Source organism: Phyllobates terribilis, unplaced genomic scaffold (genome assembly GCF_046119375.1).
Source record: "Phyllobates terribilis strain yellow unplaced genomic scaffold, ASM4611937v1 Scaffold_12__6_contigs__length_324123572, whole genome shotgun sequence".
Classification (NCBI taxonomy): domain Eukaryota; kingdom Metazoa; phylum Chordata; class Amphibia; order Anura; family Dendrobatidae; genus Phyllobates; species Phyllobates terribilis.
This window is the reverse complement of record NW_027362772.1, coordinates 44,044,668-45,116,446: the sequence shown is the minus strand read 5'-3', so window position 1 is coordinate 45,116,446 and position 1,071,779 is coordinate 44,044,668. Positions and strand designations below refer to the sequence as shown.

General features: G+C 46.6%; 2 protein-coding genes and 1 long non-coding RNA gene across 11 annotated transcripts; 1 reads left to right on the top strand and 2 right to left on the bottom strand.

Moving 5' to 3' along the window:
• Positions 1-148,177: 148,177 nt before the first annotated feature.
• Positions 148,178-1,061,613, bottom strand: LOC141172014 (sulfotransferase 2B1-like). 6 transcript variants are annotated; one of them, XM_073655783.1, is made up of 9 exons: positions 523,527-523,669; positions 519,591-519,621; positions 431,514-431,595; positions 431,133-431,274; positions 353,701-353,912; positions 233,916-234,042; positions 233,740-233,834; positions 174,907-175,087; positions 148,178-148,462 (listed from the first exon to the last, which is right to left on the bottom strand). In XM_073655783.1, exons 4-9 carry the CDS (start codon positions 431,266-431,268, stop codon positions 148,338-148,340), a joined length of 876 nt encoding a protein of 291 aa, XP_073511884.1. In that variant the 5' UTR covers positions 431,269-431,274; positions 431,514-431,595; positions 519,591-519,621; positions 523,527-523,669; the 3' UTR covers positions 148,178-148,337. The 6 variants fall into 6 exon arrangements, with proteins under 6 accessions (XP_073511884.1, XP_073511881.1, XP_073511885.1 ...); XM_073655780.1 differs by lacking the exons at positions 519,591-519,621; positions 523,527-523,669 and adding an exon at positions 1,061,481-1,061,601; XM_073655784.1 differs by lacking the exons at positions 519,591-519,621; positions 523,527-523,669 and adding an exon at positions 955,692-955,706.
• On the bottom strand, positions 673,490-1,061,619 carry LOC141172013 (sulfotransferase 2B1-like). Of its 4 annotated transcripts, XM_073655777.1 has the most exons (8): positions 1,061,481-1,061,619; positions 900,784-900,980; positions 900,401-900,542; positions 837,811-838,022; positions 763,690-763,816; positions 763,521-763,615; positions 744,568-744,748; positions 673,500-673,731 (listed from the first exon to the last, which is right to left on the bottom strand). In XM_073655777.1, exons 3-8 carry the CDS (start codon positions 900,534-900,536, stop codon positions 673,607-673,609), a joined length of 876 nt encoding a protein of 291 aa, XP_073511878.1. In that variant the 5' UTR covers positions 900,537-900,542; positions 900,784-900,980; positions 1,061,481-1,061,619; the 3' UTR covers positions 673,500-673,606. The 4 variants fall into 4 exon arrangements, with proteins under 4 accessions (XP_073511880.1, XP_073511878.1, XP_073511879.1 ...); XM_073655778.1 differs by lacking the exons at positions 900,784-900,980; positions 1,061,481-1,061,619 and adding an exon at positions 1,032,062-1,032,138; XM_073655776.1 differs by lacking the exon at positions 900,784-900,980 and having other exon boundaries at positions 673,501-673,731.
• Positions 983,523-999,804, top strand: LOC141173029 (uncharacterized). Its single transcript, XR_012252574.1, has 3 exons — positions 983,523-983,667; positions 997,455-997,613; positions 998,917-999,804. It is a non-coding gene; the product is annotated as an uncharacterized lncRNA (long non-coding RNA).
• Positions 1,061,620-1,071,779: the final 10,160 nt, after the last annotated feature.

The following is a 1,071,779-nucleotide window of genomic DNA, read 5'->3' as shown; positions in this document are numbered from 1 at the left end:
AGGTGATCAAGGGTGGCATGAAAACCTACACCAGCAAGGGACTTCAAGAAGAATTACTCAATTGCAGTACTACAGTTTTCTTCTGTCTGTCTGAAATTACTTCTATCCTATTTTAAACGGTGGGAAACTAACACAACAGTACTTAGTCGATGCATATGTTAAAATTGAAGCTAATCGTCTAAATTTTATACGAATGACCCAAAAGCAACTTAAAGTTGTAAACTGCTGTGTTCTTCAAGAACATTTGCAAAAACAATCAATTGAAAAGGGAATTCCAATTGGAAAAACAGTAATTCTCCCATTGTCGTTTGATGATACCCCCCGCAACATGAAACAGCATTATCAAGATGCAATGGCAATACTGTAATAACAAAGTATGGAAGACCTGACATTTTTGTGACAATGACCTGTAATCCTAAATGCCCGGAAATGACCGAAAATCTAGAACCCTGGCAATAAACTGAACACAGGCCGGACTTAGTCGCCTGCGTATTTTCACTGAAACTCAGCAGCCTTTTGAAAGACACAAAAAATTAGCTTTTTGGTCATAGCAATGGTACACATCATAGAGTTTCAGAAACGAGGTCTCCCACATGTGCCTATACTAATTATCTTAGACGCGGATTACAAGTTTTCGCATGGAGGAACAAATCGACAACATAGTGTGGCCTGAAATTCCCAAACAAGAAAAGTATCCTGAACAGTATAATATTGTAGTCTCTCATATGGTTCATGGCCCATGCGGTATAGCAAATCCAAAAAGTCCATGCATGGAAAACGGAAAGTGTACAAAAGGGTTTCCAAAGGACTTCAAACAGCACACTGTTAAAGACTTGGATGGCTACCCATCCTACCGGCGACAACACATTGATAACATTGTTCACAGCAAAAAAAATAAATAACTCATGGATAGTTCCATACAACCAATACTTATCAAAACGCTACAACTGTCACATCAACGTTGAAATCTGTGCTTCAATAAAAAGTGTAAAATATCTTTTCAAGTACATCTACAAGGGGCATGATAAAGCTAACATCGAAATACAACAGAAAACAATCAATCACAATGAATCATCAACTTTTGTTGACTCAAGATATGTGAGTGCTCCAGAAGCTGCTTGGAGGATGTTTCCAAAGCATTCACAGTCCCATGCCATTATACATTTAGCTATTCATTTACCAAATCAACAGCAGCTTTATATCTTTTAAGATGCTCAAGTCAAAGATGTTTAAGAAACTTTAAGCACGACGTCAACTTTAATGGAATGTTTTTTGCTGAACCAACGTGATGAAAACGCAAGGCAGTATTTGTATTGAGAGATTCCAGAGCATTACGTTTGGAATGAATCTTGGAATCCAAGACAACGAGGACTTAGCAGAATAATTGGATGCATGTATACTGTTAGTGTCAAGGATCAAGAAAGATATTGCCTTTGGCTGTTACATGTTCACTGCATGTGTAAGGAGCTACAAGTTATGACGATTTGAAAACAGTTAACGAAGTATTGCACGATACATTTAAAGCTGCAGCTTTGGCTTTATGACTTCTATTGGATGATACTGTGTGGAGACTTACTTTAGAAGACGCAGTTACCCTACATATGCCTAAGCAACTTTGTGAATTGTTTCCCTACATCTGCGTATTTGGCCCGCCTACAAATCCGGCTCAACTTTGGACAAATTTCAAAGAACATATATAATCGAGGATTACTGCTTAGGTCTTCACAACAGAAATGGAAATTGTCAAAACTGCGAATCTTATGCCTTGCAAGATGTCCAAAATGTCTTACTACTGCATGGAAAAACATTTTCAGACTTTAATTTGCTACAGCCTGCAATTCAAGTTCCACAAGTTCCAGAGCATGACGAAGCTTATGAATTTTTGTTGGCAACAGAGAAGATAAACTCCTTAAATGAACCACAACGGATTGCATATGACACTATTGTGAGCGCTATAGAAAACCAAGCAGATGCAAGGCCAAAATGTTTCTATATTGACGGTCCAGGAGGGAGCGGTAAAACATACCTCTATGAAGTTTTAATGCATCACGTTAGAGAGTTGGGAAAAGTCGTATTGCCATCGGCTACAACAGGTATTGCAGCAAATCTTTTATGAGGAGGTCGCACTATCCATTCACTCTTTGGGATACTAGTTTCAGTCAACGGAATCTCCGTTTCCAGAATAAAACAAGACACATTTGCAGGAAGACAGTTAAACAATGCAAATCTTTTGATACTTGACGAGTGCACGATGGCACCCAAATACGCTTTGAGCTTAATTGACAGACTTCTGCGCGAAGTAATGACTACAAATGTTGCTGAAAAAAATTAAATTCCATTTGGAGGTAATGTTTTTGTCATTGGTGGAGATTTTAGGCAATGCCTTCCAGTCATACAAAATGGAACAAGAACAGATGTTATCGAGTCCAGCTTAAAAATGGCTGACCTTTTGGAAACAGTTTAATAAACTCCAACTAATTAACAACATGCGATCTTCTGACCCAGGGTACAGCAAGTGGCTTCTTAAACTTGGTAATGGTGAACTTAGCAATGAATACAACCTTGGAGAAGACATTATAGAAATACCAGAAGACATGTTGTGCACTGACTGCACCGTAAGTGATGTTTTTTAAAAATGCGTTGAAATTGATGTGAACGACCAAAGCTAAGTTGAGAGGGCCTCTTCCCATGCAATTCTATGTCCCAAGAACGATGACGTGGCTCTGCTAAATTCACGTGTGATGGATAGAATGCCTGGAGAGTATAAGTTGTACAAAAGTGATGATTAAGTGGATGTAGACAATGAAGATGAACGAGAGCATTATCCAGTTGAATTTTTAAATAGTCTTACGCCATCAGAAATGCCATCCCACAGACTACAGCTCAAAGTTGGAACAATCGTAATGTTGCTGCAGAATCTAAATACAAAAAATGGTCTATGTAATGGAACTCGCCTTATTGTTACTGGACTCCATTCCCACGTAATTCAAGCAAGAGTGATCACTGGATCAGCAAAAGGAGACAAAGTGTTCATTCCACGCATTGATTTATGTCCTACAGACACCGGTCTTACACTTAGGCTTCGGCATTGACAGTTTCCAGAAAAACCAGCTTTTGCCATGACAATAAACAAGTCACAAGATCAAACTCTACACTGTGTTGGCATATATCTACCGGAGCCCGTTTTTTGGTCATGGACAATTCTATGTTGCATTTTCAAGAATTAAAATGAAATCCAACGTCAAGGTGCAAGTTCATCATACCCTCTTACAAGGAAAGTTGCTTATACACAGTCAAAACGTATTCACAAGAAACGTGGTGTACAAAAATATTTTGGGTTGATATTGTTAAATATATTATAGTGTCGATGTACTTCTTTCGTCCGATGATTTATTTAAATATGGTTAGATATTCATGTAATGGTTTATATATTTTGATGATCTGTTTAATAATTTCGTTCAGTTGTATTAAGTTCTATGAGCAATAAAATTTTATGATAATTTATATATTTTACCCGGAAAATCCTGTGTATTCATTGCATTATTGTTAAATCTTCATAAATTATCGACATACATATTCTAGAATACCCGATGCATTAGAATCGGACCGCCATCTAGTCTATAATATAATCAGGGATGTGTCCGTCTGTCTGAAGCTTCTATAGACTGAGCATGCTCAGTGTTGCGCAAAATCGACATTATGTCCAGGACAAGAGAGAGAAACAAAAAGACAAATTGGTGAATACACCCCATGTTATCATTATATTATATATGCCACCCAAAGCATAAGTGAGTACACCCCCTATATTATCAGTACATTATATATACAGCGCTAAACATAACTGACAAAAACCTCTGTATTATCAGTACATTATATATACAGCGCTCAGCTTAAGTGAGTACAGCCCTTTAATATCAGTACATCTATAATATAACCAGGGATGTTTCTGTCTGTCCGAAGCCTCTATAGACTGAGCATGCTTAGAATGGCGCAATAACGACATTATGTCCAGGACGAGAGAGAGAGTAAGAGAGAGACAAATTAATAAGTGAGTACACCCCCGTAATATTAGTACATTATATATACACAACGCTAAGCATAAGTTAGTGCACTCCTGTATTATCAGTACAATATATATACATTGCTCAGCATAAGTGAGAACACCCCCTGTGTTATCAGTATATTATATATAAAGTGCTCAGAGTAAGTGAGCAAACCCCTATATTTTCAATACATTATATATATATATATACATATATATATATATATATATATATATATATATATATATACGGTGCTCAGCATAAGTGAATACACCCCTGTATAATCAGTACATTATTTATACAGCGCTCAGCATGTAAGTACACCCCCTGTATTATTAGTGCATTACATATATATACAGTTGTGCTCAAACGTTTACATACCCCAGCAGAATTTTTCCTTTCTTGGCCTTGTTTCAGAGAATATGAATGATAACAAAAACTTTTTCTCCACTCATGGTTATTGGTTGGGTGAAGCCATTTATTGTCAAACTACTGTGTTTTCTCTTTTTAAATCTTAATGACAACCAAAAACATCTAAATGACCCTGATCAAGAGTTCACATACTCCAGTTCTTCATACCGTGTATTGCCCCCTTTAACATCAACGACTGCTGGAAGTCTTTGGTGGTAGTTGTGGATGAGGTTCTTTATTTTCTCAGATGGTAAAGCTGACCATTCTTTTTGGCAAAAAGCCTCCAGTTCCTGTAAATTCCTGGGCTGTCTAACATGAACTGCGCGCTTGAGATCTCCCCAGAGTGCCTCAATGATATTGAGGTCAGGAGACTGAGATGGCCACTCCAGAACCTTCAATTTATTCTGCTTTAGCCAATAACAGGTCAACTTGGCCTTGTGTTTTGGATCGTTGTTATGTTGGAACGTCCAAGTACGTCCCATGGGCAGCTTCTGGGCTGATGAGTGCAAATTTGCCTCCAGTATTTGCTGATAATGTGCTGCATTCATCTTTCCTTCAACTTTTACCAAATTTCCTGTGTCTGTGTAGCTCACACATCCCCAAAACATCAGCGATCCAGCTCCGTGCATTACAGTAGGAATGGTGTTCCTTTTATCATAGGCCTTGCTGACCTCTTTCCAAATGTAATGTTTATGATTGCAGCCAAAAAGTTCAATTTTGGTCTCATCACTACAAATTACCTTGTTCCAGAAGTTTTAAGGCTTGTCTTTGTGCTGTTTAGCGTATTGTAGGCGAGATACTATAACTGTTAAGAACTGTTCTTGCCATGCACTTCACCCCAGCTGCCCTCTGCCATTCCCTTTGTAGGTCACTTGATGTCATCTTGTGGTTGCTGAGTGACATTCGAACAAGATGACGGTAATCCCAGTCAGTGGAGAGTCACTTTTACCCTCTGCCGGTCAGTAGCTTTGTTGTTCCCAATGTCTTCTGATTGACCTTGTTGTAATGGACTGTCGTCTTCGAAATTTTAAGGATGGAGGCAACATGGCGCTCACTGTATCCCTCTGCTAGTAAAGCCAGAATTGAGCCCTTCTTTTCCTCACTCAAGACTTTTCTTTTGGGGTATTCCTAGCACTTGTTTTGCCTTCCAGCTTGTCCTATTGCATGAGGATTGTGAAGACCACAACAGTGTTTTTTATACTTTCCCTCTGTTAGGAGGGTGGTTGCAAACAACTTTCATATAATGGAATGCAACCGACCCCGGGGTCCGCGATGTAGCCTGGTGGACTGCTGCCGAACACTTTCCGGGTGGAAAGGAAAGCAACCAACATAAATGTTAAACCTTTCCGTGTTTCTGCACACTGGAACAGGTATAGCAATTCGCACTATCTCCGTTAGCAGCACGAGAGTGAAAAATGATCTGTAGTCCTGTTACAGCACAGGGACTACAGTGGCGGCGCTAGGATGCGTGTGTGACTACGCCGATGGGTACACGTGCCTCCAGCCGTCGTGCTACCGGACTGAAGGGTACTACTCCACGTGGCTGACAGGCGATAGCCGTGGATAGGACGTCTGCAGGCTGCTCGTGGTGTTAGTCGACCCCTTTGGCAGAGCCAGACTGCTACACGAAACTACCTGCCTCTATGGGACTAGCCTGTCTCTATGGAACTAGCCTGCCTGACAGAAACTACTCGTGGAACACAGTCGTCCACACAATCGCATCACTGCTCAATGATCAGAGCGCGCCGCCATGTTTGTGGGCAGGCCTTTTAAATACTAAGCCCTGCCCACCAACGCACCATTGGTTACACCTCCCGTGGACCAATCAGGCCGTGCCAGGTCACCGAGTCATGTGGGTGCCAAACCACCAATCACGATCCGCCAGGTCATGGGCATGCTCAATACGGCGAATCCTGGACTTAGACTCCAAACGCCCTGTCTCCCTCTGCAACCCATGCTTAACATTGCTAGGTACCAATACACAGGAGACAATCTCTACGTCTCGTGGACCAGCTAGGCGTTGGGGCTGATGATCATGCTGAGCAGCATCAGCCCTGGCTGGACTGTAATGGGAGATCACAGAAGGTTCTGGACCCATTTCGAATCCAGCCACAGACCGACGCCTAACATTATCCCCCCTTCTAACATCCCCCTCCACTTGACACTCATTTTCCTCCATGAGCAGGGGGGCAAAAATGTGGTCCATCAGGTCAAAGAGGGGATTCACAGAACCATGACCCCTCCGGTGTACAGGGTACCCTTTAAGAAAGCGGGAGACAAACCTCGCAGATTCCCCACGTACTTTAGTATTACGGGCCGTGAGCCACACTCTGTCGCCCGGATAGAATACGGGGGCAGGGCGACGAGAAGAGACAACCGACTCTCTATGTGTGGAGTCCATCACGGGTGACAGATGGGGAAGACCCACCGGACTTTGGCAGAAAGATTTATCTCCCGCACAGATGGGACACGCGAGGACAAAGTCCTTAACATCCTGGCGCCACCAGGGCCACCAATAGGACCATTGAAGGGACTTAGTGGTACGTTTGACCCCCAGATGAGCTCCGATCTTAGGGGCATGAGCCCAGGAGAGCACCATATTCTGTAGATTAGGGGAAACAAACGTCCTTCCGATGGAACCTGGTTAGAGGACACAGCAGCCACCCTCTCTACCTGAGAGTTCCATTTGACATAGTCTGACAAGACCCAGGTCCTGGGGACAGACAAAGAATCTGTCCGGAAGCCACAATGGTAGAGTGATCAGAGACTACCCTCCGGGTGACTGCGACCATGAACTGAGGCGCACAATTCTCACTCCAGGAAGAAATCTCCCCCGTATTCCCGTCAATGTGTGGAGTATGACAACGTAACCAGGGGAGACCCAATAACACCTCGTCTAATCCACCGGGAATAATAAGAAATGAGGTGACCTCCCGGTGACCCTGAGGAAATGACATGGTGAGGGGAATCGACTGGTGGGTGATTTGCGCGTCCAGGAGTGTACCATTGACAACATTAATGTTCATGTGTCTTGACAGTAACTCTAAAGGGATGGCATGCCTCTGGGCAAACGTAGATGATAAAAAATTGCCATCAGCACCAGAGTCCGCCCACCCAGTAGGAGGGGCCTGAGAAACACTTTCTTTCAGTGTGTTCTGTGCAACTGAGTTGCCTGGTCCTGTCCTGTATCTTGTCTGTTTCCGCCACATTGGGGGCTGTATTCCCAGGCCTGTTACCTGTATCTGTGACTTCTAGTCTGTTTCCGCCACCCTGGAGGCTGAGTTCCCCGGCTCGTTCCTGTATCTTGTTCTTGGTTCAGTTCCTGTCTGAACAGTGTCCTAGCCCGTTACTTGTTTGTCTCTATGTTCGTATCTTCCCTTTTCCTGCAGTGTCTGAACCTGCACCTAACTCCAACTCGTTGTCTCTGTACTTCTGTTTGTGAGTTTAGTGTCCACTCACTACTTCATTGTAAGTACCTTGTGTGTATCTGCTCTGCTTGTCTACCGCACCTGCGGTTTTGCTGTGCTCTGCTTGTCTACCGTACCTGCGGGTTTTGCTCTGTTCTGCTTGTCTACCGCATCTGTGGGTTTTGCTTTGCTCTGCTCGTCTCCTCATCTGCGGGTTTTTCTCTCCTCTGCTCGACTACCGCAACTGCGGGATTTGCTCTGCTCTGCTTGTCTACTACACCTGTGGGTTTTGCTCTGCTCTGCTTGTCTACCGCACTTGCGGGTTTTGCTCTGCTCTGCTTGTCTACCGCACCTGCGGGTTTCGCTCTGCTATTGTACCGCACCTGAGGATTTCGCTCTGGTCTGCTTGTCTAACGCATCTGTGGGTTTTGCTCTGCTCTGCTTGTCTACCGCACCTTTGGGTTTTGCTCTGCTCTGCTTGTGTACCGCACCTGCGAATTTCGCTCTGCCGCATTTGCAGCTCTGTTTCTGTATCCCAGTCTGTACTGGTCCCTATACTGCCTGTGTTCCTTCCTTCCAGTACCCATCTGTCTGCATACCTGCCATCCCTGCCAGTACCCACCTGTCTGCATTCCAGCCGTGCCTGCCAGTACCCACCTGTCTGAATACCAGCTGTGCCTGCCAGTACCCACCTGTCTGCATACCAGCCGTGCCTGCCAGTACCCACCTGTCAATATGCCAGCCTAACCTGCCTGTTCCTGCATTCCCCAGTGTGGTTCAACAGCTGTGACCGGGGTCTGACCTGGAGTAGCACCTTGCCCCTCTGCTCGGTACCTCCCAGGTTCACAGTGTCGATTGAGCCACCGTGCGACCTTGGTCGGACCGAGTTGATACTTAGTCACGCCCATCCATGTACTCCTCCATTCATGGTCCAGTGGGATCACTAACCACGCCAGTCAGTCCTGGAGTGTGCGTAACAGTTTGCTCAGGCCATGGTCCCCGTTGAGCCCCACGGCCCTTCACTCTTGGAGACATTTAAATTCTTGTCTGGCGAATACGTGCACCAAGGAAAAATTTTTTGTCAAGCTGAGGTCCAGGCGATTTATGCACCATCCCAAATGGAGCTATTAGCACTTATTCCTGGGGATCCACCAAGGTACTATGGGGATCCAAAACATAGCCGTGCGTTTGTGGAGCAATGTATGCTGCATTTCAAATTCTATGCTCACTATTTTCCCACTGATCAGGTTAAAGTAGCATTTATGATGTCCTGCTTAGCGGGTGATGCCTTGAATTGGATCACCCCCCTATGGGAAGCATGGGATCCTATCGACTCTGACCTGCAGGCCTTCCTGGTGGCTATTCTAATGGTCTTTGATGACCCTAGCCCTGAGGCGTCTGCTAATGCTTCCCTTCCCAATATCCTGGAGCAGTCCTGATGGGTGATGCGTGTAGGTAGCCCACCAGCTCTCCAGCCTGAAGAGACTGCTGTCCACACAGAATCCACACAGGATGACAATGCTCCGCAGAATACTTCTCTTCTCAACCTCAAGAGGCAGTACAGACGTGCAAGGCGTAGATGTAAATCATCATGCCAGGTTCTGTCCTCCCAAAGACCTCCTGTTCCCCAGACTGTAGAGGCAGCTACCCGCACAGAATCCATGAAGGATGACCATGTTCATCAGGCAAAGTAGAGGCCAGAACTCAGTCACAAAATCGGATTGCAGTCCCGCTGCGGTTGTTTGGGACACCCTGACGGTCTTTGTCCAGCGAAGGTTGGAGAATCCCAAGACATTAGGCCTGTAGGAGAGGCTGTCCTTGGCGTTAGTGTTTCCTCTCCACAGATGACCGTGACTGTCTCCGTAGCAAGTGAAGGCCTCGGATTAACCGGAAGTTTCGGGCGTAAAGCCTTGAAGAGTCGGTGTCTTATTCCCGTCCGACAACTCCAGAATCCGGTTTGGGCATTGTCAGCGGAAGAACGAGCCCCACTTAGAAACAGTCAAAATATGTCTGTACAAATTAAGCTCCAGATTGGAGCATTACACATGAAGAAATTCACATTCCAGGTGCTGTCTGATTTATCCACAGGTCGTTCAGAGCCGAGAGATCTAGTGCCCACTCAGGTCTGGAGATCCTGCATAATGTTTCCTGGGGGACTGCTGAGGTATAAGGGGTGTCCAGTCCCCATATCATCAGGACAGTCAGCAGTGTTTTCTTCTTCTTCACCAGATCTGCTAGTCGTTGACTCACTGTGCGCTGTAGTCTCCAAAGGAAGGGAAGCAGAGGCATTGTCCCCACACAGTCTCGACGATTGTACCAATGATCTGGCTTCAGGTACCGCCCGCCTCGCAGACGTGTCATCTCAGAAATCAGACTGAAGTTTGTCCCTAAGCAAGTGACGTGCCCCCTGGGCCTGTGCTGTGCAGGGGGATACCCGGAGCCGGATCGCTGGGATGCTGGGGGTTGTAGTCTCCGTGTGGCGGTGACCCGGTCCGTGCCCAGGGTGATCAAACCAGTGGCAGTCTATTTGTATTGTAATTGTTCGACTACGCCACCCATGGATTGCGGTCAGTGGGGACCACCGCTGCGCTGCAGACCGCTGAGGCTGATGTTGTTTGCGCAGCTGAGTATGGGATGACTCCCCACGGGAGAAGTATTACTTCAGGGCAGCCAATGTGGAAGATGATGGGAGTGATGGTGTGAGCGTCCCAGTACTAATGGTGCTGGTGCGGCGAGGAACCACAGAGACGTGCAGTTGCAGTTTTCAATGCTTTACTCACAGTTCTTTATCAGGTCACTTGTGCACAGTTAGGACCGCCTAAGCCGTGCTGCGTTCACCAGGTGAGGGACTCGGTCAACTACCAGGCAATTCCAGAGTGTGGTTCAGAGCTCCCCTCTCTTCCTTTCTACTGGCCATCCCCACCAGTGACCCACCTTTGTCCAGCTTCCTCGGGCCTTCTGTTGGCGAAACCTATCTCCGGTTTCCCTGACCATATGCGGTATGCTTTCCTGGTGGATGTAGTGAGGGGTCGCAACAAGATGTGGTCACAACCTCCGGTTTTGGCTGAGGATTAGTCGCCTCCACCAATTCGGGTTCCGGTACCCTGCTCTGCCAACCCTTCACCCTGTATCTCCTGGGCATATGGGGTTCCTTCTGCCTTCGTGTCTCTGGGCCTTTCTCTGTGTTCCTTGCTTCCTTTCTCCTCTGTTCCAGTTCCTTTCTTACTTTCCTTTCTGTTCCTTCTTCTCTCTCTCTCTCTCAGGCTCCAGCCTCCTGACAAGGCCTGCCTGCAGAGCAGAGCCCATGCAGGGGCTCTGCTTCCTGTCTTCTCCTCAGACTGTCTCCACTGAACTGAACTGAACTTAACCTTATATACCTCCCTCTAACACCCGAGCCCAGGTGACTAGCAACCAATGGGCTCCTACCTTTGCCCAGCGACCCACCCCTATCTGCTCCTACACCACTGGGTTTTCCTCCCCCTCCCCACTCCAGCCAGGAACAGATGCTGTCGTGCCTGCACTTCTGTCTAGTGGGAGCACCGTTGAGCTGTCCCTCGGAAATGGGGTGTGTGTGGTGCATGCAGCTTACTGAGTCCTGGTCCACACTCCATCCTTACCCAGGAGTGGAATATCACACCTCTGGTTTGAGGTGCAATACCCCTGTAGCAGCCGAGCCCTCGGGGTGCTACACAAGGATCCTCCATCTCTAATAAATCTGGCAATAAGTCAGTCAAGGCAGTGGTTACTCCCGAGTCTCTGCACCTCTCCAACCAGGTGGAGGATCTCCAGTTATCCCGTGAATCCTTTGGGGTGCTACCCAATATTAACAAATGGAGAGAGACTTTCCTGTGTCCTGTTCCTGGTACTTCACTCTCTTCATCTGATGCTGAGGATAGCTCGATGGGAGGAAGCAATCTGGTCATCAAGATGGTGACACCAGTTTTGTTTCCTCTAGTGGACAGAAGAGGTAATCTTCTTGAAGAGAAGGATCGGCCTTCAAATTCTCTGCAGAAAATTCTTGCTGGCTTGAAGAAGAAGGGGCATAAAGGGGGGAGTACTGTAACATCCCCGGTGGCGTGCTGACATGGCTTACCATCTCCCACCATGCAAGACCGCCATCTTACCTATCAGTTCATGCTGCACACTTTGCTCCAGTACCTGCTGTGTGCATGTCTCTTGTCTGATTGCTTAGGGCAGCGGCGCTGTTACTGCCTGATTCTTAAACTTACAGTGTGTGCTGTCTTAAGGCCTCCCCAGCCTATTTCTGTGAGTAACTGGATACTTAAACCCCCCAACCCAGTAGAAGGGGCCTGAGCAACACTTTCTTTCAGTGTGTTCTGTGCAACTGAGTTACCAGGTCCTGTCCTGTATCTTGTCTGTTTATGCCACCCTGGGGGCTGTATACCCAGGCCTGCTACCTGTATCTGTGACTCCTAGTCTGTTCTGCCACCCTGGGGGCTGTATAACCAGGCTCGTTACCTGTATCTGTGACTTCTAGTCTGTTTCTGCCACCCAGGGGGCTGAGTTCCCAGGCTCGTTCTTGTATCTTGTTCTTTGTTCAGTTCCAACTCGTTGTCTCTGTACTTCTGTTTGTGAGTTTAGTGTCCACTCGCTAGTTCATTGTAAGTACCTTGTGTGTATCTTCTCTGCTTGTCTACCGCACCTGTGGTTTTACTCTACTCTGCTTGTCTACAGCACCTGCAGGTTTTGCTCTGCTCTGCTTGTCTACCGCACCTGCGGGTTTTGCTCTCCTCTGCTCTTCTACCGCACCTGCGAGTTTTGCTCTGCTCTGCTTGCTTACCGCACCTGCGGGTTTTGCTCTGCTCTGCTCGTCTACCGCATCTGTGGGTTTTGCTCTGCTCTGCTCGTCTACAGCACCTGCAGGTTTTGCTCTACTCTGCTCGTCTACCGCACCTGCAGGTTTTGCTCTGCTCTGCTCGTCTACCGCACCTGTGGGTTTTGCTCTGCTCTGCTCGTCTACCACACCTGCGGGTTTTGCTCTTCTCTGCTTGTCTACCGCACCTGCGGGTTTTGCTCTGCTCTGCTTGTCTACCGCACCTGCGGGTTTTTCTCTGCTCTGCTTGTCTACCGCACCTGTGGGTTTTGCTCTTCTCTGCTTGCCTACCACATCTGTGGGTTTTGCTCTGCTCTGCTTGTCTACCGCACCTGCGGGTTTTGCTCTGCTCTGCTTGTCTACCGCACCTGTGGATTTTGCTCTGCCCTGCTCTTCTGCCACATCTGCAGGCTTTGGTCTGCTCTGCTTGTCTACCGCACTTGCGGGTTTTGCTCTGCTCTGCTCGTCTACCACACCAGCGGCTCTGTTCCTGTATCCCAGTATGTACTGGTCCCTATCCTGTCTGCGTTCCTACCTGCAAGTACCCTCCTGTCTGCATACTAGCCGTGCCTGCCAGTACCCACCTGTCTGCATACCAGCTGTGCCTGCCAGTACCCACCTGTCTGCATACCAGCCGTGCCTGTCCGTACCCACCTGTCTGCATACCAGCTGTGCCTGCCAGTACCCACCTGTCAGTATGCCAGCCTAACCTGCCTTTTCCTGCATTCCCCAGTGTGGGTCAACAGCTGTGACCGGGGTCGGACCTGGAGTAGCACCTGGTCCCTCTGCTCGGTTCCTCCCTGGTTCATGGAGTCGATTGAGCCACCATGCGACCTTAGTCAGACCGAGTTGATACTTAGTCACGCCCCTCCAGGCACTCCTTGGTTCTTGGTCCAGTGGGATCACTACCACGCTCACGCCAGTCAGTCCAGGCGTGTGCGTAACAGAGAGAAGCAGGAGTTCTGTAGGAGCTCTGCTCAGGAGGAGGGCCTAGACAGAGAGGCCCGAGACTGAAGAGAGAGAGAGGAGCAGGAGAAAGGCTCCAGGAAAGTGGAAGGGAACCCAGGGGAATGGGTAGTGCTAGAGGCCACCCTTACAGCCGAATCTGCCAGGAGGTGGAGGGATCAAGTCGCACTTATCTGCAGTTTTAACCAGGAGCAAATTGTGAACTGTGAGTAAATCCGGAAGACTGCACCCCACTGTCTCTGTCAATTATTCCTGCTGCGCCATAACCCCCAGCACTATACTGCATCACGAGTGCTACTTCCATAACAGCAGAATCTACACAGCCCTGGAGGTAAGCTCTACCTGTGGAGAGCTAAACCAACTCTGTTACATTAACAAAAGCTCCAGAGGACCTGCTCCGCAGCGGCAGCTCCATATAGCCACATACCACCGGTGGCGTCACGATCACTTTATATAAATACTATAATCCCCAGTAAATATTCCCCTCTTTATTGACCACCCTGGGTCAAGGACCGGGTCACCGCCACTGTGACATCTCCCATAGCAACGACTGGCCCGGCACGAGTACCCCACAGCCCAGGGAGCGCGTCGATTTGGCGTCACAAACAGGATATGAACCCACCCGTTATCACTGGGTATTGTGTGCCTAGAGACTGTGTTGTATACTGAATGTGGCGCCCGCCCCAGAAGAATGGGCGCCATTATGTGCGAGACCAAAGACAACAAGAAACCACCTCCCAGCATGAGCCGGGTTCCAGAATGGCGTCAAAAGTGGGGCCCGCCCCGAGCAGCAGTGACCATGTATGTGGATGTGTCCATCAAGCTGGGGGGCCCACCCCTAGGTGTGGCCGACAACAAGCTGCCATGGAACTGCCCCCGAAAGGGGAGAGCAGAGAAGAAACCTGGAAGACATGGCGGAGTCTCCAGCAGACTAGATAGACCGCACCCAGCAGGCAGCATGGAGGAGAGTCAGGAGCAAGCTCTCGTCCATGGCCTGCAGCAACCAGAGATGCCTCTCACCCTGGAGGAGGCGATTGCTAAACTATCCCTGGAGGATACCGAGTTCCTCCATGCCGAAGTCCAGGAGCTAGGCCGGAGGATGGAGAGGGCCCAGTGGGATGCCATCGCAAGCTGGAAGAAGGAGCTGCTAGGGAAGATCGTGACCTGGCAGCAGCCAGCACTGCATTCCACTAGCAGCGCCTCAGCCCCGGAGGAGCCTGAACAGAGCCAGGAGGCAGAGAGCAGCACAGGAGTGGCCGCGGGAGCAGGTAAGAGGAATATCCCTGTCCCGGGCACTGAGAGTGCTGACCTGCTCCTGGGCCCCCTGGCAGAGCCACCGATCCCGGGGCGCCTGCTCCGCAGACCTGCTCCTAGGCCCAGGGGTGTATTAAGAGTAGCAAGGGCCCCGGGCAGTTTAGAAGTCACATGATCCCCTGTGTTAGATCATGTGATAGTTCACGTGAAATTAATTTGGCGCAATATTAATTCTAATAATTTTTTTTAGGCTGTGCCCACTCTGCGTTTTTTAAGCTTTTCCACAGCAGCAATTCTCCAGCAGAAACGCTTAAAAAACGCTTGGTAGAAGGTCTGTCATGTTCCCCAATGATAATCCGCATGTGCTGTGCACATGCTGCGGAAATTTCCGCTGCGAATTATAATTAAGAGAAATCCGCAGCATTACCAAATATTTTGTGGAAGTGCGGCGTTTTCGCCGCCATTGACTTGCATTGGAATGCATGGAATCCGCATCACTGCATCTGTACATGCAGATTCCATGCATTTCAATATGCGGATAGTACCCAGGTTTGACGAAGAGGAGACTGTCCTCCGGACCCGGGTCCCATAGAACCTGTAAAAAAAGAATAAAATAAAAAATAAATATTATACTTACCTTCTGATGGCCCCCGATGTCTTTATCCGATGCGTCCTGGCTTGACGGCAGCTTGCTATGGTCTGAAAAGGTCCTGCCATGAAGTCATTTAGTCATGTGACGGGTCACGCGACCGTTGACGTCAGCAGGCCATTAGAAGGTAATTATTAGTGATGAGCGAGCACTAAAATGCTCGGGTGCTCGAAGCCCGGGTCGAGCACATTGTAATACTCGGGTGCTCGACCCGAGCAACGTGCCCAATGTAAGTCTATGGGAAACTCGAGCATTTTTCTGGCAGTCCCCCCCGGCGGTCTGCAAAAGGTCAAAAATTGCCCAAATCGATGGGAACAGTGCTCAATTAAACGTCAGGCAGGCAGTATATATAGACAGGCAGGCAGGCAGGGTATATAGGAGGATGCATGAAAAACATAGCAGGGCACTTGAAACACACTAGTGCCCTCCGATTTTCATGCACCCATCTCTTTAAAAAAGCCGGCCGGCAATTCATCAGCGGCATACACCGGTTACCCGACAATTTAGAACAGAAAGGATAGAGCATCACACATAGATTAAGTAGATATTATATATGTGACTGACATGTTTCTAAGTACAGTGACAGTGTTGGTTACTGTACTTGTTATTTAATGTTAAAATAAAGGATTTATTAAAAAAAAAATTGGCGTGGGGTTCCCCTTAATTTTAGTCTCTAGCGGAGGTTAAACTGACGACTGGGGCAGATGTTTGAAGCGTCACGATTGTACAGCCTAACTTCTCGCAGCTGAGTTTTTGGTGTTTTGTGCTTTTCGGCAGTGAGGGAGTTAACTCTCTCTCTGTGCTAGACAAGGTTCAGCCTCGCCCAGCTGCAATCAATTCTGCAGTAGTGAGATTCCTTCATATGTCTACTGCCCTGTTAGGGAAGTTGTCGGTGAAAGCATTTCATGCAGACTAACAGAGCGGATCGTGGTATTTGGAGTTTCAGAGCTAAGTGTATTTGGAGTAGTTTTTCCCTTCCTCGCTTCATCATTTATCTCCTTTCCCGTTGGTGTTCCCTCTGTTGTAGTTGTGTAGTTTTTGTATGCAAGGTGGTTTTGGTTTTACCCTTGTACTGTCTCGTTCGTCTAATTACTGAGTGTTGGCATATTATTACCTGTCCCCTTTTGTTGTGATCGGGGTCCTTCTCAGGACTAGATTACTTAGGTGCAGGGATCCTCAGGAGGTAGGGGTTACGCTGGCGGCCTGGACCTCTGTACCTTTAACAGTACCTCCAGGTAGAGGGATTAGTCAGGGCCCCAGCTTAGGGTCAGCTTAGGCCCCCTACCTCCAGTACACAGAGACAGCGTGACATTTTTCACCGACCACTTAGATTTTCTCCAGCTACCATGGATCCAGTTGCCGGTCTAGCTCGGCAGTTGCAGAGTTTGTCCATGGAGCTGGCGGACGTTAGGTCCAAGGTTTTGTATCCCCAGGAGCAAGCCGGACCAGAACTTAAAGTAGCTCTCCTTGACAGGTTCACTGGGGGGCGGGACAAGTTTTTTGTTTTCCGGGAGGCATGCAAGTTGTACTTTCGTCTGCGGCCTCGGTCATCGGGGAGTGAAGAACAAAGGGTGGGAATTGTCATCTCGCTCCTACAAGGGGACCCACAATCTTGGGCATTCTCTCTTCCCCCGGGCTCCCCGGCTCTCCAGTCAGTGGATAGGTTTTTTGCTGCTCTGGGTGTTGTATATGATGACCCGGATCGGATCTCCCTTGCTGAATCTAAGTTAAATAGGATCCAGCAGGGAGATCGTCCGGCGGAGGAATTCTGTTCGGAGTTCCGTAGGTGGGCCACTGACACCCAGTGGAATGACCCGGCTCTTAGGAGCCAGTTTTGTCAAGGTTTATCCGACAAATTAAAGGATGTGTTGGAACAGTATGACTCTCCCGCGTCACTGGAAGCCGCTAAGGCCCTTGCTATTCGCATTGACAGACGGCTTCGGGAGAGGTGCGGGATAACTCCACCCCCTGTGATGACTCCACCTCCTACAAGGTCCCCTCATATGGTGGTTCCCCTGGTCAGTCCAGAGGAGCCTATGCAATTAGGAGGGACATCATTTCGGGGGAGGGGACCGGTGGCACACCACAAGACTGGAAGGTGTTTCTTCTGCGGGAGAAAGGGACATTTTATTGGGGGGTGTCCATCCCGTCCTTTGCAGAGTAAAGAGTAGTCGGAAAACTTTTAATCCCAGGTTGTGTGGTGGACGGCAATCTGGGAGTAGGTATTTCGTCCCTAGGGTCCTCTCAGTTTCTCGTACCGGCGGAGGTGGTGGTGGGTACGAGAACTGAGAAGATATCTGTTCTTTTAGATAGTGGGGCCGGGGCTAATCTGGTGGACGCTCGGTTTGCCCGGGTTCAAGGTATGCATTTGAGTGAGTTGGCTAAACCCATCCCCATATTCTCGATCGATGCCAGGCCCCTCGGTCAGGGAAGTTTTTTGCATGTTGTGCATAACGTAAAACTTCAAGTGGGGGCGATACATAAAGAACTGTTGTCTTGCTACGTGTTGGAGGGTCTTCCCACTCCTATAGTGTTGGGCCTTCCTTGGTTAACTAAGCATAACCCAGTTATTAATTGGCAATCCAGAGAGATAAGCCAATGGAGTAATTTCTGTAATAAAAACTGCATGAATACGGTCGTCGGTGCTATCACTCCTAGGATCTTGCCTCCATTTTTGGTGGACTTTGAGGATGTATTCTCGGAGATGGGGTATCGGGAACTACCTCCTCATCGCGAGTATGACTGTTCTGTAAAACTGCTCCCTGAGGCCAAGTTACCTAAATCTAGGTTGTATAACCTTTCTGGTCCTGAGAGGCAGGCCATGAAGGATTATATTTCTGAAAGTCTGGCTAAGGGGCATATTAGACCTTCATCTTCCCCGGTGGCCGCGGGGTTCTTCTTTGTGAAGAAGAAGGATGGAGGCCTACGCCCTTGCCTGGATTTCCGTGAACTTAATCGGATTACGGTCCGAGATCCATACCCGCTCCCACTTATTCCCGATCTCTTTAATCAGATCGTGGGTGCCAAATGGTTCTCTAAGTTGGATCTCAGGGGGGCGTACAATCTGATTAGAATGAAGGATGGGGATGAGTGGAAGACGGCGTTTAACACTCCGGAGGGGCATTATGAGAACCTTGTCATGCCATTCGGTCTGACTAATGCCCCGGCGGTGTTCCAACACTTTGTTAATGACATTTTTCGCCGCCTGGTTGGACAGTTTGTTGTCATATATCTGGATAATATCTTAATTTACTCGCCTGATCTGGTGTCTCATCAGGAGCACGTTAGGCAGGTGTTACAGATCTTGCGGGATAATAAACTGTATGCTAAATGGGGAGATTGTGAGGCTTCACGGGGTACCCTCCGATGTGGTGTCAGATCGGGGGTCTTAGTTTGTGTCCAATTTCTGGAAGGCATTTTGTACTCGGCAGGGGATGCATTTGTCGTTCTCATCGGCTTTTCATCCCCAGACCAATGGTCAGACGGAACGTCTGAACCAGAGTTTGGAGACATATCTCCGGTGTTTTGTGTCAGAGAACCAGGACGACTGGGCTTCTTTCTTACCTCTGGCGGAGTTTGCTCTTAATAATAGGCGGAGTGAGTCCACTGGTAAGTCCCCGTTTTTTGGGGCATATGGTTTTCACCCCCAGTTTTGTACTTTCAGTAGAGGGGGCTCTTCAGGGGTTCCTGAGGAGGAACGATTTTCGTCATCACTCACTTCTGTATGGAGAGGGGTACTGAATAATCTGAGTACTATGGGGAACCGTTACAAACGTATGGCTGACAGGAGGAGAGTGTCTGGTCCGGACCTAAGTGTGAACGATCTGGTATGGTTGTCTACTAAGAATATAAAACTTAAGGTTCCTTCCTGGAAAATGGGTCCCAGGTTCATCGGGCCGTACAGGATCAGTTCTATAATTAATCCGGTGGCATTCCATCTTGATCTCCCCCCTACGTTTAAAATTCACAACGTGTTCCATAGATCGTTGCTTAAGAGGTATGTGGCGCCGGTGATTCCGTCACCTTTACCTCCGCCTCCAGTGGTGGTCAATGGTAACTTGGAGTTCCAGGTATCGAAGGTCATCGATTCACGCTTTAATCGTCGGTCCCTTCAGTACCTGGTTCATTGGAAGGGGTATGGTCCTGAGGAGAGGATGTGGGTTCCTGCGTCAGATATTAACGCAGACCGGTTAATTCGGGCCTTCCACACGACTCACCCGGATAAACCTGGCCCTGAGGGTCCGGAGGCCCCTCGTAGAAGGGGGGGTACTGTCATGGTTGTGTCGCCACGAAGATCGTCACGATTGCACAGCCTGACTTCTCGCAGCTGAGTTTTTGGTGTTTTGTGCTTTTCGGCAGTGAGGGAGTTAACTCTCTCTCTGTGCTAGACAAGGTCCAGCCTCGCCCAGCTGCAATCAATTCTGCAGTAGTGAGATTCCTTCATATGTCTGCTGCTCTGTTAGGGAAGTTGTCGGTGAAAGCATTTCATGCAGACTAACAGAGCAGATCGTGGTATTTGGAGTTTCAGAGCTAAGTGTATTTGGAGTAGTTTTTCCCTTCCTCATTTTATCATTTATCTCCTTTCCCGTTGGTGTTCCCTCTGTTGTAGTTGTGTAGTTTTTGTATGCAAGGTGGTTTTGGTTTTACCCTTGTACTGTCTCGTTCGTCTAAGTACTGAGTGTTGGCATATTATTACCTGTCCCCTTTTGTTGTGATCGGGGTCCTTCTCAGGACTAGATTACTTAGGTGCAGGGATCCTCAGGAGGTAGGGGTTACGCTGGCGGCCTGGACCTCTGTACCTTTAACAGTACCTCCAGGTAGAGGGATTAGTCAGGGCCCCAGCTTAGGGTCAGCTTAGGCCCCCTACCTCCAGTACACAGAGACAGCATGACACTGGCGCTGTACCCAACTCATTCAGGACCCTGGTGTGGTGGCTCACTGGGTAATAAAGGGGTCAGGGCCAGCTTTGTATTATCAGCTGGCTCTAAGCCCGAAATTCATGGGGTTACGCCAATATTAGACATGACCACCATGAATTTCTAGTAAAGTATTTAAAAAAAAAATACAACACCCAGAATAAAGTCCTTTAATTGAAATAAAGACACATTCCTTTAATGTTCTAAATTAAACCCTACTTACCGTATCGCCCATTCCTGCTGGAGCTAACGATCTCCTGCAATAAAAATAAAATATTAAACCAACCTCATCCTTACCTTTCCATGTTTCCCAGGATAACTTCAGCTCTGCTACATTAACATGACAGGCTGGAGCGCAGCAGAACGCTGCCATCCAGCTTGCCATGCCCCAGACACTGAGAAGCTCCTCAGTGAAGCTCCTCAGTGTCTGGCTGTGATGGCATCCAGATGAGCCGATTTCATATATAATGAACTCAGCTCACCTCATGCATGTCACTGACAGCATGGGAGAATTCTCCTGTGCTCATCCCTTGAGCAGGAGAATTCTCCCATGCTGGGATGGCATGCCTGCGCTCCGCAGTGTCTTTGAAGGATGACAAGCTGGATGGCAGCATTCTGCTATGCTACCATCCAGTCTGCCATCTCAATGCCTGCCCTCCTCAGTGTCTCTGAAGGATGGCATGCAGGTTGGCAGCATTCTGCTACCATCCAGCCTGCCATCTCAATGCCATCCCAGCGTGGGAGAATTCTCCTGCTCTCAGCGCTTGATCAGGAGGATTCTCCCACCCTGGGATGGCATTGAGATGACAGGCTGGATCGCAGCTGAGTGCAGCAGTGTCTATGAAGGATGGCATGCTGGATGGCAGCATTCAGCTGCGATCCAGCCTGTCATCTCAATGCCATCCCAGGGTCGGAGAATACTCCTGATCAAGCGCTGAGCGCAGGAGAATTCTCCCACGCTGGGATGGCATTGAGATGGCAGGCTGGATGGTAGCAGAATGCTGCCATCCAGCATTCCATCCTTCAGAGACACTGAAGGAGGGCAGGCATTGAGATGGCAGACTGGATGGTAGCATAGCAGAACGCTGCCATCCAGCTTGTCATCCTTCAGAGACACTGAGGAGCGCAGGCATGCTTGCGCTCTGCAATGTCTCTGAAGGATGACAAGCTGGATGGCAGCATTCTGCTACCATCCAGCCTGCCATCTCAATGCCGTCCCAGCGTGGGAGAATTCTCCTGCTCAAGCGTTGATGTCATTTGCCGGCACTGCATGCACAGTAGAATTCTCCCACGCTGTCAGTGACGTGCATGAGGTGAGCTGAGTTCATAGGACATGAACTCGGCTCATCTGGATGCCGTCACAGCCCGACACGGAGGAGCTTCATGGAGGAGCTTCTCAGTGTCTGCGGCATGGCAAGCTGGGTGGAAAGGTAAGGATGTGTTAGAACCTTGCTCTTAGTTTTTTTTTCCTTTGCTGGTCACATGACCTTGTTGGCCTATTTAATCCTGCTCCGCCCTTCTGGCTTTGCTGGACTTCATTGTATATCTACTTTCTAGCTAGCCTGTGCTCTGTGTCTTGCTCTGTTAGTTTGCTTGGTCTACTGACCTCTATGTTCTATATATTTTGTTTGTTCGTCTGTCTGCTACTATTTCTGTTAGGAGGTGTCCCATATTACTCCCAGTCCTTAGTACTTGTAGGGATTCCTTCCCCACATCTATAGGTCTCCGTACAGACTAGCTTAGGACTTTAGCAGGTCTGATCGCAGGATCAGGTCCCCTGTTACATCCTGTTACAGGGATTCAGCTGAGTTCTATCGTAGGGACAGATCTCCTCTCTTTCCTTAGCTCTGGTAGCAGAACATAACAGTAAGTCCAGCCTGCAAATTCTCTAAGGAAAGATTTTTCTGTTCCATCATGGTGTCGGTTCAGGATTTGGCTCATCGCCTGCAGGGACTCTCTCTGGAGGTGGCCGAGCTCCGTCAGCACGTGAGTAGCTGTCCTGGAGCACATTTCTTGGAGCCTAAGGTATGTTTGCCGGATTTATTTTTTGGTGAACACCGAGAATTTTTTCATTTAAAAATGCTTGCTTATTGTATTTTCGTTTGAGACCTAAGTCCTCTGGGGATGAATCCCAGCGCGTAGGGTTCATAATGTCACTTTTGCGCAAAGAGCCTCAGGAGTGGGCCTTTTCTTTGCAACCTAGTGATACATGCTTCAGATCAGTGGATAGTTTTTTTTCTGCTTTGGGACTATTATATGATGATCCTGACCGTGTCACATCAGCTGAGACTGAGTTGAGACGTTTAAAACAGGGATCAGGTAATGTGGAAAAATATTGTACTCATTTCCGTCGTTGGTCTACTCAAACAGGGTGGAACGATTCTGCTCTGAAAAGTCTATTTCTTGCTGGGCTCAGTGAAAGGGTTAAAGACCTGCTAATTGCTTATCCTACACCTGAAGATTTGCAACAGGCTATGCAATTAGCTATACGGGTGGATAGAAGACTGCGTGCAAGGGTTAATGAGAGCAAATCCTCTGCTATGTCAGTTTCTGGTTATGAGAATGTGTGTACTAACAGTGGTGAACCGATGGAGACTGTCGATTTTCTGAAGACTTGTGTTTCTATTGCGGAAAATCTGGTCATTTGATTAAAGGCTGTGAGCTTCGTATGAAGAAAGAAAAAAAAAAGGTCAGTCACGCCCGTATTGCCTGTTTAAATTCCAAGGGTATATTTTTAGCTGCTTCCACGATCGCTCAGAAAAAATTAATGGAATTTCGGGTGTTTGTTGATTGCGGGTCTACTCTGAATGTAATTGATGGGGGATTCGTGGAAAGACTCAATTTAAAACCTGAACCTTTATCATCCCCCATTGCTGTGGTTTCTGTGGATGGTTCCCCTTTGAAGAATATTACTCTCAAGGTCTGTGAATTTCCTCTCACTATTAATGGTGTTCACCATGAGAAATTGGATTTGGTAGTGTTGAATAACTTGCCTTCTCCAGTAATATTGGGATTGCCCTGGTTAAAATTTCACAATTCTGTACTGGATTGGTCTACCAGTGAAATTAAAGCCTGGAGCCATAAATGTTATGACAAGTGTTGTAACGGGCGTATTGCAGCTTTGGATAGGGGAGAATTGCCTGTTCCTATTCAGGATTTTTGGAGAGTTTTTTCTGAGAAGGAATCGCAGGTTTTGCCTCCCCATAGAGACTATGATTGTTCTATTGAATTTGTCCCTGGAGCGACTCTTCCTAAAAGTCGTTTATTTAACCTTACTATTCCTGAGAGGAAGGCTTTGGAGGAATACATACTGACAAGTTTGGCCGCCGGTCACATTAGGCCCTCTAAGTCTCCTGTGGCGGTTGGATTTTTTTTTGTAAAAAAAAAGGACGGCGGTTTACGTCCTTGTCTGGATTTTCGTGAGATTAACAAAATTACTGTACGCAATCCTTACCCACTGCCATTGATTCCTGATCTGTTTAACCAGTTAATGGGGGCCAAGTGGTTCTCTAAAATTGACCTTAAGGGGGCATACAATCTGTTGCGCATGAAGGAGGGTGACGAATGGAAGACTGCTTTTAACACTCCTGTGGGTCATTTTGAGAATCTGGTTATGCCTTTTGGTCTTACTAATGCTCCTGCATTTTTTCAGAATCTGATTAATGACATCCTTAGACCTTTGATCGGCAAAAATGTGGTTGTGTATTTGGATGACATTTTGATTTATTCGCCGGATCTGGAGTCTCATTGGCGGAGCGTGCGTGAGGTATTACAGTTATTAATGGACAATTCGCTTTTTGCTAAGCTGGAGAAATGTGAGTTCGCTGTACAGAGAATTAGTTTTTTGGGCTACATTATCTCCAGCAAAGGTTTTGAGATGGATCCGGTTAAGGTTCAGGCTGTGCAGGAATGGCCTAGGCCTATTGGTTTGAAATCGATACAGAGGTTTTTGGGTTTCGCCAATTACTACAGAAAATTCATAAAAAATTTTTCTAGTATTGTCAAACCTCTGACTGATCTCACCAGGAAAGGTGCTGATGCGGTTCAGTGGTCTTCTGAGGCCATTGAAGCTTTTGTGTATCTCAAGGAGAGGTTCACCTCTGCTCCCATCCTTATGCAGCCTGATGTTACTAGGCCGTTTTTGGTTGAGGTTGATGCTTCCTCTGTCGGGGTTGGCGCAGTATTGTCTCAGGATAACGGGGATGGATTACATCCCTGTGCCTTTTTTTCAAAAAAATTTTCGGAGACTGAACTGAATTACGATATTGGTAATCGGGAATTATTGGCTATTAAACTCGCATTTGAACACTGGCGCCACTTCTTGGAAGGTGCGGAATTTCCCGTTCAGGTTCTTACGGATCATAAAAATCTGATATATCTTGATGCTGCCAAGCGCCTGAATGCCCGTCAGGCTAGGTGGGCACTGTTTTTCTCGCGGTTTAATTTCTCCGTTACTTACATCCCTGGTACTAAGAATGTTAAGGCGGATGCCTTGTCTCGCAGTTTTTCTCCCATAGTCGGTGCTGAGAAAGAAGAGAACATTTTACAAGAAGGTGTTGTGATAGCTGCTTTGGACTCCGTTTTGGAAAATGAGATTCTTAAAGCACAGGAGAATGCCCCTTCTAACACTCCTCATGGGAGGTTGTTTGTGCCTGGGACCTTTAGGAGAGATTTGTTTGTTGAGTGTCACGAATCTCGGTTGGCAGGTCATCCCGGAATCTCTGAGACCAAGAGACTGGTGGGTCGCAGTTTTTGGTGGCCTGGATGGCAGAAGGAAGTCATTAAGTGGGTGCGTCAATGTACTATATGTGCTAGATCTAAGTCCTCACATACTCCTGCTGCGGGGTTGCTTTGTCCTTTGGAGGTTCCCAGTGCTCCTTGGACACATTTGGCTATGGACTTTATAACTGACCTTCCCCCCTCTGAAGGTTTTACTGTCATCTGGGTGGTCGTGGACCGTTTTAGCAAGATGTGTCACTTGGTTCCCTTCGTCAAACTGCCCTGTGCTAAAACTCTCGCTAAGGCTGTGTGCCCACGTAGCATTTTTCAAGCGTATATGCTGCGGAATTTCCGCAGCGTAAACGCTTGAAAAACGCATGTATATCCGCACCCCATGGTCCCCAATGGGATTCCGCAAGTTCTATGCACATGCTGCGGATTTTTCCGCAGCGTTTATGCTGCGTTCAAAAATCCGCAGCATGTCATTTAATTTTGCGTTTCCGCAAGCGGAATTGCCTTTGTCCAATGCATAAAAAACGCAAGGCAATTCCGCATGTGGAAAACGCGTGATAAACGCGCGAAAAATGCGCGATAAACGCGTGCGGAATTCCGCATGCGTTTTTCCAGGAGAGAACTTGCATTTATGCAGCAGAAATTTTCTGCTTCATAAATGCAACGTGGGCACATAGCCTAAGGCCTTTGTCAAGGAAATTGTCAGACTTCATGGCGTTCCTACTGACATTGTTTCTGATAGGGGTCCTCAGTTCGTGGCTCGTTTTTGGCGTGCCTTTTGTGACAGGTTGGGAGTTCATTTATCGTTCTCGTCCGGATATCATCCTGAATCTAATGGCCAGACAGAAAGGAAAAACCAGGATGTTGAGCAGTTCTTGCGTTGTTTTGTGGCAGACAATCAAGAGGGGTGGTCTGAGTTTCTGCCACTTGCTGAATTTGATCTGAACAATCATACATCTTCTTCTGCTGGTTGTTCGCCTTTTTTTTGTTGTTCTGGGAGACATCCATCGTTTGGGTCGTTCTCCAAGTTAGGATCTGCCGTGCCTGAGGAGGAGAATTTTTCCGGTGATTTGGAGAGAGTTTGGACGGATGTGGTAATCTTCAGGAGGCCAGCAGAAAATCTAAGGACTACTTTGATAGGAAATGACAGGAGGTTTTGTTCGCTGTTGGTGACATGGTTTGGTTGCCCTCTAGGAATCTGCGGTTGAGGATTCCTTCTAAGAAATTGGTTCCCAAGTTTGTAGGGCCCTTTAAGGTGCTTCAGGTTGTCAACCAATCTGCTGTTAGGTTGGAGGTTCCTACCTCCTGGAGAATTAATCCGGTATTTCATGTCTCTCTGTTGAAAAAAGCTGTTGTATCGGATTGTGACGCCTCTGCCTCTGTTCCTCCGGTGGTGGAGGACGGGGAATATGAAATTTCTCGCATCCTTAACTCTAGACTGTATAGAGGTAGTTTGCAGTATCTTGTGGCCTGGAAAGGTTTCGGACCCGAGGATAACTCTTGGGTGAGGTCGGATGATGTTTCCGCGTCCAGACTTATCAGAGCGTTTCACAGGAGATTTCCTGATAAGCCTGGTCCTAGGGGATCCGGAGGATCCTCTTAGAAGGGGGGGTACTGTTAGAACCTTGCTCTTAGGTTTTTTTTCCTTTGCTGGTCACATGACCTTGTTGGCCTATTTAATCCTGCTCCGCCCTTCTGGCTTTGCTGGACTTCATTGTATATCTACTTTCTAGCTAGCCTGTGCTCTGTGTCTTGCTCTGTTAGTTTGCTTGGTCTACTGACCTCTATGTTCTATATATTTTGTTTGTTCGTCTGTCTGCTACTATTTCTGTTAGGAGGTGTCCCATATTCCTTCCAGTCCTTAGTACTTGTAGGGATTCCTTCCCCACATCTATAGGTCTCCGTACAGACTAGCTTAGGACTTTAGCAGGTCTGATCGCAGGATCAGGTCCCCTGTTACATCGTAGGGATTCAGCTGAGTTCTATCGTAGGGACAGATCTCCTCTCTCCTTAGCTCTGGTAGCAGAACATAACAGGATGAGGTTAGTTTATTATTATGCTTTTATTGCAGTAGATCGTTGGCTTCAGCTGGAATGGGCATGACGGTATGTAGAGTTTAATTTAGAGCACTAAAAAATTGTGTCTTTATTTCAATTAAAGGACTTTATTCTGGGAATTTGTGTTTTTTTTAACTTTCACTATGGGGTTAGTAATAGAGGTGTCTTATAGACGCCTCTCCATTACTAAACTGGGCTTGATGTCAGCTGGCATTATAAGCTCACATCAACCTCAACCCTATTACCCCACTGACACCGCTACAGGGCAGTGGGAAGAGCGAGGCTAAGTGCCAGAATTGGCACATCCTATGGATGCGCCATTTCTGGGGCGGCTGACAGCTGGTTTTTCTAGCCTGTGAGGGGGCTAATATTCATGGCATCCTTCCTGGGCTATTAATATCAGCCCCCAGCTGTCTGCCTAGCCCTTGCTAGCTATTAAATTAGGGGGGACCCCACGTCAATTTTTTTTGGGTCCCCCATATTAATAACTAGTAAAGGCTAGGTATTCAGCTGGGGGCTGATATTAGTAGCCTGGAAGCTACGAGGGTATTACCCCCTTCCCAGGCTTCAAACATCTGCCCCAGCCGTCTGCTTCACCTCCGCTAGAGACTAAAATTAAGGGGAACCCCACGCTAATTTTTTTTTTAATAAATCCTTTATTTTAACACTAAATTACAAGTAGAGTAACCAACACTGTCACTGTACTTATTATATATGTGACTGGCATGTTTCTATCTATCTAAACTATATGTGATGCTCTATTCTTTCTATTCTAAATTGTCGGGTACCGAGGTATGCGGCTGATGAATTGCTGGCCGGCTTTTTTAAAGAGATGGATGCATGAAAACACTATTATTTTTTTTTAATAAATCATTTATTTTAACACTAAATAACAAGTATAGTAACCAACACTGTCACTGTACTTATTATATATGTGACTGACATGTTTGTATCTATATAATCTATGTGTGATGCTCTAGTTTTTCTGTTCTAAATTGTCGGGTACCGGTGTATGCCGCTGCTGAATTGCCGGCTTTTCATGTTTCACTGTGAGCACTATTCCCATCAATTTGGGCAATCACTATAATGCCACAACCACCATGGCTGTGACATTACAGTGAGTGGCAGACAATCCCTGCATGATTGGTGCTCTAAAGAGCGACAAAAATGCAGGACGGGGACGCGAGCTCCCTCCCGAGCATCTCGAAAGTACTCGGCGAGCTCCAAGCATCTCGAGTACTGAGATGCTCGGGCGAGTACCGAGCAGTGGCGAGCATGCTCGCTCATCACTAGTGTTGAGCGATACCTTCCGATATCAGGAAATATCGTATCGGATTGGATCGGGCCGATACCCAAAAAGTATCGGATATCGCCGAAACCAATGCAAGTCAATGGGACACAAATATCGGAATGAAAATAAACCCTTTCTTTCCTTGTAGGTTAATTCTACATGAAGTAAAACAACTAAGAATAATGTAGAATGACATGAAAAGCCGGCAATTCATCAGCGGCATTCACCGGTACCCGACAATTTACAACAGAAAGAATAGAGCTTCACACATAGATTAGATAGATAGAAACATGTCAGTCACATATATATGAAGTACAGTGACAGTGTTGCTTACAGAACTTGTCATTTAGTGTCATTTGAGGTGAGGTCATGTCCAATGAACTCAGCTCACCTCATGCACGTCACTGACAGCGTGGGAAAATTCTCACGCTGAAGTGCTGAGTGCAGGAGAATTTTCCCACGCTGTCAGTGACGTACATGAGGTGAGCTGAGTTCATTGGACATGACCTCGGCTCATCTGGATGCCGTCACAGCCAGACACTGAGGAGTGGAAGTATGCCTGCGCTTCTCAGTGTCTGCGGGATGACAGGATGGATGGCAGCGTTCTGCTGCGGTCCAGCCTGTCATCTCGATGTAGCAGAGCTGAAGCTGTCGTGGGAGCCATGGAAAGGTAAGGATGATGTTGCTTTATTATTTTACTTTTATTGCAGGAGATCGCTGGCTTCAGCTGGAATGGGCGTGACGGTAAGTATGGTTTAATTTAGAACAATAAAGAATTGTGTGTTTATTTCAATTAAAGGACTTTTTTCTGGGTGTTGTGTTTTTTTAAATACTTTACTAAAAATTCATGGTGGTCATGTCTAATATTGGCGTGACCCCATGAATTTTGGGCTTAGGGCCAGCTGATAATGCCAAGCTGGCCTTATCCCCTTTATTACCCAGTGAGCCACCGCACCAGGGCCCTGGATGAGTTGGGTACAGCGCCAGAAGATGGCGCTTCTATGAACGCGCCATTTTCTGGGGCGGCTGCGGACTGCAATTTGCAGCGGGGGTGGCCCAGAAAGCTTGGGTCTCCCTGCGCTGCGGATTCCAGCCCCCAGCTGCCTAGTTGTATCTGGCTGGGCACAAAAATAGGGCGAAGCCCCACGCATTTTTTTTTTAAATTATTTCATGAAATTCATGGAATAATTAAGAAAAAAAGGGCTTCCCTATATTGTTGTGTCCAACCAGGTACAAATAGGCAGCTGGTGGTTGGGGGCAGCCCATTCCTGCCTGCTGTACCTGGCTGGACACAAATATAGTGCGAAGCCCCACGTCAATTTTTTTTTAATTATTTCATGAAATAATTTTTTTAAAAAAGGGCTTCCCTATATTGTTGTGTCCGGCCAGGTACAAATAGGCAGCTGGTGGTTGGGGGCAGCCTGTTCCTGCCTGCTGTACCTGGCTGGACACAAATATAGGGCGAAGCCCCACGTCAATTTTTTTTAAAATAAATCCTTTATTTTAACACTAAATGACATTTGAGGAGTTAATAAAGATGCAGTCCCTAAATTATTATTTATTTTTTAATTAATTTTTCCCAAAACTTTTGACGTGGGCTTCGCCATATTTTTGTATGCCAGCCAGGTACAGCATCCAGCTTCTATGAACGCGCCATTTTCCGGGGTGGCTGCGGACTGCAATTTTCAGCGGGGGGGGGGGCAGAAAGCTTGGGCCTCCCTGCGCTGCAGATTCCAGCCCCCAGCTGCCTAGTTGTACCTGGCTGGACACAAAAATAGGGAGAAGCTTCACGTATTTTTTTTTTTTAATTATTTCATGAAATTCATGAAATAATTAAGAAAAAAAGGGCTTCCCTATATTGTTGTTTCCAACCAGGTACAAATAGGCAGCTGGTGGCTGGGGGCAGCCCGTTCCTGCCTGCTGTACCTGGCTGGACACAAATATAGTGCGAAGCCCCACGTCAATTTTTTTTAAATCATTTCAGGAAATTCATGAAATAATTAAAAAAAAATTATGTGGGGCTTCGCCCTATATTTGTGTCCAGTCAGGTACAGCAGGCAGGAACGGGCTGCCCCCAACCACCAGCTGCCTATTTGTACCTAGCCGGACACAACAATATAGGGAAGCCCTTTTTTTCTTAATTATTCCATGAATTTCATGAATTAAAAAAAAAAAAATGTGGAGCTTCGCCCTATTTTTGTGTCCAGCCAGGTACAACTAGGCAGCTGGGGGCTGGAATCTACAGCGCAGGGAGGCCCAGGCTTTCTGGGCCCCACCCGCTGCAAATTGCAGTCCGCAGCCGCCCCGGAAAATGGCGCGTTAATAGAAGCGCCATCTTTTGGCGCTGTACCCAACTCATCCAGGGCCCTGGTGCGGTGGCTCACTGGGTAATAAACCGGTTAAGGCCAGCTTGGCATTATCAGCTGGCCCTAAGCCCGAAATTCATGGGGTCACGCCAATATTAGACATGACCACCATGAATTTCTAGTAAAGTATTTAAAAAAAACACAAACACCCAGAAAAAAGTCCTTTAATTGAAATAAACACACAATTCTTTATTGTTCTAAATTAAACCATACTTACCATCACGCCCATTCCAGCTGAAGCCAACGATCTCCTGCAATAAAAGAAAAATAATAAAGCAACCTCATCCTTACCTTTCCATGGCTCCCACGACGGCTCCAGCTCTGGTACATCGAGATGACAGGCTGGACCGCAGCAGAACGCTGCCATCCAGCCTGTCATCCCGCAGACACTGAGAAGCGCAGGCATACTTCCACTCCTCAGTGTCTGGCTGTGACGGCATCCAGATGAGCTGACAATGAACTCGGCTCACCTCATGTACGTCACTGACAGCGTGGGAGAATTCTCCTGCACTCAGCGCTTCAGCGTGAGAATTTTCCCACGCTGTCAGTGACGTGCATGAGGTGAGGTCATGTCCAATGAACTCGGCGCACCTCATGCACGTCACTGACAGCGTGGGAGAATTCTCACGCTGAAGCGCTGAGTGCAGGAGAATTTTCCCACGCTGTCAGTGACGTGCATGAGGTGAGCTGAGTTCATTGGACATGACCTCGGCTCATCTGGATGACGTCACAGAGAGACACTGAGGAGCGCAAGCATGCCTGCGCTTCTCAGTGTCCGCGGGATGACAGGCTGGATGGCAGCGTTCTGCTGCGGTCCAGCCTGTCATCTCGATGTAGCAGAGCTGAAGCTGTCCTGGGAACCATGGAAAGGTAAGGATGAGGTTGCTTTATTATTTTACTTTTATTGCAGGAGATCGTTGGCTTCAGCTGGAATGGGCGTGGCGGTAAGTATGGTTTAATTTAGAACAATAAAGAATTGTGTCTTTATTTCAATTAAAGGACTTTTTTCTGGGTGTTTGTGTTTTTTTTAAATACTTTACTAGAAATTCATGGCGGTCATGTCTAATATTGGCGTGACCCCATGAATTTCGGGCTTAGGGCCAGCTGATAATGCCAAGCTGGCCTTAACCCCTTTATTACCCAGTGAGCCACCGCACCAGGGCCCTGGATGAGTTGGGTACAGCGCCAGAAGATGGCGCTTCTATGAACGCGCCATTTTCCGGGGCGGCTGTGGACTGCAATTTGCAGCGGGTGGGGCCCAGAAAGCTTGGGTCTCCCTGCGCTGCGGATTCCAGCCCCCAGCTGCCTAGTTGTACCTGGCTGGACACAAAAATAGGGCGAAGCGCCACACATTTTTTTTTTTAATTATTTCATGAAATTCATGGAATAATTAAGAAAAAAAGGGCTTCCCTATATTGTTGTGTCCGGCTAGGTACAAATAGGCAGCTGGTGGTTGGGGGCAGCCCGTTCCTGCCTGCTGTACCTGGCTGGACACAAATATAGGGCGAAGCCCCACATAATTTTTTTTTAATTATTTCATGAATTTCCTGAAATAATTAAAAAAAAATTGACGTGGGGCTTCACACTATATTTGTGTCCAGCCAGGTACAGCAGGCAGGAACGGGCTGCCCCCAACCACCAGCTGCCTATTTGTACCTAGCCGGACACAACAATATAGGGAAGCCCTTTTTTTCTTAATTATTCCATGAATTTCATGAAATAATTAAAAAAAAAAAAACGTGGAGCTTCTCCCTATTTTTGTGTCCAGCCAGGTACAACTAGGCAGCTGGGGGATGGAATCTGCAGCGCAGGGAGGCCCAAGCTTTCTGCCCCCCCCCACCCCGCTGAAAATTGCAGTCCGCGGCCGCCCCGGAAAATGGCGTGTTCATAGAAGCTGGATGCTGTACCTGGCTGGCATACAAAAATATGGCGAAGCCCACGTCAAAAGTTTTGGGAAAAATTTATTAAAAAATAAATAATAATTTAGGGACTGCATCTTTATTAAGTCCTCAAATGTCATTTAGTGTTAAAATAAAGGATTTATTTTAAAAAAAAATGGCGTGGGATCCCCCATAATTTTAGTCTCTAGCGGAGGTTAAGCAGACGGCTGGGGCAGATGATTGAAGCCTGGGAAGGGGGTAAAACCCACGGAGCTTCCCAGGCTACTAATATCAGCCCCCAGCTGAATACCTAGCCTTTACTAGCTATTAAAATGGGGAACCCCCCCCAAAAAAATGACATGGGGTCCCCCCTATTTTAATAGCTAGCAAAGGCTAGGCAGACAGCTGGGGGCTGATATTAATAGCTCAGGAAGGGTGCCATGAATATTGGCCCCCTCCCAGGCTAGAAACACCAGCCCTCAGCCGCCCCAGAAATGGCGCATCCATAGGATGCGCCAATTCTGGCACTTAGCCTCGCTCTTCCACGCTGCCCTGGTGCGGTGGCAGGGGGTAATAGTGGTCGGGTTCATGTCAGCGCCAGCTGCCATGAAGCCCAGGTTAGTAATGATGGCCGTCTATATGACACCCCCATTACTAACCTACAAAGTGTTAAAAAGAAAAAACACACTACACCCAGAAAAAAATAATTTATTTGAAATAAAACACACCATTTTATTTTATTCTTAGTTTACTAAAAAAAAAATAGTTACCTGTCCACGTTCCTGCGCTGATCTCCCATGCACAGCTGTCACATCTGGAGATGGTGACAGCTGTGCATGGCTGCTGTAAGCTCACGCTGCCGGGAACACGTCCGCTCCCGGCAGCGGGAGCCACTGACTGAGGTCACCGGAGTGCATTCAGGCAGCGCAGCTCCGGAGACCTCCTTTACGGCAGTGCTGTACCGTGGGAATTTCTCACGATACAGCAGTGCCGTAAAGGAGCTAACCGGAGCAGCGCTGCCTGAACTCCGGTGAACCCTTACGGCCCCGTCATTCTAGCGGCGGCAGCGGTTCAGAGCGGTCACATTCTATGTGGCTGCTCTGAACTGGAGATCTTCGTGGGACACTCGTGGACTGCTACGGAGGGGTAAGGATAAGGTTGTGGTTTATTATTTTACATTTTATTACAGGAGATCGATGGCTTCGGGGAATTAGGTGTCTAGGTGAGTATAGGTGTAGTTTTTTATTTTTTACTTTATTTTAGGTGGCGATCGGCGGGGACAGGTAATGTATGAACTAATTTCTTTTAGGTAACCACTGGCCACCAATGACATGTATTTAAAATTTATTGGGGACACAGTAGGGCAATTTAAATAGCAGGATCAGGCTGATGGGAACTACTGCTCCCATCGAGCTGATCCTGCTGGCACGAGTGGACGGGGGACAGACATAGGCCGATGGGAGTAGTAGTGTCACATCGGCCTATGTCTGCCTGCACGCACAGACACCCCGCACACACACCCGGCACACACACACCCCGCACACACACACCCCGCACACACACACACCCCGCACACACACACACCCCGCACACACACACCCCGCACACACACACCCCGCACATACACACCCCGCACACACACACACCCCACGCACACACACACCCCGCACACACACACACCCCGCACACACACCCCGCACACACACTAATCATGACGGGTCTGGGAGGTGAGGCTGACCTGTGCGGCCGTGGGAAAGTTGATGTGAGTTCATGCAGTCAAGCATGAACTCACATGAACCCTCTGAGGGCAACGCGGCGACTTCAAATGAACAGCTGATCGGCATCACCTGATACCTCAGCTGTTCATTTGAAATAACCAGCGGGAAAGCGCAGCACAGAACGGGAAAGCCGGCGGTGAAGTCTTTTCACTGCCGGCTTCCCCGCCCGGGTCCTTCGCTCCTTGGTGCTGCGCTCCCCGCCCGGTCCTAATTTACGATTGGGATTGGAGGTGGCGAGGGGAGCGGAGCATCGGGGTGGGAGGCTGCGGGGAAGCAGTATGGGGCTGCGTGATTGTTTAAAAGCCGGCGGCTTTTTACCGCGCGCCGGCTTTTAAACAATCAGGAGAATTCTCCCACGCTGGGATGGCATTCTGATGACAAGCTGGATCGCAGCTGAGCGCTGCCATCCAGCTTGTCATCCTTCACAGACACTGCAGAGCGCAGGCATTATGGGAACTTCCGATTCTGGTATTCGATATTATAAAAGTATCGGAATTAAGTATCGGAATTCCGATACAGTGAATATCGGCCGATACCTGATATTTCAGTATCGGAATGCTCAACACTACTCATCACTAGTAATTGTATATTTATTTTTTACCATTCTTTTACAACCACACTATATAAATCCATGCTGGTTGCATGGATTTATATAGTGTGGCCAAGTTGTCAAGCACTTTCCAAGTGATGCTAAGATCACTTGGAAAGCGCTTGTCAACCTGCAAGCAGAAATGCATGTGAAGAACACTTCACTTCCGCTTATCCCTGGCAGGAAAAATGCATGTAAAATCTGCATGCATTTTTTCTGCCAGGGAAATGCATAAACGCTCAAAAAAAACCTGGAGCATTACTGCATCGTGGGCACATAGCCTTACATTAATTGTATGACTCAATATTGAGAACACGTAGCCATCTATACATGGCGGGAGGCCGCACAGGCGCCATGTATACACAGCAGGAGGCCACACGGCACCGTCTGTACACAGCGGGAGGCCGCACGGTGCCATCAATACACAGCAGGAGGCCGCACGTAGCCATCTATAGACAGCAGAAGGCCGCACATAGCCATCTATGCACAGCGGGAGGCCGCACGTAGCCATCTATACACAGCAGAAGGCCGCACAGTGCCATAAATACACAGCAGGAGGCCGCACGTAGCCACCTATACATAGCAGGAGGCCGCACATAGCCATCTATATACAGCGAGAGGCTGCACGGTGCCATCTATACACAGCGGGAGGCCGCATGTAGCCATCTAGACACAGCATGAGGCCGCACGTAGCCATCCATTCACAGCGGGAGGCCGCATGTAGCCATCTACTCACAGCGGGAGGCCGCGCGGCGCCACCCTGCAGAGACAGCAGAAGGCTGCACGCAGTCACGCACACAAAAACATATACAGATATATACATACACGCATAAACACATTTGAAGCACAAAAATACATATAAGCAGACATCACACAATGGTATATGCCTGCACACACACTCACACACACACACACTCACACACACTCACTCACCATCCCCCGGCTCCCATTGTCCATCTCCTCTCCGGTGCAGAAGTGCAGGCCGGGCGCGCACTGCGAGACGTCACAGCTAGGAGACACAGCCCCGCACAGTGCCATGTCTCCTAGCTCTGACGCGGCCGGGCCAGCACAGGGAAGTTAACAGCTGCAGTGCTGGCCCGGCCGAAGAAGAAGTAGCGGCCGTACGCCGCTGCTGAGTGAGTGGTCCGCGGGCCCCCCCGCCACTCCACTGTCTGCCGGTATGTGCCGCGGCGCCGTACATATAATGAGGGCAATCTGGCCATAGACACCCTGTAGGCCTGGGGCCCCGGGAGGTAGCCCAGATTGCCCTCATTATAATCCGCCTATGACTAGGCCCCCTACCAGAGCCACCTGCCCCCACACCCAAGTGGGTGTGCGGCATCCCCATCTATGACTGGTCTGCCAAGTTCGAGGATAAGCAGTGACTCCCTCTAACACCTACACCTGCACCCCCAGTTGCCTGCCAAGGAGGAGAGGAGTTTCGGTGGGACAACTGGGAGGGGGACCTCATGGGGTTCCCATGGGAGACCCAGACCCAGGCCCTCAGGAGGGAGGAGTACTGCAGAAGGGAGCTCCTGCAACAAGAGAAGGAGAGTCATGACCGGCAGGTGCGGTGGGAGCAGATGGAGGCCTGGAACAAGGCGGCCAAAACCCGGGCCCGCAAGACAAGATCTACCACACCCAGTCCCCGTCTGGAGGGGATAGTGGTGAAATTCGACCTGGACGCCAGGTGGTGCTAGAAATCCAGATATTTAAAACAGTGTTTTCTCCGTCAAACGGATCACATATACGTTGTCAGAAAATACTGCCATTTTTGGCCTCCATTAAAAAAATTTTTTAGTGTGTCATTGAAGCAATTCACCGCAGTTTGCTGTTCAAACTACTTACCTACAAGCCAGGTTTTTAAAACTCTGTTTTCTCTGTCACACGGATCACATATAAGTTCGCTCCAAACTCAGTCATTTGTAGTGAGCGTGGAAGATACTGTCCTCCATTTAAAATGGGCAAGTCCCATGGCAAGGGATCGGGACCTGGACGTGATGGCAATGGTGCATGCAGAGGCCGAGGACAAGGCCGTAGGCAAGCCGAAATTGTGCCACAACAAACACCCACAACTTCTCGCCTGACCTTCCTGTCCCAATTTCTAGGGGACCGCAACACACCACTATTGAACCCATAGCAGTGTCAAAAGGTTGTTGGTTGGATAGCAGATAATGCTTCGAGTCACTTAGTCACCACCACCACCACCCTGTCTTCCACACTGTCAAGTCTCAGTAGCCGTGAGTCTGGACCGCATATTCCTCACCCTGATCCTCCTTCCTCCCACCATGCCGAGTAACCAGAGACAACAGATCCCACTCTTGGACACTCTGAAGAGCTGTTCACTTTTCCATTTATAGATTCGGGCCTCTCGCCCGGTCCATTTGAAGCGGGGCAAGACGAGATCGCATGTAGCGATGCCCAAATATTTGAGCAGCCATGGTTACACGAAAGCGATGGTGGGAAAGTGTCACAAGAGGTGGATAATGATGAGACACAATTGCCAGAAAGTCAGGAGGAGGACCAGGGTACTGAAGTGGAAAATGAGGTGGTGGATGATATAGTAACTGACCTAACCTGGCAGGAGGACATGCAGAGCGAGGACAGCAACACAAAAGGGGAGGGAGGCAGAGCACCCCAACAGGCAGGAAGAAGCTGTGTGGTGGCCGCAGACAGAAGGCAGGCAACCACTCCCCGTAACACCAACACGAAGGAAGTTGCCAGTACAATTGTTAGGTCTCCCCGAGTCTGGTTGTTTTTTAAAGACTCTGCCGATAACCCCAAAAAGGCCATTTGCACCACATACTAGGCCAGCATCAGCAGGGGTGGCAAAACGACCAGCCTGACCACCACCAGCATGATCAAGCACATGGCAGCAAAGCATCCGACTTTGTCGGCCAAACCTCAGGGTCCAGGAACAGTGTCTGCGGGTGGCACCATTGCTTCTTCCGATGTTGTGCATGCAAGTCGATCCCCGGTCCATGGTGCATGCTAAGATGCCTCCTGCCCTGCACCTGTCGTTGCACACTCTCAAGTAGCAGCATCAGGAAGCACATCCATGTCCTTGTCCCAGCGCAGCGTTCAGTTGTCCATACCCCAGTCCTTGTAACTCAAGCGTAAATATGCAGCCAATGCCCCACACTACTAAATTCTCACATTTCACTACTGCATGTGCTCAAAATGTTGCCTTTTAGGCTCGTGGAGACGGAAGCATTCCGCAACCTGATGGCGGCGGCCATCCCTCGGTACTCTGTCCCCAGCCTCCACTGTTTCTTCCGTTGTGCCGTCCCTGCATTACTCAAGCACGTGTCCCAAAACATTAGCCGTGCTCTCAACAATGCAGTTACCAGTAAAGTCCACCTAACCACGGACACGTGGACAAGTGCTTGTGGGCAGGGACGGTACATCTCGCTGACGGCACACTGGGTTAACATAGTGGAAGCCGGGACCGAGCAGGACCTTGGGACGGAACACGTCCTCCCGACGCCAAGGATTGCGGGCCCTAGGTCATTCAGGGTTTCCCCCATGGTCTACAGCTCCTGCACCTCATCCTCTTCAGCCTCCTCCTCCTCTTAAGCATCCATCTCGGAAATGACCACATAAGTCACAAGCTGGAAGCACTGCATCACTGCCTCGGCCAAGCTGCAACAGGCTGTGCTGAAGCTAATATGCTTAGGTGAAAAAACGCACAATTCTGAAGAGTTGTGGACAGCTCTGAAAGAGCAGGCAGATCTTTGGCTCACACCGCTGAACCTACAGCCAGGCATGGTCATGTGTGACAATGACCTGAACCTGGTGGCAGCTCTGAGGCAAGGCGAGCTCACACACTTATCATGTCTGGCCCATGTGATTAACCTCGTGGTTCAGCGGTTTCTCAAATCCTACCCGGAGCTGCCAGATCTGCTTGTTAAAGTACGCCGGCTGTGTGCCCATTTTAAAAAAAATCAGCTACAGCTTACGCCGCCCTTGCCGTGTTTCAGCAGAGTTTGCAGCTTCCGGCTCACTGACTGGTGTGTGATGTCCCAACGCATTGGAACTCTACACTGCAGATGTTGGGAAGTATTTGTGAGCAGAAGAGGGCAGTTGTTGAGTACCAGTATCAACAAGGCCTTCGGTATTTAGTTTAGACTCCACACATAAGACCCCAGGAGTGGATATGGATGTCATATATATGTACCATCCTCCAAACCTTTGCGGACTCCACCAAGATGGTGAGCGACGATGATGCCATAATTAGCATCACCATCCCGCTTCTTTGTCTTCTGAAATGCTCTCAGCTCTCTGCTCACAATCAAAGAGGATACATTGCAGGTGGAGCACGATGAGATGGAGCAAGGAACCATACAGGGTGATTACACACAGACAAGCCTCATCTCATCCCAACGTGGATTGGGTGACAATGAGGAAGAGGAGGAGGAGGAGGAAGGAAAGGAGCTAGTTTCAAGCACTATAGACGGTACTACCTGCACCGCTGTCATACCGTCTGTTCAGCGTTGATGGTCAGAGGACAGAGAGGAGGAGGAGTAAAGCATGGTCAGTCATCCTCTTGGTGAGGACACAGAAGTCTTGCCTGTAAGTAGTCTGGCACGCATGGAGTTTATGTCACGCTGCATTTCCAATGACCCTCGCGTTCTCAAAATTTTGGGTGACAGTCATTACTGGTTGGTGACATTTCTAGACCCATGATACAAGGAGAACTTTACATCTCTTATTCCTGAGGTGGACAGGTCTACAAAAATGGGGCGGCACCGGAAGGCCCTTGTTGCGGAACTATTAAAAAAATTCTCATCTGAAAATGCTGGTGGCAGAGGGCACACTTCAATAGACAACCAAGGAGTACAGGCGAGAGAGACACAGCTTCAATCCAGCAGAGGCAGGTGAACATTGTTAAAGTTCTGGGAGAGTTTTCTCAGACTCTCCCATTGCACAGACCCTGACGTGAGGGGTACTCTCACAAGGAGTGCAAAGTTTGGGAAGACGCTGAGGGAGTAACTTGCCGACCGTACCAGCATCCTCCGTGATTCGTCTGTGCCTTAGAATTATTGTGTATCCAAGCTGGATACGTGGAATGAACAGGCTCTCTATGCCTTGGAGGTCCTGGCCTGCCCTGCCGCCAGCGTTTTATCAGAGAGGGTTTTTAGTGCCGCTGGTGGAATTATAACTGATAAGCGCATCCGCCTGTCAACGGAAAATGCTGTCAGACTGACTCTTATAAAAATGAACAAGGGCTGGATTGGGCCAGACTTCTCAACACCACCGAATGATAACATCGTAGCATAAACTCCAATCCAGTGTCTTTTCTTGGGAGGTGTATTCCCATGCACCTTTTCACACCCACACATGGGTATATGCTTCCTGATTTTGTCTATTTGCTCTTGTACTCCTCCTTCTCCTCATCCTCCACCACCATATCACCAGGGAGACCGTGGTCCGTGATGCAACACCCCCATAGTTTTTTTAAAGGGTGTTTATGATGCCGGTAAGAAAAATTTTTATACAGTATGTTCATATATACCCCTCAGGGGTAAATATTTGTCAGCCCATACACTTAGTGCATGGGCATTACAAGTATAGGAGGCCTGCTACTTTTTAATGGGAACATTTTTTTAGGAGGCCCTCCTCCACGTCTCTTCCAAGGGGCATTGAATTGCCTCCAAATTTTTGGCAGCCCTTGCTTTCACTGCATAGGCCAACACTATGGGAGACTCTCTCCTTTTTAATGGGAATTTGTCGTTACTGTGGCCCTGCTCTGTGTGCCTTTAAATTCTTAGTGGGGTCTTTCCTAAAATTGGTTAGCCATTGGACTCACTGCATACCCAATAACTGTATAGCAGACCTTCTCCTTTCTAATGAGAACATGTCATACCTTGTTATTGTGGCCCTGCTCTATGTGTCTTTAAATTCTTAGTGGTGTTTTTCCTAAAATTGGTCAGCCGTTGGACTCACTGCATACCCTTTAACTGTATAGCCGACCCTCTCCTTTCTAATGGGAACATGTCGTACCTTGTTACTGTGGCCCTGCTCTATGTGTCTTTAAATTCTTAGTGGGGTTTTTCACAAATTTTGGCAGCCCTTGCAGTCACAGCATGGGCATTACCACTATAGGAGACCAGCTTCTTTATAATGGGAAAATTTTTCTTTACTGAGACCCTCCTCTATGTCTCTTCAAAGGGGTATTGGGTTGCGTCCAAATTTTTGGCAGCCTTTGCAGTCACTGTATACACAATAACAGTATAGGAGACCCACTTGTTAATAATGGGAACAACAAAGCATAGCCGGCTGATGGCTCTCTTACAATAGCTAGGGCCGACTGCTGGCCTTTTTATAATAGTAAGGGTCGTCTGATGTCCCTATAAAAATAGGCTTTATGACTTTCAGAGTCCCTCCATCATAAATTAAAAAGGATGTGTCTGATGATGTGTCACACACCACATTGCCAGATAAGGTTGTAAAATGTTAAAATTACCTTTCCCGGTGAATGAATTAGTCTTAAAAAATAATGTAAAAAAAACAAAACAATGGGATCGTTCTTTACTATTAAAAACAGCATCACCAATTTAACCTCAATGTAATCACATGGTTAAGCTCATGCACCTCCTCCTCCATCTCCGAAATGACCACATCAGTTACAAGCTAACAGCACTGCAGCACTTCCTTGGCCAAGCGGCAACAGGCTGTGCTGAAGATAACATGCTTAATGCTTAATTGACAAACCGCCCAGCGCTGCAGAGTTGTTGAAAGCTGTAACACAGCAGCCTGATCTGTGGCTCTCACAGCTGAACATACAGCCAGGCATTGTCGTGTATGACAATGGGCGGAACCTGGTGACGGATAAATGACAGCCGGGGTAGATACGGATTCCCTCTATGCCAGTCTTTTCACCAATCTAAGGAATATGGCTGTGGTGAAAAACAACTCCCACTGAGAAGCTGTTTCAGATTGAAAAACATTGTGTCCACCAGAGGATTTGATTGTGAGGGCTAACTTTTATCACCTGCTCAAGAGCCCCATAGCAGCTGCAAATTTAGCGCTATCATGAACTCTCCTGAGGTAGAAGCCAAGGCACACCAGAGGATTCTCTGGTGGGACCGTCCACCCTGCCGAGAAGCAGTCCTGGCTAAGAAAAATGTGTGGGAAGGTTCCTGGACACTCAATGGCTGCTTTTTTACTGAGGAGGAAACACACACAAACATGGGGAGAACATACAAAGTCCTTGCAGATGTTGTCCTTGCTGGGATTTGAACCCAGGATCCCAGCGCTGCAAGGCTTCAGTGCTAACCACTGATCCAATGTGCTGCCGTTTACTCTCTAATATCTAACAGGCTGGAGAAACTTGCACCTGCTGCCACTCTATCTTCAGCTCCTTTGTGAGAAAATGTATTTGGGCAGCCACACAGTTTACCAAATAAAATTCCTGAGAAGGAAATTGGGGATGGCTTTGCTACTGGTACTGGGGGCAGTGCTAATACCATGACGTCATACCATAGTCTGCTGGAAATATTCCAGGCTGGTAGGAGGCAAGCAAATTGCCACAGAAAAGTACCAGCAGTAATGTTCAGGCCACATTTCAAGTGCAAGCAGCTTTAGAGTTCTTCCTGGGAGAAATGACACGCAGGGTAGATATGGACTTGCCTCTATGCCAGTCCTTTCACCGAGCTAAATACAACTCTCAGCAAAAAAAGTTGTGGACTGGCTCCGTACCGTCCCTGGCAACATTCATCTATCCACGTGTTTGTGGTTAGGTGGTCCTTCCCAGTAAGTGCACTGGGGAGTTGAGATGAGCGTTGTTCGACTCGAACTGTTCGCCAATCTCAAATTCAAGCTGTTTTGGGCGGTGTTCGAGCCATTCGGGGAACACGAACTATTTGAAAAAAATTCGGCTGTTCGAGGTTATGCTCGATAACTGTTCGTGAACCAAAATCATAACTGGATTTTTTCTTAGTAATGCTGAAAATTAATGTTAATACACAGTTTGAGTGTACAGTGGGGCGGGGGGAGGGGCAGGGGATGGATCTCTTCAGGAATAATGAAGATCTCCATTTTGTTTTCTCTTTCCCGCATTTACAGTGGGGAGGTGCAATCTGTCAGCCTATCAGCAGCGCACACACAGAGCGAACTGCTTTTTTTCACACAAGCAAGGGCATGTGTCATTGGCAGTGTATGTCACATGTCCTTGCCCTATAAGACCCAGCCATTTTCCCCGTCGCCACCATTTTCTCACTGCTGCAGCTGCGTGTTAGACGGCACCGCTGTTGCTGTGTGAGCTATACCTTGTTAATTTAAAGCCAATTTTCGCACAAATCTACAGATAGCTTGGGAGTAGGGAATAGTTGTGATTGCAGTCCTTTTAAGGACTAGGTTACAGCATTTCCTACGACTTTTATCAGGCAGGTCTGTGCTCTTAAATAGATAGGTTGGGAGTAAAGACTAATTGTAATTGCAGTCCTTTTCAGGACTAAGTTACATCAGTTCCTATCAGTTTTTGCCAGGCAGGTCTGTGCCAGTGCTGTGCAAGTTTTTTTCACAGCATTTGGCTAAATCTAGCAAAGCTAATCCTTTTTGGCCTGGTGCAGAGTGTGTTAGTCAGTGGAGTAGCCTATCTGTGTTGCAAGCTACACCACCTGTGTATAGAATACCAATTTTTTTACTGCACCTAGTGAAGTAAAACCTTTTGGGCATAGCATCATTCTATTAGCCCATCTATACTGACCTCCATCAGGTTGCAAATTGAATATAATTTTTTTCTGCTTCTAGCTCTGAAAAAATATTTGGGCTTCTAGCAGTGTGTGGGACTTGTTGTATTAGTCCATCTATACTGATCTCCACCAGGTTGCAAATTGAATATAATTTTTTTCTGCATCTAGCTCTGAAAAAATATTTGGGCTTCTAGCAGTGTGTGAGACTTGTTCTATTAGTCCATCTATACTGACCTCCATCAGGTTGCAAATTCAAAATAATTTTTATCTGAATCTAGCTCTGAAAAAATGTTTGGGCTTCTAGCAGTGTGTGGGAATTGGTCTATTAGACGATCTATACTGACCTCCATCAGGTTGCAAATTGAATATAATTATTTTCTGCATCTAGCTCTGAAAAAATATTTGGCCTTTTAGCAGTGTGTGGGACTTGTTCTATTAGTCCATCTATACTGACCTCCATCAGATTGCAAATTGAATATAATTTTTTTCTGTATCTAACCCAGCCAATAGTTTTGGCCTAATACCACAGTTTGACCTCTCAGCTCTGCTCGGTTCCCATCCATTGTTTTTTTGTGCAAACAACTCCAGAGTTGTGAATTAGTTAACCACCAAAATGAGTGGAAAAAGGCCTGCTGCTGGTGGAAAGGGGAATAGGCTTGTTGGGAAGGGGAAAAAAGGTTGTGTTCGTGGGGTAGGTGTTAAAGCAACAGTAACATCTGCAGAAGAAAGACCATCTTCCAGCTAAACTAAAATGTCTACTTCTTTTAGCGGACAATGTGATAAGATCCCTTTCTTACGGCCACGCCAATTGCTACAAATTCCAGATGAGGCACAAAAACAGCAGGTGCTTCAACGGATATCAAGTGCTCCTTTAAGTGGGCTCTCCTCCACATCAACTTCAACATCACAAATACTCCAGTCCTCAGAGGTGTCACCCCAATCGCACTTGCTTCCTCACAGCTCCCAAATCTCCAGCTGCCCGTCTGAGTATGAGGTAGAACAGATGGTTGAGTCTGCAGAGCTGTTTACTCATACTATAGCCTGGGAATCAGAGGTCGGCTCCAGCGTTTATGTGAATCCAGACGAGGAAATGATCTGCACTGATGCCCAGAATCTTTATGAGTCGGATCCAGGACCAGACGCAGAAGGTTCTGACCATAATGTAGACTCTCATTCCCAAATTGTAACTCCTGTTGGTGGAGACAATGAGGAAGACGATGATGAGACTCAAATACCTGATTGGAGCGACAACTTTCGTTTTTGACAGGGCAGGAACAGGTTGGCTCTGAGGACGACGGGTGTGATAACACACAGGGTGATGATGATGAGGTTGGAGATCACACTTACTGTCAACCCACAGTCAGCCAAGAGATGAGGTCAGCAGAGGAGGTGGAGGAGGATGCTAGTGACGACAAGGTCATGTAGCGCCTTCCTGGACAGAGACGTAGTACTGGAAGCATCCTCAAACACAACTCTGCCTCTGACCACAAGTCGTGGTGGCTCTTCAGGTCACATGGGTGCTAAGGCTTGCATAGCCTGGGCATTTTTTCAGATCGATAAAGATGACCCAACTCGTGTTATCTGTAACATTTGTCAGCAAAAGCTAAGTAGAGGCCAAAAAATACATAGTTTGAGTACTTCATGCATGAACCGACACATGGACATGAAGCATAAGTTGCAGTGGGAAGCTCACTGTGCTACAATGCGGCTTAGCCAGGAGGGCCAACCACCGTCTGCCCCATCTTGTGCATCTGCGGCCTCTTCATCCTCTGTGACTGGGGGGACAGCAGTCACACCTGTTTTGGGACACAGACCTGCCACCTCTTTACCCACAACAGCCAGCGTGATTGGCAGGTCATCATTTTCTTTGGAGGTGGTAACACCAGCTGGTGTTGAGCGCTGTCCGACATCGATAGCACCATCTTTGGATTAAGGCAACCTAACATGTCCGCCTGCATCTTCCTCACTGACCGGCAGTTTGCCGGGGACAGTCTTATCAACCCCGTCTAAGCACAACAGACAGCCCTCGGTCCCTCAGATGTGGACAAGTAAAAGATCATTTCCTCCTAGCCATGAGAAAGCTAAGAGGTTCAATTTCACCATCTGCAAGCTCTTGGCTACAGAAATGCTGCCTTTCTGCCTGGTGGACAAAGAGGATTTTCAAGACCTTATGTCCGTCGCAATGCCCCAGAACCAGATGCCCAGTCGGCACTACTTCTCAAAGAAAGGTGTGCCTGCACTCCACCAGCATGTCGCGCACAACATCACCGCTTCTTTGAGAAACTCTGTGTGAGAGAGGGTGCATTTCACCACAGACACTAGGACGAGTAGGCATGGACAGGGGCGTTACATGTCGCTGACTGGGCACTGGGTAACTATGGTGACAGCAGGACAAAGGGCTGCTGTCCAAGTCTTGCCGTCCCCACGAGTTGTGCGTCAATCCTCTTTATGTCAAAGTTCCTCCACTGCTTCTGCCTCCTCAACCTCCTCTCGGTCTTCCACCTGCACCCAAAGCCTGTCTGGTCATGCCACAAGCTTTCTAACTGCGCAGAAGGGATCCTGCACACCTCCTTACTATGCTGGCAGTAGGGCTCAACGTCATCAGGCGGTTTTTACTTTGAAATGTCTGGGAAATGTGAGTCACACAGCTGAGGAGTTGTGGTCAGCTCTGGAGAACCAATTTCATGAATGGTTGTCTCCACTGGACCTGAAACCAGGGAAGGCCGTGTGCGACAATGCTGCAAACCTGGGTGCGGCCCTTCGCCGGGGCAATGTCACACACGTGCCTTGTATGGCTCACGTGTTGAACCTGGTTGTCCAGCAATTTTTAGCCCACTATCCCGGACTAGATGGCCTTCTGCAGAGGGCACGGTTGCTGTGTGCTCACTTTCGCCATTTGCATCCCGCAGCTCAGCGACTTACATCTCTACAGAAGTCGTTAGGCCTGCCACTTCACCGGCTAAAATGCGATGTGCCTACCCGGTGGAATTCAACTCTGCACATGTTGCAGCGACTGTGGCAGTACCAACAAGCCCTGATGCAATACGTTCTGACGTATAGCCTGGGCCAACGAGATCCAGAGGTGGGGCAAATCACGCTGGAGGAGTGGTCTCAGATCAGGGACCTATGCACCCTTCTGCACAGTTTTGAAATGGCGACGAAGCTGTTTATTGCTGACGATGCCATTATCAGCATGACTCTTCCGGTGATTTACATACTGGAGCACATGTTAAACAGAATTCGGAGTCAGGTGGTGGCACAAGAGGAGGTGGAGGAAGTAGAGGAGGAGGAGTTGTATGCGGAAGGGCTAACATCTGCAAGGTCCAGACGGTTGGCAGCACCAAGGCGGCAGGCATGTGAGGGTGGGGGAGATGGTTTTGAGAGGGTGCATGGTAGCAGCCAAACTAGTGAGGAAGGTGCAGGAGCCCAGGAAGAAGTGGAGGACGAACTGATGGAAGACTCATCAGATGAGGGAGACCTTGATCATATTTCTGTTGTGCGAGGTTGGGGGGAGAGGACAGAGGAAGGAAGAATGATTGTTACCTCGCCACTAACACAACAGGGACTTGGTGCTCCTGGATGCGCAAGACACATGAGTGCCTTCTTGCTGCACTACCTGCAACATAACCCTCGAATTGTGAGAATTAGAAATAATCCTGACTACTGGGTTGCCACACTGTTAGATCCCCGGTACAAAAGTAAATTTGCAGAAATTATTCCTGCCATAGAAAGGGATGCACGCATGCAGGAGTATCAGCAGAGACTGTTGCAGAATCTTACATGTGCTTTTCCACAAAACACCAGTGGTGCACGTAGTGAATCTCACAATTCCAACTTGCAACCATGGGACCGTCGAGTGTTCAGCAATCAAACCGTAACAGAAACACAGCATCTGCTGGTAACATCAATTTTGCGGAATCATTTTACCACTTTTTTAGCCCATCCTTTGCAAGGCCACAGGAGACAATAAGTCTGACACATAGTCAACGCCTAGAGACGATGGTACAGGAGTATCTCCAAGTAAACATTGAAGCCATGACTGTGTCACTGGATCCTTGCTCTTTTTGGGCTTCCAATCTGGATAAATGGCCGAAGCTCGCCACTTACGCCTTGGAGATCTTTTCATGCCCCACAGCCAGCGTTCTGTCTGAACTTGTGTTCAGCGCTGCTGGAGGTGTGCTGACAGATAAGCGCACGCGGCTCTCCACTGATAATGTAGACAGACTCACGTTCATAAAGATGAACAAATCATGGATCCGAAACGACTTTTCTACCCCTGTGTCATACTGGGGAGAGTAAAAGCTTGATGATTGGTTAAAATCACGTCCCTAACCGTTTTATGCTTTCAAATTACTAATCATGTTTATCTGTATCTTGGCTGGAAAATAATTTGGGCTTTGTAGCAGTGTGCAGTACTGATTCTATTAGGCCTTCTATACTAAGCTCCACCAGATTTAAAATTACTAATCATTAGTGTTGAGCCACCCCCGTAGTGTTCGGGTTCGGTTCGGTTCGTCGAACACCGGGATGTTCGAGGAACTGTTCGTCGAACTGTTCGTCGAACACCTTAGAACACCGTCGAACACCGTTAAAACCAATGGCAGGCAAACAAAAACACATAGAAACACATAGAAAACACCTGCAAAGGTGTCCAAAAGCTGACAAACTGCTCAGAAGACACTCTCTTTAAAAAAGCCGGCCGACAAATTCAGCAGCGGCATACACCAGTACCCGACAATTTAGACAAGAAGGAATAGAGCATCACACATAGATTAGATAGATAGAAACATGTCAGTCACATATATATGAAGTGCAGTGACAGTGTTGCTTTCTGTACTTGTCATTTAGTGTAAAGGATTTATTAAAAAAAATATTAGTGTTTTCATGCACCGTCTCTTTAAAAAAGCCGGCCGGCAATTCAGCATCTGTACCCAACAATTTAGAACAGAAAGAATAGAGCTTCACACATAGATTAGATAGATAGAAACATGTCAGTCACATATATATGAAGTGCAGCGACAGTGTTGGTTACTGTACTTGTCATTTAGTGTTAAAATAAAGAATTTATTAAAATAAAAATTGGCGTGGGATCCCCCATAATTTTAGGCTCTAGCGGAGGTTAAGCAGACGGCTGGGGCAGATGCTTGAAGCCTCGGAAGGGGGTAATACCACGGAGCTTCCCAGGCTACTAATATCAGCCCCCAGCTGAATACCTAGTCTTTACTAGCTATTAAAATGGGGGACCCCCTCAAAAAAATGACGTGGGGTCCCCCCTATTTTAATACCCAGCAAAGGCTAGGCAGACAGCTGGGGGCTGATATTAATAGCTCAGGAAGGGTGCCATGAATATTGGCCCCCTCCCAGGCTAGAAACACCAGCCGTCAGCCGCCCCAGAAATGGCGCATCCATAGGATGCGCCAATTCTGGCACTTAGCCTCGCTCTTCCCACTGCCCTGTAGCGGTGGCAGTGGGGTAATAGGGCTGGGGTTGATGTCAGCTTATAATGCCAGCTGACATCAAGCCCAGGTTAGTAATGGAGAGGCGTCTATAAGACACCTCCATTACTAACCCCATAGTCAAAGTTACAAAAAAACACAAACACCCAGAATAAAATCCTTTAATTGAAATAAACAGACAATTCTTTATTGTTCTAAATTAAACCATGCTTACCGTCACGCCCATTCCAGCTGAAGCCAACAATCTTCTGTAATAAAAGAAAAATAATAAAGCAACATCATCCTTACCTTTCCATGGCTCCCACAACAGCTTCAGCTCTGCTACATCGAGATGACAGGCTGGACCGCAGCAGAATGCTGCCATCCAGCCTGTCTTCCCACGGACACTGAGAAGCGCAGGCATGCTTGCGCTCCTCACTGTCTCGCTGTGACGGCATCCAGATGAGCCGAGGTCATGTCCAATGAACTCGGCTCACCTCATGCACGTCACTGACAGCGTGGGAAAATTCTCACGCTGAAGCGCTGAGTGCAGGAGAATTCTCCCACGCTGTCAGTGAGGTGCATGAGGTGAGCTGAGTTCATTGGACATGAGCTCACCTCATGCACGTCACTGACAGCGTGGGAGAATTCTCCTGCACTCAGCACTTCAGCGTGAGAATTTTCCAACGCTGTCAGTGACGTGCATGAGGTGAGCCGAGTTCATTGGACATGACCTTGGCTCATCTGGATGCCGTCACAGTGAGACAGTGAGGAGCGCAAGCATACCTGCGCTTCTCAGTGTCCGCGGGATGACAGGCTGGATGGCAGCGTTCTGCTGCGGTCCAGCCTGTCATCTCGATGTAGCAGAGCTGAAGCTGTTGTGGGAACCATGGAAAGGTAAGGATGAGGTTGGTTTATTATTTTTCTTTTATTGCAGGAGATCGTTGGCTTCAGCTGGAATGGGTGTGATGGTAAGTATGGTTTAATTTAGAACAATAAAGAATTGTGCGTTTATTTCAATTAAAGGACTTTATTCTGGGTGTTGTGTTTTTTTTAAATACTTTACTAGAAATTCATGGCGGTCATGTCTAATACTGGCGTGACCCCATGAATTTTGGGCTTGGGGCCAGCTGATAATACCAAGCTGGCCCTAACCCCTTTATTACCCAGTGAGCCACCGCACCAGGGCCCTGGATGAGTTGGGTACAGCGCCAGAAGATGGCGCTTCTATGAACGCGCCATTTTCCGGGGTGGCTGCGGACTGCAATTTGCAGCGGGGGGGGCCCAGAAAGCTTGGGCCTCCCTGCGCTGCAGATTCCAGCCCCCAGCTGCCTAGTTGTACCTGGCTGGACACAAAAATAGGGCGAAGCCCCACGTATTTTTTTTTTAATTATTTCATGAAATTCATGAAATAATTAAGAAAAAAAGGCCTTCCCTATATTGTTGTGTCCGGCCAGATACAAATAGTCAGCTGGTGGTTGGGGGCAGCCCGTTCCTGCCTGCTGTACCTGGCTGGACACAAATATAGTGCGAAGCCCCACTTCAATTTTTTTTAATTATTTCATGAAATTCATGAAATAATTAAGAAAAAAACGCCTTCCCTTTATTGTTGTGTCCGGCCAGGTACAAATAGGCAGCTGGTGGTTGGGGGCAGCCCGTTCCTGCCTGCTGTACCTAGCTGGACACAAATATAGTGCGAAGCCCCACTTCAACTTTTTTAAATTATTTCAGGAAATTCATGAAATAATTAAAAAAAAATTGACTTGGGGCTTCGCAGTATATTTGTGTCCAGTCAGGTGCAGCAGGCAGGAACGGGCTGCCCCCAACCACCAGCTGCCTATTTGTACCTGGCCGGACACAACAATATAGGGAAGCCCTTTTTTTCTTAATTATTTCATGAAATAATTTAAAGAAAATTGACGTGGGGCTTCGCCCTGTTTTTGTGTCCAGCCAGGTGCAACTAGGCAGCTGGGGGCTGGAATCCGCAGCGCAGGGAGGCCCAAGCTTTCTGGGCCACCCCCGCTGCAAATTGCAGTCCGCAGCCACCCCGGAAAATGGCGCGTTCATAGAAGCGCCATCTTCTGGCGCTGTACCCAACTCATCCAGGGCCCTGATGCGGTGGCTCACTGGGTAATAAAGGGGTTAGGGCCAGCTTGGCATTATCAGCTGGCCCTAAGCCCGAAATTCATGGGGTCACGCCAATATTAGACATGACCACCATGAATTTCTAGTAAAGTATTTAAAAAAAACACAACACCCAGAAAAAAGTCCTTTAATTGAAATAAACACACAATTCTTTATTGTTCTAAATTAAACCATACTTACCATCACGCCCATTCCAGCTGAAGCCAACGATCTCCTGAAATAAAAGAAAAATAATAAAGCAACATCATCCTTACCTTTCCATGGTTCCCATGACAGCTTCAGCTCTGCTACATCGAGATGACAGGCTGGACCGCAGCAGAACGCTGCCATCCAGCCTGTCATCCCGCAGACACTGAGAAGCGCAGGCTTGCTTGCGCTCCACAGTGTCTCTCTGTGAGGGCATCCAGATGAGCCGAGTTCATGTCCAATGAACTCGGCTTACCTCATGCACGTCACTGACAGCGTGGGAAAATTCTCCTGCACTCAGCGCTTCAGCGTGGGAGAATTCTCACACTGAAGCGCTGAGTGCAGGAGAATTCTCCCACGCTGTCAGTGACGTGCAGGAAGTGAGCTGAGTTCATTGGACATGAGCTCACCTTATGCACGTCACTGACAGCGTGGGAAAATTCTCCTGCACTCAGCGCTTCAGCGTGGGAGAATTCTCACGCTGAAGCGCTGAGTGCAGGAGAATTCTCCCACGCTGTCAGTGACATGCAGGAGGTGAGCTGAGTTCATTGGACATGAGCTCACCTTATGCACGTCACTGACAGCGTGGGAGAATTCTCCTGCACTCACCGCTTCAGCGTGAGAATTTTCCCACGCTGTCAGTGACGTGCATGAGGTGAGCCGAGTTCATTGGACATGAACTCGGCTCATCTGGATGTCGTCACAGAGAGACGCTGAGCAGCGCAAGCAAGCCTGCGCTTCTCAGTTTCTGCGGGATGACAGGCTGGATGGCAGCGTTCTGCTGCGGTCCAGCCTGTCATCTCGATGTAGTAGAGCTGAAGCTGTCGTGGGAACCATGGAAAGGTAAGGATGAGGTTGCTTTATTATTTTTCTTTTATTGCAGGAGATCGTTGGCTTCAGCTGGAATGGGCGTGACGGTAAGTATGGTTTAATTTAGAACAATAAAGGATTGTGTCTTTATTTCAATTAAAGGACTTTATTCTGGGTGTTTGTGTTTTTTTTAACTTTGACTATGGGGTTAGTAATGGGGGTGTCTTATAGACGCCTCTCCATTACTAACCTGGGCTTGATGTCAGCTGGCATTATAAGCTGACATCAACCCCAACCCTATTACCCCCTGCCACCGCACCAGGGCAGCGTGGAAGAGCGAGGCTAAGTGCCAGAATTGGCGCATCCTATGAATGCGCCATTTCTGGGGCGGCTGACGGCTGGTGTTTCTAGCCTGGGAGGGGGCCAATATTCATGGCTCCCTTCCTGGGCTATTAATATCAGCCCCCAGCTGTCTGCCTAGCCTTTGCTAGCTATTAAATTAGGGGGGACCCCACGTCATTTTTTTTGGGGGGGTCCCCCATTTTAATAGCTAGTAAAGGCTATGTATTCAGCTGGGGGCTGATATTAGTAGCCTGGCAAGCTCCGTGGGTATTACCCCCTTCCCAGGCTTCAAACATCTGCCCCAGCCGTCTGCTTAACCTCCGCTAGAGCCTAAAATTAAGGGGAACCCCACGCCAATTTTTTTAATAATAAATCCTTTATTTTAATACTAAATGACAAGTACAGTAACCAACACTATCACTGTACTTCATATATATGTGACTGACATGTTTCTATCTATCTAATCTATGTGTGAAGCTCTATTCTGTCTGTTATAAATTGTCGGGTACCGCTGCTGAATTGCAGGCCGGCTTTCTTAAAGAGACGGTGCATGAAAACACTATTATTTTTTTTTAATAAATCCTTTACACTAAACGACAAGTACAGTAAGCAACACTGTCACTGTACTTCATATATATGTGACTGACATGTTTCTATCTATTTAATCTATGTGTGATTCTCTATTCCTTCTATTCTAAATTGTTGGGTACAGATGCTGAATTGCCGGCCGGCTTTTTTAAAGAGACGGTGCATGAAAACACTATTATTTTTTTTAATAAATCCTTTACACTAAATGACAAGTACAGTAATCAACACTGTCACTGTACTTCATATATATGTGACTGACATGTTTCTATCTATCTAATCTATGTGTGAAGCTCTATTCTGTCTGTTATAAATTGTCGGGTACCCTGCTGAATTGCCGGCCGGCTTTTTTAAAGAGGCAGTGCATGAAAACACTATTATTTTTTTTGATAAATCCTTTACGCTAAATGACAAGTACAGTAAGCAGCACTTTCACTGTACTTCGTATATATGTGGCTGACATGTTTATATCTATCTAATCTATGTGTGAAGCTCTATTCTTTCGCTTCTAAATTGTCGGGTACCGGTGTATGCCGCTGCTGAATTGCCGGCTTTTCATGTTTCACTGTTGGCACTGTTCCCATCGATTTGGGCAATCACTGTAATGCCACAACCACCATGGCTGTGGCATTACAGTGAGTGGCAGACAATCCCTGCATGATTGGTGCTCTAAATAGCGCCAGACATGCAGGACACGCTTTTGGTGCACGAACAGTTATCGAACATAACCTCGAACAGCCGAATTTTTTGCAAATCGTTCGGGTTCGTCGAACAACTCGAACACCGCCCAAAACAGCTCGAATTTGAGATTGGCGAACAGTTCTAGTCGAACACCGGTCATCTCTACTAATCATGTTTATCTGAATCTTGGCTGGAAAATAATTTGGGCTTTGTAGCAGTGTGCAGTACTGATTCTATTAGGCCATTTATACTAAGCTCCACCAGATTTAAAATTACTAATCATGTTTATCTGTATCTTGGCAGGAAAATAATTTGGGCTTTGTAGCAGTGTGCAGCACTGATTTTATTAGGCCATCTATACTAAGCTCCACCAGTTTTAAAATTACTAATCATGTTTATCTGTATCTTGGCTGGAAAATAATTTGGGCTTTGTAGCAGTGTGCAGTACTGATTCTGTTAGGCCATCTATACTAAGCTCCACCAGATTTAAAATTAATAATAATTTTTAGCTGCATCTAGCCCGGAAAATAATTTTGGGGCTCCGAGATGCGCAAGACACATAAGTGCCTTCTTGCTGCACTACCTGCAACATGACCCTCAGATTGTCAGAATTCAAAGTAATCCTGACTACTGGGTTGCCACACTCTTAGATCCCCCACACTCTTCGATCAACCTTTTCATTTTAATAAAGACCAAAAAAATGGTCATTTTTGAAATTATAAGCATTAGCAGGTTATTAGAAACTGAAATCAAACTGTTTTCAACTCAAAACTTTATTCTAGGTGATGTTACATTTGCACATAGGACCCCTTGTTCGAAAGGAGCTTCTGAATTCTCTCGACTATTGAATTTGTCAGGTTTTGGATCGGTTCAGCTTCAATTGTTTTGCATGACGACAGAATACCCTCCCAGAGCTGTTGCTTAGTTGTGAACTGCCTCCCGCCATCATAGACACTCCTTTTGATGATGCTCCAGAGGTTCTGAATGGGGTAGAGGTCGGGGAGCATGGGATTCACACCATAAGTTTGTCCCCTTTTATGCCCATATCAGCCAGAGATGCAGATGTGTTATGCGCAGCATGAGACTGTACATTATCATGCATGAAAATGATCTTGCTGTGGAATACACGGTTCTTCTTCTTGAACCATGGCAGGAAGTGCTGTTTTTGAAACTCCACATACATTATGGAGTTCATCTTTACCCCTTCAGGGATCCTAAAGTGGCCGACAATCTCTCTCCCCATGATTCCAGCCCAAAACATTACTCCGCCTCCTTTTTGGCACTGTAGCCGTGTTTGCGTGGGGTGTCCATCAACCAGCCATCCTCCACTCCATCCATCTGGACCATCGAGCGTTGCACGGCACTCATCCGTGAACAAAACAGTTTTGAAGTCAGTCTTCATGTATTGCTTGGCCCACTGGAACAGTTTCTGCTTGTGTGCAGTGGATAGAGGGGGTCGACAGGATAGCGTACGCACAGCTGCAAACCTCTGAAGGACCCTGGATCTTGTTGTTCGGGGGACGTTGGAGGCACCAGCAGCTTCAAAAACTTGTCTGCTGCTATGACAAGGCTTTTTTGCCGCTGCTCTTTTAACCTGACGTAATTGCCTGTAGGAAAGAGTCCTCAATTTGCCTTTATCAGCACGCACACGTGTGTACTGTGAATCAGCTACATACTTCTTGATTGCCAAGACACTTCATCCTGATCATCGCACAATGTTGATTGTAGTCATGCCTTGACCTAAACACTCCACAATTTTTTGCTTCTCAGCAGCCGACACATCCTTTTTCTTTCCCATTTTGGCAGAAAATATAGGCTGCTTAATAATGTGGGACAGCCTTCTTAAGTAGTCTTGCCTTTCATTGGACACACCTGCCAAACTAATTAGCACAGGTGTCTGCAATTGCTTACAGTGATATAAAGAGCCCTGACACACATCACCATCAATGAATTTAACTGACAAACAAGCAAATTCTTCCCTTATCACTCCTAAACACTTTTTGCATAATAATTTGGAACACAGTGTACATGTGCTTTTCCACAAAACACCAGTGGTTCACGTAGTGAATCTTACAGTTCTAACTTGCCAACCATGGTCTGTATGGAGTTGTTCAATAAAGGGCCCAAAATTAAGATAACATAGACGGGAGAGGTCTCTATGAATAGGAATTCCTAAGTATTTGATACCCTGTGAGGGCCAGGCAAAGGGAAAGTTGGACTGGATGGAATCCTGTATGGATTTGGGGAGGGGGACTTCGAGGGCCTCAGACTTCGCTGCATTGATTTTAAAATTTGACCATGTAACAAAGTGATCTATTTCAGCCATAACAGCAGGGATGGATATATGTGATTGAGTGATATATACTAGGACATCATCAGCAAATAGAGAGCACTTGTACTCGCTGCCTCCCACCTCAATCCACCTAATATTGGGGTTATGGCGAATTGATGAGAGCAGGTGCTCCGTCACTAGGATGTATAAGAGAGGGGACAGAGGACATCCCTGCCTTGTCCCATTGGTGATTATGAAAGGTGATGAAAATGTTCTGACGCGCCCCCTGGGCCTTGGGACAACCGGAGCCGGACCCTTTTTGGTGGGTGCTGGTGGTTGTAGTCTCCGTGGTGGCGACCTGGTTCCGTGGCTCAGGGCGGTCAAACCAGTGGCGGAACTATTTATGTGGTTTTGATGTTTAAATGTCCGACTTCGCCACCCGTGGATTGCGGTCAGAGTGAACCGCCGCTGCAGGGCAGACCGCTGAGGCTGGTGTTGTGGGTGAAGCAGAGCGTAGCATAACTCCCCACGGGAGGAGTATAGCCTCAGGGCAGTATATGCGGAGGATGGGGGTGATGGTGCAGCGCAGCAGCAGTAACGACAAGGAGTCAGTGATGCAGTCCAGGGCCTTTACTCACAGTTCTTACTATCCAGACCACTTCTGCAGGTAACGGCTGCCCACGTCGTACTGTGCTTCCTCCCTGCTCCTGCACTACAGGGTTCCCCTTCCTCAGTGTTCCCTCCCCCCACTCCAGCCAGAGACAGGGACTGTCATGCCCACCTCAGGGGCATATTGGTCGCCCTGCCACACGGCAATGTGGTGTAATGCATGCAGGTGTCGGGTCCTGATCCACACTCCATCCTTACCTGAGAGTGAGATATCACACATCTGGGTGAGGTGCAATACCTCTGTAGCAACTGAGCCCTCAAGGTGCTTCAGTTCCATTTATCTTCAGCCTAGGTGACGTAGCAGGGCCATGATTTTGGCTATAAAAGGGTCCCCTAGACCCCTACCCCAAGCTTTTTAAGAGAATAATACATGGTGTGCCCGAAGACTCTATGGAATGCTTTCTCAGCATCCAACGAGAGTATCTAATTACAAATTTTTAACTGCATCTAGCCCAGGAAATACTTTGTGCCTAGTAGCAGTGTCTGCTAGTCAGCGGATTATCCCGGCTGTTAAGCAAGCTACACCACCTGTAGTTTGGACACTTAATTTTTTCAAAGGAAATGCTTCGGGACCACGGGATAATCAGTGAAGAGCATCAGGAGGCACCCCAAGGCATAGGGGCTGGGACTGGCAGTAGGATGCCTTGCGGTGGACAGCCGAGCTCGATCCTTATAAAATCTTTTTAACTGCAGCAGCTTTAGTGGACGCTAATGGAGCTGGAATTACACGGCTGCTGGCATGAGACTTGCCCTCCAATAGATCCTTGTAAAAGGATTTAAAGTGTATTCATTCAAATTAGAGAGACAATTTAAATTAAAAAGCTTGGAGCGGCCTCCACCATAGGAGGGCTCGCTCGACCCACCAGTGGACAGGCACCAGTATTGGGAGAGGGGGGCTGGCCGTCAGGGTCCACCGCGGCTCTGGCACAAACCCGGCGACACGGAGGTGGCACGGGCAGGAGCGGACTGGCCGTGTCGGCTTCTCACTTTTTGGATTTTAGAAGGGCATGACATGCCTATATCTGTGTCTCCCCCTCCTTTTACTCCTCCACCTCTTTTCTTTTCGCATGACTATATGTACTTGTCACTTTTCCATGTGTTAGTTATGTCTTCTGAGCAGTTTGTCAGCTTTTGGACACCTTTGAAGGTGTTTTCTATGTGTTTCTATGTGTTTTTGTTTGCCTGCCATTGGTTTTAATGGTGTTCGAAGGTGTTCGACGAACAGTTCGGCAAACACACGGGTGTTCGACGAACCGAACCGAACTCGAACACTACGGGGGTGGCTCAACACTACTGGGGAGGGCATGGGTAATGTTGTGGGACCCTTGCTTGTGGAAGGGGGAGGCGATACCGGGAAATATAGTGGCGGCTGGGGACCGATTATGGATACCCGGCAGCCGCCGGCATGAGGTTGTGAAAAGTTTCCACCTCCACAATCTTAAAAGGCCACATTTCAAGTGCAAGCAGCTGTCAAAAATTTGGCAGTATTGTATTGCAGCCTGTGGGTGGGTGGGTAGCTGCGGGCATACATGCGCTTGCATTCCATGGAATGGGGTAGGGACAACTGAACGCTGCACTGGGACAAGGATGTGGACGGTGATTGTTGCAAGTCTGCAACGACAGGTGCATGGCGGGAGGCATCTTTGCATGCGCCAAGGATACTTATGATGGGCACACTTTTAGGCAGTGACCTGGGAGTCAGAGATGCTTCCAGAGGTCTTCCCTATGCTGTTACCATGTCTTTTCAGCACTGTATGCATGTGTCTGATGATGTGTCACACACCACATGGCCAGATAAGGTTGTAAAGTGTTAAAATGACATTTCCTGCTGAATGCATTTGTCTTGGTTGAAAGCAATTCAAAAGTGCAAAAACACATAAAAAACGCATTGTGTGAACATAGCCCAAGTTGCAGAGGAGTATTTTATTTTTGGATATTTATTTTGCCTTATATACAAGTCATTACCCTGGAAAGGATGTTCCTTAACATATTTCCCAGGAAAATCCATTTTGGTTTTGTTTTTGTATGTTTTATTGTGAGTTCCTAAAAGTGGCATAATACTCTGACCACGTTGCTGACAGAAGTGATCTGGGAGTCAGAGGTGCTTCCAGGGGTTTTCTCCATGCTGTTCCCATGTCATTTGAGCACTGTTCCCATCGATTTGGGCAATTTTAAGGCTCTCTGCAGACCGCCGTGGTGAGCCGCCTGAAAAATGCTCGAGTTTCCCATAGACTTACATTGGGCTCATTGCTCGGGTCGAGCACCCGAGTATTCCAATTTGCTCGACCCGAGCAACGAGTACCCAAGCATTTTAGTGCTCGCTCATCACTAGTGCTGATAGAATCCCTCCCACCTCCGTAGTGTGCAGCCAGGGCTCACCGCAATCAAGCAGTGTTAAAATTAATAAGCCTTGGAGATCGCAGTCATACAGCTGAAGAGTTATGGACAGCTCCTAGGCCGAGTGTGAGCAATGGCTGTCTCCACTGAACCTGGAGCCAGGGAAGGCCGTGAGCGATAATGTTGCTAACCTGGTGGCGGCGCTATGCTGAAGCAACCTCACACACGGGCCTTCCATGGCTTGCATCCTCAACCTGATGGCACAGTAATTTCGACGCCACTATCCCGGTCTGGATGCGCTGCTGCAGAAACCACAGTCTCTGCATGCTCACTTAAAACTATAAAAAATGAGCAGTATCTTTAGTATAAAATACAGACTACTAGACAAGAAGCTAACTCCTTCATGATTATAGAGGCCACCATCTCCTTAGCTTACTGGTTGTTACAAATAATTTGGAGGTTCGTGGCTGCTCTGGTTATGCTGTAATTTAAATGTATTTTTTTCCTTTTGATCCAGCAAGGGTTAATTTTAGTCTCTAGCTGGCAGCCTTTTGTTAGTTGTCAGCTGATGTTGGTTGGAGTCACTCCCACCTCCCTTCATTCTATGCTGACCTCTTTGAAGGAGCCAGCCTCTGGAGAAGCGATGGTATTAACAGCGATAGTGTTAACAGTGGTTAAGTTTTCTGTTGGAGAGATAAGTGTATTTTATCTTGTTATCTTCCCTTTATTTGTCTTCCCTGCCTTGTCCTATTGTAGTGATGAGACTAGTGTCTCTCTGGCCTGCGCACTAATCAGGTTAAGTACAGGGCCAGCAAGAGTTTAAGCACATGCTCACACATGGGGGGGGGAGCACCCATCCAGGGACGATAAGGGAGCATAGTGACAGTCACAGGTTGGTATCAGGAGGTGTCCCTTACCTTGTGCCCTACCGCTAGGGCCCTCCTCTTTCCTCTATCTCCTGTTGCATCCATGTGTTGACGCTGGTACTTTTCTGTGGGAATGAGCTTGTCTCCAACCAGCCTGGAACATTTCCAGTGAATTATGGCACGCCATTGGTATTAGCAGTGTACCCAGTACCAGAAGCAAAGCCATCCACAATTGCCTTCTCAGGAATTCTATTTGGCTGACTGAGTGGCTGCCCAAACATTAGTTTCTCACAAAGGAGCTGAAGACACTGAGTGGCAGTAGATGAAAGTTTCTCCATCATGACCTGTTTGTTATTGTTAGATATCAGAGGGAAAACAGAGAGGGCAGCATGGTGGCTCAGTGGTTAGTACTTCAGCCTTGCAGTGCTGTCGTCCTGTGTTCAAATCCCACCAAAAACAACATCTGCAAGGAGTTTGTATATTCTCCTCATGTTTGCGTGGGTTTTCCCTGGATTCCCTCATAGAAAATAGAATGTCTGGGAACCTACACACAGGTGTAACGGGTCTGGGAGGCAGAACCTATGGGCTACTATACAAGGGAGCGGTCCTTGTAAGGGAGCGGGTGGCGACCAGGCAGGCAGTCACAGCAGGTGACCGGGACAGTCTCTGGGTGTACGGGCAGGTGATCAGGGCAGTCTCTGGAAGAACGGGCTGGAGGTCACGGCAAGTGACCGGGGCAGTCTCTGGAAGAACGGGCTGGAGGTCATGGCAAGTGACCGGGGCAGTCTCTAGGTAAAGGGTAGGTACGACCTGTGATGGCTGAACCTCCAGGTAGGCTAGCAAGGCAGATGGAGGATGTGTGCTCCCAGGTGAGCAAGCGAGAGTCTCTGGAATAGCAGGTGGTCACAGCACGTGACGGCGGAGCCGCCAGGTAGGCAAGCAGGCAGGTAGCGGAGAAGCGCTCCCAGGTGAGCGGGCAAGAGTCTGGAATAGCAGGTGGTGACAGCGGAGCCTCCGGGCAGGCAAGCAGGCAGGTAGCGGAGAAGCGCTCCCAGGTGAGTGGGCAAGCTGGTCCATAGACAGACTGACCGGAGTTGTAAGGCAGACCGTCGGACCTCAGGCAAGCAGGCAGGTAACAGGAAATCAGGCAGGATTAGGACAGCAAGCTGGCAGGAATCTGGCAGGTAACTGGCAGGTAACTGGCAAGGGACCTGAGGGCTGAAGCAGAGTAGAACGGTGCAACAACATTGCTCGGGCACCTCCATTTTGGAGGAGGTGCCTTATATATGGTAAAGTCCTCCGGCCATTGGCCGGGGACTCCTTAGGACGGCGCGCGCGGCCCCTTTAAGAGGGAGGGAGGGCGCGCGCGCACGCCCTAAGCACAGTGGCCGGGAAGGAGCGCGCGCTGCCAGCAGAGCGGGAGAGGGACGCCGGGCACGGAGCAGAGCGGTGAGGGGAACAGCGTCCCTGCCTAGCAGAGGGCAGGGACGCCGGCACTACAGTACCCCCCCCTTTAGGCCCCCCCTTTTTTAGGCCAGATAGAAATTTAGCTAGGATGAGAGGGGCATGGATGTTCTCCCGGGGCTCCCACGTTCTCTCCTCAGGACCAAACCCCTTCCAATCTACCAGAAAAAAGGTCTTTCCTCTTACCCTTTTGGTGGCAAGAATGTTCTCTACCTCAAACTCGTCCTCAGCAGAAACCGGAGCAGGAGGCGTACCTGTAGACTTGGAAAAAGAGTTAAGCACCACCGGTTTGAGGAGAGATACATGGAAGGAGTTAGGGATCCGTAAGTTGGCCGGGAGTTTCAATTTATAGGCCACCGGGTTGATCTGACTGATGACCTCCAGAGGACCGATGAACCGAGGTCCTAACTTGTAAGAAGGTATCTTGAGTCGAACATATTTAGATGAGAGCCAGACTTTATCTCCTGGACGAAATTGTGGAGGATCCAGGCGTTTTTTGTCAGCGTGTCTTTTCATACGCTCGGATGACAGAAGGAGTGCGGACCGCGTACTCTCCCATATGGAGGAAAATTTGCTAACGAGAGATTCCGCAGCCGGGTTGTCCACAGAGGTGGAGACAGGAAAAGGAATCCGAGGATGCTGACCAAAGACTACAAAAAACGGGGATTTGGAGGAGGATTCGCTCTCGTGATTATTATAAGAGAACTCGGCCCATGGTAGGAGATCCACCCAGTCAGAATGGTGGGCATTAACGAAGTGCCGGAGGTAACTGGTCAGGTTCTGATTGATCCGCTCCACTTGACCATTGGACTGTGGGTGGTAAGCGGAAGAGAAGTCCAGGGTGACGTCTAGTAGTTTACAAGTGGCTCTCCAGAAACGTGAGGTGAACTGTACCCCACGATCCGACACGATGTGGAGGGGCAGGCCATGAAGACGGAAGATGTGGCGGATAAAGTCTTTAGCCAGCTCGGGTGCAGACGGAAGGCCTGGCAGGGGAATAAAGTGAGCCATCTTGGAAAAGCGGTCAGCGACCACCCAAATGACCGTACAACCGGCAGAGACGGGGAGATCAGTTATAAAGTCCATTGCTATATGCTGCCAGGGGGCAGCAGGTACAGGAAGTGGAAGGAGGCGTCCGGCTGGCAGATGTCTTGGGACTTTGTTGCGGGCGCAGGACACACAGGCAGAAACAAAGTCTATTATGTCCTTGTGCAGGGTAGGCCACCAATAGTGCCGGGCAATAAGCTGGAGGGTCTTTTTCTGACCGGCGTGGCCAGCTAGTTTAGACGAATGGCCCCAGTGTAGGATCTTCTCCCGATCAGGTACTGAAACAAACGTCTTACCGGGAGGGAGACGATTTAGACTCACGGGAGCCACCTGCATTACTCTGGCGGGATCGATGATATGTTTAGGTTCTTCCTCGAGATCGGACACCAGAAAGGATCGGGACAAGGCGTCTGCTTTGACGTTTTTGTCAGCCGGGCGAAAATGAAGAACAAAATCAAAGCGAGCAAAAAACAAGGACCACCGGGCTTGGCGCGGGTTAAGTCTCTGGGCATGCTGGAGGTAAGCCAAGTTCTTGTGGTCAGTGTAAATTATTACCGGATGAAGAGCCCTCTCGAGTAGGTAACGCCACTCCTCCAACGCCAGCTTGATGGCCAATAACTCTCGGTCTCCTATGGAATAGTTGCGCTCAGAAGAGGAGAAGAGTTTGGAGAAGAAGCCACAAGTTACCATTCTCCCGGAAGATGATTTTTGAGTAAGTACCGCTCCGGCTCCAGAGGAGGAGGCGTCAACTTCCAAGAAGAACTGCTTGTTGCCGTCCGGGCGATGCAGCACCGGGGCGGAAGAGAAGGCCTGTTTTAGGGAAAGAAAGGCCTCCTCTGCTTCGGGCGGCCACTCTTTGGGATTAGTACCCTTACGGGTGAGCGCGGAAATTGGGGCAGTCCGGGAAGAGAAGTGCGGGATGAAGAGGCGGTAATAGTTGGCGAAGCCCAGGAACCGTTGAATAGCCTTCAACCCCTCTGGTCGGGGCCATTTCTCGATGGCAGACAGTTTCTCAGGATCCATTTGTAGGCCGGTCTGAGAGATAATGTAGCCCAGAAACGGAAGCGAGGTCTGCTCAAAGAGGCACTTCTCATATTTAGCGTAGAGATGGTTCTGCCTGAGCCTGAGCAGGACCTGACGAACATCCCTCCGGTGAGTCTGGAGATCCGGAGAGAAGACCAAGATGTCGTCCAGGTACACCACTACGCAGGAGTAGAGAAGGTCCCGGAAGATGTCATTGACCAACTCTTGAAAGACGGCAGGAGCGTTACAGAGGCCAAAGGGCATTACCAGATATTCATAGTGGCCGTCCCGGGTGTTGAATGCCGTCTTCCATTCATCCCCCTGACGGATACGAACCAGGTTGTATGCCCCACGGAGGTCCAGTTTGGTGAAGATTCTAGCCCCCCTCAGACGATCAAATAACTCCGGAATGAGCAGAAGGGGGTACTTATTCTTCACCGTGATCTGGTTAAGGCCTCTATAGTCTATACAGGGACGGAGAGAGCCGTCCTTCTTTTTGACGAAAAAGAAGCCTGCTCCCGCCGGGGAGGTAGATTTCTGGATGAATCCCCTGGCCAGATTCTCCTCAATATATTCGGACATCGACCGGGTCTCAGCAGCGGATAATGGATAAATACGCCCACGGGGAGGAGAAGTACCAGGTAACAGGTCGATAGGGCAGTCGTATGGTCTATGAGGGGGTAGTGTCTCTGCCTCCTTTTTATTAAAGACATCAGCATAAGACCAATAAGGAATCGGAAGTCCAGGTAGATTAGCTGGGGTAGGAGAAGGACGGACGGGATGAACGGGAACCAGACAGGTCTTATGGCAGCCCTGTCCCCAGCGAAGGACTTCTCCGGTCTGCCAGTCAAGAACGGGTGCATGTTTCTGGAGCCAAGGTAGGCCTAGCAAGAGGGCGTGAGAGAGTCCAGGCAGAACATGGAAGGAGATACTTTCAGAATGCAGCATTCCCACCTGCAGAGTAATGGATTCGGTGATGAGTTGGATGGGGCGTGGTAAGAGCCCCCCATCCACGGCAGCAACAGACAAGGGTACAGCCAGAGGTTTGGTGGGGATGCGGTATTTCTCTACCAGGGACTGTGAAATAAGATTCCCGGCTGCTCCAGAGTCCAGTTGGGCTAGTTCGAAATAACGGTTCTCCCCGTAGACGATTGAAACTGACAACAGCAGGGATGGAGAGGATTTATTCTTGTCTAGGTGGACCTCTCTGAGCGAACCTAGACACAGGCGTTTCCCGACCTCTCCGGGCAGGCACGGATCCGGTGCTCCTTACTGCCACAGTAGAAGCAGGTCCCCTCGGCACGGCGTAAGTCCTGACGGGTCTTGACCATCTTGGTCTGGTCGACCTGCATAGTCTCAAGAGGGTGTACCTGGTTAGAGACAGAAGGAGTGACGGGTTTCTGAAAAGTAGGAGCTAGACGTGGTAACCTCCTCTCACAGGTGACCTCTCTGGCACGCTCCTGGAACCGTAGGTCAATCCGGGTGTCAAGAGTTATTAAGTCATCGAGAGTGGTAGGAATGTCCCGACCGGCAAGTTCATCTTTAATACGGCCGGACAGACCCTCCCAGAAGACGGAAACCAGAGCGTCGTTATCCCAGGCCAGCTCCGAGGCAAGGGTACGGAACCGTATGGCATATTGGCCCACGGTGAGACTTTCCTGACGGAGGCGTAGCAACGATGATGCGGATGAGGTCTTCCGTCCGGGTTCGTCGAAGACTTTCCGGAAAGCCGTGAGAAAAGCAGGCAAGTTGGACACCAGGGGGTCTCCACTCTCCCATAGAGGATTTAGCCAGGCCAGGGCCTCCCCGGTGAGATGGGACATGATGAATGCAATTTTGGCTCGGTCGGAGTTAAACTGGTGGGACAATAGTTCAAAGTGCAGGGTGCACTGATTTATGAAGCCCCGAGCCTGGGCTGAGTCGCCTCCGAAGCGAGGAGGTGCAGAAAGCCGAGGTCCGGGGTAGGATATCATGGTGTTAGTGGACAGCGGAGCTGCCGGATTGCGAGACATGGCACTGGCGGAGGTTGTTGGTGGAGCAGTCAGAGTGTCCAGGCGAGTATTGACATTCCGCAGGTGACCCAGGATGGACTCCTGTTGGGACCTCTGACGGGACAGTTCATGACACAGGTCCGAGAGCGAGGGAGCTTGGGTGCCACCGGGTTCCATGGCCCGAGCAAACTGTAACGGGTCTGGGAGGCGGAACCTCTGGGCTACTATACAAGGGAGCGGTCCTTGTAAGGGAGCGGGTGGCGACCAGGCAGGCAGTCACAGCAGGTGACCGGGACAGTCTCTGGGTGTATGGGCAGGAGGTCACGGCAAGTGATCAGGGCAGTCTCTGGAAGAACGGGCTGGAGGTCACGGCAAGTGACCGGGGCAGTCTCTAGGTAAAGGGTAGGTACGACCTGTGATGGCTGAACCTCCAGGTAGGCTAGCAAGGCAGATGGAGGATGTGTGCTCCCAGGTGAGCAAGCGAGAGTCTCTGGAATAGCAGGTGGTCACAGCACGTGACGGCGGAGCCTCCAGGTAGGCAAGCAGGCAGGTAGCGGAGAAGCGCTCCCAGGTGAGCGGGCAAGAGTCTGGAATAGCTGGTGGTCACAGCACGTGACAGCGGAGCCTCTGGGCTGGCAAGCAGGCAGGTAGCGGAGAAGCGCTCCCAGGTGAGCGGGCAAGAGTCTGGAATAGCTGGTGGTTACAGCACATGACAGCGGAGCCTCCGGGCAGGCAAGCAGGCAGGTAGCGGAGAAGCGCTCCCAGGTGAGCGGGCAAGCTGGTCCATAGACAGACTGACTGGAGTTGTAAGGCAGACCGTCGGACCTCAGGCAAGCAGGCAGGTAACAGCAAATCAGGCAGGATTAGGACAGCAAGCTGGCAGGAATCTGGCAGGTAACTGGCAGGTAACTGGCAAGGGACCTGAGGGCTGAAGCAGAGTAGAACGGTGCAACAACATTGCTCGGGCACCTCCATTTTGGAGGAGGTGCCTTATATATGGTAAAGTCCTCCGGCCATTGGCCGGGGACTCCTTAGGACGGCGCGCGCGGCCCCTTTAAGAGGGAGGGAGGGCGCGCGCGCACGCCCTAAGCACAGTGGCCGGGAAGGAGCGCGCGCTGCCAGCAGAGCGGGAGAGGGACGCCGGGCACGGAGCAGAGCGGTGAGGGGAACAGCGTCCCTGCCTAGCAGAGGGCAGGGACGCCGGCACTACAACAGGCTTTTCTTAGCCAGGGCTTCTTCTCAGCAGGGTTGGACTTGCCCAACAGAGAAGTAGAGAATCCTCCAGTGGGCCCTGGCTTCTCTTTCGGGAAAGTTCATAGCTAGTGTTGAGCGAGTATGTTCTGTCCAAGTAAGCTCGGGCCAAGCTCCGAGTATTTATAGCTGCTCGGTGATATGGTTGTATCGCTCCCGTGTGCATGATTTGCAACTGTTTGACAGTTTTATTACATGTGAGGAATGTCTATTTCTTACTAAGCATACTCGCTCAACACCATTCATAGCTAGTGATGAGCGAGCACTAAAATGGTCGAGCAAATTGTAATACTCGGGTGCTCGACCCGAGCAATGAGCCCAATGTAAGTCTATGGGAAACTCGAGTATTTTTCAGGCGGCTAACCCAGGCGGTCTGCAGAGGGTATAAGAATTGTCCAAATTGAAGGGAACAGTGCTCAAATCACAAGGGAACAGCATGGCGAAGACCCCTGTAAGCATTTCTAACTCCCAGGTCACTGCTGTCCACAACGTTGTCAGAGTATTACGCCACTTTTACAGACTCACAATAAGACATACAAAAATGAAACCAAAATGGATTTTCCTGGTAAATATGTTAAGAAACATCCTTTCCAGGGTAATGACTTGTATATAAGGCAAAATAAATACCCAAAAACAATAATACTCCTCCACACCTTGGGCTATGTTCACACGTAGCGTTTTTGATGCATTTTTGCACTTTTGCATTGCTTTCAACCAAGACAAATGCATTCACCAAGAAATGTCATTTTAACACTTTACAACCTTATCTGGCCATGTGGTGTGTGACACATCATCAGACACATGCATACAGTGCTGAAAAGACATGGGAACAGCATAGGGAAGACCTCTGGAAGCATCTCTGACTCCCAGGTCACTGCCTAAAAGTGTGCCCATCAAAAGTGATCCTTGGCGCATGCGAAGATGCCTCCCACCATGCACCTGTCGTTGCAGATTTGCAACAATCACCATCCACGTCCTTGTCCCAGTGCAATGTTCAGTTGTCCCTACCCCATTCCTTGGAATGCAAATGTGTCACCCTGGCCTGGATGCCACATGTGTAAATAAAGTTGTGTCTGACAGCAAGGGGGAGGTTCTCTAGTCAGGGGAACATTAGCATGCAATGCCTCCTGTCTCAGGCCAGTAGGGGGAGCTGGCTGCCCCTATAAAAGCTGGTACTGGGGGCAGGGTTAGAGAGAACCAGATGACCTGTCTCAGGACTGAGACGTGTCCCAGAACAGAGCCGGGACCGAAGGTTGTATTGCGCCTAAGAGGAAGTGTGGCAGGAGGTGAGCCACAAGCCAGAGACAAGAGGCGAAGAGAGCCTGTCTTTGCAGATAAAAGACTTACTTTACCAGGCTTTGGTGTCTGAGGCTGGAAGGATTCCACATCCCCCAGCAGAGAACAAGTCCTCAGGGGACTGTATATTCCTTGGCCTAAGAAGCCTGAAGGCCCTGCCACAACCGAAGGGACCAGTAAAGCCGTACAAGGCTGGGAGCAGAAAGGAACCCACGTCGCAGGCCATACAGGCGAGAATACACGGAGAGCTCGGAAGCGTGGGCTGTTATCCTATAAGGAGGAGATAGTCAGAAGGAGCGCAGAAAGCACGGTAGGCCTGCACCCTCACCCTGACCAGGGCCAATTTCCCCGTTGCTCTCAGACATCCAGGTCCCCTCCTAGTCGGGACTGTTTGTGGGTCAATTTACCTGTTCTAGAAAAGACCCTGGTCTGCAACCTGTTGTCTGTGTGCTCCTTGCTCTTCCAGCACTATCAGCACTGGGACTCTCATTACCATCACTCCCACCATCCATTACACTGCCCTGGGGCCGCACTCTTCCCGTGGGGAGTCACACTACCCTAGCTGCACACCTCATCAGCCCCAGCGGTCTGCATGCAGCGGCGGTTCCTAATAAACCCAGTCCATGGGTGGCGTAGTCGGACATAATCAACAGCACATAACGAGCTACCACTGGCCTGACCACCCTGAGCCACGGAACCGGGTTGCCACTAATACTACCATCGTTCCCCTACTGCCCGGATCCGAGTGCCCCATGGCCCTGGGGGCGAGTCAGCTTTGGCGTAGTCGGCAGGATTTCGTGCCCGCAACAACCGGGTACTGCGTGCCTGAAAAATACTTTTGTAACTTACCTGTGGCAAAGTTTCCCGCCGTCCGGAGTCGTTTCCCGCCATCCAGAGCCGATTCCCGCCATTAGACGCCATCTTGGACCGTTTCCCGCCGTCCGGAGTCGTTTCCCACCGTCCGGAGCCGATTCCCGCCATCAGACGCCATCTTGGACCGTTTCCCGCCGTCTTCTGCCTTATTCCCGCCATCCGCAGCTGCTTACCGACATCGGACGCCATCTTCAGGACGCCGCGCGGGAAGAAGAGGGGTGTGGATGTCAAAACCGCGCGAGATCCGAAGCTCCGCCCCACGCTCCCACGCTGCGCAAGGTCCTGGAAGGGAGAGAGAGCGACGCTGACGTCATCAGGACGCGACGCCAGGTCCTCGTCCATAGCAGCAGCAGCGGAGAAGCGGCCTACAGAAGAGGATCGTCGGAGGGTACGCCACGCTTAACTAGGGGGGAGGAAGATGTCGGACACAGAGTCGCCCACTACCACCAACGCAGCTGCAGCAGCGGTGATGCCCTTTTCCCTGCCCTACATCCCTGGAGCGGCCTGGCTGCCCAAGTACTCAGGGGAGCCCCATGCCCTATCTGACTTCAAGGAAAGGCTGTACAGTTTGTTCCAGGTTTACCCCCTGACAGAGGAACAGAAGGTCAGCATATTAACAGGGCAGTTAACTGGCGCAGCCCAAATCGAGGTAAAATCATGGCCCACTGAGGAGAAAAGAACCGTGAAGGGTATTCTGGCCCGGCTGCGGGGTACCTTTAACACACGTACCTCCGCTGAAATTAAAATGAGGTTCTATGGATGTAAGCAGCGGGCACAGGACAGCATCAGAGACTATGCCCTAAATCTGCAGGAAGCCTTGAGGGCTATTCAACAAACTGACCCTGGCAGTGTGCAGGAAATGGATAAACTGCTAACGGAACAATTCATAGAAGGTCTGCTGTCTAGCGCCCACAGGGCCCAGCTGCGCCTCATGTTCTTTCAGAACCCTGACCTGACCTTTGCCCAATTTAAGGACAGGGCCATAAGGGTGCTCCGTGAATCTGCAACTAGTGGCGCTATAAACCCCCGGCGCCCTGCTCTCACCGACCACCAGGAGGCGGCGCCCTCCTCTATGGACACCGTGGGGGCTGATGCACAGGCCCTGAACCAAGCCCCGTCGAAAGACCGGCACCACCAAGTCCAGGAGCTGACCAGAAGCGTCGCGGCGTTGACTTGGACCATCCAGGCGTTGCAAGTGGACCCGTCAAGACCCATCGAGCTGGCTTCAAGTCCGGAGGATGTCCCGAGGCGTCAACAGAGGAGGATCCCGTCGTTCCGAGGGAGGCCCACAGACCGCTACGCAGAGGATGGACAGCCCATTTGCCGTCATTGCAACCAGCCCGGACACATTTCCAGGTACTGTAATTTAAACGGGTCCAACCAGGGGCAGAGGGCCGACCCCCAGGCATAAGATCACCAGGCCCTTATAATTGGCGTGATAATTACGTTGGGGGGCGCCCGGTTTTACCCGTGGTGCTGGACGGTATCCCCATGAGTGCCTTACTGGATACCGGGTCGCAAGTAGAGATGAGCGTTGTTCTACTCGAACTGTTCGCCAATCTCCATTTCGAGCTGTTTTGGGCGGTGTTCGAGCCGTTCGGCGAACACGAACGATTTGAGAAAAATTCGGCTGTTCGAGGTTATGTTCGATAACTGTTCGTGCACCAAAATCATAACTGGATTTTTTCTCAGTAATGATGAAAATTAATGTTAATATGCAGTTTGAGTGTACAGCGGGGTGGGGGGAGGGGCAGGGGATGGATCTCTGCAGGAATAATGAAGATCTCCATTTTTTTTTCTCTTTCCCGCATTTACAGTGGGGAGGTGCAATCTGTCAGCCTATCAGCAGCGCACACACGGAGCGAAGTGCTTTTTTTCACACAAGCAAGGGCATGTGTCATTGGCAGTGTATGTCACATGTCCTTGCCCTATAAGACCAAGCCATTTTCCCCGTCGCCACCATTTTCTCACTGCTGCAGCTGCATGTTAGACGGCACCGCTGTTGCTGTGTGCGCTATACCCTGTTAATTTCAAGCCAATTTTCGCACAAATCTACAGATAGCTTGGGAGTAGGGAATAGTTGTGATTGCAGTCCTTTTAAGGACTAGGTTACAGCATTTCCTTCGACTTTTATCAGGCAGGTCTGTGCTCTTAAATAGATAGATTGTGGCAGTAAAGACTAATTGTAATTGCAGTCCTTTTCAGGACTAGGTTACATCAGTTCCTACCAGTTTTTGCCAGGCAGGTCTGTGCCAGTGCTGTGCAAGTTTTTTTCACAGCATTTGGTTGAATCTAGCAAAGCTAATCCTTTTTGGCCTATTGCAGAGTGTGTTAGTCAGTGGAGTAGCCTATCTGTGTTGCAAGATATACCACCTGTGTATAGAATACCAATTTTTTTACTGCACCTAGTGAAGTAAAATCTTTTGGGCATAGCATCATTCTATTAGTCCATCTATACTGACCTCCATCAGGTTGCAAATTGAATATAATTTTTTCTGCATCTAGCTATGAAAAAATATTTGGGCTTCTAGCAGTGTGTGGGACTTGTTCTATTAGTCCATGTATACTGACCTCCATCAGGTTGCAAATTAAAAATAATTTTTATCTGCATCTACCTCTGAAAAAATATTTGGCCTTCTAGCAGTGTGTGGGAGTTTCTCTATTAGTCCATCTATACTGACCTCCATCAGGTTGCAAATTAAAAATAATTTTTTGTCCGCATCTAGCTCTGAAAAAATATTTGGCCTTCTAGCAGTGTGTGGGACTTTCTCTATTAGTCCATCTATACTGACCTCCATCAGGTTGCAAATTAAAAATAATTTTTTGTCTGCATCTAGCTCTGAAAAAATATTTGGCCTTCTAGCTGTGTGTGGGACTTTCTCTATTAGTCCATCTATACAGACCTCCATCAGGTTGCAAACTGAAAATATTTTTTTTCTGCATCTACCTCTGAAAAAATATTGGGCTTCTAGCTGTGTGTGGGACTTGTTCTATTAGTCCACCTATACTGACCTCCATCAGGTTGCAAATTAAAAATAATTTTTATCTGCATCTAGCTCTGAAAAAAATATTTGGCCTTCTAGCAGTGTGTGGGACTTTCTCTATTAGTCCATCTATACTGACCTCCATCAGGTTGCAAATTAAAAATAGTTTTTTGTCTGTATCTAGCTCTGAAAAAATATTTGGCCTTCTAGCTGTGTGTGGGACTTTGTCTATTAGTCCATCTATACTGACCTCCATCAGGGTGCAAACTGAATATATTTTTTTTCTGCATCTACCTCTGAAAAAATATTTGGGCTTCTAGCTGTGTGTGGGACTTGTTCTATTAGGCCATCTATACTGACCTCCATCAGGTTGCAAACTGAATATAATTTTTTTCTGCATCTAGCTCTGAAAAAATATTTGGCCTTCTAGCAGTGTGTGAGACTTGTTCTATTAGTCCACCTATACTGACCTCCATCAGGTTGCAAATTAAAAATAATTTTTATCTGCATCTAGCTCTGAAAAAATATTTGGGCTTCTAGCTGTGTGTGGGACTTGTTCTATTAGTCCATCTATACTGACCTCCATCAGGTTGCAAATTGAATATAATTTTTTTCTGCATCTAACCCAGCCAATAGTTTTGGCCTAATACCACAGTTTGGCCACTCAGCTCTGCTCGGTTCCCATCCATTGTTTTTTTGTGCAAACAACTCCAGAGTTGTGAATTAGTTAACCACCAAAATGAGTGGAAAAAGGCCTGCTGCTGGTGGAAAGGGGAATAGGCGTGTTGGGAAGGGGAAAAAAGGTTGTGTCCGTGGGGTAGGTGTTAAAGCAACAGTAACATCTGCAGAAGAAAGTCCATCTTCCAGCCAAACTAAAATGTCTACTTCTTTTAGCGGACAATGTGATAAGATCCCTTTCTTACGGCCACGCCAATCGCTACAAATTCCAGATGAGGCACAAAAACAGCAGGTGCTTCAACGGATATCAAGTGCTCCTTTAAGTGGGCTCTCCTCCACATCAACTTCAACATCACAAATACTCCAGTCCTCAAAGGTGTCACCCCAATCGCACTTGCTTCCTCACAGCTCCCAAATCTCCAGCTGCCCGTCTGAGTATGAGGTAGAACAGATGGTTGAGTCTGCAGAGCTGTTTACTCATACTATAGCCTGGGAATCAGAGGTCGACTCCAGCGCTTCTGTGAATCCAGACGAGGAAATGATCTGCACTGATGCCCAGAATCTTTATGAGTCGGATCCAGGACCAGACGCAGAAGGTTCTGACCATAATGTAGACCCTCATTCCCAAACTGTAACTCCTGTTGGTGGAGACAATGAGGAAGACGATGATGAGACTCAAATACCTGATTGGAGCGACAACTTTAGTTTTTTGTCAGGGCAGGAACAGGTTGGCTCTGAGGACGACGGGTGTGATAACGCACAGGGTGATGATGATGAGGTTGGAGATCCCACTTACTGTCAACCCACAGTCAGCCAAGAGATGAGGTCAGCAGAGGCGGTGGAGGAAGATGCTAGTGACGACGAGGTCAGGTTGCGCCTTCCTGGACAGAGACGTAGTACTGGAAGCACGTCAACAACTGCATCCTCAAACACAACTCTGCCTCTCACCACAAGTCGTGGTGGCTCTTCAGGTCACATGGGTGCTAAGCCTTGCATAGCCTGGGCATTTTTTCAGCTCGATAAAGATGACCCAACTCGTGTTATCTGTAACATTAGTCAGCAAAAGCTAAGTAGAGGCCAAAAAATACATAGTTTGAGTACTTCATGCATGAACCGGCACATGGACATGAAGCATAAGTTGCAGTGGGAAGCTCAGTGTGCTACAATTCGGCCTAGCCGGCCGGGCCAACCACCGTCTGCCATATCTTGTGCATCCGCGGCCTCTTCATCCTCTGTGACTAGGGGGGACAGCAGTCACACCTGTTTTGGGGCGCAGACCTGCCACCTCTTTACCCGCAACAGCCAGCGTGATTGGCAGGTCATCATTATCTTTGGAGGTGGTAACACCAGCTGGTGTTGAGCGCTGTCCAACATCGATAGCACCACCTTTGGATCAAGGCAACCTAACATGTCCGCCTGCATCTTCCTCACAGACCGGCAGTTTGCCGGGGACACCCTTATCAACCCCGTCTAAGCACAATAGCCAGCCCTCGGTCCCTCAGATGTGGACAAGTAAAAGACCATTTCCTCTTAGCCATGAGAAAGCTAAGAGGTTGAATTTCACCATCTGCAAGCTCTTGGCTACAGAAATGCTGCCTTTCCGCCTGGTGGACACAGAGGATTTTCGAGACCTTATGTCCGTCGCAGTGCCCAAGTACCAGATGCCCAGTCGGCACTACTTCTCAAAGAAAGGTGTGCCTGCGCTCTACCAGCATGTCACACACAACATCACCGCTTCTTTGAGAAACTCTGTGTTATGTTCTGCTACCAAAGCTAAGGAAAGAGAGGAGATCTGTCCCTACTATAGGACTCAGCTGAATCCCTACGATGTAACAGGGAACCTGATTCTGCGATCAGACCTGCTAAAGTCCTAATCTAGTCTGTACGGAGACCTATATATGTGGGGAGGGAATCCCTACAAGTACTAAGGACTGGGAGGAATATGGGACACCTCCTAACAGAAATAGTAGCAGACAGACGAACAAACAAAATAGATAGAACATAGAGGTCCGTAGACCAAGCAAACTAACAGAGCTAGATACAGAGCACAGGCTAGCTAGAAAGTAGATATACAATGAAGTCCAGCAAAGCCAGAAGGGCGGAGCAGGATTAAATAGGCCAACAAGGTCATGTGACCAGCAAAGGAAAAAAAACCTAACAGCAAGGTTCTAACAGTACCCCCCCTTCTAAGAGGATCCTCCGGATCTCCTAGGACCAGGCTTATCAGGAAATCTCCTGTGAAACGCTCTGATAAGTCTGGACGCGGAAACATCATCTGACCTCACCCAAGAGTTATCCTCGGGTCCGAAACCTTTCCAGGCCACAAGATACTGCAAACTACCTCTATACCGTCTAGAGTCAAGGATGCGAGAAATTTCATATTCCCCGTCCTCCACCACCGGAGGAACAGAGGCAGAGGCGTCACCATCCGACACAACAGCTTTTTTTAACAGAGAGACATGAAAGACCGGATTAATTCTCCAGGAGGTAGGAACCTCCAACCTAACAGCAGATTGGTTGACAACCTGAAGCACCTTAAAGGGCCCTACAAACTTGGGACCCAATTTCTTAGAAGGAATCCTCAACCGCAGATTCCTAGAGGACAACCAAACCATGTCACCAACAGCGAACAAAACCTCCTGTCGTTTCCTATCAAAGTAGTCTTTAGATTTTCTGTTGGCCTCCTGAAGATTACCACGCACATCCGTCCAAACTCTTTCCAAATCACAGGAAAAATTCTCCTCCTCAGGCACGGCAGATCCCAACTTGGAGAACGACCCAAACGACGGATGTCTCCCAGAACAACAAAAAAAAGGCGAACAACCAGCAGAAGAAGATGTATGATTGTTCAGAGCAAATTCGGCAAGTGGCAGAAATTCAGACCACCCCTCTTGATTGTCTGCCACAAAACAACGCAAGAACTGCTCAACATCCTGGTTTTTCCTTTCTGTCTGGCCATTAGATTCAGGATGATATCCGGACGAAAACGACAAATGAATTCCCAACCTGTCACAAAAGGCACGCCAAAAACGAGCCACGAACTGAGGACCCCTATCAGAAACAATGTCAGTAGGAACGCCATGAAGTCTGACAATTTCCTTGACAAAGGCCTTAGCGAGAGTTTTAGCGCAGGGCAGTTTGACGAAGGGAACCAAGTGACACATCTTGCTAAAACGGTCCTCGACCACCCAGATGACAGTAAAACCCTCAGAGGGGGGAAGGTCAGTTATAAAGTCCATAGCCAAATGTGTCCAAGGAGCACTGGGGACCTCCAAAGGACAAAGTAACCCCGCAGCAGGAGTATGTGAGGACTTAGATCTAGCACATATAGTACATTGGCGCACCCACTTAATGACTTCCTTCTGCCATCCAGGCCACCAAAAACTGCGACCCACCAGTCTCTTGGTCTCAGAGATTCCGGGATGACCTGCCAACCGAGATTCGTGACACTCAACAAACAAATCTCTCCTAAAGGTCCCAGGCACAAACAACCTCCCATGAGGAGTGTTAGATGGGGCATTCTCCTGAGCTTTAAGAATCTCATCTTCCAAAACGGAGTCTAAAGCAGCTATCACAACACCTTCTTGTAAAATGTTTTCCTCTTTCTCAGCACCGACTATGGGAGAAAAACTGCGAGACAAGGCATCCGCCTTAACATTCTTAGTACCAGGGATGTAAGTAACGGAGAAATTAAACCGCGAGAAAAACAGTGCCCACCTAGCCTGACGGGCATTCAGGCGCTTGGCAGCATCAAGATATATCAGATTTTTATGATCCGTAAGAACCTGAACGGGAAATTCCGCACCTTCCAAGAAGTGGCGCCAGTGTTCAAATGCGAGTTTAATAGCCAATAATTCCCGATTACCAATATCGTAATTCAATTCAGTCTCCGAAAATTTTTTTGAAAAAAAGGCACAGGGATGTAATCCATCCCCAATATCCTGAGACAATACTGCGCCAACCCCCACAGAGGAAGCATCAACCTCAACCAAAAACGGCCTAGTAACATCAGGCTGCATAAGGATGGGAGCAGAGGTGAACCTCTCCTTGAGATACACAAAAGCTTCAATGGCCTCAGAAGACCACTGAACCGCATCAGCACCTTTCCTGGTGAGATCAGTCAGAGGTTTGACAATACTAGAAAAATTTTTTATGAATTTTCTATAGTAATTGGCGAAACCCAAAAACCTCTGTATCGATTTCAAACCAATAGGCCTAGGCCATTCCTGCACAGTCTGAACCTTAACCGGATCCATCTCAAAACCTTTGCTGGAGATAATGTAGCCCAAAAAACTAATTCTCTGTACAGCGAACTCACATTTCTCCAGCTTAGCAAAAAGCGAATTGTCCATTAATAACTGTAATACCTCACGCACGCTCCGCCAATGAGACTCCAGATCTGGCGAATAAATCAAAATGTCATCCAAATACACAACCACATTTTTACCGATCAAAGGTCTAAGGATGTCATTAATCAGATTCTGAAAAAATGCAGGAGCATTAGTAAGACCAAAAGGCATAACCAGATTCTCAAAATGACCCACAGGAGTGTTAAAAGCAGTCTTCCATTCATCACCCTCCTTCATGCGCAACAGATTGTATGCCCCCTTAAGGTCAATTTTAGAGAACCACTTGGCCCCCAATAACTGGTTAAACAGATCAGGAATCAATGGCAGTGGGTAAGGATTGCGTACCGTAATTTTGTTAATCTCACGAAAATCCAGACAAGGACGTAAACCGCCGTCCTTTTTTTTTACAAAAAAAAATCCAACCGCCACAGGAGACTTAGAGGGCCTAATGTGACCGGCGGCCAAACTTGTCTGTATGTATTCCTCCAAAGCCTTCCTCTCAGGAATAGTAAGGTTAAATAAACGACTTTTAGGAAGAGTCGCTCCAGGGACAAATTCAATAGAACAATCATAGTCTCTATGGGGAGGCAAAACCTGCGATTCTTTCTCAGAAAAAACTCTCCAAAAATCCTGAATAGGAACAGGCAATTCTCCCCTATCCAAAGCTGCAATACGCCCGTTACAACACTTGTCATAACATTTATGGCTCCAGGCTTTAATTTCACTGGTAGACCAATCCAGTACAGGATTGTGAAATTTTAACCAGGGCAAACCCAATATTACTGGAGAAGGCAAGTTATTCAACACTACCAAATCCAATTTCTCATGGTGAACACCATTAATAGTGAGAGGAAATTCACTGACCTTGAGAGTAATATTCTTCAAAGGGGAGCCATCCACAGAAACCACAGCAATGGGGGATGATAAAGGTTCAGGTTTTAAATTGAGTTTTTCCACGAATCCCCCATCAATTACATTCAGTGTAGACCCGCAATCAACAAACACCCGAAATTCCATTAATTTTTCCTGAGCAATCGTGGAAGCAGCTAAAAATATACCCTTGGAATTTAAACAGGCAATACGGGCGTGACTGACCATTTTTTTTTCTTTCTTCATACGAAGCTCACAGCCTTTAATCAAATGACCAGATTTTCCGCAATAGAAACACAAGCCTTCCGAAAAACGACGGTCTTTTTCTTGAGAGCGAGGTGCCACCGATCCAATCTCCATCGGTTCACCACTGTTAGTACACACATTATCATAACCAGAAACTGACATAGCAGAGGATTTGCTCTCATTAACCCTAGCACGCAGTCTTCTATCCACCCGTATAGCTAATTGCATAGCCTGTTGCAAATCCTCAGGTGTAGGATAAGCAATTAGCAGGTCTTTAACCCTTTCACTGAGCCCAGCAAGAAATAGACTTTTCAGAGCAGAATCGTTCCACCCTGTTTGAGTGGACCAACGACGAAAATGAGTACAATATTTTTCCACATTACCTGATCCTTGTTTTAGACGTCTCAACTCAGTCTCAGCTGATGCCACACGGTCAGGATCATCATATAATAGTCCTAAAGCAGAAAAAAAACTATCCACTGATCTGAAGCATGTATCACTAGGTTGCAAAGAAAAGGCCCACTCCTGAGGCTCTTTGCGCAAAAGTGACATTATGAACCCTACGCGCTGGGATTCATCCCCAGAGGACTTGGGTCTCAAACGAAAATACAATAAGCAAGCATTTTTAAATGAAAAAAATTCTCGATGTTCACCAAAAAATAAATCCGGCAAACATACCTTAGGCTCCAAGAAATATGCTCCAGGACAGTTACTCACGTGCTGACGGTGCTCGGCCACTTCCAGAGAGAGTCCCTGCAGGTGTTTAGCCAAATCCTGAACCGACACCATGATGGAACAAAAAAAAAAAAAAAAATCGTTCCTTAGAGAATTTGCAGGCTGGACTTACTGTTATGTTCTGCTACCAAAGCTAAGGAAAGAGAGGAGATCTGTCCCTACTATAGGACTCAGCTGAATCCCTACGATGTAACAGGGAACCTGATCCTGCGATCAGACCTGCTAAAGTCCTAATCTAGTCTGTACGGAGACCTATAGATGTGGGGAGGGAATCCCTACAAGTAATAAGGACTGGGAGGAATATGGGACACCTCCTAACAGAAATAGTAGCAGACAGACGAACAAACAAAATAGATAGAACATAGAGGTCCGTAGACCAAGCAAACTAACAGAGCTAGATACAGAGCACAGGCTAGCTAGAAAGTAGATATACAATGAAGTCCAGCAAAGCCAGAAGGGCGGAGCAGGATTAAATAGGCCAACAAGGTCATGTGACCAGCAAAGGAAAAAAAACCTAACAGCAAGGTTCTAACACTCTGTGTGTGACAGGGTGCATTTCACTACAGACACTTGGACGAGTTGGCATGGACAGGGGAGTTACATGTCGCTGACTGGGCACTGGGTAACTATGGTGACAGCAGGACTAGGGGCTGCTGTCCAAGTCTTGCCGTCCCTACGAGTTGTGCGTCAATCCTCTTTATGTCAAATTTCCTCCACTGCTTCTGCCTCCTCAACCTCCTCTCGGTCTTCCACCTGCACCCAAAGCCTGTCTGGTCATGCCACAAGCTTTCTAACTGCGCAGAAGGGATCCTGTACACCTCCTTACTATGCTGGCAGTAGGGCTCAATGTCATCAGGCGGTTTTTACTTTGAAATGTCTGGGAAATGTGAGTCACACAGCTGAGGAGTTGTGGTCAGCTCTGGAGAACCAATTTCATGAATGGTTGTCTCCACTGGACCTGAAACCAGGGAAGGCCGTGTGCGACAATGCTGCAAACCTGGGTGCGGCCCTTCGCCGGGGCAATGTCACACACGTGCCTTGTATGGTTCACGTGTTGAACCTGGTTGTCCAGCAATTTTTAGCCCACTATCCCAGACTAGATGGCCTTCTGCAGAGGGCACGGTCGCTGTGTGCTCACTTCCGCCGTTCGCATCCCGCAGCTCAGCGACTTACATCTCTACAGAAGTCGTTGGGCCTGCCACTTCACCGGCTAAAATGCGATGTGCCTACCCGGTGGAATTCAACTCTGCACATGTTGCAGCGACTGTGGCAGCACCGACAAGCCCTGGTGCAATGCGTTCTGACGTATAGCCTGGGCCAACGAGATCCAGAGGTGGGGCATATCACGCTGGAGGAGTGGTCTCAGATCAGGGACCTATGCACCCCTCTGCACAGTTTTGAAATGGCGACGAAGATGTTTAGTGCTGACGATGCCATTATCAGCATGACTATTCCGGTGATTTATATGCTGGAGCACATGTTAAACAGAATTCGGAGTCAGGTGGTGGCACAAGAGGAGGTGGAGGAAGTAGAGGAGGAGGAGTTGTATGCGGAAGGGCTAACATCTGCAAGGTCCAGACGGTCGGCAGCACCAAGGCGGCAGGCATGTGAGGGTGGGGGAGATGGTTTTACCAGGGCACATGGTAGCAGCCAAACTAGTGAGGAAGGTGCAGGAGCCCAGGAAGAAGTGGAGGACGAACTGATGGAAGACTCATCAGATGAGGGAGACCTTGATCACATTTCTGTTGTGCGAGGTTGGGGGGAGAGGACAGAGGAAGGAAGCATGATTGTTACCTCGCCACCAACACAACAGGGACTTGGTGCTCCTGGATACGCAACACACATGAGTGCCTTCTTGCTGCAGTACCTGCAACATGACCCTCGAATTGTGAGAATTAGAAATAATTCTGACTACTGGGTTGCCACACTGTTAGATCCCCGGTACAAAAGTAAATTTGCAGAAATTATTCCTGCCATAGAAAGGGATGCACGCATGCAGGAGTATCAGCAGAGACTGTTGCAGAATCTTACATGTGCTTTTCCACAAAATACCAGTGGTGCACGTAGTGAATCTCACAGTTCCAACTTGCCAACCATGGGACCGTCAAGTGTTCAGCACTCAAACCGTAACAGAACCACAGTATCTGCTGGTAGCATCAATTTTGCGGAATCATTTCACCACTTTTTTAGCCCATCTTTTGCAAGGCCACAGGAGACAAGAAATCTGACACATAGTCAACGCCTAGAGACGATGGTACAGGAGTATCTCCAAGTAAACATTGAAGCCATGACTGTGTCACTGGACCCTTGCTCTTTTTGGGCTTCCAATCTGGATAAATGGCCGGAGCTAGCCACTTACGCCTTGGAGATCTTGTCATGCCCCGCAGCCAGCGTTCTGTCTGAGCGTGTGTTCAGCGCTGCTGGTGGTGTGCTGACATATAAGCTCACGCGGCTCTCCACTGATAATGTAGACAGACTCACGTTCATAAAGATGAACAAATCATGGATCCGAAACGACTTTTCTACCCCTGTTTCATCCTGGGGAGAGTAAAAGCTTGATGATTGGTTAAAATCACCCTACCAACCGTTTTAAGCTTTCAAATTACTAATCATGTTTATCTGTATCTTGGCTGGAAAATAATTTGGGCTTTGTAGCAGTGTGCAGCACTGATTCTATTAGGCCATCTATAATAAGCTCCACCAGATTTAAAATTGCTAATCCTGTTTATCTGTATCTTGACTGGAAAATAATTTGGGCTTTGTAGCAGTGTGCAGCACTGATCCTATTAGGCCATCTATACTAAGCTCCACCAGATTTAAAATTAATAATAATTTTTAGCTGCATCTAGCCCGGAAAATAATTTTGGGGCTCCGAGATGCGCAAGACACATAAGTGCCTTCTTGCTGCATTACCTGCAACATGACCCTCATATTGTCAGAATTCGAAGTAATCATGACTACTGGGTTGCCATACTCTTAGATCCCCCAAACTTTTCGATCAACCTGTTCATTTTAATAAAGACCAAAAAAATGGTCATTTTTGAAATTATAAGCATTAGCAGGTTATTAGAAACTGAAATCAAACAGTTTTCAACTCAAAACTTTATTCTAAGTGATGTTACATTTTCACATAGAACCCCTTGTTCGAAAGGAGCTTCTGAACTCTCTCGTCCATTGAATTTGTCAGGTTTTGGATGGTTTCTGCTTCAATTGTTTTGCATGAGGACAGAATACCCTCCCAGAGCTGTTGCTTAGATGTGAACTGCCTCCCGCCATCATAGACACTCCTTTTGATGATGCTCCAGAGGTTATGAATGGGGTAGAGGTCAGGGGAGCATGGGGGTCACACCATAAGTTTGTCCCCTTTTATGCCCATATCAGCCAGAGATGCAGATGTTTTATGTGCAGCATGAGATGGTGCATTATCATGCAAAAAAATGATCTTGCTGTGAAATACACGGTTCTTCTTCTTGAACCATGGCAGGAAGTGCTGTTTGAGAAAATCCACATACATTATGGAGTTCATCTTTAGCGCCTTCAGGGATCCTAAAGGGGCCGACAATCTCTCTCCCCATGATTCCAGCCCATAACATTACTCCACCTCCTCCTTGTTGGCGTTGTAGCCGTGTTTGCGTGGGGTGTCCATCAACCAGCCATCCTCCACTCCATCCATCTGGACCATCGAGCGCTGCACGGCACTCATCCGTGAACAAAACAGTTTTGAAATCAGTCTTCATGTAATGTTTGGCCCACTGGAGCCGTTTCTGCTTGTGTGAAGTGGATAGAGGAGGTCGACAGGATGGCGTATGCACAGCTGCAAACCTGTGAAGGACCCTGCATCTTGTTGTTGGGGGACGTTGGAGGCACCAGCAGCTTCAAAAACTTGTCTGCTGCTATGACAAGGCTTTTTTGCCGCTGCTCTTTTAACCTGACGTAATTGCCTGTAGGAAAGAGTCCTCAATTTGCCCTTATCACCACGCACACATGTGTACTGTGAATCAGCTACATACTTCTTGATTGCCAAGACACTTCATCCTGATCATCGCACAATGTTGATTGTAGTCATGCCTTAACCTAAACACTCCACAATTTGTTGCTTCTCATCAGCCGACACATCCTTTTTCTTTCCCATTTTGGCTGAAAATTTAGGCTGCTTAATAATGTGAGACAGCCTTCTTAAGTAGTCTTGCCTTTCATTGGACACACCTGCCAAACTAATTAGCACAGGTGTCTGCAGTTGCTTACAGTGATATAAAGAGCCCTGACACACATCACCATCAATGAGTTTAACTGACAAACAAACAAATTCTTCCCTTATCACTCCTAAACACTTTTTGCATAATAATTTGGAACACAGTGTACATGTGCTTTTCCACAAAACACCAGTGGTTCACGTAGTGAATCTTACAGTTCTAACTTGCCAACCGTGGTCTGTATGGAGTTGTTCAATAAAGGGCCCAAAATTAAGATAACATAGATGGGAGAGGTCTCTATGAATAGGAATTCCTAAGTATTTGATACCCTGTGAGGGCCAGGCAAAGGGAAAGTTGGACTGGATGGAATCCTATATGGATTTGGGGAGTGAGACATCGAGGGCCTCAGACTTCGCTGCATTGATTTTAAAATTTGACCATGTAACAAAGTGATCTATTTCAGCCATAACAGCATGGATGGATATATGTCATTGAGTGATATATACTAGGACATCATCAGCAAATAGAGAGCACTTGTACTCGGTGCCTCCCACCTCAATCCACCTAATATTGGGGTTATGGCGAATTGATAAGAGCAGGTGCTCCGTCACTAGGATGTATAAGAGAGGGGACAGAGGACATCCCTGCCTTGTCCCATTGGTGATTGTGAAAGGTGATGAAAATGTTCTGATGCACCCCGTGGGCCTTGGGACACCCGGAGCCGGACCCTTTTTGGTGGATGCTGGTGGTTGTAGTCTTCGTGGCGGCGACCCGGTTCCGTGGCTCAGGGTGGTCAAACCAGTGGCGGAACTATTTATGTGGTTTTGATGTTTAAATATCCGACTACGCCACCCGTGGATTGCGGTCAGAGTGAACCGCCGCTGCAGGGCAGACCACTGAGGCTGGTGTTGTGGGTGCAGCAGAGCGTAGCATAACTCCCCACGGGAGGAGTATAGCCTCAGGGCAGTGTATGCGGAGGATGGGGGTGATGGTGCAGGGCAGCAGCAGTAACGACACGGAGTCAGTGATGCAGTCCAGGGCCTTTACTCACAGTTGTTATTATCCAGACCACGTCTGCAGGTAACGGCTGCCCACGTCGTACTGTGCTCACCAGGTGAGGGGCTCAGACAACTCCCAGATAACTTTGGAGCGCTTCACAGGACCCCCTTTGTGTGTCCTTTGTCTGGCCTTTCTTACCAACCCTTCTGTCCGGCTGCCTCGGGCCTCCTCTTGGTAAACTTGGCGCCAGTTTCCCTGACCCTATGTGCTGCCCTCCTAGCGGGTGTAGCGAGTGGCTGCGCCACATAAAATGTCACAGCCTCCGGTTTCTAGCTGAGGGTCGTTTCCTGCCTCCTCTAGTTTCGGGGACCGGTCTCCCCCTTTGGCCTGACCCCTCCACGCAGGTGGATTCGGGCGTGCGGTGGCGACTCGCCCGTCCGCACCCCTGGGATCCCTTCGTTCCTCATTCCTGGAGCTTTCTCCGCTCCTCTTCCTTCCTTCTCCCTCTTCCAGGCCTGGGCCTCTGTTACTTGGCCCGCCTCCGGAGCAGAGCTCATGCAGAGCCCCTGCTCCCTGCCTCTTCTGCTCAGACTTCTCTGCACTGAACTAAGATGGTGCCCACCTTTTATACTCCCTTCTCAATGCACCCAGGAACTGCTTCCTCCCTGCTCCTGCACTACAGGGTTCCCCTTCCTCAGTGTTCCCTCCCCCCACTCCAGCCAGGGACAGGGACTGTCGTGCCCATCTCAGGGGCATATTGGTCGCCCTGCCCCACGGCAATGTGGTGTAATGCATGCAGGTGTCGGGTCCTGATCCACACTCCATCCTTACCTGAGAGTGAGATATCACACCTCTGGGTGAGGTGCAATACCTCTGTAGCAACCGAGCCCTCAGGGTGCTACAGTTCCATTTATCTTCAGCCTAGGTGACGTATTGCGATACAGGGCCGTGATTTTGGCTATAATAGGGTCCCCTAGACCCCTACCCCAAGCTTTTTAAGAGAATCATATATGGCGTGCCAGGAGACTCTCTGGAATGCTTTCTCTGCATCCAACGAGAGTGTCTAATTACAAATTTTTAACTGCATCTAGCCCAGGAAATACTTTGTGCCTAGTAGCAGTGTCTGCTAGTCAGCGGATTATCCCGGCTGTTAAGCAAGCTACACCACCTGTAGTTTGGACACTTAATTTTTTCAAAGGAAATGCTTCGGGACCACGGGATACTCAGTGAAGAGCATCAGGAGGCACCCCAAGGCATAGGGGCTGGGACTGGCAGTAGGATGCCTTGCGGTGGACAGCCGAGCTCGATCCTTATAAAAGCTTTTTAACTGCAGCAGCTTTAGTGGACGCTACTGGAGCTGGAATTACGCGGCTGCTGGCATGAGACTTGCCCTCCAATATATCCTTGTAAATGGATTTAAAGTGTATTCATTCAAATTAGAGAGACAATTTAAATTAAAAAGCTTAGAGCTGCCTCCACCACAGGGGGTCTCGCTCAACCCACCAGCGGACAGGCACCAGTATTGGGAGAGGGGGGCTGGCCGTCAGGGTTCACCGCGGCTCTGGCACAAACCCGGCGACACGGAGGTGGCACGGGCAGGAGCGGACTGAACGTGTCGGCTTCTCACTTTGTGGATTTTAGAAGGGCATGACATGCCTATATCTGTGTCTCCCCCTCCTTTTACTCCTCCACCTCTTTTCTTTTCGCATGACTATATGTACTTGTCACTTTTCCATGTGTTAGTTGTGTCTTCTGAGCAGTTTGTCAGCTTTTGGACACCTTTGAAGGTGTTTTCTATGTGTTTCTATGTGTTTTTGTTTGCCTGCCATTGGTTTTAACGGTGTTCGAAGGTGTTCGATGAACAGTTCGACGAACAGTTCGGCGAACACACGGGTGTTCGACGCACCGAACTCGAACACTACGGGGGTGGCTCAACACTAATCGCCACTCACCATCTTGGTGGACTCCTCAAAGTTTGTCAGGAAGGTACATATGTCAGACATCCAGGTCCACTCCTGAGGTCTTATTTGTGGAATCTGAATTGAATACCGACGGCCTTTTTGCAGCTGGTACTCCACACCTGCTCTCTTCTGCTCACAAATCCTTTGCAACATGTGGAGGGTAGAGTTCCAATGTGTGGGGACATCACACACCAGTCGGTGTGCCATAAACTGCAAGCGCTGCTGCAACACAGCAAGGGCGGCGGAAGCTGTAGCCAACTTCTGAAAATGAGCGGCGTACTTTGACTAGCAGATCTGGCAACTCGGGGTAGGATTAAAGAAACTGCTGACCCACGAGGTTAAGCACATGAGCCAGGCATGGTACATGTGTGATCTCACCTCGCCTCAGAGCAGCCACCAGGTTACGGCCATTGTCACACATGACCATGCCTGGATGTAGGTTCAGCGGTCTCAGCCATAGATCTACCTGCTCTTTCACAGCTGTCCACAACTCACAAGCAATTTGAGGTTTATCACCTAAGCTTATGAGTTTAGCACAGCCTGTTGCCGCTTGGCTGAGGCAGTACTGCAGTGCTTCCAGTTTGCAACTGATGTGTTGATATCTGAGATGGAGGCTAAACATGAGGAGGAGAAGGATGATGCGCAGGAGCTGTACACTATGGGGCAACTCTAACTGATATAGGGCCCGCAATCCTCGGTGTGGGGAGGATGTGTTCCATCCCAAGGTCCGACTGGGTTCCGGCTTCCGCTATGTTTAACCAGTGTGCCGTCAGGGAGATGTACCGTCCCTGGCCACAGGCATTTGTCCACGTGTCCATTGTCAGGTGGACTCTCCCAGTAACTGCGTTGTTGAGGGCCCGGCAGATGTTTTGGGACACATGCTTGTGTAGTGCGGGGATGGCACACCAGGCAAAATAGTGTCGGCTGGGAACCGAGTACCAAGGGACGGCAACCGCCATAAGGTTGCGGAAGGATTCCTTCTCCACCAGTCTAAAAGGCAGCATTTCCAATGAAAGCATTCGTGAAATGTGCGAATTTAGGACTGTGGCCTGTAGGGTGCTGGCTGCGAATTTGCGCTTTCGTTCAAAGGTCTGGGATATGGAGAAATTTAACACTGCGGTGGGACGTGGATGTTGATGTTGTTTATTTAGAAACTGCAATAACAAGTGAAGACTGAGAGGAGGGGGCATCTTTGCATGCAGTATGGACAGGGGATTGCCTTGCACGCACAACAGGGGGTTCTCTTACACGCACAACAGTGGAAGAAGCAGTGGTGACACCCGCTGACCCTGGTCGTGGACCCTGGGGTTCGCCCCACAAAGTGGGGTGCTTTGCTGACATGTGACTGATCATGCTGGTAGTGGTCAGGCTGGAAGTTTTGTCACTCCTGCTGATGCTGGCCTGGCAGGTCGTACAAACGGCCTTTTTGGGGTTATCAGCAGAGTCTTTAAAAAATTCCAGACTCTGGAAGACCTACCGGTTGTACTGGCAATGTCCCTCATGTTGGTGTTACGGAGAACTGTTGCCCGCCTTCTATCTGCGGCCACCACACTGCTACTTCCTGCCTTTTGGGGTACTCTGCCTTCCTCCCCCTGTGTGCTGCTGGCCTCGCTCTGCGTGTCCTCCTGCCACATTGGGTCAGTTACTAGATCATCCACCACTTCCTCCTGTTCCACACCATGGTCCTCCTACTCTTTTCGTGGCAATTGTGTCTCGTCATCGTCCACCTCTTGTGACAAATTGCCAGCGTCACCTTCCTGTGGCCATGGCTGTTCAAATATTTTGCCATTGCTCCTTGGGATCTCCTCTTCCACCACTTCAAGCGGAGCAGGTCTGGGGCACAAATATGGAAATGGACCAGTGAACAGCTCTTCAGAGTGTCCAACTGTGGGATCAGTTTCTGTCTGACGACACTCGGCATGGTGGTAGGAAGGAGCGTTAAGGTGAGGAGGAGTATGCGGTCGAGATTCACGGCTACTAAGACTAGACCGTGTGGAAGACAGACCGGAGGTGGTGGTGCCCAGTTGACTGAAAGTATTATCTGCTATCCAATTAATAACCTGTTCACACTGGTCAGTTCGCAATAGTGGTGTTGTTGTGTGCTTCCCTAGTAATTCGGTCAAGATCTGGGAGCGAGAAGATGTGGCTGTTGGTTGTGGCACATTTTCACCTTGGCCACGGCCCCGTCCTCTGCACGTACCATCACCAGAACGTCCAGTTCCACGTCCCTTGCCACGCGCCTTGCCCATTGTAAATGAAGTAAAATAGCTTACCCTCGCACTATCAATGGCAAAAGGGTAATAAAAAGGAGATTAGAACCGTGGAAGAGGAAAACCACAGTTCTTGTTCTCTGGCCTACACCAGAATCTTTTAAACAGATATATTTGTGTCTGAATAGTCAGTAAGACACTAAACCTATTTTTTTTATGGAAAATAGGCAAAAAGGTGGATAACACCCAGATTTGAACTGTGGAAGAGGAAAACCACAGTTCTAATTTCCTGGCATATACCAGACTTTTTTAAATAGATATGTTTGCGTCTGAACACTCACCGAGACACTCAAACTGTTTTTTTTTTATGGGAAAAAGGCAAAAAAGTGGAAAATACAGAGATTTGAACCGTGGAACTGCAAAAACACAGTTCTAGTTATCTGGCCAAAACCAGACTCTTTTAAACAGATATATTTGTGTCTGAACACTCACAGACACACTCAATTTTTTTTTTTTTTTGGGGGGGGGAATACCAAAAGCTTAATAAGATGGGTATTTGTGCAGTCTGACTGAGGGAAAAAAAAAGAGGATTTAGTTGATAAAAAAGGATTTTTTCTGGACCCTGAGACCTAGGGCTAAGTCTAGCAATTTGAACAGCAGTAGCACACAGGACTGTAATGCAATGTTTGTTGGTATAACCACTGTGTCTCCTATACAGCCTGCCTGCCTGATATCTGAGATGGATATTAGTTCTGAGAAGGATTGTTTGTTTGATTTTGCAGGCTTTAGTGACCCTACACTACCTAATTCACAGTATAAATCTCTCCCTAGCTCAGCAGCACTCTCCCTACACTGTCTGATCCGGAGAGACTGTGTCCAAGATGGCGGCGCCCAGTTTTAAATACTTGAGGTGATGCTGTGCGGCAAGCCAATCACTGTAATGCCCACAACCAACATGGCTGTGGCATTACAGTGACTGTCTGGCAATCCCAGCATGTTCATTGGCTCTGTAAAGAGCACCAATCATGCAGGGCGGAGACCCGAGCTCCCACCTGAGTAACCCGAAAATTCTCAATGATCGCCGAATATCCCGAGTCGTGAGATGCTCGGGCGAGTACCGAGCAGTGTCGAGCATGCTTGCTCACACTACAGTAGACCAAAAAGCGGGATGGTAACTCTAATTATGGCGTCATCACTGCTCACCATCTTGGTGGAATCCTCAATGTTTTGAGGACAGCATAGATGTCAGACATCCATGCCCACTCATTAGCTCTCATGTGCGGTGGCTGACCTGAATTTCAACGAGCGTGTTGAAGCTGATACTCAACAACTGCCCTCTAATGCTCACAAATCCTTCCAAACATCCGGAACATTGATTTCAAACGTGTTATGACATCGGACACCAGTCGGTGAGCTGGAAGCTGCAAATCCTGCTGAAGCACTGCGAGGATGGCGGAAGCTGTAGGTGACTTTCTGAAATGGGCACACAAGTGGAATACTTTCACAGGCAGCTCTGGCAGATCTGGGTAGGTTTTGAGAAACCGCTGAACCACTAAGTTGAGCACATTTATTGCTCACTTATCACTAATGTGCACCCCTGTATGGAAAACAATATCAGCATGAAAGAATTAAAAGATGAAATGTAGCCTGCTTTATATACCACGGTAGTAAGAAAATAAATTTCTATGTTATCATTTGTACCCCTAGGAGAACAATATCTGCAGAAAATAATTAAAAGATGAGATGTAGCCTACTTTATATATGACAGTAGTAAGAAAAGCAATTTTGATTTAATCATATGTACCCCTGTGTGGAGAACAATGTCAGCACCCAAAAATTTGAAACTGACACCTGGCCTTCTGTATGACGTTAGTAACAGAAGAAAGAATTTTTTAGTGTGGATGAGGCCTGTATAACATAGGAGATATGCTCCATACAAATTCAAACTGAGCTGTCCCCTACTGTATCACGTTAGTAACAGAAGAAAGAAGTTTTTCCCATGTATAAAGAAGAATATTGGCACCAAAGAATCAAAAGATGAAATATAGCCTGCTTTATATATTACGGTATTAAGAAAATCAATTTCTATTTTATCATGTGTACCCCTGTGACAACAATATCTTCACAAAATAATTAATTTCACTCAGAGAAGAACTAGTATAATGGGGACCGACAACTCTTCCACTACAGTCAACCCAGCAGATGGAGACCCAACCTGCATGTGACGATACAGAGTAAAATCTTAATAAGCCAGATGTTTAGATTTGTTAAGCCAGGAGAAGTACACTATTGTGTTTAAATTGACTAGTAAATATATGTGCATCTCTGTGGCCATGGACAGACCAGTATTTGTATATTTGTATAACCCTGAATGCTGAATTCTAATTCATTTGGAAACAATCATGCTTACTATGCTAATGACAAATTATACTAAAAGTCAGATAGAGGTTTATTTGCAATAGCCCCTGTGATACAAACTATGTAAATGGATTAGCTAAAACAATGATAGCTGAGCCATGTGAGGCTGGCCTGTAAAAACCCGTTGTCCTGTGGATGTGCATTTGAAAAGGAGATATGCTTCTGTAGGAGTCAGTCTTGGGACAGAGATTCAAAAAGACTTTAGAAGGAGAATGAGAGACATCCTGCAGGAGAGCAGATGAATTACTTGGCATTATCCAAAGAGACACAGATTTGAATTTTATATTATTCTAGACTAAGGGTACCGGCCCTGACTGGAAAGATTTGGATCTGCTCAATTAACCATCAGAGAGACATGAATACATTTTGGGGAGTCTTGGAGAGGACGAAGAAGTATGTTGTTTTGGGGTTGCTAGGAGGCACCCACCGGTCACCTAGAACCCATGGAGACATTTAGAGTTGTCAGGAAAGACCCACCGGTCACCTGGCTCCATGGAAAACTCTTGGAGAGGCTAGATTTGGACCCCCGGGTCTCCTCGTCTTGTACTTCGATGGACAGCTAGCTTCCTAAGCTTGCCGCCACCATCTCTCTGTGGGGGCCCACCAGAAGCGGGGGGCCAATGTTTGAGGTAGTCTGCCCTGGAAGTCTCCAAAGTCACAGCTGTTCTATCCCAGGTGGGTGGAGATGGAAGGGTGAGACTGTGTAATGTTGTACAACATTGGGTATTTGCTAGACTGTTCTGTGTGTTTATTGTCCACTTTGTGGTTCAATAATGTATTGCCATGCTGTTTTACCCTTACCCTGAGTTGTCTGAGTAGCGTTACACCCACGGAAGACCCCGGGTCCTAACACTGGAGTGTTCACATTTCAAAAATTAGGGCCTGACACCACCATTTCCGTCGCCAACAAGATGTAGATGGTTGAATTCAATCTCTTTGTTTCCTTTTACACATGACAAAGCTATCTTTTACATGACCACAGCTATGGGACCGAGAGCTGGCTGCACTGCTGAGAGAGGGTAGAGTACGGTGAACTGGACAAACTCCTGGACCGTGAGGGAGATGCAGGGGAAGATGTTACGATGGACTGATAAAGTTTGATTCTCTGAGATTGGTAAAAAACACCAGGCATGTCCACTTCCATAACAGCTGACAGGCTCTCACTTAGACTGACTGGAGCGGGTAAAAAACTGGAGGTTCTGGGGTCGGAGACCTGCGTGACAATACTTGACATGGTAGAAAAAAGAGAGGGGTCACTCACTGGTCTATTCGGGTGCTCTGAAGAAAAAAGTAATCTAAATTGCAAAAAGAACTTCGGCACTCCATACATGAATATATAAGAAATATTGTATGTAGACTAATGTCACTTTGAAAAATGAAGTTTTTTTGCCCATAATTTGGCCAATTTATGTGTGCCCATCAACCATGACAAGGTCACCTTTGTATGATGGGTAACTACGCTACGCTACCACTGGATATGCCACTCTTGGACTGTAAGCCTGTATGGACAATATGTCTCTGCTTGGGCTTTAAACCTACAATGTATGGGCTGGTAGAGCTAGTTAAAACCACCTGTGACAGAATAGAAGGAATTAGTGGGAGGGATGCATGGTCAGAAAAAAGGCTGTCAAACTTCTAATAGTGTGAACACGTACCTGCTGCAATGTTCCAGGAGCGGGATCCCAAAAATGATTAATAGAAAAAAGAGAGGGGTCGCTCACTGGTCTATTCGGGTGCTCTGAAGAAAAAAGTAATCTAAATTGCAAAAAGAACTTCGGCACTCCATACAATATTTCTTATATGTTCATATATGAAATACTTGACACGGTAACAGACGAGGAGGAAGAAGCAGCAGATGTGGTTGATGGGGCGGCTTATGGTTGTTGAGGTCCACTGGTCTGCATTTTATGACAGTGAGATTGCCAGAGTAATGCATGTTGATTGCGCATATGAAGGTTCATGAATGTATTAATCAAATTATTGCATTTTTTTCCCTCTGCTGAGTTTTTCTTGCAAAGTTGGCAGATAACATGAGTTGGCTCATCCCTTGTGGTGTCAAAAAAGGCCCAGGCTAGGCAACCCTTGTAGCCCCTGCGGGCTGCAGACCCATGACCGGTGCTGGTCATGGGTCTGCAGGATTCAGTGCTTTTTGCGGTTGCATCACTCCATGTCTGCACTATAGGACGCAACATAAGCTCCTCGTCTTCCTCCTCCTCCACCTCCTTAGATGAGCTACTCAGCTGCTTGCCTCTTGGTTCACACCAAGTAGGATACAAAACCTCATCATCAGCTAATGTGTTATTCCATTCCTCACCCTGAGAGTCACCCTCCACCTCTTCGTGCCCTCACAGCACAGTACAATCTGCGTGACCCTCAGGTATCTGAGTCTCATCAGTATCACCTCCCCCATGGGATAACATATGGTGCCAAGGATCAGGAAGCTGCTAGGACCCAACTTTTTTACTTTCTCCTGCATGGAGAACAATATTTGCCTAAAAGAATTTTAAGCTGAGATGTAATCTGCTTTATATACCAATTTTGAGTTTATCATATCTGTGTACTCCTGTGTGGAGAACAATATCTGTTCCAAAGAATTTTAAGCTAAGATGTAGTCTGCTTTGTATAGCAATTTTGAGTTTATCATGTCTGTGTACCCCTGTGTGGAGAACAATATCTGCACCAAAAAATAATTTCACTAATAGATATTATAATGGAGACCTACCAGTTTTCCTCTAGAGCCAACCCAGCAGATGGAGACCCGACCAGGAGTGTTTCCATTTAAAAAAATTAGTGCTAACATCTGCAGCAGCAACAGCAGGCACTGAAGCCACACTAAACATATGAGAGACTGAAATTATGCGAGATCAGTGTAGCAACCTAAAAACTACAGCATCGCCTAGTCTGTACAGACTGCGATTGGGGTGCAAAAGTCCTTGGAGATCCATGACTTGTTCATCTTGATGAAGTTAGGCGGTCTACACTTTCATGGGACAGCTGGCTGCACTTATCCATCAGTAGGACGCCACCAGCAGTGCTGAAGAGAACACTGGCTGCAGGCCATGATAAAACCTCCAAGGCTTGACATGCGAGCTCAGGCCATTCATCCATTTTTCAAGACCAAAATGTCAACGTCCAAACCCTCCCTGATGATATCGATATTGAATTCTAGATACTCTTGCACCATCCTCTCCAGTTGTTCACCACATGTCAGACTTGTACTCTGTTGTGCTGGTGCACAAGCTGGTGTACTTTGAAAGTACTCAAAGAAATTGCTTCTGTCACTTACGCTACTGCTGCTGCTAATATTTTGTCATTGACAAATTGACATGCTGGAGGATGGAAGTGTAGAGCTGCAATGCACACTGTGTGCCTCCCTGCTGTCTTGGGGAAAACCTTTAGGTTGTGTAAAAGCACTTTTCGCTACTCCAGCATTCGCGGGAAGCATCAGGCAAAATTAACTCTTATAACGTGGATCGAACAAAGTGGCAACCCAGTAGTCAGCACTATTTCAAATAATAACTATAAGGGATCATGTTATAGATAGTGCAGCAAGAATGCACTCATATGACGTGGCTGGGTAACGCTGATGCTTGTTTACTCTGTCCCCTCATGCCAACCATGAACAAAAGACAGGGGATGATTATCCTCTTAATCTCCTGACAGTTGCTTCCCCATCAACTCTTCCTCCTCCATTTGTTCCTCAGCTCTTGCATCTTCACTAACAGTTTGTCTGGTAACTAGAGATGAGCGTTGCTCTACTCGAACTGTTCGCCAATCTCAAATTCGAGCTGTTTTGGGCGGTGTTCGAGCCGTTCGGCGAACACGAACGATTTGAGAAAAATTCGGCTGTTCGAGGTTATGTTCGATAACAGTTCGTGCACCAAAATCATAACTGGATTTTTTCTCAGTAATGATGAAAATTAATGTTAATACGCAGTTTGAGTGTACAGCGGGGTGGGGGGAGGGGCAGGGGATGGATCTCTGCAGGAATAATGAAGATCTCCATTTTTTTTTCTCTTTCCCGCATTTACAGTGGGGAGGTGCAATCTGTCAGCCTATCAGCAGCGCACACACGGAGCGAAGTGCTTTTTTTCACACAAGCAAGGGCATGTGTCATTGGCAGTGTATGTCACATGTCCTTGCCCTATAAGACCCAGCCATTTTCCCCGTCGCCACCATTTTCTCACTGCTGCAGCTGCGTGTTAGACGGCACTGCTGTTGCTGTGTGCGCTATACCTTGTTAATTTCAAGCCAATTTTCGCACAAATCTACAGATAGCTTGGGAGTAGGGAATAGTTGTGATTGCAGTCCTTTTAAGGACTAGGTTACAGCATTTCCTTCGACTTTTATCAGGCAGGTCTGTGCTCTTAAATACATAGTTTGTGGGAGTAAAGACTAATTGTAATTGCAGTCCTTTTCAGGACTAGGTTACATCAGTTCCTATCAGTTTTTGCCAGGCAGGTCTGTGCCAGTGCGGTGCAAGTTTTTTTCACAGCATTTGGCTGAATCTAGCAAAGCTAATCCTTTTTGGCCTATTGCAGAGTGTGTTAGTCAGTGGAGTAGCCTATCTGTGTTGCAAGATATACCACCTGTGTATAGAATACCAATTTTTTTACTGCACCTAGTGAAGTAAAATCTTTTGGGCATAGCATCATTCTATTAGTCCATCTATACTGACCTCCATCAGGTTGCAAACTGAATATAATTTTTTTCTGCATCTAGCTCTGAAAAAATATTTGTGCTTCTAGCAGTGTGTGGGACTTGTTCTATTAGTCCATCTTCATACTGACCTCCATCAGGTTGCAAACTGAATATAATTTTTTTCTGCATCTAGCTCTGAAAAAATATTTGGCGTTCTAGCAGTGTGTGGGACTTTCTCTATTAGTCCATCTATACTGACCTCCATCAGGTTGCAAATTAAAAATAATTTATATCTGCATCTAGCTCTGAAAAAATATTTGGCCTTCTAACAGTGTGTGGGACTTTCTCTATTAGTCCACCTATACTGACCTCCATCAGGTTGCAAATTAAAAATAATTTTTATCTGCATCTAGCTCTGAAAAAATATTTGGCCTTCTAGCAGTGTGTGGGACTTTCTCTATTAGTCCATCTATACTGACCTCCATCAGGTTGCAAATTGAATATAATTTTTTTCTGCATCTAGCTCTGAAAAAATATTTGGGCTTCTAGCAGTGTGTGGGACTGGGTCTATTAGTTCATCTATACTGACCTCCATCAGGTTGCAAATTAAAAATAATTTTTATCTGCATCTAGCTCTGAAAAAATATTTGGCCTTCTAGCAGTGTGTGGGACTTTCTCTATTAGTCCATCTATACTGACCTCCATCAGGCTGCAAATTAAAAATAATTTTTATCTGCATCTACCTCTGAAAAAATATTTGGGCTTCTAGCTGTGTGTGGGACTTGTTCTATTAGTCCATCTATACTGACCTCCATCAGGTTGCAAATTGAATATAATTTTTTTCTGCATCTACTTCTGAAAAAATATTTGGGCTTTTAGCAGTGTGTGGGACTTTGTCTATTAGTCCATGTACACTGACCTCCATCAGGTTGCAAGTTAAAAATAATTTTTATCTGCATCTAGCTCTGAAAAAATATTTGGGCTTCTAGCAGTGTGTGGGACTGGGTCTATTAGTTCATCTATACTGACCTCCATCAGGTTGCAAATTAAAAATTATTTTTATCTGCATCTAGCTCTGAAAAAATATTTGGGCTTCTAGCAGTGTGTGGGACTCATTGTATTAGGCCATCTATACCAAGCTCCACCAGCTTTGAAATTAATAATAATTTTTAGCTGCATCTAGCCCTGAAAATAATTTTTCCCAATAGTGGTAGCAATAGAAATATGGGGCTTGCACCTGGCTAACATAAATATACGCTTCATAACACAAAACACCAGCCTAGCGCACTGCATTAATAAGATGGCATCATATTCTCTCCCAGTGCTAGGCCTACTACGCAGGCTAGCATTCCTGTGCCTAAAACACCATGTATGGGTCCGCGCTAGCCACTATGCTGAGGGGTATAAAGCTGCTGCTAACGCTTTATAACAATTCAATTGGCAGATTTTCACAGAGCTCTTCCACAACGCCCACCCATTGGGCAACAGTTGCCCACCCTCCCTATGGGATCTAGTGGCGAATAGTTGATGCCATTAATCAGAGCGTCAGTTGCCCCGTCAACGTGGCAAGCATACGGTAAGGCATGGAAAGAGTGGACACGACTAGTAGCAGGCAGACGGGTTGACCAATGTGAACAAGCCAGATCACAAGTCACCATAGAATTTCTCCACCAGCTAATGATGAGGGGCATATCAGGGGCGTCAGCGCAGCGGTGTCTGACCGGAGTAGCATTTTACTTCCAACTACTGAATTGGGGAGATGTGACAAAGATTCATCATCAGACAATCCATAAAAGGGTGGAAAAGGGGTCAGCCAAGTCAGGAATGTAGACGTCCCGTCCCGTGTCACTAAAACTGATTTCTCACATCTTATCCCTAACACCATTAACATGACACTCACAATTTGAAGCAACACTAATGTCTACTGCATTTGTGATCGCCTTCTTCGGGGCGCTATGTATAAGCGAATTAGTCCCTCAATCCAAAATTACCACCAGTGGAGGCTTATTACACCAGGACGTAGTCTTAGCCAATAATGCAATACTTCTACGCATACACCAATCGAAAACGGTTCCAGCGGGCAGGGGTACTTGGGTACTTCTACAACCCACAAACGGTACACTGAGTCGGGTAACAATAGTAAAAACATATCTAACCATCAGATCACAAAGTAATTTCTTCCTATCACACATTGATTGAACGCCATTATCAAGATACCTGTTCCAAGCTATATTTAATAAATGCATAACATCGGCAGGGAACCACCCCAAAGATTACGGGACACACTCATTCCGCATAGGTGCGGCCACGGAAGCAGCAAGAGCAGGACTGTCAGAAACGGAAGTTCAGAGGATAGGGAGATGGCGATCCACGTGTTTGGCGAGATACATAAGACCGGACTTGTTATCCTAACGTGGTTTGTTTCTTTTACAGGTGACGAGAAGCCAACAGTGTGAGTGATAGGCCACTCGTATATATATTGGGCACAAAAAAGGGCGAAAGTCCGCCCAGGCGGGAGGAAATTAGAGTTTCATAACACATATTTCAACTGGAGAGGTATTAGAGGCTTGCTATGGCCACAGGTACTAATGGAGGTAATCAAGGTAGGGAGAGAGGCAAGAGGTCCGGTCATCTTAGTTATACAGGCCGGGGGAAACAACCTAGGTCATCACAAGAGCGCATAACTAATGGCAATAATGAAACTAGACACAGCGCTTCAGAGAATTTTTCACAAAATTAGCTATAGTATGGTCAGAGATTGTGCCGATAGCTGTATGGCAAGGTGCGCGAGACATCACGGCCATCGAATGGACAAGGCGGGTAATAAATATTCGGATGGCAAAATTTAGAAGAGACAGAGGCGGTGTAGTGATACGACACCGACAACTGGAAGGAGATAAAGCAGGCCTCATACGGCCCGACGGTGTTCACTTAATAGATATTGGACTGGACATATTCCTGTCAGGACTCCAGGACGGAGTGGAACAAGCGTTAAGAGTGATGGGTGGGGGTCAGAGTCCTGCATACAAGTACGCTGGATCCTCCGTGGCCTGGAAATAGAAAGGACATGTTGGAGAGTTACACTTGTTGGCCAACTTGCCGGAGTGGGGATCCAGGGCATGCTGCAACAAGCTGAATTATTTTAGAAATAAAATGCCTTTCTAATGGAATGAGTATAAAGAGTTAATAAAGCTGTGACCGATCCTCACCAATCCAGTTGTAAGAGTTACATTATTGTATTGTCCATGAAAGGGGGGCGGTAGGGGAGCTGAGCGTCTGGGTTTGGTTGGGGGTCCCCACAGTCTGCCTAGGCTAGATTCATTTAAAAATTCTTATTAGATACACAGGCAGTGCAGCTCGCTTCGCAGCTGGGCTACTACGCCCAAAGTGTTGCCTAGGCTAGATGCAGTTAAAAATTCTACGCTGACTAGCAGACACTGAAGATTTGGAGCAGACCTCTGAGTAAACAGCTCTTCAGACTCAACCATCTGTGTTACCCTAAGCCATAGTGTATGTAGTTTCTTACAGTTAAAAGGGGGGGGGGTGCGACCCAACCCACCTTGAATTGACGATGCCAACGTCACGTAAGACACAGCAAGGGGACTCCCAAAATTGTGGCACAGACACCACTTAACCCTAGAACGCATAACTGTGGCCTTGCAGGCCCGCCCAGTTAATTGTTTTCTCTTTTCTGCAAGATTACTTTAGTTAGAATTTTGAAACTCTAGGTATTCTTCATGTATATAGTTGTTTGTCATTTGAGTTTGAGTTATTCCATGTTATTTGCACACGGGCCTAAAAGGCCCCAGGTATGTGAAAGTGTAGATTTTTATGGTCATGCGTTCTAGGGTTAAGTGGCATCAATTGCCCCACTGTTGCTTAAAACGGTTGGTGAGGTGATTTTACCAAATCCCCAAGCTTTTAGTCTCCCAAGGATGACACAGGGGTAGAAATGTCCTTGCGAATCCATGATTTTTTCATCTTTATGAACGTGAGTCTGTCTACATTCTCAGTGGACAGCCGCGTGCGCTTATCTGTCAGCACACCACCAGCAGCGCTGAACACACGTTCAGAGAGAACACTGGCTGCATGGCATGACAAGATCTCCAAGGCGTGAGTGGCGAGCTCCGGCGATTTTTCCAGATTGGAATACCAAAATGATCAAGGGTCCAGTGACACAGTCATGGCTTCGATGTTCACTTGGAGATTCTCCTGTACCATCCTCTCTAGGCATTGACTATGTGTCAGACTTCTTGTCTCCTGTGGCCTTGCAAAGGATGGTCTAAAAAAGTGGTGAAACGATTCCACAAAATTGCTGTTACCAGCAGATACTGTGTTACTGTTACTGTTTGAGTGATGAAGACTCGACAGTCCCACCGTTGGCAAGTTAGAACTGTGAGATTCACTACGTGCACCACTGGTGTTTTGTGGAAAAGCACATGTAAGATTCTGCAACAGCGTCTGCAGATACTCCTGCATTCGTCAATACCTTTTTATGGTAGGAATTATTTCGGCAAATATACTTTTGTACCGGGGATCTAAGAGTGTGGCAACCCAGTAGTCGGGATTACTTCGAATTCTGACAATCCGGGGGTCATGTTGCAGGTAGTGCAGCAAGAAGGCACTCATGTGTCTTGCGCATCCAGAAGGACCAAATCCTTGTTGTGTTGGTAACGAGGTAAGAATCATGCTTCCTTCCTCTGCCCACTCCCCCCAACCTCGCACAACAGAAATGTGATCAAGGTCTCCCTCATCTGATGAGCCTTCCATGCCCATCGCCAGTTCGTGCTCCACTTCTTCCTCGGCTCCTGCACCTTCCTCAACAGTTTGGCTGCTACCATGCGCCCTGGTTAATCCCTCTCCCACACCCTCCCATGCCTGCTGCCTTGGTGCTGCCAACCGTCTCGACCTTGCAGATGTTATCCCTTCCGCATACGACTCCTCCTCTACTTCCTCCACCTCCTCTTGTCCCACCACCTGACTCTGAATTCTGTTTAATGTGTGCTCCAGCATGTAAATCACCGGAATAGTCATGCTGATAATGGCATCGTCGTCAGCACTAAACATCTTCGTCGCCATTTCAAAACTGTGCAGAAGGGTGTGTGGCGCCCCTGAGGGTTCAGTCGCCACAGAGTTACTGCATCTCACCCAGAGGTGTGGTATCTCACCCTCAGGTAAGGAAGGCGTATGGCTCGGGACCCTAACTCCTGCATCCAACACATACCCGCAGTGGGGGTAGGGCGAGATTGCTCCTAAGGGAGAGCACAGTCCCAGGTCGCTAGTTGGTTTGAGGGTCCTATGTAGTGGGTGCTTAGGGGAGCAGCTTAGGGGAGCACATGACAAGGAGAGTATAAATAGGAAGCCATCTTAGAAAGAGCAAGCCAGACAGAGGAGGAAAAGTGACAGGAGCAGAGACTAGGCATGAGCTCTGCTCCGGAGGCAGGCCTAGCCTGGGAGGCCCAGGACTGAAGGAGAGAAGAGAGGAGTGGGAGCTGGAAGGCTCCAGGAACCGAAGGGACCCTACGGCTACGGGCCGTGCAGAAGGCCACCCGTACTCCCGCTGCTACCAGGAGGTAGAGGGGTCAGGCCAGATAAGGGGAACCGGTCCCTCAGCTAGCGGAGTAACAGCAAGGCTCAACTAGAAACCGGAGGCTGCTGCATTTCATGTACTGCAGGCCAAAGTCCACACCAGTCTCATTAAGAAGGTAGCTACATAGGACCCAGGGGACGGAACACACGTCACCCGCCAAGGCCCGAGGATACCAGATAGAAGAGTCACTGGGTGTGAGGTGCAGGGAGAAGGCCAGAGAAAGGACACACAGAAGGGGGTCCTGCAAAGTACTCCGGAGCTATCTGGGGGTGGACTGAGCCCTTCACTGAGTATGCACAGCACGACGGGGAAGATTGCTCTGGTACTTGTAATCTGGACTACAACAACTGTGAGTAATATCTTGAGACGGCATCACACGGACTCTGTGTTCATTACTGACTCCCTGCACTACAACAACCACCATCATCCACCCACACTGCCCTGAAGCTACACTCTTCCTGTGGTGAGTAATAATACCGTTGCTGCAAAACCACCAGCTTCAGAGGACTGTTCCGCAGCGGCGGCCCCTTTGGCCGCACTCCACAGGTGGCGTAGTCAGACATTATAAAATCCATATATACAAATTACCCTTGGATTGACCGCCCTGGGTCACGGACTGGGTCACCGCCACAGTGACTACAACCCCCAGCGTCTACCGGCCTGGCTCAGGGTACCCTATGGCCCAGGGGGCGCGTCAACCTCATAGGCCCCTGATCTGAGACCACTCCTGCAGCGTGATTTGCCCCACCTCTGGATCTCGTTGGCCCAGGCTATGCGTCAGAACGTATTGCACCAGGGCTCTGCAACATGTGCAGAGTTGAATTCCACCGTGTCGGCACATCGCATTTCAGCCGGTGAACTGGCAGGCCCAACGACTTCTGTAGAGATGTAAGTCGTTGAACTGCGGGATGCGAACGGCGGAAGTGAGCACACAGCGACCGTGCCCTCTGCAGAAGGCCATCTAGTCCGGGATAGTGGGCAAAATTTGCTGGACAACCAGGTTCAACACGTGAGCCATACAAGGCACATGTGTGACATTGCCCCGGCGAAGTGCCGCACCCAGGTTTGCAGCATTGTCGCACATGGCCTTCCCTGGTTGCAGGTCCAGTGGAGACAACCTTTCATGAAACTGGGTCTCCAGAGCTGACCACAACTCCTCAGCTGTGTGACTCACATTTCCCAGACATTTCAAAGTAAACACTGATGCCGTTGAGCCCTGCTGCCAGCATAGTAAGGAGGTGTGCAGGATTCCTTCTGCGCAGTTAGAAAGCAGGTGGCATTACCAGACAGGCTTTGGGTGCAGGTGGAGGACCGAGAGGAGGTTGAGGAGGCAGAAGCAGTGGAGGAACTTCGAGATTAAGAGGATTGATGCACAACTCGTGGGGACGGTAAGACTTGGACTGCAGCCCCTTGTCCTGCTGTCACCATAGTTACCCAGTGCCCAGTCAGCGACATGTAACGCCCCTGTCCATGCCTACTCGTCCAAGTGTCTGTGGTGAAGTGCACCCTGTCACACAAAGAGTTTCTCAAAGAAGCGGTGATGTTGTGTGCGACATGCTAGTGGAGCGCAGGCACACCTTTCTTTGAGAAGTAGTGCCGACTGGGCATCTGGTACTGGGGCACTGTGACGGACATAAGGTCTTGAAAATCCTCTGTGTCCTCCAGGTGGAAAGGCAGCATTTCTGTAGCCAACAGCTTGCAGATGGTGAAATTCAACCTCTTAGCTTTCTCATGGCTAGTAGGAAATGGTCTTTTACTTTTCCACATCTGAGGGACCGAGGGCTGGCTGTTGTGCTTAGACGGTGTTGAGTAGGGTGTCCCCGGCAAACTGCCGGTCTGTGAGGAAGATGCAGGCAGACATGTTAGGTTGCCTTGATCCAAAGGTGGTGCTCTCGATGTCGGAGAGCGCTCAACACTAGCAGGTGTTTCCACTTCCCAATGAACTGATGACCTGCCAATCACACTGGCTGTTGCGGGTAAAGAGGTGGCAGGTCTGCGTCCAAAAACATGTGTGACTGCTGTCCCCCCAGTCACAGAGGATGAAGAGGCTGCGGATGCACAAGATAGGGCAGACGGTGTTTGGCCCAGCCGGCTAGGCCGCATTGTAGCACAGTGAGCTTCCCACTGCAACTTATGCTTCATATCCATGTGATGCATGAAGTACTAAAACTATGGATTTTTTGGCCTCTACTTAGCTTTTGCTGACAAATATTACAGATAACACGAGTTGGGTCATCCTTATCGATCTGAATAAATGCCCAGGCTATGCAAGGCTTAGAGCCCATGTGACCTGAAGAGCCACTACGACTTGTGGTCAGAGGCAGAATTGTGGTTGAGGATGCAGTTGTTGACGTGCTTCCAGTACTCCGTCTCTGTTCAGGAAGGCGCAACCTAACCTCATCGTCAATAGCATCTGTGATGCCCCGCTGCGCTTGGTATCACAGATCCTAGAAGAGTGCATTGATGGAATCCTCCACAAGAGGCCCCCATAAACATTCACACATCTCCACCTTTCACCTCAGACCAGCAGAGGGAGCCCGTTAGGGATATAAATAGGGAAGGTGGAGCTAGGCAGTTCAGTTCCTCTGAAGAGTTCCTGCAGTAGAGAAGCCTAAGAGAGGTCAGTCTGCAGTGGAGCTCAGTCTAGTCTAGAGAACGCAGTTAATAGTTCAGCAGTGGAGCACGAGGCTCCTGCTTGCTAGATTCAGGGAGCCCAGATAGAGCTTAAGGTGTGCCGGTGCCATAAGATCAGTGAAGCGCGGCAAGCTGCCGTTAGTGTGTATAGCCTAGTGAGGGCCCGAGTAGGTCGAAGGCGAGTGGCGAGTTAGTACATAAGGGGCAGAGGAGCTTAACCAGCTCACCCCGAAGCATTTACCGGACACAGGATCCGAGCTTACCGGTATCTCTATGACCTAGTAAGGCATAACCGGAATCCCTGGAGAACTACAAGTCCCAGGATCGCTAAGGTGCTGATATGTAACAGAGCCAGGAGACGTTTAGGCCCCGCATACTGGTAGCGTGAACTCCAAGAGAAGGCCCTACCACAAGGTCAGCCAGCGCAGGACAGAGACAAAGTTAGGCCTAGCTCCAGGCAGGTCAGAAACTTACTACGCAGAGGCAAGAAACAGGAGACCCTACACCCGCTCATTGGGGAGGATCCTGATATGCACCCTTCACCCTACAGTGCTCCGGGATGTGCCTGAATTTCCACCAGTAAAAGGTACTGAAGTGAGTACCGTGTCCGTTCCCGTTCTTGCTCTGACCCAGCTGGGTCTCGCCTGTCCTGCATTCCCCCTGCATACGCTGCCCTGAGACCTAGCTCCACCTGTGGGGAGCTATACCATCGAGCTGCCTTATCACCGGCCTCAGTGGACTGCTGCAGCGCTGGTGCTTGTCACCAGATACCACAGGTGGCGTCATGAACTCTTATAAAATTAACAATTATCCACCCTTTTAAAGAGAGACCCCAGGGTGCGGGCCAGGGAGCCGACCACCGCGACATCCCCAAGGCCAGGCAAATGCCCGGGTACCGAGTCATCCCCATCCCCAGGGCTAGTCACATCCTCCTCCACCTCCTCTGCTGACCTCATCGACTGGCTGACTGTGGGTTGACAGTAAGTGGGATCTCCAACCTCGTCATCATCACCCTGTGTGTTATCACACCCGTCGTCCTCAGAGCCAACCTCTTCCTGCAATGACCGAAAAGTCAAGTTGTCGCTCCAATCAGGTATTTGAGTCTCATCATCGTCTTCATCATTGTCTCCACCAACAGGAGTTACAGTTTGGGAACAAGGGTCTACATTATGCTCAGAACCTTCTTCATCTGGTCCTGGATCCGACTTATAAAGATTCTGGGCATCAGATCAGATAATTTCCTCATCTGGATTAACAGAAGCTCTGGAGCAGACCTCCGTTTCCCAGGCTATAGTGTGAGTAAACAGCTGTGCAGACTCAACCATCTGTGTTACCCCAAACTCAGATGGGCAGCTGGAGACTTGGGAGCTGTGAGGAAGCAAGTGCGATTGGGGTGACACCTCTGAGGACTGGAGTATTTGTGATGTTGAAATTGAGGTGATGGAGAGCCCATTTGAAGGAGCACTTGATATCCGTAGAAGCACCTGCTGTTTTTGTGCCTCATCTAGAATTTGTAGCGATGGGCGTGTCCGTAAGAATGGGATCGTATCACATTGTCCACGAAAAGAAGTCGACATCTTAGTTTGGCTGGAAGATGGTCTTTCTTCTGCAGATGTTACTCCCCCCCCACCGTGGGGGGCCTCGACCCACCGGCGGACAGGCACCAGTATTGGGAGAGGGGGGCTGGCCGTCAGGGTCCACCGCGGCTCTGGCACAAACCCGGCGACACAGAGGTGGCACGGGCAGGAACGGACTGGCCGTGTTGGCTTCTCACTTTTTGGATTTTAGAAGGGCATGACATGCCTATATCTGTGTCTCCCCCTCCTTTTACTCCTCCACCTCTTTTATTTTCGCATGACTATATGTACTTGTCAGTTTTCCATGTGTTAGTTGTGTCTTCTGAGCAGTTTGTCAGCTTTTGGACACCTTTGAAGGTGTTTTCTATGTGTTTCTATGTGTTTTTGTTTGCCTGCCATTGGTTTTAACGGTGTTCGAAGGTGTTCGACGAACAGTTCGACGAACAGTTCGGCGAACACACGGGTGTTCGACGAACCGAACCGAACTCGAACACTACGGGGGTGGCTCAACACTACTGGTAACACTAGCCCCCCATGAATGCTCTAATCCACCCTACTTTGGCACCCTGAGATGTCCCCTACAGTATAACATTAGTAACTGAAGAAAATATTTATTTTATTGTGGATGAGGCCTTTATAACCTACAATATATGCTCCAAGCAATTTCAAACTGACATCTCTCCTACTGTATCACGTTGGTAACAGAAGAAAATATTTTTTAGTGTGGACGAGGCATTTAAAACATAGAATATATGCTCCAAGCAATTTCAAACTTACATCTTCCCTACTGTATCACGTTAGTAATAGTGATGAGCGAACGTGCTTGCCACTGCTCAGTACTCTCCTGAGCATCACTGTGCTAGACACGCTAGGCGCTCGACAAGTATTTCCAGGTTGCTCGGGGAGGAACTCGGGTCCCCTCTCTGCATGTTTGGTGCTCTTTAGAGAGCCAATGAACATACAGGGATTGCCTGCCACACACTATAATGCCGTAGCCCTGTTGGTTGGCATTACAGTGATTGGCTGGCCGCACAGCATCATCAGGTCTATAAAAGACCTGGTGCCGCTATTCTCGTCACAGCCTACCCCGGAAACAGGTAGAGTAGGGAGATCTGCTGCTGTGTCAGGGAGAGATTTTCTTGTTTATAGTTAGTTTAGGTATTTCACAACATACATCTATATCCATCTGAACTAACAGTCCTTCTGAGGATGAATCGAGCTGCATATATTCAGTGATGATAGCAGGAGTTAGGCAGGCAGGCAGTGTATGTGGCAGACTGCAGTGTATGATGCAGCACAAGAGGGTCCATTGAACGTCCTGTCTGCTGCTGCTGTAATAATTACAGATATTTCTAGACATAGCCCTAGATATCAGGGGCCAGGGAAAATTTTTTTTTGATCTTCATCTTAGTTATTTGCTTAAAAAGCAATCCAGAGTACACAATTTTTCTGCTCCATTTGCTTGTTCTCACTGCAGAATAAAGCCAGATCTGTTCAATACTTCAGCGATAAAAATCCATAAATTTAAACTGAACGTTTAAAATATTGGCCTCCTTTTCCATTCTGTTGCAGTGTGTCGGTAAAGCTTTTCACACTAGGTGTCTGTGAAGACTAGTATTAGTAAATTACAGGCCTGCTATTTAAAACCGTGGTTCTCTGTCAGACATATCACCTATAAGATGGTTCCAAAATCATACATTTCTTCCCTTTCCATTCTGTTGCAGTGTGGCAGTCAAGCTATTCACACTACTTCTCCGTGTAGAATAATATTAGTAAATTATAGGCCTGCTATTTAAAATCGTGGTTCTCTGACAGACATATCACATATAACTGCGTTCCAAAATCATCCATTTGTAGTGAATGTGGAAAATATTGTCCTCCATTTAAAATGGGCAAGATGCATTGTAAGGGATTGGGAAGTGATGGTGATGGTACATGCAGAGGCCGAGGTTGAGGACGTGGCCATGGGCAAGCTGAAATTGAGCCGCAACAAACACCCACATGTTGTCTCTCGACCTTCCTGTCCCAATTACTAGGGGACCACAGAACATCACTATTGAACACAGAACAGTGTCAAAAGGTTGTAGGTTGGATTGCAGATAATGCTTCCAGTCTCTTTGCCACCACCACCACCATCCTGTCGTCTACACGGTCAAGTCTCAGTAGCTGTGAGTCTGGACCGCATATTCCTCCCGGCCAGCTTCAAGTGAGTCAAGAGGAGAATGCGGATAGCAATGCCCAAATATTGGAGCAGCCACAGTCAGATGAAGGCGACGGTGGGAGAGTGCAATTACTGTCGCAAGAGGTGAATGATGATGATGAGACACAATTGCCAGAAAGTCAGTAGGAGGACCTGGGTGCGGAAGTGGAAGAAAAGGTGGTGGATGATATAGTAACTGATTCAACCTGGCAGGGGACATACAGAGCAAGGACAGCAACACACAGGGCAAGGGAGGTATAACACCACAACAGGCAGGAAGAAGCAGTGTGGTGGACGCAGACACAAGGCGGGAAAGCATTCCTCATAACGCCAACACGACGGAAGTTGCTAGTACAACTGTTAGGTATTCCCGAGTCTGGTTATTTTTTAAAGACTCTGCAGATAACCCCAAAAAGGCCATTTGCACCATCTGCCAGGTCAGTATCAGCTGGGGTAGCAAAACTAGCAGTCTGACCACCATCAGCATGATCAGGTACATGGCAGCAAAGGATCCGACTAAGTAGGCCGAACCCCAGGGTCCAGCAACAGTATATGCGGGTGACAACACTGCTTCTTCCGCTGTTGTACATGCATGCCAATCCCCTGTGCATGGCTCATGCGAAGAAGCCTCTCTCCCTGCACGTGTCGTTGCACACTCTCTAGTAGCACCATCAGCAAGCATGTCCACATCCTTGTCCCAGCACAGTGTTCAGTTGTCCCTACCCCAGTACTTGGAACACAAGCGCAAATATGCAGCCAACGCCCCACTATAATAATAATAATATTTTTTATTTTTATAGCGCCAACATATTCTGCAGCACTTTACAATTTTAGGGGGGACTTATACAAACAATACAGAATAAGCATTTCTCAAATCAAAAGGAGTGAGGGCCCTGCTCGCAAGCTTACAGTCTATGAGGAAATGGGGGAGACACAAGAGGTAAAGTGTACATATATAATATAATGCAGCCTTGATATACTAAATAGGATAAATAATAATACATGGACTGGTCGCCAGCCAGTATGTGTACAATCCTGACCGAGTCTATTAAGTGCATGGATGGTATGAACCAGAATTTGAAGATTTTAATATGGGGGAAAACTGGGACAAACAGAGTCGATACACCAGTCTAAAGAAATGGGTTTTTAAGGTCCGCTTGAAATTGTTGGTATTGGGAATTAATAAAACTGTCCTGGGTAGTGCATTCCAAAGAATTGGCAAAGCACGCGAGAAATCTTAGAGACGGGAGTGGGAAGTTTGGATTATGGAGGATTTTAGTTTTAAGTCATTGGCAGAACGAAGGGCATGTGTAGGGTGGTAGACTGAGACAAGGGCGGAGATGTAAGGGGGTACTGAAGCATGGAGCGCTTTGTGGGTAAGTGTGATAAGTTTAAATTGAACTCTATATTGGATGGGCAACCAGTGCAATGACTGGCACAGGGAAGAGGCATTGGTGTAGCGGTTGGCAAGGAATATGATCCTTGCTGCTGCATTAAGGACGGATGGGAGAGGGGAGAGTTTAGTAAGAGGGAGACCGATTAATAGAGAGTTGCAATAGTCAAAACGAGAATGAATAAGAGCTACAGTAAGAGTTTTTGCCGAGTCAAAGGTGAGAAATGTCCTGATTCTTGAGATGGTTCTGAGGTGTAGATGACATGAACGAGCGAGTGATTTTATGTGAGGAGTGAAGGAAAGATTTGAATCAAAAATGACTTAAGACAGCTGGCTTGTTGCTGAAGAGTAATGGGTGAGCCACAAATGGAAATGGCAATATCAGGAACAGGTAGGTTAGTGGAGGGAGGAAATTCGAGTAGTTCAGTTTTGGACAGATTCAGTTTTAGGCAGAGGGAGGACATAATGTTAGACACAGCAGAAAGACAATCACTGGTCTTTTGTAGTAATGCAGGGGTGATGTCCGGAGCAGAGGTGTATAAATGGGTGTCAGCAGCATAGAGATGGTACTGAAAACTGAACCAGCTGATTGTTTGTCCAATAGGAGCAGTGTATAAGGAGAAAAGAAGGGAGCCTAGGACTCATCCTTGAGGAACCCCGACTGTAAGGGGAAGGAGAGAGGAGGAGGAGCCGGCAAAAGACACAGAGAAGTAGCGGTCAGAGAGATAGGAGGAGAACCAGGAGAGAACAGTGTCCTTGAGGCCAATAGTGCGGAGCATAATGAGGAGGAGCTGGTGATCCACAGTGTTGAATGCTGCAGAGAGATCCAGGAGAATCATCAGGGAGTAGTGAGCATTAGATTTAGCTGTTAGATCATTAGAGACTTTAGTGAGGGCAGTTTCAGTAAAATGTAAAGTGCGGAAACCAGATTGTAGAGGGTCAAGAAAAGAGTTGTCTGAGAGATCGCCGACTAGATGGGAATGGACCAGGCGTTCCAGGAGTTTAGAGATAAATAGAAGATTGGAAACAAGTCTGTAGCTGGCCATGCAGTTCTAGTCAAGGGATGTTTTTTTAAGTAATGGATGTATGCTGGCATGTTTAAAAGAAGAGGGAAAGATACTAGATGAGAGGGAGAGGTTGAAAATTTTAGTTAGGTGAGTGGTGACAGCTGGAAAAAGGGACTGAAGGAGATGTGAGGGAATAGGGTCACTGGTGCAGGTAGTAGGGTGAGAAGATGCAAGGAGCCTGATCACTTTATCTTCCGTGACTTGTTCGAAGTCAGAAAGTGAGCAAGATACAATGTGGCGGGGGAGAGCATGCATAACGTTTGGGGATTGGGAGAAAATTTCCTGTCGGATATGGTCAATTTTTTCTTTGAGATAATTTTCCCGATCGTCAGCACTGAGGTCAGTGGTCGGGGCCTGTGCTGTTTGATTGAGGAGAGAATGAAACGTGTCAAAGAGGCGTTTAGGATTATTTAAAAAAAGATGATGAGATTGTTAAAGTAGGTTTGTTTGGAGAGGTGAAGGGCAGAGTTATATGTTTTTAGCATAAATTTATAATGGAGGAAATCTTCGGGCAGATTAGATTTTCTCCACAGCTGTTCAGCACACCTGAAGCACCTCTGGAGAAGATGTGTTAGAGGCGTGTGCCGAATTGTTCTTTGTGTAGGAGGTGCGGCTTCATCAACGGCGCATAGCAATATTTCATTATAATGTTTGAATGAAGTGTCGGGACATGAGAGGGAGGAGATTGGGGCCAATGATGATTTAAACTTTTTCATAAATTTCTAGGTGTTAATGGCGCGTATATTTCTATAAGTGTGGAAAGTGGGGGTTTCTTGAGTACAGTCACAGTTCTTGACAGAGAATGAAAGAAGATTATGGTCAGAGAGTGGAAGGGGAGAGTTAGTAAAGTCATGTACTGCGCAAAGCAGGGAGAAGATTAGGTCCAATGTGTTCCTGTCTTCATGTGTAGGAGATTTAGCAAGCTCTGAAAGGACAAAGGAGGAGGTTAGGGATAAAAGATGAGCGGCAGATGGGGAAAGAGAATCGCCAATTAGGATGTTAAAATCTCCCATGATTAGAGTGGGGATGTCACAGAATAGAAAATTTGGAAGCCAGGCAGCAAAGTGATCCAGGAACTGACAGGAGGGACCTGGAGGGCGATAGACAACCGCCACTCGCAGGGAGAAGGCCCGTTAGAGTCTGACTGTGTGGGCCTCCAAGGAAGGGAAGATAAGGGAGGGTACTGGGAGGATAACCTGAAAAGTACATTTTGTTGAAAGAAGCGGACCAACACGTCCACCTGATCTGTTGTCAGGTCTCAGGATATGAGAGAAGTGTAGGCCACCATAGGAGAGAGCTGCAGCGGTGGTGGTGTCTGACTGCTGGATCCAGGTTTCGGTGAGAGCCAGAAGGTTGAGGGAATTAGAGAGGAAAAAGTCATGGATGTATGAGAGTTTATTACATGCAGAGTGCGCATTCCAAAGGGCACAGTTGAATGAGACAGAAGATATGCAGGGAATAATAATGAAATTAGCAGGGTTTCTGAATGTAACAGGGAAACAGTTAGTGTTATTATTACTGGAGGGTCCTGGATTAGGAGAAATATCACCTGCGACTAAGAGAAGGAAGATACAAAGAGAGAGCAGATGGTTCAGTGATTTGTGAGAGCGTTTCCTGCGTTGCAGGGTTGGAATGAATGGATCTGTGTGGTATAACATTGTGAAGAGAGCATGACAGCTGTATATAGGAGAAGAGAGGAGAGAGGGGTTAATATGGATGAAGTGTGCAGAATTTGTGGGAGAACGGTGAATGTGGATGATTGTAGCAGTCAGAACGTAAATGGCAAAAATACAAATGGTGAATGCTGTTTGCAAAACAGATGACCTGGAAGCAAGTTTGTTTAATTGTCTTGCATGTCTTACCTGTCTCCTGCCCTTTCCAACTGCCATATCTAACTGCCGTTACACTTTGATAAACTATGGCACTTCGATAAAGTATGCATAAATGCTATATGCATAAATGCTCCCGTATAAATGCTGCCCCTTGACTATGTCTCAATATATAGAGATGTATCTGCTTAGATCTACGCAGATTTAACTCGTTAGCAATGAATCAACTAGCTTAAGACAACAGGAGACAATGAAACTGCAGAAAAAAAACAGACTGGCAACTCAACATGGATTATAAACTGTTAAAGTAAGTGTAATCACCTTAAAGTATCATGGATTAAACAACGTAGATGAATGAGATATATATATACTAGTGATTAGCTGCAGAGCATTGCAAGTAACATGGAGATACAATTCATATTTCAGAATAGATAACACGTAGCAGAAGAGTGAGATATATATACCAGTGATTAGCTGCAGAGCATTGCAAGTAACATGAAGATACAATGCAGATTTCAGAATAGATAACAAGTAGCAGAGGAGTGAGATATATATAACTGTAAGAAGAGAAGAAAGTTGAATATTAGAACTGCCATATCTAACTATCGTGGCACTTTGATAAACTATGGCACTTCAATAAAGTATGCCTAAATGCTAAATATATACTACTACTAAATAGGCTCGTGGAGACAGAAGCTTTCTGCAGCCTGATGGCGGCAGCTGTCTCTCATTACTAGGTCCCTAGCCGCCACTATTTCTCCCTGTGTGCTGTCCCCGCATTTCCTCAGCAATGCAGTTACTGGGAAAGTCCACCTAACCACAGACACATGGACAAGTGCTTGTGGGCAGGGAGGGTACATCTCGCTGATGGCACACTGGGTTAATTTAGTAAAATCCAGGATCACGTCCTCCCAACGCTGAGGATTTTGAACCCTGGGTCAATCAGGGTTGCCCCCCACATTCTACAACTCCTGCACCTCCTCCTCTTCAGCATCCATCTCCGAAATTACCGCATCAGTCGGAAGCTGGAAGCACTGCAGCACTGCTTTGGCCAAGCGGCAACTGGCTGTTCTGAAGCTAATATGCTTAGGTGACAAAGCACACAATGCTGAAGAGTTGGGGATAGCTCTAAAAGAGCAGGCAGATCTGTGGCTCACATTGCTGAACCTACAGCCAGGCATCGTCGTGTGTGACAATGGACGGAACCTGGTGGCGGTTCTGAGACGAGGCGAGCTCACACACTTACCATGCCTGGCCCATGTGCTTAACCTTGTGGTTCAGAAGTTTCTCAAAACTTACCCAGATCTGCCGAATCTGCTTGTCAAAGTACGCCGCCTTTGTGCCCATTTTAGAAAGTCAGCTACAGCTTCTGCCGCTATTGCCGTGCTTCAGCAGCATTTGCTGCTTCCAGCTGACTGACTGATCTGCGATGTGCCCACTCGTTGGAACTATAAATTGCAGATGATAGGAAGGATTTGTGAGCAGAACAGGGCAGTTGTTGACTATCAGCATCAACAAGGCTGTCGATATTCAGTTCAGACTCTACACATAAGACCTCAGGAGTGGACATGGATGTCAGACATATGAACCATCCTCCAAAACTTTAAGGACTCCACCAAGATGGTGAGCGGCGATGACGCCATAATTAGCATCACCATCCCACTTCTCTGTCTTCTGAAAAGCTCTCTGCTCACAATTAAAGAGGATGGATTGCAGGTGGAGCACAAGGAGATGGAGCAAGGAGCCATACAGGGTGTTTCCACACAGCCCAGCCTCATCTCATTTCAACGTCGATTAGGTGACAATGAGGAAGAGTAGGAGGAAGAACAGGAGCTAGTTTCTTGCACTATAGATGGTACTACCTACACAACTGTCATACTGTCTGTTCAGCGTGTATGGCCTGAGGACAGGGAGAAGGAGGAAGAGGATGAGGAGAGCATAGTCAGTTGTCCTCTCTGTGAGGACACGGAAGTCTTGCCTCTTTGTAGTCTGCCACACATGGCTGAGTTTACATTAGGCTGCCTTTCCCGTGACCCCCACATTGTTCAAATTTTGGGTGACAGTCATTATTGGTGGGTGACACTTCTAGACCCACACTATAAGGAGAACTTTCTGTCTCTTATTACTGCACAAGACAAGCCTAATAAAATGGGGAAGTACGAGAAGGCCCTTGTTGCGGAATTATTTAAAAAATTCCCATCTGAAAACGCTGGAAGCAGAGGTCACAGTTCATTGGACAACAAAGGAGTACAGGCAAAAGACAAACAAATTCAATCCAGTAGAGAGAGGGAAACACTGTCAAAGTTCTGGGACAGCTTTCTCAGAACCTCCCATCGCACAAGCCCTGATGCGCAGGGCACTCTCCCAAGGAGGTAAAAGTTTCAGAAGATGTTGAAGGAGTACCTTGCCGAACATACCAGCATCCTTTGTGACTCCTCTGTGCCTTGTAATTATTTGCTCTCCAAGCTGGACACGTGGCATGAACTCTCTCTCTACACCTTGGAGGTCCTGGATTGCCCTGCTGCCAGTGGGTTTTTAGTGCCACTGGAGGAATTATAACCGATAGGTGCATCTGCCTGTCAACTGAAAATGCTAACAGGCTGACTCTTATAAAAATGAACAAGGACTAGATTGGGCCAGACACCAACGCCATCGAATGATAGCAGCATGACATAAACTCGAATACAGTGTCTTTTTTTGGGGGAGGTCTCTGTCTTCACACCTAGACTTGGGTATACATTTCCTGATTTTGTCTATTTGTTCTTGTTCTCTTCCTTCCCCGCATCCTCATCCTCCACCGCCATATCACCACCATATGTACCATATCAACATATCTACGTCTCTTGCAAGGGGCATTGGAGTTCCTCCAAATTTTTGGCAGACGTGCTTCACTTATTGGCAAACAGTATGGAAGACAAACTTCCTAATAATGGGAGCATTTTTTTTCATGAGGCCCTCCGACCTCTACGTCTCTTGCAATGCACATTGGAGTACCTCCAAATTTTTGAAAGACGTTGCATTCACTGCATAGGCAAACAGTATGGGAGACCCTCTCCTTTCTAATGGGAATATGTCGTTACCGAGTCCCACCTCTATGTGCCTTTAAATTGTTATTTGGGTTTCCCTAAATTTTGGCAGCCGTTGGACTCACTGCATACCCTATTGCTGTATACCAGACCCTCTCCTTTCTAATGGAAACATGTCATTACTGTTGCCCACTTCTATGTGTCTTTAAATTGTAATTGGGGTTTTCCCTAAATTTTGGCAGCCATTGGACTCACTGCATACCCTATAACTGAATATCAGACTGTCTCCTTTCTAATGGGAACATGTCGTACTTGTTACTGTGGCCCTGCTCTATGTGTGCACTAAACTGTTAGTGGGGTTTTTCCTAAATTTTATCTGCTGTTCAACTCGCTGCATACTCTATAACTGAATAGCAGACCCTCTCCTTTCTAATGAAAACATGTCATTACTGTGGCCCACCTCTATATGTCTTTAAATTGTAATTGGTGTTTTTCCCAAATTTTGGCAGCCCTTGCAGTCACAGCATGGGCATTACCACTATAGGAGACCCACTCCTTTATAATGGAAAACATTTTTTTACTGAGACCCTCCTCTATGTCTCTTCAAAGGGGTATTGAGTTGCGTCCAAATTTTTGGCAGACCTTGCAGTCACTGCATATGCAATAACAGTATAAGAGATCCACTCGTTATTAATGGGAACAACAAAGCATAACTGGCTGATGGCTCTCTAACAATAGAGAGGGCCAACTGCTGGCCCTTTAAGAATAGCAAGGGCTGCCGGGTGTCCCTGTAAAAGTAGACTTTGTGACTTTCAGAGTCCCTCCATCATAAATGAATCAGGTTGTATCTGGTAATGTGTCACATACCACATGGCCAGATAAGGTTGTAAAATGTTAAAATGACATTTCTCGGTGAATGCATTTGTCTTGGTTCAAAGCAATGCAAAAGTGCAAAAACGCACATAGCCTAAGGTGTGGAGGAGCATTCTTGTTTGTGGTTATTTAGTTTTGTTTATATACAAGTTATTACCCTGGAAAGGATGTTCCTTAACATATTTCCCAGGAAAATCCATTTTGGTTTTGTTTTTGTATGTTTTATTGTGAGTCCGTAAAAATGGCATAATACCTCTTACAATATTGTTCACAGCAATGACCTGGGAGTCAGAAATGCTTCTAGGGGTCTTCCCCATGCTGTTCCCATGTCATTTGAGCAATTTTTAGGCCCTCTGCAGACCGCCAGGGGGAGCCGCCGGAAAAATGCTCGAGTTTCCTATAGACTTACATTGGGCTCGTTACTCGCACTGAGCACTGTAGCATTCCAATTTGTTCGACTCGACCAAGCATTTTATCTGAGCATTCTAGTGTTCGTTCATCACTACACACTAGGTCTCTGTGTAGATAATAATAGTAAATTACACGCCTGCTATTTAAAACCGTGGTTCTCTGTCATACATATCACATATAACTGCGGTTCAAAACCATCCATTTGTAGGGTTGAGCCACCCCCGTAATGTTCGAGTTCGGTTCGGTTCGTCGAACACCCGTATGTTCGCCAAACTGTTTGTCGAACTGTTTGTCGAACACCTTCGAACAACGTTAAAACCAATGGCAGGCAAACAAAAACACATAGAAACACATAGAAAACACCTTCAAAAGGTGTCCAAAAGCTGACAAACTGCTCAGAAGACACAACTATCACATGGAAAAGTGACAAGTACATATAGTCATGCGAAAAGAAAAGAGGTGGAGGAGTAAAAGGAGGGGGAGACACAGATATAGGCATGTCATGCCCTTCTAAAACCAAAAAAGTGCGAAGCCGACACGGCCAGTCCGTTCCTGCCCGTGCGACCTCCGTGTCGCCGGGTTTGTGCCAGAGCTGCGGTGGACCCTGATGGCCAGCCCCCCTCTCTCAATACTGGTGTCTGTCCGCTGGTGGGTCAAGCCCCCCCGCGGTGGGGGGGAGTAACATCTGCAGAAGAAAGACCATCTTCCATCCAAAGATGTCTACTTCTTTTTGTGGACAATGTGATACGATCCCTTTCTTATGGACACGCCCATCTCTACAAATTCCAGATGAGGCACAAAAACAGCAGATGCTTCAATGGATATCAAGTGCTCCTTCAAGTGGGCTCTCCTCCACCTCAACTTCAACATCACAAATACTCCAGTCCTCAGAGGTGTCACCCCAATCGCACTGGCTTCCTCACAGCTCCCAAGTCTCCAGCTGCCCGTCTGAGTATGGGGTAACACCGATGGTTGAGTCTGCACAGCTGTTTACTCATACTATAGCCTGGGAAATGGAGGTCTGCTCCAGAGCTTCTGTTAATCCAGACGAGGAAATGATCTGCACTGATGCCAAGAATCTTTATGAGTCGGATCCAGGACCAGATGAAGAAGGTTCTGAGTTTAATGTAGACCCTCGTTCCCAAACTGTAACTCCTGTTGGTGGAGACAATGTTGAAGACGATGATGAGACTCAAATACCTGATTGGAGCGACAACTTGACTTTTCGGTCAGGGCAGGAAGAGGTTGGCTCTGAGGACGACGGGTGTGAGAACACAAAGGGTGATGATGACGAGGTTGGAGATCCCACTTACTGTCAACCCACATTCAGCCAGTCGATGAGGTCAGCAGAGGAGGTGGAGGAGGATGTTACTAGCCCAGGGGATGGGGATGACTCGGTACCCGGGCCTTTGCCTGGCCTTTGGGATGTCGCGGTGGTCGGCTCCCAGGCCCGTACTCTGGGGTCAGTTTTTAAAAGGGTGGATAATTGTTAATTTTATAAGAGTTCGTGACGCCACTTGTGGTATCTGGTGAGAAGCACCAGCACTGCAGTAGTCCACTGAGGTCTGTGATAAGGCAGCATGATGGTATAGCTCCCCACAGGTGGAGCTAGGCCTCAAAAAAGAATATGCAGGAGAAATGAAGGACAGGCGAGACCCAGCTAGGTCAGAGCAAGAACGGGAACGGACACGGTAGTCTCTTCAGTACCTTTTACTGGTGGAAATTCAGGCACATCCTGGAGCACTGTAGGGTGAAGGGTGCATAACAGGATCCTCCCCAATGAGCGGGTGTAGGGCCTCCTGTTTCTTGCCTCTGCGTAGTAAGTTTCAGACCTGCCTGGAGCTAGGCCTAACTTTGTCTCTGTCCTGCGCTGGCTGACCTTGTGGTAGGGCCTTGTCTTGGAGTTAATGCTCCCAGTATGCGGGGCCTAAGCGTCTCCTGGCTCTGTTACGTATCAGCACCTTAGCGATCCTGGGACTTGTAGTTCTCCAGGGATTCCGGTTATGCCTTACTGGGTCAGAGATCCCGGTAAGCTCGGATCCGGTGTCGGGTAAATGCTTTGGGGTGAGCTGGTTGAGCTCCTCTGCCCCCTATGTACTAACTCGCCACTCACCTTCGGCCTACTCAGGCCCTCACTAGGCTATACACACTAACGGCAACTTGCCGCGCTTCACCGATCTTATGGCGCTGGCACACCTTAAGCTCTAACTGTGCTCCCTGAATCTAGCTAACAAGAGCCTCGTGCTCCACCGCTGAACTATTAACTGAGTTCTCTAGACAAGACTGAGCTCCACTGCAGAATGACCTCTCTTAGGCTTCTCTACTGCAGGAAATCTTCAGAGGAACTGAACTGCCTAGCTCCACCTTCCCTATTTATATCCCTAACGTGCTCCCTCTGAGGTGGAAGGTGGAGATGTGTGAATGTTTATGGGGGCCTCTTGTGGAGGATTTCATCAATGCAATCAATGGAGCTGTGATACCAAGCGCAGCTGGGCGTCACAGATGCTATGGACGACGAGGTTAGGTTGCGCCTTCCTGGACAGACACGGAGTACTGGAAGCACGTCAACAACTGCATCCTCAACCACAACTCTGCCTCTGACCACAAGTCGTAGTGGCTCTTCAGGTCGCATGGGCTCTAAGCCTTGCATAGCCTGGGCATTTTTTCAGATCGATAAGGATGACCCAACTCGTGTTATCTGTAATATTTGGTACCAAAAGCTAAGTAGAGGCCAAAAAATCCATAGTTTGAGTACTTCATGCATGAACCGTCACATGGATATGAAGCATAAATTGCAGTAGGAAGCTCACTGTGCTACAATGCGGCCTAGCGGGCCGGGCCAACCACCGTCTGCCCCATCTTGTGCATCCGCGGCCTCTTCATCCTCTGTGACTGGGGGGACAGCAGTCACACATGTTTTTGGACGTAGACCTGCCACCTCTTTACCCGCAACAGCCAGTGTGATTGGCTATTTCATTTGGAAGTAGAAACACCAGCTGGTGTTGAGCTCTCTCCGACTTCGAGAGCACCACCTTTGGATCAAGGCAACCTAACTTTTCTGCCTGCATCTTCCTCACAGACCGGCAGTTTGCCGGGGACACCCTACTCAACCCCATCTAAGCACAACCGCCAGCCCTTGGTCCCTCAGCCATGAGAAAGCTAAGAGGTTGAAATTTCACCATCTGCAAGCTCTTGGCTACAGAAATGCTGCCTTTCTACCTGGTGGATTCAGAGGATTTTCGAGACCTTATGTCCGTCACAGTGCCCCAGTACCAGATGCCCAGTCGGCACTACTTCTCAAAGAAAGGTGTGGCTGCGCTACACCAGCATGTCGCACACAACATCACAGCTTCTTTGAGAAACTCTGTGTGTGACAGGGTGCATTTCACCACAGACACTTAGGCGAGTAGGCATGGACAGGGGCGATACATATCGCTGACTTGGCACTGGCTAACTATGGTGACAGCAGGACAAGGGGCTGCTGTCCAAGTCTTTCCGTCCCCACGAGTTGTGCATCAATCCTCTTTATCTAGAAGTTCCTCCACTGCTTCTGCCTCCTCAACCTCCTCTCGGTCCGCCACCTGCACCCAAAGCCTGTCTGGCAATGCCACCCACTTTCTAACTGCGCATAAGAAATCCTGCACACCTCCCTACTATGCTGGCAGCAGGGCTCAACGGCATCAGGCGGTGTTTACTTTGAAATGTCTGGGAAATGTGAGTCACACAGCTGAGAAGTTGTGGTCAGCTCTGAAGACCCTGTTTCATGAATGGTTGTCTCCACTGGACCTGCAACCAGGGAAGGCCGTGTGGGACAATGCTGCAAAACTGGGTGTGGCCATTAGCCGGGGCAATCTCACACACGTGCCTTGTATGGCTCACGTGTTGAACCTGGTTGTCCAGTAATTTTTAGCCCACTATTCTGGACTAGATGGCCTTCTGCAGAGGGCACGGTCGCTGTATGCTCACTTCCGCCGTTCGCATCACGCAGCTCAACGACTTACATCTCTACAGAAGTCGTTGAGCCTGCCAGTTCACCGGCTGAAATGCGATGTGCTGACACGGTGGAATTCAACTCTGCACATGTTGCAGCGACTGTGGAAGCAGCGACAAGCCATGGTGCAATATGTTCTGACGTATAGCCTGGGCCAACGAGATCCAGAGGTGGGGCAAATCACGCTGCAGGAGTGGTCTCAGATCAGGGACCTATGAAGTTGATGCGCCCCCTGGGCCATGGTGTACCCGGAGCCGGGCCGTTAGACGCTGGGGGTTGTAGTCACTGTGGCGGCGACCCGATCCGTGACCCAGGGCGGTCAATCCAAGGGTAATTTGTATATATGGGTTTTATAATGTCCGACTACGCCACGTGTGGAGTGCGGCCAAAGGGGCCGCCGCTGTGGAACAGTCCTCTGAAGCTGGTGGTTTTGCAGCAATGGTATTATTACTCCCCACAGGAAGAGTGTAGTTTCAGGGCAGTGTGGGTGGATGATGGTGGTTGTAGTGCAGGAAGTCAGTAATGAATACAGAGTCCGTGTGATGCAGTCCCAAGATCTTTACTCACAGTTGTTGCAGTCCAGATTACTGGTACCAGAGCAATCTCCCCGATCGTGCTGTGCGTACTCAGTGAGGGGTTCAGTCCATCCCCAGATAGCTCCGGAGTACTTAGCAGGACCCCCTTCTGTGTGTCCTTTCTCTGGCCTTCTCCCAGCACCTCACACCCAGTGACACTTCTATCCAGTATCCTCGGGCCTTGGCGGGCGACGTGTGTTCCGTCCCCTGGGTCCTATGTGGCTACCTTCTTAGTGAGACTGGTGTGGACTTTGTCCTGCAGTACATGAAATGCTGCAGCCTCCAGTTTCTAGTTGATCCTTGCTTTTTCTCCGCTAGTTGAGGGACCGGTTCCCCTTATCTGGCCTGACCCCTCTACCTCCTGGTAGCAGCGGGCGTACGGGTGGCCTTCTGAACGGCCCGTACCCCTAGGGTCCCTTCGGTTCCCGGAGCCTTCCTGCTCACACTCCTCTCTTCTCTCCTTCAGTCCTGGGCCTCCCAGGCTAGGCCCGCCTCCGGAGCAGAGCTCAAGTAAAGCCTCTGCTCCTGTCACTTCTCCTCCTCTGACTGGCTTGCTCTTTCTAAGATGGCTTCCTATTTATACTCTCCCTGTCATGTGCTCCCCTAAGCTGCATTCTCCACCCACACCCACTACATAGGACCCTCCCACCAGCTAGGGACCTGGGACTGTGCTCTCCCTTAGGAGAAATCTCTCCCTACCCCCACTGCGGGTATGTGTTGGATGCAGGTGTTAGCGACCCGAGCCATACTCCTTCCTTACCTGAGGGTGAGATACCACACCTCTGGGTGAGATGCAGTACCTCTGTGGCAACTGAACCCTCAGGGGCGCCACACAACCTTCTGCACAGCTTTGAAATGGCGACGAAGATGTTTAGTGCTGACGACGATGCCAGTATCAGCATGACTATTCTGGTGATTTACATGCTGGAGCACACGGTAAACAGAATTCAGAGTCAGGTGGTGGAACAAGAGGAGGTGGAGGAAGTAGAGGAGGAGTCGTATGCGGAAGGGATAACATCTCCAAGGTCCAGACGGTCGGCAGCACCAAGGCGGCAGGCATGGGAGGGTGGTGGAGAGGGATTAACCAGGGCGCATGGTAGCAGCCAAACTGTTGAGGAAGGTGCAGGAGCCAAAGAGTAAGTGGAGGATGAACTGGCGATGGGCATGTAAGACTCATCAGATGAGGGAGACCTTGATCACATTTCTGTTGTGCGAGCTTGGGGGGAGAGGGCAGAGGAAGGAAGCATGATTCTTACCTCCCACCAACACAACAAGGACTTGGTCTTCCTGGATGCGCAAGACACATGAGTGCCTTCTTGCTGCACTATCTGCAACATGACCCTCGGATTGTCAGAATTCGAAGTAATCCCGACTACTGCGTTGCCACACTCTTAGATCCCCGGTACAAAAGTAAATTTGCCGAAATAATTCCTGCCATAGAAAGGGATTCACGCATGCAGGAGTATCAGAAGAGGCTGTTGCAGAATCTTACATGTGCTTTTCCACAAAACACCAGTGGTGCACGTAGTGAATCTCACAGTTCTAACTTGCAAACCGTGGGACTATTGAGTCTTCATCACTCAAACCGTAACAGTAACACAGTATCTGCTGGTAACAGCAATTTTGTGGAATCGTTTCACCACTTTTTTAGACCATCCTTTGCAAGTCCACAGGAGACAAGAAGTCTGACACATAGTCAACGCCTAGAGAGGATAGTACAGGAGTATCTCCAAGTGAACATCAAAGCTATGACTGTGTCACTGGACCCTTGCTCATTTTGGGCTTACAATCTGGAAAAATGGCCGGAGCTCACCACTCACGCCTTGGAGATCTGGTCATGCCCTGCAGCCAGCGTTCTCTCTGAACGTGTGTTCAGTGCTGCTGGTGGTGTGCTGACAGATAAGCGCACGCGGCTGTCCAGTGAGAATGTAGACAGACTCACGTTCATAAAGATGAACAAATCACGGATCCGCAAGGACTTTTATACCCCTGTGTCATCCTGGGGAGACTAAAAGCTTGAGGATTGGGTAAAATCACCTCACCAACCATTTTAAGCAACTCTGCGGCAATTGATGCCACTTAAGTGGTCTCTGTGCCACAATTTTTGGAAAAAATGGAGACTCTTTTTGGAGTCCCCTTGCTGTGTTTTACGTGACGTTGGCATCGTCAATTCCAGGTGGGTTGGGTCGCTCCCCCCTCCAATTAACTGTAAGAAACTGCATACACTATGGCTTGGGGTAACACAGATGGTTGAGTCTGAATAGCTGTTTACTCAGAGGTCTGCTCCAAAGCTTCAGTGTCTGCTAGTCAGCGTAGAATTTTTAACTGCATCTAGCCTAGTCAATACTTTGGGCGTAGTAGCCCAGCTGCAAAGCAAGCTGCACTGCCTGTGTATCTAATAAGAATTTTTAAATGCATCTAGCCAAGGCAGACTGTGGGGACCCCCAACCAAACCCAGACGCTCAGCCCCCCTACCGCCCCCCTTTCCTTGACAATACAATAATGTAACTCTTACAACTGGATGGGTGAGGATCGGTCACAGCTTTATTAACTCTTTATACCCATTCCATTAGAAAGGCATTTTATTTCTAAAATAATTCAGCTTGTGGCAGCATGCCCTGGGTCTCCACACCGGCAAGTTGGCCAACAAGTGTAACGCTCAAACATGTCCTTTCTATTTCCAGGCCACGGAGGATCCTGCGTACTCGTATGCAGGACTCTGACCCTCATCCATCACTCTTAACGCTTCTTCCACTCCGTCCTGGAGTCCTGACAGGATTATGTCCAGTCCAATATCCATTAAGTGAACACCGTTTGGCCGTATGAGGCCTGCTTTATCTCCTTCCAGTTGTCGGTGTTGTATCACTACACCGCCTCTGTCTCTTCTAAATTTTGCCATCCGAATATTTATTACCCGCGTTGTCCGTTTGATGGCTGTGATGTCTCGCGCACCTTGCCATACCGCTATCGGTACAATCTCTGACCATACTATAGTTAGTTTTGTGAAAAATTCTCTGAAACGCTGAGTGTCTAATTTCATTATTGCCATTAGTTATGCGCTCTTGTGATGACCTAGGTCATTTCCCCCGGCCTGTATAACTAAGATGACCGGACCTCTTGCCTCTCTCCCTACCTTGATTACCTCCATTAGTACCTGTGGCCATAGCAGGCCTCTAATACCTCTCCAGTTGAAATATGTGTTATGAAACTCTAATTTCCTCCCACCTGGGCGGACTTTCGCCATTTTCTGCCCAATATATATATGAGTGGCCTATCACCCACACTGTTGGCGTAGCGTCACCTGTAAAAGAAACAAACCACGTTAGGATAACAAGTCCGGTCTTATGTATCCTGCCAAACACGTGGATCGCCATCTCCCTATCCTCTGAACTTCCATTTCTGACAGTCCTGCTCTTGATGCTTCCATGGCCGCGCCTATGCAGAATGAGTGTGTCCCGTAATCTTTGGGGTGGTTCCCTGCCGATGTTATGCATTTATTAAATATAGCATGGAACTGTTATCTTGATAATGGCGTTCCATCAATGTGTGATAGGAAGAAATTACTTTGTGATCTGATGGTTATATATGTTTTTACTATTGTTACCCGACTCAGTGTACCGCTTGTGGGTTGTAGAAGTTCCCAAGTGCCCCTGCCCGCTGGAACCGTTTTCAATTGGTGTATGCGTAGACGTAATTGCATTATTGGCTATGATGACATCCTGGTGTAATAAGCCTCCACTGGTGGTAATTTTGGATTGAGGGACTAATTCGCTTATGCATAGCGCCCCGAAGAAGGCGATCGCTAATGCAGTAGACAGTAGTGTTGCTTCAAATTGTGAGTCTCATGTTAATGTTGTTAGGGATATGATGTGAGAAATCAGTATTAGTGACACGGGACGGGACGTCTACACTCCTGACTTGGCTGACCCCTTTTCCACCCTTTTATGGATTGTCTGATGATGAATCTCTTTGTCACATCTCCCTAATTCAGTAGTTGGAAATGAAATGCTACTCCGGTCAGACACCGCTGCACTGACGCCCCTGATATGCCCCTCATGATTAGCTTGTGGAGAAATTCTATGGTGACTTGTAATCTGGCTTGTTCACATTGGTCAACCGATCTGCCTGCTACTAGTCGTATCCACTTTTCCCATGCCTTACCATATGCTTGCCACGTCGACGGGGCAACTGACGCTCTGATTAATGGCATCTACTCTTCGCCACAAGTTCCCATAGGGAGGGTGGGCAACTGTTGCCCGATGGGTGGGCATTCGGGAGGAGCTCTGTGAAAATCTGCCAATTGAATTGTGATAAAGCGTTAGCAGCAGCTTTAGACCACTCAGCATCGTGGCTAGCGCAGACCCATGCATTGTGTTTTAGAGACAGGAATGCTAGCCGGCGTAGACATGAGAGACGATGATGCCATCTTATTAATGCAGTGCGCTAGGCTGGTGTTTTTTGTTATGAAGCATATATTTTTGTTAGCCATGAGCGCGCCCCATATTTCTATTGCTACCACTATTGAGAAGAAAAAAAAATTTCCAGGCAAGATGCAGCTAAAAATTATTATTAATTTGAAAGCTGGTGGAGATTAGTATAGATGGACTAATAGAACAAGTCCCACACACTGCTCCAAGCCGAAGCCCAAATATTTTTTCAGAGCTAGATGAAGATAAAAATTATATTGAATTTGCAACCTGGTGGAGGTTAGTATAGATGGACTAATAGAACAAGTCCCACACACTGCTACTAGCTGAAGCCCAAATATTTTTTCAGAGCTAAATGCAGATAAAAATTATATTGAATTTGCAACCTGGTGGAGGTTAGTATAGATGGACTAATATAACAAGTCGCACACACTGCTACAAACCAAAGCCCAAATATTTTTTCAGAGCTAGATGCAGATAAAAATTATATTGAATTTGCAACCTGGTGGAGGTTAGTATAGATGGACTAATAGAACAAGTCCCACACACTGCTACAAGCCGAAGCCCAATTATTTTTTCAGAGCTAGATGCAGATAAAAATTATATTGAATTTGCAACCTGGTGGAGGTTAGGATAGATGGACTAATAGAACAAGTCCCACACACTGCTATAAGCCGAAGCCCAAATATTTTTTCAAAGCTAGATGCAGATAAAATTTATATTGAATTTTCAACCTGGTGGAGGTTAGTATAGATGGACTAATAGAACAAGTCCCACACACAGCTACAAGCCGAAGCCCAACTATTTTTTCAGAGCTAGATGCAGATAAAAATTATATTGAATTTGCAACCTGGTGGAGGTTAGTATAGAAGGACTATTAGAACAAGTCCCACACACTGTTTCAAGCCGAAATATTGTTTCAGAGCAAGATGCTGAAAAAAATTAGATTGAATTTGCAACCTGGTGAAGGTTAGTATAGATGGACTAATAGAATGATGCTATGCCCAAAAGGTTTTACTTCACTAGGTGCAGTAAAAAAATTTGTATTGTATACACAGGTGGTGTAGCTTGCAACACAGATAGGCTACTCCACTGACTAACACACACTGCAATAGGCCAAAAAGGATTTGCGTTGCTAGATTTAGCCAAATGCTGTGAAAAAAAACTTTCACAGCACTGGCACAGAACTGCCTGGCAAAAAGTGATAGGAACTGATGTAACTTAGTCCTGAAAAGGACTGCAATCACAATTAGTCTTCACTCCCAACCTATCTATTTAAGAGCACAGACCTGCCTGATAAAAGTCATAGGAAATGATGTAACCTAGTCCTTAAAGGACTGCAATCACAATGATTCCCTACTCCCAAGCTATCTGCAGATTTGTGCGAAAATTGGCTTGAAATTAACAAATTATAGCGCACACAGCAACAGCGGTGCCGTCTAACACGCAGCTGCAGCAGTGAGAAAATGGTGGCGACGGGGAAAATGGCTGAGTCTTATAGGGCAAGGACATGTGACATACACTGCTAATGACACATGCCCTTGCTTGTGTGAAAAAAAGCAGTTCACTCCGTGTGTGCGCTGCTGATAGGCTGACAGATTGCACCTCCCCACTGTAAATGCGGGAAAGAGAAAAAAAAAATGGAGATCTTCATTAATTCTGCAGAGATCGATCCCCTGCCCCTCTCCCCGCCCCGCTGTACACTCAAACTGCGTATTAACATTAATTTTCAGCATTATTGAGAAAAAATCCAGTTATGATTTTGGTGCACAAACAGTTATCGAACATAACCTCGAACAGCAGAATTTTTTTCAAATCGTTCGGGTTCGCCGAACGGCTCGAACACCGCCCAAAACAGCTCAAATTTGAGATTGGCGAACAGTTCGAGTCGAACACCGCTCATCTCTATCCATTTGTAGTGAACGTGGAAAATATTGTCCTCCATTTTTAGATTGTAGCAGTGTGTCAGTGTACAACCTTTTTACAGCTCTATATGCTTGTTTGCAGAATGCAGCCAGATATTTTTTAGTTTTATTCTTATTACTGTATTGTGGAAGCAGAGGAACTTTTTTCAATGATCAGACGCACGTTATCCATATGACTGCCGTAATAATACAGACATTTTGTGGAGCGTACAAAATATTCCATTCCTTTTAAAGTCAGCCACCTGTGTTTTGCTGAAGCAGTTGACACTTGGTCGTGGACAAATACCATACTATTAGTCGAATGTCTGAAACAGTGTCCATCAGACGTTATCCCATATGACTGCCCTAATAATCCAGCAATTATTGTGAGCATGTCAAATATTACACTCCATTTAAAGTATTGCAATTAATGGTACAAACTTATTCTTAGTTGGCCGCTGACAAATAGCATATTTGTGAACAATGTTGTCAGAGTATTACTCCACTTTTGCGGATTGACAAAAAAAAAACATACAAAAAACAAGGTAAATTGGAAAAAATTTTAAGAAACATTCTTTCCAGGGTAATGACTTGTATATAAGGCCAAATAAATTTTAAAAAAAAGTTATGGACTGTGGAAGACATTTATGTGACCAGAATGAACACTCATCAGTAGCTGGTGATGACACCACCTACCATCAGAAGCACCTGTTCCTATTGTAAATGCATATAACAGCGTTATCGATAGGTAAAAGAATAGATTTTAAATTTTTATGGGTAGCACGCAGTATAAGGCAATAATACCTGGCTGAATTGGTGTAATACGCTATCCATACTGTGATACCTCACACGTAAAAGAATTTCTGATAAGACAGTTAATATTCTAGAATATAGAATATACTTTAATAGTCCTTCCCATTATTGAATGTATATCCTATACTGTTATTGCATATGAAACAATTTCAAGGGCTGCCAAAAATAAGGACACACTCCAATACACATTTGGAGAGACTTTAAAATAAAAAATAAAATAAAAACACAGTAGGATCTTTTTTTAGTATAAAAACCTGACTCGCCAATGTAACCTCAATGTAATCACATTATTCAGCTCCTGCACCGCCTCCTCCAGTTCGGCCTCCATCTCTGAAATGATCAAATCAGTCACAAGCTGAAATCAATGCAAAACTGCTTTGGCCAAGCGGCAACAGGCTGTGCTGAAGATAAAATTCTTAATGATTTGGTGACAAACTTCCCACTGCTGTGGAGTTGCTGAAAGCTGTAACACAGCAGCCTGATCTGTGGCTCTCACCGCTGTACATACAGCCAGGCATGGTCGTGTGTGACAGTGGGCTGAACCTGGTGGCGGAGAAATGACAGCCGGAATGGATAAGGTTTCCCTCTATGCCAGTCCTTTCACCAAGCTAAAGAATATGGCTGTGGTGAAATACAACTGTAACTGAGAAGCAGTGCTAGACTTAAAAACATTAGGCCCACTATAGGATTTGATTCTAAGGGCTCACCTTTCTCCCCCACTCAAGAGCCCCAGAGCAGCTGCAAAGTTTGCGCTATCATGAACTCTCCTGATGGAGAAGCCAGAGCCCACCCGAAGATTCTCTGGTGGGACCGTCCAACCCTGCCGAGAAGTAGGCCTGGGTAAGAAAAGTGTGTGGGAAGGTTCCTGGACACTCTATGGCTGCTTTTTGTACTGAGGGGGAAACCCACGCACACACAAGTAGAACATACAAAATCCTTGCAGATGTTGTGCTTGCTGGGATTTGAATCCAGGATCCCAGCACTGCAAGTCTTCAGTGCTAACCACTGAGCAACTGTGCTGCCATTCACCCTCTAATATCTAACAGGCTTGAGAAACTGGCATTCTATCTTCAGCTCCTTTGTGAGAATCTAATGTATTTGGGCAGCCATTCAGACTACCAAATAAAATTCATGAGAAGGAAATTGGGGATGGCTTTGCTACTGGTACTGGGGGCAGTGCTAATACCATGGCATCATACCATAGTTTACTGGAAATATTCCAAGCTGGTAGGAGGCAAACAGATTCCTACAGAAAAGTAGCAGCAATGTTCAGGGACCCTTGCTTGTGGAAGGCACTGATGACACCGGGAGAAATAGTGAACAGTGTGCAAATTGAAGTGGTCAGTGGGGCGCTGGAAAAGGATAAAACAAACCTCTTTATTGAAGTATTAATGCCCACAACGCGTTTCTGCAGCGGTCTGCTGCCTTCATCAGGTGGAGTTATGGGAAAATGGCAGAAACAGGCACTTTTATACATAAAACAAAGGAACTCAATGGGAGGTGCCAAGGGAGAATTTGGTACTTAACCCCTTACTCACCATTAAAAAAGACAATTACAATTAAATAACAAAGGGACTTAAAAAAGCATTACAGGTCAATAACTACACATTATAAACTTACTATGAAGATGCAGGGTGCAGACATTAACAGCAATGCTTTAAAAATACATACATATAAAAATGCATATATAAATGAGGGTAAATAAGCATATTACATAAAAATTGGTGAGGCATATTCTGAGTATACCCCTCAACCAGTTTCCATCCCCCCAAAAAATATATAAATATTAATAATTCATCTGCACACATTATCAATCGCTAAATTCAAACCTTCCGGATATAATGTACCCAATTTAAAAATCCAAAAATTCTCTCTCTTCATAAGATAATTAAGCCGATTTGTTACATTATCAGGTACTTGTTCTAAAATTGTGAGTTTCAAGCTAATGGGATCTCTCTGGTGGGCTGTCAGAAAGTGCTTAGAAACACTATGCTGCACATACCCATTCTTAATATTAGAGCGATGTTTATTAAGGCGGGCCTGCATTCTTTGTATAGTTCGGCCCACGTATTGCAAACCACATCCACACTGCAACAAGTAGACCACATAATCAGAATGACAGTCTACTCTACAGGTGATGGGAATTGTTCACCAGTGGTTTGCGAGCAGAAGGATACTGCCCCATGATTAATAGTACTACAGCATAAACAGCCAGGAGATCTGCAAGCAAAATAACCTACTCCTTCTTGCCTTTGCCTCCCATATCTCCGTGCTGAAGCTGCAGATTTCAATGTCGTGTTACTTGGAGATATGAAGGATCGTAAATTCCGATTCTTCCTATAAACAATCCTGGGTTTACATGGCAAATGTTTGGACAAAAGCGGATCCCCCAACAGGACGCACCAATAACGACTTAATAGTTCCTGTATGTATACTCTAGATTTATTGAAAGTAGTTACTAAACTCCAATCTTTATATCCTGTATTCGTATGCTCACAGTTAGGGCTAGAAAATCGAGCCAGACATGATTCCTGACTGAGCGGCTTAATTCTTTTATGTGCATCCCTAATCAATTTTTTAGGATACCCCTTCCTCAAGAATCTTTTTTCAAGGACATCAGTCTCCTTTTCAAAATCTTCATCCTGCATACAATTTTTCCGTATACGCCAATACTGGCCATACGGAATGTTCTTAATCCACCTTGGAAGATGGCCACTGTCAAATCTGAGGTAGCTATTCACGTCCATGGTTTTGAAATGGGTGGGAGTGAGAACCCTCCCCAAATCATCCAATTTCAAAACTAAGTCAAGAAACTGTATGGAGTCACTTGACATGGATACAGTAAACTTAAGACCCCATGGGTTATTATCCAAAATTTCAAAGAAATCCTGGGCTGATTTTTCCGTCCCTTCCCAGATAAAGAACAGATCATCGATGTAACGACGATATAATCGTATATGGCCTTGGGTTAGAGGAGAAGACGTGATGAACAAAGATTCAAAGCGTCCCATGAAGATATTTGCGTAGCTGGGAGCTACCCTCGTCCCCATTGCACAGCCCTTTATTTGCTTATAAAAATTATCTTCGAATGAGAACACATTATTATTTAATATGAATTCTATTGATTTCAAAATAAACTCTTTTTGAAAAAGGGGGATAATATCATCTTCCATTAAGTAATGGCGCACCGCTTGTGTACCTAGTTCGTGGGAGATATTACTGTAAAGAGCTGCAACGTCTGCTGTGATAAGGATACAGTTCTTCACAGACGGCAAACTTCTAACTGTGGTAATTAAAGTTGAGGAGTCTTTAAGATAGGACCCCAATTCACATACATATTTCTGAAGAAACAAGTCGATGAAGTGTGATAGATTGGACGTAATGGAATTTATCCCAGATATGATGGGGCGCCCAGGCGGATTACAAGGATCCTTGTGTAATTTAGGTAAAAAATAAAAAATGGGGGTCCGGTAACTTGAGATATCTAAGAACCTTTTTTCATTCTTATTCAGAATGCCCTTTTCATAACCTTCCTTAATCAAATAGTTATAATTAACAAAGATGGAGATAGAAGGATCAATGTCCAATTTATTGTAGTATTGGTCGTCACTAAGTATCCTAAGACCCTCACACAAGTACCAGGATCTGTCCATAATCACGACTCCTCCTCCTTTATCAGCACTTTTTATTATAATGTCATTATTGTTCTTCAAAGTCTGCATTGCTTCCCTTTCACTTTTCATCAAATTGTCTGGTTTCCTGCGCCGCTCAATCGAGCGTAGATCTCTGAGAACCAATTGTTGGAAAGATTCTATATGTGCACCCTTGTGGTGCATCGGGTAAAACTTATTAGAGCCTCCCCTGACCGCCATATGCTTATATTGATCAGTAGGGATGGTTACCTCATCAGGTGAATTGGAAAAACCCATGGAAGCATTGGGAGCTGGTAATTTCTTGCCTCGTTCCTCTATTAAAAAATGTCGCTTAATAGTCAATTTACGAAAGAATTCGTTCAGATCTAGGAAAAGATCAAAACAATTTAATTCAGCATCTGGACAAAATGATAATCCTTTAGCCAATAAGGAAGTTTCACCTTCTGTAAGCATGTGACTAGAAAGATTAAATATACCACAGGATCTTAAATCACTAGTCTCCGAAATTTGTGAGCTGGATGCTACCTCACCTATAGCTTTGTTTTCTTGGCGATTAGGGATTCCGAGGTCACGGCTATTACCTGAGATCCCTCTACCTCCTCTACCTCCTCTACATCCTCTTTTTCTTTTTGGGTGACTCCCTGGTGCCACTTGAAAAAAATGAGTGATTTTTGAATCTTTCATTGTTATTGGTGGCTTAAATGGGCCAAATAATGGTGTAGATCTCATTGCTATGTTAGCCGTATCCAACATAGGCCCAGTTAGAAGCAAGGCAGAATTTTTTACCTCAAATGCTGGCGAGTCCATGGTGCATGTGCTATCCACAATGGGTTCGACCAAATTAGTATTATTATCTCCTGATTCAAATAATTCCTGACTCATGTCTGGTCCTATTAAGCTATTAAAGTCTTGCGAGGTCGGGTGAATAGTGAGACATGAGGAAACATCCACAGTGTTCGTATTACTAAATGAACATTTGTGACCTGATGCCAACCCAGCACCCTGATTTGTTAAAGGTATAATGTTGGGGAAGGAGGTAATGGAACTACTTATACATGACACAATGATGGGTTCCATTGTGTTATGTGCAACTTCAGGTGTGTTGTTAAACATAACCATGGAATTATTAATATCAGAGGCAGTGATTTTTCCTTTGTCACTGACATTACATGCAGCAATAGTGCCCTGTGACTCCGGTGTTATTGACCCTATGGGGAGCACGGACACATTGTCCAACCTCATGGAATTCCCCAAACCATCATTACAGCCAAAATCCAAGGGTGGAACAAACTGATTAGATAATGCTGCAGTCTGCATAATGCCATCACTGCCTTGCATCTTATGCTGATTTAATTGTTCACCTGATGCAATGGAGAATACAGCAGTTTTGGGTACACTTCGATTCTTACCTAGCAAGGTATTCTTATGCTTCTCGTAGTTATCCCTTTGCTCTTTAGTTTTTAAGATTCCAGACGGACCAGTAGTAGGTATTTTTGCCCGCTGTGCTACCATATTACTTGTAGTGTCAACTTCACCTACAGTGTTACGTGTTTGGGAAGAGATCCCTGGCTGAGGAAGCGTGGAGCTTTCCATTTTATCTCTTTAATATTTATTCCCTTTTTTCTTCACAAGGTCACCTTCAAACCTCAATAATCTACTTTTAAGAACGGGATCAAATTCCTGGAAGTCCCTATAACAGGAGTATAGTTCCAAATTATTCCTTAAATCTCCCATCTCGCCCATAGCCTTATCCACCAGGTGTTATGATCTGCTACAGAGACTAAGGAAAGGCAGGAGATCTGTCCCTACAATAGAACTAAACTAGATCCCTACGATGTAACGGGGAACCTGATCCTGCGATCAGACCCGCTAAAGTCCTCGGCTAGTCTGAACGTAGACCTATAGATGTGGGGGAGGGATCCCTACAAGATCTAGGGACTGGAATAAGTTGGACACCTCCTAGCAGAAATAGTAGCAGTCAAAGACAAACACACAACAAAAAGCAAAGAGGTCATAAGACCTAGCAAAACTAACAGAGTACGGCAAAAGAGCAACAAGCTAGCTCAACAGTAGTAAATACAAATGAAGTCCAGCAAAGCCAGGAGGGCGGAGCCGGATTAAATAGGCAAAATGGTCATGTGACCAGCAAACTAAAAAAAACCTAACAGGAGAGTTGTAACAGTACCCCCTCTTCTAAGAGGATCCTCCGGATCCCCTAGGCCCAGGCTTACCAGGAAACCTCCTGTGAAACGCTCGGACAAGTCTGGGGGCAGAAACATCATCCGCCCTCACCCATGAGTTATCCTCAGGTCCGAAACCCTTCCAAGCGACGAGATACTGCAAACTCCCTCTATACCGTCTAGAATTTAGGATGCGGGAAATTTCATATTCCCCGTCCTCCACCACCGGAGGAACAGTGGCAGAGGCGTCACCATCCGACACATCAGCTTTTTTCAACAGAGAAACATGAAACACCGGATTAATCCTCCAGGACGTAGGAACCTCCAGCCTAACAGCAGATTGGTTAACTATCTGAAGTACCTTAAAGGGCCCTACGAACTTGGGACCCAATTTTTTAGAAGGAATCCTCAATCGCAGATTCTTAGAGGACAACCAAAGCATGTCACCAACAGCAAACAAAACCTCTTGCCGTTTCCTATCAAAGTACCTTTTAGATTTTTTTTAGCCTCCTGAAGATTACCACGCACATCCGTCCAAACTCTCTCCAAATCACCGGAAAAACTCTCCTCCTCAGGCACAGCCGAAACCAATTTGGAAAATGACCTAAAAGACGGATGTCTCCCAGAACAACAAAAAAAAGGCGAACACCTAGCAGAAGAGGATGTATGGTTGTTAAGAGCAAATTCAGCAAGTGGCAGAAACTCAGACCACCCCTCTTGATTGTCTGCCACAAAACAACACAAGAACTGCTCAACATCCTGGTTCTTCCTTTCTGTCTGGCCATTAGACTCAGGATGATATCCGGATGAAAACGACAAATGAACTCCCAACCTGTCACAAAAGGCACGCCAAAAACGAGCCACGAACTGAGGTCCCCTATCAGAAACAATGTCAGTAGGAACACCATGTAGTCTGACAATCTCCTTGACAAAGGCCTTAGCGAGTGTCTTAGCGCAAGGCAGTTTGATGAAGGGAACCAAGTGACACATCTTGCTAAAACGGTCCACGACCACCCAGATGACAGTGAAACCTTCAGAGGGAGGAAGGTCAGTAATAAAGTCCATAGCCAGATGTGTCCAAGGTGCACTAGGAACCTCCAGAGGGCAAAGCAACCCCGCAGCAGGAGCATGCGAAGACTTGGATCTTGCACACACAGTACATTGGCGCACCCACTTAATGACTTCCTTCTGCCATCCAGGCCACCAAAAACTGCGACCCACAAGTCTCTTGGTCTCAGAAATTCCTGGATGACCTGCCAACCGAGACTCATGACACTCAACAAACAAATCTCTCCTAAAGGTCCTAGGCACAAACAACCTCCCATGGGGAGTGTTAGATGGGGCATTCTCCTGTGCTTTAAGAATCTCATCCTCCAAAACGGAGTCCAAAGCAGCAATCACAACACCTTCTTGTAAAATGGTCTCCTCCTCCTCCTCAACACCCACCATGGGAGAAAAGCTGCGAGACAAAGCATCCGCTTTAACATTCTTGGTACCCGGGATGTAAGTAACGGAAAAATTAAACCGCGAGAAAAAAAGTGCCCACCTAGCCTGACGGGCATTCAAGCGCTTGGCAGCATCAAGATAGATCAGATTTTTATGATCAGTGAAAACCTGAACGGGAAATTCAGCACCTTCCAAGAGGTGACGCCAGTGTTCAAATGCGAGTTTAATCGCCAGCAATTCCCGATTACCAATATCGTAATTAAGTTCAGTCTCGGAAAATTTTTTTGAAAAAAAGGCACAGGGATGTACTCCATCCTTGTTTTCCTGAGACAACACCGCACCAACCCCCACCGAAGAAGCATCAACCTCAACTAAAAACGGCTTAGTCACATCAGGCTGCATAAGGATGGGAGCAGAGGTGAACCTCTCCTTTAAAAACACAAAAGCTTCAATGGCCTCAGAAGTCCACTGAACCGCATTAGCACCTTTCCTGGTGAGATCGGTCAGCGGTTTGACAATAATAGAAAATTTTTTTATGAATTTTCTGTAATAATTGGCGAAACCCAAAAACCTCTGTATCGATTTCAAACCAATAGGCCTAGGCCATTCCTGCACAGCTTGAACTTTAACCGGGTCCATCTCAAAACCTTCACTGGAGATAATGTAGCCCAAAAAACTAATTCTCTGTACAGCGAACTCACATTTCTCCAGCTTAGCAAAAAGTGAATTGTCTATTAATAACTGTAATACCTCACGTACGCTCCGCCAATGAGACTCCAGATCTGGCGAATAAATCAAAATGTCATCCAAATACACAACCACATTTTTGCCGATTAAAGGTCTAAGGATATCATTAATAAGATTCTGAAAAAATGCTGGAGCATTGGTGAGACCAAAAGGCATAACCAGATTCTCAAAATGACCCACAGGAGTGTTAAAAGCAGTCTTCCATTCATCACCCTCCTTCATGCGCAACAAATTGTATGCCCCCCGGAGATCAATTTTAGAGAACCACTTGGCCCCCACTAACTGGTTAAATAAATCGGGAATCAATGGCAGTGGGTAAGGATTGCGTACAGTAATTTTATTAATCTCACGAAAGTCCAGACAAGGACGTAAACCGCCATCTTTTTTTTTTACAAAAAAAAAACCAACAGCCACAGGAGACTTGGAAGGCCTAATGTGACCGGCGGCCAAGCTTGTCTGTATGTATTCCTCCAAAGCCTTTCTCTCAGGAATAGTAAGATTAAATAAACGACTCTTAGGAAGAGTCGCTCCAGGGACAAATTCAATGGTACAATCATAGTCTCTATGGGGAGGCAAAACCTGCGACTCCTCCTCAGAAAAAAATCTCCAAAAATCCTGAATAGGTACAGGCAACTCCCCTCTATCCACAGCAGCAATGCGCCCGTTACAACACTTGTCATAACACTTAGGGCTCCAGGACTTAATTTCATTGGTAGACCAATCCAGCACAGGATTGTGCAATTTCAACCAGGGTAACCCCAATATTACTGGAGAAGGCAAATTATCCAATACCACCAAATCCAAATTCTCTTGATGAATACAATTAATAGTGAGGGGAAATTCACAGACCTTGTGAGTAACACTCTTCAAGGGAGAGCCATCGACAGAAACCACAGCAATAGGGGATGACAAAGTTTTAGGTTCTAATTTAAGTTTTTCCAAAAATCCCCCATCAATCACATTCAGAGTAGATCCACAATTTGAGAAACAGTATATCCAAATTATTAACAATCTCGATCTTGGATCTGTTTTCAAATTCCAAAAATAGATCGTACCCGAAATTCAATTAATTCATCCTGAGCAGCAGTAGAGGCAGATAGGAATACTCCCTTAGAATTTAGACAGGCAATACGGGCATGACTGACCATTTTTTTTTCTTTCTTCATACGAAGCACACAGCTTTTAATAAAATGACCAGAATTTCCGCAATAGAAACACAAGCCTTCAGAAAGTCGGCGGTCTTTTTCCTGAGAGCGGGGTGCCATCACCCCAATTTCCATCGGCTCTTTATTGTCAGCACAGAACCTCTCAGAACTCGAAGCTGACATAGCAGAGGATTTGCTCACATTAACCCTTTCACGCAGTCTCCTGTCCACCCGTATAGCTAATTGCATTGCCTCCTGCAAGTTTCCAGGTGTGGGATAAGCAATCAGTAAATCCTTTACCCTTTCACATAGCCCTGCAAGAAACAAGCTTTTCAAAGCAGAATCGTTCCACCCCACCTGGGCAGACCACCGACGGAAGTGAGAACAATATTTTTCCACATTACCTGATCCCTGCCTCAAACGTCTTAATTCAGACTCAGCAGATGAGACACGATCAGGATCATCGTACAACAAACCCAAAGCAGAAAAAAAACTATCCACTGATCTAAAGCACGGATCACTAGGTTGGAGAGAGAAGGCCCATCCCTGAGGATCTTTGCGCAAAAGTGACATTATGAACCCTATGCGCTGTGATTCATCACCAGAGGATCCGGGTCTCAAACGAAAATATAATAGACAAGCATTTTTAAAAGAAAAAAAATCTTGTTGTTCACCAAAAAATAGATCAGGCAGACGTACCTTAGGTTCAACAAAATGCGCTCCAGAACAGCTACTAACGTGTTGTTGGAGCTTGGTCACCTCCAGAGAGAGTCCCTGCAAGCGTTGAGCCAAATCTTGCACCGAGACCATGATGGAAAACTGGAGGTCTTTCCTTAGAGAAAATTTTTATTTATTTTTTTTTTTTTACTGGCTGGACTTACTGTTATGATCTGCTACAGAGACTAAGGAAAGGCAGGAGATCTGTCCCTACAATAGAACTAAACTAGATCCCTACGATGTAACGGGGAACCTGATCCTGTGATCAGACCCGCTAAAGTCCTCGGCTAGTCTGAACGCAGACCTATAGATGTGGGGGAGGGATCCCTACAAGATCTAGGGACTGGAATAAGTTGGACACCTCCTAGCATAAATAGTAGCAGTCAAAGACAAACACACAACAAAAAGCAAAGAGGTCATAAGACCTAGCAAAACTAACAGAGTACGGCAAAAGGGCAACAAGCTAGCTCAACAGTAGTAAATACAAATGAAGTCCAGCAAAGCCAGGAGGGCGGAGCCGGATTAAATAGGCAAAATGGTCATGTGACCAGCAAACTAAAAAAAACCTAACAGGAGAGTTGTAACACCAGGGCTGTTCTTTTCCTAATTAGAAGCTCCATAAGATTCATGGAGCAATCAGTGAGACAATCATCCCAATGTCTAGTGAACTCAACGTCCTGGGGAAAAGTGGATGATACTTTCACCCTTAAACCTCTGGGCGTGATTCTGTTAAGCACATATTGTTTGAGAAACAGTATATCCAAATTATTAACAATCTCGATCTTGGATCTGTTTTCAAATTCCAAAAATAGATCGTACATGCGTTTCTTATCTGATTCGCTCAAGGTATCCCGATGTGTGGTGCAGATCCCCTCCACATGGGGGCTATTAGGGGTGTGAATAGCTTCCAAGATGAGCCTCTCTCTCCTGGACTCCCCATGGGACAAGTAGTCCATATTGACTGCGTGAGTGTAATTGGAACTACCACAAAATATATATTATAGGGTGGACGTATGACTATATATAGAACAAGGACCTGTTACGGCTAAAACAGATAAAAAAGTGCCTGTTTCTGCCATTTTCCCATAACTCCACCTGATGAAGGCAGCAGACCACTGCAGAAACGCGTTGTGGGCATTAATACTTCAATAAAGAGTTTTGTTTTATCCTTTTCCAGCGCCTTATCCAGTTTCTAGCGCCCCACTGACCACTTCAATTTGCACACTGTTCACTTTTCCCTTGGGAGTTGTGGCTGGAGGCTGCAGAGAACTGGATACAATTTCAGCTGCAGGACCTGTAGGACCTGCGATGATGTCATCACCCATGTGACCCCACCCGGAATTACATGATTGGAAGCTCCATCTGCTAATCCAGAGGAAACACTGTAGGCACCGTGGCAGCGCTATCAGTGCCAGTAGCTGTTTAACCTCGGTTGTGCGGTCTGCACAACCCACTCAGGTGAGCAGACCACTGTATCTGCACGTATATTCTATTTTCCATACAGGTTCACACAAGCACTGCGCTTTTCCACCCCACCCCCTTTTTTGTCTTACCGGGAGAAATAGTGGCAGCTGGGGACCGAGTATAGACACCCGGCCGCCAGGAGGTTGTGGCCAACTTCCGCCTCAACGAGCCTAAAAGGCCACATTTCAAATGGAAGCAGCTGTCCAAAAATGTGGCAGAATAGTTTTGCTGCCTTTGGGTGGGTAGCTGGCTGGCTGCATACTTGTTCTTGCATTCCAAGTAACAGAAAACTAAGCAGATGGTGGCCTCTATCATCATCACGACCTCACCTCGGCACAATGAACTCTCCTGATGGAGAAGCCAGGGCCCACTGGAGGATTCTCAGGTTCTCTGGTGGGCCCGTCCAATCCTGCCAAGAAGCAGCCCTGGCTAAGAAAAGTGTGTGGGAAGGTTCCCGGACACTCTATGGCTGTTTGTGTGGGCCATTCAATATCTTCTGCTTCTTTTTGAGAAACTCATGTATTTGGGCAAAAGAAAAGGAAATTGTGGATGGCTTCGCTACTGGTACTGGGGGCACTGCTAATAACATGGCGTCGTGCCATAGTTCATTGGAAATATTCCTGGCTGTTTGGAGCGAAGCTGATTCCCATAGAAAAGTAGCCGCAGCAAGCTAAGGAGATGGTGGCCTCTATCATCATCACGACCTTGGAACAATGAGCTCTCCTGAAGGAGAAGCCAGGGCCCACTGGAGGATTCTCCAGTTTTGAAGTGGGCCTGTCCAACTCTGCTTAGAAGTAGCCCTGGCTAAGAAAAGTCTGTGGGAAGGTGCCCGGACACTCTATGGATGCTTTTTTGCTGTGGCCTGGCTCAAGTGAGATGTACCGTCTCTGGCCACATTCACTTGTCCATGTGTTTGTGGGTAGGTGGTCCTTTCCACTTAAGTCCACTGGGGAGGGCACGGGTAATTCTGTGGAACTCGTGCTTGTGGAAGGTGGAGACGACACAGGGAGAAATAGTGGCGGCTGGAGACAGAGTATGGACACATGGCTATCGCCATGAGGTTGTGGACAGCTTTCACCTCCACGAGCCTAAAAGGCAACATTTCAAGTGCAAACAAGCAGTCCAGAAATGTGGCAGTTTAGTATTGCGGCCTGTGGGTGGGTGGTTGGCTGGCAGCATACTTGCGCTTGTATTCCAAGGAATGGGGTAGGGACAACTGAACAATGCGCTGGGCAAAGGACGTGGACGGTGACTGTTGCTAGTCTGCAATGACAGCTGCATGGCGGGAGTCATCTTTGCATGTGCCAAGGATCACTTCTGATGGGCACACTTTTAGGCAGTGACCTGGGAGTTAGAGATACTTCCAGGGGTCCTCCCCATGCTGTTCCCATGTCTTTTCAGCACTGTATGCATGTGTCTGATGATGTGTCACACACCACGTGGCCAGATAAGGTTGCAAAATGTAAAAATGACATTTGCCAGTGAATGCATATGTCTTGGTTGAAATGGAAAAGTGCAAAAACGCATCAAAAATGCTACGTGTGAACATAGCCCAAGGTGTGGAGCAGCATTTTTGTTATTAGTTATTTATTTTGCCTTATATACAAGTCATTACCCTGGAAAGGATGTTCTTTAACATATTTCACAGGAAAATCCATTTTGAGTTCGTTTTTGTATGTTTTATTGTGAGTCCGTAAAAGTGGCGTAATACCTCTGACACAGCAGTGACCTGGGAGTCAGAAATGCTTCCAGGGGTCTACCCCATGCTGTTCCCATTTCAGCACTGTTCCCATCGATTTGGGAAATTTTTAGGCCCTCTGCAGACCGCCAGGGGGTGGGGGGGGGCACCAGAAAAATGTTTCCCATAGACTTACATTGGGCTCGTTACTCGGACTGAGCACTCAAGCATTCCAGTTTGCTCGACTTGAACAACGAGTACCCGAGCATTTTAGTTCTCGCTCATCACCAGTTAGTAACAGAAGAAAATATTTTTTTTTAGAGTGAATGAGGCCTTTATAACATAGGAAATATGCTCCAAGCAATTTCAAACTCAGATTTAGCCTGCTGTATCACGTTACTCACAGAAAAAATATATGTTTTTTACTCTGCATACAGCTGAATTTTAACGCCACAACAGAGTTCTATGACATGGGCCGTGATGTCTTTCTATGGACCTCAGAAATGGCACAAGAAGAAAAAAATCAGCTGGAAGGTCAATTTCACAGAGACACAGGACACTAGCTATCTAAACTATCTGACTTAGAAACAACCGCATATCTAACTACCTAAAATCAGGAGCAGCGTCCAGCAGCAGCATCTGTCACCTGTTACAATCAGCAAATGGTGCTGACACAACATGCCACTCTTTATAAAGAGAGGACATGTGATTTCAACAGCCAATGGCACAAGCCCTTGTGTCTGGACAGAGTAGATGCTTCCTGCACCTTGATTGGCTAGCCGAAATTTGCACACACAAAGTTAGGGGAAAAAAAAAATATTACAAGTACGGCGCTGCTCTGAGCTCATGTGAGCTCTCCCCAACCCCTTCCCTTAATCAAAAATGTCCCCCTGCTCATCATACATCACTAGTATGCTAGCCAAAGTGTTAAAAATACTTTAGTTGCAACACAATAATTTCCCGCACTTTTTCACCTAATTTTACCGATTTTAAGAAAGAATGCTCATGTTTCCGATCACTAAACTGAATGTCCAATATTCATGCCGAATTTAAAATTGTGATTGTTTTTCGAACATATTCACTCATCACTAGTTAAGGTATCAATTTTATTCAGTGCAAAAAATTCATTGATAAATAGAAAAAAATTTGTGCAAAAGACGGACCGATAACCAACACTGGTGAATTCAATGTATCTAAATGTCACATCACATACTAATAACCATAGGTGAGGTTCAAAGGTAAAAATGACTCAGTGGCCCACAGAGGATATATATCACATAGTTATAGTCAAATTTAAGGAACCAAACACCTTACCCATTGTTGAGGCCACAAAGTCTGCTACCAGAAAAAGAATACAGTTCAACGCATGTTTCGCGGTTTCAGGTCATTAGGTTTCTCAAGGGGTATAGGTAGCAATAGTGCCTTCTAAGACCTTTAAACATCCATGGTAAAAGTCACGTGATTGCAGACACGTGACCCACCTCTACCAATAGAATCAAGAGGGCGATGCATTCGTCTCACGCCATCCACATCCCCTAGAGCACCGCCCGGCAGTCGTCCCGCTACCGCGCATGTTAGGGAGTGCAGCAAAAGCTGGGAATACTGGACATGCGCAGAGCAAGACAAAGATTCCGAGAGATGCCTGGGGACGCAGGAAATCGAAGCGCACACGAGCACATCGATCCCAAGGGGAGACAGTAAGAAAATACCAGAATTTAAGTACACAAAATTATATGAGATACAACATGCAAATCAGCTGATACGGTAACGGATACACCGCAGGCGGTAAGTCATTAGACACATCCTTTAAAGAAATCAAATAATAACAACATCAATAATCTGTGGTGTTTCACTTCATGGTCCGAGATGCATGATGTGTTGCAGGTAAGGAAATGAAAAAGGGGTCAAAGTAGAAACACTACTAGTCAGTGAGCTACAAACACAAGAAAAAACATAATTAGCTTGAGACAATAAAAAGAATAAAAAAATCAGTTATTAAAAATGGAGGATAGTGTGATAGTCTAACATGAACTATACCGTATAGTCTTTAAGTACAAAAAAGGAGCAAAGCTCAAAGATTCATTCAAACCTGCTGAAGTCATGGTACCCAAGGTTGTAATCCACCTAGACTCACACTGCGTGAGGAGTTTTTTAACATTTTCCCCCTTATGCCAGTGTGGATTACATCAATACCCCTCATATCAATGCCTGGCTGAAGGTACAGCGGTGAGAGCTACAGATCTGCCTGCTCTGTTACAGCTTTCTGCAGTGGTGTGCGGTTTGTCACCTAAGCAGATACGCTTCAGCAGACCCTTTTGCTGCTTGCCCAAGTCAGTGCTGCAGTGCTTCAAGATTGCGACAGATGTGATGATCGTATGGAGGCTGAAGAGGAGGATGATGATGAAGTGCAGGAACTGTAGAATGTAGGGGCAACCCTGATTGACCCAGGGCTCACCAATCCTCAGCGTCGGGAGAACGTGGTCCATCCCAGGGTCCGACTGGGTCACGGCTTCCACAATATTAACCTAGTGTGCCATCAGTGAAATGTATCATCCCTGGCAACAAGCATTTGTTCATGTATCCGTGGCTATGTGGACCTTCCCAGTAACTGCATTGGTGAGGGCACGGGAATTGTTCTGTAACACGTGCTTGTGTAGAAATAGTGGTGACTGGCAACTGAGTACAGATGGACAGCCGCCACCAGGAGGTTTTTGAAATATTTAAAAAGGCAACATTTCTAGTGCAAGCAGTTGAGTTTAGTTTTGTGGCCTGTGGGTGGGTGGCTGCATATTTGAGCTTGTGTTCCAAGGAATGGGGAAGGGACAACTGAACGCTGTGCTGGGACAAGGACGTGGGTGCTGACAGTGATGGTTGCAAGTGTGCACTGACAGGTGCAGGGTGGGAGGTATCTTTGCCTGCATCATGGACAGAGGCTTGACATGCACATACAACAGGGGAAGAGACAGTAGTGTCATCCGCAATCACAGTTTCTGGATCCTGGCATTAATCCCCAACTAGTCAGGTGCTTTGCTGTCATGTGCCTGAGTATGCTGGTGGTGATCAGGCTGGTAGTTTTGCTGCCCCTGCTAATGCTGGCCTGGAAGATGTTGCAAATGGCCTTTTTGGGCTAACTGGATGGTCTTTAAAAAATAGCCAAACCTAGAAGTTGGACTGGCAACTTTCCTCTTGTTGGTGTTTCGGGGCACAGTTGCCTGCCTTGTGTCTGTGGCCACCACATTGCTTGTTCCTGCCTGTTGTGGTGCTTCACCTCCCTCGTCCTCTGTGCTGCTGTCCTCGCTATGCATTTCACCTTGCCAAGTTCGGTCAGTGATTTAATCCGCCACCACCTCGTCTTCCAAGTACGCACCCTGGGCCTCCACCTGATTTGCTGGCAATTGTGTCTCATCATCATTATCCACCTCTTGCAACAGTATTTGCCCTTTCCCACCATTGCCTTCATGTGACCGTGGCTGCTCAAATATTTGGGCATCGCTACATGCAATCTCCTCTTGGGCCGATTGAAGCGGGCCAGACGAGAGGCCCGAATCTATAAATTTAAAAGTGAACAGCTTCTTGGAGTATCCAAGCATGGGATCACTTGTCTCCGGGCACTTGGCATAGTGGAAGGAAGGAGGATCGGGGTGAGGAATATGTGGTCCAGATTCAGGGCTACTGAGACTGGATCGTGTGGAACACAGGGTGGTGGTGTTGATTTTGGCAAACGGACTGGAAACATTATCTGCTATGCAACCAACAACCTTATCACACTGCTCTGGCTTCAATAGTGGGTGTTCTGCAGCCCCCTACAAAGTGGGACAGGAACATGGGGCATCATGATGTGGGTGCTTGTTGTGCTCCCTCAGCAGGAACAATTTCAGCTTCCCCATGGCCTCGGCCTCTGTGTTCACCATCAATATCACGTCCACTTCCCCGTCCATTGCCACGCACCTTGCTCAATTTAAATGGAGTAAATGTGAATAGGTTGAACAACATACAACTGGCAGAGTTTAAATGAAGTGTAATATTTTGCACACTCCCCAAATAGCCACCGTAATATCAGATCACATCTGATGACAACAGTTTTAGGCAGTGGCCTTGTAGTATAGTATTGATTAGTGACCAAGTGTGAATAGGTTGAACAACATGCAACTGGCAGACTTTAAGTGGAGTGTAATATTTGGCAAGCTCCAAAAAAATGTCACGATTATTACCGCAGTAATATGGGATCACGTCTCATGACAAATTTCTCTGCTTCCACAATACAGCATAGCGAATAAAATCAACCAAATCGGGCTGTATTCTGCTAACAAGCAAATGGAACAGTTAAAATGGTGTATTATATTGCTTTTTAAGCAAATATTGAGGATTAAGAGCAAAAAAAAATTAGACCTGATATCTAGGGCAATGGATATCTGTTACAGCAGCAGACAGCACGTGCAATGGACCTTGTTCTGCTCTATACACTCTACATAAACTCTGGCTGCCTAACTCCTGCTATCACTATGATTAATATATGCAGATGGATTAGTCCTTCTAACGACTGTTCAGATGTAAAGAATATATATTGCTGTGGAATACTTAACTAGTAAACTGTCAATTCTCTCCCTAGCTCAGCAGCACCTTTCCTCACTCTGCCTGTCTGAAGGGTAGACTGTGATGAGCATTGGGTCACCGGGTCTGATATAGACCCGATGACGCTATGCGGCCAGCCAATCACTGTAAGGCCACAACCAACATCGCTGCAGCATTTCAGTGAGTGGCAGGCAATTTCCGCAAGTTTATTCGCTGTCTAAACATAGGGGGCAGGGACTTGAGCTCCCACCCGAGCATTCAGGAAGTACTCATGGAGCGTCAAACATCTTGACCAGTGAGATGCTCGGGCGAATACCGAGCAGTAGCTGACACACTCATCGCTACTCTCCTACTCTCCCTCCATAGAGTATCACCCTATTGTGCATTCTGTTTCACACTTCTAGATTTATTCATAGAAAAGACTGAAGCATATGATCACTTCTTTGAAAGCAGCCTTCCCTGTCACCCCTTGCCAACTCTTGGCCGCCTTCTTACAGGATGAAGCACTGATCTAAAATAAAATAAGATTGTGCATTTTTTCCAAAAACAAAACCACGTGTGTCTATAGGAAATTTCTGGCATGGTAGATCATCTTTAAAAAAAATAGAGGGACGGCCATCAAGAGCTGGGCTAACAAATAAAATATATACAGTGGGGAAAATACTGTGAGTATTTAATACACTGCTGATTTTGCAAGTTTTCTCACCTACAAAAAATGAAGAGGTCTGTACTTTTTATCATAGGTACACTTCAACTGTGAGAGACAGATTCTTAAAAAAAAATCCAGAAAATCACATTGTATGATTTTTACATGATTAATTTGCATTTTATTGTATGAAATAAGTATTTGATACAATAGAAAAACAGAACTTAATATTTGATTAAGAAACCTTTGTTTGCAATTAGATGTTTCCTGTAGTTCTTGACCAAGTTTGTACACACTGCAGCAGGGATTTTGGCCCACTCCTCCATTTAGATCTTCTCCAGATCTTTCAGGTTTCAGGGCAGTCACTGGGCAACATTGAGTTTCAGCTCTCTCCAGAGATTTTCTATTGGGTTCAAGTCTGGAGACTGCCTAGGCAACTCCAAGACCTTTAAATGCTTCTTATGAACCACTCCTAAGTTGTTTTTGCTGTGTGTTTCCGGTCATTGTCATGGTGGAAGACCCAGCCACGACCCATGTTCAATGCTCTTATGAAGGAGGAGGTTGTTGGCCAAAATCTCATGATACGTGACCCCATCCATCCTCCCTTCAATACGGTGAAGTCATGCTGCCCCTTTTGCAGAAAAGCATCCCCAAATTATGAAGTTTTCCCCATCACCCTTTGCGGTTGGGACAGTGTGTTAGAACCCTCCTGTTTGTTTTTTTCATCTTGTGTTTTGCGGTCATGTGACCATCTGCCTATATATTCCAGCTCCGCCCTTTTGGCTGTGCTGGACTTCAGTGTTGTTTAACTGTTTTGCTAGCCAGGTGCTTCTGTGCCTTTCTCTGTCAGTTTGCTTGGTTCTTCTGGGACCTCTAGTACCTTTTTGTCAGTTTATCTTTTGTGTTCTGCAACAACCTTCTCTGTTCAGGAGGAGTCCCATTTTTGTTCCAGTCCTTAGTTCTTTTAGGGACCCCTTCCTTTATGCTATAGGTCTTCGTTCAGACTAGCCGAGGACTAAGACAGGTCTGTTCACAAGGAACAGGCAGCCCGCTACATCGTAGGGATTCAGCTTAGTCTTACTGTAGGGATAGCTTTCCCCTTTCTTTCCTTAATACTTGTTGCAGATCATAACACAGTGTCCTTGGGGTTGTACTCATCCTTCTTCTTCCTCAAACACGGAGAGTGAAGTTGATCTAAAAAAATTCTATTTTGGTCTTATAAAACCACATGACCTTCTTCCATGCCTACTCTGGATCATACAGATGGTCATTGCTAAACTTCAAACGGGCCTGGACATATGCTGGTGTGAGGAGGGGGACCTTGCATACCCTGCAAGATTTTAATTCATGATGGTGTAGTGTATTACTAATGGTAATGTTTGAGACTGTGGTCCCAGCTCTCTTCAGGTCATTGATCAGGTCTTCCCGTGATGTTCTGGGCTGATTCCTGACCTTTCTCAGAATCATCCTAACCCACGAGGCAACATCTTGCATGGAGCACTAGACAGAGTAAGATTGACAGTCATCTTGTGTTTCTTCCATTATCTAATAATTGTGCCAACATTTGTTGCCTTCTCAACAAGCTGCTTGCCTATTGTCCTGTAGCCCATCCCAGTCTTGTGCAGGTCTAAAATTTTGTCCCTGGTGTCCTTAGACAGCTCTTTGGTCTTGACCATGATGAAGAGGTTGGAATGTGATTGATTGATTGTGTGGACAGGTGTCTTTTATACAAGTAACGAGTTCAAGCAGATGCAATTAATACAGGTAATGAGTGCAGAGTAGGAGGGCTTCTTAAAGAAAAACTAACAGCTATGTGAGAGTCAGAATTCTTGCTGGTTGGTAGGTGAGCAGATACTTATTTCGTGCAATAAAATGCAATTTAATTATTTAAAAATCATACAATGTGATTTTCTGGTTTGTATTTTTAGATTCTGTCTCTCACAGGTGAAGTGTACCGATAATACAAATTATCGACCTATCCATTCTTTGTAGGTGGGAAAACTTGCAAAATCGGCAGTGTATCAAATAATTATTTTCCCCACTGCACAAGGTCAGTCATTACTAGCCACCAGCTGTAGGAATCCAACAACCAGTTACCTGTGAAGTTTCAGCATATACAAACATGGAAACATGGATTCTACAATATATTTATTTGAAATATTGAAATTAACTCAGTACAGGCAGAACATTCAGAAAGCATCAATATCCTTTACTAGATCATTCATCTTATTAATAAAAAACAATGAATGTGTAAAGCTGTACGTGATCATGCATAAAAAGTGTTAATTATAACCAATAATCACAGACTGATAAATTTACTGCACTTAGAACATTTGGTCTGCTGGTAAAGCCCGTTATTCCGATATGCTTGTATCCCAAGGAAACTTCACACTGAAGTCTTGCATTTCTGCCTTGTAGATCTTGTCAAAATATTCATTTTGAGCCACAGTAAAATGAGTTTTCCAATCTCCGACTATTCCTGTAAATCACAAGTGGTAACAAAAATATTTTAATTTATTTTCAAGAGATCTGTTATATGCGCATAGTAAAACATAAAATATTATAACTCCCAAAAGTCAATATCTGGGAGATATAAAAAAAAAATTGTGTAGAATGTGGCGTAGTCCAGACAAAATTGGATGTGGTCAAAGAGAATGCTATCAAATAAACATAAACTACATGTTTCTGCATTGCACTGATGCCTTCCGCAGAGATATATCAGAATAAAGGGAGCTATAAATGGAATAAAAATACGGGAATACAAGTCTAAAGTCTAATGATGAAAGCAATAGTTTAACATTTCATACAGACTTAAATCCTTGAAAAACAGTCAATATACAATAAAAACATATATATTATCATGTAGAAAAGGTCATCAATATCTGATCAGTAGGGATGCAACACCCTAGACACTCAGATGTTATCATCACCAGCTGGAAGTTCTCGGATGTAGATGGGAATACAAAAGCTCTGTAAAAATTATAGTGGCCTAAGCCAGGAACAGCAAATCGACCCCCTATTCATTTAAATAGGGGGAAAACCTGCAGTATTCGGCTGTGAACACTATAGAAATGAAGGAGTTGTAGTGTTCTGGCAGCGTCCAAGAACTTCGAGCCACCGCCGTTAAGAGCTGATTGGTGGGGGTGCCAGGTGTCGCACCCCCAATCAGATATTGATGGCCTATCCCAAGTGCAACCTTGGTACTTTTGTGAAGCTCATCCACAAGCTGAACTTATTAGGAGACTGCAATTTTCTCTATATGCTGTAATTTTGGGTTATTGCAGTATATGATAAGAAATTGGATGCCCACATGTTCAAAACCCCTAAGGTAACTAAAAATAGTTAAAAAAAAAAGTTAAAAAATATAAAAAATTGTATAAAAAATTATAAAATTCAAATCATACCTTTTAAATAAAAACAAAAACACATTTGGTATTGCCATATCCATAAAAGTCCGGTCTATTAAAATATAACCCATATGGTAAATGCCATGAAGAGGAAAAAAATCAAAACTAATTGTGGCTTTTCAGTAACCACATATTCTTGAAAAAATGCAATTAAAATGGATCAAAATATTGTATGCACCTCAAACTGGTATCAACAAAGCCATCAGCCCTCCCACAAAGAACAAGCCCTCACATTGCTCCATCGATGGAAAGATAAAAATGTCTTGGTCTTGGAAACTGATGACACAAACTCAAATTTTTTCCTACATAGTCCTGATTTTTCTTTTTACCACTTAATTGAAAAAAAAAATCTATGCAATGTTGGAACCATGATGACTTGGCCATTCATTGTCACCAAACCATAAAAAAACATTTTTCTTTACTACTTAATCCCACTTGGATTTTTTTTCTGTGTTTGAGTACATTTTTTGAAAAAATAGATGGCTTCATGAAAAACTAGAAATCGGTCAGTTCAAAAAAAAGCCTTCATACAGCTATAGATAGAAAATAAAAAAATAAAAAAGTTATGGCTGCTGGAATGGAGAGTGAAAAACATTAAATTAAACATTGGCTGTGGAGGCAAAGGGTTGACAGGACAAAGCTCTGCTGCTAGCTGTGAATTGAGCTTAATTTTTGGTTTAAAAATATAGAAACAGAATATAAGGAAAATAGATCCAAACTGTTGCAGAAGGCCACCATGGGCTGAAATTGGTCCATGTGATTTCTATTCTGTTTCACTTTTTTAAGCAGAGCAAACATTTTACATGCTGTTATTTGTGTTATTCAAAAAAAGAAGCAAAAAGGAAACAAGAAGGATATCATTATAATTATTATTGTGCTAAAAAGAACATAAAAACTAAACTCAAAATGCAGGTGTGGAAATTAAACAGAGTAACCGGGGTCTCCTTACCAGAGCTTTAAAAAACAAGCATTCCTCACATGTATTAAAGCTGTCAAACAGTCGCAGATCACGCACACGGGAGTGATTCGAACATAACACCGAGCAAGCTGAAGATACTGGGTACTCGCCCGAGCATACTTGCAAAAAAGGGTTAACCAAACATACTTGCTCATCATTAACTGTAAGCCTTATAATTGCACCAGAACCCCAGACTAGCCAGAGGATCCGGGAATGCCCTCCCCCCCTGGCTTCCCACACTGGAAACTGTGTGACTATATAACAGTTACTTCAAAGAGTGAGTAGCATGCTGGGGTGTGTGGCTCCACTGTGGAAAAAAGGAATAAAAACTTTCTATAAGGAATCCTTGCTGATACTTGTGGTTCTAAACACTTGAAGCTATGATAGGACTATCTGTGAAGGAGATTTTACTTCTTTGTTATGTGCACCAACCAAGAGCTCCAACAACCCGCGGCAACCGGGCGCCAACAGGAACTGTGTTGGTTTCCTAGGCTGCAGCTATTTATAGTTAAGCAGTTTTAGCTAGCAGTGTGTATGTGGCTATTTAAAGGGAAAGTGTCATCCCTATCTTTCAAGTTAATTGCAAAGTTTTAACTGATTATATATATAAATTGTGAATACTGTTTGTTTTATTGTTACTTGCCATCCCCCTTACCATATTTATCAATTACCTTCCTCCACAATAAGCCTGTTTAATTTTTTCAACCTCATCTTCTTGTGAGTGTATAAGTAGTGTGTACATGGGTTTCTCGAGTCAGCCCCTGGCAGAAGAGGAAGACCCTTCTGCATCCCACTACAACTCCCAGCAAGATTTGGGTGGAGGCACTGCGCTATATCGAGGTGAGAACTATGAAACACCCTGCCCTTGGAAGCTGCTTAAAGGAGTGTTACATGCACAAGCCCTAAGGCTGTTCGGTCAATCAGGAGATCAATGGCCATGGTCTGTAGGGGACTCAAACCCTCTAGATAAAATCCATGAAATCAAGTTACTTAAAAGCCCAAAGCTGTAGTGACCCAGAAGTGGGTATCCTTAGGGTGCCTGAACTCAAGCAAGTGCACTTATTTTTTTCATATATGTTTTGCCCTTTTGTTTAGGATTTTTTTAGAACCCTAGCTGGACGTCAGAACTGTATGACACACTCCACATCTAAATATATTTAACTTTTTTTTTGTCTCTTGTGTCCACTTTCACTCAAGTCAATCTGAAAGACCTGTGGGGATGAGGGGGGTGGTTAAGCCAGCCAGTTCTGTAACCCCATGCAACAGCTTGCTCACCTCCTTCAGAAAGTGAGAAGACATAAACTGGGCTCTCAGATCCACCAGGGTGGCAGCCTAGGTGAATTATGGAAGTAAGATGGGCTCAACAAACCTTTGGTGAACTGAAACTGTAATTGAACTGAAATTTAGGGATAATATACCAGCCCTAGTTACAGGAGACAGCAGGAAATAAAAGTTTTAAATGTTGAAATGCATCTCAAAATTCTTTTATGACCTTACGGGGGAAATAGAATGTGAAAATTACTGAAAAATATATAAATCCAAATCTGTGTTACTAGCCCCAAACACGTTGAAAAAAAAAAAACAATGTCTGATATATAAAAATATGGAAAGCAGAAGAAAAATGTTAAATGTATTTCAATGGTCTTTTGTAGTTATAAAAAAAATGTAAAAGATGTCAAAAAGACATGCAGTATGTCCTTTATAGGCAAAAAAATTAAACGAGTCTAAAAATTTGGCAAAACACATAAAAAATGCCATCTATGTGGGCATCCAGGTCATAGAAAATTATGTAAAATTACACCTTGATATCTGTGATTCGATGTCTTGTTCCAGAGAAATCCACATATTTCTTATATGGAAATGATGCTTTAAGATTTATGGGCCGGACATACAGTAGATCTCCCTGAGAATATTCCTTCAGAGCTTATTTTAAATGAAAAGGGGTGTTACCAGTGTGACATGTAATGTCTAACTCTTTGCTCTCATGCTGACACACAACTCTGCAAGGAGATCAGAGCTAACACAATACAATGTGGCATAACTAGAGTCTGAATTACCCCAGTGCAAAATTTGGACCTGGGTTCCCACCTGCATGCTGGTCAGATGTATGGGCCCTTGTAGCATTTTAGATTCTATAATGGCATGTGTGTTCACTCCCATGTATTAATGTCCCTTGTCCTGGCTGATTCCTGTCATAATCTACCCCATCGTGGTCCTCATCTTGCAGTAATTAATCTAATCCTAGGCCCCTTCCTAGTATGTCTCCCATCATGTGCCCCTTCCTGGTATTATGTCCTCTATTCTGGTTCTCTTCCTGGTAAAATGTCCCCTGTCATGGGCCCCTTACTGTAATAATGTCCCCCATTATGGCCTCTTTCTGTAACAATGTCCCTCATCTTGGGCCCCTTCCTGGTGTAATGACCTTCATCCTGGGACACTTCCGGGTATAATAAACCGCATCCTGATATACTGTAATACCCCCAGATGAAATAATAGGCTCTGGCGTCGACGATCCTCCCTCCTATATGGGTCTTGTTGTGGTCACATGGTCACGGGTGTCTCTGAAGTGACAGACAGTCGCCTACGTTTGGCATTGCAGACACCTTCTTAGAGGCTGTCTCTAGGACCCAGCGGCTACTTTCTTCTGGCTAATTAACACCCTGGCCTGGGTGTATAAATAACTGCTGTCTTCCAGAGGGAGGTGCTGACAATATTCATTACTCCTTGTGAAGGCTTTAGCAAGAGCAGTACTTCTGCCTCTCTGGTGCTGAGGATGTGATCACATTTGTCTGGAGTCGTCTAAACCTAAGCAATTTCCCCCTGTTTGTCCTCCCTTGTTGTCTTTAGTGTTCAGTGGGGATAGACTAGTGCTCATCAGTTATTTGAGTGTTCCCTTTATGTTTTTGAGCAGTGTATAAAGAAAGTCATATAATTTTTGGGCATGTGCTTTACCAAGGTTTCAACTCTTTCACTCCCATTTTATCAAGAGTTTTACAAGCAAAGAAATATAAACTTTAAAAGCTAATCTAAATGTATTCAATTTAAAAAAAAAAATAATCTCATTAAAAAACGTTTATTTTTTTTATTTTTTCCTTTCTACTCAACATTTGCTGCTTACATATTTATTTTATTCTTATCCTTTGTGTTTCAATTCTTTTCCTTTCTTTCATTTTCTTTTCTCTCCCTTTCCTTTTCCAAAAACTTAAAAAAAAAAAAAAAAAAAACCTTTAATTTTTTTTTTAAATGTATCCATTCAGATTCGTTTTTAATGTTTATACTTCTATGCTTGTAAAGCTCTAGATAAAATAGGAGTGAAAGAGTTAAAAACCTTGGTAAAACACACGCCCAAAAATGATATGCACTGACTTTATATATAAAATGCACATAGCAGTAGTAGCCTATATGTAACACCTGAAGAAGGCTCATAAGAGCTGAAACGCGTTGTATGTTATGTTAATAAAATTTGGTTATTTATTATATCACCGCATCCTACCTACTGTGTTCCGGGAGCGCATACCACCTGGAGAATAATCACATATGTGGTTTCCTATTGAAACACCTCGAGTGCTTTCACAAGTGCCCAGGATTGTGCTGCAAAACGTGAACAGGAGGAACCTACAACTAACCCACCCAGGGGGACTAGTGACAAGTTTATTATGACATCAAAAAGGTGAGTGCAACCAGCACTTATTTAATATATAAATGAATCTTGATACTGCACTTAGAATCTGTGCTCTCTCCCCTCTCTCCACTTTTCATATTTTATATTTTGCATGCATTTTAGACAGCAGTGAATGCCATAGAGATTGATAAAAATAACCTATTTGTCCTCAGTTTCAATATGATAGTCAAATGCCCCCAGGGTTTTCCTGCGGCACATTCATATGGTACCATAACTATTTTCTCCTGTATTGTTTTCAGGGGTACAAAACATTATGATTATGTGTGGTTGTTCATTTATTTTGCACCTTGGCCTGCTCATTTGTAAGCACAGGCTTAGTTCTCCCTTTGGGAGACTCACACAGTGTCACACCTTGCAGCATTATTTGCACACAACCTATTTACTCAAATATATATATATGCACCACAACAAATCTATAGCGGCATATGACCGTCAGATAAGAAGAGATTCTGACAAATAATAAAAATATAACAATTTTATTTCAAAAGTAAAAACATAATAAAATAGACAGGGAAATAATCCTTCGAAAAAAGGGGTAGGAAACACAGTATGATCTCATAAATAATGATGAGATATAGTAATTCAATGCGGCACACAAGATTAAAAATATAAACACATTAAAATGTATTTTGTGCGTCCCATGGAAAAAAGGAATACCCAAATGACAGAAAAGTAGGAGATACTCAGCCAAGTACTGTGCAAGTGCAGCAGGGTGAGTATTCCATGTGTTATTTTTGTATATAGTGAGCCTTAAGACTAAGCTATCAGGCTAGTATGACTTGTCCATCATAGGTTCAAATGCTGTTAAACAGTAGGAAAGGGGTCAAAATACATAATGGTGAACTTGAGTTCCAGAAAAGTCGGAGACAACTGTGTCCTCTCTAAGCCCAACGGACTCCGTTTCGCTGGTCGCTTCTTCCTGGAGCATGTAATACCGGAGGAGGGTCTAAAGCCAGTATTATATTTATACCAAAGTAAGGTGAAGGGGAGAGGGGGTTTGTAGGAGCTCACCACACTGAGAGAAGCTTGCTTTGGTTCTGTTTGGAGTCCAACTGGAGAGTACCGCACCCACTGGCGATTACAGCCAAACAGTTTGAAGAAAAGGTGAAAAAAACAGCACATCCATCCAGATAGTAAAATAAAAAATTGAAAAACTTTATTGGTGCAGAGTTAAAAATAGAAACCTCAGCCTGACCCGTTTCTGGTGCAAGTTGCACCCTTAATTAGAGATGAGCGTTGTTCTACTCGAACTGTTCGCCAATCTCAAATTCGAGCTGTTTTGGGCGGTGTTCGAGCCGTTCGGCGAACACGAACGATTTGAGAAAAATTCGGCTGTTCGAGGTTATGTTCGTAACTGTTCGTGCACCAAAATCATAACTGGATTTTTTCTCAGTAATGATGAAAATTATTGTTAATACGCAGATTGAGTGTACAGCGGGGTGGGGGGAGGGGCAGGGGATGGATCTCTGCAGGAATAATGAAGATCTCCATTTTTTTTTCTCTTTCCCGCATTTACAGTGGGGAGGTGCAATCTGTCAGCCTATCAGCAGCGCACACACGGAGCGAAGTGCTTTTTTTCACACAAGCAAGGGCATGTGTCATTGGCAGTGTATGTCACATGTCCTTGCCCTATAAGACCAAGCCATTTTCCCCGTCGCCACCATTCTCTCACTGCTGCAGCTGCGTGTTAGACGGCACCGCTGTTGCTGTGTGCGCTATACCTTGTTAATTTCAAGCCAATTTTCGCACAAATCTACAGATAGCTTGGGAGTAGGGAATAGTTGTGATTGCAGTCCTTTTAAGGACTAGGTTACCGCATTTCCAACAACTTTTATCAGGCAGGTCTGTGCTCTTAGATAGATTGTGAGAGTAAAGACTAATTGTAATTGCAGTCCTTTTCAGGACTAGGTTACATCAGTTCCTATCAGTTTTTGCCAGGCAGGTCTGTGCCAGTGCTGTGCAAGTTTTTTTCACAGCATTTGGCTGAATCTAGCAAAGCTAATCCTTTTTGGCCTATTGGAGAGTGTGTTAGTCAGTGGAGTAGCCTATCTGTGTTGCAAGATATACCACCTGTGTATAGAATACCAATTTTTTTACTGCACCTAGTGAAGTAAAATCTTTTGGGCATAGCATCATTCTATTAGTCCATCTATACTGACCTCCATCAGGTTGCAAATTGAATATAATTTTTTTTCTGCATCTAGCTCTGAAAAAATATTTGGGCTTCTAGCAGTGTGTGGGACTTGTTCTATTAGTCCATCTATACTGACCTCCATCAGGTTGCAAACTGAATATAATTTTTTTCTGCATCTAGCTCTGAAAAAATATTTGGCCTTCTAGCAGTGTGTGGGACTTTCTCTATTAGTCCATCTATACTGACCTCCATCAGGTTGCAAATTAAAAATAATTTTTATCAGCATCTACCTCTGAAAAAATATTTGGGCTTCTAGCTGTGTGTGGGACTTGTTCTATTAGTCCATCTATACTGACCTCCATCAGGTTGCAAACTGAATATAATTTTTTTCTGCATCTACCTCTGAAAAAATATTGAGCTTCTAGCTGTGTGTGGGACTTGTTCTATTAATCCATCTATACAGACCTCCATCAGGTTGCAATCTGAATATAATTTTTTTCTGCATCTACCTCTGAAAAAATATTTGTGCTTCTAGCTGTGTGTGGGACTTGTTCTACTAGTCCATTTATACTGACCTCCATCAGGTTGCAAACTGAATATAATTTTTTTCTGCATCTAGCTCTGAAAAAATATTTGGCCTTCTAGCAGTGTGTGGGACTTTCTCTATTAGTCCATCTATACTGACCTCCATCAGGTTGCAAATTAAAAATAATTTTTATCTGCATCTAGCTCTGAAAAAATATTTGGGCTTCTAGCAGTGTGTGGGACTTGTTCTATTAGTCCATCTATACTGACCTCCATCAGGTTGCAAATTAAAAATAATTTTTATCTGCATCTACCTCTGAAAAAATATTTGGGCTTCTAGCTGTGTGTGGGACTTGTTCTATTAGTCCATCTATACTAACCTCCATCAGGTTGCAAACTGAATATGATTTTTTTCTGCATCTAGCTCTGAAAAAATATTTGGCCTTCTAGCAGTGTGTGGGACTTTCTCTATTAGTCCATCTATACTGACCTCCATCAGGTTGCAAATTAAAAATAATTTTTATCTGCATCTACCTCTGAAAAAATATTTGGGCTTCTAGCTGTGTGTGGGACTTGTTCTTTTAGACCATCTATACTGACCTCCATCAGGTTGCAAACTGAATATAATTTTTTTCTGCATCTAGCTCTGAAAAAATATTTGGCCTTCTAGCAGCGTGTGGGACTTGTTCTATTAGTCCATCTATACTGACCTCCATCAGGTTGCAAATTGAATATAATTTTTTTCTGCATCTAACCCAGCCAATAGTTTTGGCCTAATACCACAGTTTGGCCACTCAGCTCTGCTCGGTTCCCATCCATTGTTTTTTTGTGCAAACAACTCCAGAGTTGTGAATTAGTTATCCACCAAAATTAGTGGAAAAAGGCCTGCTGCTGGTGGAAAAGGGAATAGGCGTGTTGGGAAGGGGAAAAAAGGTTGAGTCCGTGTGGGTAGGTGTTAAAGCAACAGTAACATCTGCAGAAGAAAGACCATCTTCCAGCCAAACTAAAATGTCTACTTCTTTTAGCGGACAATGTGATAAGATCCCATTCTTACGGCCACGCCAATCGCTACAAATTCCAGATGAGGCACAAAAACAGCAGTTTTATGTCAGGGCAGGAACAGGTTGGCTCTGAGGACGACGGGTGTGATAACGCACAGGGTGATGATGATGAGGTTGGAGATCCCACTTACTGTCAACCCACAGTCAGCCAAGAGATGAGGTCAGCAGAGGAGGTGGAGGAAGATGCTAGTGACGACGAGGTCAGGTTGCGCCTTCCTGGACAGAGACGTAGTACTGGAAGCACGTCAACAACTGCATCCTCAAACACAACTCTGCCTCTCACCGCAAGTCGTGGTGGCTCTTCAGGTCGTATGGGTGCTAAGCCTTGCATAGCCTGGGCATTTTTTCAGATCGATAAAGATGACCCAACTCGTGTTATCTGTAACATTTGTCAGCAAAAGCTAAGTAGAGGCCAAAAAATACATAGTTTGAGTACTTCATGCATGAACCGGCACATGGACATGAAGCATAAGTTGCAGTGGGAAGCTCAGTGTGCTACAATGTGACCTAGCCGGCCGGGCCAACCACCGTCTGCCATATCTTGTGCATCCGCGGCCTCTTCATCCTCTGTGACTGGGGGGACAGCAGTCACACCTGTTTTGGGGCGCAGACCTGCCACCTCTTTACCCGCAACAGCCAGCGTGATTGGCAGGTCATCATTTTCTTTGGAGGTGGTAACACCAGCTGGTGTTGAGCGCTGTCCGACATCGATAGCACCACCTTTGGATCAAGGCAACCTAACATGTCCGCCTGCATCTTCCTCACAGACCGGCAGTTTGCCGGGGACACCCTTATCAACCCCGTCTAAGCACAATAGCCAGCCCTCGGTCCCTCAGATGTGGACAAGTAAAAGACCATTTCCTCCTAGCCATGAGAAAGCTAAGAGGTTGAATTTCACCATCTGCAAGCTCTTGGCTACAGAAATGCTGCCTTTCCGCCTGGTGGACACAGAGGATTTTCGAGACCTTATGTCCGTCGCAGTGCCCCAGTACCAGATGCCCAGTCGGCACTACTTCTCAAAGAAAGGTGTGCCTGCGCTCCACCAGCATGTCGCACACAACATCGCCGCTTTTTTGAGAAACTCTGTGTGTGACAGGGTGCATTTCACCACAGACACTTGGACGAGTAGGCATGGACAGGGGCGTTACATGTCGCTGACTGGGCACTGGGTAACTATGGTGCGGCCCTTCGCCGGGGCAATGTCACACACATGCCTTGTATGGCTCACGTGTTGAACCTGGTTGTCCAGCAATTTTTAGCCCACTATCCCAGACTAGATGGCCTTCTGCAGAGGGCATGGTCGCTGTGCTCACTTCCGCCGTTCGCATCCCGCAGCTCAGCGACTTACATCTCTACAGAAGTCGTTGGGCCTGCCACTTCACCGGCTAAAATGCGATGTGCCTACCCGGTGGAATTCAACTCTGCACATGTTGCAGCGACTGTGGCAGCACCGACAAGCCCTGGTGCAATACGTTCTGACGTATAGCCTGGGCCAACGAGATCCAGAGGTGGGGAAAATCACGCTAGAGGAGTGGTCTCAGATCAGGGACCTATGCACCCTTCTGCACAGTTTTGAAATGGCGACGATGTTTAGTGCTGACGATGCCATTATCAGCATGACTATTCCAGTGATTTACATGCTGGAGCACATGTTAAACAGAATTCGGAGTCAGGTGGTGGCACAAGAGGAGGTGGAGGAAGTAGAGGAGGAGGAGTTGTATGCGGAAGGGCTAACATCTGCAAGGTCCAGACGGTCGGCAGCACCAAGGCGGCAGGCATGTGAGGGTGGGGGAGATGGTTTTACCAGGGCGCATGGTAGCAGCCAAACTAGTGAGGAAGGTGCAGGAGCCCAGGAAGAAGTGGAGGACGAACTGATGGAAGACTCATCAGATGAGGGAGACCTTGATCACATTTCTGTTGTGCGAGGTTGGGGGGAGAGGACAGAGGAAGGAAGCATGATTGTTACCTCGCCACCAACACAACAGGGACCTGGTGCTCCTGGATGCGCAACACACATGATCGCCTTCTTGCTGCACTACCTGCAACATGACCCTCGAATTGTGAGAATTAGAAATAATCCTGACTACTGGGTTGCCACACTGTTAGATCCCCGGTATAAAAGTAAATTTGCAGAAATTATTCCTGCCATAGAAAGGGATGCACGCATGCAGGAGTATCAGCAGAGACTGTTGCAGAATCTTACATGTGCTTTTCCACAAAACACCAGTGGTGCACGTAGTGAATCTCACAGTTCCAACTTGCCAACCGTGGGACCGTCAAGTGTTCAGCACTCAAACCGTAACAGAACCACAGTATCTGCAGGTAACATCAATTTTGCGGAATCATTTCACCACTTTTTTAGCCCATCCTTTGCAAGGCCACAGGAGACAAGAAGTCTGACACATAGTCAACGCCTAGAGACGATGGTACAGGAGTATCTCCAAGTAAACATTTAAGCCATGACTGTGTCACTGGACCCTTGCTCTTTTTGGGCTTCCAATCTGGATAAATGGTCGGAGCTAGCCACTTGCGCCTTGGAGATCTTGTCATGCCCCGCAGCCAGCATTCTGTCTGAACGTGTGTTCAGCGCTGCTGGTGGTGTGCTGACAGATAAGCGCACGCGGCTCTCCACTGATAATGTAGACAGATTCACGTTCATAAAGATGAACAAATCATGGATCCGAAATGACTTTTCTACCCCTGTGTCATCCTGGGGAGAGTAAAAGCTTGATGATTGGTTAAAATCACCCTACCAACCGTTTTAAGCTTTCAAATTACTAATCATGTTTTTCTGTATCTTGGCTGGAAAATAATTTGGGCTTTGTAGCAGTGTGCAGCACTGATTCTATTAGGCCATCTATAATAAGCTCCACCAGATTTAAAATTACTAATCATGTTTATCTGTATCTTGACTGGAAAATAATTTGGGCTTTGTAGCAGTGTGCAGCACTGATCCTATTAGGCCATCTATACTAAGCTCCACCAGATTTAAAATTAATAATAATTTTTAGCTGCATCTAGCCCGGAAAATAATTTTGGGGCTCCGAGATGCGCAAGACACATAAGTGCCTTCTTGCTGCACTACCTGCAACATGACCCTCATATTGTCAGAATTCGAAGTAATCATGACTACTGGGTTGCCACACTCTTAGATCCCCCAAACTTTTCGATCAACCTTTTCATTTTAATAAAGACCAAAAAAATGGTCATTTTTGAAATTATAAGCATTAGCAGGTTATTAGAAACTGAAATCAAACAGTTTTCAACTCAAAACTTTATTCTAGGTGATGTTACATTTTCACATAGGACTCCTTGTTCGAAAGGAGCTTCTAAACTCTCTCGTCCATTGAATTTGTCAGGTTTTGGATGGTTTCTGCTTCAATTGTTTTGCATGAGGACAGAATACCCTCCCAGAGCTGTTGCTTAGATGTGAACTGCCTCCCGCCATCATAGACACTCCTTTTGATGATGCTCCAGAGGTTCTGAATGGGGTAGAGGTCAGGGGAGCATGGGGGTCACACCATAAGTTTGTCCCCTTTTATGCCCATATCAGCCAGAGATGCAGATGTTTTATGTGCAGCATGAGATGGTGAATTATCATGCAAAAAAATGATCTTGCTGTGAAATACACGGTTCTTCTTCTTCAACCATGGCAGGAAGTGCTGTTTGAGAAAATCCACATACATTATGGAGTTCATCTTTAGCGTGACTTTGGTGGCGACTCACCCGTCCGCACCCCTGGGATCCCTTCGTTCCTCGTTCCTGGAGCCTTCTCCGCTCCTCTTCCTTCCTTCTCCCTCTTCCAGGCCTGGGCCTCTGTTACTAGGCCCGCCTCCGGAGCAGAGCTCATGCTGAGCGCCTGCTCCCTGCCACTTCTGCTCAGACTTCTCTGCACTGAACTAAGATGGTGCCCACCTTTTATACTCCGTTCTCAATGCTCCCAGGAACTGCTTCCTCCCTGCTCCTGCACTACAGGGTTCCCATTTCTCAGTGTTCCCTCCCCCCACTCCTTCCAGGGACAGGGACTGTCGTGCCCATCTCAGGGGCATATTGGTCGCCCTGCCCCACGGCAATGTGGTGTAATGCATGCAGGTGTCGGGTCCTGATCCACACTCCATCCTTACCTGAGAGTGAGATATCACACCTCTGGGTGAGGTGCAATACCTCTGTAGCAACCGAGCCCTCAGGGTGCTACAGTTCCATTTATCTTCAGCCTAGGTGACGTATTGCGATACAGGGCCGTGATTTTGGCTATAAAAGGGTCCCCTAGACCCCTACCCCAAGCTTTTTAAGAGAATCATATATGGCGTGCCAGGAGACTCTATGGAATGCTTTCTCTGCATCCAACGAGAGTATCTAATTACAAATTTTTAACAGCATCTAGCCCAGAAAATACTTTGTGCCTAGTAGCAGTGTCTGCTAGTCAGCGGATTATCCCGGCTGTTAAGCAAGCTACACCACCTGTAGTTTGGACACTTAATTTTTTCAAAGGAAATGCTTCGGGACCACGGGATACTCAGTGAAGAGCATCAGGAGGCACCCCAAGGCATAGGGGCTGGGACTGGCAGTAGGATGCCTTGCGGTGGACAGCCGAGCTCGATCCTTATAAAAGCTTTTTAACTGCAGCAACTTTAGTGGACGCTACTGGAGCTGGAATTACGCGGCTGCTGGCATGAGACTTGCCCTCCAATAGATCCTTGTAAATAGATTTAAAGTGTATTCATTCAAATTAGAGAGACAATTTAAATTAAAAAGCTTAGAGCTGCCTCCACCACAGGGGGGCTCGCTCGACCCACCAGCAGACAGGCACCAGTATTGGGAGAGGGGGCCTGGCCGTCAGGGTTCACCGCGGCTCTGGCACAAACCCGGCGACACGGAGTTGGCACGGGCAGGAGCGGACTGAACATGTCGGCTTCTCACTTTTTGGATTTTAGAAGGGCATGACATGCCTATATCTGTGTCTCCCCCTCCTTTTACTCCTCCACCTCTTTTCTTTTCGCATGACTATATGTACTTGTCACTTTTCCATGTGTTAGTTGTGTCTTCTGAGCAGTTTGTCAGCTTTTGGACACCTTTGAAGGTGTTTTCTATGTGTTTCTATGTGTTTTTGTTTGCCTGCCATTGGTTTTAACGGTGTTCGAAGGTGTTCGACGAACAGTTCGACGAACAGTTCGGCGAACACACGGGTGTTCGACGAACCGAACCGAACTCGAACACTACGGGGGTGGCTCAACACTACCCTTAATCATAGGACACAGAGAGGGAGAAACAGTCATGTGGTGTTTATATACACCTCAGTATAACAAATTAATATAATTAACTAGCTAGGAACAGAGCAGCAGCTATCCCCGTAAAAAACACAGTACTCTTCAGTTGGACTCCAAACAGAACCGAAGCAAGCTTCTCTCAGTTTGGTGAGCTCCTACAAACCCCCTCTCACCTTCACCTTACCTTGGTATAAATGTAATACTGGCTTTAGACTCTCATCCGGTATTACACGCCCCCGGAAGAAGCCACCAGCGAAACGGAGTCCGTCGGGTGTGGGGAGGACACAGTTGTCTACGACATTCCTGAAACTCACATTCACCATTAGGTATTTTGACCCCTTTCCTACTATTTAATAGCATTTGAACATATGATGGACAAGTCATACTTGCCTGATAGCTTAGTCTTATGGCTTACTATATACAAAAATAATACATGGAATACTCACCCGGCTGCACTTGCACAGTACTTGGCTGAGTATCTCCTACTTTTCTGTCATTTCGTTATTCCTCTACTGTTCTGGTACCCGAACCCAAACTTTAAAAAAACTGTTCGGTGTTAGGCTATATTAGCCAAACCTGAACAGTGACGGGTTCACCCTTCACTAATTATGAACTCTCCTGACAGAGAAGCCAGGTCCCATCAGAGAAGTTTCTGTTTCTGTGGTTCAACCCTATCAAGAAGCAGCCCAGGCTAAGAAAAGTCTGTGTGAAGGATTCTGAACACTCTATTGTTGCTTTTTTACTATGAACTGGCTCCAGCAATCTATATTATTGCAATCTATAAGATCCCTTCCCTGCCCAGCATATCCAGTAAAAACTACCAACACTAACCTACAAAGCCATCCATAACCTTTCTTCTCTGTAAATCTCTGAACTAATGTCCCAATATATTCCCTTACATAATCCACGGTCCTCCGAAAACCTCCTACTCTCCTCTACACTTATTTGTTCCTCACCCAATCGCCTCCAAGACTTCTACCAAATATCCCCCATCCTCTGGAATTCTATGCCTCAACACGTCTGATTAGCCACCACATTCGGATCCTTCAGACCGAACCTGAAAACCTATCTCTTCAAGACAGCCTACAGCCTGCCATTATCTCGCTGCCACTTCAACACCATTGGAGCTACTGCAACTCCACAATAAACTGTCTCCTTCCCCACCATCCTGTAGAATGTAATCCCACAAGAACAGAGTTTATAAGACTTAAAGGAGTTGTCCACTACTTTTTACGATTCCCCCAATGTATGAACCCTGTGATTAAAAGACTTTTTGTAATTACCTTTAGTAATCTTTATTGCCTGTGAGAGGCGCTATCCTTGGCCACTCACAGGCATCACATGACCCCCGGTTGCAGCCGGCTCTGACATCTGATGATGTCACAACAAGTTCCAGATGCAGCTGGAGGTGACTCACTGCTGCGTTCCACGGTGGATGCAGGGTTGTGGGCAGGGTTACCCCATGTGTCACGCCCAGCATCCACCGCGCGCTTTCCCTCTTCTCATCTATTGGGAAAAAGTGTGGTGGATGCTGGGTGTGACGCATGGGGTAACCCCGCCCACAGCCCAGCATCCGCCACGGAGACCGCGTGGCTGATGTCACGCCTCACTTGACGTGACATCAGCAGGGGGTCACTTGATGCCTGTGAGCAGCAAAGGATAGTGCCGCTCACAGGCAATAAAGACTACCAAAGGCAATTACAAATAGTCTTATAATCACAGAGTTAATGCATTGGAACAATCTTAAAACGTAGTGGACAACTTCTTTAAGGTGCAATCTGGCACCTTGGCAAAGCCAAATTCTGTTTTCCCTCTGATACCTAAAAAACAGTTCATGCTGGAGAAAATTACACCTACTGCCACTCAGTGTCTTCAACTCCTTTGTGAGAAACTAATGTTTGGGCAGCCAGTCTACCAAATAAAATTCCTGAGGTATGGAAATTGTGGATGCTTTTCTTCTGGTACTGGGTGCTAATACCAAACCATGGAATGCCTTTCACTGGATATTCCTGGCTGGTTGGAGACAAGCTCATTTCCACAGAAAAGTACCAGCAAGCTAAGTTGATGGTGGCTTCTATCATCGTGAAGGAATTTGCTCGTTGTCTAGGGACCGACAACCGTTGCGGTCTACCTTGTGAACATTGTGTTGAAGCTTGAAAGGATTAAGAGGTTACATTGAAGAGTCTGGTTTTTATACTAAAGATCTTGATGTTTTTATAGTTTTAAGCAAGCACACAAAGACCGTGGTTTCTGCAGCAGCACATCAAGGCCGGGATAGTGGCAGAGAAATTGCTGTACCATAATGTTGAAGCGAGCCATGGAAGGAACGTGTGTGAGGTTGCCCCAGCGTAGGGTCGCCACGAGGTTTGCACCATTATCACAAACTGCCTTCCCTTGCTCCAGATTCAGTGGAGACAGCCATTGCTCAAACTCGGCCTGAAAAGCTGCCCACAACTCTTCAGCTGTATGACTGCGATCTCCAAGGCATATTAATTTTAACACTGCGTGATTGCGGTGAGCTCTGGCTTCATAGTACAGAGGTGGGGGGGGGGTTATATCTGCACTGTTGGAACATGTGTCTCATTAGGCAGAGGTTGAGAGCACAGGTAGAGGCTCTAGAGGAGGTGGAGGAGGCAGAAGCACTGGAGGAAGTGTTAGATGCAGAGGTTTGTCCCACAAGCCTTGGGGATTCCAACACTTGCTGTCTAGTGACACCTTGGTGTCTAGTGGTTTAGTTCTCCATCCACTTGTGCGTAGTGGTTTAGTTCTCCAACCCTAGCTGTTTAGTAGGTTAGTTTTCCAACCCCTGTTGTCTTTTTAGTTTAGTTCTCAAACCCCTGTTTTCTATTAGTTTAGTTCTCCATGTTCTGTTATGTATTTGTTCAATTCTCAAACCTTAGCTGTTTAGTATTTTAGTTCTCCAACCCCTGTTGTCTATTAGTTTGGTCCTCCATCTTCTGGTGTCTAGTGGTTTAGTTTTCCAACCCCTGTTGTATATTAGTTTAGTTCTCCATGTTCTGGTGTGTATTTGTTTCGTTGTCCAACCCATCAATGCCTAACCCCAGGGGTTAACGTCTGGTGACGAGGGTTTTGATTCTGCTCAGACCTTACTTCATCAGGGCCCATATCAACTGAAAAAAAATTTGAGCATCGCTACACAAGCTTTCCACCTCTTGAATCTGTGAAGCTGTGGATCAGACCTCTGATGCCCTGGAATAGAATGTGTGAACAGTTCTGCAGAACTGTGGTTCTCCACAGTCAGTTGGGCAGTTATAGAGTTGTGACACGGGTGAAAACAAGAGTAATTGAGGTGGCAGCTTTGAGGACTGTACTGTGTGTGATATTAGGGTGGAGGAAGAGGAGTAGAGGCCACTTGATGCAGCGCTTGTCATTTAGTGGAGCACATGTTCTTCCTGGCCCTCATCTACAAGGCATACTGCTGTGCAGCTGCCAAAGGAAGGGAGTGGAGTCTAGTAACAGAAGTTGTCAAAATGTTGCACAATTGCTCACTGCATCAAAACAAACCTACTTCTCATCTCTCATATCATACGTATATCACAAACCTGAATAGCTATTCAGTACTTTCAATTCTATCCTCTGTCCACCAGCTCCTCCTCTCTCCTCTCATCTCAGCTGAAGACTTAGCCTCATTCTTCAAGCAGAAGATTGACAATGTGGGAAAAAGCTTTTGCTTAAAGTCTACACAGCCCCTCCTCATAATTACTCAACTCCCCTCCTCCTAAACCAGCTTCTCTGCCATCACGAAAGATCATCTTTACTCTCCAAATCACATCTCACCACCTGTGAACTTAACCCAGTACCGTCCCACCTCATTCCAAACCATACCACACTCTTCATCCCAAGCCTAACCCTCCTATTCAGCCTGTCACTAACAACTGGCGTCCTGATTCAAACATACCTCGATCACACCCATCCACAAAAAGCCCTACCTTGACCCATCCTATGTTTAGCTATCTGCTCATCTCACTTCTCCCCTATGCCTCCAAATTACTGGAACAAAACATCCATTTTGAACTGGTCTCCCACCTCTCCTCCTGCTCCCTCTTTGACCCCTTACAATCTGGCTTCCGACCGCACCATTCCACAGAAACTGCCCTGACTAATGTCACCGCCTCCTCCTAAATCTGTCATCTGCCTTCAACACAGTAGACTATTCCCTTTTACTACAGACTCTCATCTCTTTGCATCACAGACTTGGCCCTCTCTTGGATCTTTTCATACCTAACTGACAAGACATTCAGTGTCTCCTGTTCACACACCAACTCCTCATCTCACCCACTATGTGTCAGTGTCTCCCAAGGTTCAGTTCTAGGACCTCTGCTCTTCTCCATCTACACCTTCGGCCTGGGACATCTATGCTGATGACAAACAGATCTACCTTTCTGGATCTGATATCACCTCCTTACTAACAAGAATCCCACAATGTGTGTCCTATATTTCATCTTTTTTCTCTGATAGACTTGTGAAACTTAACATGGATAAAACTGAATTCATCATCTTTACACAATCTCATTTATCCCCCTCAACTGACCTATCCATCAAACTAAATGGCTACCGACTCTCCCCAGTCCCGCAAGCTTGACTCTGATCTGTCCTTCAAAAGTAAAATCCAAGCCTTTTCCACTTGCTGCTTTGCACATTCCTCAACCCTGAATCTACAAAAGCACCAGTGCATGCCCTCATCATCCCCCGCCTTGACAACTACAAGCACCTGCTCTGTGGCCTCCTTTCTACCACTCTCGCACCCCTCCAGTCTATCCTAAACTGTGCTAGCCGACTATTCCACCCGTCACCCAGCTATTCCTAGGCTTCTCCCCTCTGTTAATCCCTGTGCTAGCTCCCTGTTGCCCACAGACTCCAGTTGAAAAGCCTAACTTTGGCATACTAATCCATCGAAAACCCGTCTCCTCCATAAATATGTGACCTAGTCTCCCTGTACTTTTCACGGGTGTGTCAGAGGTTGCAGACAGTTACCCTGCAGTTGATTTCAGGAAATCTCTACGTTTGGCATTACAGACATCTTCTTAGAGGCAGTCTCTAGGACCCAGCGGCTACCTCTCTCTAATTAACACCTTGCCTGGGTGTATAAATACTTGCTTTGTTTCAGAGGGATTTGACGGTTAAATTAATTTCTACATGTGAAGGCTTAGCAAGAGTAGTACTTCATCCTCTCTGGAGCTTGAGGACGTATGCGCATTTGTCTAGAGTAGTCTAAAGCTAAGCAATTTCCCCCTGTTTGTGTACTCTTGTTGTCTATAGTGTTTAGTGGAGATCGACTAGTGCTCATCTCCTTCCTTCCCTAGCCATAACCATACGCCAGGGAAAGAAAGGGTGAGGCACGCATGCAGCGATTGGTGCAGAGCCAATATAGAGTCTTTAGGGGAGACATGGTGATGCTAGATCAATCTAGGAGGTCTCCACTTTAATCCTTTCCCCAGAGTCTGAGCTCCCTTTCCCTCTTCCCTTTGTGTTGCACTAAGTCTTTCCCACACCTGGCGTGACTTTATTACCGGCCAAACACATTTCAAAAAGAAAAAAAACTGATTGCGGGAGGTGGAGGAACCCATGCAGTTAGGGGGTGTCTCTGCATCATTCATCTTTCCGAAGATTCACAAGAAGAAAGGTGTAAAAATTTTTTTGTGGGAAAAAAGAACATTTTGTTGGGACCTGTCCTATACTTCCTAAACAAAAGTTTGTCTGGAGTTGGATAAACAAGGGGTGCATTTGTGGCCAAACTGCAGTACCCTCTTTGTCCTGTCAGGAGAGGTGGTGCTAGAGAGCAAAACCGAGAAAATTTCTGTGTTTGTTGACAGTGGAGCCAGAGTCACCATGGTTGATGCTGAGTTTGTGAAGACTCCTAGTCTTGCTTGCTGTACTTTAGATAAACCTATTTCCATTTTTGCCATCTACTCAGCGCCACGTGCACAGAAAGCATTTACTCAGATTGTGCATAGTGTAAAACTGAGGATGGGTTTAGTGCATTGTAAAATAATACCTTGCAATGTCCTGGACAATCTTCCCTCACCGATTTGTTTTGGGTGTACCTTGGCTTGTTAAACATAATCCGTTGGTGGATTGGCAAACCGGGGAGATTATTGAATGGGGAGATTACTGCCATGAGAACTGTCTAGATATTTCCATTGCTACTGTCTCTACGGAAATATTACCTGCTTTTCTGTCTGGTTTTGAGGACGTTTTTTCTGAGAGGGAGTGTCAAGATTTGCCTCCTCGTCTTGCTTATGACTGTCCTAATAACCAGACTCCCGGAGATAAACGACAGTAGTCCAGACTGTATAATCTTTCTGGCCCTAAGAGAAAAGCCATGAAGGATTTCATTGTGGAATGTGTGGAGAAGGGACATATCAAACCCTCATCTTCGCCCGTGGTGGCAGGGTTCTTCTTTGTGAAGAAAAAGATGGCGGTCTACGTCCCTGTTTAGTTTTCCGGAAATTAAATCAAATTACCATCTGAGATCCATGCCCTCTTCCTCTGATTACAGATTTGTTCAGCCAGGTTGTGGGAGCTAAGGTATTCTCCAAGTTGGATTTAAGGGGAGCCTACAATCTGGTTAGAATCGGAGAAGGGGACGAATGGAAAACAGCATTCAGTACTCCGAAAGGACATTTTGAGAGTTTGGTTATGCCTTTTGGTTTGACAAACGCACCTGCGGTATTCCAGCATTTCATAAATTATATTTTTCATCATTTGGTGGGGAGGTTTGTGGTGGTCTATCTGGACGATATTTTGGTTTACTCACCTGATTTTGAGACACATCGGGGGCATGTTAAGCAGGTGCTCCAGATATTAAGGGGCAACAAACTTTATGCCAAACTGGAAAAATTTGTTTTTGCTGTTCAGGAGGTGCAGTTTTTGGGGTCATCTTCAGGTTTTCGGATGGATCCGGAGAAGATCCGTGCAGTCCTTGATTGGGAACGTCCCGAAAACCCGAAGGCTCTACAACGCTTTGTGGGCTTTACTAATTTTTACCGGAAATTCATCCAAAATTACTCTGTAATTGTGAAACCCCTTGCTGACATGACTACTGTCTGATTTTCCCAAATGATCGGATGCCTCCCTCCAGGCTTTTTCTTCCTTAAAATATAATTTTGCCACTGCACCTGTACTCAGTCAACCCGATGTTTCCCAACCATTTATTGTAGAGATTGATGCGTAAGATGTCGGGGTTGGGGCCGTGTTTTCTCAGAGTCCATCCCCTGTTAAATGGAAAACAAAAACAGTTGGAGCACTAATGGTGAAGAGCCTGAGGTTTGGGGGGGGGGGGGAGGGGGAGATGTTGTGACCACTCATCTGGTCCTGTTGTGCCAAGGAGCCCCGCACAACAAGGGAAAATGCTTCAAGGGAAAATTGGCATTGAAATAATGGTGACATTAGTTAAAGGGGGCTGTCCATCCTATTACTGTTATTACTGACCATAAGAACCTGTCATATCTCCAGTCAGCTAAATGTCTCAACCCTAGGCAAGCCAGATGGTCCCTGTGCTTTACTAGGTTCAATTTTGTTGTCCCTTTTCGTCCATGGGTCAAAAATGTCAGGGCTGATGCTTTGTCGCGGGGTTTTCCTGGTGGTGGTGACCATGAGAACCCTGCCCCGATATTACAGAAAGGGGTCATTATTTTGGTACTGTATCCTGAACTGGAGGGTAAAGTGATGGAGGCTCAGGGGGACGCCTCTGCCTCCTGCCCCTCAGGAAGGTTATTTGTACCCTTAAATTTGCGTTGCAAAGTTATTAAGGAACATCATATCTCTGTGTTTGCTGGGTATCCAGGTGGCAAGGCAACTGCGGACCTCCTCTCTTGTCGTTTTTGGTGGCTGGGGTTGCATCGGGATGTGATTGAACATGTAGCTTGTAGCATTTGTGCACATTCTAAGGTTTCGCATACCCATCCATCTGGTAATCTTCTTCTGCTACATTTCCCTAGTGGGCCATGGACACACTTGTCCATGGATTTTATTATTGACCTACAGGTTTCTGCAGGCAAAATGGTGTTTTTGATGGTAGTAGATACGTTCAGTAAAATGGTTCACTTTGTCGCATTGCCTGCACTTCCAAATGCCAAGACTCTTGTCCAGCTGTTTATAAATGAGATTGTGAAGCTTCATTGGGTTCCCTTCGATGTGGTGTCAGATCAGGGGACCCAGTTTGTTTGCAAATTCTGGAAGGCATTCTGTTCTCGACTGGGGGTGCAGCTGTCCTTTTCCTCTGCCTTCCACCCTTAGTCGAATGGTCAGATCAAGAGCGTGTCAATCAGAATTTGGAAACCTACGTCAGGTGTTTCGTCTCCAAAAATAAGGAGGATTAGGCATCCTACTTACTGCTGGCAGAATTTGCCATTAATAATCATCAAGAATCCACTGGCAGGTCACCGTTCTTCGGTGCATACAGTTATCGTCCTGAGGAGGTACGGTTTGCTTCATCACTCTCCTTGGTATGGCAGGGTGTTCTGAGTAATTTAATGATCATGGGAGACAGGTATAAATGTATGGCTGACATAAAATGCATGCCAGGTCCGGACCTGAATGTGAATGACTTTGTGTGGTTGCCTAACCAGGAATATAAGATTGAAAGTTCCTTCTTGGATTCTGGAACGTAGGTATATTGGTCCTTAAGGCTTACAACGTGTTCCACAAGTCATTACTCAAAAACTATGTGGAACCTCTTGTGCTCTCACCTCTACCACCGCCCCAAGTAATGGTTGATGGTAATCTGGAGTTCCAGATTTTGACGGTTGTAGATTCTCATCTCCAATGTTGTTCTCTACAATACTTAGTGCACTGGAAAGGCTATGGTCCAGAGGAGAGGATGTGGGTTTCAGTGTCAGAGGTGAACGCTCTCAGGTTGGTTCGCTCATTCCACACCTCTCATCCTGAGAAACCCGATCCTGAGTGTCTGGAGGTTAATCGCAGAGGAGGGGGTGCTGTCACAGGTGTGTCAGAGGTGACAGTCACCCTGCAGTTAATTGTAAGAGATCTCTATGTTTGGCATTACATGCATATTCTTTGAGGCTGTCTCTAGGACCCAGCGACTACCTCCCTCTAATTTACACCCTGCATGGGTGTATAAATACCTGCTGTGTTTCAGAGGGAGTTGCCATTGATATTCATTACTACTTGTGAAAGCTTAGCAAGAGCAGTACTTCATCCTCTCTGCAGTCCTCTCTCCTTCCTTCCCTAGCCATAGCCATATGCCAGGGAAAGACAGGGTGAAGCACGCATGCAGTGATTGGTGCAGAGCCAATAAAGGGACGTTAGGGGTCGACAAGGTGACGCTAGATCAACCTAGGCGATCTCCACTTCCCCCCTTTCCCTAGAGCCTGGGCTCCCTTTCCCTCTTTTCTTTGTGTCTTTCCCACACCTGGTGTGATAGTACTAGTTACCTGCACACAGCCTCCCATCCCATCCTTCCAAGATCTCCTTTTACACTTCCCTCTTACCTCTTCTTGCCAAAATTGCATACAAGATTTGTCCCATGCATCTCCGCTACTGTGTACCCCAACACATCAGACTGTCGCCTACCATGGAAACTTTGAAAAGAAAGCTGAAGACCCAATTCTTCTAACAAGCGTTCAATCTGTGGTAACCCTCGCTCCAGAATACCGCTACACGACCACCTGTACCTACTGTATCCTCACCCATCCCTTGTAGATTGTTTGTGTACCCTCGCGGCAGGGTCCTCTTCTTGTACTAGTCGGTGACTCCTTTTCACATGTAAAGCGCCACAGAATAAATGTCGCTGTAATAATAATAATAATTATAGTACTTGTACTCTGTGTCAATTGATAGCACTTTCCTGATGTCTGCCCCCAATTTGATGTGCTTTGGCAGGTTTGGGTCCATTTCAAGTTCTTGTGTATGCATTTGAATCCTATCCTATTCTATCCTAGTTCAGTAATGTTTGACAAATATTCCACGAATAAAACGGCGAATATTGCAAATTCGATGATCGTAATCCGAATCGAATGTTGAAACATTTGCTCATCTCTAAACAGTATAGGAGACCTGCTCCTTAATAATGGGAATTTTTTTCTTAAATCAGGTCCTGTATGTCTCTTCAAAGTGGTATTAGGGTTTTTCAAAATTTTGGACAGGCCTAGAAATCACTGCATACGCAATAACAGTATAGGGAGCCCTCTCCTTAATAATAAGAACAACAAAGCATAGACAGCTGATGGCCCTCTAAAAATAGGCTTTGTGACTTTCAGAGTCCCGCCTTCATAAATGAAACAGGATTTGTCAGATCATGTCTCACATACCACATGACCACATAAGGTAATAAAATGTTAAAATGATATTTACCGGTGAATGTGTGGCACCCTAAGGGTCTGGTTGCCACAGTGGCATTGCTTCCCTCAAAAGAGATAATGCCATACCTGGAAGCAAGCGGGAGTTCTTTTAGTCAGGTACACAGTACATGCAACATTTCCTGGCTTTAGACCAGCAAGGGGAGGACCCTCCCCTTGGCAACTGGATCTGGAGGCGGGGTTAGTTTAGCTTAGTGCAGGGAGTTGAGTTTAGGACATCGAAGAGAGAGGAGCTAGGAACTGGAGCTGGAGATAGCTCATCCTAGACAGAATACACAGAGAACTGGACACCAGAGTCCGAGGCTGTGGGGGATTCCAGACCCAGCAGCATATACCACAGAGCAGGAGATTGCAGGTCTCCTGGCCCCATCAGACGCTCGGAGGCTCAGCAGCAATGAGGGACCAGTGCTGCTACGGAGGAGCGATGCATGCACAAGGCCAGGGCTGCCAGCCATACGGGTGAGCACAGCACATTACACTCAGGGACGTGGGCTACAACACAGCTACAAGCAGAATAGCCAAAGAGTTTAGTAAGAACGGCTGGCCTACAACTCCACCTGCCCAGGAGGACTCTATGCTTGCTCCCAGACTGACCAGACTCTTATCATTAGCCAGTACTCCAGTCCAGGCCTGTTTTAAGTGTCCTGAAGCAAATTGTCTTGAAAATGTCTTGAAAATGTCAGAAGTAACATGCACAAGTAAAGGGGTTGTCCTTTTTCTTAAAACTGTTCACTACAAGCTTAGAATGGTCTAAAATAAAAAAAAAAAATGAATAATTCTTCCTGTGAAGAGTTATACCATCCTTGCTGCCAACCCACCAGCCCGTAAAAGTGGCAAAATACTTTGACAACTTTGTTCACAGCAGTGACCTGGGAGTCAGAGATGCTTCCATGGGTCTTCCCCATGCTGTTCCCATGTCATTTCAGCACTGTTCCCATCGATTAGGGCAAATTTTAGGCAGACCTCCAGGGGGGCCACCGCAAAAAATGCTCGATTTTCCCATAGACTTACATTTTAGTGCTCGCTCATCACTACTGAAGAGTCTTTTTTTGAGTATTTATGATACATTTTTCCTCAATACCTTTTGCTTGCCAATTTTGGACCAGTCACTATTTTTAACCTTTTAAATCTTTGGAAGCCCCAAACAGTTAATTAAAGATCAAAAAGTTGAATGTATATATAGTTTTTACATTGCAGTGCATATATTCAGACTTTTTAGAGTTTACTTAGAGATTTTTCATGCAAATTATAGAGCGTACCCAAATCTGTTAACTACTTCACGGTTTTTGAAACTTGAAGAAATGAAAACAAGTATCATAAGATGGAACTTATGAACAAAGAGTCATTTTGACATTGCTGCTCATAAGTTAATTCGCTTTTTTTTAAGCAAGTTCCAGGCGAAGTACGCCAGATGAAGACACTTTGTGCGCATTCCTTCAGTTTGACTTTTTAGTAGATGGCATGATAGAGAATGCCTAGTGCAGAATGAACGCAAAAGATGGTCTTGACTACACTTATTTTTTTTCTCAATATGGTCTTCAGTTTTTACCTTTTCTCATAAACGGGCTTTTCTCTTGGTCCATGTAACCAGGGGGGCACAAAGTGTAATTAGCCATATTGTTCTGTTTCATGCTCTTAAAGGAAGCATTTTCCACCACAGAGTCCACTGCTTCGTCATCTAACTCCTTTCCAAGAAATTTGCAAATCTTAATCACGCTTCCTCGTAGGTCCTGTTGCCAATTAAGAAAATTCAATATTTAACATAACAATACGCGGCATGAAATGAAATATTTATGTTTCTACTTTTATGGTGAGACCACACACTGCGACTGGACACATGAGGCCAAAACTCCATTCATGCTGTTTGCCAATTGCTCCATAATTTCATTTAAAAATAGTGTAGTGATTGGCCACCCACGGCTAGTAGCAGCCTCAGTGCACAAATAGCCATAGAGTGTATCTGCATCCTAAGACTGCGCTTACATCTTACAAGTTACTACCCTCATTACTGCATTTCTAGCAGCATTCTAGCTCTGCTGAATGAGGACATGCCTTGATGTAATACCTCAATTATTCAGATTATCTAACTAAATTGTGAAGTCGTCTAAATTCTATTTTCATCTTTATTAGGGATGAGTGGAACGATAGAAGTTCGGATTCTGGAACCCAGCCAAACTTTTGTTCCCTCTCTGTTTGTCACAGGTGAGTTAGATGTGACACACAGTCGCTCTGCAGTTGGTTGCAGAAGATCTATTCGTTTGGCATTAGACACCTTAAGTCTGTCTCACTATAGGACCCAGCGGCTACCTCCCTCCTGCTCTGATTGACACTCAGGCCTGGGTGTTTAAATACTTTGTTTGCTACTGGGAGGAGCCTTTGATATTCACATGCTCCCTTGTGAAGGCTTGGAGCTATTGCAATCTGCTTGCTTCCTCTCTTGTGCTTGGAGGATGTGTGGTGTAGTCTCAGTGAAGTCTGCTCAAGCTAAGTAACTTCCCCCTGTGTTTGTCACCCTTGTTGTTTTTAGTTGTTAGTGGGAACTGACCAGTGCTCCCCCCTTCCCTATCCAAGGCCAACCTCTAGGGACCAATAAAGGGACGGTTGGGGAGACAGGTTGATATTAGATCAGCCTAGGAGGTCCCCACTCCCCCTTTCCCTAGTTTCTGGGCTCCCTTCCCCTCAACCCTTCGTGTTGCACTTTGTCTTTCCTACACTGTGCGTGACATTATCACTGGCTGTGCATATTTAAGAAAAAAAATGACACGTGGTTTTATTTGAGTGATTTTTTGGGTGTGCTATTTCTTTCTTTTCTCCTCTGGTATGGTTTCAGTTTCACAGCTCGCACAGTAGCTGCACTCTCTGCCTCTGGTGGTGACTGGCCTCCGCTGTGAGGTTCAGCAACAGCATCAGCGGCTACAGGTCGCTAATGTGGGAGTCTCTGCAGGTAGGCCTGTCCAGCTTGAACCCATGGTTGCCCTCTCAGACAGGTTTTCAGGAGGTAGGGACAAGTTTGTTATGTCCAAGGAGGCCTGCAAACTGCACAACAAGTGGGAATAGTGATCTCACTGCTACAGGGAGATCCTCAATCCTGGGCTTTTTCTTTTCCGAAGGATTCGGTTTGTCTCCAGTCTGTGGAAGGTTACAAAATTTCTCAGTAACCTTGAAACCCCTTACTGACATGACTAGAAAGGGGTCTGATTTTTCCAAATGGTCTGATACCTCCCTGCAGGTTTTTTTCTCCTTAAAGAACTGTTTTGCCAAGGCACCTATACACAGTCAACGCGATGTTTCCCAACCCTTTATTATGGAAGTTGATGTGTCAAATGTGGGGGTTGGGGCTGTGTTGTCTCATGGTCCATCCCTTGGTAAATGGCGTCCATGCACTTTATTTTCTAAGAAATTGTCTTCGGCTGAGAGAAATTATAATGTGGGTAATAGGGAACTTTTGGCGATCAAATTGGAGTTCTAAGAATGATAACAATGGTTGGAGGGGGCTGTCCATCCTATTACTGGTATTACTGACCAGAAGAACCTGTCATATCTCCAATCAGATAAACGTGTCAACCACCCTAGGCAAGCCAGATGGTCACTGTTTTTTATTAGGTTTAATTTTGTTGTGACTTTTCGTACAGGGGTCAAAAATGTCAAGGCTGATGCTTTGTCCCGGAGCTTCCCTGGTGGTAGTGAGTGGTGATGCTGAGAACCCTGCCCCGATAGTACAGAAGGGGGTAGTCATTTTGGCATTGTACCTGAACAGGAGGGTGAGGTGTTTTTAGGTTCATGGGGACGCCCCTGCCTCCTGCCCTTCAGGAAGGTTATTTATACCATCAAATCTTATTTGCTCTGTTTTTTCTTTAATTTTTGGGGGAATTTTAATTCTTATTAGCGTGGCTTTACTTTTTGTGTTTAGAGTAGGGCTCTTAAGCATGAGGACCCTTGTCGTGGGTTATGAGCTTACGTATTTTGAACAAAATATCAAGTAATACCTCCTATATTATATATATATATATATATATATATATATATATATATATATGTATGTATTTTTGCACTTTTATATTCCAGGGTGCAGCCAGGCCCATCAGTGTGGGCATTGTAAACTGGAGTGTCTGTTCCTATGGTGTGCATTTGAAAAGTACCGGGCAGTCCGTCTAATCTAATAGTATGGGCGTAACTAATAGGCTGTAAGCCGGATTCTGTGCACTACCCTAGTGTGAACAGTACTCTATACATGCCTTTTTGTGTGCAATTCAAATACTAAGCACTCAACCCCTCCATGAAATGGTAGATTGTGAGTGATTGTCTCATCAGTACTTTGCACCTGTGTAAACATCATCTTTATGTGGGTTTGCTGCACCCGGGTAGTGCATTTACTTCTGAAGATCTGGGCAGGTAACACTGCTGCCCTTTTTTGCTGTGTTTTTTGTAGATATGTTCAGTAAAATGGTTCACCTCATCACATTACCGGCACTTCCAAATTCCAAGACTCTTGCTCAGGTGTTTATAAATGAGATTGTGAAGCTTCACGGTGTTCCCTCCGATGTGGTGTCAGATCAAGGGACCCAGTTTGTTTCCAAGTTCTTGAAAGAATTCTGTTCTTGACTGGGGGTGCAGCTGTCCTTTTCCTCTGCCTTCCAGCCTCAGTGAAATGGGCAGACTGAAAGCGTCAATCAGAATTTGGAAACCTAACTCACGTGTTTTGTCTCCAAAAATCAGGAGGATTGGGCATCCTATTTACCGCTGGCAGAATTTGCCATTGATAATCATCATCAAGAATCCACTGGCAGGTCACCATTTTTTGATGCATACGGATACCACCCACAGTTTGGGGGAGGAGCTTTGTGAGTTCCTGAGGAGGAACATTTTGCTTTGTCGCTCTCCTCAATGTGGTGGTGGTTCTGAATAATTTGAAGATCATAGGAGACAGGTATAAATGTATGGCTGACAGAAAATGATTGCCAGGTCTGGACCTGAAGTATCAGATTTCGAGGATTGTAGATTCTCTTCTCTGACATTGTTCCCTACAATACTTGGTGCAACTGGAAGGGTTATAGTCCAGAGGAGAGGATGTGGGTTTCAGCATCAGCAGTGAATGTTCCCAGGCTGGTTCGTTCATTCCACACCTCTTATCCTGAGAAACCTGGTCATGAGTGTCCGGAGGCCACTTTTAGATGGGGGGTACTGTCACGGGTGTGTCAGATGTGACAAACTGTCGCTCTGCAGTTGGTTGCAGAAGATCTCTTCATTTGCCATTACAGACACCTTCTTAAATCTGTCTCACTGTAGGACCCACTGTAGGACCCACACCAACTACCTCCCTCCTAGTCTGATTGACACTCATGCCTGGGTGTTTAAATATTTTCAGTTTGCTACAGGGAGACGCCGGTGACTTTCACATGTTCCCTTGTAAAGGCTTGGAGCTATTGCAAATTCACTGAAATAGTACCTATAACTCAAAGTAATCCACTATATATAACAAAATCACTGACTGAAGTTGACAAAATTATAAAATAAACACACATGGTCAAAATTGTTGGTACCCCTCATTTAATGAAAGAAAAAGCCACAATGGTAACAGAAATAACTTGAATCTGGCAAGAGTAATAATAAATTAAAAATCTTTGAAAATGAACAAATGAAAGTCAGACATTGCTTTTTAATCCTGCTTCCACAGAATTAAAAGAATTAACTCATGAAATTGGCCTGGACAGAAATGATGGTACCCCTGAAAATAATGTGACAAAAGGGAGATGTTAAATCAAGTTGTGTCCACTAATTAGCATCACAAGTGTCTACAATCTTGTAATCAGTCAGAGGGCCTGTATATAGGGATACAGATACTCACTGTGCTGTTTGGTGACATGGTGTGTACCACACTCAACTGGACGAGGGGAAGCAAAGGAAAGAGTTGTCTTAGGATATTAGAAAGAAAATTATAGACAAGCATTTTAAAGGTAAAGGTTATAAGACCATCTCCAAGCAGCTTGATGTTCCTGTGACTACAGTTGCACCTATTATTCAGAAATTTAAGATCCATGGGACTGTAGCCAACCTCCCTGGACGTGGCCGCAGGAGGAAAATTGATGACAAATCAAAGAGACGAATAATACTAATGGTAACAAAAGAGCCCAGGAAAACTTCTAAAGAGATTAAAGGTGAACTTCAAGCTCAAGGAACATCAGTGTCAGATCGCATTATCCGTCATTGTTTGATCCAAAGTGGACTTAATGGGAGATGACCAAGGAGAACACCATTGTTGAAAAAAAATTATAATAATTCCAAACTGGAATTTACCAAACTACATGTTGACAAGCCACAAAGCTTCAGGGAGAATGTCCTATGGACAGATGAGACAATAATGGAAGTTTTGACAAGGCAAATCAGCTCTATGTACACAGAAGGAAAAATGAAGCATATCAAGAAAAGAACACTGTCCCTACTGTGAAACATGGAGGAAGCTCTGTTATGTTCTGGGGCTTTGCTGCATCTGGCACAGAGTCTCTTGAATCTGTGCAGAGTACAATGAAATCTCAAGACTATTAAGGGATTCTAGAGAAAAATATGCTGTCCAATGTCAAAATGCTTGGTCTCAGTCACATGTCATGGGTCATGCAACAGGATAATGACCCAAAACACACAGCTAAAAACACCCAAGAATGTCTAAGAGGAAAACATTGGACTATTCCGAAGTGGCCTTCTATGAGCCCTGACATAAATCCTATTGAGCATCTTTGGAAAAAGCTGAAACATGCCATCTGGAAAAGGCAACCTTCAAAAATGAGACAACTGGAGCAGTTTGCTCATGAGGAGTGGGCCAAAATACCTGTTGAAAGGTGCAGAAGTTTCTTTGACAGTTACAGGAATCGCTTGATTGCAGTGATTGCTTCAAAAGGTTGTTCAACAAAATATTAAGTTAAGAGTACCATCATTTCTGTCCAGGCCTATTTCATGAGTTTAATTTTTAAAACTGTGGAAGCAGGGTTGGAAAGCAATGTCTGACTCTCATTCATTCATTTTTATAGATTTTTAATTTATTATTACTTTTGTCAGATTCAAGTCATTTCTGTGACCATTGTGTGTTTTTCTTTCATTAAACGAGGGGTACCAACAATTTTGACCACGTGTGTAACCTTTATTCTAATCCTTAAAATTACATAAGTGCCAATCTCCGATACTATTTTCAGTCTATCCACAAGCCACCGCACCCTATTACAGGGCCAGATTATGAATACTAATACATAAATTACCACTAGTTCAAAATGAAGGAAATATCACTAAGTAGTTCTACGCTGGGATCAATCACCAATGGCCCTATTATCTCTGTTGTTAATCCCTAATATATGTGAAAAATCTTATATAAATAGATCTGCAAATTATCACCATAATCTACTACCTATATTGCACTGCGCCCTATAAATAGCTGAAGTAGATTCCAACTTTACTGTTCAAATCCTACACCTCTACATACAATAATATTGCACTATGCTTTTTCACTCAGGTACTGGTATATTGCACCTTGCCCATAAAGCACAACACAGATCACTGTCACTCTCATTTAGGTAATCTTTCACCCATATAGATATATTTGTAAGAATCTATGTTGTTTTACTTTTTGACCACCTTTTGTGTCTTGCTGGCTTCTAGTCTTTTCCTCTGGTGCTGGGTATCTTGGTCACGTGATCTCCTCACTCTTTATTACTCAGCACCTGTCTCCCATTCCCCGCTGGATATCAGGGTTGTTTTCGCTTGTGCTCTGGCTAAGTTGCCTTGTTAGTTCTTTGTGCTTAGGACAATTGATATCCTGGGACTTCTTGTTCCAAAAGTTTTGTTTCCTTTTATCTTCGTTTCTGCAACTAACTTTTCTGTTAGGAGGTCTCCTGTTTTTGATCCCAGTCCTTAGATCTTTTAGGGACCCCTTTCCCCCTTCCTTCAGGTCTTCGTTTGAGTTCAGTGCAGGAGTGTCGGTGGGGCTATTCACAAGGAATAGGGCACCCACCCCAGCATAGGGTTTAAGCTGAGTCTCAGTGTAGGGACAGCTTTTCCCTCCTATTCCTTAGTTCTAAGTTGCATAACATAACAATTTCCCTCTTGGACAAACCTATTGCAGCTTAATAGAGCGCACTAGCCACATCTAAAACATTGTCACTACTCCATTAGTGTGATGCAGCAGTATCGCCTATATCACATATCTAGATAGGAATTCCTTTTCATTTTTCCATATTTTCTGTTTAACTCTCATGCATCAATCCTGCCTAGCTTATCCTGCCTCAACACGTTTCACCACCATATACATTCAGTGGGCACATCAGGAGGCTAATCTTTATTAATATTATTGCCACATATACTTTTACATAGGAGTATGTTTTTAAACTCACGGCCACGATAGGAGCGATTCTCAGCGGCAGCACGACTGAAGGCTCTTTATAGATTTATCCACGCCCCCCTTCCTTTAACATGTTTGAAGCATGGCCAATCATCATGTCCCTGCTTCGGAACCAGTCATATTGGCCACATACACGCCGTCACGTCATTGGGATTCCATGGTGAAACAACGCCGGAAAAGCAGTACAATCGGATAACAGAGGTACGATACTTGACTAGAGATGAGCGGTGTTCGACTTGAACTGTTCGCCAATCTCAAATTTGAGCTGTTTTGGGCGGTGTTCGAGCCGTTCGGCGAACACGAACGATTTAAAAAAAAATCGGCTGTTCGAGGTTATGTTCGATAACTGTTCATGCACCAAAATCATAACTGGATTTTTTCTCAGTAATGCTGAAAATTAACGTTAATACACAGTTTGAGTGTACAGTGGGGCGGGGGGAGGGGCAGGGGATGGATCTCTGCAGGAATAATGAAGATCTCCATTTTTTTTTCTCTTTCCCGCATTTACAGTGGGGAGGTGCAGTCTGTCAGCCTATCAGCAGCGCACACACGGAGCGAACTGCTTTTTTTAACACAAGCAAGGGCATGTGTCATTGGCAGTGTATGTCACATGTCCTTGCCCTATAAAACCCAGCCATTTTCCCTGTCACCACCATTTTCTCACTGCTGCAGCTGCGTGTTAGATGGCACCGCTGTTGCTGTGTGCGCTAAACTTTGTTAATTTCAAGCCAATTTTCGCACAAATCTACAGATAGATTGGGAGTAGGGAACAGTTGTGATTGCAGTCCTTTTAAGGACTAGGTTACATCATTTCATACGACTTTTATCAGGCAGGTCTGTGCTCTTAAATAGATAGGTTGGGAGTAAAGACTAATTGTAATTGCAGTCCTTTTCAGGGCTAGGTTACATCAGTTCCTATCACTTTTTGCCAGGCAGGTCTGTGCCAGTGCTGTGCAAGTTTTTTTCACAGCATTTGGGAAAACCTGGCAAAGCAAATCCTTTTTTCCCTTTTGCAGAGTGTGTTAGTCAGTCGAGTAGCCTATCCGTGTTGCAAGCTACACCACCTGTGTATAGAATGCAATTTTTTTTACTGCACCTAGTGTAGTAAAACCTTTGGGCATAGCATCATTCTATTAGTCCATCTATACTAACCTCCACCAGGGTGCAAATTAAAAATAATTTTTTTCTGCATCTAGCTCTGAAAAAATATTTCAGCTTCTAGCAGTGTGTGGGACTTGTTCTATTAGTCCACCTATACTGACCTCCATCAGGTTGCAAATTCAATATAATTTTTTTCTGCATCTAGCTCTGAAAAAAATATTTAGGCTTCTAGCAGTGTGTGGGACTTGTTCTATTAGTCCATCTATACTAACCTCCACCAGGTTGCAAATTCAAAATATTTTTTTTCTGCATTGAGCTCTGAAAAAATATTTAGGCTTCTAGCAGTGTGTGGGACTTGTTCTATTAGTCCATCTATACTAACCTCCACCAGTTTGCAAATTAAAAATATTTTTTTTCTGCATCTAGCTCTAAAAAAAATATTTAGGCTTCTAGCAGTGTGTGGGACTTGTTCTATTAGTCCATCTATACTAACCTCCAGCAGGCTGCAAATTAAAAATTATTTTTTTCTGCATCTAGCTCTGAAAAAATATTTAGGCTTCTAGCAGTGTGTGGGACTTGGTTTATTAGTCCATCTATACTGACCTCCATCAGGTTGCAAATTCAATATAATTTTTTTCTGCATCTAGCTCTGAAAAAATATTTAGGCTTCTAGGAGTGTGTGGGACTTGTTCTATTAGTCCATCTATACTAACTTCCACCAGGTTGCAAATTAAAAATAATTTCTTTCTGCATCTGGCTCTGAAAAAATATTTAGGCTTCTAGCAGTGTGTGGGACTTGGTTTATTAGTCCATCTATACTGACCTCCATCAGGTTGCAAATTCAATATAATTTTTTTCTGCATCTAGCTCTGAAAAGATATTTAGGATTCTAGCAGTGTGTGGGACTTGGTCTATTAGTCCATCTATACTAACCTCCACCAGGTTGCAAATTTAAAAATATTTTTTTCTGCATCTAGCTCTGAAAAAATATTTCAGCTTCTAGCAGTGTGTGGGAGTTGTTCTATTAGTCCATCTATACTGACCTCCATCAGGTTGCAAATTGAATATAATTTTTTTCTGCATCTAGCTCTGAAAAAATATTTGGGCTTCTAGCAGTGTGTGGGACTTGGTCTATTAGTACATCTATACTAACCTCCACCAGGGTGCAAATTAAAAATAATTTTTTTCTGCATCTTGCTCTGAAAAAATATTTCAGCTAGTAGCAGTGTGTGGGACTTGTTCTATTAGTCCATCTATACTGACCTCCATCAGGTTGCAAATTCAATATAATTTTTATCTGCATCTAACCCAGCCAATACTTTTGGCCTAATACCACAGTTTGGCCACTCAGCTCTGCTTGGCTCCCATCCATTGTTTTTTTGTGCAAACAACTCCAGAGTTGTGAATTAGTTAAAAACCAAAATGAGTGGAAAAACTCATGCTGTTGGAAAGGGGAATAGGCATGTTGGGAAGGGGAAAAAAGGTTGTGTTTGTGGGGTAGGTGTTAAAGCAACAGTAACATCTGCAGAAAAAAGACCATCTTCCAGCCAAACTAAAATGTCTACTTCTTTTAGCGGACAATGTGATAAGATCCCTTTCTTACGGCCACACCAATCGCTACAAATTCCAGATGAGTCACAAAAACAGCAGGTGCTTCAACGGATATCAAGTGCTCCTTTAAGTGGACTCTCCTCCACCTCAACTTCAACATCACAAATACTCCAGTCCTCAGAGGTGTCACCCCAATCGCACTTGCTTCCTCACAGCTCCCAAGTCTCCAGCTGCCCATCTGAGTATGGGGCAGAACAGATGGTTGAGTCTGCAGAGCTGTTTACTCATACTATAGCCTGGGAATCAGAGGTCGGCTCCAGAGCTTCTGTAAATCTAGAGGAGGAAATGATCTGCACTGATGCCCAGAATCTTTATGAGTCGGATCCAGGACCAGACACAGAAGGTTCTGACCATAATGTAGACCCTCGTTCCCAAACTGTAACTCCTGTTGGTGGAGACAATGAGGAAGACGATGATGAGACTCAAATACCTGATTGGAGCGACAACTTTAGTTTTTTGTCAGGGCAGGAACAGGTTGGCTCTGAGGACGACGGGTGTGATAACGCACAGGGTGATGATGATGAGGTTGGAGATCCCACTTACTGTCAACCCACAGTCAGCCAAGAGATGAGGTCAGCAGAGGAGGTGGAGGAAGATGCTAGTGACGACGAGGTCAGGTTGCGCCTTCCTGGACAGAGACGTAGTACTGGAAGCACGTCAACAACTGCATCCTCAAACAGGGGCAGGAACAGGTTGGCTCTGAGGACGACGGGTGTGATAACACACAGGTTAATGATGATGAGGTTGGAGATCCCACTTACTGTCAACTAGAGATGAGCGTTGTTCTCCTCGAACTGTTCGCCAATCTCAAATTCGAGCTGTTTTGGGTGGTGTTCGAGCCGTTCGGCGAACACGAACAATTTGAGAAAAATTCGGCTGTTCGAGGTTATGTTCGATAACTGTTCGTGCACCCAAATCATAACTGGATTTTTTCTCAGTAATGATGAAAATTAATGTTAATACGCAGTTTGAGTGTACAGCGGGGTGGGGGGAGGGGCAGGGGATGGATCTCTGCAGGAACAATGAAGATCTCCATTTTTTTTTTCTCTTTCCCGCATTTACAGTGGGGAGGTGCAATCTGTCATCCTATCAGCAGCGCACACACGGAGCGAAGTGCTTTTTTTCACACAAGCAAGGGCATGTGTCATTGGCAGTGTATGTCACATGTCCTTGCCCTATAAGACCAAGCCATTTTCCCCGTCGCCACCAATTTCTCACTGCTGCAGCTGCGTGTTAGACGGCACCGCTGTTGCTGTGTGCGCTATACCTTGTTAATTTCAAGCCAATTTTCGCACAAATCTACAGATAGCTTGGGAGTAGGGAATAGTTGTGATTGCAGTCCTTTTAAGGACTAGGTTACAGCATTTCCTATGACTTTTATCAGGCAGGTCTGTGCTCTTAAATAGATAGGTTGTGGGAGTAAAGACTAATTGTAATTGGAGTCCTTTTCAGGACTAGGTTACATCAGTTCCTATCAGTTTTTGCCAGGCAGGTCTGTGCCAGTGCTGTGCAAGTTTTTTTCACAGCATTTGGCTGAATCTAGCAAAGCTAATCCTTTTTGGCCTATTGCAGAGTGTGTTAGTCAGTGGAGTAGCCTATCTGTGTTGCAAGATATACCACCTGTGTATAGAATACCAATTTTTTTACTGCACCTAGTGAAGTGAAATCTTTTGGGCATAGCATCATTCTATTAGTCCATCTATACTGACCTCCATCAGGTTGCAAATTGAATATAATTTTTTTCTGCATCTAGCTCTGAAAAAATATTGGGCTTCTACCTGTGTGTGGGACTTGTTGTATTAGTCCATCTATACTGACCTCCATCAGGTTGCAAACTGAATATATTTTTTTCTACATCTACCTCTGAAAAAATATTGGGCTTCTAGCTGTGTGTGGGACTTGTTCTATTAATCCATCTATACAGACCTCCATCAGGTTGCAAACTGAATATATTTTTTTCTGCATCTACCTCTGAAAAAATATTGGGCTTCTAGCTGTGTGAGGGACTTGTTGTATTAGTCCATCTATACTGACCTCCATCAGGTTGCAAATTAAAAATAATTTTTATCTGCATCTACAGTACCTCTGAAAAAATATTTGGGCTTCTAACTGTGTGTGGGACTTGTTCTATTAGTCCATCTATACTGACCTCCATCAGGTTGCAAATTGAATATAATTTTTATCTGCATCTAGCTCTGAAAAAATATTTGGCCTTCTAGCAGTGTGTGGGACTTTCTCTATTAGTCCATCTATACTGACCTCCATCAGGTTGCAAATTAAAAATAATTTTTATCTGCATCTACCTCTGAAAAAATATTTGGGCTTCTAGCTGTGTGTGGGACTTGTTCTATTAATCCATCTATACAGACCTCCATCAGGTTGCAAACTGAATATATTTTTTTCTGCATCTACCTCTGAAAAAATATTGGGCTTCTAGCTGTGTGTGGGACTTGTTGTATTAGTCCATCTATACTGACCTCCATCAGGTTGCAAACTGAATATATTTTTTTCTGCATCTACCTCTGAAAAAATATTGGGCCTTCTAGCAGTGTGTGGGACTTTCTCTATTAGTCCATCTATACTGACCTCCATCAGGTTGTAAATTGAATATAATTTTTATCTGCATCCAGCTCTGAAAAAATATTTGTCCTTCTAGCAGTGTGTTGGACTTTCTCTATTAGTCCATCTATACTGACCTCCATCAGGTTGCAAACTGAATATAATTTTTATCTGCATCTAGCTCTGAAAAAATATTTGGCCTTCTAGCAGTGTGTGGGACTTTCTCTATTAGTCCATCTATACTGACCTCCATCAGGTTGCAAATTAAAAATAATTTTTATCTGCATCTACCTCTGAAAAAATATTTGGGCTTCTAGCAGTGTGTGGGACTCATTGTATTAGGCCATCTATACCAAGCTCCACCAGCTTTGAAATTAATAATAATTTTTAGCTGCATCTAGCCCTGAAAATAATTTTTCCCAATAGTGGCAGCAATAGAAATATGGGGCGCGCGCCTGGCTAAGAAAAATATACGCTTCATAACACAAAGCACCAGCCTAGCGCACTGCATTAATAAGATGGCATCATCGTCTCTCCCAGTGCTAGGCCTACTACGCAGGCTAGTATTCCTGTGCCTAAAACACAATGTATGGGTCCGCGCTAGCCACTATGCTGAGGGGTATAAAGCTGCTGCTAATGCTTTATAACAATTCAATTGGCAGATTTTCACAGAGCTCTTCCACAACGCCCACCCATCGGGCAACAGTTGCCCACCCTCCCTATGGGATCTAGTGGCGAATAGTTGATGCCAATAATCAGAGCGTCAGTTGCCCCGTCAACGTGGCAAGCATACGGTAAGGCATGGGAAGAGTGGACACGACTAGTAGCAGGCAGACGGGTTGACCAATGTGAACAAGCCAGATCACAAGTCACCATAGAATTTCTCCACCAGCTAATGATGAGGGGCATATCAGGGGCGTCAGCGCAGCGGTGTCTGACCGGAGTAGCATTTCACTTCCAACTACTGAATTGGGGAGATGTGACAAAGATTCATCATCAGACAATCCATAAAAGGGTGGAAAAGGGGTCAGCCAAGTCAGGAATGTAGACGTCCCGTCCCGTGTCACTAAAACTGATTTCTCACATCTTATCCCTAACACCATTAACATGACACTCACAATTTGAAGCAACACTAATGTCTACTGCATTTGTGATCGCCTTCTTCGGGGCGCTATGTATAAGCGAATTAGTCCCTCAATCCAAAATTACCACCAGTGGACGCTTATTACACCAGTAAGTAGTCATAGCCAATAATGCAATACGTGTACGCATACACCAATCGAAAACGGTTCCAGCGGGCAGGGGTACTTGGGTACTTCTACAACCCACAAACGGTACACTGAGTCGGGTAACAATAGTAAAAACATATCTAACCATCAAATCACAAAGTAATTTCTTCGTATCACACATTGATGGAACGACATTATCAAGATACCTGTTCCAAGCTATATTTAATAAATGCATAACATCGGCAGGGAACCACCCCAAAGATTACGGGACACACTCAATCTGCATAGGTGCGGCCACGGAAGCAGCAAGAGCAGGACTGTCAGAAACGGAAGTTCAGAGGATAGGGAGATGGCGATCCACGTGTTTGGCGAGATACATAAGACCGGACTTGTTATCCTAACGTGGTTTGTTTCTTTTACAGGTGACGCTAAGACAACAGTGTGAGTGATAGGCCACTCGTATATATATTGGGCACAAAAAAGGGCGAAAGTCCGCCCAGGCGGGAGGAAATTAGAGTTTCATAACACATATTTCAACTGGAGAGGTATTAGAGGCCTGCTATGGCCACAGGTACTAATGGAGGTAATCAAGGTAGGGAGAGAGGCAAGAGGTCCGGTCATCTTAGTTATACAGGCCGGGGGAAACAACCTAGGTCATCACAAGAGCGCATAACTAATGGCAATAATGAAACTAGACACTGAGCGCTTCAGAGAATTTTTCACAAAATTAGCTATAGTATGGTCAGAGATTGTGCCGATAGCGGTATGGCAAGGTGCGCGAGACATCACGGCCATCGAATGGACAAGGCGGGTAATAAATATTCGGATGGCAAAATTTAGAAGAGACAGAGGCGGTGTAGTGATACGACACCGACAACTGGAAGGAGATAAAGCAGGCCTCATACGGCCCGACGGTGTTCACTTAATAGATATTGGACTGGACATATTTCTGTCAGGACTCCAGGACGGAGTGGAACAAGCGTTAAGAGTGATGGGTGGGGGTCAGAGTCCTGCATACGAGTACGCTGGATCCTCCGTGGCCTGGAAATAGAAAAGACATGTTGGAGAGTTACACTTGTTGGCCAACTTGCCGGAGTGGGGACCCAGGGCATGCTGCAACAAGCTGAATTATTTTAGAAATAAAATGCCTTTCTAATGGAATGAGTATAAAGAGTTAATAAAGCTGTGACCGATCCTCACCCATCCAGTTGTAAGAGTTACATTATTGGGTTGTCCATGAAAGGGGGGCAGTAGGGGGGCTGAGCATCTGGGTTTGGTTGGGGGTCCCCACAGTCTGCCTAGGCTAGATTAATTTAAAAATTCTTATTAGATACACAGGCGGTGCAGCTTGCTTCGCAGCTGGGCTACTACGCCCAAAGTATTGCCTAGGCTAGATGCAGTTAAAAATTCTACGCTGACTAGCAGACACTGAAGATTTGGAGCAGACCTCTGAGTAAACAGCTCTTCAGACTCAACCATCTGTGTTACCCCAAGCCATAGTGTATGTAGTTTCTTACAGTTAAAAGGGGGGGGTGCGACCCAACCCACCTGGAATTGACGATGCCAACGTCACGTAAGTCACAGCAAAGGGACTCCCAAAATTGTGGCACAGACACCACTTAACCCTAGAACGCATACCTGTGGTCTTGCAGGCCCGCCCACTTAATTGTTTTCTATTTTCTGCAAGATTGCTTTCGTTAGAATTTTGAAACTCTAGGTATTCTTCATGTATATAGTTGTTTGTCATTTGAGTTTGAGTTATTCCATGTTATTTGCACACGGGCCTAAAGGGCCCCAGGTATGTGAAAGTGTAGATTTTTATGGTCATGCGTTCTAGGGTTAAGTGGCATTAATTGATTTTACCAAATACTCAAGCTTTTAGTCTCCCAAGGATGACACAGGGGTAGAAATGTCCTTGCGAATCCATGATTTGATCATCTTTATGAACGTGAGTCTGTCTACATTCTCAGTGGACAGCCACGTGCGCTTATCTGTCAGCACACCACCAGCAGCGCTGAACACACGTTCAGAGAGAACGCTGGCTGCATGGCATGACAAGATCTCCAAGGCGTGAGTGGCGAGCTCCGGCGATTTTTCAAGATTGGAATACCAAAATGAGCAAGGGTCCAGTGACACAGTCATGGCTTCGATGTTCACTTGGAGATTCTCCTGTACCATCCTCTCTAGGCATTGACTATGTGTCAGACTTCTTGTCTCCTGTGGCCTTGCAAAGGATGGTCTAAAAAAGTGGTGAAACGATTCCACAAAATTGCTGTTACCAGCAGATACTGTGTTACTGTTACTGTTTGAGTGATGAAGACTCGACAGTCCCACCGTTGGCAAGTTAGAACTGTGAGATTCACTACGTGCACCACTGGTGTTTTGTGGAAAAGCACATGTAAGATTCTGCAACAGATACTCCTGCATTCGTCAATACCTTTTTATGGCAGGAATTATTTCGGCAAATATACTTTTGTACCGGGGATCCAAGAGTGTGGCAACCCAGTAGTCGGGATTACTTCGAATTCTGACAATCCGGGGGTCATGTTGCAGGTAGTGCAGCAAGAAGGCACTCATGTGTCTTGCGCATCCAGAAGGACCAAGTCCTTGTTGTGTTGGTAGCGAGGTAATCATGCTTCCTTCCTCTGCCCTCTCCCTCCAACCTCGCACAACAGAAATGTGATCAAGGTCTCCCTCATCTGATGAGTCTTCCATGCCCATTGCCAGTTCGTCCTCCACTTCTTCCTCGGCTCCTGCACCTTCCTCAACAGTTTGGCTGCTACCATGCGCCCTGGTTAATCCCTCTCCCCCAACCTCCCATGCCTGCCGCCTTGGTGCTGCCAACCGTCTGGACCTTGGAGATGTTATCCCTTCCGCATACGACTCCTCCTCTACTTCCTCCACCTCCTCTTGTCCCACCACCTGACTCCGAATTCTGTTTAACATGTGCTCCAGCATGTAAATCACCGTAATAGTCATGCTGATAATGGCATCGTCAGCACTAAACATCTTCGTCGCCATTTCAAGACTGTGCAGAAGGGTGCATAGGTCCCTGATCTGAGACCACTCCTCCAGCGTGATTTGCCCCACCCCTGGATCTTGTTGGCCCAGGCTATACGTCAGAACGTATTGCACCAGGGCTTGTCGGTGCTGCCACAGTCGCTGCAACATGTGCAGAGTTGAATTCCACCGTGTCGGCACATCGCATTTCAGCCGGTGAACTGGCAGGCCCAACGACTTCTGTAGAGATATAAGTCGTTGAACTGCGGGATGCGAACGGCGGAAGTGAGCACACAGCGACCGTGCACTCTGCAGAAGGCCATCTAGTCCGGGATAGTGGGCTAAAAATTGCTGGACAACCAGGTTCAACACGTGAGCCATACAAGGCACGTGTGTGACATTGCCCCGGCGAAGTGCCGCACCCAGGTTTGCAGCATTGTCGCACATGGCCTTCCCTGGTTGCAGGTCCAGTGGAGACAACCTTTCTTTTAACTGGGTCTCCAGAGCTGACCAAAACTCCTCAGCTGTGTGACTCACATTTCCCAGACATTTCAAAGTAAACACTGATGCGTTGAGCCCTGCTGCCAGCATAGTAAGGAGGTGTGCAGGATTCCTTCTGCGCAGTTAGAAAGCAGGTTTCATTACCAGACAGGCTTTGGGTGCAGGTGGAGGACCGAGAGGAGGTTGAGGAGGCAGAAGCAGTGGAGGAAGTTCGAGATAAAGAGGATTAACACACAACTCGTGGGGACGGTAAGACTTGGACAGCAGCCCCTTGTCCTGCTGTCACCATAGTTACCCAGTGCCCAGTCAGCGACATGTAACGCCCCTGTCCATGCCTTCTCGTCCAAGTGTCTGTGGTGAAGTGCACCCTGTCACACACAGAGTTTCTCAAAGAAGCGGTGATGTTGTGTGCGACATGCTAGTGGAGCGCAGGCACACCTTTCTTTGAGAAGTAGGGCATTTTTTCAGATCGATAAAGATGACCCAACTCGTGATATCTGTAACATTTGTCAGCAAAAGCTAAGCAGAGGCCAAAAAATACATTGTTTGAGTACTTCATGCATGAACCGGCACATGGACATGAAGCATAAGTTGCAGTGGGAAGCTCACTGTGCTACAATGCGGCCTAGCCGGCCGGGCCAACCACCGTCTGCCCCATCTTGTGCATCCGTGGCCTCTTCATCCTCTGTGACTGGGGGGACAGAAGTCACACCTGTTGTGGGACGCAGACCTGCCACTTCTTTACCCGCAACAGCCACTGTGATTGGCAGGTCATCATTTTCTTTGGAGGTGGTAACACCCAGGGTCGGTCTGGCCTGGCGGGAAATCGGGAAATTTCCCGGTGGGCCCTGATATGAGAGTGAGAAAATTGGTGGCGGGGGCCCTTTAAAAGTGCGGCTGAAGGAAATGTAGCGTCGCGCGCATTGAACATTCATTGGTGACAGCGGGCCTGCAGTGACGTGCATGTGATGCAGCATACTTACCACGTGAGTAGTCCCTGAGGATGGACTCTTTCTGCGTGGTGACACGCACTGCGCTCTGCTTTCCCGCTGGCTGGCAGACTGTGGTGTGGTGTCAGGTGACACAGACGCTGCGTGACGCTGCTCTCTTCTGGCCGCGCTCTGCAGTGCTCTCTCAGCTCCAGGGCCGTCCCATGATACGCCGGCGCCAACGAACCCGACGTCTCGTTCTGCTCTCCCTGCTCTCGGACTTCTGATACGGTCCTATCCCGGCTCCTTACCTCACCTGCCCTGGCCTACTCCCCTACCGGCTCCGGAACGGGTGGTGGCACCGGCGCACTGCCCTCTTCTCTTCTGCTCTGACTCTGGGCTTTTTTTTATACTGGTTCCGGGGCTGGCCTGGATATGTGGACGGTGACCGTCCTCTACAGACTACAGTTCAACTCTCCAACCTGGCCTGGAATTGGAATCAAGGCTGCAGGCCTACAGCTCTCATTGCTTTCATTTTGTGTCAAGAGAACCGTGCCAAATATTCAATAAGGTTTTTATTGGTGAGTGTTCCCAGGCATTGGCCAACAATAATATAATTTATTTTATACATTATGCATTGCACTATGTCTCTAGGCCTCCTATATGACATGTAGATCATACTCTTGGCCTCCTATATGACATATACAGCGTATATGCCATATAGGAGGCTGAGAGTGCGGTATACATTTTATAAGAGGCCTAGAGTGCGTGCCTGCATGATGTACAACACACTCGGCCTCCTATATAAAGTATATACTATAGGAGGCTGAGAGTGTGATATACATTTTATATGAGGCCTAAAGTGCGGGCCTACATGATGTACAACGCACTCGGCCTCCTATATAAAGTATAGACTATAGGAGGCTGAGAGTGCGGTATACATTTTATATGAGCCCTAAAGTGCGGGCCTACATGATGTGCAACGCACTCGGCCTCCTATATAAAGTATAGACTATAGGAGGCTGAGAGTGCGGTATACGTTTTATATGAGGCCTAAAGTGCGTGCCTACATGATGTACAGCGCACTCGGCTTGCTATATAAAGTATATACTGTTTCCACGGACCGTGGGCAAACACATGTCAGTTTTTTTTTATACACTGCACGGGCCGAAAAACGTTCCGCACACGTGCACACAGATGACGTGCATGTGTCGTCGGTGTGACGCATACCGGCGCCTGGGAATCAGCGGTACAGTTCATGCTGTTCCCAGGTGCTTAAGGAATCAGCGATCAGCGCTAGCAAGGGACAATGTTGAGAGCAGTAGGTTCACCTCCCGATGTCGCCAAAACCTGTAAATATAAGAAAATAAAAAAAAAACATATTCACCTGGCTTGAGGCGACCACACACGCTGAGGAGATTGACTCCCTGCAGCGAGCAGGCCCCTACGCTCACTGAGCTCAGAACAGGTCGGGGGACCGCTCACTGCAGCAAGTCATTCTCCTCCGCTCCTCAGCGTGTGTGGTCACTTCAAGCCAGGTGAGTATATTGTTTTTTTTTTATTTTAGTATTATTTTTACAGGTTTTGGAGACATTTGGAGGTGAATACTACTCTCAACATTGTCTCTTCATTGTCCTTGCTAACACTGATTGCAGCGCCGGCAGGGGACAGTGATGAGCGATTCCTTCAGCACCCGGTGCTTGAGAACAGCACAAACTGCACCGCTGATTCCCAGGCGCCGGTATGGTATGTGTGATCCTGATGCAGCACACGTATGCCACATAGACACGGATATCTCCGGTACTGTTTTTTACAGTACCGGAAATATCCGGATGTGTGAAAGAGCCCTATGCCATATAGGAGGCCGAGAGTCTGTATGTCACATAGGAGACCAAAAGTGCGGTATACGTTATATATGGGGCCTATATGACATAATAGATCACACTGTCTACCTCCTATATGAAATATAGATCACACTCTTCGACTCTTATGAATTATACAGTGTATATGTCATATAGGAGGCTGAGAGTGAGGGTCTATATGAAGTATACAACACACTTAGCCTCATATATAAAGTATTATAGGAGACCGAAAGTGCTGTCTGTACGTCATATAGGAGGCCGAGAGTGTGATATATGTCATGTGTGGGGCCAATATGATGTATACCACATAGAAGTGAAGTATGCCGGCATCAGTTCCCAAATCTTGCCTGTTTAGTCAAAAAAAACTCTATGACGGGTTTTTGAGCCCTCGGCTATCCCCATCAGGAGGTGCAATGTCTAAATAAGCAGTGCTAATCAAATGTCCAAGGAAGTTTGAAAAAGACAGCACTCACCAATGGATCCCAAAAAAAGATTCTTTTATTTCAGATCCAGCATAGAGACTTTGCGGCTGGTTCAGGGGTGCGGGGGTAAAAAGAGGACGACGGCCGTTTCGCTCACAAGCAGCGCCACCACGGGTCCAGTGTAGTTCACTCCCGCACCCCTGAACCAGCCGCAACGTCTGTATGCTGGATCTGAAATAAAAGGATCTTTTTTTGGCATCCATTGGTGAGTGCTGTCTTTTTCATACCTCCTATATGATGTATAGATCGCACTTTCTACCTCATATATGACAAACCGAACGCACTCTCTGCCTCCTATATGACATATGCAACACATTGGGCCTCCTATATAAAGTATATATTATAGGAGACTGAGCATGTGGTCTGTATGTCATATAGGAGGTAGAGAGGCTGTATACATCATATGTAATCTCGCTCTCTCTGTCTCCTGTATGACGTATAGACCACAGTCTCGTTGTTCCCTACGTAATGTATACAGCATAATAAAGTGTATAGTATGGTGCTGTGTTTATATAGTATATTATGTAGAGTTGTGTATATAATAATAATAATTTTTATTTCTATAGCGCCAACATATTCTGCAGCACTTTACATTACAGAGGGGACTTGTACAGACAATAAAGACATTACAGAATAAACATAACTCAGATACCAAGAGAAGTGAGGGCCCTGCTCGCAAGCTACAATCTATGACGAAATAGGAAGACACGAAAGGTAAATGATAAAATGTGCTTATATTGTATGATACAACCATTATACACTAAATAGGGTCTGCACATAACACTGCATTAACCGGTCACCAGCCAGTATGTGTACAAGTACAGACACAGAAGGCTATTAAGTGCATGGAGGGTGTGCACACAGATGCTACAAGGGTCTATATATGATGCTATATACAGTATATAGTGTAGAGATGGTTTGATAGCATGGTGCTGCGTATATAGTGTGGAATCCACACTATATACACTGCCATATCTATACATTATATAGTATATACTCTTCTCCACTCTATATTCCTGAACACAGTGTATATGTATATATAATGTGTGTGAATATCGCCAACATATATTGTGGTATCATGGATACTACTATGATAAAGGCAGAAAAAAAATAGATAAATGTCAGAGTAAACTGAAGCACATGTTCACCAGAGTCTCCAAATGGGTAAGTTTATTGGAGTAATTATGCTTTAAACCACCACATATTGACTCTTATAGGGTATTTCCCAAGTCAGTTGTGAAAGACCCTATTATTGGTTGATACATGGTTTCATAGGTGTATTAATTCTAGTAAACTTTTCCATCTGAGGGACTGGGTGGTTTACCTAGGACAAGGAATGGCCATGTGTAAGAAAAAACGCTACTGATTGTAAATTACAGATTCAGTTAACTACAATAAATAAGTTGGTTAACAAGAAACACTTTGACATAGTGCGCTACACAATACAGTTCTCTTTTGCACACTGTATAGTTTGCTAAAAGGCGCATGTTTTAGTGGGAGAGGTCGAAAAATGAACAAGTAATACAACCGTTTATGGTTGCTGTAGGGTGGGCCCCTAGAGTCAATTCTCCTGGTAGGCCCTAGGCACCCCAGTCCGACCCTGGTAACACCAGCTGGTGTTGAGCGCTGTCCGACATCGATAGAACCACCTTTGGATCAAGGCAACCTAACATGTCCGCCTGCATCTTCCTCACAGACCGGCAGTTTGCCGGGGACACTCTTCTCAACCCCGTCTAAGCTCAACAGCTAGCCCTCGGTCCCTCAGATGTGGACAAGTAAAAGACCATTTCCTCCTAGCCATGAGAAAGCTAAGAGGTTGAATTTCACCATCTGCAAGCTCTTGTCTACAGAAATGCTTCCTTTCCACCGGGTGGACACAGAGTATTTTCGAGACCTTATGTCCGTCGCAGTGCCCCAGTACCAGATGCCCAGTCGGCACTACTTCTCAAAGAAAGGTGGGCCTGCGCTCCACCAGCATGTCGCACACAACATCACTGTTTCTTTGAGAAACTCTGTGTGTGACAGGGTGCATTTCACCACAGACACTTGGACGAGTAGGCATGGACAGGGGCGTTACATGTCGCTGACTGGGCACTGGGTAACTATGGTGACAGCAGTACAAGGGGCTGCTGTCCAAGTCTTGCCTTCCCCACGAGTTGTGCGTCAATCATTTTTATCTCAAAGTTCCTCCACTGCTTCTGCCTCCTCAACTTCCTCTCGGTCCTCCACCTGCAACCAAAGCCTGTCTGGTCATGCCACAAGCTTTCTAACTGCGCAGAAGGGATCCTGCACACCTCCTTACTATGCTGGCAGCAGGGCTCAACGTCATCAGGCAGTTTTTACTTTGAAATGTCTGGGAAATGTGAGTCACACAGCTGAGGAGTTGTGGTCAGCTCTGGAGAGCCAGTTTCATAAATGGTTGTCTCCACTGGACCTGAAACCAGGGAAGGCTGTGTGCGACAATGCTGCAAACCTGGGTGCGGTCCTTCGCCGGGGAAATGTCACACACGTGCCTTGTATGGCTCACGTGTTGAACCTGGTTGTCCAGCAATTTTTAGCCCACTATCCCAGACTAGATGGCCCTCTGCAGAGGGCACAGTAACTGTGTGCTCACTTCCGCCATTCGCATCCCGCAGCTCAGCGACTTACATCTCTACAGAAGTCATTGGGCCTGCCACTTCACCGGCTAAAATTCGATGTGCCTACCCGATGGAATTCAACTCTGCACATGTTGCAGCGACTGTGGCAGCACCGACAAGCCCTGGTGCAATATTTTCTGATGTATAACCTGGGCCAACGAGATCCAGAGGTGGGGCAAATCACATTGGAGGAGTGGTCTCAGACAAGGGACCTATGCACCCTTCTGCACAGTTTTGAAAGGGCGACGAAGATGTTTAGTGCTGACGATGCCATTATCAGCATGACTATTCCAGTGATTTACATGCTGGAGCACATGTTAAACAGAATTCGGAGTCAGGTGGTGGCACAAGAGAAGGTGGAGGAAGTAGAGGAGTAGGAACATCTGCAAGGTCCAGATGGTCGGCAGCACCAAGGCGGCAGGCATGTGAGGGTGGGGGAGATGGTTTTACCAGGGTGCATGGTAGCAGCCAAACTAGTGAGGAAGGAGCATGAGCCCAGGAAGAAGTAGAGGACGAACTGATGGAAGACTCATCAGATGAGGGAGACCTTGATCACATTTCTGTTGTGCGAGATTGGGGGGAGAGGACAGAGGAAGGAAGCATGATTGTTACCTCGCCACCAACACAACAGGGACTTGGTGCTCCTGGATGCGCAAGACACATGAGTGACTTCTTGCTGCACTACCTGCAACATGACCCTCGAGTTGTGAGAATTAGAAATAATCCTGACTACTGGGTTGCCACACTGTTAGATCCCCGGTAAAAAAGTAAATTTGCAGAAATTATTCCTGCCATAGATAGGGATGCATGCATGCAGGAGTTTTAGCAGAGACTGTTGCAGAATCTTACACGTGCTTTTCTACAAAACACCAGTGGTGCACGTAGTGAATCTCACAGTTCCAACTTGCCAATCGAGTGTTCAGCACTCAAGAAACACAGAAACACAGTATCTGCTGGTTACATCAATTTTGCGGAATCATTTCACCACTTTTTTAGCCCATCCTTTGCAAGGCCACAGGAGACAAGAAGTCTGACACATAGTCAACGCCTGGAGACGATGGTACAGGAGTATCTCCAAGTAAACATTGAAGCCATGACTGTGTCACTAGATCCTTGCTCTTTTTGGGCTTCCAATCTGGATAAATGGCCGGAGCTCGCCACTTACGCCTTGGAGATCTTGTCATGCCCCGCAGTCAGCGTTCTGTCTGAACGTGTGTTCAGCGCTGCTAGTGGTGTGCTGACAGATAAGCGCACGCGGCTCTCCACTGATAATGTAGACAGACTCACTTTCATAAAGATGAACAAATCATGGATCCAAAACAACTTTTCTACGCCTGTGTCATCCTGGGGAGAGTAAAAGCTTGATGATTTGTTAAAATCACCTCACCAACCATTTTTTGCTTTAAAATTACTAATCATATTTATCTGTATCTTGGCTGGAAAATAATTTGGGCTTTGTAGCAGTGTGCAGTACTGATTCTATTAGGCCATCTATACTAAGCTCCACCAGCTTTCAAATTAATAATAATTTAAGCTGCATCTAGCCCGGAAAATAAATTTGGGTCTCCTAGATGCGCAAGACACATGAGTGCCTTCTTGCTGCACTACCTGCAACATGACCATCAGATTGTCAGAACTCGAAGTAATCCTGACTACTGGGTTGCCGCGCTCTTAGATCAACCTTTTCATTTTAATAAAGAACAAAAAAATGGTCATTTTTGAAATTATAAGCATTAGCAGGTTATTAGAAACTGAAATCAAACAGTTTTCAACTCAAAACTTTATTGTAGGTGATGTTACATTTGCACATAGGACCACTTGTTCGAAAGGAGCTTCTGAACTTTCTCGTCCATTGAATTTGTCAGGTTTTGGATGATTTTTGCTTCAATTATTTTGCATGAGGACAGAATACCGTCCCAGAGCTGTTGCTTATATGTGAACTGCCTCCTGCCATCATAGACACTCCTTTGATGATGCTCCAGAGGTTCTGAATGGGGTTGAGGTCAGGGAAGCATGGGGGTCACACCATAAGTTTGTCCCCTTTTATGCCCATATCAGCCAGAGATGCAGATGTGTTATGTGCAGCATGAGACTGTGCATTATCATGCATGAAAATGATCTTGCTGTGTAATACACGGTTCTTCTTCTTGAACCATGGCAGGAAGTGCTGTTTCAGAAACTCCATATTAGTGTTGAGCCACCCCCGTAGTGTTCGAGTTCGGTTCGGTTCGTCAAACACCCGTGTGTTCGCCGAACTGTTCGTCGAACTGTTCGTCGAACACCTTCGAACACCGTTAAAACCTATGGCAGGCAAACAAAAACACATAGAAACACATAGAAAACACCTTCAAAGGTGTCCAAAAGCTGACAAACTGCTCAGAAGACACAACTAACACATGGAAAAGTGACAAGTACATATAGTCATGCGAAAAGAAAAGAGGTGGAGGAGTAAAAGGAGGGGGAGACACAAATATAGGCATGTCATGCCCTTCTAAAATCCAAAAAGTGAGAAGCCGACACGTTCAGTCCGCTCCTGCCCGTGCCACCTCCGTGTCGCCGGGTTTGTGCCAGAGCCGCGGTGAACCCTGACGGCCAGCCCCCCTCTCCCAATACTGGTGCCTGTCCGCTGGTGGGTCGAGCGAGCCCCCCTGTGGTGGAGGCAGCTCTAAGCTTTTTAATTTAAATTGTCTCTCTAATTTGAATGAATACACTTTAAATCCATTTACAAGGATCTATTGGAGGGCAAGTCTCATGCCAGCAGCCGCGTAATTCCAGCTCCAGTAGCGTCCACTAAAGCTGCTGCAGTTAAAAAGCTTTTATAAGGATCGAGCTCGGCTGTCCACCGCAAGGCATCCTACTGCCAGTCCCAGCCCCTATGCCTTGGGGTGCCTCCTGATGCTCTTCACTGAGTATCCCGTGGTCCCGAAGCATTTCCTTTGAAAAAATAAAGTGTTCAAACTACAGGTGGTGTAGCTTGCTTAACAGCCGGGATAATCCGCCGACTAGCAGACACTGCTACTAGGCACAAAGTATTTCCTGGGCTAGATGCAGTTAAAAATTTGTAATTAGATACTCTCGTTGGATGATGAGAAAGCATTCCATAGAGTCTCCTGGCACGCCATATATGATTCTCTTAAAACGCTTGGGGTAGGGGTCTAGGGGACCCTTTTATAGCCAAAATCACGGCCCTGCATCACAATACGTCACCTAGGCTGAAGATAAATGGAACTGTAGCACCCTGAGGGCTCGGTTGCTACAGAGGTATTGCACCTCACCCAGAGGTGTGATATCTCACTCTCAGGTAAGGATGGAGTGTGGATCAGGACCCTACACCTGCATGCATTACACCACATTGCCGTGGGGCAGGGCGACCAATATGCCTCTGAGATGGGCATGACAGTCCCTGTCCCTGGCTGGAGTGGGGGGAGGGAACACTGAGGAAGGGGAACCCTGTAGTGCAGGAGCAGGGAGGAAGCAGTTCCTGGGTGCATTGAGAAGGGAGTATAAAAGGTGGGCACCATCTTAGTTCAGTGCAGAGAAGTCTGAGCAGAAGTGGCAGGGAGCAGGGGCTCTGCAAGAGCTCTGCTCCGGAGGCGGGCCTAGTAACAGAGGCCCAGGCCTGGAAGAGGGAGAAGGAAGGAAGAGGAGCGGAGAATGCTCCAGGAATGAGGAATGAAGGGATCCCAGGGGTGCAGACGGGCGAGTCGCCACCGCACGCCCGAATCCACCTGCGTGGAGGGGTCAGGCCAAAGGGGGAGACCGGTCCCCGAAACTAGTGGAGGCAGGAAACGACCCTCAGCTAGAAACCGGAGGCTCTGACATTTTATGTGGCGCAGCCCCTCGCTACACCCGCTAGGAAGGCACCACATAGGGTCAGGGAAACTGGCGCCAAGTTTACCAAGAGGAGGCCCGAGGCATCCGGACAGAAGGGTTGGTAAGAAAGGCCAGACAAAGGACACACAAAGGGGGTCCTGTGAAGCGCTCCAAAGTTATCTGGGAGTTGTCTGAGCCCCTCACCTGGTGAGCACAGTACGACGTGGGCAGCTGTTACCTGCAGACGTGGTCTGGATAATAAGAACTGTGAGTAAAGGCCCTGGACTGCATCACTGACTCCGTGTCGTTACTGCTGCTGCCCTGCACCATCACCCCCATCCTCCGCATACACTGCCCTGAGGCTATACTCCTCCCGTGGGAAGTTATGCTACGCTCTGCTGCACCCACAACACCAGCCTCAGCGGTCTGCCCTGCAGCGGCGGTTCACTCTGACCGCAATCCACGGGTGGCGTAGTCGGACATTTAAACATCAAAACCACATAAATAGTTCCGCCACTGGTTTGACCACCCTGAGCCACGGAACAGGGTCGCCGCCACGAAGACTACAACCACCAGCATCCACCAAAAAGGGTCCGGCTCCGGGTGTCCCAAGGCCCAGGGGGTGCATCAGAACATTTTCATCACCTTTCACAATCACCAATGGGACAAGGCAGGGATGTCCTCTGTCCCTTCTCTTACACATCCAAGTGGCGGAGCACCTGCTCTCATCAATTAGCCATAACCCCAATATTAGGTGGATTGAGGTGGGAGGCACCGAGTACAAGTGCTCTCTATTTGCTAATGATGTCCTAGTATATATCACTCAATCACATATATCCATCCATGCTGTTATGGCTGAAATAGATCACTTTGTTACATGGTCAAATTTTAAAATCAATGCAGCGAAGTCTGAGGCCCTCGATGTCTCCCTCCCCAAATCCATGTAGGATTCCATCCAGTCCAACTTTCCCTTTGCCTGGCCCTCACAGGGTATCAAATACTTAGGAATTCCTATTCATAGAGACCTCTCCCATCTATGTTATCTTAATTTTGGGCCCTTTATTGAACAACTCCATACAGACCACGGTTGGCAAGTTAGAACTGTAAGATTCACTACGTGAACCACTGGTGTTTTGTGGAAAAGCACATGTACACTGTGTTCCAAATTATTATGCAAAAAGTGTTTAGGAGTGATAAGGGAAGAATTTGTTTGTTTGTCAATTAAACTCATTGATGGTGATGTGTGTCAGGGCTCTTTATATCACTGTAAGCAATTGCAGACACCTGTGCTAATTAGTTTGGCAGGTGTGTCCAATGAAAGGCAAGACTACTTAAGAAGGCTGTCTCACATTATTAAGCAGCCTACATTTTCTGCCAAAATGGGAAAGAAAAAGGATGTGTCGGCTGCTGAGAAGCAACAAATTGTGGAGTGTTTAGGTCAAGGCATGACTACAATCAACATTGTGCGATGATCAGGATGAAGTATCTTGGCAATCAAGAAGTATGTAGCTGATTCACAGTACACACGTGTGCGTGCTGATAAGGGCAAATTGAGGACTCTTTCCTACAGGCAATTACGTCAGGTTAAAAGAGCAGCGGCAAAAAAGCCTTGTCATAGCAGCAGACAAGTTTTTGAAGCTGCTGGTGCCTCCAACGTCCCCCGAACAACAAGATGCAGGGTCCTTCAGAGGTTTGCAGCTGTGCATAAGCCATCCTGTCGACCTCCTCTATCCACTTCACACAAGCAGAAACGGCTCCAGTGGGCTAAACATTACATGAAGACTGATTTCAAAACTGTTTTGTTCACGGATGAGTGCCGTGCAGCGCTCGATGGTCCAGATGGATGGAGTGGAGGATGGCTGGTTGATGGACACCCCACGCAAACACGGCTACAGCGCCAACAAGGAGGAGGTGGAGTAATGTTTTGGGCTGGAATCATGGGGAGAGAGATTGTCGGCCCCTTTAGGATCCCTGAAGGCGCTAAAGATGAACTCCATAATGTATGTGGATTTTCTCAAACAGCACTTCCTGCCATGGTTCAAGAAGAAGAACCGTGTATTTCACAGCAAGATCATCTTTTTGCATGATAATGCACCATCTCATGCTGCACATAAAACATCTGCATCTCTGGCTGATATGGGCATAAAAGGGGACAAACTTATGGTGTGACCCCCATGCTCCCCTGACCTCTACCCCATTCAGAACCTCTGGAGCATCATCAAAAGGAGTGTCTATGATGGCGGGAGGCAGTTCACATCTAAACAACACCTCTGGGAGGGTATTCTGTCCTCATGCAAAACAATTGAAGCAGAAACCATCCAACACCTGACAAATTCAATGGACGAGAGAGTTCAGAAGCTCCTTTCGAACAAGGGGTCCTATGTGAAAATGTAACATCACCTAGAATAAAGTTTTGAGTTGAAAACTGTTTGATTTCAGTTTCTAATAACCTGCTAATGCTTATAATTTCAAAAATGACCATTTTTTTGGTCTTTATTAAAATGAAAAGGTTGATCGAAAAGTTTGGGGGATCTAAGAGTGTGGCAACCCAGTAGTCATGATTACTTCGAATTCTGACAATATGAGGGTCATGTTGCAGGTAGTGCAGCAAGAAGGCACTTATGTGTCTTGCGCATCTCGGAGCCCCAAAATTATTTTCCGGGATAGATGCAGCTAAAAATTATTACTAATTTTAAATCTGGTGGAGCTTAGTATAGATGGCCTAATAGGATCAGTGCTGCACACTGCTACAAAGCCCAAATTATTTTCCAGCCAAGATACAGATAAACATGATTAGTAATTTTAAATCTGGTGGAGCTTATTATAGATGGCCTAATAGAATCAGTGCTGCACACTGCTACAAAGCCCAAATTATTTTCCAGCCAAGATACAGATAAACATGATTAGTAATTTGAAAGCTTAAAACGGTTGGTAGGGTGATTTTAACCAATCATCAAGCTTTTACTCTCCCCAGGATGACACAGGGGTAGAAAAGTCATTTCGGATCCATGATTTGTTCATCTTTATGAACGTGAGTCTGTCTACATTATCAGTGGAGAGCCGCGTGCGCTTATCTGTCAGCACACCACCAGCAGCGCTGAACACACGTTCAGACAGAACGCTGGCTGCGGGGCATGACAAGATCTCCAAGGCGTAAGTGGCTAGCTCCGGCCATTTATACAGATTGGAAGCCCAAAAAGAGCAAGGGTCCAGTGACACAGTCATGGCTTCAATGTTTACTTGGAGATACTCCTGTACCATCGTCTCTAGGCGTTGACTATGTGTCAGACTTCTTGTCTCCTGTGGCCTTGCAAAGGATGGGCTAAAAAAGTGGTGAAATGATTCCGCAAAATTGATGTTACCAGCAGATACTGTGGTTCTGTTACGGTTTGAGTGCTGAACACTTGACCGTCCCACGGTTGGCAAGTTGGAACTGTGAGATTCACTACGTGCACCACTGGTGTTTTGTGGAAAAGCACATGTAAGATTCTGCAACAGTCTCTGCTGATACTCCTGCATGCGTGCATCCCTTTCTATGGCAGGAATAATTTCGGCAAATTTACTTTTGTACCGGGGATCTAACAATGTGGCAACCCACTAGTCAGGATTATCTCTAATTCTCACAATTCGAGGGTCATGTTGCAGGTAGTGCAGCAAGAAGGCACTCATGTGTGTTGCGCATCCAGGAGCACCAAGTCCCTGTTGTGTTGGTGGCGAGGTAACAATCCTGCTTCCTTCCTCTGTCCTCTCCCCCCAACCTCGCACAACAGAAATGTGATCAAGGTCTCCCTCATCTGATGAGTCTTCCATCAGTTCGTCCTCCACTTCTTCCTGGGCTCCTGCACCTTCCTCACTAGTTTGGCTGCTACCATGCGCCCTGGTAAAACCATCTCCCCCACCCTCACATGCCTGCCGCCTTGGTGCTGCCGACCGTCTGGACCTTGCAGATGTTAGCCCTTCCGCATACAACTCCTCCTCCTCTACTTCCTCCACCTCCTCTTGTGCCACCACCTGACTCCGAATTCTGTTTAACATGTGCTCCAGCATGTAAATCACCGGAATAGTCATGCTGATAATGGCATCGTCAGCACTAAACATCTTCGTCGCCATTTCAAAACTGTGCAGAAGGGTGCATAGGTCCCTGATCTGAGACCACTCCTCCAGCGTGATTTGCCCCACCTCTGGATCTCGTTGGCCCAGGCTATACGTCAGAACGTATTGCACCAGGGCTTGTCGGTGCTGCCACAGTCGCTGCAACATGTGCAGAGTTGAATTCCACCGGGTAGGCACATCGCATATTAGCCGGTGAAGTAGCAGGCCCAACGACTTCTGTAGGGATGTAAGTCGCTGAGCTGCGGGATGCGAACGGCGGAAGTGAGCACACAGCGACCGTGCCCTCTGCAGAAGGCCATCTAGTCTGGGATAGTGGGCTAAAAATTGCTGGACAACCAGGTTCAACACGTGAGCCATACAAGGCACGTGTGTGACATTGCCCCGGCGAAGGGCCGCACCCAGGTTTGCAGCATTGTCACACACGGCCTTCCCTGGTTTCAGGTCCAGTGGAGACAACCATTCATGAAATTGGTTCTCGAGAGCTGACCACAACTCCTCAGCTGTGTGACTCACATTTCCCAGACATTTGAAAGTAAAAACCGCCTGATGACGTTGAGCCCTACTGCCAGCATAGTAAGGAGGTGTGCAGGATCCCTTCTGCGCAGTTAGAAAGCTTGTGGCATGACCAGACAGGCTTTGGGTGCAGGTGGAAGACCGAGAGGAGGTTGAGGAGGCAGAAGCAGTGGAGGAACTTTGACATAAAGAGGATTGACGCACAACTCGTGGGGACGGCAAGACTTGGACAGCAGCCCCTTGTCCTGCTGTCACCATAGTTACCCAGTGCCCAGTCAGCGACATGTAACGCCCCTGTCCATGCCTACTAGTCCAAGTGTCTGTGGTGAAATGCACCCTGTCACACACAGAGTTTCTCAAAGAAGCGGTGATGTTGTGTGCGACATGCTGGTGGAGCGCAGGCACACCTTTCTTTGAGAAGTAGTGCCGACTGGGCATCTGGTACTGGGGCACTGCGACGGACATAAGGTCTCGAAAATCCTCTGTGTCCACCAGGCGGAAAGGCAGCATTTCTGTAGCCAAGAGCTTGCAGATGGTGAAATTCAACCTCTTAGCTTTCTCATGGCTAGGAGGAAATGGTCTTTTACTTGTCCACATCTGAGGGACCGATGGCTGGCTATTGTGCTTAGACGGGGTTGATAAGGGTGTCCCCGGCAAACTGCCGGTCTGTGAGGAAGATGCAGGCGGACATGTTAGGTTGCCTTGATCCAAAGGTGGTGCTATCGATGTCGGACAGCGCTCAACACCAGCTGGTGTTACCACCTCCAAAGAAAATGATGACCTGCCAATCACGCTGGCTGTTGCGGGTAAAGAAGTGGCAGGTCTGCGCCCCAAAACAGGTGTGACTGCTTTCCCCCCAGTCACAGAGGATGAAGAGGCCGCGGATGCACAAGATATGGCAGACGGTGGTTGGCCCGGCCGGCTAGGCCGCATTGTAGCACACTGAGCTTCCCACTGCAACTTATGCTTCATGTCCATGTGCCGGTTCATGCATGAAGTACTCAAACTATGTATTTTTTGGCCTCTACTTAGCTTTTGCTGACAAATGTTACAGATAACACGAGTTGGGTCATCTTTATCGATCTGAAAAAATGCCCAGGCTATGCAAGGCTTAGCACCCATGCGACCTGAAGAGCCACCATGACTTGTGGTGAGAGGCAGAGTTGTGTTTGAGGATGTAGTTGTTGACGTGCTTCCAGTACTACGTCTCTGTCCAGGAAGGCGCAACCTGACCTCGTCGTCATTAGCATCTTCCTCCACCTCCTCTGCTGACCTCATCTCTTGGCTGACTGTGGGTTGACAGTAAGTGGGATCTCCAACCTCATCATCATCACCCTGTGCATTATCACACCCGTCGTCCTCAGAGCCAACCTGTTCCTGCCCTGACAAAAAACTAAAGTTGTCGCTCCAATCAGGTATTTGAGTCTCATCATCGTCTTCCTCATTGTCTCCACCAACAGGAGTTACAGTTTGGCAATGAGGGTCTACATTATGGTCAGAACCTTCTGCGTCTGGTCCTGGATCCGACTCATAAAGATTCTGGGCATCAGTGCAGATCATTTCCTCGTCTGGATTCACAGAAGCGCTGGAGTCGACCTCTGATTCCCAGGCTATAGTATGAGTAAACAGCTCTGCAGACTCAACCATCTGTTCTACCTCATACTCAGACGGGCAGCTGGAGATTTGGGAGCTGTGAGGAAGCAAGTGCGATTGGCGTGACACCTTTGAGGACTGGAGTATTTGTGATGTTGAAGTTGATGTGGAGGAGAGCCCACTTAAAGGAGCACTTGATATCCGTTGAAGCACCTGCTGTTTATGTGCCTCATCTGGAATTTGTAGCGATTGGCGTGGCCGTAAGAAAGGGATCTTATCACATTGTCCGCTAAAAGAAGTAGACATTTTAGTTTGGCTGGAAGATGGTCTTTCTTCTGCAGATGTTACTGTTGCTTTAACACCTACCCCACGGACACAACCTTTTTTCCCCTTCCCAACACGCCTATTCCCCTTTCCACCAGCAGCAGGCCTTTTTCCACTCATTTTGGTGGTTAACTAATTCACAACTCTGGAGTTGTTTGCACAAAAAAACAATGGATGGGAACCGAGCAGAGCTGAGTGGCCAAACTGTGGTATTAGGCCAAAACTATTGGCTGGGTTAGATGCAGAAAAAAATTATATTCGATTTGCAACCTGATGGAGGTCAGTATAGATGGACTAATAGAACAAGTCCCACACACAGCTAGAAGCCCAAATATTTTTTCAGAGGTAGATGCAGAAAAAAAATATATTCAGTTTGCAACCTGATGGAGGTCAGTATAGATGGACTAATAGAGAAAGTCCCACACACTGCTAGAAGGCCAAATATTTTTTCAGAGCTAGATGCAGACAAAAATTGTTTTGAATTTGCAACCTGATGGAGGTCAGTATAGGTGGACTAATAGAACAAGTCCCACACACTGCTAGAAGGCCAAATATTTTTTCAGAGCTAGATGCAGAAAAAAATTATATTCAGTTTGCAACCTGATGGAGGTCAGTATAGATGGACTAATAGAACAAGTCCCACACACAGATAGAAGCCCAAATATTTTTTCAGAGGTAGATGCAGAAAAAAATTATATTCAGTTTGCAACCTGATGGAGGTCTGTATAGATGGATTAATAGAACAAGTCCCACACACAGCTAGAAGCGTAATATTTTTTCAGAAGTAGATGCAGAAAAAAAATTATTTTTAATTTGCAACCTGATGGAGGTCAGTATAGATGGACTAATAGAGAAAGTCCCACACACTGCTAGAAGGCCAAATATTTTTTCAGAGATAGATGCAGAAAAAAATTATATTCAGTTTGCAACCTGATGGAGGTCAGTATAGATGGACTAATAGAAAAAGTCCCACACACAGCTAGAAGCCCAAATATTTTTTCAGAGGTAGATGCAGATAAAAATTATTTTTAATTTTCAACCTGATGGAGGTCAGTATAGATGGACTAATAGAGAAAGTCCCACACACTACTAGAAGGCCAAATATTTTTTCAGAGCTAGATGCAGAAAAAAATTATATTCAGTTTGCAACCTGACGGAGGTCAGTATAGATGGACTAATAGAACAAGTCACACACACTGCTAGAAGCCCAAATATTTTTTCAGAGCTAGATGCAGAAAAAAATTATATTCAATTTGCAACCTGATGGAGGTCAGTATAGATGGACTAATAGAACAAGTCCCACACACAGCTAGAAGCCCAAATATTTTTTCAGAGGTAGATGCAGAAAAAAATTATATTCAGTTTGCAACCTGATGGAGGTCTGTATAGATGGATTAATAGAACAAGTCCCACACACAGCTAGAAGCCCAATAATTTTTCAGAGGTAGATGCAGAAAAAAAATTATTTTTAATTTGCAACCTGATGGAGGTCAGTATAGATGGACTAATAGAGAAAGTTCCACACAGTGCTAGAAGGCCAAATATTTTTTCAGAGATAGATGCAGAAAAAAAATATATTCAGTTTGCAACCTGATGGAGGTCAGTATAGATGGACTAATAGAAAAAGTCCCACACACAGCTAGAAGCCCAAATATTTTTTCAGAGGTAGATGCAGATAAAAATTATTTTTAATTTGCAACCTGATGGAGGTCAGTATAGATGGACTAATAGAGAAAGTCCCACACACTACTAGAAGGCCAAATATTTTTTCAGAGCTAGATGCAGAAAAAAATTATTTTCAGTTTGCAACCTGATGGAGGTCAGTATAGATGGACTAATAGAAAAAGTCCCACACACAGCTAGAAGCCCAAATATTTTTTCAGAGGTAGATGCAGATAAAAATTATTATTAATTTGCAACCTGATGGAGGTCAGTATAGATGGACTAATAGAGAAAGTCCCACACACTACTAGAAGGCCAAATATTTTTTCAGAGCTAGATGCAGGAAAAATTATATTCAGTTTGCAACCTGATGGAGGTCAGTATAGATGGACTAATTGAACAAGTCCCATACACAGCTAAAAGCCCAAATATTTTTTCAGAGGTAGATGCAGATAAAAATTATTTTTAATTTGCAACCTGATGGAGGTCAGTATAGATGGACTAATAGAGAAAGTCCCACACACTGCTAGAAGGCCAAATATTTTTTCAGAGCTAGATGCAGATAAAAAATATTTTTAATTTGCAACCTGATGGAGGTCAGTATAGATGGACTAATAGAGAAAGTCCCACACACTACTAGAAGGCCAAATATTTTTTCAGAGCTAGATGCAGAAAAAAATTATATTCAGTTTGCAACCTGATGGAGGTCAGTATAAATGGACTAATAGAACAAGTCCAACACACAGCTAGAAGCCCAAATATTTTTTCAGAGGTAGATGCAGATAAAAATTATTTTCAATTTGCAACCTGATGGAGGTCAGTATAGATGGACTAATAGAGAAAGTCCCACACACTGCTAGAAGGCCAAATATTTTTTCAGAGCTAGATGCCGATAAAAATTATTTTTAATTTGCAACCTGATGGAGGTCAGTATAGATGGACTAATAGAGAAAGTCCCACACACTGCTAGAAGGCCAAATATTTTTTCAGAGCTAGATGCAGAAAAAAATTATATTCAGTTTGCAACCTGATGGAGGTCAGTATAGATGGACTAATAGAACAAGTCACACACACTGCTAGAAGCCCAAATATTTTTTCAGAGCTAGATGCAGAAAAAAATTATATTCAATTTGCAACCTGATGGAGGTCAGTATAGATGGACTAATAGAATGATGCTATGCCCAAAAGATTTTACTTCACTAGGTGCAGTAAAAAAATTGGTATTCTATACACAGGTGGTATATCTTGCAACACAGATAGGCTACTCCACTGACTAACACACTCTGCAATAGTCCAAAAAGGATTAGCTTTGCTAGATTCAGCCAAATGCTGTGAAAAAAACTTGCACAGCACTGGCACAGACCTGCCTGGCAAAAACTGATAGGAACTGATGTAACCTAGTCCTGAAAAGGACTGCAATTACAATTAGTCTTTACTTCCACAATCAATCTATTTAAGAGCACAGACCTGCCTGATAAAAGTCATAGGAAATGCTGTAACCTAGTCCTTAAAAGGACTGCAATCACAACTATTCCCTACTCCCAAGCTATCTGTAGATTTGTGCGAAAATTGGCTTGAAATTAACAAGGTATAGTGCACACAGCAACAGCGGTGCCGTCTAACACGCAGCTGCAGCAGTGAGAAAATGGTGGCGACGGGGAAAATGGCTTGGTCTTATAGGGCAAGGACATGTGACATACACTGCCAATGACACATGCCCTTGCTTGTGTGAAAAACAGCAGTTCGCTCCGTGTGTGCGCTGCTGATAGGCTGACAGACTGCACCTCCCCACTGCAAATGCGGGAAAGAGAAAAAAAAATGGAGATCTTCCTTATTCCTGCAGAGATCCATCCCCTGCCCCTCCCCCCACCCCGCTGTACACTCAAACTGCGTAATAACATTAATTTTCATCATTACTGAGAAAAAATCCAGTTATGATTTAGGTGCACGAACAGTTATCGAACATAATCTCGAACAGCCGAATTTTTCTCAAATCGTTCGTGTTCGCCGAACGGCTCGAACACCGCCCAAAACAGCTCGAATTTGAGATTGGTGAACAGTTCGAGTAGAACAACGCTCATCTCTACTCCACATACATTATGGAGTTCATCTTTACCCCTTCATAGATCCTAAAAGGGCAGACAATCTCACTCCCCATGATTCCAGACCAAAACATTACTCCACCTCCTCCTTGTTGGCGCTGTAGCCGTGTTTGCGTGGGGTGTCCATCAACCATCCATCCTCCACTCCATCCATCTGGACCATCGAGCATTGCACGGCACTCATCGGTGAACAAAACAGTTTTGAAATCAGTCTTCATGTATTGTTTGGCCCACTGGAGCCGTTTCGGCTTGTGTGCAGTGGATAGAGGAGGTCGACAGGATGGCTTACGCACAGCTGCAAACCTCCGAAGGACTCTGCATCTTGTTGTTCGGGGGACGTTGGAGGCACCAGCAGCTTCAAAAACTTGTCTGCTGCTATGACAAGGCTTTATTGCCGCTGCTCTTTTAACCTGACGTAATTGCCTGTAGGAAAGAGTCCTCAATTTTCCCTTATCAGCACGCACACGTGTGTACTGTGAATCAGCTACATTACATACTTCTTGATTGTGCGATGATCAGGATGAAGTGTCTTGGCAATGTTGATTGTAGTCATGCCTTGACCTAAACACTCCACAATTTGTTGCTTCTCAGCAGCCGACACATCCTTTTTCTTTCCCATTTTGGCAGAAAATGTAGGTTGCTTAATAATGTGGGACAGCCTTCTTAAGTAGTCTTGCCTTTCATTGGACACACCTGCCAAACTAATTAGCACAGGTGTCTGCAATTGCTTACAGTGATATAAAGAGCCCTGACACACATCACCATCAATGAGTTTAACTGACAAACAAATTCTTCCCTTATCACTCCTAAACACTTTTTGCATAATAATTTGGAACACAGTGTACATGTGCTTTTCCAAAAAACACCAGTGGTTCACGTAGTGAATCTTACAGTTCTAACTTGCCAACCGTGGTCTGTATGGAGTTGTTCAATAAAGGGCCCAAAATTAAGATAACATAGACGGGAGAGGTCTCTATGAATAGGAATTCCTAAGTATTTGATACCCTGTGAGGGCCAGGCAAAGGGAAAGTTGGACTGGATGGAATCCTGTATGGATTTGGGGAGGGAGACATCGAGGGCCTCTGACTTCGCTGCATTGATTTTAAAATTTGACCATGTAACAAAGTGATCTATTTCAGCCATAACAGCATGGATGGATATATGTGATTGAGTGATATATAATAGGACATCATCAGCAAATGCAGAGCACTTGTACTCGGTGCCTCCCACCTCAATCCACCTAATATTGGGGTTATGGCGAATTGATGAGAGCAGGTGCTCCGTCACTAGGATGTATAAGAGAGGGGACAGAGGACATCCCTGCCTTGTCCCATTGGTGATTATGAAAGGAGATGACAATGTTCTGACACGCCCCCTGGGCCTTGGGACACCCGGAGCCAGACCCTTTTTGGTGGATACTGGTGGCTGTAGTGTCCGTGGCGGTGACCCGGTTCCGTGGCTTAGGGCGGTCAAACCAGTGGCGGAACTATTTATGTGGTTTTGATGTTTAAATGTCCGACTACGCCACCCGTGGAATGCGGTCAGAGTGAACCGACGCTGCAGGGCAGACCGCTGAGGTTGGTGTTGTGGGTGCAGCAGAGCATAGTATAACTCCCCATGGGAGGAGTATAGCCTCAGGGCAGTGTATGCGGAGTATGGTGGTGATGGTGCAGGGCAGCAGCAGTAACGACACGGAGTCAGTGATGCAGTCCAGGGCCTTTACTCACAGTTCTTATTATCCAGACCACTTCTGCAGGTAACGGCTGCCCACCTCGTACTGTGCTCACCAGGTGAGGGGCTCAGACAACTCCCAGATAACTTTGGAGCGCTTCACAGGACCCCCTTTGTGTGTCCTTTGTCTGGCCTTTCTTACCAATGCTTCTGTCCGGCTGCCTCGGGCCTCCTCTTGGTAAATTTGATGCCAGTTTCCCTGACCCTATGTGGTGCCTTCCTAGTGGGTGTAGCAAGGGCCTGCACCACATAAAAAGTCACAGCCTCCGGTTTCTAGCTGAGGGTCGTTTCCCGCCTCCACTAGTCTCAGGGACCGCTCTCCCCCTTTGGCCTCACCCCTCCACGCAGGTGGATTCGGGCGTGCGCACCCCTGGGATCCCTTCATTCCTCGTTCCTCGAGCCTTCTCCGCTCCTCTTCCTTCCTTCTCCCTCTTCCAGTCCTGGGCCTCTTTTACTAGGCCTCCTCCGGAGCAGAGCTCATGCAGAGCCCCTGCTCCCTGTCACTTCTGCTCAGACTTCTCTGCACTGAACTAAGATGGTGCCCACCTTTTATACTCTCTTCTCAATGCACCCAGGAACTGCTTCCTCCCTGCTCCTGCACTACAGCGTTCCCCTTCCTCGGTGTTCCCTGCCCCCACTCCAGCCAGGGACAGAGACTGTCGTGCCCATCTCAGGGGCATATTGGTCGCCCTGCCCCACGGCAATGTGGTGTAATGCATGCAGGTGTCGGGATCCTGATCCACACTCCATCCTTACCTGAGAGTGAGATATCACACCTCTGGGTGAGGTGCAATACCTCTGTAGCAGCCGAGCCCTCGGGGTGCTACAGTTCCATTTATCTTCAGCCTAGGTGACGTATTGCGATACAGGCCCTTGATTTTGGCTATAAAAGGGTCCCCTAGACCCCTACCCCAAGTTTTTTAAGAGAATAATATATGGCGTGCCAGGAGACTCTATGGATCCACACTCCATCCTTACCTGAGAGTGAGGTATCACACCTCTAGGTGAGGTGCAATACCTCTGTAGCAGCCGAGCCCTCGGGGTGCTACAGTTCCATTTATCTTCAGCCTTGGTGACGTATTGCGATACAGGCCTGTGATTTTGGCTATAAAAGGGTCCCCTATACCCCTACCCCAAGCTTTTTAAGAGAATAATATATGGCGTGCCAGGAGATTCTATGGAATGCTTTCTCAGCATCCAACGAGAGTATCTAATTACAAATATTTAACTGCATCTAGCCCAGGAAATACTTTGTGCCTAGTAGCAGTGTCTGCTAGTCAGCGGATTATCCCAGCTGTTAAACAAGCTACACCACCTGTAGTTTGGACACTTTATTTTTTCAAAGGAAATGCTTCGGGACCACGGGATACTCAGTGAAGAGCATCAGGAGGCACCCCAAGGCATAGGGGCTGGGACTGGCAGTAGGATGCCTTGCGGTGGACAGCCGAGCTCGATCCTTATAAAAGCTTTTTAACTGCAGCAGCTTTAGTGGACGCTACTGGAGCTGGAATTACGCGGCTGCTGGCATGAGACTTGCCCTCCAATAGATCCTTGTAAATGGATTTAAAGTGTATTCATTCAAATTAGAGAGACAATTTAAATTAAAAAGCTTAGAGCTGCCTCCACCACAGGGGGGCTCGCTCGACCCACCAGCGGACAGGCACCAGTATTGGGAGAGGGGGGCTGGCCGTCAGGGTTCACCGCGGCTCTGGCACAAACCCGGCGACACGGAGGTGGCACGGGCAGGAGCGGACTGAACGTGTCGGCTTCTCACTTTTTGGATTTTAGAAGGGCATGACATGCCTATATTTGTGTCTCCCCCTCCTTTTACTCCTCCACCTCTTTTCTTTTTGCATGACTATATGTACTTGTCAGTTTTCCATGTGTTAGTTGTGTCTTCTGAGCAGTTTGTCAGGTTTTGGACACCTTTGATGAAGTTTTCTATGTGTTTCTATGTGTTTTAGTTTGCCTGCCATTTGTTTTAACAGTGTTCGAAGGTGTTCGACGAACAGTTCGACCAACAGTTCGGCGAACATACGGGTGTTCGACGAACCGAACCGAACTCGGACACTACGGGGGTGGCACAACACTATACTTGACCTCATACTCTACTGTTCCTGTTCCTTATTTTTCGCTACAAGTCTATAAAGGAGATGTATACCTCAGATGCACATATGAATCATCCCATTTGTATTACTCGCAATATTTAAACAATGCAATGTATACCATGAACCACCAATATTATCAGAGGAGTTGATATGATCAATAATTTAAATAAAGTTGTATATCCTGTATATTTTTTTTTTCCCCTTTGATTCCTATTATGCTGATTCCAGAGTAATGGTCGCTGATGATTAATGAATACTAGTGATGGGCGAGCATACTCGCTACTGCTCGGTGTTCACCCGTGCATGTCACTGCTCGAGATGCTTCGCGCTCGCCGAGTATTTCCCGGGTTGCTCGGTGGGAGCTCAGGACCCCTCCCTGCATGTTTGGTGCTCTTTAGAGTGCCAATCAACATGCGGGGATTGTCTGCCACACACTGTAATGCCGCAGCCATGTTGGTTGTGGGATTACAGCGGTTGGCTGGCTACACAGTGTCGTCAGGTCTATATCACACCTGGCACCAGCATGTTTGTCAGTCTACTAGGGAATCAGGAAGTGTAGGGAGAGGTGCTGCTGAGCTAGGGAGAGATTTGCTTGTTTCTTTGTTAGTATATGGTATACCAGCATATATTATTCACATATCCATCTCAATTAACAGTCCTTTTGAGGACTAATCCAGCTGCAGAGATATCAGTGCTAATTAAGTAGAATTTGCGTGCACTCTGTCTGGGTGGAGGTGCTGATTAGAGATGAGCGATGTTCGACTAGAACTGTTCGCCAATCTCAAATTCGAGCTGTTTTGGGCGGTGTTCGAGTTGTTCGACGAACTCGAACGATTTGCAAAAAATTCGGCTGTTCGAGGTTATGTTCGATAACTGTTCGTGCACCAAAAGTGTGTCCTGCATGTCTGGTGCTATTTAGAGCACCAATCATGCAGGGATTGTCTGCCACTCACTGTAATGCCGCAGCCATGGTGGTTGTGGCATTACAGTGATTGCCCAAATCGATGGGAACAGTGCCAACAGTGAAACATGAAAAGCCGGCAATTCAGCAGCAGCATACACCGGTACCCGACAATTTAGAACCGAAAGAATAGAGCTTCACACATAGATTAGATAGATATAAACATGTCAGCCACATATATACGAAGTACAGTGAAAGTGCTGCTTACTGTACTTGTCATTTAGCGTAAACGATTTATCAAAAAAAATAATAGTGTTTTCATGCACCGTCTCTTTAAAAAAGCCGGCCGGCAATTCAGCAGCGGTACCCGACAATTTAGAATAGAAGGAATAGAGAATCACACATAGATTAGATAGATAGAAACATGTCAGTCACATATATATGAAGTACAGTGACAGTGTTGATTACTGTACTTGTCATTTAGTGTAAAGGATTTATCAAAAAAAATAATAGTGTTTTCATGCACTGTCTCTTTAAGAAAGCCGGCCGGCAATTCAGCATCTGTACCCAACAATTTAGAATAGAAGGAATAGAGAATCACACATAGATTAGATAGATAGAAACATGTCAGTCACATATATATGAAGTACAGTGACAGTGTTGCTTACTGTACTTGTCATTTAGTGTAAAGGATTTATTAAAAAAAATAATAGTGTTTTCATGCACCGTCTCTTTAAGAAAGCCGGCCGGCAATTCAGCATCTGTACCCGACAATTTATAACAGACAGAATAGAGCTTCACACATAGATTAGATAGATAGAAACATGTCAGTCACATATATATGAAGTACAGTGATAGTGTTGGTTACTGTACTTGTCATTTAGTATTAAAATAAAGGATTTATTATTAAAAAAATTGGCGTGGGGTTCCCCTTAATTTTAGGCTCTAGCGGAGGTTAAGCAGACAGCTGGGGCAGATGTTTGAAGCCTGGGAAGGGGGTAATACCCACGGAGCTTCCCAGGCTACTAATATCAGCCCCCAGCTGAATACATAGCCTTTACTAGCTACTAAAATGGGGGACCCCCCAAAAAAAATGACGTGGGGTCCCCCCTAATTTAATAGCTAGCAAAGGCTAGGCAGACAGCTGGGGGCTGATATTAATAGCCCAGGAAGGGAGCCATGAATATTGGCCCCCTACCAGGCTAGAAACACCAGCCGTCAGCCGCCCCAGAAATGGCGCATTCATAGGATGCGCCAATTCTGGCACTTAGCCTCGCTCTTCCACGCTGCCCTGGTGCGGTGGCAGGGGGTAATAGGGCTGGGGTTGATGTCAGCTTATAATGCCAGCTGACATCAAGCCCAGGTTAGTAATGGAGAGGCATCTATAAGACACCCCCATTACTAACCCCATAGTCAAAGTTAAAAAAAACACAAACACCCAGAATAAAGTCCTTTAATTGAAATAAAGACACAATTCTTTATTGTTCTAAATTAAACCATACTTACCATCACGCCCATTCCAGCTGAAGCCAACGATCTCCTGTAATAAAAATAAAATAATAAAGCAACCTCATCCTTACCTTTCCATGGTTCCCACGACAGCTTCAGCTCTGCTACATCGAGATGACAGGCTGGACCGCAGCAGAACGCCGCCATCCAGCCTATCATCCCGCAGACACTGAGAAGAGCAGGCTTGCTTGCGCTCCACATTGTCTCTCTGTGACGGCATAAAGATGAGCCGAGGTCATGTCCAATGAACTCGGCTCACCTCATGCACGTCACTTACAGCGTGGGAGAATTCTCACGCTGAAGCGCTGAGTGCAGGAGAATTTTCCCACGCTGTCAGTGAGGTGCATAAGGTGAGCTGAGTTCATTGGACATGAGCTCACCTCATGCACGTCACTGACAGCGTGGGACAATTCTCCTGCACTCAGCACTTCAGCGTGAGAATTTTCCCACGCTGTCAGTGACGTGCATGAGGTGAGCTGAGTTCATTGGACATGAACTCGGCTCATCTGGATGCCGTCACAGCGAGACACTGAGGAGCGCAAGCATGCCTGCTCTTCTCAGTGTCTGCGGCATGACAGGCTGGATGGCAGCGTTCTGCTGCGGTCCAGCCTGTCATCTCGATGTAGCAGAGCTGAAGCTGTCGTGGGAACCATGGAAAGGTAAGGATGAGGTTGGTTTATTATTTTTCTTTTATTGCAGGAGATCGTTGGCTTCAGCTGGAATGGGCGTGATGGTAAGTATAGTTTAATTTAGAACAATAAAGAATTGTGTGTTTATTTCAATTAAAGGACTTTATTCTGGGTGTTGTGTTTTTTTTAAATACTTTACTAGAAATTCATGGCGGTCATGTCTAATACTGGCGTGACCCCATGAATTTTGGGCTTGGGGCCAGCTGATAATACCAAGCTGGCCCTAACCCCTTTATTACCCAGTGAGCCACCGCACCAGGGCCCTGGATGAGTTGGGTACAGCGCCAGAAGATGGCGCTTCTATGAACGCGCCATTTTCCGGGGTGGCTGCGGACTGCAATTTGCAGCGGGGGGGGCCCAGAAAGCTTGGGCCTCCCTGCGCTGCAGATTCCAGCCCCCAGCTGCCTAGTTGTACCTGGCTGGACACAAAAATAGGGCGAAGCCCCACGTCAATTTTCTTTAAATTATTTCAGGAAATAATTAAGAAAAAAAGGCCTTCCCTTTATTGTTGTGTCCAGCCAGGTACAAATAGGCAGCTGGTGGTTGGGGGCAGCCCGTTCCTGCCTGCTGTACCTAGCTGGACACAAATATAGTGCGAAGCCCCACTTCAATTTTTTTAAATTATTTCAGGAAATTCATGAAATAATTAAAAAAAAATTGACGTGGGGCTTCGCACTATATTTGTGTCCAGTCAGGTGCAGCAGGCAGGAACGGGCTGCCCCCAACCACCAGCTGCCTATTTGTACCTGGCCGGACACAACAATATAGGGAAGCCCTTTTTTTCTTAATTTTTTCATGAAATAATTTAAAGAAAATTGACGTGGGGCTTCGTCCTGTTTTTGTGTCCAGCCAGGTACAACTATGCAGCTGGGGGCTGGAATCCGCAGCGCAGGGAGGCCCAAGCTTTCTGGGCCACCCCCGCTGCAAATTGCAGTCCGCAGCCACCCCGGAAAATGGCGAGTTCATAGAAGCGCCATCTTCTGGCGCTGTACCCAACTCATCCAGGGCCCTGATGCGGTGGCTCACTGGGTAATAAAGGGGTTAGGGCCAGCTTTGCATTATCAGCTGGCCCTAAGCCCAAAATTCATGGGGTCACGCCAATATTAGACATGACCACCATGAATTTCTAGTAAAGTATTTAAAAAAAACACAACACCCAGAAAAAAGTCCTTTAATTGAAATAAACACACAATTCTTTATTGTTCTAAATTAAACCATATTTACCATCACACCCATTCCAGCTGAAGCCAACGATCTCCTGAAATAAAAGAAAAATAATAAAGCAACATCATCCTTACCTTTCCGTGGTTCCCATGACAGCTTCAGCTCTGCTACATCGAGATGACAGGCTGGACCGCAGCAGAACGCTGCCATCCAGCCTGTCATCCCGCAGACACTGAGAAGCGCAGGCTTGCTTGCGCTTCACAGTGTCTCTCTTTGAGGGCATCCAGATGAGCCGAGTTAATGTCCAATGAACTCGGCTTACCTCATGCACGTCACTGACAGCGTGGGAAAATTCTCCTGCACTCAGCGCTTCAGCGTGGGAGAATTCTCACATTGAAGCGCTGAGTGCAGGAGAATTCTCCCACGCTGTCAGTGACGTGCAGGAGGTGAGCTGAGTTCATTGGACATGAGCTCACCTTATGCACGTCACTGACAGCGTGGGAGAATTCTCCTGCACTCAGCGCTTCAGCGTGAGAATTTTCCCACGCTGTCAGTGACATGCATGAGGTGCGCCGAGTTCATTGGACATGAACTCGTCTCATCTTTATGCCGTCACAGCCAGACACTGCAGAGCGCAAGCAAGCCTGCGCTTCTCAGTGTCTGCGGGATGACAGGCTGGATGGCAGCGTTCTGCTGCGGTCCAGCCTGTCATCTCGATGTAGCAGAGCTGAAGCTGTCGTGGGAACCATGGAAAGGTAAGGATGATGTTGCTTTATTATTTTTCTTTTATTGCAGGAGATCGTTGGCTTCAGCTGGAATGGGCGTGATGGTAAGTATGGTTTAATTTAGAACAATAAAGGATTGCGTCTTTATTTCAATTAAATGACTTTATTCTGGGTGTTTGTGTTTTCTTTTAACTTTGACTATGGGGTTAGTAATGGGGGTGTCTTATAGACGCCTCTCCATTACTAACCTGGGCTTGATGTCAGCTGGCATTATAAGCTGACATCAACCCCAGCCCTATTACCCCCTGCCACCGCTACAGGGCAGCGTGGAAGAGCGAGGCTAAGTGCCAGAATTGGCGCATCCTATGAATGCGCCATTTCTGGGGCGGCTGACGGCTGGTGTTTCTAGCCTGGGAGGGGGCCAATATTCATGGCACCCTTCCTGGGCTATTAATATCAGCCCCCAGCTGTCTGCCTAGCCTTTGCTAGCTATTAAATTAGGGGGGACCCCAAGTCATTTTTTTGGGGGGTCCCCCATTTTAATAGCTAATAAAGGCTATGTATTCAGCTGGGGGCTCATATTAGTAGCCTGGGAAGCTCCGTAGGTATTACCCCCTTCCCAGGCTTCAAACATCTGCCCCAGCTGTCTGCTTAACCTCCGCTAGAGACTAAAATTAAGGGGAACCCCACGCCAATTTTTTTTAATAATAAATCCTTTATTTTAATACTAAATGACAAGTACAGTAACCAACACTATCACTGTACTTCATATATATGTGACTGACATGTTTCTATCTATCTAATCTATGTGTGAAGCTCTATTCTGTCTGTTATAAATTGTCGGGTACAGATGCTGAATTGCCGGCCGGCTTTTTTAAGAGACGGTGCATGAAAACACTATTATTTTTTTTAATAAATCCTTTACACTAAATGACAAGTACAGTAAGCAACATTGTCACTGTACTTCATATATATGTGACTGACATGTTTCTATCTATCTAATCTATGTGTGAAGCTCTATTCTGTCTGTTATAAATTGTCGGATACCGCTGCTGAATTGCCGGCCGGCTTTTTTAAAGAGACAGTGCATGAAAACACTATTATATTTTTTAATAAATCCTTTACACTAAATGACAAGTACAGTAAGCAACACTGTCACTGTACTTCATATATATGTGACTGACATGTTTCTATCTATCTAATCTATGTGTGAGGCTCTATTCCTTTTTGTCTAAATTGTCGGGTACCGGTGTATGCCGCTGCTGAATTGCCGGCCGGCTTTTTTAAAGAAAGCGTTTTCTGAGCAGTTTGTCAGCTTTTGGACACCTTTGAAGGTGTTTTCTATGTGTTTCTATGTGTTTTTGTTTGCCTGCCATTGGTTTTAACGGTGTTCGACGGTGTTCTAAGGTGTTCGACGGACAGTTCGACGAACAGTTCCTCGAACATCCCGGTGTTCGACGAACCGAACCGAACCCGAACACTACGGGGGTGGCTCAACACTAGTGCTGATGCAATAGGCAACTAGTGCCTGGTTACTACAGAGAATTATTTCATCGCACACTCAATTGAATGCAAAGTTCACTTATTGTGAAAAAAGTGAGACAGAATTAAACAATCAAACCGGGTTTCAGGGCGACAGTAGACGTTTCAGCCTCTCATGTGGCCTTAATCATTACATCGCTACTGCAAAAGGAGAAGACATACAGGGTGTCAATGGAGATAATATATTACATTATATACAGTTGTTATCATCCAAGGTGAATATAAAAAGAGCACGACTGTGAAAGAAGGGGGGGTAAGGTTGAAAAAACTGGAAAGAGGGATGGGGAGTCTAGGGAGCGGAGGGATAGAGGAGAAGGGGCAGGGAGAGAGGAATAGGGAGAGGAATCATATGACAGAATACAGATATATACATTATATACATAGCTTATTATTTACAATCAGAGTAGTACCAGGGATTATCTTACTTGTTATGCGGTTTGAGGGCGAGTTAAGGCTTAGTAAATGGATCAAGGGAAAGAGATTTTCCAGGTGCACGGCTGCAATATCAAGGCCGTGTGATTAGGTATGCTGTGCAAGTTAGTAGCGGGGTCTTCTTATATACTTGCAGGGTGGTTTCCTTAAGTTCACAGTAGATATGGGGTCACAGGGATCTATAAAATAGAGCGCAATTGATTATTAGGAGTGAATATTGCACTGACTTGTTGGTATAGGGACACTCTCCTGATGGGATTATACCCTGTGCTGGATACCTGACTTGTTCCTGTGTCAGGTCTGGTCCCCTTATGGCATCCCCTGAAGAGGTGGGTTAGGTAGTGGTGGTCTAGTGGAGTAGAGCGGCGCTCCCGCGTCTTGCTGTAGCTTTCAGTGGTGGCAGTGTGAAGAGACGTTTTTATGTGTATCATAGCGGCGCCAGACCGGAAATGCGTCACCGGTGGGACATGTCACCGGAAGTGACATTACGCCGGCTCCTTGCTGTGTGCAGCGCTGGATACAGACGCTGCCTAAACAAAGGGGTTGCCGGGGAGACCAACTGGGCGCATGCGCAGGAGGATAGGACTGTGTCCTTGCGCAAAGTATTCTGGCCGTGTAGCTGGCCATGTGAATTGATTTACAGGAATGGCACTATGTTGGAAAAGGGGGACGGAGAGGACTAAGGGGCTGTTCAAGGTAGAGTCAAAATTAATTCCACCTTGATCCCTCAACATCTAGATGAAATGTCACAAAAATTTCGGGAAAGAAACTACCCCAGCCAAATCCTGGCTACTGAGAGATCAAGGTCTCCCTGGCAACCCCTTTGTTTAGGCAGCGTCTGTATCCAGTACTGCACACAGCAAGGAGTCGGCGTAACGTCACTTCTGGTGACACGCCCCCACAGGTGACGCATTTCCGGTCTGGCGCCGCTATGATACACATAAAAACGCAGTCTCTTCACACTACCACCACTGACAGCTACAGCAAGGCGCGGGAGCGTCGCTCTACTCCACTAGACCACCCCTGCCTAACCCACCTCTTCAGGGGGTGCCATAAGGGGACCAGACCTGGCACAGGAACAAGTCAGGTATCCACCACAAGGTACAATCCCATCAGGAGAGTGTCCCTATACCAACAAGTCAGTGCAATTTTCACTCCTAATAATTAATTGCACTCTATTTTATAGATCCCTGTGACCCCATATCTATTGTGAACTTAAGGAAACCACCCTGCAAGCATATAAGAAGACCCCGCTACTAACTTGCACAGCATACCTAATCACACTGCCTTGATATTGCAGCCGTGCACCTGGAAAATCTCTTTCCCTTGATCCATTTACTAAGCCTTAACTCGCCCTCAAACCGCATAACAAGTAAGATATTCCCTGGTACTACTCTGATTGTAAATATTAAGCTATCTATATAATGTATATATCTGTGCTCTGTCATATGATTCCTCTCCCTAATCCTCTCTCCCTGCCCCCTATCCTCTATCCCTCCGTTCCCTAGACTCCCCCTCCCTCTTTCCGTTTTTTCCCCCTTACCCCACCCCCCCTTCTTTCACAGTCCTGCTCTTTTACACATTATATATTATAATGTAGGTGTATATTCACCTTGGATGATAACAACTGTATATAATGTAATGCATTATCTCCATTGACACCCTGTATGTCTTCTCCTTTTGCAGTAGTGGTGTAATGATTAAGGCCACATGAGAGGCCGAAACGTCTACAGTCGCCCTGAAACTCGGTTTGATTGTTTAATTCTGTCTCACTTTGTTCACAATAAGTGAACTTTGCATTCAGTTGAGTGTGCGATGAAATAATATAGATGTAGATATCAGTGCTAGGCAGGCAGGCAGTGTATATAACAGACTGCAGTGCACATAGCAAGAGGGTCCATTCCAGTTTTGTCTGCTGCTGGTGCTTTTACAGATATTTCTAGAAATAGCCCCTGGTATCAGGGGCTAGGAATAATTTTTTTGGGATTTAATCCTGATTATCTGCTTAAAAAGCTATCCAGACAACACCGTTTTTCACTCCATTTTCTTGTTGGCGCTGCAGAATACAGCCAGATCCTTTCCATATTACAGTGCTAAAAATCCATCTATTTAAAACTGTAGTTTGTCCGTCACACGGATCACATACTGTATAAATGCGCTGAAAATTCTGCCATTTCTGGCCTCCATTAAAATTTTGTTGCAGTGTGTTAACGAAGTTATTGATACCAGTTCGGTGTTAAAAATAGTTACCTACAGGCCAGCTATTTAAAACTGTGGTTTTCCATCACACGAGTCACATATCACTGCAGTTCAAATCCAGCCATTTGTAGTAAACGTGGAAAATATTGTCCTCCATTTAAAATGGGAAAGTCATGTGGCAAGGGACAGGGTAGTGGACGTGATAGTGATGATGGTGCATTCAGAGGACCAGGTGTAGTCCGTGGGCTAGCTGAAATTGTGCCACAACAAACACCCACATCTTCTCGCTCGACCTTCCTGTCGCAATTAATAGGGGGCCGCAGAAAATCACTATTGAACACAGAGTAGTGTGAAAAGGTTATTGGTTGGATAGCAGATAATGCTTCCAAGGCACTTAGCAACCACCAGCACCTCCCTGTCTTCCCCACAGCCAAGTCTCAGAAGCCGTGAGTCTGAACTGTATATTTATCACCCTGAACCTCCTTCCTCCCACCATGCCGAGTGTCCGGAGACAACTGGCCCTAAACTTGGACTCTCCGAAGAGCTGTTCACTTTTCCATTTATAGATTCGGGCCTCTCGCCCTGTCCACTTGAAGCGGGGCAAGAGGAGATCACAGGTAGCGATGCCCAAATATTTGAGCAGCCACGATCACACAAAGGCGACAGTGGGAAACTGTCACAAGAGGTGGATGATGATGAGACACAATTGCCAGAAAATCAGGAGGATGACCAGGGTGCAGAAGTAGAAGACGAGGTGGTGGATGATATAGTAACTGACCCAACCTGGCAGGGGGACATACAGAGCGAGGACAGCAGCACACAGGGGGAGGGAGGAGTAGCACCACAACAGGCAGGAAGAAGCAGTGTGGTGGCCGCAGACAGAAGGCATGTAACCATTCCCCGTAACATCAACTCGATGGAAGTTGCCAGAACAGCTGTTAATTCTTCCCGAGTCTGGTTGTTTTTTAAAGACTCTGCCGATAACCCCAAAAAGGCCATTTGCCCCACTTGGCAGGCCAGCATCAACAGGGGTAGCAAAACTACCAGTCTGACCACCACCAGCATGATCAGGCACTTGGCAGCAAAGCACCCAACTAAGTGGGCTGAACCCCAGGGTCTAGGAACAGTGTATGCTGATGGCACGACTGCTTCTTCTGCTGTAGTGCATGCAACCCAATCCTCTGTCCATGGCGCATGCGTAGATGCCTCCTGCCCTGCACCTGTCATTGCACACTCTCAACTAGCACCATCAGCAAGCTTGTCCATGTCCTTTTCCCAGCACAGCGTTCATTTGTCCCTACCACAGTCCTTGGAACACAAGCGCAAATACTCAGCCAACGCCCCACTGGCCACACTACTAAATTCACACATTTCGCTACTGCTTGCTCTTGAAATGTTGTCTTTTAGGCTCGAGTAAATGGAAGCTATCCGCAACCTGATGGCGGCAGCCATCCCTCGGTACTCGGACCCCAGCCGCTACTATTTCTCCTGGTGTGCCGTCCCCACATTACACGAGCACGTGTCCCACAACATTAGCCATGCCATCAACAACACAGTTACTGGGAAAGTCCACCTAACCACGGACACGTGTACAAGTCCTTGTGGACAGGGATGGTATATCTTGCTGACGGCACACTGCATTAACATAGTGGAAGCCGAGACCCAGTCGAACCTTGGGATGGAACACGTCCTGCAGATGCCGAGGTCAATCAGGGTTGCCGCCACATTCTACAGCCCCTGCACCTCCTCCTCTTTAGCATCCATCTTCAAAATGACCTCATCAGTTGTAAGCTGGAAGCACTGCAGTGCTGCCTCGGCAAAGCGGCAACAGGCTGTCCTTAAGCTAATATGCTTAGGTGACAAACCACACAGCGCTGAAGAGTTGTGGACAGCTCTGAAAGAGCAGGCAAATCTGTGGATCACACCGCTGAATCTATAGCCAGGCATGGTCGCGTGTCACAATGGCTGGAACCTGGTGGTGGCTCTGAGGCGAGGCAAGCTCACACACGTACCATGCCTGGCACATATGCTTAACCTCATGGCTCAGCGATTTCTCAAAACCTACCCAGATATGCCGGATCTTCTTGTCAAAGTACGCCGCCTGTGTGCCCATTTTAGAAAGTCAGCTACAGCTTCCACCGCCCTTGCCGTGTTTAAGCAGCGTTTGCAACTTTCGACTCACCGACGGATGTGTGATGTCCCCACGTGTTGGAACTCTACATTGCAGATGTTAGGAAGGATTTGTGAGCAGAAGAGAGCAGGTTTTGACTAGCAGCATCAACAAGGCCGTCGGTATTCAGTTTAGACTCCACATATAAGACCTCAGGCGTGGACATGGATGTCAGACATTTGTACCATCCTACAAACTTTGAGGAATCCACCAAGATGGTGAGCGGCGATGACGCCATAATTAACGTCACCATCCCGCTTCTCTGTCTTCTGAAACGCTTTCTGCTCACAATCAAAGATGATTCATTGCAGGCGGAGCACGATGAGATGGAGCAAGGAACCATACGAGGTGATTACACACATCCCAGCCTCCTCTCATTCTAATGTGGATTGGATGACAATGAGGAAGAGGAGGAGGAAGGACTGGAGCTAGTTTCATGCACTATAGACGGTACTACCTGCACAGCTGTCATACTGTCTGTTCAGCGTGGATGGCCAGAGGACAGAGAGAAGGAGAAGGAGGAGGAGAGCATGGTCAGTCATCCTCTTGGTCAGGACCCTGAAGTCTTGCCTGTTAGCAGTCTGGCATGCATTGCTGAGTTTATGTTACGCTGCCTTTCTCGTGACCCTCTTGTTCTCAAAATTTTGGGCGACAGTCATTACTTGTTGGTGACACTTCTAGACCTATGCTACAAGGAGAACTTTCTATCACTTATTCCCGAGCCAGACAGGTCTACTTAAATGGGGAAGAATAAGAAGGCCATTGTTGCGGAATTATTAAAAAATTCCCATCTGAAAATGCTGGCGGCCTAGGTCACAGTTCGTTGGACAACCAAGGAGTACAGGCGAGAGAGACACAACTCCAATCTAGCAGAGGCAGGGGAACACTGTCAAAGTTCTGGGACAGTTTTCTCAGACCCTTCCATCTTACAGGCCCTGAGGCGTGGGATACTCTCACAAGGATTGCAAAGTTTGGGAAGATGATGAGGGAATATCGTGCTGACTGTACCAACATCCTCCGTGATTCCTCTGTGCCTCATAATTGCTGAGTATCCAAGCTGGACACGTAGAATGAACTTGCTCACTATGCTTTGGAGGTCCAGGCCTGCCCTGCTGCTAGAGTTTTATCAGAGCTTGTTTTTAGTGCCGCCGGTGGAATTATAATCAATAGGCGCATCCGCCTGTCAACTGAAATTGCTGACAGGCTGACTTTTATAAAAATGAACAAGGGCTGGATTGGGCCAGACTTCTCAACACCACCGAACAATAGCAGCGTAACCTAAACTCAAGAACAGGGTCTTTTTTTGGGAGGTCTAATTCTATTCCCAAGCACCTCTGTCTTCACACTCAGACATGGGTATACGCTTTCTGATTTTGTCTTTTTGCTCTTTTCCTCCTCCTTCTCCTCATCCTCCATCACAATAATATTCACCACCATATCTACCATATCATCTCCTCTACATGTCTTGCAAGGGGCATTGGAGTTAGTCCAAATTTTTGGCAGCTTTTGCATTCACTGCATAAGCAAACACTATGGGAGACCCACTTCCTAATAATGGGAACATTGTTTTTAGGAGGCTCTCCGACCTCTACGTCTCTTACAAGGGGCATTGGAGTGTCTCCAAATTTTTGGCAGCTTTTGCATTGACTGCATAGACAAACACTATGGGAGACCCACTTCTTAATAATGTGAACAACAAAACATAGCCAGCTGATGGTTCTCTAATAAGAGCGAGGGCCGACTGCTGGCCCTTTAAGAATAGTAAGGGCCGCCTGATGACCCTATAAAAATTGGCTTTGTGACTTTCAGAGTCCCTCCATCATAAATGAAAAAGGATGTGTCTGATGATGTGTCACACACCACATGGCTAGATAAGGTATTAAAATGTTAAAATGACATTTACCAGTGAATGAATTTGTCTTGGTTGAAAGCAATGCAAAATTGCAAAAACACATCAAAAACGCTACGTGTGAACATAGACCAAGGTGTGGAGGAGCATTTTTGTTTTTATATATTTATTTTGCCTTATATAAAAGTCATTACCCTGGAAAGGATGTTCCTTAACATATTTCCCAGGAAAATTAATTTTGGTTTTGTTTTTGTATGTTTCATTGTGAGTCTGTAAAAGTGGCGTAATACCTTTGACAATGTTGTTTACAACAGTGACCTGGGAGTCAGAAATGCTTCCAGGCCTCTTCCCCCATGCTGTTCCCATGTCATTTGAGCACTGTTCCCATCGATTTGGGCAATTTTTAGGCCCTCTTCACACCGCCGGGGGGGAGCCGCCTGAAAAATGCTCGAGATTCCCATAGACTTACATTGGGCTCATTGCTCGGGTCGAGCACCCAAGTAATCCAATTTGCTCGACCCGAGCATCGAGCACCCGTGCATTTTAGTGCTCACTCATCACTAATTAATACAGTATATATTGCACAGATCCCTATAGCATTGAACCCGAATGTGCTGTATGATGTAGATGGATTGGGGAAGAGGGACATGTTGTTTATTGTTTGTAAGGGACAAGAATTTGAGTTATTTTATAGCCAGAGAAATATGCATTGTATAATGTGCTGGATTGGTGGTTCATGGTATACATTGCGGTGTTTAAATATGGCGAGTAATACAAATGGGATGATTCATATGTGCATCTGAGGTCATCAAGTTTTTAGAAAGGAAATATAGGATGTTTGATAATTAATATACATCCCCTTTATAGACTGGTAACGAGAAATAAGGAACAGGAATGCAAGTACTGTACCTCTGTACTCCGATTGTACTGCTTTTCCGACGTTATTTCACCATGGATACCACAGCATCCTAATGACGTGATGGTGCATGTATATGCAGCCGGTATGATTGGTTCCGCGGTAGGGACATGATGATTGGCCATGCAGCGTACACATCAGAGGAAGGGGGGCATGGATAAATCTATAAAGAGCCTTCATCCGTGCCGCCGCGCGCAGATCCTATCGTGGCCGTGAGTTTACAAACATACTCCTATGTAACAGTATTTGTGGCAATAATATTAATAAAGATTAGCCTCCTGATGTGCCCACTAAATGTATATGGGGGGTGAAACGCGTTGAGGCAGGATAAGCTAGGCAAGATTGACGTATGAGAGTTAAACAGGGAATATGGAATAATGAAAAGGAATTCCTGTCTAGATATGTGACATAGGCGATAGTGCAGCATCACACTAAAGGAGTAGTGACAATGTTTTAGATGTGGCTAGTGCTTTCTATTGAGCTGCAATAGGTTTGTCCAAGAGGGCTATATCTATATGGGTGAAAGATGACCTGAATGAGAGTTATTTGGGCAAGGTGAAATATACCTATGAGTGAAAATGCATAGTGCAATTCTATTGTATGTAGAAGTGTAGGATTTGAACCGTAAAGTTGGAATCTACTTCAGCTATTTATAGGGCACAGTGCAATATAGGTAGTAGATTATGGTGCTAATTTGCAGATCTATTTATATAGGATTTTTGCACATATATTAGGGATTGGCAACAGAGATAATAGGGCCATTGGTGATTGATCCCAATATAGAAATACTTATTGATATATCCCTCATTTTGAACTAATGGTAATAGAGGGCATTTATGTATTAGTAAAGGTTATATTTCATAATTTTGTCCACTTCAGTCAGTGATTTTGGAGCTATTATAGTCTGCTTACTTCCTCTCTGGTGCTTGGAGGACATTTGGTGTAATCTCTCTGATGTCGGCTCAAGCTAACTGTTAAGGGGACTGTTGCAAACAACTTTATTAAATAATGGAAAGCAACTGAACCCGGGGTCCGCGATGCAGCCTTGAGGACTGCGGCCCAACACCTTCCGGGTAAGAAGATAAAACAACCAACTAATGTATAAATCCCTCCAGTGTTACTTTACACAGAGACGGGAAAAGGGATTCGCACTATCTCTGTTAACTGCACAGAGGCTACGCATCAGACGCTAGGAAGTGTGTGTGACTCATGCCGGCGTGTACGTGCTCCCAGCCAGTGTGCGACTGGACTGCGGAGTAACTCTCCACATGACTAACAGGCGGTACCAGGTATATGGAGCCCGCAGTCTGCTCGGGGTGTATAGCGACCCCCTTGACGGAGTCAGACTGTCAAACGGAAACTACCTGCCTCCCTCCAGCTAAGACTGCCTATCCCCAGCTAAACCTGCCTGTCCGAAGCTAAGCCTGCCTAAGTGACCTGTACTAAACAGCCGAGTGAACTCTGGCATCGGCAGGTCACGGAGAGAGCAGCTAGAGAGCACATGGAGCCCAAACAGACAAGAGTCCACACAGGAACACAACCTTAGCTCAATGATCAGAGCGCGCCGCCATGCTTGTGGGTGGCCTATTTAAAGACTAAGCCCTGCCCACTGTCGCATTATTGGTCGCACTACTGATGACGTCACCCGCGGCCAATCAGGCGGTGCCAGGTCACCGGATCAGCAGACACCAAAGCACCAATCACGGTCTGCCATCTCACGGGCATGCTCAGTGCAGTGCATCCTGGACTTAGGCTGTAGCAGCCCTTGTTACCCTCCACAACCTATGCTTAACACTACTGGGAACAAGGACCCAAGAGACAGCCTGTACTTCTTGTGCGTTGGGACCGACGGTGATGCTAAGCAGCATCCACCCTGGCTGGACCAGAATGGGAGACCACAGATGATTCTGACCCAATTTTAGGTCCAGCAACTGCCCGACACCTAACACTAACTTACTTTCTAATGTGTTTGTCTTCCTTCTTGCCTTTAGTTGTTAGTAGGGACTGACCAAAGCTCTCCCCACCTTCACTATCCAGGGCCAAGCTCTAGGGAGCTACAGGGCTTGGGTATTCTGTTTGGCGATTGGTAGAGAACCAATATAGGGATGGTAGGGGAGACAGAGTGAAATTAGATCAGCCTAGGAGGTCTCCACTCCTCCTTTACCTAGTATCTGGGATCCCTTCCCCTCATCCCTTCGTGTTGCACTTTGTCTTTCCTACACTGTGCATGACACTGTTTTTCTCTCTATTTCTCTCTTTTTCTCTCTTTCCAAACTCCCGAACTGTAAAATGGACCTCCCGGAGAAGCCCGTGTTTGGAGTTCAGCATAGGAGACTAGATGTCCGGTATGAACCTCAAACTTTGCAGTTTGGGTTTGCTCATCTCTAATCTGCATCATCATAACTTCATGCTACAGATTTGTTTCTGATTGTTCAGATTGGTTGCAAATTTACTAGGAATTTGAAGTGTGGAGATTTTGTTACATTAGGTATAGAATGAATACTAGTAGAAATAAACAAAACTATGCACAATAAAAATGCATAACTTGAGTTGCATTCACTTTTGAAAACTAATCAACACTTTTTTGTTTTGAGGATGGTGGCAGAAATCAATGATTATGATTATGTGACAACTTGTTTAATATATATTTTTTTGCATAAGACATTTATGGCAAACCACACTGATTGAAAGGAGTCGCCCATGACCATTGAACACGATAAGACGGCCATCGGACTTAGACTCTTTTGCTTAGCTGACTCTAAAGACTTAAAATGCAGAGAACCATAGGCATGTAAAGAGAACCTGTTGGTATGATTTTGTAATGGAAAGTAAGAGGTGTAATGGTGCCGTAATACTGATTGAATTGATACTTTTGGTGAAGAAATACGCTTTGTTGGCTTTTTTAGGGACCTCCCTCATCTGCTTGAAATCTCTATGTCACAATGCTGTTGTCTGACAACCCGGGACCAGGGGCTCCTACCCTATCCCTAACACTAAGGGAGCCCTATCTATCACTGTTCCCAAGGTTACTTCAGATGATGAAGAGGCTGGGGCCATGTACCTTGCTGGTCTACTGAATCAGCCCTTATTTCTCCCCTCCACTACCCAGGGAAATGGGGAGTAATTGTGTAAGCAAATACACTAATCTTACAAACAAGGGGGTACAGAGAGCGATGAAAATAAATTGCCAAACACACAAAATATGCTCTCACAGAAAACAGCAGGAAATACCAAAGAAATTAGGAAGGTAAATAAAAATAGAATAGGACTGGACTATACCTATAGCCAAAACACCAAGCAACAATTGCAGAATAACTCTCCTTAAATGCCTCTACCAAACATTGACACCTTCACTCCACTCTTCACCAGGAAGTACAAGAATCAACACTGGCAATCCCAGATTGCCAGAGCAAAGACTACTTAGGAGAGAGGATTGGCTGATACTGTTCAGCTGAGAACTTCCAGAAGGAAGATACAGAGAATCAAAGCTGAGCAGATTAAATCCTTCAATGCTGAAAGAAACTAGCACCATTTAATAAGAAGGAAAAGTGATTCTATTCAATGCAGGAGTAGGTGAACTCAGAAGCTGCGGTCTTCTGACTCCTCTCTGTTGCGGTAAACCCTTAACACTCTACTTCAAAAAGAGGAATCAGGCAAAGGATCCGGAGAATAGAGAGGAAAAGACCGAGTGCACAGTCTGACCCCTGAGCATTGAAATCTTATTAGCAGAAAACTTCAAATGGTGATTAAAGAAGAACAAGAAAGTGGATTTCTTCACTAAAGGTATCAATGTAATCTGTATTACAGAGCCATTACAGCCATGTATTTACTTTACATTACCAAATCATGCTAACAGGTTATCTTTTATTGCCATTTGGATTATATAACATCCATTCTCCTGATATTTGAAAAGGTGAGATTTAAATCTAATATATTTTACACCTCTTCTATGATGTTTATTTCTATACATACAATGGATATTCATAAGACTGTTTCCTCTACACATGAATAATTTCATATTAAAGATTTACCTTCTGAAGATCTTCATAGGTCTGAAACATAAAGTTACCTTTTCCCAGCATTTCCATCCATCCCTTGACGTGATTAAACCAAGATCCATATGGCACTGTAATGGATAGAATATGAGAGCTGAGAGGATGCTTATAACCGACAATTTTGTACGCTTACATTAATTTTAATTACTTACTGTTTTCAGTTAAGAATTCTTTTAGAAAATGTTCCATACTTTCTGGATCTTTGTAGTATGTACTCATTATTGAAAAATAATAAAGCGACACTGCAGCATCTTTAGGATCTCTGATTGTATATATGACCTAAAACAAACATTTCAAAAGCAAGAAATGAAAAATGCATATTGTTATATGATTATTTATACAATTTTATGTTTGGCCATTTACTTTAAGGATATATTCCCTCTGTAAAAGAAGGGATGGGATTTCATTCAAAATTGTGTCAAAACTAAATCCACCCAAAGGGTTAGAGATGAAGAGTGGTAAAATATATCTTGATATAAATAAATGATTCCTATATAATCTAATGTGAGGTTTTCCTTTTGCAGAACCTACAGGCAACACTGGATCATGACAGTTTAAAAAAGAACAAAACAGGAACTGATGCCAGTTATAAAATAGATAGTTGAGTTGTGATATTTTGCACACCTTCATACTGTAATGATTCCATCCATTAGTATGTCTGTGCAGTGACGGACACCTCAGTTGTTCAGTCTGGTGCGGGGGCGTGCCGAGCTGTCTGTGTTTTTAGGGACAGCTTGCCTGTCCAATCTGAGACTGGGAGGTGCAGAGCTCTCGCCAAATTCTGCCTGTTCTCTTGATTACTCAGCTATTTAACTGAGCTGGCAGTCCCAGATAATTGTCTTCCCAGTGCATAGTGCCTTGCTTATTGATCTATCGCTGCCTGACCTTGGACCCCGTTCTGACCATCCATTTGTCTAATCCTTCTGCTCTGACCTACTATACTCCTGGAATTTTGACCTTGGATTGTTACTTGACTGCTCCTTTGTGTCTTCCATCTGTTTATGATGCACCCTCATGGCTATTAACCTCAGACTATTTGACTATCCCAACTCATGGTTTGTCCATGAGAGTGACTAGCGTCACATTATGGCTGACCAATATGTTTTTCTTTTTTACCAGTATAATGCAGGCACTTCACTAAATAAGGAGAGTACCTCTGACTGCGGTGCCTCTCCCCACAGGCCGTGGCGATTGGTGGTCCCCTTCACTGCCGCAAGAGACCAATAAAGTAAAAGCGACGGCTGGCACAAGCCGTCCCATAGGTATATAAACCTAGAGATGTCCCAACCTCCTTCTTTTTCCCTGTGGTCCCGGAATTGCCTGTCAGAAGTTCTGCTGCATCAAGAATTCAGGTCAGCTAATGGAGGTCCTGTGGGCTGGGTTAGCACAAGGAGGCAAGTGCTGGATACAAGCCCTCATTTCTGGGTTCAGCGCTCATCCCCCTAGCGCCAGCGCTCAACCCTCGAGTTCCCCAGTCACCCCGCTGCTCGTGCTCTCTACCCCCGCAACAACCTATCCACACCGCATCCAAACGCAATCGCCCCACACCCACACCACTCACAGTCCTGTCGTTCTCTCTCATCTTAACCGCTCCACACAGCTCCCCACTGTCCCCACATGCGGCCCTCCCACCTCCCACGTGGGTCTCAGGCTCACCGCAGCCTCCCACACCCGCACCATCCGGCATCTCAGGCGGCTTCTCACGCAGCGGTATCTCCAGCGACCAGAACGGCGCCGGCTCCAGGCCCACAACTGCCGCATACAAGGGCAGATGACACTACAACCCCCCACGCCAGCTTCACCTCTCCTGGCCAAATCAGCTGCAGCGGCACGTCCTGGAGAGTGGTGGTCCAGCAGGCAGTCCCGCCCTCCAGAGCATTTCAGGCAGAGCACGCCACAGTCAGGAAGCCCTCCCATAAGCTGCCGCCTACACTGCGCAAAGTCTCCTTCCCCTCCATTGCAGCACATTTCAGAGGCCTAGGCAGGGCAGAACGCTGGCTAGGAATGCTTGGCCAGGCACTGTGCCCTCCCTCCCCCTCGGCTATCCACCCTAACAAAAGCCACCAATCAAAATAAAAGTAAAAAGAAAAGTCCCCAAATCAGCACTCTCAACAACACCTCACCAGCCTGCATGGCAGGGGACACATTTAACCCCATGCCCCCTGAAATGATAGTAGCCCTGCCCCATCCGATCACCTCAGCAGCAATGTTCCATTTACACCCCCCAACTTGCGACAATTGGTACCCACATGCCCCGGCGGGATACCCATAAGTGAACCCCCTGACAGAGAGAGACACGACAGGCACACTTGCCACATTTACTCTAAAGAAACTTCCACATCCTCACACATACATCACCGGCGATCACGCCGACGAGGGAACCGGTCGGCACATTGACGGCGGAGATCAACATCCCACAGGAGCGGTCACAGATCTCTGTCCTCTAGGTGGTGCTCTCCATCTTCACCATCCGAGATGTCGAGCACATCGGCGAGCCCTGACAACCGGTCGCATCGATCCCGTCCTTGGGGGGACAGAAGCGAGACAAGGGCACCCTCTAGAACTTCCAGCCTGCTCCAGTCACAGACATCACACAGGACTTCAAGTCGAGGCACGCCGCATGCCTCAAAAGATACTGGTGCCAGAGGTCTTCCATTAATCGGAGTCCCTCCTCCAGCCGTAGGCACAAGTGAGTGCGGCATAGCGGGAATGGGAAATAGCAACATTTACTTGAAAGTGGTCCTTAAGGCCCTATTGGACCAACTATCCATGCCACCAGGCACGGTAAATAATACTGCGAAAGTGACACCGCCATTTGCAGGCGTGCACAAAGATGCATTATTTTGTGGGATTAGCCCATTGGGATCACACATAGATGAGGAAACCAAAACAGAAATATGGAATAATGAGTACATTGACAGATGGTCACTCATATCCGCTGACCAGCCTATGATCGACAAAGAGAGAAAGATAGCCGACAGACAAAAGGTTGCAAATACAGTGAGCAACTGGTTACAAGCGTTCTCTGTGATGAGTTTCATTATGGGCCAAAAGCATCCGGAACGTTGTTTGGAACTCTTCATATACCAAGATATGGTGTACAATTCATACAAAGTCAATGGCAGTTCCGCATGGTAGCACTACGACAAAGAGTTCCGGAGGCGGTTGACCCTGCAAGCACAGCTGGGCTGGGGGGTAAAAGCAACCGACGTCTGGCTGCGAACGATGTTGTCACAAAAGCACCATCTCTTTCAAATAGCGGGTAAGGGAAAACCGACAACAGCAGGCCAAAATTCAGTGGTTGTACGTAGACCAGGGGCCTGGTGGCAGAATAACGAGGGACACTGTCATTTTTTTGGATTTTGCAGATTCAAACACGAATGCTCAGCCTGCGGGGGATCCCACCCCATGGCAAGATGTTCTCACCTGACAAGCCAAGTACCAACAAAACTCCCACAGTCAGAATCCAAAGACCTCGGTGAGTGTAACCGCGATGGGCCCCTGGTTAGACCGATATCCTAAAAAAGACTTTCTGCTAATTGTGTCTCATCAACATCATCCACCTCTTGCGACAGTAATTACACTTTCCTACCGTCGCCTTCATGTGACCGTGGCTGTTCAAATATTTGGCCATCATTACACGCGTTCTCCTCTTGACTCGTTTGAAGCTGGCAAGGCGAGGGGCCCGAATCTACAAATGGAAAAGTGAACAGCTCTTCTGAATGTCCAAGTGTGGGATCAGTTGTCTCCGGACACTTGTCATGGTGGGAGGAAGGAGGATTAGGGTGAGGAATATATGCAGTCCAGACTCAAGGCTACTGAGACTTGATCGGGAGGTGATGGCAAAGTAACTGGAAGCATTATCTGCTATCCAATCAACAACCTTTTGACACTGTTCTGGGTTGAATAGTGGCGTGATGTGGTCCCCTAGGAATTGGGACAGGAAGGTCGAGAGACAAGTTGTGGGTGTTTGTTGTGGCACAATTTCAGCTTGCTCACAGCCACGTCCTTGGCCTCTGCATGCACCATCACCTTCACGTCCACTTCCCCATCCCTTGCCATACACCTTGCCCATTTTAAATGGAGGACAATATTTTTCATGTTCACTAGAAATGGCTGATTTTGGAACGCAGTTATATGTGAGATATGTCTGACAGAGAAGCATAGTTTTAAATAGCAGGCCTGTAGTTTACTAATACTATTCTTCACAGAGACCTAGTTTGAACAGCTTGATCGACACACTCCAAAAAAATAGAAATGGAGGCTAATATTTACCCCGTTCACTTCAAATTTCTGGATTTTTATCGCTGTAATATGGAAAAGATCTGTCTGTATTCTGCAGTGCTAACTAGTGTTGAGCCACTCCCGTAGTGTTTGAGTTCGGTTCGGTTCGTCGAACACCCGTATGTTAGCCGAACTGTTCGTCGAACTGTTCGTTGAACACCTTCGAACACCGTTAAAACCAATAGCAGGCAAAAAAAACACATAGAAACACATAGAAAACACATAGAAAACACTTCAAAGGTGTCCAAAAGCTGACAAACTGCTCAGAAGACACAACTAACACATGGAAAAGTGACAAGTATATATAGTCATGCGAAAAGAAAAGAGGTGGAGGAGTAAAAGGAGGGGGTGACACAGATATAGGCATGTCATGCCCTTCTAAAATCAAGAAAGGCTGGAGTAAAAATCTAAAATCAGTCTACCAACACCCAGACGTCGTGACAAGAAAATTAAAAAAAGAAATATCTTTAGGCAGAATGGCGGTTCCATTCAGAACCCTTTCCTTACAAGACATAGTGGTATCCCTGTTGTGAGTTGTGCCCAAAATGGAACCCAATACATTCGGACTAATCCACAATTTGTCATATCCAAGAGGCAGGTCAGCAAACGACAACATTGATGCGGAACCAAGTACAGTAGTAAATACTGTACATTCTTTGACAAGGCAATCAGGTAGATCAAGAAGTTGGGAAGGGTCACCCTAATGGCCAAAACAGACATTGATGCGGCGTTCCGGTTACTTACTACCTGTGCCTCCGAATAGTGTCCACCTATTGGGCTGCTTCTGGGAAGAAGCATACTATATAGATCGCTGTTTGCCCATGGGGTGCTCCAGATCCTGCTCATTATTTGAGGCCTTTAGATTCTTCCTCGAATGGGTTGAAATGGACTTTTCTAAGGAGGCACATATTATCCATTACCTCGACAACTTCTTATGCCTGGGCCCAAAAGATTCGTCACAGTGTGAAAACATGCGGTAGTCCACCTGTGAGAAGGAGAGAGCTGGAGGGAGAGCGGACACCACAGAGCTGAGGGGTTAGATGGAGAATGGAAGAAGGAAAGAGGATGAGGGAGGTAAGGGAGTACAGTGGAAGGCTGACCTGAGCTCCCCCACGTTCCTGCTGGGCGGGGAACAGCCCTGGGAAGAAAAGCCGCTTGTTCATCCCTTTGAGGTTACGGGCACGAGTGGGCAGAGGGACTACGCTGGAGTGCGAAGCCGACACGGCCAGTCCGGTCCTGTCCGTGCGACCTCCGTGTCGCCGGGTTTGTGCCAGAGCCACGGTGGACCCTGATGGCCAGCCCCCCTCTCCCAATACTGGTGCCTGTCCGCTGGTGGGTCGAGCCCCCCCGCGGTGGGGGGGAGTAACATCTGCAGAAGAAAGACCATCTTCCAGCCAAACTAAGATGTCTACTTCTTTACGTGGACAATGTGATATGATCCCTTTCTTATGGACACGCCCATCGCTACAAATTCCAGATGAGGCACAGAAACAGCAGGTGCTTCAACGGATATCAAGTGCTCCTTCAAGTGGGCTCTCCTCCACCTCAACTTCTACAATCCAAATACTCCATTCCTCAGAGGTGTTATCCCAATCGCACTTGCTTCCTCACAGCTCCCAAGTCTCCAGCTGCCCGTCTGAGTATGGGGTAACACAGATGGTTGAGTCTGCACAGCTGTTTACTCATACTATAGCCTGGGAAATGGAGGTCTGCTCCAGAGCTTCTGTTAATCCAGATGAGGAAATGATCTGCACTGATGCCCAGAATCTTTATGAGTCGGATCCAGGACCAGATGAAGAAGGTTCTGAGCATAATGTAGACCCTCGTTCCCAAACTGTAACTCCTGTTGGTGGAGACAATGATGAAGACAATGATGAGACTCAAACACTTGATTCGAGCGACAACTTGACTTTTCGGTCAGGGCAGGAAAAGGTTGGCTCTGAGGACGACGGGTGTGAGAACACACAGGGTGATGATGACGAGGTTGGAGATCCCACTTACTGTCAACCCACAGTCAGCCAGTCAATGAGGTCAGCAGAGGAGGTGGAGGAAGATGTGACTAGCCCAGGGGATGGGGTTTACTCGGTACCCGGGCATTTACCTTGCCTTTGGGATGTCGTGGTGGTCGGCTCCTAGGCCCGTACCCTGCAGTCAGTCTTTAAAATGGTGGATAATTGTTAATTTTATAAGAGTTTGTGACGCCAACTGTGGTATCTGGTGAGAAGCACCAGCGCTGCAGCAGTCCACTGAGGCCGGTGATAAGGCAGCTCGATGGTATAGCTCCCCACGAGTGGAGCTAGGCCTTAGAAAAGCATGTGCAGGGGGAATGCAGGACAGACGAGACCCAGCTGGGTCAGAGCAAGAACGGGAACGGACACAGTCACTTCAGTACCTCTTACTGGTGGAAATTCAGGCACATCCCGGAGCACTGTAGGGTGAAGGGTGCATATCAGTATCCTCCCCAATGAGCGGGTGTAGGGCCTCCTGTTTCTTGCCTTTGCGTAGTAAGTTTCTGACCTGCCTGGAGCTAGGCCTAACTTTGTCTCTGTCCTGCGCTGGCTGACCTTGTGGTAGGGCCTTGTCTTGGAGTTCACACTCCCAGTATGCGGGGCCTAAGCATCTCCTGGTTTTGTTACGCATCAGCACCTTAGCGATCCTGGGACTTGTAGTTCTCCAGGGATTCCAGCTATGCCTTACTAGGTCATAGAGATCCCGGCAAGCTCGGATCTGGTGTCCGGTAAATTCTTTGGGGTGAGCTGGTTAAGCTCCTCTGCCCTCTATGTACTAACTCTCGCCTTCGGGCTACTCGGGCCCTCACTAGGATTGCCGCGCTTCACCGATCTTATGGCGCCGGCACACCTTAAGCTCTAACTGGGCTCCCTGAATCTAGCTAGCAGGAGCCTCATGCTCCACTGCTGAACTATTAACTGAGTTCTCTAGACTAGACTGAGCTCCACTGCAGACTGACCTCTCTTAGGCTTCTCTACTGCAGTAACTCTTCAGAGGAACTGAACTGCCTAGCTCCACATTCCCTATTTATATCCTTAATGGACTCCCTCTGCTGGCCTGAGTTGGAATGTGGAGATGTGTGAATGTTTATGGGGGCCTCTTGTGGAGGATTTCATCAATGCACTCTTCTAGGATCTGTGATACCAAGTGCAGCTGGGCGTCACAGATGCTATTGACGACGAGGTTAGGTTGCGCCTTCCTAGAAAGAAACGGAGTACTGGAAGCATATCAACAACTGCATCCTCAACCACAACTCTGCCTCTGACCACAAGTCGTGGTGGCTCTTCAGGTCGCATGGGCTCTAAGCCTTGCATAGCCTGGGCAATTTTTCAGATCGATAAGAATGACCCAACTCGTGTTATCTGTAATATTTGTCACCAAAAGCTAAGTAGAGGCCAAAAAATCCATAGTTTAAGTACTTCATGCAAGTACCGTCACATGGATATGAAGTATAAGTTGCAGTGGGAACTCACTGTGCTAAAATGCGGCCTAGTGGGCCGGGCCAACCACCGTCTGCCCCATCTTATGCATCCACGGCCTCTTCATCCTCTGTGACTTGGGGGGGCAGCAGTCACACATGTTTTTGGACGCAGACCTGCCACCTCTTTACCCGCAACAGCCAGTGTGATTGGCAGGTCATCATTTCATATGGAAGTGGAAACACCAGCTGGTGTTGAGCGCTCTCCGACATCGAGAGCACCACCTTTGGATCAAGGCAACCTAACTTTTCCGCCTGCATCTTCCTCACAGACCAGCAGTTTGCTGGGGACACCCTACTCAACCCCGTCTAAGCACAACAGCCAGCCCTCGGTCCCTCAGTTGTGGACAAGTAAAAGACCATTTCCTCCTAGCCGTGACAAAGCTAAGAGGTTGAATTTCACCATTTGCAAGCTGTTGGCTACAGAAATGCTGCCTTTCTGCCTGGACACAGAGGATTTTCGAGACCTTATGTCTGTCGCTGTGCTCCAGTACCACATGCCCAGTCAGCACTACTTCTCAAAGAAAGGTGTGCCTGCGCTACACCAGCATGTCGCACACAACATCACCGCGTCTTTGAGAAACTCTGTGTGTGACAGGGTGCATTTCACCACAGACACTTGGACGAGTAGGCATGGAAAGGGGCGTTACATGTCGCTGACTGGGCACTGGGTAACTATGGTGACAGTGGGACAAGGGGCTGCTGTCCAAGTCTTGCCGTCCCCACGAGTTGTGCGCCAATCCTCTTCATCTAGAAGTTCCTCTACTGCTTCTGCCTCCTCAACCTCCTCTCGGTCCTCCACCTGCACCAAAAGCCTGTCTGGTAATGCCACCCGCTTTCTATCTGCGCAGAAGGAATCCTGCACACCTCCTTACTATGCTGGCAGCAGGGCTCAACGGCATCACGCGGTGTTTACTTTGAAATGTCTGGGAAATGTGAGTCACACAGCTGAGGAGTTGTGGTCAGCTCTGGAGACCCAGTATCATGAATAGTTTTCTCCACTGGACCTGTAACCAGGAAAGGCCGTGTGCGACAATGCTGCAAATCTGGGTGTGGCCCTTAGTCGGGGCAATGTCACACACATGCCTTGTATGGCTCACATGTTGAACCTGGTTGTCCAGCCAATTTTAGCCCACTATCCCGGACTAGATGGCCTTCTGCAGAGGGCAGGGTTGCTGTGTGCTCACTTTCGCCTTTCGCATCCCGCAGCTCAGCGACTTACAACTCTACAGAAGTCGTTGGGCCTGCCAGTTCACCGGCTGAAATGCGATGTGCCGACACAGTGGAATTCAACTCTGCACATGTTGCAGCGACTGTGGCAGCACCGACAAGCCCTGGTGCAATATGTTCTGACGTATAGCCTGGGCCAACGGGATCCAGAGGTGGGGCAAATCACGCTGCAGGAGTGTTCTCAGATCAGGGACCTATGAAGTTGACGCGCCCCCTGGGCCGTGGGGTAACCGGAGCCGGGCCGGTAGACGCTGGGGGTTGTAGTCACTGTGACTGTGACCCGGTCCGTGACACAGGGCAGTCAATCCAAGGGTAATTTGTATATATGGGTTTTATAATGTCCGACTACGCCACCTGTGGAGTGCGGCCAAAGGGGCCGCCGCTGCGGAACAGTCCTCTGAAGCTGGTGCTTTTGCAGCAATGGTATTATTACTCTCCACAGGAAGAGTGTAGCTTCAGGGCTGTGTGGGTGGATGATGGTGGTTGTAGTGCAGGGAGTCAGTAATGAACACAGAGTCCGTGTGATGCAGTCCCAAGATCTTTATTCACAGTTGTTGCAGTCCAGATTACAGGTACCAGAGCAATCTCCCCCTTCGTGCTGTGTGTACTAAGTGAGGGACTCAGTCCACCCTCCGATTGCTCCGGAGTACTTAGCAGGACCCCCTTCTCTGTGTCCTTTCTCTGGCCTTCTCCCTGCACCTCACACCAAGAGACACTTCTATCCGGTATCCTCGGGTCTTGGTGGGCGACTTGTGTTCCGTCCCCTGGGTCCTATGTGGCTACCTTCTTAGTGAGACTGGTGTGGACTTTGGCCTGCAGTACATGAAATGCTGCAGCCTCTGGTTTCTAGTTGAGCCTTGCCGTTTCTCTGCTAGTTGAGGGACCGGTTCCCCTTATCTGGCCTGACCCCTCTGCCTCCTGGTAGCAGCGGTCGTACTGTTGGCCTTCTGCACGACCCATACCCCTAAGGTCCCTTCGGTTACTGGAGCCTTCCTGCTCCCACTCCTCTCTTCTCTCCTTCAGTCCTGGGCCTACCAGGCTAGGCCCGCCTCCGGAGCAGAGCTCATGCAGAGCTTCTTCTCCTGTCACTTCTCATACTCTGACTGGCTTGCTCTTTCTAAGATGGCTTCCTATTTATACTCTCCCTGTCATATGCTCCCCTAAGCTGCTTTCTCCACATGAGTGCATTCTTGCTGCACTACCTGCAACATGACCCTCGGATTGTCAGAATTCGAAGTAATCCCAACTACTGGGTTGCCACACTCTTAGATCCCCGGTAAAAAAGTAAATTTTCCGAAATAATTCCTGCCATAGAAAGGGATTTACGTATGCAGGAGAATCAGCAGAGGCTGTTGCAGAAACTTACATGTGCTTTTCTAAAAAACACCAGTGGTGCACGTAGTGAATCTCACACTTCTAACTTGCCAACCGTGGGACTGTGGAGTCTTCATCACTCAAATCATAACAGTAACACAGTATCTGCTGGTAACGGCAATTTTGTGGAATCGTTTCACCACTTTTTTAGACCATCCTTTGCAAGGCCACAGGAGACAAGAAGTCTGACACATAGTCAACGCCTAGAGAGGATGGTACAGGAGTATCTCCAAGTGAACATCGAAGCCATGACTGTGTCACTGGACCCTTGCTCATTTTGTGATTCCAATCTGGAAAAATGTCCGGAGCTCGCCAGTCACACCTTGGAGATCTTGTCATGCCCTGCAGCCTGCGTTCTCTCTGAACATGTGTTCAGCGCTGCTGGTGGTGTGCTGACAGATAAGTGCATGCGGCTGTCCACTGAGAATGTAGACAGACTCACATTCATAAAGATGAACAAATCATGGATCCGCAAGGACTTTTCTACCCCTGTGTCATCCTGGGGAGACTAAAAGCTTGAGGATTTGGTAAAATCACCTCACCAACCGTTTTAAGCAACTCTTGGGCAATTGATGCCACTTAAGTGGTGTCTGTGCCACAATTTTTGGAAAAAATGGAGACTCTTTTTGGAGTCCCCTTGCTGTGTTTTACGTGACGTTGGCATCGTCAATTCCAGGTGGGTTGGGTCGCCCCCCTCCTTTTAACTGTAAGAAACTACATACACTATGGCTTGGGGTAACACAGATGGTTGAGCCTGAAGAGCTGTTTACTCAGAGTTCTGCTAGTCAGCGTAGATTTTTTAACTGCATCTAGCCTAGGCAATACTTTGGGCGTAGTAGCCCAGTTGCGAAGAAAGCTGCACCGCCTGTGTATCTCCTAAGAATTTTTAAATGCATCTAGCCTAGGCAAACTGTTTGGACCCCCAACCAAACCCAGACGCTCAGCCCCCCTACCGCCCCCCTTTCTTTGACAATACAATAATGTAACTCTTACAACTGGATGGGTGACGGTCGGTCACAGCTTTATTAACTCTTTATACTCATTCCATTAGAAAGGCATTTTATTTCTAAAATAATTCAGCTTGTTGCAGCATGCCCTGGGTCTCCACACCGGCAAGTTGGCCAACAAGTGTAACTTTCCAACATGTCCTTTCTATTTCCAGGCCACAGAGGATCCTGCGTACTCGTATGCAGGACTCTGACCCCCATCCATCACTCTTAATGCTTGTTCCACTCCGTCCTGGAGTCCTGACAGGAATATGTCCAGTCCAAAGTCCATTAAGTGAACACCATCGGGCCGTATGAGGCCTGCTTTATCTCCTTCCAGTTGTCGGTATTGTATCACTACACCGCCTCTGTCTCTTCTTAATTTTGCAATCTGAATATTTATTACCTGGCTTGTCCGTTCGATGGCCGTGACGTCTCGCACACCTTGCCATAAAGCTATCGGCACAATCTCTGACCATACTATAGTTAGTTTTGTGAAAAATTCTCTGAAGCGCTCAGTGTCTAGTTTCATTATTGCCATTAGTTATGTGCTCTTGTGATGACCTAGGTCATTTCCCCCGGCCTGTATAACTAAGATGACCGGACCTCTTGCCTCTCTCCCTACCTTGATTACCTCCATTAGTACCTGTGGCCATAGCTGGACTCTAATACCTCTCCAGTTGAAATATGTGTTATGAAACTCTAAATTCCTCCAGCTTAGGTGGAATTTCGCCCTTTTTTCTGCCCAATATATATATATGAGTGGCCTATCACCCACACTGTGTTGGCTTAGCGTCACTTGTAAAAGAAACAAACCACGTTAGGATAACTAATCCGGTCTTATGTATCTCGCCAAACACCTGGATCGCCATCTCCCTATCCTCTGAACTTCCGTTTCTGACAGTCCTGCTCTTGCTGCTTCCGTGGCCGCGCCTATGCGGAATGAATGTATCCCGTACTCTTTGGGGTGGTTCCCTGCCGATGTTATGCATTTATTAAATGTAGCTTGGAACTGGTATCTTGATAATGGCGTTCCATCAATGTGTGATTGGAAGAAATGACTTTGTGATCTGATGGTTATGTATGTTTTTACTATTGTTACCCGACTCAGTGTACCGTTTGTGGGTTGTAGAAGTACCCAATTTCCCCTGCCCGCTGGAACCGTTTTCAATTTGCGTATGCGTAGACGTATTGCATTATTGGCTATGTCTACGTCCTGGTGTAATAAGCCTCAACTGGTGGTAATTTTGGATTGAGGGACTAATTCGCTTATGCATAGCGCCCCGAAGAAGGCGATCGCATATCCAGTAGACAGTTGTGTTGCTTCAAATTGTGAGTGTTATGTTAATGGTGTTAGGGATATGATGTGAGAAAGCAGTTTTAGTGACACTGGACGGGACATCTACACTCCTGACTTGGCTGACCCATTTTCCACCCTTTTATGGATTGTCTGATGATAAATCTCTTTGTCACATCTCCCCAATTCAGTAGTTGGAAGGGAAATACTTCTCCGGTCAGACACCGCTGCGCTGACGCCCCTGATATGCCCCTCATCATTAGCTGGTGGAGAAATTCTATGGTGACTTGTAATCTGGCTTGTTCACATTGGTCAACCCGTCTGCCTGCTACTAGTCATGTCCACTCTTCCCATGCCTTACGGTATGCTTACCACGTCAACGGGGCAACTGACGCTCTGATTAATGGCATCAACTGTTCGCCATTAGATCCCATAGGGAGGGTAGGCATTGGGGAGGAGCTCTGTGAAAATCTGCCAATTGAATTGTGATAAAGCATTAGCAACAGCTTTAGACCCCTCAGCATCGTGGCTAGCGCGGACCCATACATTGTGTTTTAGGCACAGGAATGCTAGTCGGCGTAGTAGGCCTAGCACTGGGAGAGACGATGATGCCATCTTATTAATGCAGTGCGCTAGGCTGGAGTTTTTTGTTATGAAGCGCACGCCCCATATTTCTATTGCTACCACTATTGGGAAAAATAATAATTTTCCGGGCTAGATGCAGCTAAAAATTATTATTATTTTCAAAGCTGGTGGAGCTTGGTATAAATGGCCTAATACAATGAGTTCCACACACTGCTACTATGCCCAAAATTATTTTCCAGGCAAGATGCAGCTAAAAATTATTAGTAATTTGAAAGCTGGTGGAGCTTAGTATAGATTGCCTAATAGAATGAGTACCACACACTGCTAATATGCCCAAAATTATTTTATAGGCAAGATGCAGCTAAAAATTATTATTAATTTCAAAGCTGGTGGAGCTTGGTATAGATGGCCTAATACAATGTGTACCACACACTGCTACTAAGCCCAAAATTATTTTCCGGGCTAGATGCAGCTAAAAATTATTATTAATTTCAAAGCTGGTGGAGCTTGGTATAGATGGCCTAATACAATGAGTACCACACACTACTACTATGCCCAAAATTATTTTCCAGGCAAGATGAAGCTAAACATTATTAGTAATTTGAAAGCTGGTGGAGCTTAGTATAGATGGCCTAATACAATGAGTACCACACACTGCTAATATGCCCAAAATTATTTTACAGGCAAGATGCAGCTAAAAATTATTATTAATTTCAAAGCTGGTGGAGCTTGGTATAGATGGCCTAATACAATGAGTACCACACACTGCTACTAAGCCCAAAATTATTTTCCGGGCAAGATGCAGCTAAAAAGTATTATTAATTTCAAAGCTGGTGGAGCTTGGTATAGATGGCCTAATACAATCAGTACCACACACTACTACTATGCCCAAAATTATTTTCCAGGCAAGATGCAGCTAAAAATTATTAGTAATTTGAAAGTTGGTGGAGCTTAGTATAGATGGCCTAATAGAATGAGTACCACACACTGCTAATATGCCCAAAATTATTTTCCAGGCAAGATGCAGCTAAAAATTATTAGTAATTTTAAAGCTGGTGGAGCTTAGTATAGATGGCCTAATAGAATGAGTACCACACACTGCTAATATTCCCAAAATTATTTTACATGCAAGATGCAGCTAAAAATTATTATTAATTTCAAAGCTGGTGGAGCTTGGTATAGATGGCCTAATACAATCAGTACCACACACTGCTACTATGCCCAAAATTATTTTCCGGGCAAGATGCAGCTAAAAATTATTAGTAATTTTAAAGCTGGTGGAGCTTAGTATAGATGGCCTAATAGAATGAGTACCACACACTGCTAATATGCCCAAAATTATTTTACAGGCAAGATGCAGCTAAAAATTATTATTAATTTCAACCACCGTCTGCACCATCTTATGCATCCACGGCCTCTTCATCCTCTGTGACTGGGGGGGCAGCAGTCACACATGTTTTTGGATGCAGACCTGCCACCTCTTTACCCGCAACAGCCAGTGTGATTGGCAGGTCATCATTTCATATGGAAGTGGAAACACCAGCTGGTGTTGAGCGCTCTCCGACATCGAGAGCACCACCTTTGGATCAAGGCAACCTAACTTTTCCGCCTGCATCTTCCTCACAGACCGGCAGTTTGCTGGGGACACCCTACTCAACCCCGTCTAAGCACAACAGCCAGCCCTCGGTCCCTCAGTTGTGGACAAGTAAAAGACCATTTCCTCCTAGCCATGACAAAGCTAAGAGGTTGAATTTCACCATTTGCAAGCTGTTGGCTACAGAAATGCTGCCTTTCTGCCTGGACACAGAGGATTTTCGAGACCTTATGTCCGTCGCTGTGCTCCAGTACCACATGCCCAGTCAGCACTACTTCTCAAAGAAAGGTGTGCCTGCGCTACACCAGCATGTCACACACAACATCACCGCTTCTTTGAGAAACTCTGTGGGTGACAGGGTGCATTTCACCACAGACACTTGGACGAGTAGGCATGGAAAGGGGCGTTACATGTCGCTGACTGGGCACTGGGTAACTATGGTGACAGTGGGACAAGGGGCTGCTGTCCAAGTCTTGCCGTCCCCACGAGTTGTGCGCCAATCCTCTTTATCTAGAAGTTCCTCTACTGCTTCTGCCTCCTCAACCTCCTCTCGGTCCTCCACATGCACCAAAAGCCTGTCTGGTAATGCCACCCGCTTTCTAACTGCGCAGAAGGAATCCTGCACACCTCCTTACTATGCTGGCAGCAGGGCTCAACGGCATCACGCGGTGTTTACTTTGAAATGTCTGGGAAATGTGAGTCACACAGCTGAGGAGTTGTGGTCAGCTCTGGAGACCCGGTTTCATGAATAGTTTTCTCCACTGGACCTGTAACCAGGAAAGGCCGTGTGCGACAATGCTGCAAATCTGGGTGTGGCCCTTAGTCGGGGCAATGTCACACACATGCCTTGTATGGCTCACATGTTGAACCTGGTTGTCCAGCCAATTTTAGCCCACTATCCCGGACTAGATGGCCTTCTGCAGAGTGCAGGGTTGCTGTGTGCTCACTTTCGCCTTTAGCATTCCGCAGCTCAACGACTTACATCTCTACAGAAGTCGTTGGGCCTGCCAGTTCACCGGCTGAAATGCGATGTGCCGACACAGTGGAATTCAACTCTGCACATGTTGCAGCGACTGTGGCAGCACCGACAAGCCCTGGTGCAATACGTTCTGACGTATAGCCTGGGCCAACGAGATCCAGAGGTGGGGCAAATCACGCTGCAGGAGTGGTCTCAGATCAGGGACCTATGAAGTTGACGCGCCCCCTGGGCCGTGGGGTAACCGGAGCCGGGCTGGTAGACGCTGGGGGTTGTAGTCACTGTGACTGTGACCCGGTCCGTGACACAGGGCAGTCAATCCAAGGGTAATTTGTATATATGGGTTTTATAATGTCCGACTACGCCACCTGTGGAGTGCGGCCAAAGGGGCCGCCGCTGCGGAACAGTCCTCTGAAGCTGGTGGTTTTGCAGCAATGGTATTATTACTCTCCACAGGAAGAGTGTAGCTTTAGGGCTGTGTGGGTGGATGATGGTGGTTGTAGTGCAGGGAGTCAGTAATGAACACAGAGTCCGTGTGATGCAGTCCCAAGATCTTTATTCACAGTTGTTGCAGTCCAGATTACAGGTACCAGAGCAATCTCCCCCTTCGTGCTGTGTGTACTAAGTGAGGGGCTCAGTCCACCCTCAGATAGCTCCAGAGTACTTAGCAGGACCCCCTTCTCTGTGTCCTTTCTCTGGCCTTCTCCCTGCACCTCACACCAAGAGACACTTCTATCCGGTATCCTCGGGTCTTGGTGGGCGACTTGTGTTCCGTCCCCTGGGTCCTATGTGGCTACCTTCTCAGTGAGACTGGTGTGGACTTTGGCCTGCAGTACATGAAATGCTGCAGCCACCGGTTTCTAGTTGAGCCTTGCCGTTTCTCTGCTAGTTGAGGGACCGGTTCCCCTTATCTGGCCTGACCCCTCTGCCTCCTGGTAGCAGCGGTTGTACTGGTGGCCTTCTGCACGACCCATACCCATAAGGTCCCTTTGGTTACTGGAGCCTTCCTGCTCCCACTCCTCTCTTCTCTCCTTCAGTCCTGGGCCTACCAGGCTAGGCCCGCCTCCGGAGCAGAGCTCATGCAGAGCTTCTTCTCCTGTCACTTCTCATACTCTGACTCGCTTGCTCTTTCTAAGATGGCTTCCTATTTATACTCTCCCTGTCATATGCTCCCCTAAGCTGCTTTCTCCACCCACACCCACTACATAGGACCCTCCCACCAGCTTGGGACCTGGGACTGTGCTCTCCCTTAGGAGCAATCTCGCCCTACCCCCACTGCGGGTATGTGTTGGATGCAGGTGTTAGGGTCCCGAGCCATACTCCTTCCTTGCCTGAGGGTGAGATACCACACCTCTGGGTGAGATGCAGTACCTCTGTGGCGACTGAACCCTCAGGGGCACCACACACTCTTCTGCACAGTTTTGAAATGGCGACAAAGATGTTTAGTGCTGACGACGATGCCATTATCAGCATGACTATTCCGGTGATTTACATGCTGGAGCACACGTTAAACAGAATTCAGAGTCAGGTAGTGGGACAAGAGGAGGTCAAGGAAGTAGAGGAGGAGTCATATGCGGAAGGGATAACATCTCCAAGGTCCAGACGGTCGTCAGCACCAAGGCGTCAGGCATGGGAGGGTGGGGGTGAGGGATTAACCAGGGCGCATTGTAGCAGCCAAACTGTTGAGGAAGGTGCAAGAGCCGAGTAAGAAGTGGAGGACGAACTGGCGATGGGCATGTAAGACTCATCAGATGAGGGAGACCTTGATCACATTTCTGTTGTGCGAGGTTGGGGGAGAGGGCAGAGGAAGGAAGCATGATTCTTACCTCGCTACCAACACAACAAGGACTTTGTCCTTTCTGGACGCGCAAGACACATGAGTGCATTCTTGCTGCACTACCTGCAACATGACCCTCGGATTGTCAGAATTCGAAGTAATCCCAACTACTGGGTTGCCACACTCTTAGATCCCCGGTAAAAAAGTAAATTTGCCGAAATAATTCCTGCCATAGAAAGGGATTCACGTATGCAGGAGAATCAGCAGAGGCTGTTGCAGAAACTTACATGTGCTTTTCTAAAAAACACCAGTGGTGCACGTAGTGAATCTCACACTTCTAACTTGCCAACCGTGGGACTGTGGAGTCTTCATCACTCAAATCATAACAGTAACACAGTATCTGCTGGTAACAGCAATTTTGTGGAATCGTTTCACCACTTTTTTAGACCATCCTTTGCAAGGCCACAGGAGACAAGAAGTCTGACACATAGTCAACGCCTAGAGAGGATGGTACAGGAGTATCTCCCAGTGAACATTGAAGCCATGACTGTGTCACTGGACCCTTGCTCATTTTGTGATTCCAATCTGGAAAAATGTCCGGAGCTCGCCAGTCACACCTTGGAGATCTTGTCATGCCCTGCAGCCTGCGTTCTCTCTGAACGTGTGTTCAGCGCTGCTTTTGGTGTGCTGACAGATAAGTGCATGCGGCTGTCCACTGAGAATGTAGACAGACTCACATTCATAAAGATGAACAAATCATGGATCCGCAAGGACTTTTCTACCCCTGTGTCATCCTGGGGAGACTAAAAGCTTGAGGATTTGGTAAAATCACCTCACCAATCATTTTAAGCAACTCTTGGGCAATTGATGCCACTTAAGTGGTGTCTGTGCCACAATTTTTGGTAAAAATGGAGACTCTTTTTGGAGTACCCTTGCTGTGTTTTACGTGACGTTGGCATCGTCAATTCCAGGTGGGTTGGGTCGCCCCCCTCCTTTTAACTGTAAGAAACTACATACACTATGGCTTGGGGTAACACAGATGGTTGAGTCTGAAGAGCTGTTTACTCAGAGGTCTGCTCCAAAGCTTCAGTATCTGCTAGTCAGCATAGATTTTTTAACTGCATCTAGCCTAGGCAATACTTTGGGCTTAGTAGCCCAGTTGCGAAGAAAGCTGCACCGCCTGTGTATCTCCTAAGAATTTTTAAATGCATCTAGCCTAGGCAAACTGTTTGGACCCCCAACCAAACCCAGACGCTCAGCCCCCCTACCGCCCCCCTTTCTTTGACAATACAATAATGTAACTCTTACAACTGGATGGGTGAGGGTCGGTCACAGCTTTATTAACTCTTTATACTCATTCCATTAGAAAGGCATTTTATTTCTAAAATAATTCAGCTTGTTGCAGCATGCCCTGGGTCTCCACACCAGCAAGTTGGCCAACAAGTGTAACTTTCCAACATGTCCTTTCTATTTCCAGGCCACAGAGGATCCTGCGTACTCGTATGCAGGACTCTGACCCCCATCCATCACTCTTAATGCTTGTTCCACTCCGTCCTGGAGTCCTGACAGGAATATGTCCAGTCCAAAATCCATTAAGTGAACACCATCGGGCCGTATGAGGCCTGCTTTATCTCCTTCCAGTTGTCGGTATTGTATCACTACACCGCCTCTGTCTCTTCTTAATTTTGCAATCTGAATATTTATTACCTGGCTTGTCCGTTCGATGGCCGTGACGTCTCGCACACCTTGCCATAAAGCTATCGGCACAATCTCTGACCATACTATAGTTAGTTTTGTGAAAAATTCTCTGAAGCGCTCAGTGTCTAGTTTCATTATTGCCATTAGTTATGTGCTCTTGTGATGACCTAGGTCATTTCCCCCGGCCTGTATAACTAAGATGACCGGACCTCTTGCCTCTCTCCCTACCTTGATTACCTCCATTAGTACCTGTGGCCATAGCTGGACTCTAATACCTCTCCAGTTGAAATATGTGTTATGAAACTCTAAATTCCTCCAGCTTAGGTGGACTTTCGCCCTTTTTTCTGCCCAATATATATATATGAGTGGCCTATCACCCACACTGTTGGCTAAGCGTCACCTGTAAAAGAAACAAACCACGTTAGGATAACTAGTCCGGTCTTATGTATCTCGCCAAACACGTGGATCGCCATCTCCCTATCCTCTGAACTTCTGTTTCTGACAGTCCTGCTCTTGCTGCTTCCGTGGCTGCGCCTATGCGGAATGAATGTATCCCGTAATCTTTGGGGTGGTTCCCTGCCGATGTTATGCATTTATTAAACGTAGCTTGGAACTGGTATCTTGATAATGGCGTTCCATCAATGTGTGATTGGAAGAAATGACTTTGTGATCTGATGGTTATATATGTTTTTACTATTGTTACCCGACTCAGTGTACCGTTTGTGGGTTGTAGAAGTATCCAATTTCCCCTGCCCGCTGGAACCGTTTTCAATTTGCGTATGCGTAGACGTATTGCATTATTGGCTATGACTACGTCCTGGTGTAATAAGCCTCAACTGGTGGTAATTTTGGATTGAGGGACTAATTCGCTTATGCATAGCGCCCCGAAGAAGGCGATCGCAAATGCAGTAGACACTAGTGTTGAGCCACCCCCGTAGTGTTCGAGTTCGGTTCGGTTCGTCGAACACCCGTGTGTTCGCCGAACTGTTCGTCGAACTGTTCGTCGAACACCTTCGAACACCGTTAAAACCAATGGCAGGCAAACAAAAACACATAGAAACACATAGAAAACACCTTCAAAGGTGTCCAAAAGCTGACAAACTGCTCAGAAGACACAACTAACACATGGAAAAGTGACAAGTACATATAGTCATGCGAAAAGAAAAGAGGTGGAGGAGTAAAAGGAGGGGGAGACACAGATATAGGCATGTCATGCCCTTCTAAAATCCAAAAAGTGAGAAGCCGAGACGGCCAGTCCGCTCCTGCCCGTGCCACCTCCGTGTCGCCGGGTTTGTGCCAGAGCCGCGGTGAACCCTGACGGCCAGCCCCCCTCTCCCAATACTGGTGCCTGTCCGCTGGTGGGTCGAGAGAGCCCCCCTGTGGTGGAGGCAGCTCTAAGCTTTTTAATTTAAATTGTCCCTCTAATTTGAATGAATACACTTTAAATCCATTTACAAGGATCTATTGGAGGGCAAGTCTCATGCCAGCAGCCGCGTAATTCCAGCTCCAGTAGCGTCCACTAAAGCTGCTGCAGTTAAAAAGCTTTTATAAGGATCGAGCTCGGCTGTCCACCGCAAGGCATCCTAGTGCCAGTCCCAGCCCCTATGCCTTGGGGTGCCTCCTGATGCTCTTCACTAAGTATCCCGTGGTCCCGAAGCATTTCCTTTGAAAAAATTAAGTGTCCAAACTACAGGTGGTGTAGCTTGCTTAACAGCCGGGATAATCCGCTGACTAGCAGACACTGCTACTAGGCACAAAGTATTTCCTGGGCTAGATGCAGTTAAAAATTTGTAAGTAGATACTCTCGTTGGATGCTGAGAAAGCATTCCATAGAGTCTCCTGGCACGCCATATATGATTCTCTTAAAAAGCTTGGGGTAGGGGTCTAGGGGACCCTTTTATAGCCAAAATCACGGCCCTGTATCACAATACGTCACCTAGGCTGAAGATAAATGGAACTGTAGCACCGAGGGCTCGGTTGCTACAGACGTATTGCACCTCACCCAGAGGTGTGATATCTCACTCTCAGATAAGGATGGAGTGTGGATCAGGACCCGACACCTGCATGCATTACACCACATTGCCGTGGGGCAGGGCGACCAATATGCCCCTGAGATGGGCACGACAGTCCCTGTCCCTGGCTGGAGTGGGGGGAGGGAACACTGAGGAAGGGGAACCCTGCAGTGCAGGAGCAGGGAGGAAGCAGTTCCTGGGTGCATTGAGAAGGGAGTATAAAAGGTGGGCACCATCTTAGTTCAGTGCAGAGAAGTCTGAGCAGAAGTGGCAGGGAGCAGGGGCTCTGCATGAGCTCTGCTCCGGAGGCGGGCCTAGTAACAGAGGCCCAGGCCTGCAAGAGGGAGAAGGAAGGAAGAGGAGCGGAGAAGGCTCCAGGAACGAGGAATGAAGGGATCCCAGGGGTGCGGACGGGCGAGTCGCCACCGCACGCCCGAATCCACCTGCGTGGAGGGGTCAGGCCAAAGGGGGAGACCGGTCCCCGAACTAGTGGAGGCAGGAAACGACCCTCAGCTAGAAACCGGAGGCTCTGACATTTTATGTGGCGCAGCCCCTTGCTCCACCCGCTAGGAAGGCACCACATAGGGTCAGGGAAACTGGCGCCAAGTTTACCAAGAGGAGGCCCGAGGCAGCCGGACAGAAGTGTTGGTAAGAAAGGCCAGACAAAGGACACACAAAGGGGGTCCTGTGAAGCGCTCCAAAGTTATCTGGGAGTTGTCTGAGCCCCTCACCTGGTGAGCACAGTACGACGTGGGCAGCCGTTACCTGCAGACGTGGTCTGGATAATAAGAACTGTGAGTAAAGGCCCTGAACTGCATCACTGACTCCGTGTCGTTACTGCTGCTGCCCTGCACCATCACCCCATCCTCCGCATACACTGCCCTGAGGCTATACTCCTCCCGTGGGGAGTTATGCTACGCTCTGCTGCACCCACAACACCAGCCTTAGCGGTCTGCCCTGTAGCGGCGGTTCACTCTGACCGCAATCCACGGGTGGCGTAGTCGGACATTTAAACATCAAAACCACATAAATAGTTCCGCCACTGGTTTGACCGCCCTGAGCCACGGAACCGGATCGCCGCCACGAAGACTACAACCACCAGCATCCACCAAAAAGGGTCCGGCTCCGGGTGTCCCAAGGCCCAGGGGGTGCGTCAGAACATTTTCATCACCTTTCACAATCACCAATGGGACAAGGCAGGGATGTCCTCTGTCCCCTCTCTTATACATCCTAGTGACGGAGCACCTGCTCTCATCAATTCGCCATAACCCCAATATTAGGTGGATTGAGGTGGGAGGCACCGAGTACAAGTGCTCTCTATTTGCTGATGATGTCCTAGTATATATCACTCAATCACATATATCCATCCCTGCTGTTATGGCTGAAATAGATCACTTTGTTACATGGTAAAATTTTAAAATCAATGCAGCGAAGTCTGAGGCCCTCGATGTCTCCCTCCCTAAATCCATATAGGATTCCATCCAGTCCAACTTTCCCTTTGCCTGGCCCTCACAGGGTATCAAATACTTAGGATTTCCTATTCATAGAGACCTCTCCCATCTATGTTATCTTAATTTTGGGCCCTTTATTGAACAATTCCATACAGACCACGGTTGGCAAGTTAGAACTGTAAGATTCACTACGTGAACCACTGGTGTTTTGTGGAAAAGCACATGTACACCACGTTCCAAATTATTATGCAAAAAGTGTTTAGGAGTGATAAGGGAAGAATTTGTTTGTTTGTCAGTTAAACTCATTGATGGTGATGTGTGTCAGGGCTCTTTATATCACTGTAAGCAATTGCAGACACCTGTGCTAATTAGTTTGGCAGGTGTGTCCAATGAAAGGCAAGACTACTTAAGAAGGCTCTCTCACATTATTAAGCAGCCTACATTTTCTGCCAAAATGGGAAAGAAAAAGGATGTGTCGGCTGCTGAGAAGCAACAAATTGTGGAGTGTTTAGGTCAAGGCATGACTACAATCAACATTGTGCGATGATCAGGATGAAGTGTCTTGGCAATCAAGAAGTATGTAGCTGATTCACAGTACACACGTGTGCGTGCTGATAAGGGCAAATTGAGGACTCTTTCCTACAGGCAATTACGTCAGGTTGAAAGAGCAGCGGCAAAAAAGCCTTGTCATAGCAGCAGACAAGTTTTTGAAGCTGCTTGTGCCTCCAACGTCCCCCGAACAACAAGATGCAGGGTCCTTCAGAGGTTTGCAGCTGTGCATACGCCATCCTGTCGACCTCCTCTATCCACTTCACACAAGCAGAAACGGCTCCAGTGGGCCAAACATTACATGAAGACTGATTTCAAAACTGTTTTGTTCACGGATGAGTGCCGTGCAGCGCTCGATGGTCCAGATGAATGGAGTGGAGGATGGCTGGTTGATGGACACCCCACGCAAACACGGCTACAGCGCCAACAAGGAGGAGGTGGAGTAATGTTTTGGGCTGGAATCATGGGGAGAGAGATTGTCGGCCCCTTTAGGATCCCTGAAGGCGCTAAAGATGAACTCCATAATGTATGTGGATTTTCTCAAACAGCACTTCCTGCCATGGTTCAAGAAGAAGAACCGTGTATTTCACAGCAAGATCATTTTTCTGCATGATAATGCACCATCTCATGCTGCACATAAAACATCTGCATCTCTGGCTGATATGGGCATAAAAGGGGACAAACTTATGGTGTGACCCCCATGCTCCCCTGACCTCTAGCCCATTCAGAACCTTTGGAGCATCATTAAAAGGAGTGTCTATGATGGCGGGAGGCAGTTCACATCTAAGCAACAGCTCTGGGAGGGTATTCTGTCCTCATGCAAAACAATTGAAGTAGAAACCATCCAAAACCTGACAAATTCAATGGACGAGAGAGTTCAGAAGCTCCTTTCGAACAAGGGGTCCTATGTGAAAATGTAACATCACCTAGAATAAAGTTTTGAGTTGAAAACTGTTTGATTTCAGTTTCTAACAACCTGCTAATGCTTATAATTTCAAAAATGACCATTTTTTTGGTCTTTATTAAAATGAAAAGGTTGATCGAAAAGTTTGGGGGATCTAAGAGTGTGGCAACCCAGTAGTCATGATTACTTCGAATTCTGACAATATGAGGGTCATGCTGCAGGTAGTGCAGCAAGAAGGCACTTATGTGTCTTGCGCATCTCGGAGCCCCAAAATTATTTTCCGGGCTAGATGCAGCTAAAAAATTATTTTTAATTTTAAATCTGGTGAAGCTTATTATAGATGGCCTAATAGGATCAGTGCTGCACACTGCTACAAAGCCCAAATTATTTTCCAGTCAAGATACAGATAAACCTGATTAGTAATTTGAAAGCTTAAAACGGTTGGTAGGGTGATTTTAACCAATCATCAAGCTTTTACTCTCCCCAGGATGACACAGGGGTAGAAAAGTCGTTTCGGATCCATGATTTGTTCATCTTTATGAACGTGAGTCTGTCTACATTATCAGTGGAGAGCCGCGTGCGCTTATCTGTCAGCACACCACCAGCAGCGCTGAACACACGTTCAGACAGAACGCTGGCTGCGGGGCATGACAAGATCTCCAAGGCGTAAGTGGCTAGCTCCGGCCATTTATCCAGATTGGAAGCCCAAAAAGAGCAAGGGTCCAGTGACACAGTCGTGGCTTCAATGTTTACTTGGAGATACTCCTGTACCATCGTCTCTAGGCGTTGACTATGTGTCAGACTTCTTGTCTCCTGTGGCCTTGCAAAGGGTGGGCTAAAAAAGTGGTGAAATGATTCCGCAAAATTGATGTTACCAGCAGATACTGTGGTTCTGTTACGGTTTGAGTGCTGAACACTTGACGGTCCCACGGTTGGCAAGTTGGAACTGTGAGATTCACTACGTGCACCACTGGTATTTTGTGGAAAAGCACATGTAAGATTCTGCAACAGTCTCTGCTGATACTCCTGCATGCGTGCATCCCTTTCTATGGCAGGAATAATTTCTGCAAATTTACTTTTGTACCGGGGATCTAACAGTGTGGCAACCCAGTAGTCAGGATTATTTCTAATTCTCACAATTCGAGGGTCATGTTGCAGGTAGTGCAGCAAGAAGGCACTCATGTGTGTTGCGCATCCAGGAGCACCAAGTACCTGTTGTGTTGGTGGCGAGGTAATAATCATGCTTCCTTCCTCTGTCCTCTCCCCCCAACCTCGCACAACAGAAATGTGATCAAGGTCTCCCTCATCTGATGAGTCTTCCATCAGTTCGTCCTCCACTTCTTCCTGGGCTCCTGCACCTTCCTCACTAGTTTGGCTGCTACCATGCGCCCTGGTAAAATCATCTCCCCCACCCTCACATGCCTGCCGCCCTGGTGCTGCCGACTGTCTGGACCTTGCAGATGTTAGCCCTTCCGCATACAACTCCTCCTCCTCTACTTCCTCCACCTCCTCTTGTGCCACCACCTGACTCCGAATTCTGTTTAACATGTGCTCCAGCATGTAAATCACCGGAATAGTCATGCTGATAATGGCATCGTCAGCACTAAACATCTTCGTCGCCATTTCAAAACTGTGCAGAAGGGTGCATAGGTCCCTGATCTGAGACCACTCCTCCAGCGTGATTTGCCCCACCTCTGAATCTCGTTGGCCCAGGCTATACGTCAGAACGTATTGCACCAGGGCTTGTCGGTGCTGCCACAGTCGCTGCAACATGTGCAGAGTTGAATTCCACCGGGTAGGCACATCGCATTTTAGCCGGTGAAGTGGCAGGCCCAACGACTTCTGTAGAGATGTAAGTCGCTGAGCTGCGGGATGCGAACGGCGGAAGTGAGCACACAGCGACCGTGCCCTCTGCAGAAGGCCATCTAGTCTGGGATAGTGGGCTAAAAATTGCTGGACAACCAGGTTCAACACGTGAGCCATACAAGGCACGTGTGTGACATTGCCCCGGCGAAGGGCCGCACCCAGGTTTGCAGCATTGTCGCACACGGCCTTCCCTGGTTTCAGGTCCAGTGTAGAGAACCATTCATGAAATTGGTTCTCCAGAGCTGACCACAACTCCTCAGCTGTGTGACTCACATTTCCCAGACATTTCAATGTAAAAACCGCCTGATGACGTTGAACCACACACTGCTAATATGCCCAAAATTATTTTCCAGGCAAGATGCAGCTAAAAATTATTAGTAATTTTAAAGCTGGTGGAGCTTAGTATAGATGGCCTAATAGAATGAGTACCACACACTGCTAATATTCCCAAAATTATTTTACAGGCAAGATGCAGCTAAAAATTATTATTAATTTCAAAGCTGGTGGAGCTTGGTATAGATGGCCTAATACAATGAGTGCCACACATTGCTACTAAGCCCAAAATTATTTTCCGGGCTAGAAGCAGCTACAAATTATTATTAATTTCCAAGCTGGTAGAGCTTGGTATAGATTGCCTAATAGATTGAGTACCACACACTGCTACAGGCCCAAAAGGTTTTACTTGGCTAGGTGCAGTAAAAAATTTGTATTACATACACAGGTGGTGTAGCTTGCAACACAGATAGGCTACTCCACTGACTAACACACACTGCAAGAGGCCCAAAAGGATTTTCTTAGATAGATTTAGCCAAATGCTGTGAAAAACACTTGCACAGCACTAAAACAGACCTGCCTGGCAAAAAGTGATAGGAACTGATGTAACCTAGCCCTCAAAAGGGCTGGAATTACAACTATACACTACTCCCAACCTATCTGTCGACTTAAGAGCACAGACCTGCCTGCTAAAAGTGCTAGGAACTGCTGTAACCTAGCCCTCAAAAGCGCTGCAAATACAAACTAGTCCCTACTCCCTAAACCTTTCTATTTAAGAGAAAATTTGCTTGCAATTCAGTTACACAATATAGCGCTAACAGCAGCAGCAGTGCCATCTAACACTCAGCTGCAGTAGTGAGAAAATGGTGGCGACGGGGAAAATGGCTGGGTTTTATAGGGCAAGGACATGTGACATACACAGCCAATGACACATGCCCTTGCTTGTGTGAAAAAAAGCAGTTCGCTCCGTGTCTGCGCTGCTGACAGGCTGACAGACTGCACCTCCCCACTGTGAATATGGGAAAGAGAAAAAAAAATGGAGATCTTCATTATTTCTGCAGAGATCCATCCCATGCCCCTCCCCCCGCCCCGCTGTACACTGAAACTGTGTATTAACATTGATTATCAGCATTACTGTGAAAAAATCCAGTTACGATTAGGGTGCATGAACAGTTATCGAACATAACCTCGAACAGCCGGATTTTTTTTAAATCGTTCGGGTTCGTCGAACGGTTCGAAAACCGCCCAAAACAGCTTGAATTTGAGATTGGCGAACAGTTCGATTCGAACACTGCTCATCTCTAGTGTTAACAAGCAAGTGGAGCAGAAAAATGGTGTACTCTGGATTGCTTTTTAAGAAAAAAAACAGGATTAATATAAAAAAAACATTTGCCCTGGCCCCTGATACCTGGGGGTATGTCTACAAATATTTGTCACAGCAGGATCAATCAGAAGTTGAACCTGCAATGGACCCTCTTGTGCTGTATCATGCACTGCATGCCTTGGTTTTTAAGCAAATAACCAGGATCAAGATAAAAAAAATTGTTCTGGCCTGGCCCCTGATATCAGGGGCTATGTCTACAAATATTTTTAAGAACAGCAGCAGAAGACAGGACATTCAATGTACCCTCTTGATTTGTATGCACTGCAATCTGTCACATACCCTGCCTGCCTGCCTAACTCCTTCTATCAGCACTGAATATATGCAGCTGGATTTGTCCTCAGAAGAACTGTTAGTTCAGATGCATATATATATATATATATATATAAATATATATATATATATATATACATTTATATATATATATATTTATATATACAGTACAGACCAAAAGTTTGGACACACCTTCTCCTTTAAAGATTTTTCTGTATTTTCATGACTATGAAAATTGTACATTCATACAGAAGGCATCAAAACTATGAATTAACACATATGGAATTATATACTTAACAAAAAAGTGTGAAACAACCGAAAATATGTCTTATATTCTTAGTTCTTCAAAGTAGCCACCTTTTGCTTTGATGACTGCTTTGCGCACTCTTGGCATTCTCTTGATGAGCTTCAAGAGGTAGTCACCGGAAATGGTTTTCACTTCACAGGTGGGCCCTGTCAGGTTTAATAAGTGGGATTTCTTGCCTTATAAATGGGGTTGGGACCATTTGTGTTGTGCAGAAGTCTGGTGGATACACAGCTGATAGTCCTACTGAATAGACTGTTAGCTCCTTTTTTCTTGCCATAATACAAATTCTAAGTAAAAAAAAACGAGTGGCCATCATTACTTTAAGAAATGAAGGTCAGTCAGTCTGAAAATTTGGGAAAACTTTGAAAGTGTCCCCAAGTGCAGTTGCAAAAACCATCAAGCGCTATAAAGAAACTGGCTCACATGAGGACCGCCCCAGGAAAGGAAGACCAAGAGTCACCTCTGCTTCTGAGGATAAGTTTATCCGAGTCACCAGCCTCAGAAATCGCAGGTTAACAGCAGCTCAGATTAGAGACCAGGTCAATGCCACACAGAGTTCTAGCAGCAGACACATCTCTTCAACAACTGTTAAAAGGAGACTTTGTGCAGCAGGCCTTCATGGTAAAATAGCTGCGAGGAAACCACTGCTAAGGACAGGCAACAAACAGAAGAGACTTGTTTGCGCTAAAGAACACAAGGAATGGACATTAGACCAGTGGAAATCTGTGCTTTGGTCTGATGAGTCCAAATTTGAGATCTTTGGTTCCAACCACCATGCCTTTGTGCGATGCAGAAAAGGTGAAGGGATGGACTCTACATGCCTGGTTCCCACCGTGAAGCAAGGAGGAGGAGGTGTGATGGTGTGGGGGTGCTTTGCTGGTGACACTGTTGGGGATTTATTCAAAATTGAAGGCATACTGAACCAGCATGGCTACCACAGCATCTTGCAGCGGCATGCTATTCCATCCGGTTTGCATTTAGTTGGACCATCATTTATTTTTCAACAGGACAATGACCCCAAACACACCTCCAGACTGTGTAAGGGCTATTTGACCAAGAAGAAAAGTGATGGGGTGCTACGCCAGATGACCTGACCTCCACAGTCACCAGACCTGAACCCAATCGAGATGGTTTGGGGTGAGCTGGACCGCAGAGTGAAGGCAAAAGGGCCAATAAGTGCTAAGCATCTCTGGGAACTCCTTCAAGATTGTCGGAAGACCATTTCCGGTGACTACCTCTTGAAGCTCATCAAGAGAATGCCAAGAGTGTGCAAAGCAGTCATCAAAGCAAAAGGTGGCTACTTTGAAGAACGCAGAATATAAGACATATTTTCAGTTGTTTCACACTTTTTTGTTAAGTATATAATTCCACATGTGTTAATTCATAGTTTTGATGCCTTCTGTGTGAATGTACAATTTTTATAGTCATGAAAATACAGAAAAATCTTTAAATGAGAAGGTGTGTCCAAACTTTTGGTCTGTACTATATATATATATATATATATATATATATATATATTGTGGAATACCTAGACTAACTATAAACAAGCAAATCTATCCCAGATTCAGCAGCAGCTCTCCCTACTCTGCCTGTTTCTTGGGTAAACTGTGACGAGCATAGCAGCGCCAGGTCTTCTATAGACCTGATTATGCTGTGTGGCCAGCCAATCACTGTAATGCCCAAAACCAATATGACTACGACATTACAGTGCATGGCAAGCAATCCCTGCATGTTCATTGACTCTCTAAAGAGCACCAAACATGCAGGGTGGGGACCCGAGTTCCCGCCAAAGCAACCAGGAAAAACTCGCCGAGCGCCAAACTTGTCGAGAATAGTGTTGAGCGAGCATGCTCGACACTGCTCGGTACTCGCCCGGGCATCTCACTACTCGGGATGTTCGGCGAGCACCGAGCATTTCCGGGTTACTCGGGCGGGAGCTCGGGTCTCCGCCCTGCACGTTTGGCGCTCTTTACAGAGTCAATGAATATTCAGGGATTGCCAGCCAGTCACTGTAATGCCGAAGCCATGTTGTTTGTGGGCATTACAGTGATTGGCTGGCCGCACAGCGTCACCTTAGTATTTAAAACCGGGCGCCGCCATCTTGAACACAGTCGCTCCGGATCAGACAGTGTAGGGAGAGTGCTGCTGAGCTAGGGAGAGATTTATATTGCAAAATAGTTAGTGTATGGTCTCTAAAGCCTACCAAATCAAACAAACAGTCCTTCTCAGGACTAATATCCATCCCAGCAAGCAGGCAGGCGACGCAGTAGTTATACCAACAAACACTGCATTACAGTCCTGTGTGCTCCTGCTGGTCAAATTGCTAGACTTATCCCAAGGTCTCAGGGGCCAGTAAAATTCCTTTTTTTTCCATCTAAATCCTGTTTTTTTTTCTTCAGTCACACTGTACAAATACGCATCTTATTAACCTTTTGGTATTTCGCCCTCCCCCCCAAAAAAAATTGAGTGTGTCTGTGAATGTTCATACACAAATATATCTGTTTAAAAGAGTCTGGTGTAGGCCTGATAACTAGAACTGTGTTTTTCCTCTTACACGGTTCAAATCTGGGTGTTATCAACCTGCTTGCCTTTTTTCCATAAAAAAAAACAGTTTGAGTGTGTCGCTGACTGTTCAGACACGAATATATTTATTTTAACAACTCTGGTATACCCCAGGAAATTATAACTGTGGTTTTGCAGTTCCACGGTTCAAATCTCTGTATTATCTACTTTTTTACCTTTTTCCCATAAAAAAAAACATTTTCAGTGTCTCGCTGACTGTTCAGACACCAATATATCTGTTTAAAAGAGTCTGGTGTAGGCCAGATAACTGGCGTGGAGACGGAATCCTTCCGTAACCTTACGGCGGTGGCCGTCCCTCGGTACTCGGTCCCCAGCTGACACTATTTTGCCCGGTGTGCCATCCCCGCACTACACAAGCACGTGTCCCAAAACATCTGCCGTGCCCTCAACAACGCAGTTACTGGGAGAGTCCACCTGACAACGGACACGTGGACAAGTGCTTGTGGCCAGGGATGGTACATCTCCCTGACGGCACACTGGGTAAACATAGTGGAAGCCGGGACCCAGTCGGACCTTGGGACGGAACACATCCTCACCACATGAGGATTGCGGGCCCTATGTCAGTCAGAGTTGCCCCCACAGTGTACAGCTCCTGCACATCATCCTCTTCCTCCTACTCATGTTCAGCCTCCATCTCAGATATCACCACATCAGTTACAAGCTGGAAGCACTGCAGTACTGCCTCAGCCAAGTGGCAACAGGCTGTGATGAAAATCATAAGCTAAGGTGATAAACTTCACACTGCTTGTGAGTTGTGGACAGCTGTGAAAGAGCAGGCAGATCTGTGGCTGATACCACTGGCGAGAAGAGAGGCGCCGCGGCAACACTCCTCCCGGTCAGGTCAGTATGTAAGTATGGCACCAGAGATCGCGATATGCGTTCTGTGTCTACGCATACTGGGATCTCCGGCGCCATACATACTCCTCTTGCCTGTAATGGCTCCATGCATTCTTTAGGCTGAAGCAAGACTGTGCAGGCATGTCGTGCTTGCGCAGTCTATAAAGGCTTCAGACGGAGGGACGCTTGTAGCATTATATATCTATATATATATACAGTACAGACCAAAAGTACTGATGCCTTCAGTGTGAATGTACAATTTTCATAGTTATGAAAATACAGAAATTTCTTTAAATGAGAAGGTGTGTCCAAACTTTTGGTCTGTACTGTGTATATGTATCTCAGAGCTAGGCAGGCAGTGTATGTGGCAGACTGCAGTGCATACAGCACAAGAGGCTCCATTCCAGGTCTGGCTGCTGCTGCTGTAACAGATATTTCTAGAAATAGCCCCAGGTATCAGGGGCCAGAGATAATTTTTTTTTATCTTAATCCTGACTATTTGCTTAAAAAGCAGAGAACACTGTTTTTCTGCTCCATTTGCTTGTTGCCCCTGCAGAATTTAGCCATATCCTTTCCATATTACAGGGAGAACAATCCAGAAATTTGTAGCGAACGTGGAAAACATTGGCCTCCATTTAAATTTTGTTGCAGTGTGTTAGTGAAGTTATTGACAACAGGTCGCTGTGAAAAATAGTAACCTACAGGCCAGCTATTTAAAACTGTTTTTCCGTCACTCGTATCACATATTAGTGTGCTCCAAATTCAGCCATTTCTGTTCTCCATTTATATTTTGTTGCAGTGTGTCAGTGAAGTTATTGACAGGAGGTAGCTGTGAAAAATAGGAACCTACAGGCCAGCTATTTAAAACTGTAGTTTTTCGCCACACATATCACATATACTGTAAGTGTGCTCCAAATTCAGCCATTTCAGGACTCCATTTAAATTTTGTTGCAGTGTGTCAGTGAAGTAATTGACACAAGGTAGCTGTGAAAAATAGTAACCTACAGGCAAGCTATTTAAAACTGTGGTTTTCCGTCACATGTATCACATATCACTGTGTTTCAAATCCAGCCATTTGTAGTGAAGTGGAAAATATTGTCCTCCATTTAAAATGGGCATGGCATGTGGCAAGAGACGGGTAACTGGACGTGATGGTGATTGTGCATGCAGAGGCTGAGGCCGTGAGCAAGCGGAAATTGTGCCACAACAAACACCCACATCTTCTCGCTTGACCTTCCTGTCCCAATTAATAGGGGACTGCAGTACACCACTATTGAACCCAGAGCAGTGTGAAAAGGTTATTGGTTGGATAGAAGATAATGCTTCCCGTCACTTAGCCACCACCACCACCACCACCCTGTCTTCCACACGGTCCAGTCTCAGTAGCCGTGAGTCTGGACCGCACATTCCTAACCCTGATCCTCCTTCCTCCCACCATGCCGAGTGCCCACAGACAACTGATCCCACACTTGGACACTCCAAAGAGCTGGTCACTTTTCCATTTATAGATTCGTGGCGTCTCGCCTAGTCCAATTGAAGCGAGCAAGAGGAGATCGCATGTAGCGATGCCCACATATTTTAGCAGCCACGATCATATGTAGGCGATGGTGGGAAAGTGTCACAAGAGGTGGATGATGATGAGACACAATTGCCAGAAAGTTAGGAGGAGGACCAGGGTGCGGAAGTGTAAGATGAGGTGGTTACTGACCCAACCTGGCAGGAGGACATGCAGAGCGAGGACAACAGCACACTGGGGGAGGAAGGCAGAGCACCCCAACAGGCAGGAAGAAGCAGTGTGGTGGATGCAGACAAAAAGCAGGCAACTGTCCCCGGTAACACCAACATGATGGAAGTTGCCAGTAAAACTGTTAGGTCTTCTCGAGAATGGTTATTTTTTAAAGACTCTGCCGATATCCCCAAAATTGCCATTTGCACCACCTCCCAGGCCAGCATCAGCAGGGGTAGCAAAACTACCAGCCTGACCACCACCAGCATGATCAGGCACATGGCAGCAAAGCACCCGACTTTGTGGGCCGAACCCCAGGGTCCAGGAACAGTGTCTGCGGATGACACCACTGCTTCTTCGGCTGTTGTGAGTGCAAGCCAATCCCCTCTCCATAGTGCATGCGAAGATGCCTCCTGCCCTGCACATGTCATTCCACATTCTCAACTAGCACCATAAGCAAGCACATCCTTGTTCCAGCACAGCATTCAGTTGTCCATACCCCAGTCCTTGGAATTCAAGTGCAAATACGCAGCCAATGCCACACAGGCCACACTACTAAATTCCCATATTTCGCAACTGCTTGAGCTCGAAATGTTGCCTTTTAGGCTCGTGGAGATGGAAGCTTTCCACAACCTGATGGCAGCGGCCATCTCTCGGTACTTTGTCCCCAGCCGCCACTATTTCTCCCAGTGTGCACAAGCACGTGTCCCACAACATTAGTCATGCCCTCAACAATGCAGTTACAGGGAAAGTCTACCTAACCATGGACACGTGGACAGGTGCTTGTGGCAGGGATGGTACATCTTGCTGAACACATTCTCCTGACACCGAGGATTGTGGGCCCTAGGTCAATCAGGGTTGCCCCCACAGTCTACAGCTCCTGCACCTCATCCTCCTCAGCCACCTCGTTCTCTTCAGCCTCCATCTCCAAAATGACCACTTCAGTCACAAGCTGGAAGCACTGCAGCACTGCCTCAGCCAAGCGGCATCAGGCTGTGCTGAAGCGAATATGCTTAGGTGACAAACCGCACAATGCTGAAGAGTTGTGGACAGCTCTGAAAGAGCAGGCAGATCTGTGGCTGACACCACTGAACCTATAGCCAGGCACGGTCGTGTGTGACAACGGCCGGAACCTGGTGGCGGCTCTGAGGCGAGGTGAGCTTACACATGTACCATGCCTGGCCCATGTGTTAACCTCGTGGTTCAGCAGTTTCTCAAAACCTACCCAGAGCTGCTGGATCTGCTTGTCAAAGTACTCCACCTGTGTGCCCATTTTAGAAAGTCACCTACAGCTATCACTGCCCATGACGTGCTTCAGCAGCATTTGCAGCTTCCAGCTCACAGACTGGTGTGTAATGTCCCCACGCGTTGGAACTCTACACTGCAGATGTTGGGAAGGATTTGTGAGCAAAAGAGGGCAGTTGTTGACTACTGGCATCAACAAGGCCATAGGTATTGTAGCGCCGGCGTCCCTGCCCTCTGCTAGGCAGTGACGCTGTTCCCCTCACCCCTCTGCTCCAAGCCCGGCGTCCTCCTCCCGCTCTGCTGGCAGCGCTCGCTCCTTCCCGGCCACTGTGCTTAGGGCGCGCGCGCTCCCTCCCTCTTAAAGGGGCCGCGCGCGCCGTCCTAAGGAGTCCCCGGCCAATGGCCGGAGGACTTCACCATATATAAGGCACCTCCTCCAAAATGGAGGTGCCCGAGCAATGTTGTTGCACTGTTCACTACTCTGCTTCAGCCCTCAGGTCCCGTTGCCAGTTACCTGCCCGTTACCTGCCAGATTCCTGCCAGCTTGCTGTCTTATTCCTGCCTGATATTCTGCTACCTGCCTGCTAGCCTGAGGTTCGACGGTCTGCCTTCCGACTCCTGTCAGTCTGTCTAAGGACCAGCTTGCCCGCTCACCTGGGAGCGCACATCTGCTGCCTGCCTGCTAGCCTGAGGTCCGACGGTCTGCCTTCCAACTCCTGTCAGTCTGTCTATGGACCAGCTTGCCCGCTCTATGGACCACCCGCCTGTCCAGAGACTCCTGCCCGCTCACCTGGGAGCGCTTATCTGCTGCCTGTCTGCTAGCCTACCTGGAGGCTCTGCCGTCACGTGCTGTGACCACCCGCCTGTCCAGAGACTCCTGCCCGCTCACCTGGGAGCGCTCATCTGCTGCCTGTCTGTTGGTCTTCCTGGAGGCTCCGCCGTCACATGCTGTGACCACCCGTTTATCCAGAGACTCTCGCCTGCTCACCTTGGAGCTCACGTCTACCATCAGCCGTCACAGGTCGTACCAACCCTTTACCCAGAGACTGCCCCGGTCACTTGCCGTGACCTCCTGCCCGTTCATCCAGAGACTGCCCCGGTCACTTGCCGTGACCTCCTGTCCGTTCACCCAGAGACTGTCCCGGTCACCTCCTGTGACTGCCTGCCCGTCTTCCCTGGTCGCCACCCGCTCCCTTACAAGGACCGCCCCCTTGTATAGTAGATCAGAGGTTCCGCCTCCCAGACCCGTTACAGGTATTCAGTTCAGACTTCACACATAAGACCTTAGGAGTGGACATGGATGTCACACATCTGTACCATCCTCCAAAACTTTGAGTACTCCACCAAGATGGTGAGCGGTGATGACGACATTATTAGCATCCAGAAAAAAAAAATTCTAGCACCTCATATTTAATAAAGGAATACTGTGCCAGTAATCTCCCAAAGAGAGACTGAAAACTTTGAAGAGAACAAGGGGTACATATGCTAAGCACCAAGTATTCTTGATAAGCAATAAAAATCAAGCCGCAAGGATTGAAAAATTATAAAGAAATTTTATTAGGAACACTAAGCACACTCCAGTTAAAACATACCTAAAAACATGTAACAAATACCCGTGAAGGTATGCAGTATATCAAAATATAAGTGTAATACATATAATAATATAGAGGCAATGCAGATTATTCCCCAAAATCTGCCCACAAATATATTAATCTGATGAGTATCTGCAATTACAAGTGCTACCTTATAGAACAACTGTATTAAAATATATGCAGTTGCATTAGAAAAATAAGAAGGTAATATTACTCCCATTCAAACGGTGCATGTGTGGGCATATTGCTGTCTAAGCCCAGTATGTATATTCAAATAGAAGGTATACAGCAAATACTATACCTACCACAAAGAAGGTGCACCAACAGGGAGACAGGCAGATAGTGGGAAAACAATACAGAGCCAGAGCCCCACGCGTTACGCCACTGAATTGCTTCCTCAGGGGTATAGCGTCACCATCCCACTTCTCTATCTTCTGAAAAGCTCTCTGCTTACAATCAAAGAGGATGAATTGCAGACAGAGCACAATGAGATGGAGCAAGGAACCATACAGGTGAAAAGGAACAGGAACCACACAGCCCAGCCTCATCTCATCCCAACGTGGATTGGGTGACAATGATGAAGAGGAGGAGGAGGAAGAACAGGAGCTAGTTTCATGCGCTATAGACGGTACTACCTGCATAACTGTTATACCGTCTGTTCAGTGTGGATGGCCTGAGGACAGGGAGGAGGAGGAGGAGAGCATGGTCAGTGGTCCTCTTGGTGAGGACATGGAAGCCTTGCTTGTTAAACTCAGCCATGCGTGCCAGACAGATTTGTTACGCTGCCTATCCCGTGACCCTCACTTTCTCAAAATTTTTGGAGACAGTCATTACTGGTTAGTTACATTTCAAGACCCATGCTACAAGGAGAACTTTATATCTCTTATTCCTGAGGTGGACAGGTCTACAAAATTGGGGCAGTACCAGAAGGCCCTTGTTGCGGAACTATTAAAAAAATTCCCATCTGAAAACGCTGGCGGCAGAGATCACAGTTCGTTGGGCAACCAAGGAGTACAGCCAAGAGAGACTCAACTCCAATCCAGCAGAGACAGGGGAACACTGTCAAAGTTCTGGGTGAGTTTTCTCAGCCCCTCCCATCGCACAGGCCCTGAGGCACGGGTACTCTCTCAAGGAGTGCAAAGTTTGGCAAAATACTGAGGGAGTACCTTGCCAGCCGTACCAACATCCTCCGTGATTCCTCTGTGCCTTATAATTATTGGGTATCCAAGCTGGACAAAGGGAATGAACTGGCTCTCTATGCTTTAGGGGTCCTGGCCTGCCCTGCCGCTAGTATTTTATCAGAGCGGGTTTTTAGTGCCGTTTTATAACTGATCAGCATATCCACCTGTCAACTGAAAATGTGGACAGACTGACTCTTATAAAAATGAACAAGGGCTGGATTGGGCCAGACTTCTCAACATCACCGAATGACAGCTGTGTAACAAACTCAAATCTAGTGTCTTTTCTTCGGAGGTATATTCCCATGCACATTTTCAAACCCACACATGGGTATACGCTTCTTGATTTGGGCTATTTGCTCTTGTCCTCCTCCTTCTCCTCATCCTCATCCTACACCACCATATCACTAGGGTGACCATGGTCCGTGATGCAACACCCACATAGTTTTTTTAAAGGGTGTTTATGATGAACGTAAAAAAAAAATTATATACAGTATGTTCATGTTTACCCCCCAGGGGTAAATGCTTGTCAGTCCATACACTTAGTGCATGGGCATTACAAGTATAGGAGACCCGCTCCTTTCTAATGGGAACCTTTTTTTATGAGGCCGTCCTCTACATCTTTTCCAAGGTGCATTGGAGTGCCTCCCAATCTCTGGTAGCCCTTGCATTCACTGCATAGGCCAACACTATGGGAGACCCACTTCCTAATAATGGGAACATTTTTTCATGAGGCCCTCTACGTCTCTTCCAAGGGGCATTGGAGTGCCTCCCACTTTTTGGCAGCCCTTGCATTCACTGCATAGGCCAACACTATGGGAGACCGACTTCCTAAAAATCCAAACATTTTTTCATGAGGAGCTCTACGTCTCTTCCAAGGGGCATTGGCGTGCCTCCCAATTTTTGGCAGCCCTTGCATTCACTGCATAGGCTAACACTAAGGGAGACCCACTTCCTAATAATGGTAACATTTAGTGTTGAGCGAGCACTAAAACGCTCGGGTGCTCGAAGCTCGGGCCGAGCTCACCATGATACTCAGGTGCTCGACCCGAGCAACGAGCCCAATGTTAGTCTATGGTAGACCCGAGCATTTTTGCGGCGGCACCCCCGGCAGTCTGTACAAAGCCTAAAAAGTGCACAAAACGATAGTGACAGTGCTCAAAAGACATGGGGGCAGTATGGGGATCGCCTCTGGAAGCATTTCTGACCCCCAAGTCACTGCAGTCAACAAAGTGGTCAGAGGTATTAAGCCACTTTTATGGGCTCACAGTAAAACATTCAAAAACGAAACTGAAACGGTTTTCCTATGAAATATGTTAAGGAATTTCCTTTCCAGGGTAAAGACTTGTGTATAAGGTAAAATAAATAACCAAAACAAAAATACTCCTCCACACCTTGGGCTATGTTCACAAGTAGCATTTTCCATGCATTTTTGCACTTTTGTATTGCTTTCAACCGTGACAAATGCATTCACCTGGAAATGTCATTTTAACATTTTACAACCTTATCTGGCCATGTGCTGTGTGACACATGCATACAGTGCTGAAAAGACATGGGAACAGCATGGGGAAGACCCCTGGAAGCTTCTCTGATTCCCAGGTTACTGCCTAAAAGTGTGCCCATCAGAAGTGATCTTTGCCGCATCAGAAGATGCAGACTTGCAACTATCCCCGTGCAAGTCCTTGTCCCAGGGCAGTGTTCAATTGTACCTCCCCCATTCCTTGCAATGCAAGCGCAAATATGCAGCCAACCACCCACCCACCCGCAGGCTGCAATACTATACTGTTAGCTTTCACTTGAAATGGGGCCTTTTAGTTTGGAGGAGGCCGAAGCTGGCCACTACCTCATGGCTGCTTCGGCAGCGAGGTATCCATACTCAGTCCCCAGCCGCCCGGCAGCCGGGTGTCCACGCTCAGGCCCCAGCCACCGGGGGGTGGACAGGTGTCCATACTTGGTCCCCAGCCACCCCTATTTCTCCTGTCACCTTCCCACACACTTTTCTTAGCCTGGCCTTCTTTAGGGCAGCATTGGACGAGCCCACCAGAGAACCAGACTCCTCCGGTGGGCCCTGGCTTCTCCATCAGGGGAGTTGAGAGTGCTAAGGTGAGGAGCATGATGATAGAAGTTAGCATCTGCTTTGTTTTCTTTTAATGCAAGAGTAAGTGTGTGACGCGCCCCCTGGGCCAGTGTTGTTTGGGGGATACCCGGAGCCGGATCAGATGGGGGTTGTAGTCTCCGAGTGGCGGTGACCCGGTCCGTGCCCAGGGTGTCAAGCTCAGTGTGTGGCAGTCCTACAGATGTTGCTGGATGTTCTTTAGTGTCGACTACGCCACCCGTTGATTTGCGGTCAATACGGCCGCCGCTGCAGCAGGGTCCGCTGAGGCTGGTGGTGTGTGTGCAGCTTCTGGTAGTATAACCCCCAACGGGAGGGGTATAGCCTCAGGGGGTCAGTTGTAGAGGGTGGTGGTTGTGGTGGTGCAGTGAGGGTGGTAATAAGACTCAGAGTCGGGCTGTGCAGTTCAGGGTTTTTACTTACTGCTGTTGTGCTGGTCACTCCGGCCTTGAGTGACCACCCGAGCCGTGCTGCGTCCACCAGGTCCTGGACTCGGCCAACCCCCAGGTAATTCTGGAGCGTGATCCTGAGCTCCCTCTCTGACGTTCCTTTTCTCTGGCCTTCCCCACCAGGGATCCACTTATGTCCGGCTCCCTCGGGCCTCTTGTTGGTAAAACCCTTGTCTCTGGGTTCCCTGACCCTATACTTGGTGTGCCTTCGCAGTGGATTTAGTGGGGGGTCGTGGCAGATCCTGCCCACAACCTCCGGTCTCTGGCTGAGGATTAGTGCCCTCCACCAGCTTGGGATCCGGTACCCTTGTGCCAACCCTTCACCCTTCTGGTTGTATTTGGGCTCTTGGGGTTCCCTCTTCTTCCCCTCTGGGTCCTTTTCTTCTCCTCTCTCTCTTCTTTCAGGACTGCTTGACCCTCTACAAAAGACTGACTGGTAACTGTCTGCCTGTCTGACCCTGATCTAAGATGGTTCCCACCTTATATACTCCCTCTATGTGTGAGCTCAGGTGACCAGCACCCAATGAGCTCCTAGCATTACCCAGACTGCTCCCCCTATCTGCCCCTACACTACTGGGATGTTCCACCCCCCTCCCACTCCAGCCAGGGACAGACACTGTCGTAACTGCACATATACCTAGTGGGAGTACCATTGATCTGTCCCCCGGAAATGGGATGTATGTAGTGCATGCAGCCTACTGAGCTCAGTCCCACGCTCCATCCTTACCCGGGAGTGTAATACCACACCTCTGGAGTGAGGTGCAATACCCCTGTAGCAGCCGAATCCTCAGGGTGCTACATGTGCATCCTGCCACCCACCCACCCCCAGGCTGCAATGCAATACTGCTAGCTTGCACTTGAAATGGGGCCTGTTAGTTTGGTGGAGGCCAAAGCTGGCCACTACTTCATGGCTGCTTTGACGGCCTGGTATCCATACTCTGTCCCCAGCCGCCCGGCGGCCGGGTGTCGACACTCGGTCCCCAGCCGCCAGGGGGCGGCTGGGTGTCCATACTCGGTCCCCAGTCACCCCTATTTCTCCTGTCTCCTTCCCACACACTTTTCTTAGCCTGTCCTGCTTTAGGGCAGCATTGGACGAGCCCACCAGAAAACCAGACTACTCCGGTGGGCCCTGGCTCCTACAACAGGGGAGTTGAGAGTGCCAAGGTGAGGAGCATGATGATGATGATAGAAGTTAGCATCTGCTTTGTTTTCTTGGAATGCAAGCGCATGTATGTAGTAGCGTCTAGGCCTGAGGTGGTCAGCGTTTTGGTGCATATCCTACCTCCTCCGAGGATTGCTGGATGTTTTCCTGCTACTATCCCAGTTCTATTACTCAGGTTAAAACAAAGCTTCAGGTGATAAATGATGGATGAGGTGGTGGCAAAGGAGAAAGAGCAGGAGGAACAGGGACCATTCACAACAATATCAGGCCAGTCAGCCACACATGTCTTGTAGGATATGTTTCTGTACCAAAAGGAGCGATTCGGCTACACAGTTATAGGGCATACAGTGAGTGCAATGCCTACCAAAAATTTAGTGGCACTCCAATGCCTCTTGGAAGGGACTTGGAGGTCAGAGGGCCTTAACTAAACCATTTTTTCCATTTATAGCAACTGGGTCTCCTGTGCACTGTTGGCCTAAGCAGTGAAAGTAAGGCTTTCCAAAAATTATGAGGAACTGCAATGTCCCTTGAAACAGACGTGAATTACAGAGTACTAAAAACCTTCTACGCATTATTGGGGAGTGGGTCTCCCTTAGTGTTTGCCTATGCATTTAAAAGCAAAAGCTGACTAAAATTAGGAGGAAATGCAATGCCCGTTGGAAGAGTCGTGGAGGTCGCAATAGCTTAACAAGACGGTTTTAAAGCCCCTTGGAAAAGTGGTGGAGGTCACAGTAGCTTAACAAAATGGTTTGAATGCCCCTTGGAAAAGTGGAGGAGGTCACAGTAGCTAATCAAGACGGGTTTAATGCCCCTCGGAAGAGACGTGGAGGTCGCAGTAGCTTAACAAGACGGTTTTAATGCCCCTTGGAAAAGTGGTGGAGGTCACAGTAGCTTAACAAGACGATATGAATGTCCCTTGGAAAAGTGGTGGAGGTCGCAGTAGCTTAACAAGACATTTTTAATGCCCCTAAAGAGCCATACAGTACAGCATCTTAAAAATATTATCCCCATTATTGGGGAGTGGGTCTCCCATAGTCTTCGCTTATGCTTTCCAAGCAAAAGCTGCCAAAAATTACGATGGAAGAACATGCAATGCCCCTTACAAGAGCCATGCAGTACAGCATATTACAAACATTATTCCCATTATTTCGGGAGTGGATCTCCCATAGTCTATGCTTATGCCTTCCAAGCAAAAGCTGCCAAAAATTAGGACGGAGGAACTTGCAATGCCACTTACACGAGCCATGCAGTAAAGAATATTACAAACATTATTCCCATTATTGGGGAGTGGGTCTCCCATAGTCTTTGCTCATGCCTTCCAAGCAAAAGCTGCCAAAAATTAGGAGGAAATGCAATGCCCGTTCGTAGAGTCATAGAGGTTAGAGTTAATTAAAAACAACATTTCAATGCCCGTTGGAAGAGCTTTGGAGTTCCGAGTTGGTTAACAAGACAGTTTTAATACCCCTTGGAAGAGACCTGGAGGTCCAGTAGCTTAACAATATGGTTTTAATGCCCCTCGGAAGAGACGTGGAGGTCGCAGTAACTTAACAAGATGGTTTTAACGCCACTCGGAAGAGACGTGGAGGTACCAGTAGCTTGACAAGATGCTTTTAATACCCCTCGGAAGGGATGTGGAGATAGCAGTAGCTTAACAAGATGATTTTAATGCCCCTTGATAAAGTTGTGGAGGTTGCAGTAGCTTAACAAGACGGTTTTAATGGCCCTTACAAGAGCCATACAGTACAGCATCTTAATAATATTATTCCCATTATTGTGGAGTGGGTCTCCCATAGTCTTTGCCTATGCCTTCCAAGCAAAAGCTGACAAAATAAGAACGGAGGAACTTTCAATAATGGCAACACGCACCAAGGTCACCCTGGTGGTATAGTGGTGGTGGAGGCTGAGGATAAGGAGAAGAACATAAAACAGCCGAAATGATGAAGCGAATACCCATGTGTGGGTGTGAAGCGGTGCATGTGAATACACCTCCCGAAATAACACAGTGGATTTAACTTTATGAAACTCTGCTGTCATTTGGTGAGGATGAGGAGTCTGGCCCAATCCAGCCCTTGTTCATTTTGATAAGGGTCAGCTTGTCAGCATTTTCAGTTGACAGTCGAGTGCGCTTATCAGTTATAATTCTCCCAGCGGTGCTAAAAACACGCTCCGATAACACGCTAGCGGCAGGGCATGCCAGGACCTCCAAGGCGTACAGAGCGAGATCATTCCAAGTGTCCAGCTTGGATACCCAATAATTAAAAGGCACAGAAGAATCATGCAGGACGCTGGTATGGTCGGCAAGGTACTCGCTCACCAACTTTTGAAACTTTCCACTCCTTGTGAGAGTATCCTGTGCCTCAGGGTCTGTCCAAAGAGAGGGTCTGATAAAACTGTCCCAGAACATTGACAGTGTTCCCCTGCCTCTGCTTGATTGGAGTTGCTTCTCTCTCAAATGTATGCCTTGGTTGGGCAACGTACTGTGACCTCTGCCGCTAGCGTTTTCAGATGGGAAGTTTTTTAACAGTTCTGCAGCAAGGGCCTTCTGGTACTGCCCCATTTTTGTAGACCTCTCCACCTCAGGAATAAGAGAGTGAAAGTTCTCCTTGTAGTGGGGGTCTAAAAGTGTCACCAACCAGTAATGACTGTCACCCAACATTTTGACAACGCGAGGGTCAAGGTTAAGGCAGTGTAACATAAAGTCAGCCATGCGTGCCAGACTGGTAACGGGCAAGACTTCCGTGTCCTCACCAAGATGACGATGCTCTCCTCCTCCTCCTCCTCCTCCCCCCTGTCCTCAGGCCACCCACGCTGAACCGACCGTATGACAGTTGTACAGGTACTACGGTCTACAGAGAATTATACAAGCTCCTGTTCTTCCTCATCCTCCTCCTCCTCTCTCTTATTATCCCCCAATGCACATTGGGGTGAGATGAGGCTGGGCTGTGTGTAATCGACCGCTACGGCTTCTTGATCCATCTCATCATACTCTGTCTGGCTCTTTAATTCTCATCGCCACTCACCATCTTGGTGGACTCCTCAAAGTTTGTCAAGATGGTACATATGTCAGACTTCCAGGTCCACTCCTGAGGTCTTATGTGTGGAGTCTGACCTGAATATCGACGTCCTTGTTGCAGCTGGTACTCCACAACTGCTCTCTTCTGCTCACAAATCCTTTGCAACATGTGGAGGGTAGAGTTCCAACGTGTGGGGACATCACACACCAGTCGGTGTGACGGAAGCTGCAAACGCTGGTGCAACACAGCAAGGGCGGCAGAAGCTGTAGCCAACTTGCGAAAATGAGCTGACAGGTGGCATACTTTGACGAGCAGATCTGGCAACTCGGTGTATTATTTAAGAAACCGCTGAACCACGAGGTTAAGCACATGAATAAGGCATGGTAGGGGTGTGATCTCGCATCGCCTCAGAGCCGCCACCAGGTTAAGGCCATTGTCACACACGACCATGCCTGGATGTAGGTTCAGTGGTCTCAGCCACAGATCTGCCTGCTCTTTCACAGCTGTCCCCAGCTCACAAGCAGTGTGTGGTTTCTCACCTAAGCTTATGAGTTTCAGCACAGCCTGTTGCTGCTTGGCGGAGGCAGTACTGCAGTGCTTCCAGCTTGTAACTAATGTGGTGATATCTGAGATGGAGGCTGAACATGAGGAGGAGGAGGAGGATGATGCGCAGGAGCTGTACACTGTGGGGGCAACTCTGACTGACATAGGGCACGCAATCCTCGGTGTGTGGAGGATGTGTTCCGTCCCAAGGTCCGACTGGATCCCGGCTTCCACTATGTTTACCAACTGCGCCGTGAGGGAGATGTACCGTTGCTGGCAACAAGCACTTGCCACTTGTCCGTTGTCACGTGGACTCTCCCAGTAACTGCGTTGTTGAGGGCACGGCAGATTTTTGGGACACGTGCTTGTGTTGTGCGGGGATGGCACACCGGGCAAAATAGTGTCGGCTGGGGACCGAGTACCGAGGGATGGCCACCACCATAAGGTTGCGGAAGGATTCCGTCCCCACCAGCCTAAAAGGCAGCATTTCCAATGCAAGCAGTCGTGAAATGTGCAAATTTAGGACTGTGTCCTGTGGGGTGTTGGCTGCGAATTTCCGCTTTCATTCAAAGGTCTGGGATATGGACAAATGAACGCTGTGGTGGGACTTGGACGTTAATGTTGTTTCTTGGGTAACTGCCATAACAAGTGAAGACTGAGAGGAGGGGGCATCTTTGCATGCAGTATGGACAGGGGATTGCCTTGCACGCACAACAGGAGGTTCTATTGCATGCACAACAGCGTAAGAAGCAGTGGTGACTCCCGCTGACACTGGTCGTGGACCCTGGGGTACACCCCACAAAGTCGGGTGCTTTGTTCCCATGTGCCTGATCATGATGGTGGTGGTCAGGTTGGTAGTTTTGTCACCCCTGCTGATGCTGGCATGAAAGGTGGTACAAATGGCCTTTTTGGGTTTATCAGCAGTCTTTAAATAAATTCCATACTCTGGAAGACCTACAGGTTGTACTGGCAACGTCCCTCGTGTTGATGTTACGGGGAACTGCTGCCTGCCTTCTATGTGCGGCCACCACACTGCTTCATCCTGCCTAATGGGGTACTCTGTCTCCCTCACCCTGTGTGCTGCTGGCCTTGCTCTGCATGTCCTCCTGCCACGTTGGGTCAATTACTAGATCATCCACCTCCTCCTCCTCTTCCACTTGCGCACCACGATCCTCTTCCTCACTTCCTGGCAATTGTGTCTCATCATCGTCCACCTCTTGTGACAAATTGCCAGCTTCGACTTCCTGTGCCCGTGGCTGTTCAAATATTTGGGCATCGCTACATGGGATCTCCTCTTCCACCACTTCAAGCGGAGCAGGCGAGGGGCACAAATCTGGAAATGGACCAGTGAACTTCAAAGTGTCCAAGTGTGGGATCAGTTGCTTTCTGACGACACTCGTCATGGTGGGAGGAAGGAGCATCAGGGTGAGGAGGAGTATGGGGTCGAAACTCACGGCTACTAAGATTTGACCTTGTGGAGGACAGACCGGAGATGGTGGTGCCCAGATAACTGGAAGTATTATCTGCTATCCAATTAATAACCTGTTCACACTGATCAGTTTGCAATACTGGTGTTGTTCTGTGCTTCCCTAGTAATTCGGTCAAGAAGTGGGAGCGAGAAGATGTGGCTGTTGGTTGTTTCACATTTTCACCTTGGCCACGGCCCCGTCCTCTGCACGCACCATCACCAGAACATCCAGATCCACGTCCCTTGCCACGCGCCTAGCCCATTGTAAAGGAAGTAAAATAGCTTACACTAGCACTATCAATGGAAAAAAGGTAATAAAAAGTAGATTAGAACCGTGGAAGAGGAAAAGTTCTATTTCCCTGGCTTACACCCGACTCTTTTCAACAATCTGAACAATCAGGGAGAAATGATTACTGTTTTTCTTTACGGAAAAAATACCAAAAGCTGAATAATAGAGTTTTTTTACCATGGAATGGCAAAACCACAGTTATAATTTACTGGTGTATACCAGACTCTTTTAAACAGATATATTGGTGTATGAACAATCAGGAGACACTATTACGGTTTTTCTTTACAGAAAAAATACCAAAAGCTGGATAATAGAGATTTTTTACCGTGGGACGGCAAAACCACAGTTATAATTTATTGGTGTATACCAGACTCTTTTAAACAGATATATTTGTGTCTGAACAATCATGAGACACTATTACTATTTTTCCTTACGGCAAAAAATGTCAAAAGCAGGATAATACAGAGATTTGACCAGTGGAACTGCAAAACCACAGTTCTATTTCTCGGGCCTACACCAGACTATTTTAAACAGATATATTGGTGTCTGAACAATCAGGAGACACTATTACTGTTTCTCTTTATGGCAAAAAATGCTAAAAGCAGGATAATAGAGATTTTTCACCGTGGAACTGCAAAATCACAGTTATATTTTACTGGTGTAAACCAGACTCTTTTAAACAGAAATATTGGTGTCTGAACAATCAGGACACACTATTACTGTATTTCTTTACAGAAAAAAATACCAAAAGCTGGAAAATAGAGATTTTTTACTGTGGAACGGCAAAACCACAGTTATAATTTACTGGTGTATATTAGACTTTTTTAAATATATATATTTGCGGCTGAACAGTGAGCGACACTCTCAAACTGTTTTTTTTTTAGGTAAAAATGGCCCAAGAGTGGATAATACAGAGGTTTGAACCGTGGAACTGCAAAACCACACTTCTATTTCTCTGGCCTACACCAGACTATTTTCAACAAATATATTTGTGTCTGAACAATCAGGGAGACACTATTACAGTTTTTTCTTACGGCAAAAAATGCCAAAAGCAGGATAATAGAGATTTTTTACCGTGGAACAGCAAAACCACAGTTATAATTTACTGGTGTACACCAGACTTTTTGAAATAGATATATTTGCCGATGAACAGTGAGCGACACACTCAAACTGTTTTTTTTAGGTAAAAATGGCCCAAAAGTGGATAATACAGAGGTTTGAACCGTGGAACTGCAAAACCACACTTGTATTTCTCTAGCCTACACCAGATTCTTTAAAAAATATATATTTGTGTCTGAACTGTCACAGAGACACTTTTCTTTTGGAGGGGGGGGGCGACACCAAAACGTTAATAAGATGGGTATTTGTACAGAGTGAAGGGCGGAAAAAAAAAGGATTTCGATGTAAAAAAAAGGATTTTTCCTGGCCCCCGAGACCTGGAGCTAAGTCCAGAAATTTCAGCAACAGGAGCTCACAGGACTGTAATGCAGCGTTTGCTGGTATAACCACTGCGTCTCCTATACAGCCTGCCTGATATCTGAGATGGATATTAGTCCTGAGAAGGACTGTTGGTTTGATCTGGCAGCCTTTACAGACCCAACACTAACTATTTTGCAGTTTATATCTCTCCCTAAATCAGCAGTGCTGTCTAGTGTTGAGCCACCCCCGTAGTGTTCGAGTTCGGTTCGGTTCGTCGAACACCCGTGTGTTCGCCGAACTGTTCGTCGAACTGTTCGTCGAACACCTTCGAACACCGTTAAAACCAATGGCAGGCAAACAAAAACACATAGAAACACATAGAAAACACCTTCAAAGGTGTCCAAAAGCTGACAAACTGCTCAGAAGACACAACTAACACATGGAAAAGTGGCAAGTACATATAGTCATGCGAAAAGAAAAGAGGTGGAGGAGTAAAAGGAGGGGGAGACACAGATATAGGCATGTCATGCCCTTCTAAAATCCAAAAAGTGAGAAGCCGAAACGTTCAGTCCGCTCCTGCCCGTGCCACCTCTGTGTCGCCGGGTTTGTGACAGAGCCGCGGTGAACCCTGACGGCCAGCCCCCCTCTCCCAATACTGGTGCCTGTCTGCTGGTGGGTCGAGCGAGCCCCCCTGTGGTGGAGGCAGCTCTAAGCTTTTTAATTTAAATTGTCTCTCTAATTTGAATGAATACACTTTAAATCCATTTACAAGGATCTATTGGAGGGCAAGTCTCATGCCAGCAGCCGCGTAATTCCAGCTCCAGTAGCGTCCACTAAAGCTGCTGCAGTTAAAAAGCTTTTATAAGGATCGAGCTCGGCTGTCCACCGCAAGGCATCCTACTGCCAGTCCCAGCCCCTATGCCTTGGGGTGCCTCCTGATGCTCTTCACTGAGTATCCCGTGGTCCCGAAGCATTTCCTTTGAAAAAATTAAGTGTCCAAACTACAGGTGGTGTAGCTTGCTTAACAGCCGGGATAATCCGCTGACTAGCAGACACTGCTACTAGGCACAAAGTATTTCCTGGGCTAGATGCAGTTAAAAATTTGTAATTAGATGCTCTCGTTGGATGCTGAGAAAGCATTCCATAGAGTCTCCTGGCACGCCATATATGATTCTCTTAAAAAGCTTGGGGTAGGGGTCTAGGGGAACCTTTTATAGCCAAAATCACGGCCCTGTATCACAATACGTCACCTAGGCTGAAGATAAATGGAACTGTAGCACCCGGAGGGCTCGGTTGCTACAGAGGTATTGCACCTCACCCAGAGGTGTGATATCTCACTCTCAGGTAAGGATGGAGTGTGGATCAGGACCCGACACCTGCATGCATTACACCACATTGCCGTGGGGCAGGGCGACCAATATGCCCCTGAGATGGGCATGACAGTCCCTGTCCCTGGCTGGAGTGGGGGGAGGGAACACTGAGGAAGGGGAACCCTGTAGTGCAGGAGCAGGGAGGAAGCAGTTCCTGGGTGCATTGAGAAGGGAGTATAAAAGGTGGGCACCATCTTAGTTCAGTGCAGAGAAGTCTGAGCAGAAGTGGCAGGGAGCAGGGGCTCTGCATGAGCTCTGCTCCGGAGGCGGGCCTAGTAACAGAGGCCCAGGCCTGGAAGAGGGAGAAGGAAGGAAGAGGAGCGGAGAAGGCTCCAGGAACGAGGAACGAAGGGATCCCAGGGGTGCGGATGGGCGAGTTGCCACCGCACGCCCGAATCCACCTGCGTGGAGGGGTCAGGCCAAAGGGGGAGACCGGTCCCCGAAACTAGTGGAGGCAGGAAACGACCCTCAGCTAGAAACCGGAGGCTGTGACATTTTATGTGGCGCAGCCCCTCGCTACACCCGCTAGGAGGGCAGCACATAGGGTCAGGGAAACTGGCGCCAAGTTTACCAAGAGGAGGCCCGAGGCAGCCGGGCAGAAGGGTTGGTAAGAAAGGCCAGACAACACCAGCCTCAGCGGTCTGCCCTGCAGCGGCGGTTCACTCTGACCGCAATCCATGGGTGGCGTAGTCGGACATTTAAACATCAAAACCACATAAATAGTTCCGCCACTGGTTTGACCACCCTGAGCCACGGAACCGGGTCGCCGCCACGAAGACTACAACCACCAGCATCCACCAAAAAGGGTCCGGCTCCGGGTGTCCCAAGGCCCAGGGGGTGCATCAGAACATTTTCATAACCTTTCACAATCACCAATGGGACAAGGCAGGGATGTCCTCTGTCCCCTCTCTTATACATCCTAGTGACGGAGCACCTGCTCTCATCAATTCGCCATAACCCCAATATTAGGTGGATTGAGGTGGGAGGCACCGAGTACAAGTGCTCTCTATTTGCTGATGATGTCCTAGTATATATCACTCAATCACATATATCCATCCATGCTGTTATGGCTGAAATAGATCACTTTGTTACATGGTCAAATTTTAAAATCAATGCAGCGAAGTCTGAGGCCCTCGATGTCTCCCTCCCCAAATCCATATAGGATTCCATCCAGTCCAACTTTCCCTTTGCCTGGCCCTCACAGGGTTTCAAATACTTAGGAATTCCTATTCATAGAGACCTCTCCCATCTATGTTATCTTAATTTTGGGCCCTTTATTGAACAACTCCATACAGACCACGGTTGGCAAGTTAGAACTGTAAGATTCACTACGAGAAGCACTGGTGTTTTGTGGAAAAGCACATGTACACTGTGTTCCAAATTATTATGCAAAAAGTGTTTAGGAGTGATAAGGGAAGAATTTGTTTGTTTGTCAGTTAAACTCATTGATGGTGATGTGTGTCAGGGCTCTTTATATCACTGTAAGCAATTGCAGACACCTGTGCTAATTAGTTTGGCAGGTGTGTCCAATGAATGGCAAGACTACTTAAGAAGGCTGTCTCACATTATTAAGCAGCCTACATTTTCTGCCAAAATGGGAAAGAAAAAGGATGTGTCGGCTGCTGAGAAGCAACAAATTGTGGAGTGTTTAGGTCAAGGCATGACTACAATCAACATTGTGCGATGATCAGGATGAAGTGTCTTGGCAATCAAGAAGTATGTAGCTGATTCACAGTACACATGTGTGCGTGCTGATAAGGGCAAATTGAGGACTCTTTCCTACAGGCAATTACGTCAGGTTAAAAGAGCAGCGGCAAAAAAACCTTGTCATAGCAGTAGACAAGTTTTTGAAGCTGCTGGTGCCTCCAACGTCCCCCGAACAACAAGATGCAGGGTCCTTCAGAGGTTTGCAGCTGTGCATACGCCATCCTGTCGACCTCCTCTATCCACTTCACACAAGCAGAAACGGCTCCAGTGGGCCAAACATTACATGAAGACTGATTTCAAAACTGTTTTGTTCACGGATGAGTGCCGTGCAGCGCTCGATGGTCCAGATGGATGGAGTGGAGGATGGCTGGTTGATGGACACCCCGCGCAAACACGGCTACAGCACCAACAAGGAGGAGGTGAGGTAATGTTTTGGGCTGGAATCATGGGGAGAGAGATTGTCGGCCCCTTTAGGATCCCTGAAGGCGCTAAAGATGAACTCCATAATGTATGTGGATTTTCTCAAACAGCACTTGCTGCCATGGTTCTAGAAGAAGAACCGTGTATTTCACAGCAAGATCATTTTTTTGCATGATAATGCACCATCTCATGCTGCACATAAAATATCTGCATCTCTGGCTGATATGGGCATAAAAGGGGACAAACTTCCCCTGACCTCTACCCCATTCAGAACTAGTGTTGAGCCACCCCCGTAGTGTTCGAGTTCGGTTCGGTTCGTTGAACACCCGTGTGTTCGCCGAACTGTTCGTCGAACACCTTCGAACACCGTTAAAACCAATGGCAGGCAAACAAAAACACATAGAAACACATAGAAAACACCTTCAAAGGTCTCCAAAAGCTGACAAACTGCTCAGAAGACACAACTAACACATGGAAAAGTGACAAGTACATATAGTCATGCGAAAAGAAAAGAGGTGGAGGAGTAAAAGGAGGGGGAGACACAGATATAGGCATGTCATGCCCTTCTAAAATCCAAAAAGTGAGAAGCCGACACAGCCAGTCCGTTCCTGGCCGTGCCACCTCTGTGTCGCCGGGTTTGTGCCAGAGCCGCGGTGGACCCTGACGGCCAGCCCCCCTATCCCAATACTGCTGCCTGTCCGCAGGTGGGTCGAGGCCCCCCACGGTGGGGGGGGGGGTAACATCTGCAGAAGAAAGACCATCTTCCAGCCAAACTAAGATGTCGACTTCTTTTCATGGAAAATGTGATACGATCCCATTCTTACGGACACGCCCATCGCTGCAAATTCTAGATGAGGCACAAAAACAGCAGGTGCTTCAACGGATATCAAGTGCTCCTTCAAGTGGGCTCTCCATCACCTCAATTTCAACATCACAAATACTCCAGTCCTCAGAGGTGTCACCCCAATCGCACTTGCTTCCTCACAGCTCCTAAGTCTCCAGCTGGCCGTCTGAGTATGGGGTAGCACAGATGGTTGAGTCTGCACAGCTGTTTACTCATAATATAGCCTGGGAAACGGAGGTCTGCTCCAGAGCTTCTGTTAATCCAGATGAGGAAATGATCTGATCTGATGCCCAGAATCTTTATATGTCGGATCCAGGACCAGATGAAGAAGGTTCTGAGCATAATGTAGACCCTTGTTCCCAAACTGTAACTCCTGTTGGTGGAGACAATGATGAAGACGATGATGAGACTCAAATACCTGATTGGAGCGACAACTTGACTTTTCGGTCAGGGCAGGAAGAGGTTGGCTCTGAGGACAACGGGTGTGATAACACACAGGGTGATGATGACGAGATTGGAGATCCCACTTACTGTCAACCCACAGTAAGCCAGTCGATGAGGTCAGCAGAGGAGGTGGAGGAGGATGTGACTAGCCCTGGGGATGGGGATGACTCGGTACCCGGGCATTTGCCTGGCCTTGGGGATGTCGCGGTGGTCGGCTCCCTGGCCCGTACCCTGGGGTCTCTCTTTAAAAGGGTGGATAATTGTTAATTTTATAAGAGTTCATGACGCCACCTGTGGTATCTGGTGACAAGCACCAGCGCTGCAGCAGTCCACTGAGGCCGGTGATAAGGCAGCTCGATGGTATAGCTCCCCACAGGTGGACCTAGGTCTCAGGGCAGCGTATGCAGGGGGAATGCAGGACAGGCGAGACCCAGCTGGGTCAGAGCAAGAACGGGAACGGACACGGTAGTAACTTCAGTACCTTTTACTGGTGGAAATTCAGGCACATCCCGGAGCACTGTAGGGTGAAGGGTGCATATCAGGATCCTCCCCAATGAGCGGGTGTAGGGCCTCCTGTTTCTTGCCTCTGCGTAGTAAGTTTCTGACCTGCCTGGAGCTAGGCCTAACTTTGTCTCTGTCCTGCGCTGGCTGACCTTGTGGTAGGGCCTTCTCTTGGAGTTCACGCTCCCAGTATGCGGGGCCTAAGCGTCTCCTGGCTCTGTTACATATCAGCACCTTAGCGATCCTGGGACTTGTAGTTCTCCAGGGATTCCGGTTATGCCTTACTGGGTCATAGAGATACCGGTAAGCTCGGATCCTGTGTCCGGTAAATGCTTCGGGGTGAGCTGGTTAAGCTCCTCTGCCCCTTATGTACTAACTCGCCACTCGCCTTCGGCCTACTCGGGCCCTCTCTAGGCTATACACACTAACGGCAGCTTGCCGCGCTTCACTGATCTTACGGCACCGGCACACCTTAAGCTCTATCTGGGCTCCCTGAATCTAGCAAGCAGGAGCCTCATGCTCCACTGCTAAACTATTAACTGCGTTCTCTAGACTAGACTGAGCTCCACTGCAGACTGACCTCTCTTAGGCTTCTCTACTGCAGGAACTCTTCAGAGGAACTGAACTGCCTAGCTCCACCTTCCCTATTTATATCCCTAACGGGCTCCCTCTGCTGGTCTGAGGTGGAAGGTGGAGATGTGTGAATGTTTATGGGGGCCTCTTGTGGAGGATTCCATCAATGCACTCTTCTAGGATCTCTGATACCAAGCGCAGCGGGGCATCACAGATGCTATTGACGACGAGGTTAGGTTGCGCCTTCCTGAACAGAGACTGAGTACTGGAAGCACATCAACAACTGCATCCTCAACCACAACTCTGCCTCTGACCACAAGTCGTAGTGGCTCTTCAGGTCACATGGGCTCTAAGCCTTGCATAGCCTGGGCATTTATTCAGATCGATAAGGATGACCCAACTCGTGTTATCTGTAATATTTGTCAGCAAAAGCTAAGTAGAGGCCAAAAAATCCATAGTTTGAGTACTTCATGCATGTACCGTCACATGGATATGAAGCATAAGTTGCAGTGGGAAGCTCACTGTGCTACAATGCGGCCTAGCCGGCTGGGCCAACCACCGTCTGCCCCATCTTGTGCATCCGCAGCCTCTTCATCCTCTGTGACTGGGGGGACAGCAGTCACACATGTTTTTGGACGCAGACCTGCCACCTCTTTACCCGCAACAGCCAGTGTGATTGGCAGGTCGTCAGTTCATTGGGAAATGGAAACACCTGCTAGTGTTGAGCGCTCTCCGACATCGAGAGCACCACCTTTGGATCAAGGCAACCTAACATGTCCGCCTGCATCTTTCTCACAGACCGGCAGTTTGCCGGGGACACCCTACTCAACACCGTCTAAGCACAACAGCCAGCCCTCGGTCCCTCAGATGTGGAAAAGTAAAAGACCATTTCCTCCTAGCCATGAGAAAGCTAAGAGGTTGAATTTCACCATCTGCAAGCTGTTGGCTACAGAAATGCTGCCTTTCCACCTGGAGGACACAGAGGATTTTCAAGACCTTACACAGTGCCCCAGTACCAGATGCCCAGTCGGCACTACTTCTCAAAGAAAGGTGTGCCTGCGCTCCACTAGCATGTCGCACACAACATCACCGCTTCTTTGAGAAACTCTGTGTGTGACAGGGTGCACTTCACCACAGACACTTGGATGAGAAGGCATGGACAGGGGCGTTACATGTCGCTGACTGGGCACTGGGTAACTATGGTGACAGCAGGACAAGGGGCTGCTGTCCAAGTCTTACCGTCCCCACGAGTTGTGCGTCAATCCTCTTTATCTCGAAGTTCCTCCACTGCTTCTGCCTCCTCAACCTCCTCTCGGTCCTCCACCTGCACCCAAAGCCTGTCTGGTAATGCCACTTGCTTTCTAACTGCGCAGAAGGAATCCTGCACACCTCCTTACTATGCTGGCAGCAGGGCTCAACGGCATCAGTGTTTACTTTGAAATGTCTGGGAAATGTGAGTCTCACAGCTGAGGAGTTGTGGTCAGCTCTGGAGAACCAGTTTCATGAAAGGTTGTCTCCACTGGACCTGCAACCAGGGAAGGCCATGTGCGACAATGCTGCAAACCTGGGGGCGGCACTTCGCCGGGGCAATGTCACACACGTGCCTTGTATGGCTCACGTGTTGAACCTGGTTGTCCAGCAATTTTTAGCCCACTATCCCAGACTAGATGGCCTTCTGCAGAGGGCACGGTCGCTGAGTGCTCACTTCCGCCGTTCACATCCCGCAGTTCAATGACTTACATCTCTACAGAAGTCGTTGTGCCTGCCAGTTCACTGACTGAAATGCGATGTGCCGACACGGTGAAATTCAACTCTGCACATGTTGCAGCGACTGTGGCAGCACCGACAAGCCCTGGTGAAATACGTTCTGACGTATAGCCTGGGCCAACGAGATCCAGAGGTGGGGCAAATCACGCTGCAGGAGTGGTCTCAGAACAGGGACCTATGAAGTTGACGCGCCCCCTGGGCCATGGGGTACCCTGAGCCGGGCCGGTAGACGCTGGGGGTTGTAGTCAATGTGGCGGTGACCCAGTCCGTGACCCAGGGCGGTCAATCCAAGGGTAATTTGTATATATGGATTTTATAATGTCTGACTACACCACCTGTGGAGTGCGGCCAAAGGGGCCGCCGCTGCGGAAAAGTCCTCTGAAGCTGGTGGTTTTGCAGCAATGGTATTATTACTCACCACAGGAAGAGTGTAGCTTCAGGGCAGTGTGGGTGGATGATGGTGGTTGTAGTGCAGGGAGTCAGTAATGAACACAGAGTCCGTGTGATGCCGTCTCAAGATATTACTCACAGTTGTTGTAGTCCAGATTACAGGTACCAGAGCAATCTCCCCCGTCGTGCTGTGCATACTCAGTGAGGGGCTCAGTCCACCCCCAGAAAGCTCCGGAGTACTTAGCAGGACCCCCTTCTGTGTGTCCTTTCTCTGGCCTTCTCACTGCACCTCACACCCAGTGACACTTCTATCTGGTATCCTCGGGCCTTGGCGGGTGACGTGTGTTCCGTCCCCTGGGTCCTATGTGGCTACCTTCTTAGTGAGACTGGTGTGGACTTTGGCCTGCAGTACATGAAATGCAGCAGCCTCCGGTTTCTAGTTGAGCCTTGCTGTTTCTCCGCTAGTTGAGGGACCGGTTCCCCTTATCTGGCCTGACCTCTCTACCTCCTGGTAGCAGCGGGAGTACGGGTGGCCTTCTGCACGGCCCGTAGCCGTAGGGTCCCTTCGGTTCCTGAAGCCTTCCAGCTTCCACTCCTCTCTTCTCTCCTTCAGTCCTGGGCCTCCCAGGCTAGGCCCGCCTCCGGAGCAGAGCTCATGCCTAGTCTCTGCTCCTGTCACTTTTCCTCCTCTGTCTGGCTTGCTCTTTCTAAGATGGCTTCCTATTTATACTCTCCTTGTCATCTGCTCCCCTAAGCTGCTCCCCTAAGCACCCACTACATAGGACCCTCAAACCAGCTAGGGACCTGGGACTGTGCTCTCCCTTAGGAGCAATCTCTCCCTACCCCCACTGCGGGTATGTGTTGGATGCAGGAGTCAGGGTCCCGAGCCATATGCCTTCCTTACCTGAGGGTGAGATACCACACCACTGGGTGAGATGCAGTAACTCTGTGGCGACTGAACCCTTAGGGGCGCCACACACCCTTCTGCACAGTTTTGAAATGGCGACGAAGATGTTTAGTGCTGACGACGATGCCATTATCAGCATGACTATTCCGGTGATTTACATGCTGGAGCACACATTAAACAGAATTCAGAGTCAGGTGGTGGGACAAGAGGAGGTGGAGGAAGTAGAGGAGGAGTCGTATGCGGAAGGGATAACATCTCCAAGGTCCAGACGGTTGGCAGCACCAAGGCGGCAGGCATGGGAGGGTGGGGGAGAGGGATTAACCAGGGCGCATGGTAGCAGCCAAACTGTTGAGGAAGGTGCAGGAGCCGAGGAAGAAGTGGAGGACGAACTGGCGATGGGCATGGAAGACTCATCAGATGAGGGAGACCTTGATCACATTTCTGTTGTGCGAGGTTGGAGGGAGAGGGCAGAGGAAGGAAGCATGATTCTTACCTCGCTACCAACACAACAAGGACTTGGTACTTCTGGATGCGCAAGACACATGAGTGCCTTCTTGCTGCACTACCTGCAACATGACCCCCGGATTGTCAGAATTCGAAGTAATCCCGACTACTGGGTTGCCACACTCTTAGATCCACGGTACAAAAGTATATTTGCCGAAATAATTCCTGCCATAAAAAGGTATTGACGAATGCAGGAGTATCTGCAGACGCTGTTGCAGAATCTTACATGTGCTTTTCCACAAAACACCAGTGGTGCACGTAGTGAATCTCACAGTTCTAACTTGCCAACGGTGGGACTGTCGAGTCTTCATCACTCAAGCAGTAACAGAAACACAGTATCTGCTGGTAACAGCAATTTTGTGGAATCGTTTCACCACTTTTTTAGACCATCCTTTGCAAGGCCACAGGAGACAAGAAGTCTGACACATAGTCAATGCCTAGAGAGGATGGTACAGGAGAAACTCCAAGTGAACATCGAAGCCATGACTGTGTCACTGGACCCTTGCTCATTTTGGTATTCCAATCTGGAAAAATCGCCGGAGCTCGCCACTCACGCCTTGGAGATCTTGTCATGCCATGCAGCCAGCGTTCTCTCTGAATGTGTGTTCAGCGCTGCTGGTGGTGTGCTGACAGATAAGCTCACGCGGCTGTCCACTGAGAATGTAGACAGACTCACGTTCATAAAGATGAACAAATCATGGATTCGCAAGGACATTTCTACCCCTGTGTCATCCTTGGAGACTAAAAGCTTGGGGATTTGGTAAAATCACCTCACCAACCGTTTTAAGCAACAGTGGGGCAATTGATGCCACTTAACCCTAGAACGCATGACCATAAAAATCTGCACTTTCACATACCTGGGGCCCTTTAGGCCCGTGTGCAAATAACATGGAATAACTCAAACTCAAATGACAAACAACTATATACATGAACAATACCTAGAGTTTCAAAATTCTAACTAAAGTAATCTTGCAGAAAATAGAAAACAATTAACTGTGCGGGCCTGCAAGGCCACAGGTATGCATTCTAGGGTTAAGTGGAGTCTGTGCCACAATTTTATGAGTCCCCTTGCTGTGTCTTACGTGACGTTGGCATCGTCAATTCCAGGTGGGTTGGGTCGCACCCCCCCCCCCTTTAACTGTAAGAAACTACATACACTATGGCTTGGGGTAACACAGATGGTTGAGTCTGAAGAGCTGTTTACTCAGAGGTCTGCTTCAAATCTTCAGTGTCTGCTAGTCAGCGTAGAATTTTTAACTGCATCTAGCCTAGGCAATACTTTTGGGCGTAGTAGCCCAGCTGCGAAGCAAGCTGCACCGCCTGTGTATCTAATAAGAATTTTTAAATGAATCTAGCCTAGGCAGACTGTGGGGACCCGCAACCAAACCCAGACGCTCAGCCCCCCTACCGCCCCCCTTTCATGGACAATACAATAATGTAACTCTTACAACTGGATGGGTGAGGATCGGTCACAGCTTTATTAACTCTTTATACTCATTCCATTAGAAAGGCATTTTATTTCTAAAATAATTCAGCTTGTTGCAGCATGCCCTGGGTCCCCACTCTGGCAAGTTGGCCAACAAGTGCAACTCTCCAACATGTCCTTTCTATTTCCAGGCCACGGAGGATCCAGCGTACTCGTATGCAGGACTCTGACCCCCACCCATCACTCTTAACGCTTGTTCCACTCCGTCCTGGAGTCCTGACAGGAATATGTCCAGTCCAATATCTATTAAGTGAACACCGTCGGGCCGTATGAGGCCTGCTTTAACTCCTTCCAGTTGTCGGTGTCGTATCACTACACCGCCTCTGTCTCTTCTAAATTTTGCCATCCGAATATTTATTACCCGCCTTGTCCATTCGATGGCCGTGATGTCTTGCGCACCTTGCCATACCGCTATCGGCACAATCTCTGACCATACTATAGCTAATTTTGTGAAAAATTCTCTGAAGCGTTCAGTGTCTAGTTTCATTATTGCCATTAGTTATGCGCTCTTGTGATGACCTAGGTTGTTTCCCCCGGCCTGTATAACTAAGATGACCGGACCTCTTGCCTCTCTCCCTACCTTGATTACCTCCATTAGTACCTGTGGCCATAGCAGGCCTCTAATACCTCTCCAGTTGAAATATGTGTTATGAAACTCTAATTTCCTCCCGCCTGGGCGGACTTTCGCCCTTTTTTGTGCCCAATATATATACGAGTGGCCTATCACTCACACTGTTGGCTTATCGTCACCTGTAAAAGAAACAAACCACGTTAGGATAACAAGTCCGGTCTTATGTATCTCGCCAAACACGTGGATCGCCATCTCCCTATCCTCTGAACTTCCGTTTCTGACAGTCCTGCTCTTGCTGCTTCCGTGGCCGCACCTATGCGGAATGAGTGTGTCCCGTAATCTTTGGGGTGGTTCCCTGCCGATGTTATGCATTTATTCAATATAGCTTGGAACAGGTATCTTGATAATGGCGTTCCATCAATGTGTGATAGGAAGAAATTACTTTGTGATCTGATGGTTAGATATGTTTTTACTATTGTTACCCGACTCAGTGTACCGTTTGTGGGTTGTAGAAGTACCCAAGTACCCCTGCCCGCTGGAACCGTTTTCGATTGGTGTATGCGTAGACGTATTGCATTATTGGCTATGACTACGTCCTGGTGTAATAAGCCTCCACTGGTGGTAATTTTGGATTGAGGGACTAATTCGCTTATACATAGCGCCCAGAAGAAGGCGATCACAAATGCAGTAGACATTAGTGTTGCTTCAAATTGTGAGTGTCATGTTAATGGTGTTAGGGATAAGATGTGAGAAATCAGTTTTAGTGACACGGGACGGGACGTCTACATTCCTGACTTGGCTGACCCCTTTTCCACCCTTTTATGGATTGTCTGATGATGAATTTTTGTCACATCTCCCCAATTCAGTAGTTGGAAGTGAAATGCTACTCCGGTCAGACACCGCTGCGCTGACGCCCCTGATATGCCCCTCATCATTAGCTGGTGGAGAAATTCTATGGTGACTTGTGATCTGGCTTGTTCACATTGGTCAACCCGTCTGCCTGCTACTAGTCGTGTCCACTCTTCCCATGCCTTACCGTATGCTTGCCACGTTGACGGGGCAACTGACGCTCTGATTAATGGCATCAGCTATTCGCCACTAGATCCCATAGGGAGGGTGGGCAACTGTTGCCCGATGGGTGGGCGTTGTGGAAGAGCTCTGTGAAAATCTGCCAATTGAATTGTTATAAAGCGTTAGCAGCAGCTTTATACCCCTCAGCATAGTGGTTAGCGCGGACCCATACATTGTGTTTTAGGCACAGGAATGCTAGCCTGCGTAGTAGGCCTAGCACTGGGAGAGACGATGATGCCATCTTATTAATGCAGTGCGCTAGGCTGGTGTTTTGTGTTATGAAGCGTATATTTTTGTTAGCCAGGCGCGCGCCCCATATTTCTATTGCTATCACTTTTGGGAAAAATTATTTTCAGGGCTAGATGCAGCTAAAAATTATTATTAATTTCAAAGCTGGTGGAGCTTGGTATAGATGGCCTAATACAATGAGTCCCACACACTGCTAGAAGCCCAAATATTTTTTCAGAGCTAGATGCAGATAAAAATTATTTTTAATTTGCAACCTGATGGAGGTCAGTATAGATGAACTAATAGACCCAGTCCCACACACTGCTAGAAGCCCAAATATTTTTTCAGAGCTAGATGCAGAAAAAAATTATATTCAATTTGCAACCTGATGGAGGTCAGTATAGATGGACTACTAGAACAAGTCCCACTCACTGCTAGAAGCCCAAATATTTTTTCAGAGGTAGATGCAGAATAAAATTATATTGAATTTGCAACCTGGTGTAGGTTAGTATAGATGGACTAATAGAACAAGTCCCACACACTGCTAGAAGCCCAAATATTTTTTCAGAGCTAGATGCAGAAAAAAATGATATTCAATTTGCAACCTGATGGAGGTCAGTATAGATGGATTAATAGACCAAGTCCCACACACTGCTAGATGCCCAAATACTTTTTCAGAGCTAGATGCAGATAAAAATTATTTTTAATTTGCAACCTGATGGAGATCAGTATAGATGGACTAATAGACCAAGTCCCACACACTGCTAGAAGCCCAAATATTTTTTCAGAGCTAGATGCAGATAAAAATTATTTTTAATTTGCAACCTGATGGAGGTCAGTGTAGATGGACTAATAGACAAAGTCCCACACACTGCTAGAAGCCCAAATATTTTTTCAGATCTGGATGCAGATAAAAATTATTTTTAATTTGCAACCTGATGGAGGTCTGTATAGATGGACTAATAGAGAAAGTCCCACACACTGCTAGAAGGCCAAATATTTTTTCAGAGCTAGATGCAGACAAAAAATTATTTTTAATTTGCAACCTGATGGAGGTCAGTATAGATAGACTAATAGAGAAAGTCCCACACACTGCTAGAAGGCCAAATATTTTTTCAGACGTAGATGCAGACAAAAAATTATTTTGAATTTGCAACCTGAAAGAGGTCAGTATAGATGGACTAATAGAGAAAGTCCCACACACTGCTAGAAGGCCAAATATTTTTTCAGAGCAAGATGCAGACAAAAAATTATTTTGAATTTGCAACCTGATGGAGGTCAGTATAGATGGACTAATAGAGAAAGTCCCACACACTGCTAGAAGGCCAAATATTTTTTCAGAGCTAGATGCAGAAAAAAATTATATTCAGTTTGCAACCTGATGGAGGTCAGTATAGATGGACTAATAGAACAAGTCCCACATACAGCTAGAAGGCCAAATATTTTTTCAGAGGTAGATGCAGATAAAAATTATTTTGAATTTGCAACCTGATGGAGGTCAGTATAGATGGACTAATAGAGAAAGTCCCACACACTGCTAGAAGGCCAAATATTTTTTCAGAGCTAGATGCAGACAAAAAATTATTTTGAATTTGCAGCGTGATGGAGGTCAGTATAGATGGACTAATAGAACAAGTCCCACACACTGCTAGGAGGCCAGATATTTTTTCAGAGCTAGATGCAGAAAAAAATTATATTCAGTTTGCAACCTGATGGAGGTCAGTATAGATGGACTAATAGAACAAGTCCCACACACTGCTAGAAGCCCAAATATTTTTTCAGAGCTAGATGCAGAAAAAAATTATATTCAATTTGCAACCTGATGGAGGTCAGTATAGATGGACTAATAGAATGATGCTATGCCCAAAAGATTTTACTTCACTAGGTGCAGTAAAAAAATTGGTATTCTATACACAGGTGGTATATCTTGCAACACAGATAGGCTACTCCACTGACTAACACACTCTGCAATAGGCCAAAAAGGATTAGCTTTGCTAGATTCAGCCAAATGCTGTGAAAAAAACTTGCACAGCACTTGCACAGACCTGCCTGGCAAAAACTGATAAGAACTGATGTAACCTAGTCCTGAAAAGAACTGTAATTACAATTAGTCTTTACTCCCACAATCTATCTATTTAAGAGCACAGACCTGCCTGATAAAAGTCATAGGAAATGCTGTAACCTAGTCCTTAAAAGGACTGCAATCACAACTATTCCCTACTCCCAAGCTATCTGTAGATTTGTGCGAAAATTGGCTTGAAATTAACAAGATATAGCGCACACAGCAACAGCGGTGCCTTCTAACACGCAGCTGCAGCAGTGAGAAAATGGTGGCGACAGGGAAAATGGCTGGGTCTTATAGGGCAAGGACATGTGACATACACTGCCAATGACACATGCCCTTGCTTGTGTGAAAAAAACCACTTCGCTCCGTGTGTGCGCTGCTGATAGGCTGACAGATTGCACCTCCCCACTGTAAATGCGGGAAAGAGAAAAAAAAATGGAGTTCTTCATTATTCCTGCAGAGATCCATCCCCTGCCCCTCCCCCCACCCCGCTGTACACTCAAACTGCGTATTAACATTAATTTTCATCATTACTGAGAAAAAATCCAGTTATGATTTTGGTGCACGAACAGTTATCGAACATAACCTCGAACAGCCGAATTTTTCTCAAATCGTTCGTGTTCGCCGAACGGCTCGAACACCGCCCAAAACAGCTCGAATTTGAGATTGGCGAACAGTTCGAGTAGAACAACGCTCATCTCTATTCAGAACCTCTGGAGCATCATCAAAAGGAGTGTCTATGATGGCGGGAGGCAGTTCACATCTAAGCAACAGCTCTGGGAGGGTATTCTGTCCTCATGCAAAACAATTGAAGCAGAAACCATCCAAAACCTAACAAATTCAATGGATGAGAGAGTTCAGAAGCTCCTTTCGAAAAAGGGGTCCTATGTGAAAATGTAACATCACCCAGAATAAAGTTTTGAGTTGAAAATTGTTTGATTTCAGTTTCTAATAACCTTCTAATGCTTATAATTTCAAAAATGACCATTTTTTGGTCTTTATTAAAATGAAAAGGTTGATCGAAAAGTTTGGGGGATCTAAGAGTGTGGCAACCCAGTAGTCATGATTTATTCAAATTCTGACAATATGAGGGTCATGTTGCAGGTATTGCAGCAAGAAGGCACTTATGTGTCTTGCGCATCTCGGAGCCCCAAAATTATTTTCCGGGCTAGATGCAGCTAAAAATTATTATTAATTTTAAATCTGGTGGAGCTTAGTATAGATGGCCTAATAGGATCAGTGCTGCACACTGCTACAAAGCCCAAATTATTTTCCAGTCAAGATACAGATAAACATGATTAGTAATTTTAAATCTGGTGGAGCTTATTATAGATGGCCTAATAGAATCAGTGCTGCACACTGCTACAAAGCCCAAATTATTTTCCAGTCAAGATACAGATAAACATGATTAGTAATTTTAAATCTGGTGGAGCTTATTATAGATGGCCTAATAGAATCAGTGCTGCACACTGCTACAAAGCCCAAATTATTTTCCAGCCAAGATACAGATAAACATGATTAGTAATTTGAAAGCTTAAAACGGTTGGTAGGGTGATTTTAACCAATCATCAAGCTTTTACTCTCCCCAGGATGACACAGGGGTAGAAAAGTCGTTTCGGATCCATGATTTGTTCATCTTTATGAACGTGAGTCTGTCTACATTTTCAGTGGAGAGCCGCGTGCGCTTATCTGTCAGCACACCACCAGCAGCGCCAAACACACGTTCAGACAGAACGCTGGCTGCGGGGCATGACAAGATCTCCAAGGCGTAAGTGGCTAGCTCCGGCCATTTATCCAGATTGGAAGCCCAAAAAGAGCAAGGGTCCAGTGACACAGTCATGGCTTCAATGTTTACTTGGAGATACTCCTGTACCATCGTCTCTAGGCGTTGACTGTGTGTCAGACTTCTTGTCTGCTGTGGCCTTGCAAAGGATGGTCTAAAAAAGTGGTGAAATGATTCCGCAAAATTGATGTTACCAGCAGATACTGTGGTTCTGTTACGGTTTGAGTGCTGAACACTTGACGGTCCCACGGTTGGCAAGTTGGAACTGTGAGATTCACTACGTGCACCACTGGTGTTTTGTGGAAAAGCACATGTAAGATTCTGCAACAGTCTCTGCTGATACTCCTGCATGCGTGCATCCCTTTCTATGGCAGGAATAATTTCTGCAAATTTACTTTTGTACCGGGGATCTAACAGTGTGGCAACCCAGTAGTCAGGATTATTTCTAATTCTCACAATTCGAGGGTCATGTTGCAAGTAGTGCAGCAAGAAGGCACTCATGTGTGTTGCGCATCCAGGAGCACCAAGTCCCTGTTGTGTTGGTGGCGAGGTAACAATCATGCTTCCTTCCTCTGTCCTCTCCCCCTAACCTCGCACAACAGAAATGTGATCAAGGTCTCCCTCATCTGATGAGTCTTCCATCAGTTCGTCCTCCACTTTTCCTGGGCTCCTGCACCTTCCTCACTAGTTTGGCTGCTACCATGTGCCCTTGTAAAACCATCTCCCCCACCCTCACATGCCTGCCGCCTTGGTGCTGCCGACCGTCTGGACCTTGCAGATGTTAGCCCTTCCGCATACAACTCCTCCTCCTCTACTTCCTCCACCTCCTCTTGTGCCACCACCTGACTCCGAATTCTGTTTAACATGTGCTCCAGTATGTAAATCACCGGAATAGTCATGCTGATAATGGCATCGTCAGCACTAAACATCTTCGTCGCCATTTCAAAACTGTGCAGAAGGGTGCATAGGTCCCTGATCTGAGACCACTCCTCCAGCGTGATTTGCCCCACCTCTGGATCTCGTTGGCCCAGGCTATACGTCAGAACGTATTGCACCAGTGCTTGTCGGTGCTGCCACAGTCGCTGCAACATGTGCAGAGTTGAATTCCACCGGGTAGGCACATCGCATTTTAGCCGGTGAAGTGGCAGGCCCAACGACTTCTGTAGAGATGTAAGTCGCTGAGCTACGGGATGCGAACGGCGGAAGTGAGCACACACCGACCGTGCCCTCTGCAGAAGGCCATCTAGTCTGGGATAGTGGGCTAAAAATTGCTGGACAACCAGGTTCAACACGTGAGCCATACAAGGCACGTGTGTGACATTGCCCCGGCGAAGGGCCGCACCCAGGTTTGCAGCATTGTCGCACATGGCCTTCCCTGGTTTCAGGTCCAGTGGAGACAACCATTCATGAAATTGGTTCTCCAGAGCTGACCACAACTCCTCAGCTGTGTGACTCACATTTCCCAGACATTTCAAAGTAAAAACCACCTGATGACGTTGAGCCCTACTGCCAGCATAGTAAGGAGGTGTGCAGGATCCCTTCTGCGCAGTTAGAAAGCTTGTGGCATGACCAGACAGGCTTTGGGTGCAGGTGGAAGACCGAGAGGAGGTTGAGGAGGCAGAAGCAGTGGAGGAACTTTGACATAAAGAGGAATGACGCACAACTCGTGGGGACGGCAAGACTTTGACAGCAGCCCCTTGTCCTGCTGTCACCATAGTTACCCAGTGCCCAGTCAGCGACATGTAACGCCCCTGTCCATGCCTACTCGTCCAAGTGTCTGTGGTGAAATGTACCCTGTCACACACAGAGTTTCTCAAAGAAGCGGTGATGTTGTGTGCGACATGCTGGTGGAGCGCAGGCACACCTTTCTTTGAGAAGTAGTGCCGACTGGGCATCTGGTACTGGGGCACTGCGACGGACATAAGGTCTCGAAAATCCTCTGTGTCCACCAGGCGGAAAGGCAGCATTTCTGTAGCCAAGAGCTTGCAGATGGTGAAATTCAACCTCTTAGCTTTCTCATGGCTAGGAGGAAATGGTCTTTTACTTGTCCACATCTGAGGGACCAAGGGCTGGCTATTGTGCTTAGACGGGGTTGATAAGGGTGTCCCCGGCAAACTGCCGTTCTGTGAGAAAGATGCAGGCGGACATGTTAGGTTGCCTTGATCCAAAGGTGGTGCTATCGATGTCGGACAGTGCTCAACACCAGCTGGTGTTACCATCTCCAAAGAAAATGATGACCTGCCAATCACGCTGGCTGTTGCGGGTAAAGAGGTGGCAGGTCTGCGCCCCAAAACAGGTGTGACTGCTGTCCCCCCAGTCACAGAGGATGAAGAGGCCGCGGATGCACAAGACATGGCAGACGGTGGTTGGCCCGGCCGGCTAGGCCGCATTGTAGCACACTGAGCTTCCCACTGCAACTTATGCTTCATGTCCATGTGCCGGTTCATGCATGAAGTACTCAAACTATGTATTTTTTGGCCTCTACTTAGCTTTTGCTGACAAATGTTACAGATAACACGAGTTGGGTCATCTTTATCGATCTGAAAAAATGCCCAGGCTATGCAAGGCTTAGCACCCATGCGACCTGAAGGGCAACCACCACTTGTGGTCAGAGTCAGAGTTGTGTTTGAGGATTCAGTTGTTGACGTGCTTCCAGTAATACATCTCTGTCCAGGAAGGCGCAACCTGACCTCGTCGTCACTAGCATCTTCCTCCATCTCCTCTGCTGACCTCATCTCTTGGCTGACTATGGGTTGACAGTAAGTGGGATCTCCAACCTCATCATCATCACCCTGTGCGTTATTACACCCGTCGTCCTCAGAGCCAACCTGTTCCTGCCCTGACAAAAAACTAAAGTTGTCGCTCCAATCAGGTATTTGAGTCTCATTATCGTCTTCCTCATTGTCTCCACCAACAGGAGTTACAGTTTGGGAATGAGGATCTACATTATGGTCAGAACCTTCTGCGTCTGGTCCTGGATCCGACTCATAAAGATTCTGGGCATCAGTGCAGATCATTTCCTCGTCTGGATTCACAGAAGCGCTGGAGTCGACCTCTGATTCCCAGGCTATAGTATGAGTAAACAGCTCTGCAGACTCAACCATCTGTTCTACCTCATACTCAGACTGGCAGCTGGAGATTTGGGAGCTGTGAGGAAACAAGTGCGATTGGGGTGACACCTTTGAGGACTGGAGTATTTGTGATGTTGAAGTTGATGTGGAGGAGAGCCCACTTAAAGGAGCACTTGATATCCGTTGAAGCACATGCTGTTTTTGTGCCTCATCTGGAATTTGTAGCGATTGGCGTGGCCGTAAGAAAGGGATCTTATCACATTGTCCGCTAAAAGAAGTAGACATTTTAGTTTGGCTGGAAGATGGTCTTCTGCAGATGTTACTGTTGCTTTAACACCTACCCCACGGACACAACCTTTCTTCCCCTTCCCAACAAGCCTATTCCCCTTTCCACCAGCAGAAGGCCTTTTTCCACTCATTTTGGTGGTTAACTAACTCACAACTCTGGAGTTGTTTGCACAAAAAAACAATGGATGGGAACCGAGCGAAGCTGAGTGGCCAAACTGTGGTACTAGGCCAAAACTATTGGCTGGGTTAGTTGCAGAAAAAAATTATATTCAATTTGCAACCTGATGGAGGTCAGTATAGATGGACTAATAGAACAAGTCCCACACACAGCTAGAAGCCCAAATATTTTTTCAGAGGTAGATGCAGAAAAAAATTATATTCAGTTTGCAACCTGATGGAGGTCAGTATAGATGGACTAATAGAACAAGTCCCACACACAGCTAGAAGCCCAAATATTTTTTCAGAGCTAGATGCAGACAAAAAATTATTTTGAATTTGCAGCGTGATGGAGGTCAGTATAGATGGACTAATAGAACAAGCCCCACACACTGCTAGAAGGCCAGATATTTTTTCAGAGCTAGATGCAGAAAAAAATTATATTCAGTTTGCAACCTGATGGAGGTCAGTATAGATGGACTAATAGAACAAGTCCCACACACTGCTAGAAGCCCAAATATTTTTTCAGAGGTAGATGCAGATAAAAATTATTTTTAATTTGCAACCTGATGGAGGTCAGTATAGATGGACTAATAGAGAAAGTCCCACACACTGCTAGAAGGCCAAATATTTTTTCAGAGCTAGATGCAGACAAAAAATTATTTTGAATTTGCAGCGTGATGGAGGTCAGTATAGATGGACTAATAGAACAAGTCCCACACACTGCTAGAAGGCCAGATATTTTTTCAGAGCTAGATGCAGAAAAAAATTATATTCAGTTTGCAACCTGATGGAGGTCAGTATAGATGGACTAATAGAACAAGTCCCACACACTGCTAGAAGCCCAAATATTTTTTCAGAGCTAGATGCAGAAAAAAATTATATTCAATTTGCAACCTGATGGAGGTCAGTATAGATGGACTAATAGAATGATGCTATGCCCAAAAGATTTTACTTCACTAGGTGCAGTAAAAAAATTGGTATTCTATACACAGGTGGTATATCTTGCAACACAGATAGGCTACTCCACTGACTAACACACTCTGCAATAGGCCAAAAAGGATTAGCTTTGCTAGATTCAGCCAAATGCTGTGAAAAAAACTTGCACAGCACTGGCACAGACCTGCCTGTCAAATACTGATAGGAACTGATGTAACCTAGTCCTGAAAAGGACTGCAATTACAATTAGTCTTTACTCCCACAATCTATCTATTTAAGAGCACAGACCTGCCTGATAAAAGTCATAGGAAATGCTGTAACCTAGTCCTTAAAAGGACTGCAATCACAACTATTCCCTACTCCCAAGCTATCTGTAGATTTGTGCGAAAATTGGCTTGAAATTAACAAGGTATAGCGCACACAGCAAGAGCGGTGACGTCTAACACGCAGCTGCAGCAGTGAGAAAATGGTGGCGACAGGGAAAATGGCTGGGTCTTATAGGGCAAGGACATGTGACATACACTGCCAATGACACATGCCCTTGCTTGTGTGAAAAAAAGCACTTCGCTCCGTGTGTGCGCTGCTGATAGGCTGACAGATTGCACCTCCCCACTGTAAATGCGGGAAAGAGAAAAAAAAATGGAGTTCTTCATTATTCCTGCAGAGATCCATCCCCTGCCCCTCCCCCCACCCCGCTGTACACTCAAACTGCGTATTAACATTAATTTTCATCATTACTGAGAAAAAATCCAGTTATGATTTTGGTGCACGAACAGTTATCGAACATAACCTCGAACAGCCGAATTTTTCTCATATCGTTCGTGTTCGCCGAACGGCTCGAACACCGCCCAAAACAGCTCGAATTTGAGATTGGCGAACAGTTCGAGTAGAACAACGCTCATCTCTAGTGCTGTCCCTACACTGTCTGATCCCAGCCGTCTGTGTCCAAGATGGCGGTGCCCGGTTTAAAATACTCGAGTTGACGCTGTGCGGCCAGCCAATCAATGGAATGCCCACAACCAACATGGCTGCAGCATTACAGTGACTGGCTGGCATTCCCTGCATGTTCATGGTCTCTGTAAAGAGCGCCAAACATGCAGGGCGGTGACCCGAGCTCCCACCCAAATTACCCGGAAATGCTCGGTGCTCGCCGAACATCCCGAGTAGCGTGATGCTCGGGCGAGTACCGAGCAGAGTCGAGCATGTTCGCTCAACACTAGTAACATGCCCTTTGACTTCCACGTCTCTTCCAAGGGGCATTGGAGTGCCTCTAAATTTTTGGTAACCCTTGCATTTACTGCATAGGCAAACCCAATGGGAGACCCACTTCCTAATAATGGGAACATTGTTTTCAGGATGCCCTCCTCTAAGTCTCTTCAAAGGGGTATTGGGGTGCGTCCAAATTTTCAAAGGGATATTTTGGTGCGTCCAAATTTTGGGCAGCCCTGCCACTCACTGCATATGCAATAACAGTAAGTAATGGGAAAAACAAAGCATAGTTGACTGATGGCTCTCTAAGAATAATGAGGGCCAACTGCTGACCCTTTAAGAATAGTAAAGGGCTCCTGATGGCCCTATTAAATAGCCTTTGTGATTTTCAGAGTCCCTCCTTCATAAATGAAACAGGATGTTTCTGATCATGTCTCACACACCATATGGCCAGATAAGGTTGATTATGAAAATGATTAAAAGGTTGTAAAATTAAAATGATATCTCCCTGTGAATGCATTTGTCATGGTTGAAAGCAATGCAAAATTGCAAAAACACATCAAAAACGCTACGTGTGAACATAGCCCAAGGTATGGAGGAGTATTTTTGGTTTTGGTTATTTATTTTGCCTTATATACATGTCATTACCCTGGAAAGGATATTCTTTAACATATTTCCCAGGAAAATCCATTTTGGTTTTGTTTTTGTGTGTTTTATTGTGAGTCCGTAAAAGTGGCGTTAGACCTCTGACAACATTGTTGACAGTAGTGACCAGGGAGCCAGAAATGCTTCTAGGGGTCTTCCCCAAGCTGTTCCCATGTCATTTGAGCACTGTTCCCATCAATTTTGGCAATTTTTAGGCCCTCTGCAGACCGCAGGGGGGAGCTGTCTGAAAAAATGCTCGAGTTTCCCATAGACTTACATTGGGCTCGTTGCTCGGGTCGAGCACCCGAGCATACCAATTTGCTTGAACCAATCATCGAGCACCCCATCATTTTAGTGCTCTCCCATCATTAGTGACAGTCATTACTGGTTGGTGATGCTTCAAGACCCACGCTACGGGGAGCACTTTATGTCTCTTATTCCTTTGCAAGACAGGCCTAATAAAGTGGTGCAGTATGAGAAGGCTCAAGATGGTGAGCGGCGATGATGCCATAATTAACGTCACCATCCCGCTTCTCTGTCTTCTGAAACATTCTGCTCACAATCAAAGATGATTTATTGCAGGCGGAGCACAATGAGATGGAGCAAGGAACTATACAGGGTGATTACACACAGCACAGCCTCATCTCATTCCAATGTGGATTGGATGACAATGAGGAAGAGGAGGAGGAGCTAGTTTCCTATGCTACAGATGGTACTACTGTGGCACCCCAGGAGTCCGGATGCCATATTGGCATTGCCTCCCTCACAGGGGGTGATGCCATGCCTAGAAGCAAGGAGGGGTCCCCTTATAAGGTCTCACCAGCTTCCTCAGTCCATAGGGGGAGCTCTAACGTGGTTTCAGGGGAGCTTCCCCTTCAAACTGGAGCCTGGAAGTGGGGTTTTAGAAAAGGTCAGTTGGAGACAGGAGAGCGGCGAGGAGAACCTGGGGAAGGGAGCTGTGACCAAGCTCTCCCCAGAGAAAAGATCAAGAAACCGGACACCGAAGTCTGTGGTTGTTCGGGTACTAAAGTCCCGACAGCAAAATCCGGAGGGCAGGAGACTGCAGGACTCCTGGCCCCACCAAACACCTGGTGGCTAAGTAGCATACTAGGGCCTGGCGCTGCTATGAAGGAGCAACACCTGAAATGGGCTCGAGCTGCCTGCCATAAGGGTGAGGATTTAATGATTGTTCAGGAACGAGGACCGCAGCATTGCTTTAAGCAGCAGGGCCAAAGAAGATAGCGCAGAGATAAGGCCTACAACTCCACCTGGTGAGGTGGATCCCCAAATTGCTTCTAGGCCACCTGGATCTCCATCACCAGCTATTACCAGTGTCCCGGTCTGCACCGTCAAACCTCAAGTAAAGGTAGAGGAAACCGCCATTATTGTGTTGTCTGGTCATTATCTGTTTCCTCAGCCCCAACACTACGTTTTCAAATCACCATATACTGCCTGGGAGCGTAGCTCTGCCAGTGGAGAGCTGAACTATCTTTGCTGCGTCACCATCAGCCGCAGTGGATCTGCACTGCAGCGGCGGCCCCATATAGCCACATACCGTGGGTGGCGCACAAACATTATCCCCAAATCTTTATTTCCCCAATTGACTGTTCTTTATTTGACCGCCCTGGGCCAAGGACCAGGTCACTGACACCGTGACTACCCCAATACAGGACCGGCTCTGCTACCGAGTACCCCACAGCTCAGGGGGCATGAACAGAATACAAAGCCTGGTATAACTGGGTGCTGTGTGCCATAGACTTTGCTGAGCTGTATAATCATGTGATTTGACGTCAGTGGAGAGAAAGCAGGAGGCCCCGATCTGGAACCGCCAGGTAAGCGATCCCTCTCTCCTGCAGAGCACCATACTGGTACGCCAGCAGAAACCCAGGACCTGGCTGAGGTTCACTTGTGGGGGAGGAAGATGCCCAACCTGGAAGAGGATCCAGCCGTGGGCATGGCCACCTCCACTGTAATGCCTTTATCCTTGCCGTATATTCCAGGGGCGGTGTGGTTGCCCCAGTACTCAGGGGAGTCGCACACCCTGAGCGAATTTGAGAAGAGACTGCGAAGTTTGTTCCAAGATACCCCCTGTCTGAGGAGCAAAAAGTCAGCATCCTTATAGGGCAGCTTATCGGTGCAGCACAGAGGGAGGTGAAGTCCTGGCCGGGCAGGGACAAAAGCACTGTTAAGCAAATAGTGGCCCAGTTGAAGGATACCTTTGACACCCGCACAGCAGAAGAAATTAAAATGAAGTTCTACGGATGCAAACAAAGGGTGCAGGACAGTGTACGGGACTATGCTCTAAACCTGCAGGAGGCACTGCGGTCCATTAAACAGGTAGACCCCGACAGTGTGCGAGACAAGGAAAGATTGCTAACCGAACAGTTCATTGAGGGGCTCCTTTCTAACGCTCACCCGACACAGCTGTGCATTGTGGCTCTGCAAAACCCTGATCTGGACTTTGCACAATTTAAAGACCGGGCCATCCGGGTGCTGCGAGAATCAACCCCAAGTGGCACTGCACCCCTCCAGCGCCCATTTATCACATACCACCAGGAGGTGGCGTCCTTCTCCCCGGCACCTGTGGAGGCTGACGAGCAGACCGTAGATAATCACCCCTCTGCAGACCTACGCCTTCAGGTCCAGGAGCTGACCAAAAGTGTGGCTACACCAACCAAAACTGTGCAGGCCATGCAAGTGTCTCCAAAGAAAAGAATCCAACTTGCTTCCAGTCCAGATGACGTCCCGTGGCGACGGCAGAGAAGAATACCACCGACCAGAGGCAGAGACAGCGATCGTTATGACCAGAAATGACAACCCATCTGCCACCGCTGTCAAAAGGTGGGGCACCTTGCAGGATTCTGCGATTTAAACAAGCAACCCCTGGGGCAGAGGGTCAACCCCCAGGAGTAAGATGACCAGGCCCACAAAGCTGGCGAGACAAGTATGTGGGAGGACGACCGGTCCTACTTGTCGTGCTTGATGGCATCCCGATGAACGCTTTACTGGACACTAGTTTCCAGGTGACAACGATGCCATATATCCTTTTTAAATGATACTGGGCTGATTCAGACATTACCCGCAGTCTGGATGAACACTTTAACATCTATGCCAACAATGTTCAGCCCTTGCCTCAGGTGGGGTATAAAGAGGTGACCGTAAAGGTTGGCCGAGTAGAACTGCCATCACAAGGGTTGATTATTGTAGATATTGATCGATGAGAAAGCCATCCTATGATAACCTTAGGCACCAATGTGATAGAGAATTGTCTTGGGGAAATTATTGTTTTGTTGCAACAGGTCGCAGAGACTGTCAGTTCTACTCAGCAGCGAGTTCTGCAGAAGGAGATCAAAGCCCTGATGCAGAGACAACAGGAAGAGCTGTCTGGTGGAGAAGTCGACAGTGTCAGAGTGAGTGATCCATTCCTCATAGCAATGCCCCCTAGGAGTGAAATGTTAATATGGTGTCAGGCTGCTATAGGTCTCAGTGGTCAAGATTATCAGGCCCTGGTAGAACCCGTGTACTCTGATAGTAGGCTCACCATCTTGATAGCCAGGGGGGTAGTCAATGTCCGCAAGGGTTGAGTACCGATGCGCATCCTGAATTGTGGGGAGAAAGACGTCCAGTTACCCCGGGATACCACCCTTGCTAAGCTGTTCACTGTCAGTAACAACGTAATAAAGGCAGTGGAATCCTTGCCACCGTCCGAACAGGCGGAACACAATGGCTCCAAGGGGCAGAAGGAGGATTGTTGTCAGAAGCTACAAGTGGGCACTGAATCCACCCCTTTGCACCAAAAGCATGGGGTGTACCGGTTGGTCCAAGAATATGAGCGAGTCTTTAGCAAACACCCACTAGACTTTGGGCAGGTAAAAGGGATCCAACATCATGTCCCCACAGGAGACCATCCACCCATTAAAGAGAGGTACCGGCCTGTACCCCCATCTCACTATCAATGTGCCAAGGGAATGTTACGGGAGATGAAGGATGCTGGGGTGATCAGAGATAGTTGTAGCCCTTGGGCAGCTCCATTAGTCCACGTTAGAAATAAAAATGGTACAATGAGGATGTGTGTTGATTATAGGCAGATTAACCACATTACACATAAGGACGCCTACCCTTACTCAGAATTGAGGAATCATTAGCTGCGCTGATATCCAATAACTATTTCTCCACTTTAGATCAAACCAGTGGGTACTGGCAGGTTCCCGTGGCAGAGGCGGATGGAGAGAAGACCCCGTTTATGACACCAATGGGCCTCTGCGAGTTCAACTGCATGCCATTTGGGCTTTGCAACACCGCGAGAGTATTCCAGCGGTTAATGGAGTGTTGCCTAGGACACAAAAACTTTGAAAACATTCTTCTGAACCTGGACGAAGTAATCGTCTACTCAAAAACATGTGAAGACCACCTGGAGCACATGCCCGAGGTGTTCGAGGCCTTATCCGGTTTTGGCCTGAAAGTAAAGCCGTCCAAGTGCCACCTGTTGAAGCCCGAGGTGCAGTATGCAGGCCATGTGATAAGCACCGAAGGTGTAGCACCAGCCCTGAAAAAGTCACTGTGATTAATGACTGGCCAAGACCCTCCACTATCAAAGAAGTAAACAGATGTCGGCCTTCATATCAAAGATTGGGTTACCAGGCCACCAGTCAATACATTGTGCCTATCACCCATATACCTACTCAAATTAGCATGAAAAAAATGGAGGAATAACGAGTATATATGGCATAAAATAGATTTTTATTTATAATTTATTAAGATACATCTATAAACATTCATTAGATATTTCATCTCAAAATTTCAATGAAGGTAGGAAAAAGTGCAATGTGCTGGGAAAAGCCATTACATCACCCTGGCATAAGTCCCCCAGTGGTGTTCGTTTCAACTAAGCTCAGGAATATAAGGCCAGCCAAAAGCTGAAGTGCCAATGATAAGATAGTATACATCAATGCTGCATAATATCGATCAAGTAGATACTTCTTACCACTAAATGTAATGGGGGAACATGTAGGGGACCGCAATGATTGGTATCCCGGCAGAAACAGAGCCCCGATGCGCGTTTCGCCGCTAAAGCTGCTGGCTTTCTCAAGAGGCAACACCGCGGGAACATTCCAGCGGTTAATGGAGTGTTGTCTAGGACACAAAAACTTTGAAACCATTCTGCTGTACCTAGACAAAGTAATCGTCTACTCAAAGACATACGAAGACCACCTGGAGCACCAGGCCTTATCCGGTTTTGGCCTGAAAGTAAAGCCGTCCAAGTGCCACCTGTTGAAGCCCAAGGTGCAGTACGTAGGCCATGTGATAAGCGCTAAAGGTGTAGCACCAGACCCTGAAAAAGTCACCCTGATCAAGGACTGGCCAAGACCCTCCTCTATCAAAGAAGTGCGGCAGTTCCTCGGGCTGGTAGGCTACTACAGGAGATTCATCAAGGGCTTCACCAAGATAGCAGCACCCATGCAGGACCTCTTAGTGGGCCAGTCCAAGAAGGCCAAAAACCCGAATCCTCCGTTCAAGTGGAGTAAAAGAGAAGAATCCTTCACTTGACTGAAGGTGACTCTTACAGGAGACGAAGTCCTGGCTTACCCCGACTATGGCCAACCGTTTATATGCTATACGGATGCCAGTAACGTGGGATTGGGAGCTGTGCTATCACAGGTAGCAGCAGGGCAGAGAGAGAGTGATTGCCTATGCCAGCAGGAAGCTCCATCCCACGTAAAGGAACACCAACAACTATAGATCCTTCAAGTTGGCGTTTTTAGCCATAATCTGGGCTGTAACAGAATGCTTTAAACACTACCTGGCTTCAGCGACGTTTACAATTTTCACAGACAATAATCTGCTGACCCACCTTGAAACGGCGAAGCTAGGTGCGCTGGAGCAGTGATGGATGGCCCGGCTGTCCAACTACGAGTTTGCCAACAAGTATCGGGCGGGGCATAAAAACACTAATGCTGATGCGCTGTCCAGGATGCCCAATTTTCCAGATGGGGGAGAAGACCCAGAAGAGCAGGAGGAGTTAGAGCTACCTGCTTTTCATCGTCACGGGGTGACCCAGTGCTCCCACTGTGTGAGGAACAATCGCACCGCCAACAGAGAGGCCACGTTTAACCCATTGCCCCACCATGGAAAGTCAGAGACCCAGGATAGTGACCCGGTTGTCCAGCTAGTAAAGGAGTTGCTGACACAAGCTGACTCGCACCCTGGTCCAGATGCTCCACAGAAGACCCAACAGTTGTGGAAGGAGAAGGGTAAGCTGTTCATCTACAAGGGAAAGCTGTATCGGAAAAGCATCAACTCTCAGACACACGAACTGGTCTGGCTGGTGGTAGTCCCGAAGCGGGATGCACCAATCGTCTTAGAGGCGTACCACAATGGAGCAGGACACTTTGGGTGGAAGTAGTTGGAAGTCCTGCTACGTGAGCGATTCTACTGGGCTGGCATGAGGAAAGCAATCGAGAGATGGTGTCGAGAATGTGGTCCATGCAACCTGAGACGGAAAGACCGTGATAGCCAGAGGGCTCCCCTGCAGCCCATAATCACCAAACAACCACTTGCATTGGTAGCCTTTGACCACTTGAAGCTAGCCCCAAGCCAGTCAGGCTATGTCTATGCTCTCACCATAGTAGACCACTACTCCCGATTCCTGGTAGTAGTGCCAGTGAAGGATCAGAAGGCTAAGATGGCAGCCAAAGCGTTTCAACAATACTTTTGTCGCCCACACGGTTACACTGAATGAGTGCTTACCGACCAAGGCCCAGCCTTTGATGCAGAAGTGTTTCAGGAATTCTGTAACTTGTACGGCTGCAAGAAAATAAGGACGCCGCTGTATCATCCCCAGACCAACGGGTTGTGCGAGAAAATGAAACAGGTGGTAATAGACCTGTTGAAGACGTTGCCCCTTGAAGATCGTAGCCTGTTGCCAGAGAAGTTTCCGGATTTGGTAGACCTATATAACCACATCCCGGTGAACTCCACCAACTGTACACCTGCCTACCTGATGAGGGCAAGACCTGGCAAGTTACCTATTGACTTAGACATGGGAGTTTTAACACCTGAGATGACATCACCTGGTGCAGATTGGGATACGGAGTGGCAGCAACAATATCGCAAGGTGCAAGAATGTGTAGAGAGAAGTTTGCCCCAGGTGAGACAGACGCAGGAGAGAACTTATAATCAGCACACACCTGCAGTTCCCTTATCACCTGGAGAACAGGTACTCAAAAGGAAGAGACGAGTTCACTAATTAGATGATCAGTGGGAGGTTGAGCCATACACCGTCTTACCTTCAAATTTCAACAACACCAAGGTATGCCTCATCAGTAAAGATGAAGGAGAGACTTCGGTGGCAGTCTCAAGCGACCACCTGAAGATATGCCCTGATCAATTGAGACACCAAGAGGAAGACCAAAACATCCCCCAGCACACAGAAAAGGTGGAACAGACGGTTCAAACCATCCTTGGAGAATTTCCTTGGTCTTGGATGAAGGGAACCAAGCAATCATGGTACCTGTCCTGACCATTCCCCAAGTAGCCGTACCGGAAGCCACAGAGACAAGAGAAACAGCAGAGACCTTAGGTCCTCGTGGAGACCAGACGGCCCCAGAAATAGATGCCACAACCGAAGAGGAACAAGAGAATCCACCCCCTGCTAGCGGTGAATCTGTCGTGCCCATGGTGAGTCAAAGAGGTAATAGAAGACTATCAAGCCTACCAGCTTTACGTCAGACTAACCGTAGTGTAGTCCATATTGCTCCCACCACACCAGCGGTAGATATTAGAGACCCGGGTAGGTCATTTGCAATAAATGTACTGTGTAGATCAACCCGTAGTACCAGAGGTCAGCTCCCTGCTTGTTATAGGGACTAAGGTGTAATAAGATAATAGTCTATAGGATATAATTGCAACTGTTAAGCATGAGAGCCTACAGAGACTTCCTGTAAGAACTTTTAAGCAATCGTGAGTGTATATAGTTATTATATTTAAGGCCAAATGGACAACAGGACTAGATGTGGTCAGAACAATGTTGAGTTAGGTTAATTGTTGGCCTTGAATATAAACTGCAGGCGTGGCTGAAAACCAGGCCCACCGACAGAGTGCCCTGAAGCCATGCCCAGGGACCATACACAAAGTGGGTTGACGCAGTTCCCACCAACCAACCTTCAAGTACCCGGAAAAATACAATTCCTGGATAGTGGCGTAAATACTAAGCGCCGCAATGACTGCTCTCAATTTTTGTTTGTTTTTTGTTGTTTTGCAATTGTTGCCTTTTTGAGACTTTGTACATTTTTTGGAATATAAATCGTTATTGTTGTTAATTGTTTAACTCTAAAGGTTGTCCTCAGTCCGTGAATACTGAATTTAACTAGGGGGGAATGTGGCACCCCAGGAGTCCGGATGCCACATTGGCATTGCCTCCCTAACATGGGGTGATGCCATGCCTAGAAGCAAGGAGGGGTCCCCTTATCAGGTGACACCAGCATCCAACACATTACCTTGCCCCAGACCAGAAAGGGGAGCTCTAACCCGGTTTCAGGGGAGTTTCCCCTTCAAACTGGAGCCTGGAGGCAGGGTTTTAGAAAAGGTCAGTTGGAGACAGGAGAGCGACGAGGAGAACCTGTGGAAGGGAGCTGTGACCAAGCTCTCCCCACAGAAAAGCGCAAGAAACAGGACACTAGAGTCCGTGGTTGTTCGGGTACTAAAGTCCCGACAGCTAAATCCGGAGGGCAGGAGATTGCAGATCTCCTGGCCCCACCAAACACCTGGGGGTACAGTATCATACTAGGGCCTGGCTCCGTCACGCAGGAGCGACACCTGCAAAGGGCTCGAGCTGCCTACCATAAGGGTGAGGATTTAATGATTGTTCAGGAACGAGGGCTGCAGCATTGCTTTAAGCAGCAGGGCCAAAGAAGATAGCACAGAGGGAAGGTCTACAACTCCACCTGGCGAGGTGGATCCCCAAATTGCTCCTAGGCCACCCGAATCTCCATCACCAACTATTACCAGTGCCCCGGTCTGCACCATCAAACCTCAAGTAAAGGTAGAGGAAACTGCCATTCTATTGTTGTCTGGTCATTATCTGCGCCCTCAGCCCTGCACTACACTGTCCATGCCAACAGCATCTACCTTTTCAAATCACCATATACTGCCCTGGAGCTTAGCTCTCCCTGTGGAGAGCTGAACTATCTTGGCTGCGTCACATCAGCCCCAGTGGATCTGCACCGCAGTGGCGGCCCCATATAGCCGCCTACCACGGGTGGCGTCATGTACATTATCCCTAAATCTTTATTTCCCCAGGTCACTGCCACCTTGACTACCCCAATACAGGACCGGCCCGGCTACCAAGTACCCCACGGCCCATGGGGCTTGTGCCTACCTGCACAACTGTCATACCATCTGTTAAGATTGGATGGTCAGAGGTCAGGGAGGTGGAGGAGATCATGGTCAGTCATCCTATTGGTGAGGACACAGAAGTCTTGCCTGTTAGCAGTCTGGCAAACATGGCTGAGTTTATGTTAAGCTGCCTTTCCCATGACCCTCATGTTCTCAAAATTTTGGGTGATAGTCATTACTGGTTGGTGATACTCCTAGACCCATGCTACAAGGAGAACTTTCTATCTCTTATTCCCGAGGCGGACAGGTCTACTAAAATGAGGAAGTACCAGAAGGCCCATGTTGCGGAATTATTTGAAAAAATTCCCATCTGAAAACGCTGGCGGAAGAGGTCACAGTTTGTTGGACAACCAAGGAGTACAGGCAAGAGAGTCACAAATGCAATTCAGCAGAGGCAGTGGAACACTGTCAAAGTTCTGGGACAGTTTTCTCCTACCCTCTCATCACACAGGCCCTGAGGTATCGGGTACTCTCACAAGGAGTTCAAAGTTTCGGAAGATGGTGAGGGGGTACCTTGCCGACCGTATCAATGTCCTCTGTGATTCCTCTGTGCCTTATAATTATTGTGTATCAAAGCAGGACACATGGCATGAACTGGCTCTCTACGCCTTGGAGGTCCTGGCCTGCCCTGCCGCTAGCATTTTGTCAGAGCGGCTTTTTAGTGCCGTGGGTGGAATTATAACCGATAGGCGCATTCGCCTGTCAACTGAAAATGCAGTTCAAAAATGAACAAGGGCTGGATTGGGCCGGACTTCTCAACACCATCGAATTATAGTAACATAACATAAACTCAAATACAGCATCTTTTTTTGGGGAGGTCTAACTCTATTCCCATGCACCTCTGTCTTCACACCAAGACATGGGTTTACGCGTCCTGATTTTGTCTATTTGCACTAACATATCAGCACCATATGTACCATATCAACATATCTACATCTCTTGCAAGGGGCATTGGAGTTCCTTCAAATTTTTTGGCAGCTGTTGCTTCACTGCATAGGCAAACAATATGGGAGACCCACGTCCTAATAATGGGAACATTGTTTTTAGGAGGCTCTCTGACCTTTACGTCTCTTGCAAGGGGCATTGGAGTGCCTCCAAATTTGTGTCAGCCATTGCTTCACTGCATAGGCAAACATTATGGGAGACCCACTTCCTAATAATGGGAGCATTGTTTTTAGGAGGCTCTCTGACCTCTATGTCTCTTGCAAGGGGCATTGGAGTTCCTCCAAATTTTTGACAGCCGCTGAGTGTGCACTGGCTGGGGCCAGTGATGTGGAGGAGGGTGGAAGTGGGGAAAATCAGGACCCAGAAGTAGGTACTTGGGTAACAGTTATAAGAAGGAGTAGGGGGAAAAGTGCCCAGGAGCACAGTCCTGATCTGGCACAACCAAGTAAATATGCCTGTTTGGCTGATATTAGAAATGCTAGCCCAGGGCAGGGAACGCTGTAGCAGGACATGGCTCCTAGCAACCAGGAAGACAACTGCTGTAGGAAGGAGGGTACCAGGAGTTCAGCAAAGGCCAGACAGACGTTGGTGGTAGGGGACTCTATAATTAGTTGGACAGACAGGACCATCTGCCGCCGAGACCGTGAATGCTGAACAGTGGGTTGTCTGCAGGGTGCTCGGGTTCGACATATTGCGGAATGGATAGACAGATTGCTGGGTGGCACGGGGGAAAACCCAGTGGTCATGGTATATATCGGTATTAATGACAAAGTTAGAGGGAGGTGAAAGGTCCTTAACTCCTTTATAGCCTGGGGTGTAATAGTACGTACCAGGCTGTCACCCCCTGATCAGCGCGGGCTCTGGTGCTGAGCCCACACTGAACCGGGCACATGTCAGCTGATTTACATGGCTGTAGTGTTGAGCGAGCACTAAAATGCTCAGGTGCTCGAAGCTTGGGCCGAGCTCGCCGTGATACTCGTGTGCTCGAGCCCAATGTTAGTCTATGGGAGACCCGAGCAATTTTGTGGCGGCACCCCCGGCAGTCTTTTAAAAGCCTAACAAGTGCCCAAAACGATAGTGACAGTGCTCAAATGACATGGGGACAGCATGGGTATCACACCAGGAAGCATTTATGACCCCCAGGTCACTGCTGTCAACAACGTTGTCAGAGGTATTAAGCCACTTTTAAGGGCACACAATAAAACGTTCAAAAACGAAACTGAAACTGCTTTCCTGTGAAATATGTTAAGGAAGTTCCTTTCCAGGGTAAAGACTTGTGTATAAGGTAAAATAAATAACCCCCCAAAAAAATTCTCCTCCACACCTTGGGCTATGTTCACAAGTAGCATTATTTATGCATTTTTGCACTTATGTATTGCTTTCAACCGTGACAAATGCATTCACCGGGAAATGTCATTTTAACATTTTACAATCTTATCTGGCCATGTGCTGTGTGACACATGCATACAGTGCCGAAAAGACATGGGAACAGAATAGGAAAGACCCGTGGAAGCATCTCTGACACCCAGGTCACTGCCTAAAAGTATGCCCATCAGAAGTGACCCTTGCCGCATCAGAAGATGCAGACTTGCAACTATCCCCGTGCAAGTACTTGTCCAAGGGCAGGGTTCAATTGTACCACCCACATTCCTTGCAATGCAAGCGCAAATATGCAGCCTGACACCCACCCACCCCCAGGCTGCAATACCATACTGCTAGCTTGTACTTGAAATGGGGCCTTTTAGTTAGGAGGAGGCTGAAGCTGGCCACTACCTCATGGCTGCTTCGGCAGCGAGGTCTCCACACTCAGTCCCCAGTCACCACTATTTGTCCCGGTAACCTTCCCCACACTTTTCTTAGCCTGGCGTGCTTTAGGGCAGCATTGGACAAGCCCACCATACAACCAGACTCCTCCGGTGGGCCCTGGCTTCTCCGTCAGGGGAGTTGATAGTGCCAAGGTGAGGAGCATGATGATGATAGTAGTTAGCATCTGCTTTTTTTTCTTGGAATGCAAGTGCATGTATGTAGTAGTGGCTAGGCCTGAGGTGGTCAGCGTTTTGACGCATATCCAACCTCCTCCGAGGATTGCTGGATGTTTTCCTGCTACTATTCCAGTTCTATGACTCCCGTTAAAACAAAGCTTCAGGTGATAAATGATGGATGAGGTGGTGGCAAAGGAGAAAGAGCAGGAGGAACAGGGACCATTCACATCAATATCAGGCCAGTCAACCACACATGTCTTGTAGGATATGTTTCTGTATCAAAAGGAGCAGTTCGGCTACACAGTTATAGGGCATACAGTGAGTGCAATGCCTACCAAAAATTTAGAGGCACTCCAATGCCCCTTGGAGGTGACACGAAGGTCAGAGGGCCGTAACTAAACCATTTTTCCCATTTATAACAACTGGGTCTCCTGTGCACTGTTGGCCTAAGCAGTGAATGGAAGGCTTTCCAAAAATTATGAGGAAATGCAATGCCCCTTGAAACTGACGTGGATTACAGTGTACTAAAAACCTTCTACCCATTATTGGGGAGTGGGTCTCCCTTAGTGTTCGCCTATGCATTGAAAAGCAAAAGCTGACTAAAATTAGGAGGAAATGCAAAGCCCGTTGGAAGAGTAGTGGAGGTCGCAGTAGCTTAACAAGACGGTTTTAATGCCACTTGGAAGAGACGTGGAGGTCCCAGTAGCTTAACAAGATGGTTTTAATGCCCCTTAGAAGAGATGTGGAGGTCGCAGTAGCTTAACAAGATGGTTTTAATGCCCCTCGGAAAAGATGTGGAGGTCCCAGTAGCTTAACAAGCCGGTTTTAATGCCCCTCGCAAGTGATGTGGAGGTCATAGTAGCTGAACAAGACGGTTTTAGTGCCCCTCGGAAGAGATGTGGAGGTCGCAGTAGCTTAACAAGATGGTTTTAATGCCCCTTGGAAAAGTGGTGGAGGTCACAGTAGCTTAACAAGACAGTTTTAATGCCCCTCGGAAGAGACGTGGACGTCCCAGTAGCTTAACAAGACGGTTTTTATGCCCCTCGGAAGAGACGTGGAGGTCCCAGTAGCTTAACAAGATGATTTTAATGCTCCTCACAAGAGACATGGAGGTCACAGTAGCTTAACAAGACGGTTTTAATGCCCCTCGAAAGAGATGTGGAGGTCGTAGTAGCTGTTAGAACTCTCCTGTTAGGTTTTTTCTAGTTTGCTGGTCACATGACCTTTTTTGCCTATTTAATCCGGCTCCGCCCTCGTGGCCTTGCTGGACTTCATTGTAATTTCTACTCTTGAGCTAGCTTGGTACTCTGTTACCTTTCTCTGTCAGTTTTGCTAGGTCTTCGGACCTCTATGTTCTATGTAGTTTGTTTGTCTTATTTCTGCTACAATTTCTGCTAGGAGGTGTCCATCTTTCTTCCAGTCCCTAGTTCTTGTAGGGATCCCTTCCCTCACATCTATAGGTCTTCGTTCAGACTAGCCGAGGACTTTAGCGGGTCTGATCGCAGGATCAGGTTCCCCGTTACATTGTAGGTATCCAGCTTAGTTCTATTGTAGGGACAGATCTCCTGTCTTTCCTTAGTGCTTGCAGCAGATCATAACAGTAAGTCCAGCCCAAAAATTTCTCTAAGGAAAGACCTCCAGTTTCCATCATGGTCTCGGTTCAGGATTTGACTCAACGCTTGCAGGGACTCTCTCTGGAGGTGGCCAAGCTCCAACAACACGTGAGTAGCTGTCCTGGAGCACATTTTGTAGAGCCAAAGGTACGTCTGCCTGATCTATTTTTCGCAGGATCAGGTTCCCCATTACATCGTAGGGATCCAGCTTAGTTCTATTGTAGGGACAGATCTCCTATCTTTCCTTAGTGCTTGTAGCAGATCATAACAGTAGCTTAACAAGACAGTTTTAATGCCCCTCAAAAGAGACGTGGACGTCCCAGTAGCTTAACAAGACGGTTTTAATGCCCCTCGGAAGAGATGTGGAGGTCCCAGTAGCTTAACAAGACGATTTCAATGCCCCTTGGAAGAGACGTGGAGGTCGCAGTAGCTTAACAAGATGGTTTTAATGCCCCTTGTAAAAGTTGTGGAGGTCACAGTAGCTTGACAAGACGGTTTTAATGCCCCTTGGAAAAGTGGTGGAGGTTACAGTAGCTTAACAAGACGGTTTTAATGCCCCTCGTAAGAGACTTGGAGGTCCCAGTGGCTTAACAAGACAGTTTTAATGCCCCTCGGAAGAGACGTGGAGGTCCCAGTAGCTTAATAAGACAGTTTTAATGCCCCTTACAAGAGCCATACAGCATAGCATGTGACAAACATTATTCCCATTATTGGAGAGTGGGTCTCCCATAGTCTTTGCCTGTGCCTTCCAAGCAAAAGCTGCCAAAAATTAGGACGGAGGAACTTGCAATGCCCCTTACAAGAGCCATGCAGTACAGCATATTACAAACATTATTCCCATTATTGGGGAGTGGGTCTCCCATAGTCTTTTCCTATGCCTTCCAAGCAAAAGCTGCCAAAAATTAGGACGGAGGAACTTGCAATGCCCCTTACAAGAGCCATGCAGTTCAGCATATTACAAACATTATTCCCATTATTGGGGAGTGGGTGTCCCACAGTCTTTGCCTATGCCTTCCAAGCAAAAGATGACAAAAATAAGGACGGAGGAACCTTCAGTAAAGGCAACACGGACCACGGTCACCCTGGTGGTATAATGGTGGTGGAGGCTGACGATATGGAGAAGAACATAAAACAGTCAAAATGAGGAAGCGTATACCCATGTGTGCGTGTGAAGCTGTGCATGTGAATACACCTCCCGAAATAACACAGTGGATTTGACTTTATGTTACTCTGCTGTCATTTGGTGGTGATGAGAAGTCTGGCTCAATCCAGCCCTTGGTCATTTTGATAAGGGTCAGCTTGTCAGCATTGTTAGATGACAGGCGAGTGCGCTTATCAGTTATTATTCCCCCAGCGGCACTAAAAACACGCTACGATAACACCCTAGTGGCAGGGCAGGCCAGGACCTCCAAGGCGTACAGAGCGAGTTCATTCCAAGTGTCCAGCTTGGATACCCAATAATTAAAAGGCACAGAGGAATCACGGAGGATGCTGGTACGGTCGGCAAGGTACTTCCTCACCATCTTTTGAAACTTTCCACTCCTTGTGAGAGTACCCCGCGCCTCAGGGTCTGTCCAAAGGAGGGTCTGAGAATACTCTCCCAGAACGTTGACACTGTTCCCCTGCCTCTGCTTGATTGGAGTTGCTTCTCTCTCGCATGTACGCCTTGGTTGGGCAACGAACTGTGACCTCTGCCGCTAGAGTGTTCAGATGGGAATTTTTTTAACAGTTCTACAGCAAGGACCTTCTGGTACTGCATAATTTTTGTAGACCTCTCCACCTCAGGAATAAGAGAGTGAAAGTTCTCCTTGTAGCGAGGGACTAAAAAGTGTCACCAACCAGTAATGACTGTCACTCAACATTTTGACAACGCGAGGGTCATGGTTAAGGCAGCGTAACATAAAGTCAGCCATGCGTGCCAGACTGGTAACGGGTAAGACTTCCATGTCCTCACCAAGATGACGACTGACCATGCTCTCCTCCTCCTCCTCCCCCCTGTCCTCAGGCCACCCACGCTGTTCTGACGGTGTGACAGTTGTACAGATACTATCATCTACAGCTCATGATACAAGCTCGTGTTCTTCCTCATCCTCCTCTCCCTCATTGTCCCCCAATGCACGTTGGGATGAGATGAGGATGGGCTGTGTGTAATCAACCGCTACGGCTTCTTGATCCATCTCATCATACTCTGGCTGCAATTATTCCTCTTTAATTCTCTGCAGAGAGCATTGCAAAAGACAGAAAAGTGGAATGCTGACGCTAATGATGGCGTCATAGCCACTCACCATCTTGGTGGACTCCTCAACATTTGTCAAGATGGTACATATGTCAGACATCCAGGTCCACTCCTGAGGTCTTATGTGTTGAGTCTGACCTGAATATCGATGGAATTGTCACAGCTGGTACTCCACAACTGCTCTCTTTTGCTCACAAATCCTTTACAACATGTGTAGGGTAGAGTTCCAATGTGTGGGGACATCAAAAACCAGTCGGTGTGACGAAAGCTGTAAACGCTGCTGCAACACAGCAAGGGCGGAGGAAGCTGTAGCCGACTTGCAAAAATGAGCTGGCAAGCGGCGTACTTTGACGAACAGATCTGGCAACTCGGGGTATGATTTAAGACATCGCTGAACCACGAGGTTAAGCACATGAGCCAGGCATGATACATGTGTGATCTCGCCTCACCTCAGAGCCGCCACCAGGTTGCGGACATTGTCACACATGACCATGCCTGGATGTAGGTTCAAAGGTGTCAGCCACAGATCTTCCTGCTCTTTCACAGCTGTCCTCAACTCACAAGCAGTGTGATGTTTCTCACCTAAGCTTATGAGTTTCAGCACAGTCTGTTGCCACTTGGTGGAGGCAGTACTGCAGTGCTTCCAGCTTGTAACTGATGTGGTGATATTTGAGATGGAGGCTGAACATGAGGAGGAGGAGGATGATGTGCAGGAGCTGTACACTGTGGGGGCAACTCTGACTGACATAGGGCCCGCAATCCACATGTGGGGAGGATGTGTTCCGTCCCAAGGTCCAACTGTGTCCTGACTTCCACTATGATTACCCAGGGTGCCGTCAGGGAGATGTACCATCCCTGGCCACAAGCACTTGTCCACGTGTCCGCTGTCAGGTGGACTCTCCCAGTAACTGTGTTGTTGAGGGCACGGCAGATGTTTTGGGACATGTGCTTGTGTAGTGCGGGGATGCCACACCGGGCAAAATAGTGTCGGCTGGGGACCGAGTACCGAGGGACGGCCACCGCCATAAGATTGCGGAAGGATTCTGTCTCCACCAGCCTAAAAGGCAGCATTTCCAACGCAAGCAGTCGTGAAATGTGTGAATTTAGGATAGTGGCCTGTGGGGCGTTAGCTGCGAATTTCCGCTTTCGTTCAAAGGTCTGGGATATGGACAATTGAACGCAGTGGTGGGACATGGAATTTGATGCTGTTTCTTGAGAAACTGCCATAACAAGTGAAGACTGAGATGAGGGGGCATCTTTGCATGCAGTATGGACAGGGGATTGCCTTGCACACACAACAGGTGGTTCTATTGCATGCAAAACAGCGGAAGAAGCAGTGGTGACACCTGCTGACACTGGTCGTGGACCCTGGGGTTCGTCCCACAAAGTCGGGTGCTTTGCTGCCATGTGCCTGATAATGCTGGTGGTGGTCAGGCTGGTAGTTTTGTCACCCCTGCTGATGCTGGCATGGCAGGTGGTACAAATGGCCTTTTTGAGGTTATCTGCAGAGTCTTTAAAAAAATTCCAGACTCTGGAACACCTACAGGTTGTACTGGCAACGTCCCTCCTGTTGGTGTTACGGGGAACTGTTGCCTGCCTTCTGTGTGCGGCCACCACACTGCTTCTTCCTGCCTGTTGGGGAACTCTGCCTCCCTCCCCCTTTGAACTGCTGGCTGCAACTCATCATGTCCTCCTGCCACATTGGGTCAGTTACTAGATCATCCACCACCTCCTCCTCTTCCACTTGCGCACCACGATCCTCCTCCTCACTTCCTGGCAATTGTGTCTCATCATCGTCCACCTCTTGCGACAAATTGCCACCGTCGACTTCCTGTGAATGTGGCTGTTCAAATATTTGGGCATTACTACATGGGATCTCCTCTTCCACCACTACAAGCAGAGCAGGCGAGGGGCACAAATCTGGAAATGGACCAGTGAACAGCTCTTCAGAGTGTCCAAGTGTGCGATCAGTTGCTGTCTGACGACACTCGGCATGGGGGATGGAAGGAGCAACAAGCTGAGAAGGAGTAAGCGTTCAACACTCACGGCTACTAAGATTTGACCATGTGGAAGAGAGACCGGAGGTTGTGGTGCCCAGGTAACTGGAAGTATTATCTACTATCCAATTAATAACCTTTTCACACTGATCAGTTCGCAATACTGGTGTTGTTCTGTGCTTCCCTAGTAATTCGGTCAAGAAGTGGGAGCGAGAAGATGTGGCTGTTGGTTGTGGCACATTTTCACCATGGCCACGGCCCCGTCCTCTGCACGCACCATCACCAGAACGTCCAGTTCCACGTCTCTTGCCACGTGCCTTACCCATTGAAAAGGAAGTAAAATAGCTTACACTTGCACTATCAATGGAAAAAGGGTAATAAAAAGTAGATTAGAACCGTGGAAGAGGAAAACCACAGTTCTATTTCTCTGGCCTACACCCGACTCTTTTAAACAATCTGAACAATCAGGGAGAAACTATTACTGTTTTTCTTTGCGGAAATAATACCAAAAACCTGGACAATAGAGATTTTTTACTGTGGGACGGCAAAACCACAGTTATAATTTACTGATGTATACCAGACTCTTTTAAACAGATATATTGGTGTCTGAACAATCAGGAGACACTATTACTGTTTTTCTTTACAGCAAAAAATGCCAAGAACAGGATAAATCAGAGATTTGACCCGTGGAACTGCAAAACCACAGTTCTATTTCTCGGGCCTACACCATTCTATTTTCAACAGATATATTTGTGTCTGAACAATCAGGAGACACTATTACTGTTTTTCTTTATGGCAAATGATGCCAAAAGAAGGATAATACAGATATTTGACCCGTGGAACTGCAAAACCACAGTTCTATTTCTCGGGCCTACACCAGACTATTTTCAACAGATATATTTGGGTCTGAACAATCAGTGAGACACTGTTAGAACCCTCCTGTTAGTTTTTGCTAACTTGTGTTTTGCGGTCACGTGACCAGCTGCCTATATATTCCAGCTCTGCCCTTCTGGCTTTGCTGGTCTTCAGTGTTGTTATGACTGTCTCTCTAGCCAGGTGCTTCGGTGCCTATCTCTGTCAGTTCTTGTTCCTTTGGGACCTTTAGTACTTTTTGGCAGTTTGTCCTTTTTGCTCTGCAACAACTTCTGTTTAGGAGGTGTCCCTTTTTGTCCCAGTCCTTAGCTCTTTTAGGGACCCCTCCCTTAATTCTATAGGTCTCCGTTCAGACTAGCCGCGGACGAAGGCGGGTCTGTTCACAAGGAACAGGCAGCCTGCTACATCGTAGGGATTCAGCTTAGTCTTATTGTAGGGACAGCTTTTCCTTATTTTTCCTTAGTTTATGTTGCAGATCATAACAGTAAGTCCAGCCCTAAAAAAAAACTAAAGGGAAAGAAAATTTGGGGATCAGTATGGTTTCCGTCCAGGACTTGGCTCAACGCCTGCAGGGATTGTCTCTGGAGGTGGCCGAGCTTCAGCAACACGTGAGTAGCTGTCCTGTAGCGCATTTTGTTGAACCCAAGGTACGACTGCCTGATGTTTTTTATGGTAAACAGCAAGATTTTTTTTTCCTTTAAAAATGCTTGTTTGTTTTATTTTCGTTTGAGACCAAGATCCTCTGGGAATGAATCACAGCGCATTGGTTTTATTATGCCACTTTTGCAAAAAAAAACACAGGGTTGGGGCTTTTCTCTCCAGCCTAATGATCTGTGTTTAAATTCTGTTGAAGAATTTTTTTCTACTATGGGGTTATTATATGACGATCCTGATCAAATCTCATCTGCTGAATCAGAACTTAGACGTTTGAATCAGGGGTCAGATGATGTTGAAAATTATTGCACACACTTCAGGAGATGGGCTTCAGAACTTAAATGGAATGTTTCTGCGCTGAATTGTTTATTTCTTGCTGGTCTGAGTGAAAGGGTTAAGGATTTGTAATTGCATTCTCTGCACCTGAGACTCTGCAGAAAGCTATGCAGTTAGCTGTACATGTGGACAGGAGACAGAGGTCCAGGGTTAATGATGTAAAGACTCCTGTTTCTTCAGGTCCTAGTTCCCAGAAAATCTGCTCTGACAGCAGAGAACCAATGGAGGTTGGGGCGATGTCACTCCGCTCTGAATAGAGAGATCGGAGATTCGCCGAGGGTTTATAGTTTTATTGTGGTAAAGATGATCATTTGATTAAGTATTGTGAGCATCGTTTAAGTAAAGAAAAAAAAAAGGTCAGTTACGCCCGTATAGCTCGTTTACGCTCTGCAGCAGTGTTCCTTTCTGGGAGTACTACTCTGCAGGGAGAATTGATTGCATTTCAGGTATTTGTGGATTGTGGTTCAACACTTAATGTGATTGATAAAGAATTTTTGGAAAACCTTAAATTGAAATCCAAAGCTTTGTCATCACCTATTTCTGTGGTTGCAAATAATAACACTCCTTTGAAATGTATTACTCACAAGACTGCTGCATTTCCTCTCACTATCAATGGAGATCACCAAGAAATTTTGGACTTGGTTGTTTTGGATAATTTGCCCTCTCCAGTTGTTCTAGGATTGCCTTGGTTAAGACTGCACAATCCTTTATTGGACTGGTCTACTAATGTGATTAAGTCTTGGAGTCCGAAGTGCTATGATAAATGTTGTAATAGTCGCATTGTGGCTGTGGAAAAAGAGGAATTACCTGTACCTATTCAAGATTTTTGGAGGCTTTTTTCGGAGGAGGAGTCAGAAGTTTTACCTCCTCATAGGGATTATGATTGCGCTATTGAGTTTGTTTCGGGTGCTACTCTTCCCAAAAGTCGCTTGTTTAATCTGACTATCCCTGAGAGAATAGACTTGAAGCAGTACATACAGACTAGCCTGGCTGCTGGTCACATTAGACCTTCTAAGTCACCTATGGCAGTTGGATTCTTCTTTGTTAAAAAAAAAGGACGGCTGTTTACGTCCATGCCTTGATTTTCGTGATATTTATAAGATTACTGTATGCAATTCCTACCTATTGTCATTAATTCCTGACATGTTTAACCAGTTAGTGGGGGCCAAGTGGTTCTCCAAAATTGATCTCCGGGGGGCATACAATTTGTTACATGTGAAGGAGGGTGATGAATGGAAAACTGATTTTAACACTCCGGTGGGTCACTTTGAGAATCTGGCGATGCCTTTTGGTCTTACCAATTCACCTGCAGATACTGAGTGATAATTCACTCTTTGCTAAGCTGGAGAAATGTGAGTTCGCTGTGCAGAAAATTAGTTTTTTGGGTTACATTGTCTCCAGCGAGGGCTTTGAGATGGACCCTGTGAAGGTTCAGGATGTTCAGGAATGGCCTAGGCCTATTGGTTTGAAATCTATACAGAGATTTTTAGGTTTTGCCAATTATTACAGGAAATTCATTAAGAATTTTTCTGTAATTGTTAAACCTCTAACCGATCTCACCAGGAAAGGTGCAAATTCGGCACAGTGGACTACTGAGGCCATTGAAGTGTTTGAGTATCTCAAAGAGAGGTTCAGTTCTGCCCCTATCCTTATGCAGCCTGATGAGACCAAGCCATGTTTGGTCGAGGTCGATGCTTCATCAGTGGGGGTCGGAGCAGTTTTGTCTCAAGAGAACAAGGGTGGAGTACATCCTTGTGTCTTTTTTTCGAAAAAAAATTCGGAAACCGAACTGAATTATGATGTTGGAAATCAGGAGTTGCTGACTATTAAACTTGTCTTTGAACACTGGCGTCATTTTTTGGAAGGCGCTAGATTTCCTATTCAGGTTTTCACAGAACATAAGAATTTGATCTATCTGGATGCGGCCAAGCGCTTGAATGCCCGTCAAGCTAGGTGCGCACTTTTTTTTTCTCAGTTTCATTTTTCTGTTACCTATATCCCTGGTACTAAGAATGTTAAAGCCAATGCTTTATCTCGCAGCTTCTCTCCTACGGTCGGTGCCGAGGAGGAGGAGAGCATTTTGCAGAAAGGAGTTGTGGTGGCGGCTTTGGACTCCATTTTGGAGAATGGGATGCTGAATGCTCAAGATGATGCTCCATCTAACACTCCCAGCTGCCTATATATTCCAGCTCCACCCTTCTGGCTTTGCTGGACTTCAGTGTTGTTTTGACTGTCTCTCTAGCCAGGTACTTCGGTGCCTATCTCTGTGAGTTCTTGCTCCTCTGGGACCTTTAGTACGTTTTGGCAGTTTGTCCTTTTTGCTCTGCAGCGACTTCTGTTTAGGAGGTGTCGCTTTTTGTCCCAGTCCTTAGTTCTTTTAGGGACCCCTTCCTTAATTCTACAGGTCTTCATTCAGACTAGCCGAGGACTAAGGCGGGTCTGTTCACAAGGAACAGGCAGCCCGCTACATCGTAGGGATTCAGCTTAGTCTTATTGTAGGGACAGCTTTTACTTATCTTTCCTTAGTTTATGTTGCAGATCATAACAGACACTATTACAGTTTTTTTTTATGGCAAAAAATGCCAAAAGCAGGATAATAGAGATTTTTTACCGTGGAACAGCAAAACCACTGTTATTATTTACTGGTGTATACCACACTCAAACTGGTATTTTTTTATATACAAATGGCCCAAAAGTGGATAATACAGAGGTTTGAACTGTGGAAATGCAAAACCACACTTCTGTTTCTCTGGCCTTCACCAGAATATTTTAAACAGATCTATTTGTGTCTGAACAATCAGGTGTTAGAACCTTGCTGTTAGGTTTTTTTTTCCTTTGCTGGTCACATGACCTTGTTGGCCTATTTAATCCTGCTCCGCCCTTCTGGCTTTGCTGGACTTCATTGTATATCTACTTTCTAGCTAGCCTGTGCTCTGTATCTAACTCTGTTAGTTTGCTTGGTCTACTGACCTCTATGTTCTATATATTTTGTTTGTTCGTCTGTCTGCTACTATTTCTGTTAGGAGGTGTCCCATATTCCTCCCAGTCCTTAGTACTTGTAGGGATTCCCTCCCCACATCTATAGGTCTCCGTACAGACTAGCTTAGGACTTTAGCAGGTCTGATCGCAGGATCAGGTCCCCTGTTACATCGTAGGGATTAAGCTGAGTTCTATCGTAGGGACAGATCTCCTCTCTTTCCTTAGCTCTGGTAGCAGAACATAACAGTAAGTCCAGCCAGCAAATTCTCTAAGGAAAGATTTTTCTGTTCCATCATGGTGTCGGTTCAGGATTTGGTTCATCGCCTGCAGGGACTCTCTCTGGAGGTGGCCGAGCTCCGTCAGCACGTGAGTAACTGTCCTGGAGCACATTTCTTGGAGCCTAAGGTATGTTTGCCGGATTTATTTTTTGGTGAACACCGACAATTTTTTTCATTTAAAAATGCTTGCTTATTGTATTTTCGTTTGAGACCTAAGTCCTCTGGGGATGAATCCCAGCGCGTAGGGTTCATAATGTCACTTTTGCGCAAAGAGCCTCAGGAGTGGGCCTTTTCTTTGCAACCTAGTAATTCATGCTTCAGATCAGTGGATAGTTTTTTTTCTGCTTTGGGACTATTATATGATGATCCTGACCGTGTCGCATCAGCTGAGACTGAGTTGAGACGTTTAAAACAAGGATCAGGTAATGTTGAAAAATATTGTACTCATTTCCGTCGTTGGTCGACTCAAACAGGGTGGAACGATTCTGCTCTGAAAAGTCTATTTCTTGCTGGGCTCAGTGAAAGGGTTAAAGACCTGCTAATTGCTTATCCTACACCTGAGGATTTGCAACAGGCTATGCAATTAGCTATACGGGTGGATAGAAGACTGCGTGCTAGGGTTAATGAGAGCAAATCTTCTGCTATGTCAGTTTCTGGTTATGATAATGTGTGTACTAACAGTGGTGAACCGACGGAGATTGGATCGGTGGCACCTCGCTCTCAAGAAAAAGACCGTCGTTTTTCGGAAGGCTTGTGTTTCTATTGCGGAAAATCTCGTCATTTGATTAAAGGCTGTGAGCTTCGTATGAAGAAAGAAAAAAAAATGGTCAGTCACGCCCGTATTGCCTGTTTAAATTCCAAGGGTATATTTTTAGCTGCTTCCACGATTGCTCAGGAAAAATTAATGGAATTTCGGGTGTTTGTTGATTGCGGGTCTACACTGAATGTAATTGATGGGGGATTCGTGGAAAAACTCAATTTAAAACCTGAACCTTTATCATCCCCCATTGCTGTGGTTTCTGTGGATGGCTCCCCTTTGAAGAATATTACTCTCAAGGTCAGTGAATTTCCTCTCACTATTAATGGTGTTCACCATGAGAAATTGGATTTGGTAGTGTTGAATAACTTGCCTTCTCCAGTAATATTGGGTTTGCCCTGGTTAAAATTTCACAATCCTGTACTGGATTGGTCTACCAGTGAAATTAAATCCTGGAGCCATAAATGTTATGACAAGTGTTGTAACGGGCGTATTGCAGCTTTGGATAGGGGAGAATTGCCTGTTCCTATTCAGGATTTTTGGAGAGTTTTTTCTGAGAAAGAATCGCAGGTTTTGCCTCCCCATAGAGACTATGATTGTTCTATTGAATTTGTCCCTGGAGCGACTCTTCCTAAAAGTCGTTTATTTAACCTTACTATTCCTGAGAGGAAGGCTTTGGAGGAATACATACAGACAAGTTTGGCAGCCGGTCACATTAGGCCCTCTAAGTCTCCTGTGGCGGTTGGATTTTTTTTTGTAAAAAAAAAGGACGGCGGTTTACGTCCTTGTCTGGATTTTCGTGAGATTAACAAAATTACGGTACGCAATCCTTACCCACTGCCATTGATTCCTGATCTGTTTAACCAGTTATTGGGGGCCAAGTGGTTCTCTAAAATTGACCTTAAGGGGGCATACAATCTGTTGCGCATGAAGGAGGGTGATGAATGGAAGACTGCTTTTAACACTCCTGTGGGTCATTTTGAGAATCTGGTTATGCCTTTTGGTCTTACTAATGCTCCTGCATTTTTTCAGAATCTGATTAATGACATCCTTAGACCTTTGATCGGTAAAAATGTGGTTGTGTATTTGGATGACATTTTGATTTATTCGCCAGATCTGGAGTCTCATTGGCGGAGCGTGCGTGAGGTATTACAGTTATTAATGGACAATTCGCTTTTTGCTAAGCTGGAGAAATGTGAGTTCGCTGTACAGAGAATTAGTTTTTTGGGCTACATTATCTCCAGCAAAGGTTTTGAGATGGATCCGGTTAAGGTTCAGGCTGTGCAGGAATGGCCTAGGCCTATTGGTTTGAAATCGATACAGAGGTTTTTGGGTTTCGCCAATTACTATAGAAAATTCATAAAAAATTTTTCTAGTATTGTCAAACCTCTGACTGATCTCACCAGGAAAGGTGCTGATGCGGTTCAGTGGTCTTCTGAGGCCATTGAAGCTTTTGTGTATCTCAAGGAGAGGTTCACCTCTGCTCCCATCCTTATGCAGCCTGATGTTACTAGGCCGTTTTTGGTTGAGGTTGATGCTTCCTCTGTGGGGGTTGGCGCAGTATTGTCTCAGGATAACGGGGATGGATTACATCCCTGTGCCTTTTTTTCAAAAAAATTTTCGGAGACTGAATTGAATTACGATATTGGTAATCGGGAATTATTGGCTATTAAACTCGCATTTGAACACTGGCGCCACTTCTTGGAAGGTGCGGAATTTCCCGTTCAGGTTCTTACGGATCATAAAAATCTGATATATCTTGATGCTGCCAAGCGCCTGAATGCCCGTCAGGCTAGGTGGGCACTGTTTTTCTCGCGGTTTAATTTCTCCGTTACTTACATCCCTGGTACTAAGAATGTTAAGGCGGATGCCTTGTCTCGCAGTTTTTCTCCCATAGTCGGTGCTGAGAAAGAGGAAAACATTTTACAAGAAGGTGTTGTGATAGCTGCTTTAGACTCCGTTTTGGAAGATGAGATTCTTAAAGCTCAGGAGAATGCCCCATCTAACACTCCTCATGGGAGGTTGTTTGTGCCTGGGACCTTTAGGAGAGATTTGTTTGTTGAGTGTCACGAATCTCGGTTGGCAGGTCATCCCGGAATCTCTGAGACCAAGAGACTGGTGGGTCGCAGTTTTTGGTGGCCTGGATGGCAGAAGGAAGTCATTAAGTGGGTGCGCCAATGTACTATATGTGCTAGATCTAAGTCCTCACATACTCCTGCTGCAGGGTTGCTTTGTCCTTTGGAGGTCCCCAGTGCTCCTTGGACACATTTGGCTATGGACTTTATAACTGACCTTCCCCCCTCTGAGGGTTTTACTGTCATCTGGGTGGTCGTGGACCGTTTTAGCAAGATGTGTCACTTGGTTCCCTTCGTCAAACTGCCCTGCGCTAAAACTCTCGCTAAGGCCTTTGTCAAGGAAATTGTCAGACTTCATGGCGTTCCTACTGACATTGTTTCTGATAGGGGTCCTCAGTTCGTGGCTCGTTTTTGGCGTGCCTTTTGTGACAGGTTGGGAATTCATTTGTCGTTTTCGTCCGGATATCATCCTGAATCTAATGGCCAGACAGAAAGGAAAAACCAGGATGTTGAGCAGTTCTTGCGTTGTTTTGTGGCAGACAATCAAGAGGGGTGGTCTGAGTTTCTGTGACTTGAGGAATTTCCTCTGAACAATCATACATCTTCTTCTGCTGGTTGTTCGCCTTTTTTTTGTTGTTCTGGGAGACATCCGTCGTTTGGGTCGTTCTCCAAGTTGGGATCTGCCGTGCCTGAGGAGGAGAATTTTTCCGGTGATTTGGAAAGAGTTTGGACGGATGTGCGTGGTAATCTTCAGGAGGCCAACAGAAAATCTAAAGACTACTTTGATAGGAAACGACAGGAGGTTTTGTTCGCTGTTGGTGACATGGTTTGGTTGTCCTCTAGGAATCTGCGGTTGAGGATTCCTTCTAAGAAATTGGGTCCAAAGTTTGTAGGGCCCTTTATGGTGCTTCAGGTTGTCAACCAATCTGCTGTTAGGTTGGAGGTTCCTACCTCCTGGAGAATTAATCCGGTCTTTCATGTCTCTCGGTTAAAAAAAGCTGTTGTGTCGGATGGTGACGCCTCTGCCTCTGTTCCTCCGGTGGTGGAGGACGGGGAATATGAAATTTCTCGCATCCTTGACTCTAGACGGTATAGAGGTAGTTTGCAGTATCTTGTGGCCTGGAAAGGTTTCGGACCCAAGGATAACTCTTGGGTGAGGTCAGATGATGTTTCCGCGTCCAGACTTATCAGAGCGTTTCACAGGAGATTTCCTGATAAGCCTGGTCCTAGGGGATCCGGAGGATCCTCTTAGAAGGGGGGGTACTGTTAGAACCTTGCTGTTAGGTTTTTTTTTCCTTTGCTGGTCACATGACCTTGTTGGCCTATTTAATCCTGCTCCGCCCTTCTGGCTTTGCTGGACTTCATTGTATATCTACTTTCTAGCTAGCCTGTGCTCTGTATCTAACTCTGTTAGTTTGCTTGGTCTACTGACCTCTATGTTCTATATATTTTGTTTGTTCGTCTGTCTGCTACTATTTCTGTTAGGAGGTGTCCCATATTCCTCCCAGTCCTTAGTACTTGTAGGGATTCCCTCCCCACATCTATAGGTCTCCGTACAGACTAGCTTAGGACTTTAGCAGGTCTGATCGCAGGATCAGGTCCCCTGTTACATCGTAGGGATTAAGCTGAGTTCTATCGTAGGGACAGATCTCCTCTCTTTCCTTAGCTCTGGTAGCAGAACATAACATCAGGGAGAAACTATTACAGTTTTTTTTACGGCAAAAAATGCCAAAAGCAGGATAATAGAGATTTTTTACCGTGGAACAGCAAAACCACAGTTATAATTTACTGGTGTATACCAGACTTTTTTAAATATATATATTTGCGGCTGAACAGTGAGCGACACACTCAAACTGGTATTTTTTTTAGATACAAATGGCCCAAAAGTGGATAATACAGAGGTTTGAACCGTGGAACTGCAAAACCACACTTCTGTTTCTCTGGCCTTCACCAGAATATTTTAAACAGATATATTTGTGTCTTAACTGTCACAGACACACTTTTATTTTTTTTGGGGAGGGGGGACACCAAAAGGTTAATAAGACTCGTATTTGTACAGTGTGAAGGAAAAAAAAAAAAGAGGTTTTAGATTTAAAAAAAAGGATTTTTCCTGGCCCCCGAGACCTGGTGCTAAGTCCAGCAATTTCAGCAACAGGAGCACACAGGACTGTAATGCAGAGTTTGCTGGTATAACCACTGCGTCTCCTATACAGCCTGCCTGCCTGTCTGATATCTGGGATTGATATTAGTCCTGAGAAGAACTGTTTGTTTGATCTGGCAGCCTTTACAGACCTTACACTAACTATTTTGCAGTATATATCGCTCCCTAAATCAGCAGCGCTGTCCCTACACTGTCTGATCCCAGCCGTCTGTGTCTAAGATGGGGGCGCCTGGTCTAAAATACTCGAGGTGACGCTGTGCGGCCAGCCAATCAATGTAATACCCACAACCAACATGGCTGCGGCATTACAGTGACTGGCTGGCAATCCCTGCATGTTCATTGGCTCTGTAAAGAGCGCCAAACATGCATGGCGGAGACCCGAGCTCCCGCCCGAGTAACCCGGAAATGCTCGGTGCTCGCCGAATATCCCGAGTAACGTGATGCTCGAGCGAGTACCTAGCAGTGTCGAGCATGTTCGCTCAACACTATACAGCTGACATGTACCCGCAACAGCCGCTGGTGGAATCGCGATCCACCCGTGGCTGTTAACATGTTAAATGCCGCTGTCAATCTCTGAAAGCGTTATTTAACAGCGCCGGGCCGGAAGCTCGTCACTTACCCCCCCCATTGGTGATCCCCGTCACGTGATTGCAGGTCATTGAAGGGTGGGCATGACAACCCTGGGTCTGCAACAGACCTCAGTGGTTGTCATGTACTGATCGCTATGAGCGCCACCTACTGGTCGGCGCTCAAAGCACAGGAACATTTCTGCTACATAGAGGTGATCTGCTCATCACCTCTATGTAGCATAGGCGATCAGACAGTTGCTGCTTCTAATCTCCTATGGAGACAATTGAAGCAAGCAAAAAGTGTAAAAAAAAAATGTTAAAAAAATATTTAAAAAATTAAAAAATATAAACGTTTAAATCATCCCCCTTTCGCCCCATTCAAAATAAAATAATAATAAAAAAAACACATACTCACTTGGAATTTTTTTGCCATTTTCCCGTACACGATACTGTAAAACCAGTAATGTTGTTCAACAGTACAACTCATCCTGCAAAAAATAAGCCCTCACACGGCCATATTGACCAAAAAATAAAAATGCTATGGCTCTGGGAACAAGGGTAGCAAAAAACGAAAATGAAAAAACGGAAGATCCCAGGTTCCTTAAGGGGTTAAAAATGATTACAGGGAACTAGGAGAAAAACTGAAGGCCAGGACCTCCAAGGATGTGTTTTCAGAAATATTGCCGATGCTACGTGTGTCACTAGATAGACAGCGAGAGCATAGAGAGATAAATAAGTAGCTCTGAAATTGGTGCACAAAGGAAGGGTTTGGGTTCATGGAGAACTGGGCCGACTTCGCTGTCGGCTACAGGCTCTACAGTAGGGCTGCATCTCAATGGGGAGGGTGCAGCTATGCTGGGGGAAAAATGGTCAGACCGATGGAGGAGCTTTTAAACTAGGATCTGGGGGGAGGGAGGGTATTCATGATTAAAAGGGGATAGATAGAGTAGACAGAGACAGTGGGAAAGCAGGGGTTATAGAGGATCTAGGGGGGCTGGGATATGCAAGGAAAGTAGGGAGTTGAGTAGGAGTAGCAAATGTGCTAATTGTATTAAATGTCTGCTAGCTAATGCAAAAAGTCTGGCAAACAAAATGGCTGAACTGGAGACTCTTATGTTGGTCACAGAATACGATGTGGTGGGTATTACGGAAACCTGGCTGGATGGAAGCCATGACTGGGTGACAAACATAGAGGGTTACACTACATTTAAAAAGGGCTGGAAAGACAAGGTGGAGGGGTGTGTATTTTCATAAGATCCAACTTAAAACATATGCTCAATGACAACATTGGGGGGAGCTGCGACAATGTAGAGTCCGTCTGGGTAAATGTACATGGGGATGGCCATAATGGAAAGCTGCTAAATGGAGTTTGTTACAAGCTGTTACTCTGGCGTGTCCTTTAATAAAATAAAATAAAGCTTAAAGGACACGTTGGGGTCCACTGGACTGCAGAGGAGCTGCAGCAGCTGAATGTTCAGCTAAGCACAGAGAAAGAAATGAACTAGTGTGTTAAGTGCACACACTAGTAGTAACTAAACAAGGTACAATGCTGGGAGTTAACAACACTCCAGAAACGAAACTAATAAACTTCTGCACTGCAAGACACCGCTGTGCAGAGCAGGAAGGATTTGGCAGCATGAAACGCCTGAGCACTAGATGGCGGCGTTTAGAGCTGCAGATAGCTGCAGGCCAGGAAAGGCCTGGAACCTAAGTTCCTAAAGAGGAGGAGGATCTCTGCAGCACCCAACACACGGGTGTAAAAGTGGCAGTGTGACCACACATACAATGGCGGACCCTGGAATACAGGATCAGTGGCAACGACGCCTCCGTGGCGTGGACACCAACCGGTGAACTGACACGGTAGAGGGTGCTGTTCACAGCATTCCCCTAGCCATAATTGATGGCTAGGATGACTAGGAACCCTTGACAACGACTCACACACACTGCATTTACTGCCAGACACCTCACCCCAGGTTAGAAAGAGATAGACTAGGCACCGGGAAGAGCCCATGGAGCCCTTAAATTCACTAGAGACAGCCCCTGCCCCCCAGAACAACCAACCACGTTTTAGCGGCAGATGACTGCAAGGGTGTGTGGCTTAGTGGCACGTGCTCACAAGGGGCGTGGCTTAGCAGCACATGAACAGAAATGCAGAAACCACACTTAGAATCCCAAGAACGTAACCTAAATGCTGGTAATTACTGACCAGCAGGAAAGGGCCTGGCTGGATGCTGCGAGAGAGTGATGCGCCCCCTGGGCCATGGGGTACCGGGTGCCGGGCCGGTAAATGCTGGGGGATGTCACAGTGGCGGTGACCCGGTCTGTGACCAAGGGCGGTCATTTAATAGGGAATTATTTACAGGGGAATTATATACAATGTTCGTGACGCCACCTGTGGTATGCGGCTAAGGAAGCTGCCGCTGCGGAGCAGGTCCTCTAGAGCTGATGTTACTGCAGCAGGGATGGTGTGGCTCTCCACAGGTAGAGCTTAGCTCCAGGACAGTGTAGATGTTATGGGTTATGCTGGGTGTTGTAGTGCAGGGGTTGATGGCGCAGCAATAATCACAGAGACAATGAAGTGCAGTCCTCAGGGTCTTTACTCACCGTTGTTGCAGTCCAAGTTACAGGTACCACAGTAACTTCCCTCGTCGTGCTGCGCTTTCTCAGGGAGCGGTTCAGTCCACCCTCAGATATCTCCGGAGTACTTAGCAGGACCCCCCTCTGTGTCTTCTCTCTGGCCGTCTCCCTGCACCTCATACCAAGTGTCCCAATCCAGTACCTGCGGGCCTTGTCGGGCGACGTCTGTTCCGTCCCCTGGGTCCTTTATAGCTACCTTCTTGGTGAGACTGATATGGACTGTTGGCTGCAGGACTTGAAATACTGCAGCCTTCGGTTTCTAGTTGAGTCATAAAGTTCTCTGCTAGTTGAGGGAACGGTCCCCTTTGTGTGGCCTGACCCCTCCACCTCCTGGTAGATTCGGGCATGCGGTGGCCTCCAGCACTGCCCGTACCCCTAGGGTCCCTTCTTCCGTTCCTGGAGCTCTTCCTGCTCCCTCTCCTCTTTCTTCAGTCCTGGGCCTCTCCTCAGGCCCTCTGTCTGAGCAGTGCTCCTGCAGAGCCCTGCTCCACTCCTCTCACTGTAGACAGTTCTCTCTCTATCTCTCCTCAGACTGAACTGGCTTTCTAAGGTGGCTTCCCTTTTTATACCTTCCTCTCATGTGCTCACCTGAGCTACTTCCTCCACCGACACCCACTACATAGTTCCTGCCCCCCAGCTAGGGACCCGGGACTGTGCTCTCCCTTAGGAGCAATCTCGCCCTACCCCCACTGCGGGTATGTGTTGGATCCAGGTGTTAGGGTCCTGAGCTGTACTCCTTACTTACCTGAGAGTGAGATACCACACCTCTGGTTGAGATGCAGTACCTCTGTGGCCACCGAACCCTCAGGGGTGCCACAAAAGCCCTTCTCCTGCATACCGGCCTAACACAAGCCTCCTAATGTAGCTGAACAGGTAGAGGATGAAATGCTGGAACAAATTAAAAAGGCAGCAAATAATAATAGGGTCCTTTTTATGGGGGATTTTAACTATCCAGATATTCAATGGGAAATAGAATCTTCCAGTTGTGCTAAAAGATGCAAGTACTTATCTACAGTTCAGTACAATTACCTCTCTCAGCTGGTAGATGAACCAACCAGGAGAGGTCATTTGCTGGATCTGGTGCTGTCAAATAGACCAGATACAATTTCAGATCTACAGGTCCGGGAGCATTTGGGAAGCAGCGACCATAATATGGTAAGTTTCAATGTAATATTTAATAAACCATTTCAAAAGGAAATGCAAAAACCTGCACCTTTAGGAAAGCTGATTTCAGTAAGTTAAGAGCTTAATCATGTAGACTGGGACTGTCATGTTAACTGGGGATGCCGAACGTAAATGGGGCATGTTTAAGGAAATACTACTAGAATCCTGTAGAAAATTTATGCCATCTGGTAATAAAATGTCCAGGAATAAAAAGAAACCATTATGGATAAATAAGAGTACAAAGTTTAATAAGACAAAAACAAAGGGCATTCAAAATCTTGAAGGCCGAGAATACAGAAATAGCATTTCAGGAGTATAAAGACCTACATAAGAAATTTAAAAAAGAAATCAAGCTAGCAAAAATATCTACTGAGCAACAAATCGCCAGAGACATTAAATTAAATCCCAAAAAAATTTATACCTACATCAATGCCAAAAAGAGAAAATCAGATGGTATCTGTCCCTTAAAAGATGATAATATTAAGATAATTGTAGAGGAAAAAGAAAAGGCTAAGATATTAAACAGACACTTTTCATCCATGTTCACCAACAAACAGTCTGTTCCAGGGATCTTTCAACAGGGCAAAAATCAAAGTTCACCACCTGATATACAGTATTTTTTGGACCATAAGACGCACTTTTTTTCCACCAAATTTGGGAGGAAAATGAGGAGTGCGTCTTATGGTCCGAACGCTACTTATCGGTGGTGGTGGAGCAGGATCACGGGGCGGCGGCGGAAGAAGAGATGAGGCGGACCGGTATCTGGCTGGGGGCCGGGCCTGGCCGGGTACCGGGGGCCTGTGTATTGCTGTGAGCGGAGTGGCAGAGCAGAGTGAGCAGCTTCCAGTGGCCGCGGCCATGTTCCTGAAGCTGTGCTCTACAGGAAAATGACTGCCGGAGCCGGGGCATGCGCTCTGCTGAGTCGGCGGCCATTTTCCTGTAGAGCACAGCTTCAGAAAGATGGCCGCGGCCACCGAAAGCCGCTCACTCTGCTCTGCCACTCTGCTCTCAGCAATACACCGGCCCCGGTACCCGACCAGGCCCAGCCCCCAGCCAGATACCGGCCCGCCTCACCTCTTCTTCCGCCACCGCCCTGTGATCCCGCTCCACCACCACAGCAATACATTGGCCCCGGCACCAGGCCACCAGCACCCCGGCCCCCCAGCTACGAGGCTACCAGGACCAGGGCACCAGTCTACCAGCACCCCAGGTATCAGCACCCCAGGTACGAGGCCACCGGCCCCCCAGCACCCCAGGTACCAGGCACCAGCACCCCAGGTACCAGGCCCCCAGCACCCTGGCCTCCAGCAGCCCAGGTAACAGGCCACCAGCACCAGGCCACCAGCACCCCAGGTACCAGCACCCCAGGTAACAGGCCACCAGCACCCTGGCCCCCAGGCACCAGCACCAGGCCACCAGCACCCTAGGTACCAGGCCACCAGCACCCTGGCCCCCAGCACCTCAGGTACCAGGCCACCAGTACCCAGCCACCAGTACCCCAGGCACCAGCACCCCAGGTATCAGGCCACCAGCACCCTGGCCCCCAGGCACCAGCACCAGGCTACCAGCACCCTAGGTACCAGGCCACCAGCACCCCAGCCCCAAGCACCCCAGGTACCAGCACCCCAGGTACCAGGCCCCCAGCACCCTAGGCCACCAGCACCAGGACACCAGCACCCTGGCCTCCAGCACCCCAGGTACCAGGTCACCAGGACCCCAGGTACCAGGCCCCCAGCACCACAAGTACTAGGCACGAGTCCACCAGCACCCCAGGTACCAGGCCAACAGCACCCCGGCCCCTAGCACCCCAGGTACTAGCACCCCAGGCACCAGGCCCCCAGCACCCCGGTTACCAGGCCCCCAGAACTCCCCAGGAACCAGGCCCCCAGTACCCTGGCCACCAGCATCAGGCCACCAGCACCTCAGGCCCCAGCACCCCAGGTACCAGGCCACCAGCACCCCAGGTACGAAGCACCAGTCCACCAGCACCCCAGGTACCAGGCCACCAGCACCCCAGTACCAGGCACCAGCACCAGGCCCCCAGCACCCCAGGTACCAGGGCACCAGGCCCCAAGGTACCAGGGCACCAAGCCCCCAGTGCCAGACCCCCAGCCACCAGGTACCAGCATGCCTCCACTTCTGCCGGCTTCCTGAAGGACCCTGCCTCCTGTGACCCCAGCCCCACCACCCCCCCCAGGTAAGATACCTATTCAGATTATAATATGGACTCCCATATTATAAAAAATAATTTTTTTCCTATTTTCCACCCTAAAATTTGGGGTGCGTCTTATGGTCCGGTGCGTCTTATAGTCCGAAAAATACGGTAACTAGTTTAACACAAAAATATGTACGCCTGCATCTGAGCAAATTGAACATTGACAAATCCCCTGGACCAGATGGTATTCATCCGCGGATACTGATGGAATTGAGTTCAGTAATTGATAAACCGCTGTATCTCATATTCCTAGACTCTCTTATAACAGGGTTAGTGGCAGAGGATTGGAGGATAGCCAATATGGTACCGATTTTTAAGAAAGGTAAGACGGTGGATCCAGGTAACTACCATACGGTAAGTCTGAAGTCAGTAGAAGACGAAGTTTTTGAGGGCATCATAATGGATGACCTGCAGAGTTATATTGCAGAGAATAATATAACAAATGATAATCAGCATGGATTCATGAAGAATAGGTCGTATCTAACCAACATATTGGGGTTCTATGAGGAGGTAAGTGCAAATCTGGGTGTTGGTAATGCGGCTGATGTGATTTATCTGGACTTTGCGAAGGCATTTGATACTGTACCACATAACAGCCTTATACTGAAGCTATAGAAGCATAGACTTGGGGGAACTACAACCCCTGGTGAAAATTATGGAATCACGCAGCTCGGAGATTATTCATTCAGTTGTATAATGTTGTTGAAAAAAAGCAGATCACAGACATGGCACAAAACTAAAGTCATTTCAAATGGCAACTTTAGGGCTTTAAGAAACACTGAAAGAAATGAAGATTAAAAATGTGGTACTCAGTAAGGGTAATTTTTTTCAGACCAAGCATAGGGAAAAAATTATGGAATCACTCAGTACTGAGGAAAAAATTATGGAATCATGAAAAACAAACACACAAAAGAACACTCCAATACATCACTAGTATTTTGCTGCACCACCTCTGGCTTTAATAACAGCTCACAGTCTCTGAGGCATGGACTTAATGAGTGACAAACAGTACTCTTCATCAATCTGGCTCCAACTTTCTCTGATTGCTGTTGCCAAATCAGATTTGCAGGTTGGAGCCTTGTCATGGACCATTTTCTTCAACTTCCACCAAAGATTTTCAATTGGATTGAGATCCGTACTATTTGCAGGCCATGACATTGACCTTATGTGTCCTCTTCCAAGGAATGTTTTCACAGTTTTTGCTCTATGGCAGGATGCATTATCATCTTGAAAAATGATGTCATCATCCCCAAACATCCTTTCAATTGTTGGGATAAGAAAACAGTCCAAAATATCAATGTAAACTTGGGCATTTATTGAAGATGTAATGACAGCCATCTACCCAGTGCCTTTACCTGACATGCAGCCCCATATCATGAATGACTGTGGAAATTGCATGTTCTCTTCATGCAGTCATCTTTATAAATCTCATTGGAATGGCACCAAACAAAAGTTCCATCATCATCACCTTGCCCAATGCAGATTCGTGATTCATCACTGAATATGACTTTCATCCAGTCATCCACAGTCCACGATTGCTTTTTCTCAGCCCATTGTAACCTTGTTTTTTTCTGTTTAGGTGTTAATAATGGTTTCTGTTTAGCTTTTCTGTATGTAAATCCCATTTCCTTTAGGTGGTTTCTTACAGTTAGGTCACAGACATTGACTCCAGTTTCCTCCCATTTGTTCCTCATTTGTTTTGCTGTGCATTTTCTGTTTTGGAGACATATTGCTTTAAGTTTCTGGTCTTGTTGCTTTGATGTCGTCCTTGGTCTACCAGTATGTTTGCCTTTAACAACCTTCCCATGTTGTTTGTATTTGGTCCAGATTTTAGACACAGCTGACTGTGAACAACCAACATCTTTTGCAACATTGCGTGATGATTTACCTTCTTTTAAGAGTTTGATAATACTCTCCTTTGTTTCAATTGACATCTCTCCTGTTGGAGCCATGATTCATGTCAGTCCACTTGGTGCAACAGCTTTCCAAGGTGTGATCACTCCTTTTTAGATGCAGACTAACGAGCAGATCTAATTTGATGAAGGTGTTAGTTTTGGAAATTAAAATTTGCAGGGTGATTCCATATTTTTTTCCCACTGCTTGATCTGAAAAAAATAACCCTTACTGAGTACCATATTTTTAATCTTGATTTCTTTTAGATTTCTTAAATCCCTAAAGTTGCCATTTGAAATGAGTTTAGTTTTGTGCCATGTCTGTGATCTGCTTTTTTTCAACAACATTAAACAACTGAATGAGCATCCTTCGAACCCGGTGATTCCATAATTTTTGCCAGGGGTTGTGTATGTAGAAGGGAAAGGAATTGGCTAAAAGATAGGAAACAAAGGATCGTCATAAATGGTACATTCTCTAAATGGGACATAGTCAGCAGTCTGGTGCCGCAGGGATCTGTGCTAGGACCAATTCTCTTTAATCTCTTTAATAATGACCTGGGGAGTGGGATTATGAGTAAAGTTTCAGTTTTTTTCTGACGATACCAAACTATGTAGGATATTAAAATCTGATCTGGACATTACGATATTGCAGGACGATCTGGATAAGATGACTGAATGGGTAAAAAATTGGCAGATGATGTTTAATGTAGATAAATGTAGAGTAATGCACCTAGGATGGAGTAATCCTATTGCTGCATATACATTAAAAGGGAGTATACTTGGGACTACAAAAAAGGAGAAGGATTTGGGTATTCTGTTTAAAAGTAAGCTGAGCAGCAGTACTCAATGTCAAGCAGCTGCTTCAAAAGCAAACAAGATTTTAGGGTGTATAAAAAGCTAAATAAAATCTTGTGATCCCAACGTATTGTTGCCCCTTTATAAAACACTGGTGAGGCCATATATAAAATATGGAATCCAGTTTTGCACTCTACAAGATATTCAGAATTTAGAGTCAGTTCAAAGGCGGGCAACTAGAATACTACAAGGGATGGAAGGCCTCTCATATCATGACAGGTTGAAAAAGATGAGCTTGTTTAGCTTAGAAAAATGATGCCTCAGAGGGGATCTCATTTACACTTATAAATATATGTGTGGCCAGTGAAAAGGTCTAGCCCATGACTTATTACTTCCAAAGACTATACTAATGACCAGGGGGCACTAGATACGGGTGGAAGAAATTCCGGCACCTAAACAGGAAAGTGTTCTTTACAGTCAGAGCAGTCAGGCTGTGGAATGCTCTACCACATGAGGTAGTAATGGCAGATACTATAACAACGTTCAAAAAAGGGATGGATGATTTCGTCTACAAACATAATATTGTGGGTTATAGTTAAATTAGACAAAATGTTACATATATAGTAGTCCTTTTGATCCGGGGTTCTTTTACTGATCGCTTTTCTCGGGGTCAAGATGGAATTTTTCCCCGTGATGAAAATCGGCTGAATGTGTCCTGGGGTTTTTGCCTGCTTCTGGATCAACAGGTTTAGTTACAGGGATTTTAGTAATACCATAACAATAATACAAAAATAAAGCTAATTAAAAAATTCTAAACTGGTATATTTGTAATTGTAATAGTGCAATAATAATAAAAATGGTAATTCATTTGTGAGGCCTAGTTCCAGTAAGTTGCAGTAAATTAGTGTAATGTTGGTATGGGGAGTACAATTCGGGGAGATAGGTTGAACTTGATGGACCTAGGTCTTTATTCAACCTACATTACTATGTTACTATGCTTCACTGCAGAGGGAAATACTATGGGAGACCCACTTCTTAATGTTGGGAACTTTGTTTTCAGGAAGCCCTCCATACCTCTACGTCTCTTGCAAGGGGCATTGGAGTGCTTCCAAATTTTTGACAGTCATTGCAGTCACTGCATAGGCAAACAGTATGGGAGACACTCTCCTTTCTAATGGGACTATGTCGTGGCCCTGCTCTACGTGTCTTTAAATTGTTAGTAGGGTTTTTCCAAAATGTTGTCAACGGCAACAGGCTGTGCTGAAGATAACATGCTTAATGCTTAGGTGACAAACCACCCACCGCTGCAGACTTGTTGAAAGCTGTAACACAGCAGCCTGATCTGTGGCTCTCACCGCTGAACATACAGCCAGGCATGGTTGTGTGTGACAATGGGCAGAACCTGGTGATGGAGAAATGACAGCCGGGGTCGATACGGTTTCCCTCTATGCCAGTCCATTCACCAAGCTAAAGAATATGGCTGTGGTGAAATACAACTCCCAATGAGAAGCAATTTCTGAATGAAAAACATTGGGCCCACCAGAGGATCTGATTATGAGGGCTCACCTTTCTCACCCGCTCAAGAGCCCCATAGCAGCTGCAAAGTTAGTGCTATCATTAACTCTCCTGATGGAGAAGCCAGGGTCCACCTGAGGATTCTCTGGTGGGATAATCCAACCCTGCCGAGGAGCAGTCCTGGCTAAGAAAAGTGTGTAGGAAGGTTCCCGGACACTCTATGGCTGCTTTTTTACTGAGGTGGAAACCCACGCAAACACGGGGAGAACATACAAAATCCTTGCAGATGTTGTCTTTGCTGGGATTTGAACCCAGGAACCCAGCGCTGCAAGGCTGCAGTGCTAACCACTGATCCAATGTGCTGCCATTCACCCTCTGATATCTAGTAGGATGGAGAAACCTGCACCTACATCAACTCTATCTTCAGCTCCTTTGTGAGAAACTAATGTATTTGAGCAGCCACTCAGTAAACCAAATAGAATTACTGAGAAGGAAATTGGGGATGGCTTTGCTACTGATACTGGGGGCAGTGCTTTTACCATGGCATCGTACCATAGTTCACTGGAAATATTACAGGCTGGTTGGAGGCAAGCAGATTCCAACAGAAAAGTACCAGCAGAAATATTCAGGGACCATTGCTTGTGGAAGGCGGAGTACTTATGCACTCTTTGGCAATGTCCTGAACTGTTTCCCTTTTTATAATGTGCTTATGATATCTACACCTTTTGATATCTACTTACCTGTAACCATGCTTAATATACTCTTGGTTTCTTGTCATCGTTCCCTTTATTATCTAACTGTGTGTTCTGGATATATATCTATGATGGACGCAGATGTGCACTTGCTTTACATATAATTTCTTGCCAGATCAAGACCTATGGCCACATTGCGCACATGCACTGACATTCAACTGTTTGTGGGGTTTCCACAGACGCATGGTAACCTTGATCACGCTATAAGTGTTTGGCTGCATCCTATTGCACATGCGCCTTACTTTGTATCCCTCTTGGCAGTGATTCTCGCGACCCTCACTGCCATTTGTTAAGCTGTGAATGATTGGTTCTTGACTATGTCGCATGCGCATTGTGCAGTTTCTTGTCTACATTGCTTTGGTATCCGCCATCTGATTGGCCTGCTCCGTCGCGCAGGCGCATTGTTACTGTTTGTTTCGTCTCTTACTCCATTTGGCGCCGCTCCTATGCCTTGTACGAGGTAATTATATTTACTTGATAACACCTATGTAATATTCCCGTATATAAATGATTAACTGTGAACCTCACCTTGGACTTCTTTCCCCTGATAAAGCCACACTGGAGGTGGCGATACACATGGGGCTTTCCAGCTCCTCCACTCCTATCGACTGCACCTTGTTTCAGGTATTTTCCCTGGCTCTATAAGACCAGTTCCACCATGGTTTTGTGACCCTATCTGCATTTTTTGCGATATTTTTTTACTCTCTTTTCCATTCATTATTTATCTATTACTTTATTAGGCTTATGTCTGTTATATTGCTTTATGGTCACTTTCTGATCCACCATTTACCTGCTACTTATTAATACATGGCCTGAGGTGTCTTTGGAGGAGAGGTGTCTTGTCCCATCATGGACTCACCTGTGGGATTGGAATTAACATAGCATGTTTTGCCTTTTAAATATTTTGAAACTGTTCTTGTTCATTGTTTTGTTTCAATAAAATTTATAATATAATGTATTGTGGTGATCCCAGTGTTTTTTTCACACCGTCTTCTTTTACTTTTTCTCAGTTCTGGTGTCATCGGACCCTGCCGGGCCACTGCTATGTGTGGATACCTAACACCAGAGTCCTAGGGGCCCCCGCAAGGCTGTGTCGGGTATCTCCTCATCTGTAGGTGCTGGAGTGTGTTGAGAGCTAGGGTGATATTCCCCATTCTCTTAGACAAAATAAATTTTTGGAAACCTATCACTCAGATGTATCGTATTCCCATAACTCGTTGTTGAATCATAGTTTACATAAAGGAGGACATGGCGTGGGGGAAGGTACATCCTGTGCAGCTTTCAGATGCTGTGGGATTTGTCACCCCCTTGATCCTCAGGCCCCTCCCTTTTGCTTGCTGCAAAAAGTATTTAAAAGAGTTGGATTACACTGTGCATTGAAGATCTCTATAAAACCTGCCAAACAATGCACAGTAATTGACATGGGATTATCTTCAATATTCTTCACACAAAGCTTCACAGACTCAAGAGGGGGAAAGCATGTGTAGCAATGCCCAAATTTTTTTTCAATTGTCCGGACCCAGACGAAATAGCATCTAAGCAGAATCCTAACCCTCGTCACAAGATGTTAATCCCTGGATGGGTTGGAGAATGAAACAAATACACACCAGAACATGGAGAAGTAAACTAATATAGAACAGGGGTTGGAAAACTAAACTACAAAACAGCTAGGGTTGGAGAACTAAAGAACTAGACAGTTATCTAGTAGACACCAGAAGATGAAGAACCAAACTAATAGACAACAGGGGTTGGATAACTAAACTACTAAACAGCTAAGGTTGGAGAATGAAACAAATGCACACCAGAACATGGAGAATTAAACTAATAGAAAACAGGAGTTTGAGAGCTAAACTAATAGACAACAGGGGTTGGAAAACTAAACTACTAAACAGCTAGGATTGGTAAAATAAACTACTACACACCAGGGGATGGAGAACTAAACCACTAGACACCAAGGTGTCACTAGATAGCAAGTGTTGGAATCCCCAAGGCTTGCTGAACAAACCTCTACATCTAACACTTCCTTCAGTGCTTTTGCATCCTCCACCCCCTCTAGGGCCTCCACCTGTGCCCTCAAACTCTACCTTACTGAGACACACGTTCCAACAGTGCAGAGAGAATCCCCCCACTTCTGTACTGCGCAGCCAGGGCTCACCGCAATCAGTTTGTATTAAAATGAATATGCCTTGCAGATTGCAGTCATACAGCTGAAGAGTTGTGTACAGTTCTCCAGGCCAAGTTTGAGAAATGGCTGTCTCCACTGAGCCTGGGGCAAGGGATGGCCATGTGCGGTAACAGTGCAAACCTATTGGAGGCCCTACTCTGAGGCAACCTCATACACGTGCCTTGCATGTCTTGCATCTTCAACCTGCTGGTTCAGCAATTTCTCCGCCACTATCCCGGCCTGAATGCACTGCTGCAGAAACCACTGTCTCTGTGTGCTCACTTAAAACTATAAAAACAGCAGGATCTTTAGTATAAACACCAGACTTGCCAATGTAACCTCTTAATCCTCGCAAGCTTGAACACAATGTTCACAAGGTAGAAAGCAGTGGTGGTCAGTCCCCTAGACAATGAGCAAACTCCTTCATGATGATAGAGGCCACCGTCAACTTGCTGGTACTTTTTTGTGGGAATAAGCTTGTCTCCAACCAGTCAGGACTATCCAGTGAATGGAACCCCAAGGTTTGGTATTTGCACCCAGTACCAGAAGCAAAGCCATCCACAATTTCCATATCTTAGGAATTTTATTTGGTAGACTCACTGCCCAAACATTACTTTCTCACAAAGGAGCTGAAGACAGTGAGTGGCAGTAGGAGCAAGTTTCTCTAGCATGATCTGTTTATTATTGTAAGATATCATATGAAGAACAGAATTTGGCTTTGCCAAGGTGCCAGATAGCATCTTAAGTCTTATACATCCTTCCCTTGCAGGCTTACATTCTACAGGATGATGGAGAAAGAGACAGTAGGTTATGTGGTTGCAGTAGCTCAAGTGAGGAAAAGGTGGCAGAGAGGTAATGGCAGGCTGTAGGCTGTCTTGAAGAGATGAGTTTTCAAGTTCCATCTGCCCAGTAGATGGAGACCCAATCAGGATTCTCCACATTTCCCTAAATTAGGGCCTAGCAGCACCGAAGTGGTATAAATTTCACTAGAGTAGAAGTAATATAATGGAGACCAAATCCTCTTCCACTACAGCTAACCCAACAAATGTAAAAGCCAATCAAGATTCTCCACATTTCCAAAAATTAGTGCCAGACACCAGCGAAGTGGCATCAATTTCAGTACAGTAGAAATAGTAGAATTAGAACAGACATCTCTTCCATCACAGCCAACCCAGCAGATGGAGATTCAATCAGGATTCTCCACATTTCTAAAAATTAGTGCCAGACATTAGCGACGTGGCATCAATTTCAGTACATTAGAAATAATAGAATAAGGACTGACACCTCTTCTACTACTGCCAACCCAGCAAATGGAGACTCAGTTAGGAGTGCACAATCCTCTCCAGTTGTTCACCACATGTCAGACTCTGTGGTGTTGATGCACGATCTGGTCTAAAAAATGTTTGAAAGGACTTACAGAAATTACTTCTGTCACTTACACTACTGCTGCTGCTAATATTTTGGCATTGACGAATTGATGTCCCGGAGGTTGGAAGTGTAGAGCTGTGATGCACACTGTGCGCATAACTGCTGTCTTGTGGAAAACATCTCCTAGGCTATGTGCACACAAAGCATTTTTGATGCGTTTTCACGGTAGTTTTCCCGCAATGGAAAGACTGCGAAAACACTTGTTTATAGGTCTGCCAGCTACAGCAATGGTAATCCTGATGTGCTGTGCAAATGATGCATAAATTTACGCTCAGGATTGCCATTGCGGAAAAAAATGCAGCATGGCCATTGTTCAGGTATTTCCACAACAAATTTGCGTCCATTCACTTGCATTGAACTGCAGCAAACCCGCAGGTAAAATATCTATACCTGCAGATTTGCTGTGTTTCAATTAAAACCAAAGGGCACAAAATCGCCCAGGTTGGGAGGGGAGGACTACTACTCCTCTCATCTGATCACCGCTCCCGCTGATAACAGCAAGAGCGGTGTGGCTGGGAGGGGGAGTAGTCTGCTCTGCCCAGCTTGCATGCCCCCGGTAAAAAAAAAAGAAAGAAAAAGTAAAAAATAAAAAAAAACTTATACTCACCTGTCGGGCGGCCCCCAGTGTCCTCCCTGTCGCTGATACGATGCGGCCAGCGGTACACTGCGGGAGCATACTCGCAACCAGCAGAGTACCGAGCTGCCAGGACCTGCAGCGACATCAGGGATCAGCTGATCGGTCATGTGACCGATCAGCTGATGCTCATGTGACCTCCCTGAGGGAACATTGAGAAGAATGCTCCCACGGTGGTTAGTTCACTGGGGCTCATCAGCTGATCTACAGCTGTTGAACCCCATTGACCTCCTGCACAGCAATGTACACTGATAGGAGTGATTTTAAACTCCTTGTCATTGTACATTGCTGTCTTCTACAGCAATGACATCAGTGATGGCAGATGTCACTGCTATAGAAGTGAAACGGATTGCCGTGGGACAATCGTTGGTGGTAAGTGGTGAGGAATATGGTTTGCTTTTTTTACTTTTTATTCAGGAGATCGAGGACTTCGCAGACCCAGTACAATAAAAAAAATGTAAAAACCGTGTGTTTTTTATTTCATTGAATACTTTATTCTGGCGGTGTATTTATTGAAAAAGCAGCGACCATTTTACAACGCAGTTAGTATTGGGGGCATCTTATAGATGCCCTCCATTACTAACGTTGGCTTTACATCAGCCACCAATACAAGGCTAATGTGAACCCCATCCCCACTCACCTCCGCTACAGGGCAGTGGGAAGAGTGAGGCTAAGCGCCAGATATGGCGCATCTTATGTAAACGCCATTTCTGGGACTGTTGATGGGTGATATTAATAGCTGCAGAAAGGGCTAGTATCCATGGCCCCTTCCCTAGCTATTAATATCAGCCCGCAGCTGTCTAGTTTAGCCTTTGCTAGTTTGATTTTATAGGGGACCCAAAGTCAATTTTTTTTCTGGGGTCCCCCTGTAATCTAGCCAGTAAAGGCTAAACAAACAGCTGTGGGGTGATATTAATAGCCAGGGAACATTTTTGGCTAAAGGCCCCTTCCCCGGCTACTAATATGAGCCCCTAGTGGTTGGCTTTCCCTCTGCTGGTTATAAAAATGACGCGGGAGCCCACGCCATTTTTTTTAAACTTTAGGCTCTGTGCTCAGAATCCGGACTTAGCAGCGATTTGGACGCATATTTTTTGCTGCGTCCAAAACATTGCATTCTATTGAAAGCAGGTAACCACATGTGTTCACTGAACCATGCGGTTTTATTGCATTCAATACTTTCTAGCGGTCAAATTTCTGTTGCGAACACTGTCTCCACCGGTGATTCGCAACCTCTGATGCACGCAGAGTCGACATAGGATTTCTAGAGATCCCATCCACTATGCTGTACATCTGGACTCTGCTCGTTTGGAGCTGTATAAACACGCAGCGTCAAACCTGCAGCAGCTCCTGACCATAGCCATGTATCCAAACTCACCAGCAGCATGTCAATTTCTGTAGCAGACACGCTAGTCTCTGCTGCAGACTTTGACCGATTGAAGTGTCATTATATGCAGTTGGTTCACATGTACCTACATCAAAAGTGTGGCATTACAACACCTCATTTTGTATGCAACAAAAATATGCTGTGTCCAAAGAGCTGCTTGTTGCTGTTTGTGGGGACATAGTGGCTAGCGAAACAGCTGTTAATAATGGCCAGGGACCATGTTTGCAAATGGTACCTTCCCAGGCTAAACATAGCAGCTCACAGGTGCCACATAAATTATGTGATTAGAAATGCTGATGAATATTGGGTGAATGGGACTAGCTGACACCTAACTTTTGTTTGGTGATGACAAGGTGTCAATCATATCTTTTGATGACTAAACCCAATTAAAGTAAAGTAAAGAGTTAAATAAACATACAGACAGAGAGAAAACACTTCATTTTAAATACAACAGACACATTCTTTAATCATTTAAATTAACCAATGTACTTACTCCAGTTCTGATGGTAATCTGAGTTTTAAAGAAATGTCCCACCAAATAACTTTATTTAGCTCCAATAAGCATTCATTAATGTACAAAACCGCTTCAAAAATGCTTGAAAAAAATGCATTATAAAAAGCATCAAAAGCGGCAAAACCATGCAGCATTTTTCCTGCCAAGGCGATGCAAAAACGCTCAGGAAATTTCTTCTTAAAATCCTGATCGTGCGCAAATAGCCTTAAGGTTGTGTAAAAGCATGATTCGATATTCCAGCATTCACGGGTCCCTTTCCAGGGCGGGAATCATCTGGCAAAATTTACCCTTATAACATGGATCTAGCAGAGTGGCAACCCTGTAGTTAGCACTATTTCGAATCATAACTATACTGGGATCATGCTGCAGATAGTGCAGCAAGAAGTCACTCATATGTCGGGCACTTCCATGAGGATCAAGCCCATGCTGTGTTGGTTGTTGGTAACTCTGTTGCTTGTTTCCTCCATACCCTCCTACCAACCACGAACAACAGAGAAGGGATGATTACCCTCTTCATCTTCTGACTGTTGCTCGCCCATCTCCTCTTCCTCCTATATTTGTTCCTCGCCTCTTTCACCTTCACTAACAGTTTGTCTGGTATCACTAACCCCCCTCGATCGCAGTAATCCACCCTCCCTTGGCACCCCTAGGTGTCCCCTACTGTATGATGTTAGTAACAGAAGAAAGTATTTTTTTTAGTGTGGATGACACTTGTATAACATAGCAGATATGCTCCAAACTATTTCAAACTGAGATGTCCCCTGCTGTATCATATAAGTCACAGCAAAAAATAGATTTTTTTACTCTGCATAAGCTCTGCATACAGCTGAATTTAACCGCCACAAAATGACTAGGTGACATATGATGTACTGTCTCACATAGGTAAAAAAAAAAAAAACACATTTTTTTTTTTACTCTTGTTTTACTCTGAAGTTCAACGCCACAAAAGGACTACATGGCTTATAGCAGATTATACCATGTTTGTGATAGAAAAAGATATATTTTTGCACTCTGGCTAGCAACAGAAAAAATATATTTTTTTAACTATGAAAACAGCTGAAGTTCACTACCATAAAAGAACTAGGTGGCAGAAAAAAAACATGTTTTTGACTCTGGCTAGCAACAGAATTTTTTTTTTTTTTTTTACTGTGCATACAGATGAATTTCACCCCCCAAGAAATGACAAGGTTGGCTACTAAAGCTTGTGCTATCACATTGGCAAATGAAAAAAAATGATCTTTGTACTCTGCACTCAGGAGCTCTGCATACAGCTTAATTTCAACCCCACAAAATGAAAAGGTGGGCTAGTAGGGCTTGCTTGCTGTATCACATTATCAAGTGAAAAAATTGATTTAAAGAATACTCATGCATGGAGCACAATAGAAGCAGTGCACAACAGATTCTATCATATTGGCCCTGCTGTTTTTGTCTGAACCTTACTAATAACACAAGAAAAAGATAAATCTGCTGGAAGGTTGATTTCACAGACACACAGGACACTAGTTATCTAAACTATCTGACTTCCAAACAACTGCCTATCTAGCTAAAATCTAAGTCAAACTGTTAAAAACACTTTAGTTGCACCACAATAATTTTCCCGCACTTATTAGCCGAATGTTATCAATTTTTTTCGATCTTAAGAAAAAATGCTTGTGTTTTCGATCACAAATCCGAATATGCCATATTCATGTCGAATTTAACATTTGAGATCTGATTTTGAACATATTCGCTCATCACTAATCAAGATCTCTGGATATGGACTTGTAACATTGAGATTGTTGATTTTTTTCAAAAATTTTGTTTTTTTCTCCAAATGCACAGATTGAGATCTTGCGAGACCTGAGTATGCTCTGGTGGCCATTTTGCCAATGCACAATGAAGGGCTATCGACAGGATAAGGAACCTTGCCTCCGCTCAACACCGACTTTTGAGGATGGGGCCACTGAAGCATCATCCCGCCACCGCCGGGGCCGCAGAATCACCCTGCCACCGCTGCAGCCACCAACCTCTTTTATCTGGGACCACAATCCGACGCCGCCCCCCCAGGTAAAATCCATAAGTTCACATTATAAGACGCACCCCCTTTTCCCTCCCAAATTTGGGGAAAAAGGTGTATCTTATAATTCGCAAAATACTGCACTTTGTTCGTATTTAAAACCCCTTTAATAGCATTTGGGGGAAAAAAAATAAAATTAAAATCACTCCTCTTTTACAGAGTGAAAAATAAAGAAAAGTAAAAAGAATATATACATATTTGGTGTTACAGAGATCTTTAAAGTCTGATCTATCAAACTATAAAATTAATTAACCCGATAAGTAAATAATGTAAAGAGGAAAAAGAAATTTTAATGACAGAATTCCATTATTTTGTTTACAACAACACTGCAAGTAATTCAAGAAGTAATTAAAACATAGATTGCACCGCAACACAGTATAAAAATAAGGACCAGCTCGCCATGGAAAAAAAATCCCTTGCAAAACTCCAGTGATGAAAAAATAAAAACATTATGTGTCTAGGAAAATGGCTGCACATCTAATTTGTTGTTGTTATTTTAACAAAGTTTAGATTTTTTTAAGCAGTGAAAATTGAAAAGAGATATAACTACCATAATCATATTGACCAGTAGAACTATGTTGTCCGGTCATTTTTATTGCACACGGAACAAGGTAAAAAGGAATTACCGTATGTTTTTTTCCCACCATTTCACTGCATTTGGACTTTTTATGACATTTTTCCATTACCCTGTATGGTGAAATGAATGGAGTCATTACAAACTACAACTCATTCTGCAATATAACAGCCCTCATGAGGTTTTGTTGGCAGAAAAATAAAAAAAAGTTATGTCTGTTTGAAAGAGAAGAGAAAAAGATTAAAATGCCAAGATGAAAATTGGCTGCGTCCTTAATTTCACTTTTTCAATGTTTGCTCACATCTTAGCGCTTACACTGTATTTCTGCATGCTTCAGTATGCACTTTTTATATTATATATATATGATCTACATATTACATCCAGTTGTTATGTAGTTTTCATTTTGACACAATAATCGTATTGATAAATACAATAATAACAATACAAACGTGATTACATTACAGCACTGCAGAATGATTTTCATTACTTTTGTGTAATAATTACCTTTGCCTTAGAACCATGAAATGATTTCATAAAAATGTGTTTGGGTATGTGGCTGGTAATAAGGCGAGGGTGTTCCTCACTTTGTTGAAGCCTTTGAGCACTAGCTATGCTTTCGATCCAAGGTGCTCTTTCATAGTTTTGCACTGTATTGCTCCATGTTGGGTCTCCATTCGTTTGGATGAGGCTTAAAATCTCAACCATCCACGTGGTACCTAATAATGTTAATAAAATCAAACTTAAAAAAATATATATGTACAGTACAGACCAAAAGTTTGGACACAACTTCTCATTTAAAGATTTTTCTGTATTTTCTTGACTATGAAAATTGTAAATTCACATTGAAGGCATCAAAACTATGAATTAACACATGTGGAATTATATACTTAACAAAAAAGTGTGAAACAACTGAAAATATATCTTATATTCTGGGTTCTTCAAAGTAGCCACCTTTTGCTTTGATGACTGCTTTGCTTTTTAATTTAAATTGTCTCTCTAATTTGAATGAATACACTTTAAATCCATTTACAAGGATCTATTGGAGGGCAAGTCTCATGCCAGCAGCCGCGTAATTCCAGCTCCAGTAGCGTCCACTAAAGCTGCTGCAGTTAAAAAGCTTTTATAAGGATCGAGCTCGGCTGTCCACCGCAAGGCATCCTACTGCCAGTCCCAGCCCCTATGCCTTGGGGTGCCTCCTGATGCTCTTCACTGAGTATCCCGTGGTCCCGAAGCATTTCCTTTGAAAAAATTAAGTGTCCAAACTACAGGTGGTGTAGCTTGCTTAACAGCCGGGATAATCCGCTGACTAGCAGACACTGCTACTAGGCACAAAGTATTTCCTGGGCTAGATGCAGTTAAAAATTTGTAATTAGATACTCTCGTTGGATGCTGAGAAAGCATTCCATAGAGTCTCCTGGCACGCCATATATGATTCTCTTAAAAAGCTTGGGGTAGGGGTCTAGGGGACCCTTTTATAGCCAAAATCATGGCCCTGTATCGCAATACGTCACCTAGGCTGAAGATAAATGGAACTGTAGCACCCTGAGGGCTCGGTTTCTACAGAGGTATTGCACCTCACCCAGAGGTGTGATATCTCACTCTCAGGTAAGGATGTAGTGTGGATCAGGACCCGACACCTGCATGCATTACACCACATTGCCGTGGGGCAGGGCGACCAATATGCCCCTGAGATGGGCACGACAGTCCCTGTCCCTGGCTGGAGTGGGGGGAGGGAACACTGAGGAAGGGGAACCCTGTAGTGCAGGAGCAGGGAGGAAGCAGTTCCTGGGTGCATTGAGAAGGGAGTATAAAAGGTGGGCACCATCTTAGTTCAGTGCAGAGAAGTCTGAGCAGAAGTGGCAGGGAGCAGGGGCTCTGCATGAGCTCTGCTCCGGAGGCGGGCCTAGTAACAGAGGCCCAGGCCTGGAAGAGGGAGAAGGAAGGAAGAGGAGCGGAGAAGGCTCCAGGAACGAGGAACGAAGGGATCCCAGGGGTGCGGACGGGCGAGTCGCCACCGCACGCCCGAATCCACCTGCGTGGAGGGGTCAGGCCAAAGGGGGAGACCGGTCCCCGAAACTAGTGGAGGCAGGAAACGACCCTCAGCTAGAAACAGGAGGCTGTGACATTTTATGTGGCGCAGCCCCTCGCTACACCCGCTAGGAAGGCACCACATAGGGTCAGGGAAACTGGTGCCAAGCTTACCAAGAGGAGGCCCGAGGCAGCCGGACAGAAGGGTTGGTAAGAAAGGCCAGACAAAGGACACACAAAGGGGGTCCTGTGAAGCGCTCCAAAGTTATCTGGGAGTTGTCTGAGCCCCTCACCTGGTGAGCACAGTACGACGTGGGCAGCCGTTACCTGCAGACGTGGTCTGGATAATAAGAACTGTGAGTAAAGGCCCTGGACTGCATCACTGACTCCGTGTCGTTACTGCTGCTGCCCTGCACCATCACCCCCATCCTCCGCATACACTGCCCTGAGGCTATACTCCTCCCGTGGGGAGTTATGCTACGCTCTGCTGCACCCACAACACCAGCCTCAGCGGTCTGCCCTGGAGCGGCGGTTCACTCTGACCGCAATCCACGGGTGGCGTAGTCAGACATTTAAACATCAAAACCACATAAATAGTTCCGCCACTGGTTTGACCGCCCTGAGCCACGGAACCGGGTCGCCGCCACGGAGACTACAACCACCAGCATCCACCAAAAAGGGTCCGGCTCCGGGTGTCCCAAGGCCAAGGGGGCGCGTCAGAACATTTTCATCATCTTTCACAATCACCAATGGGACAAGGCAGGGATCTTCTCTGTCCCCTCTCTTATACATCCTAGTGACGGAGCACCTGCTCTCATCAATTCGCCATAACTCCAATATTAGGTGGATTGAGGTGGGAGGCACCGAGTACAAGTGCTCTCTATTTGCTGATGATGTCCTAGTATATATCACTCAATCACATATATCCATCCATGCTGTTATGGCTGAAATAGATCACTTTGTTACATGGTCAAATTTTAAAATCAATGCAGCGAAGTCTGAGGCCCTCGATGTCTCCCTCCCCAAATCCATATAGGATTCCATCCAGTCCAACTTTCCCTTTGCCTGGCCCTCACAGGGTATCAAATACTTAGGAATTCCTATTCATAGAGACCTCTCCCATCTATGTTATCTTAATTTTGGGCCCTTTATTGAACAACTCCATACAGACCACGGTTGGCAAGTTAGAACTGTAAGATTCACTACGTGAACCACTGGTGTTTTGTGGAAAAGCACATGTACACTGTGTTCCAAATTATTATGCAAAAAGTGTTTAGGAGTGATAAGGGAAGAATTTGTTTGTTTGTCAGTTAAACTCATTGATGGTGATGTGTGTCAGGGCTCTTTATATCACTGTAAGCAATTGCAGACACCTGTGCTAATTAGTTTGGCAGGTGTGTCCAATGAAAGGCAAGACTACTTAAGAAGGCTGTCTCACATTATTAAGCAGCCTACATTTTCTGCCAAAATGGGAAAGAAAAAGGATGTATCGGCTGCTGAGAAGCAACAAATTGTGGAGTGTTTAGGTCAAGGCATGACTACAATCAACATTGTGCGATGATCAGGATGAAGTGTCTTGGCAATCAAGAAGTATGTAGCTGACTCACAGTACACACGTGTGCGTGCTGATAAGGGCAAATTGAGGACTCTTTCCTACAGGCAATTACGTCAGGTTGAAAGAGCAGCGGCAAAAAAGCCTTGTCATAGCAGCAGACAAGTTTTTGAAGCTGCTGGTGCCTCCAACGTCCCCCGAACAACAAGATGCAGGGTCCTTCAGAGGTTTGCAGCTGTGCATACGCCATCCTGTCGACCTCCTCTATCCACTTCACAAAAGCAGAAACGGCTCCAGTGGGCCAAACATTACATGAAGACTGATTTCAAAACTGTTTTGTTCACGGATGAGTGCCGTGCAGCGCTCGATGGTCCAGATGGATGGAGTGGAGGATGGCTGGTTGATGGACACCCCACGCAAACACGGCTACAGTGCCAACAAGGAGGAGGTGGAGTAATGTTTTGGGCTGGAATCATGGGGAGAGAGATTGTCGGCCCCTTTAGGATCCCTGAAGGCGCTAAAGATGAACTCTATAATGTATGTGGATTTTCTCAAACAGCACTTCCTGCCATGGTTCAAGAAGAAGAACCGTGTATTTCACAGCAAGATCATTTTTTTGCATGATAATGCACCATCTCATGCTGCACATAAAACATCTGCATCTCTGGCTGATATGGGCATAAAAGGGGACAAACTTATGGTGTGACCCCCATGCTCCCCTGACCTCTACCCCATTCAGAACCTTTGGAGCATCATTAAAAGGAGTGTCTATGATGGCGGGAGGCAGTTCACATCTAAGCAACAGCTCTGGGAGGGTATTCTGTCCTTATGCAAAGCAATTGAAGCAGAAACCATCCAAAACCTGACAAATTCAATTGACTAGAGAGTTCAGAAGCTCCTTTCGAACAAGGGGTCCTATGTGAAAATGTAACATCACCTAGAATAAAGTTTTGAGTTGAAAACTGTTTGATTTCAGTTTCTAACAACCTGCTAATGCTTATAATTTCAAAAATGACCATTTTTTTGGTCTTTATTAAAATGAAAAGGTTGATCGAAAAGTTTGGGGGATCTAAGAGTGTGGCAACCCAGTAGTCATGATTACTTCGAATTCTGACAATATGAGGGTCATGCTGCAGGTAGTGCAGCAAGAAGGCACTTATGTGTCTTGCGCATCTCGGAGCCCCAAAATTATTTTCCGGGCTAGATGCAGCTAAAAATTATTATTAATTTTAAATCTGGTGAAGCTTTAGTATAGATGGCCTAATAGGATCAGTGCTGCACACTGCTACACAGCCCAAATTATTTTCCAGTCAAGATACAGATAAACATGATTAGTAATTTTAAATCTGGTGGAGCTTATTATAGATGGCCTAATAGAATCAGTGCTGCACACTGCTACAAAGCCCAAATTATTTTCCAGCCAAGATACAGATAAACATGATTAGTAATTTGAAAGCTTAAAACGGTTGGTAGGGTGATTTTAACCAATCATCAAGCTTTTTTTCTCCCCAGGATGACACAGGGGTAGAAAAGTCGTTTCGGATCCATGATTTGTTCATCTTTATGAACGTGAGTCTGTCTACATTATCAGTGGAGAGCCGCGTGCGCTTATCTGTCAGCACACCACCAGCAGCGCTGAACACACGTTCAGACAGAACGCTGGCTGCGGGGCATGACAAGATCTCCAAGGCGTAAGTGGCTAGCTCTGGCCATTTATCCAGATTGGAAGCCCAAAAAGAGCAAGGGTCCAGTGACACAGTCATGGCTTCAATGTTTACTTGGAGATACTCCTGTACCATCGTCTCTAGGCGTTGACTATGTGTCAGACTTCTTGTCTTATGTGGCCTTGCAAAGGATGGGCTAAAAAAGTGGTGAAATGATTCCACAAAATTGATGTTACCAGCAGATACTGTGGTTCTGTTACGGTTTGAGTGCTGAACACTTGACGGTCCCACGGTTGGCAAGTTGGAACTGTGAGATTCACTACGTGCACCACTGGTATTTTGTGGAAAAGCACATGTAAGATTCTGCAACAGTCTCTGCTGATACTCCTGCATGCGTGCATCCCTTTCTATGGCAGGAATAATTTCTGCAAATTTACTTTTGTACCGGGGATCTAACAGTGTGGCAACCCAGTAGTCAGGATTATTTCTAATTCTCACAATTCGAGGGTCATGTTGCAGGTAGTGCAGCAAGAAGGCACTCATGTGTGTTGCGCATCCAGGAGCACCAAGTCCCTGTTGTGTTGGTGGCGAGGTAACAATCATGCTTCCTTCCTCTGTCCTCTCCCCCCAACCTCGCACAACAGAAATGTGATCAAGGTCTCCCTCATCTAATGAGTCTTCCATCAGTTCGTCCTCCACTTCTTCCTGGGCTCCTGCACCTTCCTCACTAGTTTGGCTGCTACCATGCGCCCTGGTAAAACCATCTCCCCCACCCTCACATGCCTGCTTCCTTGGTGCTGCCGACCGTCTGGACCTTGTAGATGTTAGCCCTTCCGCATACAACTCCTCCTCCTCTACTTCCTCCACCTCCTCTTGTGCCACCACCTGACTCCGAATTCTGTTTAACATGTGCTCCAGCATGTAAATCACCAGAATAGTCATGCTGATAATGGCATCGTCAGCACTAAACATCTTCGTCGCCATTTCAAAACTGTGCAGAAGGGTGCATAGGTCCCTGATCTGAGACCACTCCTCCAGCGTGATTTGCCCCACCTCTGGATCTCGTTGGCCCAGGCTATACGTCAGAACGTATTGCACCAGGGCTTGTCGGTGCTGCCACAGTCGCTGCAACATGTGCAGAGTTGAATTCCACCGGGTAGGCACATCGCATTTTAGCCGGTGAAGTGGCAGGCCCAACGACTTCTGTAGAGATGTAAGTCGCTGAGCTGCGGGATGCGAACGGCGGAAGTGAGCACACAGCGACCGTGCCCTCTGCAGAAGGCCATCTAGTCTGGGATAGTGGGCTAAAAATTGCTGGACAACCAGGTTCAACACGTGAGCCATACAAGGCACGTGTGTGACATTGCCCCGGCGAAGGGCCGCACCCAGGTTTGCAGCATTGTCGCACACGGCCTTCCCTGGTTTCAGGTCCAGTGGAGACAACCATTCATGAAATTGGTTCTCCAGAGCTGACCACAACTCCTCAGCTGTGTGACTCACATTTCCCAGACATTTCAATGTAAAAACCGCCTGATGACGTTGAGCCCTACTGCCAGCATAGTAAGGAGGTGTGCAGGATCCCTTCTGCGCAGTTAGAAAGCTTGTGGCATGACCAGACAGGCTTTGGGTGCAGGTGGAAGACCGAGAGGAGGTTGAGGAGGCAGAAACAGTGGAGGAACTTTGACATAAAGAGGATTGACGCACAAATCGTGGGGACGGCAAGACTTGGACAGCAGCCCCTTGTCCTGCTGTCACCATAGTTACCCAGTGCCCAGTCAGCGACATGTAACGCCCCTGTCCATGTCTTCTCGTCCAAGTGTCTGTGGTGAAATGCACCCTGTCACACACAGAGTTTCTCAAAGAAGCGGTGATGTTGTGTGCGACATGCTGGTGTAGCGCAGGCACACCTTTCTTTGAGAAGTAGTGCCGACTGGGCATCTGGTACTGGGGCACTGCGACGGACATAAGGTCTCGAAAATCCTCTGTGTCCACCAGGCGGAAAGGCAGCATTTCTGTAGCCAAGAGCTTGCAGATGGTGAAATTCAACCTCTTAGCTTTCTCATGGCTAGGAGGAAATGGTCTTTTACTTGTCCACATCTGAGGGACCGAGGGCTGGCTATTGTGCTTAGACGGGGTTGATAAGGGTGTCCCCGGCAAACTGCCGGTCTGTGAGGAAGATGCAGGCGGACATGTTAGGTTGCCTTGATCCAAAGGTGGTGCTATCGATGTCGGACAGCGCTCAACACCAGCTGGTGTTACCACCTCCAAAGAAAATGATGACCTGCCAATCACGCTGGCTGTTGCGGGTAAAGAGGTGGCAGGTCTGCGCCCCAAAACAGGTGTGACCCCAGTCACAGAGGATGAAGAGGCCACGGATGCACAAGATATGGCAGACGGTGTTTGGCCCGGCCGGCTAGGCCGCATTGTAGCACACTGAGCTTCCCACTGCAACTTATGCTTCATGTCCATGTGCCGGTTCATGCATGAAGTACTCAAACTATGTATTTTTTGGCCTCTACTTAGCTTTTGCTGACAAATGTTACAGATAACACGAGTTGGGTCATCTTTATCGATCTGAAAAAATGCCCAGGCTATGCAAGGCTTAGCACCCATGCGACCTGAAGAGCCACCACGACTTGTGGTGAGAGGCAGAGTTGTGTTTGAGGATGTAGTTGTTGACGTGCTTCCAGTACTACGTCTCTGTCCAGGAAGGCGCAACCTGACCTCGTCGTCACTAGCATCTACCTCCACCTCCTCTGCTGACCTCATCTCTTGGCTGACTGTGGGTTGACAGTAAGTGGGATCTCCAACCTCATCATCATCACCCTGTGCGTTATCACAGCCGTCGTCCTCAGAGCCAACCTGTTCCTGCCCTGACAAAAAACTAAAGTTGTCGCTCCAATCAGGTATTTGAGTCTTATCATCGTCTTCCTCATTGTCTCCACCAACAGGAGTTACAGTTTGGGAATGAGGGTCTTCATTATGGTCAGAACCTTCTGCGTCTGGTCCTGGATCCGACTCATAAAGATTCTGGGCATCAGTGCAGATCATTTCCTCGTCTGGATTCACAGAAGCGCTGGATTCGACCTCTGATTCCCAGGCTATAGTATGAGTAAACAGCTCTGCAGACTCAACCATCTGTTCTACCTCATACTCAGACGGGCAGCTGGAGATTTGGGAGCTGTGAGGAAGCAAGTGTGATTGGGGTGACATCTTTGAGGACTGGAGTATTTGTGATGTTGAAGTTGATGTGGAGGAGAGCCCACTTAAAGGATCACTTGATATCCGTTGAAGCACCTGCTGTTTTTGTGCCTCATCTGGAATTTGTAGCGATTGGCGTGGCCGTAAGAAAGGGATCTTATCACATTGTCCGCTAAAATAAGTAGACATTTTAGTTTGGCTGGAAGATGGTCTTTCTTCTGCAGATGTTACTGTTGCTTTAACACCTACCCCATGGACACAACCTTTTTTCTCCTTCCCAACACGTCTATTCCCCTTTCCACCAGCATCACGCCTTTTTCCACTCATTTTGGTGGTTAACTAATTCACAACTCTGGAGTTGTTTGCACAAAAAAACAATGGATGGGAACCGAGCAGAGCTGAGTGGCCAAACTGTGGTATTAGGCCAAAACAGAAAAAAATTATATTCAATTTGCAACCTGATGGAGGTCAGTATAGATGGACTAATAGAACAAGTCCCACACACAGCTAGAAGCCCAAATATTTTTTCAGAGGTAGATGCAGAAAATTTTTTTATTCAGTTTGCAACCTGATGGAGGTCTGTATAGATGGATGAATAGAACAAGTCCCACACACAGCTACAAGCCCAATATTTTTTCAGAGGTAGATGCAGAAAAAAAATTGTTTTGAATTTGCAACCTGATGGAGGTCAGTATAGATGGACTAATAGAGAAAGTCCCACACACTGCTAGAAGGCCAAATATTTTTTCAGAGCTAGATGCAGACAAAAAATTATTTTGAATTTGCAACCTGATGGAGGTCAGTATAGGTGGACTAATAGAACAAGTCCCACACACTGCTAGAAGGCCAAATATTTTTTCAGAGCTAGATGCAGAAAAAAATTATATTCAGTTTGCAACCTGATGGAGGTCTGTATAGATGGAATAATAGAACAAGTCCCACACACAGCTAGAAGCCCAAATATTTTTTCAGAGGTAGATGCAGATAAAAATTATTTTTAATTTGCAACCTGATGGAGGTTAGTATAGATGGACTAATAGAGAAAGTCCCACACACTGCTAGAAGGCCAAATATTTTTTCAGAGCTAGATGCAGATAAAAATTATTTTTAATTTGCAACCTGATGGAGGTCAGTATAGATGGACTAATAGAACAAGTCCCACACACAGCTAGAAGCCCAAATATTTTTTCAGAGGTACTGTAGATGCAGATAAAAATTATTTTTAATTTGCAACCTGATGGAGGTCAGTATAGATGGACTAATAGAGAAAGTCCCACACACTGCTAGAAGGCCAAATATTTTTTCAGAGCTAGATGCAGATAAAAATTATATTCAATTTGCAACCTGATGGAGGTCAGTATAGATGGACTAATAGAGAAAGTCCCACACACTGCTAGAAGGCCAAATATTTTTTCAGAGCTAGATGCAGATAAAAATTATATTCAATTTGCAACCTGATGTAGGTCAGTATAGATGAACTAATAGAACAAGTCTCACACACAGCTAGAAGCCCAAATATTTTTTCAGAGGTACTGTAGATGCAGATAAACATTATTTTTAATTTGCAACCTGATGGAGGTCAGTATAGATGGACTAATACAGCAAGTCCCACACACAGCTAGAAGCCCAATATTTTTTCAGAGGTAGATGCAGAAAAAAATATATTCAGTTTGCAACCTGATGGAGGTCAGTATAGATGGAGTAATAGAACAAGTCCCACACACAGCTAGAAGCCCAAATATTTTTTCACAGGTAGATGCAGATAAAAATTATTTTTAATTTGCAACCTGATGGAGGTCAGTATAGATGGACTAATAGAGAAAGTCCCACACACTGCTAGAAGGCCAAATATTTTTTCAGAGCTAGATGCAGATAAAAATTATATTCAATTTGCAACCTGATGGAGGTCAGTATAGATGGACTAATAGAGAAAGTTCCACACACTGCTAGAAGGCCAAATATTTTTTCAGAGCTAGATGCAGATAAAATTTATATTCAATTTGCAACCTGATGGAGGTCAGTATAGATGGACTAATAGAACAAGTCCCACACACAGCTAGAAGCCCAAATATTTTTTCAGAGGTACTGTAGATGCAGATAAAAATTATTTTTAATTTGCAACCTGATGGAGGTCAGTATAGATGGACTAATAGAGAAAGTCCCACACACTGCTAGAAGGCCACATATTTTTTCAGAGGTAGATGCAGAAAAAAATATATTCAGTTTGCAACCTGATGGAGGTCTGTATAGATGGATTAATAGAACAAGTCCCACACACAGCTAGAAGCCCAATATTTTTTCAGAGTTAGATGCAGAAAAAAATATATTCAGTTTGCAACCTGATGGAGGTCAGTATAGATGGACTAATACAACAAGTCCCACACACAGCTAGATGCCCAATATTTTTTCAGAGGTAGATGCAGAAAAAAATATATTCAGTTTGCAACCTGATGGAGGTCTGTATAGATGGATTAATAGAACAAGTCCCACACACAGCTTGAAGCCCAATATTTTTTCAGAGGTAGATGCAGAAAAAAATATATTCAGTTTGCAACCTGATGGAGGTCAGTATAGATGGACTAATACAACACGTCCCACACACAGCTAGAAGCCCAATATTTTTTCAGAGGTAGATGCAGAAAAAAATATATTCAGTTTGCAACCTGATGGAGGTCTGTATAGATGGATTAATAGAACAAGTCCCACACACAGCTAGAAGCCCAATATTTTTTCAGAGGTAGATGCAGAAAAAAATATATTCAGTTTGCAACCTGATGGAGGTCAGTATAGATGGACTAATACAACACGTCCCACACACAGCTAGAAGCCCAATATTTTTTCAGAGCTAGATGCAGAAAAAAATTATATTCAATTTGCAACCTGATGGAGGTCAGTATAGATGGACTAATAGAATGATGCTATGCCCAAAAGATTTTACTTCACTAGGTGCAGTAAAAAAATTGGTATTCTATACACAGGTGGTATATCTTGCAACACAGATAGGCTACTCCACTGACTAACACACTCTGCAATAGGCCAAAAAGGATTAGCTTTGCTAGATTCAGCCAAATGCTGTGAAAAAAACTTGCACAGCACTGGCACAGACCTGCCTGGCAAAAACTGATAGGAACTGATGTAACCTAGTCCTGAAAAGGACTCCAATTACAATTAGTCTTTACTCCCACAATCTATCTATTTAAGAGCACAGACCTGCCTGATAAATGTCGTAGGAAATGCTGTAACCTAGTCCTTAAAAGGACTGCAATCACAACTATTCCCTACTCCCAAGCTATCTGTAGATTTGTGCGAAAATTGGCTTGAAATTAACAAGGTATAGCGCACACAGCAACAGCGGTGCCGTCTAACATGCAGCTGCAGCAGTGAGAAAATGGTGGCGACGGGGAAAATGGCTTGGTCTTATAGGGCAAGGACATGTGACATACACTGCCAATGACACATGCCCTTGCTTGTGTGAAAAAAAGCACTTCGCTCCGTGTGTGCGCTGCTGATAGGCTGACAGATTGCACCTCCCCACTGTAAATGCGGGAAAGAGAAAAAAAAATGGAGATCTTCATTGTTCCTGCAGAGATCCATCCCCTGCCCCTCCCCCCACCCCGCTGTACACTCAAACTGCGTATTAACATTAATTTTCATCATTACTGAGAAAAAATCCAGTTATGATTTTGGTGCACGAACAGTTATCGAACATAACCTCGAACAGCCGAATTTTTCTCAAATTGTTCGTGTTCGCCGAACGGCTCGAACACCGCCCAAAACAGCTCGAATTTGAGATTGGCGAACAGTTCAAGTAGAACAACGCTCATCTCTATTCACTACACATCTAGATAAGTTCCCTAAGGGGTCTAGTTTCCAAAATGGTGTCACTTGTGGGGAGTTTCCACTGTTTAGGCACATCAGGGGCTTCCCAAACACGACATGGCATCCGCTAATTATTCAAGCAAACTTTACATTCAAAAAGTCAAATGGCGCTCCTTCACTTCCAAACACTGCCATATGACAAAAAAAGTGGTTTTCCCCCACATATGGGATATCAGCTTACTCAGGAGGAATTGCACAACAAATTTTGTGGTCCATTTAGTCTCATTACCCTTGTGAAAAAAAAAGTGGGTGTGAATTAAACATTTTGTGAAATAAAGTTAAATGTTAATTTTTTCCTTCCACATTGCTTCATTTCTTGTGAAGCACTTGAAGGGTTAATAAACTTCTTGAATGTGGTTTTGAGCACCTTGAGGCTAAGTGCCCACGTTGCAGAACTGAAGCATATTTTTTACTCTTCTCCCTGGCGGGAAAATCGCATGCGGATTTTACATGCGGTTTTCCCGCCAGGTAGAAGCGTTTGTGAGGCGTCTTTACAGCGTCTTTGCATGCATTTCCGCATGCGGGTTATCAAGCACTTCTCCAAGTGATTTAAGCATCACTTGGAAAAGTGCTTGACAACTTGTTCACACTATATAAATCCATGCAACCGGCATGGATTTATATAGTGTGACCAAGTATTAGTTAAAAAAAAAGAATCAGAATGATAAAAAATAAAAAAATAAAGTTTATACTCACTTTCCGATGCATTCTCTGCCCCGTTCGGAGTCTTGAGCGGCTCACGCTGTTATGTGCAGGACCTGCGGTGACGTCATTGAGTCATGTCATGGGTCACATGACTCAATGACGTGGCAGGTCCTTCACACAACAGCGCGACGGCGGGAAAAAAACGGGAAGACATAAGAAGATAAGTATAAATTTTTTTTTTCTTTTTTTTACAGGTTCTTTGGTACCCAGGTCTGGATGAGAGCCTCCTCTCATCCAGACTTGGGTACCATCCGAACATTGATTCCGCTGCGCTTCCGCAAAATTAATGAACATGCTGCGGATTTTTGACCGCAGCATATACGCTGCGGAAAAATCCGCAGCGTGGGCATTGACATTGCGGAATGCCATTGGGAACCATGGGGTGCGGATATACAAGCGTTTTACAAGCGTTTACGCTGCGGAAATTCCGCAGCATATACGCTTGTAAAACGCAACGTGGGCACGCAGCCTGAGGGATGCAGTTTTTAGAATGGTATCACTTTTGGGTATTTTCTGTCATAAAGGCCCATTAAATTCACTTCAAATGTGATGTGGTACCTAAAAATAGGTTTTGTACATTTTGTTGGAAAAATGAGAAATCGCTGGTCAACTTTTAACCCTTGGAACTTCCGAACAAAAAAAAATTTGGGCACCAGAATTGTTCTGATGTAAGGTAGACTTGTGGGAAATGTTTTTTATTAACTATTTTGTGTGACATATCTCTCTGATTTAAGGGCATGAAAATTAAAATTTTAAAATTGCAAAATTTTTGCCAAATTTTGTTTTTTTATTAGTAAAATCAAGTGATATCGTAGAAATTTTACCACGAAGTACAATATATCATGAATAAACAATCTCAGAATCAGTAGGATCTGTTGAAGCGTTCCAGAGTAATTAACTCATAAAGTGGTAATGGTCAGAATTGTAAAAATTGGCTTGGTCATTAAGTACATAATTGTTTCCATCCTTAAGGAGTTAAATGACACAATAAGTCGCAATGAAACAGTACACAACTACAAAAAAGATACGTGGAAGAAGCCAATTAAAATTCAGAAATGCATTTTCTTACTTGTAAATCACCTGTGATAGATATTTTTTTCAGTGAGGATGTACAGAGAGTATTGACATCAATAGCTATATTTGGAATGAAATGACTGAAATGGAGAAAAACTCAAAACTTTATACAATGATCCAGACTGTTAGGGGGTGTTCACACTAGCGTATCAAAAAATTGCTAATCCAGAAAAGTTGGACGAGTGGAATCCGTACAGTTTACCTTTTGTCACGTGAAAGCAATGCGAGTTTGCAATTATTTTGTTGTCTTGTATATATAATATATAGATAATAAACATAATGGTTGCAGTGGCATGCAAAAGTATTCACTCCCTTGGTATTTTTCATGTTTTTCTACCTCACAACCTGGAATTCCACAGTTTTTTTTGAGGGTTTGGATCAATTCGTGTAAATTTTTATTGTGAAGCAAACAAATAGGAAAAATGATTAGAAAACTTCAGTGTGAATAACTGTTCACCCCCATAAAGTCATTACTTTGCAGAGCCTCCTTTTGCAACAATTACAGCTGCAAGATGCTTTGGATAAGTCTTCATGAGCTTTCCACACCTTGCAACTAGGATTTTTGTCCATTCCTCAAGACAAAACTGCTCCTGATCCTTCAGGTTAGATGGTTTCCTCTGGTGAACAGAAATCTTCAAGTCTGACTGCAGATTCTCAATTGGATTAAAGTCTTGCCTTTCACTAGACCAACCCCAAAACAATCACACATTTCCCCTTAAACCACTTGAGTGTTGCTTTAGCAGTAGGCTTTTGGTCATTGTCTAGTTGGAAGATGAACTTCCATCCCAGTCTCAAATCCCTGACAGACTGAAACAGGTTTCTCTCAAGAATATCCCTGTATTTTGCACCATACATTTTCACTTTGACTTGGACCATTTTCCTTGTCCCTGCAGTTGAAAAAAATCCTGAAGGCTTGATGCTGCCACCACCATGTTTTTTGATTGTGAGGATGGTGTTCTTGGGGTGATGAGCTGTGTCTATTTGGTGTCAGACATAGCGTTTTGCTTGGAGGCCAAAAAGTTAAATTTCGGTCTCATCTGACCACAGCACCTTCCTCCATACATTTGGGGAGTTTCACACATGGGTTTTGGCAATCTCAAAACGAGCCTTACAATTTTTTTGTGTCAGTAAAGGGTTTTTTCTGCCCACTTTTCCATAAAGGCCACCTCTATGGAGTGTACAGCTTATTGTGGTCGCATTGACAGATACTCCAGTCTCTGCTTGGGAACTCTGCAGCTCCTTAAGGATTACTTTTGGTCTCTGCACTGCTTCTCTGATTAATGTTCTCCTTGCACAGACTGAATGTTTTGGTAGGTGGCCCTCTTTTGGTAGGTTTGTTGTGGTACCATATTCTTTCCGTTTTATGATAAAGGATTTGATGGTGCTCCTGGTGATCATCAGAAATTGGAATCTTTTTTTAAAACTCAACCCCGACTTGTACAATTTTTCCCCTGATTTCTTTGGAGATCTCCTTGGTGTTCATGATATTGTCTGGTTAGTGGTGCCTCTTGCTTAATAATGTGGCAGCCTCTGTGGCCTGTCAGATAAGGTATGTATGTACACTGGCAAACTGACACTTAGATTGCATACAGGTGGACTTCCTTTCACTAATCATGTGACTTTTGAAGGTAATTGCTTGCACCACAAAGTTTTAGTGGCTTTGTGGCAAAAGGGGTGAATACATATGCACATGACAATTTTTAGTTATTTGATCCCATAAATTTAATTTAAGCCTATATTTTTCTTACTTCACTTCACCAGCTTAGACTGTTTAGTCTGATGCATCACACACAAATTGAATTGTTTTAAACACAGATTGTAATGTAGCAAAATAGGTAAAAGCCAAGGGGGTGAATACCTTTGCAAGCCACTGTATATCATGCTTTATTTAAAGAAAAGTTTTTGTCCTGACTTAAGAAACCACAAGTCACCTTTCAGAGATTTCTTAGTGACAGAAAAATATGAGTCGTAATCAGACTTCAATGAAAATAAACAACTACTGATTCTGAGAATAATTATCTCTCTGTGTATGGTGTGTTTAGCTGTGGGAAGTCAAGATGTCTTGGTTGTAATTAGATGCTCTAAGTGCTAAGATTTAGAGATGAGAGGTGTTCGACTCAAACTGTTCGCCAATCTCAAATTCGAGCTGTTTTGGGTGGTGTTAGAGCCGCTCGACGAACCCGAACGATTTGCAAAAAATATGGCTATTCGAGGTTATGTTCGATAACTGTTTGTGCACCAAAATCATAACTGGATTTTTTCACAGTAATACTGTTAATATATGTAAATAGACAGTTTCAGTGTAGAGTGGGCGGGGGGAGGGGCAGGGGATGGATCTCTGCAGAAATAATGCCGATCTCCATTTTTTTTTCTTTCCCGCATATACAGTGGTGAGGTGCTGTCTGTCAGCCTATCAGCAGCGCACACACGCAGCGAAGTGCTTTTTTTTCACACAAGCAAGGGCATGTGTCATTGGCTGTGTATGTCACATGTCCATGCCCTATAACACCCAGCCATTTTCCCCATCGCCACCATTTTCTCACTGCTGCAGCTGAGTGTTAGATGGCACCGCTGCTGCTGTGGGCGCTATACTTTGTAAATGTGTGAATTGCAAGCAAATTTGCTCTTAAATAGACAGATAGGTTTAGGGAGTAGGGGCTAGTTGTAATTGCAGCCCTTTTGATGGCTAGGTTACAGCAGTTCCTAGCACTTTTTGCCAGGCAGGTCTGTGCCAGTGCTGTGCAAGTGTTTTTCACAGCATTTGGCTAACTGTAGCTAAGCCAATCCTTTTGGGCCTCTAGCAGTGTGTGTTAGTCAGTGGAGTAGCCTATCTGTGTTGCAAGCTACACCACCTGTGTATCTAATACCAATTTTTTACTGCACCTAGCCAAGTAAAACCTTTTGGGCCTGTAGAAGTGTCTGTTATTCATTGTAGTAGCCCATCTGTAACAAGCTACACCACCTTTGTATTTAATAGCAATTTTTTACTGCATCTAGCCCAGTAAATACTTTTGGGCCTGTAGCAGTGTCTGTTACTTATTGTAGTAGCCCATCTGTACCAAGCTACACCAAATTTGCATTTAATAAAATTTTTTTACTGCATCTAGCAAAGTAAAACCTTTTGGGCCTGTAGCAGTGTCTGTTACTCACTGGAGTAGGCCATCTGTACCAAGCTACACCACCTTTGTATTTAATAACAATTTTTTACTGCATCTAGACTAGTAAATACTTTTGGGCCTGCAGCAGTGTCTGTTACTTATTGTAATAGCCCATCTGTACCAAGCTACACCACCTTTGTATTTGGTAACAATTTTTTACTGCATCTAGCCAAGTAAAACCTTTTGGGCATAGTAGCAGGGTCTGTTACTCATTGTAGTAACCTATCTGTACCACGCTACACCACCTTTGTATTTAATAACAATTTTTTACTGCAGCTAGCCCAGTAAATACTTTTCGGCCTGTAGCATTGTCTGTTACTCATTGTAGTAGCCCATTTGAACCAAGCTACACCACCTTTGCTTTTAATAACAATTTTTTTACTGGATCTAGCCAAGGAAAACCTTTTGGGCCTGTAGCAGTGTCTGTTACTCATTGGAGTAGCCCATCTGTACCAAGCTACACCACCTTTGTATTTAATAACAATTTTTTACTGCATCTAGCCCAGTAAATACTTTTGGGCCTGTAGCAGTGTCTGTTACTTATTGTAGCAGCCCATCTGTACCAAGCTACACCACCTATGTATTTAATAACAATTTTTTACTGCATCTAGCCCAGTAAACACTATTGGGCATAGTAGCAGTGTCTGTTACTCATTGTAGTAGCCCATCAGTACCAAGCTACACCACCATTGTATTTAATAACAAATTATTACTGCATCTAGCCCAGTAAATACTTTTGGGCCTGTAGCAGTGTCTGTTACTCATTGGAGTAGCCCATTTGTACCAAGCTACACCACCTTTGTTTTTAATAACAATTTTTTACTGCATCTAGCCCAGTAAATACTTTGGGCCTGTAGCAGTGTCTGTTACTCATTGTATTAGCCCATCTGTACCAAGCTACACCAACTTTGTATTTAATAAAAATGTTTTACTGCATCTAGCCAAGTAAAATCTTTTGGGCCTGTAGCAGTGTCTGTTACTCATTGTAGTAGCCCATCTGTACCAAGCTACACCACCTTTGCATTTAATAACAATTTTATACTGCAGCTAGCCCAGTAAATACTTTTGGGCCTGTTGCAGTGTCTATTACTCATTGTAGTAGCCCATCTGTACCAAGCTGCACCAAATTTGCATTTAATAACAATTTTTTACTGCATCTAGCCAAGCAAAATCTTTTGGGCCTATAGCAGTGTCTGTTTCTCATTGGAGTAGCCCACCTGTACCAAGCTGCACCACCTTTGTATTTAATAACAATTTTTTACTGCATCTAGCCCAGTAAATACTTTTGGCCCTTTAGCAGTGTCTGTTACTCATTGTAGTAGCACATCTGTACCAAGCTACACCACCTTTGTATTTAGTAACAATTTTTTACTGCATCTAGCCAAGTAAAACCTTTTGGGCATAGTAGCAGTGTCTGTTACTCATTGTAGTAGCCATCTGTACCATGCTACACCATTTTTGTATTTAATAACAATTTTTTACTGCATCTAGCCCAGTAAATACTTTTTTGCCTGTAACAGTGTCTGTTACTCATTGCAGGTACCCATCTGTACCAAGCTACACCACATGTGTATCTAATAAAATTGTTTTACTGCATCTAACCCAGCCAATTCTTTTGGGCTAGTACCACAGTTTGGCCACTCAGCTCTGCTCGTTTTCCATCCATAGTTTTTTGTGCAAACAACTACAGAGTTGTCAATTAATTAACCACCAAAATGAGTGGCAAAAGGCCTGCTGCTGGTGGAAAGGGAAAAAAAGGTTGTGTCCGTTGGGTAGGTGTTAAAGCAACAGTAACATCTGCAGAAGAAAGACCATCTTCCAGCCAAACTAAGATGTCTACTTCTTTTCGTGGACAATGTGATACGATCCCTTTCTTACGGAGACTTCCATTGCTACAAATTCCAGATGAGGCACAAAAACAGCAGGTGCTTCAACGGATATCAAGTGCTCCTTCAAGTGGGCTCTCCTCCACCTCAACTTCAAAATCACAAATACTCCAGTCCTCAGAGGTGTCACCCCAATCGCACTTGCTTCCTCACAGCTCCTAAGTCTCCAGCTGCCCGTCTGAGTATGGGGTAACACAGATGGTTGAGTCTGCTGAGCTGTTTACTCATACAATAGCCTGGGAAACGGAGGTCTGCTCCAGAGCTTCTGTTAATCCAGACGAGGAAATGATCTGTACTGATGCCTAGAATCTTTATGAGTCTGATCCAGGACCAGATGAAGAAGGTTCTGAGCATATTGCAGACCCTCGTTCCCAAACTGTAACTCCTGTTGGTGGAGACAATGATGAAGATGATGATGAGACTCAAATACCTGATTGGAGCGACAACTTGACTTTTCGGTCAGGGCAGGAACAGGTTGGCTCTGAGGACGATGGGTGTGAGAACACACAGAGTGATGATGACGAGGTTGGAGATCCCACTTACTGTCAACCAACAGTCAGCCAGTCGATGAGGTCAGCAGAGGAGGTGGAGGAGGATGCTATTGACGACGATGTTAGGATGCGCCTTACTGGACAGAGATGGAGTACTGGAAGCACGTCAACAACTGCATCCTCAAGCACAACTCGGCCTCTGAACACAAGTCGTGGTGGCTCTTCTGGTTGCATGGACTCTAAGCCTTGCATAGCCTGGGTATTTTCTCAGATCGATAAGGATGACCCAACTCGTGTTATCTGTAATATTTGTCACCAAAAGCTAAGTAGAGGCCAATAAATCCATAGTTTGAGTACTTCATGCATGAACCGTCACATGGATATGAAGCATAAGTTGCAGTGGGAAGCTCACTGTGCTACAATGCGGCCTAGCGGGTCTGGTCAACCACCGTCTGCCCCATATTGTGCATCCGCGGCCACTTCATCCTCTGTGACTGGGGGGACAGCAGTCACACATGTTTTTGGACGCAGACCTACCACCTCTTTACCCGCAACAGCCAGTGTGATTGGCAGGTCTTCATTTCATTTGGAAGTGGAAACACCAGCTGGTGTTGAGTGCTCTCTGACATCAAGAGCACCACCTTTGGAACAAGGCAACCTAACTTTTCTGTCTGCATCTTCCTCACAAACCGGCAGTTTACTGGGGACACCCTACTCAACCTCATCTAAGCACAACAGCCAGCACTCGGTTGCTCAAATGTGGACAAGTAAAAGACCATTTCCTCCTAGCTATGACAAAGCTAAGAGGTTAATTTCACCATCAGCAAGCTGTTGGCTGCAGAAATGCTGCCTTTCTGCCTGGTGGACACACAGGATTTTTGAGACCTTATGTCCATTGCAGTGCCCCAGTACCAGATGCCCAGTCGGCAGTACTTCTCAAAGAAAGGTGTGCCTGCGCTACAACAGCATGTCGCAGACAACATCACCGCTTCTTTGAGAACCTCTGTGTGTGACAGGATGCATTTCACCACAGACACTTGAACGAGTAGGCATGGACAGGGGTGTTACATGTCGCAGACTGGGCACTGGGTAACTATGGTGACAGCAGGACAAGGGGCTGCTGTCCAAGTTTTGCCGTCCCCATGAGTTATGCGTCAATCCTCTTTATCTAGAAGTTCCTCCACTGCTTCTGCCTCCTCAACCTCCTCTCAGTCCTTCCCCTGCACCCAAAGCCTGTCTGGTAATGCCAACCACTTTCTAACTGCGCAGGAGGAATCCTGCACACCTCCTTACTATGCTGGCAGCAGGGTTCAACGGCATAAGGCGGTGTTTAAATTGAAATGTCTGGGAAATGTGAGTCACACAGCTGAGGAGTTGTGGTAAACTCTGGAGACCCAGTTTCATGAATGGTTGTCTCCACTGGACCTGCAACCAGGGAAGGCCGTGTGGGACAATGCTGAATACCTGGGTGTGGCCCTTCGCCGGGGCAATGTCACACACGTGCCTTGTATGGTTCACGTGTTGAACCTGGTTGTCCAGCAATTTTTAGCCCACTATCCCAGACTACATGGCCTTCTGCAGAGGGCACGGTCGCTGTGTGCTCACTTCCGCCGTTCGCATCCCGCAGCTTAATGACTTACATCTCTACAAAAGTCGTTGGGCCTGCCAGTTCACCGGCTGAAATGCGATTTGCCGACATGGTGGAATTCAGCTCTGCACATGTTGCAGCGACTGTGGCAGTACCGACAAGCCCTGGTGCAATACGTTCTGACGAATAGCCTGGGCCAACGAGATCCAGAGGTGGGGTAAATCACGCTGCAGGAGTGGTCTCAGATCAGGGACCTATGAACCCTACTGCACAGTTTTGAAATGGCGACGAAGATGTTTAGTGCTGACGATGCCATTATCAGCATGACTATTCCGGTGATGCACATGCTGGAGCACACGTTAAACAGAATTCGGAGTCAGGAGGTGGGACAAGAGGACTTGGAGGAAGTAGAGGAGGAGTCGTATGAGGAAGGGATAACATCTCCAAGGTCCAGACGGTCGGCAGCACCAAGGCGGCAAGCATGGGAGGGTGGGGGAGAGGGATTAACCAGGGTGCATGATAGCAACCAAACTAGTGAGGAAGGTGCAGGAGGCGAGGAAGAAGTGGAGGACGAACTGGCAATGGGCATGGAAGACTCATCAGATGAGGGAGACCTTGATCACATTTCTGTTGTGCGAGGTTGGGGGGAGAGGGCAGAGGAAGTATGATTCTTACCTCGCTTCCAACACAATTAGGGCTTGGTCCTCCTGGATGCACAAGACACATGAGTGCCTTCTTGCTGCACTACCTGCAACATGACCATCGGTTTGTCAGAATTCAAAGTAATCCTGACTACTGGGTTGCCACACTCTTAGATCCCCGGTACAAAAGTAAATTTGCCGAAATAATTCCTGCCATAGAAAGGGATTCACGCATGCAGTTGATGCGTCCCCTGGGCTGTGGGGTACCCGGAGCTGGGCCTCTAGATGCTGGGGGTTGAAGTCACCATGGCGGTGACCCGGTCCGTGACCCAGGGCGGTCAAACCAGGGTAGTTTATGTATAGTCCGACTACGCCACCTGTGGAATGCGGTTACTGGGAACCACCACTGCGGAGCAGTCCGCTGTAGCTGGTGGTATGTGCAGCGAGGTGATGTAACTCCCCACAGGAAGAGTGGAGCTTCAGGGCAGCGTGTATCGATGATGGTGGTGGTAGTTCAAGGTATGAGTGCAGTCCCAGGGTCTTTACTGTTGGCAATTATATGGGCCCCAACGGGAATACCGGCTAGTGATGAGGGCCTGATTAGTCTGGGAACAATCCTAGAGTCCTCCTCGCCAGGTGAAGTTGTAGGCCTGCCGTTCTGACTCTACTCTTTGGCTATCCCGCTTACAGTCGTGTTGTAGCCCACGTCCTTGAGTGTAATGCGCTGTGCTCACTCGTATGGCTGGCGACTCGGACCATGTGGATTCCTCGCTCCTCTGTGGCGGTACGGGTCCTTTTGTGTGGCTGAGCCTCTGGGCTTCTGTGGGCCATGAGACCTGCAATCCTCTTCCCTGCAGTATCTGCTGCTGGGTATGCAATCTCCACAGCCTCGGATTCCGGTGTCCGGTCCTCTGTGTATACTGGCCAGGAAGAGCTATCTCCAGCTCCAGTCTCTGGCTCCTTCCTCCTTCATGTCCTACTTTACTCCACACTAGACTCAGACTTAGACTGACTAACCCCGCCTCCAGATTCAGTTATATAGGGCAGGTTCCTCCCCCTTCTGGTCTGGGGCAGGAGGTGTTGCATGTCATGTGTTCCTGACCAGGAAACTCCTGTTTTGCTCCCAGACATGGTATTACTTCCACTGTGGCAACCAGACCCTCTGGGGTGCCACATTCCCCCCAAGTAAATTTCAGTACCTTGGAACTGAGCATATTTTGCAAAAATAACAGGTAACAATAAACAATAGCAATAACAAGGTACATGAACATATTTACAGGCATTACTGTCATTTTAGGTCACGGTATCATCCATAACCAGGTGTCCATTTCACCCAAGAAGGTGCATTTCTTGAGGACCTGTCCCAAACCCTCCACGGAGGCCCTGGGGTGGCTACAGGGCATTGATGATCCAGATGTTGGACCACATCTTCAGCCACCTCCACGGGTTTTTGTTCTGTGGTCTGGCACAAAGGGACACTTTATAGGTGCAATTATTTACAGGCAAAGTTTTTGGTTATTCACTGTCCATAACCTGAAAGTCTTTGAACCCTGTTGGATCACTGGAAAAACATAATTAGTACACACATATAAAACATTTCAAAATTTTTCTATACTTTAAACTTTACGTTTTAAATTCTCCAACGAGCAGGGGGCTGACCTTATGTAGCTCTGGTAGATCTATGTAACACACTGTCTGTCTGTGTTCTACCTTGGTCCCCTGTATTTACCCCTGGTGTGGTGGGCTCAATGTTCACCTCACTACAGGTGTTTGGAGGTGTCTCTGGCAGGTTGGGCAGCTTCCTACGGATCCTTTGGCTTACCGTGGGTACGACAGGTTCGCTACTAGCAGAGGGTAGATTCTCCTGGTCTGCTGATGAGGAATCTTCTGTCTCTGGAGCCAATGGTTCTTCCAACTCTACTGGGACTTCTACAGCTCCCTGAGGGGCTGGTTGGAGAAATGCAAGGACGGGCACAACAATGGCATTATTCACTAGCATCCATGACCAGGGAAATTCTCTGAGTACTGTGCTGACCATTTCTTCCACTTCCTCTGTGGGTTGAGGGATATCTTGGCCTTCTTCAGCATGCTGTAGCTGCTCGGGACATTTCTTAAGGTGGTCTCTGGAAACTGTTGCTGTCGTTTCTCCTCCATCCTTACTTATGAGGTACACCTTGGTGTTATCATGACTTGATGGTAGAATGGTGTACGGCTCTTTTTCCCACTGGTCATCCAATTTATGGAGCCGCCTTTTTCTCTTTAGAGAAACCAGGGGAGGAGTCCTGAGGAGATAATTTGCATATTCCCACTGCATTTTGGGGTAAGTGAAGAGTCTCCGCGAGCTCAAAGAACACTGGATTTTGGCTGTTGGAGCTGAAAAGAGGACATCGGTAAACCAGGGGAGGAGTCCTGAGGAGATAATTTGCATATTCCTACTGCATTTTGGGGTAAGTGAAGAGTCTCCGCGAGCTCAAAGAACACTGGATTTTGTCTGTTGGAGCTGAAAAGAGGACATCGGTAAACCAGGGGAGGAGTCCTGAGGAGATAATTTGCATATTCCCACTGCATTTTGGGGTAAATGAAGAGTCTCCGCGAGCTCAAAGAACACTGAATTTTGTCTGTTGGAGCTGAAAAGAGGACATCGGTAAACCAGGGGAGGAGTCCTGAGGAGATAATTTGCATATTCCCACTGTATTTTGGGGTAAGTGAAGAGTCTCCGCGAGCTCAAAGAACACTGGATTTTGTCTGTTGGAGCTGAAAAGAGGACATCTGTAAACCAGGGGAGGAGTCCTGAGGAGATAATTTGCATATTCCCACTGCATTTTGGGGTAAGTGAAGAGTCTCCGCGAGCTCAAAGAACACTGGATTTTGTCTGTTGGAGCTGAAAAGAGGACATCGGTAAACGGCACGCACATTTTGAAGCTTTTTTTTTAAGCTTTTTTCACTGTTTTCAGAACATTAACAGAAAGAACATGGAAGAGTCCAGGAGCCATTTGGTGAGCTGCATATCCTGCTACATGTTCACAGACTTGCCAGTGGAAAAGCCAAACTTCACATGCCAGAAATGCAAGCTTGTGTCCCTGTTGGAGGAAAAGTTGCAAAATCTAGAAGAGAGGTTAACTACCTTGAAAATCATTAAGGAAGGTGAAGAGTTCTTATACAGAGCAGAATTATCTCTTCATGATTCAGAAAGAGAAGAAATTTGAACTGCACCTGAGGAAATAGAGGAATGGAAGCATGTGACCCACAGAAGCAGGAGGATCGAGAGGCAGTCAGCACCCATACTGCTCAGGAACCAGTACCAGGCTCTCTCGCAGGAGAACCATAAAGAAATACAGCAAGATAAGACTTTGCCAGCAATGAATAACCTTGTAATCCCTCAGAATCCTCCTGGATGGAGAAAGAAGAATGTTGTGAAGAAAAAACGGAGAGTGGTGGTCATGGGGGATTCTATGTTAAGAGGAACAGAGGCCGCTATCTGCAGACAAGACATAACCTCAAGAGAAATGTGCTGTCTTCCAGGAGCAAAAATTAAAGGTGTGTCTGACAGGATATCAAGACTCTTCAGACCTACAGATCACTACCCATTCCTGCTAATACATGTGGGGACAAATGACACCGCAAGAAAGGACCTGGAAACCATCTGCAGTGACTTTGAAGACTTAGGCAAGAAAGTGAAAGAATTGGGAGCGCAGGTGGTCTTCTCATCCATCCTCCCAGTGGATGGCCATGGAACAATGAGGTGGAATAAGATTCTACAGGTGAACAACTGTCTACGTCGATGGTGCCATCAACAAGGATTTGGATTTCTGGATCAGGGAATGAATTACCTATACGATGGACTACTTGCTAGAGATGGGGTGCACCTTGCGAAGACTGGAAAACATGTATTTGGAAGTCGCCTTGCTACACTCATCAGGAGAGCTTTAAACTAGAACAATGTGGGAAGGGAAGCAAAAGGCCAGAAAAAGCCATACAGCTGACAAATACTATTGAGATCTCTGCTACTGGAAGTGGAAAGGAAGAACAAAGACAAAACAATTTAAATAATAAAAATATGGGAGGAAGAGAAACCAATCACAAACTAAAATGTTTTTATACAAATGCACAAAGCATGGGCAACAAACAAGGAGAATTGGAACTACTAATGCAGGAAAAGAAATATGATGTCATTGGAATCACTGAAACTTGGTGGGACGATACACATGATTGGAATAAAAGGCTAAAAGGATACAACTTATTTGCAAGAAACAGACTTGATAAACGAGGAGGAGGTGTCGCATTGTATGTTAGAAAAGCGTATATCTGCACAGAGATTGAAGCTTCAGAGACTGGGAGTTCTGTGGAAACTGTTTGGGTAAGAATACAAGGAGAGAACAACGGAAAGGACACCATTGTAGGCATTTACTACAGGCCACCTGGGCAAGCTGAAGATATGGATGAACTCTTTATGCATCAAATGACCAAGTTCTCCAAAAAATATGACGTAGTTGTCATGGGAGATTTCAACTATCCAGACATTTGTTGGGAATCTCTCTCAAGTAAAACTAATAGGTCAAGCAAATTCTTATCCTCTCTTGCTGACAACTTTATCTTCCAAAAGGTAGGGGATCTGCTACTTTGGATCTAATCCTTATAAACAGGGGGGAAATGGTTGAGGAGGTAAAGGTGGCTGGGACCCTAGGAGGCAGCGATCATGCTATTATAGAATTTTGGATAACTAGAGGAGGAAGACATGTGAAGACTCAAACTTCAAGGTTAGATTTTAGAAAGGCAAATTTTAAGAGACTCAGAAAGAGAATAGGAGGGATCCAATGGCTGGATGTCCTTAAGGACAAAAATGTCCAGGAAGGATGGGAAATTTTTAAAAATGAGATTCTCAAAGCACAATAGTTAACAATCCCGAAAAGTAGGAAGAATGGGAAGCATTTAAGGAAACCAGGATGGATGAACACAGAACTTAAACACATGCTAAAAAGAAAGAAGGAAATGTTTATTAAATGGAAAGAAGGAGGCATATCTAAAGAAGATTATAATGCAGTCTGCAGATCCTGCAGGGCACGTATCAGGTTAGCTAAAGCTGACAATGAATTAAGGCTTGCAAGAGATGTCAAAAGCAATAAAAAATGATTTTGGGGGTATGTCAAAAGTAAAAGAAAAGTCAAAGATGCTATAGGATTTTTACAGGATGAAAATGGAGAAATGGTAAGAGAGGATGTTGAGAAGGCCGAACTTTTTAATTCCTATTTTGCATCTGTTTTCTCTCAGAAAGAAAATGTAACATCTTCAATGTCCTATTAAAGGAATAGAAGAATCCAAGATATCTGTAAACAGTGAGATTGTGAGGGAATATTTTGCTAACATAAATGAGTTCAAGTCTCCAGGTCCAGATGAATTACACCCCAGAGTACTGAAGGAGATCGTAGAAGAAATTTTAGAACCACTCTCCATATTCTTTGAAAATTCTTGGAGAACAGGAGAAGTCCCAGAAGACTGGAGAAGAGCAAATGTTGTTCCTATCTTCAAAAAGGGGAAGAAGGTGGACCCAGGGAACTATAGGCCGGTGAGTCTGACTTCTATACCAGGAAAGATCTTTGAACAAATTATTAAACAACATGTATGTAAGTACATGGATAAGAATGAAGTGATTAACCAGAGTCAGCATGGGTTTGTAACTAACAAGTCATGTCAGACTAACTTAATTTCCTTCTATGACAGAATCACTGACTGGGTGGATCAGGGAAATGCTATAGATATAGTATATCTTGACTTCAGCAAAGCATTTGACAAAGTATCTCACACCATCCTTATTGAAAAAATGACCAAGTATGCAATGGACCAGGCAACTGTTAGGTGGATTCATAACTGGCTTAGTGATCGGACTCAAAGGGTGGTTGTAAATGGCTTCACATGCAGCTGGATGAATGTCTCAAGTGGGGTACCACAGGGCTCCGTCCTGGGACCTGTATTGTTCATCATCTTTATCAATGATTTAGATGAAGGAATTGAGGGTAAACTGATTAAATTTGATGATGACACAAAGCTAGGAGGGATAGCTAATACTTGAGAAGAGAGAGAGAGGATTCAAAAAGACCTAAATAAACTGGAGCAGTGGGCAGCAACCAACAGAATGGTTTTTAACAGGGAAAAATGCAAAGTACTACATCTGGGCAATAAAAATGAAAAAAGCATATACAGAATGGGAGGAATAGAGCTAAGCAACAGTACATGTGAAAAAGACTTAGGTATAGTAATAGATCATAGACTGAACATGAGTCAACAGTGTGATGCAGCAGCAAAAAAGGCAAATACAATTCTGCGATGTATTAACAGAAGCATACAGTCTAGATCAAGTGAAGTCATTATCGGTCTTTACTCCTCTTTGGTCAGACCTCATCTGGAATACTGTGTACAGTTTTGGGCACCACATTTTAAAAAAGACATAGACAAACTGGAGCAAGTTCAGAGAAGAGCGACCAGAATGGTGACCAGTCTGCAAACCATGTCCTATGAGGAACGGTTGCAGGATTTGGGAATGTTTAGCTTGCAAAAAAGAAGACTGAGAGGAGACTTAATAGCTGTCTACAAATATGTCAAGGGCTGTCACATTGTAGAAGGATCATCTTTATTCTCATTTGCACAAGGAAAGACTAGAAGCAATGGGATGAAACTAAATGGGAGGAGACACAGATTAGATATTAGAAAAAACTTTTTGACAGTTAGGGTGATTAATGAGTGGAACAGGCTGCCACGAGAGGTGGTGAGTTCCCTTTCAATGGACGTCTTCAAACAGAGGCTGGACAGACATCTGTCTGAGATGATTTAGTGAATCCTGCTTTGAGCAGGAGGTTGGACCAGATGACCCAGGAGGTCCCTTCCAACTCTACCATTCTATGATTCTATGATTCTTTAGGACTTGCTCTCCCGGTGACAAGGGGGCAGCAGATGCATGTTGATTGTAAGTCTTCTCTTGCCTTTCTCTTGCTTGGGACAGATTTCTTTCCTCACTTTCTTGTACCTTACAGTATTGCTGTTGCCGCTCAGTGTCCCAATCTGCATCTGGTGAGTCATCCTCTGGTGTCAGAACTCCCATATCCAGATTGATGGGCAGCTTACCAGGTCTTGCTCTCATCAGGTAAGCAGGTGAGCAGTTGGTGGAATTCACTGGGATGTGGTTTTAAAGATCCACCAGGTCTGGCAACTTTTCTGGCCACAGGCTGCGTTCCTCCAGGGGCAACGTCTTCAGTAGGTCTATCACCACCTGATTCATCTTTTCACACATCCCGTTGGTCTGGAGGTGATAATGCGTTGTATGGATCTTCTTGCAGCTGTACAGGTTGCAGAATTCCTGGAATACTTCTGCTTTGAAGGCCAGACCTTGATCAGTTAGCAAACGTTCTGGGTAACCATGCGGACAGCAGAAGTGCTGTTGGAAAGCTCTGGCTGCTGTCTGAGCCGTTTGGTCCTTGACTGGCACTACTACCAGGAACCGGGAGTAGTGGTTTACGATGGTGAGAGCGTAGACATATCCTGACCTGCTCGGGGATAGCTTCACATGGTCCAGGGCTACCAGTTCGAGTGACTGCTTGGTGATGATGGGCTGCAGGGGAGCCCTCTGGCTGTCACGGTCTTTTTCTCTCAGGTTGCATGGTCCGCATTCTCGACACCACTTCTCGACTGCTTTCCTCATGCCAACCCAATAGAACCATTCACGTAGCAGGACTTCCAGCTTCTTCCATCCAAAATGTCCCACTCCATCGTGGTACGCTTCCAGGACCATAGACGCATCTCGCCTCGGGACTGCCACCTGCCAGACCAGCTCATGTGTCCGGGAGTTGACAGTCCTTCGACACAGCTTCCCTTCATAGATGAACAGCTGGCTCTTTTCTTTCCACAGCTGTTTGGTCTCTTCTGGAGCATCTGAATCAGCGTATGAGTCAGCTTGTGTCAGCAACTCTTTGACTAGGCGAACAGCCGGGTCACTGTCTTGCGTTTCTGCCCATCCATGGTGGGGCAATGGATTGAACGTGACTTCTCTGTTGGCAGAGCACCTGTTCTTCACAAAATGGGAGCACTGCTTTATACCATGGTGGTGGAACGTGGGAATTTCTATCTCTTCCAGCTCCTCTGGGTCTTCTCCCCCGTCTGGCAAGTTAGGCATTCTGGACAGCGCATCTGCGTTTGCATTCTTGTGCCCAGCCCGTTACTTGATGGTGAATTCGTAATTAGACAGTCGGGCCATCCATCTTTGTTCCAGGGCACCAAGTTTTGCAGTGTCCAGGTGTGTCAGCGGGTTATTATCTGTGTACACAGTGAATTTGGACAAGGCGAGATAATGTTTGAAGCACTCAGTCACAGCCCAGACGATGGCAAGGAACTCCAACTTGAAGGATCTGTAGTTTTCTGGGTTTCTTTCTGTGGGCCAGAGCTTCCTGCTCGCGTAGGCTATCACCCTTTCTCTGCCTTGCTAGATCTGAGACAGCACCGCTCCTAGTCCCACGTTGCTCGCGTCCGTGTGAAGGATGAAGGGTTGGCCATAATCAGGGTAGGCCAGGACCTCGTCTCCTGTGAGAACCATCTTCAGCCTGCTGAAGGATACATCTTCCAGCTTATCCCATTTGAATGGAGGCTTCGGGGTTTTGGCCTTCCTGGACTGGCCTACTAGGAGGTCCTGCATGGGTGCCGCCATCTAGTAGAAGCCTGGTATAAACCTTCGGTAGTAGCCTACCAACCCGAGGAACTGCCGCACTTCTTTGATGGTGGAAGGTCTCGGCCAGTCCTTGATTACGGTGATCTTATCAGGGTCTGGTGCTACACAATCAGAGCTTACCACATGTCCTAAGTACTGTACTTTGGGCTTCAGCAGGTGGCACTTAGATGGCTTCACCTTCAGGCCAAAGCCAGCCAGGGCTTCAAACACTTCCGCCAGGTGCTTCAGATGATCCTCTTATGTCTTGGAGTATACTATGACGTCATCCAGGTACAGCAGGACTGTCTCGAAGTTCTTATGCCCTAGACAGCACTCCATCAACCGCTGGAAGGTCCCTGGAGCGTTCCAGAGCCCGAATGGCATGCAGTTGAACTCGCTGAGGCCCATCGGGGTGGTGAATGCGATCTTTTCCTTATCCGCTTCTGCTACAGGAACCTGCCAATACCCACTAGTAAGATCCAAAGTAGAGAAATAATTAGCAGATTTTAACGCAGCCAGTGACTCCTCTATCCTGGGTAGAGGGTATGCATCTTTATGTGTTATGCGGTTAATTTGACGGTAGTCTACACACATTCTCATTGTGCCATCCTTTTTCTTTACATGAACTAATGGAGCTGCCCAGTGGCTACAACTGTCTCTTATTACCCCAGCCTCCTTCATCTCTCACAACATCCCTTTGGCATTTTGGTAGTGTGCTGGAGGTACAGGCCAGTACCTTTCTTTAATGGGTGGATGGTCTCCCGTGGGGATATGGTGTTGAACCCCCTTTACCTGCCCGAAGTCGAGTGGGTGTTTACTGAAGACCGTTTCATACTCTTGGACCACCCGGTATACTCCTTGTTTTTGGTGTTGAGGGGTGGAGTCAGTGCCCACATGAAGCTTCTGACACCAGTCCTCCATCTGTCCCTCGGAGCCATTACCCTCCACCTGGTTGGATGGAGGTAAGGGTTTCACTGTTTTTATAGCATTCTGATTGACTGTAAATAGCTTGGCTAGGGTTGCATACCGGGGCAAACTGACTTCTTTTTCCCCAATGTTCAGGATGCGGACTGGCACTCTCCCATGGCCGACATCAACCACCTCCTTGGCTGTCAAAATGGTGGGCCTACTGTCAGAGTAGACGGGCTCTATCAGAGCCTGGTAATCTCTACCCCGGATACCGATTGCTGCCTGGCACCATATCAGAATTTTACTTCTTGGGGGCATGGCAATAGGGAATGGGTCACTCATCCTGACACTGCCAATTTCACCACCAGACAGTTCTACCTGTTGTCTTTTCATCAAGGCTCTGATCTCTCTTTGTAGAACCCGCTGCTGGCTAGAACTGGCGGTCACCGTAACCTGCTGTAACAAGACAATTATTTCTGCAAGACAATTTTCAATGACAGTGCCAAAGGTTATCATGGGATGACTTTCTCGGCAATCAATGTCGACAATAATCAGTCCTTGTGCTGGCAGTTCGACTTTGCCAACCTTTATGGTCACTTCTTTGTACCCCACCTGAGGTACGGGTTGACCATTACTGGACGGCGGGTAATGTCCGAATCAGTCCAGTACCATATGAAAAGAATGTAGGGGATGGTGGTCACCTGGGACCCAGTGTCCAGCAGCGCGCTCATTGGAAAGCCGTCCAGCACGATAGGTAGGACTGGTCGTCCTCCCACATATTTGTCTCGATAGCTTGATGAGCCTGGTTGGCTTACGCCTGGGGATTGGTCCTCTGCCCCAGGTTTTGCTCGTTTAAATGACAGTACCTTACATAATGTCCTGGTTGGTTGCAGCGGCGTCATATGGGTTGTCCGTCCTGGTCGTAGCGGTCGCTGTTCCTCCCTCTGGATGGTGGAATCCTCTTCTGTCGGCGCCACAGGACGTCCTCCGGACTGGAAGCCAGCTGGATCTTTCCTTTGGGATACACCTGCAAGGACTGCACAGTTTTGGTTAGCGCAGCTATACTTTTAGTTAACTCTTGGACCTGATGGTGCAGGTCTGTAGACGGGGCATTGTCCAAAGTCTGTGCATCAGCTCCTACAGGCTCTGGGGAAAAGGGTGTCACCTCCTGGTGGTAGGTGATAGCTGGGCGTTGGTGAGCTGTAGCGACACCTGGTGCTGGTTCTCATAGCACCCGGATGGCCCTGTCCTTAAACTGAGCAAAGTCCAAGTCAGGGTTTTGCAGAGCCATTATGCGCAGCTGGGTTCGGTGGGCGCTGGTTAGTAAACCCTCAATAAATTGTACGGTTAACAGTCTGTTTTCATCACGCACGCTGTCAGGGTCTACCTGTTTGATGGCCCTCAGCGCCTCCTGCAGGTTTAAAGCATAGTCCCCTACACTGTCCTGCGCCCGTTGTTTGCACCCATAAAACTTCATTTTTATCTCTGCCGTAGTACGGGTGTCAAAAGTGTCCTTTAGGCGGGCCAGTATCTCTTTTACAGTCCCTTTTTCTCTGGCTGACCAGGATTTTACTTCTCTCTGAGCTGCACCAATCAACTGGCCTATGAGGATGCTCACTTTCTGCTCTTCGGACAGGGGGTGTACTTTAAATAAACTGCTTAGTCTCCCCTTGAAGCCACTCAGGGTGTGCGACTGGGGCAACCACACCGCCCCCGGTATATATGGCATGGAGAGTGTCATTACCGCAGCAGCGGGCGCGCCGGTGGTTGAAGTTCCATCCATATCGGGTGTCTTCCTCCCCCGTAGTGAACCGTGGCCTACCTTCCTTCTCTTTTCTTCCATAGGCCGCAGTTCCGCAGGCGATGGTCTCTGTCGAGGACCTGGCGTTGCACGCCTCTAACATCAGTGTTCGCTGTGGCTCATTACAGGACCTGGTGCTGCATCCGTGCGTGGGGCAGGGCTTTGGTCTTAGCGCGTTTCCAGCGATCACGCCCCTCTTCTTCCCGCGCGGTGACTCGAAAATGGCCGACAGCGGCGGGAAAATGACGACAAATGGCGGGAAATCTTCACCACGGTATGCGACACAGTCTGTGAAGGCGTGCAGTACCCGGTGGCAGCGGGCATGAAATCCTGCCGACTACGCCAAAGTTTATGCGCCCCCTGGGCCGTTGGGTACCCGGAGCCGGGCCTGTAGATGCTGGGGGTTGGGGCATGATTCTTACCTCGCTACCAACACAATAAGGACTTGATCCTCCTGGATGCGCAAGACAGATGAGTGCCTTCTTGCTGCACTACCTGCAACATGACCCTCGGTTTGTCAGAATTCAAAGTAATCCTGACTACTGGGTTGCCACTGTTATGTTCTGCTACCAAAGCTAAGGAAAGAGAGGAGATCTGTCCCTACTATAGGACTCAGCTGAATCCCTACGATGCAACAGGGAACCTGATCCTGCGATCAGACCTGCTAAAGTCCTAATCTAGTCTGTACGGAGACCTATAGATGTGGGGAGGGAATCCCTACAAGTACTAAGGACTGGGAGGAATATGGGACACCTCCTAACAGAAATAGTAGCAGACAGACTAACAAACAAAATAAATAGAACATAGAGGTCCGTAGACCAAGCAAACTAACAGAGTTAGATACAGAGCACAGGCTAGCTAGAAAGTAGATATACAATGAAGTCCAGCAAAGCCAGAAGGGCGGAGCAGGATTAAATAGGCCAACAAGGTCATGTGACCAGCAAAGGAAAAAAAACCTAACAGCAAGGTTCTAACAGCCACACTGTTAGATCCCCAGTACAAAAGTAAATTTGCCGAAATAATTCCTGCCATAGAAAGGAATTCATGCATGCAGTTGACGCGCCCCCTGGGCTGTGGGGTACCCGGAGCCGGGCCTGTAGATGCTAGGGCTTGTAGTCCCCATGGCAGTGACCCGGTCCGTGACCCAGGGCGGTCAAACCATGGTAGTTTATGTATAGTCTGACTACGCCACCTGTGGAATGCGGTTATTGGGAGCCGCCGCTGCGGAGCAGTCTGCTGAAGCTGGTGGTATGTGCATCAAGGTGATGTAACTCCCCACAGGAAGAGTGGCGCTTCAGGGCAGCGTGTATGGATGATGGTGGTGGTAGTGCAAGGTATCAGTAATGACAACACGGAGTCTTTGCAGTGCAGTCCCAGGGTCTTTACTGTTGGCAATTATATGGGCCCCAACAGGAGTACCGGCTAGTGATGAGTAGAGATGAGCGGTGTTCGACTCTAACTGTTCGACAATCTCAAATTCGAGCTGTTTTGGGCGGTGTTCGAGCCGTTCGGCAAACACGAACGATTTGAAAAAAATTCGGCTGTTCGAGGTTATATTTGGTAACTGTTCGTGCACCAAAATCATAACTGGATTTTTTCTCAGTAATGATGAAAATTAATGTTAATACGCAGTTTGAGTGTACAGCGGGGTGGGGGGAGGGGCAGGGGATGGATCTCTGCAGGAATAATGAAGATCTCCATTTTTTTTCTCTTTCCCGCATTTACAGTGGGGAGGTGCAATCTGTCAGTCTATCAGCAGCGCACACACGGAGCGAAGTGCTTTTTTTCACACAAGCAAGGGCATGTGTCATTGGCAGTGTATGTCACATGTCCTTGACCTATAAGACCCAGCCATTTTCCCCGTTGCCACCATTTTCTCACTGCTGCAGCTGCGTGTTAGACGGCACTGCTGTTTCAGTGTGTGCTGTACCTTGATAATTTCAAGCCAATTTTCGCACAATTCTACAGATAGCTTGGGAGTAGGGAAGAGTTGTGATTGCAGTCCTTTTAAGGACTAGGTTACAGCATTTCCTACGACTTTTATCAGGCAGGTCTGTGCTCTTAAATAGATAGGTTGGGAGTAAAGACTAATTGTAATTACAGTCCTTTTCAGGACTAAGTTACATCAGTTCCTATCAGTTTTTGCCAGACAGGTCTGTGCCAGTGCTTTGCAAGTTTTTTTCACAGCATTTGGCTAAATCTAGCAAAGCTAATCCTTTTATGCCTATTGCAGAGTGTGATAGTCAGTGGAGTAGCCTATCTGTGTTGCAAGCTACACCACCTGTGTATAGAATACCAAATTTTTTACTGCACCTAGTGAAGTAAAATCTTTTAGGCATAGCATAATTCTATTAGTCCATCTATACTAACCTCCACCAGATTGCAAATTGAATATAATTTTTTTCTGCATTTAGCTCTGAAAAAATATTTGGGCTTCTAGCAGTGTGTGGGACTTGTTCTATTAGTCAATCTATACTGACCTCCATCAGGTTGCAAATTGAATATAATTTTTTTCTGCATCTAGCTCTGAAAAAATATTTGGGCTTCTAGCATTGTGTGGGAATTGTTCTATTAGTCCATCTATACTGACCTCCATCAGGTTGCAAATTGAATATAATTTTTTTCTGCATCTAGCTCTGAAAAAATATTTGGGCTTCTAGCAGTGTGTGGGACTTGTTCTATTAGTCCATCTATACTGACCTCCATCAGGTTGCAAATTCAATATAATTTTTTTCTGCATCTAGCTCTGAAAAAATATTTGGGCTTCTAGCAGTGTGTGGGCCTTGTTCTATTAGTCCATCTATACTGACCTCCATCAGGTTGCAAATTGAATATAATTTTTTTCTGCATCTAGCTCTGAAAAAATATTTGGGCTTCTAGCAGTGTGTGGGACTTGTTCTTTTAGTCCATCTATACTGTCCTCCATCAGGTTGCAAATTCAATATCATTTTTTTCTGCATCTAGCTCTGAAAAAATATTTGGGCTTCCAGCAGTGTGTGGGAATTGTTCTATTAGTCCATCTATACTGACCTCCATCAGGTTTCAAATTCAATATCATTTTTATCTGCATCTAACCCAGCCAATTCTTTTGGCCTAATACCACAGTTTGGCCACTCAGCTCTGCTCGGTTCCCATCCATTGTTTTTTTGTGCACACAACTCCAGAGTTGTGAATTAGTTAACCACCAAAATGAGTGGAAAAAGGCCTGCTGCTTGTGGAAAGGGGAATAGGTGTGTTGGGAAGGGGAAAAAAGGTTGTGTCCGTGGGGTAGGTGTTAAAGCAACAGTAACATCTGCAGAAGAAAGACCATCTTCCAGCCAAACTAAAATGTCTACTTCTTTTAGCGGACAATGCGATAAGATCCCTTTCTTACGGCCACGCCAATTGCTACAAATTTCAGATGAGGCACAAAAACAGCAGGTGCTTCAACGGATATCAAGTGCTCCTTTAAGTGGGCTCTCCTCCACCTCAACTTCAACATCACAAATACTCCAGTCCTCAGAGATGTCACCCCAATCGCACTTGCTTCCTCACAGCTCCCAAATCTCCTGCTGCCCATCTGAGTATGGGGTAGAGCAGATGGTTGAGTCTGCAGAGCTGTTTACTCATACTATAGCCTGGGAATCAGAGGTTGGCTCCAGAGCTTCTGTGAATCCAGACGAGGAAATGATCTGCACTGATGCCCAGAATCTTTATGAGTCGGATCCAGGACCAGACGCAAAAGGTTCTGACCATAATGTAGACCCTCATACCCAAAGTGTAACTCCTGTTGGTGGAGACAATGAGGAAGACAATGATGAGACTCAAATACCTGATTGGAGCGACAACTTTAGTTTTTTGTCAGGGCTGGAACAGGTTGGCTCTGAGGACGACGGGTGTGATAGCACACAGAGTGATGATGATGAGGTTGGAGATCCCACTTACTGTCAACCCACAGTCAGCCAAGAGAAGAGGTCAGCAGAGAAGGTGAATGAGGACGCTAGTGACGACGAGGTCAGGTTTCGCCTTCCTGGACAGATACGTAGTACTGGAAGCACGTCAACAACTGCATCCTCAAACACAACTCTGCCTCTGACCACAAGTCGTGTTGGCTCTTCAGGTCGCATGGGTGCTAAGCCTTGCATAGCCTGGGCATTTTTTCAGATCGATAAAGATGACCCAACTCGTGTTATCTGTAACATTTGTCAGCAAAAGCTAATTAGAGGCCAAAAAATACATAGTTTGAGTACTTCATGCATGAACCGGCCCATGGACATGAAGCATAAGTTGCAGTGGGATGCTCACTGTGCTACAATGCGGCCTAGCCGGCTGGGCCAACCACCGTCTGCCACATCTTGTGCATCCGCGGCCTCTTCATCCTCTGTGACTGGGGGGACAGCAGTTACACCTGTTTTGGGACGCAGACCTGCCACCTCTTTACCCGCAACAGCCAGCGTGATTGGCAGGTCATCATTTTCTTTGGAGGTGGTAACACCAGCTGGTGCTGAGCGCTCTCCGACACCGATAGCACCACCTTTGGATCGAGGCAACCTAACATGTCCGCCTGCATCTTCCTCACAGACCGGCAGTTTGCCGGGGACACCCTTATCAACCCCGTCTAAGCACAACAGCCAGCCCTCGGTCCCTCAGATGTGGACAAGTAAAAGACCATTTCCTCCTAGCCATGAGAAAGCTAAGAGGTTGAATATCACCATCTGCAAGCTCTTGGCTACAGAAATGCTGCCTTTCTGCCTGGTGGACACAGAGGATTTTCGAGACCTTATGTCCGTCGCAGTGCCCCAGTACCAGATGCCCAGTCGGCACTACTTCTCAAAGAAAGGTGTGCCTGCACTCCACCAGCATGTCGAACACAACATTACCGCTTCTTTGAGGAACTCTGTGTGTGACAGGGTGCATTTCACCACAGACACTTGGACGAGTAGGCATGGACAGGGGCATTACATGTCGCTGACTGGGCACTGGGTAACTATGGTGACAGCAGGACAAGGGGCTGCTGTCCAAGTCTTGCCGTCCCCACGAGCTGTGCGTCAGTCCTCTTTATCTCAATGTTCCTACACTGCTTCTGCCTCCTCAACCTCCTCTCAGTCCTCCACCTGCACCCAAAGCCTGTCTGGTCATGCCACAAGCTTTCTAACTGCGCAGAAGGGATCCTGCACACCTCCTTACTATGCTGGCAGTAGGGCTCAACGTCATCAGGTGGTTTTTACTTTGAAATGTCTGGGAAATGTGAGTCACACAGCTGAGAAGTTGTGGTCAGCTTTGGAGAACCAATTTCATGAATGGTTGTCTCCACTGGACCTGAAACCAGGGAAGGCCGTGTGCGACAATGATGCAAACCTGGGAGCAGCCCTTCGCCGGTGCAATGTCACACACGTGCCTTGTATGGCTCACGTGTTGAACTTGGTTGTCCAGCAATTCATAGCCCACTATCCCAGACTTGATGGCCTTTTGCAGAGGGCACGGTCGCTGTGTGCTCACTTCCGCCGTTCGCATCCCGCAGCTCAGAGACTGACATCTCTACAGAAGTCGTTGGGCCTGCCACTTCACCGGCTAAAATGCGATGTGCCTACCCTGTGGAATTCAACTCTGCACATGTTGCAGCGACTATGACAGCACCGACAAGCCCTGGTGCAATACGTTCTGATGTATAGCCTGGGCCAACGAGATCCAGAGGTGGGGCAAATCACGCTGGAGGAGTGGTCTCAGATCAGGGACCTATGCACCCTTCTGCACAGTTTTGAAATGGCGACGAAGCTGTTTAGTGCTGACGATGCCATTATCAGCATGACTATTCTGGTGATTTACATGCTGGAGCACATGTTAAACAGAATTCGGAGTCAGGTGGTGGCACAAGAGGATGTGGAGGAAGTAGAGGAGGAGGAGTTGTATGCGGAAGGGCTAACATCTGCAAGGTCCAGACGGTCGGCAGCACCAAGGCGGCAGGCATGTGAGGGTGGGGGAGATGGTTTTACCAGGGTGCATGGTAGCAGCCAAACTAGTGAGGATGGTGCAGGAGCCCAGGAAGAGGTGGAGGATGAACTGATGGAAGACTCATCAGATGAGGGAGACTTTGATCACATTTCTGTTGTGTGTGGTCGCGGGGAGAGGACAGAGGAAGGAAGCATGATTGTTACCTCGCCACCAGCACAAGAGGGACTTGGTGCTCCTGGATGCGCAAGACACATGAGTGCCTTCTTGCTGCACTACCAGCAACATGACCCTCGAATTGTGAGAATTAGAAATAATCCTGACTACTGGGTTGTCACACCGGTACAAAAGTAAATTTGCCAAAATAATTCCTGCCATAGAAAGGGATGCACGCATGCAGGAGTATCAGCAGAGACTGCTGCAGAATATTACATGTGCTTTTCCACAAAACACCAGTGGTGCACGTATTGAATCTCACATTTCCAACTTGCCAACCGTGGGACCGTCGAGTGTTCAGCACACAAACCGTAACAGAAACACAGTATCTGCTAGTAACATCAATTTTTCGGAATCATTTCACCACTTTTTTAGCCCATCCTTTGCAAGGCCACAGGAGACAAGAAGTCCGACACATAGTCAACGCCTAAAGACGATGGTACAGGAGTATCTCCAAGTAAACATTAAAGCCATGACTGTGTCACTGGACCCTTGCTCTTTTTGGCTTCCAATCTGGATAAATGGCCGGAGCTCGCCACTTATGCCTTGGAGATCTTGTCATGCCCCGCAGCCAGTGTTCTGTCTGAACGTGTGTTCAGCGCTGCTGGTGGTGTGCTGACAGATGAGCGCACGCGGCTCTACACTGATAATGTAGACAGACTCACATTCATAAATATGAACAAATCATGGATCCGAAATGACTTTTCTACCCCTGTGTCATCCTGGGGAGAGTAAAAGCTTGATGATTGGTTAAAATCACCTCATCAACCATTTTAAGCTTTCAAATTACTAATCAGGTTTATCTGTATCTTGGCTGGAAAATAATTTGGGCTTTATAGCAGTGTGCAGTACTGATTCTATTAGGCCATCTATACTAAGCTCCACCAGATTTAAAATTAATAATCATTTTTAGCTGCATCTAGCCTGGAAAATAATTTTGGGGCTCCTAGATGCGCAAGACAATGCCTGCAACATGACCCTCAGATTGTCAGAATTCGAAGTAATCTTGACTACTGGGTTGCCAGTTTGATCAACCTTTTCATTTTAATAAAAAACAAAAAAATGGTCATTTTTGAAATTATAAGCATTAGCAGGTTATTAGAAACTGAAATCAAACAGTTTTCAACTCAAAACTTTATTCTAGGTGATGTTACATTTGCACAGAGGACCCCTTGTTTGAAAGTTACATAGTTACATAGTTAGTAAAGCCGAATAAAGACTTGCGTCCATCAAGTTCGACCTGTTAGTTCTGTTATTGCTAAAGTTGATCCAGAGGAGGGCAAAAACCCCAAATGATTTGGCCAATCTTCACCTGAGGAAAAATTCCCTCCCGACTCTGAAACCAGCAGTCAGAATGAATCCCTGTATCAACCTACTATTTTATTTTATTTTTAAGTATATGCAGAAATCTGCCTGGTATCTAGAAAAGCATCCAGTCCCCGCTTGAACTGGTGTAGTGAATCCGACATTACCATCTCCTCACTGAGTGAATTCCATATTCTCACTGCTCTTACCGTAAAGAACCCCTTCCTATGCTGGTGCTGATACCTTTTCTCTTCCAGTCTTAGTGAATGCCCTCTTGTTACCGTAATATCCCTCCTTTTGAACAAATCCCCGGCAAGGTCTCTATACTGTCCCCTAACATATTTGTACACATTTATTATGTCCCCCCTCAACCTTCTCTTTTCCAGGCTGAATAGTCCTAGTTTTGCCAACCTCTCTGGGTATTGCAGTCCCTCCATTCCCCTTATTAATTTTGTTGCCCTCCTTTGTACCTTTTCAAGCTCATTTATATCCTTTCTATATATTGGGGCCCATAACTGAGCACAGTATTCCAAGTATGGTCTGACCAGTGCTTTGTACAGTGGAAGAACAATGTTCTCATCCTTTGCAGCTATACCTCTTCTGATACATCCCATTACCCTGTTTGCCCTTACAGCAGCGGCCTGACTTTGGGCACTCCAATTTAGTTTGCTATCAATCAATATGCCCAAGTCCTTCTCCATCTCTGAATTCCCCAATGATTTCCCATTCAGTGAGTACTGGTGACTTCCATTTTTCCTTCCCATATGTATGACCTTACATTTCTCCTCGTTAAACCTCATTTGCCATTTAATGCTCCACCTACCCAGCTTATCCAAATCCCTCTGTAGGTCTGCACTGTCCTCTTTTGTATTAATTGTTTTACATAACTTTGTGTCATCTGCAAATATTGATATTTTACTATTTATCCCGTTGACTATGTCGTTAATAAAGATATTAAATAACATTGGGCCTAGTACAGACCCCTGTGGTACCCACTAGTGACGCTTACCCAATCTGAGTATATTCCATTTATAACCACCCTCTGCCTTCTATCCTTTAGCCAGTTAGCTACCCACTTGCAGACATTTTCCCTCAGCCCCATCATTCTCATTTTGTATACCAACCTATTATGTGGCACGCTATCGAACGCTTTTGAGAAGTCGAGATACACGACATCCACTGGTTCCCCCTGATCTACTCGAGAGCTAACCTCCTCGTAGAAGTCAATCAGGTTTGTTTGGCAGGAGCGATTCCTCATGAATCCATGTTGGTTCGGGGTTAATAGATTATTAGCGTCAAGATGCTCCATGATTGCCTCATTAATAAAGCCTTCAAAAATTTTGCCCACAACGGACGTCAGACTCACCGGCCGATAGTTTCCGGTGTTACTTTTTGCTCCCTTTTTGAATATTGGCACTACATTCGCCTGTCGCCAATCAAGTGGTACAGACCCAGTCTCAACAGAGTCCTTAAATATAAGATATAACGGTCTGTCTATCACATTACTTAGTTCCCTTAGTACCCGTGGGTGTATGCCATCAGGTCCTGGTGATTTGTTTATTTTAATGTTACTGAGGCGTTTCTGTACCCCAGCTTGGGTTAGATTTGTCATACTTAGTGGAGGATTAAGCTTGTCACTTCTCATTTCGCCTGTTAGTTCTTTTTCCTTTGTGAAAGTTGACGAAAAAAATTTATTTAATAGATTAGCTTTATCCTCATCTTTCTCTATGATTTTGCCTTCATCACTTTTTATCGGTCCAATATTATTCGATTTAATCCTTTTACTATTTATATACGTAAAGAACAGTTTGGGATTTGATCTACTTTCCCTAGCAATACGTCTCTCTGTTTCCTCCTTTGCTATTTTTATTTGTTTTTTGCAGGTTCTCGTTTTTTCCTTGTAACACATTAGTGCCTCCTTGCTGTTTTCCTGTTTTAATCTCTTGAATGCCTCTTTTTTGCTATTTAACGCCCCTTTTACGTTCTTATTCAACCATATTGGTTTCCTCTTATTTCTGGCCCTTTTATTCCCATACGGTATATACCTCTCGCACTGAGTATTCAGAATTCTTTTGAAGGTTTCCCATTTACTATTCGTATTTCCTTGATTAAGAACTTTGTCCCAGTCTATAAGTTGAAGGTTTTCTTTCAGCTGATCAAACTTCGCCCTCCTAAAGTTTAATGTTTTAGTTGTTCCCTTATTGATAACTAGAGATGAGCGGTGTTCGACTAGAACTGTTCGCCAATCTCAAATTCGAGCTGTTTTGGGCGGTGTTCGAGTTGTTCGACGAACCCGAACGATTTGCAAAAAATTCGGCTGTTCGAGGTTATGTTCGATAACTGTTCGTGCACCAAAAGCGTGTCCTGCATGTCTGGTGCTATTTAGAGCACCAATCATGCAGGGATTGTCTGCCACTCACTGTAATGCCACAGCCATGGTGGTTGTGGCATTACAGTGATTGCCCAAATCGATGGGAACAGTGCCAACAGTGAAACATGAAAAGCCGGCAATTCAGCAGCGGCATACACCGGTACCCGACAATTTAGAACCGAAAGAATAGAGCTTCACACATAGATTAGATAGATATAAACATGTCAGCCACATATATACGAAGTACAGTGAAAGTGCTGCTTACTGTACTTGTCATTTAGCGTAAAGGATTTATCAAAAAAAATAATAGTGTTTTCATGCACCGTCTCTTTAAAAAAGCCGGCCGGCAATTCAGCAGCGGTACCCGACAATTTAGAATAGAAGGAATAGAGAATCACACATAGATTAGATAGATAGAAACATGTCAGTCACATATATATGAAGTACAGTGACAGTGTTGATTACTGTACTTGTCATTTAGTGTAAAGGATTTATCAAAAAAAATAATAGTGTTTTCATGCACCGTCTCTTTAAAAAAGCCAGCCGGCAATTCAGCATCTGTACCCAACAATTTAGAATAGAAGGAATAGAGAATCACACATAGATTAGATAGATAGAAACATGTCAGTCACATATATATGAAGTACAGTGACAGTGTTGCTTACTGTACTTGTCATTTAGTGTAAAGGATTTATTTAAAAAAATAATAGTGTTTTCATGCACCGTCTCTTTAAGAAAGCCGGCCGGCAATTCAGCATCTGTACCCGACAATTTATAACAGACAGAATAGAGCTTCACACATAGATTAGATAGATAGAAACATGTCAGTCACATATATATGAAGTACAGTGACAGTGTTGGTTACTGTACTTGTCATTTAGTATTAAAATAAAGGATTTATTATTAAAAAAATTGGCGTGGGGTTCCCCTTAATTTTAGGCTCTAGCGGAGGTTAAGCAGACAGCTGGGGCAGATGTTTGAAGCCTGGGAAGGGGGTAATACCCACGGAGCTTCCCAGGCTACTAATATCAGCCCCCAGCTGAATACATAGCCTTTACTAGCTATTAAAATGGGGGACCCCCCCAAAAAAATGACGTGGGGTCCCCCCTAATTTAATAGCTAGCAAAGGCTAGGCAGACAGCTGGGGGCTGATATTAATAGCCCAGGAAGGGAGCCATGAATATTGGCCCCCTCCCAGGCTAGAAACACCAGCCGTCAGCCGCCCCAGAAATGGCGCATTCATAGGATGCGCCAATTCTGGCACTTAGCCTCGCTCTTCCACGCTGCCCTGGTACGGTGGCAGGGGGTAATAGGGCTGGGGTTGATGTCAGCTTATAATGCCAGCTGACATCAAGCCCAGGTTAGTAATGGAGAGGCGTCTATAAGACACCCCCATTACTAACCCCATAGTCAAAGTTAAAAAAAACACAAACACCCAGAATAAAGTCCTTTAATTGAAATAAAGACACAATTCTTTATTGTTCTAAATTAAACCATACTTACCATCACGCCCATTCCAGCTGAAGCCAACGATCTCCTGTAATAAAAATAAAATAATAAAGCAACCTCATCCTTACCTTTCCATGGTTCCCACGACAGCTTCAGCTCTGCTACATCGAGATGACAGGCTGGACCGCAGCAGAACGCTGCCATCCAGCCTGTCATCCCGCAGACACTGAGAAGCGCAGGCTTGCTTGCGCTCTGCAGTGTCTGGCTGTGACGGCATAAAGATGAGACGAGTTCATGTCCAATGAACTCGGCGCACCTCATGCACGTCACTTACAGCGTGCGAGAATTCTTGAAATAATTTAAAGAAAATTGACGTGGGGCTTCGCCCTGTTTTTGTGTCCAGCCAGGTACAACTATGCAGCTGGGGGCTGGAATCCGCAGCGCAGGGAGGCCCAAGCTTTCTGGGCCACCCCCGCTGCAAATTGCAGTCCGCAGCCACCCCGGAAAATGGCGCGTTCATAGAAGCGCCATCTTCTGGCGCTGTACCCAACTCATCCAGGGCCCTGATGCGGTGGCTCACTGGGTAATAAAGGGGTTAGGGCCAGCTTGGCATTATCAGCTGGCCCTAAGCCCAAAATTCATGGGGTCACGCCAATATTAGACATGACCACCATGAATTTCTAGTAAAGTATTTAAAAAAAACACAACACCCAGAAAAAAGTCCTTTAATTAAAATAATTGAACGCTGCCATCCAGCCTGTCATCCCGCAGACACTGAGAAGCGCAGGCTTGCTTGCGCTCCACAGTGTCTCTCTGTGAGGGCATCCAGATGAGCCGAGTTAATGTCCAATGAACTCGGCGCACCTCATGCACGTCACTGACAGCGTGGGAAAATTCTCACGCTGAAGCGCTGAGTGCAGGAGAATTCTCCCACGCTGTCAGTGACGTGCAGGAGGTGAGCTGAGTTCATTGGACATGAGCTCACCTTATGCACGTCACTGACAGCGTGGGAAAATTCTCCTGCACTCAGCGCTTCAGCGTGGGAGAATTCTCACGCTGAAGCGCTGAGTGCAGAAGAATTCTCCCACGCTGTCAGTGACGTGCAGGAGGTGAGCTGAGTTCATTGGACATGAGCTCACCTTATGCACGTCACTGACAGCGTGGGAGAATTCTCCTGCACTCAGCGCTTCAGCGTGAGAATTTTCCCACGCTGTCAGTGACGTGCATGAGGTGCGCCGAGTTCATTGGACATGAACTCGTCTCATCTTTATGCCGTCACAGCCAGACACTGCAGAGCGCAAGCAAGCCTGCGCTTCTCAGTGTCTGCGGGATGACAGGCTGGATGGCGGCGTTCTGCTGCGGTCCAGCCTGTCATCTCGATGTAGCAGAGCTGAAGCTGTCGTGGGAACCATGGAAAGGTAAGGATGATGTTGCTTTATTATTTTTCTTTTATTGCAGGAGATCGTTGGCTTCAGCTGGAATGGGCGTGATGGTAAGTATGGTTTAATTTAGAACAATAAAGGATTGTGTCTTTATTTCAATTAAAGGACTTTATTCTGGGTGTTTGTGTTTTCTTTTAACTTTGACTATGGGGTTAGTAATGGGGGTGTCTTATAGACGCCTCTCCATTACTAACCTGGGCTTGATGTCAGCTGGCATTATAAGCTGACATCAACCCCAGCCCTATTACCCCCTGCCACCGCACCAGGGCAGCGTGGAAGAGCGAGGCTAAGTGCCAGAATTGGTGCATCCTATGAATGCGCCATTTCTGGGGCGGCTGACGGCTGGTGTTTCTAGCCTGGGAGGGGGCCAATATTCATGGCACCCTTCCTGGGCTATTAATATCAGCCCCCAGCTGTCTGCCTAGCCTTTGCTAACTATTAAATTAGGGGGGACCCCACGTCATTTTTTTGGGGGGATCCCCCATTTTAATAGCTAGTAAAGGCTATGTATTCAGCTGGGGGCTCATATTAGTAGCCTGGGAAGCTCCGTGGGTATTATCCCCTTCCCAGGCTTCAAACATCTGCCCCAGCTGTCTGCTTAACCTCCGCTAGAGACTAAAATTAAGGGGAACCCCACGCCAATTTTTTTTAATAATAAATCCTTTATTTTAATACTAAATGACAAGTACAGTAACCAACACTTATTATTTTTTGCCCCCTCTATCTCTACCCACATGGACTCGACCCCCTCTTCTCCCTCTCCTATATCTTCCCTTAGTCTGGGCTTTAGACGTGACTTTACATATAAGCAGACTCCTCCGCCCTTCCCCTGTTTCCGGTCCCTTCTAAATAAACTATAATCTGTTAAATTTACCGCCCAGTCGTAGCTATCGTCTAGCCAAGTCTCTGTTATACCTACGATGTCATACCTCTCCTCCGATATAAGCGCCCGCAGCTCATCCGCCTTATTGGTCAGGCTTCTTGCGTTGGTCAGCATGCAAGATAAAACTTTGGGGTTATTTAGCATCCTATTCTTCTCTAACGATCTAACTGTACTATCCCCACCCCCCTCTCCACCCTCATTATATTCACTTCTCCCCTTCCCCCTTGCTTGCCTCACATCCCACCTATTTCCTTGGTTTCCCCCCCCCGTCTCTAGTTTAAAAACTCCTCCAACCTATTAGCCATCTTCTTCCCCAGCACCGCTGCACCCTCCCCATTGAGGTGCAGCCCGTCCCTACGGTAGAGCCTGTAGCCGACAGCGAAGTCGGCCCAGTTCTCCATGAACCCAAACCCTTCTGCCTTGCACCAACTCTTTAGCCACTTATTCACCTCCCTAACCTCCCGTTGGCGCTCCTGTGTGGCTCGCGGGATTGGTAGTATTTCTGAGAAAACTACCTTGGAGGTCCTTGCCCTAAGCTTCCTACCTAGATCCCTGAAATCATTTTTAAGGACCCTCCATCTACCACTCACTTTGTCATTGGTGCCAATGTGGACCATGACCGCTGGGTCTTCGCCAGCCCCACCCAGTAACCTGTCAACCCGATCCGCGATGTGCCGGACTCGAGCGCCAGGGAGGCAGCACACCGTTCGGCGATCCCGGTCTTTGTGACAGATTGCCCTGTCTGTCCCCCTAATAATAGAGTCACCCACTACCAGGACCTGTCTAGCCTGCCCTACACTTCCCCCCTCCCCCTCATTACTGGAGCATACACTCCCCCGGCGGTCAGAGGATCTGTCGTGCTCCAATAATGCCGGTTCTGAACCAGCCTTCCTATACTTCTTCCCTCTATCCCTTCTAACCGTTACCCAGCTCCCTGCCTGTTCAGCCTGCGCTTCCCCACTAAGCTCCACCCCCAGTGTTGACCCATTGAGTGTCTGCTCGGTGAGCAGCAAACTCCGTTCCATGTTGTCGATGCTCCTCAGTACCGCTATCTGAGCACTTAGATCCAAGATTTGGGCTTCCAAGTGCACGATATGCTCACATCTCTCGCAGCAGTATGGATCCCTGAGCGGTAGCTCAGGGAATGCATACATTGCGCAAGATGTACACTGCACGGCTCCGGCCAACATGGACGTTATTCTAAATATGGGGATACAGTCAGTATATATGTACAAGTACAAAACACAATTATTTATATATAGGTGTATGGACGGGGATCAATTAGGGATGTGCAAGTGTATCGATTAGATATCGGCGCGGGATCAGTTAAGTATGGACGGGGGATCAATTAAGTATCAATTAAGTATGGACGGGGGATCAGCTGAGTGGGTCAGGTGGATTAATTAAGTGTGGACGGTGTGTCAATTAACTATGGACTGGGATCAATAAGTATGGACTGGGGAAATAATTAATTGTGGACTAGGGATTCAATCAATTAATTATGGACAGGGGGTTTAATTAAATAGGATGGGGGGTAAAGCAAATAAAAAGGTATGGACGGTGGGTCAATTAACTAAGGACTGGGGATCAATAAGTATCAATAATATCAATAAATATGGACTGGGGAAATAATTAATTGTGGTCTGGGGAATCAATCAATTAATTATGGACAGGGGTTAATTAAATATGGTGGGGGATAAGGCAAATAGATAGGGACTGGGGATGAGTAAAAGTGGACAAGGGGAATCTATTAAATAGGACAAGGGGGATCAATCAATTATGGGCTGGGGGGGTCAATCATTTAAATGTGGTCAGAGGGATCAGTTAAATATGGACGGGGGTGTTCAGGGGAATCAATTTAAATATGGACGGGGGTGATCAATTAAATATGGACGGGGGGGTAATCAATTAAATATGGACTAGGGAATACAATACAATTACAATACAGATACAAATACAATACCGTACAGTACACACTTGGGTTCAGTAGGGCTGCTTATCGCGGCCTCCTGCCCCTCACTCACCTCCTCTAGGGACGCTGCACGCTATCACAGCGCGCTTGTCCCTCCGGTCGCCTCTTACCGGTCCTCCTGATCACCTCCTGGTCACCACCACCTGGCACCCTCCGCTGGCCGGCACTGCACGCTGCCACAGCGCTCTCTTGCGCTTGTCCCTCCGGTCGCCTCCTACTGGTCCTCCCGGTCCGCTCGGTCACCTCCGCCTGGCTCTCCTCCCTTCCCAGGAGCTCTCTCCACACACAGCACAACTCTTGCAGCACACAGCAGGCTCCGCCTCCACCACTTCCTGTCAGGCCTCCTCCCACGAGCTTCTGAACTCTCTTGTCCTTTGAATTTGTCAGGTTTTGGATGGTTTCTGCTTCAATTGTTTTGCATGAGGACAGAATACCCTCCCAGAGCTGTTGCTTAGATGTGAACTGCCTCCCGCCATCATAGACACTCCTTTAGATGATGCCCCAGAGGTTCTGAATGGGGTTGAGGTCCGGGGAGCATGGGGGTCACACCATAAGTTTGTCCCCTTTTATGCCCATATCAGCCAGAGATGCAGATGCAGATGTGTTATGTGCAGCATGAGACGGTGCATTATCATGCATGAAAATGATCTTGTTGTGGAATACACGGTTCTTCTTCTTGAACGATGGCAGGAAGTACTGTTTGAGAAACTCCACATACATTATGGAGTTCATCTTTACCCCTTCAGGGATCCTAAAGGGTCCGACAATCTCTCTCCCCATGATTCCAGCCCAAAACATTAATCCACCTCCTCCTTGTTGGCGCTGTAGCCGTGTTTACGTGGGGTGTCCATCAACCAGCCTTCCTCCACTCCATCCATCTGGACCATCGAGCGTTGCACGGCACTCATCGGTGAACAAAACAGTTTTGAAGTCAGTCTTCATGTATTGTTTGGCCCACTGGAGCCGTTTCTGCTTGTGTGCAGTGGATAGAGGAGGTCAACAGGATGGCTTACGCACAGCTGCAAACCTCTGAAGGACCCTGCATCTTGTTGATCGGGGGACGTTGGAGGCACCAGCAGCTTCAAAAACTTGTCTGCTGTTATGACAAGGCTTTTTTGCCGCTGCTCTTTTAACCTGACGTAATTGCCTGTAGGAAAGAGTCCTCAATTTGCCCTTATCAGCACTCACACGTTTGTACTGTGAATCAGCTCCGTACTTCTTGATTGTGCGATGATCAGGATGAAGTGTCTTGGCAATGTTGATTGTAGTCATGCCTTGACCTAAACACTCCACAATTTGTTGCTTCTCAGCAGCCGACACATCCTTTTTCTTTCCCATTTTGGCAGAAAATGTAGGCTGCTTAATAATGTGGGACAGCCTTCTTAAGTAGTCTTGCCTTTCATTGGACACACCTGCCAAACTAATTAGCACAGGTGTCTGAAATTGCTTACAGTGATATAAAGAACCCTGACACACATCACCATCAATGAGTTTAACTGACAAACAAACAAATTCTTCCCTTATCACTCGTAAACACTTTTTGCATAATAATTCGGAACACAGTGTACATGTGCTTTTCCACAAAACACCAGTGGTTCACGTAGTGAATCTTACAGTTCTAACTTGCCAACAGTGGTCTGTATGGAGTTGTTCAATAAAGGGCCAAAAATTAAGATAACAGATGGGAGAGGTCTCTATGAATAGGAATTCCTAAGTATTTGATACACTGTGAGGGCCAGGCAAAGGGAAAGTTGGACTGGATGGAATCCTGTATGGATTTGGGGAGGGAGACATCGAGGGCCTCAGACTTTGCTGCATTGATTTTAAAATTTGACCATGTAACAAAGTGATCTATTTCAGCCATAACAGCAGGGATGGGTATATGTGATTGAGTGATATATACTAAGACATCATCAGCAAATAGAGAGCACTTGTACTCGGTGCCTCCCACCTCAATCCACCAAATATTGGGGTTATGGCGAATTGATGAGAGCAGGTGCTCCATCACTAGGATGTATAAGAGAGGGGACAGAGGACATCCCTGCCTTGTCCCATTGGTGATTATGAAAGGTGATGAAAATGTTCTGATGCGCCCCCTGGGCCTTGGGACACCCGAACCCTTTTTGGTGGATGCTGGAGGTTGTAGTCTCCGTGGAGGCGACCCGGTTCCGTGGCTCAGGTTGGTCAAACCAGTGGCGGAACTATTTATGTGGTTTTGATGTTTAAATGTCCGACTACGCCACCCATGGATTGCGGTCAGAGTGAACCGCCACTGCTGGGCAGACTGCTGAGGCTGGTGTTGTGGGTGCAGCAGAGCATAGTGTAACTCCCCACGGGAGGAGTATAGCCTCAGGGCAGTGTATGCGGAGGATGGGGTGATGGTGCAGGGCAGCAGCAGTAACGACACGGAGTCAGTGATGCAGTCCAGGGCCTTTACTCACAGTTCTTATTATCCAGATCACTTCTGCAGGTAACGGCTGCCCACGTCGTACTGTGCTCACCAGGTGAGGGGCTCATACAACTCCCAGATAACTTTGGAGCACTTCACAGGACCCCCTTTGTGTGTCCTTTGTCTGGCCTTTCTTACCAACGCTTCTGTCCGGCTGCCTTGGGCCTCCTCTTGGTAAACTTGGTGCCAGTTTACCTGAACCTATCTGGTGCCTTCCTAGCCGGTGTAGCGAGGGGCTGCGCCACATAAAATGTCACAGCCTCCGGTTTCTAGCTGAGGGTCATTTCACGCCTCCACTAGTTTTGGGGACCGGTCTCCCCGTTTGGCCTGACCCCTCCATGCATGAGGATTCGGGGGTGCGTTGGCGACTCGCCCGTCCGCACCCCTGGGATCCCTTCGTTCCTCGTTCCTGGAGCCTTCTCCGCTCCTCTTCCTTCCTTCTCCCTCTTCCAGGCCTGGGCCTCTGTTACTAGGCCCTCCTCCGGAGCAGAGCTCATGCAGAGCCTCTGCTCCCTGTCACTTCTGCTCAGACTTCTCTGCACTGAACTAAGTTTGTGCCCACCTTTTATTCTCCCTTCTCAATGCACCCAGTAACTGCTTCCTCCCTGCTCCTGCACTACAGGGTTCCCCTTCCTCGTTGTTCCCTCCCCCCACTCCAGCCAGGGACAGGTACCGTCGTGCCCATCTCAGGGGCATATTGGTCGCCCTGCCCCACGGCAATGTGGTGTAATGCATGCAGGTGTCGGGGTCCTGATCCACATTCCATCCTTACTTGAGAGTGAGATATCACACCTCTGGGTGAGGTACAATACCTCTGTAGTAACCGAGCCCTCGGGGTGCTACAGTTCCATTCATCTTCAGCCTAGGTGACGTATTGCGATACAGGGCCGTGATTTTGGCTATAAAAGGGTCCCCTAGTCCCCTACCCCAAGCTTTTTAAGAGAATAATATATGGCGTGCCAGGAGACTCTATGGAATGCTTTCTCAACATCCAACGAGAGTATCTAAATACAAATTTTTAACTGCATCTAGCCCAGGAAATACTTTGTGCCTAGTAGCAGTGTCTGCTAGTCAGCGGATTATCCCAGCTGTTAAGCAAGCTACACCACTTGTAGTTTGGACACTTAATTTTTTCAAAGGAAATGCTTCAGGACCCCGGGATACTCAGTGAAGAGCATCGGGAGGCACACCAAGGCATAGGGGCTGGGACTGGCGGTAGGACGCCTTGCTGTGGACCGCCGAGCTCGATCCTTATAAAAGCTTTTTAACTGCAGCAGCTTTAGTGGACGCTACTGGAGCTGGAATTACGCGGCTGCTGGCATGAGACTTGCCCTCCAATAGATCCTTGTAAAAGGATTTAAAGTGTATTCATTCAAATTAGAGATCCAATTTAAATTAAAAAGCTTAGAGCTTCCTCCACCACAGGGGGGCTCGCTCAACCCATCAGCGGACAGCAACACAACAGGGACTTGGTGCTCCTGGATGCGCATGACACATGAGTGCCTTCTTGCTTCACTACCTGCAACATGACCCTCGAATTGTGAGAATTAGAAATAATCCTGACTACTGGGTTGCCACACTGTTAGAGTAAAAGTAAATTTGCCGAAATAATTCCTGCCATAGAAAGGGATGCACGCATGCAGGAGTATCAGCAGAGACTGTTGCAGAATCTTACATGTGCTTTTCCACAAAACACCAGTGGTGCACGTAGTGAATCTCACAGTTCCAACTTGCCAACCGTGGGACCGTCGAGTGTTCAGCACTCAAACCGTAACAGAAACACAGTATCTGCTGGTAACATCAATTTTGCGGAATCATTTCACCACTTTTTTAGCCCATCCTTTGCAAGGCCACAGGAGACAAGAAATCTGACACATAGTCAACGCCTAGAGACGATGGTACAGGAGTATCTCCAAGTAAACATTGAAGCCATGACTGTGTCACTGGACCCTTGATTTTTTTGGGCTTCGAATCTGGATAAATGGCCGGAGCTCGCCACTTACGTCTTGGAGATCTTGTCGTGCCCCGGAGCCAGCTTTCTGTCTGAACGTGTGTTCAGCGCTGCTGGTGGTGTGCTGACAGATAAGCGCACGCGGCTCTCCACTGATAATGTAGACAGACTCACATTCATAAAGATGAACAAATCATGGATCAGAAATGACTTTCTACCCCTGTGTCATCCTGGGGAGAGTAAAAGCTTGATGATTGGTTTAAATCACCTCACCAACCATTTTAAGCTTTCAAATTACTAATCATTAGTGTTGAGCGATACCTTCCGATATCGGGAAATATCGGATCGGATTGGATCGGACCGATACCGAAAAAGTATCGGATATCGCCGATTCCGATACCGGAAACCAATGCAAGTCAATGGGACATAAATATCGGAATTAAAATAAACCCTTTCTTTCCTTGTAGGTTATTTCTACATGAAGGAAAACAACTAAGAATAATGTAGAATGTATTGGGGGAGGTGGGGGAGACAATAAAGGCATAGAGGTTTAGCCCAGTCAAATGGAATAGCAGGAATTAATATTTTTTTATTATGTTCTGAGTTACGGAAATATTAACTATGTTAAGTATTTTTATATTTTGTCAGATATTTATGTTTCACTACTTCCATGCTCTTCACCTTCTTTTTTACTTCTCCCACACTTTCTCCTTCATCATCCTCAGCATCTTTTTCATCCACTTCTTCTTCACCTTCTTCTTCTTCACCTTCTTCGTATTATTCTTTTTTTTACATTCTTCATATTCTACTTCTTCATCTTCTTCATATTCTTCTTCTTCATCATATTCTTATTTGTGACAGGCATTCCTGTAGTTGTTATCTATAAAAGGTTGGACATTACACCTTTCGTTCTGCCCGTCACAAAAGATTTACAACAGGATTTGTCCGCGTTCAGTTTGGCCTGCAGCAGCAGGTCTTTTCCAGGGGCACCACGAGGAGGAACGGACTCACCCCCATACACTGCTTAGTCATCTTCTGCTTATAATTTAGATATTATCTTTTGCTCTGATTTTTAGTCTTATGCTTAATGTTCTTCCGCTTTTTGTTCTGCAGCTTCTTGTATTTCTGCTTCTTGGTTTTCTGTCTCTTGTTTTTCTGTATCTTGGTGCTTGTCTTCTCTTCTTTGTCTTCTTGGTCAACTTCTTCAGGGTCATCTTCTTGGTCTTCTTCGGGGTGGTCTTCAGGGTCGTCGTCTTCGGGGGTCCTCGTCTTCGGGGTCCTCGTCTTCTTCGGGTTGGTCTTCTGGGTCCTCGTCTTCGGGGTCCTCGTCTTCTTCGGGGTGGTCTTCAGGGTCCTCGTCTTCTTCGGGGTGGTCTTCAGGGTCCTCGTCTTCTTCGGGGTGGTCTTCAGGGTCCTCGTCTTCAGGGTCATTGTCTTCGGGGTCCTCGTCTTCTTAGGGTTGGTCTTCAGGGTCCTCGTCTTCAGGGTCCTCGTCAGGGAGATCCAGAGTGATTACCAAGAACCATTTCAAAAAGCTTGAACTTGGAAATGTAGCAGAAGGTACAAGAAAGCTGAGGAACTACCGAGGACCAGCTGACGGTACTGGAACCCGGATGGATAGCAGAAGGTACAAGAGCCAATGGAACTACCGAGGACCAGCTGATGTTACTGGAACTCGGTTACTAAGCAGGAGGTACCTGTGCCAGAAAGCACTACCAAGGACCAGCAGACGTTGGTGGAACTTGGATACCGAGAAGGAGGCACCTAATCCAAAGGCACTGCCGAGAACCAGCTGACGGTACTGGAACCCGGATGGGTAGCAGAAGGTACAAGAGCCAATGGAACTACCGAGGACCAGCTGATGTTACTGGAACCCGGATGGGTAGCAGAAGGTACAAGAGCCAATGGAACTACCGAGGACCAGCTGATGTTACTGGAACTCGGTTACTAAGCAGGAGGTACCTGTGCCAGAAAGCACTACCAAGGACCAGCAGACGTTGGTGGAACTTGGATACCGAGAAGGAGGCACCTAATCCAAAGGCACTGCCGAGAACCAGCTGACGGTACTGGAACCCGGATGGGTAGCAGAAGGTACCCATGTAAAAAAAAAGTTCAAGGCCGCGAGCCGGCCGCAGTTACCAAAACCCACAGTCCTACAGAGGGTGCTTGTCCTATTGGCACTATGGAACCAGCCTTCATTGCCAGATCCCGCAGCCCACATAGGAGTCACCTAAACTGCAGGCACCATAGAGTCGGCTAACCCGACCGCAACACGACAGGACAACGCATTGGAGGCAAAGTGACGTTGACACTACCCGGAAACAGCTGGCGTGCTGGAACCAGGCTGGGCAGGAGGGAGTACCCGTGCCAAAGACACTGCCGAGAACCAGCTGACGGTACTGGAACCCGGATGGGTAGCAGAAGATACAAGAGCAAATGGAACTACCGAGGACCAGCTGATGTTACTGGAACCCGGATGGGTAGCAGAAGGTACAAGAGCCAATGGAACTACCGAGGACCAGCTGATGTTACTGGAACTCGGTTACTAAGCAGGAGGTACCTGTGCCAGAAAGCACTACCAAGGACCAGCAGACGTTGGTGGAACTTGGATACCGAGAAGGAGGCACCTAATCCAAAGGCACTGCCGAGAACCAGCTGACGGTACTGGAACCCGGATGGGTAGCAGAAGGTACCCATGTAAAAAAAAAGTTCAAGGCCGCGAGCCGGCCGCAGTTACCAAAACCCACAGTCCTACAGAGGGTGCTTGTCCTATTGGCACTATGGAACCAGCCTTCATTGCCAGATCCCGCAGCCCACATAGGAGTCACCTAAACTGCAGGCACCATAGAGTCGGCTAACCCGACCGCAACACGACAGGACAACGCATTGGAGGCAAAGTGACGTTGACACTACCCGGAAACAGCTGGCGTGCTGGAACCAGGCTGGGCAGGAGGGAGTACCCGTGCCAAAGACACTGCCGAGAACCAGCTGACGGTACTGGAACCCGGATGGGTAGCAGAAGATACAAGAGCAAATGGAACTACCGAGGACCAGCTGACGGTACTGGAACCCGGATGGGTAGCAGAAGGTACAAGAGCCAATGGAACTACCGAGGACCAGCTGATGTTACTGGAACTCGGTTACTAAGCAGGAGGTACCTGTGCCAGAAAGCACTACCAAGGACCAGCAGACGTTGGTGGAACTTGGATACCGAGAAGGAGGCACCTAATCCAAAGGCACTGCCGAGAACCAGCTGACGGTACTGGAACCCGGATGGGTAGCAGAAGGTACCCATGTAAAAAAAAAGTTCAAGGCCGCGAGCCGGCCGCAGTTACCAAAACCCACAGTCCTACAGAGGGTGCTTGTCCTATTGGCACTATGGAACCAGCCTTCATTGCCAGATCCCGCAGCCCACATAGGAGTCACCTAAACTGCAGGCACCATAGAGTCGGCTAACCCGACCGCAACACGACAGGACAACGCATTGGAGGCAAAGTGACGTTGACACTACCCGGAAACAGCTGGCGTGCTGGAACCAGGCTGGGCAGGAGGGAGTACCCGTGCCAAAGACACTGCCGAGAACCAGCTGACGGTACTGGAACCCGGATGGGTAGCAGAAGATACAAGAGCAAATGGAACTACCGAGGACCAGCTGACGGTACTGGAACCCGGATGGGTAGCAGAAGGTACAAGAGCCAATGGAACTACCGAGGACCAGCTGATGTTACTGGAACTCGGTTACTAAGCAGGAGGTACCTGTGCCAGAAAGCACTACCAAGGACCAGCAGACGTTGGTGGAACTTGGATACCGAGAAGGAGGCACCTAATCCAAAGGCACTGCCGAGAACCAGCTGACGGTACTGGAACCCGGATGGGTAGCAGAAGATACAAGAGCAAATGGAACTACCGAGGACCAGCTGACGGTACTGGAACCCGGATGGGTAGCAGAAGATACAAGAGCAAATGGAACTACCGAGGACCAGCTGACGGTACTGGAACCCGGATGGGTAGCAGAAGGTACAAGAGCCAATGGAACTACCGAGGACCAGCTGATGTTACTGGAACTCGGTTACTAAGCAGGAGGTACCTGTGCCAGAAAGCACTACCAAGGACCAGCAGACGTTGGTGGAACTTGGATACCGAGAAGGAGGCACCTAATCCAAAGGCACTGCCGAGAACCAGCTGACGGTACTGGAACCCGGATGGGTAGCAGAAGATACAAGAGCAAATGGAACTACCGAGGACCAGCTGACGGTACTGGAACCCGGATGGGTAGCAGAAGGTACAAGAGCCAATGGAACTACCGAGGACCAGCTGATGTTACTGGAACTCGGTTACTAAGCAGGAGGTACCTGTGCCAGAAAGCACTACCAAGGACCAGCAGACGTTGGTGGAACTTGGATACCGAGAAGGAGGCACCTAATCCAAAGGCACTGCCGAGAACCAGCTGACGGTACTGGAACCCGGATGGGTAGCAGAAGGTACCCATGTAAAAAAAAAGTTCAAGGCCGCGAGCCGGCCGCAGTTACCAAAACCCACAGTCCTACAGAGGGTGCTTGTCCTATTGGCACTATGGAACCAGCCTTCATTGCCAGATCCCGCAGCCCACATAGGAGTCACCTAAACTGCAGGCACCATAGAGTCGGCTAACCCGACCGCAACACGACAGGACAACGCATTGGAGGCAAAGTGACGTTGACACTACCCGGAAACAGCTGGCGTGCTGGAACCAGGCTGGGCAGGAGGGAGTACCCGTGCCAAAGACACTGCCGAGAACCAGCTGACGGTACTGGAACCCGGATGGGTAGCAGAAGGTACAAGAGCCAATGGAACTGCCGAGAACCAGCTGGCGGTGCTGGAGCCCAGGGTAAATACTAAAAACAGAAGAGCCAGAGGTGTATTTGGAGGAGGTTTTAAATCCGTACTACAGTGGATGTGGACAAAGCAGGAGAATTTGCCGGACACACAGCTGGGGATCAGCTGACGTTACTGAATCCCAATAACACTGGAGCAAGCGTTGACTGTGCAGACGGCACTTCTGAGCAGCAACTAGCGGTATTGGAGCCCAGGGTAAATACTAAAAACGGAGGAGCCAGAGGTGTAATTGGAGCAAGTTTTAAATAAGTAGCACAGTGAATATGGACAGAGCAGGAGAAATTGCCGTGAACACAGCAGGGGAACAGCTGACGTTACCGAACCCCAATAACACCGCAGCAAGTGTTGACTGTGCAGATGGCACTTCCGAGCGCCAACTGGCGGTGCTGGAGCCCAGGGATAAGAATGAAAACAGAGGAGCCAGAGGTGTAATTCGAGCAACTTTAAAATGTGTAGTACAGTGGATGTGGACAAAGCAGGAGAAATTGCCGTCCGCACAGCAGGAGAACAGCTGACGTTACTGAACCCCAATAACACGGCAGCAAGTGTTGACTGTGCAGACAGCACTTCCGAGCGCCAACTGGCGGTGTTGGAGCCCAGGGTAAATACTAAAAACGGAGGAGCCAGAGGTGTAATTGGAGCAAGTTTTAAATAAGTAGCACAGTGAATATGGACAGAGCAGGAGAAATTGCCGTGAACACAGCAGGGGAACAGCTGACGTTACCGAACCCCAATAACACCGCAGCAAGTGTTGACTGTGCAGACGGCACTTCCGAGCGCCAACTGGCGGTGCTGGAGCCCAGGGATAAGAATGAAAACAGAGGAGCCAGAGGTGTAATTGGAGCAACTTTAAAATCTGTAGTAGTGAGAATGTGGACAGAGCAGGAGAAATTGCCGTCCGCACAGCAGGGGAACAGCTGACGTTACTGAACCCCAATAACACGGCAGCAAGTGTTGACTGTGCAGACAGCACTTCCGAGCGCCAACTGGCGGTGTTGGAGCCCAGGGTAAATACTAAAAACGGAGGAGCCAGAGGTGTAATTGGAGCAAGTTTTAAATAAGTAGCACAGTGAATATGGACAGAGCAGGAGAAATTGCCGTGAACACAGCAGGGGAACAGCTGACGTTACTGAACCCCAATAACATGGTAGCAAGTGTTGACTGTGCAGACGGCACTTCCGAGCGCCAACTGGCGGTGCTGGAGCCCAGGGATAAGAATGAAAACAGAGGAGCCAGTGGTGTAATTCGAGCAACTTTAAAATGTGTAGTACAGTGGATGTGGACAAAGCAGGAGAAATTGCCGTCCGCACAGCAGGAGAACAGCTGACGTTACTGAACCCCAATAACACGGCAGCAAGTGTTGACTGTGCAGACAGCACTTCCGAGCGCCAACTGGCGGTGTTGGAGCCCAGGGTAAATACTAAAAACGGAGGAGCCAGAGGTGTAATTGGAGCAAGTTTTAAATAAGTAGCACAGTGAATATGGACAGAGCAGGAGAAATTGCCGTGAACACAGCAGGGGAACAGCTGACGTTACCGAACCCCAATAACACCGCAGCAAGTGTTGACTGTGCAGACGGCACTTCCGAGCGCCAACTGGCGGTGCTGGAGCCCAGGGATAAGAATGAAAACAGAGGAGCCAGAGGTGTAATTGGAGCAACTTTAAAATCTGTAGTAGTGAGAATGTGGACAGAGCAGGAGAAATTGCCGTCCGCACAGCAGGGGAACAGCTGACGTTACTGAACCCCAATAACATGGTAGCAAGTGTTGACTGTGCAGACAGCACTTCCGAGCGCCAACTGGCGGTGCTGGAGCCCAGGGATAAGAATGAAAACAGAGGAGCCAGAGGAGTAATTGGAGCAACTTTAAAATGTGTAGTACAGTGGATGTGGACAAATCAGGAGAAATTGCCGTCCGCACAGCAGGAGAACAGCTGACGTTACTGAACCCCAATAACACGGCAGCAAGTGTTGACTGTGCAGACGGCACTTCCGAGCGCCAACTGGCGGTGCTGGAGCCCAGGGATAAGAATGAAAACAGAGGAGCCAGAGGTGTAATTGGAGCAACTTTAAAATCTGTAGTAGTGAGAATGTGGACAGAGCAGGAGAAATTGCCGTCCGCACAGCAGGGGAACAGCTGACGTTACTGAACCCCAATAACATGGTAGCAAGTGTTGACTGTGCAGACAGCACTTCCGAGCGCCAACTGGCGGTGCTGGAGCCCAGGGATAAGAATGAAAACAGAGGAGCCAGAGGTGTAATTGGAGCAACTTTAAAATCTGTAGTAGTGAGAATGTGGACAGAGCAGGAGAAATTGCCGTCCGCACAGCAGGGGAACAGCTGACGTTACTGAACCCCAATAACACGGCAGCAAGTGTTGACTGTGCAGACAGCACTTCCGAGCGCCAACTGGCGGTGTTGGAGCCCAGGGTAAATACTAAAAACGGAGGAGCCAGAGGTGTAATTGGAGCAAGTTTTAAATAAGTAGCACAGTGAATATGGACAGAGCAGGAGAAATTGCCGTGAACACAGCAGGGGAACAGCTGACGTTACCGAACCCCAATAACACCGCAGCAAGTGTTGACTGTGCAGATGGCACTTCCGAGCGCCAACTGGCGGTGCTGGAGCCCAGGGATAAGAATGAAAACAGAGGAGCCAGAGGTGTAATTCGAGCAACTTTAAAATGTGTAGTACAGTGGATGTGGACAAAGCAGGAGAAATTGCCGTCCGCACAGCAGGAGAACAGCTGACGTTACTGAACCCCAATAACACGGCAGCAAGTGTTGACTGTGCAGACAGCACTTCCGAGCGCCAACTGGCGGTGTTGGAGCCCAGGGTAAATACTAAAAACGGAGGAGCCAGAGGTGTAATTGGAGCAAGTTTTAAATAAGTAGCACAGTGAATATGGACAGAGCAGGAGAAATTGCCGTGAACACAGCAGGGGAACAGCTGACGTTACCGAACCCCAATAACACCGCAGCAAGTGTTGACTGTGCAGACGGCACTTCCGAGCGCCAACTGGCGGTGCTGGAGCCCAGGGATAAGAATGAAAACAGAGGAGCCAGAGGTGTAATTGGAGCAACTTTAAAATCTGTAGTAGTGAGAATGTGGACAGAGCAGGAGAAATTGCCGTCCGCACAGCAGGGGAACAGCTGACGTTACTGAACCCCAATAACACGGCAGCAAGTGTTGACTGTGCAGACAGCACTTCCGAGCGCCAACTGGCGGTGTTGGAGCCCAGGGTAAATACTAAAAACGGAGGAGCCAGAGGTGTAATTGGAGCAAGTTTTAAATAAGTAGCACAGTGAATATGGACAGAGCAGGAGAAATTGCCGTGAACACAGCAGGGGAACAGCTGACGTTACTGAACCCCAATAACATGGTAGCAAGTGTTGACTGTGCAGACGGCACTTCCGAGCGCCAACTGGCGGTGCTGGAGCCCAGGGATAAGAATGAAAACAGAGGAGCCAGTGGTGTAATTCGAGCAACTTTAAAATGTGTAGTACAGTGGATGTGGACAAAGCAGGAGAAATTGCCGTCCGCACAGCAGGAGAACAGCTGACGTTACTGAACCCCAATAACACGGCAGCAAGTGTTGACTGTGCAGACAGCACTTCCGAGCGCCAACTGGCGGTGTTGGAGCCCAGGGTAAATACTAAAAACGGAGGAGCCAGAGGTGTAATTGGAGCAAGTTTTAAATAAGTAGCACAGTGAATATGGACAGAGCAGGAGAAATTGCCGTGAACACAGCAGGGGAACAGCTGACGTTACCGAACCCCAATAACACCGCAGCAAGTGTTGACTGTGCAGACGGCACTTCCGAGCGCCAACTGGCGGTGCTGGAGCCCAGGGATAAGAATGAAAACAGAGGAGCCAGAGGTGTAATTGGAGCAACTTTAAAATCTGTAGTAGTGAGAATGTGGACAGAGCAGGAGAAATTGCCGTCCGCACAGCAGGGGAACAGCTGACGTTACTGAACCCCAATAACATGGTAGCAAGTGTTGACTGTGCAGACAGCACTTCCGAGCGCCAACTGGCGGTGCTGGAGCCCAGGGATAAGAATGAAAACAGAGGAGCCAGAGGAGTAATTGGAGCAACTTTAAAATGTGTAGTACAGTGGATGTGGACAAATCAGGAGAAATTGCCGTCCGCACAGCAGGAGAACAGCTGACGTTACTGAACCCCAATAACACGGCAGCAAGTGTTGACTGTGCAGACGGCACTTCCGAGCGCCAACTGGCGGTGCTGGAGCCCAGGGATAAGAATGAAAACAGAGGAGCCAGAGGTGTAATTGGAGCAACTTTAAAATCTGTAGTAGTGAGAATGTGGACAGAGCAGGAGAAATTGCCGTCCGCACAGCAGGGGAACAGCTGACGTTACTGAACCCCAATAACATGGTAGCAAGTGTTGACTGTGCAGACAGCACTTCCGAGCGCCAACTGGCGGTGCTGGAGCCCAGGGATAAGAATGAAAACAGAGGAGCCAGAGGTGTAATTGGAGCAACTTTAAAATCTGTAGTAGTGAGAATGTGGACAGAGCAGGAGAAATTGCCGTCCGCACAGCAGGGGAACAGCTGACGTTACTGAACCCCAATAACACGGCAGCAAGTGTTGACTGTGCAGACAGCACTTCCGAGCGCCAACTGGCGGTGTTGGAGCCCAGGGTAAATACTAAAAACGGAGGAGCCAGAGGTGTAATTGGAGCAAGTTTTAAATAAGTAGCACAGTGAATATGGACAGAGCAGGAGAAATTGCCGTGAACACAGCAGGGGAACAGCTGACGTTACTGAACCCCAATAACATGGTAGCAAGTGTTGACTGTGCAGACGGCACTTCCGAGCGCCAACTGGCGGTGCTGGAGCCCAGGGATAAGAATGAAAACAGAGGAGCCAGAGGTGTAATTCGAGCAACTTTAAAATGTGTAGTACAGTGGATGTGGACAAAGCAGGAGAAATTGCCGTCCGCACAGCAGGAGAACAGCTGACGTTACTGAACCCCAATAACACGGCAGCAAGTGTTGACTGTGCAGACGGCACTTCCGAGCGACAACTGGCGGTGCTGGAGCCCAGGGATAAGAATGAAAACAGAGGAGCCAGAGGTGTAATTCGAGCAACTTTAAAATGTGTAGTACAGTGGATGTGGACAAAGCAGGAGAAATTGCCGTCCGCACAGCAGGAGAACAGCTGACGTTACTGAACCCCAATAACACGGCAGCAAGTGTTGACTGTGCAGACAGCACTTCCGAGCGCCAACTGGCGGTGTTGGAGCCCAGGGTAAATACTAAAAACGGAGGAGCCAGAGGTGTAATTGGAGCAAGTTTTAAATAAGTAGCACAGTGAATATGGACAGAGCAGGAGAAATTGCCGTGAACACAGCAGGGGAACAGCTGACGTTACCGAACCCCAATAACACCGCAGCAAGTGTTGACTGTGCAGACAGCACTTCCGAGCGCCAACTGGCGGTGCTGGAGCCCAGGGATAAGAATGAAAACAGAGGAGCCAGAGGAGTAATTGGAGCAACTTTAAAATGTGTAGTACAGTGGATGTGGACAAATCAGGAGAAATTGCCGTCCGCACAGCAGGAGAACAGCTGACGTTACTGAACCCCAATAACACGGCAGCAAGTGTTGACTGTGCAGACGGCACTTCCGAGCGCCAACTGGCGGTGTTGGAGCTCAGGGATTACAGTTCAGGTGGTAGAAACATGAACAGAACAGGAGACCTGGATACTGTTGCCAACCAATTATTTATTCTGGAAGAGGACTGGCAAATTCATGAGAGATCCAGGCCTTGTTCATTTTGAGAAAAGTAAGCCGGTCAACGTTATCGGAGGATAGTCGCATGCGACGGTCTGTTAGTACACCACCTGCGGCACTAAAGACGCGTTCCGATAATACACTAGCAGCAGGGCAAGCTAGCACCTCCAGTGCATACTGACTAAGCTCTGGCCATGTATCCAGCTTACAGACCCAAAACTTGAAGGGAGAAGAGCCGTCTTGGAGTACACTAAGAGGGCAAGACATGTAGTCTGTCACCATCTGACGGAAACGTTGCCTCCTGCTGACTGGAGCTGTCTGTGATGGTGTAGACATTTGTGGCGGCGGGGACACAAAACTTTGCCACATTTCGGCCATACTGGTCTTGCCTTGTGCTGAGGCGCTGCTTCTGCTCCCTCTTTGTGCAGAGCTTCCTCCACTGCCTCGACGCACTGAGCTGCTTTGTAAAGCACTAGCAGCACTGCTCTCGGTTGGAATGGAGAACATGATGGAATGCACCAGTGCGTCTTGGTACTCCCGCATTTTACGCTCCCGGTTCAATGGTGTTATGAGGCTTTGTAAGTTGTCCCGGTAGCGAGGATCTAGGAGGGTGGACACCCAATAATCAGCCGTGTTGAGAATGTGGGCGATGCGGCGGTCGTTTCTGAGGCACTGCAGCATGAAATCAACCATGTGCTGCAGACTGCCAACTGGCCAAGAAACGCTGTCCCCTGCTTGAGGCGTGATCTCTGCCTGCTCTGCATCACCCCACCCTCGCTCTAGATACTGACTACTAGAGCATTGTGTACCTCCCTCCTCTGGACAGATGTCTTCCTCATCCATTGACTCCTCCTCATCCTCCTCACAAAGTGTCCCCTGCCTAGGCCTTTGTGAGGAACCACGTTGCGCAGACTGTAGAGAAGCAGATGGCATTTGTGACTCCTCATCCTCCACCTCTTCCAAAACCTCGTCCCTTAGTGCTTGCAGTGTTTTTTCAAGCAGGCAGATAAGGGGGATAGTCATGCTGACTAGTGCATCATCTGCACTCGCCATCCGCGTGGAATAATCGAAGGCACGCAAAACGTGGCAAATGTCCTTCATAGAGGCCCACTCAGTGGTGGTGAAGTGTGAACGGCGCGCACTGCGACTTGTTTGCGCCTGCTGCAGCTGGTACTCCATTACTGCTGCCTGCTGCTCACACAACCTCTCCAACATATGTAACGTTGAATTCCACCTGGTGGGTAGGTCACATATGATGCGATGTTCCGGAAGACATAATCGGCGCTGCAGAGCTGCAATGCGTGATCTTGCATTGCTGGAACGCCGCAAGTGAGCGCACTCTATGCGGACCTTGTGAAGCAGTGCATCAAGATCCGGATAGTCCCTCAAAAAACTCTGCACGACCAAGTTGAGCACATGTGCCAGACATGGGATGTGAGTGAGGTTGCCTAGGCCCAGAGCTGCCACCAGATTTCGGCCATTGTCACACACTACCATGCCTGGCTGGAGATTCGCTGGCACAAACCACACGTCACTCTGCTGCTTGATGGCATTCCAGAGCTCCTGCGCTGTGTGGCTTCGATTCCCCAAAGAAATTAATTTTAATACGGCCTGTTGACGTTTGGCCACGGCTGTGCTCATATCGGTCATCATAACAGGTAACCGTTCACGGGTCGATGTGGAGGTAGACCGTGACGGCTCCTGCAGCGCTGATTCAGAGGAACTGGAGTATGAGGAGGAGTCAATGTGTACAGACTGGATTCCTGCAATCCTTGGAGTTGGCAGAACACGTACAGCGCCACTCTCAAGATCTGTACCCGGCTCCACAACATTTACCCAATGGGCAGTGAGGGAAAGGTATCGTCCCTGTCCATGCTTACTGGTCCACGCATCAGTGGTCAGGTGGACCTTGCTACTGACGGCGTTTTGTAGCGCATGTTTAATTTTTCCCTCCACATGATGTTGCAGGGCAGGGACGGCTTGCCTGCTGAAATAAAAGCGGCTGGGCACGTTGTATTGTGGGACTGCCAATGCCATAAAGTTACGGAATGTGTCAGTCTCCACCAGCCTGAATGATAGCATTTCAAGGGCCAGTAGTTTAGCAATGCCAGCATTCAGAGCCTGTGCTCGGGGGTGGTTTGCCGAGTATGGGCGCCTTTTCTCCCATGCCTGTGCTAACGATGGCTGTAGACTGGCCTGGGAGTGTGAGGATGACTGGGAAAGTGGTGCTGTGGGTGGAATTACACTGTGTCTCTGTACAACAGTGCCAGAGATTCTTCCATGGCGATCCTGTGAGGAAGCCGAACCAGCTGTGTGTGAGCTGGAGGAAGAGGCTACAACACGAGCTGAAGAGGTGGTAGGTGGCGCTGTAGGTTGGCCTAGGTCTTCAGTGTGTTTGTGTAACTCCACCACGTGCTTGGTCCGCACATGTTTCCACATATTTGTGGTATTGAGGTTGCTGACACTTTTCCCTCTTTTCACCTTCTGATTACACAGCTTGCATTTGACAAAGCAAATGTCATCTGCAACTGTGTCAAAAAAGGACCAGGCACTGCAAGTCTTGGGAGCGCCCGCTTTGGATTTTGGAAGAGCCATGCTCCTAATGGGTGCCGAAGTGGAGGCTACAGGCAACCAAGTCTGCCCCCTCCCTCTCCCTCCTTTTTGGGCCGTTCGGGGAATCTCTTCCTCAGAGCTGCTCCCACCACCTTCCTGTCCCTCACGCCATGATGGGTCAAGGACCTCATCATCTACACCACCCTCTTCAAACAACTGCTTCTCCTGGGTAGTCTCGACAGCACAGTACGCACCAGAAAGTGGCACCTGAGTCTCATCATCAGATGCGTACTGAGGTGTGCTGCTGACCATAGGCACTGGCCCACCCGCCTCTTCAGATTCAGAGAGACAAAACGGTTGCGCATCACTGCATACTACCTCTTCTTCAAATTCTCGAATTCTGCTTGGCTGGCCCCCTCTTTCCAAGCCAAGAGATTCAGAGAACAGAAGTAGAGATGGCTCCTGTCCAGGGCTCTCTGACTGCCTGGGCAATTTGGCAGGTGGTGAAGAGACAGATGGGTGCTCTTCAGTGCTCAGGACCTGAGAGGATCTGGAACTAATTGAAGTCGATGCGTTAGCTGCCATCCATCCGACAACGGCTTCAATTTGGTCCTCGCGCAGCAGTGGGGTACGGCTAGCTCCTACAAAGCTGCGCATAAAGGACTGTTCCCTGGTAAAACTGGGGGATGCTGAGTCACTGGTGCCCGCAGCAGGCACAGAATCCCCACGTCCTCTCCCTGCAGGCACAGAATCCTCACGTCCTCTCCCTGCAGAAACTCCACGCCCACGCCCACGACCACGACCACATGCCTTACTCCCTGCCTTCTTCATCTTGGTAGACTGATAAAGATAGGCAGAAAAGTACTAAGGGCTTAGTGTGCTTATTCCTGAACAGCTGCTAACAGGTATAAGAAACACTAATTTTATAAAGTGTGGACTAGTCTTTAATATGAGCTAATGTGGCCTACACAACTGTAAAGTGGAGTGTTTGGTGAACTTTATTTAGGTTTTTTTTGTCACAAAAAGACACTGGATGTGCCTAAAGATGTAATAACGATAGTATCACAAACTTTTTGTAGCTATTACAATGTAGGAAGGTAACCTACAATGCAATAGATGAGGCTGCAAAAAATAGGCTAATACTAATCTGGCTGGGGCTGCAGGGCCCAATGCTGCAGAAAGGCTCCTCTATCTACTCCTATATAGTGTGTTTGGAATCAATTTAGCTGAATATGGATGGAACCACCACACTAATAGGAGATATCAGGAAAAATTATGAATTGGCAATAAAGGACAATGTATGAGGCAGTGACACACACTGAGTGCACTACAACCAGACGGGGTTGAAGCACACACTACAGGGTGAGCTGCACTCACACACCAGACCTTGCAGACAGCGGTGAACAGTACAGATGCAGAGCACTGTGCACTAGTGCTGCAAGACGGAAAAAAATTCTCTATCTACTCCTATATAGTGTGTTTGGAACCAATTTAGCTGAATACAGATGGAACCACCACACTAATAGGAGATATCAGGAAAAATTATGAATTGGCAATAAAGGACAATGTATGAGGCAGTGACACACACTGAGTGCACTACAACCAGACGGGGTTGAAGCACACACTACAGGGTGAGCTGCACTCACACACCAGACCTTGCAGACAGCGGTGAACAGTACAGATGCAGAGCACTGTGCACTAGTGCTGCAAGACGGAAAAAAATTTCTCTATCTACTCCTATATAGTGTGTTTGGAACCAATTTAGCTGAATACAGATGGAACCACCACACTAATAGGAGATATCAGGAAAAATTATGAATTGGCAAAAAAGGACAATGTATGAGGCAGTGACACACACTGAGTGCACTACAACCAGACTTGGCTGAAGCACACACTACAGGGTGAGCTGCACTCACACACACAGACCTTGCAGATAGCGGTGAACAGCACAGGGAACTGTGCACTAGCACTGCAAGGCACAGTGATTTAGAAAGTAGCTTGGGTAAAGCAGTATAGAGCAAATAGGTAGCTAAAACTGTCCCTCAGAACAACAGCGTCCTATCCCTAACTGAATTCACAGCAGAGTGAGCTCAAAATGGCGGCGGTGGCTTTTATAGTGCATCATGACATCATTTCAGCAGCCAATCACAGCCATGCCATTAGTTAAGATGCCTACATGCCTAACAGGATGTGCCCACACTTCTTAGGATCCTCATTGGCTGAATAAAATGAAAATGTCTCATTGCATTATGGGAACTTCCGATTCCGGTATACGATATTGCAATAGTATCGGAATTAAGTATCGGAATTCCGATACCGCGAATACCGGCCGATACCCGATATTTCAGTATCGGAATGCTCAACACTACTAATCATGTTTATCTGTATCTTGGCTGGAAAATTATTTGGGCTTTGTAGCAGTGTGCAGTACTGATTCTATTAGGCCATCTATACTAAGCTCCACCAGATTTAAAATTACTAATCATGTTTATCTGTATCTTGGCTGGAAAATTATTTGGGCTTTGTAGCAGTGTGCAGTACTGATTCTATTAGGCCATCTATACTAAGCTCCACCAGATTTAAAATTACTAATCATGTTTATCTGTATCTTGGCTGGAAAATAATTTGGGCTTTATAGCAGTGTGCAGTACTGATTCTATTAGGCCATCTATACTAAGCTCCACCAGATTTAAAATTAATAATAATTTTTAGCTGCATCTAGCCCGGAAAATAATTTTGGGGCTCCTAGATTCGCAAGACACATGAGTGCCTTCTTGCTGCAATGCCTGCAACATGACCCTCAGATTGTCAGAATTCGAAGTAATCTTGACTACTGGGTTGCCACATTGTATTCATTCAAATTAGAGAGACAATTTAAATTAAAAAGCTTAGAGCTGCCTCCACCACAGGGGGGCTCGCTCAACCCATCAGCGGACAGGCACCAGTATTGGGAGAGGGGGGCTGGCCATCAGGGTCTACCGCGGCTCTGGCACAAACCCGACGACATGGAGGTGGCACGGGCAGGAACGGACTGGCCGTGTCGGCTTCTCACTTTTTGGATTTTAGAAGGGCATGACATGCCTATATCTGTGTCTCCCCCTCCTTTTACTCCTCCACCTCTTTTCTTTTCGCATGACTATATGTTCTTGTCACTTTTCCATGTGTTAGTTATGTCTTCTGTGCAGTTTGTCAGCTTTTGGACACCTTTGATGGTGTTTTCTATGTGTTTCTATGTGTTTTTGTTTGCCTGCCTGGTTTTAAAGGTGTTCGAAGGTGTTCGACGAACAGTTAAAACGAACAGTTCGGCGAACACAAGGGTGTTTGACGAACCGAGCCGAACTCGAACACTACGGGGGTGTCTTAACACTAGTGATGAGGACTTGATCAGTCTGGGAACAATCCTAGAGTCCTCCTGGCCAGGCGAAGTTGTAGGCCTGCCATTCTGACTGTACTCTTTGGCTATCCCATTTATAGTCGTGTTGTAGCCCACGTCCCTGAGTGTAAAGCGCTGTGCTCACCGGTATGGCTGGCGACTTTGATCTTGTGGATTCCTCGCTCCTTTGTGGCGGTACGGGTCCTTTTGTGTGGCTGAGCCTCCGGGATTCTGTTAGCCAGGACACCTGCAATCCCCTGCCCAGCGGTATCTGCTGCTGGGTATGCAATCCCCACAGCCTAGGGGTCCGGTGTCCGGTCCTCTGTGTATAATGGCCTGGACAAGCTATCTCCAGCTCCAGTCTCTGGCTCCTTGCTCCTTCATGTCCTACTTGACTCCACACTAGACTCAGACTTAAACTGACTAACATAGCCTCCAGATCCAGTTATATAGGGCAGGAACCTCCCCCTTCTGGTCTGGGGCAGGAGGTGTTGCATGTCATGTGTTACTGACCAGGAAACTCAGGTTTTGCTCCCAGACATGGCATTACTACCAGTGTGGCAACCAGACCCTCTGGGGTGCCACACATGAAGGAGTATCAGCAGAGGCTGTTGCAGAATCTTACATGTGCTTTTCCACAAAACACCAGCGGTGCACGTAGTGAATCTCACAGTTCTAACTTGACAACCGTGGGACTGTCGAGTCTTCATCACTCAAACCATAACAGTAGCACAGTATCTGCTGGTCACAGCAATTTTGAGCAATCGTTTCACCACTTTTTTAGACCATCCTTGGCAAGGCCACAGGAGACAAGAAGTCCGACACATAGTCAATGCCTAGAGAGGATGGCATAGGAGTATCTCCAAGAGAACATCGAAGCCATGATTGTGTCACTGGACCCTTGCTCATTTTGGGCTTCCAATATGGAAAAATGGCCGGAGCTCGCCACTCACGCCTTGGAGATCTTGTCATGCCCTGCAGCCAGCGTTCTCTCTGAACGTGTGTTAAGTGCTGCTGGTGGTGTGCTGACAGATAAGCGCACGCGGCTGTCCACTGAGAATGTAGACAGACTCACGTTCATAAAGATGAACAAATCATGGATCCGCAAGGACTTTTCTACCCCTGTGTCATCCTGGGGAGACTAAAAGCTTGAGGATTTGGTAAAATCACCTCAACAACTGTTTTAAGCAACTCTGAGGCAATTGATGCCACTTAAGTGGTGTCTGTGCCACAATTTTTGGAAAAAATGGAGACTCTTTTTGGAGTCCCCTTGCTGTGTTTTACGTGACGTTGGCATCGTCAATTCCAGGCGGGTTGGGTCGCTCCCCCCCCTTTTCACTGTAAGAAACTACATAGAGTATGATTTGGGGTGGGGTAACACAGATGGTTGAGTCTGAAGAGCTGTTTACTCAGAGGTCTGCTCCAAAGTGTCTGCTAGTCAGCGTAGTAGCCCAGCTCTGAAGAAAGCTAAGCAAGCTACTCCACCTGTGTATCTAATAAGAATTTTTAACTGCATCTAGCCTAGGCAATACTTTGGGCGTAGTAGCCCAGCTGTGAAGCAAGCTGCACCAGCTGTGTATCTAATAAGAATTTTTAACTGCATTTATCCCAGGCAATACTTTGGGCGTAGTAGCCCAGCTGCAAAGCAAGCTGCACCGCCTGTGTATCTTATAAGAATTTTTAACTGCATCTAGCCAAAGCAGACTGTGGGGACCCCCAACCAAACCCAGACGCTCAGCCCCCCTACTGCCCCCCTTTCCTTGACAATACAATAATGTAACTCTTACAACTGGATGGGTAAAGATCGGTCACAGCTTTAATAACTCTTTATACTCATTCCATTAGAAAGGCATTTTATTTATAAAATAATTCAGCTTGTTGAAGCATGCCCTGTGTCTCCACACCGGCAAGTTGGCAAACAAGTGTAACTCTCCAACATGTCCTTTCTATTTCCAGGCCACGAGGATCCTGCGTACTCATATGCAGGACTCTGACCCCCATCCATCACTCTTAATGCTTGTTCCACTACGTCCTGGAGTCCTGACAGGAATATGTCCAGTCCAATATCCATTAAGTGAACACCGTCGGGCCGTATGAGGCCTGCTTCATCTCTTTCCAGTTGTCGGTGTTGTATCACTACACTGCCTCTGTCTCTTCTAAATTTTGCCATCCGAATATTTACTACCTGCCTTGTCCGTTCGATGGCCGTGATGTCTCCCGCACCTTGCCATAACGCTATCGGCAAAATCTCTGACAATACTATAGTTAGTTTTGTGAAAATTTCTCTGAAGCACTCAGTGTCTAGTTTCATTGTTGCCATTAGTTACGCTCTCTTATGATGACCTAGGTCATTTCCCCCGGCCTGTATAACTAAGATGACCGGACCTCTTGCCTCTCTCCCTACCTTGATTACCTCCATTAGTACCTCATCAAGAGAATGCCAAGAGTGTGCAAAGCAGTCATCAAAGCAAAAGTGGCTACTTTGAAGAACCTAGAATATAAGACATATTTTCAGTTGTTTCACACTTTTTTGTTAAGTATATAATTCCACATATGTTAATTCCTAGTTTTGATGCCTTCAGTGTGAATGTACAATTTTCATAGTCATGAAAATACAGAAAAATCTTTAAATGAGAAGGTGTGTCCAAACTTTTGGTCTGTACTGTATGTGTTATGAAACTCTAATTTACTCCCGCCTGGGCGGACTTTCGCCCTTTTTTATGCCCAATATATATACGATTGGCCTATCACCCACACTGTTGGCTTAGCGTCACCTGTAAAAGAAACAAACCACGTTAGGATAACAAGTCCGGTCTTATGTATCTCGCCAAACACGTGGATCGCCATCTCCCTATCCTCTTAACTTCCATTTCTGACAGTCCTGCTCTTGCTGTTTCCGTGGCCGCGCCTATGCAGAATGAGTATGTCCCGTAATCTTTGGGGTGGTTCCTTGCCAATGTTAGGCATTTATTAAATATAGCTTGGAACTGGTATCTTGATAATGGCGTTCCATTAATGTGTGATAGGAAGAAATTACTTTGTGATCTGATGGTTATATATGTTTTTACTTTTGTTACCTGTCTCAGTGTACCGTTTGTGGGTTGTAGAAGTACCCAAGTGCCCCTGCCCGCTGGAACCGTTTTCGATTTGCGTATGCTTAGAAGTATTGCATTATTGGCTATGACTACGTCCTGGTGTAATAAGCCTCCACTGGTGGTAATTTTGGATTGAGGGACTAATTCGCTTATGCATACCGCCCCGAAGAAGGCGATCGCAAATGTAGTAGACAGTAGTGTTGCTTCAAATTGTGAGTGTCATGTTAATGGTGTTAGGGATATGATGTGAGAAATCAGTTTTAGTGACACAGGACGGGACGTCTACACTCCTGACTTGGCTGACCCCTTTTCCACCCTTTTATGGATTGTCTGATGATGAATCTTTGTCACATCTCCCCAATTCAGTAGTTGGAAGTGAAATGCTACTCCGGTCAGACACTGCTGCGCTGACGCCCCTGATATGCCCCTCATCATTAGCTAGTGGAGAAATTCTATGGTGACTTGTAATCTGGCTTGTTCACATTGATCAACCAGTCTGCCTGCTACTAATCGTGTCCACTCTTCCCATGCCTTACCATATGCTTGCCACGTCGACGGGGTAACTGACGCTCTGATTAATGGCATCAACTATTCGCCACTAGATCCCATAGGGAGGGTGGGCAACTGTTGCCCCGTGGGTGGGCGTTGGGGAGGAGCTCTGTTAAAATCTGCCAATTGAATTATGATAAAGCGTTAGCAGCAGTGTTAGACCCCTCAGCATCGTGGCTAGCGCGGAGCTATACATTGTGTTTTAGGCACAGGAATGCTAGCCGGCATAGTAGGCCTAGCACTGGGAGAGACGATGATGCCATCTTATTAATGCAGTGCGCTAGGCTGGTGTTTTTTGTTATGAAGCGTATAATTTTGTTAGCCAGGCGCGCACCCCATTTTTCTATTGCTACCACTATTGGGAAGAGTTCCAGGAGTGTCTGTTTTTTTGTCAGCACTTTTTCTGCCCAATACGGAGGCCATAAGCTTGTGCACCATTGGTTATTTAGTATCGCTGCATATCCGCCTGATTGTGCCGCCCCGGTGAATAAATTTAGTTCAATGTTGGACTGTTCTGCTGACATAAATAACATGTGACCGTTGAATGATTATAAGAAGGTTTTCCACACCTCTAAGTCCGCCCGTAGCTGCCTGCTGATTCTGATTATATGACTCGGTTTTGATGCCCCTTTTGTTGCGGGCGATAAATGACGAGAAAAAACCCTTCCGACTGGCATCACCCGGCTCGCAAAAATGAGGAGACCTAGCAATACTTCCATCTGCTGCAGTGTTACTTTCCATACTGCGCAAAAACCCTCAATCAGGTTTAATGTTTTGGTATTTTTTCCCATGGGAGGTGGAACAACCTTGCTGTGGTGTCGATTTCGATGCCTAAGAACGATAGTTTTGTTGTGGGGCCTATGGTTTTTGTTCGGCACAATGGGACTCCAAACCAACGGGAGATGTTTGTGTTTTCGTTGAGTAAGGGGCAGCGAAAGGAGATGACCAATCGCCACGGCCCACGGAGGGGCCACCACAGTCAGTGACTCCTTCCTTATTTAGTATAGAGTCTATCAATACTTTGGGCGTAGTAGCCCAGCTGTGATGCAAACTACACCGCCTGTGTATCTAATAAGAATTTTTAACTGCCTCTAGCCCAGGCAATACTTTGGGCGTAGTAGCCCAGCTGTGAAGCATACTGCACTGCCTGTTTATCTAATAACAATTTTTTACTGCATCTAACCCAGCCTATCATTTTCTAGTATTGCTTGTAGCAGTGTCGCATGGGCTCTAAACCTTGCATAGCCTGGGCATATTTTGAGATCGCTAAAGATGACCCAACTCCTGCTATCTGTAACATTTGTCACCAAAAGCTAAGTAGAGGCCAAATAAACAATAGTTTGAGTACTTTATGCTTGAACAGTCACATGGATATGAAGCATAAGTTGCAGGGCGAAGCTCAGCTACAATGTGACCTTGCGGGCCGGGCCAACCACCATCTGCCCCACCTGTGTCATCCTGGGGAGACTAAAAGCTTGATGATTTTGGAAAATCACCTCAACAACCATTTTAAGCAACTCTGGGACAATTGATGCCACTTAAGTGGTGTCTGTGCCACAATTTTTGGAAAAAATGGAGACTCTTTTGGAGTCCCCTTGCTGTGTTTTACATGATGTTGGCATTGTCATTTCCAGGTGGGTTGGGTCTCCCCCCCCCCCTTTTCACCATAAGAAACTCTATTCACTATGGCTTGGGGTAACACAGATGGTTGAGTCTGAAGAGCGGTTTACTCATACTATAGCCTGGGAATCAGAGCTCCAAAGCTTCAGTGTCTGCTAGTCAGCGGAGTAGCCACCGCCTGCATATCTAATTACAAATTTTTAACTGCATCTAGCCCAGGCAATTCTTTGGGCCTAGTAGCAGTGTCTGCTAGTCAGCGGAGTATCCCAGCTGTTAAGCAAGCTATACCACCTGTGGTTTGGAGACTTAATTTTTTCAAAGGAAATGCTTCGGGCCCCCGGGACACTCAGTGAAGAGCATCGGGGAGGCGCCCCAAGGCAAAGGGGCTGGAACTGGCGGTAGCACGCCTTGCGGTGGACCGCCAAGCTCGATCCTTATAAAAGCTTTTTAACTGCAGCAGCTTTAGTGGACGCTACTGGAGCTGAAATTACTGCGGCTGCTGGCACCAGAATTGCCCTCCAATAGATCCTTGTAAAAGGATTTAAAGTGTACTCATTCAAATTACAGAGCCAATTTAAATTACAGAGCTTAGAGCTGCCTCCACCGCGGGGGGGCTTGACCCACCAGCGGACAGGCACCAGTATTGGGATCAGGGGGGCTGGCCGTCAGGGTCCACTGCGGCTCTGGCACAAACCCGGTGACACAGAGGTCGCACGGGCAGGAACGGACTGGCCATGTCGGCTTTGCACTCCAGCGTAGTCCCTCTGCCCCCTCGCACCCGTAACCTCAAAGGGATGCGCAAGCGGCTTTTCTTCCCAGGGCTGTTCCCCACCCAGCAGGAACGTGGGGGAGCTCAGGTCGGCCTTCCACTGTTCTCCCTTATGTTCCTCACCTTCTTTCCTTCTTCCATTCTCCATCTAACCCCTCGGCTCTGTGGTGTCCGCTCTCCCTCCAGCTCTCTCCTTCTCACAGGTGGACTACCGCGTGTATTCACACTGTGGCGAATCTTTTGCGCCCAGGCATAAGAAGTTGTCGAGGTAATGGATAATATGTGACCCCTTAGAAACATCCATTACAACCCATTCGAGGAAGCAACTAAACGCCTCAAATAGTGAGCAGGATCTGGACCACCCCATTGGCAAACAGCGATCTATATAGTATGCTCCTTCCCAGAAGCAGCCCAATAGGTGGACACTATTAGGAGGCACAGGTAGTAAGTAACCGGAACGCCGCATCAATGTCTGTTTTGGCCATTAGGGTGACCCTTCCCAACTTCTTGATCCGCCTGATTGCCTTGTCAAAGGATGTACAGTATATACTACTGTACTTGGTTCTGCGACGATGTTGTCATTTACTGACCTGCCCCTTGGATATGACAAATGGTGGATTAGTCCGAATGTATTGGGTTCCGTTTTTGGCACAACTCACAATGGGGATACCACTACGTCTTGTAAGGAAAGTGTTCTGAATGGAACCGCCATTCTACCTAAAGATATTTCTTTTTTTAATTTTCTTGTCATGACGTCTGGGTGTTGGTAGGCTGATTTTAGATTTTTACTCCAGCCTTTCTTGATTTTAGAAGGGCATGACATGCCTATATCTGTGTCTCCCTCTCCTTTTACTCCTCCACCCCTTTTCTTTTCGCATGACTATATGTACTTGTTACTTTTCCATGTGTTATTTGTGTCTTCTGAGCAGTTTGTCAGCTTTTGGACACCTTTGAAGGTGTTTTCTATGTGTTTTTGTTTGCCTGCCATTGGTTTTAACGGTGTTCGACGAACAGTTCGGTGAACACACCGGTGTTCGACGAACCGAACCGAACCCGAACACTACAGGGGAGGCTCAACTCTACTAAGATTCCCCTTATGGAGAGTGCCAAGTTAGTGTAGGCAGATTTATAGGTCATGCAATTTTCCTTGGAGATTTATATATGCAAATGGCCTCACCAGAAAGGAAGAAAACTAGAACTTTGAGTTCCTGATGTCTTTCGCTCTGAAGAGGCTATTTGCATTCGCTGTTATTACACTCACACTAAAACAGGTTTTAATCAGGTGCAAAACATGAATGCTACCCATTAAAAATAGTTATAAAATTGGGGTCTGACACATTTATTAATTGATAGATTTGATGTTTTCATGTTTTTATCAACACTAATTGTCTTTGTCATTGACCCGATAATTTTGCCAACTTTTTGCCCTTGTTTTTTTTAATTGAGCTAATTTTACCCACATAGCAGCACTGTTTTTCTCACTTTGCTGTCTCATCTTCATAATCTCTCCCATTGTCCAAGTTAGGCTGCAAGATTCCACAAGTCAATGATTTAAAACAGGCTTGGACTGGCCCACAGAGGAACAGAAAAATTCTCGGGTAGGCCCCTGTGGAGTAGTGCTGATGAGCAGTTTGATTGCACTTGATTAACTATTTGCAGAAAAATCTTCTAATCATTCAGTAAACAAGCTAGCCAAATTAATATCACATAGAAGCAAAAGTAAATTTTCCTACTAGGGTCAGGTCATTTTTGCAAGTAGCTGAACAATGGGCCCCAAGAATCAATGTTATTGGTGGGCCCCAAGAGTCAATGTTATTGGTGGGCCACAAGAGCCAATCTTATTGGTGGGCCCCAAGAGTCAATCTTATTGGTGGGCCTTTTTCAGCCCAGTCTGACACTTATTTTACATATTTGTGGAACCGCTGTCAAAGGCAGAAACAAACCATTGGCTTGTAACTAAAATACAATACCTTACTTAGTGCATAAAATATAGTAAAAGGAAAAAATAAAATAGAAAACATAAGAGAAAGTGTGAAAAAAACACTGACAATACAGAAGAACCATGTTATCCAAAATGAAATGATTTGTATATAAACTTTGAGGTTAATAATCTTTTACCTGATTTTGGATACGTTATATTATAGATGTCATCATCTCTAACTTGAAATTCATTTTCTGCAAACTCCAGATCTTCCAAAGTAGTATCTACTTTAGGGAAAAGGACTCCCTTGTATTCAATGTAAGGATCCGACATGTCTTACTTTAAAAGAAATAAACAATTAGAGTGTTTACATCACAATAAGGTAATATACAAACTCAGAGATACTTATGAGTGGAATATTGAAAAGAGACACAAAGTTCACAGATTAAGTTCCTTTAACTCTTTAATCTTTAGAATAGAGACTGTCACTTATCGTACCCCAACTTAGATGCTATCGTCAGTTACTGGGTGTAACATACAAATATGATCATCTTTTTACTGATGCACAATTCACTTACTGAGCACAAGAGGCAGGACTCCTAAAGTGGCTTCATTGTCAGGCACCATGAAGATATCAGCTGTCGGCACTTGTGTGTTTTACTGCCATAAACAATATGGAAGGTTAATTTTCAGTCATTGCTTATAAGTTTTCAGTTGCAGGCATTGTGACTGCAGAATGTATAAAGGCATCTGTTCTTGAGGCACTTTGGAAATATCTATAACAAGCAGTAATGGAGGAATCTCAGGCAGTGTTGGGGCTGAGAGGGAATAAATAGCGTGATGCGCATTGCAGCAGAGTGCTGAATCTATCCAATCTATCTGAGCCATAGATTACAACTAGCGATGAGCGAGCATACTCGCAAGTACTCGGTACTCGCCCGAGCATCTCAGTACTCGAGATGCTCAGAGCTCGCCGAGTACTTGCGAGATGCTTGGGCGGATGCTGGGGTCCCCTTCCTGCATGTTTGGTGCTTTTTACAGAGCCAATGAACATGCAGGGATTGTTTGCCACTCACTGTAATGCCGTAGCCATGTTGGTTGTGGCATTACAGTAATTGGCTGGCCACACAGCGTCATCAGATCTATATCAGACCTGGCGCCGCTGTGCTAGTAAGTCTACTCCGCAATCAGACAGTGTAGGGAGAGGTGCTGCTGAGCTAGGGAGAGATTTGCTTGTTTATTAGGTAGTGTAGGGAGAAAAACCGTACATTACACATATCCATCTTAACAAACAGTCCTTATGAGGACTAATCCATCTGCCGAGATATCAGGCAGGCAGTGTATATAGGCAGGCAGGCAGTGTATATAGCAGACTGCACTGCATATAGCAAAAGAGGCTCCATTCCAGTTCTGTCTGCTGCTGTTGCTGCTGTTAGACATTTCTAGACATATGCCCAGGTCTCATGGGCCAGGAATAATTTTTTTTTATCTTAATCCTCATTATTTGCTTAAAAAGCAATCCAGAAAACACCATTTGTCTGCGCAATTTGCTTGTTGGCAGTGCAGAATACAGCCAGGTCCTTTCCATATGACAGTGCTAAAAATGCAGCTATTTAAAACTGTGGTTTGTCCGTCACATGGATCACATATACATTGTCAGAAAATACTGCCATTTCTGGCCTCCATTAAATAAAATTTTCAGTGTGTCAGTGAGGTTTTTGGCACCGGTTTGCTGTTCAAAATAGTTACCTACAGGCCAGATATTTAAAACTGTGTTTTCTCCGTCACATGGATCACATATAACTTTGCTCCAAATTCAGCCATTTGTAGTGAACGTGGAAGATATTGTTCTCCATTTAAAATGGGCAAGGTGCGTGGCAAGGAACGGGGAACTGGACGTGATGGTGATGGTGAATGCAGAGGCAGAGGCTGTGGGCAAGCTGAAATTGTGCCACAGCAAACACTCTCATTTTCTTGCCTGACCTTTCCGTCAAAATTCCTATGGGACCGCAGCACACCACTATTGAACCCAGAGCAGTATCAAAAGGTTGTTGGTTGGATAGCGGATAATGTTTCCAGTCACTTTGCCACCAACACCACCATCCTGTCTTCCACACGGTCATGTCTCAGTAGCCGTGAGTCTGGACTGCATATTCCTCACCCTGATCCTCCTTCCTTCCACCATGCTGAGTGCCTGGAAACAACTGATCCCACACTGGGACACTCCGAAGAGCTGTTCACTTTTCCATTTATAGATTCGGGCCTCTCGCCCGGTCCATTTGAAGCGGGGCAAGAGGAAATCACATGTAGCGATGCCCAAATATTTGAGCAGCCATGGTCACAAGAACGCGACGGTGGGAAATTGTCATAAGATGTGTCCGATGATGAGACACAATTGCCAGAAAGTCAGGAGGAGGACCAGGGTGCAGAAGTGGAAGACGAGGTGGTGGATGATATAGTAACTGACCCAACCTGGCACGAGGACATGCAGAGCGAGGAGAGCAGCACACAGGAGGAGGGAGGCAGAGCACCCCAACAGGCAGGAAGAAGCAGTGTCGTGGCTGCAGCCTGAAGGCAGGCAACCATTCCCCGTTACACTAACATGAAGGAAGTTGCCAGTACAACTGTTAGGTCTTCCCGAGACTAGCTGTTTTTTAAAGACTCTGCTGATAACCCCAAAAAGGCCGTTTGCACCACCTGCCAGGCCAGCATCAGCAGGGGTGTCAAAACTACCAGCCTGACCACCACCATCATGATCAGGCACATGGCAGCAAAGCACAAAGCACTTGACTTTGTGGGGCAAACCCCTGGGTGCAGGAACAGTGTCTGTGGGTGGCACAACTGTTTCTTCCACTGTTGTGCATGCAAGCCAATCCCCTGTCCATGGTGCATGCGAAGATGCCTCCTGCCCTGCACCTGTCATTGCACACTCCCAAGTAACAGCATCAGAAAGCATTTCCACGTCCTTGTCCCAGCGCAACATTCAGTTGTCCATACCCAAGTCCTTGGAACTCAAGCGCAAATGCGTATTTAATGCCCCACAGGCCACATTACTAAATTCCCACATTTCACGACTGCTTGTGCTCGAAATGTTGCCTTTTAGGCTAGTGGAGATGAAAGGATTCTGCAACCTGATGGTGGCGGTACTAGGTTCCCAGCCGCCACTATTTCTCCCAGTGTACACAAGCACATGTCCCAAAACATTAGTCGTGCCCTCAACAACACAGTTACAGGGAAAGTACACCTAACCACGGATGCGTGGACAAGTGATTGTGGGCAAGGATGGTATATCTCGCTGACGGCACACTGGGTTAACATAGTGGAAGCCAGGACCCAGTTGGACCTTGGGACGGAACATGTTCTCCCAATGCCAAGGATTGCGGGCCCTAGGTCATTCAGGGTTGACCCAACAGTCTAGAGCTTCTGTACCTCATCCTCCTCAGCCTCCTCCTCCTCTTCAGCCTCCATCTCCGAAATGACCACATCAGTCACAAGTTGGAAGCACTGCAGAACTCCCTCAGCCAAGCGGCAACAGGCTGGGCTGAAGCAAATATGCTTAGGTGACAAACCGCACAATGCTGAAGAGTTGTGAACAGCTCTGAAAGAGCAGGCAGATCTGTGGCTCACACCACTGAACCTACAGCCAGGTATGGTCATGTGTGACAATGGCCAGAACCTGGTGGCGGCTATGAGGCGGGGCAGGCTCACACATGTACCATGCCTGGCCCATGTGCTTAACCTCGTGGTTCAGCAGTTTCTCAAATCCTACCTGGATCTGCAGGATCTGCTTGTTAAAGTACGCCGCCTTTGTGCCCATTTTAGAAAGTCACCTACAGCTTCCGCCGCCCTTGCGGTGTTTCAGCAGTTTTTGCAGCTTCCGGCTCACAGACTGGTGTGTGATGTCCCCACGTGTTGGAACCCTACACTGCAGATGTTGGGAAGGATTTGTGAACAGAAGAGGGCAGTTGTTTAGTACAAGCATTAACGAGACGATCGTTATTCAGTTCAGACTCCACACATAAGACCTCAGGAGTGGACATGGATGTCAGACATATGTATCATAGGACTCCATCAAGATGGTGAGCGGCGATGACGCCATAATTAGCATCACCATCCTGCTTCTCTGTCTTCTGAAATGCTCTCTGCTCACAATCAAAGAGGATGCATGCAGGTGGGGCACGATGAGATGGAGCAAGGAACCATACCGGGTGATTACACACAGCCCAGCCTCATCTCCTCCCAACGTGGATTGGGTGACAATGAGGATGAGGTGGGGAAGAACAGGAGCTAGTTTCATGCGCTGTAGACTGTACTACCTGAATAACTGTCATTCCATCTGTTCAGCGTGGATGGCCTGAGGACAGGGAGGAGAAGGAGGAGGAGTAGAGCATAGTCAGTCGTCCTCTTGGTGAGGACACGGAAGTCTTGCCTGTTAGTATTCTGGCACGCATGGCTGAGTTTATGTTACGCTGCCTTTTCCATGACCCTCTCATTCTCCAAATTTTGGGTGACAATCATTACTGGTTGGTGACATTTCTAGACCCACGCTATAAGGAGAACTTTCTATCTCTTATTCCTGAGGTGGACAGGTCTACAAAATGGGTCAGTACCAGAAGGCATTTGTTGCGGAACTATTAAAAAAATTCCCATCTGAAAATGCTGGTGGCAGAGGTCATAGTTTGTTGGACAATCAAGGAGTACAGGCGAGAGAGACACAACTCAAATCCAGCAGAGGCAGGGGAACACTGTCGAAGTTCTGGGAGAATTTTCATAGCCCCTCCCATTGCACAGACCCTGAGGCACGGGGTACTCATAAGGAGTCCAAAGTTTGGAAGATGCTGAGGGAGTACCTTGCCGACCGTATCAATGTCCTACGTGATTCCTCTGTGCCTTATAATTATTCGGTATCCAAGCTGGATACGTGGAATTAACTGGCTATCTACGCATTGGAGGTCCTGGACTGCCCTCCCGTTAGTGTTTTATCAGAGCTCGTTTTTAGTGTCACTGATGGAATAATAACTGATAAGCACATCCGCCTGTCAACTGAAAATGCTGACAGACTGACTCTCATAAAAATGAACAAGGGCTAGATTGGGCCAGACTTCTCAACACCACCAAATGATAGCAGCGTAACATAAATTGAAATACAGTGTCTTTTTTTGGGAGGTGTATTCCCATGCACCTTTTTGCACCCACACATAGGTATACGCTTCCTGATTTTGTCTATTTGCTCTTGTCCTCCTTCTCCTCATCCTCATCCTCCACCACCATATCACCAGGGTGACCTTGGTCCGTGATGCAACACCCACATAATTTTTTTAAAGGATGCTTTTGATGCCCGTAAAAAAAAAATATATATATACAGTATGTTCATATATACCCCCCAGGAGTAAATGTTTGTCAGCCAATACACTTAGTGCATGGGCAATACAAGTATAGGAGACCTGCTCCTTTCTGATGGGAACATTTTTTATGAGGCCCTCCTCCACGTCTCTACCAAGGGGCATTGGAGTGCCTCCCAATGTTTGGCAGCCCTTGCATTCACTGCATGGGCCAACACTATGGGAGGCCCACATCCTAATAATGAAAACAATTTTTCATGAGGCCTTCTACGTCTCTTCCAATAGGCATTGGAGAGGCTCCAAATATTGGGCAACCCTTGCATTCACTGCATAGGCAAACACAATAGGAGACCCACTTCCTAAAAATTGGAACATTGTTTTCAGGAGGCACTCTGACCTCCACGTCTCTTCCAAGGGGCATTGGAGTGCCTCCAAATTTTTGGCAACCCTTGCAATCACTGCATAGGCAAACACATTGGGAGACTCACTTTATAATAATGGGAACATTGTTTTTAGGAGGCCCTCTAACCGCTACGTCTCTTCCAAGGGGCATTGGAATGCCTCCAAATTTTTGGCAACACTTGCATTCACTGCATAGGCAAACAAAATGGGAGACCCACTTCCTCAAAATGGGAACATTGTTTTCAGGGGCATTCTGACCTTCATGTCTCCTCCGAGGGGCATTGGAGTGCCTCCAAATTTTTGGTAACCCCTGCATTCACTGCATAGGCAAACAGTATGGGAGACCCACTTCCTAAAAATGGTAACATTGTTTTCAGGAAGCCCTCCTCTAAGTCTCTTCAAAGGGGTATTGGGGTGCGTCCAAATTTTTAAAGGGGTATTGTGGTGCGTCCCAACTTTGGGCAGCCCTGCCGCTCAATGCATATGCAATAACAGTATAGGAGACCCACTCTAAAGTAATGGGAACAACAAAGGATAGCCATCTGATGGCTCTCTAAAAATAGTGAGGGCCGACTGCTGGCCCTTTAAGAATAGTAAAGACCACCTGATGGCCCTTTAAAAAATAGGCTTTAGAAGAAGAAAGAACAAGATGGTACATATGTAGAAATGTGCACACCTCAATACAATAATTAATAAAAATTACAAGGTTTATTGAATTCATTTAAAAGCATGAAAAAACAACAACACACATGATTTCCAACACCCAAGATCCACAATACATGATTGGTCATGTTCAAAATACAACTCTAATAAATAGCTTAGGTCCTTATAATTATCATATACAATTTATTCCAAGGTAAGTACATAAAAGATCACAGTAATAAATATATTCTCTGGCATACCCCAGGATAATATCATAAATACATTATTGTTGTGTTAAAGCCTCACTTCATATGCTAATACACAACTTAATCTCAAAATATATTATGCACTCCTAATTAATGTCATCAATACATGATTATTATATCAAAACCTCCATGCAATTCATATGCTAATGCCCAGCTGAATCTCAATATATACTGTGCACTCCCTGTCAATAGCCGCCATTGTATACCAGCCTATGTCAAGAACAAAACCTTGTATATGAAAAAATATCCTACATAACCGTAAACAATGCCGTAATCAAATCATTGCATACAAATAGCCATATCACCCCCTAAAGGTCATGTGTGGATCAGATGACAAACCCCACGCGTATCGCTGTGAAAACACAGCTTCATCAGGGAAGGTATGTGTGAAATGAGAGATATACCAGTGTATATAAGCCCATGTAATTAGAAGAGATTAATTACCAGCGGTTACGTCTACAGGCTGCAGGCACAGGAGATCTCATATAAAGTAATACTTTTCATCCAGCGCCATGATGTACGCCCGGGCATGCACACTTCACATGGGAAGTGATGTCACAGCAAACTCTGACCATAACCAAGGACGCAAGATCCCCAGCCCCGCATCTCATACAATGAAACGCCGTCCGCAGTGCGCAGGCGCACTGCAAATAAGACACTAACATCCCCAGAAAGAAATATATATAATGGACGCTAGTCTATGCTAGTGAGATAAATATACAGGGAACATGCAATATCATCATGCTTATGAACAATAATTCTTATATAAGCCATAGCTCAAAAGTTTATTAAAGGAAGCCAAATAATTGTTCCAATAGAGCAAATATGTTTACATTTAACTCTTTGACTTAATATTCTAATAGATGACCAGTAGTGTTGAGCGAGCACTAAAATGCTGGGGTGCTCGAAGCTCGGCCCGAGCTCGCCGTGATACTCGGGTGCTCGACCCGAGCAACGAGACCAATGTTAGTCTATGGGAGACCCGAGCATATTTGCGGCGGCATCCCCAGCAGTCTGTAGAAAGCCTAAAAAGTGCCCAAAACGATAGTGACAGTGCTCAAATGACATGGGGACAGCATGGGGATCGCCCCAGGAAGCATTTCTGACCCCCAGGTCACTGCTGTCAACAACGTGGTCAGAGGTATTAAGCCACTTTTACAGGCTCATAATAAAACGTTCAAAAGCGAAAGTGAAACTGTTTTCCAGTGAAATATGTTAAGGAACATAATTTCCAGGGTAAAGACTTGTGTATAAGGTAAAATAAATAACCAAAAACAAAAATACTCCTCCACAACTTGGGATATGTTCACAAGTAGCATTTTTTATACGTTTTTGCACTTTTGTATTGCTTTCAACCGTGACAAATGCATTCACCGGGAAATGCCATTTTAATATTTTACAACCTTATCCTGCCATGTGCTGTGTGACACATGCATACAGTGCTGAAAAGACATGGGGACAGCATGGGGAAGAACCCTGGAAGCATCTCTGACTCCCAGGTCACTGCTTAAAAGTGTGCCCATCAGAAGTGATCCTTGCCGCATCAGAAGATGCAGACTTGCAACTATCCCCGTGCAAGTCTTTGTTCCAGGGCAGTGTTCAATTGTACCTCCCCTATTCCTTGCAATGCAAGCGCAAATATGCAGCCAACCACCCACACACCCCCAGGCTGCAATACCATACTGCTAGCTTGCACTTGAAATGGGGCCTTTTAGTTTTGAGGAGGCCGAAGCTGGCCACTACCTCATGGCTTCTTCGGCAGCGAGGTATCCATACTAAGTCCCCAGCCGCCCAGCGACTGGGTGTTCACGCTCGGTCCCCAGCCGCAGGGGGCGGCCGGGTGTCCACACTCGGTCCCCAGCCGCCCCGTGGCTGGGTGTCCACACACGGTCCCCAGCCACCTGGGGGTGGCCAGGTGTTCATAAACGGTCCCCAGCCACCCCGATTTCTCCGCGGAACATCCCCACACACTTTTCTTAGACAGGCCTGCTGTAACGGGTCTGGGAGGTGGAACCTCTGAGCAACTATACAAAGGGGCTGTCTTTGTAAGGAAGCGGGTAGCTCCCAGGGAAGGCGGGCAGGTAGTCACGGCAAGTGACAGGGGCAGTCTCTGGGTTGAAGGGCAGGAGGTCCCGGCAAGTGACGGGGACAGTCTCTTGACAGGCGGGTGGTCATGGCAAGTGACAGCAGGATGAGAGTCTCTAGACAGGCAGGTGGTCACAGCAAGTGACAGCAGGATAAGAGTCTCTAGACAGGCAGGTGGTCACGGCAAGTGACGGCAGAGCCTCCAGGTAGGCTAGCAGGCAGGTAGCAGGTGAGTGCTCCAAGGTGAGCGGGCAAGAGTCTCTGGACAGGCAGGTGGTCACGGCGAATGACGGCAGAGCCTCCAGGTAGACTAGCAGGCAGGTAGCAGGTGAGCGCTCCCAGGTTATTGGGCAAGAGTCTCTGGACCGGCAGGTGGTCACAGCAAGTGACGGTAGAGCCTCCAGGTAGGCTAGCAGGCAGGAAGCAGGTGAGCGCTCCCAGGTGAGCGGGCAAGAGTCTCTGGACAGGCAGGTGGTCACGGCAAGTGATGGCCGAGCCTCCAGGTAGGCTAGCAGGCAGGTAGCAGGTGAGCGCTAACAGGTGAGCAGGCGGGCAGATCCAGAGATAGACTGGCAGGTGTTGGTAGGCAGACTGTCGGACCGCAGGAATGCAAGTAGATAGACAGGAATCAGGTAGGTATCAAGCAGAGATCTGGCAGGTAACTGGCAGGTATCTGGTAACGGGACCTGAGGGCTGAAGCAGAGTTGAAAGGCTTTGCAACAACATTGCTCGGGCACCTCCATTTTGGAGGAGGTGCCTAATATATGATGAGGTCCTCCGGCCATTGGCCGGGGACTGCTTAGGACGGCGCGCGCGGCCCCTTTAGGAGAGGGGGAGCGCACGCGTGCCCTAAGCACAGAGGCCGGGAAGCAGCGCGTGCTGCCAGCAGAGTGGGAGGAAGCCGCCGGGCACAGAGCGGAGAGGTGAGGGGAACGGCGTCCCTGCCTAGCAGGTATCCCTCCCTTTAGGCCCCCCTTTTTTAGGCCAGAGAGAAATTTATCAAGGATGAGAGGGGCATGGATGTTCTACTGGGGCTCCCATGTTCTCTCCTCAAGACCAAACCCCTTCCAATCCACTAGAAAAAAGGACATTCCTATTACCCTTCTGGTGGCCAGAATGTTCTCTACCTCAAACTCGTTTTCAAAGGAAACCGGAGCAGGAGGCGTACCTATAGACTTGGAAAAAGAGTTAAGTACCACGGGTTTGAGTAGAGATACATGGAAGGAGTTAGGAATCCACAAATTGGCCGGAAGTTTCAATTTATAGGCCACCGGGTTGATTTGTTTGATAACTTCCAGTTGACCGATGAACCGAGGCCCTAACTTGTAGGAAGGAATCTTGAGCCGGACATATTTGGACGAGAGCCAGACCTTATCTCCAGGACGGAATTGTGGTGGATCCAGACGTCTTTTGTCAGCCTGTTTTTTCATCCGCTCGGATGACTGAAGAAGTGCGGATCTGGTACTCTCTCAAATGGAGAAAAATTCGTTAACGAGAGATTCCGCAGCCGGATTGTCCACCGAGGTGGAGACGGGAAACGGGATCCGAGGATGCTGACCGAAGACTACAAAAAACGGGGATTTGGAGGAAGATTCGCTCTCGTGATTATTGTAGGAAAATTCGGCCCACGGTAAAAGATCCACTCAGTCGGAATGGTGAGCATTAACAAAGTGCCGGAGGAAACTGGTTAAAATTTTTTTGATCTGTTCTACTTGGCCTTTGGACTGTGGGTGATAAGCAGAAGAAAAGTCCAAGGTGACCCCTAGCAATTTACACATGGCTCACCAAAAGCAAGAGGTGAACTGAACCCCTCGGTCGGATACGATGTGGAGAGGAAGACCATAAAGACGGAAGACATGATGGATAAAGTCTTTAGCTAACTCTGACGCAGACGGGAGACCCAGCAGGGGAATAAAGTGAGCCATTTTGGAAAAGCGGTCAGTGACCACCCAAATGACCGTACAACCGGCAGAGACAGGTAGGTCCGCTATAAAGTCCATAGCTATATGCTGCAATGGGGCAGCAGGTACAGGAAGAGGAAGGAGACAGCCGGCTGGCAGATGTCTCGGAACCTTGTTGCGGGCGCAGGACACACAGGCTGAAACAAAGTCTATTACGTCCTTGTGCAGGGTAGGCCACCAGTAATGCCGGGTAATAAGCTGGAGGGTCTTTTTCTGACCAGCGTGGCCAGCTATCTTGGACGAGTATCCCCAGTGTAGGACCTTCTCACGATCAGGTACAGTTACGAAAGTCTTACCGTGTGGAAGACGATTTAGATTCACGGGGGCCACCTGCATTACTTTGGCGGGGTCGATGATGTGTTTAGGCTCCTCCTCAAGATCAGAGACCAAAAAGGATCGGGACAAGGCATCAGCTTTGATGTTTTTGTCAGCCGGGCGAAAATGAAGAATGAAATTAAAGCGGGTGAAGAACAAGAACCACCGGGCTTGGCGCGGGTTAAGTCTCTGGGCACTCTGGAGGTAAGCCAAGTTCTTGTGGTCCGTGTAAATTATTACCGGGTGAAGAGCCCCCTCGAGCAGGTAACGCCACTCCTCCAGTGCCAGATTAATGGCCAATAACTCTCGGTCTCCTATGGAATAATTGCGCTCAGAAGAGGAGAAGAGTTTGGAGAAGAAGCCGCAGGTTACCATTCTTCCGGAAGACGACTTTTGGGTAAGTACCGCTCCGGCTCCGGAGGAGGACGCGTCGACTTCTAGGAAGAATTGTTTGTTGCCGTCCGGACGATGCAGCACAAGGGTGGAGGAGAAAGCTTGTTTTAAGGAAAGGAAGGCCTCCTCTGCTTCGGGCGGCCATTCTCTGGGATTAGCGCCCTTACGGATGAGCGCCGAGATAGGGGCAGTCCAGGAAGAGAAGTGCGGAATGAAGAGGCGGTAGTAGTTGGCGAAGCCCAGGAACCACTGAATAGCTTTCAACCCCTCTTGTTGGGGCCATTTCTGGATGGCAGACAGTTTCTCAGGATCCATTTGTAGGCCGGTCTGAGAGATTATGTAGCCCAGAAGCGGAAGCGAGGTCTGCTCAAAGAGGAACTTCTCATATTTAGCGTAGAGGTGGTTCTGCCTGAGTCTGAGCAGGACCTGACGAACGTCCCTCCAGTGAGTGAGGAGATCCAGAGAGAAGACCAAGATGTCGTCCAGGTACACCACCACGCAGGAGTAGAGAAGGTCACGGAAGATGTCATTGACCAACTCTTGAAAGATGGCGGGAGCGTTACAGAGACCAAAGGGCATTACAAGGTATTCATATTGGCCGTTCCGGGTGTTGAATGCCGTCTTCCATTCATCCCCATGATGGATACGGACCAGGTTATATGCCCCACGGAGGTCCAGCTTGGTGAAGATTCTAGCCCCCCTTAGACGGTCAAATAATTCAGGAATGAGCGCAAGGGGGGATTTATTTTTCACCATGATCTGGTTAAGGCCTCTATAGTCTATACAGGGACGGAGTGAGCCGTCCTTCTTTTTGACGAAGAAGAAGCCTGCTCCCGCCGGGGAGGTAGGTTTCCGGATAAATCCCCGGGCCAGATTCTCCTCAATATATTCAGACATGGACCAGGTCTCAGCAGCGGACAAAGGGTAAATAAGCCCACGGGGAGGAGTAGCGCCGGGTATTAGGTCGATTGGGCAGTCGTATGGTCTATGAGGGGGTAATGTTTCTGCTTCTTTTTAATTAAAGACGTCCGCATAAGACCAATAGGGAACCGGTAGGCCGGGTAGATTGGCTGGGGTAGGAGAAGGACGGGCAGGATGAATGGGAACTAAACAAGTCTTATGGCAGTCCTGTCCCCAGCGAAGGACTTCTCCGGTCTGCCAATCAAGTACGGGTGCATGTTTCTGAAGCCAAGGTAGGCCTATCAAGAGGGCGTGAGAGAGCCCAGGCAGAACATGAAAGAAAATGCTCTCAGAGTGCAGCATTCCCACCTGCAGAGTTATGGATTCGGTGATGAGTTGGATGGGATGTGGTAAGAGGCCCCCATCCACGGCGGCGACAGATAAGGGTACAGCCAGAGGTTTGGTGGGAATGCAGTATTTCTTTACCAGGGACTGAGAAATGAGATTTCTGGCAGCTCCAGAGTCAAGTTGAGCCAGTTCAAAAAAACGGTTCTCCCCGCAGATGATAGAGACCGACAGCATCAGAGATGGAGATGGTTTACTCTTGTCTAGGGCGACCTCTCCGAGCGATCCTAGACACAGGCGTTTTCCGACCTCTCCGGGCAGGAACGGATCCGGTGCTCCTTACTGCCACAGTAGAAGCAGCTCCCCTCGGCACGGCATAACTCTTGTCGGGTTTTGACCTTCTTGGTCTGGTCGACCTGCATAGGCTCGGGTGAGTGCACCCAGGGAGTAACGGAGGAAGTGACGGGTTTCTGGAAGGTAGGGGCAAGGCGTGGAATCCTCCTCTCATGGGTGACCTCTTTCGTGCGCTCCTGGAACCAGATGTCAATCCGGGTAGCAAGTGTTATTAAGTCATCGAGAGTGGTAGGAATGTCCCGACCGGCGAGTTCATCTTTAATACGGCCGGACAGACCTTCCCAGAAGACGGACACCAGGGCATCGTTATCCCAGGCGAGCTCCGAAGCAAGGGTACGGAACCGTATGGCATATTGGCCCACGGTGAGACTTCCTTGACGGAGGCGTAGCAGGGATGAGGCGGATGAGGTCTTCCGTCCTGGTTCGTCGAAGACTTTCCGGAAAGCCGTGAGAAAGGCTGGCAGGTTGGACACCAGGGGGTCTCCTCTCTCCCATAGAGGATTTAGCCAAGCCAGCGCCTCCCCCCGTGAGATGGGACATGATTAAGGCTACTTTCGCTCGGTCGGTGGAAAACTGGTGTGCCAACAGTTCGAAGTGCAGAGTGCACTGGTTAATGAAGCCCCGTGCCTGGCCGGGATCTCCGCCAAAACGAGGCGGGGCGGAGAGGCGGGGACCGGGAAGAGATGCCATGGTATTGATGGGCAGCGGCAGTGCCGGGGTAGTAAGTGTGCGAGTGGAGGCCGCTCCCGATGAGGCAGTCAATGTGTACAGGCGGGAGTTAACACTACACAGGTGACTCAGGATGGAGTCCTGTTGGGACCTCTGATGGGAAAGTTCATGACATAGGCCAGAGAGCAAGTGAGTTTGGGTGCCACTGGGTTCCATGGCCCGAGCAAACTGTAACGGGTCTGGGAGGTGGAACCTCTGAGCAACTATACAAAGGGGCAGTCCTTGTAAGGAAGCGGGTGGCTCCCAGGGAAGGCGGGCAGGTAGTCACGGCAAGTGACAGGGGCAGTCTCTGGGTAGAAGGGCAGGAGGTCCCGGCAAGTGACGGGGACAGTCTCTTGACAGGCGGGTGGTCACGGCAAGTGACAGCAGGGTTAGAGTCTCTAGACAGGCAGGTGGTCACGGCAAGTGACGGCAGAGCCTCCAGGTAGGCTAGCAGGCAGGTAGCAGGTGAGCACTCCCAGGTGAGCGGGCAAGAGTCTCTGGACAGGCAGGTGGTCACGGCAAGTGACGGCCGAGCCTCCAGGTAGGCTAGCAGGCAGGTAGCAGGCGAGCGCTCCCAGGTGAGCGGGCAAGAGTCTCTGGACAGGCAGGTGGTCACGGCAAGTGACGGCCGAGCCTCCAGGTAGGCTAGCAGGCAGGTAGCAGGTGAGCGCTCCCAGGTGAGCGGGCAGGAGTCTCTGGACAGGCAGGTGGTCACGGCAATTGATGGCAGAGCCTCCAGGTAGGCTAGCAGGCAGGTAGCAGGTGAGCGCTCCCAGGTGAGTGGGCAAGAGTCTCTGGACAGGCAGGTGGTCACGGCATGTGACGGCCGAGCCTCCAGGTAGGCTAGCAGGCAGGTAGCAGGTAAGCGCTCCCAGGTGAGTGGGCAAGAGTCTCTGGACAGGCAGGTGGTCATGGCAAGTGACGGCAGAGCCTCCAGGTAGGCTAGCAGGCAGGTAGCAGGTGAGCGCTCCCAGGTGAGCGGGCAAGAGTCTCTGGACAGGCAGGTGGTCACGCGAAGTGATGACCGAGCCTCCAGGTAGGCTAGCAGGCAGGTAGCAGTTGAGCGCTCCCAGGTGAGCGGGCGGGCAGATCCATAGACAGACTGGCAGGTGTTGGTAGGCAGACTATCGGACTGCAGGAATGCAAGTAGATAGACAGGAATCAGGTAGGTATCAAGCAGAGATCTGGCAAGTAACTGGCAGGTATCTGGCAACGGGACCTGAGGGCTGAAGCAGAGTTGAAAGGCTTTGCAACAACATTGCTCGGGCACCTCCATTTTGGAGGAGGTGCCTTATTTATGGTGAGGTCCTCCGGCCATTGGCCGGGGACTGCTTAGGACGGCATGCGCGGCCCCTTTAAGAGAGGGGGAGCGCGTGCGCCCTAAGCACAGAGGCCGGGAAGCAGCACGCGCTGCCAGCAGAGCGGGAGGAAGCCGCCGGGCACGGAACGGAGAGGTGAGGGGAACGGCGTCCCTGCCTAGCAGGAGGCAGGGACGCCGACGCTACACCTCCTTTAGGGCAGTATTGGATGAGCCCACCAGAGAACCCGACTCCTCCGGTTGACCCTGACTTCTCCATCAGGGGGGTTGTTTGTGCCAAGGTGAGGAGCATGATGATGATATAAGTTAGCATCTGCTTCGTATTCTTGGAATGCAAGAGTAAGTGTGCAACCTGCCACCCACCCACCCCCAGGCTGCAATACCATACTGCTAGCTTGTTTGCACTTGAAATTGGGCCTTTTAGGCATGTGGAGGCAGACGCCGGCCACCATGTCATGGCTGCGTCGGCAGCCCTTTTATTCATACTCAGTCCCCAGCCGCCCGGCGCCGGGTGTCCATGCTCGGTCCCCAACCACCAGGGGGTGGCCGGGTGTCCACACTCGGTCCCCAGCCGCCTGGGGGCGGCCGGGTGTCCATAAATGGTCCCCAGATGCCCGTATTTCTCCGCGGAACATCCCCACACACTTTTCTTAGACTGGCCTGCTTTTGGGCAGCATTGGACGAGCCCACCAGAGAACCCGACTCCTCTGGTGGGCCGTGGCTTCTCCATCAGGGGAGTTGAGAGTGTCAAGGTGAGGAGCATGATGAGGATGATAGAAGTTAGCATCTGCTTTGTTTTCAAGGAATGCAAGCGCATGTATGTAGTAGTGTCTAGGCCTCAGGTGGTCAGCGTTTTGGCCCATATCCTACCTCCTCCGAGGATTGCTGGATGTTTTCCTGCTACTATCCAAGTTCTATGACTCCCGTTAAAACCAAGCTTCAGGTGATAAATGATGGATGAGGTAGTGGCAAAGGAGAAAGAGCAGGAGGAACAGGGACCATTCACATGAATATTAGACCAGTCAACCACATATGTCTTGTAGGATATGTTTCTATAACAAAAGGAGCGGTTCGGCTACACAGTTATAGGGCATACAGTTAGTGCAATGCCTACCAAAAATTTTGAGGCACTCCAATGCCCCTTGGAAGTGACATGGAGGTCAGAGGGCCTTAACAAACCTTTTTTTCCATTTTTAGCAACTTGGTATCCTGTGCACTGTTGGCCTAAGCAGTGAATGGAAGGCTTTCCAAAAATTATGAGGAACTGCAATGCCCCTTGAAACAGACGTGGATTACAGCATACTAAAATCCTTCTACCCATTATTGGGGAGTGTGTCTCCCTTAGTTTTCACCTTTGCATTGAAAAGCAAAAGCTGACTAAAATTAGGAGGAAATGCAATGCCCGTTGGAAGAGTTCTGGAGATTAGAGGTAAGGTTTTTAAAAACATTTCAGTGCCCCTAGGAAGAGAAGTGGAGGTCACAGTAGCTTAACAAGACGTTTTTAATGCCCCTTGGAAAAGACGTGGAGGTCACAGTAGCTTAACAAGACGGTTTTAATGCCCCTTACAAGAGCCATGCAGTACAGCATATTGCAAACATTAGTCCCATTATTGGGGAGTGGGTCTCCCATAGTATTTGCTTATGCCTTCCAAGCAAAAGCTTTCAAAAAATAGGGCGGAGCAACTTGCAATGCCCCTTACAAGAGCCATGCAGCACAGCATATTACAAACATTAGTCCCACTATTGGGGAGTGGGTCTCCCATAGTATTTGCTTATGCCTTCCAAGCAAAAGCTTCCCAAAATTAGGATGGAGCAACTTGCAATGCCTCTTACAAGAGCCATGCAGTACAGCATATTACAAACATTAGTCCCATTATTGGGGAGTGGGTCTCCCATAGTATTTGCTTATGCCTTCCAAGCAAAAGCTTCCAAAAATTAGGACGGAGCAACTTGCAATGCCTCTTACAAGAGCCATGCAGTACAGCATATTACAAACATAAGATCCATTATTGGGGATTGGGTCTCCCATAGCATTTGCTTATGCCTTCCAAGCAAAAGCTTCCAAAAATTAGGACGGAGCAACTTGCAATGCCTCTTACAAGAGCCATGCAGTACAGCATATTACAAACATAAGTCCTATTATTGGGGAGTGGGTCTCCCATAGCATTTGCTTATGACTTCCAAGCAAAAGCTTCCAAAAATTAGGACGGAGCAACTTGCAATGCCTCTTACAAGAGCCATGCAGTACAGCATATTACAAACATTAGTCCCATTATTGGGGATTGGGTCTCCCATAGTATTTGCTTATGCCTTCCAAGCAAAAGCTTCCCAAAATTAGGATGGAGCAACTTGCAATGCCTCTTACAAGAGCCATGCAGTACAGCATATTACAAACATTAGTCCCATTATTGGGGAGTGGGTCTCCCATAGTATTTGCTTATGCCTTCCAAGCAAAAGCTTCCAAAAATTAGGACGGAGCAACTTGCAATGCCTCTTACAAGAGCCATGCAGTACAGCATATTACAAACATAAGATCCATTATTGGGGATTGGGTCTCCCATAGCATTTGCTTATGCCTTCCAAGCAAAAGCTTCCAAAAATTAGGACGGAGCAACTTGCAATGCCTCTTACAAGAGCCATGCAGTACAGCATATTACAAACATAAGTCCTATTATTGGGGAGTGGGTCTCCCATAGCATTTGCTTATGACTTCCAAGCAAAAGCTTCCAAAAATTAGGACGGAGCAACTTGCAATGCCTCTTACAAGAGCCATGCAGTACAGCATATTACAAACATTAGTCCCATTATTGGGGATTGGGTCTCCCATAGTATTTGCTTATGCCTTCCAACCAAAAGCTTTAAAAAATTAGGACGGAGCAACTTGCAATGCCTCTTACAAGAGCCATGCAGTACAGCATATTACAAACATTACTCCCATTATTGGGAAGTGGGTCTCCCATAGTATTTGCTTATGTCTTCCAAGGAAAAGCTTCCAAAAATTAGGATGGAGCAATATGCAATGCCTCTTACAAGAGCCATGCAGTACAGCATATTACAAACATAAGTCACCTTATTGGGGAGTGGGTCTCCCATAGTATTTGCTTATGCCTTCCAAGCAAAAACTTCCAAAAATTAGGACGGAGCAACTTGCAATGCCTCTTACAAGAGCCATGCAGTACAGCATATTACAAACATAAGTCCCATTATTGGGGAGTGGGTCTCCCATAGTATTTTATTATGCCTTCCAAGCAAAAACTTCTAAAAATTAGGATGAAGCAACTTGCAATGCCTCTTAAAAGAGCCATGCAGTAAAGCATATTACAAACATTCATCCCATTATTGGGGAGTGGGTCTCCCATAGTATTTGCTTATACCTTCCAAGAAAAAGCTTCCAAAAATTAAGAGGAAATGCAATGCCCGTTTGAAGAGTCGTGGAGGTCCCAGTAGCTTAACAAGACGCTTTTAATGCCGCTTACAAGAGACGTGAAGGTCAGAGTGGTATAACAATACGCTTTTAATGCCCCTCAGAAGAGATGTGGAGGTCAGAGTGTTATAACAAGATGCTTTTAATGCCCCTTACAAGAGACCTGGAGGTCAGAGTGTTATAACAAGACGCCTTTAATGCCCCTCAGAAGAGACGTGGAGGTCAGAGTGTTATAACAAGATGCTTTTATTCCCCTCGGAAGAGACGTGGAGGTCAGAGTGGTATAACAAGACGCTTTTAATGCCCCTTACAAGAGACGTGAAGGTCAGAGTGGTATAACAAGACTCTTTTAATGCCCCATACAAGAGACGTGGAGGTCAGAGTTTTATAACAAGATGCTTTTAATGCCCCTCAGAAGAGACGTGGAGGACAGAGTGGTATAACAAGATGCTTTTAATGCCCCTTACAAGAGACGTGGAGGTCAGAGTGGTATAACAATACGCTTTTAATGCCCCTCAGAAGAGATGTGGAGGTCAGAGTGTTATAACAAGATGCTTTTAATGCCCCTTACAAGAGACCTGGAGGTCAGAGTGTTATAACAAGACGCTTTTAATGCCCCTCAGAAGAGACGTGGAGGTCAGAGTGTTATAACAAGATGCTTTTATTCCCCTCGGAAGAGACGTGGAGGTCAGAGTGGTATAACAAGACGCTTTTAATGCCCCTTACAAGAGACGTGAAGGTCAGAGTGGTATAACAAGACTCTTTTAATGCCCCATACAAGAGACGTGGAGGTCAGAGTGTTATAACAAGATGCTTTTAATGCCCCTCAGAAGAGACGTGGAGGACAGAGTGGTATAACAAGATGCTTTTAATGCCCCTTACAAGAGACCTGGAGGTCAGCGTGTTATAACAAGATGCTTTTAATGCCCCTCAGAAGAGACGTGGAGGTCAGAGTGTTATAACAAGATGCTTTTATTCCCCTTGGAAGAGACGTGGAGGTCAGAGTGGTATAACAAGACGCTTTAAATGCCCCTTACAAGAGACGTGGAGGTCAGAGTGGTATAACAAGACGCTTTTAATGCCCCTTACAAAAGACGTGGAGGTCAGAGTGGTATAACAAGACTCTTTTAATGCCCCACAGAATAGACATGGAGGTCAGAGTGGTATAACAAGATGCTTTTAATGCCCGTTACAAGAGACGTGAAGGTCAGAGTGGTATAACAAGACGCTTTTAATGCCCCTTACAAGAGACGTGTAGGTTAGAGTGTTATAACAAGATGCTTTTAAATCCCCTCAGAAGAGACGTGGAGGTCAGAGTGGTATAACAAGACACTTTTAATACCCCTTGGAAGAGCCATACAGTACAGCATCTTAAAAATATTATTCCCATTATTGGGGAGTGGGTCTCCCACAGTCTTTGCTTATGCCTTCCAAGCAAAAGCTGACAAAAATCAGGATGGAGGAACATTCAATAATGGCAAAATGGACCACGGTCACCCTGGTGATATAGTGGTGGTGGACGCTAACGATAAGGAGAAGAACATAAAACAGCCGAAATGAGGCAGCATATACCCATGTGTGGGTGTGAAGCGGTGCATGTGAATACACCTCCCAAAATAACACAATGGATTTGACTTTGTGTTAATCTGCTGTCATTTGGTGGTGATGAGAAGTCTGACCCAATCCAGCCCTTGTTCATTTTGATAAGCGTCAGCTTGTCAGCATTGTCAGTTGACAGGCGAGTGCACTTATCAGTTATAATTCCCCCAGCGGCACTAAAAACACGCTCCGATAACACGCTAGCGGCAGGGCATGCCAGGACCTCCAAGGCGTACAGAGCGAGATCATTCCAAGTGTCCAGCTTGGATACCCAATAATTAAAAGGCACAGAGGAATCACGGAGGATGCTGGTACGGTCGGCAAGGTACTCCCTCACCATCTTTTGAAACTTTCCACTCCTTGCGAGAGTACCCCGCGCCTCAGGGTCTGTCCGAAGGGAGGGTCTGAGAAAACTGTCTCAGAACGTTGACAGTGTTCTCCTGCCTCTGCTTGATTGGAGTTGCATCTCTCTCACATGTACGCCTTGGTTGGGCAACAATGAACTGTGACCTCTGCCGCTAGCATGTTAAGATGGGAATTTTTTTAACAGTTCTGCAGCAAGGGGCTTCTGGTACTGGCCCATTTTTGTAGACCTCTCCACCTCAGGAATAAGAGAATCAAAGTTCTCCTTGTAGCGGGGGTCTACAAGGGTCACCAACCAGTAATGACTGTCACCCAACATTTTGATAATGCGAGGGTCACGGTAAGGGCAGCGTAACATAAAGTCAGCCATGCGTGCCAGACTGGTAACGGGCAAGATTTACGTGTCCTCACAAAGATGACGACTGACCATGCTCTCCTCCTCCTTCCCACTTTCCTCAGGCCACCCACGCTGAACCGACGGTATGACAGTTGTAGAGGTACTACCATCTACAGCGCATGATACCAGCTCCTGTTCTTCCTCCTCCTCCTCCTCCTCCTGTTCTCCCTCATTGTCCCCCAGTGCATGTTGTGATGAGATGAGGCTGGGCTGTGTGTAATCGTCCGCTATGGCTTCTTGATCCATCTCATCATACTCTGGCTGCAATGCCTCCTCTTTAATTCTCTGCAGAGAGCGTTGCAAAGGACAGACAAGTGGGATGCTGACACTAATGATGGAGTCATCGCCACTCACCAACTTGGTGGCCTCCTCAAAGTTTGTCAGGATGGTACATATGTCAGACATCCAGGTCCACTCCTGAGGTCTTATGTGTGGAGTCTGACCTGAATATCGACGGCCTTGTTGCAGCTGGTACTCCACACCTGCTCTCTTCTGCTCACAAATCCTTTGCAACATGTGGAGGGTAGAGTTCCAATGTGTGGGGACATCACACACCAGTCGGTGTGCCGGAAGCTGTAAAAGCTGCTGCAACACAGGTAGGGCTGCGGAAGCTGTAGCCGACTTGCGAAAATGAGCTGACAGGCAGATCTGGCAACTCGGGGTACGATTTAAGAAACCGCTGAACCACGAGGTTATGCACATGAGCCAGGCATGCTACGTGTGTGATCTCGCCTGACCTCAGAGCCGCCAGGAGGTTACAGCCATTGTCACACATGACCATGCCTGGAGGGAGGTTCAGCGGTCTCAGCCATAGATCTGCCTGCTCTTTCACAGCTGTCTACAACTCTCAAGCAGTGTGAGGTTTATCACCTAAGCTTATGAGTTTCAGCACAGCCTGTTGCCGCTTGGCGGAGGCAGTACTGCAGTCCTTCCAGCTTGTGACTGATGTGGTGATTTCTGAGATGGAGGCTGAGCATGAGGAGGAGGAGAAGGATGATGTGGAGGAGCTGTACACTGTGTGGGCAACTCTGACTGACATAGGGCCCGCAATCCTTGGTGTGGGGAGGATGTGTTCCGTCCCAAGGTCCGACTGGGTCCCGTCTTCAACTATGTTTACCCAGTGAGCCGTCAGGGAGATGTACCGTCCCTGGCCACAAGCACTTGTCCACGTGTCCGTTGTCAGGTGGACTCTCCCAGTAACTGCGTTGTTGAGTGCACGGCAGATGTTTTGGGACACGTGCTCGTGTAGTGTGGGGATGGCATATCAGACAAAATAGTGTCGGCTGGGGACCGAGTACCGAGGGATGGCCACCGCCATAATGTTGCGGAAGGATTCCGTCTCCATCTGCCTAAAAGGCAGCATTTCCAATGCAAGCAGTCGTGAAATGTGCGAATTTAGGACTTTGGCCTGTGGGGCGTTAGCTGCGAATTTCCGCTTTCGTTAAAAGGTCTGGGATATGGACAATTGAACTCTGCGGTGGGACGTGGACGTTGATGCTGTTTCTTGAGAAACTGCCATAACAAGTGAAGACTGAGAGAAGGGGGCATCTTTACATGCAGTATGGACAGGGGGTTGCCTTGCAAACACAACAGGGGGTTCTATTGCATGCACAACAGTGGAAGAAGCAGTGGTGACACCTGCTGACACTGGTCGTGGACCCTGGGAGTTCGCCCCACAAAGTCGAGTGCTTTGCTGCCATGTGCCTAATCATTCTGGTGGTGGTCAGGCTGGTAGTTTTGTCAACCCTGCTGATGATGGGATGGCAGATGGTACAAATGGCCTTTTTGGGGTTATCAGAAATGTCTTTAAAAAAATTCCAGACTCTGGAAGACCTACCGCTTGTACTGGCAACGTCCCTCGTGTTGGTGTTATGGGGAATGGTTGCCTGCCTTCTGTCTGCGGTCACCGCACTGCTTCTTCCTGCCTGTTGGGGTACTCTGCCTCCCTCCCTCTTTGAACTGCTGGCCTCACTCATCATGTCCTCCTGCCACTTTGGGTCAGTTACTAGATCATCCACCACCTCCTCCTCTTCCACTTGTGCACCACGATCCTCCTCCTCACTTCCTGGCAATTGTGTCTCATCATCGTCCACCTCTTGTGACAAATTGCCAGCATCGACTACCTGTGGCCGTGGCTGTTCAAATATTTGGGCATCCCTACGTGGGATCTCTTCTTCCACCACTTCAAGAGGAGCAGGCGAGGCGCACAAATATGAAAATGGACAAGTGAACAGCTCTTCAGAGTGTCCAAGTGTGGGATCAGTTGCTGTCTGACGACACTCGGCATGGTGGGAGGAAGAAGCATCAGGGTGAGGAGGAGTATGCGGTCGAGACTCACAGCTACTAAAATTTGACCATGTGGAAGACAGACCGGAGGTGGTGGTGCTCAGGTAACTGGAAGTATTATCTGCTATCCAATTAATTAGCTGTTCACACTGATCAGTTCGCAATACTGGTGTTGTTCTGTGCTTCCCTAGTAATTCCGTCAAGAAGTGGGAGCGAGAAGATGTGGCTGTTGGTTGTGGCATATTTTAACCTTGGCCACAGCCCCGTCCTCTGCAAGAACCATCACCAGAACATCAACTTCCACGTCCCTTGCCACGCGCCTTGCCCATTGTAAAGTAAGTAAAATAGCTTACACTCGCACTATCAATGGAAAAAGGGTAACAAATAGATTATAACCGTGGAAGAGGAAAAACACAGTTCTATTTCTCTGGCCTACACCCGACTCTTTTAAACAATCAGAACAATCAGGGATAAAATACTGTTTTTCTTTACGGAAAAAAATACCAAAACCTGAATAATTGAGATTTTTTACCGTGGAATGGCAAAACCACATTTATTGTTTACTGGGGTATACCATAAAATTTTATATATATATATTTGCGGAAAAACAGTAAGCGACATACTCAAACTGTTTTTTTTTTAGATACAAATGGCCCAAAACTGGATAGTACAGAGATTTGACCCGTGGAAATGCAAAACCACACTGGGATTTGTCTGGCCTACAACAGACTATTTTCAACAGATATATTTTTATGTCAGAACATTCAGGAGACACTACTGTTTTTCTTTAAGGCCAAAAAAGCGAAAAGCAGGATAATAGAGATTTTTTTACCGTGGAACAGCAAACCCACAGTTATAATTTACTGGTGTATACCAGACTTTTTTAAATATATAGATATGCAGCTGAACAGTGAGCGACACACTCAAACTGTTTTTTTTTAGATACGAAAGGCCCACAACTGGATACTACAGAGATTTGACCCGTGGAAATGCAAAACCACACTGGGATTTGTCGGGCCTACAACAGACTATTTTCAACACATATATTTTTGTGTCAAAACAGTCAGGAGACACTATTGTTTTTCTTTAAGGCCAAAAAAGCGAAAAGCAGGATAATAGAAATTTTTTACCATGGAACAGCAAACCCACTGTTATAATTTACTGGTGTATACCAGACTTTTTTAATTGTATATATTTGCGGCTGAACGGTGAGCGACACACTCAAACTGTTTTTTTTCGATACAAAGGGCCCAAAAATGGATACTACAGAGATTTGACCCGTGGAAATGCAAAACCACACTGGGATTTGTCGGGCCTACAACAGACTATTTTCAACAGATATATTTTTGTGTCAGAACAGTCAGGAGACACTACTGTTTTTTTTAAGGCAAAAAAAGCGAAAAGCAGGATAATAGAGATTTTTTACCGTGGCATAGCAAACCCACAGTTATAATTTACTGGTGTATACCAGACTTTTTTAAATATATAAATTTGCGACTTATGTTAGTAAGACGGGTATTTGTACAGTGTGAAGGAGGAAAAAAAAAAGAGGATTTAAATGAAAAAAAAAGGATTTTTACTGGCCCCCGAGACCTGGAGCAAAGTCCAGCAATTTCAAAAACAGGAGCACACAGGACTCTAATGCAGTGTTTGCTGGTATAACCACTGCGTCTCCTATACAGCCTGCCTGCCTGATATACGGGATGGATATTAGTCCTGAGAGAGACTGTTTGTTTGTTCTGGCAGCCTTTACAGACCCTACACTTACTATTTTGCAGGAAAAATCTCTCCCTAGCTCAGCAGCACTGTCCCTACACTGTCTAATCCGGAGCGACTGTGTCCAAGATGGCGGCGCCCAGTTTTAAATATTCGAGGTGACGCAGTGCGGCCAGCCAATCACTGTAATGCCCACAAACAACATGGCTGCGGCATTACAGTGACTGGCTGGCAATCCCTGCATGTTCATTGGCTCTGTAAAGAGCGCCAAACATGCAGGGCGGAGACCCGAGCTCCCGCCCGAGTAAACCGGAAATGCTCGGTGCTCGCCGAACATCCCAAGTAGCGTGATGCTCGGGCGAGTAGCGAGCAGTGTCGGGCATGCTCGCTCAACACTAATGACCAGTAGTTACAGCTGCACAGCATTATAATAAATGCAAGGGAAGAAGATTAATATCCTCTGCATGGATAAGTATATACATCATTAAGTATTTTTTTGTACACATAACATATGTCATCATAAGGTGCTATGCCTATATGTAACATTCTATCCCCAAGAGACTTGTATATAGATCTCCGAGTATAAAATATACATCCAAATTTAAATATTCTTTATGTTGCAACATAAATCTAAACGCATGTAATTGTATGAAGTATAGCCAATTCTCCCAGATACCCCACACAAATAAGCAAACACTATCATAATATACATCACACATTGTCAGTTACTATTGTTCTAAGAAAGTGGGCAATAGCTCATTGCATATATTGTTGACCGGAAATGGAAAACATCCCTAGTACTATTGTCATAAAACACCAAATCCCTTATTTCCCAAAAGGCAGATAAAGAGTCCATATATCCAAATAGAGACAATATCAAAGTCCATTTTTGGGGGATTTTGCCCATAGTCTTGTCCCTGTCTCTTCCAAATTTAATATGATCCAATTGGTCCACAAGCCTTCCAATCCATACTGGTAGATTTAGACTCCCAAGAAAGTCTCCAAGGAACAGTCCATTTACATGAATCTGTACTGGATGATGAACTTTAATGATAGCATGCCTCCTCAGAAGTGCCAAAAACTTCGAGGTATGAAAATCTAACGTCATGGTCTTACTTCTCAATTAAATATACAAGGCATAACAAGGACTTATTCCACTCAACCCAGGAAGCCAGTGTATAATAATTCTTCATTTAATCCTTCTGGTGACATTGATTTCAGAGTGAAAATCCATCTTGACTCTGTCTGCAATAAACACCCCCGAAGGTTATGTCCCCTTATGTTGGTACTGAGAGCTTGTAGACCTATAACTCTCATGCCCTCAGGCTTACCTCGATGGTAAACTAAAAAATGTGATGCCACTGAAGTCAGGCTTTTCCCTTTTTCTTGGTCTGTCCGTGCCAGTTGAATTGTGGAGATAAGCTTCTGCACCCGTTTTTTGAGCTCCTATGATCTGTGACCAACATAGATTTTATTGCATCTGCAAATGATAGCAGAATATCACGTTTTTATATCTGCAGTTAATGAAACTGCATAGAACATGATACTGGCTTTCTAATGGGTTAATAAAGCCATCTCTCATAGGTGACATATATTGACATACATTACAATTGCCACAGGGGAATGAGCCTTTTAATCTTATCCCACGTTGCAATCTGTGGGTAGGCCTCATAAAGTGGCTTCTAGTCAGTCGATCTCCAAGATTAGGGGTCCTTTTGTCAGTCATAAGTGGACGAAGTCCAATAAGCGATTTTGTATGAGGATCAATCCTGAGGATGCCCCAATGCTTGCCAAGGATACTCCTTACCTCGTCCCATTGGTTATTGTAGTCCGTTATAAATTGCGTAGACCCATCTTGAATCCGTTCCCTTGGAGTTAAGAGAGAGCTTTGTGTACTATTTTTAGCTCTCTGAAAGGCCGCAGATAACATTTTCCTTTAAATTAACCCCCCAATGTATCCCCCCGATACCTCTAATGAATTTTGTAACTGCCTCATGTTGCCAATACTGCCTGCGTGTGGCGCTATTGCTGACCGCGCACAGGCAGCATGTGACCCCAGGCTACAGCCGGCTCTTGCTTCCGCTTACCTCACGACTATTTGTGACTGCAGCCAGGGGTCTCCTGTTCCACATTCAATGGTGAGTGACGGGTTGTGGGCAGGGTTATCCCCATCACGTCACACCCAGGATCCACTGCGCGCTCTCTCAATGAATGGGCACGCGGTGGATGCCAGGTGTGATGCGATGGGGATAACCCCACCCACAACCTGCCTCTCATTCTGGAACACGGAACAGGAGACCCCTGGCTGCAGCCGCAAATAGTCGTGACGCAAGTGGAAGCAAGAGCCGGCTGCAGCTGGGGGTCACATGCTGCCTGTGCGTGGTCAGCATTAGCGCCGCACACAGGCAGTATTGGCAACATGAGGTAGTTACAAAATTCATTAGGGGAACCATGGGGATACATTGGGGGGTTAATTTAAAGTAGTGGACAACCCCTTTAAACCCCACTTTGCTGATTGGTCGCATCCGGCCGGCTGCGACCAATCAGAAATATTGGCGTGGAATTTAACCCCCAATCACAGTGCGACGTAGTTCACTCACGTTTACTGAATAAATTCTGTCAGTCACAGTGTGATGTAGTTCAGTCACGTTTACTGGACAAGTTCTGTTTGTCACAGTGCCACATAGTTCACTCACGTTTACTGAACACGTTCTGTAAGTCACAACACGATGAACAGATACTTCTTTACTGTACTCTATCACGATTTAAGCTTCCTGTCTTCCAATGGGTCGTAAGCGAAAATACGCCAATGAGGATGACAGAAAAGCAGCAGCAGCAAGGCAACGGCGACGTCGAGAGCAAGAGACACTTCAACAAACTGCCGCCAGACAAGCCCAGGATGCAGAATCTCACAGATAACGGCGCCAACAGGAAGCACCACAACAAGCTTCCACGCGACAGGTACAAGTAGCTGATTCACAGAGACAACGTCGGGAGCAGAAGACACCACAACACACTGCCGCTAGGCAGGAACACGATGCTGTATCCCACAGACAACATCGGGTGACTGAATCTCCGCAATCCAGGGCAAACAGACAGCAACATGATCGCCAAATACATAAAAAATGAATGCTTTATATATCATAAATATCAGAATATAAATATCAAAATATAAATATCAGAAGCATCAACAGTTCTCATGCCTTTGCTTCATTTGGTGCCAACATTGCACTGCCCCCTGGATTCAGACCATATTGTTTTAAAATTCACGGCCAGATCTAAGACTGCACTGGAACACTTCAGCCAGAAATAGGACAACCACCAAAATTTGCACAATTATGCATCTTTGATACAAATGAGGCTATAGAACAAAGGATGAACCTGAAAGAAATGAAAAGTGTGATACTGAACTGATCAGAACATTTGCTGCAGCATGTCGCATGCTAAAAGCTGAGGAGGAACAGAGGGTTATACAAAATGGGACTGAAATGCCTTCTATTGTCATGGCCATTAAACAAGAATGTAAACAGACTTTACAACAAACCACGTGTAAGTGAGGTCGCAGTTGTTTTTCAAAACGATGACGGAAAGCCTCCTTTTCAAAGGGATATATTAGTCCATTTTAAGCCAGACCAAAGCAACCCTTTGATTCCTAAGACACAATGAATTAGCATTTTGCACAGCAACCTTGATTCTCTTCTGTATCCGCTATTCTTTCCAAGAGGTGATCAAGGGTGGCATGAAAACCTACACCAGCAAGAAACTTCAAGAAGTATTACACTACTGCAGTACTGCAGTTTTCTTCTTTGTGTCCGAAATGACTTCACTCCTATTTTAAAAAGTGGGAATGTGACACAACTGTACTTAGTCGACGCATACGTTAAAATTGAAGCTAGTCATCTAAATTTCATACGAATGAACCAAAAACAACTTAAAGTTGAAGACTACAGCGTTCTTCAAGAACATTTGCAAAAGCAATCAATTTAAAAGGGAATTCCAAATGGAAAAACAGTAATTCTCTCTTCGTCGTTTGAAGTTAGCCCCCGCAACATGCAACAGCATTATCAAGATGCAATGGCAATACTGTAATAACAAAGTATGGAAGACCTGACATTTTTGTGACAATGACCTGTAATCCTAAATGGCCGGGAATTACCGAAAATCTAGAACCCTGGCAACAAGTTGAACACAGGCGGGACTTAGTCGCCCACGTATTTTCACTGAAACTCAGCTGCCTATTGAAAGACATCAAAAATGGGCTTTTTGGAACAGTCGTAGCAATGGTACACCTCATAGAGTTTCAGAAACGAGGTCTCCCACATGCGCATATACTAATTATCTTAGACGCGGATTACAAGTTTCGCACGGAGGAAGAAATCAACAACATAGTGTGGGCTGAAATTCCGAACCAAGAAAAGTATCCTGAACTGTATAATATTGTAGTCTCTCATATGGTTCGTGGCCCATGTGGTGTAGCAAATCCAAAAAGTCCATGCATGGAAAACGGAATGTGTACAAAAGGGTTTACAAAGGACTTCAAACAGCACACTGTTAAAGACTTGGATGGCTACCCCCATCCTACCGGTGACAACACATTAATAATATTGTTCGCAGCAAAAAAAATAAATAACTCATGGATAGTTCCATACAACGCATAGTTATCAAAATGCTACAACTGTCACATCAACGTAGAAATCTGTGCTTAAATAAAATGTGTAAAATATCTCTTCAAGTACATCTGCAAGGGGCATGACCAAGCTAACGTCGAAATACAACAGAAAACAGTCAATCACGATGAATCATCAACTTTTGTTGACTCAAGATATGTGATTGCTCCAGAAGCTGCTTGGAAGTTATTTGCGTTTCCAATGCATTTACACTCCCATGCCATTATACGTTTAGCTATTCATCAACAGCAGCTTTATTTCTTTGAAGATGCTCAAGTCAAAGATGTCTCAAAAAACTTTAAGCACGATGTCAACATTAATGGAATGGTTTTTGCAGAACCAACGTGACGAAAACGCAAGGCAGTATTTGTTTCGAGAGATTCCAGAGCATTACGTTTGGAATAAAATTCAAGACAATGAGGACTTAGCAGAATAATTGGATGCATGTATACAGTTAGTGTCAAGGATCAAGAAAGATAATGCCTTCGGCTGTCACTATTGCATGTGAAAGGAGCTACAAGTTATGATGATTTGAAAACAGTTTATTGCACGATACATTTAAAACTGCAGCTTTGGCTTTAGGACTTCTATTGGATGATACTGTGTAGAGACTTACTTTAGAAGATGCAGTTACCCTACATATGTCTAAGTATCTTCTTGAATTGTTTGCCTACATCTGCGTATTTGGACTGCCTACAAATCCGGCTCAACTTTGGACAAATTTCAAAGAACATATAATTGAGGATTACTTCTTAAGTCTTCACAACTAGTGTTGAGCCACCCCCGTAGTGTTCGAGTTCGGTTCGTCGAACACCCGTGTGTTCGCTGAACTGTTCTTCGAACTGTTCGTCGAACACCTTCGAACACCGTTAAAACCAATGGCAGGCAAACAAAAACACATAGAAACACATAGAAAACACCTTCAAAGGTGTCCAAAAGCTGACAAACTGCTCAGAAGACACAACTAACACATGGAAAAGTGACAAGTACATATAGTCATGCGAAAAGAAAAGAGGTGGAGGAGTAAAAGGAGGGGGAGACACAGATATAGGCATGTCATGCCCTTCTAAAATCCAAAAAGTGAGAAGCCGACACGGCCAGTCCGTTCCTGCCCGTGCCACCTCTGTGCCGCCGGGTTTGTGCCAGAGCCACGGTGGACCCTGATGGCCAGCCCCCCTATCCCAATACTGGTGCCTGTCCGCCGGTGGGTCGAGGCCCCCCACGGTGGGGGGGGGGGTAACATCTGCAGAAGAAAGACCATCTTCCAGTCAAACTAAGATGTCGACTTCTTTTCGTGGACAATGTGATACGATCCCATTCTTACGGACACGCCCATCGCTACAAATTCTAAATGAGGCACAAAAACAGCAGGTGCTTCAACGGATATCAAGTGCTCCTTCAAGTGGGCTCTCCATCACCTCAATTTCAACATCACAAATACTCCAGTCCTCAGAGGTGTCACCCCAATCGCACTTGCTTCCTCACAGCTCCCAAGTCTCCAGCTGCCCGTCTGAGTATGGGGTAGCACAGATGGTTGAGTCTGCACAGCTGTTTACTCATACTATAGCCTGGGAAACGGAGGTCTGCTCCAGAGCTTTTGTTAATCCAGATGAGGAAATGATCTGATCTGATGCCCAGAATCTTTATAAGTCAGATCCAGGACCAGATGAAGAAGGTTCTGAGCATAATGTAGACCCTTGTTCCCAAACTGTAACTCCTGTTGGTGGAGACAATGATGAAGACGATGATGAGACTCAAATACCTGATTGGAGCGACAACTTGACTTTTCGGTCAGGGCAGGAAGAGGTTGGCTCTGAGGACGACGGGTGTGATAACACACAGGGTGATAATGACGAGGTTGGAGATCCCACTTACTGTCAACCTACAGTAAGCCAGTCGATGAGGTCAGCAGAGGAGGTGGAGGAGGATGTGACTAGCCCTGGGGATGGGGATGACTCGGTACCCGGGCATTTGCCTGGCCTTGGGGATGTCGCGGTGGTCGGCTCCCTGGCCCGTACCCTGGGGTCTCTCTTTAAAAGGGTGGATAATTGTTAATTTTATAAGAGTTCATGACGCCACCTGTGGTATCTGGTGACAAGCACCAGCGCTGCAGCAGTCCACTGAGGCCGGTGATAAGGCAGCTCGATGGTATAGCTCCCCACAGGTGGACCTAGGTCTCAGGGCAGCGTATGCAGGGGGAATGCAGGACAGGCGAGACCCAGCTGGGTCAGAGCAAGAACGGGAACGGACACGGTAGTCACTTCAGTACCTTTTACTGGTGGAAATTCAGGCACATCCCGGAGCACTGTAGGGTGAAGGGTGCATATCAGGATCCTCCCCAATGAGCGGGTGTAGGGCCTCCTGTTTCTTGCCTCTGCGTAGTAAGTTTCTGACCTGCCTGGAGCTAGGCCTAACTTTGTCTCTGTCCTGCGCTGGCTGACCTTGTGGTAGGGCCTTCTCTTGGAGTTCACGTTCCCAGTATGCGGGGCCTAAGCGTCTCCTGGCTCTGTTACATATCAGCACCTTAGCGATCCTGGGACTTGTAGTTCTCCAGGGATTCCGGTTATGCCTTACTGGGTCATAGAGATACCGGTAAGCTCGGATCCTGTGTCCGGTAAATGCTTCGGGGTGACCTGGTTAAGCTCCTCTGCCCCTTATGTACTAACTCGCCACTCGCCTTCGGCCTACTCGGGCCCTCACTAGGCTATACACACTAACGGCAGCTTGCCGCGCTTCACTGATCTTACGGCACCGGCACACCTTAAGCTCTATCTGGGCTCCCTGAATCTAGCAAGCAGGAGCCTCGTGCTGCACTGCTGAACTATTAACTGCGTTCTCTAGACTAGACTGAGCTCCACTGCAGACTGACCTCTCTTAGGCTTCTCTACTGCAGGAACTCTTCAGAGGAACTGAACTGCCTAGCTCCACCTTCCCTATTTATATCCCTATCGGGCTCCCTCTGCTGGTCTGAGGTGGAAGGTGGAGATGTGTGAATGTTTATGGGGGCCTCTTGTGGAGAATTCCATCAATGCACTCTTCTAGGATCTGTGATACCAAGCGCAGCGGGGCATCACAGATGCTATTGACGACGAGGTTAGGTTGCGCCTTCCTGAACAGAGGCGGAGTACTGGAAGCACGTCAACAACTGAATCCTCAACCACAACTCTGCCTCTGACCACAAGTCGTAGTGGCTCTTCAGGTGACATGGGCTCTAAGCCTTGCATGGCCTGGGCATTTATTCAGATCGATAAGGATGACCCAACTCGTGTTATCTGTAATATTTGTTAGCAAAAGCTAAGTAGAGGCCAAAAAATCCATAGTTTGAGTATCTCATGCATGTACCGTCACATGGATATGAAGCATAAGTTACAGTGGGAAGCTCACTGTGCTACAATGCGGCCTAGCCGGCTGGGCCAACCACCGTCTGCCCCATCTTGTGCATCCGCAGCCTCTTCATCCTCTGTGACTGGGGGGACAGCAGTCACACATGTTTTTGGACGCAGACCTGCCACCTCTTACCCGCAACAGCCAGTGTGATTGGCAGGTCGTCAGTTCATTGGGAAGTGGAAACACCTGCTAGTGTTGAGCGCTCTCCGACATCGAGAGCACCACCTTTGGATCAAGGCAACCTAACATGTCCGCCTGCATCTTCCTCACAGACCGGCAGTTTGCCGGGGACACCCTACTCAACACCGTCTAAGCACAACAGCCAGCCCTCGGTCCCTCAGATGTGGATAAGTAAAAGACCATTTCCTCCTAGCCATGAGAAAGCTAAGAGGTTGAATTTCACCATCTGCAAGCTGTTGGCTACAGAAATGCTGCTTTTCCACCTGGAGGACACAGAGGATTTTCAAGACCTTATGTCCGTCACAGTGCCCCAGTACCAGATGCCCAGTCGGCACTACTTCTCAAAGAAAGGTGTGCCTGCCCTCCACTAGTATGTCGCACACAACATCACCGCTTCTTTGAGAAACTCTGTGTGTGACAGGGTGCACTTCACCACAGACACTTGGACGAGAAGGCATGGACAGGGGCGTTACATGTCGCTGACTGGGCACTGGTTAACTATGGTGACAGCAGGACAAGGGGCTGCTGTCCAAGTCTTACCATCCCCACGAGTTGTGCGTCAATCCTTTTTATCTCGAAGTTCCTCCACTGCTTCTGCCTCCTCAACCTCCTCTCGGTCCTCCACCTGCACCCAAAGCCTGTCTGGTAATGCCACCTGCTTTCTAACTGCGCAGAAGGAATCCTGCACACCTCCTTACTATGCTGGCAGCAGGGCTCAACGGCATCAGTGTTTACTTTGAAATGTCTGGGAAATGTGAGTCACACAGCTGAGGAGTTGTGGTCAGCTCTGGAGACCCAGTTTCATGAAAGGTTGTCTCCACTGGACCTGCAACCAGGGAAGGCCATGTGCGACAATGCTGCAAACCTGGGTGCGGCACTTCGCCGGGGCAATGTTACACACGTGCCTTGTATGGCTCACGTGTTGAACCTGGTTGTCCAGCAATTTTTAGCCCACTATCCCGGACTAGATGGCCTTCTGCAGAGGGCACGGTCGCTGTGTGCTCACTTCCGCCGTTCGCATCCCGCAGTTCATTGACTTACATCTCTACAGAAGTCGTTGGGCCTGCCAGTTCACCGGCTGAAATGCGATGTGCCGACACGGTGGAATTCAACTCTGCACATGTTGCAGCGACTGTGGCAGCACCGACAAGCCTTGGTGCAATACGTTCTGACGTATAGCCTGGGTCAACGAGATCCAGAGGTGGGGCAAATCACGCTGCATGAGTGGTCTCAGATCAGGGACCTATGAAGTTGACGTGCCCCCTGGGCCATGGGGTACCCTGAGCCGGGCCGGTAGACGCTGGGGGTTGTAGTCACTGTGGCGGTGACCCAGTCCGTGACCCAGGGCGGTCAATCCAAGGGTAATTTGTATATATTGATTTTATAATGTCTGACTACGCCACCTGTGGAGTGCGGCCAAAGGGGCCGTCGCTGCGGAACAGTCCTCTGAAGCTGGTGGTTTTGCAGCAACGGTATTATTACTCACCACAGGAAGAGTGTAGCTTCAGGGCAGTGTGGGTGGATGATGGTGGTTGTAGTGCAGGGAGTCAGTAATGAACACAGAGTCCGTGTGATGCCGTCTCAAGATATTACTCACAGTTGTTGTAGTCCAGATTACAGGTACCAGAGCAATCTCCCCCGTCGTGCTGTGCATACTCAGTGAGGGGCTCAGTCTCCCCCCAGATAGCTCCGGAGTACTTAGCAGGACCCCCTTCTGTGTGTCCTTTCTCTGGCCTTCTCCCTGCACCTCACACCCATTGACACTTCTATCCGGTATCCTCGGGCCTTGGCGGGTGACGTGTGTTCCGTCCCCTGGGTCCTTTGTGGCTACCTTCTTAGTGAGACTGGTGTGGACTTTGGCCTGCAGTACATGAAATGCAGCAGCCTCCGGTTTCTAGTTGAGCCTTGCTGTTTCTCCGCTAGTTGAGGGACCGGTTCCCCTTATCTGGCCTGACCCCTCTACCTCCTGGTAGCAGCGGGAGTACGGGTGGCCTTCTGCACGGCCCGTAGCCGTAGGGTCCCTTCGGTTCCTGGAGCCTTTAAGCTCCCACTCCTCTCTTCTCTCCTTCAGTCCTGGGCCTCCCAGGCTAGGCCCACCTCCGGAGCAGAGCTCATGCCTAGTCTCTGCTCCTGTCACTTTTCCTCCTCTGTCTGGCTTGCTCTTTCTAAGATGGCTTCCTATTTATACTCTCCTTGTCATGTGCTCCCCTAAGCTGCTCCCCTAAGCACCCACTACATAGGACCCTCAAGCCAGCTAGGGACCTGGGACTGTGCTCTCCCTTAGGAGCAATCTCGCCCTACCCCCACTGCGGGTATGTGTTGGATGCAGGAGTCAGGGTCCCGAGCCATACGCCTTCCTTACCTGAGGGTGAGATACCACACCTCTGGGTGAGATGCAGTAACTCTGTGGCGACTGAACCCTCAGGGGCGCCACACACCCTTCTGCACAGTTTTGAAATGGCGACGAAGATGTTTAGTGCTGACGACGATGCCATTATCGGCATGACTATTCCGGTGATTTACATGATGGAGCACACATTAAACAGAATTCAGAGTCAGGTGGTGGGACAAGAGGAGGTGGAGGAAGTAGAGGAGGAGTCGTAAGCGGATGGGATAACATCTCCAAGGTCCAGACGGTTGGCAGCACCAAGGCGGCAGGCATGGGAGGGTGGGGGAGAGGGATTAACCAGGGCGCATGGTAGCAGCCAAACTGTTGAGGAAGGTGCAGGAGCCGAGGAAGAAGTGGAGGACGAACTGGCGATGGGCATGGAAGACTCATCAGATGAGGGAGACCTTGATCACATTTCTGTTGTGCGAGGTTGGAGGGAGAGGGCAGAGGAAGGAAGCATGATTCTTACCTCGCTACCAACACAACAAGGACTTGGTACTTCTGGATGCGCAAGACACATGAGTGCCTTCTTGCTGCACTACCTGCAACATGACCCCCGGATTGTCAGAATTCGAAGTAATCCCGACTACTGGGTTGCCACACTCTTAGATCCCCGGTACAAAAGTATATTTGCCGAAATAATTCCTGCCATAAAAAGGTATTGACGAATGCAGGAGTATCTGCAGACGCTGTTGCAGAATCTTACATGTGCTTTTCCACAAAACACCAGTGTTGCACGTAGTGAATCTCACAGTTCTAACTTGCCAACGGTGGGACTGTCGAGTCTTCATCACTCAACAGTAACAGTAACACAGTATCTGCTGGTAACAGCAATTTTGTGGAATCGTTTCACCACTTTTTTAGACCATCCTTTGCAAGGCCACAGGAGACAAGAAGTCTGACACATAGTCAATGCCTAGAGAGGATGGTACAGGAGAATCTCCAAGTGAACATCGAAGCCATGACTGTGTTACTGGACCCTTGCTCATTTTGGTATTCCAATCTGGAATTATCGCCGGAGCTCGCCACTCACGCCTTGGAGATCTTGTCATGCCATGCAGCCAGCATTCTCTCTGAACGTGTGTTCAGCGCTGCTGGTGGTGTGCTGACAGATAAGCGCACGCGGCTCTCCACTGAGAATGTAGACAGACTCACGTTCATAAAGATGAACAAATCATGGATTCGCAAGGACATTTCTACCCCTGTGTCATCCTTGGGAGACAAAAAGCTTGGGGATTTGGTAAAATCACCTCACCAACCGTTTTAAGCAACAGTGGGGCAATTGATGCCACTTAACCCTAGAACGCATGACCATAAAAATCTACACTTTCACATACCTGGGGCCCTTTAGGCCCATGTGCAAATAACATGGAATAACTCAAACTCAAATGACAAACAACTATATACATGAAGAATACCTAGAGTTTCAAAATTCTAACTAAAGTAATCTTGCAGAAAATAGAAAACAATTAACTGGGCGGGCCTGCAAGGCCACAGGTATGCGTTTTAGGGTTAAGTGGTGTCTGTGCCACAATTTTGGGAGTCCCCTTGCTGTGTCTTACGTGATGTTGGCATCGTCAATTCCAGGTGGGTTGGGTCGCACCCCCCCCTTTTAACTGTAAGAAACTACATACACTATGGCTTGGGGTAACACAGATGGTTGAGTCTGAAGAGCTGTTTACTCAGAGGTCTGCTCCAAATCTTCAGTGTCTGCTAGTCAGCGTAGAATTTTTAACTGCATCTAGCCTAGGCAATACTTTGGGCGTAGTAGCCCAGCTGCGAAGCAAGCTGCACCGCCTGTGTATCTAATAAGAATTTTTAAATGAATCTAGCCTAGGCAGACTGTGGGGACCCCCAACCAAACCCAGACGCTCAGCTCCCCTACTGGATGGGTGAGGATCGGTCACAGCTTTATTAACTCTTTATACTCATTCCATTAGAAAGGCATTTTATTTCTAAAATAATTCAGCTTGTTGCAGCATGCCCTGGGTCCCCACTCCGGCAAGTTGGCCAACAAGTGTAACTCTCCAACATGTACTTTCTATTTCCAGGCCACGGAGGATCAAGCGTACTCGTATGCAGTACTCTGACCCCCAACCATCACTCTAAACGCTTGTTCCACTCCGTCCTGGAGTCCTGACAGGAATATGTCCAGTCCAATATCTATTAAGTGAACACCGTCGGGCCGTATGAGGCCTGCTTTATCTCCTTCCAGTTGTCGGTGTCGTATCACTACACTGCCTCTGTCTCTTCTAAATTTTGCCATCCGAATATTTATTACCCGCCTTGTCCATTCGATGGCCGTGATGTCTCGCGCACCTTGCCATACCGCTATCGGCACAATCTCTGACCATACTATAGCTAATTTTGTGAAAAATTCTCTGAAGCGCTCAGTGTCTAGTTTCATTATTGCCATTAGTTATGCGCTCTTGTGATGACCTAGGTTGTTTCCCCCGGCCTGTATAACTAAGATGACCGGACCTCTTGCCTCTCTCCCTACCTTGATTACCTCCATTAGTACCTGTGGCCATAGCAGGCCTCTAATACCTCTCCAGTTGAAATATGTGTTATGAAACTCTAATTTCCTCCCGCCTGGGCGGACTTTCGCCCTTTTTTGTGCCCAATATATATACGAGTGGCCTATCACTCACACTGTTGGCTTAGCGTCACCTGTAAAAGAAACAAACCACGGTAGGATAACAAGTCCGGTCTTATGTATCTCGCCAAACACGTGGATCGCCATCTCCCTATCCTCTGAACTTCCGTTTCTGACAGTCCTGCTCTTGCTGCTTCCGTGGCCGCACCTATGCGGAATGAGTGTGTCCCGTAATCTTTGGGGTGGTTCCCTGCCGATGTTATGCATTTATTAAATATAGCTTGGAACAGGTATCTTGATAATGGCGTTCCATCAATGTGTGATAGGAAGAAATTACTTTGTGATCTGATGGTTAGATATGTTTTTACTATTGTTACCCGACTCAGTATACCGTTTGTGGGCTGTAGAAGTAGCCAAGTACCCCTGCCCGCTGGAACCGTTTTCGATTGGTGTATGCGTAGACGTATTGCATTATTGGCTATGACTACGTCCTGGTGTAATAAGCCTCCACTGGTGGTAATTTTGGATTGAGGGACTAATTCGCTTATACATAGCGCCCCGAAGAAGGCGATCACAAATGCAGTAGACATTAGTGTTGCTTCAAATTGTCAGTGTCATGTTAATGGTGTTAGGGATATGATGTGAGAAATCAGTTTTAGTGACACGGGACGGGACGTCTACATTCCTGACTTGGCTGACCCCTTTTACACCCTTTTATGGATTGTCTGATGATGAATCTTTGTCACATCTCCCCAATTCAGTAGTTGGAAGTGAAATGCTACTCCGGTCAGACACCGCTGCGCTGACGCTCCTGATATGCCCCTCATCATTAGCTGGTGGAGAAATTCTATGGTGACTTGTGATCTGGCTTGTTCACATTGGTCAACCCGTCTGCCTGCTACTAGTCGTGTCCACTCTTCCCATGCCTTACCGTATGCTTGCCACGTTGACGGGGCAACTGACGCTCTGATTAATGGCATCAACTATTCGCCACTAGATCCCATAGGGAGGGTGGGCAACTGTTGCCCGATGGGTGGGCGTTGTGGAAGAGCTCTGTGAAAATCTGCCAATTGAATTGTCATAAAGCGTTAGCAGCAGCTTTATACCCCTCAGCATAGTGGCTAGCGCGGACCCATACATTGTGTTTTAGGCACAGGAATGCTAGCCTGCGTAGTAGGCCTAGCACTGGGAGAGACGATGATGCCATCTTATTAATGCTAGGCTGGTGTTTTGTGTTATGAAGCGTATATTTTTGTTAGCCAGGCGCGCGCCCCATATTTCTATTGCTACCACTATTGGGAAAAATTATTTTCAGGGCTAGATGCAGCTAAAAATCATTATTAAATTCAAAGCTGGTGGAGCTTGGTATAGATGGCCTAATACAATGAGTCCCACACACTGCTAGAAGCCCAAATATTTTTTCAGAGCTAGATGCAGATAAAAATTATTTTTAATTTGCAACCTGATGGAGGTCAGTATACATGAACTAATAGACCCAGTCCCACACACTGCTAGAAGCCCAAATATTTTTTCAGAGCTAGATGCAGAAAAAAATTATATTCAATTTGCAGCCTGATGGAGGTCAGTATAGATGGACTAATAGAACAAGTCCCACTCACTGCTAGAAGCCCAAATATTTTTTCAGAGCTAGATGCAGAAAAAAATTATATTCAATTTGCAACCTGATGGAGGTCAGTATAGATGGACTAATAGACCAAGTCCCACACACTGCTAGAAGCCCAAATACTTTTTCAGAGCTAGATGCAGATAAAAATTATTTTTAATTTGCAACCAGATGGAGGTCAGTATAGATGAACTAATAGACCCAGTCCCACACACTGCTAGAAGCCCAAATATTTTTTCAGAGCTAGATGCAGATAAAAATTATTTTTAATTTGCAACCTGATGGAGGTCAGTATAGATGGACTAATAGAACAAGTCCCACTCACTGCTAGAAGCCCAAATATTTTTTCAGAGCTAGATGCAGAAAAAAATTATATTCAGTTTGCAACCTGATGGAGGTCAGTATAGATGGACTAATAGAACAAGTCCCACACACAGCTAGAAGGCCAAATATTTTTTCAGAGGTAGATGCAGATAAAAATTATTTTTAATTTTCAGCCTGATGGAGGTCAGTATAGATGGACTAATAGAGAAAGCCCCACACACTGCTAGAAGGCCAAATATTTTTTCAGAGCTAGATGCAGACAAAAAATTATTTTGAATTTGCAACGTGATGGAGGTCAGTATATATGGACTAATAGAACAAGTCCCACACACTGCTAGAAGGCCAAATATTTTTTCAGAGCTAGATGCAGAAAAAATTTATATTCAGTTTGCAACCTGATGGAGGTCAGTATAGATGGACTAATAGAACAAGTCCCACACACTGCTAGAAGGCCAAATATTTTTTCAGAGCTAGATGCAGAAAAAAATTATATTCAGTTTGCAACCTGATGGAGGTCAGTATAGATGGACTAATAGAACAAGTCCCACACACTGCTAGAAGCCCAAATATTTTTTCAGAGCTAGATGCAGAAAAAAATTATATTCAATTTGCAACCTGATGGAGGTCAGTATAGATGGACTAATAGAATGATGCTATGCCCAAAAGATTTTACTTCACTAGGTGCAGTAAAAAAATTGGTATTCTATACACAGGTGGTATGTCTTGCAACACAGATAGGCTACTCCACTGACTAACACACTCTGCAATAGGCCAAAAAGGATTAGCTTTGCTAGATTCAGCCAAATGCTGTGAAAAAAACTTGCACAGCACTGGCACAGACCTGCCTGGCAAAAACTGATAGGAACTGATGTAACGTAGTCCTGAAAAGGACTGCAATTACAATTAGTCTTTACTCCCACAATCTATCTATTTAAGAGCACACACCTGCCTGATAAAAGTCGTAGGAAATGCTGTAACCTAGTCCTTAAAAGGACTGCAATCACAACTATTCCCTACTCCCAAGCTATCTGTAGATTTGTGCGAAAATTGGCTTGAAATTAACAAGGTATAGCGCACACAGCAACAGCGGTGCCGTCTAACACGCAGCTGCAGCAGTGAGAAAATGGTGGTGACAGGGAAAATGGCTGGGTCTTATAGTGCAAGTACATGTGACATACACTGCCAATGACACATGCCCTTGCTTGTGTGAAAAAAAGCACTTCGCTCCGTGTGTGCGCTGCTGATAGGCTGACAGATTGCACCTCCCCACTGTAAATGCGGGAAAGAGAAAAAAAAATGGAGTTCTTCATTATTCCTGCAGAGATCCATCCCCTGCCCCTCCCCCCACCCCGCAGTACACTCAAACTGTTTAATAACATTAATTTTCACCATTACTGAGAAAAAATCCAGTTATGATTTTGGTGCACGAACAGTTATCGAACATAACCTCGAACAGCCGAATTTTTCTCAAATCGTTCGTGTTCGCCGAACGGCTCGAACACTGCCCAAAACAGCTCGAATTTGAGATTGGCGAACAGTTCGAGTAGAACAACGCTCATCTCTATTCACAACAGATGTGGAAATTCTCAAAATTGCGAATCTTATGAAATGAAGATGTCCAAAATGTGTTACTACTGCATGGAAAATTGTTTTCAGACTTTAATTAGCCACAGCCTGCAATTCAAGTTCCACAAGTTCCAGAGTATTATGAAGCTTACGAATTATTGTTGGCAACAGAGAAGAGAAACTTCTTAAATGAACAACAAGAGATTTCATATGACACTATTTTGAGCGCTATAGAAACCCAAGCAGATGCAAGGCCAAAATGTTTCTTTATTGACAGTCCAGGAGGGAGGGTAAAACATACCTCTATGAAGTTTAAATGCATCACGTTAGAGGGTTGGGAAAAGTCATATTGCCATCAGCTACAACAGGTATTGCAGCAAACCTTTTACGACGAGGTCGCACTATCCTTTCACTCTTTGGGATACCAGTTTCAGTCAATGAAATCTCGGTTTCCAGAATAAAACAAGACACATTTGCAGGAAGACAGTTAAACAATGCAAATCTTTTGATACATGACGAGTGCACCATGGCACCCAAATATGATTTGAGCTTAATTGACAGACTTCTGCGTAAAGTAATGAATACAAATGTTGCTGAAAAAAATGAAATTCTGTTTGAAGGTAAAGTTTTTGTCATTGGCGGAGATTTTAGGCAATGCCTTCCAGTCATACCAAATGGAACAAGAACAGATGTTATCGAGTCCATCTTAAAAATGGATGACCTTTGGAAACAGTTTAATAAACTCCAACTGATTAACAACATACGATCTTCTGACCCAGAGTACAGCAAGTGGCTTCTTCAACTTGGTAATGGTGAACTTAGCAATGAATGCAATCTTGAAGAAGACATTATTGAAATACCAGAAGACATGTTGTGCACAGACTGCATCGTAAGTTATGTTTTTGGAAAATGCGTTGAAATGGAAGTGAACGACCAAAGCAGTGTTGAGAGGGCCTCTTCCCATGTAATTCTATGTCCCAAGAACGATGACGTGGCCCTGCTAAATTCCCATGTGATGGATAGAATGCCTGGAGAGTATAAGTTGTACAAAAGTGATGATTCAGTGGATGTAGACAATGAAGATGAATGAGAGCATTATCCAGTTGAATTTTCAAATAGTCTTACGCCATCAGCAATGCCATCCCACAGACTACAACTCAAAGTTGGAACAATCGTAATGTTACTGCGGAATCTAAATACAAAAAATTGTCTATGTAATGGAACTTGTCTTATTGTTACTGGACTCCATTCCCACGTAATTCAAGCAAGAGTGATCACTGGATTAGCAAAAGGAGACAAAGTATTCATTCCACGCATCGATATATGTCCTTTGGACGCCGGTCTTCATTTTAGGCTTTGGCGTTGACAGTTTCCAGTAAAACCAGCTTTTGCCATGATAATAAACAAGTCACAAGGTCAAACTCTACACCGTGTTGGCATATATCTACCGGAGCCTGTTTTTGGTCATGGACAACTCTACGTTGCATTTTCAAGAGTTAAAATGATCCAACGTCAAGTTGCAAGTTCTTCATACCCCTTTACAAGGAAAGTTGCTTATAGATAATCAAAACGTATTCACAAGAAATGTGGTGTACAAAAATATTTTGGGTTGATATTGTTAACAAATATATTATAATGTCGATGTACTTCTGTCGTCCGATGATATATTTAAATACAGTTATATATTCATGTAATGTTTTATATATTTTGATGATCTGTTTAATAATTTCGTTCAGTTGTATTAAGTTCTATGAGTAATAAAATTTAATGATAATGTATATATTTTACCCGGAAAATCCTGTGTATTCATTGCATTATTGTTAAACCTTCATAAATAAACGACATACATATTCTAGAATACCCGATGCGCTAGAATGGGGCCACCATCTAGTGATAATTATAAGGACCTAAGCTATTTATTAAAGTTGTATTTTGAACATGGCCAACCATATATTGTGGATTTTGGGTGTTGGAAATCATGTGTGTGTTGTTTTTAGTGCTTTTAAATGAGTTCAATAAAGCTTGTAATTTTTTATTAATTATTGTATTGAGGTGTGCGCATTTCTACATATGTACCATCTTGTTCTTTCTTCTTCTGATACTGTAGTTTGGGTACATTATGACGCACGCTAATTTATGATTGAGGTTGTGCATCCTTCTTTTGAGTTTTGACATAAAAATAGGGTTTGTGACTTTCAGAGTCCCTCCTTCATAAATGAAACAAGATGTGTCTGATAATGTGTTACACACCACATGGTCAGATAAGGTTGTAAAATGTTAAAATGACATTTCCCAGTGAATGCTTTTGTCATGGTTGAAAGCAATTCAAAAGTGCAAAAACGCATCAAAAACACTACGTGTGAACATAGCCCAAAGTGTGGAGGAGCATTTTTGTTTTTGGTTATTTATTTTGCCTTATATACAAGTCATTACCGTGGAAAGGATGTTCCTGAAGATATTTCCCAGGAAAATCTATTTTGATTTCGTTTTTGTATGTTTTATTGTGAGTCCGTAAAAGTGGCGTAATACGTCTGACAACGTTGTTGGTAGCAGTGACCTGGGAGTCAGAGATGCTTCCAGGGGTCTTCCCCATGCTGTTCCCATGTCATTTGACCACTGTTCCCATCAATTTGGGCAATTTTTAGGCCCTGTGCTGACCGCTGGGGGGAGCCGCCTGAAAAATGCTCGAGTTTCCCATAGACTTACATTGGGCTCGTTGCTCGGGTCGAGCACCCGAGTATTCCAATGTGCTCGACCCAAGCATCAAGCACCCGAGCACTTTAGTGCTTGCCCTTCACTAATTATAACATTTGCTGTTCAGCTAATTGCAGTAACAGCTTCTTTTACTAAACAGTAAGTTAATGGCATCAACCAAGATGTAAAATCCCCACATTAGCCAGAAGTAGATGGATGGAGCGATGATCACTGACTGCTACAAACTTTATTGTCTCTTTTCTTGATTAACTGTAAACTACAGTAACTCTATGCTGCTGATTTCCCACATTACAGATCCATCTCTTACATTTCTGCAGTACAAGGGAAAATAGTTATATGGTCTAAGTAAGGCGTGGGCAATTCATTTTCCAGAGTGGCCACATTTGAGACCGTGACTGTTGTGGCGAGCCAAACCAATAGGCTATAATTAATTCAGCTCAATATTAGTATTAATATAGAAATTATAATTATTATTTTATAATGATGTTAATTGTATCACTTGACATATTTAATTCTGCTTAATATTAACACCCCCTATAAGCTGTAAGAGTTTAAGAGCCTCTACACAGCCACCTATACACTGTATGAGCCCACACACAGTCCCTATGTACAGTATGAGCCCCCACATTGCCCCTACATAAAGTTTGAGCCCCCACACAGCACTCTAAAAACAACATAAGCCCTCACATAGCCCCTTATGTAAATTTTGAGCCTTCATGGACCCTCTATGTACAGTATGAGCCCACACACAGTCCATTTATGTACAGTGTGAGCCCCCACATAGCCCCTATATACAGTGTGAGCTCCATCTGGCCCCTATATACAGTCTGAGCCTCACAATGCCTTCCTATATACAGTATGAGCCCCCACATTGCTTCCGTATATACAGTATGAGCCCCCATAGTCTACTAACAGGGCAGCACAGTGGCTCAGTGGATAGCACTACAGCCTTGCAGCACTCGGGTCCTGGGTTCAAATCTGTTACGGGTCCGGGAGGTGGAACCTCTAAACTGCAATACAAGGGGGAAGTCCTTGTAATGAAGCGGGTGACTCCCAGGGAGGGCAAGCAGGTAGTCACAGCAAGTGACGGGGACAGTCTCTGGGTTAGCGGGCAGGTGGTCACGGCAGGTGACGGGGACAGTCTCTGGGTAGACAGGCAGGTGGTCACGACAAGTAACGGGGACAGTCTCTGGGTTAGCGGGCAGGTGGTCACGGCAAGTGATGGGGACAGTCTCTGGGTAGACAGGCAGGTGGGCACGGCAAGTGACGGGGACAGTCTCTGGGTAGACAGGCAGGTGGTTAAGGCAAGTGACCGGGACAGTCTCTGGGTAGACAGGCGAGGCGGATACCTGACAGGTAACTGGCGGGCGCTCCCAGGTGAGCGAGCTGACGGAGACCGCAGGTAACAGGCAGGTAACTGGTGGCCGCTCCAGGTGAGTGGGCTGACAGACGAGGCAGGAGACAGGCAGGTAACTGGTGGACGCTCCCAGGTGAGTGGTCTGGCAGACAAGGCAGTTAACAGGCAAGTAACTGGTGGATGCTCCCAGGTGAGCGGTCTGACTGACGAGGCAGGTAACAGGCAGGTAACTGAAGGACGCTCCCAGGAGAGCGGACTGGCAGACAAGGCAGGTAACTAGTAGACGCTCCCAGGTGAGCTGTCTGGCGGACAAGGCAAGTAACAGGCTGGCAGGCAGGATGAGAAGTCAGGCTAGCAGCGGAACCTGAGGGCTGAAGCACAGGTGAGACACAGTGCAAACAACATTGCTCGGGCACCTCCATTTTGGAGGAGGTGCCTTATATATGGGAGGTCCAACGGCAATTGGCCGGGTACTCCTTAGGACGGCGCGCGCGGTCCCTTTAAGAGAGGGGGAGAGCGCGCGCGTCCTAAGCACACTGCCGGGGAAGGACCGCGTGCCGGAAGCAGCAGGGAGAGAAGCGCTGGAGGGCGCCGCGCCAGAAGCGGGGAGGTGAGAGGGACGGCGTCTCTGCCTAGCAAGGGGCAGAGACGCCGATGCTACAAAATCCCACCAAGGACAACATCTGCAAGGAGTTTGTATGTTCTCCCCGTGTTTGCGCGGGTTTCCTCTGGGTTCTCCGGTTTCCTCCCACATTCCAAAGACATATTGATAGGGAATTTAGATTGTGAGCCCCAATGGGGACAGTGCCAATAATGTCTGTAAAGCGCTGTGGAATTAATGGCGCTATATAAGTGAGTAAAATAAATAAATATATTGTATGGGCCTCATACTTAGCCTCCTTGTATACAGTATGAGTTCCCAAATAGCCTACTGTATATATTATGGGCCCTGCATAACCCCCTTTTACTGTAGGAACCCTCAACATAGCCTCTCTATATACAGAATGAGCCCCGAAATAGCCCCTATATACAGTGAGTCCCCGTATAGCCTTCCTATAAACAGTATGAGCACTCCACATACCCTCTCTGTATACATTATGAGCCCCCACATAGCCTGTCTATATACAATATAATGAAGAATGGATTGGAGGAGCATAATCCCCAGCAAATAATATGAAATAAGTCAGGTGACCTGTTTGTCATAAAATATAGAAATTTTATTAGAAAACTTATTTAAAGCCACGTTCACATAACAACCATTTTATAGAATGAACAAGTGATAAATGATCAGGCTAGTGATGGTACAGCTGTACAGACAACAACACCGGCAAAAATAGGTATAAGGACATTGCATCATATATTGTTTAATTACAATGAACAATATAGTATGGGCATACCCAGGGAAAAACAACATAGAGAAAAAGTTGCTAAAAATAATTTGAAGCGGTAACTTCAGGTAACAGGTGGCATAATAGAAGAGCGCAGATGGAGAAGCAGTGAATCCACATGTATCAGAGTTGGTATGTAGGTCACACTATGTGCCCCCTGAGCTCCCTAGTAGGTAATCAGAACAACAATCAATACTTTAAAGAAAGAAAAGTGCACACTCCTGCACTTTATGGGTAAGAAACAGTTTCATCCGTACTAGTGATGAGCGAATATGTTCGAAAAACGATAGTATGTTTCAAATTTGGCACGAATATGGCACATTCGGATTCGTGATAGGAAACATGAGCATTTTTTATCAAAATCAGCAAAAATCTGCAAAATTCTGTGAAAAACTGGGGGGAATTATTTTGTTGCAACTAAAGTATTTTTTAAAACTTTGTCTAGCATAGTGAAGGTGTATGATGAGCGGGGGGGGGGTGTGTTTGATGAGAGGAGGGGCTGGGGAGATCTAACAGGGGCTCAGAGCAGCACCGTGCTTGTAATCTTTTTTTTCCCCCTAACTTTATGTGTGCAATTCCCGGCTACCTAATCAGGGCGCAGGAAGCATCCACTATGTCCAGACATAAGGGCTTGTGACATTGGCGACGAAAATCACATGTTCTCTCTATATAAAGAGTGGACATCTTGTCTTAACAACAATCTTTGTTAGTTGGATAAAAAAATATTTTCTTGTACTATTTTGTTTGAGATTATCAGATAGGAACAGGATTTTATATTACAATTTTTGTTCTGATCCAACATTGTATTGTCTTGCGAGCGATCAATTTGACATAATGCTATTTCGCATTATGATCTATCTGTTATAATTGAATATGTCATTTTGCAGGTATTTTGTACATGTCAGCTGTTAATTCTATATGATTTATGATTGTTATACTCATGTGATAAGAAACATTCCATTTGATGAACTGTTGGCTGACACAAGTTTTGACATATCCATGTGTATCATTGTCTGAGGTCCTGTTTGATTTCATCAACTTTAGCAGGTTCTGATATATGCAGCTTCTATTTGAGATACAATCATTATACTCATGTGACAAGAAACATTCCATGTGATGAACTGTCAGCTGGCATAAGCATTTGTTTTGATCTATCCATGTGTATTGCTATCTGAGGTCTTGTTGACCTCATTTAGCTTCATCAGATCTTGACGCACAGAGACGTACAGGTGCATTTTAATGGAAATAATAAAATTTGTGAATTTTTAAGGGTTTCTTCATATTCACAGATTCTTTTTCCTTTTTTCATTATTTTTTATTTGAATTTTTTGATTTTCGTTCTAAGGTTTCGCATACCAGTCCGTCTAGTACTCTTCTTCCGCCACCTATCCCTAGTAGGCCTGGACACACTTGCCCATGTATTTTTTTACTGACCTACCGGTTTCTGCAGGCAAAATGGTGGTTTTGGTGGTTGTAGAGAGGTTCAGTAAAATGCTTCACTTTGTCGCATTACCTGCATTTCCAAATGCCAAGAGACATGCTCAAATGTTTATAAATGAGATTGTGTAGCTTCATGGGGTTCCCTCCAATGTGGGGTCAGATCGGGGGACCGAGTTTGTTTCCAAGTTCTGGAAAGCATTCTGTTCTCAACTGGGGATGCAGCTGTTCTTTTCCTCTGCCTTCCACCCTCAGTTGAATGGACAGACCAAGCGTGTCAATCAGAATTTGGAGATGGAGACCTACCTCAGGTGTTTTGTCTACGAAAATCAGAAACATTGGGCATCCTACTTACCACTGGCAGAATTTGCCATTAATAATCATTGTCAAGAATCCACTGGCAGGTTACTGTTGTTTGGTGCATACGGTTACCATCCACAGTTTGGTATCTTTAGTGCGGGAGGAGCTTCGGGAGTTCCTGAGGAGGAACGTTTTGCTTTGTCACTCTTCTTGGTGTGGCGGGGGGTTTTGAGTAATTTAAAGATCATGGAAGACAGGTATAAACGTAAGGCTGACAATAAACGCTTGCCAGCTCCAGACCTGAATGTGAATGACTTTGTGTGGTTGTCTACCAGGAATATCAAGTTGAAAGTCCCTTTTTGGAAGCTGGGACTTAGGTTTATTAGTCCCTATAAAATAACTGCCGTCATTAACCCAGGTCCACAATGTTTTCCACAGGTCCTAACTCAAGAAATATGTGGAACCTCTTGAGCCCTCACCACTACAGCCACCCCCAATGATGGTTGATGGTAATCTGGAGTTTCCTATTTTGAGGATTGCAGATTCTTGTCTCCAATGTAGTTCTCTACAATACTTGGTGCACTGGAAGGGTTATGGTCCAGAAGAGAGAATGTGGGTTTCAGCTAGTGATGAGCTAATATATTCAAAATCCGATTTCCAAACTTAAGTTCGACACAAATGTGGCACATTCGGATTCGGCAAACATTAAATAGGTGAAAATAGGCACCATATGGAGAATAAGTGTAGGGACGTGATTGTGGGGCAACTGCAGCGCTTTTAACAGTTTTCCTAGTGTAGTGCTTGTGCATGATGAGCGGGGGGATGTGATCGATGAGTGGGGGCTGGCGATAGGTCAGAACAGGTCAGATCAGCAGCGCGTTGGTAATTTTTTTTCCACTGTAACTTTAACGCGTGGCTAGCCAATCACAGCGCAGGAAGCATCCACACTGTCCAGACACAAGGGCTTCTGCCATTGGTTGCTGAAATCACATGTACTCTCTATAAAAAAAAGCAGCCATGTTCCCTCAGCGCCATTTTATCCATGTCACAGCTGGAGACAGACGCTGCTCAGTGTGCTCCTGTGTAATGAGAGATATTAAATAGATAGATGGGCGCTTGTTTGTGAGTCAGATACTGCAGATAAGTCCTGTGCTGTGTACCTGTTCAATCGACCTGGCAGCACATTTTTTTTCTTGTGCAATTAGTGACAGTCAGACAGAAATAGATGGGTCTATAGCATAGAACAGTATTGTGCACTGGTTGTATTGTGTTCTATGCATGAATATACCTTCAATCTATTTTGCACTTGCTAATGTGATAAAGCGCCCTTGTAGGGCTTGAAATTCAACTGTCTGCTGACTGCAGAGCTTCTCAGTGCAGAGTACAAAAACTTTTTTTTTTCATTTGCTAATGTGGTAGTGCAAGCTGTATTAGCCCAGTTTGTCGTATTGTTGGTGGGTGAAATTCAGCTGTATGTGCACTAAAACAAATATATTTTTTTCAGTTGGCAGACAGAGTCCTCAAAATATGTTTTTGTGTCGGAAACGCGATACACTCTGCTAAAAGCCACCTACTACATTAGCGGCTTTAAAGTTCAGCTATTTTCAGAGTAAAAAAATTGACTTTTTCTGTTGCCAGCCAGAGTCCACAAAATATTATTTTCTGTCACAAACGTGTTACACTCTGCTATAAGCCACCTAGTGGCGGTGAAATATAGCTTTATGCAGAGTTTATGCAGAGTGAAAAAATATATTTTTTGCTATAAGTAACTTGATACAGTAGGCTAGATCTGAGTTAGAAATATCTAGGAGCATATTTTCTATGTTATACAGGCCTCATCCACTCTAAAAAAATACTTTCTTTGATTCCTAATGTTATACAGCAGGGGACATCTCAGTTTAAAATAGTTTGGAGAATATCTCATATTTCATACAGGCCTCATCCACACTAAAAAAATACTTTCTTCTGTTACCAACATAATACACTAGTGGAAATCTCAGGGTGCCAAGGGAGGGTGGTTCACTGCAATCGAGGGTGGTTGGTAATACCGGAAAAACTGTTAGTGAAGGTGCAAGAGGCGAGGAACAAATGGAAAAGGAAAAGGTGATGGTTGAGCAACAGTCAGAACATGAAGAGGATAATCAAAACAAGCATTAGAATTACCCAGCCACTAACAGAGCATGGGCTTGAACCTCATAGAAGAGCCTGACATATGAGTGCCTTCTTGCTGCACATGATCCCCGTATAGTTATGATTCGAAATAGTGCTGACTACTGGGTCGCCACTCTGTTAGATTCACGTTATAAGAGTAAATTTGAACAGATGCTTCCCTCCCTGGAAAGGAACCCGCAAATGCTGGAGTATCGAAACACGCTTTTACACAACCTTAAGATAGGGGTTTTCCCAGGCCAGCAGTGAGGCATACCGAGTTCATCGCAGCTCTACACTTCCAACCTCCGGCACGTCAATTCGTCAACGCCAAAATATTAGCAGCAGCAGTAGTGTAAGTGGTAGAAGCAATTTCTGTGAGTCCTTTCACACATTTTTAGACCAGCAAGGGCACCAGCACAACAGAGTACAAGTCTGACACGTGGTGAACGACTGGAGAGGATGGTGCACTCCTGATTGAGTCTCCATCTGCTGGGTTGGCTGTAGTGGAAGAGGTTTTGGTTCCTAATTGTACAATTACTACTGTACTGAAATTAGTACCACTTTGCTGGTGTCTGCCATTAATTTTTGGAAATGTGGAGAATCCTGATTGAGTCTCCATCTATTGGGTTTGGCTGTAGTGGAACAGATTTCTGTCTCCATTAAACTACTTCAACTGTGGTGAAATTGATGCCATTTTGCTGGTGTCTGCCACTAATTTTTGGAAATGTGGGGAATCTTGATTGAGTCTCCGTCTATTCGGGTTAGCTGTAGTGGAAGTGTTGTCAGTCACCATTATACTAGTTCTACTTTAGTTAAAATAATTCTTTGGTGCAGATATTTTTATCACAGGGGTACACAAGATATAATCAAAATTGGTTTTGTTAGTACCATGGTATATAAAGTGTTAGAACCTTGCTCTTAGGTTTTTTTTCCTTTGCTGGTCACATGACCTTGTTGGCCTATTTAATCCTGCTCCGCCCTTCTGGCTTTGCTGGACTTCATTGTATATCTACTTTCTAGCTAGCCTGTGCTCTGTGTCTTGCTCTGTTAGTTTGCTTGGTCTACTGACCTCTATGTTCTATATATTTTGTTTGTTCGTCTGTCTGCTGCTATTTCTGTTAGGAGGTGTCCCATATTCCTCCCAGTCCTTAGTACTTGTAGGGATTCCTTCCCCACATCTATAGGTCTCCGTACAGACTAGCTTAGGACTTTAGCAGGTCTGATCGCAGGATCAGGTTCCCTGTTACATCGTAGGGATTAAGCTGAGTTCTATTGTAGGGACAGATCTCCTCTCTTTCCTTAGCTCTGGTAGCAGAACATAACAGTAAGTCCAGCCTGCAAATTCTCTAAGGAAAGATTTTTCTGTTCCATCATGGTGTCGGTTCAGGATTTGGTTCATCGTCTGCAGGGACTCTCTCTGGAGGTGGCCGAGCTCCGTCAGCACGTGAGTAATTGTCCTGGAGCACATTTCTTGGAGCCTAAGGTATGTTTGCCGGATTTATTTTTTGGTGAACACCGAGAATTTTTTTCATTCAAAAATGCTTGCTTATTGTATTTTCGTTTGAGACCTAAGTCCTCTGGGGATGAATCCCAGCGCGTAGGGTTCATAATGTCACTTTTGCGCAAAGAGCCTCAGGAGTGGGCCTTTTCTTTGCAACCTAGTGATACATGCTTCAGATCAGTGGATAGTTTTTTTTCTGCTTTGGGACTATTATATGATGATCCTGACCGTGTCGCATCAGCTGAGACTGAGTTGAGACGTTTAAAACAAGGATCAGGTAATGTGGAAAAATATTGTACTCATTTCCGTCGTTGGTCTACTCAAACAGGGTGGAACGATTCTGCTCTGAAAAGTCTATTTCTTGCTGGGCTCAGTGAAAGGGTTAAAGACCTGCTAATTGCTTATCCTACACCTGAAGATTTGCAACAGGCTATGCAATTAGCTATACGGGTGGATAGAAGACTGCGTGCAAGGGTTAATGAGAGCAAATCCTCTGCTATGTCAGTTTCTGGTTATGAGAATGTGTGTACTAACAGTGGTGAACCGATGGAGATTGGATCGGTGGCACCTCGCTCTCAAGAAAAAGACCGTCGATTTTTTGAAGGCTTGTGTTTCTATTGCGGAAAATCTGGTCATTTGATTAAAGGCTGTGAGCTTCGTATGAAGAAAGAAAAAAAAATGGTCAGTCATGCCCGTATTGCCTGTTTAAATTCCAAGGGTGTATTTTTAGCTGCTTCCACGATTGCTCAGGAAAAATTAATGGAATTTCGGGTGTTTGTCGATTGTGGGTCTACTCTGAATGTTATTGATGGGGGATTCGTGGAAAGACTCAATTTAAAACCTGAACCTTTATCATCCCCCATTGCTGTGGTTTCTGTGGATGGTTCCCCTTTGAAGTATATTACTCTCAAGGTCTGTGAATTTCCTCTCACTATTAATGGTGTTCACCATGAGAAATTGGATTTGGTAGTGTTGAATAACTTGCCTTCTCCAGTAATATTGGGATTGCCCTGGTTAAAATTTCACAATCCTCTACTGGATTGGTCTACCAGTGAAATTAAATCCTGGAGCCATAAATGTTATGACAAGTGTTGTAATGGGCGTATTGCAGCTTTGGATAGGGTAGAATTGCCTGTTCCTATTCAGGATTTTTGGAGAGTTTTTTCTGAGAAGGAATCGCAGGTTTTGCCTCCCCATAGAGACTATGATTGTTCTATTGAATTTGTCCCTGGAGCGACTCTTCCTAAAAGTCGTTTATTTAACCTTACTATTCCTGAGAGGAAGGCTTTGGAGGAATACATACAGACAAGTTTGGCCGCTGGTCACATTAGGCCCTCTAAGTCTCCTGTGGCGGTTGGATTTTTTTTTGTAAAAAAAAAGGACGGCGGTTTACGTCCTTGTCTGGATTTTCGTGAGATTAACAAAATTACTGTACGCAATCCTTACCCACTGCCATTGATTCCTGATCTGTTTAACCAGTTAATGGGGGCCAAGTGGTTCTCTAAAATTGACCTTAAGGGGGCATACAATCTGTTGCGCATGAAGGAGGGTGACGAATGGAAGACTGCTTTTAACACTCCTGTGGGTCATTTTGAGAATCTGGTTATGCCTTTTGGTCTTACTAATGCTCCTGCATTTTTTCAGAATCTGATTAATGACATCCTTAGACCTTTGATCGGTAAAAATGTGGTTGTGTATTTGGATGACATTTTGATTTATTCGCCGGATCTGGAGTCTCATTGGCGGAGCGTGCGTGAGGTATTACAGTTATTAATGGACAATTCGCTTTTTGCTAAGCTGGAGAAATGTGAGTTCGCTGTACAGAGAATAAGTTTTTTGGGCTACATTATCTCCAGCAAAGGTTTTGAGATGGATCCGGTTAAGGTTCAGGCTGTGCAGGAATGGCCTAGGCCTATTGGTTTGAAATCGATACAGAGGTTTTTGGGTTTCGCCAATTACTATAGAAAATTCATAAAAAATTTTTCTAGTATTGTCAAACCTCTGACTGATCTCACCAGGAAAGGTGCTGATGCGGTTCAGTGGTCTTCTGAGGCCATTGAAGCTTTGGTGTATCTCAAGGAGAGGTTCACCTCTGCTCCCATCCTTATGCAGCCTGATGTTACTAGGCCGTTTTTGGTTGAGGTTGATGCTTCCTCTGTTGGGGTTGGCGCAGTATTGTCTCAGGATAACGGGGATGGATTACATCCCTGTGCCTTTTTTTCAAAAAAATTTTCGGAGACTGAAGTAAATTACGATATTGGTAATCGGGAATTATTGGCTATTAAACTCGCATTTGAACACTGGCGCCACTTCTTGGAAGGTGCGGAATTTCCCGTTCAGGTTCTTACGGATCATAAAAATCTGATATATCTTGATGCTGCCAAGCGCCTGAATGCCCGTCAGGCTAGGTGGGCACTGTTTTTCTCGCGGTTTAATTTCTCCGTTACTTACATCCCTGGTACTAAGAATGTTAAGGCGGATGCCTTGTCTCGCAGTTTTTCTCCCATAGTCGGTGCTGAGAAAGAGGAGAACATTTTACAAGAAGGTGTTGTGATAGCTGCTTTGGACTCCGTTTTGGAAAATGAGATTCTTAAAGCACAGGAGAATGCCCCTTCTAACACTCCTCATGGGAGGTTGTTTGTGCTTGGGACCTTTAGGAGAGATTTGTTTGTTGAGTGTCACGAATCTCGGTTGGCAGGTCATCCCGGAATCTCTGAGACCAAGAGACTGGTGGGTCGCAGTTTTTGGTGGCCTGGATGGCAGAAGGAAGTCATTAAGTGGGTGCGTCAATGTACTATATGTGCTAGATCTAAGTCCTCACATACTCCTACTGAGGGGTTGCTTTGTCCTTTGGAGGTTCCCAGTGCTCCTTGGACACATTTGGCTATGGACTTTATAACTGACCTTCCCCCCTCTGAGGGTTTTACTGTCATCTGGGTGGTTGTGGACCGTTTTAGCAAGATGTGTCACTTGGTTCCTTTCGTCAAACTGCCCTGCGCTAAAACTCTCGCTAAGGCCTTTGTCAAGGAAATTGTCAGACTTCATGGCGTTCCTACTGACATTGTTTCTGATAGGGGTCCTCAGTTCGTGGCTCGTTTTTGGCGTGCCTTTTGTGATAGGTTGGGAGTTCATTTGTCGTTCTCGTCCGGATATCATCCTGAATCTAATGGCCAGACAGAAAGGAAAAACCAGGATGTTGAGCAGTTCTTGCGTTGTTTTGTGGCAGACAATCAAGAGGGGTGGTTTGAGTTTCTGCCACTTGCTGAATTTGCTCTGAACAATCATACATCTTCTTCTGCTGGTTGTTCGCCTTTTTTTTGTTGTTCTGGGAGACATCCGTCGTTTGGGTCGTTCTCCAAGTTGGGATCTGCCGTACCTGAGGAGGAGAATTTTTCCGGTGATTTGGAGAGAGTTTGGACGGATGTGCGTGGTAATCTTCAGGAGGCCAACAGAAAATCTAAAGACTACTTTGATAGCAAACGACAGGAGGTTTTGTTCGCTGTTGGTGACATGGTTTGGTTGTCCTCTAGGAATCTGCGGTTGAGGATTCCTTCTAAGAAATTGGGTCCCAAGTTTGTAGGGCCCTTTAAGGTGCTTCAGGTTGTCAACCAATCTGCTGTTAGGTTGGAGGTTCCTACCTCCTGGAGAATTAATCCGGTATTTCATGTCTCTCTGTTGAAAAAAGCTGTTGTATCGGATTGTGACGCCTCTGCCTCTGTTCCTCCGGTGGTGGAGGACGGGGAATATGAAATTTCTCGCATCCTTAACTCTAGACGGTATAGAGGTAGTTTGCAGTATCTTGTGGTCTGGAAAGGTTTCGGTCCCGAGGATAACTCTTGGGTGAGGTTGGATGATGTTTCCGCGTCCAGACTTATCAGAGCGTTTCACAGGAGATTTCCTGATAAGCCTGGTCCTAGGGGATCCGGAGGATCCTCTTAGAAGGGGGGGTACTGTTAGAACCTTGCTCTTAGGTTTTTTTTCCTTTGCTGGTCACATGACCTTGTTGGCCTATTTAATCCTGCTCCGCCCTTCTGGCTTTGCTGGACTTCATTGTATATCTACTTTCTAGCTAGCCTGTGCTCTGTGTCTTGCTCTGTTAGTTTGCTTGGTCTACTGACCTCTATGTTCTATATATTTTGTTTGTTCGTCTGTCTGCTACTATTTCTGTTAGGAGGTGTCCCATATTCCTCCCAGTCCTTAGTACTTGTAGGGATTCCTTCCCCACATCTATAGGTCTCCGTACAGACTAGCTTAGGACTTTAGCAGGTCTGATCGCAGGATCAGGTTCCCTGTTACATCGTAGGGATTAAGCTGAGTTCTATCGTAGGGACAGATCTCCTCTCTTTCCTTAGCTCTGGTAGCAGAACATAACATAAAGCAGGCTATATTTCGTCTTTTAATTTTTCGGTGCTGATATTGTTCTCCATATAGGGATTCACATTAGCAATGAAAACGCACTAAATGTGCTCAACTTAGTGGTTCAGCGGTTTCTCAAAACCTACCCAAATATGCCAGAGCTGCTTGCGAAAGTACAATGTGTGTGTGCCCATTTCAAAAAGTCAGCTATGACTTCCGCTACTCTGGCAGTGCTTCAGCAGCATATGCAGCTTCCAGCTCACTGACTGATGTGCAATGTCATCACATGTTGGAAATCAACGTTGCAGATGTTAGGAAGGATTTGTGAGCAGCAGATGGCAGTTGTTAAGTACCAGCTACAACGCGCCCATCGGCATTCAGGTCAGCCTCCGAACAAGAGAACTGATGAGTGGGCATGGACGTCTGACATCTGTGCCATCCATCAAAACTTTGATGCCACCAAAGAAGAAGGTGATTAGTGATGACGCCATAATTAGTGACTAGCCCAGGAGATGGGGATGACTCGGTACCCAGGCTTTTTCCTGGCCTTGGGGTTGTCGCGGTGGTCGGCTCCCGGGCCTGTACCCTGGGGTCACTCTTTGAAAGAGTGGATATGTGTTAATTTTATGAAAGTTTGTGACTAGTGTTGAGCCACCCCCGTAGTGTTCGAGTTCGGTTCGGTTCGTCGAACACCCGTGTGTTCGCCGAACTGTTCGTCGAACTGTTCGTCGAACACCTTCGAACACCGTTAAAACCAATGGCAGGCAAACAAAAACACATAGAAACACATAGAAAACACCTTCAAAGGTGTCCAAAAGCTGATAAACTGCTCAGAAGACACAACTAACACATGGAAAAGTGACAAGTACATATAGTCATGCGAAAAGAAAAGAGGTGGAGGAGTAAAAGGAGGGGGAGACACAGATATAGGCATGTCATGCCCTTCTAAAATCCAAAAAGTGAGAAGCCGACACGTTCAGTCCGCTCCTGCCCGTGCCACCTCCGCGCCGCCGGGTTTGTGCCAGAGCCGCGGTGAACCCTGACGGCCAGCCCCCCTCTCCCAATACTGGTGCCTGTCCGCTGGTGGGTCGAGCGAGCCCCCCTGTGGTGGAGGCAGCTCTAAGCTTTTTAATTTAAATTGTCTCTCTAATTTGAATGAATACACTTTAAATCCATTTACAAGGATCTATTGGAGGGCAAGTCTCATGCCAGCAGCCGCGTAATTCCAGCTCCAGTAGCGTCCACTAAAGCTGCTGCAGTTAAAAAGCTTTTATAAGGATCGAGCTCGGCTGTCCACCGCAAGGCATCCTACTGCAAGTCCCAGCCCCTATGCCTTGGGGTGCCTCCTGATGCTCTTCACTGAGTATCCCGTGGTCCCGAAGCATTTCCTTTGAAAAAATTAAGTGTCCAAACTACAGGTGGTGTAGCTTGCTTAACAGCCGGGATAATCCGCTGACTAGCAGACACTGCTACTAGGCACAAAGTATTTCCTGGGCTAGATGCAGTTAAAAATTTGTAATTAGATACTCTCGTTGGATGCTGAGAAAGCATTCCATAGAGTCTCCTGGCACGCCATATATGATTCTCTTAAAAAGCTTGGGGTAGGGGTCTAGGGGACCCTTTTATAGCCCAAATCACGGCCCTGTATCGCAATACGTCACCTAGGTTGAAGATAAATGGAACTGTAGCACCCTGAGGGCTCGGTTGCTACAGAGGTATTGCACCTCACCCAGAGGTGTGATATCTCACTCTCAGGTAAGGATGTAGTGTGGATCAGGACCCGACACCTGCATGCATTACACCACATTGCCGTGGGGCAGGGCGACCAATATGCCCCTGAGATGGGCACGACAGTCCCTGTCCCTGGCTGGAGTGGGGGGAGGGAACACTGAGGAAGGGGAACCCTGTAGTGCAGGAGCAGGGAGGAAGCAGTTCCTGGGTGCATTGAGAAGGGAGTATAAAAGGTGGGCACCATCTTAGTTCAGTGCAGAGAAGTCTGAGCAGAAGTGGCAGGGAGCAGGGGCTCTGCATGAGCTCTGCTCCGGAGGCGGGCCTAGTAACAGAGGCCCAGGCCTGGAAGAGGGAGAAGGAAGGAAGAGGAGCGGAGAAGGCTCCAGGAACGAGGAACGAAGGGATCCCAGGGGTGAGGACGGGCGAGTCGCCACCGCACGCCCGAATCCACCTGCGTGGAGGGGTCAGGCTAAAGGGGGAGACCGGTCCCCGAAACTAGTGGAGGCAGGAAACGACCCTCAGCTAGAAACCGGAGGCTGTGACATTTTATGTGGTGCAGCCCCTCGCTACACCCGCTAGGAAGGCACCACATAGGGTCAGGGAAACTGGCGCCAAGTTTACCAAGAGGAGGCCCGAGGCAGCCGGACAGAAGGGTTGGTAAGAAAGGCCAGACAAAGGACACACAAAGGGGGTCCTGTGAAGCGCTCAAAAGTTATCTGGGAGTTGTCTGAGCCCCTCACCTGGTGAGCACAGTACGACGTTGGCAGCCGTTGCCTGCAGACGTGGTCTGGATAATAAGAACTGTGAGTAAAGGCCCTGGACTGCATCACTGACTCCGTGTCATTACTGCTGCTGCCCTGCACCATCACCCCCATCCTACGCATACACTGCCCTGAGGCTATACTCCTCCCGTGGGGAGTTATGCTTACCTCTGCTGCACCCACAACACCAGCCTCAGCGGTCTGCCCTGGAGCGGCGGTTCACTCGGACCGCAATCCACGGGTGGTGTAGTCGGACATTTAAACATCAAAACCACATAAATAGTAGAGATGAGCGTTGTTCTACTCGAACTGTTCGCCAATCTCAAATTCGAGCTGTTTTGGGCGGTGTTCGAGCCGGTCGGCGAACACGAACAATTTGAGAAAAATTCGGCTGTTCGAGGTTATGTTCGATAACTGTTCGTGCACCAAAATCATAACTGGATTTTTTCTCAGTAATGATGAAAATTAATGTTAATACGCAGTTTGAGTGTACAGCGGGGCGGGGGGAGGGGCAGGGGATGGATCTCTGCAGGAACAATGAAGATCTCCATTTTTTTTTCTCTTTCCCGCATTTGCAGTGGGGAGGTGCAATCTGTCAGCCTATCAGCAGCGCACACACGGAGCGAAGTGCTTTTTTTCACACAAGCAAGGGCATGTGTGATTGGCATTGTATGTCACATGTCCTTGCCCTATAAGACCAAGCCATTTTCCCCGTCGCCACCATTTTCTCACTGCTGCAGCTGCGTGTTAGACGGCACCGCTGTTGCTGTGTGCGCTATACCTTGTTAATTTCAAGCCAATTTTCGCACAAATATACAGATAGCTTGGGAGTAGGGAATAGTTGTGATTGCAGTCCTTTTAAGGACTAGGTTACAGCATTTCCTACGACTTTTATCAGGCAGGTCTGTGCTCTTAAATAGATAGATTGTGGGAGTAAAGACTAATTGTAATTGGAGTCCTTTTCAGGACTAGGTTACATCAGTTCCTATCAGTTTTTGCCAGGCAGGTCTGTGCCAGTGCTGTGCAAGTTTTTTTCACAGCATTTGGCTGAATCTAGCAAAGCTAATCCTTTTTGGCCTATTGCAGAGTGTGTTAGTCAGTGGAGTAGCCTATCTGTGTTGCAAGATATACCACCTGTGTATAGAATACCAATTTTTTTACTGCACCTAGTGAAGTAAAATCTTTTGGGCATAGCATCATTCTATTAGTCCATCTATACTGACCTCCATCAGGTTGCAAACTGAATATAATTTTTTTCTGCATCTAGCTCTGAAAAAATATTTGGGCTTCTAGCAGTGTGTGGGACTGGGTCTATTAGTCCATCTATACTGACCTCCATCAGGTTGCAAACTGAATATAATTTTTTTCTGCATCTAGCTCTGAAAAAATATTTGGGCTTCTAGCAGTGTGTGGGACTGGGTCTATTAGTCCATCTATACTGACCTCCATCAGGTTGCAAATTAAAAATAATTTTTTTCTTCATTTAGCTCTGAAAAAATATTTGGGCTTCTAGCAGTGTGTGGGACTTGTTCTATTAGTCCTTCTATACTGACCTCCAGCAGGTTGCAAATTGAATATAATTTTTTTCTGCATCTAGCTCTGAAAAAATATTTGGGCTTCTAGCGGTGTGTGGGACTTGGTCTATTAGTCCATCTATACTGACCTCCATCAGGTTGCAAATTAAAAATATTTTTTTTCTGCATCTAGCTCTGAAAAAATATTTGGGCTTCTAGCAGTGTGTGGGACTTGGTCTATTAGTCCATCTATACTGACCTCCATCAGGTTGCAAATTAAAAATAATTTTTTTCTGCATCTAGCTCTGAAAAAATATTTGGGCTTCTAGCAGTGTGTGGGACTTGGTCTATTAGTCCATCTATACTGACCTCCATCAGGTTGCAAATTGAATAAAAAAAATTTCTGCATCTAGCTCTGAAAAAATATTTGGGCTTCTAGCGGTGTGTGGGACTTGGTCTATTAGTCCATCTATACTGACCTCCATCAGGTTGCAAATTAAAAATAATTTTTTTCTGCATCTAGCTCTGAAAAAATATTTGGGCTTCTAGCAGTGTGTGGGACTTGGTCTATTAGTCCATCTATACTGACCTCCATCAGGTTGCAAATTGAATAAAAAAATTTTCTGCATCTAGCTCTGAAAAAATATTTGGGCTTCTAGCGGTGTGTGGGACTTGGTCTATTAGTCCATCTATACTGACCTCCATCAGGTTGCAAATTAAAAATAATTTTTTTCTGCATCTAACCCAGCCAATAGTTTTGGCCTAATACCACAGTTTGGCCACTCAGCTCTGCTCGGTTACCATCCATTGTTTTTTTGTGCAAACAACTCCAGAGTTGTGAATTAGTTAACCACCAAAATGAGTGGAAAAAGGCCTGCTGCTGGTGGAAAGGGGAATAGGCGTGTTGGGAAGGGGAAAAAAGGTTGTGTCCGTGGGGTAGGTGCAGAAGAAAGACCATCTTCCTGCCAAACTAAAATGTCTACTTCTTTTAGCGGACAATGTGATAAGATCCCTTTCTTACGGCCACGCCAATCGCTACAAATTCCAGATGAGGCACAAAATCAGCAGGTGCTTCAACGGATATCAAGTGCTCCTTTAAGTGGGCTCTCCTCCACATCAACTTCAACATCACAAATACTCCAGTCCTCAAAGGTGTCACCCAAATCGCACTTGCTTCCTCACAGCTCCCAAATCTCCAGCTGCCCGTCTGAGTATGAGGTAGAACAGATGGTTGAGTCTGCAGAGCTGTTTACTCATACTATAGCCTGGGAATCAGAGGTCGACTCCAGTGCTTCTGTGAATCCAGACGAGGAAATGATCTGCACTGATGCCCAGAATCTTTATGAGTCGGATCCAGGACCAGACGCAGAAGGTTCTGACCATAATGTAGACCCTCATTCCCAAACTGTAACTCCTGTTGGTGGAGACAATGAGGAAGACGATGATAAGACTCAAATACCTGATTGGAGCGACAACTTTAGTTTTTTGTCAGGGCAGGAACAGGTTGGCTCTGAGGACGACGGGTGTGATAACGCACAGGGTGATGATGATGAGGTCGGAGATCCCACTTACTGTCAACCCACAGTCAGCCAAGAGATGACGTCAGCAGAGGAGGTGGAGGAAGATGCTAGTGACGACGAGGTCAGGTTGCGCCTTCCTGGACAGAGACGTAGTACTGGAAGCACGTCAACAACTGTATCCTCAAACACAACTCTGCCTCTCACCACAAGTCGTGGTGGCTCTTCAGGTCGCATGGGTGCTAAGCTTTGCATAGCCTGGGCATTTTTTCAGATCGATAAAGATGACCCAACTCGTGTTATCTGTAACATTTGTCAGCAAAAGCTAAGTAGAGGCCAAAAAATACATAGTTTGAGTACTTCATGCATGAACCGGCACATGGACATGAAGCATAAGTTGCAGTGGGAAGCTCAGTGTGCTACAATGCGGTCTAGCCGGCCGGGCCAACCACCGTCTGCCATATCTTGTGCATCCGCGGCCTCTTCATCCTCTGTGACTGGGGGGACAGCAGTCACACCTGTTTTGGGGCGCAGACCTGCCACCTCTTTACCCGCAACAGCCAGCGTGATTGGCAGGTCATCATTTTCTTTGGAGGTGGTAACACCAGCTGGTCTTGAGCGCTGTCCGACATCGATAGCACCACCTTTGGATCAAGGCAACCTAACATGTCCGCCTGCATCTTCCTCACAGACCGGCAGTTTGCCGGGGACACCCTTATCAACCCCGTCTAAGCACAATAGCCAGCCCTCGGTCCCTCAGATGTGGACAAGTAAAAGACCATTTCCTCCTAGCCATGAGAAAGCTAAGAGGTTGAATTTCACCATCTGCAAGCTCTTGGCTACAGAAATGCTGCCTTTCCGCCTGGTGGACACAGAGGATTTTCGAGACCTTATGTCCGTCGCAGTGCCCCAGTACCAGATGCCCAGTCGGCACTACTTCTCAAAGAAAGGTGTGCCTGCGCTCCACCAGCATGTCGCACACAACATCACCGCTTCTTTGAGAAACTCTGTGTGTGACAGGGTGCATTTCACCACAGACACTTGGACGAGTAGGCATGGACAGGGGCGTTACATGTCGCTGACTGGGCACTGGGTAACTATGGTGACAGCAGGACAAGGGGCTGCTGTCCAAGTCTTGCCGTCCCCACGAGTTGTGCGTCAATCCTCTTTATGTCATTTTTCCTCCACTGCTTCTGCCTCCTCAACCTCCTCTCGGTCTTCCACCTGCACCCAAAGCCTGTCTGGTCATGCCACAGGCTTTCTAACTGCGCAGAAGTGATCCTGCACACCTCCTTACTATGCTGGCAGTAGGGCTCAACGTCATCAGGCGGTTTTTACATTGAAATGTCTGGGAAATGTGAGTCACACAGCTGAGGAGTTGTGGTCAGCTCTGGAGAACCAATTTCATGAATGGTTGTCTCCACTGGACCTGAAACCAGGGAAGGCCGTGTGCGACAATGCTGCAAACCTGGGTGCGGCCCTTCGCCGGGGCAATGTCACACACGTGCCTTGTATGGCTCACGTGTTGAACCTGGTTGTCCAGCAATTTTTAGCCCACTATCCCAGACTAGATGGACTTCTGCAGAGGGCACGGTCGCTGTGTGCTCACTTCCGCCGTTCGCATCCCGCAGCTCAGCGACTTACATCTCTACAGAAGTCGTTGGGCCTGCCACTTCACCGGCTAAAATGCGATGTGCCTACCCGGTGGAATTCAACTCTGCACATGTTGCAGCGACTGTGGCAGCACCGACAAGCCCTGGTGCAATACGTTCTGACGTATAGCCTGGGCCAACGAGATTCAGAGGTGGGGCAAATCACGCTGGAGGAGTGGTCTCAGATCAGGGACCTATGCACCCTTCTGCACAGTTTTGAAATGGCGACGAAGATGTTTAGTGCTGACGATGCCATTATCAGCATGACTATTCCGGTGATTTACATGCTGGAGCACATGTTAAACAGAATTCGGAGTCAGGTGGTGGCACAAGAGGAGGTGGAGGAAGTAGAGGAGGAGGAGTTGTATGCGGAAGGGCTAACATCTGCAAGGTCCAGACGGTCGGCAGCACCAAGGCGGCAGGCATGTGAGGGTGGGGGAGATGGTTTTACCAGGGCGCATGGTAGCAGCCAAACTAGTGAGGAAGGTGCAGGAGCCCAGGAAGAAGTGGAGGACGAACTGATGGAAGACTCATCAGATGAGGGAGACCTTGATCACATTTCTGTTGTGCGAGGTTGGGGGGAGAGGACAGAGGAAGGAAGCATGATTGTTACCTCACCACCAACACAACAGGGACTTGGTGCTCCTGGATGCGCAACACACATGAGTGCCTTCTTGCTGCACTACCTGCAACATGATCCTCGAATTGTGAGAATTAGAAATAATCCTGACTACTGGGTTGCCACACTGTTAGATCCCCGGTACAAAAGTAAATTTGCAGAAATTATTCCTGCCATAGAAAGGGATGCACGCATGCAGGAGTATCAGCAGAGACTGTTGCAGAATCTTACATGTGCTTTTCCACAAAATACCAGTGGTGCACGTAGTGAATCTCACAGTTCCAACTTGCCAACCGTGGGACCGTCAAGTGTTCAGCACTCAAACCATAACAGAACCACAGTATCTGCTGGTAACATCAATTTTGCGGAATCATTTCACCACTTTTTTAGCCCATCCTTTGCAAGGCCACAGGAGACAAGAAGTCTGACACATAGTCAACGCCTAGAGACGATGGTACAGGAGTATCTCCAAGTAAACATTGAAGCCACGACTGTGTCACTGGACCCTTGCTCTTTTTGGGCTTCCAATCTGGATAAATGGCCGGAGCTAGCCACTTACGCCTTGGAGATCTTGTCATGCCCCGCAGCCAGCGTTCTGTCTGAACGTGTGTTCAGCGCTGCTGGTGGTGTGCTGACAGATAAGCGCACGCGGCTCTCCACTGATAATGTAGACAGACTCACGTTCATAAAGATGAACAAATCATGGATCCGAAACGACTTTTCTACCCCTGTGTCATCCTGGGGAGAGTAAAAGCTTGATGATTGGTTAAAATCACCCTACCAACCGTTTTAAGCTTTCAAATTACTAATCATGTTTATCTGTATCTTGACTGGAAAATAATTTGGGCTTTGTAGCAGTGTGCAGCACTGATCCTATTAGGCCATCTATAATAAGCTTCACCAGATTTAAAATTAAAAATAATTTTTAGCTGCATCTAGCCCGGAAAATAATTTTGGGGCTCCGAGATGCGCAAGACACATAAGTGCCTTCTTGCTGCACTACCTGCAGCATGACCCTCATATTGTCAGAATTCGAAGTAATCATGACTACTGGGTTGCCACACTCTTAGATCCCCCAAACTTTTCGATCAACCTTTTCATTTTAATAAAGACCAAAAAAATGGTCATTTTTGAAATTATAAGCATTAGCAGGTTGTTAGAAACTGAAATCAAACAGTTTTCAACTCAAAACTTTATTCTAGGTGATGTTACATTTTCACATAGGACCCCTTGTTCGAAAGGATCTTCTGAACTCTCTCGTCCATTGAATTTGTCAGGTTTTGGATGGTTTCTGCTTCAATTGTTTTGCATGAGGACAGAATACCCTCCCAGAGCTGTTGTTTAGATGTGAACTGCCTCCCGCCATCATAGACACTCCTTTTAATGATGCTCCAAAGGTTCTGAATGGGGTAGAGGTCAGGGGAGCATGGGGGTCACACCATAAGTTTGTCCCCTTTTATGCCCATATCAGCCAGAGATGCAGATGTTTTATGTGCAGCATGAGATGGTGCATTATCATGCAGAAAAATGATCTTGCTGTGAAATACACGGTTCTTCTTCTTGAACCATGGCAGGAAGTGCTGTTTGAGAAAATCCACATACATTATGGAGTTCATCTTTAGCGCCTTCAGGGATCCTAAAGGGGCCGACAATCTCTCTCCCCATGATTCCAGCCCAAAACATTACTCCACCTCCTCCTTGTTGGCGCTGTAGCCGTGTTTGCGTGGGGTGTCCATCAACCAGCCATCCTCCACTCCATTCATCTGGACCATCGAGCGCTGCACGGCACTCATCCGTGAACAAAACAGTTTTGAAATCAGTCTTCATGTAATGTTTGGCCCACTGGAGCCGTTTCTGCTTGTGTGAAGTGGATAGAGGAGGTCGACAGGATGGCGTATGCACAGCTGCAAACCTCTGAAGGACCCTGCATCTTGTTGTTCGGGGGACGTTGGAGGCACAAGCAGCTTCAAAAACTTGTCTGCTGCTATGACAAGGCTTTTTTGCCGCTGCTCTTTCAACCTGACGTAATTGCCTGTAGGAAAGAGTCCTCAATTTGCCCTTATCAGCACGCACACGTGTGTACTGTGAATCAGCTACATACTTCATGATTGCCAAGACACTTCATCCTGATCATCGCACAATGTTGATTGTAGTCATGCCTTGACCTAAACACTCCACAATTTGTTGCTTCTCAGCAGCCGACACATCCTTTTTCTTTCCCATTTTGGCAGAAAATGTAGGCTGCTTAATAATGTGAGAGAGCCTTCTTAAGTAGTCTTGCCTTTCATTGGACACACCTGCCAAACTAATTAGCACAGGTGTCTGCAATTGCTTACAGTGATATAAAGAGCCCTGACACACATCACCATCAATGAGTTTAACTGACAAACAAACAAATTCTTCCCTTATCACTCCTAAACACTTTTTTCATAATAATTTGGAATGCGGTGTACATGTGCTTTTCCACAAAACACCAGTGGTTCACGTAGTGAATCTTACAGTTCTAACTTGCCAACCGTGGTCTGTATGGAATTGTTCAATAAAGGGCCCAAAATTAAGATAACATAGATGGGAGAGGTCTCTATGAATAGGAATTCCTAAGTATTTGATACCCTGTGAGGGCCAGGCAAAGGGAAAGTTGGACTGGATGGAATCCTATATGGATTTAGGGAGGGAGACATCGAGGGCCTCAGACTTCGCTGCATTGATTTTAAAATTTTACCATGTAACAAAGTGATCTATTTCAGCCATAACAGCAGGGATGGATATATGTGATTGAGTGATATATACTAGGACATCATCAGCAAATAGAGAGCACTTGTACTCGGTGCCTCCCACCTCAATCCACCTAATATTGGGGTTATGGCGAATTGATGAGAGCAGGTGCTCCGTCACTAGGATGTATAAGAGAGGGGACAGAGGACATCCCTGCCTTGTCCCATTGGTGATTGTGAAAGGTGATGAAAATGTTCTGACGCACCCCCTGGGCCTTGGGACACCCGGAGCCGGACCCTTTTTGGTGGATGCTGGTGGTTGTTGTCTTCGTGGCGGCGATCCGGTTCCGTGGCTCAGGGCGGTCAAACCAGTGGCGGAACTATTTATGTGGTTTTGATGTTTAAATGTCCGACTACGCCACCCGTGGATTGCGGTCAGAGTGAACCGCCGCTACAGGGCAGACCGCTAAGGCTGGTGTTGTGGGTGCAGCAGAGCGTAGCATAACTCCCCACGGGAGGAGTATAGCCTCAGGGCAGTGTATGCGGAGGATGGGGGTGATGGTGCAGGGCAGCAGCAGTAACGACACGGAGTCAGTGATGCAGTTCAGGGCCTTTACTCACAGTTCTTATTATCCAGACCACGTCTGCAGGTAACGGCTGCCCACGTCGTACTGTGCTCACCAGGTGAGGGGCTCAGACAACTCCCAGATAACTTTGGAGCGCTTCACAGGACCCCCTTTGTGTGTCCTTTGTCTGGCCTTTCTTACCAACACTTCTGTCCGGCTGCCTCGGGCCTCCTCTTGGTAAACTTGGCGCCAGTTTCCCTGACCCTATGTGGTGCCTTCCTAGCGGGTGGAGCAAGGGGCTGCGCCACATAAAATGTCAGAGCCTCCGGTTTCTAGCTGAGGGTCGTTTCCTGCCTCCACTAGTTCGGGGACCGGTCTCCCCCTTTGGCCTGACCCCTCCACGCAGGTGGATTCGGGCGTGCGGTGGCGACTCGCCCGTCCGCACCCCTGGGATCCCTTCATTCCTCGTTCCTGGAGCCTTCTCCGCTCCTCTTCCTTCGTTTTCCCTCTTGCAGGCCTGGGCCTCTGTTACTAGGCCCGCCTCCGGAGCAGAGCTCATGCAGAGCCCCTGCTCCCTGCCACTTCTGCTCAGACTTCTCTGCACTGAACTAAGATGGTGCCCACCTTTTATACTCCCTTCTCAATGCACCCAGGAACTGCTTCCTCCCTGCTCCTGCACTGCAGGGTTCCCCTTCCTCAGTGTTCCCTCTCCCCACTCCAGCCAGGGACAGGGACTGTCGTGCCCATCTCAGGGGCATATTGGTCGCCCTGCCCCATGGCAATGTGGTGTAATGCATGCAGGTGTCGGGTCCTGATCCACACTCCATCCTTATCTGAGAGTGAGATATCACACCTCTGGGTGAGGTGCAATACGTCTGTAGCAACCGAGCCCTCGGTGCTACAGTTCCATTTATCTTCAGCCTAGGTGACGTATTGTGATACAGGGCCGTGATTTTGGCTATAAAAGGGTCCCCTAGACCCCTACCCCAAGCTTTTTAAGAGAATCATATATGGCGTGCCAGGAGACTCTATGGAATGCTTTCTCAGCATCCAACGAGAGTATCTACTTACAAATTTTTAACTGCATCTAGCCCAGGAAATACTTTGTGCCTAGTAGCAGTGTCTGCTAGTCAGCGGATTATCCCGGCTGTTAAGCAAGCTACACCACCTGTAGTTTGGACACTTAATTTTTTCAAAGGAAATGCTTCGGGACCACGGGATACTTAGTGAAGAGCATCAGGAGGCACCCTAAGGCATAGGGGCTGGGACTGGCACTAGGATGCCTTGCGGTGGACAGCCGAGCTCGATCCTTATAAAAGCTTTTTAACTGCAGCAGCTTTTGTGGACGCTACTGGAGCTGGAATTACGCGGCTGCTGGCATGAGACTTGCCCTCCAATAGATCCTTGTAAATGGATTTAAAGTGTATTCATTCAAATTAGAGGGACAATTTAAATTAAAAAGCTTAGAGCTGCCTCCACCACAGGGGGGCTCTCTCGACCCACCAGCGGACAGGCACCAGTATTGGGAGAGGGGGGCTGGCCGTCAGGGTTCACCGCGGCTCTGGCACAAACCCGGCGACACGGAGGTGGCACGGGCAGGAGCGGACTGGCCGTCTCGGCTTCTCACTTTTTGGATTTTAGAAGGGCATGACATGCCTATATCTGTGTCTCCCCCTCCTTTTACTCCTCCACCTCTTTTCTTTTCGCATGACTATATGTACTTGTCACTTTTCCATGTGTTAGTTGTGTCTTCTGAGCAGTTTGTCAGCTTTTGGACACCTTTGAAGGTGTTTTCTATGTGTTTCTATGTGTTTTTGTTTGCCTGCCATTGGTTTTAACGGTGTTCGAAGGTGTTCGACGAACAGTTCGACGAACAGTTCGGCGAACACACGGGTGTTCGACGAACCGAACCGAACTCGAACACTACGGGGGTGGCTCAACACTAATAAATAGTTCCGCCACTGGTTTGACCGCCCTGAGCCACGGAACCGGGTCGCCGCCACGGAGACTACATCCACCAGCATCCACCAAAACGGGTCCGGCTCCGGGTGTCCCAAGGCCCAGGGGGCGCGTCAGAACATTTTCATCACCTTTCACAATCACCAATGGGACAAGGCAGGGATGTTCTCTGTCCCCTCTCTTATACATCCTAGTGACGGAGCACCTGCTCTCATCAATTCGCCATAACCCCAATATTAGGTGGATTGAGGTGGGAGGCACCGAGTACAAGTGCTCTCTATTTGCTGATGATGTCCTAGTATATATCACTCAATCACAAATATCCATCCCTGCTGTTATGGCTGAAATTGATCACTTTGTTACATGGTCAAATTTTAAAATCAATGCAGCGAAGTCTGAGGCCCTCGATGTCTCCCTCCCCAAATCCATATAGGATTCCATCCAGTCCAACTTTCCCTTTGCCTGGCCCTCACAGGGTATCAAATACTTAGGAATTCCTATTCATAGAGACCTCTCCCATCTATGTTGTCTTAATTTTGGGCCCTTTATTGAACAACTCCATACAGACCACGGTTGGCAAGTTAGAACTGTAAGATTCACTACGTGAACCACTGGTGTTTTGTGGAAAAGCACATGTACACTGTGTTCCAAATTATTATGCAAAAAGTGTTTAGGAGTGATAAGGGAAGAATTTGTTTGTTTGTCAGTTAAACTCATTGATGGTGATGTGTGTCAGGGCTCTTTATATCACTGTAAGCAATTGCAGACACCTGTGCTAATTAGTTTGGCAGGTGTGTCCAATGAAAGGCAAGACTACTTAAGAAGGCTGTCTCACATTATTAAGCAGCCTACATTTTCTGCCAAAATGGGAAAGAAAAAGGATGTGTCGGCTGCTGAGAAGCAACAATTTGTGGAGTGTTTAGGTCAAGGCATGACTACAATCAACATTGTGCGATGATCAGGATGAAGTGTCTTGGCAATCAAGAAGTATGTAGCTGATTCACAGTACACACGTGTGCGTGCTGATAAGGGCAAATTGAGGACTCTTTCCTACAGGCAATTACGTCAGGTTGAAAGAGCAGCGGCAAAAAAGCCTTGTCATAGCAGCAGACAAGTTATTGAAGCTGCTGGTGCCTCCAACGTCCCCCGAGCAACAAGATGCAGGGTCCTTCAGAGGTTTGCAGCTGTGCATACGCCATCCTGTCGACCTCCTCTATCCACTTCACACAAGCAGAAACGGCTCCAGTGGGCTAAACATTACATGAAGACTGATTTCAAAACTGTTTTGTTCACGGATGAGTGCCGTGCAGCGCTCGATGGTCCAGATGGATGGAGTGGAGGATGGCTGGTTGATGGACACCCCACTCAAACACGGCTACAGCGCCAACAATGAGGAGGTGGAGTAATGTTTTGGGCTGGAATTATGGGGAGAGAGATTGTCGACCCCTTTAGGATCCCTGAAGGCGCTAAAGATGAACTCCATAATGTATGCGGATTTTCTCAAACAGCACTTCCTGCCATGGTTCAAGAGGAAGAACCGTGTATTTCACAGCAAGATCATTTTTTTGCATGATAATGCACCATCTCATGCTGCACATAAAACATCTGCATCTCTGGCTGATATGGGCATAAAAGGGGACAAACTTATGGTGTGACCCCCATGCTCCCCTGACCTCTACCCCATTCAGAACCTTTGGAGCATCATTAAAAGGAGTGTCTATGATGGCGGGAGGCAGTTCACATCTAAGCAACAGCTCTGGGAGGGTATTCTGTCCTCATGCAAAACAATTGAAGCAGAAACCATCCAAAACCTGACAAATTCAATGGACGAGAGAGTTCAGAAGCTCCTTTCGAACAAGGGGTCCTATGTGAAAATGTAACATCACCTAGAATAAAGTTTTGAGTTGAAAACTGTTTGATTTCAGTTTCTAACAACCTGCTAATGCTTATAATTTCAAAAATGACCATTTTTTTGGTCTTTATTAAAATGAAAAGGTTGATCGAAAAGTTTGGGGGATCTAAGAGTGTGGCAACCCAGTAGTCATGATTACTTCGAATTCTGACAATATGAGGGTCATGCTGCAGGTAGTGCAGCAAGAAGGCACTTATGTGTCTTGCGCATCTTGGAGCCCCAAAATTATTTTCCGGGCTAGATGCAGCTAAAAATTATTATTAATTTTAAATCTGGTGAAGCTTTGGTATAGATGGCCTAATAGGATCAGTGCTGCACACTGCTACAAAGCCCAAATTATTTTCCAGTCAAGATACAGATAAACATGATTAGTAATTTTAAATCTGGTGGAGCTTATTATAGATGGCCTAATAGAATCAGTGCTGCACACTGCTACAAAGCCCAAATTATTTTCCAGCCAAGATACAGATAAACATGATTAGTAATTTGAAAGCTTAAAACGGTTGGTAGGGTGATTTTAACCAATCATCAAGCTTTTACTCTCCCCAGGATGACACAGGGGTAGAAAAGTCGTTTCGAATCCATGATTTGTTCATCTTTATGAACGTGAGTCTGTCTACATTATCAGTGGAGAGCCGCGTGCGCTTATCTGTCAGCACACCACCAGCAGCGCTGAACACACGTTCAGACAGAACGTTGGCTGCGGGGCATGAAAGATCTTCAAGGCGTAAGTGGCAAGCTCCGGCCATTTATCCAGATTGGAAGCCCAAAAAGAGCAAGGATCCAGTGACACAGTCATGGCTTCAATGTTTACTTGGAGATACTCCTGTACCATCGTCTCTAGGCGTTGACTATGTGTCAGACTTCTTGTCTCCTGTGGCCTTGCAAAGGATGGGCTAAAAAAGTGGTGAAATGATTCCGCAAAATTGATGTTACCAGCAGATACTGTGGTTCTGTTACGGTTTGAGTGCTGAACACTTGACGGTCCCACGGTTGGCAAGTTGGAACTGTGAGATTCACTACGTGCACCACTGGTATTTTGTGGAAAAGCACATGTAAGATTCTGCAACAGTCTCTGCTGATACTCCTGCATGCGTGCATCCCTTTCTATGGCAGGAATAATTTCTGCAAATTTACTTTTGTACCGGGGATCTAACAGTGTGGCAACCCAGTAGTCAGGATTATTTCTAATTCTCACAATTCGAGGGTCATGTTGCAGGTAGTGCAGCAAGAAGGCACTCATGTGTGTTGCGCATCCAGGAGCACCAAGTCCCTGTTGTGTTGGTGGCGAGGTAACAATCATGCTTCCTTCCTCTGTCCTCTCCCCCCAACCTCGCACAACAGAAATGTGATCAAGGTCTCCCTCATCTGATGAGTCTTCCATCAGTTCGTCCTCCACTTCTTCCTGGGCTCCTGCACCTTCCTCACTAGTTTGGCTGCTACCATGCGCCCTGGTAAAACCATCTCCCCCACCCTCACATGCCTGCCGCCTTGGTGCTGTCGACCGTCTAGACCTTGCAGATGTTAGCCCTTCCGCATACAACTCCTCCTCCTCTACTTCCTCCACCTCCTCTTGTGCCACCACCTGACTCAGAATTCTGTTTAACATGTGCTCCAGCATGTAAATCACCGGAATAGTCATGCTGATAATGGCATCGTCAGCACTAAACATCTTCGTCGCCATTTCAAAACTGTGCAGAAGGGTGCATAGGTCCCTGATCTGAGACCACTCCTCCAGCGTGATTTGCCCCACCTCTGGATCTCGTTGGCCCAGGTTATACGTCACAACGTATTGCACCAGGGCTTGTCGGTGCTGCCACAGTCGCTGCAACATGTGCAGAGTTGAATTCCACCGGGTAGGCACATCGCATTTTAGCCGGTGAAGTGGCAGGTCCAACGACTTCTGTAGAGATGTAAGTCGCTGAGCTGCGGGATGAGAACGGCGGAAGTGAGCACACAGCGACCGTGCCCTCTGCAGAAGGCCATCTAGTCTCGGATAGTGGGCTAAAAATTGCTGGACAACCAGGTTCAACACGTGAGCCATACAAGGCACGTGTGTGACATTGCCCCGGCGAAGGGCCGCACCCAGGTTTGCAGCATTGTCGCACACGGCCTTCCTTGGTTTCAGGTCCAGTGGAGACAACCATTCATGAAATTGGTTCTCCAGAGCTGATCACAACTCCTCAGCTGTGTGACTCACATTTCCCAGACATTTCAATGTAAAAACCGCCTGATGACGTTGAGCCCTACTGCCAGCATAGTATGGAGGTGTGCAGGATCCCTTCTGCGCAGTTAGAAAGCTTGTGGCATGACCAGACAGGCTTTGGGTGCAGGTGGAAGACCGAGAGGAGGTTGAGGAGGCAGAAGCAGTGGAGGAACTTTGACATAAAGAGGATTGATGCACAACTCGTGGGGACGGCAAGACTTGGACAGCAGCCCCTTGTCCTGCTGTCACCATAGTTACCCAGTGCCCAGTCAGCGACATGTAACGCCCCTGTCCATGCCTACTCGTCCAAGTGTCTGTGGTGAAATGCACCCTGTCACACACAGAGTTTCTCAAAGAAGCAGTGATGTTGTGTGCGACATGCTGGTGGAGCACAGGCACACCATTCTTTGAGAAGTAGTGCCGACTGGGCATCTGGTACTGGGGCACTGCGACGGACATAAGGTCTCGAAAATCCTCTGTGTCCACCAGGCGGAAAGGCAGCATTTCTGTAGCCAAGAGCTTGCAGATGGTGAAATTCAACCTCTTAGCTTTCTCATGGCTAGGAGGAAATGGTCTTTTACTTGTCCACATCTGAGGGACCGAGGGCTGGCTATTGTGCTTAGACGGGGTTGATAAGGGTGTCCCCAGCAAACTGCCGGTCTGTGAGGAAGATGCAGGCGGACATGTTAGGTTGCCTTGATCCAAAGGTGGTGCTATCGATGTCGGACAGCGCTCAACACCAGCTGGTGTTACGAACTCCAAAGAAAATGATGACCTGCCAATCACGCTGGCTGTTGCGGGTGAAGAGGTGGCAGGTCTGCGCCCCAAAACAGGTGTGACTGCTGTCCCCCCAGTCACAGAGGATGAAGAGGCCGCGGATGCACAAGATATGGCAGACGGTGGTTTTCCCGGCCGACTAGGCCGCATTGTAGCACACTGAGCTTCCCACTGAAACTTATGCTTCATGTCCATGTGCCGGTTCATGCATGAAGTACTCAAACTATGTATTTTTTGGCCTCTACTTAGCTTTTGCTGACAAATGTTACAGATAACACGAGTTGGGTCATCTTTATCGATCTGAAAAAATGCCCAGGCTATGCAAAGCTTAGCACCCATGCGACCTGAAGAGCCACCACGACTTGTGGTGAGAGGCAGAGTTGTGTTTGAGGATGCAGTTGTTGACGTGCTTCCAGTACTACGTCTCTGTCCAGGAAGGCGCAACCTGACCTCGTCGTCACTAGCATCTTCCTCCACCTCCTCTGCTGACCTCATCTCTTGGCTGACTGTGAGTTGACAGTAAGTGGGATCTCCAACCTCATCATCATCACCCTGTGCGTTATCACACCCGTCGTCCTCAGAGCCAACCTGTTCCTGCCCTGACAAAAAACTATAGTTGTCGCTCCAATCAGATATTTGAGTCTTATCATCGTCTTCCTCATTGTCTCCACCAACAGGAGTTACAGTTTGGGAATGAGGGTCTACATTATGGTCAGAACCTTCTGCGTCTGGTCCTGGATCCGACTCATAAAGAATTTGGGCATCAGTGCAGATCATTTCCTCGTCTGGATTCACAGAAGCGCTGGAGTCGACCTCTGATTCCCAGGCTATAGTATGAGTAAACAGCTCTGCAGACTCAACCATCTGTTCTACCTCATACTCAGACGGGCAGCTGGAGATTTGGGAGCTGTGAGGAAGCAAGTGCGATTGGGGTGACACCTTTGAGGACTGGAGTATTTGTGATGTTGAAGTTGATGTGGAGGAGAGCCCACTTAAAAGAGCACTTGATATCCGTTGAAGCACCTGCTGTTTTTGTGCCTCATCTGGAATTTGTAGCGATTGGCGTGGCCGTAAGAAAGGGATCTTATCAAATTGTCCCCTAAAAGAAGTAGACATTTTAGTTTGGCTGGAAGATGGTCTTTCTTCTGCAGATGTTACTGTTGCTTTAACACCTACCCCACGGACACAACCTTTTTTCCCCTTACCAACACGCCTATTCCCCTTTCCACCAGCAGCAGGCCTTTTTCCACTCATTTTAGTGGTTAACTAATTCACAACTCTGGAGTTGTTTGCACAAAAAAACAATGGATGGGAACCGAGCAGAGCTGAGTGGCCAAACTGTGGTATTAGGCCAAAACTATTGGCTGGGTTAGATGCAGAAAAAAATTATATTCAATTTGCAACCTGATGGAGGTCAGTATAGATGGACTAATAGAACAAGTCCCACACAGAGCTAGAAGCCCAAATATTTTTTCAGAGGTAGCTGCAGAAAAATTTTTTATTCAGTTTGCAACCTGATGGAGGTCTGTATAGATGGATTAATAGAACAAGTCCCACACACAGCTACAAGCCCAATATTTTTTCAGAGGTAGATGCAGAAAAAAAATATATTCAGTTTGCAACCTGATGGAGGTCAGTATAGATGGACTAATAGAGAAAGTCCCACACACTGCTAGAAGGCCAAATATTTTTTTCAGAGCTAGATGCAGGCAAAAAATTATTTTGAATTTGCAACCTGATGGAGGTCAGTATAGGTGGACTAATAGAACAAGTCCCACACACTGCTAGAAGGCCAAATACTTTTTCAGAGCTAGATGCAGAAAAAAATTATATTCAGTTTGCAACCTGATGGAGGTCTGTATAGATGGATTAATAGAACAAGTCCCACACACAGCTAGAAGCCCAAATATTTTTTCAGAGGTAGATGCAGATAAAAATTATTTTTAATTTGCAACCTGATGGAGGTCAGTATAGATGGACTAATAGAGAAAGTCCCACACACTGCTAGAAGGCCAAATATTTTTTCAGAGCTAGATGCAGATAAAAATTATATTCAATTTGCAACCTGATGGAGGTGAGTATAGATGGACTAATAGAACAAGTCCCACACACAGCTAGAAGCCCAATATTTTTTCAGAGGTACTGTAGATGCAGATAAAAATTATTTTTAATTTTCAACCTGATGGAGGTCAGTAGAGATGGACTAATACAACAAGTCCCACACACAGCTAGAAGCCCAAATATTTTTTCAGAGGTAGATGCAGAAAAAAATATATTCAGTTTGCAACCTGATGGAGGTCTGTATAGATGGATTAATAGAACAAGTCCCACACACAGCTAGAAGCCCAATATTTTTCCAGAGGTAGATGCAGAAAAAAATATATTCAGTTTGCAACCTGATGGAGGTCAGTATAGATGGACTAATACAACAAGTCCCACACAGAGCTAGAAGCCCAATATTTTTTCAGAGGTAGATGCAGAAAAAAATATATTCAGTTTGCAACCTGATGGAGGTCTGTATAGATGGATTAATAGAACAAGTCCCACACACAGCTAGAAGCCCAATATTTTTTCAGAGGTAGATGCAGAAAAAAAGTATATTCAGTTTGCAACCTGATGGAGGTCAGTATAGATGGACTAATACAACAAGTCCCACACACAGCTAGAAGCCCAATATTTTTTCAGAGCTAGATGCAGAAAAAAATTATATTCAATTTGCAACCTGATGGAGGTCAGTATAGATGGACTAATAGAATGATGCTATGCCCAAAAGATTTTACTTCACTAGGTGCAGTAGAAAAATTGGTATTCTATACACAGGTGGTATATCTTGCAACACAGATAGGCTACTCCACTGACTAACACACTCTGCAATAGGCCAAAAAGGATTAGCTTTGCTAGATTCATCCAAATGCTGTGAAAAAAACTTGCACAGCACTGGCACAGACCTGCCTGGCAAAAACTGATAGGAACTGATGTAACCTAGTCCTGAAAAGGACTCCAATTACAATTAGTCTTTACTCCCACAATCTATCTATTTAAGAGCACAGACCTGCCTGATAAAAGTCGTAGGAAATGCTGTAACCTAGTCCTTAAAAGGACTGCAATCACAACTATTCCCTACTCCCAAGCTATCTGTAGATTTGTGCAAAAATTGGCTTGAAATTAACAAGGTATAGCGCACACAGCAACAGCGGTTCCGTCTAACACGCAGCTGCAGCAGTGAGAAAATGGTGGCGACGGGGAAAATGGCTTGGTCTTATAGGGCAAGGACATGTGACATACACTGCCAATGACACATGCCCTTGCTTGTGTGAAAAAAAGCACTTTGCTCCGTGTGTGCGCTGCTGATAGGCTGACAGATTGCACCTCCCCACTGTAAATGCGGGAAAGAGAAAAAAAAAATGGAGATCTTCATTGTTCCTGCAGAGATCCATCCCCTGCCCCTCCCCCCACCCCGCTGTACACTCAATCTGCGTATTAACATTAATTTTCATCATTACTGAGAAAAAATCCAGTTATGATTTTGGTGCACGAACAGTTATCGAACATAACCTCGAACAGCCAAATTTTTCTCAAATTGTTCGTGTTCGCCGAACGGCTCGAACACCGCCCAAAACAGCTCGAATTTGAGATTGGCGAACAGTTCAAGTAGAACAACGCTCATCTCTATTTGTGACGCCACCTGTGGCTTCTGGTGAGAATCACCAGCGCTGCGGCAGTCCACTGAGGCTGGTGATAAGGCAGCTCGATGATATAGCTCCCCACAGGTGGAGCTAGGCCCCAGGGCAGCGGATGAAGAGGGGAATGCAGGACAGGCGAGACCCAGCTGGGTTAGGGCAAGAACGGGGACAGACACGATAGTCACTTCAGTACCATTTACTGGTGGAAAATTAGTCACATCCCGGAGCACTGTAGGGTGAAGGGTGCATATCAGGATACTCCCCAATGAGCGGGTGTAGGGCCTCCTGTTTCTTGGCTCTTTGCTTAGTAAGTTTCTGACCTGCCTGGAGCTAGCCTAAGTTTATCTCTGTCCTGCGCTGGCTGACGTAGTGGTTGGGCCTTCTCTTGGATTGCATGCTCCCAGTTTACGGGGCTTATGTGTCTCCTGGCTCTGTTACATATCAGCCCTTTAGTGATCCTGGGACTTGTAGTTCTACAGGGATTCCGGTTATACCTTACTGGGTCCACGTGATCCCGTTAAGCTTCGGACCCAGTGTCCGGTATATGTTTCGTGGTGAGCTGGTTAAGCTCCTCTGCCCCCTATGTTAATCACTTTCCACTCGCCTTTTGCCCTGCTCTGGGCCCTAACTAGGCTACACCGACTGAAGCCGGGACAATGCTCTTCTTCACCGCTCTCAGAGCATCGGCACACTCCTGGCTTTCTATCCTGAGCTCTTTGAGTTCTAGTCTGGACTCACTCTACAGACTATACTGAACTCTTTCTGCAGGAACTGCTAGGCTCTGGCTCGACTGCAATGAGTCCTTCTGTGTCTGAGCAGGAAACTGCTGAATCACTTTCTGGGCTGCCTGGCTCCACCTTCCCTTTATATATCCCTAACGGGCTCCCTCTGGTGGTCTGAGGTGGAAGGTGGAGGTGTGTGAATGTTTATGAGGGCCTCTTGTGGAGGAATCCATCAATGCACTCTTCTAGGATCTGTGATACCAAGCGCAGCTGGGCGTCACATTAGCATCACCATCTCACTTCTCACGTCTACTGAAACGCTTGGTGCTCACAGTTAAAAAGGAGGAATTGCAGGCGGGGCACGTAACTATGCAGCCCAGCCTCATCTCATCTCAATGCCGATTGGGTGATAATGAGGAGGAGGATGAGGAGGAGAACATGGATAGTCATCCTCTTTGGCAGGACAGGGAAGTCATGACTGTCTTTGAAGTCTTGATACCCCTCTTTCAGTCTGTGGGAAAGCTGTATGAGTATCGCTTAATGACCTTCAGTGGCCTAATATGTGGCTTTGCTTTTGCACGTTATTTCTCAAGACATATTGCAGAAGAAGCCAATGTCCAACTTTGTAGTTATTAAATTCAAGGCGTAAAGAAAGATCTTTGTCTGTGACTAAGCACCACCGAGATATGTGGGCTGATGTTGGACAGGCTCTCATTGCTTATGCAACAAACTGCATTAGAGGACATCTCGGAGAAATGACAGCCAGAGTAGATACAGTTTCCCTTTATGCCAGTGCTTTCACCGAGCTAAAGTTTATGGCTGTGGTGAAATACAGCTCTCACCGAGAAGCAGTGTAAGACTGAAGAACATTGGGTATTGAAACAATTCACTGTATGAGGACATAAAACTCATAATACTGAATAAACCAACAAAAATCAAATTAAATATCACTGACTGTAGCGGACCAACAATAAAAAATAACCTTTATTGATAATTTAAAATACCTAATTAATGTCAGCCGTTCTATACAACAGTCTATCCACTATATTCCACACTTTATTATAGTACATACTAATAATAAAAGAGAGGTAAGAGTCAGTAATACAAAAACCCCTGTGCATTAATTTCTACAGGGGATTGATTCCAGATTGAATAGAAACCAGACTCCACATTGACACTATTATATCTGATCTCAGCACCCTCTAAGACGTGTAAAATGCAAATATTAATAAATATAATATTGCACTATATCCTAGCCTCTAAGATGTCGAGTGGAGTACTCTGGTAATATTGCAGTTTATGTGCAAATATAACCCCTATATTGAAGCTAATTTATTTCCATCAAGTGTGGAGTATAACAATAGCCTTCTGTTGGCACTCTTGAACGCTTTAACTTCTCAGGATCACCGAGTAAATACGCTAACACTTGGCTGCTTTATAATCAGCTCATATTGTTTATTATTAGGTTAGATATGGGATATGGAGCAGTGAGGTGCTCTACCCTCAATCAATTTAATACATATCCCTCTAGTACTTATTGCCTCTTTGTATTCAGAGAGGCTCATATAACCTGATAAAGCATTGACACATACTCAGGACCATCATGTCTCTCCTGACTCGTTACTGTGTCAAGCCACCCCTAAAAAAGCACTGACGTGTCTCATACGTGTCTCACAATTAGTGTTGAGCATTCCGATACTGAAATATCGGGTATCGGCCGATATTCGCGGTATCGGAATTCTGATACTTAATTCCGATACTTTTGCAATATCGTATACCGGAATCGGAAGTTCCCATAATGCAATGAGCCATTTTCATTTTATTCAGCCAATGAGGATCCTAAGAAGTGTGGGCACATCCTGTTAGGCATGTAGGCATCTTAACTAATGGCATGGCTGTGATTGGCTGCTGAAATGATGTCATGATGCACTATAAAAGCCGCCGCCGCCATTTTGAGCTCACTCTGCTGTGTGTCACTGCCTCATACATTGTCCTTTTTTGCCAATTCATAATTTTTACTGATTTCTCCTATTAGTGTGGTGGTTCCATCCGAATTCAGCTAAATTGGTTCCAAACACACTATATAGGAGTAGTTAGAGGAGCCTTTCTGCAGCATTGGGCCCTGCAGCCCCAGCCAGATTAGTATTAGCCTATTTTTTGCAGCCTCATCTATTGCATTGTAGGTTACCTTCCTACATTGTAATAGCTACAAAAAGTTTGTGATACTATCGGTATTACATCTTTAGGCACATCCAGTGTCTTTTTGTGACAAAAAAAAACCTAAATAAAGTTCACCAAACACTCCACTTTACAGTTGTGTAGGCCACATTAGCTCATATTAAAGTCTAGTCCACACTTTATAAAATTAGTATTTCTTATACCTGTTAGCAGCTGTTCAGGAATAAGCACACTAAGCCCTTAGTACTTTTCTGCCTATCTTTATCAGTCTACCAAGATGAAGAAGGCAGGGAGTAAGGCATGTGGTCGTGGGCATGGGCGTGGGCGTGGAGTTTCTGCAGGGAGAGGACATGAGGATTCTGTGCCTGCAGGGAGAGGACGTGGGGATTCTGTGCCTGCTGTGGGCACCAGTGACTCAGCATCCCCCAGTTTTATCAGGGAACAGTCCTTTATGCACAGCTTTGTAGGAGCTAGCCGTACCCCACTGCTGTGGGAGGACCAAATTGAAGCCGTTGTCGGATGGATGGCAGCTAACGCATCGACTTCAATTAGTTCCAGATCCTCTCAGGTCCTGAGCACTGAAGAGCACCCATCTGTCTCTTCACCACCTGCCAAATTGCCCAGGCAGTAAGAGAGCCCTGGACAGGAACCATCTCTACTTCTGTTCTCTGAATCTCTTGGCTTGGAAAGAGGGGGCCAGCCAAGCAGAATTCGAGAATTTGAAGATGAGGTAGTATGCAGTGATGCGCAACCGTTTTGTCTCTCTGAATCTGAAGAGGCGGGTGGGCCAGTGCCTATGGTCAGCAGCACACCTCAGTACGCATCTGATGATGAGACTCAGGTGCCACATTCTGGTGCGTACTGTGCTGTCGAGACTACCCAGGAGAAGCAGTTGTTTGAAGAGGGTGGTGTAGATGATGAGGTCCTTGACCCATCATGGCGTCAGGGACAGGAATGTGGTTGGAGCAGCTCTGAGGAAGAGATTCCCCGAACAGCCCAAAAAGGAGGGAGAGGGAGGGGGCAGACTTGGTTGCCTGTAGCCTCCACTTCGGCACCCATTAGGAGCATGGCTCTTCCAAAATCCAAAGTGGGCGCTCCCAAGACTTGCAGTGCCTGGTCCTTTTTTTGACACAGTTGCAGATGACATTTGCTTTGTCAAATGCAAGCTGTGTAATCAGAAGGTGAAAAGAGGGAAAAGTGTCAGCAACCTCAATACCACAAATATGTGGAAACATGTGCCGACCAAGCACGTGGTGGAGTTACAAAAACACACTGAAGACCTAGGCCAACCTACAGCGCCACCTACCACCTCTTCAGCTCGTGTTGTAGCCTCTTCCTCCAGCTCACACACAGCTGGTTCGGCTTCCTCACAGGATCGCCATAGAAGAATCTCTGGCACTGTTGTACAGAGACATAGTGTAATTCCACCCACAGCACCACTTTCCCAGTCATCCTCACACTCCCAGGCCAGTCTACAGCCATCGTTAGCACAGGCATGGGAGAAAAGGCGCCCATACTCGGCAAACCACCCCCGAGCACAGGCTCTGAATGCTGGCATTGCAAAACTACTGGCCCTTGAAATGCTATCATTCAGGCTGGTGGAGACTGACACATTCCGTAACTTTATGGCATTGGCAGTCCCACAATACAACATGCCCAGCCGCTTTTATTTCAGCAGGCAAGCCGTCTCTGCCCTGCAACATCATGTGGAGGGAAAAATTAAACATGCGCTACAAAACGCCGTCAGTAGCAAGGTCCACCTGACCACCGATGCGTGGACCAGTAAGCATGGACAGGGACGATACCTTTCCCTCACTGCCCATTGGGTAAATGTTGTGGAGCCGGGTATAGATCTTGAGAGTGGCGCTGTACGTGTTCTGCCAACTCCAAGGATTGCAGGAATCCAGTCTGTACACATTGACTCCTCCTCATACTCCAGTTCCTCTGAATCAGCGCTGCAGGAGCCGTCACGGTCTACCTCCACATCGACCCGTGAACGGTTACCTGTTATGGTGACCAATATGAGCACAGCCGTGGCCAAACGTCAACAGGCCGTATTAAAATTAATTTCTTTGGGGAATCGAAGCCACAAAGCGCAGGAGCTCTGGAATGCCATCAAGCAGCAGAGCGACGTGTGGTTTGTGCCAGCGAATCTCCAGCCAGGCATGGTAGTGTGTGACAATGGCCGAAATCTAGTGGCAGCTCTGGGCCTAGGCAACCTCACTCACATCCCATGTCTGGCACATGTGCTCAACTTGGTCGTGCAGAGTTTTTTGAGGGACTATCCGAATCTTGATGCACTGCTTCACAAGGTAGGCATAGAGTGCGCTCACTTGCGGCGTTCCAGCAACGCAAGATCACGCATTGCAGTTCTGCAGCGCCGATTACGTCTTCCGGAACATCGCATCATATGTGACCTACCCACCAGGCGCAATTCAACGTTACATATGTTGGAGAGGTTGTGTGAGCAGCAGGCAGCAGTAATGGAGTACCAGCTGCAGCAGACGCAAACAAGTCGCAGTGCGCGCCGTTCACACTTCACCACCACTGAGTGGGCCTCTATGAAGGACATTTGCCACGTTTTGCGTGCCTTCGATTATTCCACGCTGAAGGCGAGTGCAGATGATGCACTAGTCAGCATGACTATCCCCCTTATCTGCCTGCTTGAAAAAACACTGCAAGCACTAAGGGACGAGGTTTTAGAAGAGGTGGAGGATGAGGAGTCACAAATGCCATCTGCTTCTCTACAGTCTGCGCAACGTGGTTCCTCACAAAGGCCAGTTGGCAGTCTGCAGCACATGGTTGATTTCATGCTGCAGTGCCTGAGAAACGACGGCCGCATCGCCCACATTCTTAACACATTCTTAACATGGCTGATTATTGGGTGTCCACACTCCTAGATCCTCGCTACCGGGACAACTTACAAAGCCTCATAACACCATTGAACCGGCAGCGTAAAATGCGGGAGTACCAAGACGCACTGGTGCATTCCATCATGTTCTCCATTCCAACTGAGAGCAGTGTTGCTAGTGCTTTACAAAGCAGCTCAGTGCATCGAGGCAGTGGAGGAAGCTCTGCACAAAGAGGGAGCAGAAGCAGCGCCTCAGCTCAAGGCAAGACCAGTATGGCCGAAATGTGGCAAAGTTTTGTGTCCCCGCCGCCACAAATGTCTACAACATCACAGACGGCTCCAGTCAGCAGGAGGCAACGTTTCCGTCAGATGGTGACAGACTACATGTCTTGCCCTCTTAGTGTACTCCCATACGGCTCTTCTCCCTTCAAGTTTTTGGTCTGTAAGCTGGATACATGGCCAGAGCGTCACATCCAACTATCCTCCGATAACGTTGACCGGCTTACTTTTCTGAAAATGAACAAGGCCTGGATCTCTCATGAATTTGCCAATCCTCTTCCAGAATAAATAATTGGTGGCAACAGTATCCAGGTCTCCTGTTGTGTTCATGTTTCTACCACCTGAACTGTAATCCCTGAGCTCCAACACCGCCAGTTGGCGCTCGGAAGTGCCGGCTGCACAGTCAACACTTGCTGCCGTGTTATTGGGGTTCAGTAACGTCAGCTGTTCCCCGGCTGTGCAGACGGCAATTTCTCCTCCTCTGTCCACATTCTCACTACTAAAGATTTTAAAGTTGCTCCAATTACACCTCTGGCTCCTCTGTTTTCAGTATTATCCCTGAGCTCCAACACCGCCAGGTGGCGCTCGGAAGTGCCGTCTGCACAGTCAACACTTGCTGCCGTGTTATTTGGGTTCAGTAACGTCAGCTGTTCCCCAGCTGTGTGTTCAGCAAATTCTCCTGCTCTGTCCACATTCACACTACTACAGATTTTAAAGTTGCTCCAATTACGCCTCTGGCTCCACTCTGTTTTTAGTATTTACCCTGGGTTCCAGCACCACCAGCTGTTTCCTAGCAGTGTCTTTGGCACGGGTACTCCCTCCTGCCCAGCCTGGTTCCAGCACGCCAGCTGTTTCCGGGTAGTGTCAACGCCACTTTGCCTCCAATGCGTCGTCCTGTCATGTTGCGGTCAGGTTAGCCGACTCTATGGTGCCTGCAGTTTAGGTGACTCCTATGTGGGCTGCGGAATCTGGCAATGAAGGCTGGTTCCATAGTGCCAATAGGACAAGCACCCCCTGTAGGACTGTGGGTTTTGGCAACTGCGGCCCGCTCGCGGACTTGAAACTTTTTTTTACATGGGTACCTTCTGCTACCCATCCGGGTTCCAGTACCATCAGCTGGTTCTCGGCAGTGCCTTTGGATTAGGTGCCTCCTTCTCGGTATCCAAGCTCCACCAACGTCTGCTGGTCCTTGGTAGTGCTTTCTGGCACAGGTACCTCCTGCTTAGTAACCGAGTTCCAGTACCGTCAGCTGGTCTTCGGTAGTTCCATTGGCTCTTGTACCTTCTGCTACCCATTCGGGTTCCAGTACCGTCAGCTGGTTCTCGGTAGTTCCATTTGCACTAATACCTTCTGCTACCCATCCGGGTTCCAGTACCGTCAGCTGGTTCTCGGCAGTGCCTTTGGATTAAGTGCCTCCTTCTCGGTATCCAAGTTCCACCAACGTCTGCTGGTCCTTGGTAGTGCTTTCTGGCACAGGTACCTCCTGCTTAGTAACCGAGTTCCAGTACTATCAGCTGGTCCTCGGTAGTTTCATTGGCTCTTGTACCTTCTGCTACCCATCCGGGTTCCAGTACCGTCAGCTGGTCCTCGGTAGTTCCTCAGCCTTCTTGTACCTTCTGCTACATTTCCAAGTTCAAGCTTTTTGAAATGGTTCTTGGTAATCACTCTGGATCTCCCTGACGAAGACCCTGAAGACGAGGACCCTGAAGACCAACCCGAAGAAGACGAGGACCCCGAAGACGATGACCCTGAAGACGAGGACCCTGAAGACCACCCCGAAGAAGACGAGGACCCTGAAGACCACCCCGAAGAAGACGAGGACCCTGAAGACCACCCCGAAGAAGACGAGGACCCCGAAGACGAGGACCCAGAAGACCAACCCGAAGAAGACGAGGACCCCGAAGACGAGGACCCCCGAAGACGACGACCCTGAAGACCACCCCGAAGAAGACCAAGAAGATGACCCTGAAGAAGTTGACCAAGAGGACAAAGAAGAGAAGACAAGCATCAAGATACAGAAGAACAAAAGACAGAAAACCAAGAAGCAGAAATACAGGAATCTGCAGAACAAAAAGCGGAAGAACATTAAGAATAAGACTAAAAATCAGAGCAAAAGATAATATCTAAATTATAAGCAGAAGATGACTAAGCAGTGTATGGGGGTGAGTCCGTTCCTCCTCGTGGTGCCCCTGGAAAAGACCTGCTGCTGCAGGCCAAACTGAACGTGGACAAATCCTGTTGTAAATCTTTTGTGACGGGCAGAACGAAAGGTGTAATGTCCAACCTTTTATAGATAACAACTACAGGAATGCCTGTCACAAATAAGAATATGATGAAGAAGAAGAATATGAAGAAGATGAAGAAGTAGAATATGAAGAATGTAAAAAAAAAGAATAATACGAAGAAGGTGAAGAAGAAGAAGATGAAGAAGGTGAAGAAGAAGTGGATGAAAAAGATGCTGAGGATGATGAAGGAGAAAGTGTGGGAGAAGTAAAAAAGAAGGTGAAGAGCATGGAAGTAGTGAAACATAAAAATCTGACAAAATATAAAAATACTTAACATAGTCAATATTTCGGTAACTCAGAACGTCTTAAAAAAAAATTAATTCCTGCTATTCCATTTGATTGGGCTAAACTTCTATGCCTTTATTGTCTCCCCCACCTCCCCCAATACATTCTACATTATTCTTAGTTGTTTTCCTTCATGTAGAATTAACCTACAAGGAAAGAAAGGGTTTATTTTCATTCCGATATTTCTGTCCCATTGACTTGCATTGGTTTCCGGTATCGGAATCGGCGATATCCGATACTTTTTCGGTATCGGTCCGATCCAATCCGATCCGATATTTCCCGATATCGTAAGGTATCGCTCAACACTACTCACAACCCTAAACAGCTATTCATTACTTTCAAGTCCCTCCTCTGTCCACTAGCTCCCCCTCTCCTCTCCTCTCATCTCAGAAGACTTAGCCTCATTCTTAAAGCAGAACTTTGAAAACATAAGGCAAAGCTTTTGCTTAAGGTCGACACAGCCCCTCCTCATAACTACTCAACTCTCCTCCTCCAAAACCAGCTTCTCCACCGTCACAGAAGATCATCTTTACTCACCAAATCACATCTCACCACCTGTAAACTTGACCCAATACCATCCCACCCCATTCCAAATACTCTGGGTCATTTGATAGCACTTTCCAGGTGTCTAGCCCTAATTTTATGTGCTTTGGAAGCTTTTGGGCCCGTTTGAAAGTGTTGCATATGCACTATTTTGCCCCCCATTTAATCCTAAGGCATTCGGTAATGTTCAACGAATATTCGACAAATTTATCGGCGAATTTTACAGATTCGACTATCGGAATCCGAACCGAATATTGAAACATTCGCTCATCCCCATTTCTTACCACTGTGGGTGCCGTTATACTTGCTAAATTACCAGCCTTTCAATATATAAAACTTGGCCATGTTGGGAAAAGTTCTTCTATTATTTTATCCTCCTGCAACCAAGACCAATGTTTATTTACAATATTTTTAACAATCTGCAATCTTGGTTGTTTTGCGTTATTATGGGTACATTCACTACGGTGTCAATTGTCCTCATTTTTTCATTTTCTTTTTCTATCCTAGTGCTTATTAAGGACTCTCTCCATATTTTGTTTACTGCTTTATTTATTTCCATTACCTTAGCCTGGTTATATCCCTTTCTTACAAATTTATCTATTATTTTTTGTGTTTCCTCTACCTCCTGGAGATCCAGCAGCGTGAGCACTCAAACTCCTGCACGGAGCACAAGGAAGTGCCGACACACAGGATCCCCTGCTGTTCCAAGCCCGGCTACTCTCTACCATCTGGCGATCCAGCCGTGTTAAGCACTGTAAATCAGGCACCGCTAGTAGGATTGTCCAGGTTAGCTGGCAAGCATTCAGGCATTTGCATCCACCATAGGTAAGGGGGTGTTATACCACCATTCAATTATGCATAGATCATTCAGTTTTACTGTTCTTGGTTTTACATAAGCTTAGTTATTCATTTAAAAATTATTTCAAATCACGGTCCACACAGGAAATCTAGGATCATAGTGACCATCCTCTTTTGGTTCGCGGGCATTTTACTATTGGCATTCAAGTATTGTCAGCACTCTGTATAGGAAAGAGAGGTAATCATACATTTTGTTACATTTTGCTAGGTTTTTAGTAAATTTACCTTTCCTTAGCGCACTGCATATAAAATTTATTTTATAAAAATAAAAAAGCATTTTACTCACCTTAACACATAATCCCTAATGCCCTTGTCCCCTGTAAAAGAGAAGCAATAAAAACACCATAATTTTCACCTTAACGCCTAATCCCCGATGCCCTTGTCACCTCTAAAAGCTAAAAAATAATAAACCACCATAATACTCACCTGTCCGCCATGTAATCTATGTGAGTGCTTTTCCCAGCAACAGCTTGCTGAGTAAAAAAGTTGTCAGTTGATCAACTCCGGTGAACTTTCACACCGCAGCTCAGTGCTTCACCCTGACACAGGAGTGATTACCTGTGTCAGTGTGAGCCTGCTGTCCTGGAGATGTGACGGCTCTCCAAGTCATCTGGATCGAGGTGAGGGATATGTTTTTATTTTTATTTTTGTTTCTTTACAGGGAACAATGGCTTGTGATGATTAGGTATTAGGTGAGTATAACTGTGCTTTTTTATTTTTAAATAAGTGTGTAAAACCATGTGGACTTTTATTTAAAATAAAGGATTTTTTTCAGGCTGTGTCTTTTACAAACTTTTACTATGTGGTTAGTAATGAGGCCTTCTTATAGATGCCTCTCCATTACTAACCCCTGGGCTTCATGCCCTATTAACCCATTTACCATCTGCATCAGGGCAAGTAGGAAGAGCTGAGGCTAGGCACCAGATTTGGCACATCTTATTAATACTTAATTTCTGGGGCGGCTGAGGGCTGATGTTATTAGCTTCTAAGGGGCCATAGCCCCTTCCCTGGCTATTAATATCAGCCCACAGTTGTCTGTTTAGCCTTTGCTGATTTGAATTTATAGGGTGACCCTATGTCAATCTTTTTCTGGGGTCCCCCCATAAACTAGCCAGAAAACGCTAATCAAACAGCTGGGAGCTGTTTTTTATAGCCAGGAAACACTTAGGCCTATTGGCCCCTTCCTAGGTTATTAATATTATCCTGCAGCTGTCTGTTTAGCCTTTGCTGGCTATAATTTTCCCCATCCAATGCTTTAAAATTCAGTGAAGCACCTGTGTTTTCAAGTTGCTCACCACACCTCTAGATAAATTCATTGAGGGGCATAATTTCCAAAACAAGGTCACTTGTGGGGGGTTTCCACTGTTTAGGCACATCAGGGATTCTGCAAATATGATATGGTGTCTTGCTATCTATTCCAGCCAATTTTACACTCCAAAAGTCAAATGGTGCTCCTTCCCTTCCGAGCTCTTCCGTGCACACAAACAATAGTCTTCCACCACGTAATGGGTATTGGAGTCATGAGAAATTGCACAGAAAAGTATATGGTCCATTTTCTCCTGTTACCCTTGTGAAAATTAAAACATTTTCCCTGAAGCAATATTTTTTGTGAGGAAAATTAAAATTTTAATGTTTTCCTCCCACATTGTTTTAATTCCTGTGAGGCAACTAATTGGTTAATAAACATATCGAATGTAGTTTTGATCACTTTGTGGTGGCAGTTTTTAGAATAGTGCTACTTTGGGATATTTTCTGTCAATTAGCTCTTTAAAGTCATTTCAAATATTTCCTTTTCCTCCAATAATTAGATTTTGTAAATTTTGTTGAAAAAACGAAAAATTACTGGTAAATTTTATACCTTCTAACTTCCTAACAAAACAAATTATGCTTAAAAAATAATTGTGATGAAAAGTAGACATATGGGAAATTTTATTTATTAAGCATTTTGTGTGGTATAACTGTCTGGTTTAAGGGTATAAAAATTCAAAGCTTAAAAATTGCAAAATTTTCTATATTTTTGTCAAATTTTCAATATTTTCATAAACAAAGGCAAATAATATCGACCAAAGTTTACCACTGATATGAAGTACCATGTGTCACTAAAAAGCAGCCTCAGAATCACTGGCATATGTTGAAGTGTTCCAGAGTTATTAACTCATAAATTGATCAACGTTAGATTTTAAAAAGAAGGCTCGGTCATTACCGTACAAAGTGGCTCGGTTCATAAACAGTTAATATAAAAGCACAGTGCTTACAAGAAAAATGTGTAAAAAGAACCACAAAAAGAAGACGTGCAAATATGCAAAACAGTTGTAAAAATAAAAATAAGAAATAACATCTATATTTCTTTGTTTCAGAAGGGGCAGAGGCTGTAGCAGTATCTTTGGAGTGTGGGAGAAAACTGCAGTACCCAGAGGATCAAGAGAGCTTAAGCATCCATCCATAAAAAGAACTATTACCACAGGGAAAGGAATAATGATTTTCATTTCTATAGCACCAAAATATTTTGCAGAACTTAATTCAGAGAATACATGAACTGACAATATTAGACATTACAGAGTATCACATAATTCAACACATAACAAGAGGAGTGAGGGCTCTGCTTTCAATCTACAATCTATAAACCCTTGACATAAGCTTTTAACCAAATCTACGAAGTATTTGCATCTTTCATAAAAATAGCACAGACCCTTGTCTACTAGTAACACATACGACCTTAGCAAGCATCTCTCCAAGGTAAGGGTCAGATTTTTAGAATTGGCGGGTAAATAATGTTAGCTACCGTGGATAGCCATTATATCAAAGGAGTTTATACTTATTACTAGATGGTGGCCCGATTCTAACGCAACGACCCTCCTTTATAATGCCCCATGTAGGAAGTCACATCCCCCATATATAATACCCCATGCAGGATGTCACATCCCCCGCATATAATGCCCCATGCAGGAAGTCACATCCCCCGTATATAATACCCCATGCAGGAAGTCACATCCCCCATATATAATACCCCATGCAGGAAGTCACATCCCCCGTATATAATGCCCCATGTAGGATGTCACCTCTCCCCCATATAATGCCCCATGTAGGATGTGACCTCTCCCCCCATATAATGCCCCATGCAGGATGTCACCTCTCCCCCATATAATGTCCCATGTGGGATGTCACCTCTGCCCCCCATATAATGCCCGATGCAGGAAGTCATATCCCCTGTATATCCATCCTCCCATAGTGCCCCATGCAGGTCCCCATGCAGGAAGTCATATCCCCTGTATATCCATCCCCCCATAGTGCCCCATGCAGGTCCCCTATGGCCCCATACAAAAAAAAAAAATACAATACTCAGCTCGCTTCTCAGCTGCTTCTCTGGACTCCAGCGAAGCCGGCATGTTCATGCTGTGTGCTGTGACCGGTCAGGAGAGAGCGCGGTGTAAAGACGTCACCGCACCCTCTGACCTGAGACGTCACAGAGCATCAGCGGAAGACACAGGAGCTGCTACGGAGGCACGGGGAAGGGTAAGTATGACGCCGGTGCCGGGGTCCTGATCGAGCGGGGGGAGGGACGGGAGGAGAGGAGAGGGGAGGGGAGAGGAGGGGAGGGGTAAGTATGACGCCGGGTGTCGGGGTCCTGATCGAGCGGGGGGAGGGACGGGAGGAGAGGGGAGGGGAGAGGAGAGAAGAGGAGAGGAGGGGAGGGGAGGGACGTCAAATTGTCCTCGGGAGATAAGCGGCCGTAGCCCCTGATCTCCCGACGATAGCCGCATGTAGGTCAGAGGCGCCTGCGGTCGGTGGACTTATGCTGCGAGTAGCCAGCTGCATCTCCCGGCTTCATCGCCGCTGACCTCCGTGCCACACATGAGCCGCTAACGGCCGCCATGTTTTCAGAAATGCCGCATAGCTGATTGGCCGCGGCCGGACCAATCAGCGACCCGGGATTTCCAGGACAGACAGGCAGAAAGACAGACAGACAGACAGATGGGATAAGACAATTATATAGTAGATGATTTTGGTCACATCACCGTTATATTTCATTAGATTTTCTCTCTTAGATTGGATTAAACATTTCTGCATTATATGCTCTAGCCATAACTGAACAACACAAGACATATTTTGATTGTACGATACCCCATGGAAGAAAGACACAAGGTTCTCCATAGTTTAGACATCCTTATGTAATTAATAATAAAAATGCTCAAACCATCGAAGCCAAATATTATATGCTCACCTTATGAGGATGTGCTAATACCAGACACAAGGAAGTTTTGAAACCAAAGTATAGTAAAACAGTTGGAGCTCGAATGAAAATCCCAGTCAGCCAGAACAAAGCTGCTTGAGCAATAGTGAGTTGGAAAACAGCAGCTGACTTGAAACTTTCAGAAGAGTTTTATCATGTGTAATCAGAACAGACAGGTTTGCCAGGCTATGTATTTTGGCACTTGATCAATTTCTTTATCATTTCAAAATACTTTAGCAAATAACAAGGGATTATATGCATATATACAGTGAGGGAAATAAGTATTTGATCCCTTGCTGTTTTTGTAAGTTTGCCCACTGACAAAGACATGAACAGTCTATAATTTTAAGGGTAGGTTAATTTTAACATTGAGAGATAGAATATCCAAAAAAAATCAAGAAAATCACATTGTATAAATTAGATACATTTTTTTGCATTTTGCAGTGAGAAAAAAGTATTTGATCCCCTACAAACCATAATGAGTTCTGGCTCCTACAAACCAGTTAGACGCTCCTTATCAACTTGTTACCTACATTAAAGACAGCTGTCTTACATAGTCACCTGTATAAAAGACTCCTGTCCACAGACTCAATTAATCAGTCAGACTCTAACCTCTACAACATTGGCAAGACCAAAGAGCTTTCTAAGGATGTCAGGGGCAAGATCATAGACCTGCACAAAGCTGGAATGGGCTACAAAACCATAAGTAAGACGCTGGGTGAGATTGAGACAACTGTTGGTGCAATAGTGAGAAAATGGAAGAAATACAAATTGACTGTCAATCAACATTAATCTCGGGCACCATGCAAAATCTTATCGTGTGGGGTATCCTTGATCATGAGGAAGGTGAGAGATCAGCATAAAACTACACAGGAGGAACTTGTTAATGATCTCCAGACAGCTGGGACCACAGTCAATAAGAAAACCATTGGTAACACATTACGCATTAAAGGTTTAAAATCCTGCAGTGCCCGCAAGGCCCCCCTGCCCAAGAATGCACATGTGCAGGCCGGTCTGAAGTTTGCCAATGAACACCTGGATGATTCTGTGAGTTATTGGGAGAGGGTGCAGTGGTCTGATGAGACAAAAAATTTAGCTCTTTGGCATTAACTCAACTCACCGTGTGTGGATGAAGAAGAAGGATGAGTACAATCCTAAGAACATCGCCCCAACCGTGAAGCATGGTGGGAGAAGCATTATACTTTGGAGGTGCTTTTCTGCAAAGGAGACAAGATGACTGCACCGTACTGAAGGGAAAATGGATGGGGTCATGTATCGCGAGATTTTGGCCAACAACCTTCTTCCCTCAGTAAGAGCATTGAAGATGGGCCATGGCTGGATCTTCCAGCAAGACAATGACCCAAAACATACAGCCAAGGCAACAAATGAGTGGCTCAAAAAGAAGCACAGTAATGTCATGGAGTGGCCTAGCCAGTTTCCAGACCTTAATCCCATAGAAAACGTATGGAAGGAGTTGAAGCTCTGAGTTGCCAAGCGACAGCCTCAAAATCGTAATGATTTAGAGATGATCTGCAAAGAGGAGTGGACCAAAATTCCTCCCGACATGTGCGCAAACTTCATCATCAACTACAAAAAAAGTCTGACCTCTGTGCTTGCCAACAAGGGTTCTGCCACCAAGTATTAAGTGCCAGACGGATCAAATACTTATTTCTCACGGCAAAATTCAAATAAATTTATCTAATTTATACAATGTGATTGTCTTGACTTTTTTTTTGGACATTCTATTTCTCAAAAATAGCAAGGGATCAAATACTTATTTCCCCCCACTGAATGACAGAATAGTAAAAAGAATTACATCAAAGGTTTTGGCCAAAGTTCATAAAACCACAGAAGCATTATTACGCAATATCTATATATATAATAGTCTAATTCTGTCTGTTTGTCTGTAACGGAAATCCCATGTCGCTAATTGGTTGCGCCAGCCGCCCTCGACTAATCAGTGACAGGCGCAGTCCGGCCACGAATTGGCATTGGATTTGAACCATGCTTCGCTGATTGGTCGAGCCCGGCCGGCCACGACCAATCAGCGAAAGGCCCAGCCCTGCCGCGAATTGGGCTGGATTTGAACCAAGCTTTGCTGATTGGTCGAGCCTGGCCGGCCGCGACCAATCAGCGATATTGGCACGGCTACTTTAAATTAACCCCCCAATATATCCCCCCGGGGACCCTAATGAATTTCGTAAATACCTCATGTTGCCAATACTGCCTGTGCGTGGCGCTATCGCTGACCGCGCACAATATTGTAGTCTCTCATATGGTTCATGGCCCATGCGGTATAGCAAATCCAAAAAGTCCATGCATGGAAAACGGAAAGTGTACAAAAGGGTTTCCAAAGGACTTCAAACAGCACACTGTTAAAGACTTGGATGGCTACCCATCCTACCGGCGACAACACATTGATAACATTGTTCACAGCAAAAAAAATAAATAACTCATGGATAGTTCCATACAACCAATACTTATCAAAACGCTAGAACTGTCACATCAACGTTGAAATCTGTGCTTCAATAAAAAGTGTAAAATATCTTTTCAAGTACATCTACAAGGGGCATGATAAAGCTAACATCGAAATACAACAGAAAACAATCAATCACAATGAATCATCAACTTTTGTTGACTCAAGATATGTGAGTGCTCCAGAAGCTGCTTGGAGGATGTTTCCAAAGCATTCACAGTCCCATGCCATTATACATTTAGCTATTCATTTACCAAATCAACAGCAGCTTTATATCTTTTAAGATGCTCAAGTCAAAGATGTTTAAGAAACTTTAAGCACGACGTCAACTTTAATGGAATGTTTTTTGCTGAACCAACGTGACGAAAACGCAAGGCAGTATTTGTATTGAGAGATTCCAGAGCATTACGTTTGGAATGAATCTTGGAATCCAAGACAACGAGGACTTAGCAGAATAATTGGATAATTGGATGCATGTATACTGTTAGTGTCAAGGATCAAGAAAGATATTGCCTTTGGCTGTTACATGTTCACTGCATGTGTAAGGAGCTACAAGTTATGACGATTTGAAAACAGTTAACGAAGTATTGCACGATACATTTAAAGCTGCAGCTTTGGCTTTATGACTTCTATTGGATGATACTGTGTGGAGACTTACTTTAGAAGACGCAGTTACCCTACATATGCCTAAGCAACTTTGTGAATTGTTTCCCTACATCTGCGTATTTGGCCCGCCTACAAATCCGGCTCAACTTTGGACAAATTTCAAAGAACATATATAATCGAGGATTACTGCTTAGGTCTTCACAACAGAAATGGAAATTGTCAAAACTGCGAATCTTATGCCTTGCAAGATGTCCAAAATGTCTTACTACTGCATGGAAAAACATTTTCAGACTTTAATTTGCTACAGCCTGCAATTCAAGTTCCACAAGTTCCAGAGCATGACGAAGCTTATGAATTTTTGTTGGCAACAGAGAAGATAAACTCCTTAAATGAACCACAACGGATTGCATATGACACTATTGTGAGCGCTATAGAAAACCAAGCAGATGCAAGGCCAAAATGTTTCTATATTGACGGTCCAGGAGGGAGCGGTAAAACATACCTCTATGAAGTTTTAATGCATCACGTTAGAGAGTTGGGAAAAGTCGTATTGCCATCGGCTACAACAGGTATTGCAGCAAATCTTTTATGAGGAGGTCGCACTATCCATTCACTCTTTGGGATACTAGTTTCAGTCAACGGAATCTCCGTTTCCAGAATAAAACAAGACACATTTGCAGGAAGACAGTTAAACAATGCAAATCTTTTGATACTTGACGAGTGCACGATGGCACCCAAATACGCTTTGAGCTTAATTGACAGACTTCTGCGCGAAGTAATGACTACAAATGTTGCTGAAAAAAATTAAATTCCATTTGGAGGTAATGTTTTTGTCATTGGTGGAGATTTTAGGCAATGCCTTCCAGTCATACAAAATGGAACAAGAACAGATGTTATCGAGTCCAGCTTAAAAATGGCTGACCTTTTGGAAACAGTTTAATAAACTCCAACTAATTAACAACATGCGATCTTCTGACCCAGGGTACAGCAAGTGGCTTCTTAAACTTGGTAATGGTGAACTTAGCAATGAATACAACCTTGGAGAAGACATTATAGAAATACCAGAAGACATGTTGTGCACTGACTGCACCGTAAGTGATGTTTTTTAAAAATGCGTTGAAATTGATGTGAACGACCAAAGCTGAGTTGAGAGGGCCTCTTCCCATGCAATTCTATGTCCCAAGAACGATGACGTGGCTCTGCTAAATTCACGTGTGATGGATAGAATGCCTGGAGAGTATAAGTTGTACAAAAGTGATGATTAAGTGGATGTAGACAATGAAGATGAACGAGAGCATTATCCAGTTGAATTTTTAAATAGTCTTACGCCATCAGAAATGCCATCCCACAGACTACAGCTCAAAGTTGGAACAATCGTAATGTTGCTGCAGAATCTAAATACAAAAAATGGTCTATGTAATGGAACTCGCCTTATTGTTACTGGACTCCATTCCCACGTAATTCAAGCAAGAGTGATCACTGGATCAGCAAAAGGAGACAAAGTGTTCATTCCACGCATTGATTTATGTCCTACAGACACCGGTCTTACACTTAGGCTTCGGCATTGACAGTTTCCAGAAAAACCAGCTTTTGCCATGACAATAAACAAGTCACAAGATCAAACTCTACACTGTGTTGGCATATATCTACCGGAGCCCGTTTTTTGGTCATGGACAATTCTATGTTGCATTTTCAAGAATTAAAATGAAATCCAACGTCAAGGTGCAAGTTCATCATACCCTCTTACAAGGAAAGTTGCTTATACACAGTCAAAACGTATTCACAAGAAACGTGGTGTACAAAAATATTTTGGGTTGATATTGTTAAATATATTATAGTGTCGATGTACTTCTTTCGTCCGATGATTTATTTAAATATGGTTAGATATTCATGTAATGGTTTATATATTTTGATGATCTGTTTAATAATTTCGTTCAGTTGTATTAAGTTCTATGAGCAATAAAATTTTATGATAATTTATATATTTTACCCGGAAAATCCTGTGTATTCATTGCATTATTGTTAAATCTTCATAAATTATCGACATACATATTCTAGAATACCCGATGCATTAGAATCGGACCGCCATCTAGTCTATAATATAATCAGGGATGTGTCCGTCTGTCTGAAGCTTCTATAGACTGAGCATGCTCAGTGTTGCGCAAAATCGACATTATGTCCAGGACAAGAGAGAGAAACAAAAAGACAAATTGGTGAATACACCCCATGTTATCATTATATTATATATGCCACCCAAAGCATAAGTGAGTACACCCCCTATATTATCAGTACATTATATATACAGCGCTAAACATAACTGACAAAAACCTCTGTATTATCAGTACATTATATATACAGCGCTCAGCTTAAGTGAGTACAGCCCTTTAATATCAGTACATCTATAATATAACCAGGGATGTTTCTGTCTGTCCGAAGCCTCTATAGACTGAGCATGCTTAGAATGGCGCAATAACGACATTATGTCCAGGACGAGAGAGAGAGTAAGAGAGAGACAAATTAATAAGTGAGTACACCCCCGTAATATTAGTACATTATATATACACAACGCTAAGCATAAGTTAGTGCACTCCTGTATTATCAGTACAATATATATACATTGCTCAGCATAAGTGAGAACACCCCCTGTGTTATCAGTATATTATATATAAAGTGCTCAGAGTAAGTGAGCAAACCCCTATATTTTCAATACATTATATATATATATATACATATATATATATATATATATATATATATATATATATATACGGTGCTCAGCATAAGTGAATACACCCCTGTATAATCAGTACATTATTTATACAGCGCTCAGCATGTAAGTACACCCCCTGTATTATTAGTGCATTACATATATATACAGTTGTGCTCAAACGTTTACATACCCCAGCAGAATTTTTCCTTTCTTGGCCTTGTTTCAGAGAATATGAATGATAACAAAAACTTTTTCTCCACTCATGGTTATTGGTTGGGTGAAGCCATTTATTGTCAAACTACTGTGTTTTCTCTTTTTAAATCTTAATGACAACCAAAAACATCTAAATGACCCTGATCAAGAGTTCACATACTCCAGTTCTTCATACCGTGTATTGCCCCCTTTAACATCAACGACTGCTGGAAGTCTTTGGTGGTAGTTGTGGATGAGGTTCTTTATTTTCTCAGATGGTAAAGCTGACCATTCTTTTTGGCAAAAAGCCTCCAGTTCCTGTAAATTCCTGGGCTGTCTAACATGAACTGCGCGCTTGAGATCTCCCCAGAGTGCCTCAATGATATTGAGGTCAGGAGACTGAGATGGCCACTCCAGAACCTTCAATTTATTCTGCTTTAGCCAATAACAGGTCAACTTGGCCTTGTGTTTTGGATCGTTGTTATGTTGGAACGTCCAAGTACGTCCCATGGGCAGCTTCTGGGCTGATGAGTGCAAATTTGCCTCCAGTATTTGCTGATAATGTGCTGCATTCATCTTTCCTTCAACTTTTACCAAATTTCCTGTGTCTGTGTAGCTCACACATCCCCAAAACATCAGCGATCCAGCTCCGTGCATTACAGTAGGAATGGTGTTCCTTTTATCATAGGCCTTGCTGACCTCTTTCCAAATGTAATGTTTATGATTGCAGCCAAAAAGTTCAATTTTGGTCTCATCACTACAAATTACCTTGTTCCAGAAGTTTTAAGGCTTGTCTTTGTGCTGTTTAGCGTATTGTAGGCGAGATACTATAACTGTTAAGAACTGTTCTTGCCATGCACTTCACCCCAGCTGCCCTCTGCCATTCCCTTTGTAGGTCACTTGATGTCATCTTGTGGTTGCTGAGTGACATTCGAACAAGATGACGGTAATCCCAGTCAGTGGAGAGTCACTTTTACCCTCTGCCGGTCAGTAGCTTTGTTGTTCCCAATGTCTTCTGATTGACCTTGTTGTAATGGACTGTCGTCTTCGAAATTTTAAGGATGGAGGCAACATGGCGCTCACTGTATCCCTCTGCTAGTAAAGCCAGAATTGAGCCCTTCTTTTCCTCACTCAAGACTTTTCTTTTGGGGTATTCCTAGCACTTGTTTTGCCTTCCAGCTTGTCCTATTGCATGAGGATTGTGAAGACCACAACAGTGTTTTTTATACTTTCCCTCTGTTAGGAGGGTGGTTGCAAACAACTTTCATATAATGGAATGCAACCGACCCCGGGGTCCGCGATGTAGCCTGGTGGACTGCTGCCGAACACTTTCCGGGTGGAAAGGAAAGCAACCAACATAAATGTTAAACCTTTCCGTGTTTCTGCACACTGGAACAGGTATAGCAATTCGCACTATCTCCGTTAGCAGCACGAGAGTGAAAAATGATCTGTAGTCCTGTTACAGCACAGGGACTACAGTGGCGGCGCTAGGATGCGTGTGTGACTACGCCGATGGGTACACGTGCCTCCAGCCGTCGTGCTACCGGACTGAAGGGTACTACTCCACGTGGCTGACAGGCGATAGCCGTGGATAGGACGTCTGCAGGCTGCTCGTGGTGTTAGTCGACCCCTTTGGCAGAGCCAGACTGCTACACGAAACTACCTGCCTCTATGGGACTAGCCTGTCTCTATGGAACTAGCCTGCCTGACAGAAACTACTCGTGGAACACAGTCGTCCACACAATCGCATCACTGCTCAATGATCAGAGCGCGCCGCCATGTTTGTGGGCAGGCCTTTTAAATACTAAGCCCTGCCCACCAACGCACCATTGGTTACACCTCCCGTGGACCAATCAGGCCGTGCCAGGTCACCGAGTCATGTGGGTGCCAAACCACCAATCACGATCCGCCAGGTCATGGGCATGCTCAATACGGCGAATCCTGGACTTAGACTCCAAACGCCCTGTCTCCCTCTGCAACCCATGCTTAACATTGCTAGGTACCAATACACAGGAGACAATCTCTACGTCTCGTGGACCAGCTAGGTGTTGGGGCTGATGATGATGCTGAGCAGCATCAGCCCTGGCTGGACTGTAATGGGAGATCACAGAAGGTTCTGGACCCATTTCGAATCCAGCCACAGACCGACGCCTAACATTATCCCCCCTTCTAACATCCCCCTCCACTTGACACTCATTTTCCTCCATGAGCAGGGGGGCAAAAATGTGGTCCATCAGGTCAAAGAGGGGATTCACAGAACCATGACCCCTCCGGTGTACAGGGTACCCTTTAAGAAAGCGGGAGACAAACCTCGCAGATTCCCCACGTACTTTAGTATTACGGGCCGTGAGCCACACTCTGTCGCCCGGATAGAATACGGGGGCAGGGCGACGAGAAGAGACAACCGACTCTCTATGTGTGGAGTCCATCACGGGTGACAGATGGGGAAGACCCACCGGACTTTGGCAGAAAGATTTATCTCCCGCACAGATGGGACACGCGAGGACAAAGTCCTTAACATCCTGGCGCCACCAGGGCCACCAATAGGACCATTGAAGGGACTTAGTGGTACGTTTGACCCCCAGATGAGCTCCGATCTTAGGGGCATGAGCCCAGGAGAGCACCATATTCTGTAGATTAGGGGAAACAAACGTCCTTCCGATGGAACCTGGTTAGAGGACACAGCAGCCACCCTCTCTACCTGAGAGTTCCATTTGACATAGTCTGACAAGACCCAGGTCCTGGGGACAGACAAAGAATCTGTCCGGAAGCCACAATGGTAGAGTGATCAGAGACTACCCTCCGGGTGACTGCGACCATGAACTGAGGCGCACAATTCTCACTCCAGGAAGAAATCTCCCCCGTATTCCCGTCAATGTGTGGAGTATGACAACGTAACCAGGGGAGACCCAATAACACCTCGTCTAATCCACCGGGAATAATAAGAAATGAGGTGACCTCCCGGTGACCCTGAGGAAATGACATGGTGAGGGGAATCGACTGGTGGGTGATTTGCGCGTCCAGGAGTGTACCATTGACAACATTAATGTTCATGTGTCTTGACAGTAACTCTAAAGGGATGGCATGCCTCTGGGCAAACGTAGATGATAAAAAATTGCCATCAGCACCAGAGTCCGCCCACCCAGTAGGAGGGGCCTGAGAAACACTTTCTTTCAGTGTGTTCTGTGCAACTGAGTTGCCTGGTCCTGTCCTGTATCTTGTCTGTTTCCGCCACATTGGGGGCTGTATTCCCAGGCCTGTTACCTGTATCTGTGACTTCTAGTCTGTTTCCGCCACCCTGGAGGCTGAGTTCCCCGGCTCGTTCCTGTATCTTGTTCTTGGTTCAGTTCCTGTCTGAACAGTGTCCTAGCCCGTTACTTGTTTGTCTCTATGTTCGTATCTTCCCTTTTCCTGCAGTGTCTGAACCTGCACCTAACTCCAACTCGTTGTCTCTGTACTTCTGTTTGTGAGTTTAGTGTCCACTCACTACTTCATTGTAAGTACCTTGTGTGTATCTGCTCTGCTTGTCTACCGCACCTGCGGTTTTGCTGTGCTCTGCTTGTCTACCGTACCTGCGGGTTTTGCTCTGTTCTGCTTGTCTACCGCATCTGTGGGTTTTGCTTTGCTCTGCTCGTCTCCTCATCTGCGGGTTTTTCTCTCCTCTGCTCGACTACCGCAACTGCGGGATTTGCTCTGCTCTGCTTGTCTACTACACCTGTGGGTTTTGCTCTGCTCTGCTTGTCTACCGCACTTGCGGGTTTTGCTCTGCTCTGCTTGTCTACCGCACCTGCGGGTTTCGCTCTGCTATTGTACCGCACCTGAGGATTTCGCTCTGGTCTGCTTGTCTAACGCATCTGTGGGTTTTGCTCTGCTCTGCTTGTCTACCGCACCTTTGGGTTTTGCTCTGCTCTGCTTGTGTACCGCACCTGCGAATTTCGCTCTGCCGCATTTGCAGCTCTGTTTCTGTATCCCAGTCTGTACTGGTCCCTATACTGCCTGTGTTCCTTCCTTCCAGTACCCATCTGTCTGCATACCTGCCATCCCTGCCAGTACCCACCTGTCTGCATTCCAGCCGTGCCTGCCAGTACCCACCTGTCTGAATACCAGCTGTGCCTGCCAGTACCCACCTGTCTGCATACCAGCCGTGCCTGCCAGTACCCACCTGTCAATATGCCAGCCTAACCTGCCTGTTCCTGCATTCCCCAGTGTGGTTCAACAGCTGTGACCGGGGTCTGACCTGGAGTAGCACCTTGCCCCTCTGCTCGGTACCTCCCAGGTTCACAGTGTCGATTGAGCCACCGTGCGACCTTGGTCGGACCGAGTTGATACTTAGTCACGCCCATCCATGTACTCCTCCATTCATGGTCCAGTGGGATCACTAACCACGCCAGTCAGTCCTGGAGTGTGCGTAACAGTTTGCTCAGGCCATGGTCCCCGTTGAGCCCCACGGCCCTTCACTCTTGGAGACATTTAAATTCTTGTCTGGCGAATACGTGCACCAAGGAAAAATTTTTTGTCAAGCTGAGGTCCAGGCGATTTATGCACCATCCCAAATGGAGCTATTAGCACTTATTCCTGGGGATCCACCAAGGTACTATGGGGATCCAAAACATAGCCGTGCGTTTGTGGAGCAATGTATGCTGCATTTCAAATTCTATGCTCACTATTTTCCCACTGATCAGGTTAAAGTAGCATTTATGATGTCCTGCTTAGCGGGTGATGCCTTGAATTGGATCACCCCCCTATGGGAAGCATAGGATCCTATCGACTCTGACCTGCAGGCCTTCCTGGTGGCTATTCTAATGGTCTTTGATGACCCTAGCCCTGAGGCGTCTGCTAATGCTTCCCTTCCCAATATCCTGGAGCAGTCCTGATGGGTGATGCGTGTAGGTAGCCCACCAGCTCTCCAGCCTGAAGAGACTGCTGTCCACACAGAATCCACACAGGATGACAATGCTCCGCAGAATACTTCTCTTCTCAACCTCAAGAGGCAGTACAGACGTGCAAGGCGTAGATGTAAATCATCATGCCAGGTTCTGTCCTCCCAAAGACCTCCTGTTCCCCAGACTGTAGAGGCAGCTACCCGCACAGAATCCATGAAGGATGACCATGTTCATCAGGCAAAGTAGAGGCCAGAACTCAGTCACAAAATCGGATTGCAGTCCCGCTGCGGTTGTTTGGGACACCCTGACGGTCTTTGTCCAGCGAAGGTTGGAGAATCCCAAGACATTAGGCCTGTAGGAGAGGCTGTCCTTGGCGTTAGTGTTTCCTCTCCACAGATGACCGTGACTGTCTCCGTAGCAAGTGAAGGCCTCGGATTAACCGGAAGTTTCGGGCGTAAAGCCTTGAAGAGTCGGTGTCTTATTCCCGTCCGACAACTCCAGAATCCGGTTTGGGCATTGTCAGCGGAAGAACGAGCCCCACTTAGAAACAGTCAAAATATGTCTGTACAAATTAAGCTCCAGATTGGAGCATTACACATGAAGAAATTCACATTCCAGGTGCTGTCTGATTTATCCACAGGTCGTTCAGAGCCGAGAGATCTAGTGCCCACTCAGGTCTGGAGATCCTGCATAATGTTTCCTGGGGGACTGCTGAGGTATAAGGGGTGTCCAGTCCCCATATCATCAGGACAGTCAGCAGTGTTTTCTTCTTCTTCACTAGATCTGCTAGTCGTTGACTCACTGTGCGCTGTAGTCTCCAAAGGAAGGGAAGCAGAGGCATTGTCCCCACACAGTCTCGACGATTGTACCAATGATCTGGCTTCAGGTACCGCCCGCCTCGCAGACGTGTCATCTCAGAAATCAGACTGAAGTTTGTCCCTAAGCAAGTGACGTGCCCCCTGGGCCTGTGCTGTGCAGGGGGATACCCGGAGCCAGATCGCTGGGATGCTGGGGGTTGTAGTCTCCGTGTGGCGGTGACCCGGTCCGTGCCCAGGGTGATCAAACCAGTGGCAGTCTATTTGTATTGTAATTGTTCGACTACGCCACCCATGGATTGCGGTCAGTGGGGACCACCGCTGCGCTGCAGACCGCTGAGGCTGATGTTGTTTGCGCAGCTGAGTATGGGATGACTCCCCACGGGAGAAGTATTACCTCAGGGCAGCCAATGTGGAAGATGATGGGAGTGATGGTGTGAGCGTCCCAGTACTAATGGTGCTGGTGCGGCGAGGAACCACAGAGACGTGCAGTTGCAGTTTTCAATGCTTTACTCACAGTTCTTTATCAGGTCACTTGTGCACAGTTAGGACCGCCTAAGCCGTGCTGCGTTCACCAGGTGAGGGACTCGGTCAACTACCAGGCAATTCCAGAGTGTGGTTCAGAGCTCCCCTCTCTTCCTTTCTACTGGCCATCCCCACCAGTGACCCACCTTTGTCCAGCTTCCTCGGGCCTTCTGTTGGCGAAACCTATCTCCGGTTTCCCTGACCATATGCGGTATGCTTTCCTGGTGGATGTAGTGAGGGGTCGCAACAAGATGTGGTCACAACCTCCGGTTTTGGCTGAGGATTAGTCGCCTCCACCAATTCGGGTTCCGGTACCCTGCTCTGCCAACCCTTCACCCTGTATCTCCTGGGCATATGGGGTTCCTTCTGCCTTCGTGTCTCTGGGCCTTTCTCTGTGTTCCTTGCTTCCTTTCTCCTCTGTTCCAGTTCCTTTCTTACTTTCCTTTCTGTTCCTTCTTCTCTCTCTCTCTCTCAGGCTCCAGCCTCCTGACAAGGCCTGCCTGCAGAGCAGAGCCCATGCAGGGGCTCTGCTTCCTGTCTTCTCCTCAGACTGTCTCCACTGAACTGAACTGAACTTAACCTTATATACCTCCCTCTAACACCCGAGCCCAGGTGACTAGCAACCAATGGGCTCCTACCTTTGCCCAGCGACCCACCCCTATCTGCTCCTACACCACTGGGTTTTCCTCCCCCTCCCCACTCCAGCCAGGAACAGATGCTGTCGTGCCTGCACTTCTGTCTAGTGGGAGCACCGTTGAGCTGTCCCTCGGAAATGGGGTGTGTGTGGTGCATGCAGCTTACTGAGTCCTGGTCCACACTCCATCCTTACCCAGGAGTGGAATATCACACCTCTGGTTTGAGGTGCAATACCCCTGTAGCAGCCGAGCCCTCGGGGTGCTACACAAGGATCCTCCATCTCTAATAAATCTGGCAATAAGTCAGTCAAGGCAGTGGTTACTCCCGAGTCTCTGCACCTCTCCAACCAGGTGGAGGATCTCCAGTTATCCCGTGAATCCTTTGGGGTGCTACCCAATATTAACAAATGGAGAGAGACTTTCCTGTGTCCTGTTCCTGGTACTTCACTCTCTTCATCTGATGCTGAGGATAGCTCGATGGGAGGAAGCAATCTGGTCATCAAGATGGTGACACCAGTTTTGTTTCCTCTAGTGGACAGAAGAGGTAATCTTCTTGAAGAGAAGGATCGGCCTTCAAATTCTCTGCAGAAAATTCTTGCTGACTTGAAGAAGAAGGGGCATAAAGGGGGGAGTACTGTAACATCCCCGGTGGCGTGCTGACATGGCTTACCATCTCCCACCATGCAAGACCGCCATCTTACCTATCAGTTCATGCTGCACACTTTGCTCCAGTACCTGCTGTGTGCATGTCTCTTGTCTGATTGCTTAGGGCAGCGGCGCTGTTACTGCCTGATTCTTAAACTTACAGTGTGTGCTGTCTTAAGGCCTCCCCAGCCTATTTCTGTGAGTAACTGGATACTTAAACCCCCCAACCCAGTAGAAGGGGCCTGAGCAACACTTTCTTTCAGTGTGTTCTGTGCAACTGAGTTACCAGGTCCTGTCCTGTATCTTGTCTGTTTATGCCACCCTGGGGGCTGTATACCCAGGCCTGCTACCTGTATCTGTGACTCCTAGTCTGTTCTGCCACCCTGGGGGCTGTATAACCAGGCTCGTTACCTGTATCTGTGACTTCTAGTCTGTTTCTGCCACCCAGGGGGCTGAGTTCCCAGGCTCGTTCTTGTATCTTGTTCTTTGTTCAGTTCCAACTCGTTGTCTCTGTACTTCTGTTTGTGAGTTTAGTGTCCACTCGCTAGTTCATTGTAAGTACCTTGTGTGTATCTTCTCTGCTTGTCTACCGCACCTGTGGTTTTACTCTACTCTGCTTGTCTACAGCACCTGCAGGTTTTGCTCTGCTCTGCTTGTCTACCGCACCTGCGGGTTTTGCTCTCCTCTGCTCTTCTACCGCACCTGCGAGTTTTGCTCTGCTCTGCTTGCTTACCGCACCTGCGGGTTTTGCTCTGCTCTGCTCGTCTACCGCATCTGTGGGTTTTGCTCTGCTCTGCTCGTCTACAGCACCTGCAGGTTTTGCTCTACTCTGCTCGTCTACCGCACCTGCAGGTTTTGCTCTGCTCTGCTCGTCTACCGCACCTGTGGGTTTTGCTCTGCTCTGCTCGTCTACCACACCTGCGGGTTTTGCTCTTCTCTGCTTGTCTACCGCACCTGCGGGTTTTGCTCTGCTCTGCTTGTCTACCGCACCTGCGGGTTTTTCTCTGCTCTGCTTGTCTACCGCACCTGTGGGTTTTGCTCTTCTCTGCTTGCCTACCACATCTGTGGGTTTTGCTCTGCTCTGCTTGTCTACCGCACCTGCGGGTTTTGCTCTGCTCTGCTTGTCTACCGCACCTGTGGATTTTGCTCTGCCCTGCTCTTCTGCCACATCTGCAGGCTTTGGTCTGCTCTGCTTGTCTACCGCACTTGCGGGTTTTGCTCTGCTCTGCTCGTCTACCACACCAGCGGCTCTGTTCCTGTATCCCAGTATGTACTGGTCCCTATCCTGTCTGCGTTCCTACCTGCAAGTACCCTCCTGTCTGCATACTAGCCGTGCCTGCCAGTACCCACCTGTCTGCATACCAGCTGTGCCTGCCAGTACCCACCTGTCTGCATACCAGCCGTGCCTGTCCGTACCCACCTGTCTGCATACCAGCTGTGCCTGCCAGTACCCACCTGTCAGTATGCCAGCCTAACCTGCCTTTTCCTGCATTCCCCAGTGTGGGTCAACAGCTGTGACCGGGGTCGGACCTGGAGTAGCACCTGGTCCCTCTGCTCGGTTCCTCCCTGGTTCATGGAGTCGATTGAGCCACCATGCGACCTTAGTCAGACCGAGTTGATACTTAGTCACGCCCCTCCAGGCACTCCTTGGTTCTTGGTCCAGTGGGATCACTACCACGCTCACGCCAGTCAGTCCAGGCGTGTGCGTAACAGAGAGAAGCAGGAGTTCTGTAGGAGCTCTGCTCAGGAGGAGGGCCTAGACAGAGAGGCCCGAGACTGAAGAGAGAGAGAGGAGCAGGAGAAAGGCTCCAGGAAAGTGGAAGGGAACCCAGGGGAATGGGTAGTGCTAGAGGCCACCCTTACAGCCGAATCTGCCAGGAGGTGGAGGGATCAAGTCGCACTTATCTGCAGTTTTAACCAGGAGCAAATTGTGAACTGTGAGTAAATCCGGAAGACTGCACCCCACTGTCTCTGTCAATTATTCCTGCTGCGCCATAACCCCCAGCACTATACTGCATCACGAGTGCTACTTCCATAACAGCAGAATCTACACAGCCCTGGAGGTAAGCTCTACCTGTGGAGAGCTAAACCAACTCTGTTACATTAACAAAAGCTCCAGAGGACCTGCTCCGCAGCGGCAGCTCCATATAGCCACATACCACCGGTGGCGTCACGATCACTTTATATAAATACTATAATCCCCAGTAAATATTCCCCTCTTTATTGACCACCCTGGGTCAAGGACCGGGTCACCGCCACTGTGACATCTCCCATAGCAACGACTGGCCCGGCACGAGTACCCCACAGCCCAGGGAGCGCGTCAATTTGGCGTCACAAACAGGATATGAACCCACCCGTTATCACTGGGTATTGTGTGCCTAGAGACTGTGTTGTATACTGAATGTGGCGCCCGCCCCAGAAGAATGGGCGCCATTATGTGCGAGACCAAAGACAACAAGAAACCACCTCCCAGCATGAGCCGGGTTCCAGAATGGCGTCAAAAGTGGGGCCCGCCCCGAGCAGCAGTGACCATGTATGTGGATGTGTCCATCAAGCTGGGGGGCCCACCCCTAGGTGTGGCCGACAACAAGCTGCCATGGAACTGCCCCCGAAAGGGGAGAGCAGAGAAGAAACCTGGAAGACATGGCGGAGTCTCCAGCAGACTAGATAGACCGCACCCAGCAGGCAGCATGGAGGAGAGTCAGGAGCAAGCTCTCGTCCATGGCCTGCAGCAACCAGAGATGCCTCTCACCCTGGAGGAGGCGATTGCTAAACTATCCCTGGAGGATACCGAGTTCCTCCATGCCGAAGTCCAGGAGCTAGGCCGGAGGATGGAGAGGGCCCAGTGGGATGCCATCGCAAGCTGGAAGAAGGAGCTGCTAGGGAAGATCGTGACCTGGCAGCAGCCAGCACTGCATTCCACTAGCAGCGCCTCAGCCCCGGAGGAGCCTGAACAGAGCCAGGAGGCAGAGAGCAGCACAGGAGTGGCCGCGGGAGCAGGTAAGAGGAATATCCCTGTCCCGGGCACTGAGAGTGCTGACCTGCTCCTGGGCCCCCTGGCAGAGCCACCGATCCCGGGGCGCCTGCTCCGCAGACCTGCTCCTAGGCCCAGGGGTGTATTAAGAGTAGCAAGGGCCCCGGGCAGTTTAGAAGTCACATGATCCCCTGTGTTAGATCATGTGATAGTTCACGTGAAATTAATTTGGCGCAATATTAATTCTAATAATTTTTTTTAGGCTGTGCCCACTCTGCGTTTTTTAAGCTTTTCCACAGCAGCAATTCTCCAGCAGAAACGCTTAAAAAACGCTTGGTAGAAGGTCTGTCATGTTCCCCAATGATAATCCGCATGTGCTGTGCACATGCTGCGGAAATTTCCGCTGCGAATTATCATTAAGAGAAATCCGCAGCATTACCAAATATTTTGTGGAAGTGCGGCGTTTTCGCCGCCATTGACTTGCATTGGAATGCATGGAATCCGCATCACTGCATCTGTACATGCAGATTCCATGCATTTCAATATGCGGATAGTACCCAGGTTTGACGAAGAGGAGACTGTCCTCCGGACCCGGGTCCCATAGAACCTGTAAAAAAAGAATAAAATAAAAAATAAATATTATACTTACCTTCTGATGGCCCCCGATGTCTTTATCCGATGCGTCCTGGCTTGACGGCAGCTTGCTATGGTCTGAAAAGGTCCTGCCGTGAAGTCATTTAGTCATGTGACGGGTCACGCGACCGTTGACGTCAGCAGGCCATTAGAAGGTAATTATTAGTGATGAGCGAGCACTAAAATGCTCGGGTGCTCGAAGCCCGGGTCGAGCACATTGTAATACTCGGGTGCTCGACCCGAGCAACGTGCCCAATGTAAGTCTATGGGAAACTCGAGCATTTTTCTGGCAGTCCCCCCCGGCGGTCTGCAAAAGGTCAAAAATTGCCCAAATTGATGGGAACAGTGCTCAATTAAACGTCAGGCAGGCAGTATATATAGACAGACAGGCAGGCAGGGTATATAGGAGGATGCATGAAAAACATAGCAGGGCACTTGAAACACACTAGTGCCCTCCGATTTTCATGCACCCATCTCTTTAAAAAAGCCGGCCGGCAATTCATCAGCGGCATACACCGGTTACCCGACAATTTAGAACAGAAAGGATAGAGCATCACACATAGATTAAGTAGATATTATATATGTGACTGACATGTTTCTAAGTACAGTGACAGTGTTGGTTACTGTACTTGTTATTTAATGTTAAAATAAAGGATTTATTAAAAAAAAAATTGGCGTGGGGTTCCCCTTAATTTTAGTCTCTAGCGGAGGTTAAACTGACGACTGGGGCAGATGTTTGAAGCGTCACGATTGTACAGCCTAACTTCTCGCAGCTGAGTTTTTGGTGTTTTGTGCTTTTCGGCAGTGAGGGAGTTAACTCTCTCTCTGTGCTAGACAAGGTTCAGCCTCGCCCAGCTGCAATCAATTCTGCAGTAGTGAGATTCCTTCATATGTCTACTGCTCTGTTAGGGAAGTTGTCGGTGAAAGCATTTCATGCAGACTAACAGAGCGGATCGTGGTATTTGGAGTTTCAGAGCTAAGTGTATTTGGAGTAGTTTTTCCCTTCCTCGCTTCATCATTTATCTCCTTTCCCGTTGGTGTTCCCTCTGTTGTAGTTGTGTAGTTTTTGTATGCAAGGTGGTTTTGGTTTTACCCTTGTACTGTCTCGTTCGTCTAATTACTGAGTGTTGGCATATTATTACCTGTCCCCTTTTGTTGTGATCGGGGTCCTTCTCAGGACTAGATTACTTAGGTGCAGGGATCCTCAGGAGGTAGGGGTTACGCTGGCGGCCTGGACCTCTGTACCTTTAACAGTACCTCCAGGTAGAGGGATTAGTCAGGGCCCCAGCTTAGGGTCAGCTTAGGCCCCCTACCTCCAGTACACAGAGACAGCGTGACATTTTTCACCGACCACTTAGATTTTCTCCAGCTACCATGGATCCAGTTGCCGGTCTAGCTCGGCAGTTGCAGAGTTTGTCCATGGAGCTGGCGGACGTTAGGTCCAAGGTTTTGTATCCCCAGGAGCAAGCCGGACCAGAACTTAAAGTAGCTCTCCTTGACAGGTTCACTGGGGGGCGGGACAAGTTTTTTGTTTTCCGGGAGGCATGCAAGTTGTACTTTCGTCTGCGGCCTCGGTCATCGGGGAGTGAAGAACAAAGGGTGGGAATTGTCATCTCGCTCCTACAAGGGGACCCACAATCTTGGGCATTCTCTCTTCCCCCGGGCTCCCCGGCTCTCCAGTCAGTGGATAGGTTTTTTGCTGCTCTGGGTGTTGTATATGATGACCCGGATCGGATCTCCCTTGCTGAATCTAAGTTAAATAGGATCCAGCAGGGAGATCGTCCGGCGGAGGAATTCTGTTCGGAGTTCCGTAGGTGGGCCACTGACACCCAGTGGAATGACCCGGCTCTTAGGAGCCAGTTTTGTCAAGGTTTATCCGACAAATTAAAGGATGTGTTGGAACAGTATGACTCTCCCGCGTCACTGGAAGCCGCTAAGGCCCTTGCTATTCGCATTGACAGACGGCTTCGGGAGAGGTGCGGGATAACTCCACCCCCTGTGATGACTCCACCTCCTACAAGGTCCCCTCATATGGTGGTTCCCCTGGTCAGTCCAGAGGAGCCTATGCAATTAGGAGGGACATCATTTCGGGGGAGGGGACCGGTGGCACACCACAAGACTGGAAGGTGTTTCTTCTGCGGGAGAAAGGGACATTTTATTGGGGGGTGTCCATCCCGTCCTTTGCAGAGTAAAGAGTAGTCGGAAAACTTTTAATCCCAGGTTGTGTGGTGGACGGCAATCTGGGAGTAGGTATTTCGTCCCTAGGGTCCTCTCAGTTTCTCGTACCGGCGGAGGTGGTGGTGGGTACGAGAACTGAGAAGATATCTGTTCTTTTAGATAGTGGGGCCGGGGCTAATCTGGTGGACGCTCGGTTTGCCCGGGTTCAAGGTATGCATTTGAGTGAGTTGGCTAAACCCATCCCCATATTCTCGATCGATGCCAGGCCCCTCGGTCAGGGAAGTTTTTTGCATGTTGTGCATAACGTAAAACTTCAAGTGGGGGCGATACATAAAGAACTGTTGTCTTGCTACGTGTTGGAGGGTCTTCCCACTCCTATAGTGTTGGGCCTTCCTTGGTTAACTAAGCATAACCCAGTTATTAATTGGCAATCCAGAGAGATAAGCCAATGGAGTAATTTCTGTAATAAAAACTGCATGAATACGGTCGTCGGTGCTATCACTCCTAGGATCTTGCCTCCATTTTTGGTGGACTTTGAGGATGTATTCTCGGAGATGGGGTATCGGGAACTACCTCCTCATCGCGAGTATGACTGTTCTGTAAAACTGCTCCCTGAGGCCAAGTTACCTAAATCTAGGTTGTATAACCTTTCTGGTCCTGAGAGGCAGGCCATGAAGGATTATATTTCTGAAAGTCTGGCTAAGGGGCATATTAGACCTTCATCTTCCCCGGTGGCCGCGGGGTTCTTCTTTGTGAAGAAGAAGGATGGAGGCCTACGCCCTTGCCTGGATTTCCGTGAACTTAATCGGATTACGGTCCGAGATCCATACCCGCTCCCACTTATTCCCGATCTCTTTAATCAGATCGTGGGTGCCAAATGGTTCTCTAAGTTGGATCTCAGGGGGGCGTACAATCTGATTAGAATGAAGGATGGGGATGAGTGGAAGACGGCGTTTAACACTCCGGAGGGGCATTATGAGAACCTTGTCATGCCATTCGGTCTGACTAATGCCCCGGCGGTGTTCCAACACTTTGTTAATGACATTTTTCGCCGCCTGGTTGGACAGTTTGTTGTCATATATCTGGATAATATCTTAATTTACTCGCCTGATCTGGTGTCTCATCAGGAGCACGTTAGGCAGGTGTTACAGATCTTGCGGGATAATAAACTGTATGCTAAATGGGGAGATTGTGAGGCTTCACGGGGTACCCTCCGATGTGGTGTCAGATCGGGGGTCTTAGTTTGTGTCCAATTTCTGGAAGGCATTTTGTACTCGGCAGGGGATGCATTTGTCGTTCTCATCGGCTTTTCATCCCCAGACCAATGGTCAGACGGAACGTCTGAACCAGAGTTTGGAGACATATCTCCGGTGTTTTGTGTCAGAGAACCAGGACGACTGGGCTTCTTTCTTACCTCTGGCGGAGTTTGCTCTTAATAATAGGCGGAGTGAGTCCACTGGTAAGTCCCCGTTTTTTGGGGCATATGGTTTTCACCCCCAGTTTTGTACTTTCAGTAGAGGGGGCTCTTCAGGGGTTCCTGAGGAGGAACGATTTTCGTCATCACTCACTTCTGTATGGAGAGGGGTACTGAATAATCTGAGTACTATGGGGAACCGTTACAAACGTATGGCTGACAGGAGGAGAATGTCTGGTCCGGACCTAAGTGTGAACGATCTGGTATGGTTGTCTACTAAGAATATAAAACTTAAGGTTCCTTCCTGGAAAATGGGTCCCAGGTTCATCGGGCCGTACAGGATCAGTTCTATAATTAATCCGGTGGCATTCCATCTTGATCTCCCCCCTACGTTTAAAATTCACAACGTGTTCCATAGATCGTTGCTTAAGAGGTATGTGGCGCCGGTGATTCCGTCACCTTTACCTCCGCCTCCAGTGGTGGTCAATGGTAACTTGGAGTTCCAGGTATCGAAGGTCATCGATTCACGCTTTAATCGTCGGTCCCTTCAGTACCTGGTTCATTGGAAGGGGTATGGTCCTGAGGAGAGGATGTGGGTTCCTGCGTCAGATATTAACGCAGACCGGTTAATTCGGGCCTTCCACACGACTCACCCGGATAAACCTGGCCCTGAGGGTCCGGAGGCCCCTCGTAGAAGGGGGGGTACTGTCATGGTTGTGTCGCCACGAAGATCGTCACGATTGCACAGCCTGACTTCTCGCAGCTGAGTTTTTGGTGTTTTGTGCTTTTCGGCAGTGAGGGAGTTAACTCTCTCTCTGTGCTAGACAAGGTCCAGCCTCGCCCAGCTGCAATCAATTCTGCAGTAGTGAGATTCCTTCATATGTCTGCTGCTCTGTTAGGGAAGTTGTCGGTGAAAGCATTTCATGCAGACTAACAGAGCAGATCGTGGTATTTGGAGTTTCAGAGCTAAGTGTATTTGGAGTAGTTTTTCCCTTCCTCATTTTATCATTTATCTCCTTTCCCGTTGGTGTTCCCTCTGTTGTAGTTGTGTAGTTTTTGTATGCAAGGTGGTTTTGGTTTTACCCTTGTACTGTCTCGTTCGTCTAAGTACTGAGTGTTGGCATATTATTACCTGTCCCCTTTTGTTGTGATCGGGGTCCTTCTCAGGACTAGATTACTTAGGTGCAGGGATCCTCAGGAGGTAGGGGTTACGCTGGCGGCCTGGACCTCTGTACCTTTAACAGTACCTCCAGGTAGAGGGATTAGTCAGGGCCCCAGCTTAGGGTCAGCTTAGGCCCCCTACCTCCAGTACACAGAGACAGCATGACACTGGCGCTGTACCCAACTCATCCAGGACCCTGGTGTGGTGGCTCACTGGGTAATAAAGGGGTCAGGGCCAGCTTTGTATTATCAGCTGGCTCTAAGCCCGAAATTCATGGGGTTACGCCAATATTAGACATGACCACCATGAATTTCTAGTAAAGTATTTAAAAAAAAAATACAACACCCAGAATAAAGTCCTTTAATTGAAATAAAGACACATTCCTTTAATGTTCTAAATTAAACCCTACTTACCGTATCGCCCATTCCTGCTGGAGCTAACGATCTCCTGCAATAAAAATAAAATATTAAACCAACCTCATCCTTACCTTTCTATGTTTCCCAGGATAACTTCAGCTCTGCTACATTAACATGACAGGCTGGAGCGCAGCAGAACGCTGCCATCCAGCTTGCCATGCCCCAGACACTGAGAAGCTCCTCAGTGAAGCTCCTCAGTGTCTGGCTGTGATGGCATCCAGATGAGCCGATTTCATATATAATGAACTCAGCTCACCTCATGCATGTCACTGACAGCATGGGAGAATTCTCCTGTGCTCATCCCTTGAGCAGGAGAATTCTCCCATGCTGGGATGGCATGCCTGCGCTCCGCAGTGTCTTTGAAGGATGACAAGCTGGATGGCAGCATTCTGCTATGCTACCATCCAGTCTGCCATCTCAATGCCTGCCCTCCTCAGTGTCTCTGAAGGATGGCATGCAGGTTGGCAGCATTCTGCTACCATCCAGCCTGCCATCTCAATGCCATCCCAGCGTGGGAGAATTCTCCTGCTCTCAGCGCTTGATCAGGAGGATTCTCCCACCCTGGGATGGCATTGAGATGACAGGCTGGATCGCAGCTGAGTGCAGCAGTGTCTATGAAGGATGGCATGCTGGATGGCAGCATTCAGCTGCGATCCAGCCTGTCATCTCAATGCCATCCCAGGGTCGGAGAATACTCCTGATCAAGCGCTGAGCGCAGGAGAATTCTCCCACGCTGGGATGGCATTGAGATGGCAGGCTGGATGGTAGCAGAATGCTGCCATCCAGCATTCCATCCTTCAGAGACACTGAGGAGGGCAGGCATTGAGATGGCAGACTGGATGGTAGCATAGCAGAACGCTGCCATCCAGCTTGTCATCCTTCAGAGACACTGAGGAGCGCAGGCATGCTTGCGCTCTGCAATGTCTCTGAAGGATGACAAGCTGGATGGCAGCATTCTGCTACCATCCAGCCTGCCATCTCAATGCCGTCCCAGCGTGGGAGAATTCTCCTGCTCAAGCGTTGATGTCATTTGCCGGCACTGCATGCACAGTAGAATTCTCCCACGCTGTCAGTGACGTGCATGAGGTGAGCTGAGTTCATTGGACATGAACTCGGCTCATCTGGATGCCGTCACAGCCCGACACGGAGGAGCTTCATGGAGGAGCTTCTCAGTGTCTGCGGCATGGCAAGCTGGGTGGAAAGGTAAGGATGTGTTAGAACCTTGCTCTTAGGTTTTTTTTCCTTTGCTGGTCACATGACCTTGTTGGCCTATTTAATCCTGCTCCGCCCTTCTGGCTTTGCTGGACTTCATTGTATATCTACTTTCTAGCTAGCCTGTGCTCTGTGTCTTGCTCTGTTAGTTTGCTTGGTCTACTGACCTCTATGTTCTATATATTTTGTTTGTTCGTCTGTCTGCTACTATTTCTGTTAGGAGGTGTCCCATATTACTCCCAGTCCTTAGTACTTGTAAGGATTCCTTCCCCACATCTATAGGTCTCCGTACAGACTAGCTTAGGACTTTAGCAGGTCTGATCGCAGGATCAGGTCCCCTGTTACATCCTGTTACAGGGATTCAGCTGAGTTCTATCGTAGGGACAGATCTCCTCTCTTTCCTTAGCTCTGGTAGCAGAACATAACAGTAAGTCCAGCCTGCAAATTCTCTAAGGAAAGATTTTTCTGTTCCATCATGGTGTCGGTTCAGGATTTGGCTCATCGCCTGCAGGGACTCTCTCTGGAGGTGGCCGAGCTCCGTCAGCACGTGAGTAGCTGTCCTGGAGCACATTTCTTGGAGCCTAAGGTATGTTTGCCGGATTTATTTTTTGGTGAACACCGAGAATTTTTTCATTTAAAAATGCTTGCTTATTGTATTTTCGTTTGAGACCTAAGTCCTCTGGGGATGAATCCCAGCGCGTAGGGTTCATAATGTCACTTTTGCGCAAAGAGCCTCAGGAGTGGGCCTTTTCTTTGCAACCTAGTGATACATGCTTCAGATCAGTGGATAGTTTTTTTTCTGCTTTGGGACTATTATATGATGATCCTGACCGTGTCACATCAGCTGAGACTGAGTTGAGACGTTTAAAACAGGGATCAGGTAATGTGGAAAAATATTGTACTCATTTCCGTCGTTGGTCTACTCAAACAGGGTGGAACGATTCTGCTCTGAAAAGTCTATTTCTTGCTGGGCTCAGTGAAAGGGTTAAAGACCTGCTAATTGCTTATCCTACACCTGAAGATTTGCAACAGGCTATGCAATTAGCTATACGGGTGGATAGAAGACTGCGTGCAAGGGTTAATGAGAGCAAATCCTCTGCTATGTCAGTTTCTGGTTATGAGAATGTGTGTACTAACAGTGGTGAACCGATGGAGACTGTCGATTTTCTGAAGACTTGTGTTTCTATTGCGGAAAATCTGGTCATTTGATTAAAGGCTGTGAGCTTCGTATGAAGAAAGAAAAAAAAAAGGTCAGTCACGCCCGTATTGCCTGTTTAAATTCCAAGGGTATATTTTTAGCTGCTTCCACGATCGCTCAGAAAAAATTAATGGAATTTCGGGTGTTTGTTGATTGCGGGTCTACTCTGAATGTAATTGATGGGGGATTCGTGGAAAGACTCAATTTAAAACCTGAACCTTTATCATCCCCCATTGCTGTGGTTTCTGTGGATGGTTCCCCTTTGAAGAATATTACTCTCAAGGTCTGTGAATTTCCTCTCACTATTAATGGTGTTCACCATGAGAAATTGGATTTGGTAGTGTTGAATAACTTGCCTTCTCCAGTAATATTGGGATTGCCCTGGTTAAAATTTCACAATTCTGTACTGGATTGGTCTACCAGTGAAATTAAATCCTGGAGCCATAAATGTTATGACAAGTGTTGTAACGGGCGTATTGCAGCTTTGGATAGGGGAGAATTGCCTGTTCCTATTCAGGATTTTTGGAGAGTTTTTTCTGAGAAGGAATCGCAGGTTTTGCCTCCCCATAGAGACTATGATTGTTCTATTGAATTTGTCCCTGGAGCGACTCTTCCTAAAAGTCGTTTATTTAACCTTACTATTCCTGAGAGGAAGGCTTTGGAGGAATACATACTGACAAGTTTGGCCGCCGGTCACATTAGGCCCTCTAAGTCTCCTGTGGCGGTTGGATTTTTTTTTGTAAAAAAAAAGGACGGCGGTTTACGTCCTTGTCTGGATTTTCGTGAGATTAACAAAATTACTGTACGCAATCCTTACCCACTGCCATTGATTCCTGATCTGTTTAACCAGTTAATGGGGGCCAAGTGGTTCTCTAAAATTGACCTTAAGGGGGCATACAATCTGTTGCGCATGAAGGAGGGTGACGAATGGAAGACTGCTTTTAACACTCCTGTGGGTCATTTTGAGAATCTGGTTATGCCTTTTGGTCTTACTAATGCTCCTGCATTTTTTCAGAATCTGATTAATGACATCCTTAGACCTTTGATCGGCAAAAATGTGGTTGTGTATTTGGATGACATTTTGATTTATTCGCCGGATCTGGAGTCTCATTGGCGGAGCGTGCGTGAGGTATTACAGTTATTAATGGACAATTCGCTTTTTGCTAAGCTGGAGAAATGTGAGTTCGCTGTACAGAGAATTAGTTTTTTGGGCTACATTATCTCCAGCAAAGGTTTTGAGATGGATCCGGTTAAGGTTCAGGCTGTGCAGGAATGGCCTAGGCCTATTGGTTTGAAATCGATACAGAGGTTTTTGGGTTTCGCCAATTACTACAGAAAATTCATAAAAAATTTTTCTAGTATTGTCAAACCTCTGACTGATCTCACCAGGAAAGGTGCTGATGCGGTTCAGTGGTCTTCTGAGGCCATTGAAGCTTTTGTGTATCTCAAGGAGAGGTTCACCTCTGCTCCCATCCTTATGCAGCCTGATGTTACTAGGCCGTTTTTGGTTGAGGTTGATGCTTCCTCTGTCGGGGTTGGCGCAGTATTGTCTCAGGATAACGGGGATGGATTACATCCCTGTGCCTTTTTTTCAAAAAAATTTTCGGAGACTGAACTGAATTACGATATTGGTAATCGGGAATTATTGGCTATTAAACTCGCATTTGAACACTGGCGCCACTTCTTGGAAGGTGCGGAATTTCCCGTTCAGGTTCTTACGGATCATAAAAATCTGATATATCTTGATGCTGCCAAGCGCCTGAATGCCCGTCAGGCTAGGTGGGCACTGTTTTTCTCGCGGTTTAATTTCTCCGTTACTTACATCCCTGGTACTAAGAATGTTAAGGCGGATGCCTTGTCTCGCAGTTTTTCTCCCATAGTCGGTGCTGAGAAAGAAGAGAACATTTTACAAGAAGGTGTTGTGATAGCTGCTTTGGACTCCGTTTTGGAAAATGAGATTCTTAAAGCACAGGAGAATGCCCCTTCTAACACTCCTCATGGGAGGTTGTTTGTGCCTGGGACCTTTAGGAGAGATTTGTTTGTTGAGTGTCACGAATCTCGGTTGGCAGGTCATCCCGGAATCTCTGAGACCAAGAGACTGGTGGGTCGCAGTTTTTGGTGGCCTGGATGGCAGAAGGAAGTCATTAAGTGGGTGCGTCAATGTACTATATGTGCTAGATCTAAGTCCTCACATACTCCTGCTGCGGGGTTGCTTTGTCCTTTGGAGGTTCCCAGTGCTCCTTGGACACATTTGGCTATGGACTTTATAACTGACCTTCCCCCCTCTGAAGGTTTTACTGTCATCTGGGTGGTCGTGGACCGTTTTAGCAAGATGTGTCACTTGGTTCCCTTCGTCAAACTGCCCTGCGCTAAAACTCTCGCTAAGGCTGTGTGCCCACGTAGCATTTTTCAAGTGTATATGCTGCGGAATTTCCGCAGCGTAAACGCTTGAAAAACGCATGTATCTCCGCACCCCATGGTCCCCAATGGGATTCCGCAAGTTCTATGCACATGCTGCGGATTTTTCCGCAGCGTTTATGCCGCGTTCAAAAATCCGCAGCATGTCATTTAATTTTGCGTTTCCGCAAGCGGAATTGCCTTTGTCCAATGCATAAAAAACGCAAGGCAATTCCGCATGTGGAAAACGCGTGATAAACGCGCGAAAAATGCGCGATAAACGCGTGCGGAATTCCGCATGCGTTTTTCCAGGAGAGAACTTGCATTTATGCAGCAGAAATTTTCTGCTTCATAAATGCAACGTGGGCACATAGCCTAAGGCCTTTGTCAAGGAAATTGTCAGACTTCATGGCGTTCCTACTGACATTGTTTCTGATAGGGGTCCTCAGTTCGTGGCTCGTTTTTGGCGTGCCTTTTGTGACAGGTTGGGAGTTCATTTATCGTTCTCGTCCGGATATCATCCTGAATCTAATGGCCAGACAGAAAGGAAAAACCAGGATGTTGAGCAGTTCTTGCGTTGTTTTGTGGCAGACAATCAAGAGGGGTGGTCTGAGTTTCTGCCACTTGCTGAATTTGCTCTGAACAATCATACATCTTCTTCTGCTGGTTGTTCGCCTTTTTTTTGTTGTTCTGGGAGACATCCGTCGTTTGGGTCGTTCTCCAAGTTAGGATCTGCCGTGCCTGAGGAGGAGAATTTTTCCGGTGATTTGGAGAGAGTTTGGACGGATGTGCGTGGTAATCTTCAGGAGGCCAGCAGAAAATCTAAGGACTACTTTGATAGGAAATGACAGGAGGTTTTGTTCGCTGTTGGTGACATGGTTTGGTTGCCCTCTAGGAATCTGCGGTTGAGGATTCCTTCTAAGAAATTGGTTCCCAAGTTTGTAGGGCCCTTTAAGGTGCTTCAGGTTGTCAACCAATCTGCTGTTAGGTTGGAGGTTCCTACCTCCTGGAGAATTAATCCGGTATTTCATGTCTCTCTGTTGAAAAAAGCTGTTGTATCGGATTGTGACGCCTCTGCCTCTGTTCCTCCGGTGGTGGAGGACGGGGAATATGAAATTTCTCGCATCCTTAACTCTAGACTGTATAGAGGTAGTTTGCAGTATCTTGTGGCCTGGAAAGGTTTCGGACCCGAGGATAACTCTTGGGTGAGGTCGGATGATGTTTCCGCGTCCAGACTTATCAGAGCGTTTCACAGGAGATTTCCTGATAAGCCTGGTCCTAGGGGATCCGGAGGATCCTCTTAGAAGGGGGGGTACTGTTAGAACCTTGCTCTTAGGTTTTTTTTCCTTTGCTGGTCACATGACCTTGTTGGCCTATTTAATCCTGCTCCGCCCTTCTGGCTTTGCTGGACTTCATTGTATATCTACTTTCTAGCTAGCCTGTGCTCTGTGTCTTGCTCTGTTAGTTTGCTTGGTCTACTGACCTCTATGTTCTATATATTTTGTTTGTTCGTCTGTCTGCTACTATTTCTGTTAGGAGGTGTCCCATATTCCTTCCAGTCCTTAGTACTTGTAGGGATTCCTTCCCCACATCTGTAGGTCTCCGTACAGACTAGCTTAGGACTTTAGCAGGTCTGATCGCAGGATCAGGTCCCCTGTTACATCGTAGGGATTCAGCTGAGTTCTAACGTAGGGACAGATCTCCTCTCTCCTTAGCTCTGGTAGCAGAACATAACAGGATGAGGTTAGTTTATTATTATGCTTTTATTGCAGTAGATCGTTGGCTTCAGCTGGAATGGGCATGACGGTATGTAGAGTTTAATTTAGAGCACTAAAAAATTGTGTCTTTATTTCAATTAAAGGACTTTATTCTGGGAATTTGTGTTTTTTTTAACTTTCACTATGGGGTTAGTAATAGAGGTGTCTTATAGACGCCTCTCCATTACTAAACTGGGCTTGATGTCAGCTGGCATTATAAGCTCACATCAACCTCAACCCTATTACCCCACTGACACCGCTACAGGGCAGTGGGAAGAGCGAGGCTAAGTGCCAGAATTGGCACATCCTATGGATGCGCCAATTCTGGGGCGGCTGACAGCTGGTTTTTCTAGCCTGTGAGGGGGCTAATATTCATGGCATCCTTCCTGGGCTATTAATATCAGCCCCCAGCTGTCTGCCTAGCCCTTGCTAGCTATTAAATTAGGGGGGACCCCACGTCAATTTTTTTTGGGTCCCCCATATTAATAACTAGTAAAGGCTAGGTATTCAGCTGGGGGCTGATATTAGTAGCCTGGAAGCTACGAGGGTATTACCCCCTTCCCAGGCTTCAAACATCTGCCCCAGCCGTCTGCTTCACCTCCGCTAGAGACTAAAATTAAGGGGAACCCCACGCTAATTTTTTTTTTAATAAATCCTTTATTTTAACACTAAATTACAAGTAGAGTAACCAACACTGTCACTGTACTTATTATATATGTGACTGGCATGTTTCTATCTATCTAAACTATATGTGATGCTCTATTCTTTCTATTCTAAATTGTCGGGTACCGAGGTATGCGGCTGATGAATTGCTGGCCGGCTTTTTTAAAGAGATGGATGCATGAAAACACTATTATTTTTTTTTAATAAATCATTTATTTTAACACTAAATAACAAGTATAGTAACCAACACTGTCACTGTACTTATTATATATGTGACTGACATGTTTGTATCTATATAATCTATGTGTGATGCTCTAGTTTTTCTGTTCTAAATTGTCGGGTACCGGTGTATGCCGCTGCTGAATTGCCGGCTTTTCATGTTTCACTGTGAGCACTATTCCCATCAATTTGGGCAATCACTATAATGCCACAACCACCATGGCTGTGACATTACAGTGAGTGGCAGACAATCCCTGCATGATTGGTGCTCTAAAGAGCGACAAAAATGCAGGACGGGGACGCGAGCTCCCTCCCGAGCATCTCGAAAGTACTCGGCGAGCTCCAAGCATCTCGAGTACTGAGATGCTCGGGCGAGTACCGAGCAGTGGCGAGCATGCTCGCTCATCACTAGTGTTGAGCGATACCTTCCGATATCAGGAAATATCGTATCGGATTGGATCGGGCCGATACCCAAAAAGTATCGGATATCGCCGAAACCAATGCAAGTCAATGGGACACAAATATCGGAATGAAAATAAACCCTTTCTTTCCTTGTAGGTTAATTCTACATGAAGTAAAACAACTAAGAATAATGTAGAATGACATGAAAAGCCGGCAATTCATCAGCGGCATTCACCGGTACCCGACAATTTACAACAGAAAGAATAGAGCTTCACACATAGATTAGATAGATAGAAACATGTCAGTCACATATATATGAAGTACAGTGACAGTGTTGCTTACAGAACTTGTCATTTAGTGTCATTTGAGGTGAGGTCATGTCCAATGAACTCAGCTGACCTCATGCACGTCACTGACAGCGTGGGAAAATTCTCACGCTGAAGTGCTGAGTGCAGGAGAATTTTCCCACGCTGTCAGTGACGTACATGAGGTGAGCTGAGTTCATTGGACATGACCTCGGCTCATCTGGATGCCGTCACAGCCAGACACTGAGGAGTGGAAGTATGCCTGCGCTTCTCAGTGTCTGCGGGATGACAGGATGGATGGCAGCGTTCTGCTGCGGTCCAGCCTGTCATCTCGATGTAGCAGAGCTGAAGCTGTCGTGGGAGCCATGGAAAGGTAAGGATGATGTTGCTTTATTATTTTACTTTTATTGCAGGAGATCGTTGGCTTCAGCTGGAATGGGCGTGACGGTAAGTATGGTTTAATTTAGAACAATAAAGAATTGTGTGTTTATTTCAATTAAAGGACTTTTTTCTGGGTGTTGTGTTTTTTTAAATACTTTACTAAAAATTCATGGTGGTCATGTCTAATATTGGCGTGACCCCATGAATTTTGGGCTTAGGGCCAGCTGATAATGCCAAGCTGGCCTTAACCCCTTTATTACCCAGTGAGCCACCGCACCAGGGCCCTGGATGAGTTGGGTACAGCGCCAGAAGATGTCGCTTCTATGAACGCGCCATTTTCTGGGGCGGCTGCGGACTGCAATTTGCAGCGGGGGTGGCCCAGAAAGCTTGGGTCTCCCTGCGCTGCGGATTCCAGCCCCCAGCTGCCTAGTTGTATCTGGCTGGGCACAAAAATAGGGCGAAGCCCCACGCATTTTTTTTTTAAATTATTTCATGAAATTCATGGAATAATTAAGAAAAAAAGGGCTTCCCTATATTGTTGTGTCCAACCAGGTACAAATAGGCAGCTGGTGGTTGGGGGCAGCCCATTCCTGCCTGCTGTACCTGGCTGGACACAAATATAGTGCGAAGCCCCACGTCAATTTTTTTTTAATTATTTCATGAAATAATTTTTTTAAAAAAGGGCTTCCCTATATTGTTGTGTCCGGCCAGGTACAAATAGGCAGCTGGTGGTTGGGGGCAGCCTGTTCCTGCCTGCTGTACCTGGCTGGACACAAATATAGGGCGAAGCCCCACGTCAATTTTTTTTAAAATAAATCCTTTATTTTAACACTAAATGACATTTGAGGAGTTAATAAAGATGCAGTCCCTAAATTATTATTTATTTTTTAATTAATTTTTCCCAAAACTTTTGACGTGGGCTTCGCCATATTTTTGTATGCCAGCCAGGTACAGCATCCAGCTTCTATGAACGCGCCATTTTCCAGGGTGGCTGCGGACTGCAATTTTCAGCGGGGGGGGGGGGCAGAAAGCTTGGGCCTCCCTGCGCTGCAGATTCCAACCCCCAGCTGCCTAGTTGTACCTGGCTGGACACAAAAATAGGGAGAAGCTTCACGTATTTTTTTTTTTTAATTATTTCATGAAATTCATGAAATAATTAAGAAAAAAAGGGCTTCCCTATATTGTTGTTTCCAACCAGGTACAAATAGGCAGCTGGTGGTTGGGGGCAGCCCGTTCCTGCCTGCTGTACCTGGCTGGACACAAATATAGTGCGAAGCCCCACGTCAATTTTTTTTAAATCATTTCAGGAAATTCATGAAATAATTAAAAAAAAATTATGTGGGGCTTCGCCCTATATTTGTGTCCAGTCAGGTACAGCAGGCAGGAACGGGCTGCCCCCAACCACCAGCTGCCTATTTGTACCTAGCCGGACACAACAATATAGGGAAGCCCTTTTTTTCTTAATTATTCCATGAATTTCATGAATTAAAAAAAAAAAAATGTGGAGCTTCGCCCTATTTTTGTGTCCAGCCAGGTACAACTAGGCAGCTGGGGGCTGGAATCTACAGCGCAGGGAGGCCCAGGCTTTCTGGGCCCCACCCGCTGCAAATTGCAGTCCGCAGCCGCCCCGGAAAATGGCGCGTTCATAGAAGCGCCATCTTTTGGCGCTGTACCCAACTCATCCAGGGCCCTGGTGCGGTGGCTCACTGGGTAATAAACCGGTTAAGGCCAGCTTGGCATTATCAGCTGGCCCTAAGCCCGAAATTCATGGGGTCACGCCAATATTAGACATGACCACCATGAATTTCTAGTAAAGTATTTAAAAAAAACACAAACACCCAGAAAAAAGTCCTTTAATTGAAATAAACACACAATTCTTTATTGTTCTAAATTAAACCATACTTACCATCACGCCCATTCCAGCTGAAGCCAACGATCTCCTGCAATAAAAGAAAAATAATAAAGCAACCTCATCCTTACCTTTCCATGGCTCCCACGACGGCTCCAGCTCTGGTACATCGAGATGACAGGCTGGACCGCAGCAGAACGCTGCCATCCAGCCTGTCATCCCGCAGACACTGAGAAGCGCAGGCATACTTCCACTCCTCAGTGTCTGGCTGTGACGGCATCCAGATGAGCTGACAATGAACTCGGCTCACCTCATGTACGTCACTGACAGCGTGGGAGAATTCTCCTGCACTCAGCGCTTCAGCGTGAGAATTTTCCCACGCTGTCAGTGACGTGCATGAGGTGAGGTCATGTCCAATGAACTCGGCGCACCTCATGCACGTCACTGACAGCGTGGGAGAATTCTCACGCTGAAGCGCTGAGTGCAGGAGAATTTTCCCACGCTGTCAGTGACGTGCATGAGGTGAGCTGAGTTCATTGGACATGACCTCGGCTCATCTGGATGACGTCACAGAGAGACACTGAGGAGCGCAAGCATGCCTGCGCTTCTCAGTGTCCGCGGGATGACAGGCTGGATGGCAGCGTTCTGCTGCGGTCCAGCCTGTCATCTCGATGTAGCAGAGCTGAAGCTGTCCTGGGAACCATGGAAAGGTAAGGATGAGGTTGCTTTATTATTTTACTTTTATTGCAGGAGATCGTTGGCTTCAGCTGGAATGGGCGTGGCGGTAAGTATGGTTTAATTTAGAACAATAAAGAATTGTGTCTTTATTTCAATTAAAGGACTTTTTTCTGGGTGTTTGTGTTTTTTTTAAATACTTTACTAGAAATTCATGGCGGTCATGTCTAATATTGGCGTGACCCCATGAATTTCGGGCTTAGGGCCAGCTGATAATGCCAAGCTGGCCTTAACCCCTTTATTACCCAGTGAGCCACCGCACCAGGGCCCTGAATGAGTTGGGTACAGCGCCAGAAGATGGCGCTTCTATGAACGCGCCATTTTCCGGGGCGGCTGTGGACTGCAATTTGCAGCGGGTGGGGCCCAGAAAGCTTGGGTCTCCCTGCGCTGCGGATTCCAGCCCCCAGCTGCCTAGTTGTACCTGGCTGGACACAAAGATAGGGCGAAGCGCCACACATTTTTTTTTTTAATTATTTCATGAAATTCATGGAATAATTAAGAAAAAAAGGGCTTCCCTATATTGTTGTGTCCGGCTAGGTACAAATAGGCAGCTGGTGGTTGGGGGCAGCCCGTTCCTGCCTGCTGTACCTGGCTGGACACAAATATAGGGCGAAGCCCCACATAATTTTTTTTTAATTATTTCATGAATTTCCTGAAATAATTTAAAAAAAATTGACGTGGGGCTTCACACTATATTTGTGTCCAGCCAGGTACAGCAGGCAGGAACGGGCTGCCCCCAACCACCAGCTGCCTATTTGTACCTAGCCGGACACAACAATATAGGGAAGCCCTTTTTTTCTTAATTATTCCATGAATTTCATGAAATAATTAAAAAAAAAAAAACGTGGAGCTTCTCCCTATTTTTGTGTCCAGCCAGGTACAACTAGGCAGCTGGGGGATGGAATCTGCAGCGCAGGGAGGCCCAAGCTTTCTGCCCCCCCCCACCCCGCTGAAAATTGCAGTCCGCGGCCGCCCCGGAAAATGGCATGTTCATAGAAGCTGGATGCTGTACCTGGCTTGCATACAAAAATATGGCGAAGCCCACGTCAAAAGTTTTGGGAAAAATTTATTAAAAAATAAATAATAATTTAGGGACTGCATCTTTATTAAGTCCTCAAATGTCATTTAGTGTTAAAATAAAGGATTTATTTTAAAAAAAAATGGCGTGGGATCCCCCATAATTTTAGTCTCTAGCGGAGGTTAAGCAGACGGCTGGGGCAGATGATTGAAGCCTGGGAAGGGGGTAAAACCCACGGAGCTTCCCAGGCTACTAATATCAGCCCCCAGCTGAATACCTAGCCTTTACTAGCTATTAAAATGGGGAACCCCCCCCAATAAAATGACATGGGGTCCCCCCTATTTTAATAGCTAGCAAAGGCTAGGCAGACAGCTGGGGGCTGATATTAATAGCTCAGGAAGGGTGCCATGAATATTGGCCCCCTCCCAGGCTAGAAACACCAGCCCTCAGCCGCCCCAGAAATGGCGCATCCATAGGATGCGCCAATTCTGGCACTTAGCCTCGCTCTTCCACGCTGCCCTGGTGCGGTGGCAGGGGGTAATAGTGGTCGGGTTCATGTCAGCGCCAGCTGCCATGAAGCCCAGGTTAGTAATGATGGCCGTCTATATGACACCCCCATTACTAACCTACAAAGTGTTAAAAAGAAAAAACACACTACACCCAGAAAAAAATAATTTATTTGAAATAAAACACACCATTTTATTTTATTCTTAGTTTACTAAAAAAAAAATAGTTACCTGTCCACGTTCCTGCGCTGATCTCCCATGCACAGCTGTCACATCTGGAGATGGTGACAGCTGTGCATGGCTGCTGTAAGCTCACGCTGCCGGGAACACGTCCGCTCCCGGCAGCGGGAGCCACTGACTGAGGTCACCGGAGTGCATTCAGGCAGCGCAGCTCCGGAGACCTCCTTTACGGCAGTGCTGTACCGTGGGAATTTCTCACGATACAGCAGTGCCGTAAAGGAGCTAACCGGAGCAGCGCTGCCTGAACTCCGGTGAACCCTTACGGCCCCGTCATTCTAGCGGCGGCAGCGGTTCAGAGCGGTCACATTCTATGTGGCTGCTCTGAACTGGAGATCTTCGTGGGACACTCGTGGACTGCTACGGAGGGGTAAGGATAAGGTTGTGGTTTATTATTTTACATTTTATTACAGGAGATCGATGGCTTCGGGGAATTAGGTGTCTAGGTGAGTATAGGTGTAGTTTTTTATTTTTTACTTTATTTTAGGTGGCGATCGGCGGGGACAGGTAATGTATGAACTAATTTCTTTTAGGTAACCACTGGCCACCAATGACATGTATTTAAAATTTATTGGGGACACAGTAGGGCAATTTAAATAGCAGGATCAGGCTGATGGGAACTACTGCTCCCATCGAGCTGATCCTGCTGGCACGAGTGGACGGGGGACAGACATAGGCCGATGGGAGTAGTAGTGTCACATCGGCCTATGTCTGCCTGCACGCACAGACACCCCGCACACACACCCGGCACACACACACCCCGCACACACACACCCCGCACACACACACACCCCGCACACACACACACCCCGCACACACACACACCCCGCACACACACACCCCGCACACACACACCCCGCACATACACACCCCGCACACACACACACCCCACGCACACACACACCCCGCACACACACACACCCCGCACACACACCCCGCACACACACTAATCATGACGGGTCTGGGAGGTGAGGCTGACCTGTGCGGCCGTGGGAAAGTTGATGTGAGTTCATGCAGTCAAGCATTAACTCACATGAACCCTCTGAGGGCAACGCGGCGACTTCAAATGAACAGCTGATCGGCATCACCTGATACCTCAGCTGTTCATTTGAAATAACCAGCGGGAAAGCGCAGCACAGAACGGGAAAGCCGGCGGTGAAGTCTTTTCACTGCCGGCTTCCCCGCCCGGGTCCTTCGCTCCTTGGTGCTGCGCTCCCCGCCCGGTCCTAATTTACGATTGGGATTGGAGGTGGCGAGGGGAGCGGAGCATCGGGGTGGGAGGCTGCGGGGAAGCAGTATGGGGCTGCGTGATTGTTTAAAAGCCGGCGGCTTTTTACCGCGCGCCGGCTTTTAAACAATCAGGAGAATTCTCCCACGCTGGGATGGCATTCTGATGACAAGCTGGATCGCAGCTGAGCGCTGCCATCCAGCTTGTCATCCTTCACAGACACTGCAGAGCGCAGGCATTATGGGAACTTCCGATTCCGGTATTCGATATTATAAAAGTATCGGAATTAAGTATCGGAATTCCGATACAGTGAATATCGGCCGATACCTGATATTTCAGTATCGGAATGCTCAACACTACTCATCACTAGTAATTGTATATTTATTTTTTACCATTCTTTTACAGCCACACTATATAAATCCATGCTGGTTGCATGGATTTATATAGTGTGGCCAAGTTGTCAAGCACTTTCCAAGTGATGCTAAGATCACTTGGAAAGCGCTTGTCAACCTGCAAGCAGAAATGCATGTGAAGAACACTTCACTTCCGCTTATCCCTGGCAGGAAAAATGCATGTAAAATCTGCATGCATTTTTTCTGCCAGGGAAATGCATAAACGCTCAAAAAAAACCTGGAGCATTACTGCATCGTGGGCACATAGCCTTACATTAATTGTATGACTCAATATTGAGAACACGTAGCCATCTATACATGGCGGGAGGCCGCACAGGCGCCATGTATACACAGCAGGAGGCCACACGGCACCATCTGTACACAGCGGGAGGCCGCACGGTGCCATCAATACACAGCAGGAGGCCGCACGTAGCCATCTATAGACAGCAGAAGGCCGCACGTAGCCATCTATGCACAGCGGGAGGCCGCACGTAGCCATCTATACACAGCAGAAGGCCGCACAGTGCCATAAATACACAGCAGGAGGCCGCACGTAGCCACCTATACATAGCAGGAGGCCGCACATAGCCATCTATATACAGCGAGAGGCTGCACGGTGCCATCTATACACAGCGGGAGGCCGCATGTAGCCATCTAGACACAGCATGAGGCCGCACGTAGCCATCCATTCACAGCGGGAGGCCGCATGTAGCCATCTACTCACAGCGGGAGGCCGCGCGGCACCACCCTGCAGAGACAGCAGAAGGCTGCACGCAGTCACGCACACAAAAACATATACAGATATATACATACACGCATAAACACATTTGAAGCACAAAAATACATATAAGCAGACATCACACAATGGTATATGCCTGCACACACACTCACACACACACACACTCACACACACTCACTCACCATCCCCCGGCTCCCATTGTCCATCTCCTCTCCGGTGCAGAAGTGCAGGCCGGGCGCGCACTGCGAGACGTCACAGCTAGGAGACACAGCCCCGCACAGTGCCATGTCTCCTAGCTCTGACGCGGCCGGGCCAGCACAGGGAAGTTAACAGCTGCAGTGCTGGCCCGGCCGAAGAAGAAGTAGCGGCCGTACGCCGCTGCTGAGTGAGTGGTCCGCGGGCCCCCCCGCCACTCCACTGTCTGCCGGTATGTGCCGCGGCGCCGTACATATAATGAGGGCAATCTGGCCATAGACACCCTGTAGGCCTGGGGCCCCGGGAGGTAGCCCAGATTGCCCTCATTATAATCCGCCTATGACTAGGCCCCCTACCAGAGCCACCTGCCCCCACACCCAAGTGGGTGTGCGGCATCCCCATCTATGACTGGTCTGCCAAGTTCGAGGATAAGCAGTGACTCCCTCTAACACCTACACCTGCACCCCCAGTTGCCTGCCAAGGAGGAGAGGAGTTTCGGTGGGACAACTGGGAGGGGGACCTCATGGGGTTCCCATGGGAGACCCAGACCCAGGCCCTCAGGAGGGAGGAGTACTGCAGAAGGGAGCTCCTGCAACAAGAGAAGGAGAGTCATGACCGGCAGGTGCGGTGGGAGCAGATGGAGGCCTGGAACAAGGCGGCCAAAACCCGGGCCCGCAAGACAAGATCTACCACACCCAGTCCCCGTCTGGAGGGGATAGTGGTGAAATTCGACCTGGACGCCAGGTGGTGCTAGAAATCCAGATATTTAAAACAGTGTTTTCTCCGTCAAACGGATCACATATACGTTGTCAGAAAATACTGCCATTTTTGGCCTCCATTAAAAAAATTTTTTAGTGTGTCATTGAAGCAATTCACCGCAGTTTGCTGTTCAAACTACTTACCTACAAGCCAGGTTTTTAAAACTCTGTTTTCTCTGTCACACGGATCACATATAAGTTCGCTCCAAACTCAGTCATTTGTAGTGAGCGTGGAAGATACTGTCCTCCATTTAAAATGGGCAAGTCCCATGGCAAGGGATCGGGACCTGGACGTGATGGCAATGGTGCATGCAGAGGCCGAGGACAAGGCCGTAGGCAAGCCGAAATTGTGCCACAACAAACACCCACAACTTCTCGCCTGACCTTCCTGTCCCAATTTCTAGGGGACCGCAACACACCACTATTGAACCCATAGCAGTGTCAATAGGTTGTTGGTTGGATAGCAGATAATGCTTCGAGTCACTTAGTCACCACCACCACCACCCTGTCTTCCACACTGTCAAGTCTCAGTAGCCGTGAGTCTGGACCGCATATTCCTCACCCTGATCCTCCTTCCTCCCACCATGCCGAGTAACCAGAGACAACAGATCCCACACTTGGACACTCTGAAGAGCTGTTCACTTTTCCATTTATAGATTCGGGCCTCTCGCCCGGTCCATTTGAAGCGGGGCAAGACGAGATCGCATGTAGCGATGCCCAAATATTTGAGCAGCCATGGTTACACGAAAGCGATGGTGGGAAAGTGTCACAAGAGGTGGATAATGATGAGACACAATTGCCAGAAAGTCAGGAGGAGGACCAGGGTACTGAAGTGGAAAATGAGGTGGTGGATGATATAGTAACTGACCTAACCTGGCAGGAGGACATGCAGAGCGAGGACAGCAACACAAAAGGGGAGGGAGGCAGAGCACCCCAACAGGCAGGAAGAAGCTGTGTGGTGGCCGCAGACAGAAGGCAGGCAACCACTCCCCGTAACACCAACACGAAGGAAGTTGCCAGTACAATTGTTAGGTCTCCCCGAGTCTGGTTGTTTTTTAAAGACTCTGCCGATAACCCCAAAAAGGCCATTTGCACCACATACTAGGCCAGCATCAGCAGGGGTGGCAAAACGACCAGCCTGACCACCACCAGCATGATCAAGCACATGGCAGCAAAGCATCCGACTTTGTCGGCCAAACCTCAGGGTCCAGGAACAGTGTCTGCGGGTGGCACCATTGCTTCTTCCGATGTTGTGCATGCAAGTCGATCCCCGGTCCATGGTGCATGCTAAGATGCCTCCTGCCCTGCACCTGTCGTTGCACACTCTCAAGTAGCAGCATCAGGAAGCACATCCATGTCCTTGTCCCAGCGCAGCGTTCAGTTGTCCATACCCCAGTCCTTGTAACTCAAGCGTAAATATGCAGCCAATGCCCCACACTACTAAATTCTCACATTTCACTACTGCATGTGCTCAAAATGTTGCCTTTTAGGCTCGTGGAGACGGAAGAATTCCGCAACCTGATGGCGGCGGCCATCCCTCGGTACTCTGTCCCCAGCCTCCACTGTTTCTTCCGTTGTGCCGTCCCTGCATTACTCAAGCACGTGTCCCAAAACATTAGCCGTGCTCTCAACAATGCAGTTACCAGTAAAGTCCACCTAACCACGGACACGTGGACAAGTGCTTGTGGGCAGGGACGGTACATCTCGCTGACGGCACACTGGGTTAACATAGTGGAAGCCGGGACCGAGCAGGACCTTGGGACGGAACACGTCCTCCCGACGCCAAGGATTGCGGGCCCTAGGTCATTCAGGGTTTCCCCCATGGTCTACAGCTCCTGCACCTCATCCTCTTCAGCCTCCTCCTCCTCTTAAGCATCCATCTCGGAAATGACCACATAAGTCACAAGCTGGAAGCACTGCATCACTGCCTCGGCCAAGCTGCAACAGGCTGTGCTGAAGCTAATATGCTTAGGTGAAAAAACGCACAATTCTGAAGAGTTGTGGACAGCTCTGAAAGAGCAGGCAGATCTTTGGCTCACACCGCTGAACCTACAGCCAGGCATGGTCATGTGTGACAATGACCTGAACCTGGTGGCAGCTCTGAGGCAAGGCGAGCTCACACACTTATCATGTCTGGCCCATGTGATTAACCTCGTGGTTCAGCGGTTTCTCAAATCCTACCCGGAGCTGCCAGATCTGCTTGTTAAAGTACGCCGGCTGTGTGCCCATTTTAAAAAAAATCAGCTACAGCTTACGCCGCCCTTGCCGTGTTTCAGCAGAGTTTGCAGCTTCCGGCTCACTGACTGGTGTGTGATGTCCCAACGCATTGGAACTCTACACTGCAGATGTTGGGAAGTATTTGTGAGCAGAAGAGGGCAGTTGTTGAGTACCAGTATCAACAAGGCCTTCGGTATTTAGTTTAGACTCCACACATAAGACCCCAGGAGTGGATATGGATGTCATATATATGTACCATCCTCCAAACCTTTGCGGACTCCACCAAGATGGTGAGCGACGATGATGCCATAATTAGCATCACCATCCCGCTTCTTTGTCTTCTGAAATGCTCTCAGCTCTCTGCTCACAATCAAAGAGGATACATTGCAGGTGGAGCACGATGAGATGGAGCAAGGAACCATACAGGGTGATTACACACAGACAAGCCTCATCTCATCCCAACGTGGATTGGGTGACAATGAGGAAGAGGAGGAGGAGGAGGAAGGAAAGGAGCTAGTTTCAAGCACTATAGACGGTACTACCTGCACCGCTGTCATACCGTCTGTTCAGCGTTGATGGTCAGAGGACAGAGAGGAGGAGGAGTAAAGCATGGTCAGTCATCCTCTTGGTGAGGACACAGAAGTCTTGCCTGTAAGTAGTCTGGCACGCATGGAGTTTATGTCACGCTGCATTTCCAATGACCCTCGCGTTCTCAAAATTTTGGGTGACAGTCATTACTGGTTGGTGACATTTCTAGACCCATGATACAAGGAGAACTTTACATCTCTTATTCCTGAGGTGGACAGGTCTACAAAAATGGGGCGGCACCGGAAGGCCCTTGTTGCGGAACTATTAAAAAAATTCTCATCTGAAAATGCTGGTGGCAGAGGGCACACTTCAATAGACAACCAAGGAGTACAGGCGAGAGAGACACAGCTTCAATCCAGCAGAGGCAGGTGAACATTGTTAAAGTTCTGGGAGAGTTTTCTCAGACTCTCCCATTGCACAGACCCTGACGTGAGGGGTACTCTCACAAGGAGTGCAAAGTTTGGGAAGACGCTGAGGGAGTAACTTGCCGACCGTACCAGCATCCTCCGTGATTCGTCTGTGCCTTAGAATTATTGTGTATCCAAGCTGGATACGTGGAATGAACAGGCTCTCTATGCCTTGGAGGTCCTGGCCTGCCCTGCCGCCAGCGTTTTATCAGAGAGGGTTTTTAGTGCCGCTGGTGGAATTATAACTGATAAGCGCATCCGCCTGTCAACGGAAAATGCTGTCAGACTGACTCTTATAAAAATGAACAAGGGCTGGATTGGGCCAGACTTCTCAACACCACCGAATGATAACATCGTAGCATAAACTCCAATCCAGTGTCTTTTCTTGGGAGGTGTATTCCCATGCACCTTTTCACACCCACACATGGGTATATGCTTCCTGATTTTGTCTATTTGCTCTTGTACTCCTCCTTCTCCTCATCCTCCACCACCATATCACCAGGGAGACCGTGGTCCGTGATGCAACACCCCCATAGTTTTTTTAAAGGGTGTTTATGATGCCGGTAAGAAAAATTTTTATACAGTATGTTCATATATACCCCTCAGGGGTAAATATTTGTCAGCCCATACACTTAGTGCATGGGCATTACAAGTATAGGAGGCCTGCTACTTTTTAATGGGAACATTTTTTTAGGAGGCCCTCCTCCACGTCTCTTCCAAGGGGCATTGAATTGCCTCCAAATTTTTGGCAGCCCTTGCTTTCACTGCATAGGCCAACACTATGGGAGACTCTCTCCTTTTTAATGGGAATTTGTCGTTACTGTGGCCCTGCTCTGTGTGCCTTTAAATTCTTAGTGGGGTCTTTCCTAAAATTGGTTAGCCATTGGACTCACTGCATACCCAATAACTGTATAGCAGACCTTCTCCTTTCTAATGAGAACATGTCATACCTTGTTATTGTGGCCCTGCTCTATGTGTCTTTAAATTCTTAGTGGTGTTTTTCCTAAAATTGGTCAGCCGTTGGACTCACTGCATACCCTTTAACTGTATAGCCGACCCTCTCCTTTCTAATGGGAACATGTCGTACCTTGTTACTGTGGCCCTGCTCTATGTGTCTTTAAATTCTTAGTGGGGTTTTTCACAAATTTTGGCAGCCCTTGCAGTCACAGCATGGGCATTACCACTATAGGAGACCAGCTTCTTTATAATGGGAAAATTTTTCTTTACTGAGACCCTCCTCTATGTCTCTTCAAAGGGGTATTGGGTTGCGTCCAAATTTTTGGCAGCCTTTGCAGTCACTGTATACACAATAACAGTATAGGAGACCCACTTGTTAATAATGGGAACAACAAAGCATAGCCGGCTGATGGCTCTCTTACAATAGCTAGGGCCGACTGCTGGCCTTTTTATAATAGTAAGGGTCGTCTGATGTCCCTATAAAAATAGGCTTTATGACTTTCAGAGTCCCTCCATCATAAATTAAAAAGGATGTGTCTGATGATGTGTCACACACCACATTGCCAGATAAGGTTGTAAAATGTTAAAATTACCTTTCCCGGTGAATGAATTAGTCTTAAAAAATAATGTAAAAAAAACAAAACAATGGGATCGTTCTTTACTATTAAAAACAGCATCACCAATTTAACCTCAATGTAATCACATGGTTAAGCTCATGCACCTCCTCCTCCATCTCCGAAATGACCACATCAGTTACAAGCTAACAGCACTGCAGCACTTCCTTGGCCAAGCGGCAACAGGCTGTGCTGAAGATAACATGCTTAATGCTTAATTGACAAACCGCCCAGCGCTGCAGAGTTGTTGAAAGCTGTAACACAGCAGCCTGATCTGTGGCTCTCACAGCTGAACATACAGCCAGGCATTGTCGTGTATGACAATGGGCGGAACCTGGTGACGGATAAATGACAGCCGGGGTAGATACGGATTCCCTCTATGCCAGTCTTTTCACCAATCTAAGGAATATGGCTGTGGTGAAAAACAACTCCCACTGAGAAGCTGTTTCAGATTGAAAAACATTGTGTCCACCAGAGGATTTGATTGTGAGGGCTAACTTTTATCACCTGCTCAAGAGCCCCATAGCAGCTGCAAATTTAGCGCTATCATGAACTCTCCTGAGGTAGAAGCCAAGGCACACCAGAGGATTCTCTGGTGGGACCGTCCACCCTGCCGAGAAGCAGTCCTGGCTAAGAAAAATGTGTGGGAAGGTTCCTGGACACTCAATGGCTGCTTTTTTACTGAGGAGGAAACACACACAAACATGGGGAGAACATACAAAGTCCTTGCAGATGTTGTCCTTGCTGGGATTTGAACCCAGGATCCCAGCGCTGCAAGGCTTCAGTGCTAACCACTGATCCAATGTGCTGCCGTTTACTCTCTAATATCTAACAGGCTGGAGAAACTTGCACCTGCTGCCACTCTATCTTCAGCTCCTTTGTGAGAAAATGTATTTGGGCAGCCACACAGTTTACCAAATAAAATTCCTGAGAAGGAAATTGGGGATGGCTTTGCTACTGGTACTGGGGGCAGTGCTAATACCATGACGTCATACCATAGTCTGCTGGAAATATTCCAGGCTGGTAGGAGGCAAGCAAATTGCCACAGAAAAGTACCAGCAGTAATGTTCAGGCCACATTTCAAGTGCAAGCAGCTTTAGAGTTCTTCCTGGGAGAAATGACACGCAGGGTAGATATGGACTTGCCTCTATGCCAGTCCTTTCACCGAGCTAAATACAACTCTCAGCAAAAAAAGTTGTGGACTGGCTCCGTACCGTCCCTGGCAACATTCATCTATCCACGTGTTTGTGGTTAGGTGGTCCTTCCCAGTAAGTGCACTGGGGAGTTGAGATGAGCGTTGTTCGACTCGAACTGTTCGCCAATCTCAAATTCAAGCTGTTTTGGGCGGTGTTCGAGCCATTCGGGGAACACGAACTATTTGAAAAAAATTCGGCTGTTCGAGGTTATGCTCGATAACTGTTCGTGAACCAAAATCATAACTGGATTTTTTCTTAGTAATGCTGAAAATTAATGTTAATACACAGTTTGAGTGTACAGTGGGGCGGGGGGAGGGGCAGGGGATGGATCTCTTCAGGAATAATGAAGATCTCCATTTTGTTTTCTCTTTCCCGCATTTACAGTGGGGAGGTGCAATCTGTCAGCCTATCAGCAGCGCACACACAGAGCGAACTGCTTTTTTTCACACAAGCAAGGGCATGTGTCATTGGCAGTGTATGTCACATGTCCTTGCCCTATAAGACCCAGCCATTTTCCCCGTCGCCACCATTTTCTCACTGCTGCAGCTGCGTGTTAGACGGCACCGCTGTTGCTGTGTGAGCTATACCTTGTTAATTTAAAGCCAATTTTCGCACAAATCTACAGATAGCTTGGGAGTAGGGAATAGTTGTGATTGCAGTCCTTTTAAGGACTAGGTTACAGCATTTCCTACGACTTTTATCAGGTAGGTCTGTGCTCTTAAATAGATAGGTTGGGAGTAAAGACTAATTGTAATTGCAGTCCTTTTCAGGACTAAGTTACATCAGTTCCTATCAGTTTTTGCCAGGCAGGTCTGTGCCAGTGCTGTGCAAGTTTTTTTCACAGCATTTGGCAAAATCTAGCAAAGCTAATCCTTTTTGGCCTGGTGCAGAGTGTGTTAGTCAGTGGAGTAGCCTATCTGTGTTGCAAGCTACACCACCTGTGTATAGAATACCAATTTTTTTACTGCACCTAGTGAAGTAAAACCTTTTGGGCATAGCATCATTCTATTAGCCCATCTATACTGACCTCCATCAGGTTGCAAATTGAATATAATTTTTTTCTGCTTCTAGCTCTGAAAAAATATTTGGGCTTCTAGCAGTGTGTGGGACTTGTTGTATTAGTCCATCTATACTGATCTCCACCAGGTTGCAAATTGAATATAATTTTTTTCTGCATCTAGCTCTGAAAAAATATTTGGGCTTCTAGCAGTGTGTGAGACTTGTTCTATTAGTCCATCTATACTGACCTCCATCAGGTTGCAAATTCAAAATAATTTTTATCTGAATCTAGCTCTGAAAAAAAGTTTGGGCTTCTAGCAGTGTGTGGGAATTGGTCTATTAGACGATCTATACTGACCTCCATCAGGTTGCAAATTGAATATAATTATTTTCTGCATCTAGCTCTGAAAAAATATTTGGCCTTTTAGCAGTGTGTGGGACTTGTTCTATTAGTCCATCTATACTGACCTCCATCAGATTGCAAATTGAATATAATTTTTTTCTGTATCTAACCCAGCCAATAGTTTTGGCCTAATACCACAGTTTGACCTCTCAGCTCTGCTCGGTTCCCATCCATTGTTTTTTTGTGCAAACAACTCCAGAGTTGTGAATTAGTTAACCACCAAAATGAGTGGAAAAAGGCCTGCTGCTGGTGGAAAGGGGAATAGGCTTGTTGGGAAGGGGAAAAAAGGTTGTGTTCGTGGGGTAGGTGTTAAAGCAACAGTAACATCTGCAGAAGAAAGACCATCTTCCAGCTAAACTAAAATGTCTACTTCTTTTAGCGGACAATGTGATAAGATCCCTTTCTTACGGCCACGCCAATTGCTACAAATTCCAGATGAGGCACAAAAACAGCAGGAGCTTCAACGGATATCAAGTGCTCCTTTAAGTGGGCTCTCCTCCACATCAACTTCAACATCACAAATACTCCAGTCCTCAGAGGTGTCACCCCAATCGCACTTGCTTCCTCACAGCTCCCAAATCTCCAGCTGCCCGTCTGAGTATGAGGTAGAACAGATGGTTGAGTCTGCAGAGCTGTTTACTCATACTATAGCCTGGGAATCAGAGGTCGGCTCCAGCGTTTATGTGAATCCAGACGAGGAAATGATCTGCACTGATGCCCAGAATCTTTATGAGTCGGATCCAGGACCAGACGCAGAAGGTTCTGACCATAATGTAGACTCTCATTCCCAAATTGTAACTCCTGTTGGTGGAGACAATGAGGAAGACGATGATGAGACTCAAATACCTGATTGGAGCGACAACTTTCGTTTTTGACAGGGCAGGAACAGGTTGGCTCTGAGGACGACGGGTGTGATAACACACAGGGTGATGATGATGAGGTTGGAGATCACACTTACTGTCAACCCACAGTCAGCCAAGAGATGAGGTCAGCAGAGGAGGTGGAGGAGGATGCTAGTGACGACAAGGTCATGTAGCGCCTTCCTGGACAGAGACGTAGTACTGGAAGCATCCTCAAACACAACTCTGCCTCTGACCACAAGTCGTGGTGGCTCTTCAGGTCACATGGGTGCTAAGGCTTGCATAGCCTGGGCATTTTTTCAGATCGATAAAGATGACCCAACTCGTGTTATCTGTAACATTTGTCAGCAAAAGCTAAGTAGAGGCCAAAAAATACATAGTTTGAGTACTTCATGCATGAACCGACACATGGACATGAAGCATAAGTTGCAGTGGGAAGCTCACTGTGCTACAATGCGGCTTAGCCAGGAGGGCCAACCACCGTCTGCCCCATCTTGTGCATCTGCGGCCTCTTCATCCTCTGTGACTGGGGGGACAGCAGTCACACCTGTTTTGGGACACAGACCTGCCACCTCTTTACCCACAACAGCCAGCGTGATTGGCAGGTCATCATTTTCTTTGGAGGTGGTAACACCAGCTGGTGTTGAGCGCTGTCCGACATCGATAGCACCATCTTTGGATTAAGGCAACCTAACATGTCCGCCTGCATCTTCCTCACTGACCGGCAGTTTGCCGGGGACAGTCTTATCAACCCCGTCTAAGCACAACAGACAGCCCTCGGTCCCTCAGATGTGGACAAGTAAAAGATCATTTCCTCCTAGCCATGAGAAAGCTAAGAGGTTCAATTTCACCATCTGCAAGCTCTTGGCTACAGAAATGCTGCCTTTCTGCCTGGTGGACAAAGAGGATTTTCAAGACCTTATGTCCGTCGCAGTGCCCCAGAACCAGATGCCCAGTCGGCACTACTTCTCAAAGAAAGGTGTGCCTGCACTCCACCAGCATGTCGCGCACAACATCACCGCTTCTTTGAGAAACTCTGTGTGAGAGAGGGTGCATTTCACCACAGACACTAGGACGAGTAGGCATGGACAGGGGCGTTACATGTCGCTGACTGGGCACTGGGTAACTATGGTGACAGCAGGACAAAGGGCTGCTGTCCAAGTCTTGCCGTCCCCACGAGTTGTGCGTCAATCCTCTTTATGTCAAAGTTCCTCCACTGCTTCTGCCTCCTCAACCTCCTCTCGGTCTTCCACCTGCACCCAAAGCCTGTCTGGTCATGCCACAAGCTTTCTAACTGCGCAGAAGGGATCCTGCACACCTCCTTACTATGCTGGCAGTAGGGCTCAACGTCATCAGGCGGTTTTTACTTTGAAATGTCTGGGAAATGTGAGTCACACAGCTGAGGAGTTGTGGTCAGCTCTGGAGAACCAATTTCATGAATGATTGTCTCCACTGGACCTGAAACCAGGGAAGGCCGTGTGCGACAATGCTGCAAACCTGGGTGCGGCCCTTCGCCGGGGCAATGTCACACACGTGCCTTGTATGGCTCACGTGTTGAACCTGGTTGTCCAGCAATTTTTAGCCCACTATCCCGGACTAGATGGCCTTCTGCAGAGGGCACGGTTGCTGTGTGCTCACTTTCGCCATTTGCATCCCGCAGCTCAGCGACTTACACCTCTACAGAAGTCGTTAGGCCTGCCACTTCACCGGCTAAAATGCGATGTGCCTACCCGGTGGAATTCAACTCTGCACATGTTGCAGCGACTGTGGCAGTACCAACAAGCCCTGATGCAATACGTTCTGACGTATAGCCTGGGCCAACGAGATCCAGAGGTGGGGCAAATCACGCTGGAGGAGTGGTCTCAGATCAGGGACCTATGCACCCTTCTGCACAGTTTTGAAATGGCGACGAAGCTGTTTATTGCTGACGATGCCATTATCAGCATGACTCTTCCGGTGATTTACATACTGGAGCACATGTTAAACAGAATTCGGAGTCAGGTGGTGGCACAAGAGGAGGTGGAGGAAGTAGAGGAGGAGGAGTTGTATGCGGAAGGGCTAACATCTGCAAGGTCCAGACGGTCGGCAGCACCAAGGCGGCAGGCATGTGAGGGTGGGGGAGATGGTTTTGAGAGGGTGCATGGTAGCAGCCAAACTAGTGAGGAAGGTGCAGGAGCCCAGGAAGAAGTGGAGGACGAACTGATGGAAGACTCATCAGATGAGGGAGACCTTGATCATATTTCTGTTGTGCGAGGTTGGGGGGAGAGGACAGAGGAAGGAAGAATGATTGTTACCTCGCCACTAACACAACAGGGACTTGGTGCTCCTGGATGCGCAAGACACATGAGTGCCTTCTTGCTGCACTACCTGCAACATAACCCTCGAATTGTGAGAATTAGAAATAATCCTGACTACTGGGTTGCCACACTGTTAGATCCCCGGTACAAAAGTAAATTTGCAGAAATTATTCCTGCCATAGAAAGGGATGCACGCATGCAGGAGTATCAGCAGAGACTGTTGCAGAATCTTACATGTGCTTTTCCACAAAACACCAGTGGTGCACGTAGTGAATCTCACAATTCCAACTTGCAACCATGGGACCGTCGAGTGTTCAGCAATCAAACCGTAACAGAAACACAGCATCTGCTGGTAACATCAATTTTGCGGAATCATTTTACCACTTTTTTAGCCCATCCTTTGCAAGGCCACAGGAGACAATAAGTCTGACACATAGTCAACGCCTAGAGACGATGGTACAGGAGTATCTCCAAGTAAACATTGAAGCCATGACTGTGTCACTGGATCCTTGCTCTTTTTGGGCTTCCAATCTGGATAAATGGCCGAAGCTCGCCACTTACGCCTTGGAGATCTTTTCATGCCCCACAGCCAGCGTTCTGTCTGAACTTGTGTTCAGCGCTGCTGGAGGTGTGCTGACAGATAAGCGCACGCGGCTCTCCACTGATAATGTAGACAGACTCACGTTCATAAAGATGAACAAATCATGGATCCGAAACGACTTTTCTACCCCTGTGTCATACTGGGGAGAGTAAAAGCTTGATGATTGGTTAAAATCACGTCCCTAACCGTTTTATGCTTTCAAATTACTAATCATGTTTATCTGTATCTTGGCTGGAAAATAATTTGGGCTTTGTAGCAGTGTGCAGTACTGATTCTATTAGGCCTTCTATACTAAGCTCCACCAGATTTAAAATTACTAATCATTAGTGTTGAGCCACCCCCGTAGTGTTCGGGTTCGGTTCGGTTCGTCGAACACCGGGATGTTCGAGGAACTGTTCGTCGAACTGTTCGTCGAACACCTTAGAACACCGTCGAACACCGTTAAAACCAATGGCAGGCAAACAAAAACACATAGAAACACATAGAAAACACCTGCAAAGGTGTCCAAAAGCTGACAAACTGCTCAGAAGACACTCTCTTTAAAAAAGCCGGCCGGCAAATTCAGCAGCGGCATACACCAGTACCCGACAATTTAGACAAGAAGGAATAGAGCATCACACATAGATTAGATAGATAGAAACATGTCAGTCACATATATATGAAGTGCAGTGACAGTGTTGCTTTCTGTACTTGTCATTTAGTGTAAAGGATTTATTAAAAAAAATATTAGTGTTTTCATGCACCGTCTCTTTAAAAAAGCCGGCCGGCAATTCAGCATCTGTACCCAACAATTTAGAACAGAAAGAATAGAGCTTCACACATAGATTAGATAGATAGAAACATGTCAGTCACATATATATGAAGTGCAGCGACAGTGTTGGTTACTGTACTTGTCATTTAGTGTTAAAATAAAGAATTTATTAAAATAAAAATTGGCGTGGGATCCCCCATAATTTTAGGCTCTAGCGGAGGTTAAGCAGACGGCTGGGGCAGATGTTTGAAGCCTCGGAAGGGGGTAATACCAATGAGCTTCCCAGGCTACTAATATCAGCCCCCAGCTGAATACCTAGTCTTTACTAGCTATTAAAATGGGGGACCCCCTCAAAAAAATGACGTGGGGTCCCCCCTATTTTAATACCCAGCAAAGGCTAGGCAGACAGCTGGGGGCTGATATTAATAGCTCAGGAAGGGTGCCATGAATATTGGCCCCCTCCCAGGCTAGAAACACCAGCCGTCAGCCGCCCCAGAAATGGCGCATCCATAGGATGCGCCAATTCTGGCACTTAGCCTCGCTCTTCCCACTGCCCTGTAGCGGTGGCAGTGGGGTAATAGGGCTGGGGTTGATGTCAGCTTATAATGCCAGCTGACATCAAGCCCAGGTTAGTAATGGAGAGGCGTCTATAAGACACCTCCATTACTAACCCCATTGTCAAAGTTACAAAAAAACACAAACACCCAGAATAAAATCCTTTAATTGAAATAAACAGACAATTCTTTATTGTTCTAAATTAAACCATGCTTACCGTCACGCCCATTCCAGCTGAAGCCAACGATCTTCTGTAATAAAAGAAAAATAATAAAGCAACATCATCCTTACCTTTCCATGGCTCCCACAACAGCTTCAGCTCTGCTACATCGAGATGACAGGCTGGACCGCAGCAGAATGCTGCCATCCAGCCTGTCTTCCCACGGACACTGAGAAGCGCAGGCATGCTTGCGCTCCTCACTGTCTCGCTGTGACGGCATCCAGATGAGCCGAGGTCATGTCCAATGAACTCGGCTCACCTCATGCACGTCACTGACAGCGTGGGAAAATTCTCACGCTGAAGCGCTGAGTGCAGGAGAATTCTCCCACGCTGTCAGTGAGGTGCATGAGGTGAGCTGAGTTCATTGGACATGAGCTCACCTCATGCACGTCACTGACAGCGTGGGAGAATTCTCCTGCACTCAGCACTTCAGCGTGAGAATTTTCCAACGCTGTCAGTGACGTGCATGAGGTGAGCCGAGTTCATTGGACATGACCTTGGCTCATCTGGATGCCGTCACAGTGAGACAGTGAGGAGCGCAAGCATACCTGCGCTTCTCAGTGTCCGCGGGATGACAGGCTGGATGGCAGCGTTCTGCTGCGGTCCAGCCTGTCATCTCGATGTAGCAGAGCTGAAGCTGTTGTGGGAACCATGGAAAGGTAAGGATGAGGTTGGTTTATTATTTTTCTTTTATTGCAGGAGATCGTTGGCTTCAGCTGGAATGGGTGTGATGGTAAGTATGGTTTAATTTAGAACAATAAAGAATTGTGCGTTTATTTCAATTAAAGGACTTTATTCTGGGTGTTGTGTTTTTTTTAAATACTTTACTAGAAATTCATGGCGGTCATGTCTAATACTGGCGTGACCCAATGAATTTTGGGCTTGGGGCCAGCTGATAATACCAAGCTGGCCCTAACCCCTTTATTACCCAGTGAGCCACCGCACCAGGGCCCTGGATGAGTTGGGTACAGCGCCAGAAGATGGCGCTTCTATGAACGCGCCATTTTCCGGGGTGGCTGCGGACTGCAATTTGCAGCGGGGGGGGCCCAGAAAGCTTGGGCCTCCCTGCGCTGCAGATTCCAGCCCCCAGCTGCCTAGTTGTACCTGGCTGGACACAAAAATAGGGCGAAGCCCCACGTATTTTTTTTTTAATTATTTCATGAAATTCATGAAATAATTAAGAAAAAAAGGCCTTCCCTATATTGTTGTGTCCGGCCAGATACAAATAGTCAGCTGGTGGTTGGGGGCAGCCCGTTCCTGCCTGCTGTACCTGGCTGGACACAAATATAGTGCGAAGCCCCACTTCAATTTTTTTTAATTATTTCATGAAATTCATGAAATAATTAAGAAAAAAAGGCCTTCCCTTTATTGTTGTGTCCGGCCAGGTACAAATAGGCAGCTGGTGGTTGGGGGCAGCCCGTTCCTGCCTGCTGTACCTAGCTGGACACAAATATAGTGCGAAGCCCCACTTCAATTTTTTTAAATTATTTCAGGAAATTCATGAAATAATTAAAAAAAAATTGACTTGGGGCTTCGCAGTATATTTGTGTCCAGTCAGGTGCAGCAGGCAGGAACGGGCTGCCCCCAACCACCAGCTGCCTATTTGTACCTGGCCGGACACAACAATATAGGGAAGCCCTTTTTTTCTTAATTATTTCATGAAATAATTTAAAGAAAATTGACGTGGGGCTTCGCCCTGTTTTTGTGTCCAGCCAGGTGCAACTAGGCAGCTGGGGGCTGGAATCCGCAGCGCAGGGAGGCCCAAGCTTTCTGGGCCACCCCCGCTGCAAATTGCAGTCCGCAGCCACCCCGGAAAATGGCGCGTTCATAGAAGCGCCATCTTCTGGCGCTGTACCCAACTCATCCAGGGCCCTGATGCGGTGGCTCACTGGGTAATAAAGGGGTTAGGGCCAGCTTGGCATTATCAGCTGGCCCTAAGCCCGAAATTCATGGGGTCACGCCAATATTAGACATGACCACCATGAATTTCTTGTAAAGTATTTAAAAAAAACACAACACCCAGAAAAAAGTCCTTTAATTGAAATAAACACACAATTCTTTATTGTTCTAAATTAAACCATACTTACCATCACGCCCATTCCAGCTGAAGCCAACGATCTCCTGAAATAAAAGAAAAATAATAAAGCAACATCATCCTTACCTTTCCATGGTTCCCATGACAGCTTCAGCTCTGCTACATCGAGATGACAGGCTGGACCGCAGCAGAACGCTGCCATCCAGCCTGTCATCCCGCAGACACTGAGAAGCGCAGGCTTGCTTGCGCTCCACAGTGTCTCTCTGTGAGGGCATCCAGATGAGCCGAGTTCATGTCCAATGAACTCGGCTTACCTCATGCACGTCACTGACAGCGTGGGAAAATTCTCCTGCACTCAGCGCTTCAGCGTGGGAGAATTCTCACACTGAAGCGCTGAGTGCAGGAGAATTCTCCCACGCTGTCAGTGACGTGCAGGAAGTGAGCTGAGTTCATTGGACATGAGCTCACCTTATGCACGTCACTGACAGCGTGGGAAAATTCTCCTGCACTCAGCGCTTCAGCGTGGGAGAATTCTCACGCTGAAGCGCTGAGTGCAGGAGAATTCTCCCACGCTGTCAGTGACGTGCAGGAGGTGAGCTGAGTTCATTGGACATGAGCTCACCTTATGCACGTCACTGACAGCGTGGGAGAATTCTCCTGCACTCACCGCTTCAGCGTGAGAATTTTCCCACGCTGTCAGTGACGTGCATGAGGTGAGCCGAGTTCATTGGACATGAACTCGGCTCATCTGGATGTCGTCACAGAGAGACGCTGAGCAGCGCAAGCAAGCCTGCGCTTCTCAGTTTCTGCGGGATGACAGGCTGGATGGCAGCGTTCTGCTGCGGTCCAGCCTGTCATCTCGATGTAGTAGAGCTGAAGCTGTCGTGGGAACCATGGAAAGGTAAGGATGAGGTTGCTTTATTATTTTTCTTTTATTGCAGGAGATCGTTGGCTTCAGCTGGAATGGGCGTGACGGTAAGTATGGTTTAATTTAGAACAATAAAGGATTGTGTCTTTATTTCAATTAAAGGACTTTATTCTGGGTGTTTGTGTTTTTTTTAACTTTGACTATGGGGTTAGTAATGGGGGTGTCTTATAGACGCCTCTCCATTACTAACCTGGGCTTGATGTCAGCTGGCATTATAAGCTGACATCAACCCCAACCCTATTACCCCCTGCCACCGCACCAGGGCAGCGTGGAAGAGCGAGGCTAAGTGCCAGAATTGGCGCATCCTATGAATGCGCCATTTCTGGGGCGGCTGACGGCTGGTGTTTCTAGCCTGGGAGGGGGCCAATATTCATGGCTCCCTTCCTGGGCTATTAATATCAGCCCCCAGCTGTCTGCCTAGCCTTTGCTAGCTATTAAATTAGGGGGGACCCCACGTCATTTTTTTTGGGGGGGTCCCCCATTTTAATAGCTAGTAAAGGCTATGTATTCAGCTGGGGGCTGATATTAGTAGCCTGGCAAGCTCCGTGGGTATTACCCCCTTCCCAGGCTTCAAACATCTGCCCCAGCCGTCTGCTTAACCTCCGCTAGAGCCTAAAATTAAGGGGAACCCCACGCCAATTTTTTTAATAATAAATCCTTTATTTTAATACTAAATGACAAGTACAGTAACCAACACTATCACTGTACTTCATATATATGTGACTGACATGTTTCTATCTATCTAATCTATGTGTGAAGCTCTATTCTGTCTGTTATAAATTGTCGAGTACCGCTGCTGAATTGCAGGCCGGCTTTCTTAAAGAGACGGTGCATGAAAACACTATTATTTTTTTTTAATAAATCCTTTACACTAAACGACAAGTACAGTAAGCAACACTGTCACTGTACTTCATATATATGTGACTGACATGTTTCTATCTATTTAATCTATGTGTGATTCTCTATTCCTTCTATTCTAAATTGTTGGGTACAGATGCTGAATTGCCGGCCGGCATTTTTAAAGAGACGGTGCATGAAAACACTATTATTTTTTTTAATAAATCCTTTACACTAAATGACAAGTACAGTAATCAACACTGTCACTGTACTTCATATATATGTGACTGACATGTTTCTATCTATCTAATCTATGTGTGAAGCTCTATTCTGTCTGTTATAAATTGTCGGGTACCCTGCTGAATTGCCGGCCGGCTTTTTTAAAGAGGCAGTGCATGAAAACACTATTATTTTTTTTGATAAATCCTTTACGCTAAATGACAAGTACAGTAAGCAGCACTTTCACTGTACTTCGTATATATGTGGCTGACATGTTTATATCTATCTAATCTATGTGTGAAGCTCTATTCTTTCGCTTCTAAATTGTCGGGTACCGGTGTATGCCGCTGCTGAATTGCCGGCTTTTCATGTTTCACTGTTGGCACTGTTCCCATCGATTTGGGCAATCACTGTAATGCCACAACCACCATGGCTGTGGCATTACAGTGAGTGGCAGACAATCCCTGCATGATTGGTGCTCTAAATAGCGCCAGACATGCAGGACACGCTTTTGGTGCACGAACAGTTATCGAACATAACCTCGAACAGCCGAATTTTTTGCAAATCGTTCGGGTTCGTCGAACAACTCGAACACCGCCCAAAACAGCTCGAATTTGAGATTGGCGAACAGTTCTAGTCGAACACCGGTCATCTCTACTAATCATGTTTATCTGAATCTTGGCTGGAAAATAATTTGGGCTTTGTAGCAGTGTGCAGTACTGATTCTATTAGGCCATTTATACTAAGCTCCACCAGATTTAAAATTACTAATCATGTTTATCTGTATCTTGGCAGGAAAATAATTTGGGCTTTGTAGCAGTGTGCAGCACTGATTTTATTAGGCCATCTATACTAAGCTCCACCAGTTTTAAAATTACTAATCATGTTTATCTGTATCTTGGCTGGAAAATAATTTGGGCTTTGTAGCAGTGTGCAGTACTGATTCTGTTAGGCCATCTATACTAAGCTCCACCAGATTTAAAATTAATAATAATTTTTAGCTGCATCTAGCCCGGAAAATAATTTTGGGGCTCCGAGATGCGCAAGACACATAAGTGCCTTCTTGCTGCACTACCTGCAACATGACCCTCAGATTGTCAGAATTCAAAGTAATCCTGACTACTGGGTTGCCACACTCTTAGATCCCCCACACTCTTCGATCAACCTTTTCATTTTAATAAAGACCAAAAAAATGGTCATTTTTGAAATTATAAGCATTAGCAGGTTATTAGAAACTGAAATCAAACTGTTTTCAACTCAAAACTTTATTCTAGGTGATGTTACATTTGCACATAGGACCCCTTGTTCGAAAGGAGCTTCTGAATTCTCTCGACTATTGAATTTGTCAGGTTTTGGATCGGTTCAGCTTCAATTGTTTTGCATGACGACAGAATACCCTCCCAGAGCTGTTGCTTAGTTGTGAACTGCCTCCCGCCATCATAGACACTCCTTTTGATGATGCTCCAGAGGTTCTGAATGGGGTAGAGGTCGGGGAGCATGGGATTCACACCATAAGTTTGTCCCCTTTTATGCCCATATCAGCCAGAGATGCAGATGTGTTATGCGCAGCATGAGACTGTACATTATCATGCATGAAAATGATCTTGCTGTGGAATACACGGTTCTTCTTCTTGAACCATGGCAGGAAGTGCTGTTTTTGAAACTCCACATACATTATGGAGTTCATCTTTACCCCTTCAGGGATCCTAAAGTGGCCGACAATCTCTCTCCCCATGATTCCAGCCCAAAACATTACTCCGCCTCCTTTTTGGCACTGTAGCCGTGTTTGCGTGGGGTGTCCATCAACCAGCCATCCTCCACTCCATCCATCTGGACCATCGAGCGTTGCACGGCACTCATCCGTGAACAAAACAGTTTTGAAGTCAGTCTTCATGTATTGCTTGGCCCACTGGAACAGTTTCTGCTTGTGTGCAGTGGATAGAGGGGGTCGACAGGATAGCGTACGCACAGCTGCAAACCTCTGAAGGACCCTGGATCTTGTTGTTCGGGGGACGTTGGAGGCACCAGCAGCTTCAAAAACTTGTCTGCTGCTATGACAAGGCTTTTTTGCCGCTGCTCTTTTAACCTGACGTAATTGCCTGTAGGAAAGAGTCCTCAATTTGCCTTTATCAGCACGCACACGTGTGTACTGTGAATCAGCTACATACTTCTTGATTGCCAAGACACTTCATCCTGATCATCGCACAATGTTGATTGTAGTCATGCCTTGACCTAAACACTCCACAATTTTTTGCTTCTCAGCAGCCGACACATCCTTTTTCTTTCCCATTTTGGCAGAAAATATAGGCTGCTTAATAATGTGGGACAGCCTTCTTAAGTAGTCTTGCCTTTCATTGGACACACCTGCCAAACTAATTAGCACAGGTGTCTGCAATTGCTTACAGTGATATAAAGAGCCCTGACACACATCACCATCAATGAATTTAACTGACAAACAAGCAAATTCTTCCCTTATCACTCCTAAACACTTTTTGCATAATAATTTGGAACACAGTGTACATGTGCTTTTCCACAAAACACCAGTGGTTCACGTAGTGAATCTTACAGTTCTAACTTGCCAACCATGGTCTGTATGGAGTTGTTCAATAAAGGGCCCAAAATTAAGATAACATAGACGGGAGAGGTCTCTATGAATAGGAATTCCTAAGTATTTGATACCCTGTGAGGGCCAGGCAAAGGGAAAGTTGGACTGGATGGAATCCTGTATGGATTTGGGGAGGGGGACTTCGAGGGCCTCAGACTTCGCTGCATTGATTTTAAAATTTGACCATGTAACAAAGTGATCTATTTCAGCCATAACAGCAGGGATGGATATATGTGATTGAGTGATATATACTAGGACATCATCAGCAAATAGAGAGCACTTGTACTCGCTGCCTCCCACCTCAATCCACCTAATATTGGGGTTATGGCGAATTGATGAGAGCAGGTGCTCCGTCACTAGGATGTATAAGAGAGGGGACAGAGGACATCCCTGCCTTGTCCCATTGGTGATTATGAAAGGTGATGAAAATGTTCTGACGCGCCCCCTGGGCCTTGGGACAACCGGAGCCGGACCCTTTTTGGTGGGTGCTGGTGGTTGTAGTCTCCGTGGTGGCGACCTGGTTCCGTGGCTCAGGGCGGTCAAACCAGTGGCGGAACTATTTATGTGGTTTTGATGTTTAAATGTCCGACTTCGCCACCCGTGGATTGCGGTCAGAGTGAACCGCCGCTGCAGGGCAGACCGCTGAGGCTGGTGTTGTGGGTGAAGCAGAGCGTAGCATAACTCCCCACGGGAGGAGTATAGCCTCAGGGCAGTGTATGCGGAGGATGGGGGTGATGGTGCAGCGCAGCAGCAGTAACGACAAGGAGTCAGTGATGCAGTCCAGGGCCTTTACTCACAGTTCTTACTATCCAGACCACTTCTGCAGGTAACGGCTGCCCACGTCGTACTGTGCTTCCTCCCTGCTCCTGCACTACAGGGTTCCCCTTCCTCAGTGTTCCCTCCCCCCACTCCAGCCAGAGACAGGGACTGTCATGCCCACCTCAGGGGCATATTGGTCGCCCTGCCACACGGCAATGTGGTGTAATGCATGCAGGTGTCGGGTCCTGATCCACGCTCCATCCTTACCTGAGAGTGAGATATCACACATCTGGGTGAGGTGCAATACCTCTGTAGCAACTGAGCCCTCAAGGTGCTTCAGTTCCATTTATCTTCAGCCTAGGTGACGTAGCAGGGCCATGATTTTGGCTATAAAAGGGTCCCCTAGACCCCTACCCCAAGCTTTTTAAGAGAATAATACATGGTGTGCCCGAAGACTCTATGGAATGCTTTCTCAGCATCCAACGAGAGTATCTAATTACAAATTTTTAACTGCATCTAGCCCAGGAAATACTTTGTGCCTAGTAGCAGTGTCTGCTAGTCAGCGGATTATCCCGGCTGTTAAGCAAGCTACACCACCTGTAGTTTGGACACTTAATTTTTTCAAAGGAAATGCTTCGGGACCACGGGATAATCAGTGAAGAGCATCAGGAGGCACCCCAAGGCATAGGGGCTGGGACTGGCAGTAGGATGCCTTGCGGTGGACAGCCGAGCTCGATCCTTATAAAATCTTTTTAACTGCAGCAGCTTTAGTGGACGCTAATGGAGCTGGAATTACACGGCTGCTGGCATGAGACTTGCCCTCCAATAGATCCTTGTAAAAGGATTTAAAGTGTATTCATTCAAATTAGAGAGACAATTTAAATTAAAAAGCTTGGAGCGGCCTCCACCATAGGAGGGCTCGCTCGACCCACCAGTGGACAGGCACCAGTATTGGGAGAGGGGGGCTGGCCGTCAGGGTCCACCGCGGCTCTGGCACAAACCCGGCGACACGGAGGTGGCACGGGCAGGAGCGGACTGGCCGTGTCGGCTTCTCACTTTTTGGATTTTAGAAGGGCATGACATGCCTATATCTGTGTCTCCCCCTCCTTTTACTCCTCCACCTCTTTTCTTTTCGCATGACTATATGTACTTGTCACTTTTCCATGTGTTAGTTATGTCTTCTGAGCAGTTTGTCAGCTTTTGGACACCTTTGAAGGTGTTTTCTATGTGTTTCTATGTGTTTTTGTTTGCCTGCCATTGGTTTTAATGGTGTTCGAAGGTGTTCGACGAACAGTTCGGCAAACACACGGGTGTTCGACGAACCGAACCGAACTCGAACACTACGGGGGTGGCTCAACACTACTGGGGAGGGCATGGGTAATGTTGTGGGACCCTTGCTTGTGGAAGGGGGAGGCGATACCGGGAAATATAGTGGCGGCTGGGGACCGATTATGGATACCCGGCAGCCGCCGGCATGAGGTTGTGAAAAGTTTCCACCTCCACAATCTTAAAAGGCCACATTTCAAGTGCAAGCAGCTGTCAAAAATTTGGCAGTATTGTATTGCAGCCTGTGGGTGGGTGGGTAGCTGCGGGCATACATGCGCTTGCATTCCATGGAATGGGGTAGGGACAACTGAACGCTGCACTGGGACAAGGATGTGGACGGTGATTGTTGCAAGTCTGCAACGACAGGTGCATGGCGGGAGGCATCTTTGCATGCGCCAAGGATACTTATGATGGGCACACTTTTAGGCAGTGACCTGGGAGTCAGAGATGCTTCCAGAGGTCTTCCCTATGCTGTTACCATGTCTTTTCAGCACTGTATGCATGTGTCTGATGATGTGTCACACACCACATGGCCAGATAAGGTTGTAAAGTGTTAAAATGACATTTCCTGCTGAATGCATTTGTCTTGGTTGAAAGCAATTCAAAAGTGCAAAAACACATAAAAAACGCATTGTGTGAACATAGCCCAAGTTGCAGAGGAGTATTTTATTTTTGGATATTTATTTTGCCTTATATACAAGTCATTACCCTGGAAAGGATGTTCCTTAACATATTTCCCAGGAAAATCCATTTTGGTTTTGTTTTTGTATGTTTTATTGTGAGTTCCTAAAAGTGGCATAATACTCTGACCACGTTGCTGACAGAAGTGATCTGGGAGTCAGAGGTGCTTCCAGGGGTTTTCTCCATGCTGTTCCCATGTCATTTGAGCACTGTTCCCATCGATTTGGGCAATTTTAAGGCTCTCTGCAGACCGCCGTGGTGAGCCGCCTGAAAAATGCTCGAGTTTCCCATAGACTTACATTGGGCTCATTGCTCGGGTCGAGCACCCGAGTATTCCAATTTGCTCGACCCGAGCAACGAGTACCCAAGCATTTTAGTGCTCGCTCATCACTAGTGCTGATAGAATCCCTCCCACCTCCGTAGTGTGCAGCCAGGGCTCACCGCAATCAAGCAGTGTTAAAATTAATAAGCCTTGGAGATCGCAGTCATACAGCTGAAGAGTTATGGACAGCTCCTAGGCCGAGTGTGAGCAATGGCTGTCTCCACTGAACCTGGAGCCAGGGAAGGCCGTGAGCGATAATGTTGCTAACCTGGTGGCGGCGCTATGCTGAAGCAACCTCACACACGGGCCTTCCATGGCTTGCATCCTCAACCTGATGGCACAGTAATTTCGACGCCACTATCCCGGTCTGGATGCGCTGCTGCAGAAACCACAGTCTCTGCATGCTCACTTAAAACTATAAAAAATGAGCAGTATCTTTAGTATAAAATACAGACTACTAGACAAGAAGCTAACTCCTTCATGATTATAGAGGCCACCATCTCCTTAGCTTACTGGTTGTTACAAATAATTTGGAGGTTCGTGGCTGCTCTGGTTATGCTGTAATTTAAATGTATTTTTTTCCTTTTGATCCAGCAAGGGTTAATTTTTGTCTCTAGCTGGCAGCCTTTTGTTAGTTGTCAGCTGATGTTGGTTGGAGTCACTCCCACCTCCCTTCATTCTATGCTGACCTCTTTGAAGGAGCCAGCCTCTGGAGAAGCGATGGTATTAACAGCGATAGTGTTAACAGTGGTTAAGTTTTCTGTTGGAGAGATAAGTGTATTTTATCTTGTTATCTTCCCTTTATTTGTCTTCCCTGCCTTGTCCTATTGTAGTGATGAGACTAGTGTCTCTCTGGCCTGCGCACTAATCAGGTTAAGTACAGGGCCAGCAAGAGTTTAAGCACATGCTCACACATGGGGGGGGGAGCACCCATCCAGGGACGATAAGGGAGCATAGTGACAGTCACAGGTTGGTATCAGGAGGTGTCCCTTACCTTGTGCCCTACCGCTAGGGCCCTCCTCTTTCCTCTATCTCCTGTTGCATCCATGTGTTGACGCTGGTACTTTTCTGTGGGAATGAGCTTGTCTCCAACCAGCCTGGAACATTTCCAGTGAATTATGGCACGCCATTGGTATTAGCAGTGTACCCAGTACCAGAAGCAAAGCCATCCACAATTGCCTTCTCAGGAATTCTATTTGGCTGACTGAGTGGCTGCCCAAACATTAGTTTCTCACAAAGGAGCTGAAGACACTGAGTGGCAGTAGATGAAAGTTTCTCCATCATGACCTGTTTGTTATTGTTAGATATCAGAGGGAAAACAGAGAGGGCAGCATGGTGGCTCAGTGGTTAGTACTTCAGCCTTGCAGTGCTGTCGTCCTGTGTTCAAATCCCACCAAAAACAACATCTGCAAGGAGTTTGTATATTCTCCTCATGTTTGCGTGGGTTTTCCCTGGATTCCCTCATAGAAAATAGAATGTCTGGGAACCTACACACAGGTGTAACGGGTCTGGGAGGCAGAACCTCTGGGCTACTATACAAGGGAGCGGTCCTTGTAAGGGAGCGGGTGGCGACCAGGCAGGCAGTCACAGCAGGTGACCGGGACAGTCTCTGGGTGTACGGGCAGGAGGTCACGGCAAGTGATCAGGGCAGTCTCTGGAAGAACGGGCTGGAGGTCACGGCAAGTGACCGGGGCAGTCTCTGGAAGAACGGGCTGGAGGTCATGGCAAGTGACCGGGGCAGTCTCTAGGTAAAGGGTAGGTACGACCTGTGATGGCTGAACCTCCAGGTAGGCTAGCAAGGCAGATGGAGGATGTGTGCTCCCAGGTGAGCAAGCGAGAGTCTCTGGAATAGCAGGTGGTCACAGCGGAGCCGCCAGGTAGGCAAGCAGGCAGGTAGCGGAGAAGCGCTCCCAGGTGAGCGGGCAAGAGTCTGGAATAGCAGGTGGTGACAGCGGAGCCTCCGGGCAGGCAAGCAGGCAGGTAGCGGAGAAGCGCTCCCAGGTGAGTGGGCAAGCTGGTCCATAGACAGACTGACCGGAGTTGTAAGGCAGACCGTCGGACCTCAGGCAAGCAGGCAGGTAACAGGAAATCAGGCAGGATTAGGACAGCAAGCTGGCAGGAATCTGGCAGGTAACTGGCAGGTAACTGGCAAGGGACCTGAGGGCTGAAGCAGAGTAGAACGGTGCAACAACATTGCTCGGGCACCTCCATTTTGGAGGAGGTGCCTTATATATGGTAAAGTCCTCCGGCCATTGGCCGGGGACTCCTTAGGACGGCGCGCGCGGCCCCTTTAAGAGGGAGGGAGGGCGCGCGCGCACGCCCTAAGCACAGTGGCCAGGAAGGAGCGCGCGCTGCCAGCAGAGCGGGAGAGGGACGCCGGGCACGGAGCAGAGCGGTGAGGGGAACAGCGTCCCTGCCTAGCAGAGGGCAGGGACGCCGGCACTACAGTACCCCCCCCTTTAGGCCCCCCCTTTTTTAGGCCAGATAGAAATTTAGCTAGGATGAGAGGGGCATGGATGTTCTCCCGGGGCTCCCACGTTCTCTCCTCAGGACCAAACCCCTTCCAATCTACCAGAAAAAAGGTCTTTCCTCTTACCCTTTTGGTGGCAAGAATGTTCTCTACCTCAAACTCGTCCTCAGCAGAAACCGGAGCAGGAGGCGTACCTGTAGACTTGGAAAAAGAGTTAAGCACCACCGGTTTGAGGAGAGATACATGGAAGGAGTTAGGGATCCGTAAGTTGGCCGGGAGTTTCAATTTATAGGCCACCGGGTTGATCTGACTGATGACCTCCAGAGGACCGATGAACCGAGGTCCTAACTTGTAAGAAGGTATCTTGAGTCGAACATATTTAGATGAGAGCCAGACTTTATCTCCTGGACGAAATTGTGGAGGATCCAGGCGTTTTTTGTCAGCGTGTCTTTTCATACGCTCGGATGACAGAAGGAGTGCGGACCGCGTACTCTCCCATATGGAGGAAAATTTGCTAACGAGAGATTCCGCAGCCGGGTTGTCCACAGAGGTGGAGACAGGAAAAGGAATCCGAGGATGCTGACCAAAGACTACAAAAAACGGGGATTTGGAGGAGGATTCGCTCTCGTGATTATTATAAGAGAACTCGGCCCATGGTAGGAGATCCACCCAGTCAGAATGGTGGGCATTAACGAAGTGCCGGAGGTAACTGGTCAGGTTCTGATTGATCCGCTCCACTTGACCATTGGACTGTGGGTGGTAAGCGGAAGAGAAGTCCAGGGTGACGTCTAGTAGTTTACAAGTGGCTCTCCAGAAACGTGAGGTGAACTGTACCCCACGATCCGACACGATGTGGAGGGGCAGGCCATGAAGACGGAAGATGTGGCGGATAAAGTCTTTAGCCAGCTCGGGTGCAGACGGAAGGCCTGGCAGGGGAATAAAGTGAGCCATCTTGGAAAAGCGGTCAGCGACCACCCAAATGACCGTACAACCGGCAGAGACGGGGAGATCAGTTATAAAGTCAATTGCTATATGCTGCCAGGGGGCAGCAGGTACAGGAAGTGGAAGGAGGCGTCCGGCTGGCAGATGTCTTGGGACTTTGTTGCGGGCGCAGGACACACAGGCAGAAACAAAGTCTATTATGTCCTTGTGCAGGGTAGGCCACCAATAGTGCCGGGCAATAAGCTGGAGGGTCTTTTTCTGACCGGCGTGGCCAGCTAGTTTAGACGAATGGCCCCAGTGTAGGATCTTCTCCCGATCAGGTACTGAAACAAACGTCTTACCGGGAGGGAGACGATTTAGACTCACGGGAGCCACCTGCATTACTCTGGCGGGATCGATGATATGTTTAGGTTCTTCCTCGAGATCGGACACCAGAAAGGATCGGGACAAGGCGTCTGCTTTGACGTTTTTGTCAGCCGGGCGAAAATGAAGAACAAAATCAAAGCGAGCAAAAAACAAGGACCACCGGGCTTGGCGCGGGTTAAGTCTCTGGGCATGCTGGAGGTAAGCCAAGTTCTTGTGGTCAGTGTAAATTATTACCGGATGAAGAGCCCTCTCGAGTAGGTAACGCCACTCCTCCAACGCCAGCTTGATGGCCAATAACTCTCGGTCTCCTATGGAATAGTTGCGCTCAGAAGAGGAGAAGAGTTTGGAGAAGAAGCCACAAGTTACCATTCTCCCGGAAGATGATTTTTGAGTAAGTACCGCTCCGGCTCCAGAGGAGGAGGCGTCAACTTCCAAGAAGAACTGCTTGTTGCCGTCCGGGCGATGCAGCACCGGGGCGGAAGAGAAGGCCTGTTTTAGGGAAAGAAAGGCCTCCTCTGCTTCGGGCGGCCACTCTTTGGGATTAGTACCCTTACGGGTGAGCGCGGAAATTGGGGCAGTCCGGGAAGAGAAGTGCGGGATGAAGAGGCGGTAATAGTTGGCGAAGCCCAGGAACCGTTGAATAGCCTTCAACCCCTCTGGTCGGGGCCATTTCTCGATGGCAGACAGTTTCTCAGGATCCATTTGTAGGCCGGTCTGAGAGATAATGTAGCCCAGAAACGGAAGCGAGGTCTGCTCAAAGAGGCACTTCTCATATTTAGCGTAGAGATGGTTCTGCCTGAGCCTGAGCAGGACCTGACGAACATCCCTCCGGTGAGTCTGGAGATCCGGAGAGAAGACCAAGATGTCGTCCAGGTACACCACTACGCAGGAGTAGAGAAGGTCCCGGAAGATGTCATTGACCAACTCTTGAAAGACGGCAGGAGCGTTACAGAGGCCAAAGGGCATTACCAGATATTCATAGTGGCCGTCCCGGGTGTTGAATGCCGTCTTCCATTCATCCCCCTGACGGATACGAACCAGGTTGTATGCCCCACGGAGGTCCAGTTTGGTGAAGATTCTAGCCCCCCTCAGACGATCAAATAACTCCGGAATGAGCAGAAGGGGGTACTTATTCTTCACCGTGATCTGGTTAAGGCCTCTATAGTCTATACAGGGACGGAGAGAGCCGTCCTTCTTTTTGACGAAAAAGAAGCCTGCTCCCGCCGGGGAGGTAGATTTCTGGATGAATCCCCTGGCCAGCTTCTCCTCAATATATTCGGACATCGACCGGGTCTCAGCAGCGGATAATGGATAAATACGCCCACGGGGAGGAGAAGTACCAGGTAACAGGTCGATAGGGCAGTCGTATGGTCTATGAGGGGGTAGTGTCTCTGCCTCCTTTTTATTAAAGACATCAGCATAAGACCAATAAGGAATCGGAAGTCCAGGTAGATTAGCTGGGGTAGGAGAAGGACGGACGGGATGAACGGGAACCAGACAGGTCTTATGGCAGCCCTGTCCCCAGCGAAGGACTTCTCCGGTCTGCCAGTCAAGAACGGGTGCATGTTTCTGGAGCCAAGGTAGGCCTAGCAAGAGGGCGTGAGAGAGTCCAGGCAGAACATGGAAGGAGATACTTTCAGAATGCAGCATTCCCACCTGCAGAGTAATGGATTCGGTGATGAGTTGGATGGGGCGTGGTAAGAGCCCCCCATCCACGGCAGCAACAGACAAGGGTACAGCCAGAGGTTTGGTGGGGATGCGGTATTTCTCTACCAGGGACTGTGAAATAAGATTCCCGGCTGCTCCAGAGTCCACTTGGGCTAGTTCGAAATAACGGTTCTCCCCGTAGACGATTGAAACTGACAACAGCAGGGATGGAGAGGATTTATTCTTGTCTAGGTGGACCTCTCTGAGCGAACCTAGACACAGGCGTTTCCCGACCTCTCCGGGCAGGCACGGATCCGGTGCTCCTTACTGCCACAGTAGAAGCAGGTCCCCTCGGCACGGCGTAAGTCCTGACGGGTCTTGACCATCTTGGTCTGGTCGACCTGCATAGTCTCAAGAGGGTGTACCTGGTTAGAGACAGAAGGAGTGACGGGTTTCTGAAAAGTAGGAGCTAGACGTGGTAACCTCCTCTCACAGGTGACCTCTCTGGCACGCTCCTGGAACCGTAGGTCAATCCGGGTGTCAAGAGTTATTAAGTCATCGAGAGTGGTAGGAATGTCCCGACCGGCAAGTTCATCTTTAATACGGCCGGACAGACCCTCCCAGAAGACGGAAACCAGAGCGTCGTTATCCCAGGCCAGCTCCGAGGCAAGGGTACGGAACCGTATGGCATATTGGCCCACGGTGAGACTTTCCTGACGGAGGCGTAGCAACGATGATGCGGATGAGGTCTTCCGTCCGGGTTCGTCGAAGACTTTCCGGAAAGCCGTGAGAAAAGCAGGCAAGTTGGACACCAGGGGGTCTCCTCTCTCCCATAGAGGATTTAGCCAGGCCAGGGCCTCCCCGGTGAGATGGGACATGATGAATGCAATTTTGGCTCGGTCGGAGTTAAACTGGTGGGACAATAGTTCAAAGTGCAGGGTGCACTGATTTATGAAGCCCCGAGCCTGGGCTGAGTCGCCTCCGAAGCGAGGAGGTGCAGAAAGCCGAGGTCCGGGGTAGGATATCATGGTGTTAGTGGACAGCGGAGCTGCCGGATTGCGAGACATGGCACTGGCGGAGGTTGTTGGTGGAGCAGTCAGAGTGTCCAGGCGAGTATTGACATTCCGCAGGTGACCCAGGATGGACTCCTGTTGGGACCTCTGACGGGACAGTTCATGACACAGGTCCGAGAGCGAGGGAGCTTGGGTGCCACCGGGTTCCATGGCCCGAGCAAACTGTAACGGGTCTGGGAGGCGGAACCTCTGGGCTACTATACAAGGGAGCGGTCCTTGTAAGGGAGTGGGTGGCGACCAGGCAGGCAGTCACAGCAGGTGACCGGGACAGTCTCTGGGTGTATGGGCAGGAGGTCACGGCAAGTGATCAGGGCATTCTCTGGAAGAACGGGCTGGAGGTCACGGCAAGTGACCGGGGCAGTCTCTAGGTAAAGGGTAGGTACGACCTGTGATGGCTGAACCTCCAGGTAGGCTAGCAAGGCAGATGGAGGATGTGTGCTCCCAGGTGAGCAAGCGAGAGTCTCTGGAATAGCAGGTGGTCACAGCACGTGACGGCGGAGCCTCCAGGTAGGCAAGCAGGCAGGTAGCGGAGAAGCGCTCCCAGGTGAGCGGGCAAGAGTCTGGAATAGCTGGTGGTCACAGCACGTGACAGCGGAGCCTCTGGGCTGGCAAGCAGGCAGGTAGCGGAGAAGCGCTCCCAGGTGAGCGGGCAAGAGTCTGGAATAGCTGGTGGTTACAGCACGTGACAGCGGAGTCTCCGGGCAGGCAAGCAGGCAGGTAGCGGAGAAGCGCTCCCAGGTGAGCGGGCAAGCTGGTCCATAGACAGACTGACTGGAGTTGTAAGGCAGACCGTCGGACCTCAGGCAAGCAGGCAGGTAACAGCAAATCAGGCAGGATTAGGACAGCAAGCTGGCAGGAATCTGGCAGGTAACTGGCAGGTAACTGGCAAGGGACCTGAGGGCTGAAGCAGAGTAGAACGGTGCAACAACATTGCTCGGGCACCTCCATTTTGGAGGAGGTGCCTTATATATGGTAAAGTCCTCCGGCCATTGGCCGGGGACTCCTTAGGACGGCGCGCGCGGCCCCTTTAAGAGGGAGGGAGGGCGCGCGCGCACGCCCTAAGCACAGTGGCCGGGAAGGAGCGCGCGCTGCCAGCAGAGCGGGAGAGGGACGCCGGGCACGGAGCAGAGCGGTGAGGGGAACAGCGTCCCTGCCTAGCAGAGGGCAGGGACGCCGGCACTACAACAGGCTTTTCTTAGCCAGGGCTTCTTCTCAGCAGGGTTGGACTTGCCCAACAGAGAAGTAGAGAATCCTCCAGTGGGCCCTGGCTTCTCTTTCGGGAAAGTTCATAGCTAGTGTTGAGCGAGTATGTTCTGTCCAAGTAAGCTCGGGCCAAGCTCCGAGTATTTATAGCTGCTCGGTGATATGGTTGTATCGCTCCCGTGTGCATGATTTGCAACTGTTTGACAGTTTTATTACATGTGAGGAATGTCTATTTCTTACTAAGCATACTCGCTCAACACCATTCATAGCTAGTGATGAGCGAGCACTAAAATGGTCGAGCAAATTGTAATACTCGGGTGCTCGACCCGAGCAATGAGCCCAATGTAAGTCTATGGGAAACTCGAGTATTTTTCAGGCGGCTAACCCAGGCGGTCTGCAGAGGGTATAAGAATTGTCCAAATTGAAGGGAACAGTGCTCAAATCACAAGGGAAAAGCATGGCGAAGACCCCTGTAAGCATTTCTAACTCCCAGGTCACTGCTGTCCACAACGTTGTCAGAGTATTACGCCACTTTTACAGACTCACAATAAAACATACAAAAATGAAACCAAAATGGATTTTCCTGGTAAATATGTTAAGAAACATCCTTTCCAGGGTAATGACTTGTATATAAGGCAAAATAAATACCCAAAAACAATAATACTCCTCCACACCTTGGGCTATGTTCACACGTAGCGTTTTTGATGCGTTTTTGCACTTTTGCATTGCTTTCAACCAAGACAAATGCATTCACCAAGAAATGTCATTTTAACACTTTACAACCTTATCTGGCCATGTGGTGTGTGACACATCATCAGACACATGCATACAGTGCTGAAAAGACATGGGAACAGCATAGAGAAGACCTCTGGAAGCATCTCTGACTCCCAGGTCACTGCCTAAAAGTGTGCCCATCAAAAGTGATCCTTGGCGCATGCGAAGATGCCTCCCACCATGCACCTGTCGTTGCAGATTTGCAACAATCACCATCCACGTCCTTGTCCCAGTGCAATGTTCAGTTGTCCCTACCCCATTCCTTGGAATGCAAATGTGTCACCCTGGCCTGGATGCCACATGTGTAAATAAAGTTGTGTCTGACAGCAAGGGGGAGGTTCTCTAGTCAGGGGAACATTAGCATGCAATGCCTCCTGTCTCAGGCCAGTAGGGGGAGCTGGCTGCCCCTATAAAAGCTGGTACTGGGGGCAGGGTTAGAGAGAACCAGATGACCTGTCTCAGGACTGAGACGTGTCCCAGAACAGAGCCGGGACCGAAGGTTGTATTGCGCCTAAGAGGAAGTGTGGCAGGAGGTGAGCCACAAGCCAGAGACAAGAGGCGAAGAGAGCCTGTCTTTGCAGATAAAAGACTTACTTTACCAGGCTTTGGTGTCTGAGGCTGGAAGGATTCCACATCCCCCAGCAGAGAACAAGTCCTCAGGGGACTGTATATTCCTTGGCCTAAGAAGCCTGAAGGCCCTGCCACAACCGAAGGGACCAGTAAAGCCGTACAAGGCTGGGAGCAGAAAGGAACCCACGTCGCAGGCCATACAGGTGAGAATACACGGAGAGCTCGGAAGCGTGGGCTGTTATCCTATAAGGAGGAGATAGTCAGAAGGAGCGCAGAAAGCACGGTAGGCCTGCACCCTCACCCTGACCAGGGCCAATTTCCCCGTTGCTCTCAGACATCCAGGTCCCCTCCTAGTCGGGACTGTTTGTGGGTCAATTTACCTGTTCTAGAAAAGACCCTGGTCTGCAACCTGTTGTCTGTGTGCTCCTTGCTCTTCCAGCACTATCAGCACTGGGACTCTCATTACCATCACTCCCACCATCCATTACACTGCCCTGGGGCCGCACTCTTCCCGTGGGGAGTCACACTACCCTAGCTGCACACCTCATCAGCCCCAGCGGTCTGCATGCAGCGGCGGTTCCTAATAAACCCAGTCCATGGGTGGCGTAGTCGGACATAATCAACAGCACATAACGAGCTACCACTGGCCTGACCACCCTGAGCCACGGAACCGGGTTGCCACTAATACTACCATCGTTCCCCTACTGCCCGGATCCGAGTGCCCCATGGCCCTGGGGGCGAGTCAGCTTTGGCGTAGTCGGCAGGATTTCGTGCCCGCAACAACCGGGTACTGCGTGCCTGAAAAATACTTTTGTAACTTACCTGTGGCAAAGTTTCCCGCCGTCCGGAGTCGTTTCCCGCCATCCAGAGCCGATTCCCGCCATTAGACGCCATCTTGGACCGTTTCCCGCCGTCCGGAGTCGTTTCCCACCGTCCGGAGCCGATTCCCGCCATCAGACGCCATCTTGGACCGTTTCCCGCCGTCTTCTGCCTTATTCCCGCCATCCGCAGCTGCTTACCGACATCGGACGCCATCTTCAGGACGCCGCGCGGGAAGAAGAGGGGTGTGGATGTCAAAACCGCGCGAGATCCGAAGCTCCGCCCCACGCTCCCACGCTGCGCAAGGTCCTGGAAGGGAGAGAGAGCGACGCTGACGTCATCAGGACGCGACGCCAGGTCCTCGTCCATAGCAGCAGCAGCGGAGAAGCGGCCTACAGAAGAGGATCGTCGGAGGGTACGCCACGCTTAACTAGGGGGGAGGAAGATGTCGGACACAGAGTCGCCCACTACCACCAACGCAGCTGCAGCAGCGGTGATGCCCTTTTCCCTGCCCTACATCCCTGGAGCGGCCTGGCTGCCCAAGTACTCAGGGGAGCCCCATGCCCTATCTGACTTCAAGGAAAGGCTGTACAGTTTGTTCCAGGTTTACCCCCTGACAGAGGAACAGAAGGTCAGCATATTAACAGGGCAGTTAACTGGCGCAGCCCAAATCGAGGTAAAATCATGGCCCACTGAGGAGAAAAGAACCGTGAAGGGTATTCTGGCCCGGCTGCGGGGTACCTTTAACACACGTACCTCCGCTGAAATTAAAATGAGGTTCTATGGATGTAAGCAGCGGGCACAGGACAGCATCAGAGACTATGCCCTAAATCTGCAGGAAGCCTTGAGGGCTATTCAACAAACTGACCCTGGCAGTGTGCAGGAAATGGATAAACTGCTAACGGAACAATTCATAGAAGGTCTGCTGTCTAGCGCCCACAGGGCCCAGCTGCGCCTCATGTTCTTTCAGAACCCTGACCTGACCTTTGCCCAATTTAAGGACAGGGCCATAAGGGTGCTCCGTGAATCTGCAACTAGTGGCGCTATAAACCCCCGGCGCCCTGCTCTCACCGACCACCAGGAGGCGGCGCCCTCCTCTATGGACACCGTGGGGGCTGATGCACAGGCCCTGAACCAAGCCCCGTCGAAAGACCGGCACCACCAAGTCCAGGAGCTGACCAGAAGCGTCGCGGCGTTGACTTGGACCATCCAGGCGTTGCAAGTGGACCCGTCAAGACCCATCGAGCTGGCTTCAAGTCCGGAGGATGTCCCGAGGCGTCAACAGAGGAGGATCCCGTCGTTCCGAGGGAGGCCCACAGACCGCTACGCAGAGGATGGACAGCCCATTTGCCGTCATTGCAACCAGCCCGGACACATTTCCAGGTACTGTAATTTAAACGGGTCCAACCAGGGGCAGAGGGCCGACCCCCAGGCATAAGATCACCAGGCCCTTATAATTGGCGTGATAATTACGTTGGGGGGCGCCCGGTTTTACCCGTGGTGCTGGACGGTATCCCCATGAGTGCCTTACTGGATACCGGGTCGCAAGTAGAGATGAGCGTTGTTCTACTCGAACTGTTCGCCAATCTCCATTTCGAGCTGTTTTGGGCGGTGTTCGAGCCATTCGGGGAACACGAACTATTTGAAAAAAATTCGGCTGTTCGAGGTTATGTTCGATAACTGTTCGTGCACCAAAATCATAACTGGATTTTTTCTCAGTAATGATGAAAATTAATGTTAATATGCAGTTTGAGTGTACAGCGGGGTGGGGGGAGGGGCAGGGGATGGATCTCTGCAGGAATAATGAAGATCTCCATTTTTTTTTCTCTTTCCCGCATTTACAGTGGGGAGGTGCAATCTGTCAGCCTATCAGCAGCGCACACACGGAGCGAAGTGCTTTTTTTCACACAAGCAAGGGCATGTGTCATTGGCAGTGTATGTCACATGTCCTTGCCCTATAAGACCAAGCCATTTTCCCCGTCGCCACCATTTTCTCACTGCTGCAGCTGCATGTTAGACGGCACCGCTGTTGCTGTGTGCGCTATACCCTGTTAATTTCAAGCCAATTTTCGCACAAATCTACAGATAGCTTGGGAGTAGGGAATAGTTGTGATTGCAGTCCTTTTAAGGACTAGGTTACAGCATTTCCTTCGACTTTTATCAGGCAGGTCTGTGCTCTTAAATAGATAGATTGTGGCAGTAAAGACTAATTGTAATTGCAGTCCTTTTCAGGACTAGGTTACATCAGTTCCTACCAGTTTTTGCCAGGCAGGTCTGTGCCAGTGCTGTGCAAGTTTTTTTCACAGCATTTGGTTGAATCTAGCAAAGCTAATCCTTTTTGGCCTATTGCAGAGTGTGTTAGTCAGTGGAGTAGCCTATCTGTGTTGCAAGATATACCACCTGTGTATAGAATACCAATTTTTTTACTGCACCTAGTGAAGTAAAATCTTTTGGGCATAGCATCATTCTATTAGTCCATCTATACTGACCTCCATCAGGTTGCAAATTGAATATAATTTTTTTCTGCATCTAGCTATGAAAAAATATTTGGGCTTCTAGCAGTGTGTGGGACTTGTTCTATTAGTCCATGTATACTGACCTCCATCAGGTTGCAAATTAAAAATAATTTTTATCTGCATCTACCTCTGAAAAAATATTTGGGCTTCTAGCTGTGTGTGGGACTTGTTCTATTAGTCCATCTGTACTGACCTCCATCAGGTTGCAAACTGAATATAATTTTTTTCTGCATCTAGCTCTGAAAAAATATTTGGCCTTCTAGCAGTGTGTGGGACTTTCTCTATTAGTCCATCTATACTAACCTCCATCAGGTTGCAAATTAAAAATAATTTTTATCTGCATCTAGCTCTGAAAAAATATTTGGCCTTCTAGCAGTGTGTGGGAGTTTCTCTATTAGTCCATCTATACTGACCTCCATCAGGTTGCAAATTAAAAATAATTTTTTGTCCGCATCTAGCTCTGAAAAAATATTTGGCCTTCTAGCAGTGTGTGGGACTTTCTCTATTAGTCCATCTATACTGACCTCCATCAGGTTGCAAATTAAAAATAATTTTTTGTCTGCATCTAGCTCTGAAAAAATATTTGGCCTTCTAGCTGTGTGTGGGACTTTCTCTATTAGTCCATCTATACAGACCTCCATCAGGTTGCAAACTGAAAATATTTTTTTTCTGCATCTACCTCTGAAAAAATATTGGGCTTCTAGCTGTGTGTGGGACTTGTTCTATTAGTCCACCTATACTGACCTCCATCAGGTTGCAAATTAAAAATAATTTTTATCTGCATCTAGCTCTGAAAAAAATATTTGGCCTTCTAGCAGTGTGTGGGACTTTCTCTATTAGTCCATCTATACTGACCTCCATCAGGTTGCAAATTAAAAATAGTTTTTTGTCTGTATCTAGCTCTGAAAAAATATTTGGCCTTCTAGCTGTGTGTGGGACTTTGTCTATTAGTCCATCTATACTGACCTCCATCAGGGTGCAAACTGAATATATTTTTTTTCTGCATCTACCTCTGAAAAAATATTTGGGCTTCTAGCTCTGTGTGGGACTTGTTCTATTAGGCCATCTATACTGACCTCCATCAGGTTGCAAACTGAATATAATTTTTTTCTGCATCTAGCTCTGAAAAAATATTTGGCCTTCTAGCAGTGTGTGAGACTTGTTCTATTAGTCCACCTATACTGACCTCCATCAGGTTGCAAATTAAAAATAATTTTTATCTGCATCTAGCTCTGAAAAAATATTTGGGCTTCTAGCTGTGTGTGGGACTTGTTCTATTAGTCCATCTATACTGACCTCCATCAGGTTGCAAATTGAATATAATTTTTTTCTGCATCTAACCCAGCCAATAGTTTTGGCCTAATACCACAGTTTGGCCACTCAGCTCTGCTCGGTTCCCATCCATTGTTTTTTTGTGCAAACAACTCCAGAGTTGTGAATTAGTTAACCACCAAAATGAGTGGAAAAAGGCCTGCTGCTGGTGGAAAGGGGAATAGGCGTGTTGGGAAGGGGAAAAAAGGTTGTGTCCGTGGGGTAGGTGTTAAAGCAACAGTAACATCTGCAGAAGAAAGTCCATCTTCCAGCCAAACTAAAATGTCTACTTCTTTTAGCGGACAATGTGATAAGATCCCTTTCTTACGGCCACGCCAATCGCTACAAATTCCAGATGAGGCACAAAAACAGCAGGTGCTTCAACGGATATCAAGTGCTCCTTTAAGTGGGCTCTCCTCCACATCAACTTCAACATCACAAATACTCCAGTCCTCAAAGGTGTCACCCCAATCGCACTTGCTTCCTCACAGCTCCCAAATCTCCAGCTGCCCGTCTGAGTATGAGGTAGAACAGATGGTTGAGTCTGCAGAGCTGTTTACTCATACTATAGCCTGGGAATCAGAGGTCGACTCCAGCGCTTCTGTGAATCCAGACGAGGAAATGATCTGCACTGATGCCCAGAATCTTTATGAGTCGGATCCAGGACCAGACGCAGAAGGTTCTGACCATAATGTAGACCCTCATTCCCAAACTGTAACTCCTGTTGGTGGAGACAATGAGGAAGACGATGATGAGACTCAAATACCTGATTGGAGCGACAACTTTAGTTTTTTGTCAGGGCAGGAACAGGTTGGCTCTGAGGACGACGGGTGTGATAACGCACAGGGTGATGATGATGAGGTTGGAGATCCCACTTACTGTCAACCCACAGTCAGCCAAGAGATGAGGTCAGCAGAGGCGGTGGAGGAAGATGCTAGTGACGACGAGGTCAGGTTGCGCCTTCCTGGACAGAGACGTAGTACTGGAAGCACGTCAACAACTGCATCCTCAAACACAACTCTGCCTCTCACCACAAGTCGTGGTGGCTCTTCAGGTCACATGGGTGCTAAGCCTTGCATAGCCTGGGCATTTTTTCAGATCGATAAAGATGACCCAACTCGTGTTATCTGTAACATTAGTCAGCAAAAGCTAAGTAGAGGCCAAAAAATACATAGTTTGAGTACTTCATGCATGAACCGGCACATGGACATGAAGCATAAGTTGCAGTGGGAAGCTCAGTGTGCTACAATTCGGCCTAGCCGGCCGGGCCAACCACCGTCTGCCATATCTTGTGCATCCGCGGCCTCTTCATCCTCTGTGACTAGGGGGGACAGCAGTCACACCTGTTTTGGGGCGCAGACCTGCCCCCTCTTTACCCGCAACAGCCAGCGTGATTGGCAGGTCATCATTTTCTTTGGAGGTGGTAACACCAGCTGGTGTTGAGCGCTGTCCAACATCGATAGCACCACCTTTGGATCAAGGCAACCTAACATGTCCGCCTGCATCTTCCTCACAGACCGGCAGTTTGCCGGGGACACCCTTATCTACCCCGTCTAAGCACAATAGCCAGCCCTCGGTCCCTCAGATGTGGACAAGTAAAAGACCATTTCCTCTTAGCCATGAGAAAGCTAAGAGGTTGAATTTCACCATCTGCAAGCTCTTGGCTACAGAAATGCTGCCTTTCCGCCTGGTGGACACAGAGGATTTTCGAGACCTTATGTCCGTCGCAGTGCCCCAGTACCAGATGCCCAGTCGGCACTACTTCTCAAAGAAAGGTGTGCCTGCGCTCTACCAGCATGTCACACACAACATCACCGCTTCTTTGAGAAACTCTGTGTTATGTTCTGCTACCAAAGCTAAGGAAAGAGAGGAGATCTGTCCCTACTATAGGACTCAGCTGAATCCCTACGATGTAACAGGGAACCTGATCCTGCGATCAGACCTGCTAAAGTCCTAATCTAGTCTGTACGGAGACCTATATATGTGGGGAGGGAATCCCTACAAGTACTAAGGACTGGGAGGAATATGGGACACCTCCTAACAGAAATAGTAGCAGACAGACGAACAAACAAAATAGATAGAACATAGAGGTCCGTAGACCAAGCAAACTAACAGAGCTAGATACAGAGCACAGGCTAGCTAGAAAGTAGATATACAATGAAGTCCAGCAAAGCCAGAAGGGCGGAGCAGGATTAAATAGGCCAACAAGGTCATGTGACCAGCAAAGGAAAAAAAACCTAACAGCAAGGTTCTAACAGTACCCCCCCTTCTAAGAGGATCCTCCGGATCTCCTAGGACCAGGCTTATCAGGAAATCTCCTGTGAAACGCTCTGATAAGTCTGGACGCGGAAACATCATCTGACCTCACCCAAGAGTTATCCTCGGGTCCGAAACCTTTCCAGGCCACAAGATACTGCAAACTACCTCTATACCGTCTAGAGTCAAGGATGCGAGAAATTTCATATTCCCCGTCCTCCACCACCGGAGGAACAGAGGCAGAGGCGTCACCATCCGACACAACAGCTTTTTTTAACAGAGAGACATGAAAGACCGGATTAATTCTCCAGGAGGTAGGAACCTCCAACCTAACAGCAGATTGGTTGACAACCTGAAGCACCTTAAAGGGCCCTACAAACTTGGGACCCAATTTCTTAGAAGGAATCCTCAACCGCAGATTCCTAGAGGACAACCAAACCATGTCACCAACAGCGAACAAAACCTCCTGTCGTTTCCTATCAAAGTAGTCTTTAGATTTTCTGTTGGCCTCCTGAAGATTACCACGCACATCCGTCCAAACTCTTTCCAAATCACCGGAAAAATTCTCCTCCTCAGGCACGGCAGATCCCAACTTGGAGAACGACCCAAACGACGGATGTCTCCCAGAACAACAAAAAAAAGGCGAACAACCAGCAGAAGAAGATGTATGATTGTTCAGAGCAAATTCGGCAAGTGGCAGAAATTCAGACCACCCCTCTTGATTGTCTGCCACAAAACAACGCAAGAACTGCTCAACATCCTGGTTTTTCCTTTCTGTCTGGCCATTAGATTCAGGATGATATCCGGACGAAAACGACAAATGAATTCCCAACCTGTCACAAAAGGCACGCCAAAAACGAGCCACGAACTGAGGACCCCTATCAGAAACAATGTCAGTAGGAACGCCATGAAGTCTGACAATTTCCTTGACAAAGGCCTTAGCGAGAGTTTTAGCGCAGGGCAGTTTGACGAAGGGAACCAAGTGACACATCTTGCTAAAACGGTCCTCGACCACCCAGATGACAGTAAAACCCTCAGAGGGGGGAAGGTCAGTTATAAAGTCCATAGCCAAATGTGTCCAAGGAGGACTGGGGACCTCCAAAGGACAAAGTAACCCCGCAGCAGGAGTATGTGAGGACTTAGATCTAGCACATATAGTACATTGGCGCACCCACTTAATGACTTCCTTCTGCCATCCAGGCCACCAAAAACTGCGACCCACCAGTCTCTTGGTCTCAGAGATTCCGGGATGACCTGCCAACCGAGATTCGTGACACTCAACAAACAAATCTCTCCTAAAGGTCCCAGGCACAAACAACCTCCCATGAGGAGTGTTAGATGGGGCATTCTCCTGAGCTTTAAGAATCTCATCTTCCAAAACGGAGTCTAAAGCAGCTATCACAACACCTTCTTGTAAAATGTTTTCCTCTTTCTCAGCACCGACTATGGGAGAAAAACTGCGAGACAAGGCATCCGCCTTAACATTCTTAGTACCAGGGATGTAAGTAACGGAGAAATTAAACCGCGAGAAAAACAGTGCCCACCTAGCCTGACGGGCATTCAGGCGCTTGGCAGCATCAAGATATATCAGATTTTTATGATCCGTAAGAACCTGAACGGGAAATTCCGCACCTTCCAAGAAGTGGCGCCAGTGTTCAAATGCGAGTTTAATAGCCAATAATTCCCGATTACCAATATCGTAATTCAATTCAGTCTCCGAAAATTTTTTTGAAAAAAAGGCACAGGGATGTAATCCATCCCCAATATCCTGAGACAATACTGCGCCAACCCCCACAGAGGAAGCATCAACCTCAACCAAAAACGGCCTAGTAACATCAGGCTGCATAAGGATGGGAGCAGAGGTGAACCTCTCCTTGAGATACACAAAAGCTTCAATGGCCTCAGAAGACCACTGAACCGCATCAGCACCTTTACTGGTGAGATCAGTCAGAGGTTTGACAATACTAGAAAAATTTTTTATGAATTTTCTATAGTAATTGGCGAAACCCAAAAACCTCTGTATCGATTTCAAACCAATAGGCCTAGGCCATTCCTGCACAGTCTGAACCTTAACCGGATCCATCTCAAAACCTTTGCTGGAGATAATGTAGCCCAAAAAACTAATTCTCTGTACAGCGAACTCACATTTCTCCAGCTTAGCAAAAAGCGAATTGTCCATTAATAACTGTAATACCTCACGCACGCTCCGCCAATGAGACTCCAGATCTGGCGAATAAATCAAAATGTCATCCAAATACACAACCACATTTTTACCGATCAAAGGTCTAAGGATGTCATTAATCAGATTCTGAAAAAATGCAGGAGCATTAGTAAGACCAAAAGGCATAACCAGATTCTCAAAATGACCCACAGGAGTGTTAAAAGCAGTCTTCCATTCATCACCCTCCTTCATGCGCAACAGATTGTATGCCCCCTTAAGGTCAATTTTAGAGAACCACTTGGCCCCCAATAACTGGTTAAACAGATCAGGAATCAATGGCAGTGGGTAAGGATTGCGTACCGTAATTTTGTTAATCTCACGAAAATCCAGACAAGGACGTAAACCGCCGTCCTTTTTTTTTACAAAAAAAAATCCAACCGCCACAGGAGACTTAGAGGGCCTAATGTGACCGGCGGCCAAACTTGTCTGTATGTATTCCTCCAAAGCCTTCCTCTCAGGAATAGTAAGGTTAAATAAACGACTTTTAGGAAGAGTCGCTCCAGGGACAAATTCAATAGAACAATCATAGTCTCTATGGGGAGGCAAAACCTGCGATTCTTTCTCAGAAAAAACTCTCCAAAAATCCTGAATAGGAACAGGCAATTCTCCCCTATCCAAAGCTGCAATACGCCCGTTACAACACTTGTCATAACATTTATGGCTCCAGGCTTTAATTTCACTGGTAGACCAATCCAGTACAGGATTGTGAAATTTTAACCAGGGCAAACCCAATATTACTGGAGAAGGCAAGTTATTCAACACTACCAAATCCAATTTCTCATGGTGAACACCATTAATAGTGAGAGGAAATTCACTGACCTTGAGAGTAATATTCTTCAAAGGGGAGCCATCCACAGAAACCACAGCAATGGGGGATGATAAAGGTTCAGGTTTTAAATTGAGTTTTTCCACGAATCCCCCATCAATTACATTCAGTGTAGACCCGCAATCAACAAACACCCGAAATTCCATTAATTTTTCCTGAGCAATCGTGGAAGCAGCTAAAAATATACCCTTGGAATTTAAACAGGCAATACGGGCGTGACTGACCATTTTTTTTTCTTTCTTCATACGAAGCTCACAGCCTTTAATCAAATGACCAGATTTTCCACAATAGAAACACAAGCCTTCCGAAAAACGACGGTCTTTTTCTTGAGAGCGAGGTGCCACCGATCCAATCTCCATCGGTTCACCACTGTTAGTACACACATTATCATAACCAGAAACTGACATAGCAGAGGATTTGCTCTCATTAACCCTAGCACGCAGTCTTCTATCCACCCGTATAGCTAATTGCATAGCCTGTTGCAAATCCTCAGGTGTAGGATAAGCAATTAGCAGGTCTTTAACCCTTTCACTGAGCCCAGCAAGAAATAGACTTTTCAGAGCAGAATCGTTCCACCCTGTTTGAGTGGACCAACGACGAAAATGAGTACAATATTTTTCCACATTACCTGATCCTTGTTTTAGACGTCTCAACTCAGTCTCAGCTGATGCCACACGGTCAGGATCATCATATAATAGTCCTAAAGCAGAAAAAAAACTATCCACTGATCTGAAGCATGTATCACTAGGTTGCAAAGAAAAGGCCCACTCCTGAGGCTCTTTGCGCAAAAGTGACATTATGAACCCTACGCGCTGGGATTCATCCCCAGAGGACTTGGGTCTCAAACGAAAATACAATAAGCAAGCATTTTTAAATGAAAAAAATTCTCGATGTTCACCAAAAAATAAATCCAGCAAACATACCTTAGGCTCCAAGAAATATGCTCCAGGACAGTTACTCACGTGCTGACAGAGCTCGGCCACTTCCAGAGAGAGTCCCTGCAGGTGTTTAGCCAAATCCTGAACCGACACCATGATGGAACAAAAAAAAAAAAAAAAAATCTTTCCTTAGAGAATTTGCAGGCTGGACTTACTGTTATGTTCTGCTACCAAAGCTAAGGAAAGAGAGGAGATCTGTCCCTACTATAGGACTCAGCTGAATCCCTACGATGTAACAGGGAACCTGATCCTGCGATCAGACCTGCTAAAGTCCTAATCTAGTCTGTACGGAGACCTATAGATGTGGGGAGGGAATCCCTACAAGTAATAAGGACTGGGAGGAATATGGGACACCTCCTAACAGAAATAGTAGCAGACAGACGAACAAACAAAATAGATAGAACATAGAGGTCCGTAGACCAAGCAAACTAACAGAGCTAGATACAGAGCACAGGCTAGCTAGAAAGTAGATATACAATGAAGTCCAGCAAAGCCAGAAGGGCGGAGCAGGATTAAATAGGCCAACAAGGTCATGTGACCAGCAAAGGAAAAAAAACCTAACAGCAAGGTTCTAACACTCTGTGTGTGACAGGGTGCATTTCACTACAGACACTTGGACGAGTAGGCATGGACAGGGGAGTTACATGTCGCTGACTGGGCACTGGGTAACTATGGTGACAGCAGGACTAGGGGCTGCTGTCCAAGTCTTGCCGTCCCCACGAGTTGTGCGTCAATCCTCTTTATGTCAAATTTCCTCCACTGCTTCTGCCTCCTCAACCTCCTCTCGGTCTTCCACCTGCACCCAAAGCCTGTCTGGTCATGCCACAAGCTTTCTAACTGCGCAGAAGGGATCCTGTACACCTCCTTACTATGCTGGCAGTAGGGCTCAATGTCATCAGGCGGTTTTTACTTTGAAATGTCTGGGAAATGTGAGTCACACAGCTGAGGAGTTGTGGTCAGCTCTGGAGAACCAATTTCATGAATGGTTGTCTCCACTGGACCTGAAACCAGGGAAGGCCGTGTGCGACAATGCTGCAAACCTGGGTGCGGCCCTTCGCCGGGGCAATGTCACACACGTGCCTTGTATGGTTCACGTGTTGAACCTGGTTGTCCAGCAATTTTTAGCCCACTATCCCAGACTAGATGGCCTTCTGCAGAGGGCACGGTCGCTGTGTGCTCACTTCCGCCGTTCGCATCCCGCAGCTCAGCGACTTACATCTCTACAGAAGTCGTTGGGCCTGCCACTTCACCGGCTAAAATGCGATGTGCCTACCCGGTGGAATTCAACTCTGCACATGTTGCAGCGACTGTGGCAGCACCGACAAGCCCTGGTGCAATGCGTTCTGACGTATAGCCTGGGCCAACGAGATCCAGAGGTGGGGCATATCACGCTGGAGGAGTGGTCTCAGATCAGGGACCTATGCACCCCTCTGCACAGTTTTGAAATGGCGACGAAGATGTTTAGTGCTGACGATGCCATTATCAGCATGACTATTCCGGTGATTTATATGCTGGAGCACATGTTAAACAGAATTCGGAGTCAGGTGGTGGCACAAGAGGAGGTGGAGGAAGTAGAGGAGGAGGAGTTGTATGCGGAAGGGCTAACATCTGCAAGGTCCAGACGGTCGGCAGCACCAAGGCGGCAGGCATGTGAGGGTGGGGGAGATGGTTTTACCAGGGCACATGGTAGCAGCCAAACTAGTGAGGAAGGTGCAGGAGCCCAGGAAGAAGTGGAGGACGAACTGATGGAAGACTCATCAGATGAGGGAGACCTTGATCACATTTCTGTTGTGCGAGGTTGGGGGGAGAGGACAGAGGAAGGAAGCATGATTGTTACCTCGCCACCAACACAACAGGGACTTGGTGCTCCTGGATACGGAACACACATGAGTGCCTTCTTGCTGCAGTACCTGCAACATGACCCTCGAATTGTGAGAATTAGAAATAATTCTGACTACTGGGTTGCCACACTGTTAGATGCCCGGTACAAAAGTAAATTTGCAGAAATTATTCCTGCCATAGAAAGGGATGCACGCATGCAGGAGTATCAGCAGAGACTGTTGCAGAATCTTACATGTGCTTTTCCACAAAATACCAGTGGTGCACGTAGTGAATCTCACAGTTCCAACTTGCCAACCATGGGACCGTCAAGTGTTCAGCACTCAAACCGTAACAGAACCACAGTATCTGCTGGTAGCATCAATTTTGCGGAATCATTTCACCACTTTTTTAGCCCATCTTTTGCAAGGCCACAGGAGACAAGAAATCTGACACATAGTCAACGCCTAGAGACGATGGTACAGGAGTATCTCCAAGTAAACATTGAAGCCATGACTGTGTCACTGGACCCTTGCTCTTTTTGGGCTTCCAATCTGGATAAATGGCCGGAGCTAGCCACTTACGCCTTGGAGATCTTGTCATGCCCCGCAGCCAGCGTTCTGTCTGAGCGTGTGTTCAGCGCTGCTGGTGGTGTGCTGACATATAAGCTCACGCGGCTCTCCACTGATAATGTAGACAGACTCACGTTCATAAAGATGAACAAATCATGGATCCGAAACGACTTTTCTACCCCTGTTTCATCCTGGGGAGAGTAAAAGCTTGATGATTGGTTAAAATCACCCTACCAACCGTTTTAAGCTTTCAAATTACTAATCATGTTTATCTGTATCTTGGCTGGAAAATAATTTGGGCTTTGTAGCAGTGTGCAGCACTGATTCTATTAGGCCATCTATAATAAGCTCCACCAGATTTAAAATTGCTAATCCTGTTATCTGTATCTTGACTGGAAAATAATTTGGGCTTTGTAGCAGTGTGCAGCACTGATCCTATTAGGCCATCTATACTAAGCTCCACCAGATTTAAAATTAATAATAATTTTTAGCTGCATCTAGCCCGGAAAATAATTTTGGGGCTCCGAGATGCGCAAGACACATAAGTGCCTTCTTGCTGCATTACCTGCAACATGACCCTCATATTGTCAGAATTCGAAGTAATCATGACTACTGGGTTGCCACACTCTTAGATCCCCCAAACTTTTCGATCAACCTGTTCATTTTAATAAAGACCAAAAAAATGGTCATTTTTGAAATTATAAGCATTAGCAGGTTATTAGAAACTGAAATCAAACAGTTTTCAACTCAAAACTTTATTCTAGGTGATGTTACATTTTCACATAGAACCCCTTGTTCGAAAGGAGCTTCTGAACTCTCTCGTCCATTGAATTTGTCAGGTTTTGGATGGTTTCTGCTTCAATTGTTTTGCATGAGGACAGAATACCCTCCCAGAGCTGTTGCTTAGATGTGAACTGCCTCCCGCCATCATAGACACTCCTTTTGATGATGCTCCAGAGGTTATGAATGGGGTAGAGGTCAGGGGAGCATGGGGGTCACACCATAAGTTTGTCCCCTTTTATGCCCATATCAGCCAGAGATGCAGATGTTTTATGTGCAGCATGAGATGGTGCATTATCATGCAAAAAAATGATCTTGCTGTGAAATACACGGTTCTTCTTCTTGAACCATGGCAGGAAGTGCTGTTTGAGAAAATCCACATACATTATGGAGTTCATCTTTAGCGCCTTCAGGGATCCTAAAGGGGCCGACAATCTCTCTCCCCATGATTCCAGCCCATAACATTACTCCACCTCCTCCTTGTTGGCGCTGTAGCCGTGTTTGCGTGGGGTGTCCATCAACCAGCCATCCTCCACTCCATCCATCTGGACCATCGAGCGCTGCACGGCACTCATCCGTGAACAAAACAGTTTTGAAATCAGTCTTCATGTAATGTTTGGCCCACTGGAGCCGTTTCTGCTTGTGTGAAGTGGATAGAGGAGGTCGACAGGATGGCGTATGCACAGCTGCAAACCTGTGAAGGACCCTGCATCTTGTTGTTGGGGGACGTTGGAGGCACCAGCAGCTTCAAAAACTTGTCTGCTGCTATGACAAGGCTTTTTTGCCGCTGCTCTTTTAACCTGACGTAATTGCCTGTAGGAAAGAGTCCTCAATTTGCCCTTATCACCACGCACACATGTGTACTGTGAATCAGCTACATACTTCTTGATTGCCAAGACACTTCATCCTGATCATCGCACAATGTTGATTCTAGTCATGCCTTAACCTAAACACTCCACAATTTGTTGCTTCTCATCAGCCGACACATCCTTTTTCTTTCCCATTTTGGCTGAAAATTTAGGCTGCTTAATAATGTGAGACAGCCTTCTTAAGTAGTCTTGCCTTTCATTGGACACACCTGCCAAACTAATTAGCACAGGTGTCTGCAGTTGCTTACAGTGATATAAAGAGCCCTGACACACATCACCATCAATGAGTTTAACTGACAAACAAACAAATTCTTCCCTTATCACTCCTAAACACTTTTTGCATAATAATTTGGAACACAGTGTACATGTGCTTTTCCACAAAACACCAGTGGTTCACGTAGTGAATCTTACAGTTCTAACTTGCCAACCGTGGTCTGTATGGAGTTGTTCAATAAAGGGCCCAAAATTAAGATAACATAGATGGGAGAGGTCTCTATGAATAGGAATTCCTAAGTATTTGATACCCTGTGAGGGCCAGGCAAAGGGAAAGTTGGACTGGATGGAATCCTATATGGATTTGGGGAGTGAGACATCGAGGGCCTCAGACTTCGCTGCATTGATTTTAAAATTTGACCATGTAACAAAGTGATCTATTTCAGCCATAACAGCATGGATGGATATATGTCATTGAGTGATATATACTAGGACATCATCAGCAAATAGAGAGCACTTGTACTCGGTGCCTCCCACCTCAATCCACCTAATATTGGGGTTATGGCGAATTGATAAGAGCAGGTGCTCCGTCACTAGGATGTATAAGAGAGGGGACAGAGGACATCCCTGCCTTGTCCCATTGGTGATTGTGAAAGGTGATGAAAATGTTCTGATGCACCCCGTGGGCCTTGGGACACCCGGAGCCGGACCCTTTTTGGTGGATGCTGGTGGTTGTAGTCTTCGTGGCGGCGACCCGGTTCCGTGGCTCAGGGTGGTCAAACCAGTGGCGGAACTATTTATGTGGTTTTGATGTTTAAATATCCGACTACGCCACCCGTGGATTGCGGTCAGAGTGAACCGCCGCTGCAGGGCAGACCACTGAGGCTGGTGTTGTGGGTGCAGCAGAGCGTAGCATAACTCCCCACGGGAGGAGTATAGCCTCAGGGCAGTGTATGCGGAGGATGGGGGTGATGGTGCAGGGCAGCAGCAGTAACGACACGGAGTCAGTGATGCAGTCCAGGGCCTTTACTCACAGTTGTTATTATCCAGACCATGTCTGCAGGTAACGGCTGCCCACGTCGTACTGTGCTCACCAGGTGAGGGGCTCAGACAACTCCCAGATAACTTTGGAGCGCTTCACAGGACCCCCTTTGTGTGTCCTTTGTCTGGCCTTTCTTACCAACCCTTCTGTCCGGCTGCCTCGGGCCTCCTCTTGGTAAACTTGGCGCCAGTTTCCCTGACCCTATGTGCTGCCCTCCTAGCGGGTGTAGCGAGTGGCTGCGCCACATAAAATGTCACAGCCTCCGGTTTCTAGCTGAGGGTCGTTTCCTGCCTCCTCTAGTTTCGGGGACCGGTCTCCCCCTTTGGCCTGACCCCTCCACGCAGGTGGATTCGGGCGTGCGGTGGCGACTCGCCCGTCCGCACCCCTGGGATCCCTTCGTTCCTCATTCCTGGAGCTTTCTCCGCTCCTCTTCCTTCCTTCTCCCTCTTCCAGGCCTGGGCCTCTGTTACTTGGCCCGCCTCCAGAGCAGAGCTCATGCAGAGCCCCTGCTCCCTGCCTCTTCTGCTCAGACTTCTCTGCACTGAACTAAGATGATGCCCACCTTTTATACTCCCTTCTCAATGCACCCAGGAACTGCTTCCTCCCTGCTCCTGCACTACAGGGTTCCCCTTCCTCAGTGTTCCCTCCCCCCACTCCAGCCAGGGACAGGGACTGTCGTGCCCATCTCAGGGGCATATTGGTCGCCCTGCCCCACGGCAATGTGGTGTAATGCATGCAGGTGTCGGGTCCTGATCCACACTCCATCCTTACCTGAGAGTGAGATATCACACCTCTGGGTGAGGTGCAATACCTCTGTAGCAACCGAGCCCTCAGGGTGCTACAGTTCCATTTATCTTCAGCCTAGGTGACGTATTGCGATACAGGGCCGTGATTTTGGCTATAATAGGGTCCCCTAGACCCCTACCCCAAGCTTTTTAAGAGAATCATATATGGCGTGCCAGGAGACTCTCTGGAATGCTTTCTCTGCATCCAACGAGAGTGTCTAATTACAAATTTTTAACTGCATCTAGCCCAGGAAATACTTTGTGCCTAGTAGCAGTGTCTGCTAGTCAGCGGATTATCCCGGCTGTTAAGCAAGCTACACCACCTGTAGTTTGGACACTTAATTTTTTCAAAGGAAATGCTTCGGGACCACGGGATACTCAGTGAAGAGCATCAGGAGGCACCCCAAGGCATAGGGGCTGGGACTGGCAGTAGGATGCCTTGCGGTGGACAGCCGAGCTCGATCCTTATAAAAGCTTTTTAACTGCAGCAGCTTTAGTGGACGCTACTGGAGCTGGAATTACGCGGCTGCTGGCATGAGACTTGCCCTCCAATATATCCTTGTAAATGGATTTAAAGTGTATTCATTCAAATTAGAGAGACAATTTAAATTAAAAAGCTTAGAGCTGCCTCCACCACAGGGGGTCTCGCTCAACCCACCAGCGGACAGGCACCAGTATTGGGAGAGGGGGGCTGGCCGTCAGGGTTCACCGCGGCTCTGGCACAAACCCGGCGACACGGAGGTGGCACGGGCAGGAGCGGACTGAACGTGTCGGCTTCTCACTTTGTGGATTTTAGAAGGGCATGACATGCCTATATCTGTGTCTCCCCCTCCTTTTACTCCTCCACCTCTTTTCTTTTCGCATGACTATATGTACTTGTCACTTTTCCATGTGTTAGTTGTGTCTTCTGAGCAGTTTGTCAGCTTTTGGACACCTTTGAAGGTGTTTTCTATGTGTTTCTATGTGTTTTTGTTTGCCTGCCATTGGTTTTAACGGTGTTCGAAGGTGTTCGATGAACAGTTCGACGAACAGTTCGGCGAACACACGGGTGTTCGACGCACCGAACTCGAACACTACGGGGGTGGCTCAACACTAATCGCCACTCACCATCTTGGTGGACTCCTCAAAGTTTGTCAGGAAGGTACATATGTCAGACATCCAGGTCCACTCCTGAGGTCTTATTTGTGGAATCTGAACTGAATACCGACGGCCTTTTTGCAGCTGGTACTCCACACCTGCTCTCTTCTGCTCTCAAATCCTTTGCAACATGTGGAGGGTAGAGTTCCAATGTGTGGGGACATCACACACCAGTCGGTGTGCCATAAACTGCAAGCGCTGCTGCAACACAGCAAGGGCGGCGGAAGCTGTAGCCAACTTCTGAAAATGAGCGGCGTACTTTGACTAGCAGATCTGGCAACTCGGGGTAGGATTAAAGAAACTGCTGACCCACGAGGTTAAGCACATGAGCCAGGCATGGTACATGTGTGATCTCACCTCGCCTCAGAGCAGCCACCAGGTTACGGCCATTGTCACACATGACCATGCCTGGATGTAGGTTCAGCGGTCTCAGCCATAGATCTACCTGCTCTTTCACAGCTGTCCACAACTCACAAGCAATGTGAGGTTTATCACCTAAGCTTATGAGTTTAGCACAGCCTGTTGCCGCTTGGCTGAGGCAGTACTGCAGTGCTTCCAGTTTGCAACTGATGTGTTGATATCTGAGATGGAGGCTAAACATGAGGAGGAGAAGGATGATGCGCAGGAGCTGTACACTATGGGGCAACTCTAACTGATATAGGGCCCGCAATCCTCGGTGTGGGGAGGATGTGTTCCATCCCAAGGTCCGACTGGGTTCCGGCTTCCGCTATGTTTAACCAGTGTGCCGTCAGGGAGATGTACCGTCCCTGGCCACAGGCATTTGTCCACGTGTCCATTGTCAGGTGGACTCTCCCAGTAACTGCGTTGTTGAGGGCCCGGCAGATGTTTTGGGACACATGCTTGTGTAGTGCGGGGATGGCACACCAGGCAAAATAGTGTCGGCTGGGAACCGAGTACCAAGGGACGGCAACCGCCATAAGGTTGCGGAAGGATTCCTTCTCCACCAGTCTAAAAGGCAGCATTTCCAATGAAAGCATTCGTGAAATGTGCGAATTTAGGACTGTGGCCTGTAGGGTGCTGGCTGCGAATTTGCGCTTTCGTTCAAAGGTCTGGGATATGGAGAAATTTAACACTGCGGTGGGACGTGGATGTTGATGTTGTTTATTTAGAAACTGCAATAACAAGTGAAGACTGAGAGGAGGGGGCATCTTTGCATGCAGTATGGACAGGGGATTGCCTTGCACGCACAACAGGGGGTTCTCTTACACGCACAACAGTGGAAGAAGCAGTGGTGACACCCGCTGACCCTGGTCGTGGACCCTGGGGTTCGCCCCACAAAGTGGGGTGCTTTGCTGACATGTGACTGATCATGCTGGTAGTGGTCAGGCTGGAAGTTTTGTCACTCCTGCTGATGCTGGCCTGGCAGGTCGTACAAACGGCCTTTTTGGGGTTATCAGCAGAGTCTTTAAAAAATTCCAGACTCTGGAAGACCTACCGGTTGTACTGGCAATGTCCCTCATGTTGGTGTTACGGAGAACTGTTGCCCGCCTTCTATCTGCGGCCACCACACTGCTACTTCCTGCCTTTTGGGGTACTCTGCCTTCCTCCCCCTGTGTGCTGCTGGCCTCGCTCTGCGTGTCCTCCTGCCACATTGGGTCAGTTACTAGATCATCCACCACTTCCTCCTGTTCCACACCATGGTCCTCCTACTCTTTTCGTGGCAATTGTGTCTCGTCATCGTCCACCTCTTGTGACAAATTGCCAGCGTCACCTTCCTGTGGCCATGGCTGTTCAAATATTTTGCCATTGCTCCTTGGGATCTCCTCTTCCACCACTTCAAGCGGAGCAGGTCTGGGGCACAAATATGGAAATGGACCAGTGAACAGCTCTTCAGAGTGTCCAACTGTGGGATCAGTTTCTGTCTGACGACACTCGGCATGGTGGTAGGAAGGAGCGTTAAGGTGAGGAGGAGTATGCGGTCGAGATTCACGGCTACTAAGACTAGACCGTGTGGAAGACAGACCGGAGGTGGTGGTGCCCAGTTGACTGAAAGTATTATCTGCTATCCAATTAATAACCTGTTCACACTGATCAGTTCGCAATAGTGGTGTTGTTGTGTGCTTCCCTAGTAATTCGGTCAAGATCTGGGAGCGAGAAGATGTGGCTGTTGGTTGTGGCACATTTTCACCTTGGCCACGGCCCCGTCCTCTGCACGTACCATCACCAGAACGTCCAGTTCCACGTCCCTTGCCACGCGCCTTGCCCATTGTAAATGAAGTAAAATAGCTTACCCTCGCACTATCAATGGCAAAAGGGTAATAAAAAGGAGATTAGAACCGTGGAAGAGGAAAACCACAGTTCTTGTTCTCTGGCCTACACCAGAATCTTTTAAACAGATATATTTGTGTCTGAATAGTCAGTAAGACACTAAACCTATTTTTTTTATGGAAAATAGGCAAAAAGGTGGATAACACCCAGATTTGAACTGTGGAAGAGGAAAACCACAGTTCTAATTTCCTGGCATATACCAGACTTTTTTAAATAGATATGTTTGCGTCTGAACACTCACCGAGACACTCAAACTGTTTTTTTTTTATGGGAAAAAGGCAAAAAAGTGGAAAATACAGAGATTTGAACCGTGGAACTGCAAAAACACAGCTCTAGTTATCTGGCCAAAACCAGACTCTTTTAAACAGATATATTTGTGTCTGAACACTCACAGACACACTCAATTTTTTTTTTTTTTTGGGGGGGGGAATACCAAAAGCTTAATAAGATGGGTATTTGTGCAGTCTGACTGAGGGAAAAAAAAAGAGGATTTAGTTGATAAAAAAGGATTTTTTCTGGACCCTGAGACCTAGGGCTAAGTCTAGCAATTTGAACAGCAGTAGCACACAGGACTGTAATGCAATGTTTGTTGGTATAACCACTGTGTCTCCTATACAGCCTGCCTGCCTGATATCTGAGATGGATATTAGTTCTGAGAAGGATTGTTTGTTTGATTTTGCAGGCTTTAGTGACCCTACACTACCTAATTCACAGTATAAATCTCTCCCTAGCTCAGCAGCACTCTCCCTACACTGTCTGATCCGGAGAGACTGTGTCCAAGATGGCGGCGCCCAGTTTTAAATACTTGAGGTGATGCTGTGCGGCAAGCCAATCACTGTAATGCCCACAACCAACATGGCTGTGGCATTACAGTGACTGTCTGGCAATCCCAGCATGTTCATTGGCTCTGTAAAGAGCACCAATCATGCAGGGCGGAGACCCGAGCTCCCACCTGAGTAACCCGAAAATTCTCAATGATCGCCGAATATCCCGAGTCGTGAGATGCTCGGGCGAGTACCGAGCAGTGTCGAGCATGCTTGCTCACACTACAGTAGACCAAAAAGCGGGATGGTAACTCTAATTATGGCGTCATCACTGCTCACCATCTTGGTGGAATCCTCAATGTTTTGAGGACAGCATAGATGTCAGACATCCATGCCCACTCATTAGCTCTCATGTGCGGTGGCTGACCTGAATTTCAACGAGCGTGTTGAAGCTGATACTCAACAACTGCCCTCTAATGCTCACAAATCCTTCCAAACATCCGGAACATTGATTTCAAACGTGTTATGACATCGGACACCAGTCGGTGAGCTGGAAGCTGCAAATCCTGCTGAAGCACTGCGAGGATGGCGGAAGCTGTAGGTGACTTTCTGAAATGGGCACACAAGTGGAATACTTTCACAGGCAGCTCTGGCAGATCTGGGTAGGTTTTGAGAAACCGCTGAACCACTAAGTTGAGCACATTTATTGCTCACTTATCACTAATGTGCACCCCTGTATGGAAAACAATATCAGCATGAAAGAATTAAAAGATGAAATGTAGCCTGCTTTATATACCACGGTAGTAAGAAAATAAATTTCTATGTTATCATTTGTACCCCTAGGAGAACAATATCTGCAGAAAATAATTAAAAGATGAGATGTAGCCTACTTTATATATGACAGTAGTAAGAAAAGCAATTTTGATTTAATCATATGTACCCCTGTGTGGAGAACAATGTCAGCACCCAAAAATTTGAAACTGACACCTGGCCTTCTGTATGACGTTAGTAACAGAAGAAAGAATTTTTTAGTGTGGATGAGGCCTGTATAACATAGGAGATATGCTCCATACAAATTCAAACTGAGCTGTCCCCTACTGTATCACGTTAGTAACAGAAGAAAGAAGTTTTTCCCATGTATAAAGAAGAATATTGGCACCAAAGAATCAAAAGATGAAATATAGCCTGCTTTATATATTACGGTATTAAGAAAATCAATTTCTATTTTATCATGTGTACCCCTGTGACAACAATATCTTCACAAAATAATTAATTTCACTCAGAGAAGAACTAGTATAATGGGGACCGACAACTCTTCCACTACAGTCAACCCAGCAGATGGAGACCCAACCTGCATGTGACGATACAGAGTAAAATCTTAATAAGCCAGATGTTTAGATTTGTTAAGCCAGGAGAAGTACACTATTGTGTTTAAATTGACTAGTAAATATATGTGCATCTCCGTGGCCATGGACAGACCAGTATTTGTATATTTGTATAACCCTGAATGCTGAATTCTAATTCATTTGGAAACAATCATGCTTACTATGCTAATGACAAATTATACTAAAAGTCAGATAGAGGTTTATTTGCAATAGCCCCTGTGATACAAACTATGTAAATGGATTAGCTAAAACAATGATAGCTGAGCCATGTGAGGCTGGCCTGTAAAAACCCGTTGTCCTGTGGATGTGCATTTGAAAAGGAGATATGCTTCTGTAGGAGTCAGTCTTGGGACAGAGATTCAAAAAGACTTTAGAAGGAGAATGAGAGACATCCTGCAGGAGAGCAGATGAATTACTTGGCATTATCCAAAGAGACACAGATTTGAATTTTATATTATTCTAGACTAAGGGTACCGGCCCTGACTGGAAAGATTTGGATCTGCTCAATTAACCATCAGAGAGACATGAATACATTTTGGGGAGTCTTGGAGAGGACGAAGAAGTATGTTGTTTTGGGGTTGCTAGGAGGCACCCACCGGTCACCTAGAACCCATGGAGACATTTAGAGTTGTCAGGAAAGACCCACCGGTCACCTGGCTCCATGGAAAACTCTTGGAGAGGCTAGATTTGGACCCCCGGGTCTCCTCGTCTTGTACTTCGATGGACAGCTAGCTTCCTAAGCTTGCTGCCACCATCTCTCTGTGGGGGCCCACCAGAAGCGGGGGGCCAATGTTTGAGGTAGTCTGCCCTGGAAGTCTCCAAAGTCACAGCTGTTCTATCCCAGGTGGGTGGAGATGGAAGGGTGAGACTGTGTAATGTTGTACAACATTGGGTATTTGCTAGACTGTTCTGTGTGTTTATTGTCCACTTTGTGGTTCAATAATGTATTGCCATGCTGTTTTACCCTTACCCTGAGTTGTCTGAGTAGCGTTACACCCACGGAAGACCCCGGGTCCTAACACTGGAGTGTTCACATTTCAAAAATTAGGGCCTGACACCACCATTTCCGTCGCCAACAAGATGTAGATGGTTGAATTCAATCTCTTTGTTTCCTTTTACACATGACAAAGCTATCTTTTACATGACCACAGCTATGGGACCGAGAGCTGGCTGCACTGCTGAGAGAGGGTAGAGTACGGTGAACTGGACAAACTCCTGGACCGTGAGGGAGATGCAGGGGAAGATGTTACGATGGACTGATAAAGTTTGATTCTCTGAGATTGGTAAAAAACACCAGGCATGTCCACTTCCATAACAGCTGACAGGCTCTCACTTAGACTGACTGGAGCGGGTAAAAAACTGGAGGTTCTGGGGTCGGAGACCTGCGTGACAATACTTGACATGGTAGAAAAAAGAGAGGGGTCACTCACTGGTCTATTCGGGTGCTCTGAAGAAAAAAGTAATCTAAATTGCAAAAAGAACTTCGGCACTCCATACATGAATATATAAGAAATATTGTATGTAGACTAATGTCACTTTGAAAAATGAAGTTTTTTTGCCCATAATTTGGCCAATTTATGTGTGCCCATCAACCATGACAAGGTCACCTTTGTATGATGGGTAACTACGCTACGCTACCACTGGATATGCCACTCTTGGACTGTAAGCCTGTATGGACAATATGTCTCTGCTTGGGCTTTAAACCTACAATGTATGGGCTGGTAGAGCTAGTTAAAACCACCTGTGACAGAATAGAAGGAATTAGTGGGAGGGATGCATGGTCAGAAAAAAGGCTGTCAAACTTCTAATAGTGTGAACACGTACCTGCTGCAATGTTCCAGGAGCGGGATCCCAAAAATGATTAATAGAAAAAAGAGAGGGGTCGCTCACTGGTCTATTCGGGTGCTCTGAAGAAAAAAGTAATCTAAATTGCAAAAAGAACTTCGGCACTCCATACAATATTTCTTATATGTTCATATATGAAATACTTGACACGGTAACAGACGAGGAGGAAGAAGCAGCAGATGTGGTTGATGGGGCGGCTTATGGTTGTTGAGGTCCACTGGTCTGCATTTTATGACAGTGAGATTGCCAGAGTAATGCATGTTGATTGCGCATATGAAGGTTCATGAATGTATTAATCAAATTATTGCATTTTTTTCCCTCTGCTGAGTTTTTCTTGCAAAGTTGGCAGATAACATGAGTTGGCTCATCCCTTGTGGTGTCAAAAAAGGCCCAGGCTAGGCAACCCTTGTAGCCCCTGCGGGCTGCAGACCCATGACCGGTGCTGGTCATGGGTCTGCAGGATTCAGTGCTTTTTGCGGTTGCATCACTCCATGTCTGCACTATAGGACGCAACATAAGCTCCTCGTCTTCCTCCTCCTCCACCTCCTTAGATGAGCTACTCAGCTGCTTGCCTCTTGGTTCACACCAAGTAGGATACAAAACCTCATCATCAGCTAATGTGTTATTCCATTCCTCACCCTGAGAGTCACCCTCCACCTCTTCGTGCCCTCACAGCACAGTACAATCTGCGTGACCCTCAGGTATCTGAGTCTCATCAGTATCACCTCCCCCATGGGATAACATATGGTGCCAAGGATCAGGAAGCTGCTAGGACCCAACTTTTTTACTTTCTCCTGCATGGAGAACAATATTTGCCTAAAAGAATTTTAAGCTGAGATGTAATCTGCTTTATATACCAATTTTGAGTTTATCATATCTGTGTACTCCTGTGTGGAGAACAATATCTGTTCCAAAGAATTTTAAGCTAAGATGTAGTCTGCTTTGTATAGCAATTTTGAGTTTATCATGTCTGTGTACCCCTGTGTGGAGAACAATATCTGCACCAAAAAATAATTTCACTAATAGATATTATAATGGAGACCTACCAGTTTTCCTCTAGAGCCAACCCAGCAGATGGAGACCCGACCAGGAGTGTTTCCATTTAAAAAAATTAGTGCTAACATCTGCAGCAGCAACAGCAGGCACTGAAGCCACACTAAACATATGAGAGACTGAAATTATGCGAGATCAGTGTAGCAATCTAAAAACTACAGCATCGCCTAGTCTGTACAGACTGCGATTGGGGTGCAAAAGTCCTTGGAGATCCATGACTTGTTCATCTTGATGAAGTTAGGCGGTCTACACTTTCATGGGACAGCTGGCTGCACTTATCCATCAGTAGGACGCCACCAGCAGTGCTGAAGAGAACACTGGCTGCAGGCCATGATAAAACCTCCAAGGCTTGACATGCGAGCTCAGGCCATTCATCCATTTTTCAAGACCAAAATGTCAACGTCCAAACCCTCCCTGATGATATCGATATTGAATTCTAGATACTCTTGCACCATCCTCTCCAGTTGTTCACCACATGTCAGACTTGTACTCTGTTGTGCTGGTGCACAAGCTGGTGTACTTTGAAAGTACTCAAAGAAATTGCTTCTGTCACTTACGCTACTGCTGCTGCTAATATTTTGTCATTGACAAATTGACATGCTGGAGGATGGAAGTGTAGAGCTGCAATGCACACTGTGTGCCTCCCTGCTGTCTTGGGGAAAACCTTTAGGTTGTGTAAAAGCACGTTTCGCTACTCCAGCATTCGCGGGAAGCATCAGGCAAAATTAACTCTTATAACGTGGATCGAACAAAGTGGCAACCCAGTAGTCAGCACTATTTCAAATAATAACTATAAGGGATCATGTTATAGATAGTGCAGCAAGAATGCACTCATATGACGTGGCTGGGTAACGCTGATGCTTATTTACTCTGTCCCCTCATGCCAACCATGAACAAAAGACAGGGGATGATTATCCTCTTAATCTCCTGACAGTTGCTTCCCCATCAACTCTTCCTCCTCCATTTGTTCCTCAGCTCTTGCATCTTCACTAACAGTTTGTCTGGTAACTAGAGATGAGCGTTGCTCTACTCGAACTGTTCGCCAATCTCAAATTCGAGCTGTTTTGGGCGGTGTTCGAGCCGTTCGGCGAACACGAACGATTTGAGAAAAATTCGGCTGTTCGAGGTTATGTTCGATAACAGTTCGTGCACCAAAATCATAACTGGATTTTTTCTCAGTAATGATGAAAATTAATGTTAATACGCAGTTTGAGTGTACAGCGGGGTGGGGGGAGGGGCAGGGGATGGATCTCTGCAGGAATAATGAAGATCTCCATTTTTTTTTCTCTTTCCCGCATTTACAGTGGGGAGGTGCAATCTGTCAGCCTATCAGCAGCGCACACACGGAGCGAAGTGCTTTTTTTCACACAAGCAAGGGCATGTGTCATTGGCAGTGTATGTCACATGTCCTTGCCCTATAAGACCCAGCCATTTTCCCCGTCGCCACCATTTTCTCACTGCTGCAGCTGCGTGTTAGACGGCACTGCTGTTGCTGTGTGCGCTATACCTTGTTAATTTCAAGCCAATTTTCGCACAAATCTACAGATAGCTTGGGAGTAGGGAATAGTTGTGATTGCAGTCCTTTTAAGGACTAGGTTACAGCATTTCCTTCGACTTTTATCAGGCAGGTCTGTGCTCTTAAATACATAGATTGTGGGAGTAAAGACTAATTGTAATTGCAGTCCTTTTCAGGACTAGGTTACATCAGTTCCTATCAGTTTTTGCCAGGCAGGTCTGTGCCAGTGCGGTGCAAGTTTTTTTCACAGCATTTGGCTGAATCTAGCAAAGCTAATCCTTTTTGGCCTATTGCAGAGTGTGTTAGTCAGTGGAGTAGCCTATCTGTGTTGCAAGATATACCACCTGTGTATAGAATACCAATTTTTTTACTGCACCTAGTGAAGTAAAATCTTTTGGGCATAGCATCATTCTATTAGTCCATCTATACTGACCTCCATCAGGTTGCAAACTGAATATAATTTTTTTCTGCATCTAGCTCTGAAAAAATATTTGTGCTTCTAGCAGTGTGTGGGACTTGTTCTATTAGTCCATCTTCATACTGACCTCCATCAGGTTGCAAACTGAATATAATTTTTTTCTGCATCTAGCTCTGAAAAAATATTTGGCGTTCTAGCAGTGTGTGGGACTTTCTCTATTAGTCCATCTATACTGACCTCCATCAGGTTGCAAATTAAAAATAATTTATATCTGCATCTAGCTCTGAAAAAATATTTGGCCTTCTAACAGTGTGTGGGACTTTCTCTATTAGTCCACCTATACTGACCTCCATCAGGTTGCAAATTAAAAATAATTTTTATCTGCATCTAGCTCTGAAAAAATATTTGGCCTTCTAGCAGTGTGTGGGACTTTCTCTATTAGTCCATCTATACTGACCTCCATCAGGTTGCAAATTGAATATAATTTTTTTCTGCATCTAGCTCTGAAAAAATATTTGGGCTTCTAGCAGTGTGTGGGACTGGGTCTATTAGTTCATCTATACTGACCTCCATCAGGTTGCAAATTAAAAATAATTTTTATCTGCATCTAGCTCTGAAAAAATATTTGGCCTTCTAGCAGTGTGTGGGACTTTCTCTATTAGTCCATCTATACTGACCTCCATCAGGCTGCAAATTAAAAATAATTTTTATCTGCATCTAACTCTGAAAAAATATTTGGGCTTCTAGCTGTGTGTGGGACTTGTTCTATTAGTCCATCTATACTGACCTCCATCAGGTTGCAAATTGAATATAATTTTTTTCTGCATCTACTTCTGAAAAAATATTTGGGCTTTTAGCAGTGTGTGGGACTTTGTCTATTAGTCCATGTACACTGACCTCCATCAGGTTGCAAGTTAAAAATAATTTTTATCTGCATCTAGCTCTGAAAAAATATTTGGGCTTCTAGCAGTGTGTGGGACTGGGTCTATTAGTTCATCTATACTGACCTCCATCAGGTTGCAAATTAAAAATTATTTTTATCTGCATCTAGCTCTGAAAAAATATTTGGGCTTCTAGCAGTGTGTGGGACTCATTGTATTAGGCCATCTATACCAAGCTCCACCAGCTTTGAAATTAATAATAATTTTTAGCTGCATCTAGCCCTGAAAATAATTTTTCCCAATAGTGGTAGCAATAGAAATATGGGGCTTGCACCTGGCTAACATAAATATACGCTTCATAACACAAAACACCAGCCTAGCGCACTGCATTAATAAGATGGCATCATATTCTCTCCCAGTGCTAGGCCTACTACGCAGGCTAGCATTCCTGTGCCTAAAACACCATGTATGGGTCCGCGCTAGCCACTATGCTGAGGGGTATAAAGCTGCTGCTAACGCTTTATAACAATTCAATTGGCAGATTTTCACAGAGCTCTTCCACAACGCCCACCCATTGGGCAACAGTTGCCCACCCTCCCTATGGGATCTAGTGGCGAATAGTTGATGCCATTAATCAGAGCGTCAGTTGCCCCGTCAACGTGGCAAGCATACGGTAAGGCATGGAAAGAGTGGACACGACTAGTAGCAGGCAGACGGGTTGACCAATGTGAACAAGCCAGATCACAAGTCACCATAGAATTTCTCCACCAGCTAATGATGAGGGGCATATCAGGGGCGTCAGCGCAGCGGTGTCTGACCGGAGTAGCATTTTACTTCCAACTACTGAATTGGGGAGATGTGACAAAGATTCATCATCAGACAATCCATAAAAGGGTGGAAAAGGGGTCAGCCAAGTCAGGAATGTAGACGTCCCGTCCCGTGTCACTAAAACTGATTTCTCACATCTTATCCCTAACACCATTAACATGACACTCACAATTTGAAGCAACACTAATGTCTACTGCATTTGTGATCGCCTTCTTCGGGGCGCTATGTATAAGCGAATTAGTCCCTCAATCCAAAATTACCACCAGTGGAGGCTTATTACACCAGGACGTAGTCTTAGCCAATAATGCAATACTTCTACGCATACACCAATCGAAAACGGTTCCAGCGGGCAGGGGTACTTGGGTACTTCTACAACCCACAAACGGTACACTGAGTCGGGTAACAATAGTAAAATCATATCTAACCATCAGATCACAAAGTAATTTCTTCCTATCACACATTGATTGAACGCCATTATCAAGATACCTGTTCCAAGCTATATTTAATAAATGCATAACATCGGCAGGGAACCACCCCAAAGATTACGGGACACACTCATTCCGCATAGGTGCGGCCACGGAAGCAGCAAGAGCAGGACTGTCAGAAACGGAAGTTCAGAGGATAGGGAGATGGCGATCCACGTGTTTGGCGAGATACATAAGACCGGACTTGTTATCCTAACGTGGTTTGTTTCTTTTACAGGTGACGATAAGCCAACAGTGTGAGTGATAGGCCACTCGTATATATATTGGGCACAAAAAAGGGCGAAAGTCCGCCCAGGCGGGAGGAAATTAGAGTTTCATAACACATATTTCAACTGGAGAGGTATTAGAGGCTTGCTATGGCCACAGGTACTAATGGAGGTAATCAAGGTAGGGAGAGAGGCAAGAGGTCCGGTCATCTTAGTTATACAGGCCGGGGGAAACAACCTAGGTCATCACAAGAGCGCATAACTAATGGCAATAATGAAACTAGACACAGCGCTTCAGAGAATTTTTCACAAAATTAGCTATAGTATGGTCAGAGATTGTGCCGATAGCTGTATGGCAAGGTGCGCGAGACATCACGGCCATCGAATGGACAAGGCGGGTAATAAATATTCGGATGGCAAAATTTAGAAGAGACAGAGGCGGTGTAGTGATACGACACCGACAACTGGAAGGAGATAAAGCAGGCCTCATACGGCCCGACGGTGTTCACTTAATAGATATTGGACTGGACATATTCCTGTCAGGACTCCAGGACGGAGTGGAACAAGCGTTAAGAGTGATGGGTGGGGGTCAGAGTCCTGCATACAAGTACGCTGGATCCTCCGTGGCCTGGAAATAGAAAGGACATGTTGGAGAGTTACACTTGTTGGCCAACTTGCCGGAGTGGGGACCCAGGGCATGTTGCAACAAGCTGAATTATTTTAGAAATAAAATGCCTTTCTAATGGAATGAGTATAAAGAGTTAATAAAGCTGTGACCGATCCTCACCAATCCAGTTGTAAGAGTTACATTATTGTATTGTCCATGAAAGGGGGGCGGTAGGGGAGCTGAGCGTCTGGGTTTGGTTGGGGGTCCCCACAGTCTGCCTAGGCTAGATTCATTTAAAAATTCTTATTAGATACACAGGCAGTGCAGCTCGCTTCGCAGCTGGGCTACTACGCCCAAAGTGTTGCCTAGGCTAGATGCAGTTAAAAATTCTACGCTGACTAGCAGACACTGAAGATTTGGAGCAGACCTCTGAGTAAACAGCTCTTCAGACTCAACCATCTGTGTTACCCTAAGCCATAGTGTATGTAGTTTCTTACAGTTAAAAGGGGGGGGGGTGCGACCCAACCCACCTTGAATTGACGATGCCAACGTCACGTAAGACACAGCAAGGGGACTCCCAAAATTGTGGCACAGACACCACTTAACCCTAGAACGCATAACTGTGGCCTTGCAGGCCCGCCCAGTTAATTGTTTTCTCTTTTCTGCAAGATTTCTTTAGTTAGAATTTTGAAACTCTAGGTATTCTTCATGTATATAGTTGTTTGTCATTTGAGTTTGAGTTATTCCATGTTATTTGCACACGGGCCTAAAAGGCCCCAGGTATGTGAAAGTGTAGATTTTTATGGTCATGCGTTCTAGGGTTAAGTGGCATCAATTGCCCCACTGTTGCTTAAAACGGTTGGTGAGGTGATTTTACCAAATCCCCAAGCTTTTAGTCTCCCAAGGATGACACAGGGGTAGAAATGTCCTTGCGAATCCATGATTTGTTCATCTTTATGAACGTGAGTCTGTCTACATTCTCAGTGGACAGCCGCGTGCGCTTATCTGTCAGCACACCACCAGCAGCGCTGAACACACGTTCAGAGAGAACACTGGCTGCATGGCATGACAAGATCTCCAAGGCGTGAGTGGCGAGCTCCGGCGATTTTTCCAGATTGGAATACCAAAATGATCAAGGGTCCAGTGACACAGTCATGGCTTCGATGTTCACTTGGAGATTCTCCTGTACCATCCTCTCTAGGCATTGACTATGTGTCAGACTTCTTGTCTCCTGTGGCCTTGCAAAGGATGGTCTAAAAAAGTGGTGAAACGATTCCACAAAATTGCTGTTACCAGCAGATACTGTGTTACTGTTACTGTTTGAGTGATGAAGACTCGACAGTCCCACCGTTGGCAAGTTAGAACTGTGAGATTCACTACGTGCACCACTGGTGTTTTGTGGAAAAGCACATGTAAGATTCTGCAACAGCGTCTGCAGATACTCCTGCATTCGTCAATACCTTTTTATGGTAGGAATTATTTCGGCAAATATACTTTTGTACCGGGGATCTAAGAGTGTGGCAACCCAGTAGTCGGGATTACTTCGAATTCTGACAATCCGGGGGTCATGTTGCAGGTAGTGCAGCAAGAAGGCACTCATGTGTCTTGCGCATCCAGAAGGACCAAATCCTTGTTGTGTTGGTAGCGAGGTAAGAATCATGCTTCCTTCCTCTGCCCACTCCCCCCAACCTCGCACAACAGAAATGTGATCAAGGTCTCCCTCATCTGATGAGCCTTCCATGCCCATCGCCAGTTCGTGCTCCACTTCTTCCTCGGCTCCTGCACCTTCCTCAACAGTTTGGCTGCTACCATGCGCCCTGGTTAATCCCTCTCCCACACCCTCCCATGCCTGCTGCCTTGGTGCTGCCAACCGTCTCGACCTTGCAGATGTTATCCCTTCCGCATACGACTCCTCCTCTACTTCCTCCACCTCCTCTTGTCCCACCACCTGACTCTGAATTCTGTTTAATGTGTGCTCCAGCATGTAAATCACCGGAATAGTCATGCTGATAATGGCATCGTCGTCAGCACTAAACATCTTCGTCGCCATTTCAAAACTGTGCAGAAGGGTGTGTGGCGCCCCTGAGGGTTCAGTCGCCACAGAGTTACTGCATCTCACCCAGAGGTGTGGTATCTCACCCTCAGGTAAGGAAGGCGTATGGCTCGGGACCCTAACTCCTGCATCCAACACATACCCGCAGTGGGGGTAGGGCGAGATTGCTCCTAAGGGAGAGCACAGTCCCAGGTCGCTAGTTGGTTTGAGGGTCCTATGTAGTGGGTGCTTAGGGGAGCAGCTTAGGGGAGCACATGACAAGGAGAGTATAAATAGGAAGCCATCTTAGAAAGAGCAAGCCAGACAGAGGAGGAAAAGTGACAGGAGCAGAGACTAGGCATGAGCTCTGCTCCGGAGGCAGGCCTAGCCTGGGAGGCCCAGGACTGAAGGAGAGAAGAGAGGAGTGGGAGCTGGAAGGCTCCAGGAACCGAAGGGACCCTACGGCTACGGGCCGTGCAGAAGGCCACCCGTACTCCCGCTGCTACCAGGAGGTAGAGGGGTCAGGCCAGATAAGGGGAACCGGTCCCTCAGCTAGCGGAGTAACAGCAAGGCTCAACTAGAAACCGGAGGCTGCTGCATTTCATGTACTGCAGGCCAAAGTCCACACCAGTCTCATTAAGAAGGTAGCTACATAGGACCCAGGGGACGGAACACACGTCACCCGCCAAGGCCCGAGGATACCAGATAGAAGAGTCACTGGGTGTGAGGTGCAGGGAGAAGGCCAGAGAAAGGACACACAGAAGGGGGTCCTGCTAAGTACTCCGGAGCTATCTGGGGGTGGACTGAGCCCTTCACTGAGTATGCACAGCACGACGGGGAAGATTGCTCTGGTACTTGTAATCTGGACTACAACAACTGTGAGTAATATCTTGAGACGGCATCACACGGACTCTGTGTTCATTACTGACTCCCTGCACTACAACAACCACCATCATCCACCCACACTGCCCTGAAGCTACACTCTTCCTGTGGTGAGTAATAATACCGTTGCTGCAAAACCACCAGCTTCAGAGGACTGTTCCGCAGCGGCGGCCCCTTTGGCCGCACTCCACAGGTGGCGTAGTCAGACATTATAAAATCCATATATACAAATTACCCTTGGATTGACCGCCCTGGGTCACGGACTGGGTCACCGGCACAGTGACTACAACCCCCAGCGTCTACCGGCCTGGCTCAGGGTACCCCATGGCCCAGGGGGCGCGTCAACCTCATAGGCCCCTGATCTGAGACCACTCCTGCAGCGTGATTTGCCCCACCTCTGGATCTCGTTGGCCCAGGCTATGCGTCAGAACGTATTGCACCAGGGCTCTGCAACATGTGCAGAGTTGAATTCCACCGTGTCGGCACATCGCATTTCAGCCGGTGAACTGGCAGGCCCAACGACTTCTGTAGAGATGTAAGTCGTTGAACTGCGGGATGCGAACGGCGGAAGTGAGCACACAGCGACCGTGCCCTCTGCAGAAGGCCATCTAGTCCGGGATAGTGGGCAAAATTTGCTGGACAACCAGGTTCAACACGTGAGCCATACAAGGCACATGTGTGACATTGCCCCGGCGAAGTGCCGCACCCAGGTTTGCAGCATTGTCGCACATGGCCTTCCCTGGTTGCAGGTCCAGTGGAGACAACCTTTCATGAAACTGGGTCTCCAGAGCTGACCACAACTCCTCAGCTGTGTGACTCACATTTCCCAGACATTTCAAAGTAAACACTGATGCCGTTGAGCCCTGCTGCCAGCATAGTAAGGAGGTGTGCAGGATTCCTTCTGCGCAGTTAGAAAGCAGGTGGCATTACCAGACAGGCTTTGGGTGCAGGTGGAGGACCGAGAGGAGGTTGAGGAGGCAGAAGCAGTGGAGGAACTTCGAGATTAAGAGGATTGATGCACAACTCGTGGGGACGGTAAGACTTGGACTGCAGCCCCTTGTCCTGCTGTCACCATAGTTACCCAGTGCCCAGTCAGCGACATGTAACGCCCCTGTCCATGCCTACTCGTCCAAGTGTCTGTGGTGAAGTGCACCCTGTCACACAAAGAGTTTCTCAAAGAAGCGGTGATGTTGTGTGCGACATGCTAGTGGAGCGCAGGCACACCTTTCTTTGAGAAGTAGTGCCGACTGGGCATCTGGTACTGGGGCACTGTGACGGACATAAGGTCTTGAAAATCCTCTGTGTCCTCCAGGTGGAAAGGCAGCATTTCTGTAGCCAACAGCTTGCAGATGGTGAAATTCAACCTCTTAGCTTTCTCATGGCTAGTAGGAAATGGTCTTTTACTTTTCCACATCTGAGGGACCGAGGGCTGGCTGTTGTGCTTAGACGGTGTTGAGTAGGGTGTCCCCGGCAAACTGCCGGTCTGTGAGGAAGATGCAGGCAGACATGTTAGGTTGCCTTGATCCAAAGGTGGTGCTCTCGATGTCGGAGAGCGCTCAACACTAGCAGGTGTTTCCACTTCCCAATGAACTGATGACCTGCCAATCACACTGGCTGTTGCGGGTAAAGAGGTGGCAGGTCTGCGTCCAAAAACATGTGTGACTGCTGTCCCCCCAGTCACAGAGGATGAAGAGGCTGCGGATGCACAAGATGGGGCAGACGGTGTTTGGCCCAGCCGGCTAGGCCGCATTGTAGCACAGTGAGCTTCCCACTGCAACTTATGCTTCATATCCATGTGATGCATGAAGTACTAAAACTATGGATTTTTTGGCCTCTACTTAGCTTTTGCTGACAAATATTACAGATAACACGAGTTGGGTCATCCTTATCGATCTGAATAAATGCCCAGGCTATGCAAGGCTTAGAGCCCATGTGACCTGAAGAGCCACTACGACTTGTGGTCAGAGGCAGAATTGTGGTTGAGGATGCAGTTGTTGACGTGCTTCCAGTACTCCGTCTCTGTTCAGGAAGGCGCAACCTAACCTCATCGTCAATAGCATCTGTGATGCCCCGCTGCGCTTGGTATCACAGATCCTAGAAGAGTGCATTGATGGAATCCTCCACAAGAGGCCCCCATAAACATTCACACATCTCCACCTTTCACCTCAGACCAGCAGAGGGAGCCCGTTAGGGATATAAATAGGGAAGGTGGAGCTAGGCAGTTCAGTTCCTCTGAAGAGTTCCTGCAGTAGAGAAGCCTAAGAGAGGTCAGTCTGCAGTGGAGCTCAGTCTAGTCTAGAGAACGCAGTTAATAGTTCAGCAGTGGAGCACGAGGCTCCTGCTTGCTAGATTCAGGGAGCCCAGATAGAGCTTAAGGTGTGCCGGTGCCATAAGATCAGTGAAGCGCGGCAAGCTGCCGTTAGTGTGTATAGCCTAGTGAGGGCCCGAGTAGGTCGAAGGCGAGTGGCGAGTTAGTACATAAGGGGCAGAGGAGCTTAACCAGCTCACCCCGAAGCATTTACCGGACACAGGATCCGAGCTTACCGGTATCTCTATGACCTAGTAAGGCATAACCGGAATCCCTGGAGAACTACAAGTCCCAGGATCGCTAAGGTGCTGATATGTAACAGAGCCAGGAGACGTTTAGGCCCCGCATACTGGTAGCGTGAACTCCAAGAGAAGGCCCTACCACAAGGTCAGCCAGCGCAGGACAGAGACAAAGTTAGGCCTAGCTCCAGGCAGGTCAGAAACTTACTACGCAGAGGCAAGAAACAGGAGACCCTACACCCGCTCATTGGGGAGGATCCTGATATGCACCCTTCACCCTACAGTGCTCCGGGATGTGCCTGAATTTCCACCAGTAAAAGGTACTGAAGTGAGTACCGTGTCGGTTCCCGTTCTTGCTCTGACCCAGCTGGGTCTCGCCTGTCCTGCATTCCCCCTGCATACGCTGCCCTGAGACCTAGCTCCACCTGTGGGGAGCTATACCATCGAGCTGCCTTATCACCGGCCTCAGTGGACTGCTGCAGCGCTGGTGCTTGTCACCAGATACCACAGGTGGCGTCATGAACTCTTATAAAATTAACAATTATCCACCCTTTTAAAGAGAGACCCCAGGGTGCGGGCCAGGGAGCCGACCACCGCGACATCCCCAAGGCCAGGCAAATGCCCGGGTACCGAGTCATCCCCATCCCCAGGGCTAGTCACATCCTCCTCCACCTCCTCTGTTGACCTCATCGACTGGCTGACTGTGGGTTGACAGTAAGTGGGATCTCCAACCTCGTCATCATCACCCTGTGTGTTATCACACCCGTCGTCCTCAGAGCCAACCTCTTCCTGCCCTGACCGAAAAGTCAAGTTGTCGCTCCAATCAGGTATTTGAGTCTCATCATCGTCTTCATCATTGTCTCCACCAACAGGAGTTACAGTTTGGGAACAAGGGTCTACATTATGCTCAGAACCTTCTTCATCTGGTCCTGGATCCGACTTATAAAGATTCTGGGCATCAGATCAGATAATTTCCTCATCTGGATTAACAGAAGCTCTGGAGCAGACCTCCGTTTCCCAGGCTATAGTGTGAGTAAACAGCTGTGCAGACTCAACCATCTGTGTTACCCCAAACTCAGATGGGCAGCTGGAGACTTGGGAGCTGTGAGGAAGCAAGTGCGATTGGGGTGACACCTCTGAGGACTGGAGTATTTGTGATGTTGAAATTGAGGTGATGGAGAGCCCATTTGAAGGAGCACTTGATATCCGTAGAAGCACCTGCTGTTTTTGTGCCTCATCTAGAATTTGTAGCGATGGGCGTGTCCGTAAGAATGGGATCGTATCACATTGTCCACGAAAAGAAGTCGACATCTTAGTTTGGCTGGAAGATGGTCTTTCTTCTGCAGATGTTACTCCCCCCCCACCGTGGGGGGCCTCGACCCACCGGCGGACAGGCACCAGTATTGGGAGAGGGGGGCTGGCCGTCAGGGTCCACCGCGGCTCTGGCACAAACCCGGCGACACAGAGGTGGCACGGGCAGGAACGGACTGGCCGTGTTGGCTTCTCACTTTTTGGATTTTAGAAGGGCATGACATGCCTATATCTGTGTCTCCCCCTCCTTTTACTCCTCCACCTCTTTTATTTTCGCATGACTATATGTACTTGTCAGTTTTCCATGTGTTAGTTGTGTCTTCTGAGCAGTTTGTCAGCTTTTGGACACCTTTGAAGGTGTTTTCTATGTGTTTCTATGTGTTTTTGTTTGCCTGCCATTGGTTTTAACGGTGTTCGAAGGTGTTCGACGAACAGTTCGACGAACAGTTCGGCGAACACACGGGTGTTCGACGAACCGAACCGAACTCGAACACTACGGGGGTGGCTCAACACTACTGGTAACACTAGCCCCCCATGAATGCTCTAATCCACCCTACTTTGGCACCCTGAGATGTCCCCTACAGTATAACATTAGTAACTGAAGAAAATATTTATTTTATTGTGGATGAGGCCTTTATAACCTACAATATATGCTCCAAGCAATTTCAAACTGACATCTCTCCTACTGTATCACGTTGGTAACAGAAGAAAATATTTTTTAGTGTGGACGAGGCATTTAAAACATAGAATATATGCTCCAAGCAATTTCAAACTTACATCTTCCCTACTGTATCACGTTAGTAATAGTGATGAGCGAACGTGCTTGCCACTGCTCAGTACTCTCCTGAGCATCACTGTGCTAGACACGCTAGGCGCTCGACAAGTATTTCCAGGTTGCTCGGGGAGGAACTCGGGTCCCCTCTCTGCATGTTTGGTGCTCTTTAGAGAGCCAATGAACATACAGGGATTGCCTGCCACACACTATAATGCCGTAGCCCTGTTGGTTGGCATTACAGTGATTGGCTGGCCGCACAGCATCATCAGGTCTATAAAAGACCTGGTGCCGCTATTCTCGTCACAGCCTACCCCGGAAACAGGTAGAGTAGGGAGATCTGCTGCTGTGTCAGGGAGAGATTTTCTTGTTTATAGTTAGTTTAGGTATTTCACAACATACATCTATATCCATCTGAACTAACAGTCCTTCTGAGGATGAATCGAGCTGCATATATTCAGTGATGATAGCAGGAGTTAGGCAGGCAGGCAGTGTATGTGGCAGACTGCAGTGTATGATGCAGCACAAGAGGGTCCATTGAACGTCCTGTCTGCTGCTGCTGTAATAATTACAGATATTTCTAGACATAGCCCTAGATATCAGGGGCCAGGGAAAATTTTTTTTTGATCTTCATCTTAGTTATTTGCTTAAAAAGCAATCCAGAGTACACAATTTTTCTGCTCCATTTGCTTGTTCTCACTGCAGAATAAAGCCAGATCTGTTCAATACTTCAGCGATAAAACTCCATAAATTTAAACTGAACGTTTAAAATATTGGCCTCCTTTTCCATTCTGTTGCAGTGTGTCGGTAAAGCTTTTCACACTAGGTGTCTGTGAAGACTAGTATTAGTAAATTACAGGCCTGCTATTTAAAACCGTGGTTCTCTGTCAGACATATCACCTATAAGATGGTTCCAAAATCATACATTTCTTCCCTTTCCATTCTGTTGCAGTGTGGCAGTCAAGCTATTCACACTACTTCTCCGTGTAGAATAATATTAGTAAATTATAGGCCTGCTATTTAAAATCGTGGTTCTCTGACAGACATATCACATATAACTGCGTTCCAAAATCATCCATTTGTAGTGAATGTGGAAAATATTGTCCTCCATTTAAAATGGGCAAGATGCATTGTAAGGGATTGGGAAGTGATGGTGATGGTACATGCAGAGGCCGAGGTTGAGGACGTGGCCATGGGCAAGCTGAAATTGAGCCGCAACAAACACCCACATGTTGTCTCTCGACCTTCCTGTCCCAATTACTAGGGGACCACAGAACATCACTATTGAACACAGAACAGTGTCAAAAGGTTGTAGGTTGGATTGCAGATAATGCTTCCAGTCTCTTTGCCACCACCACCACCATCCTGTCGTCTACACGGTCAAGTCTCAGTAGCTGTGAGTCTGGACCGCATATTCCTCCCGGCCAGCTTCAAGTGAGTCAAGAGGAGAATGCGGATAGCAATGCCCAAATATTGGAGCAGCCACAGTCAGATGAAGGCGACGGTGGGAGAGTGCAATTACTGTCGCAAGAGGTGAATGATGATGATGAGACACAATTGCCAGAAAGTCAGTAGGAGGACCTGGGTGCGGAAGTGGAAGAAAAGGTGGTGGATGATATAGTAACTGATTCAACCTGGCAGGGGACATACAGAGCAAGGACAGCAACACACAGGGCAAGGGAGGTATAACACCACAACAGGCAGGAAGAAGCAGTGTGGTGGACGCAGACACAAGGCGGGAAAGCATTCCTCATAACGCCAACACGACGGAAGTTGCTAGTACAACTGTTAGGTATTCCCGAGTCTGGTTATTTTTTAAAGACTCTGCAGATAACCCCAAAAAGGCCATTTGCACCATCTGCCAGGTCAGTATCAGCTGGGGTAGCAAAACTAGCAGTCTGACCACCATCAGCATGATCAGGTACATGGCAGCAAAGGATCCGACTAAGTAGGCCGAACCCCAGGGTCCAGCAACAGTATATGCGGGTGACAACACTGCTTCTTCCGCTGTTGTACATGCATGCCAATCCCCTGTGCATGGCTCATGCGAAGAAGCCTCTCTCCCTGCACGTGTCGTTGCACACTCTCTAGTAGCACCATCAGCAAGCATGTCCACATCCTTGTCCCAGCACAGTGTTCAGTTGTCCCTACCCCAGTACTTGGAACACAAGCGCAAATATGCAGCCAACGCCCCACTATAATAATAATAATATTTTTTATTTTTATAGCGCCAACATATTCTGCAGCACTTTACAATTTTAGGGGGGACTTATACAAACAATACAGAATAAGCATTTCTCAAATCAAAAGGAGTGAGGGCCCTGCTCGCAAGCTTACAGTCTATGAGGAAATGGGGGAGACACAAGAGGTAAAGTGTACATATATAATATAATGCAGCCTTGATATACTAAATAGGATAAATAATAATACATGGACTGGTCGCCAGCCAGTATGTGTACAATCCTGACCGAGTCTATTAAGTGCATGGATGGTATGAACCAGAATTTGAAGATTTTAATATGGGGGAAAACTGGGACAAACAGAGTCGATACACCAGTCTAAAGAAATGGGTTTTTAAGGTCCGCTTGAAATTGTTGGTATTGGGAATTAATAAAACTGTCCTGGGTAGTGCATTCCAAAGAATTGGCAAAGCACGCGAGAAATCTTAGAGACGGGAGTGGGAAGTTTGGATTATGGAGGATTTTAGTTTTAAGTCATTGGCAGAACGAAGGGCATGTGTAGGGTGGTAGACTGAGACAAGGGCGGAGATGTAAGGGGGTACTGAAGCATGGAGCGCTTTGTGGGTAAGTGTGATAAGTTTAAATTGAACTCTATATTGGATGGGCAACCAGTGCAATGACTGGCACAGGGAAGAGGCATTGGTGTAGCGGTTGGCAAGGAATATGATCCTTGCTGCTGCATTAAGGACGGATGGGAGAGGGGAGAGTTTAGTAAGAGGGAGACCGATTAATAGAGAGTTGCAATAGTCAAAACGAGAATGAATAAGAGCTACAGTAAGAGTTTTTGCCGAGTCAAAGGTGAGAAATGTCCTGATTCTTGAGATGGTTCTGAGGTGTAGATGACATGAACGAGCGAGTGATTTTATGTGAGGAGTGAAGGAAAGATTTGAATCAAAAATGACCTTAAGACAGCTGGCTTGTTGCTGAAGAGTAATGGGTGAGCCACAAATGGAAATGGCAATATCAGGAACAGGTAGGTTAGTGGAGGGAGGAAATTCGAGTAGTTCAGTTTTGGACAGATTCAGTTTTAGGCAGAGGGAGGACATAATGTTAGACACAGCAGAAAGACAATCACTGGTCTTTTGTAGTAATGCAGGGGTGATGTCCGGAGCAGAGGTGTATAAATGGGTGTCAGCAGCATAGAGATGGTACTGAAAACTGAACCAGCTGATTGTTTGTCCAATAGGAGCAGTGTATAAGGAGAAAAGAAGGGAGCCTAGGACTCATCCTTGAGGAACCCCGACTGTAAGGGGAAGGAGAGAGGAGGAGGAGCCGGCAAAAGACACAGAGAAGTAGCGGTCAGAGAGATAGGAGGAGAACCAGGAGAGAACAGTGTCCTTGAGGCCAATAGTGCGGAGCATAATGAGGAGGAGCTGGTGATCCACAGTGTTGAATGCTGCAGAGAGATCCAGGAGAATCATCAGGGAGTAGTGAGCATTAGATTTAGCTGTTAGATCATTAGAGACTTTAGTGAGGGCAGTTTCAGTAAAATGTAAAGTGCGGAAACCAGATTGTAGAGGGTCAAGAAAAGAGTTGTCTGAGAGATCGCCGACTAGATGGGAATGGACCAGGCGTTCCAGGAGTTTAGAGATAAATAGAAGATTGGAAACAAGTCTGTAGCTGGCCATGCAGTTCTAGTCAAGGGATGTTTTTTTAAGTAATGGATGTATGCTGGCATGTTTAAAAGAAGAGGGAAAGATACTAGATGAGAGGGAGAGGTTGAAAATTTTAGTTAGGTGAGTGGTGACAGCTGGAAAAAGGGACTGAAGGAGATGTGAGGGAATAGGGTCACTGGTGCAGGTAGTAGGGTGAGAAGATGCAAGGAGCCTGATCACTTTATCTTCCGTGACTTGTTCGAAGTCAGAAAGTGAGCAAGATACAATGTGGCGGGGGAGAGCATGCATAACGTTTGGGGATTGGGAGAAAATTTCCTGTCGGATATGGTCAATTTTTTCTTTGAGATAATTTTCCCGATCGTCAGCACTGAGGTCAGTGGTCGGGGCCTGTGCTGTTTGATTGAGGAGAGAATGAAACGTGTCAAAGAGGCGTTTAGGATTATTTAAAAAAAGATGATGAGATTGTTAAAGTAGGTTTGTTTGGAGAGGTGAAGGGCAGAGTTATATGTTTTTAGCATAAATTTATAATGGAGGAAATCTTCGGGCAGATTAGATTTTCTCCACAGCTGTTCAGCACACCTGAAGCACCTCTGGAGAAGATGTGTTAGAGGCGTGTGCCGAATTGTTCTTTGTGTAGGAGGTGCGGCTTCATCAAGGGCGCATAGCAATATTTCATTATAATGTTTGAATGAAGTGTCGGGACATGAGAGGGAGGAGATTGGGGCCAATGATGATTTAAACTTTTTCATAAATTTCTAGGTGTTAATGGCGCGTATATTTCTATAAGTGTGGAAAGTGGGGGTTTCTTGAGTACAGTCACAGTTCTTGACAGAGAATGAAAGAAGATTATGGTCAGAGAGTGGAAGGGGAGAGTTAGTAAAGTCATGTACTGCGCAAAGCAGGGAGAAGATTAGGTCCAATGTGTTCCTGTCTTCATGTGTAGGAGATTTAGCAAGCTCTGAAAGGACAAAGGAGGAGGTTAGGGATAAAAGATGAGCGGCAGATGGGGAAAGAGAATCGCCAATTAGGATGTTAAAATCTCCCATGATTAGAGTGGGGATGTCACAGAATAGAAAATTTGGAAGCCAGGCAGCAAAGTGATCCAGGAACTGACAGGAGGGACCTGGAGGGCGATAGACAACCGCCACTCGCAGGGAGAAGGCCCGTTAGAGTCTGACTGTGTGGGCCTCCAAGGAAGGGAAGATAAGGGAGGGTACTGGGAGGATAACCTGAAAAGTACATTTTGTTGAAAGAAGCGGACCAACACGTCCACCTGATCTGTTGTCAGGTCTCAGGATATGAGAGAAGTGTAGGCCACCATAGGAGAGAGCTGCAGCGGTGGTGGTGTCTGACTGCTGGATCCAGGTTTCGGTGAGAGCCAGAAGGTTGAGGGAATTAGAGAGGAAAAAGTCATGGATGTATGAGAGTTTATTACATGCAGAGTGCGCATTCCAAAGGGCACAGTTGAATGAGACAGAAGATATGCAGGGAATAATAATGAAATTAGCAGGGTTTCTGAATGTAACAGGGAAACAGTTAGTGTTATTATTACTGGAGGGTCCTGGATTAGGAGAAATATCACCTGCGACTAAGAGAAGGAAGATACAAAGAGAGAGCAGATGGTTCAGTGATTTGTGAGAGCGTTTCCTGCGTTGCAGGGTTGGAATGAATGGATCTGTGTGGTATAACATTGTGAAGAGAGCATGACAGCTGTATATAGGAGAAGAGAGGAGAGAGGGGTTAATATGGATGAAGTGTGCAGAATTTGTGGGAGAACGGTGAATGTGGATGATTGTAGCAGTCAGAACGTAAATGGCAAAAATACAAATGGTGAATGCTGTTTGCAAAACAGATGACCTGGAAGCAAGTTTGTTTAATTGTCTTGCATGTCTTACCTGTCTCCTGCCCTTTCCAACTGCCATATCTAACTGCCGTTACACTTTGATAAACTATGGCACTTCGATAAAGTATGCATAAATGCTATATGCATAAATGCTCCCGTATAAATGCTGCCCCTTGACTATGTCTCAATATATAGAGATGTATCTGCTTAGATCTACGCAGATTTAACTCGTTAGCAATGAATCAACTAGCTTAAGACAACAGGAGACAATGAAACTGCAGAAAAAAAACAGACTGGCAACTCAACATGGATTATAAACTGTTAAAGTAAGTGTAATCACCTTAAAGTATCATGGATTAAACAACGTAGATGAATGAGATATATATATACTAGTGATTAGCTGCAGAGCATTGCAAGTAACATGGAGATACAATTCATATTTCAGAATAGATAACACGTAGCAGAAGAGTGAGATATATATACCAGTGATTAGCTGCAGAGCATTGCAAGTAACATGAAGATACAATGCAGATTTCAGAATAGATAACAAGTAGCAGAGGAGTGAGATATATATAACTGTAAGAAGAGAAGAAAGTTGAATATTAGAACTGCCATATCTAACTATCGTGGCACTTTGATAAACTATGGCACTTCAATAAAGTATGCCTAAATGCTAAATATATACTACTACTAAATAGGCTCGTGGAGACAGAAGCTTTCTGCAGCCTGATGGCGGCAGCTGTCTCTCATTACTAGGTCCCTAGCCGCCACTATTTCTCCCTGTGTGCTGTCCCCGCATTTCCTCAGCAATGCAGTTACTGGGAAAGTCCACCTAACCACAGACACATGGACAAGTGCTTGTGGGCAGGGAGGGTACATCTCGCTGATGGCACACTGGGTTAATTTAGTAAAATCCAGGATCACGTCCTCCCAACGCTGAGGATTTTGAACCCTGGGTCAATCAGGGTTGCCCCCCACATTCTACAACTCCTGCACCTCCTCCTCTTCAGCATCCATCTCCGAAATTACCGCATCAGTCGGAAGCTGGAAGCACTGCAGCACTGCTTTGGCCAAGCGGCAACTGGCTGTTCTGAAGCTAATATGCTTAGGTGACAAAGCACACAATGCTGAAGAGTTGGGGATAGCTCTAAAAGAGCAGGCAGATCTGTGGCTCACATTGCTGAACCTACAGCCAGGCATCGTCGTGTGTGACAATGGACGGAACCTGGTGGCGGTTCTGAGACGAGGCGAGCTCACACACTTACCATGCCTGGCCCATGTGCTTAACCTTGTGGTTCAGAAGTTTCTCAAAACTTACCCAGATCTGCCGAATCTGCTTGTCAAAGTACGCCGCCTTTGTGCCCATTTTAGAAAGTCAGCTACAGCTTCTGCCGCTATTGCCGTGCTTCAGCAGCATTTGCTGCTTCCAGCTGACTGACTGATCTGCGATGTGCCCACTCGTTGGAACTATAAATTGCAGATGATAGGAAGGATTTGTGAGCAGAACAGGGCAGTTGTTGACTATCAGCATCAACAAGGCTGTCGATATTCAGTTCAGACTCTACACATAAGACCTCAGGAGTGGACATGGATGTCAGACATATGAACCATCCTCCAAAACTTTAAGGACTCCACCAAGATGGTGAGCGGCGATGACGCCATAATTAGCATCACCATCCCACTTCTCTGTCTTCTGAAAAGCTCTCTGCTCACAATTAAAGAGGATGGATTGCAGGTGGAGCACAAGGAGATGGAGCAAGGAGCCATACAGGGTGTTTCCACACAGCCCAGCCTCATCTCATTTCAACGTCGATTAGGTGACAATGAGGAAGAGTAGGAGGAAGAACAGGAGCTAGTTTCTTGCACTATAGATGGTACTACCTACACAACTGTCATACTGTCTGTTCAGCGTGTATGGCCTGAGGACAGGGAGAAGGAGGAAGAGGATGAGGAGAGCATAGTCAGTTGTCCTCTCTGTGAGGACACGGAAGTCTTGCCTCTTTGTAGTCTGCCACACATGGCTGAGTTTACATTAGGCTGCCTTTCCCGTGACCCCCACATTGTTCAAATTTTGGGTGACAGTCATTATTGGTGGGTGACACTTCTAGACCCACACTATAAGGAGAACTTTCTGTCTCTTATTACTGCACAAGACAAGCCTAATAAAATGGGGAAGTACGAGAAGGCCCTTGTTGCGGAATTATTTAAAAAATTCCCATCTGAAAACGCTGGAAGCAGAGGTCACAGTTCATTGGACAACAAAGGAGTACAGGCAAAAGACAAACAAATTCAATCCAGTAGAGAGAGGGAAACACTGTCAAAGTTCTGGGACAGCTTTCTCAGAACCTCCCATCGCACAAGCCCTGATGCGCAGGGCACTCTCCCAAGGAGGTAAAAGTTTCAGAAGATGTTGAAGGAGTACCTTGCCGAACATACCAGCATCCTTTGTGACTCCTCTGTGCCTTGTAATTATTTGCTCTCCAAGCTGGACACGTGGCATGAACTCTCTCTCTACACCTTGGAGGTCCTGGATTGCCCTGCTGCCAGTGGGTTTTTAGTGCCACTGGAGGAATTATAACCGATAGGTGCATCTGCCTGTCAACTGAAAATGCTAACAGGCTGACTCTTATAAAAATGAACAAGGACTAGATTGGGCCAGACACCAACGCCATCGAATGATAGCAGCATGACATAAACTCGAATACAGTGTCTTTTTTTGGGGGAGGTCTCTGTCTTCACACCTAGACTTGGGTATACATTTCCTGATTTTGTCTATTTGTTCTTGTTCTCTTCCTTCCCCGCATCCTCATCCTCCACCGCCATATCACCACCATATGTACCATATCAACATATCTACGTCTCTTGCAAGGGGCATTGGAGTTCCTCCAAATTTTTGGCAGACGTGCTTCACTTATTGGCAAACAGTATGGAAGACAAACTTCCTAATAATGGGAGCATTTTTTTTCATGAGGCCCTCCGACCTCTACGTCTCTTGCAATGCACATTGGAGTACCTCCAAATTTTTGAAAGACGTTGCATTCACTGCATAGGCAAACAGTATGGGAGACCCTCTCCTTTCTAATGGGAATATGTCGTTACCGAGTCCCACCTCTATGTGCCTTTAAATTGTTATTTGGGTTTCCCTAAATTTTGGCAGCCGTTGGACTCACTGCATACCCTATTGCTGTATACCAGACCCTCTCCTTTCTAATGGAAACATGTCATTACTGTTGCCCACTTCTATGTGTCTTTAAATTGTAATTGGGGTTTTCCCTAAATTTTGGCAGCCATTGGACTCACTGCATACCCTATAACTGAATATCAGACTGTCTCCTTTCTAATGGGAACATGTCGTACTTGTTACTGTGGCCCTGCTCTATGTGTGCACTAAACTGTTAGTGGGGTTTTTCCTAAATTTTATCTGCTGTTCAACTCGCTGCATACTCTATAACTGAATAGCAGACCCTCTCCTTTCTAATGAAAACATGTCATTACTGTGGCCCACCTCTATATGTCTTTAAATTGTAATTGGTGTTTTTCCCAAATTTTGGCAGCCCTTGCAGTAACAGCATGGGCATTACCACTATAGGAGACCCACTCCTTTATAATAGAAAACATTTTTTTACTGAGACCCTCCTCTATGTCTCTTCAAAGGGGTATTGAGTTGCGTCCAAATTTTTGGCAGACCTTGCAGTCACTGCATATGCAATAACAGTATAAGAGATCCACTCGTTATTAATGGGAACAACAAAGCATAACTGGCTGATGGCTCTCTAACAATAGAGAGGGCCAACTGCTGGCCCTTTAAGAATAGCAAGGGCTGCCGGGTGTCCCTGTAAAAGTAGACTTTGTGACTTTCAGAGTCCCTCCATCATAAATGAATCAGGTTGTATCTGGTAATGTGTCACATACCACATGGCCAGATAAGGTTGTAAAATGTTAAAATGACATTTCTCGGTGAATGCATTTGTCTTGGTTCAAAGCAATGCAAAAGTGCAAAAACGCACATAGCCTAAGGTGTGGAGGAGCATTCTTGTTTGTGGTTATTTAGTTTTGTTTATATACAAGTTATTACCCTGGAAAGGATGTTCCTTAACATATTTCCCAGGAAAATCCATTTTGGTTTTGTTTTTGTATGTTTTATTGTGAGTCCGTAAAAATGGCATAATACCTCTTACAATATTGTTCACAGCAATGACCTGGGAGTCAGAAATGCTTCTAGGGGTCTTCCCCATGCTGTTCCCATGTCATTTGAGCAATTTTTAGGCCCTCTGCAGACCGCCAGGGGGAGCCGCCGGAAAAATGCTCGAGTTTCCTATAGACTTACATTGGGCTCGTTACTCGCACTGAGCACTGTAGCATTCCAATTTGTTCGACTCGACCAAGCATTTTATCTGAGCATTCTAGTGTTCGTTCATCACTACACACTAGGTCTCTGTGTAGATAATAATAGTAAATTACACGCCTGCTATTTAAAACCGTGGTTCTCTGTCATACATATCACATATAACTGCGGTTCAAAACCATCCATTTGTAGGGTTGAGCCACCCCCGTAATGTTCGAGTTCGGTTCGGTTCGTCGAACACCCGTATGTTCGCCAAACTGTTTGTCGAACTGTTTGTCGAACACCTTCGAACAACGTTAAAACCAATGGCAGGCAAACAAAAACACATAGAAACACATAGAAAACACCTTCAAAAGGTGTCCAAAAGCTGACAAACTGCTCAGAAGACACAACTATCACATGGAAAAGTGACAAGTACATATAGTCATGCGAAAAGAAAAGAGGTGGAGGAGTAAAAGGAGGGGGAGACACAGATATAGGCATGTCATGCCCTTCTAAAACCAAAAAAGTGCGAAGCCGACATGGCCAGTCCGTTCCTGCCCGTGCGACCTCCGTGTCGCCGGGTTTGTGCCAGAGCTGCGGTGGACCCTGATGGCCAGCCCCCCTCTCTCAATACTGGTGTCTGTCCGCTGGTGGGTCAAGCCCTCCCGCGGTGGGGGGGAGTAACATCTGCAGAAGAAAGACCATCTTCCATCCAAAGATGTCTACTTCTTTTTGTGGACAATGTGATACGATCCCTTTCTTATGGACACGCCCATCTCTACAAATTCCAGATGAGGCACAAAAACAGCAGATGCTTCAATGGATATCAAGTGCTCCTTCAAGTGGGCTCTCCTCCACCTCAACTTCAACATCACAAATACTCCAGTCCTCAGAGGTGTCACCCCAATCGCACTGGCTTCCTCACAGCTCCCAAGTCTCCAGCTGCCCGTCTGAGTATGGGGTAACACCGATGGTTGAGTCTGCACAGCTGTTTACTCATACTATAGCCTGGGAAATGGAGGTCTGCTCCAGAGCTTCTGTTAATCCAGACGAGGAAATGATCTGCACTGATGCCAAGAATCTTTATGAGTCGGATCCAGGACCAGATGAAGAAGGTTCTGAGTTTAATGTAGACCCTCGTTCCCAAACTGTAACTCCTGTTGGTGGAGACAATGTTGAAGACGATGATGAGACTCAAATACCTGATTGGAGCGACAACTTGACTTTTCGGTCAGGGCAGGAAGAGGTTGGCTCTGAGGACGACGGGTGTGAGAACACAAAGGGTGATGATGACGAGGTTGGAGATCCCACTTACTGTCAACCCACATTCAGCCAGTCGATGAGGTCAGCAGAGGAGGTGGAGGAGGATGTTACTAGCCCAGGGGATGGGGATGACTCGGTACCCGGGCCTTTGCCTGGCCTTTGGGATGTCGCGGTGGTCGGCTCCCAGGCCCGTACTCTGGGGTCAGTTTTTAAAAGGGTGGATAATTGTTAATTTTATAAGAGTTCGTGACGCCACTTGTGGTATCTGGTGAGAAGCACCAGCACTGCAGTAGTCCACTGAGGTCTGTGATAAGGCAGCACGATGGTATAGCTCCCCACAGGTGGAGCTAGGCCTCAAAAAAGAATATGCAGGAGAAATGAAGGACAGGCGAGACCCAGCTAGGTCAGAGCAAGAACGGGAACGGACACGGTAGTCTCTTCAGTACCTTTTACTGGTGGAAATTTAGGCACATCCTGGAGCACTGTAGGGTGAAGGGTGCATAACAGGATCCTCCCCAATGAGCGGGTGTAGGGCCTCCTGTTTCTTGCCTCTGCGTAGTAAGTTTCAGACCTGCCTGGAGCTAGGCCTAACTTTGTCTCTGTCCTGCGCTGGCTGACCTTGTGGTAGGGCCTTGTCTTGGAGTTAATGCTCCCAGTATGCGGGGCCTAAGCGTCTCCTGGCTCTGTTACGTATCAGCACCTTAGCGATCCTGGGACTTGTAGTTCTCCAGGGATTCCGGTTATGCCTTACTGGGTCAGAGATCCCGGTAAGCTCGGATCCGGTGTCGGGTAAATGCTTTGGGGTGAGCTGGTTGAGCTCCTCTGCCCCCTATGTACTAACTCGCCACTCACCTTCGGCCTACTCAGGCCCTCACTAGGCTATACACACTAACGGCAACTTGCCGCGCTTCACCGATCTTATGGCGCTGGCACACCTTAAGCTCTAACTGTGCTCCCTGAATCTAGCTAACAAGAGCCTCGTGCTCCACCGCTGAACTATTAACTGAGTTCTCTAGACAAGACTGAGCTCCACTGCAGAATGACCTCTCTTAGGCTTCTCTACTGCAGGAAATCTTCAGAGGAACTGAACTGCCTAGCTCCACCTTCCCTATTTATATCCCTAACGTGCTCCCTCTGAGGTGGAAGGTGGAGATGTGTGAATGTTTATGGGGGCCTCTTGTGGAGGATTTCATCAATGCAATCAATGGAGCTGTGATACCAAGCGCAGCTGGGCGTCACAGATGCTATGGACGACGAGGTTAGGTTGCGCCTTCCTGGACAGACACGGAGTACTGGAAGCACGTCAACAACTGCATCCTCAACCACAACTCTGCCTCTAACCACAAGTCGTAGTGGCTCTTCAGGTCGCATGGGCTCTAAGCCTTGCATAGCCTGGGCATTTTTTCAGATCGATAAGGATGACCCAACTCGTGTTATCTGTAATATTTGGTACCAAAAGCTAAGTAGAGGCCAAAAAATCCATAGTTTGAGTACTTCATGCATGAACCGTCACATGGATATGAAGCATAAATTGCAGTAGGAAGCTCACTGTGCTACAATGCGGCCTAGCGGGCCGGGCCAACCACCGTCTGCCCCATCTTGTGCATCCGCGGCCTCTTCATCCTCTGTGACTGGGGGGACAGCAGTCACACATGTTTTTGGACGTAGACCTGCCACCTCTTTACCCGCAACAGCCAGTGTGATTGGCTATTTCATTTGGAAGTAGAAACACCAGCTGGTGTTGAGCTCTCTCCGACTTCGAGAGCACCACCTTTGGATCAAGGCAACCTAACTTTTCTGCCTGCATCTTCCTCACAGACCGGCAGTTTGCCGGGGACACCCTACTCAACCCCATCTAAGCACAACCGCCAGCCCTTGGTCCCTCAGCCATGAGAAAGCTAAGAGGTTGAAATTTCACCATCTGCAAGCTCTTGGCTACAGAAATGCTGCCTTTCTACCTGGTGGATTCAGAGGATTTTCGAGACCTTATGTCCGTCACAGTGCCCCAGTACCAGATGCCCAGTCGGCACTACTTCTCAAAGAAAGGTGTGGCTGCGCTACACCAGCATGTCGCACACAACATCACAGCTTCTTTGAGAAACTCTGTGTGTGACAGGGTGCATTTCACCACAGACACTTAGGCGAGTAGGCATGGACAGGGGCGATACATATCGCTGACTTGGCACTGGCTAACTATGGTGACAGCAGGACAAGGGGCTGCTGTCCAAGTCTTTCCGTCCCCACGAGTTGTGCGTCAATCCTCTTTATCTAGAAGTTCCTCCACTGCTTCTGCCTCCTCAACCTCCTCTCGGTCCGCCACCTGCACCCAAAGCCTGTCTGGCAATGCCACCCACTTTCTAACTGCGCATAAGAAATCCTGCACACCTCCCTACTATGCTGGCAGCAGGGCTCAACGGCATCAGGCGGTGTTTACTTTGAAATGTCTGGGAAATGTGAGTCACACAGCTGAGAAGTTGTGGTCAGCTCTGAAGACCCTGTTTCATGAATGGTTGTCTCCACTGGACCTGCAACCAGGGAAGGCCGTGTGGGACAATGCTGCAAAACTGGGTGTGGCCATTAGCCGGGGCAATCTCACACACGTGCCTTGTATGGCTCACGTGTTGAACCTGGTTGTCCAGTAATTTTTAGCCCACTATTCTGGACTAGATGGCCTTCTGCAGAGGGCACGGTCGCTGTATGCTCACTTCCGCCGTTCGCATCACGCAGCTCAACGACTTACATCTCTACAGAAGTCGTTGAGCCTGCCAGTTCACCGGCTGAAATGCGATGTGCTGACACGGTGGAATTCAACTCTGCACATGTTGCAGCGACTGTGGAAGCAGCGACAAGCCATGGTGCAATATGTTCTGACGTATAGCCTGGGCCAACGAGATCCAGAGGTGGGGCAAATCACGCTACAGGAGTGGTCTCAGATCAGGGACCTATGAAGTTGATGCGCCCCCTGGGCCATGGTGTACCCGGAGCCGGGCCGTTAGACGCTGGGGGTTGTAGTCACTGTGGCGGCGACCCGATCCGTGACCCAGGGCGGTCAATCCAAGGGTAATTTGTATATATGGGTTTTATAATGTCCGACTACGCCACGTGTGGAGTGCGGCCAAAGGGGCCGCCGCTGTGGAACAGTCCTCTGAAGCTGGTGGTTTTGCAGCAATGGTATTATTACTCCCCACAGGAAGAGTGTAGTTTCAGGGCAGTGTGGGTGGATGATGGTGGTTGTAGTGCAGGAAGTCAGTAATGAATACAGAGTCCGTGTGATGCAGTCCCAAGATCTTTACTCACAGTTGTTGCAGTCCAGATTACTGGTACCAGAGCAATCTCCCCGATCGTGCTGTGCGTACTCAGTGAGGGGTTCAGTCCATCCCCAGATAGCTCCGGAGTACTTAGCAGGACCCCCTTCTGTGTGTCCTTTCTCTGGCCTTCTCCCAGCACCTCACACCCAGTGACACTTCTATCCAGTATCCTCGGGCCTTGGCGGGCGACGTGTGTTCCGTCCCCTGGGTCCTATGTGGCTACCTTCTTAGTGAGACTGGTGTGGACTTTGTCCTGCAGTACATGAAATGCTGCAGCCTCCAGTTTCTAGTTGATCCTTGCTTTTTCTCCGCTAGTTGAGGGACCGGTTCCCCTTATCTGGCCTGACCCCTCTACCTCCTGGTAGCAGCGGGCGTACGGGTGGCCTTCTGAACGGCCCGTACCCCTAGGGTCCCTTCGGTTCCCGGAGCCTTCCTGCTCACACTCCTCTCTTCTCTCCTTCAGTCCTGGGCCTCCCAGGCTAGGCCCGCCTCCGGAGCAGAGCTCAAGTAAACCCTCTGCTCCTGTCACTTCTCCTCCTCTGACTGGCTTGCTCTTTCTAAGATGGCTTCCTATTTATACTCTCCCTGTCATGTGCTCCCCTAAGCTGCATTCTCCACCCACACCCACTACATAGGACCCTCCCACCAGCTAGGGACCTGGGACTGTGCTCTCCCTTAGGAGAAATCTCTCCCTACCCCCACTGCGGGTATGTGTTGGATGCAGGTGTTAGCGTCCCGAGCCATACTCCTTCCTTACCTGAGGGTGAGATACCACACCTCTGGGTGAGATGCAGTACCTCTGTGGCAACTGAACCCTCAGGGGCGCCACACAACCTTCTGCACAGCTTTGAAATGGCGACGAAGATGTTTAGTGCTGACGACGATGCCAGTATCAGCATGACTATTCTGGTGATTTACATGCTGGAGCACACGGTAAACAGAATTCAGAGTCAGGTGGTGGAACAAGAGGAGGTGGAGGAAGTAGAGGAGGAGTCGTATGCGGAAGGGATAACATCTCCAAGGTCCAGACGGTCGGCAGCACCAAGGCGGCAGGCATGGGAGGGTGGTGGAGAGGGATTAACCAGGGCGCATGGTAGCAGCCAAACTGTTGAGGAAGGTGCAGGAGCCAAAGAGTAAGTGGAGGATGAACTGGCGATGGGCATGTAAGACTCATCAGATGAGGGAGACCTTGATCACATTTCTGTTGTGCGAGCTTGGGGGGAGAGGGCAGAGGAAGGAAGCATGATTCTTACCTCCCACCAACACAACAAGGACTTGGTCTTCCTGGATGCGCAAGACACATGAGTGCCTTCTTGCTGCACTATCTGCAACATGACCCTCGGATTGTCAGAATTCGAAGTAATCCCGACTACTGCGTTGCCACACTCTTAGATCCCCGGTACAAAAGTAAATTTGCCGAAATAATTCCTGCCATAGAAAGGGATTCACGCATGCAGGAGTATCAGAAGAGGCTGTTGCAGAATCTTACATGTGCTTTTCCACAAAACACCAGTGGTGCACGTAGTGAATCTCACAGTTCTAACTTGCAAACCGTGGGACTATTGAGTCTTCATCACTCAAACCGTAACAGTAACACAGTATCTGCTGGTAAAAGCAATTTTGTGGAATCGTTTCACCACTTTTTTAGACCATCCTTTGCAAGTCCACAGGAGACAAGAAGTCTGACACATAGTCAACGCCTAGAGAGGATAGTACAGGAGTATCTCCAAGTGAACATCAAAGCTATGACTGTGTCACTGGACCCTTGCTCATTTTGGGCTTACAATCTGGAAAAATGGCCGGAGCTCACCACTCACGCCTTGGAGATCTGGTCATGCCCTGCAGCCAGCGTTCTCTCTGAACGTGTGTTCAGTGCTGCTGGTGGTGTGCTGACAGATAAGCGCACGCGGCTGTCCACTGAGAATGTAGACAGACTCACGTTCATAAAGATGAACAAATCACGGATCCGCAAGGACTTTTATACCCCTGTGTCATCCTGGGGAGACTAAAAGCTTGAGGATTGGGTAAAATCACCTCACCAACCATTTTAAGCAACTCTGCGGCAATTGATGCCACTTAAGTGGTCTCTGTGCCACAATTTTTGGAAAAAATGGAGACTCTTTTTGGAGTCCCCTTGCTGTGTTTTACGTGACGTTGGCATCGTCAATTCCAGGTGGGTTGGGTCGCACCCCCCTCCAATTAACTGTAAGAAACTGCATACACTATGGCTTGGGGTAACACAGATGGTTGAGTCTGAATAGCTGTTTACTCAGAGGTCTGCTCCAAAGCTTCAGTGTCTGCTAGTCAGCGTAGAATTTTTAACTGCATCTAGCCTAGTCAATACTTTGGGCGTAGTAGCCCAGCTGCAAAGCAAGCTGCACTGCCTGTGTATCTAATAAGAATTTTTAAATGCATCTAGCCAAGGCAGACTGTGGGGACCCCCAACCAAACCCAGACGCTCAGCCCCCCTACCGCCCCCCTTTCCTTGACAATACAATAATGTAACTCTTACAACTGGATGGGTGAGGATCGGTCACAGCTTTATTAACTCTTTATACCCATTCCATTAGAAAGGCATTTTATTTCTAAAATAATTCAGCTTGTGGCAGCATGCCCTGGGTCTCCACACCGGCAAGTTGGCCAACAAGTGTAACGCTCAAACATGTCCTTTCTATTTCCAGGCCACGGAGGATCCTGCGTACTCGTATGCAGGACTCTGACCCTCATCCATCACTCTTAACGCTTCTTCCACTCCGTCCTGGAGTCCTGACAGGATTATGTCCAGTCGAATATCCATTAAGTGAACACCGTTTGGCCGTATGAGGCCTGCTTTATCTCCTTCCAGTTGTCGGTGTTGTATCACTACACCGCCTCTGTCTCTTCTAAATTTTGCCATCCGAATATTTATTACCCGCGTTGTCCGTTTGATGGCTGTGATGTCTCGCGCACCTTGCCATACCGCTATCGGTACAATCTCTGACCATACTATAGTTAGTTTTGTGAAAAATTCTCTGAAACGCTGAGTGTCTAATTTCATTATTGCCATTAGTTATGCGCTCTTGTGATGACCTAGGTCATTTCCCCCGGCCTGTATAACTAAGATGACCGGACCTCTTGCCTCTCTCCCTACCTTGATTACCTCCATTAGTACCTGTGGCCATAGCAGGCCTCTAATACCTCTCCAGTTGAAATATGTGTTATGAAACTCTAATTTCCTCCCACCTGGGCGGACTTTCACCATTTTCTGCCCAATATATATATGAGTGGCCTATCACCCACACTGTTGGCGTAGCGTCACCTGTAAAAGAAACAAACCACGTTAGGATAACAAGTCCGGTCTTATGTATCCTGCCAAACACGTGGATCGCCATCTCCCTATCCTCTGAACTTCCATTTCTGACAGTCCTGCTCTTGATGCTTCCATGGCCGCGCCTATGCAGAATGAGTGTGTCCCGTAATCTTTGGGGTGGTTCCCTGCCGATGTTATGCATTTATTAAATATAGCATGGAACTGTTATCTTGATAATGGCGTTCCATCAATGTGTGATAGGAAGAAATTACTTTGTGATCTGATGGTTATATATGTTTTTACTATTGTTACCCGACTCAGTGTACCGCTTGTGGGTTGTAGAAGTACCCAAGTGCCCCTGCCCGCTGGAACCGTTTTCAATTGGTGCATGCGTAGACGTAATTGCATTATTGGCTATGATGACATCCTGGTGTAATAAGCCTCCACTGGTGGTAATTTTGGATTGAGGGACTAATTCGCTTATGCATAGCGCCCCGAAGAAGGCGATCGCTAATGCAGTAGACAGTAGTGTTGCTTCAAATTGTGAGTCTCATGTTAATGTTGTTAGGGATATGATGTGAGAAATCAGTATTAGTGACACGGGACGGGACGTCTACACTCCTGACTTGGCTGACCCCTTTTCCACCCTTTTATGGATTGTCTGATGATGAATCTCTTTGTCACATCTCCCTAATTCAGTAGTTGGAAATGAAATGCTACTCCGGTCAGACACCGCTGCACTGACGCCCCTGATATGCCCCTCATGATTAGCTTGTGGAGAAATTCTATGGTGACTTGTAATCTGGCTTGTTCACATTGGTCAACCGATCTGCCTGCTACTAGTCGTATCCACTTTTCCCATGCCTTACCATATGCTTGCCACGTCGACGGGGCAACTGACGCTCTGATTAATGGCATCTACTCTTCGCCACAAGTTCCCATAGGGAGGGTGGGCAACTGTTGCCCGATGGGTGGGCATTCGGGAGGAGCTCTGTGAAAATCTGCCAATTGAATTGTGATAAAGCGTTAGCAGCAGCTTTAGACCACTCAGCATCGTGGCTAGCGCAGACCCATGCATTGTGTTTTAGAGACAGGAATGCTAGCCGGCGTAGACATGAGAGACGATGATGCCATCTTATTAATGCAGTGCGCTAGGCTGGTGTTTTTTGTTATGAAGCATATATTTTTGTTAGCCATGAGCGCGCCCCATATTTCTATTGCTACCACTATTGAGAAGAAAAAAAAATTTCCAGGCAAGATGCAGCTAAAAATTATTATTAATTTGAAAGCTGGTGGAGATTAGTATAGATGGACTAATAGAACAAGTCCCACACACTGCTCCAAGCCGAAGCCCAAATATTTTTTCAGAGCTAGATGAAGATAAAAATTATATTGAATTTGCAACCTGGTGGAGGTTAGTATAGATGGACTAATAGAACAAGTCCCACACACTGCTACTAGCTGAAGCCCAAATATTTTTTCAGAGCTAAATGCAGATAAAAATTATATTGAATTTGCAACCTGGTGGAGGTTAGTATAGATGGACTAATATAACAAGTCGCACACACTGCTACAAACCAAAGCCCAAATATTTTTTCAGAGCTAGATGCAGATAAAAATTATATTGAATTTGCAACCTGGTGGAGGTTAGTATAGATGGACTAATAGAACAAGTCCCACACACTGCTACAAGCCGAAGCCCAATTATTTTTTCAGAGCTAGATGCAGATAAAAATTATATTGAATTTGCAACCTGGTGGAGGTTAGGATAGATGGACTAATAGAACAAGTCCCACACACTGCTATAAGCCGAAGCCCAAATATTTTTTCAAAGCTAGATGCAGATAAAATTTATATTGAATTTTCAACCTGGTGGAGGTTAGTATAGATGGACTAATAGAACAAGTCCCACACACAGCTACAAGCCGAAGCCCAACTATTTTTTCAGAGCTAGATGCAGATAAAAATTATATTGAATTTGCAACCTGGTGGAGGTTAGTATAGAAGGACTATTAGAACAAGTCCCACACACTGTTTCAAGCCGAAATATTGTTTCAGAGCTAGATGCTGAAAAAAATTAGATTGAATTTGCAACCTGGTGAAGGTTAGTATAGATGGACTAATAGAATGATGCTATGCCCAAAAGGTTTTACTTCACTAGGTGCAGTAAAAAAATTTGTATTGTATACACAGGTGGTGTAGCTTGCAACACAGATAGGCTACTCCACTGACTAACACACACTGCAATAGGCCAAAAAGGATTTGCGTTGCTAGATTTAGCCAAATGCTGTGAAAAAAAACTTTCACAGCACTGGCACAGAACTGCCTGGCAAAAAGTGATAGGAACTGATGTAACTTAGTCCTGAAAAGGACTGCAATCACAATTAGTCTTCACTCCCAACCTATCTATTTAAGAGCACAGACCTGCCTGATAAAAGTCATAGGAAATGATGTAACCTAGTCCTTAAAGGACTGCAATCACAATGATTCCCTACTCCCAAGCTATCTGCAGATTTGTGCGAAAATTGGCTTGAAATTAACAAATTATAGCGCACACAGCAACAGCGGTGCCGTCTAACACGCAGCTGCAGCAGTGAGAAAATGGTGGCAACGGGGAAAATGGCTGAGTCTTATAGGGCAAGGACATGTGACATACACTGCTAATGACACATGCCCTTGCTTGTGTGAAAAAAAGCAGTTCACTCCGTGTGTGCGCTGCTGATAGGCTGACAGATTGCACCTCCCCACTGTAAATGCGGGAAAGAGAAAAAAAAAATGGAGATCTTCATTAATTCTGCAGAGATCGATCCCCTGCCCCTCTCCCCGCCCCGCTGTACACTCAAACTGCGTATTAACATTAATTTTCAGCATTATTGAGAAAAAATCCAGTTATGATTTTGGTGCACAAACAGTTATCGAACATAACCTCGAACAGCAGAATTTTTTTCAAATCGTTCGGGTTCGCCGAACGGCTCGAACACCGCCCAAAACAGCTCAAATTTGAGATTGGCGAACAGTTCGAGTCGAACACCGCTCATCTCTATCCATTTGTAGTGAACGTGGAAAATATTGTCCTCCATTTTTAGATTGTAGCAGTGTGTCAGTGTACAACCTTTTTACAGCTCTATATGCTTGTTTGCAGAATGCAGCCAGATATTTTTTAGTTTTATTCTTATTACTGTATTGTGGAAGCAGAGGAACTTTTTTCAATGATCAGACGCACGTTATCCATATGACTGCCGTAATAATACAGACATTTTGTGGAGCGTACAAAATATTCCATTCCTTTTAAAGTCAGCCACCTGTGTTTTGCTGAAGCAGTTGACACTTGGTCGTGGACAAATACCATACTATTAGTCGAATGTCTGAAACAGTGTCCATCAGACGTTATCCCATATGACTGCCCTAATAATCCAGCAATTATTGTGAGCATGTCAAATATTACACTCCATTTAAAGTATTGCAATTAATGGTACAAACTTATTCTTAGTTGGCCGCTGACAAATAGCATATTTGTGAACAATCTTGTCAGAGTATTACTCCACTTTTGCGGATTGACAAAAAAAAAACATACAAAAAACAAGGTAAATTGGAAAAAATTTTAAGAAACATTCTTTCCAGGGTAATGACTTGTATATAAGGCCAAATAAATTTTAAAAAAAAGTTATGGACTGTGGAAGACATTTATGTGACCAGAATGAACACTCATCAGTAGCTGGTGATGACACCACCTACCATCAGAAGCACCTGTTCCTATTGTAAATGCATATAACAGCGTTATCGATAGATAAAAGAATAGATTTTACATTTTTATGGGTAGCACGCAGTATAAGGCAATAATACCTGGCTGAATTGGTGTAATACGCTATCCATACTGTGATACCTCACACGTAAAAGAATTTCTGATAAGACAGTTAATATTCTAGAATATAGAATATACTTTAATAGTCCTTCCCATTATTGAATGTATATCCTATACTGTTATTGCATATGAAACAATTTCAAGGGCTGCCAAAAATAAGGACACACTCCAATACACATTTGGAGAGACTTTAAAATAAAAAATAAAATAAAAACACAGTAGGATCTTTTTTTAGTATAAAAACCTGACTCGCCAATGTAACCTCAATGTAATCACATTATTCAGCTCCTGCACCGCCTCCTCCAGTTCGGCCTCCATCTCTGAAATGATCAAATCAGTCACAAGCTGAAATCAATGCAAAACTGCTTTGGCCAAGCGGCAACAGGCTGTGCTGAAGATAAAATTCTTAATGATTTGGTGACAAACTTCCCACTGCTGTGGAGTTGCTGAAAGCTGTAACACAGCAGCCTGATCTGTGGCTCTCACCGCTGTACATACAGCCAGGCATGGTCGTGTGTGACAGTGGGCTGAACCTGGTGGCGGAGAAATGACAGCCGGAATGGATAAGGTTTCCCTCTATGCCAGTCCTTTCACCAAGCTAAAGAATATGGCTGTGGTGAAATACAACTGTAACTGAGAAGCAGTGCTAGACTTAAAAACATTAGGCCCACTATAGGATTTGATTCTAAGGGCTCACCTTTCTCCCCCACTCAAGAGCCCCAGAGCAGCTGCAAAGTTTGCGCTATCATGAACTCTCCTGATGGAGAAGCCAGAGCCCACCCGAAGATTCTCTGGTGGGACCGTCCAACCCTGCCGAGAAGTAGGCCTGGGTAAGAAAAGTGTGTGGGAAGGTTCCTGGACACTCTATGGCTGCTTTTTGTACTGAGGGGGAAACCCACGCACACACAAGTAGAACATACAAAATCCTTGCAGATGTTGTGCTTGCTGGGATTTGAATCCAGGATCCCAGCACTGCAAGTCTTCAGTGCTAACCACTGAGCAACTGTGCTGCCATTCACCCTCTAATATCTAACAGGCTTGAGAAACTGGCATTCTATCTTCAGCTCCTTTGTGAGAATCTAATGTATTTGGGCAGCCATTCAGACTACCAAATAAAATTCATGAGAAGGAAATTGGGGATGGCTTTGCTACTGGTACTGGGGGCAGTGCTAATACCATGGCATCATACCATAGTTTACTGGAAATATTCCAAGCTGGTAGGAGGCAAACAGATTCCTACAGAAAAGTAGCAGCAATGTTCAGGGACCCTTGCTTGTGGAAGGCACTGATGACACCGGGAGAAATAGTGAACAGTGTGCAAATTGAAGTGGTCAGTGGGGCGCTGGAAAAGGATAAAACAAACCTCTTTATTGAAGTATTAATGCCCACAACGCGTTTCTGCAGCGGTCTGCTGCCTTCATCAGGTGGAGTTATGGGAAAATGGCAGAAACAGGCACTTTTATACATAAAACAAAGGAACTCAATGGGAGGTGCCAAGGGAGAATTTGGTACTTAACCCCTTACTCACCATTAAAAAAGACAATTACAATTAAATAACAAAGGGACTTAAAAAAGCATTACAGGTCAATAACTACACATTATAAACTTACTATGAAGATGCAGGGTGCAGACATTAACAGCAATGCTTTAAAAATACATATATATAAAAATGCATATATAAATGAGGGTAAATAAGCATATTACATAAAAATTGGTGAGGCATATTCTGAGTATACCCCTCAACCAGTTTCCATCCCCCCAAAAAATATATAAATATTAATAATTCATCTGCACACATTATCAATCGCTAAATTCAAACCTTCCGGATATAATGTACCCAATTTAAAAATCCAAAAATTCTCTCTCTTCATAAGATAATTAAGCCGATTTGTTACATTATCAGGTACTTGTTCTAAAATTGTGAGTTTCAAGCTAATGGGATCTCTCTGGTGGGCTGTCAGAAAGTGCTTAGAAACACTATGCTGCACATACCCATTCTTAATATTAGAGCGATGTTTATTAAGGCGGGCCTGCATTCTTTGTATAGTTCGGCCCACGTATTGCAAACCACATCCACACTGCAACAAGTAGACCACATAATCAGAATGACAGTCTACTCTACAGGTGATGGGAATTGTTCACCAGTGGTTTGCGAGCAGAAGGATACTGCCCCATGATTAATAGTACTACAGCATAAACAGCCAGGAGATCTGCAAGCAAAATAACCTACTCCTTCTTGCCTTTGCCTCCCATATCTCCGTGCTGAAGCTGCAGATTTCAATGTCGTGTTACTTGGAGATATGAAGGATCGTAAATTCCGATTCTTCCTATAAACAATCCTGGGTTTACATGGCAAATGTTTGGACAAAAGCGGATCCCCCAACAGGACGCACCAATAACGACTTAATAGTTCCTGTATGTATACTCTAGATTTATTGAAAGTAGTTACTAAACTCCAATCTTTATATCCTGTATTCGTATGCTCACAGTTAGGGCTAGAAAATCGAGCCAGACATGATTCCTGACTGAGCGGCTTAATTCTTTTATGTGCATCCCTAATCAATTTTTTAGGATACCCCTTCCTCAAGAATCTTTTTTCAAGGACATCAGTCTCCTTTTCAAAATCTTCATCCTGCATACAATTTTTCCGTATACGCCAATACTGGCCATACGGAATGTTCTTAATCCACCTTGGAAGATGGCCACTGTCAAATCTGAGGTAGCTATTCACATCCATGGTTTTGAAATGGGTGGGAGTGAGAACCCTCCCCAAATCATCCAATTTCAAAACTAAGTCAAGAAACTGTATGGAGTCACTTGACATGGATACAGTAAACTTAAGACCCCATGGGTTATTATCCAAAATTTCAAAGAAATCCTGGGCTGATTTTTCCGTCCCTTCCCAGATAAAGAACAGATCATCGATGTAACGACGATATAATCGTATATGGCCTTGGGTTAGAGGAGAAGACGTGATGAACAAAGATTCAAAGCGTCCCATGAAGATATTTGCGTAGCTGGGAGCTACCCTCGTCCCCATTGCACAGCCCTTTATTTGCTTATAAAAATTATCTTCGAATGAGAACACATTATTATTTAATATGAATTCTATTGATTTCAAAATAAACTCTTTTTGAAAAAGGGGGATAATATCATCTTCCATTAAGTAATGGCGCACCGCTTGTGTACCTAGTTCGTGGGAGATATTACTGTAAAGAGCTGCAACGTCTGCTGTGATAAGGATACAGTTCTTCACAGACGGCAAACTTCTAACTGTGGCAATTAAAGTTGAGGAGTCTTTAAGATAGGACCCCAATTCACATACATATTTCTGAAGAAACAAGTCGATGAAGTGTGATAGATTGGACGTAATGGAATTTATCCCAGATATGATGGGGCGCCCAGGCGGATTACAAGGATCCTTGTGTAATTTAGGTAAAAAATAAAAAATGGGGGTCCGGTAACTTGAGATATCTAAGAACCTTTTTTCATTCTTATTCAGAATGCCCTTTTCATAACCTTCCTTAATCAAATAGTTATAATTAACAAAGATGGAGATAGAAGGATCAATGTCCAATTTATTGTAGTATTGGTCGTCACTAAGTATCCTAAGACCCTCACACAAGTACCAGGATCTGTCCATAATCACGACTCCTCCTCCTTTATCAGCACTTTTTATTATAATGTCATTATTGTTCTTCAAAGTCTGCATTGCTTCCCTTTCACTTTTCATCAAATTGTCTGGTTTCCTGCGCCGCTCAATCGAGCGTAGATCTCTGAGAACCAATTGTTGGAAAGATTCTATATGTGCACCCTTGTGGTGCATCGGGTAAAACTTATTAGAGCCTCCCCTGACCGCCATATGCTTATATTGATCAGTAGGGATGGTTACCTCATCAGGTGAATTGGAAAAACCCATGGAAGCATTGGGAGCTGGTAATTTCTTGCCTCGTTCCTCTATTAAAAAATGTCGCTTAATAGTCAATTTACGAAAGAATTCGTTCAGATCTAGGAAAAGATCAAAACTATTTAATTCAGCATCTGGACAAAATGATAATCCTTTAGCCAATAAGGAAGTTTCACCTTCTGTAAGCATGTGACTAGAAAGATTAAATATACCACAGGATCTTAAATCACTAGTCTCCGAAATTTGTGAGCTGGATGCTACCTCACCTATAGCTTTGTTTTCTTGGCGATTAGGGATTCCGAGGTCACGGCTATTACCTGAGATCCCTCTACCTCCTCTACCTCCTCTACATCTTCTTTTTCTTTTTGGGTGACTCCCTGGTGCCACTTGAAAAAAATGAGTGATTTTTGAATCTTTCATTGTTATTGGTGGCTTAAATGGGCCAAATAATGGTGTAGATCTCATTGCTATGTTAGCCGTATCCAACATAGGCCCAGTTAGAAGCAAGGCAGAATTTTTTACCTCAAATGCTGGCGAGTCCATGGTGCATGTGCTATCCACAATGGGTTCGACCAAATTAGTATTATTATCTCCTGATTCAAATAATTCCTGACTCATGTCTGGTCCTATTAAGCTATTAAAGTCTTGCGAGGTCGGGTGAATAGTGAGACATGAGGAAACATCCACAGTGTTCGTATTACTAAATGAACATTTGTGACCTGATGCCAACCCAGCACCCTGATTTGTTAAAGGTATAATGTTGGGGAAGGAGGTAATGGAACTACTTATACATGACACAATGATGGGTTCCATTGTGTTATGTGCAACTTCAGGTGTGTTGTTAAACATAACCATGGAATTATTAATATCAGAGGCAGTGATTTTTCCTTTGTCACTGACATTACATGCAGCAATAGTGCCCTGTGACTCCGGTGTTATTGACCCTATGGGGAGCACGGACACATTGTCCAACCTCATGGAATTCCCCAAACCATCATTACAGCCAAAATCCAAGGGTGGAACAAACTGATTAGATAATGCTGCAGTCTGCATAATGCCATCACTGCCTTGCATCTTATGCTGATTTAATTGTTCACCTGATGCAATGGAGAATACAGCAGTTTTGGGTACACTTCGATTCTTACCTAGCAAGGTATTCTTATGCTTCTCGTAGTTATCCCTTTGCTCTTTAGTTTTTAAGATTCCAGACGGACCAGTAGTAGGTATTTTTGCCCGCTGTGCTACCATATTACTTGTAGTGTCAACTTCACCTACAGTGTTACGTGTTTGGGAAGAGATCCCTGGCTGAGGAAGCGTGGAGCTTTCCATTTTATCTCTTTAATATTTATTCCCTTTTTTCTTCACAAGGTCACCTTCAAACCTCAATAATCTACTTTTAAGAACAGGATCAAATTCCTGGAAGTCCCTATAACAGGAGTATAGTTCCAAATTATTCCTTAAATCTCCCATCTCGCCCATAGCCTTATCCACCAGGTGTTATGATCTGCTACAGAGACTAAGGAAAGGCAGGAGATCTGTCCCTACAATAGAACTAAACTAGATCCCTACGATGTAACGGGGAACCTGATCCTGCGATCAGACCCGCTAAAGTCCTCGGCTAGTCTGAACGTAGACCTATAGATGTGGGGGAGGGATCCCTACAAGATCTAGGGACTGGAATAAGTTGGACACCTCCTAGCAGAAATAGTAGCAGTCAAAGACAAACACACAACAAAAAGCAAAGAGGTCATAAGACCTAGCAAAACTAACAGAGTACGGCAAAAGAGCAACAAGCTAGCTCAACAGTAGTAAATACAAATGAAGTCCAGCAAAGCCAGGAGGGCGGAGCCGGATTAAATAGGCAAAATGGTCATGTGACCAGCAAACTAAAAAAAACCTAACAGGAGAGTTGTAACAGTACCCCCTCTTCTAAGAGGATCCTCCGGATCCCCTAGGCCCAGGCTTACCAGGAAACCTCCTGTGAAACGCTCGGACAAGTCTGGGGGCAGAAACATCATCCGCCCTCACCCATGAGTTATCCTCAGGTCCGAAACCCTTCCAAGCGACGAGATACTGCAAACTCCCTCTATACCGTCTAGAATTTAGGATGCGGGAAATTTCATATTCCCCGTCCTCCACCACCGGAGGAACAGTGGCAGAGGCGTCACCATCCGACACATCAGCTTTTTTCAACAGAGAAACATGAAACACCGGATTAATCCTCCAGGACGTAGGAACCTCCAGCCTAACAGCAGATTGGTTAACTATCTGAAGTACCTTAAAGGGCCCTACGAACTTGGGACCCAATTTTTTAGAAGGAATCCTCAATCGCAGATTCTTAGAGGACAACCAAAGCATGTCACCAACAGCAAACAAAACCTCTTGCCGTTTCCTATCAAAGTACCTTTTAGATTTTTTTTAGCCTCCTGAAGATTACCACGCACATCCGTCCAAACTCTCTCCAAATCACCGGAAAAACTCTCCTCCTCAGGCACAGCCGAAACCAATTTGGAAAATGACCTAAAAGACGGATGTCTCCCAGAACAACAAAAAAAAGGCGAACACCTAGCAGAAGAGGATGTATGGTTGTTAAGAGCAAATTCAGCAAGTGGCAGAAACTCAGACCACCCCTCTTGATTGTCTGCCACAAAACAACACAAGAACTGCTCAACATCCTGGTTCTTCCTTTCTGTCTGGCCATTAGACTCAGGATGATATCCGGATGAAAACGACAAATGAACTCCCAACCTGTCACAAAAGGCACGCCAAAAACGAGCCACGAACTGAGGTCCCCTATCAGAAACAATGTCAGTAGGAACACCATGTAGTCTGACAATCTCCTTGACAAAGGCCTTAGCGAGTGTCTTAGCGCAAGGCAGTTTGATGAAGGGAACCAAGTGACACATCTTGCTAAAACGGTCCACGACCACCCAGATGACAGTGAAACCTTCAGAGGGAGGAAGGTCAGTAATAAAGTCCATAGCCAGATGTGTCCAAGGTGCACTAGGAACCTCCAGAGGGCAAAGCAACCCCGCAGCAGGAGCATGCGAAGACTTGGATCTTGCACACACAGTACATTGGCGCACCCACTTAATGACTTCCTTCTGCCATCCAGGCCACCAAAAACTGCGACCCACAAGTCTCTTGGTCTCAGAAATTCCTGGATGACCTGCCAACCGAGACTCATGACACTCAACAAACAAATCTCTCCTAAAGGTCCTAGGCACAAACAACCTCCCATGGGGAGTGTTAGATGGGGCATTCTCCTGTGCTTTAAGAATCTCATCCTCCAAAACGGAGTCCAAAGCAGCAATCACAACACCTTCTTGTAAAATGGTCTCCTCCTCCTCCTCAACACCCACCATGGGAGAAAAGCTGCGAGACAAAGCATCCGCTTTAACATTCTTGGTACCCGGGATGTAAGTAACGGAAAAATTAAACCGCGAGAAAAAAAGTGCCCACCTAGCCTGACGGGCATTCAAGCGCTTGGCAGCATCAAGATAGATCAGATTTTTATGATCAGTGAAAACCTGAACGGGAAATTCAGCACCTTCCAAGAGGTGACGCCAGTGTTCAAATGCGAGTTTAATCGCCAGCAATTCCCGATTACCAATATCGTAATTAAGTTCAGTCTCGGAAAATTTTTTTGAAAAAAAGGCACAGGGATGTACTCCATCCTTGTTTTCCTGAGACAACACCGCACCAACCCCCACCGAAGAAGCATCAACCTCAACTAAAAACGGCTTAGTCACATCAGGCTGCATAAGGATGGGAGCAGAGGTGAACCTCTCCTTTAAAAACACAAAAGCTTCAATGGCCTCAGAAGTCCACTGAACCGCATTAGCACCTTTCCTGGTGAGATCGGTCAGCGGTTTGACAATAATAGAAAATTTTTTTATGAATTTTCTGTAATAATTGGCGAAACCCAAAAACCTCTGTATCGATTTCAAACCAATAGGCCTAGGCCATTCCTGCACAGCTTGAACTTTAACCGGGTCCATCTCAAAACCTTCACTGGAGATAATGTAGCCCAAAAAACTAATTCTCTGTACAGCGAACTCACATTTCTCCAGCTTAGCAAAAAGTGAATTGTCTATTAATAACTGTAATACCTCACGTACGCTCCGCCAATGAGACTCCAGATCTGGCGAATAAATCAAAATGTCATCCAAATACACAACCACATTTTTGCCGATTAAAGGTCTAAGGATATCATTAATAAGATTCTGAAAAAATGCTGGAGCATTGGTGAGACCAAAAGGCATAACCAGATTCTCAAAATGACCCACAGGAGTGTTAAAAGCAGTCTTCCATTCATCACCCTCCTTCATGCGCAACAAATTGTATGCCCCCCGGAGATCAATTTTAGAGAACCACTTGGCCCCCACTAACTGGTTAAATAAATCGGGAATCAATGGCAGTGGGTAAGGATTGCGTACAGTAATTTTATTAATCTCACGAAAGTCCAGACAAGGACGTAAACCTCCATCTTTTTTTTTTACAAAAAAAAAACCAACAGCCACAGGAGACTTGGAAGGCCTAATGTGACCGGCGGCCAAGCTTGTCTGTATGTATTCCTCCAAAGCCTTTCTCTCAGGAATAGTAAGATTAAATAAACGACTCTTAGGAAGAGTCGCTCCAGGGACAAATTCAATGGTACAATCATAGTCTCTATGGGGAGGCAAAACCTGCGACTCCTCCTCAGAAAAAAATCTCCAAAAATCCTGAATAGGTACAGGCAACTCCCCTCTATCCACAGCAGCAATGCGCCCGTTACAACACTTGTCATAACACTTAGGGCTCCAGGACTTAATTTCATTGGTAGACCAATCCAGCACAGGATTGTGCAATTTCAACCAGGGTAACCCCAATATTACTGGAGAAGGCAAATTATCCAATACCACCAAATCCAAATTCTCTTGATGAATACAATTAATAGTGAGGGGAAATTCACAGACCTTGTGAGTAACACTCTTCAAGGGAGAGCCATCGACAGAAACCACAGCAATAGGGGATGACAAAGTTTTAGGTTCTAATTTAAGTTTTTCCAAAAATCCCCCATCAATCACATTCAGAGTAGATCCACAATTTGAGAAACAGTATATCCAAATTATTAACAATCTCGATCTTGGATCTGTTTTCAAATTCCAAAAATAGATCGTACCCGAAATTCAATTAATTCATCCTGAGCAGCAGTAGAGGCAGATAGGAATACTCCCTTAGAATTTAGACAGGCAATACGGGCATGACTGACCATTTTTTTTTCTTTCTTCATACGAAGCACACAGCTTTTAATAAAATGACCAGAATTTCCGCAATAGAAACACAAGCCTTCAGAAAGTCGGCGGTCTTTTTCCTGAGAGCGGGGTGCCATCACCCCAATTTCCATCGGCTCTTTATTGTCAGCACAGAACCTCTCAGAACTCGAAGCTGACATAGCAGAGGATTTGCTCACATTAACCCTTTCACGCAGTCTCCTGTCCACCCGTATAGCTAATTGCATTGCCTCCTGCAAGTTTCCAGGTGTGGGATAAGCAATCAGTAAATCCTTTACCCTTTCACATAGCCCTGCAAGAAACAAGCTTTTCAAAGCAGAATCGTTCCACCCCACCTGGGCAGACCACCGACGGAAGTGAGAACAATATTTTTCCACATTACCTGATCCCTGCCTCAAACGTCTTAATTCAGACTCAGCAGATGAGACACGATCAGGATCATCGTACAACAAACCCAAAGCAGAAAAAAAACTATCCACTGATCTAAAGCACGGATCACTAGGTTGGAGAGAGAAGGCCCATCCCTGAGGATCTTTGCGCAAAAGTGACATTATGAACCCTATGCGCTGTGATTCATCACCAGAGGATCCGGGTCTCAAACGAAAATATAATAGACAAGCATTTTTAAAAGAAAAAAAATCTTGTTGTTCACCAAAAAATAGATCAGGCAGACGTACCTTAGGTTCAACAAAATGCGCTCCAGAACAGCTACTAACGTGTTGTTGGAGCTTGGTCACCTCCAGAGAGAGTCCCTGCAAGCGTTGAGCCAAATCTTGCACCGAGACCATGATGGAAAACTGGAGGTCTTTCCTTAGAGAAAATTTTTATTTATTTTTTTTTTTTTACTGGCTGGACTTACTGTTATGATCTGCTACAGAGACTAAGGAAAGGCAGGAGATCTGTCCCTACAATAGAACTAAACTAGATCCCTACGATGTAACGGGGAACCTGATCCTGTGATCAGACCCGCTAAAGTCCTCGGCTAGTCTGAACGCAGACCTATAGATGTGGGGGAGGGATCCCTACAAGATCTAGGGACTGGAATAAGTTGGACACCTCCTAGCATAAATAGTAGCAGTCAAAGACAAACACACAACAAAAAGCAAAGAGGTCATAAGACCTAGCAAAACTAACAGAGTACGGCAAAAGGGCAACAAGCTAGCTCAACAGTAGTAAATACAAATGAAGTCCAGCAAAGCCAGGAGGGCGGAGCCGGATTAAATAGGCAAAATGGTCATGTGACCAGCAAACTAAAAAAAACCTAACAGGAGAGTTGTAACACCAGGGCTGTTCTTTTCCTAATTAGAAGCTCCATAAGATTCATGGAGCAATCAGTGAGACAATCATCCCAATGTCTAGTGAACTCAACGTCCTGGGGAAAAGAGGATGATACTTTCACCCTTAAACCTCTGGGCGTGATTCTGTTAAGCACATATTGTTTGAGAAACAGTATATCCAAATTATTAACAATCTCGATCTTGGATCTGTTTTCAAATTCCAAAAATAGATCGTACATGCGTTTCTTATCTGATTCGCTCAAGGTATCCCGATGTGTGGTGCAGATCCCCTCCACATGGGGGCTATTAGGGGTGTGAATAGCTTCCAAGATGAGCCTCTCTCTCCTGGACTCCCCATGGGACAAGTAGTCCATATTGACTGCGTGAGTGTAATTGGAACTACCACAAAATATATATTATAGGGTGGACGTATGACTATATATAGAACAAGGACCTGTTACGGCTAAAACAGATAAAAAAGTGCCTGTTTCTGCCATTTTCCCATAACTCCACCTGATGAAGGCAGCAGACCACTGCAGAAACGCGTTGTGGGCATTAATACTTCAATAAAGAGTTTTGTTTTATCCTTTTCCAGCGCCTTATCCAGTTTCTAGCGCCCCACTGACCACTTCAATTTGCACACTGTTCACTTTTCCCTTGGGAGTTGTGGCTGGAGGCTGCAGAGAACTGGATACAATTTCAGCTGCAGGACCTGTAGGACCTGCGATGATGTCATCACCCATGTGACCCCACCCGGAATTACATGATTGGAAGCTCCATCTGCTAATCCAGAGGAAACACTGTAGGCACCGTGGCAGCGCTATCAGTGCCAGTAGCTGTTTAACCTCGGTTGTGCGGTCTGCACAACCCACTCAGGTGAGCAGACCACTGTATCTGCACGTATATTCTATTTTCCATACAGGTTCACACAAGCACTGCGCTTTTCCACCCCACCCCCTTTTTTGTCTTACCGGGAGAAATAGTGGCAGCTGGGGACCGAGTATAGACACCCGGCCGCGGCCGCCAGGAGGTTGTGGCCAACTTCCGCCTCAACGAGCCTAAAAGGCCACATTTCAAATGGAAGCAGCTGTCCAAAAATGTGGCAGAATAGTTTTGCTGCCTTTGGGTGGGTAGCTGGCTGGCTGCATACTTGTTCTTGCATTCCAAGTAACAGAAAACTAAGCAGATGGTGGCCTCTATCATCATCACGACCTCACCTCGGCACAATGAACTCTCCTGATGGAGAAGCCAGGGCCCACTGGAGGATTCTCAGGTTCTCTGGTGGGCCCGTCCAATCCTGCCAAGAAGCAGCCCTGGCTAAGAAAAGTGTGTGGGAAGGTTCCCGGACACTCTATGGCTGTTTGTGTGGGCCATTCAATATCTTCTGCTTCTTTTTGAGAAACTCATGTATTTGGGCAAAAGAAAAGGAAATTGTGGATGGCTTCGCTACTGGTACTGGGGGCACTGCTAATAACATGGCGTCGTGCCATAGTTCATTGGAAATATTCCTGGCTGTTTGGAGCGAAGATGATTCCCATAGAAAAGTAGCCGCAGCAAGCTAAGGAGATGGTGGCCTCTATCATCATCACGACCTTGGAACAATGAGCTCTCCTGAAGGAGAAGCCAGGGCCCACTGGAGGATTCTCCAGTTTTGAAGTGGGCCTGTCCAACTCTGCTTAGAAGTAGCCCTGGCTAAGAAAAGTCTGTGGGAAGGTGCCCGGACACTCTATGGATGCTTTTTTGCTGTGGCCTGGCTCAAGTGAGATGTACCGTCTCTGGCCACATTCACTTGTCCATGTGTTTGTGGGTAGGTGGTCCTTTCCACTTAAGTCCACTGGGGAGGGCACGGGTAATTCTGTGGAACTCGTGCTTGTGGAAGGTGGAGACGACACAGGGAGAAATAGTGGCGGCTGGAGACAGAGTATGGACACATGGCTATCGCCATGAGGTTGTGGACAGCTTTCACCTCCACGAGCCTAAAAGGCAACATTTCAAGTGCAAACAAGCAGTCCAGAAATGTGGCAGTTTAGTATTGCGGCCTGTGGGTGGGTGGTTGGCTGGCAGCATACTTGCGCTTGTATTCCAAGGAATGGGGTAGGGACAACTGAACAATGCGCTGGGCAAAGGACGTGGACGGTGACTGTTGCTAGTCTGCAATGACAGCTGCATGGCGGGAGTCATCTTTGCATGTGCCAAGGATCACTTCTGATGGGCACACTTTTAGGCAGTGACCTGGGAGTTAGAGATGCTTCCAGGGGTCCTCCCCATGCTGTTCCCATGTCTTTTCAGCACTGTATGCATGTGTCTGATGATGTGTCACACACCACGTGGCCAGATAAGGTTGCAAAATGTAAAAATGACATTTGCCAGTGAATGCATATGTCTTGGTTGAAATGGAAAAGTGCAAAAACGCATCAAAAATGCTACGTGTGAACATAGCCCAAGGTGTGGAGCAGCATTTTTGTTATTAGTTATTTATTTTGCCTTATATACAAGTCATTACCCTGGAAAGGATGTTCTTTAACATATTTCACAGGAAAATCCATTTTGAGTTCGTTTTTGTATGTTTTATTGTGAGTCCGTAAAAGTGGCGTAATACCTCTGACACAGCAGTGACCTGGGAGTCAGAAATGCTTCCAGGGGTCTACCCCATGCTGTTCCCATTTCAGCACTGTTCCCATCGATTTGGGAAATTTTTAGGCCCTCTGCAGACCGCCAGGGGGTGGGGGGGGGCACCAGAAAAATGTTTCCCATAGACTTACATTGGGCTCGTTACTCGGACTGAGCACTCAAGCATTCCAGTTTGCTCGACTTGAACAACAAGTACCCGAGCATTTTAGTTCTCGCTCATCACCAGTTAGTAACAGAAGAAAATATTTTTTTTTAGAGTGAATGAGGCCTTTATAACATAGGAAATATGCTCCAAGCAATTTCAAACTCAGATTTAGCCTGCTGTATCACGTTACTCACAGAAAAAATATATGTTTTTTACTCTGCATACAGCTGAATTTTAACGCCACAACAGAGTTCTATGACATGGGCCGTGATGTCTTTCTATGGACCTCAGAAATGGCACAAGAAGAAAAAAATCAGCTGGAAGGTCAATTTCACAGAGACACAGGACACTAGCTATCTAAACTATCTGACTTAGAAACAACCGCATATCTAACTACCTAAAATCAGGAGCAGCGTCCAGCAGCAGCATCTGTCACCTGTTACAATCAGCAAATGGTGCTGACACAACATGCCACTCTTTATAAAGAGAGGACATGTGATTTCAACAGCCAATGGCACAAGCCCTTGTGTCTGGACAGAGTAGATGCTTCCTGCACCTTGATTGGCTAGCCGAAATTTGCACACACAAAGTTAGGGGAAAAAAAAAATATTACAAGTACGGCGCTGCTCTGAGCTCATGTGAGCTCTCCCCAACCCCTTCCCTTAATCAAAAATGTCCCCCTGCTCATCATACATCACTAGTATGCTAGCCAAAGTGTTAAAAATACTTTAGTTGCAACACAATAATTTCCCGCACTTTTTCACCTAATTTTACCGATTTTAAGAAAGAATGCTCATGTTTCCGATCACTAAACTGAATGTCCCATATTCATGCCGAATTTAAAATTGTGATTGTTTTTCGAACATATTCACTCATCACTAGTTAAGGTATCAATTTTATTCAGTGCAAAAAATTCATTGATAAATAGAAAAAAATTTGTGCAAAAGACGGACCGATAACCAACACTGGTGAATTCAATGTATCTAAATGTAAGATCACATACTAATAACCATAGGTGAGGTTCAAAGGTAAAAATGACTCAGTGGCCCACAGAGGATATATATCACATAGTTATAGTCAAATTTAAGGAACCAAACACCTTACCCATTGTTGAGGCCACAAAGTCTGCTACCAGAAAAAGAATACAGTTCAACGCATGTTTCGCGGTTTCAGGTCATTAGGTTTCTCAAGGGGTATAGGTAGCAATAGTGCCTTCTAAGACCTTTAAACATCCATGGTAAAAGTCACGTGATTGCAGACACGTGACCCACCTCTACCAATAGAATCAAAAGGGCGATGCATTCGTCTCACGCCATCCACATCCCCTAGAGCACCGCCCGGCAGTCGTGCCGCTACCGCGCATGTTAGGGAGTGCAGCAAAAGCTGGGAATACTGGACATGCGCAGAGCAAGACAAAGATTCCGAGAGATGCCTGGGGACGCAGGAAATCGAAGCGCACACGAGCACATCGATCCCAAGGGGAGACAGTAAGAAAATACCAGAATTTAAGTACACAAAATTATATGAGATACAACATGCAAATCAGCTGATACGGTAACGGATACACCGCAGGCGGTAAGTCATTAGACACATCCTTTAAAGAAATCAAATAATAACAACATCAATAATCTGTGGTGTTTCACTTCATGGTCCGAGATGCATGATGTGTTGCAGTTAAGGAAATGAAAAAGGGGTCAAAGTAGAAACACTACTAGTCAGTGAGCTACAAACACAAGAAAAAACATAATTAGATTGAGACAATAAAAAGAATAAAAAAATCAGTTATTAAAAATGGAGGATAGTGTGATAGTCTAACATGAACTATACCGTATAGTCTTTAAGTACAAAAAAGGAGCAAAGCTCAAAGATTCATTAAAACCTGCTGGAGTCATGGTACCCAAGGTTGTAATCCACCTAGACTCACACTGCGTGAGGAGTTTTTTAACGTTTTCCCCCTTATGCCAGTGTGGATTACATCAATACCCCTCATATCAATGCCTGGCTGAAGGTACAGCGGTGAGAGCTACAGATCTGCCTGCTCTGTTACAGCTTTCTGCAGTGGTGTGCGGTTTGTCACCTAAGCAGATACGCTTCAGCAGACCCTTTTGCTGCTTGCCCAAGTCAGTGCTGCAGTGCTTCAAGATTGCGACAGATGTGATGATCGTATGGAGGCTGAAGAGGAGGATGATGATGAAGTGCAGGAACTGTAGAATGTAGGGGCAACCCTGATTGACCCAGGGCTCACCAATCCTCAGCGTCGGGAGAACGTGTTCCATCCCAGGGTCCGACTGGGTCACGGCTTCCACAATATTAACCTAGTGTGCCATCAGTGAAATGTATCATCCCTGGCAACAAGCATTTGTTCATGTATCCGTGGCTATGTGGACCTTCCCAGTAACTGCATTGGTGAGGGCACGGGAATTGTTCTGTAACACGTGCTTGTGTAGAAATAGTGGTGACTGGCAACTGAGTACAGATGGACAGCCTCCACCAGGAGGTTTTTGAAATATTTAAAAAGGCAACATTTCTAGTGCAAGCAGTTGAGTTTAGTTTTGTGGCCTGTGGGTGGGTGGCTGCATATTTGAGCTTGTGTTCCAAGGAATGGGGAAGGGACAACTGAACGCTGTGCTGGGACAAGGACGTGGGTGCTGACAGTGATGGTTGCAAGTGTGCACTGACAGGTGCAGGGTGGGAGGTATCTTTGCCTGCATCATGGACAGAGGCTTGACATGCACATACAACAGGGGAAGAGACAGTAGTGTCATCCGCAATCACAGTTTCTGGAACCTGGCATTAATCCCCAACTAGTCAGGTGCTTTGCTGTCATGTGCCTGAGTATGCTGGTGGTGATCAGGCTGGTAGTTTTGCTGCCCCTGCTAATGCTGGCCTGGAAGATGTTGCAAATGGCCTTTTTGGGCTAACTGGACGGTCTTTAAAAAAGAGCCAAACCTAGAAGTTGGACTGGCAACTTTCCTCTTGTTGGTGTTTCGGGGCACAGTTGCCTGCCTTGTGTCTGTGGCCACCACATTGCTTGTTCCTGCCTGTTGTGGTGCTTCGCCTCCCTCGTCCTCTGTGCTGCTGTCCTCGCTATGCATTTCACCTTGCCAAGTTCGGTCAGTGATTTAATCCGCCACCACCTCGTCTTCCAAGTACGCACCCTGGGCCTCCACCTGATTTGCTGGCAATTGTGTCTCATCATCATTATCCACCTCTTGCAACAGTATTTGCCCTTTCCCACCATTGCCTTCATGTGACCGTGGCTGCTCAAATATTTGGGCATCGCTACATGCAATCTCCTCTTGGGCCGATTGAAGCGGGCCAGACGAGAGGCCCGAATCTATAAATTTAAAAGTGAACAGCTTCTTGGAGTATCCAAGCGTGGGATCACTTGTCTCCGGGCACTTGGCATAGTGGGAGGAAGGAGGATCGGGGTGAGGAATATGTGGTCCAGATTCAGGGCTACTGAGACTGGATCGTGTGGAACACAGGGTGGTGGTGTTGATTTTGGCAAACGGACTGGAAACATTATCTGCTATGCAACCAACAACCTTATCACACTGCTCTGGCTTCAATAGTGGGTGTTTTGCAGCCCCCTACAAAGTGGGACAGGAACTTGGGGCATCATGATGTGGGTGCTTGTTGTGCTCCCTCAGCAGGAACAATTTCAGCTTCCCCATGGCCTCGGCCTCTGTGTTCACCATCAATATCACGTCCACTTCCCCGTCCATTGCCACGCACCTTGCTCAATTTAAATGGAGTAAATGTGAATAGGTTGAACAACATACAACTGGCAGAGTTTAAATGAAGTGTAATATTTTGCACACTCCCCAAATAGCCACCGTAATATCAGATCACATCTGATGACAACAGTTTTAGGCAGTGGCCTTGTAGTATAGTATTGATTAGTGACCAAGTGTGAATAGGTTGAACAACATGCAACTGGCAGACTTTAAGTGGAGTGTAATATTTGGCAAGCTCCAAAAAAATGTCACGATTATTACCGCAGTAATATGGGATCACGTCTCATGACAAATTTCTCTGCTTCCACAATACAGCATAGCGAATAAAATCAACCAAATCGGGCTGTATTCTGCTAACAAGCAAATGGAACAGTTAAAATGGTGTATTATATTGCTTTTTAAGCAAATATTGAGGATTAAGAGCAAAAAAAAATTAGACCTGATATCTAGGGCAATGGATATCTGTTACAGCAGCAGACAGCACGTGCAATGGACCTTGTTCTGCTCTATACACTCTGCATAAACTCTGGCTGCCTAACTCCTGCTATCACTATGATTAATATATGCAGATGGATTAGTTCTTCTAACGACTGTTCAGATGTAAAGAATATATATTGCTGTGGAATACTTAACTAGTAAACTGTCAATTCTCTCCCTAGCTCAGCAGCACCTTTCCTCACTCTGCCTGTCTGAAGGGTAGACTGTGATGAGCATTGGGTCGCCGGGTCTGATATAGACCCGATGACGCTATGCGGCCAGCCAATCACTGTAAGGCCACAACCAACATCGCTGCAGCATTTCAGTGAGTGGCAGGCAATTTCCGCAAGTTTATTCGCTGTCTAAACATAGGGGGCAGGGACTTGAGCTCCCACCCGAGCATTCAGGAAGTACTCATGGAGCGTCAAACATCTTGACCAGTGAGATGCTCGGGCGAATACCGAGCAGTAGCTGACACACTCATCGCTACTCTCCTACTCTCCCTCCATAGAGTATCACCCTATTGTGCATTCTGTTTCACACTTCTAGATTTATTCATAGAAAAGACTGAAGCATATGATCACTTCTTTGAAAGCAGCCTTCCCTGTCACCCCTCGGCAACTCTTGGCCGCCTTCTTACAGGATGAAGCACTGATCTAAAATAAAATAAGATTGTGCATTTTTTCCAAAAACAAAACCACGTGTGTCTATAGGAAATTTCTGGCATGGTAGATCATCTTTAAAAAAAATAGAGGGATGGCCATCAAGAGCTGGGCTAACAAATAAAATATATACAGTGGGGAAAATACTGTGAGTATTTAATACACTGCTGATTTTGCAAGTTTTCTCACCTACAAAAAATGAAGAGGTCTGTACTTTTTATCATAGGTACACTTCAACTGTGAGAGACAGATTCTTAAAAAAAAATCCAGAAAATCACATTGTATGATTTTTACATGATTAATTTGCATTTTATTGTATGAAATAAGTATTTGATACAATAGAAAAACAGAACTTAATATTTGATTAAGAAACCTTTGTTTGCAATTAGATGTTTCCTGTAGTTCTTGACCAAGTTTGTACACACTGCAGCAGGGATTTTGGCCCACTCCTCCATTTAGATCTTCTCCAGATCTTTCAGGTTTCAGGGCAGTCACTGGGCAACATTGAGTTTCAGCTCTCTCCAGAGATTTTCTATTGGGTTCAAGTCTGGAGACTGCCTAGGCAACTCCAAGACCTTTAAATGCTTCTTATGAACCACTCCTAAGTTGTTTTTGCTGTGTGTTTCCGGTCATTGTCATGGTGGAAGACCCAGCCACGACCCATGTTCAATGCTCTTATGAAGGAGGAGGTTGTTGGCCAAAATCTCATGATACGTGACCCCATCCATCCTCCCTTCAATACGGTGAAGTCATGCTGCCCCTTTTGCAGAAAAGCATCCCCAAATTATGAAGTTTTCCCCATCACCCTTTGCGGTTGGGACAGTGTGTTAGAACCCTCCTGTTTGTTTTTTTCATCTTGTGTTTTGCGGTCATGTGACCATCTGCCTATATATTCCAGCTCCGCCCTTTTGGCTGTGCTGGACTTCAGTGTTGTTTAACTGTTTTGCTAGCCAGGTGTTTCTGTGCCTTTCTCTGTCAGTTTGCTTGGTTCTTCTGGGACCTCTAGTACCTTTTTGTCAGTTTATCTTTTGTGCTCTGCAACAACCTTCTCTGTTCAGGAGGAGTCCCATTTTTGTTCCAGTCCTTAGTTCTTTTAGGGACCCCTTCCTTTATGCTATAGGTCTTCGTTCAGACTAGCCGAGGACTAAGACAGGTCTGTTCACAAGGAACAGGCAGCCCGCTACATCGTAGGGATTCAGCTTAGTCTTACTGTAGGGACAGCTTTCCCCTTTCTTTCCTTAATACTTGTTGCAGATCATAACACAGTGTCCTTGGGGTTGTACTCATCCTTCTTCTTCCTCAAACACGGAGAGTGAAGTTGATCTAAAAAAATTCTATTTTGGTCTTATAAAACCACATGACCTTCTTCCATACCCTGCAAGATTTTAATTCATGATGGTGTAGTGTATTACTAATGGTAATGTTTGAGACTGTGGTCCCAGCTCTCTTCAGGTCATTGATCAGGTCTTCCCGTGATGTTCTGGGCTGATTCCTGACCTTTCTCAGAATCATCCTAACCCACGAGGCAACATCTTGCATGGAGCACTAGACAGAGTAAGATTGACAGTCATCTTATGTTTCTTCCATTATCTAATAATTGTGCCAACATTTGTTGCCTTCTCAACAAGCTGCTTGCCTATTGTCCTGTAGCCCATCCCAGTCTTGTGCAGGTCTAAAATTTTGTCCCTGGTGTCCTTAGACAGCTCTTTGGTCTTGACCATGATGGAGAGGTTGGAATGTGATTGATTGTTTGTGTGGACAGGTGTCTTTTATACAAGTAACGAGTTCAAGCAGATGCAATTAATACAGGTAATGAGTGCAGAGTAGGAGGGCTTCTTAAAGAAAAACTAACAGCTATGTGAGAGTCAGAATTCTTGCTGGTTGGTAGGTGAGCAGATACTTATTTCGTGCAATAAAATGCAATTTAATTATTTAAAAATCATACAATGTGATTTTCTGGTTTGTATTTTTAGATTCTGTCTCTCACAGGTGAAGTGTACCGATAATACAAATTATCGACCTATCCATTCTTTGTAGGTGGGAAAACTTGCAAAATCGGCAGTGTATCAAATAATTATTTTCCCCACTGCACAAGGTCAGTCATTACTAGCCACCAGCTGTAGGAATCCAACAACCAGTTACCTGTGAAGTTTCAGCATATACAAACATGGAAACATGGATTCTGCTCAAATACAATATATTTATTTGAAATATTGAAATTAACTCAGTACAGGCAGAACATTCAGAAAGCATCAATATCCTTTACTAGATCATTCATCTTATTAATAAAAAACAATGAATGTGTAAAGCTGTACGTGATCATGCATAAAAAGTGTTAATTATAACCAATAATCACAGACTGATAAATTTACTGCACTTAGAACATTTGGTCTGCTGGTAAAGCCCGTTATTCCGATATGCTTGTATCCCAAGGAAACTTCACACTGAAGTCTTGCATTTCTGCCTTGTAGATCTTGTCAAAATATTCATTTTGAGCCACAGTAAAATGAGTTTTCCAATCTCCGACTATTCCTGTAAATCACAAGTGGTAACAAAAATATTTTAATTTATTTTCAAGAGATCTGTTATATGCGCATAGTAAAACATAAAATATTATAACTCCCAAAAGTCAATATCTGGGAGATATAAAAAAAAATTGTGTAGAATGTGGCATAGTCCAGACAAAATTGGATGTGGTCAAAGAGAATGCTATCAAATAAACATAAACTACATGTTTCTGCATTGTACTGATGCCTTCCGCAGACATATATCAGAATAAAGGGAGCTATAAAGGGGATAAAAAGACGGGAATACAAGTCTAAAGTCTAATGATGAAAGCAATAGTTTAACATTTCATACAAACTTAAATCCTTGAAAGACAGTCAATATACAATAAAAACATATATATTATCATGTAGAAAAGGTCATCTATATCTGATCAGTAGGGATGCAACACCCTAGACACTCAGCTGTTTTCACCAGCTGGTAGTTCTTGGGTGTAGATGGGAATACAAAAGCTCTGTAAAAATTATAGTGGCCCAAGCCAGGTACAGCAAATCGACCCCCTATTCATTTAAATAGGGGGAAAACCTGCAGTATCCGGCTGTGGACACTGTAGAAATGAAGGAGCTGTAGTGTTCTGGCAGCGTCCAAGAACTTCGAGCCAAAGCCGTTAAGAGCTGATTGGTGGGGGTGCCAGGTGTCGCACCCCCAATCAGACATTGATGGCCTATCCCAAGTGCCACCTTGGTACTTTTGTGAAGCTCATCCACAAGCTGAACTTATTAGGAGACTGCAATTTTCTCTATATGCTGTAATTTTGGGTTATTGAAGTATATGATAAGAAATTGGATGCCCACATGTTCAAAACCCCTAAGGTAACTAAAAATAGTTAAAAAAAAGTTAAAAAATATAAAAAATTGTATAAAAAATTATAAAATTCAAATCATACCTTTTAAATAAAAACAAAACCACATTTGGTATTGCCATATCCATAAAAGTCTGGTCGATTAAACTATAACCCATATGGTAAATGCAATGAAGAGGAAAAAATCAAAACTAATTGTGGCTTTTCAGTAACCCCATGTTCTTGACAAAATGCAATTAAAATGCATCAAAATATTATATGTACCTCAAACTGCTATTGTGACACCCCAGGGGTCTGGTTGCCACAGTGATAGAGATATTATGTCTGAGAGCAGGTGGGAGGTCTCTTGGTCAGGAATCCTATGAATGCCACACCTCCTGCCCAGTCCTGGGAGGGGAAGAACTTCCCCTATATAAACCTAGGGCTGAGGCAGGGTTGGGGAGTAGAGAAGAAGTAGAGACAGAGAAAAGAAGCAAATATAGGAACAGAACATCAGGAGCTCTGTGGGAGTAGTGTTACAAGGAGTCAGGGGCTGGCTGCTGCAGAGCTCGCCCTGACTGAGAAGATTTCTTACCGGACCCGGTGTCCGAGGCTGTGGGGACTAACTCCTACCCAGCAGCAGAATCCGTCAGGCAGGGGATTCCAGGTCCTCTGGCCAAGAAACCCGAAGGCCCCGAGTCACCGGCCATACGGGTGAGCACCACACGGTACACTGAGGGACGTGGGCTACTTATACCCGCCTCTAGCAAGGTAGCCAGAAGAGTACAGTTAGTTTGGGAGGCCTACAACTCCACCTGGCCAGGGGAGATCCCATCTGCTCAAGGACTGACCAGGCCCCAATCGCTAGCCAGTACTCCGGGAGGGTCTATCATTGTCACCAGTAAAGACCCTGAACTACACCGTACCATCTCCGAGTGGTTCCTGCTACCCCCATCATCCACGTCGGCTGCCCTGAGGCCATACCCCTCCCGTTGGGGGTTACACTATCACGCTGCACAATCCTACCACCGGCCTCAGCGGTCTGCCCTGCAGCAGCAGCTCCTTAGCTGTACTCAACGGGTGGCGTAGTCGTCCAACATCTACCGCTGATACATCGCCGCTCAGTTTGACTCCCTGGGCACGGACCAGGTCACTGCCACGAGACTACAACCCTCAACAGATCCGGCTCCGGGTAAGCTCCCGCGTGCGCAACGCAGAGCGACACAGGCCCAGGGGCGCGTCAACTTTTGGCGTAGTCGGCAGGATTTCGTGCCCGCAACCACCGGGTACTGCGTGCCTGAAAAAGACTGTTCAAACTTACCTGTGGTGAAGATTCCCGCCATCCGGCGCCATCTTCAGCCTTCTTCCCGCCATCGGTGAAGATTCCCGCCATCCGGCGCCATTTTCAGCCTTCTTCCCGCCTTCCGTGGAGTTTTCCCGCCGTTGGACGCCATCTTGAAGACGTCGCGCGGGAAGAAGAGGGGCGAGGACTCCGAAAGCGCGCGAGAACTGAAGCCCCGCCTCACGTCCGGACGTCGCGTAAGGTCCTGGAAGGAGCCCAGCAGACACCGACGTCACAGCGCGACGGAAGGTCCTCAACCCTGACGATCTACTGCGGAGCCGCGGCCTACGGAAGAGGATCATCGCAAGGTAGGCCACGGTCCACTAGGGGGGAGGAGGATGTCGGATACGGAGGAGAGCTTCACTGCCTCAACCCCCGCCAGCGCCACCGCTGCTGCAGTCATGCCTTTCACCATGCCCTATATCCCGGGAGCGGCCTGGCTACCCCAGTACTCAGGGGAGTCACATACCCTGCATGACTTTAGAGAAAAGCTGGATAGCCTCTTCCAGGTGTACCCCCTCACAGAAGAGCAAAAAGTGAGCATCCTGGTGGCCCAATTAACTGGGGCAGCCCGAAGGGAGGTAAAGTCCTGGCCACCTGGGGGGAGGACTGTCGCAGGGATACTAACCCGGCTGAGGGACACCTTTGATATCCGCACCTCAACCGAGATCAAGCTTAGATTCTACGGGTGCAAGCAGCGAGCACACGAGAGTATAAGGGACTATGCCCTGAACCTACAAGAGGCCCTGAGAGCCATTAAGCAGACCGACCCTGACGGCGTGGGAGACGAGGACAGGCTGTTGACTGAACAATTTATAGAGGGTTTATATTGCAATGCCCACCGAACCCAGTTGCGGGCAATGGCCTTACAGGACCCTCATCTGGGATTTGCACAGTTCAAGGACAGAGCCATCCGGGTGCTCCGAGAACCGGCACCAGGTGGCGTTGTGACCCACAGACGCCCCACTACCACTTACCACCAGGAGGCGGCACCCTTGTCGGCAGGGCCTGTGGGAGCTGATGCGCAGGCTTTGAACAATGACCCGGCTCCAGACCTGCACCATCAGGTCCAAGAGCTAGCTAAAAGCGTTGCTGCGCTAACCAGAACTGTGCAGTCTTTACAAGTTTCCACTCCAGGGAAGATCCAGCTGGCATCCAGACCGGAGGACATCCCGTGGCGTCGACCAAGGAGGACCCCACCGGCCAGAGGGAGACCCAGCGACCGATACAACGAGGACGGACGACCCATCTGCCGCCGCTGCAATCAACCCAGACATATGGCAAGGTACTGTCCTTTAAACTGGCACAACCTAGGGTAGAGGGCCAACCCCTAGGAAAAAGATCATCAGGCCCATCGAACTGGCGCGACAAATATGTGGGAGGATGTCCAGTCTTGCCTGTGGTACTGGATGGCATTCCTATGAGTGCCCTACTGGACACCGGGTCACAGGTCACCACCATCCCGTACGTGCTCTTCAAGCAGTACTGGAATGACTCGGATATTACCCGCTACCCTGACGACGACTTGAGTATCATCGCCAGCAATGGTCAGCCCGTGCCACAGATCGGATTTAAAGAGGTGACCATTAAAATTGGTAGAGTTGAACTGGCAGCACAGGGACTGATCATTGTAGACATTGACAAACACGAGAGTCACCCAAAGATAACTCTAGGAACTAATGTAATTGAAAATTGTCTTGCAGAGGTGATTTTCCTTTTACAGCAGGTTGCCAAGAACGCCAGCTCCGGCGAGCAGCGAGTGCTCCAAAAAGAGATCCGGGCACTGATGCGACGGCAACAGGTGGAACTCTCCGGCGGTGAGATTGGTAGCGTGAGAATGTGTGACCCTTTCCCTATTGCCATGCCCCCAAAAAGTGAAATGATTTGGTGCCGGGCAGCTATTGGTCTGAGAGGTAGAGATTACCAGGCAATGGTAGAACCAGTTTACTCAGACAGTAGGCCCACCATCTTGACAGCACGGGGGGTGGTTAATGTACGCCATGGGAGGGTGCCCGTTCGCATAATCAATATCGGGAAGAGGGAAGTGTACCTGCCCCGGTATGCTACACTAGCCAAATTATATACCATTAACCAAAATGCTATACAATCTGTGGAACCCTTGCCTCCATCTCACCCGGAGGAAGGTAACGGCTCTAAGAAAACAATGGAGGACTGGTGTCAGCAACTACATTTGGGTACTGACTCCACTCCCTCACACCAGAAACAGGGAGTCTATCGGGTAGTTCAAGAGTACGAGAGAGTGTTTAGTAAACACCCGTTAGACTTCGGGCGAGTCAAGGGGGTAGAACACCACATCCCCACGGGAGACCATCCTCCCATAAAAGAGAGGTATCGACCCGTACCCCCTGCACACTACCAACACGCCAAGGGGATGCTTAGAGACATGAAGGAGGCTGGGGTGATCAGCGATAGCTGTAGCCCCTGGGCAGCTCCACTAGTCTTAGTCAAAAAGAAAGACAACACCATGAGGATGTGTGTAGATTACCGGAAAATCAACCGTATCACACACAAGGATGCGTACCCCTTACCAAGGATAGAGGAGTCTTTGGCTGCTTTAAGATCTGCTAACTTCTTCTCTACCTTGGATCTCACTAGTGGGTACTGGCAGGTTCCTGTAGCAGAGGCGGACCGGGAGAAGACCGCATTCACCACCCCGATGGGACTTAGCGAGTTTACCTGTATGCCGTTCGGACTCTGCAACGCACCAGGAACCTTCCAACGATTAATGGAGTGCTGTCTGGGCCACAGAAACTTCGAGACGGTCCTGTTGTACCTGGACGATGTCATCGTATATTCTAAGACTTATGAGGACCACCTGAAACACCTGGCGGAAGTGTTCGAAGCTCTGGCAAGCTACGGCCTAAAGGTGAAACCCTCCAAGTGTCACCTCCTGAAACCAAAGGTGCAGTACCTGGGACACGTGGTGAGCGCTGACGGAGTGGCTCCCGACCCTGATAAGATCACCGCAATTAAGAAATGGCCAAGTCCCTCCAGTGTAAAGGAAGTGCGGCAGTTCCTCGGGTTGGTAGGCTACTACCGCAGGTTCATCCCCGGTTTCACCAAAAAGGCAGCTCCTATGCAGGACCTCCTAATAGGCCAGTCCCGGAAGGCCAAGAACCAGAAGCCGCCCTTCAGATGGGAGAAGTTGGAAGAAGAGTCCTTCCACCAGCTGAAGATGGCCCTCACGGGGGATGAAATCCTGGCATACCCGGATTACAGCCAGCCCTTTATCCTCTACACCGACGCAAGTAACATCGGGCTAGGAGCCGTGCTGTCCCAGATCCAGCAGAGGAAAGAGCGAGAAATCGCTTACGCCAGCCGAAAACTGCGACCCACCGAAAGAAACCCTGAGAATTACAGCTCATTTAAGCTAGAGTTCCTGGCAGTGGTGTGGGCAGTCACCGAACGCTTTAAGCACTACCTCGCTTCTTCCCGGTTCGTCGTGTACACGGATAACAACCCGTTGACACACCTGGACACGGCAAGACTCAGTGCCCTAGAGCAGAGATGGATGGCCCGCCTGTCCAACTACGAGTTCACCATCAAATACCGGGCAGGACGCTCCAATACCAACGCGGACGCCCTGTCCAGGATGCCAAACCTACCGGACGTAGGAGAAGATCCAGAGGGACTGGAAGAAGTCGAACTCCCCGCGTTTCACCGTCATGGGACTATCCAGTATTCCCATCGGGTAAGGAGTAAGCAAGGCGCTACGCTTAACCCCTTACCTCACTACAACTGGGCGGAAACGCAAGACAGTGACCCTGCCGTCCGGCTGGTGAAGGAGATGCTGACTCGGCCAGAGGCTCGCCTTGACCCAGACGCTCCGGAGGAAGCCAAGCAACTGTGGGCAGAAAAGAGTAGACTGTTCCTTTACAAGGGGAAGTTGTGCCGCAGGATGGTTAACTCCCAGACGCATGAACTAATCTGGCAAGTAGTGGTGCCACGACGAGACTCAGCCATGGTGATGGAGGCATACCACGATGGAGCTGGGCATTTCGGATGGAAGAAGCTGGAGTTCCTGCTGCGCGGGCGGTTCCATTGGGTAGGCATGAGGGGAACCATCGAGAGGTGGTGCAGAGACTGTGGCCCGTGCAACCTGAGGAGGAAGGACCGTGCCAGCCAGAAGACTCCCCTGCAGTCCATCGTCACCCGGCAGCCGTTGGAACTGGTAGCCTTGGATCATGTAAAACTGACCCCAAGCAGAAGTGGCTACGTCTACGCGTTAACCATCGTGGATCATTACTCCCGGTTCTTGGTTGTCGTCCCCGTCAAGGACTTAATGGCTCAAACAGCAGCTAGAGCCTTCCAGCAGCACTTCTGCCGTCCACACGGGTACCCGGACCAAGTGCTGACGGACCAGGGACCTGCATTTGAAGCGGAGGTCTTCCAGGAATTCTGCAATATGTATGGCTGCCGGAAGATAAGGACGACACCCTATCATCCGCAAACTAATGGACTTTGTGAGAAAATGAACCAGGTGTAATGGATCTTCTGAAAACGTTGCCCCTGGAAGAACGCAGTCTGTGGCCTGAGAAGCTGCCCGATCTGGTGGACCTATACAACCACATCCCGGTAGGTTCCACCAACTGTACCCCGGCTTACCTAATGAGGGCGAGACCTGGTAAGTTACCTGTTGACCTGGAAATGGGAGTCCTGACACCCGAGGACACTTCACCAGAAGCAGACTGGGACACAGAGAGGCAGCAGCAGTACCGGAAAGTACAGGAGAACGTGGAGCGAAGTCTCTGTCAGGCTAGGGAGAGACAAGAGAAAACTTACAACCAGTATGCTCCCGCTGTTCCCCTGGTGCCCGGAGAGCAGGTCTTGAAGAGGAAAAGACGGCTCCACAAGTTGGACGACCAGTGGGAGAAGGACCCGTACACCGTACTGCCCTCAAGCCACGAGAACCCGAAGGTCTGTACCATCAGTAAAGACGGAGGGGAGACCACAGCCATTGTATCCCGGGATCACCTGAAGAAGTGTCCTGAACAGCTACGGAACCCTGAAGAGGAACAAGAAGACCATCGACCCGTAGAGGAAAGGGAAGATATGGTTAGTACTGTGCTCGGAGACTTTCCTCGGTCTTGGACTCAAGTCAATGGTGCAGTTGTGGTACCCGTACTCACCTTCCTCCAACCAGCATCCCAAGCACCTACGGAGCAACAGGTAGAGCTGGAAGAACAGTCGGTCCAGGAGGCAGAAGACCCCACACCAGCAGATCAGGAGGATCAACCCTCTGCTTGCAGTGAGCCTGCCATATCCCTAGTGAGCCAAAGGGCCCGTAGACAGCTGCCCAATTTACCCTTGACAGCTCCTACACCCTGTAGTTCAGGGCCAGACAGTCTGCTCCGTAGGTCCACTAGGGCCACTAGAGGCCAGTTACCCGCACGTTGGAGGATTTGAAGTGTATAAATTGTTTTATTTGTGGTTAACTGTTTTTCTTGTTGCTTGTGTATAATTATGTGTTTCTAGTTGTTTATAGGAGTCTTTGGTGGATTTACCGGGAATCCTGTGTACATAGTTGGAGCGTAACCCAGGACGGACTAAAGACTGTTAAGGACTCGGGGCAGGACAGACCCCTACCTGGTTACGTCTCCCTGTTTTGGTGAAATGGACACCTTGCTTTCTTCAAAGACTGCACCCGGTTACGGACATGCCGTGACCACCTTTATGTGTTTCTTTATTGTATTGTTATTGTTATATCTTGTTATGTTTTTCTAAAATATGTTTAGTCCCGGAGTACTAAATTTCACTAGGGGGGAATGTGACACCCCAGGGGTCTGGTTGCCACAGTGATAGAGATATTATGTCTGAGAGCAGGTGGGAGGTCTCTTGGTCAGGAATCCTATGCATGCCACACCTCCTGCCCAGTCCTGGGAGGGGAAGAACTTCCCCTATATAAACCTAGGGCTGAGGCAGGGTTGGGGAGTAGAGAAGAAGTAGAGACAGAGAAAAGAAGCAAATATAGGAACAGAACATCAGGAGCTCTGTGGGAGCAGTGTTACAAGGAGTCAGGGGCTGGCAGCTGCAGAGCTCGCCCTGACTGAGAAGATTTCTTACCGGACCCGGAGTCCGAGGCTGTGGGGACTAACTCCTACCCAGCAGCAGAATCCGTCAGGCAGGGGATTCCAGGTCCTCTGGCCAAGAAACCCGAAGGCCCCGAGTCACCGGCCATACGGGTGAGCACCACATGGTACACTGAGGGACGTGGGCTACTTATACCCGCCTCTAGCAAGGTAGCCAGAAGAGTACAGTTAGTTTGGGAGGCCTACAACTCCGCCTGGCCAGGGGAGATCCCATCTGCTCAAGGACTGACCAGGCCCCAATCGCTAGCCAGTACTCCGGGAGGGTCTATCTTTGTCACCAGTAAAGACCCCGAACTACACCGTACCGTCTCCGAGTGGTTCCTGCTACCCCCATCATCCACGTCGGCTGCCCTGAGGCCATACCCCTCCCGTTGGGGGTTATACTATCACGCTGCACAATCCTACCACCGGCCTCAGCGGTCTGCCCTGCAGCAGCAGCTCCTTAGCTGTACTCAACGGGTGGCGTAGTCGTCCAACATCTACCGCTGATACATCGCCGCTCAGTATGACTCCCTGGGCACGGACCGGGTCACCGCCACGAGACTACAACCCTCAACAGATCCGGCTCCGGGTAAGCTCCCGCGTGCGCAACGCAGCGCGACACAGGCCCAGGGGACCGTCACTATCAACAAAGCCATCAGCCCACCCACAAAGAACAAGCCCTCACACTGCTCCATCGATGGAAAGATAAAAATGTCTTGGTTTTGGAAACTGACGACACAAACTCAATTTTTTTCCTACATAGTTCTGATTTTTCTTTCTACCACTTAATTGAAAAAAAAAATCTTTGAAATGTTGGAACCATGATGACTTGGCCATTCATTTTGACCATACCATAAAAAAAACACTTTTCTTTACTAGTTAATCCCAATTGGAGTTTTTTTCTGTGTTTGAGTACATTTTTTGATAAAATAGATGGCTTCAAGAAAAACTACAAATTGGTCAGTAAAAAAAGAAGTCTTCATACAGCTATAGATAGAAAATAAAAAAATAAAAAAGTTATGGCTGCTGGAATGGAGAGTGAAAAACATTAAATCAAACATTGGCTGTGGAGGCAAAGGGTTGACAGGACAAGGCTCTGCTGGTAGCTGTGAATTGAACTCCATTTTTGGTTTATAAATATAGAAACAGAACATAAGGAAAATAGATCCAAACTGTTGCAGAAGGCCACCATGGGCTGAAATTGGTCCGTGTGATTTCTATTCTGTTTCACTTTTTTAAACAGAACAAACATTTTACATGCTGTTATTTGTGCTATTCAAAAAAGAAGCAAAAAGGAAACCAGAAGGATATCATTATAATCATTATTGTGCTAAAAAGAACATAAAAACTAAACTCAAAAAGCAGGTGTGGAAATTAAACAGAGTAACCAGGGTCTCCTTATCAGAGCCTTAAAAAACAAGCATTCCTCACATGTATTAAAACTGTCAAACAATCGCAAATCACGCACACGGGAGTGATTCAAACATATCACCGAGCACGCTGAAGATACTCGGTACTCGCCCGAGCATACTCGCAAAAAAGGGTTAACCGAACATACTTGCTTATCACTAACTGTAAGCCTTATAATTGCACCAGAACCCCAGACTAGCCAGAGGATACGGGAATGCCCCCCCCCCCCCCGGCTTCACAGAAAGAAGGAAAATTCTGCCTCCCATTCCTAAGGGACTCAATCCTGAAGCCCCAGACTGGAAACTGTGTCACTATATAACAGTTACTTCAAAGAGTGAGTAGCTTGCTGGGGTGTGTGGCTCCACTGAGGACAAATGTATAAAAACTTTCTATAAGGAATCCTTGCTGATACTTGTGGTTCTAAACACTTGAAGCTATGATACGACTATCTGTGAAGGAGATTTTGCTTCTTTGATATGTGCACCAACCAAGAGCTCCAACAACCCGTGGCAACCGGGCACCAACAGGAACTGTGTTGATTTCCTAGACTACAGCCATTTATAGTTAAGCAGTTTTATCTAGAAGTGTGTATGTGGCTATTTAAAGGGAATGTGTCATCCCTATCTTTCAAGTTAATTGCAAAGTTTTAACTGATTATATATATAAATTGTGAATACTGTTTGTTTTATTGTTACTTGCCATCCCCCTTACCATATTTATCAATTACCTTCCTCCACAATAAACCTGTTTAATTTTTTCTACCTCATCTTCTTGTGATTGTATAAGAAGTGTGTACATGGGTTTCCCGAGTCAACCCCTGGCAGAAGAGGAAGACCCTTCTGCATCCCAATACAACTCCCAGCAAGATTTGGGTGGAGGCACTGCGCTATATTGAGGTGAAAACTACGAAACACCCTGCCCACGGAAGCTGCTTAAAGGAGTGTTACATGCACAAGCCCTAAGGCTGTTCGGTCAATCAGGAGATCCATGGCCATGGTCTGTAAGGGACTCAAACCCTCTAGATAAAAGCCATGAAATCAAGTTACTTAAAAGCCCAAAGCTCTGTAGTGACCCAGAAGTGGGTATCCTTAGGGTGCCTGAACTCAAGCAAGTGCACTTATTTTTTTCATATATTTTTTGCCCTTTTGTTGAGGATTTTTTTAGAACCCTAGCTGGACGTCAGAACTGTATGACACACTCCACATCTAAATTTATTTAACTTGTTTTTTGTCACTTGTGTCCACTTTCACTCAAGTTAATCTCAAAGACCTCTGGGGATGAGGGGGGTGGTGTAGCCAGCCAGTTCTGTAACCCCATGCAACAGCTTGCTCACCTCCTTCAGAAAGTGAGTAGACATAAACTGGGCTCTCAGATCCACCAGAGTGGCAGCCTAGGTGAATTATGGAAGTAAGATGGGCTCACCAAAGCTTTGGTGAACTGAAACTGTAATTGAACTGAGATTTAGGGATAATATACCAGCGCTAGTTACTGGAGACAGCAGGAAAAAAAAGTTTTAAATGTTGAAATGCATCTCAAAATTCTTTTATGACCTTACGGGGCAAACAGAATGTGAAAATTACTGAAAAATAAATAAATCCAAATCGGTGTTACTAGCCCCAAACATGTTGAAAAAAAAAAACAATGTCTGATATATAAAAATATGGAAAGCTCTTTACTGAGTATCCCGTGGTCCCAAAGCATTTCCTTTGAAAAAATTAAGTGTCCAAACTACAGGTGGTGTAGCTTGCTTAACAGCCGGGATAATCCGCTGACTAGCAGACACTGCTACTAGGCACAAAGTATTTTCTGGGCTAGATGCAGTTAAAAATTTGTAATTAGATACTCTCGTTGGATGCTGAGAAAGCATTTCATAGAGTCTCCTGGCACGCCATATATGATTCTCTTAAAAAGCTTGGGGTAGGGGTCTAGGGGACCCTTTTATAGCCAAAATCATGGCCCTGTATCGCAATACGTCACATAGGCTGAAGATAAATGGAACTGTAGCACCCTGAGGGCTCGGTTGCTACAGAGGTATTGCACCTCACCCAGAGGTGTGATATTTCACTCTCAGGTAAGGATGGAGTGTGGATCGGGACCCGACACCTGCATGCATTACACCACATTGCCGTGGGGCAGGGCGACCAATATGCCCCTGAGATGGGCATGACAGTCCCTGTCCCTGGCTGGAGTGGGGGGAGGGAACACTGAGGAAGGGGAACCCTGTAGTGCAGGAGCAGGGAGGAAGCAGTTCCTGGGTGCATTGAGAAGGGAGTATAAAAGGTGGGCACCATCTTAGTTCAGTGCAGAGAAGTCTGAGCAGAAGTGACAGGGAGCAGGGGCTCTGCATGAGCTCTGCTCCAGAGGTGGGCCTAGTAACAGAGGCCCAGGCCTGGAAGAGGGAGAAGGAAGGAAGAGGAGCGGAGAAGGCTCCAGGAACGAGGAACGAAGGGATCCCTGGGGTGCGGACGGGCGAGTCGCCACCGCACGCCCGAATCCACCTGCGTGGAGGGGACAGGCCAAAGGGGAATCCGGTCCCCGAAACTAGTGGAGGCAGGAAACGACCCTCAGCTAGAAACCGGAGGCTGTGACATTTTATGTGGCGCAGCCCCTCGCTACACCCACTAGGAAGGCACCACATAGGGTCAGGGAAACTGGCGCCAAGTTTACCAAGAGGAGGCCCGAGGCAGCCGGACAGAAGGGTTGGTAAGAATGGCCAGACAAAGGACACACAAAGGGGGTCCTGTGAAGCGCTCCAAAGTTATCTGGGAGTTGTCTGAGCCCCTCACCTGGTGAGCACAGTACGACGTTGGCAGCCGTTACGTGCAGAAGTGGTCTGGATAATAAGAACTGTGAGTAAAGGCCCTGGACTGCATCACTGACTCCGTTTCGTTACTGCTACTGCTCTGCACCATCACCCCCATCCTCCCTATACACTGCCCTGAGGCTATACTCCTCCCGTGGGGAGTTATGCTACGCTCTGCTGCACCCACAACACCAGCCTCAGCGGTCTGCCCTGCAGCCGCGGTTCACTCTGAGCAAAATCCACGGGTGGCATAGTCGGACATTTAAACATCAAAACCACATAAATAGTTCCGCCACTGGTTTGACCGCCCTGAGCCACGGAACCGGGTCGCCGCCACGGAGACTACAACCACCAGCATCAACCAAAAAGGGTCCGGCTCCGGGTGTTCCAAGGCCCAGGGGGGCACGTCAGAACATTTTCATCACCTTTCATAATCACCAATGGGACAAGGCAGGGATGTCCTCTGTCCCCTCTCTTATACATCCTAGTGACGGAGCACCTGCCCTCATCAATTCGCCATAACCCCAATATTAGGTGGATTGAGGTGGGAGGCACCGAATACAAGTGCTCTCTAATTGCTGATGATGTCCTAGTATATATCACTCAATCACATATATCCATCCCTGCTGTTATGGGTGAAATAGATCACTTTGTTACATGGTCAAATTTTAAAATCAATGCAGCGAAGTCTGAGTCCCTCGATGTCCCCCTCCCCAAATCCATACAGGATTCCATCCAGTCCAACTTTCCCTTTGCCTGGCCCTCACAGGGTATTAAATACTTAGGAATTCCTATTCATAGAGACCTCTCCTGTCTATGTTATCTTAATTTTGGGCCTTTTATTGAACAACTCCATACAGACCACGGTTGGCAAGTTAGAACTGTAAGATTCACTACGTGAACCACTGGTGTTTTGTAGAAAAGCACATTTACACTGTGTTCCAAATTATTATGCAAAAAGTGTTTAGGAGTGATAAGGGAAGAATTTGTTTGTTTGTCAGTTAAACTCATTGATGGTGATGTGTGTCAGGGCTCTTTATATCACTGTAAGCAATTGCAGACACATGTGCTAATTAGTTTGGCAGGTGTGTCCAATGAAAGGCAAGACTACTTAAGAAGGCTGTCCCACATAATTAAGCAGCCTACATTTTCTGCCAAAATGGGAAAGAAAAAGGATGTGTCTGCTGCTGAGAAGCAACAAATTGTGGAGTGTTTAGGTCAAGGCATAACTACAATCAACATTGTGCGATGATCAGGATGAAGTGTCTTGGCAATCAAGAAGTATGTAGCTGATTCACAGTACACACGTGTGCGTGCTGATAAAGGCAAATTGAGGACTCTTTCCTACAGGCAATTACGTCAGGTTAAAAGAGCAGCGGCAAAAAGGCCTTGTCATAGCAGCAGACAAGTTTTTGAAGCTGCTGGTGCCTCCAACGTCCCCCAAACAACAAGATGCAGGGTTCTTTAGAGGTTTGCAGCTGTGCGTACGCCATCCTGTCGACCCCCTCTATCCACTGCACACAAGCAGAAACGGCTCCAGTTGGCCAAACAATACATGAAGACTGACTTCAAAACTGTTTTATTCACGGATGAGTGCCATGCAACGCTTGATGGTCCAGATGGATGGAGTGGAGGATGGGTGGTTGATGGACACCCCACACAAACACGGCTACAGCGCCAACAAGGAGGAGGTGGAGTAATGTTTTGGGCTGGAATCATGGGGAGAGAGATTGTCGGCCCCTTTAGGATCCCTGAAGGGGTAAAGATGAACTCCATAATGTATGTGGAGTTTCTAAAACAGCACTTCCTGCCATGGTTCAAGAAGAAGAACCGTGTATTCCACAGCAAGATCATTTTCATGCATGATAATGCACCGTCTCATGCTGCACATAACACATCTGCATCTCTGGCTGATATGGGCATAAAAGGGGACAAACTTATGGTGTGACCCCCATGCTCCCCTGACCTCTACCCCATTCAGAACCTCTGGAGCATCATCAAAAGGAGTGTCTATGATGGCGGGAGGCAGTTCACATCTAAGCAACAGCTCTGGGAGGGTATTCTGTCCTCATTCAAAACAATTGAAGCAGAAACTATCCAAAACCTGATAAATTCAATGGACGAGAGAGTTCAGAAGCTCCTTTCGAACAATGGGTCCTATGTGCAAATGTAACATCACCTAGAATAAAGTTTTGAGTTGAAAACTGTTTGATTTCAGTTTCTAATAACCTGCTAATACTTATAATTTCAAAAATGACCATTTTTTTGGTCTTTATTAAAATGAAAAGGTTGATCGAAGAGTGTGGGGGATCAAAGAGTGTGGCAGCCCAGTAGCCAGGTTTACTTCGAATTCTGACAATCTGAGGGTCATGTTGCAGGTAGTGCAGCAAGAAGGCACTTATGTGTCTTGCGCATCTCGGAGCCCCAAAATTATTTTCCGGGCTAGATGCAGCTAAAAATTATTATTAATTTGAAAGCTGGTGGAGCTTAGTATAGATGGCCTAATAGAATCAGTACTGCACACTGCTACAAAGCCCAAATTATTTTCCAGCCAAGATACAGATAACCAAGATTAGTCATTTTAAATCTGGTGGAGCTTGGTATAGATGGCCTAATAGAATCAGTACTGCACACTGCTACAAGGCCCAAATTATTTTCCAGCCAAGATACAGTTAAACATGATTAGTAATTTTAAAGCTTAAAACAGTTGGTGAGGTGATTTTAACAAATCATCAAGCTTTTATTCTCCCCAGGATGACACACGGGTAGAAAAGTCATTTCGGATCCATGATTTGTTCATCTTTATGAACGTGAGTCTGTCTACATTATCAGTGGAGAGCCGCGTGCGCTTTTCTGTCAGCACACCACCAGCAGCGCTGAACACACGTTCAGACAGAACACTGGCTGCGGAGCATGACAAGATCTCCAAGGCGTAAGTGGCAAGCTCCGGCCATTTATCCAGCTCCGGCCCAAAAAGAGCAAGGGTCTAGTGACACAGTCATGTCTTCAATGTAGTCAGGATTATTTCTAATTCTCACAATTTCAGGGTCATGTTGCAGGTAGTGCAGCAAGAAGGCACTCATGTGTCTTGCGCATCCAGGAGCACCAAGTCCCTGTTGTGTTGGTGGCGAGGTAACAATCAAGCTTCCTTCCTCTGTCCTCTCCCCCCAACCTCGCACAACAGAAATGTGATCAAGGTCTCCCTCATCTGATGAGTCTTCCATCAGTTCGTCCTCCACTTCTTCCTGGGCTCCTGCACCTTCCTCACTAGTTTGGCTGCTACCATGCGTCCTGGTAAAACCATCTCCCCCACCCTCACATGCCTGCCGCCTTGGTGCTGCCGAAAGTCTGGACCTTGCAGATGTTAGCCCTTCTGCATACAACTCCTCCTCCTCTACTTCCTCCACCTCCTTTTGTGCCACCACCTGACTCCGAATTCTGTTTAACATGTCCTCCAGCATGTAAATCACCGGAATAGTCATGCTGATAATGGCATCGTCAGCACTAAACATCTTCGTTGCCATTTCAAAACTGTGCAGAAGGGTGCATAGGTCCTTGATCTGAGACCACTCCTCCAGCGTGATTTGCCCCACCTCTGGATCTCGATGGCCCAGGCTATACGTCAGAACATATTGCACCAGGGCTTGTCGGTGCTGCCACAGTCGCTGCAACATGTGCAGAGTTGAATTCCACTGGGTAGGCACATCGCATTTTAGCCGGTGAAGTGTCAGGCCCAACGACTTCTGTAGAGATGTAAGTCACTGAGCTGCGGGATGCGAACGGCGGAAGTGAGCACACAGCGACCGTGCCCTCTGCAGAAGGCCATCTAGTCCAGGAGAGTGGGCTAAAAATTGCTGGACAACCGGGTTCAACACGTGAGCCATACAAGGCACGTGTGTGACATTGCCCCGGCGAAGGGCCGCACCCAGGTTTGCAGCATTGTCCACACGGCATTCCCTGGTTTCAGGTCCAGTAGAGACAACCATTCATGAAATTGGTTCTCCATAGCTGACCACTACTCCTCAGCTGTGTGACTCACATTTCCCAGACGTTTCAAAGTAAAAACCGCCTGATGACATTGAGCACTACTGACAGCATAGTAAGGAGGTGTGCAGGATCCCTTCTGCGCAGTCAGAAAGCTTGTGGCATGACCAGACAGGCTTTGGGTGCAGGAAATGGTGTTTCACTTGCCCACATCTGAGGGACCGAGAGCTGGCTATTGTGCTTAGACGGGGTTGAGAAGGGTGTCCCCGGCAAACTGCCGGTCTGTGAGGAAGATGCAGGCGGACATGTTAGGTTGCCTTGATCCAAAGGTGATGCTATCGATGTCGGACAGCGCTCAACACCAGCTGGTGTTACCACCTCCAAAGAAAATGATGACCTGCCAATCACGCTGGCTGTTGCGGGTAAAGAGGTGGCAGGTCTGCGTGCCAAAACAGGTGTGACTACTGTCCCCCCAGTCACAGAGGATGAAGTGGCCACAGATGCACAAGATGGGGCAGATAGTGGTTGGCCCGGCCGGCTAGGCCGCATTGTAGCACAGTGAGCTTCCCACTGCAACTTATGCTTCATGTCCATGTGCCGGTTCATGCATGAAGTACTCAAACTATGTATTTTTTGGCCTCTACTTAGCTTTTGCTGAGAAATGTTACAGATAACACGAGTTGGGTCATCTTTATCGATCTGAAAAAATGCCCAGGCTATGCAAGGCTTAGCACCCATGCGACCTGAAGAGCCACCACGACTAGTGGTCAGATGCAGAGTTGTGTTTGAGGATGCAGTTGTTGACGTGCTTCCAGTACTACGTCTCTCTCCAGGAAGGCGCAACCTGACCTCGTCGTCACTAGCATCCTCCTCCACCTCCTGTGCTGACCTCATCTCTTGGCTGACTGTGGGTTGACAGTAAGTGGGATCTCCAACCTCATCATCATCGCCCTGTGTGTTATCACACCCGTCGTCCTCAGAGCCAACCTGTTCCTGCCCTGACAAAAAACTAAAGTTGTCGCTTCAATCAGGTATTTGAGTCTCATCATCGTCTTCCTCATTGTCTCCATCAACAGGAGTTACAGTTTGGGAATGAGGGTCTACATTATGGTCAGAACCTTCTGCGTCTGGTCCTGGATCTGACTCATAAAGATTCTGGGCATCAGGGCAGATCATTTCTTCGTCTGGATTCACAGAAGCGCTGGAGCCGACCTCTGATTCCCAGGCTATAGTATGAGTAAACAGCTCTGCAGACTCAACCATCTGTTCTACCTCATACTCAGACGGGCAGCTGGAGATTTGGGAGCTGTGAGGAAGCAAGTGCGATTGGGGTGACACCTTTTGTGATGAACCTGTAGCCGCCATCTTGGTAATGATAAATCATATCCAGGGATGGCCACACTTCAGCAGCCCCCACCCTTGGGACCTTCTGTTAAAACGTCAACTAGATAGTTTCCCCCCATCCAGGCTCCTGTAAGATAAGAAGCCTACTTAACACTTGAATGCTAGGAGCTTCAAAGACTTCGAGAGGAAACACAGCCAGCAGGGGGGGGTGCTTCGTCCATCTGTAACTGACCATTTGTCCCATAGGACTAGTTTCTTTGTCTGTCACAAGCATGTAGGCATAAGATATAGAAACATGAAAAGTACACGCATGTTGCGTGGGATGGGCCAATAAAAAAATATCACGGCGTCCTGGAGCCATTGCGCACACAAGCCTCCGCGGTAGACGTTTGTACGTGCTCTGGAAGCCAAGATATAGCGCTGAGCCATTCCTGAGGACCGTATGGTATCATAATTGATATCAAAAGGTCGGTTACGGCGGCCCGAATCCGTGGGAACCCCTGTGGGTATCCTGAGACCATCCCAGAAGAAGTTATTGGGTTCCTTAGAATTTGGGCTTCTGATCGAAGTTAGACCTGAGGGTGGAGACTGAGCCAGCTGACCTCACCAGCAGTGGGCGGGACGGGGCAGGTAAGATAGCAGGACAGACAAGAGACAAGTCAGTCTTGACCCAAGAGTGGTGTGCTGAACATCTGAGCACCAGCTGAGGCCACCAAGGGGAGGAGCAGTTTGACCATGCGGTGGTAGGCCTCAGCCTGTAACAAAGAACCGTGCCTGCGATCGCAGAATCCTCTCCCTGCGTCACAAGAAAATCAAGAAACCGGTAACTGATATGCTGTGGTGATTCTGTGTGTTGTATTCCATTGTTGTATAGTTTAGCCTGACCTTATACCTGTGTATATTTAGTTGTATATCGTGTATCTAGTGTATTATTATAATCAATTACCTCAAGTAATTGTGGGCCTGCCTTTTATTCTGCATAACGAACGCACGTCCGTGTGAGCTCGGCTCAAGCCAAAAACGCTACCCAGGGTTGGTTCCTGACCCGATATAGGCCCATTCACGGACTGGGCGTATATCTAAAATAGGGACTGGTGGCAGCATACCAACTGGGGATTGGGTAAGGCTGGTAGTGACGGTCGGAGGTTCAGATATATATATTCCTGGCGCGGCCAAGGAAGATATATATACCGCCCTCACTACAGAGGGCCCCGATACCCAGTAGGTTACAGGACAGTCTCCCTGGCGACCGCTTATCCTAGGTGCAGTTCCTTGACTGACCTGAGGCTAAGAGGGCGCTAGCGAGTTGTGCTGTGTAGTGACGTTACGGTTTAGTGACGTTGAAGGGATAACACACTACCGTGTTCCCTGCGCTGGTTGCAGCTACCTGGCACTACTTTCTCTAGGTGCAGTACCTTGACTGACCTGAGAGGTAAGGGGGCGCCAGAGAGCTGCACCCACCGGCCGGCTTTCATCACATTGGTGGCAGAGCGGTGGGATTGCAGAATAATAGTGTTGTGGGACCCCTACTCCCAGGCACTAAAGACTGCCAGTGGTAACTTCCACTGCTGGAGTCTTAAGGTCAGCCCAACGTTAGACGGTCAGGCTAAAAGTATAACAAGGTGTGTGCAAACTCAGGGTTGCAGCGGTGTCGGTTACCAAGATGGCAGACGGCACCAGGAGCAAGACCCTGCAAGAGGCTAATGCTACGGTCCGTGTGGCAGGAGGGGAGGACATTGTTACTCATGGCGAGGAGGAGTCCAGCCCGGGCACCTCAGGGAGCCAGTCCCCAGTATACGGTCCCGCAGTGGGCTGCCCACCACCTACCCAGCCCAGCCTGTCCAGATCACAAGCCCTTTTACAAGCGGCTATGGCAAGTCTCCAGTCTCATGGCGATGCCGTCTACAAAACCCTCCTGGCAGCATCAGAGAAGGCAGCGGAGGAGGAGCGTGCAGAGCGGGCTGCGGAGCGGGCTGCGGAGCAGGCTGCGGAGCGTGAAGCTGCAGAGCGCCGGGAGGCTGCGGAGCGTGAAGCTGCAGAGCGCCGGGAGGCTGCGGAGCGTGCAGAGCGAGCTGCGGAGCGCCAGCACCAACTGGACCTGGCCCAGCGGGGGCTTCCGCTAGAGCAACCAACCCATCAGGAGACCAAGTCGTCCAAAGTCCGAGCTGAGGACTTCCCTCTACTGGAGAAGGATGGGGACCTGGACTCCTTTCTGGTGGCATTTGAACGGACCTGTCTTCAGCACCATCTGGCCCGGGATCAGTGGGCCAGATACCTGACCCCCCGTTTGAGGGGTAAGTCCCTGGATGCCTTGGGGGACTTACCTGCCGGGGAGGTACAGAACTACGACTGCATCAAGCGGGCCCTGATCCGGCAGTACAACCTCACTCCCGAGTCGTACCGCCAGAAGTTCCGGAGCCTGCTGCGTGGCCCCAAGGACACCTGGACCGATCATATGCGGGCGCTGTTGAGAGCCGCAGAGCACTGGACCTCGGGTCTAGCGCTTACTACCCGCCAGGAGGTCCAGGAACTGTTCGTCACGGAGCAGTTCTTGTGGAACTGCCCAGAGGACCTCCGACAGTTCCTCCGTGACCGAAAACCAACAGGGGCTTCTGCTACAGCCGCCCTGGCAGACGAGTATGCCAATAACAGGGCGCCTGAGCTGAAGAAGTCTGCCAGCAGCACCTGGAGAGGGGGTAAGCCCAGTCATGCCCCTGTTTCCCCGGCCCCTAGAACACAAGGGGTGTATCCCCCTGTTGCCCTCTCCAGGCAAGGACCAGACGTAAGACGTTGTCATCTATGCAACAAACCAGGACACTTTAGGGCTGAGTGTCCCCAGCGCCAAAAGACCCCATCCCAGTCCCAGAGAGCGCCCAATGTTTTGTGTGTGGGAGGGGGTGGTGGTAGGTCCCTGGACAACATCCAACCCGTCACCATAGGCCGTTCTGCGGTCATGGGACTGCGGGACACTGGCGCTGAACGAACACTGGTACGGCCTGAGGTGGTGTCCCCCCAGGACTTGGTACCAGGAAAGACTCTTTCCGTCTCCGGGGTTGGAGGCGTGGAGCCGGCACTTCCCGTTGCCATGGTGTATTTGGACTGGGGTGCCGGGAGGGGGATGCGGGAGGTGGGAGTAACGCCAAATATTCCCGCAAATGTTTTATTAGGGACCGACTTGGGGCGTCTAGTATCGCAGTATGTACCCTCTGAACCCCCAAGTTCGGCCCCCCAAGAGTGTATTGATTTGTCTGCTGCTAATGCCAACCATGTTGTATGTAGTGTGTGTCCTGCTGAGGAGGAGGGAGTGAAACCTGAGGGTAACACCTGCACAGACACAACACAAACAGGGTTAGTGAAAGCAGGTGGGGAGTGTGGGGATGCCCGCAGAGGTGCTCAGCCGGCGTGCCGTGACCTCTTGTCCTCCGGTGAGGGAGGGGGCGGGCAGGATTCTGTAGAGGGAAGCTCAGGGATGGAGAGGGGGGCAGCTACCGGCAGTGTAGGGCTCCCAGGGGTATCCAGGCTGCTGAGTATAGGCCCACTGCAGGGGGAGGAACAGGCCATGGGAGGTGGGGGTGTCCCAAGAGAGGAGCCGCCAGGTAAGACCCCAGGGCAGGAGTTCCCCACATCCGAGATGTCCAAAGGCCTAGGAAGCCTGCCTGATCGGGCGGCTTGGTCAGAAACAGAGGGGAAGCAGGCACTACCCACGGTCACAGCGGTCATAGCCGCTGTCACCAGGAGTGGGAGCGCCGGAGCCCAAGGAGCCTTGCAGAGGTCCGACGGCTTCCCCACTTCTGACCAAGTGTCTGCCGGGTCAGACAGCGGCCAGGTGACATGCCCGGAGGGGCTGACGGAGGATGTGGCAGTTTCGTCGATTCTGGCCACATCAAGTCAGGAATTTCAGGCTGCGTTGGAAGCAGACGACAGCCTGAAAGCTCTCAAGGAACAGGCGGCACAGCCTCCCATGGAGTCAGACTGCGAGCGTGTGGTCTGGGACCAGGGACGGCTGTACCGGGTAACGGTCCAGCAGGGTTCACCGGAGGCGTGGCCCAGGGACCGACAGTTAGTGGTACCCTATCCGTTCAGGGCGGAATTGTTGCGGATCGCACACGAGATTCCGATGGCCGGACACCTAGGGATCGCTAAAACCAAGGCCAGGATAGCTCAGCATTTCTACTGGCCTGGGATGGGAGCCGCGGTGGGTGCCTACTGCCGTTCGTGTGACACCTGTCAGAGGGTGGGGAAGGCGGGGCCGCGCCCCAAAGCCCCACTGGTAACTCTGCCAATCATCGAAGAGCCTTTCTCGAGGGTCGCTGTGGATCTTATTGGACCTCTGTCCACTCCCAGCCACTCCGGGAAATGCTTCATACTCACGGTAGTGGACTATGCCACCCGGTACCCGGAAGCGGTAGCTTTGTCGTCCATTCGGGCCGACAAGGTGGCTACCGCCTTACTGGAGATCTTCTCCAGAGTGGGTTTCCCCCAGGAAATGCTCACCGACCGAGGGACCCAGTTCATGTCGCGGCTGATGGAGTCCCTCTGTAAGCAAATGCAGGTGCAACATCTGGTGGCCAGCCCGTATCACCCACAGACTAATGGCCTGTGTGAGCGGTTCAATGGCACCTTAAAGCAGATGCTTAAGATGTTGGTCGACTCCCACGGGAGAGACTGGGAGCGTTACCTCCCACACCTCCTATTTGCTTACCGGGAGGTTCCGCAGGCCTCAACGGGGTTCTCCCCCTTTGAGCTCCTGTACGGGCGACGGGTACGGGGCCCCCTGGCTCTGGTGAAGGAAGCATGGGAAGGGGATTTGGCCACCCCCGAGGTGTCGGTCATCGAGTATGTCGTGCGCCACCGGGACAGGATGATGGCCTTGGCAAAGCTGGTGCAGGACAATATGGCCCAGGCCCAGGCCGACCAGAAGCGGTGGTACGACCAGAATGCTTGTGAGAGGACCTACCAGGTGGGTCAAAAGGTGTGGGTACTGGTCCCCGTACCACAGAACAAGCTTCAGGCAGCCTGGGAAGGTCCCTACTTCGTGCACCAGAAACTCAATGCCGTCACCTATCTGGTCACCCTGGATCACGCCCGTGGAAGGAGGAAGGCCTTCCACGTGAACATGATGAAGGCTCATCATGAGCGGGAAGCGACTGCCCACCCAGTGTGCAACCTTCCCGAGGAAGGAGAGGTAGAAACCCTCCTGGATCTGCTCACCCAAGCCAAGGCGGGTGGGTCCATCGAGGATGTGGGGGTTGGCCACCAGCTCACGGAGGACCAACGGTCCCAGCTGGGGACCACCCTGCACCCCTTCCGGGGGCTGTTCAGCAGCCTGCCCGGAAGGACTGAGATGGCTGTCCACGACGTGGACACTGGCGATCACCCGCCGATCCGGCGTTCAGCATATCGGGTCTCTTTCGAGGTGCAGGGAAACATGCGCCAAGAGATAGACGAGATGCTGAAGCTGGGGGTGATCCAGGCATCCAGCAGCGCGTGGGCCTCGCCTGTAGTCCTCGTACCAAAGAAGGACCGAACTACACGGTTCTGCGTGGACTACCGGGGGCTCAACGCTGTAACGGCCACCGATGCGTTCCCCATACCACGCATCGATGACCTGCTCGATCGGATGGCCGGGGCTAAGTACCTGACCATCATGGATCTGAGCCGGGGGTACTGGCAGATTCCTCTGACCCCCGCGGCAAGGGAACGCTCTGCCTTTATCACCCCTTTTGGACTGTACGAGTCCACAGTGATGCCATTCGGCATGAAGAATGCCCCTGCCACTTTTCAGCGGATGGTCAATACGCTGCTTGAGGGACTTGAAGGGTACGCGGCTGCGTACTTGGACGATATTGCAGTCTTCAGTCCCACTTGGGAGGATCACCTAGAGCACCTGCGGCAGGTGCTCGGTCGGATCCACCGGGCAGGCTTGACCATCAAGCCGGAAAAGTGCCAGCTGGGCATGAGTGAGGTCCTCTACCTGGGTCACCGGGTAGGCGGGGGGGTTCTGAAGCCAGAACCTGGGAAAGTGGATGCCATCGCATCCTGGCCCACTCCTAGGACCAAAAAGCAGGTGATGTCCTTCTTGGGGACCGCCGGGTACTATAGGAGGTTCGTCCCACACTATAGCACCCTGGCCAAGCCCCTGACGGACCTCACCAAGAAGAAGCTGCCCGTCGCAGTCGACTGGACAGTCGCCTGCGAGACAGCTTTCGGGGCACTCAAGGCCGCCCTAAGTAGCTCCCCTGTACTGCAAGCTGCCGACTTCGACCGGCCGTTTGTGGTACAGACCGACGCCAGTGACTTTGGCCTCGGTGCTGTGCTAAGTCAGGTCAACACGACAGGCCAGGAACATCCTGTCTTGTACCTGAGCAGGAAGCTACTGCCCCGGGAGGTGGCTTACTCCACGGTGGAAAAAGAATGCCTGGCAATTGTATGGGCCCTGCAGCGTCTGCAGCCCTACTTGTACGGGAGCCATTTCACCGTGGAGACGGACCACAACCCCCTCAGCTGGTTACACACGGTCTCTGGGTCGAATGGCAGGTTGCTACGCTGGAGCCTCGCTCTCCAGCAGTACCACTTCTCCATTCGCCACAGAAGAGGCCGTGACCACGGTAACGCTGACGGGTTATCCCGGCAAGGGGAGGGTGCAGAAGGACGCACGGGGGAACACAGGAATGTGCTACCCCCTCGCGCCCTCGTATAGGGGGAGGTGTGATGAACCTGTAGCCGCCATCTTGGTAATGATAAATCATATCCAGGGATGGCCACACTTCAGCAGCCCCCACCCTTGGGACCTTCTGTTAAAACGTCAACTAGATAGTTTCCCCCCATCCAGGCTCCTGTAAGATAAGAAGCCTACTTAACACTTGAATGCTAGGAGCTTCAAAGACTTCGAGAGGAAACACAGCCAGCAGGGGGGGGTGCTTCGTCCATCTGTAACTGACCATTTGTCCCATAGGACTAGTTTCTTTGTCTGTCACAAGCATGGAGGCATAAGATATAGAAACATGAAAAGTACACGCATGTTGCGTGGGATGGGCCAATAAAAAAATATCACGGCGTCCCGGAGCCATTGCGCACACAAGCCTCCGCGGTAGACGTTTGTACGTGCTCTGTAAGCCAAGATATAGCGCTGAGCCATTCCTGAGGACCGTATGGTATCATAATTGATATCAAAAGGTCGGTTACGGCGGCCCGAATCCGTGGGAACCCCTGTGGGTATCCTGAGACCATCCCAGAAGAAGTTATTGGGTTCCTTAGAATTTGGGCTTCTGATCGAAGTTAGACCTGAGGGTGGAGACTGAGCCAGCTGACCTCACCAGCAGTGGGCGGGACGGGGCAGGTAAGATAGCAGGACAGACAAGAGACAAGTCAGTCTTGACCCAAGAGTGGTGTGCTGAACATCTGAGCACCAGCTGAGGCCACCAAGGGGAGGAGCAGTTTGACCATGCGGTGGTAGGCCTCAGCCTGTAACAAAGAACCGTGCCTGCGATCGCAGAATCCTCTCCCTGCGTCACAAGAAAATCAAGAAACCGGTAACTGATATGCTGTGGTGATTCTGTGTGTTGTATTCCATTGTTGTATAGTTTAGCCTGACCTTATACCTGTGTATATTTAGTTGTATATCGTGTATCTAGTGTATTATTATAATCAATTACCTCAAGTAATTGTGGGCCTGCCTTTTATTCTGCATAACGAACGCACGTCCGTGTGAGCTCGGCTCAAGCCAAAAACGCTACCCAGGGTTGGTTCCTGACCCGATATAGGCCCATTCACGGACTGGGCGTATATCTAAAATAGGGACTGGTGGCAGCATACCAACTGGGGATTGGGGAAGGCTGGTAGTGACGGTCGGAGGTTCAGATATATATATTCCTGGCGCGGCCAAGGAAGATATATATACCGCCCTCACTACAGAGGGCCCCGATACCCAGTAGGTTACAGGACAGTCTCCCTGGCGACCGCTTATCCTAGGTGCAGTTCCTTGACTGACCTGAGGCTAAGAGGGCGCTAGCGAGTTGTGCTGTGTAGTGACGTTACGGTTTAGTGACGTTGAAGGGATAACACACTACCGTGTTCCCTGCGCTGGTTGCAGCTACCTGGCACTACTTTCTCTAGGTGCAGTACCTTGACTGACCTGAGAGGTAAGGGGGCGCCAGAGAGCTGCACCCACCGGCCGGCTTTCATCACACCTTTGAGGACTGGAGTATTTGTGATGTTGAAGTTGATGTGGAGGAGAGCCCACTTAAAGGAGCACTTGATATCCGTTGAAGCACCTGCTGTTTTTGTGCCTCATCTGGAATTTGTAGTGATTGGCGTGGCCGTAAGAAAGGGATCTTATCACATTGTCCGCTAAAAGAAGTAGACATTTTAGTTTGGCTGGAAGATGGTCTTTCTTCTGCAGATGCTACTGTTGCTTTAACACCTACCCCACGGACACATCCTTTTTTCCGCTTCCCAATACGCCTATTTCCCTTTCCACCAGCAGCAGGCCTTTTTCCACTCATTTTGGTGGTTAAATAATTCACAACTCTGGAGTTGTTTGCACAAATAAACAATGGATGGGAACCGAGCAGAGCTGAGTGGCCAAACTGTGGTATTAGGCCAAAACAATTGACTGGGTTAGATGCAGGAAAAAATTATATTTAATTTGCAACCTGATGGAGGTCAGTATAGATTGACTAATAGAACAAGTCCCACACACTGCTAGAAGCCAAAATTTTTTTCAGAGCTCGATGTAGAAAAAAATGATATTCAATTTGCAACCTGATGGAGGTCAGTATAGATGGACTAATAGAACAAGTGCCACACACTGCTAGAAGCCCAAATATTTTTTCAGAGGTTGATGCAGATAAAAATTATTTTTAATTTGCAACCTGGTGGAGGTTAGTATAGATGAACTAATAGACCAAGTCCCACACACTGCTAGAAGCCCAAATATTTTTTCAGAGCTAGATGCAGAAAAAAATTATATTGAATTTGCAACCTGATGGAGGTCAGTATAGATGGACTAATAGAACAAGTCCCACACACTGTTAGAAGCACAAATATTTTTTCATAGGTGGATGCAGATAAAAATTATTTTTAATTTGCAACCTGATGGAGGTCAGTATAGATGAACTAATAGAACAAGTCCCACACACTGCTGGAAGCACAAATATTTTTTCAGAGGTAGATGCAGATAAAAATTCTTTTTAATTTGCAACCTGGTGGAGGTCAGTATAGATGGACTAATAGACCAAGTCCCACACATTGCTAGAAGCCCAAATATTTTATCAGAGCTGGATGCAGAAAAAAATTATATTCAATTTGCAACCTGATGGAGGTCAGTATAGATGGACTAATAGACCAAGTCCCACACACTACTATAAGCCAAAATTTTTTCAGAGCTAGATGTAGAAAAAAATTATATTCAATTTGCTACCTAATGGAGGTCAGTAAGGATGGACTAATAGAACAAGTCCCACACACTGCTAGAAGCCCAATTTTTTTTAAGAGCTAGATGTAGAAAAAAATTATATTCAATTTGCAACCTGATGGAGGTCAGTATAGATGGACTAATAGATCAAGTCCCACACACTTCTAGAAGGACAATTATTTTTTCAGAGGTAGATGCAGATAAAAGTTATTTTTAATTTGCAACCTGATGGAGGTCAGTATAGATGGACTAATAGAACAAGTCCCATACACTGCTAGAAGCCCAAATTTTTTAAGAGCTAGATGTAGAAAAAAATTATATTCAATTTGCAACCTGATGGAGGTCAGTATAGATGGACTAATAGAACAAGTCTCACACACTGCTAGAAGGACAAATATTTTTTCAGAGGTAGATGCAGATAAAAATTATTTTTAATTTGCAACCTGATGGAGGTAAGTATAGATGGACTGATAGAACAAGTCCCACAAACTGCTAGAAGCCCAAATTTTTTTCAGAGCTAGATGTAGAAAAAAATTATATTCAATTTGCATCCTGATGGAGGTCAGTATAGATGGACTAATAGAACAAGTCCCACACACTGATAGAAGCCCAAATTTTTTTCAGAGCTAGATGCAGAAAAAATATATATTCAATTTACAACCTGATGGAGGTCAGTATAGATGGACTAATAGACCAAGTACCACACACTGCTAGAAGCACAAATATTTTTTCAGAGCTAGATGCAGAAAAAAATTATATTCAATTTGCAACCTGATGGAGGTCAGTATAGATGGACTAATAGAATGATGCTATGCCCAAAAGGTTTTACTTCACTAGGTGCAGTAAAAAATTGGTATTCTATACACAGGTTGTGTAGCTTGCAACACAGATAGGCTACTCCACTGACTAACACACTCTGCAATAGGCCAAAAAGGATTTGCTTTGCTAGATTTAGCCAAATGCTGTGAAAAAACTTGCACAGCACTGGCACAGACCTGCCTGGCAAAGACTGATAGGAACTGATGTAACTTAGTCCTGAAAAGGACTGCAATTACAATTAGTCTTTACTCCCAACCTATCTATTTAAGAGCACAGACCTGCCTGATAAAAGTCCTAGGAAATGCTGTAACCTAGTCCTTAAATGGACTGCAATCACAACTCTTCCCTACTCCCAAGCTATCTGTAGATTTGTGCGAAAATTGGCTTGAAATTAACAAGGTATAGCGCACACAGCAACAGCGGTGCCGTCTAACACGCAGCTGCAGCAGTGAGAAAATGGTGGTGACGGGGAAAATGGCTGGGTCTTATAGGGCAAGGACATGTGACATACTCTGCCAATGACACATGCCCTTGCTTGAGTGAAAAAAAGCACTTCGCTCCATGTGTGCACTGCTGATAGGCTGACAGATTGCACCTCCCCACTGTAAATGCGGGAAAGAGAAATAAAAAATGGAGATCTTCATTAGTCCTGCAGAGATCCATCCCCTGCCCCTCCCCCCACCCCGCTGTACACTCAAACTGCGTATTAACATTAATTTTCATCATTACTGAGAAAAAATCCAGTTATGATTTTGGTGCACGAACAGTTATCGAACATAACCTCGAACAGCCGAATTTTTTTCAAATCGTTCGTGTTCTTCGAATGGCTCGAACACCGCCCAAAACAGCTCGAATTTGAGATTGGCGAACAGTTCGAGTCGAACACCGCTCATCTCTAATCTTCACCACAGATTTTCTCCACAACACATGAATGAGATTTCTAAATAAATATCTCCTCCACAATGCTGCTGTTGTGATGTACAGTGGATTTTTTGCAATTAAATCTGCTGTGTGTTGGGAACAGACTATCATTGGAGAGAGACATTTGTTTAAGCAATCATCTTCCCTGGAATCATCTTCAGCTCTGCTATATCTTTTACATTGTGCAGTTCAAAACTCAGAGCCTTATACGGAGGCAGGATAACATTTTGATTTCATTTCATCACTATTGTTTACATTTATCCTGCAGCATGTCAATTCTTTCAGTGTTTTACAAAGTTTTTTCACCCATTGACTTCAATAAAGTCAGTAAAAAAAAAGCTATAAAAATGCTGGTATAAAAATAATTGCAAATTTGCTACTTTTTTTGTATAGTTTTTGGTGCTTTTTTGCATGCATTTTATGTAATTATTCTCCAGGTGGTATGCACTCCGGGAACACAGTAGGTAGGATGCGGTGACATATTAAATAACCAAATTTTATTAACATAGCATACAACGCGTTTCAGCTCTTATGAGCCTTCTTCAGGTATTACATATAGGCTACTACTGCTTTGTGCATTTTATATATAAAGAAAGTCATATAATTTTTGGGCGTGTGTTTTACCAAGGTTTTAACTCTTTCACTCCCATTTTATCAAGAGCTTTACAAGCATAGAAATATAAACTTTAAAAACTAATCTGAATGAATCCAATTAAGAAAAAAATAAAAAAAAATTCAATGTCATTTATAAAATTCATATCTCATTAAAAAACTTTTATTTTTTATTTTTTCCTTTCTACTCAACAGTTACTGCTTACATATTTATTTTATTCTTACCCTTTGTGTTTCAATTCTATTCCTCTTTTTTCCTTTTCTTTTCTCTCCCTTTCCTTTTCCAAAAACTTTAAAAAAAAATACATATATATATAAATAATTTTTTTTTTTAATTGTATTCATTCAGATTTGTTTTTAATGTTTATACTTTTATGCTGGTAAAGCTCTTGATAAAATGGGAGTGAAAGAGTTAAAACCTTGGTAAAACACACGCCCAAAAATGATATGTACTGACTTTATATATAAAATGTACAAAGCAGTAGTAGCCTATATGTAATACCTGAAGAAGGCTCATAAGAGCTGAAACGCGTTGTATGTTATGATAATAAAATTTGGTTATTTAATATATCACCGCATCCTACCTACTGTGTTCCGGGAGCGCATGCCACCTGGAGAATAATCACATATGTGGTTTCCTATTGAAACACCTCAAGTGCTTTCACAAGTGCCCAGGATTGTGCTGCAAAACGTGAACAGGAGGAACCTACAACTAACCCACCCAGTGGGACTAGTGACAAGTTTATTATGACATCAAAAAGGTGAGTGCAACCAGCACTTATTTAATATATATTTGAATCTTGATACTGCACTTAGAATCTGCGCTCTCTCCCCTCTCTCCACTTTTCATATTTTATATTTTGCATGCATTTTAGACAGCAGTGAATGCCATAGAGATTGATAAAAATAACCTATTTGTCCTCAGTTTCAATATGATCATAGAATTGTAGCACCCTGAGGATTCGGCTGCTACAGGGGTATTGCACCTCAACCCAGAGGTGTGATATTCCACTCCCGGGTAAGGATGGAGTGTGGAACTGAGCTCAGTTGGCTGCATGCACTACACACATCCCATTTCCGGAGGGCAGACCAACGGTACTCCCACTTAGAAATGTGCAGGTACGACCGAGTCTGTCCTTGGCTGGAGTGGGAGGGGGGTGGTACATCCCAGTAGTGTAGGGGCAGATAGGGGGAGCAGCCTGGGTAAAGTTAGGAGCTCATTGGGTGCTGGTCACCTGAGCTCACACATAGAGGGAGTATATAAGGTGGGCACCATCTTAGATCAGGGTCAGTCTGTGAGAAGTCAGAGAGACATCAGTCTTTGCAGAGGAGTGGAAGAGAGCAGAGGAGCAGAGCAGCCCCAGAGAGAGAGAGGAGAAAGAAAGACCCAGAGGGGGAGAAAGAAGGAACTCTGAGAGCCCAAATACAACCACAGGGTGAAGAGTTGGCAACAGGGTACCGGATCCCAAACTGGTGGGGGCTACAGCATACCTCAGCCAGAGACCGGAGGCCGTGGGCAGCATCTGCCACGGCCACCCACCATATCCACCCGGAAGGCAGACCACGTATAGGGTCAGGGAACCCAGAGTCAAGGGTTACCAACAGAAGGCCCGAGGGAGCCGGACATAGGTGGATCCCTGGTGGGGAAGGCCAGAGACGAGGACAGGACAGAAAGGGAGCTCAGAACCACGCTCCAGAACTACTTGGGGGTTGGCCGAGTCCAGGACCTGGTGGACGCAGCACGGCTCGGGTGGTCACTCAAGGCCGGAGTGACCGGAACATCTGCAGTAAGTAAAGAACCCTGAACTGCACAACCCGACTCTGACTCTCATTACCATCATCCCTGCACTTCCACAACCACCATCCTCTGCACCTGACCCCCTGAGGCTATACCCCTCCCGTTGGGGGTTATACTACCTAAGCTGCACAAACACCATCAGCCTCAGCGGACCCTGCTGCAGCGGCGGCCGTATTGACCGCAATTCAACGGGTGGCGTAGTCGACATAAAGAACTTTTGTAACATCAGTAAGGACTGCCACACACTGAGCTTGACACCCTGGGCACGGACCGGGTCACAGCCACTCGGAGACTACAACCCCCATCTGATCCGGCTCCGGGTATCCCTAACAACACTGGCCCAGGGGGCGCGTCAACTTTGGCATAGTCGGCAGGATAACGTGCCCGCAACAACCGGGTACTGCGTGCCTGAAGAAAAGTTCATTGTTACCTTAAAAAGAAGTCTCCTGCCGGTTCCGGAGGGTCCCCGCCATCGGACCCCATCACAGGTCGTTTCCCGCCGGTTGTCCGCCATTTGCAGCTTTTTCCCGCCATCCATGGAGTTTCCCGCCACTGGGAGACGATTCCCGCCATTTCCAAAGGTTTCCCGCCTTGGAAGAGCGGACGCCATTATGGGCGTGCCAGAGGGTGGCAAGAGGCCGCCTCCCATCGTGGGCCAGGACCGAACATGGCGCCAAAAGTGGAAACCGCCCCCACCAACAGAGACTGTGATGCTAGAGGTGTCTGTCAGCGTGAAAGAACTGCCCCTGGAGCTGACAATCACCAAGTGGCCCCGGGACCGCCCTCGAAGTGGGAGGACTGAGAACAAGAGAACAAAGATGGGTGTCGCCTGGAGCAGTCTGGAGAGAGCGCACCCGGAGACAAGACGTCTGGAAGAGAGTCCAGAAAGAGCCTACCCGGAGATGGAGGGAGAGCCAGGTAGCACCGACCCAGTGGTCAGGAACCTGATGCGGGCCGCCACTCCAGGCAGCACCGACCCAGTGGTCAGGAGCCTGTTGCCAGTCGCCACTCCAGAAGGCCTGCTGGAGACAACGAGAGGAGAGCAGAGCAGCACCGACCCGTTGGTCAGGAGCCTGCTAGAAGCAACGACCCCACTAGGCTTAGTGGAGGTCCTGGCACAGCTCCCCCGAGATCGGGAGTGTGCACAGACCGCGTTGGAGGGCCTCGCACGGAGGATGGCCCGGGTGCAGCGAGAGACGTTAGCGGAATGGAGCCGTGAGATGGCCCAGCAGACAAGAACTCGTCAGCGGAGCACGCCACCCGAGATGAGGAGACAGACCGCCTCTGAGGATGGTGCAGGAGGACTGAAGGCCGGAGACGGCGCCGAGAAGGGAGCCGAACGAAAGGAGGCAGGTAAAGGGGACGTCTCTACCCCAAACCGGGAAACCGCATACCTGCCCCAGCTCCCCGTCGCAGAGCCCGAAGTACCCCCTGCCGTGCCCGTAACCGCAACGTCACCGCCACAGACTAGGCCTCAACCGGAAGCCGCAGCCGCGACCCCTGTGACGTCACACGCCTCGACCCCGAGCGTGACCAAGCAGGAAGTACCACCAGCCTGGTCGCAGGGCCTAGTACCCCCGGGCGCCGCAATACCAACAGCGCCCCCTACCTCCGCGGAGCCACCGGCCTGGTCGCAGGGCCAAGTAGCCCAGGGCGCCGCCATCCTTACGGTGCCCTTCACTTTCCAGGTGCCCCAGGCCTGGCCGCAAGGCCTGGGCAACCCGGGCGCCACCACCACCGTGCCCATAAAACCAAGAGTGCCGCATCTGGGAGAAGATCTGTTCGCCCAACATACGTGCACGGATGGGCAGCCCTTCATATGGCCACCGGAGTTTCACCATCCTCGACTCCGGAAAGAGAGACCCCTAGACGAACCCCTGATCCCGGCTCCAAAGCCCATAAAGAGGATCTCGCCCCCGCTAGAGGAGGCACAGTTTGAGTGGGACCCCACCGGAGAAGATCTCATGGGGTTCACTCAGGAGACCCGGGCAGCTGCAGCGGAGCGTGCAGAGTGCTGCCGGCAGCAGCTCGAGGTCTTTGAGAGGGAGCGGAGAGAGAGGCGGGTCCGGGAACAACAAGCCCAAATAAAGAGCGCGGAGCAGAAGAGCCGAGCCAGGAGGAGTCCCCGTGCAGCTCATGGTCCCCCTTCCACCGGGACTGTGATCAAGTTTAATATGCAGCACGGGTGGGGCTTCATCCGAGATCACCGCACCCCAGGCGACGTCTTCGTGACCAGAAGAGACGTTGAGTCCCACCTACCGGAGGGACACAGAGGTCGTGACCTTTATATAGGGGACGAGGTCACCTTCACCCGGCACAAGTGTGCCAAAGGACCCTACGCCCTCCATGTGCATCGCCTGACGGAGGAGGAGCTGCGGTGTGAGGAGGAGCAAGAGGACCCGGACGGGTCTGAAGCTAAAGTTAATCACAAAGAAAGAGCAGGAGGACGCCGTCGTTGAGTACGGTAGTATAGAGACTGTATATAGTTGCCCGTCGGGGCACAGTGAACCGTTGCTGCTAATATAGTCCCCGTTGGGACCAGAGAACTGAACTGTTAACCCCGTGTGTCCCATTTCCCCACTGACCGAGGACTGAGAGCGGCCATATCCCTTGTATATAGTTGCGCTTCCTAAAGCGCCCCCTACCGGTTTTATAGGAAACCGTGTTTCTTCAAGAGACTGTCGCACTTTACCCGGTCACAAGTTGCACCGTGACCGGAGGTACCAGAGACAGGAATGTTTACAAAAATGTTATTTATATGAAAAGTTTATTGCTGATAATATATGTGATGTTTTATATGTTTTATATGTTTGTGTTTATGAAAAAAATTTATGTTTTGGATGTTTTATATCTTACAGCCCGAGGACGTGCTGTGATTTACCAGGGGGGAATGTAGCACCCTGAGGATTCGGCTGCTACAGGGGTATTGCACCTCAACCCAGAGGTGTGATATTCCACTCCCGGGTAAGGATGGAGTGTGGAACTGAGCTCAGTTGGCTGCATGCACTACACACATCCCATTTCCGGAGGGCAGACCAACGGTACTCCCACTTAGAAATGTGCAGGTACGACCGAGTCTGTCCTTGGCTGGAGTGGGAGGGGGGTGGTACATCCCAGTAGTGTAGGGGCAGATAGGGGGAGCAGCCTGGGTAAAGTTAGGAGCTCATTGGGTGCTGGTCACCTGAGCTCACACATAGAGGGAGTATATAAGGTGGGCACCATCTTAGATCAGGGTCAGTCTGTGAGAAGTCAGAGAGACATCAGTCTTTGCAGAGGAGTGGAAGAGAGCAGAGGAGCAGAGCAGCCCCAGAGAGAGAGATGAGAAAGAAAGACCCAGAGGGGGAGAAAGAAGGAACTCTGAGAGCCCAAATACAACCACAGGGTGAAGAGTTGGCAACAGGGTACCGGATCCCAAACTGGTGGGGGCTACAGCATACCTCAGCCAGAGACCGGAGGCCGTGGGCAGCATCTGCCACGGCCACCCACCATATCCACCCGGAAGGCAGACCACGCATAGGGTCAGGGAACCCAGAGTCAAGGGTTACCAACAGAAGGCCCGAGGGAGCCGGACATAGGTGGATCCCTGGTGGGGAAGGCCAGAGACGAGGACAGGACAGAAAGGGAGCTCAGAACCACGCTCCAGAACTACTTGGGGGTTGGCCGAGTCCAGGACCTGGTGGACGCAGCACGGCTCGGGTGGTCACTCAAGGCTGGAGTGACCGGAACATCTGCAGTAAGTAAAGAACCCTGAACTGCACAACCCGACTCTGACTCTCATTACCATCATCCCTGCACTTCCACAACCACCATCCTCTGCACCTGACCCCCTGAGGCTATACCCCTCCCGTTGGGGGTTATACTACCTAAGCTGCACAAACACCATCAGCCTCAGCGGACCCTGCTGCAGCGGCGGCCGTATTGACCGCAATTCAACGGGTGGCGTAGTCGACATAAAGAACTTTCGTAACATCAGTAAGGACTGCCACACACTGAGCTTGACACCCTGGGCACGGACCGGGTCACAGCCACTCGGAGACTACAACCCCCATCTGATCCGGCTCCGGGTATCCCTAACAACACTGGCCCAGGGGGCGCGTCAGAATCATAGAATCATAGAATGGTAGAGTTGGAAGGGACCTCCTGGGTCATCTGGTCCAACCCCCTGAACAAAGCAGGATTCACTAGATCATCTCAGACAGATGTCTGTCCAGCCTCTGTTTGAAGACGTCCATTGAAGGGGAACTCACCACCTCTTGTGGCAGCCTGTTCCACTCATTAATCACCCTAACTGTCAAAAAGTTTTTTCTAATATCTAATCTGTGTCTCCTCCCATTTAGTTTCATCCCATTGCTTCTAATCTTTCCTTGTGCAAATGAGAATAAAGATGATCCTTCTACAATGTGACAGCCCTTGACATATTTGTAGACAGCTATTAAGTCTCCTCTCAGTCTTCTTTTTTGCAAGCTAAACATTCCCAAATCCTGCAACCGTTCCTCATAGGACATGGTTTGCAGACCAGTCACCATTCTGGTCGCTCTTCTCTGAACTTGCTCCAGTTTGTCTATGTCTTTTTTAAAATGTGGTGCCCAAAACTGTACACAGTATTCCAGATGAGGTCTGACCAAAGAGGAGTAAAGACCGATAATGACTTCACGTGATCTAGACTGTATGCTTCTGTTAATACATCCCAGAATTGTATTTGCCTTTTTTGCTGCTGCATCACACTGTTGACTCATGTTCAGTCTATGATCTATTAGTATACCTAAGTCTTTTTCACACGTACTGTTGCTTAGCTCTATTCCTCCCATTCTGTATATGCTTTTTTCATTTTTATTGCCCAGATGTAGTACTTTGCATTTTTCCCTGTTAAAAACCATTCTGTTGGTTGCTGCCCACTGCTCCAGTTTATTTAGGTCTTTTTGAATCCTCTCTCTCTCTTCTCTAGTATTAGCTGTCCCTCCTAGCTTTGTGTCATCAGCAAATTTAATCAGTTTACCCTCAATTCCTTCATCTAAATCATTGATAAAGATGTTGAACAATACAGGTCCCAGGACGGAGCCCTGTGGTACCCCACTTGAGATATTCATCCAGCTGGATGTGAAGCCATTTACAACCACCCTTTGAGTCCGATCACTAAGCCAGTTATGAATCCACCTAACAGTTGCCTGGTCCATTGCATACTTGATCATTTTTTCAATAAGGATGGTGTGAGATACTTTGTCAAATGCTTTGCTGAAGTCAAGATATACTATATCTACAGCATTTCCCTGATCCACCCAGTCAGTGATTCTGTCATAGAAGGAAATTAAGTTAGTCTGACATGACTTGTTAGTTACAAACCCATGCTGACTCTGGTTAATCACTTCATTCTTATCCATGTACTTACATACATGTTGTTTAATAATTTGTTCAAAGATCTTTCCTGGTATAGAAGTCAGACTCACCGGCCTATAGTTCCCTGGGTCCACCTTCTTCCCCTTTTTGAAGATAGGAACAACATTTGCTCTTCTCCAGTCTTCTGGGACTTCTCCTGTTCTCCAAAAATTTTCAAAGATTATGGAGAGTGGTTCTAAAATTTCTTCTACGATCTCCTTCAGTACTCTGGGGTGTAATTCATCTGGACCTGGAGACTTGAACTCATTTATGTTAGCTAAATATTCCCTCACAATCTTTCTGTTTACAGATAACTTGGATTCCTCTATTCCTTTAAAAGGACAGTGAAGATCAGTTGATGTTACATTTTCTTTCTGAGAGAAAACAGATGCAAAATAGGAATTAAAAAGTTCGGCCTTCTCAACATCCTCTCTTACCATTTCTCCATTTTCATCCTGTAAAAATCCTATAGCATCTTTGACTTTTCTTTTACTTTTGACATACCCCCAAAATCATTTTTTATTGCTTTTGACATCTCTTGCAAGCCTTAATTCATTGTCAGCTTTAGCTAACCTGATACGTGCCCTGCAGGATCTGCAGACTGCATTATAATCTTCTTTAGATATGCCTCCCTCTTTCCATTTAATAAACATTTCTTTCTTTCTTTTTAGCATGTGTTTAAGTTCTGTGTTCATCCATCCTGGTTTCCTTAAATGCTTCCCATTCTTCCTACTTTTCGGGATTGTTAACGATTGTGCTTTGAGAATCTCATTTTTAAAAATTTCCCATCCTTCCTGGACATTTTTGTCCTTAAGGACATCCAGCCATTGGATCCCTCCTATTCTCTTTCTGAGTCTCTTAAAATCTGCCTTTCTAAAATCTAACCTTGAAGTTTGAGTCTTCACATGTCTTCCTCCTCTAGTTATCCAAAATTCTATAATAGCATGATCGCTGCCTCCTAGGGTCCCAGCCACCTTTACCTCCTCAACCATTTCCTCCCTGTTTATAAGGATTAGATCCAAAGTAGCAGATCCCCTTGTTTTCTCCCCTACCTTTTGGAAGATAAAGTTGTCAGCAAGAGAGGATAAGAATTTGCTTGACCTGTTAGTTTTACTTGAGAGAGATTCCCAACAAATGTCTGGATAGTTGAAATTTCCCATGACCACTACGTCATATTTTTTGGAGAACTTGGTCATTTGATACATAAAGAGTTCATCCATATCTTCAGCTTGCCCAGGTGGCCTGTAGTAAATGCCTACAATGGTGTCCTTTCCGTTGTTCTCTCCTTGTATTCTTACCCAAACAGTTTCCACAGAACTCCCAGTCTCTGAATCTTCAATCTCTGTGCAGATATACGCTTTTCTAACATACAATGCAACACCTCCTCCTCGTTTATCAAGTCTGTTTCTTGCAAATAAGTTGTATCCTTTTAGCCTTTTATTCCAATCATGTGTATCGTCCCACCAAGTTTCAGTGATTCCAATGACATCATATTCCTTTTCCTGCATTAGTAGTTCCAATTCTCCTTGTTTGTTGCCCATGCTTTGTGCATTTGTATAAAAACATTTTAGTTTGTGATTGGTTTCTCTTCCTCCCATATTTTTATTATTTAAATTGTTTTGTCTCTGTTCTTCCTTTCCACTTCCAGTAGCAGAGATCTCAATAGTATTTGTCAGCTGTATGCCTTTTTCTGGCCTTTTGCTTCCCTTCCCACATTGTTCTAGTTTAAAGCTCTTCTGATGAGTGTAGCAAGGCGACTTCCAAATACATGTTTTCCAGTCTTCGTAAGGTGCACCCCATCTCTAGCAAGTAGTCCATCGTATAGGTAATTCATTCCGTGATCCAGAAATCCAAATCCTTGTTGACGGCACCATCGACGTAGCCAGTTGTTCACCTGTAGAATCTTATTCCACCTCATTGTTCCATGGCCATCCACTGGGAGGATGGATGAGAAGACCACCTGCACTCCCAATTCTTTCACTTTCTTGCCTAAGTCTTCAAAGTCACTGCAGATGGTTTCCAGGTCCTTTCTTGCGGTGTCATTTGTCCCCACATGTATTAGCAGGAATGGGTAGTGATCTGTAGGTCTGAAGAGTCTTGATATCCTGTCAGACACATCTTTAATTTTTGCTCCTAGAAGACAGCACATTTCTCTTGAGGTTATGTCTGGTCTGCAGATAGCGGCCTCTGTTCCTCTTAACAGGGAATCCCCCATGACCACCACTCTCCGTTTTTTCTTCACAACATTCTTCTTTCTCCATCCAGGAGGATTCTGAGGGCTTACAAGTTTATTCATTGCTGGCAAAGTCTTATTTTGCTGTATTTCTTCATGGTTCTTCTGCGTGAGAGCCTGGTACTGGTTCCTGAGCAGTATGGGTGCTGACTGCCTCTCGATCCTCCTGCTTCTGTGGGTCACATGCTTCCATTCCTGTTTCGTCAGGTGCAGTTCGAATTTCTTCTCTTTCTGAATCATGAAGAGATAATTCTGCTCTGTCTAAGAACTCTTCACCTTCCTTAATGATTTTCAAGGTAGTTAACCTCTCTTCTAGATTTCGCAACTTTTCCTCCAACAGGGACACAAGCTTGCATTTCTGGCATGTGAAGTTTGGCTTTTCCACTGGCAAGTCTGTGAACATGTTCTTATTGTTAATGTTCTGAAAACAGTGAAAAAAGCTTCAAAATGCGGGGACGGCACAAGTGTGCCAAAGGACCCTACGCCCTCCATGTGCATCGCCTGACGGAGGAGGAGCTGCGGTGTGAGGAGGAGCAAGAGGACCCGGACGGGTCTGAAGCTAAAGTTAATCACAAAGAAAGAGCAGGAGGACGCCGTCGTTGAGTACGGTAGTATAGAGACTGTATATAGTTGCCCGTCGGGGCACAGTGAACCGTTGCTGCTAATATAGTCCCCGTTGGGACCAGAGAACTGAACTGTTAACCCCGTGTGTCCCATTTCCCCACTGACCGAGGACTGAGAGCGGCCATATCCCTTGTATATAGTTGCGCTTCCTAAAGCGCCCCCTACCGGTTTTATAGGAAACCGTGTTTCTTCAAGAGACTGTCGCACTTTACCCGGTCACAAGTTGCACCGTGACCGGAGGTACCAGAGACAGGAATGTTTACAAAAATGTTATTTATATGAAAAGTTTATTGCTGATAATATATGTGATGTTTTATATGTTTTATATGTTTGTGTTTATGAAAAAAATTTATGTTTTGGATGTTTTATATCTTACAGCCCGAGGACGTGCTGTGATTTACCAGGGGGGAATGTAGCACCCTGAGGATTCGGCTGCTACAGGGGTATTGCACCTCAACCCAGAGGTGTGATATTCCACTCCCGGGTAAGGATGGAGTGTGGAACTGAGCTCAGTTGGCTGCATGCACTACACACATCCCATTTCCGGAGGGCAGACCAACGGTACTCCCACTTAGAAATGTGCAGGTACGACCGAGTCTGTCCTTGGCTGGAGTGGGAGGGGGGTGGTACATCCCAGTAGTGTAGGGGCAGATAGGGGGAGCAGCCTGGGTAAAGTTAGGAGCTCATTGGGTGCTGGTCACCTGAGCTCACACATAGAGGGAGTATATAAGGTGGGCACCATCTTAGATCAGGGTCAGTCTGTGAGAAGTCAGAGAGACATCAGTCTTTGCAGAGGAGTGGAAGAGAGCAGAGGAGCAGAGCAGCCCCAGAGAGAGAGATGAGAAAGAAAGACCCAGAGGGGGAGAAAGAAGGAACTCTGAGAGCCCAAATACAACCACAGGGTGAAGAGTTGGCAACAGGGTACCGGATCCCAAACTGGTGGGGGCTACAGCATACCTCAGCCAGAGACCGGAGGCCGTGGGCAGCATCTGCCACGGCCACCCACCATATCCACCCGGAAGGCAGACCACGCATAGGGTCAGGGAACCCAGAGTCAAGGGTTACCAACAGAAGGCCCGAGGGAGCCGGACATAGGTGGATCCCTGGTGGGGAAGGCCAGAGACGAGGACAGGACAGAAAGGGAGCTCAGAACCACGCTCCAGAACTACTTGGGGGTTGGCCGAGTCCAGGACCTGGTGGACGCAGCACGGCTCGGGTGGTCACTCAAGGCTGGAGTGACCGGAACATCTGCAGTAAGTAAAGAACCCTGAACTGCACAACCCGACTCTGACTCTCATTACCATCATCCCTGCACTTCCACAACCACCATCCTCTGCACCTGACCCCCTGAGGCTATACCCCTCCCGTTGGGGGTTATACTACCTAAGCTGCACAAACACCATCAGCCTCAGCGGACCCTGCTGCAGCGGCGGCCGTATTGACCGCAATTCAACGGGTGGCGTAGTCGACATAAAGAACTTTCGTAACATCAGTAAGGACTGCCACACACTGAGCTTGACACCCTGGGCACGGACCGGGTCACAGCCACTCGGAGACTACAACCCCCATCTGATCCGGCTCCGGGTATCCCTAACAACACTGGCCCAGGGGGCGCGTCAGAATCATAGAATCATAGAATGGTAGAGTTGGAAGGGACCTCCTGGGTCATCTGGTCCAACCCCCTGAACAAAGCAGGATTCACTAGATCATCTCAGACAGATGTCTGTCCAGCCTCTGTTTGAAGACGTCCATTGAAGGGGAACTCACCACCTCTTGTGGCAGCCTGTTCCACTCATTAATCACCCTAACTGTCAAAAAGTTTTTTCTAATATCTAATCTGTGTCTCCTCCCATTTAGTTTCATCCCATTGCTTCTAATCTTTCCTTGTGCAAATGAGAATAAAGATGATCCTTCTACAATGTGACAGCCCTTGACATATTTGTAGACAGCTATTAAGTCTCCTCTCAGTCTTCTTTTTTGCAAGCTAAACATTCCCAAATCCTGCAACCGTTCCTCATAGGACATGGTTTGCAGACCAGTCACCATTCTGGTCGCTCTTCTCTGAACTTGCTCCAGTTTGTCTATGTCTTTTTTAAAATGTGGTGCCCAAAACTGTACACAGTATTCCAGATGAGGTCTGACCAAAGAGGAGTAAAGACCGATAATGACTTCACGTGATCTAGACTGTATGCTTCTGTTAATACATCCCAGAATTGTATTTGCCTTTTTTGCTGCTGCATCACACTGTTGACTCATGTTCAGTCTATGATCTATTAGTATACCTAAGTCTTTTTCACACGTACTGTTGCTTAGCTCTATTCCTCCCATTCTGTATATGCTTTTTTCATTTTTATTGCCCAGATGTAGTACTTTGCATTTTTCCCTGTTAAAAACCATTCTGTTGGTTGCTGCCCACTGCTCCAGTTTATTTAGGTCTTTTTGAATCCTCTCTCTCTCTTCTCTAGTATTAGCTGTCCCTCCTAGCTTTGTGTCATCAGCAAATTTAATCAGTTTACCCTCAATTCCTTCATCTAAATCATTGATAAAGATGTTGAACAATACAGGTCCCAGGACGGAGCCCTGTGGTACCCCACTTGAGATATTCATCCAGCTGGATGTGAAGCCATTTACAACCACCCTTTGAGTCCGATCACTAAGCCAGTTATGAATCCACCTAACAGTTGCCTGGTCCATTGCATACTTGATCATTTTTTCAATAAGGATGGTGTGAGATACTTTGTCAAATGCTTTGCTGAAGTCAAGATATACTATATCTACAGCATTTCCCTGATCCACCCAGTCAGTGATTCTGTCATAGAAGGAAATTAAGTTAGTCTGACATGACTTGTTAGTTACAAACCCATGCTGACTCTGGTTAATCACTTCATTCTTATCCATGTACTTACATACATGTTGTTTAATAATTTGTTCAAAGATCTTTCCTGGTATAGAAGTCAGACTCACCGGCCTATAGTTCCCTGGGTCCACCTTCTTCCCCTTTTTGAAGATAGGAACAACATTTGCTCTTCTCCAGTCTTCTGGGACTTCTCCTGTTCTCCAAAAATTTTCAAAGATTATGGAGAGTGGTTCTAAAATTTCTTCTACGATCTCCTTCAGTACTCTGGGGTGTAATTCATCTGGACCTGGAGACTTGAACTCATTTATGTTAGCTAAATATTCCCTCACAATCTTTCTGTTTACAGATAACTTGGATTCCTCTATTCCTTTAAAAGGACAGTGAAGATCAGTTGATGTTACATTTTCTTTCTGAGAGAAAACAGATGCAAAATAGGAATTAAAAAGTTCGGCCTTCTCAACATCCTCTCTTACCATTTCTCCATTTTCATCCTGTAAAAATCCTATAGCATCTTTGACTTTTCTTTTACTTTTGACATACCCCCAAAATCATTTTTTATTGCTTTTGACATCTCTTGCAAGCCTTAATTCATTGTCAGCTTTAGCTAACCTGATACGTGCCCTGCAGGATCTGCAGACTGCATTATAATCTTCTTTAGATATGCCTCCCTCTTTCCATTTAATAAACATTTCTTTCTTTCTTTTTAGCATGTGTTTAAGTTCTGTGTTCATCCATCCTGGTTTCCTTAAATGCTTCCCATTCTTCCTACTTTTCGGGATTGTTAACGATTGTGCTTTGAGAATCTCATTTTTAAAAATTTCCCATCCTTCCTGGACATTTTTGTCCTTAAGGACATCCAGCCATTGGATCCCTCCTATTCTCTTTCTGAGTCTCTTAAAATCTGCCTTTCTAAAATCTAACCTTGAAGTTTGAGTCTTCACATGTCTTCCTCCTCTAGTTATCCAAAATTCTATAATAGCATGATCGCTGCCTCCTAGGGTCCCAGCCACCTTTACCTCCTCAACCATTTCCTCCCTGTTTATAAGGATTAGATCCAAAGTAGCAGATCCCCTTGTTTTCTCCCCTACCTTTTGGAAGATAAAGTTGTCAGCAAGAGAGGATAAGAATTTGCTTGACCTGTTAGTTTTACTTGAGAGAGATTCCCAACAAATGTCTGGATAGTTGAAATTTCCCATGACCACTACGTCATATTTTTTGGAGAACTTGGTCATTTGATACATAAAGAGTTCATCCATATCTTCAGCTTGCCCAGGTGGCCTGTAGTAAATGCCTACAATGGTGTCCTTTCCGTTGTTCTCTCCTTGTATTCTTACCCAAACAGTTTCCACAGAACTCCCAGTCTCTGAATCTTCAATCTCTGTGCAGATATACGCTTTTCTAACATACAATGCAACACCTCCTCCTCGTTTATCAAGTCTGTTTCTTGCAAATAAGTTGTATCCTTTTAGCCTTTTATTCCAATCATGTGTATCGTCCCACCAAGTTTCAGTGATTCCAATGACATCATATTCCTTTTCCTGCATTAGTAGTTCCAATTCTCCTTGTTTGTTGCCCATGCTTTGTGCATTTGTATAAAAACATTTTAGTTTGTGATTGGTTTCTCTTCCTCCCATATTTTTATTATTTAAATTGTTTTGTCTCTGTTCTTCCTTTCCACTTCCAGTAGCAGAGATCTCAATAGTATTTGTCAGCTGTATGCCTTTTTCTGGCCTTTTGCTTCCCTTCCCACATTGTTCTAGTTTAAAGCTCTTCTGATGAGTGTAGCAAGGCGACTTCCAAATACATGTTTTCCAGTCTTCGTAAGGTGCACCCCATCTCTAGCAAGTAGTCCATCGTATAGGTAATTCATTCCGTGATCCAGAAATCCAAATCCTTGTTGACGGCACCATCGACGTAGCCAGTTGTTCACCTGTAGAATCTTATTCCACCTCATTGTTCCATGGCCATCCACTGGGAGGATGGATGAGAAGACCACCTGCACTCCCAATTCTTTCACTTTCTTGCCTAAGTCTTCAAAGTCACTGCAGATGGTTTCCAGGTCCTTTCTTGCGGTGTCATTTGTCCCCACATGTATTAGCAGGAATGGGTAGTGATCTGTAGGTCTGAAGAGTCTTGATATCCTGTCAGACACATCTTTAATTTTTGCTCCTAGAAGACAGCACATTTCTCTTGAGGTTATGTCTGGTCTGCAGATAGCGGCCTCTGTTCCTCTTAACAGGGAATCCCCCATGACCACCACTCTCCGTTTTTTCTTCACAACATTCTTCTTTCTCCATCCAGGAGGATTCTGAGGGCTTACAAGTTTATTCATTGCTGGCAAAGTCTTATTTTGCTGTATTTCTTCATGGTTCTTCTGCGTGAGAGCCTGGTACTGGTTCCTGAGCAGTATGGGTGCTGACTGCCTCTCGATCCTCCTGCTTCTGTGGGTCACATGCTTCCATTCCTGTTTCGTCAGGTGCAGTTCGAATTTCTTCTCTTTCTGAATCATGAAGAGATAATTCTGCTCTGTCTAAGAACTCTTCACCTTCCTTAATGATTTTCAAGGTAGTTAACCTCTCTTCTAGATTTCGCAACTTTTCCTCCAACAGGGACACAAGCTTGCATTTCTGGCATGTGAAGTTTGGCTTTTCCACTGGCAAGTCTGTGAACATGTTCTTATTGTTAATGTTCTGAAAACAGTGAAAAAAGCTTCAAAATGCGCGCGCCGGTAGGCGCGCGGTTTACCGATGTCCTCTTTTCAGCTCCAACAGCCAAAATCCAGTGTTCTTTGAGCTCGCGGAGACTCTTCACTTACCCCAAAATGCAGTGGGAATATGCAAATTATCTCCTCAGGACTCCTCCCCTGGTTTACCGATGTCCTCTTTTCAGCTCCAACAGCCAAAATCCAGTGTTCTTTGAGCTCGCGGAGACTCTTCACTTACCCCAAAATGCAGTGGGAATATGCAAATTATCTCCTCAGGACTCCTCCCCTGGTTTACCGATGTCCTCTTTTCAGCTCCAACAGCCAAAATCCAGTGTTCTTTGAGCTCGCGGAGACTCTTCACTTACCCCAAAATGCAGTGGGAATATGCAAATTATCTCCTCAGGACTCCTCCCCTGGTTTACCGATGTCCTCTTTTCAGCTCCAACAGCCAAAATCCAGTGTTCTTTGAGCTCGCGGAGACTCTTCACTTACCCCAAAATGCAGTGGGAATATGCAAATTATCTCCTCAGGACTCCTCCCCTGGTTTACCGATGTCCTCTTTTCAGCTCCAACAGCCAAAATCCAGTGTTCTTTGAGCTCGCGGAGACTCTTCACTTACCCCAAAATGCAGTGGGAATATGCAAATTATCTCCTCAGGACTCCTCCCCTGGTTTACTGATGTCCTCTTTTCAGCTCCAACAGCCAAAATCCAGTGTTCTTTGAGCTCGCGGAGACTCTTCACTTACCCCAAAATGCAGTGGGAATATGCAAATTATCTCCTCAGGACTCCTCCCCTGGTTTACCAATGTCCTCTTTTCAGCTCCAACAGCCAAAATCCAGTGTTCTTTGAGCTCGCGGAGACTCTTCACTTACCCCAAAATGCAGTGGGAATATGCAAATTATCTCCTCAGGACTCCTCCCCTGGTTTACCGATGTCCTCTTTTCAGCTCCAACAGCCAAAATCCAGTGTTCTTTGAGCTCGCGGAGACTCTTCACTTACCCCAAAATGCAGTGGGAATATGCAAATTATCTCCTCAGGACTCCTCCCCTGGTTTACCGATGTCCTCTTTTCAGCTCCAACAGCCAAAATCCAGTGTTCTTTGAGCTCGCGGAGACTCTTCACTTACCCCAAAATGCAGTGGGAATATGCAAATTATCTCCTCAGGACTCCTCCCCTGGTTTACCGATGTCCTCTTTTCAGCTCCAACAGCCAAAATCCAGTGTTCTTTGAGCTCGCGGAGACTCTTCACTTACCCCAAAATGCAGTGGGAATATGCAAATTATCTCCTCAGGACTCCTCCCCTGGTTTACCGATGTCCTCTTTTCAGCTCCAACAGCCAAAATCCAGTGTTCTTTGAGCTCGCGGAGACTCTTCACTTACCCCAAAATGCAGTGGGAATATGCAAATTATCTCCTCAGGACTCCTCCCCTGGTTTACCGATGTCCTCTTTTCAGCTCCAACAGCCAAAATCCAGTGTTCTTTGAGCTCGCGGAGACTCTTCACTTACCCCAAAATGCAGTGGGAATATGCAAATTATCTCCTCAGGACTCCTCCCCTGGTTTACCGATGTCCTCTTTTCAGCTCCAACAGCCAAAATCCAGTGTTCTTTGAGCTCGCGGAGACTCTTCACTTACCCCAAAATGCAGTGGGAATATGCAAATTATCTCCTCAGGACTCCTCCCCTGGTTTACCGATGTCCTCTTTTCAGCTCCAACAGCCAAAATCCAGTGTTCTTTGAGCTCGCGGAGACTCTTCACTTACCCCAAAATGCAGTGGGAATATGCAAATTATCTCCTCAGGACTCCTCCCCTGGTTTACCGATGTCCTCTTTTCAGCTCCAACAGCCAAAATCCAGTGTTCTTTGAGCTCGCGGAGACTCTTCACTTACCCCAAAATGCAGTGGGAATATGCAAATTATCTCCTCAGGACTCCTCCCCTGGTTTACCGATGTCCTCTTTTCAGCTCCAACAGCCAAAATCCAGTGTTCTTTGAGCTCGCGGAGACTCTTCACTTACCCCAAAATGCAGTGGGAATATGCAAATTATCTCCTCAGGACTCCTCCCCTGGTTTACCGATGTCCTCTTTTCAGCTCCAACAGCCAAAATCCAGTGTTCTTTGAGCTCGCGGAGACTCTTCACTTACCCCAAAATGCAGTGGGAATATGCAAATTATCTCCTCAGGACTCCTCCCCTGGTTTACTGATGTCCTCTTTTCAGCTCCAACAGCCAAAATCCAGTGTTCTTTGAGCTCGCGGAGACTCTTCACTTACCCCAAAATGCAGTGGGAATATGCAAATTATCTCCTCAGGACTCCTCCCCTGGTTTACCAATGTCCTCTTTTCAGCTCCAACAGCCAAAATCCAGTGTTCTTTGAGCTCGCGGAGACTCTTCACTTACCCCAAAATGCAGTGGGAATATGCAAATTATCTCCTCAGGACTCCTCCCCTGGTTTACCGATGTCCACTTTTCAGCTCCAACAGCCAAAATCCAGTGTTCTTTGAGCTCGCGGAGACTCTTCACTTACCCCAAAATGCAGTGGGAATATGCAAATTATCTCCTCAGGACTCCTCCCCTGGTTTACCGATGTCCTCTTTTCAGCTCCAACAGCCAAAATCCAGTGTTCTTTGAGCTCGCGGAGACTCTTCACTTACCCCAAAATGCAGTGGGAATATGTAAATTATCTCCTCAGGACTCCTCCCCTGGTTTACCGATGTCCTCTTTTCAGCTCCAACAGCCAAAATCCAGTGTTCTTTGAGCTCGCGGAGACTCTTCACTTACCCCAAAATGCAGTGGGAATATGCAAATTATCTCCTCAGGACTCCTCCCCTGGTTTACCGATGTCCTCTTTTCAGCTCCAACAGCCAAAATCCAGTGTTCTTTGAGCTCGCGGAGACTCTTCACTTACCCCAAAATGCAGTGGGAATATGCAAATTATCTCCTCAGGACTCCTCCCCTGGTTTACCGATGTCCTCTTTTCAGCTCCAACAGCCAAAATCCAGTGTTCTTTGAGCTCGCGGAGACTCTTCACTTACCCCAAAATGCAGTGGGAATATGCAAATTATCTCCTCAGGACTCCTCCCCTGGTTTACCGATGTCCTCTTTTCAGCTCCAACAGCCAAAATCCAGTGTTCTTTGAGCTCGCGGAGACTCTTCACTTACCCCAAAATGCAGTGGGAATATGCAAATTATCTCCTCAGGACTCCTCCCCTGGTTTACCGATGTCCTCTTTTCAGCTCCAACAGCCAAAATCCAGTGTTCTTTGAGCTCGCGGAGACTCTTCACTTACCCCAAAATGCAGTGGGAATATGCAAATTATCTCCTCAGGACTCCTCCCCTGGTTTACCGATGTCCTCTTTTCAGCTCCAACAGCCAAAATCCAGTGTTCTTTGAGCTCGCGGAGACTCTTCACTTACCCCAAAATGCAGTGGGAATATGCAAATTATCTCCTCAGGACTCCTCCCCTGGTTTACCGATGTCCTCTTTTCAGCTCCAACAGCCAAAATCCAGTGTTCTTTGAGCTCGCGGAGACTCTTCACTTACCCCAAAATGCAGTGGGAATATGCAAATTATCTCCTCAGGACTCCTCCCCTGGTTTACCGATGTCCTCTTTTCAGCTCCAACAGCCAAAATCCAGTGTTCTTTGAGCTCGCGGAGACTCTTCACTTACCCCAAAATGCAGTGGGAATATGCAAATTATCTCCTCAGGACTCCTCCCCTGGTTTACCGATGTCCTCTTTTCAGCTCCAACAGCCAAAATCCAGTGTTCTTTGAGCTCGCGGAGACTCTTCACTTACCCCAAAATGCAGTGGGAATATGCAAATTATCTCCTCAGGACTCCTCCCCTGGTTTACCGATGTCCTCTTTTCAGCTCCAACAGCCAAAATCCAGTGTTCTTTGAGCTCGCGGAGACTCTTCACTTACCCCAAAATGCAGTGGGAATATGCAAATTATCTCCTCAGGACTCCTCCCCTGGTTTACCGATGTCCTCTTTTCAGCTCCAACAGCCAAAATCCAGTGTTCTTTGAGCTCACGGAGACTCTTCACTTACCCCAAAATGCAGTGGGAATATGCAAATTATCTCCTCAGGACTCCTCCCCTGGTTTACCGATGTCCTCTTTTCAGCTCCAACAGCCAAAATCCAGTGTTCTTTGAGCTCGCGGAGACTCTTCACTTACCCCAAAATGCAGTGGGAATATGCAAATTATCTCCTCAGGACTCCTCCCCTGTTCTCCACACAGGGTGTTCCTGCGGCACATTCATATGGTACCATAACTATTTTCTCCTGTATTGATTTCAGGGGTACAAAACATTATGATTATGTGTGGTTGTTATTTTATTTTGCACCTTGGCCTGCTCATTTGTATGCACAGGCTTAGTTCTCCCTTTGGGAGACTCACACTGTGTCACAACTTGCAGCATTATTTGCACACACCCTATTTACTCAAATATATATATATGCACCACAACAAATCTATAGCGGCATATGACCGTCAGATAAGAAGAGATTCTGACAAATAATAAAAATATAACAATTTTATTTCAAAAGAAAAAACATAATAAAATAGACAGGGAAATAAACCTTCGAAAAAAAGGGGTAGGAAACAGAGTATGATCTCATAAATAATGATGAGATATAGTAATTCAAAGCGGCGCACAAGATTAAGAATATAAACACATTAAAATGTATTTTGTGTGTCCCATGGAAAAAAGGAATAACCAAATGACAGAAAAGTAGGAGATACTCAGCCAAGTACTGTGCAAGTGCAGCAGGGTGAGTATTCCATGTGTTATTTTTGTATATAGTGAGCCATAAGACTAAGCTATCAGGCTAGTATGACTTGTCCATCATAGGTACAAATGCTATTAAATAGTAGGAAAGGGGTCAAAATACATAATGGTGAACTTGAGTTCCAGGAACTTCGGAGACAACTGTGTCCTCTCTATGCCCGACGGACTCTGTTTCGCTGGTCGCTTCTTCCGGGAGCGTGTCATACCGGAGGAGGGTCTAAAGCCAGTATTACATTTATACCAAAGTAAGGTGAAGGGGAGAGGGGGTTTGTAGGAGCTCACCACACTGAGAGAAGCTTGCTTCGGTTCTGTTTGGAGTCCAACTGGAGAGTACCGCACCCGCTGGCGATTACAGCCAAATAGTATGAAGAAAAGGTGAAAAAAACAGCACATCCATCCAGATTGTAAAATAAAAAATTGAAAAACTTGATTGGTGCATAGTTAAAAATAGAAACCTCAACCTGACCTGTTTCTGGTGCAAGGTGCACCCTTAATCATAGGACACAGTGAGGGAGAAACAGTCATGTGGTGTTTATATACACCTCAGTATAACAAATTAATATAATTAACTAGCTAGGAACAGAGCAGCAGCTATCCCCATGAAAAACACAGTACTCTCCAGTTGGACTCCAAACAGAACCGAAGCAAGCTTCTCTCAGTGTGGTGAGCTCCTACAAACCCCCTCTCACCTTCACCTTACTTTGGTATAAATGTAATACTGGCTTTAGACTCTCCTCCGGTATGACATGCCCCCGGAAGAAGCGACCAGCGAAATGGAGTCCGTCGGGTGAGGGGAGGAAACAGTTGTCTTCGATGTTCCTGAAACTCACATTCACCATTAGGTATTTTGACCCCTTTCCTACTATTTAATAGCATTTGAACCTATGATGGACAAGTCATTCTAGCCTGATAGCTTAGTCTTATGGCTTACTATATACAAAAATAATACATGGAATACTCACCCGGCTGCACTTGCACAGTACTTGGCTGAGTATCTCCTACTTTTCTGTCATTTCGCTATTCCTGTACTGCTCTGGTACTCGAACCCAAACTTTAAAAAATCTGTTCGGTGTTAGGCTATATTAGCCAAACCCGAACAGTGACGGGTTCGCCCTTCACTAATTATGAACTCTCCTGACAGAGAAGCCAGGTCCCACCGGAGAAGTTTCCGTTTCTCTGGTTCAACCCTACCGAGAAGCAGCCCTGCTAAGAAAAGTCTGTGTGAAGGATTCTGGACACTCTATTGTTGCTTTTTTACTATGGACTGGCTCCAGCAATCTATAAAATTGCAATCTATAAGATCCCTTCACTGGCTCCAAATGGCCCAGCATATCCAGTAAAAACTACTAACACTAACCTACAAAGCCATCCATAACCTTTCTTCTACGTAAATCTCTGAACTAATCTCCCAATATATTCCCTTACATAATCTACCGTCCTCAAAAGACCTCCTTCTCTCCTCTACACTTATTTGTTCCTCACCCAATCGCCTCCAAGACTTCTACCAAATATCCCCCATCCTCTGGAATTCTGTGCCTCAACACGTCTGATTAGCCACTACTTTCGGATTCTTCAAACGGAACCTGAAAACCTATCTCTTCAAGACAGCCTACAGCCTGCCATTACCTTGCTGCCACCTCGACACCACTGGAGCTACTGCAACTCCAAAATATACTGTCTCCTTCCCCACCATCCTGTAGAATGTAATCCCGCAAGTACAGGGTTTATAAGATTTAAAGGAGTTGTCCAATACTTTTTACGATTCCCCCAATGTAGGAACTCTGTGATTAAAAGACTTTTTGTAATTACCTTTGGTAGCCTTTATTGTCTGTGAGAGGTGCTATCCTTGGCCGCTCACAGGCATCACATGACCCCTGGTTGCAGCCGGCTCTGACATCTGCTGATGTCACATCAAGTTCCAGATGCAGCCGGAGGTGACTCACAGCTGAGTTCCATGGTGGATGCTGGGCTGTGGGCAGGGTTACCCCGTGTGTCACACCCAGCATTCACCACGTGCTTTCCCTCTTCTCATCCATTGGGAAAACGCGCTGTGGATGCTGGGTGTGACGTGTGGGGTAACCCCTCCCACAGCCCAGCATCCACCGCGGAGACGACGTAGCTGATGTCACGCCTCACTTGACGTGACATCAGCGGGGGGTCACTTGATGCCTGTGAACAGCCAAGGATTGTGCCACTCACAGGCAATAAAGACTACCAAAGGTAAATACAAATAGTCTTATAATCACAGAGTTAATGCATTGGAACAATCTTAAAACGTAGTGGACAACTTCTTTAAGATGCAATCTGGCACCTTGGCAAAGCCAAATTCTGTTTTCCCTCTGATACCTTAAAAACAGTTCATGCTGGAGAAAATTACACCTACTGCCACTCAGTGTCTTCAACTCCTTTGTGAGAAACTAATGTTTGGGCAGCCAGCCTACCAAGTAAAATTCCTGAGGTATGGAAATTGTGGATGGCTTTTCTTCTGGTACTGGGTGCTAATACCAAACCATGGCATGCCTTTCACTGGATATTTCTGGCTGGTTGGAGACAAGCTTATTCCCACAGAAAAGTACCAGCAAGCTAAGTTGATGGTGGCTTCTATCATCATGAAGGAGTTTGCTCGTTGTCTAGGGACCGACAACCGTTGCTGTCTACCTTGTGAACATTGTGTTGAAGCTTGAAAGGATTAAGAGGTTACATTGACGAGTCTGGTTTTTATACTAAAGATCCTGATTTTTTTATAGTTTTAAGTAAGCACACAAAGACCGTGGTTTCTGCAGCAGCGCATCAAGGCCGGGATAGTGGCAGAGAAATTGCTGTACCATCTTGTTGAAGCGAGCCATGGAAGGAACGTGTGTGAGGTTGCCCCAGCGTAGGGTCGCCACCAGGTTATCACCATTATCACAAACGGCCTTCCCTTACTCCAGATTCAGTGGAGACAGCCATTGCTCTAACTCTGCCTGTAGAGCTGTCCACAACTCTTCAGATGTATGACTGCGATCTCCAAGGCATATTAATTTTAACACTGCCTGATTGCAATGAGCCCTGGCTTCATAGTATGGAGGTGGGGGGGTTATATCTGCACTGTTGGAACATGTGTCTCATTAAGGCAGAGGTTGAGAGTGCGGGTAGATGCTCTAGAGGAGGTGGAGGAGGCAGAAGCACTGGAGGAAGTGTTAGATACAGAGGTTTGTCCCACAAGCCTTGGGGATTCCAACACTTGCTGTCTAGTGACACCTTGGTGTCTAGTGGTTTAGTTCTCCATCCACTGGTGTGAAGTGGTTTAGTTCTCCAACCCTAGCTGTTTAGTAGGTTAGTTTTCCAACCCCTGTTGTCTTTTTAGTTTAGTTCTCCAACCCCTGTTTTCTATTAGTTTAGTTCTCCATGTTCTGTTATGCATTTGTTCAATTCTCAAACCTTAGCTGTTTAGTAGTTTAGTTCTCCAACCCCTGTTGTCTATTAGTTTGGTCCTCCATCTTCTGGTTTCTAGTGGTTTAGTTTTCCAACCCCTGTTAGTTTAGTTCTCCATGTTCTGGTGTGTATTTGTTTCGTTGTCCAACCCATCTATGCCTAACCCCAGGGGTTAATGTCTGGTGACGAGGGTTTTGATTCTGCTCAGACCTTACTTCATCAGGGCCCATATCAACTGAAAAAAAATTTGAGCATCGCTACACAAGCTTTCCACCTCTTGAGTCTGTGAAGCTTTGGATCAGACCTCTGATGCCCTGGAATAGAATGTGTGAACAGTTCTGCAGAACTGTGGTTCTCCACAGTCAGTTGGGCAGTTAGAGAGTTGTGACACTGGTGAAAACAAGAGTAATTGAGGTGGCAGCTTTGAAGACTGTACTGTGTGTGATATTAAGATGGAGGAAGAGGAGTAGAGGCCACTTGATGCAGCGCTTGTCATTTACTGGAGCACATGTTCCTCCTGGCCCTAATCTACAAGGCATACTGCTGTGCAGCTGCCAAAGGTAGGGAGTGGAGTCTAGTAACAGAAGTTGTCAAAATGTTGCACAATTGCTAACTGCATCAAAACAAACCTTCTTCTCATCTCTCATATCATACGTATCTCACAAACAAATAGCTATTCAGTACTTTCAATTCTCTCCTCTGTCCACCAGCTCCCCCTCTCTCCTCTCATCTCAGCTGAAGACTTAGCCTCATTCTTCAAGCAGAAGATTGACAACGTGGGGCAAAGCTTTTGCTTAAAGTCCACACAGCCCCCTCCTCATAATTACTCGACTCTCTTCCTCCAATACCAGCTTCTCTGCCATCACGAAAGATCATCTCACCACCTGTGAACTTGACCCAGTACCGTCCCACCTCATCATTCCAAACCATACCACAGTCTTCATCCCAAGCCTAACCCTCCTATTCAACCTGTCACTAAGAACTGGTGTCTTGATTAAAACATACCTCGATCACACCCATCCACAAAAAGGCCTCCCGTGACCCATCCTATGTTTAGCTATCTGCCCATCTCACTTCTCCCGTATGCCTCCAAATTACTGGAACAAAACATCCATTTTGAACTGGCCTCCCACCTCTCCTCCTGCTCCCTCTTTGACCCTTTACAATCTGGATTCCGACCGCACCATTCCACAGAAACTGCCCTGACTAAAGTCACCTCCTCCTCCTAAACCTGTCATCTGCCTTCGACACAGTAGACCATTCCCTTTTACTACAGACTCTCATCTCTTGGCATCACAGCCTTGGCCATCTCTTGGATCTTTTCATACCTAACTGACAAGACATTCATTGTCTCCCGTTCACACACCACCTCCTCATCTCACCCCCTATGTGTCAGTGTCTCCCAAGGTTCAGTTCTAGGACCTGTGCTCTTCTACATCTACACCTTCAGTTTGGGACATCTATGCTGATGACACACAGATCTACCTCTCTGGATCTGATATCACCTCCTTACTAACAAGAATCCCACAATGTGTGTCCTATATTTCATCTTTTTTCTCTGATAGACTTGTGAAACTTAACATGGATAAAACTGAATTCATCATCTTTCCACCATCTCATTTATACCCTTAACTGACCTATCCATCAAAGTAAATGGCTACCCACTCTCCCCAGTCCCGCAAGCTTGACTCTGATCTGTCCAATCCAAGCCTTTTCCACTTGCTGCTTTGCACATTTCTCCACCGTGAATCTACAAAAACAACAGTACACGCCCTCATCATCCCCCGCCTCGACAACTACAAGCACCGGCTCTGTGGCCTCCTTTCTACCACTCTTGGACCCCTCCAATCTATCCTAAACTGTGCTAGCCGACTATTCCACCCGTCACCCAGCTATTCCCAGGCTTCTCCCCTCTGTCAAGCCCTGTGCTAGCTCCCTGTTGCCCACAGACTCCAGTTGAAAAGCCTAACTTTGGCATACCAATCCATCAAAAACCTGTCTCCTCCATAAATGTGTGACCTAGTCTCCCTGTATTTTTCACTGGTGTGTCAGAGGTTACAGACAGTTACCCTGAAGTTGATTTCAGGAAATCTCTACGTTTGGCATTACAGACATCTTCTTAGAGGCAGTCTCTAGGACCCAGCGGCTACCTCCCTCTAATTAACACCTTGCCTGGGTGTATAAATGCTTGCTGTGTTTCCTAGGGAGTTGACGGTTATATTCATTACTACTTGTGAAGGCTTAGCAAGAGCAGTACTTCATCCTCTCTGGAGCTTGAGGACGTATGCGCATTTGTCTGGAGTAGTCTAAAGCTAAGCAATTTCCCCCTGTTTTTGTACTCTTATTGTCTATAGTGTTTAGTGGAGATCGACTAGTGCTCATCTCCTTCCTTCCCTAGCCATAGCCTTATGCCAGGGAAAGACAGGGTGAGGCACGCATGCGGCGATTGGTGCAGAGCCAATATAGAGACTTTAGGGGAGACAGGGTGATACTAGATCAACCTAGGAGGTCTCCACTTTACTCCTTTCCCCAGAGTCTGAGCTCCCTTTCCCTCTTCCCTTTGTGTTGCACTAAGTCTTTCCCACACCTGGCATGACTTTATCACCGGCCAAACACATTTCGAAAAGAAAAAAAACTGACACTTTGAGTTTTTTTTTTTTCTTTGTGTGTTTTTGGGCGTCAACTTTTTTTTTTTCCTTTCTATCTTGGTATGGGTTCAGTTGCAGAGTTGACAAAGTGGCTGCACAGGCTGTCTCTGGAGGTGAATGACCTACGCGGTGAGGTACAACAGCAGCATCAATGGCTATAGGTCGCCTATGTGGGGGTCTCCGCAGGTAGGCCTGTCCAGCCTGAACCCAAATTTGCCCTCCTGGACAGGTTTTCAGGAGGTAGGGACAATTTTTTTGTATTCAAGGAGGCATGCAAACTGTATTTTAAACTTCATCCTTACTCCTTCGGTAATGAGACGCAACAGGTTGGAATTGTGATCTCTCGACTGCAGGGAGATCCTCAGTCATGGGCGTTTTCTTTACTGCAGGACTCGGTTTGTCTCCAGTCGGTGGAGGTTTTTTTTGGCGGTACGGCCCTCATGTATGATGACCCTTACCAAGTCGTCTTGGCTGAGTCTACGCTACGTCGCCTTCAGCAAGGGAATCGGTCAGTGGAAATTTACAGTTCGGAATTCCGTAGATGGGTAACGGATTCCAAATGGAATTCTTAGATTAGAGCCCTTAGAAGTCAATATTGTGAAGGGCTTACTGAAAGGTTGAATGATGCCTTGGCAGTATGTGAAACCCCTCAGTCATTGAAGGCTGCCATGTCATTGGCCATACGTCTTGATAGACGCCTTCGGCATAGATGGGTGAGACCACCTTCTCCGGGGCCTTCTTCTCGGGGGTGTGTACCTCTGCCAGGGGAGTGGTCTGGAGGTGAACCAGTACTGTCGGAGGTGGAGGAACCCATGCAGTTAGGGGGTGTCTCTGCATCATTCATCTCCCCGAAGATTCACAAGGAGAAAGGTCTATGGTTTTTTTTGTGGGAAAAAAGGACATTATGTTGGGACCTGTCCTTCACTTCCTAAACAAAAGGAGACTTGATTAACTCTTGGTAGTCTGGAGTTGGATAAACAAGGGGTGCATTTGTGGCCAAACTGCAGTTCAATCTTTGTCCTGTCAGGAGAGGTGGTGCTAGAGATAAAAACCGAGAAAATTTCTGTGTTTGTTGACAGTGGAGCCAGCGTCAGCATGGTTGATGCCGAGTTTGTGAAGACTCCTAGTCTTGCTTGCTGTACTTTAGATAAACCTATTTCCATTTTTGCCATCTACTCGGCGCCACGTGCACAGAAAGCATTTACTCAGATTGTTCATAGTGTAAAACTGAGGATGGGTTTAATGCATTGTGAAATAATTCCTTGCAATGTCCTGGACAATCTTCCCACACCGATTTGCTTTGGGTGTACCTTGGCTTATTAAACATAATCCATTGGTGGATTGGCAAGACGGGGAGATTATTGAATGGGGAGATTACTGCCATGAGAACTGTCTAGATATTTCCATTGCTACTCTCTCTACGGAAATATAACCTGCTTTTCTGTCTGGTTTTGAGGACGTTTTTTCTGAGAGGGAGTGTCAAGATTTGCCTCCTCGACTGTCCTATTTACCTGACCCCCCGAGCTAAACGACCGAAGTCCAGACTGTATAATCTTTCAGGCCCTAAGAGAAAAACCATGAAGGATTTTATTGTGGAATGTCTGGAGAAGGGACATATCAAACCCTCATCTTCGCCCGTGGTGGCAGGGTTCTTCTTTGTGAAGAAAAATGATGGTGGTCTACGTCCCTGTTTAGTTTTCCGGAAATTAAATCAAGTTACCATCTGAGATCTATACCCTCTTCCTCTGATTCCAGATTTGTTCAGCCAGATTGTAGGAGCTAAGGTATTCTCCAAGTTGGATTTAAGGGGAGCCTACAATCTGGTTAGAATCGGAGAAGGGGACGAATGAAAAAGAGCTTTCAGTACTCCGAAAGGACATTTTTAGAGTTTGGTTATGCCTTTTGGTTTGACCAACACACCTGCGGTATTCCAGCATTTCATAAATGATATTTTTCATCATTTGGTGGGGAGGTTTGTGGTGGTCTATCTTGACGATATTTTGGTTTACTCACTGGATTTTGAGACACATCGGGGGCATGTTAAGCAGGTGCTCCATATATTAATGGGCAACAAACTTTATGCCAAACTGGAAAAATTTGTTTTTGCTGTTCAGGAGGTGCCGTTTTTGGGTACTTGTTGATGCCTTCAGGTTTTCAGATGGATCCGGAGAAAATCCGTGCAGTCCTTGATTGGGAGCGTCCCGAACACCTGAAGGCTCTACAATGCTTTTTTGGCTTTACTAATTTTTACTGGAAATTCATCCAAAATTACTCTGTAATTGTGAAACCCCTTACTGACATGACTACTGTCTGATTTTCCCAAATGGTCAAATGCCTCCCTCCGGGCTTTTTCTTCCTTAAAAAATCAATTTGCCACTGCACCTGTACTCAGTCAACCCGATGTTTCCCAACCATTTATTGTAGAGGTTGATGCGTCAGATGTCCGGGTTGGGGCCATGTTTTCTCAGAGTTCATCCCCTGTTAAATGGAAAACAAAAACAATTGGAGTACTGTGAAGAGCCTGAGGTTTGGGGGTGGGGAGCTGTTGTGACCACTCTCCTGGTCCTGTTGTGCCTCGGAGCCCTGCACAACAAGGGAAAACGCTTCAAGGGAAAATTGGCATTCAAAGAATGGTGACATTAGTTAGAGGGGGCTTTCCATCCTATTACTGTTATTACTGACCATTAGAACCTGTCACATCTCCAGTCAGCAAAACCTCTCAACCCTAGGCAAGCCAGATGGTCCCTGTGTTTAACTATGGTTCAATTTTTTTTGTCCCTTTTCGTCCAGGGGTCAAAAATGTCAGGGCTGATGCTTTGTCCCGGGGTTTCCCTGGTGGTGGTGACCATGATAACCCTGCCCCGATATTACAGAAAGGGGTCATTATTTTAGTACGGTATCCTGAACTGGAGGGTGAAGTGTTGGAGGCTCAGGGGGACGCCTCTGCCTCCTGCCCCTCAGGAAGGTTATTTGTACCCTTAAATCTGCGCCGCAAAGTTATTAAGGAACATCATAACTCTGTGTTTGCTGGGTATCCAGGTGGCAAGGCAACTGTGGACCTCCTCTCTTGTCGTTTTTGGTGGCTGGAATTGCATCGGGATGCGATTGAACACGTAGCTGCTTGTAGTATTTGCGCACGTTCTAAGGTTTTGCATACCCATCCATCTGGTAATCTTCTTCTGCTACCTTTCCTTAGTAGGCGGCCATGGACACACTTGTCCATGGATTTTATTACTGACCTACAGGTTTCTGCAGGCAAAATGGTGTTTTTGGTGGTAGTAGATCTGTTCAGTAAAATGGTTCACTTTTTCGCATTGCCTGCTCTTCCAAATGCCAAGACTCTTGTCCAGCTGTATATAAATGAGATTGTGAAGCTTCGTGGGGTTCCCTCCGATGTGGTGTCAGATCAGGGGACTCAGTTTGTTTGCAAATTTTGGAAGGCATTCTGTTCTCGACTGGGGGTGCAGCTGTCCTTTTCCTCTGCCTTCCACCCTCAGTCGAATGGTCAGATCAAGAGCATGTCAGTCAGAATTTGGAGATCTACGTCAGGTGTTTCGTCTCCAAAAATCAGGAGGATTGGGCATCCTACTTACCGCTGGCAGAATTTGCCATTAATAATCATCAAGAATCCACTGGTAGGTCATCGTTCTTCGGTGCATACAGTTATCATCCTGAGGAGGTACGGTTTGCTTCATCGCTCTCCTTGGTATGGCAGGGTGTTCTGAGTAATTTAAAGATCATGAGAGACAGGTATAAATGTATGGCTGACAGAAAATGCTTGCCAGTTCCAGACTTGAATGTGAATGACTTTGTGTGGTTGCCTAACCAGGAATATAAGATTGAAAGTTCCTTCTTGGAAGCTGGAACCTAGGTTTATTGGTCCTTAAGGCTTACAACGTGTTCCACAGGTCCTTACTCAAAAAATATGTGGAACCTCTTGAGCTCTCACCTCTACCACCGCCCCAATTAATGGTTGATGGTAATCTGGAGTTCCAGATTTTGAGGATTGTAGATTCTTGTCTCCAACGTTGTTCTCTACAATACTTAGTGCACTGGAAAGGCTATGGTACAGAGGAGAGGAAGTGGGTTTCATTGTCAGAGGTGAACGCTCCCAGGTTGGTTTTCTCATTCCACACCTCTCATCCTGAGAAACCTGATCCTGAGTGTCAGGAGGTTACTCGTAGAGGAGGGGGTGCTGTCACAGGTGTGTCAGAGGTGACAGTCACCCTGCAGTTAATTGTAAGACATCTCTATGTTTGGCATTACATGCATATTCTTTGAGGCTGTCTCTAGGACCCAGCGACTACCTCCCTCTAATTTACACCCTGCATGGGTGTATAAATACCTGCTGTGTTCCAGAGGGAGTTGCCATTGATATTCATTACTATTTTTGAAAGCTTAGCAAGAGCAGTACTTCATCCTCTCTGTAGTCCTCTCTCCTTCCTTCCCTAGCCATAGCCATATGACCGGGAAAGACAGGGTGAAGCAAGCATGCAGCGATTGGTGCAGAGCCAATAAAGGGACGTTAGGGGTCGACAGGGTGACGCTAGATCAACCTAGGAGATCTCCACTTTCCCCCTTTCCCTAGAGCCTGGGCTCCCTTTCCCTCTTTTCTTTGTGACTTTCCCACACCTGGTGTGATAGTACTCGTTACCTGCAGGCAGCCTCCCATCCCATCCTTCCAAGAACTCCTTTTCTACTTCCTTCTTACCTCCTGTTGCCAAAAATGCATACAAGATTTGTCCCATGCATCTCCACTACTGTGTACCCCAACACATCAGACTGTCGCCTTCCATGGAAACTTTGAAAAGAAAGCTGAAGACCCAATTCTTCTAACAAGCATTCAATCTACGGTAACCCTCACTCCAGAATACCGCTACACGACCACCTGTACCCTGACCTACTGTATCCTCACCAATCCCTTGTAGATTGTTTGTGCAACCTCGCGGCAGGGTCCTCTCTCTTCTTGTACTAGTCGGTGACTTCTTTTCACATGTAAAGCGCCACAGAATAAATGTCGCTGTAATAATAATAATAATTATAGTAGTTGTACTCTGGGTCAATTGATGGCACTTTCCTGATGTCTGCCCCCAATTTGATGTGCTTTGGCAGGTTTTGGGTTCATTTCAAGTTCTTGTGTATGCATTTGTTTTTCACCCATTTGAATCCTATCCTATTCTATCCTAGTTCGGTAAAGTTTGACAAATATTTGACAAACAAAACTGCGAATATTGCAAATTCGACGATAGCAATCCAAATCAAATATTGAAACTTTCGCTCATCTCTAAACAGTATAGGAGACCTGCTCCTCAATAATGGGAATTTTTTTCTTAAATCAGGTCCTGTATGTCTCTTCAAATGGGTATTAGAGTTCTTCAAAATTTTGGACAGGCCTTGAAATCACTGCATACCCAATAACAGTATAGGGAGCCAGCTCCTTAATAATAAGAACAACAAAGCATAGCCAGCTGATGGCCTTCTAAAAATAAGCTTTGTGACTTTCAGAGTCCCTCCTTCATAAATGAAACAGGATTTGTCAGATCATGTCTCACATACCACATGACCACTTAAGGTAATAAAATGTTAAACTGATATTTACCGGTGAATGTGTGGCACCCCAAGGGTCTGGTTGCCACAGTGGCATTGCTTCCCTCAAAAGAGGTAATGTCATACCTGGAAGCAAGGGGGAGTTCTTTTAGTCAGGTACACAATTCATGCAACACTTCCTGGCTCTAGACCAGCAAGGGGTGGACCCTCCCCTTGGCAACTGGATCTGAAAGCAGGGTTAGTTTAACTTAGTGCAGGGAGTTAAGTTTAGGACATCGAAGAGAGAGGAGCTAGGGACTGGAGCTGGAGATAGCTCGTCCTAGCCAGAAAACACAGAGAACCGGACACCGGAGTCCGAGGCTGTCGGGGATTCCAGACCCAGTAGCAGATACCACAGGGCAGGAGATTGCAGGTCTCCTGTCCCCATCAGACGCCCGGACGCTCAGCAGCACCGAGGGACCAGTACCGCTACGGAGGAGCGACGCATGCACAAGGCCCGGGCTTCCAGCCATACTGGTGAGCACAGCATGTTACACTCAGGGACATGGGCTACAACACAGCTACAAGCAGAATAGCCAAAGAGTTTAGTAAGAACGGCAGGCCTACAACTCCACCTGCCCAGGAGGACTCTATGCTTGCTCCCAGACTGACCAGACTATTATCAGTAGCCAGTACTCCAGTCCAGGCCTGTTTAAAGTGTCATCAGTAAAGACCCTGGGACTGTACTGCACGGACTCTGTGGTTATTTATGCACGGCAACACCCTGCACAACCACCATCATCCACACACACTGCCCTGAAGCCACACTCTTCCTGTGTGGAGTTATACCACCCTTGCTGCCAACCCACCAGCTTCAGAGGACTGTTCCGCAGCAGCGGCCTCATTAATCGCACTCCACAGGTGGTGTAGTTGGACATTATATAACCTATAAATGTGACACCCCAGGGGTCTGGTTGCCACAGTGATAGAGATATTACGTCTGAGAGCAGGTGGGAGGTCTCTTGGTCAGGGATCCTATGCATGCCACACCTCCTGCCCAGTCCTGGGAGGGGAAGAACTTCCCCTATATAAACCTAGGGCTGAGGCAGGGTTAGTGAGTAGAGAAGAGGTAGAGAAGAGAAGCAGCATAGGAAGAAACTACAGGAGCTCTGTAGGAGCAGAGCAACAAGGAGTCAGGGGCTGGCAGCTGCAGAGCTCGCCCTGACTGAGAAGATTTCTCACCGGACCCGGAGTCCGAGGCTGTGGGGACTAACTCCTATCCAGCAGCAGAAACCGACCGGCAGGGGATTGCAGGTCCTCTGGCCCAGAAACCCGAAGGCACGGTCACACGCGTGGGACCAGCACCGCCGTCGTGGAGCGGAAGCTACTAGAAGGCCCCGAGTCACCGGCCATACGGGTGAGCACCACACGGTACACTCAGGGATGTGGGCTACTTATACCCGCCTCTAGCAAGGTAGCCAGAAGAGTACAGTCAGTTTGGGAGGCCTACAACTCCGCCTGGCCAGGGGAGATCCCATCTGCTCAAGGACTGACCAGGCCCCAATCGCTAGCCAGTACTCCGGGAGGGTCTATCTTTGTCACCAGTAAAGACCCTGAACTACACCGTACCGTCTCCGAGTGGTTCCTGCTACCCCCATCGTCCACGTCGGCTGCCCTGAGGCCATACCCCTCCCGTTGGGGGTTATGCTATCACGCTGCACAATCCTACCACCGGCCTCAGCGGTCTGCCCTGCAGCAGCAGCTCCTTAGCTGTAGTCAACGGGTGGCGTAGTCGTCCAACATCTACCGCTGATACAGCGCCACTTAGTCTGACTCCCTGGGCACGGACCGGATCACCGCCACGAGACTACAACCCTCAAGAGATCCGGCTCCGGGTAAGCTCCCGCGTGCACAACGCAGCGCGACACATGCCCAGGGGCGCGTCATATACATCTACTACCCTTGGATTGACCACCTGGGTCACGGACCGGGTCACCGCCACGGTGACTACAACCCCCAGCATCTACAGGCCCGGCTCCTGGTACCCCACGGCCCAGGGGGCACGTCAACTTTGGCATAGTCAGCAGGATTTCATGCCAGTTACCACCGGGTACTGTGCGCCTTCACAAACTGTGTCACATACCGTGGCAAAGTTTCCCGCCAATTGCCGCTGTTTCCCGCCATTGTCCGCCATTTCCGGGTCGCCGCACGGGAAGAAGAGGGGCGTAACCGCTGGAAGCGCGTGAAGTCCAAGCCCCACCTCACGCACTGATGCAGTGCCAGGTCCTGGAAGGAGCCCCAGCAAGCGCTGACGTCAGAAGCAAGCGACGCCAGGTCCTCAAAGGAGACCATCGGCTGCGGAACTGCGGACTACAGAAGCAAAGTGATAGAAGGTAGGCAACGGTTCATTAGGGGGGAGGAATACGCCCAATATGGAGGGAACTTCAGCCGCAGGCACGGCCGCTGCCGCAGTAATGCCATTTTCCATGCCATATATACCGGGGGGCGGCGTGGTTGCCCCAATACTCAGGAGAGTCACACACCCTGAGTGACTTTAAAGAAAGGCAGAGCAGCTTGTTTAAAGTGTACCTTCTGTCCGAGGAGCAGAAAGTGAGCATCCTCATAGGCCAGTTAATTGGAGCAGCCCAGAGAGAAGTGAAGTCCTGGTCAGCCAGAGACAAATGGACTGTAAAAGAGATACTGGCCCGCCTAAAGGACACCTTTGACACCCGTACTACAGCTGAGATAAAAATGAAGTTTTATGGGTGCAAACAACGGGCGCAGGACAGGGTACGGGACTATGCTTTAAACCTGCAGGAGGCGTTGAGGGCCATCAAACAGGTAGACCCCGACAGTGTGCATGATGAGAACAGACTGTTAACTGAGCAGTTTATTGAGGGTCTACTGTCCAGCGCTCACCGGTCACAGCTACGCATAATGGCTCTGCAAAACCCTGATCTGGACTTTGCACAATTTAAAGACAGAGCCACCCGGGTGCTGCGAGAACCAACACCAGGTGGCGCTACATCTCACCAGCGCCCAGCTATCACCTACCACCAGGAGGTGGCACCCTTTTCCCCAGAGCCTGTGGGAGCTGATGCACAGACTCTGGACAATGATCCATCTACAGACCTGCAACTTCAGGTCCAAGAGCTGACTAAAAGTGTAGCTGCACTAACCAAAACTGTGCAGTCCTTGCAGGTGTCCCCCAAAGGGAAGATCCAGCTGGCTTCCAGTCCGGAGGACGTCCCATGGCGACAACAGAGGAGGATTCCAACAACCAGAGGGAGGAACAGTGACCGCTATGACCAGGACGGACAATCCATCTGCCGCTGCTGTCACAAGCCAGGACATTATGCAGGGTACTGTAATTTAAATGAGCAAAACCTGGGGCAGAGGGCCAACCCCAGGCATAAGACCACCAGGCCCACACAACTGGTGAAACAAGTACGTGGGAGGACGGCCGGTCCTACCTGTCGTGCTTGATGGCATCCCGATGAGCGCGCTGCTGGACACTGGATCACAGGTGACCACTATCCCCTACATTATTTATAAGCAATACTGGACTGATTCGGACATTACCCGCCGTCCAGATGAAAATTTAAGCATCTATGCCAGCAATGGTCAGCCCTTGCCTCAAGTTGGGTATAAAGAAGTGACCATAAAGGTTGGCAAAGTGGAACTGCCAGCGCAAGGAATGATAATTGTTGACATTGATCGCCGAGAAAGTCATCCTATGATAACCTTAGGCACTAATGTTATTGAAAATTGTCTTTCAGAAATTATTGTCTTGTTACAGCAGGTTGCGGAGACTGCCAGTTCCAGTTAGCAGCGGGTTCTGCAGAGAGAAATCAGAGCCCTGATGAGAAGACAACAGGTAGAACTGTCTGGTGGTGAAATTGGCAGGGTCAGGATGAGTGACTTGTTCCCCATTGCATGCCCCCAAGAAGTGAAATGTTGATATGGTGTCGGGCAGCTATGAGTCTCAGAGGTCGAGATTACCAGGCCCTGGTAGAGCCCGTATACTCTGACAGTAGGCCCACCATCTTGACAGCCAGGGGGGTGGTTGATGTCCGCCATGGGAGAGTGCCAGTCCGCATCCTAAATTTTGGGGAGAAAGAAGTCCATTTGCCCCCGGTATGCTACCCTTGACAAATTATTCGCCGTCAGCAACAATTCTATAAAAACAGTGGAACCCTTACCTCCATCCAAACCGGCGGAGGATAATGAATCCAAGGGACAGATGGAGGACTGGTGTCGAAAGCTACACGTTTGCACTGACTCCACCCCTCAGCACCAGAAACATGGAGTATACCAGGTGGTCCAGGAGTATGAAAGGGTCTTCAGCAAACACCCGCTCGACTTCGGGCAGGTGAAAAGGGTTCAACACCATATCCCCACGGGAGACAATCCACCCATTAAAAAGCGGTACAGGCCTGTACCCCCTGCACACTACCAAAGTGCCAAAGGGATGTTACGAGAGATGAAGGAGGCTGGGGTGATAAGAGATAGTTGTAGCCTCTGGGCAGCTCCATTAGTTCTCGTAACTAAAAAAGATGGCACGCTGAGAATGTGTGTAGATTACAGGCAAATCAACCGCATTATACATAAAGATGCCTACCTGTTACCCAGAATTGAGGAGTCACTAGCTGCATTAATATCTGCTAATTATTTCTCTACTTTGGATCTCACTAGTGGGTATTGGCAGGTTCCTGTAGCAGAGGCGGAAAAAGAAAAGACCGCATTCACAATGCCGATGGGCCTCAGCGAGTTCAACTGCATGCCATTCGGGCTCTGCAACGCCTCAGGAACCTTCCAGCGGTTGATGGAGTGCTGTCTAGTACATAAGAACTTCGAGACAGTCCTGCTGTACCTGGATGACATCATAGTAAACTCCAAGTCCTATGAATATCACCTGAAGCACCTGGCAGAGGAGTTTGAAGCCCTAGCTGGCTTTGGCCTGAAGGTGAAGCCATCAAAATGCCACCTGTTGAAGCCCAAGGTACAGTACTTAGGTCATGTGGTAAGCGCTGAAGGTGTAGCACCAGACCCTGACAAGGTCACAGTAATCAAGGACTGGCCAAGACCCTCCACTATCAAGGAAGTACGGCAGTTCCTTGGGTTGGTGGGCTACTACCGAAGATTTATCCAAGGCTTCACCAAGATGGTGGCACCCATGCAGGACCTCCTAGTAGGCCAGTCCAGGAAGGCCAAAAACCCGAAGCCTCCATTCAAATGGGATAAGCCGGAAGACAAATCCTTCAGTTGCTGAAGATGGCTCTCAGGAGACGAGATCCTGGACTACTCTGACTATGGACAACCCTTCATACTCCATACAGACGCAAGTAACGTGGGGCTAGGAGCGGTGCTGTCCCAGATACAGCAAGGCAGAGAAAGAGTGATTGCCTATGCCAGCAGGAAGCTCTGGCCCACAGAAAGGAATCCCAAAAATTACAGTTCCTTCAAATTGGAGTTCCTCGCCGTAGTCTAGGCTGTGACAGAGCACTTCAAGCATTATCTTGCCTCCTCCAAATTCACCGTCTTCACGGATAATAAGCCGCTGACGCACTTGGACACTGTGAAACTTGGTGCCCTGGAACAAAGATGGATGGCCCGGCTGTCTAATTATGAGTTCACCATCAAGTACCGAGCTGGGCGCAAGAATGCAAACGCCGATGCGCTGTCCAGGATTCCTAACTTGCCAGATGGGGGAGAAGACCCGGAAGAGCTGGAGGAAATAGAGATCCCCGCTTTCCACCGTCATGGAGTAACCCAGTGCTCCCATTGTGTGAAGAACAGGTGCTCCGCCAACAGAGAGGCCACATTCCATCCATTGCCCACCATGGATGGGCAGAGACACAAGATAGTGACCCGCCTGTACGGCTGCAAGAAAATCAAAACAACGCCATATCACCCCCAAACCAAGGGGTTGTGTGAGAAGATGAACCAGGTGGTGATAGACCTGCTGAAGACGTTGCCCCTTGAGGAACGCAGCCTGTGGCCAGAAAAGCTACCAGATCTGGTGGACCTCTATAACCACCATATCCCTGTAAACTCTACCAACTGCACAACTGCTTACCTGTTTAGAGCAAGACCAGGTAAGCTGCCCATCGACCTGGACATGGGAGTCCTAACACCAGAGACGGCCTCACCAGATGCAGATTGGGACACTGAGTGGCAACTAACAATACCGCAAAGTGCAAGAGAGTGTTGAAAGAAGTCTGTCCCAAGCGAGACAAAGACAAGAGAAGACTTACAATCAACACGCATCTGCTGTTCCATTGTCACCTGGAGAACAGGTCCTTAAGAGAAAGAGGCGACTCCACAAATTGGATGACCAGTGGGAGGTAGAGCCGTACACCATCCTACCCTCGAGTCATGACAACACCAAGGTGTGCCTCATTAGTAAAGATGGAGGAGAAACATCAGCAACAGTTTCAAGAGACCACTTGAAGAAATGTCCCGAGCAATTACAACACACTAAAGAAGACCAGGATAGCCGTCAACCCACAGAGGAAGTCGAAGAAATGGTCAAAACAGTACTCGGAGAATTTCCCCGGTCGTGGACACAAGTGTACAATGCAATTGTTGTGCCAGTCCTTACCTTTCTCCAACCAGCCCCTCAGGAAGCTGCAGAAGTCTCAGAATAGTTGGAAGAACAGTTGTCCCCAGAGGCAGAAGTTTCCCCATCAGCAGACTAGGAGAATCTACCCTATGCTAGTAGCGAACCTGTCGTACCCACGGTAAGCCAAAGAATCCGTAGGAAGTTGCCCAACCTACCAGTGTCAACTCATACCACCTGTAGTGCAGTTAACACTGAACCCTCCACACCAGGGGTAGACACAAGGGTTCAGGAAAGAGCACTGACAGATAGTGTACTCCATAGATCTACCAGAGCTACAAAAGGTCAGCCCCCTGCCCGTTGGAGAATTTAAAATGCAAAGTTTAAAGTGTAATAGTATTGGAATGTATGTTTTTCCAGTTACCCGAAAAGGGTACAAAGACTTTTAGGTTATGGATGGTGAATAACAAAAGAACTCTCCATTGTAAATAGTTGCACTTGTTAAAGGGCCCCTTATTGAAAAACCACTGAACAAAAACTCGTTGGAGGTGGCCGAAGATGTGGTTCAACACCTGGATCATCTATGCCCTGCAGCCACCCCAGGGCCTCCGTGGAGGGTTTTGGACGGGTCCCTCAAATTACACCTTGCACAGTGGAATGGACACCTGGTTGCAGATTATACTGTAACCTATCAAGGACTGTAATGTTTGTAAATATTCGAATGTGCCTGTTATTATTAATGATTTCGTTACTTTTGAAAAATATGTTCAGTCCCGGAGTACTGAAATTAACGAGGGGGGAATGTGGCACCCCAAGGGTCTGGTTGCCACAGTGGCATTGCTTCCCTCAAAAGAGGTAATGCCATACCTGGAAGCAAGCGGGGGTTCTTTTAGTCAGGTACACAATACATGCAAAACTTCCTGGCTCTAGACCAGCAAGAGGAGGACCCTCCCCTTGGCAACTGGATCTGGAGGCGGGGTTAATTTAACTTAGTGCAGGGAGTTGAGTTTAGGACATCGAAGAGAGAGAAGCTAGGGATGGAGCTGGAGATAGCTCGTCCTAGCCAGAATACACAGAGAACCGAAGACCGGAGTCCGAGGCTGTGGGGAATTCCAGACCCAGCAGCAGATACCGCAGGGCAGGAGATTGCAGGTCTCCTGTCCACATCTGACGCCCGGAGGCTCAGCAGCACCGAGGAACCAGTACCGCTACGGAGGAGCGACGCATGCACAAGGCCCGGGCTGCCAGCCATACGGGTGAGCACAGCACGTTACACTCAGGGACGCGGGCTACAACACAGCTACAAGCAGAAGAGCCAAAGAGTTTAGTAAGAACGGCAGGCCTACAACTCCACCTGCCCAGGAGGATGCTATGCTTGCTCCCAGACTGACAAGACTCTTATCACTAGCCAGTACTCCAGTCCAGGCCTGTTTAAAGTGTCATCAGTAAAGACCCTGGGACTGTACTGCACGGACTCTGTGGTTATTTATGCACCGCGACACCCTGCACAACCACCATCATCCACACACACTGCCCTGAAGCCACACTCTTCCTGTGTGGAGTTATACCACCCTTGCTGCCAATCCATCAGCTTCAGAGGACTGTTCTGCAGCAGCGGCTTCATTAACCACACTCCACAGGTGCCGAAGTCGGACATTATATAACCTATATACATCTACTACCCTTGGATTGACCACCTGGGTCACGGACCGGGTTACCGCCACGGTGACTACAACCCCCAGCATCTACAAGCCCGGCTCTGGGTACCCCACGGCCCAGGGGGCGCGTCAAATGTATTTTTCACTGTTGAGAGCAATGCCAAAGTGCAAAAAAAGCATTAAAAACTCTACGTGTGAACATAGGCCAAGGTGTGAAGGAGCATTTTTTGGGGGGTTATTTATTTTGCTTTATATGCAAGTCATTACCCTGGAAAGAATGTTCATTAATGTTTTTTCAAGGAATATCCATTTTGGTTAAGTTTTTGAGTGTTTTATTGTGAGTTCATAACAGTGGCATAATACTCTGACAACTTTGTTCACAGCAGTGACCTGGGAGTCAGAGATGCTTCCATGGGTCTTCAGCATGCTGTTCACATGTCATTTCAGCACTGTTCCCATCAATTAGGGCAAATTTTAGGCAGACCTCCAGGGGGGCCACCGCAAACAATGCTCGATTTTCCCATAGACTTACATTGGGCTTGTTGCTCGGGTCGAGCAACAAGCACCCGAGCATTTTAGTGCTCGCTCATCACTACTGAAGAGTCTTTATTTGAGTATTTATGATAAATTTTTCCTCAATACCTTTTGCTTGCCAATTTTGGACCAGTCACCATCTTTAACCTTTTGACATCTTTGGAAGCCCCAAACAGTTAATTAAAGATCAAAAAGTTGAACGTATGTATAGTTTTTACATTGCAGTGCATATATTCAGACTTTTTAGAGTTTACTTAGAGCTTTTTCATGCATATTATAGAGCGTACCCACATCTGTTACCTACTTCACAGTTTTTAAAACAAGTATCATAAGATGGAACTTATGAACAAAGAGTCATTTTGACATTGCTGCTGATAAGTTAATTTGCTTTTTTTAAGCAAGTTCCAGGCAAAGTACGCCAGATGAAGACACTTTGTGCGCATACCTTCAGTTTGACTTTCTAGTAGATGGCATGATAGAGAGTGCCTAGTGCAGAATGAACGCAAAATATGGTCTTGACTACACTTATTTTTTTTTCACAATATGGTCTTCAGTTTTTACCTTTTCTCATAAATGGGCTTTTCTCTTGGTCCATGTAACCAGGGGTGTACAACGTGTAATTAGCCATATTGTTCTGTTTCATGCTCTTAAAGGAAGCATTTTCCACCACAGAGTCCACTGCTTCGTCATCTAACTCCTTTCCAAGAAATTTGCAAATCTTAATCACGCTTCCTCGTAGATCCTGTTGTCAATTAAGAAAATTCAATATTTAACATAATAATACGCGGCATGAAATTAAATATTTACGTTTCTACTTTTATGGTGAGACCACACACTGCGACTGGACACATGAGGCCAAAACTCCGTTCATGCTGTTTGCCAATTGCTGCATAATTTTATTTAAAAATAGTGTAGTCAATGGCCACCCACGGCTAGTAGGAGCCTCAGTGCACAAATAGCCATAGAGTGTAAGTGCATCCTAAGACTGCACTTACATCTTACAAGTTACTACCCTCATTACTGCATTTCTAGCTGTATTCTAGCTCTGCTGAATGAGGGCAAGCCTTGATGTAACACCTCAGTTATTCAGATTATCTATTTAAATTGTGAAATCGTCTAAAATCTATTTTCATCTTTATTAGGGATGAGTGGACCCATGGATGTTCGGATTCTGGAACCCAGTCAAACTTTAGTTCCCTCTCTGTTTGTCACAGGTGAGTCAGATGTGACACACAGTCGCTCTGCAGTTGGTTGCAGAAGATCTATTTGTTTGGCATTACAGACACCTTAAGTCTGTCTCACTATAGGACCCAGCGGCTACATCCCTCCTGCTCTGATTGACACTCAGGCCTGGGTGTTTAAATACTTTGTTTGCTACTGGGAGGAGCCGGTGATATTCACATGTTCCCTTGTGAAGGCTTGGAGCTATTGCAGTCTGCTTGCTTCCTCTCTTGTGTTTGGAGGCTGTGTGGTGTAGTCTCTCTGAAGTCTGCTAAAGCTAAGTAGCTTCCCTCTGTGTTTGTCTCCTTTGTTGTTTTTAGTTGTTAGTGGGAACTGACAAGTGCTCCCCCTTCCCTTTTCAAGGCCAACCTCTAGGGAGGTAGAGGGCTTAGGTTTCCTTTTCAGTGATTGGTGAGGAACCAATAAAGGGACGGTTGGGGAGACAGGGTGATATTAGATCAGCCTAGTAGGTCTCCACTCCCCCTTTCCCTAGTTTCTGGGCTCCCTTCGCCTCATCCCTTCGTGTTGCACTTTGTTTTTCCTACACTGTGCGTGACATTATCACCGGCTGTGCATATTTAAGAAAAAAAAATGACACGTGGTTTTATTTGAGTGTTTTTTTGGGAGTGCTTTTTCTTTCTTTGCTCCTCTGGTATGGTTTCAGTTGCACAGCTCACAGAGTAGCTGCACTGTCTGTCTCTGGTGGTGACTGGCCTCCGCTGTGAGGTTCAGCAACAGCATCAGCGCCTACAGGTCGCTAATGTGGGAGTCTCTGCAGGTAAGACTGTCCAGCTTGAACCCGAGGTTGCCCTCTCAGACAGGTTTTCAGGAGGTAGGGACAAGTTTGTTGTGTCCAAGGAGGCCTGCAAACTGTACTTTAAACTTTGTTCTTACTACTCTGCAAGTGAGGAACAACAAGTGGGAATAGTGATCTCACTGCTACAGGGAGATCCTCAATCCTGGGCTTTTTCTTTTCCGCAGGATTCGGTTTGTCTCCAGCCTGTGGAGGGTTCCAAAATTTCTCAGTAACCTTGAAACCCCTTACTGACATGACTAGAAAGGGGTATGATTTTTCCGAATGGTCTGATGCCTCCCTGCAGGTTTTTTAAAGAACTGTTTTGCCAAGGCACCTATACACAGTCAACCCGATGTTTCCCAACCCTTTATTATGGAAGTTGATGTGTCAAAAGTGGGGGTTGCGGCTGTGTTGTCTCAGGGTCCATCCCTTGGTAAATGGCGTCCATGCACTTTATATCTAAGAAATTGTCTTCGGCTGAGAGAAATTATAACGTGGGTAATAGGGAACTTTTGGCGATCAAATTGGAGTTCTAAGAATGGTGACAATGGTTGGAGGGGGCTGTCCATCCTATTACTGGCATTACTGACCATAAGAACCTGTCATATCTCCAATCAGATAAATGTGTCAACCACCCTAGGTAAGCCAGATGGTCACTGTTTTTTACTAGGTTTAATTTTTTTGTGACTTTTCGTCCGGGGGTAAAAAATGTCAAGGCTGATGCTTTGTCCCGGAGCTTCCCTGGTGGTAGTGAGTGGTGATGCTGAGAACCATGCCCCGATATTACAGAAGGGGGTAGTCATTTTGGCATTGTACCCTGAACAGGAGGGTGAGGTGTTTTTTAGGTTCATGGGGACGCCTCTGCCTCCTGCCCTTCAGGAAGGTTATTTATACCATCAAATCTTTTTTGCTCTGTTTTTTCTTTAATTTTTGGGGGAATTTTAATTCTTCTTATTATGGCTTTGCTTTTTGTGTTTAGAGTAGGGCTCGTAAGCATGAGGACCCTTGTCACGGGTTATGAGCTTACGCATTTTGGCCAAAATATCAAGTAATACCTCCTATATTATATATAATATATATATATATATATATATATATATATATATATATATATATATCTCTATCTATCTATGTATTTTTGCACCTTTTTATTCCAGGGTGCAGCCAGGCCCATCAGTGTGGGCATTGTAAACTAGAGTGTCTGTTCCCATGGGGTGCACTTGGAAAGTACCGGGCAGTCCACCTAATCTAATAGCATGAGCATAAATAATACTCTGCGCTACCCTAGTGTGAACAGCACCCTATACATGCCTTTTTGTATGCAATTCAAATACTAAGCATTCACCCCCTCCATGAAATGGTAGGTTGTGAGTGATTGTCTCATCAGTACTTTGCACCTGTGTAGCCGTCATCTTAATGTGGGTTTGCTGCACCCTGGTAGTGCATTTAGTTCTGAAGATCTGGGCAGGTAACACTGCTGCCCTTTTTTGCTGTGTTTTTTGTAGATAGGTTCAGTAAAATGTTTCACCTCATCACATTACCGGCACTTCCAAATGCCAAGACTCTTGCTCAGGTGTTTATAAATGAGATTGTGAAGCTTCACAGGGTTCCCTCCGATGTGGTGTCAGATCAAGGGACCCAGTTTGTTTCCAAGTTCTTGAAAGAATTATGTTCTTGACTGGGGGTGCAGCTGTCCTTTTCCTCTGCCTTCCACCCTCTGTGAAATGGGCAGACTGAAAGCAGTGTTTTGTGTCAAAAAATGAGGAGGATTGGGCATCCTATTTACCGCTGGCAGAATTTGCCATTGATAATCATCATCAAGAATCCACTGGCAGGTCACCATTCTTTGATGCATACGGATACCACCCACAGTTTGGGGAAGGAGCTTTGTGAGTTCCTGAGGAGGAACATTTTGCTTTGTCGCTCTCCTCAATGTGGTGGTGGTTCTGAGTAATTTGAAGATCATGGGAGACAGGTATAAACGTATGGCTGACAGAAAATAATTGCCAGGTCTGGACCTGAAGTATCAGATTTCGAGGATTGTAGATTCTCTTCTCCGACATTGTTCCCTACAATACTTGGTGCATCTGGAAGGGTTATAGTCCAGAGGAGAGGATGTGGGTTTCAGCATCAGCAGTGAATGTTCCCAGGCTGGTTCGTTCATTCCACACCTCTTATCCTGAGAAACCTGGTTATGAGTGTCCGGAGGCCACTTGTAGAGGGGCGGTACTGTCACGGGTGTGTCAGATGTGACAGACAGTCGCTCTGCAGTTGGTTGCAGAAGATCTCTTCGTTTGGCATTACAGACACCTTCTTAAATCTGTCTCACTGTAGGACCCACTGTAGGACCCACACCAACTACCTCCCCCCTGGTCTGATTGACACTCATGCCTGGGTGTTTAAATACTTTCAGTTTCTTACAGGGAGACGCCGGTGATATTCACATGTTCCCTTGTGAAGGCTTGGAGCTATTGCAGATTCACTGAAAGAGTACCTATAACTCAAAGTAATCCACTATATATAACAAAATCACTGACTGAAGTTGACAAAATTATAAAATATACACACGTGGTCAAAGTTGTTGGTACCCCTCATTTAATGAAAGAAAAAGCCACAATGGTAACAGAAATAACTTCAATCTGGCAAGAGTAATAATAAATTAAAAATCTATGAAAATGAACAAATGAAAGTCAGACATTGCTTTTCAACCCTGCTTCCACAGAATTAAAAAAATTAACTCATGAAATAGGCCTGGACAGAAATGATGGTACCCCTGAAATTAATGTGACAAAAGGGACATGTTAAATCAAGTTGTGTCCACTAATTAGCATCACAGGTGTCTACAATCTTGTAATCAGTCAGTGGGCCTGTATATAGGGCTACAGATACTCACTGTGCTGTTGGGTGACATGGTGTGTACCACACTCAACATGGACCAGAGGAAGCAAAGGAAAGAGTTGTCTCAGGAGATTAGAAAGAAAATTATAGACAAGCATGTTAAAGGTAAAGGTTATAAGGCCATCTCCAAGCAGCTTGATGTTCCTGTGACTACAGTTGCAAATATTATTCAGAAATTTAAGATCCATGGGACTGTAGCCAACCTCCCTGGACGTGGCTGCAGGAGAAAAATTGATGACAAATCAAAGAGACGAATAATACTAATGGTAACAAAAGAGCCCAGGAAAACTTTTAAAGAGATTAAAGGTGAACTTAAAGCTCAAGGAACATCAGTGTCAGATCGCATTATCCATCGTTGTTTGATCCAAAGTGGACTTCATGGGAGATGACAAAGGAGAACACCATTGTTGAAAAAAAATTATAAAAATTCCAGACTGGAATTTACCAAACTACATGTTTACAAGCCACAAAGCTTCTGAGAGAATGTCCTATGGACAGATGAGACAAAAATGGAAGTTTTGGCAAGGCACATCAGCACTATGTTCACAGAAGGAAAAATGAAGCATATCAAGAAAAGAACACTGTCCCTACTGTGAAACATGGAGGAAGCTCTGTTATGTTCTGGGGCTTTGCTGCATCTGGCACAGAGTCTCTTGAAGAGTACAATGAAATCTCAAGACTATTAAGGAATTCTAGAGAGTAATGTGCTGTCCAATGTCAGAAGGCTTGGTCTCAGTCACAGGTCATGGGTCTTGCAACAGGATAATGACCCAAAACACACAGCTAAAAACACCCAAGAATGTCTAAGAGGAAAACATTGGACTATTCTGAAGTGGCCTTCTATGAGCCCTGACATAAATCCTATTGAGCATCTTTGGAAAGAGCTGAAACATGCCATCTGGAAAAGGCAATCTTCAAACTCGAGACAACTGGAGCAGTTTGCTCATGAGGAGTGGGCCAAAATACCTGTTGAAAGGTGCAGAAGTTTCTTTGACAGTTACAGGAATCGCTTGATTGCAGTGATTGCCTCAAAAGGTTGTTCAACAAAATATTAAGTTAAGAGTACCATCATTTCAGTCCAGGCCTATTTCATGAGTTTAATTTTTAAAACAGTGGAAGCAGGGTTGGAAAGCAATGTCTGACTTTTATTTGTTCATTTTCATAGCTTTTTAATTTATTATTACTTTTGTCAGATTCAAGTCATTTCTGTGACCATTGTGGGTTTTTCTTTCATTAAACGAGGGGTACCAACAATTTTGACCACGTGTGTAACCTTTATTCTAATCCTTAAAATCACGTAAGTGCCAATGCCCCATGCTATTTTCAGTCTATCCACAAGCCACCGCAACCTATTACAGGGCCAGATTGTGAATTCTAATACATAAATTACCACTAGTTCAAAATGAAGGAAATATCACTAAGTATTTCTATGCTGGGATCAATCACCAATGGCCCTATTATCTGTAGCATCGGCGTCTCTGCCCCCTACTATCCAGAGACGCCGTCCCTCTCACCTCCCCGCTCCTGGCGCAGCGTCCTCCAACGCTTCTCTCCCCACTGCTTCCGGCACGCGCGCCTTCCCCGGCAGTGTGCTTAGGGCGCGCGCGCTCCCCCTCTCTTAAAGGGACCGCGCGCGCCGTCCTAAGGAGTCCCCGGCCAAATGCCAGAGGACCTCCCATATTTAAGGCACCTCCTCCAAAATGGAGGTGCCGGAGCAATGTTGTTTGCACTGTGTCTCACCTGTGCGTCAGCCCTCAGGTTCCGCTGCTAGCCTGACTTCTCGTCCTGCCTGCCAGCCTGTTACTTGCCTTGCTCGCCAGACCGCTCACCTGGGAGCATCTACTAGTTACCTGCCTTGTCTGCCAGTCCGCTCACCTGGGAGCGTCCTTCAGTTACCTGCCTGTTACCTGCCTCGTCAGTCAGACCTCTCACCTGGGAGCGTCCACCAGTTACTTGCCTGTTACCTGCCTTGTCTGCCAGACTGCTCACCTGGGAGCATCCACCAGTTACCTGCCGGTCTCCTGCCTCGTCTGTCAGCCCGCTCACCTGGAGCGGCCACCAGTTACCTGCTGTCTCCGTCAGCCCGCTCACCTCGGAGCGCCCGCCAGTTACCTGTCAGGTATCCGCATCGCCTGTCTACCCAGAGACTGACCCGGTTACTTGCCATGACCACCTGCCTGTCTACCCAGAGACTGTCCCGGTCACTTGCCGTGACCACCTGTCTGTCTACCCAGAGACTGTCCCCGTCACTTGCCGTGACCACCTGCCTGTCTACCCAGAGTTTGTCCCCTCACCTGCCGTGACCACCTGCCCGTTTACCCAGAGTCTGTCCCTGTCACTTGCTGTGACTACCTGCCTGCCTTCCCTGGGAGTCACCCGCTTCCTTAAAAGGACTTCCCCCTTGTATTGCAGCTCAGAGGTTCCACCTCCCGGACCCGTAACATTATCTCTGTTGTCAATCCCTAATATATGTGAAAAATCCTATATAAATAGATCTGCAAATTAGCACCATAATCTACTACCTATATTGCACTGTGCCCTATAAATAGCTGAAGTAGATTCCAACTTTACTGTTCAAATCCTACACTTCTACATACAATAGTATTGCACTATGCTTTTTCACTCAGGTACTGGTATATTGCACCTTGCCCATATAGCACAACACAGATCACTGTCACTCTCATTTAGGTAATCTTTCACCCATATAGATGCATTTGTTAGAATTTATGTTGTTTTACTTTTCGGCCACCTTTTTGTGGTTTGCTGGCTTCTAGTCTTTTCCTCTTGCGCTGGGTATCTTGGTCACGTGATCTCCTCACTCTTTATTACTCAGCACCTGTCTCCCATTCCCCGCTGGATATCAGGGTTGTTTTCGCTTGTGCTCTGGCTAAGTTGCCTTGTTAGTTCTTTGTGCTTAGGACAATTGATATCCTGGGACTTCTTGTTCCACCAGTTTTGTTTCCTTTTATCTTCGTTTCTGCAACTAACTTTTCTGTTAGGAGGTCTCCTGTTTTTGCTCCCAGTCCTTAGATCTTTTAGGGACCCCTTTCCCCCTTCCTTCAGGTGTTCGTTTGAGTTCAGTGCAGGAATGTCGGTGGGGCTATTCACAAGGAATAGGGCACCCACCCCAGCATAGGGTTTAAGCTGAATCTCAGTTCAGGGACAGCTTTTCCCTATTCCTTAGTTCTAAGTTTCAGAACATAACAATATCCCTCTTGGACAAACCTATTGCAGCTTAATAGAGAGCAGTAGCCACATATAAAACATTGTCACTACTCCTTTAGTGTGATGCTGCAGTATCGTCTATATCACATATCTAGATAGGAATTCCTTTTCATTATTCCATATTCCCTGTTTAACTCTCATACGTCAATCCTGCCTAGCTTATCCTGCCTCAACACGTTTCACCACCGTATACATTCAGTGAGCACATCAGGAGGCTAATCTTTATTAATCTTATTGCCACATATACTTTTACATAGGAGTATGTTTTTAAACTCACGGCCACGATAGGAGCCATGCTCGGCGGCAGCATGGCTGAAGGCTCTTTATAGATTTATCCATGCCCCCCTTCCTTTAACATGTATGCCGCATGGCCAATCATCATGACCCTGCTTCGGAACCAGTCATATTGGCCACACGTACGCCGTCACGTCATTGGGATTCCATAGTGAAACAACGCCGGAAAAGCAGTACAATTGGATAACAGAGGTACGATACTTGACCTCATACTCTACTGTTCCTGTTCCTGTTCCTTATTTTTCGCTACCAGTATATAAAGGAGATGTATACCTCAGATGCACATATGAATCATCCCATTTGTATTACTCGCCATATTTAAACAACGCAATGTATACCATGAACCACCAATATTATCAGAGGAGTTGATATGATCAATAATATAGATAAAGTTGTATATCCTGTATAAGTTTTTTTTTCCCTTTGATTCCTATTATGCTGATTCCAGAGTAATGGTCGCTGATGATTAATGAATACTAGTGATGAGCGAGCATACTCGCTACTGCTCGGTGTTCACCAGTGCATCTCACTGCTTGAGATGCTCGGCGCTCGCCGAGTATTTCCCGGGTTGCTCGGAGGGAGCTCAGGACCCCTCCCTGCATGTTTGGCGCTCTTTAGAGCACCAATCAACATGCAGGGATTGTCTGCCACACATTGTAATGCCGCAGCCATGTTGGTTGTGGGATTACAGCGATTTGCTGGCTACACAGTGTCATCAGGTCTATATCAGACCTGGCACCGCCATGCTCGTCACAGTCACTCCGGAATCAGACAGTGTAGAGAGAGCTGCTGCTGAACTAGGGAGAGATTAGCTTGTTTCTACTTAGTATAGGTATACCAGCATATATTATTCACATATCCATCTCTACTCCACTAGACCACCACTGCCTAACCCACCTCTTCAGGGCACGCCATAAGGGGACCAGACCTGACACAGGAACAAGTCAGGTATCCACCACAAGGTACAATCCCATCAGGAGAGTGTCCCTATGCCAACAAGTCAGTGCAATATTCACGCCTAATAATCAATTGCAATCTATTTTATAGATCCCTGTGACCCCATATCTACTGTGAACTTAAGGTAACCACCCTGCAAGTATATAAGAAGACCCCACTACTAACTTGCACAGCATACCTAATCACACTGCCTTGATTTTGCAGCCGTGCACCTGGAAAATCTCTTTCCCTTGATCCATTTACTAAGCCCTAACTCGCCCTCAAACCGCATAACAAGTAAAATAATCCCTGTTACTAATCTGATTGTAAATATTAAGCTATGTATATAATGTATATATCTGTACTCTGTCATATGATTCCTCTCCCTATTCCTCTCTCCCTGCCCCTTCTCCTCCATCCCTCCACTTCCTAGACTCCCCTCCCTCTTTCCATTTTTTCCACCTCTCCCACCCCTTCTTTCACAGTCATGCTCTTTTTATATTCACCTTGGATGATAACAACTGTATATAATGTAATATATTATCTCCATTGACACCCTGTATGTCTTCTCCTTTTGCAGTAGCAATGTAATGATTAAGGCCACATGAGAGGCCGAAACGTCTACTGTCGCCCTGAAACCCGGTTTGATTGTTTAATTCTGTCTCACTTTGTTCACAATAAATGAAATTTGCATTCAATTGAGTGTGCAATGAAATAATATAGATGTAGATATCAGTGCTAGGCAGGCAGGCAGTGTATATAGCAGACTGCAGTGCACATTGCAAGAGGGTCCATTCCAGTTTTGTCTGCTGGTGCTTTTACAGATATTTCTAGAAATAGCCCCAGGTATCAGGGGCCAGAAATAATTTTTTTTTGGATCTTAATCCTGATTATCTGCTTAAAAAGCAATCCAGAGAACACCGTTTTTCTGCTCCATTTTCTTGTTGGCGCTGCAGAATACAGCCAGATCCTTTCCATATTACAGTGCTAAAAATCCATCTATTTAAAACTGTGGTTTGTCCGTCACACGGATCACATACTGTATAAGTGCGCTGAAAATTCTGCCATTTCTGTCCTCTATTATAAGTTTGTTGCAGTGTGTTAACGAAGTTATTGAAACCAGTTCGGTGTTAAAAATAGTTACCTGCAGGCCAGCTATTTAAATCTATGGTTTTCCATCACACATGTCACATATCACTGCAGTTCAAATCCAGCCATTTGTAGTAAACGTGGAAAATATTGTCCTCCATTTAAAATGTGAAAGTCATGTGGCAAGGGACAGGGAAGTGGACGTGATGGTGATGATGGTGCATTCAGAGGACCAGGTGTAGTCCGCGGGCTAGCTGAAATTGTGCCACAACAAACACCCACATCTTCTCGCTCGTCCTTCCTGTCCCAATTAATAGGGGGCTGCAGAAAATCACTATTGAACACAGAGCAGTGTGAAAAGGTTATTGGTTGGATAGCAGATAATGCTTCCAGGCACTTAGCCACCACTAGCCCCTCCCTGTCTTCCCCACGGCAAAGTCTCAGTAGCCGTGAGTCTGGACTGTATATTTATCATCCTGAACCTCCTTCCTCCCACCATGCCGAGTGTCCGGAGACAACTGATCCTAAACTTGGACTCTCCGAAGAGCTGTTCACTTTTCCATTTATAGATTCGGGCCTCTCGCCGGGTCCACTTGAAGTGGGGCAAGAGGAGATCACAGGTAGCGATGCCCAAATATTTGAGCAGCCACGATCACACAAAGGCGGCAGTGGGAAACTGTCACAAGAGGTGGACGATGATGAGACACAATTGCCAGAAAATCAGGAGGAGGACCAGGGTGCAGAAGTAGAAGACTAGGTGGTGAATGATATAGTAACTGACCCAACCTGGCAGGGAGACTTACAGAGTGAGGACAGCAGCATACAGGGGGAGGGAGGAGTAGCACCACAACAGGCAGGAAGAAACAGTGTGGTGGCCGCAGACAGAAGGCATGTAACCGTTCCCCGTAACATCGACTCGACGGAAGTTGCCAGTACTGCTGTTAATTCTTCCTGAGTCTGGTTGTTTTTTAAAGACTCTGCTGATAACCCCAAAAAGGCCATTTGCACCACCTGCCAGGCCAGCATCAACACGGGTAGCAAAACTACCAGCCTGACCAACACCAGCATGATCAGGCACTTGGCAGCAAATTACCCGACTAAGTGGGCCGAACCCCAGGGTCCAGGAACAGTGTCTGCTGGTGGCAAAACTGCTTCTTCTGCTGTAGTGCGTGCAAGCCAATCCTCTGTCCATGGCGCATGCGTAGATGCCTCCTGCCCTGCACCTGTCATTGCACACTCTCAACTAGCACCATCAGCTAGCACGTCCATGTACTTGTCCCAGCACAGCGTTCATTTGTCCCTACCACAGTCCTTGGAACGCAAGCGCAAATATTGAGCCAACGCACCACAGGCCACACTACTAAATTCACACATTTCGCTTCTGTTTGTGCTTGAAATATTGTCTTCCAGGCTCGAGGAAATGGAAGCTATCCCCAACCTGATGGTGGCGGCCATCCCTGGGTACTCGGACACCAGCTGCTACTATTTCTCCTGGTGTGCCGTCCCCACATTACACGAGCACGTGTCCCACAACATTAGCCATGCAATCAACAACACAGTTACTGGGAAAGTCCACCTGACCACGGACACGTGGACAAGTGCTTGTGGGCAGGGATGGTACATCTCGCTGATGGCACACTGCATTAACATAGTGGAAGCCGGGACCCAGTCGGACCTTGGGACGGAACACGTCCTCCAGATGCCGAAGTCAATCAGGGTTGCCCCCACATTCTACACCCCCTGCACCTCCTCCTCTTTAGAATCCATCTCCAAAAAAACCACATCAGTTGTAAGCTGGAAGCACTGCAGTATTGCCTCGGCAAAGCGGCAACAGGCTGTCCTTAAGCTAATATGCTTAGGTGACAAACCACACAACGCTGAAGAGTTATGGACAGCTCTGAAAGAGCAGGCAAATCTGTGGCTCACACCGCTGAATCTATAGCCAGGCATGGTCACGTGTCACAATGGCTGGAACCTGGTGGTGGCTCTGAGGCGAGGTGAGCTCACACATGTACTATGCCTGGCACATATGCTTAACCTCATGGATCAGCGATTTCTCAAAACCTACCCAGAGCTGCCGGATCTTCTTGTCAAAGTATGCCGTCTGTGTGCCCATTTTAGAAAGTCACCTACAGCTTCCACCGCCTTTGCCGTGTTTAAGCAGCGTTTGCAGCTTTCGGCTCACCGACTGATGTGTGATGTCCCCACGCGTTGGAACTCTACATTGCAGATGTTAGGAAGGATTTGTGAGCAGAAGAGAGCAGTTTTTGACTAACAGCATCAACAAGGCCATCAGTATTCAGTTTAGACTCCACACATAAGACCTCAGGCGTGGACATGGATGTCAGACATTTGTACCATCCTCCAAACTTTGAGGAATCCACCAAATGGTGAGCGGCGATGACGCCATAATTAGAGTCGCCATCCCACTTCTCTGTCTTCTGAAACGCTCTCTACTTACAATCAAAGATGATTGATTGCAGGCGGATCATGATGAGATGGAGCAAGGAACCATACGGGGTGATTACACACATCCCAACCTCCTCTCATTCTAATGTGGATTGGGTGACAATGAGGAAGAGGAGGAAGGACTGGAGCTATTTTCATGCACTATAGATGGTACTACCTGCACAGCTGTCATACCGTCTGTTCAGTGTGGATGGCCAGAGGACAGAGAGGAGGAGGAGAGCATGGTCAGTCATCCTCTTGGTCAGGACCCAGAAGTCTTGCCTGTTAGCAGTCTGGCACGCATTGCTGAGTTTATGTTATGCTGCCTTTCTCATGACCCTCGTGTTCTCAAAATTTTGGGTGACAGTCATTACTGGTTGGTGATACTTCTAGACCCACGCTACAAGGAGAACTTTCTTTCTCTTATTCTGGAGCCGGACAGGTCTACTAAAATGGGGAAGTATAAGAAGGCCCTTGTTGCGGAATTATTAAAAAAATTCCCATCTGAAAACGCTGGCGGCATAGGTCACAGTTCGTTGGACAACCAAGGAGTACAGGTGAGAGAGACACAAGTCCAATCTAGCAGAGGCAGGGGAACACTGTCAAAGCTCTGGGACAGTTTTCTCAGACCCTTGCATCTTACAGGCCCTAAGGCGTGGGGTACTCTCACAAGGATTGCAAAGTTTGGGAAGATGATGAGGGAATACCTTGCTGACAGTACCAACGTCCTCTGTGATTCCTCTGTGCGTCATAATTACTGAATATCCAAGTTGGACACGTAGAATGAACTTGCTCTCTATGCTTTGGAGGTCCTGGCCTGCCATGCCGCTAGCATTTTATCAGAGCGGGTTTTTAGTGCCGCCGGTGGATTTATAATCGATAGGTGCATCCGCCTGTCAACTGAAAATGCTGACAGGCTGACTTTTATAAAAATGAACAAGGGCTGGATTGGGCCAGACTTCTCAACACCACCAAATAATAGCAGCATAACCTAAACTCAAGGACAGTGCCTTTTTTTGGGAGGTGTAATTCTATTCCAAAGCACCTCTGTCTTCACACCCAGACATGGGTATACCCTTTCTGATTTTGTCTTTTTGCTCTTTTCCTCCTCCTTCTCCTCATCCTCCATCACTATATCATTCACCACCATATCTACCATATCACCTCCTCTACATGTCTTGCAAGGGGCATTGGAGTTCCTCCAAATTTTTGGCAGCTTTTGCATTCACTGCATAGGCAAATAGTATGGGAGACCCACTTCCTAATAATGGGAACATTATTTTTAGGAGGCTCTCCGACCTCTACGTCTCTTCCAAGGGGCATTGGAGTGCCTTCAAATTTTTGGCAGCTTTTGCATTCACTGCATAGGCAAATAGTATGGGAGACCCACTTCCTAATAATGGGAACATTATTTTTAGGAGGCTCTCCGACCTCTACGTCTCTTCCAAGGGGCATTGGAATGTATCCAAATTTTTGGCAGCTTTTGCATTCACTGCATAGGCAAACACTATGAGAGACCCACTTCTTAATAATGTGAACAACAAAGCATAGCCGGCTGATTGTTCTCTAACAAGAACAAGGGCCGACTGCTGGCCCTATAAAAATAGGCTTTGTGACTTTCAGAGTCCCTCCATCATAAATGAAAAAGGATGTGTCTGATGATGTGTCACACACCAGATAAGGTTGTAAAATGTTAAAATGACATTTACCAGTGAATGAATTCGTCTTGGTTGAAAGCAATGCAAAATTGCAAAAACACATCAAAAACGCTACGTGTGTACATAGCCCAAGGTGTGGAGGAGCATTTTTGTTTTTATATATTTATTTTGCCTTATATAAAAGTCATTACCCTGGAAAGGATGTTCCTTAACATATTTCCCAGGACAATAAATTTTGGTTACGTTTTTGTATGTTTTATTGTGAGTCCGTAAAAGTGGCTTAATACCTTTGACAATGTTGCTTACAGCAGTGACCTGGGAGTCAGTGCTTCCAGGGGTCTTCCCCATGCTGTTCCCATGTCATTTGAGCACTGTTCCCGTCGATTTGGCCAATTTTTAGGCTCTCTGCAGACCGCCGGGGGGAGCCGCCTGAAAAATGCTCGAGTTTCCCATAGACTTACATTGGGCTCATTGCTCGGGTCGAGCACCCGAGTATTCCAATTTGCTCGACCCGAGCATCGAGCACCCGAGCATTTTAGTGCTCACTCATCACTAATTAATACAGTATATATTGCACAGATCCCTATAGCATTGAACCTGAATGTGCTGTATGACGTAGATGGATTGGGGAAGAGGGACATGTTGTTTATTGTTTGTAAGGGACTAGAATTTGAGTTATTTTATAGCCAGAGAAATATGCATTGTATAATGTGCTGGATTGGTGGTTCATGGTATACATTGCAGTGTTTAAATATGGCGAGTAATACAAATGGGATGATTCATATGTGCATCTGAGGTCATCAAGTTTTTAGAAAGGAAATATAGGATGTTTGATAATTAATATACATCCCCTTTATAGACTGGTAATGAGAAATAAGGAACAGGAACAAAAGTATTGTACCTCTGTTCACCGATTGTACTGCTTTTCCGATGTTATTTCACCATGGATACCACAGCATCCTAATGACGTGATGGTGCGTGTATATGCAGCCGGTATGATTGGTTCCGCGGTAGGGACATGATGATTGGCCACGCAGCGCACACATCAGAGGAAGGGAGGCATGGATAAATCTATAAAGAGCCTTCGTCCGTGCCGCCGCGCGCAGCTCCTATCGTGGCCATGAGTTTACAAACATACTCCTATGTAACAGTATTTGTGGCAATAATATTAATAAAGATTAGCCTCCTGATGTGCCCACTAAATGTATATGGGGGGTGAAACGCGTTGAGGCAGGATAAGCTAGGCAAGATTGACGCATGAGAGTTAAATAGGAAATATGGAATAATGAAAAGGAATTCCTGTCTAGATATGTGACATAGGCGATAGTGCAGCATCACACTAAAGGAGTAGTGACAATGTTTTAGATGTGGCTAGTGCTCTCTATTGAGCTGCAATAGGTTTGTCCAAGAGGGCTATATCTATATGGGTGAAAGATTACCTGAATGAGAGTTATTTGGGCAAGGTGAAATATACCTATGAGTGAAAATGCATAGTGCAATTCTATTGTATGTAGAAGTGTAGGATTTGAACCGTAAAGTTGGAATCTACTTCAGCTATTTATTGGGCACAGTGCAATATAGGTAGTAGATTATGGTGCTAATTTGCAGATCTATTTATATAGGATTTTTGCACATATATTAGGGATTGGTAACAGAGATAATAGGGCCATTGGTGATTGATCCCAGTATAGAAATACTTATTGATATATCCCTCATTTTGAACTAATGGTAATAGAGGGCATTTATGTTTTAGTAAAGGTTATATTTCATAATTTTGTCCACTTCAGTCAGTGATTTTGGAGCTATTATAGTCTGCTTACTTCCTCTCTGGTGCTTGGAGGACATTTGGTGTAATCTCTCTGATGTCGGCTCAAGCTAACTGTTAAGGGGACGGTTGCAAACAACTTTATTAAATAATGGACAGCAACTGAACCCAGGATCCGCGATGCAGCCTAGAGGACTGTGGCCCAACACCTTCCGGGTAACAAGATAAAACAACCAACTAATGTATAAATCCCTCCAGTGTTACTTTACACCGGGACAAGAAAAGGGATTCGCACTATCTCTGTTAACTGCACGAGAAATGTGTGACAAATAACGTATCCATAGCCCTGTTAACTGCACAGAGGCTACGCAGCAGATGCTAAAAAGTGTGTGTGACTCACGCCGGCGTATACATGCTTCCAGCTGGTGTGCGACCGGACAGCGGAGTAACTCTCCATGTGGCTAACAGGCGGTACCAGGGATATGGAGCCCGCAGTCTGCTCGGGGTGTATAGCGACCCCCTTGACGGAGTCAGACTGTCAAACGGAAACTACCTGCCTCCCTCCAGCTAAGACTGCCTATCCCCAGCTAAACCTGCCTGTCCGAAGCTAGGCCTGCCTAAGTGACCTGTGCTAAGCATCCGAGCAAACTCTGGCATCGGCAGGTTATGGAGAGAGCAGCTAGAGAGCACGTGGAGCCCAAACAGACAAGCATCCTCACAGGAACACAACCTTAGCTCAATGATCAGAGCGCGCCCCCATGCTTGTGGGTGGCCTATTTAAAGACTAAGCCCTGCCCACTGTCGCATTATTGGTCGCACTACTGATGACGTCACCTGCGGCCAATCAGTCGGTGCCAGGTCACCGGATCAGCTGACACCAAAGCACCAATCATGCAATGTCACGGGCCTCCTCAGTGCAGTGCATCCTTTGACTTCGGCTGTAGCAGCCCTTGTTCCCCTCCACAACCTATGCTTAACACTACTGGGATACCAGACCTGAGAGACAGCCTGTACTTCTTGTGCCTTGGGACCGACGGTGATGCTAAACAGCATCCTCCCTGGCTTGACCAGAATGGTAGACCACAGATGATTCTGACCCAATTTCAGGTCCAGCAACTGCCTGATGTCTAACACTAGCTTACTTTCTAATGTGTTTGTCTCCTTTCTTGCCTTTAGTTGTTAGTAGGGACTGACCAGAGCTCTCCCCACCTTCACTATCCAGGGCCAAGCTCTAGGGAGATACAGGGCTTGGATTTTCTGTTTGGCGATTGGTGTAGAACCAATATAGGGATGGTAGGGGAGACAGAGTGAAATTAGATCAGCCAAGGAGGTCTCCACTCCTCCTTTACCTAGTATCTGGGCTCCCTTCCCCTCATCCCTTCGTGTTGCACTTTGTCTTTCCTACACTGTGCATGACACTGTTTTTCTCTCTATTTTTCTCTTCTTCTCTCTTTCCACACTCCCGAACTGTAAAATGGACCTCCAGGAGAAGCCCATGTTTGGAGTTCAGCATAGGAGACTCGATGTCCGGTATGAACCTCAAACTTTGCAGTTTGGGTTTGCTCATCTCTAATCTGCATCATCATAACTTCATGCTACAGCTTTGTTTCTGATTATTCAGATTGGTTGCAAATTTACTAGGAATTTGATGTGTGGAGATTTTGTTACATTAGGTATAGAATGAATACTAGTAGCAATAAACAAATCTATGCACAATAAAAATGCATAACTTGAGTTGCATTCACTTTTGAAAACTAATCAACACTTTTTTGTTTTGAGGATGGTGGCAGAAATCAATGATTATGATTATGTGACTTTTTTAATATACTGTATATTTTTTTGCATAAGACATTTATGGCAAGCTACACTGATTGAAAGGAGTAGCCCATGACCATTGATCATGATAAGATGGCCGTCGGACTTAGACTCTTGCTTAGCTGACTCTAAAAACTTAAAATGCAGAGAACCATAGGCATGTAGAGAGAACCTGTTGGTATGATTTTGTAGTGGAAAGTAAGAGGTGTAATGGTGCCGTAATACTGATTGAATTGATACTTTTGGTGAAGAAATACACTTTGTTGGCTTTTTCAGGGACCTCACTCATCTGCTTGAATTCTCTATGTCACAATGCTGTTGTCTGACAACCCGGGACCAGGGGCTCCTACCCTGTCCCTAACATAAGGGTGCCCTATCTATCACTGTTCCCCAGGTTACTTCAGATGATTAAGAGGCTGAGGCCATGTACCTTGCTGGTCTCCTGAATCACCCATTATTTCTCCCCTCCCCTACCCAGGGAAGTGGGGAGTAATAGTGTAAGCAAATACACTAATCTTACAAACAAGGGGGTACAGAGAGCGATGAAAATAAAATGCCAAACACACAAAATATGCACTCACAGACAACAGCAGGAAACACCAAAGAAATTAGGAAGGTAAATAAAAATAGAATAGGACTAGACTATACATATAGCCAAAACACTAAGCAACAATTGCAGAATAACTCTCCTTAAATGCCTCTACCAAACATTGACACCTTCACTCCACTCCTCTCCAGGCAGATTGCCAGAGCAAAAACTATATAGGAGAGAGGATTGGCTGATACTGCTCAGCTGAGAACTTCCAGAAGGAAGCTACAGAGAATCAAAGCTGAGCAGATTAAATCCTACAATGCTACAAGAAACTAGCACCATTTAATAAGAAGAAGTGCTTCTATTCAATGGAGGAGTTGGTGAAATCAGAAGCTGCAGTCTCTGACTCCTCTCTTTTGCGGTAAACCCGTAACACTCTACTTCAAAAAGAGGAATCAGGCAAAGGATCCGGAGAATAGAGAGGAAAAGACCCAGTGCACAGTCTGGCCCCTGTGCACTGAAATCTTATTAGCAGAAAACTTCAAATGGTGATCAAAGAAGAACAAGAAAGTGGATTTCTTCACTAAAGGTATCAATGTAATCTGTATTACAGAGCCATTACAGCCATGTATTTACTTTACATTACCAAATCGTGCTAACAGGTTATCTTTTATTGCCATTTGGATTATATAACATCCATTCTCCTGATATTTGAAAAGGTGAGATTTAAATCTAATATATTTTACATCTCTTCTATGATGTTTATTTCTATACATACAATGGATATTCATAATACTGTTTCCTCTACACATCAATAATTTCATATTAAAGATTTACCTTCTGAAGATCTTCATAGGTCTGAAACATAAAGTTACCTTTTCCCAGCATTTCCATCCATCCCTTGACGTGATTAAACCAAGATCCATATGGCACTGTAATGGATAAAATATGAGAGCTGAGAGGATGCTGACAATTTTGTACGCTTACATTAATTTTAATTACTTACTGTTTTCAGTTAAGAATTCTTTTAGAAAATGTTCCATACTTTCTGGATCTTTGTAGTATGTACTCATTATTGAAAAATAATAAAGCGACACTGCAGCATCTTTAGGATCTCTGATTGTATATATGACCTGAAACAAACATTTCAAAAGCAAGAAATGAAAAATGCATATTGTTATATGATTATTTATACAATTTTATGTTTGGCCATTTACTTTAAGGATATATTCCCTCCGTAAAAGAAGGGATGGGATTTCATTAAAAATGGTGTCAAAACTAAATCCACCCAAAGGGTTAAAGATGAAGCGTGGTAAAATATATCTTGTTATAAATAAATGATTTTTCAATAACCTAATGTGAGGTTTTCCTTTTGCAGAACATACAGGCAACACTGGATCATGACAGTTTAAAAAAGAACAAAACAAGAACTGATGCCAGTTATAAAATAGATAGTTGAGTTGTGATATTTTGCACACCTTCATACTGTAATGATTCCATCCATTAGTATGTCTGTGCAGAGACGGACACCTCAGTTGTTCAGTCTGGTGCGGGGGCATGCTGAGCTGTCTGTGTTTTTAGGGACAGCTTGCCTGTCCAATCTGAGACTGGGAGGTGCAGAGCTCTCACCAAATTCTGCCTGTTCTCTTGATTTCTCAGCTATTTAACTGAGCTGGTAGTCCCAGATAATTGTCAGCCATAGCTTCAGCTCTGTCCGGATTGTTTTCCCAGTGCCTAGTGCCTTGCTTATTGAACTATCGCTGCCTGACCTTGGACCCCATTCTGACCATCCATTTGTCTAATCCTTCTGCTCTGACCTCCTATCCTCCTGACATTTTGAGCTCGGATTGTTACTTGACTGCTCCTTTGTGTCTTCCCTCTGTTTTTGATGTACCCTCATGGCTATTAACCTCAGAATATTTGACTATCCAGACTCACGGTTTGTCCATGAGAAGTGACTCGTGTCACATTATCGCTGACCTATAGTATGTGTTTTTATTTTTCACCAGTATAAAGCCTGTTCACACGCTCTGTGACCAGGTGGCGAATTTGATGCAGTTGATGGAGAATCTGACTATGGAATGCCAAAGTCTGGAATCATCACAGTACTAGTTGCAGGGTCACATAATTAGTTTTATGAAAACTACCTCTAGCCCTCCACTGCTGGCAGTGGCTGTGACATCAGTGCACTCTGACATATGGTTGGTCTCACCCGAACCTGTAATGGCCCTTCCAGATAAAATTTCAGGAGAGAAAGGCCAGTTTAGGATGTTCAGGGAGAGCTGTAGGTTATTTTTTACCGTGCATCCCCAGTTGTCAGGGGATGAGTTACAACGGGTGGGAATAATCATGATGATAGTGCAAGGGGGTCATCAGAACTGGGCATTTTCCTTGTCCCTACAGGTCCTAGACTGATCTTCTGTGGATGTCTTTTTTGACTCTTCAGGTCTGATCTATGACAAACCAAACAGAATCCAGGTGACTAAGGCAAAGATCATGAACATAGACAGAGGGGCCAAACTGCTGAGGACTATTGCACTGAGTTACGACAGTGGTCCACTAGAGCTCTGTGAAATGATGCAGCTCTCAGGTACCAGTTCCTTAAAAGTCTTTCCAAGCCTCTTTAAGGACGCTCTGCATCTTCAAGGTGCCCCTTGTTGTCTGGCGGAGTAAGTGACCCAAGTCATACGAATGGACAGTAGAATCTGTGAGAGACATGGTGCGTACAGCAGGTTTCCCCATTATACTTCCCAGGAGCAGGTCCATTTTTTGGAGGTAAAGCCATTGGTAGTTTTAGTTGCCAGTCTTCGTGTTTGTCAGGAATTCCACCGCACAAAGAGGGACAACACCGGGGAGATCATGCAATATCTGACGGTGCTGTCACGCTGTCCGTATTTCATCGAGAGTCGCGAGCACGCGATCCAGACTACTCGCTATGTGGATATCGTCAAGCGACCAGTGAGTGTATGGCATCATACCTCTGGGATTCCAAAGCCTGGAATCCGTACGGTCACTGTCAGCTTCGCGATAGCCAAATTATTATTAATTTTCTCTGCCACCATCAGCCGAGTTTGAAATATAATACAGGCCTGGCCAGACGCCTGTGTTTTGGCAGAGTATATGGCTTCGGGGAAGGGAATGATTACAGAGCAATAGAAACAGAAATATTAAATGCTATATGTAATCCAAAAGGGAGGCAGTGTTAAGGAAAAATATAGACAAGGATGTTAAAAAGAGACAATAAAATACATAAGCAGTTACATAAAATAAACAGGATAAAAAGGTGAAACTTACACTATAAAGTTCGCTGCGATGACTTAGTATAGGTGGAGGGGAGACACTCCGTTGACTGTTATCGAACAGGGTCCTCCGCTATAATAGAAATATATTCCTGGGCAAAGAACACTGTTTCAGCCTCAACAAACTATTTTATGCTGAAGGGAGAGACCCCCCTGTGATGACATCACAGGGGCTGGGCTCCACCCTTCAGATTTGTATTAAAAAACTGTTTTTTGAGATAACTCATAGCACGTTGATCCTAGAAGCCCAAATGTCAAATCATGTTTTCCTTTATGATTTTATCTTCAGTTAGAGACCACACATCGCATAGCTGCAGTCTGATATTCTGGTGTTTTTGCGCTACAGCTCCCTGATTTTGCTTACAGCTCTGGAAAACTACATATACATTCCTCGGCTGATTTGGTCACTAAACATATGGGTCCCATTATTGTTGGACCTATGGAACTCACAATATTTCATATTTCATATCGGAGTCGACCTGGCTATGGCTGGAGGCCGGGAATTGTTTGTGAATGCCTTTGAATTTAACGAACCATTTCCTCTTTCCTCCAAACTCTGGCCTGGGAGAAGGTGTCAATCTTTCTCAGGTCTGTGTTAGGAGAAAATACATTTGCATTTTAGCTGGTAACACTTCATGGCTGCAATGTTTGTGTAAGACCTTTTGGCTGTGGGTGATAATTTTCAGGAAGACACTGTATAATTGTCATCTCTGGACAATTACAGGAGAGGGCATGGGAGAAGGGGCTAATATTCTGTTAATATGTCCCTGACATTAATATGTTCCTAACAGTGTTGTGGAGAGAAAACCTAGATAAGATCTTTGTCTTTATTTGTAGTTTCACTGGACATTTTCTCAAGAAGTGTCCTCAGGTAAGTAAACTATTGGGAGAATGTCTGAGTCTGGATGAGAGCCGAGGAGGTCTCCCAGACTCCTAGGTACCTCTTTTAAATCAGATAAAGTACTGATGACTACAGTGTTATCCTTTGACAACTAGGTGTTATCAGCATTGGAGATCATTGACTGTGGGTCTGCTGCTAACTTTATTGATTTGGGCCTGGTTCTAAAGTTAGGATTAGAGACAGTTAGCTTAGAAAGACCCTTTCAAATTTTCACCATTGACAAAACACCATTAGTTTAAAATTTGGTCAAGAGGGTAATGGTGGATTTCATGCTCAAATTGGGAGCACTTCACTCAGAATCCATCTCCTATTTTGTTTTCGATAATTTACCTGCTGGGTTGGTTCTCGGGCTTCAATGGCTGCTTATTCACAATCCTGTTATTGATTGATGTCAGAAGGAAATTATTAAATGGAACCCCGATTGTTACAATAAATGTCTAAAATCAGTACAAATACGCTCCGCTAGTCTGAAGGGTCTGCCGGGGTACCTGCATGATTGTACTATTAATCTTGTTCCTGATGCCAAATTACCTAAAGCGCGCCTTTAAATTTTTCTGGACCTGAATGGACAACCTTGAAAGAATAAGTTAACAAAAGTTTTTGGAAGGGTCATATCTGTCTTTCTTCCTCCCCTGTAGTTGCCATATTTTTCTTTGTAAAAAAGAAAGATAGCGGCCTCCGTCATTGCCTCTATTTCTGAGAACTAAACAAGATCACTATTTAAAATACATACCAGCTTCCACTCATACCCGACCTATATACTTATACTTAGTTTCTGGGGGCTAAGTGGTTTTCTAAACTTGATCTTAGAGGGGCTTACAATTTGATAAGCATCCAGAAGGGTGATGAGTGGAAAATAGCGTTCTTAACATCCCAGGGTTTATTTTAAAATCTTACCGTGCCATTTGGGTTATCCAATACACCTGCTGTTTTCCAAAATGTAATGGATTTTTTGTGATTGCATTAGATTTTTTGTGATTTACCTTGGATGATATTCTAATTTTCTTGCCTGATTTGAACTCTCACCAGGAACAAGTCTGTGTAGAATTACAAAGGTTGAGGGAGAAATGTGCTTTTTCTGTTCAGGAAATTTTGTTCTTGAGATTTATCTTTTCTGCAGAAAGGTTTAAGATGGACCCCTGGGAAGGTGCAGGCAATTAATTGATTGGGTTCAACCTCGTGACCTTAAAGCTTTACAACATTTTCTTGGATTCACCAACTATTATAAGAAATTCATCAAAGGTTAATCTCAAATTGCTAAACTTCTTACTGACCTCACACGGAAGGGGGTGAATCTGAAAGTTTGGTCGCCGGATGCTATTAGGGCTTTTGAAAAAATAAGAGTATTTCATGTCTGCCCCCGTTTTAATCCAACTCGATCTCCAAGAACCATTTATTGTGGAGGTGAATGCTTTAAAAGTTAGGGTGGGGGCCGTTTTGTTGCAGAGGTCCAAAATTCTGAAGAAGCTGCATCTATGTGCTTTTTTTTTAAAAAAATTGTCATCTAATAACATAAATTATGATGTTGGGAATCGTGAATTACTTGTTAAATTGACTTTTGAGGAATGGAGGGATTTTTTGATAGATGTGGTTCATCAAGTTACTTTGGTCACTGATCACAAAAATCTAGCTTAAATCAGCTAAACGATTAATCCCCAGACAGGCCAGATGGTACTTGTTTTTCTCTAGGTTTAATTTCGCTATCACATTCAAGACAGGGTCCAAGAATGTGAAAGCTGACGCATTATCTCACAGTCTCGGTTCAATTTCTCCTCCAGAACCTCCATCTTCCATTCTTCCTAAGGGTATTGTGGTTTCTATGGTAACCTCACAGTTGGAAGAGGAGATTCTAAAAGTCTAGGCATTGGCTTCTTCTGCTACTCCAGCATCCAAATTATTTGTGATTGTGTCTGTTCCAGGAGTTTCATCATTCTGTCTTGAGTGGTCATCCTGGGATTACTGCTACGTGGAAAGCCATAGCTAAAAAATTTTTGGCGGCTGTCCATGCATAATGATATTAAAGATTTTCTATCCACTTGTAAGGTTACATGGATTCCCTCTTAACATTCTGTCTGATAGAGGAGGGCAATTTGTCTCTAAATTCTGGAGAGATTTTTCTTGTAAATTGGGGATTAACTTGTTTTCCTCTGCATACCACCCTGAAACCAACGGTCAGACTGGGAGGACAAATTAATCTTTGGAACAAATTTTATGGTGCTTTGTACAGCTCAGCAGGAGAGCTGGTCTTCGTGTTTACCTCTTGCTGAGTTTGCCTTTAACAATAAGGGAAATGAGTCCACTGGAACCTCACCATTTTTCTGGAATTATGGTTTTCGTCCCCATTCTGGTGAGTTTTCTAGGATTAGTTCTGAATGTCACTGTGTAGACACTTGGGGATGTCTGGAGGGAGGTTCAAAAGAATATTGGAACTGCTCAGATTCACCAAAAACAGAATGACGATAGAAGATGTTCGGTGTGTCCTGTTTTTAAGGTTGGGGTTGGGGTTGGCCTGTCATCCAGAAAATTAAACTTATGGTACCGTTGGTAATGTTGGGCCCAAAGTTCATCAGTGCCCATGAAATTATGGAAGTGGTCAATCCGGTGGCCTTTAGGTGGAAGCTTACTCCATCTCTCCGCATCTCTAATGCATTCCATAAATCCTTGTTGAAGGGTTTAATCCCCTTGGTGGTGTCATCCTCATCCCCGCCTCATCCAGTTGCTCTTAATGCCAGTTTAGAATATGAAGTTGGGTCTGAAATTCCCTCCAATGTCTCATCCACTGGGGGAGATACAGAACTAAGTAGAGATCCTGGGTCCTAGCTTGACATGTGAAGGCTGGGCGGTTAGTCAGGGCATTCCATCTGAAGTATTTTGGGAAACCTTGGGATCCGATAGCCCCCGAACTAGTAGCAAACTACTGTAATGATTCCACTCCTTAGTATGTCTGTGCAGTGATTGACAACTCAGTTAACCAATCTGGTGCAAGGGAGTGCCGAGCTGTCTGTGTTTTTATTGACAGCTCGGCCATCCAATCTGAGACTGGGAGATGCAGAACTCTCACCAGATGCTGCCTGTTCTCTTGATTGCTCAGCTATTTAATTAAGCTTGCAGTTCCAGATAGTTGTCAGCCGTAGCTTCAGCTCTGTGTGGATTGTTTTCTCTGTGCCTAGTGCCTTGCTGTCACGGGTGTGTTGGATGTGACGGACAGTTGCCATGCAGTGGATTGCAGGAGATCTCTACGTTTGGCATTGCAGACAGCTTCTTAGATAAGAGACTTTCTTTAGGACCGAGTGGCTACCTCGCTCTCTGACCCGGGTGTACAGTATACATACCTGGTGTGTCTGAGAGGGAGTCGTCGGTTATACTCATTTTAACTTGTGAAGCTTAGCAGGAGCATACTTCATCCTCTCTGGAGCTTGAGGTCGTGTGCTTATTTGGAGTTCATCTAAAGCTAAGCCATTTTCTCCCTGTTTTGTCAACCCTTGTTGTCTATAGAGTTTAGCGGAGGTTGACTAGTGCTCATCTCCTCCCATCCCTAGCCGTAGTCAAATGCCAAGAACAGTAGAGGGAGGGACGAGTGCGGCGATTGCTGAGGAGGCAACATAGGGACGGGAGTTGAGACAGTGTGACGTCAGATCAGACAAGGAGGTCTCCATTTCCCCCTTTCCCTAGTGTCTGGGCTCCCTTTCCCTTTTCCCAATGTGTTGTACTAGTCTTTCCCACACCTGGCGTGACACTTGCTTATTGATCTATCGCTACCTTACCTTAGACCTCATTCTGACCATACATTTGTCTAATCCTTCTGCTTTGACCCGTTATCCTCGCGATATTTTGACCTCGGACCGTTACTTGACTACGATTTTGTGTCTTCCCTCTGTTTATGACGCACCCTCCTGGATATTGACCTGGGACTCCTTGACTATCCTGACTCATGGTTTGTTCAAGGGAAAGTGACACAGCATCACACAAACCATTTTTTTCTTTATGACCTTCTCAGCAGTAAGCTAGGAGTTGTTATCTTGCTGCAAAACTTTCTAATGCATTTGAAATATTCATATTTGATCAGTTTTTAATTAGTACTGGATTTTAAATTCTGAGGCTTTTGGCTTTGGAGATGCATATCTGATAGAAATTGTTAGTGTCCCATCAGAGAAAGTTATGCCTTTTCATGGCTGGTATGCACACTGAATTGGCAAATTGTCACACATGAATGTCCCAAGAACCTTAGATTTATATGAATATTCTATAAACCAGTAATATCCTATCAAACAGTAATTGTCACGCTGTCTCTGTGTACTGGAGGTAGGGGGCCTAAGCTGACCCTAAGCTGGGGCCCCGACTAATCCCTCTACCTGGAGGTACTGTTAAAGGTACAGAGGTCCAGGCCGCCAGCGTAAACCCTACCTCCTGAGGATCCCTGCACGTAGGTAATCTAGTCCTGAGAAGGACCCCGATCACAACAAAAGGGGACAGGTAATAATATGCCAACACTCAGTACTTAGATGAACGAGACAGTACAAAGGTAAAACCAAAACCACCTTGCATACAAAAACTACACAACTACAACAGAGGGAACACCAACGGGAAAGGAGATAAATGATAAAGCGAGGAAGGGAAAAAACACTCCAAATACACTTAGCTCTGAAACTCCAAATACCACAATCCGCTCTGTTAGTCTGCATGAAATGCTTTCACCGACAACTTCCCTAACAGAGCAGCAGACATATGAAGGAATCTCACTACTGCAGAATTGATTGCAGCTGGGCGAGGCTGGACCTTGTCTAGCACAGAGGGAGAGAGTTAACTCCCTCACTGCCGAAAAGCACAAAACACCAAAAACTCAGCTGCGAGAAGTCAGGCTGTGCAATCGTGACGATCTTCGTGGCGACACAACCATGACAGTACCCCCCCTTCTACGTGGGGCCTCCGGACCCTCAGGGCCAGGTTTATCCGGGTGAGTCGTGTTGAAGGCCCGAATTAACCAGTCTGCGTTAATATCTGAACCAGGAACCCACATCCTCTCCTCAGGACCATACCCCTTCCAATGAACCAGGTACTGAAGGGACCGACGATTAAAGCGTGAATCGATGACCTTCGATACCTGGAACTCCAAGTTACCATTGACCACCACTGGAGGCGGAGGTAAAGGTGACGGTATCACCGGCGCCACATACCTCTTAAGCAACGATCTGTGGACCACGTTGTGAATTTTAAACGTAGGGGGGAGATCAAGACGGAATGCCACTGGATTAATTATAGAACTGATCTTGTACGGCCCGATGAACCTGGGACCCAGTTTCCAGGAAGGAATCTTAAGTTTTATATTCTTAGTAGACAACCATACCAGATCGTTCACACTTAGGTCCGGACCAGACACTCTCCCCCTGTCAGCCATACGTTTGTAACGGTTCCCCATAGTACTCAGATTATTCAGTACCCCTCTCCATACAGAAGCGAGTGATGACGAAAATCGTTCCTCCTCAGGAACCCCCGAAGAGCCCCCTCTACTGAAAGTACAAAACTGGGGGTGAATACCATATGCCCCAAAAAACGGGGACTTACCAGTGGACTCACTCCGCCTATTATTAAGAGCAAACTCCGCCAGAGGTAAGAAAGAAGCCCAGTCCTCCTGGTTCTCTGACACAAAACACCGGAGATATGTCTCCAAACTCTGGTTCAGACGTTCCGTCTGATTATTGGTCTGGGGATGAAAAGCCGATGAGAACGACAAATGCATCCCCCGCCGAGTACAAAATGCCTTCCAGAACTTGGACACAAACTGAGACCCCCGATCCGACACCACATCGGAGGGTACCCCATGAAGCCTCACAATCTCCCCAATGAACACCTGCGCAAGAGTTTTAGCATTAGGAAGGGCAGGAAGAGCGATAAAATGTGCCATGTTGCTGAACCTGTCAACTACAACGAGAATGACAGTTTTACCCGAAGACGGCGGGAGGTCTGTAATAAAGTCCATAGACAGATGAGTCCAAGGACGCTCCGGGATCTTCAAAGGTAAGAGGGCCCCAGACGGACGGGTATGTGGGGTCTTAGAGCACGCACAAACCCCACAGGACGCAACAAAAGTTACCACCTCCTTATGTAAGTTAGGCCACCAAAACCGACGCGAGAGGAGATCCACAGTTGCTTTACTCCCTGGGTGTCCTGCTAAAGCTGAGTTATGGTGTGCCTCGATCACCTTTTGTCGTAGCTGATCTGGAACAAACAGTCTCCCTGGAGGTCCAACAGGGGCGTCCCCCTGAGCCTCCAATACCTCCTCCTCAAGCTCAGAGCATACTGCCGACACCACCACCCCCTCTTGAAGGATAGGAACCGGGTCATCCGTATTCCCGGCCCCAGGGAAACTACGAGATAAGGCATCCGCCTTCACATTTTTTGACCCAGGACGAAACGTAACGACAAAATTAAACCTGGTAAAAAACAACGACCACCTGGCTTGTCTGGGATTCAGACGTTTTGCAGGCTCCAGATAAAGCAGGTTCTTGTGATCGGTGATGACGGTGACCGGATGGACTGCCCCCTCCAAAAAATGGCGCCACTCCTCAAAAGCTAACTTAATGGCCAAGAGTTCCCTATTGCCGACATCGTAATTCCCCTCGGCGGACGACAATTTTTTAGAGAAAAAGGCGCACGGATGCCACTTACCAGGGGACGAACCTTGTGACAACACTGCTCCCACCCCTACCTCGGAAGCGTCTACCTCTACAATGAATGGCTGTGACGCATCAGGTTGAATGAGTATGGGTGCCGAGGCAAAACATTTTTTCAAGGAGGAGTAAGCTTGACAAGCCTTGTCAGACCACCTAGAAAAATCCGTCCCCTTTTTTGTCATGTCAGTGAGAGGTTTAACCATGGACGAGAAATTACGAATGAACTTCCGGTAATAATTAGCAAACCCCAGGAAACGTTGTAGTGCCTTAAGATTCTCAGGCAGATCACACTCAAGAACTGCCCGCACTTTCCCAGGGTCCATACGAAAACCGGACGCTGAAACCAGGAAACCTAAAAACTGGAGTTCCTGTACGGCGAACACACACTTTTCCCATTTAGCATACAGTTTATTATCCCGCAAGATCTGTATCACCTGCCTAACGTGCTCCTGATGAGACACCAGATCAGGCGAGTAAATTAAGATATCATCCAGATATATGACAACAAACTGTCCAACCAGGCGGCGAAAAATGTCATTAACAAAGTGTTGGAACACCGCTGGGGCATTAGTCAGACCGAATGGCATGACAAGGTTCTCACAATGCCCCTCCGGAGTGTTAAACGCCGTCTTCCACTCATCCCCCTCCTTCATTCTAATCAGATTGTACGCCCCCCTGAGATCCAACTTAGAGAACCATTTGGCGCCCACAATCTGATTAAAGAGATCGGGAATAAGTGGGAGCGGGTACGGATCTCGGAAGGTAATCCAACTAAGTTCACGGAAATCCAGGCAAGGGCGTAGGCCTTCATCCTTCTTCTTCACAAAGAAGAACCCCGCGGCCACCGGGGAAGATGAAGGTCTAATATGCCCCTTAGCCAGACTTTCAGAAATATAATCCTTCATGGCCTACCTCTCAGGACCAGAAAGGTTATACAACCTAGATTTAGGTAACTTGCCCTCAGGGAGCAGTTTTACAGAACAGTCATACTCGCGATGAGGAGGTAGTTCCCGACACCCCTTCTCCGAGAATACAACCTCAAAGTCCACCAAAAATGGAGGCAAGACCCTAGGAGTGACCGCACCGACGACCGTATTCATGCAGTTTTTATTACAGAAATTACTCCATTGGCTTATCTCTCTGGATTGCCAATTAATAACCGGGTTATGCTTAGTTAACCAAGGAAGGCCCAACACTATAGGAGTGGGAAGACCCTCCAACACGTAGCAAGACAACAGTTCTTTATGTATTGCCCCCACTTGAAGTTTTACGTTATGCACAACATGCAAAAAACTTCCCTGACCGAGGGGCCTGGCATCGATCGAGAATATGGGGATGGGTTTAGCCAACTCACTCAAATGCATACCTTGAACCCGGGAAAACCGAGCGTCCACCAGATTAGCCCCGGCCCCACTATCTAAAAGAACAGATATCTTCTCAGTTCTCGTACCCACCACCACCTCCGCCGGTACGAGAAACTGAGATGACCCTAGGGACGAAATACCTACTCCCAGATTGCCGTCCACCACACAACCTGGGATTAAAAGTTTTCCGATGACTCTTTACTCTGCAAAGGACAGGATGGACACCCCCGAATAAAATGTCCCTTTCTCCCGCAGAAGAAACACTTTCCAGTCTTGTGGTGTGCCACCGGTCCCCTTTCCCGAAATGATGTCCCTCCTAATTGCATAGGCTCCTCTGGACTGACCAGGGGAACCACCATATGAGGGGACCTTGTAGGAGGTGGAGTCATCACAGGGGGTGGAGTTATCCCGCACCTCTCCCGAAGCCGTCTGTCAATGCGAATAGCAAGGGCCATAGCGGCTTCCAGTGACGCGGGAGAGTCATACTGTGCCAACACATCCTTTAATTTGTCGGATAAACCTTGACAAAACTGGCTCCTAAGAGCCGGATCATTCCACTGGGTGTCAGTGGCCCACCTACGGAACTCCGAACAGAATTCCTCCGCCGGACGATCTCCCTGCTGGATCCTACGTAACTTAGATTCAGCAAGGGAGATCCGATCCGGGTCATCATATACAAGACCCAGAGCAGCAAAAAACCTATCCACTGACTGGAGAGCCGGGGAGCCCGGGCGAAGAGAGAACGCCCAAGATTGTGGGTCCCCTTGTAGGAGCAAGATGACAATTCCCACCCTTTGTTCTTCACTCCCCGATGACCGAGGCCGCAGCCGAAAGTACAACTTGCATGCCTCCCGGAAAACAAAAAACTTGTCCCGCCCCCCAGTGAACCTGTCAGGGAGAGCTACTTTAGGTTCTGGTCCGGCTTGCTCCTGGGGATACAAAACCTTGGACCTAATGTCCGCCAGCTCCATGGACAAACTCTGCAACTGTCAAGCTAGACCGGCTACTGGATCCATGGTAGCTGGAGAAAATCTAAGTGGTCGGTGAAAATGTCACGCTGTCTCTGTGTACTGGAGGTAGGGGGCCTAAGCTGACCCTAAGCTGTGGCCCTGACTAATCCCTCTACCTGGAGGTACTGTTAAAGGTACAGAGGTCCAGGCCGCCAGCGTAACCCCTACCTCCTGAGGATCCCTGCACCTAGGTAATCTAGTCCTGAGAAGGACCCCGATCACAACAAAAGGGGACAGGTAATAATATGCCAACACTCAGTACTTAGACGAACGAGACAGTACAAGTGTAAAACCAAAACCACCTTGCATACAAAAACTACACAACTACAACAGAGGGAACACCAATGGGAAAGGAGATAAATGATAAAGCGAGGAAGGGAAAAAACACTCCAAATACACTTAGCTCTGAAACTCCAAATACCACGATCCGCTCTGTTAGTCTGCATGAAATGCTTTCACCGACAACTTCCCTAACAGAGCAGCAGACATATGAAGGAATCTCACTACTGCAGAATTGATTGCAGCTGGGTGAGGCTGGACCTTGTCTAGCACAGAGGGAGAGAGTTAAATCCCTCACTGCCGAAAAGCACAAAACACCAAAAACTCAGCTGCGAGAAGTCAGGCTGTGCAATCGTGACGATCTTCGTGGCGACACAACCATGACAGTACCCCCCCTTCTACGTGGGGCCTCCGGACCCTCAGGGCCAGGTTTATCCGGGTGAGTCGTGTTGAAGGCCCGAATTAACCAGTCAGTAATGTAATTTAACATTTTGATATTCCAAAATGCAATACTATGTCATAGAGGGTGTCAGGTTGTTTGGGGCTGGCTCAAAAACAGAGACTGGTCCATAAAAGGCAGTTGCCATCTATGTTATATAACTATTACCTGATCAACCCCTTTAAAGCCTGGGGCGTATTAGTATGCCACAGGCCATCACTCGCGATTCAGTGAGGGCTCTGGCAGTGAACCCGCACTGAACCAAGCACATGACAGCTGATTATTAAAGCTGACATGTACCTGCAACAGCCGCAGGTAAAATTGCGATCCACCGGCGGCTGTTAACGAGTTAAATGCCGCTGTCAATCCCTGACAGTGGCATTTTACAGGAAGCGAGTCACTTACCCCGCCCATCGATGACCCCGTCACGTGATCGCGGGTTACTGATGGGTTGGCATGACAACCCTGGGTCTGCAGCAGACCCCAGTGGTTGTCATGTAATGATTGCTATGAGCGCCACCTAGTGGTCGGCGCTCATAGCACAGGAGCATTTCTGCTACAAAGAGGTGATCTGTTCATCACCTCTATGTAGCAGAGGTGATCGGACAGTTGCTGCTTCTAGTCTCCTATGGAGACTATAGAAGCAAGCAAAAAGTGTAATAAAAATGTTGTTAAAAATAATGAAAAAAATTAAAAAATATAAAAGTTTAAGTCACCCCCCTTTCGCATCATTCAAAATAAAATAATAAAAAAAAACCACATACACATATTTGATATCGCCTCGTTCATAATCGCCCGATCTATCAATATAAAAAAAGAATTAATCCGAACGGTAAACGGGGTAACGAGAAAAAAATTCTAAACCCCAGAATTACGTTTTTTGGTCTCCGCAATCATTGCAATAAAATGCAATAATGTGGGATTTAAACATCGGATTTAGCCCAAAATGGTATCTATAAAACCATCTGCTCGGCACACAAAAAATAAGCCCTCACCCAGCCCCAGATCCTGAAAAATGGAGACGCTAAGGGTCACGGAAAATTGCGCCATTTTTATTTTGTTTTAGCAAACTTTGGATTTTTTTTCACCATTTAAATAAAAACTCCCATGTCTAAGTCAATGGGTAACTTTCCAGGTCTTGCTCTCATCAGGTAAGCGGGTGTACAGTTGGTGGAGTTCACCGGGATGTTGTTATATAGGTCCACCAAATCTGGTAACTTCTCTGGCCACAGGCTACGTTCTTCAAGGGGCAACGTCTTCAACAGATCTATTACCACCTGGTTCATTTTCTCACACAACCCGTTGGTCTGGGGATGATATGGTGTCGTCCTTATTTTCTTGCAGCCATACAAGTTACAGAATTCTGAAACACTTCTGCTTCAAATGCTGTGCCTTGGTCGGTAAGCACTCGTTCAGGGTAACCGTGCGGGCGACAAAAGTGTTGTTGAAACGCTTTGGCTGCCATCGTAGCCGTCTGATCTTTCACTGGCACTACTACTAAGAACCGGGAGTAGTGGTCTACTATGGTGAGAGCATAGACATAGCCTGACCGGTTTGGAGCTAGCTTCACGTGGTCCAAGGCTACCAGTTCAAGTGGTTGTTTGGTTATTATGGTCTGCAGGTGAGCCATCTCGCTGTCACGGACTTTCTGTCTCAGGTTGCATGGACCACATTCTCGACACCATCTCTCGATTAGTTTCCTCGGTCTTAATATCTACGGACTTTGGACTGGACCTTTATTTATTTAATTTATTTATTTATGTATCCCAGGAAACATGTCAGTCTGACTAGATGGGTTGCAATGATACCCCATCCGATCTGAATCTTTACTTCTATAAGGACTGCATTTTCTTTATATTTATTGCATTGTGAAATGTATATGGTGATGTACATTATTGAATCCTGTCCACCCATTTTTCTCCGGGATTTATTATATTCTGTATCTTTTCAGCTTAGGCTTTTATATATTATAATAGGGCACTTTTAGCAATTATTATTTTATCTCTGTACCTTTTTTTTAGACACTGAAATATTTATCTATGGTATTTTTTTTGCAAATAAGCACTTTAGACATGTGTATACATATATATATATATATATATATATATATATATATATATATATATATATACAGCATATATATATATAATATTTTATATTTATGTCATTTAAATCCTTATAGATGCTTAGGCATTATTAATTATGGTTATTGTATATTGGCCGAGCAGTTTAATTAGTGCATCCACAGATGGTCGCGGCCGCGGCTAAATCTAAAATATAATATACGCTGTAGATATTAAATTATATTGTAGGGCACTGAGCACTTAGTCACTTTATCATTATGGCCATTATGTCAAGCTATATAAATTATAATTTATGCATAAATTTATAAACAGCACGCAGTCACCATGTAATAAGTTAGAATTAGTGTTGATCGAGCACTAAAATGCTCGGGTGCTCGAAGCTCGGACCGAGCTCACCGTGATACTCGGGAGCTCGACCAGAGCAACGAGCCCAAAGTTAGTCTATGGGAGACCCAAGCATTTTTGCAGCGGCACCCCCAGCAATCTATAGAAAGCCTAAAAAGTGCCCAAAACGATAGTGACAGTGCTCAAATGACATGGGGGCAGCATGGGGATCGCCCCAGGAAGAATTTCTGACCCCCAGGTCACTGCTGTCAACAACGTGGTCACAGGTATTAAGCCACTTTTACGGGCTCACAATAAAACGTTCAAAAACGAAACTGAAACGGTTTTCCTGTGAAATATGTTAAGGAACATCCTTTCCAGGGTAAAGACTTGTGTATAAGGAAAAACAAATTACCAAAAACAAAAATACTCCTCCACACCTTAGGGTATGTTCACAAGTAGCATTTTTTATGCGTTTTTGCACTTTTGTATTGCTTTCAACCGCGACAATTGCATTCACCGGGAAATGTCATTTTAACATTTTACAATCTTATCTGGCCATGTGCTGTGTGACACATGCATACAGTGCTGAAAAGACATTGGAACAGCATAGGGAAGACTCCTGGAAGTGACGCGCCCCCTGGGCCAGTGTTGTTTGGGGGATACCCGGAGCCGGATCAGATGGGGGTTGTAGTCTCCGAGTGGCGGTGACCCGGTCCGTGCCCAGGGTGTCAAGCTCAGTGTGTGGCAGTCCTACAGATGTTGCTGGATGTTCTTTAGTGTCGACTACGCCACCCGTTGATTTGCGGTCAATACGGCCGCCGCTGCAGCAGGGTCCGCTGAGGCTGATGGTGTGTGTGCAGCTTCTGATAGTATAACCCCCAACGGGAGGGGTATAGCCTCAGGGGGTCAGTTGTAGAGGGTGGTGGTTGTGGTGGTGCAGTGAGGGTGGTAATAAGACTCAGAGTCGGGCTGTGCAGTTCAGGGTTTTTACTTACTGCTGTTGTTCTGGTCACTCCGGCCTTGAGTGACCGCCCGAGCCGTGCTGCGTCCACCAGGTCCTGGACTCGGCCAACCCCCAGATAATTCTGGAGCGTGATCCTGAGCTCCCTTTCTGACGTTCCTTTTCTCTGGCCTTCCCCACCAGGGATCCACCTATGTCCGGCTCCCTCGGGCCTCTTGTTGGTAAAACCCTTGTCTCTGGGTTCCCTGACCCTATACTTGGTCTGCCTTCGTGGTGGATTTAGTGGGAGGTCGTGGCAGATCCTGCCACAACCTCCGGTCTCTGGCTGAGGATTAGTGCCCTCCACCAGCTTGGGATCCGGTACCCTTGTGCCAACCCTTCACCCTGTTGCTTGTATTTGGGCTCTTGGGGTTCCCTCTTCTTCCCCTCTGGGTCCTTCTGACTCCTCTCTCTCTTCTTCCAGGACTGCTTGACCCTCTACAACAGACTGACTAGTAGCTGTCTGCCTGTCTGACTGTCTGACCCTGATCTAAGATGGTTCCCACCTTATATACTCCCTCTATGTGTGAGCTCAGGTAACCAGCACCCAATGAGCTCCTAGCATTACCCAGACTGCTCCCCCTATCTGCCCCTACACTACTGGGATGTTCCACCCCCCTCCCACTCCAGCCAGGGACAGACACTATCGTACCTGCACATAAACTGGTGGGAGTACCGTCGGTCTGTCCCCCGGAAATGGGATGTATGTAGTGTATGCAGCCTACTGAGCTCAGTTCCACACTCCATCCTTACCCGGGAGTTAAATATCACACCTCTGGCTTGAGGTGCAATACCCCTGTAGCAGCCGAGTCCTCAGGGTGCTACATTCCCCCCTGGTAAATCACAGCACGTCCTTGGGCTGTAAGAGAATAAACATCCAAAACATACAATTTTTTTTCATAAAACATAAACATATAAAACATCATATATTATCAGCATAAACTTTTTCATAAATAACATTCTTGTTCCTCCGGCCACGGTGCAACTAGTGACCGGGTAAAGTGCGACAGTCTCTTCAAGAAAAACAACAGTTTCCTATAAAACCGGTAGGGGGCGCCTTAGGAAGCGCAACTATATACAAGGGGATATGGCCGCTCTCAGTCCTCGGCCAGGTATAAGGAAGGAATGACCGCTCTCAGTCCTCGTTCAGTGGGATTAAGGGACACACAGGTTAACAATTCACACTTGTCCCAACGGGGACATATTTAAAGCAGCAACAGTTCACTGTACCCCGACGGGTAACTATTTACAGTCTCTTTACCGTACTTTAACGACGGCGTCCTCCTGCTCCTTCTTTGTCTTCAGACCCGTCCGGGTCCTCTTGCTCCTCCTCACACCGCAGCTCCTCCTCCGTCAGGCGATGCACATGGAGGGCGTAGGGTCCTTTGGCACACTTGTGCCGGGTGAACGTGACCTCGTCCCCTACGTACAGGTCACGACCTCTGTGTCCCTCCGGCAGATGGCTTTCTACGTCTCTGCGGGTTACAAAGACGTCGCCGGGGGTATGATGGTCTCTTATGAAGCCCCACCCATGCTGCAGGTTGAATTTAATCACAGTCCCGGTGGTACGGGGACCATGAGCTGCACGGGGGTTCCTCCTGGTCCGGCTCTTCTGCCCTGCGCTCTGTTCCTGCAGCCGCTGCTCTCGGATCCGCCTCTCTTTCCGCTCTTGCTCAAAGGCCGCCAACTGCTGGCGGCAGCACTCCACTCACTCTGCTGCAGCTGCCCGCGTTTCTTGAGTGAACCCCATGAGGTCTCCTCCGGTGGGGTCCCACTCGAATTGTGCTTCTTCTAGCGGGAGCGGGGTTCTCCTGACGGGCTTCGGAGCCGGAATCAGGGGCTCGCACAGGGGCCTTGCTCTTTGGAGTTCCAGTTGGTAGTACTCCTGGGGCCATACAAAGGGCTGCCCATCCGGGCACGTGTGCTGGGCAAATAGATCTTCGCCCAGGTGCGGCACTCGAGATGTTGAGGGCGCGTTGATGGTAGCGGCGCCCGGGTTGACTAGGCCTTGCGACCAGGCTTGGGGCACCCTAAAGGTAAAGGGCACCGTAAGGACGGCGGCGCCCGGGGGTACTCGGCCCTGCGACCAGGCCGGTGGCTCCGCGGAGGTAGGGGGCGCTGTTGGAATTGCGGCGCCCGGAGGTACTAGACCTTGCGACCAGGCCGATGGTATTTCCTGCTTCGCCGCGCTCAGGGTTGAGGCGCGTGACGTCACAGGGGTCGCGGCCGCAGCTTCTGCTTGAGGCCTAGTCTGGCACGGTGACGATGCAGCGACGGGCACGGCAGGGGGAATTTCGGGCTCTGCGACGGGGAGCTGGGACAGGTACACGGTTTCTCGGCTCGGGGTAAAGACGTCCCCTTTACCTGCCTCCGTCCGTTCAGCTCCCTCCTCGGCGCCGTCTCCGGCCTTCACTCCTCCTGCACCATCCTCAGAGGCGGTCTGTCTCCTCGTCTCGGGTGGCGTGCTCCGCTGACGGGTTCCGGTCTGCTGGGCCATCTCACGGCTCCACTCCGTCAGCGTGTCTTGCTGCACCTGGGCCATCCTCCGTGCGAGGCCCTCCAGCGCGGTCTGTGCACACTCCTGGTCTCGGGGGAGCTGTGCTAGGATCTCCACTAAGCCTAGTGGGGTTGTTGCTTGCAGCAGGCTCCTGACCACTGGGTCAGTGCTGCCTGTCTCTCCCTCCATCTCCGGGTACGCTTTCTCCGGAGTCCTCTCCAGACTTCTTGTCTCCGGGTGCGCTCTCTCCAGACTACTCCAGGCTGCACCCATCTTCGCTGTTTTGTTCAGTCCCCGCCCACATTGAGGGTGGTCCCGGGGCAACTTTGTGATTGTCAGTTCCAGGGGCAGTTCTCTTACGCTGATGGACACTTCCAGCATCACAGTCTCTGTTGGTGGGCGCGGTTTCCACTTTTGGCGCCATTCTTCGACCTGGCCCACGATGGGAGGTGGCCTCTTGCCACCCTCTGGCACGCCCATAATGGCGTCCGCTCTTCCAAGGCGGGAAATCTTTGGAAATGGCGGGAATCGTCTCCCAGTGGCGGGAAACTCCATGGATGGCGGGAAAAAGCTGCAAATGGCGGACAACCGGCGGGAATCGACCTGTGATGGGGTCCGTTGGCGGGGACCCTCCGGAACCGGCGGGAGACTTCTTTTTGAGGTAACGGTGAACTTTTCTTCAGGCACGCAGTACCCGGTTGTTGCGGGCACGTAATCCTGCCGACTACGCCAAAGTTGACGCGCCCCCTGGGCCAGTGTTGTTTGGGGGATACCCGGAGCCGGATCAGATGGGGGTTGTAGTCTCCGAGTGGCGGTGACCCGGTCCGTGCCCAGGGTGTCAAGCTCAGTGTGTGGCAGTCCTACAGATGTTGCTGGATGTTCTTTAGTGTCGACTACGCCACCCGTTGATTTGTGGTCAATATGGCCGCCGCTGCAGCAGGGTCCGCTAAAGCTGATGGTGTGTGTGCAGCTTCTGATAGTATAACCCCCAACGGGAGGGGTATAGCCTCAGGGGGTCAGTTGTAGAGGGTGGTGGTTGTGGTGGTGCAGTGAGGGTGGTAATAAGACTCAGAGTCGGGCTGTGCAGTTCAGGGTTTTTACTTACTGCTGTTGTTCTGGTCACTCCGGCCTTGAGTGACCGCCCGAGCCGTGCTGCGTCCACCAGGTCCTGGACTCGGCCAACCCCCAGGTAATTCTGGAGCGTGATCCTGAGCTCCCTTTCTGACGTTCCTTTTCTCTGGCCTTCCCCACCAGGGATCCACCTATGTCCGGCTCCCTCGGGCCTCTTGTTGGTAAAACCCTTGTCTCTGGGTTCCCTGACCCTATACTTGGTCTGCCTTCGTGGTGGATTTAGTGGGGGGTCGTGGCAGATCCTGCCACAACCTCCGGTCTCTGGCTGAGGATTAGTGCCCTCCACCAGCTTGGGATCCGGTACCCTTGTGCCAACCCTTCACCCTGTTGCTTGTATTTGGGCTCTTGGGGTTCCCTCTTCTTCCCCTCTGGGTCCTTCTGACTCCTCTCTCTCTTCTTCCGGGACTGCTTGACCCTCTACAACAGACTGACTAGTAGCTGTCTGCCTGTCTGACTGTCTGACCCTGATCTAAGATGGTTCCCACCTTATATACTCCCTCTATGTGTGAGCTCAGGTGACCAGCACCCAATGAGCTCCTAGCATTACCCAGACTGCTCCCCCTATCTGCTCCTACACTACTGGGATGTTCCACCCCCCTCCCACTCCAGCCAGGGACAGACACTATCGTACCTGCACATAAACTGGTGGGAGTACCGTCGGTCTGTCCCCCGGAAATGGGATGTATGTAGTGTATGCAGCCTACTGAGCTCAGTTCCACACTCCATCCTTACCCGGGAGTGGAATATCACACCTCTGGCTTGAGGTGTAATACCCCTGTAGCAGCCGAGTCCTCAGGGTGCTACAGAAGCATCTCTGACTCCCAGGTCACTGCCTAAAAGTGTGCCCATCAGAAGTGATCCTTGCCGCATCAGAAGATGCAGACTTCCAACTATCCCCGTGCAAGTCCTTGTCTCAGGACAGTGTTCAATTGTACCTCCCCCATTCCTTGCAATGCAAGCACAAATATGCAGCCTGCATCGGCGGCCTGGTATCCATACTCGGTCCCGAGCCACCCCGCGGCCGGGTGCCCACACACGGACCACAGACGCCTGGGGGCAGCCGGATGTCCATAAACGGTCCCCAGCTGCCCTTATTTGTCCCGGTGATCTTTATACACAAGCGCACATAAAAAAACATTACCTGTGCCCTCCCCAGTGCATTTAGTGGGAAGGACAGCCTAAAAACAAACACATGGACAAGTCACTAGTGGGGTACCACAGGGGTCTGTACTAGGCCCAATGTTATTTAATATCTTTATTAACGACATAGTCAACGGGATAAATAGTAAAATATCAATATTTGCAGATGACACAAAGTTATGTAAAACAATTAATACAAAAGAGGATAGTGAAGACCTACAGAGGGATTTGGATAAGCTGGGTAGGTGGAGCATTAAATGGCAAATGAGGTTTAACGAGGAGAAATGTAAGGTCATACATATGGGAAGGAAAAATGGAAGTCACCAGTACTCACTGAATGGGAAATCATTGGGGAATTCAGAGATGGAGAAGGACTTGGGCATTTGGATTGATAGCAAACTAAATTGGAGTGCCCAAAGTCAGGCGGCTGCTGTAAGGGCAAACAGGGTAATGGGATGTATCAGAAGAGGTATAGCTGCAAAGGATGAGAACATTGTTCTTCCACTGTACAAAGCACTGGTCAGACCACACTTGGAATACTGAGCTCAGTTATGGGCCCCAATATATAGAAAGGATATAAACGAGCTTGAAAAGGTACAAAGGAGGGCAACAAAATTAATAAGGGGAATGGAGGGACTGCAATACCCAGAGAGGTTGGCAAAACTAGGACTATTCAGCCTGGAAAAGAGAAGGTTGAGGGGGAACATAATAAATGTGTACAAATATGTTAGGGGACAGTATAGAGACCTTGCCCGGGATTTGTTCAAAAGGAGGGATATTACTGTAACAAGAGGGCATTCACTAAGACTGGAAGAGAAAAGGTTTCAGCACCAGCATAGGAAGGGGTTCTTTATGGTAAGAGCAGTGAGAATATGGAATTCACTGAGTGAGGAGACGGTAATGTCGGATTCACTACACCAGTTCAAGCGGGGACTGGATGCATTTCTAGATACCAGGCAGATTTCTGCATATACTTAAAAATAGAATAAAATAGTAGGTTGATACAGGGATTTATTCTGACTGCTGGTTTCAGAGTCGGGAGGGAATTTTTCCTTAGGTGAAGATTGGCTAAATCATTTGGGGTTTTTGCCCTCCTCTGGATCAACTTTAGCAATTACAGAACTAACAGGTCGAACTTGATGGACGCAAGTCTTTATTCGGCTTTACTAACTATGTAACTATGAATGTGGTCAGGGATGGTCCAGTTGCACACTGGAATGCAACACGTCCTCCAGACATAGAGGATTGCGGGTCCTGGGTCAATCAGGCTTCAACACAAAGTTCAGAAGGTAGACAGCAGCAGTGGTCGGCCTCCTACACAACGAGTAAATTATTCATGATCATTAGGCCATCCATCTCCTTAGCTTTCTGTTCCTTGGAATGCAAGCGCATGTATGTAGTAGTGGCTAGGCCTGAGGTGGTCAGCGTTTTGGCACATATCCTACCTCCACCGATGATTGCTGGATGTTTTCCTGCTACTATCCCAGTTCTATGACTCACATTTAAACAAAGCTTCAGGTGATGAATGATGGATGAGGTGGTGGCAAAGGAGAAAGAGTAGGAGGAACAGGGACCATTTACATCAATATCAGGCCAGTCAACCACACATGTCTTGTAGGATATGTTTCTGTACCAAAAGGAGCCGTTCTGCTACACAGTTATAGGGCATATAGTGAGTGCAATGCCTCTAAAAAAATTTCGAGGCACTCCAATGCCCCTTGGAAGTGGCATGGAGGTCAGAGGGCCTTAACTAAACCGTTTTTTCAATTTATAGCAACTGGGTCTCCAGTACACTGTTGGCGTAAGCAATGAATGGAAGGCTTTCCAAAAATTATGAGGAAATGCAATGCCCCTTGAAATAGACATGGATTACAGCATACTAAAAACCTTCTACCCATTATTAGGAAGTGGGTCTCCCTTAGTGTTCGCCTATGCATTGAAAAGCAAAAGCTGACTAAAATTAGGATGAAATGCAATGCCCGTTGGAAGAGTCGTGGAGGTTAGAGTTAATTAAAAACAACATTTCAGTGCCCCTTGGAAGAGACGTGGAGTTCACAGTAGCTTAAAAAGACGGTTTTAATGCCCATGGGAAGAGACGTGGAGGTCAGAGTGGTTTAACAAGACGGTTTCAATGCCCCTTGGAAGAGACGTGGAGGTCACAGTAGCTTAACAAGACGGTTTTAATGCCCCTTGGAAGAGACGTGGAGGTCAGAGTGGTTTAACAAGACGGTTTCAATGCCCCTTGGAAGAGACGTGGAGGTCACAGTAGCTTAACAAGACGGTTTTAATGCCCCTTGGAAGAGACGTGGAGGTCAGAGTGGTTTAACAAAATAGTTTTAATGCCCCTTGGAAGAGACGTGGAGGTCAGAGTTGTTTAATAAGACTGTTTTAATGTTCCTTGGAAGAGACGTGGAGGTGACAGTAGCTTAACAAGACGGTTTTAATGCCCCTTGGAAGAGACGTGGAGGTCAGAGTGGTTTAACAAGACGGATTTAATGCACCTTGGAAGAAACGTGGAGGTCACAGTAGCTTAACAATATGGTTTTAATGCCACTTGGAAGAGACGTAAAGGTCAGAGTGGTTTAACAAGACTGTTTAATGCCCCTTGGAAGAGACGTGGAGGTCAAAGTGGTTTAACAAGATGGTTTTAATGCCCCTTGGAACAGACATGGAGGTCACAGTAGATTAAGAAGACAATTTTAATGCCCCTTACAAGAGCCATGCAGTACAGCATATTAAAAACATTAGTCCCATTATTGGGGATTGGGTCTCCCATAGTCTTTGCCTATGCCTTCGAAGCAAAATCTGCCGAAAATTAGAACGGAGGAACTTGCAATGCTGGCAACACGGACCACGGCCACCCTGGTGGTATAGTGGTGGTGGAGGATGAAGATAAGGAGAAGAGCAAAAAACAGCCGAAATGAGGAAGCGTATACCCATGTGTGGGTGTGAAGTGCTGCAGAGGAATACACCTCCCGAAATAACACAGTGGATTTGACTTTATGTTATTCTGCTGTCATTTGGTGGTGATGAGAAGTCTGGCCCAATCCAGCCCTTGTTCATTTTGATAAGGGTCAGCTTGTCAGCATTGGCAGTTGACAGGCGAGTGCGCTTATCAGTTATAATTTCCCAAGAGGCACTAAAAACACGCTTCGATAACACGCTAGCGGCAGGGCAGGCCAGGACCTCCAGCTTGGATACCCAATAATTTAAATGCACAGAGGAATCACCGAGGAAGCTGGTACGGTCGGCAAGGTACTCCCTCACCATCTTTTGAAACTTTCCACTCCTTGTGAGAGTACCCCACGCCTCAGGGCCTGTAAGCTGGGCGGGTCTTAGAAAACTGTCCCAGAACATTGACAGTGTTCCCCTGCCTCTGCTGGATTGGAGTGCATCTCTCTCGCCTGTATGCCTTGGTTGGGCAACGAACTGTCACTTCTGCCGCTAGCGTGTTCAGATGGGAATTTTCTGGTACTGCCTCATTTTTGTAGACCTCTCCACCACAGGAATAAGAAAGTGAAAGTTCTCCTTGTAGCGGGGGTCTAAAAGTGTCACCAAACAGTAATTACTGTCACCCAACATTTTGACAACGCGAGGGTCATGGTTAAGGCAGCATAACATAAAGTCAACCATGCGTGCCAGACTGGTAAAGGGCAAGACTTCCGTGTCCTCACCAAGATGATGACTGAACATGCTCTCCTCCTCCTCCTCCTCCTCCCCCCTGTCCTCAGGCCACCCATGCTGAACCGACGGTATGAGAGTTGTACAGGTACTACCGTCTACAGTGCATGATACCAGCTCCTGTTCTTCCTCCTCCTCTCCCTCATTGTCCCCCCAATGCACGTCGGGATGAGATGAGACTGGGCTGTGTGTAATTGCCTGCTGTGGCTTCTTGATCCATCTTATTGTAGCATCGGCTTCTCTGCCTCCTGCCCGGCAGAGACGCCGTCCCCCTTGCCGCCACGGTCCTGCTCCAGCGTCTTCTGGACTCCCTGCAGCTGCTGCTGGTGCACGCAGCTTCCCTGGCCCTGTGCTTAGGGCGCGCGCGCGATCTCCCGCCCTCTTAAAGGGGCCACGCGCGCCGTCCTAAAAAGTCCCCGGACAATGGTCAGAGGACTTCCCCTATAAAAGGCACCTCCTCCAATATGGAGGTGCCCGTGCAAGGTTGTAGCTTTGTGTGTGATACTCTTCTTCAGCCCTCAGTTCCCGCTGCTAGCCTGACTACCAGTCCAGCCCGCCAGCCAGACTGCCAGTCCAGTCCGCAATCCAGACTACAAGTCTAGTCCGCCATCCGGACTACCAGTCCAGTCCTGCATCTGGACTACTAGTTCAGTCCGCCATCCGGACTACTAGTCCAGTCCGCCATCCGGACTACTAGTCCAGTCCGCCATCCTGACTACTAGTCCAGTTCGTCTGCTTGTCTACTCTCCAGCCTGACAGTTTGCCTACTGCCAGTCCGCCAGTCTGTCTATGGGCTCTGCCAGCCTGCTTACCTGGAAGAACCTGCCTGTTACTTGCCATGCCTGCCAGCCAGCCTAACTGGATGCTCCTGCCTGTTACCTGCCGTGCCTGACAACCAGCCTACCTGGAGGTCCAGCCTGTTACCTGCCATGCCTGCCAGCCCGCTTACCTAGAAGCACCGGCCTGTTACCTGCCATGCCTACCATCCAGCCTACCTGGGGGCTACTGCCTGTTACCTGTCTTGCCTGCCAGTCCGTCTGCCCAGATCACCCATCAGCCTGCCTGCCATGCTCAACTGCTATACCGGTCTGTCCGGGATTTCCGGTCAGATTAAGGACGAGTTAGCCGGCCGGAACGTTCCTACCACCTTGGATGACCTGGCATCACTTGCAAACCGGATTGACATCCGTTTCCTAGAACGTGCTAGGGACACTACCCGGGAGAGAAGATTTCCTCGTCTTGCTCCTGCTTTCCAGAGGCCCGTTTCCCAACCTGCATCTCCCCAGGCTCGCCCGAACCTATGCAGATCGACCAGACCAAGATGGTCAAATCTCGCCAAGAGTCACGCTGAGCCGAGGGGAGCTGTTTCTACTGTGGCAGTAAGGAGCACCTGATTCGTTCCTGCCCTGTGAAGCCGGGAAACTCCAGAGTCTTGGACCACGCGGAGATGTCATCCTAGGCAAAAGTAAATCCTCTCCGTTCTTGACTTTATCCATCTCTATTTTCTGTGGAGAGAACCACTTCTTTGAAACCGCACATCTGGATTTCGGAGCCGCTGGGAATCTCATATCCCAGTCCCTTGTAGAGAAGTATCAGATTCCTACCAAACCTCTGGCCGAACCATTAGCAGTCGCTCCGTGGATAGAAGACTCCTTCTGGTGACCATCTTGCTCGTCACAGAGCCCATAACCCTGCAGGTGGGAATGCTGCACTCCGAGAGGATCTCCTTCCATGTGCTTTCCGGACTCTCTCACCCCCTTTTGCTAGGTCGACCCTGGCTACAGAGACATGAACCCATTCTGAATTGGCATTCCGGTGAGGTGCTCCGTTGGGGGCAGGATTGCCATGAGACTTGCCTGGTTCCGGTTCGCCCGGCTTGATCCCCATCTTACCCGGTCTACCAGCACCCTACTGGTCCTATACTGATGTCTTCGACAAGAAGGAGGCAGAGACTCTGCCACCCCATAGGCCATATGATTTCCCTATCGACCTGATACCCGGAGCCACTCCACCCCGTGGGCGTATCTACCCGTTGTCGTTGGCCGAAACCCAGGCCATGTCGGAGTACATCGAAGAAAATCTGGCTAGGGGATTCATCCGGAAATCTTCCTCCCCGGCTGGAGCCAGATTCTTCTTCGTTAAAAAGAAAGACGGTTCACTACGTCAATGTATCGATTATAGAGGACTCAACCAAATCACTGTCAAAAACAAATACCCCCTGCTACTCATCTCTGAGCTGTTTGACTGCCTTAAAGGCGTGAAGATCTTAACCCAGCTCGATCTTCATGGGGCGTATAACCTGGTCCGGATCCGCCAAGGATACGAGTGGAAGACGGCATTTAATACCCGGGACGGTCACTATGAATACCGTGTGATGCCCTTCGGTCTCTGTAATGCTCCCGCCGTCTTCCAAGAATTAGTTAATGACATCTTCCATGACCTCTTATATTCTTGCATGGTGGTGTACCTGGACGACATCTTGGTCTTCTCTCCAGATCTTCCCTCTCATCGGAGGGATGTTCGTCAGGTCCTGCTTAGGCTCAGGCAATATCACCTATATGCAAAATTTGAGAAATGCCTCTTCGAGCAGTCCTCCCTTCCATTCCTGGGCTATATTATCTCTAAGATTGGTCTACGGAAGGATGCCGAGAAGGTCTCTGCCGTCTTAAAGTGGCCCTGTCTGGAGGGATTGAAGGCGATTCAGCGATTCCTGGGCTTCGCCATTTATTACCTTCTCTTCATCCCACATTTCTCTTCCCGGACTGCTCCCATCTCTGCTCTCACCCGAAAGGGAGCAAATCCTTTGGAATGGCCGTCCGAAGCAGAGGAGGCCTTCCTCTCTTTAAAACAAGCCTTCTCTTCTGCCCATGTGCTGCACCGTCCAGATAACAACAAACAATTCTTTCTGGAGGTTGATGCTTCCAGGAACGGTGCTCACCAAGAAAACTCCATCCGGGAGAATGGTAACCTGCGGCTTCTTCTTCAAGCTCTTCTCCTCATCTGAGCGCAGCTACTCCATAGGAGACCGAGAACTGCTAGCCATCAAATTGGCACTGGAGAAGTGGCGTTACCTGCTCGAGGAGACTCTGCACACGGTGGTCATCTATACTGACCACAAAAATGTCACTTATCTTCAGAACACCCAAAGACTCAATCCGCGTCAGGTCCGGTAGTCTTTGTTCTTCGCCCGCTTTAACTTTACCCTACATTACCGCCCGGCGGACAAGAACGTTAAAGCTGACTCCTTGTCCAGATCCTTCCTGTCTTCCGATCAAGAGGAGGAGCCTATGCATATCATCGATTCCTCTAAAGTGATGAATGTGGCCCCCTTGAATCTGTCTCGTCTCCCACCCGGTAAGACGTTAGTAGCAGTTCCGGATCGTAAGAAGGTTCTTCACTGGGGTCATTCATCTAAACTAGCTGGCCATGCTGGCCAGAAGAAAACCTTCCTGCTCATTACTCGGCATTACTGGTGGCCTACCCTGTGCCAGGATGTGGTAGACTTCATCACGGCCTGTTCATCCTGTGCCCTCAACAAGGTTCCCAGACATTTTCCTGACGGCCGTCTCCTGCCTCTTCCCGTACCTGCTGCCCCATGGCAACACATTGCTACGGACTTTATTACGGATCTCCCTGTTTCTGCCGGTTGTACGATCATTTGGGTGGTCGCTGACCGCTTCTCTAAAATGGCCCACTTCATTCCTCTGCCTGGTCTCCTGTCTGCATATGTGCTGGCTAAGGACTTCATCCATCATATCTTTCATCTCCATGGCCTACCTTGGGCCGAGTTCTCTTACAAAAATCATGAGAGATAATCTTCTTCCAAGTCCCCATTCTTTGTGATCTATGGTCAACATCCCCAGATTCCTTTTCCTGTTTCCACTTCTGTGGACAACCTAGCCGCGGAGTCTCTGGTCAGCGAATTTTCCACAATTTGGGAGGACACTAGATCCGCACTTCTTCAATCCTCCGAGCTGATGAAGAAGCATGCTGATAAGAGACGTCTGGATCCATCTCAATTCCGCCTGAGAGACAAGGTTTGGATCTCCTCCAAACATGTTCGTCTCAAAATACCCTCCTTTAAGAGGGCGGGAGCGCGGGCGTCCACCCTAAGCACAGGGCAAGGGAAGCTGCATGCACCAGCAGCAGCTGCAGGGAGGCCAGAAGATGCCGGAGCAGGACCGCGGCGGTAAGGGGGATGGCATCTCTGCTGGGCAGGAAGCAGAGACGCCGATGCTACAGTACCCCCCCTTTATGCCCCCTTTTTTTCAGGCCAGTAAGAATTTTATTAAGGAGAAGAGGGCGTGGATGTTCTCCCTGGGTTCCCAAGTTCTCTCCTCTGGGCCAAACCCCTTCCAATCCACCAGAAAAATGTTTTTTCCTCTTTCCCTGTTGGTGGCCAGAACGTTCTCTACCTCATACCATCCTAAAATGTCCCCGGCCAATGGCCAGAGGACTTCACCTATAAAAGGCACCTCCTCCAATATAGAGGTGCCCGTGCAAGGTTGTAGATTTGTGTGTGATACTCTGCTTCAGCCCTCAGGTCCCACTGCTAACCTGACTACCAGTCCAACCCGCCAGCCAGACTACAAGTCCAGCCCGCCAGCCAGATGAAAAGTCCAGTCCACCATCCAGACTACTAGTCCAGTCCGTCTGCTTGTCTACTCTCGTGCCCGACAGTCTGCCTACTGCCAGTCCACCAGTCTGTCTATGGGCTCTGCCCACCTGCTTACCTAGAAGAACCTGCCTGTTACCTGCAGTGCCTGTCAGCCCGCTTACCTAGAAGCACCTGCCTGTTACCTGCCGTGCCTACCAGCCAGCCTACCTGGAGGCTCCTGCCTGTTACCTGCCTTGCCTGCCAGTCCGTCTTCCCGGATCACCCGTCAGCCTGCCTGCCGTGCTCATCTGCTATACCGGTCAGTCCCTGCCTTCTGACCCGTGGGAGTCACCTGCTCTCATAAAAGGTCGGACCCAAGAGAAGCACATGGTCCCTCTGCTCGGTCCCTCCCTGGTCAAGGAGTCGATTGAGCCGCCATATGCCCTTGGTCGGTCCGAGTTGATACCTGGTTACGCCCCTCTGGCTCCTCCTTGCACCGCAACACAGAGGTTCCACCACCTGTATCCGTAACACTCATCATACTCTGGCTGAAATGCCTCCTCTTCAATTCTTTGCAGAGAGCGTTACAAAAGACAGACAAGTGGGATGCGGACGCTAATGATGGCGTCATCGCCACTCACCATCTTGGTGGACTCCACAAAGTTTGTCAGGATGGTACATAAGTCAGACATCCAGGTCCACTCCTGAGGTCTTATGTGTGGAGTCTGACCTGAATATCGATGGCCTTGTTGCAGCTGGTACTCCACAACTGCTCTCTTCTGCTCACAAATCCTTTGCAACACGTGGAGGGTAGAGTTCCAACATGTGGGGACATCACACACCAGTCGGTGTGCCGGTAGCTGCAAACACTGCTGCAACACAGCAAGGGCGGAGGAAGCTGTAGCCGACTTCCGAAAATGAGCTGACAGGCGGCGTACTTTGACGAGCAGATCTGGCAACTCGGTGTACGATTTAAGAAACCGCTGAACCACGAGGTTAAGCACATGAGCCAGGTATGGTACGTGTGTGATCTCGCCTCGCCTCAGAGCTGCCACCAGGTTACGGCCATTGTCACACACGACCATGCCTGGATGTAGGTCCAGCGGTCTCAGCCACAGATCTGACTGCTCTTTCACAGCTGTCCACAACTCACAAGCAGTGTGAGGTTTATCACCTAAGCTTATGAGTTTCAGCACAGCCTGTTGCCGCTTGGCTGAGGCAGTACAGCAGTGTTTCCAGCTTGTAACTGATGTGGTGATATCTGAGATGGAGGCTGAACATGAGGAGGAGGAGGAGGATGATGCGCAGGAGCTGTACACTGTGGGGGCAACTCTGACTGACATAGGGCCCACAATCCTCGGTGTGGGAAGGATGTGTTCCATCCCAAGGTCCGACTGTGTCCCGGCATCCACTATGTTTACCCAGTGTGCCGTTAGTGAGATGTACCGTACATGTCCACAAGCACTTGTCCACGTGTCCGTTGTCAGGTGGACTCTCCCAGTAACTGCGTTGTTGAGGGCATGGCAGATGTTTTGGGATATGTGCATGTGAAGTAAGCGGATGGCACACCGGGCAAAATAGTGTCGGCTGGGGACTAAGTACCGAGGGACCACCACCGCCATAAGGTTGGGGAAGGATTTCATTTTCATTAGCCTTAAAGGCAGCATTTCCAATGTAAGCAGTCGAGAAATGTATGAATTTAGGACTGTGGCCTGTGGGACGTTGGCTGCGAATTTGTGCTTTCGTTCAAAGGTCAGGGATATGGACCATTGAACGCTGCGGTGGGACATGGACGTGGACGTTGATGCCATAATAAGAGAAGACTGAGAGGAGGGGGCATCTTTGCATGCAGTATGGACAGGGGATTTCCTTGCATGCACAACAGGCGGTTCTCTTACGCGCACAACTGCGGAAGAAGTAGTGGTGACATCCGCTGACCCTGGTCGTGGACCCTGGGGTTCGCCCCACAAAGTCGGGTGCTTTGCTGACATGTGCCTGATCATGCTGGTGGTGGTCAAGCTGGTAGTTTTGTCACCCCTGCTGATGCTGGCCTGGCAGGTGGTCCAAATGGCCTTTTTGGGGTTATCAGCAGAGTCTTTAAAAAATTCCAGACTCTGGAAGACCTACCGGTTGTACAGGCAACCTCCCTCGTGTTGGTGTTACGGGGAATGGTTACTTGCCTTCTGTCTTTGACCACCACACTGCTTCTTCCTGCCTGTTGGGGTACTCATCCTCCCTCCCCTGTGTGCTGCTGGCCTCGCTCTGCGTGTCCTCCTGCCACGTTGGGTTAGTGGCTAGATCATCCACCACCTCCTCCTCTTCCACTTCCGCACCACGGTCCTCCTCCTCACTTCATGGCAATTGTGTCTCGTTATCGTCCACCTCTTGTGACAAATTGCCAGCGCCGCCTTCCTGTGGCCGTGGCTTTTAAAATATTTGGCCATCGCTACATGGGATCTCCTCTTCCACCACTTCAAGCGGAGCAGACGAGGGGCCCAAATATGGAAATGGACCAGTGAACAGCTCTTCAGAGTGTCCAACTGTGGGATCAGTTGCTGTCTGATGACACTCGGCATGGTGGGAGGAAGGAGCATCAGGTTGAGGAGGAGTATGCGGTCGAGACTCATGGCTACTAACACTTGACCGTGTGGAAGACAGGCTGGAGGTGGTGGTGCCCATGTGACTGGAAGTATTATCTGCTATCCAATTAATAACCTGTTCACACTGATTAGTTCGCAATAGTGGTGTTGTTACGTGCTTCCCTAGTAATTTGGTCAAGAACTGGCAGCGAGAAGATGAAGCTGTTGGTTGTGGCACATTTTCACCTTGGCCACGGCCCCGTCCTCTGCATGCACCATCACTAGAACGTCCAGTTCCACGTCCCTTGCCACGAGCCTTGTCCATTGTAAATGAAGTAAAATAGCTTACACCCACACTATCAATGGCAAAAGGGTAATAAAAAGGAGATTAGAACCATGGAAGAAGAAAACCACAGTTCTAGTTCTCTGACCTACAATAGAATCTTTTAAACAGATATATTTGTGTCTGAACAGTCAGCGAGACACTCAAACTGTTTTTTTTTATGTAAAAAAAGGCAAAAAGGTGGATTACACCCAGATTTGAACCGTGGAAGAGGAAAACCACAGTTCTAGTTCTCTGGCCTACACCAGAATCTTTTAAACAGATATATTTGTGTCTGAACAGTCAGCGAGTTGTATTGATCGATACCTTCCGATATCGGGAAATATCGGATCGGATTGGATCGTACCGACACCCAAAAAATATCGGATATCGCCGATTCTGATACCGAAACCAATGCAAGTCAATGGGACACAAATATTGGAATGAAAATAAACCCTTTCTTTCCTTGTAGGTTAATTCTACATGAAGGAAAACAACTAAGAATAATGTAGAATGTATTGGGGGAGGTGGAGGAGATATTAAAGGCATAGAGGTTTAGACCAATCAAATGGAATAGCAGGAATTAATATTTTTTTACGACACACGGACTTACAAAGATATTGACTATGTTAAGCTTTTTATATTTTGTCACATATTTATGTTTCACTACTTCCATGCTCTTCACCTTCTTTTTTACTACTCCCACACATTCTCCTTCATCATCCTCAGCAGCAGCATCTTTTTCATTAACTTCTTCTTCACCTTATTCATCTTCTTCTTCTTCACCTTCTTCGTATTATTCTTTTTTTTACATTCTTCATATTCTTCTTATTCAACTATTATTCTACTTCATATTCTACTTCTTCATCTTCTTCATATTCTTCTTCATCATATTATTATTTGTGACAGGCATTCTTGTAGGTGTTATTTATAAAAGTTTGAAGATTACACCTTCCGCTCTGCCTATCACAAAAGATTTACAACAGGATTTGTCCGTGTTCAGTTTGGCCTGCAGCAGCTGGTATTTTCCAGGGGCACCACAAGGAGGAACGGACTCACCTCCATACACTGCTTTGTCTTCTTCTGCTTAGAATTTAGATAATATCTTTTGCTCTGATTTTTAGTTTTTTGCTTAATGTTCTTCTCCTTTTTGTTCTGCAGGTTCTTGTTCTTCTGCTTCTTGGTGTTATGTCTCTTGTTCTTCTATATCTTGGTGGTTGTCTTCTTGTTCTTTGTCCTATTGGTCATATACTTCAGGGTCATCTCCTTGGTCTTCTTTGGGGTGGTCATCAGGGTCGACATCTTCAGGGTTGTTGTCTTCTTCGGGGTGGTCTTCAGGGTCATCGTCTTCGGGGTCCTCATCTTCTTTGGGGTGGTCTTCAGGGTCGTCGTCTTCAGGGTCGTCGTTTTTGGGATCATCGTTAGAGATGAGCGGTGTTCGACTAGAACTGTTCGCCAATCTCAAATTCGAGCTGTTTTGGGCGGTGTTCGAGTTGTTCGACGAACCCGAACGATTTGCAAAAAATTCGGCTGTTCGAGGTTATGTTCGATAACTGTTCGTGCACCAAAAGCGTGTCCTGCATGTCTGGCGCAATTTAGAGCACCAATCATGCAGGGATTGTCTGCCACTCACTGTAATGCCACAGCCATGGTGGTTGTGGCATTAAAGTGATTGCCCAAATCGATGGGAACTGTGCTCACAGTGAAACATGAAAACCCGGCAATTCAGCAGCGGCATACACCGGTACCCGACAATTTAGAACCGAAAGAATAGAGCTTCACACATAGATTAGATAGATAGAAACATGTCAGTCACATATATAAGAAGTACAGTGACAGTGTTGATTACTGTACTTGTCATTTAGTGTAAAGGATTTATTAAAAAAAATATTAGTGTTTTCATGCACCGTCTCTTTAAAAAAGCCGACCGGCAATTCAGCAGCGGTACACGACAATTTAGAATAGAAGGAATAGAGAATCACACATAAATTAGATAGATAGAAACATGTCAGTCACATATATAAGAAGTACAGTGACAGTGTTGATTACTGTACTTGCCATTTAGTGTAAAGGATTTATTAAAAAAAATATTAGTGTTTTCATGCACCGTCTCTTTAAAAAAGCCGGCCGGCAATTCAGCAGCGGTACCCGACAATTTAGAATGGAAGGAATAGAGCATCACACATAGATTAGATAGATAGAAACATGTCAGTCACATATATATGAAGTACAGTGACAGTGTTGATTACTGTACTTGTCATTTAGTGTTAAAATAAAGGATTTATTTAAAAAAAAATTAGCGTGGGGTTCCCCTTAATTTTAGGCTCTAGAGGAGGTTAAGCAGACGGCTGGGGCAGATGTTTGAAGCCTGGGAAGGGGGTAATACCAATGGAGCTTCCCAGGCTACTAATATCAGCCCCCAGCTGAATGCCTAGCCTTTACTAGCTATTAAAATGGGGGACCCCCCAAAAAATTGACGTGGGGTCCCCCCTATTTTAATAGCTAGCAAAGGCTAGGCAGACAGCTGGGGGCTGATATTAATAGCCCAGGAAGGGTGCCATGAATATTGGCCCCCTCCCAGGCTGGAAACACCAGCCGTCAGCCGCCCCAGAAATGGCACATCCATAGGATGCGCCATTTCTGGCACTTAGCCTCGCTCTTCCCACTGCCCTGTAGCGGTGGCAGTGGGGTAATAGGGCTGGGGTTGATGTCAGCTTATAATGCCAGCTGACATCAAGCCCAGGTTAGTAATGGAGAGGCGTCTATAAGACACCCCCATTACTAACCCCATAGTCAAAGTTAAAAAAAAACACAAACACCCAGAATAAAGTCCTTTAATTGAAATAAAGACACAATTCTTTATTGTTCTAAATTAAACCATACTTACCGTCACGCCCATTCCAGCTGAAGCCAACGATCCCCTGCAATAAAGAAAAAATAATAAAGCAACATCATCCTTACCTTTCCATGGTTCCCACGACAGCTTCAGCTCTGCTACATCGAGATGACAGGCTGGACCGCAGCAGAACGCTGCCATCCAGCCTGTCATCCCGCGGACACTGAGAAGCGCAGGCATGCTTGCGCTCCTCAGCGTCTCTCTGTGACGGCATCCAGATGAGCCGAGGTCATGTCCAATGAACTCGGCTCACCTCATGCACGTCACTGACAGCGTGGGAAAATTCTCACGCTGAAGCGCTGAGTGCAGGAGAATTCTCCCACGCTGTCAGTGACGTGCATAAGGTGAGCTCATGTCCAATGAACTCAGCTCACCTCATGCACGTCACTGACAACGTGGGAAAATTCTCCTGCACTCAGCGCTTCAGCGTGAGAATTCTCCCACGTTGAAGCGCTGAGTGCAGGAGAATTTTCCCACGCTGTCGCTGTCAGTGACGTGCATGAGGTGAGCCGAGTTCATTGGACATGAACTCGGCTCATCTGGATGCCCTCACAGAGACACACTGGGGAGCGCAAGCATGCCTGCGCTTCTCAGTGTCTGCGGGATGACAGGCTGGATGGCAGCGTTCTGCAGGTCCAGCCTGTCATCTCGATGTAGCAGAGCTGGAGCCGTCCTGGGAACCATGTAAAGGTAAGGATGATGTTGCTTTATTATTTTTCTTTTATTTCAGGAGATCGTTGGCTTCAGCTGGAATGGGCGTGACGGTAAGTATGGTTTAATTTAGAACAATAAAGAATTGTGTGTTTATTTCAATTAAAGGACTTTTTTCTGGGTGTTGTGTTTTTTTTAAATACTTTACTAGAAATTCATGGTGGTCATGTCTAATATTGGCGTGACCCCATGAATTTCGGGCTTAGTGCCAGCTGATAATGCCAAGCTGGCCCTAACCCCTTTATTACCCAGTGAGCCAACGCATCAGGGCCCTGGATGAGTTGGGTACAGCGCCAGAAGATGGAGCTTCTATGAATGCGCCATTTTCCGGGGTGGCTGCGGACTGCAATTTGCAGCGGGGGTGGCCCAGAAAGCTTGGGCCTCCCTGCGCTGCGGATTCCAGCCCCCAGCTGCCTAGTTGTACCTGGCTGGACTCAAAAACAGGGCGAAGCCCCACGTCAATTTTCTTTAAATTATTTCATGAAATAATAAAGGAAAAAAGGGCTTCCCTATATTGTTGTGTCCGGCCAGGTACAAATAGGCAGCTGGTGGTTGGGGGCAGCCCGTTCCTGCCTGCTGCACCTGACTGGACACAAATATAGTGCGAAGCCCCACGTCAATTTTTTTTAAATTATTTCATGAATTTCCTGAAATAATTTAAAAAAATTGAAGTGGGGCTTCGCACTATATTTGTGTCCAGCCAGGTACAGCAGGCAGGAACGGGCTGCCCCCAACCACCAGCTGCCTATTTGTACCTGGCCGGACACAACAATATAGGGAAGGCCTTTTTTTCTTAATTATTTCATGAATTTCATGAAATAATAAAAAATAATTGAAGTGGGGCTTCGCCCTATATTTGTGTCCAGCCAGGTACAGCAGGCAGGAATGGGCTGCCCCCAACCACCAGCTGCCTATTTGTACCTGGCCGGACACAACAATATAGGGAAGGCCTTTTTTTCTTAATTATTTCATGAATTTCATGAAATAATAAAAAAAAATTGAAGTGGGGCTTCGCCCTATTTTTGTGTCCAGCCAGGTACAACTAGGCAGCTGGGGGCTGGAATCTGCAGCGCAGGGAGGCCCAAGCTTTCTGGCCCCCCCCCCGCTGCAAATTGCAGTCCGCAGCCACCCCGGAAAATGGTGCGTTCATAGAAGCGCCATCTTCTGGCGCTGTACCCAACTCATCCAGGGCCCTGGTGCGTTGGCTCACTGGGTAATAAAGGGGTTAGGGACAGCTTGGTATTATCAGCTGGCCCTAAGCCCAAAATTCATGGGGTCACGCCAGTATTAGACATGACCGCCATGAATTTCTAGTAAAGTATTTAAAAAAAACACAACACCCAGAATAAAGTTCTTTAATTGAAATAAACACACAATTCTTTATTGTTCTAAATTAAACCATACTTACCATCACACCCATTCCAGCTGAAGCCAACGATCTCCTGCAATAAAAGAAAAATAATAAACCAACATCATCCTTACCTTTCCATGGTTCCCAGGACGGCTCCAGCTCTGCTACATCGAGATGACAGGCTAGACCGCAGCAGAACGCTGCCATCCAGCCTGTCATCCCGCAGACACTGAGAAGCGCATTCATGCTTGCGCTCCTCAGTGTCTCGCTGTGACGGCATAAAGATGAGCCGAGGTCATGTCCAATGAACTCAGCTCACCTCATGCACGTCACTGACAGCGTGGGAAAATTCTCACGCTGAAATGCTGAGTGCAGGAGAATTCTCCCACGCTGTAAGTGACGTGCATGAGGTGAGCAGAGATCATTGGACATGAACTCACCTCATGCACGTCACTGACAGCGCTTCAGCGTGAGAATTTTCCCACGCTGTCAGTGACGTGCATGAGGTGAGTTCATGTCCAATGATCTCTGCTCACCTCATGCATGTCACTGACAGTGTGGGAGAATTCTCCTGCACTCAGCGCTTCAGCGTGAGAATTCTCTCACGCTGAAGCGCTGAGTGCAGGAGAATTTTCCCACGCTGTCAGTGACATGCATGAGGTGCGCCGAGTTCATTGGACATGACCTCGGCTCATCTGAATGCCGTCACAGCGAGACACTGAGGAGCGCAAGCATGCCTGCGCTTCTCAGTGTCCGCGGGATGACAGGCTGGATGGCAGCTTTCTCCTGCGGTCCAGCCTGTCATCTCGATGTAGCAGAGCTGGAGCTGTCCTGGGAACCATCGAAAGGTAAGGATGATGTTGGTTTATTATTTTATTTTTATTACAGGAGATCGTTGGCTTCAGCTGGAATGGGCGTGATGGTAAGTATGGTTTAATTTAGAACAATAAAGAATTGTGTGTTTATTTCAATTAAAGGACTTTATTCTGGGTGTTTGTGTTTTTTTTTACTTTTACTATGGGGTTAGTAATGGGGGTGTCTTATAGATGCCTCTCCATTACTAACCTGGGCTTGATGTCAGCAGGCGTTATAAGCTGACATCAACCCCAACCCTATTACCCCACTGCCACCGCTACAGGGCAGTGGGAAGAGCGAGGCTAAGTGCCAGAATTGGCGCATCCTATGGATGCGCCATTTCTGGGGCGGCTGACGGCTGGTGTCTCTAGCCTGGGAGGGGGCCAATATTCATGGCACCCTTCCTGAGCTATTAATATCAGCCCCCAGCTGTCTGCCTAGCCTTTGCTAGCTATTAACATAGGGGGGACCCCACGTCATTTTTTTGGGGGGGGTCCCCCATTTTAATAGCTAGTAAAGGCTAAGTATTCAGCTGGGGGCTGATATTAGTAGCCTGGGAAGCTCCGTGGGTATTACCCCCTTCCCAGGCTTCAAACATCTGCCCCAGCCATCTGCTTAACCTCCGCTAGAGCCTAAAATTACGGGGAACCCCACGCCAATTTTTATTTTAATAAATCCTTTATTTTAACACTAAATGACAAGTACAGTAACCAACACTGTCGCTGTACTTATTATAAATGTGACTGACATGTTTCTATCTATCTAATCTATGTGTGAAGTTCTATTCTTTCTGTTCTAAATTGTCGGGTACAGATGCTGAATTGCCGGCCGGCTTTTTTAAAGAGACCGTGCATGAAAACACTATTATTATTTTTACTAAATCCTTTACACTAAATGACAAGTGCAGTAACCAACACTGTCGCTGTACTTATTATAAATGTGACTGACATGTTTCTATCTATCTAATCTATGTGTGAAGCTCTGTTCTTTCTGTTCTAAATTGTCGGGTACCGCTGCTGAATTGCCGGCCGGCTTTTTTAAAGAGACGGTGCATGAAAACACTAATATTTTTTTTACTAAATCCTTTACACTAAATGACAAGTGCAGTAACCAACACTGTCGCTGTACTTATTATAAATGTGACTGACATGTTTCTATCTATCTAATCTATGTGTGAAGCTCTATTCTTTCTGTTCTAAATTGTCGGGTACCGCTGCTGAATTGCCGGCCGGCTTTTTTAAAGAGACGGTGCATGAAAACACTAATATTTTTTTTACTAAATCCTTTACACTAAATGACAAGTGCAGTAACCAACACTGTCACTGTACTTCTTATATATGTGACTGACGTGTTTCTATCTATCTAATCTATGTGTGATGCTCTATTCCTTCTTGTCTAAATTGTCGGGTACCGGTGTATGCCGCTGCTGAATTTGCCGGCCGGCTTTTTTAAAGAGAGTGTCTTCTGAGCAGTTTGTCAGCTTTTGGACACCTTTGCAGGTGTTTTCTATGTGTTTCTATGTGTTTTTGTTTGCCTGCCATTGGTTTTAACGGTGTTCGACGGTGTTCTAAGGTGTTCGACGAACAGTTCCACGAACAGTTCCTCGAACATCCCGGTGTTCGACGAACCGAACCGAACCCGAACACTATGGGGGTGGCTCAACACTAATCATCGTCTTCTTCGGGGTGGTCTTCAGGGTCATCGTCTTCAGGGTCGTCGTCTTCGGGTGTGTCGTCTTCTTCGGGGTGGTGTTCAGGGTCGACGTCTTCAGGGTCGTCGTCTTCACGGTCCTAGTCTTCTTCGGGGTGGTCTTCAGCATCATCGTCTTCAGGGTCATCATCAGGGAGATCCAGAGTGATTACCAAAAACCATTTCAAAAAGCTTGAACTTGGAAATGTAGCAGAAGGTACAAGAAGGCAGAGGAACTGCCGAGAACCAGCTGACGGTACTGGAACCCGTATGGGTAGCAGAAGGTAACTACCGATGACCAGCTGATGGTACTGGAATCCGGTTACTAAGCAGGAGGTACCTGTGCCAGAAAGCACTACCAAGGAACAGCAGACATTGGTGGAACTCAGATAAAGAGAAGGAGGCACCTAAGCCAAAGGCACTTCCTGGAACCAGCTGATGTTAATGGAACCCAGGGGGACATATTCAAGATTGACTTCCAAAGAACCAGGTAATGGTACTGGAACTCAGATAGGCAGCAGAAGAGGCAGCAGAAGGTACATATGAAAAAAAAACGTTGCAAGGCCGTGGGCCGGCCGGAGTTACCGAAACCCACAGTCCTACAGGGGGTGTTTGTCCTATTGGCACTATGAAACCCGCCTTCATTGCCCGATCCCGCAGCCCACATAGGAGTCACCTAAACTGCAGGCACCATAGAGTCGGTTAACCCGACCGCAACACGACAGGACAACGTATTGGAGGCAAAGTGACGTTGACACTACCCGGAAACAGCTGGCGTGCTGGAACCAGGCTGGGCAGGAGGGAGCACCCGTGCCAAAGACACTGCTGGGAAACAGCTGGCGGTGCTGGAACCCAGGGTAAATACTTAAAACAGAGTGGAGCCAGAGGCCTAATTGGAGCAAGTTTAAAATCAGTAGTAGTGTGAATGTGGACAGAGCAGGAGGAATTGCCAGACACACAGCAGGGGATCAGCTGATGTTTCTGAACCCCAATAACACTGGACCAAGTGTTGACTGTGCAGACAGCACTTCTGAGCAGCAACTGGTGTTATTGGAGCCCAGGGTAAATACTGAAAACAGAGAGGAGCCAGAGGCCTAATTGGAGCCAGTTTAAAATCAGTAGTAGTGTGAATGTGGACAGAGCAGGAGAAATTGACGGACACACAGCAGGGGATCAGCTGACGTTACTGAACCCCAATAACACTGGAGAAAGTGTTGACTGTGCAGACAGCACTTCTGAGCAACAACTGGCAGCGTTGGAGCCCAGGGAAAATACTAAAAACCGAGAGGAGCAAGAGGCCTAATTGGAGCAAGTTTAAAATCAGTAGTAGTGTGAATGTGGACAGAGCAGGAGAAATTGCCAGACACACAGCAGAGGATCAGCTGACGTTACTGAACCCCAATAACACTGTAGCAAGTGTTGACTGTGCAGACGGCACTTCTGAGCAGCAGCTGGTGGTGTTGGAGCCCAGGGTAAATACTGAAAACAGAGAGGACCCAGAGGCCTAATTGTAGCAAGTTTAAAATCAGTAGTAGTGTGAATGTGGAAAGAGCAGGAGAAATTGACGGACACACAGCAGGGGATCAGCTGACGTTACTGAACCCCAATAACACTGGAGCAAGTGTAGACTGTGCAGATGGCACTTCTGTGCAGCAACTGGCAGTGTTGGAGCTCAGGAATTACAGTTCAGGTGGTAAAAACATGAACACAACAGGAGACCTGGATACTGTTGTCAACCAATTATTTAATCTGAAAGAGGACTGGCAAATTCATGCAAGATCCAGGCCTTGTTCATTTTCAGAAAAGTAGGCCGGTCAACTTTATCGGAGGATAGTCGGATGCGACGGTCTGTTAGTACACCACATGCGGCACTAAAGACGCGTTCCAATAATACACTAGCAGCAGGGCAAGCCAGAACCTCCAATGCATACTGGCTAAGCTCTGGCCATGTATCCAGCTTAGAGACCCAAAACTTGAAGGGGGAAGAGTCGTCTGGGAGTACACTGAGAGGGCAAGACATGTAGTCTGTCACCATCTGACGGTAACGTTGCCTCCTGCTGACTGGAGCCGTCTGTGATGGTGCAGACATTTGTGGCGGCGGGGACACAAAACTTTGCCACATTTGGGCCATACTGGTCTTGCCTTGTGCTGAGGTGCTGCTTCTGCTCCCTCTTTGTGCAGAGCTTCCTCCACCGCCTCGACGCACTGAGCTGCTTTGTAAAGCACTAGCAGCACTGCTCTCAGGTGGAATGGAGAACATGATGGAATGGACCAGTGTGTCTTGGTACTCCCGCAATTTACGCTCCCAGTCCAACGGTGTTATGAGGCTTTGTAAATTGTCCCAGTAGCGAGGATCTAGGAGGGTGGACACCTAATAATCAGCCGTGTTGAGAATGTTGTCGTTGCGGCGGTCATTTCTCAGGCACTGCAGCATGAAATCAACCATGTGCTGCAGACTGCCAACTGGCCAAGAAACGCTGTCCTCTGCTTGAGGCGTGATCTCTGCCTGCTCTGCATCACCCCACCCTCGCTCTAAATACTGACTACTAGAGCATTTTGTACCTCCCTCCTCAGGACAGATGTCTACCTCCTCCATTGACTCCTCCACATCCTCCTCACAAAGTGTCCCCTGCCTAGGCCTTTGTGAGGAACCACGTTGTGCAGATTGTACAGAAGCAGATGGCATTTGTGACTCCTCATCCTCCACCTCTTCCAAAATCTTCTCCCTTAGTGCCTGCAGTGTTTTTTCAAGCAAGGAGATAAGGGGGATAGTCATGCTGACTAGTGCATCATCTGCACTCGCCATCCGCATGGAATAATCGAAGGCACGCAAAATGTGACAGATGTCATTCATAGAGGCCCACTCAGTGGTGGTGAAGTGTGAACGGCGCGCACTGCGACTTGTTTGCGCCTGCTGCAGCTGGTACTTCATTACTGCTGCCTGCTGCTCACACAACCTCTCCAACATATGTAACGTTGAATACCACCTGGTGGCTAGGTCACATGTGATGCGATTTTCCAGAAGGCGTAATCGGCGCTGCAGAGCTGCAATGCACAATGTTGCGATGCTGGAACACCGAAAGTGAGCGCACTCTATGTGTACCTTGTGCAGCAGTGCATCAAGATCCGGATAGTCCCTCAAAAAACTCTGCACAACCAAGTTGAGCACACGTGCCAGACATGGGATGTGAGTGAGGTTGCCTAGGCCCAGAGCTGCCACCAGATTTCGGCCATTGTCACACACTACCATGCCTGGCTGGAGATTCGCTGACACAAACTACACGTCGCTCTGCTGCTTGATGGCATTCCAGAGCTCCTGCGCTGTTTGGCTTCGATTTCCCAAAGAAATTAATTTCAATATGGCCTGTTGACGTTTGGCCACGGCTGTGCTCATATCGGTCGTAACAGGTAGCCGTTCACGGGTCGATGTGGAGGTAGACCGTGACAGCTCCTGCAGCACTGATTCAGAGGAACTGGAGTATGAGGAGGAGTCAATGTGTACAGGCTGGATTCCTGCAATCCTTGGAGTTGGCAGAACACATACAGCGCCACTCTCAAGATCTGTACCCGGCTCCACAACATTTACCCAATGGGAAGTGAGGGAAAGGTATCGTCCCTGTCCATGCTTACTGGTCCACGCATCGGTGGCTAGGTGCACCTTGCTACTGACCTAGTTTTGTAGGGCATGTTTAATTTTTCCCTCCACATGCTGTTGCAGGGCAGGGACGGCTTGCCTGCTGAAATAAAAGAGGCTGGGCATGTTGCATTGTGGGACTGCCACTGCCATCAAGTTACGGAAGTTGTCAGTCTCCACCAGCCTGAATGATAGCATTTCAAGGGCCAGACGTTTTGCAATGCCAGCATTCAGAGACTGTGCAGGGGGGTGGGGGGTTTGCCGAGTATGGGCGCCTTTTCTCCCATGCCTGTGCTAACGATGGCTGTAGACTGGCCTGGAAGTGTGAGGATGACAGGGAACGTGGTGCTGTGGGTGGAATGACACTGTGTCTCTGTACAACAGTGCCAGAGGTTCTTCCATGGTGATCCTGTGAGAAAGCCGAACCAGCTGTGTCTGAGCTGTAGGAAGAGGCTACAACATGAGCCGAAGTGGTGGTAGGTGGCGCTGTAGGTTGGCCTAGGTGTTCAGTGTGTCTTTGTAACTCCACCACGTGCTTGGTCCGCACATGTTTCCACATATTTGTGGTATTGAGGTTGCTGACACTTTTCCCTCTTTTCACTTTCTGATTACACAGCCTCCATTTGACAAAGCAAATGTCATCTGCAACTGTGTCAAAAAAGGACCAGGCATTGCAAGTCTTGGGAGCGCCCGTTTTGGGTTTTGGAAGATACATGCTCCTAATGGGTGCTGAAGTGGAGACTACAGGCAACCAAATCTGTCCCTTTCCCTCTCCCTCCTTTTTGGGCCGTTCGAGGAATCTCTTCCTTGGAGCTGCTCCCACCACCTTCCTGTACCTCACACCATGATGGGTCAAGGACCTCATCATCTACACTAACCTCTTCAAACAACTGCTACTCCTGGGTAGTCTCGAAAGCACAGTATGCACCAGAAAGTGGCACCTGAGTCTCATCATCAGATGCACACTGAGGTGTGCTGACCATTGGCACTGGCCCACCCGCCTCTTCAGATTCAGAGAGACAAAGCGGTTGCTCATCACTGCATACTACCTCTTCTTCAAATTCTAGAATTCTGCTTGGCTGTCCCCCTCTTTCCAAGCCAAGAGATTCAGAGAACAGAAGTAGAGATGGCTCCTGTCCTGGACTCTCTGACTGCCTGGGCAATTTGGCAGGTGGTGAAGAGACAGTTGGTGCTCTTCAGTGCTAAGGACCTGAGAGGATCTGGAACTAATTGAAGTCGATGCATTAGCTGCCATCCATCCGACAATGGATTCAATTTGGTCCTCCCTCAGCAGTGGGTTACGGCAAGCTCCTACAAAGCTGCGCATAAAGGACTGTTCCCTGGTAAAACTGGGGGATGCTGAGTCACTGGTGCCCGCTGCAGGCACAGAATCCCCACGTCCTCTCCCCACAGAAACTCCACGCCCACGACCACATGTCTTACTCCCTGCCTTCTTCATCTTGGTAGACTGATAAAGATAGGCAGAAAAGTACTAAGGGCTTAATGTGCTCATTCCTGAACAGCTGCAAACAGGTATAAGAAAAACTAATTTTATAAAGTGTGGACTAGACTTTAATATGAGCTAATGTGGCCTACACAACTGTAAAGTGGAGTGTTTGGTGAACTTTATTTAAGTTTTTTTTTTCACAAAAAGTCACTGGATGTGCACAAAGATGTAAAACCAATAGTATCACAAACTTTTTGTAGCTATTACAATCCTGGAAGGTAACCTACAATGCAATAGATGAGGCTACAAAAATAGGCTAATACTAATCTGGCTTGGGCTGCAGGGCACAAGGCTGCAGAAAGGCTCCTCTATCTATTCCTATATAGTTTATTTGCAAGCAATCTAGCTGGATATGGATGTAACCACACTAATAGGAGAAATAAGGAAAAATGAGCAGCACTAATGCAAAAAAGGACAATGTATGAGGCAGTGACGCACACTGTGCGGAGTACAACCGGACGTGGCTGCAGAACACACTACAGCGTGAGCTACACTCACACACAGAGACCTCACAGACATCCATGAACAGTGTAGAGAACTGTGCACTAGCGCTGAAAGGCAAAAGAAAGCTTCTCTATCTACTCCAATATAGTGTGTTTGGAAGCAATCTAGCTGGATACGGATGGAACAACACTAATAGGAGAAATCAGGAAAAATGAAAAGCACTAATGCAAAAAAGGACAATGTATGAGGCAGTGACGCACACTGAGCGGACTACAACCGGACGTGGCTGCAGAAAACAGTACAGCATGAGCTGCACTCACACACAGAGACCTCGCAGACAGCCGTGAACAGTGCAGAGAACTGTGCACTAGCGCTGCAAGGCAAAAGAAAGCTTCTCAATCTACTCCTATATAGTGTGTTTGGAAATAATCTACTTTAGCTGGAAACGGATGGAACCACACTAATAGGAGAAATCAGGAAAAATGAGCAGCACTAATGCAAAAAAGGACAATGTATGAGGCAGTGACGCACGCTGAGCGGACTACAACCGGACATGGCTGCAGAACGCACTACAGCATGAGCTGCACTCACACACAGAGACCTCGCAGACAGCCGTTAACAGTAGTGTTGAGCCACCCCCATAGTGTTCGAGTTCGGTTCGGTTCGTCGAACACCCGTGTGTTCGCCGAACTGTTCGTCGAACTGTTCGTCGAACACCTTCGAACACCGTTAAAACCAATGGCAGGCAAACAAAAACACATAGAAACACATAGAAAACACCTTCAAAGGTGTCCAAAAGCTGACAAACTGCTCAGAAGACACAACTAACACATGGAAAAGTGACAAGTACATATAGTCATGCGAAAAGAAAAGAGGTGGAGGAGTAAAAGGAGGGGGAGACACAGATATAGGCATGTCATGCCCTTCTAAAATCCAAAAAGTGAGAAGCCGACACGTTCAGTCCGCTCCTGCCTGTGCCACCTCCGTGTCGCCGGGTTTGTGCCAGAGCCGCGGTGAACCCTGACGGCCAGCCCCCCTCTCCCAATACTGGTGCCTGTCCGCTGGTGGGTCGAGCGAGCCCCCCTGTGGTGGAAGCAGCTCTAAGCTTTTTAATTTAAATTGTCTCTCTAATTTGAATGAATACACTTTAAATCCATTTACAAGGATCTATTGGAGGGCAAGTCTGATGCCAGCAGCCGCGTAATTCCAGCTCCAGTAGCGTCCACTAAAGCTGCTGCAGTTAAAAAGCTTTTATAAGGATCGAGCTCGGCTGTCCACCGCAAGGCATCCTACTGCCAGTCCCAGCCCCTATGCCTTAGGGTGCCTCCTGATGCTCTTCACTGAGTATCCCATGGTCCCGAAGCATTTCCTTTGAAAAAATTAAGTGTCCAAACTACAGGTGGTGTAGCTTGCTTAACAGCCGGGATAATCCGCTGACTAACAGACACTGCTACTAGGCACAAAGTATTTCCTGGGCTAGAAGCCGTTAAAAATTTGTAATTAGATACTCTCGTTGGATGCTGAGAAAGCATTCCATAGAGTCTCCTGGCACGCCATATATGATTCTCTTAAAAAGCTTGGGGTAGGGGTCTAGGGGACCCTTTTATAGCCAAAATCACAGCCCTGTATCACAATACGTCACCTAGGCTGAAGATAAATGGAACTGTAGCACCCTGAGAGCTCGGTTGCTACAGAGGTATTGCACCTCACCCAGAGGTGTGATATCTCACTCTCAGGTAAGGATGGAGTGTGGATCAGGACCCGACACCTGCATGCATTACACCACATTGCCGTGGGGCAGGGCGATCAATATGCCTCTGAGATGGGCACGACAGTCCCTGTCCCTGGCTGGAGTGGGGGGAGGGAACACTGAGGAAGGGGAACCCTGTAGTGCAGGAGCAGGGAGGAAGCAGTTCCTGGGTGCATTGAGAAGGGAGTATAAAAGGTGGGCACCATCTTAGTTCAGTGCAGAGAAGTCTGAGCAGAAGTGGCAGGGAGCAGGGGCTCTGCATGAGCTCTGCTCCGGAGGCGGGCCTAGTAACAGAGGCCCAGGCCTGGAAGAGGGAGAAGGAAGGAAGAGGAGTGGAGAAGGCTCCAGGAACGAGGAATCAAGGGATCCCAGGGGTGCGGACGGGCGAGTCGCCACCGCACGCCCGAATCCACCTGCGTGGAGGGGTCAGGCCAAAGGGGGAGACCGGTCCCCGAAACTAGTGGAGGCAGGAAACGACCCTCAGCTAGAAACCGGAGGCTGTGACATTTTATGTGGCGCAGCCCCTCGCTACACCCGCTAGGAAGGCACCACATAGGGTCAGGGAAACTGGCGCCGAGTTTACCAAGAGGAGGCCCGAGGCAGCCGGACAGAAGGGTTGGTAAGAAAGGCCAGACAAAGGACACACAAAGGGGGTCCTGTGAAGCGCTCCAAAGTTATCTGGGAGTTGTCTGAGTCCCTCACCTGGTGAGCACAGTACGACGTGGGCAGCCGTTACCTGCAGACGTGGTCTGGATAATAAGAACTGTGAGTAAAGGCCCTGGACTGCATCACTGACTCCGTGTCGTTACTGCTGCTGCCCTGCACCATCACCCCCATCCTCCGCATACACTGCCCTGAGGCTATACTCCTCCCGTGGGGAGTTATGCTACGCTCTGCTGCACCCACAACACCAGCCTCAGCGGTCTGCCCTGCAGCGGTGGTTCACTCTGACCGCAATCCACGGGTGGCGTAGTCGGACATTTAAAATCAAAACCACATAAATAGTTCCGCCACTGGTTTGACCACCCTGAGCCACGGAACCGGGTCGCCGCCATGAAGACAACAACCACCAGCATCCACCAAAAAGGGTCCGGCTCCGGGTGTCCCAAGGCCCAGGGGGTGCATCAGAACATTTTCATCACCTTTCACAATCACCAATTGGACAAGGCAGGGATGTCCTCTGTCCCCTCTCTTATACATCCTAGTGACGGAGCACCTGCTCTCATCAATTCGCCATAACCCCAATATTAGGTGGATTGAGGTGGGAGGCACCGAGTACAAGTGCTCTCTATTTGCTGATGATGTCCTAGTATATATCACTCAATCACATATATCCATCAATGCTGTTATGGCTGAAATAGATCACTTTGTTACATGGTCAAATTTTAAAATCAATGCAGCGAAGTCTGAGGCCCTCGATGTCTCCCTCTCCAAATCCATATAGGATTCCATCCAGTCCAACTTTCCCTTTGCCTGGCCCTCACAGGGTATCAAATACTTTGGAATTCCTATTCATAGAGATCTCTCCCATCTATGTTATCTTAATTTTGGGCCCTTTATTGAACAACTCCATACAGACCACAGTTGGCAAGTTAGAACTGTAAGATTCACTACGTGAACCACTGATGTTTTGTGGAAAAGCACATGTACACTGTGTTCCAAATTATTATGCAAAAAGTGTTTAGGAGTGATAAGGGAAGAATTTGTTTGTTTGTCAGTTAAACTCATTGATGGTGATGTGTGTCAGGGCTCTTTATATCACTGTAAGCAATTGCAGACACCTGTGCTAATTAGTTTGGCAGGTGTGTCCAATGAAAGGCAAGACTACTTAAGAAGGCTGTCTCACATTATTAAGCAGCCTACATTTTCTGCCAAAATGGGAAAGAAAAAGGATGTGTCTGCTGCTGAGAAGCAACAAATTGTGGAGTGTTTAGGTCAAGGCATGACTACAATCAACATTGCCAAGACACTTCATCCTGATCATCGCACAATCAAAAAGTATGTAGCTGATTCACAGTACACACGTGTGCGTGCTGATAAGGGCAAATTGAGGACTCTTTCCTACAGGCAATTACGTCAGGTTTAAAGAGCAGCGGCAAAAAAGCCTTGTCATAGCAGCAGACAAGTTTTTGAAGCTGCTGGTGCCTCCAACGTACCCTGAACAACAAGATGCAGGGTCCTTCAGAGGTTTGCAGCTGTGCATACGCCATCCTGTCGACCTCCTCTATCCACTTCACACAAGCAGAAACGGCTCCAGTGGGCCAAACATTACATGAAGACTGATTTCAAAACTGTTTTGTTCACGGATGAGTGCCATGCAGCGCTCGATGGTCCAGATGGATGGAGTGGAGGATGGCTGGTTGATGGACACCCCACGCAAACACGGCTACAGCGACAACAAGGAGGAGGTGGAGTAATGTTTTGGGCTGGAATCATGGGGAGAGAGATTGTCGGCCCCTTTAGGATCCCTGAAGGCGCTAAAGATGAACTCCATAATGTATGTGGATTTTCTCAAACAGCACTTCCTGCCATGGTTCAAGAAGAAGAACCGTGTATTTCACAGCAAGATCATTTTTTTGCATGATAATGCACCATCTCATGCTGCACATAAAACATCTGCATCTCTGGCTGATATGGGCATAAAAGGGGACAAACTTATGGTGTGACCCCCATGCTCCCCTGACCTCTACCCCATTCAGAACCTCTGGAGCATCATCAAAAGTAGTGTCTATGATGGCGGAAGGCAGTTCACATCTAAGCAACAGCTCTGGGAGGGTATTCTGTCCTCATGCAAAACAATTGAAGCAGAAACCATCCAAAACCTGACAAATTCAATGGACGAGAGAGTTCAGAAGCTCCTTTTGAACAAGGGGTCATATGTGAAAATGTAACATCACCTAGAATACAGTTTTGAGTTGAAAACTGTTTGATTTCAGTTTCTAATAACCTGCTAATGCTTATAATTTCAAAAATGACCATTTTTTTGGTCTTTATTAAAATGAAAAGGTTGATCGAAAAAGTTTGGGGGATCTAAGAGTGTGGCAACCCAGTAGTCATGATTACTTCGAATTCTGACAATATGAGGGTCATGTTGCAGGTAGTGCAGCAAGAAAGCACTTATGTGTCTTGCGCATTTCGGACCCCCAAAATTATTTTCCGGGCTAGATGCACCTAAAAATTATTATTAATTTTAAATCTGGTGGAGCTTAGTATAGATGGCCTAATAGGATCAGTGCTGCACACTGCTACAAAGCCCAAATTATTTTACAGAAATGTGATCAAGGTCTCCCTCATCTGATGAGTCTTCCATCAGTTCGTCCTCCACTTCTTCCTGGGCTCCTGCACCTTCCTCACTAGTTTGGTTGCTACCATACACCCTGGTAAAACCATCTCCCCCACCCTCACATGCCTGCCGCCTTGGTGCTGCCGACCGTCTGGACCTTGCAGATGTTAGCCCTTCCGCATACAACTCCTCCTCCTCTACTTCCTCCACCTCCTCTTGTGCCACCACCTGACTCCGAATTCTGTTTAACATGTGCTCCAGCATGTAAATCACCGGAATAGTCATGCTGATAATGGCATCGTCAGCACTAAACATCTTCGTCGCCATTTCAATACTGTGCAGAAGGGTGCATAGGTCCCTGATCTGAGACCACTCCTCCAGCGTGATTTGCCCCACGTCTGGATCTCGTTGGCCCAGGCTATACGTCAGAACGTATTGCACCAGGGCTTGTCGGTGCTGCCACAGTCGCTGCAACATGTGCAGAGTTGAATTCCACCGGGTAGGCACATCGCATTTTAGCCGGTGAAGTGGCAGGCCCAACGACTTCTGTAGAGATGTAAGTCACTGAGCTGCGGGATGCGAACGGCGGAAGTGAGCACACAGCGACCGTGCCCTCTGCAGAAGGCCATCTAGGCTGGGATAGTGGGCTAAAAATTGCTGGACAACCAGGTTCAACACGTGAGCCATACAAGGCACGTGTGTGACATTGCCCCGGCGAAGGGCCGCACCCAGGTTTGCAGAATTGTTGCACACGGCCTTCCCTGGTTTCAGGTCCAGTGGAGACAACCATTCATGAAATTGGTTCTCCAGAGCTGACCACAACTCCTCAGCTGTGTGACTCACATTTCCCAGACATTTCAAAGTAAAAACCGCCTGATGACGTTGAGCCCTACTGCCAGCATAGTAAGGAGGTGTGCAGGATCCCTTCTGCGCAGTTAGAAAGCTTGTGGCATGACCAGACAGGCTTTGGGTGCAGGTGGAAGACAGAGAGGAGGTTGAGGAGGCAGAAGCAGTGGAGGAACTTTGACATAAAGAGGATTGACGCACAACTCGTGGGGATGGCAAGACTTGGACAGCAGCCCCTTGTCCTGCTGTCACCATAGTTACCCAGTGCCCAGTCAGCAACATGTAATGCCCCTGTCCATGCCTACTCGTCCAAGTGTCTGTGGTGAAATGCACCCTGTCACACACAGAGTTTCTCAAAGAAGCGGTGATGTTGTGTGCGACATGCTGGTGGAGCGCAGGCACACCTTTCTTTGAGAAGTAGTGCCAACTGGGCATCTGGTACTGGGGCACTGCGACGGACATAAGGTCTCGAAAATCCTCTGTGTCCACCAGGCGAAAAGGCAGCATTTCTGTAGCCAAGAGCTTAGAGATGGTGAAATTCAACCTCTTAGATTTCTCATGGCTAGGAGGAAATGGTCTTTTACTTGTCCACATCTGAGGGACTGAGGGCTGGCTATTGTGCTTAGACAGGGTTGATAAGGGTGTCCCCGGCAAACTGCGGGTCTGTGAGGAAGATGCAGGTGAACATAATAGGTTGCCTTGATCCAAAGGTGGTGCTATCGATGTCGGACAGCGCTCAACACCAGCTGGTGTTACCACCTCCAAAGAAAATGATGACCTGCCAATCACGCTGGCTGTTGCGGGTAAAGAGGTGGCAGGTCTGCGCACCAAAACAGGTGTGACTGCTGTCCCCCCAGTCACAGAGGATGAAGAGGCCGCGGATGCACAAGATATGGCAGACGGTGGTTGGGCCGGCCGGCTAGGCCGCATTGTAGCACACTGAGCTGCCCACTGCAACTTATGCTTCATGTCCATGTGCCGGTTCATGCATGAAGTACTCAAACTATGTATTTTTTGGCCTCTACTTAGCTTTTGCTGACAAATGTTACATATAACACGAGTTGGGTCATCTTTATCGATCTGAAAAAATGCCCAGGCTATGCAAGGCTTAGCACCCATGCGACCTGAAGAGCCACCACGACTTGGGGTGAGAGGCAGAGTTGTGTTTGAGGATGCAGTTGTTGACGTGCTTCCAGTACTACGTCTCTGTCCAGGAAGGCGCAACCTGACCTCGTCGTCACTAGCATCTTCCTCCACCTCCTCTGCTGACCTCATCTCTTGGCTGACTGTGGGATGACAGTAAGTGGGATCTCCAACCTCATCATCATCACCCTGTGCATTATCACACCCGTCGCCCTCAGAGCCAACCTGTTCCTGCCCTGACAAAAAACTAAAGTTGTCGCTCCAATTAGGTATTTGAGTCTCATCATCGTCTTCCTCATTGTCTCCACCAACAGGAGTTACAGTTTGGGAATGAGGGTCTACATTATGGTCAGAACCTTCTGCGTCTGGTCCTGGATCCGACTCATAAAGATTCTGGGCATCAGTGCAGATCATTTCCTCGTCTGGATTCACAGAAGCGCTGGAGTCGACCTCTGATTCCCAGGCTATAGTATGAGTAAACAGCTCTGCAGACACAACCATCTGTTCTACCTCATACTCAGACGGGCAGCTGGAGATTTGGGAGCTGTGAGGAAGCAAGTGCGATTGGGGTGACACCTTTGAGGACTGGAGTATTTGTGATGTTGAAGTTGATGTGGAGGAGAACCCACTTAAAGGAGCACTTGATATCCGTTGAAGCACCTGCTGTTTTTGTGCCTCATCTGGAATTTGTAGCGATTGGCGTGGCCGTAAGAAAGGGATCTTATCACATTGTCCGCTAAAAGAAGTAGACATTTTAGTTTGGCTGGAAGATGGTCTTTCTTCTGCAGATGTTACTGTTGCTTTAACACCTACCCCACGGACACAACCTTTTTTCCCCTTCCCAACACGCCTATTCCCCTTTCCACCAGCAGCAGGTCTTTTTCCACTCATTTTGGTGGTTAACTAATTCACAACTCTGGAGTTGTTTGCACAAAAAAACAATGGATGGGAACCGAGCAGAGCTGAGTGGCCAAACTGTGGTATTAGGCCAAAACTATTGGCTAGGTTAGATGCAGAAAAAAATTATATTCAATTTGCAACCTGATGGAGGTCAGTATAGATGGACTAATAGAACAAGTCCCACACACAGCTAGAAGCCCAATATTTTTTCAGAGGTAGATGCAGAAAAAAAATATATTCAGTTTGCAACCTGATGGAGGTCAGTATAGATGGACTAATAGAGAAAGTCCCACACACTGCTAGAAGGCCAAACATTTTTTCAGAGCTAGATGCAGACAAAAAATTATTTTGAATTTGCAACCTGATGGAGGTCAGTATAGATGGACTAATAGAGAAAGTCCCACACACTGCTAGAAGCCCAAATATTTTTTCAGAGCTAGATGCAGAAAAAAATTATATTCAGTTTGCAACCTGATGGAGGTCAGTATAGATGGACTAATAGAACAAGTCCCACACACAGCTAGAAGCCCAATATTTTTTCAGAGGTAGATGCAGAAAAAAAATATATTCAGTTTGCAACCTGATGGAGGTCAGTATAGATGGACTAATTGAGAAAGTCCCACACACTGCTAGAAGCCCAAATATTTTTTCAGAGCTAGATGCAGAAAAAAATTATATTCAATTTGCAACCTGATGGAGGTCAGTATAGATGGACTAATAGAACAAGTCCCACACACAGCTAGAAGCCCAAATATTTTTTCAGAGGTAGATGCAGAAAAAAATTATATTCAGTTTGCAACCTGATGGAGGTCAGTATAGATGGACAAATAGAACAAGTCCCACACACAGCTAGAAGCCCATATATTTTTTCAGAGGTAGATGCAGAAAAAAATTATATTCAGTTTGCAACCTGATGGAGGTCTGTATAGATGGATTAATAGAACAAGTCCCACACACAGCTAGAAGCCCAATATTTTTTCAGAGCTAGATGCAGACATAAAATTATTTTGAATTTGCAAACTGATGGAGGTCAGTATAGATGGACTAATAGAGAAAGTCCCACACACTGCTAGAAGGCCAAATATTTTTTCAGAGCTAGATGCAGATAAAAATTATTTTTAATTTGCAACCTGATGGAGGTCAGTATAGATGGACTAATAGAGAAAGTCCCACACACTGCTAGAAGGCCAAATATTTTTTCAGAGGTAGATGCAGAAAAAAATTATATTCAGTTTGCAACCTGATGGAGGTCTGTATAGATGGATTAATAGAACAAGTCCCACACACAGCTAGAAGCCCAATATTTTTTCAGAGGTAGATGCAGAAAAAAAATATATTCAGTTTGCAACCTGATGGAGGTCAGTATAGATGGACTAATAGAGAAGGTCCCACACACTGCTAGAAGGCCAAATATTTTTTCAGTGGTAGATGCAGATAAAAATTATTTTTAATTTGCAGCCTGATGGAGGTCAGTATAGATGGACTAATAGAGAAAGTCCCACACACTGCTAGAAGGCCAAATATTTTTTCAGAGCTAGATGCAGATAAAAATTATTTTTAATTTGCAACCTGATGGAGGTCAGTATAGATGGACTAATAGAGAAAGTCCCACACACAGCTAGAAGGCCAAATATTTTTTCAGAGCTAGATGCAGATAAAAATTATTTTTAATTTGCAACCTGATGGAGGTCAGTATAGATGAACTAATAGAGAAAGTCCCACACACTGCTAGAAGGCCAAATATTTTTTCAGAGCTAGATGCAGATAAAAATTATTTTTAATTTGCAACCTGATGGAGGTCAGTATAGATGGACTAATAGAGAAAGTCCCACACACTGCTAGAAGGCCAAATATGTTTTCAGAGCTAGATGCAGAAAAAAATTATATTCAGTTTGCAACCTGATGGAGGTCAGTATAGATGGACTAATAGAACAAGTCCCACACACAGCTAGAAGCCCAAATATTTTTTCAGAGGTAGATGCAGAAAAAAATTATATTCAGTTTGCAACCTGATGGAGGTCTGTATAGATGGATTAATAGAACAAGTCCCACACACAGCTAGAAGCCCAATATTTTTTCAGAGGTAGATGCAGAAAAAAAATATATTCAGTTTGCAACCTGATGGAGGTCAGTATAGATGGACTAATAGAGAAGGTCCCACACACTGCTAGAAGGCCAAATATTTTTTCAGTGGTAGATGCAGATAAAAATTATTTTTAATTTGCAGCCTGATGGAGGTCAGTATAGATGGACTAATAGAGAAAGTCCCACACACTGCTAGAAGGCCAAATATTTTTTCAGAGCTAGATGCAGAATAAAAATTATTTTTAATTTGCAACCTGATGGAGGTCAGTATAGATGGACTAATAGAGAAAGTCCCACACACAGCTAGAAGGCCAAATATTTTTTCAGAGCTAGATGCAGATAAAAATTATTTTTAATTTGCAACCTGATGGAGGTCAGTATAGATGAACTAATAGAGAAAGTCCCACACACTGCTAGAAGGCCAAATATTTTTTCAGAGCTAGATGCAGATAAAAATTATTTTTAATTTGCAACCTGATGGAGGTCAGTATAGATGGACTAATAGAGAAAGTCCCACACACTGCTAGAAGGCCAAATATGTTTTCAGAGCTAGATGCAGAAAAAAATTATATTCAGTTTGCAACCTGATGGAGGTCAGTATAGATGGACTAATAGAACAAGTCCCACACACAGCTAGAAGCCCAAATATTTTTTCAGAGGTAGATGCAGAAAAAAATTATATTCAGTTTGCAACCTGATGGAGGTCTGTATAGATCGATTAATAGAACAAGTCCCACACACAGCTAGAAGCCCAATATTTTTTCAGAGGTAGATGCAGAAAAAAAATATATTCAGTTTGCAACCTGATGGAGGTCAGTATAGATGGACTAATAGAGAAAGTCCCACACACTGCTAGAAGGCCAAATATTTTTTCAGAGGTAGATGCAGATAAAAATTATTTTTAATTTGCAGCCTGATGGAGGTCAGTATAGATGGACTAACAGAGAAAGTCCCACACACTGCTAGAAGGCCAAATATTTTTTCAGAGCTAGATGCAGATAAAAATTATTTTTAATTTGCAACCTGATGGAGGTCAGTATAGATGGACTAATAGAGAAAGTCCCACACACTGCTAGAAGGCCAAATATTTTTTCAGAGCTAGATGCAGAAAAAAATTATATTCAATTTGCAACCTGATGGAGGTCAGTATAGATGGACTAATAGAATGATTAGAGATGAGCGTTGTTCTACTCGAACTGTTCGCCAATCTCAAATTCGAGCTGTTTTGGGCGGTGTTCGAGCCGGTCGGCGAACACGAACAATTTGAGAAAAATTCGGCTGTTCGAGGTTATGTTCGATAACTGTTCGTGCACCAAAATCATAACTGTATTTTTTCTCAGTAATGATGAAAATTAATGTTAATACGCAGTTTGAGTGTACAGCGGGGCGGGGGGAGGGGCAGGGGATGGATCTCTGCAGGAACAATGAAGATCTCCATTTTTTTTTCTCTTTCCCGCATTTGCAGTGGGGAGGTGCAATCTGTCAGCCTATCAGCAGCGCACACACGGAGCGAAGTGCTTTTTTTCACACAAGCAAGGGCATGTGTGATTGGCAGTGTATGTCACATGTCCTTGCCCTATAAGACCAAGCCATTTTCCCCGTCGCCACCATTTTCTCACTGCTGCAGCTGCGTGTTAGACGGCACCGCTGTTGCTGTGTGTGCTATACCTTGTTAATTTCAAGCCAATTTTCGCACAAATATACAGATAGCTTGGGAGTAGGGAATAGTTGTGATTGCAGTCCTTTTAAGGACTAGGTTACAGCATTTCCTACGACTTTTATCAGGGAGGTCTGTGCTCTTAAATAGATAGGTTGTGGGAGTAAAGACTAATTGTAATTGGAGTCCTTTTCAGGACTAGGTTACATGAGTTCCTATCAGTTTTTGCCAGGCAGGTCTGTGCCAGTGCTGTGCAAGTTTTTTTCACAGCATTTGGCTGAATCTAGCAAAGCTAATCCTTTTTGGCCTATTGCAGAGTGTGTTAGTCAGTGGAGTAGCCTATCTGTGTTGCAAGATATAACACCTGTGTATAGAATACCAATTTTTTTACTGCACCTAGTGAAGTAAAATCTTTTGGGCATAGCATCATTCTATTAGTCCATCTATACTGACCTCCATCAGGTTGCAAACTGAATATAATTTTTTTCTGCATCTAGCTCTGAAAAAATATTTGGGCTTCTAGCGGTGTGTGGGACTTGGTCTATTAGTCCATCTATACTGACCTCCATCAGGTTGCAAATTAAAAATAATTTTTTTCTGCATCTACCTCTGAAAAAATATTTGGGCTTCTAGCAGTGTGTGGGACTTGGTCTATTAGTCCATCTATACTGACCTACATCAGGTTGCAAATTAAAAATAATTTTTTTCTGCATCTAGCTCTGAAAAAATATTTGGGCTTCTAGCGGTGTGTGGGACTTGGTCTATTAGTCCATCTATACTGACCTCCATCAGGTTGCAAATTAAAAATAATTTTTTTCTGCATCTAGCTCTGAAAAAATATTTGGGCTTCTAGCGGTGTGTGGGACTTGGTCTATTAGTCCATCTATACTGACCTCCATCAGGTTGCAAATTAAAAATAATTTTTTTCTGCATCTAGCTCTGAAAAAATATTTGGGCTTCTAGCAGTGTGTGGGACTTGGTCTATTAGTCCATCTATACTGACCTCCATCAGGTTGCAAATTAAAAATAATTTTTTTCTGCATCTAGCTCTGAAAAAATATTTGGGCTTCTAGCAGTGTGTGGGACTTGGTCTATTAGTCCATCTATACTGACCTCCATCAGGTTGCAAATTAAAAATAATTTTTTTCTGCATTTAGCTCTGAAAAAATATTTGGGCTTCTAGCGGTGTGTGGGACTTGGTCTATTAGTCCATCTATACTGACCTCCATCAGGTTGCAAATTAAAAATAATTTTTTTCTGCATCTACCTCTGAAAAAATATTTGGGCTTCTAGCAGTGTGTGGGACTTGGTCTATTAGTCCATCTATACTGACCTACATCAGGTTGCAAATTAAAAATAATTTTTTTCTGCATCTAGCTCTGAAAAAATATTTGGGCTTCTAGCGGTGTGTGGGACTTGGTCTATTAGTCCATCTATACTGACCTCCATCAGGTTGCAAATTAAAAATAATTTTTTTCTGCATCTAGCTCTGAAAAAATATTTGGGCTTCTAGCAGTGTGTGGGACTTGGTCTATTAGTCCATCTATACTGACCTCCATCAGGTTGCAAATTAAAAATAATTTTTTTCTGCATCTAGCTCTGAAAAAATATTTGGGCTTCTAGCAGTGTGTGGGACTTGGTCTATTAGTCCATCTATACTGACCTCCATCAGGTTGCAAATTAAAAATAATTTTTTTCTGCATTTAGCTCTGAAAAAATATTTGGGCTTCTAGCGGTGTGTGGGACTTGGTCTATTAGTCCATCTATACTGACCTCCATCAGGTTGCAAATTAAAAATAATTTTTTTCTGCATCTACCTCTGAAAAAATATTTGGGCTTCTAGCAGTGTGTGGGACTTGGTCTATTAGTCCATCTATACTGACCTACATCAGGTTGCAAATTAAAAATAATTTTTTTCTGCATCTAGCTCTGAAAAAATATTTGGGCTTCTAGCGGTGTGTGGGACTTGGTCTATTAGTCCATCTATACTGACCTCCATCAGGTTGCAAATTAAAAATAATTTTTTTCTGCATCTAGCTCTGAAAAAATATTTGGGCTTCTAGCGGTGTGTGGGACTTGGTCTATTAGTCCATCTATACTGACCTCCATCAGGTTGCAAATTAAAAATAATTTTTTTCTGCATCTAGCTCTGAAAAAATATTTGGGCTTCTAGCAGTGTGTGGGACTTGGTCTATTAGTCCATCTATACTGACCTCCATCAGGTTGCAAATTAAAAATAATATTTTTCTGCATCTAGCTCTGAAAAAATATTTGGGCTTCTAGCAGTGTGTGGGACTTGGTCTATTAGTCCATCTATACTGACCTCCATCAGGTTGCAAATTAAAAATAATTTTTTTCTGCATTTAGCTCTGAAAAAATATTTGGGCTTCTAGCGGTGTGTGGGACTTGGTCTATTAGTCCATCTATACTGACCTCCATCAGGTTGCAAATTAAAAATAATTTTTTTCTGCATCTAGCTCTGAAAAAATATTTGGGCTTCTAGCAGTGTGTGGGACTTGGTCTATTAGTCCATCTATACTGACCTACATCAGGTTGCAAATTAAAAATAATTTTTTTCTGCATCTAGCTCTGAAAAAATATTTGGGCTTCTAGCGTTGTGTGGGACTTGGTCTATTAGTCCATCTATACTGACCTCCATCAGGTTGCAAATTAAAAATAATTTTTTTCTGCATCTAGCTCTGAAAAAATATTTGGGCTTCTAGCAGTGTGTGGGACTTGGTCTATTAGTCCATCTATACTGACCTACATCAGGTTGCAAATTAAAAATAATTTTTTTCTGCATCTAGCTCTGAAAAAATATTTGGGCTTCTAGCGGTGTGTGGGACTTGGTCTATTAGTCCATCTATACTGACCTCCATCAGGTTGCAAATTAAAAATAATTTTTTTCTGCATCTAGCTCTGAAAAAATATTTGGGCTTCTAGCAGTGTGTGGGACTTGGTCTATTAGTCCATCTATACTGACCTACATCAGGTTGCAAATTAAAAATAATTTTTTTCTGCATCTAGCTCTGAAAAAATATTTGGGCTTCTAGCGGTGTGTGGGACTTGGTCTATTAGTCCATCTATACTGACCTCCATCAGGTTGCAAATTAAAAATATTTTTTTTCTGCATCTAGCTCTGAAAAAATATTTGGGCTTCTAGCAGTGTGTGGGACTTGGTCTATTAGTCCATCTATACTGACCTACATCAGGTTGCAAATTAAAAATAATTTTTTTCTGCATCTAGCTCTGAAAAAATATTTGGGCTTCTAGCAGTGTGTGGGACTTGGTCTATTAGTCCATCTATACTGACCTCCATCAGGTTGCAAATTAAAAATAATTTTTTTCTGCATCTAGCTCTGAAAAAATATTTGGGCTTCTAGCAGTGTGTGGGACTTGGTCTATTAGTCCATCTATACTGACCTCCATCAGGTTGCAAATTAAAAATAATTTTTTTCTGCATCTAGCTCTGAAAAAATATTTGGGCTTCTAGCAGTGTGTGGGACTTGGTCTATTAGTCCATCTATACTGACCTCCATCAGGTTGCAAATTGAATAAAAAAAATTTCTGCATCTAGCTCTGAAAAAATATTTGGGCTTCTAGCGGTGTGTGGGACTTGGTCTATTAGTCCATCTATACTGACCTCCATCAGGTTGCAAATTAAAAATAATTTTTTTCTGCATCTAACCCAGCCAATAGTTTTGGCCTAATACCACAGTTTGGCCACTCAGCTCTGCTCGGTTACCATCCATTGTTTTTTTGTGCAAACAACTCCAGAGTTGTGAATTAGTTAACCACCAAAATGAGTGGAAAAAGGCCTGCTGCTGGTGGAAAGGGGAATAGGCGTGTTGGGAAGGGGAAAAAAGGTTGTGTCCGTGGGGTAGGTGCAGAAGAAAGACCATCTTCCAGCCAAACTAAAATGTCTACTTCTTTTAGCGGACAATGTGATAAGATCCCTTTCTTACGGCCACGCCAATCGCTACAAATTCCAGATGAGGCACAAAAACAGCAGGTGCTTCAACGGATATCAAGTGCTCCTTTAAGTGGGCTCTCCTCCACATCAACTTCAACATCACAAATACTCCAGTCCTCAAAGGTGTCACCCAAATCGCACTTGCTTCCTCACAGCTCCCAAATCTCCAGCTGCCCGTCTGAGTGTGAGGTAGAACAGATGGTTGAGTCTGCAGAGCTGTTTACTCATACTATAGCCTGGGAATCAGAGGTCGACTCCAGCGCTTCTGTGAATCCAGACGAGGAAATGATCTGCACTGATGCCCAGAATCTTTATGAGTCGGATCCAGGACCAGACGCAGAATGTTCTGACCATAATGTAGACCCTCATTCCCAAACTGTAACTCCTGTTGGTGGAGACAATGAGGAAGACGATGATAAGACTCAAATACCTGATTGGAGCGACAACTTTAGTTTTTTGTCAGGGCAGGAACAGGTTGGCTCTGAGGACGATGGGTGTGATAACGCACAGGGTGATGATGATGAGGTCGGACATCCCACTTACTGTCAACCCACAGTCAGCCAAGAGATGAGGTCAGCAGAGGAGGTGGAGGAAGATGCTAGTGACAACGAGGTCAGGTTGCGCCTTCCTGGACAGAGACGTAGTACTGGAAGCACGTCAACAACTGCATCCTCAAACACAACTCTGCCTCTCACCACAAGTCGTGGTGGCTCTTCAGGTCGCATGGGTGCTAAGCCTTGCATAGCCTGGGCATTTTTTCAGATCGATAAAGATGACCCAACTCGTGTTATCTGTAACATTTGTCAGCAAAAGCTAAGTAGAGGCCAAAAAATACATAGTTTGAGTACTTCATGCATGAACCGGCACATGGACATGAAGCATAAGTTGCAGTGGGAGGCTCAGTGTGCTACAATGCGGCCTAGCCGGCCGGGCCAATCACCGTCTGCCATATCTTGTGCATCCGCGGCCTCTTCATCCTCTGTGACTGGGGGGACAGCAGTCACACCTGTTTTGGGGCGCAGACCTGCCACCTCTTTACCCGCAACAGCCAGCGTGATTGGCAGGTCATCATTTTCTTTGGAGGTGGTAACACCAGCTGGTGTTGAGCGCTGTCCGACATCGATAGCACCACCTTTGGATCAAGGCAACCTAACATGTCCGCCTGCATCTTCCTCACAGACCGGCAGTTTGCCGGGGACACCCTTATCAACCCCGTCTAAGCACAATAGCCAGCCCTCGGTCCCTCAGATGTGGACAAGTAAAAGACCATTTCCTCCTAGCCATGAGAAAGCTAAGAGGTTGAATTTCACCATCTGCAAGCTCTTGGCTACAGAAAAGCTGCCTTTCCGCCTGGTGGACACAGAGGATTTTCGAGACCTTATGTCCGTCGCAGTGCCCCAGTACCAGATGCCCAGTCGGCACTACTTCTCAAAGAAAGGTGTGCCTGCGCTCCACCAGCATGTCGCACACAACATCACCGCTTCTTTGAGAAACTCTGTGTGTGACAGGGTGCATTTCACCACAGACACTTGGACGAGTAGGCATGGACAGGGGCGTTACATGTCGCTGACTGGGCACTGGGTAACTATGGTGACAGCAGGACAAGGGGCTGCTGTCCAAGTCTTGCCGTCCCCACGAGTTGTGCGTCAATCCTCTTTATGTCAAAGTTCCTCCACTGCTTCTGCCTCCTCAACCTCCTCTCGGTCTTCCACCTGCACCCAAAGCCTGTCTGGTCATGCCACAAGCTTTCTAACTGCGCAGAAGGGATCCTGCACACCTCCTTACTATGCTGGCAGTAGGGCTCAACGTCATCAGGCGGTTTTTACATTGAAATGTCTGGGAAATGTGAGTCACACAGCTGAGGAGTTGTGGTCAGCTCTGGAGAACCAATTTCATGAATGGTTGTCTCCACTGGACCTGAAACCAGGGAAGGCCGTGTGCGACAATGCTGCAAACCTGGGTGCGGCCCTTCGCCGGGGCAATATCACACACGTGCCTTGTATGGCTCACGTGTTGAACCTGGTTGTCCAGCAATTTTTAGCCCACTATCCCAGACTAGATGGCCTTCTGCAGAGGGCACGGTCACTGTGTGCTCACTTCCGCCGTTCGCATCCCGCAGCTCAGCGACTTACATCTCTACAGAAGTCGTTGGGCCTGCCACTTCACCGGCTAAAATGCGATGTGCCTACCCGGTGGAATTCAACTCTGCACATGTTGCAGCGACTGTGGCAGCACCGACAAGCCCTGGTGCAATACGTTCTGATGTATAGCCTGGGCCAACGAGATCCAGACGAGGGGCAAATCACGCTGGAGGAGTGGTCTCAGATCAGGGACCTATGCACCCTTCTGCACAGTTTTGAAATGGCGACGAAGATGTTTAGTGCTGACGATGCCATTATCAGCATGACTATTCCGGTGATTTACATGCTGGAGCACATGTTAAACAGAATTCGGAGTCAGGTGGTGGCACAAGAGGAGGTGGAGGAAGTAGAGGAGGAGGAGTTGTATGCGGAAGGGCTAACATCTGCAAGGTCCAGACGGTCGGCAGCACCAAGGCGGCAGGCATGTGAGGGTGGGGGAGATGGTTTTACCAGGGCGCATGGTAGCAGCCAAACTAGTGAGGAAGGTGCAGGAGCCCAGGAAGAAGTGGAGGACGAACTGATGGAAGACTCATCAGATGAGGGAGACCTTGATCACATTTCTGTTGTGCGAGGTTGGGGGGAGAGGACAGAGGAAGGAAGCATGATTGTTACCTCGCCACCAACACAACGGGGACTTGGTGCTCCTGGATGCGCAACACACATGAGTGCCTTCTTGCTGCACTACCTGCAACATGACCCTCGAATTGTGAGAATTAGAAATAATCCTGACTACTGGGTTGCCACACTGTTAGATCCCCGGTACAAAAGTAAATTTGCAGAAATTATTCCTGCCATAGAAAGGGATGCACGCATGCAGGAGTATCAGCAGAGACTGTTGCAGAATCTCACATGTGCTTTTCCACAAAATACCAGTGGTGCACGTAGTGAATCTCACAGTTCCAACTTGCCAACCGTGGGACCGTCAAGTGTTCAGCACTCAAACCGTAACAGAACCACAGTATCTGCTGGTAACATCAATTTTGCAGAATCATTTCACCACTTTTTTAGCCCATCCTTTGCAAGGCCACAGGAGACAAGAAGTCTGACACATAGTCAACGCCTAGAGACGATGGTACAGGAGTATCTCCAAGTAAACATTGAAGCCACGACTGTGTCACTGGACCCTTGCTCTTTTTGGGCTTCCAATCTGGATAAATGGCCGGAGCTTGCCACTTACGCCTTGGAGATCTTGTCATGCCCCGCAGCCAGCGTTCTGTCTGAACGTGTGTTCAGCGCTGCTGGTGGTGTGCTGACAGATAAGCGCACGCGGCTCTCCACTGATAATGTAGACAGACTCACGTTCATAAAGATGAACAAATCATGGATCCGAAACGACTTTTCTACCCCTGTGTCATCCTGGGGAGAGTAAAAGCTTGATGATTGGTTAAAATCACCCTAACAACCGTTTTAAGCTTTCAAATTACTAATCATGTTTATCTGTATCTTGACTGGAAAATAATTTGGGCTTTGTAGCAGTGTGCAGCACTGATCCTATTAGGCCATCTATACTAAAGCTTCACCAGATTTAAAATTAAAAATAATTTTTAGCTGCATCTAGCCCGGAAAATAATTTTGGGGCTCCGAGATGCGCAAGGCACATAAGTGCCTTCTTGCTGCACTACCTGCAGCATGACCCTCATATTGTCAGAATTCGAAGTAATCATGACTACTGGGTTGCCACACTCTTAGATCCCCCAAACTTTTCGATCAACCTTTTCATTTTAATAAAGACCAAAAAAATGGTCATTTTTGAAATTATAAGCATTAGCAGGTTGTTAGAAACTGAAATCAAACAGTTTTCAACTCAAAACTTTATTCTAGGTGATGTTACATTTTCACATAGGACCCCTTGTTCGAAAGGAGCTTCTGAACTCTCTCGTCCATTGAATTTGTCAGGTTTTGGATGGTTTCTGCTTCAATTGTTTTGCATGAGGACAGAATACCCTCCCAGAGCTGTTGCTTAGATGTGAACTGCCTCCCGCCATCATAGACACTCCTTTTAATGATGCTCCAAAGGTTCTGAATGGGGTAGAGGTCAGGGGAGCATGGGGGTCACACCATAAGTTTGTCCCCTTTTATGCCCATATCAGCCAGAGATGCAGATGTTTTATGTGCAGCATGAGATGGTGCATTATCATGCAGAAAAATGATCTTGCTGTGAAATACACGGTTCTTCTTCTTGAACCATGGCAGGAAGTGCTGTTTGAGAAAATCCACATACATTATGGAGTTCATCTTTAGCGCCTTCAGGGATCCTAAAGGGGCCGACAATCTCTCTCCCCATGATTCCAGCCCAAAACATTACTCCACCTCCTCCTTGTTGGCGCTGTAGCCGTGTTTGCGTGGGGTGTCCATCAACCAGCCATCCTCCACTCCATCCATCTGGACCATCGAGCGCTGCACGGCACTCATCCGTGAACAAAACAGTTTTGAAATCAGTCTTCATGTAATGTTTGGCCCACTGGAGCCGTTTCTGCTTGTGTGAAGTGGATAGAGGAGGTCGACAGGATGGCGCATGCACAGCTGCAAACCTCTGAAGGACCCTGCATCTTGTTGTTCGGGGGACGTTGGAGGCACAAGCAGCTTCAAAAACTTGTCTGCTGCTATGACAAGGCTTTTTTGCCGCTGCTCTTTCAACCTGACGTAATTGCCTGTAGGAAAGAGTCCTCAATTTGCCCTTATCAGCACGCACACGTGTGTACTGTGAATCAGCTACATACTTCTTGATTGCCAGGACACTTCATCCTGATCATCGCACAATGTTGATTGTAGTCATGCCTTGACCTAAACACTCCACAATTTGTTGCTTCTCAGCAGCCGACACATCCTTTTTCTTTCCCATTTTGGCAGAAAATGTAGGCTGCTTAATAATGTGAGAGAGCCTTCTTAAGTAGTCTTGCCTTTCATTGGACACACCTGCCAAACTAATTAGCACAGGTGTCTGCAATTGCTTACAGTGATAAAAAGAGCCCTGACACACATCACCATCAATGAGTTTAACTGACAAACAAACAAATTCTTCCCTTATCACTCCTAAACACTTTTTGTATAATAATTTGGAACGCAGTGTACATGTGCTTTTCCACAAAACACCAGTGGTTCACGTAGTGAATCTTACAGTTCTAACTTGCCAACCGTGGTCTGTATGGAGTTGTTCAATAAAGGGCCCAAAATTAAGATAACATAGATGGGAGAGGTCTCTATGAATAGGAATTCCTAAGTATTTGATACCCTGTGAGGGCCAGGCAAAGGGAAAGTTGGACTGGATGGAATCCTATATGGATTTGGGGAGGGAGACATCGAGGGCCTCAGACTTCGCTGCATTGATTTTAAAATTTTACCATGTAACAAAGTGATCTATTTCAGCCATAACTGCATGGATGGATATATGTGATTGAGTGATATATACTAGGACATCATCAGCAAATAGAGAGCACTTGTACTCGGTGCCTCCCACCTCAATCCACCTAATATTGGGGTTATGGCGAATTGATGAGAGCAGGTGCTCCGTCACTAGGATGTATAAGAGAGGGGACAGAGGACATCACTGCCTTGTCCCATTGGTGATTGTGAAAGGTGATGAAAATGTCCTGACGCACCCCCTGGGCCTTGGGACACCCGGAGCCGGACCCTTTTTGGTGGATGCTGGTGGTTGTAGTCTTCGTGGCGGCGACCCAGTTCCGTGGCTCAGGGCGGTCAAACCAGTGGCGGAACTATTTATGTGGTTTTCATGTTTAAATGTCCGACTACGCCACCCGTGGATTGCGGTCAGAGTGAACCGCCGCTACAGGGCAGACCACTGAGGCTGGTGTTGTGGGTGCAGCAGAGCGTAGCATAACTCCCCACGGGAGGAGTATAGCCTCAGGGCAGTGTATGCGGAGGATGGGGGTGATGGTGCAGGGCAGCAGCAGTAACGAAACGGAGTCAGTGATGCAGTTCAGGGCCTTTACTCACAGTTCTTATTATCCAGACCACGTCTGCAGGTAACGGCTGCCCACGTCGTACTGTGCTCACCAGGTGAGGGGCTCAGACAACTCCCAGATAACTTTGGAGCACTTCACAGGACCCCCTTTGTGTGTCCTTTGTCTGGCCTTTCTTACCAACACTTCTGTCCGGCTGCCTCGGGCCTCCTCTTGGTAAACTTGGCGCGAGTTTCCCTGACCCTATGTGGTGCCTTCCTAGCGGGTGTAGCGAGGGGCTGCGCCACATAAAATTTCAGAGCCTCCGGTTTCTAGCTGAGGGTCGTTTCCTGCCTCCACTAGTTCGGGGACCGGTCTCCCCCTTTGGCCTGACCCCTCCACGCAGGTGGATTCGACCGTGCGGTGGCGACTCGCCCGTCCGCACCCCTGGGATCCCTTCATTCCTCGTTCCTGGAGCCTTCTCCGCTCCTCTTCCTTCCTTCTCCCTCTTCCAGGCCTGGGCCTCTGTTACTAGGCCCGCCTCCGGAGCAGAGCTCATGCAGAGCCCCTGCTCCCTGCCACTTCTGCTCAGACTTCTCTGCACTGAACTAAGATGGTGCCCACCTTTTATACTCCCTTCTCAATGCACCCAGGAACTGCTTCCTCCCTGCTCCTGCACTACAGGGTTCCCCTTCCTCAGTGTTCCCTCCCCCCACTCCAGCCAGGGACAGGGACTGTCGTGCCCATCTCAGGGGCATATTGGTCGCCCTGCCCCACGGCAATGTGGTGTAATGCATGCAGGTGTCGGGTCCTGATCCACACTCCATCCTTACCTGAGAGTGAGATATCACACCTCTGGGTGAGGTGCAATACGTCTTTAGCAACCGAGCCCTCTGGGTGCTACAGTTCCATTTATCTTCAGCCTATGTGACGTATTGCGATACAGGGCCGTGATTTTGGCTATAAAAGGGTCCCCTAGACCCCTACCCCAAGCTTTTTAAGAGAATCATATATGGCGTGCCAGGAGACTCTATGGAATGCTTTCTCAGCATCCAACGAGAGTATCTAATTACAAATTTTTAACTGCATCTAGCCCAGGAAATACTTTGTGCCTAGTAGCAGTGTCTGCTCGTAAGCGGATTATCCCGGCTGTTAAGCAAGCTGCACCACCTGTAGTTTAGACACTTAATTTTTTCAAAGGAAATGCTTCGGGACCATGGGATACTTAGTGAAGAGCATCAGGAGGCACCCCAAGGCATAGGGGCTGGGACTGGCAGTAGGATGCCTTGCGGTGGACAGCCGAGCTCGATCCTTATAAAAGCTTTTTAACTGCAGCAGCTTTAGTGGACGCTACTGGAGCTGGAATTACCGCGGCTGCTGGCATGAGACTTGCCCTCCAATAGATCCTTGTAAATGGATTTAAAGTGTATTCATTCAAATTAGAGAGACAATTGAAATTAAAAAGCTTAGAGCTGCCTCCACCACAGGGGGGCTCGCTCGACCCACCAGCGGACAGGCACCAGTATTGGGAGAGGGGGGGCTGGCCGTCAGGGTTCACCGCGGCTCTGGCACAAACCCGGCGACACGGAGGTGGCACGGGCAGGAGCGGACTGGCCGTGTCGGCTTCTCACTTTTTGGATTTTAGAAGGGCATGACATGCCTATATCTGTGTCTCCCCCTCCTTTTACTCCTCCACCTCTTTTATTTTCGCATGACTATATGTACTTGTCACTTTTCCATGTGTTAGTTATGTCTTCTGAGCAGTTTGTCAGCTTTTGGACACCTTTGAAGGTGTTTTCTATGTGTTTCTATGTGTTTTTGTTTGCCTGCCATTGGTTTTAACGGTGTTCGAAGGTGTTCGACGTACAGTTCGACGAACAGTTCGGCGAACACACGGGTGTTCGACGAACCGAACTCGAACACTACGGGGGTGGCTCAACACTAAGAATGATGCTATGCCCAAAAGATTTTACTTCACTAGGTGCAGTAAAATAATTGGTATTCTATACACAGGTGGTATATCTTGCAACACAGATAGGCTACTCCACTGACTAACACACTCTGCAATAGACCAAAAAGGATTAGCTTTGCTAGATTCAGCCAAATGCTGTGAAAAAAACTTGCACAGCACTGGCACAGACCTGCCTGGCAAAAACTGATAGGAACTGATGAAACCTAGTCCTGAAAAGGACTGCAATTACAATTAGTCTTTACTCCCACAATCTATCTATTTAAGAGCACAGACCTGCCTGATAAAAGTCGTAGGAAATGCTGTAACTTAGTCCTTAAAAGGACTGCAATCACAACTACTCCCTACTCCCAAGCTATCTGTAGATTTGTGCAAAAATTGGCTTGAAATTAACAAGGTATAGCTCACACAGCAACAGCGGTGCCGTCTAACACGCAGCTGCAGCAGTGAGAAAATGGTGGCGACGGGGAAAATGGCTGGGTCTTATAGGGCAAGGACATGTGACATACACTGCCAATGACACATGCCCTTGCTTGTGTGAAAAAAAGCAGTTCGCTCCGTGTTTGCGCTGCTGATAGGCTAACAGATTGCACCTCCCCACTGTAAATGCGGGAAAGAGAAAAAAAAATGGAGTTCTTCATTATTCCTGCAGAGATCCATCCCCTGCCCCTCCCCCCACCCCGCTGTACACTCAAACTGCGTATTAACATTATTTTTCATCATTACTGAGAAAAAATCCAGTTATGATTTTGGTGCACGAACAGTTATCGAACATAACCTCGAACAGCCGAATTTTTCTCAAATCGTTCGTGTTCGCCGAATGGCTCGAACACCGCCCAAAACAGCTCGAATTTGAGATTGGCGAACAGTTCGAGTAGAACAACGCTCATCTCTTCTGAAAATATGTCTTATGTTCTAGGTTCTTCGAAGTAGCCAGCTTTTGCTTTGATGACTGCTTTGCACACTCTTGGCATTCTCTTGATGAGCTTCAAGAGGTAGTCACCGGAAATGGTTTTCATTTCACAGCTGTGCCCTGTCAGGTTTAATAAGTGGGATTTCTTGCCTTATGAATGGGGTTGGGACCATCAGTTGTGTTGTGCAGAAGTCAGGTGGATACACAGCTGATAGTCCTATTGAATAGAGTGTTAGAATTTGTATTATGGCAAGAAAAAAGCAGCTAAGTAAAGAAAAACGAGTGGCCATCATTACTTTAAGAAATATAGGCCGATCAGTCCGAAAAATTGGGCAAACTTTGAAAGTGTCCCCAATTGCAGTTGCAAAAACCATCAAGCTTTACAAAGAAACTGGCTCACATGAGGACCGCCACAGGAAAGGAAGACCAAGAGTCACCTCTGCTTCTGAGGATAAGTTTATCCGAGTCACCAGCCTCAGAAATTGCAGGTTAACAGCAGCTCAGATTAGAGACCAGGTCAATGCCACACAGAGTTCTAGCAGCAGACACATCTCTTCAACAACTGTTAAGAGGAGACTTTGTGCAGCAGGCCTTCATGGTAAAATAGCTGCTAGGAAACCACTGCTAAGGACAGGCTACAAGCAGAAGAGACTTGTTTGGGCTAAAGAACACAAGAAATGGATATTAGACCAGTGGAAATCTGTGCTTTGCTCTGATGAGTCCAAATTTGAGATCTTTGGTTCCAACCACCGTGTCTTTGTGCGACGCAGAAAAGGTGAACGGATGGACTCTACATGCCTGTTTCCCACCGTGAAGCATGAAGGAGGAGGTGTCATGGTGTGAGGGTGCTTTGCTGGTGACACTGTTGGGGATTTATTTAAAATCGAAGGCATACTGAACCAGCATGGCTACCACAGCATATTGCAGCGGCATGCTATTCCATCCGGTTTGCGTTTAGTTGGACCATCATTTATTTTTCAACAGGACAATGACCCCAAACACACCTCCAGGCTGTGTAAGGGCTATTTGACCAAGAAGGAGAGTGATGGGGTGCTATGCCAGATGAGCTGGCCTCCACAGTCACCAGACCTGAACCCAATCGAGATGGTTTGGGGTGAGCTGGACCGCAGTGTGAAGGCAAAATTGCCAACAAGTGCTAAGCATCTCTGGGAACTCCTTCAAGATTGTTGGAAGACCATTTTCGGTGACTACCTCTTGAAGCTCATCAAGAAAATCCCAAGAGTGTGCAAAGCAGTCGTCAAAGTAAAAGGTCGCTACTTTGAAGAACCCAGAATATAAGACATATTTTCAGCTGTTTCACACTTTTTTGTTAAGTATATAATTCCACATCTGTTAATTCGTAGTTTTGATGCCTTCAGTGTGAATGTACAATTTTCATAGTCAAGAAAATACAGAAAAATCTTTAAATGAGAAGGTGTGTCCAAACTTTTGGTCTGTACTGAATATTTGTGTCTGAACAGTCAGCAAGACACTCAAACTGTTTTTTTTATGTAAAAAAGGCAAAAAGGTGGATTACACCCAGATTTCAACCATAGAAGAGGAAAACCACAGTTGTAGTTCTCAGGCCTACACCAGAATCTTTTAAACAGATATATTTGTGTCTCAACAGTGAGCGAGACACTCAAACTGTTTTTTTCTATGGAAAAAAGGCAAAAAAGTGGATAATACAGAGATCTGAACCGTGGAACTGCAAAACCACAGTTCTAGTTATCTGGCCGAAACCAGATTCTTTTAAACAGATATATTTGTGTCTGAACACTCACAGACACACTCAATTTCTTTTTTTTTGGGTGGGGGGAATACCAAAAGGTTAATAAGGCGGGTATTTGTACAGTCTAACTGAGGAAAAAATAAAAAAGAGGATTTAGATGAAAAAAAAAGGATTTTTTTTCCTGGCCCCTGAGACCTGGAGCTAAGTCTAGCAATTTGAGCAGCAGCAGCACACAGTACTGTAATGCAGTGTTTGTTGGTATAACCACTGCATCTCCTATACAGCCTGCCTGCCTGCCTGATATCTGGGATGGATATTAGTCCTCAGAAGGACTGTTTGATTTTGCAGGCTTTAGAGACCCTACACTACCTATTTTGCAGTATAAATCTCTCCCTAACTCAGCAGCACTCTCCCTACACTGTCTGATCCGGAGCGACTGTGTCCAAGATGTCGGCGCCCGGTTTTAAATACTCGAGGTGATGCTGTGCGGCCAGCCAATCACTGTAATGCCCACAACCAACATGGCTGTGGCATTACAGTGACTGGCTGGAAATCCCTGCATGTTCATTTGCTCTGTAGAGAGCGCCAAACATGCAGGGTGGAGACCCGAGCTCCCACCCGAGAAACCCGAAAATGCTCGGCGCTCGCCGAACATCCTGAGTAGTGAGATGCTCGGTCGAGTACCGAGCAGTGTCGAGCATGCTCGCTCAACACTATTTATAGCCAATGAAAACACAAAAGTCATTATCTCAGTAAATTTGAATACTTTATAACAACAGCTTGAAAAATGTTTTTAAAATCCGAAATGTTAGCCTACTGAAATGTATGTTCAGTAAATATACTCAATACTTGGTCGAGGCTCCTTTTCCATCAATTACTGCATCAAAGCGGCGTGGCATGGAGGCGGTCAGCCTGTGGCACTGCTGAGGTGTTATGGAAGCCCAGGTTGCTTTGATAGCAGCCTTCAGCTCATCTGCAGTGTTGGGTCTGGTGTCTCTCATTTTCCTCTTGACAATACCCCATAGTTTCTCTACGGGGTTAAATCAGGTGAGTTTACTGGCCAATCAAGCACAGTGATACTCTTGTTTTTAAACCAGGTATTGGTACTTTTGGCTGTGTGGACAGGTGCCAAGTCCTGCAGGAGAATAAAATTTTCATCTCCAAAAAGGTTGACGGCAGAGGGAAGTATGAAGTGCTCTAAAATTTCCTGGTAGACGGCTGCGCTGACTTTGGTCTCGATAAAACACAGTAGACCAACCCCAACAGATGTCATGGCTCCCCAAACCATCACTGATTGTGGAAACTTCACACGAGACCTCAAGCAGCTTGGATTGTATGCCTCTCCACTCTTCCTCCAGACTCTGGGACCTTGATTTCCAAATGAAAATTGGAACTCTGGGACCTTGTGGAGTGTGTCAATTACTGCCTTCTGGACATCTGTCAAGTCAGCAGTCTTCCCCATGATTGTAGAGCCTACTAAAACAGACTAAGGGACTTTTTTAAACTCTTAGGAAGCCTTTGCAGGTGGTTTTTGTTAATTATTTTAGTTTACTGAGATAATTGACTTTTGTGTTTTCATTGGCTGCAAGCCATAAAGATCAACATTAACAGAAATAAATACTTGAAATAGATCACTGTTTGCAATGACTCTATATAATATGAGTTTCACTTTTTGTATTGAAGAACTTAAATAAATTAACTTTTTGATGATATTCTAATTTTGTGAAATGCACCTGTATTTCTTCTTTCTCTCAATTCAAACTTGCTCCCCCAGAAAATAAAATATATTTCTAATCACATATTTGCTATAATGAAACTACTTATTAAATCTAAATGGTAGTCAATTGATGTTCCTACTACTTCAGATGTTATAGAAAAAATGTCCACTCATAATTCTTTTGAATACTCTTCTGCTTTAAGAAACAAATCTCTTAAAAAATATTATTCTAGATGGTCTTCCTGGAATAGATGCTTCTCCCCAGGCAGGTATAACCTCTCTACACAAATGTTATTATTTTTAGCCAGAAAATATATAGATTTCTTTGTTTCAATACATATAAATTGAAAACCTGTGACGTTATAACAATGACTATAATATGGGTGATCTCTCTTTTATTTCCCTTTTATCCATCTTTCCCTATTTACATTTACCTTTCTTTTCTCCCCTTTCTTTTGTTCACCTTTTCCTTCCCCCTTTTCCTTTCCTCCTTCCCCTCCGAATCTCTTTCCATGTTCTCTTCTTTGTTTCTTTTATGTCACAAGTTTGTTTTCTTGAAGTTGATACAACAGTATATTACATTTTATTTTCACTTTCCCCTATATTATAAAAATCCCCAAATAAAAACAATATTCAAGATAATAACAATATAAACGTGACTACACTACAGCATTGCAGAATGTTTTTCATGACTTTTGTATAATATTTTACCTTTGCCTTAGAACCATGAAATGACTTCATAAAAATGTGTTTAGGCAAATGGCTGGAAATAAGGCGAGGGTGTTCTTCACTTTGTTGCAGCCTTTGAGGAACACTTGATTCTTCAATCCAAGGTGCTCTTTCATAGTTCTGCACTGTATTGCTCCAGGTTGGGTCTCCATTCTTTTTGATGAGGCTTAAAATCTCAATCATCCACGTCGTACCTAATAATGTTATTAAAAGCAAAAAGAAAAAAATATATATACAATTTTAACATTTAAAAAATTCTAGGTATTCAAGGTTATCTATAAACAATTAAACAAAACATTTACATTCATGGGGCCAGATCTCAATACATCTTATATGACACATGCAAAAAATATATTAAATGACACAATAACTCGCAATGAAACAGTACACAACTACAAAAAAGATATATAGAAGAAGCCAATTAGAACTCAAAAATGCATTTACTTACTTGTAAATCACCTGTGATAGATGTTTTTATTGTAGTGAGGGTATACAGGGATTATTGACATCAATAGTTATATTTGGAGTGGAGAAAAACTCAAAACTTTATACAATGATCCTGACTTTTAGGGGTCGCTCACACACTAAGATATAAAAAAATTGGTCCCATTCTCATCCATAAAAGTTGGAGAAGTAGAATCTGTACGGTTTACCTTTTGTCATGTGAGAGCAATGTGAGTGTGCAATTATTTTCTTGTCTCGAATCTTTATGCAACCTGTATGACATGTTTTTATACAATCATCTTTTACATACTAAAATACACCTAGTGAACTTAAAAGCTAGTTGACAAAAATAAAGCAATCATATATAAAGATATAGATAGATGATAGAAATATATTAGATATACAGTATAATATATAGATAATAAACATAATGGATACAGTGGCATGCAAAAGTATTCACCCCTTGGTATTTTTCATGGTTTTCTACTTCATAACCTGGAATTTCACTGCATTTTTTTTTCAGGGTTTGGATCAATTCATGTAAAGAACAAGACTACAACTGTGAAAATTTGTTTTTATTTTTATTGTGAAGCAAACAACAAATAGAAAAAAATAATAGAAAACTTCAGTGTGAATAACTATTCACCCCCATTAAGTCACTACTTTGTAGAGCCTCCTTTTGTAGCAATTAAAGCTGCAAGTCACTTTGGATAAGTCTTCATGATCTTTCTACATCTTGCCACTAGAATTTTTGACCATTCCTTAAGTCAAAACTGCTCTAGCTCCTTCAGGTTATATGGTTTTCTATTAAACAATAATCTTCAAGTCTGACCATAGATTCTCAATTGGGTTAAAGTCTTGCCTTTTGACTAGACCACTCCAAAACAATGGCAAATACAAAAGAATGCCTGCACCACCTGTCAAACAGCTGATGGACCCCATCTGTTAGTTTGGACACATAACTTAAAATAAGAAACATAGGTGCAAGCTTTTAAAAAAATATTGATGTGTAAAAAAATAGATAATTGAAAGTTGCACTCAACCTTCTTTAAAATGAGTAATTCTTTATTTTAAACAAATAAAAAATTCCTGGAAAGCAGGGAGTGCGGGGAGGAAGAGACGGACAACAGCCGTTTCGCGCTTGGAATAGCGCTTCTGCATCTGCGTCTCTTCCTCCCCTCTCTCCCTGCTTTCCATGGATTTTTTATTTGTATGAAATAAAGAATTACTCATTTTAAAGAATGGTGAGTGCAGCTTTCAATTATCAATTTTTTGACACTCCAAAAAACACTCCCTTTGAAAGGGCATTGAGCTGTAGGTTGGATTGCAGGGAAAAAATAAAAAACAAACAAAAAACTCTTTAAATCTTCTTCCTTAGCGAGTGTGAACGAGCTGAGTGTGACCCGAGAGTAAGTGTAAACAGAAGTAAGTGTGTGACTTGTGATTCAGTGAAGAGGTATTTGGAAATCCTGCAGAAAATACCTGTGTGAATTGCTGTCAGTTGCTGAATTGTGAACTGCTGAATGCTTTTCTACCTGTTTAATTTTATTGGGCTTTTTAAAGCCTATTTTCTCTCTAAAGTTTTACAGTCTCTTATTTTACTACCTGTGTGTTTAATGGGTAACTACAGTGCACTTAAATCCTGATGTGTAGCTATACCCACAAGGGGTTAATTAAGGGTAGGGGTCATAATTAGTGTTGAGCCACCCCCGTAGTGTTCGTGTTCGGTTCGGTTCGTCGAACACCCTTGTGTTCGCCGAACTGTTCGTCGAACTGTTCATCGAACACCTTCGAACACCGTTAAAACCAATGGCAAGCAAACAAAAACACATAGAAACACATAGAAAACACCTTCAAAGGTGTCCAAAAGCTGACAAACTGCTCAGAAGACATAACTAACACATGGAAAAGTGACAAGTACATATAGTCATGCGAAAAGAAAAGAGGTGGAGGAGTAAAAGGAGGGGGAGACACAGATATAGGCATGTCATGCCCTTTTAAAATCCAAAAAGTGAGAAGCCGACACGGCCAGTCCGTTCCTGCCCGTGCCACCTCCGTGTCGCCGGGTTTGTGCCAGAGCCGCAGTGGACCCTGACGGCCAGCCCCCCTCTCCCAATACTGGTGCCTGTCCGCTGGTGGGTCGTGCGAGCCCCCCTGTGGTGGATGCAGGTCTAAGCTTTTTAATTTAAATTGTCTCTCTAATTTGAATGAATACACTTGAAATCCTTTTACAAGGATCTATTGGAGGGCAAGTCTCATGCCAGCAGCCGCGTAATTCCAGCTCCAGGAGCGTCCACTAAAGCAGCTGCAGTTAAAATGCTTTTATAAGGATCGAGCTCGGCGGTCCACCGCAAGGCGTCCTACCGCCAGTTCCAGCCCCTAAGCCTTGTGGTGCCTCCCGATGCTCTTCACTGAGTATCCCGGGGTCCCGAAGCATTTCCTTTGAAAAAAATTAAGTGTCCAAACTACAGGTGGTGTAGCTTGCTTAACAGCTGGGATATTCCGCTGACTAGCAGACACTGCTACTATGCACAAAGTATTTCCTGGGCTAGATGCAGTTAAAAATTTGTAATTAAATACTCTTGTTGGATGCTGAGAAAGCATTCCATAGAGTCTCCGGGCACGCCATATATTATTCTCTTAAAAAGCTTGGGGTAGGGGTCTTGGGGACCCTTTTATAGCCAAAATCACGGCCCTGTATCGCAATACGTCACCTAGGCTGAAGATAAATGGAACTGTATCACACCGAGGGCTCGGTTGCTACAGAGGTATTGCACTTCACCCAGAGGTGTGATATCTCACTCTCAGGTAAGGATGGAGTGTGGATCAGGACCCCGACACCGGCATGCATTACACCACATTGCCGTGGGGCAGGGCGACCAATATGCCCCTGAGATGGGCACGACAGTCCCTGTCCCTGGCTGGAGTGGGGGGAGGGAACACTGAGGAAGGGGAACCCTGTAGTGCAGGAGCAGGGAGGAAGCAGTTCCTGGGTGCATTGAGAAGGGAGTATAAAAGGTGGGCACCATCTAAGTTCAGTGCAGAGAAGTGTGAGCAGAAGTGACAGGGAGCAGGGGCTCTGCATGAGCTCTGCTCCGGAGGCGAGCCTAGTAACATAGGCCAAGGCCTGGAAGAGGGAGAAGGAAGGAAAAGGAGCGCTGAAGGCTACAGGAATGAGGAATGAAGGGATCCCAGGGGTGTGGACGGGCGAGTCGCCACCGCACGTCCGAATCCACCTGTGTGGAGGGGTCAGGCCAAAGGGGGAGACCGGTCCCTGAAACTAGTGGAGGCGGGAAATGACCCTCAGCTAGAAACCGGAGGCTGTGACATTTTATGTGGCGCAGCCCCTCTCTACACCCGTTAGGAAGGCACCACATAGGGTCAGGGAAACTGGCGCCAAGTTTACCAAGAGGAGGCCTGAGGCAGCCGGACAGAAGCATTGGTAAGAAAGGCCAGACAAAGGACACACAAAGGGGGTCCTGTGAAGCGCTCCAAAGTTATCTGGGAGTTGTCTGAGCCCCTCACCTAGTGAGCACAGTACGATGTGGGCAGCCGTTACCTGCAGAATTGGTCTGGATATTATGAACTGTGAGTAAAGGCCCTGGACTGCATCACTGACTCCGTGTCATTACTGCTGCTGCCCTGCACCATCATCCCCATCCTCCGCATACACTGCCCTGAGGCTATACTCCTCCCATGGGGAGTTATGCTACGCTCTGCTGCATCCACAACACCAGCCTCAGCGGTCTGCCCTGCAGCGGCGGTTCACTCTGACCGCAATCCACGGGTGGCATAGTTGGACATTTAAACATCAAAACCACATAAATAGTGCGCAACCGGGTCGCCACCACGGAGAATACAACCACCAGCATCCACCAAAAAGGGTCCAGCTCCGGGTGTCCCAAGGCCCAGGGGGCGCGTCAGAACTTTTTCATCACCTTTCATAATCACCATTGGGACAAGGCAGGGATGTCCTCTGTCCCCTCTCTTATACATCCTAGCGACGGAGCACCTGCTCTCATCAATTCGCCATAACCCCAATATTAGGTGGATTGAGGTGGGAGGCACCGAGTACAAGTGCTCTCTATTTGTTGATGATGTCCTAGTATATATCACTCAATCACATATATCATCCTTGCTGTTATGGCTGAAATAGATCACTTTGTTACATGGTCAAATTTTAAAATCAATGCAGCGAAGTCTGAGGCCCTCGATGTCTCCCTCCCCAAATCCATACAGGATTCCATCCAGTCCAACTTTCCCTTTGCCTGGCCCTCACAGGGTATCAAATACTTAGGAATTCCTATTCATAGAGACCTCTCCCGTCTATATTATCTTAATTTTTCGCCCTTCATTGAACAACTCCATACAGACCATGGTTGGCATTTTAGAACTGTAAGATTCACTACGTGAATCACTGGTGTTTTGTGGAAAAGCACATGTACACTGTGTTCCAAGTTATTATGCAAAAAGTGTTTAGGAGTGATAAGGTAAGAATTTTTTTGTTTGTCGGTTAAACTCATTGATGGTGATGTGTGTCAGGGCTCTTTATATCACTGTAAGCAATTGCAGACACATGTGCTAATTAGTTTGGCAGGTGTGTCCAATGAAAGGCAAGACTACTTAAGAAGGCTGTCCCACATTATTAAGCAGCCTACATTTTCTGCCAAAATGGGAAAGAAAAAGAATGTGTCGGCTGCTGAGAAGCAACAAATTGTGGAGTGTTTAGGTCAAGGCATGACTACAATCAACATTGCCAAGACACTTCATCCTGATCATCGCACAATCAAAAAGTATGTAGCTGATTCACAGTACACACGTGTGCGTGCTGATAAGGGCAAATTGAGGACTCTCTCGTACAGGCAATTACGTCAGGTTAAAAGAGCAGCGGCAAAAAAGCCTTGTCATAGCAGCAGACAAGTTTTTGAAGCTGCTGGTGCCTACAACGTCAACCAAACAACAAGATGCAGGGTCCTTCAGTGTTTTGCAGCTGTGCATAAGCCATCCTGTCGACCTCCTCTATCCACTGCACACAAGCAGAAACGGCTCCAGTGGGCCAAACAATACATGAAGACTGATTTCAAAACTGTTTTGTTCATGGATGAGTGCCGTGCAATGCTCGATGGTCCAGATGGATGGAGTGGAGGATGGCTGCAAACACGGCTACAGCGCCAACAAGGAGGAGGTGGAGTAATGTTTTGGGCTGGAATCATGGGGAGAGAGATTGTCGGCCCCTTTAGGATCCCTGAAGGGGTAAAGATCAACTCCATAATGTATGTGGAGTTTCTCAAACAGCACTTCCTGCCATGGTTCAAGAAGAAGAACCGTGTATTCCACAGCAAGATCATTTTCATGCATGATAATGCACCGTCTCATGCTGCACATAACACATCTGTGTAACGGGTCTGGGAGGCGGAACCTCTGAGCTACTATACAAGGGGGCGGTCCTTGTAAGGGAGCGGGTGGCGACCAGGGTAGACGGGCAGGCAGTCACAGCAGGTGACTGGGACAGTCTCTGAATGAACAGGCAGGAGGTCACGGCAAGTGACCGGGGCAGTCTCTGGATGAACGGGCAGGAGGTCACGGCAAGTGACCGGGGCAGTCTCTGGATGAACGGGCAGGAGGTCACGGCAAGTGACCGGGGCAGTCTCTGGATGAACGGGTAGGAGGTCACGGCATGTGACCGGGGCAGTCTCTGGATGAACGGGCAGGAGGTCACGGCAAGTGACCGGGGCAGTCTCTGGGTAAAGGATTGGTACGACCTGTGGCGGCAGATGATAGACGTGAGCTCCCAGGTGAGCAGGCGAGAGTCTCTGGATAATCGGGTGGTCACAGCATGTGACGGCGGAACCTCCAGGAAGACCAACAGACAGGTAGCAGATGAGCGCTCCCAGGTGAGCGGGCAGGAGTCTCTGGACAGGCGGGTGGTCACAGCACGTGACGGCAGAGCCTCCTGGTAGGCTAGCAGACAGGCAGCAGATGAGCGCTCCCAGGTGAGCGGGCAAGCTGGTCCTTAGACAGACTGACAGGAGTTGGAAGGCAGACCGTCGGACCTCAGGCAAGCAGGCAGGTAGAAGATGTGCGCTCCCAGGTGAGCGGGCAAGCTGGTCCTTAGACAGACTGACAGAAGTTGGAAGGCAGACCGTCGGACCTCAGGCTAGCAGGCAGGTAGCAGGATATCAGGCAGGAATTAGACAGCAGACTGGCAGGAATCTGGCAGGTATCTGGCAGGTAACTGGCAACGGGACCTGAGGGCTGAAGCAGAGTAGTGAACAGTGCTACAACATTGCTCGGGCACCTCCATTTTGGAGGAGGTGCCTTTTATATGGGAGGTCCTCCGGCAATTGGCCGGGGACTCCTTAGGACGGCGCGCACGGTCCCTTTAAGAGAGGGGGAGCGCGCGCGCGCGCGCCCTAAGCACACTGCCGGGGAAGGAGCGCGTGCCGGAAGCAGCGGGGGGAGAAGCGCTGGAGGACGCCGCGCCAGGAGCGGGGAGGTGAGAGGGACGGCGTCTCTGCCTAGAACGGGGCAGAGACGCCGATGCTACAGTACCCCCCCTTTAGACCCCCTCTTTTTTTGGCCAGAAAGAAATTTCTCAAGAAGAAGCGGGGCGTTGATGTTCTCCCTGGGTTCCCAAGTTCTCTCCTTAGGACCAAACCCCTTCCAATCTACCAGAAAAAAGGTTTTTCCTCTTACCCTCTTGGAGGCCAGAATACTTTCTACCTCAAAGATGTCATCAGCGGAAACCGGAGCAGGAGGGGCACCTGGATTTTTGGAAAAAAAGTTAAAGACAACGGGTTTGAGGAGAGATACGTGGAAGGAGTTGGGGATCCGTAGGGTGGCCGGGAGTTTTAATTTGTAGGCCACAGGTTTAATTTGCCTGAGGACTTCGAAGGGGCCGATGAATCGAGGACCCAACTTGTAGGAGGGTACTTTGAGCCGCACATGTTTGGATGAGAGACAAACCTTGTCTCCCGGACGGAATTGGGGCGGATCCAGACGTCTCTTATCAGCATATCTCTTCATCCGCTCAGAGGAGAGAAGAAGAGCGGACCTGGTGCTCTCCCAAATAGTAGAAAATTCGCTGACAAGAGACTCCGCAGCAGGGTTGTCCACAGAAACGGAGACAGGAAGTGGAATCCGGGGATGTTGGCCACCGACTATAAAGAACGGGGATTTGGAAGAGGACTCGCTCTCATGGTTGTTATAAGAGAACTCGGCCCATGGTAGGAGATCCACCCAGTCCGAGTGGTGAGCATCAACGAAGTGCCGGAGGTAGCTGGACAAGATCTGATTGATCCGCTCCACTTGACCATTGGACTGAGGGTGGTAAGCGGAGGAGAAATCCAGGGTAATGTCCAGCAGCTTACATGTGGCTCTCCAGAAGCGAGAGGTGAACTGAACCCCACGATCCGACACGATGTGGAGGGGCAGACCATGGAGACGGAAGATGTGGCGGATAAAGTCTTTAGCCAGCTCGGGTGCAGACGGAAGACCAGGCAGGGGAATGAAGTGGGCCATCTTAGAAAAACGGTCAGCGACAACCCAAATGACAGTACAACCGGCAGAAACTGGAAGGTCGGTGATAAAGTCCATAGCGATGTGTTGCCAAGGAGCAGCAGGTACGGGAAGGGGCAGGAGATGGCCGGCAGGTAGATGTCGGGGAACTTTGTTACGGGCACAGGATGAACAGGCCACGACGAAGTCTACCACGTCCTTATGCAGGGTAGGCCACCAGTAATGCCGGGTAATAAGTTGGAAGGTCTTCTTTTGGCCAGCATGGCCAGCTAGTTTAGAAGAATGTCCCCAGCGAAGAACCCTCTCCCGATCTGGCACAGCTACGAACGTCTTACCGGGTGGAAGACGAGTCAGATCCAAGGGGACCACATTCATCACCTTGGAGGAGTCGATGATGTGCGTAGGTTCCTCCTCTTGATCGGAGGACAGGAAGGACCGGGACAAGGCATCAGCTTTGACGTTCTTGTCCGCCGGACGGAAATGAAGAATGAAGTCGAAGCGGGCAAAAAACAACGACCACCGGGCCTGGCGAGGATTGAGTCTCTGGGCATTTTGGAGATATGCCAGGTTTTTGTGATCCGTGTAGATAATTACCGGGTAGAGAGCCCCTTCAAGCAGATAGCGCCACTCTCCCAGTGCCAATTTGATGGCTAGCAATTCCCGGTCTCCAATGGAGTAGTTGCGCTCCGACGAGGAGAAGATTTTGGAGAAGAAGCCGCACGTTACCATTCTCCCGGTAGAAGACTTCTGGGTGAGCACCGCTCCGGCTCCGGAGGAGGAGGCATCAACCTCCAGGTAGAATTGTTTATTACAGTCCGGACGGTGCAGGACGGGAGCAGAGGCGAAGGCTTTCTTTAGGGAAAGGAAGGCCTCCTCGGCTTCAGGCGACCATGTCCTGGGGTTAGCCCCCTTACGGGTAAGTGCAGATATGGGAGCAGTCCGAGACGAGAAGTGTGGGATGAAAAGATGATAATAATTAGCGAAGCCCAGGAATCGCTGTATCACCTTCAAACCTTCAGGACGAGGCCATTTTAGAACGGAAGAGAGCTTCTCGGGAACCATTTGCAGACCTGTTTGGGAGATGACATAGCCCAAGAACGGAAGGGAGGTCTGATCGAAGAGGCACTTCTCATATTTGGCGTAAAGGTGGTTCTGCCGAAGCCTAAGCAGGACCTGACGAACATCCCTCCGGTGTGTGGGGAGATCCGGAGAGAAGACCAAGATATCGTCCAGGTATACCACTACGCAGGAGTACAGGAGGTCACGGAAGATGTCGTTGACTAGTTCCTGAAAGACCGAGGGAGCATTACAGAGACCGAAGGGCATCACAAGGTACTCGTAGTGACCGTCCCGGGTATTGAATGCCGTCTTCCACTCGTCTCCTTGACGGATATGGACCAGATTATACGCTCCTCGTAGATCCAGCTTGGAGAAGATCCTGGCGCCCTTGAGACGGTCAAACAATTCGGAGATGAGTGGCAGGGGATATTTGTTTTTTACCATGATGAGATTGAGTCCTCTGTAGTCAATACAGGGACGTAGCGAGCCGTCTTTCTTTTTGACAAAGAAGAATCTGGCTCCAGCCGGGGAGGTAGATTTTCGGATAAATCCCCTAGCCAGATTCTCTTCAATGTACTCAGACATGGCTCGGGTCTCGGCTGCAGACAACGGGTAGATACGCCCATGGGGAGGAGTGGTGCCAGGTACCAGGTCGATCGGGCAATCGTATGGCCTATGGGGTGGCAACGTCTCAGCTTCCTTCTTACCGAAGACGTCCGCATAGGGCCAGTAGGGAGCCGGGAGACCAGGTAAGTTAGCTGGAGTAGGCTGAGGGCGAAGTGGACGGACCGGGACCAGGCAGGTCCTATGGCAGTCAGGACCCCATCGGAGTACTTCACCGGACCGCCAGTTCAATACGGGTTCATGTGTCTGGAGCCAAGGTAGACCTAGCAACAGGGAGTGAGAAAGTCCGGACAGCACATGGAATGAGATCTCCTCAGAGTGCAGCATTCCCACCTGCAGGGTTATGGGTTCGGTGACGAGCAGGATGGTCTCCGAGAGAAGTCTTCCATCCACAGAGGCGACTGACAATGTTTCAGCCAGGGACTTGGTGGGAATATGGTATCTCTCTACCAGAGACTGGGAGATGAGGTTTCCAGCAGCTCCAGAATCCAGATGGGCGAGTTCAAAGAGACGATTTTCTCCCCAAGCAATAGAGACCGGTAAGGTCAGAGACGGAGAGGGCTTACTTTTGTCTAGGACGACCTCTCCGAGTGGTCCTTGACACTGGCGTTTCCCGGCTTTTCCGAGCAGGAACGGATGAAGTGCTTCATACTGCCACAATAGAAACAGCTTCCCTTGGCTCGGCGAGATTCTTGGCGAGAACCGACCATCTTGGTCTGGTCGACCTGCATAGGCTCAGGAGAGTGTAGCTGAGGAGAGACGGCGGGAGTGACGGGTTTCTGAAAAGTAGGAGTTAGACGTGGAAACCTCCTCTCACGGGTGACCTCTTTGGCACGCTCCTGGAACTGCAGGTCAATCCGGGTGGCAAGAGTTATTAGGTCATCGAGAGTGGTAGGAATGTCCCGACCGGCAAGTTCATCTTTAATACGGCCGGACAGACCCTCCCAGAAGACGGAAACCAGAGCGTCATTATCCCAGGCCAGCTCCGAGGCAAGGGTACAGAACCGTATGGCATATTGGCCCACGGTGAGACTTCCCTGACGGAGGCGTAGCAGAGATGATGCGGATGAGGTCTTCCGTCCGGGTTCGTCAAAGACTTTCCGGAAAGCCGTGAGAAAGGCAGGCAAGTCGGACACCAGGGGGTCTCCTCTCTCCCATAGAGGATTTAGCCAGGCCAGGGCCTCTCCGGTGAGATGGGACATGATGAAGGCAATTTGGGCCCCGTCGGAGTTAAACTGGTGAGACAGGAGTTCAAAGTGCAGGGTGCACTGATTTATGAAGCCCCGAGCCTGGGCGGAGTCGCCTCTGAAACGAGGAGGTGCAGAAAGCCGGGGTCCGGGGTAGGATACCATGTTATTAGTGGGCAGTGGAGCTGCCGGATTGCGAGTCATGGCACTGGCGGTGGTTGCAGGCAGAGCAGTCAGAGTGTCCAGGCGAGAATTGACATTCCGCAGGTGACCCAGGATGGACTCCAGTTGGGACCTCTGACGGGACAGTTCATGACACAGGTCCGAGAGCGAGGGAGCTTGGGTGCCACCGGGTTCCATGGCCCGAGCAAACTGTAACGGGTCTGGGAGGCGGAACCTCTGAGCTACTATACAAGGGGGCGGTCCTTGTAAGGGAGCGGGTGGCGACCAGGGTAGACGGGCAGGCAGTCACAGCAGGTGACTGGGACAGTCTCTGAATGAACGGGCAGGAGGTCACGGCAAGTGACCGGGGCAGTCTCTGGATGAACGGGCAGGAGGTCACGGCAAGTGACCGGGGCAGTCTCTGGATGAACGGGCAGGAGGTCACGGCAAGTGACCGGGGCAGTCTCTGGATGAACGGGCAGGAGGTCACGGCAAGTGACCGGGGCAGTCTCTGGGTAAAGGATTGGTACGACCTGTGGCGGCAGATGATAGACGTGAGCTCCCAGGTGAGCAGGCGAGAGTCTCTGGATAATCGGGTGGTCACAGCATGTGACGGCGGAACCTCCAGGAAGACCAACAGACAGGTAGCAGATGAGCGCTCCCAGGTGAGCGGGCAGGGGTCTCTGGACAGGCGGGTGGTCACAGCACGTGACGGCAGAGCCTCCTGGTAGGCTAGCAGACAGGCAGCAGATGAGCGCTCCCAGGTGAGCGGGCAAGCTGGTCCTTAGACAGACTGACAGGAGTTGGAAGGCAGACCGTCGGACCTCAGGCAAGCAGGCAGGTAGAAGATGTGCGCTCCCAGGTGAGCGGGCAAGCTGGTCCTTAGACAGACTGACAGAAGTTGGAAGGCAGACCGTCGGACCTCAGGCTAGCAGGCAGGTAGCAGGATATCAGGCAGGAATTAGACAGCAGACTGGCAGGAATCTGGCAGGTATCTGGCAGGTAACTGGCAACGGGACCTGAGGGCTGAAGCAGAGTAGTGAACAGTGCTACAACATTGCTCGGGCACCTCCATTTTGGAGGAGGTGCCTTTTATATGGGAGGTCCTCCGGCAATTGGCCGGGGACTCCTTAGGACGGCGCGCGCGGTCCCTTTAAGAGAGGGGGAGCGCGCGCGCGCCCTAAGCACACTGCCGGGGAAGGAGCGCGTGCCGGAAGCAGCGGGGGGAGAAGCGCTGGAGGACGCCGCGCCAGGAGCGGGGAGGTGAGAGGGACGGCGTCTCTGCCTAGAACGGGGCAGAGACGCCGATGCTACAATCTGCATCTCTGGCTGATATGGGCATAAAAGGGGACAAACTTATGGTGTGACCCCCATGCTCCCCTGACCTCAACCCCATTCAGAACCTCTTGAGCATCATCAAAAGGAGTGTCTATGATGGCGGGAGGCAGTTCACATCTAAGCAACAGCTCTGGGAGGGTATTCTGTCCTCATGCAAAACAATTGAAGCAGAAACCATCCAAAACCTGGCAAATTCAATGGACGAGAGAGTTCAGAAGCTCCTTTCGAACAAGGGGTCCTATGTGCAATTGTAACATCACCTAGAATTAAGTTTTGAGTTGAAAACTGTTTGATTTCAGTTTCTAATAACCTGCTAATGCTTATAATTTCAAAAATGACCATTTTTTTATTCTTTATTAAAATAAAAAAGTTGATCGAAGAGTGTGGGGGATCTAAGAGTGTGGCAACCCAGTAGTCAGGATTACTTCGAATTCTGACAATCTGAGGGTCATGTTGCAGGTAGTGCAGCAAGAAGACACTCATGTGTCTTGCGCATCTAGGAGCCCCAAAATTATTTTCTGGGCTAGATGCAGCTAAATATTATTATTAATTTTAAATCTGGTGGAGCTTATCTGTCAGCACACCACCAGCAGCGCTGAACACACGTTCAGACAGAACGCTGGCTGCGTGGCATGACAAGATCTCCAAGGCGTAAGTGGCGAGCTCCGGCCATTTATCCAGATTGGAAGCCCAAAAAGAGCAAGGGTCCAGTGACACAGTCATGGCTTCAATGTTTACTTGGAGATACTCCTGTACCATCGTCTCTAGGCGTTGACTATGTGTGAGACTTCTTGTCTCCTGTGGCCTTGCAAAGGATGGGCTAAAAAAGTAGTGAAATGATTCCGCAAAATTGATGTTACCAGCAGATACTGTGTTTCTGTTACGGTTTGAGTGCTGAACACTTGACGGTCCCACGGTTGGCAAGTTGGAACTGTGAGATTCACTACGTGCACCACTGGTGTTTTGTGGAAAAGCACATGTAAGATTCTGCAACAGTCTTTGCTGATACTCCTGCATGCGTGCATCCCTTTCTATGGCAGGAATAATTTCTGAAATTTTACTTTTGTACCGGGGATCTAACAGTGTGGCAACCCAGTAGTCAGGATAATTTCTAATTCTCACAATTTGAGGGTCATGTTGCAGTTTGTGCAGCAAGAAGGCACTCATGTGTGTTGCGCATCCAGGAGCACCAAGTCCCTGTTGTGTGTTGTGTTGGTGGCGAGGTAACAATCATGCTTCCTTCCTCTGTCCTCTCCCCCCAACCTCGCACAACAGAAATGTGATCAAGGTCTCCCTCATCTGATGAGTCTTCCATCAGTTCGTACTCCACTTCTTCCTGGGCTCCTGCACCTTCCTCACTAGTTTGGCTGCTACCATGCGCCCTGGTAAAACCATCTCCCCCACCCTCACATGTCTGCCGCCTTGGTGCTGCCGACCGTCTGGACTTTGCAGATGTTAGCCCTTCCGCATACAACTCCTCCTCCTCTACTTCCTCCACCTCCTCTTCTGCCACCACCTGACTCCGAATTCAGTTTAACATGTGCTCCAGCATGTAAATCACCACAATAGTCATGCTGATAATGGCATCGTCAGCACTAAACATCTTCGTCGCCATTTCAAAACTGTGCAGAAGGGTGCATAGGTCCCTGATATGAGACCACTCCTCCAGCGTGATTTGCCCCACCTCTGGATCTCGTTCGCCCAGGCTATACGTCAGAACGTATTGCACCAGGGCTTGTCGGTGCTGCCACAGTCGCTGCAACATGTGCAGAGTTGAATTCCACCGGGTAGGCACATCGCATTTTAGCCGGTGAAGTGGCAGGCCCAACGAATTCTGTAGAGATGTAAGTCACTGAGCTGCGGGAAGCAAACGGCGGAAGTGAGCACACAGCAACTGTGCCCTCTGCAGAAGGCCATCTAGTCCAGGATAGTGGGCTTAAAATTGCTGGACAACCAGGTTCAACACGTGAGCAATACAATGCACGTGTGTGACATTGCCCCGGCGAAGGGCCGCACCCGGGTTTGCAGCATTGTCGCACACGGCTTTCCCTGGTTTCAGGTCCAGTGGAGACAACCATTCATGAAATTGGTTCTCCAGAGCTGACCACAACTCCTCAGCTGTGTGAATCACATTTCCCAGACATTTCAAAGTAAAAACTGCCTGATGACGTTGAGCCCTCCTGCCAGCATAGTAGGGAGGTGTGCAGGATCCCTTCTGCGCAGTTAGAAAGCTTGTGGCATGACCAGACAGGCTTTGGGTGCAGGAGGAGGACTGAGAGGAGGTTGAGGAGGCAGAAGCAGTGGAGGAACTTTGAGATAAAGAGGATTGATGCACAACTCGTGGGGACGGCAAGACTTGGACAGCAGCCCCTTGTCCTGCTGTCACCATAGTTACTCAGTGCCCAGTCAGCGACATGTAACGCCCCTGTCCATGCCTACTCGTCCAAGTGTCTATGGTGAAATGCACCCTGTCACACACAGAGATTCTCAAAGAAGCAGTGATGTTGAATAGAGATGAGCGGTGTTCGACTTGAACTGTTCGCCAATCTCAAATTCGAGCTGTTTTAGGCGATGTTCGAGCCGTTCGGCGAACAAGAACGATTTGAGAAAAATTCGGCTGTTCGAGGTTATGTTCGATAACTGTTCGTGCACCAAAATCATAACTGGATTTTTTCTCCGTAATGATGAAAATTAATGTTAATACGCAGTTTGAGTGTACAGCGGGGTGGGGGGAGGGGCAGGGGATGGATCTCTGCAGGAATAATGAAGATCTCCATTTTTTTTTCTCTTTCCCGCATTTACAGTGGGGAGGTGTAATCTATCAGCAGCGCACACACGGAGCGAAGTGCTTTTTTTCACACAAGCAAGGGCATGTGTCATTGGCAGTGTATGTCACATGTCCTTGCCCTATAAGACCAAGCCATTTTCCCCGTCGCCACCATTTTCTCACTGCTGCAGCTGCTTGTTAGACGGCACCGCTGTTGCTGTGTGCGCTATACCTTGTTAATTTCAAGCCAATTTTCACACAAATCTACAGATAACTTGGGAGTAGGGAATAGTTGTGATTGCAGTCCTTTTAAGGACTAGGTTACAGCGTTTCCTATGACTTTTATCAGGCAGGTCTGTGCTCTTAAATAGATAGATTGTGGGAGTAAAGACTAATTGTAATTGCAGTCCTTTTCAGGACTAGGTTACATCAGTTCCTATCAGTTTTTGCCAGGCAGGTCTGTGCCAGTGCTGTGCAAGTTTTTTTCACAGCATTTGGATGAATCTAGCAAAGCTAATCCTTTTTGGCCTATTGCAGAGTGTGTTAGTCAGTGGAGTAGCCTATCTGTGTTGCAAGATATACCACCTGTGTATAGAATACCAATTTTTTTACTGCACCTAGTGATGTAAAATCTTTTGGGCATAGCATCATTCTATTAGTCCATCTATACTGACCTCCATCAGGTTGCAAATTGAATATAATTTTTTTCTGCATCTAGCTCTGAAAAAATATTTGGGCTTCTAGCAGTGTGTGGGACTTGTTCTATTAGTCCATCTATACTGACCTCCATCAGGTTGCAAACTGAACATAATTTTTTTCTGCATCTAGCTCTGAAAAAATATTTTGCCTTCTAGCAGTGTGTGGGACTTGTTCTATTAGTCCATCTATACTGACCTCCATCACGCTGCAAATTCAAAATCATTTTTTGTCTGCATCTAGCTCTGAAAAAATATTTGGCCTTCTAGCAGTGTGTGGGACATTCTCTATTAGTCCATCTATACTGACCTCCATCAGGTTGCAAACTGAATATATTTTTTTTCTGAATCTACCTCTGAAAAAATATTTGAGCTTCTAGCTGTGTTTGGGACTTGTTCTACTAGTCCATCTATACTGACCTCCATCAGGTTGCAAACTGAATATAATTTTTTTCTGCATCTACCTCTGAAAAAATATTTGGCCTTCTAGCAGTGTGTGGGACTTGTTCTATTGGTCCATCTATACTGACCTGCATCAGGTTGCAAATTAAAAATAATTTATATCTGCATCTAGCTCTGAAAAAATATTTGGCCTTCTAGCAGTGCGTGGGACTTTCTCTATTAGTCCATCTATACTGACCTCCATCAGGTTGCAAATTCAAAATAATTTTTTGTCTGCATCTACCTCTGAAAAAATATTTGGCCTTCTAGCAGTGTGTGGGACTTTCTCTATTAGTCCATCTATACTGACCTCCATCAGGTTGCAAACTGAATATATTTTTTTTCTGCATCTACCTCTGAAAAAATATTTGGGCTTCTAGCTGTGTGTGGGGCTTGTTCTATTAGTCCATCTATACTGACCTCCATCAGGTTGCAAACTGAATATAATTTTTTTCTGCATCTACCTCTGAAAAAATATTTGGGCTTCTAGCTGTGTGTAGGACTTGTTTTATTAGTCCATCTATACTGACCTCCATCAGGTTGCAAACTGAATACAATTTTTTTCTGCATCTAGCTCTGAAAAAATATTTGGGCTTCTAGCTGTGTGTGGGACTTGTTCTATTAGTCCATCTATACTGTCCTCCATCAGGTTGCAAACTGAATATAATTTTTTTCTGCATCTACCTCTGAAAAAATATTTGGGCTTCTAGCTGTGTGTGGGACTTGTTCTATTAGTCCATCTATACTGACCTCCATCAGGTTGCAAACTGAATATAATATTTTTCTGCATCTACCTCTGAAAAAATATTTGGGCTTCTAGCTGTGTGTAGGACTTGTTCTATTAGTCCATCTATACTGACCTCCATCAGGTTGCAAACTGAATATATTTTTTTTCCGCATCTACCTCTGAAAAAATATTTGGGCTTCTAGCTGTGTGTGGGACTTGTACTATTAGTCCATCTATACTGACCTCCATCAGGTTGCAAACTGAATATAATTTTTTTCTGCATCTACCTCTGAAAAAATATTTGGGCTTCTAGCTGTGTGTAGGACTTGTTCTATTATTCCATCTATACTGACCTCCATCAGGTTGCAAACTGAATACAATTTTTTTCTGCATCTACCTCTGAAAAAATATTTGGGCTTCTAGCTGTGTGTGGGACTTGTTCTATTAGTCCATCTATACTGACCTCCATCAGGTTGCAAATTGAATATAATTTTTTTCTGCATCTAACCCAGCCAATAGTTTTGGCCTAATACCACAGTTTGGCCACTCAGCTCTGCTCTGTTCCCATCCATTGTTTTTTTGTGCAAACAACTCCAGAGTTGTGAATTAGTTAGCCACCAAAATGAGTGGAAAAAGGCCTGCTGCTGGTGGAAAGGGGAATAGGCGTGTTGGGAAGGGGAAAAAAGGTTGTGTCCGTGGGGTAGGTGTTAAAGCAACAGTAACATCTGCAGAAGAAAGACCATCTTCCAGCCAAACTAAAATGTCTACTTCTTTTAGCGGACAATGTGATAAGATCCCTTTCTTACGGCAACGCCAATCGCTACAAATTCCAGATGAGGCACAAAAACAGCAGGTGCTTCAACGGATATCAAGTGCTCCTTTAAGTGGGCTCTCCTCCACATCAACTTCAACATCACAAATACTCCAGTCCTCAAAGGTGTCACCCCAATCGCACTTGCTTCCTCACAGCTCCCAAATCTCCAGCTGCCCGTCTGAGTATGAGGTAGAACAGATGGTTGAGTCTGCAGAGCTGTTTACTCAAAATATAGCCTGGGAATCAGAGGTTGACTCCAGCGCTTCTGTGAATCCAGACAAGGAAATGATCTGCACTGATGCCCAGAATCTTTATGAGTCGGATCCAGGACCAGACGCAGAAGGTTCTGACCATAATATAGACCCTCATTCCCAAACTGTAACTCCTGTTGGTGGAGACAATGAGGAAGACGATGATGAGACTCAAATACCTGATTGGAGCGACAACTTTAGTTTTTTGTCAGGGCAGGAACAGGTTGGCTCTGAGGACGACGGGTGTGATAACGCACAGGGTGATGATGAAGATGTTGGAGATCCCACTTACTGTCAACCCACAGTCAGCCAAGAGATGAGGTCAGCAGAGGAGGTGGAGGAAGATGCTAGTGACGACGAGGTCAGGTTGTGCCTTCCTGGACAAAGACGTACTACTGGAAGCACGTCAACAACTGCATTCTCAAACACAACTCTGCCTCTCACCACAAGTCGTGGTGGCTCTTCAGGTCGCATGGGTGCTAAGCCTTGCATAGCCTGGGCATTTTTTCAGATCGATAAAGATGACCCAACTCGTGTTATCTGTAACATTTGTCAGCAAAAGCTAAGTAGAGGCCAAAAAATACATAAATTGAGTACTTCATGCATGAACCGGCACATTGACATGAAGCATAAGTTGCAGTGGGAAGCTCAGTGTGCTACAATGTGGCCTAGCCGGCCGGGCCAACCACCGTCTGCCATATCTTGTGCATCCGCGGCCTCTTCATCCTCTGTGACTGGGGGGACAGCAGTCACACCTGTTTTGGGGCGCAGACCTGCCACCTCTTTACCCGCAACAGCCAGCGTGATTGGCAGGTCATCATTTTCTTTGGAGGTGGTAACACCAGCTGGTGTTGAGCGCTGTCCGACATCGATAGCACCACCTTTGGATCAAGGCAACCTAACATGTCCGCCTGCATCTTCCTCACAGACCGGCAGTTTGCCGGGGACACCCTTATCAACCCCGTCTAAGCACAATAGCCAGCCCTCGGTCCCTCAGATGTGGACAAGTAAAAGACCATTTCCTCCTAGCCATGAGAAAGCTAAGAGGTTGAATTTCACCATCTGCAAGCTCTTGGCTACAGAAATGCTGCCTTTCCACCTGGTGGACACAGAGGATTTTTGAGACCTTAGGTCTGACGCAGTGCCCCAGTACCAGATGCCCAGTCGGCACTACTTCTCAAAGAAAGGTGTGCCTGCGCTCCACCAGCATGTCGCACACAACATCACCGCTTCTTTGAGAAACTCTGTGTGTGACAGGGTGCATTTCACCACAGACACTTGGACGAGTAGGCATGGACAGGGGCGTTACATGTCGCTGACTGGGCACTGGGTAACTATGGTGACAGCAGGACAAGAGGTTGCTGTCCAAGTCTTGCCGTCCCCACGAGTTGTGCGTCAATCCTCTTTATGTCAAAGTTCCTCCACTGCTTCTGCCTCCTCAACCTCCTCTCGGTCTTCCACCTGCACCCAAAGCCTGTCTGGTCATGCCACAAGCTTTCTAACTGCGCAGAAGGGATCCTGCACACCTCCTTACTATGCTGGCAGTAGGGCTCAACGTCATCAGGCGGTTTTTACTTTGAAATGTCTGGGAAATGTGAGTCACACAGCTGAGGAGTTGTGGTCAGCTCTGGAGAACCAATTTCATGAATGGTTGTCTCCACTGGACCTGAAACCAGGGAAGGCCGTGTGCGACAATGCTGCAAACCTGGGTGCGGCCCTTCGCCGGGGCAATGTCACACACGTGCCTTGTATGGCTCACGTGTTGAACCTGGTTGTCCAGCAATTTTTAGCCCACTATCCCAGACTAGATGGCCTTCTGCAGAGGGCACGGTCGCTGTGTGCTCACTTCCGCCGTTCGCATCCCGCAGCTCAGCGACTTACATCTCTACAGAAGTTGTTGGGCCTGCCACTTCACCGGCTAAAATGCGATGTGCCTACCCGGTGGAATTCAACTCTGCACATGTTGCAGCGACTGTGGCAGCACCGACAAGCCCTGGTGCAATACGTTCTGACGTATAGCCTGGGCCAACGAGATCCAGAGGTGGGGCAAATCACGCTGGAGGAGTGGTCTCAGATCAGGGACCTATGCACCCTTCTGCACAGTTTTGAAATGGCGACGAAGATGTTTAGTGCTGACGATGCCATTTTCAGCATGACTATTCTGGTGATTTACATGCTGGAGCACATGTTAAACTGAATTCGGAGTCAGGTGGTGGCACAAGAGGAGGTGGAGGAAGTAGAGGAGGAGGAGTTGTATGCGGAAGGGCTAACATCTGCAAGGTCCAGACGGTCGGCAGCACCAAGGCGGCAGGCATGTGAGAGTGGGGGAGATGGTTTTACCAGGGCGCATGGTAGCAGCCAAACTAGTGAGGAAGGTGCAGGAGCCCAGGAAGAAGTGGAGGACGAACTGATGGAAGACTCATCAGATGAGGGAGACCTTGATCACATTTCTGTTGTACGAGGTTGGGGGGAGAGGACAGAGGAAGGAAGCATGATTGTTACCTCGCCACCAACACAACAGGGACTTGGTGCTCCTGGATGCGCAACACACATGAGTGCCTTCTTGCTGCACTACCTGCAACATGACCCTCGAGTTGTGAGAATTAGAAATAATCCTGACTAATGGGTTGCCACACTGTTAGATCCCCGGTACAAAAGTAAATTTGCAGAAATTATTCCTGCCATAGAAAGGGATGCACGCATGCAGGAGTATCAGCAGAGACTGTTGCAGAATCTTACATGTGCTTTTCCACAAAACACCAGTGGTGCACGTAGTGAATCTCACAGTTCCAACTTGCCAACCATGGGACCGTCAAGTGTTCAGCACTCAAACCGTAACACAACCACAGTATCTGCTGGTAACATCAATTTTGCGGAATCATTTCACCACTTTTTTAGCCCATCCTTTGCAAGGCCACAGGAGACAAGAAGTCTGACACATAGTCAACGCCTAGAGACGATGGTACAGGAGTATCTCCAAGTAAACATTGAAGCCATGACTGTGTCACTGGACCCTTGCTCTTTTTGGGCTTCCAATCTGGATAAATGGCCGGAGCTAGCCACTTACGCCTTGGAGATCCTGTCATGCCCCGCAGCCAGCGTTCTGTCTGAACGTGTGTTCAGCGCTGCTGGTGGTGTGCTGACAGATAAGCGCACACGGCTCTCCACTGATAATTTAGACAGACTCACGTTCATAAAGATGAACAAATCATGGATCCGAAACGACTTTTCTACCCCTGTGTCATCCTGGGGAGAGTAAAAGCTTGATGATTGGTTAAAATCACCCTACCAACCGTTTTTAGCTTTCAAATTACTAATCATGTTTATCTGTATCTTGGCTGGAAAATAATTTGGGCTTTGTAGCAGTGTGCAGCACTGATTCTATTAGGCCATTTATAATAAGCTCCACCAGATTAAAAATTACTAATCTTGTTTATCTGTATCTTGACTGGAAAATAATTTGGGCTTTGTAGCAGTGTGCAGCACTGATCCTATTATGCCATCTATACTAAGCTCCACCAGATTTAAAATTAATAATAATTTTTAGCTGCATCTAGCCCGGAAAATAATTTTGGGGCTCCGAGATGCGCAAGACACATAAGTGCCTTCTTGCTGCACTACCTGCAACATGACCCTCATATTGTCAGAATTCGAAGTAATCATGACTACTGGGTTGCCACACTCTTAGATCCCCCAAACTTTTCGATCAACCTTTTCATTTTAATAAAGACCAAAAAAATGGTCATTTTTGAAATTATAAGCATTAGCAGATTATTAGAAACTGAAATCAAACAGTTTTCAACTCAAAACTTTATTCTAGGTGATGTTACATTTTCACATAGGACCCCTTGTTCGAAAGGAGCTTCTGAACTCTCTCGTCCATTGAATTTGTCAGGTTTTGGATGGTTTCTGCTTCAATTGTTTTGCATAAGGACAGAATACCCTCCCAGAGCTGTTGCTTAGATGTGAACTGCCTCCCGCCATCAAAGACACTCCTTTTGATGATGCTCCAGAGGTTCTGAATGGGGTAGAGGTCAGGGGAGCATGGGGGTCACACCATAAGTTTGTCCCCTTTTATGCCCATATCAGCCAGAGATGCAGGTGTTTTATGTGCAGCATGAGATGGTGCATTATCATGCAAAAAAATGATCTTGCTGTGAAATACACGGTTCTTCTTCTTGAACCATGGCAGGAAGTGCTGTTTGAGAAAATCCACATACATTATGGAGTTCATCTTTAGCGCCTTCAGGGATCCTAAAGGGGCCGACAATCTCTCTCCCCATGATTCCAGCCCAAAACATTACTCCACCTCCTCCTTGTTGGCGCTGTAGCCGTGTTTGCGTGGGGTGTCCATCAACCAGCCATCCTCCACTCCATCCATCTGGACCATCGAGCGCTGCACGGCACTCATCCATGAACAAAACAGTTTTGAAATCAGTCTTCATGTAATGTTTGGCCCACTGGAGCCGTTTCTGCTTGTGTGAAGTAGATAAAGGAGGTCGACAGGATGGCATATGCACAGCTGCAAACCTCTGAAGGACCCTGCATCTTGTTGTTCGGGGGACGTTGGAGGCACCAGCAGCTTCAAAAACTTGTCTGCTGCTATGACAAGGCTTTTTTGCCGCTGCTCTTTAAACCTGACGTAATTGCCTGTAGGAAAGAGTCCTCAATTTGCCCTTATCAGCACGCACACGTGTATACTGTGAATCAGCTACATACTTCTTGATTGCCAAGACACTTCATCCTGATCATCGCACAATGTTGATTGTAGTCATGCCTTGACCTAAACACTCCACAATTTGTTGCTTCTCAGCAGCCGACACATCCTTTTTCTTTCCCATTTTGGCAGAAAATGTAGGCTGCTTAATAATGTGAGACAGCCTTCTTAAGTAGTCTTGCCTTTCATTGGACACACCTGCCAAACTAATTATCACAGGTGTCTGCAATTGCTTACAGTGATATAAAGAGCCCTGACACACATCACCATCCATGAGTTTAACTGACAAACAAACAAATTCTTCCCTTATCACTCCTAAACACTTTTTGCATAATAATTTGGAACACAGTGTACATGTGCTTTTCCACAAAACACCAGTGGTTCACGTAGTGAATCTTACAGTTCTAACTTGCCAACCGTGGTCTGTATGGAGTTGTTCAATAAAGGGCCCAAAATTAAGATAACATAGATGGGAGAGGTCTCTATGAATAGGAATTCCTAAGTATTTGATACCCTGTGAGGGCCAGGCAAAGGGAAAGTTGGACTGGATGGAGTCCTGTATGGATATGGGGAGGGAGACATCGAGGGCCTCAGACTTCGCTGCATTGATTTTAAAATTTGACCATGTAACAAAGTGATCTATTTCAGCCATAACAGCATGGATGGATATATGTGATTGAGTGATATATACAAGGACATCATCAGCAAATAGAGAGCACTTGTACTCGGTGCCTCCCACCTCAATCCACCTAATATTGGGGTTATGGCGAATTGATGAGAGCAGGTGCTCCGTCACTAGGATGTATAAGAGAGGGGACAGAGGACATCCCTGCCTTGTCCCATTGGTGACTGTGAAAGGTGATGAAAATGTTCTGATGCACTCCCTGGGCCTTGGGACACCCGGAGCCGGACCCTTTTTGGTGGATGCTAGTGGCTGTAGTCTTCGTGGCGGCGACCCGATTCCATGGCTCAGGGTGGTCAAACCAGTGGCGGAACTATTTATGTGGTTTTGATGTTTAAATGTCCGACTACGCCACCCGTGGATTGCGGTCAGAGTGAACCGCCGCTGCAGGGCAGACCGCTGAGGCTGGTGTTGTGGGTGCAGCAGAGCGTAGCATAACTCCCCACGGGAGGAGTAAAGCCTCAGGGCAGTGTATGCGGAGGATGGGGGTGATGGTGCAGGGCAGCAGCAGTAACGACACGGAGTCAGTGATGCAGTCCAGGGCCTTTACTCACAGTTCTTATTATCCAGACCACGTCTGCAGGTAACGGCTGTTCACGTCGTACTGTGCTCACCAGGTGAGGGGCTCAGACAACTCCCAGATAACTTTGGAGCGCTTCACAGGACCCCCTTTGTGTGTCCTTTGTCTGGCCTTTCTTACCAACCCTTCTGTCTGGCTGCCTCGGGCCTCCTCTTGGTAAACTTGGCGCGAGTTTCCCTGACTCTATGTGGTGCCTTCCTAGCGGGTGTAGCGAGGGGCTGCGCCACATAAAATGTCACAGCCTCCGGTTTCTAGCTGAGGGTCGTTTCCTGCCTCCACTAGTTTCGGGGACCGGTCTCCCCCTTTGGCCTGACCCCTCCACGCAGGTGGATTCGGGCGTGCGGTGGCGACTCGCCCGTCCGCACCCCTGGGATCCCTTCATTCTTCGTTCCTGGAGCCTTCTCCGCTCCTCTTCCTTCCTTCTCCCTCTTCCAGGCCTGGGCCTCTGTTACTAGGCCCGCCTCCGGAGCAGAGGTCATGCTGAGCCCCTGCTCCCTACCACTTCTGCTCAGATTTCTCTGCACTGAACTAAGATGGTGCCCACCTTTTATACTCCCTTCTCAATGCACCCAGGAACTGCTTCCTCCCTGCTCCTGCACTACAGGGTTCCCCTTCCTCAGTGTTCCCTCCCCCCACTCCAGCCAGGGACAGGGACTGTCGTGCCCATCTCAGAGGCATATTGGTCGCCCTGCCCCACGGCAATGTGGTGTAATGCATGCAGGTGTCGGGTCCTGATCCACACTCCATCCTTACCTGAGAGTGAGATATCACACCTCTGGGTGAGGTGCAATACCTCTGTAGCAACCGAGCCCTCAGGGTGCTACAGTTCCATTTATCTTCAGCCTAGGTGACGTATTGTGATACAGGGCCGTGATTTTGGCTATAAAAGGGTCCCCTAGACCCCTACCCCAAGCTTTTTAAGAGAATCATATATGGCGTGCCAGGAGACTCTATGGAATGCTTTCTCAGCATCCAACGAGAGTATCTAATTACAAATTTTTAACTGAATCTAGCCCAGGAAATACTTTGTGCCTAGTAGCAGTGTCTGCTAGTCAGCAGATTATTCCGGCTGTTAAGCAAGCTACACCACCTGTAGTTTGGCACTTAATTTTTTCAAAGGAAATGCTTCGGGACCACGGGATACTCAGTGAAGAGCATCAGGAGGCACCCCAAGGCATAGGGGCTGGGACTGGCAGTAGGATGCCTTGCGGTGGACAGCCGAGCTCGATCCTTATAAAAGCTTTTTAACTGCAGCAGCTTTAGTGGACGCTACTGGAGCTGGAATTACGCGGCTGCTGGCATGAGACTTGCCCTCCAATAGATCCTTGTAAATGGATTTAAAGTGTATTCATTCAAATTAGAGAGACAATTTAAATTAAAAAGCTTAGAGCTGCCTCCACCACAGGGGGGCTCGCTCGACCCACCAGCGGACAGGCACCAGTATTGGGAGAGGGGGGCTGGCCATCAGGGTTCACCGCGGCTCTGGCACAAACCCGGCGACCCGGAGGCGGCACGGGCAGGAGAGGACTGAACGAGTCGGCTTCTCACTTTTTGGATTTTAGAAGGGCATGACATGCCTATGTCTGTGTCTCCCCCTCGTTTTACTCCTCCACCTCTTTTCTTTTCGCATGACTATATGTACTTGTCACTTTTCCATGTGTTAGTTGTGTCTTCTGAGCAGTTTGTCATCTTTTGGACAACTTTGAAGGTGTTTTCTATGTGTTTCTATGTGTTTTTGCTTGCCTGCCGTTGGTTTTAACGGTGTTCGAAGGTGTTCGACGAACCGAACCGAACTCGAACACTACGGGGGTGGCTCAACACTAATGTTGAGTGCAACATGCTGGTGGAGCTCAGGCACACCTTTCTTTGAGAAGTAGTGCCGACTGGGCATCTGGTACTGGGGCACTGCGACGGACATAAGGTCTCAAAAATCCTCTGTGTCCACCAGGCGGAAAGGCAGCATTTCTGTAGCCAAGAGCTTGCAGATGGTGAAATTCAACCTCTTATCTTTCTCATGGCTAGGAGGAAATGGTCTTTTACTTGTCCACATCTGAGGGACCGAGGGCTGGCTGTCGTGCTTAGACGGGGTTGATAAGGGTGTCCCCAGAAAATTGCCGGTCTGTGAGGAAGATGCAGGTGGACATGTTAGGTTGCCTTGATCCAAAGGTGGTACTATCGATGTCAGACAGCGCTCAACACCACCTGGTGTTACCACCTCCAAAGAAAATGATGACGTGCCAATCACGCTGGCTGTTGCGGGTAAAGAGGTGGCAGGTCTGCATCCCAAAACAGGTGTGACTGCTGTCCCCACAGTCACAGAGGATGAAGAGGCCGCGGAGACACAAGATTTGGCAGACGGTGGTTGGCCCGGCCGGCTAGGCCGCATTGTAGCACAGTGAGCTGCCCACTGCAACCTATGCTTCATGTCCATGTGCCGGTTCATGCATGAAGTGCTCAAACTGTATTTTTTGTCCTCTACTTAGCTTTTGCTTACAAATGTTACAGATAACACGAGTTGGGTCATCTTTATCGATCTGAAAAAATGCCCAGGCTATGCAAGGCTTAGCACCCATGTGACCTGAAGAGCCACCACGACTTGTGGTCAGAGGCAGAGTTGTGTTTGAGGATGCAGTTGTTGACGTGCTTCCAGTACTACGTCTCTGTCCAGGAAGGCGCAACCTGACCTCGTCGTCACTAGCATCTTCCTCCACCTCCTCTGCTGACCTCATAGACTGGTGACTGTGGGTTGACAGTAAGTGGGATCTCCAACCTCATCATTATCACCCTGTGTGTTATCACACCCGTCGTCCTCAGAGTCAACCTGTTCCTGCCCTGACAAAAAACTAAACTTGTCGCTCCAATCAAGTATTTGAGTCTCATCATCTTCTTCCTCATTGTCTCCACCAACAGTAGTTACAGTTTGGGAATGAGGGTATACATTTTGGTCAGAACCTTCTGCGTCTGGTCTTGGATCTGACTCATAAAGATTCTGGGCATCAGTGCAGATCATTTCCTTGTCTGGATTCACAGAAGCTCTGGAGCCGACCTCTGATTCCCAGGCTATAGTATGAGTAAACAGCTCTGCAGACTCAACCATCTGTTCTACCCCATACTCAGATGGGCAGCTGGAGATTTGGGAGCTGTGAGGAAGCAAGTGCGATTGGGGTGAAACCTCTGAGGACTGGAGTATTTGTGATGTTGAAGTTAAGGTGGAGAGCCCACTTAAAGGAGCACTTGATATCCATTGAAGCACCTGCTGTTTTTGTGCCTCATCTGGAATTTGCAGCGAATGGCGTGACCATAAGAAAGGGATCTTATCACATTGTCCGTTAAAAGAAGTAGACATTTTAGTTTGGCTGGAAGATGGTCTTTCTTCTGCAGATGTTGCTTTAACACCTACCCCACGGACTCAACCTTTTTTCCCCTTCCCAACACGCCTATTCCCCTTTCCACCAGCAGCAGCCTTTTTCCACTCATTTTGGTGGTTAACTAATTCACAACTCTGGAGTTGTTTGCACAAAAAAAAAAAGGATGGGAACCGAGCAGAGCTGAGTGGCCAAACTGTGGTATTAGGCCAAAAGAATTGGCTGGGTTAGATGCAGATAAAAATGATAATGAATTTGCAACCTGGACTAATAGACCAAGTCCCACACACTGCTAGAAGCCCAAATATTTTTTCAGAGCTAGATGTAGAAAAAAATTATATTGAATTTGCAACCTGATGGAGGTCAGTATAGAACGACTAATAGAACAAGTCCCACACACTGCTAGAAGCCCAAATATTTTTTCAGAGCAAGATGCAGAAAAAAATTATATTCAATTTGCAACCTGATGGAGGTCAGTATAGATGGACTAATAGAACAAGTCCCACACAGAGCTAGAAGCCCAAATATTTTTTCAAAGCTAGAGGCAGAAAAAGATTATATTCAATTTGCAACCTGATGGAGGTCAGTAGAGATGGACTAATAGAACAAGTCCCACACACTGATAGAAGCCCAAATATTTTTTCAGAGCTAGATGCAGATAAAAATTATTTTTAATTTACAACCTGATGGAGGTCAGTATAGATGGACTAATAGACCAAGTCCCACACACTGCTAGAAGCCCAAATATTTTTTCAGAGCTAGATGCAGATAAAATAATTTTTATTTTGCAACCTGATGGAGGTCAGTATAGATGGACTAATAGAACAAGTCCCACCCACAGCTAGAAGCCTAAATATTTTTTCAGAGCAAGATGCAGAAAAAAATGATATTCAATTTGCATCCTGATGGAGGTCAGTATAGATGGACTAATAGAACAAGTCCCACACACTGCTATAAGCTCAAAAATTTTTCCAGAGCTAGGTGCAGAAAAAAATTATATTCAATTTGCAACCTGATGGAGGTCAGTATAGATGGACTAATAGAACAAGTCCCACACACTGCTAGAAGCCCAAATATTTTTTCAGAGCTAGATGCAGAAAAAAATTATATTCAATTTGCAACCTGATGGAGGTCATTATAGATGGACTAATAGACCAAGTCCCACACACTGCTAGAAGCCCAAATATTTTTTCAGAGCTAGATGCAGAAAAAAATTATATTCAATTTGAAACCTGATGGAGGTCAGTATAGATGGACTAATAGACCAAGTCCCACACACTGCTAGAAGCCCAAATATTTTTTCAGAGCTAGATGCAGAAAAAAATTATATTGAATTTGCAACCTGATGGAGGTCACAATAGATGGACTAATAGACAAAGTCCCACACACTGCTAGAAGCCCAAATATTTTTCCAGAGCTCGATGCAGAAAACAATTATATTCAATTTGAAACCTGATGGAGGTCAGTATAGATGGACTAATAGAACAAGTCCCACACACTGCTAGAAGCCCAAATATTTTTTCAGAGCTAGATGCAGAAAAAAAAAATATTTAATTTGCAACCTGATGGAGGTCAGTATAGATGGACTAATAGAACAAGTCCCACACACTGCTAGAAGCCCAAATATTTTTTCAGAGCTAGATGCAGAAAAAAATTATATTGAATTTGCAACCTGATGGAGGTCAGTATAGATGGACTAATAGACCAAGTCCCACACACTGCTAGAAGCCCAAATATTTTTTCAGAGCTAGATGCAGAAAAAAATTATATTCAATTTGAAACCTGATGGAGGTCAGTATAGATGGACTAATAGACCAAGTCCCACACACTGCAAGAAGCCCAAATATTTTTTCAGAGCTAGAGGCAGAAAAAAATTATATTGAATTTGCAATCTGATGGAGCTCACTATAGATGGACTAATAGACCAAGTTCCACACACTGCTTGAAGCCCAAATATTTTTTCAGAGCTAGATACAGATAAAGATAAAAATTATTTTTAATTTGCAACCTGGTGGAGGTTAGTATAGATGGACTAATAGACCAAGTCCCACACACTGCTAGAAGCTCAAATATTTTTTGAGAGCTAGATGCAGATAAAAATTATTTTTAATTTGCAAACTGGTGGAGGTTAGTATAGATGGACTAATAGACCAAGTCCCACACACTGCTAGAATCCGAAATATTTTTTCAGAGCTAGATGCAGAAAAAAATTATATTGAATTTGCAACCTGATGGAGGTCAGTATATATGGACTGATAGACCAAGTCCCACACACTGCTAGAAGCCAAAATATTTTTTCAGAACTAGATGCAGAAAAACATTAAATTGAATTTGCAACCTGATGGAGGTCTGTATAGATTAACTAATAGACCAAGTACCACACACTGCTAGAAGCCCAAATATTTTTTCAGATTTAGATGCAGAAAAAAATTATTTTTAATTTGGAACCTGGTGGAGGTTAGTATTGATGGACGAATCGACCAAGTCCCACACACTGCTAGAAGCCCAAATATTTTTTCAGACCTAGATGCAGAAAAAAATGATATTGAGTTTGCAGCCTGATGGAGGTCAGTATAGATGGACCAATAGACCAAGTCCCACACACTGCTAGAAGCCCAAATATTTTTTCAGAGCTAGATGCAGAAAAAAATTATATTGAATTTGCAACCTGATGGAGGTCAGTATAGATGGACTAATAGAACAAGTCCCACACACTGCTAGAAGCCCAAATATTTTTTCAGAGCTAGATGCAGAAATAAATTATATTGAATTTGCAACCTGATGGAGGTTAGTATAGATGGACTAATAGAACAAGTCCCACACACTGCTAGAAGCCGAAATATTTTTTCAGTGCTAGATGCAGAAAAAAAATATATTGAATTTGCAACCTGATGGAGGTCAGTATAGATGGACTAATAGAACAAGTCCCACACACTGCTAGAAGCCCAAATATTTTTTCAGAGCTAGATGCAGAAATAAATTATATTGAATTTGCAACCTGATGGAGGTCTGTATAGATGGACTAATAGAACAAGTCCCACACACTGCTAGAAGCCGAAATATTTTTTCAGAGCTCGATGGAGAAAAATATTATATTGAATTTGCAACCTGGTGGAGGTTAGTATAGATGGACTAATAGACCAAGGAACTGATGTAACTTAGTCCTGAAAAGGACTGCAATTAGAATTAGTCTTTACTCCCAACCTATCTATTTAAGAGCACAGACCTGCCTGATAAAATTCATAGGAAATGATGTAACCTAATCCTTAAAAGGACTGCAATGACAACTCTTCCCTACTCCCAAGCTACCTATAGATTTGTGCGAAAATTGGCTTGAAAATAACAAGGTATAGCGCACACAGCAACAGGGGTGCCGTCTAACACGCAGCTGCAGCAGTGAGAAAATGGTGGCTACGGGGAAAATGGCTGGGTCTTATAGGGCAAGGACATGTGACATACACTGCCAATGACACATGCCCTTGCTTGTGTGAAAAAATGCACTTCGCTCCGTGTGTGCACTGCTGATAGACTGACAGATTGCACCTGCCCACTGTAAATGCGGGAAAGAAAAAAAAAATGGAGATCTTCATTATTCCTGCAGAGATCCATCCCCTGCCCCTCCCCCCACCCCGCTGTACACTCAAACTACGCATTAACATTAATTTTCAGCATTACTGAGAAAAAATCCTGTTATGATTTTGGTGCATGAACAGTTATCGAACATAACCTCGAACAGCCGAATTTTTTTCAAATCGTTCGTGTTCGCCGAACGGCTCGAACACCGCCCAGAACAGCTCGAATTAGAGATTGGCGAACAGTTCTGTCAAGCGGGGACAGCACATCAGGAGAAATAGTGGCCGCTGGGGACCGAGTGCCGAGGGATGGCCACCGCCATCAGGTTGCAGAATGCTTCCATCTTCACGAGCCTAAAAGGCAACGTTTCGAGCGCAAGCAGTCATGAAATGTGTGAATTTAGTAGTGTGGCATCTGGGGCATTGGCTGCGTATTTGCGCTTACGTTCAAAGGACTGGGGTATGTACAACTGAATGCTGTACTGGAACAAGGGTGTGGATGTGCTTCCTGATGCTGCTACTTGAGAGTGTGCAACGATAATTGCAGAGCAGGAGGAATCTTCGCATGCACAATAGACAGGGGATTGGCTTGCATGCACAACAGCGGAAGAAGCAATAGTGCCACACGCAGACACTGCTCCTGGACCCTGGGGTTCGGCCCACAAAGTCAGGTACTTTGCTGCCATGCGCCTGATCATGCTGGTGGTGGTCAGGCTGGTCGTTTTGCCACCCCTGCTGATGCTGGCCTGGCACGTGGTGCAAATGGCCTTTTTGAGGTTATCGTCAGAGTCTTTAAAAAACAACCAGACTCGGGAAGACCTAACAGTTGTACTGGCAACATCCTTCATGTTGGTGTTAGGGGGAACAGTTGCCTGCCTTCTTTCTGAGGCCACCACACTGTTTCTTCCTGCCTGTTGGGGTGCTCTGCCTTCCTCCCCCTGTGTGTTGCTGTCATCGCTATGCATGTCCTCCTGCCAAGGTGGGTCAGTTATTATATCATCCACCACGTCGTCTTCCAGTTCCGCACTCTGGTCCTCCTCCTGACTTTCTGGCAATTGTGTCTCATCAAGGTCCACCTCTTGTGACACTTTCCCATTGTCACCTTCGTGTGAGCGTAGCTGCTCAAATATTTGGGCATCGCTACATGAGATCTCCTCTTGCCCCGCTTCAAAGTGAACCGGTCAAGTGGCCCGCATCTATAAATGGAAAAGTGAACTGCTCTTCAGAGTGTCCAAGTGTGGGTTCAGTTGTCTCTGGGAACTCGGCATGGTGGGAGGAAGGAGGTTCAGAATGAGGAATATGCGGTCCAGACTCACAGCTACTGAGACTTGACCGTGTGGAAGACAAGGTGATGGTGGCTAAGTGACTGGAAGTATTATCTGCTATCCAACCAATAACCTTTTCACACTGGTCTGTGCTCAATAGTGGTGTTCTGTGGTTCCCTATTAATAGGAACAGGAAGGTCAAGCAAGAAAATGTATGTGTTTGTTGTGGCACAATTTCAGCTTGCCCACATCCTCTGCATGCACCATCATCACCTTCACATCCAGTTCCTCGTGCCTTGCCCATTTTAAATGGAGGACAATATCTTCCACGCTCACTAGAAAAGACTGAATTTAGAGCGAACTTATATGTGATCCGTGTGACAGACAAACCAAAGTTTTAAATATCTGGCCTGCAGGTAACTATTTTGAACAGCAAAGTGGTGTCAATTGCTTCACTGACACACTGAAACAAATTTTTCATGGAGGTCAGAAATGGCCGCATTTTCTGAAAATGTATATGGAGAAAACACAGTTTTAAATACCTGGCCTGTAAGTAACTATTGTGAACAGCAAACCGGTGTCAAAAACTTGCTGACACACTGAAAAAAAATTTAATGGAGGCCAGAACTGGCAGTATTTTCTGAAAACATATATATGTGATCCGTGTGACGGAGAAAACACAGTTTTAAATATCTGGCCCGTGAGTAACAATTTTGTACTGCAATCTGGTTTCAATTGCTTCACTGACACACTGAAATATTTTTTTTAATGGAGGTCAGAAATGGCAGTATTTTATAAAAACATATATGTGATCCGTGTGACGTAGAAAACACAGTTGAAAATACCTGGCCTGTAGGTAACTATTTTGAACAGCAAACTGGTGTCAATTAATTCACTGACACACTGAAACAAATTTTTAATGGAGGTTAGAAATGGCAGTATTTTCTGAAAAAGTATATGTGATCCATGTGACGGAGAAAACACAGTTTTAAATATCTGACCTGTAGGTAACTATTTTGAACAGCAATCTGGTGTCAATTGCTTCACTGATATACTGAAACAAATTTTTAATGGAGGTCAGAAATGGCAGTATTTTATGAAAACGTATATGTAATCCTTGTGACGGAGAAAACACAGTTTTGAATACCTGGCCTGTAGGTATCCATTTTGAACAGCAATCTGGAGTCAATTGCTTCACTGACACACAGAAACAAATTATTAATGGAGGTCAGAAATGACAGTATTTTCTGAAAACGTATATGTGATCCGTGTGACGGAGAAAACACAGTTTTATATATCTGGCCTGTAGGTAACTATTTTGAACAGCAAACTGGTGTCAATTGCTTCACTGACACACTGAAACAAATTTTTAATGGAGGTCAGAAATGGCTGTATTTTCTGAAAACGTATATGTGATCCATGTGACGGAGAAAACACAGTTTTAAAAACCTGGTCTGTAGGTATCTACAGTTAGGTCCATATATATTTGGACAGAGACAACATTTTTCTAATTTTGGTTCTTGACATTACCACAATGAATTTTAAACAATACAATTCAGATGCAGTTGAAGTTCAGACTTTCAGCTTTCATTTGAGGGTATCCAAATTAAAATTGGATGAAGGGTTTAGGAGTTTCAGCTCCTTAACATGTGCCACCCTGTTTTTAAAGGGACCAAAAGTAATTGGACAGATTAAATAATTGTAAATAAAATATTCATTTCTAGTACTTGGTTGAAAACCCTTTGTTGGCAATGATTGCCTGAAGTCTTGAACTCATGAACATCACCAGACGCTGTGTTTCCTCATTTTTGATGCTCTGCCAGGCCTTCTCTGCGGTGATCTTCAGTTGCTGTTTGTTTGTGGGCCTTTCTGTCTGAAGTTTATTCTTTAACAAGTGAAATGCATGCTCAATTGGGTTGAGATCAGGTGACACCAAAAATGGCAGTATTTTCTGAGAACGTATATGTGATCCGTGTGACGGAGAAAACATAGTTTTAAGCATCTGGCCTGTAGGTAACTATATTGAACCGCAAACTGGTGTCAATTGCTTCACTGACTCACTGAAACAAATTTTTAATGAAGGTCAGAAATTAAAGTCTTTTCTGAAAACGTATATGTGATTCGTGTGATGGAGAAAACACAGTTTTAAATGTCTGGCCTGTAGGTAACTATTTTGAAACGCAAACTGGTGTCAATTGCTTCACTGACACACTGAAACAAATTTTTAATGAAGGTCAGAAATGACAGTATTTACTGAAAATGTATATGTGATCCATGTGACGGAGAAAATACAATTTTACATACATGGCCTGAAGGCAACTATTTTGAACAGCAAACCGGTGTCAAAAACTTTGCTGACACACTGAAAACATTTTTTAATGGAGACCAGAAATGGCAGTATTTTCTGAAAACAAATACGTGATCCGTGTAACGGAGAAAACACAGTTTTAAATACCTGGCCTGTAGGTATCTATTTTGAATAGCAATTAGGTGTGAATTGCATCACTTGCCTGCTCCCTCCATCTTCACATTACCACTGGGATTATGCAGGGGTGCACAACTCCAAAAGGTGAGTGGCTTCTTGGCTAGTTTTGCCACATCAATCTATCAGGTCCTTCACATAGCACACTCTTCTTCTATTCTCCCCCTCAATTGCATCACTGACACATTGAAACAAATATTTATTGGAAGCCAGAAATGGCAGTATTTTCAGAAAACGTATATGTGATCCGTGTGACTGAGAAAACACACTTTTAAATACCTGGCCCATAGGTAACTATTTTGAACAGCAAACTGTTGTAAAAATCTTTGCTGACACACTGAAAAAAATATATAATTGATGACAGAAATGGCATTATTTTCTGAAAAAGTATATGTGATCCGTGTGACGGATAAAACACAGTTTTAAATACCTTGCCTGTAGGTAACTATTTTGAACAGCAATCTGGTGTCATTTGCTTCACTGACACACTGAAAATTTTTTTAATGGAGGTCAGAAATGGCTGTATTTTCTGAAAACGTATATGTGATCCGTGTGACGGAGAAAACACAGTTTTAAATACCTGGCCTGTAGGTAACTATTTTGAACAGCAATCTGGTGTCAATTGCTTCACTGTCACACTGAAACAAATTATTAATGGACGTCAGAAATGGGAGTATTTTCTGAAAATGTATATTCTATCCGTGTGACGCAGAAAACACAGTTTTAAATACCTGCCTTTAGGTAACTATTTTGAACAACAATCTAGTGTCAATTGCTTCACTGAAACACTGAAACAAAATTTTAATGGAGGTCAAAAATGGCAGTATTTTTTGAAAAAGTATATGTGATCCATGTGATGGGGAAAACACAGATTAAATATCTGGCCTGTAGGTAACTATTTTGAACAGCAATCTGGTGTCATTTGCTTCACTGACACACTGAAACAAATTTTTAATGGGGGTCAGAAATAGAAGTATTTTCTGAAAACGTATATTTGATCCGTGTGATGGAGAAAACACAGTTTTCAATAGCTGGCCTGTAGGTAACTATTTTGAACAGCAAACTGATGTCAATTTCTTCACTGACACACTGAAACAAAATTTTAATGGAGACCAGAAATGGAAGTAGTTTCTGAAAACATATATGTGATTTGTGTGATGGAGAAGCACAGTTTTAAATAGCTGGCCTGTAGGTAACTATTTTGAAAAGCAAACCAATGTCAATTTCTTCACTGACACACTGAAACAAATTGTAATGGAGGTCAGAAATGGCAGTATTTTCTGAAAACGTATATGTGATCCGTATGACGGAGAAAACACAGTTTTAAATATCTGGCCTGTAGGTAACTATTTTGAACAGCAAACCTGTGTCAAAAACTTTGATGACACACTGAAAAAAATATATAATGGAGGTCAGAAATGGCAGTATTTTCTGAAAACGTATATGTGATCCATGTGACAGAGAAAACAGTTTTAATTACCTGGCCTGTAGGTAACTATTTTGAACAGCAATCTAGTGTCAATAGCTTCACTGACACACTGAAACAAATTTTTAATGGAGGTCAGAATTGACAGTATTTTCTGAAAACGTATATGTGATCCGTGTGATGGAGAAAACTAACTTTAAATACCTGGACTGTAGGTAACTATTTTGAATAGCAAACCAGTGTCAAAAACTTTGCTGACACACTGAAAAAAATATATAATGGAGACCAGAAATTGCAGTATTTTCTGAAAACGTATATGTGATCCGTGTGCTGGAGAAAACACAGTTTTAAATATCCGGCCTGTAGGTAACTATTTTGAACAGCAATCTGGTGTCAGTTGCTTCACTGACACACTGAAACAAATATTTAATGGAAGCCAGAAATGGCAGTATTTTCTGAAAACACATATTTGTTCCATGTGGCGGAGACAACACAGTTAATAATAATATTCCCAGTGGATTAGATGAGGTGCTCTTGGGTCTTCCATGGCTACGTTGTCACACTCCACACATTGACTGGGGTACGGGGAGAATTTATTCCTCGGTTAAGAATTGTGTGTCTCAATGTATGGTTACAGCCCACCCAGAGGGTAGTCTCTGAGTCTTCTACCGACTTGGCCGCTCACCCTGTGCAATACCTGAGTTTTGCGGATGTCTTTTCCAAAAAGGCTGCAGAGAGTTTGCCTCGACTCCGACCATATGGCTGTCCTATTGATTTGGTCCCCTGCATGGAGTCTCCTCGCGGAAGGGTTTATCCTTTGTCTGTACCCGAGACCCAGCTCATGTCTGATTATATCAAAAAGAACCCTCAGGTAGATGCCTTGTCCCGATCCCTGGATAAGGTTGAGGATGATGACGAGCCCAGGCTTACCATTCCTTCAGGGAGTTTGTAGACGGTGGCTCCAGTGTCCCTAAACCAGGTCCCTTCTGGGAGGACGTTCGTTCCTCCTAATCTACAAAATGAGGTGTTCTCCTGGGCACATGCCTCTAAGATCGGGGGTCATTTTGGGGTCAAAAGTACCATGAAGTTTCTCCAACGGTCGTATTGGTGGCCCCGGTGGCGCCAGAACATTAAGGAATATGTTCTAGCGTGTGTCTCCTGTGCGAGAGATAAATCATCCCGTCAAAGTCCGGCTGTGCTTCTTCACCTGTTACCAGTGGTGGATTCCACAGGTCAGACCCCGTTTCTTCTGAATAGTGGCCAACATCCGCACGTTCCGGTTCCTATGCCAGTTCCCTCTGTGGAACCTGGGGTCAGAGATTGGGCTCTTGAGGCACTGGAGGTTTGGGACCATACCCAGGATGCTATATTGGCTCCCAAGAATTGGATGAGAAAGTCGGCTGACACTCATCGCCGTCCAGGCCCCGCATTCTCTCCGGTCGACAGGGTTTGGCTCGCGGCTTGCAATATCAGATTACGCGGGGAATCTGCTAAGTTTGACCCCCTCTTTATTGGTCCTTTCAAAATTTTGGCCCAAGTAAACCCCGTAGTGTACTGTTTACAGTTACCACGACACCTGAGGTGTCACGACACTTTTCATGTGTCGCTCCTTAAGCCTGTTCACCTGACAAAATTTGCTGAACCCCAGCCTGCTACAGACACCAGGGGTGATGATCTCAAGGTACAGGCAATCGTGGGGTCTAAGATGGTTTCTGGGAAAAAATATTACCTAGTACACTGGAGGGGTCATGGATCTGAGGATTGCTCCTGGTAACCAGTGGACAACATTCATGCTCCCCTGCTCATTGAGGAATATGAGCATCAAGTGGAGGGGGTTGTTAGAAGGGGGGATAAAATTAGGTGTTGAGCAGTTGATGGACCTGAAATTGGGTCAGATTCATCAGTGGATTCTATGGTCTCCCATTCTGGTCCAGCCAGGCGGATGTTGCTTAGCATTGCCATTGGTCCCAATGCCTAGCCAGTACACGAGATATACAGGCTGTCTCTTGGGTTTTTGTTCCTAGTAGTGTTAAGCATAAGTTGCGGAGGGGAACAGGGCTGCTACAGTCTAATTCCAGGATGCACTACACTGAGCATGCCCGTGACATGGCAGACCGTGATTGGTGGTTTGGGATCAGCTGATCCGGTGACCTGGCACCGCCTAATTGGTCGCGGGTGATGTCATCAGTAGTGTGACCAATAATGAGATGGTGGGCAGGGCTTAGTCTTTAAATAACCCGCCCACAAGTATGACGGTGCGCTCTGATCATTAAGCTTAGGTTGTGTTCCTGTGTGGACGCATTACAGTTTGGCTCCATGTGCTCTCTAGATACTCTCTCTGTGATCTGCTGATGCCAGAGTTCACTCAGCTGATTAGCACAGGTCGCTTAGGCAGGTTTAGTGGCGCTTAGGCAGGTTTAGCGGGGCTTAGACATACTTGCGGGAGGCAGGCAGTTCCTGTTTGGTAGTCTGACTCCGGCAAGGAGGTTGCTATATGTGTCACCCTACCTGGATGCCACAAGTGTAATAAAGCTGTGTCTGAGAGCAAGGGGGAGGTTCTCTGGCCAGGGGAACATTAGCATGCAATGCCTCCTGTCTCAGGCCAGTAGGGGGAGCAGGCTGCCCCTATAAAAGCTGGTACTGGGGACAGGGTTAGGAGAGAAACTGGATTGCCGGTCTCAGCTTTGAGACGTGTCCCAGAGTGGAGCAGGGACAGAAAGTTGATTGCACCTAAGAGGAAGTGTGGCAGTAGGAGAGCCACAAGCCAGAGACAAGAGGCGAAGAGAGCCTGTCTTGGCAGAGAAAAGACTTAACTTTACCTGACTTTGGTGTCTGAGGCTGGAAGGATTCCACATCCCCCAGCAGAGAACCAGCCCGCAAGGGACTGTACATTCCTTGGCCTAAGAAGCCTGGAGGCCCTGCCACAACCGAAGGGACCAGTAAAGCCGTACAAGGCTGGGAGCAGAAAGGAACCCACGTCGCAGGCCATACAGGCGAGAAAGCACGGAAAGCTCGGAAACGTGGGCTGTTATCCTATCAGGAGGAGATAGTCAGAAGGAGCGCAGAAAGCACGGTAGGCCTACACCCTCACCCTGACCAGGGCCAATTTCCCCGTTGCTCTCAGACATCCAGGTCCCCTCCTAGCTGGGACTGTTTGTGGGTCAGTTTACCTGTTTAGTAAAGACCCTGGACTGCAACCTGTTGTCTGTGTGCTCCTTGCTCCTCCAGCACTACCATCACTCCCACCATCCACTATACTGCCCTGGGGCCGCACTCTTCTCGTGGGGAGTCACACTACCATAGCTGCACATCTCATCAGCCCCAGCGGTCTGCATGCAGCGGCGGTTCCTAATAACCGCAAATCCACGGGTGGCGTAGTCGGACATAATCAATATAACGGACTACCACTGGCCTGACCACCCTGAGCCACGGAACCGGGTTGCCGCTACTACTCCCATCGTTCCCCTACTGCCCGGATCCGAGTGCCCCACGGCCCAGGGGGCGAGTCAGCTTTGGCGTAGTCGGCAGGATATCGTGCCCGCAACCACCGGGTACTGCATGCCTGAAAAAAGACTTTTGTAACTTACCTGTGGCGAAGTTTCCCACCGTCCGGAGCCGATTCCCGCCATCAGACGCCATCTTGGACCTTTTCCCGCCGTCTTCTGCCTTCTTCCCGCCATTCGCAGCTGCTTCCCGCCATCGGACGCCATCTTCAGGACACCGCGCGGGAAGAAGAGGGGCGTGGACGTCAAAACCGCGTGAGATCCGAAGCTCCGCCCCACGCACCGACGCTGCGCAAGGTCCTGGAAGGGAGAGAGAGCGACGCTGACGTCATCAGGACGCGACGCCAGGTCCTCGTCCATAGCAGCAGCAGCGGAGCCGCGGCCTACAGAAGAGGATCGTCGGAAGGTAGGCCACGCTTAACTAGGGGGGAGGAAGATGTCGGACACAGAGGCGCCCACTACCACCAACGCAGCTGCAGCAGCGGTGATGCCCTTTTCCCTGCCCTACATCCTTGGAGCGGCCTGGCTGCCCAAATACTCAGGGGAGCCCCATGCCCTAACTGACTTTAAAGAAAGGCTGTACAGTTTGTTCGAGGTTTACCCCCTGACAGAGGAGCAGAAGGTCAGCATATTGACAGGGCAGTTAACTGGCGCAGCCCAAAGGAAGGTAAAGTCATGGCCCACTGAGGAGAAAAGGACTGTGAAGGGTATTCTGGCCCGGCTGCGGGGTACCTTTGATACACGTACCTCCGATGATATTAAAATGAGGTTCTATGGATGTAAGCAGCGGGCACAGGACAGCATCAGAGACTATGCCCTAAATCTGCAGGAAGCCTTGAGGGCTATCCAACAAACTGACTCTGGCAGTGTGCAGGAAACGGATAAACTGCTAACAGAACAATACATAGAAGGTCTGCTGTCCAGCGCCCACAGGGCCCAACTGCGCCTCATGTTCTTTCAGAACCCCGACCTGACCTTTGCCCAATTTAAGGACAGGGCCATAAGGGTGCTCCGTGAATCTGCAACCAGTGGCGCTATAAACCCCCGGCGCCCTGCTATCACTTACCACCAGGAGGCGGCGCCCTCCTCTATGGACTCCATGGAGGCTGATGCACAGGCCCTGAACCAAGCCCCGTCGAAAGGCCTGCACCACCAAGTCCAGGAGCTGACCAGGAGCATCGCGGCGTTGACCAGGACCGTCCAGGCGCTGCAAGTGGACCCGTCAAGACCCATCGAGCTGGCTTCAAGTCCGGAGGATGTCCCGTGGCGTCAACAGAGGAGGATCCCGTCGTTCCGAGGGAGGCCCACAGACCGCTACGCAGAGGATGGACAGCCCATTTGCCGTCGTTGCAACCAGCCCGGACACATTTCCAGGTACTGTAATTTAAATGGGTCCAACCTGGGGCAGAGGGCCGACCCCCAGGCATAAGATCACCAGGCCCTTACAATTGGCGTAATAAGTACGTTGGGGGGCGCCCGGTTTTACCCGTGGTGCTGGACGGTATCCCCATGAGCGCCTTGCTGGATACTGGGTCGCAAGTAACCACAATCCCTTATGTACTTTTTAAGCAGTATTGGACTGATGCTGATATCACACGGTATACAGACAGTAACTTGAGCATCATCGCCAGTAATGGCTTACCCGTGCCGCAGATGGGGTTCAAGGAGATGACCATTAAAATTGGTAAAGTTGAACTGCCGGCACAGGGAGTGATTATTGTGGACATTGACCGTCATGAAAGTCACCCTAAAATAACTGTGGGTACTAACATAATTGAAAATTGTCTTTCAGAGGTAATTGTAATTCTACAACAGGTGGCGGTGAATGCTAGTTCCAGCCAACAGAGAGTCCTCAACAAGGAGATAAAAGCCCTGATGAGACGGCAGCAGGTAGAACTGTCTGGTGGTGAGATCGGTAGCGTAAGACTCAGTGATCCATTCCCCATTTCCATACCTCCCAAAAGTGAAATGATGATCTGGTGTTGGACTGCAATCGGGTTGAGAGGTAGAGACTACCAAGCTATGGTAAAACCCGTGTACTCAGACAGCAGGCCCACCATTTTGACAGCCAGGGGGGTGGTTGATGTCCGTCATGGGAGGGTGCCCGTCCGCATCCTCAACATTGGGGAGAGGGAAGTACACTTACCCAGGTACGCTACACTCGCCAAACTGTTTGTTGTGGAACACAAAGCTATCAGGGCCGTGGAACCCTTGCCTCCATCTCCACAGGCGGAGGGTAATGGCTCCCAGAAACAAAAGGAGGACTGGTGCCAGAAACTCCACGTGGGTGCTGACTCCACTCCCCTGCACCAAAAACAAGGAGTCTACCGGGTGGTACAGGAGTACGAGAGAGTCTTTAGTAAGCACCCGCTAGACTTCGGCAGAGTAAAAGGGATAGAACACCACATCCCCACAGGGAGCCACCCACAGACCTGTACCCCCTGCACATTATCAGAACGCAAAGGGCATGCTAAGAGAGATGAAAGAAGCTGGGGTTATTAGAGACAGCTGTAGCCCCTGGGCAGCCCCTTTGGTTCTGGTCAAAAAGAAAGACGGCACCATGAGAATGTGCGTGGACTATAGACAAATCAACCGTATCACCCACAAAGACGCATATCCGCTGCCTAGAATAGAAGAGTCTTTAGCCGCACTAAAATCTGCTAACTTCTTTTCTACTTTGGACCTTACTAGCGGGTACTGGCAGGTTCCTGTGGCAGAGGCTGACAAGGAGAAGACCGCCTTCACCACCCCGATGGGACTGAGCGAATTCAACTGTATGCCTTTCGGGCTCTGCAACGCACCAGGGACCTTCCAGCGGCTGATGGAATGCTGTCTAGGGCACCAAAACTTCGAGACGGTCCTCCTTTACCTGGACGACGTGATCGTCTATTCGAAGACCTACGAGGACCACCTAAAGCACCTGGCCGAGGTGTTCGAAGCCCTGGCAGGCTATGGCCTGAAGGTGAAACCATCGAAGTGCCACCTGCTGAAACCAAAGGTCCAGTACCTAGGGCACGTGGTAAGCGCGGAAGGAGTGGCCCCTGACCCTGACAAGGTCACGGTAATCAAGAGCTGGCCAAGCCCCTCGAACATCAAAGAGGTGAGACAGTTTCTCGGGTTGGTAGGCTACTACCGAAGGTTCATCCCCGGATTCACTAAGATGGCAGCTCCTATGCAGGACCTCCTGATCGGACAGTCTAAGTCCCGAAGTCAAAAGCCACCCTTCAAGTGGGATAAACCGGAAGAGGAGTCCTTCCGCCAGCTAAAGTTGGCCCTCACTGGGGATGAGATCCTGGCCTACCCTGATTATGGCCAGCCTTTCATTCTCCACACAGATGCCAGTAATGTGGGACTGGGAGCCGTACTGTCCCAAAACCAACAGGGCAGAGAACGGGTGATCGCATACGCCAGCCGGAAGCTGAGGCCCACCGAAAGGAACCCGGAGAATTACAGCTCCTTCAAGTTAGAATTCTTGGCGGTGGTGTGGGCCGTGACGGAACGCTTCAAGCATTACCTGGCCTTCGCAAAGTTCACCGTGTACACGGACAACAACCCGTTGACACACCTGGACAATGCAAGACTGGGTGCCCTGGAACAGCGGTGGATGGCCCGTTTCTCCAACTATGACTTCGTGATCAAGTACCGGGCAGGCAAAACCAACGCCAACGCGGACGCCCTATCAAGAATGCCTCACTTACCCGAAGGTGACGAAGACCCAGAAGAGCTGGAAGAGGTAGAACTCCCCGCGTTTCACCGGTATGGAGCCGCTCAACACTCTCACCGCGTGAAGGAGGAGGATCTAACAACTTTGATGATGAATCCCCTACCTCACCACAGCTGGGCCGAAACCCAAGATAGTGACCCTGCTGTCCGCCTGGTGAAAGATCTGCTGACCCGGGAAGACGCCCGCCTAGATCCAGATGCCCCAGAGGAAGCAAAGCAGCTATGGAAGGAGAAGAGCAAGCTGTTCCTCTACGAAGGCAAGTTGTGCAGAAGGATTGTCAACCACCAGACGCACGAGCTGACCTGGCAAGTCGTGGTCCCAAGGCGAGATGCAGCTATGGTCCTGGGAGCTTACCATGACAGAGCGGGACACTTCGGTTGGAAGAAACTGGAGTTCCTACTAAGAGGAAGGTTCTTTTGGGTCGGCATGAGAGGAGCAGTAGAAAAGTGGTGCAGAGACTGTGGCCCTTGTCACTAGTGTTGAGCCACCCCCGTAGTGTTCGAGTTCGGTTCGGTTCGTCGAACACCCGTGTGTTCGCCGAACTGTTCGTCGAACTGTTCGTCGAACACCTTCGAACACCGTTAAAACCAATGGCAGGCAAACAAAAACACATAGAAACACATAGAAAACACATTCAAAGGTGTCCAAAAGCTGACAAACTGCTCAGAAGACATAACTAACACATGGAAAAGTGACAAGTACATATAGTCATGCGAAAATAAAAGAGGTGGAGGAGTAAAAGGAGGGGGAGACACAGATATAGGCATGTCATGCCCTTCTAAAATCCAAAAAGTGAGAAGCCGACACGGCCAGTCCGCTCCTGCCCGTGCCACCTCCGTGTCGCCGGGTTTGTGCCAGAGCCGCGGTGAACCCTGACGGCCAGCCCCCCTCTCCCAATACTGGTGCCTGTCCGCTGGTGGGTCGAGCGAGCCCCCCTGTGGTGGAGGCAGCTCTAAGCTTTTTAATTTAAATTGTCTCTCTAATTTGAATGAATACACTTTAAATCCATTTACAAGGATCTATTGGAGGGCAAGTCTCATGCCAGCAGCCGCGGTAATTCCAGCTCCAGTAGCGTCCACTAAAGCTGCTGCAGTTAAAAAGCTTTTATAAGGATCGAGCTCGGCTGTCCACCGCAAGGCATCCTACTGCCAGTCCCAGCCCCTATGCCTTGGGGTGCCTCCTGATGCTCTTCACTAAGTATCCCATGGTCCCGAAGCATTTCCTTTGAAAAAATTGAGTGTCTAAACTACAGGTGGTGCAGCTTGCTTAACAGCCGGGATAATCCGCTCACTAGCAGACACTGCTACTAGGCACAAAGTATTTCCTGGGCTAGATGCAGTTAAAAATTTGTAATTAGATACTCTCGTTGGATGCTGAGAAAGAATTCCATAGAGTCTCCTGGCACGCCATATATGATTCTCTTAAAAAGCTTGGGGTAGGGGTCTAGGGGACCCTTTTATAGCCAAAATCACGGCCCTGTATCGCAATACGTCACCTAGGCTGAAGATAAATGGAACTGTAGCACCCTGAGGGCTCGGTTGCTACAGACGTATTGCACCTCACCCAGAGGTGTGATATCTCACTCTCAGGTAAGGATGGAGTGTGGATCAGGACCCGACACCTGCATGCATTACACCACATTGCCGTGGGGCAGGGCGACCAATATGCCCCTGAGATGGGCACGACAGTCCCTGTCCCTGGCTGGAGTGGGGGGAGGGAACACTGAGGAAGGGGAACCCTGTAGTGCAGGAGCAGGGAGGAAGCAGTTCCTGGGTGCATTGAGAAGGGAGTATAAAAGGTGGGCACCATCTTAGTTCAGTGCAGAGAAGTCTGAGCAGAAGTGGCAGGGAGCAGGGGCTCTGCATGAGCTCTGCTCCGGAGGCGGGCCTAGTAACAGAGGCCCAGGCCTGGAAGAGGGAGAAGGAAGGAAGAGGAGCGGAGAAGGCTCCAGGAACGAGGAATGAAGGGATCCCAGGGGTGCGGACGGGCGAGTCGCCACCGCACGCCCGAATCCACCTGCGTGGAGGGGTCAGGCCAAAGGGGGAGACCGGTCCCCGAACTAGTGGAGGCAGGAAACGACCCTCAGCTAGAAACCGGAGGCTCTGACATTTTATGTGGCGCAGCCCCTCGCTACACCCGCTAGGAAGGCACCACATAGGGTCAGGGAAACTGGCGCCAAGTTTACCAAGAGGAGGCCCGAGGCAGCCGGACAGAAGTGTTGGTAAGAAAGGCCAGACAAAGGACACACAAAGGGGGTCCTGTGAAGTGCTCCAAAGTTATCTGGGAGTTGTCTGAGCCCCTCACCTGGTGAGCACAGTACGACGTGGGCAGCCGTTACCTGCAGACGTGGTCTGGATAATAAGAACTGTGAGTAAAGGCCCTGAACTGCATCACTGACTCCGTGTTGTTACTGCTGCTGCCCTGCACCATCACCCCCATCCTCCGCATACACTGCCCTGAGGCTATACTCCTCCCGTGGGGAGTTATGCTACGCTCTGCTGCACCCACAACACCAGCCTCAGTGGTCTGCCCTGTAGCGGCGGTTCACTCTGACCGCAATCCACGGGTGGCGTAGTCGGACATTTAAACATGAAAACCACATAAATAGTTCCGCCACTGGTTTGACCGCCCTGAGCCACGGAACTGGGTCGCCGCCACGAAGACTACAACCACCAGCATCCACCAAAAAGGGTCCGGCTCCGGGTGTCCCAAGGCCCAGGGGGTGCGTCAGAACATTTTCATCACCTTTCACAATCACCAATGGGACAAGGCAGTGATGTCCTCTGTCCCCTCTCTTATACATCCTAGTGACGGAGCACCTGCTCTCATCAATTCGCCATAACCCCAATATTAGGTGGATTGAGGTGGGAGGCACCGAGTACAAGTGCTCTCTATTTGCTGATGATGTCCTAGTATATATCACTCAATCACATATATCCATCCATGCTGTTATGGCTGAAATAGATCACTTTGTTACATGGTAAAATTTTAAAATCAATGCAGCGAAGTCTGAGGCCCTCGATGTCTCCCTCCCCAAATCCATATAGGATTCCATCCAGTCCAACTTTCCCTTTGCCTGGCCCTCACAGGGTATCAAATACTTAGGAATTCCTATTCATAGAGACCTCTCCCATCTATGTTATCTTAATTTTGGGCCCTTTATTGAACAACTCCATACAGACCACGGTTGGCAAGTTAGAACTGTAAGATTCACTACGTGAACCACTGGTGTTTTGTGGAAAAGCACATGTACACTGCGTTCCAAATTATTATACAAAAAGTGTTTAGGAGTAATAAGGGAAGAATTTGTTTGTTTGTCAGTTAAACTCATTGATGGTGATGTGTGTCAGGGCTCTTTATATCACTGTAAGCAATTGCAGACACCTGTGCTAATTAGTTTGGCAGGTGTGTCCAATGAAAGGCAAGACTACTTAAGAAGGCTCTCTCACATTATTAAGCAGCCTACATTTTCTGCCAAAATGGGAAAGAAAAAGGATGTGTCGGCTGCTGAGAAGCAACAAATTGTGGAGTGTTTAGGTCAAGGCATGACTACAATCAACATTGTGCGATGATCAGGATGAAGTGTCTTGGCAATCAAGAAGTATGTAGCTGATTCACAGTACACACGTGTGCGTGCTGATAAGGGCAAATTGAGGACTCTTTCCTACAGGCAATTACGTCAGGTTGAAAGAGCAGCGGCAAAAAAGCCTTGTCATAGCAGCAGACAAGTTTTTGAAGCTGCTTGTGCCTCCAACGTCCCCCGAACAACAAGATGCAGGGTCCTTCAGAGGTTTTCAGCTGTGCATGCGCCAACCTGTCGACCTCCTCTATCCACTTCACACAAGCAGAAACGGCTCCAGTGGGCCAAACATTACATGAAGACTGATTTCAAAACTGTTTTGTTCACGGATGAGTGCCGTGCAGCGCTCGATGGTCCAGATGGATGGAGTGGAGGATGGCTGGTTGATGGACACCCCACGCAAACACAGCTACAGCGCCAACAAGGAGGAGGTGGAGTAATGTTTTGGGCTGGAATCATGGGGAGAGAGATTGTCGGCCCCTTTAGGATCCCTGAAGGCGCTAAAGATGAACTCCATAATGTATGTGGATTTTCTCAAACAGCACTTCCTGCCATGGTTCAAGAAGAAGAACCGTGTATTTCACAGCAAGATCATTTTTCTGCATGATAATGCACCATCTCATGCTGCACATAAAACATCTGCATCTCTGGCTGATATGGGCATAAAAGGGGACAAACTTATGGTGTGACCCCCATGCTCCCCTGACCTCTACCCCATTCAGAACCTTTGGAGCATCATTAAAAGGAGTGTCTATGATGGCGGGAGGCAGTTCACATCTAAGCAACAGCTCTGGGAGGGTATTCTGTCCTCATGCAAAACAATTGAAGCAGAAACCATCCAAAACCTGACAAATTCAATGGACGAGAGAGTTCAGAAGCTCCTTTCGAACAAGGGGTCCTATGTGAAAATGTAACATCACCTAGAATAAAGTTTTGAGTTGAAAACTGTTTGATTTCAGTTTCTAACAACCTGCTAATGCTTATAATTCCAAAAATGACCATTTTGTTGGTCTTTATTAAAATGAAAAGGTTGATCGAAAAGTTTGGGGGATCTAAGAGTGTGGCAACCCAGTAGTCATGATTACTTCGAATTCTGACAATATGAGGGTCATGCTGCAGGTAGTGCAGCAAGAAGTCACTTATGTGCCTTGCGCATCTCGGAGCCCCAAAATTATTTTCCGGGCTAGATGCAGCTAAAAATTATTTTTAATTTTAAATCTGGTGAAGCTTTAGTATAGATGGCCTAATAGGATCAGTGCTGCACACTGCTACAAAGCCCAAATTATTTTCCAGTCAAGATACAGATAAACATGATTAGTAATTTGAAAGCTTAAAACGGTTGGTAGGGTGATTTTAACCAATCATCAATCTTTTACTCTCCCCAGGATGACACAGGGGTAGAAAAGTCGTTTCGGATCCATGATTTGTTCATCTTTATGAACGTGAGTCTGTCTACATTATCAGTGGAGAGCCGCGTGCGCTTATCTGTCAGCACACCACCAGCAGCGCTGAACACACGTTCAGACAGAACGCTGGCTGCGGGGCATGACAAGATCTCCAAGGCGTAAGTGGCTAGCTCCGGCCATTTATCCAGATTGGAAGCCCAAAAAGAGCAAGGGTCCAGTGACACAGTCGTGGCTTCAATGTTTACTTGGAGATACTCCTGTACCATCGTCTCTAGGCGTTGACTATGTGTCAGACTTCTTGTCTCCTGTGGCCTTGCAAAGGATGGGCTAAAAAAGTGGTGAAATGATTCCGCAAAATTGATGTTACCAGCAGATACTATGGTTCTGTTACGGTTTGAGTGCTGAACACTTGACGGTCCCACGGTTGGCAAGTTGGAACTGTGAGATTCACTACGTGCACCACTGGTATTTTGTGGAAAAGCACATGTAAGATTCTGCAACAGTCTCTGCTGATACTCCTGCATGCGTGCATCCCTTTCTATGGCAGGAATAATTTCTGCAAATTTACTTTTGTACCGGGGATCTAACAGTGTGGCAACCCAGTAGTCAGGATTATTTCTAATTCTCACAATTCGAGGGTCATGTTGCAGGTAGTGCAGCAAGAAGGCACTCATGTGTGTTGCGCATCCAGGAGCACCAAGTCCCTGTTGTGTTGGTGGCGAGGTAACAATCATGCTTCCTTCCTCTGTCCTCTCCCCCCAACCTCGCACAACAGAAATGTGATCAAGGTCTCCCTCATCTGATGAGTCTTCCATCAGTTCGTCCTCCACTTCTTCCTGGGCTCCTGCACCTTCCTCACTAGTTTGGCTGCTACCATGCGCCCTGGTAAAACCATCTCCCCCACCCTCACATGCCTGCCGCCTTGGTGCTGCCGACCGTCTGGACCTTGCAGATGTTAGCCCTTCCGCATACAACTCCTCCTCCTCTACTTCCTCCACCTCCTCTTGTGCCACCACCTGACTCCGAATTCTGTTTAACATGTGCTCCAGCATGTAAATCACCGGAATAGTCATGCTGATAATGGCATCGTCAGCACTAAACATCTTCGTCGCCATTTCAAAACTGTGCAGAAGGGTGCATAGGTCCCTGATCTGAGACCACTCCTCCAGCGTGATTTACCCCACCTCTGAATCTCGTTGGCCCAGGCTATACGTCAGAACGTATTGCACCAGGGCTTGTCGGTGCTGCCACAGTCGCTGCAACATGTGCAGAGTTGAATTCCACCGGGTAGGCACATCGCATTTTAGCCGGTGAAGTGGCAGGCCCAACGACTTCTGTAGAGATGTAAGTCGCTGAGCTGCGGGATGCGAACGGCGGAAGTGAGCACACAGCGACCGTGCCCTCTGCAGAAGGCCATCTAGTCTGGGATAGTGGGCTAAAAATTGCTGGACAACCAGGTTCAACACGTGAGCCATACAAGGCACGTGTGTGACATTGCCCCGGCGAAGGGCCGCACCCAGGTTTGCAGCATTGTCGCACACGGCCTTCCCTGGTTTCAGGTCCAGTGGAGACAACCATTCATGAAATTGGTTCTCCAGAGCTGACCACAACTCCTCAGCTGTGTGACTCACATTTCCCAGACATTTCAATGTAAAAACCGCCTGATGACGTTGAGCCCTACTGCCAGCATAGTAAGGAGGTGTGCAGGATCCCTTCTGCGCAGTTAGAAAGCTTGTGGCATGACCAGACAGGCTTTGGGTGCAGGTGGAAGACCGAGAGGAGGTTGAGGAGGCAGAAGCAGTGGAGGAACTTTGACATAAAGAGGATTGACGCACAACTCGTGGGGACGGCAAGACTTGGACAGCAGCCCCTTGTCCTGCTGTCACCATAGTTACCCAGTGCCCAGTCAGCGACATGTAACGCCCCTGTCCATGCCTACTCGTCCAAGTGTCTGTGGTGAAATGCACCCTGTCACACACAGAGTTTCTCAAAGAAGCGGTGATGTTGTGTGCGACATGCTGGTGGAGCGCAGGCACACCTTTCTTTGAGAAGTAGTGCCGACTGGGCATCTGGTACTGGGGCACTGCGACGGACATAAGGTCTCGAAAATCCTCTGTGTCCACCAGGCGGAAAGGCAGCATTTCTGTAGCCAAGAGCTTGCAGATGGTGAAATTCAACCTCTTAGCTTTCTCATGGCTAGGAGGAAATGGTCTTTTACTTGTCCACATCTGAGGGACCGAGGGCTGGCTATTGTGCTTAGACGGGGTTGATAAGGGTGTCCCCGGCAAACTGCCGGTCTGTGAGGAAGATGCAGGCGGACATGTTAGGTTGCCTTGATCCAAAGGTGGTGCTATCGATGTCGGACAGCGCTCAACACCAGCTGGTGTTACCACCTCCAAAGAAAATGATGAACTGCCAATCACGCTGGCTGTTGCGGGTAAAGAGGTGGCAGGTCTGCGCCCCAAAACAGGTGTGACTGCTGTCCCCCCAGTCACAGAGGATGAAGAGGCCGCGGATGCACAAGATATGGCAGACGGTGATTGGCCCGGCCGGCTAGGCCGCATTGTAGCACACTGAGCTTCCCACTGCAACTTATGCTTCATGTCCATGTGCCGGTTCATGCATGAAGTACTCAAACTATGTATTTTTTGGCCTCTACTTAGCTTTTGCTGACAAATGTTACAGATAACACGAGTTGGGTCATCTTTATCGATCTGAAAAAATGCCCAGGCTATGCAAGGCTTAGCACCCATGCGACCTGAAGAGCCACCACGACTTGTGGTGAGAGGCAGAGTTGTGTTTGAGGATGCAGTTGTTGACGTGCTTCCAGTACTACGTCTCTGTCCAGGAAGGCGCAACCTGACCTCGTCGTCACTAGCATCTTCCTCCACCTCCTCTGCTGACCTCATCTCTTGGCTGACTGTGGGTTGACAGTAAGTGGGATCTCCGACCTCATCATCATCACCCTGTGTGTTATCACACCCGTCGTCCTCAGAGCCAACCTGTTCCTGCCCTGACAAAAAACTAAAGTTGTCGCTCCAATCAGGTATTTGAGTCTTATCATCGTCTTCCTCATTGTCTCCACCAACAGGAGTTACAGTTTGGGAATGAGGGTCTACATTATGGTCAGAACCTTCTGCGTCTGGTCCTGGATCTGACTCATAAAGATTCTGGGCATCAGTGCAGATCATTTCCTCGTCTGGATTCACAGAAGCGCTGGAGTCGACCTCTGATTCCCAGGCTATAGTATGAGTAAACAGCTCTGCAGACTCAACCATCTGTTCTACCTCATACTCAGACGGGCAGCTGGAGATTTGGGAGCTGTGAGGAAGCAAGTGCGATTTGGGTGACACCTTTGAGGTCTGGAGTATTTGTGATGTTGAAGTTGATGTGGAGGAGAGCCCACTTAAAGGAGCACTTGATATCCGTTGAAGCACCTGCTGTTTTTGTGCCTCATCTGGAATTTGTAGCGATTGGCGTGGCCGTAAGAAAGGGATCTTATCACATTGTCCGCTAAAAGAAGTAGACATTTTAGTTTGGCTGGAAGATGGTCTTTTTTCTGCAGATGTTACTGTTGCTTTAACACCTACCCCACGGACACAACCTTTTTTCCACTTCCCAACACGCCTAATCCCCTTTCCACCAGCAGCAGGCCTTTTTCCACTCATTTTGGTGGTTAACTAATTCACAACTCTGGAGTTGTTTGCACAAAAAAACAATGGATGGTAACCGAGCAGAGCTGAGTGGCCAAACTGTGGTATTAGGCCAAAACTATTGGCTGGGTTAGATGCAGAAAAAAATTATTTTGAATTTGCAACCTGATGGAGGTCAGTATAGATGGACTAATACAAATAGTCCCACACACTGCTAGAAGCCCAAATATTTTTTCAGAGGTACTGTAGATGCAGATAAAAATTATTTTTAATTTGCAACCTGATGGAGGTCAGTATAGATGGACTAATAGACCAAGTCCCACACACTGCTAGAAGCCCAAATATTTTTTCAGAGCTAGATGCAGAAAAAAATTATTTTTAATTTGCAACCTGATGGAGGTCAGTATAGATGGACTAATAGACCAAGTCCCACACACCGCTAGAAGCCCAACTATTTTTTCAGAGCTAGATGCAGAAAAAAATTATATTCAATTTGCAACCTGCTGGAGGTCAGTATAGAAGGACTAATAGAACAAGTCCCACACACTGCTAGAAGCCCAAATATTTTTTCAGAGCTAAATGAAGAAAAAAAATATTTTTAATTTGCAACCTGATGGAGGTCAGTATAGATGGACTAATAGACCAAGTCCCACACACTGCTAGAAGCCCAAATATTTTTTCAGAGCTAGATGCAGAAAAAAATTATTTTTAATTTGCAACCTGATGGAGGTCAGTATAGATGGACTAATAGACCAAGTCCCACACACCGCTAGAAGCCCAAATATTTTTTCAGAGCTAGATGCAGAAAAAAATTATTTTTAATTTGCAACCTGATGGAGGTCAGTATAGATGGACTAATAGACCAAGTCCCACACACTGCTAGAAACCCAAATATTTTTTCAGAGCTAGATGCAGAAAAAAATTATTTTTAATTTGCAACCTGATGGAGGTCAGTATAGATGGACTAATAGACCAAGTCCCACACACCGCTAGAAGCCCAAATATTTTTTCAGAGCTAGATGCAGAAAAAAATTATTTTTAATTTGCAACCTGATGGAGGTCAGTATAGATGGACTAATAGACCAAGTCCCACACACTGCTAGAAGCCCAAATATTTTTTCAGAGCTAGATGCAGAAAAAAATTATTTTTAATTTGCAACCTGATGGAGGTCAGTATAGATGGACTAATAGACCAAGTCCCACACACCGCTAGAAGCCCAACTATTTTTTCAGAGCTAGATGCAGAAAAAAATTATATTCAATTTGCAACTTGCTGGAGGTCAGTATAGAAGGACTAATAGAACAAGTCCCACACACTGCTAGAAGCCCAAATATTTTTTCAGAGCTAAATGAAGAAAAAAATTATTTTTAATTTGCAACCTGATGGAGGTCAGTATAGATGGACTAATAGACCAAGTCCCACACACTGCTAGAAGCCCAAATATTTTTTCAGAGCTAGATGCAGAAAAAAATTATTTTTAATTTGCAACCTGATGGAGGTCAGTATAGATGGACTAATAGACCAAGTCCCACACACTGCTAGAAGCCCAAATATTTTTTCAGAGCTAGATGCAGAAAAAAATTATTTTTAATTTGCAACCTGATGGAGGTCAGTATAGATGGACTAATAGACCAAGTCCCACACACTGCTAGAAGCCCAAATATTTTTTCAGAGCTAGATGCAGAAAAAAATTATTTTTAATTTGCAACCTGATGGAGGTCAGTATAGATGGACTAATAGACCAAGTCCCACACACCGCTAGAAGCCCAAATATTTTTTCAGAGCTAGATGCAGAAAAAAATTATATTCAATTTGCAACCTGCTGGAGGTCAGTATAGAAGGACTAATAGAACAAGTCCCACACACTGCTAGAAGCCCAAATATTTTTTCAGAGCTAAATGAAGAAAAAAATTATTTTTAATTTGCAACCTGATGGAGGTCAGTATAGATGGACTAATAGACCAAGTCCCACACACTGCTAGAAGCCCAAATATTTTTTCAGAGCTAGATGCAGAAAAAAATTATATTCAGTTTGCAACCTGATGGAGGTCAGTATAGATGGACTAATAGAATGATGCTATGCCCAAAAGATTTTACTTCACTAGGTGCAGTAAAAAAATTGGTATTCTATACACAGGTGTTATATCTTGCAACACAGATAGGCTACTCCGCTGACTAACACACTCTGCAATAGGCCAAAAAGGATTAGCTTTGCTAGATTCAGCCAAATGCTGTGAAAAAAACTTGCACAGCACTGGCACAGACCTGCCTGGCAAAAACTGATAGGAACTCATGTAACCTAGTCCTGAAAAGGACTCCAATTACAATTAGTCTTTACTCCCACAACCTATCTATTTAAGAGCACAGACCTCCCTGATAAAAGTCGTAGGAAATGCTGTAACCTTAAAAGGACTGCAATCACAACTATTCCCTACTCCCAAGCTATCTGTATATTTGTGCGAAAATTGGCTTGAAATTAACAAGGTATAGCGCACACAGCAACAGCGGTGCCGTCTAACACGCAGCTGCAGCAGTGAGAAAATGGTGGCGACGGGGAAAATGGCTTGGTCTTATAGGGCAAGGACATGTGACATACACTGCCAATGACACATGCCCTTGCTTGTGTGAAAAAAAGCACTTCGCTCCGTGTGTGCGCTGCTGATAGGCTGACAGATTGCACCTCCCCACTGCAAATGCGGGAAAGAGAAAAAAAAATGGAGATCTTCATTGTTCCTGCAGAGATCCATCCCCTGCCCCTCCCCCCACCCCGCTGTACACTCAAACTGCGTATTAACATTAATTTTCATCATTACTGAGAAAAAATCCAGTTATGATTTTGGTGCACGAACAGTTATCGAACATAACCTCGAACAGCCGAATTTTTCTCAAATTGTTCGTGTTCGCCGAACGGCTCGAACACCGCCCAAAACAGCTCGAATTTGAGATTGGCGAACAGTTCGAGTAGAACAACGCTCATCTCTACTTGTCACCTGAGGAGGAAGGACCGCACCAGCCAGAAGACACCCTTGAGGCCCATCGTCACCACGCAGCCTCTTGAGCTGGTAGCTCTGGACCACGTCAAATTGGCTCCAAGCCGGTCCGGATACATCTACGCCCTGACAATCGTGGACCACTATTCCCGTTTTCTAGTGGTGGTCCCGGTAAAGGACTTGACAGCCCAAACAGCGGCCCGAGCCTTCCAGCAATACTTCTGCCGTCCACACGGGTATCCGGAACAGGTCCTGACAGACCAGGGTCCAGCGTTTGAAGCTGAAATCTTCCAGGAGTTCTGCAAACTCTATGGCTGTAAGAAGATTCGGACAACGCCTTACCACACCCAAACCAACGGGATGTGTGAGAAGATGAACAATATAGTCATTGATCTCCTGAAGACGTTGCCCCTGGAGGAACGCAGCCTGTGGCCAGAAAAACTGCCGGACCTGGTAGACATGTACAACAATATCCCGGTGAACGCTACAAACTGCATCCCGGCTTACCTGATGCGAGCCAGACCGGGTAAGCTGCCCGTAGACCTGGAGATGGGAGTCCTAATACCTGAGGACACCTCCCCGGATGCGGACTGGGATACGGAAAGGCAACTGCAGTACAAGAAGGTACAGGAGAGTGTGGAGAAGAGCCTGGCTCAGGTGAGAGAGAAGCAAGAAAGACTCTTCAATCAACACGCCCCTGCTAGTCCCCTAGAACCTGGTGAGCAAGTCCTAAAGCGAAAAAGAAGGCTACATAAGTTGGACGACCAGTGGGAAAGGGAACCCTACACCGTACTGCAGTCTGACTACGACAACCCAAAGGTGTGCGTGATCACCAAGGACGGAGGAGAAACCACTAGTGTCGTCTCCAGAGACCACCTCAAAAGGTGCCCCGAGCAACTCCGCAGTGCAGAAGAGGATCAGAGTGACCTTGAACCCGCAGAGGACAAGGAAGAAATGATCAGCACCGTTCTCGGAGAGTTCCCTCAGTCCTGGACTCGCATAAATGATGCTATAGTGGTACCCGTCCTGCATTTCCTGCAACCGGCACAGCAACAACCAACACCAGAGCCGGAAGGTGAAGAGGAGCAAGCGGTTCCAGAGGCAGAAGAGCCTGTTCCAGCAGCCCAGGAGAGTCAACCCTCTGCTGACAGTGAGCCTGCCATGCCTGCGGTAAGCAAAAGAACCCGCAGACAGCTGCCTGCCCTACCTGTACATTCAGCTGGTAGCTGCACCACTAACGCTAGTGGGGAAAGCCAGGTTGGTCCACCACCAGACAGTGGGCTACGTAGGTCAACCAGGAGCACAAAGGGGCAGATACCCGCTCGCTGGAGAATATAGAGTGTACTAAAAATTGTAAATAACCCTGTTGCCAAATGTTGAATTGTTTGCCAAAGTTACCTGCATGTTTATTGATAGTGTGTTTCAGTTTCTTGCAGTTACCCTAAGGATTCACAGGTTATGGACTTTTTATAACCGGGACCTTGTATGGACTGCGTTCGGAGCCTAACCCAGGAATGAACTAAGACTGTGAAGGACTTGGGGTAGGACAGACCCCCACCTGGTTAAGGCTCCCCGTTGTTTTGGTGATATGGACACCCGGTCACAGACCACACTGTGACCTAAAGAACTCAATTTGTGCGTCGTCTGTCTATTAATGTTTTATTGTTGTGCATATTGTCTTTGTTTATTGTTTAGTCCCGGAGTACTAAATTTCACTAGGGGGGAATGTGTCACCCTACCTGGATGCCACAAGTGTAATAAAGCTGTGTCTGAGAGCAAGGGGGAGGTTCTCTGGCCAGGGAAACATTAGCATGCAATGCCTCCTGTCTCAGGCCAGTAGGGGGAGCAGGCTGCCCCTATAAAAGCTGGTACTGGGGACAGGGTTAGGAGAGAAACTGGATTGCCGGTCTCAGCTTTGAGACGTGTCCCAGAGTGGAGCAGGGACAGAAAGTTGATTGCACCTAAGAGGAAGTGTGGCAGTAGGAGAGACAAGAGGCGAAGAGAGCCTGTCTTGGCAGAGAAAAGACTTAACTTTACCTGACTTTGGTGTCTGAGGCTGGAAGGATTCCACATCCCCCAGCAGAGAACCAGCCCGCAAGGGACTGTACATTCCTTGGCCTAAGAAGCCTGGAGGCCCTGCCACAACCGAAGGGACCAGTAAAGCCGTACAAGGCTGGGAGCAGAAAGGAACCCACGTCGCAGGCCATACAGGCGAGAAAGCACGGAAAGCTCGGAAATGTGGGCTGTTATCCTATCAGGAGGAGATAGTCAGAAGGAGCGCAGAAAGCACGGTAGGCCTACACCCTCACCCTGACCAGGGCCAATTTCCCCGTTGCTCTCAGACATCCAGGTCCCCTCCTAGATGGGACTGTTTGTGGGTCAGTTTACCTGTTTAGTAAAGACCCTGGACTGCAACCTGTTGTCTGTGTGCTCCTTGCTCCTCCAGCACTACCATCACTCCCACCATCCACTATACTGCCCTGGGGCCGCACTCTTCCCGTGGGGAGTCACACTACCATAGCTGCACATCTCATCAGCCCCAGCGGTCTGCATGCACCGGCGGTTCCTAATAACCGCAAATCCACGGGTGGCGTAGTCGGACATAATCAATATAACGGACTACCACTGGCCTGACCACCCTGAGCCACGGAACCGGGTTGCCACTACTACTGCCATCGTTCCCCTACTGCCCGGATCCGAGTGCCCCACGGCCCAGGGGGCGAGTCACTATACACCTCAAGCAGACTAAGGGCTCTGTATCCCTGGCACCGCCTGTTAGCCACATGAGAGTTACTCCACAGTCCGGTCCCACATTGGCTGGAGCACGTACATGCTGGCGTGAGTCACACACACTTCCTAGCGCTTGCTGCGTAGCCTCTGTGCAGTTAACAGGGCTGTGACTACGATTATTTGTGGCACATCTCTCGTGTAGTTAACGGACATAGTGCAAATCCCTTTTCCCATCCAGGTGTGTTGTAACACTGGAGGGATTTACACTTTAAGTTGGTTATCTTACACTGTTACCCTGTGGGTGTGCGGCCGCTGTCTTCGTGGCTGCATCGCGGACCCCGGGGTTCAGTTGCATATTATTTTAATAAAGTTGTTGCAACCGTCCCCCTAACACAGTGAATGTTTAAGGGGGGAAGATATGATCACTTCTGACCTGGGAGGGGACTGATCCCAGTGGAAGAAAGGAGAGACATGTTTTAGTAAAAGTTGTGTGGAAGGATTGAAGGAAGAGGATGGAGACCGTGGACTTGGAAGGATGGATGTATAAACATGTTACCATTATGGATTATGTCGGTTAGATTTAAACTTTCTTAAAAGAACTGTTGCTACTGAATACATGTGCTTTCATAATTGTATCTGCCGTCTAGAGGATCATGGACTGTGGCTATAGACTATACTGGCTGGAGATACAAAATCTGTGGGCCAACCAAAAGTTGGGAGACAGTAAGTATGGCCTTATACAAAGCCAGTGGAACTTCTGAACCCAGATTGGGAACTTGAGGACTGAGAGAACTGTATTTTGGCCCTTTACCTGGAATTGCTTTATTACCATGGCTGTGAACAATAAAATATTGTTGCATCGTTAACCTGCCTAGGTGATTATTTACTAGGCACAATCTCGGATCTTTACAAATAGTATTAGTAAATTAAAACCATGGTTCTCTTTAAAACATATCATATATAACAGCGTTCCAAAGTCAGCCATTTCTACCTTACATTTCTTTGCAGTGTGTCAGTTAATCTACTCACACTAGGTCTCTGTCAAAAATCGAATTAGTAAACTACAGGACTGATATTTAAAACCGTTGTTCTCTGTCAGACGTATCACATATAGCTGTGTTCCAAAACCAGCCATTTCTCATGAAAGTTGAAAATATTGTCCTCCATTTAAAATGGGCAAGGTGCGTGGCAAGGGATGGGGAAGTGGACATGATGGTGCATGCAGAGGCCGAGGACGTGGCCACAACAAACACACATACATCTTGTCGCTCGACCTTCCTGTCCCAATTACTAGAGGACCGCTTCACACCACTATGGAACCCAGAGCAGTGGCAAAAGATTGTTGGTTGGATAGCAGATTATGCTTCCAGTCACTTTGTCACCACCACCATCCTGTCTTCCACATGGTCAAGTCTCAGTAGTCATGAGTCTGGACCTCATATTCCTCACCCTGATCCTCCTTCCTCCCACCATGCTGAGTGCCCGGAGACAACTGATCCCACACTTGGACACTCAGAAGAGCTGTTCACTTTTCCAATTGTAGATTCGAGCCTCTTGCCGGGCAAGCTTCATGCGAGTCAAGAGGACAATGCGTGTAGCAATGCTCAAATATTTGATCAGCCATTGTCACACAAAGGCGACGGTGGGAAACTGTTGCAAGAGGTGGATGATGATGAGACACAATTTTCAGAATGTCAGAAGGAGGACCAGGGTGCGGAAGTGGAAGTTGAGGTGATGGATAATACAGTAACTGATCCAATCTGGCAGGGGAACGTGCAGAGTGAGGAGAGCAGCACACAGGGGGAGGGAGGCGTAGCACCACAACAAGCAGGAAGAAGCAGTGCAGTGACAACAGACACAAGGTGGGAAAGCGTTTCCTGTAGCGCCAACATGACGTAAGTTGCCTGTACAACTGTTAGGTCTTCCCAGGTCTGGTTGTTTTTAAAGATTCTACAGATAACCCCAAAAAAGCCATTTGCACCACTTGCCAGGCAAGCACCACAGGCAAGCAAAACTAGCAGCCTGACCACCACCATCATGATCAGGCACATGGCAAAAAAGCACCCGACTAAGTGGGCCGAACTCCAGGGTCCAGAAACAGTGTCTTTGGGTGCTGCTTGTTACGCTGTTGTGAGTGCATGCCAATCCCCTGTCAATGGTGCATGCAAAGCTGCCTCCTGCCCTGCCCCTCAAACCGGAACACATACCCCATTCATGTAAATGGGGGATCTAAATTTACCTGGTTTCCTGAGCTGTCATTTGAGTGACAGCACAGGAAACACAGTCTCTGATCGTGTTAATTGTATTATCATAATCAGAGTGCTGTGACATAATGCTGACAGGTGTCAGCATGATGCAACAGCTGTGACAGGTGACCCATGGTAAAAAGCTTATCGCAGGTCATAGGCACCGGCTAATGGTACTAATACCACCATCAGCTGGCGCCTCCTGCCATAGGAAACATCGGGCACAGGTGCCGCTGGATGGGAGCAGTAGTCTCCCATCCACTGGAGTCTGTGTTTTGCAAAGTGTAAAAAAAGGTTAAAATTAATAATAAAAATATTCAAATAAAAATAAACCATATTGTACTCACCTACACCTTGTCCCCAATGTTCTCCGCACCTGCAAAAAAACAACAACAAAAAAACCACCATATATTCACCTTACAGCTAATCCCCGAAGCCCTTGATCACCTGTAATAAAAGTAAAATAATAAACAAACCTCATCCTCACCTTTTCGATGTCCAAGTAATGAGTGTCCCATGAAGATTCCATAAACAGAGCGACCACACTGTGTGTGACGGCTCTGTTCATTTGCCGGCAATATACTGACTCAGTGTATAGCCGGCAAATGAGGCTATGCATACGCAGTGAGTATTTTCCCACGCATGCAATGAGTTGAACTAACACAAGTGATAGTGCGGAAAACATCCGAACCCGAATAGTAACATGGACTTCCAGAGGAAGTTCATGTTCGGGGTCTGGGACCGAACAGTAGATGTTCAGTACGGACGCCGAACTTTACTCTTCGGGTTCGCCCAACACTAGTCGTAAACAACTACTGATTCTGAGAATATTTATCTCTCTGTGTACGGTGTGTTTAGCTTTGGGAAGTCAAGATGTCTTGGTTGTAATTAGATGCTCTAAGTGCTAAGGTTTCCTCTTATGGAGAGTGCCAAGTTAGTGTAGGCAGATTTATAGGTCATGCAATTTTCCTTGGGAATTTATATATGCAAATGGCCTCATCAGAGAGGAAGAAAACTGAAACTTAGAGTTCCTGATGTCTTTCTCTCTGAAGAGGCTATTTGCATTTCACTGTTATTACACCCACACAAAAACAGGTTTTAATCAGTTATAAAACAGGAATGCTCCCCATTCAAAACAATTATAAATTTTGGGTCTGACGCCTTTATTAAATGATCCATTTGATGTTTTTAACTTTTTATCAACACTAATTGTCTTTGTCATTGGCCCGATAATTTTGCCAACTTTTTGCCATTGTTTTTTTTAATTGAGCTAATTTTACCCACATATCAGTACTGTTTTTCTCACTTTGCTGTCTCATCTTCATAATCTCTCCCATTGTCCAAGTTAGGCTGCAAGATTTATTCCCCAAGTCAACGATTTAAAACAGGCTTGGACTGGCCCACAGAGGAACAGAAGAATTCTCTGGTAGGCCCCTGTGGAGTAGTGCCGATGAGCAGTTTTATTGCACTTGATTAACTATTTGCAGAAAAATCATCTAATCATTCAGTAAAAAAGCTAGCCAAATTAATATCACATAGAAGCAAAAGTAAATTTTCCAACTAGGGTCAGGTCATTTTTGCAAGTAGCTGAACAATGGGCCCCAAGAATCAATGTTAGTGGTGGGCCCCAAGAATCAATGTTATTGGTGGGCCCCAAGAGTCAATGTTATTGGTGGGCCCCAAGAGTCAATGTTATTGGTGGGCCCCAAGAGTAAATGTTATTGGTGGGCCCCAAGAGTCAATGTTATTGGTGGGCCCCAAGAGTCAATGTTATTGGTGGGCCCCAAGAGTCAAAGTTATTGGTGGGCCCCAAGAGTCAATGTTATTGGTGGGCCCCAAGAGTCAAAGTTATTGGTGGGCCCCAAGAGTCAATGTTAGTGGTGGGCCCCAAAAGTCAATGTTATTGGTGGGCCCCAAGAGTCAATGTTATTGGTGGGCCCCAAGAGTCAAAGTTATTGGTGGGCCCCAAGAGTCAATGTTAGTGGTGGGCCCCAAGAGTCAATGTTATTGGTGGGCCCCAAGAGTCAATGTTATTGGTGGGCCCCAAGAGTCAATGTTAGTGGTGGGCCCCAAGAGTCAATGTTATTGGTGGGCCCCAAGAGTCAATGTTATTGGTGGGCCCCAAGGATCAATGTAATTGGTGGGCCCCAAGAGTCAATTTTAGTGGTGGGCCCCAAGAGTCAATGTTAGTGGTGGGCCCCAAGAGTCAATGTTATTGGTGGGCCCCAAGAGTCAATGTTATTGGTGGGCCCCAAGAGTCAATGTTATTGGTGGGCCCCAAGAGTCAATGTTATTGGTGGGCCCCAAGAGTCAATGTTATTGGTGGGCCCCAAGAGTCAATGTTATTGGTGGGCCCCAAGAGTCAATGTTATTGGTGGGCCTTTTTCAGCCCAGTCTGACACTAGTTTTACATATTTGTGGAACTGATGCTAAAGGCAGAAACAAACCATTGGCTTGTAAATAAAATACAATACATTACTTTGTATATAAAATATAGTAAAAGAAAAAAATTAAATACGAAAATAAGAGAAAGTGTAAAAAAAAATCATTGACAATGCAGAAGAACCATGTTATCTAAAATTAAATGATTTATATGTAAACTTTGAGTTTAATAATCTTTTACCTGATTTTGGATACGTTATATTATAGATGTCATCATCTCTAACTAGAAATTCATTTTCAGCAAACTCCAGATCTTTCTTAGAGGTCATATTGTTAGGGAAAAGGACTCCCTTGTATTCAATGTAAGGATCCAACATGTCTTACTTTAAAAGAAATAAACAATTAGAGTGTTTACATCACAATAAGGTAATATACAAACTCAGAGATATTTATCAGTGGAATATTGAAAAGAGACACAAAGTTTAAAGATCCAGAGTTCCTTTAACTCTTTAGTTTTTAGAATAGAAACTGTCACTTATCGTACCCTAACTTAGGTGCTAACGTCAGTTACTGGGTGTAACATACAAATATGATCATCATTTATCTGATGCACAATTCACTTACTGAGCACAAGAGGCTGGACTCCTAAAGTGGCTTCATTGTCAGGCACCATGAAGATATCAGCTGTCGAACTTGTGTGTTTTACTGCCATAAACTATATGGAAGGTTAATTTTCAGTCATTGTTTATAAGTTTTCAGTTGCAGGCATTGTGACTGCAGAATGTATAAAGGCATCTGTTCCTGAGGCACTTTGGAAATATCTATAACAAGCAGTAATGGAGAAATCTCAGGCAGTGTTGGGGCTGAGAGGGAATAAATAGCAGGATGCGCATTGCAGCAGAGTGCTGAATCTATCCAATCTATCTGTGCAACAAATTACATTTGCTATTCAGCTAATTGCAGTAACAGCTTCTTTTACTTATCAGGAAGGTAATGGCATCAACCAAGATGTAAAATCCCCACATTAGCCAGAAGTAGATGGATGGAGCGATCATCACTGACTGCTACTTACTTTATTGTCTCTTTTCTTGATCAACTGCAAACTACAGTAGCTCAATGCTGCTGATTTCCTCCCCCACATAGCCTCCCTATATACAGTATGAGCGCCCATATAGCCTACTATATATATTATGGGCCCCCACTTAGCCACCTACAGTTGAAACCAGAAGTTTACATACACTATACACTATATGAAAAGACACAAATGCATGTTTTTCTCAATATCTGACATGAAATCTGAATAAACCTTTAACGTTTAGGTCAATTAGAATTACCATACATTTTAATATTTGCCAAATGCCAGAATAATGAGAGAGAAATTTAATGGGATAGGCATTTTTATTACTTACTGTAAAAGACAAAAGTTTACATACATTTAATTAGTGTTTGGTACCATAGCCATTAAACTGAATGACTTGGGTAAAATATTTGGGATATCCTTCCACAAGCTTCTCACAATAGTTGGTGGGAATTTGGGCCCATTCTTTCTCACAAAATTGGTGTAACTGATCCCCGTTTGTAGGTCGCCTTGCTCACACCTGTCTTTTCAGCTTTGCCCCTAAATTTTTTAATAGGATTGAGATCAGGGCTTTGTGATGGCCACTCCAAAACATTGACTTTGCTATCCTTAAGCCACTTTGTTACCATTTTGGCAGTATGCTTCGGATCATTGTCCATTTGGAAGACCCATTTCACCCTAAGCTTTTACTTCCTGGCTGATGTCTTAAGATGTTGCTTCAGTATTGCCACATAATCTTCTTTTCTCATGATGCCATCTATTTTGTGAAGTGCACCAGTCCCTCCTGCAACAAAACAACCCCACAACATGATGCTGCCACCCCTGTGTTTCACAGTTGGGATGGTGTTCTTAGGCTTTCAAGGCTTTCTCCCTTTATCCTCCAAACGTAACTATGGTCATTATGCCTAAAAGGTTAAAATTTAGTTTCATCAGACCACAGGACATGTCATCAAAAATTAAGGTCTTTGTTCCTGTGTGCATTTGCAAACATCAATCTGGATTATTTTATGTTTATTTTGGAGTAATAAATTCTTCTTGGCAGAGTGGCCTTTCAGCCCATGTTGATACAGTACTCGTTTCACTGTGGTTATTGACACAAGCTTACCAGCGTCTGCCATCATCTTCACAAGGTCTTTTGCTTTTGTCCTTGGGTTGATGTGCACATGTTAGACCATAGCACTTCCATCTCTGGGACACAGAACCTATCTCCTTACTGAGCAGTATGACGGCTGGACATTCCCATCTTGTTTATACTTGCGTATAATTGTTTGTACAGATGAACGAGGAACCTTCAGGTATCTTGAAATTGTACCCAAGGATGAGCCAGACTTGTGCAAGTTCACAATTCTCTACCTGATATCTGATTTATTTAGACTTTCCCATGATGCTACACAAATAAACAGTGTGTTTCAGGTGTGCATTAAAATACATCAACAGGTGTGTCTCTAATTAACTCAGATGTTGCTAAAAATCTATCATAAGCTTCCAAACACATGACATCATCATATGTGCAGTCCAGAGTTGTTTAAAGGCATAGTAATCTTAGTTTATGTAAACTTTTGACTTTGCAGTAAGTAATAAAAATGCCTTAAAGCATTCTCTCTCTCATTATTCTGACATTTGGCAAATATTAAAGATTATGGTAATCCTAATCGGCCTAAAATGGGAAAGGTTTATTCTGATTTCATGTGAGACATTGAGAAAAACGTGTCTTTTTATATAGTGTATGTAAACTTCTGGTTTCAACTGTATATACAGTGTGAGCCCCATATAGCTTCACTGTATACAGTATGAGCTCCAAATAGCCTCCATATATATATAGTATGAGCCCCCATATCCCCCATATACTGTAGCATAATATGTATAGTATGGATCCCCACATGCCCCCCTATATACAGTATGAACCCTCACATAGCCTCTCTATACACAGAATGAGCCCCCACATAGCCCCCTATATATAGTGTGAGCCCACACATTACCTCCTATATACAGTATGAGCCCCCACAGAGCCTCCTATACACAGAATGAGCACCCACATAGCCTCCAATATGCATTGTCAGCCCCCATAGAGCCTCCTATATACACAGTATGAGCCCCAACATAGTCTCCAACATACAGTGTGAGCCCCCACATAGGTGAGCCCCCACATAGCCTCCTATATATAGCATGAGGCATCACATAGCCCCCTATGTATAGGCACATATCCCACGCACATATAAAGAAAAAAAAACAAAACACAAAACATACTCACCTTGCTTACGCTCCCCCAGCGCTCAGCTCCAGTCTCCGGTGAACTGATTCACCGGACAGCAGACGCATTGTGATGACATCATTGCATCTGCTATCAGTCGCACATGCAGACTGGTGGAAAAAGGAGCCAGTGGCTTCATCCTCCACCAATGTATTCATCGTTGTCTGCACCCTGACCATTTACGAAGGCAAGACCACAGGTACAATTTATATTGACAACATATATCAAATATTGTGGTCAGTAAGAAGCTTTAACAATTTTTAATTAACTTAATCTAAAATACCGCCCATGTAATAAGTCCCTATAAGTATCAATCAATAAACACCAACTGAATGAATGCACGGCACTATTATGGTATTTACAAAACCTAATCAAGATAAAATATCATTGTATGATTGAAAAACCACATTGTCACGAACAGCGTCCACTCACCGCACACACAACTCAAATGTGATTGTAAGGCTATGTTCACATATCATGTTTTTTTCAGCTTTTTTTTAATTGTTATTCAGCTGCATGTTGCAGTACCAGCAAAGTCTATGAGATTACAGAAATCTCATGCACACATCATGTTTTTTTTTTGTTCAGGATTTTTTGCTTTACATGGTTTTTTTTTGCAAAATAGAGCAAGTCACTTCTTTCAGCGTTTTTTCAGCGTGTTTTCATCCATTAGAAGTAATGGGTGGTGAAAAAAAACAAATCAAATAGGCAGGTGTCAAGTTTTCAGCGTTTTTTCAGCATTTTTTGTGACTAAACCATAGTGACATTTTTTTTTCCACTGAACTTTATGTACATGCATAACAGAAACAAAAGAACAATGGAAAAAAAAAGCTTAAAAAACGCACGAAAAATAGCAGCAACGATAATTCTGAACAACCTCCTGGCAAGAGGTCAGCTTTTGATGCAGAAAATGAACGCAGGAAAAAACATGATGTGTGAACATAGCCTAAGGGTTCACACATCCACACTACACGTCTTGCTCCCACCGCTCAGTGGTTTGATAGGTCAGCAACACCAGCGAGGAGCCTGGCCTGGACACACACTTGTACAACTGCATATCAAACTGTTTTGGGCATCGGATGGGTATTCTTCATGCATTCTGGCATACACAGGGTAACTCATCCAGGCTACTTTTCCCCTTCAGGGTTGTGGGTTTAGAGCAGCAGGGAACAAACATATTAAATTTGAGATTTAATATACATAGCAATACATTTTAGATGGCTTCATAAAAAAATCATTGTTTCCTTAGTTAACCAACAACAAACCTTTTACCTTTTCCCAAACACGGATTATTTTTGAACTACCATTTGTCAAAAAGTCATGGATTTTAATGTATACACCAACTGTGTGCAAAACTAATAAAGTTTGCTTATTTTTCCCAAAAAATAATATTTTGGGAAAAGTTTAACAAATTAAAGACCTAGAAAAGTCTGTTAGTGCAGTGTGCGTCCCCCTGAAGAAGCTGACGCAAAACATGCATTGGGGTTTCTGCCCCTGCCCCATCAGGTATTATTCATGGCTATTCTGCGTGTATATTGTGCTAAATATGTGACTTTTTGTTGACTCTAATCCCTGGCATTTTGCACTATTATATAGCCTAGTCATACATATAACATTAGGGTTTCATCCCTACTTATATAGATGGATTTAATGATTACTATGTTGGTCTCTTTATATGTATTATGGCTTTGTTGTGTGGACTCATTATTGTATAGATGTGCAGTCTCTGTGCCCTTTTATCTTAAAACCTTGTATAGTCTACCATTCGGTATATAGCACCTTATTTGGAAATTATATATGTTCCATATAGTTTATATGAATTTTGATTAGTAACACACTGTATATCCCTTTGTGGAGCATATTTATTTTGCTATATATTCATTTGTATTGCCTGTCTGGGGTGGGTTTTTTTCTTTCCTTGTCACCTCTCTATTTTTTTTTATTGTTTTTATATTTATTCAATAAAAAGTATTTATTTATTCAGCTTCTTTTTTTGGTTTTTGGTCTCATTTGTGTTGTTAAACAGGCTGTTGGCTACCACTGTTTACCACTGTTTTGTTAACCCTTTCGCCGAGTATGCTCGGGAAAGCACCGAGTATTTACAGCTGCTCGGTGTTATGTTTGAATCACTCCCGTGTGCATGTTTTGCGACTGTTTGACAGCTTTAGTACATGCACTGTTCAACATCCCTTTGGCCATGGCCAGAGATGTTGAGGTCATTGACATTTCTAAGGCTGTATTGGCATTAATGAGCTCGAAAGGGGTTCAATCCACTCCAAGAAGACCTCAGACTGTTCACATATTTTACGTTCAGTTAAAGACTTTTAAGTCCTTACTAGTGTTGAGCGAACATGCTCGACACTGCTCGGTACTCGCCCGAGCATCTCACTACTCGGGATGTTCAGCGACTACAAAGCATTTCCGGGTTACTCGGGCGGGAGCTCGGGTCTCCGCCCTGCACTTTTGGCGCTCTTCACAGAGCCAATGAACATGCAGGGATTGCCAGCCAGTCAATGTAATGATGCAGCCATATTGGTTGTGGGCATTACAGTGATTGGCTGGCCGCACAGCGTCACCTCAAGTATTTAAAACCGGGCGCCGCCATCTTGGACACAGTCGCTCCGGATCAGGCAGTGTAGGGAGAGTGCTGCTGAGCTAGGGAGAGATTTATACGGCGAAATAGGTCGTATAGGATCTCTAAAGCCTGCAAAATCAAACAAACAGTTCTTATCAGGACAAATATCCAACCCAGATAACAGGCAGACAGGTAGGCTGTATAGGAGATGCAGTGGTTATACCAACAAACACTGCATTACAGTCCTGTGTGCTGCTTGTCAAATTGATAGACTTAGCCCCAGGTCTCAGGGGCCAGGAAAAATCCTTTTTTTTTCATCTAAATCCTCTTTTTTTTTTCTTCAGTCAGACTGTACAAATACCCATCTTATTAAATTTTTGGTATTCCCCCCCCAAAAAAAAACAAAATTGAGTGTGTCTGTGAGTGTTCAGACACAAATATATCTGTTTAAAAGAGTCTGGTGTAGGCCAGATAACTACAACTGTGGTTTTGCAGTTCCACGGTTCAAATCTCTGCATTTTCCATTTTTTGCCTTTTTTACATAAAAAAAAACAGTTTGAGTGTCTCGCTGACTGTTCAGACACAAATATATCTGTTTAAAAGATTCTGGTGTAGGCCAGAGAAATAGATCTGTGGTTTTCCTCTTCCACGGTACAAATCTGGGTGTAATCCACCTTTTTGCATAAAAAAAAAACAGTTTCAGTGTCTCACTGACTGTTCAGACACAAAAATATCTGTTTAATAGATTCTGGGGTAGGCTAGAGAAAAAGAACTGTGATTTTCCTCTTCCACGGTTCAACTCTGAGTGTAATACACCATTTTGCATAAATAAAACAGTTTCAGTGTCTCACTGACTGTTCAGACACAAAAATATCTGTTTAAAAGATTCTGGTGTAGGCCTGAGAACTAGAACTGTGGTTTTCCTCTTCCACGGTTCAAATCTGGGTGTAATCCATCTTTTTGCCTCTTTGTATAAAAAAAAAACAGTTTCAGTGTTTCGTTGACTGTTCGGACTCAAATATATCTGTTTAAAAGTTTCTGGTGTAGGCCAGAGAACTAGAACTATGGTTTTCCTCTTTCACGGTTCTAATCTCCTTTTTATTACCCTTTTGCCATTGATAGTGTGAGTGTAAGCTATTTCACTTCATTTACAATGGGCAAGGTGCGTGGAAAGGAACGTGCAGAGGACGGGGCCATGGCCAAGGTGAAAATGTGCCACAACCAACAGCAACATCTTCTCGCTTCCAGTTCTTGACCGAATTTCTAGGGAAGCACACAACAACACCACTATTGCCAACTGATCAGTGTGAACTGGTTATTAATTGGATAGCAGATAACACTTCCAGTCACCTGGGCACCACCACCTCCGGTCTGTCTTCTACACGGTCAAGTCTTAGTAGCCGTGAGTCTCGACTGCATACTCCTCCTCACCCTGATGCTCCTTCCTCCCATCATGCTGAGTGTCGTCAGACAGCAACTGATCCCACAGTTGGACACTCTGAAGAGCTGTTCACTGGTCGATTTCCATATTTGAGCCCCTCGCCTGCTCCGCTTGAAGTGGTGGAAGAGGAGATTCCATGTAGCGATGGCCAAATATTTGAACAGCCACGGCCACAGGAAGGTGACACTGGCAATTTGTCACAAGAGGTAGAAGATGAAGAGACACAATTGCCACGAAGTGAGGAGGAGGACCATGGAGCGGAAGTGGAAGAGAAGGAGGTGGTGGATGATCTAGTAACTGACCCAACGTGTCAGGAGGACACGCAGAGCGAGGCCAGCAGCACACAGGGGGAGGGAGGCAGAGTACCCCAGCAGGCAGGAAGAAGCAGTGTGGTGGCCACAGACAGAAGGGGGGCAACCGTTCCCCTTCACACCAACACGAGAGACGTCGTCAGTAGAACGGGTAGGTCTTCCAGAGTGTGGAATTTTTTTAAAGATTCTGCTGATAACCCCAAAAAGGCCATTTGTACCACCTACCAGGCAAGCATCAGCAGGGGTGACAAAACTACCAACCTGACTACCACCAGCATGTCAGCAAAGTACCCGACTTTGTAGGGTGAACCCCGGGGTCCATGACCAGTGTCAGCTGGTGTCACCACTGCTTCTTCCACTGTTGTGCATGTAAGAGAACCCCCTGTTGTGCGTGCAAGGCAATCCCCTGTCCATACTGCCCCCTCCTCTCAGTCTTCACTTGTTATGGCAGTTTCTCAAGAAACAGCATCAACGTCCACATCCACGTCCCACCGCAGCGTTCAATTGTCCATATCCCTGACGTTTGAAAGAAAGCGCAATTTAGCAGCCAACGCCCCACATGCCACAGTCCTAAATTCGCACATTTCACGACTGCTTGCATTTGAAATGCTGCCTTTTAGGCGGGTGGAGACAGAATCCTTCCGCAACCTTATGGCGGTGGCCGTCCCTCGGTACTCGGTCCGGAGCCAACACTATTTTGCCCGGTGTGCCATCACCGCACTACACAAGCACTTGTCCCAAAACATCTGCCGTGCCCTCATCAAGGCAGTTACTGAGAGAGTCCACCTGACAATGGACACGTGGACAAGTGCTTGTGGACATGGACGGGACATCTCCCTGACGGCACACTGGGTAAACATAGTGGAAGCCGGGACCCAGTCGGACCTTGGGACGGAACACATCCTCCCCACACCGAGGATTGCAGGCCCTATGTCAGTCGGAGTTGCCCCCACAGTGTACAGCTCCTGCGCATCATCCTCCTCCTCCTCCTCATGTTCAGCCTCCATCTCAGATATCACCACATCAGTTTCAAGATGGAAGCATTGCAGTACTGCCTCAGCCAAGCGGCAACAGTCTGTGCTGAAACTCATAAGCATAGTTGATAAACCTCACACTGCTTGTGAGTTGTGTACAGCTGTGAAAGGGCAGGCAGATCTGTGGCTGAGACCACTGAGCCTACATCCAAGCATGGTCGTGTGTGACAATGGCCGTAACCTGGTGGCGGCTCTGAGGCGAGGCGAGATCACACACTTACCATACCTCGTGGTTCAGCGGTTTCTTAAATCATACACCGAGTTCCCAAGTCTGCTCATCCAATTGCGCCACCTATCAGCTCATTTTCGGAAGTCGGCTACTGCTTCCGCCGCCCTTTCTGTGTTGCAGCAGCGTTTGCAGCTTCCGGCACACTGACTGGTGTGTGATGTCCCCACACGTTGGAACTCTACCCTCCACATGTTGCAAGGGATTTGTGAGCAGAAGAGAGCAGTTGTGGAGTACCAGTTGCAACAAGGACGTCCATATACAGGTCAGACTCCACACATAAGACCTCAAGAGTGGACCTGGATGTCTGACATATGTACCATCCTGACAAACTTTGAGGAGTCCACCAAGATGGTGAGTGGCGATGACACCATCATTAGCGTCAGCATCCCACTTGTCTGTCTTTTGCAATGCTGTCTGCAGAGAATTAAAGAGGAGGCATTGCAGCAAGAGTATGATGAGATGGATCAAGAAGCCGTAGCGGGCGATTACACACAGCCCATCCTCATCTCATCCCAACATTCATTGGGGGACAATGAGGGAGAGGAGGAGGAGGAGGAGGAAGAACAGGAGTTGGTATCATGCGCTGTAGACCGTAGTACCTGTACAACTGCCATACCGTAGGTTCAGCGTGGTGGCCTGAGGACACGGGGGAGGAGGAGGAGGAGAGCATCTTGGTGAGGACACGGAAGTCTTGCCCGTTACCAGTCTGGCACGCATGGCTAACTTTTTGTTGCGCTGTCTTAACCGTGATGCTCGCGTTGTCAAAATGTTGGGTGACAGTCCTTACTGGTTGGTAACACTATTAGACCCCCGCTACAATGAGAACTTTCACTCTCTTATTCCTGAGGTGGAAAGGTCTACAAAAAAGTGGCAGTACCAGAAGGCCCTTGCTGCAGAACTGTTAAAAAAATTCCCATCTGAACACACTAGCAGCAGAGGTCACAGTTCTTTGCCCAACCAAGGCTTACAGGTGAGAGAGATGCAACTCCAATCCAGCAGAGGCAGGGGAACACTGTCAACCTTCTGTGACAGTTTTCTGAGACCCCCCACCTTACAGGCCCTGAGGCGCGGGGTGCTCTCACAAGGAGTGTAAAGTTTCAAAAGATGGTGAGGGAGTACCTTGCCAACCGCACAATCGTCCTCCGTTAATCCTCTGTGCCTTTTAATTTTTGGGTATCCAAGCTAGACACTTGGCATGAACTCACTCTGTACGCCTTAGAGGTCCTGGCCTGCCCTGCCACTAGCGTGTTATCGGAGCGTGTTTTTAGTGCAACGGGGGGAATTATAACTGATAAGCGCACTCGCCTATCAACTGAGAATGCTGACAAGCTGACCCTTATCAAAATGAACAAGGGCTGGATTTGGCCATACTTCTCATTACCACCAAATGACAGCAGAGTAAAATAAAGTCAATGCAGAAATGGTCGTGTGCTATGAGCACCGACCACTAGGTGGCCCTCATAGTGACCAGATCATGACAACCAGAGACCGTGGGTTGTCATGCCCACCCATCGATGACCTGCGATCACGTGACGGGGTCGCCGATGGGCGGGGCTTATGACGCGCTACCCGGAAGCGCGCGTTAAATGGCGCTGTTGGAGATTGACAGCGGCATTTAACATGTTAAAAGCCGCGGGTGGATCGCGATTCTAGCCGTGGCTGTTGCAGGCACATGTCAGCTGTAAGAATCAGCTGACATTTGCTCGATTCAGTGAGGGCTCAGCGCAGCAGCCCTCACTGAACGGGGGGTACGCAAATGTGCGTATAAATACGGAAAGCGTTGTTAAGGGGTTAAATACCTCTAACCCCCACGACTCTTCCAACGGGCATTGCATTTCCTCCTAATTTTAGTCAGCTTTTGCTTTTCAATGCATAGGCAAACACTAAGGGAGACCCACTCCCCAATAATGGGTAGAAGGTTTTTAGTACGCTGTAATCCACATCTGTTTCAAGGGGCATTGCAGTTCCTCATAATTTTTTGAAAGCCTTCCATTCACTGCTTAGGCCAACAGTGTACAGGAGACCCAGTTGCTATAAATGGAAAAAACGGTTTAGTTAAGGCCCTCTGACCTCTATGTCACTTCCAAGGGGTATTGGAGTGCCTCGAAATTTTTGGTAGGCATTGTACTCACTGTATGCCCTATAACTGTGTAGCTGAACTGCTCGTTTTGGTACAGAAACATATCCTACAAGACATGTGTGGTTGACTGGCCTGATATTGATGTGAATGGTCCCTGTTATTCCTTCTCTTTCTCCTTTGTCACCACCTCATCCATCATTCATCACCTGAAGCTTTGTTTTAATGGGAGTCATAGAACTGGGATAGTAACACGAAAACATCCAGCAATTGTCGGAGGAGGTAGGATATGCGCCAAAACGCTGACCACCTCAGGCCTAGCCGCTACTACATACATGCACTTGCATTCCAAGGAACAGAAAGCTAAAGAGATGGATGGCTTCATGATCATGAATAATTTACTCGTTGTGTAGGAGGCGACCTCTGCTGCTGTCAACCTTCTGAACTTTGTGTTGAAGCCTGATTGACCCATGACCTGCAATACTCTATGTCTGGAGGACGTGTTGCATCCCAGTGTCCAACTGTATCCCGGCTTCCACAATATTAACCCAGTGTGAAGGCGTCAGTGAGATGGACCATCCCTGGCCACATTCACTTGTTTGTGGTTAGGCTGTCCTTCCCACTAAATGCAATGGGGAGGGCACAGGTAATGTTTTGATATCCGCGCTTGTGTATAAGGTGCACCGGGACAAATAGGGGGGGCTGGGGACCTTTTAAGGACATCTAGCCGCCCCCAGGCAGCTTGGGACCCTGTGTGGGCACCCGGCCGTGGGGTGGCTGGGGACCGAGTATGGACACCCGGCCGCCCCCTGGCGGCTGGGGACCAAGCGCGGACACCCGCCCGCCGGGCGGCTGGGGACTGAGTATGGATACCAAGCCGCCAACGCAGCCATGACCTGGTGGCCACATTCCGCCTCCACATGCCTAAAAGGCCCAATTTCAAGTGGAAGCAAGCAGTATGGTATTGCAGCCTGGGGGTGGGTGGGTGGCAGGCTGCATACTTGCGCTTGCATTGCAAGGAATGGGGGAGGTACAATTGAACACTGCCCTGGGACAAGGACTTGCACGGGGAGAGTTGCAAGTCTGCATCTTCGGATGCGACAAGGATCACTTCTGATGGGCACACTTTTAGGTAGTGACCTGGGTGTCAGAGAGGCTTCCAGGGGTCTTCCCCATGCTGTTCCCATGTCTTTTCAGCACTGTATGCATGTTTGACACAGCACATGGCCAGATAAGGTTGTAAAATGTTAAAATGACATTTCCCGGTGAATGCAATTGTCACGGTTGAAAGGAATACAAAAGTGCAAAAACGCATAAAAAATGCTACTTGTGAACATAGCCCAAGGTGTGGAGGAATATTTTTGTTTTTGGTTATTTATTTTACCTTATACACAAGTCATTACCCTGGAAAGGATGTTCCTTAACATATTTCGCAGGAAAACCGTTTCACTTTTGTTTTTGAACGTTTTATTGTGAGCCCGTAAAAGTGGCTTAAAACCTCTGACCACGTTTTTGACAGCAGTGACCTGGGGGTCATAAATGCTTCCTGGGGCTATCTCCATGCTGTCCTCATGTCATTTGAGCACTGTCACTATTGTTTTGGGCACTTTTTAGACTTTCTACAGACTGCCGGGGGTGGCGCTGCAAAAATGCTCGGGTCTCCCATAGACTAACATTGGGCTCGTTGCTTGGGTCTAGCACCCGAGTATCACGGTGAGCTCGACCCGAGCTTCGAGCACCCGAGCATTTTAGTGCTCGATCAACACTAGTCCTTACAATTCATGGATAATCACATTTTGGAGAAAATAAAAAAAAAAATTCAATCACCTCTGTTGATTAGTCCTGCACATTGACTTGGAGGAATTTTAGCACATTCTTTCAAAGCTCCTGATTAGTGATGAGCAAGTATGTTTTGTTAACCCTTTCGCTGAGTATGCTCGGGCGAGCACCGAGTATTTACAGCTGCTCTGTTATATGTTTGAATCACTCCCGCGTGCATGATTTGCAACTGTTTGAAAGCTTTAATACATGTGAGGAATGTCTGCTTCTTACACATTCCTTACATGTATTAAAGCTGTCAAAAAGTCGCAAATCATGCACATGGGAGTGATTCAAACATATCACCGAGAAGCTGTAACTACTCGGTGCTCGCCCGAGCATACTTGGTGAAAGGGTTAACAAAACATACTCGCTCATCACTACTTTTGATATGTCATGAATAGTGATGAGCGAGCATACTCGCAAGTACTCTGTACTCGCCTGAGTATCTCAGTACTCGAGATGCTCGGAGCTCGCCGATTATTTCCGCGATGCTCTGGCGGATGTTTGGGTCCCCTCCGTACATGTTTGGTGCTCTTTAGAGAGCCAATCAACATGCAGGGATTGTCTGACACACACTGTAATGACACAGCCATGTTGGTTGTGGCATTACAGTGATTTCCTGGCCGCACAGCGTCATCAGGTCTATATCAAACCTGGTGCTGCCGTGCTCCTCATAGTCTACTCTGCAATTAGGCAGTGTAGGGAGAGGTGCTGCTGAGCTAGGGAGAGATTTGGTTGTTTTTTAGTTAATGTAGGTATTCCACAAGATTCTCTACATATCCAACTCAACTAGAGATATCAGTGCTAGGCAGGCAGGGTATATAGCAGAGTGCAGTGCATATAGCAAGAGGGTCCATTCCAGTTCTGTCTGCTGGTGCTTTTACAGATATTCCTAGAAATAGCCCCAGGTATCAGGGTTCAGGAATATTTTTTTTCATCTTAATCCTGATTATGTGCTTAAAAAAGCAATCCAGAGAGCACTGTTTTTCTGGGCTATTTGCTTGTTGGCACTGCAGAATACAGCCAAGTCCTTTCCATATTACAGCGCTAAAAATTCAGCTATTTAAAACTGTGGTTTGTCCGTCATACGGATCACATATAATTGCGCTGAAAATACTCCCATTTCTGGCCTCCATTGAAATTTTATTGCATTGTGTCAGCGAACTTATTGACACGAGGTCGCTGTTAAAAATAGTTACCTACAGGCCAGCTATTTAAAACTGTGGTTTGTTCGTCACACAGATCACATATAACTACACTGAAAATTCAGCCATATTTGGCCTCCATTGAAATTTTGTTGCAGTGTGTCAGTGAACTTATTGACACGAGGTTGCTGTTAAAAATAGTTACCTACAGGCGAGATATTTAAAACTGTGGTTTGTCCGTCACAAGGATCACATATAGTTGCACTGAAAATACTGCCATTTCTAGACTCCATTGAAATTTTGTTGTATTGTGACAGCGAACTTATTGACACGAGGTAGCTGTTAAAAAAAGTTACCTACAGGTCAGCTATGTAAAACTGTTGTTTGTCCGTCACATGGATCACATATAATTGCACTGAAAATTCTGCTATTTCTGGCCTACATTGAAATTTTGTTGCAGTGTGTCAGCGAACTTATTGACACGAGGTAGCTGTTAAAAATAGTTACCTATAGGCCAGCTATTTAAAACTGTGGTTTTTCCGTCACACGGATCACATATAACTGCACTGAAAATTCAGCCATTTTTGGCCTCCATTGAAATTTTGTTGCAGTGTGTCAGCGAACTTATTGGCATGAGGTTGCTGCTAAAAATAGTTACCTACAGGGCAGATATTTAAAGCTGTGGTTTGTTTGTCACACGGATCACATATAAGTTAGCTCTAAATTCTACCATTTCTCGCTTCCATTAAAATTTTGTTTCAGAGTGTCAGTGAAGTTATTGACACCAGTTTGCTTTTAAAAATAGTTACCTAGAGGCCAGCTATTTAAAACTGTGGTTTGCCCATCACACGGATCACATATCGGTTCGCTCCAAATTGAGCCATTTGTAGTGAGCGTGGAAGATATTGTCCTCCATTTGAAATGGACAAGGCGCGTGGCAAGGGATGGGGAACTGGATGTGATGGTGATTGTGCATGCACTGGCCAAGGCCCTGGGCAAGCTGAAATTGTGCCACAACAAACACCCACATCTTCTCACCCGACCATCTTGTTCCAATCACTATGGGACCGCAGTACACTACAATTGAATCCAGAGCAGTGTCAAAAGATTGTTGGTTGGATAGCGGATAATGCTTCCAGTCACTTTTCCACCACCACCACCGCCCTGTCTTCCACACGTTCAAGTCTCAGTAGCCATGAGTCTGGACAGCATATTCCTCATCCTGATCCTCCTTCCTCCCACCATGCCGAGTACCCAGAGACAACTGATCCCACACTTGGACACTATGAAGAGTTGTTCACTTTTCAATTTATAGATTCGGGCCTCTTGCCTGGTCAACTTAAACCCGGGGCAAGAGGAGATTGCATGTAGCGATGCACAAATAATTGAGCAGCGAGCGTCATTTGAAGGCGACGGTAAGAAAGTAGGAGGAACAGGGTGCGGAAGTGGAAGACGAGGTGGTGGATGATATAGTTATTTACTCAACCTGGCAGGAGGACATGTAGAGCGAGGACAGCAGCACACAGGGGGAGGGAGGCAGAGCACCCCAACAGGCAGGAAGAAGCTGTGTGGTGGCCGCAGACAGAAGGCGGTCAATTGCTCCCCGTAACACCAACACAACGGAAGTTGCCAGTACAACTGTTAGGTGTTCCAGAATCTGGTTGTTTTTTAAAGACTCTGCCGATAACCCCCGAAACGCCATTTGCACCACCTGCCAGGCCAGCATTAGCAGGGGTAGCAAAACTACCAGCCTGCCCACCACCAGCACATGGCAGCAAAGCACCCGACTTTGTGGGCCGAACTTCAGGGTCCAGGAGCAGTGTCTGCAGGTGACCCCACTGCTTCTTCAGCTGATGTGCGTGCAAGCCAATCCCCTATCCATAGTGCATGCAAAGATTCTTCCTGCCCTGCAGCTGTTGTTGCACACTCTCAACTAGCACTATCTGCAAGCCAGTCCTTGACCCAGCATCGCGTTCAGTTGTCCATACCCAAGTCCGTGGAACGCAAGCGCCAATACGCAGCCAACGCCCCACAGGCCACACTACTAAATTCCCACATTTCATGACTGCTTGTGCTCAAAATGTTGCCTTTTAGGCTCATGGAGATGGAAGCTTTCCTGATGGCGGCAGCCATCCCTTGTTACTCAGTCCCTAGCCATCAATATATCTCCCGATGTGCCGTCCCCGCATTACACAAGCACGTATCCCACAACATTGCCGTGCCCTCAGCAATGCAGTTACTGGGATAGTCAACCTAACCAGGGATACGTTGACAGGTGCTTGTGGGCACGGACAGTACATCATGCTGATTGCACACTGGGTTAACATAGTGGAAGCCGGGACCCAGTCGGACCTTGGGACGGAACATATCCTCCCCACACCGAGGATTGCGGGCCCTAGGTCAATCATAGTTGCCCCCATAGACTACAGCTCCTGCACCTCATCCTTCTCAGCCTACTCCTCCTTTTCAGCCTCCATCTCCGAAATGACCACATCAGTCACAAGCTGAAAGCACTGCAGCAATGCCTCAGCCAAGTTGCAACAGGCTGTGCTGAAGCTAATATGCTTAGGTGACAATCCGCACATTGCTTCACAGTTGTCGATAGCTCTGAAAGAGCAGGCAGATCTGTGGTTGAAACCGCTGAACCTACAGCCAGGCATGGTCGTGTTTGACAATGGCCTGAACCTGGTGGCAGCTCTGAAGCGAGGTGAGCTCACACATGTACCATGCCTGGCCTATGTCCTTTACCTCGTGGTTCAGTGATGTCTCAAAACCTACCTGGAGCTGCCGTATCTGCTTGTCAAAGTACACCGCCTGTGTGCCTATTTTAGAAAGCCAGCTATAGCTTCCGCCGCCCTTGCCATGGTTCAGCAGCATTTGCAGCTTCCGGCTCACCGACTGGTGTGTGATCTCCCCACGCATTGGAACTCTACACTGCAGATGTTGGGAAGGATTTGTGAGCAGAAGATGGCAGTTGTTGACATCAACATCAATAAGGCCGTCGGTGTACAGTTCAGACTCCACACATAAGACCTCTGGAGTGGACATGGATGTCAGACATATGTACCATCCTCCAAAACTTTGAGGACTCCACCAAGATGGTGAGCGGCAATGAAACAATAATTAGCATCACCATCCCGCTTCTCTGTCTTCTGAAATGCTCTCTGCTCACAATCAAAGAGGATACATTGAAGGCGGAGCACGATGAGATGGAGCAAGGAATCATACAGGGTGATTACACACAGCCGAGCCTCATCTCATCCCAACATGGATTGGGTGACAATGAGGAAGAGGAGGAGGAAGAACAAGAGCTAATTTCATTCGCTATAGATGGTACTACCTGCACAACTGTCATACCATCTGTTCAGCGTGCATGGCCTGAGGACAGGGAGGAGAGCATGGTCAGTCGTTCTCTTGGTGAGGACACGGAAGTCTTGCCTGTTAGCAGTCTGGCACGCATGGCTGAGTTTATGTTACGCTGCCTTTCCAGTGACCCTCGCATTCTCAAAATTTTGGGTGACCATCATTACTGGTTGTTGAAACTTCTAGACCCACACTACAATGAGAACTTTCTATCTCTAATTCCTGAAGCGGACAGGTCTATAAAAATGGGGCAGTACCAGAATATCCTTGTTGCGGAATTATTAAAAAAATTCGCATCTGAAAATGCTGGCAGCAGAGGTCACAGTTCATTGGACAAACAAGGAGAACAGGCTAAAGAGACACAACTCCAATCCAGCAGAAGCAGGGGAACACTGTCAAAGTTCTGAGAGAGATTTCTCAGCCCCTGCCATCGCACAGGCTCTGAGGTATGGGGTACTCTCACAAGGAGTGCAAAGTTTGGGTAGACGCTGAGGGAGTACCTTGCCGACCGTACCAACATCCTTCGTTATTCCTCTGTTCCTTATACTTATTGGGTATCCAAGCTGGACATGTGGAATGAACTGGCTCTCTATGCCCTGCAGGTTCGGGCCTGCTCTGCCGCTGGCATTTTATAACAGCGGGTTCTTTGTGCCGCTGGTGGAATTATAACTGATAAGCGCATCCGCCTGTAAAATAAAAATGCTGACAGGCTGACTCTTATAAAAATGAACAACGGCTGGATTGGGCCAGACATCTCAACACCACTGAATGATAGCAGCATAATATAAACTCAAATCTAGTGTCTTTTTTTGGGAGGTGTATTCCCATGCACCTTTTCACACCCACACATGAGTATACGCTTCTTGATTTTGGCTATTTGCTCTTGTCCTCCTCCTTCTCCTCATCTTCATCCTCCACTACCATATCACCAGGGTGACCGTGGTTCATGATGCAACACCAACATAATTTTTTTAAAGAGTGTTTATGATGCCTGTAAAAAAAAATTTTTATACAGTATGTTCAAGTATACCTCCCAGGGGTAAATTTTTGTCAGCCCATACACTTAGTTCATGGACATTACAAGTATAGGAGACCCGCTCCTTTCTAATGGGAACTTTTTTTTATGAGGCCCCCCTTCACGTCTTTTCCAAGGTGCATTAGAGTGCCTCACAATTATTGGCAGCCCTTGCATTCACTGCATAGGCAAACACTATGGGAGACACACTTCCTAATAATGGGAACATTTTTTCATGATGCCCTCTACGTTTCTTCCAAGGGGCATTGGAGTGCCTCACAATTTTTGGCATCCCTTGCATTCACTGCATAGGCCAACACAATGGGACACCCACTTACTAATAGAGGGAACATTGTTTTCAGGAGGCACTCTGACCTACATATTTCTTCCAAGGGGCATTGGAGTGCCTCACAATTTTTGGCAACCCTTGCATTCACTGCATAGGCAAACACAATATGAGACCCACTTCCTAATAATGGGAACATTGTTTTCAGCAGGCCTTCTGACCTCCGCATCTCTTCCAAGGGGCATTGGAGTGCCTCCAAATTTTTGGGCCACCCTTGCATTCACTGCATAGACAAACACAATGGGAGACCCACTTTCTAATAATGGGAACATTGTTTTCAGGAGGCCCTCTGACCTCCACGTCTCTTCCAAGGGGCATTGGAGTGCCTCCCAATTTTTGGCAACCTTTGCATTCACTGCATAGACAAACACAATGGGAGAGCCACTTTCTCATAATGGGAACATTGTTTTCAGGAGGCCCTCTGACCTCCACATCTCTTTCAAGGGGCATTGTAGTGCCTCCAAATTTTTGGCAACACTTTCATTGACTGCATAGGCAAACACAATGGGAGACCCACTTCTTAATAATGGGAACATTTTTTTTCAGAAAGCCATCCTCTACATCTTTTCCAAGGGGTATTGGAGTACATCAAAATTTGTGGCAACTCTTGCATTCACTGCATAGGCAAACAGTATGGGAGACACACTTCCTAAAAATGGGAACATTGTTTTCTGGAGGGCCTCCTCTAAGTCTCTTCAAAGGGATATTGGAGTGCGTTCAAATTTTCAAAGTGGTATTGGGGTGCTTGCACATTTTGGGCAGCCCTGCCACTCACTGCATACGCAATAACAGTATAGGAGTCCCACTCTTTAGTAATGGGAACAACAAAGCATAACCGGCTGATGGCTCTCTAAGAATAGTGAGGGCCGACTGCTGGCCCTTTAATAATAGTAAAGGATGCCTGATGGCCCTACAAAAATAGTCTTTGTGACTTTCAGACTCCCTCCTTCATAAATGAAATAGGATGTGTCTGATCATGTCTTACACAGCACATGGCCAGATAAGGTTGTAAAATGTTAAAATGACATTTCTCGGTGAATTCATTTGTCACGGTTGAAAGCAATACAAAAGTGCAAAAACGCATCAAAAACGCTATGTGTGAACATAGCCTATGGTGTGGAGGAGTATTTTTGTTTTTGGTTATTTATTTTGCCTTATATACAAGTAATTACCCTGGAAATGATGTTCCTTAACATATTTCCCAGGAAAATCCATTTTGGTTTCATTTTTGTATGCTTTATTGTGAGATCGTAAAAGTGGAGTAATACAGCTGACACCATTGTTGACAGCAGTGACCTGTGAGTCAGAAATGCTTTCAGGGGTCTTCCCCATACTGTTCCCATGCCATTTGAGCACTGTTCCTATTGATTTGGGAAATTTTTAGGCCCTCTGCAAACCACCGAGGGGAGCCGCCTGAAAAATGCTTGAGTTTCCCATAGACTTACATTGGGCTCGTTGCTCGGGTCGAGCACCCGAGTATTCTAATGTGCTAGACCTGAGCAACGAGCACCCGAGCATTTTAGTGCTTGCCCATCACTAATGTAGATAAATGAAGAGTAATGCACCTAGGACGGAGTAATCCTATTGTTGCATATACATTAAATGGGAGTGTAATCGAGACTACAGAACAGGAGAAGGATTTGGGTACTCTGGTTATGAGTAAGTTGAGCAGCAGTACTCAATGTCAAGCAGCTGCCGCAAAATCAAACAAGATTTTAGGGTGTAAAAAAAGAGAAATAAAATCTTGTGATCCCAACGTATTGTTACCTCTTGATGAATCACTGGTGAGGCCCCATCTAGAATATGGAATCCAGTTTTGGGCTCCACATTTTAAAAAATATTTTCAGAAGTTTGAGTCAGTTCAAAGGCAAACAATTAGAATATTACTAGGGATGGAAGGCCTCTCATATGATGAGAGGTTGAAAAAGATGAGCTTGTTTAGGTTTGAAAAGCGACGCCTCAGAGGGGATCTCATTTACATGTATAAATATGTGTGTGGTCAATACAAAGGTCTAGCCCATTACTTATTCCTTCCAAAGACTATACTAAGGACAAGGGGGCACTCATTACGGGTGGAAGAAAGACAATTCCGGCACCTAAACAGGAAAGGACTCTTTACAGTTTGATAAGTCAAGTTGTGGAATGCTGACCACAAGAGGTAGTAATGGCAGATACTATAACAGCGTTCAAAAATGGGATGGACGATTTCCTCGATACACATAATATTGTGTGTTACAGTTAAATTAGACAAAATGTTACACCCATAGTAGTACTTTTGATCCAGGATTCTTGTACTGATTGCCTTTCTCGGAGTCAAGAAGGAATTTTTCCCTGTGATACAAATTGGCTGAACGTGTCCTGGGTTTTTTGCCTTCTTCTGGATCAACAGATTTAGGTACAGGGATTTTAGTAATACCATAACAGTAATACAAAAATAAAACTAATTAAAAAACTGGTTTATTTGTAATTGTGATAGTGCAGTAATAATAAAAATAAAAATGGTAATTCATTTGTGAGGTCTAGTTCCAGTAAGTTAGTGTAGTGTTGGTATGGGAAATACAATTGGGGAGACAGGTTGAACTTGATGGACCTAGGTCTTTATTCAACCTACGTTACTATGTTACTATGTTACCGTGGAAGATGTTGTTACTGAGGCCCTCCTCTATATGGGCCTCATTAAATTGTTTATTGGAGATTTTAAATTGTTAGTGGAGTTTTTCCCAAATTTGGGCAGCTGTTGTACTCACTCCATACCCTATAACTGTATAGAAGAACAGCTCCTTTCTAATGGGAACATGCCGTTACTAAGGCCCACCTCTATGTGTCTTCAAATTGTTATTGGGGTTTTTCCCCAATTTAGGCAGCCGTTGTACTTACTGCATGCTCTATAACTGTATAGCAGAACCCCTCCTTTCTAATGGGAACAAGTCATTACCGAGGCCCACCTCTGTGTCTTTAAATTGTTATTGTGGTTTTTCCCAAATTTAGGCAGCCCTTACAGTCACAGCATGGGCATTTCCACTATAGGAGACCCACTCCTTTATAATGGGAATATTTTTTTTTTACTGAGGCCCTCCTTTATGTCTCTTCAAAGGGGTATTGCATCGAAATTTTTTGGCAGCCCTTGCAGTCACTGCATAGGCAATAGCAGTATAGGAGACCCACTATTTAGTAATGGGAACAACATAGCATAGCTGATTGCTGGCCCTTTAAGAATAGTAAGTGCCACCTGATGGCCCTAAAAAAAAAGGCTTTGTGACTTTCAGAGTCCCTCCTTCATAAATGAAACAGGATGTATCTGCTCATGTCTCACACACAACATGGCCAGATAAGGCTGTAAAATGTTAAAATTACATTTACTTGTGAATGTACTTTTCACCATTGAGAGCAATGCAAGAGTGCAAAAATGCATCATAAAGGCTATGTGTGAAAATAGCCCAAGGTGTGGAGGAGCATTTTTGTTTTTCGGTATTTATTTTGCCTTGTATATAAGTCATTTTCCTGGAAAGGATGTTCCTTAACATTTTTCCCAGAAGAATCCATTTTGGTTTCGTTTTTGGATGTTTTATTGTGAGTCCGTAAAAGTGGCGTAATACTCTGACAACATTGTTGACAGCAGTGACCTCGGAATCAGAAATGCCTCCAGGGGTATTCCCCATGCTGTTCCCAAGTGATTTGAGAACTGTTCCCATCGATTTGGGGAATCTTTAGGTCCTCTGCAGCCCGTGGGGGGGAACACCAGAGAAATGCTCCAGTTTTCTATAGACTTACAATGGGCTCATTACTCGGACTGAGCACTCGAGCATTCCAATTTGCTCGCCTCTAACAACGAGTACCCGAGCATTTTAGTGCTCGCTCATCACTAGTGACAGGCAGATATTTTGAAATTAGTTTTTTTACTCTCATAAAACTGGGGGCTGTATGCTGGGGAAAAAGTAATAATAGATTGGTCACTAGCAGTGGAAGTGATATTGTTGTTGTACAATAGTTGAGATGGGAGTTTTCTTGAAATTTTAATGAAGGCAGATTTAACACTAGAAATATTGCAACCTCAGTTGATCAACTTGTTACCTGTAACTGCGCTCTCATTCATAAAGACTTTTTCAGTGGAACATATATGTGATTGAATACTCTGTTCAGTATGGCATGAATGGTGTGTCTAGGATGACAGCTGAAAGAAAGAAGCACAGTGTTGCCAGAGGTGACCTTTATATAGAGAGATGTTTCTACCATATTGGTTGAGTGATTACTTGCTAACTAAATGGATCCTAACTAGAGATGAGCGTTGTTCTACTCGAACTGTTCGCCAATCTCAAATTCGAGCTGTTTTGGGCGGTATTCGAGCCGTTCGGCGAGCACGAACAATTTGAGAAAAATTCGGCTGTTCGAGGTTATGTTCGATAACTGTTCGTGCACCAAAATCATAACTGGATTTTTTCTCAGTAATGATGAAAATTAATGTTAATACGCAGTTTGAGTGTACAGCGGGGTGGGGGGAGGGGCAGGGGATGGATCTCTGCAGGAACAATGAAGATCTCCATTTTTTTTTCTCTTTCCCGCATTTACAGTGGGGAGGTGCAATCTGTCAGCCTATCAGCAGCGCACACACGGAGCGAAGTGCTTTTTTTCACACAAACAAGGGCATGTGTCATTGGCAGTGTATGTCACATGTCCTTGCCCTATAAGACCAAGCCATTTTCCCTGTCGCCACCATTTTCTCACTGCTGTAGCTGCGTGTTAGACGGCACCGCTGTTGCTGTGTGCGCTATACCTTGTTAATTTCAAGCCAATTTTCGCACAAATATACAGATAGCTTGGGAGTAGGGAATAGTTGTGATTGCAGTCCTTTTAAGGACTAGGTTACAGCATTTCCTACGACTTTTATCAGGCAGGTCTGTGCTCTTAAATAGATAGGTTGTGGGAGTAAAGACTAATTGTAATTGGAGTCCTTTTCAGGACTAGGTTACATCAGTTCCTATCAGTTTTTGCCAGGCAGGTCTGTGCCAGTGCTGTGCAAGTTTTTTTCACAGCATTTGGCTGAATCTAGCAAAGCTAATCCTTTTTGGCCTATTGCAGAGTGTGTTAGTCAGTGGAGTAGCCTATCTGTGTTGCAAGATATACCACCTGTGTATAGAATACCAATTTTTTTACTGCACCTAGTGAAGTAAAATCTTTTGGGCATAGCATCATTCTATTAGTCCATCTATACTGACCTCCATCAGGTTGCAAACTGAATCTAATTTTTTTCTGCATCTAGCTCTGAAAAAATATTTGGCCTTCTAGCAGTGTGTGGGACTTGTTCTATTAGTCCACCTATACTGACCTCCATCAGGTTGCAAACTGAATATATTTTTTTCTGCATCTACCTCTGAAAAAATATTGGGCTTCTAGCTGTGTGTGGGACTTGTTGTATTAGTCCATCTATACTGACCTCCATCAGGTTGCAAACTGAATATATTTTTTTCTGCATCTACCTCTGAAAAAATATTGGGCTTCTAGCTGTGTGTGGGTCTTGTTCTATTAATCCATCTATACTGACCTCCATCAGGTTGCAAACTGAATATAATTTTTTTCTGCATCTAGCTCTGAAAAAATATTTGGCCTTCTAGTAGTGTGTCGGACTTTCTCTATTAGTCCATCTATACTGACCTCCATCAGGTTGCAAATTAAAAATAATTTTTATCTGCATCTACAGTACCTCTGAAAAAATATTTGGGCTTCTAGCTGTGTGTGGGACTTGTTGTATTAGTCCATCTATACTGACCTCCATCAGGTTGCAAACTGAATATATTTTTTTCTGCATCTACCTCTGAAAAAATATTGGGCTTCTAGCTGTGTGTGGGTCTTGTTCTATTAATCCATCTATACTGACCTCCATCAGGTTGCAAACTGAATATAATTTTTTTCTGCATCTAGCTCTGAAAAAATATTTGGCCTTCTAGTAGTGTGTCAGACTTTCTCTATTAGTCCATCTATACTGACCTCCATCAGGTTGCAAATTAAAAATAATTTTTATCTGCATCTACAGTACCTCTGAAAAAATATTTGGGCTTCTAGCTGTGTGTGGGACTTGTTGTATTAGTCCATCTATACTGACCTCCATCAGGTTGCAAACTGAATATATTTTTTTCTGCATCTACCTCTGAAAAAATATTGGGCTTCTAGCTGTGTGTGGGTCTTGTTCTATTAATCCATCTATACAGACCTCCATCAGGTTGCAAACTGAATATAATTTTTTTCTGCATCTACCTCTGAAAAAATATTGGGCTTCTAGCTGTGTGTGGGACTTGTTGTATTAGTCCATCTATACTGACCTCCATCAGGTTGCAAACTGAATATATTTTTTTCTGCATCTACCTCTGAAAAAATATTGGGCTTCTAGCTGTGTGTGTGACTTGTTCTATTAATCCATCTATACAGACCTCCATCAGGTTGCAAACTGAATATATTTTTTTCTGCATCTACCTCTGAAAAAATATTGGGCTTCTAGCTGTGTGTGGGACTTGTTGTATTAGTCCATCTATACTGACCTCCATCAGGTTGCAAACTGAATATATTTTTTTCTGCATCTACCTCTGAAAAAATATTGGGCTTCTAGCTGTGTGTGGGACTTGTTGTATTAGTCCATCTATACTCACCTCCATCAGGTTGCAAATTGAATATAATTTTTTTCTGCATCTAACCAAGCCAATAATTTTGGCCTAATACCACAGTTTGGCCACTCAGCTCTGCTCGGTTACCATCCATTGTTTTTTGGTGCAAACAACTCCAGAGTTGTGAATTAGTTAACCACCAAAATGAGTGGAAAAAGGCCTGCTGCTGGTGGAAAGGGGAATAGGCGTGTTGGGAAGGGGAAAAAAGGTTGTGTCCGTGGGGTAGGTGTTAAAGCAACAGTAACATCTGGAGAAGAAAGACCATCTTCCTGCCAAACTAAAATGTCTACTTCTTTTAGCGGACAATGTGATAAGATCCCTTTCTTACGGCCACGCCAATCGCTACAAATTCCAGATGAGGCACAAAAACAGCAGGTGCTTCAATGGATATCAAGTGCTCCTTTAAGTGGGCTCTCCTCCACATCAACTTCAACATCACAAATACTCCAGTCCTCAAAGGTGTCACCCAAATCGCACTTGCTTCCTCACAGCTCCCAAATCTCCAGCTGCCCGTCTGAGTATGAGGTAAAACAGATGGTTGAGTCTGCAGAGCTGTTTACTCATACTATAACCTGGGAATCAGAGGTCGACTCCAGCGCTTCTGTGAATCCAGACGAGGAAATGATCTGCACTGATGCCCAGAATCTTTACGAGTCGGATCCAGGACCAGACGCAGAAGGTTCTGACCATAATGTAGACCCTCATTCCCAAACTGTAACTCCTGTTGGTGGAGACAATGAGGAAGACGATGATAAGACTCAAATACCTGATTGGAGCGACAACTTTAGTTTTTTGTCAGGGCAGGAACAGGTTGGCTCTGAGGACGACGCGTGTGATAACACACAGGGTGATGATGATGAGGTTGGAGATTCCACTTACTGTCAACCCACAGTCAGCCAAGAGATGAGGTCAGCAGAGGAGGTGGAGGAAGATGCTAGTGACGACGAGGTCAGGTTGCGCCTTCCTGGACAGAGACGTAGTACTGGAAGCACGTCAACAACTGCATCCTCAAACACAACTCTGCCTCTCACCACAAGTCGTGGTGGCTCTTCAGGTCGCATGGGTGCTAAGCCTTGCATAGCCTGGGCATTTTTTCAGATCGATAAAGATGACCCAACTCGTGTTATCTGTAACATTTGTCAGCAAAAGCTAAGTAGAGGCCAAAAAATACATAGTTTGAGTACTTCATGCATGAACCGGCACATTGACATGAAGCATAAGTTGCAGTGGGAAGCTCAGTGTGCTACAATGCGGCCTAGCCGGCCGGGCCAACCACCGTCTGCCATATCTTGTGCATCCGCGGCTCTTCATCCTCTGTGACTGGGGGGACAGCAGTCACACCTGTTTTGGGGCGCAGACCTGCCACCTCTTTACCCGCAACAGCCAGCGTGATTGGCAGGTCATCATTTTCTTTGGAGGTGGTAACACCAGCTGGTGTTGAGCGCTGTCCGACATCGATAGCACCACCTTTGGATCAAGGCAACCTAACCTGTCCGCCTGCATCTTCCTCACAGACCGGCAGTTTGCCGGGGACACCCTTATCAACCCCGTCTAAGCACAATAGCCAGCCCTCGGTCCCTCAGATGTGGACAAGTATAAGACCATTTCCTCCTAGCCATGAGAAAGCTAAGAGGTTGAATTTCACCATCTGCAAGCTCTTGGCTACAGAAATGCTGCCTTTCCGCCTGGTGGACACAGAGGATTTTCGAGACCTTATGTCCGTCGCAGTGCGCCAGTACCAGATGCCCAGTCGGCACTACTTCTCAAAGAAAGGTGTGCCTGCGCTCCACCAGCATGTCGCACACAACATCACCGCTTCTTTGAGAAACTCTGTGTGTGACAGGGTGCATTTCACCACAGACACTTGGACGAGTAGGCATGGACAGGGGTGTTACATGTCGCTGACTGGGCACTGGGTAACTATGGTGACAGCAGGACAAGGGGCTGCTGTCCAAGTCTTGCCGTCCCCACGAGTTGTGCGTCAATCCTCTTTATGTCAAAGTTCCTCCACTGCTTCTGCCTCCTCAACCTCCTCTCGGTCTTCCACCTGCACCCAAAGCCTGTCTGGTCATGCCACAAGCTTTCTAACTGCGCAGAAGGGATCCTGCACACCTCCTTACTATGCTGGCAGTAGGGCTCAACGTCATCAGGCGGTTTTTACTTTGAAATGTCTGGGAAATGTGAGTCACACAGCTGAGGAGTTGTGGTCAGCTCTGGAGAACCAATTTCATGAATGGCTGTCTTCACTGGACCTGAAACCAGGGAAGGCCGTGTGCGACAATGCTGCAAACCTGGGTGCGGCCCTTCGCCGGGGCAATGTCACACACGTGCCTTGTATGGCTCATGTGTTGAACCTGGTTGTCCAGCAATTTTTAGCCCACTATCCCAGACTAGATGGCCTTCTGCAGAGGGCACGGTCGCTGTGTGCTCACTTCCGCCGTTCGCATCCCGCAGCTCAGCGACTTACATCTCTACAGAAGTCGTTGGGCCTGCCACTTCACCGGCTAAAATGCGATGTGCCTACCCGGTGGAATTCAACTCTGCACATGTTGCAGCGACTGTGGCAGCACCGACAAGCCCTGGTGCAATACGTTCTGACGTATAGCCTGGGCCAACGAGATCCAGAGGTGGGGCAAATCACGCTGGAGGAGTGGTCTCAGATCAGGGACCTATGCACCCTTCTGCACAGTTTTGAAATGGCGACGAAGATGTTTAGTGCTGATGATGCCATTATCAGCATGACTATTCCGGTGATTTACATACTGGAGCACATGTTAAACAGAATTCGGAGTCAGGTGGTGGCACAAGAGGAGGTGGAGGAAGTAGAGGAGGAGGAGTTGTATGCGGAAGGGCTAACATCTGCAAGGTCCAGACGGTCGGCAGCACCAAGGCGGCAGGCATGTGAGGGTGGGGGAGATGGTTTTACCAGGGTGCATGGTAGCAGCCAAACTAGTGAGGAAGGTGCAGGAGCCCAGGAAGAAGTGGAGGACGAACTGATGGAAGACTCATCAGATGAGGGAGACCTTGATCACATTTCTGTTGTGCGAGGTTGGGGGGAGAGGACAGAGGAAGGAAGCATGATTGTTACCTCGCCACCAACACAACAGGGACTTGGTGCTCCTGGATGCGCAACACACATGAGTGCCTTCTTGCTGCACTACCTGCAACATGACCCTCGAATTGTGAGAATTAGAAATAATCCTGACTACTGGGTTGCCACACTGTTAGATCCCCGGTACAAAAGTAAATTTGCAGAAATTATTCCTGCCATAGAAAGGGATGCACGCATGCAGGAGTATCAGCAGAGACTGTTGCAGAATCTTACATGTGCTTTTCCACAAAATACCAGTGGTGCACGTAGTGAATCTCACAGTTCCAACTTGCCAACCGTGGGACCGTCAAGTGTTCAGCACTCAAACCGTAACAGAACCACAGTATCTGCTGGTAACATCAATTTTGCGGAATCATTTCACCACTTTTTAAGCCCATCCTTTGCAAGGCCACAGGAGACAAGAAGTCTGACACATAGTCAACGCCTAGAGACGATGGTACAGGAGTATCTCCAAGTAAACATTGAAGCCACGACTGTGTCACTGGACCCTTGCTCTTTTTGGGCTTCCAATCTGGATAAATGGCCGGAGCTAGCCACTTACGCCTTGGAGATCTTGTCATGCCCCGCAGCCAGCGTTCTGTCTGAACGTGTGTTCAGCGCTGCTGGTGGTGTGCTGACAGATAAGCGCACGCGGCTCTCCACTGATAATGTAGACAGACTCACGTTCATAAAGATGAACAAATCATGGATCTGTAACGACTTTTCTACCCCTGTGTCATCCTGGGGAGAGTAAAAGCTTGATGATTGGTTAAAATCACCCTACCAACCGTTTTAAGCTTTCAAATTACTAATCATGTTTATCTGTATCTTGGCTGGAAAATAATTTGGGCTTTGTAGCAGTGTGCAGCACTGATTCTATTAGGCCATCTATAATAAGCTCCACCAGATTTAAAATTACTAATCATGTTTATCTGTATCTTGACTGGAAAATAATTTGGGCTTTGTAGCAGTGTGCAGCACTGATCCTATTAGGCCATCTATACTAAAGCTTCACCAGATTTAAAATTTATAATAATTTTTAGCTGCATCTAGCCCGAAAAATAATTTTGGGGCTCCGAGATGCGCAAGACACATAAGTGCCTTCTTGCTGCACTACCTGCAGCATGACCCTCATATTGTCAGAATTCGAAGTAATCATGACTACTGGGTTGCCACACTTTTAGATCCCCCAAACTTTTCGATCAACCTTTTCATTTTAATAAAGACCAAAAAAATGGTCATTTTTGAAATTATAAGCATTAGCAGGTTGTTAGAAACTGAAATCAAACAGTTTTCAACTCAAAACTTTATTCTAGGTGATGTTACATTTTCACATAGGACCCCTTGTTCGAAAGGAGCTTCTGAACTCTCTCGTCCATTGAATTTGTCAGGTTTTGGATGGTTTCTGCTTCAATTGTTTTGCATGAGGACAGAATACCCTCCCAGAGCTGTTGCTTAGATGTGAACTCCCTCCCGCCATCATAGACACTCCTTTTAATGATGCTCCAAAGGTTCTGAATGGGGTAGAGGTCAGGGGAGCATGGGGGACACACCATAAGTTTGTCCCCTTTTATGCCCATATCAGCCAGAGATGCAGATGTTTTATGTGCAGCATGAGATGGTGCATTATCATGCAAAAAAATGATCTTGCTGTGAAATACACGGTTCTTCTTCTTGAACCATGGCAGGAAGTGCTGTTTGAGAAAATCCACAAACATTATGGAGTTCATCTTTAGCGCCTTCAGGGATCCTAAAGGGGCCGACAATCTGTCTCCCCATGATTCCAGCCCAAAACATTACTCCACCTCCTCCTTGTTGGCGCTGTAGCCGTGTTTGCGTGGGGTGTCCATCAACCAGCCATCCTCCACTCCATCCATCTGGACCATCGAGCGCTGCACGGCACTCATCCGTGAACAAAACAGTTTTGAAATCAGTCTTCATGTAATGTTTGGCCCACTGGAGCCGTTTCTGCTTGTGTGAAGTGGATAGAGGAGGTCGACAGGATGGCGTATGCACAGCTGCAAACCTCTGAAGGACCCTGCATCTTGTTGTTCGGGGGACGTTGGAGGCACCAGCAGCTTCAAACACTTGTCTGCTGCTATGACAAGGCTTTTTTGCCGCTGCTCTTTCAACCTGACGTAATTGCCTGTAGGAAAGAGTCCTCAATTTGCCCTTATCAGCACGCACACGTGTGTACTGTGAATCAGCTACATACTTCTTGATTGCCAAGACACTTCATCCTGATCATCGCACAATGTTGATTGTAGTCATGCCTTGACCTAAACACTCCACAATTTGTTGCTTCTCAGCAGCCGACACATCCTTTTTCTTTCCCATTTTGGCAGAAAATGTAGGCTGCTTAATAATGTGAGACAGCCTTCTTAAGTAGTCTTGCCTTTCATTGGACACACCTGCCAAACTAATTAGCACAGGTGTCTGCAATTGCTTACAGTGATATAAAGAGCCCTGACACAGATCACCATCAATGAGTTTAACTGACAAACAAACAAATTCTTCCCTTATCACTCCTAAACACTTTTTGCATAATAATTTGGAACACAGTGTACATGTGCTTTTCCACAAAACACCAGTGGTTCACGTAGTGAATCTTACAGTTCTTACTTGCCAACCGTGGTCTGTATGGAGTTGTTCAATAAAGGGCCCAAAATGAACATAACATAGATGGGAGAGGTCTCTATGAATAGGAATTCCTAAGTATTTGATACCCTGTGAGGGCCAGGCAAAGGGAAAGTTGGACTGGATGGAAGCCTATATGGATTTGGGGAGGGAGACATCGAGGGCCTCAGACTTCGCTGCATTGATTTTAAAATTTGACCATGTAACAAAATGATCTATTTCAGCCATAACAGCATGGATGGATATATGTGATTGAGTGATATATACTAGGACATCATCAGCAAATAGAGAGCACTTGTACTCGGTGCCTCCCACCTCAATCCACCTAATATTGGGGTTATGGCGAATTGATGAGAGCAGGTGCTCCGTCACTAGGATGTATAAAAGAGGGGACAGAGAACATCCCTGCCTTGTCCCATTGGTGATTGTGAAAGGTGATGAAAATGTTCTGACGCGCCCCCTGGGCCTTGGGACACCCGGAGCCGGACCCTTTTTGGTGGATGCTGGTGGTTGTAGTCTCCGTGGCGGCGACCCGGTTCCGTGGCTCAGGGCGGTCAAACCAGTGGCGGAACTATTTATGTGGTTTTGATGTTTAAATGTCCGACTACGCCACCCGTGGATTGCGGTCAGAGTGAACCGCCGCTCCAGGGCAGACCGCTGAGGCTGGTGTTGTGGGTGAAGCAGAGCGTAGCATAACTCCCCACGGGAGGAGTATAGCCTCAGGGCAGTGTATGCGGAGGATGGGGGTGATGGTGCAGGGCAGCAGCAGTAACGACACGGAGTCAGTGATGCAGTCCAGGGCCTTTACTCACAGTTCTTATTATCCAGACCACGTCTGCAGGTAACGGCTGCCCACGTCGTACTGTGCTCACCAGGTGAGGGGCTCAGACAACTCCCAGATAACTTTGGAGCGCTTCACAGGACCCCCTTTGTGTGTCCTTTGTCTGGCCTTTCTTACCAACCCTTCTGTCCGGCTGCCTCGGGCCTCCTCTTGGTAAACTTGGCGCCAGTTTCCCTGACCCTATGTGGTGCCTTCCTAGCGGGTGTAGCGAGGGGCTGCACCTCATAAAATGTCACAGCCTCCTGTTTCTAGCTGAGGGTCGTTTCCTGCCTCCACTAGTTTCGGGGACCGGTCTCCCCCTTTGGCCTGACCCCTCCACGCAGGTGGATTCGGGCGTGCGGTGGCGACTCGCCCGTCCGCACCCCTGGGATCCCTTCGTTCCTCGTTCCTGGAGCCTTCTCCGCTCCTCTTCTTTCCTTCTCCCTCTTCCAGGCCTGGGCCTCTGTTACTAGGCCCGCCTCCGGAGCCGAGCTCATGCAGAGCCCCTGCTCCCTGCCACTTCTGCTCAGACTTTTCTGCACTGAACTAAGATGGTGCCCACCTTTTATACTCCCTTCTCAATGCACCCAGGAACTGCTTCCTCCCTGCTCCTGCACTACAGGGTTCCCCTTCCTCAGTGTTCCCTCCCCCGACTCCAGCCAGGGACAGGGACTGTCGTGCCCATCTCAGGGGCATATTGGTCGCCCTGCCCCAAGGCAATGTGGTGTAATGCATGCAGGTGTCGGGTCCTGATCCACACTACATCCTTACCTGAGAGTGAGATATCACACCTCTGGGTGAGGTGCAATACCTCTGTAGCAACCGAGCCCTCAGGGTGCTACAGTTCCATTTATCTTCAGCCTAGGTGACGTATTGCGATACAGGGCCGTGATTTTGGCTATAAAAGGGTCCCCTAGACCCCTACCCCAAGCTTTTTAAGAGAATCATATATGGCGTGCCAGGAGACTCTATGGAATGCTTTCTCAGCATCCAACGAGAGTATCTAATTACAAATTTTTAACTGCATCTAGCCCAGGAAATACTTTGTGCCTAGTAGCAGTGTCTGCTAGTCAGCGGATTATCCCGGCTGTTAAGCAAGCTACACCACCTGTAGTTTGGACACTTAATTTTTTCAAAGGAAATGCTTCGGGACCACGGGATACTCAGTGAAGAGCATCAGGAGGCACCCCAAGGCATAGGGGCTGGGACTGGCAGTATAATGCCTTGCGGTGGACAGCCGAGCTCGATCCTTAAAAAAGCTTTTTAACTGCAGCAGCTTTAGTGGACGCTACTGGAGCTGGAATTACGCGGCTGCTGGCATGAGACTTGCCCTCCAATAGATCCTTGTAAATGGATTTAAAGTGTATTCATTCAAATTAGAGAGACAATTTAAATTAAAAAGCTTAGAGCTGCCTCCACCACAGGGGGGCTCGCTCGACCCACCAGCGGACAGGCACCAGTATTGGGAGAGGGGGGCTGGCCGTCAGGGTTCACCGCGGCTCTGGCACAAACCCGGCGACGCGGAGGTGGCACAGGCAGGAGCAGACTGAACGTGTCGGCTTCTCACTTTTTGGATTATAGAAGGGCATGACATGCCTATATCTGTGTCTCCCCCTCCTTTTACTCCTCCACCTCTTTTCTTTTCGCATGACTATATGTACTTGTCACTTTTCCATGTGTTAGTTGTGTCTTCTGAGCAGTTTGTCAGCTTTTGGACACCTTTGATGGTGTTTTCTATGTGTTTCTATGTGTTTTTGTTTGCCTGCCATTGGTTTTAACGGTGTTCGAAGGTGTTCGACGAACAGTTCGGCGAACACACGGGTGTTCGACGAACCGAACCGAACTCGAACACTACGGGGGTGGCTCAACACTAATCCTAACTACAAGGTCACTGACAGTGAATTTCAAGTTAAATTCATTAGCATTAAAATAGGTAGTAAATTCTTGTACCCAAGAAATATCATCCCGCCAAACCAGTAATAAATCATCCACATATCTTCTGAACCATTGGATGTGATGAAGATAAGGATTGGTAATATGTCGTTTTTTTCCCACCACGACATATACAAGATGGCAAGGGAGGGGGAAAATTTTGACCCCATCGGGGCACCAAGTACCTGCAAATATTATTGAGAATTATGCATGAAAAATTATAATGAAGAAGATAATCTAAGGCTTGAATACTAAAACATTTGCGGTTTGAGGAATAGGCATTTGTCCATATGAAATTGAATGGCTATGATGGCCAGATTGTGAGGGATAGTTGAATACAAGTTGACCACATCACAGGAAACAAATCTAAAATCAGACTGCCAATGGAACTTGTCAAAAACTTTTAAAACAGAAGTGGTATCTTTAAGGTATTCAGGGGTTCTAATTTTGAGGGACTGGAGATATTTGTCCACCCATTGGCTAAAGTTCTCATTTAAAGACCCGATCCCAGAGATAATGGGGGCGTAAGGGAGGGGGAAAAACATTTTTATGCAATTTAGGTAACCCATGAAAAATGGGTAATATTGAAGCCATCTATGAACTTTACTGTTGAAGACACCTAAGGAAAAACCATCATTAAGAATTTGAGACAAAATACACTTGAAGGAGACAGAAGGGTCAGGTGACAAAAATCTATAGGAGGAAATATCACTGAGTATATAATAAGCCAATCTGATATTAAGGGGAGTGTCTAGAACAATGACACATCCTCCTTTATCGGACTGGCGAATAGTCATATTGAGATTGGACTGTAGAACTTTTATGGCTTTAAATTCCATAGCATTAAGATTATTGTGATGAACAGAAGTTCTGGATTGATTGTGGAGCATGCGTAAATCTCTTTCTACGAGGGTCAGGAGTAAACCAGAGAGGGCACATGTGATTGCAGGGGTTAAGAGGTGGAATTTTTAGGGACAATTTTTATGTCCACATCCTTGATTGAATGTGTACCATCAATGCCATCCTGTAAATACATCAAAGTCAAAATATCTGTGTGCTCCTGCGGAGTGAAGCAAGTCATGCCCTGGGGAATGGAAAGACAAGGGGATTCATCATGTTCTTAGACATCAGAAAAAAAATGTCTTTTAACCGTTAGCAACCTGGTAAACTTGTTTATGTCCCTCAAAGTTTGAAAAAGATCAAAGTGAAGACTTGGAACAAAATGTAATCCTCTTTCCAAGACTTTAATCTGCATAGGAGATAAGATTGTTGAAGTGAGGACTATAAGGATATGTGCCCACATAGCAGATCTGATGCAGAGCGTTTTTGCCTCTCTCTGGCATAAAAAAATACATGCGGAGTTACATGTGTTTTTTCTGCAAGAGAGAAACGTTTTTTCAGCGTTTTTACATGCGTTTTCGCGTGCGTTTTTTCAAGCACTTTTCCAAACGATTTTGAGCATCACTTGGAAATGTGTTTGACAAGTTGATCACACAATATAAATCCATGCAACCGGCATGGATTTATAATGTGTGAACAATTAGATGCTTTAAATGCAGCATCTATAGTAAAAAAAAAAAAAGAAAACGTTAAAAATAAAAAAACCCTGTTTATTCACCTCTCCGATGGCCCCCGGTCTGCTCTCCCATCTCCTCCAGCCTGCTCCCGGCCGCGTCTTCTCTCTTCAGCATCCCGCAGTGTACTGTCAGGACCTGCTGTGACGTCAGTTAGTGAGCTGATGGTCACGCGACCATCACCTGACCGCCGACGTCAGCGATCGCGTGACCATCAGGTGACTAAATGACGTCACCGCAGGTAATGACAGTACACTGCGGGACGCTGAAGAGAGAAGACACGGCCAGGAGCAGACTGGAGGAGACCGTAGAGCAGACGGGGGCCTCCGGAGAGGTGAATATACAGGTTTTGTTTATTTTTAACTTTTTTATTTCTTTTTTTCACCGCGTGGTAGCCGGGATGAAGAGGAGTTGTAGTCTCCTCTTCATCCCAGGTACCACACGCACCGCGATTATGCTGCAGCGTAATCACGGTAGAAATGGTCATGCTGCGTTTTGCAAAGCATTGCGAATTCAGCGTGCAAATTAACGCATCATGTGCACAGCACATCCGAATTCACATTGCTTTGCATGGCAGACTGTTTTACAAGCGTTTTCGCGGCCGTAACGCATATAGCCTAACACGGGAAACTTGATTTTCTAACGAAAGCGTATCTTCTGCCTCTCCTGCCCCCTCTCCTAATTCTATGTTGTTTGGACCATGTAAAAAATCTCCATGCCTGGTGTCCGAGCCAGAAAAAAATGTATCTGTGTCATAGTCGGTATCATTGCAATCGGAGGAAGAAAAAGAGACAGATTGATGTTGTTTAGACTCGTTTAGTGCGTTTTTTGATTAAATCTTGTTTAAATATGGATTTATGATAAAGGCTATTCAGATTTTTTGTAGTTTTCCAGGCATATACCTTAACTGACTTGTAATCCATCATGTCCCTGGTAAACTTGAATATTTTTGTTTTAGTAATAAAATCCTCCAGGGAATTAAGATTGTATTGTGTTCATTTGATGGATTTATCATAGTCAGTATTATCCTGGAATTTTAGCAAATCCAAATTAACTTCATCAATTTGTGTCTTTAAATCCTGTAGCCTCGATTCCTTGTGGGCAATTTTAAGCTCCATCAATTTAAAAGAGCATATTGATAGTATAGAATTACATTTGGTGGAGAAATCCTCCAAGAAGATATAAGTAGGAATGTTCTTTCATCGGAGTCCTCGGGGAACTATCTGTTTTTCTAGATACTTTTTGAGGGTATTATGGTTAGAGATGAGCGTTGTTCTACTCGAACTGTTCGCCAATCTCAAATTCGAGCTGTTTTGGGCGGTGTTCGAGCCGTTCGGCGAACACGAACAATTTGAGAAAAATTCGGCTGTTCGAGGTTATGTTCGATAACTGTTCGTGCACCAAAATCATAACTGGATTTTTTCTCAGTAATGATGAAATTTAATGTTAATACGCAGTTTGAGTGTACAGCGGGGTGGGGGGAGGGGCAGGGGATGGATCTCTGCAGGAACAATGAAGATCTCCATTTTTTTTTCTCTTTCCCGCATTTGCAGTGGGGAGGTGCAATCTGTCAGCCTATCAGCAGCGCACACACGGAGCGAAGTGCTTTTTTTCACACAAGCAAGGGCATGTGTCATTGGCAGTGTATGTCACATGTCCTTGCCCTATAAGACCAAGCCATTTTCCCCGTCGCCACCATTTTCTCACTGCTGCAGCTGCGTGTTAGACGGCACCGCTGTTGCTGTGTGCGCTATACCTTGTTAATTTCAAGCCAATTTTCGCACAAATCTACAGATAGCTTGGGAGTAGGGAATAGTTGTGATTGCAGTCCTTTTAAGGACTAGGTTACAGCATTTCCTACGACTTTTATGAGGCAGGTCTGTGCTCTTAAATAGATAGATTGTGGGAGTAAAGACTAATTGTAATTGGAGTCCTTTTCAGGACTAGGTTACATCAGTTCCTATCAGTTTTTGCCAGGCAGGTCTGTGCCAGTGCTGTGCAAGTTTTTTTCACAGCATTTGGCTGAATCTAGCAAAGCTAATCCTTTTTGGCCTATTGCAGAGTGTGTTAGTCAGTGGAGTAGCCTATCTGTGTTGCAAGATATACCACCTGTGTATAGAATACCAATTTTTTTACTGCACATAGTGAAGTAAAATCTTTTGGGCATAGCATCATTCTATTAGTCCATCTATACTGACCTCCATCAGGTTGCAAATTGAATATCATTTTTTTCTGCATCTAGCTCTGAAAAAATATTGGGCTTCTAGCTGTGTGTGGGACTTGTTCTATTAATCCATCTATACAGACCTCCATCAGGTTGCAAACTGAATATATTTTTTTCTGCATCTACCTCTGAAAAAATATTGGGCTTCTAGCTGTGTGTGGGACTTGTTCTATTAATCCATCTATACAGACCTACATCAGGTTGCAAACTGAATATATTTTTTTCTGCATCTACCTCTGAAAAAATATTGGGCTTCTAGCTGTGTGTGGGACTTGTTCTATTAATCCATCTATACAGACCTCCATCAGGTTGCAAACTGAATATATTTTTTTCTGCATCTACCTCTGAAAAAATATTGGGCTTCTAGCTGTGTGTGGGACTTGTTCTATTAATCCATCTATACAGACCTCCATCAGGTTGCAAACTGAATATATTTTTTTCTGCATCTACCTCTGAAAAAATATTGGGCTTCTAGCAGTATGTGGGACTTGTTCTATTAATCCATCTATACAGACCTCCATCAGGTTGCAAACTGAATATATTTTTTTCTGCATCTACCTCTGAAAAAATATTGGGCTTCTAGCTGTGTGTGGGACTTGTTCTATTAATCCATCTATACAGACCTCCATCAGGTTGCAAACTGAGTATATTTTTTTCTGCATCTAGCTCTGAAAAAATATTGGGCTTCTAGCTGTGTGTGGGACTTGTTCTATTAATCCATCTATACAGACCTCCATCAGGTTGCAAACTGAATATATTTTTTTCTGCATCTACCTCTGAAAAAATATTGGGCTTCTAGCTGTGTGTGGGACTTGTTGTATTAGTCCATCTATACTGACCTCCATCAGGTTGCAAACTGAATATATTTTTTTCTGCATCTACCTCTGAAAAAATATTGGGCTTCTAGCTGTGTGTGGGACTTGTTCTATTAATCCATCTATACAGACCTCCATCAGGTTGCAAACTGAATATATTTTTTTCTGCATCTACCTCTGAAAAAATATTGGGCTTCTAGCTGTGTGTGGGACTTGTTCTATTAATCCATCTATACAGACCTCCATCAGGTTGCAAACTGAATATATTTTTTTCTGCATCTACCTCTGAAAAAATATTGGGCTTCTAGCTGTGTGTGGGACTTGTTCTATTAATCCATCTATACAGACCTCCATCAGGTTGCAAACTGAATATATTTTTTTCTGCATCTACCTCTGAAAAAATATTGGGCTTCTAGCTGTGTGTGGGACTTGTTCTATTAATCCATCTATACAGACCTTCATCAGGTTGCAAACTGAATATATTTTTTTCTGCATCTACCTCTGAAAAAATATTGGGCTTCTAGCTGTGTGTGGGACTTGTTCTATTAATCCATCTATACAGACCTCCATCAGGTTGCAAACTGAATATATTTTTTTCTGCATCTACCTCTGAAAAAATATTGGGCTTCTAGCTGTGTGTGGGACTTGTTGTATTAGTCCATCTATACTGACCTCCATCAGGTTGCAAACTGAATATATTTTTTTCTGCATCTACCTCTGAAAAAATATTGGGCTTCTAGCTGTGTGTGGGACTTGTTCTATTAATCCATCTATACAGACCTCCATCAGGTTGCAAACTGAATATATTTTTTTCTGCATCTACCTCTGAAAAAATATTGCGCTTCTAGCTGTGTGTGGGACTTGTTGTATTAGTCCATCTATACTGACCTCCATCAGGTTGCAAACTGAATATATTTTTTTCTGCATCTACCTCTGAAAAAATATTGGGCTTCTAGCTGTGTGCGGGACTTGTTCTATTAATCCATCTATACAGACCTCCATCAGGTTGCAAATTGAATATAATTTTTTTCTGCATCTAACCCAGCCAATAGTTTTGGCCTAATACCACAGTTTGGCCACTCAGCTCTGCTCGGTTCCCATCCATTGTTTTTTTGTGCAAACAACTCCAGAGTTGTGAATTAGTTAACCACCAAAATGAGTGGAAAAAGGCCTGCTGCTGGTGGAAAGGGGAATAGGCGTGTTGGGAAGGGGAAAAAAGGTTGTGTCAATGGGGTAGGTGTTAAAGCAACAGTAACATCTGCAGAAGAAAGACCATCTTCCAGCCAAACTAAAATGTCTACTTCTTTTAGCGGACAACGTGATAAGATCCCTTTCTTACGGCCACGCCAATCGCTACAAATTCCAGATGAGGCACAAAAACAGCAGGTGCTTCAACGGATATCAAGTGCTCCTTTAAGTGGGCTCTCCTCCACATCAACTTCAACATCACAAATACTCCAGTCCTCAAAGGTGTCACCCAAATCGCACTTGCTTCCTCACAGCTCCCAAATCTCCAGCTGCCCGTCTGAGTATGAGGTAGAACAGATGGTTGAGTCTGCAGAGCTGTTTACTCATACTATAGCCTGGGAATCAGAGGTCGACTCCAGCGCTTCTGTGAATCCAGACGAGGAAATGATCTGCACTGATGCCCAGAATCTTTATGAGTCGGATCCAGGACCAGACGCAGAAGGTTCTGACCATAATGTAGACCCTCATTCCCAAACTGTAACTCCTGTTGGTGGAGACAATGAGGAAGACGATGATAAGACTCAAATACCTGATTGGAGCGACAACTTTAGTTTTTTGTCAGGGCAGGAACAGGTTGGCTCTGAGGACGACGGGTGTGATAACGCACAGGGTGATGATGATGAGGTCGGAGATCCCACTTACTGTCAACCCACAGTCAGCCAAGAGATGAGGTCAGCAGAGGAGGTGGAGGAAGATGCTAGTGATGACGAGGTCAGGTTGCGCCTTCCTGGACAGAGACGTAGTACTGGAAGCACGTCAACAACTGCATCCTCAAACACAACTCTGCCTCTCACCACAAGTCGTGGTGGCTCTTCAGGTCGCATGGGTGCTAAGCCTTGCATAGCCTGGGCATTTTTTCAGATCGATAAAGATGACCCAACTCGTGTTATCTGTAACATTTGTCAGCAAAAGCTAAGTAGAGGCCAAAAAATACATAGTTTGAGTACTTCATGCATGAACCGGCACATGGACATGAAGCATAAGTTGCAGTGGGAAGCTCAGTGTGCTACAATGCGGTCTAGCCGGCCGGGCCAACCACCGTCTGCCATATCTTGTGCATCCGCGGCCTCTTCATCCTCTGTGACTGGGGGGACAGCAGTCACACCTGTTTTGGGGCGCAGACCTGCCACCTCTTTACCCGCAACAGCCAGCGTGATTGGCAGGTCATCATTTTCTTTGGAGGTGGTAACACCAGCTGGTCTTGAGCGCTGTCCGACATCGATAGCACCACCTTTGGATCAAGGCAACCTAACATGTCCGCCTGCATCTTCCTCACAGACCGGCAGTTTGCCGGGGACACCCTTATCAACCCCGTCTAAGCACAATAGCCAGCCCTCGGTCCCTCAGATGTGGACAAGTAAAAGACCATTTCCTCCTAGCCATGAGAAAGCTAAGAGGTTGAATTTCACCATCTGCAAGCTCTTGGCTACAGAAATGCTGCCTTTCCGCCTGGTGGACACAGAGGATTTTCGAGACCTTATGTCCGTCGCAGTGCCCCAGTACCAGATGCCCAGTCGGCACTACTTCTCAAAGAAAGGTGTGCCTGCGCTCCACCAGCATGTCGCACACAACATCACCGCTTCTTTGAGAAACTCTGTGTGTGACAGGGTGCATTTCACCACAGACACTTGGAAGAGTAGGCATGGACAGGGGCGTTACATGTCGCTGACTGGGCACTGGGTAACTATGGTGACAGCAGGACAAGGGGCTGCTGTCCAAGTCTTGCCGTCCCCACAAGTTGTGCGTCAATCCTCTTTATGTCATTTTTCCTCCACTGCTTCTGCCTCCTCAACCTCCTCTCGGTCTTCCACCTGCACCCAAAGCCTGTCTGGTCATGCCACAAGCTTTCTAACTGCGCAGAAGGGATCCTGCACACCTCCTTACTATGCTGGCAGTAGGGCTCAACGTCATCAGGCGGTTTTTACATTGAAATGTCTGGGAAATGTGAGTCACACAGCTGAGGAGTTGTGGTCAGCTCTGGAGAACCAATTTCATGAATGGTTGTCTCCACTGGACCTGAAACCAGGGAAGGCCGTGTGCGACAATGCTGCAAACCTGGGTGCGGCCCTTCGCCGGGGCAATGTCACACACGTGCCTTGTATGGCTCACGTGTTGAACCTGGTTGTCCAGCAATTTTTAGCCCACTATCCCAGACTAGATGGCCTTCTGCAGAGGGCACGGTCGCTGTGTGCTCACTTCCGCCGTTCGCATCCCGCAGCTCAGCGACTTACATCTCTACAGAAGTCGTTGGGCCTGCCACTTCACCGGCTAAAATGCGATGTGCCTACCCGGTGGAATTCAACTCTGCACATGTTGCAGCGACTGTGGCAGCACCGACAAGCCCTGGTGCAATACGTTCTGACGTATAGCCTGGGCCAACGAGATTCAGAGGTGGGGCAAATCACGCTGGAGGAGTGGTCTCAGATCAGGGACCTATGCACCCTTCTGCACAGTTTTGAAATGGCGACGAAGATGTTTAGTGCTGACGATGCCATTATCAGCATGACTATTCCGGTGATTTACATGCTGGAGCACATGTTAAACAGAATTCGGAGTCAGGTGGTGGCACAAGAGGAGGTGGAGGAAGTAGAGGAGGAGGAGTTGTATGCGGAAGGGCTAACATCTGCAAGGTCCAGACGGTCGGCAGCACCAGGGCGGCAGGCATGTGAGGGTGGGGGAGATGATTTTACCAGGGCGCATGGTAGCAGCCAAACTAGTGAGGAAGGTGCAGGAGCCCAGGAAGAAGTGGAGGACGAACTGATGGAAGACTCATCAGATGAGGGAGACCTTGATCACATTTCTGTTGTGCGAGGTTGGGGGGAGAGGACAGAGGAAGGAAGCATGATTGTTACCTCGCCACCAACACAACAGGGACTTGGTGCTCCTGGATGCGCAACACACATGAGTGCCTTCTTGCTGCACTACCTGCAACATGACCCTCGAATTGTGAGAATTAGAAATAATCCTGACTACTGGGTTGCCACACTGTTAGATCCCCGGTACAAAAGTAAATTTGCAGAAATTATTCCTGCCATAAAAAGGGATGCACGCATGCAGGAGTATCAGCAGAGACTGTTACAGAATCTTACATGTGCTTTTCCACAAAATACCAGTGGTGCACGTAGTGAATCTCACAGTTCCAACTTGCCAACCGTGGGACCGTCAAGTGTTCAGCACTCAAACCGTAACAGAACCACAGTATCTGCTGGTAACATCAATTTTGCGGAATCATTTCACCACTTTTTTAGCCCATCCTTTGCAAGGCCACAGGAGACAAGAAGTCTGACACATAGTCAACGCCTAGAGACGATGGTACAGGAGTATCTCCAAGTAAACATTGAAGCCACGACTGTGTCACTGGACCCTTGCTCTTTTTGGGCTTCCAATCTGGATAAATGGCCGGATCTAGCCACTTACGCCTTGGAGATCTTGTCATGCCCCGCAGCCAGCGTTCTGTCTGAACGTGTGTTCAGCGCTGCTGGTGGTGTGCTGACAGATAAGCGCACGCGGCTCTCCACTGATAATGTAGACAGACTCACGTTCATAAAGATGAACAAATCATGGATCCGAAACGACTTTTCTACCCCTGTGTCATCCTGGGGAGAGTAAAAGCTTGATGATTGGTTAAAATCACCCTACCAACCGTTTTAAGCTTTCAAATTACTAATCATGTTTATCTGTATCTTGACTGGAAAATAATTTGGGCTTTGTAGCAGTGTGCAGCACTGATCCTATTAGGCCATCTATAATAAGATTCACCAGATTTAAAATTAAAAATAATTTTTAGCTGCATCTAGCCCGGAAAATAATTTTGGGGCTCCGAGATGCGCAAGACACATAAGTGCCTTCTTGCTGCACTACCTGCAGCATGACCCTCATATTGTCAGAATTCGAAGTAATCATGACTACTGGGTTGCCACACTCTTAGATCCCCCAAACTTTTCGATCAACCTTTTCATTTTAATAAAGACCAAAAAAATGGTCATTTTTGAAATTATAAGCATTAGCAGGTTGTTAGAAACTGAAATCAAACAGTTTTCAACTCAAAACTTTATTCTAGGTGATGTTACATTTTCACATAGGACCCCTTGTTCGAAAGGAGCTTCTGAACTCTCTCGTCCATTGAATTTGTCAGGTTTTGGATGGTTTCTGCTTCAATTGTTTTGCATGAGGACAGAATACCCTCCCAGAGCTGTTGCTTAGATGTGAACTGCCTCCCGCCATCATAGACACTCCTTTTAATGATGCTCCAAAGGTTCTGAATGGGGTAGAGGTCAGGGGAGCATGGGGGTCACACCATAAGTTTGTCCCCTTTTATGCCCATATCAGCCAGAGATGCAGATGTTTTATGTGCAGCATGAGATGGTGCATTATCATGCAGAAAAATGATCTTGCTGTGAAATACACGGTTCTTCTTCTTGAACCATGGCAGGAAGTGCTGTTTGAGAAATTCCACATACATTATGGAGTTCATCTTTAGCGCCTTCAGGGATCCTAAAGGGGCCGACAATCTCTCTCCCCATGATTCCAGCCCAAAACATTACTCCACCTCCTCCTTGTTGGCGCTGTAGCCGTGTTTGCGTGGGGTGTCCATCAACCAGCATCCTCCACTCCATTCATCTGGACCATCGAGCGCTGCACGGCACTCATCCGTGAACAAAACAGTTTTGAAATCAGTCTTCATGTAATGTTTGGCCCACTGGAGCCGTTTCTGCTTGTGTGAAGTGGATAGAGGAGGTCGACAGGATGGCGTATGCACAGCTGCAAACCTCTGAAGGACCCTGCATCTTGTTGTTCGGGGGACGTTGGATGCACAAGCAGCTTCAAAAACTTGTCTGCTGCTATGACAAGGCTTTTTTGCCGCTGCTCTTTCAACCTGACGTAATTGCCTGTAGGAAAGAGTCCTCAATTTGCCCTTATCAGCACGCACACGTGTGTACTGTGAATCAGCTACATACTTCTTGATTGCCAAGACACTTCATCCTGATCATCGCACAATGTTGATTGTAGTCATGCCTTGACCTAAACACTCCACAATTTGTTGCTTCTCAGCAGCCGACACATCCTTTTTCTTTCCCATTTTGGCAGAAAATGTAGGCTGCTTAATAATGTGAGAGAGCCTTCTTAAGTAGTCTTGCCTTTCATTGGACACACCTGCCAAACTAATTAGCACAGGTGTCTGCAATTGCTTACAGTGATATAAAGAGCCCTGACACACATCACCATCAATGAGTTTAACTGACAAACAAACAAATTCTTCCCTTATCACTCCTAAACACTTTTTGCATAATAATTTGGAACGCGGTGTACATGTGCTTTTCCACAAAACACCAGTGGTTCACGTAGTGAATCTTACAGTTCTAACTTGCCAACCGTGGTCTGTATGGAATTGTTCAATAAAGGGCCCAAAATTAAGATAACATAGATGGGAGAGGTCTCTATGAATAGGAATTCCTAAGTATTTGATACCCTGTGAGGGCCAGGCAAAGGGAAAGTTGGACTGGATGGAATCCTATATGGATTTAGGGAGGGAGACATCGAGGGCCTCAGACTTCGCTGCATTGATTTTAAAATTTTACCATGTAACAAAGTGATCTATTTCAGCCATAACAGCAGGGATGGATATATGTGATTGAGTGATATATACTAGGACATCATCAGCAAATAGAGAGCACTTGTACTCGGTGCCTCCCACCTCAATCCACCTAATATTGGGGTTATGGCGAATTGATGAGAGCAGGTGCTCCGTCACTAGGATGTATAAGAGAGGGGACAGAAGACATCCCTGCCTTGTCCCATTGGTGATTGTGAAAGGTGATGAAAATGTTCTGACGCACCCCCTGGGCCTTGGGACACCCGGAGCCGGACCCTTTTTGGTGGATGCTGGTGGTTGTAGTCTTCGTGGCGGCGATCCGGTTCCGTGGCTCAGGGCGGTCAAACCAGTGGCGGAACTATTTATGTGGTTTTGATGTTTAAATGTCCGACTACGCCACCCGTGGATTGCGGTCAGAGTGAACCGCCGCTACAGTGCAGACCGCTAAGGCTGGTGTTGTGGGTGCAGCAGAGCGTAGCATAACTCCCCACGGGAGGAGTATAGCCTCAGGGCAGTGTATGCGGAGGATGGGGGTGATGGTGCAGGGCAGCAGCAGTAACGACACGGAGTCAGTGATGCAGTTCAGGGCCTTTACTCACAGTTCTTATTATCCAGACCACGTCTGCAGGTAACGGCTGCCCACGTCGTACTGTGCTCACCAGGTGAGGGGCTCAGACAACTCCCAGATAACTTTGGAGCGCTTCACAGGACCCCCTTTGTGTGTCCTTTGTCTGGCCTTTCTTACCAACACTTCTGTCCGGCTGCCTCGGGCCTCCTCTTGGTAAACTTGGCGCCAGTTTCCCTGACCCTATGTGGTGCCTTCCTAGCGGGTGGAGCAAGGGGCTGCGCCACATAAAATGTCAGAGCCTCCGGTTTCTAGCTGAGGGTCGTTTCCTGCCTCCACTAGTTCGGGGACCGGTCTCCCCCTTTGGCCTGACCCCTCCACGCAGGTGGATTCGGGCGTGCGGTGGCGACTCGCCCGTCCGCACCCCTGGGATCCCTTCATTCCTCGTTCCTGGAGCCTTCTCCGCTCCTCTTCCTTCCTTCTCCCTCTTGCAGGCCTGGGCCTCTGTTACTAGGCCCGCCTCCGGAGCAGAGCTCATGCAGAGCCCCTGCTCCCTGCCACTTCTGCTCAGACTTCTCTGCACTGAACTAAGATGGTGCCCACCTTTTATACTCCCTTCTCAATGCACCCAGGAACTGCTTCCTCCCTGCTCCTGCACTGCAGGGTTCCCCTTCCTCAGTGTTCCCTCCCCCCACTCCAGCCAGGGACATGGACTGTCGTGCCCATCTCAGGGGCATATTGGTCGCCCTGCCCCACGGCAATGTGGTGTAATGCATGCAGGTGTCGGGTCCTGATCCACACTCCATCCTTATCTGAGAGTGAGATATCACACCTCTGGGTGAGGTGCAATACGTCTGTAGCAACCGAGCCCTCGGTGCTACAGTTCCATTTATCTTCAGCCTAGGTGACGTATTGTTATACAGGGCCGTGATTTTGGCTATAAAAGGGTCCCCTAGACCCCTACCCCAAGCTTTTTAAGAGAATCATATATGGCGTGCCAGGAGACTCTATGGAATGCTTTCTCAGCATCCAACGAGAGTATCTACTTACAAATTTTTAACTGCATCTAGCCCAGGAAATACTTTGTGCCTAGTAGCAGTGTCTGCTAGTCAGCGGATTATCCCGGCTGTTAAGCAAGCTACACCACCTGTAGTTTGGACACTTAATTTTTTCAAAGGAAATGCTTCGGGACCACGGGATACTTAGTGAAGAGCATCAGGAGGCACCCCAAGGCATAGGGGCTGGGACTGGCACTAGGATGCCTTGCGGTGGACAGCCGAGCTCGATCCTTATAAAAGCTTTTTAACTGCAGCAGCTTTAGTGGAAGCTACTGGAGCTGGAATTACGCGGCTGCTGGCATGAGACTTGCCCTCCAATAGATCCTTGTAAATGGATTTAAAGTGTATTCATTCAAATTAGAGGGACAATTTAAATTAAAAAGCTTAGAGCTGCCTCCACCACAGGGGGGCTCTCTCGACCCACCAGCGGACAGGCACCAGTATTGGGAGAGGGGGGCTGGCCGTCAGGGTTCACCGCGGCTCTGGCACAAACCCGGCGACACGGAGGTGGCACGGGCAGGAGCGGACTGGCCGTCTCGGCTTCTCACTTTTTGGATTTTAGAAGGGCATGACATGCCTATATCTGTGTCTCCCCCTCCTTTTACTCCTCCACCTCTTTTCTTTTCGCATGACTATATGTACTTGTCACTTTTCCATGTGTTAGTTGTGTCTTCTGAGCAGTTTGTCAGCTTTTGGACACCTTTGAAGGTGTTTTCTATGTGTTTCTATGTGTTTTTGTTTGCCTGCCATTGGTTTTAACGGTGTTCGAAGGTGTTCGACGAACAGTTCGACGAACAGTTCGACGAACAGTTCGGCGAACACACGGGTGTTCGACGAACCGAACCGAACTCGAACACTACGGGGGTGGCTCAACACTAGTTGACACTGTTGTACCCTCGGACTGCAGGGTAGCTTGAACTTGTTTGGATGTTAGTCGAGGTTCTTTATCCACCATCCGCACAATCTTGAGTTGAAATCTCTCGTCAATTTTTCTTTTCCGTCCACATCTAGGGAGGTTAGTCACAGTGCCATGGACTTTAAACTTCTTGATGACACTGCGCACGGAAGACACAGGAACATTCAGGTCTTTGGAGATGGACTTGTAGCCTTGAGATTGCTCATGCTTCCTCACAATTTGGTTTCTCAAGTCCTCAGACAGTTCTTTGGTCTTCTTTCTTTTCTCCATGCTCAATGTGGTACACACAAGGACACAGGACAGACGTTGAGTCAACTTTAATCCATGTTAACTGGCTGCAAGTGTGATTTAGTTATTGCCAACACCTGTTAAGTGCCACAGGTAAGTTACAGGTGCTGTTAATTACACGAATTAGAGAAGCATAACATGATTTTTCAAACAGTGCCAATACTTTTGTCCACCCCATTTTTTCGGTTTGGTGTGGAATTATATTCAATTTGGCTTAAGGACAATTATTTTTGTGTTTTTTCATTGAAGACAAATTAAATGAAGATAACAATACCAAAGAATTTGTGATTGCAATCATTTTCAGGAAGAAACTGAGTATTATCTGACAGAATTGCAGGGGTGCCAATACTTTTGGCCACCACTGTATGTGTGTATACACCCGCTGATAACAACAGTACACTATATACATATATTAGTACATGAGAAAGTGTTGGCAGTATGTGTAAAGCTAAATATCGCTTAAGGGGGCTTCCTGGGGGGAGACAAATCACCTCTGCATAGGGCCCAGAAGTGGAGCCAGCTAGATGAGCATCCTCGGACACATGTTCAGCTGAAATATATTGCAGGGCAGGGGATCCGCCAGCTCCTGCAATACACGCCGCTAGCCAATTTGTGACCAGCGGCTGACCTCGGCTTACCCATGACCAGGGACGGTAACATCATGCCTGATGGTGAGGACGCCGAAGTCAGCTGATGGCTTCTGTGCCTGCCGCAGAAGAGGAGCTGTGTGGTGTGGGAGTGGAGGAAGGTGAGTAGAATCTTTTTTTTTTTTTTCATGTGTTGCAGAAGAACAAGACAAATTATCAGAGGAAGGGGCATAGGATGGAGCACATTATCCAAGAAATTGAACCAGGATGGTGCACAGTATACCAGGAAGGGTACTAGGATGGGGCACATTATACCAGAAAGGGGACCAGGATGGGGTACATTATAACAGAAAGGGGACCAGGAAGGAGGAAGCACATTATACCAGGAAGGGGACCAGGATGGAGCACATTATACAAGGAACAGGACCAGGATGGGGCACAGTATACTAGGAAGGGGACTAGAATGGAGCACGTTATCCAAGGAATGAGACCAGGATGGGGCACAGCATACCAGGAAGGGGACCAGGATGGGGCACATTATACCAGGAAGGGCACCAGGGTGGGGCACATTATACCAGGAAGGGGACCAGAATGGGGCACATTATACCAGGAAGGGGACCAGGATGGAGCACATTATACGAGGAAGGGGACCAGGATGGGGCATATTATATCCCAGGAAGGAGACCAGGATGGGGGACATTATTCCAGGAAGGAAACCAGGATGGGAGATGTTATATCAAGAAGGAGACTGGTTTGGTAGACATTATCCAAGGGCTCAGGATGAGTGACATTATTACTGAAAAGGGGCCTAGGATGGGGGACATTATACCAGGAAGGGAACAGGAATGAGGAATATCATTATTTGGGGGATGAACAGATGTCTTTATAGAATCTAAAACGCTACAAAACATTCTCCAATCTCCATCCATTCTCTCCCACCCCCCTAATTCATTAAATAACCCAGATAATGTCTTCTCCCACCCCTTAATTAATTATGACGTTATCACACAAACATATCTTTGTGTGGGAAGTTGGACACAGGACAGGGACAAAGACTAGTGGCTTAGCAGTAAAATTCTGCTGTAAATGCAGGAAAAATGCTGCATAAAATGTGTTTTTACTATGGTTTTTTAAATGCATTTTTGTTGCATTTTTCCCCCATTCATTAGTATGAATGAAATACGCTGCCAAGAATTGACTTTATGCAGATTTTAATCTGCTGCAAATTTGCAAGGAAAAAATAAGCAACATGTGCACGAGACTTGAGAGATCTCATTGACTTTGCTTGTACTGTAAAACGCTGTGTATTTTCCACAAATCTGTGAGGGAAAAAGCAACAAAAACGCAACATATGCAAATAGTCTTCAAAAGAATTGGGGGAGAGTCAGTGCTTGTACAAATGACAGAGGCACCTTCAGGTATCTTGAAATTGTACCCAAGGATGAGCCAGACTTGTGCATGTTCACAATTCGCTTCCTGATATCTTGGCTGATTTTTTTAGACTTTCCCATGATGCTACACAAATAGGCAGTGTGTTTCAGGTGTGCATTGAAATACATCCACAGGTGTGTTACTAATTAACTCAGATGTTGCCATAAAAAATCAGAAGCTTCCAAACACATGACATCATCATATGTGCAGTCCAGAATTGTTTAAAGGCATAGTAATTTTATCGTATGTAAACTTTTGACTTTGCAGTAAGTAATAAAAATGCCTTAAAACATTCTCTCCCTCTCCTTATTCTGGCATTTGGCAAATATTAAAAATCATGGTAATCCTAATTGACCTAAAACGGGAAAGATTTATTCTAATTTCATGTGAAATATTGTGAAAAACATGCGAGTCTTTTTATATAGTGTATGTAAACTTCTGGTTTCAACTGTAGAAAGGACATACAGAGCTCATCGCTACACAATAGAGGAGGGAGGAGGGAGGGCTGGGAGCTTCCACGCTGTGTCCATAAATCACTGAGGGGAATCATAGAATCATAGAATCATAGAATCATAGAATGGTAGAGTTGGAAGGGACCTCCTGGGTCATCTGGTCCAACCCCCTGCTCAAAGCAGGATTCACTAGATCATCTCAGACAGATGTCTGTCCAGCCTCTGTTTGAAGACGTCCATTGAAGGGGAACTCACCACCTCTCGTGGCAGCATGTTCCACTCATTAATCACCCTAACTGTCAAAAAGTTTTTTCTAATATCTAATCTGTGTCTCCTCCCATTTAGTTTCATCCCATTGCTTCTAGTCTTTCCTTGTGCAAATGAGAATAAAGATGATCCTTCTACAATGTGACAGCCCTTGACATATTTGTAGACAGCTATTAAGTCTCCTCTCAGTCTTCTTTTTTGCAAGCTAAACATTCCCAAATCCTGCAACCGTTCCTCATAGGACATGGTTTGCAGACCAGTCACCATTCTGGTCGCTCTTCTCTGAACTTGCTCCAGTTTGTCTATGTCTTTTTTAAAATGTGGTGCCCAAAACTGTACACAGTATTCCAGATGAGGTCTGACCAAAGAGGAGTAAAGACCGATAATGACTTCACGTGATCTAGACTGTATGCTTCTGTTAATACATCCCAGAATTGTATTTGCCTTTTTTGCTGCTGCATCACACTGTTGACTCATGTTCAGTCTATGATCTATTAGTATACCTAAGTCTTTTTCACATGTACTGTTGCTTAGCTCTATTCCTCCCATTCTGTATATGCTTTTTTCATTTTTATTCCCCAGATGTAGTACTTTGCATTTTTTCCTGTTAAAAACCATTCTGTTGGTTGCTGCCCACTGCTCCAGTTTATTTAGGTCTTTTTGAATCCTCTCTCTCTCTTCTCTAGTATTAGCTATCCCTCCTAGCTTTGTGTCATCAGCAAATTTAATCAGTTTACCCTCAATTCCTTCATCTAAATCATTGATAAAGATGTTGAACAATACAGGTCCCAGGACGGAGCCCTGTGGTACCCCACTTGAGACATTCATCCAGCTGGATGTGAAGCCATTTACAACCACCCTTTGAGTCCGATCACTAAGCCAGTTATGAATCCACCTAACAGTTGCCTGGTCCATTGCATACTTGGTCATTTTTTCAATAAGGATGGTGTGAGATACTTTGTCAAATGCTTTGCTGAAGTCAAGATATACTATATCTACAGCATTTCCCTGATCCACCCAGTCAGTGATTCTGTCATAGAAGGAAATTAAGTTAGTCTGACATGACTTGTTAGTTACAAACCCATGCTGGCTCTGGTTAATCACTTCATTCTTATCCATGTACTTACATACGTGTTGTTTAATAATTTGTTCAAAGATCTTTCCTGGTATAGAAGTCAGACTCACCGGCCTATAGTTCCCTGGGTCCACCTTCTTCCCCTTTTTGAAGATAGGAACAACATTTGCTCTTCTCCAGTCTTCTGGGACTTCTCCTGTTCTCCAAGAATTTTCAAAGATTATGGAGAGTGGTTCTAAAATTTCTTCTACGATCTCCTTCAGTACTCTGGGGTGTAATTCATCTGGACCTGGTGACTTGAACTCATTTATGTTAGCTAAATATTCCCTCACAATCTTTCTGTTTACAGATATCTTGGATTCCTCTATTCCTTTAAAAGGACAGTGAAGATCAGTTGATGTTACATTTTCTTTCTGAGAGAAAACAGATGCAAAATAGGAATTAAAAAGTTCGGCCTTCTCAACATCCTCTCTTACCATTTCTCCATTTTCATCCTGTAAAAATCCTATAGCATCTTTGACTTTTCTTTTACTTTTGACATACCCCCAAAATCCTTTTTTATTGCTTTTGACATCTCTTGCAAGCCTTAATTCGTTGTCAGCTTTAGCTAACCTGATACGTGCCCTGCAGGATCTGCAGACTGCATTATAATCTTCTTTAGATATGCCTCCCTCTTTCCATTTAATAAACATTTCTTTCTTTCTTTTTAGCATGTGTTTAAGTTCTGTGTTCATCCATCCTGGTTTCCTTAAATGCTTCCCATTCTTCCTACTTTTCGGGATTGTTAACGATTGTGCTTTGAGAATCTCATTTTTAAAAATTTCCCATCCTTCCTGGACATTTTTGTCCTTAAGGACATCCAGCCATTGGATCCCTCCTATTCTCTTTCTGAGTCTCTTAAAATCTGCCTTTCTAAAATCTAACCTTGAAGTTTGAGTCTTCACATGTCTTCCTCCTCTAGTTATCCAAAATTCTATAATAGCATGATCGCTGCCTCCTAGGGTCCCAGCCACCTTTACCTCCTCAACCATTTCCTCCCTGTTTATAAGGATTAGATCCAAAGTAGCAGATCCCCTTGTTTTCTCCCCTACCTTTTGGAAGATAAAGTTGTCAGCAAGAGAGGATAAGAATTTGCTTGACCTGTTAGTTTTACTTGAGAGAGATTCCCAACAAATGTCTGGATAGTTGAAATCTCCCATGACCACTACGTCATATTTTTTGGAGAACTTGGTCATTTGATACATAAAGAGTTCATCCATATCTTCAGCTTGCCCAGGTGGCCTGTAGTAAATGCCTACAATGGTGTCCTTTCCGTTGTTCTCTCCTTGTATTCTTACCCAAACAGTTTCCACAGAACTCCCAGTCTCTGAAGCTTCAATCTCTGTGCAGATATACGCTTTTCTAACATACAATGCAACACCTCCTCCTCGTTTATCAAGTCTGTTTCTTGCAAATAAGTTGTATCCTTTTAGCATTTATTCCAATCAATTACCTGGGAGAGTGCCGATCCAGCTGGTGAGCAACAGCCAAGGCAGGAAAATGAAAAGAGGCTCCATACTGCATGGCGACTGTCTGTCACATCTGACACACCCGTGACAGCTACAGACTCAAAATCCCACAATCAATTGGGAAACCAAAGTGTTTTTTCCATCTATTGTACAATTCTCACAGTCTTCACCAAATGAAGAGGTTATAGAGGATTGTGAACAATCTTCTAAGCTACCATTTATATATAAGGAATTTTCTGATGTATGTGACAAAAAAAACCGCGACAAACTCCCTCCTCATTGGTCGTATGATTGTCCAATTGATCTATAACTGGAGCAGCAATATCCTTTGGAAGCATTTACCAACTGGCAGAGCAGGAACTAAAAACACTCACAATTTTCATTGTTTTCACTGAGGTGGATTTCCGGAAGATGCCGGGGGCGGCACATGCGCAGATCAAGATCTCTGGAGCTGAGATCTCTTGTGCTGATATCTAAATCTGCACATGCACTGTCTTCGACATACATTTTCCTAAAGTCCACTGTAGTGAAAACAATGGGAAGTGTGGGGACTCTATGTATAATTTGTGAAAGCCCAGGGCCACTGCAGCCTCACACCTCTGAACACCCCCTCCTCCCAGCCGAGGGTTTGCAGCATCACCCCATTCCTGCCACTGCTGCCATCAGCTTCCTGCAGCAGCAACCCTTCCTCCTGTGACCCTGCTCGTCAGCCGCCCCATCCCCCTTGGTAAGCTACTTTAGAATTATAAGACGCACCACCATTTTCTTCCCAAATTTGGGGAAAATAAAGTGTCTTATAAACCGAAAAATACAGTATTTATTTTACTCACCTAAATAGCACCAGTAACTCTGCAGCGGGTTTATTGCCACTGTCTCCATTGGGGCTTACAATTTAGATTCCCTATCAGTATGTCCTTGCAAAGTGAGTGGAAACCAGAGAATGACCACGAAAATGTGGTAAGAACATACAAACTCCTTGCAGATGTTGTCCTTGGTGAGATTTGAACCAAGGACCCCAGGGTTGCAAGGCTGCAGTGCTAACCACTGAGCCACCATGCTGTCACTGAGCTGCTGTCGTTCCAGCATGGTCTAAAAGGCCAACATAGCTGGCAGACCCAAAGGTCATTGTATGATCTTCAGTTCCCATGACTACAATCTGCAGCCCACGATAACAGCGCAGGGTGCCGATCGGGTGGGAGAGTGACCCTCCTTTCTCTCCTCATCATCTAAATGCTATTGATCGCGGCATTTAAAGTATCAAACAGCCAGGGGTGGAGGTATCCACAATATGTTTGGAAGGGGTTAAAAAAAATGTTGTGTTATTTAATTTTTAGTTTGTGCACCGAAAATTGTTTCATTTAAATGCCTCAATTGACAGTGGCAACTAAATGGTTAAGCAGAAACAATTGGACCTAGCGCTGGTCGCTGCTGTTACATACAAATATAGGCTCTACAACTCAGCCAGCATCTCCTGCTTTTCTAGTGGGTCTTAGCTCCTGAGCCCCCTCCAAATTTCTGACCCCAGCATGGACATACAGATACATCCATTTGCACTAAAGGGTTAATAGTATCACAACCTTTCTAACAGTGACTCCACATTCAGGAGTGAATATTTGATATGTGTACGTAAATTTTATGCCAGAAAATACAGAGAAGTTCTCTATTATCGAGTAACTTCTCAGATAAACAAGTATTTCTTCATAACTTTATCCAAAGTTCTTTTTAAAAGTAATCATTTACTTATCAGTGTAATATGCGCCCTGACATAGCAGGACTTTGTATTAGGTAAAGCTTCAGGATTTCCAACACATCTCTCGAATTTTAATTCTATTTAATTTAACCCAATTTTAATTTATTTTGATGTACTGTACACAGCTTGCATCCCCCCTTTCACTTGTGAGCCTTGCATTGAGCCCAGTCAGCTAAGCGGGCTGTTAGTACTACAATCAAATTACTTTAATTGCAATTAAATGTCACAAAAAAATGTAGATTTGCCAAAATCCAATTTTTTTTTTAATTCATACTAATCCAGCTAGCAGTGGCCGGCTTCCACTTTGCTAGATTCAAAAATGTCAGAAAATTATAAGAAAGAAATTCTCAACGGGCCCTCACCTGTCTTCTTCGTTCTGGTCATCCATGTGATTCTCATTGGGCCATCGTTAAACTTTAGCATCTCTTGCTTTGACGTGGCTGCAATGTCATGATCGCAGAAAAGTCAGATTATGATGCTATGAAGATTGTGATGAAGAAAACAACCAGACCAGAGAGTAGCTGCGCAGTGAGATAGGTGGGGACTGGGAGAGTGTATATTTGTTTTGTCCTTCCCATCTATTATGCTGTAGAATCTATTCTATTGTAGCGATGGGCAACAAGTTTAATCAGCTTTATATTGCTTTTAAACACCTGTTTCAGTATTTGTGCTGGGTATCACATCGTGTTACAGATGGATATGACAATGAGTTGCATGCTAGAGAAAGGACGGGACCCCAAAACGTAGATGTGGTGTGGATATTCAATCTTTAATATGGTGTCTGTGCCTAACCTAAATTGGAATGAAGTTTCCATCTCGTACACACCTTATCGTGTTTGGATCTTTTACACCTTGGTGAAAGTGCTGATAAATTGGCCATTGAAACTGGAAGATGGATGTACTTTTTGTTATAAAGAAGATTTGAAATAACAATAATAGTTTGCCATTGATTTTTCGCTATATTATGCACATGACAGCCCTGGTGAGTAGATGTATCACAGTATTGGAACTTAAAGACAAGGAATTATCATGAGGTCATACGTGCTTATTTGGCTGTAGAAGTAGGATCCTAAGAAGATGTAGAAAGAGACAGATAAATGCCACCTGGTGGTGAAAGCAGACATAGCTCCCAGTCAAGGAGGGTTCAACACCTGTCCTGTTGCAGTGGTACTTTGCTGCCCCTACAAACATTCACCTAGTGGGCTGCGATACTCATGTATTGTCCCTGCCCATAGTTGCTGCTTCAGGTGTTTATGGCACAGAACACTTTGGACATCAATGTCAAATCTAGAACATGACCTATGTTCTTCTGCACTTGAGAGCAGAGAGTGGGCCTTGCTTTTTGCAATAAATAATGGCAGCTGGGTATCTTCCAGCAAGGCTGAGGGTAAGAAAAGGCTTCCAGCAAGGCTGAGGGCACACCATCATTTCTTGAAAAGGAGCTGACTCTACAAAGTGGTCCAGCAGAGACTTTACACCCTGCAACTTGACCAGGTGAAAGCTAAATTAACCTAATAAGGTCCCAAGGTCAACTAGGAGTTAGAAAACTGAACAAAACAGCCAAAAAAGAGAAACTCCCTTAAGAACAACAACAATTAACCTTTATTCAATGTACAGACAATCACATAGAAGTAAACCGGTAAAAGGGTTGACTGCACAGACAGATACAGTAGAAGTGATAATTATATAACAAATAACTGTACCCTCATTTAATGTGCTCAACAGCTTAAAAAATAATTAATAATAGGGTAGAACGCATGCATATTTGGGTAGCATTATGGCCTACATGAAGAAATGCACATCCAATATTTAAAGATTATATGGCGCAAAGCAGCTATTACTATCAAAAAATACGTATAGACTGTCTCCCTCTAGTGGTAGATGCAATACAGAAGGTACAAAAATTCTAAAACTACAAATACCGAGTAGATAATCACAAGAGGTTTTGGAGAAGTATTTTGTGTAAGAATACTAATCCACCCAAGATAGTGTCACATAATATGGAATGAATAAAGTGCTAATGGTCAATTAACATAGAGGTGATACACTGCTGGGGCAGTAAATGTAAATGCACACAATTGTCAGGTGCACCCTAGTGGGCTAAATACACCTAAGCACAAGGAACACGTTGGAAGGTAAATAACTGTAATGCACACGCCCGGACTGACTGGCGTGTGCATGATCAGTGATTCCACTGTGCCATGAACCGGAGAGTGCATGGAGGGGCGTAACTAAGTATCTGCCCGATCGGACCAAGGTCGCACGACGGCATACGATGCCAGTGCACCAGGGAGGAACCGGGCAGAGGGACCAGTTGCCACTCCAGGTCAGACCCCGGACACGGCTGTTGACCCACACCGGGGAATACAGGAACAGGCAGGCTAGAGTGCAGGCTGGGTAGGGTCCAGTACAGACTGGGAGACGGATCCAGAGCCGCAGATGCGGTAATCAAGCAGAGCAAAGCGAAACAGCAGGTGAGGTAGACAAGGCCGAGCAGAGCAAAACCGCAGACGCGGTGGACAAGGCTGAGCAGAGCGAAACCGCAGATGCGGTAGACAAGGCTGAGCAGAGCGAAACCGCAAACGCGGTAGAAAAGGCTGAGCAAAGCGAAACCGCAGGCGCGGTAGACCAGGCTAAGCAGAGCGAAACCGCAGACGCGGTAGACCAGGCTGAGCAGAGCGAAACCGCAGACGCAGTAGACAAGGCTGAGCAAAGCGAAACCGCAGACGAGGTAGACCAGGCTGAGCAGAGCGAAACCGCAGAAGCGGTAGACAAGGCTGAGCAGAGCGAAACTCAGTAACTGTTTTTGTCACAAATACTTAGTACTAATTCCAGTATAGAACCCCTTGGATCTTCTCTGCCAGTTTCATGTTGTTTTATGGCTTTATGCTTTGCTTCCTGTGCCCTGGCATCAGCTATGGTGTCAAAGAGATCACTTCCTCCTCAGAATCCTCTGCTTCCTTCTGACTATATTACCCATCAGCCCTTGTGCTGGGCTGCAAGCCAGCAGTGAGCACAGACATGTAACTCTGCCTAAACCCTCCTTCAGCATCATACATAGACTCAGCACTATCACCTCTACAAGACACTGTTACAGGGAATAAAAGTAATGTACAAAGCACCAGGACACCTAGAAAATAATGAATATCCCTTACGCCTCCTCACTGACTAATGAATTGAATGGATGGGGAGAGAAATATGAATGTATTTATATAATAACGAGAATGTTGTATTTAAATTACACAGGGTATAGAGCAGTGTGTGCACATATATGTGCACCCGTGTACATACAGATATAAGACAGCTATGTCTGCAGGGAGAACAGTGTCAGCAGCACACATAGGAGCCGAGTGAGATCTGATAAAGTGGTCCCACCCAATGGCATCAAAAGCTACCCCCACCCATTATTTTCACCCCTCAGATCACAGGGAGATTTTGCAGTGACATCACAGGAAGTGAGGGGATTCTCCGCCAGATGTCATGTGACCAGGAAAGCAGCTCATGTTACAGAAAGATTTGTGAAAGCAAGATATTTACAAAAGAGCTTATTTATGGCAGTTTGTTCACTTGAAAGGCATTTGTAAAGTAGTGGTCAACTCCTTTAAGAAAAAGATCCTGATACACAGGTAGCAACTCAGCAACTGAATTAAAGACGTGACAGAAAGATCTGGAAAAAGTAGTAAAGCCGTGTGTCTTGTATATGAGGATGAAGTAGTAAACTGGAGAGTTCAGATTCTGGAGTACAGAGGTGGAGGTCAGGGAGTGAAAATCATGGGTTAGTGTGGACCCTGAGACTGCACAGTGGAATAAAGGAACTGAGACTGGGGTGTAGGCCAGACCTGGGAGCATTGGTGAGCAAATACTCTGCTTGCCAGGGCTCATAGGAGTAAACTGAGAAAGAAACTAACTGGAAACGGAGGGCCATGCTGAGACATGCTGTGCGCTGTTATGTTCCTCATAAGATATGTGCCGCCACCTGCAACCAAAAAGCGCTAACCTCTGTAGAGCACACAAGATCTAAAAGTCAAGTGTGATTCCTGCTACCTACTGTATATGTGTTCTATCTAATCCTTCAGTAAACGGTTTATTTTTGTATCCTGGAGAGACTCCTTTATATGGGGTTTCTGGTTCTAGAATTGCTATATAACTTAGAAACCAACATAGAAAAGCCCTAAAATATAACTTTTATTGAATTACACGTAAAACACAAAATTATGGAAAAACTCTCTCAAAAAGATGAAAAAGAGAGTTATGTCTCTGGTTCTTTGGTTTGTGACAAAGTCACTGGCAGTGTGTCAGATCCAGGGAGTGGTCTGGGCTCAGAACCTGGGAAAACCTGCTCCAGTGTGGAGCTCACACGTGCTGTGCTGAACCGTGTATGCTTAATCGTGAGTGGCCAGACCTTGGCTGATATACGGACTGTGCTGTAAGTTTTGTATTTTTTTTTGCCACTTGAGCTGAATGGGCTGTGTTTTTTTCTTTACGGACTATCGGTAGTTTATGACGCTGAATAAACTAACCCGAAATTTAAAGAGACAGTGTCCTGTGTCTACCTCTGCCTGAGCTGAGCTTGTTGCTTTACCACAGGTTCCAAATGTACATGATCCTGTCTCTCGACTCATTTCCCCTCCCAGTTTTCTCAGAGTTTATCCGGGAACTAGTCTAAATACAAAACCAGAGTGAAGAGAAGAAGTAAAGATGAGCGAACCTTTCAAGGCTCGGATCGGCCAACTTTCTGATGTTATCCAAACAGTTCATCAAACAGTTCGTCGAACATATCAAAACCCCATTGAATTCAATAGGAGGCAAAACCAAACACATAAACAACACCTTCGCTTCGGGGGGGGCAAAAGTTGCCAAAACAGCTCAAATTAGGGGCAGACACAAGGAAAAGTTGCATAAATTGACCCAGAGTACAAAGAGAATAATTGCACCGCATGGATGCATGGGACAGGGCCTGGGACAAGGCTTGGACCAGCATTTCTAGCTTAAACATTGATCAGTAATGGATGGATAAGTGACCGGCATAGGCCTGGTGCTCAAAGAGCCTTGCCAAATTCAGGCAACACACATGAAGGAGACCCAACTTGGAGAACAAACATTTCCAAAAATTAAGGGGCAGGCACCAGGAAAAGTGGCATCAATTGACCCCCAGTAGAAATTGTATAATGGCACAAAATTTTTCCAAAAAAAATATTTCCATTAACCCTTTGATCACCGGATCATCTTTTCATACGGAGGAGCGCAGACATCTATACACCTTTCTTCTGCCATATCCACCTGTTGATGTATAATGGCACAGCAGCAGACAGGCATGGGCCCTGCATGAGACAAGGTCTGGGCCAGAATTTACAGCTTTGAATTTAAGTTCAAATTAAGAGGTGGGTGAGGGACCAGTGTAGGCCTTCTGTGCTGGGAGCACTGATACCTCACGCAACTGCTCAAACTGCTTTTTTGCTCAGCCACACTAAAGTGGCACAAATATAAGCTTCGCAGACTACTATTATTAGAAAAACTTAAGGATAGTTACACAGGTAGTTGACTAAAAGTAAGTGCAGGCCTGCCGGTCTGGGAGCCCTACTACTACAGGCAACACACATGAAGAAGACCCATCTTGGGTCTTGAGTATGTAAAAATTAGGGGCAGACACCACTAAAGTAGTGTAACATGGGTACTTTAGATGCAGCGACACAGAAACACAGAGCGGCCAATACAGGGTTAATAAACAGGGGAAGTTTATAATAACAGGGTAAATCTCCACGCAGGGAGTATCAGGGGAAAATATGGGGGAAAACAAGGGAAGTAGCAGGTAAAAGTTTTTAACTGACAGTTCACAGTTTAACTAGATATAGCAGAGTCGAACCGGTTGTAAACGACAGTTTTTACACTTAGCTGACAAGGCAGTTGCCAACTCAGGCCATTGTTGATTTCTTTAGGCTTCCATGCCCAAACAATGCTCCATCTTCTGGTGGCAGCGGGCAGTTTCCGGTTTTACACGCTGAGACCCTAGTCTATAACACGGCACATCACGTGCCCGGCTCCACCTACCCTGCGTCTCTTCTATAGTCGGCTTGACTCCTCCGGTCCACTGCACTCGGCTCTTGCTCCCAGTCATGGAACCAGGAGCCTGGACCCTCTCACACTGCTCTGCTGAGCAGGTCCCAGCTCCGCTTTCCCGCACAAACGTCCTCGTCTCTTCCTCTCTTTACCCACGCCACCAGTCTCTCGGTCACCTGACCTCCCAGCTCTCACTCTGGACACGCCCCCAGTTTCCCAGTCACCTGACTCCTGTGCTCGCTGTCTGTCTTCCCCCTGAAACCAGAGGCACGGCCCCGGCAGTTCCGGATCCCTTGCCCTGAAAGTACTTACACCCCGGTCTTCCCCCTTAGAGTAGCATCAATTTAACCAGAGTAGAAATAATATAATGGGGCTCTGATACCCCTTCCACTACAGACATCCTACTAAATAGAGACCCAACTTTGTGTCTCCACATTTCCAAAAATTGTTAGTAAATTCAGCAGCAGTAGCAACAGCAGGCACAGATGTCACAACAAAGGTGTCACAGACTGCAATAACTTGAGATCAATGCAGCACACTAAAAACTAAACCATTGCCTAGTCTGCCCAGTCTGCAACTGGGGTTCAAATGTCTTGGAGATCCATGACTTGTTCATATTGATGAAAGTTAGGCAGTCTACACTTTCAGGGGACAGCTGGATGCGCTTATCTGTCGGGACACCACCAGCAGCACAGAAGAAACATTCTGAGACAACGCTGGCTGCTGGGCATGACAAAACTTCCAAGGCACAGATATAGCTGCTGTGTTACAGCTTTCAACAACTCTGCAGCCGTGAGCGGTTTGTCACCTAAGCATTAAGCATGTTATCTTCAGCACAGCCTGTTGCCACTTGGCCAAGGCTGTGCTGCAGTGCTTTCAGCTTGTGACTGATATGGTCATTTTGGAGATGGATGCTGAAGAGGAGGAGGAGGAGGTGCAGGAGCTGTAGACTGTAAGGGCAACCCTGATTGACCCAGAGCCCGCAATCCTCGGCGTTGGAAGGACATGTTTCTTCCCAAGGTCCAACTGGGTCCCGGCTTACACTATATTAACCCAGTATGCCATCAGTGAGATGTACCATCCCTGCCCACAAGCACTTGTCAACGTGTCCGTGGTTAGTTGTACTTTCCCAATAACTGCGTTATATCGTGGGACATGTGCTCGTGTAATGAGGGGATGGCACACAGGGAGAAATCGTAGCGGCTGGGGACCGAGTGCCGAGGGATGCATGCCACCATCAGGTTGTGGAAAGCTTCCGTCTGCACGAGCTTGAAAGGCAACATTTGGAGAGAAAGCATTCGTGAAATGTGTGCATTTAGTAGTGCGGCCTGTGGGGCGTTGGCTGCATATTTGAGCTTACGTTCCAAGGACTGGGGTAGTGACAATTGAACGCTGCTCTGGCACAAGGACGTGGAATTTCTTGCTGATGGTGCTAGTTGAGAGTGTTCAATGACAGGTGGGGGGAGGCATCTTGGCATGCCCCATGGACAGGGAATGGTGTGCACCCACAAGAGCGGAACAAGCAGTGTTGTCACCCGCAGACACTGTTGCTGGACCCTGGGGTTTGGCTCACTTAGTCAGGTGCTTTGCTGCCATGAGCCTGATCATGCTGGTGGTGGTTAGGCTGCTAATTTTGCAACCCCTACTGATGCTGGCCTGGCAGGTGGTGCAAAAGGCCTTTTTTCGGTTATCTGAAGAGTCTTTAAAAAATAACCAGACTCGGGAAGACCTAACAGTTGTACTGGCAACTTCCATCGTGTTGGCGTTTCGAGGAGCACTTTCCCGCCTTGTTTCTGCGGCCACCGCACTGCTTCTTCCTGGCTGTTTTGGTGCTATACTGTCACGGGTGTGTCGCCACGAAGATCGTCACGATTACACAGCCTGACTTCTCGCAGCTGAGTTTTTGGTGTTTTGTGTTTTTCAGCAGTGAGGGAGTTAACTCTCTCTCTCTGTTCTAGACGAGGTTCAGCCTCGCCCAGCTGCAATCAATGCTGCAGTAGTGGGACTCCTTCATATGCCTGCCAGTCTGTTAGGGACGTGTCGGTGAAAGCATTTCATACAGACTAACAGATCGGATCGTGGTATTTTGGAGTTCTAAGCTAAGTGTATTTGGTGTGGCTTTTCCCTTCCTCGCTTTATCATTTATCTCCTTTCCCGTTGGTGTTCTCTCTGTAGTTGTGGTGTAGTTTTTGTATGCAAGGTGGTTTTTTGGTTTGACCCTTGTACTGTCTCGTTCGTCTAAGTACTGAGTGTTGGCATATTATTTCCTGTCCCCTATTGTTGTGATCGGGGTCCTTCTCAGGACTAGATTACTGAGGTGCAGGGATCCGCAGGAGGTAGGGGTTACGCTGGCGGCCTGGACCTCTGTACCTTTAACAGTACCTCCAGGTAGAGGGATTAGTCAGGGCCCCAGCTTAGGGTCAGCTTAGGCCCCTGACCTCCTGTACGCAGAGTCAGTGTGACAGTTTCACCGACCACTAAGATTCTCTCCAGCTACCATGGTTCCAGTAGCCAGTCTAGCTCGGCAGTTGCAGAGTTTGTCCATGGAGCTGGCGGACGTTAGGTCCAAGGTTTTGTATCCCCAGGAGCAAGCCGGACCAGAACCTAAAGTAGCTCTCCCTGACAGGTTCACTGGGGTCGAGACAAGTTTTTTGTTTTCCGGGAGGCATGTAAGTTGTACTTTCGGCTGCGGCCTCAGTCGTCGGGGAGTGAAGAACAAAGGGTGGGAATTGTCATCTCGCTCCTACAAGGGGACCCACAATCTTGGGCGTTCTCTCTTCCCCCAGGCTCCCCGGCTCTCCAGTCAGTGGATAGGTTTTTTGCAGCTCTGGGTCTCGTATATGATGACCCGGATCGGATCTCCCTTGCTGAATCTAAGTTACGTAGGATCCAGCAGGGAGATCGTCCGGCGGAGGAATTCTGTTCGGAGTTCCGCAGGTGGGCCACGGACACCCAGTGGAATGACCCGGCTCTTAAGAGTAGAGATGAGCGTTGTTCTACTCGAACTGTTCGCCAATCTCAAATTCGAGCTGTTTTGGGCGGTGTTCGAGCCGGTCGGCGAACACGAACAATTTGAGAAAAATTTGGCTGTTCGAGGTTATGTTCGATAACTGTTCGTGCACCAAAATCATAACTGGATTTTTTCTCAGTAATGATGAAAATTAATGTTAATACGCAGTTTGAGTGTACAGCGGGGCGGGGGGAGGGGCAGGGGATGGATCTCTGCAGGAACAATGAAGATCTCCATTTTTTTTTCTCTTTCCCGCATTTGCAGTGGGGAGGTGCAATCTGTCAGCCTATCAGCAGCGCACACACGGAGCGAAGTGCTTTTTTTCACACAAGCAAGGGCATGTGTGATTGGCAGTGTATGTCACATGTCCTTGCCCTATAAGACCAAGCCATTTTCCCCGTCGCCACCATTTTCTCACTGCTGCAGCTGCGTGTTAGACGGCACCGCTGTTGCTGTGTGCGCTATACCTTGTTAATTTCAAGCCAATTTTCGCACAAATATACAGATAGCTTGGGAGTAGGGAATAGTTGTGATTGCAGTCCTTTTAAGGACTAGGTTACAGCATTTCCTACGACTTTTATCAGGCAGGTCTGTGCTCTTAAATAGATAGATTGTGGGAGTAAAGACTAATTGTAATTGGAGTCCTTTTCAGGACTAGGTTACATCAGTTCCTATCAGTTTTTGCCAGGCAGGTCTGTGCCAGTGCTGTGCAAGTTTTTTTCACAGCATTTGGCTGAATCTAGCAAAGCTAATCCTTTTTGGCCTATTGCAGAGTGTGTTAGTCAGTGGAGTAGCCTATCTGTGTTGCAAGATATACCACCTGTGTATAGAATACCAATTTTTTTACTGCACCTAGTTAAGTAAAATCTTTTGGGCATAGCATCATTCTATTAGTCCATCTATACTGACCTCCATCAGGTTGCAAACTGAATATAATTTTTTTCTGCATCTAGCTCTGAAAAAATATTTGGGCTTCTAGCAGTGTGTGGGACTTGGTCTATTAGTCCATCTATACTGACCTCCATCAGGTTGCAAATTAAAAATAATTTTTTTCTTCATTTATCTCTGAAAAAATATTTGGGCTTCTAGCAGCGTGTGGGACTTGTTCTATTAGTCCATCTATACTGACCTCCATCAGGTTGCAAATTAAAAATAATTTTTTTCTGCATCTAGCTCTGAAAAAATATTTGGGCTTCTAGCAGTGTGTGGGACTTGGTCTATTAGTCCATCTATACTGACCTCCATCAGGTTGCAAATTAAAAATAATTTTTTTCTGCATCTAGCTCTGAAAAAATATTTGGGCTTCTAGCAGTGTGTGGGACTTGGTCTATTAGTCCATCTATACTGACCTCCATCAGGTTGCAAATTGAATAAAAAAATTTTCTGCATCTAGCTCTGAAAAAATATTTGGGCTTCTAGCGGTGTGTGGGACTTGGTCTATTAGTCCATCTATACTGACCTCCATCAGGTTGCAAATTAAAAATAATTTTTTTCTGCATCTAGCTCTGAAAAAATATTTGGGCTTCTAGCAGTGTGTGGTACTTGGTCTATTAGTCCATCTATACTGACCTCCATCAGGTTGCAAATTAAAAATAATTTTTTTCTTCATTTAGCTCTGAAAAAATATTTGGGCTTCTAGCAGTGTGTGGGACTTGTTCTATTAGTCCTTCTATACTGACGTCCGGCAGGTTGCAAATTGAATATAATTTTTTTCTGCATCTAGCTCTGAAAAAATATTTGGGCTTCTAGCGGTGTGTGGGACTTGGTCTATTAGTCCATCTATACTGACCTCCATCAGGTTGCAAATTAAAAATAATTTTTTTCTTCATTTAGCTCTGAAAAAATATTTGGGCTTCTAGCAGTGTGTGGGACTGGTTCTATTAGTCCTTCTATACTGACGTCCAGCAGGTTGCAAATTGAATATAATTTTTTTCTGCATCTAGCTCTGAAAAAATATTTGGGCTTCTAGCGGTGTGTGGGACTTGGTCTATTAGTCCATCTATACTGACCTCCATCAGGTTGCAAATTAAAAATAATTTTTTTCTGCATCTAGCTCTGAAAAAATATTTGGGCTTCTAGCAGTGTGTGGGACTTGGTCTATTAGTCCATCTATACTGACCTCCATCAGGTTGCAAATTAAAAATAATTTTTTTCTGCATCTAGCTCTGAAAAAATATTTGGGCTTCTAGCAGTGTGTGGGACTTGGTCTATTAGTCCATCTATACTGACCTCCATCAGGTTGCAAATTGAATAAAAAATTTTTCTGCATCTAGCTCTGAAAAAATATTTGGGCTTCTAGCGGTGTGTGGGACTTGGTCTATTAGTCCATCTATACTGACCTCCATCAGGTTGCAAATTAAAAATAATTTTTTTCTGCATCTAACCCAGCCAATAGTTTTGGCCTAATACCACAGTTTGGCCACTCAGCTCTGCTCGGTTACCATCCATTGTTTTTTTGTGCAAACAACTCCAGAGTTGTGAATTAGTTAACCACCAAAATGAGTGGAAAAAGGCCTGCTGCTGGTGGAAAGGGGAATAGGCGTGTTGGGAAGGGGAAAAAAGGTTGTGTCCGTGGGGTAGGTGCAGAAGAAAGACCATCTTCCAGCCAAACTAAAATGTCTACTTCTTTTAGCGGACAATGTGATAAGATCCCTTTCTTACGGCCACGCCAATCGCTACAAATTCCAGATGAGGCACAAAAACAGCAGGTGCTTCAACGGATATCAAGTGCTCCTTTAAGTGGGCTCTCCTCCACATCAACTTCAACATCACAAATACTCCAGTCCTCAAAGGTGTCACCCAAATCGCACTTGCTTCCTCACAGCTCCCAAATCTCCAGCTGCCCGTCTGAGTATGAGGTAGAACAGATGGTTGAGTCTGCAGAGCTGTTTACTCATACTATAGCCTGGGAATCAGAGGTCGACTCCAGCGCTTCTGTGAATCCAGATGAGGAAATGATCTGCACTGATGCCCAGAATCTTTATGAGTCGGATCCAGGACCAGACGCAGAAGGTTCTGACCATAATGTAGACCCTCATTCCCAAACTGTAACTCCTGTTGGTGGAGACAATGAGGAAGACGATGATAAGACTCAAATACCTGATTGGAGCGACAACTTTAGTTTTTTGTCAGGGCAGGAACAGGTTGGCTCTGAGGACGACGGGTGTGATAACGCACAGGGTGATGATGATGAGGTCGGAGATCCCACTTACTGTCAACCCACAGTCAGCCAAGAGATGAGGTCAGCAGAGGAGGTGGAGGAAGATGCTAGTGACGACGAGGTCAGGTTGCGCCTTCCTGGACAGAGACGTAGTACTGGAAGCACGTCAACAACTGCATCCTCAAACACAACTCTGCCTCTCACCACAAGTCGTGGTGGCTCTTCAGGTCGCATGGGTGCTAAGCCTTGCATAGCCTGGGCATTTTTTCAGATCGATAAAGATGACCCAACTCGTGTTATCTGTAACATTTGTCAGCAAAAGCTAAGTAGAGGCCAAAAAATACATAGTTTGAGTACTTCATGCATGAACCGGCACATGGACATGAAGCATAAGTTGCAGTGGGAAGCTCAGTGTGCTACAATGCGGTCTAGCCGGCCGGGCCAACCACCGTCTGCCATATCTTGTGCATCCGCGGCCTCTTCATCCTCTGTGACTGGGGGGACAGCAGTCACACCTGTTTTGGGGCGCAGACCTGCCACCTCTTTACCCGCAACAGCCAGCGTGATTGGCAGGTCATCATTTTCTTTGGAGGTGGTAACACCAGCTGGTCTTGAGCGCTGTCCGACATCGATAGCACCACCTTTGGATCAAGGCAACCTAACATGTCCGCCTGCATCTTCCTCACAGACCGGCAGTTTGCCGGGGACACCCTTATCAACCCCGTCTAAGCACAATAGCCAGCCCTCGGTCCCTCAGATGTGGACAAGTAAAAGACCATTTCCTCCTAGCCATGAGAAAGCTAAGAGGTTGAATTTCACCATCTGCAAGCTCTTGGCTACAGAAATGCTGCCTTTCCGCCTGGTGGACACAGAGGATTTTCGAGACCTTATGTCCGTCGCAGTGCCCCAGTACCAGATGCCCAGTCGGCACTACTTCTCAAAGAAAGGTGTGCCTGCGCTCCACCAGCATGTCGCACACAACATCACCGCTTCTTTGAGAAACTCTGTGTGTGACAGGGTGCATTTCACCACAGACACTTGGACGAGTAGGCATGGACAGGGGCGTTACATGTCGCTGACTGGGCACTGGGTAACTATGGTGACAGCAGGACAAGGGGCTGCTGTCCAAGTCTTGCCGTCCCCACGAGTTGTGCGTCAATCCTCTTTATGTCATTTTTCCTCCACTGCTTCTGCCTCCTCAACCTCCTCTCGGTCTTCCACCTGCACCCAAAGCCTGTCTGGTCATGCCACAAGCTTTCTAACTGCGCAGAAGGGATCCTGCACACCTCCTTACTATGCTGGCAGTAGGGCTCAACGTCATCAGGCGGTTTTTACATTGAAATGTCTGGGAAATGTGAGTCACACAGCTGAGGAGTTGTGGTCAGCTCTGGAGAACCAATTTCATGAATGGTTGTCTCCACTGGACCTGAAACCAGGGAAGGCCGTGTGCGACAATGCTGCAAACCTGGGTGCGGCCCTTCGCCGGGGCAATGTCACACACGTGCCTTGTATGGCTCACGTGTTGAACCTGGTTGTCCAGCAATTTTTAGCCCACTATCCCAGACTAGATGGCCTTCTGCAGAGGGCACGGTCGCTGTGTGCTCACTTCCGCCGTTCGCATCCCGCAGCTCAGCGACTTACATCTCTACAGAAGTCGTTGGGCCTGCCACTTCACCGGCTAAAATGCGATGTGCCTACCCGGTGGAATTCAACTCTGCACATGTTGCAGCGACTGTGGCAGCACCGACAAGCCCTGGTGCAATAGGTTCTGACGTATAGCCTGGGCCAACGAGATTCAGAGGTGGGGCAAATCACGCTGGAGGAGTGGTCTCAGATCAGGGACCTATGCACCCTTCTGCACAGTTTTGAAATGGCGACGAAGATGTTTAGTGCTGACGATGCCATTATCAGCATGACTATTCCGGTGATTTACATGCTGGAGCACATGTTAAACAGAATTCGGAGTCAGGTGGTGGCACAAGAGGAGGTGGAGGAAGTAGAGGAGGAGGAGTTGTATGCGGAAGGGCTAACATCTGCAAGGTCCAGACGGTCGGCAGCACCAAGGCGGCAGGCATGTGAGGGTGGGGGAGATGATTTTACCAGGGCGCATGGTAGCAGCCAAACTAGTGAGGAAGGTGCAGGAGCCCAGGAAGAAGTGGAGGACGAACTGATGGAAGACTCATCAGATGAGGGAGACCTTGATCACATTTCTGTTGTGCGAGGTTGGGGGGAGAGGACAGAGGAAGGAAGCATGATTGCTACCTCGCCACCAACACAACAGGGACTTGGTGCTCCTGGATGCGCAACACACATGAGTGCCTTCTTGCTGCACTACCTGCAACATGACCCTCGAATTGTGAGAATTAGAAATAATCCTGACTACTGGGTTGCCACACTGTTAGATCCCCGGTACAAAAGTAAATTTGCAGAAATTATTCCTGCCATAGAAAGGGATGCACGCATGCAGGAGTATCAGCAGAGACTGTTGCAGAATCTTACATGTGCTTTTCCACAAAATACCAGTGGTGCACGTAGTGAATCTCACAGTTCCAACTTGCCAACCGTGGGACCATCAAGTGTTCAGCACTCAAACCATAACAGAACCACAGTATCTGCTGGTAACATCAATTTTGCGGAATCATTTCACCACTTTTTTAGCCCATCCTTTGCAAGGCCACAGGAGACAAGAAGTCTGACACATAGTCAACGCCTAGAGACGATGGTACAGGAGTATCTCCAAGTAAACATTGAAGCCACGACTGTGTCACTGGACCCTTGCTCTTTTTGGGCTTCCAATCTGGATAAATGGCCGGAGCTAGCCACTTACGCCTTGGAGATCTTGTCATGCCCCGCAGCCAGCGTTCTGTCTGAACGTGTGTTCAGCGCTGCTGGTGGTGTGCTGACAGATAAGCGCACGCGGCTCTCCACTGATAATGTAGACAGACTCACGTTCATAAAGATGAACAAATCATGGATCCGAAACGACTTTTCTACCCCTGTGTCATCCTGGGGAGAGTAAAAGCTTGATGATTGGTTAAAATCACCCTACCAACCGTTTTAAGCTTTCAAATTACTAATCATGTTTATCTGTATCTTGACTGGAAAATAATTTGGGCTTTGTAGCAGTGTGCAGCACTGATCCTATTAGGCCATCTATAATAAGCTTCACCAGATTTAAAATTAAAAATAATTTTTAGCTGCATCTAGCCCGGAAAATAATTTTGGGGCTCCGAGATGCGCAAGACACATAAGTGCCTTCTTGCTGCACTACCTGCAGCATGACCCTCATATTGTCAGAATTCGAAGTAATCATGACTACTGGGTTGCCACACTCTTAGATCCCCCAAACTTTTCGATCAACCTTTTCATTTTAATAAAGACCAAAAAAATGGTCATTTTTGAAATTATAAGCATTAGCAGGTTGTTAGAAACTGAAATCAAACAGTTTTCAACTCAAAACTTTATTCTAGGTGATGTTACATTTTCACATAGGACCCCTTGTTCGAAAGGAGCTTCTGAACTCTCTCGTCCATTGAATTTGTCAGGTTTTGGATGGTTTCTGCTTCAATTGTTTTGCATGAGGACAGAATACCCTCCCAGAGCTGTTGCTTAGATGTGAACTGCCTCCCGCCATCATAGACACTCCTTTTAATGATGCTCCAAAGGTTCTGAATGGGGTAGAGGTCAGGGGAGCATGGGGGTCACACCATAAGTTTGTCCCCTTTTATGCCCATATCAGCCAGAGATGCAGATGTTTTATGTGCAGCATGAGATGGTGCATTATCATGCAGAAAAATGATCTTGCTGTGAAATACACGGTTCTTCTTCTTGAACCATGGCAGGAAGTGCTGTTTGAGAAAATCCACATACATTATGGAGTTCATCTTTAGCGCCTTCAGGGATCCTAAAGGGGCCGACAATCTCTCTCCCCATGATTCCAGCCCAAAACATTACTCCACCTCCTCCTTGTTGGCGCTGTAGCCGTGTTTGCGTGGGGTGTCCATCAACCAGCCATCCTCCACTCCATTCATCTGGACCATCGAGCGCTGCACGGCACTCATCCGTGAACAAAACAGTTTTGAAATCAGTCTTCATGTAATGTTTGGCCCACTGGAGCCGTTTCTGCTTGTGTGAAGTGGATAGAGGAGGTCGACAGGATGGCATATGCACAGCTGCAAACCTCTGAAGGACCCTGCATCTTGTTGTTCGGGGGACGTTGGAGGCACAAGCAGATTCAAAAACTTGTCTGCTGCTATGACAAGGCTTTTTTGCCGCTGCTGTTTCAACCTGACGTAATTGCCTGTAGGAAAGAGTCCTCAATTTGCCCTTATCAGCACGCACACGTGTGTACTGTGAATCAGCTACATACTTCTTGATTGCCAAGACACTTCATCCTGATCATCGCACAATGTTGATTGTAGTCATGCCTTGACCTAAACACTCCACAATTTGTTGCTTCTCAGCAGCCGACACATCCTTTTTCTTTCCCATTTTGGCAGAAAATGTAGGCTGCTTAATAATGTGAGAGAGCCTTCTTAAGTAGTCTTGCCTTTCATTGGACACACCTGCCAAACTAATTAGCACAGGTGTCTGCAATTGCTTACAGTGATATAAAGAGCCCTGACACACATCACCATCAATGAGTTTAACTGACAAACAAACAAATTCTTCCCTTATCACTCCTAAACACTTTTTGCATAATAATTTGGAACGCGGTGTACATGTGCTTTTCCACAAAACACCAGTGGTTCACGTAGTGAATCTTACAGTTCTAACTTGCCAACCGTGGTCTGTATGGAATTGTTCAATAAAGGGCCCAAAATTAAGATAACATAGATGGGAGAGGTCTCTATGAATAGGAATTCCTAAGTATTTGATACCCTGTGAGGGCCAGGCAAAGGGAAAGTTGGACTGGATGGAATCCTATATGGATTTAGGGAGGGAGACATCGAGGGCCTCAGACTTCGCTGCATTGATTTTAAAATTTTACCATGTAACAAAGTGATCTATTTCAGCCATAACAGCAGGGCTGGATATATGTGAGTGAGTGATATATACTAGGACATCATCAGCAAATAGAGAGCACTTGTACTCGGTGCCTCCCACCTCAATCCACCTAATATTGGGGTTATGGCGAATTGATGAGAGCAGGTGCTCCGTCACTAGGATGTATAAGAGAGGGGACAGAGGACATCCCTGCCTTGTCCCATTGGTGATTGTGAAAGGTGATGAAAATGTTCTGACGCACCCCCTGGGCCTTGGGACACCCGGAGCCGGACCCTTTTTGGTGGATGCTGGTGGTTGTAGTCTTCGTGGCGGCGATCCGGTTCCGTGGCTCAGGGCGGTCAAACCAGTGGCGGAACTATTTATGTGGTTTTGATGTTTAAATGTCCGACTACGCCACCCGTGGATTGCGGTCAGAGTGAACCGCCGCTACAGGGCAGACCGCTAAGGCTGGTGTTGTGGGTGCAGCAGAGCGTAGCATAACTCCCCATGGGAGGAGTATAGCCTCAGGGCAGTGTATGCGGAGGATGGGGGTGATGGTGCAGGGCAGCAGCAGTAACGAAACGGAGTCAGTGATGCAGTTCAGGGCCTTTACTCACAGTTCTTATTATCCAGACCACGTCTGCAGGTAACGGCTGCCCACGTCGTACTGTGCTCACCAGGTGAGGGGCTCAGACAACTCCCAGATAACTTTGGAGCGCTTCACAGGACCCCCTTTGTGTGTCCTTTGTCTGGCCTTTCTTACCAACACTTCTGTCCGGCTGCCTCGGGCCTCCTCTTGGTAAACTTGGCGCCAGTTTCCCTGACCCTATGTGGTGCCTTCCTAGCGGGTGGAGCAAGGCGCTGCGCCACATAAAATGTCAGAGCCTCCGGTTTCTAGCTGAGGGTCGTTTCCTGCCTCCACTAGTTCGGGGACCGGTCTCCCCCTTTGGCCTGACCCCTCTACGCAGGTGGATTCGGGCGTGCGGTGGCGACTCGCCCGTCCGCACCCCTGGGATCCCTTCATTCCTCATTCCTGGAGCCTTCTCCGCTCCTCTTCCTTCCTTCTCCCTCTTGCAGGCCTGGGCCTCTGTTACTAGGCCCGCCTCCGGAGCAGAGCTCATGCAGAGCCCCTGCTCCCTGCCACTTCTGCTCAGACTTCTCTGCACTGAACTAAGATGGTGCCCACCTTTTATACTCCCTTCTCAATGCACCCAGGAACTGCTTCCTCCCTGCTCCTGCACTGCAGGGTTCCCCTTCCTCAGTGTTCCCTCCCCCCACTCCAGCCAGGGACAGGGACTGTCGTGCCCATCTCAGGGGCATATTGGTCGCCCTGCCCCACGGCAATGTGGTGTAATGCATGCAGGTGTCGGGTCCTGATCCACACTCCATCCTTATCTGAGAGTGAGATATCACACCTCTGGGTGAGGTGCAATACGTCTGTAGCAACCGAGCCCTCGGTGCTACAGTTCCATTTATCTTCAGCCTAGGTGACGTATTGTGATACAGGGCCGTGATTTTGGGTATAAAAGGGTCCCCTAGACCCCTACCCCAAGCTTTTTAAGAGAATCATATATGGCGTGCCAGGAGACTCTATGGAATGCTTTCTCAGCATCCAACGAGAGTATCTACTTACAAATTTTTAACTGCATCTAGCCCAGGAAATACTTTGTGCCTAGTAGCAGTGTCTGCTAGTCAGCGGATTATCCCGGCTGTTAAGCAAGCTACACCACCTGTAGTTTGGACACTTAATTTTTTCAAAGGAAATGCTTCGGGACCACGGGATACTTAGTGAAGAGCATCAGGAGGCACCCCAAGGCATAGGGGCTGGGACTGGCACTAGGATGCCTTGCGGTGGACAGCCGAGCTCGATCCTTATAAAAGCTTTTTAACTGCAGCAGCTTTAGTGGACGCTACTGGAGCTGGAATTACGCGGCTGCTGGCATGAGACTTGCCCTCCAATAGATCCTTGTAAATGGATTTAAAGTGTATTCATTCAAATTAGAGGGACAATTTAAATTAAAAAGCTTAGAGCTGCCTCCACCACAGGGGGGCTCTCTCGACCCACCAGCGGACAGGCACCAGTATTGGGAGAGGGGGGCTGGCCGTCAGGGTTCACCGCGGCTCTGGCACAAACCCGGCGACACGGAGGTGGCACGGGCAGGAGCGGACTGGCCGTCTCGGCTTCTCACTTTTTGGATTTTAGAAGGGCATGACATGCCTATATCTGTGTCTCCCCCTCCTTTTACTCCTCCACCTCTTTTCTTTTCGCATGACTATATGTACTTGTTACTTTTCCATGTGTTAGTTGTGTCTTCTGAGCAGTTTGTCAGCTTTTGGACACCTTTGAAGGTGTTTTCTATGTGTTTCTATGTGTTTTTGTTTGCCTGCCATTGGTTTTAACGGTGTTCGAAGGTGTTCGACGAACAGTTCGACAAACAGTTCGGCGAACACACGGGTGTTCGACGAACCGAACCGAACTCGAACACTACGGGGGTGGCTCAACACTACTTAAGAGCCAGTTTTGTCAAGGTTTATCCGACAAATTAAAGGATGTGTTGGCTCAGTATGACCCTTCCGCGTCACTGGAAGCCGCTATGGCCCTTGCTATTCGCATTGACAGACGGCTTCGGGAGAGGTGCGGGGCAACTCCGCCCCCTGTGATGACTCCACCTTCTATAAGGGTTCCTTATATGGAGGGTCCCCTGGTCCGTCCAGAGGAGCCTATGCAATTAGGAGGGACATCATTTCGGGGGAGGGGACCGGTGGTGCGCCATAAGACAGGAAGGTGTTTCTTCTGCGGGAGAAAGGGACATTTTATTGGGGGCTGTCCATCCCGTCCCTTGCAGAGTGAAGAGTCATCAGAAAACTGTTGATCCCAGGTTGTGTGGTGGACGGCAATCTGGGAGTAGGTATTTCGTCCCTAGGTTCATCTCAGTTTCTTGTACCTGCGGAGGTGGTGGTGGGTACGAGAACTGAGAGGATATCTGTTCTTCTGGATAGTGGGGCCGGGGCTAATCTGGTGGACGCTTGGTTTGCCCGGGTTTAAGGTATGCGATTGAGTGAGTTGGCTAAACCCATCCCCATATTCTCGATAGATGCCAGGCCCCTCGGTCAGGGAAGTTTTTTGCAAGCTGTGCATAACGTAAAACTTCAAGTGGGGGCGATACATAAAGAACTGTTGTCTTGCTACATGTTGGAGGGTCTTCCCACTCCTATAGTGTTGGGCCTTCCTTGGTTAACTAAGCATAACCCGGTTATTAATTGGCAATCTAGAGAGATACGCCAATGGAGAAAAATTCTGTAATAAAAACTGCATGAATACGGTCATTGGTGCGGTTACTCCTAGGGTCTTACCTCCGTTTCTGGCGGACTTTGAGGATGTATTCTCGGAGAAAGGGTGTCAGGAACTACCTCCTCATTGCGAGTATGACTGTTCTGTAAAACTGCTCCCTGAGGCCAAGTTACCTAAAGCTAGGTTGTATAACCTTTCTGGTCCTGAGAGGCAGGCCATGAAGGATTATATTTCTGAAAGTCTGGCTAAGGGGCATATTAGACCTTCATCTTCACCGGTGGCTGCGGGGTTCTTCTTTGTGAAGAAGAAAGATGGAGGCCTGCGCCCTTGCCTGGATTTCCGTGAACTTAATCGGATAAGGGTCCGAGATCCGTATCCGCTCCCACTTATTCCCGATCTCTTTAATCAGATCGTGGGCGCCAAATGGTTCTCTAAGTTGGATCTCAGGGGGGCGTACAATCTGATTAGGATGAAGGAGAGGGATGAGTGGAAGACGGCGTTTAACACTCCGGAGGGGCATTATGAGAACCTTGTCATGCCATTCGGTCTGACTAATGCCCCGGCAGTGTTCCAACACTTTGTTAATGACATTTTTCGCCGCTTGGTGGGACAGTTTGTTGTCATATATCTGGATGACATCTTAATTTACTCGCCGGATCTGGTGTCTCATCAGGAGCACGTTAGGCAAGTGTTACAGATCTTGCGGGATAATAAACTGTATGCCAAATGGGAAAAGTGTGTGTTCGCCGTACAGGAACTCCAGTTTTTAGGCTTCCTGGTTTCAGCGTCCGGTTTTCGTATGGACCCTGGGAAATTGCGGGCAGTTCTTGAGTGGGATCTGCCAGAGAATCTTAAGGCACTACAACGTTTCCTGGGGTTTGCTAATTATTACTGGAAGTTCATTCGTAATTTCTCGCCAATGGTTAAACCTCTCACAGACATGACAAAAAAGGGGACGGATTTTTCTAGGTGGTCTGACAAGGCTTGTCAAGCTTTCTCCTCCTTGAAAAAATGTTTTGCCTCGGCACCCATACTCATTCAACCTGATGCGTCTCAGCCATTCATTGTAGAGGTAGACGCTTCCGAGGTAGGGGTGGGAGCAGTATTGTCACAAGGTTCGTCCCCTGGTAAGTGGCATCCGTGCGCCTTTTTCTCTAAAAAATTGTCGTCCGCTGAGAGGAATTACGATGTCGGCAATAGGGAACTCTTGGCCATTAAGTTAGCTTTTGAGGAGTGGCGCCATTTTTTAGAGGGGGCAGTCCATCCGGTCACCGTCATCACCGATCACAAGAACCTGCTTTATCTGGAGTCCGCAAAACGTCTGAATCCCAGACAAGCCAGGCGGTCGTTGTTTTTTTACCAGGTTTAATTTTGTCATTACATATCGTCCTGGGTCAAAAAATGTGAAGGCGGATGCCTTATCTCGTAGTTTCCCTGGGGCCGGGAATACGGATGATCCGGTTCCTATCCTTCAAGAGGGGGTGGTGGTGTCGGCAGTATGCTCTGAGCTTGAGGAGGAGGTATTGGAGGCTCAGGGGGACGCCCCTGTTGGACCTCCAGGGAGACTGTTTGTTCCAGATCAGCTACAACAAAAGGTGATCGAGGCACACCATAACTCAGCTTTGGCAGGACACCCAGGGAGTAAAGCAACTGTGGATCTCCTCTCGCATCGGTTTTGGTGGCCTAACTTACATAAGGAGGTGGTAACTTTTGTTGCGTTTGTGCGCGCTCTAAGACCCCACATACCCGTCCGTCTGGGGCCCTTTTACCTTTGAAGATCCCGGAGCGTCCTTGGACTCATCTGTCTATGGACTTTATTACGGACCTCCCGCCGTCTTCGGATAAAACGGTCATACTCGTTGTAGTGGACAGGTTCAGCAAGATGGCACATTTTATCGCTCTTCCTGCTCTTCCTAATGCTAAAACTCTTGCGCAGGTGTTCATTGGGGAGATTGTGAGGCTTCACGGGGTACCCTCCGATGTGGTGTCAGATCGGGGGTCTCAGTTTGTGTCCAAATTCTGGAAGGCATTTTGTACACGGCGGGGGATGCATTTATCGTTCTCATCGGCTTTTCATCCTCAGACCAATGGTCAGACGGAACGTATGAACCAGAGCTTGGAGACATATCTCCGGTGTTTTGTGTCAGAGAACCAGGAGGACTGGGCTTCTTTCTTACCTCTGGCAGAGTTTGCTCTTAATAATAGGCGGAGCGAGTCCACTAGTAAGTCCCCATTTTTTGGGGCATATGGTTTTCACCCCAAGTTTTGTACTTTCAGTAGGGGGGGCTCTTCGGGGGTTCCTGAGGAGGAACGATTTTCCTCATCACTCGCTTCAGTATGGAGAGGGGTGCTGAAGAATCTGAATACTATGGGGAACCGATACAAACGTATGGCTGATAGGAGGAGAGTGTCTGGTCCGGACCTAAGTGTGAACGATCGGGTATGGTTGTCTACTAGGAATATAAAACTTAAGGTTCCCTCCTGGAAACTGGGTCCTAGGTTCATCGGGCCGTATAGGATCAGTTCTACAATTTATCCGGTGGCATTTCGTCTTGACCTCCCCCTACGTTTAAAATTCACCACGTGTTCCACAGATCGTTGCTTAAGAGGTATGTGGCGCCGGTGATACCGTCACCTTTACCTCCCCCTCCTGTGGTGGTCAATGGTAACTTGGAGTTCCAGGTATCGAAGGTCATCGATTCACGCTTTAATCGCCGGTCCCTTCAGTACCTGGTTCATTGGAAGGGGTATGGTCCTGAGGAGAGGATGTGGGTTCCTGCGTCGGATATTAACGCAGACCGATTAGTTCGGGCCTTCCACACGACTCACCCGGATAAACCTGGCCCTGAGGGTCCGGAGGCCCCTCGTAGAAGGGGGGGTACTGTCACGGGTGTGTCGCCACGAAGATCGTCACGATTACACAGCCTGACTTCTCGCAGCTGAGTTTTTGGTGTTTTGTGTTTTTCGGCAGTGAGGGAGTTAACTCTCTCTCTCTGTGCTTGACGAGGTTCAGCCTCGCCCAGCTGCAATCAATGCTGCAGTAGTGGGACTCCTATATATGCCTGCCAGTCTGTTAGGGAAGTGTCGGTGAAAGCATTTCATACAAACTAACAGAGCGAATCGTGGTATTTTGGAGTTCTAAGCTAAGTGTATTTGGTGTGGCTTTTCCCTTCCTCGCTTTATCATTTATCTCCTTTCCCGTTGGTGTTCTCTCTGTAGTTGTGGTGTAGTTTTTGTATGCAAGGTGGTTTTTTGGTTTGACCCTTGTACTGTCTCGTTCGTCTAAGTACTGTGTGTTGGCATATTATTTCCTGTCCCCTATTGTTGTGATCGGGGTCTTTCTCAGGACTAGATTACTGAGGTGCAGGGATCCGCAGGAGGTAGGGGTTATGCTGGCGGCCTGGACCTCTGTACCTTTAACAGTACCTCCAGGTAGAGGGATTAGTCAGGGCCCCAGCTTAGGGTCAGCTTTGGCCCCTGACCTCCTGTACGCAGAGTCAGTGTGACATATACCTCCCTCCCCCTGTGTGCCGCTGTGCTTGCTCTATGTGTCCCCCTGCCAGGTTGTACCAGTTACTATATCATCACCACCTTGTATTCCCCTTCCACACCCTTGTCCTTCTCCTGACTTTATGGCAATTGTGTCTCATCATCATCATCCACCTCTTGTGACGGTAATTGCACTTTACCAATGTCATCTTCATGTGTCTGTAGCTGCTCCAATATTTGGGCATCACTTCACTTGTTCTCCTCTTGACTCGCTTGAAGCTGGCCAGATGAGAGACCCGAATCTACAAATGGAAAAGTGATAAGTTCTTCTGAGTGTCCAAGTGTGGGATCAGTTGTCTCCGGGCACTCAGCATGGTGAGAGGAAGGAGGATCAGGGTGAGGAATATTTAGTTCAGACTCACGGCTACAGAGACTTGACCGTGTGGAAGACAGGGTGGAGTAGGTGGTGGCCATGTGACTGGAAGCTTTATCTGCTATCCAACCAGTAACGTTATCACACTGGTTTGAGTTCAATAGTGGTGCTCAGCGGTCTCCTAGTAATTGGGACAGGAAGGTCGAGTGACAAGATGTGGATGTTTGTTGTGGCACAATTTCACCTTACCCACGGCCACATCCTCGGCCTCGGCATGCACCATCACCATCACGTCCACTTCCCCGTCCTTTGACACGCACCTTGCCCTTTTTAAATGGAGGACAATATTTTCCACGTTCACGAGAAATGGCTGATTTTGTAACGCAGTTATATGTGATACATCTGACAGAGAACCACAATTTTAAATAGCAGGCCAGTAATTTCCTAATATTATTCTACACTGAGACCTAGTGTGAATACCTTCACCAACATACTGCAACGGAATGAAAATGGAGGAAATGCATGATTTTTTAAGTTTCTTTCGGTGATATGTCTGACAGAGAATCACGGCTTTAAATTGTAGGCCTGTAATTTACTAATATTATTCTACATGGAGACCTAGTGTGAATAGCTTCACCGACACACTGCAATAGAATGGAGGCCAATAGTTTCCATGTTTACTTCAAATTTCTGGATTTTTATCACTGAAATATGGAACAGATCTGGCTTTATTCTGCAGTGAGCAGAAAAATGGTGTACTCTGGATTGCTTTTTAAGCAAATAACCAGGATTAAGAGAAAAAAAAATTGCCTTTCCATGTCTAGAAATATCTTTAATTATTACAGCAGCAGCAGACAGGACGTTCAATGGACCCTCTTGTGCTGTATCATTCATTGCAGTCTGCCACAGTCACTGCCTAGCATTGATTATATGCAGCTGGATTAGTCCTCAGAAGGACTGTTAGTTCAGATGGATATTATAGATATAGGTTGTGGAATACCTATACTAACTATAAACAAGCAAATCTCTCCCTGATGCAACAGCACCTCTCCCTACTCTGCCTGATTCATGGGGTAGACTGTGACGAGCATGGCGGCGCCCGGTCTTATATACACCTGATGATGCTGTGCAGCCAGCCAATGACTGTGATGCCCACAACCAACATGGCTATGGCATTACAGTGCATGGCAGGCAATCCCTGCATGTTCTTTGGCTCACATCACTTGTCGTCACATATAGTATATCAATACAGATGAACGAATCTATTCACAGGTCCCTGGTTCAGCATCCACATTGGTAGTCTGTGGCCACCCTGTAGGACCCTGTGGTCCTCCTGCCTTCCAGCATCTCCTCCTCTTTTGATTTGCAGCCTGGCACAACAACATTTTTTCAGCGTGACACATACATGACATCAGACCACGCTACAAATTAAAGGAAAAGCCAAATGTGTCAGCAGGTAGGAAGAGGGTTGCAGGGCTCCCGTTCAGCCGCCACAGAATACTGACTTGGTCCCCTTATTAGGGTCCTACGAGTTGATACCCTTTGTCTATATACCAGTCATGTATTCTCCTATATAATGTGTGTGGTATACTATGTATACTATGTGCACAGACACCCGATGTTATGTACAGGATAATATGTGACTGGTATATCATATACAATGACCTTTTTTATTGTTGTGGAGTTCGAGTACTTTGGTGACTTGGTTGAGCAAATAGGCTTGAAAAAAAGACACACAAAAAGTATTTGGAGGTCCAGTAACTATGTAGTACCCTATACTTATGTGTGGCCAGCTTTATCCCAGGTATTTGCTTTTTTTAGGAATGTGGAAATGCACACCCTGCTTTACTGCACTTTTAAAAACGTATTCCTGGATTAAAGATCGTAATACAGAAGCATAATGTGTACTACGTCTGACCACTGCAATCTGTGGCTCTGCTGAGCGGAACCTTTCAATTCCTTTTTCATGTTTTTTTTTTTTTTTCACATGTACTCGATTTCTGTGATTGTAACGTAAATAACCTCTAGGCCGGGGTGAGATGGCTGAATGTTCTCCCATGTGAGAGAATCAGGCTGATTGTCATTAGCATAATCGGCTTAAACTCTGTCAGAGTCTGATCAGAGAGCCATATTACTGTAATCCGATTGTCTGGCATAAGAGAATCACAGCACAGATGCAGAAGAAATGGAGAACATAATTTCTCCATTGTCTGTGTTCGTAGTAATCGGACTGCACTGAGATGACATCCGAGTGCAGACTGATGTTTCACACGCCCCCATAGATTTGTATATGTGTGAGTGATCCAAATATCGGAGCCACTTGCAGCATGCTGCCATTTTTTTCTCATACCTAATTGGCATGAGAAAATAATCACCGATCTGCACTGCCCCATAGTATAACATTGAGCCTAGTGCTATCTGATAAAACAGTGCATAGCACTCGACCATGTTATACGCTAGTGTGAGAAAAGTCATGAGGCTGGCTATGCACCATATTTCTAAATCTAATCAGGTTCACTATAAATAAAAGATATAACTTTCTTTTCCTAAGGCCACGGCCCCACTATCAGTATTCGATCAGTATTTTTTCTCAGGAGTGGGAGCCAAAACCAGGTGAGCAACAATCAGAGAAAATGTATAATAGAAACAAGTGCACCAATTCTGCATTTATCACCCATTCCTGGTTATGGCTCCCACTCCTGAAAAAACATACTGACCTAATACTGACTGAATACTAATAGTGGGGCCGTGGCCTAAATGTGTATATAGTGTAGCGTCAGTGTGTTAATATAGTCACCTTCCACTGTCTTCTCCAGTATCCAGCGTTGTTCCGCTCCTCTTCTGTATACACACACTGTCATGATTCCCCTCTATTCCCAGCATAGTCCCAACTAGAGGCTCAGGTGCTTCTCTCAGTAGAACATTGAGAGAAGCAGATGAGAATGTAGTCGGCATTTGACTGCAACTAAAAAATCAAGTACTTGTGATCAATTTACCACATGCTCTCGCTGGGGATAGCGGAGAATCATGACAGTGTATGAATTATTACCTAATGGGTATGTGCGCCTGACATCTGTTGAGCCAAGTTTTTCTAGGCAAAGCTGCTTCAGAAAAATACCCGGCAGCTTTACTGGTAGCTTTGCCGTCATTTTGTGCAGTGGATCTACCCTCGTCTTTTCTCTTCATTTTACACTATAATGGAGAGCGACTTTGGTGAAAAATTAGTGTGTCACATCTTTTAACCTCTTCACAGTTTCCGAACTCTGAATCGGTTAAAAGAGGTAACAAAACACTGAGCACATGCGCAACAATGTTGTTTTTACATTACTGTTGATATGGTTAATTTTTATATCTACATATCATTATTAATTTAGTAAAACTATTTTATAACCCAGGATTGTCATAACCGGACCGCCTCTGGACCCGTCAACAAGGATCTCTCTGGGAATTACTGAATATCATCCGCGGTATGTAATCCCTTGTATTTCTAATAATTCAGTGCTACCTAGAGGGCTCCAGGATGGGTAATTGGTGGTCCTAACAAGACAATTAATTTTTTGAACCCTTGCCAGTGATTGAATTTGTTGTCTTATATGTGTCAATGAAGTTTGTAGATGTATAATTGATGATTGAATTGCGGTTGAATGATAATTGAATGAAGTGATGAGTAACCAACCATGCCCAGCGTGTCGGGATTAGGCACATCCACAGTACTCCTGTATATTTCAGGAGTTGGAGGATTGTTTTATGTTGTTTGTTTTGTCTCGTCATAAATGTCTGGTATGATATTGTAAACTATGAGAAACCTTGAATGTGGGACTGAATGATTTTTGATTGATCAATAAGGGACTACGGTCTCTGCTTGATAAGGGATCCGGTTACGTGTGTTCTTTCACATGTGGTGGAGAGGAAAATCGGTCCGTAAGAGGATCAGGGAAGTGTGATTGTCCATAACAGATGAATCCTTCACGGTAAGCTAGTACTCTATACGGAATCAGAGTCCGTTGTCCTCAGTGTCTGTGTTCTGTTTTTGTGTAAGCTCAAGAGAGGGAAAATCATAGTAGCTGAAGTTCTTGCTTAGCCTGTATACCCAGACTGGGAAACATATAGTATAAAAAGTAACACTTATTGCAGATATAATTGTCATGCAGCGCCTTTACAAGGTGTAGAAGGAAAACCTTTGAACTGGGAAATTTTATATGATCATGCAGAAATAATTGCAGTGTTAGGTAGAGCAGTAGGCTTGGTATTGTTATTTGTTTGGTTGTGTGTAAGAATCTCCCTTGCTCACAGGGCTGGAAAATCGGTGTTAGTACTTCCTTAAAGATCTGTCTTCCGAGGCTCAGAGGAGACTGGGACAGGATTAGATCCGTCTTTTGAGGATCAGAGGAGACTTGGACTGGATCAATTTTAGAGTCTGAGAGGCTCTAGGTGTGCTAAAGAGAGTACTGCGGTAACTGGCACAGTGGTTGCAGTCATGGGGACTGGCAACAGTAAGGAGTTGACTAACCTAAAGGGCGTAGCCCCAGTTCCTGCATGTGAGATACTGGAGAGACTGAAAGGGAAAGAAGCAGTAGAGGGATGTGAAATAATATTGAGGAAATTTGGTATGGGAAAGTGGGGAAATCTGTAAGAGAAAGAATGACAGAACTATATCTGCTATTGGGAAGGATGGTTGAAAGATAAAAACAAACTAGAGCAGGATAGGATGTGGTTAGAAGTAGCAAAATGTCTCTCAATGAGTGAACATAAATCAGAGGAAACCAGGCATGGAACTGTCTATGTAATCTATGATAGTTTGTAAAACTCTCAGACCCCTGTAGTCTCTGTACCGGATGTAAATTCTGCACCCTCTTCAGCACCCCCACCTTATGCTGGGTCAATGGGATGGACTTGCAGACATTATGGTCATCAGAATCCCCCTAGAGTAAATTGTTGAGGTCCTGTGGGTCTTCACTAGAGATGAGCGTTGTTCTACTCGAACTGTTCGCCAATCTCAAATTCGAGCTGTTTTGGGCGGTGTTCGAGCCGGTCGGCGAACACGAACAATTTGAGAAAAATTCGGCTGTTCGAGGTTATGTTCGATAACTGTTCGTGCACCAAAATCATAACTGGATTTTTTCTCAGTAATGATGAAAATTAATGTTAATACGCAGTTTGAGTGTACAGCGGGGCGGGGGGAGGGGCAGGGGATGGATCTCTGCAGGAACAATGAAGATCTCCATTTTTTTTTCTCTTTCCCGCATTTGCAGTGGGGAGGTGCAATCTGTCAGCCTATCAGCAGCGCACACACGGAGCGAAGTGCTTTTTTTCACACAAGCAAGGGCATGTGTGATTGGCAGTGTATGTCACATGTCCTTGCCCTATAAGACCAAGCCATTTTCCCCGTCGCCACCATTTTCTCACTGCTGCAGCTGCGTGTTAGACGGCACCGCTGTTGCTGTGTGCGCTATACCTTGTTAATTTCAAGCCAATTTTCGCACAAATATACAAATAGCTTGGGAGTAGGGAATAGTTGTGATTGCAGTCCTTTTAAGGACTAGGTTACAGCATTTCCTACGACTTTTATCAGGCAGGTATGTGCTCTTAAATAGATAGATTGTGGGAGTAAAGACTAATTGTAATTGGAGTCCTTTTCAGGACTAGGTTACATCAGTTCCTATCAGTTTTTGCCAGGCAGGTCTGTGCCAGTGCTGTGCAAGTTTTTTTCACAGCATTTGGCTGAATCTAGCAAAGCTAATCCTTTTTGGCCTATTGCAGAGTGTGTTAGTCAGTGGAGTAGCCTATCTGTGTTGCAAGATATACCACCTGTGTATAGAATACCAATTTTTTTACTGCACCTAGTGAAGTAAAATCTTTTGGGCATAGCATCATTCTATTAGTCCATCTATACTGACCTCCATCAGGTTGCAAACTGAATATAATTTTTTTCTGCATCTAGCTCTGAAAAAATATTTGGGCTTCTAGCAGTGTGTGGGACTTGGTCTATTAGTCCATCTATACTGACCTCCATCAGGTTGCAAATTAAAAATAATTTTTTTCTTCATTTAGCTCTGAAAAAATATTTGGGCTTCTAGCAGCGTGTGGGACTTGTTCTATTAGTCCATCTATACTGACCTCCAACAGGTTGCAAATTAAAAATAATTTTTTTCTGCATCTAGCTCTGAAAAAATATTTGGACTTCTAGCAGTGTGTGGGACTTGGTCTATTAGTCCATCTATACTGACCTCCATCAGGTTGCAAATTAAAAATAATTTTTTTCTGCATCTAGCTCTGAAAAAATATTTGGACTTCTAGCAGTGTGTGGGACTTGGTCTATTAGTCCATCTATACTGACCTCCATCAGGTTGCAAATTAAAAATAATTTTTTTCTGCATCTAGCTCGGAAAAAATATTTGGGCTTCTAGCAGTGTGTGGGACTTGGTCTATTAGTCCATCTATACTGACCTCCATCAGGTTGCAAATTGAATAAAAAAATTTTCTGCATCTAGCTCTGAAAAAATATTTGGGCTTCTAGCGGTGTGTGGGACTTGGTCTATTAGTCCATCTATACTGACCTCCATCAGGTTGCAAATTAAAAATAATTTTTTTCTGCATCTAACCCAGCCAATAGTTTTGGCCTAATACCACAGTTTGGCCACTCAGCTCTGCTCGGTTACCATCCATTGTTTTTTTGTGCAAACAACTCCAGAGTTGTGAATTAGTTAACCACCAAAATGAGTGGAAAAAGGCCTGCTGCTGGTGGAAAGGGGAATAGGCGTGTTGGGAAGGGGAAAAAAGGTTGTGTCCGTGGGGTAGGTGCAGAAGAAAGACCATCTTCCAGCCAAACTAAAATGTCTACTTCTTTTAGCGGACAATGTGATAAGATCCCATTCTTACGGCCACGCCAATCGCTACAAATTCCAGATGAGGCACAAAAACAGCAGGTGCTTCAACGGATATCAAGTGCTCCTTTAAGTGGGCTCTCCTCCACATCAACTTCAACATCACAAATTCTCCAGTCCTCAAAGGTGTCACCCAAATCGCACTTGCTTCCTCACAGCTCCCAAATCTCCAGCTGCCCGTCTGAGTATGAGGTAGAACAGATGGTTGAGTCTGCAGAGCTGTTTACTCATACTATAGCCTGGGAATCAGAGGTCGACTCCAGCGCTTCTGTGAATCCAGACGAGGAAATGATCTGCACTGATGCCCAGAATCTTTATGAGTCGGATCCAGGACCAGACGCAGAAGGTTCTGACCATAATGTAGACCCTCATTCCCAAACTGTAACTCCTGTTGGTGGAGACAATGAGGAAGACGATGATAAGACTCAAATACCTGATTGGAGCGACAACTTTAGTTTTTTGTCAGGGCAGGAACAGGTTGGCTCTGAGGACGACGGGTGTGATAACGCACAGGGTGATGATGATGAGGTCGGAGATCCCACTTACTGTCAACCCACAGTCAGCCAAGAGATGAGGTCAGCAGAGGAGGTGGAGGAAGATGCTTGTGACGACGAGGTCAGGTTGCGCCTTCCTGGACAGAGACGTAGTACTGGAAGCACGTCAACAACTGCATCCTCAAACACAACTCTGCCTCTCACCACAAGTCGTGGTGGCTCTTCAGGTCGCATGGGTGCTAAGCCTTGCATAGCCTGGGCATTTTTTCAGATCGATAAAGATGACCCAACTCGTGTTATCTGTAACATTTGTCAGCAAAAGCTAAGTAGAGGCCAAAAAATACATAGTTTGAGTACTTCATGCATGAACCGGCACATGGACATGAAGCATAAGTTGCAGTGGGAAGCTCAGTGTGCTACAATGCGGTCTAGCCGGCCGGGCCAACCACCGTCTGCCATATCTTGTGCATCCGCGGCCTCTTCATCCTCTGTGACTGGGGGGACAGCAGTCACACCTGTTTTGGGGCGCAGACCTGCCACCTCTTTACCCTCAACAGCCAGCGTGATTGGCAGGTCATCATTTTCTTTGGAGGTGGTAACACCAGCTGGTCTTGAGCGCTGTCCGACATCGATAGCACCACCTTTGGATCAAGGCAACCTAACATGTCCGCCTGCATCTTCCTCACAGACCGGCAGTTTGCCGGGGACACCCTTATCAACCCCGTCTAAGCACAATAGCCAGCCCTCGGTCCCTCAGATGTGGACAAGTAAAAGACCATTTCCTCCTAGCCATGAGAAAGCTAAGAGGTTGAATTTCACCATCTGCAAGCTCTTGGCTACAGAAATGCTGCCTTTCCGCCTGGTGGACACAGAGGATTTTCGAGACCTTATGTCCGTCGCAGTGCCCCAGTACCAGATGCCCAGTCGGCACTACTTCTCAAAGAAAGGTGTGCCTGCGCTCCACCAGCATGTCGCACACAACATCACCGCTTCTTTGAGAAACTCTGTGTGTGACAGGGTGCATTTCACCACAGACACTTGGACGAGTAGGCATGGACAGGGGCGTTACATGTCGCTGACTGGGCACTGGGTAACTATGGTGACAGCAGGACAAGGGGCTGCTGTCCAAGTCTTGCCGTCCCCACGAGTTGTGCGTCAATCCTCTTTATGTCATTTTTCCTCCACTGCTTCTGCCTCCTCAACCTCCTCTCGGTCTTCCACCTGCACCCAAAGCCTGTCTGGTCATGCCACAAGCTTTCTAACTGCGCAGAAGGGATCCTGCACACCTCCTTACTATGCTGGCAGTAGGGCTCAACGTCATCAGGTGGTTTTTACATTGAAATGTCTGGGAAATGTGAGTCACACAGCTGAGGAGTTGTGGTCAGCTCTGGAGAACCAATTTCATGAATGGTTGTCTCCACTGGACCTGAAACCAGGGAAGACCGTGTGCGACAATGCTGCAAACCTGGGTGCGGCCCTTCGCCGGGGCAATGTCACACACGTGCCTTGTATGGCTCACGTGTTGAACCTGGTTGTCCAGCAATTTTTAGCCCACTATCCCAGACTAGATGGCCTTCTGCAGAGGGCACGGTCGCTGTGTGCTCACTTCCGCCGTTCGCATCCCGCAGCTCAGCGACTTACATCTCTACAGAAGTCGTTGGGCCTGCCACTTCACCGGCTAAAATGCGATGTGCCTACCCGGTGGAATTCAACTCTGCACATGTTGCAGCGACTGTGGCAGCACCGACAAGCCCTGGTGCAATACGTTCTGACGTATAGCCTGGGCCAACGACATTCAGAGGTGGGGCAAATCACGCTGGAGGAGTGGTCTCAGATCAGGGACCTATGCACCCTTCTGCACAGTTTTGAAATGGCGACGAAGATGTTTAGTGCTGACGATGCCATTATCAGCATGACTATTCCGGTGATTTACATGCTGGAGCACATGTTAAACAGAATTCGGAGTCAGGTGGTGGCACAAGAGGAGGTGGAGGAAGTAGAGGAGGAGGAGTTGTATGCGGAAGGGCTAACATCTGCAAGGTCCAGACGGTCGGCAGCACCAAGGCGGCAGGCATGTGAGGGTGGGGGAGATGATTTTACCAGGGCGCATGGTAGCAGCCAAACTAGTGAGGAAGGTGCAGGAGCCCAGGAAGAAGTGGAGGACGAACTGATGGAAGACTCATCAGATGAGGGAGACCTTGATCACATTTCTGTTGTGCGAGGTTGGGGGGAGAGGACAGAGGAAGGAAGCATGATTGCTACCTCGCCACCAACACAACAGGGACTTGGTTCTCCTGGATGCGCAACACACATGAGTGCCTTCTTGCTGCACTACCTGCAACATGACCCTCGAATTGTGAGAATTAGAAATAATCCTGACTACTGGGTTGCCACACTGTTAGATCCCCGGTACAAAAGTAAATTTGCAGAAATTATTCCTGCCATAGAAAGGGATGCACGCATGCAGGAGTATCAGCAGAGACTGTTGCAGAATCTTACATGTGCTTTTCCACAAAATACCAGTGGTGCACGTAGTGAATCTCACAGTTCCAACTTGCCAACCGTGGGACCGTCAAGTGTTCAGCACTCCAGCCATAACAGAACCACAGTATCTGCTGGTAACATCAATTTTGCGGAATCATTTCACCACTTTTTTAGCCCATCCTTTGCAAGGCCACAGGAGACAAGAAGTCTGACACATAGTCAACGCCTAGAGACGATGGTACAGGAGTATCTCCAAGTAAACATTAAAGCCACGACTGTGTCACTGGACCCTTGCTCTTTTTGGGCTTCCAATCTGGATAAATGGCCGGAGCTAGCCACTTACGCCTTGGAGATCTTGTCATGCCCCGCAGCCAGCGTTCTGTCTGAACGTGTGTTCAGCGCTGCTGGTGGTGTGCTGACAGATAAGCGCACGCGGCTCTCCACTGATAATGTAGACAGACTCACGTTCATAAAGATGAACAAATCATGGATCCGAAACGACTTTTCTACCCCTGTGTCATCCTGGGGAGAGTAAAAGCTTGATGATTGGTTAAAATCACCCTACCAACCGTTTTAAGCTTTCAAATTACTAATCATGTTTATCTGTATCTTGACTGGAAAATAATTTGGGCTTTGTAGCAGTGTGCAGCACTGATCCTATTAGGCCATCTATAATAAGCTTCACCAGATTTAAAATTAAAAATAATTTTTAGCTGCATCTAGCCCGGAAAATAATTTTGGGGCTCCGAGATGCGCAAGACACATAAGTGCCTTCTTGCTGCACTACCTGCAGCATGACCCTCATATTGTCAGAATTCGAAGTAATCATGACTACTGGGTTGCCACACTCTTAGATCCCCCAAACTTTTCGATCAACCTTTTCATTTTAATAAAGACCAAAAAAATGGTCATTTTTGAAATTATAAGCATTAGCAGGTTGTTAGAAACTGAAATCAAACAGTTTTCAACTCAAAACTTTATTCTAGGTGATGTTACATTTTCACATAGGACCCCTTGTTCGAAAGGAGCTTCTGAACTCTCTCGTCCATTGAATTTGTCAGGTTTTGGATGGTTTCTGCTTCAATTGTTTTGCATGAGGACAGAATACCCTCCCAGAGCTGTTGCTTAGATGTGAACTGCCTCCCACCATCATAGACACTCCTTTTAATGATGCTCCAAAGGTTCTGAATGGGGTAGAGGTCAGGGGAGCATGGGGGTCACACCATAAGTTTGTCCCCTTTTATGCCCATATCAGCCAGAGATGCAGATGTTTTATGTGCAGCATGAGATGGTGCATTATCATGCAGAAAAATGATCTTGCTGTGAAATACACGGTTCTTCTTCTTGAACCATGGCAGGAAGTGCTGTTTGAGAAAATCCACATACATTATGGAGTTCATCTTTAGCGCCTTCAGGGATCCTAAAGGGGCCGACAATCTCTCTCCCCATGATTCCAGCCCAAAACATTACTCCACCTCCTCCTTGTTGGCGCTGTAGCCGTGTTTGCGTGGGGTGTCCATCAACCAGCCATCCTCCACTCCATTCATCTGGACCATCGAGCGCTGCACGGCACTCATCCGTGAACAAAACAGTTTTGAAATCAGTCTTCATGTAATGTTTGGCCCACTGGAGCCGTTTCTGCTTGTGTGAAGTGGATAGAGGAGGTCGACAGGATGGCATATGCACAGCTGCAAACCTCTGAAGGACCCTGCATCTTGTTGTTCGGGGGACGTTGGAGGCACAAGCAGCTTCAAAAACTTGTCTGCTGCTATGACAAGGCTTTTTTGCCGCTGCTGTTTCAACCTGACGTAATTGCCTGTAGGAAAGAGTCCTCAATTTGCCCTTATCAGCACGCACACGTGTGTACTGTGAATCAGCTACATACTTCTTGATTGCCAAGACACTTCATCCTGATCATCGCACAATGTTGATTGTAGTCATGCCTTGACCTAAACACTCCACAATTTGTTGCTTCTCAGCAGCCGACACATCCTTTTTCTTTCCATTTTGGCAGAAAATGTAGGCTGCTTAATAATGTGAGAGAGCCTTCTTAAGTAGTCTTGCCTTTCATTGGACACACCTGCCAAACTAATTAGCACAGGTGTCTGCAATTGCTTACAGTGATATAAAGAGCCCTGACACACATCACCATCAATGAGTTTAACTGACAAACAAACAAATTCTTCCCTTATCACTCCTAAACACTTTTTGCATAATAATTTGGAACGCGGTGTACATGTGCTTTTCCACAAAACACCAGTGGTTCACGTAGTGAATCTTACAGTTCTAACTTGCCAACCGTGGTCTGTATGGAATTGTTCAATAAAGGGCCCAAAATTAAGATAACATAGATGGGAGAGGTCTCTATGAATAGGAATTCCTAAGTATTTGATACCCTGTGAGGGCCAGGCAAAGGGAAAGTTGGACTGGATGGAATCCTATATGGATTTATGGAGGGAGACATCGAGGGCCTCAGACTTCGCTGCATTGATTTTAAAATTTTACCATGTAACAAAGTGATCTATTTCAGCCATAACAGCAGGGATGGATATATGTGATTGAGTGATATATACTAGGACATCATCAGCAAATAGAGAGCACTTGTACTCGGTGCCTCCCACCTCAATCCACCTAATATTGGGGTTATGGCGAATTGATGAGAGCAGGTGCTCCGTCACTAGGATGTATAAGAGAGGGGACAGAGGACATCCCTGCCTTGTCCCATTGGTGATTGTGAAAGGTGATGAAAATGTTCTGACGCACCCCCTGGGCCTTGGGACACCCGGAGCCGGACCCTTTTTGGTGGATGCTGGTGGTTGTAGTCTTCGTGGCGGCGATCCGGTTCCGTGGCTCAGGGCGGTCAAACCAGTGGCGGAACTATTTATGTGGTTTTGATGTTTAAATGTCCGACTACGCCACCCGTGGATTGCGGTCAGAGTGAACCGCCGCTGCAGGGCAGACCGCTAAGGCTGGTGTTGTGGGTGCAGCAGAGCGTAGCATAACTCCCCACGGGAGGAGTATAGCCTCAGGGCAGTGTATGCGGAGGATGGGGGTGATGGTGCAGGGCAGCAGCAGTAACGACACGGAGTCAGTGATGCAGTTCAGGGCCTTTACTCACAGTTCTTATTATCCAGACCACGTCTGCAGGTAACGGCTGCCCACGTCGTACTGTGCTCACCAGGTGAGGGGCTCAGACAACTCCCAGATAACTTTGGAGCGCTTCACAGGACCCCCTTTGTGTGTCCTTTTTCTGGCCTTTCTTACCAACACTTCTGTCCGGCTGCCTCGGGCCTCCTCTTGGTAAACTTGGCGCCAGTTTCCCTGACCCTATGTGGTGCCTTCCTAGCGGGTGGAGCAAGGGGCTGCGCCACATAAAATGTCAGAGCCTCCGGTTTCTAGCTGAGGGTCGTTTCCTGCCTCCACTAGTTCGGGGACCGGTCTCCCCCTTTGGCCTGACCCCTCCACGCAGGTGGATTCGGGCGTGCGGTGGCGACTCGCTCGTCCGCACCCCTGGGATCCCTTCATTCCTCGTTCCTGGAGCCTTCTCCGCTCCTCTTCCTTCCTTCTCCCTCTTGCAGGCCTGGGCCTCTGTTACTAGGCCCGCCTCCGGAGCAGAGCTCATGCAGAGCCCCTGCTCCCTGCCACTTCTGCTCAGACTTCTCTGCACTGAACTAAGATGGTGCCCACCTTTTATACTCCCTTCTCAATGCACCCAGGAACTGCTTCCTCCCTGCTCCTGCACTGCAGGGTTTCCCTTCCTCAGTGTTCCCTCCCCCCACTCCAGCCAGGGACAGGGACTGTCGTGCCCATTTCAGGGGCATATTGGTCGCCCTGCCCCACGGCAATGTGGTGTAATGCATGCAGGTGTCGGGTCCTGATCCACACTCCATCCTTATCTGAGAGTGAGATATCACACCTCTGGGTGAGGTGCAATACGTCTGTAGCAACCGAGCCCTCGGTGCTACAGTTCCATTTATCTTCAGCCTAGGTGACGTATTGTGATACAGGGCCGTGATTTTGGCTATAAAAGGGTCCCCTAGACCCCTACCCCAAGCTTTTTAAGAGAATCATATATGGCGTGCCAGGAGACTCTATGGAATGCTTTCTCAGCATCCAACGAGAGTATCTACTTACAAATTTTTAACTGCATCTAGCCCAGGAAATACTTTGTGCCTAGTAGCAGTGTCTGCTAGTCAGCGGATTATCCCGGCTGTTAAGCAAGCTACACCACCTGTAGTTTGGACACTTAATTTTTTCAAAGGAAATGCTTCGGGACCACGGGATACTTAGTGAAGAGCATCAGGAGGCACCCCAAGGCATAGGGGCTGGGACTGGCACTAGGATGACTTGCGGTGGACAGCCGAGCTCGATCCTTATAAAAGCTTTTTAACTGCAGCAGCTTTAGTGGACGCTACTGGAGCTGGAATTACGCGGCTGCTGGCATGAGACTTGCCCTCCAATAGATCCTTGTAAATGGATTTAAAGTGTATTCATTCAAATTAGAGGGACAATTTAAATTAAAAAGCTTAGAGCTGCCTCCACCACAGGGGGGCTCTCTCGACCCACCAGCGGACAGGCACCAGTATTGGGAGAGGGGGGCTGGCCGTCAGGGTTCACCGCGGCTCTGGCACAAACCCGGCGACACGGAGGTGGCACGGGCAGGAGCGGACTGGCCGTCTCGGCTTCTCACTTTTTGGATTTTAGAAGGGCATGACATGCCTATATCTGTGTCTCCCCCTCCTTTTACTCCTCCACCTCTTTTCTTTTCGCATGACTATATGTACTTGTCACTTTTCCATGTGTTAGTTGTGTCTTCTGAGCAGTTTGTCAGCTTTTGGACACCTTTGAAGGTGTTTTCTATGTGTTTCTATGTGTTTTTGTTTGCCTGCCATTGGTTTTAACGGTGTTCGAAGGTGTTCGACGAACAGTTCGACGAACAGTTCGGCGAACACACGGGTGTTCGACGAACCGAACCGAACTCGAACACTACGGGGGTGGCTCAACACTAGTCTTCACACCCAGGGACAACACCCAGGGTACCTCTGTTCCCCATGAGGACCACTAGTCATGTTCAGTTTCAACCTCCTAGGATGGTTGATAACGTTCAGGTACACGATCCCCTCAAAGTATGGACAATAGAAACATGTCAGCCTTGGTCCCCCAGTGAACTTATTGCCCTCACTACACAGCTCCCAGATCCCCGAAAAACCCCATTAACATTTAGAATGCATCTCCAGGGTGTTCAGGAGGCATATCGAGCCACATGGGATGATCTAGTGTCTGTCATTCTGCAGAAAGGCAGTGACCCCTTACTTATGGAAATTACACAGATGCTGCCAGGCCAGGAACCAGACATTAAAAATACACCAGAGTCGGGTGTTTATTCAAAGGATGCAAAACTGGGCACGGGCAGAGCAGGATAAAAAACAAGACCTGTTACAAACTGTAGTACAGGATAAGGCTCAGTCAGTCTCAGAATATGCCTCTGTATTAGAACAAACATGGGTGGATTTTGGATATGAGCATAATGATGATAAGGATCGCAGATTATTGTTGAAGTGTTTTATGAATGGTCTTAGACCTACGGTTCAGACTGTAGGAAGCACTAGTCGCCCGGAGTGGCACAATATGCAATAGGTTGATTTAAAGGAAATAGCCCAAGGTGCTGAACTAGAAAGCATGTCAATGAAAAGGGTTAACTTGGCTCCTGTGCAGCCCAGGAAGGGAAGATGGGGGGGGAAGAGGAGGAAGTAACCATCAAGGAGGAAATAGAGATTATGGTAATTTAGAATGTTGGTCTTGACAGCAAAAAGGACATCTATCCATCAAATGTCCCGCAAAATCAACAGCCACTGCCCAGGCCTCTCCATAGGAAACTGGCAATCCAGATGTCTCCCTGTGCCCCGTTGTCACCCCCCAGGGACCCGTACACTCTGTTCCCATGTCCCTGGGGGAGGGACAAACTATTTCATTCATGGTAGACACTGTAGCAACCCGTACAGTATTAATGCAAGAATATGTTCCAGAGAACATTTTGTCCCCCAACTATGTGACTTGTGAAGGGGTAGAGGGACAACTTACTAAATTACAAATGACTTATCCTCTCCGGTTAAAATTGCATGACTCAATTTCAATTGTAACCCAGATTTTAGTTAATCTTGATGTGCCTTTTAATTTATTGGGAACAGATGTGTTGCAGAAAATTGGGGCCTGCATAAAATTCACTCCAAATGGCACCAAGATAACCACCCCCCTGGATGATGACACATTGTGTAGTCTTCTATCCCTAACAATTTCCAAAGTTTTAGACAATACAGACTCTAAACCTCATTCCCATCCTGTTTGGCTTGAGGATATACCCAGTCAATTGTGGGCATGTAGCAAACTTGATGTGGGAAAACTACCCATCCCTCCAGTGACTGTAAAACTTAAACCAGGTGCCCAACCCCCCTGTATAAAGCAGTATCCTTTAAGTGCTGCTCAGGATGCGGCAATACATGAGAATGTCCAGGAGCTCTTGTTAAGAGGTCTAGTTATTCCTATAACCTCCCCTGTACTCAGTTAAAAAGAAAACCCCACATGGATAGCCAGTATCCTATCATATGGTACATGATCTTAGGGCAGTTAATGCAGTAACTATAGTGGATACACCACTTGTACTCAACCCCCATACTCTCCTGAATCAGATCCCCTCCACAGCCACCTGTTTCACAGTGATTGGTCTGACCAATGATTTTTTCTCTGTCTTCTTGCCCACAGAGTTTACCTCTTATTTTGCCTTCACCCATAGAGCTGCTAACTCCCCTTCCTTATTTTCTACATCCCTAAAGACTGTACTCGATAACTGGTGACTCTTTGATTCATCCACCATACTCTTATAATATGTGGATGACCTTCTCCTTTGCTGCACCATTGACCGGATATGCCACAATGAATCTCAATCTCTGCTGATATTCTTTGCAAAAAATGGGTGCAAAGCTTCAAAAGATAAAACTCCAATTGTGCAAGTCCACAGTCACTTTCCTTGGGCATGGCCTGTCTCCAGGCATTAAGCATCTCAGCCCAGGGAGGATTGAGGCTATACTAAAAATACCCCTTCCAAGATCTACCAAGTCCCTTCGGGCATTCTTGGGCCTAGTCCAGTACTGCCGTCTCTGGATATGAAATGCCTCTGGTATTTTGGCCCCATTGTTCCAATGCCTCAAAACTGAGCCTTTCGCCATTAATTTTGAGGCTATTGATGCATTTCACACCCTCAAGCTCACTCTTTCTGCCTCACCAGCTCTAGGTATACCGAATTATGACAAGTTTTTTACTCTGTACTGCCACGAACAGGCTGGACATGCATCTGGCATCCTTACCCAAGAACATGGTGGCAGGCAGCGCCCTCTAGGGTATTACTCTGTAACCATACATCCAGTCATTATGGGTTCTCCTACTTGTGTTAGAGCTGTGGCAGCTGCTTCAGAACTTGTTAAAAGACAGAGGACATAGTGTTAGGAAGCCCCTTCACACTTCAAGTTCCTCATGATGTATCTGAAATACTTCAACAGGCTCAGACCCGTCACCTCTCAGCATCAAGGTTGACAAAATATGAAGTCTCACTCCTTACACCTCCCCATATAACTATCAAATGCTGTAATGTTCTAAATCCAGCTACACTACTTCCAGTGGATTTAGAAAAGGGAGGAAAGTATCAGAATGGAGAAGAGGGAGGGACCATGAGCCAAGACATGAGCCAAGATTTTCCCCTGTTTTTCAAATTAGCAGATGAGGAAGCTCAATTCGATATGGCACATGAACATGATTGTCAGGAATTGATGGAAGCTAAAATAAAGGGCTTGGCAAATATTAATGATGTACCACTCACTAACCCCTCTGCTGAGTATTTTGTAGATGGTTCCAGAGCTTGGGACAGTGAACAAGGACGATTCATCACCGGGTATGCAGTAGTCCACAGTGGTAAGGCAGTGATACAAGAACCACTCCCCTCCAGCTGCTCTGCGCAAGAGGCAGAGCTTAAAGCACTCGCTGCAGCGTGTAATCTGGGGAAAGGTAAAGAAATTAATGTTTTTTCTGACTCACAATATGCTTATGGTGTTGCACATGACTTTGGCGCCATTTGGCGAAGCTGTAATTTCTTGACCTCTGCTGGCAAACCTATAAGGAATGCACAAGCGGTAGAGTAGCTACTCACAGCACTCACCCTTCCCCGAAGGGCAGCCATAGTCAGTGTCAGCACACACTCGGGAACAAACTCCCCTTGCAATAGGGAATGCCCTGGCTGATCAAGCGGCTATGGAAGCAGCACGATTACCTCTGACAGAAATACTGGATATCGCAAGTGCGGGAACCCCAGGAGACTCAGAGTCAGGGAGTGCAGGAAGTCACCTTTCAAATAAGGAGACATCCCCTGCACCAGCCCCAGTGGCCGTGGACCTCGAACTACTGCTGGTCTTCCAGACGCTGACTCCTCCTCACGAGCCGAATGCATGGGTCAAAGGGGGCGCCATACAGTCAGTGTCAGGGGTATGGAAGGTAAAAAAACGTATTTTCCTTCCACGCTGCCTGTTCCCCATGATGGCTGCCCTTGCACATTCTCCGGTGCATAACTCAAAGGGTGTTATGTGTGCAGTGGTTCTACAAAACTGGTGTGCCCCAGGGTTCCCGAATACGGCTGCAAAGTATGCTCAAGAATTTCTAGTTTGTGCAAAACATAACCCTGGTAGGCCTATTCGAGTCCCACGAAAATGCACACCAAAACCAGATTACCCATTTCAGAGACTGCAGGTGGACTACATAGAGCTACCTAATTTGGGTAACTATGAATACTCCCTGGTATGCATTGACCTTTTCTCTGGGTGGCCAGAAGCTTGGGCGGTGACTACAGCAAACACAAAAACTACTGCTAAAAAATTGATCAGTGAGGTGGTTTGTAGATATGGGGTGCCCAAAACTATAGAAAGTGACAGAGGAACCCACTTTACTGGAGAACTAATGAAACAAATCATGGTCACTCTTGGGATAGAACAGGCTTTCCATGTTCCCTATCATCCACAAAGTAGTGGGAAGGTGGAACGCCTCAATGGTTTCTTGAAACTAAAAATCCAAAAGTGCATGGAAGAAACACACTTGTCCTGGGTAGATTGTTTGCACCTAGCATTGTATTCAGTGAGGATTGCCCCAAGGGGGAGAGAGAAGCTGTCCCCATATGAAATACTGTTTGGTAGTGTCCGTAAGACAGGATTGTATTTCCCACAGCAGCTGCAGGCCTCCTATGGTTCTCTCACTGAATATATTCTGGAGTTGCATAAACATTTGACTGTTACTCATAATTGTGTTCTTTCCTCTATCCCAGACCCCAATTACCCCAGCGGCACTCACACTTTGGTACCAGGAGACTGGGTCATAGTAAAGAGACATATGAGGAGACCAATGGGGCGCAGATACAGTGAACTATTCCAAGTGCTGTTAACCACTGCCACTTCTGTCAAGCTTCAAGGCAAGGACACTTGGATCCACGCAAGCCATTGTAAAAAGGTTTTGAACTCCAGCAGCAGCAAAGATGATGTCCCAGCTTGTTTGGACTATGGTGATAGCAACCGTACCCCTTGCCCTAACTCTCCATGAAGTACTTAAAGAGAACTGGGATAACAAACTGATTAAGCATCACCAAGTCTTACTCCAAGATATGAACTCTAATGACCGTCCTAAGAACTGTTGGATATGCACCCATAGTCCAATATCCTCTAATACTATTCCTTATTTGCTATTAAGAGACTATGCAAGAAAACATGCAAGATTAAGCATTACAGGCCTGTGAAATATAATACCACTTCTCCTATAAACATATATGATGAGATTTACAAGCAAGATATTTGTCGGTGAACGGGATTCGTCCCCTCCAGGCTTTTATAGCATGGGAAAGTAGCTGATGAATAAATTGTTTTGTAAAATAATAAAAAGGGAGGAGTTGTTATGGTTAATTTTTATATCTAGATATCATTATTAATTTAGTAAAACAATTTTATATTTTTGCTTATCTGAAGTCTGCTTAAGTGTTCAAGACTTACATTGTGGAAAGTCTGACTAAGATACTGGATTCCTGTGAATTACCTGAGAAGGTTTTATGCTGGGCCAAGGGAAGTGTGTTTATTACTGATAGTCTAATTTCGGTTTCCTGTTCAGTTAACAATTGTATTTCCTTTTTGTCTAGCTAATAAATATGGTGAGTCTTTGTTGCCACACCAGAAGACATGTCTATCTCTCTCCCTTCATCGATGAAGTATCTTAATTTGAATCTCACTGGCAATGTGAAGACACTTTTGCTGTCTATTCCAAAGTTCTCCATAAAACAAAGAGGGTCTCCATAACACTGTGCATTATGATCATTTATTGCACCCACCTAAAAAAGATGTCATATGCGCATACCCTAAGGCTAAGGCTATGTTCACATGCAGAGTTTTTGCATTGGTTTTTTTTGCTTTGTGTTTTTTATGCAAATTAAATGCTGTTTTTTTCAGTAACAGCAAAAGCTACAAGATTTCTGAAATCTCATGTACGCACAGCTTGTTTTTATTCCTGATGGAATTTGAAACCTACAGCATGTCAATTCTTCATTCTTGCAGTGTTTTTCACCCATAGAAATCAATAAAAAAGTGAAAAAATGCTGCCAAAAAATTCTAAAGTGGCGTTTTTGAGGTGTATTGGTGAATAAAACTAATTTTATGAACCATGCACTGTAGACAAAACACACATGTAATCTGCACCAAAAACGCCACTAAAATGCTGAAAAATGGGTATTTTTACTGCCGAGAGGGCAGATTTTGGCTACAGGAAAAAAAAAATGCTGCATGAGAACAAAGCCTAAGCTTTGTTTTGGTATCATCTCGGTGTAGTAGTCTTGGTGCTATTACTGCTTCTATGTAGATATATTGGTTCTATTACCATTTCTGTGTAATGACCATCAGATCTTTGGTGAGGTTGTTTCTGTCTAGAGTCTGATATATTAAGCCCGCCTTAATGGTAAATTTCATATTATAAATGCAATAGGGATCGGTCGCTGCTCATGGGCCGCTGCTGTGTGCTTGCCTCCCAGGCCAAAATTTGCCAGCCAATGCCAACAGCCCAGCATACCCATCACAGGATTGGATAGCCAGGCTGTCAATCAAAGCACTGACAACTCTGCATGAACCAGTTTCCATAGGACAGCATAACAGTCATGCAGTGAGTGGAAGAATCGTGACAACAGTCTCATCAGAATCACCTCCACCACTGCATTTAACGTCTGGTGACGAGGGTCTGGATTCTGCTCAGACCCAACTTTGTCTGGCCCCTGATCCAACTGAATAAAAATTTGGTGTAGATGCTTTCCTCCTCTTGAGTCTGTGAATCTTTGGAGCAGACCATGGAATAGAATATGTGAACAGCTCTGCAGATTCGATCATCTGTGGTTCTCCATAGTCAGTTTGATGGTTGGAGAGTTGTAACATGGGGCAAGCAAGGGTAATTGGGGTGCCACCTCTGAGGACTGTACTTTGTGTGATGTTAAGATGGAGGAAGACGAGGAGAGGCCACTTTATGCCAGTGTTTGTTCCATAATTACCACCTACCCCATGTACACCTCGAACACCAAGCCTTTCCCCATTCATGTTGCATGCACCCTTACCCTCTTTTAACCAACTGTTTTACAATGCTAGGCTCAGACCCAGTCAGTCACCTGTCACTAAATTAACAATCAGTATTTATTTGCTGTGGTAGTGTGGCTAGACCTCAAAATAAGCACAAAATATATACAGTACAGACCAAAAGTTTGGACACACATTCTCATTTAAAGATTTTTCTGTATTTTCTTGATTATGAAAATTGTACATTTACGCTGAAGGCATCAAAACTATGAATTAGCACATGTGGAATTATATACTTAACAAAAAAGTGTGAAACAACTGAAAATATGTCTTATATTCTAGGTTCTTCAAAGTAGCCACCTTTTGTTTTGATGACTGCTTTGCACACTCTTGGCATTCTCTTGATGAGCTTCAAGAGGTAGTCACCGGAAATGGTCTTCCAACATACTTGAAGGAGTTCCCAGAGATGCTTAGCACTTGTTGGCCCTTTTTCCTTCACTCTGTGGTCCAGCTCACCCCAAACCATCTCGATTGGGTTCAGGTCAGGTGACTGTGGAGGCCAGGTCATCTGGCGTAGTACCCCATCACTCTCCTTCTTGGTCAAATAGCCCCTTACACAGCCTGGAGGTATGTTTGGGGTCATTGTCCTGTTGAAAAATAAATGATGGTCCAACTAAACACAAACCGGATGGAATAGCATGCCGCTGCAAGATGCTGTGGAAGCCATGCTGGTTCAGTATGCCTTCATTTTTGAATAAATCTCCAACAGTGTCACCAGCAAAGCACTCCTACACCATCACACCTCCTCCTCCATGCTTCACGGTGGGAACCAGGCATGTAGAGTCCATCCGTTCACCTTTTCTGCGTTGCACAAAGACATGGTGGTCGGAACCAAAGATCTCAAATTTGAACTCATCAGACCAAAGCACAGATTTCCACAGGTCTAATGTCCATTCCTTTTGTTCTTTAGCCCAAACAAGTCTCTTCTGCTTGTTGCCTGTCCTTAGCAGTGGTTTCCTAGCAGCTATTTTACCATGAAGGCCTGCTGCACAAAGTCTCCTCTTAACAGTTGTTGAAGAGATGTGTCTGCTGCTAGAACTCTGTGTGGCATTGACCTGGTCTCTAATCTGAGTTGCTGTTAACCTGTGATTTCTGAGGCTGGTGACTCAGATAAAGTTATTCTGAGAAGCAGAGGTGACTCATGATCTTCCTTTCCTGGGGCGGTCCTCATGTGAGCCAGTTTCTTTGTAGCGCTTGATGGTTTTTACAACTGCACTTGGGACACTTTCAAAGTTTGCCCAATTTTTCGGACTGACTGACCTTCATTTCTTAAAGTAATGATGGCCACTTGTTTTTGTTTACTTAGATGCTTTTTTCTTGCCATAATACAAATTCTTACAGTCTATTTAGTAGGACTATCAGCTGTGTATCCACCTGACTTCTGCACAACACAACTGATGGCCCCAAACCCATTTATAAGGCAAGAAATCCCACTTATTAAACCTGACATTGCACACCTGTGAAGTGAAAACCATTTCCGGTGACTACCTCTTCAAGCTCATCAAGAGAATGCCTAGAGTGTGAAAAGCAGTCATCAAAGCAAAAGGTGGCTACTTTGAAGAACCTAGAATATAAGATATATTTTCAGTTGTTTCACACTTTTTTTGTTAAGTATATAATTCCACATGTGTTAATTCATAGTTTTGATGCCTTCAGTGTGAATGCACAATTTTCAAAGTCATGAAAATACAGAAAAATCTTTAAATGAGAAGGTGTGTCCAAACTTTTGGTCTGTACTGTATATGCTGAAATTTGTACTATAAACCTTCATTGGATAAGACTAGGCCACGTGTCATGAGCATGGAAACCTGTGAGAGCTTCTGTTATTTATAGCCCTATTAACATGCTTGGTATATTTAGTGGATGACCTTTATGACATCACAACCAATCTGTCAGTATCCCGGGTTTTCTAGGTAACCTTGTGAATGATTTTGCCCTTGGTTAAAATGGAGTTTGCTGTTTTTGTGCCCTACTTCCTGTTCATTTGTTTAAGACCCGTCTCAGGTGCTGGCTTCCTTGCTGGAGTATTCTGCTTCTGCTTCCCTTCAACCCAGCTGCCTTGACCTTCTATTATCTCCCAGATCGTTTGTGTATTTACCAGGATGGTGCATTACCCGGTTAATCTTCACGTGTTTCTCAGCAGCAGCCCGTGGCTCTGGACATTCTCTGCGTATGTAAGCTACACTCACTGAGTTATCATTAACCTGTTGACTTTGGAATTTAACCCTTGGTTCACTCTACCTGGTAAGAACTATGTTTCTGGACTGTGTGTTACTGTTTAACCCTTCGTTCACTCCCTCCGGTGAGGGTTGTTGGAACTATTACTGGAGTATGTGAACTTGTTTCTGGACTCCCCTGGATTTACTCTGCATCTGGAATTAACTTGTGAACTTGTTCCTGGACTTCCATGTGTCTACTGCATACCTGGATCGGACTCTTACTACACCAGCAGTATTTGAATCGAGCCACGTCACCAGTGTGTCAGACTCACCTTTTGATCACATTTGTGTAAGACTCCGTCGTATCAACTTTACTGACTTGCTATACAGGTTTCAAGGACTTTATATCGCTGGACTTGTTTCATTGCATGTCACTACGGGTTATCTGTATATTGTTTTGGGGTGTTATTGCTGTTGCACAAATACACTATTTGCATCAAAGAAACCCTTCTCTGATTGTTCATTGCCCCACCCTACCAGAATCCTTGAGTTCCTACAATAGTATAACAGGATACTCCAGCCTAAAGAGGATTCTGCTGGGGCAATGACGGAGACACAGGCAGACAAACTGTTCACTATAATTAACTCCTTGCAGCAGGACGTGAAGGTTGTACACAATAAGATTAGAGACATGGAGTCCCGGATTGACCATAATGCACAAGTGTTAGGTCAGGCTCTTCAAGATTTACGTACTAGGTTAGAAGTCTGGGAGGCCTTACCTACTGAGCCTACATCATCCACCAGTATGCCCAAATTGCCTCCATTCTGGTTTAATGGTGACCGAAGTCAATTCCGTGGGTTTGTTAATCAATGTATATTATTCTTTGATGTACATTCTTCCTATAACCTGTCTGATAAATCTAAGATTTTATGTATTATTATGTTGTTAACATCACGGACACTGGCTTGGGCAAATCCTATGGTTGAAAGTAACGATACCCACCTAAATAATTTGGATGATTTTCTGACAGCCATGGCGCAAATGTTCGATGATCCCAACCACCGTGCTACTGCTGAATCTGCCTTGCTTTCCTTACACCAGGGGAAATGTTCAGTCATAGAATATGTTACTGAATTTAAAAGGTTAGTGGTGGACACCAACTGGGATACCAATGCTATATTGCCAATCTTTAGAAAGGGTTTGTCCAGTGCAATCAAGGATGAGCTAGTCCGTTCAGAGTCTCCACAGGAGTTTGAGTTGTTTTTACAACACTGTGTACGTATTGATATCCGTCTAACTGAACGCAGACAAGAAAAATGGGCAGCTGTAAATCGCATCACTAATTTCTCTCTCCCATCTAGGGAAACCACAGGCAAGAACTCGCGGGAGGCTGAGGAGGTACCTATGCAGGTGGACTCGCTACAAAATCGAGCGAGTAATGAACGCCATGAATACCGTCTCCGTGAGCGCTTATGTTTTTATTGTGGTCAATCGGACAATTTTCTCATCAATTGTCCTAAATGTCCCAGGCGACCCAACAAGGTGTTGGCGGTAGTAGGGGATTATGATAACACAGACGCTGAGTCCGAAGTTTCGGAGACCAGTCTACATCTAGATGCTGTGTTTCCCTCAATATTGATGCCAACTTCCCCTAAGGATCAAGGGGAGAAATACTCACATTGTTCTCTCGTCCTATTCAGATTCAGTGGGAGTGACTCGTCCCCTGGGCCGTAGGGCACACGGATCCGGGCAATAGGGGAACGATGGGAGTAGTAGTGGCAACCCGTTTCCGTGGGTCAGGGTGGTCAGGCCAGTGGTAGTCCGTTATGTGCTGATGATTATGTTCGACTACGCCACCCGTGGATTTGCGGTCATTAGGAACCGCCGCTGCAAGGCAGACCGCTGGGGCTGATGATGTATGCAGCTGAGATGGTGTGACTCCCCACGGGAAGAGTGCGGCCCCAGGGCAGTGTAGTGGATGTTGGGAGTGATGGTAGTGAGAGTCCCAGTGCTGATAGTGCTGGAGGAGCAAGGAGCACGCAGACAACAGGTTGCAGTCCAGGGTCTTTACTAGAACAGGTAAATTGACCCACAAACAGTCCCAGCTAGGAGGGGACCTGGATGTCTGAGAGCAACGGGGAAATTGGCCCTGGTCAGTGTGAGGGTGTAGGCCTACCATGCTTTCTGTGCTCCTTCTGGCTATCTCCTCCTTATAGGGTAACAGCCCACGTTTCCGAGCTTTCCGTGTATTCTCGTCTGTATGACCTGCGACGTGGGTTCCTTTCTGCTCCCAGACTTGTACGGCTTTGCTGGTCCCTTCTGTTGTGGCAGGGCCTCCTGGCTTCTTAGGCCAAGGAATATACAGTCCCCTGCGGACTGGTTATCTGCTGGAGAATGTGGAATCCTCCTAGCCTCAGACACCAAAGTCTGGTAAATTAAGTCCGTTATCTGCCAAGACAGGCTCTCTTTGCCTCTTGTCTTTAGGCTTGTGGCTCTCCTACTGCCACACTTCCTCTTAGGGTGCAATACAACTGTCCCTCTCTGCTCTGGGACCTGAATCCTGAGACAGGTTGTCCAGCTCTCTCTAACCCTGCCCCCAGCACCAGCTTTTATAGAGGCAGCCTGCTCCCCCTCCTGGCCTGAGACAGGAGGTACTGCATGCTAATGTTCCCCTGACTAGAGAACCTCCCCCTTGCTCTCAGACACAGCTTTATTACATTTTGTGGCATCCAGGCCAGGGTGACACAGGAGGGACAGTGGATAACAAGTTCTGCCATGATAGACTCTGGAGCAGGTGGGAATTTCATGGATTCCTCTTTTGCCAGGGAATATGGTATAAAGACACAACTAAGAGCTTCACCAGTCACTATGGAAACGGTGGATGGTTCCCCATTAGTTTCTGGACCAGTCGATCGGGAGACAGTGCTTCTGGAGTGTAAGATGGAACAAGACCATCAGGAAACACTTTCATTCATATTAATATCTTCTCATTTTCCTGCAATTTTAGGAATTCGCTGGTTACGATCACAAAATCCAAACATCAATTGGGAAGCCAAGGCGATATCCTTCCTCCCGAAGTGTAGTCCTACCATCAATCCAACGGTAGCGGCTCCAGTTACCCAGAACTTGGAAAAGGCAATACAGGTACCTACTCTCCCTCTGGTTTACCTGGAATTCTCGGATGTTTGTGACAAGAGGAAGGCAGATCAACTTCCCCCACATAGACCGTATGACTGCCCTATAGAATTGCTTCTTGGGGCAGCGATTCCTTTCGGCCATGATTACCCGCTGGCGACTCCGGAGTTAAAATCATTACCAGAGTATATAGATGAGAATTTAGCCAAGGGGTGTATCCGACTATCTTCTTCACCAGCAGGAGCCCCTATATTCTTTGTAAAGAAGAAGGATGGGACTCTAAGACCTTGCATTGACTACCGGGAGTTAAATAAGGTAACCATTCGTAACAGGTACCCGTTGCCACTAATTCCTGAATAGTTGGAAAGAGTTCGCCAGGCCAAAGTATTTAAAAATTAGATCTTCGCGGGGCATATAATTTACTCCACATACGCCCAGGAGACTAATGGAAGACAGCTTTTAGATGCCGGTATGGACATTATGAATATTTAGTGATGCCATTCGGACTCTGTAACGCTCCTGCTGATTTTCAACATTTAGCCAACAATATTTTCAGGGATTTATTGGACCATTATGTGCTAATTTACCTGGATGGCATCTTCATTTTCTCTAATTCCTTGCAGGAACATCGGGAACATGTCAATACCGTGCTTAAACGTTTGAGAGATAATCATTTGTACATCAAACTCGAAAAGTGTGAATTTCATTGCTCTAAAATTCAATTTTTAGGCTATATTATTTCTCCTCAGGGATTGAATATGGAGTCCAGCTAGATCCAGGCGATCGTAGACTGGCCGGTACCAGGAAACATTAAGGACGTACAACGATTCATTGGTTACGTTAACTTTTATAGACGTTTTTTCCGGAATTTTTTGGAAATTGTCCGTCCCATCACTCTCCTCACCAAGAAGGGTAAGTTTTTATGGTCTTCGCAAGCCCAGGGAGCTTTTGATCACATCAAGGTTTGTTTTACCATGGCTCCGATATTGATGCATCCGGATCCTGCACTGCCTTTCATAGTGGAGGTGGACGCTTCTGACTGTGCATTGGGAGCTATCCTCTCACAACGAACCGGAGACAAAGGTTTGCTGCACCAGTGTGCCTTCGTTTCTCGCAGATTATCCTCGGCTGAACTGAACTATGATATTGCAGATAAGGAACTTTTGGAAATCATTTCCGCCTTTAAGGAATGGAGACACCATTTGCAGGGAGCAACTCAACAGGTAGTAGTACTCACGGATCATCGTAATTTGGAATTTCTTAAGTCCGCCAGGTGTCTTTCTGCTCGACAAGCTAGGTGGAGTTTGTTCTTGAACCAGTTTGATTTTATTATTTCGTACCGTCAAGGTTCACCTAATGGGAAAGCCGATGCATTATCCCGAATCCATGCAGTGGACTCCGTACCTGGGACCCCGTCTAAGACCATCTTGTCTCATGCCAATTTCGTGGGAGTGCTCCAGGACCGGGACTTGTGGCAGGAGATCAAGCTGGCCTAAGACGGTGACGTATTTCTTGCTGCTCCACCTGACAACGTGAATCTTGTCCTTCGGAATGGTGTGTGGCATAGAAATCGATGTATTTATGTCCCAGAGGCTGTGAGACTTCGAATTCTCAAATTGGTCCACCACTCCGTATTGGCTGGTCATAGGGGGGTACAGAAGACGCAGGAATTTTTAAGTCATTTTTTTTTGGTGGCCTACCTACTTGAAAGATGTGAACGACTATGTCCGCTCTTGTGAGGTTTGTGCCCGGTACAAAGTTCCTCGCGTTTCACCTACTGGTCTTCTTAAACCGCTACCTGTACCGTCTCGCCCTTGGGGGTCTATTTCGATGGACTTTATTGTGGAGTTACCCACCTCTGGCGGTAAAAATACTATTCTGGTGGTAGTGGACCGTTTAACGAAGGCTGCTCATTTCATTCCGTGTACTGGTCTTCCCTCAGCTACAGAAACAGTAGATCTGGTTATCTAGAACGTTTTCCGGCTGTATGGGGTACCTGATGAGATCATTTCTGACCGGGGAATACAATTTACCTCTAGATTTTGGAAAGGATTTTGTTCTGCGCTCCACATTAATGTTTGCTTGTCTTCTGCATACCATCCTCACTCTAACGGGCAGACCGAACGGACAAATCAAACCTTGGATCAATATTTACGCTGTTATGTCAGTCATTTGCAAGGCGATTGGCTGAAGCTACTTCCTTTAGCGGAATTTTTGTACAACAACTCTCAGAGCAGTTCCATGAAGGTAATGCCTTTTTTTGCCAATCTGGGATATCATCCAAATATTTTGCCTAGGTCTCTGGTTGCTACTTCGGTACCAGCGATTGAAGACAGGGTGGCGGTGTTGCAACGTAATCTTGAAGTTTTGAAGGACTCTCTGACCGTAGCACAGGAGCGTTACAAGAAGTCTGCCGATAGATTCCGGAAACCGGCACCTATGTATAAGGTAGGAGACTTGGTTTGGTTGTCCACCAAGAATCTAAAATTGGGTGTTCCTTCGCAGAAACTGGGACAGAAGTTCATCGGTCCATTCAAGAACACTGGGATTGTGAGCTCTGTGGCCTGTCGGCTGAAGCTACCACAAACTTTAAAGGTACACCCAGTATTTCATGTTTTTTTTATTAAAACCGGTTTCTCCTAACACGTTTCAGGGACGTATCGTATCTCCTCCTCCACCAGTGTTGGTTGATGGCGAAGAACAATTTGTGATACAGGATATTGTTGATTCAAGACTTCATAAGAAACGTCTTTAGTATCTAGTTAGATGGCAAGGTTACTCTCCTGAAACTGATTCTTGGGAAACAGTAAGTAACATCAATGCTCCTCTGAAGGTTGCTCAGTTTCATCGGAGATACCCGGACAAGCCTGGTCCGGGATCGTCCGGAGGCCGTCTTTAGGGGGGGAGTAATGTCAGTATTTCGGGTTTTCTTGGTAACCTTGTGAATGATATTTCCCTTGGTTAAAATGGAGTTTGCTGTTTTTGTGCCCTACTTCCTGTTCGTTTGTTTAAGACCCGGCTCAGGTGCTGGCTTCCTTGCTGGAGTATTCTGCTTCCGCTTCCCTTCAACCCAACTGCCTTGTCCTTCTATTATCTCCCAGATCGTTTGTGTATTTACCAGGATGGTGTGTTACCCGGTTTAACTTCAGGTGTTTCTCAGCAGCAGTGAGCTTCTACCCATGGCTATGGACATTCTCTGCATATGTAAGCTACACTCACTGTGTTATCATTAACTTGTTGACTTTGGAATTTAACCCTTGGTTCACTCTACCTGGTAAGAACTGTGTTTCTGGACTGTGTGTTACTGTTTAACCCTTCGTTCACTCCCTCCGGTGAGGGTGGTTGGAACTATTACTGGAATATGTGACCTTGTTTCTGGACTCCCCTGGATTTACGCCGCATCTGGGATTAACTTGTGAACTTGTTCCTGGACTTCCCTGTGTCTACTGCATACCTGGATCGGACTCTTACTACACCAGCGATATTTGAATCAAGCCACGTCACCAGTGTGTCAGACTCACCTTTTGATCACATTTGTGTAAGACTTCGTCGTATGAACTTTACCGACTTGCTATACAGGTTTCAAGGACTTTATATCACTGGACTTGTTTCATTGCATGTCACTACGGGTTATCTGTATATTGTTTTGGGGTGTTATTGCTGTTGCACAAATACACTATTCTCATCAAAGAAACCAGTCTCTGATTGTTCATTGCCCCACACTACCAGAATCCTTTGGTTCCTGCAATAGTTTAACATAATCCTTTATAAGGTCATGGGATACGCCCAGTAGTCATTGTAGCCTCATTACCCCTGAAGACGCCAGTAATGGTGAAACATGTTGATGAGGTAGCTGTTTTTTGGTTTTAATAAGCACTAATGTGTTGGTCTAAAATGAAAGTAATGATATGTGGTCCGCGGCCACATTATGCAGAGTTATGACTGAGATTAGTTCCTGGTAATAGAGAGATTTCTTAAAGTAATATAGGAGTTTATCCGAAAACACTCAGTTAAGCAGCATAATCTGATAAATAGGAGTTGACCTTGACTCTAATTCAAACTACTCTTAGGGTGAAAAAATCTTCGATGTTAATGATATAGTATTACTATTAGTGATGAACGAGCACTTAAATGCTCGGGCACTCATTGCTCGGGTCGAGCAAATTGGAATACTCGGGTGCTCGACCCGAGCAATGAGTCCAATGTACTGCAAGTCTAAGGGAAACTCGAGCATTTTTCAGACGGTTCCCCCCGGCGGTCTGCAGGGGGCCTAAAAATTGCACAAATCGAAGTGAACAGTGCTCAAATGACATGGGAACAGCATGGGGAAGACCCCTGGAAGCATCTCTGACTCCCAGATCACTGCTGTCAGCAATGTGGTCAGAGTATTACACCACTTTTACGGACTCACAATAAAACATACAAAAACAAAACCAAAATGAATTTTCCTGGGAAATATCTTAAGGAACATAATTTCCAGGGTAATGACTTGTATATAAGGCAAAATAAATAACCAAAAACAAAATACTCCTCCACAACTTGGGCTATGTTCACACGTAGCGTTTTTGATGCGTTTTTGCACTTTTGCATTGCTTTCAACCAAGACAAATGCATTCACCAGGAAATGTCATTTTAACATTTTACAACCTTATCTGGCCATGTGGTGTGTGACACATCATCAGACACATGCATAAAGTGCTGAAAATACATGGGAACAGCATGGGGAAGACCTCTAGAAGCATCTCTGACTCGCAGGTCACGGACTAAAAGTGTGCCCATAATAAGTGATCCTTGAAGCATGCGAAGATACCTTCCGCCATGCACCTGTCGTTGCAGACTTGCAACAATCACCGTGCACGTCCTTGTCCCACTGCAGCATTCAGTTGTCCCTACCCCATTCCTTGGTATGGAAGCGCAAGTATGCAGGCAGCCACCCACCCACCCACAGGCTACAGTACTATACTACCAAATATTTGACAGCTGCTTGCACTTGAAATGTGGCCTTTTAGGCTCATGGAGGTGCTCGGCGAAAGGACTGGCATAGAGGGAAACCGTATCTACCCTGCGTGTCATTTCTCCCAGGAAGTCCTGTAATTGAACTTGTTGCAAAAGCAATGGCAGCCCGTCCAACATCAACTCGCACTTGTCGGTGGTGCTTTGAAACACACACATTTTTCTTTGCGCTTTTAATGTCTTTAATACAGAGTTGGACAATGGTCTGATTTGAAATGCGTTTTGAGAAATAACATGCATAAGCATGGCCGATCCACATTAAAAAAGCAGCCATGGAGTGTCCGGGAACCTTCCCCAACACTTTTCTTAACCAGGGATGCTTTTCGGCAGGGTTGGATGGGCCCACCAGAGAACCGGAGACTCCTCCGGCGGGCCCTGGCTTCTCCTTCAGGAGAGTTCATAGTGCCGAGGTGAGGCCATGATGATGATAGAGGCCACCATCTGCTTAGTTTTCTGTTACTTGGAATGCAAGTGAAAGTATGCAGCCAGCCTCCCACCCACAGGCCGCAACACTAAACTGCCAGATTTCTGGCCAGCTCTTTGCACTTGAAATATGGCTTTTTAAGCTCGTGGAGGTGGAAGCTTTTCACAACCTCATGCCGGCGGCCGGGTGTCCATACTCGGTCCCCAGCCTCCACTATATTTCCCGGTATCGCCTCCTCCTTCCACAAGCACGGGTCCCACAACATTACCAGTGCCCTCCCCTGTGCACTTACTGGGAAGGACCGCCTAACCACAAACACATGGACAGGTGAATGTGGACAGGGACGGTACAGAGCCAGTCCATTTATCTTTGTGAAAGGACTGGCATAGAGGGAAACCGTATCTATCCTGCGTGTCAATTCTCCCAGGAAGTCCTCTAAAGCTTCTTGCACTTGAAATGTAGCCTGAACATTACTGCTGGTACTTTTCTGTGGGAATTTGCTTGAATCCTACCAGCCTGGAATATTTCCAGCAAACTATGGTATGACGCCATGGTATTAGCACTGCCCCCAGTACCAGTAGCGAAGCCATCCCCAATTTCCTTCTCAGGAATTTTATTTGGTAGGCTGAGTGGCTGCCCAAATACATTTTCTCACAAAGGAGCTGAAGATAGAGTGGCAGTAGGTGCAAGTTTCTCCAGCCTGTTAGATATTAGAGGGTGAACGGCAGCACATTGGATCAGTGGTTAGCACTGAAGCCTTGCAGCGCTGGGATCCAGCAAGGACAACATTTGCAAGGATTTTGTATGCTCTCCCTGTATTTGCGTGTGTTTCCTCCTCAGTAAAAATAGAGTGTCCGGGAAACTTCCCACACACTTTTCTTAGCAAGGACTGATTCTCGGCAGGGTTGTATCCGGTCATTTCTCCGTCAACAGGTTCCGAACATTGTCACACATGACCATGCCTGGCTGCATGTTCCGCGATGAGAGACACAGATCAGGCTGCTGTGTTACAACTTTCAACAACTCTGCAGTGCTGGGCGGTTTGTCAGTTAAGCATTAAGCATGTTATCTTCAGCACAGCCTGTTGCCGCTTGGCCAAGGCAGTGCTGCAGTGCTGTCAGCTTGTGACTGATGTAGTCATTTCGGAGATGGAGGAGGAGGTGCATTAGCTGAACAATGTGATTACATTGAGGTTAAATTGGTGACGCTGTTTTTTACGCTAAAGAAAGATCCTATTGTTTTGTTTTTTTTACGTTATTTTTTAAGACAAATGCATTCACCGGGAAATGTAAATTTAACATTTTACAACCTTATCTGGCAATGTGGTGAGTGACACATCATCAGACACATCCTTTTTTATTTATGATGGAGGGACTCTGAAAGTCATAAAGCCAATTTTTATTGGGCCATCAGACGGCCCTTACTTTTCTTAACAGGCCAGCAGTCGGCCCTAGCTTTGTTGTTCTCATTATTAACAAGGGGGTCTCCTATACTGTAATTGCGTATCCAGTGACTGCAAGGGCTGCCAAAAATTTGGACGCAACCCAATACCCCTTTGAAGAGACATAGAGGAGGGTCTCAGTAAAAAAAATGTTCCCATTATAAAGGGACGGGTGGTAATCCCCTTGCTGTGACTGCAAGGGCTGCCAAAATTTGGGAAAAACCCCACTAAGAATTTAAAGACTCATAGAGCATGGTCACAGTAATGACAAATTCCATTTAGAAAGGAGAGAGTCTGCTATACAGTTATAGGGTATTGTCACGGGTGTGTCGCCACGAAGATCGTCACGATTACACAGCCTGACTTCTCGCAGCTGAGTTTTTTGGTGTTTTGTGTTTTTCGGCAGTGAGGGAGTTAACTTTCTCTCTCTGTGCTAGACGAGGTCCAGCCTCGCCCAGCTGCAATCAATGCTGCAGTTGTGGGACTCCTTCAAATGCCTGCCGGTCTGTTAGGGAAGTGTCGGTGAAAGCATTTCATACAGACAAACAGAGCGGATCGTGGTATTTTGGAGTTCTGAGCTAAGTGTATTTGGAGTGGTTTTTCCCTTCCTCGCTTTATCATTTATCTCCTTTCCCGTTGGTGTTCCCTCAGTAGTTGTGGTGTAGTTTTTGTATGCAAGGTGGTTTTTGGTTTGACCCTTGTACTGTCTCGTTCGTCTAAGTACTGTGTGTTGGCATATTATTTCCTGTCCCCTATTGTTGTGATCGGGGTCCTTCTCAGGACTGGATTACTGAGGTGCAGGGATCCTCAGGAGGTAGGGGTTACGCTGGCGGCCTGGACCTCTGTACCTTTAACAGTACCTCCAGGTAGAGGGATTAGTCAGGGCCCCAGCTTAGGGTCAGCTTAGGCCCCTGTCCTCCTGTACGCAGAGTCAGTGTGACATTTTCACCGACCCACTAAGATTCTCTCCAGCTACCATGGATCCAGTAGCCAGTCTAGCTCGGCAGTTGCAGAGTTTGTCCATGGAGCTGGCGGACGTTAGGTCCAAGGTTTTGTATCCCCAGTAGCAAGCCGGACCAGAACCTAAAGTAGCTCTCCCTGACAGGTTCACTGGGGGGCCGGACAAGGTTTTTGTTTTCCGGGAGGCATGCAAGTTGTACTTTCGGCTGCGGCCTCGGTCGTCGGGGAGTGAAGAACAAAGCGTGGGAATTGTCATCTCGCTCCTACAAGGGGACCCACAATCTTGGGCGTTCTCTCTTCCCCCAGGCTCTCCGGCTCTCCAGTCAGTGGTTAGGTTTTTTGCAGCTCTGGGTCTCGTATATGATGACCCGGATCGGATCTCCCTTGCTGAATCTAAGTTACGTAGGATCCAGCAGGGAGATCGTCTGGCGGAGGAATTCTGTTCGGAGTTCCGTAGGTGGGCCACGGACACCCAGTGGAATGACCCGGCTCTTAGGAGCCAGTTTTGTCAAGGTTTATCCGACAAATTAAAGGATGTGTTGGCTCAGTATGACCCTCCCGAGTCACTGGAAGCCGCTATGACTCTTGCTATTCGCATTGACAGACGGCTTCAGGAGAGGTGCGGGATAAATCCGTACCCTGTGATGACTCCACCTTCTACAAGGGTCCCTTGTATGGAGGTTCCCCTGGTCAGTCCAGAGGAGCCTATGCAATTAGGAGGGACATCATTTCAGGGGAGGGGACCGGTGGTGCGCCATAAGACAGGAAGGTGTTTCTTCTGTGGGAGAAAGGGACATTTTATTGTGGGCTGTCCATCCCGTCCCTTGCAGAGTGAAGAGTCGTCGGAAAACTGTTGATCCCAGGTTGTGTGGTGGACGGCAATCTGGGAGTAGGTATTTCGTCCCTAGGTTCATCTCAGTTTCTCGTACCGGCGGAGGTGGTGGTGGGTACGAGAACTGAGAGGATATCTGTTCTTCTGGATAGTGGGGCCGGGGCTAATCTGATGGACGCTCGGTTTGCCCGGGTTCAAGGTATGCGATTGTGTGAGTTGGCTAAACCCATCCCCATATTCTCGATCGATGCCAGGCCCCTCGGTCAGGGAAGTTTTTTGCAAGCTGTGCATAACGTAAAACTTCAAGTGGGGGCAATACATAAAGAACTGTTGTCTTGCTACGTGTTGGAGGGTCTTCCCACTCCTATAGTGTTGGACCTTCCTTGGTTAACTAAGCATAACCCGGTTATTAATTGGCAATCTAGAGAGATAAGCCAATGGAGTAAATTCTGTAATAAAAACTGCATGAATACGGTCATCGGTGCGGTTACTCCTAGGGTCTTACCTCCATTTCTGGCGGACTTTGAGGATGTATTCTCGGAGAAAGGATGTCAGCAACTACCTCCTCATTGCGAGTATGACTGTTCTGTAAAACTGCTCCCTGAGGCCAAGTTAACTAAATCTAGGTTGTATAACCTTTCTGGTCCTGAGAGGCAGGCCATGAAGGATTATATTTCTGAAAGTCTGGCTAAGGGGCATATTAGACCTTCATCTTCCCCGGTGGCCGCGGGGTTCTTCTTTGTGAAGAAGAAAGATGGAGGCCTACGCCCTTGCCTGGATTTCCGTGAACTTAATCGGATAACGGTCCGAGATCCGTATCCGCTCCCACTTATTCCCGATCTCTTTAATCAGATCGTGGGCGCCAAATGGTTCTCTAAGTTGGATCTCAGGGGGGCGTACAATCTGATTAGGATGAAGGAGGGGGATGAGTGGAAGATGACGTTTAACACACCGGAGGGGCATTATGAGAACCTTGTCATGCCATTCGGTCTGACTAATGCCCCGGCGGTGTTCCAACACTTTGTTAATGACATTTTTCGCCGCCTGGTGGGTCAATTTGTGGTCATATATCTGGATGACATCTTAATTTACTCGCCTGATCTTGTGTCTCATCAGGAGCATGTTAGGCAGGTGTTACAGATCTTGCGGGATAATAAACTGTACGCCAAATGGGAGAAGTGTGTGTTCGCCGTACAGGAACTCCAGTTTTTGGGCTTCCTGGTTTCAGCGTCCGGTGTTCGTATGGACCCTGGGAAAGTGCGGGCAGTTCTGGAGTGGGATCTGCCAGAGAATCTTAAGGCACTACAACGTTTCCTGGGGTTTGTTAATTATTACTGGAAGTTCATTCGTAATTTCTCGTCCATGGTTAAACCTCTCACAGACGTGACAAAAAGGGGACGGATTTTTCTAGGTGGTCTGACAAGGCTTGTCAAGCTTTCTCCTCTTTGAAAAAATGTTTTGCCTTGGCACCCATACTCATTCAACCTGATGCGTCACAGCCATTCATTGTAGAGGTAGACGCTTCCGAGGTAGGGGTGGGAGCAGTATTGTCACAAGGTTCGTCCCCTGGTAAGTGGCATCCGTGCGCCTTTTTCTCTAAAAAATTGTCGTCCGCTGAGAGGAATTACGATGTTGGCAATAGGGAACTCTTGGCCATTAAGTTAGCTTTTGATGAGTGGCGCCATTTTTTAGAGGGGGCAGTCCATCCGGTCACCGTCATCACCGATCACAAGAACCTGCTATATCTGGAGTCCGCAAAACGTCTGAATCCCAGACAAGCTAGGTGGTCATTGTTTTTTACCAGGTTTAATTTTGTCGTTACATATCGTCCTGGGTCAAAAAATGTAAAGGTGGATGCCTTATCTCGTAGTTTCCCTGGGGCCGGGAATACGGACGACCCGGTTCCTATCCTTCAGGAGGGGGTGGTGGTTTCGGCAGTATGCTCTGAGCTTGAGGAGGAGGTATTGGATGCTCAGGGGGACACCCCTGTTGGACCTCCAGGGAGACTGTTTGTTCCAGATCAGTTGCGACAAAAGGTGATCGAGGCACACCATAACTCAGCATTGGCAGGACACCCGGGGAGTAAAGCAACGGTGGATCTCCTCTCGTGTCGGTTTTGGTGGCCTAACTTACATAGGGAGGTGGTAACTTTTGTCGCGTCCTGTGGGGTTTGTGCGCGCTCTAAGACCTCACATACCCGTCTGTCTGGGGCCCTCTTACCTTTGAAGATCCCGGAGCGTCCTTGGACTCATCTGTCTATGGACTTCATTACGGACCTCCCGCCGACTTCGGGTAAAACGGTCATACTCGTTGTAGTGGACAGGTTCAGCAAGATGGCACATTTTATCGCTCTTCCTGCTCTTCCTAATGCTAAAACTCTTGCGCAGGTGTTCATTGGGGAGATTGTGAGGCTTCACGGGGTACCCTCCGATGTGGTGTCAGATCGGGGGTCTCAGTTTGTGTCCAAATTCTGGAAGGCATTTTGTACATCGCGGGGGATGCATTTATCGTTCTCATCGGCTTTTCATCCTCAGACCAATGGTCAGACGGAACGTATGAACCAGAGTTTGGAGACATATCTCCGGTGTTTTGTGTCAGAGAACCAGGAGGACTGGGCTTCTTTCTTACCTCTGGCAGAGTTTGCTCTTATTAATAGGCGGAGCGAGTCAACTGGTAAGTCCCCGTTTTTTGGGGCATATGGTTTTCACCCCCAGTTTTGTACTTTCAGTAGGGGGGGCTCTTCGGGGGTTCCTGAGGAGGAACGATTTTCCTCATCACTCGCTTCAGTATGGAGAGGGGTGCTGAAGAATCTGAATACTATGGGGAACCGATACAAACGTATGGCTGATAGGAGGAGAGTGTCTGGTCCGGACCTAAGTGTGAACGATCGGGTATGGTTGTCTACCAGGAATATAAAACTTAAGGTTCCCTCCTGGAAACTGGGTCCCAGGTTCATCGGGCCATACAGGATCAGTTCTATAATTAATCCGGTGGCATTCCGTCTTGACCTCCCCCCTACGTTTAAAATTCACAAAGTGTTCCACAGATCGTTGCTTAAGAGGTATGTGGCGCCGGTGATACCGTCACCTTTACCTCCCCCTCCAGTGGTGGTCAATGGTAACTTGGAGTTCCAGGTATCGAAGGTCATCGATTCACGCTTTAATCGCCGGTCCCTTCAGTACCTGGTTCATTGGAAGGGGTATGGTCCTGAGGAGAGGATGTGGGTTCCTGCGTCGGATATTAACGCAGACCGATTATTTCGGGCCTTCCACACGACTCACCCGGATAAACCTGGCCCTGAGGGTCCGGAAGCCCCTCCTAGAAGGGGGGGGACTGTCACGGGTGTGTCGCCACGAAGATCGTCACGATTACACAGCCTGACTTCTCTCAGCTGAGTTTTTTGGTGTTTTGTGTTTTTCGGCAGTGAGGGAGTTAACTCTCTCTCTCTGTGCTAGACGAGGTCCAGCCTCGCCCAGCTGCAATCAATGCTGCAGTTGTGGGACTCCTTCAAATGCCTGCCGGTCTGTTAGGGAAGTGTCGGTGAAAGCATTTCATACAGACAAACAGAGCGGATCGTGGTATTTTGGAGTTCTGAGCTAAGTGTATTTGGTGTGGTTTTTCCCTTCCTCGCTTTATCATTTATCTCCTTTCCCGTTGGTGTTCCCTCTGTAGTTGTGGTGTAGTTTTTGTATGAAAGGTGGTTTTTGGTTTGACCCTTGTACTGTCTCGTTCGTCTAAGTACTGTGTGTTGGCATATTATTTCCTGTCCCCTATTGTTGTGATCGGGGTCCTTCTCAGGACTAGATTACTGAGGTGCAGGGATCCTCAGGAGGTAGGGGTTACGCTGGCGGCCTGGACCTCTGTACCTTTAACAGTACCTCCAGGTAGAGGGATTAGTCAGGGCCCCAGCTTAGGGTCAGCTTAGGCCCCTGTCCTCCTCTACGCAGAGTCAGTGTGACAGGTATGCAGTGAGTCCAACGGCTGACCAAATATAGGAAAAACCCAACTAAGAAATTAAAGACACATAGAGCAGGGCCACAGTAACCACAAATTCCCATTAGAAAGGCGAGAGTCTGCTATACAGTTTTAGGGTATGCAGTGAGTCCAACGACTGACCAATTTTAGGAAAAAAACCCTAAGAATTTAAAGACACATAGAGCATGGTCACAGTAACAAGGTATGACATGTTCCCATTAGAAAGGAGAGGACCTGCTATACAGTTATAGGGTATTCAGTGAGTACAATGAGTCACCAATTTTAGGAAAAACCCCAGTAAGAATTTAAAGACAGATGGAGCAGGACCACAGCAACAAGGTACGACATGTTGCCATTAGAAAGGAGAGAGTCTGCTATACAGTAATAGGGTATGCAGTGAGTCCAACGTCTGACCAATTTTAGGAAAAACTCCACTAAGAATTTAAAGACACATAGTGCATGGCCATAGTAACAAGGTACGACATGTTCCCATCAGAAAGGAGAGGGTCTGCTATACAGTTATAGGGTATGCAGTGAGTCCAACGGCTGACCAAATTTAGGAAAAACCCACTAAGAAATTAAAGACACTTAGAGCAGGGCCACAGTAATGACAAATTCCCATTAGAAAGGAGAGGGTCTGCTATACAGTTATAGGGTATGCAGTGAGTCCAATGGCTGACCAATTTTTGGAAAAAGCCCACTAAGAATTTAAAGACACAAAGGGCAGGGCCACAGTAACAAGGTACGACATGTTCCCATTAGAAAGGAGAGGGTCTGCTATACAGTTATAGGGTATGCAGTGAGTCCAACGGCTGACCAAATTTAGGAGAAACCCCACTAAGAAATTAAAGACACATAGAGTAGGGCCACAGTAACGACAAATTCATATTAGAAAGGAGAGGGTCTGCTATACAGTTATAGGGTATGCAGTGAGTCCAACGGCTGACCAATTTTAGGAAAAAACCCACTAAAAATTTAAAGACACATAGAGAAGGGTCACAGTAACAAGGTTCGACATGTTCCCATTAGAAAGGAGAGGGTCTGCTATACAGTTAAAGGGTATGCAGTGAGTCCAACGTCTGACTAATTTTAGGAAAAACCCCACTAAGAAGTTAAAGACACATAGAGCAGGGTCACAGTAACGACAAATTCCCATTAGAAAGGAGAGAATCTACCATAGTGTTGGCCTATGCAGTGAATGCAAGGGCTGCCAAAAATTTGGAAGCACTTCAATGACCCTTGGAAGAGAGGTGGAGGATGGCCTCATAAAAAAATGTTCCCATTAGAAAGGAGCGGGCCTCCTATACTTGTAATGCCAATGCACTAAGTGTATGGGCTGACAAAAATTTACCCCTGGGGGGTATACATGAACATACTATATAAAAACAATTTTTTACGGGCATCATAAACACCCTTTAAAAAAATTATGTGGGTGTTGCATCACGGACCACGGTCACCCTGGTGATATGGTGGTTGAGGATGAGGATAAGGAGGAGGACAAGAGCAAATAGCCAAAATCAGAAAGCGTATACCCATGTGTGGGTGTGAAAAGGTGCATGGGAATATACCTCCCAAAAAAGACACTGGATTTGAGTTTATGTTACGCTGCTATCATTCGGTGGTGTTGAGAAGTCTGGCCCAATCCAGCCCTTGTTCATTTTTATAAGAGTCAGCCTGTCAGCATTTTCAGTTGACAGGCGGATGCGCTTATCAGTTATAATTCCACCAGCGGCACTAAAAACCCGCTCTGATAAAACGCTGGTGGCAGGACAGGCCAGGACCTCCAAGGCATAGAGAGCCAGTTCATTCCACATATCCAGTGTGGATATCCAATAATTATAAGGCACAGCGGAATCACGGAGGACGTTGGTACGGTCGGCAAGGTACTCCGTCAGCATCTTCCCAAACTCTGCACTCCTTGTGAGAGTACCCCGCGCCTCTGGGCCTGTGCGATGGGAGGGTCTGAGAAAACTCTCCCAGAACTTTGACAGTGTTCCCCTGCCTCTGCTGGATTGAAGTTGTGTCTCTCTCGCCTGTACTCCTTGGTTGTCCAACGAAGTGTGCCCTCTGCCGCCAGTGTTTTCAGATGGTAATTTCTTTAATTTTCCGCAACAAGGGCCTTTTGGTACAGCCCCATTTTTGTAGACCTGTCCGCCTCAGGAATAAGAGATAGAAAGTTCTCCTTTCAGCGTGGGTCTAAAAGTGTCACCAACAAGTAAGGGCTATCATCCAAAATTTTGAGAATGCGAGGGTCATGGGAAAGGCAGCGTAACATAAACTCAGGCAAGACTTCTGTGTCCTCACCAAGAGCATGACTAACCATGCTCTCCTCCTCCTCCTCCTCTCTGTCCTCTGGCCATCCACGCTGAACAGACGGTTTGACAGCTGTGCAGGTAGTAATGTCTATAGTGCATGAAACTAGCTCCTGTCCTTCCTCCTCCTCCTCTTCCTCATTGTCACCCAATCCACGTTGGGATGAGATGAGGCTTGGCTGTGTGTAATCACCCTGTATGGTTCCTTGATCCATCTCATCGTGCTCCGCCTGCAATGCATCCTCTTTGATTGTGAGCAGAGAGCATTTCAGAAGACAGAGAAGCGGGATGGTGACACTAATTATAGCGTCATCGCCGCTCACCCTCTTGGTGGAGTCCTCAAAGTATTGGAGAATGGTACAGATGTCTGACATCCATGTCCACTCCTGAGGTCTTATGTGTAGAGTCTGAACGGAATACCGATGGCCTTGTTGATGCTGGTACTCAACAACTGCCCTCTTATGCTCACAAATCCTTCCCAACATCTGCAGTGTAGAGTTCCAATGCGTGGGGACATCACACACCAGTCTGTGAGTCGGAAGCTGCAAATGCTGCTGAAGCATGGCAAGGGCGGCAGAAGCTGTAGCTGACTTTCTAAAATGGGCACATAGGCAGCATACTTTAACAAGCAGATCCGGCAGCTCCGGGTAGGATTTGAGAAACCGCTGAACCACGAGGTTAAGCACATGGGCCAGGCATGGTACGTGTGTGAGTTTGCCTCGCCTCAGAACCACCACCAGGTTCCGACCATTGTCACACACAACCATGCTTGGCTGTAGGTTCAGCGGTGTGAGCCACAGATCTACTTGCTCTTTCAGAGTTGTCCACAACTCTTCAGCATTGTGCGGTTTTTCAGCTAAGCATATTAGCTTCAGCACAGACTGTTGCCGCTTGGCCGAGGCAGTGTTGCAGTGCTTCCAACTTGTGACTGATGTCGTTATTTCGGAGATGAAGGCTGAAGAGGAGGAGGAGGCTGAGGAGGATGAGGTGCAGGAGCTGTAGACCGTGGGGGCAACACTGATTGACCTAGGGCCCGCAATCCTTGGTGCCGGGAGGACGTGTTCCGTCCCAAGGTCTGACTGGGTCTCTGCTTTCACTATATTAACCCAGTTTGCCGTCAGCGAGATGTACAATCCCTGCCCACAAGCACTTGTCCACGTGTTCATGGTTAGGTGGACATTACCGGTAACTGCGTTGTTGAGAGCACGCTAATGTTTTGGGACACGTGCTTGTGTAATGTGGGGATGGCACACCGGGAGAAATAGTGGCGGCTGGGCACCGATTACCGAGGGACGGCCGCCACCATCAGGTTGTGGAATGCTTCCTTCTGCACGAGCCTAAAAAGCAAAATTTCGAGCGCAAGCAGATGTGAAATGTGAGAATTTAGTAGTGTGGCCTGTGGGGTGTTGGCTGCATATTTGCGTTTGCGTTCCAAAGACTGGGGTATGGACAACTGAACCCTCAGATGGTACAAGGACATGGACGTGCTTCCTGTTGCTGCTACTTGAGAGTGTGCAATGACAGGTGCAGGGCAGGAGGCATCTTTGCATGCACCATGTACAGGGGATTGGCTTGCATGCACAACAGCGGAAGAAGCAATGGTGCCACCCGCAGACACTGTTCCTGGACCCTGGGGTTCAGCCCACAAAGTTGGTTGCTTTGCTGCCATGTGCCTGATCATGCTGGCGGTGGTCAGGCTGGTCGTTTTGCCACCCCTGCTGATGCTGTCCTGGCAGGTGGTGCAAATGGCCTTTTTGAGGTTATCGGCAGAGTCTTTAAAAAACAACCAGACTCGGGAAGACCTAACAGTTGTACTGGCAACTTCCTTCATGTTGGTGTTACGGGGAACGTTTGCCTGCCTTCTGTCTACGGCCACCACACTGCTTCTTCCTACCTGTTGGGGTGCTCTGCCTCCCTCCCCCTGTGTGCTGCTGTCCTCACTCTGCATGTCCTCCTGCCAGGTTGGGTCAGTTACTATATCATCCACTAACTCGTCTTCCACTTCCGCACCCTGGTCCTCCTCCTGACTTTCTGACAATTGTGTCTCATCATCGTCCACCTCTTGTGACACTTTCCCAATGTTGCCTTCGTGTGACCGTGGCTGCTCAAATATTTGGGCATAGCTGCACGCGATCTCCTCTTGCACCGCTTCAAGTGGACCGGGCGAGAGGCCCAAATCTATAAATGGTAAAGTGAACAGCTCTTCAGAGTGTCCAAGTGTGGCATCAGTTGTTTCTGGGTACTCGGCATGGTGGGAGGAAGGGGAATCAGGGTGAGGAATATGCAGTCCAGACTCACGGCTGCTGTGACTTGACCGTGTGGAAGACAGGGTGGTGGTGGTGGTGGCTAAGTGACTGGAAGCATTATCCGCTATCCAACCAACAACCTTTTGACACTGCTCTGGGTTCAATAGTGGTGTGCTGTGATCCTCTAGAAATTGGGACAGGAAGGTCAGGCGAGAAGATGTGGGTGTTTGATGTGGCACAATTTTGGCTTGCCCACGGCCTTGTCCTCGGCCTCTGCATGCACCATTACCATCTCATCCAGTTCCCCATACCTTGCCACGTGCCTTGCCCATTTTAACTGGAGGACAGTATCTTCCACGCTCAATACAAATGACTGAGTTTGGAGCGAACTTATATGTAATCCGTGTGATTGAGAAAACAGAGTTTTAAATACCTGGCCTGTAGGTAAGTAGTTTGAACAGCAAACTGCGGTGAATTGCTTCAATGACACACTAAGGGAAATTTTTAAAATGGCGGTATTTTCTGACAACTTATATGTGATCCGTGTGACGGAGAAAACAGAGTTTTACATACCTGGCCTGTAGGTAAGTAGTTTGAACAGCAAACTGCAGTGAATTGCTTCAATGACACACTAAAGGAAATTTTTAATGGAGGCCGGAAATGGCAGTATTTTCTGACAACATATATGTGATCCGTTTGATGGAGAAAAAACTGTTTTAAATAGCTGGATTTCTTGCGCTCTAATATGGAAAGGACCTGGCTGTATTTTACAGTGCCAACAACCAAATGGTGCAAAAAATATGGTGTTCTCTGGATTGCTTTTTAAGCAAATAATGAGGATTAAGATCCAAAGAAAAGTATCCCTGGCCCCTGAGACCTGGGCCTTTTTATAGAAATACCTAACAGCAGCAGAAGGCAGAATTGGAATGGAGCCTCTTGTGCTATATGCACTGCAGTCTGCTATATACACTGCCTGCCTATACACCCTGCCTGCTTGATATCTCTGCAGATAGATTAGTCCTCAGAAAGACTGTTTGTTAAGATGGATATGTGTAATGTATGGTTTTTCTCCCTACACTATGTTATGCACATGCCTGGGCTGACTAGCGTGTGCGTGATTTAGTGATTCCACTGTGCCATGAACCGGAGAGTGCCTGGAGGGGCGTAACTAAGTATCAACCCGATCCGACCAAGGTCACACGACGGCTAACGACGCCGTGCACCAGGGAGGAACCGAGCAGAGGGACCAGGTGCTACTCCAGGCCAGACCCCGGACACGCCTGTTGACCCACACCGGGGAAAACAGGAACAGGCAGCTTAGACTGGCACACAGACAGGTGGGTATTGGCCGGCACGGCTGGCGTGCAGACAGGAGGATACTGGAAGGCACGGCTGGTATGCAGACAGGAGGATACTGACAAGTACGGCTGGCGTGCAGACAGGGAGGTACGAGCAGGTTGGAGCACAGGCTGGATAGGGTCCAGTACAGACTGGGATTCAGGAACAGAACCACAGATGCGGTAGACAAGCAGAGCAGAGAGGAACCGCCGGAGCGGTAGGCAAGGCGGAGCAGAGAGGTACCACCGAAGCAGTGAGCAAGCAGAGCAGGGATAAACCGCCGGAGCGGTGAGCAAGGCAGAGCAGGCAGGGACCGCCGGAGCGGTGAGCAAGGCAGAGCAGGCAGGAATCGCCGGAGCGGTGAGCAAGGCAGAGTAGGCTGGAACCGCCAGAGTGGTGAGCAAGGCAGAGCAGGCGGGAACCGCCGGAGCGGTGAGCAAGGCAGAGCAGGCAGGAACCACCGGAGCGGTGAGCAAGGCAGAGCAGGCAGGAACCGCCAGAGCGGTGAGCAAGGCAGAGCAGGCAGGAACCGCCAGAGTTTTGAGCAAGGCAGAGCAGGCAGGAACCGCCGGAGCGATGAGCAAGGTAGAGCAGGCAGGAACCGCCAGAGCGGTGAGCAAGGCAGAGCAGGCGGGAACTGCCGGAGCGGTGAGCAAGGCAGAGCAGGCAGGAACCGCCGGAGCAGTGAGCAAGACAGAGCAGGCAGGAACCGCCAGAGCGGTGAGCAAGGCAGAGCAGGCAAGAACCGCCGGAGCAGTGAGCAAGGCAGAGTAGGCAGGAACCGCCGGAGCGGTGAGCAAGGCAGAGTAGGCGGGAACCGCCGGAGAGGTGAGCAAGGCAGAGCAGGCAGGAACCGCCGGAGCGGTGAGCAAGGCAGAGCAGAGATAAACCGTCGGAGCAGTGAGCAAGGCAGAGTGGGCTTAAACCACCAGAGCGGTGAGCAAGGCAGAGCAGGCAGGAACCGCTGGAGCGGTGAGCAAGGCAGAGCAGAGATAAACCATCGGAGCGGTGAGCAAGGCAGAGCGGGCAGAAACCGCCGGAGCGGTGAGCAAGGCAGAGCAGGCAGTAACTGCTGGAGCAATGAGCAAGGCAGAGCAGGCAGGAACCGCTGGAGCGGTGAGCAAGGCAGAGCAGAGAGAAACCGACGGAGGGGTGAGCAAGGCAGTGCGGGCAGAAACCGCCGGAGCGGTGAGTAAGGCAGAGCAGAGATTAGCCGCTGGAGCGGTGAGCAGGGCAGAGCGAGCAGAAACCGCCGGAGCGGTGAGCAAGGCAGAGCAGAGGGGACAGGGCTCTGTTCACATGGAACAGACTGGAAGGGAAAGGCAGAACCAGATACACACAAGATACTTGCAATGAAGTAGCTAGTGAACTCTAAACTCACAAACGGAAGTACAGCGACAACGAGTAGGAGTTAGGTGCAGGTTCAGACTCTGCAGAAAAAGGGAAGGTACGGACATAGAGAAAAACAGGTAACAGACTAGGTGAGTGTTCAGACAGGAACTGAGTGTTCAGACAGGAACTGACACTGCAGCGAGATACAGGAGCGGGTCTGCGTATGCTGCCCCCAGATGGCGGGACGAAGAGGCTAGGAGCGTGTTCAGACTGGCCTGGAAATACAGCCTCCATGAAGGTGGACAGACAACAGGCTAGAAAATAGTTCAGACAGGCCTGGGAATACAGCCCCCAGGTTGGCAGACAGGCAACAACAGAACAGGACCTGGCACATTCAGAGTCAAGGAGCACACTGAATGTTAGAGTTGCTCAGGCACCAGCTTCCAGGTGGAGCTGGTTTAAATATCCAGTGACAGACAGCAATAGGCTGAGGACGCATTAGGGGTGTGCCCACAGCAGCTACATGAAACAGGAAGTAACCGGGCCGCCACCCTAAGCAGTCAGAACAGAGACAAACAGAGAGCATGAATAGAAGCCAGGCTAGCAGACTGTACTGAAGATCAAGTTTGCGATCTTGCATAGTGAGAGATGGTGCACCATGCAAGCCCGCAAACAGGTATGTTACACACTAGAAACACAAAACCCAAATTCATGGTTGCTGAAGGCACGTCAATATCAATAGGTAAGAAAGTGCCGGGACAGCAGCATAGCTCCAAGATACATATAATAACAGAAGACAACAAGAGCTTTTAAATGCCAATACGAAAATTCTTTATTAAATAAATATATAAATTGTAAAATTTTCACATAGAGTCAATAAAACATCTACAATGTGTACAGGACAGAAGCAGACACCCCAAATGGATAACCACTCCAGGGAGTAAAGTGGAAGGTAATGAAGTTAACAAGTATACAAAAGCAACCTATCAGCACATTAACCACCAAGCAGAAAGACTATTAGGAGGTAACATTAGATGAAGGGGAGCAGAAAATGCTGCTAAAACACCCCATAGCTAATCAAAAGCCAATCAGAGGGAACACTGAATGATAGCCCTCCTGAAAAATTGAGCTGAACTGGAACAAAAGTGAAACCAGTAGTGGACACTTACCCAAAGTTGTTTTAGCACCCTTTCATTCCACTGGGGGGTCTCCTATCCTTGGGTAAGTGTCCACTACTGGTTTCACTTTTGTTCCAGTTCAGCTCAATTTTTCAGGAGGGCTATCATTCAGTGTTCCCTCTGATTGGTTTTGATTAGCTATGGGGTGTTTTAGCAGCATTTTCTGCTCCCCTTCATCTAATGTTACGTCCTAATAGTCTTTCTGCTTGGTGGTTAATGTGCTGATAGGTTGCTTTTGTATACTTGTTAACTTCATTACCTTCCACTTTACTCCTTGGAGTGGTTATTTGTTTGGGGTGTCTGCTTCTGTCCTGTACACATTGTAGATGTTTTATTGACTCTATGTGAAATTTTTACAATTTATATATTTATTTAATAAAGAATTTTCGTATTTGCATTTAAAAGCTCTTGGTGTCTCCTGTTATTGTATGTTACACACTACCTAATACATAAGCAAATCTGTCCCTGACACTGCAGCACCTCTCCCTACACAAGCAAATGGCGAAGAAAAACGGTGTTCTCTGGATTGCTTTTTAAGCAAATAATGAGGATTAAGATCCAAAGAAAAGTATTCCTGGCCCCTGAGACCTGGGCCTTTGTATAACAATATTTAACAACAGCAGAAGGCAGAATTGGAATGGAGCCTCTTGTGCTTTATGCACTGAAGTCTGCAATATACACTGCCTGCCTATACACCCTGCCTGCCTGATATCTCTGCAGATGGATTAGTCCTCGGAAAGACTGTTTGTTAAGATAGATATGTGTAATGTACGGCTTTTCTCCCTACACTACCTAAAACACAATCAAATCTGTCCCTGACGCAGCAGCAGCTCTCCCTACACTGTCTTATCTGGAGTGACTGTGACGAGCATGGCGGAGCCAGGTCTTATATACACCTGATGACGCTGTGCAGCCAGCCAATCACTGTAATGCCCACAACCAACATGGCTACGGCATTACAGTGCATGGCAGGCAATCCCTGCATGTTCATTGGCTCTCTAAAGAGCGCCAAACATGCAGGGAGGGGACCCAAGTTCCCGCTCGAGCAACCCGGAAATACTCGGCGAGCGCCGAGCATATTGAGCAGTGAGATGCTCGGGCGAGCACCGAGCAGAAGCGAGCATGCTCGCTCATCACTAATTACTATCCATCTTGGTTAGCTATTACAGCTATTTATTACTAAACTCACCTGTAATACGCTAAGATTCTAAAGATACTTTTACATTGTATTTCCCTTTGAAATAGCTGTACTTAGTGAATAGCACTGATAGTCTGAGAGGCCATATATATTATACCCTATTCTGATTGAAGGTCTACTATTTGTGTGACTTGATGTATTATTACATCTGTTACAATATGAACCTCTCTGATCAAAGGAATAAGACCATCACATTATTGGTGATTTTAATAGAGCACATATTTCTATTTCCGTATATCTAATAAATAGGCATCATTAAAATATATATTTTAAACTTAGGAATCTATAGTTAGGAAGTGTTTGCCTTTGGCAATCTGTAAATTATATGGATCACACAATAAGCAAAAAGGATTTAGATGCTGAAATGTGGACTGGTGTCTAGACCACACAATTAGCACAAAGGATTTAGATACTGAAATGTGGACTGGTGTCTGGACCACACAATTAGCACACAGGATAGATTGATATGCTGGAAGGTCGATTTGACAAAAGATCCTATCTATCTGAACTAGCTGACAATAAACCTCCTAGCTAACTATCTAATTACTTCCAGCATCAGCCTCACTACCCTGTTATATTGACAAAATGACACCGAAGCCACATGTCCGCTTTTTATATGGAGAGGGACATGTGATTTCGGTAGCCAATGATACAAGCACTTGTGTCTAGACGTTGTCGATTGTCTCTACACCCTGATTGGCTGCCGTTAACATTGAGTTAAGAAAAAAAAGAGAATAACAGTCCGCCGCTTCTTTGACCTCTCTTCACCCCTCTCCTTATCAAACATATCATCCCCGCTCGTCATAAAGCACCACGATCCTAGCCAAAGTCCTAACAAAAGAATTAGTGGAAACTCGATCATTTACCACACTTTAGTTGAATTTTGCCGATTTTGAGGAAAATGCTTGGGAATCCGAAAACGAATCCGAAAGTGCAATGTTTGTATCGACTTTGATTGGTGAATGTTTTCTGAGTTTCAAGTTCGCTCATCTCTAGAGAGGAGATGTCCTGTCAATGCAGAATCTGACTCCTAAGGCCGCAATAAAGGAAAATGATGCGGGATGATCCCTTATTGCGGCCACATGAGTCGTATGGCATCACACCCTCCCTTTGGAGCTATTGGTCTTGGTCATCCCTATCATTAGACATACCTCATTTTTTTAATCTTTTTGGGAGTGTTTTTCTATAATTTTGTGTTTCACGTGTAATTTAAAGAAGTAGTCCAGTACTTTATATTACCCCCGCAATGTATCTCCCCGGGGCCCCTAAGACTTTTTATAATTACCTTTCGTTGCTGATAATACCTGTGAGCAGCGCTATTGGTGACCGCTCACAGGCATCACGTGACCCCGCGCTGACGTCACGACAAGTGAGGCGTGACTCAGCGCTGGGGTCCCTGCAGTGGCTGCTGGGTTGTGGGCTGGGTTACAGTCATCCACCGAGCGCTTTACCAATGAATGGGGAGCGGCAGAGCGCGTGGTGGATGCCGGGTGTGACGCGGGGGGTAACCCTGCCCACAGTCTAGCATCCACCTGGAACGCGGAAGACAAAGACCCCCAGCTGCAACCAGCGCTTGTCGTGACATCAGCGGATGTCAGAGCCGGCTGCAGCCGGGGGTCACGTGATGCCTGTGATTAGCCAGTGATAGTGCCGCTCACAGGCATTTTCTGCAACGTAAGATCATTACAAAAATCCCGGGGGCATAAATTGGGGGGGTAATATAAAGTAATGGACAACCCCTTTAGTAAAAGTTATATTTTAGGTGTTTTCTATGCTGGTTTTTACGTTTTTGGACCCCGCACAATAATATTTTTTATGGTGTTTTTGTAATATTATTTAGCAATATCCAGTTTATAGTAATATCAAGAAAAAGGGACCCTCTTCACTTGTGCTTAGGGACGCGATTACACATCTCGGCCAATGTCACCCTTACAATATTATGGTACTTTCTTTTTAAAAAAATATTAGAACTCAGAAAGAGCATTTATTTGTCAAATTTTCTGTAAATTTTACATGTTCTTTTTACATAAAGTATAATATGGCAAGAAAAAAAGCAGTCTCAGAATCACTTGGATATGTAAAAGCATTCCAAAGTTTTTGCCACATAAAGTGACATGTCAGATGTGAAAAATAGAACTTTATTTCAAGAGGTTAACGTAGGCAATAGCATTTCTCAAGGTTTCTTGAGGGAGAAGCTAGGGAAGGAAATAAGGTTTAGGAGACTAGAGGGTCCCTTTGGATTCAGCACCAATTGTCAGTACCGCCATTGTAATTGATGCTGAAAAGGTGGCCGATAAGTATAGAATCATTCATCAGTCATAAGGGACATCTGTAAATGATGCGGTAGATAAGTGGCTGCATAAATAGAAGTTCAAAAAAAGTAAAAAAAAACCTTATGCCCAAACAATTGCATATTTTTAAAACAATAAGTTCAAACAGTAACCACCTTCCCCAGGTCCAGCCCCGGCTCTCTGCCAGCGGTCTGATCTCTATGTATTGCCTGCAGTAGTGACATCACGGCTATACCACACATCACCACTGCAGCCAATCACTGAGTTCTACGGCTCATTCCAGAGCCACAGAATTAAGCGAGTGAATGCAGCAGTGATGAACACTGTTGTTGTGATGTCACACCTGCAGCCAATGCACAGAGACTGGAGCAGTGGCGGAAAGCTGTCGTTGGACCTGGGAGGGGTACGTACTCGGAGAGGATATGTCTGTTGTTTTACGAATATAAATTCATTTGGACACAAGCTTTTTTTTAACATGCCAAAATATTTTAAGCTAGTTCAGAAAAAAGTGCTGAAGCTCATCTTCCCAGACTGTCTGTAGAAAATTCCCATCAACACAATCAAAGGCCTTTGTGGTGACCAAAGCTAGATCTATTCCACCTCTCCACAACTCAGTCATAAACTTTAGGGGCCCGATTCACTAAGACTAGTGTTCTGAATGCCAATAGTAGTATACAGTTGAAATAAAATAGCCACAAATAGTACAGGCCGTAGGATAGGATATGCGTCAAGACTTCACCCTGAGCATTGGCCAGGAACTCCCTCCATTTGTTTTCATTTTCAAAACACGTTATTCAACATTAGGATCACTGTGCTCCTGTCCAGTGCTTTCAGTGTTTTTTTCCTAATGACATTTAAATCGACAGGTATTGTTGGTGTTTGACGCCAGTTATCTAAAGTTGAAAATTCAAAAAACTTTTTGATAGTATGTGTTGCTCCCTTTCCCTTTTTGCAGTCTACAGTCTAATTGAACACTCTTACTTTGAATACGTCGTTTTCGGACCTTCTTAACTGCAGCGGGGCAAATCCCTGGTGTGTAATTATGATTTCAGCTCCTCCTGAAGTGTTTATAAGTGACTCACAATATATATATTTACACAGCATTATCATTTATAACATATAAATGATAACCTGTAAACTTATTACCCAGTCAAATAGATTGAGTAAGAAATGTAACCTGTAAAGACAAACTAGTGTAATCATTAATCTGCAGACTAGAATGAAAATACTATTAAACTCAGAGCCTCCACTAACCTGAATTGCACTGTGAAGGTATTTCTCCTACTGCTTGAGGAGGAACCTTGAATGATCTCTTTGCACTGTAATAATAAAGTCCTCTGGAATGTGAGAATATGAATGAGCTTTTAACTGTTCTTCTACCTAATAGTTTCCAGATAATACTTACAGTTGATAATCCACAGTTAATGTCGACTGTCAGAGATGTTCTGCTTGGCAACAATGCTCTGACTAAGAAATTCATGGCAGTCCTATTTGTGGACTGCATTAAGGGAGCCGGGTGAAACCGAAACCAAATGGTTTCTTAAGAAACAGCTTCCATTTTCAGGCTTTAAATGAATCTGTTCAGTAGGAAATTGATACATTTGCTCTGGGGTGTGCCATTACTAGTGCCTCCTGCTTAACTTCCTCCTGCCACTACCCAGTTTGCAGAAGGACGTTAATCAATCTTTATGATCCTACTAATTTATGCCAGAAGGAAGTGAAAACCATGTGGGAGCTCAGAGTATGCTTTGAGAAAAAGATGAGGGTCTAGTTTTCAACTAGTGATGACTGAGCGTGCTCGTCATTACTTGTTACTCGCCCGAGCATCACAGTGCTCGAGATGCTCGTTAATTGGCGAGTACTTTTTGAATGATCGAGCACAAGCTCAAGCCCCTGCCCCGCATATTTGACGCTATTTAGACAGCCAATAAACATGCAGGGATTGACTGCCAGTCAATACAATGCTGTAGCCATGTTGGTAGTGGCATTACTGTGATTGGCTGGCCGCCTAGCATTATCGGGTCTTAATAAGACCCGGGACCCTATGCTCGTCAGCCTACCAATGGAAGCAGGCAGAGCAGGGAGAAGTGCTGCTGAATGAGGGACACACTTTTGACTATAGCCAGTGATTCAGCACCACTTTTATTTCTTTCATCTGCAACAACAGCTCTTATTAGGGCTCATTATAATCAATATTAATATTGCTGGAGGGATAGTGTCGGACAAGATATGGTTCATTGCAACTCAGGGCTACTAATATTCTTTTTGCTCTTACTCCTGCAAATTATTGTGAAAATAGATATGATACTCAATTTATACTGCTCAAGTTGTGTATTAAAAGCAAACAGCGAGACTTGATTGATTAGAATAGCATCGCTGTATAGTGCAAGTAGTGAAAAAAGTCCATCTGAGGTGTGCAAAATTTGCTGCGATACAAGTACTGTAAAGGTTTTGCAGCCTCAAAATATTATACGCCATTTAAACAGCTCCATAAAAGCATACAGGCAGACTTGGTTGGTTGCAATAGCATCGCTATAAAGTACAAGCAGTGGAAAAAGTCCATCTGAGGTGTGCTAAATTTACCTCGATACAAATAGTGCAGCCAGACTTGGTTGGTTGCAGTGGCATCACTATATTGCTACTGCAGTATAACAAGTCCATCTGAGGTGGGCAAATATTCTTTCGATAATAATCCTGGAAAGTTTTTTAAGAAGGGAAATATCATACGTAATTTAAAATGGGCATGTGGCGCCCCTGAGGGTTCAGTCGCCACAGAGGTACTGCACCTCACCCAGAGGTGTGGTGTCTCCTTCTCTCAGGTAAGGAGGGAGTGCTGCCCGGAACCCCAACACCCGCATCCAACACTACACTGCTCCAGGCCTGTTGGAAGGCAAGATGCAATGTGTTTTCCTGCTGAGGACGCTCTGACATCAGACGTGAGTGATGCAAGGTCCTGGAAGAAGACCGTCACCCGCAGAGCTGCGGCCTACCTGATAAGAAGTGAAGAAGGTAGGCTCTGGTTCACTAGGGGGGCGCAACCATGGCCGACGACCAGCAAGCCGCCGGAGCATCAGTTAATGCTCCTGATGCCCAACCTGCGAACGGCGCTGCGCAGGCCGGAGCGGCCACTCCACCAGCAGGGGTCATGACCCCGTTGATACTCATGGCCCTCCCGTATATCCGTGAAGCGAAATGGCTTCCCCAGTATAATGGCAAACCAGACACCCTGTCCGAATTCAAGAGAAAAATATGCGGTGTGATAGACATGTATTCTATGACTGGTAAGCAGAGAGCTGCTGTTGTGCTGGGACAATTGACTGGTGCCGCAGAATGGGAAGTTGAAACCTGGCCAGCCGCAGACCAGGAATCAGTATCTATCATCCTTAAGAGACTGCAAACTGTGTTTGAAAACCGCACTGAGACAGATCTCCGGATGAGGTTCTATCACTGTGCCCAGAAACCTGAGGACAGTATCCAGGACTATGCCTGGCACTTACAGGATGCCCTGCAGGCCCTGAAACAGGTTAGTCCAGCCAGCATACAAGATGAAAATAAAATGCTGACAGAACAGTTCATCCGGGGGTTGAGGTCCCAGGAGGAGAGCAGAACTGTACGGTGGTGGGCCTTAGATCATCCAGATGGACATGGCTATAAAGGGTCTGCAGCCGCTGGAATCAACAGATACTGCTGTCCAACGTTACCAGGGTGGGGCCACCCCAGTGCCCGCAGCACCCACTGCTCCTTCATTAACGGCTGAAGCAAAGATGCAAACAGTGCCTCCTAGCAAGCTGGACAGCCTACGCTCTGAAGTGCGCCAGTTAAGTAAAACCATGGCCACTGTCCTGAGCATCCTGCAGCTACAGGAGGAGCCCGAGCCGGAAGGAAGGATTCTACTCGCCGACAGCCCTGAGGATGTCCCCTGGATGAGGAGGAAAAGGAGGACAACGCCACCCCATAGGAGGACAACGCCACTCCGGTGGAAGACATGGTTCAACCCCAAGATCACCTATGCCCTGCAGCCATGCCTAGGGCCTACGTTGAGGGTTTGCAGACGGGTCCCTCATGCTGCTACTGTTATACCCTGTTACAGAAATGTTATTAAAAAGTGCTCTTATAATGTTTGATAAATATACCCTGTAACGTTAAAGTGATGTGCCTCCCATAAAGGGAAGAAAGTTTTATGATCTTATATGCGAATGCATTCTTAAAAATTTGCATGTCAATAATATCCCTGTTTTGCTCTTTTCCAACCAGTAAGGAGGGAGTGCTGCCCGGAGCCCCAACACCTGTATCCAACACTACACTGCTCCAGGCTGGCTGGAAGGGCAAGATGCAATGTGTTTCACTGCTGAGCCCTGTCCCTGGCTGGAATGGGGGGAACCCAGAGGTAGGGGGAACCAGTAGTGCGTGTGGGTGGAGGAAGCAGTTTGAGGGAGCACTATAGAGTGAGATATAAAAAGGGAAGCCATCTTATGGTGGCAGTGAGAACAGACGTGCAGTCCGTGGAGTACAGTCAGGGAGCAGAGTCTCTTTAGGAGCTCTGCTCCACAAGTAGGGCCCAGTCCTAGAGGCCCAGGTGGGGAGCAGAGGAGTAGGCTCCATTCTTAGAAGGGATCCTAGGGAGTACGGCGAGTGCAGGACGGCACCCGTACACCCTGCATCTGTCAGAAGACAGAGGGATCGTAGGCCGCAAGAAGGGGACCGGCCCCTGGTCCAGCCGTGCTACTCTACGTCTCAGCTGGGAAAACCGGAGGCTTCTGGCTTCTATAGCCAGTTGCTGAAGCCTCATTCTAATCCCCGCAAAGGTCAAGCAGGTCCGGGAACTCTGACGAGACAGGAGGGACTTCAGAGCACCCGAGCGGGATTGAGAGTGGGAAGCGCAGGGCAGGAGGGAGAAAGACCCAGTGTGAAGATGGTCTAGCTAGGAACACAAGAAAGTGGGGTTCTGTGAGGTACTCCTGATCTGCCTGAGGAAGTTCTGAACCACGGCCTGGTGAACGCAGCGTGACGTGGGAGGCTGACACCTGTACAGTGCACCAGTGGAACTGTCATAAGAACTGTGATTAAAGACTCGGATAACTGCACCGTACTGCCTCCGTCCCTTCTTTCTTCTGCGCCACCTCTCCCTCCCGGCACTACAACGCCCAGCGCAGCCTACACACCTTATACTGCCCTGGAGCTTGCTCTACCTGCTGCCGTAACACCAGCTCCTGAGGACTGCTCCGCAGCGGCGGCTCACTTTTGGACGCAATCCACAGGTGGCGTCGTGAACACTATTCCAAAAATCCCATATAAATAGAAATCCCCCCTTTTACTGACCGCCCTGGGTCATGGACCGGGCCACCGGCATCCCCCACCAGCATCCGCAAAGGCCCGGATGCGGAGTACCCCACGGCCCAGGGGGCGCGTCATGCAAAGTGCGTGGACGTGATGCTGATGTGCAGATGCTGAAGCTGTGGACAAGATGAAACTGTACATGATGCAGGAGCACAACAAACACACACACATCATGTCGACCTAGCTTCCTGTCTAACTTTTTAGGATGGCATGGAACACCAATCTTGTAGCCAGACCAGTGTGAAGAGGTTGTTAGTTGGATAGCAGATAATGTTTCTAGTCAGTTTTCCAGCACCACCCTGTCTTTCACATGGTTCAGTCTCAGTAGCTATGATTCTGGACCACATAATCCTCACCTGATCCTCCTTCCTCCCACCATGCCAAGTGCCTGGAGACACATGAACCCACACTAGAACACTCTGAAGTGTTCAAGATTCTGTCCTCTCGCCCTGCCCGTTTCAAGCTGGACATGAGAGTTCACAGGCAGCGATGCCCAAAAATTTGAGCAGTCATGCTCACAAGGTGGCAACTATGGGAAACTGCAATTATTGTCGCAAGTGGTGGATAATGATGAGACACAATTACCAACAAGTGATGTTGTTAAGTTAACAAGTGAAGAGGAGGACCAGGGTGAGGAAGTGGGAAATGAGGTGGTCACTGACCCAACCTGGGAAAGTTACATTCAATGTGAGGACAGCAGCGTACAGGGCGAGTGTTCTTTAAGACTGCAACAGGCAGGAAGAGGCAGGGGGAGGGCTAGAGACACAAGGCAGGCAATGGTACCCCAGAAAACCAATATAAGGGAAGATGCCAGATAAACAGTTAGGTGTTCCAGAGTCTGGCGCTTTTTTAAAGACCGTCCAGTTAACCCAAAAAATGACATTTGCAACATCTGCCATGCAGCATCAGCAAGGGCAGCACAACTATCAGCCTGACCACCACCAGCATGCTCCGGCACATGAAAGCAAAGCACTCGACTAGTTGGGCCGAATGCCAGAATCCATAAACAGTGTCTGCATGTGACACTACTGCCTCTTCCCCTGTTCTACATGCATGCTCATCCCTTGTCCATGACGCAGGAGAAGATGCCACCCACCCTGCACCTGTGGTTGCACACTTGCAACCACTCCCAGCAATTATGTGTGACATGCAGAAGTAGTGCTGTTGCAGAGTGTGACATGCAGAAGTAGTTTTGTTGCTTTAAAAGCATTAAGCAACTATTAGATGTAACACAAGCACAGGAGACAGGAAGTGTTGTGCTTCATAAGAATCCAGCAACTAGAAAGGTTAACACAGTCACAGGAGAAGGGGAATGTTTTAGCAGAGCCCCAGGGGGATTATGGGGAAGCGGTTTATTGTCTGGCCGGAGCCAAAGAGAAAGGTGGCTTATGAGGTGTATCTCACAGAAGCCAAGGGAACAGAATTCAGATTAGGAGGAAAGCTACACAAAGGTCAGTTAGACCCCCTAAGCTAACAGTGTGGAGTATTATTGGCCAGGAAGATAAGGACTGGAAGGAAGCCTGTTATAGATATCATCTCCCTCATCACAACCTTCCACCCTCCATCTCCATGCAGGATAAAGAATGCTGTGTACTATTGAGTCCTTGTGAAGGAAAAGCATGTGGTTGTGTATGCATTAAAACTGTGCTGTACTGTGCTGCTGGATAATAGACTGTGTACTGCTGTGCTGCAAAGAAGACTACTGTTATTACTGGAGCCTGTTGCTCAAAGAGACATTTGCATTGCACTGGCAATGCCTCATTAAATGTTACTGTTCTACCGTTTATGAAGACTCTTGACAGATGTGTCTGGTCAGCAACTGAATCTATCGTGTGCCTGAGAGAAGCTGCAGCCTATGGTCGCCCTCAGTAATTGTTCCCCCAGGATTCCAACGAATTCATGTAACCAGTCACGCCACTACAGGCGGTGTGCGTGTAACACATGTTCATCTCCTTGTCTCTGCGCAGTAATCAGTAATCCCTACCCTACTCCTTGGAACGCAAGCGTAAATACGCAGCCACCCACCCACACGCCACAATAATAAACGGCCACATTCCAAGACTTCTAGCACTGGAAATGTTGCTGTTTAGGCTTGTAGAGACGGAGGCTTTCTGCAAACTATTTTTCCTGGTGTGCTGTCTTTGCCTTACACAAGCATGAGTATGAGATATCCCACAACATCGACCGTGCCCTGACCAATGCTGTTATGTGGACAAGTGCTTGTGGCCAGGGATGCTACATTTCAATGACAGTGCACTGGGTGAACATTCTGGAAGCTGGGACCTTGTCGGACCCTGAGACGGAACACGTGCTACCGACGTCGAAGATTGCGGGCCCTTGCTTAAACAGGATTTCCCCCACCTTCTACAGAAATTCCTGCACTTCTTCCTATTCCTCACCCTCCATCTCTGAAACGTCAACATCAGTCACAAGCTGGTAGCACTGCAGCACTAACTCGTCCAATTGGCAGCAGGTTCTGCTGAATCTAATCTGTTTAGGTGATAAACCACACACTGCAGCAAAGTTGTTGCAAGGCCTAACTGTTATGATCTGCTACAAGAACTAAGGAAAGATAGGAAAACTGTCCCTACAATAGGACTAAGCTGATTCCCTACGATGCAGCGGGCAACCTGTTCCTTGTGAACAGACCCGCCTTCGTCCTCAGCTAGTCTGAGCGCAGACCTATAGATATAAGGGAGGGGTCCCTAAAAGTACTAAGGACTGGGACAAAATTGGACACCTCCTAGCAGAAGTTGTAGGGGAGCAAAAAGATAAACAGATAAAAATACTTAGAGATCCAAGGACCAAGCAAACTATAGAGATAGGTACAAAGCACCTGGATAGATTAAGAGTGAAAGAAACACTGAAGTCCAGCAAAGCCAGAAGGGCGGAGCTGGAAAAAATAGGCAGCAAGTCACGTGACCACAAAATAGAAAAAAGACTAACAGGAGGGTTCTAACAGTAACCCCTCCTCTATGAGGATCCTCTGGATCCTCCAGGCCCAGGCCTATCAGGAAACCTCCTGTGAAATGCTCTGATAAGTCTAGGAGCTGAGACATCACCTGCCCTTACCCAGGTGTTATCCTCAGGACCGAAACCTTTCCAAGCGACGAGATACTGCAATCTCCCTCTATGCCTTCTGGAATTCAGGATACGAGAAATTTCATATTCACCGTCTTCCACCACCGGAGGAACTGTGACAGTGGCATCCCTATCCGATACATCAGCTTTTTTCAACAAGGAAACATGAAACACCGGATTAATCTTCCAGGAGGAGGGGACCTCCAACCTAACAGCAGACTGGTTAACCACCTGAAGCACCTTAAATGGTCCCACAAACTTCGGACCCAATTTCTTCGAAGGAATCTCAACCGCAGATTCTTTGAGGACAACCAAACCATGTCACCAACCGTAAACAAAACCTCTTGACGTTTCCTGTTAAAATACTTCTTAGACTTCTTGTTAGCCTCTTGAAGGTTATAACGTACATCAGTCCAAACTCTCTCCAAATCAACGGAAAAATTCTCCTCCTCCGGCACAGCCGACCCCAATTTGGAGAACGAACCAAACGACGGATGTCTCGCAGTACAACAAAAAAACGGAGAACACCCAGCAGAAGAGGATGTATGGTTGTTAAGAGCAAATTCAGCAAGTGGCAGAAACTCAGACCACCCCTTTTGATTGTCTGCCACAAAACAACGCAAAAACTGCTCAACATCCTGGTTCTTTCTTTCTGTCTGTCCATTAGACTCAGGATGATACCCAGATGAAAATGACAAATGGACTCCCAACCTGTCACAAAAGGCATGCCAAAAACGAGCCACAAACTGAGGTCCCCTATCAGAAACAATGTCGGTGGGAATGCCTTGGAGTCTGACAATTTTCCTTGACAAAAGCCTTAGCGATTGTCTTAGCGCAGGGTAGTTTATTGAAAGGAACCAAGTGACACATATTGCTAAAATGGTCCACGACCACCCAGATGACAGTGAAACTGTTGGACACAGGAAGGTCAGTAATAAAATCCATTGCAAGATGCGTCCAAGGTGCACTAGGAACCTCCAGAGGGCAAAGCAACCCCGCAGCAGGAGCATGTGAAGCCTTTGATCTAGCACACACCGTACATTGACGCACCCATTTAATGATTTCCTTCTGCCACCCAGGCCACCAAAAACTGCGACCTACCAGTCTCTTAGTCTCAGAAATTCCTGGATGACCTGCCAACCGAGACTCATGATACTACACAAACAACTCTCTCCTAATGGTTCTAGGTACAAACAACCTCCCATGGGGAGTGTTAGATGGGGCATCCTCCTAGGCTTTCAGAATCCCATCTTCCAAAACGGAGTCCAATGCTGCTATAACTCCTTCCTGTAAAATGCTCTCCTGCTCCTCGGTACCAACCATAAGAGAAAAGCTGCGAGATAAAGCATCAGCTTTAACATTCTTAGTACCCGGGATGTAAGTAACAGAAAAATTAAACCGCAAAAAAAAAAAAGTGCCCACCTTGCCTGACGGGCATTCAAGCGCTTGGCAGCATCTAGATAGATCAGATTCTTATGATCAGTGAAAACCTGAATGGGAAATTTAGCACCTTCCAAGAAATGACGCCAATGTTCAAATGCGAGTTTGATAGCCAGCAATTCCCGATTACCAACATCGTAATTAAGTTCGGTTTCAGAAAATTTTTTAGAAAAAAAAGCACAGGGATGAACCCCATCCTTGTTCTCCTGAGACAACACCGCACTGACCCCCACCGAAGAAGCATCAACCTCGACCAAAAAAGGCTTTGTCTCATCAGGCTGCATAAGGATGGGGGCAGAACTGAACCTCTCCTTGAGATACACAAAAACTTCAATGGCCTCAGTAGTCCACTGGACCGTATTTGCACCTTTCCTGGTGAGATCAGTCAGCGGCTTAACAATTATAGAAAAATTCTTAAAGAATTTTCTGTAATAATTGGCGAAACCCAAAAATCTCTGTATAGATTTTAAACCAATAGGCCTAGGCCATTCCTGCACAACCTGAACCTTCACCAGGTCCATCTCAGAACCCTCGCTGGAGATAATGTAGCCCAAAAAACTAATTCTCTGCACAACGAACTCGCATTTCTCCAGCTTAGCAAAAAGTGAATTGTCACTTAATAACTGCAATACCTCACGTACACTCTGCCAATGAGACTCCAGATCTGGCGAATAAATCAAAATGTCATCCAAATACACCACCACATTCTTACCAATCAAAGGTCTCAGGATGTCATTAATAAGGTTCTGAAAAAACGCTGCTGCATTGGTAAGACCAAAAGGCATAACCAGATTCTCAAAATGACCCACAGGAGTGTTAAAAGCTGTATTCCATTCATCACCCTGCTTCATTCGCAACAAATTTTATGCCCCCCGGAGATCAATTTTAGAGAACCACTTGGCCCCCACTAACTGGTTAAACAAGTTAGGAATTAACGCCAGTGGGTAGGAATTGCGTATGGTAATTTTATTAATTTTGCGAAAGTCCAGACATGGACGTAAACCGCCCTCTTTTTTTTTTTACAAAAAAAAATCCAACAGCCACAGGTGACTTAGAAGGTCTAATGAGACCAGCAGCCAAGCTCGTCTGTATGTATTCCTCCAAGGCTTTTCTTTCAGGGATATTAAGATTAAATAAGCGACTCTTGGGAAGAGTAGCTCCAGGAACAAACTCAATGGTGCAATCATAGTCCCTATGAGGAGGTAGAATTTGCGACTCCTCCTCTGAAAAAAACTTCCAAAAATCCTGAATAGGTACAGGTAATTCCCCTCTTTCCACAGCAGCAATGCGACCGTTACAACATTTATCATAACACTTAGGACTCCAAGATTTAATCTCAATAGTAGACCAGTCCAGTAAAGGATTGTGCAGTTTTAACCAAGGCAAACCTAACACTACTGGAGAAGGTAAATTATTCAATACCACTAAATCCAAATTCTCTTGGTGAATACCATTAATAGTGAGGGGAAATTCAAAAACTTTGTGAGTAACACATTTCAAAGGAGTGTTATCAACAGCAACCACAGAAATAGGAGATGACAAAGGTTTAGGTTCCAATTTAAGTTTTTCCAAAAATCCCTTATCAATCACATTCAGTGTAGAACCACAATCCACAAATACCTGAAATTCAATCAACTCCTCCTGCAATGAGGTACTCCCTGAAAGAAATACTCCCTTAGACCTCAAACAAGCAATATGGACGTAACTGACCTTTTTTTTTTCTTTGTTTAACAGAAGCTCACAGTTCTTATCAAAATGGTCAGATTTACCACAATAAAAACACAATCCCTTGGAAAACCTGCGGTCTTTTTCCTTAGAGCGGAGTGACATAGCCCCAATCTCCATCGGTTCTCCGTCGTCCGAGCAGACCCTCTGATGACTAGGAGCTGCCATAACAGCAGAATTCTCCTCATTAACCCTGGCATGCAGTCTCCTGTCCACCCGTATAGCTAATTGCATGGCTTCTTGCAAGTTTCCAGGTGCAAGTAAAGCAATCAGCAGATCCTTAACCCTTTCACTTAGACCAGCAAGAAACAAACATTTTAACGCCGAATCATTCCATCTCACTTCAGAAGACCACCTTCTGAAGTGTGTACAATAATTTTCAACATCATCTGACCCCTACTTTAAACGTCTCAGTTGTGTCTCAGCAGAAGAGACTCGATCAGGATGATCATACAACAACTCCATAGCAGAAAAAAAATCTTCCACTGATCTAAAACATGGATCATTAGGTTGGAGAGAAAAGGCCCATCCCTGTGGTTCCTTGCGCAAAAGTGACATGATAAACCCAATGCGCTGTGATTCATTCCCAGAGGACTTTGGTCTCAAACAAAAATATAATAAACAAGCATTTTTAAAGGAAAAAAAATCTTGTTGTTTACCATGAAAAAAATCAGGCAGTCCTACCTTCGGTTCAGCAAAATGCGCTACACGACAGCTACTCACGTGTTCCTGGAGCTCGGCCACCTCAAGAGACAATCCCTGTAGGCGTTGAGCCAATTCCTGAACAGACACCATGCTGATCTCCAGATCTCGTTCCTTAGGATTATTATTTTTTTTTAATTTTGTGATGGACTTACTTTTATGATCTGCTACAAGAACTAAGGAAAGATAGGAAAACTGTCCCTACAATAGGACTAAGCTGATTCCCTACGATGCAGCGGGCAACCTGTTCCTTGTGAACAGACCCGCATTCGTCCTCAGCTAGTCTGAACGCAGACCTATAGATATAAGGGAGGGGTCCCTAAAAGTACCAAGGACTGGGACAAAATTGGACACCTCCTAGCAGAAGTTGTAGCGGAGCAAAAAGACAAACAGACAAAAATACTTAGAGGTCCAAGGACCAAGCAAACTATAGAGATAGGTACAAAGCACCTGGCTAGATTAAGAGTCAAAGAAACACTGAAGTCCAGCAAAGCCAGAAGGGCGGAACTGGAAAAAATAGGCAGCTGGTCACATAACCACAAAATAGAAAAAAAACTAACAGGAGGGTTCTAAAACTAACAGACCAGACTAATCTGTGGCTCTTGCCCCTGAACCTACAGCCAGGCATGGTCATGTGTGACAATGTCCGTAACCTGGTGGCAGCTCTGAAGCTTGGCATTCTTGGACATGTACCCTGCTTGGTCCACGTGCTCAACTTAGTGATTCTGCAATTTCTCAAAACCTACTCAGATCTGCCTAAGATACTTGATAAAGTATGCCACGTGTGTGCCCATTTCCACAAGTCAGCTACAGCTTCCACCGCCCTGGCAGTGCTACAGCAGCGTTTGAAACTTCCAGCTTACTAACTGGTGTGCGATCTCAACACACGTTGGAACTAGAGATGAGCGAATGTTTCAATGTTCGTTTCGGATTACGATAATGAAATTTGCAATAGTCGCTGATTTATTCGTCCAATATTTGCCGAACATTGCTGTGCGCCATTGGATTCAATGGGGGTGGGGCAAAACCAAACGCATACATAACACCTTCAAACGGGCCCAAAAGCTGCCAAAACACATAACATTAAGGGTAGACACCAGGAAATTGCAATCAATTGACTCAGAGTACAAGTACTATAATTATCATTTATTATTATAGCGACATTTATTCCGTAGCGCTTTACATGTGAAAAGGGGTCACTGTCTGGTACAAGAGGAGAGAGGACCCTGCCTGTGAGGGCATGCAAACAATCTAGAAGGGATGGGTAAGGATACAGCAAGTCAGGGTACAGCTGGTTGTGCAGCGGAATACTGGAGCGAGGGTTACCGCAGATTGTACGCTTGTCAGAAGAAGGGAGTCTTCATCTTCCTTTTCAAGGTTTCCATGGTAGGTGAGAGTCTGATGTTTTGGGGTACAGAGTTACACACTAGGGGAGATGCATGGGACAAATCTGCTGAGAATCTAAATCAAGGTAAGCTTCCAGGAGCCAACAACTGAGTAGATTAACCTCTGCACTGCTAAAAGAAACCTGCAACAATTAATATGAAGGTGAAAGGCTTCTAATGACTGCAGGAGTAAGAGGAATCAGACGCTGCTGTCTTTTGGCCCCTCTGTGTCATGGTAAACCTGTGACACCGTGCAAGCTTCAACACAATGTTCACAGGGTAGACAGCAGCGGTGGTCGGTCTCCTAGACAAGGAGCTAACTCCTTTATGATGAAAGAGTCCACCATCTCCTTAGCTTGATGCTGGTACTTTTTCTGTGGGAATGAGCTTGTCTCCAACCACCCTGAAATATTTCCAGTGAATTATGATACGCCATGGTATTAGCAGTATACCCAGTATGAGAATCTAAGCCATCTACAATTTCCTTCTCAGGAATTTTTGGTAGACTGTCTGGCTGCCCAAACATTATTTTCTCACAAAGTAGCTGAAGACAACTGAGTGGCAGTAAGTACAAGTTTCTCCAGCATGTTAGATGTAAAGAGCTGAGGTTCTGGGTTGTAAGTAATCACCTAGGCAGGATAATGATGCAACAATATTTTATTAATGATAGCCATGGTAATAAATCAATTCCAGGTAAATGGCCAAAATACAGTTCTCTCAGTCCTTAAATTCCCAACCTGGGATCAGTAGTTCCACTGACTTTGTATAAGGCCATACTCACTGTCTCCCAACTTTTGGCTGGCCCACAGATTTCGTATCTCCAACCAGTATAGTATGTAGTCCCAGTCCACGATCCTCTATACTGCAGATAAAACGATGGAAACACAGGTATCCCATAGCAACAATCCTTTAAGAAAGTTAAATCCAAACGACAGATGCGACAATGGTAACATGTTTATTCATCCATCCTTCCAAGTCCACAGTCTCCATCCTCTTCCTTCAATCCTTCCACACAACTCCTAGACTAAAACATGTCTCTCATCTACTTCCCCTGGGTCAGCCCCTCCCGGCTCAGAAGTGCTGACACCCTTCCCCTTAAGCGTTTACTGTTCACTGAAACAATGAAGAATATTCTAGAAGCCTTCATCTGAGACTGCCTGTAAGACCCCCTGTGGTGACGGCTCCACTGTGTCTCAATCTACACTCACCTAATGAAATTATTGGCTGTTGAAACAATGGACTCCTGAGATAAAGCTGAGATTAGTGGAATGCTGGACATTTTACAAGTGAATCTTACATACTGACAAGTAAGCAGAACTATATAAAACATAACAAGTAAATCACTAATAATAACAATGACGAAAATGGTGGTCTGTGCTGGAAAAGTATCACAGTCTTTAGTAAGTGGCCATCTCCTCACATTAGATATCAGAGGGAGAACAGAGAGAAGGCAGCACGGTGGCTCAGTGATTAGCACTGCAGCCTTGAAGCACTGGGGTATTGGGTTCAAATCACACCATGGACAATATCTGCAAGGAGTTTGTAAGTTCTCCCCATATTTGCAGGGGTTTCCTCCTCAGTAAAAAAGCAGGGATATTGTGTCCAGGATCCTTCACACAGATTTTTCTTAGTCTCTGCTGCTTCTTGGTAGGGTTGGATGGGCCCACCAGAGAACCGGACAATCCTCCAGTGGGCCCTGGCTTCTCCTTCAGGAGAGTTCATACCGCAAACCTTGCTGCTTCTATGGGACTCTTGAGTGGGGGAGAAAGGTGGGCACTGAGAATCAATTCCTCTGGTGGGCCCAATGTTCTTCAGTCTGACACTGCTTCTCGGTGACAGTTGTATTTCATGTCAGCCATATTCTTTAGGTTGGTGAAAGGACTGGCATTGAGGGAAACCGTATTTACTCCAGCTATTATTTCTCCCAGGAAGTCCTCTAATGCAGCTTGTTCCATAAGCAAAGGCAGCTCGTCCAACATCATCTCACACTTCTTTTGGTGCTTAGTCACACACAAATATATTTCTATATGTCTTGAATTTCATGACTACAAAGTTGGGAAATGGCCTGATCTCCAATGAGTTTTGAGAAATAACATGCATATGCAAAGCCACAGTTTAGACTTCTGAAGGTCATTGTCATAGAAGATATTAAAAAATCTCTGCAGCTAGTCCTCCCTCCCCTATCCCATTTGCAGCAAGAGGAAATAGCAATGTAAAAAGCTGCTTCTATATAAAATGGCAGCGTACACAAGAAGCAACAAACTTAATTATCTAGGTTAATTACTATGCAAAAGAAAGCCCCTGGTAGAACAAAAACTAGGAAGATGTCTATTGTGCATAAACCCATATCCTTGACAAGTAATAGAGACATGTGTGATGATTAGACTCCGTTTAAACATATGGGCCAGGGACTGAATGAGTTGTGTATATGATTAGTGATAAAGATTATGATACCTTGAAGAGATAGGAAACATCTTGTTAAGCTTCAAAGGGAATCTATTACACTCATGGATATTTACATTTGCATAATCCTTTCATCCTCAGATGTCAGCTAGACACTGAGGCACTAAAAGGAAATATAGAATAGCAGAATTGCTATAACTGTGAGTGTGATGTGACATAAATTTTTAGCAATGGGGCTATGTTGGGAAGAGTATGCATATTTTTTTCATATCTGTGAGCCCTGCCGGTGAGCTGTAACTCAGTGATAACTGGCAGCAGCCATGTCTTGTTTTATCTCTAAGGAAAGGTAAAATCCCAATAAAATATATAGCATCACTTGCTAACTTCTGCGATCATCGAGCGAGGAGTTATCACAGAAATTTGAGATTTAATAAAACCATGAAGGGTTGAGACCAGCCCATGTGAGATCATCACAGGGCGAGTGTATGGGCAAGGCTCAATGCTGCATAAAAGATTAAGCCGAATGATGATCTGCGTTCATGCTGGGAGATGTATATTTTCGTGTAAGCAGGGGCCACGTTCTTGGTGCGGCCAAATCGGGATGATCTGCTTCAGCTAAACTGACTCGTCTCTGCAATCAGTATAGTAATTTCTTGTGTTAATCCCTTTTACATTTTGTAACTCTATATGCTGTATTGTTTTGTCCCCCTTGTAAAATCTTTTGTATACGTTTTTCATAAACACTGCTTCCCTTTGGATTAAACATAAAATGTAATAGTTCTGTTTCTTTTGCTCTGTAATTGTGCGTCCCTCGAAGCCACAAGCTACCAGAAAGCAGGCGTCCAATCGGCTTGTATTGTATTTTTATATTTTTTAAAAAGAAAACTGATTGGTGGTGGCAGCTAATAATCTTCTTGGGTTATCGTGAAGTAGAAGAAATCGTACAAGGGTATATACGTATATTCCATGTGTTGGAAGGTGGTGTGTATGCCATACGCAAACTGTTAGCTTGCCGATAACTATTTAGTGAGAATAGTCTGCAGCCTCCTATATTGATCGTCGGCCAATCATGCAATTGTCCGGACAATAGGGGGCAGCAGAGGGCTGTACGCTCCAAAGATCACAGTGGGTGGTCTCTATGAGTAATCGGTATCGTGTGAATCCCTGACAGTCATCATTAAGCGAAACTCATACAGCTATACCACAGACTGAAAGAGGGGTATCAAGTCTTCCAAGAGAGCCAAGACTTCCCTGTCCTCACCAAGAGGAAGACATGTTCTCCTCCTCCTCATTATCACCCAATCCGCATTGAGATGAGATGAAGCTGGGCTGTGTAGCATCACACTGTATAGTACCTCGCTCTGCCTGCAATACTTCTTCTTTAATTCTGAGCAGCGAATGTTGCAGTAGACAGAGCAGTGGGATGGCGACACTATTTATGGCGTCATCGCCGCTCACCATCTTGGTGGAGTCCTCAAAGTTTAGGAGGACAGCACAGATGTTAGACATCCATGCCTACTCCTATGTGCGGAGGCTGACCTGAATTCCAACGGGTGTGTTGAAGCTGGTACTCAATAACTGCCCTCTGCTGCTCACAAATCCTTCCCAACATCAACGTTGATTTCCAACATGTGGTCACCTCGCTCACCAGTCAGGCGTTCTTTCATAAGCAACTCTGGCAGATCTGGGTAGGTTTTGAGAAACTGCTGAACCACTAAGTTGAGCACATTTAGTGCTCGCTCATCATTAATGTGTACCACTGTATGGAGAACAATGTTAGCACCAAAGAATTAACAGATGAAATGTAGCCTGCTTTATATACCATGGTAGTAAGAAAACCAATTTTGATTTTATCATGTGTACCCTTGTGTGGAGAGCAATATCTGTACCAAAGAATTAAAAGATGAAATGTAGCCTGATTTATATGCCACAATATATACTATTTATATATCACAGATTGCAATTACCAGAGATCAATTCAGCATACTAAAAACTATAACATCGCCTAATCTGTAGTCTGCGATTGGGGTGCAAAGGTCCTTGGAGATCCATGACTTGTTCATCTTGATGAAAGTTAGGTGGTCTACACTTTCAGGGGACAGCCAGCTGTGCTTAGCCGTCAGGATACCACCAACAGCACTTATGACATGTTCTGAGAGAACGCTGGCTGCCGGGCATTATAAAATCTCCAAGGTGTGGCAGGCGAGCTCAGATCATTCATACATTTTTGAAGAACAAAATGTAAAAGGGTCCAAATCCTCTCTGATGGTATTCATATTGAGCTCTAGATACTTCTGCACCATCCTCTCCAGTCGTTCACCACATGTCAGACTTGCAGTCTGTTGTGCTGGTGCATGAGCTGTTGTAAAAAATGAGTGAAAAGACTCACAGAAATTGCTTTTGCCTCTTACGCTGCTGCTGCTAATGTTTTGGCGTTGATGAATTGACATGCCGGAGGTTGAAAGTCTACAGCTGCAAAGCACACAGTTTTCTTCACTGCTATTTTGGGGAAAACCTCTCTTAGGTTAAGTTCACACTTTGCACTTTTGATACATTTTTGTGGCAATTTTTCAGCGCTGAAATGCATCAAAAATGCTTGGTAACACTTGGCTAATGCAATAGCAATCCTGATGTGCTGTGCACATGGAGCGGAAATTTCGGCTAAGGATTGGCTTTGCATTTTAAAACACAGCATGTCCTTTCTATGCAGTGTTTCCACAGTGTTTACTGCCCATTGACTTTAATTGAATCACAGCAAATCCACAGGTATAAAATTTATACCTGCGGATTTGCTGCAGTTCAATTAAAGTCAATAGGCCGCGGAAAAACTGAAAAAACGCTGCATAGAGTGGCATTCGGGTCGGCTGGGGAGGACTACTATTCCCATCATCCAACTGCTGGTCCCGCTGATAACAGCGAGTATAGTGTGGCTGAGGGGAGTAGTAGTCTCCCCAGCCAAAACGGGACTGCGCATGGTGTAAAAAAAAAAGTAAAAAAAACCACTGTGCTCACCTGTCTGGTGCCCCCGTTGTCCTTGCGATGTCCCCCGGTGTCCTGATCCCTCTGCGGCAACCGGTATATTTTGGGGAGCACGCTCACTCCCGGCAGTATACATCGCTGCACTGCCGTGACCTGGGGTCACATGACCTCTCAGTTGAAGATCAGCTGAGAGCTCACGTGACCTCACTTTACGGCACCAGTGCTGCGTGGGAACATTCTCAAAAATGTGCCTAAGTACCACTGATGCTGAGGTCACAAGGGCTAATCAGCTGATGAACCCAAGTGACCTCACTCCTGCAGCAGCAATGTACACTTGACAGGAGTGATTTTACACTCCTGTCAGTGTACATTGCTGTCTTCTACAGCAGTGACATCAGTGATTGCTGATGCCATTGTTGTAGAAGTGACCCGGATCGCCAACGGACAATCTGCATTACATTGTGGCGGTGGACAGGTGAGGGATATGCTTTTCTTTTCTTCTGATTTTTTTTTACAGAAGATCAAGGGATTTGGGGACTGGGCACGAAATAAAAAAGAAAAAAACAGTGTGTCATTTTATTTCAGTAAAATACTTAATTCTGGCCGTGTCTTTTATTGAAAAAGCAGTGAAAATGTTACTACGCGATTAGTAATGGGGGCGTCTTATAGTTCAACTCATTGGCAAGCATGGTAAAATACTCACTGCTCAGCCGTCAACCTCAAGTACCCGGCAATACACTGACTCAGTGTATTGCCGGGTGCTTGAGATCAGAGGCCACGCAGCGTGGGAAAATACTCACTGCGCAGCCGCCAACATCAAGCACTTGGCAATACTTGAGGTCAGCGGCTGCGCGGTGTGGGAAAATACTCACTGCGCAGCCGCTGACCTCAAGCACCCGCCATACACTGAGTCAGTGTATTGCCGGCAAATGACCAGAGCAGTCACATAGTATGTGGCTGTGCTGTTCATGGAATCTTTGTGGGACCTTCGTTATTTGGACGTCGGAAAGGTAAGGATGAGGTTGGTTTATTATTTAATTTTTATTACAGCAGATCGTTGGCTTCAGCTGGAATGGGCGTGATGGTAAGTATGGTTTAATTTAGAATAATAAAGGAATACTGTCATTATTTCAAATAAAATATTTTATTCATGGTGTGGGTGTTTTTTTTTACATTTTACTTACACTATGGGGTTAGTAATGGAGGCGTCTTATAGACGCCTCTCCATTACTAACCTGGGCTTGATGTCAGTGGCATTATAAGCTTACATCAACCCCAGCCCTATAACCCCACTGCCACCACTACAGGGCAGTGGGTTCAGCGAGGCCAAGTGCAAGAATTGGCGCATCCTGAGCTGAGGGCTCTTGTTTCTAGCCTCGGAGAGGGCCAATATTCATGGCCCCTCCCTAGGCTATTAATATCAGCCCCCAGCTGTCTGTATAGCCTTTGCTAGCTGTTAAAATAGGGGGACCCCACGTAATTTTTTTTAGGGTCCCCCATTTTAATAGCCAGTAAAGGCTAAATATACAGCTGGGGGTTGATATTAGTAGCCTGGGAAGCTCCATGGGTATTACTCCCTTTCCAGACTAAAAACATCCGCCCCAGCTGTCCTCTTTCCCTCTGCTGGTTAATAAAATTACGGGGGACCCTACGCCATTTTTTTCCAGAAATGTACTCATTTTATTACTAAATGACACGAACAGCCTGTGTTTTCTCCGCTGTCACGCAAGTGACAGCGTGAGAAAGCAGGTCACTTTGACAGCATGATGTCATAACGCTCTGATCGCGGTAATGCAAGTGACAGCACGGAAAACACCCGAATAGGAACAGTTACATGGACTTTCAGAGGAAGGGTCCGGGACCGAACAGTAGATGTTCTGTACAGACGCCAAACTTTACTGTTTTGGTTCACCCAGCACTACTGGGTAACACTGATGATTATTTCCTTCATCCCCTCCCACCAACCATGAACAACTGAGAGGGGATGATTATCCTCTTTATCTTCTAACAGTTGCTCACTCACAACTTCTTCCTTCTCCATTTGTTCCTCGGCTCTTGCACCTTCACTAACAGTTTGTCTGGTATTACCAACCCCTCTCGATCGCAGTAATCCACCCTCAATTGGCATTCGCCTGTGTGACAACAGTCTGAAACTTTGAGACATTGTTATCCCTTCTGCATCTTCGTCTACTTCTGGGACCACCACCTCCTGCTGCATGCTATTCAAAGTCTGCTCCAGCATGTAGATGACCGGAATACTGATGCTGATGATGCTGATCATCAGTGCTAACCAATTTAGTAGCCATTTCAAAACTGTGCAGAAGGGTGCGGAGGTCCTTAATTTGTGTCCACTCCGTAAATGCGATATGCTCCACGTTCATACTGTATTGGCCCATGCTATACGACATGACATACTTCGTCAGGGCTCGTTGCTGCTTCCACAGTCACTACAACATGTGCAGAGTGGAGCAATGGAGGAAGTGTGGAATACAGAGGTTTGTTCTGTAAGCCTTGGTGATTCCAAGATTTGTGGAGCAGCCCCTTCCCTGCCTGCCCCTACAGCCACCAGAGTCACACAATTCCCAATCAGCGAGATGTAACGCCCTTGACCATGCTTACTCGTCCAGGTGTCTGTGGTGAAGTGCACACTGGCAGACATAGATTTAGTCAAGAACCGGGTGATGTTGCCTGTGACATGAGGGTGTAGGGCAGGCAAAGCTTTCTTAGAGAACTGGCCCTGGGGAACTGCAACGGCTATCACCTTTTGGAAATCATCTTTATCTACCAGATAGAAAGGCAGCATTTCCATGGCCAACAGATGGGAGATGGTGGCCTTCAACCTCATAGCTTTCTCATGTGTAGGATAAAACAATCTTTTACGTGACCACAAATGCGGGACCAAGGGCTGGCTGCAGTTCTAAGAGAGGGCAGAGTAAGGTGAACTGGACAAACTGCTGGACCATGAGTGAGGCAGCAGGCGGAGATGTTACAGTGGATTGAGAAACATGTTGTGTGCTCTGTGAAACAAACACAGCAGGCATGTCAGCTTTCATTACAGCTGACGGGCTCTCACTCAGCCTGACTGCAGCAAGTAAACAACCAGCGGTCCTGAGGTGGAAGACCTGCGTGACAATACTTGGCACTGTAGCAGATGAAGAAGAAGTATCAGATATGGTTGATGGGGCAGCTGATGGTTGTTGAGATCCACTCGTCCGCATTTTATCGCAGCGTGATTGCATGCGTAATGCATATTGATTGTGAATGTGAAGGTTCACTCATGTAGTAGTCAAATTATTGAACTTTTTCCCTTTACTGAGTTTTGCAAAGTTTGCAGATAATGTGAGTTGGCTCATCCTTTGCAGTTTCACAAAAGGCCCAGGCTAGTCAACCCTTGCCACTCCTGCAAGCTGCAGACCCGCGACCGCTGCTGGCCACAGCCACAGTTGTGGCTAAGGATGCAGTACTCCTCAATCTTGCATCACTCTGTGTCTGCGCCGTATGGTGAAAAGTAACCTCCTCATCTTCCTCCTCCACCTCCTCAGATGAGCTATTCGACTGCATGATTCTGGGTTCACACGAAATAGGATGTTCAACCTCATCATCATCCAATGTGTTATCCCATTCCTCGCCCTGAGAGTGACCCATCTCCTCATGTTGCCCTGACAGCACAGTACAGTTCGAATGAGCCTCATATATCTGAGTCTCATCAGGATCACCCCCCCGGCAGTTAACGTCCATTGATGAGGGTCAGGAACCTGTTCAGACCCTACTTCTTCATGCCCCAAATTCAACTGAAAATAAATTAGCTTATCGGTGCAGATACTTTCCTTCTCTTGACTGCTTGACTTTGTGAATGTTTGGAGTACACTTCTGTTGCCCATGGTATATAATGGGTGAACAGTTCTACAGACTCACCCATCTGTGGTTCCCCAAAGTCAGTTCGGCAGTTGGACAGTTGTGACACGGACAGTTGGACAGTTACCACCTCTGTGGACTGTACTGTGTGTGATGTTGAGGTAGAGGAAGAAGAGGAGATGCTACTTGAAGCAGCGCTTGCCATCAACTGGAACACCTGCTATTTCTGGCCCTTATCAACAAGGAGCATAGCTGTGTGCCTGTCAAACAAAGAGAGTGGAGTAGCCTGTCCAATAACAGAAGTTGTCAGTTGTCTTTGATTAGGACGTGACGGTGTTAGTTAACTAGTGCTTTCACTAACATTATCACCTACTGCACATATACTTTGAACACTAAGCCTATTCCCCTTCCACCATGACTTCTCTTTTTCCCACTCATATTGCTCAGATAGTGTGGTAGGAGTGTGGTAGTATTTTTTAGTGTGGATGACGCCTGTATAACACAGCAGATATTCTCCAAACTATTTCAAACTGAGATGTCCCCTGCTGTATCACATTAGTAACAGAAGAAAGTATTTTTTTACTGTGGGTGAGGCCTGTATAACATAGAATATACAGTGGGTACGGAAAGTATTCAGACCTCTTTCAATTTTTCACTCTTTGTTTCATTGCAGCCATTTGGTAAATTCTAAAAAGTTCATTTTTTTCTCATTAAAGTACACTCTGCAGCCCATCTTGACTGAAAAAAACAGAAATGTAGAAATGTTTGCAAATTTATTAAAAAAGAATAACTGAAATATCACATTGTCATAAGTATTCAGACCCTTTGCTCAGTATTGAGTTGAGCACCCTTTTGAGCTAGTACAGCCATGAGTTTTCTTGGGAATGACTTGATTGCTTTTTTCCAAACTCTCATTGACAGATTTGTGATTGTTACAGTGCTCTGTACTTAGAAATTCATCAAAGCAGGCAGGATTGCTTGCGATCCTCCACAGTATGGTGCTGTTATGTAGAAAACAACTCTTTTCAGGGCCAATTTAAATCCATTCTATATTCTACAATATTACCGCTGTTATCTGCAATTTGTTTATGTTGAGATATCGCACTAGGGATAGCGTGTTACAGCATCTAGTCAGAAATTATTGCCTTATAGTCCTTGCTGCTGCTACTGAAAACAAAATATCCAAGTAACGTCTATTCTATTCCCTATTAATACTGCTATTATCTGCGTTTAGCATAGGAAGGGGTGCTAGTTATCATCTGCTGTGTGTTTGTTTTGGTGACATACATCTCTTCCACTGTCCATAACTTGATTGCCTTTTCCCATGCATTCATTGACTGATTCTTGTTTTTTACAGTGATATGTACTCAGAAATTTATGAAAGCAGGAAAAATTAACTGATTTTATGTGTCCATTTGCAGTTTTTCTATAGCATCTGTATGTAATAGATAGAGATGGGAGGCTTTATGCGATTGGAGCTGGAATTACCACTTCAAAACTCTCCAGTGCATTGTTTCCTTCCATTTATGGGTGCTTCTTGAAGTATGTTTGGGGTCATAGACCTGATAGAAGACCTATGACTTAGAATTCAAACCCAGCTTCATGACACTGAGCACTACATTGCAACCCAAAATCCTTTGGGAATCTTCACATTTTATGATGCCTTGCACAAAGTCAAGGCACCCAGTGGCAGAGGTAGCAAAGCAACCCCTAAATATCTTTGAACCTCTAACATATTTGACTGTAAAAAACAAAAATAACTATGAGAGATAGTCCAAAGTATGTGCAAAAATAAGAATATTTATTACAAAATAAATTACTTATATAGGGCAGGGGGAATGGAACTGGTATCCACATGTGAGGACAACTGTGAAAGAATAGAGGCGCAAAATACCGGAGCAATGAAATACATGAGCATTTGGATATGTCATATATTGTAAAGCACTAAATACAAAAGAAATGTCATATGATATAGACAAAATAAATAATCTTGTATTGAGACTCTAGGTAGATTTAAAGGTTCATATATAGCCATATTAAAATGTATTATTAAGCCCAGCCAGAGCCATATTGCATTACCTTTTACATCATATACAGGAACTAACACTGTACGGGAGTCTGCCCCAATGCGTGTTTCGGATCAGCCTTCATCAGGGGGCATAGTGAGAATATGTGTGCAGTGTTTAAAAAGGCCCTCAAACCAATCATTTACCGCCACAGGACCAGAAGAACCGTTGCAGCCGAAACCGGAAATAGTGTCACAGACGGGATGTGATGCACGTTAAACCATGGCATCCTTGTCATGTGATTGATGGTGACAGCATCACATGGGAATCATGTGATCAGACAACTGCTCCACAATAGACACAGAGAGCCGGCAACGATAGTGGATACAGGGCACACATGTGTGCAGGTCCGTGCACAGTGATCTTAAGCCAATGATGCCACTCATATATCAGAGCCATATATAGAGCACCACTTTGGAAGTACATTGAGCTGTAGGTTGGATTGCTGCAAAAGGGGGAAAAAAACCCCTATTTAAATCTACTTCCTTAGCGAGTGTGAATGTGCTGAGTGTGACTGGAGCGTAAGTGCAAACGGAAGTAAGTGTGTGACTTGTTTTTCAGTGACTTGGATTCAGGGAGTTTGGAAGGAAGGAATTTGGACTGAATTGCTGTCTGTATTTAATTAATTCTTTACATTTCATTTTACTTAACATTTTTGTCTAGTGCAATCCCCATTAGGAAATGAGCTCCATTATTGACAATGCTATCCAGTGTACATCGTGCCACATGTATGCAATCCTTGAACAGCCGGTCGTGAGTGCATACTGCTGTGCGAGATGTGTGCACATTGTGCATTTGGAAGCCCAGGTACTGGATCTAAATGAGCAGCTGGCAACACTTAGATCCACTCACAATATGGAAAGGAGTCTGCTGCTCACTGAGCAGCTGCACACTGGGGTAGATTTGGGAGAGGGTGGTAGTAGGGAGCTTCAGGACAGTGAGGCAGCTAGCTGGGTTACAGAAGGGGGGGTAGAGGGAAAAGTGCCAGGGAAACTATTCTTGATCTGGCACACCCCAATAAGTTTGCAAAGTTGGCAGATGAGGGGGGTGTCGGAACAGGGGTAGCACTGCTGCAGCAAGGCATGCCCTCTGAAAGCCGGAGGAGTGTCAGCTCCAGTCAGGGGGAAATAGGAGAGCAGGGCAGGCCCGGCAGGTGCTGGTAGTGGGGGACTCAATTTTTAGGGGAACAGAAAGAGCAATCTGTCACATAGGGATCATCGAACAGTGTGCTGCCTACCTGGCGCTCGAGTCCGGCACATCGCTGATCGGATTGACAGATTACTGGATGGGGCTGGTGAGGACTCAGCCGTCATGGTGAACATTGGCACAAATGACAAAGTTTGAGGTAGGTGGAAGGTTCTTAAAGATGATTTCAGGGAATTAGGCTGCAAGCTTAAAGCAAGGACCTTCAAGGTGGTATTCTCTGAAATACTGCATGTACCTTGTGCCACGCTAGAGAGGCAATGGGAGATTAGGGAGATAAATAAGTGGCTCAGGAATTGGTGTAGGAAGGAGGAGTTTTGGTTCCGGGAGAACTGAGCTGAGTTCTCAGTTGACTACAGGTTCTATGCTATGGATGGGCTGCACCTCAATGGGGAGGGTGCAGCTGTGTTGGGGGAGAAAATGGCTAGAAGGTTGGAGGAGAGTTTAAACTAGGGATTGGGGGGAGGGTATTCATTTTACAAGTGGGGAATATAGCCATTACCCATTACCCATACCCATTTTGTATGAAGATGCCACTCTGTCAAAGATCCTTGATCCTGGGGTGTTAGTCATTGCAAAAAAAGCACAAACGCTTAAGGTTTATTATCCCCAAGTTTTTCGAACCGCATGCAGAATCGCCGCACTTGGCTCAACTGCAAAGGTTTTTACAAATGCGGTTTTAACAGGTTCGGCATTTGCCGCTATGTTAAAGTTACCAAAAACTTTACCAATGTTGATCTATCTGAAACACATGAAATACAAAGCTACCTGAATTGTAATAGCAATTATGTAGTTTATGTGGTAAAATATATGATCTGCAATGTATTATATGTGGGATGCACTATAAGAAAAACGATACAACGTGTGGCAGAACATTTGAGCGATATTTATAATGTCACTAATCAAAATATTTCTTGTGCTTCCAGACACTTTATTGAACTACACAATAGAGACACATCTTCATTTCAAGTTTATGGAATTGAGAAACTTACCTCTAACCTATGAGGCGGAGACAATAGGAGACGCTTACTTGATCGAGAAGCGTTTTGGATGTATCATCTGAACACCTGCTATCCAAATGGCCTAAACTTGCGGCGAGAATTGCTCTTTCATTATAGCGAGTAAATCTATTCTGATATGTGCGACTTCTATTGTCAAACAATACTTGTATGTGATTTTATGTATTTCTCTGTGGTTGTAATTAATTTTAAAAACACACATATGTGGATCTACCTGTCATGTGACTTTCCTTCATTTGTTTACTGGTGGATACTTGTATATATACTATATTCACACCATTTGTAAGCCAGTCTTGACAAAGAACGCAAGCCCCACATTCAAAAAGCGTTGTCCTGGCCATAGAACATGAATGTGGAATCTGGTTTTAATATTTTCTACAATAAAGGAACCTTGGACTATTTATGAAGCTGGAACCTTCTTTTTTCTTATGGTAATTGGCTGCCTAATATGCCTAAAACATGAGGGGCGAGGACTCGAACTCCCACCCGAACATTCAATAAATACTTTCCTTGCTGCTTCTGCTGCTTTTCTGTCATCCTCAGTGGTGTATTTTCGCTTACGACCCATTGGAAGACTGGAAGCGTAAATCGTGATAATGTGCAGTAAAGAAGTATCTGTTCAGCGCGCTGTGACTGGCAGAACGTGTTCAGTAAACGTGACAGAAGTACGTCACACTATGACTGACAGAATGTGTTCACTGAATGTGACAGAAGTACATTACACTCTCACTGACCGTGTTTAGTAAACGTGACTGAACTATGTCGCATTGTGACTGACAGAACGTATTCATTAAACGTGACAGAAGTACATCACACACTGTGACTGACAAAACATGTTCAGTACGTCATGGGCAGTTGGTGAGTCACATTACCAAATGGGTGGAGTCAGCCCTGCTATCTCCCGACGGTGGCATACTTATTTTAAATCCGGCGCCAATTGGCCGTAGAGCGTGTTTAAATTTGGTGCCAAAATCGCTGATTAGTCACGGCCGGCGGCTGCGACCAATCAGCGAACTGTGTTAGTGAGGATCGGGGAGCGACGCTGCCTGTGCGGGTACTTCCGCTGCGAGCACCTAGCGTCAGTCATCTCCCGGCTGCATTGCCGCTGACCTCCATGCGGCTACCGTCAGAAAATCAGCGGATAGGGCTGCTGATCTCTTGATGGCAAGTGTGAAGGGAGGACCGGGGAGCGAGGCCGCCGGTCGGGGTACTTCTTCTGCAAGCAGCCGGGAGATGACCCGCTAGCACCGAGTCGCTGCTGATCTCCCGACGGTGGCCTGTGTGTTTCAAATCTGGCGCCAAAATCGCTGATTGGTCGCGGCCGGCGGCTGCGACCAATCAGCGAACCGTGTTAGTGAGGATCGGGGAGCGGCGATGCCTGTGCGGGTACTTCTGCTGCGAGCAGCTAGCGCCGGTCATCTCCCGGCTGCATCGCTGCTGACCTCCATGCGGCTACCGTCGGGAGATCAGCGGCTAGGGCCGCTGATCTCTTGATGGCAAGTGTGAAGGGAGGACCGGGGAGCGGCGCCGCCTAGGCCGCCGGTCGGGGTACTTCTGCTGCGAGCAGCCGGGAGATGGCCGGCTAGCACCGGTCATCTCCCTACTGCATAGCCGCTTACCTCCGTGCGGCAGACGCGTTCTGAAATCCCGCGTCACTGATTGGCCACGGCCGGACCAATCAGCGACGCGGGTTTTCTTGAACGGACAGACAGACGGGATAAGCCGATTATATAGTAGATATGTCCTGCAGTCCCAGGTAACTCCCACAGATAGTATGATTAATTACATACACATTTACATTCAAGTTTAATGAACATTATTCCCCATAGTGTAATCATATACACCCTTTACAATATGATGATTCTATCACTTGACCCACCCAGCATTATTAGATATTTACCCTTAGAATATAATCATCCCCATTTCCCCATCCCCGTTGTGTAATTATATGGATCCTTTACTTTATAATCATCCTCATCATTTAACCTGCCTGTTAGAGTAATCACTCACACCCTCTACAATAAAATCATTCCCCATGCCCCCCCACCCCCCATGAAATTAGATACACCTTTTTTGGTAAAATTATGTCCCCATCATCAGTCCATTTGCTAGTGTGCACAGGGACATATTCTATAATGGTGCTGACCATGTGCTGACCATCGCTCGCACAAATACATGGACTGAAATAAAGCAGAATTGTTTGATTGTAGCCTTAGGTATGTCACATTTGTTGCAGATTATTGATATAAATTCCACACCAACAATCTGTAACTAATTTACAGATCAATGGCAAAAAAGAGTTTTACATAAACCCCATAAACAATACATGGAAATGAAATTTGCAGATATTTGGGTATGTTGCATACATATTTAAATCTGCACCATGTTATATTTGTGCTGTAAAAATGTTTTGCTAAATTACAAGGAGTGTTCATAGTGCGCCATTAACCCTACGAAATGTATATAGTAAAATATGCTATACTGCACAGTATACAAAAAAAAGGCAAACTGTGTGGTATATCATGTATACCTAAAGGTGACAAATTCCACTGTATGGCATCCATTGGGGGTATGCCAGCAGCTTTTCCCCAATGTTATATGCCAAGCGGAGACCAATAATGTCATATATACATCACCTTATATACAAATAATACTGCATACCTACCACGTAATAATGCTATCCAATGAACACATATGGACATCTATTTTTTTAGGCACACACATTTATGCGCACGTACATTCACTACATATGGGCACCTACTACATCCACATACGGAAAAACACAATCTACATTCTTATATACTGTATACCCACACACATGTTTATAAAGGCTTCATATATACACATACTTATGTTCCCCTAAATACATATTTTACATACTGTACATACATAATGGCCACCTTCTTACTTTTCGAGTCCTGGGGTGTAGCGAGGACTCAATTGAGGGGAACCAACATGGAATAAAGTGAGAAGAAGTGGTGGGAACTCCAGAGAATCAGATGAGTGGAAACAGTAATAGTTCACTAGAGAATGGGGGCAATGCATTGGAGATCGGGGCACAGGCTCGGAATGAAAGTGTTCAGCGACGCCTCTGACACTGGTCATTTCTAAACTCAACAGCATTGCATGATTTTACATTATATCCTTTACTTTCTATTATAACTATGCGAATCGGAAGTGAAAGGTTGTATAAAAATGTACTTACATTCAGTAGAGGTTGAAATTTCTTCGCCTCTGTGAAAAACTCTTTCCTATGTATGAAAGGACCCAGTGGTTATATAATCTGTCACAGAATGAATAGGAGTTTTGTTCACAAAACAAACAACATTGCGATCCGGTACTCCGTAATCTTGTGCAGAATATCTCCACCCAATGGACAAGATATTATATTTCACAAGGAGATAAAAAAGCCATATCCAAATAACAGTAGGAAATTAATATTCACAGAGAAAAGTAGACCCTGAAGCATAAAATTTAATATGAATTTAGGTTGATTTCTGTTGCACTATAGTTTTTAGTAGTGATGCGCAAATATATTCGAAATCCGATTTCCAAACTTAAGTTCGACACGAATGTGGCACATTTGGATTCGTGATCGGAAAGGCGAGCAAAATTTGTTAAATTCGGGAAAATCAGTAACGTTCAGTGAATTTCCGTGGTTACGTGATTACGGGCCAACTACAGCAATTTTTACAGTTTTGCTAGCATAGTGCTTGTGTATGATGAGCGGGGAGACTTGGCTGATGAGTGGGGGGGCTGGTGATAGCTCAGAACTGGTCAGATCAGCGGCGTGATGTTTTTTTTTTCCTGTTGGCGGTAACTTTAAGCCAGGAAAGCGCGGCTAGCCAGTCAGAGCCCAGGAAGCATCCACAGTGTCCCTGACACAAGGGCTTTGACACCAAAGATTTTTTTGTGGCAAACGTGATTCTGTCTGCTAAAAGCCACCTATTTTAGTGGCGGTGAACCTCAGCTGTTTTCAGAGTAAAAAAATATATTTTTTTGCCTTGTTAGGCAGAGTCCACAAAAGATTTTTTTGTGTGGCAAACGTCATACACTCTGCTATACGTCAGACACTACATTAGTGGCGGTGAACTTCAGGTGTTTTCAGAGTAAAAACATATTTTTTCTGAAAAAAATACAAGAAGCAAAATGAACAAAAACCCTGCTGTAAATAAATAAAAAGCAAGTGCAATTAAATAAAATTAGGGGTTCTTAGTAACACTGTTTTTGATCAAAAACAGTATATAAGCTATCCCACCATCGACAAGGTGAACCTGTTCGGGACTGTCCTAAACTGTCCTACAAGGCCTAATATTAAAAACCTTACCACGTGTCAAAGTTGACCTCAATGTGTGAATAAGGGCAGACAAAGGACTGTGCCCAAAACTGTGAACACCAGCCTAGGAAAGCTTTAAATGTATTATCCAGCTCTAGGAAAGGGGGCCACATCCAGGTTTTCACAGAATGCAAAAGTAAGGCTATGTTCCCACGATGCAGAAATGAAGCAGAAAATTTCTGCAGCATTTCTGCATCTCCCTGGCAGAAAAAAAGCATGCGTTTTTCCTGCCAAATACATGCGGATTTGAAGTGTTATTCACATGCGTTTCCGCATGCGGATTGACATGTGCTTTCCAGGCGATTTTAGCATCACTTGGAAAGTGCTTGACAACTAGGTCACACTATATAAATCCATGCAAATAGCATGGCTTTATATAGTGTGACCGTAAAAGAATGGTATAAAATAAAAAAATAAACCTATACTTGCCTTCCGATGGCCCGGGGTCTGTAGCTGCGCTCCTTCCTGGCTGCCAGCTGATCGCGGGACACTGCACTGAAAGACCTGTGGTCACATGACTGTGACGTCACCGCAGGTCCTTCAGTCTGCTGGCAAGCACAGGGAAGGAGACCGGGTGCCGTCAGAAGGTGAATATAATCTTTATTTTTTATTTTATTCTTTTTTTTTACAGGTACAATGGTACCCAGGTCTGGATGAGAGTCTTCTCTCCTCCAGACTTGGGTACCATCCGCACATTGAAACGCATATACTCCATGAGTACAAATGTACTGACACGGATTATGTGCATCTCAATGCAAGTCAATGGCGGCGATTACGCCGCGCTTCCACAAAAATAATGGACGTGCTGCGGATTTTTGAGCGCAGCATAAACACTGCAGAAAAATCCACAGCATGGGCATTGAAAGTGCGGAATTGCATAGGGGACCATGGCAGAATGCTTACCACGCATTTATCATGCGTTTACGCTGCGGAAATTTCCGCACCAAAAATGCATGAAATACGCATCGTGGGCACACAGCCTCACAAAGAAAAACACATAATTTGAGCTCGGTTTAAGTTGGTATACATGCAGCACATAAATGCATGTTTCACAATGGCCATGAATCTGAAAAACCTACAAGGAGCAAAATGAACAAAAAACCCTGCTGTAAATAAATAAAACACAAGTGCATTTAAATAAAGTAGGGTTCTTAGTAACACTTTTTTTGATCAAAAACAGTATATAAGCCATCCCACCATTGACAAGGTGAACCCGTTCCGGACGGTCCTACACTGTCTAATATTAAAAACCTTATCATGTGTCAAAGTTGATCTCAATGTGTGAATAAGGGCAGACAAAGAACTGAGTCCCAAACTGTGAACACTGGCTTAGGGAAGCTTTAAATATATTAACCAGCTCTAGGAAAGGGGACCACACCCAGGTTTGCACAGAATGCAAAAATTGCAAAGAAAAAGCACAAAATTTGAGCTCGTTTTTTTCTGTTGCTAGCCACAGTCCACCAAAGATTTTTTTGTGTGGCAAACGTCATGCACTCTGCTATATGTCAGCTACTACGTTAGTGGCAGTGAACTTCAGCTGTTTTTAGAGTAAGAAAAAATATATTTTTTCTGTTTCTAGGAGTCCACAAATGATTATTTGGTGTCACAAATGTGATACTGTTTGCTAAAAGCCACATACTATTTTAGTGGTGGTGAAATTCAGCTGTATGCAGACCTTATGCAGAGTAAAAAAATCTTTTTTTTTACTCTGACTAATGTGATACAGCAGGCTAGATCTGAGTTTGAAATATCTTGGAGCATATATTCTATGTTATACAGGCCTCATCCACAGTCAAAAATTACTTTCTTTGATTCCTAACGTTATACAGCAGGGAATATCTCTGTTTGAATTAGAAGAATATGTTGTATGTTATACAGGCCTCATCCACAATAAAAAAATACTTTCTTTTGTTACTAATGTGATACAGTAGGGGACATCTCAGTTTAAAATTGTTGGTAGCATATCTCCTATGTTATACAGGCCTCATCCACACTACAAAAATACTTTCTTCTATTACTAACATCATACAATAAGTGACATCTCAGGGTGCCAAGGTAGGGTAGTTCACTGCGATCGAGGGGGGTTGGATATAACAGAAAGCCTGTTATTGATGGTGTCAGTGCAGGCGAGGAACAAATGGAAGAGGTGATGGGCAAGCAACAGTCAGAACATGAATAGGATAATCATCTCCTCTCTGTTGTTCGTGTTAGGCGGGAGGGGACGGAGGATAAAAGCATCAGAATTGCCCAGCCACCAACACTGTATGGGCTTGAATCTCAGGAAAGAGGCCAACATATGAGTGCATTCTTTTTGCACTATCTGCAATATAATCCCTATATAGTTATGATTCAAAATTGTGCTGACAACTGGGTTGACACTCTGTTACATCCACATTATAAGAGTAAATTTTGCCAGATGCTTCCCGCCTTAGAAGGAGGACTTGCAAATGCTAGAGTATCGAAACACGCTTCACACAACCTTAAGATTTTCCCCAAGCCAGCAGTGAGGCACACAGAGTTCATGGCAGCTCTACACTTCCAACCTCCGGCAAGTCAATTTGCCAATGACAAAATATTAGCAGCAGCAGTAGTGTAAGTGGCAGAAACAGTTTCTGTGAGTCCTTTCACACATTTTGTAGACCAGCTTGTGCACCTGCACAACAGAGTACAAGTTTGACACGTTGTGAAAGACTCGAGAGGATGGTGAACTCCTGATTGAGTCTTCATCTGCTGGTTTGGCAGTAGTGGAAGAGATTTTGGTTACTAATTCTACAATTTCTACTGTAGTGAAATTAATGCCACTTTGCTGGTGTCTGCCACTTATTTTTGGAAATGTGGAGAATCCTGATTGGGACTCCATCTATTGGGTTTGGCTGTAGTGGAAGAGGTTTCTATTTCATTAAACTACTTCTACTCTGGTGAAATTGATGCCACTTTGCTGGTGTCTGCCACTAATTTTTGAAAATGTGGGGAATCCTTATTGAGTCTCCATCTATTGGGTTGGCTGTAGTGGAAGCGGTGTTGGTCCTCATTATACTACTTCTACTCTAGTGAAATTGATGCCACTTCGGTGATATGAACACTCTTGGTTGGGTCTCCATTTGCTGGGTTGGCTGTAGTTGATGAGGTTTTGATATCCATTATAATAGTTATACTCTAGTGAAAATATTTTTTTGCTGCAGATATTGTTCTCAACACTGGGGTACACAAACATGATAAACTCAAAATATGTTTTCAATAAACAACCATCAGCCGCCCCATCAAACACATCTACTGCTTCTTGCTCCTCCTCTGTTACCATGCCAAGTATTGTCACGCAGGTCTCCCACCGCAGAACCTCCGGTTGTGTACCTGCTCCAGTCAGGCTGAGTGAGAGCCCCTCAGCTCTGACCAAAGCGGGCATGCCTGCTGAGTTTGTTTCACCGAGCACATCACACGTTTCCCAATCCACTGTAACAACTGCGCCTGCACCTCACTCACGGTTCAGCACAGCAGTTGGTCCATTTCACCATAATCCACCCTCTCCCAGCACTGCCGCCAGCCCTCGGTCCCACAGTTGTGGTCACGAAAAAGATTTTTTCCTCCTACACATGACAAAGCTAAGAGGTTGAACTCCACCATCTCCAATCTGTTGGCCATGGAAATGGTGGTCTTGGGCCCGAATTTTTTTAAATGTGAACAGTTCTGATTGTGTCTCCATCTGCTGGGTTGGCTGTATTGGAAGAGGTGTCAGTCCCCATTATAATACTTGAACTCTAGTGAAATTAATGCCGCTTTGGTGGTTTTAGACACTGATTAATTAAAATGTGAACGCTCCTGATTGGGTCTCCATCTATTGGTTTGGTTTTAGTGGATGAATTTTCTGTCTCTATTAAACTACTTCTACTCTGGTGAAATTCATGCCACTTTGGTGGTATTAGGACCTAATTTAGGGAAATGTAAACACTTCAGATTGAGTCTCCATCTACTGGGTTGGCTTTAGGGGAAGATGTGTCGTTCCTAGTTCTACAATTTCTACTGTACTGAAATTGACGCCACTTTGCTGGTGAATTTCTGTGAGTCCTTTCACACAATTGTTAGACCAGCTCGTGCACCTGCACAACAGAGTACAAGTCTGACACGTGGTGAAAGACTCGAGAGGATGGTGCACTCCTGATTAAGTCTCCATCTGCTGGGTTGGCTGTAGTCGAAGAGGTGTCATTCCTAATTCTACTGTTTCTACTGTAGTGAAATTAATTCCACTTTGCTGTGTCTGCCACTAATTTTTGGAAATATCTGGAATCCTGATTGGGTCTCCATCTATTGTGTTTGGCTGTAGTGGAAGAGGTTTCGGTCTCCATTAAACTACTTATACTCTGGTGAAATTGATGCCACTTTGTTGGTGTCTGCCACTAATTTTTGGAAATGTGAAGAATCTTAATTGGGTTTCCAGCTATTGGGTTGGTTGTAGTGGGAGAGGCGTCATTCCAAATTGTACAATTTCTACTGTAGTAAAATTGTTGCCACTTTTCTGGTGTCTGCCACAAATTTTTGGAAATGTGGGAAATTCTGTTAGGGTTTCCAACTATTGAGTTGGCTGTAATGGAAGCGGTGTTGGTCACCATTATTTTACTTCTACTCTAGTGAAATTAATGCCACTTTGATGGTTTTAGGCCCTAATTTATTAAAATATGAACACTCCTGATCGGGTCTCCATCTATTGTTTTGGCTGTAGTGGTAGAGGTTTCAGTCTCCCCTAAACTACTTCTACTCTGGTGAAATTGATGCCACTTTGCTGGTGTCTGCCACTAATTTTTGGAAATGTGGAGAATCCTGATTGAGTCTGGCTATAGTGGAAGAGTTGCATAGTAACATAGTTTTTAAGGTTGAAGGAAGACTAAGTCCATCTAGTTCAACCCATAGCCTAACATGTTGATCCAGAGGAAGGCAAAAAAAAAAAACATGTGGCAAACACTAAGCTATAAATTGGGGAAAAAAATTCCTTCCCGACTCCATACGACAATCAGACTAGTTCCCTGGATCAGCGCCCTATCAAGGAATCTAGTATATATAACGTGTAATATTATACTTTTCAAGAAAGGCATCCATGCCCTTCTTAAATTTTAGTAGTGAATCACTCATTACAACATCATGCGGCAAAGAATTCCATAGTCTCACTGTTCTTACAGTAAAGAATCCGCATCTGTGATTATGATTAAACCTTCTTTCCTCTAGACGTAGAAGATGCCCCCTTGTCCCCGTCTCAGGCCTCAGAGTAAAAAGATCAGCAGTAAGGTCTTTGTACTGTCCCTTTATATACTTGTACATAGTAATAAGATCACCCCTAAGCCTTCGTTTTTTCCAAACAAAATAACCCCAAGTGTATTAACCTGTCTTGGTATTGCAGACCCCCCAGTCCTCTCATAACCTTGGTCGCTCTTCTCTGCACCCACTCTAGTTCATCTATGTCTTTCTTATACACAGGAGACCAGAACTGTACACAGTATTCTAAGTGTGGTTGCACTAGTGACTTGTATAGAGGTAAAATTATGTTCTCCTCATGAGCATCTATGCCTCTTTTAATGCATCCCATTATTTTATTTGCCTTTGCATCAGCTACCTGACACTGGCCACCAAAAGTGACCTTGTCATCCACCAATACACCCAGGTCTTTTTCAGTTACAGATTTGTCCAGTGATTTACAATTAAGCATATAATTATACATTTTATTTCCTCTGCCCTGTTGCATTACCTTACATTTATCCCCATTAAAGCTCATTTGCCATTTATCAGCCCAAGCTTCTAGTTCACATATATCCTCCTGTAATATAAAATTGTCCTACCCTGATTACCCTACAGAGTTTAGTGTCATCTGCAAATATTGAAATACTACTCTGTATGCCCACTACAAGGTCATTAATAAATATGTTAAAAAGAAGCGGGCCCAATACTGAACCCTGTGGTACCCTACTGTTAACTGAGACCCAGTCTGAGTGTGTTCCATTAGTAACCACCCTTTGTTTCCTATCACTGAGCCAATTCTTAACCCACTTACATATATTTTCCCCTATCCCCATTGTTCTCATTTTATGTATCAACATTTTGTGTGGAACCGTATCAAAAGCTGTCGGTTACCATTATACTAGTTCTACTCTAGTGAAATCAATTCATTGGTGTAGATATTTTTGTCACATGGGTACACAAGATATTATTAAAATTGTTTTGCTTAGTACAGTGGTATATAAAGTAGGCTATATTTCATCTTTTAATTTTTCGATGCTGATATTGTTCTCCATACAGGGGTACACATTAGTAATGAGAGAGCACTAACTGTGCTCAACTTAGTGGATCAGCGGTTTCTCAAAACCTACCCTGATTTGCCACAGCTGCTTTTGAAAGTACAATGCGCGTGTGCCCATTTCAGAAAGTTAGCTATTGCTTCTGCCACCCTGGCAGTGCTTCAGCAGCAGTTGCAGCTTCAAGCTCACCGACTGTTGTGCGATGTCACCACATGTTGGAAATCAATGTTGCAGATGTTGTGAAGGATTTGTGAGCAGCAGAAGGCAGTTGTTGAGCACCAGCTTCAACATACCCATCGGCTTTCAGGTCAACCTCTGCACATTAGAAATGATGAGTGGGCATGGATGTCTGACATCTGTGCCATCCTCCAAAACTTTGAGAACTCCACCAAGATGGTGAGCGGTGATGACGCCATAATTAGCATCACCATCCCTCTTCTCTTTCTACTGAAACGCTTGGCGCTCACATTCAAAGAGGAGGCATTGCAGGTGGAGTAAGGAACTATGCATCCCAGCCTCATCTCATCTCAATGCGGATTGGTTGATAATGAGGAGGATGAGGAGGAGAACATAGACCGTCGTCCTCTTAGGGAGGACAGGGAAGTCTTGGTTGTCTTGGAAGTCTCTGTACCCCTTTCAGTCTGTGGAAAAGCTGTATGAGTTTCTCTTAATGACCTTCAGTGGCTTAAACCATGGCTTTGCTTATGCACATTATTTCTCAAAATGCATTACAGATCAGGCCATTGCCCAACTCTGTAGTCATGAAATTCAAGGCGTAAAGAAAGATCTTTGTGACTAAGCACCATCGAGAAGTGTGAGCTGATGTTGGACAGGCTGCCATTTCTTATGCAACAAGCTGCATTAGAGGACTTCCTGGGAGAAATGACAGCTGGAGTAAATACGGTTTCCCTCTATGCCAGTCCTTTCGCTGAGCTAAGGAATATGGCTGTGGTGAAATACAATTCTCACCGAGAAGCAGTGTCAGACTGAAGAACATTGGGCCCTGTAAGGCAGCGCTAGACATCATAATGGGGGATACTCGCTTCGCTGCAACAATCAATGCACACGTGCAATGTCTTTCCGTTTTTTCCACAATGCTGCAGTTTATTACTTCATAAACCGCATATGACCGGGTCCAACTCAGTGGCACGCCGACACACATATATACAATATTCATGAGCCAAGTGACACACAGGCCCACTTGCTCCAGGTACAGCCTTCAGCAAGGTAATCATATGGCAATGTCCATAGCAATGTCCATATAACGTAGTGTATTAACTTTGCCGGGTTTAGCTGTCTCAGTCCATTACTCCGCCACCACTGTGGCAATGCGGCTTCCCAGGTAGGGGTCTCTAGCTGTCGTTCCCTCAAAGGCCACTGACATCCACACAGGATCCAGGCTCTGCCTTTCAGGACTCTTCCTCAAGCCTCTGCCTTCCAAGGCCACTAGCATCCACACAGGATCCAGTCTCGACCTTTCAGGCACCAGGCTTCACTCGGCCTCACTAGGCCTCACACGGTCGGTGTCCCACACACACGGGAACAGGCCTTACTCCTCTCTCACAGAACACCTGTCTCCCATCAAGCAGGGTTTATATATGCATCCCGTGCACACACACACACACACTGACAGGACCTTGCTGATGTCACAGTCATGTGATCAGACAGACATTCTGTGCGCGCAGGACCTGTGCTATGTCACAGTCATGTGACCAGTCACCTGAGGGGGAAGGTACATGGTCAGGTAAAACACATCCTGGACCATTACCATAATGCCAGCAAGTCGCTGCATTACAGCCCACCAGAGGATTTAATTCTGAGGAACCACATTGCTCCCCCACTAAAGAGCCCCAGAGCAATTGCAAGGTTTGCGCAATGAACTGTAACATCCCTGGCAGCGTGCTTGCATGGTGCACCACCTCCCACCATGCAAGACCGCAATCTTACCTGTCAGTCCATGCTGCACTCTTTGCTCCAGTACCTGCTCTGTCCTTGTCTCTTGTCTGATTGCTTAGGTCGTGAGCGCGGCTTTCTGCTTGTTTCTTATAGCTACTGTGTGCACAGTCCTAATGCATCCCCAGCCTATTGCTGTGAGTCACTGGATACTTAAACCCCCTCCACCCAGTAGGAGGTGCCTGAGCAACACTTTCTCTCAGTTTGTCTTTCGCAACTGAGTTGCCAGGTCCTGTCCTGTATCTAGTCTGCTCTGCCACCCTGGGGGCTGAGTACCCAGGGCCACTACCTGTACTTCTGACTTTTAGTCTGTTCCCACCACCCTGGGGGCTGAGTACCCAGAGCCGCTACCTGTATCTCTGACTTCTAGTCTGTTTCCGCCACCCTGGGGGCTGTGTTCCCAGGCTCGTTCCTGTATCTTGTTCCCGGTTCAGTTCCTGTCTGAACAGTGTCCTAGCCCATTACTTGTTTCTCTCAATGTCCATACCTTTCATTTTCCTGCAGTGTCTGAACCTGCACCTAACTCCAACTCATTGTCTCTGTACTTCTGTTTGTGAGTTTTGTGTCCACTCGCTACTTCATTGTAAGTACCTTGTGTGTATCTGGTTCTGCTTGTCCCCTTTCCCTGCCTCTGTATCTACCTCCTGTGTTCTTACCATCTTCCTGTATTTTCCAGTGTGTTCCAAGTGAACAGTGCCCTATCCTGTCTGCCTTCACCTTCTGCTCTGTTCTGCTCTGCTTGTTCACCATTCCTGCGGTTCCGCTCTGCTCCACTTGTTTACCGCACCTGCGGTTCTGTTCTGCTTTGCTTGTTCACCGCTCCGGCGGTTCCGCTCTGTTCCGCTTGTTTACCGCACCTGCGGTTCTGTTCTGCTCTGCTTGTTCACCGCCCTGGCGGTTCCGCTCTGCTCCGCTTGTTTACTGCATCTGCGGTATT

Excerpts from the sequence above, each read along its gene's own strand:
- LOC141172014 (XM_073655785.1), bottom strand. The coding sequence starts at position 431,268 with ATGTCGGATCCTTACATTGAATACAAGGGAGTCCTTTTCCCTAAAGTA. Across the intron at positions 353,913-431,132 it reads TATAACGTATCCAAAATCAG|GTACCACGTGGATGGTTGAG; the intron begins GTAAAAGATTAT and ends TAACATTATTAG. Across the intron at positions 233,835-233,915 it reads AGAATTCTTAACTGAAAACA|TGCCATATGGATCTTGGTTT; the intron begins GTAAGTAATTAA and ends TATCCATTACAG.
- LOC141172013 (XM_073655777.1), bottom strand. The coding sequence starts at position 900,536 with ATGTTGGATCCTTACATTGAATACAAGGGAGTCCTTTTCCCTAACAAT. Across the intron at positions 763,817-837,810 it reads TTCATGGTTCTAAGGCAAAG|GTCATATATACAATCAGAGA; the intron begins GTAAAATATTAT and ends TGTTTGTTTCAG. Across the intron at positions 673,732-744,567 it reads AAGCCCATTTATGAGAAAAG|GAATAGTCGGAGATTGGAAA; the intron begins GTAAAAACTGAA and ends TGTGATTTACAG.